Genomic DNA, 1,138,900 nt, shown 5'->3' on the forward strand with positions numbered 1-1,138,900 from the left:
AGATGCGATGTTCCATAGTCCTTCTCTCTGCAAGTAGCCTCCTCTGGGGGAGTTATTTTGGTTTTCCGTTGGGTTTACCTCCTCAGGTTTAATTTCCTCCTGGGGAGAAAGGTTGCTGGAAGCCCTGGCCAGGGGTGGGGATTCCCACATAGATTTCCTGGATAGACCAATCTGTCCCTCGTTAGACTCATACACCCTTGGAGAAGAGGGATATCTTTTTTTTTTAAGGGGCTCTTGTTTGCCAGGGGCTTCACTGATTAATTATGTGGCACCCCAACCATCCTCTCTTTCCTTTCCCTGAGGGGAAAATGATGGAGAACATCCCACAGTCCCTGTCCTCAGGGTTTGGTCCCACAAATTTATACTTCCTGTAGATGGCCAACCGGTGGGAAGATGTTTATTGAGCACCTGCTAGGTTCCTAGGTCTGTACCAGAGGCTGCGGAGTGCAGAGTCTGTGACAGAATCTACCTTCCCTTAAGGAGCTTGCCTATAAAGAGAAGTAGAGCAGAACCCAGGGCTAGCCAGTGTGGCACAGTTTCAAAGTGCAGAATGGCAGCATCAGGGAAAAGTATTCTGGGAAGGCCTCACAAAGAGCTAGAACTTGAGAAAGAGCTTGAAATATGGAAAACCATATTTATTTACTTTTAAAAGAGACAAAACATAAATGTATAGCTTGATACATTTTTCTATATGTATGCATCCACAAAACTGTCACCCAGATGAAGATGTAGAAAATGTCAGCACCCTTCAGGCTCCTGGACGTTCCCTCCCAGTCAATCCTCATCTCCAATAGTAACCACTATTCTGATGTTTGTCATAATAGATTAGTTATATCTGTTTTGCACATCATTCAAGAGGAATCATACAGTATAGACTCTTTTATGACTGTCTTCCTTCCTTCCGCATTATGTTTCTGAAATTCATCCATCTCGTGGCAGACAGGAGTAGCTCATTACCTGTCACTGCTTTGTAATGTTCCATGGTTTGAACACCCCACACTGTATCCATTCTATTGTTGATGACACTGGGGCTTCCAGTTTTTGGCTATGATGAATGAAGCTTCTCAGAATATTTTTGTACATGACTCTTGAACATACGTGCTTATTTCAGTTTGGTAGATACCTAAGAAGTGGAATTTCTGGGTTTGGGTTTTCCTTATATTTGGCTTTGGTAGATACTGACAATTGCCTGCAGTTGTGGTTCAGGTTTCACTGCCACCGGATGTGTACAAGAGCACCAGTTGGTCCATACTCTTGCCCACACATGATATTGTCAGTCCTTTTCATTCTAGAGCAGCTGGGGGATGTAGAGCTAGATACATAATACATAATCCGTATTTTCTCGATAGCTAATTAAGTTGAACACTTTTCATATACTTATTGGCCATCTGGATAGCCTCTTTTGTGAAAGACTTGTCTAAATCTTTGGCCCATTTTAAAGGATTTTGTTGGCTGGCCGCGGTGGCTCACGCCTGTAATCCCAGCACTTTGGGAGGCCGAGGCAGGTGGATCACCTGGGGTCAGGAGTTCAAGACCAGCCTGGCCAACATGGTGAAACCCTGTCTCTACTAAAAATACACAAAATTAGCTGGGCGTGGTGGGCACCTGTAATCCCAGCTACTTGGGAGGCTGAGGCAGGATAATCGCTTGAACCTGGGAGGTAGAGGTTGCAGTGAGCCAAGATCACGCCACTGCACTCCAGCCTGGGTGACAGAGCGAGACTCTGTCTCGAAAAAAAAAAAAAAGAATTTTGTTGTTTGGTTATTAATCTGTGAGATTTCTTGATATAGATAAAATTTGCTTTGACACACACACACACACACACACACACACATATATAGTAATGATCTTCTAGTCTGTGGCATGTCTTTTCACTTGCAAAATGTTTTTTTTTTAATTTAACTTGTCCAGAGTTAATTGAAGCTTTTCTTAATTCTCAAAAAGCTGGTAAAGAAAAAGATGATACAAAAAGAAAATCTGTATCTCACAGTGAATCTGATGTCAGCAAATCACAGAAGAAAAGAGATGCTGCTGACAAACCAAGAGGCTTTGCCACAGGTCTTGATCCTGAAAGAGTAATTGGTGCCACAGATGGCAGTGGAAAATCGATGTTTCTCATGAAGTGGAAAGATTCAGGTGAGGCCGACTTCATGCTGGCAAAAGAAGCAAGTATGCAGTTTTCTTAGTTGTAACTGCTTTTTTTTTGGAGACGGTCTTGCTCTGTCATCCAGGCTGGAGTGCAGTGGTATGATCTTGGCTCATTGCAACCTCCACCTCCAGGGTTCAAGCAATTCTCCTGCCTCAGCCTCCCGAGTAGCTGGGATTACAGGTGCTCACCACCACGCCCGGCTAATTTTTGTGTTTACTTTGAGTAGAGATGGGGTTTCACCATGTTGGGTTGGCTGATCTCAAACTCCTGGCCTCAAGCGATCAGCCCACCTCGGCCTCTCAGAGTGTTGGGATTACAGGTGTGAGCCACTATGCCTGGCCAGTAATTGCTTTTTATGAAGAGAGACTAACTTGGCATTTTTGTCCAGAAGATGAAACTCAATAATCGTTCACATTAAATATATATATATATATATATGTATGTATAACATTTGGGTCTTGCTTTTTGATTTACTAATGTGACAAAATAACTACATTCTAGTGAAAATCAAGTTTGATATGTTTGTTTTGAAAGTAGTGTTGGAAGAGTTGTTGGGGTTTCTTTTTCATCAATAACACTGGCTACTTTGAACAAATAAAAGATTTCTGTAGTTGCTTCCTTTATTAGAACAGAACCTTTGATACCATGGCATATTATTTCTTCTGCATTAGAGAACAGCTTTTCTATATGTTGGGGGAAATTTTCAGTCATTACTCCATCAGAACTTGTGTGTTTTTTTTTTTTTTTTTTGAGACGGAGTTTCGCTTTTGTTGCCCAGGCTGAAGTGCAATGACATGATCTCGGCTCATTACAACTTCTGCCTCCCGGGTTCAAGCAATTCTCCTGCCTCAGCCTCCCAAGTAGCTGGGATTACAGGCATGCGCCACCACACCCAGCTAATTTTTGTATTTTTAGTAGAGATGAGGTTTCTCCATGTTGGTCAGGCTGGTCTTGAACTCCTGACCTCAGGTGATCTGCCTGCCTTGGCCTCCCAAAGTGCTGGGATTACAGGCGTGAGCCACTGCACCTGGCCAAACTTGTTTTCTTATAAGCCTAAGGACCATTCTAGATTTTTATTTATTTATTTATTTTTGTGTGTGTGTATACATAAAATGCACATGTAAATGGTTTTTTATTTTTTTATTTTTTATTTTTTTTTGAATGTAAGTAGACAGTTTATTTGGGTGAAGTTTAAGGATTATAACCTGGGAGCAAAGACTCAAGTTGCCTGGAATCTACACTTTGATTAGCAGCATTTGCAAGAGGAGTTGTACAGACAAAAACAAAGGGACAGAGAGTGGGCTGATAGAGTTGTCAGAAATTTTTATTTATTTAAAGAAGTAATATTAGTTATTAATTAGACATATATCATTATGGTTTAGGGTAAGAGATATAGTGCCCAATGTGGTATTATTAGTTTAATATATATCTACTTGTGGCACATAGTGAAGTTTCAAGAGATGAATACATAATCTAAAGGGGGAGAATGACATAACTGCACTTTCATTTCAATGTCTGAGTTTCATAACCAAAAGGACTTGCATTTTTAGATAAAAATTTTCTATTTCCCCAATCTCAAGACCTGGATACAAAATGTAGAGCTGCAGATTTAGGGCTCAAATGGCTGGAGTAGCAGCAGGTGTTACCTGCACATTTGTGAACATTTTACCAAGAGAAAAAAGGGGAAAGTGGAGATTCTCATGTCTGCATGTGTACTCAATGAACACGTTACACTGATTAGGTTTGTGGGCCCCATGGTCTCTGAATCAGTTTCAGGTCTGAAGGTAACAAGAGTCATTGAGATAAAACGATTGATTTTTGCCCAGTGAAGTTGGTAGAAATTTGGTCTAGTCTCTCTAGAAGTGACTGTAGAGGACTATAGATACCAAATAGGCAGAAACACAATTCTGCCTGCATATTTAGGGGACAGCATGCACTTTATTGCACAAGTGTGAGTTGACTGGAAGTCTGAAAGGGAAAGTCCCCTCTAGAGTAAATTCTGGTTGGCACCTTATGTGTTTATATCATGTCTGGTAATTAGACAGTGTTTGGAAAAAATAATTAAAAGAATTTTCTCCAGCCCCAGAAAAACTCCACAATAATAGAACAGAAAGAAAACTGTTTCATGTGACATGCATCATAGTCAATCTGCTTAAGAGACTGCAGAGACAGAAAGATGGTCACCAAAATTGGTCCACAAGTAGAAGAATTTCCAGCACCATGTCATACAAAAAATTCACCGAAACAAAAGCCACAGGCAAACCCATGTTTTTGAGATGCCATTATTCTAAGCAAGCTACGAGATAATCACTTCAAGTTAAAGTGAAAATTTTCCTGAAGCCATACATTTCAAGTGAAATAAATTATTCTACTTAATAGGACAATTTAAACTGGCTAATTTTAAAGCATCTATATCTATAAATGAAGTGGTTTGTTTGCAAAATTCCTAAAAGGAAAAATTTTATCACTGACATCACTGGAGGTTTCCCCATCCAGATGAGGAAACAAGACAAATCCCAGTGTGTTTTAATTAGCTAAACAAAATTGAGTTAAATGAACATTTGACAATTTCTCCAGAGGGTCATTCCTTCAAAAACTTTTGAAATCTCTGTTGCTATATTGACTAAAAGGTCATGATTCACGGAATATATAAGACTTGGCTCATAGAAACCTAATGAGATGGTTAGAGGTGTTGGCAATCTAGGACCTGTTGCCATAAATGTGTGAACAGCCTCTTGTAATCTAAACTATTGACCTGCATGTTTCTTCTGTACCCCAATGTACAGATTCAATCAGGCTGCTGGGAAAAATATTAGAGATTGTTACAGAGATAGACAGAAATCTTCCTGGAAGGCGGAGAAGTTTGCATAATTTTGGTAATAGATCTGGTAAAGGCAGCCTGGTCCCTTTACCTTTAGTTAAATCCATTAAAGTAGTAACAAAAGAATGTGGGGAAGTTATCTAGCTAGCTTGTTTACTCATGTGGTCTTAAGATTAACCTTTGATGTACAGTGGGTGCTTAAGTGCTTTCTACTTGGGAAGTCCACAGTGTCAATTACCCTCTAGTGGTGTTGACTCAAGTCTTTGTCAATTAATCTTTACCAATAAATGCGAGTCTCACTAGCTGGTCAGGGCCGAGTCGCGACTGTTTACAGGAACTCTGCTGGAGTCTGTAAGCAGCTCGGAGACACTCAGCTGGACTGGCAAAGCAGAACGTCTGAGAGTGAGTGTAATTCATTCATCTGTCACCCGGTCAGGGGTCTGCAAGGGACAGGCCCCCTGCAGCTGGTGTCCCCGTGTGAGGGGTGCTACCACACCCCCACTCATTCCTTACGTGTAGACTCAGTATTTTCTTTACTGGTTCAGCAGAAGCCAGGAAAAACAACTCTGCAGCAAGCAGAATGTTATTCGACTATATATTGTTTATTTTATTGTGAACAGTGGTCAATAAATATAAATAGTTTTATATTCCTTCAGAAAGAAAGAAAGAAAGAGCTTGCAGGGTGTGCATAGGTTGTCTGCAAACGCTGTGCCATTGTGTACAGGGGCTTGAGCACCTGTGATGTTGGTATCTTCAAGGGAGGGTTCTGGAGCCAATCCCCCACGGATACTGCGGACTGACTGTATTTGGATTTTGACAGAAAGCTGAGAAACCCAGAATGTCAGAGACAACCTCCCAGCTGTAGGAAGCCGAGTTAACATCAGGAGAAGCCAGTGGTTAAATTCACAGTCTTTTTACACACAAGAGCAAAACAGATTTTACAACAATGGTGGAAAAAACTCAGTGATCGCTCACTGAAGTGCATTAAAGGTGCAGTGATAGTTATAACATGGCAACCGCATATATTGACAGGCGAGATCTCATCCAAGAGTATAGGGTTTGGTGGGGGGAGCCAGAGCCTCTCTGAGGATGCATCCTCCTTTGAAAGCACTGACCTCGCCCCTGCGTCCACGAACGTGGGAAAAGTGTGGGAGACGGCAGAGTCTCAGCAACCCCTCAATCCAGTTTGTCTCCTTAGCATCCATATCCCCTATCCTCCATCAGCTCCTTTTCCAGCTTCCCGATCCCGCAGTTGTTTTTGTACAGCTGAGAGGGAAGTGTCTGTGCTTAGAACAATGCTTCCCATTGCCAGGAGAGGGCAGCAGATCACGCTCCCATTCCCCGCGCTGCCTTGGCGCTGTCCAGGATTCCGGTCAATTTTCAAGGGTTGTTGAGTGCTCATGGGAGCCCGGCTCTGTGCCAGGCACTGGGAGTGCAAAGCCAACTGAGATACGGGGCCCTACTTTGCAGGAGGCTGTGGCCTAAGAGGGCGAGGCAGCCATGGAAACATACAGGACCAAACAGTGGGGCGAGGCGCTGGGGCAGAAGGCTCTTCAGCGGACTGTGGGGTCCCCAGGAGTGGGGGCAGAGGAGGGGTATCAGAAAACACTCAGCAGAGGCCAGGCGCGGTGGCTCACGCCTGTAATCCCAGCACTTTGGGAGGCTGAGGCCGGCGGATCACTTGAGGTAAGGAGTTTGAGATCAGTTTGGCCAACATGGTGAAACCCCGTCGCTACTAAAAATACAAAGATTAGCTGGATGTGGTGGCTGGTGCCTACAGGCTGCTCGGGAGGCTGAGGCACGAGAATCACTTGAATCCTGGAGGCGGAGGTTGCAGTGAGCTGAGATCGCGCCACTGCACTCCAGCCTGAGTGACAGAGCTAGACTCTGTCTCAAAACAATCAAACAAACAAACAATACCCCACACAGCCAGCAGGAAGAGGTGCTTGAGCCGAGTCTTGGAAGCGGGTAGGTTTTCCCGGTTCCTAGGCCAGGCGGGGCACCCCAGGCAGGGGAGTCCGGGCTGAGTGTGACGCTACAGGGTGCGCTCAGGTTTGAACACAGGGCACTGGGGGCAGGAGGAGGATCTCAGAAAGGGAGAGGATCATGGAGGGCTGTCCTCCATGGCCATGCTAAGACCTGAGACCTCCTGGGCTCAGGCCATCCTCCTGCCTCAGCCTATGGCATAGCTGGGACTACAGGCGTGTGTCACCATGCCCAACAAATTTCTCAATTATTTGGAAAGATGGGGTCTCCCTATGTTGCCAAGGCTGGTCTCAAACTACTGGGCTCAAGTGACCCTCCTGCCTCAGCCTCCCAAAGTGCTGAGATTGCAGATGTGAACCACCACACTGGTCCAGTTCAATGATTTTTAGTATATTTGGTATATTTACAGAATTGTGCAACCATCACCAAAATCTACTTTTGGAACATTCTATCATCCCAGAAAGAAGCTTGTGTCCATCAGAGTTACTTTTCATTCTCATCCCCAGCCCTAGGCAACAAGTTATCTATGCTCTGTCTGTATATTAGGCTGTTCTGGATATTTCATATAAACTGAATCAGGCAATGTGAGTTCTTTTGCGTCTGGCTTCTTTCATGAAGCATTGCATTATTGAGGTTGATCAATGTAGCAGCACACATCAGAACTTCCTTTTGATTGCTGAACAGTATTCCGTTGTATATTCCATGTTTTAATCCCTTTGCCAGTTGATGGGCATTTGGGTTGTCTCGACCTTTTGGTTCTTGTGAATGGTGCTGTCATGAACATTCACGTACAAGCCTTTGTGTGGACATACATTTTCATCTTCCCTGGGTACTTACTTAGAAGCGAAGTTGTTGGGTTTAAGGCAATTCTATTTTTAACATTTTGAGAAACTGTCATACTATCTTCCGAAAAAGTGACTGCACCATTTTATTTATTTATTTATTTATTTATTTATTTATTTATTTATTTATTTTGAGATGGAGTTTCACTCTTGTTGCCCAGGCTGCAGTGCAATGGTGCAATCTCAGCTCAGTGCAACCTCCGCCTCCCGGATTCAAGTGATTCTCCTGCCTCAGCCTCCCAAGTGGCTGGGATTACAGGCATGTGCCACCGCATCCGGCTAATTTTGTATCTTTTTATGGTGAAAAGATATACATATATTTAGGATTAACCAGCTGGACTCAGTTTAGATGATCCCAATTTTGTTGGCAACATCCAAAGCATCATAATCAGGGGCCGGTTGAACATAGGCCTTCTTCTCTCCATCAGGCCGAATCAGGGTGTCGAATTTGGCCACGTCAATGTCATAGAGCTTCTTCACAGCCTGTTTGATCTGGTGCTTGTTGACTTCAACGTCCTTAATGAACACAAGCATGTTGTTGTCTTCTATCTTCTTCGTGGCCGACTCAGTGGTCAGCAGAAACTTAATGACAGCATAGTGGTCAAGCTCATTTCTCCTGGGGGTGATCTTCCGAGGATATTTGGGTTGCCTCTGGAGTCGCAGTGTCTTGGGCCACTGGAAGGTTGGTGACATGTAGATCTTCTGTTTTTTGTGGCTGTGACACCTTTCAACACTGCCTTCTCGGCCTTCAAAGCCTTGGCTTTGGCTTTGGCTTTAGGAGGGGCAGGAGCTTCCTTCTTCGCTTTCGGTGCCATCTTGTGAAAAAGTAATTTTGTATTTTTAGTAGAGACAGGGTTTCACCATGTTGGTCAGGCTGGTCTTAAACTCCTGACCCAGGCTGGTCTCAAACTCTTGATCCATCCACCTCGGTCTCCCAAAGTGCTGGGGTTACAGGTGTGAGCCATCACGCCCAGCCTGCACCATTTTATATTTTCACTGGCAGTGTATGAGGATTTTGATTTCTCCACATCCTCTCCAGCATTTGCTGTTATCTGCTGATTGGTTATAGTCATTCTGGTGGGTGTGAAGTGACATCTCACTGTGGATCAGTTTACATTTTCCTAGTAACTAATGATGCTGAGCACTTTTTAATGTGCTTATTGGACATTAATGTATGTTCTTAGGCCAGGCACAGTGGCTCACACCAGCACTTTGGGAGGCCAAGGAGAGCAGATCATGAAGCTAGGAGTTTGAGACCAGCCTGACCAACATGGTGAAATATTGGGAACAGGCCCCGAAATCTGGCCATAAACTGGCCCCAAAACTGGCCATAAACAAAATCTCTGCAGCACTCTGACATGTTTGTGATGGCCATGATGCCCACGCTGGAAGGTTGTGGGTTTACTGGAATGAGGGCAAGGAACAGCTGGCCCCCACAGGGTGGAAAACTGCTTAAAGGCGTTCTTAAACCACAAACAGTAGCATGAGTGATCTGTGCCTTAAGGACATGATCCTGCTGCAGATAACTAGCCAGACCCATGCCTTTATTTTGGCCCATCCCGTTATTTCCCATAAGGAATACTTTTAGTTAATCTATAATATATAGAAACAATGCTTATCACTGGCTTGCTGTCAGTAAATATGTGGGTAAGTCTCTGTTTGTGGCTCTCAGCTCTGAAGGCTGTGAGACCCCTGATTTCCCACTCCACACCCTATATTTCTGTGTATGTGTCTTTAATTGCTCTAGCACCGTTGGGTTGGGGTCTGCACAACAGAGCTGGTCTCAGCAAGTGGTGCCCATACATGGGGCTCGAACCCAGGTCAAGGTGTTGCTGGAGCAACAGTTGGAGAACGTGGAGCTAAGCTGGAGGACACCCGAGTGCTCTTGAGCAATCCCTGTGCTGAGTAAGAAGGGGAGCTCGGAAGCATCAGGGTAATGATGGGACAAGTGTGGGCTCTGGTTCGTTCCACCTTGGAACCTTTTCACACTAATGATAAGGAGGAAGGAGAGTATAATGAAGTAGCAGAAGAGGTTACACAGCAGGTTTGTTTGCCAGCTAAAGCTAAAGCAGCAATGGAAGAAGAGGTTCATCCCCACCCTTCTGCACCTCCTCCTTATTTTGAACAAAAAGAGTGGCCTGACCTTCTAGATCTTTCTTTTCCAGAGGACACTGGCAAAAAGTAGTTGCTCCAGTGACTGTTCGAGCAGCACCTCAAGCGACTGCTCTCAGTTCTATTCAGGCAGGAATCCAGCAAGCTAGAAGAGAGGGTGATTTAGAGGCTTGGCAGTTCCCTGTTAGAATACACCCCCCAGGAACAACAGGGAAATATTATAGCTACATTTGAGCCTTTTCCTTTTCATTTTGGGAAAAGCCATGAGGGGCCTGTCCCGGGCCCCATTCCAAACTGGGGCATTTCTGGCTCAGGCCATTCCCTCACCCTTGTACAACGTCTGTCCCCCACCATAGCCAGTAGTGCCACAGTAGATTTATGCTGCACAAAAGCTGTGAGCCTTCTGCCTGGAGAACCCCTGCAAAAAGCTCCAGCAGGAGTCTGTGGACCCTTGACAGCGGGCACGACAGGATTACTTCTAGGAAGGTCTAGTTTAAGTTTAAAAGGAGTACAAATACATACAGGAGTCATTGATTCAAATTACAAATGGGAAATTCAAATTGTTCTATCGACTTCTGTTCCCTGGAAAGCAGAGCCAGGAGAGCACATAGCACAGCTCCTGATAATGCTGTATGTGGGAATGGGGAAAAGTGAAATTAAACCAACAGGAGGATTTGGAAGCACAAATAAACAAGGCAAAGCAGCTTATTGGGTGAATCAAATTACTGATAAACGTCCTACCTGTAAAATAACTATTCAGGGAAATAAATGTAAAGGTTTGGTAGATACAGGAGTGGACATTTCAATCATTTCTTTTTTTTTTTTCTTTTTTTTTGAGACGGAGTCTCGCTCTTTCACCCACGCCAGACTGCAGTGGCGCGCTCTCGGCTCACTGCAAGCTCCGCCTCCCGGGTTCATGCCATTCTCCTGCCTCAGCCTCTCCCAGTAGCTGGGACTACAGGCGCCCGCCACCACGCCCGGCTAATTTTTTGTGTTTTTAGTAGAGACGGGGTTTCACTGTGGTCTTGATCTCCTGACCTCGTGATCCGCCCACCTCGGCCTCCCAAAGTGCTGGGATTACAAGCGTGAGCCACCGCGCCTGGCCTGACATTTCAATCATTTCTCTACAGCACTGGCCGTCCATGTGGCCAATTCAACCCGCTTAATTTGACATAGTTGGAGTTGGTAAAGCCCCAGAAGTATATCAAAGTAGTTACATTTTACATTGTGAAGGGCCTGATGGACAACCTGGGACTATTCAACCAATTATAACTCTGTACCTATAAATTTATGGGGGAGAGATTTATTACAACAATAGGGAACACAAGTTCTAATTCCTGAGCAATTATATAGCCCTCAAAGTCAACATATGATGCATGAAATGGGGTATGTCCCTGGTATGGGACTAGGAAAAAATTTGCAAGGTTTGAAGGAACCGCTTCAAGTGGAAAGACAAAGTTCCCACCAAGGTTTAGGATATCATTTTTGATGGCGGTCATTGTTAAGCCTCCAGAACCTATACCTGCTTTTAATATGCCTATTAATGTGACTTCTGATTCTTCATACATGGTTCATTCCACACAGTTAATTGAAAATGCTCAGTTACGATTTCATACAGATGAACAACTGATGACAAATACAAGGAAGGGGGAGAAACAGGGATTACGGGACACGCTCCATACAATTGAATCTAGCATTATTAACTTTACATTTTTTGAGGCTACCTAAAGGCCAGATGTTATCAGCAGCTGAACAGCACCTACAGAAACCAGCTGCAAAGACAGAAGCAGAATATCTAGTTTGGTGGAGAGATCTGATAACAAAAAGTTGGGAAATAGGTAAAATAATAACTTGGGGTAGAGGTTATGCGTGTGTGTGTGTCTCCAGGCCAGAATCAACAGCCGATTTGGATACCATCAAGACACCTGAAACCTTATCATGAACCAGATGCCGAGGAAGAGATTCCAGGAGGATCCCGAGGACCCCTGGGTTGCAGCCATGTCGAGACTGATGCTGAGGAGGACCCAAACTGTCACAAGCAACACCCATTGAACACAGCCACTCACCTGGGGACAGATCAAGAAGCTGTCACAGATGGTGGAAGAAAACCTGAGGAAAGCAGGATAGCCAGTCACAATGAGTAATTTAATGGTAGCTATGGTAGCGGTGATCACCATTGCCATGAGTATTCCTTCAACAAGGGCTGACACAGAGAACAATTATACTTATTGGGCATATTTATCAATCTTGGCTGGCAATAATGCCTGGATGTAATCACTCTATGACACAGTTACACATGCTTTCTGATCTCAGTATTTACCATAACAAATCTGCTCCTATAATTGAGGCATACCGCCCTCAAAAACCTGTTTTCAAACAGGACTGGACCTGGCCAGAAAAAATGAACGTACTTGTTTAGGAAGATTGCATTGCATAACAGGCAGAGGTGCTGCGCAGTGATTCCTATGGAATCATTATTGATTGGTCCCCTAAGGGGACATTTAGCTTGAATTGCACCTCTCAGTCGGCATGGCATGGCCACACTGTGTTCAACTGGTCTGAATAAAATGATCAGATGATAGAAACGATAAGAAATATGGCAAGAGTTCCTATTATCTGGAAACATGGCAGTATAGTGGCACCTCAACCTCAGATGATATGGCCTGCTGTAGGAGCTAAACATAAGGATTTGTGGAAACTATTAATAGCTCTTAATAAGATCAAAATTTGAGAAAGAATAAAAAAGCATCTAGAAGGACACTCTACAAATTTGTCTTTGGATATTGCAAAATTAAAAGGACAAATATTTAAAGCATCCCAGGCACACCTGACCTTAATGCCAGGACCTGGAGTGCTTGAAGGAGCTGCAGACAGATTAGCAGCTAGTAACCCATTAAAATGGATAAAATCTCTTGGAAGCTCTGTGATTTCAATGACAATTGTGCTTTTAATCTGTATTGTTTGTCTTTGTATAGTCTGCAGATGAGGATCCCGATTCCTGTGAGAAGTAGGTCACCATGACAAAGCTGCCTTTACTTTTATCGTTTTGCAAAACAAAGAAGGGGGACATGTTGGGAACAGGCCCCCAAATCTGGCCATAAACTGGCCCTAAAACTGGCCATAAACAAAATCTCTGCAGCACTCTGACATGTTTATGATGGCCATGACGCCTTGCTGGAAGGTTGTGGGTTTACCAGAATGAGGGCAAGGGACACCTGGCCCCCCAGGGTGGAAAACTGTTTAAAGGCGTTCTTAAACCACAAACAACAGCGTGAGCAATCTGTGCCTTAAGGACATGCTCCTGCTGCAGATAACTAGCCAGACCCATCCCTTTATTTATTTTTTTAATTTATTTTTTATTTTTTATTTTTATTTTTTTTGAGATGGAGTCTTGCTCTGTCACCCAGGCTGGAGTGCAGTGGCACAGTCTTAGCTCACTGCAAGCTCCGCCTCCCGGGTTCACGCCATTCTCCTGCCTCAGCCTCCCAAGTAGCTGGGACTACAGGCGCCCACCACCGCACCCAGCTAATATTTTGTATTTTTAGTAGAAACAGGGTTTCACCGTGTTAGCCAGGATGGCCTTGATCTCCTGACCTCGTGATCCGCCCGCCTCGGCCTCCCAAAGTGCTGGGATTACAGGTGTGAGCCACCGCACCCGGCCTGAATTCTCTCTTTTAGCTCGCTTGGGAATGTTGGTTTCTCCAGGATTCTCAGCTCTTTGCTTGAGTGCTTCTCTCCTGAAGTGGGAGAATGGCTTCAGGTGTCACCTGCAAGCTGATGACTCCACACTCCCTATCTTCTGCCCTCCTTGAGCTCTGGTGTATCCTCATGCTCCCAAGACTTTGCCACTTGGATATGTCAAGAAATCTCAAACCCATCCTGTCTTAGAATGCCCCATTGTCCCCCTCCAGTCAAGTGGGCTCCTCCATCTCTGTTTTCAGTATTGGATGCTTCTGCCATTTGCCTGTTCCAGCCTGAAACCTGGGTGGGGTCCCATGCATTTCCCTCTCCTTGGCCCCTCCTCTTACTTTTTCTAATCAGGAGCCAAGTTCTACGTATGTTCTTTCTTCACCTGCACTGCTATTGCCTTGCTCCTGCCCCTAGCCTCATTCTCAAATTCACCTTCCAGGTTACCAGCAGAGTAATTTCTCTGAATTCCAGATCCTCTGATACTTAGCACTTCACTGGTTCCCTGTTCCTACAGCACAGGAACCAAGGCCTTTTCTCATCAGTTCCAGTTTGTACACTAGGAACTTCCATTAAAGACTGAAGTCACTAAATGTACTTTCTGATACCAATTTTAAGAGCTGCATGCTGCTTTCATCGTTTGTAGACATTAGAAATTATGTTACTAGTTCTACCCTACTGTCTTTTGCATGTTGTGTTGTCCCATGCCTCGGTGCTTCTCATTTACTCTGTTGTCTTTTTTTTTTTTTTTTTGAGACGGAGTCTTGCTCTGTCGCGCAGGCTGGAGTGCAGTGGTGCAATCTCGGCTCACTGCAATCTCTGTCTCCTGGGTTCACACCATTCTCCTGCCTCAGCCTCCCGAGTAGCTGGACTACAGGTGCCTGCCACCATGCCCAGCTCATTTTTTGTATTTTTAGTAGAGATGGGGTTTCACCGTGTTAGCCAGGACGGTCTCAATCTCCTGACCTCCTGATCCACCTGCCTCAGCCTCCCAAAGTGCTGGGATTACAGGTGTGAGCCACCGCACCCGGCCACTCTGTCTTTTTAACATATTAAACTTATTTAAATAGAGACAGGGGTCTCACTATGCTGCCCAGGCTGGTCTCAAACTCCTGGGCCCAAGTGAGCCTTTTGCCTTGGCCTCTCAAAGTCCTGGGATTACAGGTGTGAGCCACCATGCCCAGCCATGCTGTCTTGTTTTGGGAGTTTCTTCCTCCTTTCACATCATCCCCTCTATTCCTTTACATTCTGAAAATCCGTACTCACCAGGCCCTGTTCTTTGAACCTCGTCCTAACTCCTGCAGAGTTAATTATGCCCTCCTCTGTATTATTTCAGACTGTTGTATGCACCTATAACATTGCATGCATTGTTCTGTAAGTATTCGTCATTTTTACTCACTCTGAGTTCAGTATTTATACTAGATTTATCTTAAATGCTCTTATAAATGTCAGCATATAAAAATATTTGTTAAAAAATATTTGTTGTACTCACTAGAATTAGGATTTATCTATAAGCCTCCTTGCTTTTACTAGACCACTTTCTAATTTGTCAGTTTAAATGCATTTTTAAGAGAACATTCTTAAAAATAACATTTTAAAATTGACAAAGTAACATGTTTATTTCAGAATATATTAAATATTTCAGAATATATTAAAAAGCCCTTAGAAGAAAAGAAAAATTATATCTAAATCTACCATCTGGATATGTTACCATTTTGATGTATGCCCTTTCAGTTTTATCTGTGCATTCATATGTGGGTGTCTATGTACACATACATATCTGTATAGATGTGTGTATATATGTGGTATACACATGCATAACTATATAATCTGGATATACCCAACTCCATTATCCATATCATTGGCTATGTCTAAAACAATGTTATCTATGCTTTTTGTAACCTGTCTTAAATTTTTTATATTTAATTAATATGGATACATACTAGTTATACATATTTATGGGGCACCTGTGCTATTTTGATGCAAGCATAAAATATGTAATAATCAAATTAGAGTAATTGGGATATCCATCACCTGACACATTCATCAGTTCTTTGGGTTAGGAACATTCTAATTTCACTCTGTCAGTTATTTTGAAATACACAATATTGTTAACTGCAGCCACCCTATTGTGCTACCAAACACTAGATCGCAGTCATTCTATCTAATTGTATTTTCGTACCCATTATCCATCTTCCTAACCTGTCTTTTGTAGCTTAGGCCAACTCCAGCCTGACACCGGATGCTGTAAGTTTTCACTGGAACTCAGCCAGGCTGCTCATTTGCATATAGTTTGCATATCATCCAGGCCTGCCTCTCTGTGGCAAGGCAGAGTTGAGCAATTGCTACAGAGACCCCATGTATGGCTCACAAAGCCTCATTTATTTCCTCTTGGATCCTGTACCGAGAAAGTTTGCTGAGCCCTGAGTCAATCATCCCGCATTGACTGGGAGCTCCCTATACAGGGCTAGGGAGAGGGGGAAGTGCAAGCCACTCTGGTTGTCTTGGAGCTGCTTTCTGTCTATGGGGAGAGGGAACCCTCATAACTGTTCTTGGGCGTGGTATGTGCTGCCATGAGAGACGTGGTACACACAGAGGCCTGCATTACCAGCTACTGGAGCACAGAGGAGAAGGGATTAGTTCTGCCTGAAGGGATTTCAGGAAGGCTTCTCAGAAGAGGCCAGGTTTGAATTGCACCTTGAAGAATGCGGCAGACATAACAGACCATTACATAACGAGCCAGGAGATTGAATCAGTAATAAAAGGTCTCCCATCACAGAAAATCCCAGGACCTGATGGCTTCACTGCTGAATTCTACCAACCATTTCAGGAAGAACTAATAACAATCCTGCTCCAACTTTTCCCAAAATCTGGGAGAAAATTATGAGGCCAAAACCAGAGGAGGACACCACAAGAACATTACAGGCAAGATCCGTGATGAACATAGATGCAAAAATCCTCAATCTAGTACTAGCAAATTGAATTCAATAGCACATTAAAAAATCATTCACCATGATCAAGTGGGAGTTATCTCAGGGATACAAGGGTGGTTGAGTGTACACAAATCTATAAATAGGACACACTACATTCATAGAATGGAGGACTAAAACCATAGGATCGTCTCTGTGGATGCAAAGAAAGCATTTGACAAAATTCAACATTTTATCATAATAAAAACTCTCAACAAATTTGGTATAGAAAGACTGTACCACAACGCAGTAAGGCTATTTACGGCAAGTCCAAAGCTAACATCATACACAATGGGATAAAATTGTAAGCTTTTCCTCCAAGATAGCTGCACCCCCAGGTGCATTGCAGCACTATTCACAATAGCTGAGAAATGGAATCAACCTAAGTCTACATCAGCAGATGAATGGATAAAGGAAATGGGGCATATATATAACAATGGAATATGATTTAGCCTTTAAAAAGAAGGAAATCCTGGCCGAATGTGGTGGCTCATGCCTGTAATCCCAGCACTTTGGGAGGCTGAGGCCGGCTGATCACCTGAGGTCGGGAGTTCAAGACCAGCCTGACCAACATGGAGAAATCCTGTCTCTACTAAAAATACAAAATTTGCCAGGCATGGTGGCACATGCCTGTAATCCCAGCTACTCGGGGTTGAGGCAGGAGAATCGCTTGAACCTGGGGAGGCAGAGGTTGTGGTGAGCTGAGATCATGCCATTGCACTTCAGCCTGAACAACAAGAGCGAAACTCCGTCTCAAAAAAAAAAAAAAAAAGGACGTTTGTGACATGAATGAATATGAAGGACATTCATAACATTAAGCAAATAAGCCAGAAAACACACAGAAAAGCAAAACCACACAGTGTCACTTACATGTGGAAGCTGAAAAAGTTGAACTCATAGGAACAGAGAGAAGAATGGTGGTTATCAAGGGCTGGGGGTGCTGGTTGGGGAGATGCTTGTCAGAGTTAGGCAGGAGGAAGAAGTTCCAGAGATCTGCTGTGTAACATGGTGATTAGAGTTAACAACACCATGGTGCAGACAGGAAAATTGTGAAGAGAGTAGGTTTGAAGTGTTCTCACCACAAAAAATGGTATGTGTGTGAGGCTGTGCATGTTACCTAACTCAGTGAGCTCATATCATATTTGAAAAACACTACATTGTGCACCATAAATATATCCAATTTTTCTTTTTCCTTTTCTTTTCTTTTTTTTTTTTTTGAGACAGTGTCTCACTCTGTCTCCTAGGCTGGAGGGCAGTGGTGCAATCTCAGCTCACAAACAAAAACCAAGTGGAGGGAACAGCAGGAGCATGGAGAACCTTTTCACTGCAGGGCCAGCTGGTGGGGCCACCTTCTGGGTAGATGAGAAGGTGCTGACTCCATGGAGTGAAATCAAGGGACAGAGAAAAGCCCTCCGTATGCCCTGGAAATGCTCCCATGGCTGGAGCATCCTCCCATTTCATGGATGCTTGCTGTTGCGTGTTCCTGCAGAGCCTGCGATGATTGATGCCTGGGGACTGGGATGCAGTCATTGTTTTATAAAGCACACGGAAGCACTGAAGAGCCAGGTTGCGTGAACTTTGGGAAAATGGTTTATCCGGTGATTCTTGGATCGCTTTGGAGACTCAGGGCCCTTTGAGAAGCTGGTGAAAGGTACATTTGCACAGGATTTTGCCCACAATCCTAGAGTCTCAGGCCCTGTGAAACTCATCCCTAATCCCCAGGTGCAGAACTCCTCTTTGTGCTGCTGCAGTTTATGCCTTAGTAAGAAAGAATGACTAAGAACAAGGTTTAGCTGGGGTGATGGGGAGTGCAGATTTCTGTGGGAAATAGGGATGTGAGAAGGGGCTCTGAGGAAAGAAGAGGCGCAGAGAAAGAGAGCAGTGTGACCCAGGAGACCTCTGTGTGACCTTGACACACTGGCTTAAGGCCTAGGCTGGTCAGAATACATGTGTCCTGAGTGGCCCTGCCCCCTTTGTCAAAGGCCACTCGGTGTGTCCATAGAACATGCCCTGTGTGTTGGATGGACAAGCAAGCTACGTTTCTCAGCAGTAACCACAAAAGACGATGGGGAGACAAATCATGGGGCAGTCATGCATCCTGGCACGACTTGGCCATTTCCTAGAGGGTGACCCCGAGACCCAGGGCACTTGCTAAGAACTCTCACTGCCTTAACTCAGTGATGAGCTGTCTTTGCTCTGCACCTCACAAAGTGAGGTGCTCTTACACCTCTGTCCTCACAGCAGCCCCGAAAGGAGCATGCACAGGAGGCAGTGTGGCCAGGCTGCCTGTGTAGACCACTGGCGTTCAAGTGGTATTTACCGGGGTGAGGCCTTGAGCCGATCCCTCACCTTTCCCGAGCCTCCTCCTTCTCATCTGTAAAATGGTAACAGCGCCGGCCTCACAAGGGTGGGACGAGGCTGAGTCAGGAGGATGGCCATGAAAGCACAATGAGGAGCTGCATCCGTTTTCTCTTGATGTGTCACAAGTTACCAAAATATGTGCTCTTCATGACTGTAGGACCAAATTCCCTGTTTTCCAGCTGGATGTCAGCCAGGGGCAACTCTCACCTCAAGGAGGCCACCTATGTTCCTTACCCTGAGGCACCCTCCAGCTTCGGAGCCAGCAATGCTTCCTCATTGGATCCCTCTTGCCCTTGAGTCTCTCTGCCTTCCCTTCCTCTGACATCTAGGCTCAGATGTAGAACGGCTCATGTGGTTAGGTCAAGCCCACAGGGGTCATCCCCCTATATAAATGTCAACTGCAAAATCCCTTCCCATCAACACTGAGATGACTGCGTGACTGAGTAACTGACAGAAGATGTGTGTACACCAGGGCCTTGGAATTTTGGGAGCCATCTCAGAATTCTGCCTCTGTTAGGCCGATGTTATAGGATTTTTATTTGCATTTTAAAATCATATTCCATTTTTTAATATATGCCCCAATTTCTTTATCTATTTGTCTGTTGATGGATGCTTAGATTGACCCGTTTCTTTCAGGTCACCCAACACTTGCAGTGTTGGATTCCCTTAAGGTTTTCTTGGAGTAGTGAGGTTCTTTGAAAATAAGTGCAGCGTCTTGGGTGAGGGGAACGGTCCAGTCCTGGTTGTGTTGAGTGACGGGAGAGCCGCACCCTGGTCCTGCCTGGAAGGCTCGAGAGGGCCATGTGAAATCATAAGGGCTTGGACCAACCTCAAAGGCATGAGGAAAGAGTACTTCCCTTGAGGCTGTGGAAAGGGCTGGGACGACCTGTCCTGACTCTGTCCTTGTGCACACGGTGCATTTGCCAGCTGGCCGAGACTCTGGCTCTCAGTGGCTGTGGAGGTGTCAACTTGGAGTCCCAGTTGGGGAATATCACAGGCGTGCTGTTCCTCGGGTGAGTGCTGTGGACTGGAGGCATCCTGTCCTTGCTGTCTCTCTCTTCTTTGGTGGTGATGCCTTCCCCAGACCAGGTCACCACCTCCAGACAGTACAGGGGTCTTTGACATGGTGACCTTTGCTGCACACACTGCAGGCTTCTCTGAAACAGGCAAATGCCTGGATTCTGGGCACAGAGTGGGACGTTTTCCATGAGGTAACTTGGATACATCCTGTGTGCTTTCTGGGGTGACAAGCCTTTGTGGCTCCCCCTGAACTCTAGGGAAAAGGCAGAAGGTTCAAGGCCCTCCTTCAGCCCGTGGGAGGTGCCAGGTCTTCTGTGTTGTGGAGTAGGCAGAGGACAATTGAACATTTTGCAAAAGGATGATGCCTTCCTTATATTTAATTGGCTGGCCTCTGTCTTGTTCCCTCTGGGGCTGGGAGTGGAGTCCTGGGCTCCACTTTTCTGTTCTTCTTACAGCCTGGTGCATGCACTGCATTGCTTCATGCCTCAGTTTCCTCCTCCACACGTAGGGTCCCGGTTTCCATCCTCCCGGGCCTGATGGCTTTGGTCTCCCTACAGATAAGTGGCAAATACTACTCAGATTATTACTCCATGCTGAACCACAGCTTAGCTCTGAGGGCTTTCAACATACTGAGTAAGTTCATATGTTTTCCTAGCCGTGTGTATGTGTGTGTGCACATGTGTGTGCACATGCATGCATGTGTGTGTGCCCACGTGTGAACTCAGGACTCCTTTGGTCTCTCCCTGGGCTGGAGTTGGGGCCTAGGTTCCTATGGGAAGGTGGGGGTTCCATCCTCTGAGACAAGATTCAAAGTAATTAATGAGAACTTTGCCTGAAATTGAGTGAATCAGAAAGGGCATAGCCATGGCCCCACCCCACCCCTATCGTTCCCACTGCCTCACCTGGGGCCGACTCCCCTTTCTCTTGGCATGATCCCCATTTCAGAAAGGTGCTTATGGCAGGACAGCACTGATGGGCACTGTGCGCTGCCTGTGGGCAGGTATGTGGGGCAGGAAGGGCACCTGGCACATGCTCAGCACATGGCAAATGCTGGGTGGACCTGGTTCTCCTTCTTTTTCTTTCATCCAAGTCATGGTGAGTGGTTTGCTGTGAGCATGATTTAAGCCTGGGCATTACCTGCCATTTAAACATACCCCTGACTGCCCTGTATCCACACCCTTCTGATAGCCAAGTTATATGGCGGTGATCAGCTGGTGATTTTGCTGCAAAACGTCGTCAAACCCGAGGAGCCTGCCAAGGCAGTGACAGCCCTGCAAGTCTTCAGGGATTCGTCCTGTAGAGGGAGTGGGAATGGGGCACGGTCCTGGGGTTCTAGGACTTGATCGTTCCTGGGAAATCTCCTTTCTCTGGAGACAATCTGGTATAGTAGAAGCACGATTTTAAATGCAATCATCTCAGTGGGTTCGGATCTTGGCTGTGCTTCTCACTAGCTATGTGGCCTAGGGCAAATGACTTGTATTCTGTGCCTCTATTTCCTCATTTGAAAAACAGAGGTAAAAATAATTGTTACCTTTAGGGATTTTTAGTGAGGGTGGAGTGAATAAATGTGAGGTGTTGAGAACAGGGCCTACTCTGCAGCTGGTTTTACAGTGGTTTATCTGTGATTACTGCCTGGAAGAGCAGGCTTCACCTCCAATCAGGTGTGGATGTTAAGCTTTCGCTGTGTGCTAAGCACTGTGACAGGCATGGAGAATACACATAGAGAAGATAGCCCCTGCCCTCAGCGAGCTCACTGTAGGGTAGGGAGGGTGAGGCTGTCCACACAGCGACAGTGCGGGACAACGTGCACTGGGCTGCTTAGACGGGAGCGGCGATGCCGACAGGAAGGCAAGCAGGGGGAGGTCAGGGGAGCTGGGGTGGGCTTTACAGAGGGGACGGGCCAAAAGCAGAGAGAAGACTGTGACCATGGGTCAGGACAAGGAGGCCACAGGGGAGAGGAGCAACAGCCGAGTTTGGAAAGGTTGAGATGGACAGTGGAGAGGACAGCTTGGCTGGAGAGGCGGATTTGTGGGGCAGTCATGGAGACCAGCGAGGGGTGGGGCTCAAATGCCCTCCTGTGGAAAGTACCGGCCAGGCTGGTGGGTTTCAGTGTGGTTGGAGGCGCAGGGATGGCTGAGATGCCTGTGGAGACTCCACCTGGCCTTTGATGGCCAGGACTGTACCTGGCGTTCCTCCTGCCGGGCTGTCATCTGATGTCTCCCCCAGGCAGCAGAGGCGGGGACGAGGCTGACCTCCAGCTGCAGGCCTGTGTTTTCTCTAGTGCCCCAGAGGGAGACCTTGAAGAAGGAGGTGATGAGTTCAGTGATTCTGCTGATACAGAAAGATCAGAGACCTGTGAGCGTAGAGGCCGCATGTTTGTGCTGGGAGGGTAACTGCTTTCTTGAGGCCCTGATGTCGTGTAAATGGAGAGAGGAGGGAGATGGGGAATGAGTAGGAAGGCACCCTGACCAAGCCAATTCAGGCTCAGACCCCTGCCCTTCAGTTCCATTTGGGTTCTTTAAAACCAGAGAAGAGTTTGAGAAGTGGAGAGGTGGTGCCTAAATGCCCCCTTCTGAGCCTGTTCTGTGGGCAACACTGTTGTGTTCTCAGGGGTGACAGGGAGCTCCAAATGACACTGAGTCAGGCCCCAAGAACCCACAGGTTGCTTGGGAGGAGAAGGCCTTGGGCTTCATGGCTGGAGTGGGACCTGAGAAGCTGTGTTTTTAACAAGCTCTGCAGTCAGGGGTGCAAGCAGCAGAGACTCCCAGCTCTGGATGGTGTAGGACAGTGCATTGGGATGGCTGCAGCAGGGCATGCTGGTTTGGAGTATTAAATGGAGAACAATGCCTCAGCCTGAAAAACAAGGGCCCGATTTCCAGAAGGGTCACAGGAGGCTCTTGAGGGCTGGGCCCTCAGGACTCGCCAGGTTGGTTCCTGGCTTTCCCTACAAAGGCCAAAACACGAGACCTTTCCTTTACTTGGATTCCCCTCCACCAACACTCCTGCCAATTTCAGTATCTGTGGGCACATGAAGCGTGGGAAGTACGTGCTTGGAGTTCTCCAGGAGGATGACGGGGCTGGAGTGGGTTGGAACTTCAGAGCAGAGGACAGAAGTGGGCAGGTCCAGTCACTGGTGGTCTGTCACAGCCACAGCGCCCACTGAAGAGTCACAGTGGACTTGGAGTCAGGAGGCCCGAGGTCCTTGACGACCTCCCTGACCCACTGTGGTCCACTGTGTGCTCACCTGGAACAAGAGGCCATCCTGCAGCCCCTTCCTGTCACGCATGTGATGGTCTGTGACCCACAGGTGCACATGGCCCTGCTGAGCTTCATCGAGACGCCGGGGCAGCACAGCCACTTGACTCTGCCCCAGGGGAACATCATCATCCACCACCTTGTTAAGCTCAGCCAGCCAGAGCCCTCAGTGAGCAGGACCTGCTGCAAGTGAGGGGACCGAGGGTGGAGTGAGCCAGGGACAGGGGTCAGAGAAGGGCAGGGGTGGGAGCAGAGACACAGAATAGGGGCCTGGCTGGCCTGACAGGGAGGTGCTTTGGCATCCACGCCCCGATCAGTGGGCCGGGGGAGGCCTCTACCTGGGAGATTCAGTTGGCATTGGTTCCAGGTCTTGATCCTTTCTTTTCTTTCTCCACAATGAAGAAGATGCCCAGCAGACGTGTGCCAAGATTCTACAAATGGTACATACAGTTAGGGCCAAAGAGGCCTCTCCGTTTCCTCCTCCCCTGGCTCCCAAGATCACTGTTCTGCCCCCTTGGACTGCCTTCTTCCTCCCTCCCTCCATCTAGCCCCTTGTAGTGTCTCTTCCTCCCCTTCTGATCTCCATCTGTTTCTGCTCAAAGGCCTGAGGCTCCTCTGAGACGTGACTCAGTGGAGCAAAAGACGGGCATTGAAGGTGACCCTGGAGACCTGAGTTTGAGTCCCTCGGTCAGTTTCTAGTTGTGGACCCTTGAGTCCTTCAGTCAGTTTCTAGCTGTGGACCATGAGTCCCTCGGTCAGTTTCTAGCTGTGGACCCTTGAGTCCCTCGGCCAGTTTCTAGCTGTGGACCCTTGAGTCCCTCAGTCAGTTTCTAGCTGTGGACCCTTGAGTCCCTCAGTCAGTTTCTAGCTGTGGACCATGAATCCCTCGGTCAGTTTCTAGCTGTGGACCCTTGAGTCCCTCAGTCAGTTTCTAGCTGTGGACCATGAGTCCCTCGGTCAGTTTCTAGCTGTGGACCCTTGAGTCCCTCGGCCAGTTTCTAGCTGTGGACCCTTGAGTCCCTCGGCCAGTTTCTAGCTGTGGACCATGAGTCCCTCGGCCAGTTTCTAGCTGTGGACCATGAGTCCCTCGGCCAGTTTCTAGCTGTGGACCATGAGTCCCTCGGCCAGTTTCTAGCTGTGGACCATGAGTCCCTCGGCCAGTTTCTAGCTGTGGACCATGAGTCCCTCGGCGAGTTTCTAGCTGTGGACCATGAGTCCCTCGGCCAGTTTCTAGCTGTGGACCATGAGTCCCTCGGCCAGTTTCTAGCTGTGGACCATGAGTCCCTCGGTCAGTTTCTAGCTGTGGACTCTTGAGTCCCTCGGTCAGTTTCTAGCTGTGGACCATGAGTCCCTCGGTCAGTTTCTAGCTGTGGACCATGAGTCCCTCGGTCAGTTTCTAGCTGTGGACCATGAGTCCCTCGGTCAGTTTCTAGCTGTGGGCCATGAGTACACTGCTCTCTGGGCTGCACTTGCCCCTTCTGTAGGAGGACTGTGAATTCCTCTCCTCCTGGAGGTACAGCTGCTCTCTCTCCAAGCAAGCCCTGTCTCCTGACCTTTAACATTTCCTCTCCTCTGGAATGTTCCCCAGCAAAGCCGATGACAAGTCGCACAATTTCAAATTTTAAGAAGCCCCTCTGTTTAAGCACGTCCTTCCTAGTGTGATTTTCTTTTCTTTCTTTATTTTATTATACTTTAAGTTCTGGGGTACATGTGCAGAATGTGCAGGTTTGTTACATAGGTATACACGTGCCGTGGTGGTTTGCTGCACCCATCAACTCGTCATCTACATTAGATATTTCTCCTAATGCTATCCCTCCCCTAGCCCCCCACTCCCCGACAGGCCCTGGTGTGTGATGTTCCCCTCCCTGTGTCCATGTGTTCTCATTGCTCAACTCCCACTTATGAGTGAGAACATGCAGTGTTTGGTTTTCTGTTCTTGTATTAGTTTGCAGAGAATGATAGTTTCCAGCTTCATCCATGTCCCTGCAAAGGACATGAACTCATCCTTTTTTATGGCTGCATAGTATTCCATGGTGTATATGTGCCATATTTTCTTTATCCAGCCTATAGTGATTTTCATAAGGACCTTGGTTACCTTTTAGCAATAAGAGGTAAGAGAGGAGAGAGTGAGAGAGGGAGAGTCAGAGATGGAGTCAGAGACACTATGAGCACATGGGAAGAGTGGGCTGTGTGTGCAAGCCTCTACTGCCCCTCCAGGAAAGGGATCCAAGGTTGTGGGATTGGAGAACTCATGACGGGGACTGATTTGGGCTTGGAGTTGAGGTCCTTGCGTGTCGCCTGCCAGGTGTCCCTGCCGGTACTCATAAACCTTCTATGCCAACCAAGCAACATCTCGGCCTTCGTGGTCCTCAGCAAGGCAGCCAGGAAGGTGGCTCTGCAGGCCCACTCCCTGGGGCTGCACCCTTACCTCAGCAGCTTCCATGGCAGGCGTGAGTACAAGGCTGGGTGGTCTATGGGGAGGGGCAGCCAGGAAGGCTCCAGCTGCTGCAGGCATGGAGGGCAGTGGGGGCAGGCTGAGGCCCTGCAAGGGTGTGAGATGGGGAGAGGGAACAGCTCTGCAGTGGGGATGAGACCACAGATTGAGCCAGGACCGGGATGGGAAGGGGAAGGTCAAAGGTCGGGGAGCAGCCTGAGGCAATTAGCCCCTGGCAGTGGAGAAAAGGAACCTCTTCTGGAAGGGAACCACCTTAGAACCAGTTCCTTGTCACCTTTGGTCCTCTTTTCACAGCACCGGCATCCAGGTGGAAAAGCATTCTTGTTAATTACAAACTCACGGCTGCGCTGACAGTCCTGCTCCTTTGTCCTCTTTTGGCCCCGGCTCTGAGCCTGGCTCTATACTCGTCCCATCCCTGACCTCTAAACCCAGTGGGGCTAGAGAAGGGGTGAGGGTGTCTGTTCAGCACTTCCTCGGTGGTGTGGTCACTGTTGTTAAAGCTGAAGATGCAGTGGTTGTCTTTTTTTTTTTTTTTTTTTATAGCCACTTTATTTGTAGTAGCCCAAACTGGAATAAACCAAATGTCTATCAAGAGGTGAACAGGTGAAATGTTCTGTTATATCTGTGCAACATAGTGAACAATATAAGGAAATGAGCAACATACTGAGAAATATAAATCAATTAATTATACACAGCAACATTGATGAATTTCAAAATGATGATCTGTAGAAAAATAAGACAAAAAAGAGTACATGTTTCATAATTAGATTTCTATAAAATTCTGGAAATGACAATCAATAAAGTTCTAAATTTTATTTTAACTTTACAACTAAATTCTGTAGTGCATAATGAAAGACTGAATGCTGTTTTCATAACTTTATGAACATAACAAGAATGTACTCCCCTATCACTTCTATTCTGAAGGTCCCAGGCATTAGAATAAAGCAAGAAAAAGGAATAAAAGCATAATAATTTGGAATGGAAAAAATAAATATTTCTCTACCTGCAGGTAACTTGAGTGTTTACATAGATAATACTAATGAATATACAAAATCTATTGATTTAGCATTTGTAATATAGAAGTTAATGATTAAAAATTTATTTATATATCTATAAGCACGAGGTGATTGGAACATGCAGTGGTGGTCTTTAGGCTGAGTGGAGATGTCACAAGGCCTCGGCATGGACACTGATGCTTATTTCCTCTTTGCCTTTGCTCCTGCTCTGAAGAACTGATGGGCGGTGCCGGTGGGGGCTGGAGGTGGGCTCCTGGGAGCTCACTCTTACTGTGTCCTCTTCTGTTGCCCTCTCTTTAACTCACCCTCCAAGGTCATCTCCCCACAAAGACTCCTGATCCACCTTGTGGATAGTGGTGCTGAGATGGACATGGTGTCATCCATCCAATCAGCTCGCAGTAGCCCAGGGCCATTCCATTCCAGGCCTGATGCCAGATATGGAGTGAGGAGGGAGGGCCGAGGGTCACGGGGTCCTGGGAAGATGCACCGCAGGCCGACGGGCTTGGAGTGGGGGCCCTGGGCACATAGAGGTAGGACTGGAAAGGGGGAGGGAGAGGACATGGGGAGGGCCTACCTATCTCCTCTGTGTGGCCTTGTTGTGAGCTTCTCTCTGTTGACCTGGGACAAGTCTCCTTGCCTTTCTGGACCTCCTTTTCTCAGCAAGTATGTTCTGAGTTTCTTAATTTTCCCAGTGCTGTGACAGCCATAAAGAACACGTGGAGAGACAGGATATACACCTGCCTTTGAGGGGTTCACAGTGGTAGTGAGGGAGACAAACCTGGGAGTAACCTCACCACTCATAGTTAAAGGTGACAGAGGTACTAACAAGTGCAATGGGATCTTAGCAGAGCAATAGATAACTTGGCCTCCAGGAGTCACGGAGGGCGTCACAGAGGAGGTAGCATCTGAGGGCATTTTGGGGACCTTGTTCAGCAGGTGGAAAAGAATGGGAGGGCTCAGCTTCGGCTCTACCATTCTATGGGTTTGTTCTAATTTTCTTCTTTGCCTTCATTCTTCTCTGCCTCCCATTTGCTTCTCTGGCTGTTCAGTTGTTCTCCCTGAAGCCCTGCAGAGAAAAGGCATTTGAAAAAAACACCCAAAGCTGTTATATGCTCCGCATCCCATTGCTTCCCTGCACCCCGTCATCAACTCGAATGTGGGCCAGCTGTGCATGTGGGAGGTTCCCAAGATGTTGCAGATCCTGGATGGTGAGGGCTTGTTTGAAAGGGAGGAGAAGTGGGGCTGGGCTGTGCGGCTGACTGTGGAAGGGATGGAGTTCTGAGCTGAGGGATGGACCTTCCTCTGGGTGAGGAGGGGAGAAGCCTCCCTGTCCCTCTGGAACATCATCTGGGTGGATCTGCTCATGTGGGCCACACTCCTTGCTGGGCAGACATGCAGTCCAGAGTCCTGTGGCTCCCGTCTCTTCTTGCGGGTGGAGGACCCTGGAAGAGTGTGGGCTTTGAACCAGACGCACCCGTGTCTGGCCCCTGCCTATCCCTTGGCCTCTGGCATCCCTCTCTATAATATGAAGTCCCCTGTCCTCGGTGGCATTCCTGGGTCTCTGGTCACACCTCTGTCTCATCCCAAATCTTAGGAAGTTCCTGCCGCTCTCAGAGCTGGGTGGTAGAACAGAGCTCCTTCTCTCCTGCTCCTGGAGTGTGCTCTGCCTGCCCCCGTCAGAGGTGATGCAGAAGGAGGTGTCCAGACCCACAGAGGGAGAGGCCGGTGTGGTAATGAGCTCTTTGAAGGCTGTCAACTGTTGTTGTTTTTGAGAGGGTGAGAGGCTGTAGGCTTGGAAGTTTTATGTAAGGCCCTCTTGTCGTCTCTAAGAAAAATAAAAATGAAGGCCTCATCAGAGGAAGGGGCTGCTAGGTGAGGCAGCCTCTCCTCCACCCAGGAGATTATCATTCTTCCGTGGGGCACTCCTTGGTGAACACTGTCCCCCTGGAATTTTCTGGCCCAAAGGTGGACACTGACTCCCTCTCTTTATTTATTTCATTGTTATTATTATTTCTGAGATGGAGTCTTGCTCTGTTGCCCAGGCTAGAGTGCAGTGGCGCGATCTTGGCTCACTGCAACTTTTCGCCTCCTGGGTTCAAGTGATTCTCCTGCCTCAGCCTCCTGAGTAGCTGGGATTACAGGCATGCGCCGCCATGCCCAGCTAATTTTTTGTGTTTTTAGTAGAGATGGGGTTTCACCATGTTGGCCAGGATGGTCTTGATCTCCTGACCTCGTGATCCTCCCACCTTGGCCTCCCAAAGTGCTGGGATTACAGGTGTGATTACAGGTGCTGGGATTACAAGGGAGCACCATGCCTGGCTGACTCGCTCCCTTTATAGCTGTCATATAGCTGAATCCAGGCTGGAAGGTGCAGGCATGACTTTCCTCAAGGCCCATGGGTGTGCCACTGCAGGGAACCCAGGGGTAGGAGACTGAGTCCCTTTCCTGCAGGGCCACCAGGGTTTCCTGGAGGGAGGGCAGGGTGTTCCTGTCTTCATCTGCATTCTTCTGTTTTCCTCCTAGGAACTCCTTCCTGCGGTCTGAGTATTCCTTTATCTTGACTGGTTGTTCTCATTTGATTGATGCCATAGCTGCTTGGATTTCTTTGAGGATATTAAGAATTTTTTGAAACAGAATGTTCTACTATTTATGAAAGAGTTTGGTTTCTTTGGGGACTGTTGGTTTCGTGTGGTTCTGGTGGTGGTGGGCAGGCGTTTGACAGGGCTTCCTCGTATTTGGGGCAGGCTGGGAATCCTGGCTGCCCAGCAAGGTTGGCTTTAGTCTGGAGTTGGGTTTCTTTTGAGGATGTCGTTCTACGGAGTGTGGCCTTTCCTTTTCTTTCACGCTTCTTGCCACTTTTCAGGCCCACAACTATCTTGTAGGAGACCTTCCAGGCATATCGCCTACTTTCTTGATAAGGTTTTGGTTTAAAGGCAAATACTCACTTTTTCTGGGGAGGTTCACATTATTCATGAAAGGGCAAGAGGGAGAAATGCCCTGTCCTGACGTTTGTGATTGCCCTCCAGACGGCCAGGCCAGCCCTCTTTCTTCCCTGGTGCCAGCGACCTCCTAGTCATTGCTACTGACCCAAACAGCACGCACCAGGAGCAGAGCCCCAGAATGAGCACAGCCCAGGGTGTGGGGAATGCAGGGCTGGGGGAATCTGTGTCAGGGAAGTCCCAGCCCAGTAGGATGAGCTATATCCCAGGCAGACATTTGTGCTCTTGTGCAAAAAACAGAGGACTCCATTCAAGTTCAGAGCGGGAAGGCAGCACTTGGAAATGTAAGGGACAAGTTGCGGGGCAGAATTTAGCAGAGAAGCCTTCCTGGGGGAGAGAGAGAGCCCAGCAGAAGGGAGGAGGGAGGAGCAATATTGGAGCAATACTCTGAGTCCCTCTTTCCTCCTCAGTCACTGTTCAGGAAGTCCCCCCGGTCTCTCTGCAGGCTCGTGGGAGCTCCCAGAACAGACACACTGATCCAGGCCTGCTTGGAGGTCAGTGGGATAAGGCCCTTGAAAGTTGGTGTATTGGGTTGCTAGGGTTCTCATAATAACACGCCATAGCTGGCTGGCTTTAAACATCAGGTGTTTATTGTCTCAGTTGTGAAGGCTAGAAGTTCAAAGTCAAGGTGTTGTCAGGGTGAGTCCTACTGGAGCCTCTGAGGCAGATCAGCTCCATGGCTCTCTCCTGGCTTCTGCTGGTTCCTGGCACCCTCTGTTCTGGGCCTTGTAGACACATCAGTCAAAGCTCTGCCTCCATTTTCACGGGCACATTCTCGTGTGTGTGTGTGTGTCTGTGTGTGTGATGTGTGTGATGTGTGTGTGTGTTCTCTTCTTAATAAGGACAGCAGTTATTGGACTAGGTAGGGCCCACTCTAATCCGCTGGGAGCTCCCCTTACCTTGATCTCGTCTACAAAGACCCTCTTTCCAAACAAGGTCATCTTCTGGGTTTTAGATCGACTGAATTTTGTCAGCCCGGCAGAGCTGAGAACAGAGCAGTCAAGGGCGGGAGAAGAGATCAACCCGAGGATGAAGCTCGAACACAGAGCTTTGAGAGAGGTGTGATCAGGGTTAGGGTCTAAGCAATGCTGGTCTGCTCCCTTGGAGGAGAATTTTCCCTTCTTCCTTCTGCTCTTCAGCCAGGGCTGCGGCCACCTCCTGTCTCAGCTTCTCTCTGCTCCCTCCAAGGAATTAAAGGTTAGAAGCATGGGCTCTGCACTTCCGTACCCTGTAGATCCAGAGTCTAGTTCTCCTGTTAACTGTGTGGCCTTGGGGACTTATGCCACTTCTCCCTACTCCAATTTCTCTGGGAAAATGGGAGAAGAGTAGTACCTGCTTTATGCGGCTGTTCTGCAACTGAGACAATGTTTGCAAAGTACTTGGCTCAGAGGAGTGAAGTTCAGGTTCAGGCAGTTTGCCTGTGTTTAAATTGGCTTGGCTGTGTTTTTAGAGATTTGGCTCACTTTATGCTAAGGTCAATGTGATATTCTGGCCTTTTCTTGATTACCCTGTTCCCCACTTACCACATGAAGCTTCAGTTTTCTTTGCAGTTCTTTTGTTGTCAGAATTGAGATCACTCAGGGGTACAGAGAGTATTTTGTTCAGAAGTTGCTGAGGTAATCATTTTCTGTATGGATACGGCATGAAATTGATATAATTTAGATTTTAAAATTTGTGTTAAATTTTAGAATTTCTGTTCTCCTTTCTTAATAGAAGATATCGGTGATGTAAAGATTTACATAATTAAAAAGTTACAACTACAGTTGTACTCAGAGTAGTCTTGCTCCTATCTGGATCCTCTTAACCTGTTCCTCAGTCACCCCTAGGGAGAACCACGTTCATTGGCTTCTGATTTGTCCTTGCCATTTTTATTGTGGAAAGAAGCAAATATGTGTTTCTGGTACATTCTGATTTCCCTTTTTTTTCTCACACAGTAGGTAGTGCAGTCTCTCCAAGTGCTCTGAATCTTGCTTTTATCACTTATGCACACACCAGGTGGCAAATATATTCCTTACTTTTTATTGTTGCGTACATTGTGTGGATGGACTATAGTTTATTTGATCAGTCCCCTTTGGATGGGCATTGGGCTGACGCTAATCAATCATCATGTTACTGCTATCTGCTAGTTCTCTTCTTAACTTTTTTTGGATATAATTGTGGATTCACAGGTAGTTGCAAAAGTAGTAGAGAGAAAACCAGGGCATTGGCATTGGTTGACTATTGTTAAGACTACAGACTTTGTTAGACTATGGACCTTATGCAGCTTTCAGTGTCTATATGCACTGTGTGTGTGTGTGTGTGTGTGTGTGTGTGTGTGTGTGTGTGTTCTTCGCAAGGTGATCTCATGTGTCGTATCTTGTAACCATCTCCATCCCTGCCATTGCCATAGAACTGTTTGATCACTGAGTGGAACTCACCTCCCTTGTGATTCTCCTTTTGAGTCACATCCCCACACATTGCCCCTGTGTCTCTGGCAGCCACAAATCCGTTCTCTGTTCTCCATCTCTAATTTTGTCATATGGAGGATGTTATGTACATGGAACTGTGTAGTGTGTAACCTTCTGTAAGACTGGCCTTTTTCACCAAGCTTCCTGCTCTTATGATCCTCCACGCTGTTGCCTGTATCAGTAGTTTATTTCTTTTTACTCCTGGGTGGTATTCTCTTGTATGGATATCCTAGAGTTTGTTGACTCCTTCACCATTGAAAGATATTTGGGTGGTTTCCACTGTGAGGCTATCCTGAATAAAGCTCTTAGGAACATGCATGTACAGGTTTTTGTGAACCTGAATTTTCATTCTTTGGGGTAAATGCCAAAGAGTACAATTACTGAGTCACATGGGAAGTACATGTTTGGTTTTTTTTTTTTTTTTTGAGGTGGAGTCTTGCTCTGTCACCCAGGCTGGAGTGCAGTGGCCTGATCTCAGCTTACTGCAAGCTCCGCCTCCCGTGTTCACGCTATTCTCCTGCCTCAGCCTCTGGAGTAGCTGGGACTACAGGCACCCACCGCCACGCCCGGCTAATTTTTTGTATTTTTAGTAGAGATGGGGTTTCACCGTGGTCTCAATCTCCTGACCTCGTAATCTGCCCGCCTTGGCCTGCCAAAGTGCTGGGATTACAAGTGTGAGCCACCGCGCCCGGCCCATATTTGGTTTTTTAAGAAACTGCCAAATTCTTCTCTAAAGTGGCTGTACCAGTTTTCAGTCACACCAGCGATGTATGAGATGTTCAGCTTTCTTGCACTCCTGCTGGCACTTGGCTTTTTTTTTTTTTTTTATCTTATCCAATCTAACTGGCATAGTGATAGCTCATTGTGATTTTATTTTGCATTTCTCTAATGGCCAGTGGTGCCGACCATATTTACATGTGCACATTTTCTGTTCAGCTACTGTGTTTGGTGAAATGTCTGTCCATGTCTTTTGTCTGATTTCTCATGGGATTTTTTTTTAAATGTGTTGAGTTTTGAGAGTTCTTCGTAGATTCCAGATACAAGTCCTTTGTCAGACATGTGGTTGTGGTTATTTTCCATTGGTCTGTAGTGTGTCTTTTCATCCTCTTAATATGATCCTTCACAGAGCAAAAAGCCTACATTTTCATGAAGTCCACTTTGTCAGTTTTTATTTCTATGAATTGATATTTCGGTATCATCTCTAAGAACTAGGTATTAACTATTTCCATGTTTTTCCTTATTCACTAGAGTCTTCTTTCTACATTAGGGGAAAAGGAGGTGCCTCTGCTACTCTTCCTACCCAAAGCACTGGACCCCGAGAAGCTGCATGCTGTGCTGGCCTGGCTGCCCCCAAGCGGGGGGCCTGGTACCCCCTCCCACCACCTCCAGCTACACTTTCCTTTCTTTTCTTTCTTTTTTTTTTTTGAGACGGAGTCTCGCTCTGTCGTCCAGGCTGGAGTGCAGTGGCGCAATCTCGGCTCACTGCAAGCTCCGCCTCCCGGGTTCACGCCATTCTCCTGCCTCAGCCTCTCCGAGTAGCTGGGACTACAGGCACCCGCCACTACGCCCGGCTAATTTTTTTGTATTTTTAGTAAAGACGGGGTTTCACCGTGGTCTCGATCTCCTGACCTTGTGATCGCCCGCCTCGGCCTCCCGAAGTGCTGGGATTACAAGCGTGAGCCACCGCGCCCGGCCTACACTTTCCTTTCTTAAAAAACCTAAAAGGCTAGTCCTTCTTCACTCTAAAGTTCTTTCAGGAATGCTTCTGAAACAGTGTGTCTCAAACTTCTGTGAATTCCACCCAGAGTCACAAAGACGTTTCACAAGGAGACCTCCTAGATATATACATCTTTGGCAATTTAGCAAGTGTTTCACAGCACAGCACTTATCTCTGTGGCTTTGATGTACACTGATAGTTTTTATTATGCTATGCTACGCTGTACTATTCTTTTAAGAGCCAGTCATAGCTGACCAAATGGATATCACCACCTTCTAATGGATCTAGATCTGCAGCTAAAATCCTCCAAAAATTCCAGCAAGGACAAAAAAGTCTCAGGCCTAGATTTGCCACCAGTGCCCTCTTCTGGGCAGCTTTATTACAAGTAGTGTCATGAAACACTTGTCAATATATGTATGTTGCACTGAGTCTCACCAGAAAATATACTCATGTCTGTTGGTTATAGCTAAAAAGTTTAAGAAACTATGTTTAGAAGTTTTCCTTGTCAGGAAAGGCCAAACTAAAAAGGGCGTTGTGTGTGTGTGTGTGTGTATGTGTGTGTGTGTATGTGTGTATATGTGTGTGTATGTGTATGTGTGTGTGTATGTGTGTGTGTATGTGTATGTGTGTGTATGTGTGTGTGTATGTGTGTGTATGTGTGTGTGTATGTGTGTGTATGTGTGTGTGTATGTGTGTGTATGTGTGTGTGTATGTGTGTGTATGTGTGTGTGTGTATGTGTGTGTGTGTATGTGTGTGTGTGTATGTGTGTGTGTATGTGTGTGTGTGTGTGTGTGTGTTGCGAGCTCCCATTCCTCTAAGACGATGACAGAGGCTGTGCAGATGTTTTCTATGTGATCTCCTCTTCTCCCGCAAATTATTCCCAGAGGAGGGATCTCAGGGACCTGCCTCTGCCTCCCCAGATATGTTCCCACATTTGGGTCAGCCTGGGCAAAGGGCAGAAGAGCTCACATTTCTGTGTGGAGAGCAGGCTGGGCTCACTGCAGGCCTCCCTGTCATCATTCATCTTCACTTCACAGGTCTCGTCCTGAGACGTCTCCTCCTGACCCACCATGGCTACCTGGCTCTCCCGGGAGTGGCACCTACAATGTTCAAGATAGAGAAAAACATCAAGACCTGCCAGCCAGCCCTTCTCCCCTTCCCTCATCAAATAAAGCATCACACACGCACATATACGTACACACAAGCACATACGCACACACAGGTGCACACGCACGTGAACATGCGTGCAATTGCTGTGTGCTCATACTCTTGTGATAGCCATTGAAGCCATGGAGCCATTGAAGTGTTAAGATTAGGGTGAGGATTCCATGTGAGAGGGCATTTGGTATAGATCCAAGGAGATCTGACGCCTGACCCTAACTCACTTACCTTCCGGTCCAAGTCACTTAGCCCAACACATGCCTCAGTTTCCCTTTCTATGAAATTGGAGCGACATATGCTGTGCCTGACTCAGAGGCTTGTTGTGAGTCACAAATAAAGCAATAGATGAGACGGTGCTCTGAGGGTTGAAAGAGCCAACTTTGTTGGAGGGTCCTGAGTCCATAAAGGGCAGAGTGGGCCGGTGAAGAGGCTGCTGCCTGCCAACCCACACCTGTGACAGCTGGGCCTTTGGCATTTGCTTGGCCATAGCTGAGGTGTCCCTGGCATCCTACTTTGATGGTGCCCTTGATTCTGACACTGGATCCCTGTAGTAAAGACACAGACAGGAAGCCTCACCTAGAGGGGTTTGCTCTCCTGAGCAGAGGGCACTGAGCCTGAGTCCCTGCTGAGCCTGAATCCCTTCTGAGCTCCAGACCCTCCCACACCAGGGCGTGGATTTCCCTGCTGGGACAGGGTCTTCTGCCTACCGGGTTGTGTCTTCTTTAGCTCTGGACCACGAACTCTTCCTTTTCCTGTCTGAGCTCAGCTCAGTGCCTCCCTCCATCTTTATCCTCAGACCCCAGAGGGCGTCAGCATTGGGAAAAGATCCCAGTTCATCCTTTCAGAGCTGAGCACTAGTCAGTGCCCTGGCTCTGAGCATCTCAGGCAGGGTAGGGGCAGTTCTCTCTCAGGGAGGCCTACAGATGCCACCGGCCCCACAGTGGAAGGAAAGATGACAGGTGGGAGCTCCAGGAGGATTGGGAGGGGAGAGAGGTGGAGTGGGCTTTGGCGAGGCACGTGGGGAGGGGCTGGAGAAGCAGACCAGCAGCAGGCAGGAAACAGCACTTCTGGGGGCCACCGGGCACAGGACATGCTGGTCCATCCTCAGCACAAGCAATATTGGCACTAGATCTGCCGTTAGCCTTTAGCTATGACACAGAGGACAAAGCCCGGGAGCTGGGACGTGGGCTATGCTCCTTTTCTTCACCAAACTGAAGTTGGCACCCTGTGTGTTGTTTGTACCCACTGCAGTGGGCAGAGGGAACCGACGCTTCATGAGCACTGACTGTGTGCTGGGCACTGTGCCGGGTGCTTTGCATGTATTTTGCTATGTGGAGAGACGTATCTGTGGGGACAAGGAAATCCCCTGGGGTCTCCTCCCCCAGCTCCTCTAAACATCCCTCTCCCCTTATGTCACAGAGAACAAAGCTTCACATGAAAATGCCCTTAGAGGGCTGAGATTTAACTCACCCTGAGATGCTAAAGACGGACATGGAGCCCTCTTTAAGCAGAGACTTCATGAGGCCAGAGGGGAGAAAGGGGTGTGGGGGCTCAGCACATCCTCAAATTTGGCTAATTAAACCTGGAATTGATTGAGACATGTCTCAGTCGCTCTTCTTAACAAGGTCAACCGAGTCACAAACACCAAAGTCCACCTTTTGTGCCCACTTTTAAATAACAAAGGAAATTACAAAATTTTTGCACTGAATGAAAATGAAAACAAAATTTGTGAGCTCCAGCAAAAGCAGCACTTGGTAGGAACTTTACAGCTCTAAGTGCTTAAATTAATGAAGAAGAAAAGTCTAAAATTAATCCTCTAAATTCCCACCTTAGGAAGCCAGTAAAAGAGAAGCAAATGGAAACAAAACTAGGCAGAAGAAAGGAAGTAGTTAAGGTAGCAGTAGAAATCAAGGAAATAGAAAATGCACAAAAAATAGAGAAAAATGACACCAAAAAGTGGTTCTTTGAAAATATCATAACGAGGGATAAAGCTCTAGCCACACTGATTTTAAAAAAATATACAAATTACTGGCTCGGCGTGGTGGTTCACGCCTGTAGTCCTAGCACTTTGGGAGGCCGAGGCAGGTGGATCACCTGAGGTCGGGAGTTTGAGACCAGCCCGACCAACAGAGAGAAACCCCGTCTCTACTAAAAGTACAAAATTAACCTGGTATGGAGGCGCATGCCTGTAATCCCAGCTACTCGGGAGACTCAGGCAGGAGAATCGCTTGAACCTGGGAGGCAGAGGTTGCAGTGAGCGGAGATTGTGCCATTGCACTCCAGCCTGGGCAGCAAGAGCAAAAACTCCGTCTCTGTCTCTCTCTCTCTCTCTACATATATATATATACAAATTACCAATACCAAGAATGAAAGAGAGGACATCACAACACAGCCTATAAACATTAAAGGGTTAATTGGAAAGTGTTAGGAACTGCTTCATGCCAACAAGTTTGATAATGCAGATGAAATGGATACATTTCTTGAAAGACACTGTGCTAGTTTCCATTTGCAGCTGTAATAAATTTCCACAAACACAGTGACCCAAAACTACACAGATTTAATATCTTTCAGTTTCAGAAGCCAAGAGTCTAAACTGGGCTTCCTCTGGCTGAAATCGAGGTATTGACAGCACTGTGCTCCTTCTGCAGGCTCCAGGGGAGAATCCGTTTCCATCCTTTCCCAGCATCCTCCGGCTGCCAGCATTCCTTGGTTTCTGGCTCGGAGCAGCAATCACATCACTCCGACCTCTGCTTCTCTGGTCACGTCCCGTCTCTGGCTTGTTTCTTTTTTTTTTTTTTTTTTTTTTTAATTTTTTGCTTCCATAGGTTTTGGGGGAACAGGTGGTATTTGGTTACATGAGTAAGGTCTTTAGTGGTGATTTGTGAGATTTTGATGCATCCATCACCCAAGCAGTATACACTGAATCCAATTTATAGTCTTTTATCCATCATCCACTCCCACCCTTTCCCCCGAGCCTCTAAAGTCCATTTTATCCTTCTTATGCCTCTGCATCCTCATAACTTAGCTCCCACTTATGAGTGAGAACATACAATGTTTGGCTTTCCATTCCTGAGTTACTTCACTTAGAATAATAGTATCCAATCCCACTCAGTTGCTGTGGATGCCATTAATTCATTCCTTTTTATGGCTGAGTAGTATTCCATCATACATATACCACAGTTTTTTTTATCCACTCATTGATTGATGGGCATTTGGGCTGGCTCCACATTTTTGCAATTGTGAATTGCGCTGCTATAAACATGCGTGTGCAAGTATCTTTTTCATATAATGACTTATTTTCCTCTGGGTATATATCCATTAGTGGGATTGCTGGATCAAATGACAATTCTACTTTTAGTTCCTTAAGGAATTTCCGCACTGCTTTCCATCATGGTGGTACTAGTTTACATTCCCACCAGCAGTTAGAAATTTTCCGTTTTCACTGCATCCATGCCAACATCTATTACTTTTGGATTTTTTGATAATGGCCATTCTTATAGGAGTAAGGTGGTATCACACTGTGGTTTTGATTTGCATTTCCCTGATTGTTAGTGATGTTACTCATGTTCTCATGTTTGTTGGCCATTTGTGTATCTTCTTTTGAGAATTGTCTATTCATGTCCTCAGCTCACTTTTTGATGGGATTATTTGCTTTTTTCTTGCTAATTTGTTTGAGTTCCTTGTAGATTCTGGATATTAGTCTTTTGTTGGATGTATAGATTGTGAAGATTTTCTCCCACTCTGGGTTATCTTTTTACTCTGCCGATTGTTCCTTTTGCCATGCAAAAGTTTTTTAGTTTAAGTAAGCCTCACCTATTTCTCTTTGTTTTTGTTGTATTTGCTTTTGGGTTCTTGGTAATGAAATCTTTGCCTAAGCCAATATCTAGAAGGGTTTTTCCAGTGTTATATTCTAAAATTTTTATTTTTACAGGTCTTAGATTTAAGTCCTTGATCCATCTTGAGTGGAGTTTTGTGTAAGGTGAGAGATGAGGATCCAGTTTTATTCTCCTACATGTGGCTTGCCAGTTATCCCAGCACCATTTGTTGAATAGGGCCCTGCCTCCCTCTTACAAAGACTTGTGACTACTTTGGATCCACCCATATAATCCAGGATGAACTTCCCATCTCTAGACCCTTACTTTGGTAACATTTTTAAAGTCCCTTTTGTCATGTACAGTAACACATTTATAGGTTCAGGGGACAAAGATATGGGCATCCTTGGGAGGTCATTCTGCCTACCAGAGATGCAAATACCAAAATGCATAGACAAAGAAATAGAATACCTGAATAGTCCTGTACCTATTAAAAAACCTGAAAGTGTAGTTTAAAAATCTTCCCACAAAGAGACCTCTGGACAGACATGGCTTCATTCTGTCAAACACTTAAGAAAGAAATGAACCTTAACTCTTCACATTGAACACAAAAATTAACCTGGAATGGATCATAGACCTAAATTTGAAAGCAAAAACTATAAAACCTCCAGCAAAACAAACAAACAAACAAACAAACAAACAAACAAAAAAGAGAGCATGCTTATAACCCTGAATAGGCAAAGAATCTTTGATAGGACACAAAAAGCATGAACCATAGCATAAAAATCAGTATATTTTCCATCAAAATAAAAATCTTTGCTCTTCAACAGATATTAAGACAATGAAAAGGAAAACTACAGGCTGGAAGAAAATATTTGCCATACATACATTTGACAAAACTGCTTTCCAGAATGTATTAAGAAGTCTTATGATATAGTTTAAATATTTGGCCCCACCCAAATTTCATGTTGCATTGTAATCCCCAGTGTTGGAGGTGGGGCCTGATAGGAGGTGTTTGGGTCTTGGGGGCGGTTTCCTCGTGGCTTGGTGCTGTCCTCAGGATGGTGATGAGTTCCTGTGAGATCTGGTTGTTGAAATGTGTGTAGCACCTCCCCCCTCACTCTCTCTTGCTCCTGCTTTTGCCATTTGATGTGCCAACTCCCGCTTTGCCTTCCACCATGAGTAAAAGTTCTGTGAGGCCTTTTCAGAAGGTAAGCAGATGCTGGCACCATGCTTCCTGTACAGGTTGCAGAACCTTGCCAATTAAACCCCTTTTGTTTATAAATTGCCCAATCTCAAGTATTTCTTTATAGCAATGCAAGAATGTCCTAACACATCTTATAACTCAAAAATAAGAAGGCAGATAATTCAATAGAAACAGTGGGCAAAGGAGATACACAAATAAACAATAAAACACATGTGAAGATACTCAATAGCGTTAGTCACCAGGAAAACACTTATTAAAACCATATTGATATGCAACTACTTGCCCACTCAAATGGATTAAATAAAAAAGGGTTGAAAATACCAAATGTTAGCAAGGATGTGAAATACCTGAACCTGTCATATGTTGCCGGCAAGAATTTAAAATAGTACCATTGCCTGGGCCCAGTGGCTCACTCCTGAAATTCCAGCACTTTGGTAGCCAGGTGGATAACCTGAGGTCAGGAGTTCGAGACGAGCCTGGCCAACATGACAAAATCCCATGTCTACTAAAAATACAAAAATTAGCTGGGCTTGGTGGCAGGTTCCTGTAATCCCTGCTACTTGGAAGGCTGTGGCAGGAGAATCGCTTGAATCCGGGAAATGGAGGTTGCAGTGAGCCAAGATTGCACCACTGCATTCCAGCTTGGGTGACAGAGCAAGACCCTGTCTCAAAAAAAAAAAAAAAAAAAAAAAGTACCATCACTTTGGAAAACAGTTTGGCAGTGTCTTATTCAGTTAAATACATATTTTTATGTAATCCAGCAATTTCAGTTCTATAATTTTAGTCTTGATAAAACATATGAAACATGTTCACACAAAGACTTGTCCATTAATAATCACAGCCAAGGCTGGGCGCGGTGGCTCACACCTGTAATCCCAGCAGTTTGGGAGTCCAAGGCAGGTGGATCACTTGAGGTCAGGAGTTCGAGACCAGCCTGGCCAACTTGGCAAAACCCCATCTCTACTCAAAATAGAAAAATTACCCAGGTGTGGTGGCACATGCCTGTAATCCCAGCTATTCAGGAGGCTGAGGCAAGAGAGTCACTTGAACCCGGGATGTGGAGGTTGCAGTGAGCCGAGATCACACCATTACAGTACATCCTGGGCGACAGAGCAAGACTTTGGCTCAAAAAAAAAAATCACAGCCACTTTATTAAAAATAACCAGAACTTGGAAACAACCAAAATGTTCATCAATAGGTGAATACATAAGTGATGGTATATCTATTGTGGATATGACTCAAAAATAAAAGGAACAAACAAGAGATACCCATAACAGAATGATTAAACCTCAAAAGCACTGTGCTGAGCAAAAAAGAAAGACATGAAATAGTACATGCTGCATGATTTCCATTTATGTGAAATTCCATAAGAGGCACAAATAACATATATTGACGGAAAGCAGATCAGTGGTTAACTGGAGCTGAGGAGGGGAGGATTGCCTGCAATGGGGCATGAGGTTACTTTTTGCAATAATGGAAATTTTGATTGTAGTGGTGACTACGGAGATGTATATATTTGTCAAAATTCATTGAACTGTGCAATCAAGATGAGTGCATATTACTGGATATAAATCGTAAGTCAATAAAGTTGATTTTAAAAAAATAACAGCAAGAAGTTAAAAAATGAAAGTTCTTGGTCCTCATTCTTAGTGATTCCAATACAGCAGGACTGATACGGGGCCCAGAAATTTGCATTTTCATCAAGCCCCGTGGATAATTATGCTGCAGGCTGTTTCACTTATAGGATTTGTCTCTATCATCACACAATCCTGGGCAACAAACCAAATAGGCAAGCAAAGAAAATTCAGAAGAAAAGAGCTTGAGGTTTTGTGTGTCCTTGTTCCACCCCCCAACCTCCATTCTTTAGAAGGAATGCTGGTCACTACCAAGGCATCCTCCAGGGTGCGGTTTCCCCTAGCCTTGGGGTCAGCTGTGGATAAGCTTCCTTCATTCATTCTTCACAAAACGAATTTTGCTAAGAAGGTACATGGGATAGAAGCAAAATAAAAACACATTAGAACTGCACAGAAGCCATTGTATTTTCATAGCACAAATAACTTCCTATAAAGTCATGCAAGTCTGGCACTAGAAGGGATTAGGTGGCCCAGCTCATTGGGCACATGGTACCCACAAATATGTCTACCCCGGAAGAGCAGGAGGTCAACAGGAGCCTGATGGGCTGCCTGTGTAAAGAATGCAACAGCGTAACAACAAATATGCTAACACCCACATCCCAGCCTTCTTCCCACCCTGCTCCTAAAAAAGGGAAGAGAGGGTAATTTCCCTGCCAAATTAGATTAAACCATACTGCTCTGTTTCTGTTTGTTAGTCTTTTCCTGCTATCTGCTGTATCTTCCCCATCTGTGGCCCACTGTTGTCTCTACCTGTTGAAATCCTTCTAATTCTTCGTGGTCCAGCTTGAATAACACCTCCATCAGACCTTATCAGATCATCATAGTCAAATGAAGCCTCTCCCTCCCTTAAACTCTGTGGCACTTGGCTTGAAGAGCTCTTACAGAGATCTTGACTTGTATTTTACTTATTCATGTGCATGACGTATCTACTCTACTATACTGGAGTCAATTTGATTACAGAAACAACAATTTCTTATCTATGCCTGGTGGAGATCCTAGTACATTACTTTGCATATATGCATCTGGCAGGTACTTTACATAAAATTATTATAGAAATGAATGATTTGGTTGATGCTGATTAGTATCTCTGAGGTTTTGCTCATGCTGCCTTTCCTTTCTGGAAAACTCTTCTCACTTTAAGAGTCACTTCCCCCTGTAGTTCATAAATGTTTGTCAAATAGAATGATCTCTTTAGAAGTTTCTGGAAGAATTAGCCCTTGCTACAGAGGGCCTGGTTTATTTAGTTTGTGTTCCTAGTAGAAACAGCCAAAACTGTCCTGAGGTCTCATTCCCAGAGAAAACTCAGCATGAACAGCCTTCCCACACCAAGTTTCATCATGGCTGAAGGAAGGAGCAGGACTGGATGCTCTTTAAGGTCCCTCGGAGCCCCACGATCCTTGTGTTCCAGGGAATTCCCTGACAGAATAGATTGCTGCGAGCAAGAGGCGAGTGTGGGCTCTCCTCAGCAGGTCTCTAGATGGATTCCAGCCCCTGGAAGGCCTGGATCTGGGAGAAGAATTTGCGCCCCTTCAGGGACCCACGCCTTCCTCTCCTCCAGCTCATTTCTCTCTTTCTTTGCCCCCACCTTCCCCTTTTCTTCTTCCTCTGTGCCAGCTTCTCCCCTTCTCTCCCCTTTTTTTTCTGCTTCTCTTCCCTACCGGTCCCACCGCACCTTCCCTATACCACCGCTTCCCCTTCGCCTACTTTCCCGTCTTGCGGGTCAGATTCACTGTCCTCCTGTCGCCTGCATTATCCTGCTTCCCTCCCACGCCCAGACACAGGCTCCCTCTCGCTGGCTTCCTCCCTCTCCTCTCTGCCCAGGGGGAACCAGAGCCTCCTCTGGACGCCAAGAGACAGGAAAGGGTGCTCTGGGTCGCGGCCTTTCCCCGTGGTGAGTGTGTGACGATCGGGATGGCGGTGACGCGGCGCTGACGGCGGGAGGGAGGCTGGGCCCGTGGGAGAGGACAGCTGGGCTGCTGGGTTGCGGCGCCCCCGCGCTCCCAGCCACCAGCCCACGGGCAGGCAGGGCGCAGGTAGCGGTGGGTGGCATCGAGAGCCTGCTGGTGAACCCGGTGCACGCCGTGCTCTACCTCAAGGGCTCTGAGCCATCCATCGTGCAGAACCAGCAGAGCCTCGTCCGCAAACCTGGAGCTCCAGGGCATCGACGAGCAGGAGCGGCGGCTGGATGAGCTGAGCTCTGAGAACCGCAGCCTGTGGGAGCACCAGCAGCTGCTGCAAGCCCACCCTTGTGCCCGCCATCGTCGTTGCGGGTACTGGCCTTCTGGGATTCTTCTCTCCATTGCCACTGGGGGCCAGGAACCTCTCCAGGACCAGGGACAGCGCTCAGCCGCCGCGCCGCATCCCGCGCCCGGGCAGATGCCGCTTAAGCACCACGGACAGCGCCTGGCGCAGCCCCAGCCTCCTGGCTGCCGGGCTCACAGAACCCAATCGTCCCACCAGCTCCCGGGACACTTGGGGCCGCTACATACAAGGAGAAGGAGGGTCCACCGAGTTGCTGCGCTGCATCCGGAGCTCTTCTTCAGTACAAATCCCCCGCGCCCTCGGCAAGGGCGTCCTGGGCAGGAGACCTGAGTGAGCCGGGAGGAGCAGATGGGCACTGCTGTGTTGGGAGCAAGGGAAGAAAGTGGGTGTGAGAGAGAGATGGGGAAATAGAGTGCGCTGGAGTCTAAAGGACAGGGGTGATGTGGCGTGAAGGGGTGAGAAGATGCTTGGGGACAAAAGCGTGACAGGAGATTAGGGGATGACGAAGGAACGATATCCGTGCTTGAGAAAGTTTTGGAGAATGTTGGAGCGAAAAAGGCGTAACCAGACCATCGGTAGCGGCAAAGGAGGAAATAAATGGGTTTTAAGCTACTGGGGACGTTGAGAACTGGCAGATTTAAAGGGGACTAGACTGGCAGGACGTTTGAGTGAAGATTAAACTGAAGAAAAGGGAACAATGGAAAGATTTACTTAAGTTAGGAAAAATTTGGAAGGGAGTTTCGGTAGTAAAAGTATTTGAATGGAGAGTGAGATATGAAAATATGGAGACTGGGAAAAAGGCATGTGAAGATATTTAACAGGGCTGGGGCCCAGGAAGAGTAGGACCCAGGTACAGGGTAATTCAGGAGGCAGAGGACATAGCTGAAAAGCAGGAATGATTTGGGAAAGCAGGGGAGCTGGAGGCAGAGGAAGAGAAAGTGTAGCTCTTTACCTGCTGCAGTAGGCATCACAGCCAGGAGTGGCTCATTAGGGGAAGCTTTCTCTGTTCTGACTGGAGGGGGCACCTTTCTTCTGAATTCCCGCAGAGCTGAAGACATGCAAGGAAACATCCCATCAGACTATTGGAGGACTCAGGTATAGCTTGAGGACTTGGTCTCGTTATAGCTTTTTCCTCCAACTCAAGAAGGATTTCCATGCAAGGTTATCGGCCATCATGGAAAGGGAATGATGATACGGGGGACAGTTGGCAGATGGAGTTGGTATTTGGATGTCCTGACTGTTTAAATCTTCCTGTTAAGGCCAGCAACTGCAAACCTGATTTCCTCTTGGTTATTTGCTGATCACTGAACTCTTATCTTAGGTCCTGAGAAAAATGTTAACTTCCCAGGACCTAGGGCCTCAAGCTCTTTCTTCATTCATGAGGTCTGTGAACTAGGCATATGAGAAGAAGACATGAAAGGGGCTGGCATGCTCTCTCCTCTGTACTGGAACGCTGTGGCTATGTCAGCTTTATTTCTCTGGTTAGATGGGTCATGGGAAACAAAAGGGAAGAACAGCTGGATGTTTAATGGCAATCATTAAAAAGTCAGGAAACAACAGATGCTGGAGAGGATGTGGAGAAATAGGAACACTTTTACACTGTTGGTGGGAGTGTAAATTAGTTCAACCATTGTAGAAAACAGTGTGGCGATTCCTCAAGGATCTACAACCAGCAATACCATTTGACCCAGAAATCCCATTACTGAGTATATATACCCAAAGGATTATAAATCATTCTACTTTAAAGACACATGCACACGTATGTTTATTGCAGCACTATTCACAATAGCAAAGACTTGGAACCAACCCAAATGCCCATGCATGATAGACTGGATAAAGACAATGTGGCACATGTACACTTTAGAATACTATGCAGCCATAAAAAAGGATGAGTTAATGTCTTTTGCAGGGATATGGATGAAGCTGGAAGCCATCATTCTCAGCAAACTAACACAGGAACAAAAAACGAAACACCGCATGTTCTCACTCATAAGTGGGAGTTGAACAATGAGAACACACGGACACAGGGATGGGAACATCACACACCAGGCCAGTCTGGCGGTGGGGGAGCTAAAGGAGGGATACCATTATGAGAAATACCTAATGTAGATGACAGGTTAATGGGTGCAGCAAACCACCATGGCACGTGTACACCTTTGTAACAAACCTGCACGTTCTGCACATGTATTCCAGAACTTAAAGTATAATAAAAACAATAATAATAAAATATTAGCCAGGCATGGTGGAGCATGCCTGTAGTCCCAGCTACTTGGGAGGTTGAGATGGGAGAATAACTCAAACCCCGGAGGCAGAGGTTGTAGTGAGTGAGATCACACCACGGCACTCCAGCCTGGGGTCAGAGTGAGATCTGTTAAAAAAAAAAAGAAAGAAAAAGAACATTCTTCAAAGATACTAAGTGGTCTTTTCCTTAAATAGAGAGAAAGAAATTTTCCTTCTTTGGGGTAAAGGCCAAAGAGTACAATTGCTGAGTCACACGGCAAGTGTATGTTTGGTTTTATAAGAAACTGCCAAAATATTTTCCACAGTGGCTGTGGGAAGGGAAGGGAAGGGAAGGGAAGGGAAGGGAAGGGAAGGGAAGGGAAGGGAAGGGAAGGGAAGGGAAGGAAAGGAAAGGGAAGGGAAGGAAGGGAAGGTCTAGTCACACCAATGATGCTTGAGCTGTCCAGTTTCTTAGCATTCTTGCTAGCATTTGGTGTTTTTTTTTTATGTTATCCATTCTAACAGGCATAGCAATAGCTCCTGTGGCTTGAATTTCCATTCCCCTAAGGGCTAATGGTGCTGATTATATTTACATGTGTGCATGTGCTGTTCACATCCTTTCTTTGGTGAAATGTCTATTCATGTCTTTTGCCCATTTTCTCATGGGATTTTTTTTTTTTTTTTTTTTTTGAGACGGAGTCTCACTCTGTCACCCAGGCTGGAGTCCAGTGGTGTGATCTTGGCTCACTGCAACCTCTGCCTCCCAGGTTCAAGTGATTCTCCTGCCTCAGCTTCCTGAGTAGCTGGGAATACAGGCGTGTGCCACCACGTCTGGCTAATTTTTTGTATTTTTAGTAGAGACGGGGTTTCACCATGTTAGCCAGGATGGTCTCGATCTCCTGACCTCATGATCCTCCCGCCTTGGCCTCCAAAAGTGCTGGGATTACAGGCGTGAGCCACTGCGCCCAGCCAAGATTTTTTTTTTTTTAAATGTGTTGAGTTTTGAGAGTTCTTTATGGATTCTAGATAAAAGTCTTTTGTCTGCTATATGGCTTGCGGATGTTTTCATTCAGTCTGTAGGATGTCTTTTCATCCTCTTACTAGTATCCTTCACAGATCAAGAGTCCCACATTTTGATGAAGTCCATGTTATAAGTTTTTCCACATATGATTGTTATTTTGGTGTCATGTCTAAAAACTAGATGTTGAATATTTCTCCTATGTTTTCTTCTAAAAGTTTTATAGTCTTGCATGTTACATTTAAATCTGTGACCCTTTGGAACTAATTTTGAAATTAGGTAGGAATTTCAGGTTGAGGTTCAAATTTTGCACATGAAAATTCCATTATTCCCATAGCATTTGTTGAAAAAATGCCCTTTCTCTATTGAGTTGCTTTTGCACCTTTGTCAGAAATCTCTTGGCCATATTTGTGTAGATTCGTTTCTGTACTCTGTGTTCTGTTCCATTGGTCTCTGTGTCCATTCCTTCAATAAACCACACGATTGTGATTACTTTTGCATTAAAGTAGGACTTAAAATACTGTAGCACAGTATTTTCATCTAAATGAAACTAAATTCATCTTTTTACCTTTAAATGTAAATTTAAAAATCAGTTTGTCTATATAGACAAAATATCCTATGCTGGGATTTTGATGGATTTGTATTTAAGTTATAGATGAATTTGGGGAGAATTGAAATTTTTACAATGCTGAATCTTCCCATCCATGAATATATCTCTTCATTTATTTAGACCTTCTTTGATGTTGTTTATAGCACTTTTTAAGTTTTCAGAGTAGAGAATCTTGTATACCTAAGAATTTCATTTTTCAGAAGTATTATAAATGTAATTTTTGCAACATTTAAAATTTCCAGTTATTTATTGCTAGCATGTAAGTACTGAATTTAGTATTGCATGTGTTGACCTTGTATTATTTCTGGGTTTTCGTTTTCCCCAAGAGAGTCAGTTTTCTACACAAGGAAGTCACTCTGGTTCTCCCACCATGTTTGTCTATGCAGTGTCCACCCTTCCAGGAGTAGGAAATTCCCTGATCTAGAGCTCAACCCCAGCCTTTGGGCCTTAACAGTGTGTGTCAGTGTAGTGAGGGGGGTCGTTCAAGCATCCCCCAACAACGTAGAGATGTGGCAGAAACCCATTCACCTGTTATATTGGTTATATATTGGTTATATTGGTATCTGGCTCCACAAAGAAACGTTTCATTGCTTTGACATAAAAATAAATTGATGAATGAAGTTAAACCCAGAAGTGGCTTCACAAGGAGGTTGTGTAAGCATCTGCCCATGGGACGCCCTTCCATGCACCGTCTTTCTCACTAGATGTTGGGGAGGACAGGGAGCTGGGGCTGGGGAGGGCAGTGGGAAGAGGGAGCTTTGCTTAGGGACAGGGAAATGTGCCCCATTCCTGACAGTTGTAGGACTCTTCTTTCCCTCCTATCTTCCCCCTCAACCTCCTCAAATCGTAGCTGCTGGAGAACCTGGACTCTGGCTGCTGAGGGCCTCCCTGTGAGTGAGGTGCGGGCTTCTCCGCCCGCCTTTGCACAGGAGCCTGTGTCAGGTGGCACCTGGACAGCAAGAGAGGAGGGACATCAGCAGAGGGGGGACAGGGCGGCAGACAGCCCCACACCCCGCCAGGTAGGCTGACGTGGCTGGGACAACACCCCCAGATGAAATAAGTACTCTTCTCGCCTTCCCAAATAGATCCTTGAGATGCCAGTGGTTCCACCACACTGATCACTGTGGGTGGGTGAGCTGAACACGTCCTTCCATGAACTGGGAAGAGACACAGAGGGAGTCAAAATATGCCCTTTTCTTGCCTCCATTCTCCTCCCAGTCCTCTGTGCTGACATTTGCCCCAGAGGCAGGTCTTCTTTAAAATATGGAATTGGCCCAGACTCCATCGGCAAGTATTTGCCTCCCCTGGGGTCTAAAGAGGCCTTCTGGGAGTCAGCAGGCCCTTTATGTGGCCTCTTTGCTGAATCGTTTCTAATCCTTGACAATGATATTTCAATTATTCTAGGCCTCTAGGGACGGAGATGCCATCATCCTCCTTTGCCACCTTTCCCATGATGGTTTGATGAAGTTAAAAACCCCGATGACCAGGGTTCCACTCTATCCTTCTCCTAAACATGTGTTCTACTTCTTTGCCTTTAGGAGTGGTGGGCGTGTATTGTAAGGCCTATTGTAAAGGATGGTGTAAAGTAACCATCCAAAGGTTTGTTACTTTACACAACCCTTTGGATGACTTCTGTACATAGCACTCTTGCTATAAGAGAAATTCTTTTGTAGAAATAGGCTCTGTGGAGAACTGTCTCCTTGGCTCCTTCATGTAGCTCACATCTTTTATTATTGAAATAAATGAATAAAAGGCTGCACTTGTGGACAGACACAAATATGCTTGGACGTGGCTATCTCTGATCTTGTGGGGCTCAAAATAACTTCCAGAGTCCTCGTTTTCAGAGTGTTCTTACCCAGAAAGCTACCAACTTGGGCGTGGAAAGACCTGCTTCTCCTGGACTCCTGGATGTGCCAGCCATTGAGACAGGGAAGACCCGCTGAGGTCTTCAGGATTTGTCTGTCACCCTGGGGACTGTCTGGCCTGCCGGCAGGTGACAGTGGCCTGTCCAAAAGTGTGAGCTACCTGAGGATCAACCAGATGCAAGGGCAGGACTGTCTTCTGAGAGATGTCTCCCCCTCGGTCCTTCTGTTGCTTCAGACATTCCAGGTGGAAGGAGGCCCTTCGACCTGCGAAGCCAGCCAGAGAGCCAGGATCAGGGCAGGAAAACAGGACGCTGGCCTGTGACAGTTCACACGCTGGTGGGGTGCCAGGAGCAGTAACTATGGCCTGAGACACTCCTCCTTTCCCCTCCCCTTGTCTGAGACGTATTCTGGTGTCCAGGGCTCATCCCTGCACACCTGGCCTTTGGAATGTTGTCTCCTTGCTTTGGAAATGCCACCACTGTGTGGGGCTGGCTTGAGGCAGGCCACAATGATTTCCCAATCATCCCTGACCAGTGTTCTCTTGGGAGTAACCGCTGACCACATCCAGAGAGCACGGGGTGCATTTACCTAGTGAGGCAGAGCGGAGGAAACCCCTCTTCGGAGATTGCTGGATGTCCCTCTTATCCTCCTCTAGGAGCGTCAGTTGCCGATTTTCGTCATCCTGGTAGGAGAGCCTGGAACAGAGAGCTCATGGGGCTTGTTCCCGGAGGCTGAGAAGTGGCCACCCACAGGGACAGCTGCACCCCCGGAAAGCACTTTGCTCTGATCCTTAGTGAAGGGACGCCCACTTTGTGCTTACATGCAGGTTTGGGGAATTGCCACCCCAAGAAGTTCTGGCCTGCCCCTGGCGTCTTCCAGGCCTGCTCAGTGGGAGCTGCCATCTCCTCACCCGCAGCCTGCAGTTCTGACTTGGGACAGTGAAGGCACTCTGGGGTCAAACGTGTTGAGAAAGCGAAAAGAATCCTAGGCCCATGAAGCTCTTTTGGGGAATGGCCTTGGCTCCCGTGTTTGCACGAGCTGATGCTGTTTACCCCAGTGACCCTCAACTTTAGCCCAAATTTATCCCCACCCCCCGATTTCTCCCTGCCCTGCCACCCCGCTCATCAGCAAGAGCACATAAGCAGCTGCCTACCACCACTCTACAGTTACACAGTAGGTGAACAGCAGGGCTGTGAGGGACCTCAGGGGACATCTAGCCTATTGCTTCCAGGCCTTTGATGGAAACTCAATGAGTAGATTTGACAGCTTCTCATCACGCAGAGACACACCTGATGGAATGAAACCGCATGCCCTTTGCTTACCCTTAGTGCATGCATTGCTCCCTGGTGAGTCCTAGTCCACTTTATTCTGTTCTATTTTTAGTAAAATTTTGATTCACAATCTCTGCTGGGTCAGGCTGCAGTTCAAGAAGCACAGTTGCATTCCAACCTCATTCCCAGATGAGACCACTGACTCGCTGGTCCCTGGTGCCACCCCACACCTCTGAGGGTGACTCCATGCCTGCTCATGGCACAGCACAGAGACTTGGATAATTTATAGATGTGCAGGAAGGCTTGTTGAGTGCAGACCGCAGTATTTATGCCTTCAAGACTTGCTCTTACTCTCAGCTAGGTAAGGCCTCCCTATTATATTTTCTTCTTATGCAAATCACTGCTGCTCTTGCAGATCTAGCTAGTATTTGACCCTGTGCATGGTACCTACTAAGGTCACCGTGCTCTCAACCTTCTCTGAACACCTGTACCCCTCGGGGTTCCAGCACTCTGGGGCAATTAATGGGAAACTATCCGTGTTATCTTCCTCTCCTGAGACCCTCTTAGTTTACTAGTTTGTGGAATCTCCTTAAGGCATGATTTAGCAGGGTGCCTCGCTGCACCAAGCACTCTAGAAAACCGACATAGGTTAAACTACATGCTTTTCCTTATTTCTAGGGCAGTCAGTCAGGTATTAATTTGTATTCTCTAAAAATCAATTTAGAGACTGTTATCTCATAAGGAGCTTCAGGTATTTCCCATTTTTATATTGACCGTGTTTCACTGAGTCAGAAAAGTAGAAGGCCTGTCACCCCTACCGCCCCATTTTGCTGATGGGGACATGAAGGCACAGGGCAGTTGAGTGATTTGTCAAGAGCCGCTGGCTGGGACTCTTTCCATGCTTTTCCTTAGTCACTTGATTCCTCTTTCTATGCTGGGGAAAAGGAGGCGCTTCTGCTACTCTTCCCATCCAGTTCCTGCACAGAAAGCACTGGACCCAGGAAGCCTCGTGCTGTGCTGGCCTGGCCGCAGCTCTTCCCACACTCCCCACGGTGGGGGGCCTTGTGCCCCCTCCCACCACCTCCAGCCACACCTTTCTGGTCTTCAAAAGCCTGCAAGGCTAGTCCTTCCTCACTCTGACATCTTTTCAGGAAAGCTTCTAAACACTGTGTCTCAAACTGCTGTGAATGCCGCCCACAGTCATAAGACGTTTCACAAGGTGACCCCCAGACACACATCTATTGGCAATGAAACAAGTGTTTCCCAACACAGTGCTTACCTTTGTGACATTTGATGCATTCTAATAGTTTCTATTGTGCTGTGCTGTGCTACGCTATTCTTTTAAGTGTTAGTCATAACCGACTAAATGGATGTCACAACCTTCTAAAAGGATCTAGATCTGCAGCTAAAATCCTCCAAAAATTCCAGCAAGGACAAAAATCTCAGGCCTAGCTTTACCACCAGTGCCCTCTTCTGGGCAGCTTTATTATAAGTAGTGTCTTGAAACACTTGTGTAATTGTCAATATATGTATATGTACACTGAATCTCACCAGAAAATATTTTTATGACTGTTGGTTACAGCCTAAAATGTTTAAGAAACAATGTTTAGGAATTTTTCTGGTCAGGAAAGGCCAAACTAAAAAGAGCATAGTGTGTGCGTGTGTGTGTGTGTGTGTGTGTGTGTGTGTGATGGGGGCTCCCACTCCCCTAAGGAGATAACAGAGGCTGTGCAGATGTTTTCTCTGTGATCTCCTCTCCTCCCGAAAATTATGCCCAGAGGCGGGATCTCAGGGACCTGCCCCTGCCTCCTCACATCTGTTCCCACACCAGGGCTTGGCTGAGAGAGGGCAGCAGAGCTCACATCTCTGTGGAGAGCAGGCTGGGCTCACTGCAGGACTCCTATGTTGTGGGTTCATCTTCACTTCATAGGTTTTGTCCTGGGACCGCCCCTCCTGACACGCCATGGCTGTCACACCTGCACACCTGCACACATGGCTGTCTGGCTTTCCCGGAAGTGACACCTACCATATCCAAGACGGAGAAAAACATCAGGAACTGCCGACACTTTTCCTCTTTCCTCAGTAAGTAATGCATTAAACATGCACATATGTGACATGCACACACACACGTACATATCTGCACACATGCACACACACATGCACATCTACACACACGCAAATAGGTACACATCTGCACACACACACACATGTGCACACACATACACACGTGCATATCTGTACACACACATACACATCTGCACACACGTGCACATCTGCACACACATGCACATATGCACATCTGCACACACATACACACGTGCACATCTGCAACCCACATGCACATCTGCACACTTGCACACACGTGCACATCTACACACACACGTGCACATCTACACACATGCACACACAGTACCCATCTGCACACACATGCACACCTGCACACACACACGTACATATCTGCACACACGCACACACATGGACATCTACACACATACATATGTGCACACATGCAGACACACGTACACATCTGCACACATGCATACACACGTGCACATCTGCACACACATGTGAAAATGCATGCAGTTACTGTGGACTTGTACTCATGGGATGGCTGATGAAGCCATGGATCCACGGAAGTGTTAAGATTAGGGTGAGGGCTCCACGTGGCAGGACGTCTGGTGTGGATCCAAGGAGATCTGAGTCCTGACCTCAATTCACTTATCCCCTGGTCCAAGTCACTTAGCGCACCCCTTGCCTCAGTTTCCCTTTATATGAAATTGAAGTGACATTTGTACTGCCTGACTCAGAGGCCTATTGTGAGTCACAAATGAGGCAACAGATGAGACAGTGCTTTGAGACTGGGAAGAGCCAGCTTTGACAGTGGGTCCTGGGCTGTGCCATAAAGGGCAGGGTGGGCCTGTGAGGAGGCTGCCCTCCCACCCCCAGGTGCAATAGCAGGGTCTTTGGGCATTTGGCACAGCTGAGATGTCCCTGGCATCCTATTTTGATGGTGCCCTTGATTCTGACACCAGCTCCCTAGAGTAAAGGCACAGGCAGGAAGCTACCTAGAGGGGTTTGCAACCCTCCCACACCAGGACGTGCCTTTCCCTGCTGGGACAGGGTCTTCTGCTCACAGGGTTGTGTCTTCTTTAGCTCTGGGCCACAAGATCTTCCTTTTCCCATCTGTGCGCAGCTCAGTGTCTCCCTCTGTCTTACTTCTGACCCACTTTATCCTCAGATCCCCTGAGGGCATCAGGGAAAGATCCTGGTCCATCGTCTCAGAGCTGAGAGCTGGATCAGTGCCCCGGCTTTGAGCCTGTCAGGCAGCGTAGGGGCAGTTCTCTCTCTCAGGGAGGCCTACAGGTTGCCACTGGCCCCACAGTGGAAGGAAAGATGACAGGTGGGAGCTCCAGGAGGACTGGGAGGGGAGGGAGGTGGAGTGGGCTTTGGTGAGGCACGGAGGGAGGAGCTGGAGATGCAGAGCAGCAGCAGGCAGGCAACAGCACTTCTGGGGGCCACCGGGAACGGACTTGCTGGTCCATCCTCAGCACAAGCAATGCCAGGGCCTCAGCTGCTTTGGCCTTGAGCTGTGACACAGAGGACAAGGCCCGGGAGCTGGAACGCGGGCTGTGCTTCTCTTCACCAAGCTGAAGCTTGGCACCCTGTGTGTTTGTACCCACTGCAGTGGGCAGAGGGAACCGACGCTTCATGAGCACTGACTGTGTGCTGGGCACTGTGCTGGGTACTTTGCATGTATTTTGCTATGTGGAGAGATGTATCTGTGGGGACAAGGAAATCCCCTGGGGTCTCCTCCCCCAGCTCCTCTAAACATCCCTCTCCCCTTATGTCACAGAGAACAAAGCTTCACATGAAAATGCCCTTAGAGGGCGGGAACTTAATTCACCCTGAGATGCTAAAGACAGACATGGAGCCCTCCTTAAGCAAAAGCTTCATGAGGCCAGAGGGGAGAAGGGGTGTGGGGACCGAGCCAGGACCTCTGTGGAATGAGAGTCTCCTGACCTACTTTCAGGCAAGGCAAGTCAGCGAATTCCTTTCTGACCACGCTCAGGGGAGAAAGGAGAAACGGGTCAGAGAGTGACCTTCTTGCTCCTGCCATTTTCTCCATTTCCTTCTGTAGACAATACTCAGGAGGCCAAGGGGCCACATGTTGGGGCAATGTGTTCTGGGCCCTGACACTGTCCTCCTACCTCTCTGACCATTTCCTCTCTCTTCCTTTGTGGACTTCTCTCCCAGGTGTCCATCTCTGTCCATCATGGGGACTCCGCCAGGGAGGGTGGCAGGAGGAAGCCAGGGATGTGGGGTGATCTGAGGGCAGCCTGAGAGGATTGAATGAGAGGGAGGGGGCAGGATTGAAGGCCAGCTGCATTGATTACACTGATTCATATGAAATTGCTGATATTTGATCACTTTTACCTCTAAAAATCGTAATTTCATCTGGTTCAAACTAAAACTTCAAAGTTTGCTTCAATAAGGCTCATGTCCCACTGGACTTGTAGCCAGACAGTTGGGAGCGCAGGGCGCTTACAGAAAGGTGACTGGAAACCCCGCGGCAAGGCTCCTCTGTGCACTTAGCAGCGTCGCAGTTACAGAAGAGAGGTGCAGGGGACTCATGGGGAATCCTATATAGCCACGAAGTCACGCTTTTCCAGCTGAAAAGTGTATAGCTGACTGAAAACCCCTGTCACTATTGCAGGAGGACAGAGAAGTACAGCAAATCTCTGCATCTCCAAGACTGGGGAGCCATCTCTGGGGTGATCTTGCAGAGCAGGCCCTGTAGTTCCATTGTTGTGTGGATCTGCACAGCAGGCTGTAATGCAGAGCCACTGCTGGAGCTTTAGAAATAGAGTTGTTAAATGGGTAGTTCTTCAAAGATATGCCCAGAAAGTTCTCTGCAAAACAAAAGCCTTGCTATAAGGAAGACTCCACTGCAGGGCAGCGGATGAGCAGCTTACCACCTGTGGATCTTAGTCAAGTCAATCTCTCTGAGCCTGTTTCCTCATCTATAAACGGGGATGATAATGCCTACTTCTTAAGACTGTGCATTAGCTTGCTTGGGCTGTCATACTGAATACCACAGACTGGGTAGCTTAAATAACAGAAATGCATTTTCTCCCAGTTCTGGAGGCTGGAAGTCTGAGAATCAGATGCTGTCAGGGTTGTTTTCTGGGGAGGGCTCTCTTCCTGGCTTGCAGATGGCTGCCTTCTTGCTGTGTCCCCATGTGGCCTCTTCTCTGTGTACATGCAGAGAAAGACATCTGTTCCTTTTCCTATAAGGACACTAGTCCTATCAGATTAAGGTCTCATGCTTACCACCTCATTTAACCTTTATACCTCCCTATAGCCCCTATCTTCAAGTAGTCATATTAAGGGTCAGGGTTTCCATATGTTAATTTTAGGGGGACACAAATCGATTCATTATAGACTGTTTTGAGGCTCACAGGACATAGATTATGCTCTGAAAATGGTAGCTCTTTGGATGTGCATCATCCAGGAGGCCTAACAGGTTGCAGGGAATGAGGCTGACGAAGAAAAATCTGACCAAAGACCAGGATATCCCCATGTCCTTGGAGAACTGAACATGAGCACCAGACCCCACTCGACAGTGACAATATTTCACTGCACCTCGATTTATGCTGGAATCCGCTGTTTAATAACTACCTGTGGCTTTCTTTCCTTAGTGCCAACTTCTCTCTCACTTCCTGGATTCAGTCACCCCCCAACTGTGCCTTGTCTCCTTCCCTGCTAGTCAATGAGCTCAGGCCTCTGTCGTTGACGGCTTGGCTGCGAACAGTAGCTTCCTGCCTCAACTTTTGCCTTTATCCAGTCAAATCCACTCACACCACAGACAGGCTGATCATGTACAATGTAGACTAGATCCTGTCACTTCCTTATTTGAAATGTTTCAGTGACTTCTATGATTTTAAGATAAACCCAAGCTTGTTAACAGGCTCACAGGGCCGACACCACCCACTCTAACCCCCATGTCCCTTGGCCTGGGTGCCTGCCACTCACCCACAAGTTTCACCCTCAGACTCAGATGCTTCTGGGTCTCTGCCTCTTTCTCTGCCCACTCCTGTTTGCTCCCACACCCTTGCCCCAGACTCACTTTTCAGATCCCAGATTCCAAGTCACACCACCCTCTGGGGCCTTTTCTTGGAGTTGGGTCAGGCTTCATGTGTCCACGGGGCACCTGTTCCTCCTGTCCTGACAGTTACCTCACCACACTGATTCTCTGTCCCCTTTAGGCTCTGAGCTCCAGGAGGCAGTTGGCTGTGCCTACAGTCTTGTTTATCGTGGTCCCTGGCACAGCGTCTGGTCCAGAACAGATGCTCAAGTACTGGTTGAATAAATTTTCCTTTATGAATCATTTTTAATATTTCTGCTCCTATGTTCGTAGAAGGCTTATTTGCAATAGCCCAAAGGTAGAGACCACTCAAGCACTCACTGATGAATGAATATATAAACAATGTATTATATATATATATACATATATATATAGTATAATACAATGGAATATTATCTACCCTTAAAAAGGGATAGAATTCTGACACATGCTATGACATGGATGAACCTTGAGGACATCATGTGAAGTGAAATAAGCCAGACACAAAAGAACAAATATTGTATGAATTCACTCCTTCTCCTTCTCCTTCTCCTTCTCCTTCTCCTTCTCCTTCGTCTTCTCCTTTTTTGAGACAGTCTTGCTCTGTCACCCAGGCTGGAGTGCAGTGGCTTGATCTCAGCTCACTGCAACCTCTGCCTCCTGGGTTCAAGCAATGCTCCTGCCTCAGCCTCCCAAGTGGTGACAGTTGCCCAACAATGTGAATGTGCTTAATGCCACTGAGTTGTGTGCCGAAAATGGGTAAGATGGTAAATTTTGCGTTATGTATATTTTACCACAATAAAAATATCTATACTGAAACACTGTTTATGCAATTCCAAGTGACAAAAATAAAAGCCCCAGGTAATACTGTAGAGAGACAGAAATGGATCAGGGTCCCCTGCTGGGGGCTGTGCTCAAGATTCCAGAGCCCATGGTGGGCAGGTCGCATAAAGGTCCCCACTGTGGCTGCTCTTAATGTCGCTGCATTGTCTCAGGTGACTCTTCCGCCTGCTCCAGACCCAGCTGCTCATTGTTGTGTTCACGTCAACTGAGATACTGAAAAAGAACACCCAGGGCTTCATGAAACTGTTCTTAGAGTCTACTCACCAGGCTGCCTGCTAAGCAGGAGTGCCTTGAAATAGGCTTGGCTGCAGCTCCAGGAAGGAAACGTCCTTCAAGGCCCAGCAGCAGACTGTTTCCAAAGATGACCAGACCCGCAGCTCCCATCCGGCAGGAGTTTTGCAAGATCTCTCTCCTCCTATCAAGGGGTGGCAGCGTCCCTTCCCCTTCCCCTTCCCCTTCCCCTTCTCCTGAGTCTGAGACTGCAGAAGTGAGGTTGTGTGGCTTCCGAGGTAGTGCCACGAGAGAGATCCTGTCTCTGGGGACACCAGTTGCCATACAACGGAGAAACTGAAGATAAGAGATTGAGTTAGGAAGTGTCCACTCTCACCACTCCTATTTAACGTAGTACCGAAATCCCAGCCAGAGCAATCAGGCAAGGAAGTGGCGGTGGGGGGACGTGTACGGACCAGGCAGGCATCGTGTGAGTGATCCTTGGCTTAGCCCAGCTGCTGGCCGCTGGGACTTCACGCAAGAACACCCAGGCTGACACTATGTGGGAGAGAGTAGGCCAGCCAGATGCAGCCCCACCTGCTGGCCCATGAATCATTAGGAATAATCCATCATCGCAGAAGTGCCTTGATAGGATTTGCTGCAGCTCCAGGAAGGAAACGTCCTTAAAGGCCCCAGCGGCAGACTGTTTCCAAAGACGCCCATACCCGCAGCTCCCGCCTGCAGGATTTTTGCAAGGAGACCTTATCTCTCCTCCCATCAAGGGGTATGGGAATAGAGAACCAAAGCCATGTTTTCTACCAAATGGAACACACAGAGCGTAGAATTGTATTGTAGAGCACTCTGGCACGCCCCCTGCAGCTTGTATTCCCTGTGATGCTATTAAACAAGAAACAAACAACAACAACAACAAAAGGATATCAGCCTGCAGCTCCTCATCCCATGCTTCACCTGTTTCCCCTCTCTGTGCACGTGTCTGCTGTGTGTCGGTAGGCACGCACAGTTGGCCATGCTGTTTGTCAAGCATGTAACATCTGTGGCTTTTCCCTTTTGACTTTATATCATTCATTTACACACTTGACAAACATTTATTGAGAGCTTCTCTATGCCCATCACTGGGGATTTAGAATTAAATGGCTACATACTGTTTTTTCACACTTTGGGCTGTGATTTATATCATCATTGCCTTGAAATTGCTTTTTGAGTTAATTACAAACTGAACCAGGTGTGTCTCTCCTTGTCTTTCTAGAACTTTTAGCTCCAAAGACTTTATGGTAGCTTATACTATCATCTGTGGTATCAAACTATAAAGTAACCATTAAAACTATGGGGAAAGGAAAAGAAATATACCAAGAACCCAGTGTAATAGAATTAGTCTAACTACACATGTAGCTCTGCTATTTCAGGCAAGATAAAAACAAAGCACAACAGTGAATTAGTCATTCCCATTGCTTAATTACAGCAGCACATCATCTGCCTGAAGAAGACGGAGGTCAGACCTCACCAGGTGGGAGCAGTTGAGGGTGACTCTGAGGTGAAGAGCTGGAGGCAGCATGGAGGCTGGTGTCGACTCTGCCAAAGGGCTTGGCTGTGAAGAGGACAGAGAGGGTATGTTGTGGTGGGGATGGGTGGTCAGATAGGAGACACTCTTTGGCTGCAGATGGGAAGACTCTGTAGAGAGGTAGAAATTGAGAATTTAGAGGGAGGGGGCTGACAAATGGTGCAGGGTCTCTGAGGAGGCCTGGGGCTGAGACCTGGAACGCTCCCGGGATGGGCCTTCAAAGAGATGAGGTGCTGTATTTCTGCCTTGTGACAAGGGGGAAGAAAAAGGAGGTTTGTGGGTTTGGAAGGGTAGAAAACAGGCGCTTCCTGGCTGGCAGTTTCTGTTTTTTCAGTTTAAAGTATGAGAGGAGATAAGAGTGTGGGAGGGGGGTGTTGGAGGTTTGAAAGAAATGGAAAAAGTGCTGATACCCTTGTGGGACCTGCTGATGGTCTATTCCAGGTCAGACTGCTGCACATCTGAATCTAGGGGCAGACGGAAGGAAAAAAACAGGTCCCAACACGAGCATCCCCAGGGCCTTTGCCCAGTCTTCAGAGCAGGCCCCTGATCCCATAAACACCTGCCTTCTAAACTCCTGGAGATTAGGCCTTCAGGCTCTCCTGCACCTGCTTTTCTGAGAGTGGTGATTCGTGGAGACTTAGAGACAGGCAAGAGGCTCAGCTCATGGGGCCGCTCTGGAGATTCTGCAGGGTGGAGCAGTTGGTGGGAGGGGAGAGGTTGTCCTTTGAGTAGGAGACCTGAGGAGGAGAGGGAACAAGAGCCAGCCCATTCTGGAGGCTGCCCCCCTGATTCCGCCTGTGATCTGCTTGAATGTGATCTGATCCCTGGGAGTAAATTTAAAATATGCCGAATCTTAGGTAGCTTTTAAAGAGACTCTTCAGCACTAGCTGAGATCATTATTTAATGAAAACCAAAAGCGCTATTGAAGAAAACACAACCAGCAAATAACATGTTGGCAAGGATGTGGAGAAATTTGAACCCTTGTGCATTGCTGGGAGGAATGTAAAATTGTGCAGCTGCTGTAGAAAATGGTGTGGCGCGGCCGGGCACAGTGGCTCATGCCTGTAATCCCAGCACTTTGGGAGGCCAAGGTGGGTGGATCACCTGAGGTCAGGAGTTCAAGACCAGCCTGGCCAACATGGTGAAACCCTGTCTCTACTAAAAATACAAAAAGTAGCTGGGGGTGGTGGCGGCGCGCGACTGTAATCCCAGCTACGCAGGAGGCTGAGGCAGGAGAATTGCTTGAACCTGGGAGGCAGAGGTTGCAGTGAGTGAGATCTCATCACTGCACTCCAGCCTGGCAACAGAGCGGGACTCTGCCTTAAAAAAAAAAAAATGGTGTGGTGATTCCTCAAAAGATGAAACACAGATTTACTATATTATCCAGCAATTCCCTCTTTGGTTATTTACCCAAAATAAGCAAAAGCAAGGACTTCAACAGATATTTGTACACTTATGTCCATAGAAGGTTTTATTTACAATAGCCAAAAGGTAGAAACAACCCAAATGTTCAGCGATTGATGGATGGATAAATAGAATGTGGTATATACTTATTGTGGAATGTTATTCAGCTTTTTTTTTTCAGTTTTTTTTATTATTGTACTTTGTTTTAGGGTACATGTGCACAATGTGCAGGTTTGTTACATATGTATACATGTGCCATGTTGGTGTGCTGCACCCATTAACTCGTCATTTAGCATTAGGTGTATCTCCTAATGCTATCCTTCCCCCCTCCCCCCCACCCCACAACAGTCCCCGGTGTGTGATGTTCCCCTTCCTGTGTCCACGTGTTCTCATTGTTCAATTCCCACCTATGAGTGAGAACATGCAGTGTTTGGTTTTTTGTCCTTGCAATAGTTTACTGAGAATGATGATTTCCAGTTTCATCCATGTCCCTACAAAGGACATGAACTCATCATTTTTTATGGCTGCATAGTATTCCATGGTGTATATGTGCCACAGTTTCTTAATCCAGTCTATCGTTGTTGGACATTTGGGTTGGTTCCAAGTCTTTGCTATTGTGAATAGTGCTGCAGTAAACATACATGTGCATGTGTCTTTATAGCAGCATGATTTATTGTCCTTTGGGTATATACCCAGTAATGGGATGGCTGGGTCAAATGGTATTTCTAGTTCTAGATCCCTGAGGAATCGCCACACTGACTTCCACAATGGTTGAACTAGTTTACAGTCCCACCAACAGTGTAAAAGTGTTCCTATTTCTCCACATCCTCTCCAGCACCTGTTGTTTCCTGACTTTTTAATGATGGCCATTCTAACTGGTGTGAGATGGTATCTCATTGTGGTTTTGATTTGCATTTCTCTGATGGCCAATGATGATGAGCATTTTTGCATGTCTTTTTTGGCTGCATAAACGTCTTCTTTTGAGAAGTGTCTGTTCATGTCCTTCTCCCACTTTTCAATGGGGTTGTTTGTTTTTTTCTTGTAAATTTGTTTGAGTTCATTGTAGATTCCGGATATTAGCCCTTTGTCAGATGAGTAGGTTGTGAAAATTTTCTCCCATTCTGTAGGTTGCCTGTTCACTCTGATGGTAGTTTCTTTTGCTGTGCAGAAGCTCTTTAGTTTAATTAGATCCCATTCGTCAATTTTGGCTTTTGTTGCCATTGCTTTTGGTGTTTGAGACATGAAGTCCTTGCCCATGCCTATGTCCTGAATGGTAATGCCTAGGTTTTCTTCTAGGGTTTTTATGGTTTTAGGTCTAACATGTAAGTCTTTAATCCATCTTGAATTAATTTTTGTATAAGGTGTAAGGAAGGGATCCAGTTTCAGCTTTCTACATATGGCTAGCCAGTTTTCCCAGCACCATTTATTAAATAGGGAATCCTTTCCCCATTGCTTGTTTTTGTCAGATTTGTCAAAATTGGCTTAGGTCTGGCAAGGGGGTTAGAATGAGAGTCAGTGGAAGCAACCCACTGGGGTTCACCGTACTGAGAATTGTGCCTTGCTCCCAGACCTGACCCATCTATCTTGAGATAAGCTGCAGCCTAGCTCAGGTCTACACTAGGTTATTAACCACTTTTTGGGGCTCCCTGCCAAGTCCTGGTGTTTGCAAGCACAAGGGAGTTTGACTAGACATGGCAAAAGCTCTTCACATTTAGAGATGGGCAAAGCTGGGGATTAGAATGAGGGGGATGTTTCAGAGAAGGTATGGTCAGTCACCTCATCCTGTGTTAGGCATATCACCTCAAAAGTAGTTGGAGTGACCATGCTGTGCCCAAGGCTTGGGCTCCATCCAGGGGCTAAAGTTGAGATGTAGAGCAGGAGCATCCAGTCTGTGCTGTTCAAGTGAGCATGATGTTCACAGATCACCTGAATGAAGAGGAATTTTCCCCTAGTGTCGTCATATACACCTCAAGATGAACCAGTGATTTTCTGTGTCCTGGTGTCCCCATTGCAATTCTCTCCTTTTGCGTGCAGACAGCGACTGTGACTTGCTTCTAACTAATAGGGTATGGTAAAGGACGTCACTCTTGTGATCATGGTATGTTATGTGGAAGTCCATTTGAGTAGGGCAGAGCAAAAGGTTGCCTTGCTGGCTGTTAGGAAGTAAGTTGCCATGTTATGAGAAGGCCAGTGCAGGGAGATACATGGCAAGGAATTGCAGGCACCCTTTTAGAGCTGAGAGTGGCCCCCAGCTGACAGCCTGTGGGTAGATGGAGACCTTGGTCATAGACGGCAAAGGAATTGATTCTGCCAACAACTTTTTTTTTTTTTTTTGAGACAGAGTCTTACTCTTGGCACCCAGGCTGGAGTGCAATGGAATGGTCAACTCACTGCAACAGCCACCTCCCAGGTTCAAGCCATTCTCCTGCCTTAGCCCCCCGAGTAGATGGGATTACAGGTGCCTGCCACCAAGCCCAGCTAATTTTTTGTATTTTTAGTAGAGACAGGGTTTCACCATGTTGGCCAGGCTGGTCTTGAACTCCTGACTTCAGGTGATCCACCTGCCTTGGCCTTCCGAAATGCTGGAATTACAGGCATGAGCCACCATGCCTGGCCTCTGCCAAAAATTTTAATAAATTTTGAAGTGGATTCTTCCCCAGTCAAGCCTCAAGATGAGAGTATAACCCAGAATATATCTTAATTACAGCTTTGTGAGGCCACAGGCTAAAGACCCATGATTGGTCTGCCGTATCAACTGTGAGATGATATATATATGTTGGTTTAAGTTGCTAAGTTTGTGGACATTTGTTACACAGCATTAGGAAACTAACACAGTGACTCTGGGGCCCCTGCAATGGTACATACAGGAGGCAAGGGAAGCTGAGTGATCTCAGCATTAGGCATCTGTGGAGACATCCTTTCTTTCCTCCCAGAAAACAATCCTCCTTCACTTCTTGCAGCAGCAAACCCAGCTTACTGCAAGAGCAAGTCTTAGTAGAGTGTCCAAGACTGAGACCACTCTGCTGCTGCAGCAGCTCCTGCGCTTTCTTTCTGGATAAGAAAGCTCTTGCACTGGCCAGTCCTGAATAGATCCATCCCGTTGTACATTTAGGCTCAGCAAGGTGAAACTTGAGGTCCCAGTACAGTTGTATACACAATTACAAGTAAGCAACCTGCTGGACTTACACAACCTCAGCAGGCACAAGACTCAGCAGTTAGAGCTGCTTGATGCCACCTTCCACAGTCATCCTAAGCTGGGGATCTTTGTGCACTGAGTAACCTACACCACTGTGTGCAGGGCCCTTGGAGTCTCCCTTTTGAAATGCAGTTGAGTTTGTGGGAAGGCCAGCAGGCACCATGTGGTTGAGGGTCTATCCAATGCATGCATGGAGTTATGTAAAAGGGGGATTGCCTCTCAGAGATGTGAGACATTTTAGGGGTGAATCAGAACCAAGTGTTGCTGTATACCTAGTGCCTATAAACAGTTTTTGATACATAGTAGGGACTTGACAAACACTTTTTGGGCACACAGAGTATAACCACAACCTCTCAGATAATCTTGATGTTTCTAGGGCTTGTAAGTAGTGGAAATACTGTTCTCAAGCATGTTCATTGAGAGTCAAACCTCAAAACTCAACGTCTGGTTTATGTCACAAGTAACCCTTTTATGTCCACTCTCCTGGGCTTATCCTGGTTGCAGACAATGGCCCCCAGTGGCTGGGTCTGTGCCATCTTGTTTCAAAGGATAGATGGAGGCTGCCTCAGAGGCTTCAGTTTAACCATAAAGGAAGGAAAGTTTGGACAGAAATAGCAGTCAGTCAGCAGCTGGGTTTGAACAGTTGATTGTCTAAATGAAGATTGTTCCAGGCAGTGACAATGGCAAGGGTCCTGACCCTTACTGAGATGGTCTATTGGTCAGGGATCAATAGGCACAGAAACCACAGTAATTTGAATGATGAGACTTTAATACAAAGACTCATTAACTAGTTAAAAGTGGCTGACTATTTAACATGGTAAAAAGAAGACTTAGAGTTGTCCAGAAGTAGCAATTTCAGAAAGCAGCTTTTACCTCTAGGGCTGAGGGAGAGAACAAAGAGTCTTAGCCACACTAAGAATGCGTGGCTGCCACAGAAACCTGTAGCCTTGGATGATTAAAAAAACTTGGCAGAATTCCTGGGTCAGAGCTAATCTGTAGGAGCAGAGCAACTTGCCAGAGGGTGCAGGCAGGAGCCAGTCCATGAGTGAGTGCTACCAAGCCTCCTGAAAACCAAAGAACCAACTGCTGCACCAAAAACTAGGACACCAGAAGGAATTCCTTTCTTTCTGCTATTGCCTATCAGTGTCCTAGTATTAACTATTGACAAGTTCTAACATCAAGCCATCCGGTAAAGGAGAAATGTTCATAGGGTCCAGCTCCAGTATAACAAAGCAGAAAAAGAAGGGATGGATTTGGAGTTGGGAGGCAATACATTGATAACTGGCACAGTCTATCTGTTTGGCCACCCAACTTCTCTATATATCCTTCTATACACACATGCCCTAATAAGCTGAAACTGTCCTTTGTACAAGTGAAGTTCTCATACTCTTTCCAAAGACATTATATCCATTGCTGGCTACATTCGGTACTTCCAGGTTTAGTCACAGGCAGGAAAGGCAAATTCATATCCAGAATATGTGTCTGCTGTTGTGAGGACAAATCTCTGCTCTCTCAATAGTGGAAGAGAGCCAAGGTAATCAGCTTGCCATGAGGAGGCTGGCTGGTATCCCTGACGGATGGATCCATATGGGGCTCGGTGTTGATATATTCTGTTAGTAGATTATGACCCATCAGGTGAAGTTCCCAGTTCAGTGGCGATGTCCATATTGTTGAGCCCAGGAATAACCTCCATCCCTGCCATGGCCATTTTGTTTGTGGGTCCACTGAGAGGTCAATGGGGTGGTTGAGGAAAGAAGCTGACTGATATTCACAGAGTGTATAATTTTGTCCACTGGATATTGAGAGCTTCCTTTGCAGTGAGTGCCCTTTGGTGAGCATTCACGTGGGACAAAAATATCTTCAGGCTGCCAATTTGGAGAAGTCCTCCCACATATATTTTCCTCAGACTTCTTTCTCACCAGTATTTCAGTTTTATTCCTTCCAAGTTCAAGACCATTCGAACTGTTAACAACTGCTCATGAATCATGTAGACTTTTTATTTCTGGCCATTTCTCAGTCCAGCAAACTTGGCAACCAACCATACTGGGCAAAATTCTGCCCAGTGAAAGAATTTTCCTTCACTATTCCCTCTCACTCCCATAAAGTAGCATTCCTTAGTGGAGTCTTATGCTGCATCTGTCTACTTTTGTGTGGTCAATATATCATGCAGAACATCTATAAATCAGTCTCAAGCTCTTTCTTCCTCAGGCAGTTGATCTTACAGAACTCCCTGTGATGTCCCAGGCCTGAATTGGGAGAGAGAAGTTAATGTAGGAGGTGTTAGTATCAAAGGAATCTGAGTCACTGGTCCATATAACTTGTTTCTTGACTTTCCTTGAGCCCAGATTTTGTATAGCATTTCTACTTGATGATGGATTGCTGCAGTGCACACCCAACCTTATGACTAACATAACACAAAATTTCTGATAAAAAGCTCAGCCTGTGTGGTCCTAACATGCTGTGACGAGATCTCTATCAAGAGCCAGTAGCAAGTCAGAAGGTATTTCTCAAAAAGGAGAATATTCATCTGAGAAGAGGGCATATATGTATTTAAAAATTTGAGAGGTCTGCACTGTGATTCTCCTGTTAGTGCTTGCTGGAGACTCCAAAAGCCTTATTATTTTCCACAGATACTTAGAAAATATTGGATCAGCTTGATAATAAGGTAAGTGAAAGAGCAATTTGCATTGTAGCCTGGACTTGCTACGGAACTTTCCCTTGCGCTGATCCTTACTCAAAATTGTCAGCCTTTTTGGTGACTTGGGTCAAAGCTAGGACAAGGTGTTGCTTCCAAAATACAAAGACTATCAAGCCTCGCATCTGTGTGTGTGTGTGTCTGTGTATGTTTGTGTGTGTGTGTCTGTGTATGTGTGTGTGTGTCTGTGTATGTGTGTTTCTCTGTGTGTGTGTGTGTGCGTGTGTGTGTGTGGTAAGTGGTGCTAGGTGCAGCAACTTGCCTTTCACCTTGGATGGGGATATCTCAACACGCTCCAGACCTTTGGATTCCCAGAAACTTCACGGAGCTGCTGGGCTTCCAATTTGTGTGATACAGATCCTCCACCTTCTGGGTCATTTATGTCTTGCTAAGACATCCAAATGATTTACTACTTCCTGCTTATCAGACTCAATCAGCATAATGGTATTGTGTGTGATGTTTAGTGGATTGTCAAATGACTGGGATTTCTCTGGGCTGTATTGTGGTAGAGGAGGAGAGTTGATGCAGTCCTGAGACAAGTCTGTCAAAATGTATTCTTGGCTCTGCCTAGTAAAAGCAATCTACTTCTAGTTATCTTTTGCAAATTAATGTGGAGAAAAAAAGCACTAGCTCGGTCCATTCCTGCATACCAAGTGCCAGAGGCTGTGTTCATGTGCTCCAGTAAATCTGCCACAACTAGGATAGCAGCTGCAATCAAAATTTCCATCTGATTAAGTTTACAGTAATCCATAGTTGTTCTTCAAAATTCGTTCAATTTTTGCATGACCCCAACAGGCATGCTAAATACAGATGTGTTAGATATCACCACTCTTGTATCTCTCAGGTCTTTGATGGTGGAACTGATCTCTGCATTTCCTCTAGGGATGTGATGTTCCTTCCATCTTGGTAAAGAGGGGAAGTTCTAGGAGCTTCCACTTTGCTCTTTGTATCACAATTGCCCTTACCTTATGGGTCAGAGAGCTAATGTGGGGATTCTTCCAGTTTCTAAGCACATTTATTCTAATTATACATTCAGGAACTGAGGGAAGAGCCACAGGGTGGGTTTGTGGACCAACCAGGGTCACTGTGAGTGGAACTTGGGCTGAGACTCCATTATTACAGGGGGACCATAAGCTCCTACTTTGACTGGTGGGACACAATGATGTCATGAGTCTTTAGGAATTAGCAGCAACTCAGAGCCAATGTCTAGTGATCCCTAAGGAGTCTGAGTCGTTCCCTTTCTCCAGTGCTTGGTCACTCCAGTAAGGGACTGCAAATCTCTTGAGGGAAGTCTTGGAGGAATATTAACTGCATATACAATAGCAAAGCTTCAGAGTCCCACCCCTTCAACCATGGGACTCTGGGCCTGTAAATTGGCTTAGGACTGGAAACTGGGTGAGAGACCATGACTTTTCATTGCAGTGACTCAATCCAAATCTTATAAAAAATTTTATTATTATTATTATTTGTTTTAGATTTAGGGGGTACATGTGCAGATTTTTTACATAAGTGTATGTCGTGATGTTGAGGTTTGGGCTCCTAATAATGCCATTGCTCAAGTAGTGAACATAGTACCTGATGGTAGTTTTTCAACCCTTGCTTCTCTTTCAGAATCCCCAGTGTTTCTTGTTTCCATCTTTGTGTCCATGCGTACCCAGCGTTTAGCTCCTACTTATAAGTGAGAACATGTGGTATTTTGTTTTCTGTTCTTGCATTAATTCACTTAGGATAATGGCCTTCAGCTGTATCCATGTTTCTGCAAAGAATATAATTTCATTTTTTAAATGACTGCATAGTATTCCATGGTGTATATGTACCACATTTTCTTTATCCAATCCATTGTTGCTGGGCACCTGGGTCGATTCCATGTCTTTCCTATTGTGAGTAGTACAATAAATATAAAAGTGAATGTGTCTTTTTTGTAGAATGATTTATTTCCCTTTGGGTATATGCCCAGTAATGGGATGCCGGATGGAATTATAATTCTATTTTTAGTTCTCTGAGCAATATCCAAACTGTTTTCCACAGGGGCTGCACTAATTTATATTCCCACCAACAATGCGTTGCCTTCTCTCCACAACCTTGCCAACATGTTATTTTTTTGATTTTTTAATAATAGCCATTCTAACTGGTGTGAGATGGTATCTCATTGTGATTTTGATTTGCACCTCTCTGTAGTTCTTGTGGAAATCTTAGATGTAATCTTAGAAATCTTAGATTCCTAGGTATTTTAATTTTTTGATACGTGTAAATGGGATTTTGTTCTTGATTTGGCTTTCATTTTAAGTGTTATTGGTGTATAGAAATGCTACTGATTTTTGTGTATTGATTTGATGTCCTGAGGCTTTGCTGAAGTCGTTTATTTGATGTAGAAATCTCCCAGTAGAATCTTTAGGGTTTTCTAGGTATAGTATCGTATCGTCATTGAAGACAGATAATTTGACTTTCTCATATCCTATTCAGATGCTTTTTATTTCTATCTCTTGCCTGATTGCTCTGGCTAGGACTTCTAGTGCTATGTTGAATAGAAGTGGTGAGAATGGGCATCCTTGTCTTGTTCCAGTTCTTAAAGGGGAATGTTTCCAGCTTTTGCCCATTCAGTAGGATGTTGGCTGTGGGTTTGCCATAGATGTCTTGTATTATTTTGAGGCATGTTCTTTTAATGCCTAGTTTGTTGAGAGGTTTTTTGTTTGTTTGTTTGTTTTTGAGATGGAGTCTTGCTCTGTTGCTTATGCTGGAGTACAGTGGCGCAATCTCAGCTCACCGCAACATCTGCCTCCTGGGTTCAAGCGATTCTCCTGCCTCAACCTCCCAAGTAACTGGGTTTACAGGCGCCTGCCACCACACCCGGCTATTGTTGAGGATTTTTATTATGAAGGGATATTGGATTGTATTGAATGCTTTTTTGTGTCTATTGATATGATTATATGGTTTTTGCTTTTAATTCTGATTATGTAGTGAACTACATTTATTTATTTGTATATTTTGAACCATCCTTGGATCCCAGGAATAAAGCCCACTTGATCATGATGAATTAACTTTTTGAGGTGCTGCTGGATTCAATTTGCTAAGTATCTTGTTGATGATTTTTGTGTCTGTGTTCATCAGGGATATTGGGCCGTAGTTTTCTTTTTGTTGTGTCTTTGCCAGATTTGGGTATCAGAATGATGTTGATTTCATAGAATGAATTAGGGAGGAATTCCTCCTTGATTTTGTGAAACTGTTTCAGTAACATAGGTACCAGTTTGTTTTTGCATGTCTGGTAGAATTTGGCTGTGACTCCATCTGGACCAGTGATTTTTTTTTGGTTAGGTTTTTTATTACCAATTAAATTTTTTTGTTTTTTTTTGAGAGAGAGATGGAGTCTTGCTCTGTCACCCAGGCTAGAGTGCAGTGGCACAATCTCAGTTCAGTGCAACCTCTGCCTCCCGGGTTCAAGCAATTCTTCTGCCTCAGCCTCCGGAGTAGCTGGGATTACAGGCACCTGCCACCACGCCCAGCTAATTTTTGTATTTTTAGTAGAGACAGGGTTTCACCATGTTGGGCAGGCTGGTCTCGAACTCCTGACCTCATGATCCACCTGCCTCGGCCTCCCAAAGTGCTGGGATTACAGGCGTGAGCCACTGCACCTGGACAATTTTATTACTTCTTATTTGTCTCTTAGGATTTCTGTTTCTTTCTGGTTCAATCTTAGGAGGTCATGTATTTCCAGGAATTTATCTATTTCCTCTAGATTTTCTAGTTGGCATACATAGGAATGTTCATAGTAGTCTCTGAGGATCTTTTGTATTTCTGTGGGATTAATTTTAATGTCACCTTTGTCATTTCTGATTGGGTTATTTGGATCTTCTCTTTTTCTTCTCTGTTAATCTAGCTATGGGTCTTTCTTGTTTATCCTTTCAAAAAACAAACTTTTTATTTTATTGATCCTTTGTATGGTTTTTTGGGTCTCAATTTTATTTATGTTCTAACTTTAGTTATTTCTTTTCCTCTGCTAGCTTTGGAATTAGTTCGTTCTAGTCTTTCTAATTCCTTTAGGTGCAAGGTTCGGTTGTTAATTTGAGATCTTTCTATCTTCTTGATGTAGGTATTTAGTGCTCTAAACTTTCTTCTTAACTCTGCTTTTGACACATCTCAGAAGTTTTGGTATGTTGTGTCTCTATTTTCATTGGTTTCAAATAATTCTTTGATTTCTGCCTTAATTTTGTTATTTATCCAAAAATCATCCAGGAGCAAGTTAATTTCCATGTATTTGTGTAGTTTCGAGAGTTTCTCTTGGTATTCATTTCTATTTTATTTCATCGTGGTCTGGGAAGATGATTGGCATGATTGAAATTTTTTAAAATTGAGACTTGCTTTATGGCAGAGCATGTAGTTGATCTTAGAGTATGTTCCATGTGCAGATTAGAAGAATAATGTATATAATGTATAATGTATATTATATATGCGTGTTTGTGTGTGTGTGTATATATATATATATATATTTATACACACGTATTAGTCCACTCTCACACTGCTATAAGAACTGCCTGAGACTGAGTAATATATATAAAACAAAGGTTTAATTGACTCACAGTTTTGTATGGCTGGGGAGGCCTCGGGAAACTTACAATCACGGCAGAAGGGGAAGCAGGCACCTCTTACATGGTGGCAGGTGAGAGAGAATGTGTGATGTCAAACATTTATAAAACCGTCAGATCTTGTGAGAACTCACTCACTATCAAGAGAACAGCATGGGGGAAACCGCCCTTATGATTCATTCACCTCCCACTAGGTCTGTCCCTTAAAATGTGGGGATTGGCTGGGCGCGGTGGCTCACGCCTGTAATCCCAGCAGTTTGAGAGGTCGAGGCGGGCAGATCACCTGAGATCAGGAGTTTGAGACCAGCCTGCCCAACATGGCGAAACCCTGTCCCTACTAAAAATACAAAAAATGAGCTGGGCGTGGTGGTGGGTGCCTGTAATCCCAGCTACTCAGGAGGCTGAAGCAGGAGAATCGCTTGAACCTGGGAGGCAGAGGTTGCAGTGAGCCGAGATCACGCAACTGCACTCCAGCCTGGGCAACAAGAGCGAAACTCTGTCTCAAAAAAAAAAAAAAAAGAAAAAAAAAAGTGGAGATTACAATTCGAGATGAGGTTTGGGTGGGAACACAGAACCAAACTCTCTCTCTCTCTCTGTCTCTCTCTCTCTCTCACACACACACACACACACACACACGAAAAGTGTATATTTAACTATCTTAATGTATGAGCTATTTTCTCCTGGGTCATACCGCGTGTCTGAAACATGCTGAGATTTGACTTGTGTTGTGGGTCCATGGGCAACAAGGGTTAATTACAGTGAATCTTGAGGAGAAATGACAACCCTTTCAAAGCATCTTCCCCAGATAATGTTATCATAGGGTTTTCCAGTAAAGGAAGGCTAGTCGTGGTAGAAGTGATCTACTTCCACTGTCAAAGGTGATCAGAGTGTCTTGAAAATGTAAGATTTTCAATTTCATTAGAATCCCACCAGATTTCCCAATTCCAACTTTCAGGGTCTCATTATTTCTCAATCAGTTTCCTAATGTTCACATGAAAAACTTGTTAAGGCTGTGAATTCAAGTGCTATTGTAATCTAGCCACTTTCACAGTTAAATTTGGTGTTTGATTTTCAGCAATAGTGGCCCTGTGGTTATGAGATATGAAAATGTATTAAAACTGCCATGGAAATGTTCGGACTCTCAGACTGTGGTCTTGAGCTTGTCCTTTTCTATAAGCGCAGTAATGCATTCAGGAAAATCAGTTCCACACTACAACAACTGCTGGCATCACTACTGCGGTTATAATCAAATTCAGTAGCCACTAGGGCTCCCAAGGCATTCGCTTTAGTTAGCACATCATCATAATCAACCACAGGTAATAATGTGACTTACTTATTGAAATGTCACTGTATGTCATGGATAACTAGCATCTGATTTCCCACTGGCAATGAACTCAGCACTTCTGTCAAACCCAAATCCATGACTAATCCAATTCTCAAATTCCGTCTTTGAAATCTGTCTTCTCAGACCACTCCCAATGCCAGTGCTATAGCAGGGTTCAATCAGAAAACAGAAAACACACTAGTAATTTAAATGAGAAAAAATGTAGTATTAATAGTTGCAACCTGTGATAGGTGATTAATTATCAAAGGAGAAGTCACAAATGCAAAAAGCAGCTATCTATCTCTAGGGCTGAGGGAGGGCAAGTTAAGAAGAAACTGAGAACTTAGAAAAGCTCTCCCTACCATCCACTTCAACACTGATTTGTACCTTTTTGGGAAGGAATGGCTGCCATTGGCACGCACAGTCTGCCAGTGGTAAAGAAATTTTCCAGAGAGCACTGGCCAGAGCGTTGGCTTCTAGGAGTGGCCTCTGGGTGGAAGAGAAACTAGTTAGAGGGCATTGGCAGGCTGGAGCTGGTCTGCAAGGACTACTGAGATGAGCACGACCAGATCTCTCACATACCACTGCACGGGCTGCCATGCTTAAAAATAGCACAGAAATTTGGGGAAAAGTCCCTTTAGCTTGCAATGGGCTTGCAGCGTCCCTTCAGGACTCTCTATTGATAAAGCCGCTATTGACATTGAGTCATCTGGCACAGGAGAAATGTTTACAGGACACACCTCTAGTATCTCAAAGCAGAGTAGAGAAGGGTGGATTTAGAGGTGCGAGGCAATAAACTGATACCTGGCCCAAGAGTGAATAAATCTGGTTGTTTAATGGTTGGAAAGAAGGTTACTGCAGCTGGAGGTGAGTGAATAGGGCAGGGACAATGTAGGAAATGAGGTCTGAGAGGCAGAGAGGTAGATGGAGTCAGATCATGGAGGGTTTTATGGATTACGGCAAAGACTTTGGATTTTAATCCAAGTGTGATGGGAAAGCGTTGAACAGTTTAGAGCAGAGGTGTGGTGTGGTCTAATTTGTTTAAAAAGATCAGTCTGATTATTATGTGGAAACTTGACTTTAGGGGACAAGAGTGAAGAAAAGGGAGGCTCCCTTTTACCAAATGCCAGGTAACTTATCCTGCATCTTTTGCAGGCTGCACTTTCTCTCCTGAGTTCTGACCAGGATGATCAAATGTCTTAGTTGGCCTACAACAACTTAGGGTTCATGTGCTCTTTATTCTCTAACGTTATAGTCTGAGATCATATTTTTATGGTCACCCTAGTTCTAACATATCTCAAATCCTCTCCTTTCTTGAAAATAAGCCTGAAATTTCAAGATCATTAGGTAGGATTTCTAGGAGTGACTGCTGTATCATTGCTATCTTTGGAGAATGACTGAAGTATGGGTAATTCCTCAGGACCTCCCCACCAACCGCCCCACCTAGTGATAGGAGCCACTAGTACAAGACTGATTCCTGTTAAAATGCAAACGCCAGTGAGGGAGAAAATGCATAGTTTGTATCAACACCTAAGAATCCTTTCTTCTCTGCTATTTCTTCATACTGGCAAGCCCTAGCCCATTGGTGTAATTCCTGCCATTGAGTGTTGGCATTCCTCTAACTTAAGATGGCATAAATAGGACTAGGGGACAGTCCCACTGACAACAGCCCTATTTTGAAGACCAGGATACCCACAAAGGATTTTGCAGAAGAAGCCTTTCAAATTTCCTAATAAGATGTCCAAAATGCAGCCATGTGCAGAAGATCAAGCCATCTGTTACTTCTCCTGGACCTTGGAACAGAAGTCAGGACTCCTGCTTTAGCTGACTTCATTGCTTTTCCAGCCAAATCAAAATTTACTGGTAGGTGAAACAGGAGGTTTGCCCTAGGATGCCTCTAGCTGTTTTACCTAACCCATTACTCTCCCCACCTTTTGTCATATTTTCCCTCCCTCTCCATTAATTTACTGTAAAGCTGACAGCCTTTGGACCCATTTTCCATCAAACCCTGTTCTCTGGTCTTTTATTTATACCCTCAGACCTTTGTTACTCACTATAAGGGAATGGAATGATAAAAAACTATACATTTCCTCTCCCAGTGACTGCATTTTAGAAGGAATCAAAGTCTGATACCAGTGGTCCCTTGATGTAAGAAAAAACTATGTGGGGAGCTTATCTAACATGCATATTGATGAGCTCCAATACCTAAGAATCTGGTTTAAAAGTTCTGGGGCGGGACCTAGGAATCCATGTTTTATTCAAGCATCTCACGTGATTTTTTTTTTTTTTCCGAGACGGAGTCTCGCTCTGTCGCCCAGGCTGGTATGCAGTGGTGTAATCTTGGCTCACTGCAACCTCTGCCTCTTGGGTTCAAGAGATTCTCCTGCCTCAGCTTCCCGAGTAGCTGGGACTACAGGCGCCCACCACCACACCTAGCTAATTTTTCTATTTTTAGTAGAGATGGGGGTTTCACCATATTGGCCAGGCTAGTCTTGAACTTTTGGCCTTCTGATTTGCCTGCCTGGGCCTCCCAAAGTGCTGGGATTACAGGTGTGAGCCACTGCGCCCGGCCTCATGTGATTTTGATAGTTGTTTCAGGAGCCACACTTTGAGAGTAATGCCTCAAGTTAAAGGGCAGAGTCACTGATGCTAGAGTTGCATGCATAAGCTGTGAGAAGTGAAGGCTTTATTGAGTCCCAGGAGTCATGCCATACAGATAGTTGCACACAAATGTATAAACTGTCTTCTGATCCTAAAATTGTGTCACATGGTATGTCGATGGGGACATCACTGAAACACCTGGGCTAAGTGGTCACCATATCTTATGGGGTTATGTGAAATTTTGTTGTTATTAAACAACAAGAGTGCCAAGTCCTGCCCTGCCTCTCCTCCCTGTAAGATTCCCTAGAAAATTATAAACATGAAATTCCAGTCAATTAAAACTATAACTCCTATTTCATTATTAGCTGGAATAATGTTAAATAATGTGCAGCGTAGAGCTCTGTGAATGCTGGATTGCAGTCCAGCAGTTTGGTTCATGGTCAGTTCAGGGTCTTCTATTTCACTACTTCCCACAGTCTGAATTCTCAAGCTGATATTTCCAAATATGCTTCTGAAGAGCAAGAGATTGCCAGACTGCTGAGCCATTTAGTCGGTAAGCCATATGATAATAGTGGGAGAGAGCGATAAAATAAGAGCTAGAGATAGACAGAGAGAATGCTTGGCTCTGCTTACTATTACTATATAGAGGATAAAATGGACAGAAGTAGATCTGGTGCAGGAAAAGGTGGCTGAAGGCCAGGATAGACCTAAACAGCTGACACCAAATTATAAAGCGGAAGTGTGGCCCTACATATACGTTGGATGACTTTTACTCTGGTGAAATGCTTCCATGGTTTTTAAATTCCTGGCATCGGTTATACCTCCACTCTTTTTACTCTCATTCAAGAAAGCATACCAAAATGAAAAAGAGTAATTTCTTTATGAGTCTTGAATCTGTTATAGTTGATTAAGAATGTCATTTGCAAACTTTGAAGCTTTAATGATTACCGGTAACAACATTTTACAACTGATTGTGATCTATCAATAGATTACGACCTAGTGTGCCAGGTCCTGGTAAATACACCTGCAACCTGTTCCTGGAGCCGAGGCAAGCAGCAATTTCAGATGAGAGCAGCAATCCTCTGCTGCTCTCTCCAGTTCTTGAACTCCTCTTTTTTTTCCCCCCATACAACTCGAGACTCCAGGGTTCAGGCTCTGGGTGATGGGGCAGGGTGGAAAGAGGTTCTAACGGGGAAGCAGAAAAGTTGGCTTATATCAACTTGCAGAAGTTGGCTCTGTAATTCTCAGAATTAACTTAATCATCAATGGGGAGAGGTTAGGAAAGTTCCTACAACTGTATTCAGCTAATATACATGTATTTCGGGGACAGATGATATTTTTTTAATTTTTAAATTGTGGTGAAATACACATAACAAAATAGCCATTAAGTGGCATCAAATACATTCATAATGTTGTGCAACCATCACCACTATCATCCCCAGAACTCTCTTCATCTTGTAATATTGAAATGCATATTTTCACTACATGAAGTACCTCATATAAGTGGAATCATGCAGTACTCGTCTTTTTGTGACTGGCTTATTTATTATTATTATTATTGTACTTTAGGTTTTAGGGTACATGTGCACAATGTGCAGGTTTGTTACATATGTATCCATGTGCCATGTTGGTGTGCTGCACCCATTAACTCATCATTGAGCATTAGGTATATCTCCTAATGCTGTCCCTCTCCCCTCCCCCCACCCCACAACAGTCCCCGGAGTGTGATGTTCCCCTTCCTGTGTCCATGAGTTCTCTTTGTTCAATTCCCACCTATGAGTGAGAACATGCGGTGTTTGGTTTTTGTCCTTGCGATAGTTTGCTGAGAGTGATGGTTTCCAGTTTCATCCATGTCCCTACAAAGGACATGAACTCATCATTTTTTATGGCTGCATAGTATTCCGTGGTATATATGTGCCACATTTTCTTAATCCAGTTTATCGTTGTTGGACATTTGGGTTGGTTCCAAATCTTTGCTATTGTGAATAGTGTCGCAATAAACATACGTATGCATGTGTCTTTATAGCAGCATGATTTATAGTCCTTTGGGTATATACGCAGTAATGGGATGGCTGGGTCAAATGGTATTTCTAGTTCTAGATCCCTGAGGAATCGCCACACTGACTTCCACAATGGTTGAACTAGTTTACAGTCCCACCAACAGTGTAAAAGTGTTCCTATTTCTCCACATCCTCTCCAGCACCTGTTGTTTCCTGACTTTTTAATGATGGCCATTCTAACTGGTGTGAGATGGTATCTCATTGTGGTTTTGATTTGCATTTCTCTGATGGCCGTGACTGGCTTATTTTTACTTAGCATAATGTCCTCAAGTTTCAGCCATGTTGTAGTATATGGCAGAATTTAATTCTTATGGCAGTTTTATTGTTTTGGGCCTTACATTTAGGTATTTGATCCATTTTGAATTAATTTTTGTATATGGTAGTAGATAGGGGTCTGATTTCACTCTTTTCATGTTGATATACATTTTCCCAAGAACCATTTGTTGAAGAGACTGTTCTTTCTCCCATTGAATGGTCTTGGCACCCTTGTCAAAGATAGCTGACTATCTACAGGGTTTATTTCTGGGCACTCGAGTCTATTCCATTGGTCTGTATGTCTGTCTGCATGCCATTATCATGCTATTTTGACTACTGTAGCTTTGTAGTAAGTCTTGAAATCAAAGTGTGAGTCATCCAGCTTTGTTCTTTTTCAAGATTGTTTTGGCTATTTGATGTCTGTTGAGATTCCTTATAAATTTTAGGATGGGTTTTTCTACTTCAGCAAAAGGTATCATTAGGATTTTTGGTAGTTATTGCATTGAATCTTCAGATCACTTTCAGTGGCACTCCTTAATAATATGAATTCTTCTAATCCACGTACATGGGGTATGTTGCCATTTATGTCTTTCTTATTTCTTTCAGCAATGTTTTGTAGTTTTCATTGTATAAGTCTTTTATCTCTTTGGTTAACTTAATTCCTAAGTACTTTAATCTTTTTGATGCTACTGTAAATGGAATTATTTTCAAAATTCTCTTTTCAGATTTTTCATTATCAGTGTACAGAAATGCAACTGATTTTTGTGCTTTGGCTTTATATGCTGTTATTTCGCTGAATTCGTTTATTAGTTTTAACTTTTTTGGTGTCTGGAATCCTCAGTATGTTCTACATAGAAGATAATATCATCTATGAACAGAGCTAATTTTACTTCGTACTTTCTAATTCAGATGACTTTTTCCTTTTTCTTGTCTAATTGCTAGGGCTAGAACTTTCAGTACTATGCTGAATAAAGTGGTGAAAGTGGGCATCCTTGCTTTGTTCCTGATCTTTGAGGGAAAGCTTTTTGTCTTTCAACATTGAGTTTGGTGCTCACTGTGGGCTTTACATATATGGCTTTTATTATGTTGAGGTAGTTTCCTACTATTGCTAGTTTGTTGAATGTCTTTATCATGAAAGGATATTAAATTTTGTCAAATACTTTTTCTGCACCAATTAAGATGATCATGTGTTTTCCCCTGTATTTTATTAATGTGGTCTATTACACTGATCAATTTTCATATGTTGAACCATCTTTGCATTCCAGGACTAAATCCCACTTGGTTATGGTGTATAATCCTTTTAATATGCTGCTGAATTTGGCTTGCTAGTATTTTGTTGAGGATTTTTGCATCAATGTTTATAAAAGACAATGGTCTGTTGTAGGGACCAGCCCCACAGGGTCAGTGGGCTTCTCCCTGTGTGTGGCGACAAGAGAGTGTAGAAATAAAGACACAAGACAAAGAGACAAAAGAAAAGACAGCTGGGCCTGGGGGACCACTACCACCGATGCGCGGAGACCAGTAGTGGCCCCGAATGTCTGGCTGCACTGTTATTTATTGGATACAAAGCAAAAGGGGCAGGGTAAAGAGAGTGAGTCATCTCCAATGATAGGTAAGGTCACGTGGGTCACATGTCCACTGAACAGGGGGCCCTTCCCTGCCTGGCAGCCGAGGCAGAGAGAGAGGAGACAAAGAGAAAGACAGCTTACGCCATTATTTCTGCATATCAGAGACTATTAGTACTTTCACTAATTTAATACTGCTATCTAGAAGGCAGTGCCAGGTGTACAGGATGGAACATGAAGGCGGACTAGGAGCGTGACCACTGAGGCACAGCATCACAGGGAGACGGTTAGGCCTCCGGATAACTGCGGGCAAGCCTGACTGATGTCAGGCCCTCCACAAGAGGTGGAGGAGCAGAGTCTTCTCTAAACTCCCCCGGGGAAAAGGAGACTCCCTTTCCTGGTCTGCTAAGTAGCGGGTGTTGTTCCTTGACACTTTTCACTACCACTAGACCACGGTCCGCCTGGCAACAGGCGTCTTCCCAGATGCTGGTGTCACTGCTAGACCAAGGAGCCCTTCTGGTGGCCCTGTCTGGGCATAACAGAAGGCTCGCACTCTTGTCTTCTGGTCACTCCTCACTGAGTCCCCTCAGCTCCTATCTCTGTATGGCCTGGTTTTTCCTAGGTTATGATTATAGAGCGAGGATTATTATAATATTGGAATAAAGAGTAATTACTACCGACTAATGGTTATTGATATTGATATATAATCATATCTAAGATCTATATCTGGTGTAACTATTCTTGTTTTATATTTTATTATGCTGAAACAGCTCGTGTCCTCGGTCTCTTGCCTCGGTGCCTGGGTGGCTTGCTGCCCACAGTCTGTATTTTTCTTTTCTGGTAGTATCTTTGTCTGGCTTCGGTATTAGGGTAATGCTGGCCTCAAAGAATGAGATACGAAGTGTGCTCTCCTCTTCATTTTTTTTTGAAAGAGTTTGACAGGTATTGATGTTCTTTAAATGTTTAGTAGAGTTTGCCAGTGATGCCATCAGGTTCATGGTCTTTCTTTATGGGGAGATTTTTGATTATTGATTTAATCTCCTTACTAGTTATAGCACAATATGGATTTTCCAGTTCTTTGTAATTTAGTCTGGGTAAGTCTTGTTTTTCTAGGAATTTGTTTATTTCATCTAGGTTATCCAATTTTTTGGTGTACAATTGTTCGCAGTACTCTTATAGTCCTTTTGATTTGTGTATAATTGGTAGTAATGCCTCCACTTTCATATCTGATTTTAGTAATCTAAGTCTCCTCTCCTTTTTTCCTTGTCTGTCTAGCTAAAACTTTGTCAATTTTGTTGATATTCTCAAAGAACCAATTTTGGTTTCATTGGTCCTTCTCTATTGTTTTCCATTCTCTATTTCATTTATTACTGTTTTAATTTTTATAATTTTCCCTCCTTCTTTTTGGTTAATTTGTTCTTATTATAATTTCTTAAGTTGTAAGGAGAGGTTGTTAATTTAAGTTTTTTTTAAATGTAAGAACTTATAGCCATAAAATTTCTCCTTAGCACTGCTTTCTCTGCATTCCATAGGTTTTGGTATGTTGTGTTTTTGTTTTCATTTGTCTCTAAGTATTTTCCAGTTTCCCTTGCGATATCTACTTTTTTGATTCAATAGTTAAGAGTGTGCTGTTAAATTTCCATAAATTTGTGAATTTTCCAACTTTCCTTCTATTTTGGATTTCTAATTTCATCCTGCTGTTGTTGGAGAAGATACTTTGTATGATAACTTTTAAAATCTATTGAGATTTCATCTGTGGCTTAACATATGGTCTACCCTGGAAAATGCTCCATGTGCTCTTAAGAAGAATCTGTATGCTGGTGTAATTGAATAACGTTTTCTGTATGTCTGTTAGATATAGTTGGTTTATTGTGTTAAGTCCTCTATATCCTTATTTATCCTCTCTGGTTATTCTATCTATTATTGACACTGGAGTATTGAAATCTCCAACTGTTATTGTAGAATTGTCTATTTCTCCCTTTGATTCTGCCTGAAGTTTTTGTTCCACATATACTGATGGTCTGTTATTAGGTGTGAAACTGTTTATAATTGTTATAACTTCTTGCTGTATTGAACCTTTTATTAACATATAATGTCTCTTGTAAGCTTTTTAAAATGTAAAGTCTATTTTTTCTGATATTAGTATAGCCCTTCCTGCTCTCTTTTGGTTACTATTCGCATAGAATATCTTCCCTATCACTCTTAGTCTGTTTTTGTGTCTTTGGATCTTAAGGGAGTCTCTTGCAGACAGCATATAGTTGGCTCATATTTTTCAATACATTCTGCCAATCTCTGTCTTTTGATTTGACAGTTTAATCCATTTAAATTTAAAGTAATTACTAATGAGGGACTTAGTTCTGTTATTTTGCCATTTGTTTTCTAATACCTTCTTTTGTCCCTCATTTCCTATATTACTGTCTTCTTTTGTGTTGAGTTGATTTTTTTGGGAGTAAAGCACTTAAATTCCTTTCCAATTTTCTTTTGTGTATATTCTATAGCAACTTTCTTTGTGGTTACCATGGGGATTGTATTTAAACTCTCAAAATTATAACACTCTAATTTGAATTTATACCAGTTTAGTTTCAATAACATATAAAAACTCTGCTTCTTTACTACTTTATCCTCAGCCATTTGAGTTGTTGCTGTCCCAAAATTACATCTTTATACACTATGTGCTCCAAAACACAAACTAATAATTTTGGAAAATGCATTAGTCTTTGAAATTATGTAGAAAATAAAATGTTGAGTTACAATAATACTACCTTTTAGATTAGTATTTTTTAAGTACTAGTCTCTTAAATCAAGTAAAAAATAAAAAGTGGAGTAGAAAAGAAAAAACAGAGTTATAGTTGCCCATGTATTTACCTTCATTGAGATCTTTTATTCTTCATACAGCTTCATATTACTGTCCAGTGTCCTTTCATTTCACCCTGCAGGAGTGAATTTCTTGCAGAGTAGGTTTAGTGGTAATGAACTCCTTCAGCTTTTGCGTATCTGGGAATGCTTTAATTTCTTCTTCATTTTTGAAGGACAATTTTGCCACATATAGAATTCTTGTCTGACAGTTGTTTTTCTCTCTCTTTTAGCACTTTGAATATACTGGCCTGCTGCCTTCTTGCCTCAAAAGTTTCAGGTGAGAAATTTTCTGTTAATCTTACTTAGAATACTCTTGTGTGTGATAAGTCACTTCTCTGTTGCTGCTTTTAAGAGTCTCTCTTTATATTTCAAAAACTTAACTATAAGATGTCTTAGTATGGGTCTTTTTCATCTTACTTAGAGTTTGTTAAGCTTGGATATTTATGTTCATGTCTTCAGTCAAATTTGGAAAAATTCCAGTTACTATTTATTCATATATTATCTCTTCTCCTTTCTTTCTCTCTTATTCTTCTTGGACTTCAACTGTGTGTACATTAATCTGCTTGATGGTGTCCCACAGGTCTTTTTAGGCTCTGTTAACTTTTCTCAATATTTTATTTCTGTGTTCCTCAGACTCAATAATTTTCATCGTCCTATATTTAAGTTTACTGATTCTTTCTTCTTCCTGCTCAAATCTGACTTTAAATCACCCTAGCAAATTTTTTATTTCAAGTATTGTATTTTCAGCTTTAGAATTTTTTTTGTTTAAAAACAAATTTAGAAATTTTTTAAGTGTTCTGTCTCTTTATTGATATCACCATTCATTCATACATCTTTTTCTTGACTTTCTCTGTAACTTTCTTTAGTTTTTTTCTTTTATATTTTATTTTATTATTATTATACTTCAAGTTTTAAGGTACATGTGCACAACGTGCAGGTTTGTTACATATGTATACATGTGCCATGTTGGTGTGCTGCACCCATTAACTCGTCATTTAGCATTAGGTATATCTCCTAATGCTGTCCCTCCCCCTCCCCCCACCCACAACAGTCCCCGGTGTGTGATGTTCCCCTTCCTGTGTCCATGTGTTCTCATTGTTCAATTCCCACCTATGAGTGAGAACATGCGGTGTTTGGTTTTTTGTCCTTGCAATAGTTTGCTGAGAATGATGGTTTCCAGTTTCATCCATGTCCCTACAAAGGACATGAACTCATTTTTTATGGCTGCACAGTATTCCATGGTGTATACGTGCCACATTTTCTTAATCCAGTCTATCATTGTTGGACATTTGGGTTGGTTCCAAGTCTTTGCTATTGTGAATAGTGCCACAATAGACATACGTGTGCATGTGTCTTTATAGCAGCATGATTTATAATCCTTTGGGTATATAACCAGTAATGGGATGGCTGGGTCAAATGGCATTTCTAGTTCTAGATCCCTGAGGAATCGCCACACTGTCTTCCACAATGGTTGAACTAGTTTACAGTCCCACCAACAGTGTAAAAGTGTTCCTATTTCTCCACATCCTCTCCAGCACCTGTTGTTTCCTGACTTTTTAATGATGGCCATTCTAACTGGTGTGAGGTGGTATCTCATTGTGGTTTTGATTTGCATTTCTCTGATGGCCAGTGATGATGAGCATTTTTGCATGTGTTTTTTGGCTGCATAAATGTCTTCTTTTGAGAAGTGTCTGTTCATATCCTTTGCCCACTTTTTGATGGGGTTGTTTTTTTCTTGTAAATTTGTTTGAGTTCATTGTAGATTCCGGATATTAGCCATTTGTCAGATGAGTAGGTTGCGAAAATTTTCTCCCATTCTGTAGGTTGCCTGTTCACTCTGATGGTAGTTTCTTTTGCTGTGTAGAAGCTCTTTAGTTTAATTAGATCCCATTTGTCAATTTTGGCTTTTGTTGCCATTGCTTTTGGTGTTTGAGACATGAAGTCCTTGCCCATGCCTATGTCCTGAATGGTAATGCCTAGGTTTTCTTCTACGGTTTTTATGGTTTTAGGTCTAACATGTAAGTCTTTAATCCATCTTGAATTAATTTTTGTATAAGGTGTAAGGAAGGGATCCAGTTTCAGCTTTCTACATATGGCTAGCCAGTTTTCCCAGCACCATTTATTAAATAGGGAATCCTCTCCCCATTGCTTGTTTTTGTCAGGTTTGTCAAAGATCAGATAGTTGTAGATATGCGGCGTTATTTCTGAGGGCTCTGTTCTGTTCCATTGATCTATATCTCTGTTTTGGTATCAGTACCATGCTGTTTTGGTTACTGTAGCCTTGTAGTATAGTTTGAAGTCAGGTAGTGTGATGCCTCCAGCTTTGTTCTTTTGGCTTAGGATTGACTTGGTGATGCGGGCTCTTTTTTGGTTCCATATGAACTTTAAAGTAGTTTTTTCCAATTCTGTAAAGAAAGTCATTGGTAGCTTGATGGGGATGGCATTGAATCTATAAATTACCTCGGGCAGTATGGCCATTTTCACGATATTGATTCTTCCAACCCATGAGCATGGAATGTTCTTCCATTTGTTTGTATCCTCTTTTACTTCATTGAGCAGTGGTTTGTAGCTCTCCTTGAAGAGGTCCTTCACATCCCTTGTAAGTTGGATTCCTAGGTATTTTATTCTCTTTGAAGCAATTGTGAATGGGAGTTCACTCATGATTTGGCTCTCTGTTTGTCTGTTGTTGGTGTATAAGAATGCCTGTGATTTTTGTACATTGATTTTGTATCCTGAGACTTTGCTGAATTTGCTTATCAGCTTAAGGAGATTTTGGGCGAGACGATGGGGTTTTCTAGATATACAATCATGTCATCTGCAAACAGGGACAATTTGACTTCCTCTTTTCCTAATTGAATACCCTTTATTTCCTTCTCCTGCCTAATTGCCCTTGCCAGAACTTCCAACACTATGTTGAATAGGAGTGGTGAGAGAGGGCATCCCTGTTTTGTGCGAGTTTTCAAAGGGAATGCTTCCAGTTTTTGCCCATTCAGTATGATATTGGCTGTGGGTTTGTCATAGATAGCTCTTATTATTTTGAGATACGTCCCATCAATACCTAATTTATTGAGAGTTTTTAGCATGAAGGTTGTTGAATTTTGTCAAAGGCCTTTTCTGCATCTATTGAGATAATCATGTGGTTTTTGTCTTCGGTTCTGTTTATATGCTGGATTACATTTATTGATTTGTGTATGTTGAACCAGACTTGCATCCCAGGGATGAAGCCCACTTGATCATGGTGGATAAGCAGCTTTTTGATGTGCTGCTGGATTCGGTTTGCCAGTATTTTATTGAGGATTTTCACATCGATGTTCATCAAGGATATTGGTCTGAAATTCTCTTTTTTGGTTGTGTCTCTGCCAGGCTTTGGTATCAGGATGATGCTGGCCTCATAAAATGAGTTAGGGAGGATTCCCTCTTTTTCTATTGATTGGAATAGTTTCAGAAGGAATGGTACTAGTTCCTCCTCGTACCTCTTGTAGAATATGGCTGTGAATCCATCTGGTCCTGGACTCTCTTTGGTTGGTAAGCTATTGATTATTGCCACAATTTCAGAGCCTTTTATTGGTCTATTCAGAGATTCAACTTCTTCCAAGTTTAGTCTTGGGAGGGTGTATGTGTCCAGGAATTTATCCATTTCTTCTAGATTTTCTAGTTTATTTGCATAGAGGTGTTTGTAATATTCTCTGATCGTAGTTTGTATTTCTGTGGGATCAGTGGTGATATCCCCTTTATTGTTTTTTATTGCATCTATTTGATTCTTCTCTCTTTTCTTCTTTATTAGTCTTGCTAGCGGTCTATCAATTTTGTTGATCTTTTCAAAAAACCAGCTCCTGGATTCATTAATTTTTTGAAGGGTTTCTTGTGTCTCTATTTCCTTCAGTTCTGCTCTGATTTTAGTTATTTCTTGCCTTCTGCTAGCTTTTGAGTGTGTTTGCTCTTGCTTTTCTAGTTCTTTCAATTGTGATGTTAGGGTGTCAATTTTGGATCTTTCCTGCTTTCTCTTGTGGGCATTTACTGCTATAAATTTCCCTCTACACACTGTTTGAATGTGTCCCATAGATTCTGGTATGTTGTGTCTTTGTTCTCATTGGTTTCAAAGAACATCTTTATTTCTGCCTTCATTTCGTTATGTACCCAGTAGTCACTCAGGAGCAGGTTGTTCAGTTTCCATGTAGTTGAGCGGTTTTGAGTGAGTTTCTTAATCCTGAGTTCTAGTTTGATTGCAATGTGGTCTGAGAGACAGTTTGTTATAATCTCTGTTCTTTTACATTTGCTGAGGAGTGCTTTACTTCCAACTGTGTGGTCAATTTTGGAGTAGGTGTGGTGTGGTGGTGAAAAGAATGTATATTCTGTTGATTTGGGGTGGAGAGTTCTGTAGATGTCTATTAGGTCTGCTTGGTGCAGAGCTGAGTTCAATTCCTGGGTATCCTTGTTAACTTTCCGTCTCATTGATCTGTCTAATGTTGACAGTGAGGTGTTAAAGTCTCCCATTATTATTGTGTGGGAGTCTAAGTTTCTTTGTAGGTCACTCAGGACTTGCTTTATGAATCTGGGTGCTCTTGTAATCAATTCAACAAGAAGAGCTAACTATATAGTTAGCTCTTCTTGTTGAATTGATCCCTTTACCATTATGTAATGGCCTTCTTTGTCTCTTTTGATCTTTGTTGGTTTAAAGTCTGTTTTATCAGAGACTAGGATTGCAACCCCTGCCTTTTTTTGTTTTCCATTTGCTTGGTAGATCTTCCTCCATCCTTTTATTTTGAGTCTATGTGTGTCTCTGCACGTGAGATGGGTTTCCTGAATACAGAACACTGATGGGTCTTGACTCTTTATCCAATTTGCCAGTCTGTGTCTTTTAATTGGAACATTAGGCCATTAACATTTAAAGTTAATATTGTTATGTGTGAATTTGATCCTGTCATTATGATGTTAGCTGGTTAGTTTGCTCGTTAGTTGATGCAGTTTCTTCCTAGCCTCGATGGTCTTTACAATTTGGCATGTTTTTGCAGTGGTTGGTACCAGTTGTTCCTTTCCATGTTTAGTGCTTCCTTCAAGAGCTCTTTTAGGGCAGGCTGGTGGTCACAAAATCTCTCAGCATTCGCTTGTCTGTAAAGTATTTTATTTCTCCTTCACTTATGAAGCTTAGTTTGGCTGGATATGAAATTCTGGGTTGAAAATTCTTTTCTTTAAGAATGTTGAATATTGGTTCCCACTCTCTTCTGGCTTGTAGAGTTTCTGCTGAGAGATCAGCTGTTAGTCTGATGGGCTTCCCTTTGTGGGTAACCCGACCTTTCTCTCTGGCTGCTCTTAACATTTTTTCCTTCATTTCAACTTTGGTGAATCTGACAATTATGTGTCTTGGAGCTGCTCTTCTCGAGGAGTATCTTTGTGGTTTTCTCTGTATTTCCTGAATCTGAATGTTGGCCTGCCTTGCTAGATTGGGGAAGTTCTCCTGGATAATATCCTGCAGAGTGTTTTCCAACTTGGTTCCATTCTCCCCATCACTTTCAGGTACACCAATCAGACGTAGATTTGGTCTTTTCACATAGTCCCATATTTCTTCGAGGCTTTGTTCGTTTCTTTTTATTCTTTTTTCTCTAGACTTCTCTTCTTCCTTCATTTCATTCATTTCATCTTCCATCGCTGATACCCTTTCTTCCAATTGATCACATTGGCTACTGAGGCTTCTGCATTCGTCACATAGTTCTCTTGCCTTGGTTTTCAGCTCCCTCAGGTCCTTTAAGGACTTCTCTGCATTGGTTATTCTAGTTATCCATTCGTCTAATTTTTTTTTGAAGCTTTTAACTTCTTTGCCATTGGTTCGAATTTCCTCCTGTAGCTCAGAGTAGTTTGATCGTCTGAAGCCTTCTTGTCTCAACTCGTCAAAGTCATTCTCTATCCAGCCTTGTTCCATTGCTGGTGAGGAACTGCATTCCTTTGGAGGAGGAGAGGAGCTCCGCTTTTTAGAGTTTCTAGTTTTTCTGCTCTGCTTTTTCCCCATCTTTGTGGTTTTATCTACCTTTGGTCTTTGATAATGGTGACGTACAGATGGGTTTTTGGTGTGGATGTCCTTTCTGTTTGTTAGTTTTCCTTCTAACAGACAGGACCCTCAGCTACAGGTCTGTTGGAGTTTGCTAGAGGTCCACTGCAGACCCTGTTTGCCTGGGTGTCAGCAGCGGTGGCTGCAGAACAGCGGATATTGGTGAACTGCAAATGCTACTGCCTGATCGTTGCTCTGGAAGTTTTCTCTCAGAGGAGTACCCGGCTGTGTGAGGTGTCAGTCCTCCCCTGCTGGGGGGTGCCTCCCAGTTAGGCTACTCGGGGGTCAGGAACCCAATTGAGGAGGCAGTCTGCCCATTCTCAGATCTCAAGCTGCGTGCTGGGAGAACCACTACTCTCCTCAAAGCTGTCAGACAGGGACATTTAAGTCTGCAGAGGTTACTGCTGTCTTTTAGTTTGTCTGTGCCCTGCCCCCAGAGAGGGAGCCTACAGAGGCAGGCAGGCCTCCTTGAGCTGTGGTGGGCTCCACCCAGTTCGAGCTTCCCAGCCACTTTGTTTACCTAATCAAACAACTAACTCAGCAATGGCAGGCACCCTCCCCCAGGCTGGTTGCTGACTTGCAGCTTGATCTCGGACTGCTGTGCTAGCAGTGAGTGAGACTCCGTGGGTGTAGGACCCTCCAAGCCAGGTGCAGGATATAATCTCCTGGTGTGCCGCTTTTTAAGCCTGTTGGAAAAGCGCAGTATTAGGGTGGGAGTGACCCGATTTTTCCAGGTGCCGTCTGTCACCCCTTTCTTTGATTAGGAAAGGGAATTCCCTGACCCCTTGCGCTTCCCGGGTGAAGCAATGCCTTGCCCTGCCTTGACTTGCGCAGGGTGCGCTGCACCCACTGTCCTGCACCTACTATCTGGCACTCCCCAGTGAGATGAACCCGGTACCTCAGTTGGAAATGCAGAAATCACCCATCTTCTGCGTTGCTCACGCTGGCAGCTGTAGACCGGAGCAGTTTCTATTCTGCCATCTTGGCTCCTCCCCTAGGGTTTTCTTTTTTTTTTTTTTAAACATCTTTAAGAGAGTTATTTTAAACTCTTTGTTGAGTAGATCTGCCATCAGGTCTTTTCTAGGAGCAGTTCCTGTTAATTTATTTATTTTTCCTTTGAATGGGCCACACTTTCCTGTTTCTTTCTTTGCCTTGTGACTTTTTGTTGAAAACTGGACATTTGAATCTAAGAATGTGATAACTCTGAAAATCAGAGTTTCCTCCTTCCTTCGGGTTTGGTGGTGGTGTTTTTGTCTTTTTTAGGCCATTCTGTGCCAAGCATCAGCATGAGGTGTAAACTTCAGGTCTTCTCAGGTGTTTTCTGAGCCTGTTTTTTTCCCAGGGTATGTGCAGTCACTTTCTAATTTTCCTTGTATATGTAGTTGCTTTTGAGTGTCTTAGTCTTTAATGTCTGGCTCCCAAAGAAGGAAAAAGAGAAAAGTGAAGGGGGAAGAGGGGTGTTAGTTCTTCAAATTATCTGGAATCTCTTCAGCTAGTAGTGGAGGAGTTTGCAGCAGTGGGGAGAGGTGCAACAAAAGTAGCTGCCCACCTCTGTGTTTGCACCTCTGTGATTAGAAGCAGCAATAAGTATCCTGAACAAAGATCCCTGAAATTTGAAGAACAGGATACTTTTAGCCCACTCTGGCCTCTACACACTGTGTGCAAGCTGCTATTGGACAAGTGCTCAGCTGCCTGTATTATGAGATAAATAGTACTTTCTCATAATAATAATAATAGGTTCTGCTGGTACTATTTCCACCCAAGGAAGTCACCCTGGTTCTCTCTTCATGCCTGTCTATGCGGTGTTCACCCTTCCAGGAGTAGAAAGTGGGCTAGGGGAGGAGAATCGGTTAGCTGCTACTGTACTAAGAGCTGAAATTGACCAAAATCAACCTTGATTTACTGTCTGAGCCTCCCCCTGAACATTGCAAACCTTCATTAGACTCCAGAGTTTCAAAATATTAGTTAAACAAAACAGATTCTGCCAGTGTATTTGCTGTCTATCGGGGAGGATTCTTGGTGCTCCTTACTCTGCCATCTTCCCAGAATCCTCTGGGACAAATTATTTTTACTTAAGGGGTTATTCTGAAAGCTTTACCGAAATCAGATTAAGTTATAATAACCAAAAAAGGAAAAGCAATCTTACGTTTGTATAGTCCTCATAGTACTTTATATATTATCATATCTCCCCCTCCTTTCTTCTCTCCGATATTCCATCCCTCTTCCCTTCTGTCCTTCTTTCAAAACCAATTTAGGAGACAGCTTTTCCTGTCTAATCCATGTGAATTCGCCATTTAATTCCTCTGATTTTGCCTCCTTTTTGACTTTTGGCCATTTTTCTGTCAACTCTTTCATGAGAAGGAAGAAACGGGGGATGGGTTAACTGCTGAATGGACTTAGTATTATCATCGGATTCATATTTCCTGTGTTCTCTCCAGTCTTCTTCCTTTTGGGGATCCCAGACAGTTGAGATAACTGAGTGAAGTTTGTTTTTGCGACCTCTAGGAAACGGGAGAAAGGAAGAAGTACGGAAGAGGGAAGATACAATGAAGCCAATGTAGACATTGTTAAGAAATTTATTTGCAATTCTTATTTTTTGTGTTTTTTGTTTGTTTTTTAAATAACATCATTCCTTAGATAAAAATGCAATCTTACAGGAATATACAATAGTGTCTCACACAGAGATGACCCTGAAGCTCTCCTTGAAGGGTTGCCCCTTCTAGATTCCCTGGCCTTTCTCGAGGATGAGAAGGGGCATCAGGCGAGGCCTCTGACAATGGGATTATTTGAGGATTACAAACTGTACAATGATATTTACAGCAGTAAGACTGTGAAGTCGTGGAGCCTGGAGGGGAGGGTGTGGGGGTGTGTAGGGGTGTGGGGAACGGTGACAACGGAGGCACTGCCCATCTTTCTGTGCCTCTCGGATAACAGGCATGATACAGATTGGTTTGGGGGATGAAGGTGGGTTTGGGCGGGAGGACATGAGGGGAGGGGAGATTAGAGGAGCTTTCTCTGGAGCGTTTCACAGGAGGAAAGTTTTGCATGTAGCTCTGGTGGATTAAAATAAAACAGCAATATTATGAGAGTAATAGACCTTTTAGTGCTTCACCAACGGGGAATCTGTCGCCCTATTTCTTAATGAACGTGCATGTTTTGCCATGGGTTATTCTCATCCACTACCACCACAGACTTGTCCAGACATGCTCATCTCTGTTCCCGTGGCCTCATTGCAAGGCCTCATTCCCATGAGGCTCTGGGAGAACAGCATGCATTCTGGGCAGGACAGAACATGGCAATGGGGTGGTATATAACCTGGCTGGGATTCAAGAGATGGATTTCAGGTGTGGGGATGGGCTGCAGCTGGATGCACAGGTGGCCTGAGGCAGGAAAAGAGAAGGTGCGCACAGCTTTGGGAGGCTGGAGACACCTCCTGAAGGAGATCTTCTTGCACAGGACTGTGTGTTTACAAATCATCTTCCCTTGATGTAAAGTTCTTTCCTTTTCCCCTTTTAAACATTGGTGTAGTTTCTCCACATTGGGAAGTCTTGGGGTTGGGGGCTATGCACAGGACCCAGTGACCCACCCTCTTTGCTTCTCTTGTGACTCTGCAGGAGAGCCTTCTCATTTCTCCTGGCCGGTTTCCTCAGGGGGGTCCCTGAAACCTGCAGCCTCAGGTTCCTTGGCAAGGGAGCCACTGCTTGGCCTGGTGCCTGCTCACCTTTTTTTCCTTATTCCCTTGTTAATAAACTTGAGATCTTTAAGACTTCCATAATGGGAATTCTCCAGACCCAAACAGTGAATAAGAATCATTCTGTCCATTTCTGTATTTCCTCACATAGAAATGACCCTCTCTTAAAACCTACAAGCTCTTCCACCCAGAGCTTTTTTTTTGATAATGACCTTGGTTTGAGGTGCATGAGTGAATTTTAGAAATGAATGTACAATGTATGTCTGATTCACGCCAGGGGAAGTGGCACAGTGCCCTTTCTGGGATCCCTACAAAGTCAAATTCCTTAGTTCCTGAGAATTGGGGTGCATGGGATGCCCTGAAAAGGTGAGGGTGTCCCTGTGTAGCAGCCAGTAACTGATCTGAAGGGAGAGGACTTGGCTCTGGTGACGCAACATTTCAAACCTCTGTGTAATTACCTAGTCTTCGTCCTTTCTTCCTCATTCTTAGTAGAGACGTGGGAGAATTTTCATGAAAAATGCTAACTCTGACTCCTCTCAGGGCTCAACAGATTTGTTCCACTTCATCCACTCAGTTGCAAGATCTAGAGTGCTTTCAGAGGTGACTGGAAGGGTTCTCTAATACCCTACAAAGACCACGGATCTTTGCCACTTCAGGTGCTGTGGCTCAAACCTCTTAAAGTCATCCCAGGAAAAAGTGTTGATTGTAGTATTCTCTCAATGTACATAAAAGTTAGAATTTATGTCATAATAACAGTAGGTTCTGACGGTACTACTTCCACCTGAGGGAGTCACTCTGCTGCACCCTCCTTGTCTGTGTATACAGTGCTCACCCTTGCAGGAGCAGGGAAGTCCCTTATCTAGAGCTCAACCCCAGCCTTTGTGCCTTAAGGGCGTGTGTCCTGGGGACAGGTGGTTCAAGCACCCCCCACAGTAATGTGGAGATGTGGCAGAAACCAATTCACCTGTTATATTGGTATCTGGCTCCACAAAGAAACGTTTCATTGCTTTGACATAAAAATAAATTGATGAATGAAGTTAAACCCAGAAGTGGCTTCACAAGGAGGTTGTGTAGGCATCTGCCCATGGGACACCCTTCCACACACCGTCTTTCTCACTAGATGTTGGGGAGGACAGGGAGCTGGGGCTGGGGAGGGCAGTGGGAAGAGGGAGCTTTGCTTAGGGACAGGGAAATGTGCCCCATTTCTGACAGTTGTAGGACTCTTCTTTCCCTCCTATCTTCCCCCTCAACCTCCTCGAATCGTAGCTGCTGGAGAACCTGGACTCTGGTGGCTGAGGGCCTCCCTGTGAGTGAGGTGAGGGCTTCCCCACCTGCCTTTGCACAGGAGCCTGTGTCAGGTGGCACCTGGACAGCATGAGAGGAGGGACATCAGCAGAGCGGGGACAGGGCGGCAGACACCCCCACACCCCACTAGGTAGGCTGACGTGGCTGGGACAACACCCCCAGATGGAACGAGTACTCTTCTCGCCTTCCCAAATAGATCCTTGAGATGCCAGTGGTTCCACCACACTGGTCACTGTGGGTGGGTGAGCTGAACACGTCCTTCCATGAACTGGGAAGAGACACAGAGGGAGTCAAAATATGCCCTTTTCTTGCCTCCATTCTCCTCCCAGTCCTTTCTGTGCTGACATTTGCCCCAGAGGCAGGTCTTCTTTAAAATATGGAATTGGCCCAGACTCCATCAGCAAGTATTTGCCTCCCCTGGGGTTTAAAGAGGCCTTCTGGGAGTCAGCAGGCCCTTTATGTGGCCTCTTTGCTGAATCGTTTCTAATCCTTGACAATGATATTTCAATTATTCTAGGCCTCTAGGGACAGAGATGCCATCATCCTCCTTTGCCACCTTTCCCACGATGAGGCTAAAAACCCTAATGACCAGGGTTCCACTCTATCCCTGACCTACACTCTTGTTTTCTTTCTTTGCCTTTAGGAGTGGTGGCTGTGTATCTACAGGACTCCATAAAGTAGCCACCATCCTTTGGGTGACTTCCAAAGTCCTCATTTTCTAGGTGTCCCTATTTGTCAGGAGATGAACTTGGGCATGGAAAGGCCTGCTTTTCCTGAGGTTGACCCCCTGTCTTCAGCTGCATGGTCAGGAGACATGCTGGGTAGAGAAAAGCTGGGAGAAAGTAACAGGTAGCTTCACTCCAGACAAGCACCTGGAATTTGGAGCTGGGAAATAGAATGAGAGACACTGCCTTGCTCCTTTGAGTGGATTTCCCAGTCAGAGTGAGGCCTATTGGATTAAGAAGAAGGAAAGGGGTTATAACTAATACTTTCTGAATCAAAGCTGGGAAAAATTCTCCAAGGTCTGGAAATGAAAGAGGCAGGGCTGGTTGGAGGACAAAGAAAGAATTAAGTTGACTAAACTGCAGACCTTAAACTGTGTTTCCTCAAGTCCCTTGGGCCCTTAGCCCCTGACTGTTTTCTCCTGACACTTGGGGGCTGTCAGGAGGGGTATGGAAGATGTGACAATTATGTTGTACAAGGTCGTGGGGAAAATTCCATTTTAGGTGGAGAGTAGACATCATGTGGAAGATTGTGGTTGTGGTCCATTGATGTCACTACTTGTGCCAGTCTGTTCTGATGACAGGCATCGTACGCCAGTCTTATTCCAGTGGATCAGGAGGTCAGGCCAGGATAGTCCTCCTGCCCTAGACAGGGAACGCCTGTGTGTACCTCCTGGTAGAAATCTTGGGAACTTTTCAAAGGATGATACCTAAACTCAATTTCTAGAGGACCTTGATGGCACTGAAAAGGAATCAAGAAAGTTTGGATGACTTGGGTGTGGATATCCATAGAGAAACTCTGTTTCTAGACTGTGTTAACTGGGGAGTATTGAGTACGTTTCTCCACTTCGTCACGAATCAGACCAGCAAGCTGTCATAGAGGAATGGACCGTCCCTTATTGTAATTTCTAGCTGACTTATATATGTGCCAAGAGGGGCTGAGGGAACACTAGGACTGGAAGAGATTCAGTGGGTCAATTCTGGGTGAACGGTTGGGTCCTATTTTCCCCAAAGCAGTCCCTTTTCAGCCACCACTGTTGACATACATTTGAAGGACACAGCACCAAAAGAGTGATGTTCTAGGGAGATATAAGTGAGCATCAGAGATGCCCCCACAAAAATCTGTTCCTACCCCCACTGTGAGCTCCAGATGCCTCTTCTCTTGTCCTGGCCCCATCCTTGGCAGCCCAAACATTAGGACAAGCCTGAAGGAAAGGCTGCTCCAGAGTGAGGAAGGGATGGAGAAAGGAGCACGCAGAGTTGACTTTCAGATGGATCAGGGTTTCACCAGTTCCTTCCTCGAGCCCCTGCTGTCCTTGTTGGGTAGAGCAGAATCCTGAAGTGAGGATGCCCCTCCCTCCAAGCAGCCTGACTTTAATTTTATCCTCCTAAGGAAGCCAATGAGAAAAGTCTGTGTGGTGGAAGTGAAGGGAAAGCCAGCCACCTCTTCCATGGGGGATGCGGATGCCAGCCCAGTGACTGAGGGCTGGTCAGAACGCCTCTACGCCTCATAGTGAAGGGCTGTTCTTGGGGAAGTACCAAATCAGATGACCAGAGCAGAGTGGACAGAGTGAAGAAGACTGGAATAAAGTAGGTCCTGGTCTCTCACAGCAAGAGGCAGTACGAACATACCCAGCAAACGATTTTGGAAAAATTGAGGGAAATGGAAGCAAACACAAGATATGCAAAACAGTAATGTCCAAACCTGTTTGTGGAGAGCAGAATAATGACTACACTGGTGATACCTTTGCTCATTGTGCAAACTAAAGAAAACTTGTTCCCTTTCCCCCAACCACATATAGAAAAGCACTTAAGAGTTCAAAGGTAAAGCTTGTCACACTCCAAATACAAAATGATTTACTTTACATGCAGCAAAATATACAAGAAGTGAATCCAAAAACCAACTTAATTCAATTCATTATATTCGCTTGGCACAATTGCAATTCAGTTTTAAAAAAATATTTGAAAAATACTGAAACTGACCTGAATTCAAGTATAACGGTTTCTTCAACAGAAACATTATCAATGCAATAAAACATTACACGGAATATATTGAAGCAAAATGCCTTCTTGTGTATTTCCCTTAAATTTCTGTGTCTTTTTTTTAAAATACAGTTTTAATGCCAACACAACTCACAATTGTATTTTTAAATGAATATTATTGCATTGTTTTTGCATATCTTGTGGGACAGAAAATGCAAAGAGTTACTGATTCCCATTTCAGAAGCAGAGACAGTGGTTTGTTTTTGCTTTCAAATGGCCCCAGATTCAGATCTTCCCACAGCTAAACCAGAAAGGGGGGACTGCGTAGTCACTGGTGTGCACGGGCACGTGGTGTGGGTGCATATACACAGGCAGGACATATGCACACAGACAACCCACCACACACACACGCGCGTGGCACACACTCGGAGACTCTCGCGCGTGCTCCTCTCTCCCAAACCCACCTGTACACCCAGCATAAAAAGGAACCCAACTCTATCACCCACATGTGCAAGACCACATCAAGTGCATTGCCAGTTACCTTTCCATTAGATAACCGAACCAAACCAGAACAAAAATAGGGTACTACCTAAGGAAATGATAACAAATTATTGGGCATACACAATGGTTGGTAAAACTCTCCTGCAGCGGCTTCTATTGAACCTCCGTGGAAAAAGGAAACCACAACCGTTTAAATAATACAAGAAAACCAAACCCGATGTACATTGGCAAAAGTGAAAACAGAAAGGTGAGGGCGCTACAGGACTTTGTAAACACTCTTCTTCCTCCCCTCCCCCTGGGAAAACAAAATAAAACATAAAAAAAACCAAAACCAAAAAGAAACTGCAACATGCTGTCAAGAAAAGTGTCAAACCACAAAACAAAAGAGCGCTCAGCGGAAGCTCAGCACCACCTGGTCGGGCGGAGCCGGCGGCCCCTTCCCGGCGGCGCAGCTCCTCCCTCGCGCTGCCTGCGGGCCGGCGGCTGGCCGGGAGCTCGGCGTGGCCTGTGCCGGTCGGGGGATCCCATCGCAGGTGGGCAGGGAGCGGTCGGAGTGAGCGGCACCGCTGCCGGCCCGACGCCCATCCCCAAAGCTCCGCGCCCCAGGCGGCCTCCTCCTCCCTCTCCGGGCCAGGCTGGGGTCCTCCTGGAAGTCCTGCCCCGCTCCCTTCTCCAAATCCGCAGGGCCCTGGCTCTAGGGAGACAGCGAGGCTCGTACAGAATATGTGCAAATGGTTTCTACAAGCAGAGTCGAAAGACACCCGTTTGCTGTAGGGTCCTTTTGGTGAGGGCGCGCGGGAAGCCCGGGTGCTCTCCCCGCAGAGGCGCGGCCGGGCCCGGGGCCTGCGGGCTGGGAGAGGACAGGCGCCTTTCTCGCGCCCCGGGACCCTCGCCGCCTCCTCTCCCCGCCTCTGCAGACGCAGCCGGGCGCCTTCCTCCCGGAGGGCGGTGCGCGCACCCAGGCTCCGCGTCTTGTCCCAACAGAAATGAAAGAAGACGCTGTTCCGGTTAACTCCAGGTCACGAGAACAGTGAGGCACTTCTGAAACGAACCCATTAGGAACATTGAAACAAATAAAAAAAGCCCGCATCTGGCAGCGCCCACTACAGGCTGCTGACGTAGACCCTGCTGTCCTGGAGGTCCTCCTCACTCAGCCGCCCCCGCGCGCGCGCACAGCCCGCGTCCTCTTCGCCCCCGGCTCGGTCCTGCCCCGCGTCCCTGCAGTTCACAAACGGTAAGAGGGCGCCATTGGGGCTCTGTGGGGCGCCCCCGCTGAGGATGTTGTCGGCCGCGCTCTCCATCTCCTCTATGGTCATGTCGCAGGCGTCGGCCAGCTCCTGGGTGGTGACCTCGATGAACTTGGGATCTTGAGCAAACTGCCCCAGTCCTTCTGAAATCAAGACCTGAAGGGGCGGGGTGGGAGCCACGAAGAACCAAAGGAACATTATTCCTGGAGCCCAGCTCTTCCCTTGAGGGCTAGAGCGAGGGGTATCTGGTGGGTCACTTGGGGAAGTGTGCGTGTGTGCACGTGTACGTGTGTGTGTTGGGAGGGGCGCCCATGGGGAACAAGTAGAGATGGAGCATCTGCCAAAACAACTAGGGATGTGCAGGCCAGAGAAGTTTTGGCTGGGGTGGTCAAACACTGTCATCAAATATAGAAAGACTTGCTTATGGCCCAGCACGGTGGCTCACACCCGTCACCCAGCAGTTTGGGAAGCCCAGGCAGAAGGACTGCTTGAGTCCAGGAGTTCGAGACCAGGCCCAGGCAACACAGGGAGACTTGGTCTCTACAAAAAATTTAAAAACAATTAGCTGGGCGTGGTGATGCACAGCTGTGATCTTAGCAAGGCCAGAGGCTGAGGTGGGAGGATCATTTGACCCCTGCAGCCCCAGGCTGCAGTGAGCTGTGATTGTACCACTACATTCCAGCCTGGGTGACAGAGCGAGACCCTGGCTCAAAAAACAACCAAAACCAAACCAAAACAAAAACCAGAGTAGGCTTGGCTCTCAGAGGGGCCGGGGGGCTGCCCTGCTGCTTTATCAGCAGATCCCAGCCTGCCTCTCTCCTTTCTGACACCCACCGAACCTTTACACTATTCTTTCAGAGAAACCATTCTCCCCAGTGAAACTGCTGAGACAGGCCCACTGCCCATTGCCTCCTGCTGCTGCCTTTCCAGGGGTGAGGTATCTGTGCATACACGGCACATGCCCCTGCCTTGCTTCTGCTGGGAAGGGCCAGCAGGTGACCATTAAGCTTCCCTGTCTTCCCTACCGGCTGCTTAGTGCCTGGCTATGGGAAAATCGGCTCCTGAACCAGCGAGTAGGGGAAGCTGAGCGCAGCCTGGCACTCGCTCCTTCCAGGCATCTGTTTGTTTTGCTCCTTGCCCACGCCACTCATTCTCTCCTTGCCCTGCTTAGTTTTTCTTTGGCACTCCTGACCTTCCTGATGTGTTATATGTGTGTGTGTTTATCTGTCTCTCCTCACCGTGATGTGAGCTCATGAGAGCAGAAGCTCTGTTTCTCAGGTGCGTCCCTGTACCTAGAACAGGGCCTGCACATGGTAGGCGCTCAGGGGAGGTCTTTGAAATGAATGCAGGATGATCGAGGCCACAGGAATACCAGACTTTGAGAGGTAAACCTTGGGAGCCACCTGGTTTAACTCCCCACCTCCTGCACGACAGCCTGATGCCCAGATGAGCACAGTCTCTGCTTGGCTATGTCTGATGATGGGGGGCTCACTACCTTTCAGGCAAGCCCCTCTCATTTTGGAAGAGCTCAGTTGGGAAGGTCTTCCTCATGTGAGCTGAGATCTGTCTGCCGGTGGGCTGAGCCAGTTGCTCTAGGCCTGCCACCCTTGCACCCTCCAAAGTCACCTCCTCTCCAGGTTTTCTTCCCTAATTCCCTGAACCGGTTCTCCTAGGAAATGGTTTCTAGGAACCTTGCCATCCTGGTCATCCTCTTTTGGGTTTGTTCCAGTGTGTCAAAGGTCCCTAATAATGTGGTGCCAGGATTGCACTAGATGCTCTGACCAGGCAGAGCACAGTGGGACTGAAAACTCTTCTTGTTCTAGACTAGTGGCTCTCAACCTGGCTACACATTAAAATCATCAAAGAGCTTTAACAATCATTAGTTAATTTGTCCCGGGTTTCCAAAGCTCCCCAGGTGATTCTCATGGGCAGTCGGGCCTGAGCACCTTGGATCTTGCCTGTCTGTGAATAAAGGCAGCCAGGCTCACATTTGCATGCTGAGCAGCTGCAGCATAAGGGATAAGTTGCTCAGTGGTTTCTGCCGCCCTCTGCAGTGGGCGTAGCCTCGAGAGAGCCAATAGCATCTTGTGCAGTCATGGCTTTCCGCACACCAGCCCTCCTGCAGCCCTGAGAGGGAGGGTCTTTCCGGCTCAGATATTGACGGCAATGAATTTGGCAAGAGCCGGGTGCTCCCTTCTCAGCCCCACATGCAAAGTCCCCTTGTTGCCCGTGGCCTCTCCCCCCTGCCCATCTGCGAGTCACCTACCGCTTCCACCAGGCTGCTGGCACTGCCGTGGAACTGCCTTCCCGGGGCCCCAGCCTGGCTGGGCACCATGAGGGAGACGGGCCGGGCTCTCCGGGCGGCGCTGCTGCCCCCGCCACCGGGGGTGGTCTCAGCCCAGGAGCCGCAGTGGATGGATGGGAAGCTGCTGTTGAGTTTCTCACTGGACTCGACCCCCTCCAGCCGCAGGGTGGGGACGGGCTGTGGGGGCCAGCCTCGGCTGCCAGGTGTGGCTGGTGGGGTGGCAAAAGGCCTGGGGAATGAGGCAGGGGAATGGCTTCTCTGGAGGAGGGGGCTCAGGCCTGCCACTGCCAATGCCTGCAGACACACAAGGAGTGCGGGTTAATAGGAGTGGCCGACTCCAAGCAAGGCAGGCCCCTGCTTCTGAGCAACCACTGCTTGCAGCTGCTGTGTCCAGCCAGCTCCACCTGCCTGGTATTCTCATGCCATTGTTTTCCCCTCTCGGTCCTATCTCAACCTGGCATGACTTTCAACTATCTCAAAATACATCTTAAGATCATCTGGGTCTGAAGTGATCTCTTTCTCCTATAACTTCTGAAAGCTGGGACTGGGTGGGGTCATGGTAACCTGCTTTTAGCCCTGGCCTGGTCACCTGTCAGCTGTGCATTCTCTCGCTCTTGGTTTTGTCCTCAATAGAATGGAGAGCAGGGTGAGGCCTGCATGTCTGTAAAGCCAGAAAACGAATGCTGTCTATCCATCCGCCCTGCGAGGCTGGTGTGAGGTTCAAGTGCAATGAGGTCTGTGAAGAAGCGCTGTGCACCTCACAAAGAGTTGGGAAAACCAGTATTTGTGGTTTTAGTTCTTACAGTTAATGGGGCCATTCATAATGCCCTGCCAGTCTCTAGCTCAGGTTGTCTTTGAGCCATTGTTAAATCCGGTGCTGTATTGTGATTAAAAGATTCAGGGCTGGGAGCAGTGGCTCATGCCTGTAATCCCAGGACTTTGGGAGGCCAAGGCGGGTGGATCACCTGAGGTCGGGAGTTCAAGACCAGCCTGACCAACATGGAGTAACCCTGTCTCTACTACAAATACAAAATTAGCCAGGCATGGTGGCGCATGCCTGTAATCCCAGCTACTCGGGAGGCTGAGGCAGGAGAATCACTTGAACCCGGGAGCGGGAGGTTGTGGTGAGCTGAGATCGTGCCATTGCACTCCAGCCTGGGCAACAAGAGCAAAACTCTGTCTCAAAAAAAAAAAAAAAAAAAAAGTCACACGGTACGCCCTCTGTCCCTGAATATTCTTGAGCATCCTTAGGGTAGGGACCAGGCCTGCCTGGCTGTTGCCAGGACGACCTGCCAGGGCAGAGGCTCTGCAGGGTGAGCTGCTCTGATGGGATGTGCTCCTGGGAGAGAGCGACACTGTGGTGGGGAAAGCCCACCTCTAGGGTCACAGAGTACAGGAGGAGAAAGAGGTGAAGAGGAGAGTTTCGTGCCTACCAGTATGACAAGAACAGATAGGTGAAATCAACTTCTAGAAATCTTTTAAGATAGCACACACAGTGTCCCCACATCCTTCCACCTCCTGCCCCGGCCCACGGTTGTCCTCAGCCTGGGGCTCCTGGGTCCCTGGGAATCTGAGAAAAGTGTAAGGCCATATTCATTATTTCAGAAAGCCCAGTGGAAGTCAACGCCACACAGGCTAAGAAAACCTGTTTATTTCTTGGAGCTTAAGTACTATCAACTCAGCCAGGCCACACTGGCCATCTCATGCTGATTATGAATTTTGATTGGCAGTTGAATGCCTTTGGGTACAAAGCATAGGTCCATTTAAAACATAGGTCCATGCTATAAAAGAGGGTAACTTTAATAAGGTCAGAATGTTGGGAAACCCAGGTTTAGACCTCAGTTTGCCTGGAGTTAATAGACTGGCCTTAGATAACACTGAAGTTCAAAGATATTAAGGTATGTTTGGTCCTGGCATCTTGGATTTCACTATCTCAGCTGGAGTCAGCCATGCCAAGAGACATTTCATTTATGGAATCTCCCTGGACCTGCTTCCCATGGATGTCATTCCCTACTCTTGACCATGTTGCTGGTGGGTTCTTTAATCACTTCTGTATGTCACTGGATGGATTTTTGTGCAGCAAAATTTCCAGGTATGTTCAAACTCTAGGTACAAGTACATCTTCCTGAGTGCCCTGCAGCATCGGCTAGTGTCAGAGGCATCAGTGGCATCTGTGGCAGCCTAAGAAGAAAGCTCAGGTGGAACCCGCAGCTGTGGGTCCTCAGGATCACACAAAGAGCTCCTGTGCACCAGCACTTCCTAGGCCCCGCCTGTGATGCTTTAAACCTTGCTGTGGCTCTCACCTGCACAGGAGGAGTGTGAAGCCCTACAGGGATGGCTCTTAGGGCAGGGGCAGGACATGCCAGCCATCTGAGATAGGCAAGACCCACTGAGCTCTTCAGGATTCGTCCGTCACCCTGGGGACTGTCTGGCCTGCTAGCAGGTGACGGTGGCCTGTCCAAAAGTGTGAGCTACCTGATGATGAACCAGATGCAAGGGCAGGACTGTCTTCTGAGAGATGTCTCCCCCTCGGTCCTTCTGTCGCTTCAGACATTCCAGGTGGAAGGAGGCCCTTCGACCTGCGAAGCCAGCCAGAGAGCCAGGATCAGGGCAGGAAAACAGGGCACTGGCCTGTGACAGTTTACACCCTGGTGGGGTGCCAGGAGCAGTAACTATGGCCCGAGACACTCCTCCTTTCCCCTCCCCTCATCTGAGACGTATTCTGGTGTCCAGGGTTCATCCCTGCACACCTGGCCTTTGGAATGTTGTCTCCTTGCTTTGGAAATGCCCCCACTGTGTGGGGCTGGTTTGAGGCAGGCCACAACGATTTCCCAATCATCCCTGACCAATGTTCTCTTGGGAGTAACCGCGGACCACATCCAGAGAGCACGGGGTGCATTTACCTAGTGAGGCAGAGCGGAGGAAACCCCTCTTCGGAGATTGCTGGATGTCCCTCTTGTCCTCCTCTGGGAGCGTCAGTTGCCGATTTTCGTCATCCTGGTAGGAAAGCCTGGAACAGAGAGCTCATGGGGCTTGTTCCTGGAGGCTGAGAAGTGGCCACCCACAGGGACAGCTGCACCCCCGGAAAGCACTTTGCTCTGATCCTTAGTGAAGGGATGCCCACTTTGTGCTTACATGCAGGTTTGGGGAATTGCCACCCCAAGAAGTTCTGGCCTGCCCCTGGCGTCTTCCAGGCCTGCTCAGTGGGAGCTGCCAGCTCCTCACCCGCAGCCTGTCTCATGAGCCTGCAGTTCTGACTTGGGACAGTGAAGGCACTCTGGGGTCAAAGGTGTTGAAGCGGAAAGAATCCAAGGCCCATGAAGTGCTTTTGGGGAATGGCCTTGGCTCCCGTGTTTGCATGAGCTGATGCTGTTTACCCCAGTGACCCTCAACTTTAGCCCAAACTTATCCCCACCCTCCGATTTCTCCCTGCCCTGTCACCCCGCTCATCAGCAAGAGCACATAAGCAGCTGCCTACCACCACTCTACAGTCACTCAGTAGGTGAACAGCAGGGCTGTGAGGGACCTCAGGGGACATCAAGCCTATTGCTTCCAGGCCTTTGATGGAAACTCAATGAGTAGATTTGACAGCTTCTCATCACGCAGAGACACACCTGATGGAATGAAACCTCATGCCCTTTGCTTACCCTTAGTGCATGCATTGCTCCCTGGTGAGTCCTAGTCCACCACTTTGGTCTGTTCTATTTTTATTAAAATTTTGATTCACAATCTCTGCTGGGTCAGGCTGCAGTTCAAGAAGCACAGTTGCATTCCAACCTCATTCCCAGATGAGACCACTGACTCACTGGTCCCTGGTGCCACCCCACACCTCTGAAGGTGACTCCATGCCTGCTCATGGCACAGCACAGAGACTTGGATAATTTATAGATGTGCAGGAAGGCTGGTTGAGTGCAGACCGCAGTATTTATGCCTTCAAGACTTGCTCTTATTCTCAGCTAGGTAAGGCCTCCCTATTATATTTTCTTCTTATGCAAATCGCCGCCACTCTTGCAGACCCAGTTTCCATTTCACCTTGTGCATGGTACCAGTTCAGGTCACCCTGCCCTCAACCATCTCTGAACGCCTGTACCCCTGGGGATTGTAGCACTCTGGGGGTAGTGAAAAACTCTCCGTGTTATCTTCCTCTCCTGAGACCCTCTTAGTTTCCTAGTTTGTGGAATTTCCTTGAGGATGGTTCTTAACAACCTAGCAGAGTGCCTGGTGCACCAAGCAGTCTAGAATAACCGAAATAGGTTAAACTACATGCTCTTCCTGATTTCTAGGGCAGGCGGTCAGGCATTCGTGTTTGTATTCTCTAAGAATCAATTTAGAGACTGTTATCTCATAAGGAGCTTCAGGTATTTCCCTTTTTTATATTGACCGTGTTTCACTGAGTCAGAAAAGTAGAAGGCCTGTCACCCCCACCGCCCCATTTTGCTGATGGGGACACGAAGGCACAGGGCAGGTGAGTGATTTGTCAAGAGCCGCTGGCTGGGACTCTTTCCATGCTTTTCCTTAGTCACTTGATTCTTCTTTCCGTGCTGGGGAAAAGGAGGCGCTTCTGCTACTCTTCCCATCCAGTTCCTGACCAGAAAGCACTGGACCCCAGGAAGCCTCGTGCTGTTCTGGCCTGGCCACCGCTCTCCCCACACTCCCCACGGTGGGGGGCCTTGTGCCCCCTCCCACCACCTCCAGCCACGTTTCCGGTCTTCAAAAGCCTGCAAGCCTAGTCCTTCCTCACTCTGAAGTCTTTTCAGGAACTGAATGGACTGACATGGTAGGAGGGGTCGGTGAGTGCTTCGTTCCTGCCCTGGGCCCCCGTGGGGCTCCTCCCTGTCTGCATCAGCAGCTCCTGGGTTTCCTGGCGGGGCTGAGAGAGGACACCCCCTGCATCGTGCCTGGCCACGCTTAACTCTGCTGCTCTTCCAGAATGGGACAGTGACTCCCAGCAGGCGGCACAGCCCCCCAGCATGCCCGGTTCTTCACATGCCTGCCCTCCAGCTCAGAAAATAATAGAAAAGTGAGAGCTTCTCTCTAAACCCTTGGAAAAGCGTCCATCCAAGGAGCAGGCACACCTGCCGCTGGCCTGCCTGTCCCTCCAGAGGGCCCATTTTCAAGTGGCTGCACGCAAGCCCACAGGGCCCAGGCATTACCCCCTGGGGAAAACCCTATGCCTCAGTTTCCCTTTCTACAAAATTGAAATGACGTATACCCTCTCTGTCTCAGAGGCCTGTTGTAAGTCACAGATACAGTAACAGATGAGACAGGGCTTTGAGGGTGAAAAGAGCCAGAAAAGCTTTGGAAACACTGTGTCTCAAACTTCTCTGGATGTCGCCCACAGTCACAAAGACGTTTCACAAGGAGACCCCCCGATACATCTGTTGGCAATTAAGCAAGTGTTTCACAGCACAGTGCTTACCTTTGTGACATTTGATGCATTCTGATAGTTTCTACTGTGCTGTGCTGAGCCTGCTTTTAAGGACTAGTCATCAGTGACCAAATGAATGTTACAACCTTCTAAAGGATCTATATCTGCAGCTAAAATACTCTAAGAATTGCAGCAAGGACAAGAAATCTCAGGCCTGGCTTTGCCACCAGTGCCCTCTTCTGGGCAGCTTTATTATAAGCAGTGTCTTGAAACACTTGTTTAATTGTCAATATATGTATGTGTATACTGAGTCTCACCAGAAAATATATTTATGACTGTGTCTTACAGCCTAAAATGTTTACAAAACAATGTTCAGAAATTTTCCTGGCGAGGAAAGGCCAAGCTAAAAAGGGCATCATGTGTGTGTGTGTGTGTGTGTGTATGTGTGTGTGTGTGTGTGTGTGTGTGTGTGTGTGTGTGAGATGAGGGCTCCCATTTCACTGAGGAGATGACAGAGGTGGTGCGGATGTTTTCTCTGTGATCTCCTCTCCTCCTGCAATCAGCCCCAGAGGATGGATCTCAGGGACCTTCCCCTGCCTCCCCACATTTGTTCCCACACTTAGGTCAGCCTCAGCAGAGGGCAGAAGAGCTCACATCTCTGTGGAGAGCAGGCTGGGCTCACTGCAGGCCTCCGTGTCATGGTTCATCTTCACTTCATAGGTCTCATCCTGAGACGTCTCCTCCTGACCCGCCATGGCTGCCTGGCTTTCCTGGGAATGGCACCTACAATATCCAAGATGAAGAAAAACATCAGGAACTGCCAGCCCTCCTCCGCTTCCTTCAGCAAGTAAAACGTCACACACGCACACACATGCATGCGTACACACGGGCACAAACATAAGCACACACACGTGAACAGGCATACAGTTGCTGGTGCTTTGTTCTCCTGTGATTGCTGATGGATCCATAGAAGTGTTAAGATTAGGGTGAGGGTCCCATTTGGGAGAAGGATGTCTGCTGTGGATCCAGGGAGATCTGAGTCCTGACCCCAATCCACTTACCCTCTGGTCCAAGTCACTTGGTCCACCTCATGCCTCAGTTTCCCTATGAAATTGGAATGACATATGCCCTGCCTAACTTAGAGGCTGCCCCCCACTCACCTCCAGCTATGACACCTGGGTCTTTGGCATACCTGAGAAGTCCTTGGCATCTTATTTTGATGGTGCCCTTGATTCTGACACTGGCACCCTGGGGTAAAGGCACAGAGAGGAAGCCTCACCTAGAGGGGTTTGCTCTCCTGAGCAGAAGGCAGTGAGCCTGAGTCCCTGCTGAGCCTGAATCCCTCCTGAGCTCCAGATCCTCCCATACCGGGACGTGCCTTTCCCTGCTGGGACAGGGTCTTTTGCTCACAGGGTCATGTCTTTTTAGCTCTGGACCAAGGCCTCTTCCTTTTCCTGTCTGAGCTCAGCTCAGTGCCTCCCTTTGTCTTGCTTTCTATAGACCTCGCATGCTGGGCCCACTTTATCCTCCCTGAGGGCATCAGGGAAAGCTCCTGGTCCATCCTCTCAGAGCTGAGTGCTAGATAGTGCCCTGGCTCTGAGCATCTCAGGCCGGGTAGAAGCAATTCTCTCTCTCTCTCGAGGAGGAGGACTGCAGATGCCACCCGCCCTGCAGCGCAAGGAAAGATGAGAGGTGGAGCTCCAGGAGGACTGGGAGGGGAGGGAGGTGGAGTGGGCTTTGGTGAGGCACGTGGGGAGGAGCTGGAGACGCAGAGCAGCAGCAGGCAGGCAACAGCACTTTTGGGGGCCACCGGGCACAGGACGTGCTGGCCCATCCTCAGCACAAGCAGTGCTAGGGCCTGAGCTGCCCTTAGCCTCGAGCTGCGACACGGAGGACAAGGGAGCTGGGACATGGGCTATGCTCCTCTTCTTCACCAAGCTGAAGCTTGGCACCCTGTGTGTTGTTTGTACCATCTGCAGTGGGCAGAGGGAACCGACATTTCATGAGCACTGACTGTGTGCTGGGCACTGTGCCGGGTGCTTTGCATGTATTTTGCTATGTGGAGAGATGTATCTGTGGGGACAAGGAAATCCCCTGGGGTCTCGTCCCCCAGCTCCTCTAAACATCCCTCTCCCCTTATGTCACAGAGAACAAAGCTTCACATGAAAATGCCCTTAGAGGGTGGGAATTAATTCACCCTGAGCTGCTAAAGACAGACATGGAGCCCTCCTTAAGCAGAAGCTTCATGAGGCCAGAGGGGAGAAGGGGGTGTGGGGACCCAGTACTTGAGTCCTCAAACGCCGTGGAAGGGGAGTGAGGTTGCAGAGACGGATGAGGCCCCCACAACAGGTGCAGGCCCCCAAGACTAGATGCCTAGATTCGATCCTCTCCTATGCAAAGCCAGCCCTTCAGGCCAGCACATAAAATCTAGTGCCCAGCATACTGCCCTGTGCACACAGAAGGCAGCAGTGCAGGCCTCATGAATTGAAGGATGCCCCCAGTGCTGCTTCTGGGTGGCTAAACCAGCCAATCTTGCAGAAAGGAAAGCAGACAGGGAGATGGTCCTTTTAAGTGGCCTGTCGTCTGACACAATTAAATGCCTGGGTCCCATGGGCTTGCATGCAGCCACTTGAAAATGGGCCCTCTGGAGGGATGGGCAGGCCAGCAGCAGGTGTGCCTGCTCCTCGGATGGACACTTTTCCAGGGGTTTAGAGAGAAGCTCTCACTTCTCTATTATTTTCTGAGCTGGAGGGCAGGCACGTCAAGAACCGGGCATGCTGGGGGGCTGTGCCGCCTGCTGGGAGCCACTGTCCCACTCTGGAAGAGCAGCAGAGTTAAGCGTGGCCAGGCACGATGCAGGGGGTGTCCTCTCTCAGCCCCGCCAGGGAACCCTGGAGCTGCTGATGCAGACAGGGAGGAGCCCCACGGGGACCCAGGGCGGGAGGGAGGTCCCACCATCCGGCATGTCACAGCAGTGCATCCTAGAGCACAGGGATCAGAGGACAAGGAGAACAGAGTGGGTCAGGGGTAAGAGGTGCAGTCAAGACCTCCAGGAATGACCCTGTGCTGGGCAGAATGCGCCAGTGCCACAGAGGGCGCCTGCCACAGTGGGGTGCCCCCTCCGGGAGGCTGGCAAAGGGGCCCCAGGGAAGCAGTGGAAACACCATTCCCATCTCAGCTGGGAGAAAGGCCAGGTTTGGGCAGAGACTCGGGAACGGGCAGACGGGATGGTTTCTGTTGTGCAGCCAGAACACAAACATCTGAGGATCCCATTCTGCCACTCAGGAAGCATGGGAGAGGGGAGGGCCCTGTGGGAGAACCAGCGCCGCAAGCCACTGCCGACTTGCCCGGAGCCTGCCACGTCTGATCAAGGGCAGGACTTGGGAGACGGCATAGTGCCTCCTGCTCTTGCTGGAGTCTGGGGCAGCAACCTCCTGGAAGCTTGAGGGACAAGTGGCTGGCGGAGGCCTCCGTCCCCTCCACTGTCTCCTGAGGGTTGCAGCACGTGGGCCGTGTGTGCTGCCTGGGGTGGCCAGCCTCCCGCTTACCTGCTGGAGCTGAGCTTCCACGCCACCTCCTGCACCCGGATGGCAGGGGACAAGGGGGGCCCATGGCCCTCCACAGTGCTGACTGTGCTGGGGTAGCCGGCAGGGCGAGGGAGGCGACCCAGGGCAGTGTTGTTGGCGTTGTTGATGTTGGCGTTGGAGCCGGTGGACGAATAGCTGCTGGGGGTGAAGGTGGAGTCCACCAGCTTCTCGTGGGACGGCGACTCAGTGTCGCCCTGGCTGCTGCCCGCCTTGTTGATGTGCAGCGGGCGCTGAGTGGTGAAGGTCTGGGGGAAGGCGCTCCGGCCGTCGCTTTGGTAGTAGCTGACGTGGTTGCCGAACAGGCCACCGGCCCGCTGTAGGCAAGAAGGAGGGGGGGGTGGAGGAGAAGTCCCTCGGCACCCACCCCTCCCAGAGAGCAGCCTCCACAGCCAGGTCAGGGAAGTGCAGGGCCTGGGAAGGCGAGCTGCCTTCTTTCGGGGAGGCACAGCCCTGCTGGGAGCCAGGAGCACCTGAGGACCTTCTTCATGCCTGGCTGCTCCAGAGAGGGAGGGACCCGGAGTCTCAAGGCTCCGGGCTCCCCTCCGTGGCAGCTGGGAGAACCCACCCACCAGTGGGGATGGGATTGGGCAAGGGGCTGCCGCTGGTACGAGCTGCCCTGGAGGTTTCCAGTGAAGCCCCTGAAGGCTGGGAGTGAGTTTCCAGGGCACGTCTAGGATGGTGGTCCCTAAGAGCAGCCAGCACACTGTGAGGGCGGGGGCTGGGAGAGCGACCAGAAGATTCTAACCAGATTTAAAAAACGGAAACCCAGTGTGCTCACAGAGCTAAAAGCTGTGTTGGCCAAACGGTTTTGAAAATGAAGAATTTCCTGCATGATGGTCTTTTTCCCCTCGGGGGCTCAGAGAGATTTAAAACCAGGAGCCAGTGTTTTTCCCCAGTATTCTTTTCCTTGTCCTGGGGAAGTGGGCAAGTAGCTGTTTGCAAGGTTGTTCGAACCCTTGACATCAGAGCATCCCTGGGCCTTGGTGAGTGAGGCTTTGGTTTCTGGGGTCTTGTCGGGTCGTGTCACCACCATGCCACATCCCTGAGGCCACTCAGTGACGAATGTCTCCCGGTGATGAGAATAAGGATGAGGAAGAGACGGAGCAGGGGCAGGATGGGCTCAGCTTGCCCCCTGTGTTCCACAGCCTGGGAACTGGGCCCGGGGCCGGGAGACAGAGGTGTGAGCAGGGCCCTGCACAATTATGGCTGCACCTTCTCCCTTGCTATAGAAGGATTTGTAACCAAACACCAGCGGGGTGAGGCAGGCAACACAAGTGAGTGATAAACGCCCCTTATTCCGGTACAGCAGCTTCAGTCTCCAGGAAAGGAGAGGGAAAGGGGAGGACTGGAGGGGTCTTTGAGACCTGGAGAACACACGCTATGCTCCATCTCAAAGGGCCACCGCCACCAGGCTCCAGCCCTCTGCTGCCCTGCGGGAATGCAAACTCAATATTGCCAGGTCTCCTGACTTTTCCAAGGAATGCCAGAAGTCTTGATTTTGACCTGAATGTGCCAGATTTTCAAATATTAACAAACAAAACAAGCCTGCAGATTAGATGTGCCCCAGGGGTGACGACTCTGCAACTTCTAATGTAGCAGTTTCTCCTAGGAAACATTTCCCTTAGGAAGGCGGCTCCTTCCCATTTCTCTGAGAGCCCGTGACACTGCGAGCTACCGTTTCCAGGGAGCCCTTCCTTGGGCTGGAGTCAGGCTTGGAAAAGGCAAAGGGGCAAGGAGACAGCTAATCAGGAAGAGCCTGGAAGTGGCCCTTTCCTCTGGTGCAGCGCTTTCCCCTGGACGTTCCCCGCAAAACCCTGGCCCACCCTCTTGCTCCAAACTGAACTTTATAGAGGTTGAGAGTGCGCCATGGCACCACCCACCCTGAAGATGTCATCTTCAGAAGCAGCGGACACAGCCTCCTTCATGGCCTTGTCCAGCTCCTCCTCAGCGGTGAGATCTCCAGAGATGGCCCGTCGGATCTCAGGCCCGATGTCATGCAGCGTGCGCAAGCCAGCCTGGAATCCAAGGGGAGGATGGTGAGGACCGCGCTCCCTGTCCTCCAAGCTCCCCAGCCAGCCACAGCCTCAGGCCAAGGCCTGTCCCTCCAGGGCCCTGGCATCCTCCACCCAGCCAGTCGACCCTCTGGAAGGTTTGTCTGTGTGTGAACTGGGGGCTGGGCTGCCATCTGATGGAAGAATCCACTCGCCTGTCCAGGAGGGAGGAAGGATCATTAGGAGGGGGCACCAGGGGTCAGGGGCTGTCACGGGAGCCTCAGTGACGTGTTTGAGAGATCTGGGGGCTATGACAGCAGGCAGGACCATGGAGGGCAGTCGGTGGGTGGCAGGTAGGGAAGGGCACATCACCCCCTTCTCACAGCCATCTTTGGAAAGGTCTGGAGCTCTCTGAAAAGTTCCCTCTGCAGGGACCTGGCCTCCAGCCTGCTGGGGAGGGACCGAGACCCTGACTGGAGGTCAGAGGCAATGACCAGGACCTCCCTGGAGTGTGGGCCCGCCCCCAGGCCCTCACCTGCAGAGACAATGCGTTCCTCTGGGAGGGCTTGCCCACAAGGCCCTGCTCTTTGCGCTTCTTGAACTTCCGGAAGTACTCCTGGATCAGGAAGGTGGCGTAGAACTTGCCAACGGTGACCTCATCATCTGAGACGTATGGAGAGGGGAGGGGGGGCAAGAGGGGAGCAAGGGAATTCAGTTGAACTTCATTCATTTTTTTTTTCAGCATCCAAAACTTTTTAAAACTTTTTAGGTTTAATTTTTTTGTAGAGGTAGTACGTTCACATGGCTTAAAAAGAGAAAAAGAAAAAACCATAAAAAGGCTTATGGTAAAAAGTCTCTCCCACCACAGCCCTTATCTGCCTAGTCACCACCTCCTGTAGATAATCTAGTTTCTTGAGTATTTTCTCAGAGATTCTTAGTGCAAATTAGTTATGTAAATCATCAAACATATTCTTGTCTCCTGTTTTTTTTATGCAAAATGTAGCCTATCATCAAAATTATTTCCCACTTTTTTTTTTTAACTTAACTGATATTTGCTAACTCTTATTTGAGTCCAGAGCTTCAAATGTCCCTCATCAATTGGCCACTCTTCCAAGTGCAAGTGCAAAACAGTTCAGCTTAGCTCAGAGGGAGGGGCTGGTGGAAGGAGGGCTTTCTTCCCATGGAAGTTTGGGTTTTTCTTTCAAACCAGATTGAGTTTTTGTGCCAGGTGGCTTGGCTGCATCCCTGCTGAGCTGGATACCCAAGATTATATGTGACATCATCAGTGCCTGTCCTGGGAGTGAACCTGATGGTGGAGAAGCCATAAGTTCCTAGAGGAAACATTTCATGCCTGGTGAGGAGCCCCTTGGATCTACCTCCTGGTTCTTTGTGAAGAGAGGCGACGGGCCCAAGAGACAGCTGGCGATTAGATCTGGGGCTGGTGAGGGTTCTCTTCCTCCTACCTGTCCCTCCAAAATAGCCAAATCCATAGCAGTGATGACCCCTCCCTTCTCTGGCAAGCATCCCCTTTCCACGTGGGAGGGAAAAACCCAGGGTCCCCTGTCCAGCATAGTCAGGAAGGAAGAACTGCATGGTGGGACAAGCCTGGAGTCCTAGGTTCCCCGGGGCCTGGGTTTGAATCCTGAATCTGCTCTGGACTCTCCAGGTAACCTTGGGTCAGCAACTTAGCTTCTAAGAACTTTAGTTCCCTGAGCAAACTTCACAGAAATGTTGTCAGGATTCATTAAAATGATGTATGTAAAACATCACATGGCACTGGCGAGATTGTCACTTAGCCCAAGTCCGGCTTTCCCTCTGGCAAGTGGTTCTCAACACAAGTGGTGTCGCCTCTTAAGGAGGGCACAGTAAATGCGTGGGGTGGTTTTCAGTTGTCGGGGTACTGTGGGGGTGCCACCAGCATTAAGTAGCTCCAGAGCTGTCCCTTAAAGTGCAGGCATGTTCTGCAATCACGGCTTTGCACTCTGCATGGCTTTCAAGCTCATGACACACATCCATGATTCTGCTTAGGAGTTTCTGAGCTCGGAACATAATTTCATTTTGCAAATGAACACAGGACATTGTTTTGCATGGTTTTAACATACCTAACAATTTCCAGGAATACAACTGCTGTGTAAATTGATGAAAACTATACTTTGGATTATTTAAACTTGGCCGAGAGAGGTTTGCATTTTGGAAAACTGTATTCCTGATGGCGATGCTCTTTGTGGTGTGTGGGTCACTCACCGTAAGTGTCACATCGTGGTTATTCTGCATATATGTAAGTATGTGTGTGGGGCTATTTATACACACACTTATTTAATATACTTATTTACCCCTTATTTCAAAATGGCAGATCAGAGTGCTGACAGTACTCAATATTGTCTTGCTTCCTGTGAACCCAGCCGTATGTGTTGTAAGTGGGTGCATGAGAAGATCTCATCAGCTAAACGTACCTTCTGGTATAGTTATGCCTGAGTATTTACATATTGGAAACATCTGCTTTTAACAGATTTTATGTTAGAATGAAGGCATTATATTAATATTTTGGAAATTATATGTATAGGAAAGTTATATTATCTATCATTTTCATTCAGGATCATAGTAAAGGCAATATAAACTCTTTGCTAAGGGATCTGGGGCTTGATAGGGTCAAGAAACACTGCTCTTGGAGAACAAAAAGAATGTCAACCAAGAGGGGAGGAATCTCAGGGGATTCCCGTTTCAGGGTTCTTAGAGCAATCCTACAGCAATCAGGTTTATGGGAAACCTATACTTTGTGGAGTTTCTTTAGAAGTTCTGCCAAACCCCTAAGCATCAGGGACTTGCCTGTTACCCTATGTAAAAAGCAGGGTTGCACCAGATTTCCAACCTGACATTCTGTTTCTGAGTTTGTGCAGGGCGTTGCACCTGCATCCCTTCTAACCAATAGGGCTTTCAAGTCCCGCAGGAAGGGTCTGAAGGCAGACCTCCAGCAAGCCTAGGGGACTCAAGAAGCAAGTCTCAGGGAATGCTTCTGCATTCTAAGGGTGCCACAGCTGGAGGAGAGGCAGGCAGAGGAGGGCACGGCCAGGCAGTGGCCAAGGTGCGGGAGTCCAGGAAGCACTCACCACCTGCAGGGGGCACCACCTGGTCCAGCAGCTTCATGCTGGTCCGCTTCCAGATCTTCTTGATGATCGCCCGCAGCTCCTCATTGGCTTGTTCTAGGTTCCCTGCAGGGCGGAAAGGATCCTCAGCCCCTTGGTGGGCCTCTGATGGGCTGGGTCCCTCTGCGTAAGGTAGGAAGCCACAGATGGTGGCATCTGCCCCACGCAACCCTGACTCATCAGTTTCTTGCTTGCTTGCTTCACTTCTCCCCAGTCTTCCCATTTTCCACCTCCTTCCTCTTCCCCTTCCTCTCTCCACCTTCCTTCCTTCCCCCTTCCCTCTCGTGCCCCCTCCAATGCCATTCCTCTCCCCTTCCCCCTGCCTGTGGCTCAGGCCAGCCAGGGGGCCCCTCCACTGGCACTCAGTGCTCTTCCTTGTGGACTGAGCCCAGCCCCTGGGCAGGAACAATGGCGGCCACGCACTCACCAGCTGGAACACGTATGGCCCTGCCACAGGCAGTGGGGGGCTGGTCCCCATGGGTGGCATTTCTCATGGACCTCCTTGGGCAGCCACAGGGAACATGGATGATTGGAGGGTACATCTGTCAATGAGGGCTCTGTCCCGAGTTCCCCCGCTTAGATCCTGCCCTATGCAGCCTCTGGGGTCCTAGCCTTACAGTGGTGAAAAAGGAAAGCTGAGCCTTACAGCTGTAAGGGCAGATGTGGGGGGCAGGATTCTAAGATGCTCCTCACCAGGGTACACATGCTGCCAAAGCCCTGGGCCCCTGACCGTCATAGATTTTACTCCTGAGATTAGGTTATATGGCACACGGCACCTATGACCTAAGACAGGGAGGTTAGGCAGGCCTGACCTAGTCACATGAGCCCTTTCAAGGCAGAGTTCTCTCCAGCTGGCCTGGAAGAACGCAAACAGCCATGTGGGCTGAACTGAGAGAGGCAGCCTCTAGGAGCTGAGGGGGTCCCCAGCTGTCAGCCAGCAGGAAAGCGAGGACCTCAGGCCTACAATTGCAACAGATGAATTCCACCAACAAACAACGTGATCTCCTCCAAAGCCTCCGGAAAAGACCATGGCCTGATCCATCTCCTGGATTTACCTTATGAGAGCCCAGCTTCACCACTGCTGGACTTCCGACCTGCAAAACCATGAGCTACTAACGGGGTGTCTTTTTTTTTTTTTTTTTTTAGACGGAAGTTTGCTCTTGTTGCCCAGGCTGGAGTGCAGTGGCGCGATCTCGGCTCACTGCAACCTCTGCCTCCTGGGTTCAAGTGATTCTCCTGCCTCAGCCTCCTGAGTAGCTGGGATTACAGGCATGTGCCACCATGCCCAGCTAATTTTATATTTTTAGTAGAGATGGGCTTTCGCCATTTTGGTCAGGCTGGTCTCAAACTCCCGACCTCAGGTGATCGGCCTGCCTCAGCCTCCCAAAGTGCTGGGATTACCTGTGTGAGCCACCATGCCCAGCCAGCGGGGTGTCTTTTTAAGCTGAAAAGCTTGTAGTAATTTGCTTTGCAGCAGTAGGAAACCAACACGGGATGTTTACTGCTCTCGCATAGGACCGGCAGTCCAGTATTGTGGTTGAGGGCTCTTGTGTCAGACTGCCTGGGTTCAAATCCACCTCTGGGGCCACAGGGCAGAGTATGCAGAGGTGGCAGTAGAGGGATTGACGGAATCTCGAGCTCCCTGAATGCCAGATCCAAATAGGACCTGAAGGCAGGGGATGACTCCCGAGCCCTCCAGCTGTGCAGGCGATCAATCCCCTTCACGGGAGAGGTAGCTGGAGGTTTCTGACACACGCAGTGCAAGATCCTGACACACACGGAATCCAAATATACTTAGCTTCGGTACTGGGCCGAATAGTGTCCTCCCAAAATTCATGTCTGCCTAGAACCTCAGAATGTGGCCTTAGTTGGAAATAGGATTTTCACCCATGTAATTAGTTAAGATGAAGTCATCCTGGATGAGGGTGGGCCCTACCTGGATGAGGGTGGGCCCTACATCCAATGTGGCTGGTGTCCTTACAAGAGGAGAAGACACAAGACCGTGGAGGCTACGTGAAGATGGAGGCACAGATGGCGTGATGCCGCTGTGAGCCAGTGCACACCAGGCATCGTCCACAGCCCTCAGAAGCTGGGAGAAAGGGTGGAACAGATTCTCCCCAGAGCCTCCAGAAAGAACCAACCCTGCTGACACCTTAGTTTTAGGCCTCTGGCCTCCTAAACTGACAGAACTTTCTCTTGTTTCAAGCTGCCCAGTTTGTGATCATTTGTTACAGCAGACCTAAGAAATTAACATAGCTTCCAAAAGGACCTTTCATTTTTTTATCAGCCTTAATGTATTATCATGATGGTCTGTGTAATTGTGGAAGTTCGCCAATTGTTTCATGTCATCTAAGTATTTTTCATCTCTTCCTTCTATGTTCCAAGAGAGAAGCTTGTTTGGCTGGTGCTGGACTTGGGCTGAGCTCTTCCTTCTGTGTTCCAAGAGAGAAGCTTGTTTGGCTTGGTACTGGACTTGGGCTGAGAGCTCTGCTTCTCTGAGGTAGGTGTGAATTTCTCCCCAATTCCTTCCACGCTGAGAAGTCTGAAGGGTGAGGACTGATGCAAGCCTTATCTTCACAAATGTAGATGTCTTCTCACATTTCTTTCTAGTTGCTTCCAAGACTTGACTTTGTCTTCCTTTCTTAGGATTTTAACAAGTTTGCGGAGGGCCCGTGTCTGATGAAGGCTCACCCTTGGGTGGGGGCATTTCGATTTTAACAGGTTTGCGGAGGGCCCGTGTCTGATGAAGGCTCACCCTTGGGTGGGGGCGTTTCGATTTTAACAGGTTTGCGGAGGGCCCGTGTCTGATGAAGGCTCACCCTTGGGTGGGGGCGTTTCGATTTTAACAGGTTTGCGGAGGGCCCGTGTCTGATGAAGGCTCACCACTTGGGTGGGGGTGTTACAGGCCCTTTGGTAGCTGTTCTGAAATGTCTTTGTGTTTAAAAGATAGTCTGTAATTCTTCACAGGATTGTAGTTCCCACATGGCTGGCTTCTCCTCTTTTCTCTGGAACTCCTGTTTCCTCAGAATTGGGTCCCTGCATTTGATTGGTCAGTCTTTCGCATTGTTACTAGCTATTGGTCTTCCTTAGTTGGCATGTGGTTTGCTTTGACAGTGAACCTTCGACCCTGCTGAATTCTTGCTTCCATACCTCCCTGCCTTTTGTTCCTCTATGGAACAAAATCTCACATCCTTAATTTACATCAATCTTTAAGTATTACAGCATATTCCTCCTGGCAGTCATTTACATCGCCTCTCCTTCCCTCTGAACATAGAGGAATAACACTCCTTGCAGAAAATTTGGAAAAAGTGAAAAAACTAAAGGAGTAAGGTAGATGTCACTGCTGATGTTTCTACTCATGATAATCAGTGTTAGCATACGAACACATTTCCTTCCCAGTTTTCTTCCTTGTTATACACACATGTGTGAATTAAATGTGTGTTTTGGCTGGGCGCAGTGGCTCACGCCTGTCATCCCAGCACTTTGGGAGGCCCAGTCGGGCAGATCACAAGGTCAGGAGATTGAGACCATTCTGGCCAACATGGTGAAACCCCGTCTCTACTAAAAATACAAAAATTAGCCAGGCGTGGTGGCACGTGCCTGTAATCCCAGCTACTTGAGAGGCTGAGGCAGGAGAATAGCTTGAACCAGAGGAGTCAGAGGTTGCAGTAGGCTGAGATTGTGCCACTGCACCCCAGCCTGGCGACAGAGCAAGATTCCATTTCCAAAAAAAAAAAAAAGTGTGTTTTGGTTTTCTGGCAGTCAGAAATAGGCCTATTTACACCCATTTCAGATTGAGTGATTGCATTGGCTACTGATGGTATATTTTTTAAGCCTTTGCTTTTTTTTTTTAATTTAGTAGCAGAACTTGTCCTATTTTTATTTTATTTTATTTTTTCAGATGGAGTCTCACTCTGTTGCCCAGGCTGGGGTGCAGTAGTGTGATCTCAGCTCACTGCAACCTCTGCCTCCCAGGTTCCAGCGTTTCTCCTGCCTCAGCCTCCTGAGTAGCTGGGATTACAGGCGCCTGCCACCACGCCTGGCTAATTTTTGTATTTTTAGTAGAGACGGGGTTTCACCATGTTGGCCAGGATGGTCTCAATCTCCTGACCTCGTGATCTGCCCGACTGGGCCTCCCAAAGTGGTGGAATTACAGGTGTGAGCCACCACACCTGGCCCCTATTTTTATTTTTTTAAAATCAGCTAATTATTTTGACTTGTATCTTGGTGGACTGGTTTCACTTCACGTGAAATGTTTCTGTTATTGTTTTTGAAGGATCTAACTGAGGGAAGGCCCATGTCTGGGTGATTCACGGAATTAAATTCCCAGATGTCGTCACCTTTCTCTAGTCTACCAGTGGAGCAACTGAAGTAGAGGGAGTAAATGGCTCATACTCATGTCATTACTGAGAGAGCAGGGACTCGGATTCGAGCCTCCCACCTGCCCGGGGCTCCTTCTGTTGCCCCGAGGAACACACTGACGGACAGCCTGAGCTTTACGCTGGAAGTGTAGGAAGGGGAAGGAAGCATACTGCTTGTCTCATCTGTGTTTTCTGTAATTACTACAGAATGATTCAAACCAGTGGGTTTGAATCATCTCGGTAGTTGGTTCAAAATGCAGATTCCTGGGCCCCACGCTCAGGGATTTGGTGTCAGCAGATCTGTGTGGGTGCCTGGGACTCAGTAGCTTAAACAGGTACCCAAAGCTGATACTGCAGCAGGTGGTCATTTGACCACGCCCTAAGAAACACTAGACCCTCCAAGGCTGGACACTCTTGGAGAGAAATGGTATCTTGTTAGGTGTGTTTAATACAGCCTTTCCCATAGTGGTTCACAAACTCTTATCCATCATAAAGCAAGCAGACTACCTCACTCAGGCTGCTGCTAGCCCTTAGGGAGCCTTGTGAAAACTAGAAGGGCTCCTCCAGGTGGACGCAGCCCTGAGGGGGCCTGGTCTGACTAGGTGGCACAGGTGAGGTCTGAATCCTCACCTGTCTGCTGGCTAAGAGCCTTGAGCCAGGCTCAGCCCGCACAATGTGTGTGATGACCTCCACCACGGCCACCACTTGTCACTATGTCTCCTTTCCCACACGTCTTCCCAGCACAGTCCTATTAATTTAATGAGTTGAGCATTTGAGACACCCGCCTGTAGCCAGTGTAAGTCCTTTTAGACAGGGGTTGGTCCTGCTTCAGATAACACCCGTTTCCTTCTGTTTTGTGAGCTATACCCTCTGACTTCAAGATACCCCGCAGAATGAGTCCCAGAGTTTCATGGAAAGCTAGAGTTCCAAATGAATAAGCTAGAGCAGGCTTGTCCAACCTGCAGCCCATGGGCCACATGCGGCCCAGGACAGCTTTGAATGTGGCTCAGCACATATTCGTAAACTTTCTTAAAACATTGAGTATTTTGCGATTTTTTTTTTAGTTCATCAGCTATCGTTAGTGTATTTTACGTGTGGCCCAAGACAATTCTTCTTCCAATGTGGCCCAGAGAAGCCAAAAGATTGGAAACCCCTGAGGTAGAGGCAGGGAGACCATTGAGGAAGCAAAGAAGTCATGAGCAGGCTGGGGCCCCGCGATGTCCTGGAGCGCAGGTTACCCCCGTATCCCCGCTCGGATGCTGTCTGGGGCAGGAAGTTCCCTTGAGCACTTTGCAGGCTGCCGAGCTCCTCTCTGATTGTCTGCTAGACCTTCTGAGTGTCTCTCCCAGTGCCCACGGGTGACCTTACCTTCTGTTTTGATCCTCAGGGCCGTCCTGACCAGGGCAAACAGGGTGGCATTGAACATGACTGTACCGTCGCTGTTCAGAGGCATGTTCATGGAGACCAGGCGCTGCAGGGGAAGAGAAGCGAAGCTGGTGATGATGGCAGACGGTGCTTAGGGGACCACAGAACACCGTGGCAGAGTGATATGGTTTGGATCTGTGTCCCCGCCCAAATCTCAAGTTGAATTGTAATCCCCAGAATTGGAGGTGGGGCCTGATGGAAGGTGATTGCATCATGGGGTGGATTTCTCATAAATGGTTGGGTACCATCCCCTTGGTGAGTGAGTTCTCATGAGATCTGCTTGTTTAAGTGTGTGGTCCCTCCCCCTTCTCTCTTACTCCCTGTCTCTCCATGTGATGCACCTGCCTCCCCTTTGCCTTCCACCATGATTGGAAGCTTCTGGAGGCCTCCCCAGAAGCAGAATGCTAGTGCCATGCTTCCTGTACAGCCTGCTGAACTGTGGGCCAATTAAACCTGTTTTCTTATAAATTACCCAGTCTCGGGTATTTCTTCATAGCAGTGCAAGGATGGCCTAATACTCAGAAGATGCTGGGGGAGACACACAGCTTGTGTGGGTGTTACTGGAGTGGGCAGGGAGTGAATGCTCCCTGAAGCATTCCAGGGAGAATCTTGCCTTTGCCACAACTACTTTTGATCCTCACGGAGTGGGAGAGGTATGAAATTTGTCCTCATTAGGCCCTCACTTCCACAAAAGGATGTGAGGGCCACCCAACTTTGCGCCCTGCTCGAAAGTCTGCTGAGGCGTGCGGGTGTACTCTTCACTGGCAGCAAAGACCGGCTGAACGCCAGCACGTGCTGGGAGCCCACCTGCCAGGCAGCAGTCTTCGTAGCCCAGAGAAGAGAAAGGATCACAGGAGCTCTGCCTGCAGGAGATGCTGCGTGTCCTCTCTGTGTATTGACAAATATGCTTCTGCATCAAGCTGGAGCAGAAGCTTGCTGACACTGGATAGGGCTGTCTTGCCCTCTTCTTTCCTAGCACACCCCCAGAACAGGCTTCCCTGGTACTGAGTTCTGGTGTGAGGCCTTCAGCACGCACTGGGTCATGATGAGCAAGCGCAGTGTGAAGCTCACCACGGCGTCCATGCCAAGGGCATGCTCAAGGGGGGCTATTCATCAGCTCACACGGTGACCTCCTGCTAATCTCAGTGTCTGGAAGGAAGGGTTACACTTTTCCTGAGTGACCAGATCTTGGTGAGCCTCATGGATGGTGTGAACTGTATCGTGGCCACTGGAACGTTTCGCACCCAGGCTTCAGCCTGCCCAGGCCCATCCAGAGGCCACAACGGATACACTTTAGCCCCCTCCAGGCTGCACCCCTCCCCACCCTCGCCTTGCATGGTGTTTGTACCTTGCATTTATTTTATACTCCTTTTTTTCTGATATTTTCTATGCCCTTGAAAATCTCTTAAAATCTGTTTTTTTTTTTTAGGGGGGGCAAAGTGGAGGCACAAATACAAATGAGAAGAAACTCAGTGAACAGAGCACAAGTAGAAGGTTCTAGGTTCCCTCAATCTGCATTTTCCATGAGTGGATTCTCATAGAGCTGAATCCTCCTGCCATCTGAGTTTCCTCCTCTCTCAAGCCCTCTGGTCTCCCTTCTCCCAGCTCTCTGTCAGCTCATTATTGCCCCAACAAGGAACGCAGAATCGCCACGGTGGAGAGGAGGGGAGAAATGGAAACGACACTTTTTTGGGGGGTCATGGTCTCACTAAGGAACCCGATTAAAGTGAGAAATCCTCTCCCTGGTAAACTTTGTATTTTAGTGATTTTATGTACAATTTTAGGACTCACAGACCCCTGAAGGCAATGCCTGGGCTTTCTAATGGCCCTCCAACTCCAGGAAAAGAATGCCAAAACCCTCTAGCGTAGGCTGGGAAGTCTCCCTCCCCAGGATGCCTGGATGGTGCAGTGGGATGGGCTGAACAAGGCCTTTATCCAGGACTGGGCCCCTGGCTCAGTAGGACAGGAGGCATTCACTCTGTTATTCCCTCATAGAGTCTGAGAATTTAGAGCTGGAAGGACCCTTAAAATGTAATCTTTAGGCACATAAACTAGTATGTTCATTCCCTTAAAGGATCACAAGAAATGGGCACTTCACCTCCCCTATTTTCTCTCTTCCTCCCACGAACCCAGTTATCTCTTACTTTGCAAGCCACGCGGTGAGGGCACAGCTTCCCAAAACCTAGTGGGGGCTGAATCCGCCGGAGGAGGGTCACCACATCCAGGTGCTTGATACGACCCCTAGAAGAGAAAGGAGAGGAGGGACATGGCATCAGAGAGCCATGGTCTCTGCCAGCAGCCCAGGACGCATGCACCTGAGGGGTAGGGCCCACTCGTATGGGCAACACTGCACAGTGTGGTGGCCATATTAGTCACACTCAGTGCAGAGCTGCAGACTTGCATGACACAGCCCCGAACCAATATACATATACACGTGTTTAGATTTTAATGAATAATTTTCTGCCCATGCTATGTTCAAGGTGGAAGGGATTTTAGCAGTGCAACAAAATTCTCAATATGTACTTGCTGATTGAATGAACTAACCTTCTGATCAAAAGGTATTTACTGAGGGTCAGCCGAATGTGACTGATCTTTAGACCAGAAGCGGGAATGGAGTCAAGATTTTCCCCGGCCCTACCTATCCTAACTTGAACACTTACTAGTTATTCCTGATACTAGAATTTCCTATCCTTCCATTCAACTGAATATAGTAGATATACTATTTTCTTTCTTTTTTAGATGGAGTCTTGCTCTGTCGCCCAGGCTGGAGTGCAGTGGTGTGATCTCAGCTCACTGCAACCTCCGCCTCCCGGGTTCAGGCAATTCTCATGCGTTGGCCTCCCGCATAGCTGGGATTATAGGCATGTGCCACCATGTCCGGCTAATTTTTGTATTTTCAGTAGAGATGGGGTTTACTATGTTGGCCAGGCTGGTCTTGAACTCCTGGCCTCGAGTGATTCAACTACCTTTGCCTTCTAAAATGCTGGGATTACAGGTGTGAGCCACCGCACCCAATCTAGTAGATATATTCTTGACTTAATTGAAGGTACCGGGCCTCCTCCTGCTGGCCCTTGACCTTTCACCCTAGGGTTTGATGCAGTCCAGTGTTTCTAACTGACCCACCCAGTGTTGGCCAACCTTGAGCCCCTCCTGCAGGTATGGTCAGCTATACCCTCTCTCAGCTTGGGGAATCAGGATCTCCCTCTGGGAACTTACTTGGCTTCAGGGTCATACTCTGCCCAGATTCTTTTAAACTCATCCAGGTGGTGGGGACCAAGGATGGACCAGTCCCTTGTCAGGTAGTCAAAGTTGTCCATGATGACAGCTACAAAGAGGTTGATGATCTGTGGGGAACAGTACAATGAGGTGCTGTGAGAAGACCTTCCTACACACCTGCCTCTGGAACTCCCTTGCCAGCTGGGGCCTACTGATGGCAGAAGCCAACATTTCTAAAGACCAGTAATCCATCCTACCAGCCTTAGAACCTGGGGTCTTTTGGACATAAACTTGACACAGCTTCCCTGAAAGTTTTGTGTGATGAACCCACACGTGGGCTGGACAGCTTCCCTCCTACCGAGCTGCTGGGCAGGGCTGTGCAGGACAGAGGGGGACTTTAGCCCCTTTTCCTCACTCCTCAGCAAGATGCCAAAAAAGTATAGTTCTTTCTAGGCCCCACATGTCCCTGTTGTCCTCTAGGACAATGCCACCATGACAAGAGCCAAAAACAGACAAGCAAGATGCTGGTGGAGCTCACTCTGGCCCAGGGCTTTCTGCCTTTCTCTCCATGTGGCTGGATACTCCTGCCAACTTAGTCTTCCCAAGCCAGCTCCTCTGATACGGTTGCCCTGACCATGAGCTGCAGAGATGGAGAGTTCAGGCTGCCCTGGAACTGGGCACTCATGGCTGCTGGCTGTTGAGTTCCCCCTTGGCTTACCAGGAAGGCACAGAGCATATAGAAGCTGATGAAGTAGAAGACAGCAAAGCTGCTGCCACAGGGCGTTTCACCCTCCGTGCTGTTGCTGGGCTCAGACTCCGGGGCACACTTCTTGCCTGGCATGCAGGCCAGCATGATGTCCTGCCAGGCCTCCCCAGTGGCACACCTGGAGGGGAGGGAGAGCCACATTCATGCAGCCCATCCTACAGATGCCAAGGAGGGCCCTCTGCATCCCTCCCCACCTGTCCCTTTCCTCCTTCCCCAGAGGGAGTTACTAAAATGAACTTGATGCATCATTCCCCGAATGCTCTGATATGTTTGCTAAATATGAAACACATAGCATTATTTTGAAGATTTTAAAATTTTAAATGAACAGTAACAAATTGCACCTTTTCCGAAAACTTGCTGTTTTTGCAATCCATGTGATGTTTTTGAGACTTAGCCCTTTGGATGTATTTCAGTTGCAGTTCATTCACCTTAACTGCTGTATAGGAGTATGCTCTATGAACTTACCGTAAAAAAATCCACTGTCCTGTTAAGGAACATGTAGGTTTTTCGTCTTTTTCTTTTACTAGTGCAAATAACACTGCAGTAAACATGCAGATTTATATCTTGGGTATCCACTTAGAAGTGAAATTGCCAGTTAAAGTACATGTGTCTTCATTTCTACTAGATATTCCATGACCTCCAAGGGTTTGTCCAACTTAGACTCGTATTACCAGTGTAGGAGAAATGACACTACTGTACAAACTCATCAGTTCATTAGTGAATTGTTTTAAATGTTGCTCATATAATTTGTGTGAGATAATAAGTCATTGCTGTTTTAATTTGGTTATAAAATGATTAGTGGGTTGAAAATTTAAATTTTATCTTCCATTAAATTGCATGTTCATGTTTTTGCTTGTTTGATTCAGGTTGTCTTCCTGTTCGTTTGTAGGGTGCTTGAGATACTCTATTCTCTAGCCGGGCGCCATGGCTCACACATGTAATCCCAGCACTTTGGGAGGCCGAGGTGGGCGGATCATGAGGTCAGGAGATGGAGACCATCCTGGCTAACATGGTGAAACCTCGTCTCTACTAAAAATACAAAAATTAGCCGGGCGTGGTGGCGGGTGCCTGTAGTCCCAGCTACTCGGGAGGCTGAGGCAGGAGAATGGCATGAACCCAAGAGGCGGAGTTTGCAGTGAGCCGAGATCATGCCACTGCACTCCAGCCTGGGCGACAGACAGAGACTCTGTCTCAAAAAAACAAAACAAAACAAAACAAAACATACTGTATTCTCTATTCCTTTTTAAAATTTTCAGTAGTTTTTTGGGAACAGGTGGTTTTTGCTTACACGGACAAGTCTTTCAGTGGTGATTTCTGAGATTTCGCTGCACCCATCACCCAAGCAGTAGTCTTTTATCCCTGACCATCCTCCCACCCTTCCCCGAGTCCCCAAAGTCCATTACATCATTTTGCAAATGGTGCTGCTATAAATGTGTGTGTGTGCAGGTGTCTCTTTCACATAATGACTTCTTTTCCTCTGGATAGATACCCAGGAGTGGGATTGCTGGATGGAATGGTAGGTCTACTTTTACTTTTTTAAGGAATCTCCGTACTGTTTTCCACAGTGGCTGTACCAGTTTACATTCCCACCAGCAGGGTAAAAGTGTTCCCTTTTCACCACATCCACGCCAGCATCTATTATTTTTTATTTTTTAAATTACAGCCATTCTTGCAGGAGTAAGGTGGTGTCTCATGGCGGTTTCAAGTCTATTCTTGACACTTTGTTAGTTATATGCATCAGAAATATCTTCTTCCAATTTGTGGATTGTCTCTGGTATTATTTACAGTGTGTTTTGGTGAATCTAAGTTTTTTATTTCAATGAGGTCAAATTTATAGTTTTTTCCTCTATGTTTTGTGTTTTTTGCGTCATGTTTAAAAAATCCTTCTCTATTTTAGGTCATAAAGACATTCTTTTCTATGTTCTTCTAAAGGTTCTAAAGTTTTGTTTTTCCACAATAACTTATTAACCTGAAATTTATTTTCATGTTTGATATGAGGTAGAAATATGCTTTTATTTTTTTCTGTATAGATAAGTCATTTTGTTAATACTATTTATTGAATAGTACATCTTCACCTACTTAATTGAAACATTTCTTCTGCCATAAGTTGTATTTCCGTAGGTGTGTCGGTCTTGTTCTAGCCTTTTCATTCCATTCCTCAGGTTTATTTGTTTATCTTGGTACAGAAGTACCGTGTTGTTTTCGTAGTAAGTTGCCTTATAGTAAGTCCTGCCCTCTCACAGTGCAGGAGTCCTTCAACCTGTTGTTCTTCAACATTTGTCTTGGTTATTCAGTTTCTTTTTCTATTCCACAGACGCCGTAGAATCAGTTTCGGGCTCTATGAGTAATCCTGTTGGGAGTCTTATTAGAATTGCACTGAGATATCGATTAATTTGGGGAATCCTGACATCTTTATGATATTAAGTCTCCTGGCCAGAAATGTGGTGTATCTCTCCTTTTATTTTGTTGTACATTTAAAATTGTATAGTTTCAACATTATATTTTAAAAGCTATATCCATTTGCTGCTGATATAGAGGGAATGCAATTGTTTCATATTACAGAAGATTTGCTGAACTCTCCTATTAGTTTTAGCAATTTTCTGTAATTTTTCTTGTATATATACACAGGCAATCAATTTTTTTGGCATTTAATTTTGTTTCTTCCTCTCCAATTCTTATCCTTCGATTCTTTGATTTATTTTTCCTGTCTTGGTTTTTTTTTTTTTTTTTTTTTTTTTTGAGATGGGGTCTTGCTCTGTCCCCCAGACTGGAGTGCAGTGGCGCAATCTTGGCTCACTACAACCTCCATCTCCTGGGTTCAAGCGATTCTCCCGCCTCAGCCTCCCGACTAGCTGGGACTACAGGTGCCTGCTACTACGCCCGACTAATTTTTTGTATTTTTAGTAGAGACGGGGTTTCACCGTGTTAGCCAGGATGGTCTCGATCTCCTGACCTCGTGATCCGCCTGCCTTGGCCTCCCAAAGTGCTGGGATTACAGGCGTGAGCCACTGCGCCCGGCCTTTGCTGTCTTATTTTATTGGGTAAGAGTTACAAAATGATAATATTGAAAAAGTGATAGCATAAGATCTTGTCTATTACATTTACTAATTAGTTATTACCAGTACAGGAAAGCAATTATTTTTCTTTGTTAATCTTTTAATCTTCCACTTTATTAATTCTATTGTCATAAAGGGTTTTTAGTTAATTTGCATGGATTTTCTACTTGAATTAGCCTGTTGTCTGCAAACAATGACAGTTATGTGTACATATTTTCATATTTATAACTGCTTGCTTTTTCCTCTTGTTCTTATTGGCATTAGCTTTATATTAGCCTTATGGAGTGAGTGAAGAGGTTTTCTACATCTTTCTGTTCCTGGAAAGTTAATATAACATTGGAATGATCCACTCCTTGATAGTCTGGTAGACCTCACAAATAAAAATATTGAATCTTGGGCCTTTTCAAAGGCTAAATTTTTGACTACCTTTTCAATTTGTTGTAGTTTTTTTTTTTTTTAATTCTTAAGACAATTTTATAATTCTTATTTTCTACATAAAAGCATCTGCTTCATTTAGGTTTTCAAATATATTGGCATATTTTTTCATGATGTTCTCTGTCTTCTTTTTTAAAGTCTGATATTATTTGTCTGCTACTCTTAGAAAAATCTTGTGGGGTGTGTGTGTGTGTGTGTGTGTGTGTGTTTAGAGATGGGATGTCACTTCGTCACCCAGGCCGGAGTGCAATGAAGCCATCTTAGCTCACTGTAACCTCAAACTCCCGGGCCCAAGTGATCCTCCCGCCACAGCTTCTCAAGTAGCCGGGACTACAGGCACATGGCACCACACCTGGCTAATATTTTTATTTTTAGAGATGGGGTTTTGCTGTGTTGCTCAGGCTGGTCTCATACTCCTGGTCTTAACTGATCCTCCCACCTCAGCCTCCCAAGTTGCTGGGATTACAGGTGTGAGCTGCCGTGCCTGGTGAAAATCTTATTCTCGACAGACTCAGAAGCTCTCAGTGAGCATAGCCTCCATGTCTTGGAAATCTGTTCCTGGCATTTTTCTTTGGTCTCCTTCATTCTGTTGGCCAAAAGTTTAGCACATTGTTTAACCTCTTCCATGTATGTATGTATGTATGTATTTATTTATTTATTTATTTTATCTATCTATCTATCTATCTATCTATCTATCTATCTATCTATCTATCTGAGACAGAGTCTTGCTCTGTCGCCCAGGCTACAGTGCAGTGGAACAATCTCGGCTCACTGCAACCTCCACCTCCCAGGTTCAAGCGATTCTCCTGCCTCAGCCTCCCAAGTAGCTGGGATTACAGGTGCCCACCACCGTGCCTGGCTAATTTTTGTATTTTTAGTAGAGACGGGGTTTCATCATCTTGGCCAGGCTGGTCTCGAACTCCTGACCTCATGATCCACCTGCCTCGGCCTTCCAAAATGCTGGGATTATAGGTGTGAGCCACCGCACCTGGCCTTATTTATTTATTTATTTATTTATTATTATTATTTTTTTAGTGTTCCGTTTCTTCAGAGCAATACGTCAGCATTTGTGTTGCAGGACATGTGGAGTAAGAAGATGCGGAGTCTTGGGTGCTTTGGTCCTGGGTTCCTGACGTCCTTTGTTTAGGGGCTTACTCACTGGTGGACATCATGTTTCTGGAGAATGAAAAGCTATTGGACTGTGCCATCTCATGTGGACCCCAGGTGAATAGGCACAGTAGTATCAGTCAGTCTAGAAATGTCTTTCTCTCTCCCCCATCTTTGTTTACAAAAACCAAATTAAGAAGTCAGATTGGCACCCACAACGCAACCCTGAACAATCTGTGCTTTCCTTCTCCAGTTCTCCTTGGTCTATAACTGAATGCTCTGTATGCAGTAGCAGGTGGACACAACCACAGGTCAGGACACACTGCTTCATAGGGAAACCTCGCTTGTCATTTGTAGCATTGATTCGACCCACATAAGTCTTCCATTCTTCACCCAGAGTGGCACTGGCTACTTCTGAGGCCATATGCTTCTCATAAAAGGTATGGTTTGCATTCACCGTCCATTTCAATGAGTTTCTGGCAGCCACTGGCTGGGAAGGAGACCTTCTGCTTCATCTTGAAGTAGCTGATCACCTCTGAGGTGCCACAAAACAGAGGCATGAAATTCTCTTATCATTCTTATCACTCTTATCATTCTCTTATCACTTCCACATCTGTAATTATGTTGCTTTTTGCATTTCTGATGTTGTTGTGTTTTTTTAAAAAAAATTAGATTTGATGGTTTGTCTGTTTATTGGTCTTTTCAAAGGATCAGCTTTAGGGTTTATTGATAAAATCCATATTTTATTTATGCTATTATTTTTAAAGATGCATTCCTTCATATTCTGGGATTATTTTACTATTCTTTTCCCCATCTATTAGCTTATTTAATATACATCTTTTAAAATAAATAAGTAAATAAATTTTAGGCTCTGAAATTTTTCTTTGGTGTTGATTGATGCATCTCATACATTTAAGATATGGTGCTCTGGCTCTCATTTCTAAGTACAGTCCTGTGTCACTTAACAATGGGGAGATGCATGGTTAGGCAATTCTGTTGTGCAAACAGCATAGAGTGGACTCACACAAACCTAGATGCCATAGCTGTTACACACCTCAGTTCTATGGTACAGCCTACTGCTCCTAGGCCACAAGCCTATACAGCATGTGACTGTGCTGAATATTGCAGGAAACTGGAACACAGTGGTAAGTATTTGTGAATCTAAACATATCTAAACACTGAAAAGGAACAGTAAAAAAGGAACAGTAAAAAAGATTGAAATATGGTGCACCTGTAGAGGGCACATACCATGAGTGGAGCTTGCAGGACTGAAAGCTGTTCTGGGTGGGGCAGTGAGTGAGTGGTGAGTGAATGTGAAGGCCTAGGACATGTGTACCGTACACCACTGGAGACCAGAAACACTATACACTTAGGCTACACAAATTTATAAAAAATACTTTTCTTTCTTCAGTAATAAATTAACTTCAGCTTAATGTAACATTTTTACTTTATAAATTTTTAAATTTTTTTTAACTTCTGGACTCTTTTAATAACACAGCTTAAAACGCATTGTACAGCTGTACAGAACATTTTTCTTTATATCCTTATTTTATGTTTTTCTCTATTAAACTTTTTTTTTTTTTTTTTAGTTTTTTGTTAAAAGCTAAGACACAAACCCACACATTAGCCTAGGCCTACACAGGGTCAGGATCATCAGCATCACTGTCTTCCACCTCCACATCTTGTCCCATTGGAAGGTCTTCAGGGGCAGTAACATGCATGGAGCTGTCATCTCCTATGATAACAATACCTTCTTCTGGAATACCTCCTGCAGGACCTGCCTAAGGCTGTTTTACGGTTAACTTAAAAAAAATAAGTAGACGGTGGCTCACGCTTGTAATCCCAGCACTTTGGGAGGCCGAGGCAGGCGGATCACGAGGTCAGGAGATCGAGACCACGGTGAAACCCCGTCTCTACAAAAAATACAAAAAAATTGGCCAGGCGTGGTGGCGGGCGCCTGTAGTCCCAGCTACTCGGAGAGGCTGAGGCAGAAGAATGGCATGAACCCGGGAGGTGGAGCTTGCAGTGAGCCGAGATTGCGCCACTGCACTCCAGCCTGGGCGACACAGCGAGACTCCGTCTCAAAAAAAAAAAAAAGTAGAAACAGTACACTGCAAAATAATGATAAAAGTATAGTGCAGTAAATACATAAACCAGTGACAGTCATTTATTCTCATTATCAAATATTCTGTACTGTACCATAATTGTATGTGCCATACTTTTATATGACTGGCAGCACCACGAACACCTGAGTAAGGCAGTGCGCTGCGTTATGATGCTACAGCGTCACTGGGTGATAGGAATTTTTCAGCTCCATTGTAATTTTAGGCAGTCTGTCATTGGCTGAAATGTCATCATGTGGTGCATGACTGTAGATTGTAGTTTCAGCTTTGAGTTACTAAGAAGAGTGCCAAATTTTTAAGTAGATTTTGGAGGGGTTTTTGTTTTTATGGCTAATTTCTAATTTTGCTATATCAAAGAGCGAGCAGTTTTAGAATTTGTTAAATTCTTTGTGACTTAAATCTTGGCCAATTTTTGTGAATGTTTCTGAGGTGTTTAAAAAGAATGTGTTTTTTTGGCCATTTATTGAGTATAAATCTGTAAGTTCAAGTCTGTTAATTGTATTATTTAGATATTCTTTACCCTTTCTTCTATTTTGGTCTATTTGATCTGTCATGCTCTACCTGTATTAAATCTTCTACTGTGTGTGTGTGTGTGTGTGTGTGTGTGTGTGTGTGTGTGTGTGTGTTCTCCTTATACTTCTATTGGTATGTAATTGATACATTTCCAAACTATATTGTTAGGCTCATGTAGTTTTATGGCTGTTATATATTTTTGATGGAGTATACCTTTTATCAATATAAAATCCCTCTTTGTCTTGTTTAATGCCTTTCACCTGGAATTCTATTTCTTCTGCTACTGCTACTATTACGTCTACATTGTGAGCCTTACGTGGTATTCGTTTTTCCATCCTTTTATTTTCATTTTCTTTAGGCCATTTTGTTTTACTGTATCTATTATAAACAGGCTAGATCTAGATTTCTTGACGCCAACATCAGAGTATCTGTTTTAATAGTGAACTTTAGCTCAATAAGTTTAGCAATTATTATGTTTGTTCTTATTCCTGCCATCTCATTTTATTATTCTAATTTCCATGTTTTATTTATTTATTTTTCTACTTTGGCTTTACCCTCCTTTTGATGAATTGCTAAGTTTTATTCATCCATTTTTTTTCCTCTAGTGGTTTAGAATGTATACATTCCATTTCTATTTTTTTAGTGATTGACCTTGAAATCTTTAACATATATATGTATACACACTTTTCCCTTAGTTATGTACAGAATTAAACAGTATCTATTCTTATCCCCAAATAAGAGAAGAATCTTAGCATGGTTTCATGTTTCTCATTCTACCACCTCACTTCCTACCTTGTTGAGATAACATAAAATATTACTTCCAAATTGTCATTAAGGTTTTGTACCTTTTCCCCTTAACAAGTATCTAGACTTTATATAAACTTTATAATGTCCTTGTTCATAACTCATAACTATAAACTTCATTATTTTTTGCTCATATCATTACTCTGCTCATTCTATTTCTTTGATTCATTTTTCATTCTGTGGAAGTACAGCCTGAGTAATTGCTCCAAGGAAGACTTAAGTTGGGGAGTAAACTTTATGGGTTCTTAAACACTTGGAAATGTCTCTATTTTGCTTGACTACTTGAATGCTGATTAGACTGTATATAGACGGCCAGGTTCAAAAATACCTTTTTCCTCATAATTTTGAACACATTATTCCATTGTCTTCTATTACATATATACTTTTGTTAATGAGAAGTCTAATGCTAATGATGATTTTGAAAGTAATTCCCTTTTTCCTCTTTGGCAACACTATTTATTAACAAGGCCGTTCTTTCTCCACTGTGTGTTCTTGGCACCTTTGTCGAAAATCAGTTGGCTGTAAATGAGTGGGTTTATTTCTCAGGTTTCTTTCCTGAGCCATTGCTCTATGTGTCTGTTTTTATGCCAGTACCATGCTGTTTTGGTTACTACAGCTTTGTAACAGATTTTTGTGTCATGCATTGTGGTGCCTCCAGCTTTGTTCTTCTTGCTCAAGATTGCTTTGGCTATTCAGGGTCTCTTGTGGTTCCATATGAATTTTAGGATTGTTTTTTCCATTTCCATAAAAAACGACATTGGCGTTTTGATAGGAATTGCATTGAATTTGTAGATTGCTTTGGGTAGTATGGTCATTTTAACAATATTAATTATTCCAATCCACGAATGCAAGATATCTTTCCATTTATTTGTGTCACCAACTATTTCTTTTATCAATGTTTTATGAGTTCTCAGTTTAGATCATTAAATTTATTCCTAAGTATTTTATTTTAGTTTTTTGATGCTATTGTAAAAGGGACTGATTTCTTAATTTCTCTTTCAGATAGTTCATTGTTACTGTAAATAAATGCTACTCATTTCTGTGTGTTGATTTTGTGTCCTGCAACTTTACTGAATTAGTTTATCAGTTGTAATAGATTTTGGTGGTCTTTAGGATGTTCTATGTACAAGATCATGTCATCAGCAAACAGAGAAAATTTCGCTTCTTCCTTTCCTGTTTGGATAACTTTTTAAAATTTGCTTGATTGCTCTGGCTAGGACTTCCAGTAGTACTATGTTGAATAGAAGTGGTGAGATTGGGCATCTTTGTCTTGTTCCTCATCTTAAAGGAAAAGCTTTCAACTTTTCACCACTAAGTATGATGTTAGCTGTGGCCTTGTCATATGTGGCCTTTATTGTGTTGCAGTACAATCCTTCTATGCCTAATTTGTTGAGAGTTTTTATCATGAAAGGATGTTGAATTTTGTCAAATGCTTTTTCTGCATCTATTGAGATGATCATGTGGGTCTTTTTTCCTTCATTCTGTTAATATGGTGTCTTACATTTATTGATGTGCATATGTTGAACCATCCCTGGAATGAAACCCACTTGATCATGATGTATCCTCTCTCTCATGTACTGTTGGATTCAGTTTGCTAGCATTGTGTTGAGGATTAAATAAGGATGATGCCCAGTGCATGTGGACATAAGCGCCCAGCACAGCAAATGGCACAGGTGCTGGTATAGTGATAGATATCTGTACTTATTGGACGAGAAAACTGAGGTTCAGAGAAGTTAGATGTCTTGCTTAAGGTCGCAAAGCGTGTCAGCAGGTTGGCTTTGGGCCTGTTCAGATTCCAAGCCAGGCTGCTTTCAGCATGTGTCTTTTTCTCCCCTAATGGTTTTGGCTGGTTTCCGGCAGGTGTGCCAGTGCATAGTGGGTTGCTCTGTGGAAAGTTGTCATAAATGACAATGGAACCACTGGCCTCCTTGTCAGGCAGACAGCAAGCACACATCCTCTCCCTTCCTACTCCCCGGGAAACAGTTCCCTTTCATTCCACCACCAGGCCACAGTGTGGCACCACGCAGGTGTGTGTGTATCTGTGCACCTATGTTCTCAGGGACCCACCTGAAGAGGAGCAGCACAGCCTGGGGGAAGGTCTGAAAGTTGTTGTTCCGGTTGATCTCTGTGGTATCATTCAGGGCAATTTTCCCGAACACCTAGGAGAGGGAAGGAAGAGATGTTCAGTGACTTGTGGTCAGAGAAGGTCCTGATTTCCCACCATTGTTCAATGGTCTCTTCAGGGATCTCAGGTGTCCCTGGAACTGGCCACCACAAGCTGAATAGTCTTCCCATGCAACCTGGCAGGCACCTGCTGCCCCACCCAGCTCCTGAGCCCAAATCCCCACACTGGACAAGCATGAGAATCAAAGTGGCCACAGCCTCAGGAAGGTCCCTGCAGCCCAGTGGGAGCTGGGGCTGAGAGCGGCGGATGCTGGGACCGGGATCCTGCTTCTGACAGGACACAGGATGCACTGCGCTATTTTCTTTGCTATGTCAGCTCTGCATGCCCAAGCATTCTTTCAAATTTAGTTCTTGCATTTTGGAGTGATGTGGAGTGAGTGATCTGAGGCTAGGGCGAGCTTAATGCATTCCCGAAATCCCTTTTTTTTTGTGGTCTTTTAAAGCCGTGCTTATCTTAGAAACTGCCACGTTTATCAGGTATCAAGGTAGCTCTTTTAGTCTCACAAGGTTTTGGCAACTGAATCTTGGGTCTTTCTGCGATGAGCAATTAGGGGACTTCCTGAAGGAGTGGCCGAGTAAGCGCTTTGGGCTAGTGTGGGTGCCCTGCCAAGTTTGGCCTTGGGACCCCAAGCTGGAGCCCTGAGACGGGAATGGAGAGCCCTAGGTTTGCGGTGAAAGGTGCAGTGGGCACCTGGGAGGGGAGGCCCCAGAAAACTGCTTCACGTTTGATGCGGTGAACCTTGTGTTGATTTGGCCCTTCGTTGCTTCCTTCTTCCCTCCCTCCCTCTCAGCCATTAGCTTCAAATGAATCTGGTTGGGGTAATTCTCAGGCCCATCAAACCTGGACACAAACAGGGGTGCTGGACGCAAACAGACACACCTTGCTGCTGTTTCTTGAGAAGGGGCTGTGTCTGTCCCCTTGTATAATTCGAGAGTGTCTTTCCTCTACCAAGAGCAGAACCCAGGCCTCAGGGAGGGAGGCTCTCTGGGCTGTGTATTCTGTACCTGGACATTCTCCTGTTACCTACAGGAGATCCATTTGGGGAAAGTTCCAATTCCTGTGGCTTTTTGGGCCTCAGAAAATGGAAGAGGAGGGAGAGGAGAGGGACGGTCAGGAATGAAAGGGAGAAGGGAGGGAGGAAGGCGTTAGGGAATGTGGTGCTGGGAACTGGGGAGAGACAGAGCAGGAGGCCAGGAGTCCCGTGGTGGAAGCCTCCCTACCTGCATCCCGATCACCGCGTAGATGAAGAACAGCATCACGATCAGGAGGGCCACATAGGGCAGGGCCTGGAAGGAAGTGCAGGAGACTCCCATGAGGCCGGAGCGCAGAGGCCAGCTGGGCCCCTTCCCAGGGAGCGCCGCATCCCTGTCTCTGCAGCCATCAGCTATTGCCCGGTTTGGGCTGGGGGACACTTCCAAGAGTCCCACCGGACTACGGGGAACCTGCGAGAAGGTCTGAGAAACCGGAACTGACTTCCCATTTCAGCTTGGTTTTCAAAGCAGGCCGCAGAGTAACGATATAGTGCGACACTACCTGGGCAAAACAATCAAGAATGAGCAAAACCTCCTCCGACTACACATGTGCGGTCTGCTTGTACGAGGCAGGAGAAATCATGGAGGACAGCACCCAGCTGACTGTGGTTACCTGCGGAGGAGTGGGGTGGTGGCAAGTTACACCCTTTCTTTACACAGCTTAATTCCATCCCACTAGTTGTAGTGAGCGGGTATTACTATTGCAATGAAAACATTTAATAAGGAAACATTTAAAAGAAAGATCATGGGTTCAAATCCTGTTTCTGCCACTTTCTGTCTATGAAGGTTGGGGCAGTTAACTTCTCTGAGCTTCAGTCTCCTCATCAGAAAGATGGAAAAAATAATAATGACCTCTCAGAGGTTTCGTGGTTTAAATGATTTAAGGCTTATAAAGTGCTTAGTGCAATGCCCTGCACGGAGTTGGGTTCCATACGTTCTATTCGCTCAACGCATTATCTGCCTGGCAACTCGGACAACTAATTTTCCAGAGCCCCCGCGACTTCTGGGGAGAGGCCATGGTCCCCGGGATGGGAGGCCCGGCCTGTGTTCCCGGGCGCCGCTTCAGCCGTGGCCACCGGTCACTAGAGGGTGCCGCCAGAGCAGGTGCCGGCTGCCTGGCCCGAACGCCTGCGCCACCGTCAGGCCCTCGCAGTCACCCAGTCTGTGCCTCTTCCAAGCCCTAGGAGATGTCGAGGGGCAGGGAGAGTATGGCTACTCACAGCCGTGGGTTCCGCGTGCACCCAAGTACAGAGTCAGCGGCAGTCCAGCTTCCGCTGGTGTCTGCTATTCCGAGTCCCCAGAGCCTGGGCCGAGCCGGGCTCGGAGTGCAGGAACCCCAGCTCATCACTAGGCGGGGGTCAGCCCTGGCAGCTCGGAGGAGGCCTGGCCATTGGGAGCTCCCTTGAGAGCTTTGGATGGTCAGTCCCTGGCAGGAGGCTGCTGGGGGCAGAGCAGGGATGGGCATCTTTCCTCACCTGGACCAGGCCCAGGTATGCCCTGTCCCCAGGCAGGGACTGGCTAGGGTGGGGCACACAAAACCCATCTTCCCTGACAGATTCTGGTCTCGGGAAGGCTGAGAGCGGCCCCTCCGTGGGGGGAGAGAAGCCTGCGTTCCGCCAGCCCAGGGAAGCACGAAACCGCCTTCACGGGTTCTGCACTCATCTGGGGGAAGTCAAGTGACCCAAGCGCTTTGCTTCTCCTTAACTTCAAACCTACAAAAGCTCCTCCGAGCTGGCAAGGGCTGATTGTCATTCTGTTTTAACGGGAAAACAATGGCTGAGCAGAGGAACTGCTCACATGGCCAGGCAGTCCTGGGCCCATTCGAAGGGCCTCTCTAGCCGAGCGGAGGACACCAGGGTCCTGCGACTCTGGCCGAGGACATAACAGGTGCTGTCAGCAGATGCTGCTGAAATGCCTACAGGGAGGAGGGCGATGGCCAGATTCTGAAAATGCTGAATTCGAAGGGCCACAGCGGTCACCAGGTTGTCCAGGCCCGTGTTTTTCAGGTTTGTTCCTTACCACAAAACCCCTTTGTCCAGTAAATTCTTGTGGAGAAAGACATAAACGATGGTTAAAAGTAAGGCAGACCCTTTCCGCCTCCCCTTAGCTCCCACCCCTCCTTTAGCACCCGGCCTTCCGGGGCTCTGAGCCTGCCTTGGAAACCATACGCTTCGTCTAGGCCTCTCAGTGTGGAAACAGGGAGCCAGGCAGAGCGGCCGAGTTCTGCCACACAGAGGAAGGAGCAAGGCCCCAGAACGGAGGGCTCCTCCCTGTGTCGGCTGCATTCTGGGCCAGGCAGCAGCCCTGGGATCCCCGGGCCGCAGGACATGAGGGGCGGCTACCTGGAAGGACTTGATGAAGGTCCACAGCAGCGTCCGGATGCCCTCCCCACGGCTCAGCAGCTTCACCAGGCGCATGACCCGGAACAGGCGGAAGAAGGTGATGGAGATGCGGGAGTTTTCCTCTGCGTTCTGGAACCCGTCGGCAACAGGAGGTGCAGTTAGCACAGCAAGAGGGGGGTGAGAACAGGAGGGCCCCTCCGAGAAATACAGACCTCAGTGGCAGTGGCGGAAGGCAGGCCAGGGTTTGCTGCACTAGAGTTCCCCTCCGATGGAAGGGCAGCCGCCCACTTTAATGAGTGGACAGCCCAGCCCCATGGTCTCTGCAGAGCTAGACTGTGCCCAGCCCACTGGGCTGTGGTCCTGTGTTTTTATTCTCCCCACTTCCCCTTCATTCCTAGTTCTTAATGCCCTGGATGGAGGACAGATGACCCCATCAGGAACTACCATATACTTTGGAATCTTCCAGGCCCAGAGCCAGCTGCCCTGGGAACCCCAGCCTCTGCACTGCTCCTCGAGGAAGCAGCCCTAGCCTCTCTCCTGTTTGTCTGGGCAGAGAGTCCTGCGTCCTAAGTGGAGCCTAGCGCTCTCCGAGGACGTGGGTTGGTGGCTGGCCTCTCTCCCAGCTGTAGGTGTGCGTGGATTTGGGGGTCCTGGTGGGCTGCTCCCTGAAGGGACCTCATGCCCCAGCTGTTTGGGACTCCAGCACTTCCCTTGTATCACCTCCTTCTACTTTCCACAGTCCCTGCCCCAACGGGAGGGATTAGGGGTGCTACTCAGTGCTGGAGAGGGTCTGGTTTACAGCCCTTGCTCTGACGCTGCTGCCCTCCTACTCCCCTCTGCCCTGGGGCCTCTAGGAGGCTCCAACCCTCCAGGCTGCACAAGACCCTGGAAGGGAGAGGGGCAGCGTAAGGGAGGGGAGTCCTCCCTTGCAAGTGATGCCTCTGCACATGGTCTACCTCAGGGGCCCTGGGGAAGGGGAGAGGGAAGGTGAAGGGGAGGAAGGGTGGAGTGCAGGCCAAGGTGACTGGAGGTGCTTGGGCTGCTGCTGTTGGACCTGGGGGAGGCTGGGGGCTTAGGCACATGCCTGGCCAGGGCTCAGGGGGCAGGACGGGCTGCCCTGCCGTCCTCTGCCTCCAAACCTGAGAACATGAGCTGACTCCCCACTTGGCCCTCCTTCTGCCCACACCGGCCTGGTGAGCAGGAACCCAGGAGGGAGCCACTGCCAAATCCGGAGCTAGTGCAGCTCACCCAGACCTGTGGGCACCGGGAGAGAACAGACCCTCGGGGCTTCCTGTTACTGGTCCCGTCCACACCTCCCGCGAGGTGGGAGGGCTCAGGTTGTTCCTGGGGCCACCCGGGCCCTCCCCACTCCTTGCTTTCCCTTGCCTTTTATCTTTAATTATTTCTAGATCAGACTCTCACTGGCAATATCCAGCGCTGAAGCCCTTCTAACTGCACTGCCTCCTCTGACCCACCCTGATGAGGTGTCAGAGGCTGCTCCCCTCACTATACAGGACAAGAGATTATGAGGGTAGCAGGGAGACCCGAAAGGCAGCCACCACTCTGCCCAGAAGCAAGCCAGAGACCTCTCCTGCTTGCCAGACCTTCTAGGCAGGAGAAGAGCAAAAATATTTCTTATATTTCAAAATCAGAGCTGCCTCAGTTCCTCCTAAGGCTCCTGTTCCCCTCAAGGCAGGGGACAGACTAGTGGGTCTCAGGACCTGCTGCACGGGTACCTGAGGGGCTGGGTTGAGAGCTGAAGGCAGCAGCCCTGTCCTGCCCTGAGCTCTGCCCTGCCTGTGTGTTCTGAAGCCCTTGATGCCCTTAATCTTTGTATTTCTATCACCTGTATATCTACTTGAAATTCTATTTTCACTCCTTAAAAGGAGGTTGTATTCCCCCAGAGGAGTATGCAGAGGCGGCTTAGGATTTTATAACTCAGCTGTCAGTTCCACCGTGTTTGAGAAAGGAGAAAAAAAAGAACAAGCTTAAGTGGAGAACTTCAGCTGTAAGTGTCAAGAGTTTGAGAAGTTGGTGCCACAGGGGCACCTGGATCTGCTCAGTTAAAAAAACAAAACAAACAAACAAACAAAACCCAAAAAACACCAAACACCAAGCTTGCAGTGTGAATTCCATTCCCCTGTTCCGTGCCCTTCCCTGTGGCTGCAGTTTCCTAATGCTGCTCGAGAAGGAGAATAAACACATTGCCATTTGGACTCACCAATTTGCTCTAATAAACCAAATGACAATGCAAAAAGGCAGATCCAGACGGCTGATCCCAGAAGCAGAGTCCCCAGGAAGCGGGGTAGAGCACCTGGGCTCAGCCTTTCCTGTGGCAGCCTTGTGGCCAGGCGGGGCCAGGCTGCACTGGGGAACACGTCAACCCACCCAAGCTTGCCTTGCCCTGCAGACTTGGTGGCTTGGTCAATCAACCCCACTGGTCCTACTAAAAACTCATTCTTGGCCCGGTTTGAAATGCGTAATGGCAGCCTTTTGTAGGCGGCTGGGCCAAGGAGGCTTCAAGGTCACACTGAATGGCATCTCTTTTATCACTTCAACCAACGCGAATCAGAGACTCCTACAACAGGAGTGGTCCAATCAACAGAGCTTGTTTTTCTGCTTCCAGCTTGCTGCAGAACAGTGGCTGTAGCCTAATTTTAACGGACTTCAGGAATTTAGAAAAATGCAAGGGGTAGCAAGGGTGGAGTGACTGGAAATTCAATCACGCTCTCAGTAACAAATCCCAGCTGAAACCTTTTATGGTGGCCTTTCACTTGAAGCACAGGGAAGCTAGGAGCCACAGACACTGATTAATAGGAATCATCGTCTGCCCTTCCATCTCCTAGCTAGAGCACCTCTTTCTTCCCTCCTTACCCTGGAGCCCTACCATGGCTCTCATAGGTACCCTCTACAAATTTCTCACATCAGATTAAGGTCAGAGGCTTTGGCCGGTGGAGGCCTCAGGGTGTTTAACAGGAAATGGCCCTCGGGTCCCATTCTCTCCCAGTGGCTTGTTAGATAGTCAAGATCACAGTGAATTACCACCCCAAGGAAAGCTCAGGGGTAAAACACCACCACTGCACAAACAGCATCTTCACAGCTCACACGAGAAGGGAACAGGCAGGCAAGGCACACGGCAGACACGGTGGCCACATGCAATGAGAGCCAGGCGGGGCTCCCAGGGACTCTGGAGTTCGGGGTGGGGAGAGTGGGGGTGTTAGAGGGGGACACGGAAGCCGGGAGCATGGTCGGGAGGGTTGGTCTTACCATAGAGGGAGAGCATTGGGTATGTTCAGCTGGCTTTAAAGAAAGGCAGATAGAGATAAGCTGTAATGAGTCTCCCATGAAGATGCCCGGTATTCTAGGTCTTGGCTAACACAGGAGCAACACAGTGGCAGAAGAGGGCAAAAGGAAAACAAGTGAAAGAAACGTGAAAGCATGGGCCTGGCAGGTCCTGGGGCATCCCCGTGAGTGTGGGGTCTGTGTTGCTGGGTCTTATGTCAATCAAGGACCCACAGACATTCTCCTACCTATGCCCTTTAAATAACTCACATCCATAATATTATTAGATAAGCAGATGAGGTCTTTGGGATTTTGTGGATGGAGGTTTGTAATTTTTTTGTTTGGGTTTGTTTTGTTTTAGAGACAGGGTCTCAGCTCTGCTGCCCAGGCTGGAGTGCAGGGGCACAATCACAGCTCACTGGCTGGAGTGCAGGGGCACAATCACAGCTCACTGCAGCCGTGAACTCCTGGGCTCAAATGATCCTCCCACATCAGCCTCCCTAGTAGTTAGGACAACAGGCATGTGCCACCATGCCCAGCTAATTTAAATTTTTTTTTTTTTTGTAGAGATAGGGTCTCACTATACTGCCCAGGCTGGTCTCAAACTCGTGGTCTGGCCTCAAGAGATCCTCCTGCCTTGGCCTCCCAAAGTACTGGGATTACGGGTGTAAGCCACTGTGCCAAGCCTGTTTTGATTTTTTTTATTAGCCATTGTTAACCTTTGAGCGCTTGGGCTTTATGTGCTGTAGCTCACCCCAGGCAGGGCCAGCGGATGGACAGAGGCCTTGCTGAGCCCAGAGCCCATCCTTGCCCACATATATTTAAACAAAGCAGCCCAAGGGCAGGGGCCTCTCAGGTTTAGGGGAGACTGACTTCAAGTCAACACTGAGGGGGGCCTCCAGAGGTGGCCTCAACCCACTCCATCATGGGGCTTGTTCTCAAAGCTCAGGCTCACGCAGGAGGTGGACTTGCTTAGCTGTTGGGCTACAGGTGCGGCGAGCCCCGGCCGTTGGCATGAAATAGCGTTAAATTGTTTTCTAAACCTGAAAGCCCTGCACACAATTTAGGATACTAACACCCCGGGAAGCTGTTCTCACGGGTCTGACTGCCGAACTCATCTGGGGGTAGAAGCTGAGGAAACTGGCCTCTGGTGAGCATCCCAGGGCCAGCACTCCCCCTGAGTTCCTGGAGCCTGGATCTGGGAAGGTGCCCTTATTTTTCGGGCTCCAGCACAGAGGGCTCAGCCCCGACCGATCTTGACCATCTGAGCTGCTAACTCTTTCTAGAAAGTCAGGACTTGGCTTTTACCCTCCACTTTCAGATGGTTGCTCTTGTATTTCTGTTTTTAAGGTACAAACAAGGAAAATGTGTAATGGAATTTTTGAAGGATGGAAATGTGCACAACTAGACATTTGCTTGCAGCCTGAAAATATTTCTTGGGTAACAGATTTCTCAGCAAATTCTTTTTTTTTTTCACAGCTAGTTGGTAAGATGCCCTTTTAGGGGATGGTGGAGATACAGGGTGAGGTGAGGGAAGAGAAAGAAAGGGGCGCTTCTCTAGGCTTTTACGGAACACTCTAAATCTGGATCTCTAGATCTCAGCTTCTGCTTCATGAAGATTCCACCTGCCAGGTCAGTCCTTGTGACTGCAGGGTGTGGGGTCCCTACCCTGGATTTGGCTAGCAGGCTGAGATTGAACACAGAGACAAACACAGGCAGACACACACACACACACACACACACACACACACACACACACACACTCTCTCTCTCTCTCTCATACAGGCATGCACAGAAGAATTGTCTTGGCAAAGCACCTAAACCCCTTTTGCTCTGGTGTGATAGTTGCCCAGGATGGTCAGGCCTAGCTATCCACTGGCACCTTTCTGCCCCACTCCTGGCTCAGTGCTTGGGCTCCCTTGCTCATGGACAAGGATTTCTGTGTTTCTCAGGCTTCAGTGGGGCAGGGAGGGAGGTCCAGGGGGAGGTAACCTACACCCTGTTAACTCCTGAGTGTTGGGCAGAGTTCCCAGGAAGCTTGAGCCATTGCTGGCCTCTTGGATCCGTCCTGCAAACCATCACAGCTGCCCATCACTTCTAACAACCCTGGGCAAATGCTTGAAGGTCTTCTGGGTCAATCCCAGCCTGAACAGGACCAAAATGGAGATAATTCTGACAACGCACCCAGGTACTTGGCTTACCTGGCCTAACTGAACCAACCTCTAGACATCAAAAAAACAAAAACAAAACAAAACAAAAAAACAAAAAAAACCTGTTTCATGTTACTTCTTAAACATTCAGAATCCTTCATTTGGGATTTTTAAACATTTGTCTTAACTGTCTCTTCTCTTGTTGCATTTTATAGCTCCCATTTAAGACCTCGTCTATTTAAGTCTTATTTCACTTCAAGACTTGACTTTGGATCTGTTCAGATAATCTTGATAGTATTTTGTATTTTAATGACACGTATTGATTTAACATTTCCTATGGCGTGTCTCTATAACAGCAGACAAGAGAAAGTCAGGAGCAGCTATGAGGACAGTAGAAGGAGGAAGAATGAGGACGCTCTGAGCTCTCTATGTGGCATTCTCCTGCCCTGGTAATGACAACTCTCCAAAGAGACCAACTTTGGACGAATCCAGAGACTCAAAGATTAACTTTTTCTTGAGCCTTAAGCCATACTGTTCACAGGGCATTTTTGACTAGCTAAGACAGTGTTGCCTCTAACACTGCTCAAACCTGTTTTCACATGAGGAGCTATATTTACAAGGTCCATGGTCTCAAAAAGGAATAACCATTCACCATGAAATCAGGGAGCAATCCCTGAGTGATTTCTACATGGTAACAATAGGAAGCAGCCTAAGACACAGCCCCTGCCCCCAAGGCCCCCGAGGTCTACTGATGCCCTGGATGTTTCCTACGTGATCCCATGTCATCGTTGGAGTCTTTGGTACCCTTTCCCCTTGGCAAGTGAATCCCTTGCTGAGATGGAAGGAGAGATTGGACTTGCTGGCGTTGGACATCTGTGGTATCCATGGATCAGCACTTTTAGTTTCTGTGGTTTGCTATTCTCTTTAAATACCAAGTATGGCCCCTTGAGAAACTACAAAGCATCAGTTCTACCTTTGAATGTAAATTCAGAATTTGTTGGTAGCCATCAATACTTGGGCCATTAATCTCTGACCTCTTCCCAGATTTGCTGCCGGTGCCCGTGAGTTAGTTTGTAGTTTCTCCATCTGTGGTCTTTCTTGGGGAAGAAAGGGGCCGTAGGATTCCCTGAAGACATACACCCCCAAGCGTGGAGACTGCATTCCCCTTTTATGGCTGCCAACAGAGCTGCTTACATAACCTGAACATTCTGGCTGATTTTTAATATGGCACTGTCTCCACTAATGGTAGGCGTGGAGAAATTTCTGAGCAGCCAATTCTTTCATCCTTATTTTCTAATGATCTGGTAATTTTCAACGGTTTCATGATATTGGGGCAATTAACTTAATTTGTTCACGTAATTGATATAAATGAAGTGAGGTTATTATTCCGTTTCTGAGGCAGAGGTCAGGCATTTTCAGAGAGAGAGCTCTGGTCAGTGGTTCCAGATAACAGGCTCGGGGCAAATAGAAAGGAAAGCCGGTTTCCTTCGTTCAATATGCTTATGCAGATTGCCTTGTTTTGGCAGAACTGTCAGTGAGGAGGGGAGTGGTGCAGGGCAGCTAATGAGAGGGAAGTCTCTGGAAAGCTGTCTTTCTGAATTAAGTTCCGGGTCAAATGAGAAGTAACACCTCAGTGGATGAAGTCGTTGTTTCTGGAAGGCACTCACTATGCACTTATTTTCATTGGAGTGCCAGGTCGAGGCCACATTTAAGATGCTGAGGGGTGATACTCAGGGAATGCCAGAGGCCAGCAGAGACAGGATCCTCCCAGGTGGAGGATTTTCCCACCAGGATGGTGTGGGAGGCTGCGGGATGTGTTTCCTGGTTGCCACATTACATGGTCTCTCTGGAGACTTGCAAGGTAGTTGAAAAATAGCTCTTCACCATATGAAAAAACGTTTTTTTAAATTATTATTTTTTTAAAGCACAGCCAGGGTAAGGATTATAGTAATTCAGGGGCTGAGCAGTAGATCTCTGGGCTGGAATACCCAACCCAGTCGTCCTCCACAATACTCTCCTGCAGTCAGGTGGCCAGAGAGCATTGTGAAGGGGGCATAAGCCATGGCTGCATTCTCCTTGGCAGGCTGATTTCGAAAGGTGCAGATTACCTCTGATCTCCTCCAGGGAAGGCTGGCCTTGGCCCTACAGAAAAGGACTGTCCAATTCCAATGGCTGCCATTGAGACAACGCTATGACCTCAGTGTCACTGAGATCCCACGCACCTCTGAAACAGATGTCAAAAGTAATGTCATGGGACTTCAAACTATACTACAAGGCTACAGTAACCAAAACAGCATGGTACTGGTAGCAAAACAGAGATATAAATCAATGGAACAGAACAGAGCCCTCAGAAATAATGCCGCATATCTACTACTATCTGATCTTTGACAAACCTGACAAAAACAAGCAATGGGGAGAGGATTCCCTATTTAATAAATGGTGCTGGGAAAACTGGCTAGCCATATGTAGAAAGCTGAAACTGGATCCCTTCCTTACACCTTATACAAAAATTAATTCAAGATGGATTAAAGACTTACATGTTAGACCTAAAACCATAAAAACCCTAGAAGAAAACCTAGGCATTACCATTCAGGACATAGGCATGGGCAAGGACTTCATGTCTCAAACACCAAAAGCAATGGCAACAAAAGCCAAAATTGACGAATGGGATCTAATTAAACTAAAGAGCTTCTGCACAGCAAAAGAAACTACCATCACAGTGAACAGGCAACCTACAGAATGGGAGAAAATTTTCACAACCTACTCATCTGACAAAGGGCTAATATCCAGAATCTGCAATGAACTCAAACAAATTTACAAGAAAAAAACAAACAACCCCATCAAAAAGTGGGTGAAGAACATGAACAGACACTTCTCAAAAGAAGACATTTATGCAGCCAAAAAACACATGCAAAAATGCTCATCATCACTGGCCATCAGAGAAATGCAAATCAAAACCACAATGAGATACCATCTCACACCAGTTAGAATGGCCATCATTAAAAAGTCAGGAAACAACAGGTGCTGGAGAGGATGTGGAGAAATAGGAACACTTTTACACTGTTGGTGGGACTGTAAACTAGTTCAACCATTGTGGAAGTCAGTGTGGCGATTCCTCAGGGATCTAGAACTAGAAATACCATTTGACCCAGCTATCCCATTACTGGGTATATACCCAAAGGACGATAAATCATGCTGCTATAAAGACACATGCACACGTATGTTTACTGCGGCACTATTCACAATAGCAAAGACTTGGAACCAACCCAAATGTCCAACAACGATAGACTGGATTAAGAAACTGTGGCACATATACACCATGGAATACTATGCAGCCATAAAAAATGATGAGTCCATGTTCTTTGTAGGGACATGGATGAAACTGGAAATCATCATTCTCAGCAAACTATCACAAGGACAAAAAAACCAAACACTGCATGTTCTCACTCATAGGTGGGAATTGAACAATGAGAACTCATGGACACAGGAAGGGGAACATCATGCTCCGGGGACTGTTGTGGGGTGGGGGGAGGGGGGAGGGACAGCATTAGGAGATACACCTAATGCCAAATGACGAGTTAATGGGTGCAGCACACCAACATGGCGCATGGATGCATATGTAACAAACCTGCACATTGTGCACATGTACCCTAAAACTTAAAGTACAATTAAAAAAAAAAGTAATGTCATGGGAGTGTGAGTCTCTAAATTGTGGTCCGCTACAGAGAACCCTTGCTGTATTTTTTAAATGTCTTGTCCAGAACTTAGGGAGGTGGATCTGATATAAATTTCATTCCAAGCCACCTGAAGGTCTCCATCCAGCGGGTACCCCCTCCCCATGCTCCGCTTCGCCACTTGTACTACCTCCAATCTCAATTTGATCTGGAAGACACAACAGCTGGTTCTGTTGGAGGGTGTCATGTTGTGGAGGAAGACCAAGGGGTGGGGCTTTCAGGGAGAGACCTTGGAGGTGATCTAGGTCGGGAGGAGGTGGTCAGGCTGGTGCATAGAGAGAGCTGGGAATCGCAGGGTTCAGGGGCTGCTGGAGACATCTGACGCCAACTTCATGGCCAGGAGCCAGCAGGTGTAGGTTAAGGGTGTGTGTGGGGATCCTCACGATCCTTTTATCTCCCCTTCCCACCAGGAAAAATGCATATCTCAGGAGGGGTCGGGAGGTGCTGAATCTTGGAGCCACTGGGGATGGCGGCAGGGCAAGACATTTGAAGGAGGCCAAAGTCAAGCATGTTTTAAGCTGCAAGCCTTCTAAAGTTGAATGAACAGGTACTTGCTAAGAGAGGCGAAGGTTAAACAAACGTTAGCTGGGATAGACAGGAGCTGAGGGTAGAGGCCAGTGGTTTTCAGACAGAAGAGCAAATGAATGAGGTATGCGTACTTGGAAGCGATTCTAAGCAGAATTCCCATTTTGGTTTGGTGTGAATGGAGAGACGGAAGTGATGGAGGAGGAGCACTGAGCAGAGGAAGACAAACAAAGGGCAGGGAATGCACCAGGATAAAGCTAAAGATGGACGGACCATGGAAGGGACTCTGCCCCGGGCCACCTCCCTCAGGTCGGAAACCCACGGGCTTTTGTGTTTCTCCAAAGTGGAATTCCAGCTAGAAGGAGAGGGCCTTTCTTGCCTTTCTTGTGTGTTTGGAGTTACAGACACTGAGTTGAAACGCCCCTTCAGAACTCCCCTCAAGGGGTCTTTGGCCCCAAGGGGACTGGCAGCCGGGCTCCTAGCGTGAGCTAGGAGCTCTTCCTGCTTTGTGTGCGAAGCTGTGGATGGCTGAGAGCTATGCCCTGTGCTACTGGCTGCAGTGACCAGTTTGCTGGCTGGAAGTGGCTGAAGCCTCAGGGTCTCACTGTTACCATCTGCAACCTGCTGCCTCCCAAGGTGTTATTACCTGCCAGAAACACACTAAACAAGACTGATTACAGAATTGCCTGGGAGTTTCATCTTCCCCCGGGAAGGACAGCCCAGCATCTAGTCATTCAAACAAACCAACCAACCTCCACCAACGAAAAGCCCATGAAGAATAAACAAATGAAATCAGCCTGCCAGTAGTGCTAACTACATCAAAGAATTCCTTATGCCAGAGGGAGAGGTCACAAGACAGAGAAGAAAGGCAGAGAAACAGAGTGGGTGAGGCAGGGCGGGGCAGAGACTCAAAAAGGAAACAAACAGATGACTCCCTGGGTAGAAGCACCAAATATGAGAGTAAATGGGCATCAGCAGAAGTGGCCATGCTTCTCGAGGCCCCCTACGTATCTTTGAGCCTGCCTGTGTCTCCTCACTACCAGCTCATGGCATCTCGTAGGTGTCTTTGCTTTACAAGCTTTCTGGAAAAAACCCCAACAGCAGGTTGCTGAGCCTGTAGGAACTAAAGTGTCAGACACTGGCCAGGTACAATCAGCTGTCTGGCCACAACAACGGGTGTGCTAGGCAACTTCCTCCCACCCTTACGTGGAGAGGAATAGAGGGCCGTATGTGGGTTGATGAGAATAGGAAAGGAAAGGGCACTTGAGGGAAACAAAAAGTGACACGGTTTGGGGCAGAAGGCAGAGGGCAAGGGGAGCCTGGACGGGTCAGAGCCGCATCAGGACCTCGGCAATCTCACACAGCTGAATTAGGAATCCAAATTGGATGCCTATAAAAAAACAGGTTCCCATGACCTTTCAGGTCAAACCTGCAGGGTACTTCTCAAGGCAAAAGCTTTTGAGAAGACTCGCTGCACCAGGCCACTTCTCAGGCCTGTCTCTCTGTCCCCATCCCCTCAACCCCACACCACACTAGTTCACACAGCAAGCCTCACCCTCGACCTTGAGATCCGGGGCCTTCGGCCTCCTCCCAGGGGACTGCTGATGGTCAGATGCTTCATCCCACTTCTAGGAATGAGGGTGGCTCTGCTAACTCTCTCAAGGGCCAGCCGTACTCTTAAGCAGAGTAGAAAACAGCCTTTGTGGGGGGATGGTGAGGGACCTCACAAAAGTATCCTCCCCACTCAGGGGTCACGTTGCTAAAGGCTCACCTGAGATACAATAAACATTCCACCTGCAGGTTGGGCATGGCCTTCTCTTCAAGGCACAATGATTTATTAGAAGGGCAGCTCACTGAGTCGTTACCGCCCAGCATGAATTACTGTGCTGGGATCACTTCATTTTGAAACAAGGCACCTTGGTACCATTAGGTTTGTTGGGGGTGGGGGGTGTTGCTGAAAGTGCGAAGAAGCTGGAAGGGACTCCGAGGGCAACAGGAGGCTCCAGCAATGAAAAGTGGGGCTGCAGGGAGGTGTCAAGGATAAGCTCTGCCCCACCCAGCTGTCCTGAGACCACAGTGAACTTGATTTAATCTATGTGTCCTAGAACCAGCTCAGGCCACACCCACCAATGTCATCTAGACAATGGTCGGCAACAGCACCCACGTGGGCCCCCTACTGACTGGGAGTTCCGGTCAGCTTGCTGTGAAAAACCTGTGAAATTGAGCAAGCTGTTTCCTGCCCCTGGCCTTTTGTGTCCTCGCCTAGAAAATGTGTATATCCTCAAGCAATATCACACAGCAGGTGCTCAAGGTACCTTTGAGGAATAAAGAAATAAGGGTTTGGGCTAGGTGGTCTCTAAGGTGTGTACACCCTAATGTCCTTGGACAAATCTGCTTTCTGACCACATCTCTCTATCCTCCTTCCTCATCACAACTATGGGCGGCGGGGGACACTCAGCCTTGCCTTTCTTGTGCCCATTCTGGCCCCTTCTCTGCCATGGCAGGGGGCAGGAGGCATGGTTACAGCCACAAAGGCAGCCGGAGAGAGCCAGGCCTACTGTCCAACGCAAGCACTGTGGGTTGCAGGCCGAGAGAGAGGGCTGGAGTCGTGCAGACTGAGCTGACTCACCCCTGAGGGGGTGGACGTGTAGCAAGTAGCTCTCTCTATGACTCAGGACTGACTGCTTTTCCTCCATCCTTCCAGGACCAAGAGCCAGAGAGGAGCCCGGCTTGCTTATGATTGTTGTGGGGAGTAGTGAGCGGCAGTTACTGGAAGTTGTGTCTGTGGGCCTATGGTGGAAAGATACTAAGGTAGAAAGGCTTTCAGGGCCTGAAGGTGGGGAAGACTTGGGACCACCGACATGCTGATCCCTGGACACTCCCTGCCCTGCCTTGTCGCTGCTTGCTCCCTCTGGCCCCCCTCCTCCCAGTCTCTTTCTTCAGCTGCAGATGCCAACTGGGCAAAGGGAGTGGTGCTGCTCTGTGCCTCCTGGCCTTTGCCTTCTGGTCCCTGTAACCAGAGACATGGATCCCGGTGTGTAGCCTGCATTCTGTCTGAGCATCCCAGGGGGATCCCAGGCTTTGTGGATCCAGCATCCGCAGCATCAACTGACACAGAGAAGTCAAGTCAGGCAGCTCCGCCCCAAGTCCCGTTGCCAGAAGGCACTGAATGAGGAGTGCAGGAGCCACTGGGTCCTGCCCTTCAGTGATGCCCAGGCCAGCCTGCCCCAGGGATTTAGCCAGCGGGCACTGTGGAAATGCAAGAGCCAATTCTTGGTCAGAAATGAGTTTGAATCCAAGATTTGCCTCCCATTCACCATGTGGTCTTGGGCAGATGTTCATCCTGTCTGAGCCTTGATTTCCTCACGTGGAGAGTCAGCACACGGGTTTCATCCGATCACGCGTATGGTGTCCTCAGCATGACGCCTGATCCGTGCTCATCAGGTCATCCTCATGTCGGTTCTCTTCTCCTCATGTTCACAGCCAGTGTCACCTTCGCTTAGCTTTATTTCCCTGCTCTGGACACTTCTGTGCGTCGTGCAAAGCCTTCAGCAATTCCTTCTGCGAGCTGCGCCCAGAAGCTCCAGGGCCAGTGTTCTTTCCCCTCACTGTGCCTGTGCTGCTCCCTGAAGGTCTTTCTCCTGCTCCTTTTCTCTGGAGAATCTCCAGGTGAGCTCCACCAAAGCCAAGGGAGCCTCTCCCCCCTTGCTGCCCTTCAGCGCTGTGGCTTCGGGGATTATCCCTATGCAGATGACTCCCTGGAGGAATCATCCCCATGAAGCCATGGGTGCCTGACGACAGGAAACACCACCTCAGAACCCAGCAAGGCAATGGGGCAACGAAGCATCCACCTCCAGCTGTCAGAAAATGTCCAAGTCAGAATCACTGCAGGCTAGAGTTGCAAGAGACCATCCTAAACCTCTCACTCCTCACTTCTGCATTCAAGGGAATTACGGCACAGAGAATGGAGCTGGTTGCTCGAAGTCACCAGAGCTGGAAGCATAACCAAGGCTTCTTCATTCACAACGTGGGAATGTTTCTCTATGTCCATAATGCAGGAATTCCGCCTGCCCAGCACTTTCTATTGCTCAGTATACTTTAAAATACAGAATGAAAAAGAAGGGTGTCAGGAAAGGCTGTTGGCCCAGTCAAATTAATTCCAGTTTGGGATGTTTCGGGAGCAGTTTTTCAGCTTTTGATGCTATAGTAACTTTCAAGAAGAAGCGCAGAAAATATGATTTCAGACCCAAGCACTGAGGAAGAGCAAGAGGCTTCCCTAGAGCAGCAGGACATTGTACTCTTATCTCCTGGGCTCACAGAGGAAGAAAAGCTCGGATTTAGACCCAGGTGATGCATTGGGAGGAGAAGGGCAGGGGCCCATGGCTCAGATACTGAGGCAGAATTCAGCATGACTGCACGAGGGGGCCTGAAGACGGTCCTCTTGTGACACCTGGCAGTTGTTCAGCGGCATCTTCCAGATGAAGAGAAGTTTGCAGGTCCTGATCTCCTCATGCCAGAGGCCCTGGCCCAGGCCTCTCCGCTCCTCTGCCTCTTGTCGCTTCTTCTTCTCCAGTGCCGGGCCTTTGGGTACCATCTTGTTGTGAATGACTCCATCCCCAGGCCTCTGACCAGTGTGTCCACCTGTCCACCTGACATCTCCCCTCCAAGGGCTAATAGTAACGTCCAAACTGTGCTCTGGCTTTTCCTAACTCACACAGGCCCCGCCTCCAGCCCGCCTCCTTGTCTACCTGCTCCATCCTTCTCTGATTTAGGTCAAACCTTCCAGTCCTCTTGGGCAGTTCTCCTCCTGCCCCCATGCAGTCTGTCAGGAAACACTGTTAATTTTGCTTGCAAAACAGAGTGATGGGCTGACCATTTTCCACCGCTTCCACTGCCACAACTTTGCTCCATGCTATGCATCTTCCACCTAGATGACTGCATTTGCCTTCTAAATGATCTTCCAGATTCCACCCTTGACTCCTACAGCCAGCCAGAGTGGTCTCTTTAAAAACCAGAGTCAGGTCACATGACACCTCTGCTCAAAGCCACTAGTATGTCCCCTTCTTGCACAGAGTAAAAGCCCAAAAGCGGACCCTGTTAGTTACCCCTCTGCTACCCTCGCCTCTCCTTTCCCGGCTCAGTCTGCACCAGCCAGGTTGGCTCCTCCTGCCCTGCTACCTCTTCTCCCAGATCTCCACATGGGAGAATCCTCAATTCCTTCATGTCTTTGCTTTGTTCAGCTGTCACCTCCTTAAGGAAGCCCATCTTATTTAAACCAACGCCTGCCATCACTGCCCCCCAGCACCTTGGAGCCCCCTTATCAGGCACTACTTTTTTTCCCAAAGCGTCTATCATCTTCTAACACACCGTATGAGTTCCTTATTTTCTGTCCTTGTTGCATTGTGAATCGTCTGATTATTCCCATCTACAATGCAAATCTGTGAAGCCAGGGGCTTTAGGTTTGCCAACTGATGGATCCCAGGTGCCTCAAACGGTGACTGACATATAGGAAGTGAGACTCTAAATGCTGTGGAATGAATGAATGATGGTTCCTGAGAGGGAGGGGCCCCATAGCCTGGGAAAGAGAAAAGGTGAGACAAGTTTAAATGTGGGGAATATTTGGAGGAAAGTTAGGGTGGATAAGGCATCTGGGGAGGGGTTTAGGAGTTAAAGATGGCAGGTTACAGGTGAAACGCCCTCGTGGATTACACTGAGGCTAACACTGTAGACTCTTTCCAAATAGACCATATCCCTGGGAATATATGTCTTGTGATGTGAGTATGACTCAAAATACCTGGGAAGGCCCGGGGCAGGGCCCAGGGATGCAGGATTTTCTGAAGGATCCCATAGGGTTGGGAAGAAAATGCTGGGGCTGCCCATAAGCTGCTAATGCCCTAGAGGCAGAACCATCTAGTGGGAGGGAGCGACCTCTGAGGATCGGTGGTGTTGCTCAGTTGAGCTGCCGTCCCTCACACTGGCTGGGATGTGAGCGCAGAGTCAAGCCGTGTGCTTTCAGAGCAGGTGCCTCGAGGCCTCAGAGTTGTGGGCCGTGGGAAGCGTGTGTGTGCTGGCTTTGATCCGGTTGTACCTGTTGGCCATCTGTATGGGTCTAAGCGTACCTGGGAAACAGGGCTCTCGACTGTGGGTTGTTAAGTTATAATTAGACTAACCAAAAGGTCTTGGTTGGAGACGAGGCCCTCCGAGTGACACCAGCAGTAACTTTGGAAGGAATGTCGTTTGCCTGGGTGCCACAGTTCCTCCCATTCCACAGTGCTTTACCAGTTTATATAGAGTTTTTAAATAGATGCTCTTATTTGAGCTTCAAAACACACCGCTGTAAATACCACATTCCTCTGACAGATGAAAAAACAGAGTCTCTGGGCATGTTGGTAACGCTTTGACAGGAAGCAGCAGCAAGACTCAACAATCTGCCAGTTTTCTGACTTCAAGTCCAGCTTTCTCCTCTCCCAAACCGCCTTTCTGCCTTGGGGGATGTTATGTTTGTTCTTTTGGTTCGGAAGCCATCAGTTGTGTGGGAGAGGGAGAAAGTGGCTCTGAAATAGGTGTTGGGTCTCAGGACACTTCCTCTTGCTGTCAGTCACATGCACGGTTGCCACCCTGTCCCCCGACAACCCTTCAGTGGGACTTCAAAGCCACAAATGCCTCAGCCTGGAGCATCTCAGCGTGGGAGGACACAGGGGCAGTGGAACTCTCAGGGTGGCTGATTATTGCTTATTTAGAAAGTGGAAAAAACCCTGTGGTTATTTAAGATATCAATTACAGAACGTAAGTTCTGAGTAAGTCGTGGCTAGTGGCAGTACACCAGGAGGGACAGGTGAGGTTTCTGTTTACCAAAAGGCATTGTGGAGTACAGAAACCAGGAATTCTGGCCTAGCAGGAAGTGAGCTGGCCCCAGGAGGGCTAGGCTGACTCTGAGGCACTGGAAAGGTACTTAATCTCTCCATCATCACCTTTAGCATCAGCAAATTGGGGATGAGAATTCTTACCTGTCAAATTTAAAGGGTAGTTTAGAGTTAAGTCAGATAAATGCAAAGTGGCTTGTAAATAGAAAACCACTATTCCAATGTCAGGAGCTGCTAGATGGGTTCAGGCCCCCTCCCTATCCCCAACAGAGCCCCCTTTTCTGTATAAATTTTATATTCTAGAAAATGCTTTTTTGTTGCTTTTTCTTTTTCTTTAAAGACATGAATAGTTTGGGACAAGATGGCAGACTGAGTGATAGGGGCCTTGCTGACTGCAGGAAGAACCCACAGGACCCCCGGAGCTGCAGCGGCCTCTGTACAGGGGCAGCTTGCTGTCAGCTTTCTGCGTTTCCCTGCTGTGGAGCTCTCGGCCCCTCTGCATAGATGTTCACGTGGCTCTGCACTGCTGTCTCGAAAGGAGACCTGAGGGCAGAGCCCACTGCTGCCCTGTCTTTCCTGTTTCTCTCCCTGCAGCGTCTCCCACGGCTGAACACTGCATGGCACAAGCTCTGGGTACGGAAGCTCTGGCCTTTATGTGCATGAGTGGGAACAGCAACTTGGGGCTCATCCAGCTGCAAAACTGGGGTCCATTCAGAAAGGGGAGAGGAGTCTCAGATCATGAGTAGGAAGACTGATGTAGAAAAATGATCTGAGGATTTACTGGGAGAAGTTAAGAGAGAGTGCACATACACACATACACTCACACACATACACACATGCGTGCACACACGCACACATGCTGACACACACAGACGTGCACTCACATATACACACACACACATACACACACACGGGACAAAGACAGTTCTCAGAGACACAGGGAGACAGAGGGGCCATGGTCTCTGGAGCTACAGGGTGAGCAGGGTTGGGGCACCAGGCTACAGCGGGGGACATATGACAAGTGTAACAACCGCTCTCCATAGTCCATCTGCTGAAAGAGGAGCAGACAGGGGCTTCTAATCTGGAAGAATCTGGCAGGCAGGATAACATGGCAGTGTAACTGACTGGGAGCAAAAGATGGAGTGGAGAGAGGAGTAAGGGTGCACGGAGGAGCTGGGGGTGGTGGGCTGGGTAGTTCCAAACATCTCAGATCAAAACTCTAAAGCGTCTGCTCTGTGCTGTTATTCAATGGTTCAGTGCATCAAAAGTCTGTGCAAACATTACCAAGTCTCTTCATTAAGGAAAAATAATGACAAAAAAATTAAACAACACATGTTAAAGACCGCAAGAAGGCTTGCCTATAGATAAAGAGAGATTTAAACATGCCAGGTAACAGCAAAGACATGTGCAGAAACTGGTAGGAACTGTATAGGAGGAGGCACCTCTTGGGAGAAGGAGGTGGCAGGAGGCCTTGCAGAGGCTGGGGTTCTGTCTGAGGCTAGGGAGCCAGAGGCAGGGGTGTGAGAGGTCAGGGGTCGAGGACACGGGTGGCAGGTGCATGTGGGAGTGAGGCGCTCACATGGGGCCGGCTTCCACAGCAACCAGGAGGAAAGGCCCACCCAGAGCGGCTCTCAGTAGGTCACCCGCCACCTCTAGAGAAGAGTCCAGACATGACTGAGTCTCCCCTTCGCATTCCTCTTCCAAATGAGCCTGCAGGGACCTGGATGCCTGCATGGGCTGCTGATGTTAAATGAAAACAGAGCCCATTCAACCCAAGATCGTGGGTGGTCCTTGGGTGAGGGTGGGCTATGGCTGACGATGTAGGCTGAGTCTTAGCCTTAACTCAGGGTGTTCCACTTTGAGAGAGCTCCCTTCTAAGATGCTATGGGGATGGAAAGGAGAGAGTAGGCAAGGCAGTGGCTGGAGGAGAAGGTGGAGGTCAGAAGAGGTTTGGGTCCCTGCCCCAGCAGCTGCCAGAGTGGCAAACATCCCCTCATGTTCTCACTCCACAGCTCCCAGAGCTGCTTCCTCCGATACAGTGTGAGTCATGCCAGGCTGATTGTACGGGAGAGAGAAAAGATGCAGCAATCAGAACTTAACAGAAAAGGGGAAGGCCTAACGCGTTCCAAAGTTTAAAAAAAAAAAAAGATTTCAAAATAAAGCAAGAAGAAAAAAAACCTTCAAACCAATTCAAACAAACAAATTAAAAAAATAAAAAAGAAATAAAAATAAGAAGGTGGGGAGAGAAAATCAAATGAAGGAAAAAAACCGGGGAAAGACAAATGAGTGTTAGAGCAGGCACGGACAGTTAGGTACAGACGCCATGTACTTACGTTTACCTCGGTGATTGCTATATCAACAATGCTACCCACAACAATCAAGGCGTCAAATGTATTCCATGCATCACAGAAATAGTGCTGCATGGGGCAGAGAAGCCGAGAAGAGAGAGAGAGAAGAAGAAAAAAAAAAAAACCAACAACAAAAGAGAAAAACAAAACAAAAGGGAAGAGGAAAAATGAAAAAAAAAAAAAAAAAAAAAGGCATGGAAAAAGGGAGAGAAGAGAAAAAAAATGAGAAAAGAAAGAGGTTACGTGGGCATATTAAACACTCTCTTACCACTCTACAGTTCTGGCGGCTCAAACCTGGATAACCTGGTTTTCGCAGGGTGCAGAGGCCTGACAAAAGCTGGGTTAGTTCAAAGGTGGCGTGGGGCGGTGGCCGCCCCGGGGAGCCGGGCGGTGTGTCCCCTGCACCGCCACTCCCTCTGCTCAGCTCCACACCCCAGCCCGGCACCGCCGGGCAGAGCTGAGGTGAATGGAAAAAAAGGAGGAGAAGCTCCCACTTTTTTTCCCCACAGGACGACGGCAGGTTCAATAAAAGGCATGACTGGAGGCGGGTAAAAACAGGAAATTAAAAAAAAAATGAAAGAAGGTAAACAGAGAGTGAGAGAGAGAGAAATAGAGGAGGCAGAGAAGGAGGAATGAGGAGGTTTCCTGGGGAGGGCAGAGTAATACTCACATTAGTCTCACTGAGAATGACGTCAATTATGCTGCCAATTACGATGAGGAAGTCAAAAACATTCCAGGGATCACTAAAGTAACCCTACATAAGGGAGGGCAGGCAGGATGGGGATTAAAAAGGAATATTAGACAGACAAGAACAGAGCAACACCACCATCAGAATCATCGTCCAGGCACCTCCGTGTTGCCTCTGGAGTTCCCGACGCCCTCAGCATGGCCAGGAGCCCAGGAGCGCCAGCAAGGAAGGAGCAGCAGGGAGGCGACACTCTAACCCTACTGCCCGCATTCCCTCGGTCACATGGCCCCCATCCTACAGATCCACCCACCCTACCCCTTCTCCACAGAGGCCCTGTCCACGTCCCACCAGGGGCAGGAGTGGGTGTGGGGATGGGGCGGTGCAAGTCGCCAGGCGGCAGGATGTGGCTACTATGCTCTCTTTTCAGTCCATGCTGAGCATCTCCTGCACTCCCAGGTCTCTTCCAGCAGAAGGGCCTGTCTGGAGGGAGGGAACACAGGTGTGTGACCCCTCAGAGGGCAGTGGGCTCGGTCCTATGGGTGAAGCTGGGAATGAAAAAGGCTTTGAAAACCACAGCCATCAGTGTGGGCCGCAGGGTGGCAGGTTATCTGGGCTCAGAGGTGACTCATATAAAGCTCGAAAATAAAAGAAGGACCAAATTGTTAAAACAAGATCCATAATAAGTGCAACTCTTGCAGATCAAATCAGGGTAACCCTAGTTCCTGCACTGGGTGCCCCAGTGTTTCCAGGGCCAGTCCCAACCCTGGCAAAGACTTTCCTAAGGGAAAGGAGACAGAGGCAAGGCTGGGCTGCTAGTCCGGGAGTGGGTTATATGGCTCTCGACAGGGCTTTCTAAGCATCTCCCCAGGTTCTTTCATGGTCATTTGGAGGTAGGGTCCTGCTGAATGCAGATGCCACTCAGAGGGCACGCAATGATCAAAGCCTTTCCTGAGGATGGGTTTGCTAGGGATAGGCTGGTGGGTTGGGGGAGGCTGGCTGCCTGGAAGGGGATGAGGACAGTGGTGCCCTAAAGGAGAGCTTCCGGCACAGAAGGGGAAGACCAGTGTCCTGACTTTACCACTTGATTCTGTAGCTATGGATTTTGTTTATTTTTCAGCACATTTGGAGAAGAGAAGGGATGAATGTTCTTAAAAGACTTTTTTCATGTACTTGGACAATGGGTCAACCAAGGAATGGGCTGTCCCAGAGGCCCTATAGGACCCCAGGTGTCCCGGATGAGTGGACTCTTTAGCAGATGGATTTCTTAGGAGTGGGAGGTGTAGGAGCCTGCACAGCAATGTTCTGTGACCGAATGGGGGCATACACCCCCAGCTACAGGCACTCATATTCCCCATGGGTGGAGGGGGAAGGACCGAGTACTACAGAGTTTGCCTTCTTTAAGAAAAAACATTCACGCCTTTAGTTTAGAAATGGTCTGCAAAGGGGACAAGACAGGGCTGGCCACATTTTTTTCAGTGGGACCAGCATTTTCCTGCTCTCTGGGCTTCCAGGAGGTGGAATTCTAGAGGTCAGAGTGGGGTATGAAAGCATGCAGCGTCCTCCGAGAGGTTCCCAGATCTCTCCCCAGCTCACTTGAAGGCTGCCAACTTTTCCTCTTTATTTTTTACTCACAAAGCCAAGAATCTGTGTTCGTCCCTTTCCTCCCAGCTCTATCCAGCTCCCTTAACTTCCCACTTCCCAGCCATGCCCTCTTTCCAGAGGGACCGAAAGACACGCTGTCCCGGGGCTGTTATTCTTAGCGTGGGAGGTCAGGTCACAGGGAAAGGGGCCTTTCGGTTCCCAGGCATTTCTGCCAAAAGAAAACAGAAACGCCACCACGGAGACTGGACAGCCAGGACGGGGGGAAGCAGAGATTAGCTGACCAGGGCGTGGGTGAGGTGAGGTTCAGCTTCAAATCAGGGCCTTCTTGTTGGCTTCCCAGGGTATTTTTCTGAGTATAGTGGAGCCTATGAGGGAGAGAGACTTCTTTCTCCCATTTAAGTCACATGCTATGAGCAGGACATGACCAATTTGCTCTCAGGTTCTCAGGTATCATTCACAGGGCAAAAGGAGAATAGTGATTTTGGGGAGAGGGAAACAGGGAGTGAAGACCCCAGATGAACTACAGCTATGCATAAGTCTTAAAATTAGATTTTGGAAAACACTGGGGGACCCTCTCGATATGAATACTGTCTTTGGGGTAGAGCTATTTCAGAAGGGAAGGGCAGGAAAGTCAAGGAAGAGAAGGGAGAGAAACAAGAACAAGAGCAGAATCCAGGAATTCTCTGCATCAGCCTAGAAAACGTGCAAGAAAACATTACTTGGGTGTTGGAGCAGGAGGAGAGAGAGGAAGGTGTGAGTGTCAGTGCTCAAGAAAGGAGGGCGAGTTGGAATCTTCATCCACCAGAGACCTGAAACAAAATGGGTAAGTTGGCCTTGGTCTGCAACACCTCTGAGACGGAGAAAGGAAAAGGAAGAAATGGACAGAACAGAGCAAAGGTTTGGTGTTGAAAACCAGAGAAACACACACAGTTAATCAGCGGGCGCAACAGGGTGAAGGGCTGAGACCTAAAGGAACCCTGTTAGCCGCCTGGCTGTGCACCCCTGGTCACCCTTTCTCCCGGATTTCTTCGTATATGTGCAGACAGAAGGCACAGCCCCCTCTTTCTTGACCACGGGAGCCCCCTCCGCCCATGGCTCCACGCTGGCTCTCACTGGATTGGCATTGGCTGGGCTCTGTTGGAGTTAAGGCCTTGTGCCTCACACTTGCCCTCAGCAGGCTGTGCTACTGCAGGCTTTAGAGTGACATCTGTGTTCGGTGGCACACTACCTGGGGGGCTGCAGAAACCAGCTAGGTTCCTTGTCACCGAGAGCTCCTGTGCACCCTGCCCTGGGGGATTTCCGCAGAGCTGGAATGCAGTGGGTGAGGGTACGTCTCGGGGGCAAACACAGTCCCTTTAAGAGGCAGCTCTTCACCCTGACCCATCCTCCCACCGTCCTGCCTTTGATGCCCAGAGCCCCTCAGTCCTCCAGCTGGACCGTGAAGACAATTTCAGGGCCAGCTTTCAGGCCTCCATCCCCATTGCCCCTTTGTCCCCTCCTCCCACTATTTCAACAGCCCCTTCCTCCCACCTGGACCACACCCTGCCCAGAAACAAGGCCCAGGTCCTCTCTGCTGGTCCCCAAGTCCCCAGGTGGTTGGGTCCTAGGAGGAATACTTTTCCCAACACTCTCTGGAGTGGAAGGGCTTGATGCTATCTCATCTCTCTTCTATTTTTGCCCACTCCCTCGGTTGCTGGAAACCATTAGTAATAGGGGTTTTTTAAGGATGTAATGGAGAAGGGAGGGTGGGAAAAAAAATCATCCATGTCTTACGAAATCAGTCTGACCTGGAGCCTGGTTATACCTGCTGCCCCTTACTTCTCTGGTGACTGTGTCCCAAATGGTTGAGAAGTAAGGGGTTGGAGAAAGGGTTTTCCTGGCTCTCCTTCAAGTTGCAAACCAAACCTCTTACTGTCCAGCTCCTCAGAGCCACGCAGGGCGGGCTGCCCGGAAGGGAAAGCGTTTTTGCAGCCGGAAGCCTTGCCCTCACCATCCCCCAATCCCACAGGCTGAGTGGATTTCCCCCTTCCAGCTCCCCACTCTGGAGATGTGTTCATAAGATGGGCCTCTCCTCTGGCCACCCCAGGGCAGGTCCCGTGTGCACCCCAGGCTCCCGGTACCTAGGCCTGAGTGCCGCAGCACCTCCACTCACTGATAGGGGTGGGCTGAGAAATGGACACCAAATTGATATTGACATCAGAAAATCATTGCTGGGAAGGAACAACTGCTGCAAAAGCATCATAGGATGCATTTCACATGCACAAGAATTGTGGATTTTCTTCCATTTTGGTTATCTATGCCCTGATTTGGCTCCATTGTTGGAGATATACCAAGTTGAAAGAGGCAGCATAGTGGTGAAAAGCATGATCTCTGGAGGCAGATCTGGGTTCAGACACTACCTCTGCCACTGACTAGCTGGGTAGCCTTGAACAAATAACTTAACTTCCCTATACCACTGTTTCCACACCTAGAACATGAGATAAAGCACAGAGTTGAGGTGAGGGTGAAAGGAGACCATGCATCCAAAGCAGTCAGAACTTGCCATCTCTTCTGCTACCACCCACAAGGCACGTGTGTCCTGACCTGTTATTGCTTTCTTCTGCTCCGAGATACTGTGTCTTAACTGTGGGGCCATGGTCCAGTGATACCTCCTGGCTGTAAAATGCCTACCTCCCGGGTCCTCTGCTTTTTGGGGACAAGACATGCCCATCTCCCAGTGGGAAAAGGGATGGGATGACTACCTATGTAAGAAATCGTGGGCCTCTTGCCAACTAGAGGCGCACTTCCCAAGCCCTCTGTTTGCAATCGCTTAAAACAGAAAGTAACCAGAGTCCAGAGTCCAGAGGCTTCCACCTCATTACAGCTTCAAGTGCAATTTCAAGAATCTCGTCATCACTGTTGTCTTTATTCTCGTCGGCTGGAGATTGAGCTTTCTGAGGGGAGGTAATCATAATCTGATTATTATCCATACGGGCACCAGTCCTACGTCTTGCATAGGGTTATTGTGAGGACTAATACCTAGGAAAGTATTTTGAAAAAATCCAAGAGATGCCTATTCTTTATACCGACTCTATCTGGCCTCCTCGGGAATAGGTGTTCTGGATGTGTGAATGTTCCAGACAGAGGATGATGACCAAAATCTCTGAATTTCAACCTCTTAAAAAAATGTTCACTTTAAAGATAGGGTCTCTCTCTGCTGCCCCAGCTGGAGTGCAGTGGTGTGATCATAGCTCACTGTGGTCTCAAGCTCCTCAGCCTCCCAAGTACTACGCCCCTCTGATTGTTTAATTTTTTTTTTGTAGAGATGAGGTCTTGCTATGTTGCCCAGGCTGGTCTGGAACTCCTGGCCTCAAGTGATCCTCCTGTCTCCGCCCTCCAAAGTGTTAGGATTACAGGTGTGAGCCACTATGCCCGGCCAGCCACTGTCATTATTTACCAGCGTTGCTCTACCTAGTGACGTAGGAGTCACAGGTTCTATTTTGGGTGTGGGACTGAACAGCAGGAGACAAAGCCTAGGTGTGTGAAAGGAGGATGGAGGAAGCTGGAGGTTCTGGAATCTTGAGTTCTCCTTTAGTCTGTCTCTCAGGCCATTTCTGTCCATCCTCCGGGTCTCTAGTATTCAAACTCTCCCGAATGAAATCTGGCTGATGCCGTTTGGGATTGGTGACAGGGTGCAGGTTGTCACGGCTGCATTTTGTAAGACTCGAGTTCATGTGGATACTTAACTGCTAGGTTCTTAGGAACCACTCTTCCCACCGAGGAAGGCACAGGCCACTCTTCTTTTATCGAGAGGGGCGGCGGCAGGGGGCCCATTTTCTGTCTGTTACAGGAGAGCTGCGAGGGGACTGCCGTGGAAGGGGTGACGGGTGCACGACTTTGCCCTTGAATTCCGGGTCCTTAGCTCCTTCTCTGCCCAGAGCAGAGGCCGCCCTGCCACAGAGGCAGCACCAGCTCTCAATCAGGCTGGCGGCAAGAAGGTGTCCACGAGGAAGTCCACACACCTTTCACTCCTTGCCTGGGGTGGTGCTGTCAGTCTTAGGCATTTGGAGGGCAGAGGTGTTGTCACTGCCGTGACTCATTTCTCTTCTCTGTTCCTTCCTGCCTGCCATCCTTATCTGCCCCAAGAAACACAGGGTAGGCAGCCAGCTCCTGAGTGCCCCGGCCCTGTGGGGAAGCTGACTCTGAACACCTGGTTTCCCGTCCTGGACACATGGGGCACACACTCCTGAGAGGGCACACTTTTAACTGGATACTTTCTGGACACCTGGTTTCCCCTCCTGGGACACACGGAGCGTGCTGGCTGGAGGGGCTGCAGGACTTCTGGGCTGGATTAGAAGTGGGGCTGCTGAGATTGAGATGGAGAGTGGAAAGGACAAAGGGTCCTCTGAAGGGCCCTTGCAGACAGGGTTAGGAACATCAGTCAGCAAGCAGCTGGAGGCTGCCAAGGTGGTGCGGCGCTGAGGGAGGGAGGGGCAACAGATGGCTTCACCGGACCTAGGGAAGGGGGTCCCTGCAAGAGAGCAGAGGTCCTGCTTGAGTGAGCAAGCACTGGAGAGAGGGCAGGTGCGCCAGGCAGGGGGCTGGGCAGAGGTGGCTGTGGGGGAGGGAGCCGTGCCCAGTTCCTGGAAACACTGATCTTTTCTGGGTCCCAGAAATGATGAGAGCCGAATGAACCCGGGAGAGGAGCTGGGTCCCACTGGCAGCTGGTGGTGGCGGTGAAGTCTCAGTGCGTGTCTATGTGTCTGTGCAGAGTTGATCCCATTGAATATCACGAAAACGATGGTAACCGACACCAAGCAGAGATAATATAAATTGTATTACACCAGGATGCGATTTAGACATAACAGTAATCATGGAAATTAGTGGCGCCTAATGGAGAAGGCATAACTGGAGCACACAGCTGCCAGCAGCCTGGGAGGAGGTGGGGATTTCTGCCCTCCTCTGTCAGCTTCCATCCTGTGATGTGTTAATTCAGAAGCACCCCACGACACACGCCGCACAGCTAGCTTGAGGAATGCTTGGACAGAGGGCAGGAGTGGGCAGGGGGCTGGGTGCTTGCCTCGTGAGAGGACCCCAGGCGGGTGGAGGCGAGGGGGGCTGCTCTCCTAGTTGCAGGAGGAACACACACTCCTGAGAACGCACACTTTTAACTGGACACTTTCTGCTGCCATTTTTCTTTGGAATTAAGGCTTTTCCTCCCCAGGACATTTTTGAAGGCCTTCGTCCATTTATTTACTCATTCATTTATTTATCTCATCAACACATAATAAGCACTTACTAGAGGCCTGTAACTATGCGAGGCTTGGGCATACAAACATGAATCAGCCCTCCTGAAGCCTGCCAGCCTCCCCGCTGGGAGCAGATGAAAATTTGGGGTTATGGGTTAAGCTACATTTGGGGGCCACAGGAGGCTCTTTTTCTGCCCCCGTTTGTACCTGGGTAGACTGGGGGATCCCAACAGCTGCTTCACACTACTCATGCTGGAATAAATGCGCTGTTTTCTGCAAAGGTGCCTCCAGGACTAGGGTGCTGCATCAATGCCTCCTTGGAGAGGGGCAAGGCTGGGCAGACACATGGCCATGCACACAGGCACCTTTAAGCTCAAATGAACAGCACCATGCACTCTGAAGAAGGGAAGGCAGGAAACAAGCAGCATCAGGTGTGGCTGGAACAAGGAGAAGCAATCTCTCCTTTGCTATGGGAGGGCTTGAATCTGTGGCAGCCTTCAAAACCGCCTGCCTGCCTAGAACCCCTTCCAGTCCAATCCACAGGGCCAAGGCCATGGAGAGAGCTTTCCCAACCCCGATCAGAGAGGTCCCTTCCTGCTCAGCACTCCCAGAAAGCTCCCACGGCCCATCCTATCACCCTGCCCTGTGCCCTCTCTAACCTAGTGGGCGAGTGCTCCTCTGCCAGGGGATCTGGCCGGCAACCTGCACCCACACTCTTGAACAAGATGTGAATAACATGATAGACTGCCTTCACTTCCCACAGTGAGCCTCAGGTTGTGCAGGCAGGTTACCTAACCTCTCTGTGCCTCCACTTCCCTACCTGCAACATGGGAATAACCAGAGTACTTGCCCTTGTAGGGTTTTTATTTTATTTTTAGAGACAGGGTTTAACTCTGTCATCCAGGCTGGAGTGTAGTGTTGCAATAATATTTCATTGCAGCCTCCATCTCCTGGGCACAAGAGATCCTCTCGCCTCAGCTTCCCAAGGAGCTGGGACTGCAGTCACTATACCTGACTAATTAAAAAATAGAATTTTTTTTTGTAGAGATGGGGTCTTGCCCAGGGTGGTCTTGAACTCCTGAGCTCAAATGGCCCTCCGGCCTCGGCCTCCTAAAGTGCTGGGATTACAGGTGTGAGCCACTGTGCCTGGCCCCTTGTAGGGCTTTGTGAGAATGATACGAGTTCACATCTGCCGTGTCTGGCACCAAGAAAGTGCTCACTGATTGCTGCAGTTGCTACTATTACTGTTGTTGTTGGAGTTCTTGCTGAGAGGCTACCTTCCTGTCCTGCCCACAGCCTGTGTCACAGAAGGTCCTTCCTGCCCCTAAGGCAGGCTGACCCAGCGCAGGGCCGGAAGCACTGGCAGCGCCTTGGGCTTCGGTGGGTCGGGTTATTGCCGACGTACCCTGTAAGTCTGGGAATCCCTCGTCTTCCTACCAGACCAGCGTGTTCCAGTTTCCTTCCCCGTGGCAGGGCCAGAGACGGAAACCACAGCGTACTTTCCCACCAGGCTTTTTTACACAGTGTGGATAATTTTCTACATTAAATAATTAAATGTAATAGCTAATACTACCCTTCCCACACGAAGGCTTTATGCAAGTCATACAATTATTTTTTATCCTTCATAGTGACTTTTAAGCTCTCCAGCACAAGGCCGGAAAGAAACCTGTCACAGTGTTGCAACAATATGCAAACCCCTGAGTGCAGAGCCACTGGGGGGGAAGGTCCTCCTGGCAAAGCTGGGGCCTGCCTGTCTATGGAGCACTGCGTGGCACCAGGTGCCCCACGGGCACTCTGCAAATAAATAATAATCAGGGGAACACAGGAGCTTGGCCCACACAGCTTTGGCCTCTGAATTCTGTGCTGATGGGAAGGCTGGGGCGAGAGTTGCTGCACTTCATCCCCAGCTGCTGCCCTTCTTTCCCGGTCCCCTTTCTACTCCTTTAAATGCATTTCTCTGCCTAGGGATTTCTGTGGACGGTGGCAGACACTGCAGTTTCTCAATAGATTGGATAAACAGGTTTCATCTAAAAGTCACTAAGAGGCTGAGTCAGCTAGCCTGAGGCTGTGTGGGTTCTGAGAGAGGGGGTGACACTGGCCACCACGGGGCGCTGTGGAGCTCTGTAGGGACATGGCGTATACAGTGGGTGGGGAGACTACTCCAAAAAGAAGAGCATTGGGTCCAGAAAGATTGAAGACCTAGCCCAAGACAATGTCTAGGTTTCCGTACGATTTTTGAAATAGAATTCTTGCTTGCTCTTCAAGTTTTTCAATGTGAATATTCCAGGTTAGTGAGGAGATGCAGTCATACAATCCAAGATACGGTCATATTTCTAGTGGCAGTGCTATCCTTGCTGAGCCTCAGCCACTGGCCAGCCAAGACTCCCCCACTATCAGTGTCACTGAACATTGCCCATGAAGCGTGCTCCTTGGATAAATATTCCCCAAACACTCCACAGGGCCCAAGGATGCTCCTTCACTGGGCAGAACCCTCTCACACGTTGTGGGACTTTCAGCATCCTCAGTCCCACCCACCAAACACTGAATGTCAGTTTTACCTCCCTGAATCATGGTGACGCCCTACGGATTTCCAGAACTGTGTTCTGTAGAACACTAGGTCTGCGGAGGTGTTAATCGGCATTACAAAAAACCAATGAAACAAAACAAATCCCCAAACAAGGACCCCGTCCTCCACTAAGCCTGGGAGGGTTGAATTTCAGAACTTCGACCTGGGGTAGTCTCAGGGCCCAGCACCTCTCACTGGCCCTGAGCTCTGCCCTGAACTGTCTGAGCACACTTCAGCCAGAATTGCCCTGACCTGGGCGGCCATGCCGCTAAGTCCTGCTGAGCACGGCACGGGTGGCGGCTCCAGAACCACTGTCTTTGCCTTCCATCTCTCTGCTCTCTTTTCCAGCAGACCACCCCAGAGAGTGACAAGCTCCCGTGGTGGGTGGAGAACCGAAGGGGGTGTCCTCGCTGGATGCTGGAGCTTGTGAGCCAGAGGCTGGAGTCACTTTTGCGAGGAGGGGCACCCCAGAGGAAGCTGCCTGTCTTGTCTTCTGTTGCCCTTCATTCAGCTGACACTGACAGAGATGACAGGCACACGGTGTCACCGTGCTAGCATTTGGAAGGAGGTCAGTGTGGATGCGACCAAGAGACAGTCCTGCTCAAAGACTATCCAGTCCTGCTGGAAGGATGAGACGTTTCCATCAAGAGCTCTGATTAAGTACCAGAAAAGAGAGAAAAGGTGCTCTGGGAGCTCAGAGATGGTGGAGACCGTTTCTAGCCATGCTGATCTCGGGAGGCAGCTTGAAGGATGTGGCACTGGAGGTGTTTATTATTTATTACATGGAAAAGGTGAGAGCATGGTGGCTCTGAAAAGGAGACAAGGGCTGCATGCAGAACAGGGCTGGCCAGAGCAGCTACCTCTGCGGACAATGGAGAACCACGGAGAGGCTCGTGGGGGCACTCAGGACCAAGCAGAATCATGAGGAACAGAGAGGCTTCTGCAGGGACCCAGAGAGGCTACGGCAGAGGAGGGACGGGAGGGAGAATGCCAGGCAGGAACCAACAGTCTCGATGTTTGAACATGACCCAGTCACAGCCACTTTCCTTTCATCCCAAATCCTAAACCCTTGTCCCACTAGACTGCCACTTTTTTTTCTTCAGTCAACATCTTAGATTGTTCTTGAATACCTTCCCAAAGAGCAGGGCTGAACACAGAGCAGTGAATGACCAAGCCGTGGGCTCCTGCAAAAGATTTCAAGGCATTTCTCTGTACATCGAAAGACTACATAGAGATGAAAACATCTTCCTCAAAAGTGACTCCAAGAGCAGGGCATTTCTTGCTGTGGTCAGGGTTATCCCCACGAGGCTGAGAACAGCCACTGGCCCTGCAGATCTGCCCTGAGGCCCCACAGAAGGCCCACCAGGAGATGGAAAACTGAGCCGGCCAGACTTCTGAGCCTCAGGCTGCCCTGACCATTGTAGGGGCAGAACGCAGGTGAGGTGGTGGGTGGTGGGCAGGGCGAAGAGAGAGGAAAGATTGTGAAGGAAAGAAGAGAGCTGTATGAGAATGCTTGGCCCTAGCTTCAGCACTGGGCTGGGGGCGGGGTACACTCCCCCACTATCCTGTGTTTTTTATAGCAAAGAACCTCTTAGCCAAAGAGAAGTGCAGAAGGTCTGTCTTGGAAACTCCTTTTATGGAATCAAGAGGCCTGTAAATTCAATTCTGCACAGCTGGGAAAAGGAGAGGGCCCTGGTTCTATCGCAAACATGTCCAGCAAGGTCTGGGAAGGCCTGGCTTTTGAGCTCCTCCAGGGCAAGGATTTCTAGTATGGGAGAAGGAGGGGCAGAGTCAGGGACCTCTGTGATGCTCAGTACGGGAGGACGTGGGTGAGGGCAAAGGTGCACACTGAAGCCCCCAGATCAGATTATGTGGTTCCCCCAATGAACGACCCATCCCTGTGGTTTCCAAGGACAGTCAGAGGAAGTCCTCACCCCTCACTGTGGTCCTGAAGGGCCTGTGCGCACCGGCCTCTGTCCAGCCCTTTTCACGCCACCCTCTGGACAGCAGGGCAGCATACTGGCCTCCCTCTGCCTGTCCGCAGTTTCTAGAAGGCCCGGGGGACCGTTTCTTTCTTCTCTGCAGCTGGCTTAACTCATCCCTACTCTTATCCTGGGAAATGATATTTTCTTCTCCACCCCTCATTTCAGCCTTCCTGGCTCTCGGCCTCCGGACCCCTTTCCTTCTCCTTCCTCTCTTCTCTCCCAGTTTCCTTGTGACTCTGCACGTTCTCCAACTCTTCTTCCAGGACTTGAAGGCTTCTGGACAGGATTCTTGGAGTTTCTATCTTCAGAGGGAATAGATGGCGCTGACTCCTAAAATACATCTCCAGCCCAGATCGCCTGTCTGAATTCCAGATTTTCACAGCCTACGTGACATTTTCTAACCTAATATATCCCCACATTCTCACTTTAAACTGGTTTCTTCCTGTTCTTCTCTATTTCAGCAAATGACACCACTCTTCCATCCACTCAGGGAAAGCCAGGAACCTTGGAGCTGTCTCTGATTCCTGTTCCTCACCCTCACATCCAATTCGCCATCCAGTGATGTCATGACTCTGCCCCCCTCGCTCCATTTCTTCCACTGCCACCTGCCTTCCCAGCATCAGACTCCTTGCTGCTCCTCATCTCACCACACCAGTCATTTGTCAATGAGCAGCCAGCACACTGGTTAAAAAAACGGAAATCAGATTATATAATCCCCCCACTGAATGGCCCATCCCTGTGGTTTCCAAGGACAGTCAGAGGAAGTGCACACCCCTCACTGTGGTCCTGAAGGGCCTGTGCACTCCGGCACGGTCCTTTTCACGTGCCGTTCTCAGTTTCCAGAATGAGTTGAGCTTGCCCCTGCCTTGGGGTCTTTGCTCTCCCTTCTGCCTGAAATGCTCTTCTTCTGGCTCCTTTTCAACCTCCAGGGCTCAGCAAAAATGGTGCCTTCCTGACCTCCTTATTTTAAACAGGTGCCTCTTCACCCACACTCTTCCGTTTCCCCACCCCAGCCCTTACCCCATCTGAAACCTTTGTTTATTGTGTATTAGTGTCTCCCGCACTACTCTGTGAGCCCTATAAAGATGGTACCATGCTTCAACATCATCACTGAGGCGCTCAAGAACTACTTATAGAAAGAAAAGATGGAAAAGGAAGTACAGATAAGTGGAAGTTACAGAGGGGTGCATTTTAATTCAGTATAAAGAAGGATTTCCAACAGAGCTACCTCTAGAAACAAGGAGACTCATATGGCAGAAAGTAGGACTGTGTAGAGATTTCTGCACTGATGGAAGCTCAATGGTCTCAATCTTTTCTGACACTAATATTCCGACTTTCTTTTCCTGGCTCACAATTCTCATTCATCCATTCATGCATGCATGCATCAAACTTTCACTGAATGCCTCTCCTGGCACAGAGATGAACATGAAACAGCTCCTGCCATTGATGAATTTGGCAATTTTTGTGTCCCCGATGTGTAAGTCTTCCCGTTGCAAATGTGTGTGCATGTGTGTGTGGAAACACATGCATATGAGTGTGTAGTAGGCTTCTGTTTCACTTTCCTGAGCCCACCTGCCAGCTGACTGCCCCCTCTCCTGAAAATGCTTGTCAACTCAGATTTGGAAACAAAATTCAAAGGTCCAAAGCAATCTAGGGAATGTAGGGGCCACAGACAGAATGGCTGAATGAGAGGGAAGGGCGGCAAGGGGCCTCAGAGAAGGTGGCAGGACACAGGAGTGGAGTGAACACTTTCCTTTCCAGAGGGTGGTGACTCGAGAATGGCTTTCTTTCTGTCTCGGATCTTAGAAGGAAGACAGCTAACATTTACTGAGGACACACTAAGTGCGTAGCAACAACCTGGCTTATTCACATTTCTTGTTTTCATGGGGTTGTCATGGCAAGAGTGGCTTTTGAGTCACCTAAACCTGCAATAGAATCCCAGGATTTTTTCGATGATTAAATGCATTCCTATTTGTTAAGGTGCTTAGAGCAGTGTAGGGTGCATACTAAAGCAGGATGGTGTTTGTTACAAACTAACAATAACAACAAAAAGCCAGCTCTGGACTCGTTACTTAGCCTTTCTCTGACCTCCAGTTTCTTTAGATGTAAAACGGGAGGCCATAATATTTGTCTTACGGATTGAATGAGATAAGGCAAGTAAAATATTTAGCTTCATGTCTGGTTCTTCATTGACAATACGTGCTGTTTGCTTCCCTCCAGTGCTTCTAAATGTTACTGGATCTCAGGTGTAGGCATTGATTATCGACTGCTTCTTTTTAAGTTGAAATATGAATGCCAGCTGACAGGAGGTTTCCTAGTGACAAATGAGAGGGTGAACTGGGGATGCTACAAGTCTGAAGAGTGGGCCAAAGTCGCCCCAGGCAAGTGTGGCCTTCCCTACCTGCTTGCACTCATGACTGAGTCCCTGGTACCAAGCATACTGCCCAGCACATGAGCTGCTCAACAAAATATTTTGGGGGTTGTTGGTGAACTTTAGCCTGCAGCAAAACACTAGCCAAGTCACTCAAACAAAGAGTTCTTGAAAGAAGAATATGAAGAATGGCAAGCCCTAGGCACCGAGAAAGAGAGGGAATGGTGAAAAACTGAGCTGAAGGCTTGGAAAGCTGACTAATGGGTTGCATGAGCCACAGGAAAGGGGAGTGATAGTTTAGATGCTGGTAGCATGGTTGATGCTTGCACAACCCAACTTCAAGGATGCACTAAGATGAGCCTTAAAGTTATTTTATGGTGTGAGACAGAAATCAGACTGAAGGGATAGACTAAATGGGCTCAAGATGAAAGATGACAGAATACCAATACTGCAAAAGGGCCGACTTAAAATGGTCACAGACAAGAGGGCACACCCAGGCTGGAGGTGAAGTTCCTTTGGTGCTGAGTTAGAGGGCTGGGTGCAAACTCCCCAGGCGTAGGGATCCGGCTGAGTTTCATCTGAATGGCACTTTCCCTGAAGACTTCATTCCTCTGTAGACATGACCTCACTCAGTCTCACCGCAGTACGCTAAGGCAGTCTTCCTACTTTACAGAGAAACAGACATGGAAGGAACGAGTGCCTGTAGGAAGCTCTTCCTGTCCCGTCTGCTCAGCCCTGGCTGGTTCAAGGTGATGCTGAGGTGGGATCTAGGCTTCCTGGGCCTCAATCTACCAGAGTTTCCTCTCTGGGTGGGATCTGGGGGCAGTGGATGATGCAGCGAAGACATAAAGCAAAATCTGCTTTGTGAAAATTAAAACTTCACAAAAATTACTGCATCATACAGAAGTGCATGGCTAACTTAAAACAGTTGGAAGAGGATGGTTCCTGGTGAGCGGTGCAGGTGGAGACAGAGGTCCAGTTGGAGAGAAAGTACATTTCAGCCAGCAACGTCATTGCTGCCGAAAACATGACTGAAAAACAAACCAAGTTCCTAGAAGATTCTCCGCTTTCAAAGAGAGGAAGGGCTCCAGTGTGCATCCTTTCCTCCTAGCCATCTCACTTTCCCCTTCCTTCTCCTGGTCCTTGACTGAGCTTTTAAGAGCAAGTTCTGAAATGTCTCTCAACAGTCCGTGGAAGAGTCTGCGGACATTGGAGTCTCTCCTCCCTCCGGGGCAGGCTCAGCTCAGGCCTGATGGATTTAGCCTGCAGGGTTCCCCTGGCCCCTCAGGTGGCCATGTTGGTGCCTTTAGAGGAATTCTGGCCCTGGCATTCTTCCCACTGCCTCAGCCCTGGCTGCCCCAGGGCTCTGGTGGGGCAGTTCGGGGCCTCGTGGCCTTTGCCACACCTCTCCTTAGGCTGATGAGCCGCTGCTCTGACACAGGTTCATGCACTCTCTTCTCCTGTGGCTGTTTCTGCCGCCACTGGCAACCTTCAGGAGCCTGTTCTTTGGTGGGCCGTCCGCTCGCCTCCTCCCGGGGACAGAGAACCTGTCTGATTACCATCCAGACTGACACCCTGGCCTGGGTAGGAAAAGAGGCCTGGCCCACAGTTCGTAAAGGTGGTTTCTCTTCCCTTGTTCAGACAAGCAGATCTGACCTTTGACTTGGGAGCTGAGTTGTCTGCTGAGCGTGCCCTCCCAACTTCTCCATCTGCCAGGGGAATGTCAGAATCTGGTCCCTTTCCTGGGAGCGGCTTACTCCTGGAGCCAAAGACTCCAACACCTAAAACAGCAGGTCCACACCTGAGCAATCCAGACCCTCAGCCTCCGGATGCCCCTGGAGAACCCCCAGCTGGAGGAGGGACCACAGCATCTTCAGGTCATGTGACGAAAGCTATTTGCCCAAAGAGGCCAGATGCTGAATCTAAAGGACAGAGTTTCTAGACACGGACAGAGCTCACAGAGTAGATGAGAAACTGGGCTGTTGCTTCTCTGTGGAAGCAAGTATTCTTCCCCATGCACCCACCTCCTCATTCCAAGTTTTCCTCTGCCCATCCATATGCGAACCTACAGCCCCAACCCAGCCCTCGTCTGTGCCTTTCGACACAAGCCCAGTGAAAACATGGCAGCTGGCGACGACTCTTCCACTTGAGCCACATTCTCAGGGTATCCCCAAAGATTTCTCCCCTCCGCAGGGCCTGTGCCCACCCATGTCAGGGCCAAGAATCACTCACAAGAGCAGAAACCAGTTCTAAGAACAGCGGAGCCTGCAGAGAAAAGACTGCTCTGGAAGTCACAGGATCCCTGGCCCCACATGGGCACACTAGATACGAGGATGGCTGCCCCTGAGTGTGCAAAGTCCAAGGCCAGCAACAGCCTCTGTCAGCTCAGAGCCTTCATAATGCAGAGCAGGCTGGTTTTGGCACAGCAACTCCAGGGTGCCCTGCCACTAGGAGGACCATTCCAGAGCCTCCTGGCCGTCCCTATAGCTTAGCTGGCACATGTGTCAGTGATACTGGGGCAAGGCTGGGCCCAGAGCTGTGCTATGAAGAGCGGCCCCAAGAGAGAGCCAGCATTTGACCTCCAGGGTCCTGAGCAGCTCTGGTTCTGGCAGCATCTCATTCACCAGGCTACCGACTAGTCCTGACTCGTCCCTCACTCTCGATAAGGGAAGTGCCCAGGGACTCGTTGATGGATTCCTCAGGACAACAGGTGGGGGACCAGAGAAACCTCTCCTTTTTCTGCCTCTCTCCTCTGAGAAGCAGCCGAGGCCAAGGCTTCACTGCCTTCACTTCCTCTTTCCTGAGAGATAACGGGCTTCAAAGCAGACAAGACTGTGGCAACTGAACTGCTGCCCCATTCTTAGCTGATACTCTGAAAATGCCAGCCACATCCTCTGTGTGTGGGGGCAGGCAGGAGCCACAGCCCCGGAAGACTTAGACGGCTGTGGTAAGGCCTGCCGGGCCCAGCAGAGACCAGCGAGCAGGGCAAGGGCACCGGCAGGAAGGCTGGAGAGGAACCGTGGTGAGGAGGCCGCCTCCACTTCGGAAGGGGCATGGAGGCCATGAGGCAGCAAGTCTGGTCAGCAGCCGGACAAGGCTCTGCACCCCAGAGGGGGTCAGCTAAGAACCTGGAGGGGCTCAGGGCTCTCAGATTTCTGTCACTAGGGCGATAAAATGCTAACGGGGAAATCTAGACAGAAGTCCAATCGACTGTGGAAAAGAGTGTCTGGGTGTCCCATGGCTCACCGGGAACATACCCTATGGGGGCTCGCAGCAGCAAGACTAACTCCAGACCTCACCTGCACTTGCTGCCTTCTTAGGACCAGCTCACGACTGGGTGGGAAAGAGTCTGCGGGGAAAGGGCCTGGGTGCTCGCAGCTGCCACCGGCTGGGGAAAGCCAGGGATGGCTGGGGTAACTGACAGTGGGAGAAACTCACTCGGGCCAGGGCGAGAGACTGTCTAACCCAGTCAAGAGGGGCTCCACTATGTATGTGTCAACTTCTGGCTGAAAATCACCAGAAGAAGGGTAGGGGGGATGAGAGAAACCATCTGGATTCGTGAAGCTGGAGCAGCTGGGCTGAGGAGGCCCCAGACAGAAAGAGAAGAGCGGAGACTGGGAACGTGTGGGAAAGAGGCCAGGCCTCCTGAGGTTTCAGCTGCTTATTCAAGAAAGCAGGGGGTCAGAGGGGCCAACGAGTGCTTTCACTCTGGGTCCATTCTCCCCTCTGGACCATTCTCAGGCTGGGGGAAAGCCAAAAAGGGAGACCGAGACTTTGATTCCAGAGAGCTGCCAGGGTCAAGGCCCCTCCAGCGTCCTCCTCCTGGGGAGGTGAGCACTGGCTACTTCCTGAGTGGGCTGGCTTCAGCTGAGGGGCAGGGGTGAGTCTCAGCTGCTTCACCCCTCTGCGGCCCAGGTGGGAGCCTGTGGCGGGGGCAGGAGTTAGGAGCCTTCCATGGGGTGAACCCCTGCCTTCCTGGCATACCACCTTCCACGGAGGAGGAGCAGCTTGGAGCCCAGCCTCTCACTCATCACCTCCTGCAGCTCCTCCTCCTGCAGTGCCCTTGCTGAGACATCCTCGACAGCAAACTTCAGGCAACTAACTGCCATCATCACTCCCACTACCAAACCAGCAGCTGACAGTGGAGTAGCTGAGACAGACGCTGCTTCCCGCGCCAGGCTCCTGTGCATTCCCTCCCTGGTGACATCGGAGCTGCCCTAAGGGGCTGAAGCCTGAGGACCACCCAGCCTCATCCTGTTAGCCATAAAGGATTTATGGTGCGGCTCCCTCTCCTGCCATTCTCACCTCCAGCAAAGTGCAATTGGGAGTTTTAACTGGAACGGTATTGAGCCTATGGAACAGTGTGAGGAGAAATGATATCTTAATAATACTGAGCTTTCCTATTCAGGAACATGGTCGATGTCTTCAGTTACCAGCTTTTCTTGAATTCCTTCCAATTTCATCATTTTCTCTGTGGAGATCTTAGCCATTTCTGTTAGACTTTTTCCCCAGGCATTGCATATTTTTCAGTTTATCAAATCTATAAGAGTATCTTTAAAATTTATTTTCCTGTCTTTGCTGACAAGCTTCAGTTCATGATAGGACAATCCAGTTATTTAATTACCTTCAGAATATTCAAGCCAGCACTTTTCATGCTGCCCAGCCTGGTCCTGCACCCTCGTGTGGGCTGCAGGGGCCATCCAGTTATCTCCAGGTCATAGCCTCTCACTTCTAGGGAATGAGATCCTTCTGGATCACTGTTCACTGTTCAAATCAATGCTGCCGTGATCCACCTCACTCTCTTCAAACCATCCCCGCAGGTTCCTGAGGCTTTGTCACGGACCGACTCAATCTAAACCGGTTTATGTTGATCCCTAGTTTCTTTGTGTGATTTTTTTTTTTTTTTTTGTGAACAGAGTATGAATTTAAGGAGTGGGATGGTTAGATTTAAGGCAGGGACTTACTTGAGTAAATTTATTTTCCATGGAGTGGTGAGGAGAACACACAGAAATGAAGAAATTCGGAACATCCATGACCATGAAAGCAATGAAAGAATGAAGCAAGAATACAAGTTGACCAGCTGATGGACCAACCAACCAGCCAGTTGCAGAGACAAAACATGAGCAGTGACAACTTCAGACTGTCTTCGACATCCTTGGTTCCTAGCCTTCCTTTCTCAGCAACTGCTGATGCTCATCTGGGTCATACACAAACAACCATGCCAATGAAATAAAAAGTACAGCACAGAGTCCTACTCAATGGTGGGAAATGAAAGTTGTCATGGATTCGGGCCATGGTTAGAAGCCACTGGTTCTTGGGCCAGATCCAGCTGCATATTCTTCCAGAGCTTCAAGTTTTTCCAGTTTGGTTTTCTGCCTGAAAATTTTGGAGCTGCTTTTCCTGGAGTCTATTTGTGAATGAAGAACATAGCTCAGTAAGAATCCAGGGACCCAGCTGTGCTCCATGATGCTCCTAACTGGGTGGTGACCTTTATCCACCCTCTTGCCAGAGCCCCTTTAGGGAAATTCACAGGGAAAGACCCATTTTCCTTTCTCTTTACACCATGGAGGCACCCTGGAGTGTGAAATGCAAATGGCCCCAGGATGGCTCTCCTCCTTCTTGGGTAAACGTCTCTGTTATCTTGCCCATCTTCTCACAATAGAAAACCAGGGACAGAGGAAATTAGGAGGTACTTTATGGTTTAGATCACCCGCAATGGTTACTTCCAGGTATCAATTTCATGCACTTCCCAGGGAAGGTTGTCCGTATGTCTCCCGTGCTCAGGAGGCATGATTCAGAAAGTCCACTGCAGGCTCTCCAGACTGCCTCAGACATCGTCAGAAACACATCTGAGTCAATTGTGGAATGACTCAAGGTTTGAAATATTTAAACCATATGTCTCATGACACTGGATGAAAACGATGCCAGTTTCCCCACTGAGAGGATGTCATCTGAGACTGAGGCTGGGCTCGGCAGTGACTGCACTCCTGGCCTCAGCTGGTCATGCTGCTGTGGGTGAACTGTCAGAGCTCCTGGGCTGCAGGGCTTGGACTAGGACCATGCGTGGGCAGAGACACCGTGCGCCCTAGGGAAGGTGTCAGGGCAACCCAGGGATCCTCTGTAGGTCAGGACAAGATCTGTCCTCCTAAATGGGACTTGTACAGGAAGGTGAAAAAGAGTGTACTTGCTTCTCTGGAGAAGGCAGGAAACCACCGTTCTGTCACCAAAGGATGTCCCTTAGGAGACTTACTCTATGAAAATCAGCTGGGATCCCCAGGCATTCTTGGAGTGAGAGAAGAATCTGCATTGTAGGAATATTGTCTTATCTTTTAAGTCTCTCCCAGGTTGTTTCCCTCTTTCTAACAAATACCCACAGAGCACTTGACATGGGAAAGTGCTAGTTAACCTCAGTGTGGTGGAAAATACAGTGAAGTCAGAGGTGCCAGATTCCAGTCTCCGTTCTGCCAGTTCTTAGCAGTGGATCAATTAATCCTGGGCACTTAATTATTTGAGCCTCACTTCCCCCCCTCTCCACAGAGGGATGCTAATATCTACTTTATAGGGACATTTTGAGAATGACGTGCGATGATATACGTGTAGCACATGATATGGAATCCAAAGTGTGAGTGAATATTCATTCAAAGAAGGCTGTGGATATCTCCCCATAAACATGGATTCAAAGGCCAAGCTGGACCCTCCCCCACTCCCAATTAATCTTGAGACCAGTAAAAACTTGAGTGAAAGTAGAAGATATGGCCAGGGACTCTTGCTCTTGGCCTCCTGTTGATCTGTGTTGCATCTGGGAAAACTACCAAAGGAGGGAGGAGAAGGCTCAGTAAGCTGGAGGGATTGTCTCAAGTCTGTAACTGCATGATGCTCCTAAAACTCGTTCCTTCTCATCCTTCTCCAAAAGGTGTTATGGTAGCCTGGGGGCTGCTCAGTTGCTTTCATAGCCTCCCTCAGAAGCAGCTGTCCTGGTGGTGAACCCCGGCCAGTGGATACCGGTGATTCTGACCCATCTACAGAGGCCCAGGGTGGAAGGTGTGGCTCACACCAGTGTCTGCTACTCCACCACTGAGGATAGTGGGGGCGACTGGCTAGGAAGGGCACAGATGATCCAAAGGACAGGAATTCTGACCCTGCCTCATTCAGCAGCAGGCCTAATCTTCTTGCCCTTACACAAGGAACAAAGCAGTGAAATTTGCAGGTAATTGTTCTTCCTGCCCCAGTGTGTAAGGAGCAATGCCATAGGCTCTGAGGCAGGGAACAGGAGTGCCCATAGGCTGGAGCCCTGAGCCCTGAGCCCTGAGCAAATCCAGCCCTGGCTGAATGTTTTATATGAGGTTGGTCTGTGTGGCTGATGAAATGAGAGGAGGCTGGAACAGAGGCCTGAGTGGATCTGGGGGGCTGGGCCCAGAGAGGTTTGGTCTGCCAGTCTATGAGCATAGTTTCTTCTATTAACAGGTTATGCACTAGAGGATGGGACATAGGAGAAAAGACTATCACGTGCCTCTCCTAGGAGAGGCTCAGAGGTTCAGCTCAGCGAGGAATCTGCAGCTTATGCATGCCAGCCAGGGTCCACACCGAGAGCTGAGCGTGTTTCCTGGAGTTGGCCTGGTTTAGCTCTGGGCAGGTGTAGGAGTTGGGGCACTGATCATTGGAGCAGGGATGGTCCTTCACCAATGCCTTTTTCCCTCTTTCCCTCATTCTGCCTTCAATACCTGCACCCCAACTCCCTGTTGCCTGTCCACCCCTGATGCCTGGGAATCAGAGGTCTTTCTCAGAGGCCTACCTTGGGTTTGAAGGCAATGAGCTTCAGGATCATCTCCACGGTGAAGAGGCCAGTGAAGAGCATGTTGAGGATGTTCATGGCAATTTTGAACAGGCAGCTCTGGCCGTAGTGCTGCATCAGGAGAGGGGAGGAGCTATGAACACGGGGAAGGGAGGTCTCTCCTCCTCCCCACCTTTTGCCCAGCCTTCTCGGAGGCCCTCGCCTCAGCAAGACCTTCCTCGAACCAAACCCCCAGAGGGCCACCCACCTCTCCGTGGGCAGTCAGGAGGACTCAGGAGAATCTCCAAACTCTTCCCTGCTCTGCCATTTCTGAACACATCTGTGTTCATTTCCCTGGTTGGCCGTGACAGCTTTATGGAGACTCTGGCACTCAAGAGAGCTTGGGAACAAGCTCTGTCCCTGAAGACAGGTGGATACAGAACCCACCTCCACACGCCACACCTTACCGACAACGAATGCGTCCAGCTTATCCCTCCCTTCTCCATCTTCCCCCGTCTCTCCATTGATCAACCAACAACGAACGCATCCAGCTCATCCCTCCCTTCTCCATCTCCTCCCCTCTCTCCATTGATCAACCCAGGGTGCCATGGATTCTTCCGTAAGGCCCAGAGAGGAGCGCATCCTTGACAGAGAACACTAATCTTTCTCCAACTGCCTCCCTTGGTGACCAGGAAGGCGATGCACTGAGCTGCCTGCCGCTCCGTTACACTTTCCATCCCCGTGGCACGCTCCCTTCTGCAGCACCGTGGCTGTGCTCCTCCTTGGACTGACCTGCATGGCCAGGCAGATGGTGTTGAGCAGGATGAGGACGAACATCAGGTACTCGAAGTAGGTGGAGTTGACCACGTACCACACTTTGTACTGGTGCTGGTTCTTGGGGATGTACCTCCGCAGGGGCCGGGCCTTGAGGGCGTATTCCACGCACTGTCGCTGGGAGGGTGGTGGAGGATGGGGAGAGTGGGGTTAGTTACCTGGAGGGTGTGGGGGGAGCTGGCAGAGAAGTGTGGGATGTGAATGAAACCACACACTGTGGGGTGGGGTTCTCCAGAAGTCTGAGAAATCATTGGCTGCTCTGGCTCACTTACAGGTGGGAAGTGTTATTTGGAAAATGTCTTGATTTTTCCATGGCCCCCTTAATCAAGGAGAGAGCCCCTTCTTGTCAAATCCCCGTAACAAGGTCCTAGGCAGGGACCATGCATCTCCTTTGCTCACCCTGGTGATGCCTGGCAGGTGCCTCGGCAGGGAGTCGGCGTCGCTAAGAATGTGCTTCCTGACTGACTGACAGCTGTGCTTCTCATTGATTACTGCCCATGCCACAGACCATCCTTGGGTACTTCTCTCCTCAGTTTTTCTTTCCTGTCCTAAATCCTAGAGTGCAGTGGTGTGATCTTGGCTCACTGCAACCTCCGTCTCCTGGGCTCAAGCGATTCTCCTGCCTCAGCCTCCCAAGTAGCTGGGATTACAGGCACGCGCCACGACACCCAGCTAATTTTTTGTATTTTTAGTAGAGATGGGGTTTCACCACGTTGGCCAGGCTGGTCTCAAACTCCTGGCCTCAAGTGATCCGCCCACCTCGGCCTCCCAAAGTGCTGGTATTACAGGCATGAGCCACTGTGCCTGGCCAACTAAATCAATCTTTCTTATTTGCCAGTGTCCATAAGATGGAAAAACACAGTTCACTGAGAGGGAAGGAGATTCCAGGCTAACTAGATTCTCGGGACTCTGGCAGAGAGCCAGTCCATTTCTCTGCACTTTGCCCCGGCTTCCAGATCAGGAACTGGGGAATCTCCCCAGCCTCTTCTCAAACCCTCAGCCACGATGTCCAACGCCTGAGTCTTAACGCTTTTACCTCCTCCTATTCTTTCCATCGCTACCATCATTAACCTGACACTAGATCGGGGTCTAATCCTCTCTCATTTCCACTTTCTAACTGGCCTCCTCTCTTTCCTGCCTTCTTTCAATCCAGGGTCCACACAGCAGCCAGCAGAGTGAGTCTATGCTGGAGATGTAGACTTGAAAACCCACGGGGGATTGGCTGGCCTGGTGAGGGTCACAAGGGGCACACCATGCTGTGCTCCTTCCCGTGGGCACTCCTTATTCACAGGCAGGAATGTATTTCCCCACAGACTCCTCCCAGTGGGAGCCGAGCTAGGGAACAGACCTGAGGCACTACATCTACCTCCCACCCTGGCAGCTTCCTGACTCAGCCACGGCACTGCCAGCTCTTCATGGCTAACAGAACCTGTCACGATACTTGGCATCACCATCTCACTCCCACTTAAGCCTCTTTCCTGCCCCCACCTCCCACATAAGCCTCTGGGTTTTACTTAAGAAACCACGTAAGAGTGGTTTCCTGAAGCCGTTCTGTTCTCCACCCCAAAAGCCCTTACTCCCTCACAGTTCTAGTTTCTCTCCTCCGTATCATGGTGCCGACCCACTTGGGTCCTTCTAACTTGTTAACTTCTAGATAGGGCATGAGATTGGACAAAATCTATCATAGAGTATCCTTAAGTAGAAGCTTCATAGATATTTGTTGGCTGAGTACATTTGCCAGATCTGGGGTTTGCAGGCATTTGCATTTCTTTGGCAAGTAAGAAAGACTGACAGCCCACTCTGGTTGAGGAGCAGAGAGATGATCTCAGTATCTGCACGGCCTCTCCCTGTTGCAGCCCCTCTGCGGGGTGGGCCGCAGGCTGTCATTCCCTCCACAGGCCCCGCTTCCCTCCGCTCCTTCCTAGGAAGCTACCTGGTTCTTGTCCAGCTCACAGTTCTTGTACTCCTGCTCCCCCTGCTCCTGGAAGGTGACGATGACGAAGCCCACGAAGATGTTCATCATGAAGAAGGCGATGATGATGATGTAGATGATGAAGAAGATGGAGATCTCCACACGGTAGTTGTAGATGGGGCCCTTGTCTTCCGTGTGGGAGTCGATGGAGCGGTACAGCAGCCTGCAGGAGGAGACAGGTCCCACAGAGGGAACTGGAGAAGCAGGGTCCCCTCTGTGGAAGGATGGCACCACTGCTCCAGGAATCCCAGGGATCAGGGTGCAGGAGACAGCTCTGAGCTGGAGTCCCAGCTCGGCCACTTACTGGCTGTGTAACCTCGGGCAAAGCGCTTAACCTCTCTGAGACTCAGATTCTTCATCTGTGCATTGGAGACAATAATTCCTGACTTTCCTACCTTGCAGGGTAGTTAGAATAATGTATAGGAAGGTGTTTTGAAACTGTGAAGAGCTGTTTAAATGTAACATGAGTCATGGACATTGATTTAAAACACTGGAAATATTGGTAAATATTGAGACAGCTTTGCAAACTGGCATGGGCTCAGAGAATGTTAGAAGGAATGTAAAATAAATCTCTCCAAGAGCAAATATCCACTCAGCTAAAAACACTCACACGACCCATGCTACTCCCATCATCACCAACGGTCTGGTTTCAGACTTCAGCAGTTTACATACATATGCCATTCATCTGAGCCTGGGCTGTGTGCCCCACGAAGCTTGTTATTCTTCATGGACAGGGATTATGTCTTCCCCTTCCTCAGTAGCCCTGCACGGCACTTGGTTATTCTCCAGCTATCGCCTATATCTTACCACATAATAATGTGACTCTTACCTAAGATCCATGCATTGCTGTTGACTTAGAAACATTTAGAATTTTCTGACTTTCAGATTCTAATTTCACTGGAATACATATTGGGGGAAAAGCAGGTATCTATACAAAGATATAAGGACCTGATGGGAAGCTGCCTGGTAGAGGTGATGCAGTGTGCAAGGCCCGCGGGCTGCTCTAGGCACAAACGCATTGCCTCTGCAGAGGAAGTGGGGCCTGGGCTCCCATCCCTTTGTTACTTTCCACCATAAATACAGGCAAGGCTTTTTCTAAGGAGACCTGGGTCCAGTCAATAAAACAAAGACATCTCAGCCATCTTTACCCAGTGAAGGGCATGCTGGGAGTGGCAATCTTGAATCCTATGGTGACCACAGGGCCCACACCTGGAGAAGCTCTCCCCACACCCAACTCCCAGATGCCATAAGGGTAACGACAGAGATCTCTGACATTGTGGCTCATGCTGGGTTGGAAAGAGGGCTAAAAAAAAGTCATTTTTTTAGCCCTTCTAGACACCTTCTAGAGAAAGAAGAGTCTGTGTTTCAGCAGTGACAGTGGACTATAAGTTCTAGAAATACACCTCACTGTCTGGGGAGGACCCAGGTAAATATGACCTCCAGAAGGAGTGCGGGACATTAACAAACTTGGGGAGGGGCTGGAAAGTCAGAACCGGCCTTTGAATGTCAGGGTTCATGGGGCCTTGGTTTGCATACTCACTCTGGCCACCCTTCGAAGGTGGAGACAGTGAAGAGAGCCATCATGGCTGCCAGAACATTGTCAAAGTCGAACTTGCTGTTCTCCCAGCTGCGGGGTTGGATGATGGGGTGGTCAACCTCCCCGTCTTTGTACGTGATGTAGTTGCCCCTGAGAGAGGAGGAGAAGGAGTTTACTCTGGGATCGCCCATCTTCCTTCACGCCTGGCCTGCCAGTGACCCTGAACGCTGGGTGGGATGGGACTGCCTGGCTTGAACTTCACCATTCTAGCCATGGGAGGAGCTTGAGTGGGCAGAAACTTCAGGAACAAAAAATGCTACACATTGTGTCAGTGAGGCCAGATTACACACAGGCAAAATCCAGGTGTCACTGCAGTCTTAGGAAATGAGCTGTCCCTCCTTTCTGGTCAAGCCTTCAGCCTCCTGGGGCTGACCGGCCGTGGCCCTGGCTGCCCTCCCACCTCCACTCACTTGCACTCCGCCTCTGTCTGCTTGGAACTGTCTGAACAGGTGTACAGCTTTCCCTGGAAGGCAGAGAACAGAGTATTAGAGATGTTCGGTAATCAATGAGTCAATCCAAAAGCAATTAGTGAGCATCTCCATAGCCCAGCACTGTGCTAGGGACAGTGGGATAAAAAGTGCAGAATCCGGATGGGCAGGGCCTGACTCACATGCACAGAACAGTGGCGAATACAGACGCCACTGCTGCAAGTAGCACTGCAATGCAAAAACGGGAGCTCGGGTCCATGGGAGCTGTACTCTCCAGGAAGGTCTCGCCAGGGAGGGAGAAGTGGAGCTGGGCTCAGAGGGATGAATTAGATGGGAGTTTACACAGTGGGGGGTGGCGGAGGAGAATGCTCTAGGTGGGAGAATAGCAGAACTAAAAGGGTGAGGGCAAAAAAGACCAGAATCCAAGGAGGACACGAGGGGTGCTGCAGGAAGCAGCAGGAGCTGACTTTGACAGGTGCAGGGCTCTGAAAGCCGGGTGGTGCAGCAGGGGCGTGATGCTGTTGATAATAGGGCACTGCTGCAGGCTTTAAGCAAGTGACTGACACAGAGCTTCCACAGGATGAAAGTCCCTCTCTCTCTCTTTCTAGAAGGAAGGGCAGTGACCTCAAGGGCAGGTAAAATAAAGAGGGTGAGGGACCTCTGGCCTGGTGGCCCGATGCCTCCTTCCAGCGCCTCCCTCCCCTGGTCTGAAGGTTGAGTCGGGCTGCAGGTGGAGGTTACATCCAGGCCAAGTCTGGCCCGGGACACTGTCTCATTTGTGCTATATCTGCCAGCTCCCTTCCCCGGGAATGCTGATGGGAAGGGAGGAAGGAGAACCACAATGGAACCCAGACTTTACCTTGAAGAGCTGGACCCCAATGCAGGCAAACATGAACTGCAGCAGGGTGGTGACAATCACGATGTTCCCGATGGTCCGGATGGCGACAAACACACACTGAACCACATGCTGCAGTGGGAAGGGACGGGGAGAGGGACGTGGCTTCAGGAGATGGCAGGAGCCTTTCCAGGAGGTAGCAGGGGCAGCCCGTTTGCCACAACGGGGAGTAATTGGGCTGAGAGGGGCAAAGCCACGCTCCCAGAGTCACATGGGAAGTGATGGACCGTAATGGGATGCAAAGGCCCCCACTGGACTCTCCGTGACTACAAGGACAAAAGTCCTGCCAACCTCCCATCTTACAGTGGAAGGAATATAGGGATGGAGGCACCACAGGGGCACAGGGTTTGCATGGGATCTCCCTTTGGCACATTCTGCTTAGAGAAGACACTTTGGATGGCTGCCTCTGTTACTATGCTGTTCATTACGGAACCGGGACATGCAGTGGGACCAGTGCCTGGGACCCCACATGGCAGCCACTTGGTCTGACCATCGTCTCCTCCTTCCAACCCACCCCTCACCTCTGTGGAGCTCCCACTCCCCAGCCGGCTGCCTGGAGCCTCCCTACCCATGCCCTCAACTCACCTTTAGCCCCTTGGCTCTGTTGATGGCCCTCAGGGGCCTGAGTACTCGCAGGACTCGCAAGATCTTCACGACATTGATTGCACTGGACCTGGGAGAGGGAAACAGGCAGGGTAGTAAGCTCCTCCTGTTTCTGGGGGGAGCAAAAATAACGTGGTAAGGGAGTGTCCTGACAGGTGAATCCCAGGCAAACCTGACAAAACGTAAAGCCCATCTCAGGGATGTTTGCATTCTGGGACCACTTTCTACTCCTGTCTCCCACCCCTTGAGAGCCTGGAGCTTGCCTGTAACCCTGGGGCTTTCCTGTGGGTGAATAAATAATATGCAAGGTGGCTCATGGCAGGTCATTAGCAATGTACTGTGCTACTCACAGGGGCATTCACAGTGTCAGAGAAAGAAATTCAGAGCAAGGCCATGGGAATTCAGACCCCAGTGCAGGCACTTGCTAGCCAAGGCACTGAGGACAAATTTCCTAAATTTTCTGAGCTCTAGTTTCTTTATGTGTAAAATGGGTCTGTAATCAGCTCAGAAGGTCTTTGCAAGGGTTAAATAAGAATTCTATGTAAATCACCTAGCCGTGTGCTTGATAAACTGCCTGAATGGTACCTGCTCATGATGCCTGCTGAAGACATTACTACACTTAAAGGAATGCCGTACCAATGGTGGGATCTCGGGCCTTGTGGCTGGAGGTGATGGGCATGGGGAGGAGATTTCTTAGTGTTTATCTCCAAACACATATCCTAGACAGTTGCTCCTGGCACCTATACATAAAACCCGCCAAGAGCACACTCAGGACTCCAAGGAAGGATGGGCTTTACTGCTGGGGCTCACGAAACAACACCCCGAAACGACTGCCTTAGAAGCAGTCTCAGAAGCAAAAGTTTTTCTCTGACCTCTTCTTGCCCTCCTGTCTCAGTCCCCTTCTCCTCCGAGGCTAGCCATAGACACTAGAATCCCTCTTCCCCAAGATGGCTCAAGAAACCAGAACCCAGAACCCCGTTTCCCCAAAGCCAGCCACACAACCTAAAAATATTACTCAAATTTTCCCTCTGCTTTTCTGAATAAAAACTGGCCATAAAAATGATCAGATCTACCATGTGGGAGTGTAGATCCTAAGACTCCTCTTGCAGACAGGATCCTGTCCCCGACCCAGAAGGAAGGAAAGCTTCACAGAGAGGCCAAGAAGAACCTAGAGACAGGCCTTGCTGGGTCCCCCACTCAGTCCGTTCGCGTTAGATCCTACCCTTCTTCTCCAATCACATTTCTACACGGCTGTCCATACTTTCTTGAACCTAAGCATAAAAATGGTCAATTTCCCCTGTATCTTTGGGTCTGCATTCTGAAGGCTCTGTGTACACACGTTAAACAAATGTGAATGTTTTTTCTCCAATTAACCTTTCTTTTGTCAGCTGATTTTTCAGTGACCCTTCAGAAGGCCAGTCCCTTCGGCTCCTACGCTGCACTCCAGGTTCCATACACCTGGGATGCCGAGGCCAAGTCAGAGCTTCTTGGAGTCTCAGGCTACGGCTTTTCCCCAGTGTGATGGAGACAGCAGGAGACAGGCCCCTGAGCAAGATGCCTGGATGGTTTTTGGAGTTGTCCATCCTACCCAGGTGGGGCTTACTAACCATACCACCTTGGCGAGCAGCTGTGGAGCACATCCTAACCCTCACAGGCTGACTACCTGAGACAGCCTCTCAAGCTTCTGGAGAGCTTCATACTTGCCTCGGGACCTAAACAATGAATGACAGGCCAGCAAGCACTGATTTCATGCTTTGTGTGGTCAGGATGATGTGCTCAAGAAGGGGCTGGTGGAAAGATCCAGTTTATCTGGTGCATGGCTCTTTTATTCCAAGAGATGCAAAGGCCTTTCCTATCTATCACTGTGTCTCTCCTACAGTGTCTCTGGGAGGGAGTCAGTTTGCACTGAAAAACAATGGAAGGGATTTAAAGGTCAGATGGGAAAAACACAGGCTAAAGAGGAAGAATTCCTCGTTGAAGGTTAAATAGTGATTGAGTGGCCATGCTGGGATTCAAATCTAGACTTGTAGGCTCCCAGGCAGAAAATATGGGGTAATATAACTGATGATCACAGAAAAGGGTCTCTCCCAAGGCCCTGGTCCCTGCATGATCTCAGCCGACCACGAAAACACTCTTGGGAGGAGAGACCCAGGAACCCTGGGATTTAGGCCTTTCTCTACCATAGGTGTGACCTTGAGCAGGTGTCATGATGTCCTGAACTCCAAATTTCCCATCTATACAATGATGATAATAACACTTGCCCTGTCTCCCCCATCGTTTTGTGTGTGTGAGGACCATAGAAGAACGTGTATGTGCAAGTGTTTTGAACGTTAAAGTGTAGGATTCACACTATCAGCTGTTAGAACTTGGTAGAAACTAGTAATCAGATCCTCCACACCTGAACAAGGACTGCAACCTTGGCTGTACAGGGGAGTCACCTGGAAAGCTCTTAGAACTCACACCCAGACTGTACCCCAGACCAGTGAAATGGAAAACTCACACACACACACACACACACACACACACATGCACACACACAAGACACAAATATACAGTCACACACATACACATGCACACATACATACGCACATACATACACATATACATCCACATACACACCCATATAGACACATATGCAGACACACACACAAACACATACATACACACACATACACACATCCACATATACACACACCCGACACATCCACAAACACACATCCACATATACACACACCCCACACGTGCACACATACACCCCACACTTACACAGACATATATATACACATTCACACATACACTCAAACATGAGGTGCTTTGGCTGGAGAGAGAGGGGAGAGAAAGGGAGAAGGAGGGTCCAGGTCAGGGGAGGTCATGGCAGTGGCAGACTGTGGGTTGCTGAAGGTCAGCTTAGGGCACTGGGGCCGTGGTGGAGGAGGCAGGAAGGTCCTGGAGACAACCATTTCTTAATAGCTGAGCCTGGCCCTGCCTGTCATGGCAAAACCCAGATACTTAAACATATTCTCGCCTGATCAACATGCCCCGAGTATCAGACCACTGAGGACACGGATCTAAGAACTCAAAGCCGCCATGCACAGCTTTGGAGGCCCCACCCCGCTCCCATCACACTGGGGTGGCCCTGCAGGCAGGCCCTCCAGGGTCCGGTTGTCCTCTCTGGCACCCCTTGCTAGCTGCGTGGCCCACCGTGGGCTGAGGGGCTCCCACTCACTGGATGCCAAAGGAGATGAGGGACACGCTGACCACCAGCAGGTCCAGGATGTTGAAGTAGTTACGGCAGAAAGAGCCCTTGTGCAGGAAAGCCCCATAAGCAGTCATCTGCAGGGAGGGACAGAGAAACACCAGTGTGAACGGCCCTAGCCCTAGCCCAGAGACCCCTCACACCACCCCTTCCTCCCACGGCATCCCTTGGTCAACTCCCAAGCACCATCCATGGGGAACAGGAAGGACGAAGATGGCGACATGGTGCCAAGAAAAGAGTTCTGCTACCATGCACACAACCACCCAAGACTCTCCCAGCCCAGGACTGCTGGGTGGCTCCTTGCACCTGCCAGGCCAAGCCAGGCTCTTTAATCCTACATTCAAAGCCCTTTCAAGTGGGCCCCACCATCCCACTCTAATTTCCCACTGTTCCACATCCCAAGTCCGTGGCTTCGGGCCTGCAGGGTCCTTTCCTGATGCTGTTGGGTTGGGAGCACACATCCCGACTGCCTCTCCAAATGCTTGAGTCCTTAGGCCAGCTGAGAGAACCAGACATCTGCAGGGAGTGGGTGGGTTGGGGGGCGGGGCAGGCCCAGCAGGGTGACCAGCCATCCTGGTTTGCCCAGATTTGCTTTATCATCAGAAATCTTGCATCCCAGGAAACTCCTCAGTCTTAGGCAAACTAGGCCAGCTGGTCACCCTGGTGCCTGGTGAGAAGTTCCAGCAGTGACTCTGGCAATTAGCATACCTCCCCTTCCTGGCCTCGAAGGGTGCTTATTATCGATGCCAAATATTCTAAACTCACTTCTACTGTCTTGCTTCTAGACTGCATCTGGACTTCTTTAAGGGTGAAAGCTGTGTGATCAGAGGGGCTATGAGGCTCAGTGGCTAAGAACACAGGCTCTGAGGTCAGGCGGCCTGGGCTGGAATCCCAGACCTGTGGCATTTTATTTGTGTTGCCTGGAGCAAGAAACTCAACTTCCCTTAGTGCCTCTGTTCCCTCATTGGAAAAATGAGGATAAGGTCTACCCTACAGGGTTGTAAGCATCAAGTGGGTACTTCTATGTAAAATACTTAGGATGCCACCCTGCACACGGTGAGCCCCATAAAAGGGTGAGCTGTCACTACAGCCTGGATTTGAATTCCGGATGCTTCCTGGATGAGAAAAGTTCTGTTTTCTCATCATAAGGTGAGGAAACTATCTCCTGGCTTTGTGAAAGCCGTTTGGAAACTTTTTAAAAGAGAACACACAAGATGATGATGACTGTGACAGGACTTGGCCATTACTACCACCCTCTGAGCCTGGTTGAAGCTGCGCACTGCAGGTGCTCAACAAATCGCCTTTACAGCCTCTCTCATTTTGCCGACTTGCATAAGGGCCACTGGTTATCCAGGATAACGGCTGTGACAGGCAGTGGACAGGAAGCATCGGCCAAAGGCAAAAACGTGGAGCTGACGGTGGAGAGGCGGAGCAAGGCTCCCTGGTCGCCTGGGGTCCAGTTAATCTCTTTGGAATCAGAGCATGCCCAGGGCAGAGTGTCCGCAGAGCCATTCAAAAGCAAACACAGGGGGAAATGGGCAAAAATAGCTCTTGCAACCTAATTCTTTCCATTTATCTCTTGCAGCAGGAGGTCCCACAGGACTCGGGCACCTGTGTTGGGCAATGGTTTTTAGAAGTGGGTAGATTATATAAAAGATGCAAGGGAGTATAGTTCCAGAAGGCCCACCATCTGGAAGGCTTGCCTCCCTGCCTCTCGGGGAAGAGCTGGGACCCCCAGTGACTGGACTCAGGAGGCTCCCGTAATTCATATTAATTGTGCCTGCAGAAAGCCCAGCACTTCCCCAGCCACCTTGCTTTTAGTGTTAGGAAGGCACTGGGTCTGATCCCTTCTTGCTCCTGGCTTGGATCTTCTGAGGCTGCTGCCAAGCTCTAACAGAACCCTCTGCGTTCCTCAGACGGGTGGACTAATGGGGCTCACAGTGCCAACTCTGTCCTCTGGTTGTGGGCTCCTGTTTTGTTTGGGGACCCTCAAATGAGACCAACACTTGAGCAAGTGCAAGTGTGTGCATATGGGGGCGGTGGGAACATGCACCCAGGCAGGGCCAGAGGAAGAGTGGCTGTACAAGAAAGGGCAAATGGACACGGGGAAAACGGAGCATTGACTTGAAAGTCATCTGTGGTGTTCAGGGCATCAGGAAAAGCCAGACTCAGGTACCCAGTGCTAATTGTTCCTCTTTGACCCTTTTTTCTGATTGCCAGCCACCTCGGTCCTGCTTTCCTAATTCTACACCATTACTTGGGAAGGGGCCCTTGCTGGGGTGTTTCTATCCTAAGGAAGGAAAGGAATGGGATGTGGCTCGCTAGCTCTGCCTGGAAGGGTAGGAAAACTCTCTGTTCAACCATGGGCCATCCCTGCCTCTCCAGGCAGCTCTTTTAGTTATGAAACCTGTCTTTTTGTGTGTGATTTCTACTCATTGGTCTTGATTCTGCCTTCTTCCTCTTCTATGTGACAGTCCGTTGTATTACTCAGGTCAACTGTTGTCAGCCTACAAGCCTTTCCTTTTTAAGGCCAAACATCTCCAGGCCCTTCCACTGTTCCTTGTGCTAAATGTCCCCCTTGGACAGCCACGGTCATCTGTGCCACAACATGACACTGGGCCTTAGGCCAGGAAGAGGGACCCAGTGGGAAGGAGGTACAGGGGAGTGTTCCGGCCTTGGGGTTTCTATTCAGAAGCATGCTGAGCATAGAAGAGAGTAGAAGAGGGAGGGGATGGAAGGACCTTGCCATGACAATGCTTGCAAAGAGACCTTTCACTTCAGCTTGTATGGCAATCTCGAAGGAGAAATAGCACCATTGAAATCCACAAGGGCAGCTCTGTAGAAGGGCACTGAGAATTGGGCCTCAGAGCTTCTCTTGTCCTGGGAAAGAACTCTGGTGTCTGTGTGCCTCCCTGCATCTGAAGTCCAGGAATCAACGCAGCTCGCCATGGAAAACAGGTTTTGCCGCGGTGCATCTTAATGCAGCCACGCAACTTTCGGTTCCCTCTCCCGACCTCCAGGAACAAAGGCCTGGTCAGATCTACTCTCCACGAGCAGAAAAGAAAAATCTGAGCCACATACTCGGTTAGCGGGAACCAGGAATGGAAGCTGGGGGCACCCGAGTGTCCTGCGGACAAGAACACGGGGGAAGGCACACAAAAACCACTCCATTCAATTTGTATCTGGATGTGACTGAACTGTCATGTCCATCAACAGGCTGGGCCATGATGAGGGAGTCTCAGCAGGGAAGGAGAGGCCTGCAGCTGGCAGTGGCATCGGTTAGGTGTGGACTTCAGCTTGCATTGGCCACAGCGATGGGATGACAAGGGAGCCTGGACTCCTTGGGTGGGGGAGTCCCAGGCTAGTCTCCCAGGAAGAAGCTAAAGCTGAAGCATAGGCTTCAGAGCCTTAGTCCTTCTGTTTGGGCAAAGGGTAGAATCTACCCCCTTGCTCAGTGAGGAACACACGTTCCCTGAGATCATGGAACTCACACCCTGACTCTCAGATGAACTGGCTTGCCATGCATTGGTTTAGAGACTCAGAAATATACCGGAAAAATGGAGGAATACTCTCTCTCTCATCCCAGTGTTGCCCTGAGGTGGGCTCTGCCTGTTCTGAGGGTAGCAATGTTGCAGCAGTTCCCTTAGCAGAGCTGAGCTGGGCCAGCAGCAGGCAAGGGCTGAGAGCTGGGGGCTGGGTGCTCAGGTTCCTTGCAGCACCTGCTCTCACCCCGATGTACTCAGCTCTCCAGCACAATTCTCCCTCCTCCGGGCTCAGGGCAAGGGGCACTGTGACAAAGCTTTGCAGCAGGTGACTGAGGGGTCAGCAGTCGTCTATAGTTGCCTGCTGAAAGCCCTCAGCTGGGAGACCAGCTCCACATCTCACAGTAGGCCTGTGATCACTGTGACATGGCCCCAACCCCAGCTTGGACCCAATGTCTGCCGCAAGTACTGAGGAAGGTGCTAAGGATGGGCATCCAAAGAGAGCAGCCGAAGTGATTCTTTCACGCCCCAGGAGGTTTCCCACTTTCAGAGTGTGTGAAACAGGAGAAGGGAAGGAGAGTCCTTCCTGAGAGGCTCAGGCATCAATTAACGGGAGCTGGTGCGTGTGGGCATGTATGTCTGGCGCTGCTGACGGCTGCAGCCCGAACCAATGAAATGGCAGCCTTAATGTTGGCACAGCCAACACATGTCCCTTCCAGGCCACGGACTGCTTAGGGGTGGCTGGAGGGAGGAGCTGCGGTGGGGTAGGCTGCTCCTGGCTTCTGAGTCTGGGCAAAGTGCATCACACAAAGTGAGGGGCACTCATTTTTCCAATTTCAGGCTTGGGAGTAAAAAAAAGAGAGAGTGAAGGAAACGGAAGACAGAAAAGAGCCAGCCAGACACAGCAGAGATAGACAAAGAAAGCGACAGAGGATGCATTGCCCAGGTTGCATTACCTTAAGGATAATTTCTAATGTAAAGATACTAGTGAAGACATAGTCTGCATTGCCTAGGATCTGAAAAATAAGCATAATTGGATTAGTGGCTCTGAGAGTGAACCCCACACCAACAGGAAGGAGCACGTGTGTTAGCGACAGACAGCGGCAGAGACCTGGTGCTGGCACAAGGGAGACAGGAGGAGCAGAGGGGGATGGCGGCTTTACCTTCAGAGCAATTTCAATGGTGAAAATGGTGGTAAAAACAATATCAAAATAAAACAGAATCTGCAAAACAAAAAGGAACAGGGTGGGGATGGGATGGGGAAGGGAGAAAAGCAGGACGGGAAGAGAGGTCAGTGGATGTTCAACAGAAAAGGCCACACTTCAAAATGAGGCGCATGGCGCTTGAGCCTTTGCACAGGGACACAGGGACAGGAAATGGGGGGCAAGCGGCACACACACAGCGATCCTGAGGCGGGGCTAGCCTCAGGCAGCACAGCGGCTTCCCTTGAAGCCCCCAGATAAGTGAGGTGAGCTTCCAGGGCAGGCCTCAGCTGGTACTGGATCTGAGCAGCATCTGGTTGGATGCTTTTCCCATTAATCCAATTTACTTACAAACCCAAATTGGACCACTGAGATGCTTGTCAAAAGGACAGAATGGGGTTTGTCTTTTTGCAGGGAGATTCAAAATGCTTCGCTCACATTGGTGGGACTGAGCTTTCTGTGTTGGTGGAAATCCATTCCTGGGTTATGTCCTCTGGGGCAAGGGAGGTGCATCCTTCCAGTGAGGTCTGCACAGGCTGAGGACCGGCCCCAGCATTGCATGCTTACTATACTTCAGGTGATGGATCAGGGATGGAGCCAACACCTGCTAACCTCAGTAAGACAGCCCTGGACCAAGCAGGTCCCAGGAGCGCAGAGTGGTTTGGCATGGGTATGGCTTTAGATCAGCGGGCTGTCCTCATGCCCACTTGGTTGGGACTTGACAAAGTTTTGAGGTTTTGAGACACAGCAATTCTTAAACTGGCCTTTAAGACTGTTCACCAGAGCCTTGGGTGGGTCCTCACATTTGGTTCTACTCTACCGAAGGTACCAAGACTCTCTTTTAGGTAAGGTCAGCCATATCACCGGCACCTATTTGCCAATGCTCCCCTTCTGGTCAGAGTATGCTGGGAGCAAGGGAGGGCATGTAGTCAGTGGCCACATTTAACTAAGTTTGCAGGGAACTAGAGCTTCCTGGGGAACATCCACAGGCAATGAAAGTCCTGACCTTTGCCAATTACCAAACCAGCCTGAGCATTTGGGTACATGCTCTCTTATTTGCTTGTGGTCCTAGGGTGGTTTTCTATCAAAGCCCTACTCTCTTAATGAAATGTTAGTTGTGGATCTGATTATGACACCTAGAATTGGGCTCTTGATTGAACAACGATGTCAGCAACAGAAGCTGTGGGCCCGGCACAGCCCCAGGGGAAAGGAGTGCAGAAGACACAGGCGATGCATACATGGTTCCTGAAGGAGGTGTGCTGGACCGGGTCCTCAGCAGCCAGGGAAATGCTGCTGAGCAGAATGAAGAAGAGGATCAGGTTGGTGAAGATCGTGTCATTGACAATGCGGTGGCACTGGAGGCGAAACCTGTATGGGAGGGGGGACAGGAGGAGAGACAAGTCAAGGCAGACAAGGGGAAGCAGCAGTCAGCTCTTGGGAGCCCCTCTCCTCTGCTCTCCCCAGCAGCTGGCAACAGGTGCTTGTTGGCTTGAAGTGACCTCTTCATTCTTAAGTCTTACTGCTGCTTGGTAATGATATGGTGCACATATCATCTTTGATATTTTAGAAGGTTACATCTGAGACCTTTGAGAATCTCTGAATTCCCAAACCCTGCTCTGACATTCATAACTGGCTTTTGTCTGGGGACTTATTTTCCCTATCATTGAAAAGAAATCACTTTATGAGATCTACTCTATGCTTATGCATAGGGAACAATAGGACTACTCGGAGCTGGGTACGCTGAGAGGCCGGCCAAGCCAGCTCCCTGTAGGTGATCTGCTCCTGTGTAATAGCTTGAAATGTGCAATTCACTTCCGTGCCCCAGCACAATTATCCAACTGAGCTTCTAGGCATTCAGTGATAACACCAAAAATGCTAGGTTCCTAAATGCCAAAGTGTCTTGTACACCATCTCATTTTGACAACAATGTAGGAAGGAAGGGATGGGTGTCATCATCTTCATTTCACAGGTAAGAACACTGAAACCCAAGTAGGAGAGGCTTGCCCAGAAACACAGCCTTAGTGTGGGGGAGTCAGGGCTTCAACCCAGGCCTTCAGACTTGTGCTCCTGGCATTATGGTTGACTAAATGCTCAGAGAAGCCCTCCTGCTGCAGAAGCACCAAACCCTTGAAGGGCCAAACTCTCTGAGACAATTCTGGTTTATAAGACTTAGGAGATGGCTGTAAGAATCATCTGCTTCAAACCAACAACCCCTCCCACCAACCTCCATTGAGCTGAGGCTATGTATGGAGAGAGAGCCAGCCAGGAAGGCAGAATTGCTTGAGGATGGAAGCCAATAACAGCAGTGCTGTCAAGAAATTGCAGGTTAAGCCAGTCTTGTGGTGGGGCAGGAATGCCTGGGAATTTTAGGCCAAGCCAACACCTCCAAGGGGCATCTGGAAGAAAGTCTCTCCAGACCTACTTTAGGTCTTCAGGACTCTCACAAATGAAGAGGAAGTGTTGGGGTCACAATCAAAGATCATCAGATGCACAAAAGGACAAGCCACTAAGATGGGAAATCTGAAGAAACCCTGGATAAGTGATTTAGATTCCAAAGACTGGGGGTATTGGAAATATTAGATATAGACTATAAAACAACTATATTTGAAATATTGAATGAAATAAAGGACTAAATCACAAAGATGAGGAATCAACAGAAACTACTAGATTTAGAGAGATGGATCTGGAAAATCAAGCAACAAATGGAACTGACTGAAACAAAAACATACAATGGTCAAGATAAAAAATTGGTTTAAATAGTAATATAGATTAAGTTGAAAATAGAATTAAGAAACTGGAAGATACAGTTGAAGAAATCTCCCAGAATACAGAAAGACAAGGAGATGAAAGATATGTAAGACCCTCTAAGAAACAGGGGGGACAGAATGAAAATGTCTAACAGATGTCCAACTGGAGTGGCAGAAGGAAGAAATATAGAATTAAAAAGATGCAATATTTAAACATTATGGCTGTACATTTTCAATAACTGAATAAAAATCTAAATCCATACGCTTAGGAAGCAGAATGTATTCTAAGTAAGATAAATGGAAAGAAACACACACCTTGACACATGGTAGTAAATCTGTACAACCACAAAGGCAACAGAATATGTTAAAAGCAGCTACAAATAAAGGTTAGGTTACTCACAAAGAAATCATAGTTGGAATGACAGCTGACTTTACAGTGGAATAGCACCTTTCTTGTGCTGCAGGACAAAAACTATCTGTCTAAAATGGTGTACACAGCAAAACTATCTTTCAAGAGCAAGAAGTGAAAACAGTTACAGGTAAGTAGAGGCCAAGTGAATTCGCCATTATGGAACTAAAGCAGCCTCTGAAGAATGTACTTTAGGAAGGAAGAAAATGTTAGCTAAAGGATGGACTGAAATGAGTAAAAAAAAGGTGAACAAATAAAATGGTAAGGTGTACATATATCCAAACACACACTATCTATATAATAGTAAGACTCACTAACTTGTTGGGTTAAAAATAAAAGTTGGACTAAAACACTAATGACAATTCCACGTAAGTAAGGAGCAGATGAGTGAGTTAAAATAGTCTAAGGTCAATCTATTATACAGGAGGAGGTTCTTGATATTGTTTAACATCACATTTTGTTAAGTTAAATAGAATTAGTAAATTATCAAGAGTAATCACCCAAAGAATAGAAATAGAGTTTAAACATTTCAAAAAGTGGAGAGAAAAATAAACACAAGTCTTCTGATTCAAAATCCAGGACTCTTCCCTAAATGAGTGTCTGTTTATACAATTTGCAAGGAGCTGGGAGAGTCTCAGTCTCCATCCAGAGGTTCAGGTAAAATACAGGAAACTGCCAGGCTGGTACTAGAGAGAGCAGGACCCCACCTTCCCCACCACCGCTGCACACCTGTTGTTAGAGCTGAAGATGAAAAATGCGCTGGCTTCTGGCATGGGCACTGCCTTTTCCTTAAGGTGAAGCTCAGAGAGTGGTCGTGGGCGAGGGCCGACAGGCATCTCTGGCTCCTCCTCATCCTCTTCTCCTGTAAGAAGAACAGCAGCATTCTAAATAACTCCAGCACTCCCACTTATTTTACCACTTTCAGAGACCTTCCTACTGGCAGACATGATTATGGCTCTGAAAATGTAGGGTACCAACCAAGACAGACATTCTGCTGTCTCCCTGTGGGTGCTGCTGCAGCTCATCTCTGTTGGAGAAGACGTAACTGGCAGTGCACAATAAGGGGGATTGTAAGTAGGGCGACCAACTTGTCCTGGTTTTAAAACTAAAATTCCCACATCCCAGGAAACCCCCTAGTTCTGGGCAAACTGGGGTGGTTGGTCATCCTAGTTGTAAGGTACAAGAAAAGGTGACCAGGTAGGACAGGGCACTGCCAGGTGTTACTCATCTATCTAGGCTGCAGGTTGGGGAAAGGGTATGGCTTAGTTGGCTTGTGGAATCCCTTGCAAATAACCCCACCCTTGGAAGTTCCAGGAATTAAAAACCAACACTTTCCCAATTTCTGCAACTAAAAAAAAAACAAAAAAACGTGCTGTCGCGATAACAGGGCAATACTACTGACCACAACAGGCCCTTCATGCAAAGGTTTAGACACTGACACCAATTAAAGAAGCACCTTCGTTCTCCTGGCCAGTGGCCACATTTAATGTGGACCAAAGTCAGACAGCTTGTTCCTGCGCTTGCCAGCACAATGCTCATGGCAGGAAGCACTGCTCATCCCGTGCTGGTCAAATGTGTTGAAGATGCTCAGAAGGGGAAAGTAACAACATGGGAGTGAAGAGCAGACTCTCCAGCCAATCGCCTGGATCAGAATCCTGGCTCTGTTTCTTTCTAGCTGTGGGCATTTTATTGAGTCTCTCTGTGCCTCAGTTTCTCCATCTAAGGTGGAATAATAATAACAGTACCTCTATACCTCGGAACGGTGCCTGGCACATGGCAGCCGCTCTGTAAGTAAGTGTTCGCTGCTTTTATTACAACCTCTACCCATGGGACAGACTCGAAGCCTGTAAATCAATGCTCAACATCTTTCTCAGTCAGGTCCTTACCACCTGTTATTCCCTAACAAACTGTTCACTCACATGAAACTATTTTCTGAACACTTCATTACAGTGGGCTGAACAGTCTCCCCCGCAAACTCACGCCTACCTAGAACTTCGCAATGTGACCTTATTTGGAAATACGGCCTTTGCAGATGTAATTGGTTATGATGAAGTTATTCCAGGCTAGGATGGGCCCTAAATCTAATAAATGTTATCCTCATAAAGACAGGCACAGAGACACAAAAACACACTTAGGGAAGAAGGCCATGTGAAGACAAAGGCAGAGACTGGAGGGATGCATCTACAAGCCAAGGACTGTCGGCAACCACAAGAAGCTAGGAGAGGCAAGTGAAGATTGTTCCCAAGAGCCTCTCAGAAGGTGCTTGGCCCTGCGGACCCCTTGATTTTGGACTTCCAGCCTCTAGAACTGTAAAAGGACGCATTTCTGCTGTTTAAGCTGCCCAGTGTGTGGTCACTGGTTATGGCAGCCCTAGAGAGCTAACAAGCTCACTGTGTGCTCCGTCCTTCCCCATGCTCTGTCTCTCTCTGTTTGAGCTGCTCTTCATCTCCCTCTCTGCAGAGCACACAAGTACCCGCAATCCAGACAGCATCCTCCATCCAGCTTTCCTGAGTACTCACGCTCCAGGGAATGACATTTCTGTGAATCCCAGCAGAGCCTCTGCCTCCAGTACCTTGATGACTGATTTTAAATGTCTGTCCCTTCTCTCTATGTGCTGAAAACCCTGGAAAGAAAAGCTATGCCTGGCACTAGAAGCCCTTATTTCTTGATGATGATTGAACTTCCACACCCTTCAGAAGGAAGGGGACTCTGTATAAGACGAAGGTGAAGGGGATACTAGTCTGGCTGGAGAAAGATAGTTATGGGACGCTTGTTTCATGGACACAGCCATGCCTCTGCGTGTCCTCCCCTTCTGGTTCAAACAAAGCCAGATACTGCAAAGAAAAAAGAATGCCTGGCACAGAAAGCAATTCTTTATCAAGCAAAAAGCATTCAAGCACTTAGGGACCTAAGGCTTTTTTGGAGGGCCAGTACCATATAGGCATCAATCAGATTCTTTCCCTAGGGTAATTAGAGCTGACCAGCAAGACAATTAATATTTTTTCAGCAGAAGAGAGGCCCAAGATGAAAAACCGTCTACAGGCCAAGAGTCGGAGCTCTTGTGACACCCAACCCTTGGTATGTGAAAGAAAAGTCTTCTACTTAAAGTCAAATAAGTGAAACCAGAATTGGCCTAAATCATGGTATTTCAAGTGAAATTTAATTGAGAAGGATCTTAAATTCCTGCCTAGGTATTTGTATTCTTTTCAGTTTTGCTCAAAATGACCCAACACTTTCTTCTTCATGATAATTTGATAACAGGTAATTTTATGCTTATTTTAATCATTTGTGTTTACAGAAACCCATATTTACTCTAGCTTTGTGCCATTGGAAGTTCCTGATGGAAAACAGTGCAGGCTCTTCCATCTGCACCAGCTCCCTCCCTGCTTATGAAGCTCCATGCTGAGTTCCATTCCTGGGGAGAAGCAAGTTAGCTGGTCCATTCAGACACGCAGCAGCTTAACCTCAGGCACAGTGCTTAAGAGGAAACGATTTCTGAAGGACAAACTCAGACTTGTAAAGGAACACAACTTTGACAGCATGTGATGCTTAGCAGGTATTACGGATAAGGAGGGAGGCTGACAGATCAGGAAAAGTCAGGCGAGGCTCATTTTGGGGTTGGCAACTGAACCACCTAGCCTCCTACTCCCAAATGCCAGTAGAATACATCAGGGATCTTTCTTTTCTCATTTTTGTTCTTGGAGGTTTGGAAAAAGCATCGGAAGTGAGGCATGCTGCACGCTGGAGTTGCTGCTGCATTTTGGAAGGCAGGTCAGAGGATTCCAAACTAAAACCAGGGTAGCACTCAAAGCCCCACCCTTGGCCCTTGGCAACCCTTGCCCCTATCCATTTGATGCTCATCCTCACTTCTGTGATTTCGCTCTTGGCCACATAAAGTAAAGACATTTGTAAGATCTAGTGCCTACAGAGTATTGAGCGCAAGGCTGAGAAGACAAAGCCATGGTTCTTGTCCTCAAGGAGCTTAGTTTCTAGCAGGGCACAAGAGTCTGCTACCAGCTGAAGGGAGTGCCTGGTTGGTAAGGGCCAGACACCCAGAGCAGTGCCTTGGGGCACAAGGAGCACAGGTGGTGGATATAGTTTCTGCATTGGGGATTTTCTCTTCGCTGGCTCAATTAGAAAACCTCAGAGTCACCCTACGTTCCTCTTTCTCTCTCTCCAACATCTAAGCCATGAGTGAATCCAGCTGGTCCTACCTGCAAAATGTACCCCAAGCCTGACCACTTCTCTGCACCTCCAGCACCATCCCCTGCCCAAGCTGCCATCCCCTCTGCCTGGATACTGCACAAGTATCCTCCCTGTCCCCATTCTGCTCTCAACCACCACTGCTCTTTATCCACACAGCACTCAGAGGGAATCTCTGAAAGGGTGAGTTGGACATCAGGTCAGGGCCTCCTCCACTCAGTCGTTCTGGTGGCCCTCCAGGGCGCTGGATCAGACCCAGCCTTCCACGTGGTCCTGTACCTCTGCCCTGCCCTCCTGCCCTGCCCCAGCCTCCCGCCTCAGGGCACGATCCCTTGGTTCTCTCTGCTGCAGGCACACTGGCCCTCTTTGGAGTCCCCATAGCCAAGTGCATCCCCGTAAGAGATTCTGCACTCAGGCTCTCCACCTAGAGAGCTCTTCGCTCGATTCCATGTCTAGTTCTTTTGAATCCCTTAGGCTCCAGTCAAATGCTGTGTCCTCAGAGAAGCCTTTGCTGACCACACAGTCAAAGCAGCCTGACCCCTGAGGATCCCCTAACACAATTCTTGATTTTACCATCTTCACATCATGTGATGTCACGTTTTTGGTTGGTTTGCCTGCTGCCTGTCTCCCCACTGATATGTCAGCTCCAGGAGGGTGGGGGTCTTCCCTGTTTGCCCACCACAGGGACCCCCACGTCCCTTGTACCTAGCACAGTGCCTGGCACACAGTAAATGCTTCATGAGTAGTTCATGAATATCTACACGGTTCCTCCCAACTCTCAGCATCTCTGATGATTGTGTGATCCTGAAAAAACTCCTTCAGCCTCTCCAACTCCCTGATTCAAAGCTCAGTCAAGACACCTTTCTGCATGAAGCCCCCAGACTCCACCACCTCATGGCTCTCCTTGTCCTCGAACCCTTTGCAGCAGTGAAAGCCTCCCCCAGCACAGGCGGTGCTGACTACTCAGTGTCCGGTGGCACTCCTTTTTTTAAATGTGTACCTCTTAAAGTCCTTAGTGGCTCTCGTGAACATCTACATGCTCACTCAAATAAATTAATAAATTAAACAAAAGTAGAATGAGCTTCCACTCACCTGGGCACAATACTTTTCTTTTCAGTGAGTTGGGGTTTTTCTCTATAATTAGGGTATACTGATCTGGGAGGCTGAAAGCAGCTGGCGAGCTTTTCAGATGAAACAGAGAGGGAAGGATTCTAGGGCCATGGCTGGCCTCGATGGCCCCTTGTTGAATTAGAAACAGGCCCCTCCTCTGACTATTCGTGGTCATGCGAGGGCAATTGAAGCTGCAGCCAGCAGAGTGCACTCTGGAGTCCAGCTCCCATTTGGCCACTCTGATACATCGCTTTGGGTGCAATCTGGACAGCCCAAGAGGGAAGGAGAGGGCAGGGGGTGAGCCTAGGAGATAGAGCAAGAGAGGGACGGGGAGGGAGCAGGAGAGCACGGCAGTGTGCTCTATGGCACCGGACCTTTCTCCCTAGTGGTCTGGCTGAAGGCAGAGCAGGAGGGACGCTCACCAGTGCTGCCTGCTAAGGGGCACCTGCATGAACCAGGTATGGCAGGGGCCACTGGCCTGGAAGGGGTAGCAGTTGGGAGCACAGTGGTAGATCAGGCTCTTCACCATTCATGGTTCGGGAGAAAGAGAAGCAGGAAGGAACCAGAGATTGACCAGAACAGAGACAACAGGCCACGTGATCTTCGGAGGAGTCTCTGGGAACTTCTGCTGCACCTGGCACTAAAGGATCCAGTAGCTGACTGTGGAGGCAGGAAAGGGAGGAAATGGGAAGGCAGGAAGAGCTGGGAAGCACAGGCTGACTTAGCCTTTGGGGGCAGGTCCATGCGTGGGGCCACCAGCTGTAAGAGCATGCTGCCCTTTGGACCTCCTGGATGAGGACCTGGAGACCAGGGATAGTGCACAAATGGGCATGCTTGGGGCTGGCTTCAAAGGCCGGAGTGGTGGCTGGTGTATGTGGCAGGGCAGTCAGGGCAGCCTCAGGGTATGGACCAGAGGTCTCAACACAAAAGTAAAGAGACACATGTAACCAACAGAAATGACAGGGAGCGGGCCGTATGCTCAAAAATCTCAAGAATCCTGAGGCCTCAGCAGACAGTGGGAAGAGCTTTACAGCTGGAAAGCGTAAGCATCCCCCCATCCTCAGAGCCACTAGGTAGCTATGCGAGAGGCATTTCTAGGACGGCCGACTTGGTGACAAAATCATTAGCCCTTTTTTTTTTTTTTTTTTTTTTTAACATTCTTCCCTTTGATTTCATTAGAGCAACAAACAAGACAAAAGCCAAGAGTACAGATTTAGAATGACAGAATTTGAGATTTTTGTTGAAGATGCAAGAGGTATATCTGCCGTACAGGCCTGGCTGCAGCTGGGTGCCTGTGTGAAAAGACCCTCATGCCCGATCTGCCCTGTTGTGTGTGCAGGGAGGCCCATCCTGGAGGCTGGCCCCATGGGAGCGTTCTTCTGAGGGCCCTAAGGAATTTCTTTTATTACTGTCTTTCATTTTAAACCTTAAAGATTTACGCAAGAGTACAGTCTCACATACTAAACCTCATATATATAGCCAGCTTCAACAACTTTGGACGTTTTGCTGACCTTGTTCCGTTTATCTTCTCTGTCCCCATTTTTTTTGTTGTTGGAATATTTTAAAAGCAAAGCAACTCGTAAACATTTTAGACTCTGGCCATAAACACTGCAACAGTTTAAAAACAGAACTACAAAATATTATACTAACAAGATTAACAAAACTACTTAAAAGTCATTTAGTTCCCAGTCCATATTCAATTTCCCCCAGTTACCTCTAAAATGTCATTTTAAAGTGTATTTTGTTGCTTCAGGATCAAGACAAGATCCTCCCATTGCATTTGTTCAATAATTCTAGTACGTCATTGAAATTCCCTAACAGTTTCACCCTAGAAGGGTTTTTAAGAACTTTGAAGGCTTAATGCCCTGCATATGAAAACACCCTTTCTGTTCTTTCTATCCAAGCTCCAGGAAACTACATCCTATTCCCTTGCAGGGGGAGGCGAGTGAGGATGGTGTGACCACAGGGAGTCTGGTTCCCAAGGATGCCTGTGAGTGTTCTAAGCAGAGAACCAGGGGAAAGCAAAAAGGGAAACCGAGCTTTGCTCATAAATGTAGGAGGTTCTCAGCCACCTAACTTGGTGGACAACCCAAATATAGCCTAACCTACAGGAACAAGGAAATGTCAGTAAAATCAACAGTCCCTTGATAGCATGTTATTGACTTCAAGCTTGAAACTGGCGATAATATCTGCAATTCTAGGTCAGAGGAAGGCAAGCCCAGGCCTTGTACAGGGTGTGGGATTTCAGGGGGCTGGGAAGTGAGGCCTGGAGGGAGGACCTCTGACCTCTGACATTAAAGCCCTTGAGAAGCAGACTGCCTGCCAATGTAGGTGTCAGGCAGAAGCACAAGAAGATGCAGTCGGCAAGCGCGCCTTTTATAACGAGACCTGAAATCATTTTCTAAAGCAACAAGTGGGACATCTGTGGTGGCAGCTGTCCCTGCACTCCACACTGCCTCCTGAGTAGGGGCAAGGCAGATTTGGGATTTACTATTAATATTAAGTGAGCATAATGTTGCAACATATGCCACAATAATACATTATATAAATTAATAATGATTTTACAACATGTAATGTAACAAAAATTTAAATGTACACAGAATCCAGCTTGGAAAGGACACAAAAGCACAGCTCAAATGTGATCTCATTATGAGCAAACCAGAAACAAAGCTGTCTCCCAGATGCTGACTGATGATGCTTAAATATAGAGATAGGAGACACTCAGCAGTGCAAGGTACTTACAGAGGGACACCGGAACCATGGTCCCTAATATATGGCCACTCCCACGTGGCTTTAGAATTTAGATCGCTGCCCCCAACCTCCCAATCCCAGGTTAGGCAGTGGGACTGGTACCTGTAGTTTCTGGGTTGGGGTAGGGACTCTTATCCTCATTTTCATTGGGCTGGAGGTCATCCATGTTGATCTAGACAGTCACGGGGGAGAAGGAGGAAGAATACAGTTAGATATGTCCCCAAGTTAAGAGGCTTGCAGTAGCCTTGAAGTTGCATTTTAGTCAGTGACTTAGCTCAAAAATAGGTACTTGTCCCTTTGCATATCTCTCTCAAGACATCAGCAGATGGCTGGGATCCAGCCAATCTGCCTTCTCTTCCCCCTCCTAGCTCTCCTGTTAGTCCCCACTGGCTTTCTTTCCACTGAGTGTCTTTCTTTCTCTCCTCTTCTCCACAGGGTTCTGGCCTGGGAAGGCTGTGGCCCTCCCTCCCCAGCACAGGCCTCACAGCTCCAGGAAGGAGACAGCTCCTCACCTTGGTGGTGGGTGGAGACTCTCCGTCAGCCGTGATGGATTTCAGCTCAATCTTCTCCTCCTTGGATTCCTCCACTGCCGGCTTCTCCATCAACTCTTGTTTCTTCTCTGGGCTGGCAGTCCTGGCCAGTCAGCAGCAGAAAAAAATAAATGGCTGTTTACTGGAGTGATAGGGAACAGGGTAGGAGGGAACCGCCCTGTGGCCTGTTGGGGCCAGAGGGGGCAGATCCCCTGGGTCTGAGTCCATCTTCCTTTCTCCAGGACACTTCTCGTGTGCAGCTCACTCACAAGTGCTACGGGGCTGAGCCACACCTGCTCTGCCTGACACGCAGTTGGCCTCTTGCAGCTCCAGAGATGCCTGGGTCGCCAAAGCAGAAAAGGATGGTGGATCTCATCTAGGATGGGCTCCTGGAGGAGCTCTGCTCAGTGCCCGGCAGCTGTGTGGCCTGGAACTGTCCCATCTGGACAATGATAGGATATAACATAGGGCCCCGTCTTGCCTTCCTAACACTGGAGATGAATTATAAAGTAGTGAGGAGGACTCCCTCTGTAAGCTGGAGCTGCGTTTCCCAACTGAGTGGTTGCCTTTCTCTCTCCCCACCCTACACTCCTGCCACCTATCACAGCTTCTCAAAAGATAATCCCAGCAGGTGGAGAATATGACACCATTGCAGAGATTATAATAATTCATGATGGTCCCTACCAGAGTGATGCTTAGGAATTAGGAGAGAGGCCCAACTTAGGAAGCCCCAAACCCAGAGTCCTCCGCAGAGGGACAGCCAACAGAGGCTGGCAGTCAAGCCTCTCTCTGCCACCAGTGGGATGACATTCTGGAATGGGAGCCCTGGAGCCCCGGGCCTGGGCAAGCTTAGAGGGTTACCTGGCCAGCTTCTTTCTCTCCTTCTCCTCTTCCTCCTCCTTTTGGGCAGATGTGAGGCTCTCAGCATCAGCCAGGTTGTCCACAGCAATGGCCAAGAACACATTCAGTAGGATATCTGTTTGTGTCCATTCTTAAAGAAAATGACCCTTGGCTTGGGGTTTTGGTGGGCACAGGGGGCACGGGGGATGCAGGATGTGCAGGGTAGAGCACCTCAGCAGAGAGAGCTTGAGGATGAATCACTTTGAGGGAGTCAGACCCCAACAGTGTTCCTCCCCTCCCCTTCCTCCCCATCACCCTCCTAGCTACCTGGAGCTATCTAGAGGGACGAGAACAGGCTAGCCTGCACACTGGAGCGGGCGGGAGTGAGGCAGCAAGCCCTGCCTTGCACTTTAATTGCGGGGTTTCATAATTGCTTTCCCTGCTGAGATGACTGGCTGTAATCGACATTATAAACAGCATTGTCTCTAGCAGGATGCAGAACCCTCTTAAGAGCGGCTTTATTATAACTGGGCACTGAGGGGGTGGCTTGGTATCTCTGCCAACTCTTAATGTGAGCCTGCACACACGAAGACCCTTGGAGGGTCCAGCTGGAGCCAGCCAAGGCTTGGGAGTTCCCAGTGGAGACAGTTCTTTGCCCTTTCTCCCCAGCCCACTCCACCAACAGAAACGCTGTGGGTCAGAGAACTGCAGAATCGAAGACAGCATAGCTGGAAGGGGGCTTTAAGTCTGTGAAGTCTGACCCCCAGCCCCAGGCACCCAGACATTCATATCATTTCACACAGAGGGAAGCCGCAACCCAGGCTAGGGAAGAGGGGCTTGTCCAGGGAGGCTTCTGAATGTGGCAGGGGCCTTGCATGCAACATCCCATTAAAACTCCCAACGACCCTTTACGTAGTAGGTTCTATGATTCCATTGCCACATTTTACAGACATTGAGGTAGAGGACCTTCAATCTGCAAGAGGTCATCCAGCTGGGAAAAGAGGAAACCTCGTCTGCAGGCTTCCGTGACTGTGTTTTCTGCACTGCCTTAGCTGGGACCTGGCCCACAGCTGTTCCTATGTTACCCCTGGCTCTGGACGTGACTCTCTCGGGGCTATGAGCTGCGGAGGAGACGCAGCACCGGTGGCTTGTGACCCTGGAAACTTGCCCGAGCCAGGATCAGGAAGGAGCTTTTGGGGCTGTTTGAAGTCTGTGCAGCTCTGCCTGTGACTAAAGTCCTGGAGAGCAGCATCAGAGAGAGGGGTGCTGACCAAAAAGCGGGAGGAGAGCTGAAGGTCACTTGAAGGACAACGGCTCATCCTCCCTCACGGAGCGTCCCGCCTCTGAGCAGACGCATTGGCCCCAGGGCAGGCGGCCCGCTCCAGCGCGTCCCTGTCTCAGGCCGTGTGAGCGGCTGCACACGCCGCAACGCCAGGGGGCGTCGCTCGCCTAGATTACGACGAGAGCGCGCCTGGAGCGCGGCGCCGCTGCGGCCCCGAAGGGGTTCAGGAGGGTGAACCTCACCAATGCCAAAGCTGCAGGTTTCCACCCAGACCCACCTCCACCGCCACGGGGTTCTAGGCTGGGTGGTGTGAGCCCGAGCAGGACCGCCCGGACCTGCGGGGCGTGCCCGTTTGGCATTGTGCGGCAGGCTGGGGGCTGGGGGGCAGCAGCAAAGGATACAGTTTCCACAGATGAAGAGGATGATGAAGTAAATACAGACTAACATCCCTGGAAAAGAGGGGCCGCCATAAGCCATGATCCCATCATACATCACCGAATTCCAGTCCTCCCCGGTCAGGATCTGAATGACACATTCCCACCAATAAGGGACACAGCGTTAGACCAGCAGCAAACCCAAAACCACCCTGCCCTGCCCCACTACGTCAACAAAACTGTCCAAAATCTCCCTTTCACTTCCTTCCCTCCTCCTGGCCCCCAATTCTCCTCCCCAGGGGCTCTGAGCTATTGAACTGTCCGTAGACAAAATGCCTGGCCATTGGCATATTATTTGAAGGGTGACTAAAAGGGCTTTTTGGCCCAAAGATCTCTGACTTTCCCCACACATGCTTGAGCTGACCATCAGCCACTCCTGGGGGTGAGGCATCAGGGCCCTTTTGCAGTCGTGTGTTTGCTGAGACAGCCAGAGGCTACACCAGCTTTCCCCAAACATTCGTCATTGGGGCATCATCTTCAAGATTTTGATCACATCTACATGTGATGATTCATTTTTACCTCTCAATCAATCTGCTTTTAAACTTAAATAGATGCCACTTTGAGTTTGCCCTAAGCCAAAATATCTATGAAATCACAAAGTTGATGGGCTAGTAATATTTTTTTGGAGGGACAAGCATGGTGGGTAGGAAAGCCAGGGTTTCGTCACCCTTCCCTCCCCCAGTAAGAGCAGTCTGCGTTTCTTTAGGTTTTGGGCTTTCATGGAGAATTTGAGTAAAGGATTCCATGGATAAGAACGATTTTTTTTTTTTTTTTTTTTGAGACAGAGTCTTGCTCCGTCAACTAGGCTAGAGTGTGCAGTGGTGCGATCTTGGCTCACTGCAACCTCCGCCTCCTGGGTTCAAGATATTCTCCTGAGAAGGCATTTTTAAACCACTTATATTGTTTCCCCTAATGGTCCACCCACTAGTGGAATTCCATGGCAGATGGGGACAGGGAAACTACAGAAAAAACTCAAGACTCTCCCGGGCATGGGCTCTCCAGGGCTGACCTAGGCTGGCTGTGGCTGCCCGGTGAAAGGGTGCAGCTTCCCACACTCCCCCCACCACCCCGCCACTCAACCACCCCGAGTCCGAATTCCAGCAGAGAAGAGTCCGTACCTGAAACACAGTGAGGAGGGACTGGGGGAAGTTATCGAATGTGCTCCTCCGGGTCTGCATCTCATCAAAGTTGAACTTTCCTCCAAAGAGCTGCATCCCCAGGAGGGAGAAGATGATGATGAAGAGGAAGAGGAGAAGGAGCAGGGAGGCGATGGAGCGCACAGAGTTCAGCAAGGATGCCACCAGGTTGCTCAAGGAGTTCCAGTACCTGAGAGCCAACAGGAGGGAGGTCAGCACTCTGCCCCTTGCTGTCCTCCCCATTGTGCCTCATTCTCACAACTGCCCACTGCAGGTTCTCAGAGGAGCTGCCACTCTATGCTCTTTTTCCCTGTCCGTGGGGGAGGGGTGTTGGTGGTGGTGTGAGTTGCCACCCTGGAGGGAGTTAATTCAAGGTCTCAGGATGACTAATCTGTTGGGGAAGAGAGGGCGGCAGTGGTCAGAAGCCTGCGACCTAGCTCTGCCGGCTACCTGCTGCATGTGCCTCTGGACAAGACATTTCACTTCCCTGCCTTCTGTATCCCCATCTGAAAAAAATAGAGATTGCTGTAGCCCTTGCTTCATTAGGCTATGGCAGGATTGCGTGACATGATCCACCTTTCCCCAAAGAGCCTCCTGCAGAGTGCTTGGCACATAGTTGATAAAGGTTGGTAATCACTGTTGTCACTGTTGGTCTCTAAACAGAAAGAAAGCTTTTCTTCCCCCGCCATGAATGCCAGTCTGAGCTCAGCCCAGGCAGCAGCTTTCTAGCAGAGGCAGGAATTAGGTCACCCATGGGTAAGAGAGAGTTCATGGCTTGGTGGTTTCCCAAGTTTACCCCGTCCTAAGAATTGTTTCTTTAAGGGCCCTTTCCTCTTGAGACTGTGATTCATTAGCTGTAGTTTGGGGCCCAGACATCTTTGTCTCATGTTTTTTTTTTTTTTTGAGACGGAGTCTCGCTTTGTCACCCAGGCTGGAGTGCAGTGGTGCAATCTCGGCTCACTGCAAGCTCCGCCTCCCGGGTTCACGCCATTCCCGTGCCTCAGCCTCTCCGAGTAGCTGGGACTACAGGCGCCCGCCACCACGCCCGGCTAATTTTTTTGTATTTTTAGTAGAGATGGGGTTTCACCGTGGTCTCGATCTCCTGACCTCGTGATCCGCCCGCCTCGGCCTCCCAAAGTGCTGGGATTACAAGTGTGAGCCACCGCGCCCGGCCTCAGACATCTTTGTTTCTAACAAGCATCCTACAGGATTCTGATCAGCAGGTGAGTCTGGGAAATCCTAGATTATAGCAAACCTGTCACACCCACTGGGGCAGCTCAAAGCACGAGTCCTCTGAGTGGGCAGGAGCTCGGTCCTGAGTGGACATGGGCTTTCAGTGGGATTCTTGGGGAGGAGGTCCCCACTCCTTACAGTCCTGGGGCCTCTCTCCACTATAAATACAGCAATCCTGGGAGAATCCCTTTCTCATGACAAAGTGGGAGGGAGAACCTACTAATGACTGCTGGATGCAGGGTGGGCGCCTGTGTGAGGGTCAGCTCAGGACCAGGAAGTGCACCGTGGCAAAAGGACACGGCCCCAGGGAGCAAGAGCAAGAACACAACAATCCCATTTCCCTCTGGCCCCCTCTGGCCCACCTGCCTCCTAGGTCACTCCCTTGAGAGATTCCCAGCTCATCACCAATCCAGACAGTGGATTGCTTTTGCTGCTTCAGTGAGTGACATGCAAGCCACTCCCACTGCAGTCACAGCCTGGGCTCATCTCTGCAGAGAATGGTTCCATACCAAGGGACAGAAGCAGAGGGGTCATAGTTTGGATGGCAACATGATCTCTTTACCAATCTGCACCTTTGGCCTCCACAAATCCAGCTTTTCCTCACTTCTATTTTGCCTGCCAGCCATACCCCCTCTGTTGTAGAATATTAATATACATTTATTTGTATCTGTTCTATACAGTCTTGTCTCACCAAAATAGGCTCTAAATTTTAGACGGCACAAGATCGCAGGGTTTTGTCCCCCTCCAGCTTCCCGATCTCTGTCCTTAAATAAATTCTGTACAACCCAGTATGTGTGATGGACTGCCTGGCGCCCCTGCAGGCTAGAGGCTGTAGTGATCTGCTTAAAGAAAAAAGTAAAAGAACCTCTCTGGGGGTAGCACACCCTCCCTTCTTACAGCTAAAGCAGTTTTCCCAAGTCTGCCCAGTGATCAACATCAGTAGAGGTGGCTGGGCACGGTGGTGGATCATGCCTATAACCCCCTTTGGGAGGACTGTCACTTTAGGAGGTCAAGGCAGGAAGACTGCTTGAGGCCAGGAGTTCGGGACCAGCTTGGGCAGCACTGTGAGACCTCATCTTTAAAAAATTAAAAAGTTAGCTGGGTGTGGTGGCGCATGCCTGTAGTCCCACCTACTGGGGAGACTAAGATGGAAAGATCACTTCAGCCCAGGAGTTCAAGGCTGCAGTGAGCTAAGATTGCACCATTGCCCTTCATCCTGGGTGACGGAGTGAGACACTGTCCTAAAATATTAATTAATTAATAACAGAACAACAACAACAATAATTCCAGTGGGGGTGTGTTAGCATTTCCTAAATCCTGATTCCCAGGTCCCTCCCTTGCACCATGAAACCCTAATCTCTGACTCTGGGGCTGGGGTAATCCTCACGCGGCCAGTCCAACACTTGCCAATACGCTGGGAGTTGGGAACCAGCAACTTTAAGCATATTTATAACAAGAATTTCCAGTTGTATCTGAGGGAAGAGTGTCTACATGTGCACTGAAGTCACAAATCCTCTAGAGATCCTCTGTGCACTCAACTGTTATGGAAGATTCTGGAAAAGCCTTAATGGCCATGGAAGGTTGGAGCCTTCGTTTTCATGAAGTAAAGACGCATGTGGGAAATAACTCCAACTGGAATTATACCTGAGACTCAGGTATGTCTGACAGCTATGGGGATCAACAGGAGCCTGACAAGCAGGTCATGGCTGCAGAGGGAGAGGGCCAGGTGCTGTCAGCAAGAAAGTCTTGGGGAGGCCCCAGATGAGGGGCAGAGAGGGATGGTGAGGTGGGGGGGCACTCCTGACCCGGGAGCCCCTCAGAATGCTTTTGGGGCTCCAGGGAGGAGGAGACTGTGGGCGAGGAACAGATCCAGTCTCTAAGAGGGGAAAACGCTCCTGGGAAGGCGGAGATGGAGCGTGGAAACTGGCAGGGATCTCCTAGAGCGAAGGTCAAAGGCAAGGACGCGGGTGGGGACACAGAGCTGTGTCTGGAGGAGCACCCTCTGCCCACTCTCCCTGCCGCCCCTGCCTCCTTCAACCCCTGGGGTGTCTGGGAAAGTCTGAGCTGCACAACACCGGGTTCGTGCTCTGACAGAGCTCCTGCTTCCCACCCTTCACCTTCCCCATCTCAAGGAACTGAGAACTATAGCTTTTGGCTCAAGGCAAAGTCCTCGGAGTCATCTTCCTGGCTCTCTCACACTCCGCATCAGCAAATCCTTCTGCGCCATCTTCAAAACGAGTCCTGACTTTGGCCACTTCCCACGGCCTCCTCATCCTCACTGCCTGGACCCCCGCTCCGGGCAGCTGATCTCCAAGCTGCAGCAGCAGCGGGTGTTGCTATGAGGTGAGGCCCACGAAGCCTCAGTCTTGCTTCAATCACCTCCCCTTCCCCTCTGGGTCAAAGCCAGAGTCCTCCCAAAGGCCTGGCAGAGGCTGCAGATTCTGGCCCCAGAGCCTCAGCGACCAGCCAGCTGTAGTCCCCTCCCTCAGGCCCTCTCACTTTCTCCAACTCCCACACGCGCTCCTGCCTAGCCAAGGCTGTGCTGCCGTCCGTCCGCAGGTTCTTCGGCAGACGTCGGTGGGGCTCACCCCTTCAGCTCCTTCAGGCCTGACATCTCCCCTGGCCACTGCTATATCCCTCATCACTCTCAAAGAATAATTACATCTTTGCTTATTGTCTATTTGCCCTCACCAAAATGTGAGGCCATGGGAGAAGGAACTCATCTATTACATTTATATCCTTAGAGCTTAGAACAGTGCCTGGCCCAAAGCAGGTGATGAGCAAACATTTTGTTCAGAGAATGAATGAACCTTACTATTCGTATGACACATTGGTACTTCCTGGAGGGAAAGGCAAGGGGCCACAGAGTTGCATGGTTGCTTCTGTGCATGTGTGTTTGTGTGTGTGTGCACTTAAGTTGAACACACTTTGCCAAACAGTGAGAAGTGGCTGCCTGCCCCTGCTCCCATAGCCTTCCTATTCCCATAGCTTCCCTACATCCATGGGGAGGGATTTTCTGAGATTCCTTACTGTTCCATTGCCAGACCATGCATCAAACTAATATGTATCAATTTATCCTACAGGAAACAGGATTTCTGTGGCTTGAGCAAATCTTGGGAGTGGGATTTCCAGATCACTGTGAACATGTGTCACCTTTGGGGAAGAACTCACATTCTCAAATTCACTGGTCCCAGTTTTGACAGCACAGGTCAGCCTCTGTTTAAAAGATGAATTGGCACCAGCCCTACTGTCTACATGAAAAACACCTGGCGGGAAAGACATTGTCCTGGGGACCAGTAACGTAGTTAAAACATGGCTCAGACAGACAGAGATATGGTTCTTTGTGCCGTTTGTCTTCAGCCTACTGTTGCTTCCCATTCAACAGGGAGAAAGATGGGGTTGGGCCCGAGGCAGGCCTGCCACCTGTCCTTTCCTTTCCTTTGCAGCAGGATAAAGAGGGCAGGCTGCTGCCCGGGGCCTGGCATCACGAGGGGTGATGAGCTGAGCAGAAGGCTTCCATTCCTCATGTGGAAGTTATCGGGGGTGTTTTATGTGCTCATCTAGAAGATGAGACAAAGGAATTGCTGAAATGATGATGTGGCAGAGAATGCTGATAGGGTTCAGAGGAGATGGGCTGAATTCTGGAGTCTAGCAGGCTTCGGCTGGTAGCAGGTTGAGGGTGGGGGCTCACTATCACTGATATGGATGGGATTTGGAGGTGTCCAGGTGGCAGCCTTTGAGGTGGGTAGGGTGATGTGAAACATCATTTAAATAAACAGCTGGCGGTCCTGCAGGTCCTCACACTCCCTCCTCTTAATGTGGTCTGATGGCTTGCACAGCTATGGCCTGAAAATTGGGTGATGGCCTCCTATCCTAGAATCACCCTTTTTTTAGGAAGATTCACTGGTGGTAAACTAGAGGGGTTAACGGCACATTCACAATCAACTGAAGCTTTTTTCCTCATTGGTCAAAAGTATGAAATACACACGCTCACACACCAAAAAGGCAAGAGCTTTGGAGAGAAGCGAGCAGCAGCAGAGCAAAGAACTTCATGTCTTTTGGTCACAGACCTCATGGAGAAGCGGAAAAATGAAGCACTCTCTCATCAGAGCAGTACACACACATGCCCACAAGCTCACATTCAGTACTGTGGGTTCTACAGCACCCGGGTGCCGATGTCCAGCTCTAGATCACCCCCCAGACACTCTGCCTGCATCGCCATCCTTGGCATCAACTTTCCTTTCCCATTCTCCGCCTGCTGGAATCATTCTCTCCAAACTGTGTGTCCTTGCTCACCCCATCCCCCATCCCCCATCTGACCCACTCGGCTCACTGTTTTATCCTTAAAGTGCGGCACATCTGAGGGCTTTTCATCACATCAAGTTCTCTGCCACCTAAATTCTCTCCTTCCCTCTACCTCCCTACTCCCAGCCTCCCTTTAAGCCCTCTCACTTGCTGACCACCATGTCACTTCTGTTGCCTTTTCCTTCTGCCTCTCCTGATTTAAGTTACCACCATCTGTTCAGAAATCCTTTTATCTCCATTTGTTTCCCCTTCCCTAGGTCTGTCTCTGGGTTTGGGGCTCTGTGGAATTCTTCCTCCTCTCCTATAATATAAAGTGACCCGAGCCTTCCTTGAACTGGAACTTTCATCTCATGAACCTTTTGCTTCAAAGAGCTCAGGCCCAGGTCCTTTACCTTTATTCTAGGTATAGAGCAGAGCATTGAGCTTGCCATAAATAAGAGATCTTCAAAATAACAGTACCCACCACTTTCGGATGCTCTGCAAATGTTCCACCCTATTCTCTCTGTGTTCCAGAGAAGGTCATAACTGAGTTTGATACCTGCCCAAAATGTTCTCATCCTGAAGGCTAAAAAAAATTCTTAGTTTCAGTGGCAAGTGATCTATTGTTAAAAGAGCATTTATAAAGCAATCTCCTGTGGTGAATCTGTGTGGCTGGGGCTTCATGGGAGGCAATGGAGTGAAGAGGAGTGAGAGTTGGCTGAGGCCACCTGGGGAAGCAGGTAGAATCCATCCAGCAAGTGAGCACAGGAGTGGGTGTCCTCAGAGCAGAGCTTCTGTCAAGTTGAGCCCCGGCCCCTTAAGAAACAATAGAGCTGGGAGGGATTAGAATGCCCAGAGGCAGAACTGTATATACTGGGCTGGGAGTCAAGCAGAATTCTAGAGTATTTTGCTCTGGGACAGCCTGGGCCCCAACGCCTCATCTACCGGCTCAGTTTCTACCGGTACCTGCCCCTGCTCCCATCCATTCTAGCAGGCTGGGAAGATCATTTTGTGGTTTCACTTTTGAGGCAAGGGCTGACTTGGTTAACAAGTTCAAAGGTCTTATATTCTCTGTTTGCAGCAGACGTCTCGGTCACATTAAGAACTGAACCTGCATGGGGAGTGTAACCTGGTCAAGCGGGCAAGGTGGTCTGGTCTGGACCTGGGGATGGCCTTAGCAGCGTGCTTCTCTGAGCTTCTGGGCCACGGGGCTACTCAGTGTCACCTAGTTGGCCCTTCCAACCACAGTTGTGTCAGGGCTAGGGAGTCATCCTCACCTGCATCTTCTTAATCTTTCTACTAGTAGGTGACACCAGTCCATTCCCATTCCAGAGGAGAACCACCCATTGTGTTGACAGCCACACTGCAGGCTCCGGAGTCTGAGCTACCTTTGCCATAGACCCCTGCCAGGGAACTGGGCATCTGCCAAACAGACCTCCTTAATAATGGCCCTCAATGAGCTCAGAGACTCCAGGGGGCCTGAGAAGAGAGGGGGCTAGAAGGTGATGGGAGAGCTGGGAGGGTGTGGGGCTGCATCTGCTGCTCAAGGCCAGACACTGGTAGGGACATGGAGACATTTCGAGCCTGGGAGATGTGCTAACGGCTCTTACCTGGAGCTCTATGGGGCCCATATGTGGCCAAGATTTATGAGCCAATCTGTCTGTGCTGAATCAGCCCCAGCTCCCATTTCAAGGCCTGGGAAGGGAGCTGCAGGGGAGGAGTAGCAGGAGAAATAAAGAGGGATTGAAGGTGCGAGAGGGAAAACAGCAAGTGCTAGAGGGGCCTCACTGCACTTGAAAACCAAGTGTGTCAAAAATGAGATGCAATTAGTAAACTGGTATCACATCCGGATTGAATCTGTCTGAAGCCCTTCTCCCACCCCACAGAACATGTCAGACTGGGCTGACAAACTGGATATTGCATCTGGGCAGCACCGAGAGCCACAGGTAGAAGAACCCAATCCATCATGAGGCTGGGAGGCCCACCGTACTGGGGCATTTACTCAAAGATGACAAAGATTATGGCCATGCGTGTGCCCCACTGTTTTCAGTGGGCAGGCATCTTGTCTTCCTCACTCTTTTCTATAATTTTTTTACAGTCTAGTACAGTCTTCCTGGCCTTTTTTTTTGTCTTGAAACAATAGGATGAATGATATTCATACATGTAGCATACTCCCTAAGGTGTTCTCAGATTTTGACAAAACACAAAAAATATAAGTATGTAAATAATTCATTTTCCTCATAATGATACATCAAAGACATCTGCTCCCTTAAGACATCATGGATGAGTTGTAAGTCCACCCGGATCTCACCCATTCATAGAACATTTTGTAATGCAAGTGACAGAGTGATGCTATTATGTTACAAGGACAATATTAATTTGTTTTATTTTTTAAAGAAACTATTCACAAACTTTGGAATTTCAGCTCTCAGTAATAAATTATTTGCTATACACTATCCAGCTGCTCTGGATGTACCAGTGTGTCATGACCTCAGGGTTAAGAACCATTGATTTAGATCCCTGTTCCCGACCCTTGGACCATGGGCCCTGGGTAAGGGAAGAGCAGCCTGGAATTCTAGAATTCTAGAAAGGGATCCATGAATCCATGTGTACATCAAGCATTATACTACTCTGAATAAACAGCCTTGTCGTGCATTGACATTACCACTTTTCAAACATACACAGATGTACAGGAATTTAAATTTAAAAGCTTTGCTGAATTCATAGTAGCTCTTACCTTGATGTGTTTTCTCAGTCAAAAACTATCAAAAGTACCATCTTGACAGAATTAGAAACTACAGTCTGGAGAAGACAGTGGAGATGTAAGAATCAAGTTTTTTGGCTGGGCAAGGTGGTCAGCCAAGCGAGAGGATCTCTTAAGGCCAGGAGTTCCAGACCAGCCTGGGTAATATAGTGAGACCCCATCTCTACAAAAAATAAAAATATTAGCCAGACATGACACTTATAGTCTCAGTTACTTGGGAGGCTGAGACGAGGCTGGAGTATCATTTGAGCCCAGGAGTTTGAGGCTACAGTGAGCTATGATTATGCTACCACACTCCAGCCTAGGTGACAGAGTGAGATCCTGTCTTGAAAAAAGAAGAAGGAGGAGGAGGAGAAGGAGGAGGAGAGGAGGAGGAGGAAGAGGAGGAGGAAGAAGAGGAGGAAGAAGAGGAGGAGGAGGAAGAGGAGGAGGAAGGGAAGGAGGAGGAGAGGAGGAGGAGGAAGGAGAGGAGGAGGAGGAAGAAGAGGAGGAGGAGGAAGAAGAGGAGGAGGAGGAGGAGGAAGAGGAGGAGGAGGAGGAGGAGGAAGAGGAGGAGGAAGGGAAGGAGGAGGAGAGGAGGAGGAGGAGGAAGAGGAGGAGGAGGAAGAAGAGCGGGAGGAGGAGGAGGAAGAAGAGGGGGAGGAGGAGGAGGAAGGGGGGAGGAAGAGGGGGAGGAGGAGGAAGGGGGGAGGAAGAGGGGGAGGAGGAGGAGAAGGAGGAAGAGGGGGAGGAGGAGGAGAAGGAGGAAGAGAAGGAGGAGGAGGAGGAGGAGGAGGAGGAATAATAATCAAGTTTTCCGATTGCATATGAAGGGCAGTATTTTAGGAGAAGAAAGCAGACCAAGAGCAGCAGTAGGAAATTAGGCCAGTAGTTCTTCAAGTGAGGTCGGTCATTGGACCACTAGCATGGAACTCTTCAGGAGTTGCTGGCCAAAATCTCTAGAGATGAGCTCCTTAATGAGCTCCTTCATGGGTTCAGCTAAGTTTAAGAATTGCAATTACTAGTTCAGACTACATTGTAAAAAAAAAAAGAGAGAGAGAGAGAGAAGAAATTTTTTCTACATATGAGTAGCAGCAAGACACTGCAAAGTATTTTCCAAGATATTTTAAAAGAAGAAGAAGGCATGCATTTGTCTGATGGCAGGACCATGCACAGATGACCCATTTCAAGGTTCAGCTGAAGGCACCACAATGTCCACTCCCAACCCATATTTTAGGCATTTTTCTTGGTCACTGTCACCCAGTCCCAAGGCTGGCACTGGAGACAGACTTATGGGATCCATGAATCCCATATGGGATTCCCCAACCTAATTAGTCTCTTTATTGCTTTCCGAAAGTCCCCAGAGGCTTTGGAGACTTGAAAATAGGAAGATGATGGCCTTTGCCAAAGTCACTTTCAATTAGACAATGATTTTTTCTGCTTATAGACTTCATAGAGGTCTGAAAATACTACTACTCCTTCTTGTGGAGGGACTACAGGAAGCTCTCTGATTAAGATAGATTTTTAAAAATGGTTTCTTGGCAATATCTTCAGATTAGAAATAAATTGGTGATTAAAAATAGAATGAATGTTAAATCTTTTCAAGATGTCATAACAATATATAGCAGCAAGATTTCTTTTCTCTAGGAATATATATATATATATATATATATATATGCCCCCTGTTATTTAAGAGGCATTGAAAACTCTAAGTTAAAAATAGCTTAACAGACCCCAGGAGGAGCAAGTAGAATTGGCAATTATCTAACAAGAACCAGGGCATAAAGATCTTTTAAGTCCTGTCTCAGGGACCTAGGCAAGAAGACAGGCCAGCTCTCAGCTCTGCAGTGCACGGCAGTGGTTAGGAGCATAGCACCTCAAGTCAGACCACAGACCTGCCTTGCCTTTTAATCCCAGTGTTACCTGTGAGCAGTTTTGTGACCTTGGGCAACTGACAACTCTCGAAGCCTCAGTTTCTCATCTGCAAAGTGGGAATAATAATAGTAGTAGCCCATCCTCATCCTCATCTTCATGTAGGTAGTTGGGAGAATTACTCAAGCTAACATTCGTAGGCCTCTGGCTCACCCTATCTGGCACAGAGTAAGCACTGGTGCATGGTAATCATTGCTGTTGTAAGGATTTCTACCACTTTTACTGTAAACCAAGGACTTTCTGTAATGCCAACGTATTCAGGACACTCAGGAAGAGCTCTCTTTCGATGGGGTCAGAGGGAAAGAAGGCTGTTGCTTAGGAGCATTAAACTTCTGGATTTTAATCGTGCATGCCCGTTAAGTCCCTCATCTGAGACGCAACCTTCTCCAGGAGCTACCTCCTGCTCCCAATTTCCCACAGCAGGTAATTCCCACACCTACCACACTTTGCCAGCTCATTATATTCTGTCATAGATTTTCCTTTCATCTCTTCATGTGCACAAACTCCATCTCCCCAACCAGACTATACATTTCTCCTGGGTTTAGTTCATGCCATACGCCTTATTTTTCGATTTTTTCCATCTCTCTGAGCTCAATACACAGTATATACATGGTGGGTAAATAAGTAAGAACAAGAGTATGTGAATATGTAGGTCACTATTAGCGCCCTTCTCCTTCTTCCTTCTAATAATAGCCATCATAATATTAGATGAATAATAAAAGCTTCTGCATATTGAGTCCTTTCTGTGCACTAAATGAAACACTTTAAATGCCTACCTCCCTGGACCATCCACAACACCATGTGACCATGCTCTGGGTGGCTGCCAGGAGAATTGTGACGAGAAGAGCAATACCTAGGGACACTCAGAAATACGCTCTGAGCAAGGTGCCGTCAGCTCCAGATCCTGAAGACACCAACCTCCATCCCTTTTTACCCATCACAATCCAACTGATGGTTTTAGTGCCCCTGTTATCAAAGGTTTCCCAAAGCAGAGATTTTGGGAGCTCCCAAAGCAGATTTTTAAGGACAGGGGACTTGTGCCTTAGAGGGGCACAGGTTGAAAGTTCCTTCCAGGTGTTTGCCTTATGTCTTCTAAGGTTGACCATAACGCACATTAAGAAATATATATTATACTGCAAATGTGTATTCTACTGCAAGTCAGGTCTGTATCTCAGCTTTTTATGAAACAATACTTACGTTCATGTGAGACCCTCTGATGTTTTCCTATTCTATTTCATTCTTTCTTTAAAAATGATGCTTGTGAGAATGTGAAGAAACTGGAACCCTTATACATTGCTGGTGGAAATGTAAGATGCTTTACTCTCTTTGGAAAACAGCTTGACAGTTCCTCAAGATCTTAAACATATTGTTACCAAATAATCTAGAAATTCCACTCCGAGGTATGTATCCAAGAAAAACAAAAGCCTACATCTATAGGAAGACTTGAACATGAATGTTCATAGCAGCATTATTCATAGCAGCCAAAAGATAGTAACAACCAAATGTCCATCACTGATACATGAATACACAAAATGTAGTACATCCCTACAATGGAATATTATTCACCATAAAAGGAAACAAAGTACTGATCTATGCTACAACATGGATGGCCCTTGAAAACATTATGCTAAGTCAAAGAGGCCATCACAAAAACACATATTATAAGATTTCACTCATATGAATGGTCCAAAATAGGCAACTCTATAGAGACATAAAGTGAATTTGGTTGCTGGGAGGGAAGATGGGGGAAATGTGGAGTGGGTATGGAGTTTCTTTCTGGGGTGATGAAAATGTTCTACAACTAGAACATGGTGATGGTTGCATAACCGTGAATATAAAAAACAATTAAATTACACATTGTAAGGGGTAAATATATGGGATATGAATTCTATTTCAGTAGAGCTGTTTTAAAATGATGGTTGTGATCCAATAAATTGATTCCACCACTCCCAGTGGTCACAATCAGGTGAAAATTGTTGTCCTAGAGCATGGTGCCCCTCAGCCCTGTCCTTGTCATGAGAGTCACTGCTGCCTAGACAGTGAAGGAGATGGCCTGCTTTGGGTAGGAGCTGGACTGACATATGGAGGGGTGGCCATGTGGACAGAGGGTGAACGCCATCTGCAGTGCAGTGTCCACAGCCCTTTGCAGTGGCTGGATCTTGATTGCATTTTCAGCAGAACTTGTCCTGCTAGAAGACTGCATTTCTCAGCCTCCCTAACAGCTCAGGTGCTCAAGAACAGAACCCTTTGCTGAGATTTCTGGAAGATTTCTTCCAATTTGTTTCACTGTGTTAAAATACACATAACATAAAATTTACCATCTTAACCTTTTTTTTTTTTTTTACTGTAGAATTCAGTGGTGCTAAATAAATTCACATTGTTGTGAAACCACCACCATCCTCCATCTCCAGAACCCATTAAACACTAACTCCCCTCTGCCCCCTCCCTCCAGCCCTCGGCGCCCACCATTCTGCTTTCTGTCTCTGTGAATCTGACTACTCTAAGAGCCGTGTATAAATGGAATCATCCAGTATTTGTCTTTCTGTGACTGGCTTATTTCACTTAGCATAATGTCCTTAAGTTTCATCTACTTTGTAGCATGTGTCAGGATTTCCTTCCTTTTTAAGACTGAATAATATTGCACTGTATGCGTAGACCACATTTTAAAAATACATTCATCTGTCTAAGGCACTTGGGTGTGCAAATATCTCTTTGAGATCCTACTTTCAATTATTTTGGGCATATACCCAGAAGTGGAATTGATGGATGAGAGGGTAATTCTATCGTTAATGCTTTTAGGAACTGCCATACCATTCCCCACAGTGGCTGCACCATTTTACACTCCCACCCACAGTGCACAAGGGTTCCGATTTTTCCATGTCATTGCCAACCCTTATGATTTTCAGTTTTTTTGACAGCAGCAGTCCTAATGGGTGTGTCTGGGAGTGACTTCTGGGAGTGGAGAGGCTGACTTGGCTAGGGTGGTTGGTCCTTTTGCTCCTTTCTCTTCCTCCCACCTCCAATTTGAATGTGATGGCCCAATCTCCAGAAGCCATCTTATGACCCTGGAGAGGAATCCACACCAAGGCTGGTGAAGCACAGGAGAAGAGACAGTCCCTGACCCTTTTCTTGAAGGCACCTCAGCTAGCTGCCTCTGGACTTTCTTCCCATGGCTGAATAAGTCCCTAGCTTGCTGACACTACTGAGATGAGTGTCTGGTATTAGCAGCCAGAGGAATTTCCAAATGATGTGCCATCTAAATGAACACAAACTACTCCCATTGCATGTGAACTTCAGAGACACCCTTTGAGGAAGAACAGCCCCCCTCCCACCCAGGCCTTGCCACCTCCCTTGCCCTCTGGAAGAACTTCTCCGAGTCCCCTCTCCAAAATGAGAGGAGTCGCCTGGTACCTCGTGATCTTGAATATCCTCAGCAGCCGGACACATCTGAGCACGGAGATGCCCAGTGGGGACATGATCTTGGTCTCCACCAGGATGGTCTCCAGGATGCCGCCACACACGACGAAGCAGTCAAAGCGGTTGAAGAGGGACACGAAGTAGGCCTGCAGGCCCAGGCTGTACATCTTCAGGAGCATCTCCGCTGTGAACAGGGCCAGCAGGGCCTTGTTCGCCGTGTCTGGCAGGCCCAGGAGAGGGATGAGATCCGAGCAGGGCCAGATGAGGCAGAGAGGGAGGCAGGGAAAGGAAATATAGTCATTATCTCCATTGGAAAAAGGACCCCCCATGACACCTCTCCCATCCACCTCAGCCAGAACGGAAGTTAGGGCCAAGCCAATGGGAAAGGGCTCTCTCATCATAATCATAACAGACATTTACTGAGCATCTCCCACGCACCATAGGCTCAGCACACACAATCTCTGCTCCTCATAGTAGGCCTGTGGGGATGGCATCACCATCATCATGCCCATTTTCAGAGATGAGAAAGGAGGTTCAAAGAGGTGAGTAATCCGTGCAGGCCACACAGCCAACAGTTGGAGCTGCACTGTCTGAGTCTGACTTCTCCACCACTAGACCCCTGCCTCCCAGGACTCTGGAAAGCAGCTGTGGAGGATGGGGCCAGGTCTTCTTGCCTGCTCAGCAATGATGCTGAGGCCTGGCTAGTGGGGCCCTCGTCTAGGGGCCCAAGGAAGGATAATGAGAATGAATGACCCATTGAAGACGGTTCCTTGTGCTCAGGCCCTATTCTTTTCTCTGCCTTTTTGCTCGTTCCATCCTCACATGTTCTGGTTAAGGCCACCTCAGGGCTGCAGGAAGGCCCCCAGGTATTTAAAATCCATGCTGGGAAGTTGGCAGCCAGGGGTCTGAGATAGACAAACAAGCTGCAGCCCCTTTCCTCGTCACCCGGGCCCAACAGCGACTTTGGGGCAGACTGATGGTATGGGCCCAGTCAGGGGAGCCGTGTCTGTTTTTAACAAGGTAGTGCATTTTATTGTGGGGCTTTGGAACTGCCAGGCCCTTGGTGTCTCCAGCACAGCACCTGCCAAGAGCCCCGACCATTGGCTGCTTTCCCATCCACCTTCTGCCTGTGGTTATGCCCTCCCCTGGGCCTTGGGGCTGAGTTCCCAGGAGGAAACCAGGGCAGAGCTGGGGCCGCCGCTCACCTTGGACTTCTGTGAGCCAGTGGGGCTGGTTGTAGTGCTCAGAGGCAATGGTGAGCGTGTTGAGGAACACCAGGAAAATCACCAGCCAGTAGAAGACATTAGACTTGACTGCGGCACGGCACTTTCTTCTGCAGAACCGATTCCACCGGCGCCAGTAGCGGCTGGAAAGGGGACAGGGAGAGAAGGGTGGGGTTGGCTGTGAATTCAGGTTTCCTCCAACCCAAGATGAAGCGCCATGGCTCTTCTCGCCCCTCGCTGACCTGGCCTTGCTAGAGCAGCCCAACCTGGTGGCAAGGAGCCCAGCTTCTCACCCAGCTAACCAGGCCCTGCCGCCTTGGGGATGCCCCTGAACTCCTCCCAGCTTCAGTTCTCCCATCTGTGAAACGGGAAGAGGGCCAACCTCATGGGGTTATTGTGGGGATGGATCAAATACCTTATAATGCATCTGGCTGCTTTGAAGTTGAAGATGCTCAATAAATGGAAGTTTTTTTTAATTTTTGTAAAATGGCATTCTTAGAAATAGTGTTGTAAGCAATAAGGGCATTATTAGTAACAGTGGAGGAGGAGCCCAGTACCGCATCAGGCACTTCTCATGCCTTCTCTCCAGTTCTTTCAGTAACTCTGCAAAGCACGCATTATCCCGATTTTTGTGGAGGAGGAAACTAAGGGCCGGGGAGGCTGAGTACCTCCACCAATATCACAGCAGGCAGAGCCAGTTGTGGTTTTTTGCCCAGCCTCTTGGCCCTGGCTCTGTGTGCTGCACCGTATGGTAGAAGGGGTTCATCTGGAGCACAAGCTCTTTTTCTGGGTTATAGAATCTTTCCAGAATCTGATGAATGTTTAGATCTGCCTTTCAGAAAAATGGGCACACGCCCCCACACACACCTTTACATGCGAGCCCATGCAGTACACAGACCCCTCAAAGCTCATCCATGCTCTACGGACTCTTCCCCCTATCTTGGTTTAGGGGCCTTTGTCAGTGATTCTCAAACCTGGCTACACACAGAATTACCTACGGAACCCTCCCCAAAACCCCACTGGTCTGCAAGCCCCAATACCAAACCAATTCAGTCTGAGTCTCTAAGGGTTGGGTATTTTTAAATACCCCCCAAAATACCATGGTATTTTTAGGGTTCCCCTTGTGGTTCTAATGTGTAACGATGGTTGAGAACCATTGGCTAAGATGATCCTAAAGAAACACATTTTAAGATTCTATGGTGGAGGCGTTTTCATTTTCCTGATACAGAGAAAATATACAGCTCTATTTGGTTGAATTCAGTAGACGACACGGTTAATAAATGGCTGCACCGTGCAAGGAGAGAGGAACCACAGCTGGAGACGTGCTGAGGAGGAGACTGCAGGGGCCATGCTGAGGGCTTGCGGGGGGGAAAGGACATGATCAGGTTGCATCGGAACACTCCACAAAAACAGCCCCTGTCACCTTCTAGACCAGGGAGAGTACGAGGAATTCTCTTCCTGTTCTCCAGGTTAGAGATAATGAAGGCAATAGATTTATTAATGGAAAAGATGACACAGAGCTGGCAGCAATTTTGGAGGCAGAATCAATAGTCCCTTGAGATGAGTGGATGTGCAGAATAAGAAAGACAGGTATGGAAGGGACGGCCAACATTTTTAGCTGGGGCGATTTGGGAGGGCGGCACAGAGGAGGGCCAGAGGACGGGGAGTAGAGCTCCAGGCAGAGGGGTCAGCTATGAGAAGAATGGGGTGCTTAGCTCTGCACATGGCTTTGGGGCACCTGTAGGACTTGAACGCAGACCCACGAGGCATTGAAGATACAGCTCCTGCCTGGGTAATGAAGGCAGGAGGAGAAACAAAGTAGAATCCTGGTGATAAAGTCCATGAATATCTGTATTTTTCCATAAAATGATCTCCTGTCTATGAATCTCTCTAGTCTAGACAGACATTCCTCTAAATAAGCATGCAGAATCTGCCTCTAGGCAGAGATTTCAAACCTCACACTGCAGCCCATTAGTGGGTCATGAAATCTACCGAGTAGGTCATGCCTGGCACTGAATAAAGGAATAGAGTGGAACATGTCACAGTGCGTATCATAAGGAAACTGCTTTTTAAAGTAAGCAGTAAGGAAAAATATTTTTACATAAAACTTTGTTTCCGTTGTGTGTGTGTGTGTGTGTGTGTGTGTGTGTGTGTGTGTGGCATACTAAGTCTGGATGTGAAAACTGGCCCTCCACTTCAGCGCAAGGAAGCTGAAATGAGGTCCTCCATTCTAAATCAGAGTCCATGCATGAGTCCGTTTCTCCAATCTTCCTGCCAGAGATGACCATCCAGCCTCAGCGTCACCTCCTGGGTCAAGTTATGTTGGTGGTGGAGCAGCAAGCCCCATCTGTGTGAACCCACCGGTCTGTGAATGGCCTATTCCTTCCTAGCCCCCGGGCACGTAGCAGCACCACATGTGGGTGTGCCCCAGGGGGCAGGGACAGCTCTGTGCTGTGTGCACTGCCCTCAGCCTCGGTCCTCTACTTCCAGAGCAGAAGCCCCTCCAAACATCAGCAAACTCCAAGATGCCAACCTGGGCTGCTACGGATCCCTGCACCTACCCCCAAAATTGCCTCTTGGAGTAGCCTGACTTCATCCACCTTTCTACTCTGTCATTTTTCTATCCATGATCTGCAGAAAATCCTGTTACCAAGACTTTGCTAAATCTAGGATGAGGTTAGGAGAGTGAAGAGTCATCTAAGAAGGGTACTCTTTCTTCAGGACTGCAGGGAGAAATTAGTTTCTGGCCTGAGGAGCAGGGAGGGGTAAAAGGATTAATCCGGGCAGTGTTCTGCTCTGGCTTGAAGGCCATCTCCAGTGAGGGCCACACCTTACATGGGACACTTGCCTACCACTTGGGGGAAAATCCGCTACACAGGGAAGCAGGCCACCAGGTGGAAAATATGGTTTCCAATCTGTATACTGAAGAGATATCTGCACTCCTATGTTCACTGCAGCACTATTTACAATAGCCAAGATACAGAATCAACGTAAGCATCCATCAGCTAATGAATGAAGAAAACGTGGTACATGTACACGATGGAATATTGTTCAGCTACAAAAAAGAATGAAATTCTGTCATTTGCAACAACACGGATGGAACTGGAGGCTGTTATATTAAGTGAAATAAGCCAGGCACAGAAAGACAAATTGTACATATTCTCACTCATATGTGGTAGCTAAAAATTAAAGCGATTGAACTCATGGATACAGAGAGCAGAATGATGGTTACCAGAAGCTGGAACAGGTAGTGGAGATGGTAAATAGGTGAAAAAACATAGTTAAATATAAAAAATAAGATGCAATATTTGATTATACAACATAGGAGAGAAGGATGGTGACTACAGTCATGATAATTTATTGTGTATTTTAAAATAACTAAAAGAGTGGAATTGGAATGTTCGTAATACAAAGAAATGGTAAGTGCTTGACGTGAGGAATACCCCGATAACCCTGGTTTGATTTTTACACATCGTACGCCTGGATCAAAACATCACATGCACCTCATAAATATATACATCTATTAGTGCCCATAAACATTAACAGTTTAAAGTTATGATTTCTAAATGCACTTTGGAATTCTTGCACCCCCAGACATACTGCCCTGGATCTGAGGGAGGATGGTGGAGGGTGGACAGAGGGACAAAGGAATGAGACAATGAGTCCCAGATGGTCCTCTTGAGAGGTGACCTCTGAAGTTAGCCAGATCTTGATACTGAACAGTCTTATCTTGCAGGGCATGCCTCTGCTTTTTTCCTGTGATTGTGATTATTAATATTGTACAGAAATTTGGCAAGTAGTTTTTTCCCCTAAAACATGAATTTTCAGGACAAACTCATATCTGATCTTGAAGAGCTGACAGTGAAGTTTGCAAAGAACATGTTTTAAATAGATACAGTCTCAAGTTTCAGAAATCACTGATAATTGTTATTCAGAGTCCAAGGCAATCAAGGTTGCTTTCTTTGTGGTATGTAGACCTGTCTTAGAGTGGGTTTAATATGAGAGCTTGATTATGCCCCTCTTTCCCCATGCTTGGGAGTAGTGGGTATGGGTGCTGTATGGTCAGGCCGGTCCCATGGGTCTGCAGCTGCTCTGCACAGACCCCTGAGGAGTGTCCGGAGCGGACAGGACCGTGTCCCTTTAAACTGGGGTGCTCCTGAGCAGACCCATTTGGGAGAGTCACGTGGATTTGGGCTGGGGTGGGGGTGGGGTAATTACTATCCAGAGAAAGTATTTAAAGATAATTATACACCTCCCACTCTTCAAAATATAGCGCTGCTTGACAACTGGTTTCCTGGCAACACTTCCTACTGTATAATAAATGTAATAGTTTATTAGGATGTGTAAATTTATTTGTGTTTACATATGCATGGAGGATACAGAAATTAAATGATAAAATAGGGAGGAGAAATTTGCCCGCTATTCATGTTCCCTTCACACTAACTGGAAGTCATTTTCTCTAGAAATAGAACCTTCCATACGTAGACACAGGAGAGAGGGATGGATACGAATGGATCTCATCTACGTCTCTAAACTTCAGGATCACTGCATTCCCACGGGAAACTTCTGCTCTCGCGGCCCCAGCTCTGCCTGCCCTTCTCCCTACACTGGGCCTTCCTCTTGACTGTCCAGCTGCACTGCAAGTCCTCCCAGCTACCGGAAACTCCACCTTTGCTCTATCCTCTCTGTCCTGCCCCTCCTGTGGGGCTCACGCTGAGTCCCAGCTTCTCCACGATGCATGCTTCTAGTCTTCTCAGCCTTGGCATTGGTCAGTGCTTACTGTCTGCATTACTCATTCTAGTTACACATCCAAGAAAGTTGCTGAACACTGACCATGGGCTAGGTACCAGATACTCAGTAACTAGCACAATGCTTACAGGCCTCCTCTGCGTAAAACCTACATGGAGACACAGACCACTAAGTGAGCAGTCACAGCAGGGCCTAAGTCCTGGGCAGGTCCACAAGGGGGCACACAAAAGGACACCTTAGGCAAGAAGGGTCCCCAGAGGAAATGAGTTCCCATTTCCTTGTATTGTCAGTTACCTTTTATTTGTGTGGTTCCTGCCTCTCCGCGGAGCTCACAAGACCCACGAAGGAATGGGGCTGTGTCTTACACTTGGTTACAGATCCACGGGACTCAGCACAGTGCATCCTGCACAAGAACCCCGGGCTGACGGCATGGTTGAGCAGCAGAGATGAACTCTATACAAATGTACTACCTCCCTCTGTAAGACAAGGCCAAACATTCCTGTAGCTCTTGTGAACCAGGGCTGAGGGTGGAGGTGAGCAGTGGGCAGTGCTCCTAAAATAGTTTGCTTGACATGCAATGGTGGACAGGCATCTGGAATCGTAGACAACATCAAAATGATGGGCCTTGCAAGCTCTTTCTAGTGGCTAGAGTAAGTTTCCATTTTTTTTTTTTTTTTTTTTACCAGAACCAACAACAAACACAGAAAATCATTAAGTTTAATTCTCTTGTAAATAAGTAACTTTACAAAAGACTATTAGAGATTGGGGCAAATTTGGATTTGTGCCTTGTTGCTGATGGTATGGCAGAAGTGAAGAGAGCATTGGAAGCACATTTCACTGAAGACTGGGTGAGCTAGTCCCCCCAATTTTAGAACCCCGTGAGGTTCACTTCAGAACTCCGTAAGGTTGAGATCCAGAAATTCCAACTTGTCTAATTAATCCCTTCAGGTTACAGAAGACTTCCTGAATCATTTGTTTCATAACTGTTTACATTCTATTCTGAACAGTGAGCTCCAAATGTCACAAATCTCTTATTTTAACTAATTCCTGTGAGTGAAAACCTGGATTACCAAGGGAATACTCTACTATGGCTGTAATATACTATGGCTGTAATTCACTAACTGGCCAAATTTTCCCTAAAGGCTCCATTCTCATACTTCCTTGAAAGAAACCGTGACTTTGGATCATTCTGTTTTGCAAAGGGAAAGGCCAGTTTGAGACTCAAATTCCATTATCTGTAATTGTTAAACTGTTTCACCTAACTTGAGAAAATGATTAGGAATACTTTGAAAATGTTGGTGGCATTTTCAATCTATTTGTAGCCTTTGATATTCCCTAAGCAGACACCATCAGTGAACTGCTGAATCTAGATTAGACGGCTGCTGTGTGATACCTGCTCATGTGTGAAACCTCCAGGGCCATGTGGCCTTGTGTGGCAGCCGCTGGCAACATGCAGCTACTGTGCATGGGAAACATGGTCAGTCCAGACTGAGATGTGCAGTAAGGGCAAAACACACACTGCATTTCAAAGACTTAGCACAAAAGCATGAATGCGAAATATCTCATTAATAATTTTTATGTGAATTACATATTGAAATAATAATGTTTTAGAGATGCTGGTTTACATCAAATAACTTTCCTGTTTCTTTTTATTTTTTAACCTGCCTACTAGAACATTTTTAAAAGTACATATGTGGCTTGCACTGTATTTCTGTTCAATAGCAGGGCTCTACAGTTATGCACTCTGTGGACACACTAGCTATACAGGAACAGGGTTTACTATTCCTGGGCAGAACCTCATCACCAGGATGGCACAGTTATTGGCAGCAGAGCCCCTGGGTATGAGCTCTGACTCAGCCATACTAGAGCCCTGTGACCTGGGCCTCTCAAAGCCTCAGGATCCTCATCTGGAAATGAGTTTCAATGATAGTGCCAACCTACTAGCTGCAGGCCTTTAGAAGAACAAAATCTGCTGTCTGCATTGCTGCAGCGTATTGAGGGGTGGCTGCAGAAAGAGAAGGCCTTCCCAGAGGCAGATGATCAGGGCTGAATGGCCAGCACGCAGCAAAGCCTCCGGGCTGAGGGAGACTCCAGAGGTTTACAGGCCCCACTGCTCTTTCTCTCTTGTTCAAAAGCACAGCTTGCACCATAGATCACTGGATGAAAATAATGTCCCCAGAGTGTTCCAGGCAATCTCTAACTCGAGACACAAGTACGTAATTTTCCCTCCCATCCTCCAGATCATATTCACTCATTCATTCATTTATTAATTTATCATTTACTCACTTGCATGAACTGAGAATGATATTTTGGAAATATTTTCAAGTGTATTTTTAATCCCTTTACTCTTACTGTGTGGGGGCTTTGGAACTGTTAAAGCACAACATGCTTTTTCAACTTTGACCGTCAAATTAGGTATTTTGTTTGAAGCTGTGTCAAGTCTATTGTCTCACTGGGGCAAGATCATTCATTTATTAATTACTCACTCACTCAGCAAATATTTATGAGGTTCTTGTCATGTACCAGCCACTTCTCCAGATGCTGGAGATAAAGCAGTAACAGCCAAGCATTACTGAGAGAGAAAAAAATTTTTTTTATATTTCTAGAGCTCTTTCTCTGTAATAAGAGCTAGAGTGGATGGGCCTGGCCCTAGATTGTTTATGTAGACGAGGTCTTGGTTTGAGAGAAACAAGAATTGGGAAAAAAGCCTGTATTTTCCAGTCCTGGTGAAACGGGAGAGAAAGAAGGTGTCAGAAGTGGAGCAAAAGTCAGACACCAGGGTCCTCACTTAATTTTTCGCCCTTGGGCACCACACCCCAAGAGGTTGGTGGGGGGTTGCTTTAGAAACACCCAGATGGCCACGGGGAGGCCCGGGGACATTGGGGCTGGTGGAGTGCCTTGGCGGACCCTGGGAGAAGGTCAGCCCTTGGCTTGAAGCTCATCCTGGCTGTTACAGAGGGCGTGATGGGACAGCGGTAGGCCAATGGGCCTGTCATAGTGCTGCTGCCTCCCCCAGCTCCTTCAGGGAGTGTGAGGGACCTGGAAGTGTCCATGTCCTCAGCTGAGGTGTAGAGGTGCTAAAGTCAGTGGGGCCAACAGAACTCAAGGGTCAGAGAGCAGAGGTGGAGATTTCAAGGCCGGAGGCAAGTAGAGGGCATGGACTCCAGCAGTGGATGCCCTGACCAGATGGACCTCAGCAGGTACCAGTTAAGACAGCAGTTCAGCCTAGCTCCATGCAGCAGAGATAAGCAGGCATCCGGAGGGGTCGCGTGGCTTCTAGACCAGCCCTCATGATTCCCTGCTTCCTGGGATCTCAAAGTCCCTCTCTGCCATGTGTCCAGCTCCATCCAAGAGAGGAGCTGGGAGAGAGGCAATCTGAGAGACAAATCACTTTACCTTAAGGGACTGTTTAAAATACAGCACTGGGCTACATTTACTCAGCTGGATAAAAATTTCTTTATGCTCCTGCCATGTAGGAGATAGGGCCAGGGCATCAAGATTAGCTCAATTATGAAAAACAACCAATATTTTTTGGCACATACAAGCTTTGTGGGAGTAAATTCACATTCTCCCTGCACACATCTGTCCACTCATTCATTCGCCACACATGTATGGACGTTCACCACTGGACAGGCACTGAGCTGGGTGCTCTGGAAATAACCCCTGTGAGGCATGCAGGCAGAGCCTCTGGAGGCAGGGGACTGCGAGCCAGTAATCTGAGTGTGATGTGCTGAGTGCCGTGACAGAGGCATCAGCAAAGCACCAGGGAAGGGGGAGCTGAGTAACTCTCCCTGGAGTTTGAAGAAGGTATTTTCCAGTCCCAGTGAAATGGGAGAGAGAGCAGTAACATGGAAGCAGTCACATCTGAGGGTCTGAACAGAAGTCTGAGTTGTCCAGAAGAAGGCACGGGGGCGTGGTGATTTCAGTGGAGGAACGACTCCATGCACGGGCCTCGACGTGCACCAGGACAGGGAACATTTGGATAACTGCAAGAAGTTCCTTGTGGGGGGAACAAAGGACAGGGAACATTTAGATAACTGCAAGAAGTTCCTTGTGGGGGGAACAAAGGACAGAGGACATTTGGATAACTGCAAGAAGTTCCTTGTGGGGGGAACAAAGGACAGAGGACATTTGGATAACTGCAAGAAGTTCCTTGTGGGGGGAACAAAGGACAGAGGACATTTGGATAACTGCAAGAAGTTCCTTGTGGGGGGAACAAAGGACAGAGGACATTTGGATAACTGCAAGAAGTTCCTTGTGGGGGGAACAAAGGACAGAGGACATTTGGATAACTGCAAGAAGTTCCTTGTTGGGGGAACAAAGGTTATTTTCATGGAAGTGCAGGAAGTGAGGCTGGGAGGCAGATGGGGGCTGAGGACCCTGGATCCTTTTGTAGGTTCTGTCATTGTCAAGAGCAGTGACACAGACGGGTGTCATAATCCTATGTGCTTTCCATCATCATCAAAGTTCGTATCTCACCATGTTCTATAAACATGAAGTAGGTCATGACAGTCACAAGGGTTCACTTTATGTTTCTTTTAACTGGACTTCATCTTAGAAGGGAGGAAAACACATTTGGTCTGACAACTTCCTAGGGACAAATGCTACCAAAAAGATGGACAGTCCAAGATCATTCGACAAATATCAACCACTGGATTATTTGTCTGATCTGAGCCACAAGCTTTTTCTTGATGGCCATACAGAAAGTAGTGACCCCCTTAGAAGAACAGCCCTTATCCTACTGGCAACTCGTAGGTATTACCTTGGGCCACCCAACAGGGTGGCTGAGGACACAGCTGGTGGCAGAAGGAAGGAAGAGCAGTGTGCGTCTCACTCACCTGAACTTTGACTTGGAGATCCGGTGGCTGAAAAAGAAAAAGGAAATGTTACCAAAGGACGGACACACATGTGCATTTAAAAGATGTTCAACAGTCCCAGGGAAATGTGATGTTCCCCAGGTAATTTCGTGTGGGTGCTGGAAGGAGGCATGGCGTGAACTGGAACATCTTGGGAGAGAAAGAACCCTATTTATGTATTTGAATGTGGAGACTGAGGTCTGGCCTGGCTAGCATCTTCTAAGTATAGACAATCCTTGCTGCAGAGGGAGAGCACCAGGTCCTCAGGGTCTGCCTAGAAAGTTCTATGAGGTCAGGTTAGGAAGAGCTGTATCTTGAGAAAAGCTGCAGAGGAAGAAAAGGCCTCTCCTGATGACAAGAGGACCCCAACAGCAGAAAAATCACAGGCAAGAACAGGTCGGCACAGACCTCACATCTGTCCGCCAGAGCCCAGCTAGAGTGGGGTTATGAAGGGAAGACCAGCAAAAGGAGCCAGCCAGAAATGGAGGGGCCACAACAGCCCCCACCCAAGAGCTGCAGAGGGGGCCTAAGGCGCCAGCCCCAGATTCCGAGGAGAAACCCAGGATGCTGACAGTCACGTGCAGCCCTGAAGACCTGGGGACCTCTGGGCAGAAGCTCAGGGTGGGTGTGAGGCTGGCTGCCTGGAAGGGTCATCGAACAGGGAGGAGGTGCCACGGAAAGGTGGAACCTTCAAGGAAGTCCTGAGGCTCCCTAGTTCATGTAGGGAAGAGTCCATGGGAGGCAGGAGGCTGGGAGAAGAGGGCAGGAGGGAGAAACTGTAAAAGAGAAGTGTGGAGGAGAGAAGGCTGAGCCAAAGAGAGAGAGATAGGGAGAGTGACAGAATGTAAGCAGTTGAGACCATTAGAAGGCACCTGTCAGCTTGGCTTTGGTGCTAGGAGAAGGGCATGAACGCTGGGGATAGTGCAGGTGGTGACAATGTTCAGATGGACAAGCAGAAGGACAGAACGCAAGTCAGAGATGAAGAAAGGGATGGAGACAGTGGTGGAGCAACCAGGAGAGGCATGGGCAGGGAAACAGGAGAAGGGAGTCTGGGAGGCTACCCCACAGGCCTGTGACGTCCCAGCGCGGCACACAGCGAGCTGTGTCGCAGAGCAAGAAAACGCCAGCCCCTCTCGTTATTTCTTATTTAAAAAAATTAAGCCAGAAGATGTGACAGGTGGCAAAGCCATCGTGCATGAGATAATTATATCTCTGGGGCACTTCGAATCAGAGCCAAGTGCCTTTACTGCTCCGAACCATTAGCTAATAACCTCATCCCCCCTCCAAAGACTGCCTGTGAGGGCCGGAGGGCTTAATCACAGGTTAACAGCCTGTGGGAGGGGGACCGGGAGCCCAGGGCAGCATTGTTATTTACAGCCACAGTTTAACCAGCACACAAATGTTTCCCAGCTGCTAATTGGGTGCTGGGGAACCTAGGTGCCCTCCTCTCCAGCGGGGCCGTGCTGAGCCCCAGACCTTCAGTGTCTTCCCAGGCTGCTTTTGGGTGGTTGTCTCTCCTTGCTGTTAACCATAAGCCCAAGTGGGTCATCATGGCCTTCAGCCTTGTCACTCTGACTCCAAGCCTAGCCTGGCCCCAGGCCTTCTTTCAGAAACACCTCAGTAGTCCTGCCCGGGGAGCCCCTTGATGACAACCACCGGCCCTTTGCCATGAGGCGTTCTCTTGCTCGCAGTGCAAGCGGGTCGCAAGTGCAAGTGGGCTCTGAAAAGCTCTCCTCTGGGGAAACCTAACCCTGAGTATTCGTCTCCAAGGGAAATGACCCTGGGAAGAGGACTAGCGCTGGGGACTACAGGTCCTTCTGTGGCATCCGGGCACATTCTGAGCAAGAAATGGAAAGAGCCTTCTTGTCTGCTGTGTTACAGGTCCGGATGGATAAGCCTGGGCCCCACACTTGAAGACTGATTTTGTTGCTATTGTTGCTATCCTCCGGGATTGTGAGCAGAATTTTAGGTTCACAGGGACCAAAACCTCATCCGCTTTTAAAGGCTGGCACTTTTAACTAGCAACCGCCAAATGGCTAAGTTCCATGTCAGGCAGGCTCCTCTCCTTGCGAAGGGGAGGACACTCCTCAGCGGCGTTTGTCTGGAGACCAAGGAAAACTCCATGCCCGTGAGGAGCTGAGGTGAGAACTCTGTGACGTCTGAACGCCTTGGTTCTTCCTGCTCCCTTTGCACACCTTGGAGTTAATGACAGGACCTCTTTGCCTCCTGGGAGGTGGCCCAGGGTTCTGGGCTGGAAAGGTGCTCCTTTCCAGTGAGAGGACGCAAGCCAGGAGCCCGGGTGCCTTGGTGCCATCAGGAGTCCGGGTGCCTTGGTGCCATCAGGAGCCCGGTGCCTTGGTGCCATGGTGCTGGTCCACACCCTGGGCCGGTTCACTGTGGCCAGTGCCTCCCTGCCACTGATCTTCACAATCTCCAAAGAACCCTGAGAACAGCTGGGGGCTCTGGCTTCTCTATGCACAGCACACTCGGAAGGCTTCCTGGCTTTCTCCACCGCTGTTGTTCCAATGAGGCACGATTCCTACCTCAGGTTGAGCGGATTCTTGAAGAAGAGCGAGGAGGGAGAGAAGGCTGGTAAGGAACACGAGACCATCAGAACAGATCCACGGGGTGGGAACTGAAGTTCATGCAACCCCGGACACTTTCTCCACCCAGGACTCCAAGACAAACCTTCTGGGAGACCATGATTTTCCTTCGTGCTTTTCAGGTCCAGAATTAGAGACAAACCCCAAACTCCTTTTTTTTCCCTAGTTACTCAGTTTGCATTTGTCATTATTTGAGACATATTTGAACTTCTTGAGAGCCATTTATATTTTCAGCCTTCCCCCTCTTCTTAGAGGAAAGAGTGCCATATGTTTACTACCTGCTGTGTAAAATAGTATTTCCCTGAATTGTCCCAAATTCGCCTTTAACGTAAGTCAGATGGCACTGCAGTCATCATCCACATTGACAATGCGTCTGACTCAGCATCCTTAACTCCAGGACGTCCTCTCCCCCACAGTTGTTATAATTGGGAAGGTCACATCCTGCCCTCGCCATGGCACAGGATTGCTTCCACTCCTGGGTACTGAGCCCAGAGGCTCCATGACTGGCCAGAGCCTGCCTTTCTACGATCCCTCCTGCTCTTTCAGAGGACCCAACGTTTGTCCTCACTGGATCCTCCCCATCACTCACACCCTTTAACACCAGGCTTGACTACAGTCACGGCAATGTTGCCCTCAAGACCACAGAGACTCCACACCGCCTGGGCCTTCTGCTGTGCCTGCATGGCTAAGCCCCACCGTGGGTCACCCCACAGTCTCTTTTTAGTGCCCTCAGGCTGCAGAGTCTGCCAAAAATATGGCTGACTGCGCATTTATGATATCAGTCTCCACCGCGGCATCCGTGCTGCCCAGCAACCTTTGAGCAACCTCTCGATGACTCACTGGTTTCAGTCTCTGTACTGTCCTTCAAGTTCCTGTGACCCCTGACCCTTGCTTTGGGAGATGAGATGGCTGAGCTCATTCAGAGTGACTCCTACTACTGACCCCTTCATCAGAGCCTGTTTCTGATTCTGTATTCTTTACAGAACTGGAAGGGACCCTTAGATACCACGTGGACCTACAGTTTGCAGTTTCTCCAGGTGTAGAATGCTTTTGTCATATGAAATCTTGCACCGCTGCAGGTGGTTTCCGCTCCCCACCCCAGCCTCTGCTGAGACGTCAGTCCGACCCTTCTTCTTCCCAGAGGATGAGGCTGAGGCCCACAGCAGAGTGCTTTGGCCAAGATCCCAGGGCTAGCTGGAGGTTGATGGGCACTAGACTCTGGGACTCCTCTTCTTTCATTTTCCAATTAGTTCCAGGTGCACAGAAACTCCTCCTTCCTGAGCAAGTTCAGTGCCTCAAACTGTCTTTGCTGTTGCCCTTCTCCTCTTCAGAAGCAATGCCTTCCTATAATCACTTGCTTCCCCTCCAGCTTGTTTTGCCTCTTCCTGCTCCGTGACTTCTTCCTTGCCTTGAAGCTTGCCCTTGCCTTTATTACAACGAAGGCCAGCGCTTCCCACACTCATGCTACTCGTCTTCACATGCTCCCGTCCTCCTCCCTGTCCGTGGCCTCACTGCCTGAGTGAGCACCCTGCCCTGGCCCATTTCCACCCCCTCCCTCACTGAGACCGACTCCCAAGACCAGTGCCCTGCAACTCTGACGGGTAGCACCCCAGAACACACACACGACACAGCCCTTCTCTCCCTCTGCAGCCTGAGCTGCTGCCACGTTACTTGGCACCTGCGTCAGACTCTTGCGGCTTCTCATTCCTCCATGCTCTTTTCCTGACATCGCAGTGATCCTTCAGGAGCTCAGAACTAACCAAATCAACCTCCCACTCAGCTCTGTTCTGAATGCCCTTCAGTGACTTCTCACCCTCTTCTGATGCAGACCCAAATGGTTAAGGGTCCGCCAGGCCCTCGATAACTCATGTTCATCCTTCTGTTCTCAGCTGGAATTTTAATTCTGCAAAGAAGCCTTTCCTAACCTGCCAGTCCAAATGAGAAAGCTTTGTTATTAGCCAGACATTATACTTACTTTTCCTTCATAACACTTACCCCAATTTATAGTTGCCTATTTGCATAGTGTCTCTCCCACACTAGACTGTGAGCTCCAGTCTGATGGTGTCAGTTTCCTCCCCTGTGGTGTGTCACCACCACCTAGCCTCAGCACCAAGCTGGGCAGACTGTTGAGCGAATGCACAGATAAACAGCTCTGTCCTGACATTCCTCCTCCCGCAGCTTCCAGGCTGGCGCTGCTGCCTGTTCTCTTAACATTCCTTTGTCTACTTTGCTTGCTTGGTCTATTCTTCTGTGTGTCTGTTTCCCAAGATTCAGCCCTTGGTCTTCTATTTTCCACTTCGCTCTGACAACCCCGTCCTATCACCTCATTGGTGGTTTTCATCCCGACAACCTCAAACACGTGTGTCCACCCCTGTTCAGAGCTGAGCTTCGGGCCTCCGTATCTCGTGGTCTCCATGACCCCCGCAGGTCACTCCAACTGGGTTCCTGCTTCAGATTTCACTTCCGCCTCATTATCCTCTTCCCTAACTGTGATGGCTCCTTCCTCTTCATTACCTCCACCCGCCTGCCCCTGCTGCCATGAAATAACATGCTGTAGTTCTTTCCTCCCTTCCCCCAACAGGAACCATCTTCATCCAGGCCTTCTTACTACATAGCAGTCCTCATCGTGACCTAATCTTATTACAGAAGACTTTTAACCCTTAGCTTTAAAGATCCTGGTCACTCACGGTCCCCTCAGACCATCACATTCAATCTCAGTTCCCATGCTGTTTCTCCCACCAGGAATGCTGGCAGTCTTGACCCATCATTGTCTGGGGCGGGGTGGGAGGTAGGGAGATGGGGAAAGACCACATTTTATTAGGAGCATATTATAATTCTGGCACTGTGACTCAGCATTTTGTATGCACAGAGTACGAATGTGGCTAAACATGGGGATAACAGGGACCATTTCTGCAGAGCTCTCCAGGCTGCAGAGCATGTGCTCTGAGCAAATGACAGATCCACTGGAGACTGCCAGCCTCTATCCCTGGGGGAATATCATGTTTCCTTCCTAACAGAGCCTCATGCTCTCCTGAAATGTACTCTCAAGTGACCTCCTGGTGCCAGCTCCCTAGTCCCTCCTGGTATGTGACTTAGGCCTGCCCAACAGCCAGAGTTGCAAGGCCTTTGATCATCTCTCTAAGCCTCGTCTTGGTGGCAAGACAACAGAAAGGCCTAGAACTGACGGACTTTGAAGCCTTCCTATAGGCCTTTTCCTAGAGTTGCTGTTTGGGATCTACTTCCAGAAACTCAAGTGCTTGTTTTGTATGATTCCAAAAGAAGAGGTTTGCACTGCTGCTTAAAAATGTAATTAGCATCGTATTTTAACAACATTTTGACAATAATTGCTTCCCAACAATGCTGAGAAATCTGCAGTGCAGACTCCCTGGTGCCACTGTCAGAGTGAGTGATACTGAAGCCCCACGCTCCCGGGAAATAGCGGCTGTGAGTGCTGCTCTGTCGTCAGCCTCATTCTCCCTCCCTAACATGGGCTCCCAGGCCACGCCCAAGGCCGGCATTGCTGTGTTTAGACTCTTCCACAGCTCAGCGTTGTGAAAGGGCTGCGCTTGCCCAGGCTCTCCGTCATTCCACAGAGGAGGAGGGAAGGGAGATGCCGCCCCGCCCCCCAGATGGAGCAATTCCGAAATGCATTGTATCTGGGACTGGTCTGACTCAGAGCCTCTGTTTGCAGTTCTTCCAGTGGCCAGGGTGAGTTTACAGTTGTGACACCCCACCGCAACAGAACAGCAGGCTCCACTGCACTTCTGCTTCCCTTACTGGCAGGATGACAGAGCTTCAGGTAAGGACCCACATGCCAGTCATCTCCCAGTGCATCTTCTCACCTGGCTGCTTCTCTCTCAGGTCACATTTATCAGAATGGAAAGGGTGGCCAGCAGGACTCGGGACCCTAACCTCGCTGTCTCTTTGAAGAGGGGTGAAAGGGACTGGAGTGAAAGAAACAGACTTTGGGGCCACCCCCCTACACATATACCCTCTATATTTCTCAGATGTGATGAAAAGAGGCTCAAAACCCAAGAGTCAGCTCCCCCACAGGAGTGCAGAATTGAAGACTAGCCTTGATTTTAAGACTCACCCCCGCCAGGGCCACCCTTACCCCAGGGCCTTCTGCTCCCCATCTTGGTTCCCACCTGAGGTTTGTTTCTTGCCACCGGCTCTAATCTCTGCCCTTCCTAGTGATGAGCCAGCCCACTGTGATTTCCAGATGCAGCTTTTCCACCCATGCTCCAGAAAAAGCCCCAGCCCCTGGGCTCGCCGTGCCTACTCACGCCAGCCTGGCCCCGCAGTTTTCTCCCTCGATGTCACCTCCAGCCACGTTTTCGGTGTTGACGGACTCGGTCTCACTGGTGGGCATGCTCACTGCAAGAGTCAAAGGGAAGCAGAGCAAGGCACTGAGGGTGGGGAGACAAGGGAACAGAAGAGCAGTCGTTTGCAACGCGCCCACCGCAAGACCCAGTGCGGGTTGGCAGAAAGAGAGCCTGAGCGCACTGGCTGGCTGATCTGCACAGATCCCCTTGACGGACACATCTGCTGGTTGTCCAGGGCAGGTTTTGCTGCCAAGAACCCTGTAAACTAATGGAAGTATGGGAGGACATCTGGTAATAAGAGCATTTTACCTTATAGGACACATCCTGAAAAAACTGACCATTGAATCTCTCCTCTCCACTCCGTGGACTGGAAGAAGCTGTAGAGGCTTTTCCATTTGCAACTACCACTTGCCATAGACAGAGGAGCTTTCATGAAAATATATCATTTTCCTTACTTCATCCCACCCACCATCTCTAAGGGGCTCCATCTCCAAGAACAGGCACCAGCCTATTTGTAGAAAGGGTGTGCTTGCTGCCTTGATGAGCTGCTGGGTGGACAGAGGCCTCCCATTTCCGGCAGTTGGTTACATCCAGGAGCACAACTGAGACAGACGGCTTGAGGGGAACGGCCATCCCCAGAGCCATGTACTAAGACTCAAACTAGCCCTGCAGACGTCAGGGGTGAGGAGCGGAAGTGTGCAATCCACACAATTATGTTTAATTGTGCTCAGAAGACAGCCTGTAGGGATACTATTTCCCCTTTCAGCCACCCTGACATTTCCACGTCAACAGGTTGACTTGGATATAAGCCGTTTAATTCAACTTGTCCAGCCTCCTCCCAAGGCAGCTGTGGGTTGAATTTCCAGAACGATGGGAGTTTTCTAGCTTAGAACCCAGTTTGGTGGCTTGAAAGAAGCCATTTCTTTTACTATTATTATTTTTTCTTCTAAATAAAAGTTTAACTCAAAGAATTTTTCTTCACCTTCCATCACTCTCTTACTATGACACAACGCGTTCCTTAGTTTTGTAACCCTTATTCTTTAGAGTGGCCATCATATCCTTCGTCCTGGTTCTGCTGTTCCTCCAGAATAGAACCCCTCGTCTGCTGACAAAGTCATCAGCCCTCAGCAGACACAGAATCTGCTGTTAGTGAGGGAGTGGCCTCTGGTGACAAGTCCCCGTGAGGCTGCCAGAGGCCAAGAAACACTTTTACTGGTTGTATGGATATGGATAATGTTGATAGATGTGGATTCTTCCTGGTTTCCTTTCCTTTGGATGAGGACAAGCCAGGTTGGTGAGAAGAGAATCATTTCGAGAACATGGAAGATACAAACAGAAAGTCCATGACTTACTGTATGTTTGACTGTTGTGTATGAGAGACCTCTATGACGTTTTTAATAAAATTGAATTAAAAAAAATCCAGATGTTATTTTATAGAACTCTAGGGCTGGGTGAGGCTTTAGAAACTATCTGGCTCTAACTCATCCTCCTCACTCTGCAGGAAAGTGAGGCCAGAGAAGGGATGTGATGCCCATGGTCACATGGTGTGTTCCAGTAGGGCTGGGACCAGGGCACAAGTGTCACACCTCCTGCACCATGTTCATCTTGAGTGCCCCAGTCTCAACTGCCTCTGTACTCTACACGCTAGGCAAAGACAAGCTTCTTAAAGCCTACGAGGCTCTGGGAGCACCACAGGAGGGCAGCGAGTAGCCAAACAGGGGCACTGAGTTCTACAGCATTACACTCACTTTATAGTCTGAAGTCTGGAGGAGCTGGTGAGACCAGCCCTTAGGGATGGTTTTAGGCCTGGGAGCCGGGAAAACAGACCTTCAGAGCTTGCCAGGGGCCCTGCTCAAACCACACTAAGAAAGCCATAAAATGGAAGCACTCTCTGTCTTCCAACCCATCTATCTCCAGCCATCTCGGCCTAAAGGTTTTTTTATTTTTTATTTTTATTTTTATTTTTTAGCCCTTCACCCTCCGGACATCCTTGTTTGAAGGGCTAGGCCGCGTAGAAAAAGTTCTGTGACTTTGTGACACTTCGTTCCCAGAGCCTTATGTGTGAGTACAGTGCTGTGGAGGTGGTGGTGCTAGGCCTGGAAAGACAAACGAACTTGGAGGGGCAGGACTGGGCACTGGAAATAACGACAGCACCTTCTAAATCAAGGCACTGCCTGTACTGGTTCCCAACGGTGCATTCACAGTGTCCTTACTCTAGGCCAGCACTGCCCAAAGGACGAGCTCCTGGAGGAGTAGCTCTGCCAGTTCGTCACGCCCACTGACTTTATACATATGAAGCAATGATAAGGCAGTGGGTTTGAGGGCGACAGGTTGCCATCCCTTCACAAACACACACACATATACAACATATATACATACACATATATGCACACACACAGAACTACTGCGGCATAAGCCATCAAGAGAAACACCCTCCTATTCAGTCTGGTATGCTCCCACATACATTTACACACACAGAGCACAGGGGAACATTACCATGGGTTTCTGTGGAGTGACTAAACCAAGCAAACTTCCCTTTCTTCTGATCAAGCATGCCCGCCGGAGTGCCTCCTTTCACAGACAAGATGGTCAATGTCAAGAACCAGGAACAAGACATCAATAGAGCACATGCAGTCAGCCACGGGCAAAAGAAAGAAACAAGGAACTCAGCTTTCACATAGAACATCCATTTTTATCACAGAAAATAAACAACAAAAAAAAATTCAGAGCAATAAATCAAAACATATAGGAAAACATAACACAATAGAACCAAACCCCCAACTCACATGAATTAACATCACAAAACAAATGATGGACCCTGGAGAGAAGGAATTACTCCAGGAGAGAGAGGCTATCTGGCATATCTAATGAGTGACTTTGAGAAGGCTTCCAAGGAGGGGGCTGCCACTCATCCCTGCTGCTTCCATAGGGAGCTGTCGCCCTTTGCAGGCTCAAGTGGGGTCACTGCTAAAGTCTAACTGTAGCCCTGATATCCCCTTCCTCCCTACCCAATAGCCAGGTGACTTGTCTCCTCCCTCACATGGGACCACACTGCAAAACTTTCACCTGTAGTGGATTCAAGGGCTTCCTTGCTATTTGCACCTGGATGCAGTCACCTGCAGGTGGAAAAACAACCCATTGGTCGACCTACCTGCTCCTTTGTTCAGTTAAATAATTGAATTCTATTCAGCAAAGACCCATCAAAGGCCTAGGGCTCACATCCAAAACATATATGTATCTGCTTTTAATCAGTTTAAATGGGCCAATAAGTTGTTAAACTGCCTGTCAATGGGTGGTCATTTGAGGAAGTTTGTAAATAAGGAAGAAGAATTCTGTGAGCTCTGCTGGGTCTGGGCTACAGCTGAAGAGGAGAGTGCTCCAAAAGAGTGTGAAGACACTAGCCACTGCATGGGAGGGTGTGAAGACACCTGCCACTGCACGGGAGAGCATGAAGACACCTGCTACTGCATGGAAGAGTGTGAAGACCCCAGCTACTGCATGAAAGAGTGTGAAGACATCAGCCACTGCACGGAAGAGTGTGAAGACACTAGCCACTGCATGGGAGGGTGTGAAGACACCAGCCACTGCACGGGAGAGCATGAAGACACCTGCCACTGCATGGAAGAGTGTGAAGACCCCAGCTACTGCACGAAAGAGTGTGAAGACACCAGCCACTGCACGGAAGAGTGTGAAGACACTAGCCACTGCATGGGAGGGTGTGAAGACACCTGCCACTGCATGGAAGAGTGTGAAGACCCCAGCTACTGCACGGAAGAGTGTGAAGACATCAGCTACTGCAGGGAATAGTGTGAAGACACCAGCTACTGCAGAGAATAGTGTGAAGACACCAGCAACTGCACAGGAGTGTGTGAAGACACCAGCCACTGCATGGAAGAGTGTGAAGACACCAGCCACTGCATGGGAGAGTGGGAAGACACCAGCCACTGCACTGGAGAGCATGAAGACACTAATCACTGCATGGGGAACGGGAAGTTATGTATGGATTTGGAGTTCTGGATGTCAAGTGCTTTAGCTAATTGTTCAGATAGAGTTTTCCCATTTCATTTGAAAGAACTGGCATGAGCTGTGCTTCTGCGAGGTCACTATGCAGGGTGCTGGGAATGAGAGGCAAGTAAGGCACGATCACAACTTAGATTGGTGTGAAAGGAATTGTGTTTTTTGCATTGTTGGAACTTGCTATTTGGTATTGAAATACATTCTTAAATAAATTTGGTTATGTTATACATCATTTTAATGGGCATTTCTCACTTTATTTTTTTATTAATGATGTATTACTTGCTGTTTATTTTATGTTTATTTTAGACTATGGAAAGGATGCTAATCAAACAGCAAATTCGAGCGATTTGGGTCATAAAGCAGTGGAGACAACTTGCAACGTCAACAGCTCATTTGGCCCAGGAACTGCTAACGAACATACAGCGCAGTGGTGGTTCACAAAGTTTTGCAAAGAAGATGAGGAGCATAATGAAGAAGATGAGGAGCATAATGGCAGGCCATGGGAAGTTGACGATGACCAATTGAGAGCCATCATCAAAGCTGATCCTCTTACAACTACAAGAGAAGTTGCTGAATAACTCAATGTCAACCATTCTATGGTTGTTTGGCATTTGAAGCTTATTGGAAAGGTGAAAAAGCTTGATAAGTGGGTGCCTCATGAGCTGAGCAAAAAAAAAAAAAAAAAATCATTGTTTTGAAGTGTCATCTTCTCTTATTGTACTCAACAACAATGAACTATTTCTCAATCAAATTGTGATGTGCGAGGAAAAGTGGATTTTATATAACAACCAGCAATGACCAGCTCAGTGGCTGGATGGAGAAGAAGCTCCAAAGCACTTCCCAAAGCCAAACTTACGCCAAAAAAAGTCATGATCACTGTTTAGTGGTCTGCTGTTAGTGTGATTCACTACAGCTTTCTGAATCCCAGTGAAACCATTACATCTAAGAAGTATGCTCAGCAAATCAATGAGATGCACCAAAAACTGCAACGCCTGTAGCTGGCATTGGCCAACAGAAAGGGCCCAATTCTTTTCCACAACAATGCAGGACCGCATGCCGCACAACCAACGCTTCAAAAGTTGAATGAATTGGGCTACAAAGTTTTGCCTCATCTGCCATATTCACCTGACCTCTTGCCAACCAACTACCACTTCTTCAAGCATCTCGACTTTTTGCAGGGAAAATGCTTTCACAACCAGCAGGATGCAGAAAATGCTTTCCAAGAGTTTGCTGAATCTGGAAGCACGGATTTTTACATAATAGGAATAAAAATCTTATTTCTTGTTGGCAAAAATGTGTTGATGGTAATGGTTCCTATTTTGATTAATAAAGATGTGTTTGAGCCTAGTTATAATGATTTAAAATTCACAGTCTGAAACCACAATTTCTTTTGCACCAACCTAATATTAATGAGTGGCAGCAAATGCAGGTGGGAAGTCGGTCACCACACGCAGAAGGAAACGTGCCCTGCTGCACTTGTGGGCGGCACCATCACTTCCAGGAAAGGCATGAGGGGAGGGGCAACCCAAGTCTTAGGTTTTTCTCTATTTCACCCTCTTATCCTAGAACACAGATTATAGTCAATGGACTTCCTCGGATGTTGCCCGGTAAGGAGAATTTTGGAGATTGGCTAGTGATAGAAAAGGACCACGCCTATTTTTAACCTGAAGATCTGTGTCTCACACACTCATCTTTAAGGTACAAAGTGTGGAATGAACAGAAACTTCATAACTGGCAGGGTTTTTTTTTTTTTTTTCACTTCTCAGAAATCCTACATGCAGAAAGCACTGAGAGTTAGGTGCTGAAATGAGCCACTTGGTTCAAGTTTCCCTTCTAGGGAAAGGTATGTCTCAAACAGTCACTAACATGGGACTCTCATAATGAATGGTCTTTTTTCTGGAGATGTAGGGGGTGGACATAGGCTGCCAGTCACCAAGTTTCTATCTGTATGGTGGCTGTCTGAGGGGATGAGAGCCCTGCTTAGTGGTGGAGAGCCCAGAACATTGACACCTTCCGTGCAGAAGCATTATTCAGCTTTTGGCTCTGACATCCTAAGTGTCCTATCTTGTCCAATTTCAGAAGTAACTGTATGATCACTTTATAAACCTGAATTTGACCAGGGCTGATCTTTCGTGGGGGCCAAGTTGGCAGTCACCTGCATGGAAAATGATCTGAAGAGCAACTAAATCATCTCCCTGGATGGTTCACGGAAGTCTCAGATCTTTCTTTTGGGGCATGGCATATATCTAAAGGTTCCTTTCTGAAATAAAAATGTCTCACCTGGAAGAAGCAATATATGAACACATTAGTGCCTATTAATTTGCGATAGTTTATCCCATAAGCACCTGCAGGAATAAAATGGTGAAACGGTGTTTGTGTTCCTTTTATCAAGGGATTACATAGTGGTATCAAAGCTGATTCCTCAAGGAAAACTTCTAGGAAGCTGAATGTCCAAATTGTTGAAAGTTTAGAATCATGAATGCTGGATACTTATTAAACGGATGAGATGGAAAGCCTGACCCCTCCCTTGGCCATTCAAATGATGAGTTGGTTGGAAACTAAGGGACACCTTTTCTCTAAAGGCAACCTACTCCAATGTCCTTAGAAGTGAAGCTTGATTGTCTGCTCATCTGCAGGCAATGTCATAATAGCACATGCTTTATAAGGCACAATATGCTTTATTGAATGGATCTGGGAAGGAGAATGCTGGGGAAGAAAGCTAGACAGGAAGCTTGTTTTCCAATTTTCTAACTTCCCTCTTACCAGGTGCTATGGACCAAATATGTTTCTCTGGGCTATCCAGTCCCTTGCTTCTGCTGAGAAGACTCCACAAGAAAATGAGGTTTCTTTGAAAGTGTAAGAAACATCTGCCAGCAGGAGTGGCTGGCCTCTCAAGAGATTTCCTAAGAAAATGACCAGTCTGTATTCTGGAACTTGGCTGGTAGCTCAAGATGGCTAACATCATTGTATTTTTAGTAATATCATCACTGGCTCCAGCAAGTTGTGTGGCCAACTTGCCAACAACTGATTACATCCTTTAATTAATGTCTTCTCCCCCCAACCCCACAAACATATACTCTTGGTGGCCACTCTTGCTTGAACAGCACTTAGTAGGACTATTTCTATGTCTCAAGAGAGGTGCACAGTTATTGTCTTACAGCAACCAGTGTCTCCCCTGACCTGCTTTGGGAACAGTTGTGTGAGTACTGGGGAGATTATAAAAAGTCATTTTCTCCCTGGAATAATCTCTTGAAACTGGAAGCACACCAGCTGTGCTAGGTGGGGAGCGCTAGAGCTAAGCTGTTGTGTAGATTGCTCTTCCTTGGTGTTTGGGTTTGCAAACCCTCTGAGGGTTTACTTGCTGAAATTTGGGAATCCTCCATTAAACACCAGGTGGTGCTTTGAAAATATGGCTGCACCGATCAGCGGGCCAGCCTTTTTACAGCTGTGGTCAACAGAAAACGGGCAGGCTCAGAGCACACAAGCCTCACTTTTCCCCATAGGAAGTGAGCTCTCTATAAGACGAACGGCTCTCTTGACAGTTCCCTATATTGCTGAAAGCAAGTCTCCAAGTAGTGAATCTGCTGCAGGCTGTGCCAGTGTGTGAACACTCATGTTCTCCCTAAAAAGAAATTGGATCTCATTTAGCCACCATGAGGCCAGCATGATGTATCCAAAGATGACCAAAGTCATCCACATGAATAAAAAATGACTCCAGAAGGGGTTTTGGCAAAAGATTGAGAGTCAGAACCACTTTAGTTTTAATAAAAAAGAAAAAAGGCACTAAGGTGACAGGAATAAATCCACGATGGAAACAGTGAGCAAAATCTTCTTTGGTGCCCGTTGCTGTACTCTCGTTTCCTTCCTCCCTGCCACATCCTGACTCCCTTACTTCCCGTCCCGAGACTGGCCAGGAGGCTGGGGAGAACCATCCTCATAGAGAATATCTGGCCTGTTCCTGAGGCCCCTGTCTCAGAACTTTTTATGCGTCATGACTGAGTGAGTGGCACCAGAGCAAAGCTCCACATGAGAGAATGAGGGATGGATGTGGGGCGAGATAAAACAATCTGCCTAGTTCTGAAACCTTTGGTCACCCAAAATAGCTTCGACTTTGTCCCAGGGATGGAGCTTTGTAATGTCCTGATGTGCCTGTCAGCAGGAGTGGCTGGCCTCTCATGAGATTTGCTAAGAAAAATGCCCAGTCTGTATGCCGGAACTTAGCTGGTAGCTCGTTATCCAAGGCCAGAGAGCTCACCAGCTGCTGTCAATCTTACGCCTCCTCCGGGAGGAAGAGGGTTGACACCTCAGGCCCAGACACCCCAGGCAGTGGCTGGGGTTATCGGGAGCACTGCTTGCCCCACCCAAACTTCTCCAGTGTGGTGGGATGTCATACAAGGCCAATGGCCGAGTCCAGGTCACCAGTCTGCTGGGATCCAGCGTCCAGGCTTCCCGGCACTCCAGGATGGAACTAAAGAATTGACTTTGCCATGTACTTGGCCAGGTGCCCATCTTATTACATTCTTTGCATATGAGTGGCATAATTTGTATTTATTTTCTCAAAGTACTAATCAGACTTGCGGTTAACAAGCAAAAGGATTCCTCATTTCCTACCTCATTGACTCCAATCTGGTATCTAAAACGCCCTGTAATTTGGCTTCATCTTATCTGCTGTGAGTTGAGTTACATCCCCTCGGAAATTCAGATGCTGAAGTCCCAGTCCCCCATACCTCTGAGCGTGGCCATATTTGGAGACAGAGTCTTGAAAGAGGTCATCAGATTAAGACGAGGTCATGAGGGTGGGCTGAATCCAGTGTGACTGGATCCTTATAAGCACAACAACTGTGGCCACTGATAGGTACAGAGGGAAGACGATGTGAAGAATCAGGGGCAAGACAGCCACCTGCAAGCCAAAGAGAGGCCTGGGGACTGACCCCTTTTCCCTCACGACCCTCAGGAGGAACCAAGCCCGCCATCACCTTGATCTCAGACTTCCAGCCTCTAGACTGACAAAATCAGTTCCTGCTGTTCCAGTCCCTGGGTCTGTGATACGCTATTAGGCAGCCCTGGCTGACTAAGACACTGTCGGTTCCCTCTCATGTCCCGAGACATCCTGCAGAAACTCCAACCACATCGGGCTGCCCTCCTCACCATCCTTCAACGTGCTGGCTCCGTACCAACCTCTGGTCTTTCCCATGCACGGGGCCCTACGTCATGCCCCGTCCCTGGAGTGCCTGTCCACCTCCCTGCACGTATGCCAGGGGTCAGCGAACTGCAGCCTGCCCTGTCTTTGTCAGCACAGTCCTCCTGGGACTGCCATGCCCTGTGTGTGCTGTCTATCACCGCTCTCACACCACAGCAGTGGAGTGGAGGAGTTTCGGTAGAGGCTCTGTGTGGCCTGCAAAGCCTTCCATATTGACTCTCTGGCCCTTTCTAGAAAAAGTTAGCTGAGCCCTGATCTACCCAAATTTCATCCCTTCTCAGAGGCCCAGTTTGCATCTGTGGCAGCTCCCAGGACCACCCTCCTGCCCACCGAGTCTCCTCTTCTGAGCTCCTGTGACACCGGAGCCTGTGAGAATTTTAAGTAAATTCTGGATCGGTGTTTCGGTTTCACCCTCTCCCTAGAATAACACTTCATATCATCACGGAGTTTTAAGGGGACTCCTAGGTGCTGGAGAGTTGAGAGTCTGTCCTCAAACCGACTCTCCTCCCCTCTCCCCGGGCCTGGTGCTCCAGGAAGCTGACCATGCTTCCTGCTTGGGCTGGCCCATGGGCAGCACTAGCAGGACGTCCGTGGGTGGACCCGAGGAGAGAGAGGTGGGGCGTTCACTCTCCAACTCCAGCACACAGGGTTGGTGTAGACTGGCTGCTTCTTGCTGCCCAAGGCCACATGTCTGCCCCATGGCCCTCTCCACATAGCTGCTCTCTGACTGCCCCTCACTGTTCCTCCAGACTTTACCGGTAACAGGGCCACACAGCTGCTACCCTGGGGTACTGTACTTGCTGGCTTCCTTAAACCCTGTCTGCATCTTTATGAAACCCTCCTTAAGTCACCTAGTTTAAGAGTACTTTCTGTTTCCATGGGGACCCTGACCGACATACCCCTATGGCGCAGGCAAGGTAGATATTATTATCCCCACTGACAAAAGAAAGTGTAGTCCCCAAAGGCTGAGGTTAGGTGCCCAAGGGGAGAGCTAGTAAATGGCAGAGAAAGACAGGTCTTGAGTCCAGGCCTTTTTCAGCCCCATCAGGCGACACTGCTGAAGTGCACATTTGCAGGCTGGACTGCTGCTGAGAGCTGGTGGTGCAGGGGTCTGTAGCAGGGTTGCTCCAGCCCCACGGCAGAATAGAACTGAGCCACTGGGCCGTGTTACTTCCCGGGAATGGAGGAACTGTGGCATGGCACGTTTCATCTGACTTAATTTTCTCTTTCAGAAAACAATAACTTGGAAAGTTATTCCTTATGACTTTTCTGCGGTTGGATAGATCAAGCACGTGGCCACATGTATTGTCAAGTGGATAGGTGAAGGAACTCTTCATATGTGTTTGCCCAGTTTGGAGTCTTAGGAGTCTCTAATACTGTGAGTCCAGGAAAAACGACAAAGACAGTCCTCACCTTGGCCTTGCCCTAAGTAGCTCCAAAGCTTTGGCAGGTCACAGTACAACTTTGGTCTCTTACATGGATAAATTGAACTGGAGGGTAAACTGAGAATCTCTTCTAAGGAAAAGAACGGAAAGGAATGGCAAAAGAGAAAAGAAGGTTGTAGAATAAGAGGAAAGAGTGGATGAGAGAAAAAGAGAAGAGAAAAAGAGAAGAGAAAAAGAAACATGGTCCCCAGACCACAGCAGCCTGCCTGGGTGGAAAGGTCACAGAGAAAGGTGCCATCAGCTTCCAGAACCTTCCCAACAACTTCCTGACAGCCCAGGCCCAGCTTGGCTTCCTCTGCATAAGCAATTAAAACCCGGTTGATTTTAAGCCATCAGAAAGTAAATATACAACAGGATTAAATATTAAGAAGCTAAACAAAGTGGCCTTATTAAAACGGCACAATAGAAGTGCGCTCTGCCATCATCATAATTACGATCACTGCTATAAACTGGGAGGAGGCATAAATGCCTGCCCTTGATCTGCAGCCATAATCCAAAGAAGAAAGCCAGGGTTATTGTGATCTCAGCAGGCCATAAACATCCTGTGCTCCCAAGCAGAAAATCTCTCTCCACCATTACGGCACCATGGAGTCTGTCAGGCTGCCTTGGTTATTGCTGCCGGGTTGGCGGGGAGGTGGACGGGGCAGAGAGGGGGCAGGGGCAGGAAGTTTAGCTGCACCCAACAAACTATTGAGCTTTGGCACACACCCTCTCCCACCCCACCTTCACTAGAGATGGCAGGGCAGCCTGGGACATGCTCAGATCCTCGGGGACTATGGGGAAAACAGGCTATCTGACTACACAGGAGGGCGAGACACTCCAAGGGGAAAACACAGCTTGCCTGCAACCATTAGGGATGGGACACGGATCTTCTAGACATGGAGTGTGGTGGTCTTTCTCTAGAGCACTCCTTTGGAAACCCAGTTCTCACTACTAAAAGGACATTAGTAGTGTCCTTTTAAGTGCTAAATGCCACATGCCAGATGGTCACCCATGTGGTATGATTGGAAAGGGATAGAGAATGATTTGCACCCTCAATCCTCCTCCAACCCGGTTCCATGACACCTAATGGCCATTCCTTGATTTTAAGGCCTTGTCCCCCAGAGTGTGCAATAGCAACATCAGCCATTTCTATCTTTGTATCAACAATAATAGTTCAGTTTCTCAATCACTCACTATATGCCAGCTACTCTTCCATGCATTTTACATACATTAACTGATGTAACCCTATGAGGAAGGCATTAGATGTCCCCATTTTTTGGATGAGAAAATTGAGGCTTAGAGAATTAAGTCATTTACTCCAAGCAAATGCCAATAAGATTCAGGATTTGAACCCAGGTAGATGCCAAGTCCATCCTCTTAGCTATAATGTCTACTGATGAATTTATAAAGCCTTTTCCTATCTATCATGAGAGAGCAAGGGCAAGAGAGCCCTGAGGATGTGCTGGCATCACTAAGTGGAGAAGGAGGGCAGTGAGTGCAGGTGGTGGTCCTGGGGAGAACCCACTTGTTTTATGACCCTGCCCAGGGCCTCCCTGCCAGCTCCTCTGGGCAGAAGGAGGCAGTCAGCAGGCAGCGTGGTTAGGAGCATGGGCTCGGGGGCAGGGGCCTGAGTTTGGATCCTGGCTCCACCACTCGGAGCTATGTGACCTCACTCTTCTGTGGCTCAGTTTCCCCAGGGTGAAATGGAGATCTTAATCATAACATCATCGCAGTCAGAAGGGCTCTGTAGGATTGTAGGCCAACCCTTCATTTGATTTTTTATTTTTTCTGAAAAAGAGTCTCACTCTGTTGCCCAGGCTGGAGTGCAGTAACATGATCTTAGCTCACTGCAGCCTCCGGCTCCCAGTCTCAAGTGATCCTCCCACCACGACCTTGAGAGTAGCTGGGACCACAGGCATGCACCACCATGCATGGCTAAGTTTTAAATTTTTTGTAGAGACAAGGTCTCACTGCGTTGCCCAGGTTGGTCTCGAACTCCTGGCGTCAAGCAATATTCCCACCTTAGCCTTCCAAAATGTTGGGATTATAGGCATGAGCTACTGTGCCCCACCTAGCCCTTCATCGTATAGGTGAGAATGTTAAGGTCCAGAGAGGGTCATCAGCTTGTCCAGAGTTGCAGAGGCAGACGGTGGTAGAGTTTTGAACCTCTTTCCACCATCAGTGCTGCCTCCCTTTCTCACTCGCCATTGATGCACATCACGGAGAGGCCAGGAGCCCACCCTTGGTCAGAAAAGCGTCAGGGATGGACACAGGCCTCAGGCTCCCTCTCCTGTACAGAAGTCAGAGTTTCACTATGGATGAGTTTTGACGTTTGCACCCTGTTCTTTGCCGTTCACAAAGCTACGTAGAGCTCACCATTTGCTCTCATTTTCTCTCTTCTCTTGGGCCCCATCTTTCCTGCTTCACTGCTTTCTGCCACTGAAGACCAGGTCAGATTTCCCGCAAGGAGGCTCTACAGGGGCTCAGCACTACCTTGAAGGCCGTAAACAGCCGCAGAGGGAGAGCCGCCTGGAGTATGGAGCAAGACTTCCTCAGACACGTCTCATTTGTGTCTTCCCTTCCAGCAGGCAAGAAAATTGCTGCCTTAAATTTCTAGGCGGCCGCCATTGATGACATTTATGTGAAGTGAGTCATTTTAACTCCAACCCCATGGTGTCTCTTCAGCCCCATAATGTCATGAATGAGTTTATGAGCAGCTGTCAGAATATCGATCAACTTGCCCCGCTATGTGGCGTGTCCTTTGCTTTAATCCTTCTCCCAACTCTGCCTGCTGGATGCTTGCAGTTTGTTTTCCTCCTTCTTGCCCTGGTGCAGACAGAGTCTTTGGTCCATCTGGCTACTTTATGTGTTGTTTTAGTTTTAGGTTGTTTTTTTTTTTTTTTAGACAGCGTCTTGCTCTGTCACCCAGGCTGGAGTGCATTGGTGTGATCACAGCTTGCAGCAGCCTAAATTTCCCAGGTTCAAGTGACCCTCCTACCTCAGCCTCCCAAGTAGCTAGGATTACAGGCCCACACAACCACACCCGGCTATTTTTTTTTTTTTTTTGTAGAGATGGGGTTTCACTACATTGCCCAGACTGGTCTCAAAGTCCTGGGATCAAGTGATCATCCAACCTCACCCTCCCAAAGTGCTGGGATTGCAGGCGTGAGCCACCATGCCCGGCCTCTGGCTGCTTTTTCTTTTTCTTTTTTTGAGATGGGGTCTTGCTCTGTTGCCCAGGCTGTACTGCAGTGGCGCGATCTCAGCTCACTGCAGGCTCCACCCCCTGGGTTCACATCATTCTCCTGCCTCAGCCTCCTGAGTAGCTGGGACTACAGGCATCCAGCACCACGCCCGGCTAATTTTTTGTATTTTTAGTAGAGACGGGGTTTCGCCATGTTAGCCAGGATGGTCTCAATCTCCTGACCTCATGATCTGCCTGCCTCGGCCTCCTAAAGTGCTGGGATTATAGGCATGAGCCACCACACCCTGCTCTGGCTGCTTTAATTGCCCACATCTTTCGTGAGAGGTCCTGTGGCTTCATGCATTTCTAGGCTCATTGCTACAGGCAAAGACCCACGGAGGCAGGGCTTCCCTCTCCCCTGCATCGGGCAGGCCCCCTTAGGATAGAGGTTTAGTGCTCAGGATCATGTTTAAAGGGGCCAATAATAGAGTTCTTTGATGGGGAAGGGCCAGTAAGTCATGTTGTGTCACTTACAGAGAACAGTAGAAGAAAAAATGGAAAGGTTTAATTTAGATAAGGAGAACCTAAGAGACCTCGCCACCACCTTCCAATATCTGAAGTCATTTTCCACGGGAGGAAGACACCACCTTCCCAGAGTAGTTCTGGAGGGCACTGCACTAAAGAAGGAGAACTGGAGGGGAAGATCGTGCCCTAAGAGATGAAACATTTCCCAAATGGCCTGGCTACCTGGAGAGATGAGGACTTGCTCATTAGTAGAAGTTTCCAGGCAAAGCCTGGATAAGCATTTGCTGAAGGGGTCAGGGAGGTGAAGGTTGAGAGGAGATCTCTAAGATTTCTTCTCCTTGGAAAAAAAATTGAGATCTACAAGAAAGGAGTGGGTTGATTGGATGAAACAGCAAGTTGTTGGTTGTAAGGGGACTCTCGGCACAGAGAGAGAGGTGCTTGAAGCCCACACATAATTCTCTCGTCTTCTGGAGGAGTCTTTCTCAGCAGGGACTTCACCATGTCACATCACTATCACTCAGCACAGGGGACCCTTGGCCTGGCTCCCAGGGCCCTTGGTAATCTACTTTCACTCTACCCATCTAACCACACCTTCCCTTTCCAGCATTCGCCCTATGATCCATGCACTCAGTCCTACTCTCTGCCTCCAGAATACGCCACACACGGTTCCTCTTGCTTTGACACCACTGACGGAGGGCTTAGTGCATCCAGGGTGCTTGCTGGGAGCTGTGCACCTGTGTCTGGGTCTTTGCCCTGCTGCCCCACTCTTGGAATTCCATCCCCACCACTCCCCCAACATGCACAAAAGCATTCCTACCTACCCTCCAACTCCGACCACCTCCATGAAGCCTCCTTGACCTATGTGGCATCCCAGAATGGTCCTTTTCCCCGAGGCATTTACTATTTGTGCCATGTAGCTTGGTGCTCGGACACACATGGTTCTTTGCTCGTTTGTTAGGAGAGTCCAGCAGTGTGTGCTGTTGAAGCGCTCACATGACATCACCTCATTTAATGCTCACAACAACCTGGGGAGACCACTGGGGAAGGTGTCTCCAGCCACAGGTGAAGATGAGAAAACTGAGGCTGCCGAGAGCAGAACTGGGACAGGGGCGCAGGCCTTCTCCAGCCTCTGTTCCCTGCTGCTTCCCCATCCCTGGTGACTTTGACATGCGCTCCTGGGACAAGGAAGAGCGAGGCTGCCCTAGCCCCACCTGGCAGACTCCACCAGCCCTTGTATTCTGACTCCCCTGTCCTTTCCTCACCACCGAAGCTCCCAGAGAGCACATACCTCTGCTGCGCCAAGCCACCTTCCCTGGGAGGGCAGATGGGAATGCCCCAGGGCGGGAGCATGGCTGGGGACTTCCACTGGAGGCATCAGAAGCACCCTGGAAAGACTGGCTGGCACTGGGGCACACACCCCAAATTCAGCTTTCTCTTGTTTCTCCTTCACTCTCAGAGAGGGGTATGAATGAACATCTTGGGGCCAAGGGACGGGGTGTGCACTGCTTCACTCATTCAATGTTTGATCCATTATTCTGGAGCCATTTATCCAGCCACCCACCCATTAACTCCTTCCCCCCTCCTGGGTTATTTTGGGTAAGGGCCAAGATGTGGGGACTGGTGAGCAGTGGTTTTCATGCCCACAGCAGCTGGGGCAGCTCTAAGCCAAGCACATTGAAGGAGAAACTGACCGCAAACCAAAAGTGCAGACAACAGATGGGGATGAACGCTGGCCTCTGTCACTCTTATTATTCCACTGAACAGCCTCTCCCTCCAGATCCTTCCTCTCAAGGCTGAGTCTGAATCAAAGGCCTTCTTCACCCTTCATCCCTCCTCCCTCTTTGCCCGAATCTTAGAACTATTCTGTAATTTCTCAGGAGAGCTGGGCTTGCTGGGGACGCTGATTGTTCTTCCTTCAGAAGAGAGAAATGGTTTTTGAAATCCAGAGAACAGGGACCACTGTCTTCGACAAGCTAAAGGCCTGCAGGCATGACAGGAAGTGGGAATGCTAATGATCCTGAAATTGACTTGAAATGTGAGGCCTGACCTTGGGTTCACCTGGGCCCGACTGCCTGGGGTACACTGCTACCTCCCGGTGACCTCTCTCCTTCTGAGTCTTAAATTCTAGGATTCATGCTGCAGGCTCAGTGGCCCAGGAAACCTGGAAGGAAGGACAGGACACAGAGGTTCTGATTTGGGGATGGAGTCCTGGTCCTGGTGGATGGAACACAGGAAGGCTCTTGTGGTAGGGAGTGGGAGTGTCGGGCTGTGTGGGCTGTGTGAAGACAGGCATCGGTGGGCCCGTCCAGCCAGAGCATGGGCCATGGGCAGATTCAAACTGCTCTATCGCTTTTGCTGCTTACATTACAAGAGTAACAACTACCTGGATGGTGAAGTTGGGATGTGCCTGATTTGGGGAAAGCAGAAAGGAGACAGTGGTCTGTTATTATCTCAATAATACTGTGGGGGAGCGGGCCTCCTTGCAGATGGGAGTGACCAAGCACAGATGTCGGAGAGGAAGGAAGGGCTGTGTCGAGGGGTGGGAGGGAGAGAGGCAGACAGAGAGAGGCAGAGAGATCCCTGATGCCTGCCTGAGCCAGAGGCAAGAGGCAAGAGCCCCTCTCTGCTCAGTGCTGGCTCCTTGGTTGAGAAGGCACATGGTGTAGCAGCTCAGCGCTTCCCTCATAGAGTCACTGGGAAGACGAAGGGAGAAGAGGTGGGAAATGATCTCAAAAGCACAACCCCTCATGGAAATGTAGGAGGCAGGAGGAAGTGCAGGGACAGAAAAGCAATTAGTGTGAGTAATTAACCATGCCAGGATAATTCACCACACCATCGGGAGGATGCCACTGCACCCAGGACACTGTCTTTCTACTGTCACTCAATAGCTGCAGGTGTCAGCTGGAAGAACCTTCCAGCAACTGGGGCTTGCACAAAGATGGAAAGGTTTTTTGTGACTGGTAAGTTCCTACACGGAGAGTGTGTAAGAAGCAGGGTGGAGAGGCTCCGTACTGAAGGTGTTGTAGAGGAGTTTCACGCATAGGTGGGGATGACGGGAGAGAAGGAGAGAACCTCAAGACACCTCCCAGCACTGAGGTTCTACTGTTCAGTGCTCTCAAGGTAGACAGACATTGTCAGGGTAGTGGCTCTGGGAAAAGGGCAGGAGAGTGTGGGCCCTAAGGAAAGAGTCAGCTGCCGGATGCATGCTGGCAGAGAAGCTGTCCAAAGTCCTTATGCTGTGGACACTTCCTCTCTTGTGACCTCTGCTGCCTGGCCAAGATGGGAGAAGCGTCTGTTTGCAAAATGAGGGCATCCTCTCCTCAGCTCGGCCACAGACTTGTTCTGGAATGTGAGACTCCAAGAGAAAGACAGGGCTGGAGGGGGCTTCAAGGGGATGGGAATGCAGAAAGATTAATAGACAAGTAGAGATCCTTTGGGTATTACTTTTACATATGAGGAAATTGAGGCCCAGAGAGGAAAGGGTTGTTCAGGGTTACAGGGCCACTTAGTATCAGAGCTGGGACTAGGAACCAGCTCCATACTCCCTTTCTAGGGCTTCTTTCCACTCCACTTCTCCTATCACCAGGCTCATGATTCTGGGGGGCTACCATGTGCTTGCCTCTCTGACAAAAGAGAAAGAGGGAAGGCTTTTGAGTCAGATGGGGCATGCCTGGGTGCGAGCCTGGGTAAACCTCCTGTTAGCCAGCTGGTCTCGGGCCAATGATCTGAAGCTTGCTTTTCTCTTCTGAAAATGGAGATCATACCAGTCTCAGAGAGTGAAGTGAGGGCAAAGATAATAAGGGCAAAAGGAGATGTTAGATAAGCAGTAGCTGTCATTCCTAATATTCAGTATTAGAGCTCTGTGTGTGTAGGATGCCTGGACACTGGGCATGTATACAAAAGCACATGAATACAAAATCAAGTGCAGGCCAAGAGAAGAATGTCCTCGGGACCCCTTGCTTTGCATCTAAAGGTTGCCTGGAGGCGGTACTCTTACTGGAAGGGATACGGCATTCTCAAGGCCACCCCCTAAAGATGTCACAGTTAGCCATGTTCCCGCTGGGGCCATCAGCTTCTCAGATATGTTCCTCATTGCTGTCATTCTCGTCACGCAGTATCCAAGAAGTTCCTATTGTGTGTTAACAGTCACTTACCCATGGCATGGTCCCTATCCTGGAAATGATCTTTATGATTAATCACGAAAAAAAATTGAAGCACAGCTGGAAAAAAGAGAGCTGCATTCAACTCCCTTTTGTGCCCCCTTGAATTTGTTTTAACCCTAAAGTAAGCCAAGGCCGTGCCAGAGATTGTGTTCTGTTCTCTGAACCCACTCTCTGCCATTCAGAAAAGGTCACTTATGACCACAATTTGGGCTCCATGGTGGTCCTTCTGGCCTCGCTCTGGCTGTTCATTGGGGTCAAGAAGAAATCTTTAGGATGGCCACTGCTACAGATCTCTGTAGTTTAACTGGAAAGAGTTTTTACTTCTATGAACCAGTAACACCAGTACCAGGGCAACATGGGGCCTCAGCTTCTGTTGGGTTTTAAATAGATTTTGGTCTAAACATATTTTTCAATATGCAACAATTGGGTTAGTCTAATGACAAATGTCATCCCCTTCCATTGCCAGAGCAACATGCCATTTCCATTAGGAGTAATGTTTCCTGGCCAGATTAAGGCATGGAAAATAATTTTTGGTCATCAACAATTCCCTTCAGTTTCACTGATCTGATTAAACTTAGCAACGGAAAAAGGAATTTACAAATTAGATGCTGTTCTCTATTTATTACCAAAATGGTTGCTTTCCACTACATCCAGGAGATACAGTTGAGATCTCATTACGTCTCAGCTTGTGATAACATTTACTTCATAAATCTCCATTGCAGCCAGTGAATGAAATGACCATTATGCTGAAGACCACATAATGGATGAAATCAAACCTCTGCCCCCTTTGAAGGGAGTTGACCTTTCAAGCCTTAAATGTATTCAGCTTTCTAGTTGTAAAGAAGCAACTCAGAATTTATTCTTGGTATTCTCTTAACCATTTCCTGACTGCTATTCTTAGCTGGCTAGCTGGCCTTCTTGAGCCAGGATAAAATGAGAAATATTTCTGACACTTCCTTGGACAAGTTTGAAGAAGAAAGAGGAGGAGAAATGAGTACATGAAGAAAAACATCATGGGATAATCATGTCCTCCTTGAGAAGTGAAAAAGAAATGTTGACAGGCAAGGAATGGAAGATTAAAAACTAATTCGTGTGCCTGGTTAATTACATATCCTCTGCTGGATCAGATTTGGCCCAACCTGGTTTTATTTTTTTATTTTTATTTTTTTTTTGAGACGGAGTCTCGCTCTGTCGCCCAGGCTGGAGTGCAGTGGCGCGATCTCGGCTCACTGCAAGCTCCACCTCCCGGGTTCACACCATTCTCCTGCCTCAGCCTCCGGAGTAGCTGGGACTACAGGCGCCCGCCACCTCGCCCGGCTAATTTTTTGTATTTTTTTAGTAGAGACGGGGTTTCACCGTGGTCTCGATCTCCTGACCTCGTGATCCACCCGCCTCGGCCTCCCAAAGTGCTGGGATTACAGGCGTGAGCCACTGCGCCCGGCCAGTTTTAGACCTGACAAAGTGACAAAGCAGGCCTGAGTGATCCATTCCCAGAGGCAGAATTCCAAGGACTTCCAAGCCAAGACCCTACTCTTATCCCCCAATTTCCAAACGCTTTTCCAATCAATATTCATTGATTGCCTATGCACCAGGATCTGTATGGGATTCTGGTAATACCAAAGTCCCCACACTCAAGATGTACTACCCAGCAGACAGTATCAGATAGATGAATGCCACAGGTAAGATGCAATGAATACAGCAGATAGGGAGACACTACAGATCACATACAGTAAGTACTATGATGCAGCTGTGGAATGGGGTTTCTGGGAGCATGAAGGAGCAGGTAAGACCCTGCTGGGGAGAAGAGGTGGTGAGGATAGGAAAGGCAGAAAAGGAAGGGATGGTTGATGGGGCTTTGAAGGTGGGGTGGTGAACCCAAGGGCTAACCTAATGAGGTCCACCAAACCTAATTTGCCTCACTGGCTTCTAGTTGATTTTAAAACATATGCAGCTAAAAGTCATGTAGCTAAGGAATATGTAACTAAACTTCTACAAGCCTCCTTACAGATAACATCTCTGATGTATAAGTCACCATGGTAATGGTTGCTTAAGTCATTTTTCAAGAGCTCGGGGTCAGCTCTTGTCCAGTTCAAGCTAGCTCAGACCACTAATCCTCCAACTGGGCCTGCCTGAGTGTCCGTTGGGCAACCTTTTGGCATCAGAGGGCCCAAACATCCATCCTCAGATCACGCTAACGATGCCATTTTGTGAACTTGAATCCCAGGAAGAGCTGTGAAGCTTGACTACACTTCAGCAGATCACCGACGGCCTCACTTTTCCTTACCCCCAATCACCTTTCCCCATGCCTTGGACCTTGCTCCTCTATCCCATAAATATCCCTAAAACCCCATCTTTGGGGAAGTGGATCTGAGACCTACTCTTCCATCTCCTTGCTTGGCTGCCTTGGGAACAAACGCTTCCTCCGCTGCAAAACTTGTGTCTCAGTGATTGGCACACGGCATGATGGGTAGGGCAAGCCTGGCCTGGTAACAGTGGCAGTTCGGAAGGCAGATGGTGGGGCTGGGCTTTCCGTGCAGAGAGATCAGGGTGTGCACAAGTGTGCAGAGGATCGTTGGAAGAATGGGCTGGCTTTCAGGGTGTAGGCAATCCTGCAGGAGGAAAAGTGCAATTCCAGGTGTCTGAGGACTTAAGAAGCTAGAATCAACTGAATTCCTCTGGGGTCTGATGGGCTGAAATGATCAGGTTTGGCCCAGGCTCCTGGAGCCAAAGCTAACGTGTGTCAGCTTAGAACTACAGAAACAAACTCCAGAGCTGGAAGGGGCTTTTACTGACCTAACCCCCTTCATTTTACAAACAAGGGAACTGGGAGAGGCCGACTGCAGATTGGCTATCAAGTGGAGCGGTGAAGTCAGGCTGCCTGATTTTCTCTGGCTCCTGTTAGTTCCTGTATAGCACACGACAATTGTTCAGACTAAAAACTCTGGCATCCTGTTGGGAGAGGAACATGAGGGTCATTCATCCCAGATTGCTGTACTCTCAACTCATCTAATCAAGGGGTAGGACTTAATAGATTAATAGAATTAGTTTACTAAGGGATTATGGAAATTATAATTAATGGACATGATTTTATACCATCTAAGAGGTACAAGAAGAAACTCTGCAGTTTTTATTGAAGCTTGGGATCCTCTTGATGAAAACCTAGGATGCCCGGCCTGATGGTTAGCAACTGACCCCTTAGCTTCCTAGTCAATGCAGAAGTGGTCCAAGGGGCTGGCACCCACCACTGACATTACTTTTCATGTCAAGCAGATGCTCTCCCCTGTGGGGACAGCAGGGATCTTTTTCTCTGCCTCTGCCAGGCATAGCAAGCATCATGCCAAGCTTTTTACTCAAGGCTGGACCCAGCTGACCTTAGCGAATATTAGTAAATACATTGAGACTCTAATTCTGAATATTCCTGACAAGAAAGGAGTCCTTAATTTCTTCTTGCTCCTGTGTTTGGTGTGTGTGCATGTGTTAGTAGATGTGCATTTGGTTATTTTCAGATAATCATTATCATATCTCATGAGTCATGGACATGAGATACAATGGTTGGACAGGCTGATTTGAAGCTTGGAATTGAGAAGGTAAACAAAGGCTTTTTCCTTTAAAGCCAGCCTGTCAAGCAAATAATTAAGGCTTTTCAAATTCATCAGTAAGTTGCTGAGAGTAGATCTAGTCTATTACTTCAAGAAAAAGACACAAACAAGACCCAACGCAGTTGTAATCATTCTTTAACAGCGCTGGCCTGCGGTTTGTCTTCACTTGACCTCTAATCTTCATACACTGTGATCCTGCACACAAGGCACTCACTGAAGTCCTTAGCGTAAGACTTGGGCCATTTTAGTGAAAACCAGCCTCAGGCTTAGCAAATAAGGTTTTAGAACATGATTTAGGGAACAGCAAGGGCTCCTCTGCCCAGACACTTTTAAAATGTCTTAATATCCTTACTTTTTTGTAGAATAAAACAAAACACTGAATAACTTTATCAAAATTCAAATATATATATTTAGAAAGGATAAACCTTTAAATTTCTCTTTTATCAAAATTCAAATATATCTATTTAGAAAGGATAAACCTTTAAATTTCTCTTATCAAAGCTCTTCTGTCCAGTGGCTCGGCCCTGCAGATCTTTGCTGGGGTTACTTTTCTTCAGTCGGAGGAACTAATCCATATTAATTCTAAATTGCAATGGATGTGTATTTTTATGACTGAGTAAATGGCTACACTTTTCTTTTCTTTATTCATTCTCTTATTAGGCTCTCTGCAGCTGCCATGTAGAAGTGAACATGCTACTCCATCACTCCAGTCTACCTTCACCGGAGACCATTCATTCATGGGATGTGTTTAGAGACTCTTGTGCAAACACATTTCTTGCCCATCATTTCCTTTGAGGAGGGGTGACTCTGGATGGCACCACATGTGTGGGCCCTGCTGGTGAATCAAAGAGTTTATGGCCTTATCAGTAAAGTGCAAGTTCAGGCTCAAAGCCAGGTGTTTGGAAATGAATACAACTTCCTGTTCTGTTGTGGAAGGCCCTTGCCCTGTTCCCATGATGCTACCTTTGAGCATGTCCTGTGATTTTTCCAGAGACAGTGTTGAAACCTGCTCATATCTCTAAAAGAAATGGAATCTGGGAGCACTGTCAGCTGGGAGGTGGTCACTCCAGTGTGATGTGACAAGGCCCTGGAACAGCAGCACAGACACTTGTCTTTGGGCCAACAGCCCCCACATGGGGTAGGGTGTGGTTCGGGGATGCATGATTAAGCCCAGGGAATGAGAACAGACTCAGGGACCTGGAGCTCCCTTAATCCCCCAGGGTCTTAGAATTCCGTAATTTTTGGATTGCGATGGAGCTGACCACATGGCTGAATAAGGAATCCAGCACCTGGCAGCAGGACATAGAAAGAAAACAAGACGTAAATGAGCCAGCTCTTCTCTCCCCAGCTGCCCCTCTTCTCCTGACCCTTACCCCAGCCTAACGCTGCCAATTGCCTTCTATTTTGAAGAAGTCCATCTATCTCCCCAACAGACCACCCTTTTTATTAGGCAACTCCTTAAGCAGATTCTCTGTTGTTTCTGGCAAGTCTTCAGGTCTGTCCCTCTAGCAGTGTGGCTTCAACACAAAGTGGTCACAGTGATTAATAGTTCAGTACTTACAGCAGGTATTATAGTTATTGAAGAGGACAAAGTCTCTCCTATTATATGAGGGTAGAAATCTCTTCTGGAAACACTGCAGCTGTCACCAGAGGCATGAGTATTTCCATTTGGTGAAGTAATCCTGAAGGATGGAGCCATCAAAGCCCATGTTTGGGGTTGTTACTCGACTTTTTCCCCAGGAGGCATTTAATCATGCAGGCAGGGATTTAATGAGGCTGAGGTGCTTGGAATTCTCCATGTGGCACCTTTTAGGGTAAGGGGGCTGCTTGTGGGTGTGTTTGTGGTCATGGGTATTAAACAGGCCTTGGAATGCCAAGGGGCAGAGGGTCATGGCAGGGATCCCACCACAGAGCAGGCAGGACAAACCGACTCCCAGGAAGAGCCCCTCAGAGGGGCATGGCACTGCCCAACCTCCTCCATCAGTCCCGAGGCTGAAAAGCACAAGATGTTTATCCTGGAGCCTCCAGGACAGGTGTTCAGGGCCTGCCAGCCCTTAGGACCCTATCCCAGTGGATGCAGGCTCTTTCCAACCCTTCCCCATCTGTCTACTCCCACTCAGGCCTTACCAGCCTCTGACTGCCCCCCCGGTCTGCCTCCAGCTTCTCTCTCCTTTCAGCCCATCGTCCACACTCAGCTGCACAGTGACCTTTCGATGGTAAACTGGTACCTTGTCATCCCTCTGCTTAAATCTTTTTGGTGGCTCCTCCTTAACCACAGGACAGAGTCCCACTCCAAGGCCCTTTGGGACCAGGTCCCAGTCTTTCTGTCCTGATCTTTCTTTTTGGCTTCTCCCCTGTGCACCCTGAACTCAAATCACCATGAAACATGTGCAATTCCATTTCCTTTCCTTCTTTTAAAAATTATTTTGCTTCTACAACTTTGCAAATGTAGCCCCCTCAGCTTAGAAGGTCCGTTTGCGATCTTTTGGCCGTGTGACCTGCTGCCAAACTGCAGCAGGGACACTGTCCTGTGCCCACCCAGCCCCAGTCCTTCTGCCCCCGAGCACTTAGCTAGCTGCTGTTCGCCAGTCCCCTGGAAGTCAGGCGGAAGTAGGAGCTGTGTTCCAGCCGATGGTGTGTCGGGAGCAATGCCCGCACTCCCAGGCCTGACTGCTGAAGCCTCCAGCAGGCCCTCCGTGCTCCCTCTTCTGCTGGCCCGATGCAGAGCAGACAGGGGAGACCGCGAGGCCCTGGGGGTGGCAAAGCCACAAAAGGGGCGCAGCCTTGAGCCCTGAAGACCGGTGTGGCTCAACTCTCCTCCCTCCAATCCCCAGCCCACACTCCACCACGGAGTGAAAAGTAATCTTTACTGTACTAAGCAACTGAGATTTCATTTGGGGGCTGCTTATTACAATGGTCCACCAACCCTGACTGAGATGGCACCTTCATGAATCATTCTTGGGGCAGGCAGTCCCTCCCACCCTCTTCCAAACCCTGCTCTCTCTCTTCTGTGTTTCTCCAGCCTCTGGTTCATGACTGCAATTCATCACTGTCACCTGTCTGTTGGTGCATCTGTCTCCTGAACTAGGCTGTAAGTCCCCGTAGGACAGAGACGGTGTCTATTTATCTTAGTATTTTGGGTGCCCTGTTGGGACTTAAATGGGTGTTAATGTGCCCATGTCTCTTTCAAGCACTCAGAATGGTCTGGCACGCATGTGGCTCTAGGAGGTTCCCTCAGACACTAGCTACTGTGTTGAGGCCAATGATTCTACTTTCTGTGACCTTTCCACTAGCTTCAGGGTTCCAGGTTCTATAAATCATCCTCCCGGGCCATGCACCCGATGATGGAAATACAATACGTGGCTAATCTCCCTCCATTACTGGATGATAATTTTCCACATCAGCAAGCAGTGAGAAAGGCTGGAGCTGTCACTCTCCCCTCCACTGATAGCCTCTGACAGTTAAGATGTCTTGTTGCGGCGTGAGCTTCTTACCCCAGTGTTTACGGAGAAGGAAGCGTGGAGTGGGTGGGGGAGCCAAGGGTAACTGTAGTGTAGGCAGCTCTGTTTCGGGGCTGAGCACTGGTTATTGGAGGAAATGGATGGATCAAAGGGAAATTTAGGATGATTCATCTCCCCTTCCATCCCTCTGCCGAGCTACTTTAACTTCCAGGTGTATAGATCGATTTGCAAAGCACCAAATTAAAATCAAATCAGCTCTTTACTGGGTGCCTACTCTGGGCAAGGCCAAGTGGACACAGGCAGGTCCATTCTTAAAGCTACCCGTGGCTTTAGGTAGGTGACAGGACTTCTCCAAAGACACCATGTGTCAGTGATTCTCCCGCGGCCCCGTAGTGCTGAGGTTCCTGGGATCAGAGACTTGGAAGTGATGACGCTGTGGCACCGCACAGCCCAGAATCATCAGAGACGGTTCTGTGACATTCCTCACACTGTACTTGCCAAGGCAGGAGAGTGGTAAGCTAGAACTCCCATTCCCAGAGCATTCTGGCTGATCAACACCCTCCTCTAAGCCAGTCCAAAGGAACCCTGAACTGAAGGAAAACGGATAGGTCACGGAATTGATACATCTCCTTCCAAACAAAACTGCCTCTTAAACCATTCCAAAGGGAAGGCGCTTGACCTCAGTTCGCTTTTTCTTTCCGTGAGCAAGATAATGCCATAACTTCTTTCTACACTTCAAATATAGTTCTCAGAATCATAAAGTTCAACTTAAAAAAATCAAACCCATGCCCTACTACCAGCACCACCGCCCCGCCCTCCCGCCCCATCTCCGCTCTTTTTCTCCTTTCCCCTTCCACCTGCTTTGCATATTAGGCTGAAGCGATAAATGCCACAACGAAGGAAAATTCACAGGCTACTGTGGCTGGGGGACTGGAGGGCCCGCTTCTGGTTCCCCCTGGTTGGAAGAGAAGGGCATTCGTGAGGGGGCTTGTGGTAGAGACCAGTATGGCATGGAGGGAGCAGAACTGGGAGCAACGCCCACATAACTGTGCAACTTACAAGCTGAACAATGCGAATATGTTAACTTTTCCGAGCCTCACTTTTCCCATCTGCAAAATGGGGCAAACAGTACCCATGTGAGATGATCTTGGGCAAGATGAAAGGAGACCATCCAGGACTTCTTCACCTTCCATGCAAGAAAAAGACGTCCTCTCTCATGCCTCTGCCCCTGTCCCTCCTCTGCCCCCCAGCCCAGAAGAGCCCCAGAGGGCCGAAATGTGTCCATGATCCAAACTCCGAATCTGAAAGTTGACTCCATACCAGTGAAACAACGACCCCTCCTACGGGGAGTATGTGGGCATGAGGCAGCTTTGTCCCTGTTCTGTCGACTCCTGGCTTTCTCTTCTCCTGGGACTATATAATTCTAACTCCTTCCAAACGTTCCTCTCGGCCCACTTTCTTAATGCCAAATCATTTCTGCCCATTCGGTCAACCACAACACACTGGGGGCTACCACGAGCATGGCTAAGACTGGAAAAATGGTATTTGGCCAACTAGGTATGAATGTAGGGCTATCAGACCTTAATTCTCTGATCTGAAGAGAATTCAGTTCAATTCATTTTGTGTTTTTGGGGGAAGTCTGTGAAATAGAAATCATTGCCCTGCATACTGAGTGGGAGAGTGAATAAGAAGTTACCAATGCATGCTCCTGCCTCCCGAGAGCTTTCTATATAACAAGAGGGCTGGGCCACCCCCCCCCCCCCCCCACTGGTGGGTAGGTGAGGGTTGAGTGCTGATAGTGCCTGTCCTGAGATGGGGGCTCTGGAGGAGCCGGGGAGGAAACGGGTGCTATAGGCAGAGGGATGGAAGATGGGTAAAGATGCAGAAACAGGACAGCAGCAGGCATTTCTGGAAAACAAGATGCAGTCTGGCTTTGTGGTGCGGCAGTAGGGAGTGACAAGGTTCAAGTTATTGGCTGGGACAGGTCGGAGATGCCTGAAATACTGAGAGATATTCAGGCTTTATTCTGTAGCCATGGAGAGACATTCAAAGCTTTTGAACAAGGGAATGACACATTCGGCTGCAGAAATACGAACTTGGCTGCATTACACAGGTTGCATGGGAATGGGGCTGGAAGGCAGGGCAGCAAGGTGGCTACGAGTCCAGGCGGAGAGAGGTGAGGGGAGAGGAGGGAAGGAGTGAGAGGTCCAAGCGAAGAAGCGAAGAGGACAGCCCATACGACTTGACCAACTGAACGCAGGCACTGATAACTGTGGAAAGCACAGGAGAGGAAGGAGGAAGGAGGCTTTGTAGCCTGGGGAACTGGAAAGATGATGAAGCCTCTGGAGAGAGAAGTGGGCTGGGACCCTGGCGGGCAGGCAGAGGATGCTGTCCTCCAGGCCCTGGAGAGGAAGAGGGCCTTCATGCTCCACACCCTGCCAAGGACCCCCAGTGTGCCTGGCAGTTCAAGAGCTAACAGCCTGTTTGCTCTGCCCCTGCAGGGTGGCTGGCTGGCCAGTGATCCCAGGAACACAGCTGCTCTCTATCCACATCCACTTTAAACTGCAGGAGAGGTCCCGGTGACTTCCTGGTAACTCCTGTCCCTCCAAAACCACAGTGTGGCCTCCACAGCACTTGACCCAGCCCCTGCTGCTCATCGGCCCCTCCACACAGCCTCCGTTCCTACCATAGCTGTTACACAGTGAAAGGCAGACCAACACAAAGGCAGGTATCTAAAAAGGGTGTGGGAATCCTTCTTCTGGTGCCTTTCTCAGCTGGTACTGACAATATTCTCCACCGTAAACCTAGCCATCTGGATTCTGGAGTTTGTTGGCTTATCAAGGTTATCGTTTTGGCCTGGATACTCCCCTAAAGTCAAGTAGGCATCTCCCCAAGGGGAGTAGAGCCTTTATTAGCTGATGGCTTGGCAGAGCTGCCAGGCACCTTTATGCTGATCTAATGCCAGGCCCAGGAAGCTATGAATGTCTCCTGTCAAAATGCCATGTGGCTGTCACCTTCCCACTCCTCTGAAGCATATGGCCATTGGTCAATGAGAAGATTGTCATGGCTTCCCAACAGCTTAAGTTAGCAAGCCTTGCCCAAAGCTGGTGGTTTTGCTTTGGGAAGTGTCCGACAGCTCACTGAAACAGGTTGACATGCCTACTTCGCACTGTATACACAACACAGCCCTTCCATAGCTCTTCCACTGCTCCCTTGGCCAGGAAAACGGCATCTGTACACTTACGGGGCCAGATAGCCCAGCAGCCAGGCTGTGCTCCAAAAGTAATGTGCTACCAATGAACAGACCCCTTCTGGATCCTTACTACAACATGGCCCCCACGCCCCGCATTGGGTGAGACGCCTCTCACAACATCAAGTCCACAGGACCTTGCCCATGGGTATTCATGACTACCAGAACCAGAAATATCCATCAGTGGTTTCACTGCAGAGCCCCAGTACACAGCCCCACTAGCCACCACGGTCTTCAGGCAATAGCACAGTCTCGTTGCTTAAGAACTCCCAGTGCTTTCCCACAGCACTTCAATTTCCCTGTCATCGCCACTGTCGACACGTATGGGGGACTCTGTGCTTATCTGCCTGTTTCCAAATGGTGCCTTCCAAGAGTTGAGAGTGACTGAGGGCTGTTGGAAAGCAACTGTCTTCATGAAAGGAAATGACTTTGAAAGGATGTCATCGGCGATGCCACAAGGAAGTCAATTCTGAGCAGACAGAACAATGAGCCAACTCAGTCCAGCGGCAGTGTGAGCTCACCTGTTCCAACAGCTTAGAGCATGGCAGAAGGTGCTTTGCCAAAACTTGCATATGGCATGCACTCGCGCTTGCATGTGTTCGTGTGACTCATATGTGCCATGACGTTCCCATGCTCTGGCCTATGTCAGGTCATGGGGACAAAAGGGTGAATTAAAGGCAGCCCCGTGAAGGACCTCTCAGTGTAGCCCAGTGAGCAAGTGTAAAGAGGTGGATGTAATTCCACAAGATAAGTCGGGACGTGCCCTAAGAGCTAGGGGGACAGAGGGACAGTTAGGGAATGCTGCTGCCTGGGTGTCCAAGAAGGCTTCTGTAAGGAGCACTGTGGTCTGCTGGGCAGGGTCCTGCTTGGGGAATCTGGAGCCCTGGTTTGAGTGCTAACTTCAGTAACATTTAGGCAGGTGGCTGTTTCCCATCTGGGGCTCCAGTTTCCTCACCTGATCTCTCCGGCAACTTTCCAGCACTAAAGTTTCCAGGGCTCTGATTAGGACCAGCTAAGAGTTAACGTGAAGGCCCAGGAGCTACTTCCAGGCTCTGCCTTAAGGATCTGCTCTCACTTCATGGCCTGGCAGCATGATCACTTAATACTGCAAGGTATGAACAGAATCAAGGACAAAAACAAATATTAGCATGTCTTCTCATGTAATCTGAGCCAGATGCTTCATGTGTGTTTGTATGACTCGTATGTGCCATGACATGGGCTTGTGTTGTAGGTATCGAGAGGTCCAGGATAAACTGATCGTACTGATTTTTTTTTAAAGATCAAATAACTATATACATGCCCGTGACACATATAAAATAATGTAAATCAGTGATATTCAGGTTACTGCTCTCAAGCCACATGGGGCCCTTTCGTGGGCAACCTGCAGCTCTTACAAGCCTTCCAATTTCCTGTCTCGGTAATATGCGATCCTAGACGCTGTGGGGCAGGCAGCAGGCACGTGGCTCTGCTAGCTGGTGATGACCGCAAAAGTGGCTCCCGAGTCACATAACTCAATACCATGGGGTAAATATTTAATCCTGCCTATCTGCATGGAAATTCAATATTTTGGTTCCCCCGTCTGTCTGTCTTTCTACATGCTCATCCACATCAATGTCTGTCTTGGACTGCAAGCTTTAGAGAGCCAGGGCTGCATTTAAGTTGTCTTAATGACATGAGAGAGAGATTCCTGTAAGGATGGATATTTAATAAATGTGTTTTTTCATCTTGAGGAGGAAAAAGAAGAAAATCTGTCTCTTTTTCTTTATAGCTTCTCCCTCTAGTGTCTGACCTTCTATTAGATTTAACGTCGGAGCTGGAAGATGAGCCCTGTCTCTTGGAGCAGTGCATCTCTGCTGATGACAAGAACCCCACGCTAATGATGGTTCTGCAATGGGTCCCTTCACAGCGGCTTCTCACTGCTGCTCAGAGAGAGGGGGAGAAGCAGTCACTAGAGTGGGGAGACCTCAACATTATCCTAGTCTTTACCCAGAGAGAAAAGGGGCTTGGCTCTTGGCTGCCCCACTTAGGAAGCCGCATCCAGGGCAACAGTACATAAACATGCCCCTTTCTTGCCTCTTTTTTGCCTTTTTGGCTCTGAAATGGCTCTTGAGTATTATGTCCTCTTTTTCCAAGACTGTCTGTAACCCGTTGCAGAGGCAGTGGCTAGTATTGGCATTGCTGTAGAAGGGAATATCATGATGGGCTAAGCTTCAGACACTGACTGTCTTGAGGCCATGGGCATGCTACAGTCTGTGTGAGTCTCCTCCTCTCCTCTTTCTGGTTTCCCGATGGCCAGACTCTTCAGATGGCTGGAAGCTGGGCCATGCCAAAGAAGCAAGAAGCCTGCAGAGCAACGCTCCATGCCATTGCAGGAGGCATGCAGACTCGAGAGATGCACAGGGTAAGGCTGATTTGCCAGGAAGCTTTCTCCCCAGCATTTCATCCAACAGCCTGTGTTAAGGCACCAGCAAGTGAGCCCCACATTGCTAAGCCCAGTGGTCAGTTTCCAGTCACAGCAGCAACACTCACACCCCTTCCTTTCCATTCCCTCCTCTCTCTCTGGCCATGCCTTTAGGAGTCCTGTTTGCTGGTTCTTTCCCTTTATCCCAATCTCCAAACATCAGTAGGGCTAGGACTCAGTTCTTGGACCACATCTCACTTCTGTCTACACTCACACCCCAGTGATCTTATCCAGAGATCCAGGGGTTAAGTATCTTCTATATGTTGTTGACTTCCCAAATGACAGTTCAGCCACAGATCTCTCTCCTGGAGAGGTTCATTCCTTATTATATACTCCACATCTCCACTTGGAGGTTTAATAGGCACTTCAAACTTAAAGGTCTCAGATGGCTTTCCTGATCCTCCTGCCCTGACACCCGTTCCTCTCACAGACTTCCCCATATCCATAAATGACAATTCCCCTCTTGGCATCGTTTAGGACAACTGCCTTGGAAAATGCCCTCCCTCTCTCTCTCACATCCCATACCTGATGCGTCTGCAAATGACATCATCCTGCAGTCTGACCTTATCACTTCCATGGGTGTCAAGACCAGGCCCAGCATCTCCTGAGGCAGCAGGCACCTGACGGGACCCCTGCCTCTCCCTGGGCCACCTTCACTCCATTCTGCACATGGCAGGCAGACGGACCCTGATAAATGTCTGTCAGATCGTGTTGCTTCTCTGCTCAATTAAATAACAATTAAATACCCAGAGGCTCTTTGGTTCACTCCCAGTAAGAGCCAACTTCTCACAACAGTTTATATACCCTACTCCTTGGGTCCCACAGCCTCACCTTACGCCATTCACCCCCTTACTCCCTCCTCTCCAGCTGCACAAGCCTCCTCAGCTCCGGATTCATCAGCGTGGCCCCTTCTCATCCGCCCCTTCTCGCTAGCCCCTAGAAGGCTGTTTTCCCAACTATCTGCATGGTGCCTTTCCTTCCAGTCTCCAAGTCTTTATTCCAATGCTGCCTTCTTCGTGAGACATTCCTTGGCTGTCCCCTTAAAATCACAACCTCTCAACACTCTTCCCCCTTCACTGCTTCACCCCTCTCTGGCATGCTATTTAATTTACCATCCGTCTCTCTACTAGAATCTAAGTTCCATGAGGGCAGGGATTTCTGACTCCCTTGTTCACTGCTCTATCACCAGTGTCTACAACAATGTCTGGCAGAGAGCAGACCTTTCATTTGCGAATAGGTGGACTAATGAATGAATGAACTGGAACATATTTTTGTATATAACTTACTGACCACTTCACTTACACTAATATTTAGAGAAATGCCTCCCAACTGCATGCTTTATTCCTGTTGTCCTTCCAGCCCATCTTTTCTACTTCCTTGGTGGCTTTTGCAGCTTTCCCTAAGAAAACAGAATCCCTGGGCTCCCCTCAGGTATTCTGGGTGTCACCAAGCAGCTCCCGCACTGCACTCAGCCCCACCTCCCCAGCCTCACACCACGAGCATCCAGAGGCTGCCCAGGGGAGAAGCAGAGTCACCACAGCTGCTGATGAAGAGTGATCAGCCTTTTCTCTTAAAAGATGACTTGGCTTTTGAGCTGAAGAGAGTTGGCAAACATACCATACTATAGTCTTTTAGAAATTTCAAAGGCTAAGATATTACGGTAATTGAAACACATATGCTTCAAACGTAGCAGGATTTCTCCCCTTGTCTTCATTTCAAAGGGCAATCTATGCAATTCTCAAGACAGGAAGATGGTGTCGGAGCCACTGTCTTGCCTTTTTTGCAAGTGAATTAGGCCTCTGATTCCTTAATCATTTCATCGCATCAATTCTACTTTTAATTGGACTTCCCCAACAGACACAGTCCTTCGGATTCTCCTCCTGGCTCCACTCCTGTCTCTCACGTTCCACTTCATTGCACGTGTCTATCTTACTCTCTACACCTTGCTTTTTAAAATATTCATTCCCCTGCCTCATCCCCTGGAACTGTCCCACTAATTAGCATTTCCACTAATGAAGGAGCCAGGCTCCCATTCCAGTCCCCTTAGGACAAGAAACAGACCCCCGGGGCTCCTCCAGCCGTAAGGACGCAGGGCAAGGCGAGAGACACCAGTCTCCAGATTCTAAGGCCATCCTTATCTAGGCTTAGGAAAATCTTAGCGAGACTGTCTATTGGGTTAGGCAGCTCATTATGCTCTTCTCAAAGTTTGTCAAGAAATTTGGGTAGATGGGTCTTGTCAATGTGATCTGCTCCAGCAGCAAATAATACTCCATGCTGGGAACTCTCCTAAGAATTTATTCATTTAATGGGTTAGATGGAGAAGCAGCACACTCTCCCTTGGAAGCTCCTGTTTTAGGCAGAGAACAGAATAGCTATGTTCTGTTATCTCAGTGGACAGCCACTGGCTGCTAAGCATGTAGTGGCTATTGCAGGTTTTCAATAACACATGCTACAGAAATGCTCATCACCATTAGTCACAAGGTAGGGCCAGTGCTCTGACATAGGGTGGAGCCAGGAGCCAGCATACACATTCCTGCATTTTAGAGGTAGGCTTCTCCGTGGCTCACAGGCCAACTTATTTATTTACTATACCACTCAGTGCCACAAACTAATCAACTACTACTCAGTTCCACCAACAGTGTAATAGAAGCTGTCAGGCATTTTTCCAGGAAGACCCTCAATGGCATCATGGCTCATTGTTATAATCCATCAAAGGCCCTGTATTCCAACTTGCAAAACCACTTAGTGGAGCACAGAGGCCTCCTTAGGTTACTAAACTATGTTGTAACCAGTCCCTTGTTGTTTGTGTGCTTTAACTTCGTATTTGCTCCTTGAGCAGCGTTATCAGAAAGGGAGCAGTTGATAGATTTATTTATCTATCTTTGAAATGAGGGAGCAGAGATTCTGCTCCTGTGAACATCTTTGGCTGTCTTCGTCCCTTCTTCCTGCACCTGTTTCTGCTCCTGGCAGCTCTTCTCATCATCCTCTCTGCTCAGGGTGAACTTCCAGCTCCCTGTCTTTACCAGTATGACTCCACGCAGCAAATGCCCTGGATGGCTCTTTAACCTGTTTGCTTCCTGGAATACTCTAGATGCTCAGTGTTTAGGAAACTGTTTTTAAGTAAGGCTGCTTGAGAGGACAGAAATGCACCTATTCAAACATGTAGAGTGAAAGAGAAAGATCGCACACAGAAAAAGAAAGAGTATGGTTAGAGTCACAGAGCTCAAGGCCAAATGAGATACAGAGAGTGGTTAGAGTTAACCCAAAGGTTCTCAGATTTACTATGCATCTTGATCACCTGGGGGAGTTGTCAAAACACAGATTCCTGGGCCCCATCCCCACAGTTTCTGGGTCAGTAGATCTGGAGTGGGGCCCAAGAGTTTGCATTTCTAACAAGTTTTCAGGTAATGCTGATGCTGCTGGTCAGCGGCCACGCTTTGAGAACCACTGAGCGAATCTGCTAAGAGCTTGAATTTTCATGATCCTTCATTTTTTACATATTTGTGAGTCAATGTCTTCCATCACTTTCATTTCTATCCCAGCCACAGCCTATCAAACAACGGGCCATGTGAACCCCCGAGGAAGGGATCTCACTCAATTTCCATCACCTAATTGCATTCTGCCGAATTCCTCTGGGCTTCCCCTAACACTCCCACTTAGCACTTCCCCAGGTCTTTGAATCTAACCCCCTTAAGGAAAACCTTTGACTACCTTTCCTATGAGAAAGCTCAGTGGTGCATGGAAATCTTCTGCAAAGGGGGAGGAATCCTGTGCAGGTATAAAGTTTTCCAGGCAGCTGCTTGGCAGACATTGCTCCTTTCAAACAAGCCTGTGCTTTCAAACGGGAAGCCTGTGCCCCTGCCCAAAGAGGCGGAACCTGGAGGAGAAGGATCTCTGATTTTAAAAAAGCCTCTGCCTTAGCAAAATCTCAACGGTCTTTCAAGGTGAAATATTCTAAAAGGAGCATGAGGTTTTCTAGGTCGACAGCTATGATTTCCCACATGTAACCAATGTCTGTGTGTAGCAAGTGACTGGCGTCAGTGAGGTAAGTGCTGCTCCAGGAAGGCACACCGTGGGCTGCCAAGCAAGGGTGGCAGTCAAAGTTCTGTGCTGACCCGATGCTGTCTCCTCTCCCCCAGAACCCAGCCCAAACACAGAAGAAGACGGCTGCTCACTGTTTCGGGGCTTCTCCTCATCCATGCCCTCGTCCTCGTTCTCGGGATCGATGTCTTCGGCCTGCGTGATCCAGTCCAGGTAGCCTTTGAGATCCTCTTCTAGCTGCTGCTTCTCCCGCAGCTTCTGGAAATCTCCCCGGGCCTTGGCCTTCTCCCTCTCTTTGGAAAACTCTCTGGTGAGAGTGAGAGAAGCGGCAGGGCAGGAGAGCACAGAGAAGGAGGGAGCACCGAGAAGGGTCGAGGATGGAAGGAGAGATGGAGATAAGGAGAAACAAGAGTCTTAATTGCTTTGCAGGGAGAAACCTGCCCACACGCCCCTACTTTCCACCGACAGCTCCGCTAGTCAGCCTACGCTTTGTCTACTCTCACCTCGATGGGAAGCGTCAGTAAGGGGACATTCCTGACACTGGCCAGGAGAGGCTTAAGGGGATGGATGAAGTCCATCTCCCTCTTTTCCTGGATCATGATCACACGCTTTGCTTTTTAATAACTGTTCTCCAAAGACCTGGGAACCCGTTCCAAGCAGTAACTAAAAACCTCCATCACCATTCCAGAACATGCATTTCCATCCCACCCAGTATTGACTGGTAGTTTAAAATTCTCCCAAGGGTCTCCAGGTGACACAAGGTGTTAGGACCGGCAGTGTACCAAAGCCCACTCACTCGCCCCAGGTCCTGAGAGCCAATCATTCATGTCTCTTCCCAACTCTGGCTTCAGGATGTCTCACTGGTAGCTTGAGATCAGCCACAGTGGGAATATTTACACCATGGTAACTGGCAAATGCTGAAAACCAGGGCTTTCCCCATAGAGAGCCAATTGTTAAGTATTTACCAGTATACTACTGATTTGGGACCCAGGAGATTTAATGTCCTGAATTTCTGTTCTTATAACGAGCTCAACCTGCCACTCAGCATTCCTGGAAGGATTTCTAACCTAGAGAAGGTTCTCTCCCACATGGAGACAAATGAAGATTCCAAACACAAGAAAATGTCCTGGGGGCTGCCCTTTTGGTTTAAAGAAATCCAATCAGAATAGAAAAATACATAAAATCAAGATGATATAAAAGTTAAATGATGCATTTAGTTTAAAGTAATAATGAGTTGAAATTGAAACTGGAGTGGGATTTGCTGGAAGAATGGCCTACTGAAAAATTTCTGACACAGTAACTATTTCTTTTCTATGATTCTGTCCTGATTTTCCCTCTGACTTTGAATTCACTTTCTGAGCAAGGAGGAGGCTGGCAGGAGAAGGCAATCATCAACAAAGCGAATTCTCAACCCTCGAAGCAAGTCTGTGCCTTTTCTTGCAAAATAGATATAGGGGAGTATTTTTGGTTTTGATATGCAGTCTTTGGGGAATGAGGCCCTTGGTGGTGTGTGTGTGTATTTGTGTGTGTGTGTGTGTGTGTCTGTGTGTGTGGTGTGTACATGCACAGGACATCTTGGTTAATTCTTGGAGTCATGATGTCTTCCTCTCTCACCACTGAAGGCCCAGTTCAGGGCAAGAGGCTGCTGGAAGCGCCTTGGAGAATTTTTTGCTCAAGCCACACTCTAGGAAAGGCACCCTGGAAGGAGGGACAGCACCACAAACCACAAGAGGGCAAAGGGCTCTGCTCCTGAGTCTACTGTCATGTGGGGCAGCTCCATCACTACCTGTACTGCCTGGTGCTTGCGTTTGGCCTGTGCCACTCGGGAGAGCACTGATTTCAGCATGCACTGTCTTTATGGTGAGATGGAGTTGGGGCTGGGGTGGGGCCTAGGGAACTTTTTAATTGGGAGAATGTGGGGGCTCTCAAGCTAACCAGTTCTCTTCAACTGCTGCCTTAATGATGCTCTGGTTTGGATTGAATTTTGTTCTTAAATTTGATTGAATCCAATTCTAATTGGATTGAACTTGCTGTTTCTTGGGCTTCCTGCCAACCAGCGGGTACCTTCATTTCTTTCCCAAGGAGTTTTATGCTGGGGAAAAGGGTCAGACTGACAGCTCACAACGGAGAGGGGAGCTTTGCTCCTTCCCTTTTGGGGATGATCATAGAGAGATGCCATCCCCTCTCCTCCTAACCTCTTATCCCCTGTACCTGGTTAAGCCTTCGGGGCTTAGTCTTGCTCCTGGAGACAGTAACCTCATACAGCATTTTTCTCCCTATGCAAATCAACTCCAAAAACTGTGTTTCAAGGCCTCCTCTCTTGACTGTCTTTCTGTCTACCTCCATTTGCACCCCTCTGAGGTGGGTTTGGAGTTGCAAGGGGCTGAACTTCACAGTCCGTTCTAAGGGCTCACTTCAGCTCTTTTGAGTGACTTTGCAGAGGGTTCAAGTTCTGGTTACAAAACACCTACCCATCCTTCTTTTGGAGTTGGGGGAATAGGACTGGGACTCAGCTGGAGTAGGGACAATTGGCCCAGTCCTGTTTTACAGCATCAGCCCCATGGAGTGAAGCTCACCATCTATACCCCAAGGCCTCTGGGATCGAAAATAAACATCACAGGGGGAGAAATAGAACACGAGGTATGCTGATGATTCTGCCCGGCTTGAAGATAATTTTCCTCATAGAGGAAGGATGTGTTTTGGGAGTGTGAGAGGGACGGGGAAGGGCTTTACTCAGATCTGGAGCATGGCTGGATCCCATGCACTGTGAGGCACAGCCGGGCTTGAGGCTGGATGGAAGGTGAGCCAAGGTTTCCCTCGGCAGTCCCCATGTGGTAAAGGATCTGCTGGTGGCAGTGCCTGGCTCTCTTTATCTCCTTGCCTGGATGCCAGCCATGTTCCTGCTCTGGGGACTGAACTAATGAAGACATGGAGCCCCAGCCTGACAGGCTGCACTGGGTGCAGGGGCTGGGGCCGGCAAGACAATCAGTCACAGCTGTGGGATTTGTCACGCGACAGGACTGCATCTCTCGCCAGCAATGGCCAACATGAGAAATGAGGGGTGGTGTGGAGAGCCGGGGCAGGGCTCGGCGATGTAAAGCACGCACAGGGTGCTGCCACCACGCCCAGCTCATTTAAAAAAAAAAATTTTTTTTTTTTGAGAGAAAGGGTCTCACTATGTTGCCCAGGCTGATCTCAAACGCCTAGCTTCACATGATTCTCTTGCTTCAGTCTCCCAGCGCTGGGATGATAGGCATGAGCCACCATGCGCAGCCCTGAATTTCCACACTTTAAATGGAAGCTTTATGGAGTCATCTTCTCTACCTTCACGAGCAGAACACACCAAGCACCGTTCAATCTTTCCTTAGTGACCGAAGGACATAATTTGTGAGGATGAGTTACTGTGCTGGGCTATAAAATCATATTATCCTTAATTGTTGGAATGTAGGGTTTCACACCCACTTCTCCCAGTCCCAGAAGGCTCCAAGACTGCAGTGCTATGCAGTTAGTTGCTTTGCTCTCTTTCAAGGGCTATGAAGATCTGCAGGGCTGCCAGCCCCTCTGCTGAACAGCCCAGCCCTGCTGCAGGCCTCTGGGCGGCTGCCTTCACAGCTTCCTGCTGGGATTGTGTGCCTGCTGGCTGTTTCCCGCAGTCTGTGCTGATTGCTTCTGTGTCTGCCTGCTCGCTCCTCTCACCCTTCCTACTGCAGCTTCTGCTCTTCCCCTCTCCACTTCTCGCCTGTCATTTAAAAGCACGGGATGAACCCGTCCTATGGGTTTGGGGAGAGTACACCACAGAGGTCAGGGATAGAAGCGATGGATTCACATCGCCTGGGCTCAGCTCTGCATCCTGCATTTTTCACCTGCTGGAATTGAGGTCATTTTGCCTGCCAAGCCTCACTTTCCTTCTCTGTAGAATGGACACAGGAAGAGCACCAGCTCACTGAGTTGCCTTGAGCATTAACTGAGCGAATCTAGCGAACGCGCCGAGCACAGAGCCTGACACAGAGAATGCTAGTGACTGTTAATGCTATCACTGTGACAGTCAATTTCATGGAGCAGGGAGACCTTTTTGAATGCTTCTGAAAGCGTAGCTTAATCAGAAGTCTGATGAATAAGTGGGTGTTTGACTGCATGGTCAACTACATCTGCACCCAGTAAGTGTGCAACTATTCTACGGTCCTGGCTAATCAAGACACTGACTGGAAACCGTTGCCTCTGAGTGGTCAGCCAAGAGAAGCCTGATTCCAGCTTTGACACTGCATGGGGCGGAGGCAACCAATTCAGAGTGGCCAGCTCTTGACACATGAGGAGAGCTGCTTAAACCAGAAAGGGGAGGTGCTCACCCATACACACATCTTTGCTCTTTAGGGCAGACCCTTGGCCAAGGAAGCCTTGGCAGATGTTCTATCAGTGATTCAGGAGCTGCAAGGAGCAGATGGCAGCTCTCAGAACAGGTCAGGAAACAGAGGCTGGGGAAGGTCTCCAGGAAAGACCAGCGTGTCGACTCAAAGACTCCTAAGTCCAGAGGTCAAATAGCCTTAATGTTCTTGTTGTGAGTCAACCAACATTTTTGAATATTATCAAGCTCCAGGTTTGGGGTGAGGAGTCTGAATACACCCTAGCGCATTTAGGCTGAGTCAGCCAAGATATGGCCTTCAAAGTGGCTTCTTCCCCAACATCAGCAGCTTCTGTCACTTGACTTCACTGCTTTGATTCCTGGGCAGACGCTCTGCTCGGGGAGGACCCTCAGGGCCCAGCCCTCATTCTCCACTTCAGGCTCTTGGCGGGGGGTTACTTGCTCAGATTTGGTTCCCATCTCCAGGGGAAGAAAGTGGAGTTACATTCTTTTAAAAGTCTTGAGCTGTGGCTTGTGTTGCAGTTCAAGCTCATTCATCATAGATCTCATGGGAGGCGGTGCCTTGAGTGCTGGCTCTGGTTCTGCTACTTACCAGGGAAGTGACGTTGTACAAATCACTTAACATCTCTGGCCTCACATTCCTCATCTTTAAGAGGAAAGGCTGGAGCATGTCTAACATTTGATAATTCTATACTTCCAGTTATAACAGGCACCAAGTAAATAATAATTATTGTAATGACAGCACCATTATTGGGCACTTATTATATACCACTGTGTTAAGTATTCTGAAAATGATCTTATTCCATCATCACAGCCACCTATGCATTGGAATTATCATCTTCACTTTTCAGATGGGGAAACTAAGATTTAAAAAGGTGAAACCACCCAACATTATGCACCCAACAAGGGCAGAGTTGGGATGCCTCAATTTCTGCTTTGATTCAGGGTGATGAGGTTGATTTTTTCAATCCTTTCCTTGGAGATTCACATATAAACACATGGGCATTTTCTTGTGTTTGAACATAAAACTGAAAACCTCTCTACCTTCCAGGCAATGAATCAGGGACTTACGTTGTTCTGCTCATCACTGTTATCCCTGATGGAAGGCACTAGTCTCTTGTGTGGCCTCACCTTGGCAAAAGGCATTTTGTCATGAAGGTCTCTATTGGGCCATTCTCCATGGGAGGTGGAAGGGCTGGGAGGAGATTCTTTCCTCTACGCAGCTCTGAAGGCCAAGCCCACTGCTCTGCACTGCATTAGGGCAGCGGTATGAGCTGGGAGTAGCTGTTTCCAGTTTATGTACTGGAGGAAAGTGGAGAGCAATCTTTCTCTTTATGCCTAAATTTCTCCCAGCATTAACCTCTCTAGACAGTTAGGAAAGACTCTGCAAAGCAGCTGACCAGTCTCAAGCAGAGTAGAAGTAGATTACCCCCTCCCCCAAGTGGCAAAGGCAGCAGAGTGGGTTACCCATGAGCAGGTCACCGGGAGCATTTAGGTGTTAGGCCTTGGCATGGCTGGTGTGGACTTCTGAAGAAAGTGGGTTGAGGAAATATCCCATGCGTTTCCATGGTGAAAAGGTGGCCATCCTCAGGTGCTTCCTTCCAACCACATGCTACTTCTACCGTGGGGTCTTGCTATGTTGCCCAGGCTGCAGTGCAGTGGCATGATCATAGCTCACTGCATCCTTGAACTCCTGGGCTCAAGTGATCCTTCTGCCTCAGCCTTCTAAGTTGCTGGGTCTACAGGTGTGCACCACCAGGCCCAGTTACTTCTACCACTTCTAACTTCATCTGAGCAAGGGCTGAAATTAGTAGATGTGATACTTGCCGCCAACTAGATAAAGTTAGAGGAAAGTGAATCCCATCTCCTCTATTCTTAAATAATCTATGGCTTTAAACAGTTAAGGGTCCTTTCCATTCAGAAAAGGAAACTCAGAGATAGACTGCTCCATCTATGAAGTAAAATGAGAATGAGATTTTGAGTCTGTCTTTGTTTATGTTTTAAACCAGTCTCTTCTTACCCAGGCCTGTTCACCAGAGGCCACGAAGGCACAAGGAGAAGTGCCCTGCCTGCCTGGACAGCTACTTGAGGCTGGGAGGGGCCGGCTGGACCCAGTTTTTGTGGTGAAGCCAGCTCTCCTCCATTGTCCATCACCAAGACCAGTGGCACATCGGACCCTTTACCCAGCCAGGACAAGGACATCCACTTCAAGGCTCCCGTGGTGACCCCTTATCCCAGGTTCATCAGAGCCAGAAAAAGAATACAGCCAGGAATAGCAGAAAGAATAAACAAAAATAAATGGAAAAATCAAGACCTTTTTCCTTGGTCCTGCTTACCCGCTAAGCACACCGAGAACCAAGTTAAGTACAAAAAATGACCCTATGATGATTAGTGTAACAAAATAGATCCAGGGCCAGTCCCTTCCTACGGCATCATTGACCTGGAAGAACGGAATGATAGTTAGTGAGGCACACTCAGCAACCGAGCACGGCCAGTGCTGGTCCCCGGCTCCCCAGACACTGACCCACGCAGCGCCGGGACCCGGGGACCCTCTAGGTACAAATCAGAGGCCAGACAGCCTGCCTGGCCAATGGGTCAGAATTTGTGGTTGAACAGAGGCTTTGTTGTGGCTTTCCTGGGCCTGTCAGCGTCCCGTCCCTGAGGATCCCGGGCATGTATGGAGTGGAACCTGAGACCTTGCTCGGCTGCGTTGTGGAGAGGACATAGAAACGGTCAGCTTACCCGCTCAACACACCGAGAACCAGATTTAGAACGAAAAAGGATCCAAAGATGACCAGACTGACAAAATACACCCAGGGTAACTCATAGCCCATAGCGTCCTGCATCTGGAAAGATGAAGGAAAGTTAGGAAAGAAGAAGCAGAATTGGGTTACGGCAAAGAGGCAGGCAGCAGGTGTGAGCAGATTGGGAGGAGACAGACGGGGCTGAACGTGGGCTTTGTTCATGTGCACCAGGACACCCGTGTTACCCGGGGCATCGCCCATGTTCAAAGGACCTCCTGTGACCGAAGGGGACCTCGGCCCGCTCTGCCTCAAGAGGAATCACTCTGTCTCTCTGTGGTTTTATTTTTTGAAAAAGAAACATTTCTCCAATGTTTTCTATTCACTTGTCTGAGAAAATGGGTCACCTCAAAAAATAATTTCTTCAGCATGGGATGGTTTAACTCACTTGGGTTTGCCTGGACATTAAGCCTTTTGTTGCACCTGGAGGCCCCTGACCTTGGTGTATGAAGTGCGTCAGCTCCTACTGACAGGCCTGGAGAACTGAAACCACAAAGGAGGTGTGAGGAAAGATAACCTTCCTCAAGGGCTTGCCACCTGGATCGTGGGCCAAGCCCAGAAGTTAGAGGCTAAACCCCAGTGCTTCACACATACTGCGGGCCACCGGCTGGGAGAGGCAATCATTTTGGTTTATGTATTCAGAGAAGGGTCCTGTGACTGCAACCACAGCTTAGAGGGAAATGGTCCTTAATGTGGAAACTGACTGTAACTACTGAATGGTAGGGAATGCCCTGAAAGGTCACAAACCCCTACGGCAGCCAGACGCAGTGGTGTGCCAGAGCTGGCTCCTGGGGGCCGTGGGGAGCTCACCACGCACATCTCTTCCCAGCTCCGTGTTCAGTGACCACACTGGTAGCTTGAAACTGACCATGGTGGAAGTATTTACACCATAGAGATAGGCAAGCAATAAATCAGCCCCCTGTATCCGCTGCCCCTAAGAAGAGATGCTTAAACATTTATTAGCTCACCACTGGCTGGAGGGTGGACGTGAAGATAAATTGCTGAGCTGTGCTTCCATCAGAGAAAATTTATTCTGATTTAGTTTCTCAAATCTATCTCTTCTGATGCCTTCTGACTAAACAAGGTTAAGTTCTGGCTTCCTAAAAATGAACCCAACTTTGTCCTTGTGAAACTAGCTCATAGAAACCCAAACTTCCAAGGCACACAAGCGTCCCGAATGATTCGCATCAACGGCTCTCAAAGTGTGGCCCTGAGACCTTGCTCGGCTGCGTTGTGGAGAGGACATAGAAACGGAGGGACGAACAGCTGCAGCGTCATCTGAGAACCTGTTCAGAAATGCACATACCTAGACCTCACCCTGACACTGTGGGGGAGGCCCAGCAACCCACGTTTTGACAGGCCCTGCAGGTGATTCTGATGCATGCTTGAGCACCACTGATCACACTGTTCTCTCCATAGCTCCCAACTTCAAATGTAACAACACAAGTGTGTGGCTCTCCATGTACCTCCACAAGGTTGCATAGCAGTGTTCCTCAAAGTGTGGTCCAAGGACCACCAGCATCAGAAACATCTGGGAGAGTTATTAACAAAGCAGATTCCTGCCCCACGCCCCCAAGATCTCAGAGTGGCCCACAGTCTGCATATTAACCATCCTAGGTGATTCTAGGCTATGCTCAAGTTTGATAACCACCCCACGATTTCCACCCAGGGGCCTCAAAGGAGTTCAGGCAGGTGGGATATTAATGCCCTCAGCCCTTGGGCTTCAGGCCTTCACAGCTTCAGCAGCCACATGCATTTGCCTAAGTACGCTGGATAAACATGTTCTCCGCATGCCGGGAATAAAAGACTGAGAAGTACCGAGACACCAGCTAGGCTGACTGGTATGAAGTGTTACATCCCAATATGTTCTTTACAGATCCATTGAGATGTATCTGATATTACTAAATTTTGGTTAGGAAAATTCACCCAACATAATCATTGTGCATAGTGCAAATATCGTGTCTGGGGCGAGAAGATTCCCAGTGTGTGCCCACTTGGCCGTGCCATCGTGAAATTCAATTGAACGTGGGCTTACTGAGCATGCCCATTTTCTCACTTCTGGTTTGCTTTCCCAGAGCACTTCTCACTTGGTAACTGTATCATTACCTATTTATTACGTTTATTATTTGCTGTTTGTCTTCCATGCTAGAATGTGAGCTCCCCGAGGACAGGTGGTTTGGGCCTGCTTTGTTCACGGGTGTACCCCAGGTGAATACAATGGTGCCTTGCACAAGGTAGGTCCTCAGCTAATGTTCTTTGAGTGAATGAGTGACCTTGATATGTGCTAGGCCCTGTGCTGTAAACACGAAATCCTTGCTGGAGGGGAGACAGGAAATGACCATGCAGCTACAGTGCAGGCTGGCAGCTGCAATGCAGGAGGACGCGCGCAGGGTCCCAGAAGGCTTCCACCAGTGGAAGAGTGTCTGCGTGAGGCTGAGGGGAGCAAGGGCCGGGCTCAGCAGGCCTGCGTCAACCTTGCACTGCACAGCCACTGAAGGCAATGGAGATAAAGAGCAGGAAGGAAGCCCCAGAATCCGTGCGGTCCTATGACAGCCATGGAGGTTTGCAGAAGTCGGCAATTGTTAAAAGTAGAGCCTATGGCTGTGAAGCCTTCCTGGCTGCAAAGATTCTCCCAGTGGCTGAACTACTAAAATATCCAGCAAAACAGCAGCTGTTAGGAGAGGCAGGGTGAAAGGTCCTTGTGTGTCAGACCCTGTCCCCATCCCAGGGAGCCTGGGAGCTTTCCTTTAGCCAGAAGGTAACTGTCTGAACCGACAGTGCAAAGAAACCATGCCAGACTTCATCACCAGGAGAAGAAAAACAAACCCGAGCCAATACACAATGGGGTGGAATTGGTGACACGAGATTAGGGAGAGAAAGGCATGAGAGCCACATGAGCTGCCTGACCACAGGCCACACTAACAGCCGTGCTGGCCACGATGGGCTGTGGTCTGCAGGTCCCATTTGACCACGGGAACTGTGAGGTCATTCTTTGATTATTCTTAGCAGTGGTCACATCAGAGTCCATGTTTGTTCAACAAGTATTTACTGAGCGCCTACTTGTGTAAGCGTTCTGCTGTGTATTGGACTCTCTGCTACAGGGAAGGCAATGGGGTTGAGACAGCCCTGGAATGGGAGTCCCAGGCACCTGCCGAGGAAGAGGGAAACCTGGATCCAAGGTCATGGGAAGCCTGTGGGTGTCCTTGTAGCTTTTCCTCTCTCAGAGTAAATGCTGCTAAGGAGGGTCAGAAGCAGTCCCTTTCTTTTCCTCTAAATGAGTATTGCTTTACTTTTTTTTTTTTTTTTGAGGCGGAGTCTCACTCTTTTGCCCAGGCTGGAGTGCATTGGTGATCTCGGCTCAAAGCAAGCTCCGCCTCCCGGGTTCACATCATTCTCCTGCCTCAGCCTCCCAAGTAGCTGGGACTACAGGCGCCTGCCACTACAACCGGCTATTTTTTTTTTTTTTTTTTTTTTTTTTAGTAGAGACGGGGTTTCACCGTGTTAGCCAGGATGGTCTCGATCTCCTGACTTCGTGATCCGCCCACCTTGGCCTCCCAAAGTGCTGGGATTACAGGCAGGAGCCACCACGCCTGGCCTGCTTTACTTTTTTGAAAGGGTAGGGCAGTCAGGAAAAGCTTTTGAGAACTACGGACTCTCACCAGAAGTAATGCACACTGAACACACACAGCGTCCTGCAGACAGCCTCGAGGGCACGCCGGCACCCTGAAGCCCGTGCAGGACCCTGTGGTACTGACCTACTCCAAACGACTGGTCTGTTCTGTTCAACCCCAAAGGAGCCTGCCCCGTGTGCGTCAGGGGATGGAGAGTGGCAGAGGAGGTCTGTTCTTGGCAAACTCCCCTTGCTCCTCTCTGGGTCACAGACCCCGCCTTCTTCAGGACACGTGGGAGCAGCCAGTTGCAGGAGGCCACGGCGTGCTCACCACGGTTCCCCTCCCAAAGCTGCCTCTGGAGCCTGGGCAGATGGCGCCCAGGCAACTTCCTCAAAATGAAATCTTCCCTCACTAGTTCCTCACACCCCTTAAATTTTGTGAACATTTAACCTCACAGAAAATGCAGCCTTGGAGGCCACACAAACCCATGTGCCTTGGAGATTTCCTAAAGCCCAAGCTTAGTGTGGGAATCTTTTTCTCTGCACCACACACAAGGTGAGAGGCTTCCAGCATATGAAGGACTTCAAAGGGGGAGCTACAGACCTCAAGGTCATGGCCCCACAGACAGCCAGGGCCATAAGAGGAAACCCATGGGTCCCCCTCGCCGTCCCACACTTCTACTTTGGTCCCTCCTGGGCTGTGGGCTGGTTTTTTAGAGGTTCGAGATGGGGAACAGCAGGTGAGGTCAGGAGGCAGGAGGACAGATGATAGATGGAGATGGACAAGGCCAGGGTGGTCCTCAGAACCCCACTGCCTGGGTGAGCAACGCTCGGCTGCCACAGAAGGCGATTCTCTGGCCTGCCTGGCTGTGGTCTGAAAGGAAAGTTCTCCTTTCGTTTCCCTCTTACTTTCTCCTCTTTATTCTGGGCCACCTACTTTGGGGGGCCAGCTGAGTAGACAGCACACAGAGCTGGGTGGCTCTGAAGTAGGGTGATGCCTGGAGTCATGAGATTGATGTCCTAAAGCAGCTGAAATGGAGCTATTAAGAAGACAACGAATAAAGTCAGATTTTTAAAAGAAAAATGACCCAGATTGCTGACACCCTTATTTAGAGGTGAAATAAAGGATAGATTTTCTAGAGCCATTAAGCCATGTTCCTCAGGTCTCCTGACCTTCCTAAGGGAAGTCAGTTCATTGTCTGTAGCCTTGAGGGCCTCCAGGCCCAAGTACTGGCGGGACAGCCCCTGCCTTGACTGAAACAGCCTCACTACAAAGGGAGGGAGCACTGAGTGAAAACCACCAAAGACCCTTCGGAAACCAGCATCTAATTCCTTGAAGGGAACCCCAGATTTAAACCCTCAAGTCCACTTTTTATCTTTCCCCAAAAAGATAAACAGGGGAGTAAGCTTCCCTAGCCCATCTCCTCAAGGCCACTCTCCAGCCCAGCAGACTTCCACGGGTTCTCAAGCTGTGTGTACCTTTCCCGTAAGGTTCTTGGCACAGGCACCGTGGATCCAGAAAGACTGAATCGTTTCAGCAAATGTCGAGAGAGAGGCTGACACCTGCCATCGAAAGGCAGGAGGTGTAAATCTGTGAAAGCCACGGTGCTTTACACTGAGTGTCACTGGGGGACAGGATCTGCTGCTGCTGCCAGTGAACACCAGTCAGCTCAGGGCAATAGCTCCATCAGCCTGCGGCTTTCATAACCTATGTCACCTTGCTTGCTGCGACACGGGCAGCTACCTCACGGAGCACCAAGTGAGCAGGAAGTTGTGGAACAGGCTCCACCTGGCTCCTCCTCACCCCTGCACCTGCTTATTGAGTGCTGAAAGCCCAGGAGGGCCTCAGAGCCCAGATAAAAGCTTAGTTTACATGGGGGAAGAAAACAGCAAGCTAGCTGCTAGCACCAAGGCAAGCCAACAAAATCAGCTCCTCCATGTATTTAAAACTCCCTGGAATCAGATGGACTCATGAGCTGGCATCGTGTGGAAGGTTGGGAGCTGTCATAGAGAGTAGCGGGCCCCAGTTTCAAGACCTGTGCAGGGGACAACTGGCTAACAGCCACAGTGATGTTGAGAGAACCTAAAATCCAGGTCTCTGCAGCCTCCCAGACTGAGACAAAGCTCGCTTTCCCCAGGCAGAAGAGCCTTCTCTCCTGGTCCAGCAAAGCCCCACTTGGTCCTGGAGTGCTCTGTGGCCCTCAGGGCTGTCCTGCTCCCACAGAGGGCACTGCCCCACACGGCTCAGCTGCGTTCTTCCGCACGTCCTGCACCTCTTTAGTTAGACCTGAACTGCCTGGGCAGGCCTCATTCTTCTCTGTGCTCCCACATCCCTCGACCCAGGAAACAGCAAATGCTCAATACATGTTTGCTAAATTAAATTACAGAATCATAAGGACTCATCTAATACCAGCAAAATAAATAAAATGAAACCCAATAAATAAATAAAGAATGGCTTTGAGAGATGCTGACTCTCTTCCTTGACATGCTTCTGAACAGCCAGTTTACTGTTTAGATCAGCGATTCTCCATTTTAGGCAACAGGTGCACTCTGGGGGTAGCACGGAGGCAGGTGAAAAGTCAGGGACCACAGAGGTCCTAACACGGTCTCTACTCCGATACCTGAGAAAGGACCCTGGACACTGTTTCTGGGTTGAGGGTTTCTCAGCTCCTCACTTAGAATGACTCTTAGGTCATCAGCAGAATTCAGCTCTACCTTTTATGAAGGCTTCAGCAACTCTATATTTGGTAGTGAAAGGAGGTGGCTTTGTGAAGATGGAGTAGACAAAAATAGGGTAAAACTCCCAATTCAACCTACTTGGATGTGAAAGGTCTTTGTCATAAACAAGGGATATTTTCAGCAGCACAAAGACCAGAGATTAATAGCTATTGTGTGTGTGTGTGCGTGTGTGTGAATTTAGTAGAAATACCTTCTCTGCACATCCAGACATGTAGTGGGATGGCAAGATGAAGGGTGGAGCTGACAAGTGACTTATGAAAAGTTAACTCATTAGATTTTTGTTCCAAGGGTCTCCTGTTGGCTGAACCAAAACAAATCCCAGGTACTAGAGAACACACTATTTGTGACTCTAAAAAAATATTTTATGTGATTTCTCATTAAGTATTTTTTATAATCTTATTTTTAAGTTTAATTTTTAACTTGTAAAAAAAATCAGTCGAAGAACTGATCACGGAGAAATTAATGCCAGGGGCAATGGGTAGTGTCAGGAAGAGGGTGGCCCCAATAGGATGGGAAGGGGCATGAACCCAGGATAATGCGGGCCAGAGGCTCTTTACTGTGGTTCACAGCGTGCAACGTTTTTGGGGATCTTAGAAGGGCATGGGGTGGACAGAAGTCAACAGAATGCTCCTGATGAATTATCCAGGCACTGAGATTCCTAAAGAGCTAGAAACGCATCCTCTAGTGTGATGCCTAGTCTAGCTGCTGCCCCCCTCCCACAATTCTCACTTGCAACCTTCTGTGTGTGTCCCCAACCCCAGATCAGCGGCCATGTCATTCTGTTTCCCATGAGCAGGGGCCTCATCTCAAGTGCTGAACACAAAGTCAGCACTGAAAAGATGTTTAATTGATGGATGTTTCTGTTACCTGATTGTGACTGCCCACAATGTGTAAGAGGTCATGCTCAGAGTTTCAAACCAACCGGAATTCTCAGAGCATGCCTATGAATCCTATAGACAAGGTCCCGCAAAGGAGGTTGACCCAGCAGCCTCTTACATCTTTGAGATGGCACATGCGTAGACCATGGGAGACAAGCAGCCTTGAATGATGTGCAAAAGGCTAGGGATGTTTAGATTCTTGAAAAAAAAAAAAACAAAACAAAACATGTGAAACTAAGAATGGAAAACAATGGTAATGTTATACATTAGGTTCTTCCTTCCTTGGTGCTTCAGTGCCTCTGAAGAAGGCCAGTGCTTTTTATCTGATTACATTCCCCACACCTACCCATCTGTTTTTAAGAGTCTTGGACATTCTGAGAGTAAAGGATGAGCCTTTGGCTTAAGAAGTAATTTCCTAAGGAAACTGCACCCCAAACCCAAGTTTTGTTTAGTTTCCAAATCCCCGGTGTCCACCCTTCCTTACTCTGTCACCTGCACACTCCTCAAATAGGATATTAGGTAGAACAAATGTTTTCAGCAAATTGCTCGGCTTGTTGGGGCCTCAACGCAATGCATGGCCAATGGCTTTCATAGCTGAAGCAATGTTCAAGTATTACTTGACCAAGTCTGATTTTATTTTTAGTCCACTCTTTAAAATCCTAACAATGGAATGCAGTAACAGATGTTAGAGGAAAAGAGAAAGATACTGTATCATCCACAACCGGAAGCAAGTGCTGCCATCTGCTAGGTGCCTTCCCTGATCCCTTCTACCTCAGGCCATATCCAGTGGCTGACCAATCGCTTCTTTGATGCTTGAGTGACTTACTCTTTTCCAGCAGTTTGGTGATTTAGAATGAATGGAGCTCTGGGGTTTCCATGCATTACTATACTTGAAAATCTTGGCTGCTCCTTCTCAAGTCCTTTAGACTTGCCCTTTGTGCTTGAAGGACAATTCATTCTTCTGACTGAAAGGCCTTATTTCCCCCTCCTCCCCATGGAAACTATCTCCCCAGAAGCGTTCAAAGCCAGCAGCATCATACCAGCACCAAGAGGTTCAATAGGTTAGATTTCCAGCGTTTTCAGACTCCAGCCTGGAAATCAGAATCACCTGGAGAGCTTTTTCAAAATGCAGATACTGGGGCCCTGATTTTAGAGCTTCTAATTCAATGGCTCTGAGGGAGGTTTGGGTATTTTTATATTTACAAAGCTCTATGTTTGATGCTAGAACATTTTGAGATTTGAGAGTCTGTGCTTTAGAGATACTGGCCTAGAGGCTAAGCAGGAGGGACACTGGAGAGAAAGGAAGAGGGAGAGGGAGGAAGAAGGAAGAAACAGCCATAGAAAGGTCAAAGCAATTAGAGAAATTGAAAGCAGGAGCACTGGGCTAGGCAGGGCTTCTATCATGAATACCCAAGTTTCAGTTTTAGGTGTGTGTATGTGCACGTGTGTGTATACACACATGCAGGTGTGCACACACATACAAATGCACACACACACAACATGGCCATTTTGGGAAGGTGCTGGGAAAATCAGAGAGAGGCATGTCCCATGAGTCTGGGATTGTTTCTTCACCTCTGATACTCTTTCCATTCCCAGCCTGAGCTCTATCACATGCTCCCCAGGGGAGAAGGCACAACACAGCTGCTGAAAATTGGTGGTTGCAGTTGTTGCTGCTTCTGCTTCCCCGCTCCGGCTGTCATTATGACAGTATTTCTTTGGGTCACATCTGGCTGGTGGGGCATCAATGACTTGTGGTGGGGGAGAAGAAGGGAGTGGTGAAGGAAGAACACAAAAATACATCATCAAAGGCAATCATATCTATTCCTACCCTCCACCCACCCTCCACTGCCACCTGCCCTGAGTTTGATGCCATGGAAGGCATGGGTCTGAAGCTTATGGGATGAGGCCCCAAAGCACAGTCCCACACAATCATTTATCCTATGTGGCCTGTAGGCAGAAACTGCCTATTGGCAGAAGGATGTTTCTGTCCTTGGCTGGTCAGAGGGACCCACCCGAGGAAGAAGGACCAGTTAGGACCACTTGGGAATTTGGTCTGCTTTGCTAAACAAAATAAACTTGCCTAAGCAGAATAAATTCAACTCCTTCTCTCTGTCTCACAAATTATTCAAAACCAAGTTCTTATTGAGCATGAATCTCAGAAATGTTTTCCAATGCTTCATTTTAGTTTGAGGCAGAGGGGATCTGACCTTTGCCTTCTTTTTGAAAGTATCACAACACAGCAGCTTCGCCGCGGCATGGGTCCAGCCATACTGCCATTATTCAGTTTAGAATTTAGTTGGCTTCCTAGATTGAGATAATTGGACTGGACTGGATCTTATTTATGACTGAATCCTCCAGCCTAGGAGCACCCCTGGCATGCAAGGACACTCAGGAAATGTTTGCTGGGTACAAGGTCCTCGGGCAAGTTTCAAGTCGTCACTTACAGAGAGAGGGATACATGTCATAGCAACACTGGGTTTTGGCATATTGACTATCACATAAAAACTGAGAAAGGGGGATTCTGATTCAATAGGACGTGGTGCTTTTAAAGAAATCATATGACAGAATACTGTGCACCACATCTCCATACAGTTACAAAACTCTTCCTTCCGATTCAGGAAGAAGTCAACGCCTCTCTTGGCATGAGTTCCTTTTGATCTGGCAGCTCTGCTCAACGGGAAGCATTCGCTCCCCTCTCACTCTTCCCTGCTTGAGTTTGTAGACATGTTCCCTGAGCAGGCTCTTAGATTGTTTTCATGATGGCCAAATAAATTTGCCTATTTGCAAAACTCTGAAGGAGATGGTATTTTTAAGACTGGCAGCATGCTTTATTCGCCCAAATTCTGGAGGACGACACTGGCTTCTGGCAAGTCATTTTTCATGCTGAAGTTGGAGACACTATGAAGAATATATTTTCTGGAGTTTTTCCTAATAACGGACTTTGCCAGAATCGAGACAGCTCAAATATGGAGTGTGGATTTGCCTGTGGGGTAGGCTGCACAAAAATCTGGCACTTCAGAGGCTCGAAGTGCAGCAAAGTAGTGTTGGCTACTGGATACTAAAAGGGGCAGCTTTAACGTAAATGAAGATTTACTATTGATTGGGTGGCTCTCGAGAAGTGGTATTTCTCTACCTAATGCATGTGGGGCTTAATAGATGATGGGTGGATGAGTGCAACAAGCCACCATGTCTCATGTATACCTATGTAGCCAACCTGCACGTTCTGCACATGTATCCCAGAACTTAAAATAAAAATTTTTTAAAAAAAGTATATTTCTAAATAGGCATCACATGACCAGCGGCATGTTTTGGGAATAGTAAAAATGCTGCCAGTGCATTTGTCCGATAGACTATTCTAATAAGGTAAGAGTAAAATAAAAAGTAAAAATTGAATAGCATGTCACAATGCTACACAATTCAATAAAAATGGTTTCTTTATATAACTTCTTTTTAAAAGATCAGGACTTTTTCTCTTCAGCCCTAAGAATACATAATTCTGCCTTCTAGCTCCCTTTTGAGGAAAGAGGCAAGAAAAGAATGAGGGCAGAAGGAACGCCGCATGGGAGGAGGGGTTGAACGGAACCCTTGTGCCACCTTGGCCAGCTCATCCATGCCTGCACACCAGGGTTTTGCACTGTGGGATGCACTGGAAAAATGACCCTTCCCTAAGGCTGGCAGGTGGGGGAAGGGACTCATTAGGGTGAAAAGCTCATGCCTTGTTTCTCAGGCAAGACCTGGAAGAAATAAAAGACGCTCTTCATCAACCATTCCATCAAGATTCATATGTGACCCCAAGACCATGGGGAGGAGGAGAAAGGGAGGTGTCAGGGAAGGGCTCACGGCCGCTGTGCCCCCACCCTCTGACTGCCCACTCATGCTACGTACCCAGTACAGCACGTCCGTCCAGCCCTCCATGGTGATGCACTGGAACACCGTGAGCATGGCGAAGGCAAAGTTGTCAAAGTTGGTGATGCCGTGCTTGGGCCCATCCCAGCCGGGCTTGCACACCGTGCCGTTCTGGCACTGCCGCCCGTGGCCTGTTTCCAGCGCACAAGGGGAAGGGTCATCTTCTGCTGGAACATCTCAAATGGCCAGAAGAAGACAGGAGACGGGAGCAGCAGGGAGGGAGAGATGTGGGCAGAGAAAGAAGTCAGAGAGAAAAGTGACAGGATGAGGTTGATGGGATGGGCAAAGCAACCATGGCAACAACAGTGCAAGACACGTTTAAATCAGGTCCCCTAGATGTGAATTAAGCAACATTAGAAAGTAGGCATTCCATTTAGGCTGCCGTTAATTTAGACGGTCAGTCCTTTCCACTCACTGTTGTAAAAGCTGTATTTTAATCTCAGTAATTGATTTCTATTGCTCATTCTGTTGTGACATGTCAGCATCATAATCAAATGGCCAATCAAAAAATAATGATGATGCCACCACTGCAAGTGGAAACTGACCCAGAAAGCGAATAGAAGTCCATATTTTCTTTTCTTGATGGTAGAGTTCTATAGACACTTGTATTGGAATACCAGAATTTAGGGTAAGGACAACACCAATGCAAAGACTCCTTCACATAGTTAGCCAACCGATCCCATCCAATAATGCCAACTATATGGGTCCACTATGTATTAGAGGATACATTGCCAGGGATGCAAGTCACTTCACAGTGAAGCCTTATATAGGTGAAAGACGGAAAACAGACTCTGCCTGCCGGGGAGAGGGATCACCTGCAGCCGTTTTCATTACAGCCTGTGAGTACACACTACTGACTGTATTTCATGCCTGTCATGTGGGACTTCGCAGCTCTGCCCTTTGCTCTGCAGCATGAATACCTTTCAGAAGAGAAGAATCATTTTCTGACCTCTAATCAAGACAGAGCGGCAGTGAATAACAGGGAGTGTGCTTCCTCAGTACGGACGGGGCTTTGTCAGGAAACAGTAGAACACAGTGTCTGTGGCTAAAGGCAGCAGTTGGACTAATTCCACGTGCTGGGAATAGCTCCCAGCAAATTAATGAATGAAGATGTGACTTATATTTTGAGTGTGGAGATTGTTGGTAAATTTAAACAAGACCTGACTGATCTAAGAATTTCCATTATGGGAAAATACTGAGAAAGTCTTGGCTCTGGCTATGGAAGGTAATGGTGTGGAATTCACAAAAGTTTGTGAAATCAAGGACATTGTCCTGTCCTTAGACAAAGTAATGACAATAACAGACAGAAGAGACCCCAGTTCCAACAAATAAATGATTGCCTATAACAATGAAAATACGCTTCCAGAGAGAGAGAGAGAGAGAGAGAGAGAGAGACAGAATTCGCTTATAGTTCTTCATTTAGAGACAACAGATCACCCAGGATTATTTTCTGGTTTCATATATATCAAAACAATCATAAGCGTGATTACTTTGCCTACATTAGGCTCTGCGTTGAAGATGACTGGCCGGTGGGCTGATTCTCAGTTGGTGGCTTTAAATCTGAAACTGTTCACTCCCAAGAGGAAGACTGGAAGAGAAATATTAATCCTTAAGAGATAATTCTTAGGAGAATAGAGTCTACTTGAAAATATATGCTGATTGTGTCTTCCCAGCAGCAGGGCAGCTCCTCCTCCTCCTCCTCTTCCTCCTCTTCATTGTCATCATCACCTTCGTGGTCATCTTTGTGGCCTCCTCCTCCTCCTCGTTCTCTGTCAATTTCATTTCCTCTTCCTCCTCTGTCATTTCCTACTCTTCCTTTTCCTCCTCCTCCTTCTCTTCCTCCTCCTCCTCCTCCTCCTCTCCTCTTTCTCTCCCACTGACCCCATCAACTTTATTGACTTATAATTTACATGCCTCAGAATTTATCAGTGTAAATGTACATCTTAGTTATTTTTAGTAAATTTATATAGTCACGCAGCCATAACCACAATCCATTTTAAAGCACGGCCATCACTCCCTGAAACCCCCCTCGCCTGTTTGCAGTCAATCCTTGCTCCCATCCCCAGGCCCTGGCAACCTGATCTGCTTTCTGTCTCCATTGCTTTGCCTCCTCTAGAAATTTCATATAAATGGAATCACACGCTATGAGACTTTTTATGTCCATCTTCTTTCACTTAGCATAATGTTTTGAGTTTCATCCGTGCTGCTGCATATATCAGTAGGCTCTGTTCCTCTTTATTGCTGAGCAGTGTATTTCATTGTATGTTTATCCCTTCACCAGCTGATGGACGTTTGGATTGTTTCCAGGTTTGGGCTATTATGAATAATGCTGCTTCCTGGCTTATTCTTGGGCCAGTGCTTAAAGTTGTGTGTGAGTCCTGTGTTTGTTGATCAAGGTGCAAAGGTCTGCACTGCTGGTCCCTGAACTGTTAAAGAGACAGTATCCACACCATTTCCTTATTTCAGGGTCCAGCTCCCAGGAGGGCTCCATTAATGCAGCTGAAATAACTAGTCCTCTAACTACAACTTTTTATGACTTTTAAAAATGTGAAATCTTACAGATTTGGATGTGATGCTACAAAAAAGGGGGAGGCTGAAATGTAAATCCTAAGCCTAAATAATACATGAAAAAGTGGATAAGCATTGAAAAATTCAAGAGCTGAGAGACCAGAAAACCAAGAGCCAATTAGATCATTAATTCGGTTGGGTTCTCACCCATTCTAGTCATAGCTTTCTAGAGTGTTCAGTCACTGTGATAAAAGTGCTGGAATGATAGGAGAGACGGGACAAAGAGAGAGGGTGAAAAAGTGAAGGGGAAGCTTGCATCTTTTTCTCATGTTTTGCTTTTTCGCAGAATAAAGATGCAGTTAATCTTTACATTGGGAGCATTCATCCGACAGCATTCCCTGCACTCTCAGTTCCTGAAACGTCACAAAGAGGGAATATCTGTGAAAAAGAAAATGGCATCAAGGGGAAGTGATCTCACTAACGAGAGAGAAAGGGATGAGACTCAGAAACATTATCTAAAGGCTTAGTGCCACTCTGCTATTTAAAATCCGATTTGAACAATAATGAAAAAGACTTGAGAACAATTAAGAAGCAGTGATGATCTGGTAAAAATAGGTATCTATAAAAAGCACTAAAGTGAACACTTGAAAAAATGTGAACACACACAAATCAGCAGGTCCTAGCAACACACACTCTAGGGTGAGGAGAAATTTGCTTAAATGTAAAAATGTGTTGGTTTTCTTTTGCAGAGTCATGAAGTCCTGGGGAGGAAAGTGGGAACATGAGGCAGGAGAAAGAAACAAAGCAATACAGGGTCAACATTTTAAGACAGAAATGAAGAGAGGTAGAGTCATTCTGGAAAGTCCAAATTAAGTTTTCGGTAAAATAATGGAGGTGAAGATCAGGAGAGATTTTAGAAACGCAGCGAATACCAACAAAAACATGCAATCCTGGGAGAGCTCCAGTTAGTGATTCCAAGGAGAAATCACTAAAGACAAAAATCAATTACTTTTTTAAAACTCAACTTTAAGGAGTGAATAGAACGAAGATGATTTCATTTCTAGGTTTTAGCCAACCAGTTCCGTGCCAGTCTCAGGGGTAATTACTGTGATTGGGAAGCTATTCAGAGTGACCTGGCTCAGCGCACCATCAAACAGATGGGACAACCAGAAACAAAAGGTATCGGCATATGGTGATGTGTCTGTTGAGGAGCTGAGAAGGCGCCTTGCAGATGTCTCCGGGATTAGGGAAGCGCTGCCTCTTCTGAGACCATCTTCACCGGGGCTGTTCCCCGGAAGGGCAGTCTAGAGGCAGAACATGGTTCACCTGGACAATTCCATAACTTTCTTTGTGGATTTTATTGGAAACATGGCTCAAAATCAAACGTATTTTGAAATCTAGAGATACATAAAATTCACAGTCTGTGAAATAATACTGGACTATAAAAAGAATTTGATGTAAATCTCATCAAAAATTACAACAAAGGCTCACAAAGCACTTTTGTATAATCTAAATTTGCAGAAAATAGGGTAATTCAATCCGAAGTCTGAAATAAAAAAAAAGAAAGAAAGAAAGAAAAAATTTAAACCACCCATTCCAAATTTTATATAAAACTCTCCAAAGCACTCAGGGGTTGGTTTCAAAGCCTGCAAGTATTTGGTCTTCTACTCCACGGCTGCACAGATATGTCTGGGTTCTCGCATGTTTTCCCTCCTTGTCTGTACTGCCGACTATGTGGGTGGACAAGGGCTTGATGGCAGCAGCATCGTGTTGTGCTAAGAGTGACAGAGTGGGTCCTTGCTTGTGATCAGACGGCAGGGTTGGGAACGAAGGGACAGCAAGCTCCTGATTACAGAGTATTTGAGAGGACAGGCTTCTGCAGCTGTGTCCTGGGCCCCTCTTCCCAGCAGGGACTCTGGCTCAGGTGAATGAGTGAGGCCACCTTCTCATGGAGCCTGGCAGGGCCCTTCTCTCTGGAGCACTGCTGTTGTTTTCCTGGCCCCCTTGGCTCATGGCCGTTTCCGTGATGGGAGCCTACTTCTCTTCTGAACTTGCAGGCAAAGATAAACCCATCACATAAACAACCTGATGAGTCTCTTGGTAGGAGGCAACTTGTCAGGCACTTTTCCTGCTCCTGTTTACTATCAAGGTGGACAATGTGATCCTAAATTGGCCATTCCAATTGGGGAGGCCAAGTCTTATCTTTGCCCTAAGAGAAGAGGAGGCCATGACAGGTTCGGTACTTGGAGCGTTGGGGCGACCTCTTCACCGGGCCCTGTGGCTATGGCCTTCAGGATGGCTCCCTCCCTGTGCCGTGCTTGCTTTGTCTACCATGCTCACCATCTTCTGACTGTCCAGGGTCTCCGAGGCCTGGTAACAAAGCCTTGGGTTTCCAACCAGTATTCAGGGCCGCTTATTCTCACAGGCCCTTGCAGGAGTCCACCACCGGCAGAAAACACACTTGGGCTGCTTTCTCGTTAGGATGATGGAAATCGCCTGCAGTTTTGCAGCCCCTCTCCTTACTCTGTGGGGCTGAGACCTCTGATTGCACAGCAGGGCCGCCATCTTTGGCTCCACGTCTGAATTCCACCATTTCACTCTCCCCCATTTTGTTACTGAGGGCCTCACCATCATTCACTGCTGAACTGAGGGGGAATCTTCGAGACTCCACATGTCTGAGACTTCCTGAGGAGTTTGGGTCAAATGGGTCATTGATAATTTCAATACAACTGCATCAACTTTAGACATACCACGGTCAGTTTTTAAGGAGTCTTAAAATGAGCTCTCACAGGGCCGCACAATTCATATACATTTATTGGTTCTGAGCTAGCTACAAATCAACCTGAATGAAAGGAAGGATTTTAATTAAAGGGGAAAATATTATTCATATATGGTTTGGCATTTCTTTAAGCAAGGCTGAAAAATCTCAGAATTTTAGCTATAGGCAAGACCTGCTTTTTCCAATTTAACAAGGATTCTATTTTTGAAAACAGGATAGTTTATTTGACACAATTATGGCCCAAGTAATTTGGAAATTCTCTCTAGAGTGAAAAAAACAGTCTCCTGTTAAACAGACTTCCATCCAAAGGGTGAAAACATTTGTGTGATTCTATGTCTATAGGAGTATACGTTTTGTGTGTGTGGTTTTTTGTTTTGTTTTGTTTTTAGGACTGTGGCTATGTGGAAATAAACTAGAAACGCCCTCAAATATGCAGTTAATCCATCCAGTCACAGTAGATCAAACATAGAAAGTATTCTACTTGGGTTTCTGCTACGAATTTCACTCCCTGTTGTTTGGAAGCTATCCCTCCTCACCCCAGTGAAGCGAGAGGTCCCATTTAACTGAATGCTGGGACCGAGTGGGAATGAGGTGCAGTGTCGATGGAGAACATTAGGTATCCCCCACTGTTTCCAGCAAATGATGCTCCCCTTTTTCCACCAAGATGCCAGAAACTAAGATGATGGATCTTGCTGTGTGAAAAAAAAATCATATACATTTAACATGGCTAGCCCCTTTGGGGCGGGGGATATTTTTTCAACAAGTTCTTTGTGTTAAGCTGCTTTATATGTGTGTTTAAAAGCCTTGTCAATTTCTGTTTAAATGTTTCTTTAAAAGGCCAAGCTGCGACGTTAGTAGCTTTAGCAGCAGCTTGCAGCATATACTGCAAGCCAAAACTCCAGTGCCACGCAGGGAAGTGCCTAATGAGCCAGCATTGCTGTTAAATATATTGATTTATGGAAGGAACATGAAGCTGGAAGGCTCAAAAAGGAAGGGACTGGGAGTCATGGGGTAGAACTAAACCTTCTCCTTGAAGGGTGGAAGTTTGGCTGCTGGCAAGCGCATGATTCCCACCTGCCCTCCTCCCCCACCTGGAATAGGGGCTCTGGGGCATCTGCCTGTGAATGGAGAAGCAGAAACAATAATTACAGAGGATCTGGAATCAGCACCGTGAAGGTAGAAAGATCTTAGAGTGGTGCTAGGAGAGCCTGTTGCTCAGGGCTGAGCGGCCCCCGTGAAAGGGCTTCCGATGGCCAGCCACACTGAAGTGTGGAAGGAGCAGACTGACGTCCCCAGGTCAGCTCTGATTCTTAAAATACTCAGGGTTGGCCTGAAAAGTGGTAGATTGACAAAAGACAGGTTCTAAGTTATTCAAATGTTTCTCAAATTGTGTAGCTTATTGAAAAGTGGTGAACGAAGTTTGCATTAGGCCGGTTTAACAGAGATTAAAACAAAAATTGGAACTGAGAAAAAAAGGATATGGGTCCCTGCCTCTCACTTAACCATGCCCAGTGTGTGTCCGAGTGAATGGGGCCTTCCCTGGGCTCTGCTGGTCATGTTGGTGTAGCCAGCAGCGGGAAAGGTGCTGGGAGCCATAGGAGGCAGGGCCTTGGGAGCGCAGCCGCCTGCCCCTCTTACCTGCTATGCCCTCCTGGTTGTAGCAGGTCTTGTGCATCTTCCCCATGAAGAGCTCCAGGCCGATGATGGCGTAGATGATGATGACAAACAGCACAAGCAGGGCGATGTGCAGCAGGGGGACCATGGCCTTGATGATGGAATTCAGAACCACCTGGAGACCTGCGGGGACAGAGCCACTCACTGAACCAAGCATCCCCGTGGGTACCGTGCTGACGCCATCTCATGCAATCTTCCGGCAACTCTGCAAGGAAGGAACTGCCAGCCCTGTTGTTTAGATGAGAAGACTGAGGCTCAGAGCCACACGCCAAGGACTGATGGTGCAGGGGTCTAAATCCAGGTTGGCCTCACTCCAAATCTGTCTTGGAGACTCATCCAAAGCAAAGGACTGGCAGCTGCTGTACTTCCAAGGGGAAGAACATGTTGTTTCCATCCGCAACTATCAAATTGTGTAACACCCCATCTTACAGACAACTGAGCATCTTTTTCTGCTAGAGCAGCATCTCAGGACAGTGAGAGCTCATGTGGACTCAAGACGGCCCCGCAGGGACTCATTTATCCCCCAGGTTTTCCCCATGGTGGGATTGGAAAAAGTTCCAGAGCTGGATGGTGGTGACAGTTGTACAACAGTGTGAAGATACTTAGTGCCACTGAGCTGTACACTTGAAAATCATTAAAATGATCAATTTTGTTATGTTCTTATTACCACAAGAAAAGAAACCCTAAAAAGCACCCAGATCCTTCCGGTAAAAAAGTGTAAAGGCAAAGCCCGCCGGGGACATGGGTGTTGTCGGTGAGGTCTGGGGCTTGCACCGTGGTCTATGGGGAGAAGGCCCCCCTTACTAAGCTCGGTTATACCAGAAATAACACACTGGGGATGCCATTCACTTAAAGGGACACTGCAAATCATTCACAAATGGTAGGACGGTGGTTCCTAGCAAGTCATTCCCAGATGACACCCAGCCCCGAGACAGTCACGTGTGAGATTCCTGCCCAGGTGAGTGCAGTGAGTCTCACGTGCCGGGTGAGAATGTGGAGGCAGCTCCTCCTTCCCTCCAGCAGAGCCAGAGGTGCAGAAAGTCACCCTGAGTGCCACCTCTGACACAAGGACAGGACACCCCCCTCCAAGTCACACTACACAGGTCACTTTTTGTGTCTTTACCTTCTGTGTGGGGCATCTCACCCTCACATTTATCCACCGCGCTTGCCCCTGCGTAAACGAAGGCTGGTCACCCCCTTCCCAAACCCCAAGGCTGTTGTTGGTGCTTTTCATTCCGGTGGTGTGATTCTCACAAGGCTGATTAGAATGATTCTCCCCAGCTATTAAGCCAAGCTGGGAAGATACAAAAAAAAAAAAAAAAGAAGCAAAAAGCTGGAATGATTTTACCTGTGAATTAATGAGAATGCTTGCAGCCTCCCATTAGAACAAGATGTTTTCAGATTGAAATGATTCCATTAATTAGCAAGTTGTACACACATTAGTGTTAGGGTATGCGGAGCCGCGAAGACAGTTGGAAACTGAACTGCAAAGCGGCTTTCGGGGCATCTGCTGGGGGTGGGGGTGGGGGACGTGTTCCAAGTGCTACTCAAGGTGGGGGGAACCCCAAATCTGGGCTACCCAGGCATGAGGGGGCGTCTCGACGGGCCTCAGTGCCACAGCCTCCAATGGCAAGAGAACGGTGGGTGTGGGACATAAAGGGACGCCCATTGGGAGGCTCCCCTCCAGACCACAGCTAGAGGGCTGCTCAGCAGGCTGCCTCAGGCCTGCTGGAACTTTGCATGCCTTCCTCTGCTCTTAGGATGAAGACAAGATCCTTCCTGTGCCCCACAGGGCCCTGCCGGGTCTGGCTCCACCCACCTCTCCGCCCACTGCCTCTGCCCAACCCACTCCAGTAAAACAGCTCTTCTTTTAGAGAGTCAAATATGCTACTGTTCTCCCACCACAGGGCCACCACACATGCTGTTCCCTCAACCTGGAATGCTTTTCCCCACTTCCCTTCTACTTAGCCTTCACACTCAGCCCAAGCATCTGTTTCCCCAGGGATCGTCATTTCCCCAGGGATCATCACGCAACTCCCAGACCACAGACGTTTCCTTTATGTCTTCTTGGAACTATTTTCTTTCCTCTGGAGAGTGCACCTCAGTTTGAAATGTTATGTTCCTTAACGGGATTTTAAAACATTTATATCTGTCTCTCACATTAGGCTGAGTTTTGTGAGGAGGGACTGTGCCTGTTCTTTTCCGTTTTGTCACTAAGGCCTGGCTTGGTGCTGAGCATATGTGGGCACTCAGTAAATATTTACTGAAGGAGTGACAAAACTTATCATCTAAATAAACGCTACTGCCGTCCTGGAGCGCTGGTGAGTATCGCTGCACAGACACCTGCTTTCCAGATAGGTGTCTAAGGGACAGGAGAGTTTCAGGGCCTGCAGGGGACAGAGGCCACTGAACAGGCTGGAGAAAGGCCAAGTGGAGTGAAAGCAGCTTGTGGGTGTCATTTCAGCTGTCAGGGATGCCATAAGAATTCCTGCCAAATGCCCTGTTCCTCACATCCCCGTCCAGGTTGGGGGTCACGCCACTCACCTGAACACCCAGGCCAGAAAACTTATCTCCTAGGCTCCTCCTTCCACTCAGTAACCCAGTCCTGCTGGTTTGGTTTCAAAGTATCTTTAGACATGAATACATTTTTCTTACTGTATAAATAATACATGCTAATTATAGAGAAAACAGAAAATACTTATTATAGAGAAATTGCAGAACATAGGGAAGCAAGAAGAAAAAAGCAATGACTCATTGTCCTGCCCCCAGGAGAAGAGCCACTGTTAGCCTTTCCATCCATGACTCGTTTTCCTCCTCTCTGTCCCCTTGATGCTCCTCATTTGGCCAACTGGTCTCCCTGCTTCCAGTGTTGCCCAGTCTTCGAGCTACACTTACAATGCTCTTCCTAAAGTACACACTGGAACATGTCACTCTGTAGCTGAAAGTCACCCAGTGACTCCCTGTCACCTGCGGGTAAACTCACCTGCCTCCTTCCCCAGTTTGATCTCATATGACTCCCAGTTTCTACTCTAGGCTTGAGCAATACACCCTGCAGTTCTCTGGCTTCGTGCCTCCGATCCCAGCGCACGTGGTTCCCCTGCCTGGAATGCCATGCCCTGCCTCCTGGAGTCTCATCACATCTTCTCATCTTTGTGTCTCAGGAACGTGGGGAGGGACTCCACGCACATAGAGCCAAGTCACATTCGTGAGCACAGGGTGCCTTCAGAAGACAGAAACCACAAGAATGAGGGAATTGGAAACAACATCATTCAATAATCATTAGAAGAAATTGAAGGTGTTTTGTCAGGAATGGTGAAAAGGCACAGGCAGGAGGGTAACGTCAGTGATTTTCAGAGGATCTCAACTGCTATTTGAGGAAGAGGGGTTAGATGAGTTCTGTCTGACCACAGGATGGAACTACAACCAACTGGGAAGTGCCCAGGGAAGACTTAGGTTCAACAAAGATAAACACTTATCTGTCCAAGAAACAGGCTTATCTGAAGGTGGAGTAGGGTGCTTTAAGAGATAGTGGATTCCCCATCCTCAGAAGTATCCAAGCAGTGACTTGAGGAAGTGCCTGGCTGGGGATTCTGTCACTGGATGAAGGACTGCCCTGGAACACCAAAGGCCCTCCAACTTGATGAGCACATCCTGAAGACCTGCCATGGGCGAGAGCAGCCCTCAGCACTCTATTGGATCATTCCATCTCCTCCCGGCAACAACCCTAGGAAGTAGGCACTATTTGTGACCATATGTTTCAGATGAGAAGAGTGGGTCCAGAGCAGTGGAGTGATCTGCCCAGGGTCACACAGCTGGGAAGTGGTGGCACAGGCCTCAGTGCCAGGTGGTCCTGCTCCTAGCCCGTGGCTTCACTACTGTGCAAATGCCCCCCACACGCTCCAGGACCTGAGTCTATAAAGCAGTGACACGTGCTTGCAGCATCTGCTGGGAAGGCGGGGGAGTCTAGTGGAGTCCCTGCTTCCAGGACAACCCAGATGTTTCCAAGGCTGGTCCAGGAAAGGCTCTCGCTTCCATCTGCTTTCCTCGCGGCCTGCCTGGGGTGGCAGAGCCAGGCTGGCTTGTGAAGGCGTGCGGCCAGACTTCCTCCTCTCCACCCTGCCATGTAGAGTTTGGCTCTCAGGGCCTGGATGTTTAACAGCTTCTTGGGATTGGCTCACAGCTGCCCCAGAAACAGCTCCTCCAACTCAAGTTCTAATTTGGAAAATACACGACATTTCTCCACCCAAGTGTTCTCAGATAGGCCATGCTCACAGCTGATAAGCGAGTGTCGGGCCTTCTTCAGGGCTGGCTGCTCATGTTGGTGAAAGAAAACGGGCCCTAGATAAGCCTGGTGAAGCAACTGCTGACAAACGTTCTGTGAACACAAGATCGTTATTGGCCCGCGCATGAGATGAGCCTGTTTTTCTAGCCCTAAATCAGCGTAAATCTGACAAACACGTGTACTTATGGGACCAATAGGACTGAGTATGTGACAGAAGAGCTCTACTGGAAAATTTGGAACATACAGTTCCATGCAAAGATCAAACAGTCCATAACCTAGAAATTCAGTCTCGCTAGCTTGGAGTTCATGTCAAGTGACTGCCTCTTCGTGGGTGGAAAGACTCTCAAGGTACCAGGAAGACCTTCCAGGGAGATGGGGCCTTGGGCTGGGATCGGGAAAAGGGGAGGATGGAGTTTAGCTGGCAGACATGGCTTTTCCTTTCTTCCTCTTACAGTGCTGCCCACATTCCCTCTGGGGTGCAACTTGACAATTCTGGTTAGGAAAGCCTTAGAGGACCTCCATATATAAATCATACTGTTTCTCCTTAAAAGGTCAAGAGAAGCCATCCATTGCAGAAAGCAATGTCTGGCACCTTTCTCTATGGTGGTTTTGAGGTTAGCCTGGAGATGCCCAGATTGGCCAAAGTTGGTGCTTCCGTTACCTGGTCCAGACTGTCCACCACGACTGACGAGGTAGCTGACAACAGATCACACCCTCTTTTGCTTCATAAAACAGCATCTCACCAAGCCCTACTTTTGGGATGAATTGTTCTGCTCAGGACCCCAGGGATACTATCACAAAAGAGTATGAAAATGCCTTTATGAGCAAGAGGAAAAGGAGAACTTACTGGGGCTGGAAGGTAACGTGCCTGATTCAAGGCTCCTTTTAAGGACTCTGTTCTTTTCATGTAATCTTCAACCCATACTTCCCTCTTTTGAATTCATATTTTGAGTCATTTCACATGAGATGGAAGGGCATAGGAAGAAACTGTTGAAGACCCTAGAATTGGAGGTCATTGCCAATGTTAGATTCCATTGTTTGGATTCCACATTGATGCTCTGCTTTTCTGTTGGTGTTTAGGCATGAACATTTCATGTTCCCAATTATTCAGACTCGAAGATTGCAGCCAAGCCTTAGGAAAGTATGAAAATTAGCAAGGAGGCTTGATGACAGAATTCATCAGAAGACAATGCTGAGAATCACTGAACTAGGAAGAGACAAGTTTGGGTTTAGCGGGTTGGTGGGTACAAGTTTCTCATAGATGGACTCAAAGTTTGCCATGACAGGAAGAGGACTTTGGGATCACCTAACCCAGTGCCTTCATTTCACTCAAAGACTATTTACTGAGCTAAGCTCTACGGGCCATGAGCCGTGCTTGCTGTGCTAGAGACGGGAATATGGTGGTGACTACAAGGCCTGCAGGCCTTGCCCACACAGAGCTTGTAGGCAGCCAAACATTAGTCAAATAATCATGCAACTGATGTATAATAACCTCTGTGAAGAGCCTTAAAGAAGCAGAACAGGGTACCACGAGGGTCCTCCTTTGGCATGGAGGCTGCAGAAAGGCTTTCCAGGAAGTGGTGCTTAAGCTGAAGGCTGAATGGGGAGAGGACCTGGTCAGGTGTGTGCAGGTAGAGGGTCCTGGCGCCAGCGCTGTGAGGTCCAGACTGGGACGTAGCCTGGATAGCTATAGGACACCCAGGGCTCTCCATCTGTCAGCCCCATGCTCCTCCTGGCTTTGTTCTGTCTCTTAAAAGAAATCCCTGGAAAGAGGTTGGAGGAACCAGTTTGTTGCTTCTGTGTGAAGTCAGAGAAGCACCTATCACTTTTACTTTCAGGAAAACCAATTCAGGAAGCACACGAGGAAGGCCCGCCTGATAACGTCCTCGCTCGTAAAGTGGAGGAAATAATCCCCATCTGGTGCCACAGAAGGGCAGGGGAAGGACGACATTAGGCCAGGGGTCCTCCACTCTGCTGGCTTCATTGGGGCAATCTTAACCACAACTTCTCAGCAGACCCAATCCAACGGAAGAGGGGGCTGCAGCCCCATGTGAGATTCTGCCAATACAGAAAGCCTGGATGAAAAGAAATGGCGAGTCGACCTCAAGCCGGGAAAACCCCTTCTACATGTGATATCCCCGATCCCGATGCAGTCAGGGCTTCCCAGGAGTGGGGCTGACTCTGGATTCTGCTGTGCTTCAAGCCAGCATTAAGGCAACAGCCCACTTTCAGGACTGGGGCAGGAGTCAGGACATGGACTTTTAAAAAGCTGCTCCATAACTTGAACTGGCTGTCCTTGCAGAATGGAAGAGAAAGTCATACTGCTTAATCCAGATGTCTGATTAGCTGAATGATGGCTGACTGAGAGGCTGGCCCTACCAAAGCAAGTTATGCCTTCTGTATTTCCCAACAAACTTTAGCCAAATCCAAACAAAAAGAGTCACTGGATGGTGGGCAAATTCTAAGCTTCGCTACAAGTCCTTCCTCTTAGAATTGGATGCCATCTGAAATAAATAGATTTCTCTTAAGACAGGTGTTCAAGGCCAGGCACAGTGGCTTTAGGCCTGTAATCCCAGCACTTCAGGAGGCAGAGGTGGGCAGATCACTTGAGCCCAGGAGTTCAAGTTTACAGTGAACTATGATCATACTACTGCACTCCAGCCTGGGTGACAGAAAAAGGCCCTGTCTCTAAAAAAGAAAAAGAAAATTTAAGATATTTTTTTTAAAAACTTAAAAAAAAAAAACAGGTATTCAAGTGAAGGGCCCTGTCCTTACTGTGCCCACCGAGCTCCATAACTGCCCTTGAACCTCACTAACCTTGGACTTGAGACACAGATTCTAAGAAAGTGTAGATCAAACACCAGCTTCTCCCAGAGGGGAATCTAGAATGAAGTTTTCCATCCTCAGCTACGTCCTCTATCTGAGAAAATACTATCAGAGAGTCTCTCCCTTCCATAATGAGAGAGGCAGGTGTACCCAGGCTGTAGAAAGCTTTCCCCAGATGGTCAAGATTCCCTTTCTTGAAGCTACCACAGACAGCTATGCCATCCCTCACTTGTGCATCTTCCAAGCACCTACGGAGAACCTATGAAGCACTTGCTGATTGCCATGCGAGGTGGGAGGAGGAGGAGAGTGCAGTGGTTGAAGAAGAGGGACCCTTGGAGCCAAATGACTCCAATGAATCCCAATCCCACCATGTCTCAGCCATGTGTCCTTGTACCAACTATTGACCTCATCTTAAAGAGAGGATGATCATTTACCTATCCCATAAAGTTGCTGTGAGGATTAAACAAGTTAATTTAAGCAAAGTGCCCAGAACAACGTCAGGCCCATAGTAAAAGCCATATCAGTGACAGCCATTGTTATTTGAAGTGTGGTCTTACAAGCGTGACACAGGTCTCAGTGGGACCCTTTAGGGTAAATGAGCACATAGGTCCCCTAGGATCTTGTCAAAATGTGGATTCTAATTCTCCATCGTGGATGGGGAATGAGTTTGCATTTCTAATCAGGTCTCAAGTGACACCGCAGCTGCTGCTCCACCAAGCAGCAGCCAGACCCTAGGGCATGCTGGCCATCCTGGGAGGCTGCAGCAACCTCATCCAGTCTTGTTGGGGTTCTGAGATGCTCTTAAGCAGTGACTGGATTTTTACCTGCATGGGGGTTATCCTCAATATATCACTCTTTCAAATAATTTGTATAATCAGTAAAGTACATGAAGCCAACGCTGGATGCAGAAAATATCATACACTAACTGTTGTGAGGGTCCTGCGGGGTTATTAAGTTTTTAATTTTTATTTGTAAACTCATGATCACTGCAGAGGGCAAGACCAGGAACCACATACCTGTACTGCACTACTGGGGAGCACAAGTGCTGTGTGAGTGCCTCTCCTTCCAGGAGCAGTAACAGCCATTCAAGAGCCATGCAGAGAGTCACAACCCAGAGCAGCAGCTTTATAGGTTTAAGCAGCTCCACCTGAATTCCCCTCTCGCTGGTGGCTTCTGTCACTGCCACTCTCATGGAGCTTGCATCCTCAAGGTTACTGATGGCTCCAACGGGGCCCATCCATGCCTTGGCTTGGCCATCATTCTCCTTGACCTATTTGACGTTATTGATGACTCGCTTCTTTTCAAAATGGTCTCTCCTTGTCTCCATCACAGGGCACAATTTTGGTTCTCCTGCAACTCTGTATTTAATTCTTCACTTCTGTTATTCCCTCCCTCCCTTCTGGGCCTGTTTGAGTCTGGGGAATATCACAGGGGCAAAAATGATGCAGTCCCTGCCCATGAGCTTTCAGCTAGATGCGGAGGCAGCCATGGAAACAGCTCATTGCAAAGCCAGTGATAATATTCCTAAGAATTATGCCCAAAGGACTGTGGAAGCATAGAGGAGAGGGAGAGACTATCTTCACCTAGGAAAATAGGAAAACAGTTCCCAGTAGCGTGGACCTGTGAGCTGCATCCATGGGTGGAGCTTCTCTCTGCCCTTTTATTCTGTTAGTCTTCTGCCCATTGTGTGGCTCTCTCTAAACTCTCTCTCAGAAAATTCAGGCACTTCACTCCTTCCTAAGAGTCCAACAGTCACCACTAAGTAGATGCATCCACACCTGTACTTACATTTATTTCCTTTGTCCTCTCTTCTGAGTTTAAGACATGCTTCATAAATCTACCAGATATTTCTACGAGGTTGTCCCACCACCTCCTCACACTCAAATTAAGATAATTTGAGATGACTGGTACTTTTTATGAAGGTATGATGGGGTAAAGAGAACCACAAGGGTGGCCTGGAAGTGGCAACAACAGTGATCTATTAACACCACTAGGCTGAAGAAGTAAGTGGAAAGAGTGGTTACGGAAAGTGGGAAGGACAGCATTTTGTAGAAAGGCCCACTTGGAGAGGCTGTGACAATGCCAGCCCAGACCTGCAGGGAAGGATCTGGGGACAGAAGAATCTGGCCTCACCCTGCTCCCACCTGCTGAGCTCTTGCTCGGCTCCCCATTGACTGAACCCAACTACAAGCTGCAGACGAGGCAGCCTGTTGATGGAGGCCATCTGATCAACTCCCCAGCCAGACAGCAGAGTGGGGAAGGGTGGAGAGCAGATGTGGTAGTGCAATTGGAGGATGGCTGGCAGACAAGACAGAGTGGCTTTCTATGTGCCACCATCACCATTCCCTTAAGCCAGGAGGAGGTATTCCATCTGGAGGGCTTCTAAGTTTTGTGAGCCAACAAGTTCCCTCCCAGGGATAGTGATCAGACAAATATCCTCTTACTATAACTCACTAGCCAACTCTGGGTCCTCATCTTCCAAAGTCATACCTGACTGCTTCTAAAAATGAGTGCTCCTTTCAGCATTTGTGGTGGTGGCAATCACCACTGTCATCATCAGGTTGTGACTACTAGCCCACGCTTACTTCTGATCTCCATGAATCATGTTGCACCGGCTAGAAGCTGGAGACGTGATGAATCTCACAGATCATGTTTTCTGCCTTCATTTGGCTGATGAAGTAACAGACACTTTTAATGGTCTCACAGGCTTAATGGCTTTCAAAAGAAAATAGGTCTAGAACTAGGAAGGCAGATAGTTCTCCCTTGGGGAAAGGAGTAAGTTTATCACGCTGAGCTTCAAAAGTGACTAATGCATTTTCTTACTGGGAAAAAAGCTTCCTATAAAGGGGGAAAGAACTATTGCCTGGATAGCTCTCCTACAGCCTCAAGTTTTATGATTTTTGCATGTTCTCATTAGAGTGCCCTTATTCATTAGAGATTTTCATTTATTTTTAATTTAGCCTTTCCATATTAATAAATTCTGCATCCCACACATGGTATGAGGAACACTAAAGGAGGGTTCTTGTCCTAGGAAAGGGATGGTGGATAACTGGTTCCCCAATAAATTAAAACTTTAGGAGTAATTAAAATATCAGCCTTCAAGTCGAATTAATTTTTTATATTACCAATGTGGATTGAAAAGAGAAGTTCAGAGAAAAAGACATAAAAGAAACCCTGTGTTAGAAGAAAACTGCATATGGTGAAAGGCAGGCAAGATGATCTAAAGCAAACAACAACAATAATAGTATTAACTACCATTTCCCGAGGACTTAGCACCTGCTGGGTACCACATAAGTGCTTTACGTACATTGTTTCATTTAATTCCCCAACCGTCTTAATACAGAAACAAGAAATGAGGCTTAGGTAAGACAGATAAATTGTCCCAGATTACACACTTGGTAAATGGCAGAGTTGGAATTAGAAGCCAAGCCAACTTGAAGCTACCACTTCCATTCCTTAGCCATTATCCAGGCAAAATGACAACTACACTGCACACATGTGCCACTTCTTGGCCCTGCACCATGGCAGATGTTGCTCCTTCCCTCTGGTCCAGATGAGGCCTCACAATCCTTCTCAACAGTGCATCTCTCATGACAACTCTAATCCACTGGAAGTGATTGCATCACGATGGCTGTCCCTCTGCGCTGCCTCCCTATTGGTGGCAAACTGTAGTTTTCTGCTCCAGGCAGAATAAGGAGCAGATCTCTTTCGGCATCTGCCAACGATGTAGCTACCTGGGCCTGTACTTTTGCTTCTTCTTACATCTTTTTTTTTTTTGGAAAAAACTGAAATATACACACAAAAGATGCAAGAAAGGGGGATGTTACAATGTATGATTTATCACAAAACAAACAACCATGCAACTATTACTCAGACCAAGACATAAAACCCCATCAGCTCTACAGCAGCCCCACTCGCCCTTCCTACACCAAGATAACCACTATATTATGCTTCCATAACAAGTTAATATATAATTCACATTAATTTAAAAATAACGATTCTGTCAGATGTAGGAAAAAAAATTTCATAAATGTGAGCATCCATTTATTCCCTAATATTCTGTACACTTTTCTGCATTCCCAATTCTTTTCAGCGTCTGTGTTTGATTATCAGTATTTTTCCCTGCCCTCTCTCTAGTTCAATAACTGTTTTCAGCTGTGCCAAGTCTTCTTTTAAATCCATTTACTGCATTTTTCATTTCAGTGATTGTATTTTTCATTTCTAAAATTTACATTTGGTTCTTTTCCATATCTGGTTCTTTGGAAAATTACCAGTCCTGTCTTTGATATCTCTGAATGTGGTAAATACAGTTATTTTCAGGTCTATATCTGATAATTCCAGCATCTTGATTCCCTGTGAGTCTATTTCTATGGTCTATAGTTTTTCCCCATTTTCACTCAGGTTACTTTGTCTCCTTGTGTATCTAGTTATTTGGTATCATGAATGAAACCTTATTTTCTTTTTTTTTTTTTTTTTGAGACAGAGTCTCGCTCTGTTGCCCAGGCTGGAGTGCAGTGGTGCAATCTCAGCTCACTGCAAGCTCTGCCTCCCGGATTCACGCCATTCTCCTGCCTCAGCCTCCCAAGTAGCTGGGACTAGAGGTGCCCGCCACCGCGCCCGGCTAATTTTTTGTATTTTTAGTAGAGATGCGGTTTCACCGTGTTAGCCAGGATGGTCTCGATCTCCTGACCTTGTGATCCGCCCGCCTCAGCCTCCCAAAGTGCTGGGACTACAAGCGTGAGCCACCGCGCCTAGCCAAAACCTTATTTTCACACAATTGGTTTTCAAAATAATTTGAAAACGGTGATGATGTTATCTTTCTCCACAGAGGATTCACATTTGTTTCTATCAGGCATCTTTTCCAAGTTCCAGAAAGATGATTTACAATATTTTGTCCAGCATTTCTACTTGTCCTCAGCAGGACAGTTGATCTGAATCATCTCAACTGCCATTTCTGAAAGCAAAAGTGGCCTGCATTTCCTTCTTTTTCTTTTTTTGAGATGGAGTTTCGCTGTTGTTGCCCAGGCTGGAGTGCAATGGCGTGATCTCAGCTCACTGCAACCTGCACCTCCCAGGTTCAAGTGATTCTCCTGCCTCAGCCTCCCGAGTAACTGGGATTACCAGCGTGTGCCACCATGTCCGGCTAAGTTTTTGTATTTTTAGTAGAGACGGGGTTTCGTCATGTTGGCCAGGCTGGTCTCAAACTCCTGGCCTCAAGTGATCTGCCTGCCTCGGCCTCCCAAAGTGCTGGGATTACAGGCGTGAGCCACTGCGCCTGGCCTGGCCTGTACTTCTTATGGGAGAAACTACCTACGGAATCCAACTGTAGCTTTTCCTGCCACACTCACTCCCAGAACCAGACAACTGGGTTTTGAATACAAGGATATATTCTAGAGCATTGGAAAATCTTTGCCAAATTCTCTTAGTGCCAAACCCTTGACAGAGCCTCTTGGAGTGAAGTTTCTGAGGACTGGCTGTTTGCTGAGCAACGTACTTGATAATAAGGCCCAACAGGAGGAAAAGGTGGCTTGGTTACACTCACTGCAAATCCTCACTCCTTCCTTTAGAAATGTAAAAAAGGTATACTTTTGGGGAAAACTTCAAAATATCTCTATGGTTTTGGTGGTAAATGAGATGTATTCATTATACAGTTATCTAGTTGAGTGAGTTACTAAACTAGTCTTAATTATGCCTTTCTAATGATTTTTTTTTTTTTTTTCATTACACCCAGGCAATAGCTTTCTCTTCCCTGGATGTTCTTGAGATGGAGTGTAACAAAGAACCAAATTTGTTCATTGCTGCCAACTTATGGTAACTCTACGCCATAAGCTAATCTTTCTATGTAACTCGAACAAAACGCTCTTAGGGTCACGTACTTACTTATTTTCTAATTCTGGCTCAAATCACTATTGCATCAATAGGGACTTTGGCACTAACCAAATTTTCTATAGTGGGAAAAATTTCTAAAAATCATGCTTAGATTTTCTTTTTAAATATATTTTTGGAGGGATTTAGTGGGGGAAAATGCCAGGCTATTTCCTCTTCTGCTATTAATAACTGTGTGACCTTGACAAGTCATGTCACCTTTTGGGTCTAGGTTTCAGTATCCTTAAAAGGTGTACATTGGATGAGAAAGCACAATCTGGCTCTAAAATGTTCTAAGTTGTCATTTTCCAAATAAAGCAAGATTCTAGTACCTTTCCTTCTTCCAATGACTACTGTGCCTTATACACAATAAGTCCTCAGTAAATGTGTGACATATAAGGTAATATATAACATATTATATTATCTAATATACTATAATTAAGAACAGTTTCCTGAGGGCAGCACAAAGAGCTACAGTTCAAGCACACCACTGCAGGCCCACGGAATTGAGAAGGCAGAAATCAGGTCGGAACGTGGGAAGCTGAAGTGGCTGTGGTGGGACACCCAGAAGAGACAGCGAGGTAGATACGGGGCCCTAGAAGTTTGTGTAGGGGTTGCCTGTGTGTCCATGGCTTAGGGCTGGGTTGTACAGGTACAAGGTGAAACCAATAAGGCATATCAGATAGCAGCTGCTTTAGGGTTGAGAGCAGAAAAGAGGTGGTATAGGGTAATCAGTGCTGGGGAAAAAGCAGTGTCAGAAGGTTGGACTTACGGGCGTGAAATTGTGGAGAGACCTAGTTAACATCTCATTACCACCCTGGACAGATGACTCTGACACTGCGAGGGCACCTCCTGGGAGTAAGGCCCTTCGTCTACAGTGAGACCCACTCTATATCCACCCTGGCAAAGCCAAAATCAACGCCCTGACAACATCAGGAGGGGAAAATTAAATTTGGAGGTCGAGGGGTTTGCACTTTCAATGTGTCAGCACCAACAGGCATAAAACCAAGCCTACACACTTTCATGGTAAACTGTCTGCTGACGAACCAATACTTTTAGGAATATGAAAAGATCCAGAGTCACAACAACATATTATTCATGATTCTAATATTCAGTAAAAAGAAATCACTAGACATATAAAGAAATATAAAATTTGATAGTCAAGGAAAAAAGCAGTCAATAGGAAACAAAAAATGAGATTGTTCAGATGCTGGACTTGGCAGAGAACGATTTGCAAACAGCTATATATATGTGGGTGTGTAGAGAGATATATATATAGAGAGAGAGTGCTACATATGTATCCATATATAGATACATATATTTAAAGGATGGAAGAAAAACTGATTAAAGGAAATAAATGAGTATATGATCTTAAAGGGAGAAACACAGAGAATTCCACAACTAAATGGGAACTATAAAAAGGAACAAAATGGAAATTCCGTAATTGAAAAGTAACTGAAATGAAAAATTACGAATAGGCTTAATGAAGATGGAGACATTAGAGGAAACGTGAGTCAACTGAAAGAATAATCAACAGAAATGAACTGATCTGTGGAACACAGAGAATAAAAGACTGAAGAAAACTGAACAAAGCCCCGGGGACCAATGAGATACTATAACATGGCCAAACACCATGTACAATAGGAGTCCCAGCAAGAGAAGAGTGAGAATGGAGTAGAAAAAAAAATTTGAAGAAGTGATGGCCCCAAAAGTCCCGAACTTGAAAACTTCTCATTTATGAGTGTATCTGAGAAGCTCAGAAAACTCCAAGCAGAACAAATACAATGAAAATAATAATGATGCACATCATAGTCAAACTGCTGAAAACTGAGAGAGAAAATTTTAAAAGCAGTCAGCAAAGAAAGAAACATTATGTGCAGGGAAATAATAATAATAATATCAGGCCAGGCGGTGGCTCACGCCTGTAATCCCAGCACTTTGGGAGGCCGAGGCAGGTGGATCACAAGGTCAGGAGTTCAAGACCAGCCTGGCCAAGATGGTGAAACCCCATCTCTACTAAAAATACAAAAATTAGCCAGGTGTGGTGGCAGGCACCTGTAATCTCAGCTACCCGGGAGGCTGAGGCAGAGAAGTGCTTGAACCTGGGAGGCGGAGGTTGCAGTGAGCTGAGATCGTGCCACTGCACTCCAGTCTGGGCGAGAGAGTGAGACTCCATCTCAGGAAAAAAAAAAAAAAAAAATCAATGACTTCTCATCAGAGATAGTGGAAACCAGGAGAAAATGGAACATCTTTAAAGGTCTGAAAGAAAAAAAAAAAAAACAAACCTGTCAATCAAGAACTCTATACCAGCAAAAATATTCTTCAAAAGAGGATGGCAAAAGACATGTTCAGATAAACAAAAGCTTAGCTAATTCGCCAGCAGCAGACCTATATTACAGAAATGCTATTGGGTTGCTTCAAGATAAGGGGAAATGATACCAGAAGGGAATTTGGATCTACAGAATGTGCAGCGGAAGCACAAGAAAGAATAAATAAGTAGGTAAATATAAAATACTGTTCTATTTTTTCCCATGATTTACTTAAAAGACAATTGACTAAAGTAAAAATAATAGCACTGTTGAGTGGAACTTATAAAGTATGTGTAAATAGAAGACAGCAGTCGCACACGACGGGGCTGGGAAAGTGAAATTCTATGATTTTAAGGTTATTCACTTAAAATATGTGAATTTTATTGAATATAAATTATGCTTCAATAGTTATTTTTTAAATGATGTATAAAGGTGCAGTGGCTCATACCTGTAATCCCAGCATTTTGGGAGGCCGAGGAGAGCAGGTAACCTGAGGTCAGGAATTCGAGACCAGCCTGGCCAACGTGGTGAAACCCTGTCTTTCCAAAAAATACAAAAATTAGCCAGGCGTGGTGGCACATGCCTATAATCCCAGCTACTTGGGAGATGAGGCACGAGAATCATTTGAACCCAGGAGGGGGCGGTTGCAGTGAGCCGAGATCTTGACAATGCAGCCTGGGAGACAGAGCGAGACTCGGTCTCAAAAAAAAAAAAAAAAAAAAATTCAAGTATAGAAGGTCCCCTTCTCTGATCAGTCCAACTTGGAGCCTGAGGTAGACAGATAGGGAGCTGGACCCAAGGAGTACTAGTAGCTAGTATTTGCTGAATGCTTCCTGTGTGTTTAACACAATTCTATTGCTTTAAAAGCATTTACTTATTTAATCCTCACAAAAACTCCATGAAGCAGGCAGGTGTAATTTTAGCCCCCATTTTATAGATCAGGAAATCGAGGCACACAGCTAATAAATGGTGGCTCTAGGAATTTGAACGTAGGTCGTGGGATTCCACCATCTGAGTCTTTAACCACTAAGTGTCATGAATCAGCACGAGAGAATCAACCAATAATAACAGACACATGGGGCTCACGTTCTGCGTATTGATCACTTCACAGGACACTGGCCTTACTGGATCTTCATTTCATTCCCCCCCCTCATTTTTCTTTCCAACATTTAGAAAGCCTGGGTCACTTCTAAGTCTAAGTGGCCTTTATTATTGCCATTATTTTTAATCAGTCATCACCTTCTCTGGGATTTCCTGTTTGGGGGTTTCCAGACACCAAAGGAAATCCATTATGGAACTTCCTGAGTTTAAGAAGCCCGCTTGTTTCCTGTGATGATTATACCATCTGCCACGGTCCTGGGCTCATGATGAGTGCTTAATAAATACCTGGTCTTATTTTAGGACCTATTCTCCCACCTCTGGACTGTGTGATTGCTTACCGTCAGGCCTCTGAGCCCAAGCCAAGCCATCGCATCCCCTGTGACTTGCACGTATACGCCCAGACGGCCTGAAGGAACTGAAGAATCACAAAAGAAGTGAATATGCCCTGCCCCGCCTTAACTGATGACATTCCGCCACAAAAGAAGGGTAAATGGCCGGTCCTTGCCTTAAGTGATGACATTACCTTGTGAAAGTCCTTTTCCTGGCTCTTCCTGGCTCAAAAGCTCCCCCACTGAGCACCTTGCGACCCCCACTCCTGCCTGCCAGAGAACAAACCCCCTTTGACTGTAATTATCCTTTACCTGCCCAAGTCTTATAAAATGGCCCCACCCCTATCTCCCTTTGCTGACTCTCTTTTCGGACTCAGCCCGCCTGCACCCAGGTGATTAAAAGCTTTATTGCTCACACAAAGCCTGTTTGGTGGTCTCTTCACACGGACACGCATGAAACTTACTATATTGGGAGCTGAAAGAGTGGCATTTGCCCAGGGTCATACTCTGCCATGACACCTCAGGTCTAGAATTAGTGGTTACAAAAGAAATTCTTAGGTCACTGCTATTCTCTATCAACAAAGCACAGGATGATAATACTCAGAGGAATTTTAGAGGTATTCAAGGTTTTTTTTTTATTTCTGGAAAACGCAATTTAATTAATATAGTTTACATCTACCTGCTTTCACTAAATCTCAAGAGATTCAGGAAAGCTCTTGTTGACCACAGAAGGTAAGTCTAACAATTTCTGGGGAAAATACACGATCAAGGCATTATTTCTGGGAAAATTAAGTGAATAAATATATTATTTTTTAAAAAGTATTTCTGTTTTGCACAAGTGTTTATTAGTAGGACTATATGGTCTAGTAAAAACAGCTTGAAGAAGGCATTATACTTTTTCCGGGTGTCTCCTCCATGCAGGTGATGGTACTCACAGTCCCAAGGCTTTTTCTGAGTTCGGCACTTTTCCATTATCCTCCAACGGTAGTACATTTAAGAATACTCAGAATTATCCCAGCTTAGAACTTGAAGCAACACTGAAAACTCACCTGACGACATGCTGTTCCAACCACCCATGCCTTCAGAGGGAAGATGTCTACACCGTGTGCCAGATTATTCTCCTCTTTTCTGCCCTGACAAACAGCTTGACACCTCCTGTGACATAAGTGCATTTCCTATTTCAGTCCTTTGCCAGTATCAACACAATGCGGCATCGATGAAGAAACAGACTGGTGGCTCGTGTCGCGTGGCGCGACGCCTGGCAGATTAGTAGTTTCTGAATAAATGCTCTTGATCAATGGCATGTCTGAGTGAAGATATCTTTCTGTCTTCATCATCAATATAATCATCAATATCATCAATCAATATCATCGTCATCAATATCATCATCAGTACCATTTGCTGCTGCCACAGACCACAGTGTTTTGTGAGCTTTTTGTGAGAGGCACAGAACCATTTCCGCTGGCTAATGTTTGTATATATATCGATCTATATATCAATATATAGATCGATATATAGATCTATATATACACACACCAACATGTTTTTCCCCTCCCAATGTGATTCTGTATATCCTTGAGGTCACACACCACACAGTCTACTGGGGTACCTACAACAGAAATGGCAACAACCTTGGTGGCTCTGAAATGTTCCCAAGCCAAATATTAAAAAAGAAACAACAAAAAAAAACTAACATGCAAGGGGGTGCTCAAGAAGTCAGCTGACTGAAAATTACGCATGATTCAGAGGGCAATTGCCATGGTGAAAGGTGAGTAGGGTCGGCATTTAAAGGCTAAAACTCTAGGGTGAATACAGTTGTACCCTCCCATTTTACAGATGAGGAAGCTGAGGGTCAGAGGTTAAATGACAAGGTCACACAGCTGGTCAGACTTAGGTCCCTGGTCTCCTCACCGGCAGGCCGGAGTGCCTTCCACCCCATCACAATTCCTGAGGTGACAACAATACTATTTGCCATCAGGCCCTGCCACCCAAGGGGCTCACAACTCTTGAAACATAAATAAGGCAACAGGCAAACTATGAACCACTCCCAATCTTTAGAGCCAGGCAGGGCGCCTTACAGCCCAGAAGCAATGTGATTCCACTCGGCTCAGGAAGCTGTGTTCTCTTCCAAACAACAGAAACCAAGTCCCGGAGGGAGTTATCCCGACCAGAAAACAGTCTGAACTAGATAGCCTGGATCTGCCTATCTCTAAATTAGGGATAACGTCCCTGTGTTCCTAGACCACTGGGCCGATTCATCAGCTAATCAAGCTCTTTGAGTCTGAAGGCCTTGAACGGATGCTGAATATTGCTTGTAGTTGGAGGTAACCCTAACATTTATCACTGCCTCCTACATTTTGTTCTCAAATCAAAAAGAGACCAGTTCGTGACTGGAGGAATGTGTGTGTGCCTTAGCACACATGTGACGTTCCTGTGTGACTGCAGGCGTTCTTTGCCATGAGGACTTTTTACCTGCTGTATCTAGAACACTAAATAATAGAGATGTTCCCAGTTCAGCCACATACTGTTGTTGATATTCAGTAACCTCTCAGTGAAACTCCACTACAGCAGAGGCGGGAAGCTGTGTGCTTACTGTGTCAATCAGCTCACTTTGCCACATGGGAGGCCTCTTGCCTCCCTATCTGGTGCGGTGGCTCCTCCCAACCCACAGCGTCCCTCTCTAAGAGGTCTCGGATGCTGGGAGCTCGCAGGGCTGCACAGATGCAATCTCCTCCTTATCCATGGCACCCCATCACTCACTCTTTGTAGAGTGAGAAACTGAGGCAAAGCACCTGGCAGGGCAACAGAGAAGTCGCAGCAGGGTCGGGACTCTGAGTGGGCCTTGAGCTGCTGGCCCAGGCGTCTTTCAGGGGCACCTGGGACGAGGCCGGGAAGAGAGTTGCTTAACTGGGGAGGCAGCGGTCAAGGGGAAAGACTGTCCACACTGGGAAATCAGGAGACACCGGGGGAGAGGGTGGGCCTGGCAGACGCTAAGGGGCGGGGCCGGGTGTGGGACCCACCCCGTTCTAAATTCCGTTTCTGACAGGCAAGGCTCCTGCAGTGTGAAGGGTCCCTCGCCCACCCCCTGCTGTCTCTGGCTGCCCTCCAGGGTGCTCTGCTCCGTTTGCAGAGCACAACCCCAGGCTGCCTGGGTGGGAAGGCGGGGAGCCGGTCCCGGGGCCTTCCTCCCTCCTGGGGAGGCTGGGAGACCTGGGGGTGCCAAAGATCAGCAGCCCTGAGGGTTCCCTCACCATCGCCATCAGAGTCCCCTTACAGACTGTGCAGGAAGCAAGGGTCCTGCTCACCTGCCACCAGGTCACTCTGTGACCTTGAGGAAGCCATGTGGCCCTCTGGCTGCAGCGCTCCTCTCTGTAGAATGGAGCCTACATTCTAGTTGTACATACTTGGTTGTGCTAGCCTAGTCCCCTCCCACCCAGACATTCGGATTCAGGAACAGTGCCATGAGATGCATACAGGGGACAAGGTTTGCGTGCTTCCTGTGGCAGTGAAAGAAGTGGGAGGGAAAGGGCTTAGAAGATGTCATAGGGACCATCGCCGATGGGCGGGCAGGGGGACCAGGCAGCCTCCAGCGCTGTTTGAAGGAGAATGAGGGACGGCCTCGGAGGTGGCCCCCTGCACATGCCCCTGTCCTCATAAGTAGCTTTGTAAGTGTCCCCTCGTGTTGTTTAAGGGTACGTGGCCTGTAAGACCCCATAAGACAAAGGGGATAAAAAGCAAGAGGAAGCAAAATAGAAAGTGAGGGGAGAATGAGGGCCAAGGCCAAGGACATGAGAGGGGGTGAGAACAAGGGGTGGAGAGGCTGAAGGTCTGCAAGCAGGGAGGGTCCAGCCTGGTGCGGTGGGGATGAGCACGTGGGAGAGGGAAGGGGATGCAGAGACCAGCCGGTCCAGACCCTTCAAGCCCCAGATGCAGGACAAAGTCCAAAGGGAGGGCAGACCTGCCCAAGGTCTCCGGGCTTGTTTGGGTGAATGCAGGGCTGGAGGCTGGGTCCTCTGCTGCACCAGCAGCATCCTGTGGGCACTTCAGTGCTAAATCACATCAACCAGAATTAAAGGGAAGTCTGGGAAGATGAGGACACAGGCAGTGGATGGGGAATGAAGCACTGTGGTTTCACCCTCTTCCCTGAGTCTGGGATCTTCTCTGGGACTCCAAGATGTGTCAGTTTCAGGGGCTGAGTTACATGATTTTGAATATCTGCTCTAGAAAGATGTTCTCTTATCAGTCCAGACTGGGAGGTGTCCTCAACTGCAAGCGAGGTTCAGGAGCTGTTTGCAGGGACCCTACCTGCTGCCTAGCCTCCTCTCTTGCACAATGCGGCACCACCCAGGCCAGAAAACACTTTCTTGGGAGCCACGATGGGATGTGGCTCAATTTACCAACAGCAAATTTCAGACAGGACAGCATGAGTGCCTTTAAACCATCAAAGTGTGAAAACACTCAGAAAAGTTGCTTTTAGTAGCTCTAATATGCCCCTAGTGGGTCTGATTAACTGGCACCACTTGCTAATCAGTGTGGCCAGTTTCACGGTGACTAATCCCCAGGAGGGGAGAACCCATCCTGGGAGGAAAACTACATCTCAGGATGAATGTGGTTCACCTGGGGACTTGGCACTCAGGTGAGTTTTCAACTTCTGCAGCAGGAATTTTTAAGTCAATATTCATCGTATCAGTAACAATTTTTTAAAAAAAGAGTGTTTGGTGTCAAGCAGCATAAGATTTTCTGGCAGGATGCTCAGGACAGAGCAGGATGGCCCAGACCTGGCTTCTGGGATGGAGGTCATGCAGGGTGGGAGACAGCAGTGGCAGCTTCGGTATGGCTCTGACCCCAGCTCTGCCACCAGCCCGGGTGGGTTCGTGAACCTCCCTGGAATTCAAGATTCATGGTCAGTTCTGACCTTCTTTTGTAGATTTCCAAGACACTTAGCTGTCTTTGCAGTGCGGTTTTTTGAACGTTTCGTATGGAGGGTGAACCGCAGTGGCTGTTTAGCAAACTGCCTATTGGCATGCCATCCAAGACCCAGCTCAGTCTGCTCACTGCGGACTTTTGTCTCCTGATTCTCACTACCCATACTTCCTTTTCGGTAATAGGTTTGGGCACCCCACACCTACGTGCTGGCCGAGACTGGCCCACATTGGTGATCTAAACAAACGAGGTTTTCACCCTCAGACGTCCTTCCATCCCCATCCCTGCCTGTTCCACATAAACCTCAGGGCTTATCTCCGGTATGACCTCCTTCATAAAACTTTACAGACTGCCACAGTCCCTGGTAAACTCTCCCCTTGAATCCATTTCATCATCTACACTAAGCAAGTCAAATAATCATACACATGCCTCTCTGGTGATTTTTGGTCTCAAATTGCTACTTAACTCTTGAATATTCCTTATCTTTTAAAGTATATTTGTTGTCTCTTGAGAATGACCTTGTCCTCTATTTCTAGTCTACATATGTAATATAATGTAACAGCTACCACTTAACTGAGCACTTACTATAAGCAGGACACCATTAAAGTGCTTTGAATGCATTAACTCATTTAGTCTTTCCAACAGCATGTGTTAATACGTTCGATTACAATTCCCATTTTACATAGGAGGAAACTAAGGCACAGAGAGGCCTAGCAACTTCCCTAAGGCCAGAGTCAGTAAGTGGCAGAAGCCAGCAGTCTGATTCAAGAGCTCATGTTCAAAACCAGCATGTCTTAAGGCTTTCCTTGCCTTCTTTATGGTATCCACCCCACAGATATTTGTCTATTAACTGGTGCTGATTTGTTTTCAGGAAACAGTCCGCACCTGAGCAAGGAAAAATGGAAGCTTCTGACCTCTGTCCACACATGGTCCTCAGTGCTCCTTCTCACCTCTCAGGATGAAAGCAAACTTCCGTTTAATAGCGAGCTGTTTTCTATTCTGTGTGCTTCTAAATATAACATTTTACTGACAAAAGGGACATCCTGAAAGATCTAAGCTTGTAAAGACTCACATACTAGGAAAAATGTATCCCATGAAAAGTCCTTAAAGCATTCCATTAGGGCTAAATCGAAATCACATTAACCAGGATTAAAGGGAAGTCTGAGAAGATGAGGACACAGGCAGTGGAAAAAGCAAAGGATGAAGAGTGAAGCAGTGTGGGCTTGAGCCTCTGCTCTGACTAGGGGATATTCTCTGAACTCCAAAATACGTCAGTTTCAGGGGCTGAGTTACATGATTTTGACTATCTGCTCTAAAAAGATGTTCTCTTATCAAATCTGGACTGGATGGTCCTTATGAAAACTGGACAGGTGTTCTGTTTTGACTGATGGGAGGGCACTATCTACCTCTGTCCCCGTACCTAGCTTTGTGCTTGGCTCACAGAGAGTGCTGAATAAACATTCATGATGAGTGAAGGGTGTCTTCCAAGGCTAGTGCGGGTCTTACCCAGAGGCGATTTTTCAGTTTCCTTCATCATCAGATCAAGTCTAGGTTGCTCTGAGTTTTCGTCAAAGACCCTACACATCTTTCTCATCTCCATCTGACTTCTCCGTTTATCAAGTCCCTCCTGAAAGTTCTTCTCCAGAAGGCATATGAGATGAAACGGAAAGCAGGAAACAACCCCTTGCTTACTGCTTCACAAGCAAATGTACTCCTTGCATATACATTGCAAATATTTAACCACAACTCTCCCTATTGTTCACCTCGCTGATTCCTCCATACGTTGATTCCTCCATATGGCTTAGTCTTCGGTGTAATACGCATGCTGCACAGCACGGCTGCCATGGGAGAGTGGATGCTCACAGCAGAGAGAACTGATTCTGATACTGTAGAAGAGTCTCTATGAAGCCAAATGGCCCAATCTTTCAACTACACAGAACTCCATTGGAAGAGCCAATTTGATTTTCACCTCTGCAGTGTAATCAAGCCATTAGCCTTGCAGCCTCACAGTGTGCATCTCCAGGGCCATGGCCACTCTCCTTCCTTTGTGTGATTTCCTGGAATGCCTCTCCTCACTCATCCTTCAAGTTGCATCCCAAATGCTACCTTCTCCAAGAAGGCTCTCCTGATTCTCTATCCACACTCCCCAAAGTATGGCGTCTCCAATGCATGGCTTGTCACAGAATTCATCACATCGCACATCTTACCTAAACTTTCCTTTTTGACATCTCCAATTTTTATTCTATATAATCATTTTTATGAATATTTTTTCTTCTACTACACTTCAAGCTCTCTAGAACACACTTAGCATCTGACTCACTTCTGTATCCGCTATAATGGCTAGCAAAATCTTACATAAAATAAGTACTCAGTCGATTTTGTTGAACAAATTGATAAATGACTCATGGACTTGTACTCTCGCAATCATCTATTTCCATAACCTGTGATCATAGGATTTCAATGACATTTAGTACATATATGTGCATTTAAAAAATGCAACTTTTAGGCCAGGCGCGGTGGCTCGCCTGTAATCCCAGCACTTTGGGAGGCCGAGGCTGGCGGATCACGAGGTCAGGAGATCAAGACCATCCTGGTTAACGTGGTGAAACCCCGTCTCTACTAAAAATACAAAAAATTAGCTGGGCATGGTGGCGGGCGCCTGTAGTCCCAGCTACTCAGGAGGCTGAGGCAGGAGAATGGCGTGAACCCAGGAGGTGGAGCTTACAGTGAGCCGAGATCATGCCACTGCACTCCAGCCTGGGTGACAGAGCAAGACTCCATCTCAAAAAAAAAAAAAAAAAAAAAAAAAATGCAACTTTTGGGGCGTCTAACACTATTGGTTTAGAATTGCAGATGTCAAAAATGGCCCAATGAACCTATTTGTTATAAGAAAAACCCTACATATCTACATATCACCTATGTACATTTCTTCATATCACCCAATTGTCATGAAGATCAAATGAGACAGAAGAAGTAAAGACCCTTCGGAAAGGCCAGCAAAGGCACATGTCCAGGAAGCTGGCAGCATTCACACCATTTTAGTGGGTGGGGTGGCTCTCAGGGCCTGCGATGTGAAGCCATGCCAGCCGCCATGGGCGTCCGTGTCACCATGTTTGTTCATTCTACAGATATTTATCACCCACTGAGGACAGAGCCGTGAACAGAACTAACCAAAAATTGCTGGCCTCACGTAGGTTACATTCTCATGAGGTAAGAGGTAATAAGCAAATGAACACGTACACATATAGAATGGCAGATGGTGAGAGGTGATGTGGGGAAATGGAGCAGGAAAGGGTGGATGAACGGTGAGTGAGGGGATGGCATCAGCGGGGGCCAAGGAGGTGTGCAGGCCTGTATGGAGAGCTGAGCCGAGAGGGGTGCCGAGGAGGTGCGCAGGCCTGTGCAGAGAGCTGAGCTGACAGGGGAGCCGAGGAGGTGCGCAGGCCTGTATGGATAGATGAGCCGAGGGCGTTCAGACAGAAGGAGCAAGTGCCAGCCACCACCCCACAGTGGGGTGAGCTTGGAATGTTGGAGGAATAGCAAGGGGGTCACTGTGGAGGGCTGGTGAGGAGGGAGAGGAGGGGAGGGTGAAGGAGGCGAGCTCAGGGAGGAAGGCGGCGTGAGATCGCAGGGCCTATGGGACTTTGGCACTCACTCTGGGCAAGTCAGGGAAGCCTTGGAGGGTCCTGAGCAGGGCAGGAGCATGATCCGACTTGGCTGTTCAGAGGGCCGTTTGAATCCTGTGTTAGGTCCGGGCCATGACAGGGATTGAGGCAGAGACTCCTGGGGGAGGCTGTTGCCATCATCCAGGCCAGAGGCAAGGGCGGCCAGCGCTGAGGTGAGTGTGCAGGTGGTAAGAGACAAATTCTTGATATGTTTGGAGGGTAAAGCTCATAGGATTTTCTGATGGATTGTAATCAAAGAGTGAGAAAAAGAAGTAAGTCCAATAAGGCCTGAGAAGCTAGAAGGATGAGGCTAGCATTTATCGAGCTGAGAAAGACTTTGGGAAGACTGAGAGTTCTGCATGGGTCTTGCTAAGTGCAAGATACTTATTAGCTATTCAGACAGGAGAGGAACAGAGTTGGCAGGGAGGGATACAAGTCTAGGTTTGGAAAAATGGTCTGGGCTGGTGACACACAGCTGGTGGTTACTGGAAGATACACAGATTATATTTAACACCAAGAGGCTGGACATGACAACTAGGGAGTGAGTGCAGACAGAGGAGAGGTCTCAGGATCTACCCCTGGAGCTTCCCAATGTTAAGAGGGTGAGAAGATGAGACAGAAGTCAGCAAAGGATTCCAAGAAGAAACAAGTGAATGAACGGCAGAGCTAAGAAAGAGCAGTGTTCCAAGGGCCAAGGGCAACGGTGGCTCAAAGACAAGGAGCCATCAGCTGTCTCCAAAGCTGCCAACAGATCATGTAACATGGCCCTGGAGGACAGAGCACTGGGTGCGGTAACGGTGATCACTGATGGTCTGGACAGATGTTTTGGTGCAGCAGTGGGGAAGAAAGCCCCATCAGAGTGGATTCAAGAGAGAATGGGAGGACAAGAATCACAGACAACAGGTAGAGGCAACTCCTGAGGAGTTTTGCTGAAATACAGAAAGAGATAACCTACGGCTATGAGAAGTAGAAGACGGAGGCATTTGTCTAGGTGTGTAGTCAGGGGAGATATTGTTAACATCTTTGTAGATGACACCAACCACACTGGTACAGTGCACTCATCCACCATGGTCTGCATGGTTCCCTGTTTCAAAAGCTGCACAGACACTATTCCAGCAAGCAAGGGCAGAAGGCTGGATAAGCTGAGGAAGAGTCACCATTTTACTGGTGACCCAAAGGAAACCAGACACAGTTGTTGCTCCTATGCATAAGCATGGAGCTACCTACACGGCACCCACAACAGTAAAACCATCTCAGCGTCATCATCTCTAATGGCGAAAATATTTTCCTGGACTGCACAGCAGGTAACAGGAGGGCCTTGCATTTGAGGCCTTCATCCTCTTGAGAGAATTCCTAGGAGCGTTACTGCTTCCTGATCACTACAAGACACGTCTACCTTACTTAAGTGCAGATGGAGACAGGGCTCCGTCCTCGGGAAGTTTCCTCTGTAGTGGAAACCAAGTGACCTGATCTAATCTAATTCTTCCTTTTAATGCACTGTAGCATGAGTGGCTCTCAACCACATTCATCTCTAATTAAGAATCTCTGTACTAGAGCAATTACTGTAGCTACAGCTGTTGATAACAATCATCTCCTCAGTCTCTTTGTGGTAGGCTGCTATGTGTTCCCCATCGTTCACCCATGCTTCTCTGCAGGTACAGCACGCTTCTTGGCCCCATTATCTTTGAGGCTGGCCATGTGACTTGCTTTGGCCAGCGGAATGTGAACAGCTAAGACAGAAGCCACATTTAAGCATAAGCCTTAAGTTGCTGGTGCAGTTTGGCTCTAAGCCCCATTTTGTGAGCATCTGCCCTCAGCCATGACAACCACAAGGCCTACCACCGAAGGTGAGGGCTCCTTCCGCCTGGGCTCCAGAATTGGATGGCATGCAGAACGTGGTCAAGCCCAGGGTCCAGCTGAGTGCAGAAGAGCTGCAGCTGACCACCATCCTCAGGTGCTATAAGCCAGCTGTAAATGTTGCTGGTTGTAAGCCATGGAGAGTTTGGGATTGTTTATTTCCACAGCAAAAGCTGACTATTATACTCTTTCATTAGACTGTCAAATTTCTCTAGTGAAAGGACCATGAGTGTTCTTTATGATATGCCTTAATACCCCTAATAAAAACTGCAGGCCCCTAATAAGTACATAGATAACAGGTCAGGGGTCATTGTGTCCATTTTGCTTGGTTGGCTGGCATCTGGAATTAACACCTAGTTGCTATCACTGACACACTGGCAGTACCGTTACAAGCTCCTTAAAGTCATGTTCAAAGTCACCTTCCTACTTCCTGATTTTGGCTATTGAGTTATGGCTGATTGACAAGGAAAACCCAAATAATTTAGGCTTCAAAAAGAAGTGGGTCCTGGCCATGATATACGCAGTTTCTATTCCTAAGTACCCCCAGACAGTTAAGGCCGAGCAGAGAAAGTCTGCTTTAATTGTGCTTGTGTGCTCAGTTCTGTGTGCCTTTTGAGCCTAAGACAGGCCACAAGCTTTGCCCAGGGAGTCCCACTGCAAAGAAAACAAACTCTTGCTTTTGGTTATTCAGTAAGTTCCCTTCTCTTATGTTGTGTGGGAATCAGAGGCAATAGAAGGCACAGTTCTGGGTTTCAAAGGGCTTATAGTGTAGTTTAAGAGACAGGATACATATGTAAAAATCCAAGACAATCTGCCAGGCGCAGTGGCTCACGCCTGTAATCTCAGCACTTTGGGAGGCCAAGGCAGGCGGATCACGAAGTCAGGAGATCGAAACCATCCTAGCTAACATGGCGAAACACCATCTCTACTAAAAATACAAAAAAAAAAAAACAAACCCACAAAAAAACAAAAATTAGCCGGGCGTGGTGGCAAGCACCTGTAGTCCCAGATACTCGGGAGGCTGAGGCAGGAGAATTGCTTGAACCTGGGAGGCGGAGGTTGCAGTGAGCTGAGATTGTGCCACTGCACTCCAGCCTGGGGACGGAGTGTGACTCCGTCTCAAAAAAAAAAAAAAAAGGAAAAAAGAAAAGAAAAGAAAAAAAATCCAAGACAATCGAGATATATACCACTTAATTCCTTAAAAGAGGCAGTGCTGTATGGCAGGGAAGAGAGCTGGTCTAGAAATCAGAAGACCTGATTCTAGTCTTGGCTCTATTGCTAGTTAATTAAAGTCACAGGAAGATCTTTTCACTGTTCCATGCGTGGACAAAAAGTAAACGGGTTCATATAAAGTCCCTCACATGTCCACAGTTTCATGACTCCAAATGATACCACTCAGCAGCACAGCGGTAACCAAGTGCTCAGTGCATGGCATGGGTAGGAGAGGCTGTGCATTCGGAGGTCCTCTGTCTTCCTGTCCCTCACCCCATCTCCAAACTCATCCGATCCTAGCCTAGTCTGAGGGGTCTCCTATGTCTTGAGTCACGGGCCAAATCTACCAGAGCTGAACTGAAAGCAAAATTTAAGCAAATGAGTCCAGAATTGTTCTCAGATACCACAAACTGAAGAGGGAAGAGCAGGAGGAGTTCTAAAGTGGACTGAGCTCCCAGGAGCACCTGGGGCTGGGGTTTGCTTGTGCCTTCCCAGGGGGCCTGAAGCCACCGTGTTCAGTACCTGGGGTGCATCCATAATGGGCCAGGCTTCTGGAGAAGAGGCAGAAGAGGCATTGTCCATGTGACTGACATCCGGATAGGCAATACCTCTCCAAACCCTTCCCCTGATTCTGATGAGAGCGGAATACCCTCCTCTCTTTGGGAAAAATCAGTTCTCACAATGACAGGCGTGGTGTCCCCAGTAGGGCTCCTGAGGCCCGGGCTGCTCCATTTGACAGGAAGGGAGGAGAGGGCTGGGAGAAAGGTCAAAACGGAACTTTTAGAACATCCACTGATGCTTTCCTGATTGTTCTTTGGAAAAATACAGAAAGTAGAGAGAATCTCATTAGCTAAAGTGCTCTGGAGCCTCGGGGATTAGCCCACTTGGCTTTTCTGCTGCAAAACGTATTTAAATCCCCATCCCAGGGCCTCCAGGGTGGCTCAGATGGCCATGGGATTACTTCTTTTATGTAGTATTCATGTGGCGGAGTGACTGCTGTGAACTTTCTCCAGGAGTTTCCAGGAGGTGGGACCACAGTGCGTTTTAAGGTACTTACATCAGAGTTGGGTTCTTCAGATCAAAGGAACTCATTTTAAAACAAAAACAAAAACCCTTCCACTTACATGGAATCAGGTCCCTTTGCAGAGTGTTCTTGGCAATTCAACAAAGGACAGCAGAAAGTGGTGAGGAGATAACACTGTACACAAGAACAGGCTTCACTTACTTGGGACTCCGGACACCAGCCGCAGGGGGCGCAGCACGCGGAAGGCCCTCAGTGCCTTCACATCAAATCCGGCCCCTTTCCCTCCGAGAGCGTTTGCCCCGTCTGCTTTGGTTGCTTGTTCTAAAATTGCACTAAAAAGCCTAGAAGAGAGGAAAGAGAGAAGGACTGTCAGGACTGGGGTGTTTTTTGCCCAGCTGGGGCTCTGACCTCTGGATACAGCCCGGAAAGGCAGGTTGCGCAGGCGTCTCCAGCCCAGGGGCGGGCATTGTGGGTGTGCATGGAGTCTGGGGGTGGTTGTAAGCTGACATCCCCTCAGTGTGGGTGGTGGCCATGCCCAGGGTGCCACCATGGCCCAGGGAGGCCTGAGCGAGCTGAGGGGCGGGCCCTCTGCCATCATAAAGGCAGGAGCTGGACAAGCGCTGGACAAACGTGGGAAGCAGGTGAAGTCTGTCGTCAGTCCATATCTCCTTGAGGAGCCCTCCGGCTTCTCCACGGTATCCTAGCGCCCCTCCCAGGGGTGCCAGCAACCATGTGCTCTGTTTCCCCACCTCCTTCCTTCTAGAGACCCCCTCTCTTTGACTTGTTCCTGGCCCATGGAAATCTCCTTTGTGCTGGCCTTGGTGGCTGCTCAGGAGGTGCATGCTGCACAAATGAATGAATGGTTGAGTGGTTAAACAAGAAGGTCTCCAGTGGGGTAAAACCACACATGCATGTAACTGAGACGCAGGGCTTTCAGCCTTGCCACTTTAGGTCTGAGCTGGCATACTCACTCCTCCAACAAACAAGAACACCTACGGTGTGCCGGGCACTGTTCTAGACACTGGGGCTATAGCAAAATGGACAAAGCCCTTCCCCTCATGGAACTTACATTCTAGCAGGGAGACAGACTGAGCAATCAGTAAACAGACACTGCAGCTTAGAGTGATGAGTGCTGAGGAGGAGGAGCCGGGAAGGGCTCTGCAGAGACAGGGTGAGGGCCGCCTTCCTTCCCACTTGAGAGGTCTGCACAAAGAACTCCCTGCAGGTGACACTTGAGCAGAGGCCTATGGGAAGTGAGGGCGGGACCCACTTCACTACCTGGAGACTGCTCCAGGCAGAGGAAGCAGGTGAGCCAGGGGCCCAAGGGAGGGGCAGGGTGTGCGTTAGAGGAACAACAGCGACCAGTGTGGCTGGAGCAGGGCAGGGAAAGGGGGAACTGTGGGAGAGGAAGTCGGAGAGGAAACAGGGAACCCCACCAGGTACTGGTATCCTCTCTGAGACAGAAGCCATTGGGGGACTTTGAGCAGGAGAGTGACATGATCTAACTACAGGTCTAAAAGAATCATTCTGCTGTTGTGGGAGACGCCCCTGTCGGGGGCGAGGCCAGAGACCAGCTGCTGCAGTCACCCAGGTGCGAGACACTGGTGGCTCAGAACAAGTGGTGGTGTTGGAGGTAGTGAGAAAAAGTTAGATACCAGATTTACCTTAAGATAAAGCTGGTGGGACTGGCTGATGGACTAGATGTGAGGTGTGAGAAAGAGAGGGGAATCAGAGGAGATTCCAACAGTTTGGGCGTGAGCAACAGGAATGATGAGATATGGTGGAATGGACATCAAGGGTTCTGCTGAGAACTTCTTGAAGTTTGAGTTGTTGCTTGGACATCGAATGCATGTCTTGAGTTGGTTCTACTGTGTCTGGAGGTCAGTGGGGAGATCCAAGCTACAGACAAAAGCGCAGCAGTTGTATAGTTCATATTTAAAGTCAAATCATATGTGACTACCTAGGAGACCAATGCAGAAGGTGAGGATGTGAAAGGACCCAACCCTGCAGTGCTCCCACATTGAGGGGTCAAGAGAGGAGAAATCAACAAGAGAGACTGATGAGAGATGGCTTGCAGAGCAGGGATATGGAGAGAACGGCGTCCGACGAAGAGAGTGGTCAGTGAACAGGCGGTGGTGTCACATGCTGCAGAGACATGGCTGGACACCGACCGTTGGGTTTAGCAACACCAAGACCATTCAGACCTTGAAGGCATCTGTGTTGGTGCAGCGATGTGGACAAACGCCTAGCAGACAAAGGTTCAAGAGAGCATGGGAGGAGTGGGAGGCCGTGAGGATAGACAGCCCTAGCCAACAGAAATATGATGCAAGCCACAAGTGTGGGCTGCATGTGTAATTTACCTTTGCTAGGAGCCACATTAAAAAGTAAAAACAGGTGAAATTAACAGTGATCACAGATTTTATTTCACCCAACAGAGCCAAAATATTATCATCTCAACATGTAATAAATATAAAAAATCATTCATGAGACATTTGTCCTTCCTTGTTTTGTACTAAATCTTTGAAATATGCTGTATGTTTTCTACTTATAATTATTATTATTGCAATTCAGATTAGCCACATTTCAAGTGCTGAATGGCCACATGTGGCTACCGTATAGACGAGTCTTTTGAGAAATTTTGCTCTAAATGAGCAGAGAAAAAAAGGGGGTTACTAGAAGTAGGAGTGGAGTCAAGAGGGTTTTGTTTCTGAATGGGAGATACGACAGCAGTTTTCTATGTGATGGGAATCATCTAACAGAGGCAGAAAATGTGATGACATAGAAGCGAGAGGGAACCGTTGCTGGAAGGACGGAGCTCCCTCACTGGCCAGAAGGGGATGGGTGCACACGAAGGGTGTCCACCTGCGCAGGGGCAGTGCCGTGTGTCGTGGTTCAGTGAGAAGGCGCACTGTCGGCATAGATGCGTGGTTGTGGGAATATATGAAAGTTTCCTGCTGATTGCATCTTTCTCAGGGAACAGGGGAAACGGGGCCATCAGCCAAAAATGTGAAAGGGGAAGGAGATGGGAAGTGTGAAGAGAGAGGCAAGGGTGCTGAAAGAATTATCTCAGAAAGCAGAAGGGTGAATGGAGTGCGGACAAAGCAGGAGGGCCCTCAGGTGTCACCGAGGGCCTACCCGAGGTCAGAGGTCATGAGTGTAAAGTGAGACTCTGCTCAACTTTGCAGATTTCTTGACCCTTTCCAGGTACCAATCAGATCTCTGGTTGGCCTTGATTAGGGTTGGTGTTTTTCCAGGTGTGCAAGATAGACAGAAGACTAAGAATGCTGAGCATAAATGCAAGTGAGTGAGGGCAGCAGTGGCACAGGGCATCTGAGCTGGCTGGAAGGAGCGTGGACGTGGTGGCAGGGATGAAGAGTGCAATGGGACGAAGGGATCGTGGGAGTCAGCGTGAGAGAGGGAGCAGACCGGAAAGACGGTGGTGCTGGTTAGAGAGTAGGATGTTAGATTAGGGATTATGGGGGAGGTGTTATCAGTGGTGACAGGGATATTGGCTTATAACCATGGGAGTGGGCCTACTGAGATAGGCTCTCCAGAAGCCAGATATCCAGGAACCAAGAAGCTACTGCAGGAAGGTGGAGAAGTGAGTGTTGGAGTGAGGTAGAGTGAGCCAAGAGCCCGTGTCCTCAAGGCACAAGAAGGGGTGACTCAAAGGTCTGCAGAAGGCTGCAGTAAAGAGAAGGCATAGAGGATCTATGACACAAACGTCAAAACTGGAGGGCTCCAGGGAGGCGGGTGGGTGCAGTGGAGCAGAAATCAGGAGCTGGCAGGGCCCCCTTAGACGTGGCAACCTGGTGCAGTGGAAGGAGCCTTCTGGGAGAGGAAGTGGCCGCCTGCTGAGAGAGAGCAGAGAAAGCTGTGCCCTCAGGGGAGAATCAGGAAGTCACCAGAAAGGAAGCTGAGAACTGGGCCACCTGTTTTGTAAAGTTTTGTTGGAATTCAGTTACACCCAGTCATGGAGATACCACTCTTGTCCTGCTGCTGGGCAGGGCGGAGTAGCTGGAACAGAGACTGCATGGCCCACAAAGATGAAAACCAGCATCTGGCCCTTACAGAAAAGTTGGCTGACCCTAAACAGGCGAGGGACTATGGGGATGGGAGGGCACAGTGGGAAGGTTTCCGCAGTGGGGTGGTGAGAAAGGAGGGATTAGATCAGAGGATGCACAGAGCCACATGGGAACAGGAGTCCGGGTGATGAGAGATGACTCAATAATTTTGGGCTTTTCGTGGCAACCGAGAAAAATAGGGGAAAGGGCGTGCAGGGTGATTTCTGTCCTTTATACCCAGAGGATGCTACAGATTCATTGCCATAGAGTGCACTACATGCTGGGTCGTGTTTCTTCAACAGAGGGGTCTGGGATCAAGGAGGGAGCCCAGGTATTAGGAGTGGGTCTCCATATCAGATCTGAACTATGAACCAGGGCAGCTTTCATTCAGGAGCAATAGGCTTGAGCTCTTAAGTGACTTATGCCCCAGGTAACTGGATCTAGAAATGGGAAGCTGCAGCTGGGGGATTAGCCAGACGCATTAGCAGAAGTTCAGGGCCAGCCAGGGCTGAGCCATGAGGGGATTGGTCTAGAAACGCTCCATGGAGGCCCCCAGGCACTGACTGGCTGAGTGACTGGCGTTCTGGCTCCTCTAGTCCAGACGAGCTTCCCTTCTATCTGGTCTGTGTCTTGGACCTCTGAACGAGACCCTCAACAGTGGGTTCTGCAGCCGAATGAAGTTTGAGAACCCTGTCCAGGCTGTATCTGCAGTGTCTCTCAGCCTGGCAACTTGATGGCTCCCTATGTGAGCTGGTGAGGCCTTGAATCCCAGGCAGAAGAGGCCAGGATGGGGGAGTGGGCTGCTTTCTCCGCAAGGGAAATGTTCTTTCCACTGAAGCCTAGACCACTGAAACCTGAGGAAGTGATGACCAGTTTGCAAATTTGTCAAACAACGTTCCAAATGCAAAGCAGATTTTGTTGCCAGTATTTCCTGCAAGAAAGCAATATGCTTATCGGAGTAAAAGCTGTTCACAAAGTGCTATTCAGTGAAGGGAGTGGAGGTTAGACAACTTGCCTGTAACTCCCGCCTCAAGTTGAGACTCTTTATTATCTGCTTTTAATTCTGAAAGGGTAGAAAATTCAAACATAGGTGTAGGAGTGGCTGGTGTATTTCTCCTCAATCAGACGTTCTAAAGGCAAAACCACTGCTTGGTGCCCACTGGTCCCTAAGGGTTGGGCTCTGACGTGGATGCCTGGCCGAAGGATTGCTCTGGGAGGTGTGTTTGGCAGATCTGTAGCCAGGCAGTGGACCTTTTGGAAGAAAAGGACTATGAGGCTGTAGAATGATCGTGAGGCCCAGAGAATGGGAAAGGCAGGGCCTCCACCCTGCTAGGGAGGTAGGGATGCAACAAAGCCTCACTAGCTGGCATGGAACCTCCTGAGGATCCCCTGAGGATTCCATGGTCCCTGGGTAGGGGCAGGTGGATCTGAGGTCGCCACAGTCTCTCCGTGTTTATTCAGCAATCCCATCACCAAGAGGCTTCTGCTTTAGGAAGGAAAGAAATGCCATGTGTCATGTGCCATCAGAATAGCAATGCAGAGATGAGGCTCTCAGCCTGGCACTCAGGCAGTAGGCAAGCAGGTCCACCTTTCTCTAGGGCGAGTTAGGCTCCCCTAGCTTTGTAGGAGGCCAGAAGAAACCTCCCTCTACAGCTACAGAGGAGGGGCCAAGGATAGCAGATACTTTCCAAGAGACACAGGGAAGCAAAGGGCTACCCATTTAATATTGCAAAGGAAGCAGAAAAAGGAGGTGAGCTGAAGAGAGGTGGTAAGCTGCACCCTCCAGCGATGGAGGATTGTTACAAGGATGGGCTGATTTAGACAGGATGAAGAGCCCTTAGGAGAAGAGAGACTAGATGCCAAATATGTCCCAGTGCAAGACCAGCCACAAGCTGGGCAACTGCTGGCGTCATAACCTCTGTGGCTTAGAAACAGGAGCACACAACTGGATGCCTCCCTCTCTTCATCAGCCTAGGCCCTAGGGAGGTGTGACTGGAATCTGGGCTGACCCCACAAAAAAGCCTGGCCCCCTGTGGTTGTGGGCAGGAGTCTAAGGGATGAAGCCAGGTCCAGACAGGCTGCAGGCGAGGCACCAGGCGTGGGCCAGAGATGCACCACTGCACTGCCTCCCTGTCAAACCAGGCAGGGCCCCTCCCTCCCAGGACTCCTGTTTGGTGCCTACTCACCCTGTATTTCTTGTCTCTGCTCCCCCGACTCATGATTTAATTAAGACCACATATGGGGCAAAGCACATATAATCAACTCCAACTCACTTCAAAATTCCAAAATTTTGCCTAAACAAAATTTGTCCCTGCAAGTCACCCTCATCCCTCCACTGGTCCCAGAAGCATCTGCTCTCATCATTCCCAAGGCTCTTTTCTATGCATGTGCAAAAGGCTCCCAGCAGATTGAGGCCTTGAGAAAGATGCCAAATTCTAAAAAGGATTCAGGGTCATTTGGAACAACCCACCTTAAGGACTAAGTCCACCTTAAGGACTTTTGCTATGGTTTACTGAGTTATTCAAGGCGTGCGTTTAGCCACTCTTTGTTTATTCTGGCATGAGCAGAAGCAGCAAAATCTCTCCTATAGCTGCATGCACACCCCGAGTGCTACGAGCCAGAGCTAGACCTGGCTAATGATGCTAATAACCTTAGTGCACCTCGTCTCACTCAAATATTCCTGAGGTTCATGTGGCCAAAGTGCGTCATTCATTGGCCAGGCAAAATAAGGCAACGACAACAATGACAACAACAACCCTAGCGTGGTTCCAAGCAACCTATGAGCCATCCAGATGGCCAGAGACGAGGAAATAACTTGCAAATGATCTCCATGTCCTCCTGCGTTATTTCCCGCAGTAAAGACCAGGCACTCTCACAAGATGGTGAACGGCGGGTGCTCTGGAGACGTCCACAATGGCTGTGTCTCCTCCTGGATGGCACAAAAGGATCCTCCAAAAATAGGCCTCTGGGATAAAGAGCTCCTAACATTCTGACCTTGACTCTGCAGACTGCCAGGACTTCAAGAGAGGCAGAGTCCAAGGCGGCGGCCACTTGAGCACTCACTGGGCTCAGAGTAACAAGGGATTAGCCCAAAGGAACCGGCTTCTTGAGGTAAAATCTGCTGCAGTCGGCTCCCTCCTATTACAAGACAGATGTGTTGATGGAACTTCATCACCTGCTTTTTTTTTTTTTTTTTTTTTTTTTGAGATGGAGTCTCGCTCTGTCCCCCAGACTGGAGTGCAGTGGCATGATCTTGGCTCACTGCAAGCTCTGCCTCCTAGGTTCACACCACTCTCCTGCCTCAGCCTCCCGAGTAGCTGGGTCTACAGGTGCCCACCACCTCGCCCGGCTAAGTTTTTGTATTTTTAGTAGAGAAGGGGTTTCACCGTGTCAGCCAGGATGGTCTCGATCTCCTGACCTCGTGATCCACCTGCCTTGGCCTCCCAAAGTGCTGGGATTACAGGCATGAGCCACCGCGCCCGACCTCACCCGCATTTTAATAACTTACACTTCACCAGTGTATGTAGGCCTATTAGGTACAAATAATTTATGGAGATTCTTTTCGTGCGGTTACTAACTTATTTATAAGGAGATCTCATCTACGTTTTATTTAAGATTCTTTGCATTGCTGTTTTGAAAGCCTAGACTGACTCTACCTTATCTTATGCTACAGTGGAGCAGAGTGTCTGGGGGAAGCTGCATTTGATTGGGGTTTGGTTACCTGTCATCTTTGCCTTTCATAGTTCCCTGTTTCCTTCTCACCCACCTGCCTTGAGCAGTCTGGTTTCCTGGGGCCACAGAACCAGGCCCCCTGTAGAGTGAGAATGGGGATGAGGCCTCTGTACCAGTCCAGAGCACAGGCACAGCCTGTGTGCGCCCCACCCTCACCCCACACCCGCAGACTGCATGCTCACGGACGAGCTGCCCCAAACGTGCTCAGTGATACAGCGGGGAAACTGTCAGAGGAACTGCGGGGCCAGATGTGGTCTGAGATGACACGGAAGTCCTCAAGCAGGGGGATATCCTATAGCGGCACAGAGCAGCCTGGGTTCCATCAGGAGCACTCAGGTCCAACCGCCTGTGTGGGAGTGGTGGAGAGGGGTGCTCTTGGGTCATAGCCCCTGTCCCTCTGGGGAAGTCTGAATTCAAAGTGATTTTCACGGATCCTTTCTTCTTGCCTGAAGCCCAGCACAGTTAGGACCAAATTGAAAAGAGAGAATACAGAAGGAAGAAGAGGGATGTACTGGTGAGACAGCGAGGTGGGGAGGTGTCCCCAGAGAAACTCCAGCCAGCCTGCACACTGGGAGGAGTGGACACTGGGGTGGAACCACAGAAGTTCACGCCACCGACTGCAGCAGGGAGAAGCCTGACCCCTCCTTTTCCTGGGTAGAACCTTGGATTCAACCTGCGAGGTGGGAAGCCCATGGGCAGGAAGCACATTCTCTCACTTGCTGAGTCTCTCTTTCCCTTTCTGTTCCTTTTAGCAAACTAAATCTCATTTTTCTCACTCTCTAGATCATCTGCGAGCCTAAATCTTTGTGGCCGTATGACAACGACCCTGTCTTCAGCTAACTTAAGGAAAAGTTCTGCAACACTGGTAAGATAAAGGGAAAGAGACAGGCAGTGATACTTACCCCACAACCACAATTATAAAATCTAGTAGGTTCCAGCCGTTGCGGAGGTAGGCATTGGGGTGAAAGAGGAGTCCATAGGCGATGACTTTTAAAAACGCTTCCACCGTAAAAATTATGAGAAAGAGATATTCCACTCGTTCCTAGGAAACAAAAATAGAAAACAGAGAAAAATAAGTCATTAGTTTGGGGATTTGGAAAGTTTGGAACCAGCAGATGTCACAAGTAGGTGGAAGACAATGCTGCCCCCTCTGTGGGGGAACCAAGTGGGGACACCCAGGCCACATTAGCAACTCCACAACCTGCTCTACCATGAGAGCACCAAGCTACTGGGGATTACAGGATTTATTTTTTGGCATCAAAGTTCCCCCATTAACATGTAAATATTAGACTAGTGGAAAAATTTCATATTTTTTGAAATATTTTATTCAGTTAATCAGTTGACATTTTATTGTGCCCTCCCAGAAGAGAATTCATAATGTCTCCATCTAAAGGGAAACAATGTCAGGGCCAAAAGAGAAGGGGATAAAGCACAGCTCCTGGAAAACCGTGCTCCAATTCTGCAGGAACAAGCCCTGAAGACAGCAGACTTGGTCTTGGGAGGGTACTAGCTGAGTTCCTCCAAATGACAGAGCAAAAATGCAGCCACAAAGAAATGGAGACAGTGAAGATCCCTTAAGAGCAGCCCAGACAGAGGCAACCTGCTCACATACACCGATCCAGAAACGTGAAACCTCTTTCTTGAGAAAATAAAACCTTCTGTCCAAAGACATCAAACATTTCAGCAGAGAAAATCAGCATTTTGAGGATGGAGGCAGGCACTGGGTGGGGGTGGAGAATGGAAAGAGCCCCTCTCTTTCCTCGAGGGGCAGAAGACAGTCTTCTTCCTCCCCTGCCACCTTGAAGAAGGGCTTTGCATTTAAGGATGCAGCTCCCATCCCTGGGAGCCCAGAGCAAACAGGACAAACTTGTTGGCTCAATTAGAGCGAGCCGACTCTGTGCTGATTCACGTACTTCCCTCGCCACTAATTGCTTTCTCCCACACCCCCATCCCAAGTGCAGAGCCTTAATGGCCCCCACCAGGCAAAGGCTGCCTGGATGCCTTCATGCTCCACTGCTCGCCTCTGCAGAAGCCTCAGCCATCCCTCACTGGAACCACGAAACACCTGTCCACATTGCATTCGGGCACAGGCCCTCCAGAGTCGGGCGGGCCTGTCCACAGCCCCAAGTGGGCACTTGGCTCAGAACCCCTAGACCCATTTTCCCCTCCTCTGCGAGTCAGAGGGAGCTCTGGTTTGTGCATGTGGGAGCAGTGGTGAGGGGGTGCTCCAGGCTCACCCACATTCTGGAGGAGGGGTGTTGCCCACAAAGGCCCACCTCCTCCTGCCTGGCCAGCTGGGAGGGTCCTCCAAGGCAGGGCCATCGGGAGTGGGGCCAGATGGAAAGCTCTGCAGGGAGCCATCAGGCCGTATCAGTACCCTGGGCTCCCATTCACTCCATCACAATCCCCTGCGCATGTAGGGAGTGCTAGCCTCACTGTGAAGCAGTTTGAGGATGCAAAATTAAAAATTGTAGAATGCTGGGCCCTACCCAGACCTACTGAAACAGATCTTCTGGCTATGAAGCTTGGAAATGCGCATTGTAGACAATTTCTAGGTGTTTCTGAGGTACCCGGAAGAACCACCAGCTCATATGCTGATGAAGGCCCAGATCACGCAGCGGCAGTGGGAAAGGAGTGCAGGGGTCAGACTTAATCAGCATCTCAGAGGCAGATTCGTCCTTCTCTTCCTGCCCATTTTTGTGCCATAAAATTGGTTTAGGGAGGCAGCTGCCTTGGGGTTGTGAACCAGGAACAAATCACAGTACGTGGGAAGCTCCAATCTTTTAAAGTCAGGTGATGTTGGGTTAAAATGTACATGAGGGCAATGTTGAAGGAGAAAATATGAGACAACACAGCACAGGGGAACCTGAGGATGTTTGTGGGAATGGGAACAGTGGAGCTGTCACACAGCCACTCAGCCCGTCTCCTCATCCCCAACCCATGATGGTTCAGAGCTTTCATGTCTGCCACTAGATGACAGGGTCACCTCTTTCTATATTCCCAGAAAGTTGAAGCTGAGATGGGAAAGCAAGAAAACGAAAGGGAAATACACAAGTTGGGTATCCATTAGGTGTCAGGTGCTTTCATAGGTGCTAGTTGCTTTCACACTTTCATTCACCTGCCCACCCATCCATCCATCCACCCACCCACCAATTCATCCATCCATCCATCCATGTGCCCATTCACGCATCTATTCATCCATCTTTCCATGCACTCACCCATCCATTCATCAATTGACCCACCCTCCCACCCACTCACTACTCATCCATTCATCCATCCATTCACCCATCCATTCACTCACCTGTCCATCCACCCATCAATCCATCTATTCACCCATTCACCCATCCATTCATCTATCTTTCCACCCATCACCCATCCATTCATCTATCCACCTACCCACCCACTCACCACCTATCCAGCCAGCCACTCACCCGTTCATCCATCCATCCATTCACCCACCTATGCACTATCCACTCATCCATTCAGCCACCCATTCACCTACCTGCCCATCCATCCATCCGTCCATCCATCCACCCACTGATGCACCCATCCATCTGTCAGTCTGCACACCCACCCATCCACTCACACATTCTTCTATCCATCCAACCACCCACTCATCCATCCACCCACCCACCTATCCATCCACCCATCCATCCATCCATCCACCCACCCACACACACACATACATACATATATACACTCAACCACCATCCAACCACCCATCTATACATTCACCCACTCACCCATCCATCCATCCACCCACCTATCCATTTATTCAACTATCCATCTATCCAACCACCTACCCATCCATCCATCCATCCACCCACCTACATATATCCATCCATGCATCCACCTACCTATACATTTATCCATCCATCTATCCATCTACCCATTCATCCATTCAGCCACTCATTCATCTATCTGATCATCCATCTACTCATCCACTCACCCACCATCCACCCACTTACCCACCCATCCATCCACCCATCTGTCCCCTTAGTCATTCATGATCAGTGTGGCACAACGAGTTGCACTGTCAAAAAGTGACCCTGTATCTCCCTCTGTGTTGTCTAGATAATGAGCCCTCCAGAAGAGGTAGCACTCAAGCACAGAGCCCCTCTTCCCCCTGGCAGAGAGAGCAGCAATATCCTGAAGGCTCGGAGGGCCCTATATGCTGGGAAACTGGCATTCCCAGACAACTCCTATGAACAACTGGCACCTCTAGTCCAGACCGCCTGGTACCAAGCAGTCTGCTTATTCCCTCATTGACAGGCTTTTTCTTGCTTAATTGCCCTATAAAAAGAGAGGGCCATGGGTTGTGGGGTGTGGTGAGGGCCCTCCACTTGGGTACAGGCTTACTGCAGGGCCAGCAGCATCCTGGACCTGGCATATCGCTTTTTGAGATGGAAGGGTTGGGGGATGTGACTTCTCTTGTTGACCTTTGGCCTTGGCAAATTTTCCCAAAAAAGCCTATTCTTTGATCCATGCCATGTAACATTTGTCCTGCATCCTGGCATAGAACATGTGGAGACCCAGAGGGACCTGTCCCACCTGACAGTGATCATTCAATCCAACTTTAACTCGAGCATTCATAAACATGTTTACGTAAGTGTTGGGTGCTTGGAGACTTGAGAAAAAAAGTCTCAGAAACAGACCTCAAGGATGTACTGGTACAATGCAGGGCAAATGGACAGATGATTCCAATACAATTAGGACATGGCATTCTGCAGGCAAGCACAGCTGGCTATGGATGGACTTCCCAAAGTAAGAATCTTCAAGCTGAATCTCGAAGGATGAAAAGTTGTCCAGGTGAAGAAGGTTAGGGGCTGGAGGTAGGGAGTAGGGAATGTGGAGGGGGTCAGGCATTGCAGGTGGAGAGTGAACTAGGAAGATGGGACGTATGGACAGCTCTGCTATGCAAACATTTGATTTGGCTGGAGTGAGGGTGATGAAGTAGCAGGGCTGGAGGGCCGGCAGGAGCAAGATGACCAGGAAATTTGTGGCTATGCCTGGATGGTTGGATTCCATTCTGAGGAGAATGGGAATGACCTGGTGAGATATGCCCTGCAATCTGGCACTGGCTGGAGAATGAGTGATGGGGTTAAGGGTAGGGGAGTGACCCATGCAGAGATCATGGAGGCTGGAGCCAAGGTAGAGACAGTGGGATTGGTGAGACGTAGGTGGATCTGAGAGGAGAAAGCATGTGCTTTGTTTTCTGGTTGTACGTAGGGGTTGAGGGAAGAGGCAGTGCAGAGATGTGCAATGCCCCCTCCCTGAGGTTTCTAAATTGGGTGACTGTGTGGATGGTGATGCCTCTCACTGCAGCAGGGGACTTCAAGAAGAGGAAGAGGGGTTTTGGAGGAAGGTAGAGACATCAGTTATGAACTTGCTGAATTGGAGATATTGGGGATCAGACCTACAGAGGTGGGGCCCAGAGCAGAGTTCATCTTGCAGGAGATGGCTGAAAGAGGAGAGTGTGCAGATTAAAGAGAAAAGGGCAGAGGCTGGGCTCCAAATCAGTACGGAACAGCCACTACAAACCCCCATCAGGATGTGCATCCCATCAGAAACCTCATCCCCAAGAAAGCCCCTTCACATTATGCGAATTTATCTCAAGCAGAAGTTACAGGACCTCTCTTAAAATCATAAAGTCTGGGAGAGAAAGAAACTTAAAGGTTATCTAATTAACCTCCTCACCTGAAAAATTAGGATACTGACAAGATACTGAAGCCAGGGAGAAATGCACAGAGAACAGGAAACCAGACTTTCTGACTTTCAAGCCAAAGGTCCGTTCATCCCATCTCGCCCGCCGGGGTACTGGAGAAACGCAGTTCACTGGTCCCACTTATCCCCAGAGACATGTCCGGTTTCACAATCCTCATGCCTGATTGTTTAAGGGCCTGAGATAGAACTAGAAGGGCCCAGGAAGCCAGTAAGAAGGGGTCTGAACAGGAATCCAGAGAAGGACAGCTGCCTATTGTTGAAAAATCTGGGATACGGTCACTGTGTAGCATGTGTGTGCAGTGTGTGTGTGCGTGTGCTGACTAAATGTTGCAACAAGCAGTGTTATTCACTCTGACCTTAGAGGCATGACTGCCCTTCTAGAATTACTTTAAAAAAAAAAAACAACAAAAAACATAAACAAGCAAAACAGCTTGGTTAATTCCTTCAAAACATATGTTGTGCTGTCATAGAAATATCTAAGGGCGAGTATGAATGGAGTGAAGAAAAGAAAAAATTGGTCAAAGACTGTTCTCGTGGATGCCCCAAGTGCCTCTGGTTCCATGAATATACAATTCTGCGGCCCTCCTCATGCCTGAATTCTGAAGCCAGAGGCCTGTGAGCCCTCCTGAATCCTGGGTGGTCACAGAGCTCATTGAGAAAGCACCAAATTTTCAGCATGCAAACCGGCCCTTTTGGTGATCTTGGGAACTGGGAAACTTCGGAAGCCAAGTGGAATAGATGAAGACTCCCATTCCTACTGTTCAGTGTTAAGGTTGGATAGTGTAGAGGAGGCGTGAACAACTGCAGAAGAGAGAATGAACCCCAGACCAATAGCATGGAAGCACCCACTTTCAAAGCTGCAAATGGGCTGTACCCACCAAGGCCTTGGGAGTCCACCCCTCACACCAGTGTGCCCTGGATGTGGGACACGGAATCAAAGCAGATCATTCTGGCTCTTTAATGACTGCCCTACTGGGTTTTGAACTTGCCTGGGGACTGTGACCTCTTTCTTTTGACCAATTTCTCCCTTTTAGAACAGGAAAGTTTACCCAATGCCTATATTCCCATTGTATCTTGTAAGTAACTAACTTGCTTTTGATTTTACAGACCCATACATAGGTGGAAGGGATTTGCCTTCCATCTTGCTCCTGCCAGGCCCTCCAGCCCTGCTACTTCAGATGAGTCTTTGGACTTTTGAGTTAATGCTGAATGACTTAAGACTTTGGGGGAACCATTGAGAAGGGATGATTGTATTTTGCAACATGAGGACATGAGATTTGGGAGAAGGAAAGAGCAGAATATCGTTTGAGCATAACCTCACCTAGATCTCATGTTCAATTGTAATCCTTAGGGTTGGAGGTGTTTGGGTGATGGGGATGGATCCCTCGTGAATGGCTTAGCCCATTCCCTTGGTGATAAGTGAGCTCTCTGCATTCCTGTCAGATCTGATCATTTAAAAATGTGTGGCACCTCCCTGCTCCGTTCTCTCTCTTGCTCTGTTCTCACCATGTGATGTGCCTGCTCCCCCTGTGCCTTCTGACATGATTGGAAGCTTCCTGAGGCCTCCGCAGAAGCAGATGGCACTATGCTTCCTGTACAGCCCACAGAACCATGAGCCAATTAAACCTCTTTTCTTGTACATTACCCAGTCTCAGGCAGTTCTTCATAGCAGTGCAACAATGGCCTAATACAGGCTGGAAGGGATTCCCCGGTGCTCCTGGAGGACCCTGCTCCTCCGACAGTGGGTGGATCCCTGCCAGCCTTGAGGCAGGCTGATGACTTTGCCCATAGATAGCTCCTGTCTTCTTCCTTTCTATCACTTTCTCTTCAATTCCACTTTTCCTTTGCTTCCTATTTCCATCTTCTTCTCCCTTTCTTCCTTCTCTCCCTGTTCATTTCTTAGATCTCCTACTGGCAACTGGGGGTCCATGGCCACACTCATGTCTGAAATACTTAGAAGTGGTCAGTGGAGAGAGAGCCCCAGTTCCAGGGATCATGATGGCTTCTAAACACTTGTGGAGCTAATTAGACACTGATGTATACAGGCTATCCCAGTTTTCCATTTATCTTCTCATGTATATATTAGCACTCTTTTCAACTACATTATAAGCTTCTTGAGGACAAAGACTCAAGAATGAGAATAATGATGATGAGTCTTTACTGATGAGCAGTCTTTGAATGATGGTAATAATTTCGATTCTGGCATCAATTGGCTGCATGTCCTTGGACACGTCACTCTACTTCTCTGGGTCTATTTTCTCATGTGCAAAGGGACTTAAGAAAATTACAGTGCTGCAAAGAGCTCTAGGCCTCCACAGAGGGCTTCGGGACAGGTACAGACAAGGGGAAGGCTAAGTAAGGAGGCTTCGACTCCCTATCCCCTCTTGAACCAGAGCAATGCCATAATCCCACATGCTGAGTGTCCAAGGGTCCTAACACAGTTGAACAGGGTCCAGGGAGCCAATATGACAGAGTGTGGACAGAGAATACACACAAAAAGCAGTAGCAGCTACCTATTACTGACCAGTCCGGAAGACTTTTACTGCCTTTATGTGCTGCGTTCTCCATGAGATTTGAGAAGAGGGATCAGTGTTTTTTTCATTTTTCTTGGAACTTTGAATACCACTTCCAAGGCGGTAGCTAACTTCCAAAATCCCTCCAAGATGCTATGGCGAGGGAGACCGCCAGGCCCTGGTTTGTGTGCATTTCTGCTGAAGGCACAGCGAGATTTTAGGACATGGGACAGAATAAAGTGCTCCTCTTCTTTACTTCCTCTCCTCGTTGTTCTGAGGATCACCATGAATACAAACAGACTTTATAATAAAACACCCTCCATTAATGAGATTATTAATATTTGTGCTTTAGAGGAACACAGACGCCTTGTGAGCAGAAGCCATGCCAGGGTAGATCACTTGGGACCAGGACAGTCTGGAGAGACTGAAGTGTCTATTCCCATGTGCACAGTAGATCTGGGGGATGCCCACCCACCTGTGCTGAACACTGTATGGCTACATCCACTAGGTGACAGACCCAGGGTGTGAGAACTCATACCAAGACAGGCTGTGTGTGCCCACCTAGATTTATGTAAATGTACTTATGGAAGCCAGCAAGAATTCTCCACCAAACAGAATTGATGAGAAGCCCAGTTACGCAATTCCATCTCAGTACAAGGTGCAAAAGACACACAATAATAATACCTTAAGCAGCACGTTGTATCTCAGGTTGTTTCAGAATTTGAATACTAATCAGCCTGACTCTACATGCAGTTCCTGCCTATTCTCTGTCTGAGAGACGAAGGAAGCACAACCCCTTCGATCTCACTACCTCATTCTTCTCCCACGTATTCATCCAGCACACCACAAATACTTCCTGAGAGCTGCAGCGCTTTGCACCACTTGCCGCATTGCCGTCTTAGGACATCAATGATTTGGAGAATGTAACAGGCTGGGAGAAAAACCAGGACACCCATCCCAAACTCCTTGGGATACGGAGGTGAGGGAGTTGATTCAAGGACACACGTCTCGCCTGTGTGAGGGGCATGAGGGTTTCTCCATGGCTGGTCTGGCATTCCTTCTGCTGAAGCACGGCCGTCTCCATCCATGGACTGTCTGAAACCCCTGGGTTACTGTGCCCAACAGGAGCTGCTGGGCAGGTAAAAGCCTGCTTGCCAGGTATGGCTGGAGGGGTGGGGAGCAGGCCTCCCACACTGAAGGCCTCCTCCTCCTGGGATCTCCACCTATGCCTGAGATTCAGCCATGAAGAAGCCTTCCTTCCACTGACAGAAATGGATAAACAAAATGTGGTGCCTACACATTCCCACACATGCTACAGCATGGACGAGCTGTGAAAACACTGTGCTAAGCAAAAGAAGCCAGACACAATAGGACAAATACCGTATGATCCCACTTACATGAAAGATCTGGAGTAGGCAAATTCACAGAGACACACGGTAGGGTACAGGTTACGAGGGGCTGGGGGAGGGAGGAATGGGAATTACTGCTTAACAGGTACAGAGTTCCTGTTTGAGGAGATGAAAAACTTCGGAAATGGTGGTGATGGTTGCACAACATTGTGGGTGTGATTAATGCCACTGAATTTCACACTTAAAAATGGTTAGAATGGTAAATTGTGTTATATATATTTTACCACAACAAAAAAAAGAAGCATTCTTTTGGATCTTAAATGTTTGACAGCACAGCCTTTTGTAGTGGGGCAGCGGACAGATGCACAGGGCGCGCCTAGATTGGGAAGAAGGGCTGGGCAGGGAGGTGGGGCAATGCTGTGATTTCACAGTCCTGCGGGCAGGTCCTGCTGAGGGCCTTCTAGAAGGCTAGAAGGTGCCTGCTGCTCCAAATGGTCTGGGCTTACACTCAGGACATTCTTGTAAAGCAGAAGGACAGGGAAAACCAGTAATAGCCTACCAGCAAAGCAGCCTTGAAGAGAACAATGCATCTATTTATTGAGGGCAAGCAGCAACTGAGGCTGGGTGAATTAAAAAGCATGCTAGTTTCATTGGTTTTACAGTAGCGCAGTTAAAAAACAAACAAACAAACAAACAAAAACCCTTCTTAAACTTATCTGTTTCTCTGTACTTGCCCACGATGTCAAGTTGAAATGGCTTATTTGCCTATCAGTTTCTTGCGTGTATGCCTTCCTCCCTGCCCCAGCACATGGGTGTGGGCCTGCCTTCCTCTCTGCCCCAGCACGTGGGTGTGGGCCTGCCTTCCTCTCTGCCCCAGCACGTGGGTGTGGGTGCTCAGATCCAGGGTGCCGAAAGCTGCCTCATTGTCTGACGCTAGCCCTGTGCACGCCTCTTGGGCTCTTCACTTCCCTGCCCCGGCCCAGATATGTGCCTGTGCTGACCTCTCACAGGCAGGCCTGGGGATGAGAAGCCAATGCGGGAGATTTGCACACCCCAGTGGCCTCCTCATGGCCCATGTTTTTCCAACTGCAACCTACAGGGCAGGCATGGGCATTTGATTTCTTTGTTTGGTGTCCAGTGTTTGAACAGTACGGAGGGCATGATCGACCTTTGCCACACTGCCGCCTGTGTCACCCTCTTGGAGTTGAGAGAAGGCCCAAATGTCACCCAGGCCAGCCACCTGCCCAGGGCAGGAGCCCCTTCTCCACTGACCTCCTCTGTCCCAGGGCTGTCATGTCCTCATAAAGCTACTTGTTCTGTCATTGGGCGGCTGTGTGTCAGAGCGTGGCCACAGCCCCAAACTCTCCAAGGAGCTCACTGTGCTCATGGTGATTACCTTTTCTTTGGGGGCAATGGAGTGGAGAGGGTGACAGATATTACCAATCAGGGCTGAATTACTCTCGGGGACAATGGGCATTTATTTGCTTAGTGACCTGTGGGCTAGCATGTAATTTCCCAAATGGGGAAAAAGTACAGCAGTGGCCTGAAAACTCTCTACTAACTGCCCACCTTATTTCAGGAGTTAGACCAACACCTGGCCCAGGGAAAAAGACCCTGTCTTTCTGCCTCACCCCATGGCCTCTCCCCACTCAGGCCCCCATCATGGGTTGTTTGGATATTAAAAGAGCTTCCTAACCAGGCTCATTGACACCTAGGCAGTTTGACTGCTCAAAAGCCTTCAATGGCTCCCTTCTGCCCTTAAATGGGATCTAGCCTCCTTAGCACGGTTCAAGGTCTATCACAGTCTGACCCTCCCGGTCACCTAGCCACATTCTGTGTTCCAGCCACACCAAAGGCTCACCACACCCAAACCAGGCAGGCTGTTTCTGGCAGCTTTCTTCTTCATGCCCTTCCCATCCCTGCCCCTTTCTCCACTTCCAAGAACTCCTACTCCTCGAAGATGCAGCTCAGTGGCCACCCTGCTCTGGACTTCTCAACCCCCATCTGCCTGCCATGCCCACCTCCACCATCACCTCCTTCCACCATCACCTCCTTCTGCCATCACCTCCTTCCACCATCACCACCACCACCATCACCACTATCATTACCACCACCACCATCATTATCATCACCATCCCCACCATCACCACTACCACCACCACCTCCACCACCACCATGACTGCCACCATCATCACCACTATCATTACCACCACCACCATCACCATCATCACCATCCCCACCATCACCACTACCACCACCACCTCCACCACCATCACCACCACCACCATGACTGCCACCATCATCACCACTATCATTACGACCACCACCATCATTATCATCACCATCCCCACCATCACCACTACCACCACCAACTCCACCACCATCACCACCATCTCCACTACCACCATCCCCTCTACTTGTACTGTCACCATCATTGCCATCACCACCACCATTACCACCACCATCACTACCATCACCACCACCCTCGCCACCACTACTGTTGCAGGAAGTCAGGGACCCCAAAGGGGTCTATTGGGGGCTCCACTGTAGCAAATTTTGGAATTATGTTTTTCTGTTTAATCGGCTTTTTAGTGTGCCGGACCAGTCAAAGAATCCTGCGCCAACATCGAGAGAATGAACAAGCCTTCATCGCCATGGCACATTTATATAAAAAGAAAGGGAGAGATGTTGCGGGAAGTCAGGGACCCCAAACGGAGGGACCGGCTGAAGCCATGGCAGAAGAACGTGGATTGTGAAGATTTCATGGACATTTATCAGTTCCCCAAATTAATACTTTTATAATTTCTTATGCCTGTCTTTACTGCAATCTCTAAACACAAATTGTGAAGATTTCATGGACACTTATCACTTCCCCAATCAATACCCTTGTGATTTCCTACGCCTGTCTTCACTTTAATCTCTTAATCCTGTCAGCTGAGGAAGATGTATGTCACCTCAGGACCATGTGATAATTGCGTTAACTGCACAAATTGTAGAGTATGTGTGTTTGAACAAATATGAAATCTGGGCACCTTGAAAAAGGAACAGGATAACAGCAATTGTTCAGGGAATAAGAGAGATAACCTTAAACTCTGACCACCGGTGAGCCAGGCGGAACAGAGCCATATTTCTCTTCTTTCAAAAGCAAATGGGAGAAATATCGCTGAATTCTTTTTCTCAGCAAGGAACATCCCTAGGAAAGAGAATACGCGCATGGGGGTATAGGTCTATAGACGGCCCCCCTGGGTGCAGCCGTTTTTTATGGTCTGTAGACTGTAGGGGTGAAATAGAACCCAGTCTCTCATAGCACTCCCAGGCTTATCAGGAAGAGGAAATTTCCACCTAATAAATTTTGGTCAGACAGGTTACTCTCAAAACCCTGTCTCCTGATAAGATGTTATCAATGACAATGGTGCCCGAAACTTCATTAGCAATTTTAATTTCGCCCAGTCCTGTGGTCCTGTAATCTTGCCCTGCCTCCATTTGCCTTGTGATATTCTATTACTTTGTGAAGTACTTGATGTCTGTGACCCACACCTATTCGCACACTCCCTCCCCTTTTGAAAATCCCTAATAAAAACTTGCTGGTTTTTGCGGCTTGTGGGGCATCATGGAACCTACTGACATGTGATGTCTCCCCCGGACGCCCAGTTTTAAAATTTCTCTCTTTTGTACTCTGTACCTTTATTTCTCAAGCTGGCCGATGCTTAGGGAAAATAGAAAAGAACCTACGTGACTATGGGGCAGGTTCCCCGATACACTACCATCATACTGCTACTATTACCACCACCACCATCACCATCGCCATCATTATCACCACCATCCCAACCATCACCACCACAACCACTCCACTGCCACCACCACTACCATCTCCACTATCACCATTACCACCATCCCTACTGCTACCTCTACTATCACCATCATCACCACTATCACCACCATTACCACCACCATCACTACCACCACCATCTCCACTATCACCATTACCACCAGCCCCATTACCACCATCCCAACTACCTCTACCATCACCATCATCGCCACCACCATCACCACCTCTCCCATCACCACCATTACCACCATTTCCTTCTCCCCTATCTCCACCATAGCTGCCATTAACAACAGTCTGAGCCTGGACATTTCTGTTCTAATCCTAACAGTAACTCTGCATGATGGATAAAAACTATCTCCAATATACAGATGAGCAAACAGATCAGAGGGCTTAGGTAATCTTCCACAAAGCCTTACTGCTAGTAGGTGGTAGAGCCAGAATGTTGAGTTTAATGTTTTTTTCCCATTGTTTGTGATTAGAGAGAAAGCTGGACTCCATCAGCTCACCTCCCAACCACCTCGGAACCCCCTTTACCTGGCACAGCTGTCAGAATGGGAAGTGTGTTGGGGCTTTGTTGGGGCTACACTGAATGCCTGATTTTTGAGTCATGTGCTAGCTGCTGCACAGGCCCTCCCCCTCCCCCGACCACACACTTTCTTCCCACTGCCTGTCAGATTTGGTCACCACCTCATGAGGAGCACCGCTGGCTATGAACCCACCACTGGGACTAACCCAGCTAAAGCTGACTTTATCCCTTTTCTCTTCTCCATCCATTGGCTTCAGAAGTGGCCTTAGACCCAACCCTGCCAACGTGGCATGAAGGGAAATTTTCTCATTGATTCAAAGAGAGAGAGAGGCATATCAGCACAAAAGCACTATGATCTCTCATTGAATGGGAAACATCCATGTCTATATGTGAAGTCTGGAACTGTGGCAGCCATCTGGGGACCATGAGGACTGCTAATTGTTGGCAAGAGCAACATGCTGAGGGTGGGCAAAGAGAAAAGGTGGGAAAAACTGAGGTCCTGGGGGAAGCAGTTGAACCAACTTCAGTGCCACCTTAATTTGGGGCTTCCTGTATGTGAGATAAAATTTCCTTATTGTGAAAGTCATTCCGAGTTGAATTTTCTAGTACTTGCTTCTGAAAGCAGCTCTATTGATGGGCTCATTTGCTGTCTCTGCAAGGGTGCTCAGTGCTTCCACCCCTTATCAGCCATTTGGGCATATTAAAGCTCAGCTTAGTCCTGCCTGGGTGGAAAAGGCAGTAGCGTGCAGACGCTGGAAGACAAATGCTGCTCTGACTCCCTGTTAGCTCCCAGCCTGTGCGAGAGATGCTTAGTTCAAACTATGGTCTCAGACTGGATCTACAGAGATCAGCCCAAACCCGCAGGCGAGGTAGCCCATGTAATTCTGTGCTTAGCCTCTTGTTACAGCAGAGAGCTGTGGAGCAGAGGATGAGGCTGCGGGAGGGAGGCAGTAACGTTACAGCTCGTAGAGAGGCCAGGGTGAGGAGGCCGAGAAGAGGCCCCTTCAACAGCCTCAGATCTACAGCTGGAGGACACAGGGATGCAGACCCAATATTTCCCTCCCTAGTGGTGGCTTCTTCCTACCTTCAAGGGATGAAGGAATTTCTGAGCAGTCAATTTCTGACAAGGAACTTTCTGGAGTCTCACTTTGAACATGCCACTTCCCTAACTCAAGAACTTATAAGGATTCCCAATTAGTAGTTCATCAGGCCCCAGCTTCTCTGCTTAAATCCTTCCCTCCCCACCTACATATCTTGTCTTCTCCCAACTCTCACTGCTCCGGTGGAGAAGTTGCCTCCCTGACCACCCATCTCCTTCACTGCCCCTGCAGCCCCTTGCCTGGGAAGCTCTCACAGCCAGGCCAGCTGGACTCTTCCTCCCCTGGGAGGGTGCTTTGGCTTGTCCAGCCTCTCGGTCTCCTTTTCCTGTGGTTCTGCAGCCTCCTGGCCAGTCTGTCCACTGCTCGTTTGGGATATTGGTACATGGCACGATGGCCTGCTTTCCAGGCTGTCCCATTCAGCAAGCCTGCAAGACATCGCTCCTGCTTCATGAGCAGGAGCGCTCTGAGGGCAGATTTTCCTCTGCTATCCACAGTGCATTGTATAGTGCCGGGCACTGAGGCTCACAGAGTCCTCCAGAGTAGAAGTTGAAGGGCACTGAGTGCCATCAAGGTCCATGTCCCAGCCACGGCCTCCCTCCGGCGCCTGCAGCATGTCATGGTTGACAACATGCTTTCACCTCTCAGGCTGCCTGTCTCCCAGCACTCGGGGTGCAAATCCAGGGGTGCTGCAGAAGCCACCCTTCTTCCTGGGCAACCCTTCCCCCTGCCCGACTATGCAAATTCAAATGAGCAGCACCCACCAGGACACCTTAGTATCCTCAACATGGACGGCCTGTGCTGAGGTCCCACCCTGAGGGCACTGGAATGAAGGACTGCTGTTACAAAGGGCAGGAGATGCTTCTGCTGCCCTTTGGGGTGCACAGTCCAGGCAAGTGGGCAGGAAGGATACACACCATGGACAAATTACAACACAGATTATGTATGCAACCTGCCACATGAGCCCTGCCGGTAATCAGCAGTTTAAGGATTTGGAGAAAAGGCGATTGCTGGGGCTGGTGGTCAGGATGTGTGGTGGCAGCGAGGCCTGAAGGTGGCAGGGGAGGAGCTGCACATTGGGGTCCTCGTCAAGGTCGGTGACCTCCACATGAGAAACACAAGATCCTCAGGGGAAACAAGCAGCAGCCGCTGTTTGCTGGAGTGTCTGCACGGTGGGGCAAAGCCTCTGCATGGGCAGATGAGGTCTAAACTCCAGCCAGCCTCCAGGATCGCAGGAAGAGTCTACACTCCCTACCCAGGATTTTGTATCTGGGACTTAAAGTCCACGTTGACTTGGGATGATGACGGTTCATGATCAAAGGGTGATATGTGCCAAGCTATGTTTTAGGAAATAAATATGAAAAGCAATCTTTAGATGAACTAGACTGAAGTGGGGAGACCTCTGCCATGGTCCAGGAATGAGGTAATGACAGCCTGAATCAAAGAGAGGGAGAAGAGGAAGAGAAAAGACAGAGTTATGGCCTGACGGAGACTATCAAACGTGGCCTTCAGACTTCATTCAGAACGGCTGGAAGAATGAAAGGCTCACAGAAAAGAGTCCAAAATGTGGGCTGGCCAGTGACCCCAGGGGACTTGGACATGCCATGCAAACTTGCCAGACCGCAATTTCTTTATCCACGAAAGCAAATTTGGCTGGGTAATCCCCACTCCCCTTCGTGCATGCAGCTAGAAGGCATCCCAGTGTAGTGGGACATCCACGGCACTGCAAGGAGACAAATCAAGTTTACAATTTTAGCTCTTCCACAACCACTGCAGCTTGGACACATGATTTAACCTTCCTGTGTCTCCATTTCTTTGGTTATAAAATGGAGAGAATATCTTTTTGCAGAGACTCTTTTAGGACTAAAGGGAAAATGTGAACTGAACACATTAAATAGGAAATACTTAAGAAATGTCCCTTCCCCCAATCCCTAGTGGTTCCAGAATTCCAGGGTGTCTGAGAAGCTCACTTCAGACATGACATGATGAAGAGAGGTGACAGCCTTCCTGTGGAGATGTATGTGGGGATTACACATGGGGGGTCAGGCCTGACAGGTGGGCTTGACAAACAACCTATACAGATAGTTATGTGAAATCCACAATCAAAGAAGAGTGTGAAGCAAGGGGAACAGAGGGAGCACGTGCAGGAAGGGAGCACAGGTGAGAGTGCCCAGTGCAGCATCCCCCGGGACCATCGGAGCCCTTGCCATATGCATGTATGCATAGTGTTTTTCCTCATTTTTTCATTAAATCAACTCACTTTTTTCTTACATAAAAATTTGGAAAGGGAACTTTTTTTTCTTAAATCAGAGCACTACTATTACTGCTTGCTATGATAAGGGTAACAGTAAAAACAACTACTAAAAATGTCCACGAACTACCCCAAATTATCTCCCCAGCCATGCAAAGGGCCTATTCCACACCTGGGGAAATACTGGGCTCAAGGGCTGTCCCTTGAAAAGATCAGGCTTTGTCCATGTGGCTCTGGAAGGGAGAAGGAAGTCAGCAGGACTAAGCAGTGGGAATGAGAGGGAGGCCGATCTTGTCTCAAGAAAGAATTTCTAGACTTGGAGTTCCCCAAGAAGGAAGGGCTGTCTGTGGGCAATGGAGGGACTGAGCCTCAGAGAGAGTTAGAGCACATCTCCTCCAAGGTCCCTTTGATGACCAACAGCACTTGATGCCACCAGGTGTCCTCACATTCATGAATGAGAAGAGAGCAAAGAAATACATGGATAAATGGGTGGGTGAATGGATGAAAGAATGAATGAGTGGGTGAATGGGTGGGTGGATGGATGAATGGATGCAGAGAAGGGCTATTTATCAAAGCAGGCATGGATCCAGGGCACTGCAGGGCTTCTGTTGTCTTAGCCAAACTTCCCTCCTCTCTCCTGCACCTGGGCTTACCCAGGCTAAGACTGCTCCAGGTCTGTGGCCCCACAAGAGGGACTGCCCTGAGTAGGACCACCCGTGGCCCCAAGCACACCAGCTACACAAGGCTGGATGCCTCCGTGGCCTCTGTATGCCTTTCATCTCTGTTGCTCAGCTCTGCTTCCTGTGCTGAGACAGGCACAGGGCAGCATCTATCCAGGCTCCTTAAAACCAACAGGCAAGGAAACAAAATGCCCACCAGCGGCAGCCCAGACACCCTTACCATATGGTGCAGAGTCATCAGCACACACGTCCAATGCGTGGAACAGGAGCCTCATTCCGGCAGCCAGGCTCCTCTGTCATGGGTTGCTGTGGAAGGGGACTGTCGCTGTCTAAGTGGCACAGGGTTAGTCTCTAAAGGGAGACTTCCCCTCATCACAGCCTCAGTGTCTGGTTTGTTTGCCCTCTTCAGTCTCCAATTCCTTCCGGGTGGTTCACCTGGAAGGCTGCAGAAGACTAACAGGCTTTGTGGTGCACAGCAAGCATTCTAGCTGGAAGGGGTATGGAAGCTCATCTGGTCCAAGGCTTTAGTTGTCCAGATGAAGACAGTAAGGCACAAAGAGGGGGAAGGACCTGCTTAAGGCCACAGAACCAAATACTATCAGTAACATGGTAATGATGCTTATTTACACCCTCCATTTTTTAAAAAGAAGATTGCACGTATGCCTTTTCTGATCCACCATCCAGAACAGATGATTACTCCATTATCTGGACTTGCACCTGTATCTCCCAGCCCTGGCCTTGCTCCAACTCCCTTAGCCCCAGCCACTAATTCCCAAAGTAGCAAGAGAGTGGGGTGGGTGGGAGGAGAGGGTCAGACTCCCAGAGAAAAAGAAGCTGAACCCCAGAACATCAAGTCCCTTTCCCCAGGTCAGCCAGAGGTAGGTCTTTGGAGCTGACCATCAGGATGGCCATCTTCCCTCTCCAGGCACTGAAGGCCCACCTGACATCATGGTGGGCACCAGGTCACCAGCAATGCGAAGAAAGTCACCCTCCATCCATTTCCTTTCTTGCAAGTAAGTGACTTTTATCCCCAATAACTGCTCCTGGCCTTTGCTGACCACATGCCCCCTAAAAGGGCTAACTCGCCTCTCCTCCAAATCAGGCTCTGCTCTGAAACTGTCTGACACCCATACTGAAGGCAGATCTAATTTAAAAAGTGTTTGCTGCAAGCTTTAAACTGTCATAATTTTGGCTTTTTTTGTGGGTGTCTCCTTTCCCTTGTAAAAATGGGTCTGTTCTCCTTGCTGATCAGTACAATTATAATGATATAAAACAGAGTACAATAAAAGCTGGGGACCTGCCCTTAAAAGGGAAGTTGTGGGAAAAGTGATTCACGGCCTTATCCTCTGGTGACCTTGGCAGGGTTGGGCTGAGCCTTGAGTCGGTTCTCCCAGATGAATACGAATTTTGTGGTAGGTGAGGGAATGGGAATCTTGGGGTCTGGAACACCAGGGCTCACAGTGCCCAGGAGGTCCCTGCATAGAAGACTCTTGACTGCAGAGCAATGCAATGGCAGCTGTACCTCCACCTGCTTGTGGGACTCCTCCATTGCCATAACATCAGGCAAATGAAGTAACTGGGCCTGAATCCCTCTCATACAGGCCAAACCCTCGACCCCTAGTTCTTGCTGCATGCCAGGTCCCGTGTTTAATGCTTTATGTAGATGATCTCACAACAACCCTGGGAGGTGGGTATAATCATTATTCTCATTTTACAGGGTTGGAACCAAGGTCTGCCTGGTACAAGGCTGGCGTCTTAACTATCATGTTCTACAGACCTCTCAGCATAGAGCACATCTGGATCACTGGATTCCATATTGCCTCTTATGTTTTTTCTCCCTCTGGAAACACAACAAGGGCAGTGAGCAAGCTGTGGCAGTAAGAGCATCATCCTGGAAGCCAGGAATCTTGGGTTCTAATTTTCGTGTCATCATTATCAAGCTGAGTGACCTTGGGTCGGTGACACAGCCTCTATGAGTCTGATTTTTCTCATCCGTATAATGAAGACGTTGGAGTATATGAGTGGATCCCAAACTTCAGTTCTCCTACAACTACCTAGAGATATTTTGGTGTACTTGTTAAAAGTGCAGCCTCCTGGGCCCCCACTCCAGATCTGCTAGGTCAGAAGATCCTGGGGAGGGCCTGGGGATCTTGATTTCTAACAAGTTCTCCACTTCTGAAAAGCACCAGGGCCTGGGAGCTACTGACCTAAGTGACCCCATGGTTCCTTTCAGCTACAGGATTCGCTGCTTCTCAAACATATCACCCCGCCCATGGCCACCCGTCAATGAAGGGAGCTTCCTCTGCCTGCAGGACAGGAAGTGCAGAGCGGGTGAGGAGACGCAGAAGATTTGCCTGAAGCTGCCCACAGAGAAGCCATGTGTGGCTGGGGTACTGGGACATGGAGTCAGCAGTGGGTGTGTTTCCTGGGTGGGAGGCTCAGGAACAGAGGAGAAACAGAGTGAGGCCGGGGTGCTCAACGCCATCAGCCTGTGGGGATTGGGCTCCACTGGCCCAGCTTCATGTTGAGGACTGCAGGGAACACAAAGGAAGGGCCTCCTATACGCCTGGGGGAAGGAGACCTCCACATCCAGATCCTACGATGCCAGGAAGGAGTATACAGTAAGCGGCACCTGAAGAACAGAGACCAGGGTGCTTGACTTTACGGGGGAAGGGGGAAAGGGGAAAGGAAGTTTTTACGGAGCACATACTCTGTGCCAGCATTGGGTCTCATACATGCTTGGACATCCCCACCACTTCCCAGACTGAGTCGGGGTGGGCAGGTGGGGAGAGCAAACTCAAAGCAAGTGTGAGGGTGGATAGGTCTACAGTTTTCTGTAAACAGTCCTGGGAACTAGTTAAAAGAATATACTGGACCATGAATCAAGGTATCTGGGTCACTTTGCCATGAACTAATTGCAGATCCTCAGGCAACACATTGAGTGCCTCTGGATTCCAGTTAGAAATAAGAACACCTGTCCTGCCAACTCAGGGAATGAAATACAGCACAGCAGATCTATGGAAAGTTAAGATTGCTGCTTGTTATGGTCTGAATGTTTGTGATTCCCTCCCCCAAATTCCTATGTTGAAATCCTAACCCCTAAGGTATTAGGAGGTGGGTCCTTTGGGAGGTGATTAGGTCATGAGGGCAGAAGGCCTCATGTATGAAATTAGGACTCTTATACAACAGACCCAAGAGACCTAGCTCGCCCCTTCCACCATGTGAGGACACAGCAAAAATACAGCCATCCACGAATGAGCCCTCACCAGACACCAAATCTGCCAGCACCTTGATCTTGGACTTCCCAACCTCCAGAACCATAAGAAATACATTTCTGTGGTTTATAAGTCCCCACGAAATACCCCAGTTTACAGTATTTTGTTACAGCAGCCTGAACCGACTAAGGCGCTGCTCAAATCTCAGATCTTTGTATGCACAGCCTCCTCTCCTGCTCCTCACCACAATTGGCCTGAACTCATGAGCTTGTGGAAACTACTCTTCCTCATCACCTAAGATGGGTGGAGCTGGGCACGGCTGGTGTCTTGGCCCATAGAATATTACGAAGTACTTGGGAGTGAGCAGAGGGACTGGTATCCATCAAATAGCTCCAAGCACCCCTTGCAAATTTCTGAACTTAACTTACAAAGCCATCTCCTGGACAAAAAGAAGTGTGGTACCATCCACCATGTGTGTACTGCCTGCAGGCTATGAAGAGCTTTCGTGTGAGTGGATTTGCTTAACCTGAACCCTGGGAGGGAGGAAAGGGTATTATCATCCCCATGGGAAAAACAAGGAAAGCAAGGCTCACCCCGCTGGACTATGATGGAGAGTGGGCTTATACCTAAGTTTTCTGACTCCAACCCCAGTGCTTTTCCCCCAAATCAACTTGGTGTGTGCCTGCTGAATAGATGTTAGGTCCCAGAATTCTCTCTGCTAGCCGAGGAGAGCGCAGACTCCTTCCCAGTCAGTTAGTTACAGAATCCAGGCTGGCACTGGGTTGAACAGCATCCTCCCTTCCCCAAATACATGTCTTTTCCAGACCTCAGGATGTGACCTTATTTGGAAATAGGGTCACTGCCAATTTAATTAGTTAAGATGAGGTCATCCTGGAGTTTGTGGGCCCCTAATCCAATATGTTGATGTCCTTATAAGAAGGGAAAACAGACACACACAAAGAGGGAAGCCATGTGACCACCGAGGCAAAGCTGAGTGATTAATGCATCTACAAACCAAGGAATGCCAAGGCTGTTGGCAACACCAAAAGTGAAAAGAAAGGCATGGAACAGATTCTCCCTAGAGAATGGCCCCGCCAACTCCTTGATTTCAGACTTCTGGCCTCCAGGATACAAAAGTATACATTTTTGTTGTCTTAAGCCACTCTGTTCATGGTACTTTGTGACAGCATCCTTAAGTAACTAACATGAGACCATCACCTAAGATGCTCCCAGCTTCTCCTCTTTGCACAGAATCAGCGTGACAAGGCTTGGACACAGGCTAAACATCGGCATCAGCCTCCTGGCTTCCCACTGCAAAGTCATTGCCCAGGGCAAGCAGAGAGCACCTCTGACTTTAATGAGCTCTCTTTCTTCTCTCATGCCTTTAAGGAATGTCCAACCAACCAGGAGGACATCTCATTGGGTTGCAAGTTCAGTGGGGCCATGAGTGTCACAGCACAGATAAGCAGGTAGCAGGGAGATACAGGCCTGGCACCACAGTCTGGGGCTCCTACTGTGTGGGCTCCTTTCAGAGTGAGCAAAGCTCCCCGCCTTTGAGATGCCACACACACGGGGCACTCAGGGACTGGGAAGACAAGATCTGTGCGTCTCAGGAGGTGGCAGTCTAGGCAGGCAGGATTAATAGCCCCCCAAATAGAACTAAATACCAGGTGAGTGGCACGCAAAGCCAACACCACAGCTGGCTGGATCCACGAGTGAGGGCTTCCTGGAAAAGGCAGTGTAGGAACTTCCCATCAAAGAGAGGGCAGAAGAGAAAGCTGAAAGGCAGGGGAGGACCCAAGGCCGGCAGGAGACAAGCCCATTCAAGCACAGCGCCCATTAGTCCTGGTTAAAGCAGGGGTTTGCAGGGGAGGGACGGCACAGAGGGTGAGGACGTGCTGGGGGTCCCTTCAGGGAAGGCTTCAAATGTCAGTGGAAAAGATTGGGGCTTGCTTCTGTAAGCAGTTTTGAACAAACAGTACATAAGTCGATCTTATGAAAGTAGTTTTCAGGTATAATTAAAACAGGTTTTCCACTTGCAAGCAAGTAATAAGAGCCTTTCCTTTGAAAGTTTCTCAGTTTGAAAGCTCTAAAGTGACAGGCCGAGTGTTTGATCTGATAAGGAGTCACTAATATAGTATAAACATTCCAAAATCAATGGTATTTTACTTTTTAAAATATGTCTCATGGCCAGGCATGGTAACTCACGCCTGTAATCCCAGCACTTTGGGAGGCCGAGACGGGCGGATCACTTGAGGTAAGGAGTTCGAGACAAGCCTGGCCATCATGGTAAAACTCCGTCTCTACTAAAAATACAAAATTAGGTAGGCATGGTGTACATGTCTGTAATTCCAGCTACTTGGGAGGCTGAGGCAGGAGAATCACTTCAACCCGGGAGGCGGAGGTTGCAGTGAGCTGAGATCACACCATTACACTGCAGCCTCGGTGACAAGCGTGAAACTCCATCTCAAAAAATAAACAAATAAAAATAAAGTAAAATAAAATATGCCTCACAAAATGCTAGCCATTCTAGGCCCAGCTGAGATCCCACCTCTGCTGGGAAGGCCTCCTTGATTGTGTGGGTCAGTGGCGAGCCATTTCTTCCTTCTGGGAATTCTTGATCTTCACAGGCTATCCAGCGACACCCAGGCTCTAGTCAAGATTTTATTGAGCAGTACAAAAGCAAAAGAAATGTTAGGAATGGACACAAGGTTGCCAACTTTTTATTCTGCCAATAATATATTCAAAATAACAATGATCATTTGTTATCCTTTTCATTTCATGAAAGGCAGGAGAAGCAATACCAGAATAAAGAACAGCTGACAACCCCACTACCATCCCCATCCCCGTCCCTGGCACATACACAATGAACTCTTCCTGTTTTTCTCCTCTAACTGCAGGCTGATAAACCTTCATTGCAGATTGGCACAGGTCGGCAGACTGGCACGGGGAAGCACAGGTCCTTCCCACTCTCTAGCTCATTACATCCTTTCTATGTCCTTCCTACTAAGGCATTCTTTGGTCTGGCACCCAATCCAACCAACCCATCTGTGGAAGATGGCAAAAATGGCCACGATATTTTGCAGCTCTTCTTTTCCAGAATCAGAGTCTATTTCCTCATCTCTTCAATCTGAGCTGACTTTGTCACTTGCTTTGACCAAAAGACTATGGTGGAAGTAATACTGTGCAACAGCTAAGCACAGGCCACGTGAAGCCTTGTAGCTTCTCCTCTTAACACTCGGAACTTGTCCTCCATCACACAAACAAGCCAAGAAAGCCTGCTAAAGAATGAGAGGCCATGTGGAAAGAGGACATCCCAGCCATCCCAGCCAAGGCTACTATGAACCACCTGGCTCCAGCAATCCACCAGCTGACGGCAGACACTTAAACACCAAACCAAGATCAGTGGAGCCCTGCTAGGTCCAGAAGAACTGCTCAACTGAGCCAATCCAGATTACCAACCTGCAGAAATGTGAGTTAATTAATGGTTGTTGTTTAAAGCCACTAAGTATCAGGGTAGTTTGTTATGCAGCACGAGCTAACTGATATATCACCTTTCTGACTGCAATTTTCATGGGCATCCTAAACCCTTCTATTGCCTTCCAAATACAGCTTGGGCTTTCCTATCTCTAAGAATTTACCTATATTACTCCCCCCAGACCTGAACTATCTACTGCCTGTATCCTTAGATTTTACCTATTCTTATAGACCCAACCACTCACTGTCTATGCCACTCCCTTGGCCCTTAATCATGTACTAGTCACCTTGTGGCATCTCTCACACACTGTTGTCAATCATTTCTGATAACATTAACTTCAGATGGGTTTATTACCTTCTCAATTAGATTGCCAGTCCTTCCTGGCAAAGGCGTGTATCATATTTAGACCCCCCAGTTTTTAACCCAGTATTTTGCACAGGGTGGGCATATGTATTGCTCACTGATTGATAAGATTTGGAAATTCAGTGGGTATATGAAAGTAACTGTGCTGGGTTAGTTCTCACCAATGTTCCCTGCCCCCAGCTCTGAGCTATATTCTACTCTCTCATTCTTTTCCATGAGGACTGGGCTAATTTCTCAGTCCCACCACAAATGCCTTCGAGAATATGAGGAACATAGTCATCTGTTCCCCCTAAAGAATACCACAAAATCCAGAGAGGCACACCCAAACCAAAGCAAGGGAGACCCCTCCTGCCAAATTATTACTTGACTTCCCAAGTCTCTTGGGGCTTTCTAAAAACCCTCTGGAAACTTTTTCTTCTCATTCCTGTGACCTTTCATTTGTCCCAGGCATTGGGATTGGATAATCCAGGCTTCCCGTGCTTTTCCCCCTTCAGTAAAGTCTTTAAAGTGAACTACAAAGCTTTGAGGGGAAAATAGATAAAAAGCTTAGCACTGCAAATGAGGAGAGCATTAAGCCCAGGCTGGAAATGAGGTAAATGCATTTAAAGCCACACCTCTAAAGACTGGCTGCTAAAGGTTAAATTGTAAAGGTAAGGACCGGGTTCCCTGCTCTCATGGTTTAATCTTTTGGTTCAGTTTTCTCAAATGGCCAATAAGAAGTCAGCAACATGTGACTTGCTGTTGTCCCAATTATTTCTTATAATCTCGATAATTTTATCTTCTAATAGCTGAATAACAAGTTCTATGTTATAAATTTATGAAAACTCTGAGACACCCACCCAAAAAACAGGAAAAGGAAAAGGGGCAGCATTCCACTTCCTTGAAGCTACTGTTGCTGACATTTTCACTTATATGATTAATCTATTTCCCTTGTGTGTATTTTTCCAAAATTGCGATTATACTATTCCTATCATTTTATATTCTCTATTTTTGTTTAACAACAGCTTTTAAACATTTAATACATTGTCGAATTTTGTCTACAATATCATTTCCAATAACCTGATAGCATTCTAGTAGCAGGAATAGCTGTACTATAATTTATTTACCCAATTCTCTGCTTTTGGTGTGTTAGGTTTCTATGCCACCTAGCAATGATTCCGGGCCTATCCCTCTCTGGAGAGTATGAGAGCCAAGGCCTGCATTAGCCCCAGGGCGGCCTCATGCCATGCTTCAGTCCCTGACAGGACCTCTGGACTCTCCTTGCCTCCCACAGTGCAGACAATCGTCCAGGTGAGTCCAGTGGGCCCCACGTCCTCCTCCAGGTGCAGAGGAGCTACTGTTGGCCAATAGAGGACCACAGCTCTGTGACACTGCAGACAAGGACCTAGCCTTGTCACGGTGTTAGGACCCTCCCCGCTTCCTGGCCCTTATCAGCGCCCACGCCCATGGCTTCTGCCAGCTCGGTCTCTGGGAGGGAGGCTTTCCCCAACTTCCTCCTCACCCTCCCACAGGACGCAGTACCTGGAACAGACTTTGCCACTTCACAATGGAATTGGGAGAGGGAGGCAGGCAGAGGGGTCCTGGAGCTGCTGAAGCTCTTGGAGAAGTGAGTTTCTGCACTGTCAATGCTCTGGGCCCCACTCTCAGCATAGCCCAAGCACTCACCCCCCACCTACATGTGAAAGAAAGCCCCGTTCCAGGCCTGGGCTTTCTGCAAAGAGTCCCAATGCTCTCCATCTCCCTGTCCCTGAGACAACATTCAGTTGACATATTTTTAGCCAAGACACCAAACATCCAAGAAAGAAGTGAATCTGTCTCACACTGGGTGAAAATAACCATGTCCTCACACACGCTCCTCCACATCTCTCACCTTCTCCCCATTTTCCCTCCCTCCTCCTTGACTTTTCCTCTCCCCTCTGCCTCTTCCCACTTGCTTCTTTTTTCTGCCTCTTCTCTGGACCTCTCAGATCACCCCTCTCTACCTGAGGATGGACAGCTGAGTGCATTCTGAGTGCCTTCACTGAGTCACACAGGAATTTGGCTAATTGAGGTCTTTCCTGCAAATTGCTGAAAATGTGTGCGGACCCACTGAAAACGGAAAAACACAGAGCTGTGAGCCTCAGCTTGTGGCGCTGAAGACGCCATTAATGAGGCACCAGACCTTGTAGTACAGAGATTGGGGGAAATTTCCTGACCCCTATGGAACCACATAATGAGCGTGGGTTACTGAAGAAACACTGACATCTCAGGCAGCCTCTCCCAAGAGGAGGGGAGGGGGAGGGGGAGCGGGAGGGAACACGAGCTTGTCCATTCACCCACCTGCCATGAGCCCACAGTACAGCAATAGCATAACAAGCACCCTGCACCTGCCACTGACCTTACCAGATGATCTGAGGTTGAGGAGGGGAGAATTTCAGCTCCCCAGCCAATACTCTCTCAGTGCTAGATGGGGAAAATATCTCTTTAAACATCATCTTTATTTTTCTCATTGCCTTGCCTGCTGCTTCTGACCTGTGGATATAAATCCTAAGGCAGAGAGTGCAATAAATTCTGGGGTCACTGGGGTCACATACAGACCTTGGAGTCAGTTTCTGAGAAGAGTCCCAGTTATGCCATTTACTTGCTGGGTGTAACTACTATACTGCTACCACTACTGTTAACTGCTACCTCCACCACCTCTACCACTCACTCAATCAACTCATTTTATTACATGTGTTCTATATTCCAACCGGTGTCCCAAGCAGCTTGCATGAATCACTTCATTTAATCCTCGAAATATCATTATGATGTAAGTATATTACCCCATCCTACCGATGAAGATACTGAGACACTGAGAGATTAACTCGCCCAAACCACACATATTGTGAGAGCTACGGCAAGTGCTTGAACTCGGGCAGTCTGAGCCCAGAGTCTCCTTTACTTCGCCTTTACTTAGCTTTAATTTCCTCACCTATAAAATGACGATGATGAAAATAAAGCAAGAGTCATGTGACTGTGGTCACATACATGCAAGTGCTCTGTCAACTGTAAAACGCACTATGAGAATACTAGCTGACATCCGTCCCAAAGTGCAGCTTCACTCTGGAGCAGAGAGGGCCCTCTCACAAAGTTATCACAGGGTCACACGATTCTAGGGTTGGAAGGGAGCTCGGATGTTATCTTGCACGATCCCCCACTAGATGGAGGGAGTGGGAAATTGTGCCAGATGACATCGGAGCTCCCTTCCAAGCTAATCCTCGATGGAGGATGAGATTTGAATTATGGAATTGAAAGAGAACTTCAGGTATCTTGGTCCAATGTCAGAGAGGGGAAACGATCCCACTCAGATGACAGGAAGCTAGGAGCAGAGCTGGCCTGAAACCCACACCCTGACCTGGCCAGCGTTTGTTCCGTGCCGGCAGCGAGTGCTGCCTCTCCCTCACTTGCCCCACTGGCCGCTGCAGTTAACCCATTGCCAGGGCTTTGCTTGCTGAACCACGACATGACTGCAGAACCCTCCTCAACACAGCACTCCAGCAGCTGCTGCCAGTCAGTGCTGACACATAAGGTGGTGCCCTTTACCTTCCCTGCAGGGTACGTGGACTGGCCATACGAGTTAGCACGCAAACAAGGGCACTTTAGAGAGCTAAAGAGGGCAACTATTAATAATTTTGTGGGGGACACAGGTGATTACGCTGGGGTAATCTCAGGTGGCCTGGAAAACATGGCCATCCTATGGTACTTCAATAGCCTCCCAAGGCATCCAAGATACACCCAAGTCCTTGCAGGGCAGAAATGCTCTGAAACTGACTTGAAGGAAGGCTTGTTGGGATCATCTTCCTACAGATGGCTGGGGAGGCACCAAGGGGAAAGAAGGGAAATTCTACTGGTAAAAAAGGACGAAGGCTCAGCTTGGTTCATAGACTTGTCTGCAGAAATGATTCTGCCCTCCGTGGGTTATTTTCCCTGCATTCCACTGGCCCGTAACAGCTCATTACCTTCCTAGCCAAAAGCCGTGTATGTCTGCTAATGCTCCCACTCCTTCCTCCTCCTCTCTTTTTCCTATACTGAATAATTGTTTCTATGGTAGTTTAATTAGCCAACTATGAATGTATTCAGGCATCTCATGGAGGAAGAATCACTTTGTTTACTTTCTGGAAATTGAATGGGCTGCATTTCGTTTCTATTTTGGGAGATTTATGGGTATTTTCTGTTTCTAGATCGTAAAATTGAAAAATTAAAGTCTAACCAAGTATTAGTAGATTTCCCTGAGTGGAGGAACAGAGAAAGGTATTTCGTTCACTACCAGGTTGCCCATGCCCTAGCATGGCCATGACAAGAGACAGAGAATTGCGACGCTCATTTTTTTTTTGAGACAGAGTCTTGCTTTGTCACCATGCTGGAGTACAGTGGCATGATCTTGGCTCACTGCAACCTCTGCCTCCCAGGTTCAAGCGATTCTCCTGCCTCAGACTCCCAAGTAGCTGGGACTACAGGCGTGCACCACCACACACAGCTAATTTTTTGTATTTTGGTAGAGATGGGGTTTTACCATGTTGGACAGGATGGTCTGGATCTCCTAACCTCATGATCTGCCCACCTCAGCCTCCCAAAATGCTGGGATTACAGGTGTGAGCCACCGCACCCGGCCAGAATTGTGATACTCTTACAGACCCAAGAGAAGAGAGGAAAGGAAGTCAGCAGGCTCACCTGACGGAACACTTATGTTGTAGTGAGATACAATTCAACTGTTGGACTACTCTAGTTGGGCTAAGTTTACCTCTTCCTTCTCAAATCTGGGAAGTTCCTCTCAGATAACTCTCTTTCCCATGGTGAATCCCATTTGTCCCTCAAAAAAGAATTGAGGCAGATTTAATTAATAGTATGAAACTTCAAGCATGCAAAGTTCTAACCAGGCATTGCCTCATTGGCGCTAGTTTGCTTCAGACATTGACTGAGTCTTGCTTTTCCTTTGCCCTTACATGTTCTACGAAACAAGTTTTCAGAAGTTATATGAGAGGCTAATTGGGCAGATTATCCTAGCAAAATAGTTGCAAACCCAGTTAACACAAGAAAATTACAATCATCACATGTTTTATATATTTCTAAGTTCCCTATAATTTTTTTTTTGCTAAGCTTTAAATATTCTGCACGTTTGGGTTGGAAGTGTGAGAAAAACAATCTGAAAATTTTATGTAACAGCAAATGCAACTGTCTTCTTGACACTGATGGAGACTTCAACTTTGTTAGTCACTAATAGTTTACCTTTTTAGCTATTATGGCCACTTTAAAATTTAATTCACAGGATCTGACTAAAACGAGGGTGCATTTCCTACCATTAGAAGAGATAAAGGCACTAAGGCTTCAGAGCACCCACAAGGACATTCGGGGCTCCAGAACTGCACACAGAGCTTCAAATACAAAACCCCATTCCATCCTCACAGTGACCGTGAGAAACAGGTGTATTCCTCCAGATATGGAAGCCAGGTGAGAGGGATTGAGCGATGCAAGGCGCAGAGCCAGGGCTGGAATCCTGCTGTGATCCCTACCCAGGTCCTGGCTCTGCCCAGCACCCCAGGCTGCTGCTGGATGCTCACCATGTTTTATTTGCCCATTCCAAACGTCTCTGAGTTCCTACAGATGTTCCAGAGACCTTGCTTAGAGAGACACTGTGGGCAAATGCAAAATCCCTTTTGTTCTTCACTTGGAGGATGCAATGAAAGGGACTGGGTTAATTTAATAACAGTGTCACTCTCCTTCCACCTTGGCCCAACACACATACCTGCTTCAAGACTGAGATGACTAGTTACAGTATGCAGGGAGAAAAGCCAGTGGGAGGACACAGCTCCGAGACAAGAAGCCTTTCCTTTATCAGGACGGCAGCTCTGTCTAATGAAGGCGGCCCCAGTCAACTACACCATCCCTCCCACGGCCTCAGCATCACAGCAGGGGTGAAAGCCTGGTGGCATCCCCCTGGTCCAATCTCTCATATGAATTAACAGTGGCAGCTGCCTGGAACGCAACTTCCGAGCATAGAGGGAAAGAGGAGGGAGGTTCAGTTAGTGGGAGTGGCTCCATGTCCCTGTTGGCTCTGTAGCTCTTTATTACCTGGTATTCTCTCCCTGTTGAATGCTCCCTCCCCCTACACACACATACACACACACACGCACACACACACACACACACACACACCCCATTTTGCCTGAGTCTGATTACCCTCTCTGGCTGTGTTGTCCCGACACGCAGAGGGCTGGGGCCATGGCCAAAGTGATCCCATTACGAAAAGCTTGGCAGGGCCCAGAGCAAGGCTGAAAAGTGCAATGTGGGCCAAACTGGAGACTGGTGGCGGGGATGCAGAGATGGTGTGGAAGTGACCCTAGCACAGGGCAGGCTGGACCCCGGCACCCATGATGACACAGGTATGAAGCCCCCACCCAGCCTCAGCACTGGCTGCCCTCTCTCCCATGCAGTTGAGGTTGGATCGCGAGTCAAAATCTCTTAGGAGGAGAGGCACATACACCCTTGAGAATTCTCTTCTCTTCTTTATTGCTGCAACCACTGTTCCTCGAGGGCCTACTGCGTGTGAAGGGTTTGTGCCCCTGTCTAGAGGGACTATTCTTTGAACCCCCAAATCAGGACACACAGATGGATAAGTCTCAATTTATTTGGAACATTCTGGACTGCAGGGCCCCTGCTTATACCCTAATGATTCTAACTTGATGCGACACATGATTCACGGTAGATCTGGGATGACAGAAAGCAAGGGAACTGGCGTGGTGGTGCTAAAGTTCGGATATCTGTCCCTCAAATCTCAGGCTGAAATGTAATCCCCAACGTTGGAGGACTGGAGGTGGGTCTGGTGGGGGTGTTTGGGCCGTGGGGGCGGATCCCTCATGTCTTGGTGCTGTCCTTGGGATAGTGAGTTCTCATGGCAGCTGGTTGTTTAAAAGTGTGTGACACCTCCTCCCTCCCTCTCTCTTGCTCCCAGTCTTGCCATGTGACATTTCCTGCTCCCCCTTCATCTTCTGCCATGATTGGAAGCTTCCTGAGGCCTCACCAGAAGCTGATGCTGGTGCTGAGCTTCCTTTACAACCTGCAGAACTGTGAGCCAACTAAACCTCTTTTCTTATAAATTACCCAGCCTCAGGTATTTCTCTATAGCAACGCAACAATGGCCTAATATAGGCAGAGAGGCCTAGGGTTGGGGGAAGGTGTTATGCCCTGGAGGGCCTCCATTTTCTAATCTGTAAAATGAACACCCCATCCTTTTGCTCCCTCCTAGCATTTATTTTATGATGTAAAATCACATATAGTGCTGCATGTACACGTTTGCTTGTGTGTTTCCACAGGGGTCCATAGCTTCCAACAGACCATAAGGGGGCTCTGTGACCCCAGGAGGTAAAGAACCCCTCAGCTCCCAATCCCCTCTATAGGCAGTGGAGCTGGGGGTCAGCATGCTCCCACTGGGGGTCAGCATGGGCTGCATCTGAGGCTAAAGCTGGCTAGTGTCAGGTTGTAGGCCCCCACCTCCCTAGAGGCTCCACTGGCCAGCTGTTCAGGGGTGTCAGCTCCCTGCAGGCAAAGGTGAGTCCCACAGATCAGGGTTGCCTAGGTGCTCTTTGAAACTCATTTTACTTGCTGAAGGAGGGATCCTGGGCTCTTGCTGGGATGATGCTGTCCTTGGGGTGCATAACTGGAAATAACACAAGAACCTCTTCTCCTGCCCTCCTCCTCCTCTCTCTCCTCACTCAAATACTGAGCTCCTCCACACAGCTCTGGCCTAACTGAGCAACAGTCTGCTGTGGGCAGGGCTTGTTTTACAGGCTATTCCCCTGCCCTTGTCAGGCCCCCATCTCTGCCAGGTTCTCTCCCTCTACTAAAACCTGCTCTCAGGACAGATCCGATGTTAGTCATTCACACCTTACTGCACAACCCAATGGCAGCAGTCGCTCTCCTTGGAGCGTCTGAACTTGCACCTGTTGTGTTTATAGCCATCTGAAATGTGGGAGACCCCATCCAAAGGCAAAAGAGGTGGGAGGTGGGGAGCACTGTGGGGCAGCAGAGGCTCCAAAATCAAAGGCCACCCCCAGCCCAGGAGAAGCCAGCCTGGGAGATGCCAGCCATAATGCTAGGGTTCTGTCTATGCAGCTGAGTGAGCTGAGGCAGAAGGTTAGACAGGGACCCAGAAGCAGAGAGGAAGCGGCTCCCTCATCCTGTGGGAAAGAATTACTTAAGTCAGGTCAACTTCCTCTGCTTGATGTAAGCCCAGTAACAGCAGCAACTGAGCCTGGTTTTGGTCTCCACCGAAGCCCCTGCTGAGCCCAGCACCTGCACCTGGGAGGTCCTGCACAGGTATTTGCTGAATATGCAGCTAGAAGAATGTCTGCTCTGGGACGCCCCCCTTGCCATTCCTGTGTCAACCTTTATTGCTACAGGCGGGAGGGGTAGCCACCTGCAGAAGGGAATTGGAGCACAGTGAAAAGTCTCCTGCCCAAAATCTCTCTCTGGTTTCCAAAACTGTCAGCATCCACATCACTCACTTCTCAAGGGCCTTTTCAAGGAGATGAGATTTTTAACTGAATGAGAACGTTCTGCTACCTGGGAGGGATGATACATTAGCACAGATTAGTGTTTCTGATTAACAGCATCATTACCTCTCCCTTGTCATCTGCCTGGACCACCTTGCAGCCAGTCATATGCCACCAGACAGACTGCAGCACACACACAGCGCCCCTCGATCCGACAGGCCAGGCAGAGGTCCTTGGCTCGTACCTCCTGGGAATTTTAAACAAACTGCCTGGGCCCTATACCCAGAGACAAGGTAAACAGGGGCCAGGGAAGGGCCCCAGGCATTAGCATTTTTAAAAGCACCCACAAGCACCGTCAGCCAGAGCTGAGATCCACTGAACCTGTTGTGGGTGTGTGGCACTACCGTGCAGGCCCATGAGATGAAGGTGAAGGACTGCAAGTGGGTCACAACTGCTGGAGGCTGATCATTACAGGACATCACCGGGCGGGAGCCACAGATACAACCCGCATCACAGAGTATGGGCTAGCTACAAGGAGTCTCCCCACTCATGAAAAGGGCCACTTTTAGGAAAAGGCCTTCTATGTCAGCATGACATGAGCTAGGTCTGATTTCACCATTGGACCAAAGTGACATCCTTGCCAGAGGGCTGGATGCTCCACATTTTATAGAAGTGACCACAACAGCACACTTGATCCATTGCAAGCATGTTTAAGAGAGGTGTGTATGGAACAAGACTTTTCAAAACAGGGAGAGGCAGTCACTAACATCTAAAGGACTGTCTGTGATGAAAAACCAAGTAGCATGAGGAATGTGAACACTCCGGATGTGGAGCTAGAAGAGCTGGGTTCGAATCCAGCCTCTGCTTCTTGCTGGTTGTGTGAACGCTGGCCAGTCCCTTAGCCTCTCTGATTCTTAGAGTCCTCATTTGTAAAGGGTCCTTTTCAGAGGGTTGAGATGAAAATGAAGTGAAACAGTGTCTGACATAATGACTTCCGTGGTCAGTGCCAAGTAACTCCTCTTCTCCCGCTCCTGATGGAGATGTTCCCTGGCATGGTGGGTGGAGTCCCAATTGCCACCCACAGGGCTCCTGCCTTGTACATCTTATGCAGGTTCAGAGCGTGGTGGTTGAGCCCAGTCTCTGGAGACAGACTGGTTTTGGAGCCGGGTGCTGCCACTTACTAGTGGTTTGACCTGGGACAAATTCCTTAAGCACTGTGCCTTAGTTTCCCCTCTATAAAATGGAGATGGTAGCAGCTACCCCATGGGGTTAAAACTTATAAATATTACAATCATCCCCCACTCCTTCCTTCTCTTCCTCCCTCCTTCCTTCCTTCCCCCCTTCCTTTTCTTCCCCCACTCCTTCCATTCTTTCATTCCTTTTTCCTTTCTGATGGAGCATCTCCAATGTGCCTATTTCCAGGCCCACGAAATAGAGTGGGGAACAAGAGAAGAAAGAGAAAGCGAGCCATAAAGGAAGTATGCTGTCATGGGGCGCGCACGCAGGTGGGAAGGACGGTAAACGAGCGAACAAATAAGACCTTTCTAAAATAGCGATGAGCTGTCAAAGGAAAACCACCAGGGCTGAGAGAGGCCTCTCTGAGAAGGAGGCACTGGAGCTGGGAACCGCAGGACAAGAAGGGGCCAGCTTGAGGATACACGTGAAGAGGTCCCACCCCCACACCCTCGCCTCAGCAAAGCCTGAAACCTGGGCTCCTCTGAGAGGACAGAAAGGGAAGGGGAGAGGAAGGAGCAGGAAGGGAAGCCTGCAGTCAGCACTGAGAGTCACCCAGCGCATCGCAGAAGGGTGGCCGGGAAATGCGGGGAAGGGGTGCCGAATAAGAGCTGGCCAGGGAAGGGGCAGGTTGACCGCACTTGGAGGAGAGAAAGGTAGGCAAAGAGAGAAGCAAAGACGGAGAGGGGCTGGGGGAAGAGGCCACCATGGCGGGGACTCCTGCATTAGCTGCTCAATGAGAGCCAAGCTCAGCTCTGGCCACATCAAGCAGGAAGGCCCTGCACACATAAGGCTGTAACTGCCACTGACGGCCACCACTGTCCAGCCCTTGCCTCCCCAGCGCCACTGCTTGATCAAATCGGAGGAGAGGGGCAGCCACAGAGTGTGTCACTGTTTTTATTTCTTCTTCTTTGGATGGTGGTGTTATTCCTGCTGCCGGTACTGTTTTTTATTTTCATTTTCTGTGGCCTTGGAGAAAATACATAAAGTATTTCCACTTGGAAGAAAAGCTGAATACTTCCTTTTCGTGATCACAGCTCAGGTCACCAGCTTGCTGCCATGGGGCACTACAGGGGGACTGGGCAGCCTTCACGAGAGGCTTGGAAGTCAGTGTACCGGCCAGGCTCAAGTTTGGAAATGCAGGTAGAAAAGCGTGGATGTGGCTCATAGGACAACAGGCGAATGGTTGAGCCTACTCACAGTGGATGAAACAAGGTGAGAGATAAAAAAGACTAGCAAAAATTCCTAGAGAGGAACATTTAAAAATACAAAGGAGGATAAAAAGGCAAATAGGAAGAGAAAACATACAAGAGCAAGACAGAAAAGTGGAACCTCTGTGTGAGCCCCTCGCCACCTTGACAGAACCTGGGTTCAGGTCCCACACTCGCATGCCCGAGACATATCTGCCCAGCAGAAGAGGGTGTGCGTGCCTGTGGAACAGGACCCCACGGCACACACACACACTGTGTCGGGTGCCTTGGGGAAGACAGCCTGCTGGGCATGACTCATACCTGACTCCAGGAGGAGGCAAGCACTGTTTCGGGTCCCCTGGGAATAGGACTGGCCTTTGGGCCAGTTCTTGGGAGAAAGAAAGCCCGTGATACCAGCACCGCTGTCCAACTGAAGCCAGGGTCCGCCTGGCAGACACCTGACTGCCCTCTGGCTAGAAGTGACATCTCCAGCTCAGGGCTGCCCACATTCAGTAAGGGGTACAAAAAACTTGAGAAACACTAGGTTAAGCAAAGTCCAAAGGTTTCTTTGCTATAGGACTTCTCAGAGCCTTTAATGAGCTGCTATGCCCTGTGACACTCAATCAGCAGTGGAGGCTGCAGTCTGCTGACACCTGGAACACAGAACCCTTTCATTTTCTTAAAATCTCAGAATAGCTGTTGACATCTCAAGGGACGCTGCCCTTCCTTTGAGACTGGTAGGTGGGAAGCCTGACCCAGGCATAAGGACACCAGCTGAACTTAGTTCCTATCCAGGCCTCCCAGGTCCTTCCCTTCCCTTCTGTTCCCACTAAGCACGGGCAATCAAAATCCGGCCATCCACGGGAAGCTGGTGTCTGCCCCATGGCTTATGTACAACTTCACCTTTGATCATCTCAGTAAAATTCCCATTCCCAAATTCCGAGCCACAAAAGGAATGGGAAGGTTGTGTTGCGTAAGTGCTCGTCCTTTTAAAAGAAATATTGAAAATGATGGACTCCAGTGGAGTGAGGAGAACACAGAGACAGGCAGCTATGTCCTGAGTGACTGCCATGTGTAGACAGTAAATCAAGTGACACTTGGAACACGGGTGACTAGTGTCATCCCCATCTTACAGATAAGGAAACTAAAACTCAGAGAGATTACGCCACTTATCCCAGGTCCCACGGCCAGCAAATGATGGAGACGGGATAGGACTTGGGCCAGTCTTACTCTGAATCCCACTCTCCCTGCACTGCCTAATGTTGCATCCCTGCTATGCAAGGCACTGGTTTGAATTTTGGGGGCAGCCTTGGGTGGGGGGTGATTTAAAAACTCATCAGATGGTCTCAGCTTTTAAAGAGCTTATGGTCTAGCAGGAGAGGAAAACTCCTGTTCCCTAACAAGGAAGTGCCTGGGGAAGAGGAAGGGAAGCTCACCTCCAGCTCAGGAACGGGAGGCATTTGAGCTGGGCCTTAAAGGACAGAAGAGTTCCAATGGCCTAAATGGCAGTGGAGGGCCTTCTCCGTGGAAGGACCATGGTGAGCAAAGATGCAGGCGGGAAAGGTCAGGTTGGCTTTGGGGACCCGTGTGTCTCACATGAGGTTATGGAGGGACGGCGGCACTTGCGTGAGATGGTAGGACGGCGGCCAGATCCAGCCAGAGCAGCTGTGAAACCTCAAACACAGCAGTTTTGCGGCAGGACGGCAGGAGGTTTCGGGATAGGGGGCTTTGGAACAGCATGTCGCTGCATTTTATCAGAGCTCTGTTGACGCACATCTGGTCCAATAAACTAACATTTCCATCTCAGCTGACTTCATTTGGCAGGAGCAATAAATTCACGTGGCAATTCAAACTGAGAAGGGGAAGAGTGTCGGGGGACGGGGCCTATGGGGATAGGATAGAGGGTAGAGTCATTCACACTTTATCAAATTGCTTTCATTTGTTCATGCAGTCATTCAAAAAGCATTGGGTAGGCTGGGTGTGGTGGCTCACGCCTGTAATCCCAGCACTTTGGGAGGCCGAGGCCGGTGAATCACCTGAGGTCAGGAGTTCAAGACCAGCCTGGTCAACATGGTGAAACCAGGTCTTTAGTAAAAATACAAAAATTAGCTGGGCGTGGTGGTGCACACCTGTAGTCCCAGGTACTTGGGAGGCTGAGGCAGGAGAATCACTTGAACCCGGGAGGTGGAGGTTGCAGTGAGCCAAGATCGCGCCACTGCACTCCAGCCTGGGTGACAGAGTGAGACTCCTTCTCAAAAAAACAAAAAAGCACTGGGTGGGCCCAAGAACCAGCTTATTTTATGAGAGTATCTTTCTAGCAGCCAATTCACTTATGTCATAAATTTTACTTATATTTTGAATTGTTAGGCTTGGACAGAGTTGCACGCTTTTCAGAGTCTTTTCTCAGTGTGCCCTCATGTTATTTATTCCACAATTCTGTCCCGTAGAATAGGTTCTCTGCTACGTACTCAACGCAAGAGAAACCGACATTCGGACACGTTTATTCCTCCAGCATAGCCCTTTCCTCCTGATTTCAATAGTTTGAAAACTCAGCAAAATCCATTGTATAGGCATCTCTTAAATATCTATTTATTTACATATTGATGAATATATTTATTCTCTGGTTCAAAAAAGTGAGATGGTTTATTGAGCACTTACTATGAAGCAGAGGTGACTGAATTAAATTGAATGAATGACAGAGATAGGGCAGGCTTACTCACTTGCAGCTCAGTGAGCTTTCTCCCAAACCCTAAAGCAAAGCAGACAGTGTAAGCCTCTGGCCGCGGGTGCGCCTGTCTCACTGCTGGCCTCCCGGGGCTTATGCGTCTCTTATCTCCTGGAGACCATGGTTTAAGCAGCCAGGTCTGCTGGGCACCGCCCCTTATCCCCACGATCTCAAAAGATCCAGGGAGGGCCTGAAGACCACTTCATGGAGTACAAAGCCACAAACGTCACTGCCTGACCCGTTTCTCTAAGAAGCCAGGTCTGAGGTTATCGAGGCACATAGAGGAGGCCTCTCTGGTGTGTGTGCTGTGAAAGAATGGCCTTGCCAGCAGGGACTGTCGGGGGGACCTGTGCGGTGTCCTGGGCGTCCTGCAGCAGGGCTGGGGCTGTGGCGAGGGAAGGGAGGGACCCCTGCCTGGGGAGCTGCTCTTCCTGAGGGACCTCCACAGCCACAGGGGTAATGAGCTAAGAGCAGTGGAGGGGCAGGTGGGCATGGGGGGGCCTTGGACACGGGGAGCCAGGGCCTAGCTCGAGCAAGAAGACAGCTCTGGGGCCCAGAAAGGCTCTTCCTGGCTCCACAGGACAGCTCAGAGGGACAGCCAGGAGGGAGACGCTATCTAAGTCGAACGCCTTCCCCTTTCATGGCCCCTGTGCCTCCGACTTCTCACCCCAAATGAAAGGAAGCAGACATCTGCAGTTCCTTCGGGGCGGAGCTTCAGAAGGACGGCGCAGCTTTCTGCCTCCAGCCCAGCAATCCTGAGGATGGGGGAGGAGCCTCACGGTGGACAGACAGCAGCGCTGGGCTAATCCCTGCACACACCTGAGGACCTGCAATCTCTTCTTCTCATTGGATTCCTCTCAGCAAGCCCTGGAAACCTCTGGGCTCCCTGGTGTAAAAGGTGAAAGGGTGGCCAGGCTACCTCGTGGCTGCTTTCTGAACAAGGGGCTCTTGGTTGCCTCCGGTGACTCCAGCAAGGCCAGGACCCAGAGACTAGGGCGGGGAGGCAAGGGCTCGGTTCCTCCTGGTTCTTAGCTGCTCTGAACACACAGCCAGCAGCGCCATTTGAGCCCACAGAAGGAGCAGGGCTTCTGTAGTTGTTATTAGTGGTTTTCATTCAGTGAAAAAGAGAACCGTAACATTCCAGTGTACCCCCCACCTCCAGCCCCTCACCCCCGATTCTAACAGGTCTTTCACCTGCCTTGTCCCTAAAGGTCCCAGGACTCTGGCTCTGCCCGTGACTGAGCACTTCCAGTCACCCTTCTTTTCCTGTCTATATAAGGCCTGCCTTCACTGCAGCTCTCCACTGCAGGGCTGCTGTGGGCTCAGGCTGCTGCTCTGTCCTCCTTCCCCGCTCGAGTGGTGAGGCTCCTGACACCGCACAAGGCTCAGGAGGTGGGGAGGAGGTAGGCTTTGCTGGGGACAGTTGGAAATACCCAACACATAAACGGGTGGAGCAGCTGGGGACATGATGGTGAGATCTGTGCTGATCTAGGCCCTTCCTAATAGGCAGAACTGGCCTCTCTGGAGAGTGACGGAGCCTGGTAGTCTTACAGGGGCTGGGCCTCTCATGCTGCAAGGGGAGTAGGGACAGAAAGATGAGAGAAAAATCCATGTCACAGTGGGAGGCAGCCAGGAGAAGGGAACGACAGGAAAGCCATCCTCACAGCCAGGGTCAGCTCCTGAAACACACACACGCACATGCACACGCACACACACACATATACACACACAGGGGAGCCATCCTCACAACTAGAGTCAGCTCCTGGAACACACACGCGCATGCACACACACACACACACACACACACACACAGGGAGCCATCCTCAGCTCCTGGAACACACACATGCACACACACACACACACACACATACACACACAGGGGAGCCATCCTCACAGCTTGAGTCAGCTCCTGGAACACACACACGCATGCACACACGCATGGACACACACATGCACACACGCATGCACACACTAATGCACACACGCATGCACAGGGTCCAGATGCTTTTTACTCCAAGCATATTTTTTCCTCATTTACTTTAAATATTCGGTTTTGGCATCCTTTGCACAAAGTAATCCATGGAAATCATGGTCCTTTGAGACGAAAACTGTATCATGCACCAATTCCTTGCTGGGGTCCACTCATGACAAACTTCCACAACCAGAGCCACAGTGATTCCAGAGAGAAGGGAGGTGGTGGGACACAAAGGGCTTTGTGCCCTTTCCTGCTGGGAGGCCAGGGTTGTGTTTCTAAAAATGGGTGGTGGGGCTGCTAAAACGGTGCCCGGCAATGAGCTCGGTGAAGTCGATTCTGCAGTCATCATAGGTATCACGACTGGCCGAGCCTCGGTGCTGCGGGGAAGGACCCTGTCCCTCTGGCAGATTGGAGTGGGAACAGGATGCATGAGCCCACCATCCAAGGCTGACAGCGAAAAACAACCCACAGTCTGAGAGGACGAAGCTGCCAGCTTGCCGAGGCCCGTGGCTGGCAGGTGAGGATGATTCATTCCCACCCCGATAGAAAATTCTCCTCTGTTTGCATTCCTGTCTCTCCGAGCTGTCCTGCTCATCCATCTCTCCCTTCCGCTAGTTCTCCCTCACGCTCTCCCTTCCTCTCCTGCCCCATTTTCCTCCTAGCCTTACTTCCCTCTCCTCCCTGACCTGAGAGGGACTGTGTACATCACACCTGCATTGCCTCCACCTCCCTTGCTGGGCAGCAGGCCCTGCATTGGCTCCTCTTTCTTGCATTTGGCACAAGTGCCATGGGAGGCACCAAGGGAGCACAGGTACTTGCCTTGCTAAGGTGAACACTGCAGCTTCAGGGAGGACTATAAAGGGTTCGGGGGGACTGCGAGGAAGTGGCAGACAGAAGGAGGACCCGCAATCAAGGCACCTAACTTCAAGGGGAACAACAGACAAACATCATTTCTAATTTGGTTTTTGCTTCAAGCACAATTGCCAACGAAAATTAAGAAATTATGGTGAGAAACCTAAAATAGGAGTCTCGTTGAAGATTCTACCTGTAGTGACCATCCACTGCTGGTTAATATATCCATCAGCAGAAACTCATCAAGGAGGGCAGACCTACGGTGATACCTCCATTCTTAACATCCTGGTCTGACAGTGCTCTTGACTTTATCAGAGCTAAGTAGCCTGAACCTGAAGATACTTCCCAGAGGATGGGTCCCTGGGGATGATCTAGTTCTACACCTGTCACTTTAGTGGTGAGGAGTCTGAGGCTAATACTCTAGGAGAAGGAGACGATCAGCTGATTAGTGGCAAAACTAGGTCGGAACCCAAACATCCCAATTCAAAGCCCATTGCTTTTACCAGGGTGCCACACCAGGGTGCTTCATCCATAGAGTGTTTTAACAGTCAGCAGTTATCATGAGGACAAAAGGACAAGTCCAATGTAAGTGTGTATGATCACATCTGCTAACAAGAGTATAAAAGGAACAGAGCCACGAGCTGAAGACACTAACAGGACAAGAAGACAAGGATCAGCATAAGTAGGATAAACTAATGTGATAATGAGTGGCACTAGTCAACACACCTGGGATTAGTATTATTGCAGCACGGGGCAAAAGAGATGTTGAGGAAGGGGATGTCACGGAGGATGGCAATAGGCTTCTTACTTGATGTTACAACTGGTGCCCTGGAAACGTTTACAAATATCAATGCCACATTTCAGAAGTAGGAGTCCTTTTCCATGAAAACGAAATGTACTTTTTCGGCTATAAGTTTTATATACTAAATTGAAATGAATAAGACTTCACTAGTGAGCAAAAAGAAATGAAATGTGGACAAGACTCTTCACATAAAGTGGCTTGGAGACTTCTGCTTCCAGAAAGATGGAGTCGACACATCTTTCCCTACTAAGTGCAACCGAAATCCCTGTACGTTATATATGAAAGAAACATAAAAAGACTCTAGAGAGGAGAGAAGACAGTAGACCAGAAGGGAACCCCAGGACCTGAGGAATGACATAGCAGAGTTCTCTGGATTCCTGGGGAACCCAGAAACATCAAAAGGTACAGACCAAAAAAAATTTTTTTAAAGCCCCAATTAGAGCCTCCTCTCGTTAGTCAAAAGCCCAGGAAAGGGGAAGACTAGCAAGACCCAAACTTTGTAAAACTGTGGTAAAATATACATAATATAAAATTTACTATGTTAGCCATTTTTAAGTGTACCATTCAGTGGCGTTAAGCACATTTACATTGTTGTGCAATTATCACCACCCATCTGCTGAGCTTTTTCATCCTCCCAAACTGAAACTCTGTACTTAATAAATCCCCATTATCCCTTCCCTCCAATCCCTGGAAACTACAATTCTACTCTTTGTCTCTATTAATTTGCCAGGTCTGGGTACCTCATATAAGTGGAATCATAATATTTGTCCTTTTGTGTCTGGCTTATTTTACTTAGCATAATGTTTTCAAGGTTCATCCATGTTGTAGCATGTGTTGGAAATTCCTGGCTCCCCACCTGTCTTGATGCCACCCCAGCAAAAGAGTTGGGGTGCCTTGTTACAGCCTGATGAGGATGGACGTCGAGGTTCCCCACTCGGCCTTTGCTGGGGGAAGAGTGGGTGAAGCCGCAGTTCTTCTTGTGGTGTCTGGCTGGAGAATATTGTCTAAAATTTTCTGTCTTAATATAAAAATAAGCAAAGGATTTGAATAGACATTTCTCTAAAGAAGATCTACAAATGGCCAATATGCACATGAAAAGATGCTCAGCATCACTAGTCATTAGGGAAATGCAAATCAAAACCACAATGAGATACCACTGCACACTTATTAGGATGGCTATTATCAAAAGAACATTCCTTTCCACTGGGTCATAACGAAGCTCCCCAGTACCCACATGGTGTCAGTGGAGACGCTGTGAGAAAACTGAACTTCCACCCCAACTAGGCAGTAATGAGGTGTGCCTCCCTTTCCCTGCCGGAGTGGTGTCAGAGGAGGCCTAAGGGAGGGCCAGGACATTCACCATGTGGTAATGAGACCTCTCCCTCGCTGCGGTGTCAGTGAGGCAGTAACGAGGCTCCCCTCTGCCTCCAGCCAGGGTGGTATCAGCAGAGGTCCAGCAGGGAGCCTGAGCCACACCAGCAGTAATGAGGAGGCCCTGCCTCACTGAGTGTTGATGGGGGCCAAGTGGGAACCTGACTTCCACCCTTACTGGAATAACAAGATGGTGGCATCCCTCCTCCTTGCTGGGTCAGTGGCAAAGGAAAGCAGCTGTAAGGGAAGGCTTCAAATAACATCCAGAGCTGCATAATACCCAGAACATCCAGGTTCCAATTGGAAATCATTCCTCATACCAAGAACAGGAAAGTGCCAACTTGAATGAGAAAAGGCACTTGGATGACACTAGCACTGAGATAACCCAGATGTTAGAATTATCTGACGAAAATGTTTAGGTGGCTACTGTAAAATGCTGCAACAAGCAATTACAAGCACGCTTGAAACCGTGGAAACATAGAAAGTCTCAGCAAAGAAACAGAGCCTCAGTAAAAAAACGGAAGACATAAAGAAGGCTAAATGAACATTTTAAAAGTGAAAAGAACAATAAATGAAATTTAAAAACTCAATGAACGGGCTCAATATCAGAATATAGACAATGAAGGAATCAATGAACTTGAAGGTAGAATAATAGAAATTACCTAATATAAGCAATGGAGAGAAAATAATCTTTAAAAAGTGAGCAGAGTTGGGTGGCCTGTGGGATTATAACAAATGCTCTAACATCTATGTCATCAGAGTTCCAGAAGAAGAGAAAGAGGAGGATGGGGCTGAAAAGGTACTCAAAGAAATAATGGCTGAAAATTTCTTAGCAAAAGACATAAACCTACAGATTCAAGAAGCTGAGTGAAGCCCAAATAGGATAAGCCCAAAGAAATCCACACCAAGACACATCACAGTCAAACCCTTGAAAACCAAAGCCAAAGGAAATATCTTGAGAGTAGTGCAAGGGAAATGTCACCTTGCCCAGGGGCGGAAAATAATTCAAGTGACAGCATATTTCTCATCAGAAACCATGAGTATCAGAAAGAGGTAGCATACCATTTTGCAAGTGCCTAATGAAGGAAAGTGTCAACCAAATTATATATCCAGAGATTATTTTCTCTTCACAAATGAAGGGGAAATAAAGGTATTTTCACAGATGAAGGAAAACTAATAGACTTTGTCACCAACAGACCTCCACTAAAAGAATGGCAAAAGGAAGTTCTCTAAGCAGAAAGGAAATGATTTTTTTAAGGAATCTTGGGTTATCAGGAAGTAAGGAGGAACAGAAAGAGCAAGAATATGGGCAAATGAATAGAGTCTTCTATCTCCTCTAGAGTTTTCTAAATTTTGACAGTTGAAGCAAAAATCGTAACACATGCGTTTCTCATGTGTGTGGAGGAAATACCTAAGGCAATTCTATCATAAATGGGTGAGGAAAAAAGCGAGACAGACACACTTCATTTGGGCTGGAAAAAAGTAATACTAGTAGACTGATAAATTATGTATATATAATGTAATAGAGCAACCACAAAACAGCTATACAAAGAGATACACTCAAAAACACTAGAGGTAGATAAAAATGGAGTTCTAAAAAATGTTCAACGAATCCACAGAAAACGCAAGAAAAGCCATTTATATAACATTCTTGAAATGACAAAATTATAGAGATAGGGAACAAATTAGTAGTTGCCAGGGGTTAGGGATGATGAGGAGAAAGGGTGGGTGTGTCTAAATGTGCACACGGGGAAGATCTCCATAGTGAAGGAACAGTTCTGCATCTGCGGCAGTGGTCACATGAACCTACATATGATAAAACAACACAGAACTATACATACACATTGTTCCAAAGTCAGTTTCCTGGTTTTGATACTGTGCCATCGTTATGTACATATGGTGTGACTACTGGGGGAAACTGGGTGAAGGACACTGCCTCTGTGTTACCTTTGAAACTTCCTATGAACATATAATTATTTAAAATCTTTAAAAAATTTAAAGTGACTTGGATCAGCAGAATGTATCTATATCCTGTCCCTACTCTTTCCAGATAACCCACAGGGAGTAGCTGAGTTATCCTCCAAGGAGTCTAAACTAGCAGGCCTGTCAGGTGGGGAAACAGAGGTAGGAAGCTCCCTTAACAGAATAAGTTCCTTGTGCAGTTTAGCAGTGTTTATGGAAAGATCTACTATGTCCTAAGCACTGCGCCAGGCAATTTGAGAAGAAGTTAGGAACGTGTACCTGGATCCTTCCTGATAATCCCAAAGCTACTCTTCTTCTTGGATACCCTCGGTCCTTCACGCTTAGCTCTTCACAAAGAAAAGCCACAAAAAAAAATTCAGCCACAAACTTTGGCTGTGTAATCTTTCTATAGGAACCTCCACTGCTTGGTTTCTTCCCACGTGAACAAGCGACCCCCAGAAGCTGACGAGACAAACTATTTGTCTTCATGTGCTTGGCCACTTGATCTTCTGGAACCCAGGGTCCCCCACACATCTGGCTGGGAGCTGGCTGCTTTCTGCCTGGGCATGTGAGGAGAGTCCACGTTAGGAGAGGCGTGCACAGCAAGCCAGCTTATGAGAGGAACTCGAGTCCTGCCTTCCAACAAATCGTCTGATCATGCAGGATTGTACACGGTTGAATGTCACTCATTTAATCTTGCCTAGAAAATACTGATTATAAGTACACAGGGCACCACTTCCCATGCAAAATGCCTGCTAAATGAACCCCTGTGGCTTGGGTGCGGGACTCCTAAAAAGAGGGTGGCCTTTACCCTAAGAAAGGAACACATGGAATGTGAGGGTAGACAAGAGGACAAGAGGAAATGTGCTTCACCCAGAAAGACAGGCTAAGGCTGCTCCCAGGAGCACTCTTGGTTACTGTGAAAAGGCCAGGGGCTCTTTCCCGAGGAGCATGGGGCTCCGGCAGTGCAGAAGAGCTAAGGACACGGCTCGAGTTTCCCGGGGCACTTCAATTACTATCCTTGCTACAGGCACGGGAGTGGACTAGCGGTGATTCTCAACCTTTTCCACAGTGTGGCACACAGAGAAAAGGACAGTGCTTTTATGGCATCCACAGGGAAATGGATGAAGTGCCCACAACCAGAGGTGACCAGCCTAGGGGATCCTGAGTCCAGGCCCTGCCTGGCTGGACAGAGCCCACAGTGTGCCCTGGTACACAGCAAGAGGATTTCTGTAGACACTTTCAAGGGTAAGAATCATTAAGTCTTTCCTCCAGGTGGAAACAGGCATCTCTGAGAAAGTCCCTGGGGCCCCAGGGCAGAGCTGTGGTCCACAGACACCAGCAGTTTGTCAACACCACATCTTCATCATCTTGTGGTGGGAAAGGCACTGAGTGCTCCACGCAGCCCCTGAGTGATGCAGCAGACATCTACCTGGGGCTCACTGGGAGATGGTGGGGGCTGGACTGAAGAGACGGAGGAGGGGCCCTGCAGGTTGCACGAGTTATCTTCTCATCTGTTATTTACTGTACTTGTCCTAATCATATAGTGTCAATGCATCTATAAATTATCTTGTCTCGCAGCAGCTGCCAGGAGTGGTAAAAGCTGTCACTTAATCAAAAAAAGTTTAATTAAAGAATTTTAAAAAAAGAAAGGAAAGGAAAAGCAGCCTTGGGATGGCAGCTCCGGGCCTTGCAGAGCTGGTGAGAGGTGAGGCCAGTGCAGGAGTCACATGCCTGCAGCTTCCTCCTTGACTTCTAAGCCCTCCTCCCTGGGTCCTCACAGCTCCGTGCTCACTCTTGCCTCCAACGCCATCCCTATGCAGCCCACCTTGATACAAGAGGGGAAGTCACTCGTCCAACGACACAAGCAGCTAGTCAGCTGTGTGGCCAAGACCAGAAGGTCTGTCATAGGAGATGTGTCTTTGGCCTGGAGTAGTATCTGCTTCACCTTGATTTTGGGGCAGGGCAGTGAGACACTAGTTGGAAAAGAATTAAGGGTGTTAAAAGCAGGTTGACCTCCAGGAAATGTTGGGAAGACTGTGGTTGACCCTCATCACTCCAGGCCGACGTCCTAGCCCCGTGTCTGCGTGCTGCTGCCTACACACACAAGTCCCTCTGCCCTCCCCCACAGTGCTATTCTAATACCCCTAACTCGAAGATCCTCATGATGTCTGTCTCTTTCAGCTCTCATCCCTCCCCAGAAACAAAAGCAAAACAAATCAAATAACCTTGCTCATAGCAGAGGGTCAAATGGGTAGGAAAAAAATTAATGGACCTATTATTCCTAAGGTATTATAATTGATATGGCTTAAATCATAACCTAAGGAATAAATCCTTGAAGGGAGCAATGTTCTAGTGGTGGTGGCAGTGGCATGGCAGACCTTCCTGTTGACCCTGAGACCAGACCACCAGGGCTCCCACTGGCACTGGGGGCCCACAAGTCTGGTTTGGAGAATGAACGCTGAATGGTGATGCAAGGTTATTGCTAGTAGATTGCTGCTTATCTCCAGATTACAACAACATCAGTGTGCACTTGAAGATTTACAGGTCAGTTTCACACGTGAAGTCGTCAGAGCCAGTATTAAAATTCTCATTCACAGACAGGACTACTGAGACTCAGAGAGGTTAAAGGCTTTGCTTAGGGTCACACAGCAGCAACTGGCAGAGTGAGGCCTGGGATAGCAAATCCTTTGCTGTCCACATTCACACCGCCTGCAGTGCAACCTCCTGCCTGCCTCTTCCAGCTGGTGGGCTTCTGTTCTCTGGAGCTCCTGGTCAGGTCTGGCCCAGGCCCCTGGAAGCACATGGAGGTGCCCCTTCCAATTGCACTATCCAGCAGAGTCTCCTAGCCAGCCACGTTGCACATGGCGCTCAACTCAGAGTCTCCTAGCCAGCCATGTTGCACATGGCACTCAACTCATTTCCTTATCTTCCTCAAAGTTCCAGGAACAAGAGGAGAAGCATAACATTAAAGGCCTGGACCACTGCCAGCCAGTAAGATAAACGGTCAAGAAGGTCAGGTGCTGCTTGGATAATTGTCTAGCTTCGGTGGAGTCACAGAACCAGACTAGAAATCAAAGTTTTCTCAAGCAGAATGTTCCAGCATTTGCAATCAACACTGCCATCTTATTGAGATACTGTAATTCAGCTTATATGCATCTTCTCTGCCAAGAGGCACGAACCTACAGTATTCATGTACAAAGGAAATTCACCATGTTAAACGAAAGTTTTAAAGAATGAGGTCCTCATCCCATTGTCAGAGGCTCATGCCATATCTAGAGCCTTCTTTAAGTAACAGAAAAATAGCTGACACTTTATTCCCTTCCTTCTCATGGTGGATGTGTTCTGAAGTGAACAAAGGGAGAGGACACAGTGTAAAGAACTCCATATGCATGTCCAGATTGCATTATTTTACAACACTCAGTGCTTACTAGCTGCCAGGCACGTAATCAGTTAATACTTGCTTTGAAGATCATAACTCACTTATTCCTCATAATGAGCCTATGAACTAAGTATTATGTCCATTTTAAAGAAGGGAAAACTGAGGAAGAGGGAGGTTAAGTAATTTGCCAAGGACACAAAGCTCTAAGTGGAGGAGCTGGGAATCACACCAGGCAGTCTGGCTCTCGGGTTTGTTCTTGACCATCATGGATGCCCCACCCAGATCTGTGGTTGCTCTCCCCTGTCTGCTAGCTCTATAATGTTATACTCTGTGACTCAGTTTCCCCATCTGTTCAAAGGGGAGACCTGTCCTACCTACTGACCTCATAGGTTGGTTGATGATGATCAGATGAGGTTGTGGAAGTGTGTCCTTTATCACAAGGGTGTGGAATGAATGTGAGTATAATAATAATTTTTTTCTTTAAAGGTGCAGCTTACGTCCTCCCTTGAAACTTAACTGTGGGCACCCCGGCTGCTGCCCAACAGACTCGTCCTGCAGCCTCCTCTCTGAGTAGCCTGGCACTGGGCCTGGGCAGGGGGCAGGCGACACAGGTTCCCACCCCTGCCATGGAGGCCCAGCACACCAACAAGGACTAGAGACTCAAAAACATACATGCAGTCGTACCAGAATAATTCTGGCCTCTTCCAGACCTTGAGGTGTCACTAAGAGCCATCCAGTTATTCTGAGAAGGCTGTGGGCAGGAGCTGGGAGAGACTGAAGGGAGGACCAAGCCTTGGGGGGCTTCTAGGCCGAGATGAGGTGGGGGTCTGAGGGCAGCGGGGAGCCGGGGACTTGGGAGAAAAGGCTCAGAGGATGAGGATGGAGGTGCCTGGCATGGGGAGGGCAGGGCAGGAGGGAGATGCAACTGAAACATCAAGTATATTTGGGGGTGGAAGGAAGCAGTAACAATAGCTGTAGCTGCTGTGCCTCCTTCCATGGTTACCAGTCAGCAGATTAGCATTAGAGGTGTACATCTCTGCCCAGGTGTCAGGCACTGTCAGGGCCGGGCACTCAGTGGTAAGCAGTCCAGATGGGGCCCCTGAGATTAGGTAGCTTAAGAGCAGGTGGATAAATAAGAGGGAAGAATGCTTCAAGGGAGGCAGAGAGTGCTGTGGGGGCGCAGAATGGGAGACCCTAAGCCAACCTGAGGTGTTCAGAGAAGATGCCGTGCTAAGCACGTTATTTGCATTATCTCGGTCTGTATTCGTAGCAGCCCTGTGTGGGTTTTCATGCTATAGATAAGGTCAGCAAAGCCAAGCTGGCTCATACAGCATGGGGATGAAATTCTTCGGTAAAAGGAGCAGGTTCTGAAACCCAGGTCCCTCTGATTCTGAACGCATGCTTTGACCCTAATGAGAACTTGGTAGGTAGATGGAGTCAGTTATGGGTACATAAGCCCCTGCCCCGTAGGCACCACCTGGAGTCCATTTCACAATGAGCCACTACTCATTGCTGAGTTCCTCACCCTGCTTTAGCCTTGGCATTCAGAGAGAGGCAACAGGGCATGAAGGAATGACCTGGTTTCTAGAGCTCCACGGGCTGGAGTTGAGTCCTGGTCCACCAGTGATCCATGTTATTTAACTTCCCTGAGCCTCAGTTCTTAGCTGTGTAAAACGGATTTAATATTATCCACCCCATGGTGGTGTAGTGAGGAATAAATGAGATAATGCAAAGTACCAGGCCCTTCACACTGTTGGTGATACAGTTTTAGGAACACACCCCCTTTGCTTTCACCTCCAGGAAGCGAGATCTTTAAAAACTGGGCACAGCTGTTGTAAGACTCACTGTCTAAATCTCCTAAAAACCTTGCAAGGGGGAATCAAACCCCTGGTGCACACAGGCAGACACACTGGCATTAATATATCCGAAAAGCAAGAGACAGGAAGTCAGAGTTCAGACGCTGAGTTATTAATGACCTGAGGTCATTGTGACTAGTTCTTTAATAAGATGGAGTAAACCCATGGGGATGATACAGTCAGGAGGCAGGGAAGAAAAGGGGTCCCTGGCAAGGGTTCCACCCCCAAGCCTGGACCCATGGCCCTAAATGAAAACTTCACATCCCTGTTTTCCTGCCCAAATGTTGCCTTTTGGCCCACCACGCTCCCATAAAAACCCCAAGCTCCGTTGGCAGAAGGGCAGAGCAGCGTGGCAGAGAAGGAGAGAAAAGGTGTCTGAACATTGAGAGGAGAAGAGGCAGCTGGACATCAGAGACTACGGTCAGAGAGGAGGTCAGCTGGGGAGGGTTAGACAGGAGTTTGGCTGAGAATGGCTGAACTCCAGAGGAAGATCTTCCCACTCCATCCCCTTTCCAGCTCCCCATCCCGCTGACAGCTACTTCCACCACTCAATAAAATCTCTGCATTCACCATCCTTCACATCTGTGTGACCTGATTCTTCCTAGATCCCGGATGAGAACCCAGGCACCAAGAGGGCAGGGTGTAAAAGGCTGTCGCCCTGATCCTCCACTGACCTGGTTTAACATTTAGTCATCCACAGATGGAAAATACTAAAGGAGCACTGTTTGTAACACACACCCTCTGGGGCTCTAGAGGTCACGGGCAACCACTAGACATTGTTGTGGGCAGGTATGGGGTTCATTCCTGCCAGAGCCCAAGAGCACTTGCCCTGCCTCCTGCACCCACTCACCTGCATGCTCCCCTTCCCACAAAGGGTTAGAGTGCAGCAGCCGAGCAAAGGAGCCACCCGTCTCAAGTCCCGGGGTAGCGGTGTGTTAAGGGAGCTCTTCCATCTCAGGGAGAGGGTCAAACTGTACCCAAAGCCCCATGTTCCTGGGGTCTGTGACAATGACAGTTGCTAGGGCACTGAGGGGGCACCTCACAGTTGTTACCAATAACAACAATACTAGGAAAGCTCTTCTGGCTTTCCTAGTAAGAATGTTTCATGATTTCTTCCTGTCCTGAGGTCCCCAGGTAAGAAGGTGTCACAGCTTCCTTGTTCCTCTGCAAGTTTCTAGCCTGCTGCCTCCTTTGGGCTGTCTCACCAGGAACTGTCTTGGGCAGCTTTAGACCTCACACATCCTCTCCCCTGGACCCACGCTCCCCTCTCTTTCTACAGCTTTGGGTGTAGGTCACCCTCTTCTGACCTGGAATGCTGGAGAAGCATTTCAAAGTGCTTCTCTAGACATAGTCTCAGTCAATGATGACAACTCTGTGGAAGGTGGGCAGGATGTAAGGTACGGAGGCCCCCAGCTGTCTAGCTTTCAGATAAGGAATGGTGGCTCCCAGAAGTCATCTGGTGAGTGGCCAGTCTCCCGATGCACAGACCAGAGCTCTGCCCGACTCAGCACCACCCAGCCGTGCTGCCCTTCGCTTCCACAGAGTATCCAGATGCAGGGCATATAGTTTGGAAAAGCTTATTCAATGTGAGAACTTTATATTTAGAGATGAAAAAACACATCCTGCTTTTAAAATGCAAGCTTCACAAGGTAAAGCTCAATACCATTTTCTTGGCCTGGGAGCTCAAAGAAGGTGTGAGGGATTCTCCAGGGGAGGGGCAGGTATGTGGACGAGGCCTTCAGAGCTGGGCTATTGGATTTTGCCCAAGAACAGTGGAACCCAGAAAACGCAAATAATGGCATCAAAGAGTGCATTGATATTTAAAGCACAAAAATGATAAGTCCTCCTTCTTACGTTTTGGAAAAAGTCAAATGGCTCTCTTCCAATTGCTCCTCCAGCTTGGCCTGAGTTTATTTCAAGCCTGGGCCTGCCCTCAGGCCAATGATGGAGATTCAGGAGCGAAAGGCCCAGGGGCCAGGCAGGGGCCTCCTGGACCAGCCCTTTGGGGTACCACACTTCAAAGTCCTTCCTGCCTGCCAAGGGCACTTGTTGTGACTCATCTGGGGGACAAAGCACGCTGTCTGCCACAGCTAGCTGCCTGAGAGCTAACTATGCTTTCTCCTGACTGCCCCTCCCTACTCTGAAATCAGAAGCTCTGACAGAGCAGTGAGTAAGATTTATCAGAAGGCTCATGGCTTGGGAAGCCAGCAGGATGCCCTCTGCAGACATTCTAATCCCACTCACAGGTGACGGGGTGTTTCTGTCCTCACCAGCTTTGCTGCTCCACTGTCTCTATCATTCGCCAGCATTGAGTGTACTGGGCTTCTGTTTTGTGCCACACACTTGGTTCACGTAAATTCCCCTGCAGCCACAAGCCTGATTACCATTCCCAGAGCCGTGGACTCTGGACTGGTCCAGGGCCGCACCATCAATCAAGAGCAATGAGCGTCTGAATGCAGGTGCCGCCTCCGCGGCACGTGTGTTGCTGCTGCTTACCTGACTTGCTCCTAGAGCGCTAAAGCTCCTGGGGGCTCTGAATAATTGCCCTGGAGTGACTTTGTGTCTGGGATGGGCCTGTCACTCAACTGAGCTCCCACTCATGCCTGTGAAGTCTGGAGTGATTCTAATGATCTAGCCCCCATTCTACCACTCAAGGACTTCGACTCAAAATCCAAGACACAAGAAAAAGCCAAACAAAACAGAACACAAAACCCAATACCTGTTTACTCTTCTTCTTGATGGATAACACTCCACATCCCCAGAGTTTAAGTGTGGAAGCAAGTGTGGTTTAGCACAGGGGTTCTCCACTTGGATCCACTGATGATCTTTAGAGTGTGGCTTGTGAAGACCTTGCAATTCTAAGCACAATGTTGCACGTGTGTGCGTGGATGTATCTTTCTGGGGCAAGTCCAAAGCTTTCATCAGATATGAAAAGAGGTTGGTGAACCCCAAATAGTTTAGAACTACTAACAGGCTAAGCAGTTTGAGAGACAGATGTGTGGCCCAGAAGTATCCAGACCAAGAAAGAGCTGAGACAGTGCAGCAGCCTGCCCTGGGCCTCCAGCCTGGACTCCAAGTGACCAGATTCCTGGGTTTGGGATCCTTCAACAGTTTGGTTTTATGAAGTGTTCACGTACTTCTGAATGGTGTGGCTCGGCCAGGCTTGGCCCCATGCCTTTAGAAAACCGCTAATGAAACATTAAATAGTTGGAGAGGCCTAGCTTCATGCCAGAGCTCTTGGCCAAGAGGCGCCTGCTGTGTGGCCATAGGCCAGGGGCTGCTGGGTCCCCAGAAAATGTAATAGGTGGTGACAGGGCAAGTCCTGGTGACAACAACTCACCCTGTTCACAAGGGCTCTAAGTTTTGGGATCCTCAGCTGGTGTTTTGGAGGACCACAGGCCTGGGCAGCAAGCCACTGCTTAGCTGAATCAAACCTCAGCACATTCCCCAGGCCAGAGGCCACAGACCCGGTTAAGCCTGACCTAAGCCACTTGGGCAGCCGGATCGCCTTTCTGCCCCCAACCACAGAAAGAGAAAAATCATCCCTCTTCTTCTTGGGCAGGCCTCTTCGTCCCCTTGACTTGGACACCGAAAGGGAGCAGAAACAGCTTTGCTAGTCTTGCATGCAGAGACAATCAGGCTGCAAAAATATTTCCATGTTGCCCAGTGTGCTTTCTCTCTTCACCTCTTTCTGTTGCTCCCCAACTCAGAAGGCTTGAACAGATGTGTGTCACTGAAAGATACACAACTTGGCACAGATAGAACCCTAGGAAATAACCCAGCACCCTAAAAGACCGTCAGAGTGTCGGACCCAGGGGCCGAGGCTGTACAAAAGACACCACGCGCATACACTTCCTGGTCAGCTGAACTGTTTCAGCAGGCGGGGACAGCCCCTGCTGAGGTTCAATACCAGGAGTGGAGACCATGGGGACGGGCACCAGGCTCCAGTGAGGTAGACTGGAATCTACTCACTGTGAGATCTTGACAAATTAATCCCTCTGAACACTGGGGACCCTAGTACCGGATCCTGGCTTGCAAAGATTAAATAAGATGACATGTGTTTGTGCCTAGCACCTTCTAAATTCTCAACCAAAGGCAGATATGAGCAACTGCTCATGTGGCTCAGATCTGTGCTAATGTCAATGAAAAAGAGAAAGTCGGGGGTTCGGCTACCTTTTCTCAGATCATAGGGTTCAGGGATGCACACAGAGGTGCTGCGTTGAAAGGAATACATGGGGAGCCTCAGACTGGAAAAAGGAAACAGCTCTAGCCTGGAAAATCTGGTTTCTGCTGGATGGTTCCAGCAGCCACTTGGCTCTTCCAGAGGCTCAGAGAGACCCAACTTGCTTTCCCTGTAACTACAGCCTCTGGCCACTGGGGGCGCACTGAGTCCCTCTGTCTTCAGGGTCATGGGGAAAAAAAGCCCCTTTCCCTTTATTCAGTTAAAATAAGGCTGGTCACTTTGAGAGGCCAAGGCGGATGGATCACATGAGGCCAGGAGTTCGAGACCAGCCTGGTCAACATGGCAAAACCCCATCTTTATTAAAAATACAAAAATTAGCTGAGCATGGTGGTGCACACCTGTGTTTCCAGCTACTCGGAAGGCTGAGGCAGGGGATTGTCTTCAACCCAGAAGGCGGAGGTTGCAATGAGCTGAGATCATGTCACTGTGCTTCAGCCTGGGCAACAAAGCAAAACTCTGTCTCAAATATTAAAAAAAAAAAAAAAGCTAGAGAAAAGAAAATACGGCTGGAGTGCGGGCACAGTGCTTCCTGCCTGTAGTCCTAGCTACTCTGGAGGTTGAGGCAGGGAATCATTTGAGCCTGGGAGGTCGAGGCTGCAATAAGCTATGATTGTGCTACTACACTCCAGCCTGGGCAACAGAGTGAGATCCTGTCTCTATTAAAATAAGTAAATAAATAAATAAGGCTGGGAATTTTCAAATGAAAATTTCACTAGGAAACTAAGGAAAACAAATACAAACAGAAACTTAGGCAAGTTGACAGTGAAGAATTTGGATCCTAACTGAGCTTAAGTCTAGCCTTACACTGGCTTTGCAGATACAGCTTATAGTACATCTGGCCAAGTTAGAGATGGGAAACCAAACCATTCCGATTTCTCACCCGAGACTCACTGGGTTGGTGCTATTTCTTGTGTTTTCTCCAAACGTGGGCTCTAGCTCCTGATCCTGATAGCCCTGGATAAGGAAGACTCTTCCTGACAGAGGTGTCCACTCCCCATCCCTCTACACCTGGAGCCCTTCCTACTTGATGCCATTCTTGTCACCAATGCACTTCTGAAGACCCCTTTGGATGGGCCCAGAGAGGAGGCCTTCCAGAACCCCAGCCAGCGTTTTACAGTCTGAAAACACTTTACATTCACATACTCAGTAAATGAGATGACATCATTTCCACTAAGGAGAGAAGGTGGCCATTCTCTCCAGGCAGCAGGGGATTTTATAATGAAGTAAAATATTTAATATTTAAAGGTATATTGCAGGGGAAGGTGGCTCAAGTTTATTCTACATCTTCCCTTGAAAATCAAGCACAAAGAAATGGAGAAATTTTTATTTTATTAGTCACTCTTATCTTTTCAAGCTCTTGGATTATAAAGCCTGTGTTTATCATGGCTGTGTCGAAGTTTCTCCTGTGGGCCAGGGACCGGTTCCTGCGTCCACACCAGAGAGAAGCCACATCAGAAGTAGGAGGAGGGCCATGTGGGAGTGCAGATGACAGGCCTCCACCTGGCCCGTGCTGCTCCACCCTGGCACCTTGGAAAATTGTGGAGCTTCTTCCCCAGTGTCCCTCCTTTTCCTTTTTTTTTTTGTTTAGAGACAGGGTCTTGCCCTGTTGCCCAGGCTGCAGTGCAGTGGCACAATCACAGCTCACTGCAGCCTCGACCTCCTGGGCTCAAGAGATCCTCCTGCTTTAGCCTATAGCTGGGACTACAGGCACATGACACAGGTAATTTTTATATTAATTTTTGTAGACATGTAGAGATGGGATCTGGCTATGTTGCCCAGGCTGGTCTTGAACTCTTAGCCTCCCGTGATCCTCCCACCTCAGCCTCTCAAAGTGCTGGAATGACAGGTGTGAGCCTCCACGCCCAATCACCAGTGTCCCTTTTCAGCCTAATTCAGAGATGTAAACCCTTTCCTGAATTTTAATTCCCTAAAATAAGAAATTTTGATCTTATAACCTTCTTAGTAAGAAAACCAGTACCTGACAAGGATTTAAACCAGAGAGAAGAGAGAACCTGCATCTACAGAGCCTTTGTGTTAGGCATTTGATAAGCATCATTTAATCTCTGCAACAACCCTGCACAGTAAGTATTTTTATCCTGTTTTGCAGACTAGAAACAGAGGCTGGGAGAAGTTCTGTAGCTTGCCCCCAGCTATACAGCTAGCAAGGAGTGGGGGTAAGCTTTGGGCTGTCAGGCCACACTTGCCCAAAGTTACACAGCTAGTGGATGGCAGAGCCAGAAAATGAGGACTCCACAGTCAGAAGCGTGTACTCTAGCCTTACTACTGGATGCGACAGTCTTCACTGGAGGGGGAGATGGTGGAGGGCCAGCCAGCAGGGTTTGAGTCCATGGTCCAGGCCTAGACCTAGCAGTCATTCACATGCCACCCACTCCTTCTCTGCTTGGCTGGTGAGCAGTTAGAGGCCTCCTCAGCCCAGCCTGCATTTTCTGCTTGGTTTGCAGTTTGCCAGGCAGCTTCTATGGTAAGACAGTGGTCTGGAGGCCTTGCCTCTCCTAGTGAACCCAGGTTTCTGTGGGAGATGAAGCTGCAGCCTTAGCTTCCAGCTATGAGGCAGGACAATACACTTTCAAGGGCTGTTGACTCAGGAGCAGCTCCCAGGGTGAGGTCTGGCTGAGGGGCATGTGTTTGTATAGGGGCTTGAAGTGCACTACAGTACTTTGCTGTGCTAATACTAGAGGGTTAACGGTAGTCAACAGTCTACACAAGGTAAGGACACAGGGTTCTTACGGACACAAGGATTGGTCTAGGAATTTCAGCAAAATAGCAAAGGCCAGATGGACATAAAGGAAAGCTCCCTAGCTGCCATACTTCTGCGGAACGCATCCATGAACACATCCATGTGGGATGGGGCCAGCCCTGAGAACATTCTGCCAACATGCTCTCCTCCCCCAGGTAAAGGCCATGGGGAAAGTTCTCAGGTACAATCCTCTGCCTCCCATTTGGGCATCAGCAACATTTCTCCAGCCCAAGTTCAGGTCCTGCTGCATGCAGAATAATGCAAAGGACCTCTGTAAACCCAGGCATCTTGGAGACACAAAATCACCCCATGACAAATCCCCTCTAAAGAATAAGGAAAATAGCTCAGGGAGGAATGAAAAGTGTGCTTTAAGCTTGGGCCCAGACACAACAGCTTCTCAGAAACCCACCCCTGGCTGATGGATGCATGCGAGGGGCTGGCAAATCAGATGCTTTTTCTTCCCAGCAGCTGACAAGGTCTGCTTAGGTGCCCAGACAGGTGAAAGCTAGCAGGGCCTCTGTAGCTTCCTGGAAGGAAGAGGCTATGGTGCTAAATTTCCCTAATGAGTTCATAACTTTAAAAAAAAAAATAGAAAAATGAAGTTACTGTGGATGCACAAAAGCTAATTATCAGATGGAAGTGGTTATGACGGTAGCTGTGGAAAGACTAAATAGATGGCTCAGTAGAAATAATTCTCACATTTACATTTCTCTCTCATGTTTAACATCATGGAGCAATTCATTATAGGTCAATGCCTGGAAAAATGTTGACTTTAAAATTGTAAGAATTCTTCAGCTTATATGATAAAAATACCATCTGGTTTTCTTCACCTCAGAACTGGGTTTGGAATCTAGATAAGCAGATCGGGCTTAGACACTCTACTAAGTTCCAAAAGGCGGGATTAGGAAGATGGCGAAATGCAGAGTTGAAAACAAGGCTGTCCAGCGGAACTCCTGACGAACACGGGAACACTCTGTGCCCGTGCTGTGCAGCACGGCGGCCACCAGCCACGTGGCAGCTGAGCACCTGATACACAGCCAGTGCCACCGAGGAACTGAACTTTACATTTTATTTATTTTAATTAATTTAAATTTAAATAGCCACACTTGGCTAGTGGCTAGTGGATTCGATAGCCCAGGTCTAGAGGGCAAACAGCTAAGTCTTCTTATACCGATGCTCAGAGTGGGTGTTCTTTCAGAATTCACTGTAAAAAGGGACTTCCTTAAAACTCCATTAACCTGAAAAGAAATACTTTTAATTAAACCCCAGCTCACCCTCCATCTTCACACCTTGTCTTTGCCCCACTTCAAACGCTCAGAAGGAGCAGCCTACACCTTGCTGTTTCTTCCTCTCTGCCTCCTGCCCACTCTCGTGGCTCCTGCCTGTGACTTCAAGAAAACTGCTCACCCAGCATCCTCGGCTTGACCCTGCTTCCTTCCGGGCTTCCCTGACAGTCCTCTTCCTGGTTCCCTCCCACCCTGCTGACTGCTGCTTCTGAACAGCCTTTCATGGTTGCCCTTTCTTTGGGGTTAGACGTTGCCCAAAAATCAACCCTGGGTTCCCAAGTCCTCTCGCTCCACACTCGCTCCCTGAGTCATCTCATCTACAATCACATCTTCGATCAGTGCACCGAGGAGTCAGTATTTCTGACATGAATCTGTCCCTCGAGCCCCAGACCCATAGATACAAACTCCTAATGGACGTGTCCATGTGGATGCACCACAAACACCCAAACATGCCCCAGATGGCCTTTGGTGACGTCAGACTTAGCTGCTCTCCTGCTCCCTGTCTCAGTGGAGGGAAACCCCATCTTCTTGGTCTTCCAAAGCAGGCTTGTCTGATCTTCGCATTTCTGTGTTCCTCGCCTTCCACGTCAGTCACTGCGTCCTATCATCTCAGCTGCCAAATGCTCTCCTAGAGTTGCCTCCTCCCCTTTGTCCTCTCTGACCCCGCCTTAGTTCAGAGCCTCCACACCCCCACTGCTATGTGGAGAGTCTCTGAGGTGACCTCTCCACTTCTAGTGGTTTCCTACTCTGGCCTTCTCCACACCTTCACCAGATGTGTCTACTAAGCTCCAGCATGCCACAGGCCGTTTCAGACCTCGCACTCACGCACAAAGAGATCACAAATGCACAGAATGAATGATGCCTCCAGAAGGTGAATGGGTCCCGTCAGGGCCTTGTCCAGTCCCCAGCTTTAGCTCCTGCTCTTTTACCCACTGTGCCTTCATTCCACACTCTTGGCACACATTCCCTCTCCTGCAGCCCTATTCCCCGAGAAATCCTGATCATCTTCAAAGCCCAGCTCTCCGGTCACCTCCTCTGATTCTCGAACCCCTCCAAACTCATCCCTTCTTCTGCTTTGTTCCCAAAGCACTTCGTCCATAAAGCTATTACGTACCAAAACTGAAATCAAAACTTATCACACTGAATTATGGCGAATTTTATTTGTGACTTTCTTCCCCAGCAGTTTTTTAAGGCAAGGATTATATCTTACTGTTGGTTCTAGTATCCGGAACAATGCCTAATCCATAGTAAATGCTCAGTGACTGTCCCCTAATGTTAAGCACTAGCCAAAAAAGAGTCTCTCAGGTTCTGTCCCCCATTACTCATCACAGGCAGGGTGACTGCATGTCCTGGCTAGCCCAGGACAGTTCTCATTTACACTGGTTGTTGTTCTGGTGTTCCCAAAGTTCATACCTGGGTTCCCAAGTCCTGTTTGGTCAGGGCCCTCTTTGGCATCTCTGAATGCAAAATTACATGGTCACCCTAGTCATAAGGTCTGGGCTTGGGGGACCTTTTACAGATAAATCTTAAAGAAGATGTACCTACAAATAGTTTGGAAATCAAGCTGTCTAGAAGTAAGGGAATGGGTCAAATAACCCCTCAACTTCTATTCAGGAATAAGGTGCGAGGACTCTATGATTTCTAGAAATATTCTTGAGAAACGCTATAATAAAAATTTAGCTACTTTAATTTCCTCGGTCTGGGACTAGAAGGCATTCCAGGCAGCCTCCTGTGCACTCTGATGAATGAGAAGTGAGAGAGGAGGGAAATACGGGAGTTCATTGTAACCAGCTGGAACTTGCCCAGGGGACAGAGGGACTGAACGGAGGGAATCGGTGCCGGAGGGTTGGAAGAACGAGGGTGGGTGGGCGGCACCAGAGCAGAAGAACACACACCAGTATCAGTGGGGACTCCGAAAGGCTGGTGACAGGAGGCTTCTTCTAAAATTCTGCCAAGGAGGAGAAAAATGGAGGCCCCAAGTGTGGACAATCAGGAGGCAATGGAGTCTCTGCAAAAGCAGTCATCAATGAAATGAGGCCAGTCCAGGAAGCCTTGGCCATTCTAAATGCCTATCAGGTTAGACACAGGGCTTGTAAGATGACATCTGGTACTGATCACATTAAAAGGATGCTCTCCTTCACTCACAGAGGACAGGATCACAATCTTCCCTTTTACTTAAAATTTAGCCAGCTTGCCTCTCCTACTTCAAAACCAATGACAACAAAAATAGGAGATATCCCTTGATCCCAAAACTGTCCTCTTTCACCCCTCTCCTTCCCAACACAGTGTCCTGGAGTTCAGACGCTTGTCTCCTTCACTTGCCTCCCACTGCTTGGCACACTGTGTCCTGATGTCTGCCTCAGCACTCCTCTGGCATGCTTGCCAAGTGCACCAGTGATCAACACATCTCCGAATCCAAAGGCCACGCTTCTGTCCTTATCTCATTTGACCTCTCCTATCAGCAAGAACAGGGGACTCTGTTCACCACCTCTATTCCCAACACCATCTTCCTTAGCTTCCATGACTCCACACTTTCCTGGTTTTCTCCCTACCTCTCTAGCCACTCATCTCATCGCTGCCACTAGCTCTGTCTACCCTGGTCACTGATTAAATGTGATGTCTTATTCTCCTCCTACCCTAGTCATTCTTCCTAGACAATGAATGACCCTCGCTCCTATAGTTTCAGTTATCATACACTGATGACCCCAATCTACATTTCTCTCCCACATCTCTCCTCAAATTTCCAGAACTGAATTTCTAAGTGACTCCTAGACAACTGCACTCAGATATGTCATAGATACTGCCAACTCCACAAACCCAACACGGACCATGAACTGATCAACTGCACTTAGACATGTCATAGACACTGCCAACTCCACAAGCCCAACACAGACCATGAACTGGTCAACTGCACTTGGATATGTCACAGACACTGCCAACTCCACAAACCCAACACAGACCATGAACTGATCAGCTCTCCCTACCTCTCTCAGATTCTTCATACTTCCCTCACCTCCATCATCAAATCCAGTCATCATGTTCCATGATTCTGCTTATTTTTCCCCAGCTTTATTAAGGTATGATTGACAAAAAAAAAAAAACTGTATATTATTGAGATGTAAGATTGACATTGGTATACACTATGAAGTGCTTACCACAACCAAGGTGATCAACATGTCCATCACCTCATAGTCACCACAGTCTTACAGGTGCCCACCACACATAGCAAATTGTGTGTGTATGTGGTGGGAACACACAAGACCTACTTCCTGAGCAAATTTCAAGGGTACATTTTTATTAATTATGGTTACCATGCTGCACATTTGTTTTCTAGAACTTACTCATTTTACAACAGAAACTCTGTACACTTTGACCCAAATCCCTCTATTTCCCCCAGCCCCCCAGCCCCTGGCAACTACCTTTCTACTCTCTGCTTCTATGAGTTTCATTTCTTTAGATTCCACTTATAAGTGAGACATGATTCTGCTTCTGAAACCCCTCCCTTCTATCCATTGCAGCAGCCTCTTCCCTACTCAAGGCTTGGTCTCCCACTCTCATTTCTTCTCTCTGGGACCACTGATCTGGGCAAGTTCTCTTAGTACAGATCTGGTAAGGGGGCCCCCTGGTTTTATGCCTCAGTGGGGTTTCACTGCTCCTAGGATAGAATCCAGACTCCTGAAAATGGCTTCCAAAGCCCCTCCTGCCCTGGCCCCTCTGCTGTCACTCCTCACAGGCTTTGTGGCAACTTCTTTCTGTTCCTTGCAGCTGCTGAGCTCTCTCTGGCCCTGGAGCCCTTTCACAGGATCTTCCAGTTGCAGGGAACAGCTTTCCACCTTCCTCTTTGCCTCAGGTGTCAGCCCTTGGCTCCACCTACTCTGGGAAGCCTTCATGAAACCCCACAGACTAGGAGCTCACCCTGGATGGAGCCTAGTACTTTCCATGCTATAGCTCTTAGTTCACTTAATAGTCATTGCTCCTTCCTTCCTTCCCTCCCTCCCTCCTTCCTTTCTTTCTTTTGAGATGGAGTCTTGCTCCATCGCCCAGGCTGGAATGCAGTGGTGCAATCTTGGCTCACTGCAACCCCTGCCTCCCAGTTTCAAGCGATTCTCCTGCGTCAGCCACCTGGATGGCTGGGATTACAGGCACCCGCCACCAGGCCTGACTAATTTTTGTATTTTCAGTAGAGCCGAGATTTCAGCACATTGGCCAGGCTGGTCTCGAACTCCTGACCTCAAACGATCCACCCACCTTGGCCTTCTAAAGTGCTGAGATTACAGGCATGAGCCACTGTGCCCGGCCAGTCATTGCTTCTTTAATCATCTGAGTCACCTCCTAACTGAAAGCACTCTGAAGAAAGTGCCCTCCCCTGCCTTGCACACCACTGCATCTCTAGGCCTGGAATAATGTTGGCATGTTATTGAATGAATAATGAATGGACAGAATACTAAACCTGGAAAAACTAAAGTCAGTATAAAAAGTCTTGTTGTTAAAAGACCTGTGAGAACCATCTTCACACCATGTCTAGCAGCAGCAAGCCCAGAATGTGGTCCGTCACAGGTATGGCAGTAATTTACTCTTCCTGCCTTTAGAAAGGCTGGGTTAGGTGGAGGAGTGGGTTGGCGAGAAGGCTGCCCCAGGAGTCAGGAAACCTGGTTTAGCTCATTTATCCATCCAGTAAACATGGACTGAGCATCTACTATGCTGGTGCTACACTCCATGCTGGGATGCAGAGAAACAGGGCACGCCCCTGCCCTCGGGTGCTTAGTGTCTAATGGGGTGGAGATAGACAGAGACATAAAATCAGAAAGCACCATAAAATTCTAAAAGCCCTTTAATGAGGAGACATACAGGTCACAGAGGCAGATGGTGAACCTGTGTGGGGAGGAGGCATAGGAAGAGCTCACACAGGACAAAGAACTGAGCTGAGTTCTGGAAGATGAACAGGTGCTTGCCAGGCAGACAAGGAAGTGACAGGCATTCCAGGCAGAAGAATCAGTGTGTCCAGGAGTAAAAACACAGAACGAGAAGTAACAGGGCATCCGTGTTTGGGCCACTGCAGTTGGTTGTGTGTGGCAGGGCTAAAGAAAGTGGGGGGGGGGGTGGGGGAAGGAGTTTTTTCCAAGAGATGAGGCTCACTCAAGAGGCAGAAAGAGTCAGATCCTGGCCGGTGCTTCTCAACTCTGCTGCTCATCAGAATCAACTGGAGGAGCTTTAAAAAAATCATGTAAATACCTGAGCCACAGCCAGCGATATCAATGTTTAATGACTTGTTGGGGGGCAGGGGATGATTTGTAGCATTTGCCAATTTCTATGGTATCAATACTCATGCCATGGTCAATTTCAAGCTACCAATGGGATGTCACTGACTGCAGAGTTGGGAAGAGATGCGTAGTGGCGTACCATTATATAACATTTCCACCCAGCAGATATAATCGATAGAAATGACCTCGAAAGGCAGTAAAGTCATCAGGCAAACCTGACTTTTGAGTATTTATTACCTTTGTTTTTAACATAATGTACTTACTTACAAGTTTATATAATTTTTAATAATGGTCATTTAACAACCCACTCATAAGATTCCTGGAAGCGATGGCCTCTCCTGAGTCACTGGAGCTGGTTCCAGCTGTAGGACACCACTGGCCCCACCCAGGCCCACTCTATGGAGTCACTACCGGTGAGACCCAGGCATGGGTAATTTTAAAAAGATCCCAGGTGATTCTAATGTACACCCAGGGATGAGAACCACCTGTTTGTAGCCCATGCTAAGGAGTTTGTTATCCTAGGGGCCATTGGGGCCATTGCAGGATTTCAAGACTTTTAAACAGAAGCAATTTTATCAGGTTTGCGTTTTAGACAGGTAACGCAGCCACACAGCGACAGGTGAATTAAGACTGGAGGGAGGCAGGGGGACCCGTCATGAGACTGTTGCAAATTTCCAGGCAAAAGCTGCCAGGGGCTTACCTAAGGCTACAGAGGGTGGGAGGTCATGGAGAGACAGCAGCGGGTCCTAGCTGCCCCTGGGTGTAGGGGTGCTAAGTGGATAAGGTGAAGGGGATATAGGAACAATTGTAGTTGCTGGTGGAGACTGCAAAAGTTGAGGAAGTTGTTTTCTGATCACCTCATTTTTTTTTTTTCCTATCTGAACTAGGTGGTGGGGTTCTGTTGCCGGGAGGGGGAGGCAGGCATCAGAAAAGCCTCTGCCCCGGCCATGCAGTACCTGGCTGTGTGCATCTGAGGGGGCCGGTCTTCCTGTCTATAAAGCCAGGGAGCTCAAGCAGATCCCTCTGAAGTCTCTTCCAGCACGGAGACCGGTTCCATCACACTGGCATTTGCTCATGTTTTCACTTTCTTAACTTCCTCTATGACTCAAATTACAACTTGCTATGGGTATAAAGCCTCATTTGCTCTGGGAATCCAGACTACGTCTTTGTAAGTCTTCAGCCCGGGGGAGGCGATTCCCATCCTTGGGGAGCGAGCACTATGCTTACTTCTCTCTCATCTCCCTCCTTTCACAGGCAGTTGGCTCCCCTCCCTGAGGCTGACCACTCCCAGCCCCTTTCCAGATGGCGTCTAATAAAGCCGAATGGGACAGAGACGTACCTTCTGGATAACTACTCATGCAGTAAATTCTAGCAGAACAAAAAGGAAAAACATTTGCTAAGCCAAGGAGTGGGCTTTGCTCAAATTACAAAGGAATTTCTCCAAAGGCCTCTGCAATGCCTTGCTATGGAGTTCATCTGTCCCTGCAGTGCCTCTACTGGCACTATACTATGCCACGGTGAGGACCAAGACTGCAGGAGGCTGGAGACCCAGGTTGCAGGTTGCCCATGTGGCTTACTCTCCCTTCACCTCCCTTCCCTTTCACTGTTGCTGCTCAGAGAATGAAAAGTGCAGGGTTGTCTACCAGGAAAAGAAAAATAGGGCATGTACACAAAAGGAGAAAGGGAGGCTGGGGTTGAAAAAGAGTCATGAACTGGAGAGACTGACCATGGGCTTTTGTTAGAAAGAAAAAAAGGAGCCAAAAACAGGGGGCCAGGAGACCTCTAATTGTGCTCATTCTTGCTAGAGTCCTTCACGGATTCCAGGCTCAGTTCCGAATCCACAATCAAAGGAGATAAACTTGGAGTAAGATACAACAACCTAAGAAGGTGAGTAGGGTCAGAAAGAACAACTTGCACAGAAAGGGTGAAAGATGCACAATATGTAACCTGGAGGAAAGGCAGTAGAAACAAGATGTAACGAACATCTTCGAGAATATGAACTCTTACAGAAAGGCGGTACAGTAACCCGCGATTCCCCGCCGCCAAGAAGCACGCAGATGAGTCACCTGTGAGGAAACTTGTGTTGAGTGTAACAGTGTTTCTGGTGGCGCTGCTGCTAACCTGGGCGGCGTGTGATCCACAGAAGGAAGGCAGCTTGTCTGGAGGGTTTTAAAAATCAGAGTGGTCCTTATCAGTTTGCTGAGGTTCAGATGAGGTGCTCCATGTAGGGGTGGCAAATGCATGCACAGCCTCTCAAGTACCTTGCACCCGAAGGATCTGTGATTTCCCTGCTCATTAGCACCTTTGGCAGAAAGCGAAGCCGGGATGAAATGCTAATCAATTAGATTTCCTGCTCATTATCAGCTCTTCTGAAATGATTAAAGGAGGAAGTGAGAACCGACAGACAAATTCAGGACTGGGCCCTGGCCTCTTCTTCTGCCCTCTGGCCCATTCTGCAGGGGGTTGTTTTGCACCGGCTTCTCACTGGGGCAAAGGGTACTTCACTGTATTTTTGGTTCCTTCTATTTTGACGTGGTTTGAGTGTTTAGCTTTCCCCAGCAAGGCATGGGAAAAGTCTCTGCTCCCCGCCTTGGCTCTGAGACAAAATCTTTCTCAGGATGCTTATTATTGCTATTCACATTATCACTGCAGACGAGGCAGTGAAAATTCCCTACTTACTCTGCTGTCTCATTGGATCCCCTCCTCTGTCTGGGAACTCAGGCTTTCCATTTATAACTCCACTGGTTTATTGTAGAGTTGAAGCTGACCCCTCGCTCAGCCGGACATGAAGACATCATTACTTAGAAACCAAGGACAAAGGGCACATTCCTGCCACCCAACGAACTACAGCTATATTGCTGGTCTCTTACCACCCAGGAGTGGTTACGATTATTCCAATGACAGTAAGACCAGGCAAAGGGGGAAGACCACCCGCTTTAGTCTCCACTGCTCTCGTTCACCTTTGCTCCCACTCACCCTTCTTTTCCTGAGCCTTCCAATTGCTGCAGGTGCTGCTTGCATACGATCATAGTAATAGCTACACTCGTTTAGTGCTTACAAGCCAGGCACACCTACACAGCACAGCACCCCATTTTATGGAAGAGAAGGCTGATAAACCACTTGCCTGGGTCACACAGTTCATTAATGATAGTGCTGGGACTTGAATCCAGGATTGCAAACTAGTTCCAGCTGATTTAGAGTGCATTAGGGAACACTGCTCCTCTTACCTACAAGTGGCCTTGGTCCAGCCTGCTGAGCCCAGAGCTAAGCAGCTTCCCAGCTCTGACGCCAGTGACTAATACACCAAGGCTTTCCCCATCCTGTGGGACTCTCGAGAACAGGTGAAAGGCGGTTGTGTCAATAAGCCCATCTCAAGATCTCAGATGAGCTCTATTCTAAGTCAGTCAGTTCCACATTGATGCACGTTCCTTTCAAATACTCATGGGTTATTTTCTTATTTAATGAGGAGGTAAAGGGTGCCCAGGGTAAAATACATTCTGGGATCTGCCAGTTCAGGAACCTTTCCTTATAGGATACGTGACTGGTTTCAAATCTCAGCACACACAAAGTTGGCTCCTACACCTCTCCTTTCTGTCTCCCACAGCCTCGATGTTCACATAAGCTCAGAGCTCCCCCTATAATATGATTTAGACACAAGCCGCACAGGATTGAAATGTGAATTGCCAATTTAGAGAAGTCTGTAAGCTTCTTGTGCTGTGGCTGCCTTTGGTGTTTCTCATGATGGCTGTAGGTCCCTTCTTGGAATAATGTTCTTAAATGGAAATAAAGGATTGCAAATAAAGCCAGTTATGTTGAAATACAGATATCAAAAATATTTAAAGACAATTTTGTAATACACAAATATGCATGCTTCTTTGATAATGTGTTAAATAACAAAATCTAGTGGATTACCAGAATTTTGAAGTAGTATTGAAAGCAAACAATATTTTTGAGATATTTGCAACCATCTTAATGTGATAAGAAAATACCCATGGTTTCTAATGGTGGACAAAGTAACAGAAACTGCTAATGCTATTGTGGTCTGTTGTCTATATTTGCGAAGGAATACTGTGATACATTTCGGCTAGAAGCCTGTGATAATAAAGATCCAGTTATTCTCCCATCCAAGTTCATAAACCCTCTGGAATTCCATCTATAGACTTCATGAACCCCAGTTTAAGAAGGGAATGTTTGGGAAGACAAATGACACAGAGAGGGATGGGTCTGCCCCAGGCTGGAGGCAGCACTTGCTTTGAAGGAGGGCCCTCTGATTCTTGGGCTGTCCCTGGAATCCATCTGCAGAATCCTCCCCGATGTTCTGATTCTCAGAGTTGTTTCTATCTTCTCCCAGGATACCTCCAAGGACTCTGGGAGATTTTCTTAAGCATCCCCGTAGTCAAAGTCATTATTATTAATTTGTTAGTAAAATTCCAAATGAGACACGCTGCCGATTGCTCTGAGATCATTCTATCTGAGTGAAAGCTAGAGACAGTGAGATGATGAGAAGGTAGCCAGTGTGGGGAAACTGGGTTAGTTCTCTACGACAAGGAAACCACCAAGGCTGCCCAATGGTGGAAACGGTCTTCAGGGTTAGCCCCAGGATTGCTACAGTGTCCTGGGGTGGGGGGCCTTACATCGAGGATAACCTGGAGGCAAGGGGCCAGGCTTCCCAGGGCTGTTGCAGATGAGGTGGGAACACCAGAGCCACCTCATTTGGGGAACTTTCCTGGGAGGCTACTTGGTCAATACTTCTAAAGCAGCTAATTTATAGGACATTTCTGATCGAGTGTCTATCATCTGTCTCTACAACCCGAATGCTGAGTTTGTCTGAGCTGACAACACACGTTAGGTTTGGAAGTTCTAAAATCATAATCGGCAAGAGGATGATGGATCCTTGGGGAGCGTCTCACTTGGTGGCCCTTAGCCTTTGGTTGAGGGACCTCTGAGAATCACAGGCAATGGACTTTTAGCTCCTGACAAATGCCTGACACACATTCACATTTTATATATAATTTCAGGAACTTCAAGGACTCTTGGAAGCCTGATCTAACCTCCCTTCCTCCACTCAGAGATGACAAAACTGAGGACAGAGGAGTGAGGGACTTCCCACAACCACAGGCAGCCAGCTTGAGTGTCTCTGCTGCACAGTTCACAGCACGTCCTGGAAGGCAGATGGCCATGGACGTGGACCTTGCAAAGGGTCACATCCCCGGAAATTGCTCCTCTCCTTTCACTCGCCTCAGTCCCCCTCCGCATCCCACGTGCTGCTGGGAAAAAGCACATGGGCCAGCTGGGAAGGAGGGTGCACCTTCCGTAGGTGATCCTTGGTGACGTGCCTCTGCCTCAGGACACCATCCATCTTACGTGCCGTAATGAGGACATTGCCCCCCACCCACTCCCGAGCAGGGCTCCCAAAGAGGCCAGTCATGTTATTTAAGGCTTTATCTCTACACAAATAATAAATGCGGAGATCACAGGCATAGGGAAGTTAATTAGTATTATTATGTCTTTAATTCTAACATTGCTCACTGGCAGAGCCCTTTCATGCCAGCCTTAAGCCAAGAACAAACCTTTGTGATACTCACTTGGACAAACCCCTTGTGTATGTAAAGAGGGATGGGGAAACACTGGGAATCTAACCAACCTAGTAAGAGCCCAGTTTATCACAAGAGGTCAGTACAGGGCTCCCAGAGGCGTGAAAAACATCAGCTGCAGATAGAGAGCAACTGAATGCTCCTTGCTACCGCCTAAACACACAGATGGAATGCCTGCATGCCCTCTTGCTATCGTTCCAATCTTTTAGAAGCTATATTTAAATCCTAATACCATTGTCCAGATACTGCTTTTTAGTCACCCCCATTGTAAGATTGTGCCTGTAAAGAAACAGGCAGCATCATGTGTTAAAGCTTGCAAAGCCAAGTCCAAAAAGTGCCATGCAAGCACCATGCAAGTTAGGGTTAGGCTACACAGATGCTACAGGAAGCAATTCACACCAGGACGGCATCTGTCTTCCAGAGAACACAATCTACCATCAATAACTTGGATACAGAAAAGGATATGAGGGACACCCAGCCATTTGGGCAGAGTGTCGAACATGTGCTTAAACCAACTTGACCGTCACGTGGGTGGGGATGGGAACCAGGGGATCTGCACTGAAGGAGAGCTGGTATTATTATGTCTTTAATTATATTATTATGTCCCGCATCATGGCGGGCTCTCTGCAATGGGTGAAGGGAGCTCAGTGTCACTTCCAGATGACTGTGCCATGTGACCATGGGCCAGTTACTTACGTCTCAGGGTTTGCGTCCCTTCCTCGTCAGTAAAATGAGAGATGGACTGGACAATCTCTACCACCCAGACAGCCTCACACTCCTAGGAGGCAGACCAAGAAAACGCCGTTCTATCGGGAGCGTCAAGATCCTCCTACTTCCTGTACACTTTTAACAATGTGTCTTTTTCCTTGTCCCCAGCCCCAGGGTGAGTAAAATTCTCAAGGTTAAAAGCTTTTTCCACTTACACTAAAATGTGGAAGAGAAAACCGATAAAGGGATATGAACGGTTACTTAAGATTTCTCTAAAAGGCTGAAGGAGCTAAATAAAGGGTTCATGATTATCAGCCCGGGACAGCCTATCATCACCGTTACATGGACAAATTGTATTGCATGTCAGAGCACGCACAAGATGCACAATAATTTATCAGTCAGGACCCAGAAAATTGTACAGTACAAGTGCCTCTGCAGCTTGTGCCTCCCTGCCCTGCCACCCTCCCTCGGTTCTGTCACAGGGACATTGCCAACAGCGGCCCTTGATTTAGGCCTTGGTTTAAAAAAGCACTTATCAAAACCAAAAAGGAATTGAAATATTTCTGTGACATTTATGAGTAAACAACAAAAAGAGAAAACAGTATTTTTCTCACTGTTCTCCTTCCCTCCTGTGGTTTCTCACTATTCTCTAGGTAGTTTCCTAAATGCGACCACAAAAAAGAAACCTAAATTTGTGTAGTAAACATGAGATTGACCAGGAAGACACATGAAACTGACTATGGTTGCCTATTAGCAAAGAAAGGAAAGAAAAGAAAAGAAAAAAAGAAGGAAAGAAAGAGAGAGAGGAAGGAAGGAAGGAGGAAGGAACCAAAAAAAAAACAAAAAAAACAAGGACAACCAAGCAATGGCCGAGAGCAATGAAGATTTAGTAGCCTGTGAAGTGGTGAGGGAGCACTCTTCCCCCATGGGGAGTATTTTATCCCTGACCTTATTTAGAATGGCCAGGCCATGATGACAATACAAAGTAGACCACCTTTCTGTGAGTTTTATGATTGTTTTTAAATTTCCTATAGAAAACTGCTCCCCTCTTGCCCACACAGGGTAGACGGCTCCCATGGGCCTGTGCTTGGTACGCCCCGTAGACACTGGTTGGCATCTATGTGCTTACGTTTGATGATTTGAGGAATCACGGGTAATGAAGACAGGCGCTTTTGTGGCGGCACAGTCCAACCCTGTGATGTTCTAATGTAAAAACAATTTTAAAAGACTGCAGATTGGAGAGGCCATAGAGCAGTGCTGGAATCTGGCATTCGAACCCATCCACATGCAGGGGCCTGTGCTTCCCTTAGGATGCCTGGAACTCTCCTGGAAGCTGTTCCTCTTTTTCTAGCTTGTGTTTCTGGGGCTGTTTCTACCTCTAGAACCTACTCACAAGACCTAGCGCTTCACCCATTCCCAAGTATTTACTAACTCAGTTGTGGTTGTTAATTGTATTATTTCTAGACTTTATCATCATTATTACTGGAATAAACTAAAGTCCAAAGAAGGGTATGGGAGTCCAGTGAGCTCCTGGCAGAAGAGAAGTCACGACTGGGCTCTGCGGGGGATCATACTCTTCACGCCCACCCCAACCCTCTTCTAGGCTCAAGACCACCAGATTACTGCCAGATCGCTTAGCAAGGCCAGTTCACTCAGCTCTCATTCCCCAAAGCTCACGGGAGCACTCAGGCCTACCTTCTTTCACATTTTCCCACTTAGGAGAGACGGCGAATTCTCCCACAGGACACGGGGAGGCCTCACGTGTTCTTCAGAAGGCATGGAGAAGCAGAAGGAGCTCCAGGAGCCAGGCGGACTCACTTGGCATCCTTTCCCCTCCTCATTAGCTGTGTGAACTCGGGCCAGCCACAAAACGCTTGTGAACCTCACTTTACTCAGCTGTGAAATGGGGTAATACGCCCCACCTTTTAAGTGAGCAGTGCAGACTGGAGGAGATAAAGAACATATAACGTGTGCTCAATGCTCAGTACCTGTGGCTGTGGTGAAGGAGGTATGGGGTGTTTCTTCAGTATTTCCTGGCTATCTCCCCACAATCAAAATGTCAGCATGAACCATGCTGACAGCAAATAAAACCCTAAATCCTTCGACATCAGGGGCCTAGCACACCTGTGACAGCCGCTGCAAGGCTAGGCTGGTTGGTGAGTTCCTTGAGGGCTGTGAGTAGGTCACAGGTGCAGCGCTGTTGCAGCTGGGTGCATGTGGTATTCGCCATGTTTGTCCTTGCACTGCATGAAAGCCCCTGAATCCTGGGCTTCGGCATGACAACATCACCTCTTAGGGCTCTGCTGAGAGTCCTCCCGGCTTGTGCTCACAAACAGAACGGGGGCTGGGAGAGGAGGGCATTGAGGCCGCACACAGCCCTGCTCAGTGAAACCCACAGCTCATGCTGGCGTTTAAATGCTAACTATGGGCTCCCAGGACAGCCCATTTAATTTCTCCTTTTGTTGGCCGTGTCCCAGCCCTTCCTTCTCCTCCAGGCCCCTCCTCAAATATCGCACCAGCTGGGGAGCTGCCCCTCCCCTAATTATTACCCTGGGGCTGCCAAGATGCTGGCTCCACCCCCGCAGAGGGTGGCGGCAGAGCACGGAACGTGACAACAGCAGCAGCAGGTGCCCCCAGCAGAAAAGGCCTGATCATGGTCCCTGTGATTCCTGCCATCCGTGGCCAGCTAGCGGGCGTAGCGAGCATGCTTTGTGTGGCGCAGGGTTTCTGCATTTTTAGGGCACCACCATCTTTCACCCCATCTCTGTGAAGCAGGGAGGAGGTGGGGGGTTTTCTGTGCAGCAATGTATGCCTAAGACACACTCTTCTAGTCAAGAATGTAGGATTGCTTGGCCTAGGGCAGCAGAATCCCAGTTAAGGTTTCATGTTGGGGTTCCTGGGGGTGGTCTTGACCTCCACATAGCTCCCCAAGGGAAAGAGCTCCAGTGAGCAGAAATATACTGCAGCTCACAGCCCCCTAGCCTATTACAGAAAGGCAGGACAATCCTTTGGAAGCAAGCAAAGTTTGCCTCCAGCAGCTCTCAGAACCTTCCTTGCACATTTATTTGTCCACCTGTCCACCTAAGCTGTGCATCCATCCAACCACCCACTCGTTTTTGCTGAGAACCTAATGAGTGAGGGCTCTGTGCCACATGCTGTGGATACAAAGGTGGGTAAGACACCATCTCGGTGCTATTTGACCTCCTCCTCAAGCACAGGTACTCAGGGGGCATCATCCAGTTGTATTGTATGAGGACTCTGCAATAAGGAGAAGAATGGGCGCTTGTCCTCACGCACAGAGGCTCAGAGTTCAGTGGCTTGCCCAAAGCCACACAGGAGGTCACAAAGCCATGACTCCAACCTGGACTTCTGATCTAGTGTCCTCCATGGCAGTGTGTTCTCTAATGGCAAAAATAGACCACTTCCCCAAGCAATGGCTTCTTCCCCATTCCCCAAGCAACGGCTGAGACTGAAGGGGCGACTGTGGCCTTGAGCGTGGCTGCTCCTTCTACTGAGCCATCATGTCATTTCACTCCATGTTTCTCAAACGCCTGCTAGTGCCAGGCCCTGTGCTGAGCACTAGCCAAACTGCCTGGGGCCCTGCTTGTCCTCTTCCCCCGTTTTGATTTGCTTGCTTGGTTGTTTGATTCTTCTTGGACTGTTTCTAGGTTGGTTGAGTCTTCGATACTCCTCCCATGTGAGAAGGTCCTGACTGGTTTCATCCCAGGGAAGGAAGACAGCTCCCAGTCAAGTGGTGTGGCCAACGTCTTCCACTTTGCCAGGCAGAGAGCCTGAGTCACCAGTGAGCTCTAGGCAGAACCGGTGGGCTAAAGACTCTCCATGGATTATATCACACTGTCAGAACTGTCAAGTTAGGCACTGTCCCTAACTCAGTATGTTAAGATATATATACTAAGACAAGGACTTGATTTAACAACAGCAGCAATAATAAGCATCCTTAGGGTATGATGTATAAAGAAAAGAGACAGCAGCCTGGAAAACCCACAGGTGGAACTTCAATACTAACTATAAATGGGAAGTTGAAATACCTCGGAAAAGAAACATCTGATCATCAAGGAAGAGCTTTGTAAATCATAGAATGGTATCAGTGAGTGTAACGTTGGGGACCGCCAGGCTAATTCCTTCACTTGGTGCTCAGAAAGCTAAGACTTAAGAGTACTTCCAGTGCCACAGGAGCCGAAGGTGGGCCAGACCCAGGACATGAATCTCCTGAGCCCCATGCCAGGCCTGTTCTGCTGAGCCACGACACCGGGCATCATTCACTGGGCACCATTCTCATCAGAACCCCAAGCAAGCCCTGCCTGTACCTTGCAGATCTCAGCCCAACCTGCCCCAATGAGGCAGCACAGGGAAGACACCGGCCCTTCTTCTGCAGAGTCTCAAACATCCTGTCTCCTTGGCAGCTGCTCAGCACAGGCACATCTGCTGCCCAGAGAGAAGGGCAGTGTGTGAGAAGTGCGCCCTGCACTGGGTTCATGTTGCAACCCTGAATTTCCCTAGCCTGCTGACCTTGAAAGAATCACTAATCCTGTCTCATCTTGTTCCCCATCTGAAAACTGGGGCAATAATCTTATCTCTGAAAGCTTTTGTAAAGATGAAGATGTAGATTGTCACTGGAGGCACCTTATTATTGTTATTGCCCAGTTCCCAGACAACATCGCCAAGCTCTGAGGCTCTTCTGCCACAGACCCCGATGTGAAGCCACCCCACTCTCCAATGAACCCAACTTCTAGTGCATGCATGCCTTTCAGAGTGAGGAAACACGCTTCCGCCTCGTTTGCTTTCCCGTCTGTGCTGTTGGATGCAGCAGGGATAATGTTGACTGGAGATGGTTTGTCACCTAATGCTAATGTGTCATCCCTGAAGCAGTGGTTATCACCTACTATTAGTATTCTTTGTCTGCTGAGTGAATGGCTAAGGGGCCCTGCGCTGGAGTGGACAGAAGAGGGGAAGACAAACTGTGGATTTAGGAGCTGCTATGTGGGTGTAAGCCAGCAGGGAGCCCTGACCGCTCTTTCAAGGCCTTAGAGTAGGAAAACCACCCTGGCTGAGTTCCCACCCTGAGGCCTGGCCCACAGAAGGCCAATGTGGCGTGGGCTGTGATATGCTATTGAGACAGGCAGAGGGTTGGTGGCCTTGAACGCCACAGTGGGAATATTGAGTTACGAACAATAACACTCAGTCCCCAGTCATGGGAAAATAAGCAGGGCTTAGGAAGGCCCCAATGGGAGCCACAAATAACACCAAAGCAGAAAACGGCAAAAACAATTGCCACCACAATAAAAACCACGTAGAACCAAAACTTATGGCCAAATTTCCCACATACTGCAATCAACAGTCCATTACTAAAAAATTCCAGCATACCAGGGAAGAATGACAGGAGCAGAGGAAAGCAGAGAGATGAATCAGAAAAGGAAGAGAAGAAATAATGGGCGCTGGTAAGTTAACGTGTGCGTGGGAAGACTACTAGTCTACTGTCTACTAGTCCAGGGCGGGAGAGCGTGCTGGGTTCTAGCACCAGCAGCCCAGCCCCGGCTAGCGGTGTTGTGAGGTGGGCCAGGTTCCTTGACCACTGTGGCAACCAAGTTTCCTCATCTGTAAAATAAGGAGTGGACTCAGTGATCTCTAAGGCCCCCACCAGCTCTAGAATTCTAAGAAAAAGGAATTCGGAATATCCCTTGAAGGCTGGCATAACAAAGTTCATCATGCACAAGAGAGGAAAAACGGGACTGAGCTTACTGATACTGGAGAAGAGCATGAGGTTTGACTTGCAGATCACCTTCAAGCTAAGAAGGGTGGCAAATATCTTTTTTTAATCGCCACTAATGCAAAGGCAAAAGGAAAACGGGCTTGAAGAGGGCTTGTTAAGGCAGCTGGAGCAAACTCATAAATATGAATATAATTCTGTTGTTTCCCTTCTAAAATACTTTCAATGGTTCCCATATCTATCACTTAAAATCCAATCCCTCCCCCCGGCTCACAAGCCCTATAGCTGCGGCCCCTGGATCCACGCCAAACTCCTGCCCTATTGCTCTGCCCAGTTCAGAGCACTCCATGCTGGCCTCTGCATGCTGCCTGGGACGCCCTCTCTCTAGCTTGTCCCAGGGCAGGCTCCTTGGGGCAGTCGAGCCTCAGTGTCACCTCAGGAGACCTCTGCCGACCACTCACTTTGCAGCCTCCCCCAAAACTCCCCACTGAGTCACCCCATTTTATATTCATGTTCCTGACATTTTCCTTTCTTTACTTATTGTCTGTCTCCCCCATGAGAATGTAGGTGCCAGGAGAGGAGAAATCCCGTTTGTGTTATTCAGTGCTCAGGGTCTAGAACAGAGCCTGCCACATGGAGAAGCTCAGTGAGCATTTGCTGAATGAATGGGGGGTGACAAGTAAGTAATATAAGTATAAAACATATGGATGTTTTCCCCAAGGAAGGCTGAAAGGCACTCAAATGAAGGGTTGGGGAAAATCATGGATCCTCCTTCACTAAAGGTCCTTTTAAAGAACAGAGAGATGCTTTCCTGTCAGTAATGATCTGGTTCCTTGTCACTTCTCCCGCCACAGACCAGACCAGGAATGTGCCAAGCGCCCCAGGCCGGCTGCCCACTTTGTGACATATAGAAGCCAACACCGCGTGTTCCTTTGGATGGTGAGTCAAGGAGCTTCTCGGCACCGGACTTGCTGGCCTCTCCTGGGGCTGCCCCCGCGTCCATCTGCTGCCATTGCTAACAAGCCCCTGGCCTCTTAGGCCTGCCTAGGGAGCTGCCATCGCACTACTGGCATGTCCCTGGGCCCCTGCGGCTGACAGGACTTCTCACCAGCCAGCCAGGCCAGATGGACAGGCCTCGAGGAACATGCCAGGGGGCATGCTAACGGATGGATTGGCCTTGGAAAGGGAGGCGATAGGGACTGATCCTCAAATGACATTTTAATCTGATGAGAACGCTAAAGTGATCCATTGCTTTATTTTTGCAGGTTGCCAAAAAAAAAGGGAATGTGGATTTATTTATTATTATTATTTCAGTAATGTGGGGGATGAAAGGCAGGCAGGCAGGAGTAGGTGGGTTGTGGGAAAATGGAATATTTTCCAGTACTGCATGTGTCCATCTCTCCTGGATTAACTGGAGATCAAAGAAGCTCCTGCTGGAGATCTGCCCGTGTTATAAGGTGCAACGAGTCAACCTGATGTTGCTATAGGAACCAGATTCCTCCCCAGCGTCATGGCAACAGACTCCAGTGTGTTAGGCGCACAGTCTGCTCACACTGACATAGTGAGCTCAGGAAGAGAGCAGCAAGGGGTGGGGAGACGTGGGGGAGGCTGTACACAGTTCTCTTCCTAAACCAATTAGCTGAAAGCTCAAATAAATGAGGCTCATTTTGAATGGAGATGATCACGGGAGTTGTGTATCTTTGTTGGAATAACTGCAGGACACCGAGGACATCATCAAACTTTGGGGTCCCATCTGTGGTTTTCTACGTCATATACTATCTGTTCTTATAACAAGGGGTTTCACCAAGGAAGGCTCCTTCTAGGGCCAAGTAAAACAACAAATGATAACCAACCAACAAAACAAAACCCCAAAGAGCTAATTATGGGCCATTCTGAAGTCCATGAGCAATATTCTATTTCCTTCATGAATTTCTAAGTGACGATGAACTTCCCCATCATCTAGGAACATCTAAGAGGGGAAGGAAGAAAACTGCAGCACCCGCTCCCCTTGGAGGGTTTTAATACTCAACATCAATTTCTTTGGCCTGGTGACAGAGCCCATCATCCACGTAGAAATGTGGATCTGGAAAGAACGGCCTCCAGTCTGTGATTTAATTCCACAAGTTTCAACACTATTGTCCAAGAGTCTGAGATAAAAAAAAAAAAAAAAAAAAAGCATATGTCATTTAGTATGTGTTTCCTGTGTGCCGTATTTTTTTTCTAGGTTCTCTATACCATTAGGCTTAAGAATATCTCCTTATTTCTTGCTCTTGACCTAAGGTGATGGTTCTCAAAGTGTGATTCCCGGAGCACCAGTGGTAGCAGCAGCAATATCACTTGAGAGCGTGTCAGAAATGCAAATTCTCAGGTCCTCACCTGAGACCTGCGGAATCAGAAACTATGGAGGTGGGGTCCAGCATTGTTTTAACAAGCTCCTCAGGTGCTTGTGTTGTAAACGTTGAAAACCAATGGCCTAAGGAGTCTATGCCCCTTCAACACCTTCCTTCTGCCCACCTGGGCCTCCAGTCAGTCAATGACAGGACTGCAGGAATCCTACGGCTGGTCTTTTGATGCCTTCTATTCCAACTTCTGCCCAATGAAGCCTCTCATTTTCACTCCTCAAGGATGCTTTTTGTCCTGGTGAACTCACCATTTTGCAAGATGAACACTTGACTACACCTTACATGGTTCTAAAACCTGCCTCTCCCTTTCACTCCTACCCAAAATCTAGTTCTGCTTCCTGAAGCTACTCAGAATTAGTCTGATTTTTCAGCCTCATGTAGCCCTTTATGTATGTGAAATCAGCTATTCCATTGCCCCTAAATATCCTTGTTTCCAGGTAAAACATCCCTAGATCCTTCTGCAGTTCCTTATGTAACAGTTTCCAGATGGTTCCCCTAGTCTCCCTCACTGAATGTGACCAACATGAGAGGAGGACACACCTTGCTCCTCTTTAAACTTGGAGAGCGGATGTGCCTGACTCTACAGAGAATAGGGACTGCCACCTCCCCACCTGGACACCGCAGACCGCCACCAAGGCAACCCAGGTCAGCTTCGGTTACAATCACAACACCAAGCCTGGGGCAGTGAAATCCCCCTTGTCCTTTTCATAAATGTGATGGTTAAGTTAGTCCTCTTTCATTCCTATTTTTTGAGGTTGAGCCTATAACTTGCATTTCTAATACTACATTTATCTCATTAGTTTTGGTCCAGAATTTTTATTAAGATACTATTGAATTTATTTTTATACTGTACAAAACTGTGATATTATGCATATTTTCCTTTTAAACTTTATTCAAATTCATATGCTGTCCATATGTTTTATATCCTGCTATTAATGTGAAATGAGCATTTCAACTTGTTGGCTTCAAAACCGTAAGTTTTATTAGCCCATCATATGAATTATAACACATTTAAACATTCCCCTTTGACGTTAGGTTCTCTCTTCTTTTTTTGCTGTTATACATGAGCTGAAATGAACATCATTATACATAAATATAAAACTTTGTCTAATTATTTTTCAGCCCAAATTCCTAGATGGAAAATTAGTGGTAACAGGGTATGAACATTTCAAAGACCTTGATATGCATTGCTAAATTGTTTCCAGAAAGGTTGTAACTTTTTTCTATTTCTATCATAGTATATGAGAGCCCATTTTACCACACCTATTGCTAATGTATTGGTTTTTTTTTAATCTGTGTTACTTTAATAAGTGAAAAATGGCATCTTCTTTTAATTTATGTTTCTATTTTACTAGTGAGGCTGATTTTAAAAATCAAAATGTATTTACCAGTTTGTAGTTTATATTTTGTGAATAAATCTGTTCACGTCCTTTGCCAAATTTTCTAATGGGGATGTGTTTCTTTAATTGATTTCTAAGATCTCCTTATACAGCAGCAATATTGACCCTGTGTCTATCACTTTAATAAACATTTTCCCAGTGTGTGTTTGCCTTCCAAAACTTTCTGTGATTTTTCTATGCGTAAAAGTTTTCTATTTTCATGAGTTGAATCTCAGTCTTTTCTTTTGTGCCTTCTTCCATTACTTTCATGTTTAGAAAGTCTTCCCTAATTCTGAGGAGTTAAATAGTCATTTTCCCCCAAGTCTTACAGTTTATTATCTTTCATTTAACTATTTGAATCCACCTGTAATTTGCTTTGTCTAAATGTATAAGATAGGTATGTAGGCTGGGCGTGGTGGCTCATGCCTGTAATCCCAGCACTTTGAGAGGCCAAGGCAGGAGGATCACCTGAGGTCAGGAGTTCAAGATCAGCCTGGCCAACATGGTGAAACCCTGACTCTACTAAAAATACAAAAAAATTAGCTGGGTGCAGTGGCATGTGCCTGTAATCCCAGCTACTTGGAAGGCTGAGGTAGGAGAATCGCTTGAACCCGGGAGGTGGGGGTTGCAGTGAGCCAAGATTGCACCACTGCACTCCAGCCTGGGCGAAAGAGTGAAACTTTGTCTCAAAAAAAAAAAAAAAAAGGTATGTAAAGTTATTTTCTTTCCAAATACGTACCAATCCAGTCCCTGCCCTCACCCACCTTCCTTAGAACTTCTTTGCTTCCTTTACCATATAGTAGGTTTTCATGAGCCATAGATGCACTGCATATTAGTTTAATTTTTTAGAGAAACACCTTAAAGTTATTTTTTACCATACATGAATTGAGGGTAATCTTAAACTGGTTTTGTAAGGGAAAACAGATTTTGTTTTCTAGTACACAGTATATGCTACTTTGGAGACACATAGGAGGATGCAAATTTTCTTCTGCCTTTGACTGATGCATTATTTTATGGCTCTGGCATTCTACTTTTAAAATGGTGCTGTTGCATACAAGGTTATTTTGGACACACTTACTTTCAAAAATTTTATTTTATGCCCCAACAAATATCATTACTAGAGGCTGTTTCCTGGTTGGTTGTTTCACACAGCTCTGTCCGTGGATTCCTTTACCTGCACCATTCTGTTCAGCTGTAGGAATTCCGTTTCTTATCCTTTCCTCACTGTGCTCATGACATATCTTTCTTGGTAAATTTGGCCTGGTTATTTTTCCAGATAAATTCTAGAATTATTTTTCTAAGCACTCTCCTTCTTTCCGCTCCCCACCAAAACAACAAACAATGCCCAAACCAAAATACAAACAAAGAAAATACACCCTGGGCTGTTGATTAGGATTTTTTTTTAAACTCATGAATTAATTTGGAAAGATTTGGCATCTTCAGATATTCAATCTTTCCTATAGAAATATGACATGTTTTCATTTATTCAAACCGTCCTTCTATATCTTTTAGTTAAATTTAATTTTGTCATACAGTCCCATATGTTTAGAATATTTTCCCTAAGCACATTTTAAAAGTTTTATAATTATTGTAAATAGGAATTATTTTCCATTTTATTTTCTAGATGGTCGTTTTTGGTACATAAAAGCTACTGATTATTAAACTATTTATGTCATATCCAGTCACATTCTTGAGCCCAACTATTTTCAGTTAGATTTTCTAGGACTATAATCACACCATTTGCAAATATTGATAATTTTCTCTCTTCCTTTCCATGTCCTGCTTTGTTGTAACCCCTCAACCTTTCACAAGGCTGACTGGCAATGGTTCTAGTGCACATTCATTTCTTGTTCTTGATTTTAAAGGAAATGCTTCCAGGACGTCATCACTAAATGTTTGCTGTTAGTTTGAGATACATATTCTTTATCATATTAGTTATCATTCTATTCCTAGTATTTTAAGAGTTGTATTTAAAATGGATATTGAGTTTTATTGCATGCTGCATTTTTTAGTTGACTTACCAATGTGATATATTATAGTAGTAAATTTCCCAGCACTGAATAGTCCTTGAATTCATTGGCTGTGTCTTACCTAACTGTGAACCCAATGGATTCAATTTTATTTCATTTTTCTGTTTTCATCTGTGTACACATATAAGATTATTCTAAAACTTTTTTGGTGACATCTTTGTCAAGATAATGCTAATTTTATTAAATAAATGTTTAACTTTAATGTTCTTCTGTATTTTGAAAAAAATTATCTAAAGTTGAAATTTATATTTTTCTAGAAAGTTACAATTAAGATTTTCAAATTTCTTAGCATACCACTATGAATAGCATTGATTCTCTTATGCTATTATGTTTCCTTATTAATTTTTGCTCTTTTTTATTTCTAAATTTCCAGAGGTAAATTAATTAAATTTTGTATTTTATAGCACCAGCTGCTTTATATGGTAAATCTATTCTGATACTGTTTCCTGATTAAACTTTTAGCCTTTTTGCAACACTTTGTTTTAGTGTCTCCTGTACAGAATACGGATACATTTTCTGTTTTAAGCAAAATCTGTAAGTCTTATACTTTTAATAATAAGAGTGTTTAACCCACTTACATATTTTAGCATAGTTAAACGTTGAACCCTACTTCTGTCATTTTGTTTTATGCTTCTGGATATCTGTGTGTTTACTTTCTCATTTTTTGTTTCATAGAGCAGGAGTCCCCAGTCCCCCCAATGGTGGACCGGTACCGGTCCATGACCTGTTAGGAACCGGCTGTGCAGCAGGAGGTGAGCTGCGGGTGAGCAAGCATTACTCCCTGAGCTCTGCCTCCTCTCAGCATTAGATTCTTGTAAGAGCTCAAATACTACTGTGAACTGCGCATGTGAGAGATCTAGGTTGCATGCTCCTTAGAGAATCTAATGCCTGATGATCTGAGGTGGAACAGCTTCATCCCAAACCCTGCCCCCATCCCTTCAGTCAGTGGAAAAATTATCTTCCATGACACTGGTGTGATATGGTTTGGCTCTGTGTACTCACTCAAATCTCATCTCAAATTGGAATCCCCACATGTCAGGGGAGGGGCCTAGTGGGAGGTGACTGAATCATGGGGCGGACTTTCCCTTACTGTTCTCATGACAGTAAGTGAGTTCTCACGACAGTAAGTGAGTTCTCACAAGATCTAGTTGTTTGAAAGTGAGTAGCACTTTCCCCTTTGTGCATGCGCATGCTCTCTCTCCCCTGCTTTGCTGTTGTAAAACATGCCTGCTTCCCCTTTGCCTTCTGCCATGATTGTAAATTTCCTGAGGCTTCCAGGCCATGCTTCCTGTACAGCCTGTGGAACTGTGAGTCAATTAAACCTCTTTTCTTCATAAATTACTAAGTCTCAGGCAGTTCTTTATAACAGTGTGAGAACAGACTAATACATGGTCCCTGGTGCCAAAAAGGTTGGGGACTGCTGTCACAGAGTATACTTTTGTTTTATCTTGAGTTTTTGAAAGTTGAAACCCGGATTTTTAACCTTTATACGTATTAAAAGCATTTGCAACTTAAACTTCTCTAATTTACAAAGTTCAAAACAAAACGTTAACTCATGGTTCCCTTCATTAAGACAAGCAAGTTTTAAAATACATGTAACGCCTGCTTCCCTCCGCACCCAATATTTCCTTGTCATTACCAATTTAGTTTTGTATTATACAGGCAATTTCTTATATTGTTATTTCTCAAAATATTATTATTAAAAGTAAATTCTAATTTTTATTTTGTAACTATAGTTAACATAGTTATTATTAATAATACTAATAAAGTTGATAAGAGTTGTAATTTACTGGGCACTTTACCTACATTTTCTATCGAATCCTCACAGAAATCACACCTGTTCAGTGAACTACAGAAACGTTAAATAACTCTCGCACAGTCCCACAATTAGTAAGTGGCAGGGGTGGGGCTCATTTGCAGCTCCCAGAGCTTGTGCTCTTGCTCAGGACGCCTCAGCTCTATTTAATTGGTTTCAATTCACCATTGGTCCATTTTATACTATGTTGGGGTCCTTGATTTTCATTCATCTCAGTCACTTGGAACATTAAAAATTAATTGACTCATTGTCTCTGGAGGAGGACATGCGTGCTTTATTTTCTGAGACCTTGCATATTTTCATATGTCTTCATATTTTTCTGCCTGAATCACATCTTATTCAACAATCCAGCTCTTTGGGTCTGTCAGTGGATAGACATGTGGAGTGCAGGCCAGAAAAATGCCTCTCAATTCACCCATTCCCACTGGTAGGAATTCCACTTGCTCTTTAGCGCCCCTTGATTTACAGTGTGATTGGAAGTTTTAAACTTGTTGGCACATTTATGGTACTTTATTTATATGTCCTTAGGAAGTATATCAAGCATATTTGGTCTCCTGTCATGTTAAATTAAAAACTGGCATGGATTTTAAACATACTGTTTTCTATGCATTATTTCTATGGCATTAGTCATCTCTCCCAACTTTGTGTCTTCAACAAATTCGTTAAGTTTCTATTTTGCAATTTCATGAAGGCCAGTGGTAGACATGCTGACTGGGCCTGAGCCCCATGACAGTGAACTGAAGTCCTCCCTCCAAACTGACATCAATCTGTTAATCTGCATTTTTGGGCCAGTGTTGGCCTAGCAATTATTAACATATTTCTCCATATTTTTCAAAAGAAATCATGACAGATGCTCCTCAATGCCTTAATAAAGTCAACACTATCTTTGGTATTCTTTTGATCTAAACCTAGTAGACCTACAATAAAAGAAAGTTCAATTAATTTGCCATGTTCCTAAAATTACCAATTTCTTTTAAAAGTACACACACTATCATTTAAAGAATATACCCTAAGAGTCTTCCAGGAATTAACATCGAGCTTACTCTCCTACAGCCTCCTAGCTGTAGAAAATCAAAATGTTTCGCTTCTCTGGCCCCTACGCACGCTCCATAATTTTTTTTTTTTTTTTTCGAGACGGAGTCGCGCTCTGTCATCCAGGCTGGAGTGCAGTGGTGCAATCTCGGCTCACTGCAAGCTCCACCTCCCGGGTTCACACCATTGTCCTGCCTCAGCCTGTCCGAGTAGCTGGGACTATAGGCGCCCGCCACCACACCTGGCTAATTTTTTTTTTTGCATTTTTAGTAGAGACGGGGTTTCACCGTGGTCTCGATCTTCTGACCTCGTAATCCGCCCGCCTTGGCCTCCCAAAGTGCTGGGATCACAAGCGTGAGCCACCGCGCCCGGCCCGCACGCTCCATAATTTCACAGAGATCACTGTCAGAAGCTTTAAGAAAATATCAGGAGGTTCTTCCACTACTTGGGATAAAGCTGGACAAGAAAGACTGGAATGCTTTGTAAATGCATTGGGTCAATTCCTTTGTGGCGGTGTCTGCTGTGCTGCTTCTAGCCTGCAGGTCACTCACAGGCAGGGGCTGTTGCTTCCTCATTCTGCTTCTTGTCTTAAATTCACCGCAGAGGCCCATGTGGTATTCTCAGCATTCTCTGCAAGCCCCTGCTTGTTCTACTCTTCTTGAACTACCTTCTTTTCAGAGACTCTCCTGGAATCACAAGATTGTTCTCTTCCCTGTGCTTCCTGAGGTCTCCGTGGCTGACCTCCATGGGCTGAGTTCTGTATGGCAGTCTCTGCTTTCAGGAGGAGGAGCCCCAAAATGACTGGTCCCTCTCCTCCATGATTTCCTCACCCCGACTAACTCTTCCTCTTTCTCAGAAGTGAGTCCAGCGTGGCCATCCCTAGAGCTGCTCCCACTTCTTCTGGAGAGCTGGGCCTCTCAGCAGCCCATGGCAAGAGTGTATTTAAATGTTCTGCTTTTAGCCGAGTGAAATTTCTAGCAGAAGATGGGACTATTGCCTCTGCACCTATTTTCTGAACGGTATTAAGAAGTCACATTTCCACCACCTAGCTGAAGTTCCTCTCTCTTTGTATCCTCACTGTCTCTGCACTGGGCCTCCACACCAGGTTTATGGGTTTCCACAACAGTGTGGACCTCATAGATGTCTGGTCCACTCCCAGCCTCTCCCACTGGCACTGGACCTTTCAAACAAGGTGTGCACTTTTACTGCCACTGCCAGGTCTTAAATTGAAAACTAACTCTCAGAGATGCCTGTAAAAATTGCATTTTCCCTATTGCATTCACATTTTAAATTTATTTCCTTTGTCCTTATATGCATTCACCTAGAGACTTTCAAAGTCATGCCAATAATGGAGGAAAAAAAAAAGAACTAGAAGGAGGGTGTGGGCCTTCACTCTGGCCTCACCTCTCATTTAGGTCTGAAGACTCACATCAGATGCAGTGGACCTTGGGGCTGGTCTGGGGCTGGGATGCTGACTGATGGGTTAGGCTGTCCTTGGAGAAGACCACGGATCAGTCCACCCTCTCTGCTAACCTGGCACTCAAAGCTCTAAGGGCTGATCGTCACCAGGCACCAGGGGATGATGGCACTGGCCTCCTGGCCTCCAGGCCTGCCAGTAAGTTTGAACCACACCTGCTACTGTTGCTCAGGGCGTCTGCCTACTATTCGAACATCCCCAGCCTTCTCCCTTCCAAACTCTGCTTCTCTGACAGGTCCAAGAAGAAGCAGAGACCTTCTTTACTGTCCCCCTACCCCAAACCTTAATACACACCATTATCCAGTCCAAGACACTCAAGAAAATTAAGACTCCAGAGGCTGTAAGAGATCTTCCAGGTTATGTTGCTCAACCTCCCACACACATATTGTGGCTATTCTTATACAGAGATCACCTTCAGGGGAAAGAAAGAAAAAAGCTCTAGAAAGCAGGAAGGGTGGGGAGAGGCAGAGGCTGGGGTGGCGTGGGCACTGTGGAAGCACTCCCCCACCGGGAACCCCAGCAAACTGGGGAAGGATTCAACAAAGAACAGAAGAGAAAGAGACATCTGCAAACAGCGCCAGACAGCCACCTCTCCTCCGACAGCTGAAAGTGGTTTTGTGAGTAGGGGTTGGTAACTTATTTGGAGTGGATTACCTAATTGGTTGAGCCAGGTCAAAATGATATGGAGTTTCTAAAGCAGGAATATAGAAATGATACGGAGAGGGGAAGAATGATCATTTTAGTGGTTTCCAAGATCCTCCTCAGTGTATTATGAGGTAAGACAAGGTGGGTTTCCAGGGAGAAGCAGGCCCCTGGTCAGGAAGCCGTCCAAGGTAGCTTGTCTCCTTATGGGGAACCTCCAAGGGCAGACAATGCTATGGTCAGCCAGGGAAAGGGCACAACTGGGGCAAGAGGATGCAGGACTGGCTCTGGGGTGAGGGAAGTGTTCCTCTGGAGGGCCATACTGTGACCATGTGGGAGTGCAAGAGCTCACTCCTGATGGAAGGAGGCAGTCCAGTCCAGCTGCCTGACACCTACTCACCCCAGGCCGTCGTCGCATATGACTAACAGCCTGTTATGGTCGCTGGGAGGATTGTGATGGGGGAGCTTCTTTTATGTAGAGATTTCCTTAGGGTGAGAAACCATCTCTTATCATCCAGTTCACACCTGGGTCGGAGGAAGGCTCTCCTGTGTCTGCCTGGCACAGCTGCCCTGATGCCCGCTGGGCCTAGAATCTGGGCTGGGCCATGTGTGCACCTGGGGCTGAGCCGTCCCTCCCTGCTCTCTTTCCATTCTCCCTCATTACAGTCTGCAGCCACAGGAGAGAGAGGGCTGTAGGCCTGATCTCAGCCCTCGCAGAAAAAAATATTCTTAACTGTAAAACTCAGCTTTCTCCATAAACACACTGAGTGCCTACTGTGCCTTCCACACAAAAGGAACGATCAGAGCTGGGCTCTGCTTTCAGGAGGATTATGGTCCAGCTGGAGAGGACACACATGCACCCCAGCGGGAGAACAAGTGCGGTCTTGAACTGTGTGGTCTTGCAATAAGCTCAGTGTAAATGTTGAGGATTAGCTAGACTAGCTTGGGTGGGTCTATGGAAGAGGAAGGACTTCCACGGGCCATAAAAACATGTAGGATTCAGAAGGAGTAAAGGAGAAGGGAAGTATCCCGAGCCGCAGGCCCACGTGAGTGAAGGCCAAGACGTGCCAATCCAATCTCTGGCACCGTACACAGGCTTGGGATGCATTCCCAAGCCTTTATCACAGCATGCAGGCACACACATGTTGCATACCTGGGCCCCATGCTACAACACTGGATATGTCCCAGTGGCCTTCAAGCCCCCTCAGAGCAGGGGCTACACCGTATGCCTCTGTATGTCCCCAGCGCATAGCACAGTGTCTGTGGCCAGGTGGACACACCATGTGCCTGTGCACACACAGAGCCACTACTTTTAAGCACCAGCTGTGTGCTAGGTACTAAACAAGACACCTAATACATATGATGTCTAATGCCAGTGAATGGCCTGCGGGGTGGAGATTATTACTCTAATTAACAAATTAGGAAATCCAGACTCAAGACAATCAGCTGATCAAAGATCACAGTTGGTCTCAGGCAGAGCTCGATGTCACACTCCATCTGTCTCCAAAATCTCTCCTTTCCTGTGCTATGTTATAGCAAAAGTCTACTGCTCTGAGCAACTCAACGGTGGCATCTGCTTATCAGGGCTACCCTTTGCCTTTGACCTTGGTTCTCACCATCTAAGCCAGCTCACCTGGAACTTATATGGATTCATTAGAATTTAGTTCAGCTGCATAAATAAAACAAAAGATAATAGTGGCTTTATTTTTCTCTCACATAAAAGATGTCTGAAGGGAGACAGTCCTGGGATGGGATGGCAGCCCCATGATCATCATGTCCCAGGCTTTTAGCTTTCTGCTTTGCCATCCTCAATGCTTGGCTTCCATCTTATGGTCTAAAGCGGCTGCCAGAACTCCAGCCATTACAACTGCATCCTGGGAAGGAGGGAGGGAGGAAGAAGGCAGGGAAGGAGAAATGAAGGGAGGAAGGGAGAAAGGAAAAAAGGATCCTTTCTTTTTTAAAGGTGGCTTCCTTAAATTACAGCATACAGTAATTTAGTTTATCTCTATCATTGTCGCGAGATCACCTGGCCATGCAGGACACTGGAAAATCTATTATAGTCTAGGGAGCAATGTGCCCCAAATCAGGTTTAGTTACCAAGGAGGAAGGCTGGGATAGGCAGCTAGCCATTTTTCTTATACTAACATTTCATTATTATTTTTTTAAGTGTCAGGGTGTGGCTGGTCCGAAAAGTTTAGAAGCAAAATTAATAACTGATATTGGAGCTTTTTTTTTTTTTAAAGTACCACCGCAATCTGGAATTCAGCAGGAAACAAGCAAATAAGTGTGTGAAATAATGACCCAGCCCCCCAACCTTCCTAGTGTCCCCATGAACAATACTCATTGATTCCCAGATACACATTTAAAACATACACAAAACTGTTCTGAGGCCAAAGAACAGAATCTGCAGTTTGGTATGCTGCCACCAAGGGACCAGAGAGCTTGCGAATGGTCGTGTGTGGTGAACGGCAGGCCCACACACAAGCTGAGCTAGCTGGAGACGAGTGGATTCGTATATTTTTCCTCATCCTTCCCAACTTCCCCAAGATAAGTTATGCAAAGAAAAAAAAACATTGAATTTAAAATACTCCACTACGAAATATTACACTGAATCTACGACTTTATACTCTTCGAGCATTGCAATTCTTCAAACAGCCAGTAGAGACAGAAAGATAGACCTGGATGGACCTTAGAGACTGTCCAGTCCGGATGTCTCCTTTTCCAGAGAAAGAAACTGCAACAGGGAGAGGTAAAACAACCTGCTCAAGCTCAAGGGGGATACATCTCTTGACTCCCAGGCTCATTCCATTCTAGCCCCTGTGGGGCGGCGGTGGTGTCTGAGGGACCCCTTGGCATTGGAAAACTCCACAGAACCGTGACCGAAGACTTCAGTGACTGCCAGTGAGGTCCAGACTAAAACATGGAATGAGCATTTTTCCCAGCACCCTCGTGATTAGGGAGAGATGCAGGGGTTCTTCAGAGCTGTAGGGCAGCTTTGATGCCCCAGTGTTCATTCTAAGTGACCCAGCGGGGATGCTGGACGGAGCCACCAGGGCAAGTGTGGCCTGGGCTCCAGAGCAGCTCATGGGCAGTGGAAGATCTAGCGGGATGCTGCAGGAAACAACCAGAGGAACCTGGGGAAGGCATTTCCTCTTTCTTCACATCACCAGCCTCTTGGTTCTCAATGAGTTAGTTCTGCATTTCTCCTGGGGAATGTATGTGTGTGTGTGTGTGTGTGTGTGTGTGTGTGTGTTTTAAGAATACAGACACCTGGACTTTCCTCCCAGAAATTCTAAACCAGGAGGTCTGGATAGGGCCCATGAAATTGTATTTTTACCACGTGTCCCTGGAGATGCTGAGGCAGCCATCTCGCTACTATCTGAGGACAAGTGATCGGGAAGCTATGGACCAGATGACTCACAGAAAGCCCTACCACCGTCCCAGTGCTGCTCTCGTCTGGGAAGACTGCTTGGTGGAAGAACTTGTGATCCATCCTGCCTTGCTATAATTAACAGACCCTGTGATAAGGAGTTCTTCCTGCAGCCTCAGGCTCCCCTACCTCCCACTTTAAGTGTCTTTTCTTCCCCGGTAATCGGAAGCCAGTCTCCATGTCCTAACCCTCCACAAACTGGAAGCCTATTACTAGGTCACCTGTCAGCCTCTCTGTCCCAGTTAAATCATCCCCATTCCTCTCACCATTCATCCATGCTCCTATTTTCCAACCCATCAATCATTTCCCCGCTTTTCTCTAAATGCTCTCCAAGTTCTCTCCAGTCCCCGAGTTGTCTTTGTTCCTAATTCTTCCCTTGAACAGTTTGTGTCTTGTGAGATTTAAAAAAAAAAAAAAAAAATCCTGCTCCAAAAGGATTCGAAGGCTATTTTGACAAGATTAATTTAAGAAACCTCCCTGCAGCATCACAGCAATCCGGGAAAGAGGGCAGGTTGCATAAGAAAGTCTAAGGAAGGTAGTACAATAAATACTCCATTGTCTCCTTGGCAACACACCCCAAAAGTTTTCTGGATGCTCACATAGGCAGGAAGGTGAGTCTATGGGCTGAAGGTCCACCCGCTGGCTCACCGGTAAGCCAGGAAGGACGGCTTAGCTCTCCCTCCATTCACGTGGCAGAGATCAGGGCAAGCTGAGACTACCCGAAGGACCGAGCAAGTGGGAGAAAACAGAATGGAATGTGGGAATCAGAGGGCAAAGGGAAGGAGTGTAGGAGATGGGTGGGTCATCGCCGACCCCTGCTGACAATGGCATCTGTTTAAACCATAAGCAGAAATTCACTTTTGAGAAGATTTTTAAGGAAGGCAAAAAGCTTTCTCACGGGGATGATATGAAAACTCAGCCAGAAGAGGTGGAAGGAGAAAGAAAGGAAGCAAGACCAAGAGTAGAACAAAGAGAGACAAAGTTCAGTGGCTGCTGCAGACCTATTTTCTACAAAGAGCAGAAGGAAAGGGAGGAGACAGCAAAGGGAAGAGAGGGCAGTGAAAGAGGCACAGAAATGGAGTGAGAATCTGCCTCCCCAGTCTCAGGGGCGCAGAAGAACACTCACTGCACCTCCAGTGAGGACAGTGACTGTAGGCTTTGCTGGAAACTCGGGAAAGTGGGCACCAGTTTCTAAATATTTCCCAAGAGGTGATCTCACAGAACAGCCATGCGGGCGTGCGTACTGTTCCCTCACCCACAAACTGCCCACCGCTTGCGGTTAACCTGGATTGTGCAGTTTCCAGAAAGCCTAGTGCACTTAGAAGCTCATCATTTAGCACTTCTCCTTTCTTTCAAGTCCGTTCTTCTATGGTAATTTTTGTCTTCCCGACAGAATTGGCATTTATTAGTCATAAATTCCTAACACTACAGCCACTGACTTCAGAGAGCACAGTTAATTCCTGTTACTGCCACTTACTAGGTGTGGACCAGAGGAAGTCTGTAAATCTTAGCCTCAATCTCTTGGTCCAATAAATGGAAAGGGTTGTAATGAGATTTTAAAGAGATGATGTAATTACATGCCAAGAAACATTTGCTGAATATGAATGCCTCTATCTCTTTCTGCACTGGATATGCTGAAGATGACAAAGAAAGAGACACACACACACAGAGGAGGATACCATTTCTTTTAGGCCAGCCTGGTGGCAGATGGGCTGGGGTGGACACACCCTCCTGGAGAATGGCACCTCCTTCTTCCATCCTATGCTGAGGTCAGGCATTTCCTTTGGAAAACCCCTCTGAGGCCTCCATAGCTGATGAGATAAGGAATCATCAGTAACCTTTCCTCAAATGGTGAACACGTTGGGTAAGAACACTTTAGATGCGACTATGATAAATTACCAGTGGGGAAGGGCTGTATGTTTTGTCGTGATTTTTTTTTTTTTTTTTTTTTTTTTTTTGAGACAGAGTTTCACTCTTGTTGCCCAGCTGGAGAGCAATGGCATGATCTCAGCTCACTGTAACCTCCACCTCCTGGGTTCAAGTGATTCTCCTGCCTCAGGCTCCCGAGTAGCTGGGATTACAGGTACCCACCACCACGCCCGGCTCAGTTTTGTATTTTTAGTAGAGACAGGGTTTCCGCATGTTGGCCAGGCTGGTCTCGAACTGCTGACCTGAGATGATCCACCTGCCTCAGCCTCCCAAAGTGCTGGGATTACAGGCGTGAACCACTGCGCCTGGCCAATTCCTTTTTTTTTTTTTTTAAAGGAAAATAACCCAAACAAATAAAAAACAAGCAGACTAAAGCCCTTCTCCACCCTTTGGTTCAATCCTAAAACCCTGGCCCAATAGCTAATTTTGTTGGTTAGCCTCTTTGTTCACTAATTAGCAATTATGAACAGCTAGAGAGAGGATTACTCACCTTGAGAAGAGGGAATTGTGGGCTCAAGAGGGATGTCACTTAGGGAGAAAATAAGAACCTCTCCAGATACAAGATGAACCAAACAAAACATGCCCCAAATTAGATACATCTTTAAGAAGGCCAAGAAAAGAAAACACAGCTCTGTTTGCCTCCATGTGGCCAACATGCCACCCCCTGGTTTCTGGGTAGCTCCACTCTCTAGTACCTACTTTCATCAGGAAACAGAGATGCCAGCTGCCTCGGAGCAAGGTGATTCTCTTGTAATTTTAGACCTACTTGAAACCAGGGCGTGTAGCTGGGGAACAGCAGGTTGTTCTGGATGGAACAGAAAATCCAATCTTGGAAAGAAGGAAAGCCTCACTTCTAATCTTGTCCAGTTTTGGTTCTCATCAATGAGTGACACATAAAAAGCCCAGAGATGACTGATATATTGCACGCATAGCTTAAAAACACCCAGGCAAAGCGGCCTTGAGTTTCAAGACCCCATGGAGGATGGAAGGATGGGCAGAGGCTGCATTTTTGAGAAGTGGACGGAAAGAATGCTGCAGCACTCTACAACGGCCAAGGCACGGACTCTGAGTGTGAAACCGGTCATTACTGCATACTAGCTGTGTGACCCCGGGCAAGCAACAAAATCTCTGTGTGCCCCAGCGGCCTCACCTGTGGAACGGGAATGCAGATGGAGGGGAGCTGAGCAATGCATATAGAGCACTTAGCATATTTGGGGAGAGGCACATGAGCTGACCAAGTCCAGCCCCTGCCTGGACGCAGGGAAGAATTTTTATTCCCATTTACGGAGGAGGGCAAGCCCACAGGTCAGGGTCAGACAGTTAGCGCTGGTGGAGGGGCTGGCCACACAGAGGTCATCTGCCTCTTCAGGTCATGTTTCTTCTGCCTCACCAGAGAGCTCACACAAATGGTGTGCCCCTAATGCACCGCTGGTGTGACAGGCTCTGCCCCCACAGCCTTGGGGCCAAGGGCAGCTCCCGGGCCAGCCGCCTGCCTGCCCCCTTTCCCGGGCATACAGTTCAGATGGGAGCATCTTCTATGTGGGTTCCAATGTGAGAACACAGAGGAGCTCAGCTCCACACCATGCTGCCGCTCAGTATAGACTCTGGACAGTCCTGCACTTTTCCAACTTACCTCAACAGACAGTCGGGGCAGTGGCTGTTTTGGCCCCATCACTTTTGAGATGAGAAGGTCAGGGAGTTACTTGTGTCATGAAGATGCACAATAAACGAAGAGTGTCTAAAACCATTCAAGGCCACAGCTTACGAGCATTTTAACTTTCACTCTTCTCCCTAAGCCCCCAGTCTAGGCCACAGAGGCCACTTCTTGATTGTGAAGCAAAGGAAAGCCTAAGCTACTGCACCAGGTAACGATCTGTGGGGCAGCTTAGGTTCAATTCGATTTGATTCCATTTAACTAAATGAATTCAATTCAGCCCCATTTATTGAGTGTCCAACTAAATGCAATGTCTCACCCTGGTTCCTGGGGGTTGCGGGCCTGGAGGAGTGGGTTGGGGCAAGATGCAAGTAGCTGTGTCCTGCCCTCCGGGAGCTCCCAGGAAGGAGCTGAACAGACATGGAGGCTTGTAGAACTCTCGGCTCAGCACTGCTGACTTATTGGGCTGGATCATTCTCTGGGGTGGGGCTGCCCCACCTACTGTAGGCTCTTCAGCGCATCCCCGGCCTCTACCCGCTAGATGCCAGTAGCGCCCCTTTCCGTTGTGAAAACCAAATCTGTCTCCATACACTGCCAAACGTCCCCGGGTGGTAAAAATCGCCCCCATTGCAAGCCATAGCTGTAATAGGAAGTTAAATATAATTTTCCATAAAAGAGGTATAAACCAAGTGTCAGGTGGGCCAAGAGACAGGTGACCAGGGCAGACTTAGCAGACAAAGTGACATTTGGGCTGAGCCTCACAGAGTCAGTAGGGTTTTGACAAGTCTCATTTCTATCTCATGAGGAAAAAATACAGTAGCAGGAAATATGAGGACCCAGTGTCAAGGGACTTGGCATAACCTGCAGGCTACAGTGAGCGTCTGAAAATACTGAACCACGGTGGCACCCACCGACCGAAATGAGTCCAGGGAGCAGCCTTCCACTGCGGAAATGTGGGGAGGTAGGAGGTCCTGGATAGGGGATGGGCACTCAGGGACACGGGATAGCTGAAATTTCTCAATATTTAACAACTGATATGGCCATGCAGCCACATGTCAGTGAACGTCAGCTAGCTTCTCCCCCTCTGGAGGAGGGCAGATCCCAAAGTTTAATCCACTCTTGGTCTTAAGTGAAGGCTTAATCAGCTCTGACCTGACAATGTTGGAAAACCCTTTTCTATGCAATAGTTCACACTGACGGTGTGTGCAGTAGAAGGTAAGCATGATAAATACCCGGGGGAGGGGGCACAGAGTTGGTTTTGCTGCAGTAGGTTTAATATCCAACTTTACACAATGTTACAGCTCCTTCTTCAGCCCTTCATCCCACCCCACGCCCAGACCCATCCTCACACCTGCACCTCCCGGATTTGGCTTCATTTCACTCAGGTCGTTCAGCCTGCCCAAGTGCACACCTGGTAATGTAAACTTCCTCACCAAAACGGAATCTAAAGCTGCGGGGAAACGATCAGCTCTGAAATGGTTACTCCGTCTGAGCCTGGAAGGTGGAGAGCAGCCCAGGGAAATGAGAATGGAACCAGAAGTCAAGGCCAGTCTTGCTGTGTCTGGAGAAGGCAAAAGCAGGTGTCAGGCCCAACTGACACGCAGGATTCTCTTGCCATGCTCAGAAAAGCCAAATTACAAGCCAGTCTGTGGTCAGGAGTGTCTGGGCTCTCCCTGGAGGCCAGGAGAAAGGATGGACTCCGTTCCTGGGCTCTCCCAACCAGAAGCATGCGCTTCTCACAGGCATAGCTAGGAGAGCATGCATGTGGAAAGGCACTTTCCCTCTCTTGGGTCTCAAAGACAGAATTCAATTCAGCTGCTGGCGAGGCTCTCCGTCCCCTTCTCGACAGTCTCCCATTCCTCCCGGCGTTTCCCTACAGGCTGCAGTCATAGCTGCAACCCTGGCTAGCTGTGTTCTCACTCCTCTAAAGAAAGATCTGGCTTATCACCACTCCAAGCAGGTGGCTGCAGAGCGACCTAGAGGCGCCAGAGGAAACACAAGCTGTGTGTGTGGCCTTCTGCTCTGCGTTTCCTGCTCTGTAGGGCTTCTGTGACAGGCTTAGGCAAGAGAGCCAGGTGAGGGTGCGAGGACAGAGGGGCTCAGGCAGCCTAACTGTGCGGGGCCCACATGAAAGGCGGGGCTTCCACTGGGTTAAGGGGTTCTGGAAAAACAGACTCCATCCAGTCCTTCCCGACAGCCCCCACTCCATCCCCATCAGCATTTCAGAGCAACCTCCCAGCTCTACCACTTTCACCCAGCTCCCGGGACCCCGCAGTGGTCGCCGGGCAGGCGTGTCTCCAGATTCTCCTTCCTCTAACCTGTGTGAACACAGTGGCCAGATTAATCACACCCAAACATGACTAGCATCTCATCCTGCCACACACAGAAGGCCCACTGCTGACGGCAGGACACTGCAGCACCACAGCCCTGCATTCGGGACCAGAAGGTGTGCTCCCAGCCGCCCTGACCTCCTTTCCCCTGCCTCTCCCGACACAGCTGTGCCTCAGCCAAGCCATCTCATCAGAATCCCACAAACAGGCTTTGGCCATCTCAGCCCTGGGCCTCCACTGTATCTCCCACCCCCAGACAGCCTCCCCTTTAAATCTCCTCTAGATTGAGGCATGGCTCATGCTCCACTTCCTCCAAGAAGCCCTCCAAACCAGAGTATTCTCCCTGAGCCCCACCACACTGGGGGGCACTTCGCAAATCCAAGGGCAGAGGCTCCTGACCCGTCTCCTCCATGGGGCCCTTTGGACCTTGACTTGATGGAAGCAGACCCTCCAAGTCTCCCTCTCCACTTCCTGCTGCAGGCAGCCCCAGGGCTCCGAGAGGCAAACTAAGTGCTCTTCTTCCCAGCCCAGGTGCTCAGTGCGGCAGCACCGCCTGTCAGGACAGTCTTCCAAGGCAGCAGCGTAGAAGTGCTCCTGGCATGGGACAGGTAGGGAGGATAAGAGCACAGCCAGGGGGACAAGGCTGTCCCCATGGGCTTCAGAATTTCCCAGCACCAAGGGGCTCACTCTGCTGTCTATGTCAGGCCTTGGAGACGTGCAGGGTGGGTGAGAACTTCTGCATAGGCCAGCATCTCTCCCTGTGGAAATTCCACCCACTTGCCAGACTCAGCCTGAGGCCACTTTCTCCAGGACAACAGCCCCCAGCATCCCAGCCAGAGTGACGTGGCCTTCCTCTAAACTCCCTCCCACCTGACCTGCTTCCATGCCAATTCCACAGGTGACCTCCCCACCAGCACCCAGAACACTGCCTTGCACGTGGAGTGCTCAACCAAGATTACTTTAAGGACAAGATTCCTTAAAATAACAATTCCCCCTTTTCTTTCACAATAACAATCCATCAGTCCCTCGTGTGTATGCTTCATAAGTTGAAAATGCGTTTGTCTTGCAGAGTCTGATTTGGCCCTCGCCACTGCTCTGAGAAAGTCAGTGTGACATCATTATCCAGTCTTACAGATTGGTGACACTGGAGGTCAAAGGGGCCTTTTCAGATCCTGTATCATAACCAAGAGGTAGGTCAGGGTTAGTCCTGAACTCATTTTTCTTTGCCAGACACTCAACGGTCCACAGAGTCTATTTCCCCCAACAAATAATGCAGTGCTAATTCAGCATCCTTAGGGGTAACCAGCATCTCCCCACCAAGATAAAGAAAGGAGGCCATTACTGGAAAAGGCGGGATGACAGCAGCGACACAGAATTCACCTGCCACGTCTTGTGAAGGTCTTCAAACCCGACCACGTTTCCCCAAATCTTCCTGCAACCCACACACATCAAATGCAGGCAGCTTATTTTGTATGATTGATGAAGACTTTTTTTTAGCATAAGAATTTAATTACAGGGTAACTGTATTTTCAGAGGGCCTGTCAATTGAAGTCTCACCATACAGACCTTCTGACAACCTTAGGCAGCCTAGGAGACCTCGTCAAATGAGCAGGAGAGTGGGAGAAGAAAGTAATGTTTTCAAGTCGGTGCCTCTGCCAAGGCCCACAGTGCAGGTCTGGGACATTAGGTGAGCATCTCACCTGATGATGCTCTAGACTGTCTGTCTTCTCACCAAGCTGCTACAGAGCAAACTGGAAGCAGAGAAAGGGAATTTTTGTGGCTTTGGGGGCAGGGTGATTGTGTTGCATTTGGGGTGAAAGCCGGACGTGTCAACCAACACATTTCTGAGTCAGGCCACAGAGAACAGGGCAGGTTACTAAGGTCTTCTGCACTGAGCAGACAGAAAACCTGCCAAGACTGGAATCCTGGCTTTGTCCTCAGGCCTTTCCAGGGCCTGGGGATGTCTCTTCCTTGCTGCCGTCTCCTTGTTGGGTAATTTCCAGACCCACAGTGTGCGGAAGAGGCAGTGGGCACGTATTTAGGGGTAGGGGTGGGGAAAGGGGCAGCCCAAGGAAGCATCTGCAGAACCCACATGGGAGGAAACACGCTCTCATGACCCTAAGCCAGGACACAGGCGTGCAATGCTGTTTTCCCTTCTGCAGCATGGCAGACACCAACCAAATAAGAAGATCACTGCAGACACACCCCAGGGAAGGACAAGTGGGAAAGACCTTAGAAATAACCCATCCCTCCACCGCCGGCCGCGCCCTGGACCCTATGGTCCCTCAACTCCTGCATCAGCCACCCTTGAGGAGAGGAAGGACAGAGGAGTGGGGCAGGCCCTATGCCACCCATTGCTGACAGGGCGACTGAGGAAACCAGACCACCTCCAGGGCCAGGAAGTGGCCTTGGGAACCGCTGTCTTGTTTACTCCAGGCCACTTCAGCTGAGGCCTGGTGAAGGGAGATGGTTTTGCTTCAGCCAATGGCCATCGGAGGCTGGGGTGGGGGCTGCTCTCTGAGCACTGGGCAAGGCAGAATTAGAACAGCAGATCAACCCAGGCGATTTCGGCCCCCTTCGCCCCAGGGGACATTTGGCAGTATCTGGAGACATTTTTGGTCGTCACAGCTGGGGGTAGGGCGTGACTGCTACTGGCACCCAGTGGGTAGAGGCCAGGGATACTGCTAAACATCCTACCATGCACAGGCCAGCCCCAGACAAGAAAGAATTTTCCATCCCCAAATGTCAATAGGGCCAAGGCCAAGAAACTTCCATTAGAGTATCTGAAACAGTTCACTCAGCAATTGCCTTCAGAAGGGCCCCGAGGGAACAGACCAGAGGGCCTGGCTAGGGCCAGTGGCTGGAGCTGCTCCAAGGCAGCCTTCAGCTTGAGTTTATGAACAACAACTTTCTATCAATTAGATGGACGTCCAAGGGCTCCTCCATCATCCTTGCTTGATTCGACAGGTCCTGCCAAGAAGGCTACAAAGGACTCCTGAGTCAGGTGGAAGAATAAACAGGGTGACCTCCAGGGTCCTTCCACCCTGAAGACTGTGGTGTCCTGCGACATGGCGGGGGGCGGTGCCTGCGAAAGGGAGCAGAGCTCAGCAACTGCTCAGGGGAAAGGGCTTGGAAAAAAGAGGACTCCATTCAAGCCAATGAGAGCTGAGTGCTGAGCCTGAAGACAGCCTCTGATGCCCATATGAGGGGGTGAGCAGCCATTCATCATCCGGGCATTCGGGCTCTTCAATTCGTGGGCATCAATGGCTCCGCAGCCAGCACACTTCCTCTTCTGTTTGCCATCATTGTGGAAACATTCAGGCCCCATTGCCCCCTTGATCTTTCTCTTTCTGCTACTTGAAAGGCTTAGAGATGAAAGAGACAGATTCTGGAGCCAGACTGCCTGGCTGAAATCCCAGCAACATCACTATTTGTGTGTGTTTGGGCAAGTTATATGACTGTTTAGTACCTCAACTTCCTTATCTGTAAAATGGGAGAGTCACAGTCTCCTACCTAACAAGGCTGCTAGGAAGTAAGGGCTTCAGCAGCACCTGACCCATGACCACCCCTCACTCCGTGTTGATAATCACTCATCTCATGACAACCCACCCCGGGGAAGGTCCAGTCAGGGACTCCTCTCTGCTTTGGATCTTCACCTAATGGAGGTGAGGTGGGGTCTCCGGTCTCACACTAGTGTGGTGAGAGAAGGCACGAACAGCAAGAAGGAATTCCTTATAGGCCCCCCAAAAGGAGGTTACTAGAAGATCACCTTCTCACTAGACAGTGAACAAACATGACTCCTAAGAGGGGTGTCATAGCCAAAAACCCAAAAGGAATTCTGAAACCTTCTGTGAATGCTGGAGCCTTTGTCCTGGCTCCATTTCTTTCTCTGATTCTCTCTGCAACCACATCTACACACACTGATCCATGGAAAATGACTCTTCTTTCCTCCCCAAGACTAAGTAAATCACAAATTTCAAAACTCCTAGTCAGATTGCAATATTTCCTGAGCACCTAGTACATGGAGAGCCCCTTTCAGAGGGTGCGGTGTGCCAGACACTGTGCAAGGTGCGTTCCTCCCATACAACAATCCTATCCCCATTCTGCAGATGAAGAAACAGAGGCTCAGAGAACTCACGTAGCTCCAGACTCACAAGAGCTCCTGGTTTAAAGCCAGATCTGTGGGACAACTGCAGAGCTCTTCCCACCCTCTGCAGTACCTTCCTCCTGAATCCAGACACCACCTTTCACACCCATGACAATGCCAAGCAGGGGCTAAAATTCCAGAGGGGAGGAGGGCAGGGGGCAGGCATGGGAGCTCTTCTCTGCTTTGCATGCTGCGCCCCTACTCAAAATGCCCCCAGGCTGGCAGAGGCAAGCATCTGCTTGTAACATGTTTATTTCACCTGAGCCCTTCCATTTTTCTTCTTAACTTTAAAAGAACGATGATTCCAACTGAGACAGTACTAGAGAATCTCCCTGTGAGTCTGTTGAAATTCCATACCCAGTTAGAACCCCACCCAAACTGCTCTATGTCCCAACGCTGCCAGGGGCCACTTCCCAAACCAAGGTTCCACTCACACAGGACCATGGGACTTCATGCTGGTCACATCTCAGTCCTAACGGTGTTTGTATTGTATTCTACGCTTGTGATGTTTTCCAGTCCATGGGAATATGCTATTAGAGCAGACCCCTCCCGTGACCTTGGTGTAGTGCTGAATGCCATCAGTACAGCAAGTCACCATCCTCTCTTGGGCCTCAGTTTCCCCGTCTTACAGATGAAGGGGCTGGATAAGATAACCCACAGTCTTTTCTGGCACCAACGTCCTTCAATTCAGTGTGTTTTGGGTGACAGCCATTTTCTTCACCATTCTGGGCTAACTGAACTCCAAAGTATAACACCAGTTAGCCAGTCGACACCTATCTCTAAGAGGAATTCCATGAAGGAGGCCTTGAGGAATTGAGTTCACTTTGAAGGAGGCTTTTTCCTGCCGGGCTCTGAATGCTGACATGACGGGTCACATCCCGCAGCCCCACCCTGTGTCTGGGAAGTCCAGCCATGAGCAAGCTTGAAGCAACTTTCCCCATGCCACCCAGTTCCCCAGGAAGGAACCTTTCCCCTGAGACATTCCCAGCTCCTTCTCCAGGACGCCCCACACTCTGGGTCCCTCTGGGAGAAATCTTAAAGTGTGGCAGCAGACGGAAGCATGAGTTTATATTCAGCATGCCAAACATTCTCTGGATGGCTTCTAAACATAACCAGACCTTAATATAGTGTCTCTTCTTGTGCCGACGACTTGAAATCCTTGCCCACCCGGCGTATGAGCCCATTCCCTCGGGGAGACTATTTGTAGCCCTAAACCAGGTGCTGCGGCGCAGCGAGAAGACACCATACACGCCAACGGGAAAGGGGGTTCTTACATATGCCAATCACCTCCACGTTTGGATTGACTAAGTTGCTAAGAAGCCGCGTGACTCAGTCGTGGGCTGGGAGCTCTTGGGAAGTCCCCCGCACATAGGATCCAAAGGGTCTAGATCCTCAGGGCCAGCACTCAGGACTGCCTGCTCTGGCCCTGCAGTGGGGGAGGGGCTGCAGACCTGCCCCACTTCCGGTGAGCAGAAGGCCTCAGGAGTGAGGTCCAGCTGGCGCCTCGCTGAACTGCCCAGCTCCTCTGGCTGGGGCCATCCCACTGGCAGCTAGCCCCACGCTCCCACTCTTGCAGCAAGCAGGAGGGGCTCCCCTCGAGTTGAGAGTGGGCCTGCTGCACAGTCACCTCACTGCAGTTTCTAGGACAAGCTTCCTCAGGGAGACCTCACAGATTTCCCAGCTGGCACTGGCTCTCTCAGCAGGTACCAAAGACTATTTCCAACAGTCTGGTGAGAATGGCCCCAGGGCATAATCCTCCCACTCCTGGCCCCTCTTCTGGAATCTGGTGTGATACTCCAACAGCCTACCAGGCGCACAGCCCCTTGGAGAGGGTGGGGAGGGAGAAAGGGCCTGAGTCTGGGACCTGCTCCCAAGGTGGGGATGTGTCCTCCTGTAGAAGCCGGCCAGGGACATCACTGAGCAGGTCTGGCTTAGTGTCCAAGCTCAGGCATGAGTCAGGCAAAGAGGGCACAGGGCCTGGCCACATGGATGGGGCTCAGAAGATGGAATCCCATAAGGCAGACCCTCCTATGAATCCCAAAGGCAGGAGCTATGAGACTGGCCCCCACGGGCCCTGGGTTCCTGTCCTCTAGGATTCTCTGGTCCTGGAGCGGTGTTCCTACTGACTGGGCCAGTGGAAGCCCTGGGATACCATCCTATAAGCATCAGGCCCAGAGTCCGCTAATTTCTGTGATCCTCAGCCCGCTGCACTCAGGACCTCTCTTGAAGCTTTTTACTGGTACAAATGTGGAGCCTAATTTCCTTTCCCCATCTCCCTCCAGAAAGGATAAGCTTAAACAGTTGTCAGCAGCATGAAATGAAACTGTGATGCTGTGGATGTGCCTAGCACACAGCACTGGATGCTGGCTGAACTGCAAATGTAAACTGTATGATCGGGAAGAAAGGCAACCATGGGTGCTGGTACATCTCACTTAGTTCATTCCTCACTGATAGATGTGGGGAAAGTGCAGTGTTCGTGGGGAGCTGAGAAAGGGTGCATTTGTTCATTCATTCATTCATTCAGATGCTAGCTGCATACACATGGCAGGCTCGCATACACCTGGAGATAGTACGAGGAGCAAGGCTTGGTCTCTGCCCTCCAGGAACATAGGGGAGCAAAGAATTATAACAAGAGTTCAGACAGGCTAAAACTGGGGTGTGATCCTACACAAAGAGAAGCACCCTACTCATTGAAAGGGGGTCAGATGATCTCTTAGTCCTGTAAGGTCTGTGGCACCAGCCAGTGGAAAGGGTTATACAAAGGACTAGCATTCTGAGAAGAGGGAGGCACCAGCAAAAATGCAGAGGTGAGATGGTTCAAATCATGGCACCCCCAACAAGCCTTGGAAGTGAGTGAGGCACCAAATGATTGCCAGATACACACTGCTTTGTGTGTATTTGTGTATATGCTGCTATATTCTTATCATGAGCAGGATGCAAAATCAAGGTTTAATGTCCAAGTCACGTTTGACTCCTGATTTCTAAATGTTCCATTTAAGGCCTTCCAATTCCCCCTGCTAAGCCCTGGCAAAGCCTGCACTTCATCACGGTGGACGATGCAGTCATTCTCCAGGCTTGGAAGGTCAGTGACTATGCCCCCAGGACACACACTGGGGCCAGCTAAGAGAAACGGGTGAGTATGTGACTGAGCCACAGCCATCCTAACACAGCGGCAACTCTCTTCCTGGGGCCCAAAATTTAAAAAACAGCAAGCCCATTGTCCCAAAGCCCTGGACAGCAAAATCATTTCCTCTAGGATCTGCGGAATGTGAGCTTGACCCAAGCCTGGGGAAGGGGGTGGAACACAGTCTTGCCCAAACACAGACATAGACACACACACACACACACACACACACAGAAAGAGAGACATACATAGGCGCACACACACATTACAGAGACACACAGACACACAGAAATGTACACACACACTACATAGAGACACAGACACATACGAGAGATGCACAGACAGACACACACAGAGATGACACACACAGAGACACACACGCACACCTCCGCCTTCCTCGGCTCCACCCACAGACAACCAAGCCATGGCTATCACCTTGCAGTGGATCCAGATCTTGGGAAGGCTCCTTGGTGCATCTGGGGAGCTTCAGCAGTTCTAGATGGAACACAGAGGCTGTGCATCTTCAGCACTATCCCAGCCTCCTCCCATCACTGCCATATGGCCCACGTTCCTTCACAGACCAAGCCTGGGCGTCAGAGGTGATTAGTGGGGGTTTCATGTAGCCAGGCAGGGTCCTGAGGAGGCGAGTGGGTTTCTACTTCCCTTCTTCCAAGTCCTGGATCTTGGAATTTGGCCCAGGGAAGAACGGAAAAGTTCATGAAGGTTCAAAAGCATAAACATCTCACCATACTACATTTTAGGACCTCAGGGACAGATGATTACGGCTGCATATGACCCACCCTGTTCAGTCACCTCCATGTCATCATTTTGAAGTGAACTATTTCTAGTGTCCAGCCTAGATCAACCTGCAGAGACAGTAGCAGGCAATTTGCATAAGGAGACAAAAGTCACCTTGTAATTAAGAGCACAGCCTTCAAAATTAAACAGATGGTTCCAGTCCAGCCGTGCCACTTTCTAGCTACAATTTTAGAGAAGTTGCTTAACCACTCAGTGCCTCAGTTTCAACATCTGTGAAATGGAGATATTAACAAAATCTAACTTCTGGGTTATTTGTAAAAGTTACTGAGTTAGCATGTGTAATAAAGCATTTAATATTTAACTAAGCACTTACATCATTAAAACACTTTGGAACCAGTTGGTGAGCGGCCACTGCCCTATGCTCCCCGAGAACCTCCCACCCCGTGGCCCTTCCTCCAGGGCTCCCGGACCTCTTCGCAATCCAGCTACCAATCCACTTAACGCCTGGCAGACAGGGGGAGCTGCCTGTGCGAGCCTTGATGTCTATGCCATAGCATCCTTCCCTGTTCAAATGTCACCCCTGCCCCAGAGACTCTCTAACACTCCCTTTCACCTCTGCACACTCGGCAAGCTCCTGAGGTATGCCCTCTTCCTACTCCCAAAGGGACTGAACCTTCTAACCCTGCTCAGCTTCCTCCTGGTTATGATTGAGCATGCAGTTCCTCTCTAGATCATTCAAACCCACAGCCATGGGGCTCACGGCCAGAGAGCTTGACCTAGTATGGTTACCAGTTTCATTTCAAGGCCAAAAATGTTTGGGAAAAGCTGGAATCAATGTCCACACTTCTGCGAAGCTAGGAAAACCCCAAAGCTAGTCTCCTAGGGCAGCAGTAAATGCTCAAGAAAGTAAGTATTTCTTAAAGAAACAGTTAAATCCGTCCAATTCTGCCACCACTATGCACCATCCGCCCTGTCCTGGTTTGTTATCACTGTTTTGATGGAGTAACCTGGCAAGTAGAAAGTATGACATTCAAATAAAAGAAACATGAGCTTGAATCTCCATGGTGCTACATGGGGCATTTGGCAAGTCCCTGCAGTCTCAGCCTCCACACACACAGGGACGCACAAAGGTGCACATCCTCATCTGGACGTGAGGTGTGCTGTGGGAATAAAGCAAGGTGAGGGCCCATCCCAGGGCAGCCCACAGACTCAGCACTCAAGACACTACTGAGGGAGGAGGTTTTGGGCCATGCACCTTCACATTCACTGGAATGATAAGCACTCAAGAAAGCACTTGAATATAAATGTTTTAAAAAGAGTTGCTTGGTCTGTGGATTTGTAATGCAAATGCCCCTAATAAAAGAAGAGAGGGGACAGACTCACAGGAGGGCACTAGGCATGTTCCTACCTCTCCAGGGTGCAAGAGAACCCAGAGCTACCTTCACAAAGATACTGTGAAAATGCAGAGTGTGAAACGCTCACACACCTGGAGGAAGTGTTCAGAAAGAATGCCCTTTCTGTGCTACATCGTTCCATTTAACAGGCTGGCAATTTTCAACTTATCCACAACTTCTTTTACCTGAGACCATCACAGGTACATTTTCTAACAGTAGTAGCAATCGGCCTTAAAAGCATGACATGTGAGATCTCAAGAAGGCATTATTGGGAAAATATGAGATCCTGGATTTCAAGAAATTCTCAACCGCCGAGAAGTCTTTGGTAACCTAATTCCATTTTCAAGACAGGGTTGCTCCTTAAATTTACTGCCTGGGGGAACCAAAGTTTTCAAACAATCACTGTCAGATCAACTCAAGTGTGTGGGGAAGGCGGCACCGTTTTCTCTATTTCCAGGACAGGAACCAAACTGGTCATTATGTTAGGCAGGAGATGAAACATTGCTATAGTCAAAAAGTAATATACTTTTACAGTCAAAGTAAACCGACCCTTATTTGGTGTGTGCATGTGTCTCTGAGCCTTGAGCCTTGGCCTCTCCAGTCTGCCATTCTTTTTCTTTTTTTTTTTTTGAGATGGAGTCTCGCTCTTTCGCCCAGGCTAGACTGCAGTGGCACAATCTCGGCTCACTGCAAGCTCCGCCTCCCGGGTTCACACCATTCTCCTGCCTCAGCCTCCCGAGTAGCAGGGACTACAGGCGCCCGCCACCACGCCCAGCTAATTTTTTGTATTTTTAGTAGAGACGAGGTTTCACCGTGTTAGCCAGGATGGTCTCGATCTCCTGACCTCGTGATCCACCCGCCTCGGCCTCCCAAAGTGCTGGGATTACAGGCGTGAGCCACTGCGCCCGGCCATGCCATTCTTTTTCATATGAATTGCTCTTTCTGCAGCTAGCGGCCACATCATTTCCTTACTGCCCTGTAAATAGTAGCTCAAGATCCATCTTTTCCAGGAAGCATTATCTAATTAACACTATACATTCTGCAACCCATTAATTTATTTTCCCAGCCCCCACTCTTACTAAAGGCTCTGCTGTCATTACAGATCAGAGACTGCCCACCCAGCCACAGCCCTGGTATTAGGGCTACAGATAAAATATAGGACACCCAGCTAGATTTGAATTTCAGATAAACAACAAATAATTTTTTTTTTTAGTATAAGTATGCTCCATGTAATAGTTGGGACATACTTACAAAAAATTATTTGTTGTCTATCTGAAATTCGAATCCAGCTGGGCATCTTGTGTTTGGTTTTGTTCTGTTGTTTCTGTGTTTTGCTTTTTGTTAAATCTGGCAATTCGATCTGTTATCCTTCCTCCTTGCTTACACTTCAGAGAGAGAGAAGAAAAAAGAAAAAGGTTGTGAACAGCCAAATAGAGAGGCCACAAAACCCATGCACTAAATCTCAAACACTGTCTCCAAAGGAGAGACTCTTAAACCTTCACTTGGTCATTTTGCACCCAAATTTTAACAAGCTTTGTGGCAGATTACCAGTACCCAACTAGAAAGAAGGTTGGGAGTTGCTAAAGGGAAGAAGGATGTTGGCACAGAAAGAGTCCCAGCCTAGAATCAGAACACCCAGTCCTGAATCCCAGTGTCTTCCTTCTAGCCATGTATCTTTGGCAGGTTGCTGAGCTCTTGAAAACTTCAGTCTGTTGCTTGCTTGTTTGTTTTTTCTCTTTTAATCAACAAATTGGAGATGATCCTATCTGCCTTGCAGAGCTGATATAAGGCTTAAATAAAATAATGCACATGAAAAGTGCTAAATAAATGTAAGATGCTTGTTATCACCGAGATTCACTGATGGAATAAAAAATAAGCATCCTCAGTTTCATTGCTGGGAAGGAGGAAAACTATAGAAATCAAACACAAGGGCTCCCAAAGACAACACTCAGAGTGATTTAACGTAAGGGCAAAGAACTGGTATACCTCAATAAAACAGAAGCGACACACCATCCTACTGCAGCACTAATGTTCAAAATGATGGCTTGGAGGCATCGGGAAAAGATGAAAGTAAATTCAATGCATTTTGTTTAAGAAGGCAGAGAAGTGTTTCATCCAGGCGAATCTATCTAGGTCAGGGGCTTCAATATGACACAGCTCCATCAAGAATCCTGAGAGTTGCTTTTTATAAATGCACTGGGCACCTCAATGTGCCAGGCACTGTGCTAGGCATAGTCACATTCATGAGCTTAGAAAGAAACTCTTTGTTCAAAGCAACTGGCTGTTATCCTGCTAATAAATATTTGTGGATTGAATGAGGAAGAGGATGAATGAATGCCTCTGGTGAATTTACAAAGTGCTGGATACACAAAAAGGACTCGGGATATACATGTGGCTGGATTAACTCCCTTTATATTGTAAGTGACAAGACAGGGCAGGGAAAAGACAAGGTACCAGTTATGTGCACAAAGTAGAAACAAACAGAACGACGCCCTGACTGATGACGCCCAGCGTGAGTTCAGGGCGGGTAACTTCAACTCAGCAACGACAATCATACTGCAATCTGCCGGGTGACACCGCTCAAGTGAGCCAAGTGAAGGCATGCTAAGGAGGGTTTTCAAGTGGTTAATACTTCACGAGTCGTCCTATTTCTCTACTCTTCGGAAACAATCTGTTTGGTTTTATTTCCTAACAAATGACTGGGCCCTGTAATGCCTCACTGTCATGGTTTTAACCCGTGAGGTCGGGTCGAAGCCTACCCAAGCAGCATGGGGTTAACACCCCCCAACTCCGAGGCTATCAGTGGGCCTTAAATGCAGCCATGAGCTGAATGGGGCTATGTGGGTTGTGCTGATGGGCTGAAATCCACTAAGGCTAAGCTGCAGTAAACAGATCATCACAGCCAGGGCCGGAGAGCCTGACCCGTTGAAATCACTTCCTTGCCAGTCAAACTCCTTATCAACCAGTCAGTTACCCCTGAATGAGGGTCCGTCACACGTGCTTGTACTAGTTCCAGATTTATTTGAGGGCAGGCAAAAGTCAGAGGAGATGACAGACCTGGTCTTGCCCTCAGGAAATTCACTTTCTAAACAGAGGACAAACCCACACAGGCAAGAAGACAATGACAGACATCTGCTAAGGCATGTGGATAACGTCACAGTCCAGCAAGGCTCTGCGGGAGGCTGCCTCTCGGGTGTGCACAGGGGCCTGTGGCTACCTGTGTGACACGCAGGGCCCGTGCAAGCATCGCCTCCCAGAGCAGGGATTCCACAGCGACTCTAAACTTCATACTGAGAAGAGCAGCGCCTCACTTGGGCTGCCTTGGAATGCTCAGGAAATTGGATCTCATGGGGTTCTTAGACATCAGATAATTTAATCCCTTGCTGGACCAGATGAAAAAGGGAAAGGGCCAAAGGAAAACAATGACCAAGTGCCAAGCTCTCACCATGCACTGTAATCCTCACGCTATCCCAGGAGTCAGAGACACAATCTTTCTGCAGATCGCCTGCCAGTCACATAGCCAGGATGGAGGGAGGAACCAGGATCTGTGTAACCAGGGCCCCAGCGCTTCTCTCACTGCCCCAAGCCACCGCAGGTGAAAACAGGAAGAGGCCTGTGCAGGTGACAAGGGTAACAAGCGGCACATCCAGGCCCGGACCAGGGCTTTCGACCAAGTCTTACATGCAAAAACGTTCATATCCACTCCTCCTAGGGAGTGTTGAAGGTGCCTACTGCTGTACCGCTGTATTTCATTAACAGGTCAAGTCTTTTTTTTTTTTTTTTTTTTTTGAGACAGAGTCTCACTCTGTTGCCCAGGCTGGAGTGCAGTGGCACAATCTTGGCTCACTGCAAGCTCCGTCTCCTGGCTTCATGCCATTCTCCTGCCTCAGCCTCCTGATTAGCTGGGACTACAGGCGCCCGCCACCACGCCCGGCTAATTTTTTGTATTTTTAGAGAGACATGGTTTCACCGTGTTAACCAGGATGGTCTCGATCTCCTGACCTCGTGATCTGCCCGCCTCGGCCTCCCAAAGTGCTGGGATTACAGGCGTGAGCCACCACACCCGGCCAGTTTCTTTTTTCAAGGAAACTTCAGCTATGGATCAAATCAATCCCCTCTCAATACATTTCCAGGGACCCTCCAAATCCCTCTGTTGATCAGAATTTTATCTTAACTACAGGTAGAAATAAGAACGCCCCAGCTTGTGTTCAGCCATGTTTTGTTAGAGGTTCTACAGGTGGCACTTGGGTTGTATTTTAAAAGAGTAAGTGTTGGCTCAGAAAGCATTGTCCCAATGCTATGTCCCATTCACTTGTTTTCTTCCTTTCAGATTAATAAAGATAATGCTCAGCCTGTCGGCATGGGTGTGAGGAATCAGAAACTTTCATATTCTGCTACTGAGAATCTAGATTTGGACAGGCTTTCTTAAGTGCCTTTTGGCAAAATAAAGCAAAAAACATAACTTTTCACCTATAAATCCTTCTATTAGAATACATCTGCAAAAAGAGGTATATATATATATAGAATACAGTTATTTATTTTACATATGTATTATTATGTACATTATAAAGGTGTATATAGAATAAAGTTATTCTTCACTGTGCTGCTGAAACTGTGAAAACAGCTTCGTGCCCACCAAACAGCGGATGAATTATGGACGCCAGGACACCTTCACAGGATTCCACATTATACTGCAGATTCATATTTAATGCCACAAAAGGACAGTCATGACATATAGTTTTTAAAAACCAAATTACATAGTAATATGTGTAGTAGGATTCTTTTTTTAAAAAAAGAATATATTTCCGTATTTGCATGGTAAAGACTGGAAAGATATACACATAAAAGAGAGTAGTGTCCCTTTGGTCTGAGATTTTGAATGAACTTCTTTGCTCTTTAAAAATCTGTCCTTAATTTTTTGCTAATGACTATGTACGACAGTCACGTGCTGCATAACACTGCAGTCAACAACAGGCCACATACACAATGGTGGTCCCATAAGGTTATAATGAGGCTGAAAAATTCCTATCACCTCATAACATCTTGATGACCTGCATAGGTCTAGGTTACTATGTGTGCATGTCTTACTTCTTAACAAAAAATTTACAAAGCAAAAAATAAAATAATTTTTAATAGAATGCATCACTAGAAAAAAGGATATAAAGAGAATATTTTTGTACAGCTGTATGTTTGTGTTTTAAGCTAGGTTATTATAAAAGAGTCATCAAGTTAAAAATTAAAGTTTATAAAGCAAAAAAGTTATAGCAAGCTAAGGTTAATGTATTATTCAGGAAGAAAAATATTTTTTATAAATTTAGTGTAGCCTAAGTCCACCGTTAATAAAGTCTCCAGCAGTGTGCAGGCATGTCCACTCACTCATGACTCACACAGAGCAACTTCCAGTCCTGCAAGCTCCATTCATGGTAAATGTCCTACACAGGCAAACCACTTTCTTAATCTTTTATACTGTACTTTGTACCTTTTCTATGTTTAGATATGTTTAGCATTGTATTACAATTGCTTACAGTACTGAAGTACAGTAGCATGTTGTATGGAATCCAAGGAACGATGGGCTACGCCATATAGCCTAGGTGTGCAGCAGGCTCAACCATCCAGGTTTGTGTAAATTCACTCTATGATGTTCACATATGATGAAATCACCTAACAACGCATTTCTTAGAATGTATCCCCATTGTTAAGCAATTCGTGACTATACTTGTGTAATTATAATTTTGAAATTATTCTCTAAATTAAAAGAGAAGCTATTATTGATATGGGGGGAAGCATTTTTTTCCATAAAACAATCTTTAACTCATAATAAGATAATCAGAGTGGACCATAAAACCTGTTAAACCTGTTTAGCATGATCGGTATGCTAGCTCAACTTGGGGGTGTGTTGGGGGAAAGGGACAAGAAGGAGGGGAGTTCCCTTCATTTCCATGGGCCTAGGATAAGCCCTCAACAGCCCTATTCCACCCCCAAGGGCACCTCCTCCAAGGCTCCTGCTATCCTCATGCTTCCTGGGCCCTGTGTCCTGGATGCACAGGCATAGCGGATCGCTCTCTGCTCCAAAGTTACCCACTTCACATCAACCTTGCCAACCCTAACCCTAGCTCTCAGGCATCACCCAGTCTCTGGGGAGCAAAAGAATGGCATCTGCCAAAAGAACAGCTGAGATGAGCCATCGGTGGTCAGTGTCACTGACTAGAGGGAGGGGGACCATGGTTCCAGCTGTACCAGCTTCATGGGGGCGGGGGTACATTTCTGGCATGCAGCCACTTTTGGCTCCAGTGCATCCTGAGCCACACAGCCAGGACCTGTGGATGGCATGTGTCCACTGGCCTTGGCATCTATCTCAGACAGACCCTTGTGCATAAGGCGCGCACCCTGGGGTCTCTTCTTGCTATGGACTGCATGGGGATGCTGTTATGCCTACACACATGTCCATTTTATTCATTTACAGATTCTCTAACTTACTGATTCAGAAGAGGTTTGCTGCTAATTAGCCCCTTGCCAGACATCAAGGAGGGTTCAATAGTTAAAAAACGAGTTGCCCTGGCATGCTCCTGCCAAGTCCTGCCTGGCTGTAGGGAAGGCATGCTGGGGGTAGTGCGGGGGAGTGTAGGGTCCTGGGATAGGACCAGGCTGTGCAGAGAGGGGATTCCAAGCTGGAAGTGTGGACTTAATCCTGGGAGAGTCATTCCAGGTGCTGAAGCAGAGAAAGGGGACAATTAAGGAGATTTGCCCGGGGGCTGCCTGTGGGATACTACAGGGGGCTGAGACCAGAGGCAAAGACCAAACCTGAAGTCAGAGGAGGAGGTGTGGTCACCGCAGCCTTCAGAGAAGGTGGCCAAGGGCAAAGTGCCTGGTTCAGGAGGGCCAGCTTCTGTCCTCCCCAGTGATGGGTCCCGGAGGGTGTTACTCAGCTCCTCTGGGCAGCCCAGTTTTCCTGGGTGAAGCGCACATGATAACTCTGCCCTCGCATCTCAAAGGGGCTGGGTGCATTTAAAGTGCTTTGTTAAACTGTAGAGTGCTATACAAATGTTAGCTATTATTATTAAAGGGCTGAGACAGTATTTTGTCAGCAGCTTAGTTCAGCTTGGTTGAACACAGCACTCCAAACATTTCACCAAATACTAAACAGGACTTTGTTATTTAGGGAAGAGATTCAGGAGCTTTCATGGAACACTGGAACATCTAAACACCAGCTAAAAACACAGCTATCCCAGCCTCCATGATAAGCATCTTCACTCTGGCGAGGCTGGAGGGCTGGTGAGCACTGTGACCCTCAGGCTCATGCCCAGAGAAGGCCTACAGTCTTGGGGTGCTTGGCTCCAAAAGGGGTCTAAGTCTGGAGGAAAGGAAAAGGAGGTGTTCATATCGCCAGAAACAATGGTCCTGGCTAGTCTGTGTTTACCCAGGTTTACCCTGAATGCTCAGTTCTACAGGGGAAGGGCCTCTCAGGGACTCTTGACCATGTAGAAGACCTCAGAAACTTGGAATCCCAAAACCTTGGTCTTGGAAGGGCATTGTAGCCAGGCTGCCTCTCTACCTGCTTATCTTCCTCCCACAAGCCTGTGGGATTCTCGAGGGTGGAAACCCGTCCCCTAGTACCTAGCAAAGGACCCAGGACGTAGCCAGTTTCCCATATGCGTTGGTTGTTTGGATGGATGGATGGATGGTGAATGGATGAATGAATTCCATAGCATTTCTAATCAAGAAAACACCAACCTGTTGCTTCCCACCTTTCCAGAGGAAGCCACCTTTTCTTGCGGTGTCTTACTCTTAAAAGAGTAGAATCTCCTCCTGTGTCCCAACCCTGCCCGACACGGCACTCCACTCACTCCTTTCTCCCACCACTGTTGCCCATCAGGAGGCTGTTCTGTTAATTCTGAAGGCTGAAGCCACCCAGAAACCTCCTCCCAGATGCCTTAGAGGGCCCCTAAAGAGGAGGAAGTAGCCAGGGCATTGGCCTCATTTCCCAGCTAGCAGCACCAGCTCTTCCCTGGGTGTGAGCTGAGAACTTTCAGGGACAGGCAAAGAGCCTTCCGGAAGGGCAATAGGTTCCTATTTAAACGTTTGTTTTCATTTGCGTGTTTCACTAAGCACAAAAGCTCCCCTTTAAGCCCTCATCTCCTGGTGAACAGACTATTCCTGCCTGTCTGAGTCATATATCTCTGGGCAGCCAGACCTTCTGACTCACTGGTGGTTGAAATCTCAGATTCACAATATCAAAGAGCTGCTAAAAATAGGAATCATGTACCTGGGCCCCAAAATAGGACAGAGTCAAACACAGCTCTTTAAAAACCTACTGCCCAGTGTGTAACATAAAAATCAAAGAGGGGCTATACTTGTCTTCTTTCATATTATCTTAAATGTAATAAAGCCATCTCTAATTCCTTTGGAAATCGGCAAGGTAGGTGGACCGATACAATAGAAAGATAGGGTTGGAATAATTGTGCCTAGCGCACTCTGGTTGTTTTTATTAGAAAATTCTATATCCTTAAATTAGCATAGGGTATTTTCACAGCAGTGGTAGGGAAATGAAGCTTCTCCATCCATGCTTTGCCAGTTTCTCTCTTGGGAATCAATGTGGCTTAAAATAGGAAGGAAATTGTCACTGAGGAACAAAGAGGATGCTTAGGGTTTTTTTTTTTTTTTTTTGGAGTTGTTTTATATTTTCTTTCAAGTCTTTGAGGTCTCCCTATATTAAAATTTTATAGCTTTTTCCATTACTTGCAAACTATTTGTACTTGAACAGCCTTAGGATCAGCCTTGATTTTTTTCAGCCTTACTTTTTTTGGGGAAAAACATCTATACCACTGCCAAGTATTCTTGACAATTCTGGGCAAAAGTCACAACAACTTTCTTCATCCTGCGTCTCTCCTATAGAAGTCACCATGGCTTCTGGGTCTCCACTGACGTCACAACAGCCTGCAGGGAGGTTGGGCAGACGTCCTCACTCTGGGTCTACAGATGGGACTCAGATGTGCAGGGAGGAAGCACTCAGAGGGAGGGCCGGTCCCTCACCCAGTGTTTCTGATGCTTGCCCTGTCCTGCACTTGGAAAGGCTGGGAGTAGACACATGTGAAAGAAGAGAACAGAGCAGACCTGCCTTCCAGGGACAGGAGGAAGCCACGCTGTACATGTCCTGCTCTGTCTGATGGCTGCCACCCGTGGAAAGGTGCTGCCATTCTGTCTTCCATACCTGCACATCTTTCTACATTATGTTTAAGGTGTTTTTTTTTTTTTAACTAGTATGCTCTACAGAGCAGATGACCTAAAGAAAATCACCCTGGAGATTGTCTCAAGAGGAAGGAAATGGCTCTTGACATCGTAAATCACAGATGTTTGTTTTCGTGGTGTTTTAAATTCCAATGACTTCCGGAAGGTGGGAGCCTGCAGGCATGGGGGCACAGACCACTGAGTTATGGATCATAAATCACTAGGGCCACTTGTGGAACCCAGCCCAAAATCTCCAGCAGCCAAGATGAGGCGGCCGGGTGAGTGAGGGGGAAGACAGGGGATCACAGTCACACTTTGGCCAGCTGGGACAAGGTAAAATGGCATTATATGTGGCTGAGATACTAGGACCTCCAAGCCCAGAGCATCTTCAGAATAGGGTTGAGGCTCATTGGAGGCCACTGCTAGCTTGGAAGCAGGCATGGGAGTCCCTGGAATGGGTGCCTCAGCCTGGGCCATCGGATAGGTCTATGGGGGAAAAGCTTAAAGAGAACGTGCGAGAGGCTCTGATAATGAAGCTTAGACATTTAAGAAAGGCGTTATGGTCTTATCTTTCTTGAACATACAATGGAAACCCCAAACCATGACATTTCTGTCTAACTTAGGAGGGAAATACATTGTTGAGAGTTGACGGTGGCAGGCCTTTGGTTGCTGTCATCTCATTTAATCTTTGCATCATACAATGGGACAGTTTATTCTCTTAATTTTATAGCTGAAAAAACTGAGTTTCAATGAAGTTAAATAATTTGCTGGAAGTCACATAGCTAAGAAGTACAGTCAACATTGAAAAAAAATATTATTTTGTAGAAATGGGGCCTCACTATATAGTCCAGGCTGGTCTCAAAGTCCTGGCCTCAAGGGATCCTACTGTCTTGGCATCCTGAGTCACTGGGACTATGGGCGGGAGCCACCGTGCCCAGCTGGAGTCAGTATCTGAACCAGGATTTGCCAGACATCCAAGCCCACTTCGCCTCACTACAGCACAATTCCTCTCTAGGACATGTGCCCAGTCTGCTAGATGGAAGTTGAGCATCCTAATGAACCAGAGCTTCCGTCCTTTTGAGCCTAGAATGAGTTCTTTTGACTCAACCCATGGCAACCTTTTCCCTGGCTTTCTCTCTCCTCGGTTCCAGTAGAGTGACTGGCAAGTGCTGGTAAATGTCTGCTGAACTGCAGTAATGCTGTGGCACCTTCACTTCAGGGGGCCTCTCTAGAATAAGACATCATAAGAGTGGCCAAATGGCTTCCACCCACTTTCTGCCTTGTGTAGATCTTTTTCACTAGGTGGGGGTAACCTGAAGGAGAAGGATTTATAAGCATGGAGGGCCCACCTCTTATAGGCAAATTCATCTTCTGAGGCAGGAAGCAGCATTAGGAATGATCTAGCCCATCTCCTTGCCCCAGGGTGAGACAATAAGGGATCTCCTGCTCTGCCCAGCATCGTACTGTTTGCAGAAGGAGTAAGAAGGGATAAAGAGGAAGTTAGAAGACTGACCTAGTCACCAATGACGGGAAGCAAGTAACTTGATTTCCCTGAGCCTCAGTTTCCTTTCCTAAGGGAAGTAATTCCTGTTTTATCTTTCTTAGGCAGTTCTTGTGAGACCCTAATGAGGGCCGTGTGCCACAGAGCTTTGAACATCAAAAAGAGCTACACAAATGGCAGGCATTGCTTCTCCAGGCTCTCTGGGGATACAGTGAATGGTGTCTTTGTGTAATTCATTTTGTGTTGATTCACTCTTGCTGTCAGAAAGGCTTCTGAATGCCAACCTACATCTCTCCCTGCAGCTGTCCCCTGTAGTTACAGCTTGTGAGGTGACGGAGAACAAGGGGTCAGAATCACTCTAACAAGGCTGTATCCACTGCTGCTGGAAGGCTTGGTGCATCACCATTGGAAGGAGGCTGGATGGCGCAGTCATGCTTCCTATGCACAGGCATACAGTTTGCCTTCCCCTTAGGCCACTGTGGGATGAGAATTCCAGGAGAAAACGAAAGAAGGATGCTTGCTATTTAATAACAAGCTTGAGGAAATCACAACAGAGAGGAGGAAGCAAACAGGCTGACTAGTCAGGATGGCAACGTGGTGGCCAGCGCCCCCAGTTCACCCACCATGGGCATGATCCAGGAGGCCAGGCAGGGCTGGAATTAAGAGCACAGGTTTTGGAGTCTCCCAATCTCACTTGGAATTCCAGCCGCACCTCTTAATACACACTGGCCTTGGGCAAATCATTCTGTCTCTCCAATACTTAGTGTTCCTTATCTACTAGAGGATTAAATGAGATTCTGGAGTGCCCAGCACACAGCCCATCATGACCTGTAGGTGTGTCACGCTCCATGTTGTCACCATGACATCAGCAACCCCTCCTCTTCCCCCACGGAGTCTTCCCCACTTTCTGAAGAACTGGGACTGGAATGTGTCCAAGGGGCTGCTCATCACTGCCAGAGGGAGAACTGTTCAGACACCGTCATCACACAGTCACAGAAAGACTCAGAACTTCATTGCTACTTTTTGTTGTTTTCTGGCTTTAGGATATTTCCTTATGATAAAAAATGGATATTACTAAAAAAAAATATTAAAAAGTAGGGAGAAATGCTACCGAGTATACTCTTAACATTTTGGCTTACTTTCTTCCAGATTTATAATGCATATTTTGGATGTAACTGAGATTCTACTGCATGTACATTTTATTCTGGTATTTCACAGGACATTATGAGATAAGCATGTTGTCATGCTATTAAAAACTCCTCAGAGACATTATCTAATGGGCACATCCTATTCCATGGTAGAGCTATACCAGGCCCCCATTGTTAAATATTTAAATCGTCTCCAATATTTTACTGTTGGAAGTCACACTGTAATAAGATACTTGTGCATAAGTCTTTGCATTTTTGTTTATTTGAACAGAAATGGGGCTAAAAGTTATGGATATTTTTAAGATTCTTAATACAAATTGCCAAGTTGCATTCCAGAAAAGTCTGGCCAAGTCTTTCCTGTGACTAGGGTTCAGGAGTTCCTGCTACACCCTCACATCCTCTCCTTCAATGGCTTGTCCTTATTCATCAACAAGCAAAACAGGGCACTTGCCTTTTTCTTTTTATCTTTTTATTTTGAAATAATTTCAAACTTAGAGAAAAGTTGCAAGAACAGAGAAAGACACTCACATAGACGCTTCCCCTAGATGGTCCAATTGCTAACATTTTTGTCATATTTGATTTATTATTCCTCAATAGATAGGTATGTAGGCAGAAATATACATATGTAACATACATACGCATACATAAACACACATATATTTTTTCGGAATCATCTGAGACTAAGTTCCAAACAGGATGCCCTTTATGCCTAAATACTTCAGCATGTATTTTATAGAAACAAAGACATTTTCATATACTATGATGAGCAAAATAAGAAATTTAACACGGACACAGTACTGTAACTAATCTGTAGGCCTTAAATTTCACCCCATGCCCTTTATACCAAAAAAAATGAAAAAAAAAAAAAAGTTCAGGATTCAACCTAGGTCATGCACTACACTTAGTTGTCATATTTCTTTAGTTCCTTTAATCTAAAACAGTTCTCTCCATCTCTCGGTCTTCCATGACCATGACATTTTTAAAAAGAACAAGCCAGGATATTTGTAGCATGTCCCTCAATTTGGGTTTGTCTAATATTTCCTCCTGATTAGCTCAGAGTCACGCATTTTGGGCAGGAACACCACGGAAGTGACGTTGGGTCCGTCTTGGGATATCACATTGGGCGGTGTGTCCACATTTGTTAGTTGGCATGATGTCCTAAGGAAAAGTTTTCCTCATTCTGCCCCATTTATTCACTAACTTCCGTATGTCGGTATAGACTCATGGATTCTTATTTAAGCTGTTGATGTCTCCTCTCTTTTGATGCTCTAATTATCTGGGATTTAGGCAGTAGGAATCTCTTGGATGGGACTTCTGTGTCCTTTGACACGACCTCATCCTTCTGAGAGCATGACTTTCTGGCACCAGATATAGCAAGAAGTTCTCTTGTGCTAACTTTGCCTTTGATTCCTTTCAGTAAAGCACAATATTAGAAACCAAAATCTAGATGCTAGATTCACATATTGCTATAGGGGGGTCATTATTTCTAAGTCCTTTCAGCAGCTCTCGAGTTAGGATATGTACGTATGTGTTTATGTATATAATCCACATTATATGTACATCCATATGTGTACATATGATGTATATGCACAAATATAATCATATTAACATGGCATTTCTTTTTAAATTAGAATTTTTTGAATTATTGCTGATGTTGAACACTTCCGAATGTTATTAGCATATCATATGGCTCCTTTGTACATCTATCTGTCTTTGCATTTCTTTAGATACATATTTAAATATGGATATCAAGGAAAAATACTACATTCGTGGTAAGTACTTTCCCAAATTTATTGTTTGCTCTTCTATTCCTGATGTAGAGACTTCTAGTTTTTTAAAGTTGGAACTATCCCTAATTTTTGTAATTTCTTTCACTGTTTTGAGCTATTAAAGTCCTCCCCCAGTCAGAGATTTGATACTCGCTTCTATTTTCTTCTTCTTTTTCCATTAATCTGTTTAATCAACTTGGAATATATTGTGGCAAACTGTATGAGATGAGGATCCAAATTGCTTTGATATTTTTTCCAAGCAGCTAACCAATTGTCCTAGCACCATTTATTATATAATCCTTCCCTTCATCACTGATTTATCATTGTTGTTTTTAGAAATTGCTTTTTGTATCTCCATCTGGCCAAGTGGGCTTTATAAAGGTTGCAGGGTAAAAGTGTTTTTCTCTCCTAGTCCCACATAATTTAAAACATTGGAAAAATAGCATCCTGGCTAAGCACTTGGCCTCTGGACTGAAGCCAGGCTGCCTGGATTCAAATCAAGTCACCAGCTTTCCCACCTGTAAAATGGGGCTACTCAGTGCACCTACCTTGTAGGCTATCAGGAGTATTAAAGGAGTCAAAACACTTAAATGCTTAAAATAGTGCTTAGCACAGGGAGGAACTCAATAAATCTTAGTTATTATTCTTTTTCAAATTATCTTGTTGTTTTCAATGTTAACTTGTTTATTTCTCAGATGGGAAACTGAGGCTTAGCAATATGAGGTGATCCTCGAAGCTCACGCACCCCAGCCCTCCCACAGTGATACATTTCCTACAAGAAGCAGGTCCTCCCCGGCATCTCGTGCTCAGGTCAAGCCCCATGGCATTGACCGACGTAGGCAAATTCCTCTATGAGATAAGGAGTGGGAGGGAAGGTGAGAGGGAGGGAGGATGCAATTCAAACAGGATGTGTGGTACCATCCACCCTTCTCTCAGCATATGTGCACCCCATGTGAGTGGGGAGACCCCGACGGCTGTTCAGCTTGTCCTTCTTAGTTCCTGTGGCCCTTCTTCACTACACTGAGTGGGTTTCCAGTGTTTAAAGATATGTATTTTCAAACAACATGGCCCCTAAATGTAAACCAACTAACGCTATTCCATCTGGGGCTCAACTGCCCCAGCAACAGACCTCTAATCCTCCTGGAGCAAAATCCAGCTGTCGTGGCCTTCACAAGAAGTGGCTGCCATTCCGCAGCGTGGCCCTTTCCTAGGGGAGTTTATTCACTACAAGGACTACGAGAGTGAAGTCACAGCCGCCCAACTGCCGCTCGTTTTTTGTCTTAGGTCATTCCCCTTTTCCTATTTTATTCTCCTCTAATGTGAACTTCATAAAGTGCACACTGGACTCTTCACCACGTCCCCATAATCACATAACCACACAACATCTATAGCAGCAAAAACGGTTTCCTTTTGCCAAAATGATGGGGACAGGCACGGGCCCTCACTGCATTGGCCGGTGGTGCACTGACACTGCAGGTGAAGGGACTCTTCCTCATGAGCAAGTTTCCACACTTGGGCTTGAGTACGGCAAACAGCTAGATACTGTCAAGACAGAGCACCTAATTCTGGCTAGTGTATTACAGAGTTCTATGTGTTTGAAAAATTATAATAATGGTAGAAACTGTTGATGCTGTTATTCCACTAATCAAAACCATTCCAAAGTTACATACAGGAAAAGAACATGATGCTGGTAGAGAAAATGGGTAGAAACTGAAATGCAGGCATTAGACCAGCAGCATCAATCTGTGGTGTTTGTAGACTCAGTAGGTGGCCAACGGGACCAGGAAGCCATTGTACACCAACATTGCTAGTCAGGGTGCTATCTTTAGTTATCTATCACAAAACCAGGAGGCATCCACAGCAAGTTTTGTTAATGCCCATACTGTCATCGATCCTGAAAAAATCAATCCGAGAGGTAAAAATAGAACAAGGGTGACAACAAGCAGTACTTAATTTCACCTGATTCATACGCAGACCAATTCCACTTGGTCCCAGATGAGACACCTCATTGCTCCTTAGTCATTCTGTGGAGGCTGCCTTGAGTGGCCTTGTCTACCCACACTGTCAAAGTGAATGTTGCAGTTGATCAATGGCACAATAAAGAAGATGCATTAGCAACAACTAAAAATGACTTGCTAATTGGAGCTGACACAGTAAAAGCCCGCATCTAGACATCCTTGTCTAACTGCACCAAGATGGCAAATAAATGGCCCAAGAACAGACCAAGTGGCATTCATTGATTCAGTTCCTAGCTTCCATAAAACTCATCTATCGAGCCCATGCCCACCTATGTTTTCCGTACTGAAGCTGCTCCAGTTGGTCTGAAGAGTGAGAATTCACTAATGTTCACTTTTGGGGTTCCTAATGCCTTTCCTAGGGAGAATGAACAAGAGCAGACAATCAGGGCTGCATTTGGAGCTAAACTTGACTAATCCATCCATCGCTTCAGCTCATTCTAACACCCATTCTAGGGTCAGAACTAAGTCACACCTTTGGACAAATTAAAAGAAGGGGCAAAAATGCTAGAATCCTAGTGACTTCACTGCTATCACAGCATCCTAGGAACTTATGTCAAACCTGGGCACAAAGCCTCACCGGGCAAAAGCTCTCTAAAAAAGGGAGCTGAGTATCCCCAGGGAGGTTCTGCTGCCCAGGTACTAAGAAGAAAGAACTGGGGCATCCAGGAAATTTCTGTGAACCTTCAAAGCTCAAGGATCATTTGGGGGGCAAGAGATATAACAGCCAGCATCCTCTCTACTCTCAGTGTATGGGGAGAAAAGGAGCCAGCAGCCTTGCCGCTTTGACAGATCTAATGAAACTACTCTTTTGGCTGAAGTTCTATCAAAATTTTCCTCTGCAAAGAACTGCCCCCCTATCTAGGGCACCTGGAAGATATGTTCTCTTACAGAGTAATTACATGATCTCATCTTTTGAACTGGATATTCAGGAGAACAGGCCATAGGTGAAGGATGAAGTAAAGTGAGGAATCATCTGAGGGTTTTCCACTGAGGTCCAGTTTTCAGCTACAACCTCACCTTCCAGTGCTTTCACCTCACCAGGTCTAGTCATGCTGATTTTTCCTCTGACACCATCTTCCTTCATGAGTACCTATAATGAGGTAACTGAATTTTCATTTTGCTTTTGGCAAGGCAACCTTCCAAGTTCACCATCTTCCTTCTAATTATACTGTTGCATCAACCCCCAATTCCATCCATTTCCTAGTCATTTGTCAACCAGCCACAAGGTAAGCTTAGCCAATCAGGTTCACATATTCCGAGTTCCTGCTCACACCACACAAACACCTCCCAGAACCACCTTTAGGTCAGAATGTTAGAAATGGGTGGAGTGTGGAGGTCATCTGGTTAAAGACTGTCATTCTACAGTGGACCACAGTGAATGCCAAGGCACAGAACGAAATCAGAATCAGAATCAGAAAGCCCAGAACTCCTGATGCTACCAATGAACCCCATTTTCTTTGAGTAGAAAGGGGAGGATAGGCAACCTAATCAACCACTTGCTCAGTCAAGTGAGTGTTTGCTGTTTAACTGTAGATGCCTGGCAGTGTGTTTCATTTCGTAAGATCTGCAAAGGAAGTATACGTACAGCAGTTATCTGCAAATAACTTACGAAGCTAGTGGAAAATTGAGAGGAACAGGAATTCAGCATCCAGGACCTCAATCTCGAGGAGCAGGTCTGGGCTTCCTTTTTTTTTTGTTAATTAAACAACATCGAAGTTCATTTCTTCTCTCTTATGTAAAATTCCGGAGGTGAACAGTCTACTCCACCCAATCTGTGGACACCAGATGCTTCCAGCTCACTAGCTGATCATCTCCTAATCAAGGTCCAAGATGGCAACTAAAACTGCAGCCATCACATCCACATTCCCAGCAGAGGAAGAAGGAAGCAAGAATGAATACTAGAGGGTAACTAATATATCTGCCATGGCACTATACAGAGAATGTTCACCAAATCAGCCTCCTGGAGTTTGGCCCTGCCTATTTTTAAAAAGCTTCACAAGCAGTTGTTGATGCATACCCTGGTTAAGGACAATTGAACCAGATTGTCTCTCAGGTACCTTCCAGCAGGAGCCATTTTGAGTGACATGAAATGAGGAGAGATCAATGAAGTATCATGCTAAGCTTTGTTTCAGGCAGCAAATCCAGTGGGCTGATCAATGCAGCCAGGCCTTGAGAACAGGGTGACATACAGGCCGGGCCTTCAAGGCCAAAAACGATGCTGAGAATTGCAGGCAGGTATTTACTAGGAGACACAGCATGGGGAGAGCTAGGAGGCAGGGGTCAAGCCTGATTACATTCCTGGAAAATAGCTTCTGTAGTCCAAGGGCAGTGGCAGCCTCTCTAATGAGATGAAGAGCCTGCTTTTACCAGGGAAAGGGGCCTGGGACTTTTGAGAATCTCCATTCCAGGGCCCAGCTGAAGGTTCTGTACTTCTCAAAGTGTGGTCTCCAAATATCTACATCCAAATTGCTAGAAGAGCTGGTTAAAATGCATATTCCTAGGGCCCTAATTTAGACTTATTTAATCAAAGTTCTAGGATTTGCATTAATTTTTCAAAATGTGCAGTTTTAACAAGATTCCCAGCTGATGGTTAGTGAACATGAGATCAGCGCGTTCCCGTTGAAGGAAGGCCAGCTCATACTGTCCACCTTTATCCTCCTATCTGCCCCCTTTATGCACCATTTCTCTGCACTCTCTCTCCTCGTCATCCTCCTTTTTCTCTCTCCCTGCCTCCTTTAGTCCACCCCTCAAAAGCCCTTCTGAAAAAATTGACGATGAAGAACAAAAACGCTCCCCCTGAAATGTGGGTGAGTCCTGCCTCCCCCTGCTGCCACCAGAGTTTCTGCAGGCCCTTGTGTGCCCTTCCTCACAGCAGTCCTCAGGGGGCTGGCCAGGCTGTTTGCCCAGAGTGGGATGAAGGGCCCCTTGGGAAAAGCCAGTTGCGCTCACATACACAGTAGCGGCTGGTGGCAATGTCTGAAGGGGGTCCTATTTCAGACCCCCTCTTCCTCCCTGGCCTAGAGAAAACTTCCTGCGGTCCACAGAGCTTGTGGCCTGACTGTCCCTTCATGAAAGGTACAGAACACCACCACCTTGTCTACATGGCCAGGGCTGGGCTGATGCATAAGTAGAGTTGGCAGCTATTACATGACTTGAAGGAAAGCAGGAAAAACCTGTTTGCCCTCAAAGGGAAAGGAAAGAAACTGATATTTATTGACGGTCCTGCTGAATGCCAGGCTCTGTGCTGTGCACTTTGTGTGTGTAATTTCACTTATCCCTGTATTACAAATCGCACAGTGGGAGCTCAGAGAGTTTGCATAATTTGTCCAAGTTCACACAACGAGTAAGTGAGGGTTGGGATTTGATATGTAACTCTACAGCCGATATTCCTTCCAATAAACCATATACCATGTACCCAAAAAGAACAAATTTCAACTATTAGACATTTACTTATTAGGATTGGTTCCAGGAGTCCTCTGTTAAAACACATGTTGCCTCTGTTAAAACAAGGTGCTAATCTATTTCCTGACTAGGTATTCTCACTGTATCAGAGTTTCTTGGATAATTTTCCAATGTGAGAGCAGCTCAGAGGAAATGGGTCTCGAGACCAGATAGTATGGACGGTGGGCAGAGGTTGCCCAGCAGGGGCTGTAGTGAGGGTGGGTGCCTCCGGACAGCAGGTGACACACAGAGCATAGGAGATGGGAGCCAGGGTAGGGCGGCACACTCATCCGCTTTACAGGACTGTGGAGGGCTCTCGACTGGCACAGACCTTGGGAAAGAGAGCCCAGGTCCAGGCAGAGCTTTGAAACCAGAGCTGAGTCTAAACCTGTGTGATTGAACCTCTTCTGTCAGTCATTTAACCTCTCTGAGCCTCAGCGTTCTCATCTGTGGAAATGAGACAGTAATTCACTCCTCGCCAGGCTACAGTAATGATTAAATAGCTTACAAAAACCTATCCAGCACAGTCCCTGGCGCATAGTAGGTACTCCATGGCATCTTCCTGACAGGGTTCATCACATGGAGAGCAAGACAGACAGCAAACCCCCTGAGAGGCCCAGCTCTGTGCCCCAGACCCAGCATGCCCTTCCCTAGCCACCCTTCCAAGCAAGCCCGCCAAGGAGGTGATTGATGGAGGCCTGTTTATTTCCTTGGCATATTTTTAATGACCTCTGGAGTCTACCAGCAAGCCCGCCCTATTTCCTACTTCAGACAGAATCACAGAGCAGAGCAGCAGCTGAAACATCAGGGTCCTGGCAGCATGCCTGCTCCAGCAGGTGCGACTCAGGGAGCCTTTTCTCCTGGGGAGGCGGGCCCCGGGCAGCTCCGAGTGCAAGCTGGGGACCCAGGGCTGCTGTGTGTTCCTCAGGCACGTGTGCAATGGTCTTGGGCAAAAACAGGACAACTCCAGCGTGTCATCTGGGCACAAACTTAGGTGCTACCAGGTGGAGATTCAGGCAGCAAGGGTGCGACTTGTCCCTTCTTGGTCCAGAGAAATGAGATCACAAAAAATCCAAAATCTCCTCAAGCAAAATGAATCGAGAAATGAACACTTTTCAGGCCCCTCTAAGTGTCTGTGGCCCTGTGAGGTGGTTTCACGTTTTGTGCCAGGCCCATGGAAGCCCTGAGGTGTCAGCCCCATCCCCCAGGCTTGTGAGGGAAACTGAGGCTAGAGTGAGTCATCTTTACGCATCAGAACTGGGACTTGCACTCCTATTTTTAGACTTGAAGGGAAGGATTGACAATTCTCTGGACATTTAGGTTATATTTAGAGCCAACTGGCTTGTTCTCAGATGGAAATGTCCAGACTGACTACATAAGCCAGACTCACCAGATAAACGGACCCGGCTCCTGCGATGGAGAACTGGAACGGAAGGTCTCGGATTCCATCTTCTCCATGCCCTTCACTCACCACCACTACCCCACTGTATGCCCCCATCCGCCTAGGCTCTGCTGGGAACCAGGGGGAGGTTCTGATCCCAGACAGAGACAGAGGTCCCTGACCCAACCCCCTCCCCGCAGAGACCTACCAAAGCTCCTCCCTGCACGGACTCCCACAATGCCCTACGCAGCCTCCATTAGACCCACCCCGAAGTTAATGCACCATTTCCCCAAATCTCCCGGTCATGTGCTGGGTTACAACCTAGGAACAGGAAGCATGAGCTCGCAGAAGACAAACTGTGGGATGAGCTGTTGCTGGGCAGGGGTGGAAGCTGCCTCGGGTCTGGTTTCTCGAGGGTTACAGGGGACAGGTCCAGGGCAGCAAGCTCAGTGTGTGGGCACTGCAGGGGAGGACGGGGTGGTGAGGGGTAGGTGTGGCGGGGCCAGCTGAAGATCCCGCCTCCTATGTGGGTCTACTCTAATCCTGTTCAGATGGCGACACCCACCATCCTCTCAGATTCTGCCACTATTTTCCTATTCCACAAACAGAAGGCCCAACTTCCTCCCTCGGTCCTTGCCAAGGTGCAGCTGCAGGCAGTGAGCCCCAGCATATCTAGCCCAGAGAAGCCTCTCCAGGGGGAGCAGAGCCCCTCGATGTTGTGGCCAGTGAAGGCTGCTGAAATACTTTTTTAAAAATTATTATTTTCTGGATTGTAAGCTTAAAGAACATCTTCAAAACTTCAAATTTCCTTAGGGTTGCGAATTACCAGATTGAGACAGAGGAAGCAAGGTCGGCTGAAAAAGAGCCGCAGCCGTGTCTGGCTGTCTCCTGTGTGTGCAAAGAACAGAGGAGGAACAGGGAAGGAAGGAGGAAGGCGGGGAGGGAGAAGATGGGGAAGAGCACAGGGCTTGAGGATTGTCACAGAGAACAGGCAGGTAAACGGAGAGGACAAGAAAGAAGAACTTCAGAGACCAGGGCTGGACCACAGCTAGGGGGAGTGGTGAGGACCTTCAGAACAGGCAGCATCGGGGGCAGCGTGGTGCAGCAGGCAGGCGGAGGGCCACTTCATCACCCCACCGCTCACGTGTGTGGAGCGCTTGCTATGGACCAGGCGCTGCTCTAAGTACTTGCCATGTATTCACCCACTTAACTTCTAGGGTAACCTCGTGAGACAGATGCTCGTGCAACAGGCTATGGGATAGACCTGAAATTCACGCCCAGGCAAGCTGGCAGGTGGCAATGCCACAGCATAACTGCCGTGCAACGCGGCATGGTAAGAAGGTGCTCAACAAAGCATCTGGGGTGAGCAGAAGGAAGGGAGAGAGGGAGGCAAGGGGGAGGAACACCTGACTTTGGTCCCGTTTCTAGCCTGGACAGTCCACTAAGGTTTCAGAGCCTCATTTTTCATCTGTAAAATGGAGAAGATGATTTCTCTCTTGCCTTCTCATAGGGCTGTTCTGAGCCTGCAGATCGTGCAGATGGAAGTGATTCATGACTGTACAGCTCCACACATGCCCGGGCATCATGACCACCAGTGGCCATTGGGAATCTCCCATGGTGGCAGGAATATATATGCATCATCTCCAGAGTCAATATGCTGGGCAGGCCCTCGGGCCCTCCCAGCCCTTAGTCCGCCTGCTGGCTTCTGAAGTTAGGAAAAGCTTTACTACATCCATTGAAAATCGATGTCTGCATCTGGCGGTGACTCCGGTGCCCCTGTGATTCGGCCCGATTCACCTTGTAGCAGATGTGCCTCTCCCGGGCTCTCAAGCACCGCTCTTTGTTCACCACCCACACAGGCACATGCGCACGGAAAATAACTTGTAAAGATAAACAATGTGCACACACAAGTGTGAGGCAACTTAACTGACCCAAAGTGAAAATCAAATCGATTTCTTAATAATGCCCTATAAATAAATTAGTTTTGGCTATTGAACGCAATAATGAGCCTCAGCAGCTGCGTCTAGTTCTGATAGATCAGGCTGATCTGGGACACCTCCCAAGAACTCAGCCCTTCACTCCCAGGTGGAAGATTCTCTAATGTATACCACCAGGTCATCTTGGGATTTAATGCAAACTTAATCCAAACTTTTCCTTCGAGGAAGGAAGCAGTTGCCATCACAACATAATCAGACTTCATTCATTCCTGCCCCAAGGCCTTTGCGCCAGCTGTTCCCTCTGCCTAGCAACTTCTCCTCCAGATCCTCACATGGCTAGGACTTCATCGTCTTTCAAGTCTCGGCTCAAATGTCACCTTCTCAGAGCCCTCATCTCCCAGCCCATATGACTTTACCTTCTTCATGGCACCTAGTGCTATATGAAATTACCTTGTTTACTTACTTGTTTACCTGCTTAGTTGTCTGTTCTCCCCACACACAGGCTCACACATGCCACTAAATGCAAGCTGTATCTTAGCCACTGCTTTATCCACAGAGCCTAGAGCCATTCATCCTGACACACTGTAGGTGCTCAATATTTATCAAACCACCAGAATTAATAAAAGAATTAATGTAAACACAAGGCTAAGCAGTATTGCATTCAATCATCCCATCAGCCCTACGAGATGGGTACAAGTGCCCATTTTACAGATAAGGAACTGAGCCAGGCTAATGCACCTTGCTCATAATGGGACTCCAAAAGCTATGTTGCCCTAACAGGTGGACAGAAAACAGAACAAATCCATCCCACCCGGGGGACAAAGGAGGAGCCAAGGTGAGTACAGGCACCTGCTCTTTCCACCCCCCCAACACCACCTTGGAAGCCAGAAAAAGCCCCTCCCCTCAACAGGCAGGAGGATTTGAAGCAGTTCCAGCTACAGATGACACTGGCTGCCTGAACTGAGCCCAAGCAGACGGCCTCTGTCGGCTGAAGGAAGAGGTTGTGCCTCACACACCTTTAATTTTCCGTAATGCAGCAACTGTAAATACGGGATTATAGGCTGCAGCCTCAGCCATCCATAGCCTTACACAGCTGCTGCTGCAGCATCTGCGTGGTGATGGAAGCCCCTCCTCTGGGCCCCTCAGGGTTGTAGATGCTCTCGCTGGTCTGGCAGGTCACCCAGGACCTGTGACTGTCCCCGAGCCATAGGTGCAGGGAATGAGGGTTTCCAAGCACCCAAGAACCTCATCCTTTTTGTCTCCTGCTCCTACCCCTAGCTGCCTTGGCCTGAATGCCTGGCTGAGGCTGCACACCTCCAAGCTGCTGATTTAATACAGTGCTTTTCTTGAGGGAAGCCGTGTTTGGGGATGAGTCACAGAGAAAGGGAGGAGAGAAGAGGTGGCCTTGGAGGGGGTCCAGAGTAACACAGAAAGAAAGAACCATGCACCCCCAGAGAGAAAAGTAACCCCAGGGAAAGCAGCCCTCCCCTTCTCCTTCCTCTGTACCACAAGCTGGCTCCCAGCCCCTTACGGTATCCATTAATGCCACAGGCAAGGTAAATGGAGGAACGGGGGCAGAGGGTGATTAATCACGTGTACATTCTGCTAATTACAATAATTGCTATTTAATGACTTGTGTATATTTCTCAGACTGAGAGCACATACGCTGCCACCTGATGGACTAGGACGTGTTGGTATTTGGGTTCTGCTTACTTTTTATTTTTGCTAAAATATGCATACATATTCAACAAATACACGGGAAATAAGCAAAAGCAAGGCCAAGAGGCAGTTATAGAGGGTGGAACCACAGGCTGCTCTGTCACCCTGGAATAAAGTCAAAGGAGGGAGTTAGGATGAGGGAAGCTGGATCCCACAGGACCTGAAGTCCAAGATTTTCATGCAGGCACTGACCAACCACTGGAAACCCAATCTACTTCTCAATTTGGAGTCAGGGGCCCAGGTCAGTAACACTGTGGCTTATCCTCAGGCAGGGGACACACCCAGTGGCCTGAATCCCTGGGGTGGGAGAAGAGGCCAGGGAGGTGGCTCTCTAAGAAGGGAAGGGAAATACTTGGCTGCAGAGTTCAGAGATCATCCTGCAGCAAAACCCCCAGGGACAGGAGCTTTAAAGGGTGGGAGCTGGTGTCAGGACCAGAATAGCTCATGGGGCTTCCTCAGCTCTGGGAAGGATGTGCATGTTCCCTGAAATGTGAACATGACTCACGCCTAAGGAATGAAGTGAAATGTCTGGGGGCCCCTCCTGCTAGAAGGGGATACCTGGCAGGCTCTCTCAGGGTCCAGCCCCTTCCCATCTAGTGCTCTGCTGCCTCCCTCCTTGAGGAATGCTCAACCTCTCCCGGCCCAGCACATCCCCGTGAGCGCCAACATTTGCAGACACCCCAGATCAAATTTAATCCACAGCAAGAGCAAGCCAAAGAGTAAAAGAAATGTCTAAAGAAGATGAGGTCTGCCCGGAGGGCGTGTGGACACCTCCAGAAATGAGCAGAGCCACCCCCTTATCTCAGGCTCACCCGGCAAGGCCCCTGAGTGGAGACCCTAGAATCCAACCCACCTGCTGGCTGCTGGGGGTCCGGAGCCAGGGTGTCGGGGCCTGGGGCTGTGGCGTGGGAGCGAGGTATCTTCCTCCTGATGCATGGTGGCTGCTCATCGTGTACACTGGTCATCATGTACACTGCCCATGTATGCCACCCCTCACGTATGCTGCCTGCCAAGCACACTGCCCCCATGTATGTCACCCACCATGCACAGCACCCCCATGCATGCCGCCCTCGTGCAAGCCGCCCTCATGCACGCTGCCCCCACAGGCCACCCACTATGCACGCTGCCCTCATGTACACTACACATCATGTAAGCTGCCCATCATGTACAATGCCAGGACAGGGCAGGGGAGCCCAGGAGGGTGCAGTGATATGTGGGGACCTCTGCCTGCCCAGGACAGCTGACAGGTAGGAGATGGGGTAGGGAAAGGAGCCTATGAACTTCACAGCCCCAGGAGACAGCTGGTGTGAGAGACTCACAAGCCCTACTCTGGAGAGTAAAGATTGGTCCTCGGAAACACCACTATCGTCAGAACAGGACCTCAACTCTGAGCTTCTCAGTCCTTTTCCTGAGGACTTAGAGGAGTAGGGCTCCCTCACTGCCTTCCTTCCTTCCTTCCTTCCCTGCTCTCCTCCCTCTCCTTCTCTCTCTCCATTCTCTTCTATCCATCCCTCCCCATCCATCTCCCGCCCTCCTTCCCTGTCTCTCTGCCCTCTCCTCTAGCCCCGCATTCCCTGTCCCCCTCCTTCTGTCTCCCTGCCCTATTTCCCATCCTTCATCCCCATGCCATCTCCCTCCTTCCCTCTCTCCCTCCATTCTCTTTCTGTGGTACCTAGTCTGTGCCCAACACTATTCTAGGTGCCGTGTGGCGCCTGCTGTCCGGCGATCTGTAAACTCCTCCAAGCTGGGAATCAGCACCCAGCCTGACTCCTCTGATTTCTGGGACCCTTAGCAGAGCCTTCTCTAGACTCTGTGCCCCTTGAGGGCAGGAGCCATATGCTTACAGAAGCGTAGCACAGGGCACAGCATATACCAGGCCCAGAGACAGCTCTTGAGCAATGTGGGCTGGGTGCCAGGTCCAACGGATGGAGGCCTCCTTCCACCACTGGGATTGATTTTACTGGGGATGTGGTGCTAGCTTGTGGCTCAACAGGGTGGCCTTGCACAATGGGGAGAATTCTCCACTGTTGCCTTGCTTAAAATCCTTGTTTCAGGGGCTGCAGAGTAAGATGTTCCCTCTGACTTGCCACCTGTCAGGCCTGTAATTACACTCCACAGCTCCAACAAAATCTTCCTCATCCTGTGAGTTCCCGCCCCAGAAGGAGAGCGCCCAGGCCAAGGGGCGCAAAGATCATTCTTTAAATGCCTCGTGAATTTTTCTCAGCCAGGAAGGTCAACTAGGTCAACTGAGTGAGAACAACTCTGTCTATTCCAAACCCTGGGCCGGTCAGACCAAGCCACCTGCAGCGCCACTCCTATCCACCACCCTTCAAACGTCCCGGACCCTCAGCTCGCCCCCTGCTCTCCCCGTCTGCCTCTGAGCACCCGCAGAAGGCGCACTTCCTCAGGCCTGGCTCCCGGAGCTTCTCTGCTAATTAAAATGTGATGCCAGTTATTTATTCCTTAGGATGAGATGAAGTCACTGCATCCTCACCTCTCCCAGGGCTGCTTTCAGTTTGACTGTGAAATGAAGGGGATGGTGCCGTTTCCTCTTCTCTCCTGAAATCTCCTCTCCACCCAGATTGTGTTCCCACCTCCAGTCACCACCAGAGCCTCTGGCCTGCACAGGGCCACAGTGCTTGGAGGGATTTCTTCTGTTCATCTGGATTCAGACACAGCAAATATTTGAGTTCCTTTTGTGTTTTTAAACGTTTAATTATTTTTTAAAATTGTGGGAAAATACATATACAATTTGCCATCTTAACCATGTTTCAGTATGTGGTTCAGGAGTGTCATATACTCTCAAATTGCTCTGCAACCGCTCCAGAACGCTTTTCATCTCGCAAAACTGAAACTCTGTACTCCTTCAATAGCTCCCCATTCCCCACTCCCTTCAGCCCCTGAAAACCATCATCCTGCTTCCCATCTCTATAAATTCCATTACTCTAGGCACTTCATACAAACAGAATCGTGCAGAATTTGTCTTTTGTGACTGGCTAATTTCTCTTAGCGTAATGTCCTCGAGGTTCGTCCGTGTTGTAGCGTGGATCAGCATTTCACTCCTTTTGAAAGCTTGCAATCACATTTCACATTCTGCTTATCCATTAATCTGTCAAAGGACACTTGGGCTGCTCTCACCTTTTGGCTTCTGTGAGCGATGCTACTGTGAACATGGGTGTGCAAATACCTCTTTGAAGTCCTGCTTTCAATTCTTTAGGATGCATATCCGAAAGTGGAATTGTTAGATGGTATGAGAATTATACTTGTAAGTTTTTAAGGAAATACCATACCATTTTTCTAAATGAGACAATTTTATATTCCCACTAGCAATGCCCAACGGTTCCAATCTGTCCACATCCATGCCACCACTTGTTTTCTGCTTTGTTTTGTTTTGTTTAATAAGAAAATCCTAGTAGGTCTGCAGTAATGATTTCCTCTTATGTTTCAGGCACTATGCTGGGTGGTTGGCATGAGTATTCTCATTCAGTCCAAGTCACACCAGCAGTCAGCTGGTAGTGTCCGCATTCTCCCCGAGGTCCCTGGCCATCTTTTTGTGCCTGTGCACAGGTCTCCACTGCAAATCAGCTCTTCATAGCACACATCCCCATAGTCACGCAGGCTGCCAGCACAAGCCCCAACTTCAGCAGATATTTGGGAGTTTTCTGTTGGTGAACTAATGAGTTCATGGTGTTTGGGCATCAACAAGAAAGGTGGGATTTCTCTTTTTGGCCACTGGGGTCTCCACTGAAACTCAGTGACCATGTACATGCTACTTCACCTATTCATGAGCCCAAGCCTGGCACGGTGTACAGGATGACCAAGGGCTTTCCTCGTCAGCTAAAGCAAAGCCTCAAGTAATGACTGCCCCTAACTGAGCACTATGTGTCAGCTTCAGCTGTGCATGAAGCAGGTACCTGAAGGCGTGTCTGGCCTCTGTCTGCATACAGTAGGTACCTGACAAATGTTTTCTCCAATGACAAAAAGCCTACACTCTTGAACGTTTACCACATGCCCTGCACATTACATACACTGACTGATTTAATCCTCATAACAACCCAATAAGGTAGGTATGATTCTCCCCATTTTACAGATATGGAAACCAAGGTCTCACAGAAACATAGGCACTTTCTCAAGACCATACAGATGAGAGATGGCAAAGGTGGAATTAAATTTTTAACTGTTCTGCCCTTCTGTGTCTCCATCTGTGTTCAGCTTTGGGGGCCTGCCCCACATTGGTAGAAACTGAACAGGCCCAGAGCCCATTCTCTTAGTGGATCCAGCAGCTTCCTGGGTGGAGCATGGGGCCCTCAAACACCTGCTCTCTGTCCATGAAGGGGCTGCCCTCTGGCAATAACTTATGGTTATTCTTACCCTTAGAGATGGGGCCAAGAGGCCAGGAGCACCTTTGTACACAAGGAAGTGGAATGCAGATCTTTCTGTTGTTGTTCTCTTGCCCGATGAGAACACGTTCCCAAGCTTCGGTGACATTAAGAGACTTTGACCAAAAAGCCATTATTCTTAGGGCGCTCTTACTGCTAAAAGTGATCTAGGAAAAATCTCAGAAAATTTCTGTCCTGGGGAAGCCAGCAAAGCTCTTAATTGTATTTTAAAACTAATCATTCATTCCTTCATTTGTTCAGGAAATTGTACGCACGCGCCTAAAATAATGCCTAGAACTTAATGTGTGTACAATTCATGGATTTTTTTCTTCCCTTTCACACCCCTTCCCCCAAGCCCTTCAAGGGAGGATGGATGGATGGTTTGAGGACACCCGCAGCTTGCGGGACTCTGTGGGAGGCACGGGGCGTACAACACCTGCCTTCATTTCTTTCCTGAATGAGAACCGTGATGGTTAAAGGCCTGCTAGAGCCCATTCTTCTCCCTAATAAGTCAGCACACTGACAACACAGCTTCCTAATCAAGAAAGGTGGTGACTAGAAGGGGAAAAAACACAAACTGTGGCATGTTCACCCAGGCATTCATCAGTCTAGCTGACAGAGGCTGGTTCCGTGTTGTCATAAATTCAATCTCAAGCAAACACTCATCTCTCTCTCGTTCCCAGATTATTGGCACAAAAGGAAAGCAGACGGTCGCAGATGATATCCATCAGTGAATGTCAGGGAGCTGTGCTTCCCCAAACCCTCTGGATAAATAAGAAGAGGCCACGTCTGTGGTGCTCATCTGGCCTCGAAGATCTGAAGTTCAAATAACGCACTTTGTGGAAAATTATATGAGCTATAGAATAGGTTGGGGGAAAGTGTGACCTGGGAGACAGGAGGATGCATCCTTTTCTCTCATGTCCCTCAAAAGAGAGGTTCCTTGCAGGCTAATAGAAAGGTAACTAGGCCAGGGATCAAGAAATAGCAGTTCTCACCCTGCACAAGTCCCCACCTCTGTGTTTTCTTTCATAAAGGCAAGTCAGCGGGGGCTGAGGAGATAAATGTTCTCACATTTTCTACATTGAAGAAACTTCTCAGTTGCACAACCACTTTGTAAAATTGGCAATAATTGAGCTAAACACAGGCACATACCCTACAACCCAGCAATTCTACTCCTAGGCATTACAGGTAATTAAAGTACATGCCTATGCTCTCCATTAAAAAAAGACAGGAAATATCCATCAATAACAGAATGGGTAGAAACACCATGGCACACTTGTACAATGGAACAATATACACTGATGAATATGAACAATGGAACACTATACACCGATGAACATGAACAACTTTAAACCAATGACTATGAACAAACAACTGCAGGCATGGATGAATCTCATGAACATGATTCTGAGTGAAGAAATCGAAACAAAAATACAGATTTCATGAGTTTATATGAAGTACAACAAGAGAGAAAATGGATCTATGCCGTTTAGGAGTCAGGGCAGTGGTTCCTGGGGAAGGAGGCAGTGACTAGTTGGGGCACGAGAGGTGTGAGTAATGTTCTGTGTCTTGACCCGGGTGCTGGTGACACAGCCGTGTGCACAAGGTGAGAATTCATGCTGTGCACTCACAACGTTTGCATTTTGCCATCTGTGGGCTGCACCTCAATGACATTTATATTTAAAGCTTTTACTTTAAAATATCAGATCACGGAATTTTGAAGGCTCCAAAAAAACCTCAGTGAGATAGAAATGTTATCCTGCGTAGCCTCCACTGGAACAAGGCCCTGGGCATCTGAATATATGAGCAGCACAGGAGGCCCTGGAACAAGAGGAAGCAGGGACCCAGCCTAGAAGGCTGCGAGCTCCTCAGAAGAGCAGGTGTCCGGAGAGAAGGTGACATGGCTAGATTCCCTGATGGTGACAGGGTATAATATAAAAACCTTGGTCAAAGGGAATAAGAAGTGGGGGGGAGGAGAAGACAGAGGAAAGGGCTAGGCCACCTGGAAAGGCCACGTGCCCTGTGCCCATATAGACACTGCCAGCAGCAGGCAGGCTGTTGATATTTTCCTGAGCCTCCCTGGCCATGGGAGAAACATGTGGCAGGTGATGGAGTTGCTTTGCTGGTAATTATTTCCTGCTCAGACAGGGAGGCGATAGTTCATCTCAGGGGAGACTCCTTAATTGAAAAAGTGTCAATAGATAAAAAGCGATAAAAGCCTTTTCAGCTGAAACCGTGTCTGCCTCAGTCTCAACCAACTGCTAATGCTGCTTCACTAAGAAAGACCCTCCCGGGCCCTCTTAGCTCCAACCTGACCGACTCCTTCCCTAAGGCAGAGAGGGAATCAGCATGTGTCCACATTAGAGGGAAAGGGCTCCACTGCTTTTAAGTCAGGAAAAGCCAGTCCCCAATCTCTGAATCAATGTTTTAAATGAACCAAGGAAACCAAATATTGTTCCAAACCGTCATTTAGTTTATCCTCACTGATTACACGAATGCTCTTTTTTTCTGGGGGATTTTCTAGGCCCTTAATCTTAGGGTACTTCTTTCCAAAGACCTGCAAGCCAGTTTCCTGCTGATTCGTATCCTACCAGAGGGCTCCAGGAGAAATTAAACTCAAAGCCCCCACTTTGTGAGCAGTTTTGAGGCAACTTTTTGGGTGGGGAGGAAGTTAAGTCTGAATGATCACCTGCAAGGAGGCTAGGGGATGACCTTGACCGTCTCAGCCCGCAGAATGTAGTGGACACCTGCCACATGCCGGGCACCACATCCCCCTGCTAGCCTGCCCTGTCTATCACAGCGTACATCTCTTTAACCAGTCCCCGCACACTCTCCATCAATCCTTGGGAGCAAAGTGGAGAAGCCCAAGCTGGATGGTGGTGGCTAGGTGGACTCAGGGCGGCCTTACCACACCCACATGGCTCTGATTGATGTAAACTGAAAAGGTCGTCTCTGTACTCCCAGGCCAATTCTGTACAGCATTTCCATCAAGCTCTGCTATATAGAATTCTAACTCAGATGAAGACATAGACACACCCAAAGCTAGGGAAGGACAGTGGGTGAGGGAGTCAGGACTCAGTATCTGGATATCAAAGGCCCTGATTTTAACATAATGAATAAGATTTCTAGTAAATTTCTGAGTTTAAGTTAAATAAATTTACCTAATTTCAGGACTGGGGAGCCCTTGCTCAACAGTCATTCATGTAAAAAAAAAAAAAAAATCCCTGAGGCTTCAGATGATCACAAGCTTTTTTAAGGAAAGGATGGTATGACGGTTGAAATGCAACCTTGGGGGATAATGTTGGACATATGCAAGTCAAAACAGAACAGATGATAAAGTTCCCATACCCCTCTCTGAGCAGACCACTGTTAGTATTGGGTTTAGTTCTGGCATTATCCTGAAAAACTACTACACACCCAGAGAAGATGCCCAGGGTGGTTAGGGGTCTGGAAACTGTGCCATATGAGGAAGAAACTGAAGAGGAGGAGGTCCTGGCGGGACACAAAGAGCATTTTCAAAGACATAAAATGCTGTTGCAATGGAACTGGCCCTTGTGTTGATCTGAGGGCAGAAGGATGGTCAATGGAGAGATTATAGAGCTTTGTTGCAGGTGTTGCCTTGCTTCATATAAAGAGGGAGGAACCTGCAACAATTAGAGTCTCAACAACACAACAGCTCAGGTGCACACACCCGCACGCCTGCCCCACTGCCATGCTGCAGGACACTGAAGTCTTTCTCCTTTGTGGGAGAGAGGTACGTAGGTAGCCTCCAGCAACTCTTCTCATAGTTACAGTCAGTAGTGAAGGCGACCACTTATCAGCATTTCTCAGGGCTCCTTGACAAAAAAGTCACCCCTCTAACAAACTTGGAGGGGGCGTGAGGGATTGGTCAGCTCCAGGGCATGGCTTTCTGGTGTTTTACATAAATGCCCCTGAAATATCCTGACACTGTGTGGGCCTGTTCCCAGGAAGCCAGAACTTCACCCTCTTGTATTACACGGGGGTAATAAATGAGGACTATTCTAGGGGTTCTCCTAGTTTACATAATCCCAAAGAGCCTTTATAGTCTGAACATCCTGCTATTTTATTTGGAGGATAAAATATACATAACACAAAATTTACTATGTTAACCATTTTTAAGTTTACAGTTCAGTGGCATTAAGTATATTCACGTTATTATACAATCATCATCACCATCCTGCTCCAAAACTTTCATGCTACTTTTAAATGCCGTGATGAAGTTACAAAATTCTTCTCAAAAGCTGTTTCTAGTTTTATCAGGCAAGTATGAGATGCCACGGTTTTCTCTGCAGGCCCACCATGAATGTGGCCATTCGTTTTTAAGGGCACACTTGTATTTCTGGCTAAAGAAGCCTCTGATGTCTGACATATCAGGGGAAGAGGTTCTTGCCTGCCCTTGGTTCCACGGGATGCCCAGCTAGGCTTCTCACGCTGTCTCCCATTTGCTGTGCAAGAGAGGATGGCTTAAGCAGCCTCTTCTCAGGTTGAGACTGTGGAAATGGGTCAGCTTGGTTCCTGTTTCACTGTTTTCTGAAGGTAAAGGGAGAAAGTGAAAATCAAGGGTCCCTGCATCCTCTGGTTGATCTGCTTGGCTTGGTGTTAATGTAAACAGTTAATTGCAGGCTTGTAGGCCTTAGAGAATACAGGGTTGCTTTAATTAATCCCAGCACACGTCTTGCAATGTTTACATTCCAAATTACCTTCATGTCAGAAGTATGCACTGGCCGCTGCTTCCAGCATCTGGAAGTCATTTGCTCAAAGAGCCAGAGTTTGCTATTTGGGAAAGTTAAATATGCTTCAAGACGGAGATGAGGTAACACTGGCTTCCCCCAAAACTACTGACGTCAGGAAAGCCCCAAGCTGGCTCCAGAGGAAGGGTGATGCCCTGTGGATTCTGGGCAGAGAGGAAAGCCTCGCTGTGTGTGGCCATAAGTGTGAAAAGAAGAAGAGATGTTACACGGATGACCAGGATTAGATTTTAGAAGGCACTTTATGCTGTTGCAGACATCAGCCCTGGGTTCAGCTGAACGTGGGGGTTGTATTCCTTTTTCTACCCCTCAACTCCCTCCCACCCAAGTGCACCTTCCGGGATTCACAGAAAACTCCATCTGCATTAGGAAGGGGGTCTCACGGCAACCACTGGTTCTTCTGATGTGCTTCAGAGCATAAGCTCTCCAAAACACACCCGCTCCTTGGCATCTCTTATGCCCAGAGAACTGGAGCCCACAAAATGGAAGAACCCTGTGAGTCGAAAGCCCTTGCAGCTTTCCTCTAGTCCATCCCCCTGCCTTTAGGAGCAGCTAAATAGAAACAACTCCAGACTTCAGTTACCTACCTTGTTGTTTCCCTCTTCAGATCTAAAAATGGAGGGCTGGGGCTTGAGAAATACTTTGCATTTGCTCCCTTGGAAGTCGAATTTCCAAATGAGTCAACAATGCCAAGCTGTTTATAGCATCTCTAAACAAACCAGAATTTCATGTAAGTCCTACTATCTGTCAGTGTCATTTTGCCTCCTCCACATTCAAAACCAAGTTAGATATGTTGGTGATACACATCAACAAGTCTTTACTCCCATATATATATATACTTTTTTAACTGGGAGGCAGAGGACAGGACAGAATGTTGCCCCATTTTTCCTGTTGAGGGAACTGAAGGGAACAGAATGTAGACCCTGGAGTCAAATCTGAGTTGGGGTCCCTGACTTGGGTTCAGTTATGCAGCCTCTCTAAGCACCTCAGTTTCCTTGTGTGTAATAATACTACTTATCTGATGGGGTTGTTAAAGGGTTAAATGAGCTAATCATCGCAGAGGGCTTTGTATGACAAGTGTTCCACATCGTAGCCAATCAGTGAACTGAGCAGCTCTGCGGACCAGACAGCAAGATTTAAACATAGATCTCATAGACTTCCAGGCCACCAGGTCTCTGACTACATGTAGTACTAGGGTGTCCCCAGACTGTTCCCTGCTGGAAACCCTAGAGGGTGAGAGATACCATACAGACCTTTAAGAAACCTCAGAAACTCATGCAGTTCCCTGGCTGCCTATGATCCAACTGTCTCCTCCACAGCATTTGCTACTTGGTATTTCACTGCTCCACTTCCTCATTCCTTCCCTCCTGGACTGTAAGTCACCAGAAGGCAGGGGCCGTAACTGTGCAGATTGCTGCATGCATGCAGTACAGTACTCACAATGCCACCTGCAAGGTGATGCTTAATACTTTCTTCTTATTTACTTTTATTTATCTTTTTACAGTTTTATAGTTTAAATATAGCTATAGTTTACAGTTTTACCCAGCTTTATTGAGGTATAACTGACAAATAAAAAAATTGTATATATTTAAGGTGTACAATGTGATGATTTGATATATGTATACACTGTGAAATTATTGCCACAATAGAGCTGAATAACACAGTTCCCTGTGTGTGTGTGTGTCTGTGGTGACAGGCCTTAAGATCTACTTTCTTAGCAAATTTCAAATATACAGCATGGTATTTTTAATTACAGTCACCATGCTGTACATTAGATCACCAAGTTTATACCCCTCCCCAATCTCCGATTACCCCTTCCCCCAAGCCCCTTTAGCCCTGGCAACACATGTTCTACTCTCTGCTTCTATGAGTTGGGCTCTTTTAGATTCCACATACAAGTGAGATCACACAGTGTTTGTCCCTCTGTGTCTGGTTTATTTCATTTAGCATGGTGTCCTCTGGGTTCATCCACACTGTTGCAAAGGGCAGGATTTCCTTCTTTTTTAAGACTGAATAATATTTCATTATATTTACAAAATCACATTTTCTTTATCTATTCATCTGCCGACTAACACTCAGGTTGTTTCAGTATCTTGGCTATTGTGAATAACGCTGCAATGAACATGGGAGTGCAAATATCTCTTAGAAATACAGATTTCATTTCCTTTAGATATATACCCAGAAGTGGAATTTCTGGATCATACAGTAGTTCTATTTTTATTTTTTTGAGGAGCCCCCATGTTGTTTTCCATAATGGCTGTACCAATTTTCATTCCCACTGACAGTGTACCAGGATTCCCTTGTTTTCATATGCTCATCAATACTTGTCATTGCTTGTCTTTTTGATAGCCATTCTGACAGGTGTGGGGTTTTGATTTGCATTTCCCTGGTGACCAGTAAGGTTGAGCACCTTCAATATGCCTGTTGGGCATTTGCATGTCTTCTTTAGAAAATTGTCTTTTCAGGTCCTTTGCCCATTTTTCCATCAGGTTATTTGCCTAAATAGCCAAAGCACTCTTGAGAAAGAAGAACAAAGCTGGAGGCATCACACTTCCTGATTTCAGACTGTACTACAAAGCTACAGTAATCAAAATGGTATGGTACTGGCACAAAAACAAGACACATAGACCAATGACAGAATAGAGACCATAGAAATAAACTGACGCATATATGGTTAACTAATCTTTGACAAGGGTGCTAAGAATACACAATGGGGAAAGGATAGTCTCATCAATAAATGGTGCTGAGAAAACTGGCTGTTGAACCCTTATCTCACACCGTAAACAAAAATCAACTCAAAATAGATTAAAGATTTAAATGTAAGAAAATATTTGCAAGCCATATATCTGATAAGGGGTTAATATCCAAAATATATAATAAATTCATACATCTCAATAACAAAAAAATTTTTAAAAAGATTATCAGGATGATATCATTGTGTTACATGTTATCCACATTAAAAATCAAGATGCCTTGCTTCTTTCTCTAACCCACTTGGACAATCATAAACCTGAATTTCAAGCCTCATATCCTAGCATGTGGGTGTTTGAGTGATTCCTATAATTACACAGTTTTGGTTCTTTACTATGTAAGTCAGCATTTCTCCAAGTGTAGTCCAAGGATGAACTGCATCAAAACCACATGGGTGGAGGTGGGAAGAGGGTGTGCTGGTTAAAATGCAGATTCTTGTCTTCCACCCAGACCTCCTAAATCATAATCTCTGGAGACAGAGCCAGAGGTCTTCCTTTTAAATAAGCCCACGAAGAGTAGCCTCTGTGGCTTCCAGAGTTTGTCTCTACCTTACTTTTCAGAGTCTGCAATGGTGGGCAGCCGCATTGCCTTTTGGAATTGAAGGTATGGCCAGTTTGTTATGTAAGTGGGCTTAAGCAATAGGAATTTGCACCTCCTGCCCTGTAAGACAGACCATGCAAATTCAAATGCACCTGAGAGCAGGAAAAGCTTCTCAGTGCTCCAAGTTCAGCAGTGCAGAAAGAACACTCCATCTAGAGCCTCAAAAGATGAAGCAAGTTTCCCAAGACCCTGGCCCTCCAAGATGGATGATTCTGAAATTTTTACAAAGTGCCCTGGGTGGGTCTACGGCACAGTAACATCTAAGAACCACAGTTCAAGGCCATGAATCTCGGCCCCAGCACCCTTTGCAGAGAAGTACAGCCATGCAGCCGAAAGACCATGAGTACTGGGAAGCAGGGAGCTGGGTGCTGGTCCTGGCTCTGCTGCTTCCAAGGAGCTGTGTGATCCTGCACAGGTCTCGGCATCTTGGAGCCTTAATTTGCCTCAACCGTTAAATAAAGGAGGTTAAACTAAATCGGCAGCTTTCCGATTTCCTTTTTAGCAATGAAATGCTTTTGCCAGAGAAACTTTTCTCAGACCCTGGGTATAGAAAGCAGATGAAAGTGAAGCAGGAAGCTCTGCTGGATCCCAGAGGACCAAACAACACAACTCTGAGTCCTCTGGGCCAATGACCTAACGTCCAAGTCAGATTTGCAGCTTTGCACGTCCCAAGGGTACAACCCAGGAGCTGACAGGAGGGAAGTCAACAGCAGGCCCAAGAAGAGGTGTGAAGAACTGGCTGGCAGGGATGCCTCATGGCTTCAGCTGAGACCATGGCAGGTGGCTAAAAGTGGGCTCTGGTTTTGATGAGGGGGGTCCTGATTTCCTCTAAGGCTAGTCATGGGGCTGGGGAAGTGCCGACAGCATAATTCCTGACAGCCAATGGACGCTGCTAGTTTGCTATGACAGCCACTGGCAGTGCAAACAGGCCTTGAAAACACTTCCTCATTTGTATGTGAGATGGAAGGGAAGGGGCTCAGCTTCTACGGAACTGTGGATTAGCTCTGCCTCCCAAGGACATTTGCATATCAAAGGTCCTGAGAAATCCTGCGGCACATCAACTTGTTTAGCAGGACTTTAAGCCAGTGTGTCTCAAACTTTTTTTTGACCAACATACCCTTTTTACAAGAAAATTTTATCCAACATTCTTTGAAAGTCAATTTGGGATATACCAAAGTATTAGTTTCCAAAGTGCTTGAAGAGTGTGCAGAGTTTGGGGAAAGATTGACATTCTGAGGATTTGGGTGAGATGGGACAGGCAGAGGAGGAATTCTTTTTAGGACCTTTTCCCTTTAATTTTATATTCTACAAGATAAAAGACCACAAGGGCTTAACTTTATGACTGTCTGAGTGCTAGGATTCAAACTAGCTATGAGGCATTTCCAGGGTCCCTCATTTCTCTGCTGTCTCTGAGAGATCTCAGGAGAAGACAGAAGACCCAAGAGGGCCACCAGCTGCCTGCTGGCCTGTGATCAGGGCCTGAGGGTGGAGGGTGTCAGACGGCAGAGCGCACAGGCTGAAGGTGGGCTGATCTGCTCATTCACTGCTTCCCACCATGGACCAGAGCCTGAGAAACAACCATCTGCACAGCCAAACCACAGCTTCCGGAAGTATCCAACGTCCCCTTCACATCCTAGCAGGCTGTCACTCAACAGGATGAGCAGCACAGCAGGGATCTCCTCAGAGGAGAGGCATCTGAGGTTAGGAACTCAAGGACTGCAGTGAGGCTGCCTGAGCTCAAATCCTGGCTCCAGTACCCTCAGCTGCATAACTTCTGGCAAGTTCCTTACCTCTTGGTGCCTTCGTTTCTTTAACTGTAAAATGGGGAAGGTCGATATGAGGATTAAATGAGCTAATATGAGTAATATATTTAAATAGGGCCTGGCACATGGTCAGCCCTAAAAAAGTGTCTCTATTACGAACCTTATATCACAATTTGGCCTCATTAGTAATCTGGGTTTTGTTTTTAAGAGACAAGGTCTTGCTATGTCACACAGGCTGGCATGCAGTGGTGCAATCACAGCTCACTGCAGCCTCCACCTCCTAGGTTCAAGTGATCCTCTGGCCTCAGCCTTCTGAGTAGCTGGGATTATAGGCACGCACCACCACGGCCAGCTAATTTTTAAATTTTTTAAGAAATGGGGTCTCACTATGTTGTCTAGGCTGGTCTCTAATTCCTGGTCTCAAGTGATCCTCCCACCTCAGCCTCCCGAAGAGCTGGGACTACAGGCATGACCCTCTGCACCTGCCTTGAGCAACCTGTTTTTTGAGGGGTGGGGAAGAAATGACCTAGCCTGAGTTGTGTCTGGACCTCTACAAATATGTCCAGCTGAAGAAAGACATGAGGATGGGGAAAACACCCCAGGTAGGACAAATCAACAGAAGGACAGATATGCTGTCATCCAGGGGAAGGAGCATCAGGCTGGGAGCCAGGGAACCTGGGCTGCACCTGAGGCTGCACCGTAAACTTTGCTTTGTCCTAAGCACATGTCTCGACATCTCTGGGTCTCAGCTTCCTCCCAAGTAAGGTGATGAGACTGAAATAAGAGCTCTCAGAATCTGCCCCAGCTTTTAAATTCTATGTTCCTAGACCCAGGTACTGGGCACAGGGAGGGCTGGGGGGTGAGAGCAAAACCAAACTGAGTAAAGAAATAGCCCTGCAGTGTGCGCATCTGTGTGCGGGACAGGAGATCATGGAAGATGGATGTTCAGATGCCTCCCGGAGCCCCTGCCAAGGAGTCTCTGCCCAGCAGTCCTGCGAGCAGATCAGGATGGCATGGATGCTGAGGCAGTTATCATCCTGCAAACACCCGCACACAGCTGCCAGCCAGCCACCAAGAGCCATGTTCAACTAGGGAAGAATTTAATATCACGTTAGAAATGAAAGCTCTGTACAAACATAAAGCCCCTGGGCCATGGTGGCTTTTCTCACCCAAACCCTCTGCTCACCCTGCCTGCCCTGCCCAAGACCCCTTCTTTGCGCCCAGGTGTTGATGCCCCAGCAAACCTCACCTTAGCTCTTGCATTTGGATGCAAGGGGCATTTTTTAAATTTAGAAATAACTGGCTGTCCTAGCAGGAAGGGATCTACCTGTGTGGTGCAGAGGGCTGGTCCTCAAGGAGGCCTGGATGTGCCCAGAGCCTCCTGGGAATGTGCTTTGTGGCCCGTGGAGCGACCCGCTCTCTGTGCCTTTACAGAGAGGAGGAGGCAGGGGCTGCCTGCCCTGGGGTCAGGTCATGGCACTTACTCTTCCAGCTTCATCCAGCTAATCCAGCCCTGCTTGGGAGGTGGAACAGCAAAAGCACAGGGGGACAAACGTGTCAGGATGGAGGTGATTTCACGCTCTCAGAACAACCTGGTAGTACGGGAGCTCCCTCGGTGCCGGGTTAGGATATCAGTGCCGTCTGTGTTGCTGCTGTTGCTGCTCTAAGAGGGACCCTTGGCTTGCTTGGTGAAGCCTGACCCTGAAGGAAGGAAAAGATCTGCAGGCCCAAAGCATGTCCTAGGCTGGACCGCCCTCCAGCTTTCTTCTGGGGCCATGTACCTCCTCTCCACCTCGCCTTCACACACACGCGCGGCTGGCAGCCCGCCAGAGTCCACCCTGGGACTTTTCACTTTCCACCGGAGTTCACAGCCCCTGAGGGACATCCCTTAGAGATCTGACAGAAGACGCAGCAAACGCTCCCTGCCCCATCCTGCGCACCCAGGGCGAGGGAGCCCAAGTATCTCCTGGGGCACATGTTGCAGCTTTCTTGAAAAGCCCACATCTCACCAGGAGAGAGGCAGGGGGCATCTGCAAGAAGTGCCTCCACAATCTCTCTCCACCACTCCATGCCAGACGCCGAGCCAGCGCTCACCATGTGCAGATATGAACTGGGGTGAAAAGTCAAACAAGACCTGTCTCTACCCCAAAGCAACTCATCTCCCTGAACCTGTGAGAAACACGCAGGTTTTCTGGGCCAGGCCCGTCCACAGGGGGCCTCCTTGGACATCAGACTGAGGTGCCTCCCCTGGAGTTCCGCCTGGCGCCCGCTCCGCACAGCCTTGCAGAGCAGCCTTGCCCGTTAGACAGAAGCATGGACATTCAGCTATGGGCTGAATGTGTCCCCGCCAAAGCTCATGTGCGAAAGCCCTCACCCCTAGCACCTCGGAATGTGTGATGGTATTTAGAGACAGCATACTATTTTGTTTGGTTTTTTTTGTACAGACAGGGTCTCCCTATGTTACCCAGGCTGGTCTCGAACTCCTGGTCTCAAGTGATCCTCCTATCTCAGCCTCCAAAAGTGCTGGCGTTACGTGTGTGAGCCACTGCACTGGCCTAGAGGTAGGGTTTTGAAAGAGGTTGTTAAGTTAAAATGAGGGCATGAGGGCGGGTCCTATCCAACATGAATGGTGTCTTTGTAGAAAGGGGAAGTGTGAACACAGATGCACAGAGGGATACCATGTGAGGACCCAGGAGAAGCCAGGGAGAGAGGCCTCAGGAGAAGGCAACCCTGCACCACCTTGATCTCAGATCTCCAGCCTCCAGCCTCCCGCCTGAGAAGAAACCTGTTTCTGTTGTACGCGCCACGCAGTCTGCGGTGCTCTGCCACAGCAGCTCAGCAAATGAACCCCGGTTTCTTCACTCATTTTCCCACCTGGAAGGCACTTTCGTGACTGGAAGCCACATTCATGAGTCCATATCAGCGGCTCCAGCATGCAACCACATCCCTCTGGACTGGGAACATGGTCCCCACCAGGGAAGCTCTCACTGCCAGTTTCCCGCCTCCATCCTGGGAGAAGGAGGAGCTCTGCGCCCTGCTCTTGGGCTCCCCACTTGTTGCTGTGATGCAGGCTCTGCATTTACCAAGCCCCCCTCCCGGGGCTGCAGAGCCCCTCACCATGGCCAAGGCAGCAAGCCCAGCCAAAGCATGAGTGAGGTCTGGGAGCGGCCAACCCCAGGATGGAGCCGAGAGGCTCCCTGGTTCCAAATTAGAACATAGAGGGCAGAGAGACAAAATAGAGCAAAATACCATTCTTCTCATGAGGGAATATTTACTGAATAGTTTATATATACTGAATGAATGTTATGTAAGAGTCAACATGTTCAAAGCACTAAAAATAGTTCTGGATACATTTTGGCGAATAAGCTATTGATGTATTTAAACTCCTCTAAGGACAGGGCAGATACAGGAGCAAAGGTAAGTGGCCACTCCCTGTTGGCACACCACCCATCCCAAGCCCTGGCTCACTGGTGAAGCATCCGAGAGGCCGGGAGGACGCTCCCCTTCCGGCAAAGTGGAAATGTCCCCAGGCGTCCCAGGAGCCAGAGCCACAAGGGGAGGAACTTCCAAGAATTGGTGCCTTTGGAAGAAGATGGGGAGTATGGACGAGGCAAGGGACTGACGCTACGGCCGCCTCCTGCCTCCTTTGGAAGAGTGACCTTGGCATTCTCAGCACTTGGGCAGCCTGGCACTAGCAAGCAGAGGCGGCGGGGGTGGCAGGGGGCACAGCAATCATGGCATGACCTTATGTTCTTGACGTCAGCCTCTGCTCCTGCCAAGACACAGGCCAGGCATCTTCCATCTGGAAGTCCCAGCAGTGGGAGAGAATGGCGAATGGGTTAATAGCTACAAATGAAGCCTCGGGCTAGGAATTCACTGTGCGAGGCTCACTGAGTGGCAGAGGCAGCCAGATTTCAGTTCATAAACACTAGTCAGTCACGAAAATCAGCCAGCCTCAAAGGCAGTATCTTTTTCAAAAACCCAAACACTTCTTTCTTGTAAGTGAACCAAAGTTTACACATTTTTTCCTAATAAATCAGTTGGATCATACTCCTTTTTTGTAAGATTACTGAACCAGAAACAATCTAAAATGTCTTCAAAATAGCCTCGCAACCACACTGATAGTTCATTCAATTGCTAAGCCTGCCCACGAGTCTCCTCTCAGCCTTAATTCCAGCTGGTTAACAACTAAGGAACATTAAACCAGACCTGGGATCTGAGGCTCCCCACCACTGCAGGGCCAGGCTGGGGAACTTAGGAATCTCCTTTCAGTGTCTGGGGCTTGGAAAATGAACAGGCAGATGGAAGGCTCCTTCAGGCTCAGTCTGGCAGGACCTCATCACTCCAGTTTTTTCCAAAGGAGATCAGGCTGGGTCACAGGTTGCCCAGAACACTCACAGGGGCTATGCGAGAAGGGTACCGTGGTCAAGTGAGTTTGCAGGCCACACAGGGCTCTTTACTGCAGGATTTCTCTGAGCCTTTAAACTGCCAGTGAGCATCTTTGTGACTCTCTGGTGGGGTGGTGGGGGGCGGATTAGGCTGCTGCATTTCTTATGCTTATTTAACTAACAGAAGCTTGCTCATTTTCACCTCTGGAGCAAATCATGGATCAGGTACCTTCTGTGGGAAATTCTGCCCTGCCTCTGTGCTAAATTGCTGGCCCAAAGTTAAGATCTTGCCTGATCAGAGAATTTAAGGTCTAATCATTCTTGTAAATGTAATTCTATAAGACCAGAAGGTTTTTAAGACCCACAGATATGGAGTTGACTTCTGGGACAGAGGGTTCTACAGATGCCCCCTAAGCGATGGCACAGAGGAAGGAGCCCACCTGCTCTCCTGTCGCCCACACCCCACCCAACCACCATCAGCTCAGCCCTGGAGCCAAGCGCCTCCTGCAGAGAGCGCTCTTGGGCCGTGCTAAGTGTGCCTGCGGCTTCCTGGGCAGACGCCACCCTGAGGACCGGCTCATGACAGGACACGGAGTGTATGCCTGCACACTACCACCAGCTGTCAGGGGGCCACAGACCCAGATGACCCCAGTTATAAGTGGCTGTGCAGCTCCAGGACGACAGGGACCCTCACCTTCCATCTAGATAGGGCAGCTGCTCATCATCCCCATCTCAGCCGTCACTCCTGTCCCAGGACCCTCCTTGGACATCTCTTTGGATTTGCTCGCAGTTTCCTGCTCCAGGTCCCTCCCTACTCTCCCAAGAGGCTCCCCTAGCCACCTCCATGGCTCACTGGGTTGCCATCCCTGAATCATCTAGCCCTGGAGAGTCCCAGTGACACAATTCAGCACTTAATGACACATCCTCTCGTCCTGCACCTGTTCTTCAAAGGGAGCTAACTGTACTTCCCAGACCAGATGGCCAATTCCCTGAAAGAAAGGAATCCAGTCCTTTTAATTTGTTATCATTATTTCTTTTAGAGAAGGTCTCACTCTGTCACCCAGGCTGGAGTGCAGTGGTGCGACCGCAGCTCATTGCAGCCTCAACCTCCCAGGCTCAGGCCCTTCTCCCACCTCAGCCTCCCAAGTAGCTAGAACAACAGGTGCATGCCATCACGCCCAGCTGATTTTTTTGTATTTTTACTAGAGATGGGATTTCACCATGTTGCTCAGGTTGGTCTCAAACTCCTAGATTCAAGTGACCCACCTGCAATCAGCCTTCCAAAGTGCTAGGATTACAGGCATGAGCCGCCGCACCCGGCCTGGTCCTTTTTATATGTGATGCCACCAAGAACAAAGCTGAGCAAACAGGAGGCATTCAATAGGTGCATGTTAATTAATTCATTCTGGATGACAATCAGGACCTCACTGTTTTCCCAATTATGGCTTTGTACTCTTAACAAACAGGTCTTGAGGATTACCTGTGTGATCTTACTCCAACTCTCTCCAGAGAAGCTTCTGGTTCAGATACAAGTTTAAAACCAATTCACCCCCACTAGCCTCACAGCCAGAATTTTTTACTCGATATCTTTAAATCTTAGAAATTGCTCTTACAGTGTGTAGCTTCTGAGTTACAAAATGATAGTGCTGCTGATGATGATGGCAGTTAATACACTGAGTATCTACAGTGTGCCAAACATGCATATTACCTCATTTAATCCTCAAAACACTCTTAGGAAGCAGATACCATTATGGTTCTCATTTCACAAATGATGAAACTGAGGCTTAGAGAGGCTGAGTGCCTTGTCCGGGTCCCATGGCGAGTAAGCGGCCTATCTAGTGAACCCTAGGGCCATCAGATGACCAAAAGGAAAATGTAAAATCTTCACTCCTAGGAATTGAGGATCGAGTTTTCCCCTTCCGGTGGTTTCTGAATCAAAAGCATCATCTGGGAAGCTTCACTATTCCTAAGAACAACAGGAATAACAGATTCTTCATTCCTACCCTCAGAGGTTCTGTTCCGGCCAATGTGGATGAGGCCTAGGAATCTGTATTTTCTCAAAGACCATGGGGGGATTCTGATCATCATTTCAGGACTGAGAAGCACTGGTCCCACAGGTACCCCTCTGTCCACAGCATCTGAACTAGCCATGCCAAGCATCCGATGAGAGCTCTCTGGCAAACCCTCCCTGAGCATCTACCAAGCAGGGAATGGTACACAGCTGGGCAGCACGCCAGCCCTCCCTCCCACCTGCCTCCCACAGACACCGGAAAATGTTTTTAGTTTAGCCCGGTGGGCCTCAACCTTGGCTGCACATGAGAACCACTTGGAAAACTTAAAAAACAAAAAAGGAAAAACCACACCCCCTGATGTTCAGGGAGGGCCAGTGAAGCAAAGGAGGAGGTGGGGCCCGGGCACCCCATATCATTATATTTAAAGTTTCCCTGGTCATTCTAATGCATAGCGCATAAACTTGTCTTTTTTAGGATGAAAGACACCGGGCATTCAACCTCGGCGTTCAGAAGTCCCTTTCTCACATAAGCAAAGTGAGCAGGGACTCTCCTTAACAGCTCAGGCTAATTTTAAAACTAATAACACTAAAATGTTTTAATGCCTTCACTAGCTCCGTTCAGCCTCATTAGGAAGAGTAAATAAAACAGACCACATTCCCACACACATACTCAAACCTACAAAGTCCCCGGAGGTGGGAGCCACATCAGTGTTACTCTTGAAGTCAGTTTCCAGCACAGTGTCCTGCAAGACTGGAGTGGCCAGGCACAGAAGGGTGGGCTGGGAGGACTCCAGAGAGCCCCTCGATGGGTCCACTGTGGTCCAAAGATGGGAACCGGCTTGGCCGGGGCCACACAAAGCACTAGCAGCAATATGGAACAAGAAGCCAATTCTGAGGCCGCAGAGGGCGACGGGTCTACAGAAGTTAGTCCGAAAGCCTTCCAGGCTCTACTTGTCACCTTCTGAATGCCAGGGCAGACATGAACCAAATCTGTCCTGAAAGCCTCCATGTTAAGACCCTGTCACCTGGCCAGGTGCGGTGGCTCATGCCTATAATCCCAGCACTTTGGGAGGCCGAGGCGGGCAGATCACGAGGTCAGGAGATGGAGACCATCTTGGCCAACATGGTAAAACCCTGTCTCTACTGAAAATACAAAATTTAGCTGAGTGTGGTGGTGCGTGCCTGTAATCCCAGCTACTTGGGAGGCTGAGGCACAAGAATCGCTTGAATCCAGGAGGCAGAGGTTGCAGTGAGCTGAGATTGTGCCACTTGGCACTCCAGCCTGGCAACAGAGCGAGACTCTGTCTAAAAAAAAAGACCCTGTCACCTGAGAGATGCTTGCGTTGTACACTTGAGCTGTAACTATAGGATGAGCAATTTTGTTCCTTGTGAAAGAAGCCCGAGACGATTGCTGAGTATTGTCATGGGGAGGGCAGGGTGCTCTTCCCAGGAAGGACGGTCCCTCTTCCTCAGATGAGGAAACTGAGGCTTTGAGAAGTTGAGTTGCTGCACCAAGGTCACAACAGCACATGTGAGTATTTGAACCCCACTGTCTGACTCCACAGCCCTTGCCTGGACCCTCTGTGATGTCGTCTCCTTTAGATGTTGCCCAGCAAGGACAGAAGCCTATTTTGGGAAGAACTGCTGAGGTCCCCTGAAACAGAAAAGGCAACCTCCTTCTGGCCGTTTTCTTTTCTTCCTTCTTCTCTATTTATTTATTTGCGTGTGTGCACGTGTGTGTGTGTGTGGTTTTAGGTTTTTTTTGTTTCCTTGGTAAAGGTTAGAGAGCTGCAACACATCTATATATATCCAACTGTTCAGACAGATAGACGTATACGCACATTACAGACTTCAGTATATGCACAGAGTATGGAGAAACACACACATATGTAATATAGATGCATATTTATCCGTAGGTACTTAGACTAAGCAGAAAAGAGGACCCTAGATTCTCACAAAGACGCAATGGAATGCTTTCGATGTCACAATATCACTTGTAAAATTCACAAGCCATGCCGTGGGGCTCAGCAGAGGTGGGGAAAATACACACCTGGGTGTCTGCTTTCTACAGAAACGACCCCCTAGCATCTCTCTTCCCTTTGCCTTTCCTCCTTGGAAGCAAGGGCGACTGCCCATGTTCTCCAACAACCCATTGTCTCTTGACAAATTAAAATAACAACCATAACAACAGCACTAGTGAATCAAGCCAGTGTACTTGTCCACTAATGACAACCCTCTGATACTGCCAATGGTTTTCTGTTTTTCAGTCTTCTCCTGTTGCAGGCAGGATTTCTCTCTCAAAGCCCAGACAATGCTATGGATAAAACAATCAGCCTTCAAATGCCTCTGGTGAATGCTACTGTCACTAACGCAGCTCCTGCAGTGGTGGCTCCCACGTGTTCTGTGCTTCTGTCCCTAGAGAGTTGATGACACCAGGAACGTGGATGGTAGGCTGACAGGACGGCACTCGAGAAGCCTGCTCATACAACCGGAGTTGCTTCTATTACTGAGCGGTTTCTTTTGCTGTCCTGGACCTGACATCTTTCTTCTTATCATGGATATTTTTCTCCCACAAACAAAGAGAGGGTTATACCCCCAAGGCAGGAGGACCAAGACCACAAGATGATGAAGACAGAGTTGGCTTTCTAAGCTCTTCTGTGTCCTCAGTCATCTCTGGGGATGTATATGATCTGTGATGAAGTGATTCTCATCAAGGTGTTGGCCAGGTAAAGTTTTCTCTTCCCCTGGAAGCTGTGGAATCATGGAAGCAAAGTAAAGCTAGAATGGTGAAATCTCAGGCCGTGGAACATTTACAAAGAAGAGACAGTTCCACCCCATGCAGATGGCTATCCATTTCCTTACTGTTGGACCACAGACCAACGGGGGAATTTGGTAGTACTCTGGGTCCCTTAGAGCCCCTGGCTTCCCTTTCCCTTATCCTCACTCCACGGCTCTATGGGAGAGAATTTAGATAGTCTGTAGTGTTAGGTGGAAAAGTCTAAGGCAGGAGGCTGGGGACAGAGAGCCTAGTGGAGGTGGTGGTGGTTCCGTGTGAGGATATTCTGAAAGCAGCACCAATTATTTCTTTGGGTTGGCCTTAGAAGCAAGAGGAAAGCTAGGCCTGCACTCCTTCGGACCCCAGTAATTTTCCTCCAGCCTGTCACCGCTCCCAGGGCAGTGCTGCAAATGATCTTGGACTCCCCCAGAGCCCAGAGGATGGCAGTGTCAGGAAGAATGAGATGTCTTTGTTCTCTATGACCTGTCTTTTGGATCCGCAAGGCCAGACTGTTACAGAGATGCTCCAGCCACTGTTTGCAGCCTGGAGTTTTAGGTTCCCCTGCCACTAGGGTGAAAATTCCCTGTGCTTCTGCATTTGCAGCCCACAGACTGCTCCTCATAAGCATTGGAGCAGAGTGGCTATCACGTCCCCACTCCATTAGCATGGATAAACATTTGTGCTCACTCATCATCTGTCAGCGTCTCTCTGCTCCCCACTCCGTTTTCATTTCTCCATCTTTAAGGCACAGGGCACGAGTCATCCATTCTTACGACACCTGCTGAGCAACCTCATTTTTCTGACCATTCTGGCATGTGACATCCCTTCCATTCTCCCTGCTTCTTACTAAGGCTGCTCTCCTATGAGAGACGTGGGCAAAACCCAGTCACAGGGATAAGGAAGCAACATGGTCACAAAAACAAAACAATGAAAAACTCCCATGCACTCTGAGAGATGCAGCTATGGCAGAGGACACATGTTGAGAGGTTGGGAGTGTGGGCCGAGAAGCAGAACACTGGCCCACTTCCACATTTGCCACTTACTAGCCACATGACCTTGGTCAAGGTATGCCACTTCTTATCTGCAAAATGGAAGTAATGCCAAGACACAGGGAGGTTACGCTGATTCAATCATATGACGGTTGTAACGGGTCTAGCACTGTGACCGACCCATTGCAATGAATAAATGGTAGGTATTGTTATTACTTAAAAACCATTATCACTCTTAATACCACTTAGTATTTATTTGGCCCCGTCAGCTGTGCCAGAATCATTGCTATCAATACACATTCACTGAATGGCTGTTTTTTAGAATTCTGCTAGGTACTGGGACTAAAGGAAGTACAAGAAAATTCCCTGCCTTAGAAAGAGAAATTGGGGTATCCAGGCACAGGTGCCACGTGCCACAGGGGTCATGTGCACAGTAAGGAAGGACGCTTCACTGAGAGGCATGTGGTTGCAGGAGACTTCATGAAGAAAGCTTGGTGTGAATGAAACCTTGAAAGACAAAAGAGGGAGGCGCATGTTAGATGGGGTTGCCAGAGGTGAGAAGCGGCATGATATGAATAAGAAACAGGGAATTCATCTGCTTGACCATATGGGAGGACTCCTGAAGGATAATGAGGAGTGGATTCAGGGAAGCTGCTAAGGGCTTAAGGATGTTCACTGCCCAGGCTTCACAAAGCCAAGCTCTTTAAAAGGGGACTGAAGGGCACGGGGCGGTTTAGGAAGAAGACTCTCAGAGGCACACATGAAGGGCTGGTGAGTGGGTGGCTGCAGGCAGGGAGCTGGCAGAAAGACTCCTGCCCTCAAGCTAGCCCCGGAAGACGTGGTGAAAGAGGGAAGACGAAGGAGGGCTAGGGTGGGACACAGGCCAAATACACCCCTTCCCCGGGAGAGGCACAACACAGAACTGTGTGCACAGTATTGCTTCACTGACCACGGAGATTACACAACTAGAGCAGCTGTGACTCGCTGAGCACCATGTGCACACAGACGGAGACCACCCTGCACCATCTACTGCGGACTCTCTTGCTTGATCTGTGGTGAAAGTTGCCTTGACTACTTGTCTGGGTCAGTGTGACCAACAATGCGCCTGCAGTCCCAGCGGCTGCCAGAGATGCTCAATATTGAGGTGACATGTTACATATTAACAAAGCCATTTAACCCGCAGCTCTACTTGAGTTCCTCTGGTTCGGATGGCTTGGATGGCATGCATGAGGCCACGTTCCCTTGCTTGGTTTCCTGGCATGCTTCAGGCTCTTTGATGTATCCTGACAGCGTGCACAAAAGGAATCTTTCCCCCACACCAGGCCTACCACGATGGTTCCTGGCCAGCCTCCTCCGCCCCTCACTCTCCACTGCCCCAGCTGACCCTTCCGAGTCTCCTCAGGGCCTTTCTGACTGCCTGCTCAGCTTCTGCCCAGGGTATTCAAGGCCTTCATGCTTTGACTCCAACCTACGTTTCCAGCTCCACCTTCCTCAGCAGCTGCCTCTTCAGGGCTCCCCAAGCACAACCATACCCATGCCTCATGCTATGGGCCACGCTCTTCCTTCTGCCAGGACCCACCACCACTGCCATTTCTTCTCGCTGACTCCTGCTCCTCTTTAAGATGAAGCTCAAATACATCCTCACTGAAACTCTCCCATTTAACGCCAGGCAAAAAGCACTTCCTCTGTCCTAAATGATGAATATAAACTCTTCATTAATATATTAGCAATCGATATTTCATTTTAAATTATGTGCCCATCTCCCATGTGGATGGTAAACACCCCTCATGTCTAGTCAGGGTTGTGTCTTGTCTTCCTTTGAATAACTACTGCCTGACAGTGGCTGGTGCATATTATTAGAAAGTTAATAAATGATTCAATTTGTACATTGTACAAAAGAAGACTTGCTATTAATTACAAGAGTTCTCCATCACCTTAAGAAAAATGATAAATTATAGTGTAAGCACTGGCAGACACTGGAAGCTGCTGTTATCTATTAGTCACTCATCAAACACTTATTGTCTACTATATTCAGGCACTGTCTTAGGCTGTGGTAGGGATACAAATACAAATGATAAGTGTATAATATGGTTTGGAAAATGAAGTACATACATAATGAAAAATAATAAGCCAAAGCAAGATACTCTAAAGGTCAAACTGTGAAAGGCTCTAGACCAGGGGTGTACAATCTTTTGGCTTCCCTGGGCCACATTGGAAGGAGAAGAATTGTCTTGGGCCATACATAAAATACCCTAACACTAGTGATAGCTGGTGAGCTAAAAATAAATGCAGGAAAAATCTCATAATGTTTTAAGAAAGTTTAAGCATTTGTGTTGGGCCACATTCAAAGCCATCCTGGGCCACGTGTGACCAGTGGCCCATGGGATGGACAAGCCTGCTCTAGGTGTTAGAGGCATTCATGGAGTCAAAGGGCTGAAAAATATTAATTATAGCAACACCAATTAAGCACAGTAGACACTGAGTTTATTCCACTCCCTGCATCATGTCCCAGTCAGATGAGAATCGGCCACATGCATAAAAGCTCATTGTGAACAGGGAAAAAGGCATTTGACATCTATCAGGAAAAACTTGCTTGTGTCTATTCTAGCACACTTATGCCACAGGTTGAGCCCATTTCTTTTGCTTTTGGTCTTCAGAGATTTAAAAGTGTTACCGTCTCCTTGCCAGAGGTTACCTTCTCGCCTTCTGCTCCTTTCCCTCTCCTGCCCTCAAGCCTGAAGTGCACCCACTAAGGCCTCAGATTTTACAAGATCCCCCATGAACAACCAAATAATACACAGAAGTGTCTGTGCCTGGGCATATATCAAGGAAGGTATAAATGAGCTGCAGAGGGAAATGGAATTTCCTGGGTTGCCAAGGGGCTTTTAAAACTCATAAATACACCAGAAAGAAAAAAGAAAGGAAGCAATTATGGAAAGCTCTCTGGCATGCCCCTTTAACCAGGCATGCAGGCTCCCACCAGCACTCCAGTGTGTGCCTGGTGCTGCAGGGCATGGGAGAAAGGCAGGAAGAGACACTACAGCCACATCCCCACTTGGACCTTCACCCATAGGCTGCCCATTCAGGGAAGAGATTGGCTGAGAACTAAAAGCTCCCCAGGCCACCTAAAGCAGGCAGCTTTCCTTAGATACACTCAGTCTCTGCCCTGCCCACCCTCTCCACCAACCTCTGCACATCCCTTCAATCCCTCTAGCCTGCCTGCCAGTGCCGGTACAGTATTTAGCAAACGTTTGTTGATTGGATACATGAAGCTGTAGAGAGGTTTGATAACTTGACCAAGTACATACAGGTGGTAAGTCCTGGAGGTTTCAAACGTGGGCTGTCTGATTCCTGAAACAGTGCTCCTGACCTCTGTGCTGCACAATGTGAAAGGCCTGAAAAACGGTACTCAACTGTATCCTTCTCCAAATACCTTAGAAGATCAACAAACATGCTCTGTTTATACAAAACGGGACACGATAAACGTGCATGGAATTGAATCATCACCTTGGAGGTCAGAAACTGTGTCTAACTAAACACATGCATGCTTCCTTCTCCAACATTCCACAAGGGGATGGGCCTGTCCAATAGGACTCATCACCTGCTTCACTCACTATTGTACACTGATTTGGCACAAGCGTGCCTTGTCTACTGAACTCTCAACCTCTTAAGGACCAAGGTCATGTTCTGTTTCTTTGCCTCCCCAGGAGCCAGCACAAGGCCTGGCACTTAGTAGTGCTTAATGGATGTCTGTCAATTGCCTCCATGCTGTTTCCAATCCTAGCGATGCCCTCCTGCTGGTCTCACTGACAGTTCAGCCCAGAGCAGCCTGAGACCTGGGCGGGTCATTAAGCCCAGCAGAACAGTGGGAAACTTAAATGACCCTTTCCTACCTTCTCAGTTGGAAAAATGCTTCCAAACAAAATCTCAGAATGAAATGTGGCATGCCTCCCTAATTAGGATCTCTCTCTTCTTCTAGCTGACGGAGGATTTCTGGAAAAGGTCTTCTTCCTGCATGTGAATCACTCTTCCCACGTAGTAAACAGAGGTGACGTTAATGGCAAAAGGACCGATTCCAGGGGGCTGGTTACAGTCACCTTTCTTGCTTCGTGGGAGGGACAAACAGCAAATCAAAAGCAGCCTGGATGCTCTATGCAGAACAGGCATTCCAAACGCTGCCATTTGCCAGTCGCCTCTAGTTCTGCTCCGTCACAGCCAAATCCTGCGCCCTCCACTGCAGGGCACTTCTGTGACGAGCTTCAATAAAACTATATTTATGCTAAACACAAGACCAAACAAAAGCTCCAGACTCTAACATCTTATTTACAAACATCTCAATTTGAAGTAATTAAAACAGTTGCAAAACTACTAGTTACCTTCCTTTCCTCCACACCTCTCCTGGTGTCCTGCTCACCAAGGAGCAGTCCAGAAAGAGAGTGTGTAGTTCTAAGAAACCACCAGTAGGTGGTGCAGGCAAATTCTGCTGCGGAGTAGGCCCTTGAGAAGCCAGGGGCCCTTGGGCAAATACCCGTCTGGGTTCCATTTTGATTGTTCTGGCTGGTGGTTTGGGATTTTAAGGCCCCCGCATTAAAAGACTATTCCATTTCCAAATAACTTTTCTGGCTTAAAAGAAAGGACCTTTTATTGTTTTGTTGTAATAAGGGTCACCATTTAAGTACCTCCCAGGTGCCAGACACACTAGTAGGTGCTTTACCTACTTTCAATCCAGGCAACAACCCTATGACGTACTCACCATCACCTCATATTACAAAGGAGCTAGGACTCAGCAAGTTCTAGTGCCCTGCCCACAGAGCTGGAATTGGTAGAACTCGGGATTTGAATCCAGTCTACATAGCTCCAACATCTGTGCTATAAACCCCCTGATATCACTTGGAAGCCGCTGATTCAGACAATACCTTTGAGGAAGCCAGGGAAGTGCTATTTTAGAGCAGTCCAGACAGCATCCCTAGGTCCCCAAGATCCTGACACGACTGCCGAGGATACTGCGAATTCCGTTCCTGGAACACATCTCAGATCCCTGGGAGACCTACCTCCCCTCCAGAGGTTACCATTCCATGCTGGTAGGAGTCCTTGACTCCTTTTCTCATCTCTAAGACACTGAGTGGAGAAGCCGTGGAGGCAGCAGGAGGGATTCTGGGTGGAGCAGCTCCGAGTGTATGTCCCTAATAAAGCCAGGCACAAGCTCCTCAGCTCACTGTCCATGGACAGTACAATTAATCACGTTCCCACTGTCACCTTCCCACCCGGCCTCGTGGTCATCTTCCGAGTCTGCCTGGTTAGGAAAGGAAGTCCTTTGACACAGATCATTTCTTTCTCCCCAAGAGGGCATTTTTTCTGCCCCCAACCAGCATTAATCCCTCATTCTTATACATATCCTCCAACATATCTGCTCCAAGGTTTCTGTTGTGGGACTGCCACCCTGCAGGGCTGCCCAGAAGGAGTCAACACCTTTGTCTCTGAAAACACGCCCCTGCCCGGCTGAGCCCAGGGAGGCCCAGAAGACAGTGCCCCAGCACTGCCACTTTCCTGATGCCCTTTATCATACCCTGCCCCCAATCCCCAATTGCCTTGACATCTGCCAAGCAAGGCGGGCGCTGGCCAGGAGGCTCTCTCTGATGCTGGCTCTCCACCTGTCCATGCTTACCCCCTATGGACTCCAGCTCTGCCGGGCCAATTAAAACATTAAATCTTCAGAGCGAGGGCAGTTGGCCATAAGTGCCCAGGAACTTCTCCTGAATCGCTTCATTTTTCCAAAGGGGAGGTAAAGGCAAAGAAATACTAATCTGGGAGTGAGAAAAGCAGAATTCCATCCAAGCTTTATTACTAACAAGTTGTGCGATTTTGGACAAGTTCTTTAACTTCTCTCCTTCAGCATCTTCATGTTTAGAGCAGAAGAATTAGACCAGGTTATCCTTCAAGTGCAAATATTCAGTGACTCTATGTGACCTGACACAAATTTCCTCTTATCAGAAGGGTAACTTGAGCTAAGCGAAAGTGAACATGTAAATGGCAAAATAGGAAAGCTGTTCTGACCACTTAGGATCCTAAAAAGTCACTTAAGAACTAGGTGTCCCCAGTGTGTACCCATCAGCACCTTGGATCATTGCCCATATGGCATTGATACACTGATCACGTAACGCCTTGTTTCATCCCTGTTCTCCAGTGGCATACAAGCCTCGGTGAGGGCACCATACCTTTATCTCACCCACCGCTGTATCCCCAGTCCCCAGTACCACCAGCACAGTGTAGGCACTCAATAAATATTTGTTGCATGAATGAATTTCCACCGTACAAATCTGATTTCCTGACTATACCAGAAACCAGGCAGCAAGCACACATTTAAAAGACCCTGCAGCTCTTCTCTATCCCTTCCCCGTAGATTTCCACAGGAAAATGGGGTTCTAACAGTGAGTTTTGTCCAGCAGGGTTGCCTCTGGAGGTGGCTAGTTTCCCTCCTCCATCCACCCCCTCCCCAGGCAGTGGAGCAAATTCAGGATGACTATTGGGCATAGTGCCTCCAAGGCCACATCCACTCAAAGACACACAATTTGCTGCTGGGCCGTGGGCTCTTTTTTCCCACCTGCTCCTTTTTGGCACATGCCTCTACTCTCATACCCTCCCTCTGTACTGTCTGCACCCCCGGACACTGCAGGAGAGAAGACCCAGCATTTTTCAGGAAGCTTGGCTCCTGCTGGCTCTGCTAACCACTTGAGGGCACATCTTCCCCATATGGGATGCATTTGGTGCATAATTAATCAAAGGCATCTGATTTCAATGAAGCCCTAGTTCTTCCAGCTTGGTCCACAGTGCACGAGAGAACCCTCTTAACCTGACCGGCAGCCTGACAGCTTGGCATTTCTGTATCTTTAAAGGCAGGCTGAGTTGGAGAAAAGACTTTTAATTAAAATTTACCTTCCTATACATGTGTTGCCCCACCGTTTACATTGTAATTTTCAGATCACACATGCATATTAGTGCTACCTTTTGGGTGCTGGCAGTGGCAGCTCTACTGATGAAGGCTACACTACAGGACCCATTGGCTGGGGCTGCCAGAGCCACTGGGTAGCTGGCATCCCGCAGCAGGGTGATTAATCTGTATGTTCTTCCTCATAGCTGTTGTAGATACAAGCATGGGGCGGTGGGTGGTCCCGAGGGAAAACAGACAGAAGGGAGGCACAGACCCACCAAGGACACACAATACAAAATGCAAAGGCACCTTCTCAGCCCCGCAGCCAAACTGAGTAGAAAGAGCTACTCCTCAAGACCTTGGAAAAACAGACCCCATCAAGGAACACAACCCAGTAATGGACAAGCTGACTCGGAGGGAAAATGGAGTTGCAAACACCTTTGATGGGGAGAGGCGGAAAAGCACTTTTGGGGTGCAATCAACCTATTTCAGGGCAACTGACTGTGCTTTCTAGGTTGCCAGGGCCAGCTGGTTGATTGGTTCCTGAACTGTCCGGGAAGGCAGAATCTGCGCAAGAGCCTCAAACTCCACAGCAAAGTAAACAGGCCATCATCATGTACTTAGCAAGAAATCCTTACTCCTCAGAGAGAAACTAGCTGGAGAGGGAGGCCGGGTAGGGTAAACAACAGGTTCTCACACTTACTGCACATTCATGCTCAAGGAGGAGGGGCTGGGGTGTGGGCAGGAAGCTTCAGCTGTGCTTCTCCAAAGGACGAGGAAGAGGAAAACAACTGTATGTCCTTGGGCAGGGCTCGGTTCCCTTTGATGATTCAGTCGTCAGTGGAATTCTTGAGGGTCTTCAAGTCTAACTCAGTGCCTAGCACACAATCTGACCAGTGAATAATTAATTGGATGATGCAAAAATGCAAAACAAAAAAAAAGTAATGATCAGAAATTGTTTTCAGCCAGAGCTATACGTTAAAATCACCGGGAGAATGTGAAAAACTTCAGCTGCCCAGGCCACATCTGCAGGAATTCTGATTCCCGTGTTCATAATCGTGATTTCCAAAGTGTGGTCCCAGGCCAGCAGCAGCGAGTCACCTGGGAGCTTGTTAGAAATGCACATTCTCAAGCTCCATCCTGGAGCCACTGAAACTCCGAAGCTGGAGCCCAGGAATCCGTGTTTTCACAAATCCTCCAGGTGATTCTGATGCCCCCTCAAGTTTGAAAATGAAGGGCCTGGAGTAGACTATAGGATCCTGGCATTGTTTTTGTTAAATGATCCCAGATGATTCTTATGTGTGGCCAGGGATGAGAATTACTAACTTAAAGAATCACAGGAGCACTCCCGACGGGACATGGCCTGCTTTACCCAGAATCACAGAATTGGAGAGAGCTTCTCATCAGCCAAGCCCACATCAAGACCACGCAGGCTGAAACTGCTCCTCGGGCCCTGACCTCCACTGACCCAACCTTCCTAAATAGGCACCGAACAACTGAGCAGCCACGTTCGTGCTCCTTCCCTCATTTCTCTGGAACTGCACCATGTGCAGCACTGCCTCAAGGGACACGGATCGTGTATCCAGCGACGCTCCATGAGGCACGGGTCGCAATGACAATCAAGATGAGCAGGAATGACTCAATACTTGCCCGATCCCTCCCCTTGGGAAGGTCATTCCCAGAAACCCTTCCTCTAGAACATTCCTTGGGAAAAATGGAGAGAAGGGGTTAAAAGTACCAGGAGACCATGAAGGAGGAAAAGTCATAATTTGAGAAACCCAGAAGGGGTCCTAATGGCAAAGAGCCCTCTGTCAACTGGGGGCAGGCCCCTGTGGGACCTCCCACCTCTGGGCCCGGAGGCCGGGGTAACTGGGACAGTCAGCCAGACAAGGCACACAGCTTCCAAATTTCTTGCATGACCCCTCCACACACCCCTCACTTTAGATTTTGCCTCCAGAAAACAAGAATAAAAATCTGCTTAAAATTCCTCTGGCGTTCCAATGTGCTTGGGGCACATGAGTAAGGGAGGGCCACTACCAATTTCAGTCCTGAGGCACATTCTTTTGGGACAGTGAAGAAATCCTTTCTCCTGTTATGAGCATTGCTCAGTAAGAAAAAACATAACAAAGTCGTAAGCATGAGTCCCCAACTCACATTTCCCACTCTCCAGAGGAGGGCTGCTCATGACAGCATGAGCCCGGGTCCTGTCATTGTTTCTTGTTTGTCTCCTTCCACTGGCCAGAGGGCTCTCAGGGGAGGGACTGTGCCTCCTCAACTCTGCAGCCCCAGCCCTGTGTCCGGCACACCATCCACACTTGATCAACAGGAGTCCCCGAATGAACCTCACAGGCCTGTTCTTCAGCCACCCAGAGAAGCCCCGAAGCCAGAACTACTGCAAAGCAGCTGGGTGCTGGGCCTTCAGGCCCCGTTACCTATGACATCTTCCCACAGGGTCCTCACTGTGCAGATCCTGTAGACACTGGCCCTTCCTATCTGGCTTCCTGCCTAAGGCATATTTTCATCCGCCTGTTCCACTATCAAGTATTATGTCCTAGGAATACTAGCCACTAAGACATCTTCTCAAATTCCTTATTAAAGAATCGGCCAGAGCCTAGGGTAATCAAGGTTCTTGTTTCCTACTCCCTTTTAATGCGGACAACTAAACCTGTTTCTGAGGCCTCAGCAAGCTTTGACATTAACTCTAAATGGAAGGTCAAGCGGGCCAGTCTTGTTTCAAAGCTCTTTGCAAAGAAAAAGGACAACTGAAAACAGAACCGGCCAGGTATAAATGACGAGTATTTAGCTCTTGGTAACTATGTTCATTCTAATAACTCCAGCAGTCATCCATAATCCACAGGAGGCAACATCCCTTTAAACAGCTGAGTGAAGAAAACAGGCAACGGGACTAGAAGACCTTCATTTTTAGTTAGGGTTCAGCCCCTGGGAAACATCCCTGGTCCTCAAACTCCCCGACTGTAACATGAGGGCTGGCCTAAAGGAACCGGCCTGAAAAGCTGTGCAGTTCGAAAAATCCCTATCTTCAGTGGAAAACGGCTGAACTTTACCATCCATGTGGTATTCCTTGCACATATAACTTAAATTCCTAATAAAACACTCCCTTCCACTCCCTCCCCCAAAAAGTCCCTGGTAGGTGCGCACCAGCCTCTCTCGAATGAGCACATTAGCAACAGGTTGAGAAAAAGAGGAGAAATACTGTCAGATGAGAACATGGGGTTTGGAGAACAGGGAACGGTGGAAGGGAGCCTAGGAACATAGGAAATACGTCTCGTCTATCACTCCGCTTTGAGTAATTCCAGCTCTGCTCCACAGCAGAGTTCTTTAATTGAAGGTCAGCCCATTTGGGATGAGGAGGTGTTGAAGGAGAGTTTCAGAACAGAGCCCTAAGTTCCAAAAGCTCCTGAGTGGTGGCCGGCACAGGCTGTGGGCAAGGAAGGAAGGCTGCCACTTCCTCCACTACCTGGGCTCTCCCTGCAGCCCTACCTCACCTTCACAAGTGGTTCCAGCCAGTGGTATGTTGTTAAATGTTTTAACAACTGGCTTTTAGGAGAGGGGGAAGGAAAGCTCTGGTTGTAGCATATGCCAGTTTTTGTGGTGTAAATATTCCCACTACTGCCCATTTCAAGCTATCAGTGTGATAACACCGAATGCCCAGTGTAAAGGGTTGAGTTCAGTCAGCAGTCATGAGCCCTTCCCACCGGCTTGACCCAAGGAAGAGGAAATTCCTGCTAGGTAACACGCAGGGATGGAATGGAGAGAAACAGAGTGTTTCCACAGAGGGGGCAAGGTGTGAGTGACAGGTTGCCATCAGCACTTCGTGGCCCATCCCTCCTCCCAGAGAGCGGGAGACATGCCAGGCAGCACCGGAAGCCAACCCAGGATCTGCAGAACGGCCCTACCCCAGGCCCCGCTCACTGAAGGGCAGCTCCCACCAGGGGGCAGGCTGGAGAAATGAAAGGAGACACATGGCCCTGGCCTGTTCTGTGGCTACCAGGAAGGTAACAAGGAGGAGGCTTCAGGCTCTAAAGCAAATGAAGTTTGGGGATCACTGGCAGAAGTTAATTATCCTTGCTTCCCCTTGGAGCAGCAGGCATCCCTGCAGACTCACACTGGAACAAGGCTGAACTGAGAGCCGCCTGCCTGCAGCTTAGGGGCAGAACTGTCTCGTCCAACTGCCACTCAGTCAGGAAACTGAACAAAGCAGGACCCCATAGAGTGCACAGGCCCGAATTATGGTAAATTACAAAGCAATGATAATCATTTACATGTGTGCGTGTCTGCCAGTGCATGCCTCACTTTCACAGACCTTTTTTCTTTTTAATTCTGATCCTGGGAGGCAGACAGAACAGTCAGTTCTCTCCCTAAAGAGTTGTGAGCATAGAAGCAGGCAGCGTGCCCGCCTGGAGGGCTGTTCTGCGCTGCGCCCGGGTCCTGTTCTGCACCCTCCTCCCCCAGCCCCTCACTGTCTCTTCCTTTCAGTGGCTCTTCTCATTCATTCCATCTTGGCAGCAGCCGCTTGTGTAACTAAAACCGCAAGAAACTTTGTTTGGCTTCGAATTCAGAAGAAATTCCAGTAACTCACTTCCCACTACCAAAAAAAAAAAAAAAAAAAATCCAGAGGTCTGCTCTAGAGAATTCAGCTTTTTCCGTGAGTAAAATGTTCCCCCAAAAAATGCTCCCTCTCCCCAGCTTACCCCCCTCCCCCGCTGAAGCCCCAACATCTGAAGGACATCGGCCCCTCACTCAAGCAGCCCGGCAGAGCCTCAGCACTTCCTGAGGGCCAGGGCCCAGTCAGGGGGATGGAGGGTTCCTGTTTCACGGCTGGAGCCAAGCAAGTTAAGAGTTGTTGAAAGACGTGCTTGGCTGGTCTCTCTCCTCACCCGGGTATACTGCTGATTTTCGTTTTCAGTGGACAAGGAAGCCAGCAACGAGATCTCTGAGCATCCAGCTCCTGGATCTTGGAAAAAGACACAGCCAAGGCCCTCCTTACTCCTCCCCCCCGGCCATATCTAATATCTACTGACATCCTTGCAAGCAGCTTTGTGCCTGCATGAATGAAGAACAAGTAGCTGCTGCTAACTCAGGAAGAACGACTTTACTCTGCATGTCCTAGGCCCTTTCTATTGAAAGTGGGGCCCAGGATTCGGACCAGATGGCAGCATTCTCTGGGAGCTTGTCCCAAATGCATCATCTTGGATCCCCATCCTGGATCTCCTGAATCAGCACTGCATTTTCACAAGATTCTCTGGCACTGTCTTTAGACCAAGTGCCAATAAACATTTCAGTGTAATAGACACGTACTGGGTACCTGCTGTGTACCAGGCACTGTGCTGGGTGCTGAGCTGATAAAATTCTGAAAGTGGAATCCCTAATCCAGTGAGTATACAGGACAGACTGGCTCATGGCAATAATGCCCTGTCCCTGAAGGCTGAGTGTGGATATAGAATAAGGGGTCCATGGTCTTCCCTCGTGGAGGTGAAGGCTCTAATTTGTCCAGCCCAACCTTGTGACTTCAGATGCTTCCATACCCTGCATTTTCAGTAGAATTCTGTGGCTGATATTGGTTTGCTACCCAAACTCTCCCCTGAAAAGAGTAAGATACTTTGTCAGCCTCCCTTGCAGCCAGCTGTAACTAGTTAACTGGATTGTGTCACTAAGAGTAAGGAGAAGTAGCCTTGCACCTTGCTACTCAAAATGCAGTTTCCAGCCACACTGACATACTCTGGCAGCTTGATCAAAATGTGGAATTTCAGGCTCTACTCAAGATCTACTATATCCAAATCTGTATTTTAACAAGATCCCCAGGGGATCCTTGTGTAGATTAAATTCAAGAAGTACTATGCTAGGGAGTTCTGGGAAAGCCTCTGTTTTATGTAAAAAAGGGCCAGAGTGTTATTGGCTCCACTCCTTCCTGGTTCCACCTGCCTTGAATGGAGGTGTGATGCCTGGAGCCCCATTGATGACCATCTTGCAACCATAAGGAAATCAGCTTGAATATGAAAAGCCAACAGGCTTAGTATAAGGAAGTGGGAAGAGAGAAAGAGCCTTGGTTCTCAGTGGCATCTTGAGCTGCTGAACCAATTCAGAGTCCTTAAGTATCCTGTTACGTGAAGTCAAGAACATTCCTAACGTACATGTACTCTCTGTTCTTTAAATGAGCACAGGTCTTGAGGTGGCTGATCAAGCCTGAAGAAAGCTACAGATTCTGCTGAGACCTGCCACAGCCAGACTGCAGGTCTCCTTCTTTTCTCTGGCAGGAGGTAGGTGCGCTGTACCTGACCACTCATTCAACACGCACAGCTGGCTCTCATCCCGTGAGCTGTGAGGGAAGAAGTGGTTTTGGTGACCGCCTCCTAAGGTCATTGTCTCAGACAAAGCTTTCCAGGCCTACAGGGGAGCCTGAGTTTTCTTCCTGGTGTTGATTTGGAACTCAGTTTCCATAAAGCTGCTGTTCCTGTCTCGCTCCTGTGAGAGGCTCCCGAAGGCTTCCCTACTGAGAGGGAAATCCAGGCATTCAGCCCTGCCTGCCAAGAGTGCGCTAGGGCTGTCTAGTGCCTCTGGGCTCACAGGACTCTCCTTACTTTGGGGATAGGAAAAAAGAAGAGGGAGGAAGTAGGAGAAATGGGATGTATCCTAATCCATCCTCTAAAGTGTCAAGTCCTGCCAAGTCCCCCAAATTAGGAGAAATTGGATGTATCCTAATCCAGCCTCTAAAGTGTCAAGTCCTGCCAAGTCCCCCAAATTAGGAGAAATTGGATGTATCCTAATCCAGCCTCTAAAGTGTCAAGTCCTGCCAAGTCCCCCAAATTAGGAGAAATTGGATGTATCCTAATCCAGCCTCTAAAGTGTCAAGTCCTGCCAAGTCCCCCAAATTTCAGGAATGTCACCCCCTGTGTTTCCTCCCTCCAGAATCTCCAACCGGTAGTCTGGCTTTGGGAATGGAAGCTCTGGATTGGTTTTGAAATAATAATCATTATAAAATTAGGTAAATCCACCTAGGTTCTTCTAAAGGAAAGAAGAGAAGGAATGAGGGAGGGAAGAAGGCAGGCAAATTACGTATGGCAAAAAAAGAGAAGATTCATAAACACATAGTATAGGAACTATCCAAAATGAAAGACAGAGAAAAAAAAAGAATTAAATAAAATGAAAGTGCCAGTGATCTGTTTGACAATGTCAAGCAGCCTAACACATGTGTAATTAGAGTTCTCACAGGAATGGGGGGACAAGCAAAAAAAAAATTTATAAATAATAGCCAGAAATTCACCAATTTTAATTTTAAAAATATAAACCCACAGGTTCCAGAAGCTCAAGGAATGCCAAGCACTAGAAACATGAAAAAAAGAATTATACCAAGGCACATCATAATCAAATTCCTCAAAGCAGTGATCAAGAGAAAATGTTAGAAGTAGCCAGAGCATAAAGACACATTCAGGTACAGTGGAACAGACAAGAGGGACAGCAGGCTTCTTATTAGAAACAACACAAGCAAGAAGACGGTGGAATCAGAGCTTTACAGTCATGACAGAAAAAACTATCACCTGAGAATTCTATACTAAGTAAAAATATCATTCGGAAATAAAAGTGAAAAATGAAGACTTCTCTTCAGACATAGAAAAGCTAAAAGATTTTAATCCTAGCAGACCTGCACGGCAAGACATGTTAAAGGAAGTCCTTCGGGCAGAAGGAAAATAATATGAGATAGAAGTGTGGATCTACATAAAGGAATGGAGGGTACCAGAAATGGTACTGACATGGTTAAGTATATATGATCTTCATTGAAAAGTTCATTGATTGCCTAAACAAAAACAGTAACAATGTATTGTGAGGTTTAGAACAAATGCAAAATTAGCACGTATGGCAGCAACGGCATAAAGGCCAGGAAGGGAGTGATCTAAGTGTGCTATTGTGAAGTTCCTGTACTATATATGTGAAGTGGTTTAGTAACAACTGAAGACAGACTGCGATGATTAAGAATGTATACTATGAGCCCTACAGCAACTGTTAAAATAACAAAACAATGGATTTTAGCTAATAAGTCAACAGAAGAGATGAAACTGAAACCTTAAAAATACTCAGTTAATCCAAAAGGAGGCAGAAAAAGAGGGAAAAGGGAACAAAGGCTACATGGGACTAACAGAAAACAACAAGAGGTTAACAGAAACCAACAAGAGGTTAAACTTAAGCATAGCCAGGTATCAACAGCAAATTTGTTGAATATGCCAATTAAGTCAGGCTGAACAAAAGAGCAAGACCCAACTATCTGCTGATTATGAGAAATCCACTTTAAATATGAAGACACAAATAGGTTAAGAGTAAAGGAACAGAAAAAGATAAGCAGCTGTCCCTCAGTAACTGCAGGGGATTGATTCTAGGACACACCTCCTCCTGCCCCACAGATACCCAAATCCTCAGATGCTCACATCCCTTATATAAAATGGTATGATATCTGCATATAACCTATGCACATCCCTCCATATGCTTTAAATCATCTCTAGATTACTTATAGAAACCAATATAAATGCTATGTAAATAGTTGTGATACTGTATTTTTTATTTGCATTATTTTTGTTATATTTTTTATTTTTATTTTCCAATATTTTCAATCTGCACGTGCAGAACCCAAGAATACAAAAGGCCAACTATACGATACTAACACAGTCAAAAGGACACTGGAGTGTCTATATTAATATCAGGCAAAATAAATTTCAGCGCAAAGGCTATCACTAGGGATTAAAAAGGGCTTTTCAAAACAACAAAGGGGTCAAGTCTTCAAGGGCGCGTAACAATCCTAAATGTTCATGCACCTATTAACAGAGCTTCAAAATAAATACATGAAGCAAACGCTTTTCTTTGTAGAAACAGGCAAACTGATTTTAAAATTCATATGGAAAGCAGAAGGTCTAGAATAACCAAACAACTATGAAAAATAACAAAGCTGAAGGGGTAACTAGCACTATCTGATTTTAAGACTTATTATTACAAAGCTATAGTAATCAAAGCAGCGTGGTATTGGTGTAAAAATAGACAAATGGATCAATGGGACCGAACAGATGGTCTAGAAATAGACCAACACATATATGGAAAATGACTTGCAACAAAGATGAGAGAGAAAAGATGACACAGACTGAGATAAAATATTTGCAAAGCACATATATGATTTAAAAAAAACTTATAGCCAGCCAGGATATATAAAGAAACCTCATAATGCAATAATATGAAAATGACCCAAGTATAATGTGTGCAAAAGATATGAACAGATGCTTCACCAAAAAAGATATATGAATGGCCAATAACCACAGGAAAGAGGTTCAATATTGTTAGTCTTCAGGGAAATGCAAATTTAAAACACAATGAGATACCACTGCATACACATTATAATGACTAAAATTAAAATTAAAAATACTGACCACACCAGGTGTTGGTGAGGATGTAGAAGAACCAAAACTCTCATACACTGCTGATTGCAACACGAAATGGTACAACCACTTTGGAAAAGAGTTTGGCAACTTCCTAAAACGCTAAACATACACTACCACATGATGTAACCATTCCGCTCCCAGGTATTTACCTGGGAGAAAAGGAAAGCATACATCTGCACAAAGCCTTATACACAAATGTTCATAGCTGCTTTATTTAAATAGCTCAAAACTGGAAACAATTCAACAGGTGAATGGATACATAAACTGTGCTATATCCATACAATGAAACACAACTAAGCAATAAAAAGGAATAAGCTATCGGTACATCCAGAGACATGCGTAAACCTCAAAATAATTATGCTGAATGAAAGAAGGCACTCAAGAGAGTCCATGCTGTATGATTTCATTGATATAAAACAATAGAAAATATAAACTAATCTATGAACGACAGAAAAGAGATAGCCAGGTGGGGAGGAGGGCTGAGCTACTGGGATTACAAAGGGGCAAAAGGAAACTTTTGGGAGTAATAGATATGCTCACGCTCTTGATTGCACTGATGGTCAATGTTGAAACTTTCCAAAGTATACAGTTGATACATGTGCAGCTTGTTATATGCCAATTATACCTCAGATAAGCTGTTTTTAAAAATTCATAGAACAATAGAGTGAATGGGTGAATCTTATGTATGAAAATTATACCTAGTTCATTAAAACATCTTTAAAAATAAATGGCAGATATGAAAGCTGGGAGAAAACATCTGGATATTTGGTGACTCCACCCATTGGTTTATTCCTATGGGATTTAAAATCAGATGGCTTCTGTCCCCAGGGCAGATCATGAGGACTGAGGTTGGCCCTCACTACAGGCTTGAGGCCTGTCAGCACCCAGCATGGGTGGCCTGGCCAGCCTGTCTCTGCTAAGAGTGGTGTGCTGTGCAACCCATCTCGGCACGATGAGTGAGACTGGAGGCAGTTTCTCCGTCTAATGCCACATGCTCAGGGCCCTCTGCTCGGCTTGCTCTGTGCAGGTGTAACAGGATCAAGTCCAGTAATGAAATGTTAACATGCAATAAAGCAGCATCAGAGAAAACAAGTCAATTTTTGGTGAGTGGTTATGGTGGGAGGGAGATGGGGAGGACAGGAGCCATCTCTTGTGAGGTAGAGGAGGCAGGAGAGAGAAGCTTTCCTCAGCTCCTTGGAACGTTGCCTGGCTGAGACTCAGAGGTGAAGGACTCAAGCTGCACTGAACTGGGACCTTCAAGAGGAATGGTGTTGGGGTCCTCCTCTTGGAGATCTTTGCAGCAGCCCTTCACGGTGGGGTGGACCCTACTGTTGCTGCCTGAAGCCTCCTTAGATTTCTGAGCCGGGCTGAGGGTTCTGAAGGGGTTTTTTTGTTAGAGAGCAACAACTGGGAAACAGCTATGGAGAAGCAAGAAGAGACGTCCTCTTCCCTATCAGCCCTCAGTGTGTGTGCATGTGCATGTGTGTGTATGTGTGTGTCTGTCTGTCTGTCTACTAGAAGGAGAGAGAGATGAATTAAACCAGACATTTCCAGGACATGAGTTGCTAGAAACAACTATCAGAAGTAATTGTTAATGACAGCGTTTCCAAGTAATGGTTCACTGGGCCCCTAACCCTGTGTTTCCACACCTTTAAAACAGGGATAATAATAATAACAATAATAATAGCTACCTCAAGGGGTATTAAGAGAAGCACCTAACATATGAGAGTGTTCTATTAACTGCGAAGTGCTATGCAAATGTCAGCTATTAACATTAGTTGAGGACACAGTTCGGACAGGAAAGCTCAATGCCATAATCTTTTTTGTGACTTTGCAACCCCTGTGACGTGCAGAGTTTAGGCCGTGGCAGAGGCGCTGGGATTTTCATGCTCCAGGTAGTTTTATGGAGCAGCTAGAGTTTATGTCTGAGACCTTCTCTGGTCTCTCTGGTCCCTGCCCCAGTGATTCAGGCCCCAGCTTCCAGCCTGCCCCGATTCTCACCCTACCCCGCTACCCTACCCTCCATCATCCCAATGCACCCCAGCTGAACTTGCCCTTCCTATGTTTCAAGCATTTCCATAGTGCTCCAAATACTTCCTTAATCAAAAACTATCCTGTTGGGAACCCTATTCTTTTATCAACCTAGTCTCTGATCTCAATTACTCTGCTAAACACACTCATGCTAATTAAGGTGTAGAAGCTGTTAACGTCTGCACCTATTCATCTGCCCTGGTAATAGAGGCCATAAACATTTCTCACTATACTCCACGGAGCTCTAAAGGTTCTGGCAAGATGCATAAGGGACCTCGTTGGAGAATCAGGAGAAGCTGAACAGGTCAGCTCTGAATCATCCATTCTTTCCCATGCACTTGAACCAAAGCATCTCTGCTCTTTCCTGTTCTGTGTTGGGTCATGTGGGAAGAAAGAGTTCTTTGGTAATAAGATGTTTGGTAATCCCTGACTTACTTCAAAGGTAATGCTAAAGGTAGAAATTCTAGGGAGGAAATGGCAGATCCCTCAAATTCCAGCACATGGACAGCTGTCTGCTCCAATCCTGAAACCAGCTCGGCCCATTTTGGACAGACTGCAACAGAGATTCGGGTTCATATCCCAGACCTGGTGCCAACCAACAGTAGTTCTTAAGCATATCCTTGCCTATGTGTTAGGTCTCAGTTTTCTACTCTGAATAATGAAGTACAGTTGGCCCTCTGTACCCACGGATTCAACCAGCTTTGGGTAAAAAATATTATGAAAAAATCATTAAAAATAATACAAATTAAAATAGACCATATGTAAAGTACATAAAATGGTGTAGTATGTGCGTATAATCTACATACATAAAAGGACATGGGCATCCTTGGGTTTTGTATCTGAGAGGGGTCCAGGAATCAGTCTCCCCACAGACACCAAGGGATGACTGTAACTGGGCTTGATGACTTTCTGTCTGGCTCAAAACCCATGTTTTTTGAGTGCCTGTTGCAGACAACCTTCACCAAAGACCAGAGGGGGCTTGCTGCCGAACATCCACCCCTGGAAGCACTGAGCCCTCCCCACTCTACAGTGCTGACGCTCTTCTCCCACCGATGCTTCCGTGCCTTAACGATGCTTTCCTGCTCATCCTGGCTAGACCACAAGAGAAAAGGTCAAATCCAATCTGAGACCGGCCGTCTTCTCACAGAGAGAGGGGAAGGATCCAGTGGTGCTGTGGGCTGAGTGGTCAGGCTGCCTCTCTTCCACGACACAGGCTCTACAAGCAGGTGCAGATGGAGGTGGCGGGTCAAGGGTGGGGCTGCGTGGGGGTTGCGAGCTGGGGGACAGTGGATGGAGGCTGCGTGTGGGATGGAACAGGGGGCCGGGAGAGAGCTGGGTCACATGGACTGAGCGATGTGGTACAGCTGGCAGGCTCACCAGACAATCTGTGCGGGCACAAGCCTTCCGGGAAGACACAGCCAGCAGGACTGTCCCCTGTCGGGTGATGGTGAGGAATCGGGGTCCACAGACAGGCAGAGACACACAGTCATGCCTCTCCCTCACCCTTGCCACACAGAGCCTGACATGCATTGGGCAAAGAAAAGAAAGATCACGTTTGCCGGGCTAACATTGCTGATGATGACTGCTAGCTAGCAGGACAATGATTACACACCAAAAACACTGCCACAACTAATTTTCAAGCAGATCAAAATAAATCAGAAAACAAAACCATTCTGACAGCAGAGAAATGTGGAAACCTGTTGAGGTAATTACAGACCTTGCCCCCTTGTTTCACCCGCGTCTCTCCTGCCACTGGTGCAGGCGGCATGGAATCCCAGCTGTCACCCTGTCAAGAGGCTTATGTGCCTGAAGGCTTGTGCAGGGCGGGCCAGGCTGGGAGTGCTGCCACCATGCCTGGCTGCCACGGACCAACATCCCCTGGCAGGGACATTTGTCCATCCCTGACACTTGAAGACACTGTCTCATCCCAGCCGGGGCCCCACACCAGCCAGCCTGGCACTCCACCGTCTCATGTTCCTTCAAACAAACCCCATCAGTCCCTGCTCTAGACTGCACCCTCAGACCATACCGTGGAAAGAGCCCAGCTTCGGAATCAGACAGCCCTAGGTATGAATCCCACCTTCACTAATTACGGCCTCCTAGTTAGATGGCCTTGGGCAAAATACGTGAGTTCCAGGGGCCTCAGTTTCTTCATGTGAAAACAGGACACAGGAATGCCTAGCTTATGCAGGGACCGTGTGAATCAGGAATCGTGCATGTCAGGCACCCATTCCCTGGTTTGCTTTCTGAGGGGCTAGCTGCTATGCTCACCATCACTGTTGTTCCCTCTCACAAGTCTCACCAGAGCAGTCACCAGCGGCTGAACACTTTCACTGCAACCCAGTGGCTGCTTGGGAGCCTTCCTGGTTGATGAAGTGTCTCAGGACGTCTCTCCATGGGGCAAAAGGAAACGTTCCCTTTTCCAGATCATGCTTCCCCCTATTACCTGAAGGAAGCCCTCCTAGCTCAGAAACATCAGCAGGTACTCGGAGCTGAACGAAGGAAGCAGGCAGTGAGTGAAATGAACAAACGCAGTGACAACGACCCAGGAATGCTCATATCCTCTGAGAGGACGCCTGGGCCCCACAGCACTTTCTGAGGGAACTGCTGGGCGTCCAGCTTAGAAATGGGGCCCACAGGACGATGACTTGCTGCCATAAAGGAGGAGGCCATGAAGATAAGAGCACAAGGCTCTAGATCATCATCAAGCAACCAAGTGGGACCTTATGCCACTCCCTTCGACCCAGGGCCGTCTTTTAACACTAAGGCCAGGATAGCTCCTGCTGAGTGCTGGACAGGACGCAGGTGAACAAGCCCTGCCTGCTGGAGGCTGCCAAGCACAGCCCATACCCCTTGCATGGACAGTCAGTCAACAGCCACCCGTCAGGTGCTCATCAGGTCAGGGACACAGCCTGCACACTCGTGCTGTCCAGGCATTTGCACTGAGAGAAGCAGACAGCCTCCTTGACCCCCTCCCATTCTCTGCCCCCTAACCAAGCCCGGGGTCGGGGAGAGGGGGGTGACCCTCTCCCTTCCCTGCAGGAACTCTCCCTATGTTGCCCTTTCAGATTTACAAGTGTCTTCTGTTAGCCCACAGGAAATCGTGCAAAGTTCCTTGAACACCCCTCTGTCTATCTGAGCTTTGTTTGCCAAGTTAACCCAAGAAGTCTACATTCTTCTTCTGGTTTCACTCTGATTTGATTCCCAGAAAAAGCCACATCCCTCTACCCATCTCCAAAACCTGCAGCATGTCTCCATGGTTCTGGCCGCCCTGCTGGTCCTAACCCAGCATCCTGGAGCAGCTCCCAGCCCACAGAAAGAGCCAGCTCTGGGAGTCCAGTTTCTTCTCCGCCCGCCCTGTTCTTCCCCTAATGATCCGTGCCTGGGCCCTGGGCTCTCCACTTTGAGCTATTGATACAGTTGGCCCTTTGCATTCTTGGTGATTCAACTAACCACAGATAGAAAATATTTGAAAACAAATTTTTAATAAAAATAATATGACAATAAAAAGCATACCAGTAAATGAAAACAGTACATCATAAGAACTATTTATATAGCACTTACACCAGATTAGGTAGTATAAGTAACCTGGAGATGATTTAAGGTACACAAGAGGAAGTGCATAGCTTATATGAAGACACCATGCATTTTATGCAAGGGACTTGAGTACCTAAGGATTTTGGTATCCAAGGGGTTGGGGAGTCCTGGAACCAATCACCTGTGGATACCAAGGGACAACTGTATTTAGATTGGAAAAGATACAAAAAGTCACCTGGGCAAATAAACTTTAAAAACTAGAGTCAAGAAGCAAAGATATCATTGGGACCTTCTAACGCGGACAAAATTAAACTGTAATATGTAATACGAGCAGTCTCTTTCTAAAGGCCACCGTCAGAGTCTTGTTTGCCTAATAAACTGATTTCTTCTAGCTGTGGAGATATTTTATTCTGATCCTGGGCCTATGAACATGGGTCCAATAGAACGGATAAATGTAATGTAGCACTAGTCATAGAAAGTGTCCCTGTTTCAGGGAAGGATCAAGTCCCAGGCAGTGGCCACAGCCCTTTTGCTGTCCTCTCACAGCACAATGCAGAGGAAGCTCCACATTATAATACCGATGGGGTGAGAGGAACAACAAAGCAAATCAACTGCCTTGGAGTGACTGCTCTACACAGCCACCTGTCAAACTCCCGTGATGCTGGCCCTAGGAATCACTTCTAGGAAGTTCAGGCTTTCTTGTGTTCTTAAGAAATATAGCAAATATACAGGCAAATCCACAGGTTTTCAGTTTTGGAATGTCTGCTGTCTGGCTTCCAGCTCAAGGCGTCAGTAGAGAAGGCAATAGGCTGCTTGGGAGGAGATGACTGATGATATGAGGCAGACACCAGCTGGGGAAGCAGGAGGAGGCAGGAGGCAGAGGATGGTGATCCACAGGCATGGACAAGCCTTCAGGGCAGAACTGGAGCTGGAATCGAAGAATGGATCGGCTTTGGAGGGAAAGGTGAGGAAGGAGAGCATTTCAGGCAGGGTAAGGCAGAGGTGAGAACAAGTAGGAGAATGGGGTCCATGAACAGATTTTCCTGGTGAAGCAGAGGGTTTGTGGCCAGGAATGGGCACAGCCAGACAGCAGATTGTAGACAGGACTGATTTGGCCTGCATCTCCAGACACGCAACTCACTGAGGGTTTGTGAGCAAGGCAATAGCTCGATGGAAGAGATGCTTGGGGGACACTGGGGGGACATTGTCCCATTGGTGGCCTTGCGGATGCTCCATCTCTCCAGAGTCCTAGGAGGATGCTCTGCCCAGAAGAGTATGCTTCTTGAAATAAGTAAGAACAAACATTTACATGGCACATGGCATGCATTAAGCACTGTTTTCTGCACTTGACACACTTAAAATTTTTTTTTTAGACACAGTCTCACTCTCTCACCCAGGCTGGAGTATAGTGGTGTGATCATAGCTCACTGCAGCCTCAAACTCCTGGGCCCAGGCAATCCTCCTGCCTTAGCCTCCCAAGTAGCTGGCACTACAGGCATGCACCACCATGCTCTGCTAATTTTACTTTGTAGAGATGGGGTTCACTATGTTTCCCAGGCTGGTGTCAAACTCCTGGGCTCAAGCAATCCTCCTGCCTCGGCCTCCCTAAACGCTGGCATTACAGGAGTGAGCCACCATGCCTGACCTTGACACAAATTAAATTGTTTAATCTTCATACTAATTCCCTACCATAGACACTATTTTCATCCCCATTTTATAGATTAGGGTTTCAAGGAACTAAAATGTTAAATAACTTATACCCAGGCTAGTAAGTGGCAACACCAGGATTTGAACTCAGGCAGTCTGAGCTGGAATGGAAAGAGCGGACAGGCTTTGGAGGTACTCAGAATACCTAACTCCTTAAGCTACACTGCCTCATGGGGGAGATTCTCTCTGAGTACTTTTCCCAAGGCTCAGGGCAGCCTCCACTTTTCAAAAGGGAAAATACCTGCTCTGGGGCTGCACCTTGGACTTAAACCTACAGAAATGTTTTCCATTTAGAATAAAACCGGGAAGTAGAAACACAGGAGTTGAAGAACATCTGCATTTCACCCAAACTGGCCCTGGAAGCCATGAACTGGATCCCACACCCCACCCCTTACAGGCCCTTCCAACCCGGCCTGAGTAGTGGCAGGTGGCTACCCAATACAGGCTGGAGGTGACAAAGCCTATCGGCCCCAGGACCCTGTGGAACTCAGGAGAGGAAGAGACAACTGGATGAGAAAGAACAGTGTCTGCCGTTACCCCAAACAGATCCACGTTGTCCTAGAGAGCAAGCAACAGGCCACCAGCCCTCGGCAAACTGAGCGTCTAGACACCCTTCATCTCCCCTTTCACGCTTACTTCACCCACACCCCCCACCACCACCCAGCCCCTCCAGCCTGGCCAGGGAGGGGAATGGCTGTCTGTGCCAGCACTTGCTAATGATTTCATGTGCTCTCCCCTCAGGTGGAGTAAGACTTCACCCAAAAGAAGAATTGGAATAGTGGCAATACAGACATTGTGGCATCAGGATGGAGGTGACATTTGAGGACCACGAGCCCTACTTAAGACATCGCATGGCCAAGCTTAAATCAGAAAGGAAGTCCAATGACTTTCCACTCCTGCTTCCTCCACCCTGGCCTCCTGGGTTCCTGTCTGGCTGGGTGGCATGGCCGTGGGCTCTCTATACCGTAGAGGGTTCCATAACCACATCTGGAGTGCTGTGGCCCCCACTCAAGGAGACTACTCGTTTTCTCTCGCTGGAGAACTCAGGCCACTTAGCAAGATGATTGCCTTGACCAATTCAAAAGCCTCAAAACATGGATATGAAGGTCACTGAGTATGGCATTCTGGAAAGTGTAAGGCCCTCCGGGTGTGGAGGGGTTGAAGTGATTCAAGACAATTACTCATAAAAGAACCAGGCCCTGCCCTCAAAAAGCTGACATTTCACAGAGAAGGAGAGTATATGGGACACACTTCAGAATTTCATTACAGCTGGCTCAAGGTAGTTTGCAAGGTAAACACACTAGTCTTGACGACGGAATACTTCAAGAGTCAGTAATAGCTTTCGAAGCTCGCCTTCTCAGGGCGAGACTTCTAGAGTTGGCTAAACAAGACAAATATTACAAATGAGCTCCGGTTCCCTGCTAGCTCCCCTAGACCTCTTCCACCCTCTGTTACCTGACCCCGTGCCCTGAAAGCTTGGTGCCTGGGGACTGCTTGAGGTGCCCGGCTCTCTGGCCCTCTGGCTTCAGGTTGGTTTGGCCAATAAGCAGCGTCAATAAGAAACTGGAGATGGGAGGACAGAGAAGGCAGGGTGTTTTCTTTCCATGTCCCCCTACCTTGGTGCCTTGGTCCTGGCAGTGACAACATCCTTCCATGACTATGGTTTCTCCCTCATGGTCCTCCTCCCAGCTCCAGCTCCCATCAGGCCCCCCAAACAGTATTTTCTCCCCTTCCTCCTCGGGCCCTAGGGTGATGACAGCTTCCCTCTACGTTTAGCCTTGGGTGCCTCAATATCCCTTGTTGGTCTCCTTACCCTTTCGTAAATATGCCCCTCAAAAAACTCTGTTCCTTTGAACCATCTGTGTAGAATTCTGTTTCCTATTATGATGCCAACTGAACACTGGGTACCCATTCTTTGTCCGTGTCAAGGACAGTTTATACAGAAAACACAAAGCTTCCGTGGTTAGAAGCTGGTTCCTGGCTTCCATGAGTGGCTGTACCCAAACCTGTCCTAAATGGACAATCACCATTCTCATTTTTCAAATTCTCCACAAAGACTGTACATCTGTGTTGTCTAGAGGGCTGTGTGTGATTCTGAATCCAGAACCCAGGGGCTCAGAATTCCTCCACCCTAAACCTTCCTTCATCAGGAACTTCACTGTCACTCCCATCAGTAGAGAAGAGACAGTCTCAAAGTTCATTGAGCCCATCTCCTGAAGCACATACACAGAGAGCAGAATTTCGGCAGGTTTAACCTAGGTGATTTCTTTCAGCCAGTCCGTAAATCAAGAACTAATTCCCACGACTCCCTCCTGGCTCTAGAATGAGCATTCCCTCCCGGACTCCTTGGAATGTCTTTTGCATATTGAAGTCATTTTCCTCATTGCTCACCCTTCCCTGAGTAGACGCGGAGGCATTCTGTAACTGTCAGTGTTTTGACAAAGCATGAGTATTTAATCATGTGCCCGCTACTCCCTGTACCCCACACGGCACACAGGCTTGCTTGTACCTGCTGCCAGGGCAGGACAGTGGGCAGACAGCCGGCACGTGCCCAAGACGTCTGACCCTGGGCAGGGGGTGGGGACAAAGCCAAGGAGGTGGGACTCTCCCTTTCACAAGATGCTCAGAGTCTGCCCAAGGCCGAGTCTGTCTTCTCTTCTACTTCAGAGAGGGAATGCTCAGCCTGGAATCAACAGCACCAAGATTAACTGGGACGGAAAGGACCACGTCGTTCTATCCTTTGCCTCTTCCGGAACTAAATCATCTTTGGCAGATGGTGTTTCCAGCCACAGTCTCCCGGGGAACCTCTCCCAGTGCCTAGCAACCTTCAGCATTGGGGAGTCCTTCCCGTGCTTTGGTCTAAATGCCCACGATGCTCCCAGGCTCAGGGGTCCACACTCCTCTCTCCATTAGGGGCCCTCAGAGGAACCCTCCCCCGAGGACACCACAGGTCCAGTTGTTCCCTCGCTGGGAGCCCTTGGCCATTCCACCATGGGGCGAATGTGACCTCCCACTCCAGCCAACACTCCCCACACCCCCAGCCTGCCCAGGAGCATTGGCTTTTCAAAACTTCCCTTTCTTAAAAAAGAAACAATTTTCCAAAGCCCAGGGAGTTAATCCATGAAATCTTCTGGAACAAAAGCAGCTGGCCCAGGCCTTGGATAAGTCGATCAACAAACATGCCAGAGCTCCGTGTGGTTCAAAATGTTCTTTGTTCTAGCCGCCGAGCCTGGATCTCGCTGGATCCTGCCGGTGAGTTGGCTTCTCAAAGTCACACCCCTCTGGCTGTCGGCCCCACCCCTGCCATACCCTTGAAAGCTAAACCCTCCTCAGAGGGACCACATCATCACTTTCCCCTCAGTCTCTCCCTCTTTCAGAAACCACCTGACTGAAAATGTTTGGAGCCAGTCAAGGTTTGCTGACAATGGAAAGAAACCGGTCCCTGGCACAAGGCACAGGCTGCTCCGTGTAAGTGGAGGCCCCATATGGTTGTTATTCTGGGAGAGAATCAAAGAACCTAAAAACCTGCTTCTTAGATGACAACAGGGGGAAAAAACACACACAAAAAAACCTGTTTTTTAAATACCCGTTCTTCATTTTCTGTGCAATCGATCCTGAACAGTGTCAGATGTTTGGCGGGTGCTCCGAAGACCAAAAGAACAGTGGAAAAAAGGGACTGGCGAGGCCGGCCGGCCAGAAGATTTCCCAAGTATCACCAGGGGGAACACCCCTCCCAGATGTGCCACACGGAAGCAATTCCAGCAGGCTCCTTCCTTGCTGCCCTCCGCATACACATTCCAACCCCCCTGCTCAGAGAGGGCGGGAGGCTGAGTGCGGCTGCCTGGCAAGGCTGAGGATCCAGCTCTGCGATGAACGAACTCTGGAAGTTCATTTGCGCTTCTTATTATTCAGTTCCTTCAGCTGAACTCTCTCCGGCTGGAGCTGAGCTTCGGGTTCTTTCTCCCTCTCAGCCTCAGTTTCTCATCTGTAAAATGGGCATTGCTGGGGGCCGTTATGAGAGAGAGGATTCCATGTATCTTCATGGGGGCAGATGGTGAATCCAGCAGGTGCTCAGCTGTTTCCTCCCTGCCCAGTCCTGCCCACACCCTTTTCCCAAGCTTCCAAGGATGCTCTGACAAGCACTGTACAAGAAGGCTTAGTTCCCTAGCTCCTAGTTGAGTGATCTAGGGCACAGCACTTAACCTCTCCTGACCTCAGTTTAGTCATTTTTAAATGGGGATAATAATTATATATGATGAACCCAAAGCTCAGCTCCAGCCTGAGAGAGTTCAGGTGAAGGAACTGAATAAGAAGAAGGGTAAGTGAATTTCCCAGGTTCTCCTTGCCAGGCAGCTGCACTCCCTTGACTGCATGAACATTTCTTAAGCGCCCACCGTGGGCCAGGCACGTGCAGGGCTTTGGAAATAGAGCGCTGGGCAACACCCGCAGAACCCCTGCTCTCAAGGAGACACTACACAAACCAGCCAAAGTCCATGTGAAGTAATGTGTGATTACAAATCTGGCTACATTTTATGGAGGTTTTAAAAAGAAAAGGAACGAAGGTCCTGGCTCAAAATAAACATTTAATAAATAATAGATACTTCTGTTATCATTATGAGTAACCAGTCAGTGTAGCTTCATTATCCCTTGGTTTACAGAAGAGCAAAGAAAACCTCAGGAGAGGCAAGTACATTTCCCCAGGCAGCACAGCCTGAAGAGAAACATGGAATTCACCCCAGGCCTGCCCAGCTCCAGAGCCCTTACTCCGCCCTCTGTGCCCATGGCCTCCGTGTTTAATAGGTAGACTCCCTTGCAGCTTTCCTAAGAATTTCACATGATCTCACTTGATCCTTATAACATTCCTTAAAGTGGGAGGACTTATTGTTATCCTATTTCTGCTTCTAGGGAAACGAAGCCTAAGGTCGCTCACTTACCAAACCAGAGCCAGGTCTATGTTCACTACAAGACCAAATCAGTTCCTGCTTCTCTTGGAACCCAATGCACCTTCCCAGCTCCCGGGTCCATAAAGGGAGCAGGGGTGCAAGCACATCATGCCAGCCCTGGCAGCGACAACCTTGAAAGTCCCAGGTTCCATCTAACAGGTGTGCCTAGAGCATGAGAGGGTCACTGCAGAAGGAGCATGAGAACAGGTGTTGGAGGTTGGAGCATGCCCAAGGCCCTGCAACCCCTAGGTCAATATGCTCAGCTTAATTATTTCCAGGACCTGGCCAGTGGCTGGTGCATCCCACTAGGAGCTCCATGCAAAATAACAAGGCCATATGCCCCCAATGCTGCCTGCCCGGCACATTCTCAAATGCCAGCAGGCTCGAAGGCATTGCTCTGGAGGTGGAGGAAGGGAAAAAGTGAGGCTGCTTTGGGGAAAAACAGGGGCTTTGGGGCAGGGAGAATATGTTTTTGCCCAATGACGTGCACATGGCGATCCACATGCCTGCTTATCCTGCCTTGGTAGCCTGAGCTTCTGAGCTCTTTGATAGCAGAATAGGAGAATTGCTACTCTGTGTCCACGGAGCCCAAGGATGAGGCATTTATCTCATCAGATTGTTAAGATACAGTGTGGGTGTTTGGATGTCATTACTGCATGGATAGCAGCGTGCAGTGGAGGGGGGGCAGAGATGCTGAGATAAACAACACAGGATCCTTTAAAAATATATTGGGAACCAGGAGGCTACAGAGAACTGCAGGAGGTCTGAGCCAGAAGGGGCTCCAGAGATTGCTAGGCCACCCAGCTCTCCCTTTCTGTGGGAGACTGAGGCCCAAAGGGAGCAGGAGCACTCAGGCTGACAGAGAGGAAGGGGAGGAGCACACTGGAGCCCCGTGTCTTCCTCCTCGCTGCCAGGCACATTCCATTGCACCACGGGTTTATGCTCTGGCATCCCCAGCAGAGAAAAGATGATGGCAGAGAAACCACTGCACAGCGTCACCCTACATTTGCAGGGAGGATGGTCCCCTGGGGGGTGCTATTCAGCAACCACAGAACAAAGAGGTTGGATTATCTGTAATGAAGGGACGGGGTGTGGGAGGAGAATGAGATAGGGTACAGGAGTCCTCGATCCTTGCCAATGTTCCAGTCCCCCACTCTGCAGTAAGGTGGAAGGAGAGGAAGACACAATGCCGGAAAGAAGGCATCTGCCCCTTTAGCCTTGGGAGGAAGCATCAAGCACCTCTGGTTTTAGAGACCCAGGCCTAAGTTTTGTCCCTGAAACAGGAGTGAAACAAATGCCCCTGTGTGCTGTTTCCAGCTCTGTAATTCGCAACTACAGTTGAGGAGCAGAGGGTCGGGAGTGCTTCACCTAGACAGCCAGACATTTGCGGTAACTAACTGTTCCCTCCCAAAGCCTGTGCAGAAGGTCAGCATCACTCTATCCACCCCCAGCAAGCCAAGGGCCTCCCCCAGGCCAGCAAAGATGCTGATCTTCAAACTCACTGTCCTGGAATCCCTGGTATTGTTGCTTAATTCACCAGGTCACTTGAGGGTAGGAATGACCTCAGCTCATCAGGCAGGCGTCCTAGAGCTGATATTTAAGGAGAAATCCAGAGGCTTAGGAAGTAGTCAAGGAAAAGGCAGCTCAGACAATGGGAAGGACAGAAGGGTTTGCAGAGAGTGAAAGGAGCCAACGCGGGATAGGGCAAGCCAGGGCAAACAGCTCTGGGATGGGGTGGAGGTGGACTCTGGCAAATGGAGAAGAACCTGGGATGGAGCTACCTCTCCACCCCACCAAGGGCATGGGGAATAGCAAAGCCAAAGGGGGGCCGTGAATTTTAAGATATCTCTTGAGGAAGTACTGGCTGCCAAGGGAGTCCATGTTTCATCAGCCAATGGGGAGATTTGACTGGATTGCCAAAAGGGCTGGCTGACCTCCGGGCTGCCAATCATTCCCCAAACCCTGAACTGGCAGTAAAAAGCCCACGTGGAAGAGGGTTAGGAAGAAACAGGAGGAAACACGAGCACACAGCCATCTCTGAGCCAGAGCATTTAGGAAAATGCTTGCAACTCGGCATGATTGCAAGGGTTAAGTGATTTGCCCTAGGTCATGAAGCTTCTAACTTGGACAAGTCCCATCATCTCCCTGGACCTCAGTTCCCCCATCTGTAAGAGAAGAGAGTTGGACGGGATGCTCTCTGCAGTTCTTGTCAGTTCAGACATTCTGCAGGTCTAATCAAGGGCTTCTGATCTGCCAATTTCATCTCCCTGGATTACTGTGGTTATCTGAAGACAGGCCCCAAGGGAACAACAGAGCCAGAGGGCTGATCTGAGAAAGGCAGAGCCTGCTCCTCTTTCAGAGCCCCCTGGAGCCCTTGCAGAGGCATCCCCGGGCTTAGGAGGCATCACTATACAGGAGTGTCCCTTCCAGCTCCAGCGGGGCCCTCATCCTACCCCTACTCCCTGGGAGTCATTCCTGTGAGGTAAGCTTTGAACCCTGTCTCTTGCCACCCGTGAGTGCAAGAGAGGCTCTGCAGCACCACCAGGGTGGATACCCCAGGCTACTCTGCTGCTCTTTGGGATTAAGCTCAGGGTTAGAGGCTGGCTCTGAGATTTCCTTTCCTTTATGCATTTGATCTCCGAGGTAGGACTTGGCTGAACAAGTGCTACTGCTGCTGTTTCCCTCTTTCCTTTGCACATCCTGGGTCTTTCTGCCTGCTCCAGCCTAGACCTCTACAGTCAGTCTCTACTTGGGCATCTCAAACTTGGCGTGTCCAAACCCCAATTCTTGAGCCTCCCCAACCCCAACCAGCTCCTGCCCATCTCAGATCACGGTGACTCTCCAGCCTTCCATTCACGCAAGCCAAGAGATATAGAGTCCATCTTCCCTCTTCCTTCTTTCATACCTCATGTCCGGTCTGTTAGCAGATTATTTCTGGTGTACTTCTAGAATGTATCAAGGATCTAGCAACTTCTCTCCAGCTCCACCTTTATCACTCTGGTCCAAGCTGCTAACATCTGCTTCTTGGATTACTGATCCAGCCTTCTGACTGACCGTCACACTTCTACCAACCCTGAGAAGCTCCCGGCAATGATTCTCTTTCAAAACAGTCAGATCAGTCACTCCTTTGCTCAAAAGCCTCCACTAGCTTCACACTTCACCCCAAGTTAGCACCACAGTCATCACAATGACTTACAAGACCCTAAGTACCCTCTTTTCCTCACTGACCTCACCTCTGAACACTTGCTGTGTTCCAGCCATACCTGCCTCCTCCCTGCTCCCACCTGAGGGCCTCTGCACCTGGCCCTCCTGCTCCCTTGAATGCCCTCTCCCCAGATCCACAGCACTTACCTCGCCATCTCCCACCGGTCTGCTCAAACGTTATCTTCACAATAACACCTTCCCTGACCCCTCTATTGAAAGCTGTAACCCCACCCTGAAGCACCCTATCTCCATCCCTGCATTCATCCCTCCACTGTGTCTAATATTATGTATCTTACTTATATTTTGTCCTTTATGTTCTCCTTTCATTTTCTTCTTCCCACGAAAGTGCAACCTCCTTGCAGGTAGGGATTGTTGTCTGTTTTATTCACTGATGTAACTAGTGATGCACCTACAACAATGCCCAGCCCTTGACCATTATTTGTTGACTGAATAGTAGCTTCTGCCCACTGTGGGCATTCAGAGAACATTTAAAAAGCAGAGGCAAGGAGCACTTTTCGCATCTACTCTGTGTTTCTGAGCTTCTGCCTGTGGTCACCAACTTTCTGATTCTTAGCATTCATCCCATATTTCAGATAGCCTCCACCCCACCCCAGTCCTGCGAGGCATCACTCTGGCTCCTGGATGCCTCCTGGCCTCCTGTACCACCGGCCTCAGCATCAGACAGATGCTGGTCTGTTCTGCCCACAGCTCTTGGTGCAGGTCAGATTCCTGATCCTGGCTCCCTGCATCTCATTGTCAACCTATGGCTGCACACACCACTGCAGACGCTGGAGACACCGTCTTGGCCACAGGGAAGACTGTACTACTGCGACTACAAGACTCAGCCTGCCTTCTGATTGGTCAATGTTGCTTTTCCCTTGGTGGGAGATGAGCAAAAAAACAGATTGGGGACTCAAAACACACCAGGTGTTTAATAGGTGGCTAAGTGAATAGGCTTTCCAAATTACATGCCAACACAGCAGCCTGCCACAGCTTTCAGCCCACTGCTTGCATTATGGTTTCTGGACTCAAGAAAAAGGTCAAGGGAGTGCCAGCTGACTGTCACATGGTCTGCAAGTCCGCTGATGGGAAGACAAAGTCATGGACTCTGGCCTGCATCTTAGCATCTCCTGGGTTGAACTGACAAGCTGTTTCCAACATTCAGGCCCAGCAACTGTGAGTCCTGAAGCACTCCACTGTGCCCCTTGGCAAGCCTCTGCCTGCCCTCTTTAGCCTGACTCTGCTCTAGGTCAGAAAGGCAGGTTCATGTCCTGGCCCTGGCACTGCCTTCCTGAGGGACTGGACTGGCTCCCTCCCCCACGAGGATAACTGCAGGGTGATGGGGAGGTGAGTGCTTTGCCTCCTAGGAGGAAAGGCTACTATGTGATGTGATGTCCACTCACTGTCATTCCCATATTAGTATTGCACACATCCCAGCACAGCAGCTTCAGATACATCCAGACACTTTCAGGGCTCCCCCCAGCCAGATGGGATGGCATGGAACTGCTTGGTGGCAACAGCAGAAGCACTTGTTGTGTGTGTGTGTGTGCTGCACAAGGACCCTTCTAGAGCTTGGCCCATATATGTATAGAAAACTACCTCTGATGCTACATCTCCTAGTAAATAGTGCTGTTTGTAATAATTTTTTATTCAGTGATTACCACATGCAAGGTGTTATACTAAACACTTGTCATGACTTATTAATCCATTGTTTCTCAAAGTGTGTCCCAAGGAACCCTAGCAGGATCTCTGAGACCTTTCTTGTGTATCTGTGAGGAGAAAACTATTTTTATAATAACTCTAACATTTTCACTGTAATGCTTTCACAAATATACAGCAGAATTTCCCAGAGCCTACATGACGTGATACAATAACACACTGAATGACAGAGCAGATATGAGAACCCAGCTGTTTTCTAGTAAGTCAGACACTAATCTACACAAATGTAAAGCAATGTCACTCTTCCCACTGTTTTTTTGTTTTACAAAAAAATTATTTCTCAGAAACAATATTGCTTATGTTAACACGCAATCAGTTTTTTTTTTGTTTTCGTTTTTGTTTTTTTTTTGAGATGGAGTCTCGCTCTGTCGCCCAGGCTGGAGTGCAGTGGTGTGTTCTCGGCTCACTGCAAGCTCCGTCTCCCTGGTTCACACCATTCTCCTGCCTCAGCCTCCCGAGCAGCTGGGACTACAGGCACTCGCCACCATACCTGGCTAATTTTTTTTTTGTATTTTTAGTAGAGAGACAGGGTTTTACCATGTTAGCCAGGATGGTCTCCATCTCCCAACCTTGTGATCCGCCAGCCTCGGCCTCTCAAAGTGCTGAGATTACAGGTGTGAGCCACCGCACCCGGCCGCAATCGGTTTTTTAATGAATTACATTGATTTTTAATACAATAAACGTGAGTAGCTATAATTTACACAAATAAAAACTCTCTGGGGTTCTCAGTAGTTATTGAGAATATAAAGGAGTCCTGAGACCAAAAAGGCTCAGAACTGCTGCATTAACTCATTTAATTCTCAGAATAGCCCTGCAAGGTATATATAATTAACCCCATTTTAGGAGCAAGAATGTTGAGGCAGAGACAAACAATGGCTAATCTAAGATCACACAGCCAACAAGTGTTGAGAACAGGACTTCAGCCAAGGAGGGCATGTGATCTCGACCATGATGCTACCCCGACTCCAGGATGGGCCGAGGGCCCCAGCAGCAGAAGTGAGAGCCTTGTCCCCATGGGGTTGAGCAATCTGTGCTCCTCTCCTCTTCTCTTTTCTCTTCGCTCTCTCTCTTCTTTCTTTTCTGTCTTTTTTTTTTTTTTTTTTAAATAGAGACAGGGTCTCTGTCACCAAGGCTGTAGCACAGTGACATGATCATGGCTCACTACAACCTCAAACTCCTGGGCTCAAGCAATCCTCCCACCTCAACCCCCCAGGTAGCTGGGACTACAGGCATGTGGCATTATTGCCAGCTAATTACTTTTATTTATTTTTATTTTTGTAGAGACAAGGTCCCACCATCTTGCCCAGGCTGATCTAATTCCTAGGCTCAAGCAGTCCTCCTGCTGCGGCCTCCTAAAGTGCTGGGATTACCAGTGAGAGCCACGGTACTCAGCCTGTACTTCTCTTTTCTTCCCCAGATTGTGTCAGCCAAGTCAGGCCAAAATGTGGCCCCCACAGCCGGGAATTAGTGACCATGTGGAGGTGCAGGATGTCAGTTTTCCTTCTGATGGTTTGGGACTGCTGGACCCAGGCTGCCAGGCAAGCTGGTTTCTCCTGTACACCAGTGTGCAATCTGGTGGATGCTGGTGGGGAGAGGGGGATTCTCTGAGCATGACCATGAGAACATCCAAGAAAGCAGGACTTAGCTCACAAAGCTATTACTAGTGCTTTCTGTCACCCAGGCTGGAGTGCAGAAGTACAGTCCTAGCTCACTGCAGCCTCCACCTCCCGGGCTCAAGCAATTCTCCCACCTCAACCTCCCAAGTAGCTAGGACCACAGGCATGTGCCACCATGCCTGTCTAATTATTTTACTTTTTTAGTAGAGACCAGGTCTTGCTAATTGCCCAGGCTGTAATGCACTCATTCTTAATGATAAAATGAAAAAAAAAAAGTATAGCTCCTGCTCTACATTAAGAAAGCTACACACTTAGATCTGATACAATGCTTAGTCTAATAATGACAGGCTGTCTCCGGGCCACAAAAATAAGTCGTCCCCAACCACTTCCTCCTGTCAGAAGACACTGGAAAATTCTGCCCTGCTCTTAGCCCCCCCTTGCAACACCTCAAAGCGGCTCCGCTTCTTAAAGAGGCAACTTACTTCTGGTCTCCTGAGGTTTGTGCTTTTTTTTTTTTATAACGACATTAATTTTCCTCATTAGCATTTTGAATTCACTCAGGGATGTTTTAACTACTTAGTTACGATCCAAATAAACAGTGGCTTCCAGCCCCTCTCAGAGGTTGTTTTAAGCTAACCAGTCTCAAACTTCAGCATACATCACAAAAACCTGGTGGGCTTGTTAAAACACAAACTGCTGGGTCCCGTGTAGGGCAGGGTGGGGCGTGGGGGGTTTCCTTTTTGTAGAATCGGCACTTCTAATAGATTCCCAGGTGATTTTCATGCAGCTGGTTCAGGGCCATATTCTGAGAACCACTGCTTTAAGCTACCTTTCCTTAAACGGAAAAGAAAAACAATTAAGTGAAGGAAATACTGAGTTCCGTGATTTCCCCAGGGCCAGGTAAAAGACTTCCACTTATGAAAAGGCCTTGGTTAGGAATCATGCTGAACTCACTAGTGTAATTCCATCTCCCTCACCAATTTTTGGAATCTGAAAACACATATAAGTTAATTTATATTGAATTCATAACATTACTTTATTAATCCATCTCTCAAATGGATTACTTTTTAAGGGAGATTTGTGCCTTCTTCTCTCCTGAAAACTTAAATATTCATTTTAATGAGACAAAAATAACCAGAATTTGATCAGAAATATTCAGTAACCTTAAGGAGCTGATGCTCACATATCTACAATAATAAATAAGATAGAAAATATTCAGGCATCTTAAAATACGAGGTATCTGAAATCGAGAGGGAAGAGATTAAAGTGATGATGAAAGGGACAGTCTGGAAGGGCAGCATTGATACAGCAGAAGGGGCCCTGGATTAAATCTGGATGGGAAACCCAGTCCCAGTTACCCCACTGAGGAGCCTTATGGGCTCGGAAAATTGGTTTTTATGGACCTCAGGTTCTACATACGCAAGATGAAGATAACATCGTCCTCCAAAGATGATGATATAATTAAATTTAGTTGTTTTATCCCACATCATTTTTTAAGAACTTGAGATTTTTTAAATTTCACATTTTTAAAAAAACTTGAGGAAAAAATGAGTTTTCAAAAATTAGTGAGTAAAATACATATTTTAAAACAATATATACCAACCAAAAACACACAGTAAAATTATTCTGACTAATCACAAATGCTGGCCTAAGTTTCCTGGCAATTAAACTGAAGAAGGGAATTATTACATAACTCTCATTATCTCATAAATTGAGAGGCGGAAACAAGCGAATTCCTCAAAGCAATGAATGAGATCATGTGTGTGAAAGCTTCTGGCAAATAACCAGAAATAAGATGTCATTATTAAGGTTTCAGGAAGAGGTGGGATATGAGCTTTACTGTGGTGGGATAGGGCAGACCCCAAACACACCAGGTGATGAGATTTAGTATAAAGAAACTCTGCCTCCATCTTCTCTTTCCTTTGGCTTGGTTCTCAAATCTCTGCCTACTGCAGAGTGGGAGTGCACGTGCTGCAGGCAGATTGAGGGTGCTCTTTGATCAAGTTGAGAGTGTAGCATTCACTTGTATGAAAATGCCGCTTCTGTAGGTAAAAAAATATCGGTGATTTCCTAAGGTTCAGCCTAACAGTAAGACCAAGTGAAGTGGAGGCAACAGGTATAAAGAATATACCATTTCAAGGCTGTCTTTGCAGTTCTAATAGTTAGAAAAGAACATTCTGAAGACTAGAGAGTTAAACCTAGTTTGAAACCTCACTGCTTGAGAACCTGGGAGAATCTGGAGAAGAGATCAGTGAAAATGCTTAAAGACTTGTAGAGGAAGGGAACATGCTACAGCGGGGGTCACCAACCCCCAGGTACTGGTCCATGGCCTGTTAGTAACCAGGCTAAACAGCAGGAGATGAGCAGTGGGCAAGCCAGCATTACAGCCTGAGCTCCAGCTCCTGTCAGATCAGCAGCAGCATTAGATTCTCATAGGAGCAAACCCTATTGTGGACTGTGCATGCTGGGGATCTAGGTTGCATGCTCCTGATGAGAATCTAATGCCTGATGATCTGAAGTGGAACAATTTCATCCCTAAACCATCCCCTCTCGGTCCTCCGTGGAAAAACTGTCTTCCACGAAACCGATTCCTGGTGCCAAAAAGGTTGGAGACCGCTGTGCTAGAGAAGACTGAACTGTCCCACCACAGCCAGGTCCCTTCCTCCAGGGTACTCAGCTGGACTACATTTCCCAACCTCCTTTGGAGACAGGTGTGGCCCATGGCTGACTTCTGGCCAGTGAAATGTCGGTGAAAGTGATAGTCACAACTTCCGGGCCTGGACGATCTTGGCCGCCATTACAAACAACTGTGTTCTTTCCTCTGTGACTGGCTGAGTGCTGGATGTTAACACCCAGGGAGGCCTGGAAAGCCACCAACGAAGACAGCAAAGCCCTGGTCCCCTACAGTATGGAGCAGAGCCACCCCAGTCCTGATTGGGTTTACCTTCTGTTGTGTTGAGTCACCATGATTTTTGAGTGCAACTGTAACATAGCTGGTGTAACAGAAGAATGGATAAAGGAATTGTTGTTCTCATGCCCCCTCTAAAAAAGAGATAACTAATCCATTTACTATTTTAAAAGGTAGTGTGCTGGTTTCCAAACCTGGAAACACACCCATCAGAATCACCTGTGGAGTGTTTTAATCAAACAGATTCCTATACTACACCCTGGATCTCCTGAATTTTTCCAGGATTTTTTAAAAGTTCTTTAGGAGGTTATGACTGATCATGAGGCTGGAATCTGAGGATGGCTAGAAAGGATGTGGCTGCAACGCTGACCTGCCAATGTCCTCATTTCTCTACCCCTGGAAACGCACCATCTGCTTTAGGTCCTGGCTCTTAATCTTGCACCGTCTTCTCATCATCTCTGACTGGTTAACTGGTGTGTTTTATCAACTCAAGAACCCTGTATGCTCATCAGGGGCCAGGACTATAGCTTTTATATTTATTTTCCTAATAGCATGAAGCTAGGCAGGTAATAAAAGCTCAATCAACACATTAATTCATTTGATTTAAGCAGTTGTTTTCTTCTATACCATCAGAATAAGGCGAAAAAGGGCTTTTCTAACAATCTAGACACAGGCTAGACTTAGCAAAACAGTTCCAATTGTGTGTTTAAGTCATTTTTAAGACACCAATGTGCGCAAGGTGACTGAATACCCTGTGCATTGATGGAGAAGTAACCAGTTCTCAAAATTTAATATGTGCAAGGCTGAACTACGAAGCTTGTTAAAAATGTAGATTCCTGGGATCAGCCTCCAGGTAGTCTGATCTAGTAGTTCCAGTGTAGGGCACAGGAATTAGCATTTATGACATTCCTCCTCCTACCCCCTACATGAGTTGTATGCAAGTGGCAAGAAACAGTGGGTGTGATCGTAAATTAGTGAGGTCAGGATCAGGTCTATTTGTTTAATGTGATATCCGTAGGGCCGAGCATATTGCCTAACTCACAATAAAGCTTATTGTCTGTCCAATGAGGAGGAATCTCATCTGACTTATCCTAGATACTGCCCTTCCTTCCAGAAAGGAAACGAACTAGGTGACCCTTCTGGTCTTCTGAAGGCCACCAGCTTACTGTTACACACTTAGTAAACTGGGAAGTGCCCCTTCTGGCTGCCTCAGCCCCATCTGCTCAGAGTTCTAATTGAAGAGGCTAACCTCCTTTGATTGGCACTTCCTTCTTGCTCTGCCAGGGACCATCTGTACCCACCACCTCCTGACAGCTCAGACATCCCTTCCTTCTTGCAGGCACGGATGGGCAAGGACATTAGTAAACGGCCCTGGATCTAGGAGAGAGGGTCCGCCTGTCACACCCTGAATGACCCTAGGTCTGTTAGCAAACTCCACACGGGTACTGAGAACTCCCACACCTGGAGAATGGTGCTTTCCTAGTAACTAGGTTTTTGTTTTTTTGTTTTTTTTGTGCAGCAGAATGCTGAGCATCCCGTAACCATGATTTCACTGGCTCTCACAGTACCTCAGTAAAACCAGGAAGGAGCACGGGTCTGTATCCACATTTTGCAGATGGCAAGCAGAGAGGAAATCTGACTTGCCCAAGGTCACACAGCAGGTCAGCCATGAAGCCAGGGAGGGTATCCAAGCTCTATGCATCCACAGCCACAGCATCCGCAGGGCAACAGCCCCTTCACAGGGGCGGGGAGTCACAGCTGCTTCCATTTAAGGCTGTTGCTCCTCAGTTTTACACGGGGGCATGTGCTCTTCAGAAAGGAAATACTAAGCTAAGCTTTGCCTCTCTTCACTTAAAAGATCTTTGGGATGAATCTCTTTCAGAGACTCAACTGCCATCCAAGTGAAGAGAGGACAGGGGGATACGGAAAGATCTTTTTCTTGGCAGTGGTAATGAACCTGTAGTTCTCAAAGTGTAGACAGGATGTATCAGAATCATCCAGGCACTTTCTCAACATACATCACCCCCCATTCACAGATTCTGATAAGTCAACCAACCCCACTTCAGTCCTGACTCCATAGCCAATCTCACAATAGAGTAGTTTGAGTGGCTCTTCCCTTTTACCTTATCCCATGGGCAGGTGTTAACAGCAAAGGGGACAGGGGTGAGCAGTAGGAAGGGGAAGCCTGGACCCTGGACAATCCACAGCAGAGGGTGCAGAGCCGACGTGCCACTGTGCCAGTTTGCCGCAGCACAATACAAAAGGTCCACAGGACACAAGAGTAACGGGGGAATCCGGGCCCACACCTTCATTCTCATACTAAGAGGAAAACAGAAAATCCAGGGTTACGGAGTTCACAGCCAACACTCAAAACAACAGACTGGAGCATGTGTCTAAGGAAGACATGAAATGGAAGGGCCACTACAGACAACTGGGGGTTGAGAAGATAAGTAAGACTCAGCCTACGTCCTCCAGAAGCGTACTGACAGACAGAGTCTGGGGTCGTTTGAGGCTCTGCTCTGTACTGATACTCTCCACCCCACTCCTGAGAGCAACTGGAGGGAGGGTGCCTGCCTAGGGGCTCTTGTGTGGTGAGCACAGTGCTGGGCACACACAGTAAAGCTCCAGAAAAGTGAGCTGTTTTCGCATTGTGAGTTTTTCTGGACTGTGTCAAGTTTTACTTTAAATAAGGCATATCCAAACTAAGAAGTGCCCAGGTGAGGTCGGTCACCCAGTGATGGCTTCCAGGCTCACCAGCACACCCTCAGTCCTATCCATGGCCGAGCCCTTCCCATCCAGCCCTCCCCTGGATCCCGGCACTGTTGCTTCTCCCAGTCAGTACGCATCCCTCACTTTCCTGTTGGTTTCAAAGTTTTCTCTCTCCAGTGATCCCACAAATCAGGCACGTGAGACAGAAGGTTTTCCCATCATGTATTAAAGGTTATAAAGTGCTCCCAATGAGATAGAAGAAATCTTCCATTGCAACACGAGAGGCATGCTTTGGACATCAGAATGAATAGTGGTAAGCGCTACTTAAACAATGTAGGTTACCAGTGGATGGACGGAGAGGCAGAAACTGATGTTTACTGAGTACCTATGTGTGAAATGTGCTTGATTTTATTTGATCCTCGACACCCTCCTGCCAGTAATGTATCACTATTTCAGGGATGAAGAAAGAGGAAGAGAATGGCATTTCCGCAGCAGATGTTCTTAGAAAACAGAAGCCACAGACTTAGGTTCCAACGACTTGCAAATAGTACCCTGGTGTGGAAAAGGATGCACCTATGTTTGGCCTGCACTGTACCCAGAGCTGCTTGGAGAGCCTTCCACATGGATCAGTCAGTGATCAAGGAGGAGTTCTAAGCCTTTGGGTGGCAGCCAACAAATCATCATCCTCTCTGCCCCTTATAAGCTCAGAACCAATTAAGAAGTAAGATATAGGACACATAGATTGAAATCAAACCAAAAGTTTGATTAGTAACAAATTATAAAATGGAGGAAGTGGCTTAGATGGGTTCAAAGGACTTCCTAATATTTCAACCACTATTAAATGTACTTACCCTGCCAGAAGGTGAGACCACCACAGGCTTTCCCCACAGGGCCAGATCAGTCCCAGTAACTTGGTGAACCCTTCTTTGGGGATACGTGGATTCAAAAGAGAGTCCCAGAAGGGGCTACACCAAACTCACCAATCAGATACGTCACTTCTCCCCTGGGGACAAGGGCATAAAGAGACGGGGAAAAGTGGGATGTGTTCCTCCCATACCTTCCCTTCTAGGAACATGAGCTAGAAACTCCCTCCTCCCTCTGCCCATGTAACACAAGGGGCAGGAAGTAAATGATATTCCTTTTGGGGGAGAGAGTCATCAACACTTTCAAGCTAACTCGAATGTATGGGAAAGACTGAAAAAAAAAAAAAAAGTTAAATCCATGGAGCAAGCAAAGGGCCGTCCTCTCAAGAGGTCTTGGAAGGACCCGAGAAAGTCTTGGGACGTAAAAACTGGGGAAGAGTAACAGCTTAGAAAAAAGAAAGAAGGGGCTTGACATAACAGGTCTGTAACAGAAAACATACAGCTGTCTCTGCACAAACACCTTGATCTGATCTGGAATTTGCTCTACATAGAACCTGAATAATCTCCTGGAACCCACCAGGCCTCTGCCACCTACAAAGGCAACCTTGACATTTAAAGTGCATAACTCTTGTCCCTGCTTCTTGACAGACAGTGGAGAACAAGCGATGACTCACACAGAAGCCCCCAAGCCTGCTTCAGGGCTTCTTCAGCCTCAGCTGCGCAGCTTCTGCTTTCCATGACCTTCCACCTTCCACTCAGCACGTTGGCCTCCCAGAGGGTCCTCTTTCTACACTATCCTACAACTCAAACATTTGTGTATCGTATCAGAGCTGCCGATGTGAAGAGGCCTTTGACTATGGCCAGATTGCAGAGGCCACTCTGTCTAAACCAGCCCTTTTTTGGACTTTCTTTTTCAGGTGGAATATTTACACACTTTCAGCAAGCCCCAGAAGAGCCCCCTGCAAATAATACATTCATGCAAGCGGCCGTCTCTGGTGGAAAAAAAAAATCGTTATTAATTGGGGTTACAGCACTCATTTTAACTGCAGCAGGAGCTGAGCCAACTTGATTTAGTGGTGTTCAGTCTTTTTCCGAACTCCAGTGGATACTTCACAAATAACAATAAAAATTTTAATGGTAGGACAGACACGGAGTGGGCTACACAGCTTTACTCATTAAACAAACTCCATCCACCATGCTCAAGGATTCAAGCTGTTTTATGCGGCCAGCCACTTTGCCTAAGCCTGCTGCAGATGAGAGAATAAATTTTCATGGTGTCAAGTTCCAGTAAGAAACAGGTTTCATTAGCCCTCTTAACAGATGCAGAAACCAAAGGCCAGAGTGAGAAGGTGATTTAGGATCAATCAGAGGAGGTGCCAGGAGTCCATTCTCAGCCCCACCTCTTGCCCCAGCCTCATTCAGTTCTGATTTCCGAAACATTTTCGCTTCATGGAAACTAGGAAGACTCCATTCTCTGAAGAACTGCAGGGCAGCTGTTTCTGATTATTTGTCCAAGAGAGACACATAACCAAAAGGGTATTTTGGTTATAAAGCAATTTATTTCTCTAACCACTAGAAGATATGTATGTTCATTCCCATGGGCCCGGGGCTGGGTTTGGTTGCCCTGCAATAACAATGTCTAGCAGGACTCCACTGAATCCAGGAGGCCGGTAATGCAAACTCCAAGACTGTGGCAGTGCCACTTAGATAAGCACCTGCGGCCTCCCTGACCTACCTCAACCTCCCTGGCTTGGAAACCTCTGCTGGAAATTTCACAGGAGCTACTTCTCCCCTTGCAGGGGAGAATTTTCATTACAAAGGAGGATTTCAACACGCTTCAGCCGTGTCCTTTAGGATCACTGTACTAGAAAGCTGGGTATAGCTCTGACCAGCCATTGACCGCCTGCCCTCGTGATGGTCACGATCCCAGGAGACGTGTCAGTAGACCACACTGTCCAGCAGCAACTCAGCTTCCCTTTGCCCTTCACTCCCACGACCTTATGCTGACTGTCAACCTGATCTATTTTCTCCCCTGCTCTTCCGAAGCCCTCAGCAACGATTCTCCACTCCCCAGATATTGATGACAGAAATTAAATGATCAAGAAGTATTCATATGAGCACACACACATCCCTGTCAAACTCAGGCTCTTCCAAAGTGACACGACTGTTCTGCAGACGGGCTGAGCCAATGCAGAACACACTGTCCCTCCTTCTGCCTCGTGCTGGAAGTTGCTCTAAGCGCAGGATGTGGTAGAAGTCACCACGGTGGATGGGATGGTCTGTGTTCCAGCAAACCCACAAGGACAGAAAAGCCAGCCTGGACTGGTTAGGGAGAGGACAGCTTCAAGGCTGAAGACAGAAAGTAGAGCTATTATTCTGGGTGGCTTGTCGTCATCTCCACTGAGAGCAGAACAAACCCCTAAAGCATGTGGAATTTCCGTTACAGACAAAAAGGAATTATTGGACAGTGAGGGTCATTAGACGATGGAGTGAGTGCCCAAGGCTGCAGCACTGGCCTCACCACAATGATCAAGTCATGAGGGCCGGCTGGGGTTGGGAGGTCACTGGATTAGAGATGGATGACCAGGGCGCCATTGGCTCAGTGGGTATTTAACGCATGGCCTTGGAGGAGGTGCCAGTCTCTCTCCACTTCAGCTACAGGGTAGGCCACACCCAGTTTGTCCCCCTGAGTAGTTGCTATGAAGATCAAATGAGATCATGGATGTAAAAGGGTTCAGTGAACCATAAATTGCTACCCAGATATCAGCTGTCATCAACCACAGGCACAATCCTGACTAAAGGTCTCGGGATGGAGAGAGGGTCTTGGCCCGTGCCGTTCAGGATTCGGTATTGTGTGTGCAACCTGGGAGTTTCTGCCATGTTAATAAGCTCCAGGTGCTGGGAGGTGAACGGCCCAGGGTTGGAAATGTCTCTTCCTGGAGTGCTCAGTGCTGATGCTGGCCAGGTGGAGCACGGAAGACACGTGAACTCTGCAGATACTGACTGGGTGGGCTCTCTGAGGCACCGTCCATGCCTCAGGGAGATGGACTGACACGTCCTTGTCCCTCGAGGAATCTAAAGAGAAGGCAAGGCAGGCTGGGCACGGTGGCTCACACCTGTAATCCCAGCACTTTGGGAGGCTGAGGCAGGCGGATCACGAGGTCAGGAGATCGAGACCATCCTGGCCAACATCGTGAAACCCCGTCTCTACTACAAGTACAAAAAAATTAGCTGAGTGCGTTGGTGGGCACCTGTAGTCCCAGCTACTCGGGAAGCTGAGGCAGGAGAATGGCGTGAACCTGGGAGGCAGAGTTTGCAATGAGCCGAGATCGCGTCACTGCACTCCAGCCTGGGCAACAGAGTGACACTCCATCTCAAAAAAAAAAAAAAAGAGAAGGCAAGGCAGATGTCACTGATGCGGAGCCACCGGCCGAGTGAGCCCTAGACTAGATTTGAGGCCTGGCCTCACCTTGGACAGGTCACGTGAGTCCCCTGAATCCTAGGTGCAACAAACAGGGAACAGTCATCACCTCTGTGTGCCCACTTCACACAGCTAATGTGAGGGTTGGGGGTGACGAACTGCAGAGGAGTTACCAGCAGGAATAACAGCAAACATTTACCTGGCATGTTCTCTGTGCCACACACTGTTTAAACCTTTTACAAGCAGAGGGCAACAAACTTTTTCTGTAAAGGGTCAGGTAGTAAATATTTTAGGATTTTATTTTAGGATTTGTAGGACAGACAGTCTCCGTCACAATTACTCATCTCTGCTGCTGCAGCAGAGAAACAGTCACAGACAAGACATAAATGAATAAGTGCGGCTATGTTCTGATACCATTTTATTTACAAAAGCAGATGGCAGGCCGGATGTGGCCTGTTTGCCAGTTCACCAACTCCTGCTTTGCATACTTCCCCTCACCATGACCCAGGGAAGTATACGTCACTCCATACTCATTTTACAGGTGAGAAAACTGAGGCCCAGTCACATGAATTAACTTGCTCAATGTCAGAGAGCTGTTAGGTGGCAGGCTTGGGATTTGAACACAGGCAGTCTGGCCCCAGAGTCCTCACCTCTCTACTGACAGCCTCTTCAGAACGCTAGAAATGACACGTGACAACCACCACATCAAACTGAGCTGCCAGTCAAGCATGGCCATAGAAATGGCCAACATTTCCTGAGGGCCTATTTTACGCCAGGCACGGTGCCAGCTGCTTCCCAGATGCAACCTTCATAGCAGCTCTGTGAGAACAGGACTATCGTGATGCTCGCTGTACAGAGGGAGAAACAGAGGCTGAGGGCTACCATAACTTGCTCAAGGTCCCAGAGTCAGCAAGCATTAGAGCCATAACAGAACCCAAGTCCATCACCGCCAAGGTCGGCACTTGCTCCTCCACACTGTGAGGCCTTCTTGCCAGGAGGCAACATCCGCTCCCGTCTTTTGGTTACTTCTTTCCAGAGTAAAGGTAGACACTGTTCTCTTCTAGAGTTTATACCACTAAGGCTTCGAACACAGGAGCATGATGCACTGCCTTGGGGATGATCACCCCCAGGAAGACAGGAAGGCTCACTTCTGTGCCCCAGTTGCAGCCGTCGCCTCTCCAGCACCGACTCCTGTCTGTCCTGCACACCACTCAACACAGAGCATCTGCCAGTTTCTACAGCACTGCAGGCAGAACACTCACTCGCAGGCTGCTAACTAAAAATACTGGAAAATGGAGCCCAGCGATGCAGCCTCGGTTCCTTCACGATGGAAAGAGATGTTCCCTTGGGTCCTTGACCCAGTGCAGAGAAATGTTCCCTGGAAGGACAGCACGGAGATTCCCAGCATTCCACCTCTGGTTCCTGGACTCATCGCCTCCTCCCCTTAACTGGTCAGGAGCTGAGCATGAAAGAGACACTGCTCACTGGTTATATTTATAGAGCAGAGTCCAGCAGCCAGGAAGTGGACATTATGGGAATGTACAGTGTAAACACAGCATAGGAGAGGAGATTCTCAATTACTTTGCAATGGACATTTGAGCCAAACCTTCCTAGGTTAGCTAAGTTGTGGTGTTACTGTTTCTCCAGTGAACACACACACACATATATACATAGAACTTTTAAGTTAAAAAAAGTTTGAGTGGAAAAAGATGCCCACGATTCAGCTCAATTTTAGAAATAACTAATTATATTTGAGAATGGGAGAGAAGAGTTCTTTCTGGCTTACAAAGGTTCCCAGCCACCTGTCCACCCTCTGCAGTGGCCACAGCACCTTCTCTCCTTTCCATGTATTGTTTCTTGCTTTGTTCCTAAAATTCAAGTTGTCTTCCCCTCCCTTGGAGAATAAAGAGAAAGGAGCAGGTAAGAACAAGACTAAGTGGAGGTGACAGAGAACAAAAAGAGGAAGCACAAAGAGGCTCAGCGAGAATCCAGAATTTTAGAAGGAAAAAGAACAAGTGATTAAAGACCTACAAGGTTTCAGCAAAAGTTTCCTTTTGTCCCTTTGCAAAATCTTGCCATAGTCCATAGGGAACTGAGGAAGGACCAGGAAGTCTAGATTTCGCCTTGGCTGCCCACCAGGAAGGTCAGGAAGCCTGCAACTCAGCCATGGGGACAAAGTGCCCGCCAGGCGGATGAAGTCTGAAGTCACATTGCCATGTTAAACTGGGACACTCCATCACAAAATGGTATGGTCGATTTCTCCCAGCCTAGAAATCGTGAGGAATTTCCCTACTAAGGTTATATCTCATTTTGTCACATGCAAATTTAGCTCATTAAACCCCACCCGGAAAAGGAGTTCAAGGACAAGAGAGCATCAGACTTATAGGAAAAACAGATCCTGCGGCATTGACAGGGCAGAGAGGGTGCAGGAGATCAAAGAGTGACCTCATAGGAAAATGCAAGGGTGCTCCCAACTTCCATGCAATGCACTGTGACCATATACAGAGAGCAAGGTTATAACAGGCCATCCCTGCTGCCCAAAGAAAATGTCCTGCCTATTTTTAAGACAAGAATAAAGGATAATCAGGGCGAAAACTGGAAAACAATTCCAGAATGAATTGAAGGAAGCTACAGATTTTCAGGAGTCAAAGGGAAGAAGGAAGGAAGCTGATTTAGCCTTTCTTACTTTATAGTCTTAGCTTAAGTTTTTCAAAATTTTAATTCTACCTATCAGGGAGTTATTGCAGGCATGTGTAGGCATGTGTGTGCACGGGGGAAGAATGGCCTGGGAGGGGATGGAGAAGTGGGGACACAGGGATGCAGCTCTATGCATGAAGTGTCAGCCAAGGGAACTGGCCTCCTTGAAGACAGGAGATTACAGTTCTTCTTGGATGGGTCATGACATCACCCCTCACCCCTAACCTTGGCCAGTATGCCAATCGGTTTCTCCATGCCCAGGGGTGAACCAGGAGAAAAGCTTCCTTGCTGAGACCCATAAAAGAACAGGTTAGGACAGAGTGTAGCAGTTAAGAGCACACACACGCCATGCTGGCTGGGTTCTCACCACAGTCCCTACGCTCACGACTCACAGGACCTGACGACCTACCCTCGGTGTGCCTCAGTTTTCTCATCTATACAAAGGGGACAATAATGGTATGAACTGCACAGAGTTGTCATGGGTTCAGCAGTTACAGGAGTGCCTATGACGTGGGAAGTACTGTATAAGTGTTAGCTGCTATTACTCAGAAACACGTTTCAGGGAGGGAAGCATGGCTCAGTGGGATAAGGAAAGCCTGAGATTTAGGATCCTGTTCACTCCGGGAGCCACCATCTAAAAGGCCTTACCAAAGCCTCCTATTTGGCAGATTACTTTCCCGCTCAGAATTCAGCCTCGGCCCCCGATCTACAGAATTGGGTCTATTCCCATCTGCTGGGCAGCAAACTCTCCAGCATCTGCACTCCCTGCCCAGCTCCACCCAGCCGGCCTCACTGCAGTTGTCCTGCCACAGCACTGACTGTGGACGCTCTTCACCTTAACCGTCCCCACGCCCTGCCCTGTGCTGTTTGCTGCTGGCACCACATCTTCTCTTGCTCTGTTTGCTTGGCCTTCCTCCTGCCACCCTAACGGCAGGTGCTTTGTGGTGACTCTGAAGGGGGGCCTGGTTCTCTGTCCATCCCACCATGGGTGTACCATGCACAAAGTTAGGGTACTGAGGTTACACTCTAATTAAGCAACAACATGCAGGTAGTGCTCACTGTGTGCAGGGCCTTCTAGAGCTCCATGGTCCCTTCCTGGAAACTCTTGGGGCCAAATGCATTTCAGAATTCAGAATGTGTCAGGTAAAGTCATTTGTGTATCTACTGTATGTAACAGCACAGCCTGGTGAAGGGCCCCAGAAGCCAACGTATTTCTGCAGTGAATCATATGAATATTCACTCTAAGCAGGTTAAATAAGACTGCAACTACCCTTGTGTCAGTTTAGGCCAACTTTGCCCCAGACAAATTCGGGATAGGCCAAGTTTTCCTGTCAAAGGGATAATAAATGAACTTTCACTTTTCAGAGATTCAGGGATTTCATAATTACAGAGAAATGGCTATGGATCTGTACTAGGTGTTCTGGGGTCATAAAGATAAATATTTTTACACAAACAAAATAGTATAACTGCTGCCTTTGGGAGGCACAAGGAAAGGAGCCCAAGTGTGGGCACATTCTAGACCACCCGCTCTGAGCCTCAGTTGCCCGGTCTGTGAAATGGGATGACACACTCCCGGCAAGGAGAGGTTTATTATAAAGCACCTGAAACACTCTGCTCAGAGATCTCATGTGTGTTTATTTCTTCCCTTTACTGTCCAGTCAATGAAAATTTAAACCCGGGTAGCTAAGCAAGCAAGCATGTGCTGAAGGGTTCTCAATGGAGAACTGAGCTGAGAAGCTTCCTGGAGGGAGGACTCAGAAAATCCTTATGCTTCCATTTTGCTATCTTCAGCTAGGAGGAACAGAATGCCATTAATTGAACCACCTTCTTAAAGTATGCAAATCCCAAGGAATAATACAATTCCCTTTGCTCTCACAATCAGCGCAGCCCCTCCACGTGGCCGTGCTGTTTCTGCCTCGCCTGCTCCTCTTTTGCACTTTCCTAGACACTTTCTTTTTGAAAGACATCAAGCACACAAGTACATTCAGGCAATCAGTTCAGCAGCAGAATTGCATTTACAGCCCCAGAGAGAAACCCTGTGGGAACGTCAGGGTGAGCAGACAAGAAGGCCTTGGCTTTGATGGGTCTGGGTTTACAGTTTACTGTTTGTTTTTTGTTGATAAAAGTAAAGTCTTCCCCCGCCCAATATCCATTGTGAAGCATTCCCTTTTATATAAATAAACCTAATCCCCCTGTTTATTAACATTAAACTTCACATTTATAGCCCAAGTGCTTTATCGGCATTAACCAATAATCCTCAGTGAATTCTCGCAGGGGGAGTCCACGTGAGGCACTGAACTGCTCAACAAGAGCCTTGGCACAGCCCAAAGCAGGTGATGGCTCTGCTCTAGGAAGGAGGAGGTGCTTATAGGACCGACCTGTGGCTTCACCCCTCATGCCCTACACGGCACACTTCTGCATTCCCTTCTCTCTAAACACAGAGGGAAGTGTGTGCAGCCTGAAAGGCAGTGGGCACAACATGGTTAACAGGGGAATCCTGAACTACTGCTGGGACCTGGGGGGCAGTTTCCGGAGATGACTGTATTTAGTGTTTTGCATAGGTAATGATGGAAGGACGAGGTCTGTGTTCACCTGGAACCTTCCCTTAGGACCTTCCCTGCCTAGTGATAAATACAGGCTCAGGTCCTGAGTGCTTCTGTTCAAAAGCGGAGCTGCAGCCATGAGTCAACACTGCATTCCTGGGCTAGTGGTAATGAGCAAAGCAGGCGGCTGACGTTCCACAACGCATGCTAGGGGAGCTGAAGGCCCCTTCACAATGAAATTAATGAAGGCTATAGCTGAAAGACTCTCGGAGCAAGTGGCTAACTACAGACTGAGGAGGGCAAAGGCCCTGAAACAGATAAATGAATCTGAGCCAAGAGCAGCAGGGGATGGCCCCACCGAGCAGGCAGGATGCTTAGAGGAGCTCTCCAGAGATGCTTCTCTCTGGTAACAGTTCACCCAGGTCCTCAGTGGAGAGAAACTGGAATTCCACATCATAACTCAGTTCTATATCCATAGTTGCACATAGTTGGCCTGAAGTTTAATTGAAAATAGCACCATTTCCCTTATGTGCACTTAGTCATTCTCCAGTTGTCTTTATTATCTTAATAAAACCTCAAGTTAAAAGGCTCCTACCAGTACTGTTATAAAGGAATATTTGCATTGACTGAACCTCATCTGACAATTGCAGCGAGGAATTCAGTGTCCAGCACTGGCAAAACCAGATGAACAGTGCCCTTGTGAGTACTGCTCTAACAAAGCAATTTCTAACTGGACTATGCATTGCATTTGAGCACCTGGCCTGTTCCAGGAACAGACTCATGAGGTGGCTATTATTATCCCATGATATAGGTAAAGAAACTAAGGCTCAACAGAGTTAAGTTGCCCCACAGCCAGGGATGAGTCAAACCCAGATCTGACCCCAAAATGCCATTTCCACTATGTCATTTCATACCTTCTCATCATCCCTCTATGTGGTCTTCTTGGATGGTGATCATACTGATGGCAGCAGTCACACGTGCCATCATGCATGTTTGATCAGTGGCTACCAGCAGACCATGAGCTGAGGGTTTAGGACTATGAGCCACCAGGCCCCTGACTAACCTCAGGCACAGACCAGCTTTGGTTTCAAGTTATGGTTCTCTCTCAGGTGGCATCTCCACTTTCCTATGATTCAATTCATCAGCAATTACAGACCAAATGATTCTATGGGCCTCTCTGCACTAGACTTCATCCCTGCCCCCAGGTACTCACACACAATCTGTTTAGAGAGGTAAGATCATTACATATCAAATCGTCAGAGCTCAATTACCACGGTGTAAGGATGAGTGTCACACTATGAGGAAACAGAGGGCATATACTTATTAGTAATAACCCATATAAGTAAGCTCCTTACTCATTCTTATGCACCCACATAGCACTTAACAGCTTACAAAGACAGATCTCATTCTATCCAAAAGTTCAAACAAAACACCAAACCACACAGCAGATCAAAGACCCAAATGACACAGCCAGCTCTACCACTTATAAACCCTATGACCGTGGGTAAGTCACTTCACCTCTCAGAGCCTCAGTTCTTTTCTCTTAAATTAAGAATAACCACACTTGCCCCTGCTAACCACACAGGGTTCTTTTGAGGATCAAATGAAATCACGTGTATGAAAGCACTTTGAAACTACAAGCCACGCAGCTGTACCGTGGTAGATTATTGGACAAGCCAAATATTACTGCTCTCATTTACAAACGAGGAAACTGAGGCCGGAAGCAAAACCGGAACCAGGGCTCAGGTCTTTAGGTTCTTTGGCCAGAGGTCGGTCCTCTCCATGACGATGCTTCACTAACTAGGAGCAGGTAGGAAGTAAAGAATCCGGTTGGGCCTCAATGATGTAGGAAGACTCCCTGAAGTAGAGGTCACACACTCGAGGCCAACAGGCCACTGACAGAGTTGATTAACAATAAATTTTTTTGAGTCAACATTTAAGAAACAGTAGGTTTTGGCCGGGCGCGGTGGCTCACGCTTGTAATCCCAGCACTTTGGGAGGCCGAGGCGGGCGGATCACGAGGTCAGGAGATCGAGACCACGGTGAAAACCCGTCTCTACTAAAAATACAAAAAAAAATTAGCCGGGCGTGGTGGCGGGCGCCTGTAGTCCCAGCTAGTCGGAGAGGCTGAGGCAGGAGAATGGCGTGAACCCGGGAGGCGGAGCTTGCAGTGAGCCGAGATTGAGCCACTGCACTCCAGCCTGGGCGACAGAGCGAGACTCCGTCTCAAAAAAAAAAAAAAAAAAAAAAAAAAAAAAAGAAACAGTAGGTTTCACGTAAAATCCAAATTTTCTGCCTTGAAAAGTCAGAAGAGCTCATAACAGCGGGCACAGACTTCCTCAGTGGTGACCGTCTGCTGTGGCCGCCACCTTTAGGAAACACCTGTCATTTCAGTTCATCACAGTTCCCCTGGTCCCCCATTGTTCCTCCAGCACGAAGACCAAGTGTCAGTAGCTAGTTTTCATTATCCCTCCATTGCTGTCTCTGTGTAGCAATGGAAGTGAATATGTTTCTCTGGGAAAGTGAAGACTCCTCCTGCACCTGTGTACCTTTCTTGCTTATTTCGGCAGGCATTTAAGTTTGCATTGTCTGACCTGAAGGACAAAGAGACTCCCAGGAGACAGGGTGGCAGGAATGTAGCAAGAGCAAAGTATGGCTGGGAAAACCAAGCATGGAGGTGGGAGGCCAGGTCAGAGGATGCGGCCTGACTGGGAGGAGGGGCTATGCAGAGGGGACAGGGACAGTGGAGGACTGCGAAGACTTTAGGGCTAAGAAACGAGGCTGCAAGATGGAGCGGGGAGCTTGAATGATGATGGCGATGGCAGGGACAAGGGCACCATGCATGGTAGTGCCAGCCTAGGGAGCAGAAGAAATGGCAATTCTGATGGGCAAGAACCAGGAGAAACGCCTTGTGAACTCATTCATTCAAAAATTTACTGCGGACCCACTGTGTGCCAGACACACTGAGTTCTCTGGGAATACAGCAGGGGATCAAACATAACAAAAAATCTCCACTTTGTGGCAGATGCAGCCACATCGGGAGGGATCTTTCCACAAAACTCCCCCATGAATGATTAAGGATAGGTGCTTCTGAGCCACGGAGGACAATAGGCAGAGCTGACTGTGACAGGCAGAGGGGATAGTCAAGGCGTGAGGTTAAAAATGCCCCGCCTGCTAGTGCTCAGCTAGTGAAGGCACAATGCAGCTGGAACTCCCTGCCCCATCTATCTTCGGAAGACACAGAGGAACTTGAGCATGAGAATACAAGTAGCTGGTCCTGCCACTCCCTCATCTGCTTGGCCAGGCTGCACACGTTTTGCAATTGATCCCATCCCACACGCGTGTTCTCCTCTGCTTGCCACACTCTGGGGCAAGGGGGGAGGCATAAAAAACATGGCATGATAAAAAGACCTGGAATTGGGATGACTTGAACTCAAGCTCTTTCACATGACCTTGGGCAAATTACAGGACCCTCAGCTTCTGCTTTCTCGTCTTTAAAAATGGGGGCAATAAGATTTGCCTCAGAGAATTTTTATAAGGCTGCCACGACATCATCTACGTGAGAACACACAGCCAGGTCAGCGCGGGGACATAGCAGGGCTGCAGTCAGTGCTGGCCTTCTCCACGTGCGGGAGGATGGAGGCTTCTTGAACCACTCGCAAGTCAGAAGTAAAGCTGCCAGGAGCCTCACAAGGAAATGCCTGCCCTCTTCCCACCCCCCTCACCTCATACTGGTTATGTAAACCATGGCTCTCTCTGGCATTATTTGAGAAACATGTGAAATCCCCTCTGTGGTAACTCCATTTGGGCTAATACTTCCATCCCCAGTAAATTCCTGTTAACATGCAAGCATAATCCCTGACGAGATCCCACCCTGGCAGAAGCACCCACTGCGACGGTGTGGAGAGGGGACTCTCACCCTGGACATTCAGGCCCTGAGGGAGTTGGGTGAGCACTGCTGAGGGGAGCTCTGGGCTGTCAGAGGTCAGGGGGTGGGGGAGAGGGCAAGGAAAATGGCCAAAAGAGAGGTGGAAGAGGAGGCCATGAGGAGGCCACGCGTGCCCACCTAACCATTTGCTAATGACCAAGCATGGGTGGAGAAGGCACCTTGTCCCTTCAGTCAATACCCATTAGCATCTGCCATGCAGCAAGGTCACCAATATCAGGCACCCTGGGAGATGTTGTGTCCAATGCTGACGCTGGCCTCCCAGATCTTACAAAACATCTCACCCCTCCAGGAGTCCTTCCAGCCAGCTTGTGGCTCAGGCCGCCGTGACCATTACCCTCAGTGCAGGCCCTGCCCCATGTCTGGAGCCCCATCAGTGGCTTTCGTTGGATTCCACCTGCCTCAGTAAAGGTGCAGATGTGTCTTCACACATCACAGACCCCAACAGAAGATTGCTAAAATGCAATCCAAATCCCTTTTTAACCTCTCTACTTTTTAGGACCGTTCAATATCACTGATTTCAAGGGCCATGGTATGGCTTTGTTTTTCTAAATAGGGGGAAATGTCTGCAGCCAGCATTCACCTTTAGCTCCAGCAGGAAGGGCAGCAAGGGAGGGGAAACTGCACGTCAGCTGAGCGGGAAACAATCGCGGTTTCTCTGCTTCTCTGAAGACTACAGATCAAGCCAAGCAAAGAGCGACCATCCTGAGCTATTTGTGTTTCATGTAATAATGCCCTAATGATCCAATTAGCATTGATTCTTCAGCAGCAACAATATTTTCTGACTGATCCAGCAATTTAGCGATCACTGTTGATTGATACAATTTCTATGAGTAATAAAGCAGTTTGAAAGAAATTTGTTTAAGTCTTCACAAATCACTTTTTTAAAATATTTCAATTTTAACCTTATTTCCGTTTTCCATTTTTTCCCAACCAGTGGACCCTTTATGCCACCTCCCTTAGGCGTCCTGCTCCCCTGGCCATCACGTGGGCCGGCCCTCCCTGCCCCTTGTCTGGGCATCCTCAGCCTTCGCCGCCCCCCGCAGATGCTCGCTGGCTGCAGCCCGGGGAACAGATGGGCGCAATGGCTGAGCCTTAGGGAATGGTAGCCGGGCACACAGCCTCTGTGGAAACGGCCCAGGAGAGAGCCACTGGAGCAGGCTTCTTGAAAACCTGCCCTGGTAACACCGCTAAAATTGGAAACCAGGCAGGGGGTGGGGGACAGCATGGGAGGCGAGTGGGAGGGAAGAGGGACAGTCACAAACAGGGAAGGGAGCTAGAACAGACTGTCGGGATAGAATCTCCTACCCGTGAAGCGCTGGGCTTCCCAGGAAAGGAGCTGAGACCAAGCAGCTGGGTGGAGAGAGCAGCCCTGGGAATGAACGGCCCTTTTGACGTCAGGGACTGGGCAAAGGGCCGCGAGGTCTGTGCAGCTGACCCCTCCTCCAGCAGTGCCCCAGCTGTGTCTCCCACCAAAGGCCTTCTGAGATGAAGCCTGTGTGTGTGGAAGGAAAGCCTCACCGCCTGGGAGAGCTGGTGTCGGCCCAGCCCTCGCCGTCATTCAGGCGACTGACACGGCACACGATGACCAGTGAGCCCTGATGGAGGGGACCAAACCGGGGTGCTCTGGAGGCAACTTCTCCCAAACAGTTCTCTGGCTGTTTGGTACCCACTCTAATGCTGACCTCCTGATTATCTTCACGGCTCCTCCCTTTTGCCCTGCCCACGGACGCTTTCCCAGACAGGCTATTGTAGTAAAACTAGGAGTAAAAATAGCTGCTAAAATATCACGAGCTACCATGTGACAGGCATGACGCTAGCTAAATGGTTCATATGTGTTATGTCATGTAATCCTCTTAACAACCTTCTGAAACAAGTGTTATTCCCACTTTACAGGTAAGGAAACTAAGGCTTAGGGTGGTTTAGACACTCAACCAAAGAGATTTAATAAGCCAAGGAGCTAAGCCAGTCAAAATGAAAAACCCTGGCCTCCAAAACCAGGGTTAGGCATTCCAGAACCTCTCTGGATCATGAGTCCCCAAATTTCAGCCTTAACCAGGCAGATTTTCTCCTGACTTCACTTCCTCCTCTCGGCTTCCTGCAAGTCCAGCCCTCATCCTCTGCTTCTGAGAGAAAATACCTAGATGGGGAACACCTTTCCAGGACACTCTCCTTGGACAAAGGACCACGTCATCCAGGTTCCCTTTGCTCCCAGAGAATGGCTAGTCCTCTTCTCAGAGGGCACTTGGTAGGTCGGTTCCAAAGCCTATTTCTTTGAGGCCTGTCAGAGCTACCCGCCCATTCTCATTCACAGGAAAGTCAGACTGACAGACTCCTCCCATTTCTTTGCAAGATTCAACATGACTTTGGTGGAGTTCCTACAGTAGTTCCCCAATTCCCAAACCCTTTACTATTCACCACTATCTCATGGAACGTGAAAAACTTCTGAGTCTGCAGCTCAGAAATCACACTGAAGGCAAGGGTGAGGAGACAGTTTTCGGCCACACTTCAGTTCTTTCTATATTAAGTGAAAGCTTGTCTTTGTCTATATATGGTCCAGCACCATTATTTCCGTGGGAAGGTCATGCCTAAGTCACCTAGTTACCTCGTGACTCCATCGCAGGAAATACATCCCAGTTTATAAACATATCATGCCTACTAACTATATTGGTTACTCAGGGGAACAAAAAATGCTTCTTCTGCTTAATAGTTTCCCAGTCTCCTGTGTAGAAGCCTTGCTCCCAAACCTGATTCTGTCTGTTTTGACGATGAAGGCTAGAACAAAGAGTCTCTGCAACCCGTGGGATTGTTTGGCTTTTAAACAAACCTCCTTAAAGAACATACGGATAGGAACAGCAATCAAAACTGCATTTATTAATGTTAGGTCTTCAATATTAAAACCTATCATTGTCGCCTCGATACCACTGGAAATGTTTTGGGTACGTAAATAAAGGTGGAGCTGGGGAGGGCAGAGGGAGCAGCACAGGTCTTCATTCGGACTGATGGCACATTTGCTAATTAATGTTCTATCGAAGGATGCTCTTTCCTGAAGTTTTGCTTAGCAGTAAAAACAGTGCTGTTGGCTAATGCTGGTTTTTTGAAGCTTGGATATAAAAATGAAGAACAAGGCTAGTGAGATTAAAGCCACCATCTGCCCAGTTCTTCCCAGGAAACGTCTTTTTAAGGCAACATCATAGGGAGCCGGAAGGTCCATCTTTCCTTCCAATTGGTTATGTCTCAAAAGAGGCCAACCATTGACCACTAGGAATTGAGTGCCTAGGGTCTTCCCAGAGACTCAATACAACACTCTGAAGCACCTCCAAATCTGAAAGCTGCCTGTCAAGACATCACGTGGCCAGGCTACCGCATCTTAGCTCATTACTTCCTTTCTGTCAAACAATGGGAACAGAAATCAGCATTTATATTCCATTGGGTCATTTTGGTTTATTTTCTCTCAGCTCCATCAAACACTAGGTCCTGTCACAGGCCTCAGTGGAGATGTACAGAGTGCATCTCTGCTGATGTCATCCAAATGAGATGGACAAAGTGAACCCACACTATCATCCCCCAGGCAATGGAGGCTGCCGTGTGCAGAGGCAGAAAGAGAAAACAGGTTGCTTTTTGCTTGAACGTATATTTTTAAAAATTGACCCAGAAAATCACACTTTCACACATTGGAATTAAGATTTCCCCCAAGGCCACCACGTGACAAGGTCTGGTCTTCCCCAGCCCATCCACTACTGGACTTGGCATATGCCCCACACGACAAGCAAGCAGATACACCAAAACACTGACACATTAACACAGCAAGACTCAGATGTGATTATCCACCAAAACTCAAACCAGAAGAACAAGAGTATCACAAGGCATTGTAGTAATCTCGTGGTGGTGGAAGTTTAGGACCAGAAATCCCTGGAGGCTAACTGCAGGACTGGAGGGAGGGGAGGAGATTTGGAGTGTCTGGAGTAAACAGAAGCCCCTCACTGCAGGGAGGAAGATACTACAGCCTAGTGTGGACCCGGCACCACTCCCCTCCATTTCTCAGGGGAATCGGTTCACTTCAACTATCGCCTCTGCTCAGGTTGCTGGGCACACTCAAGAATCAAAGGATGCAGTTGCCATGGTGATTCTGCTTTTGTGATAGATTCAACCTTGTGTCTGATCCCTTGTACACTGCTAGGGTGTGGCTGGGAGAATTGCATACAACGGTAACTGAGAAAAGTTAGGACTAAAGTAGCCTAGAAGTGCCAAGTTAAACCCAGGAACAAAGGAAAGGCCCTTGGCAAAGATATGGAAAAGGGGGACATAACCTTTCCATTTTCCATTAGAGTCCTAGGAAAATTAGTTTTTAAACAAAAAATTGATTACTATCTGCTACTATAGTCAATCAGTCACTAAAAATTCTTACTGGTGTTATTCTATTGCTGAAAGCGCTCCCTATCCGAATGCAGTTAACTCCAATCTGACAGTGACAAGAGTACACAGGCATGACAGTGTCTACTATAGCGATGCTGCTCAATGTGCGGGCCAGCAATCAGTCACGCTGACATTACCTGGGAGCTTGCTGGACCTGAGACTCTCAGGCCCCAGCCTGAACCTGCTGAATCAGGATGTGCATTTTACCAGGATCCCCAGATGGCTCTTGGGCACATTCAAACCTGAAAAGTACTGTCCTGAGAGAAACTGCAAGGTCTCCGGCTCTGAAAACACTTGGGGCTGGGATGGAACGGAACTTATGTAATTGATAGCATGACTTTGATAGAGCCAAGTGGACTCTGAAGCCAAACTGCCTGGTCCAGCTCCAGAAGCAATGTCCATGAGCAAAATTACTAACCTTTCAATGATTCAGTATTCTCATTTATAAAACAGCCACAATGGTAATGCCTGCCTGTGATGTCCTGTGAACGTCAAATGAATTCATTTATGTAAAGCACTTAGACTAGGCAAGGTATGCAGTAAGCACTGTACACAGTGGGCAGGCAGATGGGAGAATGGATGCAAACTGGAAGTGAAGAATGGAACCTGGGAGTCATTCCACAGCTCCAGTGCACCAGACTGCTCCTACCCACCTGCCAGAGACAGCTTCTTTGTTAGTCATTCAGACCTTTGTCCCGGCCTTCACATCAGACACGGCCCTGCTTTGCAACTGATTCCCAAGGGGGCCGTATATACAACCTGAAGCGTGATACACTGCACCCCATCCCATCCCTGGGTAAACTGTCATCACCCAGAGATGGTCTAGGTAGAGGAGGACTGCAAGGCAGCACGTGGAAGAGATGGACCCCCAGTGATGGCAAGATCTCCTCATCTACCAGAAATAAAAAAAAAAAAAGAAAATGCTGCAAAACAAGCCAACAATTTAAAAATATCTAACCCATGATTTTCTGGGTGAAAAAAAAATTAGCCTTGAGTTGCTTTAGCCCTTGGCATCCTTGTCCTGCCACATCAGGGTTGGTGCAGTGCCCAGCGGCTGAGCTGGGTGCAGAGGGGAGAAAATCTGTGTTGGACCCTGGCTGAATGGCTTTCCTGACTTGGTAGCTCCAGATGTTAGCTTGTCATTGCAGAGCAACTGAGTTAATTAGGCATTTCTGTGGAATCAGAATTCTGAACAGTAGAGAAGAAATGGAAAGTGAGGAAGAATGGCCCCCCTGTACCACGGGCAGTGTTTGCGCTCCATGTATTCCCCTGGGAGCAGGCCGAAGGGGCTGGGAGAACACTGGCCCTCAGAGAGCCACGTATACAGATGCTGGAAATGGAAGAGCGGATGTGCAGAAGAGCAAGGAATAATGCTGCCTGAATCCTTCCCTTGAAGAGAGTTTGCTTGGCACCATCCCACAAAGGCTATGTGTTCATAGCAGGCGGATATCCAGAAGCCACCTTCATGAGAACCTCACCCATGGAAAGGGTGTCAGAGCTTCCGTGACAACTATCAGTCATGACTTCTTCCCAGAATCGCTTGTCACTTCTATTGTTTTGCCTGAACCAAAGCTCCTGGGAGGGATCTTCCCCTCCCTGTCCTCCACCTCTTGCCAATCTACACTGCCTGTTACTTTTAATTGAAATAGTTAAGCTATGTAGGTCAGCTAATTTAAAATTCTCAAGGGCAGATCACTGCATTACAAGCAGGATGGGACATACGAGGCTGTTCTCTAAACTGGATTTCATGTATTAAAGTAAACACACACAGAGAAAATTTTTGTGAAAAACACCAACATAAAAATGGAGGGAGGCACTAAAGACTCATTTCCACAATCTGGCCCCTGGCCCTACACGAGGCTCAAAGCTGGGGGTTGGGCCACCTCAGGCAAACACTCCAGGCTGTTGAGGAGCCTGCATACAGGAGCCCATCTCTGGCAGTATCTTTGGCACACCTGACGAACAGATGCTCAGGTGGCTAGACCCTACATTACTTTTCAAGGCACATGCAGGTGACCATGGTGCCCTCACATTTTTGACCACAGAGCGCACGGCAATCAACTCACCACAGCTTGAGTGTTCCCTTCCTCCCAAGAGCAGGCAGTCGGTCAGCCATTGTGTGCATATTTTGCATGCTGAGAACACACATTTGTTCAGAACACAAAAGACATAATTTAACACATGCCAGAAAGGAACCAATAGAAACAGAGAACCAGCCTTAGCATGAGTTTTCAGCACTCCCATCTTTTCCAAAAGTAAAGGAGACATCGGACGCTTCCAGCTAACTGACTCGTTTGAAAAGGCTGCATTGTCCAGCAGAACACTCCTTGCTGGGAGACACCTTTCTGGGCTGTGAAAGTGATTCTTATTCCATTTACGCTCAAAAATTTAGAGGAAATGCTAATAACCAGCCAAAGGCAGAAGTGTTGGAATGATGCCAGATTGTATTAAATCAAGTGGGAAGGGTGGACCTGGGAGGAAGGGTCATGCCCATCCAAATGACCTTAACTGACATCACTTTCAACCCCCTTGAAGCTGAACCCAGATCCAACTTGATTTGTAGGTGGAGGAAAGTCAAGCAACAGAATCTTTGCTGAAGGGATCCTTTCGGGGTCTGAGAGTGGTTTGAAGAGGAGGATGCCTACCCTATACCCCAACCCCATAGGAGAGGGAAGCACTGACCAGAGAGTATTGGTTGGAGGGAGCAGTTAAGACTCCAGAGGTCTTATCAGGTCAAAGTATTTATCTTCAGCCTCCTTGCATCTGAAGAAGTCAACCATCTATGTATCAGAAACAAGGCATGGGCAAAGGTTTTTCATGGCCCCGGGAGCTACTGGGATAGGCAATGGTCTCTTCATATTCCAAAAACCTCTGAATCTAAAATCAAAATTTAAAATTCCCTAGGCTGAACTTACATGATTTTAGAATGCTGAACAATCTGAGATGAGTTCTGATAATATGCAGAACCAAGAAAAGGAGTAATGTCTCCTAGACGCCATCAAAGAAACTACAGTATAAACTTGTTAAAGGCAGAATTTTACTCACCAACATAAACCCAGTGCCTATCACAAGGCCCAACACACGGTGTATATGCAAGACATACTGACTTAATGAATGAGTGAAAGGATAACACTGATTCATAACTTTAATTCAATAGAATTTGAAATTACCTCCAGATGAGTCACATGGACATGGTGACACAACAGAACTTAAAGATCACTGAGACTCAAAGTGGGAGAGTCACGAACTGGTCCTGATATGATGAGATAGGAAGCTAGCACCAAAATGTGAATCAACACACTACTTCCTTCATCAGGAGAGTCTCCATATAAATACAAGCTGATAGGAATGAGCACACCTAGTGCCCAGGTCTTGGTTTTCACATACTACCACTCTCTAATAAAACAAATCAGTACTCCTTGGAGTAACAGTTGATTCTAGGGCTGGGTGGCGGGGCGGGTGGTGGGGGAATAAAAGATGTGCCTGGAGTATCTCGTGGTCCCAAAGCTTTGAGAAAGGTTGGGGGTATGTCAAGAGGCACAGAAGCCAACCAGAAAGCGCTCCCAATGGCCAAAGCTAAAACAATTCGAGCAGGAAAATAAATTAACAGTAGTAGTGGATTATTGCCCATAGAATAAAATAAACAAACATGATACTGGTATAAATTAATGACTAAATAAATAAATAACTGGGGAAGAAGGGACAGTTTTTCCTTAATGGGAGAATTCTAATTAATAAATATGGAGGCAAAAAGGACAATAGAAAAATCATAATTAGCCAAACATAACTGTTGTAAACAAGATGTACCAGGGAATGCTAAAACTATGGGCAAAAGCTTGACAAGAAGCATGATATCTGCATAGTCTCAAAATATCTCCCCCAGGATACTTATTAGAAATGGGGAAATAGCAGCTTTATAGTGAAGAAACTCAAAAGACACCACCTTTACCAAGTGATGAAGGCTAACAGCACCAGTAGAAACACATCAACATCCTTTACCCTTTGATAGGACACATTGTGAAGGGCACATCACTTCTGTCATATTCAGAAGTATGCATTTAGTAGGCAAGAAATGCATACCCTCCATCTAATCATGAGTAAACATCAGACAAACCCAGATTAAGAGACATTCTACATGATAACTGACCTGGATTCTTCAAAAGTGTCAAAGCCATTAAAAACAAACAAACAAACAAAAAAAACAGGAAAGACTGAGAACTACCACCAGTTGGATGAGACAAAGTAGACACAATGACTAAACGTCATGTGGGATCTTGGATTGGATCTGCACCAGAAAAAAAGGACGGAAGTGGAGAAACTGGTAAGATCAAAATGAAGTCTGAAGTTTGTTAAAAGTATTAGACCAGTGTTTTCTCAGTTTTAATCACTATATTATGGCCATGCAAGATATTAACATTAGAGGAAGTTCCCAAAGGGTTTATGGGAACTCTGCACTATTCTTCAACCGTAAGCCTAAAATTATTTCAAAATAAAATGTAAAAAAGAAAAAAAAAGGCAAACTAAGCAGTGTGTTTATAGACACAGCTGATTTACATTCTGTCACAAGCTCCTGATCTTGCCAAAAACTGGTAAGTGATAACCTATCTACTGGTCAAAGGATCATATCCTAGATAGTGCTAGTGCACAGTCTAGCACTGTACAAGACTGTTGGCAGTTTACAAGAGTCAAAACACCCTGTTGTTCATGCCTAATGAACAATTAAGTCCTGTGTTCAAGCTGTGTATCCAATCGGTGTGTACTGGGCACTGCTTGCAAAATAGGAAGATCAGGAGAGGATGGTTCTGATCTCTGCTCTGATTTTAAAAACAAAATCAGAAACAAAAACAAAACCTATTTGTGATCTTGGATAGATCATTTGTTGTCTCTGCCTTCAGTTTTCTCATTTTCTTATAATTAAGTAATGCGTGCCTCCCACTCTCAAAAAGGTTAGCAGGAAGATGAAACAAGATAAACTGTGTGGAAGCATTTTGAAAATCATAAAAACATTATGCAGCTGTAACGTGTTATGATTCACATATTTAAAGGCTCTCATTCTCATTGTTTTCAGAACGGAATGGCTTAAGTGAGAGCTGGTTACCACATGCATCCGTTTAACGTTAGAAATGATTTAATATTTACTGAGCACCTACTATGTTAAAGGCACTGGCTTAGATACTATGGTGAATATAAAAACGGATTGCACATGGACTCTCTGGCCTCATGAGTCTCCAGCCTTAGGAAGAGGGATGACATATACATCAATAAATTATAACATAAAATAAGAAGTGAAAATTGCCAGTCACCAGCTGCCTGGCAGGTGCCCACATGGATATGGGAAGAAAGAGGCTTAAGCCGGTTTTTATTTTCCCTTTCTGACCTTTGTGTGTATCTGTATATGTTATTTCCAAAAACTCCCTCTCAATAGTCAACGTGGCAAATAAGAAATTAAGAGATCGACGAAGTCAGAAGCATGCGTTTGGATAATGTCCCAAACACCTGTTAGCTATGGGTCTTTGGCCCAAGTCCTTCTTTGGTTTCTTCCTCTGCAAAATTGGAATAATAATACGACCCACCTCACCAGATCATTCTGAAGATTAAAGGAGTTAGTACAAACCAAGCACTCAAAACAGGACCTTGTGCAAAATACGCACTGGAGAAGGGTTACTTGCTATTACTCTTTTCTTGTCTTGGAGAAATGTACTTATGGCTTTGTGACTGACAGTGGAATAAAGTCCCGCACAACCCAAGATGGAAGATTCTAGCCTCTTTTCTCCAGAAGGCCCCAGTTCTCCCACCGTTAGTGATCAGGCGCGGGAAGAGCCCGGTCAGCAGGGCGGGACGGCGGCCAGCCACTGAGGCTGCCGAGGGTCATGATGGCTGCTGTGTAACCTCAGCCAGCGTTGCCTTCTGTTCTCCTCTTAGCCTTTTAGACACTCAGGTTCTACCCTCAGCTTTTAAGTTCTCAGTCTCTTCCTGAGGGGTCGCACTGAGAGTTCCTCGCTGGCAGAGTGACGATGCTTCCAGGCTCCGGCCCCGCCTTCCCTTCTGGGACCGCCATTGCTCCTCACAAGGCACCGTGCGCGCCACCAAGGCGAGAGGCCCCTCTTGCCCTCAAGCAGGCCCCGGCGTCTCAGCCGCAGCCCGGCGCTGTCCCCACGTACACCCATGGCGCCCTTCGCGACCTCTGACCACGAGCTAGACGCGCCAGGCCCGCCCCCGGGCTGCGGAGCTCGGCAGCCCCTCACTGCCTGCCGGGGCTCCAGGCCGCAGCCCTGGGAGGGGACATTCTGAACACAGTCAGCGAGGGACGCCCCGCCAGGAGAACTACGCCTCCCCAGGCCTCTTCTTCCCCTTCGGCCTCTAACCTGAGGGAATCACTGCCGGAGCTTAACGCAGTTCTTAGAGCTACTGCGGAGCCAGGCAGGCGTGCACACTGGGCAGCCACCTTGTCACCTCCCATACCGTAGCCATGCTCACCTGGGATAGCCTCCGTCAGATCACGCCACACCCGCTCAAACTCTGCAATGGCTCTGGCCTCCTTCCGGGCAAAAGCTGCCGTGCTCACCGTGGCCTGCAAAGCCCTGCTCCGCCCGCCTCTCGACCCCTCACCTGCAACCAGCGCCCACCCTGCTCATGCCGCTCCCTCGCCCTTCCCTGAGCCTGCCAGGCCGCTCGTCTGTCAGTGTCTATAACTGCAATTCCCTCTGCCTGGCATGCGTTCCTCCCGAATGTCAGTCCACCCTGCTGGCCCCCTCATTCCCATAGACGGTGCTCAGGCATCCCCTGCGGAGGCCTTCCCTCCTCGTCTTATTTACAAGTAAATCTCCACTCACACCCCATTCCCCCGCTTTACCTTTCTCCACAGCCCCTATTGCCATACAACAAAGTGTGTTTAACTTACTTACTTTATTCATTGTCTCTCTCTACTAGAATGTAAGCTCCCCGTGGGCAGGGATTCAGGCCTGTTTTATTTATTGCTAACTCCCTGCCACCTAGAACAGATACGCAATAAATATTTGATGAATGAAGGACGGACTTTTAAAACCTATACACACATATACAAACGCATATGTATATATTCCTAGGTGTGCATATCAAGGCTGCCACTGAGGGAGCACCAACAATTAATACATCCCAGGCCCTGGAGGAGGCCTGTATCAAGCCTGCACTCTGAGTGTCTAATTAATTCTTTCAATGAGGCCGTGAGGAAAATGGACTACCCACATAATGAAACTGAAACTAAAGCTTGGAGTTTAAGGAACTTGCCCAAGTGAGCCAGCAAGGAAAAGACAAAGCTCAACATGCTCTTCAGAACTCCAAATCCTGTGCTCTTTCCACCAATCAATGGTTCTCACACCCCTAAGAGCTTGCCCCGCTAATAGTAATGGGCCCATACATCTGCTGTCTCCACTACCAAACTGAGCTCTCTTGAGGCCACAGGAGCGTCTCCTCCTCTCTGTTTTTCCAGGAGATATGCACACACACACACATAATATTCTAGCTCTTGGAAAATATTCAATCTCAATCACTCACTGTTAGAGATGTTAATTTTCTTTCTACCTGACTTGACAGACCATCAAGCACAGACTCCTCTTTCCCTGGCACCTGGGGCATATCTGATTCAAGGCAGAAGACAGAAAAAGCCACAGACAGGAAAAGTGGGGCACTGTTCATGCCAGGTGGTCACAGTCACCCTTGGCCCTGGGACCATGCTGGCACACTGCCATAGATAAAATGATGGAATGAGTGTACCTGGAGAAGAGGAGCTGAAAATTCACTCAGAAAGGCTCAAAATCTGTACTGGGTTTTCCTCCTCTCCATCTTCCCTTTTCTACAAACTCTATAATCTACCCCTACCTCTTTAGCACACCTTGTCAACCAGATTCTTAGGAGAACAAAAACTCAGACTTAACTCCCATGCTGTTTTGTCATTGCCACTACGTAAGGCAGAGTTGCCAACTCAGGCTGGGAGAGAAGCAGAAGGACAGAGAGATTCAGATCAGGACATTTGGAGCCAGACAGATCTGAGTTCAAGACCTGGGCAACTAAGTTAATTCCTAAGCCTGGGTTTGTGTAAGATAAAGAAGAACCTACTTTATGGAGTAATCATATTAATTAAAAGAGTATACATATGTCAAGTGCTTAACAGGGCCTAATACACAGTAAGCATTCAATAAATGTTGGTTGAAAAGCCCACTTTGAATATCACATGATAGGGAGTTCCCTGTGTCAGGTGTGGGAAAACATCTCGGGGTCAAACAGGGGCGGGGTTGCACAAGCCAACTGAACTCTGACGCAAGAATGCAACCCTAAGTGTCATTTGTGCTCTATTCACACGTGTCCCAGAAGCCCAGAAACTCTTCTTCCTGCTGCCCCTTTATCCAGATGGCAGCCCACCACCTAAGGACATCTTGCAGACGCTCCAGCACAAGGCACCTGGGAAGAGACTGCATCAAGAATCACCAGGTCAGGGCAGTTGTTTGCCACTTGAGTTCAGGGAATTTAAACTCAGGTGTTTAAAAATAATTACCATACATCCATCAAGTCAAAGTTGTAAGTTGTAAGATGTGCCCATTATTTTATGTATCAATGAGAAAGAAAAAATGGTGCCAACTAAAGTGTAACCTATTAGTTTAGATTGCACTTTAGTTTTAGAGAAATGAAAGTGTAGGGGAAAAAATGTCTTAGGATCAGTAGAATCAGTAAAATATAGTAGGTCAAACCAAAACCTAATTGACACCTGGGGTGTATTGTCAAGTAGGAGTGATAACTGATGGGAGAATGACCTTTGGCTTCTGCCTAGTTCTTAGCAAGTCATTCCAATGACCTTGAACAGATAAAGAGGCTTTGTGAGTTCTTCAGGAGAGAAACAGAAAAACGGAACTGACATATAATGATTCGCCACAGGCTGAGCACATCCAGGTACTTTATGTGATATCATTTAATCCTTCTAACGGGACAATAGCGTTGTCTTCATTTGGCAGACTCAGAAAGGTTAGGTAACTTGCCAAAAGTCAGTCAAAGGTGGTATAGAGATTCAAATTCAAGTCCCTCTGATCACAGAGTCACTATGACTCCAAATCAGCAGAATGAAGTGTCTGTCTGGGAAACTCCTGTGAATGGATAAATTCCCGAATCAGCACTCAAAGCTTGAAATGCTCATGTTCTTGGGGAAAATTGACACTGAAGTGCAACAACCATTTTTCCAGAGAGTTGGTCCTGGTTAGATGAAGGCGAGGAGCTGGAAGGAGATCCTGGACTAAAGTCAGGAGGGGATGATTTCAGAGAGGAGGGGAATAGCTAAAAAGGGGAGGGCAGGGAACAGAGAAAGCATGCAGCACTCCCCCCATCACCCAGCAGTTGTGGAGGGAGCTCTTGGTGAGGACTGCCTCCCCCCACACAGGCCATGACATCAGCAGTAACGGCAGCAATATCTGCAAGTGGGCTAAGGACAGGTATATTTGAAAGCCTTAGGCCAGTTTAGCATCTTCCACCTGGACCGGGATTCAGATGCAGCCCTTTCAGATTTATTGCCTGCGCAGTGCATTCATTAGAAAAGAATCTGCACTGCGATGGGCCATTTTTCAAGAGCCCTTCTCCTGCTGAAAGAATACTTGAAACGCGTGCTGAAAACCAACAGGGTGAGAGCTTGAGAACTGGAGGAAGATGGGAGTCCAACTCTGTGTATTTTGTAGCTGTTTAAGACCCAAGTGCAGTGAAGGGCAACTTCCTGGCTTGCTAGCTTCCACTGTGAGTCTCCGTGGAGGAAGCAATGACACTATGTAATTATTAAGAGCAGCAAGCCAGGTCTTAAGCATACTGTGCACTATGGTGACACAAAATAGTAATTTAGAAACATGAGATATGGAGAGGAAAACTAGGTATCTAGAAGGGGCTTGAAATCTTTGTATGCAAAATGTGTGATCGACAGGTGGTATTTAAATATATTGGCTTTAGAATGCTGACCATCTTCCAGAGAGAAAATCACGGTATTAGAGTGAATATCTAAATCTGGTCTCTGCCAGATTCACACTGGTTGTGTGACCTTGGCCAAGTTATTTAACCTCTGAGTCTTGGTTTCCTTTTATGTACAATGGGGATGATTAATATTAGTCTCACCTACCTTGACAGCTAGTCTTTTTATGTCAAATGAGATCAAATCAGTAAAAGGATGCTGTAAACTATAAGAGAACACAAATAATAGCTAATTTAATTAATGTCCTGACAGGTTTTACTACCCCTGTATGAAGAAAACTGTGTGTGTGTGTGTGTGTGTGTGTGTGTGTGTGTGTGTGTGTGTCTGTGTGTGTGCACGCGTCCCTACATCTCCAAGCAGCATACCTTGGGAGTTTAGCTTTTCTAAGAAGTCACAGGAAATAATTTAGTAAGTAATCTCGGTCTCATCACCTTCCTCTCCTCGCATTGGGGAAGCAAATGGTACTCTTCTCCCTAGAGCTTTCCTTTCAAAGTGTGTAACTGATGGGGAAGTCAGATGTATACAGACTTGTAGAAGTTTCTCAAGATGATTCAGACAGCTCAGTGATTACATTTGTATGGCGTCCTCACTCTCTAGGGCCTCATCCATGTGGTTTCCATCCAGCTTGGTTTGGATCCCATTCTCATGATGGTTCATAATTCAGTGAAGGCCCGCAATGCAATGACCACAATATTCAGAAGAGGAATGATGGTTGCCTACCACTCTACAGCATCCTCTCTAAAGCACAGACCTTTCCCCTTAACAGGGTCTTAAGCCTTAATGTCTGAGTATGAGTTGACTTTGGAGGGAGAAGAGACAGTGACAGAAACCCAAATACCAGAAGCCCAAGTAAAACTCTCCAGAACACTTTCACTCCCCAGTCCGCCCACTAGGATCTTCTTCTTGCTCAGGTTCCAGGGGGCAATTTCATTTACATAAAACCAGGTTCTTGCATGACTTGGCTCCAGAAAGGTGAGAAATTTCTGATAATTTTATCTATATATTTTTGATAACTATTTCTATGTATTCTTGATAACTGATTTCTTTGCTTATTGGTGCTTGTTAATTATTTATGCTACTGTTATTTGTGTAGCCTAAAAGATAACATTTGAATTATTGCTCTCTTTAGTTGCCTAGTTTCTGCCTTTTTAAGAAGATACTAGAATATAACCTAGCAGGCAAGGCAGGGATCTAGTCTTTATAATTCTCTTTGTGCAATGCTACATAAGTGCTGAATAAGTGCTTTTTAATGATGCAGCAGCTGAAAGGGTTCCACACATTATCTTATTCACATTGAAGATATCCTGGCAAAGTGAGCAATGTCTCACAGATGGAAAAACAAAAAGCAGAGAGGTGAAGTGACTTGCATGAGATCAGAAAGCAAATCAGAAATGGAGCCTTGACAAGTCTTCACACCCTTAAGTTTGGAGTGCTAATGTTTATTCATCCATTCTAAAAAGCTACAACCTTAAATATCTGAGTTCTGTGGTCCTGCAAAATTTGGGTGTGACAAAAAGCACTTTATAAATTGTGCTAGAAGAAAAACAGCCCTAACAGTTGGCTAAGGTACATAACTGCCTCTTTCAACCAAACATCAGAAAACCATTTTGCAAGCAAATACTACATTATCATCCCCTCCAGACAATGATGGCAATGGCATAGTAGTACTTACATGAGGCCTCCCACCTCTGGGACCCACGGTGCTTCATAATGTAATTATCTCCAACACTGACCTGTTTACTTATATGAAGAATGCCAAGTTGCCTTTTCTTCATCAGGAGATTGATGGCAAAGCAAGCTACTCCCCAAAATCCCAAAGTGAGCCAAAACAACAGCCTGACCTCCAAAGTCATCTTATAACACACAACTCTGGACCCATCACCCCATTCTTCCCTTACTGCTAACATGGAATGCAGCTGACCACCCTGGCTACCACCACAAGGGGTGGAGCAGAACAGGGGTTGGGAAGTTGGGAGTCTGGGAAGGTCATGCATTCTCTTTCAACCTTAAATCTAGAAGAATGCTGGATAACCAGGATTAGAGTCTCAGCCAGGGGGATTAGCAGTTCAAAAGAGAGCTCTAGGACAAAGATACAGATGTGACTCATTTGCATATCGGAGACGGTAGAGAGGAGACCAGAAATCATACTTTCTCATGTAGGCCTCTTGTGGCAAGTCAGGTTTATCAGAATAAAAACTTCATTTCCCGGCTCCCAGTTGTTATCATTGAGAAGTGGAATTACAAAGCAGAAACAAACCAGGGCACCTAGGGTCTACTGCAGGAGCCAATCAGCAGGCAGGAGGTTCAGGGTGGGAACCAAGCCTCACCATCTCTACCTGTCAGAGTGCCTACAGGTCTTTAAGACCCATCTCAAATGATACATCCAAATTGACATTTTCCTGATTTCTCCAGAGGTATTACTCTCCCGTCTTTAAACTCCCACGGGATTTTGTGTGTGCACCTTTTATGAGATGCATCATAATCTGATTGGGGTTGTGGATATCTATAAATAAACTAGAATATATTTGTGTATTGTCATTTACTCAATAATTATTGAGCTCTTGCTAGGCACTTCAAACTCTTAAATAATAATAATATATATGTTTATTGAGGGATGGAACCATGATTTATTCATTTTCTAAGATTTATACATTTTCATTCTGATGTACATAGGATACAATTGAATTCAAATCCAATAGCACTGGCAAAACAACTCAGTAAGAGGCAGGATAATGGAGGACTTAGAGTCAGAGAGATCCAGTTCAAACTCTAGATTAATACCTCTGTAGCTTTATGGTCTTGGGCAAGCAACTTAGCTTATCAGCAGGTAGGTCTGTAGGGTCATCCACCACAGGAAGGATGATGAGTGTTACATCATAAGGAACCCACTATTGACACATTAATTAGCAGCTACAGGGCCCTTATTCAAAATGGCCAGGTTAGGGTCCTCTTCTTAGGATCAGAAGGCACTACTGACCACCAGCATTCTTTCCAACCAGGCAGTTCCATCCAGGAACAGGTATCCTTGTTGGTAACTGGTATGTGCTATATTTTCTACACCTCAATGGAGCTGGGAGTCCCCAAGAAATAAACCTCAGCAGTTGGTTACATTTGGCTGCTTCATCTCCCTTTACCCAAAAAATCCCAGCTGAAAACAGGAGCTCAAACCCTTATGTTTGGACCCGTTCACTACACAGCTTCTTTTTGGAGGTGTGACTCCCCATTAAGACATCCCGATGCAGACAACATTGTCCAGTATACTATGAGTCTTGCTATGAGCCAAGTGGGATATCCCTGTCCTTGAACAATCAAGGATTTAAAAATTAAGTGCCTGCTGAGCTGTTTATCAGCATTTATGTGCATGTCCATTCAAGTATGTAAAGATTGTGACATTTCAGATCCCAGTGTTTAGGGTCCATTAAAAAGCAAATGTCTCCTTTAAATGGAGAGGTAGTGCATTTCTCCTTCGTCCTTATTCCAATGGGCACCTCCCTCTGCTCAACTCCTTTGCAGGTTCATTTCCAATAGGTTTATGTAACACAACAGCTGAACCCTGTATCAAAGGGGCTCTGGGTGCGGCTGCTGAAGCAGCATTTCACTTACAGCTTTCCAGTGAATGAGAAAGTACTCCTCATTTGAGAGCCGCCTGCCGCTCAGGACAACTCATTGTCCCTTATGTTCAGATTGCTTGCTTAATTCAGGGTTTGGGATCAGACATGAGCTGGCCATTTGGTTGCATGAGATGCACACTAAAGGGCATGACAAGGTACCATAAATGATCCGTCCAAAAATCTATTGGTGCCCATAGTCACATCCATGTCAAAGACTTGGGCCCTGGAATATTAATATTTACACTGTGCTTTTCCTCTTACAAAATATTTTCTAATTCCCTATCATTGAATCCTCACAACTCCATGAAAGCATTATCCTTGTTCTTATTATCACCATTCATTCCCACTGCAAACTGAAGCAGCCAAGGTCTGCGCATTAGAGGTTAAGCATCGTGTTCAAGATCACAAAGCCAGTGAATGGCTGAGCTGGGACTCCAACTCCAAGTCTTCTGACTCAAATCCAGTGACTTACTCAACACAAACTTTCTGAATACAAATGGTTGTCCTATGTACAGCAGTGTATTAAGAAGGGCCACCAGCCCACTGATTTATTCACAATTCAGTTTATACTTGCACATGGTAAGACATCACAAGTTTTTTCAAATAACAGGGTTTTTTTTAAAGTTTTTATTTCAAATGTTTATGGTAGAAAATTTAGAAGAATCATAAATAGAGAATGAAATAAAATAATTTGTAATTTGTTCCCTGAGTTGGGTTATCATTAACACTCTAATGTATACCTATTAGACCTTCCAGGGTATAGTATATCCTGTCTACACTTACATGAGATGTAAATAGAGTTTATATATCTTATAAAATTTGGGATCATATTGTAGATAACTTTCTATATTTGTTCATTTAGCAGTGCAGTTGAACATCTTTATGTGCCATTAACTGTCCTTCTAGGTTATCGTTTGAATGGCTACATGGTGTTCCATCATATGGATGCATCCTAACTTAGTTACCCAGCCCTCTGATTGAAAAATAGAGGAGAGAAATTATCCCAGGTTTAGCTCCATTACAAATAAGACTACAACGAACACATTTGTAAGTAATCCTTGTGTATTTCTGACTATTTCTGTAGGATAAAATCCTATGGACTTGTTGAACCAAAAGAAATGAGCATTTTGAAGCCTTTGAACATTTTGTCAAATGACCCTCCAAGGTGAGTGGAACTTCTGCACTGCCATCAGCTGTATCTAAAAATGTCCAACTTCCCAACACTCTTGACAAGACTTTCACTGCTGATGTTTATTCTGAACAAACTGCCTGGCATCCTTTGGGGCCTCCTTGCCCAACTGCCCAGCAGGCCCTGGCAACTCTGCCTCCCAAGCACTTGCATTCATCCCACTGGCCAAATTCTGCCCATTCATCTCACCTCCACTGCTGGTACCTGGTCCCAGCCTCTATTCTCCTACACAACTGGCCTCCCAACCAGTTTCTCATTCCCTCCCAACTCCCTTTTCTAATTCACAGGCAGAATGATGATATCCTAAAAATAAAAAAGACACATCACCTTCCCTACCAGTCATGATCTGGCACTCCCTCTCCCCACACCGCCAACCCTTTGACCAGCTCACCTGCCCCTGCCTGGTCATTCACTGTGCGCCAACCTTGTTCTTCTGTTTCTGACACATGCCAAGGTTGTCCTGCCTCTGGGCCTTTGTACTTGCTATGCCATCCCCCAGAAGGCTCTTCCTCTCTCTTTGCAAGCCTAGCTCCTTCTTGTTTTCCAGGTCCCAGAGGGGACCTCCCTGAACACCAGCTTAAAGTAACCCCCACCCATACTCATGTTACCACAAAACTCTGCTTGTTTCTCTTTGATTTCTTTTTCATAGCACCTATCATAATATGAAGCTCTCTTGTTTATTTGCTTACATCTTACATTTTCTGTCTCTCCTCTCTTCTTGCCCTCATATGCACAGAGAATGTAAACTCTTGCTCAGCGCTAAGCGCAGCATCATCAGTGACTGTCAAAGTGCCTCGCATATAGTTCATCCTCGATAAATACGTGTTGAATAGATGAATGCACAGGAAAAAGGAAATAATTTTAGTATTGCGCTAACCAAGCATAATATTCAAGCTAAATCTAATGTAAAACTTACCACCAGCTGCCTTCCGGAAACAAGTAAAAAAAAAAAAGACAAGAGACACCACAAACGAGACACCACAAACAATGGTGAGTCAAGACTGGTCAGTAACTACAGATCCCAAAGCTCTTGCTGAAGATGCCTCTCCTACATCAGACTGATCTAGGAGAACCCAACCTAGTATCAGCACCCCTTCACACCTAGTGTCAGCACCTCTTCACACCAAATATCAGCACCCCTCTGTCCCATTGGAGGGCAGAGGTAATGCTTGTACCAGTTTGCTATGCCTGAGCCTTACCAGGGAGCCAGCACTGTAGGTGGTGTATCACATGCATTAGCATGCACAGGCCTCACAACTCTGCAGTATCATCATTTCCACTCTTACAGATAAGGAAACCGAGGTTCAGAGAGCTATGGATTAAGCTCAGCTCAAAGGAGTTGAGCAGAGGGAGCTTTGAATTGTGTCAGTATTCCAGCACATATCTATCTGACTCTACATACATGCTTTCTGTACAATTGCCCAGGGACCCCACAGCACTGCCAGCTGGAGAACAGGGGAGCCTAGATGCCGGTCCCTGACCACTTCCACCGTCTTGTGCTGATTCTGGATGCAGGATGCAAAGAACCATTTCCCTCGGCATCTGAGGAGGAGGGAATCCTTTCTGTCATGGAGAGCAGCTTGGGTTCTCATGATAACTTCAATGTCAGAGAGCTGAACCAACATCAGAGAGCACTCTTCAAGGACAGCCTCCCTCCTGGGCCCTCCTCTGCCTAGGTCACCAGGCCTCCAGACCCCAGGCCTCCAGATCCCAGGCCAAAAGGCTGCTTGTATTTCCTTCCTCTCCCAGGGCCTCTCCTGATACCTGGCCTCTGAAATTCTTTCCACATATAAGGGTGCCCTCAGTGTTTGTGAAAGCAAGTGCTTCCAGGGTTTCAGGTGCTCCACAGAGAAATGTTCAGTTATTCAAAAAGATTAGCTTCTCTCTCTAATTCACATCCTCACCAAGGGATAAAGCCTCACAGGTTACAGGCTGGAGCTTCTTCCTCTGAGGGTCTAATAGGAAAAGCTGGACAAGGATATATTTGTTCTTTTCTACTTACAGCCCAAAAGAGTGGCACAGTCCCCAAAAATACTTCATTCTGTATTTTTTTTAAATAAATGAACAAAAAATAAAAGACTTGGTTTCTAGATGGACAGGTAAAATAAGAGAAGAGCATTTCCAGGGTTGAGTTGGCAGCCCTATCTGTTGGTCTCTCCACTTCACTGAGGTCCTCTGAATGGTAAATCAATGAAGGCAGAAATGGGGAGAAGAGCTTTTTCTGACCTCACACCAAAAAATAACAGGAGAGTCAAGAAGGAAACAGGCAGAAGCCTAAAGGGATAGGAACAATGTGAAAAGTAGAGTAGATCTGTGAGCTCCTTCCCCAAATCCCTGCATGGACAGTTAGTCCAGAAATGCACCAGGGCAGAGCTCCACAAAGGGCGAGAAGCGTCCAGCAGCCATGGCGCTTATGACCATCATAAAAGGGACAGCAGTTCTGGAGATGGGACTCTACCTGGCTGATTTTTAGATCATACAGTCAGATACATATTTGCTGATCTAACTCAGCATTGGTTCATACTCAACCCTTCCCGTCCACATGTCAAGCACACAAATACACATCCCAGATTTACAAACTGACAGTTTCTCATTCCTGTGCTGAATGCCTTGGCTTAACTTGAAAGGTATTTCAGAGGCTCAACTACTGAGACAGATTCAACATGTACAGTGACACTCAGGCTGCTAGATACCAACTAGTCAACCCTTGGCCAGCAGCTGCCAGATGATTAAAAACCACACTGAAGTGATCAGATTCCCACGTGCAACCTGCAACTGATTTGAGGACCTCTCTGTTTTGTATTTTCTGTTGTTTTAACAAAAAAAAAGGATCTTCTTAAATCTATTTCACGTATTACAGTAGCCCGGACATCAAATGTTTCCCAGAGTGAAATTAAATATAGCATTTTATTTGGAACAAGCCAGCCTAACTCAATTTCCCTCCCCAGCATTGCCACAGAGAGACCTTCCATTTGGCAGCTAAAAGATGTGCTGAGCTCCAGGCTGGACGTAGGACTTCTTTCTACGCGCTTGGTAATCCATCTGCTTCCTCTGCCCCAGTACAAGCACTACAGTAATAAAAAGGGGAGTTTTGCCGCTCTGCCCCTATGCACTGCCTTTAGGGAAAAATATCCCTAAAAATATCCCTTTCCAGCACAGCCTATCCAAGCTCCTGCAGAATATGGTGCTGTACCACCAGAAATTAACTTCCTGAAGAAAAGTCAATGAGTTTGCCATAAAGCAGGTTTCCCTCTTTGGAGGGAGCTGGTCATATCTGGGATATTGTTGCATGTTGTTGATGATTAACCTGCAGGAGCCTCGTTGTCAATAAACATTTACTGGACATCCACTGAGGGCTCTGCATCATCTCAGAGAGTGAGAGGCTATGGAGAGGCAAAGGATGCTAGAGCAGCGAGGTGGGAGGAACCCAGAGACCCCAAAACCCAATGTGCTCACTTTGTAAATGTAGTAACGGAGACCAAGAAAGAACCTGGTGTTGCCAAGGTCACGGCACCATGTGGCAGCCCTGGCGACTTCCTGAATCTCAGATCAGGGCTTCTCCGAAGCTCTCTCCTAAGTTAGACAGGGGGTCGAAGTGGAGACTGAATATCTATCTCAAGTACGTAAAAGTGTCCGTGGAAGTCTCCAGTGACTCTGCAGTTATAGCTCCTATTTCCCGAGGGCCTGAGCGGAACCTGGCACCTAAGTTATCTTTAACTTCCCAAACAAGTCTGAAATAAGGACACTTAGGCTCAGAATGAGGCCCAAGGTCACGCCGATCGTGAACATGACAGGTGCAGTTTGAACCCAGTAGTGTCTGATTCCAAAGCTGAATATACAGATATGTTAGGATGCCCGCCTACCATTCACCTCACTTACTCCACCCTTGAGACGGAACCATCTCTGTAAAGAAACAAGGATTAAACCAAATCAAGTACAAATGAAAACCCAAATTGCAAGCCATCATGGAAAGTAAGATTCAGTGAGTGTATGTATTTGCATGATTAAGCACATGCAGAGAAAGAATACATCTAGATATCAAGTGGTAATTTTTAAATTTTCTCCTTTATAAATTTGTTTTTCTCAAATATTAAAATAGATGATTCTCATTAATCTGAAATTAATTTTTTAGGTTGTGGTAAAATATACACATGTAACATAAATTTTACAATCTTAACCATTTTTAAGTGTACACTTTAGTAGCATTAAAAACATTTACATTGTTGTTTAACCATCACCTCCATCCATCTCCAGAACACTTTGCTATTCTTGAAAATCTGAAATCCTGTACCCATTAAACAACAGCTCCACATTCTCCCCCCTCCACCAGCCCCCGGCAACCACCATTCTACTTCTGTGTCTATAAATTTGTCTATTCTGGGTACTTCATATAAGTGGAAACATACCATGTTTCTCCTTTTGTGTCTGGCTTATTTTATTCAGCATAATGTTCTCAAGGTTCATCCATGTTGTAACATGTATCAGGATTTCCTTCCTTTTTAAGGCCGAATGATATTCCATTGTATGTATATACCACATCCTGTTTATCCATTTATCCATGGATGAATACTTGGATTGCATCTGCTTTTTGGCCATTACGAATAATGTTGATATGAACATGGGCAAACAAATATTTCCGAAAGCCCCTAGACTTTTAAAATCCTGGAGTATACTTTTAGAATGTGCCACCGTGAATTAAAATCAGGATATGCTTTCTATTGGTCTCAGCCTGGAAAATAGCAAATTCTATGCTGGAGTCTACACATTTTGCCTTCTGTCTTTAAACCCCTGTAAACCAGTGGTTTTCAACCCCGGCTGCATATTAGAATCACCTGGGGGTGCTTTTAAAAAAATACTGATGTCCCAGCCCTATGAAGGCCACTGAATCAGAACTCCTCTGAGTTGAGGCAGAGGAATTGAGTATTTTTAAAAGGCTGCCCAGATTATTCCACTGTACAGACAAGAGTAAGAATTAGTGTCCTGAAGCCTCTTCTTCTGGGGGCCTTTCTCTTTATTTAAGAAATCTCTGCCTTATGAGTAATTCCTCTTCTTTCCTCCCATCAAAACCCAGAAGGGTTTGATAACCAGTCAATTGCCCTGGTTGTTTGACTGATTGCATCTCAACTGAAACATTCGCTGCACGGCCTTACCTCCTCCAGTTGAAGCCTTTTATCTCTAATTGTGGACTGCGTGCTTGCTTCTTTCTTGGAAGGAATGTTGATATGAGTAAGCAGTTAGGGAAGTATTTCTAGGCCTACTTAGTCCTTCAGGTAATTGTAATCTAGTCCTTTCACGGCAATAAGGACAATAAGAGGGGCCACAAGATGTGGTCCCAGTCCATATCCAGTGCCCGACTGAGGCACTGAGCCAGCTCAAGAGGCCCTTCCCCATCCTCACATTTCATCCCTAAGCCCTGGCCTCCCCTCCCTCTTGCCCAAGCCTCCCAGCTAGTTAACTGGTGTGCCCCAGGGACCTTTGGTGGTTTTGCCCAGTTGTCTTTGCTAATTTTCTTCTGCGACAGGGTCCCCTTCTCTAACACCCTAGGACACACCTCTGCTGAGTGTGCTTTCTCTCTGGTTCTTGTGTTCTTGACAACAGAGCATGTCAACTGATGGGCAGCACGGCGATTTCGAGAACAAGATGAGTTCCAAACATCTTTGTCAGAAATTTCACAACCACGGCCGACGTGACACTGGCGGCAGCAGGGCGTGTTCTAGGACACAGATTAGCCATCAGCTGCTCCCCAGGCAGGCAGGCAGGCCTGGGGCTCCAGGGCCCTTCAACTCACCTTGGGGCTCTTCTGCCTCTTTGCAAAGAGCCCTCCAAACAGGGTATTGGAAGCTGAAGCCATGGCAGCAGCTCCAAGGACTGGCCCATTTGGGAGAGAACATGGTCCTTCCCTCTGCCAGGCCTACCCTGGAGCCTGTCCCTGAAGGGCTGGGACATCCTGAGTCCTCCACAGGGGACTGGCTGCAGGGCCCCTTTAAGTCCATGTGCAAAGCTGATGTAAAAGTGTCAATGGCGTGGGGGACAGGGACTGTGGTAGGAGCTCCGAGGAAAGACAGAGCGTGAGCTGGAGGAATCAGGCCCCGAGGAAGGAGAGGAACCAAGCCTAGGAGGAGGGAGAATGCATCCCGCCCAGAGGAACAGGCCCCACTCAGAACCCTGCTGCCCTCGCAGGCATGCTGGGCCCTGCAAGCTGGCAAGCCATCCGGGTAACAGAGCCCTCAGCACCACCACCTGATCCACTGACCAGGATCCATCCTAGTAAGCGGGTAAGCTCGCAGAAAGGGAATGATGAGGAAGTGCGAAGGACAAGGAAAATGAAGACTGAAGCCCCACTGAATGCAACAGAGCACCCACAAATAGCAGATTAAATCCAAGCAAAGGGACTCAGATTGATATGTCTCTGATGTCTCAGTGACCAGGGAATCCCAGATATGCTGGCAAACATGGCTTCGTTTCCCCATCTCTGCAGCACACGTTTGCTGAGTCCTCCGACATACCCGCTGCAATGCAGGTCCTCACTGCCTCCGGCTCCTCCCGACTTCACACCCATGAGGTGCTCCAGTCCAAACCCAGAGAGAGCCCCTCTGCCTCACTGGGGGAAAAGGGGATGTGAGGAGAAGACACTGAACACTCCTCTTCTCTCTTCTTGAGTACCTCTTTTGGCAGGGATGAGACATGGCTGCACACTTTCTAGGTAAAGAAGCAGAAGCATAGACCAGACGGGATGGGGTCAAAGGACCTCACATGTCCATCAACCATGTGCGCTAACTAGACGTGTCTGCCTGTGAATGAGTGCCGGGCCTACAGGGAAGACAGGAAGGAGGGCTGGCAGTGATGAGAACTGTGTAGTGATGCTGTCACTGCATTACAGCGTCATGGGGACTCCCAGGAGTCAACTCCTACGGCCATGCTGTGGCCAAGACCCACTCCGAGCACATTTCTATAAGCGAAGGAGTGTGGCGCGGGCAAACCGACAGAGGGATGGAAGACAGACAGACTCAGGTTCAAACCGCAGGTCAGGGACATTTTTAGCTCCATGACTTCAGGTTTCAGCTTTAAAACGAGACATAAAAAACTGTATCATGGATTAAAAAGAATCCTGGTATTATTATCATGGTGATATTTGTTCAGTATTATTAGCTTATTGCCAGCAGTTAGGCTTTCTTAAGCATATTTCACAATGATTCACATACTTGACCTCATTTACCTGGAAAACAATAAGATTTTTGAGGTGTCTGCTGAATATGAATGAAGTTGCCCTCATAGATTGTGAATTGTATGGAGCAGTTTCCCAGATACACTGTTAAGTGGAAAAAACAAAACCTAATGCAGGACAGAATGTATCAGTGTTCCCATCAGAGGCTTACAAATCAACATAGGTGTTTATGCTTACTGATGGACAGACCTCCTTGCAGGGGAGGCACTGGGAGGCTGGGACAAGGGAGAAGAGAGACTTATCACTATATACCCTTTTGCATATTTTTGACTTTATACCATGTGTATGTGCTACCTTTTAAAAAAAAACACATACAAAAGTTAAAAGGAGGCCGGGCGCGGTGGCTCACGCTTGTAATCCCAGCACTTTGGGAGGCCGAGGCGGGCGGATCACGAGGTCAGGAGATCGAGACCACGGTGAAACCCCGTCTCTACCAAAAATACAAAAAATTAGCCGGGCGTGGTGGCGGGCGCCTGTAGTCCCAGCTACTCGGAGAGGCTGAGGCAGGAGAATGGCGTGAACCCGGGAGGCGGAGCTTGCAGTGAGCCGAGATCGCGCCACTGCACTCCAGCCTGGGTGACAGAGCAAGACTCCGTCTCAAAAAAAAAAAAAAAAAAAAAAAAAAAAAAAAAAAAAAGTTAAAAGGACTGTTACTCTGAAAAAAGAGAAAGTAAAGCTGTTACATGTTGCTGAAAGCTTTGGATGAACTAGCACAGTAAATAAGTGGCAATGTGCTTCCTTAGCCCAACTGAGAGGTGTTCGCCAGGGACCCGGCATCCTAAGGAAGAGGCTAGGGTCACACAGAGGTGGCTGCAGTTTTTACTCCATTGCTCATTAAAGAGCCTGGTAGAGAAGTGCTGGCCTCAAGATGGGCCACAGAAGCTGAGTGACACCCCTCTGGAGGTCACGCTTGATAGACTTGATGGAGGTCAACAATGATGGTGGCCAGGCACGGTGGCTCACGTCTATAATCCCAGCACTTTGGGAGGCTGAGGCAGGTGGATCACTTGAGGTCAGGAGTTCCAGACCAGCCTAGCCAACATGGTGAAACCCCGTCTCTACTAAAACTGCAAAAAATTAGCTGAATGTGGTGGCATGTGCCTGTAATCTCAGCTACTCGGGAGGCTGAGGCAAGAAAATCTCTTGAACACAGGAGGTGGAGGTTGCAGTGAGCTGAGATTGCACCATTGCACTCCAGCCTGGGTGACATAGTGAGATTCCCTCAACAAACAAACAAACAAACAAACGTTGGTAATTCTGTACTCACATAGCTCCTCTTATCCAAGGAGTGCAAGGTCCTCAGGCACACTCCTGGGGTCCCGGGCCCACCTCCCCGGAACAGGGAACAGTCACTGAGGGCAAACAGGACCATCCCCTTCAGGCTCACCTTACCGTGTGCCGTGTGGTGGCTCAGGGCATGCCTAGGCTTCATGTCGCTTCCAGAGACCTTGGCAGTTGCTCAGCCTCTCCATGTTTCAGTTTCCTTCTTTGTAATTCAAGAATAATAATAGTCCTAGTTCACGAGATCAGTGTGAAGACTGAATAATGACCACACGTAGTAAGAATTAAGATGATTTTATTATAAGCCCTGGACACATATGTTTCTGGCTGGAGTCCTGCAGTGGCACTCTGAGGTAGGTGCTATTACTATCCTTATGTACAAGTGAGAAGGGGAGTCACAGAGGGGTCGAGCAAGTCACTCACATCATAGGAATGATAAGCAGGAGCCCAGAGCACGTCACACGAACCCTCCTCAGCAGCGCCAGCTCAAGGACCATCCAGTTTCAGATATGCGCTGCTTTAGAGAGGGACAAACTGAGGCACAAGCAGGCTGCAGCAGACCCTGCCTGCTCTTCCTCACACGTTATTGTAATGCTGTGAAGGCGCCCTTGAGGGACAGATGTCAGAGAAGCAAGACAAGAAGCTATGGTGGAGTTACTGACTCTCAGCCTAAGGGCTGAAGGTGCAGGTCTTCCCCGCCCAATGTGAGCGCCAGTTCCAGCCACAAATCTCCTCTCTCAAAACTCGAGATTCAGCCCTGCTGATCAACTGCAGAGAAGGTGCCATAAAAACCTGCTCAAATCTCGAGGTGCCCCAAACATGAGAAAACGTGCTACAGCTGCTACTTAAAAATGTAGACGGATGGACTGTGGGAGGAGGGGCAGTGCGAGAGCCAGCAGCCCATCCGCGAAGAGAGAAGCTGGGACTGTGTAAGCAGAGCCATAAATCCCTTGTCAACGCTGCCTCCGTGCCTTCCCTCTGTGGACGGGGCCCGGGGCCTGGGAGGCCTGCAGAGGGGAAGGGAGCCTAGCGTTTAGCCTCTGATGGCCAGAAAGACAGCTCCACACAGTGTCTGTCAGAGTACCAGGAAAGCAGACACACTGAGAGTTTCACTCATTAACATCGGTGTTGCCATGACAATAAGCTGTTGCCAGGTAGCAGCGAACTAGGAGAAGAGTGAGAATTAGCAAAGCCTAAAAATAAAGCTGTTATGTTTCTTCCCCCGTCTAGATGTCCATGTGTAACAGGCAATAATCTCGCCGCCTCCTCCTCAGCCTAGCCTTGGAAGCCCACATGGGACAGACAGTGCCCTGCACAGAAGGGGAAGGTCACCTCGCCAAGGGAGGCAGAGAGAATAGTACCCGAAGATAGTGGTGGCCAAAATCTGAAGGCCAGCAACAAGCAGCACCAGAGAAAGCTCAAAGTAACACCTGGGAGGGATTTTTCCTTCCCTTAGGAAGTAGCTGACCTGAAGGGTTAACCTCAGCTCCAGATTGGAGCAGGGCCCTTCCAGGCTGTCAGATGCCCATCCAGCTCCTTGGTTCTGAAAGAATGGGAAACGGCAGGCGCTGACTCCAGACTGACCACTTTTCTCCTGGAAAATACTTAGCCGGGCCCTAGCCCCAGAGGCAGCTGTGGGAGTCAGGAGCCTAGACTGGGCACATGGGCAGTTCCTGGTTGCTTTTATAACTATGCTACCACCAGAGGAGCCACCATGATAACAATTCCAAACAGGAGGATATTTTAACACTCAAAATCACTGAGCAATTTGTTAATATCTCCAAGGGACATGCAATAGAATTATTTTCAGGATCTTCCAGTTTGGCTCTGATGTCAGAGGAGAAAATGCATGGTGTCCAGTTCTGTGCTTCCTCTGTCCATCCCTCCCACCAGACTGTAAGCTCCATGAAGGCAGAAATCATGTCTAACTGGTCATCCTCATGACCGCAGCATCTGCTGTCACCCCAGACACTTAGTCAGTGTGCAATAAATACACAGAGGAAAGAGGAAGAGAGGAAGGGGCAACTGACTCAAGCATAATGGAGTCAACATTCTAGATAAAACAGTAAAGATATTAACAGTAAAAATATCTGGCCTAAATAAAATACATCTCTTTCTAAAATTATAAGCTCTGCATTCTAAGGACTGAATCCTATTCCTTATCTAACTCTCTATTCTCAAAAAATAAGTTAGCAAGTATGCAGGTGTCATGCTTTAAGCAGATCAGATCAGTTAAAATCCAGAATTTCGGTGGCAATGATTTCCTTTATAAGCAATCATAAGATTTCCTCAAACACAGAACCTGCGTGATCTCTCTAAAGTAAAATTTGTTTAATTCAGATAATATGTAATAATCTAGATCTAAAGATTGAATGAAGCTAGTGGCAACCACTGGATTCCTGGTTTCTTTCCTCACAACCACACTTACCTTTGAGTTCTCTCTCTCCACCACAGGCTGAGTGCTCAGGAAATGCAAACAGTGGCTAATTTTGCTATCAGTGCAAGAAGCACACATTTAGGAAACAAAATTCGCCCCATAAAAACATATAACCTGGAACAAAATATTAATAATTTCTTGGTTCTTTGACTGTTCTGGATTACCCAGCCATTGACCCAAACAGCAGCTCCTGCCTCTAGTCCTCCAAGCTTGTGTGAATAACTTAAAGGTAGCAGAAAGAGGCCAGGTGCGGCGGCTCATGCCTATAATCCCAGCACTTTGCAAGGCTGAGGCGGGTGGATCACCTGAAGTCAGGAGTTCAAGACCAGCCTGGCCAACATGGTGAAACCCCATCTCTACTAAAAATACAAAAAAATTAGCCGGGAGTGGTGGTGGGCACCTGGAGTCCCAGCTATGCAGCAGAATCACTTGAACCCGGGAGGCGGAGGTTGCAGTGAGCCAAGACCGTGCCACTGCACTCCAGCCTGGGAGACAAGAGCAAGACTCTGTCTCAAAAAAAAAAAAAAAAAAAAGCAGCAGAAAGAGTGACAGGTGAAAGAAAGGAGGAGCCAAATGACTGGGAATTTGAGGGCAAGCCCTGCTCATGTCCCCTCAAACCCCAACCTCCAAGCAAGACCAAACCTGTATGAATGACTTTACACTCTTGGAAGAAGGAGAGTCTGCTGGTGGGTCCTACTGAATTAATCATAAAGATGCATAAGGCTTCTAGAGTTAAAGAGGCCTCAACAGAGGTCATAGATTTATAAAACTACAGCAGCAACAGCTATCCAGTTTGCCTTTGGCATTGCCTCTAGAGAAGTTAAAGTCCACGGACATACTCCTTCTCTACCAACATGAGACACCCCAGACCTCTCCTGGTGAAGCCATGTGCCCACAAAACCTGACGTTCTCACCACCAGGCATAGCCTGGACCAATCCAATAAGCTGGTGGAACATGGTTACTGCGAGGTGTAAGAAAGTGGGTAGCATCCTGTAAACTACAAAATCCCAAATTAAATCTGACCTTGACCTGACAGCCTGAGAGGACTCCTAATTCAGGGAGCTCTGCCTGATTGACTGCTCTCATTGCTGACACTGAAGGGACCTTCATGCAAACACCCACCTTGATTCCTGGGTTTTCAGTAGGGCCTTCCTTGACCACAGAACAAAGAAAAGTCAGTCCTGACACTCAATGGAGAATAGAACTCTTTTGAATGCTTTATGTTCCTTTCTGCTAAAATGCACCCCAAGAGAGAGTTCCTCCATCACTATAACCATCTTGATACACATAATCCAACCTTGCCCACCTGTATACTTTCTTCCTTCTCTATGGCACAAAATACCAGTTATAGCTGCAGATTCAACTGGAAAGGAGTTACCAGAGAGGAGATGACACTGCACCTAGCTTCAATCTGCCCCCAAACACAGCCTCCAGCAATGTGCTGGAGTCCTGGCAGATGATCAAGAAAGGTATGTTGCATGACTGGATGAAAAAATTAACTTGATGCTTTTTTCTCTAATACACTTTGATCAATGAAATGTTTCTAAACTTTGAAACTTGGACCCTGTCCTCTGAGATTCTGCCAGTCTAACATTGATAATGTTTGCCTCAACTTCCAGATCATGCAGCACAAAATGTCAGTGTCAGCACAAGCACCACGTGAACTGGGTTAAAAATCCACTTATAAACTTGAGTCATCAAACCCCCCACCAATTTCCCAGACTTCAGGATGGAAGTACGAACATCAATCCCAGGCTTCCTCCTAGGAAAGAGAAACAAGGCTAGCTATTTAAATGCCTCCAAAGAAAGAGGGCGTAAGTCTTAAAGCTATTGTGATAAGCACTATCATCACATCCCACTGATGGCATGCACTGTTACATATGTCACTGTTTCAGCCTACCCCTTCCTCAACTCCCAACTATGGAAAGAGTTCATATTTTCTATCACAGCCCTGGGAAATAAAGCTCTGTGACCCTAATGAAACTGTTGAAACATAGGCATACCCCAATTCTCACTTGCCTCCCAGATGTTCTATTGCAAAAGCATTCAGATAAAAACATATCACATCAAGCTGAAGATCAGATTCCCCCCTCTGTCCTTCCTTCCTTCCTGCCACAGATACATTTGTTTTCTTACTTTGCATCTGCCATTTTTAGAAACGGGTTGAAAGTAAAATTCGAGCCTCTCCTGGAGAAAAGGATAAGCATCTCTTTCTCTGTTTCAATCTCTCTCTCTCTCTCTTCCCTCCCTCTCTGGCATGTGTTACTGAATTTTATATAGCTTGACTTGCTGCATCTCTGATATGAGCCACTTATATACACAACATAACCAGACACACATTTTTAAGAGTATGCAGCACTTAAAATAACTGTATCTTAAACCTTCTGATTTTAGTTGAGAATTTGATTTAGGGACTGGATGGATCTTGGCTCTTGAGGAAACAAAGCAATTACTATTTTAAAGGAATATGAACATAATCTTTAAGGAGTCCATTAACTGAAAAGTAGAGAAATCTGACTTGCTTCTTGCCCCATCAGATTCCCTTGGAAGTACAAATATCCCTCTATGAATATTTTCCAGAGATGAGTTTTCTGAAGCTCAAGATAGTTATTTTAAACTTCAGCTCCTTAAATTGTACTTCTAAAATATAATTAGGATTCTTTATTCTTGGGTAAACAACTGGTAATAGGGCGCTGTGTGACGGTGGTACCAGCCAGTGAACCACCTTATCAAAGAGCACCCCAGCTACAGGGCAGCCACGGGTGTGCCTCCCTCCCTCCCTCGCTCCCTTTCACACAGATGGAGCGCCATTTGTCTTCAGAGAGCCACCAAACTTCAAGCACACTATGACTCCTCGCCGTGAATTTCTTACTATTACAACCATCAAACATACCCCTTCCCACTCCTTTGTTCATAAGGATTGTTGGTGTTTGTTTTACTTGGTTTTCTTTCAGACCATACTGATTTTTAGAGGGGAGGCTTTACACAATTTTTTAGGATGATTATTGTTTTTATGAAAACAAATTCTTATAATCATATACCTCATCCCAAACCAAGACTTCACTGTGGTACTGTGTGACTCGTTGCTTCTTACGGGTAGAAGTGGCAGGCATGGGAACCAGGGGGGTGATAGCTACAAGATTTCATACCAGGTACTGCACCAACACCGCCGTCCGCATGGACGCTGCTGGCCGGGAGAGCTGGCGCGGGGCTCTGCGGCGCTCAGCTTTGCCATGCACAAACCCTCTATTTACTGGATGGGGGTGAGGCCCAGGGGTCTGGGGCAGGGATCACAGTGCTGGAGCACTTTGATTAGAATAATTAGAGTGGTCACAGGTTTAGTCAGGTGTGGTGGTGTGCGCCTGTGTTCTCATTTATTCTGGAGGCTGACACAGGATGATTACTTGGGCCCAGGTCACAGGTTTCTCTCTATTATTTCAATGTAGGGTACTTAAACCCTAAGTTAGACTCTTAGGTTAAGCCAGGTGGAACACCCTCCAAGAACACAAGACAGTTGTTATTGGGTAAAACATATTTCCTGGATTGGGATGAAAGTGGATGGATAGCCTACACCTCTGGCTTCATTAGCTTACCTACCCCTGGGGGCCCAATTTGGGCTGATCTTCAGCTACTGTGCATTGTAAAACATACTGGTCATTAAATAGTAAAACACTGTATGGGTTGGTAAATATCAGTGCCCTGAGTCCCTCAAATGCCGCCCACCACCCAGACTTCCTTCCTTAAGTCCCTGGAGCTTCCCTCCAATGCACTGTATAGCGGATTTATGCCTAGGGCACAGAGGGCTCCAGAGCCTGCCAGCTCCCTCAGCCAGGGGCATCCACTCTGAAGGGCACTGCAGTGCCAGGTGTTAATAACATGGGCAGCCCTCATCAAGACCTTGCCTTAAGGCCATCTCAGCTAAGATAACTGTCCTAGCCAAAGCCACAGCAGCCTCTCAGATGTGCACGTCATCTCCCCTTTCTGAGCAGTGCGTTGTCTAGCTGTTCTTCTCTTTTAGCACATTGTAACTTTTCTACCTTGAATCATGTTGTGCTGCGTTTTTTTTAATGTCTTCTCATTCCTCTTAGACATAAAGAAGTTCAGGCTGGGCATCATGCTACGTTTTCTACTTCCTTGCTTATCACTTTATACTTAGCACAGCACCTGTGCATGACAGGTACTTAAGGAACATTCATTGAGAGAAACTGCTAAAGTCTGAAATTCCAGGAGCCATGGCCTATGTGGTTGCTACCCATCCTCTCCAGCCCTGCTGTCCTCAAAGTTCCACTGATTTGGCTGCGTACCTCCTTGTGCTATTTGTTATGTTTCTTATATGAATGCTCCATTCTTATTGTTTGTTCTGTCTCCCTAAAAAAACTATCCACGCCTTGAAGATGGGGACCATTTGTAAAAAGGCACACATCAATAAGCCCTTCCTGAAAGTCAGATGTTCTGTGGGAAATGCTAGCCAATTTCTCATGGTTTTGTTTTGTTTTGTTTTGTTGAGACAGGGTCTGGCTCTGTCACCCAAGCTGGAGTACAGTGGCACAATCTCAACTCTCAGCTCACTGCGGCCTCAACTTCCTGGGCCCAAGTAATCATCCTGTGTCAGCCTCCAGAAGAAATGAGACTACAGGTGCACACCACCACACCTGACTAATTTTTTTTACTTTTTTGTAGAGACGAGGTGTTGCTACGTTGCCCAGGCTGGTCTCCAACTCCTGAGCTCAAGTTAGCCTCCCACCTCGGCCTCCCAAAATGCTGGGATTACAGGCTTGAGCCACCACACCTGGCCTATTTCTCATCTTTTAAATAAGAAAAATTATAATGCATTACATGTCAACTCAAAGCCAATTTCCTAAAATGTAACCAAAACACTTCATCATGTATTTCCCAAAATGTAACAAAATACAGCATAATGTCTATTATATAGTATAACTATCACATAAACTATCACAATGGATATAACGTGCTTAAAATAACACTTCCTGACCTCTCTGCTTAATGTGCAGAAGCCCATCAGCTGACTTCACACAGCCCCATGGAGGGGCCAAACAAATGACCTTTCTAGGAAGGCTGTCAGCCAGAAAAAGGGAAGGGAAGAGTCCAGGTGTGTCATGGGTTGGGAAAGCAGCCTACTATCCCCCAAATCCTGGCTCTGCAAATCCTCCAACACATGTGGCCAAGATGCCTTGCCTTGGGAAGGGAAAGATGCTCCTCGAATGTGGTCCTGGGGCCCAGACACATCCCCAAGGCACATCCCGTTTATTGACACTCGACGGGCTCTACACAATACCCACAAGTGATTCCCACATTCTATCAACTGTACTTGAAATGTAATTCAAGACTTTTCACTAAAATGTTATATTGCGTTTGGAGGCTGTAAATATAATTTCCTATATAAACAGCAGCTTAAAATAATTTTATTAAAATACGTGCATAAAATATGAAGCATGGGTATTAAAAATCCAAAATGTATTCTCCCAGGAACATATTAATGTGAGAGATGGTCTGCAGGATAAATCTGTACTCCTAAATCTTCACCACCCTTCATACAACAATGGGTCCATTACATGCACACAATATGCACCTATGGACTACTTAGTAGATGTGACAGCTGACAGAATAAATTAGACTAGATTGGAGAGCAAGAGAAATCTAAACCTGGCCACGCTGGCTATTCAAGAGAGAAAAGGAACAAAGAACAAATACTCACTGGACACTCACTATGAAGCAGGCATGTGGTAGGTAGGGAGGTGGGTACACACGTCATTTCATTGAATACTCATGACAACTCAAAGAGGGTGGTGTTACTAGCCCCATTTTGCAGATAAAAATGCTGAGTCTCAGACTGGATAAATGACTTGGCCAAAAGCTACACAACTACTCAGCGGTGAAATCTAGAATCAAATGCAGGCTCCACTCCAAAGCCCAAGCTCTTTCCACATCTCACAGTGCCTCCTCTCGGATCAGAAGCAGCCTCCACTTCCCATGCTCTGCCATTCTCCCAACCCTCAGAGTCTCATTTGCTTTTTTAAAATACTACTCTGCACTTCTGAAAATACAAATCTACATTTCATAAGTCATCAACTGGCCTTCTTCCCTCTGGATCTCATTCCAAGGGCTGGGTTGTAAGTCTCCTGGAGCTCCTTAGAAGGGCCGGATCTCAAGCAGGCTCCCAGGATGCTGCAGACACGGTTTACACGGAGCCATCCCAGGTCTGTCCAGCTCGCCCTCCCCCTCCCTAAATACTCCTCAAATCAGGGTAATTCCCACTGCAGTCATGTACACAGTGACAGACTGGATGTGTCCCCCCAAATTCCTATGCTGAAATCCTAGCCCCCCATGTGATGATATTGGGGTAGGGGCTTTCATAAGCAATTAGGTCATGGGGCAGAGCACTCATGAATGAGATTAACACTCTTAGAGACTCCGGGGAGCTCCCTCGCCCCTTCCACTATATGAGGACACCATGAGGAGACAAACGTCCACGAGCCAGGAAGAATGCCCTCACCAGACACCAAATCTGCTGTCACCTTGATCCTGGGGCTTCCCAGCCTCCAGACCTGTGAGAAACACATTTCTGTCTTTGTAGTCCCCCCACTGTGGTATTTTGTTATAGGAGCCTGAGCAAACTAAGATGACCCCAAACCTTCTGCCTACTTCCTACTTTGAAAACTCAGCCGGAGAGGATGCTACTGCCACTGTTTATTCATTCTACAGCTACTAAGATGCCAGCACTTGCAATGCACAGGACCCCAACTCATGCAGTTTACCATCTACTGGGGGTGACAGATAATAAATATACAAATAAATACAGAATTACACATTGTTTTCAGCGCTATAGGAGCCAAGAGCACCACAGGGCAAGATGAAAGGTTAAGGTGATTTAGAATAGGAGACTAAAGCAGACTTTTCACATTAAGTGACACATAATGAGACCCGAAGAGAAAGCCAAATTAACAGCGAGTGACTTTGGGCAGTCCCCCTCCTCCCTGTACCCAGGCTACACGCCCTGCCCCCACCGGCCAAGCCCCACAGCCAGGTGTATACACCTGGCCTCTCAGGACTGGCTGGGGTCACGCTGCACCTCCACACACTGGCTTTCCCAGTGTAACGTGCAGAAGTCTGTTGCCTGGTTTCACCCTGCCCTTCAGAAGTGCCCAAATACATGGCTTCCTTCTAGAAAGGCTGGCAGCCAGGAAAGGGAAGGAGGAAGGGCAGGGCCTGGGAGTGCTGTGGGTGGGAGAGCTCACTGGCTTCGCCGACCCTCTCCCGGGGAAGGGAGGAGGTTCTTTGGGAAGGAACGTGAGTATGAGGGAATGAGTATATACGAGGTTTTACATGTCCCTTGTCTGCTTCTGATTCATTCCTAACTCATCACATTGTTGTTTTGCAAGCATTGTTTAATGTACAAAAGACTGCAGAGCCCCCTGGCCCCACATGAAGGGGCAGAAATCACGTGCAGCAAAGACCTGTGCCAGGGACCTGGGCCCTGAGATTTGGCCAGAAGTAGGCCTATAGGTCACTTCACTCAGTTCCATCCCCTTGGGTTCTGTCTAGCAAGCTCTCTGGTGTGAAAATATATCCCAAATGCATGTATCCCAGGACCAAGTATGAAGGCAGAGGAGATGCCAGAGGGCCCCAAGGAGATACAATGTGCTTCTTGGCTGAGTGAAACCATGATGGGCTGGTGGGTGACCCTGAAGGAGCAGTGTCCCCCAGTGCGCACTTTCCCTACATTCAGAAAACCGCCCTAAGAATGCAGATCCCTGGAGGTACAGGTAGCGGCTTGGCCATAGGACTGCAGCCACCTCCAGAATCCTGACTCCTAATCCGTCCTGTGTCTACCAGAGGCCCAGAGCAGTCTGCTCTGCAGGAGGTGGCAAGAAGCCGGTGGGGGACTTCTGAGTCCGGGTAAAAGCCAAGGATCCTAAATACCCTTCGGTGGGTGAGACAGCCCCTAACGACGAACAGTCCCTGCAAAAATGCCAACAGCACCACAAGTAAGGGGGACTGTAAGAAGGAGAAGTCCAATGTCCATAACTGTTCCTATGGACACGAGGACAGGACAGCATGGAGACAGATCACAGGCAGACATCCCATCCTACACCACCTTCTCAGTCCTGACTGGTCGCTCCCGCGGCCTGATACTTTGAATAGTTTGCAGGCACTTCCCGTCATGGAAAAGACTATGTATGTTTCACTACAGACAGGGTATGCATGGCTACACCCCCAGCATGGAAATCAAGACCTTTCTAAATTCCCCAGAGAACTTTAATAGGATCCCCATGTGGATTTCATTCACATAGAAAAAAAGAAAACTTTCGGTGTACAGACGGCCAGCTCCTAGGTTTCTAGGATCGTACTTGGGTTTCCAGAAGCAAAGCATCTCTTCATAGAGAAAAGAGGTCCTCTCCTTGGATGCAGACTTGGGGACCTCTGTCAGACAGACAACTTCATCTCCGGGGCTTGAAGCATTTTCAAGGCCCAGGGTCCTTTATCTTCAAGGCTCATTCCACCCTCCGCTCATGGGGAAGACGTCAACAGAGCTCAGAATTTGCTCATCAAACATTTGTAAATTAAATAGGGGTCCAAGGATGCTTCAGGTGAGACACTCCTTCCCATGTGAAGCAAGTCCCCGTCCTCTTCTCCACTGTGGCTGTTAGTGGTGGCAGAGCTGCCTTCGAGGAGGAAGGGGCAGAAGAGGTACCACCCAGATGGTGTGGTTCTGAAGGACCAAGAAGAGGATTGACGGTCCCCATCCCCCAGAACAACTTCCATACCTGTTAATAAGTGATTGAAATGTCTTTAAATGATTCAAGAGAAGACTTAAAATAAGAAATATCTAATATTCATGCTGAGCTATCTATGACTACTATTTAGTTCTTCAGTTCTTATTCAGGTTTCAACTGAGATAAAGACTTAAACGTGTACAATAGCATTGATTAGCTGGAGGGAAACGGGGACCAGGCTTCATGAAATTAGGAAAAAGACACAAACGGAGAGTCTGTGCACCCAAAGCACGCGGGCCTCAGCTGAACGAGCAGTGAGGTCCTGGGCAGGCCACACGGCAGCCTGGGCTCAGTGTCCCCGTGTGGAAAGACAAAGACTGAACTGGCTGTTCTTTAAGGCTTTCCAAGTCTAAAATCCTCTAAGTCAATCCAATTTATCAAAAGCAATGCCTGTGCGTTGTGAAGGCCCAGCTCAGGCAAGGGGAAACAAAGGCCCACAATCATTATCATTTCTCTAATCATTATAACAAAAGACATTCTTGCATGTGATGAAGAACTAGAAAAATACAAATGGTCAGTATCTTCTGAGTCCTTGCCAGGAAGACAAATGATAAAGTTGGAACCACTGCCTACCCAGAAGCACTCCCTCCTTCTCCCTTGCTGGGAGTGCCCAGATTTTGTTTGGATGTCGCCTCTCCCCAAGCAATGGAGGCACATCATGATTCACCCAAGCCAATCCCATCCTCCCTGCTAAAGAGATATCTGGCCAGCCCCTGGCCAATGAGGCATGGCAGAGTCTGCTGGAGGGTTCTTGGAGAGGGTTCCTCACTCAAGGAAGACATGCTCTCCTATTCCCCCTGGAATTCCCTCTCCCAGAACGTGATATGTGACACAATAACTTGTTGTTAGGGTCTTGAGGACACTTGCAGCCAAAAGCAACCTGACACATAAGCAGTAAAAAAAGTGACATTTATAGCAAGGATAAATACATGCTAGAAGTATAGAAAGAAAAGCTAATTCCTTTGACATTTCCCAGATTGGAAGAAAAGACCTAAGGGAAGACATTTCCAGTCTTCTGTTCAGTCTGGAAGAACACAGAGAAAGATGTAGAATCTCTGGGACTCTGTATGGACAGGTGACTCCTAAGAGGAGGAGCCAGGCTGGGCCGTGGAGAAAAAAGTGTTAGTGGGTTTCTAACACAATGGTATTGAATTATACTGCATTTTAGGAGCTTTGTAACCTAACAGATAAGAACACCAAACTATTATTGAGGAAATTAAAGTGATCTTTCAGACTCAATTATTGAAACTTCAACTGCAGCTAAGTTGCAGGGAAGGTCCCCCACCTTCTCTGTGCCCTTCTTTATTTTTTGGAGTGTCCTATCCTGGGGCTGTGTGATTCTCTGCGCACTGAGTAGACGGACAAAGCTGTAAGACTCCTAATTCTGGGAAAGGGGAGGAGGAATCAACATGGCAGCCAACCTCAGAAAGATAAACCACTACTCTTAAGGAACTCTGAAGTCTAGAAAAATACGTTTCTTAGGAAGCTTAGCTCTTTCCAAAAAATGAGATATTGCAAAAGAGAATACTAATCTAACGGTTTTTCAAACAGATGCCTAGGCTACCTTCATTGGATAAAAGTACATTCAAGCCCCAGAGTGAATGGCCCTCTTTTAAACCAACCTAAACCTCAGAACCTTTGGAAAGCTGTCCCCTTCCCCATTAGCACTTGCTGTCCCCATCCTCCTGGTAGGGTCTGCCAGATCTCCAGGGCTACCTCCAGTTCATCTGGAGGGTTCCCAGTTCATATGCCACCCCTCAGAAAGCCTTCCCCAATCCTTTGATCTAAGTAACTCCCACAACTACCATCGCAACATTCTATTTGATTTGTCAGCCCTCGTCATTCCCGAAATAATCTCATTTGTTTATTGTGTATCTATCCCGGTTCCTGCAACAGAATATAAGCTTCACGGGAGTAGAAGCCTTGCCCCGTCACCGCTGTATCCTCAGACTCCAGGACAAGGTTTCTCAGCCTCACACTACTGACATTTTGTGCCTGACGATTCTTTGTTGTGGGGCTGTCCTGTACCTGGCAGGATGTTTAGCGGCATCCCTGGCCTCTACCTGCTAGAAGCCAGTAGCAACCTACCACCCACCCGACGACCAAAAATGTTCCTAGACATTGACAGCTGCCCCTGGAAGGCAAAATCATCCCTAGGTTAGAACCACTGCTCTAGAATAGTGCCTGACACCTGGTAAACACTCAAGAATCTGCTGAAGGATTTACCCCTTACAGACTGAGTACTGAATGAAAGCATTCACAGGAGAGTTTTTACACATTACTAACCTTCCTCATGGATATATTGATACAGTGAAACTCTTGAGTGTTGTCTGGATTAAAACATAATAATAACAGAATCGAGGGTCCATCCATTCATTCATCCTTATAATAAATTTTTGTTGAGCGTTCACCATGTGCAGGCATTGCTCGGTGCTAAGGATACAGCAGAGAACAGAGAACATTCTGGTGGGATGCAGACAAAAAATAAGTAAATAAATGAGATCATTTCAGATAGTAATTGTGCTATGAAAAAAATAAGACAGAACCATGGGCTCCTGAGTGATTCCTGGGAGCGAGGAGCTGGGAGGATGGCAGCACTTTTTTTTATTAGTAGTATTATTTTTGAGCCAGGGTCTCACTCTGTTGCTCAGACTGAGTGCAGTGATATGGTCCTGCCTCACTGCAGCCTTGACCTCCCGGCGGAAGTAAATGGTGCCACTTTAGATAGGCATCCACAGAGGCCTCTCTGTGGTGGTAACCCATGCTCTGGGACCTGACAGAGGAAAAGGGAGGGGGGCAACGCCTGTGGGAAGAGCAGTCCAAGAAGATGGAATGCAGTTTGCCCCTGAACAATGTGGGGACTGGGGGCGCTGACTCCCTTACAGTCGAAAATCCAAGGTAACTTCTTACTCCCCAGAAACTTAACTACTCATAGCCTACTATTGACCAGAAGGTTCACCAACAGGATAGTCGATGAACACACATTTTATATGTTATATGTATTTTATGTTGTATTCTTACGGTAGAGTAAGCTAGAGAAAAGAATATGTTATTAAGAAAATCCTAAGGCAGAAAAAATATATTTACTATTCATTAAGTAGAAGTGGACCATCATAAAGGTTTTCACCCTCATCATCTTCCCGTTGAGTAGACTGAGGGGGAGGAAGGGGAGGGGTTGGTCTTGCCATCTCAGGGGTGGCAGAGGCGGAAGGAAATCCATGTGTAAGTGACCTACACAGTTCAAACCCGTACTGTTCAAGAGTCAGCTGTAGCAAATGCAATGTCCCTGAGGCCAGAACAAGTGTGGCCCTCTCCCAGTACCAAAAGAAATTGGGTAGTGAGGAAGTGTAATTCGTGGCTGGGAGGTGAGTTGAGGGGATGGTGTGGGGAAGGCAGCAAGACAGAGATCGGGGGATTCACGCTTAAAAGTCTATCAAGATGTCATGGACATGATCATGATCAAATGACTTGGAGCCACTCGATGCATCTCAAAAAGGACCAACTTGCAACAAATCTCAGGCAACAGGACTTTATGGAGCCAATACTTAACTTATAAAGGTTAAAATATTTACTGCAGGAAAAGTTCTTAAAAGATCTGTCGATAATAAACCATAATATATGATTAAGAAAAATTAGCATATAGTAAAATGCATCCTCACCTTGAAAACTTAAAAAAAATCACCTAAGATTATTATGCCTCTCTCTGATGTGGTGGGGATGAGGGCCGGCCACGGCAGCCGCCAGATGACCACACGTAGTGGGCAGTTTCCTTGCCCATTCCCTTACTAGCCAGAACCCCGTCTCTCCCTCCCCACCTCCCACCTCTGCCTGCCTTACCCTGGTGGAAACTGCAAGCCACAGAGAAGAAAATAAAAAGAATTCATATCAAAGACATTGTATAAATTTGCCTTTTCCTCCAAGCCTAGTTCAATTTCTGTTTTTCAAAATCGAAGTCCTCACAATTTGGTAATGTGGAGAAGAAGCTCATCCACATCGTGCAGCAGAGATTACACCCCCATGTAGGTGCGGTGCCTACAATCTGCGGAGCTGTAATTAATTGTTAAACGGTGAGTCATCCTCATGCCGGAGGAACACATTTAAATAGCCGCCAACAGCAGCCTCCTCAGAAGCCGCCTCTCTGGGGGGAGGCAGAGGCGGGGAGAGGGGCAGGCAGAGCTCCAGGTAATCAGCCCCTGCTTGCCACAGAAGATGCTGCCAGATCTGGGTATTGTCTTAACGGATGAAGGCACAAACACAAGCACCTTGCTTTCTGAGGACGCCCTTTGCTGTCGGCTGCACTGTGCTACAGCCTTGGATGCGAACTCGGCCTCGACTCCCAGCCAGGGCGGGTGTTCTCATTTCAAGGCCCGCTCAACCCCTGGGCCAGACAAGCTGCATAATGAGAGAAGGTGATTTCCATACGGGGACCTTCTGGTAGTAAAAATTCATTTTGGAGAAAATATATTTGAATTAAACTTACAAAACCCAGAACATGTAAATCAAGAAAGCGTTCCAAATGAAACCGCAGCTCGGTTTGGAAATCGTCTCTTAACACTGCAGTTCTAGACCCGGGTTCATTTCCGCACTGAACCTATCAGCAGGTGCTTATTTTCAGAAACTCTGGTTCTATTAAGGGGTCCTCAAAACTGTCAGATTTTGAAATTAGTAAAATTAATTTCAGTTTGGTGCTACTGGTTCAAAAATTAATCTTCCCCCAATTTGGTTCTATTCAATCACTGACTTAAATGTGAGAAAATCTCACTTCTCTGGATGTTTTAGGAGGAGGGGAAAGGAAGGAAGTCTTGACTGATTAAAAAATTTCAAACTTCTGATTTTTGAAGAAAGGCGGTGTTAGTACTTGCGCTGAACATATTATAGGCTAATATTTAAATGAACACTAATAAGTAAAATTCAGTTAGTCACTGAAAGATTACTAGCCATAATAGGGCTTTATTACATACTAATGAGTGACATTATATCACTGAGTCTTAATTTTTTAAATCAATGGGAAACACGGTTTGTGTCGGATTTCCTGGGGTACAGTCTGAACGTACACTGCCTGGCATTAAACTGAGCATTCTCAACAGTCAATGGAGGATCCAGTGGACACGAGATGCAGGGGGACGGGGGGCAGCAAGGAGGTCTCCCCAGAGAGGAACACACGAATTTCCAAGCGTGGAATCTCAGTTTACACACTGTAACAGGGGAAAGCAGCAGAGAGAGGGATGGGATTTAAACTTCCCAAGAGCGTGGTGGTATGTTCTGGGCCGAGGTGGAGGCCAGTGTGCTGCATGCTCCTGGTTCTGCCAGCTTCCACTCCTGATCTCAGAAGCACAGCACAGCGCCTGGAAGGAGGCAGGTGTTCAGGGCCAGCCTGTAGCTCGTGGAAAGCCAGGCTCTGGAGGTAGCACTGGGCATTGGATTGCTGACCTAGAAAGGGTCAGCATTCACTGTGCTGGGCAGCTCCAGCCCACCTTTTCTGAACAAAAGGCAGGTGGCTAACAGGTTCTGTCTTCCTCAAAACCTGAGAAGCCCTAGAACTTCCGCTTTCCCCAGCCCACCTGGCTCCTAACGACTCTGGACCCGTTGGTCTGGGGCAGTTCTGAAAAGCCCCGGAGTGGTTTTTCAGGAGGTCGTGTGGCTGCACACACCCATGACCATAAGGCTAAACCCTGCTGTTCTGGGTGCTGCTTCCCCGGCACTGCCTGCAGACACCCAGTGACCTCTTGCTCCTCGTGGCCCTCACGGCAGAGTAAAGATGCATAAAGCCACTGTCTTTTACGCTTCAGTGTAAATGTGTTCATGTGCTGGCTGGAACCGCTGAAGGCCTTCAGGGAGTCTGCAACTGCAATTCTACATTATCCATTTGCAAAATACTATTTTCCATTATGATTTATGGCAACCATATAGTGTGTCAGCTGTGTTATGCATTAAACAGGCCAGCCTGGAAAACTAAATGCCATTTGCAGTTTTCTAAGTTTGAAACACCAACTTAATAATAAATAAAAGAGCAATTCAAAAGTCGGGACTCATCTATAAATTACTTCTGTGTGAAAAACTCAAAATACCTTATCAATCAGGCCTCATTTGGGCTTTCACAACACCTAAGCTGGGAAATTCTGACTTGACTTTATCACAATTTATCACCTGAGCGTAGCAGAGAATCCTGGATTCATTACTTCCCACTAAGAGGTGGTTAACTGTTAGACTAAGCTGGCAAATCACAAGTATCCAGGCCAGACAGACAAGAGGAGCTTCCTAAACCAACAGAAGGACCCCAGCTCCTTACCCCAGGTACACTGCACTAAACCAGCCTGTCCCATCCACTTTAAGTACAAAAGGAAGTCTCAAGACAGTTCTCATCAGTTACATCATAATCTCTAAAGCAGAAGTTATTGGAAGACAGGCCGAAGGATCCCAATAAGCTCCACATCCCTGAAGGAAGCCCTACTCCACTAAGATCTACTGAGCAGGGATGGTACACTTGGTGCACAGGCTGGGGGGCCATCTGATCTGAAGACTCCTCTGCCAGAGATGCTCCAGGAGCTTGGACCATGTGGCCTCAGGGGTCTCTTTCTCCCATAGGCTGGGGTCTCCAGGGATGCTGACATAAAATGAAGGCGTGGACTAAGTGCTCACTGTGGTCCCTTTCCAGATCTGACATATGAGTTCTGAGTTCGGGGCTGAGGGGAAGCCCCTTCCCGGTTTAGATATTCCCTATCCTGAGCACTGTCGAATTCCAGGTGCAGAGCTAGAGCTAGAGTACTATAATCTTGCGACTCCCTGAAAAATCAGTTCTAACATTATTTCCCTATTCTGTTTAGGATGCTTATCCATCTGTCCTCCTCGCCTTCATCCCTACCCCTGCTTCCTACAGAAGTGGTTTCCTAACCCCTATTGGGTTTGTCCAACATCAGAAGACATTTTGATGATGGCATTTTTTCTTGTGACAGCAATGTTTTCCAAAGGAACTTGTCACTGAAATAAGGGAAACATCATATCATAGATCTTTAGAGCTGTAAACCTACTTAAGTGCATCCGATTCAATCCTGCCACTTTACTACAGGAGAAACTGAGGCCCAGAGATTTGCCCAGTGGCAGTAGCAGTGGCACAGCCATGAGCCCCAGTGAGTTCCTCCCTGCGGTCCTGTGTTCTGTGGGAAAACTCCATTTCCTGCTGAAGAATCCCTACTTCCACAGGGAGGGGCTTGGTGAGGTCCTCCAGCTGTGATCAGGACAGGCCTTAACCTCCCTGAGGCTTTGGGACACTAACACCCACTCCTCATGACTTACCGCCTGGACCAACTGACAATGTGTGCAAGCACTTAGCAAGGTGCCAGGCATGGCATGGGTGACTGTCACCATCATCAGTGCTGCTATCGGTGATTTAAATACACACACACACACACACACACCTCTTCTTTCATTCAGAGAAGTGTATTTGATTCATTTTCAAGACAACATTAGAATACATTCCCTATTTTAGTAGCTTGAAACTTTCTACCAGATCCCATCATAGCCAAAAAGACATCCTAGTCAGTGTTTGCTCTTGGGAATAAAGTGTCCCCAATGTCCTCAGAAAACCTTAGATCAGAAAACATTCCTATTTTCAACAGTGATGAAATTTTCAGATATTCCAGTATAGGATGCAGGGTAAGTCCTGGGGAACACTGTGCTCCTCTGAGGCCAACCCAGTGACTCCTCCCCTCGGGTACTCCATGGCAGGGTCAGGACTTTGGGGAGAAACATTCCTGCATGGGAAGATGGATCGAGCTGCGGGAACATAAGTGATAACAAGGAAAGAAGCTCAGATAAGGCCCAAAACTTCTCCAGTCACTGAAATACCAGGCTCACATGGAGAGGGGATGCAAACAAGACCATCACAGAGCAGGAAGCAGGAAGGAAGGAAGACAGGCAAGGAGACCCAAGAGCAAACTCATCAATGAAAAACATTTGGCAGAAAATATCCAAGAGAAACAACAGTACATGAACAGAAAGGGGGAAACAAAGCTCACCAGCAGCACAGGGTCAACATGACTAAGCTATGCAATATGGCTGCTCAGGGGAGGGGGAAGAGGGGACAATCAGGAAGAGAAGGGGGAGCAGGAGGGGGAAGGGGAAGAGCAGGAAGGAGGAGGACCAGGAGGAGGAGGGGGAGGAAGAGCACAGAGGAGGAGGACCAGGAGGAGGAGGAGGGGGTGTAGGAAGAGGAGGGATAGGAGCAGGAGGAGGAGATGAAGGAGGAGGCAGTGGAGGAGAAGGAGGAGGCAGTGGAGGAGGAGCAAAAGGAGTAGGAGGAGGAGGAACACAGAGCAGGAGCAGGAGGAGAAGAAGAGGAGAGGAGCAGGAGGAGAAGCACTAGGAAGAGAAGGAGGAGGGAGAGTGGGAGGAGGAGGAGGAGGAGGAGGAGGAGGAGGAGGATGGGGCAGGTAATCTTAGGCTGCATCAGTGAGAATCTGCTGACTCTAAGAGGAAGCCTGTTACTGCCTTTGGTCCAGATGGAGCTGAGGTATCCTGGATCAGGAATAAACACTGAGGTTCACAGGGGAGTGGCCAGGACTGAGGGAGAGGGTGCAGAGACAAGGATGGCTAACCTCAAGGAAGATAAGTAAAAAGCACAGGAGCACTGTCTCCAATACCAAGACAGATGTCCTAGGGAAGAGAGGACACGTACCTCCTCTGAGGACAAAAGGAAGAGCAGCAGGTAGAAAATAAAGACTGGCAGCTCTAAGAAAAACCTTCCTTCCAATCATAATCTTCCCCACATAGATGGCCAGCCCTGGAGGTGTCAGGGCAGAGGCCAGACAGACCTGTCAAGGCTGCTGTAGGAGAAGGGCCTCCTCGGCTGGGTGGGCTGCAGAGGCCCAGTCTAGCACTGTGATGCCAGGAAAGCAGGGAAGAGAAGGGTTCCAACCCAGGGCCCTTGCTCAATTCAGATGGCTTGCTCGCCGCTTGCCTGAGTTCTCTTCCTACCTCTACAGAAGGAAAGGTGGCGAGCTCTCAACACCAGCCTCTGTAGGGAAAGAGTGCATGGAACCTTTACAAGTTTCTTTTCTTTTTTTTTTTTTTTTTTTTTGAGACAGGGTCTAGCTCGATTGCCCAGGCTGGAGTTCAGTGGTGCAATCTCAGCTCACTGCAACCTCTGCCTCCTGGGCTCAAGCCTTCCTCTCACCTCAGCCTCCCAAGTAGCTGGGATTACAGGCATGCGCCACCAGGTCTGGCTAATTTTTGTACTTTCTGTAGAGACAGGGTTTCGCCATGTTGCCCAGGCTAATCTCAAACTCCTGGGTTCGAGTGATCCACCCGCCTCAGCCTCCCAAAGTGCTGGGATTTCAGGCATGGGCCTCTGCACTCGGCCTTGAGATGACGAGTTTCAACCAGATGTTCCTGGCAGGGCCAGTAAGCCCCAGCACACCTGGCAGGAAACTATGATGTTCTCCCCTCACTCCAGGTGTGGAATCACAGCAACCAACAGCTTCTCCTGGATGTGCCCTGCAAATGGAAACCTACATGGAATGACATCTTGAATCCGAGGGGGGGAAATCTGCTCAAACAGACAGCTATTTAAAAGGTTCTCTTCCCATTTATACCTGATGAACTCTCTTCTGACTGAATGCAGAGGACAAAGGCCCATCTCCTTGGAAAAATACACAGCATGAAACTCTGGCTCCACGCACCCTCTCCAGCCGCCCCTCACCGCTCCCCATCACACACTGCACTTATCACAGCACCACCCAACACACCAAGTCTTCCAGGGCTCTGTGGAGGAGTGGGAGAGTGGGGGGAGTGCCAGGTACCATGTTACACACTTTCATACGTTATCTTATTTAATTCTCACAACAACTTTGCAATTGTGGTGGCAGCATTCACATTTTACATGAGGGAAAATTAAGTTTAATGAAATTAAACATAAAAGGAAAAAGTACTTAAAAACTGACACAATTAGCTGCTGCCTTCTGAGACAGTGACATCCTTCAAAGCATGGGAAATGGACGTCTTTACTGCCCGTCTCCCTGTGGAAGGAGACAGGGTCCACCCCACATGAGCCAGCCTGGCCTGCTGTGAGTCCGCAGGAAACGGAATCCATGCACAGAAGGAGGCTTGGAGCTGAGCTCAGGGGTGGGGACTGGAGAGGGCTGAACTGCTCTGTATAACAAAAACAGGGGGCGGTGGGTGTTACAGTTGTTTGGGAGCAGCAAAGGGGGAGAGGTGGAAAGGGCAAGAAATATACAAAGACACAGCAGCCAACCTGGCAAAAAGGCCTGAGGACATTTCTCAGCACAGAAGTTTCAGATATCAACATTCACATTACTGTGATGTCAGCTCCATCTTCCCAAAAACTTGAGTGCAGGCTGAACCAAAAACCTTGAGAGGGAGGGAGGGAGGGAGGGTGTGTGTGTGTGCATGTGTGTGTGTGAGTGCATGTGTGCCTGAGTGTGTGTGCCTGTATTGAGTGCATGTGTTTGTGTGTGCGTATATGTGTATGTGTGAACCCATATATGTGTACATGTGTGTGCCTGTGAGTGCATGTGTACGTGTGTGCCTGTGTGTATGAGACCATGTGTGCATGTGTGCCTGTGTGTACGTGTGTGCCTGTGTATGAGTACATGTGAGTGCATGTATGTGCCTTGTGTACGTGCGACCATGTGTGCATGTATGTGCCTGTGTGTACATGTGCCTATGTGAGTGCATGTGTGCCTGTGTGTACGTGTGTGCATGTGTGTGCCTGTGTGTATGAGACCATGTGTGCATATGCCTGTGTGTACGTGTGCCTGTGCGTATGTGAGTACAGGTGTGTGAGTGCATGCATGTGCCTGTGTGTACGTGTGCCTGTATGAGACCATGTGTGCATGTGCCTGTGTATGTGTGTGCCTGTATGTGAGTATATGTGTGCATGTGTGCATGTGTGCCTGTGTTTACGTGTGTGTGCCTGTTTGTGAGTGCATGTGAGTGCATGTGTGTGTGAGCACGTGTGTGAGTGCATGTGACTGAGTTAATGTGTGCATGTGTGTATGTGAGTGTATGTGTGAGTGTGTGCATGTGTATGAGTGTATGTGTGAGTGTATGTGTGAGTGTATGTGTGAGTGCATGTGTGTATGTGTGTGTGCATGTGTGTGTGTGAGTGTATGTGTGAGTGTATGTGTGAGTGCCTGTGTGTGTATGTGTGAGTGTGTGTATGTGTGAGTGTGTGTGTGTATACATTAAAGAAAAAGCATCAGGCCCATGTCTGGGTTAATCCACAGCAAAAGGAAAGTCACAGCCAGAGAAAGTGACTCCTGGTGAGCCTGGAGCCTGTGTGACTGCAGAGGGCCAGTCCCCAGGTGATGCCAGCATGCTGGAGAAGGCCTGGGAAGACGCGCTGAGGCGGACACCTGGGACACCTAAGGAGCAGGCCCAGAGCCAGCTGCTGGGGAGTGTGGGCCGGCGCTGCAGTCTGCCTCTATCTGAAGACACATCCAGGCTTTTCCTCTTCCTTGCTTGGGTTGCTGCTTTTCTCATGCCCCTGCTCTCCTGGACCCCACATCCAGCACCCCACACCCCACATCTCCCTGGCAAAATCCCCTCTGACAGAGCCTCTCCTGACTGCCCCAGGGTGAATGGGCTGCTCCATAGAGTGGGGACATGGCTGATGTGCACCACACCTGCTCTTCCTCCTGGGCACGGCACTGGACCACACTTCCCAGTATCCCTGGACAAGGCAGGGCCACAGGCTGAGTCCCAGCCAATTGGACTTGCAGGAAATGACTGGCACCCTTTCTAGGCCTAGACCCTAAAACATGGGTGCGACTTGGGCCCTTATCTGTCAGCTAGACTCAGGGGTTTAAAAGGGGGGTTCCAAGGCCCGAGAGGATGGCACAGCCTGCAGGCAGAAGGATTCTGAGACCCTGAATAACCCTTATTGCCACCCCACCAATCCAAGCTGGGCTGTGATGTGAGCAAGAAACTAACCTTTACTCTGTGAAGCCACCAGCTGCTGGGGGTGACTTGCTACAGCAGACAGGCTACTCATAGCATTGTGCTCCTCTCACTACAGCCTCCTCGCCCACCAGGCTGTATTTCCATTTTCCACAAACACGCCTGTTTTCCCACTGGATTGACCTCCTTGAGGAAAGGAACTGCATTATACTTATTTCTACATCCTTTGCACCTAGAACGCACAGCTTATGTCTTCATTAAGTGTGTAATGAATAAATAAGTGAATGGCTGGCAGAGCCTAGTGGAACCCAACACGTCTACGATACCCTGAAAAAATTAAAACAAACAAACAACAAAAAACAGAAAACCAGACCCAATGCTAGATAAGCGCCTGATGGAGGGAATGGGGCACTGGGGGGCAGGGATGAGCAAAGCCTTCCCTGCTGCGCAGTTGCTGCTGCACAGCCACACCTTGAATGACAAAAACCTTACCTAGGAGAACGCTGGCTGGCAAGGAATTTTTCACTGTGCTCCATCCTACAGTATTTTGAAATCTTTTGTTTAAATCGATTGGCAATGTTTAAACACACCATTTCACACAGAAGTACAACATTGCTAATTAGGCAATAAGGAGTGAGACGGTGTCATTTCACGGTAACGCATCATGCACAAAAAGCCTTCCCTCCTTCCAATAAATTTTAAAGGATTTCACATCATCTCATTTTTACTGCAGAAAGAGGATTCCATTCCATTAACAAAGAGCAGGTTCTGGTCGGCTGTGCTATTCCTTTAACGTTGAACCACAAGGCATGACCCAAGATGCTTCACTCAGGTGTAAGAAGTGCTGGTGCCCAGCCTTGAAGGTGTCAGCTCTCACCTGCATCACAGGCAGCCTCTTTTGGGACCTCCTTTGTTCTCTTGCATCAGTGATCTCAAGGGATCTGTGTCTTCTTTTGCTGTAGATAATTGCCTCAAGTACTTTTGTGAGTTTTTTTTTCTTCTTTAAATATCACTAGTTATAGGAGCCCTTAATAAGCGTGTTATTTTAATGAAGCTGGCCACAACTTCATGCTGTTTTACTTTAGTTTCTCTTATGGCAGGTAAATCCCAAAGGTGGAAGATGGCCAAATGTTCCTTCGTTTCCCTGCCCCTACAGGTTCCCACTCCACGCGCTGATAGTTTTCCAGCCAGTTAGCAGCCCTCTGCCTGGAAGCTGCCCTTTGGAAGCTGGACCTGGCCCCCTCGCCTCGGGCAGCAGCCAGCGCCCAGCTTCAGTCCCCACACAGGCAGCCACGATGGCCCATATGGCAAGTCTCCCTGTTTCCAGGGACTGGGCCCTTCTGACACGTCCTGGGGAAGCCTGCTCCCACAGCGTGCAAGGTTTTCTCCAGCCTCCTCTCCTTGTATGCATCCCACTCTTATTCCGAATCATTTCTTCCCCATTCCTCTGGTAGCCATTTGGTGCTGAATATTTGCACACACAGCCAGCAAGGGACCTCTGTCCTCGCCACATCCATCTAGCACAAGGCTCTCTTACTGGGCAAGGGGAGAAATCCTGTATCAGGTTATGCCAGATCCACACAATGGTGCTAACCCAGGCATCATCCCAGGAGAACCAGTGTTCTCCACTTCTTCTCCCAACACTTAGAAAAGCTGAGCTGTTTGATGCTTCAAGTTGGGAATTTGTATTCTTCCTTCTTCTTCTTTTTTTTTTTTTTTTTTTTTTGAGATGGAGTCTCGCTCTGTCGCCCAGGCTGGAGTGCAGTGGCGTGATCTCGACTCACTGCAAGCTCCACCTCCCGGGTTCATGCCATTCTCCTGCCTCAGCCTCCCGAGTAGCTGGGACTACAGGCGCCCGCCACCACGCCCGGCTAATTTTTTGTATTTTTAGTAGAGACGGGGTTTCACCATATTAGCCAGGATGGTATCAATCTCCTGACCTCGTGATCCGCCCACCTCGGCCTCCCAAAGTGCTGGGATTACAGGCGTGAGCCACCGTGCCTGGCCATATTCTTCCTTCTTTAAAGGATTTGGGGCAATTGATTTAGTATCATCTGGGATCATCGGAAATTTTCCACATTTCTCAGAGAACACTTCTTATATTTTGCAAGGATACCACCAAATAGGAGATTAGAGGACCTGAGACCCAAGTATAATACAGGCCTAAAAACTGAGTATCAATTTGCTGAAACAGTGTCTTTCTCTTTTTATTTTTTTTCTCTCTCTGGGGACGGGGAGAGACAGCAGAGATTTTATCCATTAGGTGCAATAGGTTCAACTCTTATACCTTATAAGCTTTTCACTGTCCTGGAAAAAATGTGAAAATCAAAAACAAAACTAGATTGGGTCCAAAATATAAAACTACAAAATCAAATATTTCACACAACATCCACAAAAATTAACATTGTGTCAACCAGTCAAATGCATCTCAATCCATAGAGTTATCTATCAGAATAACAGAGTTTATGTTGCAAGACTAAAATGAATAATTTATTCTTAATAAAACTCAACATTATAAAAAATCCAACCATTCTTCCCAATTGTGTTACAGCAAATATATTCTATTTGATGGGGGAGGTACATGCATTTTCAGATGTTTGATATGTGGAAAGGCAGAGTTACCAACCATCTGAGGGTCTGGGCCTTTGAAGGTCTTAAGAGACCACGGGGAAGATACCACTTACCAGTCCATGTGGCCCCTAGGATACATGCTGATAAGAAGTTCCTTTTTGGTGTTTTTAATTCCTAGTGAAAAGCCTCCTAGGCAGGCTGCTTATGCTGTTGGGTGTCTGCTTCTCACAGAAGCAGAGCCAGGGCTTCAGGGAAAGGCAGCTCCCAACCTGTGGCCAATACCACAGCAGGGGCCAAGGTGCCTCCCCTGGCATCCTCCTCGCCCTCAGCTCAGTCCCCGTCCTGGGGGCAGCAGACGCTTCTCTGAGATCAGGATGACCTGTCAGGGGTCGGAGGCCCCCACCTTCTGCTGCAGGCATGAGGGATGTGGCACCAGGAGGGGTCACCGAGCAAAGTCGGCTTTTGCTTCTTAGTAATCTCTCTCTGGAGGACAGGCAGGGACCCCACAAACCAATTGCTGCCTCCGTGGGGACCACCCTGCTTCCTTGGCTACTCCGGTTCTCACCACAGTGCCCACACCTTCAGCCCTCTGGCTCATCGGTCACTGACTCAGAAAGGTGGGTCTCTTCACCCTTGCCTAGAAGAATCAGCTTTTCCCTCTGAGAGGGAGACTTACCCAGAGCTCCCAGGAATGAACAAACTAAGCCACTGCGCGGATGCTCAGCCTTGGGAAGAGGCTGAGGCCTCCAGAGGGAAGTTTCTAGGTGCCCACTCTGTCGCTTGCTGCCTCAGCCTCTCTCCTGCCCACCGCCCCACCTCAGTTCCTCATGCAAGTCATTTCCTGGCCATTGCTGATTTGTATCTTTGGCCCAAGATAGAGAGGCTGCTATGGGGGCTGGCTTTGCAGAGAGGTTCCCACCAGGGTAGAGTGGCGGATTAGAACTCCGAGCCTCGACTGGGTCCTAGCTCCACCACACAGAGGCTGTGCAGTGCCACCCCAGGCAAACATTTAACCTCTCTGACCTCAGTTTCCCCAACCATAAGACAGAAAATATTCACTCACAGAATGATGGTAAAAATTAAATTAGATACTGCCTGGAAAAGGTCCTGAAAACGTGAAAAGGTACACAAACGTAAGATAACATTTTACCATGAGTCTATGTGTTTGATTCTGCTGGTGACAAGCAGAGCACCGAGGGATGGGGGCAGCAGGACAGGCAAGCGGTCGGGTGTGCTCACAGCAAGTTTGGGGGGAAAGGGGACCTCACAGGAAAAAACAGATGGTGCAGCACCAGGAAGGCAAGCAAGAAGTGTCACATATGTTTAAGATAATACACTCTGGGTCAGGCAGACCTGAATGCAGAGCCCCTGCTCTTTTAGTCATGTGACCTACTCTGAGCCTCAGTTTCCTCTTCTGGCAAGTGGGGCTAATGAGAGCTTCCCTATCGGACTGTCAAAAGGATTAAAGGAGGTCGTGTTGATAACTGACTTAGCATAGCACCTGGCATAGAGTAATCACTTAAGAAATCCCATTATTATTAAACTGATGTCCATTATGCTATGGAAACGTGTAAGTACTGAATTCCAGGGCACAAGGTATGAACAAGTCAGGGATCAGTAAATCCACAAGCAATGTCTCCAGCACATCTCAGCTTCTGTCTCTCAGACCCTGACTCCCAGGGTTTTTAGTCTCTTTTTCTCCCTTCATTTCTTTAAAATAAAAAAAAGTGAATGCAAGTTCTCTTGGGTAGAGGCACATTTCTCACTGAAAGGAACCCTTACCCCCTCAGTGGCCACCTGCCCATGGCCCACAGCTGCTTCAGGACATCCATCCCCATGAGGATGCCAAGGTGGCCACCTTGCCCCGCCCACAAGGGGCCTAGTCACTTGGGCCTAGACCCCAAGAGAGCCTGCCTTCCCGGCCACCCATAACATGAGCCGAACGGACCCACCACACAGCTGGGGACTGTGATTGAATGCCAAGAGGGAACCAGGGAAGGCTCTGTGCTGGCCACATGTGAGGAAGGGAGACCTTTATCGCAACCATCCCACTCTAATCGGTCCTGGGCTGGGCAGTTTTCCCATAAAGATGAGAGGACTGAAAGCAGCTCACCAAAAACCACAGCCCGTAGTGGAGGCAGCTGCTGACGCGAGTCTGGCTGTAGCCACCTCAGAGTAGGGAACTGAGTGAGGCGCCTGAAAGAGGAGCCAGACAGTGGCCAGGAAATCATCTGTGCCCTGGCTGAGAAAACCAATCAATCAGGCTACAAGTGTGCATGGGGCACTCGGCACGGGACAGCCACAAAGAAGCCTGAGAGACTGCAGGAAGTCTAGACTGCTCCCCAGGTGTGGCTGGAGCCCACCAGGCAAAGACACGTGGTGCAGGAGGAAGGGTGAGTGACACTCCCAGGCCACTTCTGCCCAGGGCCACACAGACAGGGCAGGAGGCAGTGCTGGGACTGCCCTGACAAAGTGCCACAGACAGGGCAGCTTACACAACAGAAATGAACTTCCTGAAGGCTGGAAGTCCAAGATCAAGGTGCCAGCAGGGTGGATGTCTCATGAGGCCTCCCGCCATGGCTTGCAGTTGCCCCTCTTCTCCCCATGTCTTCACATGCTTTTCCTTCTATGTGTGTCTGCATCCAAGTTTCTTCTTTCTATAAATCCAGCCATATTGGAGTAGGCCCACCCTAATGGTCTCATGCTAACTTAATCACCTCTTTAAAGTCTCTGTCTCCAAATGCAGTCACACTCTAGAAGTACAGGAGACAGGGCTTCAACACATGAGTTTTGGGGTGACCCAACTCAGCCCATAGGATTTCAGCCAAGAGACAGGTGGGCTTGCGGGGTTAGGGCAAGGCCCTGAGGGCATGGTGGGATATGGAGAGTAGACAGGGGTGGGGAGCAGTGCGGGAAGTGCTCCAGGCTGCAGGAAGGACTGTCCCCTTCTCTCCTACAGAACAACTCCTTCCCATTGTCTATCTCGCCTGCCTGCCACACATTAAAATAGAGAAGAATGTGGGCCAAAGGTGAGGTGGAAGTGACAAAAGCCAGGGAAATAGGAACCCAAGAGAGACAACTTGGAGACGGCAGTGGGGACATTTGAACTTCCGCTGCTTGGCCATGGCATGGTGAATGAGCTGCAGCTGCATTGAGTTGTAAAGCCCAGGAGCAATGAGCCACGCAGAGTGAGATTCCATGGCTTCCAGTAGGGCCTGTCCCCCAAAAAGTATTAGTTCCACATGCCTTTCCTTAGGACTTTAACCCCAGTTAAGTACTAAATGACTAAATACCCAGAGGTGGGGTCACATTTTAATTCACCATGAGCCCTTTAGATGTCAGTGCTAATGGGCATGTTTGGGGATAGTGGAAATGGGAATATAAAGAGACTGCGCCTCTGGGCAGGGTTGGAAAGCAGGTTCTCTGCCTGCCTCTCTGCAGTGCCTTGTTTGCCCGTCTTCCTCACTAGAACCTAAGTGCCGTGAGCGCAGGACTTAGCCTTTCTTCTCACTCTGCTTCCAGAGCCCATGACATGCCTAGAACATGGTGGACAAGCAATAGTTGTTGAACAGATAAATCAACAGGTTAATGAACAAACTATGTAGAAAGATACTTAAGCACTCGACAAGTTCATATTCTAGATGTAGCCTCATCAGAGAGGCAATCACATTCTTGAGTTGCTGTGGTCTATGATCAGCCCTGCCAGGAACGATGAAGAAACATGTACCCTAACGTCTTCACCAAAGACTCCAAACTAACCCAAACTTATCTCAAATCATCAGGCGACCAGATCATCCACAGCAACCAGAAGCAGCTGTGAACCTCTGTCCCTGTAGTGGTAAACACAAGGGCATGGTCGGGAAGTCAGAGCTCCTCCTACAGTCCATGGAGCATCCTAGAAGATTTATAAGAATAAAGAAAGCAAGTTAAAGCCGAGGCCTTGAGCCTTCAGAAGACACGTTAAATAACAAGTCCCTTCGGCTGCTAAACACAGAGCCAGCATTCTCTTCCCGCCAGCTTTCAGCACACACACCTGAAAATCCTTCAGAACAACCGCAGCCCCAGCTCTGGTGCCTGCTTGCCTTGCCAAGAAATCAGAAGCTGCAGGCAGTGGGGGATGGGATGGAGAAAAGAGAGAGGAGATTCCTACAGAAAAAGACTGGGCCAATTAGGAACAATTGCAAAAGCTTTCAGACCAGGCAGAGGCTGGCCCTCCTGCACACACCAGATCACGCTCTGTCTCCCTCTTCCACGTGGATGGATATAATTCATAACAGACTTTACATTGACAAGAACCCGGCTGGAACATTTTCCATGCTGACTTTTCAGGCTGGTGACAACTAAGTATCTTAAGAACCTCCAGAGACAGGGCTGATGAGATACCGCTATTTCCTCAGCCACTGCCCTACCTGCTGGAGAGCCCCATGACTAACCACCTGTTCCTATTTCCTGAACCACCTGGAGGGAAGGCAAGAGAGGAGGGCAGAGCAGGGCTGGCCCTGGGGACTTTCGCCTCCCAAGCCCTCATTCTCCAGCCCCACTCTCTGTGCCCACTAGCACATACCATGCCAGGATGCATCTTCATTTGTGTGGGACCATGACATTCTGATGAAAGCCAGGGGGGTCTGTCCCCAGAAAAAGACGCAGACAACTTTTGTTAGTATATATTGTTAGCACGTCTCCAAACTGAACTATGCATCAGAATCACTGGGGCAACATTCCTGATTCCCGTGCAGCCCCTTCCCACACTTGTGGAAACAGAATCTCTAGAGGCGGCAGCCCAAACTTTGTGTTTAAGAGACCATTCCCGGTGTTACCAGATCAGCGGGACACCGACCTATGAGCAGGTGTTAGGGAACCTCTGCAAAGGGACTCATGCACCTCAGGTAAAGGGGCTCTGTTCTCCTCCAAGGTCAGGAAGGGAAGTAAACTTTTTTTTTTTTTTTTTTTGAGCCAGGAATTACGTTAAGTGGCTTCCCTAAATTAACTCATTTAATTTGATTTTCATAGAAATCATCTCAGGGGGCTGGGCATGGTGGCTCACACCTGCAATCTCAGCAGTTTGGGAGGCCGAGATGGGAGGATTGTTTAAGGCCAGGAGTCGGAGACAAGCCTGGTCAACATAGCGCGACCCCATTTCTATTAAAAATACTACAAATAATAATTTTTTAAAAACAAAATAAAAGATCATGTGGGGGAAGTAATATCCCCATTTAAGAGGTGGAGAACAGAGGCTCAGAAAGGTTAAGGATTATCTGGCATCCGGTGGACTAAGGACTGAAACCAAGACCACCTGCTTCCAAAGTCCTCTCTTCCCACGACAGCACCATCGAAACTCTGCCTGCAAGATGTCTGGACGCGCGCCCCTTCCCCGAGCCGCCGCAGGGTGGGGAGCGACTGCATCAGGATGGCCGTCAGCACAGTGTCATCGTGGACCACTTCCTCCTTCCCCTAACCTGGACTCACGGATGTGCAGGGGCACATCCCAGTCGCCTTGCAGTACACAGTCCCTAGCACACTTCCAGTCCACAGTGGGCACTGGACAAATGTTCTGTGGAAGAATTAGACAAAGGAAAGGAGAGAGTGTAGGGGTAAGCTCACCACCTTCTCCCTATAAAAACTTCAGAAGAGAAGTCATTTCCCTAAAATAACTTTACATTTTGTAACATCAATACTATAAGATACCAGTGACCCCCACAGGGCTCACCAATATGCAAAGAGACTGTGAAATGGCTACAAATGTGAGTGGATTTCAATTTAAGGTGGTTTAGGAAGCGGAAAAAATCCCCATAAGGAGAGATTTGGGAAAGGCATTGGGAGAGGGGCCTCATAGAAGCAGAAGCAAAAGAAACCACTGGCATACCCACCCCAGGGTACATGAATCCATCACCGTAACAATGCCATGTTCTCACTCACACAACGCGGAGCTTGTGTTTGGCTTTCACCAGTATTACCTGATTTGCTCACACAATTTTATGGTGGCTGTTCTTGCTTGAATATTACTAAAGAAGATTACATGGGTTCAAGGTCAGTACTGTCATTTTTTTTTTTTTTTTGCAGACAGAAACTCACATACAATCTCCCCAGTTCCCTCCCAATGTTAAAATCCCTTCTCCAACACCTCCCACAGCCACCCAACCTCTCCTTGAATGCTTTCAGGGATGGAGAACTCCTGGCCTCTCAACATGTTCCATTTCTGAAGAGCTCCCTACTGAACCCATACCCTCCACCCACTGGTCGGAGTTCTACATTAATGAGTAATGCACAATCAGTTTACCCCCACTCCGCAGGACCCCCTTAACACACATCTTGCCTGCATCCTCCAGCTGTTCCTCTGGGGCCAGGGACAGAATGTCCTTGCAGTCCATTACTTACCCTCGCTAAGCTCCAGTGTTCTCATCTATAAAATGGTAATAACAATAACATCTACCCCATGGGGTTATTGTGAGGATTCAGTAATGAGCTGTAAACAAACGATATCGTGGATGTGGGTCCCTTGGCCTACAATAACTAAAATATTATTGCTCTTCTTTTTCTTGCCCTGGCCTACACACTACTCACTATTCTGTGGGTGCAGCATGGGATTGTGTCATATCTGTAGCAGTTCTGATGGCAACAAGAATAAAATAAAACACCTGGATTTGTTTTCATGGGCATGACCCTCAAATCTGCACTCCCCTATTACGCCTTTCAGCAACTGAGTTTTGGAACCTACATATCAGACTCAAATGTTTTCCTGTTTGTTTCAGCTCGCCGTGTCAGTCTGCTGTGATCATGTTGATCTGAACTCTGTCCCCACACTGAAGGCCTGGGTGCTGCCCCTTCCAGCTGTCTCTCCACTTGTATCTTAGAGATTCTCTAAATAACTTCAAGCATGAGCCCAAAGACTCAGGAACGGCCTCTGTGAGAGGCCTGCAATTCAGCTGAACATTTTCTGGATGAGGAAACAGGGGTGCAAAGATGTTAGTTGGCTACAGGAAATAACAGAGGTAGTAATGATCATTGTTACCGCCGTCACGGACCGGGCTCTCCTGTCCACGGGCACTATGCCACATGCTTCACACAGGGGTCTTCCCCAGACTATAACCCCCCTGAGGAAAACATTTGAGTCTGATATGTAGGTTCCAAAACTCAGTTGCCCAAACACGTAATAGGGGAGTGCAGATTTGAGGGTTATGTCCATGAAACAAATCCAGGTGTTTCATTTTATTCTTGTTGTCATCAGAACTGCTACAAATAAAACACAATCCCAAGCTGCAACCGTCCCCAGAGGGCAGGATGCGTGGCTGCAGTATTCAGCACCCAGTACTCTGCACCCAGCTCTGTGCCAGACACACACTAGGGACTCAACAAACACTTGCTGAACAAACATTTGACATTTCCAACAACTCTCATTTTGAAAATGATAAAAACTATACTTTAAGAGATTCAACAACTCACTCGAGGTCCCCAGCTGATTCTGGGACATGCCGTGATTAGAATCCAATTTGCCTGGCTCCAAAACCAGCCCCTCACTTTACGGCCCCCCTATCAGCAGAAATGTTCTAGAACGCAGCGCACTGGACAGTCTCTCAGCATTACATCTGGGAACTGAGCCACTAGAGTCACATGCCCCAAACTTATATCTAAACAAGAGAAGTGGGGAAAACCTACGAAGACCTAAAATATCTTTGAGCAGAGAAGATCCTTTAGCCTCTCCTCCCAAAATGACTCACTTTCTGGTTCCATTCTCCCACTGACTCATCCTGCTGGGACATTTCGCTTCCTCCAAAGCAGGAGGGCTCCATGCCAGGCTTGCCAGCACTCAGGCCCTGCTGGGCTTCCTAGCAGAAGCCAGTTCCAGGGAGGAACAAGAACCAGAGCCTCTGTATCCTAATGCTTTCCCCACCACCCCTTTGGCCTTTGCCAGACACCAGGGAAGAAAGAAAGGGTTCTTTCTCTTCATCTACACTTAAGAGTGTGTGGTGTTTCTGTGTGTAGGTATGTGTTTATACTCGCATGCGTGTTTACTCAGAATGAAGGCTTCATCCATCCATCCATCTACCGTGTGCTCAACCTTACAACAGACACTGTTGGGGTTACAGGGAACGAGAGGACGTGCTCTCCATTCTAGCAAGTATGAGCAAAGACCTGAGTGAGGCTGCTCAGGAGGCAGTCGCAGGGCCTGCCTGGCCAAAGGATGAGTGGAGAAAGAAGGGAAGGGCCTTGAGGACCAAGCTCAGAAAATTTTGATTTTCACCTGTCAGATGAAGAGACATGATCAAAATTTCATTTGAAGCAGAGGAGCATGGTAGAAGCTGATTCTTGGGAGATCAGTCCAGCAACGGTGTGTACAGTGGTTTGGAGGCAGGAAGGCAAGAGCTCTTCCTGAGAGCAGGCTAGCATCCAATGAGCGTGGAGCAAGCATGTTTCCACTGAACAGCCAAATACTCATTTGTGCTCATTATCATGAAACTTTGTTCTTTTTCAAGCTACTCTTTGCCAATCTCCATTTTCCAACTTCACTCATGTCTGTTTCTTCCTCTGGACATCCTTCTTTCTAAATCTCTTCCAACTTGGGGACTCAGGTCTGGAGCCAATATTCTAGCAGCATTCCACTAATTGCAATAATATTTTCTAACGCAACAGGGGTCTGGGTCAATGTTCAGTATGCAGAGCCCAGAGTTTCTGTGGTGCTTATTAATCAGGCATCGAGTGGGGCAAGGGGCTAGATGACTTCAAAAGTCCTTCCAACCTTAGAGTCGATGGGTCTAAGGTGCTGACTCCACTAACAGGTTTGTATGTTTTCCTTTCATTAGACAACTCACTTGTTCAGGAACATGGCTAAGACCAACCTATCATCAGCAGGTCCAGGGAACGCTTCCTAAGTGTGTGGCAATGCATACCTCCTCCCCGACTGACTTCTGTGCTGAACTCCTGGCTCTACCTGGCAGGATGCCTGCCACAGCCATGAGTGCCTGGAGACACAGAACACTGCGAGTTTTATAAAAGACTGGATCCAAGTCATCAAACATTCATTTTAATGCCTGTTTATCCATAAGTATTAGGTTGTTCTAAGTACAGAAAAGACCCCCATCATGTCTATCTTCCTTTTTTAAATTATTTATTTATTTATTTTGAGACAGAGTCTTGCTCTGTCAACCAGGCTGCAGTGCAGTGGTGCCATCACGGCTCACTGCAACCTTCACCTTCTGGGTTCAAGCGATTCTCCTTTCTTAGCCTCCTGGGTAACTGGGACTGCTAGCGCCTGTCACCTCAACTAGCTAATTTTTGTATTTTTAGTATAGACAGGGTTTTGTCATGTTGGCCAGGCTGGTCTTGAACTCCTGACCTCAGGTGATCTGCCCGCCTCGGCCTCCCAAAGTGCTGAGATTACAGGCAAGAGCCACTGCGCCCAACCTATCTTCTCCTTTTCTTCTCAGGGTCTGTGAATTTGTATGGGGGGGAAAGGCACAATCACGGGTCCTGTTAATAATCGGGTACTCAAGTGGTCCCAAAGGCTCCCCAGTGGGAACCCAGTCATGAAGGAAGTCGGACAGTCTGTTCTGGGGCCAGGAAAGGCAGGCATTTTCCAGGAGCAGAGAGTGCTCACAGCCTTCTGTGACACCCCCACAAGGGGCCCAGACTCCAGGTCTTAGCAACCAGCTCTCCAGACACAGGAGCATCGATACCACAAGACAACTGCTCAGACTCCTGCTCAGATCCTGTGGCAAGCCTTCTGCAGATCCCTGGATTGTCTGAAAAACATAATCCTACATGCAGCACCAACTCTGAGTTAGGTTCATCCCACGCAAAAAGCAAAGTCCATGCTTCCTACAGTTAGTGCATGGCCCCTTGAAGAAACTCACCAAGTGCTGCTCCCTTCCCTTCTCGACAGCCAGCCGCTGGCTCCTCCAAAATCCTCCTGGCGTGACAACTCCATTTCCTCTCCTGTTAAACTGATGGATATTGGTGGCTACCAAGGACTGATGCCCATTTGAAATAATCTGCTACTTCCCCAGCAAGCAACTTTCCTTTTCATGAGAGGCAAATAGTCCATTCCTAAGTCCTGACATCCCTTCCTTGGAGAATCTGCTTCCTTCACTGTGTCCTTCCTTTTTCTCTGCAGATCTGCAGTTTGAGAAGAAACTTGCAATTTGGAGACGCCTGCCCTTCTCCTAGCTCCTCACCTCCCTTGGTGTGTTCTCATCTTCCTGCTAGGCTTGTGGGAATCTCAGAGGGTTACATAGAAACACTGGAAATCAGCCACGGGCAGTGGCTCATGCCTGTAATTCCAGCGCACTCTGGGAGGCAGAGGCAGATGGATCACCCAAGGTCAGGAGTTCAAGACCTGCCTGGCCAACATGGCAAAATCCCATCTCTACTAAAAATGCAAAAATCAGGCGGGTGTGGTGGCGGGAGCCTATAATCCCAGCTACTCGGGAGGCAGAGGCAGGAGAATCACTTGAACCCGGGAGGTGGAGGTTGTAGTGAGCCAAGATCTTGCCACTGTACTCCAGCCTGGGCAACAGAGCGAGATGAAAGAAAGAGAAAAAGAGAAGGAAAAGAAAAGGAAAAAAGAAAAGAAAAGAAAGGAAAGGAAGGAAGGGAGAGAGAGAGAAAGATGGAGGGAAGGAAGGGATGAAGAAAGAGAGAGGAAGGAAGGAAGGAAGGGGAAGGGAGAGGAGAGGAAGGAAGAGAGAGAGGGAAAGATAAGAAAAGAGAAAGAAAGAAAGAAAAGAAAGAAAGAAAGAAAGAGAGAGAGAGAGAGGGAGGGAGAGAAACACTGGAAATCAGGACAGGGAATAATGAGAAGGGATGCTGGCAAGCTGTCTTTGAGGCAAGATCTGCTTGAACTGGATTCTGTGTATTTTTTATTTATTTAAGAAGCTGCTGTTTAAGTTGAGGGGGAGTGTCTCTCTGGCTGCTTTCACTGCATATCCAAACACAGAGGAGAAGATGAACAACGGGAGCAGCTACCTGACAGGGATAGAGGCGGCTTGTATCGTCCCCTCTCCTGGTTGCTAAGCACCCAGAAATTCACGAGCAGCCTTTGATAGGACAGAGTTACAGGCAAGTAGAGATGCTCATCCACAGAAAGGCTCTCTGGGTGTTGGGAAGGCAGCCTGGGTAAAAAGTGCTCTCCAAGCTGGCTGGGAAAATCTGGATGGAAAGGAAAAGGTGCCCCACTGCTCTGCACCTTATACCATCAGGCACCTCTTGATTAACCCGACCTGGCCATGGGTGGAGTGGTCACCCTCCATAGATGGATGGCCGATCCCACCACAAATGCTGACTGAGTTCTGGAATCATGAGAAGTTCCACCTGAATGTGCCTAGCTAGCCAATGCCAATTCTTCAGTGATGGTAAAGATGGTCCAAAAGACTTGCCACCAACCATGAAAGAAGATGGGTCAAGTGATAGCATTGTCCTCGTGTATCCCACTTTCAGTATAAAATGGAATTCCAGTTCTCTGGGGTGATGGACATGTAGCCATTCTGTTTAGAGACTCGGGGAGGAAGGTTTCTGCTCCGGGATTTTATGTCCTGAAGTGCTCAAGGAGAATGCTATGCCTAGGAATTTTAAAGGATGGGATTGAGTGGGAAGCATTTCCTGTAACGTCACATGCACAGAGGACCCCTAGGAACACGTGAAGCACTTGCTGCCCCCCAGCTCCAAATCCCCCAATACACCAGGACCTAGCTCACAAGGAAGGAAGCTTGACCAGGGCTGAAGGCTTTCTGATTTCAAGCCTAAACCCAGTTCTACCCTTACCTGACTTCTCCATCTTCTCCCCAAGCGGCCAGCAGGACCCTTTAAAAATGTGAGTCAGACTATACCTCTGTTTACAGTCTTCCAGGGCTGCCCATCTCATCCAGGGGAAAACCAAGGCCCTGAAAATGGTTTCTAAGACTCTGCCTGGTCTGCCCCTGCAACCGCCTCTCTGGGCCCATCGCCTACCATCTTCCCCGCACGGGCTCCACACCAGCATCCCTACCTCACACACTCCAGGCTTCTGCCTGGCCTGCTCCTCTCCAGCAATTTCTCACCTTCTCAAGAGTTTGCTTAAATGTCCCCTCCTGAGCCTGCTTACCCTATTCAATATTGCAAACCGAAATTCCTAGCATCCTCTAGCATCCCACCCCTCTAGCATCCTCATGTCCCTGTCCTGCTTTGCTTTCCTCCATAGCCCATATTTTTATCTGTTTTGTTCACTGCTGAACCATCAGGATGTTAGAACAATACCCAGCACATAGCAGGAACCTCAATAAATATTTGTTTAATCAATTAATTAAAGACCTATCCTCCTTTGCAAGGGACCAACTCATTACTTTGAAAGTCGGTAAGTGATGAGAAAGCACCTGTCCTGCTTTTTCTGCCACATGGTATTTCAGGGTAACCAAACTGTTGATGAGAGCGCGTTCTTCTTTATAGAAGAATTCCAGCTACTCTATGCAAAAGGAATGACAGAATCAGAAAATGAGCATTTCAAGCCCTAATGAAATAATGGATCTGGGCAACAATCGTCGATGGATGTGAAAATCATCAGGGGAAAGGCTGATGGGGCCTCAGTAATAGATGAAGGATGAGGCTGTCAATCCCAGAGGCCACCCACCCATCTCAGCATCAGAACAGGAAGGGGCATAACCACAGCTGGCACATCCTTGACCCTCCCTTCAAAACAAATGGAACCTGAATCTAACTCCGAGGTCACAGAAAACATGGAGAATGAAGGAGTAAATTAAAGGACAAAATAAGGAAGCAGCCAACCAAATCAAAATGAGGGACATTCTGCAGGACAACTGACCTAGTTTCTTCAACAAACAAATGACATGCAAAATGGGAGGGGGAACAATCATAGATAAAAAGAGATTTACAACATGTACAAGCAAATGTCATGTGTAGACTTTATTAGAATCCTGATTCAAACCAACCGGCAAAGATATTTCGACATAATAAGGGAAATTTACATATGAACTGAATATTAGATGATATAAGGATGTCTTGAATTTTACTGTTATTGCTTTCTGGAGTGATAGAGGCATTTGGTGATTTTTTTTTTTTAAATCTTGTCTGTTAGAGATGCATGCCAAAGTACAGCTGACCTTGAACAACACAGGTTTGAACAGCATGGGTCGCTTACATGTGGATTTTCTTCCGCCTCTGCCACCCCTGAGATGGCAAGACCTAGCCGCCCTCCTCCTCCTCCTCTTCCTACTTCTCTTCCTCAGTCTGCTCAACGTGAAGACAAGGAGGATGAAGACCTTTACGATGGTTCACTTCCACTTAATGAATAGTAAATATATTTTATCTTCCTTAGGATTTTCTTAAGGACATTTTCTTTTCTCTACACTACTTTATTGTAAGAATATACTAAATAACATATACAACATACAAAATATGTGTTCATCAACTATGTTATCAGTCAGGCTTCAGGTAAACAGTAGATTGTTAGTAGTTAGGCTTTGCAGGAGTCAAAATTTATGTGCAGATTTTTGACCATCCAAGGGGTCAGCATCTCTAGTCCCCATGTTGTTCAAGGGTAAACTGTACTTACAGGTGAAATTATATAATTGCTGGAATTTGCTTCCAAACATCCCAGAAAAGAAAAAAAAAATCTCAAGGGAAATAGATAAAACCAAATCAGCAACTGTTGATAACTGTTGAAGCTAGAGCACGGGAACTCATTATCTATGTCTCTTTGATTACATTTGAAATTTTGCATTATAAAACCATTTTAAAATATAAAAACTACCTGTCTTATAGATGAACTTAATGAGATTAAAAAAATTCACAGTACCTAGAATAGTTCTGAGCATCCCATCAATTCTGGCCAGAGGTCAAGTACTAGAAGCTGAAGAGCTGGTCATTTTATGACTATAGGGACTTGCTTCCCCTTCTAGAGAAAGCACCTCTGCCAGCAACAAAGCCCAGGCACTGGTGACGTCTAGAGTTTTCTCTCTTGCCTGAGAGTCCCCCAAGGCTGGCCACCATTTATCTGGGATACCACTTCCCTTTTCCATGTAAGGCCACACGTGTCCCTCTCGTCTGTCTCCTTCCCCTTGGGCAGCTCCTCGGCCTCTTAGACGTGCTTTAACCACAAGTAAACATATTATGTAATAAATCTGTGAACTTGTGTGGAAAGTATTAAAACTCACCCTTTGATGTCTGCTGCTGATTCTAAGGGGGAAGGGGGGCTAATTTTTCTTGAATTCCAGGCCCTTAAAAGGTAGGTGATATTGTCCCTGATTCCCACATGAGGAAACGAAAGTGCAGAGAGATTGGGGAAGTTGCCAAATCACAGGGATCCCCATCATCATAGCAGGACACATCTGGTGCCTACTTTGAGTCGGGCATGGTTCTAGTAGTAGGTACTGTAGTTAGCCCCGTTTTACTGATCAGGGAACTGAGGCACAGAAAAGTTAAGTAGCAAGCCTAGTGGTGGTGGCGGTGGGGCAGTGGTGGTGGGGCAGTGGTGGTGGGGCAGTGGTGGTGGGGCACGTGGGGGCAGGGCTTGAGCTGGATCCTGATACTGAGGAGAACGGGCTCAGGCAGAGAGAAAGGGAGTCCCGCTCCCTGCAGAAGATGGGGATACAGGGTGAAAACACACACTGCACATACAGCATGCATCTCACTGCACCTGGTATCAACAAACGGGGTGATTATACATCTCATGGATCATAAGTAAGGTGACCACATGTCCCAGCTGGCATGGGCCAGTCTTTGTTCCCACATAATCTGCTGCCTTTCCTTCTCAAATGTATCCCAATTTGGATGATAAATTGTATGATCACCTTCCATCATAAGTTCTTGTGGGGTAAGAAAAGCACATGATAGCCAATTAATACCCACTGAATAAAAGGTTAATGAATTTCTTTCCTATGGTGACAAACCTTCCTGGAAATGGAGAATGGACTAAGTAATTGTCTCTGCAGTTTCCTTGGTAACTCTCTAATTCTGTGACCCAAAACCCTTTCCTAACTTCTCCCCTCAGACTTAAATAGCCCACTCTGCCCCCAGTCCCGTCATCCCACTGCACATCTCTAGGGGCAGTGAAGTGGACCCGGGTTAGGGCCAAACACAGAAACTCCTGCACTATTCCTTTGTCACTCTTAAGTAAGAGACACCCCTGGGCACACTCATCCCACTGTTTCCCTTGCTCACAGTAAGCCCTGCTCTCTCCTGGACAGATGCCTGTCTCCTGTCTGCAAATGTCCCTGCCATTCAGAACTCAGTCCTTCCTGATGAATCCCCCTCCCAGCTCCTCACCAACTCTGCTGTCCGCTGCCACTTCTGGTCCCATGAGGCCCCAGCCAAGGCTGGCCAGTCTCCCTTGGCCCCACCCGATATCCGTTCTCCACAGACAAAGTCCATCAGGGTAAGTCTCTTCCAGTTTTCTCCAATCTTGGCATTTGCAGTATCTAATTAGCTTCAGTCCCTTATTTGTGCCTCATCTCCTTTCTGTGACATTAAGATAATCCCGTTTCCCTAATCCTATCACTATTCTGGCTTATTGCCGGGAAAGATTAGCCATCTTTATGAAGTCAGAGATAAAGACAAGAGAAAGACTGGAGTCTTATCTTGACGTTGGAAGCCATCTTCCCAACTTCTCAGTAGGTCCTTTCTTCCTAATGCAGGATATTTGGACATATTATTTTAATACTTGCATTTTGAGCTCTTCAGAAGAAAAGCAGACATAAAATTGTGAGATTTTATTATCATAATTAGTAATATTAATTTTTAGAGCTAAGATAATTTGGGTTTGATTCATTGCAACCATATGGCACTTATTGGACAAGCGCATTACTACTTAATTAGAGGACCAAGAGCTCCTGGTGACGTGACAAGAGTCTGGAAAGGCTGCCTTTTAAACTGACATTACAGCAGGACACAGCCTCTGGCTCAGACTAGCAGGAACAGCCAGCCGCAGAGAGGAGCAGGCCTTTGGCTCTCCCAGGGCCCCTGTTGCTGAGGTGATAATGAGCTTTACTTCCCTGCGCTCAGCCTCCCAGTTGCTTCAGGTCCTGTGCACTGCCACACACAATGATTAGACTCTGGTCGTTAGGGTGGCACTAGCTGCTGCGGCAAACACACCCCAACACTGAGGCGGCTTCTGGGCACAATAGGAGTTTATTTATTGTCCACAGTCCAAAGCAGGAACAACCCTGCATTCACGTTGTCCCACAGCTCGGTTCGGAGACTGGTCTCTGCCCTCCCATAGGGCCCTGTGGTCATGTGCGTACTGATCTTCCCTCCTCAGGGACACGGCATGTGCTGCTGCCTCTGTGCATAGTGGCCGTCCTCCCAGACCTATCTGAGGGGCTCTTTATCACAGGGTCACAGCCCAGGTGGAATTCCCTTGGGGAGGCCTTCCTCTCCTCTGCTATCTGAGGTAGTCGCATGCCCTTCTCCACCTGTTACCCTAGTTTCTTGAAAGCACTTGCCCGTATTTGAAAGTCTGACTGACTTAGCTATTTGCTTCATTTTTCCCTCTCTTCCTGCCATAGCACCAGCCTTGTCTATGCTATTCTTCACTGCATTTCCAGCACTCACAACCCCTGATGGGCACTCAGAAAATATTTGTGGGGAAAAGGAAGAGAGGGAGAAAATGAAGAAGGGAGGGAGGGAGGAAAGAAGAGAAAGAAAGCTCAAAGAGTTTAAGTGATGTTCCTAAGGTTCCCTTCCCAGGAAATGGCGGAACCCTGTGGAGTCCCCACCTCCCCATCTGTGAGCTTTTCCACCATGGACTCATCTTGACGGACTCCCTGCAGAATGCTCATCCCTCCTCACACGTGGAGAGAACAGCCCCGCAGAGAGCTTGTGGGGATGGCGTGTGATCCGCCCCACTCCCTTCTCCAGCCTCCTATCTGTGAGCTGGCTGGGGTGGGGGACTCAGGGGAACAAGGGTCCAAGGCTCAATCTCTACAGGGCCAATCTGCTCAGTTCCAAGGCAAGGCCTTTTCCATCAGACACTCCTCTCACTCTGGCCAAACAGCTACAGACTGTATCGCCCTGACAGGTCAGGCTGCCCCTGCCCTTCCCTGTCCTTCAGAAAAGATATCAATTAACTTTCCAGACCCAAGTCCACCTCACCTATTCAGGGATCCCCCAGGGAAAAGATGTTCTCAGCAATCCAGCCCGGCACATGAAAAGCCATCCATTGGTAAAGGAACCACAGGCTCCGAGGCCATCTCTCCCTGCCACAGGGCACTGTGCAGATGGGAGTGCCCAAGTGCAGGGACAGACCAGCCCTTCTCCCTGCCTCCAAGGGCAACACGTACCCTCCCAAGCAGCAGGGGTGGGTCCCATTCTCATGCCCACCAACCCCCACCTCAGCGCCCCTGCAGGCCTGGAGTGCCCTCCCTAGAATCCAGGGGCCTGGGAAGCAGACCTCTAATGTGTATTGTGGTACATACTGAGGTAACGTGTCCTTATCTTTCTTGCTTCCCAGTGAACATGGGAGAGGAAAGAGCAAAAGCACAGGCAGAAGGAAACAGCTCATGTCCCTGCTCCATGGCCTGCCAGCCCAGGCTTCTAGACACACTCTGCACTCCCCAGGGAGCAGGAGCCAGGAGACTTCCACCTCAACTCCCTCACTCTTCAGTTGGAACATAATGTCTTCACAAGGGTGACTCACTATAGCAGTGAAAACTGACTAATTATTTTGATCTTCTTGAAGTCAATTGCCTCATTAGTGAATATTCTCCATCCTGGGCCAAGACCCAGTCCTGCAGTCAAACTTGGCTCAGTCAACCAAGCATGAAGTGGTGGGACAGCCTGGTCTCTTTTCTTTAGGTCATGCTTAAGGTCCTCTCTCTCTTGCTCTAAAATGGACATTTCTCTCTAAAAACCAGTGTCTGATCTCAGTCACGGCAGGTAAAGCAGAGTGGAGGGCTTATCCCCCTTTTTTCATAACCCTGATCATGCCAAGCCATGACACCACGGAAAATAAGATGGCAAAAGTTCCACTATCAAAAAATGCAAAGTGTCCTTTAATGACTCAGGCCTGGCCAAGCTGAAATCAAGCCTGAGATTCACAGATTTAACTGCCAGCCATGGTTGGACCTGAGGCTTTCATCTCCTAAGCATCTACTACGAGCCAAACATGAAGTTAAGTGCTGGGGATAAAGGAGTGGAAAAAACCAGGCAGAGAGCCTGCCACAACTTAAACAGGGGAGCCAGTCTTGCTCTTCTGTGTCACTCTCCCTCAACCCCTCAAGCTCACCCCACCCCCCCCTTCTGCTGTCCACAGTCCCCAGATGGAGCACCAAAAGTAGGTAATGTGCTCCTCAATCAACCTGTTCTAACAGAATAGGCCTTCACAGATAGGAGAATTCTGGAGGCAATGCTGTAACACATATGAGTTCCATCAATGGCAGAAACTTCAGGCCCGGAGTCAAGGAGGCAGGAGACACACTCAGAAAAGGCCTCACAATGCCCTCAAATAGTAGGAGCAGAGTCCACACATAGGCCTGATTCCACCAGAACCAACAAACGGAGGCTGGCAAATGCCAGCCGTGACCTGACTTGAAGGTCACATGCTGCGACCACATGCTCCACTTCCTATTTCTGCCAAATCCAATTCAGTGACCACAACATGATAGAAGAGAGAGACCTGTTATGGAAAGGTACACCACGTCTACGAGCTTGGTTTGCAGCGCAGAAAAGCCACACAGCCAATGAACGGGCATAAGCAGGTGCTTAGACTTGGGCCTTCTTGAGGACAAGCATGTTTTCTCAATCATGCTTGTGAATATCCTCAGGCCAAGCTCAGATGCCTAGCAAATATCTGAAGTGATGTACTCACACGTTTCAGATTGGGAACAGATCAGAGAAAAATTTGAGAGCCATATAAGACAATATCATTTAGTCAACTCTGAGTAAAATGACATTCATCAAAGTAAAAAGCCGTGCAATCCTGGGCAGAAAGCCTTGGTTTATAGTTCACTCAAGCAACAGCACACAAAAATTATATTGCTGCCTCTCCAACTCCTAAAACCTGATGTTTCACGAACTGAGTGTGGGATCGATTTACAGAGGTGGTGCACTCAGCTACTTTCAAGCACTAAAGGACCTGAGCTCTTAACGAGGCAAAACACAGAAAAATGTGTCATGCTGAAGGTGAGCGGCTGGACTCTGGATCCCCTCGCCAGCAAGGACAGGTGTTGCTGTTCAGTGTGTCATCACAATCTCTGACTCATGCCAGGGCACAGCAGGAACTCTGTGCTCTCCAGGAAGCCTTAGAAAGGGTAGGGCATCCTGAGGCTCAGGAAGCCTCGTTTTCCTATTGGTTCAGAAACAGGAGAGGATGAAGCCAACATGCCCATCACACCACCACCAGAATCTCCTGAGGTTCTCATAAGACCATCATAGACCATCATAGAATAGCTTCTCACCCTTCCCAATTTGGGTACCCCTATTGCAATGAATCCCTAGCATTGGGTTCTTGCTAGGCCCACCTCCAGCTCTCTGAGGACTGAAAAAATATCAAAGCCAGGTTAATAGCCATTTAAGATCACATAAAATGACCAAATACCTGTTGTGATACAGGAGGTCTGAAGGGAGAGCTGGAGAAATTCAAAGGCTGTTACCCACCCGTGGTGCATTTGTTTGTGTTGTTTTGTGCCTCCATTACCTTAATCTATTCACAAGCCATAAAATATCACTAAATGGCATTTTTTAAAGCCTGGGCTTCAAGGGCTGTGTATAGTGCTCTGCAAAAAACAGCCTTGTGGGAACTCCTGGCTACAGTAGGACCAAGTAAAGGCATTAATGGGAAGATCAGAATACTAGAGCCATAAGAGACATTAATGATCATCTAGTTCAACCCCTCACCTTCCAGAGGACAAAAACTGAATTCTGTTTCCCCATCAATCCCCTATCTTTCTGCCTCTTTTGATTCATCCTTCATACAGATGCCCAGCAATGTTTCTAAGAACAGTTGTGATTATTTTACTCTTCTGATTAAAGCTCTCCATCACAGCCTTCAGGATCTAGTTCAAATTCCTTAATATAACCCAGAAGGCTTTTGATGATCTGACCTCTGCCTTTCTTTAAGCTGTGCATATTTCCATGCCCCTGTAACACACACATGCACAAATGTACACAAACACCCCCCCCCCAAACACACACACAAACTGACCTACCTGCAGTTCTTGAAATATCCATTGTGGGAGTTTTGCTTCCAATATCTCAGAGTAGTGTATATTGGACCTATCATCTGAACATAACTATTACTTAGCAAAAAATTAAAAATACCTATTTGCATGCACTAGAGAGCAACTCAAAGCAGGCAGAACCCGGGAGAAGGGAGCATTGGATGAGTTTCTGGGTTTCACGGTTTTTTGCTTGAGAGCAGAACCCAATCTGTAGTATATAGAGTGATTAGAAACTAGACAGAAATCTGCAGGATCAGAAGGGCAGCTGGAAAATGGAAGGAACAAATGGTTGGGGGGCAGCTGGAAAATGGAAGCAGAAATCCCCAAAAGGAGAAAGCCTCAGAAGGGATGCTCCAAATTCTGCATATAAACTCCACCCAAATCTGTGGCTGACTCCTGAGCCATACATGCATGGGGCAGATTCCAAGCAACCCATCTAAAATTAACGGAACTGATCAGAGATTTCAGCTTCTGCCCACCATGGAGGAGACAGTTTGGTGTTCGAGTTCGGTCAAATTAAACGCCTGCTAAAATAAAAAGTTAACACTCTCCAGAGAAACATAATTGAATCCATAGTCTCTACACTAGACCATCAACAATGTCTAGAATATAATCCAAAATTACTAGACATAAAGATATGGCCCATACTTAAAAGACTAGGCAATCAACGGAGACTGACCCTGAGATGAGTTAGATGTGAGAATTAGCAGACAACGATTTGTCACACACAATGCTCTGTCATCCATGCCTTTTCCCTCACTAGATAACTCTCACTCATCTAATCTTAGGAATCAACTCCTCCCAGAAGCCTTCCCAGGGCACTTCATTCCTCCTGATCACTCAGGAACTTGTTACATAATTGTCTAGTTACTTACCTGCTTCCTTCTGCTTTCTTGAGGGTAGGGAGTGGTTCATTTCTATCTATAACATCAATGAACAGCACAGGTTTGATGATAAACGTGGGTTGAATGAATGAAACAAAGAATGAAGAAACTGAGACTGATAAAAGCTTGAGTATTGTTGACTCATGGGTCGCCCTTTTCTACCTTGCTCACATTGTCTTGAAAATGCTTGGGTTCTTTTTCTGTTACTATGTCTGGTGTAGGTTATTTCTGTGTCAAGGAGGGTGCAGGCACTGAAGAGATGTGCTCACATCCTGCACACTCCCACACTCAGAAGCCTGCTGCCTAGTCTTCTCCCTGATCCCCACTTTTCCCAAGGTGAATCTTATTCCTTCTTAGCATCAGTTCCAACATGCCTACTAATCCTTTGCTTAGACTAGTTAACATAATTTCAGCTAACTTTTATTGAGTGCCTGTATGGTGTGAGGCAGGCACAGTGCCAAGCATTTAACAAATACTAACCCATTTAGTCCTCCTAACAACCCTATGAGGGATACATTATATTGCTGCCATTTTACATACAACAAAACAGAGACTGTGAGAAGGTTATTTATAAAATTAGTAACTGACAAATTCCTTTGCCCACCAAACTAGACAAAGAGCAAGACTTCAAGAGAAGCCCATTGTTCCTCATTGTTGACACTCCTTAGGTATCTCACTTCTAATTTAGAGGCACTTTGAATGGGGACAGTGTGTCTATCCACCATGAAAGTCCTAATAAACGCCCAAGGCTATATGAAGAATTGATCAGCCAATGTAAAGTTAACCTGAGCACATGCTGCTTGCCCATTCTCTTTATGTTTCTCTTCCCTTCCAAAGGGGTGTGAGTGATAATCCCAAAGAACGACTACTGAGGGTGGAGGCCTCTCTCTGTTCCTGACTGGAGCTGGTGAGGAGGGGGCTAAGCTGGAGGAATACGGGTAAACATGGCACAGAAGCCCATCATCCCAGCAGCACAGAATGTTTGCTGGGTCTAATGGGACTGGAAAGCTGAGGGCTGATGTAACACATTTCCCCAGAGATAATCAATCTTTGAGAAATCGCTGGAGCACTAATGGGATTAATGGATAAAAGACAAGTCTTTGAAGTTTCACCCTGTCCTGTTTCATCAAAAGCTATTTCTTCACTAACTACGTGCCCTCTGCACATATGCCATTTCCATTATTTCTTTTTGCCTCTGAGTATTTATTAAAGTTTGGCTTTCTGGTTTTCCTTTATCTTCTGGAATTCTTTCTGACTCTGAGAGTCAATGTTAAAACTCAGTTAAACATAATTGTCAAGATAAGACATGGGAGATGTGCAAGTCCTAAGTCTAACTAAGTCTAGCTCACCTACCACACAGTGTGCTAGAAAGCTTTGCAAGTATTTGAACTTCAGGCTAATACACACACACACACACACACACACATCTGGACTCTGTCCAGAAGTTGCTTGAAAGGTAATGTTCACTCACCATGCATTTTCCACTTAAACACAAAGAGATCATCTTAAGCCAGGTTAAGTTCATCCAGGTTTCACTGTCTAAAGCTGGGCGATGTTCATCCCACCATCTACCACTCTTTTAGTTGGTAAGATTGAGGTATCCAAGGTTAGGAAGTGACTTTCCCAGCACTCAAAGCAAGGCAGTTAGAAAACTTTGATTCAGACCCAAAGTCTTTCTTGAGTCTTCATTGCTTAGATCATGAGCCACCCTCCAGATTTAATACTTGAGAAGGCTTCAGTTACTTAAACCTAGAGCAGCTAGAAAAAGAGAACCAACTACCACAGTGGGTCTGTTGCTTTTGGTAGTTCAGGGACAATCTGGAAAATCTCTCCTTAGCAAATCACCTCAAGAATGAAGTGTCTTGTTAAAATAGTTTCTTATCACTGGATTTGTTTCCTTTTTCACAATTTTGTTTAAAAATGCAGGTTTACACTTGATTTATTTGCACTGGCAGGAAGCAAGAGCAGCCCGTTTGAATCACTCACCAGAAACCTAAGACTCTAGAGAGTCAACCCATGTTTTTGTAAGTCTTCCCAATTCCATAAATTATGGAACTCTATTAAAATGCTATCATGTGCACAATTAGTACTGCTAGTGTTCTTATTAGAACTAAAATGGTTTTCCTCAAATCGTTACACTGCTTATTAAAATGATAAAGGCACTGTCTTAAAATGCAACCAATAGTTTACAAGCCAGAAAATGCTCATCAAAGGACTGGAAAACACACCCCTCTGCTTCTTGCCCCTCCCCACTTTAATTGCCACCACTGAGCAAGCTCTGACACTGTGTGTGCACCATACCTGTATTATCTCACATATTCCTCCACTGCCTTGTGAGACTGGCATTAACTCCATGTTTCTGAAAAGAAAGGTGGTACTTAACAAGGTGACTTGCCCAAGGCCACACAACTATTAAGTGGTAGGGCTAAGACTGAAACCCAAGTTTGTCTGATTCCCCAGTCTCTGCTTCTAAACACTACTCAACACTCCCTCATTCTCTTCTGTGACCTTCCTGAGATATGAAGACAAGTTTTTAAGTTACATTCAGGCAAATCAGAGGTGCGGGTGATAAGCCAAAACAGCTTACCAGGCTGCAACATGGGGAGCACAGAGAGACAGGTAAAGGCGATGAGCAACTCTTCGGCTTAGTCTACAATTAGTTCTAGAACTTTGAATTTGAAATGGACCTTAGAGATCATCCAGTTCAACTCTCATTTTACAGATATGGATTGAGCAACCCAGAGAGGCAAAGGGATTTGCCCTGGCAACAAACCTGGTCTCTGGGTTCCCAGGTCTCCATGTTTTCTATGCCCTCCACAATGCCTCATTCAGTGAACCATCAGCTTTCATGTATACCCAGCACAGCCAGGCACTGTGAGAGAGGAAGGAAAGCAGACTCAGTGTCTGGCCCCAAAGAACACAGTCAGGATTATCGTCCACGAAGCAGTCATAAAATGGTGCAAGGGGATATTTTTAAAAGCCCCAACATGGATGACAAACAATAAGGTCACATACATTCTGGGAATGGAGACTCCATGGAAGGAGCAGGGTCTTGCGGCAAGGAGGGTTTAGATAGAGGGAGGGAGGGAGGAAGCCCACTCCAGGCCCTAGGGATAGAAGAAGCCACGGCAAGGTGGCGGGCAGCTTGGTTTTCCAATTACATAGCCAAACCTGAAGAAAGAAAAACACATCACTTTTGATATCTGCTCCACACGGGAACGGGAACTTTCTACTCCAGCTGGGTTACAGGCCCCAGAGCCCGAGAAGCCAGCCTTGGATGCAGGTGGCTCCAGTTATGTTTTAGATCAGCCACAAATAGCCCTTGCTTTGTACAGGGCCGTGACCCCAGCGAGCCATCATCATCACTGGAATGCCTCAGAGGCCAAGGGAAACACGTGGAGCTGCCAGAGCTGTTGCAAAATCGATCCAAAATCCAGCCAGCGGGGGAGGAAGGCCTGACTCAGCCATGGTCAACTCGCCTGCCAAAGTCTTCTGGCACCTGGACCATGCTGGAAGACGCTTCTGGGTCCCATTCTTTCTGTGAACCTTCACCACTGAAAGCCATTTTCCTTACCCTCACTAGAAAACAGAAAAGTGTACCCAGGATGTACCCACCAGGGGGTGATAAGAAAAGTCACATGTCTTGTTCCTAGGCTATCAACAGCAGGGCGGAAGAAGCATCACAGATGACAAAAAAAAAAAAAAAGGAGCGCTGGGTGTGGAGTCCAAAGATTACGCCCTGCCTTGGCCATTTACTTACTGTATGAACCTGGCCTGGTGCCCAAGCCATTCCAGTATCCGCTTCCTTATCTTTGAAGTGAGAATACTAATACTGCCTACGTCACAAGGCTGTTGTGAGGCTCAAATGATGGATGAGAAAATTCACTGTCAAATTTTAAAGCACTATACACATTTCAGTGGTCACTTTTTTTTTTTTTTGAGACGGAATTTCACTCTTGTTGCCCAGGCTAGAGTGCAATGGCGTGATCTCGGCTCACGGTAGCCCCTGCCTCCCGGGTTCAAGTGATTCTCCTGCCTCAGCCTTCCCAGTAGCTGGAATTACAAGCATGCGCCACCACGCCTGGCTAATTTTGTATTTTTAGTAGAGATGGGGTTTCTCCACGTTGGTCAGGCTGGTCTCGAACTCCCGTCAGTGGCCATATTTTCCATCAGGGAAGGCATATCCATGGGTTTTCCATGTGCATGGGCAAAGGAGGGGCAGAGATTATTCTAGTTTTAATGAAGATATTCAAGAAGGCAATGGCTTTGTGCTGGTTCTCAATGGAGTGGTCCACAAACGCATACCAACAAGGAAATTTCATCTCAGCAAAGTTCTCTGTTTAGGGCATGGATGTCAATCTGGAAATGGCAAAGCCACTACTGATGGTAACATCACCATGGGCCAGGTAGTGTGCCAGGGGTTTTGTATTCATCATCTCCAACTCTCCGTGTCAGGAAGGCAATGTCTCCCCCAGGCCTCCTGTTCACCCCTCTGCCTTTCCTCTCTCTGCCCCGTCTCTAGGTCTCCCTGTAGAAGGAGTAGCTAATAACTACTCACTCTCAGAGACATTCAGTGGGCGGGCCCACTGTGCCTCAAAGACACAGCCTCCTCCTTCTTTATTTTTTGTTTTGTGGCTCATAAGAAAAAAATGGACCATTGCTCTCTGAACTTTGCTTGCTATTTCCCCCAACTTTCTCTTGTACTCTCAGCCTCCATGTGGAAGGCAAACGGGGCAGACTTGTTTCCCTAGACACAGAATCAGCATCCTCATCCAGGCAGGACTGATGGCTGGTGAGTTGCTCCTCAGAGCAGTTTAGGTTCAGCGGGAGGGGATAAGGAGGCCTCAAATGGGAGGGGGTGGTGGTCAGGTGCTTGTGGAGCTTGTTAAGAAAGGGACAACCTCTTTGCCACTTGGATATTGTGCTTTGGGAGTAAGGTGTGTCCTGAGAGGCCCTAGAAGGGAAGACAGGTAGACAGGAGCAGTTAGGCCCAAAACTAAACCCTGAACCCCTAACACTCATAGCAAACCTGCATTCTTATCCCCATTTCTACAGATGAGAAAACTAAGACTTACTCATAAATAAACTGTCATTGTTGACCTTACAATCTGGCTGGAAACAGATAATTAGAACATATCGTGAGAAACAGAACAATTAAGTGCCAAGCTCTGGTGGCAGTTTTAAGTGCCATAGGTCAGGATGTATTTTTGAGTGCTTCTGCTTCCAAACATCACTCTTTCAAAACAAAACACAAAGATCCCCAACCACCATTTCTGCCCCCTGAGTCACCAGCAAGGTGTATAAATGGGCTTGCAAAGTTTGATATACGGTCTCCAGCCTGGCTTTCTTTAGTCTGGGCTCAAAAGCCAGAACCTCTGGGGGCCAGAGAGCGCTCTTTGTTTGCCAAACAGCATTCTCGCACATCCCGTTCTACAGCACCGTCTTGGCTGTGCCCCAGAAAAGTGTAAGTGACTTTTACAGAGCAAGAAAGTAGGCCACAGTCCCCATCAATTTTCACGGATTGAGGCTCCCATTCCCTCTAGATTCATTGGCCTTGCTGAGGCATTTATCTCCGCTGCCATGGGCTCTGTGATAGGGTCTGGATTGCAGTGAGAGGTGACAGGCGGGGCCCCTGGCACAGCCACACCAGCACCTCCACCAGCCCTCAGCAAAATGACAAAGTGGGCCGACCAAGCTGGCGTTTAGAGCCTCATACCACTCTCTGTGCCCCTGCTCTGCCCCTGTCTGGAGCCCTCTGTCCTCAGTGCAGCTGCCAACAAACCCCAGGAATAACGTAGCATGCAGTGCCCCCGTCTCTCCCCTCCCAGAGACCCCTTTCCCATTACACCACATCCACACTGCCTTTGGCAAGGTCTTGTCAACCACATAAGCTGTTATTGATCATTATTCTCTCCTTCCATTCTTGTGTTTATCACAGATAGATGGCTATCAACTCAAGCATCTATTCAGCACAGAATAACCAGAGCTAGCCAGGTGCGGTGGCTCACGCCTGTTATCCCAACACTTTGGGAGGCCGAGGAGGGTGGATCACGAGGTCAGGAGTTCGAGACCAGTCTGGCTAACATGGTGAAACCCTGTCTGCCCTGAAAACATAAAAATTAGTCAGGTGTGGTGGCACACGCCTGCAGTCCCAGCTACTCGGGAGGCTGAGGCAGGAGAATCGCTTGAACCTGGGAGGTGGAGGTTGCAGTGAGCCAAGATCAAGTCACTGCACTCCAGCCTGGGTGACAGACCAAGACTCCGTCTCAAAAATAATAATAATAAAATCAAAAATAACCAGAGCTACCATACCAAATCGATACTCTTTCACTGGAAAGCAAAGAAACTTGCCATTTTAGTTACTCTTTGCAGCCTTATCTTAAATAAATGGGCATCTTCCATTAGGTGTTTTGAAATATTAAGAAGTGCTCTCTGGCCACCATTATGCCTGTTATGAGGTCGCAGCATGTCGGAACTCCAGGTTGGAAATTACTGTGATAATGGGTATTTTTCCTCTTAGGGACACTTGTATTTTCCTTAATTTCCAAATATTCTTCAAGACGCAAAGTACTGGATCTCAAATCATTAGATTTCAGATAGCAAAAGTGGAAACATCAGGCTGCAGCAGGCCCTCTGTGGTGGACCATTTTTGCCAAAGCTATGAGCCGTCCAAGGATGCAGGGTGGCAGATATTTGGTCCTCTTTGAGGATCAGAGACAGGAGAGAGAAAGTGAGTACATGTCACAGTTACTATGTTCATTCATCCACTGAGTGTCTGCTATGTGTCAGGCCATGTGCTAAGCAAATAAACGGTCAACTGTGCCATCTAGGAATCTGTGGATACGGCACGCTTCTCCCATCTCAGAAGAAAAAGCAAAACGTACCACTTCTGACAACTCACCACTGGAGAGCATGAGAGAAGCATTAAGTAAGACCTCCCTGACATCACACTAGGGCCACAGCCACGCCCAGCAGAAATCCAGAGAGAGGCGTATGGGGCAGGTGGTAACTAGCTCCTTAAATAGGATCCCAGCAGGATGGTCCAGAAAAGGAGCAATGAAAACAAGGGGAAATAAGGAGAAAAGAAATTGCCTCAATGCCCAGCACATAACAGATACTCAAAACAAAATCCATGGAATAAATGAATGGACAACACAGGACTCTTGTTTTACTTACACGAAATAAGTCTAGGCCGGGAGGGGCAGCTCACGCCTATAATCCCAGCACTTTGGGAGGCCGAGGTGGGTGGATCACCTGAGGTCAGGAGTTCGCCACCAGCCTGGTCAACATGGTGAAACCCCATCTCTACTAAATACAAAAGATTAGCCAGGCGTAATGGCACATGCCTATAACCCCGGCTACTTGGGAGGTTGAGGCAGGAGAATTGCTTGAACCCGGGAGGTGAAGGTTGCAGTGAGCCGAGATTATGCCGTTGCACTCCAGACTGGGCAATGAGAGCAAAACTCCCATCTCAAAAAAAAAAAAAGAAATCTAAAGGAGATAAACACCAATAATAAGCCATTAATTTTTCTAGTTTTAATCTTTATCTCTTATACATACATTTAATTTATTTATTTGTTTATTGGCAGGGTCCTACTCTGTCCGCAAGGCTGGTACAATCACAGCTCACTGCAGCCTCAACCTCCCAGACTCAAGCAATCCTCCCACCTCAGCCTCCTGAGTAGCTGGGACCACAGGCACACATTACCACACCCGGCTAATTTTTCTATTTTCTGTAGAGATGGGGTCTCACCATGTTGTCCAGGCTGGTCTCAAACTCCTGGGCTCAAGTAATCCTCCCAACCTCGGCCTCCCAAACTGCTGGGATTACGGGCATGAGCCACCATGCCTGGCCTAGACACATAATTTAAGTCAATTTGTTCTAAAAGATTCATTGAAGGAAAAAAATCTACAGTTCTCTTCTTACCCCCCTCCCCAACCTGTCCCTCAACAACAAGAAGCTCTTTCAGTTCCTTAGCTGTTTCTTTTGGTATTTCATTCCACATTTTTAATAATATGCTTATGTAGCCCCTTAGTGATTTTTAAGGTTTTTTTCCTCATTATAAGAAGGTAAGGGTGTAGCCCTCTTTCACCTCTTCCCTATCCTCTGCAATAGTTTTGTCATGATTTGGTTTAGATCAATGTCCTGCGTCCACTTTATCACAACTACAAAGGGTCTCCTCTCACATACTCCATCTGCCTCTCTCCTGTGTTGGCCCCCATTTCCAGGATCCTACGTTTCCCTTGGTTTACTCCCTCCTCATGGTGAAGAACTCCAATAGCTTCTTGAGAGAAGGTGCATCGGGGCTAAGTTTTATTTTTTTCTTTTTGTTTTATATTTTTACCTATCTAAAAATGTTTCTCTTCTACCTTCTTGCTTGAGTGATAGTTTGATCAGATATAAAATTGTCAACTGGAAATCATTTTTCTTCAAAATTTTGAGGGCAATTCTCCATCACCTTCTAGCTTCCCACACTGCTGCAGGTAAATCAGGCTGATTCCTGACCTTTTGTAATACATTTCTTCTTTCTAGAAACTTTTTTTTTTTTTTTTTTTTTTGAGACAGAGTCTTGCTCCATCGCCCAGGCTCAAGCAATCCTCCCACCTCAACCTCCTGAATAGCTGGGGACTACAGGCCCGTGCCACCATGTCTGGCTAATTTTTTGTATCTTTGGTAAAGACATGGTTTCGCCATGTTGCCCAGGCTGGTCTCGAACTCCTGAGCTCAAGTGATCCACCCGCTTCTGCCTCTGGTACTGGGATTACAGGCGTGAGCCACTGCGCCCAGCCTAGAAACCTGTAAGATCCAATTGTCCCTACTTTTCTGAGATTTCACAAAGATGTACCCTTGGGATAGGCCTGTTTCCTCTATTTGTAAGGGCACTTAATGAGCCCTTTCAATCTGGATACTAATATCCTTCTGTTCTAGGAAATGTACTAGAACTGTCTCATTGGTGATTTCCTCCCCTCTGTTTTTGTAGTTGTCTCTTTCTGGAACTCCTAGTATTCAGATATTGGACTTCCTGGACTGTCTAATTGTCATATATTTTTACTCCTAATTCCCATCTCTGATTTTTTGCCCTACTTTCTTGGATATTCTTCAATTTTGTTTGCTAACCATTCATAGCACTCAGTTACCACATTTCTTAATTATCATGTTTTAATTTTTCCCTTTACATAGCAATCAGCTTCTGTATCAAGGATATAGTATCTTATCTCTCTAAAGACAGAAAATAATGTTATTTTTTAAGTTTTCTTTGTGTATATTCTGATTTAAATAGGCATCCTTTGCTTGTTTGCTTTGGTTTCCATTTTCAAGGCCTTCCTAAGATATTTTGGGATCCTTAAGTGATGGACCTTATTTAAGAGAGAACCACCAAAAACTGATGGGGCATTCTGAGCACAGGTGTGGCTTATGATGCACTAGGCTTTGCTCTAAGGTCCCACGGCTGGAACGCCCTGTCGGATAGATCTTAGGGTCTCCTTAGGGCTATCCTCTTTAGGCTGATCCACTCTGCCAGGGAAAGACATGCAGATCTTCTGCCTAGAGAGTACAGGCTTATGGGACAGCACTCTGAGAGCAAGTGGGAGATACTCCAGGAGTCTCAGCCCTGTATTCACCCCGGGCGTGCTGCCCTCCATTGTGCCAGTGGTGGCCCCACGCAGACCTCTTGCTTTATCCCCATTAGAGAACATTCCGCTTTATCCTCCAGTCCTCAGCTGAAAAGGGGAGAGTATTAGTTGCTAAGAACAGGAGTAGGGGTCTGAGGTCTAATTAATTTTTTTCAATGGACAGATAAAATTATATATATTTACTGTGTACATGTTTTGAAGAATATTTACATTGTGGAATTACTCAATCTAGCTAATTAACATATGCATTACCTCACAGTTATTATTTTTGTGGTGAGAACACTGTACCATCTACTCTTAGCATTTTCTAAGAATACAAACGTTGAACCAATTCTCCAGTTTTTAGCCCCACTTTAACCGTCACTTCCAAAAATACCTGATACCACAATTTCCAAGCCTTTTGGAGGTTGTGAGCTGCAAATTTAATTGTGTCTCAATTTTCCCCACTGCCGCTTAGGATTCAGCTATCTCACACAGTACATGCAAAGTCTGTTACTGCTTGTCCATCTACTTTCCAGCTTTCCCAGCCGCCACTGGGCTGCATGAAGACAGAACATCTCCAGTGAGTTCAACATTCAGCTCCAACCGTACGCCTCTACCATGGCCAAGAAAGGCATTGCTGCTGGGGGAGAAATGGACATTAACACTGCTTCGAAAGGGTGCTGAAGACCACCCCCGTCCCCGATGGCTTACTTGCAGAATCCATGTGTCCTTGCATCTGACCTTCAGGAGTCTAGGTAGAGAAACCTGGCTGAGGAACTGTTTGTTCACACCCACACCAGCTTGAGATCGGTCAGACTAAAGGAATGGGTAAGGCCTGTGCAAAATCAGCAGAAAAGCAAAGCCCTGTAAGCAACTGGTTGCAGCTGTATGGTTGTTAAGGACCGTGCCAAAGAATCAAAGCCAAATATGTCATCAAAGAGTATTTCAAATACAAAAAAAATGAACAAATAAACACCGTTTGGCGATGTCTTCCTTGGATTCATTTTGTCTTTGTGGTTTATGCATTTTTTTTTAACAATTCCTTTGCCATCATGTTGGTGTGGTTTTGGAAGACAGCATTCAATCTATCATATTAATATGCAATTTTTTTTTTCTTTTATTATACTTTAGGGTTTTAGGGTACATGTGCACAATGTGCAGGTTTGTTACATATGTATCCATGTGCCATGTTGATTTCCTGCACCTATTAACTCGTCATTTAGCATTAGGTGTATCTCCTAATGCTGTCCCTCCCCCCTCCTCCCACCCCACAACAGTCCCCGGAGTGTGATGTTCCCCTTCCTGTGTCCATAAGTTCTCATTGTTCAATTCCCACCTATGAGTGAGAACATGCGGTGTTTGGTTTTTTGTCCTTGCGATAGTTTACTGAGAATGATGGTTTCCAGTTTCATCCATGTCCCTACAAAGGACACGAACTCATCATTTTTTATGGCTGCATAGTATTCCATGGTGTATATGTGCCACATTTTCTTAATCCAGTCTATCGTTGTTGGACATTTGGGTTGGTTCCAACTCTTTGCTATTGTGAATAGTGCCACAATAAACATACGTGTGCATGTGTCTTTATAGCAGCATGATTTATAGTCCTTTGGGTATATACCCAGTAATGGGATGGCTGGGTCAAATGGTATTTCTAGTTCTAGATCCCTGAGGAATCGCCACACTGACTTCCACAATGGTTGAACTAGTTTACAGTCCCACCAACAGTGTAAAAGTGTTCCTATTTCTCCACATCCTCTCCAGCACCTGTTGTTTCCTGATTTTTTAATGATGGCCATTCTAACTGGTGTGAGATGGTATCTCACTGTGGCTTTGATTTGCATTTCTCTGATGGCCAGTGATGAGGAGCATTTCTTCATGTGTTTTTTGGCTGCATAAATGTCTTCTTTTGAGAAGTGTCTGTTCATGTCCTCTGCCCACTTTTTGATGGGGTTGTTTGTTTTTTTCTTGTAAATTTGTTTGAGTTCATTGTAGATTCTGGATATTAGCCCTTTGTCAGATGAGTAGGTTGCGAAAATTTTCTCCCATTGTGTAGGTTGCCTGTTCACTCTGATGATAGTTTCTTTTGCTGTGCAGAAGCTCTTTAGTTTAATGAGATCCCATTTGTCGATAACCAAAACAGCATGGTACTGGTACCACAACAGAGACATAGATCAATGGAACAGAACAGAGCCCTCAGAAATGATGCTGCATAGCTACAACTATCTGATCTTTGACAAACCTGACAAAAACAAGAAATGGGGAAAGGATTCCCTATTTAATAAATGGTGCTGGGAAAACTGGCTAGCCATATGTAGAAAGCTGCAACTGGATCCCTTCCTTACACCTTATACAAAAATTAATTCAAGATGGATTAAAGACTTATATGTTAGACCTAAAACCATTAAAATCCTACAAGAAAACCTAGGCAATACCATTCAGGACATAGGCGTGGGCAAGGACTTCATGTCTAAAACACCAAAAGCAATGGCAACAAAAGCCAAAATTAATATGCAATTTTTATGCTACTAGTTTTTTTTCTGATTTCCATGTCACTTTATTCGATTTTTATTTAAAAGGTACATGACATATTTTTATAGTTTAATGAATAATAAAGCATACTTTCACGTAACTGCCATCAATCAAGAAACACAACATTACCTTGACTTTGCTATCATCATTTCCTGACCTTTCTTTATGGTTTTACCACTTATGTATGTGTACCTTAAAAGATAGCTTCATTTGGCCCATTTTTAGCTTCATAGGAATGGAGTCCTGCTGAACACACCCCTTTGCCGTGCTTCTTTCACTCAACTTTAGGTTTGTCAGATTCATCCTTGTTCTTGTGTCTAAGCTGTAGATTTTTTTTATTTGCATCTTTACTCTTTAAGGAAAAATGCTTTATAACAATAATAAAAATTAGAGTCATTGGGGAACCATGGAGGGGACAGGAAAAGAAAGATACATAATTTGTTCAACGTAAAGATAAAAAATCCTCAGATTCAAAAATATTTCTCTCAAGCATGGAGCATAATTCAACTCTGGAAAACATGAGAAAAGCACCCCTAAACTGGCTTTCCAGGGACATCTGGCTCATCCTCCCACCTCCGGTGGCTCTAAACTAGTCTAAGTGCCCATTTTCGCTAGGAAAGGAGACACCCTCATTTGAACTGGTGATGTCTACTAAGAGGTGGTCAGTTTCTCCTTTCAGCAATCCAATATGCTCTCACAGCACTTTTAAGTGAGGCACAGCCCCAAGCGACTTGAGGCTCTAAAACTGGTAACTCCTTATATAAGGAAAACTGATTGAGGTCAGAAATTCCTTAACAAACAACTGAGTTATTCTAGTCAGTTCCACAAAGGCCAAAGAATGGTGAGAAAATGACAATAAAAACTCATTATGTACAGAATTCTGAAAAAGTCCTTAAGATCCTTTGGGGCAATTCTATTTTTTTTTTTCTTTTCATATAGGGAAACTGAAGCCCAAGCGAAGTAAAATTGTATGTCTAAGTGACAAAGCTCTCCGGGTTGCAGTCTCTTCATCTGTGGAGGACAGGTGTCTAGTTCGTCATCTCCGGGACCCTGAAGAGCACGAACAAAACTCCTGTTGTCCACAGGTCCATCAATCCCACACCAAGGGAACCACCGTCACAGAAAATGTGTCTTCACGCTCCACGTTCTCCATGCAAAACAACGCCCATGACATGCCAGGGGTGTGACTCTGTGTATGTGTGTGTGTGTGCCTGTGTGATTGCAAGAGAATTATGTCTGCGTTAGGAGAGTCTTCCCACAATGCCAGGATTCACCAAGTGAAAAAATCTTTCATCTCCCGATAACTCAACAAACAGAGATAGACGGCACCTATACTCCCGGAAGGCAGGATGGACCCCTTTCAGAGCACACAGCCAGCTCAGGAGACCAGCCTGAGGGAATACCCCACTTTAGGGAGCTTTGTCAACACCAGTATGATCATCGGGAAGCTCCCACCTACCCACTGTCCTGCAGGGAGCTTCTGTATCATTGGCAAGACAAGGCTGATAAACGAAACTGTGAGAAAACAGTAGAAAGCCGCATGCTAAACTCTCTGATCAGACATTCTGTGCCTTTGGAGCTGAGAGAAGGAAGGAGGCAGCGTAGGCAGCAGTCATCAGAGAGGGGGGCGTTCTAGGCTTCAGTTTCTCCCCATTTATAAGTCTGCCTGGTAAACCTTCAGTGACTTCTTCCCTGGAGCCCAGGATTCCCCACTAGGCAAATCCCAAGGCCTTGGAGTTGTAGCTGCAAACACAGGACTCCAGGCTGAGACCCCTGAGCCCTAACCCCAGCCTCTTCCCTGACCCACTGCTGGCCCCAGGTGAGGAGTCTCCCTCATTGCCCCTGTTTGTTAAGTGGGAGCCAGGCTACTGGACACAGCTGGCCATGACCATGATGAGTGGGGCAGGGAGCAGGAAGATTCCGTGTGTGCAGGAAGGAAGCAGCTCTGTGCATCGGAGGTGGTGTCCTTTTGATAACCTGGCAGATTTTGTTTTCTGACCGCCCACTCTTTGATTGCCTTTCCAAGTGTACCATCCCCTGTCCCTCCCCGGCCAGGCTCTGCAGCACAGGCTGGAGTGGGATGTAGGATTTCTTCGTTGTTTGTTTTTAAGTAGGGCCTGTCACTGGGGGAAGATGACTAAGCCTCCTTTTGTCAGGAAGAACCCAAGATTTTTAAACAGAGAAGCTGGAGGAAAAAGAAATCCTCTGGGTGGACCTTTGTTGAATTTCATACAGGAAATCGCTCGAGTGAGAGAAGAGGCCGGGAATGTCGTGGGGGAGAAGGGGAAGTCTGATTTTTTTCTTGAATTTTAAAGAACCTCTACCCAGCATTTTGGGAGAAAGGGAACAGAGTGCAGACAAAGGGAAATAAATGTCCAAGGACGGGTGAACGCTGCACTTGCTGAGGTGGTGCTTGGTGAGACCCTGTGATTATTCAGCTTCTCTGAGATAGTTAATATTTCAGAGATTTTGCCAAGTACATTCCAATTATCTTACTAATGATCTATGCCTGTGTGCTCCAAATAGACAAGGCAGGCACCATTTTCTCCATCTCCCAGGAAGGAAAAGTAAAGATGAAATGAGGAGAGCCTTTTCCCCAAGGGAGCTGCCCCACCCCACGCAGAGGACAAAGGAAAACTACAGGGTGGAGGCCTCATGGTCCCTGTCAACACGGCCCTGCCCTTCCTACCAGCAAGGGATCCACTCGCCTCTCCCACGACTTAGCCAGAACTAGCTCCAGTCACAAAAGGACAAATACTCTGAGATTCCACTTACGTGAGGTTCCCAGAGTGGTCAAATTCAAAGACAGAAAGTAGAATGGTGGGTGCCAGGGGCTGGGGGAAGGGGGAATGGGAACTGATTAATAGGTAGAACGTTTCAGTTTTGCAGGAAGAAAATCGTCCTGGAGACGGATGGTTGTGATGGTTGCACAACAGTATGAATGTACTCAATGCCACTTTAAAATGGTTACAATGTGAATGTTACATTATGTATGTTTTACCACAGTAAAAAAAAAAAAAAAAAAAAGCAGCCTCTATTCTAAATTGGAGAAAGAGTTCTATAAGTGGGAAGCTTCTTGAGTGTTGTCTTTCATTAACCTCAAGGATAAGGGCCAATTCCTCAGGCAAGTCCCAATAGGCTTTGCAGGAACAACAGACACAGAGAGAGGATTGAGAGGAAAATCAACTGCTCCATTCACTCAAGGGTCATGAAAATTGATTATTAAAGTTAGATCAGAATGAGTCTGTCTCCCAGCCCTTCACTCTGCTGATCTCTGCCATAGTGACCGCCACTGAAAGGCAGCTGGATGCCCAAAACTGTTTGTTTTCCTTTGCTTTGTAACTAACTCCTTGGGCCTTCACCTCCCAATTTTAATTTTTCTGCCACCATTCCCAATCTCTAGGAGAATCCAGTTCCAATATTATCCAATATAAAGGGCTGTAGGACACTCGGCACCAGTAGGACCAATCTTTCCTACCGGGCACACCGGTCCTGTGGGTGAGATGGGCACCAGAAAGATAAGGAGGAGAAACAAGGCACTTCCACCTTCTGGTTCCATGTCCCAACTTTTTTTTTTTTTTTTTTTTTTTTTTGAGACGGAGTCTCACTCTGCCGCCCAGGCTGGAGTGCAGTGGCGCGATCTCGGCTCACTGTAAGCTCCGCCTCCTGGGTTCACGCCATTCTCCTGCCTCAGCCTCTCCAAGTAGCTGGGACTACAGGCGCCCGCCACCACGCCCAGCTAATTTTTTGTATTTTTTTTTAGTAGAGACGGAGTTTCACCATGTTCTCGATCCCCTGACCTCGTGATTCGCCCGCCTCGGCCTCCCAAAGTGCTGGGATTACATGTCCCAACTTTTTTGTGTTACTTGAACTTAGCCACCTTATCCAAGTGCTATCTGTTGTTTTATTTTTATTCCTTAATTTTTAAATGTCTTTGCCTTCCAAAATCAAAGTTCCCAATAAGTAGGGTATAACTTATGAATTGAACCATGGTTGGCAGAGACCAAAACAACAGGGATTCCCCGTGAGAGACACTGACTCCCTCTCTCCCATGGAAGCCTTCCCCCAGCCGTCACCGCCTTCTGAATGGTTGCTCCACCACCTGGAAAGGGTCTTTAGTCTGCATGATATGAAATGGCTCCTCACCATGATGGCATCATGCCTACAGAGGCAGAAAGGGAAAGGGCAGGTATGCCTTTCCCTTCAAGGGCACACACCGGAAGTCACACGCATCGCCTCTGCTGACATCCTACTATCTAGAATTTAGTCACAAAACCTCACTTAGCCACAAGGGAGGATGAGAACCATAGTTCTTCATTCTAGGCAGTCATGTGCCCACCTGAAAATTCTATCACTATGAAAGAGGTAGAGAACAGACACTGGGTAAGTTAGTCATTTTTGTCACAAGTGGCGTCTGTGCCCTCTTTTGTATGAACAACCCCTACATTAATGTGCATGCCATAATGTGGTCCATTGCAACACCGCTATCTAGGGAAGGGAACCGTTGATGTTTTCCTGAAACTAAATGACCATTACCATAAATAGCAATGAGTTCCAAGTTTCTCACACTAGTCAAGGCACTTTAAACACCAGGGTTTAAAATCTGCCCAGATAGGCTGACTGTAAGTCATCCACTGGCTGCCACACCCTTGCTTGGTTCAGATCTCCCAGAGGCATACTGTGTCCCTGGGGCAGCACTAGCTCAGCTATGCCTGGCAAGCATTAAGCTATTGAAATGGCCTCTGCCCAGCCCTTGGCTCATCCAGTCGTGCATCAGAATGGATTCCTGAGGGTCCACTGACCTATGTATTTGGGATGGAGGAAGACAAGCTTCGTGTGTGTCTCCGAGAGTGGCCTGCTGTCTTCTGTACTTTTTTGTAGCACTCTCATCATGATGGAGGCCAAGACAAGGTAAAAATCTCCCTTCTTCATCAATACAAAGCCATTTCTGAAAACCTGGCTCTCTGCCCAGCTTCACGACTCATTCCATGATAAGCGCTTATTCTCTGAGACGTCCCCAGCCTCCCAGCCAGATGCCTTAGCCTGGCTACTGAAATGTATGGGATAGGGACAGAGTCCAAAGCCAGTGAGTCTTCTATGCAGAGTTGCTCCTGAAAAGGGAAAGACTATTTCTGGTTCTGCTACTCCAAACCAATGCAAATGTCTATAAAAACCTATAAAAATGGCTCCTCAGCCAGCCACCCCTCCTACCATCTCAAATCCCCCCCCCCCTTTTTTTTTTTTTTTCAGCTACCACTGGTCAGCCAGTGGTATATACAAATAATCCTGGCTATGGTAAGGGTGGCTTCAATTTTATTCAGACCTGAGCAAAAAAAAAAAAAAAAAAAAATCTTACTGTGCCTCAGTTTCCTCATTCTGTAAAGTCAGGGAATTGGATGAGATAATCTGATCTGCAAGTTTTCTTTTAGCTCCAATGATCCATAAACATTGATTTCTACGGAGTTGAGTTGAGTTGTGGCCACAGAAATCCTGTACCACTTGTAGAGACTGTTATGAACAAAGTTCATGAGTTCAGTAGAACTCAGGGAAGCCGTGACTGTCATGCTTCTCCGTAATTGTCAAAGACAGACCAACGGTGAACTCAGCCAGAGGAACCAGCCAACACAAAGGAAAGCATGCAGGACCCAAAGACACAGGCTGCTACAGGCCTTGGCACCTGCCCAGAAGTGGCGCTGACCACCATTTTTACATGTCACCTTCCCAAGAGGCATTTCCCAAGTGCACTGTACCTTACACAGCACTCTACTGATGGAAAAGATTGTTATCAGAGTGAGAAAATAAGAGCGGTATAGACAGTTTCCCCATCTCTACTTCTCAAAGGAGAGAAACAGAAGGAAACTGAAAACCTAAACTTGTGGGTTAAATTTTGATTCTGTGTCATTGTCTTCAAAACACCCATGTAAATAAGTATGCATTGCATGCCAACCCACACACATTTTTCGCCAAATGCCCCTTTCATCAGAACTCACAGAAGGAATGAAATTAGTCTTACCTATTTTAAAGCCACCTAACTTTCTAGAGGAGAGGCAGTGCACTGCTGTTATCAAAGCTGCTTTGTAGCCTGGGAGCCCTGTTTGGGAATTAAGAGGGCGGAATATCCTGATGTGAACACGGCTCTTGTTCTTCTTTGGTGAGCATTCCACATTCTGGGTGCATGAAGCTTATCCTGGAATGCCCCTACTCTGTCTTCCCTCTGCCTTGTTCCCCAGGGAATGGTGGGAGACTGGGGAATGGAGGTGACATTCACTCCTCTCGAGTTCTGTGATGTCACTTGATAGACACCTGCCTTCTACCTCTTTCTTCCATGCAGTGGCTCCTCTAGAGACCAACAACAAGACCCATCCTATTCTCCGTGTTATTTTTACAGTGCAGCCAGACACGGGCTTATCTCAACCTGCAAGCTCCAGGCCAGCCAAAACTGGAACTGTGTCTCTGCTCCTGACCAACGTGAAAAGTTCCTAAGCTGATACAAAGGGTTGCCAGCCAGCCCCTCTGGGAGCTGCTACTCTTGCTGCCCAGATTCCATGAGCACAGCATGGCTCTCTGTTACCCAGTCTCCATGCTGGGTCCTTGACCCCCTATTAGTGCCTCTGGGCCTGGTCACCCCATCTATCACTAGGTATCATAACCTGGATCCTCATCCTTGCTTCCTGCTTCCTGCCCAGTCTTGACTCATAATTCCAGTTTGGTCCTTTAAACTCTGCCTGCTATCCAGATTGCTGGGCTACTAGAGGTGCTGATGTTCTACTTCAGCCTGGGCCCCAGGTCAGGCCTCCAGATCCACCAGCAGCCCTTTCCTGGGGTGTGCTCCAGCCTGGGTCCCACACATGCCCAGTGAGAGCTGATCTTCCTTACTTGGGGTTGGCTCTCTTAAGTTTGGGTCCCGCCTTCTGCCTTCAACCAAAAGAAACTTCTCTTGCTCTGCATTTCAGGTCATTGTCTCTTACTCAAGGGAAGTCCCAATCTGAGAAGTTCTCTGATAGGGCAGACGGTTAATAAATGTTCAGGAAAAATAAGATACTGTTGAAAACCAGAAAAAGTCAGTAGCCCACTCTCTGCTGCTATGAGCATTCCTAAAGTGGGAATGTTCACAGCAGTAGAGCATTCCTACAGCCAGGATTTTCCTAAACTCCAGCTTTCCAAAACACCATCCAGTAGAGATAAGTCTTGCAATCAAAATATTAAATGGGTCTTGGGCTTTTTAAGAGAGTCCAGAAAGGACCATGACATTTCCTGTGATATTTCACCAGGTCTCTCTTTCTTTCTCTTGGCTTTGAGCCTCAGGAGGATGCATACTCAGCTTGATTCTTCACACTGGCCTGGCATGAGTCTGAACATGTGCACTCATTTGAGCATTTCCACAGGGTCACAAGAACAAAATGCAAAACCCCAAGATAGGCCATAGCTGCCCTTTCTTCCTCAATGTCCTTTGTGAGTTCTCAGACCAAGCAAACTCATCAGTCTATTAGTTAATTCCACATTAGCCCCAAACGTCATCTTGCAAGGTTTCCTCTGCTACTTAGGTGACCCCCAAGACCACATCTTCCCAGATGCAAGACATCACTTGCCAAGTCTTTACAGATGACCCAAGGAAAAGTCATATTCTCTGGAGAATCTCCACTGGAAAAGTCAAAAAAATAAACTGTTAGGGATGGTCCAGACAGGCTGCAAAGCAATGAGTCCCAGGGCCACCCTCCAGGCTGCCCACTGGACTGCGTCTAGTAATGAGTAGAGCCAAGGAAGTAAGCACAGGTCCCAAGGTAACTCCTCCAGACCGCAGGGAGGGAGGGAACTTTGGAGGTCGAGGCGGGAGGACAGCTTGAGCCCAGGAGTTTGAGACCAGCTTAGGACAGCAACACCCTGTTTCTACAAAAAATTACAAAAATTCGCCGAGTGTAGTGTCACATGCCTTGTAGTCCCAGCTACTCAGGAGGCTGAGGTGGGAAGATCGTTTGAGCCTGGGAGGCAGAGGTTGCAGTGAGCCGAGATCACACCACTGCCCTCCAGCCTGGGCGACAGAGTGAGACTCTGTCTCAAGAAAACCAAAAAGATGACAAATTCAAAGTTCCTGGCACATAATACATGCTCTAGAATATGCTGGTAATCATTACTAGTATGATCAAAGTAAATGGCAGCTAGAGGGAAGATGTGACCCAGAACCCCTGGAGCCTGGTCTGGCCATGGAAAGAGTTTGATTAAACATACAAATGTGAACAGCAGGGATTTCTATCTCCAATCTTTGAGCCATGGCTGGAAGACAAGTTCAGATGCCTTCTTGCCCATAAGTGGGATCAATATCTCCATGGCAGGTCTTTTCAGTGCAATATTTCAATATGAAAGACAGAGACAAAGTTTCCAAAAAGAACCATCGGGCAACAGGGAGTTTAGTACACAAGAGATTTATCAGAGATTTCTGTGGTTGTGTGGATGATTGGTTTGCTGCAGAGTGATATATTTAGGCTTTTTCTCACATCTTTCTCTACTCTAAAGTCCCTTCAGAGATTTCTTTATGACTTTATAATGCTAATCCTTTCGAAAATTTTTGAAAAATTTGACAGGTTTTATATAAGTATTCATGTATGTGTATATATGCATGTAAACATACAATTTTTAGAAGCCTAGAAGTTGCATAAATATTCTGTATTCCCATTCCTAGCATCCTCCTGTTACCAGATGTACTGATGGCATATTGCTTTCCAATGGGATTCTGCACAACTGACAATGGTAATCCTAGGATTATGAACCAAGAACATGAAAACTCAAGTGTGAAGAGGTGGGTTTTTCAAAATGTGTGAAAACCTACTGCCTATTTGGCCCCCCAAAATCCCCCCAAAACATTTGAGAGAGTAGAAAGAAGTCTTCTTTCACTCTGTAATTCGCATTTTCTCTCCTTCCAATCTGACCATCGTATTTTCATTAATTTCACTTTACATTTTATCCTCAGATATATACTTCTTCACATCTTTATCTTCCCTCTTCCTCCAGTTAGTTCTGACACTCATTCAGTCTTTACTCCCTCCACTCTCTCATCTTTCTGCTTTCTCCATCAATAATGCAGTTAATGGAAATTATCTAACATTTGTCACCAAGAGGCAACAGGTCCCTGGAAGTATTTAATAGCAGATAATTCTGGCGCAGCCCCAATACCAATAAAGCTAGATGTCTGCTTTGCCCAAATTTGGCATTTCACTCCCCAAAGTTGCCTAAGGAAGTTGTCAATCACTTTCCCATTTATTAACATCATACAGAAGCACACTGGAAGGAAGCCTGGCCTGGCTAAAACAGCAGAGTTTATTTCCACCATCAACCTCTATAGCACTCTGTTTCTAACTTTTGTCTCCCTCTAGTCAGCCCCACTTCTTGAAATTTAATCTAAATTGCTCAATTCCTTTGAAGCTCCTGAAACATTAAACAAGCAACTCACAACATTTTGGGGGTTGCCACCCTCTCTCAGCGATTCGTTGGCTGTAATTTCCCTAGAAATCCCTTAAGCCCTGAATTTATAGACCTAGAGATAGGGACAGGAGAAAGGATAGAGCTAGTATGGGGATATGACTTAGAGTGACACTGATTTGCTTTGATAACGGGGGGGGGAGGTTGGAGGTTGGAGGGCTCTCAGGAAGGATACATCTGTCCTCTCTCCTTTGCCTGTGTCTGGAAGGGCTCAGGCTGTCCTTCCCTCTCTTCTCCGCTTCCCCCAACTCGCAGCCCTGCTTGGGTCCAGTTAACCCTTAGACATTCACCTTGGAAGATTAAGGGCCTGAAAAATCACAGTCAAGTCATAACAAACCCATTCTGCAGAAAAGAGGGGAAAGGGTGAAGAAGGCTACGCGAGTTTGGTTGTGTGACACTCTGCCCACCAGCAGGTAAACAGAATGGGGTATTGAGAGCAGAAGGCTGAAGGGGAAAACCAATAATTGAGGCTGTCAATAGCAGAAACACAGAACATGCCTTTCCAATGGCTCTGCTTTCGTCTAAATCCTGCCCTTCCCTAGGCCTGTGCCCACGACCTCTCCACACCTTCCCCAAAGACCTCAGGCTCGGGGCTGCCCCTCCTCTGACGCCAGTGGAGGGAATTTTGTACCATTCATTATCATTTTTTATCCAAGTAAGCTGACTCCTCAACCAAAATGTATTTGTGAGTCCCTTGCCACATACTGCTACTCAATCAACATTTATTTTACTATGATGAGCATACAAAGATGATTCTGATTCCTATGCTGATGACAGCCTCACTCAAGTGCCACTTCACAAGTGAAGCCTTTCCTGACTCCCACTGTAGAATTTCGGAGCCAGAAAGGCCGGGAGAGATTCTTGAGCCCTCTATTCCTTCTCTCAACTACCATTACCTGCTTCTCAAACTGGTTCTTGTCTCCCCAGTCTGACCATAAATTCCTCGAGGGTGAGAACATTTCCTTGCCCCAATCCAAACGTGACAGAGAAGAGGGGTGATAATAACCCCTCTCCTTCTTTTGTTACCATCCCAGTGTTGAATTAGAAGGCACTCAATAATAAAAATAACAATACCTTCCATTTGAATGCTACACAATTTACAAAGAGCTTTTAAAAACATTCTCTCTAATGCGATAATGCTCCTCACAAAAAGCCTGGGTGTTAAGTAGGTAGAATCAGCTCTAAGTGACAGATGGAAACTGAGGCTCAGGAGGGTTAAGTGACTTGCCCAAGGGCAGAGAGCCAGGTTCACATTTCTGGTGTTGGATCAGCATTTTCCTCTACACTTTCTGCAGGGCCTCTCCAGAGACTTTAAAACATCCCTAGCATGAAATGACTATCAGGCAAATTGAGGCGAGAAAGACAAATTCCAGGAAAGCTCACTCCTGCCACGGAATCCCACACTTGGCCATACTTGACATTTACAGTAATCAAGATTTAATCTAGTGTTTTCCCCACAAGCCCACGGACTACTTAAGCCTACAGGTACCATACCCTCTCTCACAGAATGCCCCTTGCCCAGTGCCTGGTACACAGTAGGCACTCAATAACTGGTAATAAAATGAGCAAATGATGACAAAATAAATGAGCAAGCAAACACATGTATAAACCTACAATGAGAGGCGTGTTGAAGCTATAAACGTAACCAAGAATAGATTTCAAATCTAAAGGAATCCACAAGTGTAAGAAAAGCTGATTTCAATTTATAGAATTACAAATGTTTGAGATAAAACAGCTCTAACACAAGCAAAGACCCAGCAGAATAAACAAAGAGTTTTATTACTTAGCTCCAAAAGGCCAAAACCAGCAATTCTACATTGGAGAAAATGAAAAGAAAAAAAAAGTTATTCAGGCAGAAAGCTCTTCCAATTCCAAAAGGATAAATTAACTATAACCATTTTTTTTACAAAAATAAAAATAAACAAGCTTTACTAGAAATGGCTAGCTACAGGGGGAAATACGACTTCAGCAAGTCAGAATTTAAAGTCTTGCTAATAGGTAATGACAGCAGGCAGCTCTTAGCAGCTCAGCATCTCCCCAACAGTTAAAACAGCCTTAAACACATACACTTTTTGTGCATGCTAATTGAGTTTTCAGTTTAACAATCTCTCTAATATAGCGCTGCCCCCCTGTCCACCTCTAATACAGCAGAGGGTTGCAAGTTTGCCCAGCTCTTTCCCTGGTATGTTCTCCTTCCTCCTAGAAGCCTCTCCTGATCCCTCATGACAGGTGTGGCTTGACTTCAAACAGACACAATCTACTCCCCATGAAAATCTGTAGGTCCTCCTCACTCTTTTATCCCTTTCATTCAGCAAGTCCCAAGTTTTATGATTTAGGGATCACTTTAGCAGGATGAAAAACTCCACAATCTACCCTAAAACATTTTTTTCAATCATAATTTAAGACACATGTCATCTTCATGAGACAGCCCCCGCTTCCATGAAATACAGTGATCATTAGTTTGGGTTTTGTTTTTTCAGTAGCATGCGTAAAATATTAATTTAAAACAAACATAGTCACACCCCAAACCCAAACATGTTAGAGGTGAGTTATAAATGAATAAATAATTATGTAAATAGATACTGAATACCTGTCTCCCTTAGATAGAAGGATGCCCTATGAAGGCAGGAACTGTGTGTGTTTTAAGCACTGTTGTGTCTCATACATGATAGGTGCTCGATAGATAATTGTTGAATGAATGAAAGCAGACCACCCTAAGAATGATCTTAGACTGAACTTTGGAAGTTCCGTGTTTATATGTCAAAATGATACCTTTCACATGGAATGGTGTCTCTTCTTTTCCTACCTAGAATCCCAGCACTCCCACCACTGGTCCAGACAATTCCTCTGCACCCTTCAAGATGGCACTCAAGCCCAGCTTCTTCCAAGGAATCCCTTTCTACCGCTCCGATTCATGCTAACCACTGCCTTATTGGCTTTCTAATAATCACATTACAGTCAGAATCCTGCAGATAGTGCCTAATTTTTCCATGTGTCTTAGTTCTGTTTTCTCAATGTTTACACAGGAGTGATTAGTCCTCCTGCATGCCCACATGGTGCTGACCACAAGCAACAGAGCAGGGATCAGTTCATCTTTGTTTGACTAGATCAACTAACTAGCCTACTGCTGCCAATACCAGCGATTAAAAATTCACAGTCAAATGCCTTCAGGCAGCTAAAAAGTAAAGACACAACGTACGTCATATAGATAGCATGTAAATACCACTGGGTGTTGGGGTGGGGTGGAGAGAGGAAATAGCAAATCGAAAGGGTGGGCATTGGGGTAAGGCGGGGAGAAAAATCATAGGAAGGCTCTGCATCACTAGAGGAGGTACCACAACCCACCCAAATCCGGGAAACCCCACATGAATGCTCTTCTCAACAAAGTCCTTTAAAGTTTACCCCTAATTATAGTCTTGTATCTCCTGATGACAGGGATACATTCTGAGAAATGAGTCGTTAGGTGATTTTGTTGTTGGGTGAACACCATAGAGTGCACTTACACAAACCTGGATGGCACAGCCTACAACACACAGACTGTATGCTACAGCCTAGTGCTCCCAGGCCTCTGACCGTGCCTGAGACTGTACTGAACACTGTAGCAACTGTCGCACAATGGTAAGTATTTGTGTATCTAAACATGTCTAAACGTAGATAAGGAACAGTAAAAATAATCTATAAAAGATAAAAAATGGTGCACCTGTATAGGGCACTTACCATGAGTGGAGCTTGCAGGACTGCAAGTTGCTCTGTGTGAGTGAGTGAGTGGTGAGTGAATGTGAGGGCATAGGACATTACAGGACACTACTGTGGACTTTACAAACACTGTGCACTTAGGCTACACTACATTTATTTTAAAGATTTTCTAGGCCAGGCACAGTGGCTCACGCCTGGAATCCCAGCACTTTGGGAGGCCAAGGCAGGTGGATCACCTGAGTTCGAGACCAGCCGGGCCAACATGGTGAAACCCCGTCTCTACTAAAAATACAAAACTTAGCCGGGCGTGGTGGCAGTCACCTGTAATCTCAGCTACTCGGGAGGCTGAGGCAGGAGAATCGCTTGAACCCGGGAGGCGGAGGCAGCAGTGAGCCGATATAGCACCACTGCACTCCAGCCTGGGTGATAGAGAGAGACTCCGTCTCAAAAAAAAAAAAAAATTAAATATTTTCTTTATTCAATTAAAAATTAACCTTAGCTTACTGTAACTTTTTTACTTTATGAACCTTTTAATTTTTTTAACTTTTTGACTCTTTTGTTGTAACACTTAGCTTAAAACACAAACACACTGTATAGCTGTACAAAAATACTTTCTTTTATCCATATTCTATAAGCTTTTTTCTATTTGTAACTTTTTTTAACTTTTAAGGTTTTTGTTAAAAACTAACACACAAATGTACACATTAGCCCAGGCCAGGATCATCAATATCACTGTCTTCCACATCTTGTCCCACTGGAAGGCCTTCAGGGAAAATAATACATACGGAGTGGCATCTCCTATGATGACAATGCCTTCTTATGGCTACCTCCTGAAGGACTTGCCTGAGGCTGTTTTACAGTTAACATTTGTTTTAATAAGTAGGAGTATACTCTAAAATAACAGTTAAAAGTACAGTATAGTAAATACATAAATCAGTAACAGTCATTTATTATCAAGTATTGTGTACTGTACAGAACTGTCTGTGCTAGACTTTGGTAAGACTGTCAGCCCAGTAAGTTTGTTTACAACAGCACCACACCACCACACACACGTAAGTAACGTGTGCCACTGCACCATTACGATGGCAAAAGATAGGGAGGTTTCGGCTCTGTGATAGTTTTATGGGACTACCATCGTACATGTGCTCTGTCGTTATCAGACCCTTGTTATGCCATGCCTAACTGTACGATCCACCCCACGTGGTCCTTGGGAGATGGCGGGAGGTGACGTGTGTAAGGCACAGAGCTGCACACTGCAGCACTCATAAGCATTAGGCTCCCTCGCCACCGTCATGTGCCAGGTGGTGGCTGTCCCCAGCCAGACCAGGGACCTCCCCCCACTCAGTGCTGCCTCCCCAATACGGAGTCTTGTCCCAAGGAAGCAGTGCTCCCCAGATGAAGGAATGCTGGAAAGGAGAGGGTACTCTTCCCATATCATCCCTTCAAAGAGCCGCCTGGCTTCCGCTTTATGCTATCCTCATGCAGGCTGGGTTATTATGGCCACACAGGGCTGGTCACCACCCCAGCTGCCATAAAGGAAAGGGTTAAGCTTGAAAATGCAGTCTGCCTCACCCCACTTCCAGATAGATGGGGGCCAAACGCTGTCAGATATACAGCAATCTGGGTGTCCAGAGCTCTGTCTCCACGCTCCTTTCCCCTGAGGCCAAAGTCTACCCAGGGCCAGAGGCGCTAAGGACTGGCCTGCTGCATGGGCCGACCCTCTGGAACCTCGCAGCCCCCCTCGGCGAGGAGCCTGAGTGCTCGTTACGGAGCTTGCATCCCTTACGGGGTGACCAGAAAGGGTTCTCTTGCAGATCTGGATGTAGAGAAGTTGCTAGGGAAATGAAGGCTGGATGGCCAAGCCCACAGTGTACAGAAAAGAGACGGAAAAACACTTCACAGGAGGCTTGTGTCCCGGAAGCTTCTGGCAGGTCCCTTTGACACGTTTCCATGACCGACTTCCCTTCAAGAAATGGCAGCTTGCACCGTCCAGGGCTTTCTTCCCCAGTGAGCTCTGGCCAGGCCCTCTGGCAACCACATCTACCGCTCTGGGGATGCTAAAGTCAAGGCTGTAACCCTCACCCATCTCTGCTACCTTCCTAACCCTCCTCCAGATCCTTCCTGCTCCTCTGGGGCCTTGGGAAGCATACAGACCTGCCAACGTCACACTCAGAACAAACTCCGCATGCTGGCCCACGTAATTCAGCCCGTCTGCCCCTCCAGCCCCACTCACGTCCTCCATCTCCCTCCTGAGCAGCAGCCGCAGTGGGCCCTGCTCACCTCGGGGTCCTGACCCTGCTGTCCCCTGCCCACAAGCTCCTCCCCAGGTCTGCCCACAGCCAGCCCATCTTGTCACCACCTCTCAGCCCCAGTGCCACCTCCTCAGAGAGACCCTCCCTGCCTACTGGCTCCAGGTTGGCCCTTACCCTGGAAGTCTCCACCTCATTATCTCCTTTACTTTCTCCATAGTATTAATATTCACAACGCTCTGAAAGCATCGCGTGTATGAAGTTGCCAGTTGTTTACTGACTGGCATCATAAGAACGTAAGTTCCGTGAGGGCAGAGACCCTGTGCACCCTTGTTTCTGCACATCTTGCATTTCCAGCACCTAGCCTGGTACACAGTAGGCATTTAATAAATATGACAGAAGGAATGCATGAAGGAACGTGCTCATACCAAGTCAAATGGTCTACTTGTCAGGCAAAAGACCACGCATGTACAGAACATAAAAGAATCCTCTACATATACTCCTCTCCTAGATTATGAAAAATGAACAAACAGAGGTCAAGAGAGGCAAAGACACTTGCCCAAGGTCACTCAGCTGGTGAGGAGCAGAGAGAGGTCTGGGATGGAGGCCTCCTGGCCTCTCATCTGGTGCTCTCTCAGCCATGCCACACCTTGCCAGAATCCCTAGTCCATGAACGGCTTCTCTTCTTCACATATTCATTCAGTTATTTATTCAGCAAATACTCATCGAGTGCCTTCTATGTTTCGGGAACTGTGTTAAGAACAGAGGCGAAACCAAAAGTGACTGGGAGGCCCTTGTCTGCAATCCCAAAGGCATCACCCTGCAGTCGTGAACAATGGATCCTCTTGCTGGAGGGTCTCCGACCATTCTGAAAATTGTCCTCCCACCGTGACTGTTCCCAGAGTGAGCTGGGGCCTGTCCCTGTCCCAGGACAGAGGTTCTCTGGTTAGGGGACAGGTTCTCTGCCAAAATATGATGACAACACACAGCCACATGGGCAGTGAGAGAGGGGTCTGCAGGGAGGGCCACCCTCAAAGCTCCCAGCCTGGTACATGGCACCAGGAGCTGCTTGGGTCACCGCTGGTCCACCGAGAGCTGCTCATCCTGTCTGGACTGAACTGTGGCAGAGGTAAGTCCCTGCTGAGACCGCTGCCGAGCCTGATTCACACACCCTGAGAGCCACGGAGGAGGCCAGCCCTTCCCTGGATGGTCTCGGTGCTTAGGGAGCCAGAAGCCAGGGCATGTCACATGAGGCCTGCTGTGTCCTGGGAGCGGCCTCACCCCCCACACCTCCAGTTCACACTCTGTATCCTCCCATTTTTAGGGCGCATGTCTGAGGCCAGCGGGCAGAGGAGGCAGAGAATGAGGAGGCATTGGTGCTAAGATGCAGGACTAAGATATAACTGGAGGACCTCAGGGGCGCAAGAGATCTCCTCTGCCATACATGCCACTGTCCCTCAGGCAGCTATACTGTAAACGGGTACAGAAGTCCCCCCTGTCTGGAGCTAACAGGCAAGAGCAGCGGCCCAGTCAGGACCAGCATCCACACTGAAGCACACCTTCCTTTAAGAAACACTCTAACAGCCTGGCCTGGCCCTCACAGACGCGCGCAAGGCTCCAGCTGTACTCCAGGTACTGCACTGGATCTGTGTAGATCTGATCCCTTCTTGCACAGGGCTCGCTGCTGGTGACAGCTGCAGATGGACTTTATTTGGAAATAAAGTCTTTGCAAATGGAATCATGTGAAAATGAGGTGATACTGGATTAAGGTGAAGGAGCCCTCATCCAATGACTGCTGTCCTTATCAGAGGAGGGAAATCTGGGCACAGACAGACAAACGCCCAGGGGAGCGTGCCATGTGAAGATGGAGGCAGAGATCTGGAGTGAGGCACCTAGAAGCCAAGGGATGCCAGGCACTGCCGGCAACACTGGAGCCAGGGCAGGAGCACGGAACACGCTCCTCAGAGAGCCCAGAGGAACCAATGCTACTGACACCTGGATTTTGAAACTCTGGCCTCCGGAACTGTGAGACAATAAATTTCTATTGTGTTAAGCCACCAAATGCATGATATTTTCACAGCAGTGCTAGAAAACAAATACGGTGAGAGACGCAGATGAGTAAGCAGGAGGCTAAACGTGCTTTGATAGGGGTCATCTAGAATGCTACGGAAACAGAGGGCAGCACCAAAGCCAGTCATGGAGGAGCAGAGAAAACTTCCTACAAGAAGGGACTCCAAGTCTGGGCCTTGGGGATTGTCTAAGTCCATTTGTGTTGCTACAAAGGAATACCTGAGGCAGGGTTACTTAATAAGAAAAGAGGCGTATTTGGCTCACGGTTCTGCAGGCTGCACAAGAGGCATGGCTCCAGCATCTGCTTCTGATGAGGGGCTCAGGCTGCTTCCACTCATGGTAGAAGGGGAAGGGGAGCCCGGAGTATGGCTGAAAGACCACGATGGGCTTCACCTCTCTCTGGGATAACCTCTGGAACATTCCTCTGATGCGCAGGAAGCGTGGAAGTGACCCCAGCCTGCTGCTGGTCACTCTCTTACCTGCTCTCTCTGGTCAGTCTGGCAGAAGTGGGACTCGGAGCCACATCCTGGCCTTCGACACCTTCTCCCACAAGCCCCGTCCCTATCAACCGTGCCCAACTGCCAGGGTTCAAGCACCTCCACACTGTGAGCTGCGTACACAGCCCAGCCCTCAAGCATAGCATCCGCCACCTGCCTTCCCCCACACAATCAGGATCCATCTGCAAGCATAGGCCACACCAAGGCTTGTGCTCCCCAGGCCTGCGAGGCTGGCCTGGCCACAGGGACCACAGCACTTCCAGTCAGACATGACGAAGCCTCGGTCCAGACATGAGGTCTCCTCCTGGATATCCCGGCCTTCCTTATTCTTGATGCCTGACCTTGTTCCTCAGGACTCAAAGATGCCGGGGAGACAGGCTGCCCCAGGCCATGTTTCTGACTGTGTGCCCGAGAGCCCAGATGGTAAAGCCCTGGGGTTTTCCCATTATTTCTGCTACGCATTTGAGGAAGGGGTTTGCAAGTTGCAGGACAGCACCAAACCAGCTACTCAGCAGCTACACTCGGCTGTGCCGGAGTTCAGCTAGACCCAGTGAGAAAACAAGGAGTGGCCTGCATGAGCTCCCGGCAGGGGCGCCTGTGTGAGGCAATGTGTCGGCTCCAGGACTGCACACAAAGACAGGGTCCGCTGGCCTGGCGCTCCCGGACCCCAGCAGCCCTGCCAGGCTCTTGGCAGCAGGCAGGTTACGGCCACACCACTCACCACCCATCTTGGAAAGGTCAAGAACTAAATTTGGAACTTGGCTTCTAGTTCTTTTGCATCTCTAAGTTATCTTGAGAGGAGGCTGAGGAAAAAGGTTCACAGAGGAATGTGCCAGAAAAAAACAGTAAGTCTTTTAGAGACAAATATATCTGTCTAGTTTTAATCATAATAGTAATAATGATCATAATGCCTCTACGTTTATATGGCACTTTGCATTTTTCCAGAGCATTTTAAAAAATAAAGATGGGGTCTCGCCCCATCACCCTGGTGTAATCACAGCTCACTGCTGCCTTGAACTCCTGGGATGGAGCAATCCTCCCACCTCAGCCTCCCAAGCAGCTAAAACTACAGGTGCAAGCCACCATGCCCAGCTAATGTGTGTGTATGTGTAGATATATATATGTATACATATATATACACACACACATATATATACACATATATACACATATATATACACACATATATATACACACATATATATACACACATATATATACACACACATACATATATACACACATATATACACATATACATATATACACACATATATACACATATACATATATACACATATATACACACATATATACATATATACACACATATACACATATATACACATATATACACATATACACACATATATACACATATATACACATATACACATATATACACATATATATACACACATATATATACACACATATATATACACATACATACATACATATATACACACATATATACACATATATACACATATACATATATACACATATATACACACATATATACATATATACACACATATACACATATATACACACATATATATACACACACATACATATATACACACATATATACACATATACATATATACACATATATACACATATACATATATACACATATATATACACATATACATATATACACATATATACACACATATACACATATATACACATATATACACATATACACACATATATATACACATATATACACATATACACATATATACACATATATATACACATATATATACACATACATACATACATATATACACACATATATACACATATATACACATATACATATATACACATATATACACACATATATACATATATACACACATATACACATATATACACACATATACACACATACACACATATACACACATATATACACATATATATACATATATATACACACACATATATATACACATATACACTTTTTTTTTTTTGGTAGAGCTGGGCAGAGCATTTCTATCTATACTCTCATTTGCCCTTGCCATAACTCAGTGAGGTAGGAATTATCTTTATTTCACAGCCGAGAAACCTAAAACTCAGAGAAGTGAAGTGACAAGGCCATGCCACTAGGCAGAGGTAGAACTGGAACCAGAGCCCAGGGCTATGACATGCAGCTCAGCACTCTCTTACTACCCATCCCACATCCTGGTGTTCCGGCCGTAGCTCTTTGATGTTTCCACGTCTCCAGCGGGGCCTAGCGTGCACAGACAGAACCTGTGGAGCCTCTCAGCATGAGGGGGTACTGCTGTCACCCGGGCGGGGCGCCATGGGGTCCCCCACATGTTACGTTCTGAACCCTGCCAACCACCAGCACTGACTGGGGTCCCATGAAGGCCCCAAATTCAAATGCGGGCCCAGGCAGCTCCCAGGATCTGCTTCCAAGGACTCAGTCCACGAGAAGGGTCCCTCAAGTTTTAAGCTTGTCTCAGAAAGTCAGGCTGATTCTGGGTTCCCTCAACCCAACCAGAGATTCTCATCTATTTAGGAGGAGGCCTGGGGGCCTGTTTGGTTGAGGATCTCAGGTAATATGAGTCACTGATCCATGGGAAAATATGGCCTCAAAGCCAAGCCTACCTCTCAGGTAGTAGCAGATGAAAAAGCCTCCCCTTTGCCTACCCCTTATGCTTTCCAAATGGCATGCCCCCAAGACCCCCCACAAGACACCACCCAGCCTGGGGACGTTCACTCCCTCCTTCACTGTTGCTCCTCCCTTGGTCCTCTTAGTAAAGACAGAAGCGCACACACTGCATAAACTCTAGTTGAAGGCCTGATAATTAAGGCACCGTATTCAAAGCAAAATACCCCTCCCATTTACACCTTAGGTGGGGGCCACACAGCATAGCACTTAAAAGCACAGACTTGGGAGCCACACACCCAGGCTGGAATCCCAGCTCCACTGCTTCATAGCTATCCAACCTTGGGCAAAAGTTAGTTCATTGCCCTGTGCCCCTTCCTCATCTTTAAAATGGGGTGATTACAAGAAAGGTCTCATGGGGTAGTCGAGGGGACTAAATGAGTTAACACACAGACCATAGTCAGAGCAATGCCAGCAGCATAAGGGCTGATGTTATTGCTGCTATTATTATTAGTCAGAAGGCGCCAATCCAACAACTTCAATCATACAGAAACTAGAGAGAACAAAGAGAATAAAGGGGAAAAATGGCTTCTAAGAAGCCAAAATCAATGTTATAAAACCCATAAATTAAAGCTAATACACTTTATTCATAAGTAAGCCCCGTAGGTCCTCAATCAGAATCGATTTACTCTAACTTTGCACGTAACTGTAATGGACTTGATCAACTGGTTCCCAAGCCTGCAGGAGAGCGGGGAGCAAATTAATCGGGCCGGTGCTGGAGGAGGCTGACACCCCAACAGGGTGGTGAGTGAAAGGCACACCCCAAATCTTCCCCGGGTCAGGACGTTCTGGGGCCCTGTGCGGGTTGCTTAGCTCTCTCAACAGCATCCCAGCATTACAACAGGTGCAATCATTGAAATTCCTAAGAATTGTATAGTCCCAGAAAAAGGATGAAATATGTTCAGATTTTTCTTTTAGGGATCCAGGGATTTGTATTTTATATTCTGGAAAGACTTCCTTCAAATATACTTAAATTACAAGAAGTTTGGTACATGAAAGGGGTTCTATTACATAAACAGTGAATTTATTTGGAACATTCCCCCCCCCAAAAAAAACGAATAAAGATGGATAAAACTGGAGCAAGAGGTGTCACCATATTTAGACTTCAAATCATCATCTCTCTTTTCCCATCTGCTGGCAAACACAGAGCAGACAATGCTTTCTCCTCTCTCTGAAATATTTAGTGAGTAAACACTGAGTCAAACGATTGCCCCAGGCTCTCTGCAGGTTTATGACCATGAGATGAAGCACAAACCCATCCAGAAGCTGCCATCTATCTTGAAATGCCATGTTCCTGATGAAGACAGTCCTGTTGTCTTTGCTCCTTTCCTACACCAGCCTTGCAACATGTCTCATCCTGTTTCCAGCTCTGTCCTTTCTCCTAATGCATCGTTCTTGGGGCAACAGTTTTCTCCTCTGTGGTTTTAACAGAGCAACATTTCCCAAAGGTGTGAGCCCGGGAACACCATTCTTCAAGATGTCTGTGATGGTATGAGTGGGAAAGGTGATGTGCTGTCTGGCTGGTCCAGGGACTCACGGAGCACCTTACCACACAAGGAGGCAGCTGTAGCAGAATGGCTAAGAACACAGACTGGGAGATGCCTCGCCCACTTCTGCATGGCCATGACTTTGCTTCAGGGCTACATCTCACAGGGTGAATTATTTACATTCTCTGAGCTTCTGTGTGCTCATCTACTGAATGGGATAATAACATCTCATTGTGCTATAATCATGTTTAAATGCATTTATACGCAAGGCACTTAGGACAGCATCTGCACATAGTGTGAACTCATAAGTAGTGTCTGTTGCTATTGTGTTAAAGGCTTGGAGAAGTCTTATAATAATGTATTTACCTGGTCAGGCACGGTGGCTCACGCCTGTAATCCCAGCACTTTGGGAGGCCGAGGCGGGCAGATCACGAGGTCAGGAGATCAAGACCAACCTGGCTAACACGGTGAAACCCCCTCCCAACTAAAGGTACAAAAAAATTAGCCAGGCGTGGTGCCAAGCACCTGTAGTCCCAGCTACTCGGGAGGCTGAGACAGGAGAATGGCATGAACCCGGGAGGCGGAGCTTGCAGTGAGCCAAGATCGTGCCACTGCACTCCAGCCTGGGCGACAGAGAGTGACTCCGTCTCAAAAACAAAATAAAAATATAATGTATTTACCTTTGGCTAACTTGGTACTTACTGAATTTATTTTGCAACAGAACCAAATTTTGTTTTTTTAAAAAAAAATCTGTTAATACTGCTACAGAGTGTTAAATATTTAAAACATTTTCACATACACCTCATTGGATACTCACAGCGACCCTACACATCCCAGGGAACAGAGCAAAGAACCCAAGCTGTGGTTTCATACAGTCCTAAGTTCCAACTACGCCCTGCCACTGCCTTACCAAGTCACTTTACTTCTCTGAGATTTTACTTTCTTATCTGAAATAAAGGGATAACACCTCACAGGATCCATTCATTCACCCAGGGTTCACTCAGCAGATATTTATGGAGAGCCTTACGTGTGCCAGTTATTGCCAAAGCGCTGGGGATACAGCCGTGAACAAGAGGGATACATTCTCTACCCTCAAGTAAACAAATAAATAGAAAGCATACTTTACAGTTGTGGAGATTAGAAACATTGCATGCAAAGCTCTCGCACCTGGTGGTCACTCAATAAAGGCGATTACAATGACTAAGCAAGCGTTACTACTCCACGTGCCAAAAGAGATACCAACAGAGAGGTTAAGTGACTGACCTAAGGCCACACAGTTCAGATCTCTCTTCCTAGGTCAATGCCTGCAACTCTGGCTCTAGTATAGCTTTTAAGACACACCCACACCCAGGTCCCACTCAGACCCACTCAGCCAAAAAATCTGGGGGGAGACCTGACTCAGTAGAAGCACTTTCCCAATGTACTGTGTCAAGCTCATTCTCTCATCCAAAAAACAGGCTCTCCACCCTGCCTTCCACACCCCACTGCACAGCACAGGACAGGGTGTTTGTACATGATACAGTAGCTATGTGGTTTGTTCCTTGCAATTATCTATTAGTGTATTTTATAACCCTAGCATTTCTGCAAACCCTAACACCTGCTGCATTAGGACAACACATAAGAGATAGCAATAATAAAGCTCATTTCATTATCATCATTATTGCTGATGCATGAAAGCCCTATAAAAATACTTCTCACTCTTAGGCAAACCTGATAATAAAAGAAAACACAGTTCACTGCAGGGAGAGGAGGGGGACCCAAACTGGCATTTTCATTCACTCCTCAAAGCACGGGGCGGTGATAGGGCTCAGACGCATCTCAGAACTTGCGGGGGTGGTCCAAGTGCAGGGCCCTGTGTCGGGTGATTCAACCCAGCACTGCATGGGAATGGGGGAACCTCAGGCTGACAGGCACCTCCTGAGCGGACTGGCAAGAGACACACAAAGCCCAGGGTGGGGGAGTGGGGTCCCCCACCCGTGTTCTCCCTCTGGGGCTCTTCTTTAGCCATTAATGGATCCCAGCTTCTCTCCCTGTGTAGTCAGAAGGCAAGGGTGAGCACATAGACACTTATCTTGCTGGGTCAGAGCTGCCAAAAAGCATAGCGTATCGGTCTCTTCTCTCCCACCCTTCTGAGGCCAAAGCTAGCACAAGGTGCCAATGACCCTGACTTCCCCCCAGGGACCAGGCGGAGGGGAGGGGCCTTCAGCCTGGCTTAGAGTTCCAAAGAGCAACACACATTCGCCTGTGCGGGGCATGTCCTGTGAAGTCTACTTATGTTAACTCACTTAATCCTCTCAGCCAGGTTATGAGGCAACTCTGGTTGCCCCCATTTTACACCAATAAATGGGCAAATCTGACATCTCAACCTTCCTCCTAGTCTAGCTCAAGCTCCTCTGACAGATGGCTTCTCCTCTCACACCCTCTGAAGGAAGAAAGCCAAGCCAAAAGATGATCCCTTTGCTGGCCTCATCCCCTCTTCTCTCCACCTCCACTTCGAGCCTGGCTCTTGCTCCAGAAAGTACATGCACTGTTCTTTACACAAGGTCAAATGCCAAATATATTCTCTTAACATTCAACTCAAGCCAAGTCTTCACGGACTTCAGGGTATGCAGAGAACAGGGAGCTTTCCACACACAATGAGTCGCCTCCGCTTGCAGAGCTTGTTCAACAGACATCAGACAATCTACCTAACAGGTAACAGCTCTTGGTAGCCAGGGGTTACAGCTGCTATATTATAAATGATGTGCTGCATAGAGGTGGCATTGCCAACAACAGTGCTGAATCTAAAGAAAGAATTGTCATGTCATGGCCCAGTTCTGCTTTCATTATGCTTCACTAGCATGAGGAAAAGATGACAAAGATGATGGATTTTGGTGCAAAAGTATATGTTAGATGGAGCATACAACAGACTTTTAGTTAAATAATGAGAGAGAGATCTTTTAAAAAAAAAAAAAACTCTATTCTGGAATACTTTTCATCTCTTGGAAACAGAAGAAAGCAAAGTGTTAGAAAAATAAGTGGGAGAAAGGAAAGGGCCTGCGAGCGAATGGGTGGAAGCCGATGGGTTTGCGAGGGAATCTGAGAGCAGGAACAAGCACAGATGTGAATTTGCAAGTGTGTGTGAAAAGAGGAATCTTTTCTAATTCTGTGACAGTGTGAGTGTGCTTTGCTAAGTAGATTATTCTTGAACCCAATGGAGTGGGAAAGCTCTCAGCAGTTGACGTGTGTCGTCTTTCTGCTTGGATCCTAAAGGGAACTTGTGGGTAGACAGAGCTGATTGCGGAGGGAGCTGAAGGTGGATCCAATCACACCATAAGGAACATTCTAGGTCACTGTTCTCAAAGAGCAGCCCAGGACCACTTGCATCAGAACCCCAGGGGAGCTTGTTAAAAATTCAAACTCCTAGGGCCCACTCCAGAATCAGAATCTCTGGGAGCAGGGCCTGGGAACATGCCTTTTAATCATCTCTATGATCTTACGCCACAGGGGTTGAGAGCCACTGCTGCAGGTGCATCAGCATCTCTTCTTTGCTGTTTCTCAGAGTAGGGCTCTGAAATCGCAATTCTTTATTTTTTTTTTAAAGCTATGAAACTAATGGAGGATTTCTCAAGCTTCATTTTCGGGGTACATAAGTGATTTGGGGAATCCCACTCTGGCACAACAATGGGAATGTTTCAAGCATTGAACCTCAGCAAACCGTTGTCATGCACCTACTACTTCAGGGCCTCCATAGGGGTACAGACACAGGTCAATATCCTCTTCTCTTACTTTTGGCCCTAAGCTCAGCTCTTCTCACAGTCAGGCCAATCCTCTTGTCATTGAGTTGCCATGAGCCACGCTTTTGAACTACCAACCAGCCCCTCTTGGATATCTTGAACTCTCTGTTCCCTTAGCTTCTAAGACTCCACTCTCAGTAGGTTCCCCTCCTACCTCTCAGGCTAAGCCTTCCTGACATGTGGTGTACGACCTTCGTTTGCTCCTCTTCCTCCACCCTCTGCAAACATCACTGTTCTCCAGGGTCTAGCTGTGGTCACTGCTACCCTCCCACTCCATCCTGATGCACGTGCTCTGGGCCATACCTACGGCTTCTCCTTGTGTCTCTCCCCCCATTGCCCCCAAGTCTCCATCCTCAACATAAACAGTCTCCTGGGCTGCAGGCCCCTGTCGACGGCCGGTAGGACATTTCCAACCTCATGCTCCACGGGCTCCTCCACTTGACAATCCCCAATCGTACGCATCATTCCCTGCCCCTCAAATATGACCTTCCTCCTGAAGTCTTTTTCCTGGCTCCTCATATCACCATCCTGGGAGCCAGCTCTCTCCTCCACCCATGATATCCAACTGGTTACTCGTCCAGGCAAGCTTGCCTCCTAAATCAACTGCCCCCTCTCTATCCTTATTGTCACCACCATCTGGACTCTGGCAAGCTTTCTTTTTCTCTTCACAAACAGTTAGGCCTCCGTCTGAGCCATCTTCCTCACGCTGCAAGAGCACTCCTCTGCCGTTAAAGCCTTCAAGCCTCCTCCTCACCTGCAGTTAAGTCCAACAGTTTACACGGGACATCAAGCCCCCATCACCTGGCTCTTCTCATTCCCTCAAAACCAGCACCCCTTCCCCTGGTCCTAAAGAATGTGACCACATGTATACTCATGCCTTTGCACATGAGTATACTTCAGCCTGAAGTATCTCTTCTGGCATCCTCTTCTTGAGAGACGCAATGCAAATATGTCAACCTATGTGAAACTTGCCATTAATCCTTTCTCTAGAGCAAAATGACTCAGTTCTTCCACCCTGACACCCTGGCCCTTTATAAGACCTTTCACTATTTGAAACATCTGTTTACAGTTTTATCTTCCCTATTAATCATGGTGCCTATCTGTTGGTATAGATGTTTGGCAAATGACTGCACACACACACACACACACACACACACACACACACACGAGCTAGACCAGTGGAAGGAGAGACCAGAGGGAGGACAGCAGGAAGGAGGTGACTGTAAGAGTCCAGGAAAAAGGCAACAGGGCCTGGGTTAGGTTGACAAGGATGATGATGATGACAATAATAACAATAGTATACAGCACTATTAACAAGACCCAACACTTATCCCTTACTAAGGCGCTCTCCTAAGGGCTTTACATATTTTGGCTCATTTAATCTTCACAACAACCCTATGAGGTAGGTACTGTCATTATTGTTATTTCCATTTTATAAATGAAGAAACTAAGGCACAAGAAGTCTAAACAAATGACTTTGAGAATAGAAAGAAAGCTAAATGTGATGCATTGCAAATTACAATCTCCAAGACTGGATTCCTGCTCAGATGGGCATGGCAAGGGGAAGAAGATGTCAGAGATGGTTCTGTGTGACTGCAAGGCCAGCAAGGTCATCAACCCGGCCAAGCGAAAAGAAAAGGAGCAGCATTCACCTGGGCTATGTTTTGTTTTCTTCAGTGGGACAGGGTCGTGTGGCGGGAGAGAGAATGAGTTCTATTTGGGGCTTGTCTGAGGTATGGGCAAGACATCCTGGCACATATAATTGTCACTGCCCGCCCTACTCTTCCCTAGAACCCTCTGAGGTCACTTCCATTTCACAAGCTGGGGAACTGAGGTTTGGAAAGACTAAATAACCTCAGACTAAGATTCAGACAATCTTTTATTTTTTTGAGATGGAGTCTCACTCTGTCGCCCAGGCTGGAGTGCAGTGGCGCGATCTTGGCTCACTGCAAGCTCTGCCTCCCAGGTTCATGCCACTCTCCCGCCTCAGCCTCCCAAGTAGCTGGGACTACAGGTGCCCGCCACCATGCCTGGCTAATTTTGTTTTTGTATTTTTAGTAGAGACGGGGTTTCACCGTGTTAGCCAGGCTGGTCTCAATCTCCTGACCTCGTGATCCACCTGCCTCAACCTCCCAAAGTGCTGGGATTACAGGCGTGAGCCACCGCACCCAGCCCAGACTTAATCTTAAAGTGGAGAAGGCAAGATTTGAAGTCAGGTGTGTCCAACTCAAATTTTGCTCTGCCCAAGAGGCCAGTTGTTCCCAAAGCTGACTAATAATTGGCATCCCTATGAGGAATTTTTTTTTAATGCACATCCCCAGACCATGCCCCAGAACTACTAAATGTGAATCAGATCCGCAGGGGTGCTGGGGTCTGCACGGTTGGAGTTCTCTTGGGTTGTAATGATGTGCAGGCCTCAGGGGTCGCTGCGCCGGTCCACAGGCCTCTCCAAGGCAGGAAATATGGGGCCAGGCCTTTGGAAAGGCTTAGCACTGGAGATGTCAGTCTTAGCAACAATTTACCTGGAAAGGAAACTTAAATCTGTGGACACGGATGAGCTCCCCAAAGAGAGAGTGCAGAAGACGAAAAACAGAGGGCTCAGGACAGAAGCCTAGTAAACATTTGTGTAGACACAGGAGGAGAGGCTGGAAGAAGCAAGGGGAGAATGTACTTTGAAAGCGGGGCATCTGCAGAGATGCTGCAGCTTCAAGATGCTGTAGAGAGCAAGGAGCGGGAGGCCGGGTCACAGCACTCGCGATGGGTTTCTCCGTGGGGCAGAATCATGCTCTGATTTATTAGCTGATGTTAGGTGGTGTTTACTCATCTGTTTTAAGGGTTTTCTGATGCCACCCCCCACCTTCAGCTGGCAGCATTCACTGCCCCAGGGAAAGTGCGACACTGTGGAATGCAGAGAATGGGGAGTCATCTGCAGCTTTATTGAGGTATCATCACCATACCATAAAATTCACCCACTGTAAGTACACAATTCCATGATGTTTGGTAAAGTTACACAGTTGTGCAAGCAGCCCCACCATCTCCTTTAGAATACTTCCATCACTCTGTGGTGTGATAAAAACCCGCCATCCCTCCCACAACACCTGTACACAGCAACCCCACTCCAGCTCCAGAATAAGTCCAGGGTGACCTCTTGTCCTCTCCTACAAGCCCCTCTGCCTCCAGGAGGTCCAGAGTTGAGGGGTCTCAGCCAGCCAAGTGGCTCCCTTAATCCTCCTGGGAACCGAGGGGTGAAGGGGCTACACGTGGCCATCTCAGGACCTAAGAAAAACCAAACTCCTCTACACACCTTCACCACTGCTTGGGCCTTGAGCAGCCCAAAGCGTCATCATCTTAAGAACAAGATACGGATTCTATTTGGAACGAAGCCTCCTCTTTAAAAGTTGCAGATTAAATGTTAAACTGTGGGAGGGTTGGGAGGACCATGGCAGGGGAAGGAGGTGGCTACACAGGGAAGAAGTGGAACCAAGGGAAGGAGTTCCTGCTTCAGGCAGACACTTTGGCTTGTATTTATTTTGACACAGTGAAGATTTCTTGCCCCTTAAGAGATGAGGTCACGCTTCGGATGGCCTCACAGATGGCGGCCGATGCTCTGCCTTCCAACTCCGGCCATGCCATCACTCAGTGGTATGCCCGGCACTGAAATTTTTGGAGGCTGTCCCCAACAAAGGGCCCCAAGCCGAGCCACAAGACACCACAGCCCGCAGGCGGTGAACACCTTACCTGCTATGCATCGGCGGCTACCTGAAAACACTGGGATGACAGCTGAGAAGTTAAAATGTGCATCAGTTTTTTGCTGAAAGGGCCCAAGGAAATGTCGAAGGTTACAAAACACAAGAACCACCCTGTGATGGCATCAGCCCAGCAGCTGTGGAAAGGAGAATCCTATAAGCTGCCTGCTTCTTTTAAAAACCATCTCATTGGACGGTTCCATCTCAGTAATTAAAGGAAGGTGCTGACGGCAGGGGAAAGACAGTGGCTCTGACGACCAAACACGCCATGTGGAAATCACGTGGAGAGTGACGGTGTCTCTGCGATGGAGGGGGAGAAAGAGACGGGATTTTCCCTGCGCGCCTTTCACAGAGGCATCCTGGAGCGCCCCAGTTTTGCCAACTGCATTCCAGAGCTCTTTTCCTCACATGCCCAGACGGAGCAAAAGTCTTTGTAATGACTTCAAGCTCAGCCAAAAGTAAACACACTCTCCACTTTTTCCATGGACCAATTCTAACCCCAAATTGCCAGAGTTGGCCCCTCAACAATCCAAATGGAAAGCGGCCTTTCCCAATAAAATAAAGCCCTTCTAACTCAATAATACACGTTGGCTGCAAAAGCAAATGTTCCTAAAAGCTTTCTAGAAATTATTTATTGTGCAGCAACGCTCCAGATCACCTAAGCAAACCCCACCAATGGAACAAAGACACTCAAATACAACACACAATCCAAGAATAGATGTTCACTGCAGCAAACACCTGCACTCACAACTTTTGCAGCACATTTTGTAGCACTCACGGGATTTGCTACTAAATACAGACACACACACACACACACACACACACAGAGCTCACCACCACCTAACTGGAATATTCTTTTGGAAAACAGGCCGGGATGAGACAGGTGCTGATTTGAATAAAGAGTAAAACAGCACTTGGGATGTGACCTCTGCAGGGCTTCTGCACACGCCAAACACACGTTTCACTTCTCTCCCACATTCCATGCATCTATGTGGTCTGAACGCAGTTCTCCATCGAGTGAAAAAGCAGAGACTTGAGATGGTGGACTTACCAGGTTGGAATTGGTGGCGTTGGAATCATCTTCTGGAAAGGGAATATAGATCGCTAAGGCCACACAATTGGCAAAAATAGTCAGTAAAATAATTATTTCAAATGGTCTGAGAAAGGGAGTTAAGGAAGTTAATGCCACAGAAAGTACAAGTGAAACAAACATAATCTACATATTTTTTAAAATGAATCAAAGATTCATAAGAATTTTGTTTAAACAATGCATTCCAAGCCCCTTGTATTCTGAAAAGAAACATATGCCTTTTTAAGTGCTTCTAGTGGGTCCCCGCCAAAATTTTCCCTAATATGTCAAAAGCAGTGGAGGCCAGTCGCGTGCCAGAGTAAACACAGATTTCTAAAAACTTTTTTCCCCTCCTTTTACTTATTTAGATTGCACTGGTCTTCATTCTCCCCCATGTGTGCCCGGGGTTGCCTCTAAAGAGCATGGCCTGCACCAAGCACCCCGTTTCTTCACGGCTTATGCCGAACTGCCTATGGGCCCATGCCCATCTGGAACGGGGGACATGGGTGGAACAAGGGACATGGGTGGAACAGGATTCTAAGAGAGAGAGACTTTCCCTGGGTTTCATTGAAATTTGGAGATTTTATTTTTAATCTTTTAAACTAAAGTTAAGAATGGTTTCCATTTCTTCTCTCATTCTCTGACAGGTTCCAGGGATCCTGAAGACCCCCAAGAGTATGGCAGGGGGTCTGTCCTGAGTGCATGGAAGGAAAGCTGTCTCCTCTTTAAGGCTGAGTCTCACAGACAGCACAGAAACCCCTTTGGTCTGCAGAGGTCCCGCTTCAGCAGGCAAAGCTTTGATTCCAAGGCCTCCTGATTTTTCCTTGGTGTGACAGCCCGAGGTTCCCTCACCAGTAGCAGTGCAGGCAGAGGTCCCCATGCCCTGACTTCTTCATCACATTTTCAGGGCAGGACACGCTCTCAAGAAAAAAAATGAGCTAACGTGCTAATACCCCTTCCAAAGGGACCACCCCACACCCTCCATGGAAGGCCAGCAAGAGGAAGCTTCCCAGGAAGGGCCCGTCTATGCCCTTCCAGCTCCACTCCCACCTACCCCACTCCCATTGCCAAGTTTGCAGCCCAGTTCATGGAGTCTCACAGGAGGAGGAGGAGGAGGAGGAGGAGAAGGAAGACAGAGAGGGGTGGAGATCCGGGGTGAGGGGACCACCATAATTCTCTCAGAGAAATCCATATTCACAAAGTTAGTGAATACTGAGGCAGAAAGAGACCTTAGAGATTAGCTAGTCTAACCCTCTGAGGCCCAGAGAGCCTGAGAAACTTTCCCAAGGCCCCACAGCAGGTTAATGACCAGCTGAGACTAGAGCCCAGATTTCCTGATCACCAAGTCCAGTGTTCACTCCCCTGCCACAGACGGCCTTCTGACATGTTCACGGGCAGCCCTGGGCCAGTGTCACAGAATTCTGAACTGGGAGGAACCCGAGTGATTATCTTAGCACTGGTGTCCCTAGCCCTGTGGGCGCTTCTGAGGATCCATTTTCCTGTAGAACATTTTCTATGTCCACTGTGATATCAAAAAAGATGCCACACAGTGGACCTGTCAATCTCCCAACTTTGCAGGTGTGAAAAGTAAAGCAGCCAGTCCAAGACCCCAAGCTGGCATATAGCAGAGCCTGAACCGGAACCCAGACGGACGGACTAAGCTTTCACATTCTGCTGCCCTTGTGTTGGATGAGGCACAAGTGGTGATGATGGGAGACAGACGCTGATGCTGGTGCTGGTGACAGTAAGGACAGAAGCTGACCTCTGCCAAGAGCTTGTTCAGTGCCAGGCACTGAGAAATGCCCTGTGTGGAACGTACGCTTGTGATCCCCACTTTCTAAATGAGAAAACTGAGGCACAGAAGGGTCAGATGTTAACTTGTGCCAGGTCACAGAGCAAGCAGTAGGATGGGATCCAAGCTCAGGCAGTCTCAGTGTTAAGGACTATTCTATGCTGATCCACTCTAAAGTTACCTTGAAGCCTCTGTAGGCAGTTTTTAGCCCTCCTACCGCGCCACCTCTTGCCTCCCAAACCTTTTCTCGCCTGCTTAGGAAAGTGACACTGAGCCCACAGGCTGGCCAGTTTCATTCCATCAGCTGGTGCCTGTGCTCTCCCCATTGGGACAAGGACGCAACAACCCAGTCAAGCCAGACCCGTGCACACACACCCAGAAAATGTCACCTGCCTCCGCCACAGTGGGGGACAGCTGAGCTTGGGGTTTCTGGCACTATCAGTTCCCCTCCCCTCATTCAGACTATCCACCTATCCATCCTTCACTTTATGCTAAAGGCACTCAGCTAATGCCAGAGAAGATCATGTGTATAAACCAATCAGGCAGAGAAGAAAAGCCACTGGCTGCAAAGCAGAGAACCCAGGTAAGCCCTGGGAAGTGCTCTGTGTCGCCTTTTGAGGCCCAGATTACTTTTTAAACTGCTTTCCCTTCCTAATGACAGTGTCAGATTCCACTTTTTCAAGAACTGGCTGGCTAGTACTCCAGGCTATCTCCTTCCCTGTCCAGCCACTCTTCCCAAGCAATCTTGGAATGCCAACCACCTGGCACTGCTAAGGCTGGGCCCCCTTCCTCTCCTCCAGGTGGGAAGGCACACTCCCTCGGAGGGGTGGCCACAGCACCCGGGGAGTAGGTGTTAGGCCTAGATCCAGGTCCGGCATGTCCCAGTGCACCTGGACTGCAGCCCCTGAATATCCTCCCAAGTACCTAACCGGTCCTACCTGGTATCTACTAGTACCCGCCTAGTCCTACCTAGTACTATGGATGCATGGGGTGTGGGACGTGCATGGACTTTGGGGTCAGGGGAACCTGGATTTGAAGCCCAGCTCTGTCAGTCACCAGCTGTGTGATTTAGGGCAAGTCCTTTGGCTTCTCTGGGCCTTGCTGCCCTTCTCTCAGGGGTGCCTGACCTGCAGGGCCCTCAGCTCTCCCACTCCCTGACTCCACCGTGAGCAGCTATGCAAGCAGTCCTATGGGGCTGAGTAAAGCCGAGCCTCCCACCCAGTCCCCCGGGCACTAAACCCATGCTTGGCCACTCAGGCAGGCCAGACAGGCAGCTGCAGCCACTTGTTTTGAAATGCATTTTCTTAAAATACTTTTAAGTTGAGGGGCTCAAACATTTATTTTTATTTATTTATTTGAGACAGAGTTTCACTCTGTTGCTCAGGCTGGAGTGCAGTGGCGTGATCTCAGCTCACTGCAACCTCTTCGTCCCGAGTTCAAGCAATTCTCTTGCCTCAGCCTCCCGAGTAGCTGGAATTACTGGCATGTGCCCCGAGGCCTGGCTAATTTTTGTATTATTAGCAGAGATGAGGTTTCACCATGTTGGCCAGGCTGGTCTCGAACTCCTGACCTCAGGTGATCCACCTGCCTTGGCTTCCCAAAGTGCTGGGATTACAGGCATGAGCCACCGCACCTGGCCTCAAACATTTATAGAACTAACATTTCAGTCTCAACAGAAACTTTATCTCTAGGCTATCTTCTTTCAACCAGTACCCGAGACTTTTAAATCTTTCCATAGAAACTCAATGATGAAGCCTAATGCTCCTATCCTGGCCCTTGAGAGACATGGCAGGCCTGCCTGGATGAATCCTTATTACGAAAATTCCCACAGTCAGTACCAGGGTTCTAGCCCCATCTGTTCCTGACCACATGACCCTGGAGAACCTCTCCCGTGGGGCTCAATTTCATCACTCGTGGAAGTGTGGGTGGAACTTCAGCACTTAAAGGTCCTTTCCGGGCCAGGCACGGTGGCTCACACCTGTAATCCCAGCACTTTGGGAGGCCAAGGCAGGCGGATCACGAGGTCAGGAGATCGAGACCATACTGGCTAACACGGTGAAATCCCGTCTCTACTAAAAATACAAAAAAAAAAAAAATAGCCGAGCGTGGTGGTGGGCACCTGTGGTCCCAGCTACTCGGGAGGCTGAGGCAGGAGAATGGCGTGAATCTGGGAAGTGGAGCTTGCAGTGAGCCGAGATTGCGCCACTGCACTCCAGCCTGGGCGACAGAGCAAGACTCCATCTCAAAAACAAAACAAAAAAAAAACGTCCTTTCCAATTTCTACAGCCCCAGGATTCTGATGAAGGGGCTTGTAACTCCACAGCGAGAGCCCAACCCTTCAAAGCCACTGTCTCTGAAGGACCCATTCACTTGTTTCTATATGGACAAACAGAACACTTCCAGACAGTGTTCTCAACTTTGTCTGCACATTAGAATTACCCAGAGAGTTTTCTGTTGTTTTTTGTTTGTTTGTTTTTATGCCTAGGTGGAACTGAGTGGTCTGTAGTTTGTTAGAACTTTCCAGGAGACTCTACTGTGCAGTCAAGTCTGAGAACCACTGCTTCGGGGCCCTTGAGCCAAGAGCCAGGGGCCCTGACCGCTATACTCTTGCATCTCCTGAGCCCCTTCACCCTAGAGAGAGGGAAGGCCATGAAACCAGCCAGCGCCATGGCACAGGAGGGAAAGAAGGGAATGAGGCAGCATGTAACTGACGACTATCACCCCAACCCATAAATGGGCCCCTGGGCAGGCTCAGCTACAGGAGATGATATTTCATAACTCTTAGACTCATTTTCTCAAATGTTGATTATATGAAAAACAAAAAACAAAAACCCAACCCAGGCAGTTTATTATACAAGCAGATTGCTGGACCCCGTCCCCAGAGATTGATTCATCCAGTCTAGGGTGGGGCCCAGAACTCTGCATTTCACGGTACCCCAGTGATGCAGATGCAGTAGGCCCAAGGCCCTGTTTGCAGCCCAGCACCGCTGACACAGCCTGTGGCCCAGGGAGCCTCGGAGGGCTGGCCCCAGGGTGCAGGTCCCAGGAGCATGCCCAGCCCAGCGAACAAAGGATATTTCCATTCGACAATGCTGATGCAGGCCCTCCGGATGGGGTTCTTCAGGGTCAGGCAGAGCAGGGCTCGGGGCGGGCGTGTGGCCGTGGTGCTGCCCTGCTTCTTGGGTTTCCCATATTGCTGCCGCTTCCGCTGCGTGGAGCTGACTGTGGAGATGGTCGCATTGCCAGCGCTGCCCATCAGCTTAGCCTGCCGGGCTGCGTCGATGGCCGCCTGCCAGGAGAGGGCGGCCCCCGGGGTGGGGATGTGTTCAGGGGCCAGCCCCGCTGCCGCATTGGCATTCATGTTGGCATGGGCGGGGCGTGGGCTCCCATAGTTGGAACCTGTAGCAAAAGAGAAAAGAACACAACAGTTACTAGAGAGAAAACAGGAGCACTTCCGACACGCTCTGGACCCCAGATTCACAATTGTTTCAAAACCTTATTTCAAGCTATTGCAGGCAGTTAGGAGGTGGCACGTGGAAACATGAGTGTGAGATGCTGAGGGAAGAGGGCCAGGATCGTTCCGGTCCTGGTTCAGCTGGGTGGCCTTGGGCGTGTCACTCTGCTCTAGTCTCCTTGCGTCACCTTAGGTGGGCAAGAGATGAGATCCGCGCACTACAGCACGTATGGACCTCAGCAGAAAAAAATACAACACAACACATTACCTACAAGTTAAAATATGTATTTTAAGAATCCATGCAAATGAAAGGATATTCCTGAAATCGAATAGAATGACTGTTTAAGGAAGGTGAGGAGGAAAATGAGCGTAAGATATGCGGGCAAGGAGGAAGCATAAATGAATGAGTGGGTGAATATGAGAGGTCATCGCATGAATCAATGATGAAAAAGGTACAATGAACGGGAGTATGATTCACTCAACTCTCTGCACCTGAGTTCCTATAAACAAAAATAAATATAGTAAAATGAGAACGCTGGACTAGAGTAAGGTCACATCCAGCTACCTCAAAGCCATCTGGGCTTTAAGTGTTGGTTGACCAGGAGGGGCTAGGGGAGCTGTGATGGTTTTAAATCATGTCAACAAATCCCTTTATATCTGACATCCCTTTCATTGAGAAAGATCTAGGCCCTCCTCTTGAAATGAGGTCAGCCTTTGGTGACTGTTTTACCAATAAGGTACAGCAAAAGTGACACCGTGTGACTTCCAAGGATAGGTTAAAAAAAAAAAGGCCACATTGCATCCCCCTGTCTCCGGATGGTCATCCTGGAGGAAGCCAGGACCCCACACAAGGCAGCCATTCAGCCCTGAGCTGCCATGCTGTGAGGAAGCCCAGACTAGCCTCAACAGAGAGGCCATGTGGCAAGAAAGAGTCCTGGCCAGCACCCAGCTGCTCCAGTCACCATCTGACTGCCACCCCAGGAGAGACCCCAAGTCAGGACTGCCCCAAATCTGTAACTTTTTGAATTACTGACCCACACAAGAACTTCCTGAATTCCTGACCCACAGAGACTGAGTAATAACAGGGTGTCTGCTGTTGTGAGCCACTTTGTTTTGGGGTGATTCATTGGACAGCATTTGCTATCTGCGAAAAGGAGCTGGGAGTGGCAGGGGTTGATGGGGTAGGGGAGAGGGACAATGTCAGGGAGGAAACCTGATTGGAACCAGTGCAACCCAGGGCTCCAACCTGCACAGGGACAGCTGCCCTGCTCTGGTGTCTAGGCAACGAAGCCTCTGAGACTGTCCCTAAGACAGCACATATGCTTGGCAAACACTCTTTGGCCTGTTAGGCTGGATGCCTCGCTCTAGAGTCTGTAAGGTTTGCCAAGCGATCAGCTCAGCCTGGCCCAAACCTGAATCTCCCAGAACACATGCGTGACCTTGAGATGTGGTACCACTAGTCAATTGGCCAGGTGCCGCAGGATCAAGAAAAGCCGCAGAGAAGAGGGTGCTACTGTGGGTGGTGAGGTTGGCATCTGAGGACATTTCAGCTGCCCGGGAGACTGTGGCCAGAGCAGCCAGACCAGTTGCACATACATGACCTCCAAGGCTGCCCACAGTGACCTTTTCTGGTCCATGTGCACACGGTCTTCCAGGGAAGCTGCTGGGTCCCAAGGTTGCTGGCTCAACCTTATTGACCCCCTCCCTCTCCTCACCTGTGACTAAGACACAGATGAACACTTGGCACCTCTCCCAGCCGCCTCCCCAACTCTTATCTTGGGCTGATCCTTCTATGTTTGACCTCCAAGGTAACTTTGCTCCCCATGTGACCTGATTTCTAGAACCTATCACCCCCACCTCCACCCCTGTCCCCACAGGAACCTGTGAAGAGCACAGGACCTGGCTTAGCCATGTGAACATTTTCACCTAGAGAGAGTCTGCCCCAGAGGCAGAGCCCCAGCAACCTCACCAGATTCCTCATCCAGCCACACCTGAAGTTAGCCCTTACCTGAGCCACACGCAGGTGAGACAGGTATGGCCTCTTGGGGCTGACCTCCATTAGGGCTGTACTGCAAGGCTGGCTGAGCCTCCCCTTCTCCAAGTAATTTTCCCCCACACACTGTGATGTTTAAGTGACTTAGCTGAAGCTACTGTGAATTGGGTCTCTGTCCCTTGCAACCAAAAAACGACCTAATATGCTTGGTCAGTGCCCAAAGCTTGGACCTGGTGGGGCTGTCATTTCTGCTGGACTCCAGTCTATATCCTTTCCATCACACCAGTGACAGACAATAAGTTTCAACTTTTATGCCAACTGATTGACATCAGTGTCCACAATGCTATATACTTACAGGAATCTGAGGATGATGGATTAGTGTTGCCCACCATGGACACAAAGGGCAGGGAATGGCATCACTCATGCCACATAGCTACCACCCCTGCATGATCCCAAGACCCCTCAGGTCCTCTTGGAGACCAGCTGGTCAGCTGCCTCCTGTCCCGCAACAGTTGCCACCTGCTCTGCCACCATCTGGCCCCTGTAGCTTTACAGCCCCGCCTTCACTCCTCGAGGCCTGGAAAATTGCCTGTCTGCCACACCCAATTCATAGCCACATTCTCAATGTGACACCGACTCTCACCTCACCATATATTCCCTTCACTTTCCTCCTGTTCTCTGCCCCAGGGATAAACTGCATTAACCAGAACATCAGGCTCACGGAGGACGTGACACTCCCTATAATGAGACGTCTTGTCTGTCCCGTAACTCGTCCCCGTCCTCCCTGCACTCGCCATGTAGATCCCAAGCCTAAAGTGAGGAAGACCCCAATAAGGCCGGGACCTTAACCTTTCTCACAAGATCCAGCAGGAGAAGATGTAAAGAGTGCATTTGAATTCATAAAGGCACCCAAAGCATCAGAATTGCTTGAACACCCAGCACGCATGCGTGTCTCCATTTAACACATAAGAAGACAAAGGAGTGTCTGACTCACTAAAGGTCACAGAATGGGGCGACGGAGGGTTGCTGCAGCAGGCACAGGGCTCACGGCAAGCTGCTAGACTCTCCTCCTGCCTCCTCAGCCCTCTCTCACACACTCCACATGCACGCATACATGTGCTCGTGTACATGGTGACAAACAAGGTGCACACCTCCTCCTGGGCTTCTCCAGGCCTCGAGATACAAGGGGCTGGATTTCTGACCCCAAGAACATTCTTTCTGTTTACTATGATCTCCACGTGACAGCATCCACTACACCACCTGCCCCCGCAGTAACCTCGGGGCGCCTCTTAGGCAAAAGTGGAAAGCGCCCTGTTTCCATCTGCTGCACTGGAGCCACTGCGCTCCTCCTGCCTCTCTGGCTTGCCAGGGAAGGCTGGAACTCTAATTTTGCTCCATTCAATCTGTGGTATATAATTTTTTCTTCCTAGACTCTCTGTTTGGCACTGACAAAATTTAATAGACTATTTTAGTTCCTAGACTAACTTCTCCTTTTCCCTCAGATACATAAAAGCTGCCCTGTCCTCAACTGTTGGCATTCCCAGCCCCCAATTCACTCATGGTAAGCCCTCCACAGCTCACGCCTCCCCCTGAGATGGCTGTTCCCAGACCTTAATCTTTGTACTCACCCCCATGCATTGCCCTTAATCCCCCATCTCATACGGGCTGCCAGTTCCAAAAACCAAGAGTCCCAGGAGTTTGGGGACAACACTTGGAAAGAGCGCAGGAAGCCCCAGCCTGAGAACACATCCACCACCCAGAAAAGCTGTGTGAGGGGCGCGTCCCTGCACCCAGAGCACGAGGTAGAAGCTTCCAAGACGGCAGCTGGCTGTGCAGAGCCCCGGGGCAGCTCTGAAAACCACATCCTGGTGGGCTGCCTTCTGAGCCCTCCCAGAACTCCATGGGGGGACCTTATTTATATTGTAAACCGTTCCCAGAGCGCAAGGACCTCTCTGGAGCACACCATCTGGAGAAAGCACATACGAACCAGCCCGTGGGGAAAAATGGAATGTCAACCTCTCCCCAGCCAGAGGCCAAGAAAACAACCTACACTATTTTGGTCCTGGCAACTCTGAGCATTGCTGTGGTCCCATGACAGGACTAGGGCCCTGCACCGGAACGCGGAGCCGCACAAAGGTGAGACAGGTATGGCCTCTCGGGACTGGCCACCTCTGGGCCTGGGCCTCCCCTTCTCCAAGTAATTTTCCCCACCCATTGTGGTAGATCCCCACCCTGACCTGAGACATATAGACCAGTCTATAGCAACAGTGTCTAATACAATGTTTACATAATGGAAGCGTTCTCCAGTCCTAGGCTCCTGAACACTCTATGAGTATCTCTGGGTCACCCACAACGGGGTGGCACAACTGCCCAAGACTCCCAGGAGTGGAAAATCCCCACCTCTGGCTCGGTGTTTTGAATCCAGAGTGCTGCCATGAAGGTGGGGCAGGCAGCATCGTGTCCCTGATGGCTTTTGTTAGCGCGAAATCACCACCCAATGCAAAGAGATCAATTTTCAAATTATAAAGCTGATTCAAGGCTCAGGCTCCTGGCTGCCAGCTGAAAGGATGCCACCATTTAAGTCTGCTCTGGCTCTGTCTGACTGGGCCGTTTCCACGGATGCTCCCACCTCTGAACAAGGCCCTGAGCAGCTGCCTGGCAGATCAGGCCACACACCAACAGGTAGGTGCCCCCCAGCAGTGACCTCATCCCCAGACGTAAGAAAATGCCTCCCACCTGTCGAATGGCCCAGCTCCCCTGAAGACAGCATCTGCGTCCTCCTCCTGCACCCAGGTGCTGCTGCTGGGGACCAGGATGAGGGCAGGACCCCAGCACAGTCTGGCCAGCCTCGTGTCATTCTGCTCTGCAAGGGTCCAAGTGAGGAGTCCAAGTTAGGAGTCAGTGGCATGTGCTTCCTGGGTGTCCCCTGTGAGCGAGGGGCTTGGTGCTGGGGACTTGGAAGGTGTTCAGTGATGAAACAATTGAGTTTTTTTTCTTTAATCCATCTCTATTTCTGCACCTGATTCAGGGCCGTATCCCAGAAAATGCTCAACACTGTTTGCTAAGGACTGTAACCGTAATGTTGCCATGATACAGATGAAGGTGGACTACAGTGACGCTGTAGGAAGAACACTGCTGGCGTCAGTCCACCCAGCTCTAAAGAATGGGCTTATTCTCAAGCCACACGCCCTTCTACTGATTTCCTGGATGTAACCATGGGGGAGAAGTTCTGAGGAAAGGGGCTGTGAGGAAGATCTCCATCCTAGTCCAGGCCACTACCTATTTCTTGCCCACAAGTGCTGCAGTAGCCCCCCTGCCATTTCCCCCAGTCCACTCTTGGCCATTGCCAAGCCAATCTCCATGCAGCAGCCAAAGTCACCTTTTAGAGACAGAACTCATAAATTGGGCCCTGTCATTCCCCTAGTTAGATCCCTTCAGAATCCAAACTCCTTGTCACAGCTTACAACACCTGCACAGACTGGCCCTGGCCCACTTCTCTGAGTTCACGTCACTCCCCTCCGGGCCGGGTCCAATGCACTCCTGACGCAGTGGCCCATTTCATGCCTCAGACACGCTCAGCTCTTGCCTGCCGCCGCACCTCTGCATGCACTTAGAATGTCCTTCATGTTCTTCCCTCTGCCCTTTGCTAGGCAATCCCTTCTCACGTTTCAGGTTTGGGCTCAGGTGATCCCTTCTTCAAGGCCCCACTCCAAATAAGCAGAACTCAAACACTAGCTGCCAGTGTTCTCCCCACTTCCCTGCTTCCAAGCCACCCTTGAATAAACATGCCCAACGCCCCTGGCATTGGAAAGGGACCCCGCAATCAGCCATGTGTAGGAAAAGGTCTGGGGCTACCAGCCTGCTTCAGCGGCAGTCACCCTGCTTGGCCTTGGTGCCCTCTGTGAGCACAAAGGCAGGTCACTCCTCCACCTTCGTAGACACAGACACCCACACTGATTTAGAGAGGGCGAGCAGCCGCAGCTCACACCTAGAAAGGGAAGAACTGCAATGAATTGCTCCCTAAAGTCCTGACCACTGAGCGATCTCTGCAGGACAAAGGAAATGCCTTCTCTCAGGCCAAGATGTCACCCAGAAGCCCACCAGGCTCTTGCTGTAGTGACAAGGGACCTGCATTTCCTTTAAGAGCATAGCAGACAGCCTGGAACAGAAACTGGACTTTCTGTGCCCACTAAAGACCCAATGACTAGAAAGCTGGGCCATTAATCTTCCCTATCTATTGCAGTACAGAGATAGCTGCACGACGTGAACAGAGAGGACACCGTCTCTTGGCCTCAGACGATAACCCGAGGCCCTGTCATCTCAACCCCAATGGCACTCCTCTCTGGAAGGATGGCGTGTGCTGGGCACCATGTGGTGGGTGGGAGGCTGGTAAACTTGCAGTCTCAGCAGCTCTCCCACCCTCCTCCTACTGTGCCGCGCTGGACTGCAGGGGCCAGAGGGCTAAACACAACGGCTCCCAACCTCCCCTGGAGCGAGAATTCCTGACACAACTTTCGCCAATCAAGAACTGAATCAAAACTACGTCAGGTGGGGAGGCGTCTATTTTGCAGGTATCTGGCTGGCAGGGCCACGCCAGTGGCTTCCTGATTCCTGCATCATGCATAAGGTGGTGTGATCCCAGAGCCAGCCCTTGGCACAGTGGCTTCCAGGTCCCCCAGCCTCATAATTGTACCCGAACCGCAGTTCCCTCGGGGCGCTTGTTCTGCAGCGTTGTTTGGGAATCACTCCCACAGACTCAGCCTAAAGCCTGCTCTTGCAGCACCTCCAATTATTGTATAAGCCACTCAATTCCTATACTATCTTTCCTCTAAAAACGGCTACAGAAGTTTCTGTTATAGGCCTGAACCCTGACTGAGATATATAGACCAGTCCATAGCAACACTGTCCAATACAACATTTACAGTAACGGAAATGCTCTATAATCCCAGGCTGGATTACAGAGCCCCAGCGACCAGGCATATGCAGCTCCTGAGCACTTGAAACGTAGCTAGCACATCTGACCAAATGCATTTTGCATTTTACTTAATTTTCAATTATGGTACATTTAGATAGTCACCTGTGGCTAGAGGCTCCCACACTGGGCAACACAGGTTGTGCCGTATTAAGAGGAAGTCCTTGTGGGAAGAAGTGTGAGAAGTGGGGAAGATGACGAGCAGAACACTGAATTCAAAATTGTGGGAAAACTTTTTAAAAACGCGATTGAGAATGAATTCAGATGTTGATGGGTGGGTGGATTTTCTGATCAGGAATTAACCACCCTATGCAAAAAGACATATTTTCAAAGCATAAGAGATTCTAAGACCCAACAAAAATGTAGAAACCAAAAGTCCTTTTTCAGTGTCTAATACTCTCATCACATAAATGAGAGATGACTTTCTTCTCATTGGCCAAATGGGGAAGCTGGCATTCCCCTCCAGCCTAAGCAAGAGAAATCCTCAGGACGCCCAGCTGAGGTGGAAACCCTCCCCAGGGTGGGTGCCCAGTGGCTTCAGGACGCCCAGCTGAGGTGGAAACCCTCCCCAGGGTGGGTGCCCAGTGGCTTTAGGACGCCCAGCTGAGGTGGAAACCCTCCCCAGGGTGGGTGCCCAGTGGCTTCACGACGCCCAGCTGAGGTGGAAACCCTCCCCAGGGTGGGTGCCCAGTGGCTTCAGGACGCCCAGCTGAGGTGGAAACCCTCCCCAGGGTGGGTGCCCAGTGGCTTCAGGATGCCCAGCTGAAGTAGAAACCCTCCCCAGGGTGGGTGCCCAGTGGCTTCAGGACACCCAGCTGAGGTGGAAACCCTCTCCAGGGTGAGTGCCCAGTGGTTTCCCGATGCGCCCGCCGCCATGCTACCATCTGACTGTGCTTCCTCCTACCTGAGCTATTTTCACACCATCTCCAGCAGCATTCTGTCACTCTGCTGGTCCTCCTTTCGCCCACCCTGCTACAGACACAGTTCATGAGAGGCGGGATGCCTAGAACAGGCCCCATGACCACAGCAGTCAAACGTGCTCCAAAACAAGGAGACTGTGAGGGCGCCGGGATATCCGCGGCTCTCTCCCCAACCCCTGACCAGTACTCCCTCAAATACAGCTGGATCTTTTCTGTCCTACAACCCACCTGCCTCTGATGACTGCATGAAGGCACGAGAAGGCAAAGAGCCTGGAGCACTTCAGAGGCCCAAGCCAATGAGAAAAGCAGAAAAGCTACAGCATTCACACCTGCTAGTGATCCAGCAAACCACACCTGCTCTCTATTCTTTATGGGGCAGCTGAAAGTAGGTAAAGAAAGGAAAAGGAAGCCTCATAAGGTACACCTGTAAGCAAACCACCTGCGATGACCACAAGGCCAACACTGCTTTGGTGAGAGGACCCTGATATAACACCCTTGGCACTTGAGGGCTCTCATATTGACATCAGAGACCATAGGGAAGAAAACAAACTGACAGACACAGAGCTAAGCCATGGCCTTCAACTAAAGATGACAAATTGCCATAATTTTTGCCATAATAACCAAATGCTTCCTCGACTTATTTCCAAGCATGGAGAGGAAGAAAGTCACGACCTCTTGCTACTTGAACTAAGGCACCTATCACCACCTGGTGATAGCAAATCTAAATTACAGGCCCTAGTTAAGGATTAATTCACATTTATTGAAAATCAGCATTTCAACTTTTTTAGTGTGGCAGCAGAGATTACTGAATGGGCAAAAACTGGAAGCATTCCCTTTGAAAACTGGCAGAAGACAAGGATGCCCTCTCTCACCACTCCTATTCAGTATAGTATTGGAAGTTCTGGCCAGGGCAATCAGGCAAGAGAAAGAAATAAAGGGTATTCAAATACAAACAGGAAGTCAAATTGTCTCTGTGTGCAGATGACATGATTATATATTTAGAAAACCCCATTGTCTCAGCCCAAAATCTCCTTAAGCTGATAAGCAACTACAGCAAAGTCTCAGGATACAAAATCAATGTGCAAAAATCACAAGCATTCCTATACACCAATAACAGACAGAGAGCCAAATCATGAGTGAACTCCCATCCACAATTTCAACAAAGAGAATAAAATACCTAGGAATACAACTTACAAGAGATGTGAAGGACCTCTTCAAGGAGAACTACAAACCACTGCTCAAGGAAATAAGAGAGGACACAAACAAATGGGAAAACATTCCATGCTCATGGATAGGAAGAATCAATATCAAAATGGCCATACTGCCCAAAGTAATTTATAGATATAATGTTATCCTTAACAAGCTACCATTGACTTTCCTCACAGAATTGGAAAAAACTACTTTAAAGTTCATATGGAACCAAAAAAGAGCACGCATAGCCAAGACAATCCTAAGCAGAAAGAACAAAGCTGGAGGCATCATGCTACCTGACTTCAAACTATACTACAAGGCTACAGTAACCAAAACAGCATGGTACTGGTACCAAAACAGATGTATAGACCAACGGAACAGAACAGAGGCCTCAGAAATAAGGCCACACATCTACAACCATCTGATCTTTGACAAATCTGACAAAAACAAGCAATGGGGAAAGGATTCCCTATTTAATAAATGGTGTTGGGAACATCGGCTAGTCATACGCGGAAAGCTGAAACTGGATCCCTTCCTTACACCTTATACAAAAATTAATTCAAGATGGATTAAAGACTTAAACTTAAGACCTAAAACCATAAAAACCCTAGAAGAAAACCTAGGCAATACCATTCAGGACATTGGCATGGGCAAAGACTTCATGACTAAAACACCAAAAGCAATGTCAACAAAAGCCAAAATAGACAAATGGGGTCTGATTAAACTAAAGAGCCTCTGCACATCAAAAGAAATTATCATCTGAGTGAACAGGCAACCTACAGAATGGAAGAAAATTTTTGCAATCTATCCATCTGACAAAGGGCTAATATCCAGAATCTACAAAGAACTTAAACAGATTTACAATAAAAAAAATCCCATCAAAAAGTGGGCAAAGCATATGAACAGACACTTCTCAAAAGAAGACATTTATGCAGCCAACTATTAAAAAAAGCTCATCATCGAGTTCATGTCCTTTGTAGGGACATGGATGAAACTGGAAAACATCATTCTCAGTAAACTATCGCAAGGACAAAAAACCAAACACCGCATGTTCTCACTCATAGGTGGGAATTGAACAATGAGAACTCATGGACACAGGAAGGGGAACATCACACTCCGGGGACTGTTGTGGGGTTGGGGGAGTGGGGAGGGACAGAATTAGGAGATACACCTAATGCTAAATGACGAGTTAATGGGTGCAGGAAATCAACATGGCACATGGATACACATGTAACAACCCTGCACATTGTGCACATGTACCCTAAAACCTAAAGTATAATCAAAAAAAAAAAAAGCTCATCATCACTGGTCATTAGAGAAATGCAAATCAAAACCACAATGAGATACCATCTCATGCCAGTTAGAATGGCCATCATTAAAAACTCAGGAAACAACAGGTGCTGGAGAGGATGTGGAGAAATAGGAACGCTTTTACACTGTTGTTGAGAGTGTAAATTAGTTCAACCATTGTGGAAGGCAGTGTGGCGATTCCTCAAGGAACTAGAACTAGAAATACCATTTGACCCAGCAATCCCATTACTGGGTATATAGCCAAAGGATTATAAATCATTCTACTATAAACACACATGCACACGTATGTTTGCTATGGCACCGTTCACAATAGCAAAGACTTGGAACCAACCCAAATGCCCATCAATGATAGACTGGATAAAGAAAATGTGGCACATATACACCATGGAATACTATGCGGCCATAAAAAAGGATGAGTTCATGTCCTTTGCAGGGACATGGATGATGCTGGAAAACATCATTCTCAGCAAACTAACGCGAGAACAGAAAACCAAACACTGCGTGTTCTCACTCATAAGTGGCAGTTGAACAATGAGAACACATGGACACAGGGTGAGGAACATCATACACCGGGGCCGTTCCGGGAGTAAGGGGATAGGGGAGGGATAGCATTAGGAGAAATACAAATGTAGATGACGGGTTGATGGGTGCAGCAAACCTCCATGGCATGTCTACACCTATGTAACAAACACATTCTGCACATGTACCCCAGAATTTAAGTGTAATTTAAAAAAATAAAAATAATCTGCCTCCCTGAGGACAGAGAGCCATCTACAAAAAGGAGAAATCCTTCAGGTTGCTGATGTCTGGGGCGCAGGGAGGGGCTGCAGACAGTGGGGAAGAATGCCCCAGAGCCAGGCACCACACTGAGGGGACCCAGACACTGGCTCAGCCTCTCCCTTCCTTCAGCTGCTGAACACCTGAGATGAGTTAAATTCTAATACTTGGGTCCTTCTCTTATTTTCCCAGCAACTCATAAGCTCCTTGAGAGCAGAAAACAGCACTGTGGCCTCAAGTCCTAGTACAGTGTTGCCAGGAGGCACTCAAAACACACCGGCCGCATGGAAGTTCTTTTACAGAACTTTAATTCGGCCTTCAAAGGTTTCTGTGCAGAAGTATACGGGGAAGATGCTCTTCCGTTATTTTAAATTAGCATGTTTGCCATATGTTCAATGTATCTATTATCACTGGTTAAATGAATATGTATTTCTTGTTCCCAACAGGAGGGAAGTCCCAGGAAGCATGAGCCTTTGTTTTGCACCACTGTATTCTCAGAGCCCAGGGCAGCCTGGAGTGTGGGATGTGCACAATACCAATATGTTGAATGAAAGGATGACTCAAAATGTAACTGTCCCAAGGCTTTTTTCCCCATAATAGTAATTACTTGGACTTCGGTCCCATGATGCAGGGGTTCCGTTGCTCTGGCCCAGTTTATTGGTAGGAGGGCAGAGGCAGAGGGTGAGTATAGCTTTCCCAGGTACCAGAACTAGAACACAGGAGGCAGCGACCTTGTGAGGGCAGTTTTTAGTATTCTTGGTAGCCCCAGTCTCCTTCTGCCACAATCCGAGAGAATGGCTCCCTCAGCTAATCCTCACTCACCCTGCGCATTCACTGTCACCCACTGAACTGGGCAGGCACCCTTGGGAACCGGCAGGACCTGCTTGCACTACACCTCGTGCCTCTGAACACCCAGCCTCGTGGGTCACGGGACTCAGTGGGATGGCACAGTGGTCCCTGCATCAGAGGCTGCCCCTGCTCCTGAGGTTCGGAGCTCACGGACCCACAGGCCTGACACTCAGGGAGGCAGAGCGTGCATTTCTGTTCTGCACTGTGAGGACGATGGAGCTGTAGCTCCCACAGCCCCGCCTGGGGCGGGAGGTTGAGCCCCTGACCCCTCCTAGAGCCTCCTGCACTTCGCCCGGGGGAAAGCATGGTCTGCTCCACCCTGTCAGGACAGCAGTTCAGCACTCCGGTGGGAGTTGTTAAGAAATTCCAACATTCACCACCCTTCTCAGGAGCTACTCTGAGAGAACGAATCCAAGACTGGCAAAGCTCTGCGCCTGGGTGCTCGTCACGGTGTGAATGATGCCAGTACCAAGTTAGAGATAACCCAGAAGCCGGTCACTAGAGACTGGTCAGAGAAATCAATGCACATCCACTGACAGCATTTTAGGAAGCCATGAAAATTACATTTTGAAAAATATGAAATAATATAGAAATTGTTTCCACAGTCTAATAGTAAGCAAAAACAGGGTCCACAAAAGTATATACAATGGGACCACAATTTTTTTTCTTTTTTTGAGATGGGTCTCACTCTTGTCGCCCAGGCTAGACTGCAGTGGCACAATCACGGCTCACTGCAGCCATGACTCCCCCAGACTCAGGTGATCCTCCCACCTCAGATTTTTGTTTTTAGTAGAGACGCCCTGTTGCCCAGGCTGGTCTCCAACTCCTGGGCTCAAGCAATCCATCCACCTTGGCCTCCCAAAGTGCCAGGATTACAGGTATGAGCCACTGCACCTGGCCTTTTTTTTTCTTTTTTCGAGACGATCTCGTTCTGTCACTCAGGCTGGAATGCAGTGCTGTGATCACAGCTCACTGCAGCCTCAACCTCCCTGGGCTCAAGCGATCCTCCCACCTTAGCCTCCCAAGTAGCTGGGACTATAGGCATGAGCCACCATGCCGAGCTAATTTTTTATTTTTTTTTTTATTTTATTTTTTTGTAGAAACAGGGCTACATTGCCCAGGCCAGTCTTGAACTCCTAGGCTCAAGTGATCCTCCTGCCTTAGCCTCCCATCCAATTTTTTCTTTTTTTTTTTTTTTTTTTGAGATGGATTCTCGCTCTGTCTCCCAGGCTGGAGTGCAGTGGCGCAATCTTGGCTCACTGCATCTTCTGCCTCCCGGGTTCAAGCAATTCTCCTTCCTCAGCCTCCCAAGTAGCTGGGATTACAGGCACGTGCCACCACACCCAGCTAATTTTTGTATTTTTACTAGAGATGGGATTTTGCCATGTTGGCCAGGCTGGTCTCGAAGTCCTGACCTCACGTGATCCACCCACCTCAGCCTCCAAAAGTGCTGGGATTACAGCTGTGAGCCACTGCACCTGGCCCCCAACCAATTTTATGTTTGTTTTCATAGAAGAAAGACTAGAAGGAAACGCTAGTGTTATTTTTAAGTGTCAGGTAATATACACGTGCTGAGAGGCAGTACAGCCTAGCACTCAGGGGCATGGACCTGGAAACCAGGTAGAACGGATCCAAATTCAAGCTCTGTCAGTTGCTAGCTGTGAGACTTGAAAAGGTATCTAGCCTCTCTGTGCCTCAGCTTCCTCACTTGTAAAAAGCAGATAATAACACTGCCTATCTCATAGCACTGTGTGACAATCAAGTGAGTTAATGAACATAAAACTCTCAGGACAGAGCTGCAGGCAGCTGCTTGTGTTTCCCTGTGGTGCTGGGGGTGACAGGGAAGCGGCCTCAGGCAGGTTGGGAGGCAGGCAGCCTGTCTGCCCCCTTCCAGAGTGGGACTGTCAGTGGCCGGGCAAGAATCTGGCACTGGCGTGGCCACAGTAAGAGAAAATATAATACATAATAAATAGTACTAGGTATTTTTGTGATTAATTTTCCAAAATTCTGTGCAATAAGTAATTATTTGGTAATCAGAAAGCAAACCAAGTTACAGTTTGGTTTTGTGGCTTAAGTATACTTCCGATATGACTGTGGCCACCCCAGTGCCAGACTCCTGCCTCTGGAAGGGGGCAGACAGGCCGCCCGCCTCCCAACCTGCCTAAGGCCACTTCCTCCTCATCCCCAGCACTGCAGGGAAACAGAGGCAGCTCCCTGCAGCCACAGAGAAAGAAGCAAGAAGTCCCATAAGAACTCAGCACACCTCTCAGCAGCCCTCTCAACTCCAGCCTAAGCTCTGGACAGAGGGCCACTTGCACTCCTGGGTTTCCAGCTGTGGCTCTCCGCAGAAGGATCTAGGTTCAGGATAGAGTAAGACGGTTGGTTTGAAAATTAGCTGAGAAACATGGGCAAGATCCTTTCCTTTTTCTCTTCATCTTTTCCTTTTTCTTTTCATCTTGTTTAAAATCCATTCCGTTTCCCATCTGCTCGCCTCCATGAAGCATGAGCAAGGCTATGTGCCCGGAGTGAGCGGCAGCGACACTAAGCCCCGGTCCAGAGTGCACCATGCACATAACCTCAGAACCAGGTGCCAGGGAGGGAGGGCTTCCCCAGCCACACAGCCGCGCGGCTTCAGCACACAGGCCCTAGCTCTGCGGCCGCCCCTCACACCGTGAGCAGTGCTACCAGTGCCAAGTGACACATGCCCTCCATGCCTCAATTTCCCCATCTGTAAAACTGAGATGATACCACATCCCTCACAGAACAATGGTGAAGACTACAAGGGATTATGTCATGAAAGTACTACGTGAATATGAAAAATTATTTAGTAAAAATCATTCCACAGATACAGCCTCGGGGCACCCAAGAAGAACCTCATTTCAATGAAGTAAAATAAAACATGAAAGCTGGGTTTTTAAAACTCTTTTTCCCAGAAATACATTTTCCAAGTTAAGCAACCAACTCTTCAAAATAATTGCTATATCCCATACACAGATATTACTGGATCTCTCCAGATAATTCAGAACACAGAATTCCAGAGATCCTTGAAAATGGTGCTGTATTTCCCAAGGATCCTCTATAGTAAAAGGCTCCGAAATTCTTCCATTGTCAGGGGATCGCACTGTACGGGGAAGGTGGGTCACCCTGCTATGTACACACTAAAAACATTACACACACAAATGTACCCACACACAGCCTATTTGTGCCACTGCTGGAAGTCCCTAATTCTCACTAAGGCACAACAAAAGAAACAGCATCAGCTTATTTCTACACACTCACAGGCCGTTTAATAACAATGCTTTGTATAAAATACAATGCTTCTTTCATTTAGAAAAGTCAAAGCCATTTATCTGATTAATCCCTACAAAACCCCACCAGACAGCAGGCAGACAAGAAGGTAGAAGGCAACGAAAAAATATGCAAGTCTCCCCTGAGGCTGTCATTCCTTGGTAAATATCAAACTTCATATAGATATGAAGTTATCTTGACTCCTCCCCAAGTTTGGTGGGAAAAGAACTAGGCTAGAAGTCAGTAAATCTGAATTCCAGCCCCAGGCCCATCACTCATTTGCTCTGCGCACTCAGGCAAATCACGTTCCTCCTCCAGCTCTCAATCTCTTCCATAGAATGAGGAGGCTCCACCAGATACCGAACGAGGTCCTTCTAGTTCAGACAGCTCAGCTTCCAGAACTCATTGGTCCAGACATCTCACTGCTCCCCTCAGCCTCTCCAGCCGGCCTCATCCCCCACTCCCAGTTGTTTGGTGCCTGGATCTCCTCCCCTACTGATCTCAAAGAAGGGGCTGGACCAGGTGCAGCCCAGCAGCCACCCCGCTCTGCCCACTGGCTGGGCTCTCCCGGCTGCAGAGGTGGCCTAAGAGCATGCTCAGCTATCCTGAGCAGCTGCCTCCAATCTGCCTGTGCTTACACGGCAAGTTCAACCCAAGGGGCCCCTGGCTAGGAACAGCCACACAGACAGCCCTGGCGGCTCACCATAGTTTACATGGAAATCCTCAAAGCCAGAGATGGCTCTTCAAACCCCTTAGGATGGCTATTAACAAAAAAGTCAGAAAATAACAAGTATTGGCAATCATGTGGAGAAATTGGAAACTTCATGTGTTGCTGGTTGGGAATGTAAAATGGTGCAACCGCTACGGAAAACAGGATGAAATTTCCTCAAAAAAATTAAACATGGCCAGGTGCGGTGGCTCACACCTGTAATCCCAGCACTTTGGGAGGTCGAGGCAGGTGGATCACGAGGTCAGGAGATCAAGACCATCCTGGCTAACACAGTGAAACCCCATCTCTACTAAAAATACAAAAAATTAGCTGGGCGTGGTGGTGGGCACCTGTAGTCCCAGCTACTCGGGAGGCTGAGGCAGGAGAATGGCGTGAACCCGGGAGGCGGAGCTTGCAGTGAGCCGAGATCACGCCACTGCACTCCAGCCTGCGTGACAGAGTGAGACTCCATCTCAAAAAAATAAATAAATAAAAATTAAAAAATTAAACATAAAATTACCATATGAACCAGCAATTCCATTTCTGGGTATATACCCAAAAGAATTGAAGGCAAGGACTTGAACAGATACTTGTACACCCATGTCCATAGCAGCATTATCCAAAGAGACAAAAGACAGAAACAAACCAAGTGTCCATCAACAAATGGATGGGCAAACATAGTGTGGTCTATCCATACAATGGAGTATTATTCAGCCTTAAAAAGAATAAAATTCTGCTACAGGCTACAACATGGATGAGCCTTGAAGACATGGTGCTAAGTGTGGTAAGCCATACACACAAGAACATGTACTGAATAATTCGACTTATATGAGGTACCTAGAATAGTTGTAAAGACAGAAGGTAGAATAGAGTTTGCTAGGGCTGCGGAGGAAGAGAAAATAGGAGTTAATGGTTATAGAGTTTCGGTTTGGAATGACAAAAAGTTCTAGAGACAGACAGTGGTTGATGGTTATACAACATGGTGAACGTACTTAATGCCACTAAATTGTACACTTAAAATGGTTAAAATGATAATTTTTATGTTACATATATTTTACCATAACAAAAAGTTATCTCAATTTAATGTTTTTTAAAAAGCCAGAGAGACTCAGAATACTTGGAAGAACATCCCAAGAGGAAAGAGAAAGAGGTCTGTCCCCAGGAAAAGAACCAGAGGGGAAGGCATTTGGAAGCTGTCCGTCAGGAAGGAGATGGGAGGATAGACTTTAGGCCAGTCCAGAGGAGAGATATGTGGCAGGACAAGTCTCTACCCTATACAAGTGCTTCTGGCGAGCCCTCAGCACACGACACAGGCCCAGAGAAGGATGCAAAGAATTCTGGTCATAAATTGTTTTCAAATATCAAATAAATCACATGTGCACATGCACAAACATGCCTTCACAATTGAGTAAAACCAGACTCACCTCCAAATACATCAACAGTTTTCTCAAGCGCCGTTAAAAATCAGGCATCAGACCTTTGGCTGCGAGAGCTGGTTTGATGGGAAGTTAGACCAACCCCTCATCTCTGCATAGTTTCAGTCCTGTCCAAAAGCTCCACTCTGGACACCTGTGAGTATCCCCAGGGCAGGCCATGACATGCTCATCTCTGTGGCTCTGTGCCTAGCCCAGAGCTGAAGGAATGCTGATTTCAACTCAGTGCCTGATCATTTTAAGTAAAGAGACAAAAGACATTATTCCCAATGATGGTGAATGATGAAACCAAGGCAGAGAGAAGCACACAGCCTCCATCCAGTGGGACCCAGGCTAAGACTGACCTCTCCACTCCTAAACCTTCCAATTTCTCTGGCGTCATAAATCCACGCTCCATCCTCACAGGACGCATGCACTCTTCTCCTCTGTGGACGTCTGTTTGCCATCTTCCTGTATCCTGCACTCCCCCTTCTCTTCTTTCTGCTCAGGTTTTTCTGACACTCTCTGGAGCCAGTGGTATGCGACCCTGCCTAGCCCCTCTCCTCCAGCATCCTTGAAGGACAGGCAAACACTGGATGGCCTGACTCAGGCCGAGGACACTTATGGAGCTGCTCGGAGTCTCCCGCAGCCTCAACTGCATTGAAAGTCTGGGCCAAAAGGGAGAAGAAGGGGAGGTCAGGAGAAGTCCATCCTTAAGAACCCGAAAGCAGAAGGCAGAAGTCAATGGCACTACCATTTTTCATCTCAGAATGGAGTCAGGATTCACAGAGCAGAACCTAGAGCTGTAAAAATGCTGTAACACTCGATCATCTCTGTGACTCTGTCCCACTATCTCTGTTCCTCTCCTCTGACTATGTCCCCACAGGAATTAGGAGGGTCATAACCTTTAAGACAAATTGAACCTGCTTCTGATCTACGAAGACAGGAAAGAAAAAGTGGACAGGTGGAGTGCAGGATCTAGAAATACTGAGTTTTAGGGAGACAGGATTGCAAGCGCGTTGAGTGAATTACAGCAGCCACCTCCACGAAGAGATAGTGTGATCTGGTGGTTAACAGCAAAAGCAGGAGCCCTGAGTTCCCGTCTGTATTGCCATTTACTAGCCCTGTGAGCCCCGGAAACTTATTTACGTTTCTGAGACTTAGATATCTCTGAGCTGTGACAAGAGTCTTAAAACATTTGTAAGCACTTAGCATGGTGCAGCCATCTACTAAGTTCTCAGGGGGAAGTAGTCATTAATTGGTCTCGTTTTGTTATTGTTAAAGGAGGTTGAGCCCCTGGGGCCTGCAGCAATGAAGGAGAGGCACAGGAGGGACTGAACACCTGGAAGGCCCGTGTAGGTACCCCAGCATGGCCCCATCCAGAGTGGCTGCATTTCACAACCCCCAACATTTCCCCTGAAGCACAGACAGTCCCAGCTACTCCCACTTCCTGGTCGGCTCTCCCTCTTGAGTCACTTTTTTGAGTGGGGCTGAATGCATGAGTCTCTTCCTCCCCTTCCCACTAAGCAGCTGTGTGACTCTGGACAAGTTTATCTCCCTCTCTGTGCTTCAGTCACCTCATCTGTAAAATGAGGGTGTTCACCAAATCATCTCTAAGGTCCTATGCGCTTTTCTGCCATTCAGTGATTCTGGAATTCACGAGTGGGTGGTGGAGAAATTTATCATTCAGGACATGCTGGCCAAAGAAATAGGCTTCCCAAAAGACTGGGGGCCCCCACTCGCCCACCTCTACCCCTGAATTTCCTCCCTTAATGTTGATAAAGACTTGAGTCCGAAAAGTACTCCTGAATAGGGCAGCCACTTACTGGGGGTGCTCCCCTGAGTCTCAACAAACGTGGCTAATGGGCTAGGACCACTGCAACTCCTTGAGCATGGGGTGTGCACTGCCCATAGGGCTCAGCTTCTGAAATGTCTGCTGGTTTCTTAAGCTGCTGTCCCTAACCCTTGGGGATGCACTTCAGATTGTGGAGCGGGTTGCCACTGGGATTACAACTGCCTGCTCATTCTCTTCCCTTGAATACCAGGCTCTTTGGCAGCCTTCCTGCCTTTGCCTTTCCCACCTGTGAAATGGGGCTAATAACAGCTACACACATACAAGGAGGCACCAAACAGCATGTATGTGGAATCTTTGGGGTGACCCAGCAGCATCTTTCTCAAGGTGAGGGCTGCCCAGTTTTCACACATGCGGAGGTTACTGGGGAAAATGGGATGTCTGCTTTGGTCTGCTCTATGCACTCAGTATGCTGCTGAAGAAAAATGTCCTTTCAGCACGAAATGCAGATGGCCTCAACATAGCTTTGTTACTAGGTGGTCCCCTGGCAGCCTGCAACAGCAGGCACTGGGCGCTGAGTGTCATGAAAGAGGGGCGGTTTCCTGCATAAAACTGTGGTCTTAGGGCTCACACTCAGGGTGGCAAATACCTGCTCCAACTTCCCAGTTGAGCCAAAGAGTTACGAAGCTGCCCCCACGGGCCCCAGATCATACAGTTGTGTAAAGGGCTCTGCGATGGGGGAAAGGAGCAGCCACTACCTGCCCAGGGTAAGGGGTTCAGGAGGCAAGTCCCCCACATGACCCCACAGTCACCCTTGAGAGTACATGCACGCAGGTACACGAGTACATGTACGAACACATGTTGCCAGCGTGGAACACGGAGACACAAAGCATAGCCACTTGCATCTGTGCAGCTCATGGCCTTGGTCACTGCCTTTCTTATATCCACGTAACTTCTCCTCCTGCTCAAACACAACCCTGAGAGCAGAGCCCTGTCTCATTCCACTATGTGGCCTCATAGTGCCTAGCATAGGACAAGTGGTCAAGAAGCATCGGGGTGCAGGCCTACCAGGGGCTCCACTGGTACAGGGGAGTGGGAGGCACAGCTGTGTAAGATACTCCCATGCCACAAGAAGCCACTAGCCTCCCTGGGAAGGAGAGGCCCCACTGCACAGTCACCCACACAGACACATACCCACGCACACTCTCTGGTAACTTTGCCCTGCTAGGAGCCTTGCTCTTTCTGAGTCTGCAACTAAATTTGGGCCTGAAATGAAAGTAGCCAACACAAGATTGGCCCACAGTTAGCTCCAGGCAGCTTGGCATTCCAAAGCGGTTGACTGGCCTCTGCCAGAGTGTGGGGTTTTCAGCCGTCACCTCCTCTAGGCTGTGGCTCAGTGCCTCCTCCTTCACTCACAGCTCCACACTCCACTCCCAAGGGCAATGGTTTTAGGTGAAGGGAAGAGGCCAGAAGATATGATGTGGCATAGTAGAAAGAGATGCATTTTGAAATTCAACATTTAATTAGACATGAGACCCATTTCCATTTGAGTCTCAGCTCTCCACTTGTTGACCATGTGATCTTTGCTAAGTTAACTTAACCTCTTTGATCCCCAGCTTTCTTATCGGTAAAACAGGGATAATATAATATAATAAGGATGAAATAGGGTGCATTAATACTAATGCATGCTTACTAAAGGTTAACTATTTCACGTCAACATTATCCCTTGAGTTGGAAGTGAAGAATGACACAAGGACCCAAGAGTCACCCTCTCCTTCCCCAGCCACTGAAGGACACCAACTGTCCTTGGCAACTTCTCCCAGCCTGCTTCAGAGGAGAGTCGGGCCACCTGTCCCAAAGAGAACAAACAACACCTTTTCTTGCCCCTCAATGCCACGTTCAGGGTGCAAGTCTCCTTCCCTTCCTTGAATATGGATGCCCATGCCAGTCACCACACATATTGAGTTACAGGATATCCAAGCCACACAGAGACACATCTTCCATCTGCCTGGCAGTTTACAAATATTTGAGCTTATCAGGTTTGAACTGGAAAAGGCGGCTAATTGAAGTTTCATAGCAAATCACTGTACAAGTTATGTATGAACCAATTAGGCTTACAGGCTGTGAAGTATTTCCATTTGTTTGTTCCAAGGCTACTTTATGTAGGGGCTGGAGGAAGGAGGCGGGCAATAAAGCAGTGCCTTCGCGCCCTTCATTCCTGCTATTCTTGTCCATCTTTGAATTAGCTGGTGCCCAGGAGCCATTTCCCCAAAGCTTCACATAACTTTCCTCTTCTACCCTTCAGGGCAGCCTCAGTCTCTCCATAGCCAATGGGAAAAAGCAATGTGAGGACATCACAAGAGAAATGAGAGCAGGTGAGGATATGGCAGAGCCAGAGGGACCTAAAGAGCACCTGGCCCACCCACCTCCTTTAAAAGGTGAGGTCACAGGAGCTCAGAGAAAGCAAGCCTCTTGTCCCCTAGGTTCCCACCCAGGCAAAGCCAAACCAAAGTCAAGCCCAAGCCTTCAGATCCCTGGATGCTGTTCCTACTAAGCCAGGGTAAAGTCTAAGTCCGGAAGGCAGAGAATAAGAACCCTCCCTACAAAAGCTGCGCTTACCCCTGCCTTCCACATAGCAGACGCTCAGTGTGGGCTGAATAATGACCATCACCCCCAGACATGTCCTTGTCCTCATCCCTGGTACTTGTGAATAAGTTACCTTTTGTGGCGAAAGAAACTTTGCCAATGTGATTAAGTTAAGGATGTTGAGATGGGGGGATTATTCATGTGGGTCTCAGGTCATCACAGGGGTCCTCAGAAGAGGAAGGCAGGAGAGGAGCAAAAGATGCTACATTGTTCTCTTTGCAGGTAGAGGAGAGGCCATGAGCCAAGGAATGTGGGCATTCTCTAGAGCTGGAAAAGGTAAGGAAACAGTCTTCCAAGTGCCTCCAGAAGGATTGCAGCCCTGCAGACCCATTTTAGACATCTGACCTTCAAAAACATAAGATAATAAAACTGTGTTGTTTTAAGCCACTAAGTTTGCGGTAATGTATTAACACTGAAGCAAGAAGAAATGAATATACCCAGCCTCTCATCCGTGTAAATCATCACAACGTGGAAACAGCAGGGTGGGCAGAGCTAAGCAGTCCGGGGGCTGCTAGTATACGGCCAATGGGGACGAGTAACCCGCATACTTTCGGTACTTGCAGAGGGAGGAGCCCTTGCTGCCCTATGCCTCTGCTGGTGCAGGATTGATCTGGCCCCCTCTGCAGAAGCAGGCCAGTCCCAATATCTGAGGATATGGGCAGAGCAGAAAGAGAAGTCCTCGAGTATTGACGTTAAAATGGGCAAAAGACTTGAATAGCTATTTCTCCAAGATGATATACACATGGCCAACATCACTGATCATCAGAGAAACACAAATCCAAACCACCATGAGCTATCACTTCACACTCATTAGGACGGCTGCTATCAAAAAATAGAAATTAACAAGAGCCAGCGAGGATGTGGAGGAATAAGAACGTTATGCACTGTTGGCGGGAAAGTAATGTGGAGCAGCCACTGTGGAAAACTGTATGGCGATTCCTCAGAAAATTAAAAATAGAACTACTACATGATCCAGCAATCTTACTTCTGGATATGTATCCAAAAGAACTCAAAGCAGGATTTCCAAGAGATATTTGCATGCCCAGGTTCATAGCAGCACTATTCACAATAACAAGTCCAAATGTCCATTGACAGAAGAATGGACAAACAAAATATAGTCTATCCTTGGCTGGGCACGTTGGCTCATGCCTGTAATCCCAGCACTTTGGGAGGCCAAGGCAAGCAGATCACTTGAGGTCAGGAGTTCAAGACCAGCCTGGCCCACATGGTGAAACCCTGTCTCTACTAAGAATACAAAAATTAGCCAGGCGGGGTAGCGCACACCTGTAATCCCAGCTACTCAGGAGGCTGAGGCAGGAGAATCATTTGAACTTGGGAGACCGAGGTTGCAGTGAGCTGAGATAGTGCCACTGCACTATAGCCTGGGTGACAGAGCAAGACTCCATCTCAAAAAAAAAAAAAAAAATGTAGTCTCTCCATAAAATGGAATATTATTCAGCCTTTAAAAGCAATGAAATTCTGATACACACTGTTAAGACAGATGAACTTTCAGTCCATTATGTTACGTGAAATAAGCCAGTCACAGAGACAAATACTCAATGATTCCACTTTAACATGAGGTATCTAAAGTAGTCAAATGCATAAAAACAGAGAGTAGAATGGTGGTTGCCAGGGGCTGGAGGCAGGGAGAAATGGGGAGTTGTTTAATGGGTGTATGGTTACAATTTTTCATTTCTTTTTTTTTTTTTTTTTTTTTTGAGACAGAGTCTCACACTGTCACCCAGGCTGGAGTACAATGGCATTATCACAGCTCACTGCAACCTCCACCTCCCGGGTTCACGCCATTCTCCTGCCTCAGCCTCCCAAGTAGCTGGGACTACAGGCGCCCGCCACCACGCCTGGCTAAGTTTTTGTATTTTGAGTAGGGGTTTCACTATGTTGGCCAGGCTGGTCTCGATCTCATGACCTTGTGATCCACCCACCTCGGCCTCCCAAAGTGCTGGGATTACAGGTGTGAGCCACCACACCCAGCCAGTTACAATTTTTCAAGATGAAAAAGTTCTGGAGATGTGTTCCACAACAATATACTTAACACTACTGAACTGTAACACTTAAAATGATTCAGAATGAAAATTGAGTTACATACTTTTTACCACAGATTTTAAAAATTAAAAAATGTCAAGTCTCTGGGTACATAACACACCCTGGATGAGCCCAGCAGAGCCCCAAGATTCTTATGGCTCTCCTGTCACCCCGCTCCGTTGCCATGTTCATCATGACCTGTTTTATTCCTGTGTTTGTCTCCCCCAAGAGATCTTGAGCTCATTGAGGACAGGGGTCAAGTCTTACTACTCCAAGTACCTCGCATGGCGCCCAGCATGGTGCTTTACACATAGGAGGTGCTCAGCAGACCCTTGTTGTATTTAATTTTTCAAAAGTGTGTTCCTAGCTTCATGCAAATTAATCCTTTTCTTCCAAAGGGATGCTTAGTCTACCACTCGCCCCCACATCCATGGCTTACCTCAGGGTCGGGGGCACAGACAGGGGTGGTTTAGGGCTTATGGAAGAAGCCCAGGCTATAAGTGACACAGTGCAGCTATTGTCTATACACTCACATAATGTCACTCCTTTACCCACTGCCCCAGCCTTCCACATGTGCACATGAATCCCTCAAGAACACAGAATCAGCAGTAAAAGCAGAATGAATCACTGGGAGCGAGGGACCACTTCAAGATGGCTGGACTAAGAAGTGCAAAGTCTCAGAGCCCCACAGCGTCTCCCAGAAGTAAGAATATAGGTCTGCACGCACAGCCCTCCCTCCACATTTAACACCGTGATTCATTTAAGAGTATCAACAGCAAGCAAGTGCCCAGCCCGCCTAATGCAGTGGAGTCCCCTGATATTCCCTCCATGCTGCGGTGACGTAGAATAACCACTCCAACTAAATCCTATGAACTGAAAAATTACTTTCCCCGTGTGTTAACGGTCATCTCATAACATAAGCTGAGCCCGCACAAGGACAGTGGAAAGGTCCTTCTCCTCACGTCTGCAAGCTTGAAGGCTGCTCTGAGGCCCTTCAGATACATGGAAGAAGGTTGTTTAGTTAGCACGTAACCAAGGAGAACGCATCTGAGGCAAAGCATCTTTCTAAAATACCTGTTTAAAAATAAGAGTTAATACTCGCAGAGTACTCCCTGTGGGCCAGACCCTGTTCTCACGATTTTACATACATTGATTTATTTAATCCTCTCAGCACCTCAATAAGGTAGGCATTATTATGATGCCCACTTCACAGACGAGAACACTGAGGCGCAGAGGGACTAACCAGCTTGTGCAAAGCCTCCAGCAAACCAAGCAGCCTGACAGCAAAGTGTGTGCTTTAACCACCGTGTTCATGGCCTTTAGAGTTAGGCCCTGGCCTGAGGGTGTTGACTTCTAGCCTCCTCTCCTTCCTCCCCAGCCTCTAACCCAGCAGAGGGTACCATTTCAGCCCTCACTAGGAGAGGCACACACATTTAAAGAGCTATTTCTAGGAAACAGCATTTGCAAAAAGCTGCATGTCTCAAGGCAAGAACGAAAGAACCAGCATACGGAGAAATAAACCTAACAAAAGTATAATTGTCTTTTGAATTCCCATAGGATGTTGTACTTATGTATTCTGAAGCGTGTTAGAAACATGAATTACTTCTCATTCAAACCTCTTGAATATTCATCCTGTTCCCATCCCCACTTAATAGATAAGCAGACCATCAAAAGAATGGAGAAGTGGCCTGCCCAAGTGAGTAACCTGTAGAACGAGTGGGTGACAAAATAGGTAATGGAACTCAGGCATCACGGTCCCTGAAACCTTACAAGACAACACCCCTTCCATTTACAAAATCATCCGGAACCATTACCCAGAGACAAACACATTCAGTATGAGCGTCTCTCAAACAAGGTCAAAGTCAAAAGCAGAAGACCCAGCATCTTTATTTTTTTCAAAGAATCATGGCATAAGAAGAGATTTTGAGCTTGCTCATCCATCTCCTGCCACCCGGCAGGTCACTGCAAAGCCTTCTGAGATGGGCTCTTCCACTCCCATTTTTTTCTAGGAAAGCACATTACTTAACCTCTCCATAATGGCATCCCAAATTCTGGAATTTATGATTTTTTTCTTTGTCTCTTACCTAAAATTCTCACACTAAAATGTGACACTTTCTTCTTTTTCAGAGTAACAAAAAAACATGTACTCTAGCATCACCACCTTTGCAATTTTTCTACATATATGTAAAGATTATCCATTCACTTCAGGCTTATCAGCTTCAGGACACACAGCATGGATTCTTTTGGCTTCCCAAAGCCCACATCTCCCAGTGGCTTTCACTGTAACTCCCTAAGTTCTCTAATTATCTCTAAAAACAGAGTTCAGATCCATACTCTGTACTCATAGGAAGGACTTCAAAGCACAGGACAGAGTGAAAGGACTCTCCCTCATTGTGCCAGGATTTGGAATGGGGTGGGCTGTCCCCAAGGAACACATCTGGCAATGGCAAGCAGGTACCAAGAATCAGATGGTCCAGTCCCAGATACGTGAGCAAGCGGGGATCAGCTGCTGGGAAACTGGAGCGATGAGGAGTCAAGATCAGACAGGCCAGTAAGAAAAGAGAAATGAAGTACCAATGGCCAAGAGGGCTTGAGAGAACAGAGAGGCAAAGGGCAGAGATAAAAACCCAGCCTGGGAGATAGAAGGTCAAAGGGCTTGGGGCACAGAAAATGCCCTGACTAAGAAGAGCTCTGGAAGGCAGCCCTGGGAATCACGAGGTCCAGAATCTAAGAATGGGTGCAGCGGCAACTGTTCATGCTCAGAAATATCTGTGTTCCCTTTTTCTTCCTGGGGTCACAGCTAGCCTACATTTTCCAGCTGCCGTGGCAGTTAGATATGACCATATGACTAAGTTCTGGCCAGTGAAATGTGCACAGAAGTGATGGTGTGCTAGTCCAGGCTGGGCCAGTGAGAAGCTCCCATGCACCATCCCTCTATTTCCTCACCTGCAATTGCTTCTTTTTCTCCATACATTAGCTGAATGGAGAAGATGTCAAAGACCTCAAAGAGAGAAGCCCTGCAGAACGAAATGGACCATGGTCGCTGAGCCACCATGTGGAAGGCCACCTGACCAGGAGTAACTGCACTGGACTATCACGTAACTGAAAATTAAGCTTGTATTGCATCAAGCCAGTGAGATTTCAGGCTGCTTGTAACAGCTGCTAGCCTTCCCTAACTAATACAGGATCAGAGAAACAAACATGCAACTCAGTGGTAAAAATGGAGTTTAACAAGCCTAGAATAGATTAGAAATCGGATGACTTGGAACATCTATGGAGAAAAAACCTAATCAATGTCAAGTACACTTTCACTTTTTGAATGGAATTTTATGGCCAGTACACCAAAGGGATGCCACAGATGCAGAATCATAGAGTAATGCTAAAAGGGAAGTAATGGTCACTCAGTTCAAGGCAAATTATAAATGATTTGTCAAATCATCCATTCACCCACTTTTTCAACAAATCCCAAGTGCCTACTACTATGTGCTAAGAGCTGTGGCTCCAGTGGTAAACAGAGCATGGGCACCGCCCTGCAAGGGCCCTCAACCAAGTGGGAGAGGCAGACAAACAGTCTACCATGTAGTGATGAGTTATCCAATGGGTACACTTAGAGTGTTGCAGCGGTGCTGAAAAGGGATGCCCAACTCAGTCTGCGTCTGTGGGAGGAGTCCCAAAGGAGGGGATGCTTGATCTGAATCCTAAAGAAGCAGTAGAAGTCAGTTGACTAGAAGGTGTGAAAGGCATCCCAGGTACAAGGAACAGCATATCCAAAGTATGAAATTACATGCTGCAATTGGGAACCAGCAGTACACAGTACATCTAAAGTGTAGGGTCAGTAGAAGAAACAGTAAAAGCTGAGAACAGTAAGATGATGCAGGACCATCTATCATTTACAGTGGACAGGGCTCCAGCAAAGGCCCCAGTGCAGTACACCTGACATAATCTGAGGGATGCTTTTGTTTCCTGGTGACACAGCAGAGGATGAGGGCTAGAAGGAGTCAGGCCAGGAGTACAGAACCTAGTCAAAAGGTTCTTACAGTTGTATAGGCAAGACAGATCAGAGTCCGAGGGGTGTATTAAGATGTATTAAGGAGGTAGAATCTCTTAGAACAGCTAAGGGTATTTTTAATTACCCTACTCAGTTGAATTAGCTGCAGAGTGAGAAGAAAGCAAAAGCACTGAGAATGGCTTCCAGGTACCTGGCTTGGCCAACTTGGTGGCACTATCACTGAAATAGTGATCACAGAAAGAGAAGAAGGTTTCGGAGGACGTGGAGATAGGGGAATTACTTTGAAAAATTAAAACATTCTGCAGCGATCCAATTAAAAAATTAAAAATGTAAACTTGAGACAGATAATCTGGGCTGAAAAGGTAAATTTGAAAGTCATAATCCTACCAACGGTGGTTCAATAATGGAAAAGGTTGACATTGCCTTAAAAAATGAGAAGTAGAAGAGTCTGAAAATAGAACTCACATCACCAGTGTGGCTAATACACTCAGGAGGGTCTGCAGTTGGCTGATCCAGAGATGCACTGATGACTGACACATTCATAGGTGCACTGATTCTATGCACAGATGCCTAGGGATTGACTCACTGATACATTTACCCTGGGAGGTCTCTACTGATGTGACCCAAGGCTCTGTCTTTGGCTCTAGCCTTTTGAACACTAAATTAAAAAGTTGGATGAAGACAAATTTGTCAAATGTGCTGCTGACACAAATCTGTGAGGAATAGCTAGTAAATTGGAAGTTTGAGTCAGAATAAAAATGACCTCAACAAGCTGAAACTATGGTCCACACTAACGAGATGAAATATAATAAGCACAAATGTAAAGGCCTATACTTAGATGACAAAATTCACTGCATAAACATAGGGTAGGTGGAACCCTGGCTTGCCTTATCAGCAATTTATATGACAAGGACCCTAGGGATTTTAGTAGGCTACGACTCAATATGAGTCAACAGGAGAGCACAGCTGCCAAAAAGGCAAATGCAATCTTTACTTCTTCCTTAATCTGCATTCAGAGCTCTGAATCAGGGACGTAGCAGGCTGAGCACTCCATCCAAGTCAGCACACAGCTGAAGCCCTGTGTCCCTTCTGGGGAACAGACTCCAAGAGGAACACTGGCAAGTAGAAGCTGACCAGCAGAGGCGGGGCAAGAGGGTGAGGAACGAAGCCACGAGAGAACTTGAGTAAAGAAAGTGGGGACAAGAAGTCTGGAAAATATGCTTGGAAGAAACATAATAGTCTGCTTCAAAAATCTGGAAGGCTATAAGAAAATGAAGTAAATATATTTTGCTTGCTCCAGATGGGGGACTCAAGCTTGATGAGCAGAAGTTATAGGATGGTAGATTTCAACTTAATATAAAAACGAACATTCAAAAGATAATGGCTATTTAACATTCGAATGGCTGCGTGTTGAAGTTAGTGAGGCCCCCTTCCCTGGAACTATCCAAGTAGAAGCTAGATGACCACTTGTTACGAATGCTAAAGACAGGCCTGCCCTGGGTGGGGACTTGGACTAGATCAGTCATCCCCAAGCTGGATTTCAAGGACAAGTAACAACACCTTTTTAAATTTTACTATGTGAAAAGTTTTTCGAAAATCAACCATCACCATCATCACACAAAAGAAGAGACATTTTAATACCAAAGAGGAGGACAGATATACTATCAGCATTTTAAAATCCTTTATATAGAATAATTTAATTTTATGAAAACAACACACCTAATTTTTCTAACTCTGTGAAAGCCAGAGGAAACATTAGTCATGATTCCACTTGTTTTATTCAGTGTTTTATTCCCAGTGCCTCATATCTAGTAGGAACTCAATAAATATTTGCTCAATGAATGGTCCAATGAATGCATGCATTTAATATATAAAGCACTGGCTTCCACAGAGTCAAATGGCTTCTCCCCCTCATCATTCATCAATATTTATTGACAGCTTTTGTGGTTCTTGGCACTGAAATACGGTAGAGCAAGGGCCATTAACTTCCCACAAAACATCCTCCAAGCAGTGACAGTAGCAATGCCTTACATTTGTATTGTTTTAAAGTTTACACAGCATTTTCTTCTGTATCATAAATTCTCTTTACAATGTGGAGATAAATATCACCAATCTACAGCTGGGGAAACTGAGGATCAAAGACTCTCCCAAGAGCATAACCTGAGACAGTTGGGTGAGTCACAGCATAAACCCAGCTTCTCCAATGGCAAGGTGCATGCTGTTTCCACCCACCTTGACTGTGTCCCTAAGAAAGGGAGAGCCTGATCCTCTGGCACGCCCCTGGGAGAGTCGAAATGCTCTTGGTCACCAAAACGCAGGACACAGTCCTCAACAACACAGGCTGCCCTGGCAATGCTGGGATCTACGGCCAGGACCTCTTTGAGGAAAAAGCAGAAGTTGGAGGAGTCCATGGCTTCCATCAGCAGCAAGCAAGAGCCTTTGTTTGCCTTTGAGACACCATCTGTCCACCAGGCCTGCTAACACTGACAGTTTAAATCAGGAATCCCTCTGGTATGGAATGATTTGAGCTCAGGTCAAGAAAAACCCTCCAAAGAATGATGACAGTGTGTGAGAAGCCAGTAATCGGAACCTAAATGCATTCAGAGCTCCCTGTTCACTCTATGTTCAAGCCAGGTCATGTGGGACTACCTGATCAACTGCCTTAGCCTGAAATTAACTGGCAATTCAAGAAACCAAACAGCACAGTCCATGATTAAACAAACCAAAGGGGCAAAAAACAAACACCACCAAAAAACTATTTTCACAGACGTAACAAGTTAATTATGCAGTGTGTGTATGTATACATATGTGTGTGCATATCTATATATAAATATACAATATAAAGTAGACTTGAGCAGAGATAGGCGTTTTGTTGAAAATATAGGAAACTGAATGAAAATTCCTTGAATGCAAGACATCCCACTCTCAGCACCTCTTCTCCAGTGTGTGACTAGAACAGGGTCCAGTGTAGCTTAGCAACCCCAGGCTCCAGTTTTCTCCCTGATAATTCCTCCTTTAAGAAAACCCAGGCTCTGAGGTCCACAGTCTAGAATGCAGTGGAGCATCTCAATGTGGCAGGGTCAAGGTGCCAGGAGCATCCTGAACAGATGGCAAAGGCAGGTGTGTACAGGAGGCAGGAGAGAGGGCCCCTGCTCCAAATGCTATGATCGCTCCTGCATTTCCTAGCAACACCATGCTGGGGGTGTTGTCTGACTGCCACATAGAAACTGGGGAGCGACAGCCGGCCCAGGCTTGTTGAAAGCAAAGCAAGGATCCAGGAGACTCTGCCAGGCTGTGTGACATCTGGAAAGACACCACTAGGACATCAGGGCCTGAATGGGACAAGTCACACAGACCAAAGCATGTGTGAGAGGGGAAAAGCGGGGCATTAATTCACAGGAAGTGCAGGGCCAGGGTCTGACCATTCTAGAGTCGTCTCCTCAGAGAAGGAAACAGTAAGGGGCAGACATTGTGGAGAAGAGCAGGGGGTCTGAGCTAGACAGGCCCGAGTGAGAACCACAGTTTCATCACTTTTCTAACATGTGGCACGAGCAAGGTGCTTATTAGAGCTTAACCTCAGCTTGGTTTGGTTCATCCACATTCACTGAACACAGACTACTGCTGTGCATTACCCTCAGTGATGGCAGCACTGAAGTGAATATCCCCCCTGTCCCCCTTGTTTTCTTACCTCTCAAAATGGCAGCATTACCTTTTTCATACGGTTGCTGTGAGATTAAATGGAATAACATCATAAAAGACCTTGGCACACAGTAAGAACTCTGCATATATTAGTTGTTATTCTAGTGATAATGATGGTGCCCAAAGGTCAATGTCTGGGTATTTCTCTCTTCTTTCTTTTGAATTATGAAATATTTCAAATAATAGTTCATTATTCCCCTGAAAAATACCAAGACCTTAGAATACATTAAATTCTGATCTTTGCACCCACCCCATCTCTCACTAACCTTCCACCTTATTATTGTCCAGTGTCTAAAATCACCTAAATTTTCAATCATCCTAAATCTTAATGTTCTTTAAAAAAATACATTTGCAATGTCAGGTTCATGAAAAAATTAATGCTTCTTTATTAAGCATGTCCCTTGGTAGTTCTCTCAGCACAGATCACTTTAGAGGTAAATACTCTCAGCCTTTGTTTATAGGAAAAATGTCTTTTTTTTTTTTTTTTTTGAGACTGAGTCTTGCTCTGTCGCCCAGGCTGGAGTGCAGTGGCGTGATCTCGCCTCACTGCAAGCTCTGCCTCCTGGGTTCACACCATTCTCCTGCCTCAGCCACCCGAGTAGCTGGGACTACAGGTACCTGCCAATACGCTCAGCTAATTTTTTGTATTTTTTAGTAGAGATGGGGTTTCACTGTGTTAGCCAGGATGGTCTCGATCTCCTGACCTCATGATCCGCCCACCTCGGCCTCCCAGAGTGCTGGGATTACAGGCGTGAGCCACCGCGCCCGGCCGAGAAATGGCTTTTCATCCTAACTCTTGAATGATAATTTAGCTTTGTATAGAAATCTAGTTTGATATTCACTGAGCACTTTGAAGATCTTATTTCATTGTCTTCTGGGCTCTGTTGTGGTTGATGAAGTCTGGTGTTTGTACAGAAATAATCTGTCTTTTCTCCCTGCTTGCTTTTAAGATTTTCTTTGACATTTAAGCAGTTTTCTACACTGAGTGTCTAGATCAAGATGTATTTTTAATTACCCTACTCAATACTCAGTGTGCTGGTATAATCTAAAAATCAGTATCTTTCTTAAATTTCAAAACATTCTTGGCATTATCTTTTAAAGTAATGCCTTTTCATCATTCTCTCCACTGTTTCCTAGAACTCCATTTAGACGTTAAGTTAACCTTTTTCGTTCTTTCCACCAATTCTTTCAATGGCTCCTTCACATATGCAATATTTTAATATCTGGGCTGTATTCTATGCAATTTCCTCAGATCTAACTTCCAATCCACTGATATTACCTTCTACCATATCTAACCTGATGTTTAACCCATCCATTAAGTTATTTATTTAAATGTGTTTTTCATTTCAAAAAATACAGTTGGGCCCCTTTTAAAAATCTTCTCCTTTTTCATACAGCACTATTATTTTATTATGCCTTCTATTTCTTCCTTTATCTCTGTTTTTTGTTTTTTTTGAGATGGAGTCTCACTCTGTTGCCCATGCTGGAGTGCAGTGGCGCGATCTTGGCTCACTGCAAGCTCCGCCTCCTGGGTTCACGCCATTCTCCTGCCTCAGCCTCCCAAGTAGCTGGGATTACAGGCACCTGCCAACACACCCAGCTAATTTTTTGTATTTTTAGTAGAGATGGGGTTTCACCATGTTAGCCAGGATGGCCTCAATCTCCTGACCTTGTGATCCACCCGCCTCGGCCTCTCAAAGTGCTGGGATTACAGGCGTGAGCCACCGCGCTCAGCCATCTCTTTGTTTTAAACAAGGTTATTTTATTTGTTTTTTTTGTTTTTTTTTGTTTTTGTTTTCTGTTTGAGACAGGGTCTCACTCTGTCATCCAGTCTGGAGTGCAGTGGCACAATCTCAGCTCACTGTAACCTCCGCCTCCTGGGTTCAAAACATTCTCCTGCCTCAGCCTCCCAAGGAGCTGGGACTATAGGTGTGTGCCACCATGCCCAGATGATTTTTGTATTTTTAGTAGAGACAAGGTTTCGCCGTGTTGGCCAGGCTGGTCTTGAACTCCTGGCCTCAAGTGATCTGCCTGCCTCAGCCTCCCAAAGTGTTGAGATTACAGGTGTGAGCCACCACACCCAGCCTAAACAAGGTTATTTTATATTCTCCTCAAATTGTCCTGTGACTTCAGTTTTCAAGGTAGTAATTCTGTTTGTTATATCTGCTGACTCTTCCTCAACTCTGTTGTGAGGTGTATATTATTTTTTATTGTAAGCTCATCTTCAGCCTGCACTGCTTATTTTATAAAAGTCTGAAGGGTCCTCAGCTGTGGAAGAAGGCTTCAGAGTTTTTGTGACCATTTTTGAAGGGTCCTATGGGTATCAGTTATCCTAGATCTAGTTTTGTGGGGTTCTTGTTAATGAGGCAAAAAAAATATATAAAATTTACCATTGTTATGGACTAAATGTTTGTGTCTCCCCAAAATGTATGTGTTGAAGCACTGAACCCCCAATGTGATGGTATGAGGAGGTACGGCCTTCGGGAGGTAATTAGGTCATAAAGATGGTTCCTCATGAGTGGGATTTGCGCCCTTATAGAAAGAGCCATGAGAGTGCTCTTCAGTTCTCAACTCTCTGCCAGTGAGGAGACAATAAGAAGGCAGTCATCCAGGAAGCAGGTCCTCATCAGACATCAAATCTGCTAGCACCATGATCTTGGATTTCCCAGTCTCCAGAATTGTGAGAAACGAGTATTTGCTGTTTATGCCACCCAGTCTATGGTAAATTGTTATAGCAGCCAAACTGACTAAGACAACCATCTTAACCATTTTTAAGTGTACAGTTAAACTAGTGTTAACTATATGTGCATTGTGATCAGATCTCTAGAACTTTTTCATCTTGTGTAACTGAAACTCTATATCCATTGAACAACCCCCTCTGCACCCCTCATCCAGCCCTTGGCAACTACCATTCTACTTTCTAAGAGTTTGACTACTTTAGATGCCTCGTACAAATGGGATCATGCAGTATTCATCCTTTTGTGATCGGCTTATTTCACTTAGCACAGCATCCTCAAGGTTCATCCCTATTGTAGCGTATGACAGGATTTCTTTCTTTTTTTCAGGCTGAATAATACTCCGCTGTATGTATCTTAATCAGCTCAGGCTGTCATAGCAAAATGCCATAGACTAGCTGGCTTAAGAAACAAAAATTTATTTCCTCACAGTTCTAGAGGCTGGAACTCCAAGGTCAAGGTGTCAGCAGATGGATTTCTAGTGAGGGCTCTCCTTTTGGCTTGCAGATGACCACCTTCTCGCTGTGTCCTCACGTGGCAGGGAGAAAGTGAGAGCAAGCTCTCCGGTGTTTCTTCTTCTATGGGCACTAATCCCACCAGGAAGGCCCACCTCCCGGCCTCATCTGAACCTAGTCACCTCCCAAAGGCCCTATCCCCAAATACCATCACATTGGAGGCTAGGGCTTCCACACATGAATTTGTGGGGACACTATTCAGTCCACAGCAGTAGGTACACACCACATTTTCTTTATCCATTCATCTGTCAATGTCTTAGTTCAGTCCACAGCAGTAGGTACACACCACATTTTCTTTATCCATTCATCTGTCAATGTCTTAGTTCAGTCCACAGCAGTAGGTACACACCACATTTTCTTTATCCATTCATCTATCAATGTCTTAGATTTCATTTTTATGTTAATTGTTATCCTAAATTTCCTACAGTAAACAAGTAGTATGAATTCAGGTGCCACACATGTGGTTGATACAGCCCGAGAGTTTCGCTTTCTCAAAGGTGACACAGCAAGCCCCAGGACACACAGGACACTTCCTTGCTGTTGACTCCAAAGCAGTAAACAGAGTTTCTCATCTCCCTTCTCTGAACAGGAAGCTCTTTAAGGTTCTGGGCTTTATGCAAAGGTTCATTCCAGCTCCCCCAATTCTTATAGGCCTGAGGCCATAACTCTTGCCTCCTCAGCCCAAACCCTATACCCTATATCCAGCTCCAAACTTCTACGGGCTGCCATAGCATTAGCTATTTTGAACCTATTCTCTCCTTTGTTCACACTCATATCTACAACACAGGGTTGTTGTGAGAATTAAGTTATACAAGTCACATAAAGTTCCTGACATAAGGCCTGGCATACACTAGATACTCAATAAAGTAAGGCTATTTTTACTTGCAAATCCCAACTCAACCCAGTCTAGCCAATACTACTTCACCTTCCTCTTTAAAAAGTAATACAAATTTAAAACTGTGATATAAAACATTATGCACCTTGGACTACCCATACATTAAGATCTCCCCTTTCTCTTGAAAAAGACAGAAGAAAACATTTAGAAAAGAGAGATGTGCGATCAATTGCAAAGTCTGAACCCTAACGTCATTTTTATATGTGAGATACCCCATTATGAAACACTTACCTAGAAGGTTAGCTAATGTTCAAATTTAAATAAAATGCCTGAAACTCTCACCAACCTACCAAACACACATACTCATATATGCAGCTATTAGCTGTACCTACGTTAAATTTCCCAGTTGATCATAAACGGTACACATCTTAAATCAAACTTAAGTGGGCAATGTGTTGTAATGAATGTTGCTCGACCTCATTGCTAAACATGAAGCCACAGCTAGTGAGCCCAGCATGGCATCCGCTCCAGGGCATGTGCCAGCCAGTGCTTCAGCCCTCTCCTGGATTCCAGGGGTGGCTGGTTCACGTTCCATGTCTCAATTTCCCACTCAGTAGAAAGTACCATATAGCAGAACCCAGTGTCCTTCACACACAGCAACTGCATCTTCAAAGAGCCAGAGGTCTCCCAGGCCTTCCAAACAGGGCGACCCATCTAATAAGTCCCATTCTATAAAGCAAGGGCTCATTTTAACTGTGTCATCTCATAGAAAACAGCAATGGTTTCAATACAAGTGTAGTTGACTACAGAATAAATGGGAATCGAACTTGGGAAAAAAGCCAGGGGCAAATAATTTTGTGACTGAAACATACAGGGTACTAGAGATACCATCTCTGTTGCCTTTTCACATCCCTTGGAAAACTGTTTTTGCTCATGAATGAAAAAATTATGTTGCTTAACAAAGGAAGAAAGGAGGGGGGAAAGTGAAGGGAGGAAGGGAGGGGGGAGGTAGGTAGGTAGGGAGGGAGGCAAGGGAAGGAAGGGGAGAAGAAGAAACATGGCTCACTCCCAAAAGCAGCAGACCCATGTGAGCCACGTGGCCACTGAGCTGGATGTGTACGAGCCCCTTTATTTATCATATCCTCTTGGAATGCTTTCAAAGCAAGAACATTAAGCATGTGTAATATCCAGAAGTGAAAACAGACCCATTTGACATTGCTCTGCAAATTTCTGCCCTAAATTAGACAGTGAATCAGAAGGTTACATCTGCGGGTAGGTTGCAGAGAGAAAACAAAAAACCCTAGCACATGTGAGCACGTTGGAGGAAGATGGGAATTGAAGGCAAGCCTGTGTAAGGATCTTTTTTTCTCAAGTCAGGAAAGGCAGATCCAGGCGAGTCTTGTTTTACTGCAGTGCAGACAGCGACAATTCCAAACTGATAATGAAAGACCCTAAAATAGGCCTTATGTATCAGGCTGCCCCGTGTCCCTGGGAAAGAGCCATGTGTCAACTGGATGTCAACCCCAGCATTTTCTTACTGACCCACCTCCCTGACTTTTATCTCTGAGCATGCAGATAAGCACATATGACAGTCTCTAGAGATTATTTCTAAATATACCAACCCCTGTTTATACCAAAATGGGTTCCCTGACTGTCAGTTCTCCATGGGTGCAGGCAGACTCCCAAGAACAAGTCCTGGCACATCCGCTCCCAGGAGAAACCTGGGGCAAAGCACAAGCCAGGACTCTGGGAACCTGGCTCCACTGTTCTACATCTGAGGTCGGGACAAGGACAAGTCCATGGCACTGACGCCACTTCTGTGAACATTCCTACCGCAGGTCAGGGCAGTATCCACAGGTTTGTTCTGCCAACCTATGGACTGCTATTTAAGCAATCAAGAAAGATCTCAAAAGCCCAGCAACAAAGCCTCCAAATTAGACAGGAAATAATATAAACATTGCAAAGCATTTTAGAAGCCAGAGCTCAGAAAACAAGCTGCCTAAATTCAAATTCCAGCTCTCCCATTCATTAGCTGTGTGACCTTGAGTAAATTAATTAGGCCCTGGGAACATCAGTTTTCTTCTCTGTAAAATGGGTTTCCATAAATGTAAAATTTTCTGTAAAGTGTAAAATGTAAGAGGTCCCCACCTCATCAATGGGAGGGGAAGATCAAACAAGATCGTGTATGGGACACACTTAGATTAGTGCCCACCAGGAGCTGATGAGCAGGGCCCCTGCCTGCACCCAGTGAGCGGCTGCCACCCCAGGAGTAAGGGCTCCATAAACAATGGCTATTTGTCTTCAGAATGGCCTCCCTATCATCCCTTGCAATCATCAAAGTCTCTGGCTGTAGAAACAAATCCAAATGGAGGCCTGGGCTAAGGAGAGTGGGGGTGAAAAGATGTTGGCTGTCATGACTCTAAACTGTTTATAACTGAAGGAATGCATTAAGACACTCACACTCAGGGAACTGATTTATGTTAAGTAAATGGCCCTACATCCCTCGGACATCTCCACTGGAGCTCCCTCCACAGCCCAGTCATTTAAACACATGGCTTGATCTGGGTCCCCATGTGGGTGTTGGCAGGTTGAAAGGCACTTCCAAAGCCAGCAGGCTCTAGAATGCCAAATATGGCCAAGCTCAGACCCCGCGAGGTGGACCACAGGGAGGCCCCCAACAGGTGCCAGAAGATGGGGAGGGGTGACTCAGATGGCATTAGCTGACAGCTTCAGGGTATGGATGGCTATGGGCCATTTTCATTTCCAAACAAAATTTTCCATCCCATAAACCCTAAAGTATTTTATCGAAGCAGGGGGGTCTAATTCATCCATTTGCTGCAGAAAGGGCAACATCTTCAGCAGGGAAGAGACAGCTATTTTGAGTCACGGCACTAACAGTCTCCTCCCCCTGAGAGGGCCTATCAATAACAGTACTCCCTGGATGGAAATTTCCATCTCCCAGAGGAGACCCCAGAGGAGTCGCAACAAGTTCATGGTACAAACGAAGAAGAGCAGGGCCAAGCCTGCACCTGCTCAGAGTTGCCATTCAACTTTCGGCAAGTCAGATCATTTCCGAGCCTCAGTTTCCCCACCTGTAGGCTGGAAACAAATCTGTCATGGGGTCAAGTAAACAATGCAATGAGACAACACGCGTGAGATGTTTTGAAAAATCCTTAGAATGAAGGTGCAGTAAAACTATAAAGAATTATTTACTGACTGCTTCAGGAAAGCTAGACCAGAAATTAGAAGCTCTCAAATTAATTTACCTTTAAAAATATGTCTGATTTACCAACCTAGCTGAATAAAAAGGGAAGAATATAATTTTTAATGGGTGGATGTTTTTTCCTACATTATCCTAACACATACTTCAACAGATTTTTTTTTTCATTGAATTGGGTATTTGTTTGATGGCGATGATTGAATCAACTTGCTATATAAAATACAACCTAAGCACCTCTCTGACTCTATGAGGAATGGCCAGAATTGCAGTGGTGCCGCTTGCCTTCACTCCTGCCTAGGCCTGTGGCAGACATCACTAATCCATCACTGAACACTTTCCCCTAGGAGCTTAGGCAATGGTTCAGGATCCTTTCAACACAACACTCCAGGTGGCCATAACCAGTCCTGGATCCACAAAGGATCTGAAACCTATTTGTCATCTTAGATTTCTCCTTTGCCGGATTTAACTGGAAGTCATAGGCTCGGCAAAATCATCCACAGAACGATTTCCATCTTACTAATTCCTCCTGAACTTATTTGCTGATGCCTGAAATTCTTGGAAAGGAGACAAAGTCTTTCATTTCACAATTAGAGAAAAGGCTGAACATGCAAATACTTCAGAGGGAAGACAAAATGACTTAAATTTATACAAAAATGTAAATAGTTGATTCCAGCCTCTCTCTGAGCAGGTTCCAGGTGGCTCTGCTCCTGTGGGACTTTCAGCTGCATCCTAAAGACCATTCTCCTCCCACCTGTGCTGTCTCCTGGCAAAGTTGGCCTGGAGGGCCAGCCCAGCTCCTCCAAGACACAGCCAGCACTGCGTTGCCAGGATGAGCAAGGACAGTGCAGCAAGGGCCCTTTCTCTGTGGTCATGTTTCAGCAGAGGGAAGGAGAGATACAAGGGAAAAGCCCTAGATCCCTGAGGATGAAGTGAGAACGTTCCACAGCAATGGAAGGGCACAGAAGGGTAAGATGACAACCAAAGACAAACTTCAATGACATAGAGATAGCCACTCAACCTCACGAAATATCATGTTTCATCCTGTATTTAACCCCCTTATACCAAAAGCTGCTGATCTGTTGGACTACGTTTTTTTAAACATTTGGTCCTTGATGGGACCAGGGCATCTGCCTGTGCACTGGAGCTCCATGGAAAACAGAGCAAGACTTTCAGAGCTGAAAGATTCACTCACTTCTCAAATAAGTGTGGTTTAACAATGGCCCGTGTTGCCACCACTGAGAATGTGTGATGCACTTCCAGCCAGTGGCCCCACTGTCAGCTCTAGCACAGCAGATGCCCATCTGTTTTATTCATCAACGTGTCTATCACTGTGTCCGTCTAGTATCTAGTAGACACTTAATACATGGCTATCAAAATTGGTTATGCTTATTTATGCCCTCTGCCAATGGCTATTATAGTGCCAAGCTCACAGTAAGCACACATTTAACATGGATTGATTGATTGTTGATTGACAGTCTCCCGTCTTTGGTTCCCTAAATGAAGGCAGTAGAATGAGTTAGCCTAATATACCTGACATATACCCAATACACCTAACCTAATTTACCTAACAGATACCTAATGTACCAAAAATATATTTTAATGTAGATCTAATGTATACCTCATATACCAAATTATATACCAAAACACTGAAAAGGAGAAACCATGGACTAACATCTTGAAAGTTTAAAACACTCTGTAAATAAGTAAGTTTCATCGAACAGACTAGAAATCATTAGGTGCCATGAATAGGAGGCAATAAAGGAGGTAAGCTATTAAATATTATCTTGTCAGGCTGGGTGCAGTGGCTCACACCTGTAATCCTAGCATTTTGGGAGGCCGAGGCAGGCGGATTGCCTGAGATCAGGAGTTTGAGACCAGCTAGGGCAACACGGTGAAACCCCGTCTCTACTAAAATACAAAAAAATTAGCCAGGCATGGTGGCATGTGCCTGTAGTCCCAGCTACTCAGGAGGCTGAGGCAGGAGAACTGCTTGAACCCAGAAGGCGGAGGTTGTAGTGAGCTGAGATAGCATCACTGCACTCCAGCCTGGGCGACAGAGCGAGACTCCGTCTCCAAATATATATATATATATATATATATATATATATATATATATATATATATATTTGTATATATATATATATATTTGTATATATATATAATCTTGTTGCATAAATTTGAAGAGTTTCCCCTTACAAATATAGTTTTATTAAATGTCTGATTCAAGAGAGAATTATTTAACAAGCCAAGCAGAGGTATATTTATTATAGCCCCTTTCCAGTAAATACACAAATACTTTCAAAGCATGTCCACATCCATTATCTCATTTGTCTTCACAACATCCTTGTGATGGTAGTAGAAGTATTATTAGTGGACTATAAAACACAGGTTCAAATTTCCAGTTCTGGCAATATGGCAGGCCATGCTTAGAGCACCAAGGAATAGAGAATTCATGCACATATTGTGAATTCATTCGCAATGGAAATTATAAAGGGAAAAAGATACTCTATGAAAAAACTAAAATATTTGAAAAAGTAGAACTTCTAGGAATAAAATGTCATTGAAATTGCAAATGTATTTAAAGGCTAAGCAGCAGATACAAATGAGGGGGAAACTGGTGAACTGGAAAGCAAAGCAGAAGAAATAATCCAGAATGTAGCAGAGGATAGACAACAAAATATAGAATATGAAAGAACATTTAAAAGAAAGAGTAAAATGAGGAAGATCAATACATGTTTTAATAATAGAGTTCCAGAGGAATAAAATAGAGTGACGAGGGGAGAGATAATATTTGAAAAGATCATGAGGCTAGGAGCAGTAGTAACGCATGCCTATAATCCCAGCACTTTAAGAAGCCAAGGTGGTATCATCACTGGAGCTTAGGAGTTCAAGATCAGCCTCGGCAACATAGCAAGACCTCATCTCATCTCTACTAAAAATGAAACAATTAGTTGGGCATGGTGCTGCACATCTGTAGTCCCAGCTACTCAGGAGGCTGAGGTGGGAGGATTGCTAAAGCCTAGGAAGTCAAGGCTGCAGTGAGCCAAGATTGTGCCACTGTACTCAAGCCTGGGCAACAGAGTGAGATCCTATCAAAAGGAAAGGGAAGCAAAGGGAAGAAGGAAGGAAGGAAGGAAGGAAGGAAGGAAGGAAGGAAGGAAGGAAGGAAGGAAGGAAGGAAGGAGAGAGAGAAGGAAGGAAGGAAGGAAGGAAGGAAGGAAGGAAGGAAGGAAGGAAGGAGAGAGAAGGAAGGAAGGAAGGAAGGAAGGAAGGAAGGAAGGAAGGAAGGAAGGAAGGAAGGAAGGAGAAGGAAGGAAGGAGAGGGAGGGAGGGAAAGAAAGAAAGAAAGAAAGAAAGAAAGAAAGAAAGAAAGAAAGAAAGAAAGAAAGAAAGGGAAAGGAAAGGAAAGAAAAGACTCTTTAAGCATTTGAGTCTATACTATAATGTCCCAGTGCAGTCAATAGTACATAAAGGACCAGAAACAAAGTTTTCTCCTGCCATATTTCTATCAACCCCTTTGAAATACTCAAGTAACAGTCATTATAAGTAGGGTTACAAGAATAAATAGATTCATAAGGTAGGAAGGTCAGATGCAGAATCCTAGACATGGGAAAATTAAATGGTTCGAACAAAATGCCAACGTGACAGATAACAATACATCTAAAACATAAATTCCTGCTCCCAGATATGGCTGTATCTTATGACCACATGCTGTCTTTCAGGGGTTACAAGGTCAGTCACACTGCTCTCTCCTCCTCTCTGCTTCTTCTTTTCTCTCTGATGCACATGAATGCACATCCACACACGTACGTGCGCACCCCCCACACGCAAGTCAAATCACGTATAAGGGTTTGGCCCCCAAGTGTTAGAGGAACCTTTCCATAAGGTTCCATCTTTGGTTTAAATTTTCTGTTCATTTCCTTCTGGGCCTGAAAGATGTAGGTTGATGACCCTGATTGCCATTTTATCCTCTCCCTTTCAGACAGACCCAGGAAAAATCATTAGGAGGGGTGCTAGCTGTGCCAGTCTGAGGGCCAAGGATGCATGGGACTGCAGGCTGTGATGTCTACAGGTCTCTGAAGAAGAGCTGAGTCCACTTCTCAGGATACCAGCCCATTCCATGGATTCCCCCAACTCCAGGGCATTCTTCTTCTGGTCATTTTCTTCCTCAAAATTTTCTTTTCTCCTTCATTTTATTAAAGCCAAGTCAGCTGGGCGCGGTGGCTCAAGCCTGTAATCCCAGCACCTTGGGAGGCCAAGGCGGGTGGATCACGAGGTCAAGAGATCGAGACCATCCTGGCTAACATGGTGAAACCCCGTCTCTACTAAAAATACAAAAAAATAGCCAGGCGTGGTGGCGGGCGCCTATAGTCCCAGCTACTCGGGAGGCCGAGGCAGGAGAATGGCGTGAACCTAGGAGGCGGAGCTTGCAGTGAGCTGAGATCGGGCCACTGCACTCCAGTCTGGGCGACAGTGCAAGACTCTGTCTCAAAAACAAAAGAAAAAAAAAAGCCAAGTCAAACTCCAATGAAATGCAGAGGACCAGTTGTCTGAGTATGGCAGCAGCTGGAACTGCGGAACCCTGTCCATCTGGACTCTGCGTTCATTCCCCAACTGATACCCTCAGAGGAAAACATTGCATTCTGCCTAAGTTTCACTGGAGTGGAAAAAAGGAAAAATCCCAAAGCCTTTTGTTGCCCAGACCCAGCAAGAGATCAAGCTGGGGTCAGCGCTGCCCTTGAGGTTCATCAGAATAAGGCCAAACTCTGCAAGTAGGTTTCCAGACGAGGCCAGACGGGGTGAGATGGTGGCCACAGGGCCTGCCATGCCAACTCCCACGAGGGCTGTCATAACACACTGTTTCCAGGCAAGGCACACAGAAGACTAGTGCTACTTCCCTAGCCAAAAATGGAAGAACAAAGGCAAGGACTTGGGGCCGCTGGACCGTCTACGCATTTCACCATGAGGAGCTAGTACTCCAAACATCACGCAAATTGGCATCTATGAGAAGTCAACAACTGTGCCTCTTTTGGGAACAATGCCAACATATAAGAATGGATGCAGGGGCTCTGGCCACTGCACAGAATTTGAGTGAGGTGCAGAAGCCCAGCCTCCTCAACTCAGAGACACTAAGTCTTTGCAGCTACCACCTCTCTGCCCGCCTCTGCCTGCTACTCACAACCCCCCCAACCAGACCCCTCCCAACCACAGTCCTCTGCATATGTGACAGGGACTGGGGCAGGGTCTGGGGGGTACCTCCTGGTCATTTGCACCTTCCTACACCAAGGGTAAGCTCAGAGCCACTCAGCAGAGCATATTTCCATGGCATTCAAGGAGTGTTATTGTCCTTGGCACCAAATACATCCTTTCAAGAAACATTCAGGATATCATTTTTCTTGATTACAGGGAAATCAAGGCATTGCAAAGCTCAATGGGATCCAACCAGAGGCTTTCCAGTGGTTTGTAACATTTTTCTTGTGGGATTATAACAGGGGAGAGGATGAAGAAAAAAATAATAAAATGTTCTGTTCTCAGGAATTTGATATTGTGATATAATTATAAGGATATAAAATCGCAGGGCCTAACACTCCACAAAGGCTAACTGGTTCTCCGGAGAGCCAATATCATAGGCTGCGAAGCTGGGCTTGGTTTGGATGCAGGGGCATGGAGAGACACGGGTGGGAACAGCATGAAGGTAAGTATTCTCCAGGTGAGTGCGCTGAGGTTGGCACTTGTAGTCTCGATTGCCCCATCACTCCTCCTTTCTACCGTTGTGCCCTGACTGGGGTTAACAGTGCAGGTTCCTTGTCCTTGATGCCCAAGACAGCCTGTGGGAACCCTGGTGTCTGACGTCCACCTCCACCAGTCCTCACATCCCCTGCTTCCTTCCATCCACGTCACAAAAGTGACCTCAGGGCTCCACACCATGAGCTCTCTCTCCGCTTTGGTGTCAGCACCCAGAAGACCCTCTGGAGGACAAACTGTGAAACCAGTAAAGTTTGTCTTCATGTGCCTGCCCTTACACACAGGCACAGGCACACACACACACACACACACACACACACACACACACGTGCATCCTAGTCCACAGTCCTAAGCCCACATCCTTAAACTGCCACCATCTCTACCACCCAGGCTTTTGCCATCTTCTTCCTGTTATGCTCCCCAAAGAAAGCCCACTTGGCCCTTTGTGCATCCACTCAGAGCTCAAGGGGCCCATTGGCTATTCTGGTGACTAATCCACCTGGAATGGAGGCAGGCTGGGGGATTCAGACTCCCTGACTCCCACTAAAATGATGCATCCTGGTTCCTGCATCCCATTGGCCACCCTGATTCTCCCACACCAGCTCGAGCTTGGCACGCCTCCTTACAGAGCTAGAACCCTTTGCCCCCAGACCTAGTCAGCAGCTGTCTCACTTTGCCAAACTCATTTCTGGGGAAGCTTTCTCTAGGAATGCCAATCACTCCTGGCCCCTAATTCATGCTTCCAGACGACGGCCGGTGCTTCTGGGACCTGGGCACCCTTGTGGATTTCTTTGGGTGTCTCATAGTGTTTCCCACTAACTGTTCCCTCTTCCGGTCTCCTCAAGCTCTCAGGCCCCACTCCAGCTGCCTCATCCCTCCCAGGATTCAGCACCCCTGCCTGAGGCCCCTCCTGTCCTCCTTTCCAGCTCCCCCCATGCCCCTCTACATTTCCTCATCCCTTGCTTGACCGCATGTCTGCCTCTAAAGACAGACTGCTACCTCCTTTGCTGGGGTTGAGCCTTCCACTCCCATCCCCAACGCCACTGCCTACTGCCTTCTTCCCAATCTGCTCCCCTCTCTTGCATTTCCGACCTCTCATGTGCCAACAAATCCCTCCCCTCTCCTTTTATTCACAGCCAAAATTCTTGAAAGAGTGGTCCCCACGTGCTGCCCCTGCTTCACAACCACCATGCCGCAGCACTGCACAGTTCGGCTGGACAACAGTCACTCTGAACCCACTCTCCAGCCCAGTCATTCAATCCAGCGGGCTTCTCAGTTCCCATCTTCCCTTTCACGACTCCATTCAGCAATGACGGCCTCCTAGAAATGCTCTCCTGCCTCGATCCCCGAGACCCTGCAATAGCAAGGCTCTCCCCTACCTCCTTGACTATTCTGTCATTGTCTCCTCCATTTTACCCTCCTCCTGTCTGTCTTCAGCTCTCCATTGTTCCTTCACTCTGCTCTCTCTCTCCCTAATGGCTCCGTCTCCACAGCTTCAAATAGCACCTTCTTAGACAGAACTCTAATTCTGCATGCATGCTAGGTATCTTCTACTTGCCTCCAAATACAACCTCTACCCTTCCCATCCAGATCACAGCACAGGGCTCCCTTGTCTCTGGCTTTCTGCTGGGAAAATCACTCCTGCCCTCTCTTGCCTGGACAGTGGCAACAGCCTCAGAACTGCCCCTCTACCTGCAGCCTCAACTCCCCTACCTTATCCTCTAGCCTGCTTCCTGGAAGAGCAGCTCTGAGTACACCCTGTCTCCACTCATACACTTTAAACGGCCCTCCATTGCCTACCAAATGCCATGCAAACTCTTCAGCCCGATACAGGGTGCTCCAGGCATTAACCCCTTCCTGCCATTCCAACTTTCTCTCCCACTTCTCCCCCCTGCAAAACCTTGCTCCAGCCAAACTCAACTCACTACTCCTTTGAAATCCAATGCACATCCCTGTGAATACATTACAGGCCATCCCATCCTTTCTGTTGGGACTGTGCACCTCTCTTCTCCACCCCATTTCCGTCCACCCTTCAAGGGTCAGCTCAGTCACAATCTCCATATAACACTTCCTTCATTTATTCCATCTTTCCATATCACCCTTTTTCTTTAAATCTGTGAGCCTTTATCTTTATATCCTTGTAACATCAAGCATGTTCTGCCTTTTATTACAGTTGTGGGTGTCTGCGTGTCTGGGCATAAATCTTACCTCCTAGTAGAATAGATACTTCCCTTAAAGGAAGGGATAGTTGAGGGCTGTAACCTTGAAGATACCCTTGAATCCAGAGATCCTATAAGCAAACTCCCTTGCAGATAGCAGATGCTCAATAACTTTTTGTTAATGACTAACCATTCCTATTCTGGAAAAAAAAAAAAAAAAAAAAAAAACACTAGAATTGTTTTCATCACAACTGGCATGAGACATTTCATTTTCAGAGATATTTCACAGTCAATTTATCCTGGAAAAGGCTTCTTATCTCCTGGGTTTTCAGACAGCTGGGCATAGGTCAAAATTTTTGCCTTTTAAATAATTTAAAAAACAGAGGCACAAGATCCTATTCACGACAGACCAAATATGAGCTCTGAGTCACTGAAATCCACTTGGATGTGGAGCTCGAATCCCCAGGATGTCTCAGGCAGCCAGATATGGCAACAGAAGCTTCCACCTTGGAGAAATGCTGTGCAACATTCCAGCTCTGCACAGTGGCCCAGAGGCACCTGTGAGCAGGGCCAGTGAGGGGGTGTGAGGGCAGAGCCCAAAGGAGAGGAATTTACTAATAGTCGGTTGGATTAAATTAAGTACATTGGCCTTCAAAGTGCAAAGTCTTCTGAGCTTCACACGCCTCCGTGAGCCTGTGCGCTTTTTGGTCCATACCCAGGTCTCTGATTAATGGGTTCAGCCGAGGCATCAATGTGTGTGTTTGTTTCTTCCTCAGATTAGCAGAGTTCAACATGCTAAGACAGAAATGCAGCCGATGATACTATCACTCTTAGGTAAAATGATTACCAAGAAAATACCCATCCCAAGATTGGAAAGAGGCTTCCAGAGTCATTTCACTGGGGCATCAATCCACAGCTAAGAGCCTACCGTGTGCTGCTGTTTCCCCTGGCTGTCTACCCCTGCTCGCTTCCTTCTCTCCTTCCTCCTTTCCCGATTTTCTCCCCGGACTGTTTACCTTTCTTCTCACGTTTTTGCCTCTCTTGCTTAGACTTCAGATGTGTGAGGAGCAGGTGAGAGCCCTGGGAAGCTGCTTTTCCCCCACTTAATCAGTCATGCCTGGGGCAGGGCAGGCAGCACCTGGCCAGCACAGAGCACAGAGCTGCTTCCCCCGCACAGTCCAGGGAGGACTCGGCCCAGCAACACATGAGGGGAACCACCCTCTCCCACAGTCCTCAGGCTTATCAGGCCCACATCTCTAGCCACAGACATGGGTGCTCCTGGACTAGACACACAGGCAGAGGGAGAGACAGAGACAGACTAAATAGCCTTGTCTTGCCAAACACCAATTTCCGGTTGAGTTACAAAGCCAGGTCAGCAATGAGGTGAAAGCTGAACTGGATATACAGACACTGGTTTTTTTGTTTTGTTTTTTTGAACAGAGGCAGTATCAGTCACTCCTCATCAAAAGGCAGCTGTCAGATTGTGAAATACCAATTAAAGTCAAATTTCTGGTATAGGAACTGGGAGCCCAGCGTAAATACCAAACCCTCACTACCGATACAGTAGGATTTCCTAATGCTGTAGTCTCATCCACGTGGGCTTCAAACTTGGGGCACTGTCCAAGGAAGTGGACTCTTAAAGCTAAAAAGTCATATTGCAGGGCCAGCAATTCCACTCCTAGGTAAACCCAAAATAACTAAAAATGGATTCAAATAGATACTTGAATACTGGTGTTCATTGCAGCACCATTCACAATAGCCAAAAGGTGAAAACCCAAGTGTCCATCAACAGAAGAATGGATAAGCAAAATGTGGCATGTGCTTTCAATGAAATACTATTCAGCCATAAAAAAGAGTGAAGTCCTGACACATGGCACAACGTGGATGAACCTTGAAGACATTATGCTAAGATACTTTTGAAAAATGCTAAAACCACTTTTTTGTATAATTGAGAGAAAATGCTTAATCCCACCTCCAAATGACAGCCAGCTCCCTAACTAATTTCACATGCTTCCTTTTAATGTCATCATTTATCATGTAGATTGTCATGACCTATCCAGGTCTGAAATTTGTGAGATATGTTGCCAACAGTCAGACTACACAGCAAACTCCAACTGCAGAATTATTATTGCTGTTGGCCGGGCACAGTGGCTCACGCCTGTAATCCCAGCACTTTGGGAGGCCAAGCGGGTGGATCAAGAGGTCAGGAGATCGAGACCATCCTGGCCAACATGGTGAAATCCCATCTCTACTAAAAATACAAAAATTAGCCAGGCGTGGTGGTTCGTGCCTGTAGTCCCAGCTACTCAGGAGACTGAGGCAGGAGAATCGCTTGAACCAGGGAGTCGGAGGTTGCAGTGAGCCAAGATCATGCCACTGCACTCCAGCCTGGTGACAGAGCAAGACTACGCCTCAAAAAAAAAAAAAAAAAAAAAAAAGAAGGAATTATTATTGCTGTCAATAACACATGAAAATCCATAGAGACAAAAGTAAATTCATGGTTGCCAAGGGCTAGAGAGAGAGGGGAATGAAAAATGACTACCAATGGGTAAAGGGTATTTTTAGGGGGGGTGATGAAAATATTGGGGAAGTAGGTAGACCACTGAATCGTACACATCCAAAGGGTAAATTTTACAGTATGTGAATTATACCTCAACAAAGCTGCTCTTTCAAAATAAATAAATAAATAATGCTTGAAGTCTGGAGAGCTCAGCTTACAGGGACGGTCCCCGGGACTCACGGGAATCTCGTTCGAGAATGGAGAGTGTCTATTTTCCAGGAGGGAGTGACTGAGAAAATATTCCAAGAATGGGTGGTGAAGCAAGGCCATGCCACAAACCGGTGCCCCGAGAGACAAGGCGTACTGACCTAGGTGGTCTGTGAAGGCCTATGAGGAGATCTGAAGAAGCAAGGAGGGCCCTGGCAGAAACCCTGGGAACAAGGGGAAAGCCGGAGGATGGGACCAGGAAGGGAGGTGGGGTACCAGGACCATGTACAGCCATCAATTAAGAACAAGGATTCCAGCTCTGAGCTTCCACAAGGCAAATCTAAGCCAGGTTCCAGAAGGCGAGGACAAGGTCATTTTCCCAGGATAGAGGGATAGTGGGTTCCTCTTTCTACTCTTCTCCATGGGGAGAAGTAACAGAAAGAACAAATGTTTTGAAACTCCAACAGACCTGAATTTAATTCCCAGCCCCAACACTGTCTGGGTGGCTGTGGCCACATTGCTTAAGACTTTGGTCCTCAGTTTCCTTATCCAAAAAATATAATTAAAACCCACGTAGTAGGATTACTGTAAGGATAAAACATATTAAGCACATGAAGCACCAAGAACATTGCCTAACACATGCTAGGCATTCAATAAATGGTGGCTATTACTCTTGCTCTATTTTAAAATTATAAAAAGGTAGATATTATACCTCAATATAGCTTTTTTCTTTAGATAAAAATTAAAACATATATGGCTCCACAGATCACAGGACCAGAGCTGGGGGTAGAGCAAGGTGCAAACAAATGCGAAAGTTTCCCAGCACACTTTTTGATGATGGGATTATTTGTGCTTTGGGAAACCAAAACTAATCCTGTCACTCAAGACTGTCATGTTAAAGCCCTTTCCTATTTTGACCAGTGTCTTAGGGAGCTGCACAGAACTGTCCCCTCTATCTCCAAACCTGCAACACTTTGGCTATGAAAAATAAATAAGTTTATTTTCCAAACCCAAAGTTTACTTTTGAAGCAAAGTTTTATTTTCCAGCCCGTCCTCCTGTACTGGGAAGTTGTGTTCAGGTTTGGGGAATTCACGTTCAAAAGTGAGGAGACATTGGTTGCCCAGGTGGTGTTCTTCCTGCCCTCAACGGCCCTATTTTCGGGCCATCGAAGGACTTCCAGCCAGCGTGGCTTTGGACTTGAGGCCGAAGGCAGGCAGCCATGTGTGGTGGCAGTGAGGGGACAGCAGCATGGCAGGTGGACGGCTGCCAGGCGTCGGGTACCCTGCATCCCCATGTCCTCACCCTCAGCTTGGAAACAGCAGCAGTGCACGTGGCTCCACTGTCCTGGGAGCCTACTGGCCACAGGCTCCTAGACTCTCTGGAGGGCAAAATACCAGGCCCATCTCCATCAATGGTTCACTTCCTCCTTGATTATTCTGGTATCAGCCAGATCACCTCAGACTCTGGTTTCTCTTTGTTTTACATTTTCACCTTTAAAATACTGAATAATGTCAGCCCTCCCACAACACCTCCAAAGTTGTCTGAAATGCTGTGAATGTTACTTCATGGCGTTGCTTTTCCAAACTCTGGTGCTCTGCTCTCTGATGGGGAGAATAAGAGTAGCTGATGTTTGAACAGTGATATACACTCATTCTCCCATTTGGATCCTCACAGCTGCTCTGCGAAGTGAATTGGCTAAGGATTATTATCTCCACTTTACACACACAAAAAAAAAAAAGGATTTGATTCCTTCAGAACTCTCAGAGAAAGTGATCAAGTCAAAGAATGTGACCCAAGACCCAAGTCATTTCTCTAGCCTACAGCCTTATTTATTCTTTAGCTATTTACTTTGTTACTTTTGTTAATGTCTTTGAAAGGTTTTAGCCCAACATAGATTATTTTGGAAGAAAGAAAGGAATATAAATGACCGAACATGACACAATGGTTATAAAGTAAATAGAGCTTAATTGAGTAATCAAGTCAACATTTCTGCCCACAGGCAATATAGAGAAGAACATTCGTTTACTGTCTAGATTTTGGCTTGGTTCTCTAAAAGACAGGAGACAAGATTATTTTATTTTCCTTTTAGCTAGGTTCAAGCAAGCAACACCAAGTGTAGCCGAGTGTATTAAAAGAAACCCCTGTTGGCAAATTGGCAGCTTGAATATTTCATGAAATTATCACAACACTATGTTCTGAAATGATGGCTTCCTCCAGGGAACTCAAAAGCCACATCTCTAAGCACGAGCCTGGCTCATGCCTCCGTCTTCAAGCTAGACCAAGTCAGCCTCAGAGGCCTTCCAGTTTCTCAGAGATGAAAGAATATGAAACAAGTCAACCAATGAACACTTCAAGGAAGATGGGAATGTCAGAGGCAGGTCCTAGTGATTCTCTTTCCATGGGCTGGGAATGTCTCCTGGGAGTAGGCCGGGGGTCCTAGGAGACCAACCCTGACATGGGAGCAGAAAGACACCCTTGGTCGCCCAGCTCAGGTGGAGTCTGTGGCACCTGTCTCACAGTCTCTACCCTGGGGCTGATCTGTGTGTCTGTACCCCAGCTACTGGTAATGCCAGCTGGTCCATGAAGAATCCTAGCAGCTCACCAGGGAAGTCCCACAGCACAGCATGGCTTCCTATCCCCATCCCACTCTCGCAAAGGGGCTGAAACAAGCCTAGATTGGGGCCGAGAGGAAGTGAGCAAATAAAAAAGGCTTAAAGGCAGATCTGTTTGCAGACAAAATCGTGATCTGAATTTTGCAGGAGTTTCTTGTGGACATGTATGAACTTCTACTCTGTAGTCTAAGAAAGTATTTTTAAACCTTTCCAATGATAGATTTCCCCCACCCCACCCTTTCAACTCCATTCCTAAATCTAACATTGCAGAAATTATTTTAAGGCAGTACAAAGGTGGAGGCAGGGGGAGGAAGAATAGAGAGGTTGAGAGATCTACCAAGCAAAATTTAGCCAGAAGCACTAACAATGCTCTCTCAGGGGGCCAGCACCAAGTGTGGTAAAGGCAGGAGGATAAAGAGACTGAAGACCTTGTATTTAGTTACATCCCTGCCTCAGTGAACCTTTAGGGGCCTCTGTTTTCTCAACTGGAAATGAGGATTGTCTCTAGGGTTCCTTTACCCATAAAATGTCCTGATCCTAGAAAGTAAATTCCCAAAGAGACATTACATTTGTTCTATGTTTGACAAACCCTCTAATGAACCAGAGTCTAGCCCCCCGCCCCCTATACACACAGGGTATAGCACAAGAAGCCCATTTTAAAGTGAAGGTGTTTTGGAGAGAACTGTTTTGTGGGGTTTTGGGGAGCGGAGGGGCTGAGAGGTTTGGGTTTCTTGCCACTTAACCCCCACTTTCCTCACCCTCTGCTTCAGCCAGATGAACCCTTCCTCTAGTTCCCTTGGCTTCCGGGGAAGGAAGGGTCTATTTTCAACCTCTGTCTGACTCCCGAGCTCCAGCCCCACAGTCCCTGCAATCCCTACTTAAATTCAGTTCAGCTCCACAAAGAGTAACTGACTACCCTGACGACCTTGTTCCCCAAACCCTCCCAGACACCCTAGTGGGTCGGGGCTCCTCTGGCTTCCCCTCATCTTCTGCACCTCAGCTCTCGGAGGCTCCAGCCATCTCGCAGCTCTGCTTTTCTGTAGGGTCATCCTGGGCTCCCCGTCTCCCAGCTGGGGTCCTGCCCACACGGTACACACAGCTAGCACTGAAGCAAGGTTCTCCAGGGACCCGCGCGGGTCCTGCCTGAATTCAGCAGGGGAAAGGGGGCAGTAGAGAACGCATCCACTTCCCTTCCTGCCATGATAAACAGCTGCCTCCGGGGGTGCCTCAACTATGGAAGCCAAGAGGGTCTGCCCACCTGCTCCAGGCCCGTGTCTACACGGGCTCAGGAAAGCCTGGTCTTGGGCAAATCAGCACCCATCTAGGAATGAAAACACAGAGAAGAGCTCTTCTGGAGCACCCAGGTTTCGGTTCAAATGATGGCATTCATTATTTCAGCCTTCCATTTTGCTTTTTCTGCTGTAGGTTCAGTTTAAGTCTACACACCCGGCTTTGAAATGGCACCGAAAAACATTCCATTCCATTTTCCCTGAGGGATCCTGTCACTTTTACTTGTTTTACGTGGTATCTAACGTTGAGGTACATGTAAACAGGTGTTTACTAAATTATTTTAATAATGACAGCCATGGCTCAGAGTGTTATTTCATTATCAGAATGTTTAGCACTTCTGTCGCTAAATAGTTAGCACCTGATATGTTGCAAAACAATTCCCCATGCCTTTTTTTTAACCAATCTTCTGTCCTCCTCCACAGTGCCCAACATTAACCTAGGCAACTGTGAGGATGGAATCTAGAAACAGACAAAATCGGTGTGATTATTTTGTTAATTAGGCTTGTTGTTATGTCTCCAGGTGCTTTGCAGTCTATCAGCTTTCTGTAGTCCATATTGGAAAATAAAATTGTCTGCTGAATTTGAATGCTCAGCACTGATTTCAGGGTCCCGGCAAGGAAGAGGTGAGATGACACTGGCTGACCTGTACCTCCTACAGAACAAACAGCTGCTGTATCAGGCGGGAGGAATTACTGTAAAAGGAAGAAAGTGCTGCCAGCCACTCACCCCTTCTTAACACAGTGCCAAGGGCTCCTCAGACCTCATGGAACTTGCCACGCAACTAAGAAAACCGAATGAAGAAAGGAATAGAAAAGAAAACGCCAGGTGCTGGAGAACATCACTGGAAATTAGAACAAATCTCAGTTACTTCCTAACCTGGGTCTCCTGGGCTTTTCTGCCATTACCCAGCAGGAGACCAAGGCAGACTCATAAACGCAAATCAACTGTGAAGTGCACCCAGTTGTTTTTGTGTTCTTTTCCCTATTAAAGTTAGGAAAATGTCCTCCTGCCTTTGGCTGGCAAGCCCTGTGACTGCACAGGTTTAGGTTCCCAGATCCCATGCTTCAGGTCACCCCATGCTCCACTGGGCTTGGGCACCACCGGGCCCTCTGGTTACTAAACCATCAGTGAAAAATCAGGGAGAAAATTAACATCCGGCCATACCAAGTTCAGCGATTCACCCAAAAGCCTCCCTCCAGGCTCAGCGGGATGCTGTCTGTGCTGGAAGGAAACAGACGTCTGTGGGAAGAGCCTGCGATGGACTGGGTGGGCTGCAAAGGAGTTTTCATCACAGCAGGGTGGAGAGGTCACTGTGGGACCTGGGTCCCTCAGTGATGCCGCGAGGGCCTCCAGTGTGTGCGGTGGCACGGAGACACACTGGTCTTTTGGGTTACCTGTGCCAGGGCAGGTGTGGGCCTGATGGAAGCAGCACAGCCCCAACAGGTCACAAGCTCTAAACTCCCCCTATGCCTTTCATCACCAGCCGGACCCTGAAGCCCCTTTCCTGACTCCTAAGCCCTGTGGCGCCACCTACTGGAAGAGGCAGAAGCCACATCTACTGCAGGTCTGGCCAGGTCGCATTCATTCATTCACGCAGACATTTATTTGTTCAGCCTTGCATCAAGGCCCTGGACTGAGCAGCCGCCTGTACTAGGAAGCAGGGATCCAAAGACAAGCAGGGCCTCGAAATCTCCACTCAGTATGCTCCTTGGATCTCTTTGGTAGGTCTTACAGAAGAACCCAACTCAAGCAGTTTTAGTTGAAGAAAAAATTGAAGAGTCCTTGGTCATCGCCAAGACTGAGAAATGGTCCCAGGGGGCTAATGGCTCATCATTTCATTTACAAAGCACTGTGCCTGCAGCACGTACCTGTAAGAACAAGTCTCCCTTTGCTATGAAGAAGAAATGTTTAAACAGTCTTAGGAGACTGCGTTATCAATACTCCTCTCTCAACACCCCAGGTCCCTGAAGGGCATTAACCTCTCGTGTGATCTATTTAAAATAGCTTTTCCTTATTCCATGTGTGTATATATATACACACACACAGAGTTAAATACTGTTAGGGTGTATTCTATAGAAATAATGAAAAATTGACTCTTTTTAATATATTCTGTCATATCTAAAACACTAAAAAGTACCTGACCAATAGCAGGAATAATATGCTGAACTCCAAAGCCCCTTTCCTCCAGTTTTCTCCATGCAGGATCAAGAAAAAGCAAAGCTAATGCCACAGCTTTCTTTAACCTGCTCAAGCTGATGTGCGAGCAACGTTGTTCTCTGACCATTTGTAAAGAAAGTTAACTGTGATCATTATTATTATTACCTTATTACAGCGATTCTTATTCTGCTGAATCGCTAAGTAGTTAAAAGAAAAGCACAGTGTGTCTCGCACTCCCAGAACACATGTTTCTCCCCTCTGCCTTGTCTCCAGCAGATAAGGGACATTCTGGTGTTTTATTTGTTCAATGGTTGACTACTAAGACACTCATTTGCTAGCTGGAGCCTGCAATGGAAAATCAGCCCAGAAAAGTGGGAGGCTGGCACAGGCCCAGAGCAGACAGGGCACCAGAGGCGAGGCAAGGCTTGAGTGTGCCACCCCAGCCTGAAACCCAGGGTCAGAAGCTGGTCCTTCAATGAACTTCCAGGCTCTTCCCAGGCGCTGACCTCCAGTCTCCAGTTCGACCCTCAAAACACACACACACACACACACACACACACACTCACACACTCACACATGCACACACTCCACAGAAAACGTGAGGGAACAAGGACTGGTGCATTCCATGTCTCGGAGCATGTCGGGAAGAGAGGAATGCACAGCCCCCGCCACTGACAACTTTTTTGGTTCTCGACTCTTTGTTTCGTCACCATTACTGATCTTCTGAGGCAGTCCTACACTCCTGTCTCCTGAAACTCTAACCCCTATTATGGCTCACCCGCCCCCTTTAGTGATTAGCCACAGCAACCTCTTCCTTGTCAATATTCATCCTCTTCTAGGTCTGCCCTTCCCGCCTCCACCACCCTCCTCCCCTCTCCTACCCCACAAACCTGGGCAATGCCAACCAACTAAAGAAGAGAAGATGGAGAGTAGAGGGGGGACAGGGATCTTGGTGCTCTTCCACCTGGGAACCGCATCTAGAAATGGAGGCAAAACTGCTCCCATGAATTATATAATCACTGCAGCTTCAAGGGAGAGAACTGGAATTCAGGTTGCCATAGTGTTTGCTGGCATGTTGCTGGAAAGGTAGAGCTCTCAGCCACTGGCTCCCTTGCTCCCTTCCCCTCTACCTTTCTCAGGAATCTCTCTGGGGTTGGCACTCCTACTTTTAATGTCTGCTCCCAGCACACAGCGGGGAGATGCTGAGAGGCAAAGGGGCAAAAGAAAACAACCACAGTAAGGAAATGGGTTCAGAAGGGGTTTATCCTGCGCTAAGAGGAGACCTTGTAAACTAGTTAAGATTATCATCCTGTGAATAATGTGAATAATCATTATTATTACCACAGTACATTGCCATTGACAGTGATACTTCGGGCAGTACTACAGAGCTCTCCTCTTCAATGCTGCTTAGACTGAGGAAGTGGGTAAAGCACGCAGTCTCAGAACCTGGAGGGGAGTCATCTTGCATCCCCACTCTTCATAAATACCACTTTCTTTTGTGTCTCCCTCCCTCCTAAACCATTCACTACCCCATCAGCCACAGAAGGGACAGGGGATCAGGTGAGGGATGGGGTCACCAGTAGAGAAATCCAAACATGGATACTGCCCTTGTGACCCCAAAGCTCTGGCTCACCCTAGAAGCCACGACCCTTGACAAGATTCTTTCTTCCAAAGGAGGCCACAATCCCCATGCTGCCACCCATGCTGGAAAGCAGAGAAGACTGACCCCAAAATCCGTTTCAGGATAGATGGAGACCAGGCAGGCTGGCTGGCAGCTTCTGGCTCTAAAGAGTGAAGGCCGTGTCCCCAGTAGGTGGAGCTGGGAGCAAACAGAGGGGGAAAGCTGGACAAAAAGACCTGGAGACAAGTCCTTCCACCAAGCTGGTCTTCAGAGGATCACTGGGAAGAACCCAGGGAAGGAACAGAGACCAGCAGTGACAGACAGGCTTTCAGGGGAAGAGAAGAGGAAGAGTGCAAACAGGGAGGCTCTGGGAACTGGGAGAGAAAAGGGGGAGACTACACCCAAAGAGACAGAGAGAGCAGTGGCGAGAAGAAAGAGATGTCATGCCTGGAGGTTGCCAGAAAGCCCCGCGGGACCACCCTGTCTGCACACCCCCCCAAAAAAACCTTAAACGCTGAGCAACGTCAAAGAAAATAACTTGTTAATATGGGGGGAGAGCGGTGAGGGAGAAAGTTTCCAGGAAGTAGGGAGTTACCTGACTGCCTTTCACCATCACAGGGGGAGCTGGTGACACTTGCGGCCAGGGATGGAGATGCTCAGAAAACACTGGACAATAGTATGGAGCCGCGTGAGCCAGGCACACCCTTTCATGATCTCCTTCAAACACGAAACAGCAAAGCCCACACACCGCCCGGCTCCTCGCCGCTTCCATCCTCAGGTGCTAGCCCACATGTGGGTGCGAATGAGAACACACGCGGCGTGGGCGCGCTCGGGGTCAACGGCAGTGGAGAGGTGGGTGGGTGTAGGTGAGCGGCGGAGGAGGGAGGGAGAGAGGAAGAAGGGGACCTACGGAGGGGGAACCAGAGGGGCGCGCTGGGGCTCACATCTGCACCGCCGCCCCCACCTGCCACCTGGAGCGCGCCGCCCAGGGCAGGGGCGCCTGGACGAGAGTGGACGCCTGGCAGCGCTAGGGCGCCCCAGGGACGGCCGTGGGCGCCGGGCTCGGCCGGCGCAGGGTGCGCGCGCGCGCTCCCAGCCGCGCCCCGAGCCGGGCGAGGGACCCCGGGCCTCTGGGCTCCGCGGCGCCGGCGCCCTCTGCCCCCCGCGCGGCTGGCCAGGCAGCCGGGCTCTCCAGGCGAACGCGAGAAAGCGAGGCGGCGGCAGCCACTTGGGGAACTTTTCCCCCCTCGCCTGGAATTTCATAGGAAACACATGCTCTGGAGAAGCTGGGGCCCGGAGGGGGAGGGGCGGGAATTTTCCGCTCCGTCTCGCGTGGCGGTTCGGGCCCCGGTCCCGCCGGGCTCCCGGGCGCTCCGACGAGGCGGAGGCGCCCCTCGCGGACGCGGCCCCGGGCCACTCCGCAGGGACCGGCCCCGGGGCCGCGGGGAGCGCAGGAACCCGGTGGGAAAGGCAGGGAGCCCCGGCGAGGCGGCGGGGTCCAGCCTTACCTTGGTGGTTTTCCTCTGGAATGTACATCCTCGTATTCTCATTGACCATGCACCAAAAATGGTTTTAAAAGGAGGAGCAGCCACGAAGAGGAAGCAATGTGAAAACACCCCCCAGCGGGTCTGGATTAATCCCTCCTCCGAGGCCGGCGGCTTTCGTGCAAGATTCGAGGAAGCCGTGGTCTGCAGCGTTTCTTCTTCACTGCCGACGATTACCTGATTCCCATTATGGCATCAAACCCCAAAAACTGCTCCTTTCCACTACTGCCTCCTCGAGTGAAATTGTAATGCATCCTCAGTACATCCGGGCCCCTTCCAAGAATTGAGCACCGCACCTCTGGCGGCTACACCATTTGAAAAAATAAATCGGGAGAGGCAGGGCGAGAAGAGGCGGAAAGGAGGGGCGGGGGGCGCGCGGGGCCCGCCTGGGCCGGCAGGGGTCGAGGCGCCTCTGCCCACTCCCAGCGAGTCCTCCTGAGGCCCCTGCCCGGCTCTCTGCTGTCAAAGGGAGCCGGCAACTCCTGGGCGCGGAGGCAGGAAGAGCCGCCGCCGCCGCTCCGGGCCCGCCGCGCCGCGCCGAGCGCTGCTCTGGCAGGAGCTGTTTCTGCAGAGGCAGCGAGAGGGAGACACCGGGCGCGCGAGAGCGCCGCGCTCACTCCCCCCGGCCCAGCCCCGCCGCGCCCGCGCCCGCCCCTGCCCGCGCCGCCCGCCTGCCCGGCGCGCCGGAGGCAGACGCGCTGAACGCTTCCAGATGTGGCGGCGGCGGCGCGCAGGGAGCCGGGCGCACGGCGCGGGGCGCACGGCGGCGGACTGGAGCCCGAAGTTGGGTCCCCTCTCGGCGCCCGCGGCAGCGCCTCCCGAGCGAGCCCTCGGCCCGCATGACGTCAAAGGGAGCGGGCCCCGGCTGCCGGCGGGCGAGGGGCGGCGTGAGGAGCCCCCGGGGAGGCTGGGGCGCGCGGAGGACCCGGGCGCTCGCCGCGGTGTCCGCGGTGGCCGCGGCGCGGACACACCCCCTCGCGCCCCGCCGGCGGCGTCGCGCCCCCCGCGCCGGCCTGCAGCCCCCCGCCCGCGTTCTCCCCTCCGCTGCGGCGGCGCGTCCCTGCTGGGCCGGCCACGCCGGGAAGGCCTCTGTGAGCGGAATTCCAAGGAGGAGGAATACAATTTGCCCAACTACCAGAGTCTCGTTTCGGATCGGGCCACTGAACAAAACGGCAAAATGAGCCGTGATTCCGTGATTCTGTTTGATCAATTATAATCAGAGCGGTTGTAGAAGTGACAGATAGAGGAGGGGAGGGGAAGCGGGAGGGGCAGCGAGGCGGAGCCTGGTAGGCGAGGCAGCGGTGCCCAGATGTCCGAACAGATTCCTAGACCCAGGTTTGCTAATTCCTTAGAGGCAGCCGAGCACGTGTTCTACTAGGATATCCTTACCTGCGTCTCTTAATTATGTCTGCAACTCCGGCAGGAATCTATCCAGCACCTCTCCTTCCCGGAGAAGCAAACACTCTCTCCATCACTCCCTGCAACCACAGCAAGTTCCACGGCACCCCCTGCAGGACCGGGCTCCCCTCCAGTGGGGCTTCGTGATCTCTTTCAGGGGGGCCTACAACTCCCTCTTGGGGAAAACCTCTACCTGCCTCCACATAAGACCTCCTCGCCTCCACATCCACCCTCATTCCCTGGGTGACCCTAACCATTCCCGTGGCTTTCAGCAGCTGTCTATATCAAATGTCTATCTCCAGCCCAGACCTCTCTCCTGAATTCCAGACTACAGCCGACTCCGTCTAATAGACATCTCAAGCCTAATACATCCAAACACTGGATTCCTGATCTCTTCAAAGCCTGCTCCTCCTCACACAGCCTTCCCCATCGCAGTCGATGACAATCCCACACTTCTAGTTGCTCAGATCAAAATCCTGGAGTCACTCTTGACTCCTTCCTCTCATCATTCCACGTCTAGTCCATCAGGAGATCCTGCTGGCCCTATCTTCAGGTGAATCCAGAACCTGACCACTTCTCAATTCCTGCACTGCCACTACCTGGGGCTGAGCCATCATCCTTCACCCAGGTTTCTCCTGTGGCTGACCCCCCTGGCCTACCTTCCCTCTCCCCTCTGGTATTTTCTCAATACAACAGTCGGAGTAACCCATTTAAAACATCATATCCCAGCACTCCTCTGCTCAAAACCCTCCATAGTTACCCATTTCACTTAGTAAAAGCCATGGTCCTTGTGGTGACCTACAGGAATGGCCGAGTACAAATTCTCTTACATCATCTCCTACTGCTGTCCCCCTCACTCGGGATACACTAGCCTGCTGGCTGGGCCCCAGACACTCCAGGAATGACCCCCCCAACACACACGCACATCGTAAACCCTTTGCTCTAGCTATTCCCACGGCCTGAAACACAAACTCCCTCGGCTTCTTCAAGGCTTTCCGCAAATCTCACCTGTTCAGTGAGGCTCACCAGGACCTCATCCTGATTCCGTACTGACGGACCCCCACAGCGCTCCCTATCTCCCCTTACTCTTACTGAATCCCTGTGTAACATACTATATAGTTTACTTATTCATTAACTTTATTGCTTATTGTCTGTATCCCCCCCACTAAAATGTAACCCCCATGAAGGCAGGTGTCTCATCTATTTTGTTCACCAGTGCCTAGAGCAGTATCTGGCAGATAGTAAGTACATAATATGTGTTGAATGAATGAGTGAGTGCCTGAGATACTTTCAGAAGTGTTGCAATTCCCCCTATGAAAATGCATCTGTCTGTCCCTTGACATCTGAAACCTTGCCACTCTTGTTTCCTTCCTTTGCCCAGTGGTTCTGGCCCCAGTGTAAAATGCGAGTGCCCCTTGGAGAGGTATTAAGCTGTATCAGTCATCTTCATTCTAATGTGAAGAGCGATCTGAATTTTGTTGGTTACAAGAGAAATCTGGCCTCTTTGCCATTCTGGTGTGTTCACACTCAATTTTCAAATTAATAGAGAAAATTAGAAATGACACAAATTCAAATATTTCGCACTTACTTTAGGATGCATTATAGGCCTGTGTTTCAGAGGCTGCTGTAGCTGATAATTTGTTTAAATGAATAGTAAAATAGTAAAATTAGTTTGCATCCCCTTTACACACAAGTGCAGGAATAATAATAGTAGCTAACACTACTGAGTGCTCTGTACCAGGCATTTTACAGTCTTTATCTTATTTAATCCTCACTGCAACCCAATAAACCATGTGTTATCGTCATTATTATCCCCATTTTATATATATGGAAACTGAGACTTTGAGACTTGAATTACAATGTCCAGGGTCACCCAGCTGAGTAAATATGGAGGCTGGACTTAGCCCAGGCATATCTGACACCAAACTCAGGCTCTACTGTTATCTTACTCCTTCTGAGGGGTGAAGTGTGGGTGAGCTGGTGGGGGCAGGGCTGCAGGGAGATGAACAGTGTGAAATGATTGCAAAATATGCTGCAGATAATTCACAAAGAGCCAAGTCACTGGGAACAGAGTGTATGTGTGTTAGGGGGTCATGTGCAGGATTTATAGCCCAGCTTTTCTAAAGGTAGGCACTGTATAAATCTAGCAAGTAAATATTACCTTCATGCTTCTTTAGTTTCATTTTTCACTTCTCTTTTCAGCTGTGAAATGTGTTCTTTCCTTTCCAGAAAAAGGTATTTCCTAAATATTTGGTCTTGCAGTATACGCCCATATCCCAGCTTTTAACTTTGGAACACAGCCCTGGGTGTGCTCTTTCGAGGTAACAAATTCTCAGTGTGACAAAAGGAGACCATTGTGAATTCTGATTTGGGGATTTGGGAGGTGGTGGGAGCAGAGGAGGGAGTCTGTCTTTCTCTGTCATTGAATGATTTGATTCTCCAGCTAAAGAATCTCCCGTAGGTCTTCGTACGTGCCCTCTTTCTGCATAGTATTTTGCTTATATTTGCGTGAGCCTTTTCTCTTCTCTTCCTTACTACATTTTAGGTGTCTTCAAGAAGAGAACTGTGTTTATTCTTTGTGCATAACATAATGCCTTGTACATATGGACACTCAATTTGTGTTGAGTGCATGATTCACTCTGGAAAAGATTTTTAAATGTGACCACAGATATTTTCTTTGGAAGCAATTAAGAGTGCACTGAATTTTTTAATTACAGTATATTTGTAAGAGTGAAAACCTGGAAATGAACTAAATATTCAACAAAAATGTTGGTTAAATAATAACACTGAGAGATTGTTCTAAGTGCCTCACATATATAAAGTCATTTGCTCCTCCAAACAACCCTGTGAAGGAATTGCTTTTATCCCCATTTTACCGGTGAGGAAACCAAAGCACAGAAAGGTTTACTCACTTGCCCATGTTTCACAGCCAGTTAATGTTGAAAGACCTGGGATTTGAACCCTAGCGGTCTTCAGAGCCTACGCTCTTCACCGCCACGTAGATGAACTAGATTGCATTCATACAGTGAAATTCTACATAGACATGAACAATATTAAGGAAGAATATTAGTAACGTGGAAAAAGATGATTTACACTGAAAGAAAAACAAGTCACAAAAATATTACAGGCAATATGATTTCATTTTCCTTTTAAAGTCAGGTTTATATTTGAACTAGGGAAAAGACTGAATAGGGTTCACACCAAACTGTTGACAGTATCCTCAATCTGGGGCATGTGGGGAAAAAAATGTTGACAGTATCTTTCTTTGGGAGGTGGGATTACATGTAAATGTTTCTTCTTCTTCTTCTTCCCTATCTGGCCCAAGGCTTGAAAAGCCAGGTTGCCAAGCAGGCTCTTCCTCTTCCCTTAGCATACACACACCTCTTGACACAGAGCCCTCCCCCCACTGCCTAACCAGGGACAACACCACTAATAAATCTCTTCAGAATAAGTCTCCCATCAAGTCTGCAAGGTGTCCCCTCTATTTCTCTCCCTCTGCCCACCACAACAGCCTCTCAGCACTAAATGCTGCCACCCACCTGCAAAAATTACCTGTCCAGTGTTTCCAGCCCAAATGCGTTGCATTGTCCTCATTGTAATCCAAGCTGCCTGGTTGAAGTGTCAGCCACTCTGTGTTGATGGTAGAGAGCTAGGAGCACCAAGATGATAGGTAAATTCTTTTTTTTTTTTTTTTTTTTTTTTGAGACGGAGTCTCGCTCTGTCGCCCAGGCTGGAGTGCAGTGGCGCGATCTCGGCTCACTGCAAGCTCCGCCTCCCGGGTTCACGCCATTCTCCTGTCTCAGCCTCTCCGAGTAGCTGGGACCACAGGCGCCTGCCACCACGCCCGGCTAATTTTTTGTATTTTCAGTAGAGACGGGGTTTCACCGTGGTCTCGATCTCCTGACCTCGTGATCTGCCCGCCTCGGCCTCCCAAAGTGCTGGGATTACAAGCGTGAGCCACCGCGCCCGGCCGATGATAGGTAAATTCTTAACAGTGACCTTTCGGGAAGATGTTTCATCCTTAATTTCTAATCCACATAATTGCCTGTATATAAGGGTGGGCATTTCAAACAAGGTAAAATTGATTAGCAAGCCAGAGTAGCAAGAGTGGAGTCAGAAAGCCCAGCTTAAATGTGCCTTCTGACAGCTTACCTTCTTTATCTCCACATGGGGCCACACACAACCATTCCTTCTCAAAAGCCAGAGATGGGAACATCAGTGTGGTGGTTTTGCATTTGGTCAACTTAACTAAGCTGGAACCCGTTTCCCAGAATTGCCTTCCTTGTGTGGTTCTGCATTAAGGTCGTCCACAACAGGTATCTGTGGAGCCTCTGGAAGGTGGACATGAAGCAGCAGCATGCACTCATTGTCACCAGATTGCTGGCTTACCCTGATGGTGAAGCCCACAGCTCCTCCAGCTCCTGCTACATCTCCTCCTTCAGCTACTCTGAGGACTGGGCAAAGTACGTGTCCAGCTCTGTAGTCAAGAGTCCAGCTTTATGTGTCATAGTCGAGATCGGAAGCGGTGAAAGGCAAACAAGGGTTGTATTTGTCCTTGTGGGCTCCACTTTGGCCTCACTCTCTCCCACATCACGTCCTGTTTTCCTCTGGCCTTTTGGCACTACAGCAACTTCATACCTATCCTCAGATGCAGAGGCAGCAGCCTTCTATAGATTCTTCACCAGCTTCCACAACTGGATAAGGTCTAATCTCTGCAATCAATCCCTTCCTCCATGTCACTCACGGTGGTACCGCTTCCCTGACCAAAGCTGGCTGATGCATCAGTGTAGTGCTTCCACCTGTGACCAGGTTACTTGTTTAGATATTTTTATGGGTAGATAGTGCCTGGCACATAGTTGCCCTCAATATATATGTTTGTTGAATTCATACTAATTATCATCATTTAATATGCCTGGTGAATATCAGGTGCTATGATAGGCACTTTAAATACAGCGAAGAGCCTGGACTTTGGAGACAGGCCAGACACAGAGCCAGGTTCCACCTGCTATGAGCTATGGGCATTGTGGACACCTGACTTTACCTCTTAACACCCAGTTTTACAATATGAAGCTAATAGTGGTACCTACCTCCATAGGGTGGTTGTGAGAATGAAAGGAAATAGTCCAGGTAAAGTGTGTGGGGTGCACAGTGTGTTCATTTAATGTTAGCTGTTATCATCCTTCACCCCTGTGAGAGAGATTTGTTGAATCTATGTGTCCTGAATTCACCACAGCCCTGCCAAAGAGACTTACCACCATTGTACAGGTGCAAAACAGTAGCTAAGAGGTTAACTTTCTTGCCGAAGATTGCTTTGTCAGCAAATTATAGAATCGGGATTTGAACCCAAGTCTACACAAACCCAGAGGCCATGCACTGGCCACTACTGTGTGCAACATTTCAGGCACTAGAACTAAAATGGAGGAGAGAGGAAGGCTTTGGGGAAAATCCCCCAACCCACAGTTCAGAGAGCAAAGCTGAAGAGGGCACAGAATGGCCTTTCTCCTTCTTTTGGAAGACCCATAATAACGCTGAGGCCTTCACAACTTATGTTAGTATTTAAAAACCTCTGCTGGCAGAGTTCTCCCTTCCATCCCATCTCCATCTTTCCTCCTGTTTATCTAGAAGCCATAGGACAGACCAGATCCCACCTAACCCACTGGGCTGTCTTTATACACTACACTTAGGGAAAACTCTCCTGGCAGCTCAGCCCCAGCGTCCATCCCAAGGGGAAGCCAGAGTACTTGGAGTGTGAGGAGAATTCAAGCCTCATTCTACAGCAGCCCAAGTTGTTAGGATAACAAGGTGTGGTAACATGACTAACATGACTAGCCTTGTGATTTTCAGCAATGCTTAGCCCCCAAAGACAGAACACAGCAAGGTTATTTATGGCCTGATCCTGGGGACTGGTTCTCCAGGTGGGAGAATTCATATCCCATGTGTGAATTCAAATGACGGCCCTCTCTACTTCAGCAAGCCAGAGGTGCATGCTAATTATGTAACCATCTTGGACTTCTGTTTGCTCATCTGCAAAATGGGAATGTGCGGCCTCATCTCCTGAGGCTCTTTGGAAAGAGAAGTTGATACCAAGGGAAGCGCTCAGTCACCAAAGCTATACCTTCATTACTTCTTAAGGCCCTGAGAAAGTTTGTTTCATCTGGGTGACCTGCTGACACCCAGAAGGAACCACATAGTCAAGGCTCAGACCTGTCCACTGTTGTGTCTACTTTTTTAGGTGCTCAAAGGCCTTCACAAAGGGCGAGCCGTTCCCACATGTATTCAGTTTTTGCCATAGCAAATTACCACTAGCTGGGTGTTTTAAAACAACAGCAATTTATTCTCTCACAGTTTTGAGGCCAGAAGTTCAAAATCCAGCAGCGTGTGCTGCCTGCAGTGGCTCTCAGGGAGAACCCCTTCTTTGTCTCTTTCCAACTTGTGCTGGCTGGCAGCATTCCTTGACTTGTGGCCACATCACACTGTCTCCGTGGTCACCTCGCCTCCTCATCTTCTGGCGGTCAGATCTCCTTCTGCTTCGCTTTTACAAGGACACCTGTCATTGGATTTAGGGCTCCCCAGATAATCCCGGACGACGTCTTCATCTCAAAATTCTTAAGTTAATTACATCTACAAAGACCCTTTTTCCTGATAAGTTAACGCTGACACTCTCTGGGGATTAGGACATGGACATACATTCTGAGGGGCTGCTATTCAACCCACTACACTACCCTAACCTACAGAACGTTTCTTCACCCATTTTCACTTGAATCTCAAGCCCAACGTTTGCTAATTCCTGAAACTTCAGCAACCTCTTTCTCTCACTGAGGATCAGTTTCTTCACTTGTAAAACAGACGTTATTGCCATATGTTAGAGCTTAAGTGAGTGGTGACAAAGGTGCTGCACTATGGAAGATGCTCCTTCCCACAGACCTTAGTCTTACACTTAAACAACCCTTTCAGTCAACCACCCTCAGCTATTAAAATTAGAGAAATTGAATGCTTGGAGAGGCTCAGTAACCTGGCCGAGCCAACTCAGCTGGGTGGAAGTGGACCTGGCTTTAAACCCCAAAGACCATTCTGATCCTCAACCTCCCTAACCTCTTTACCTTCTTAACTGTTCCAGACCAGTTCAAACGTATTCAATGGAGCTAGATAGAAAATGTCTTCTCAAAGGAAGCTGAAAAATGTCTTTTCAGTAGGTCTTTCAGAACCTTCCTCTTCTAATTAGCTTTATAAATGTTCTCTCTTCTCTTTTTATCCTTCTCTGAATGCATTCTAAGTTCTCTGTCATTTTCAAAACACGGTCCTAAGAGTAAACACCTTTATTTGGCCATCAGAAATCAGCCATCAACCCTCATTCTATTCACAGTCCTCCTATTAATATAACTCTTGGCAAACTCACCTTTCCTTCCATACTTCAGCTGGCATTCATTCTGTAATGTCTTCTCTCTCTGACCCCTGGTTCTTCTCCCTCTCACCCCTGGTTCTTCTCCCTCTCACCCAAGGATGAATAATAAATGACGGCTCAATTCGTATTTGCATTCTGGATTATTCTTTCCTGAATGGTCACTTTGCATGTATCTCTCTTAGAATTCCACACATTAATTTCCAGCTTGCTTTCCTACAGTATCAGAAGTCATGTGAGACTAGGGTTATGTAACCATGAGCATTTCTGGTTCCTAGTCTGACACAGGTCAGGTAACCCTTTACTTGATATGATATTTGGGACCAGGCCACCTCGATAGACAAAAAGGGATATTTGTTCCCTAAAACCTCTTTTTTAAAGATGATGCGCTCTTCTAATTGTAAATTCCAAGGACCTTTTATAGGGATACCCTTGGGTCAACCTGCAGCAGTCCCATCCCTGAAATCTAAAAGAATATAGACAACGCCGATAGGAATAATTCCAAACATTTACATTCCTGGAACGGTAAACCTGAATGCCATATAACTAATTAACATTTGGCTAGTTCACTCTAAGTTGTTGATTAGGCCATTTTCCAAGTACCTGGGGGCGGGGAAGTTACAGCTAATCATCACCACCCTGCTAGAGAGGTCGTTGCTCCATAATACATCTAGAAATAGGCAAAGTCAACAGGGCAACCAAAGGGATATCTTCTCAGTAGTGACTATCATTAACTTGCCGAATGACTTCCACTCAGTGGCCAAGTGGAGCCTGGTAGAAACAAGAGCTGGGCAGTTGTCAAGTATGGCAGGACACTTCCAGTCATGTCTTCATATGACCCAGCTGAAGTACCTCTGCCAGCTAGATAGGTCTTCCTTCAGTCAAAGTCATACTTGAAGGTAAGTTTCAATCTCCCAAGGTTTATCATTTTTGCCTCTTTACATAGCAGATTCAAATGTTCTGCCTTTGTCATGTTCAGTCCTGCTTACATAACGATTTTTTGTGATGAATGTAACCCCATTATTTTATTATTAATCACTAACTCTCGGTAATCATTTTTTTAACCAATGACCAATTGACCAATGCCACCCATATCAACTTCTACTATAGTTTAGTTAGCAAGAATATTCTGTTTTCTTCTCCTCTGGGGCACATGGCAGAGTGAGCTTCTCAGCCATTCTGCATTTGGACACAACTATTGGACTAGTCCTGACTAATGAAATGTAAGTAGAAGTGACTGTGTCACCTCCAGGTTGAGGTGATGGAAGACCTGTTGCAATTCTTCTGTCTCTCCCCTCTCCTGCCACATTATCCAGATGGTACAGCTGCAAGTTAGAGAAGCATCCATCAACCCTGGGTCCCTGAGTGACTTGGTGAACCAGAATCTCTCACTAGCCCCCTCTGGGTATAGTATGATCAAGAAATAGATTTGTATTATATTAAGCTCCAGGAATGTGGAAAACATTACCATAGTATAATGTTAACTATCTTGACTAACAGGCTGGAATAAATCAACAACTCCATGTGTGTGAACCATGTGTGGTTAGGGATTTGCCAAGTTCTGATTCATTGAATTGACTTCTATTCCAATCAGCATAATATCAGTCAATGATACTAATTCATAGGAGGGCAGGCTATAACCATAATGATCTTGCGATGAAGTAATATTGAAATCATTTATAATTTATGTAGCATATAATAGTTCTATTTGTTCTAGATAAACGGGTGACAGTGTCTATTGCAACTGACTATACAGATGAAATACCCCAAAACACGTCTTCCTCTTAAAGTACAGGCATATTTCTCAAAGTACAAGCATATTTATGCCTGTATTTATATTGAATAGCTTATGCAAACTATTCTTATGTGGATGAATCAAGAACATGTTAACAATTTCCCAAGTGGCCTTGGAAAGTGATTGGAGTAGCGTAGGACATCTTGAAACTCGTGTACAAGTAATGATTTAATGGAATTCATTTCCAGATCCTCAACTTTCATATGTGCTCAGTCTTCATGTTCACCAGAGGACAACCTGGGGCAGAGCCTGGAGCCCACCTGCAGCTTCTCCTGTCTCTCAAAGGGGCATCTTTATCCTACACTTCAGCAGAGAGGCACACCTGTCATTCACCCTGCATCCTTCCGGGTCCATATCCCTGTGGTGTGAATGCCCCCAGGACGCCAAACAAGGAGATCTAGGAAATACTGGTGCCCAGACAAGGAGACATTTGAAATACAAGTGTCTAGAAAGCCTCTTGAATCGGACAACATATCCCTTCAATCATGATCTTTTTAAAATATATTATTTCTGGTACATTTTATATTAAGAATTACCTCGAAAATCTCATAATGTAATTATGTTGTTTTGCTCAGTTGTACATTAAGAGTATCTGTGATGATAATTCAATCCAAAAGAAATGTATAACACAAAGCCTTATGTTTATAAAATTTTTTAATTTTAAATTTTAATTTAAATACCTCTTTTTGTTGCAGGGTAATATGATAGTGTGATCAGTAAAAGACTTTCAAGCATAAAAATATATTGTATTAGGGTAAAATTTTAAGAAGGAAATGGAATGTAAATATGTATCCAAGGAGAAAAAGAAATGATGAAAAATCTTTGACTGTTAAAAACAGGGCTTTTGTATATCTTTGAATACATAATAGAAGGTATCAAATAGCTGCAGTGTTTATATTTTATTGGAAACTTTAAAAGAGTAATGCAACAATTTTATGTTAAACTGTCAAGATTTATAAAGCACCAGAAATTACATCATTTACAACCATTTAAAATGATCATGAAACTTTTGGGATGTCAACTTGAAAACGCATGATGAGGCACAGACTTTTTCACAATTCTTTTGGGGGGATCTGCAAGCAAAGCACTGTGGAGGCCCTGGGTCAGCACAGGCTGCAGCGCTGTAAGGTCCTGGCTCGGCAGCCCCGGCCACTGAACATTGGTTCAGGCTGCTGCTCTTCACAAGGAAGGCCAGGTCTACAGACCTTGGCAGATAAGTAAATGTTCATAAAACAAATGAACATCTCTGCTTTCTCATTCTCACTCTGTCTTCTATCCCCAACATGATCTTGAACAATATGCCTCCCTTCTTGGGGTTTGTAGTCTTCTTGAGATTCTTGGAGAAAGCAAGCAAGGTGTCCTGTGGTCACATTATCCCAGCAGATATCAAGAATACCCTTAGAGGGCTGGGCACGGTGGCTCATGCCTGTAATCCCAGCACTTTGGGAGGCCGAGGCGGGCAGATCACGAGGTCAGGAGATCAAGACCATCCTGGCGAACACGGTGAAACCCCATCTCTACTAAAAATACAAAAAATTAGCCGGGCGCGGTGGCAGGCGCCTGTAGTCCCATCCACTCGGGAAGCTGAGGCAGGAGAATGGCATGAACCCAGGAGGCGGAGCTTGCAGTGAGCCGAGATAGCGCCACTGCACTCTGGCCTGGGCAAAACAGCAAGACTCCATCTCAAAAAAAAAAAAAAAAGAATACCCTTAGCATCACTGTGACCCACACACCCCTTTTTCAACCCAGATTGTTTGGATTTTATTCCACAACAGAGTCACTCAATTTTAAGTATGTTTTTAAACCAGAAAGGCCAAACAGAGCAGACACTAGGACTTCACTGCTTATTTTTACCCTTTCAATGTTTGAGATGGCATTTTTCTCAGCCTTGGAAGAAATATTTTCAGTTCTGGCCTTCAATCAGGATTTATTGGACAGATCTGATTCTGCTGTATTTTCATTTACAGACTAGAAGACAAAAGCATCAGGTATTAGAAAGAACTCTGAGTTTAAAGCTTGTATCTATTACCACTTGGCTGTGTAACTTTAGCCAGGTCTCTTAAGTTCTTTGAGTATCAGTTCCCTCAACCATAAACCAAGGAACTTTCAAGGAATGGATTCTGAGTACAGAATGAAATATTAGCATGAAAAAACTTGGCAAGGAAAAGTATAGACATAGCAGGGTACTTATTATCACAAAGATGGAATTTTCTGTCATCTTTGACAATCCGTTGAAGCACCCAATAATCTTTCTTGGTCCAACCTGAATATCATTAACCACAATTCCAACCATTTTCTTTTTGCCTTTTACTCCTCTTTGGAAAAAGAGACTAGTTGGTCACCATCTCTTACATAAGAATTAATTATCTATTTGAAAAGAGGATGCTTAAAACCAGTTCTTCAGAAGTGAAAGTCAAGGTATTCGACATCTCCACATCACCCAACCTACCACTTAGACTTCGATAACAAAATTCTGTCACATTTCTTATAAAAGTCTAATTAAATCTCAACAATTTTATCCATGTAACCATTTTCTGCTTGAAAATTTCCCTTAAAACTCTGAAAGTAATTCCTATAGGGGAGATAGTTAGACCAGCTACATTATTTGCTGTCACTTCTATGCATTTAGTGAAGGCCTCCCAAGATGGATGTTCTGCGGAGAGCAGTTCAATGTTAAAAGAGTTTGGGAAGCACAGAGCTAAGAACATTTCCTGTCACACAAAGACCTCATTTAAGCCATCTTTGATAGTTTCTACAATACCCAAATCATGAATGTTAAAAACAGAAACAAACGAACAAAAAAAAATAGATGGAGGTTTGCTGTCCATCCTCAAAGTCTTAACTCTGTCCCTGCTGAAGTCATGGGTGCGCCACAACTGGGTAGAAAAGTAGCTGGATGGGAAAGCAAGTTGAATGAAGAGGCGATGACTTGAAAGAAAAATCTAGTGCTGTCAGGCTTTCCATGGCATCCAAGTAGATGCATGGGTCTCTGCCATCCTCTGTCTCCTCTTTGCATAAATCCTACCCCCATCCCCATCTCCAGAAGCACTCTCTCTACATATATAGGCAGCCAACACTGACATGATGCTCCACAGGAACCCGAGAACTGTAATCTCAGCCCAGGCACAGGGATGCTCATCCCTATGGCCCAATGGTCCAAAATCATCCCTTATTTCTTCTCCCCTCCCACACCCACACTGCAGACCTCCATCCTTTGCATCTGTGTGCAAACTCCTACTCATCCTTTAAGACTCAGCTCAAGAGTCCCGGGTCGAGTTCTTCCTCTGTGTTCCCATAGAGCCTACCACTATCTCTATCAAAGCACTAGTTATATTGCTGTAGTTATTTGTTTACCTCCTATATTCCCAACTAGACTCTCAACATCTCAAGGGCAAGAACCATGTTGTACTTACCTTTGAATTTCCTTTACCAAGAATAGTACTTGGCTCACAGTAAGTGCTTAATAAACATCTGATGAATAAATGAACGATTGCTCTATCTATCCTGTTGGTGGTAGAGAATTAATCCAAAAAATATATTGCTAATGGTGCAATTTCAGGCATATTGCAGGCTGGTAGAAGAGAAATTTTCAGACCAAGAGACCTGCCCTACTTCTATCAATCATCTCATAAGTGTATCTACATGAAAGGCTGCTCTTGAGCTGGTAGCTAATGTTCCTGGAAAAACTCCCTGGCAGGTTACCCAGGGAGATTAGTTTAAAGGGAGGTTGTTACATTTGTCCTCTCATCATTGTTTAGTGAGTTACTTAGCCAGAAAGATCCTCTACCAAGGGATTGGAACTCTGCATGAAAGTTTTAGCTCTTATTTGTCTATTAAGAGGCCCATGTTATTTGCAAAGGGCTGTCTGTTGGCCTCATAGACCATTATTCACAGCATCTGTCTTTTGCAATTTCCTACCTATGGACATCGTGTTTACTTACATAACATTTGCAATCCTTGCATTTGCCAGTGTCCTATCTGTAACACCTGGATTTATCCATTTCCATTTCCCAGCATCTGTCTTTTACAGGCTTTTTTTGACAAAATTTATGTTAAGGGATTTCACCTGTCAACATACCTGGGCACAGGACAGTCAGGGAGTTGCTGTAATATTGGAGTGAATTGCTAGGAAGTGACTTGCATGGGGAAAAAAACGTCAGGTCAAGCAATAAAAAGGAGAAATACCATGTAAGCCAGATTTATTTCTACAATAACTGGAAATTAAAAGGAGAAACAGTTGTCACGTGTCAAAGCTGCCCGGCAAAACTAGCACCCGATTAAGCATGGGTTCAGCTATCTCCAGAAATAGTTCCTGAATCATGTCTCAACAATTCTCTTCTTTTATGTTTCTTTGACTTATCAAAAACTCTCCTAAAATCCATTCCTTATTTTGAAAACTGGACTCTGTATCTTAAGTGGCCAAACATAGCACAATAATAAAGATAAGAAAGAAGCATCTGAGAAGCAACACTAAGAATCCAGTGTCTGTGAGTAATAATGAAGGCTTACTGAGCTGGGAAGTTTCGGGGTCACCCAAAGCTTGGGGGTCCAGCCTGTTACATAGCTGGATTAAGTAGTCACCCACATAGCATCCTATTAGTGATTATAAAAGTCACCCTATCCCCAGATATCTGCAGTCTCTGTCAGAGTGCCACCGTGACTCGAATTCTATGAAAGGAAACGTAATCTTTAGGTTAAACAGGGATTCATTAAGTATCCTATTTTAGAGTGCAATATCCATATGAGAAAGAACCCTTCAAATCCTAAGTCACTAACAGCTTAATAGGAATTATTTAATCATGTCTCTTTTCTCCAGTATGTCAGAGACCTGGGCTATGTTGAGTGCACAGTCTTCACCAGTAGGGTTTTGTCTGGGTGCTTTTGGGAGGGAGTGAAGGAAAATGCAGGGAAAAGGAAGCTTTAATGAGAGAAAAGAATATTGAAAATAGAGTCGGTGGTCCCGAAGAGAAGCCTCACTTGCTTTACAACGTTGCCTAGAACAATGCACTCGAAATCCACCAAGAAGGACTCTGTTTTCCAGTGGGCTATACCAGGGGGCCTCAAACTTCAATGTGCATAAGAATTACCTGGGGTTATTTTTAAAATACAGATTCTGATTCAGTAGATCTGGGTAGAGCCGAGATTCTGGATTTCTTACAAGCTTCCAGGTGAGGCTGATGCTGCTCTACCCCAGATCATGCTCTGAGAAGTGGGGGTTATATAGAAGGCCCAAGTATCTTCAGAAGTTCGTGCTGTTCCTCCAGTGGGACACAATTACAACCCTGAGCTGATGGAAACCCTTCCATGATGGGTACAATGGTGGAAACCAGTTCTGCAGTGCACCCCTGCCTGACCTGCACAAAGCGGGGAACGCGTCCCTTCCAAGGAGATTTGCATCTGAGTTGGGACCATTCTGCCCCTTCTCTCCCCTTCAGAGGCCCAAGGACATTTTTGGTGTACCCAATGCCTTTTAACAATTTCAAGACCAAGTGGGGTCCGAAGATACTTTAACTCCCAGCTAATTCTGAAATAATAATACAAGAATTGCTGTCAGCGGACAGTGAGCCCAATGCAGTGTTTGATGATACCAGTAATAAAGGCAAGAGAAATCCTACAATCTCACATTTACATGTGAAGAAGATTAAAATTCCTCCCATGCCTACCAAACAAGGAAGTCTTTATTTCTGTCTCAAACAACTTGAGGAGGTAAGAGAATACAAGTAAATAGCAGATTACTCTGTCTCATGATGTGATCCAGTCGTTGGCTGAAGCTCTATTTACTCCTATGTATAGATGAGGCAGGATGCTCGGAGAGCTTTGGCTGGTGGAAATTCGCCTAGAATGAATCCTGCCTGAAAACTGCCCCCTGAAGCAAGGTAACTCATGCCGCCTGGAGCAAGAATAAGCTCCTAAGGACACACATATCAAAGTAAGCAGACAAGAAGGTTTTGAAAACAAGGGGAAATTAGTGAACTTGGTCTCTTGCCACTGGTGTGGAGCCTTTGTTTTGCTGTTGGCAAACCTCCCTCCCAGGGTGCGCCAAATCCTCCTGTGCTAACCCCTCCAGTCTTGAGACTAAGCAGCTACCCTGTAGCCCATTTCCTCATCCGGTCACTAAAGGGTTACCTGATAATGACTTAAGGTATAACCCTTCCTAGGGCATTTGCTTTTTAAAGATAGGAAAGGGGAGGCTGGGCGCCGTGGCTCACGCTTGTAATCCCAGCACTTTGGGAAGCCAAAGAGGGCAGATCACAAGGTCAGGAGTTCGAGACCAACCTGACCAACATGGTGAAACCCTGTCTCTACTAAAAAGACAAAAATTAGCCGGGTGTGGTGGCGCATGCCTGTAATCCCAGCTACTGGGGAGGCTGAGGCAGGAGAATATCTTGAACCCGAGAGGCAGAGGTTGCAGTGAGCCGAGATCGCACCTGCAGCCTGTGTGACAAAGCAAGACTCTGTCTCAAAAAAAAAAAAAAAAAAAGATAGGAAAGGGGAGGGAGGATGAAAATCCATTGTCCCATACAACTGCCCTCTGCTGGGTGTTCATTTCTGAGCTCTCCAGAGCTACAGGCTGGGGCAGCACCCACAAAGCCTGATTCCCCTTTTCTGTGCAATAGATGACCAGAGTGCCTACCCTGAAGTGACTTCTGGAAGGTCCAGCTGTGAGTGGCCCAGCCCACTCCACTGCTCATTCCTTCCCACGGCCCACTCAGACACTAAGGGATAGATGGCTTTCCGGACTAGGTCTACATGGCATCATTTCAGATTTCAGCTACACGCTTTTCAATGCAACAAAGCGTTATTATTTCCACTAAGTATTGAATTGCACAGGATACCAATGCAGCACTTGTCTAAAAGCTATGACATTTGAGAAGTCATAGCTTTTAGAGGTAGAAGAGTCCTTGGGAACCATCCCTAACTCACCCTCCAACCCCATTTACCAATAAAGAAAATAAACCCCAAAGAAGGTGTTACAAGAGATAACTTATTCACAAGACCGCAAAATTAGCACCAGAACCCTCCTCTCCCCTGAAGCAGAAGAGCCACGCGTCTACCCTCAAGGAAAAAGACTTAAATCACAACCTCGGAGATTTAGATCCGGCATAAAGAAGAACTCGCTGGTAATGAAGATGATTAAATACTAGAACAGACAGCCACAGGGAATTGTGAAATCGTCCTCTCCAGAGATCTTTGAAAATAGGACAGTTAACCATCTGTCTGAGATGCTTTAAGTACCGTCCTGCCTTGGAAGTAGGAAAATAAGAAGATGATCCCCTCACCTGTCGCATTTGTGGTTCTATAGGCACACCTGGCTGCAGGTGCACATATTATGGGGAGCCCAGCTTGAATCTGGGCTGTGTCCCCTACTGGCACTCAGATGAGTCCGCGCACTTAGCGTGGGAGGCCCACAGGGCTCTGTTGCGGTGGGGTGGGAAGGGGTCTGCACAGAAGAGGTTCGCACAGGGGATTCTGGGGAGAAAAGAAGGGAGGAGGAAGAATTGGAAATGTCTATTTTCCTGGACCCCATCACCTCCCGGCCACTTGTAGCACCATCCTACCCACTCCCTGCCTTGCGAGCCTCATGACTGCCCCTCTTGCAGACAGAACCCAGGGACTCCAAGAAACAGAGCCCTTCTTTGTTTCCAAATGACATCGCATAACATCCAGTAAGAGGAAAGAATGGTTTTTCTCGTTTCCTTAAAACATCCAGAATGGCTCCGGCCAGGTGAAAATGACAGGAAAACGGCCTCCTTCAGGACTTCTGGGGCAGCAGGAGAGAACGTGCCTTGGCGCAGACGCCAGCGCCCCGCGGAGGGCCCGGGCGCACCCGCCCAGCGCAGGGGAGGCCACGCCCCCGGGCCTTGTAGTCTCCGTGCACCAGCAGGGGGCGCCGGCACCTGAGGTGGACGACGGGGCTGTAGCGGTTCCGGCTCTGGACCCGCTTCCGCTTTACTGTTTTCACGTGTGCTGTTTCCAGTGCCCAGACCTCCTTCTTCTCTTCACCCCCTCACCTAGCCAGCTCCTAAGTCTGCTCCCCCTTTCTCACAAAATAGGATTCGGTGTCCCATAGCATCCTGTACTTTCCTAATTATATTTACACACAGAATGAAAATCACCTGTTTGCCTGTCTCTCCCCATTCCCATCTGTAGATTCCTTGCACAGGGACTATCTGTTATTCACAACTATATCTGCAGAGCCTGGCACAAAGTAGGCACTCCGAAAGGTATTTTTTGAATAAGTGAGTAAATACATGAATGGGAAGCTATGAGCTTTAATCACACTAGATGAGCCAGTTAGCCCTCCAATTATTTCAAAGTCATCGAATATTGAACCAGCATACATTGGCCTTCTCTTTGAGCTGTGTGCTTGGGAAGTTTACTTTAGAGTAACAAAACAGAAAGTACTATGAGGGACTCATAATATTAAATAACCCACCACAGCACCCTCAACCTTAGTACCTCAGCCTCTGCCTGAGACCTCCAAGGGATGGAAATGCAGCCCCAGCTGGGCTTGTTCATTCCATCTCTGGACAACTCTGACCATGTGCAAGTTCTTTATAGGGATGAGTTGAATCTCGTTCCTCTGACATCTTCCCTGTAGTTCTCATTCAGTTATCTGGCATCTCACCGAGAAACTGTACTCCCTTCCACACACCGGGGAGGCTTAGAAAAAGGAACATGGCCTTGGATCTAAAAGGACTTGAATGTGGCAAAGTCTTAACTTTGCCATACTAAGCATGTGAGTTTGGGCAAGCCACTAAACCTCTCTCTTCAAGCCTCAGTTTCATCATCTGTATAATAGGAATAAAAATATCCACCTGATGGGGTTGTTGTGAGGATTAAAATGAGTTAGTATGTTCTAACGGCCTAAGGTATAGCAGATGTTAAAAATGTGGTCGTTATTATTATTAATAAATGTTGCAATAGAGTTACTATATTCTCTTCCTCCCCTTTCCACGATTCTTTTCTTCTCTAGGCCAGAACATGAGCCACTCTCCCATCCTCTTCCATGCTCCTCTGCCTTTCGCTATCAGTGCTTCTCTCGGAACATGCTGCCAGAGTCATGGCCAGGGCCAGGCAAACTCTCACCACCTCTATTTGGAATGCTAGACATCTATTCATGGCGCCTACATTTACTTTAGCTTTATTGGCAGCTGCATCTGCTGAGGTTCCTGGGCATTTTGACTATGTTATTCTCATTTCTCTAGTGGGATGTTTGCTGAAGATTTGACTTGGGGAATCATTTTAAATGAGAGCGAGCTGGGATGTTGTTGTTGTTGTTGTTGTTGTTGTTGTTGTCATCTGTTTTAGCACGAGGTTGCCAGAAAAACTTTGTCCTTAGGATTATACTGTGAATCATGTCCAAAGCCCTGAACACAATGCCCCCAAGGCCCAAGGACTCTGAGACTCCAGGAGACATATAGCCCAGAAGAGTGGAGGTGAAGCTCCGTTTTTCAGGAAAGAAGGGACAGTTGGCCTTATGTGTTTTGAAGATGTAAACATAGCCTGGGTTTGGAGAGAAAATGGGATCCATGTCCTGGGTTCCAGGGTGTGGGATGCCAGAGCTGCCCCCTCAGCATCCCAGGATAGACTTGCAGGCCAGGCGGTGGCCGAGCACACGGGCGGACTTGAGCCTGCCGCGGGCGGGCATCGTGGGAGCATCTGTGTCAGGGCCAGTAAAAGGACCCAGCTGGACACAGAGACCGGCTTCACTTGTTCTGGGACATCCTGTCCACACCTTCCTCAGGGTTCCTTGTATGTCAAGGAATGGAAAGTCAAGCACCTCCTCTCTGGAAGTGGAATGACCAGCGGAACTCCCCCAGGATGGGTTAGCTACATCACTGCACCTAACCAGGCACTGCCTGTCAGTGTCATAGGCTCACCTGGCATTTTACTCCACCACTCCCTACCTTCAGTTAAAAACCCTTCTGATCAAACTGGCAAACATTAATTTTTCACAAAGAAGTCCCCTTGAAAGCAAGCACTGGAGGGATGTTTTATAGGGAGAGAGGTTCTCTTTCCTGACTTGTGTTATTATTTCCAGGACCAGCGCTTCAACGTTGTTAAATCAGGACCTTGTTCTATAAATATTTCTGATTTGAAAAGCCACATTCATGTTCTCTACTTCAAAATCTAAGCCCGAGATGGCAGCAGCATCTCAGGGATACGGAATAGGAAGAAAACACGGCACAGTTGTTAGCTCTGGCTCCTGATGTTCTGAGCTGCCTGTCCATAATTCAGAGAACAAGACAAGGTTACTCATAAACACCACTGAACTGTGTCTCCTTTCATGGGTTCTGCATAAAAATATTGCAGCCCCAATGAACATCAAACAAGTGTAATGGATTGGTTTAATTCACATCCGAACACTCACAAACACAGTGGCCCTAATAACATCCCTGTTTCCAGCGGATTTCCAAGCTTGTCAATTATTCTGAAACATCAACTGTCTTAACGTTGACAAACGAGATGCTGACTTGATTTTTTAACAGTCCTTTTCAAGAGCAACAGAGTCCATTCTCTATATGTGCCATCCACAGGCACGGGCTTGAGCCTCCTGGCTGGGTGTGCTAAATGCCCCAAGGGTACACCCAAAATATGGCAGGTGACAGAGAAGCTGATGTTCACTTTAGGGACTGTCCATGGCACTAAGGCTGATGTGAGTTATAGTGATATAAGCACTCATATGAAACCTAAAACTGGGAAAGAGCTCAGGCAGAGATGGATGCGTGTTTGGGACCACAGGAATTCCTCCAAGCTGCTCCCTTAGAGCACGCCCTCCCTCTCCAGTCACCGAGACTGCAGCAAGCCATGCTCCCACTCACACGTGAGCCACCCCTCCTCCCTCTACCTTGCAGCATGGGGATAGGAGCTGTGGTTACACTGCTCTTACCCCTTCCAAACACACACACACACACACACACTCACACACACTCACACAGAAAGAGCAACACATTTGTCTCCAGGGTGGGGAAATAATAAACAAAGGTGACTATCGCATGCTCATGAAAAGACACAGCCCACAGCTGCCCTCTCTCTCCTGAGATCCTGCCGCTGTTGCTCAGAAGGCCAGTATTCTCGGGGCAACTCAGGAGGATTGAGCAGGACTCGGAGAAAGCCACTGGGCCATCTATATTCAAAATGGTACCAAAGCATTCCTTACTGTATAGTAAAATCCAAACATGAATTTGATTTGGGATACAGCCTGGGCATCAGAATTTTAAAATCTCCCCAATAACTTTATTTTACATTCAGAACCTTTACTCTAAAGTAAGGGGTAGTAGGATAAGTAGAGAGAGAGAGACCCAAGGAGACTGACTTTCGAGCTTCATGTCCATAGAAAATAAGGATGGGAATAAAAAAGAAACTCATTATCCAATCCTCTTTTGTTCAAACAAAAGACATGGAACAAGGAAGGCGGCAGAGGAGACAGGCACGCATTGTCTTCTGGAAGGCTGAGCCCGAAGAACACAGCACAGCCCCCCACTCACCATGCTGCCACTTGTGTGCCAATGAATCTGGCCTCCCATTTAGTCCAAACTCACTTGGACACCAGAGGGTTTGGAGAAGAGGAGAGTGAACAAGCTCTTGAGTGCCACGAGTTTTGGTTTCTCCATACTGAGACCACAATGCTGAGAAAGACAAAATCCGGGTTGGACCCCCAAGAGAGTGATTGGATCCTCCAATTCGGATGAGGAGGAGAGGGCTTGCCTGGTAGGCCAGAACCAAGGATGCCCACGAGCACTTAGGCAGCAAGTCTCTGGGTCTCTTTACTACAAATGAACAAAATCTATTGTTAGCAACTCACATTAGGAAACCACTGAGAGATCTAGGCTGTGGTCCATCCTTAATTATGGGTAAGCTGAACCTGCAGAGACCTGTCTTGCCTTCTAGCAGCACACACCTGTGAGTTCTTGCCTAACATAGAACGAAAGAGAAGGCAAAGATGTCAGGACAAAGCTTGCCTCTGTCTTATGAACTAAACTCATGAGTAATGTTCCCAACTTGTTGCTGGGTCTCCAGCTTCCACCTGCCTCACCTCTGGTGCCTTTTGAGCCTTTCTGCCTCAGCTAAGTTCCCTGAGCCCAAGAGGCCTGCTCCTTCAGGCCTGTGGAATGTGGCCCCATGCCTGCCTAACTTTACGGCCCAATAGGATGCTGGCACCCAGTCCTGACCCCTTGCAGGCATCTCTGCCCTGCTGTGGCCTGTGCCTGGGCTCCAGAAAGATTAGCACAAATAACCCCATCAGCAAGGCAGACACAACTTCACACACACCTAAGGAACTAGAACACAGGCCCCTGTGTGGACAAAATGCAGCCCCAAGGGCACATCTGAGAGCCGTGGAGCGGCCCACAGCAACATGTGAACCAAGGGGGAGAAAGATGCTATTTCCTCAGCACAGCCCAAATAAAGACAAACCAGGGATTTGGCTCTAAAAAAATCATTTTTGGCAAAGTAACCTATGAAGGTCTTGGTTTATAAGAGTAAGGAAATTAAAACAAAAAAAAAATCTATGTTGGGCAAGATTTTATCTTGACAATGTTCCTTTAACTGATGTAAAATGTGAAGAAATTGACTGTAATTGATTCCAAGGAAGGATGCCAGAGATTCCTCAGCATTGGATCCAAGCTTAAAAAAGGAATTATTGGGCCTGATTAATATGGTGATTTTTTTTTAATCTCTCCTCTGCAGTTCAGATGTTCATGTTTACAGACAAGAAATTCACCCCATTAACAAATGGAACACCTCGACATTGCGAAATGACACTGTGGCATATTGCTCTGGTAATCTGCGCTATGACATTGTTGCCAAGACCCAGAGGGCCCACCTGTCAGTGTGGTTCCCCTGTCAGGCTTGGGGTTGTGACAAGAAGCTGACAGCAAAGGCGCCGAGAAGAGATACCCTCTCCACTGCCATGTGGGCTCTGTGCAACACCCAGGTATCATGGTGGGGCCAAATCGCCCAGCCCAAGTCCCTTCCTTCTTCATGCCGCAACCCTCGGCCCTCACAAACACCCGGGCACGAGAACAGTGACAGGCAGGGAACCTAACAGAGCAGGTCCCACCAGCATAGCAGCAGCTATGCTGGAAACTCATTATCCAATCCACTCATTTCTCTGCTGTTGGTCTCCTGACCCAGGAAACCAGAAACAAGTTTTCTGTCAATAAAAGAACCACAGTGTTAGCCCCTTACTAATGACCAAGTTGTGGGGTGGAAAGGGAGAGAGAAACAGTAAAACAGAAAACTGTGTTACAGTCAGTTAAGCCTCACCTCGGGAGTGGTGAGAGACAAAGAAAGGCCACAAAATTCTTTAACCAAAGTACAACATAAAACCCATAAAAAGGAGTGAAATATTGATTTATGCTACAATGTGGATGAACCTTGAAAACATTATGCTAAGTGAAAGAAGCCAGACGCTAAAGTTCACCTATTGCATGATTCCCTTTATGTGAAAATACAGAATAGGTAAATCCACAGAGACAGAAAGCAGAGCGGTGGCTGCCAGGGCCTTGGGTGAGGCGGGAATGGCGAGTGACTTCTTAATGGGTACAGGGTTTCCTTCGGGATTAATGAAGAAGTTAGTGGTGATGGTGTATATTGTGAATGTGTTAAATACCTCTGGATTTTACATTGTACACAGGTTAATTGTATGTTAAATGAATCACATCTCAATTTTTAAAAATTTGTAAATGCAGCATAAACATATTGGTCCCAGGAATGAGAACTGGCTTTCTGATAGAATGCAGGTTCCCAGGACTGTGTCAGGAGTCTCTCCTTCCCTGCCCCCTGCCCTTTTGGAAAAAGCCCCTTAAGGTTTCTGAGCAAGTCATTTCCACTCATGGGGCCTCAGTTCTCACTCAGGTACTTGTAACATAAGACGTGCTTCCAGTCCGCATGGTCTGTGATCCTATTACTCCTCCTACCTCTGGGAGAACAGTTTTAACAGACATGAGAGAACACACATCCATGACCACGGTCATCCTCAGCACCAAACACAGAAGGCAGAAGGATCGACAGACCACAGAGTATCTAACGGAAACTCAGAGAAAGACTGATGATTCCAAATTTTAAATAAAAACTAATATTTATTATTCACTACTTGCCACACGCTGTTCTCAGTATTTGTATATGCACTGGTTTATTTCATCCTCATCACAGCCATTTTACAGACGAGAAAACAGAGCTACAAGAAGGTAAGTAATTTATGCAAGGTTCTGTGCATCATACAGGAATATTCCCTGCATCATACAGGAAGTAATCGGTGGAGGAGAGATTTGATCCCAGAAAGTCTGGGTCCAGAATCTACATGCTTAACCTCTCTGCATCACAGCCTCTCCATAGACAGGATCCATTTTATCTTGTATTTTATTTTAGTTCTAAGGTTGGTGCTGATAGGACCATGCTTGTCCTGGATAAAAGGAGGAATTCAATAGTAAATGGGATAAGAAAAGAACATTGGACTGATAGAAGATCTGTATTCTAGATCCATCTTGGTCACTGGTATTGTGACTTTGAGCAGATTATAAAACTCTCTGACCCTCAGCATCCTCCTCTATAAAATGAGAAGTTGGACTAGATCAATAGTTTTCCAATGATTTCATCAACGTAACTGTCTTCAGATTAAACCTCACTTAGAAACCCAATCTACAAGCATGGAGCTGTTCTGGCTCAAGGTCGGGGAGGGAGGATGCAGACCTGCTCTCCATGCCCCAAGCGGCTCCTCAGACATGGTCTTGGAACCCTTGTAACTCTGTGGAATACAATTTGAAAACCTCTAAAGTTTCTTTTGAAAATAAAACCTAAAAACCTTAAATTCAAATACTGCATCCTTACGCATTCTTTAACACTGTGGGAAAACATAATATTCTGGTCACTTTGCTTAAAAACATTTGTTTGGATTGATGGCTTTGTGCAGAGGAGGTGAAGGTTTCAGGTATGAAGTGCGAGGGGATCATTCCAAGGACGTGTAAGGATGTCCAAAACCTAAACCTTTCTGGGGGCACAGCCTCCCCTTAACTAACTGCTAGATGCTACCAGCCCAGCGGGCCCCTCTTGGGAGACAAGCTGTTCAATTCTCAATCTGTGTGTTTTCTCTAAATAGCGCTACAATTATTAAGCTGGGTTATTTATTAGAGTTTTACATTGATCAAAGTAGTACTACTTAATTCTTCATAAAACTTAATACTGATATTTCCTCTGGTCCCCATCATTAAGCTTGGTCAATGAATAATTGGACAAAAAGTGTCAGGGAGAGAGTGAGTCCCTCATGCTCACTCTGGAAAGATCAACTGACAGAGGCCTCCAGGGAAGGGACCTTCTGCTTTAAATGCCCACGCTCAAGTCAATTCCATTCTCTCCTCTCACTTCATAGGCATTTATAAATTTAAGTTTGCTGCAGTGCTTGGAAGAGGTTATACAATTGTTATGATGCAGTGTTCAAGGCAGACGGCTCCCCATAACTCAGAGGCCAAGACAAACAGGAATATATTAATAGCAGCCGTAACATAAAGATAATTTATTTTCAGTATCTAGGAGCTGAGGGGATCAGCAGATAAGACTGTTAAGCATTTAAGCATTAAAGCAAAGGAGCTTAACAAATGGGGGGAAGACAGAAGGAGAGAGATGGAGAGAAGAAAGATTGATCTCCTTTGGAAACAATGTAGCATCTGAACCAATTAACCAAGAAACAATTATGTAGTTATGGGCAACACCAGGCGAAAAGAAAAAGACATTCTCCTAAACCCCCTTGCTCTGCCATTTGGGTGGTATATGTCACCCAAGGGGCAAAGCACTTGCTTAGCACTGGAAGAGATTTTATACCAGGAAACATTTTCCTTTCCTTTACACCCCAGCATCATCTGGCTTACTAGCCTGATGACAATAAACAAAAAAAAAAAACCGTTTTAATTTAGTGAAATATCACCGTATCTTTCTTTGGGAAATGGCAAGAAAGAATCAGAAAGCTATTTCTCCACTAACTTTTTTTTAACCCACAAACCTGAAGGAAAAGCATTGTTTTGTAGTTTTAGTTCTTCTTTTAAAACATAACAGGGTACACATTTTGATTCTGTACTCCAAGAATGTATACTCCTCAAAATTTCCCCAATAGTACTTCATAAGAGAAGAATCTGACCACCAGCTAGACTGAAAATCAACACTGCAAAGTCTTGTACACAGTAAACTCTCACATGAAATCTTTACGATCCACCTTTTAAGAAGAATATTCACATGGTTTAAGTCTTAGAAGTTTGTGTCAAAACCCGAATGTTCGGAAAAGCATACACCATTTGTACACAGTGTAAAAAAGCCAGTATTTATTGAATAAAAAAAGACATTGCCTTAAAGAGAGGAGTGAAGGCTTCCAGCATCTGCAACTTCCCGCGCATCCAATTACTCATTTTCAGTGTCTCTTAAATGTGTTCCCTTCATTCATTCCTACCCATTGCCACTGCAATAATTCAGAACTCTCCTCACCTCTCACCTTTGCTGGTGTCATTGACTGGCAGAAATTTGTATCTAACTGATCCATCTGACTTGAGGCTCACTCCTCAACCCCAATCAATTTTTCCCTCCAAATCCAACCTCATCATTCTAATACACAGATGGGACCATGCACCTTCCCTGCCTAAGAATTTTCAAGGCTCCCTATTACTGACAGGAAAATCCAAAAGCTTTAGCAGAGCCAATAAGTACTTGCCCATCTTGCCCCACTCAGCTTTTCAGCTTTATCTTCTATTCATCCATCCTTCTCTTTTGTATCCTTTTCTCCCACCCAAATAAACAGACCTCCAACTCTCACCTTCTTCAAATTGTTGATCATTTATACTCACACCTCTTCCAGCCAGCAACTGTTTCTATCCATCCACCACTGAATAGGCCAGTAAGAATGTCAGTTCCCCCATGAAACTTTCCAACACTGCCAGGCAGTTGGCTTTCTTCTGGTCTTTCAAAGGCTTTTGCACATATGTCTACTAGTAAGGTAATAATTTGTTCCGTTATTGTTTCCAGTAAATGCCTTCCCTCCTTGGTTACCCTAGCAAGGTGCTACACAGGGGAATTATTTGTCTTTGTCTGCTCTGTGCCTAGCAAATGCTAGTAAATAACTGATAAATGCATGAATAAAACAAGTCAGGAGTTTAAAACCTGAGAAGAGGACAAAAATATGTGAACTTAAATACTGAACAATAGAGATTGGTAATGGTTCTGCTCGGCCAATGAAAGAAATTGGGGGAGAATCAACAAGGTCATAAAAATCCCAAGGCTGGTATTTTAGGTGAAAGCTTCTCCGAGAGGAGTTACTGGAGTCTTCAAAGGATGAAGAGGATTTGAGTCAGAAGACAGAAGATGGAACAGCATTTTGGGAGGCTGAGATGTGAGAGAATAAAGGAAAACAGGAAGGCCCAAACTGTGTTGGGAGGCTAAAAGTAAAATGGGCCCAGAACCATTTTTGGAGGCTTAGAGTAAACTAAGTCCTCAAAAAGAAAGTGTCTGGCCCTCCACTCTGCAGAGAGTGCAGAGCTGGAACGGGAAAAGTTGACCACCACATTCACCTCTAGAGTCTCTAACACACAGCACAACACCCAGGGTACTCACCTAATGGATGTCAACCATGGCAGGGGGCAGACAGCACTGCCCCAGCTGTGCTGAGACATCACCGCCTGGAATCAGCTCTTCCAGATGTTGTGTGGTACGCAGAACCATGGAACATGTCTCTGCACAGCTGGAGGTCATCTTTCCAGTCTGAATCTAAGTCAGAAGTGACCCTTCCCACTAGAAGGGGCTCCCTTTGCCTTCACTACAACCATAGAATTGCACAGAGACAGAGAACGCAGGGTAAGGGAACTGAGAGCAGCACTTTGTAGAGGCCGTGGGGAAGGCTAAGCCTGCCTTCCCCAGAAATAAGTGCCCAGAGCCTCCATTGTTCCATTGTGACAAGTGCATAAATGAAGTTTAGTACCTAATCAGAAGAACTGTGAAGAAAAATGGGCACCCCAGAGCAATCCAAACAAGAACAGTGCGGGATAGTCAGAGACGACCCAGACTGGACTAGCACAGAGACCACAGCCATGGCCACACCAGCTGAAGGTCTGCACCAGCTCCTTGGAGGAGGGATGGGTGATTGGTGCCACAGCCTGCTTTGGTCTTTGTGGTTTGTTGCATATAAGTTCGCGGCCTACAGTGCATTGAGATCTCCTGACAGGTCAGAGTGCAGATGCTCTCAACAGGCCCTTTGGTTCATCTTAATCAAATCCCAAGACACAGGCCACATGTCAGAACCTGCTACTTGTCTGCCAGTGTCCACTCTCCCACATGGCTGCCCAGAACAAAGATTGCATTTCCTACTTTTCAGGGGACTAAGTTCTGGTTGTTGGGCTGGGAGGGAAAAGAGATGGGTGTAACCTGCCTTTGACTCCCCTTCTTCCATCCTGCTGCCTGGACTGTGAACACAATGGGAAGCCATCATGGGCCATGCAGGGAGGGCAACACTCTAGGCGGGCAGGAGCAACAACACAGAAGGGGCCTGGGAGTCTGACACGGAGACACCCTGGATTGCTTGAGAGAGAAATAAATGTCTACCCCCATTAATTCATTGTTATTTTGGGTTTCTGTTATAGCAGCTAGCTCTGTGTTCCCCATCTAAGGATGTCATCTATAAATACCTGGCCCAGGTGGAGCTGGCCTGACCGTCAGAGCCAAGATTCCTGGGCCATACGTGGAAGTCAGGAAAGAAGCCCTTTATGCTATTTTCTCATAATGAGCCTCAGGTTTTCCTGTATATCATTCTGCCACAGGGCTTGCAGTGCAGTAAATGAAAAGATCTAGGTAAATATCTCTGGATTGATTAAAAGCCTGTTCACTTTGAGCCAAGAGAAGGAAACCCAAGCTCAACATCTGTCGATTCCCAAAAGAGGGAGCCTCATAAAATTTCTGCACTGGGTACTAAGTGCAGGGCTTAGCTATTGCCTAATTCAACTTCTTCCCTTAATCTGGGAAGATTAAACCAGGTGGAAACCCAGGTTTCCTGACTCCCGGTGCAGTGCTCTTTCCAAGATATCTTACTGCCACTTTGAAGGCTTTCATAATCTGAGTGAAGTCTATTAAGCAGCAAAACATAGTATCAGGCCCTGGTGTTCTGAAGAAGGTGTTGGGTAGCTCTGCATTCTTACATGTTACATCTGTCCTTTTTTTTTTTTAATTGGCAACCATTAAGCTGTGAGCCACATTTACTTAGAAAGGCACATTTTTGTCAAACTGGACTTACTAAGATGACTGGAAGCAGACATCCAAGAAGCACAGTAAGTACCTCTCCCAAATGACTTGTCCTGGAACAGTTACTAACAGCGCACCACTGCCTACTTTTGTGAAACCTGCATTCCTGGCATTTATGACAGGCTGAGGAAGTAAAGAGGAGAGCCCAGAGCTTCCACATTAGCCAACAGGAGGAAGCTCTCACTCAGCAGGTGGAAGCTTCTCCTGGGGAAATCCTGGAGGCTCGTTGTTCCTGTCAACTACTATAATGTGCCCATAAATTTCCTTTGACAGAAGACACAGTGTCTAAGGAGTAGAAAGTGATAAAAACCAAAAATGTAAAAGCATTCCTGCCAGAACTCAGCCCTTCTCCATGCATGGCATTAAATATACAAGAAAGGAAGCCACTCTCCACACCCTACACTCCATCCCTGCCCACTGGGGCTTTCCAGGGTAGTAGACCAGAAGCCACAGAATAGAGAACGGGTTCTAAAGTTCACTCCAACATATGAACCTACAGAACGACAGAACACGCGATGCACCGCCACCAAAACAGGTGGTCTACTTGTCAGCTTGACTGTTTTCTTTTGTTTTTAATGGCAGACCCAGAACAAGTTAATAATTTGGGGGGCTCAGTGCAGAATGAAAATACAGGGCTCCCTGTTCAAAACTTATTAAGAATTTCAAGGCTATGACAGCAGATCATAAAACCAGGCTCAGAGCCCTTCTCAGTGGGAGACTGTACAAGTTGCATGTCCTCAAACCTAACCCTGGGTAGACTCTACCCTCCACAGCATTCTCTTTTTATACCAGGTAGACTGAATGGTTTATTTAAGTACAATAAGTCTTCACTTAATGCCACCTATAGGTTCTCAGGAATTGTCACTTTAAGTGAAATGATGATATAAGGGTATTACAAAATTGGTATAACAAAACCCATTTTACAATAGGCTAATGGATATGAACAAGAGTTAAGGCTGGGTGACACAGCTCATGCCTGTAATCTCAACACTTTGGGAGGCTGAGGTGGGAGGATCATTTGAGCCTAGGAGTTTGCAACCAGACTGGGCAACATAGAGAGACCCCTTCTCTACAAAAAATACAAAAATTAGCTGGGTGTAGTCACATGCACCTGTAGTCCCAGCTACTCAGGAGGCTGAGGCAGGAGGACCACTTGGACCCAGAGGTCCAAGTTATGATTGTACCACTGCACTCCCCCGAGGGTGAGACTCTGTACTCAAAAAAAAAAAAAAAAAAGTTCCTTAGGGCATCTTTCTGGTCATAAAAACATTACCAAACAAAAAAAAAACCCAAATTTCTAAATAAAGACCAAAACACTTCTAATACTAAACATTGAAACAAATGTGAGCTATACATACATTTAAGAAAGATTACAGAAATGAGATAATTATTTACCAAGTATTCCAGTTCCCCTGAACTCAGGTGACCAGAGCCTATCCTGGCAGCTCAGGGTGCAAGGCACGACCCAATCCTGGACAGGAGGCCATTGCATCACATAGAGCACTCACACACACACCCACGCTCACTCATGCTGGGACCATGTAGACACACCAGTTCACCTAAGTGCACAGCTTTGGGATGTGGGAGGAAACAGGAAAGGCTAAGATAACCCACACAGATGTGGGGAAAACTTGCAAACTCCACCAGACAGTGGCCCTGGCTGGGAATCAATTTTTTCTTGTCATCAATGTCATAATGAAATGATGTTGAACAAAATAAATTTATTCAAAGACCTGCTGTACTTGCGATAGTCTGAACGTGTCCCCCAAAATGTGTGTGTTGGAAACTTAATGCCCAATGCAATAATGTTGGCAGGTGGAGCCTTTTAGAGGTGTTTAGCTGTGAAGGCTTCACTCTCACGAGTGGATTAATGCCACCATCAAAAGGACTTGCATGTCTCTCTCTTGCCTTCTGCCATGTGAGAAGCAGTAAGAAAGCCTTCACCAGATGCTGGAGCCTAGATCTTGGACTTCCCAGCCTCCAGAACTGTGAGAGAAAAGATGTCTTTTTTTTCTTTTTTTTTTAAGATGGAGTTTCTCTCTTGTTGCCCAGGCTGGAGTGCAATGGTGTGAGCTCAGCTCACTGCAACCTCCACCTCCCAGATTCAAGCAATTCTCCTGTCTCAGCCTCCTGAGTAGCTGGAATTACAGGTGCCCACCACTACACCCTGCTAATTTTTAGTATTTTTAGTAGAGACGGGGTTTCACCATGTTGGCCAGGCTGGTCTCAAACCCCTGACCTCAGGTGATCCGCCCACCTCGGCCCCGCAAAGTGCTGGGATTACAGGTGTGAGCCATAGCGCCCGGCCAAAATAAATGTCTTTATAAATTGCCTAGTCTCAGGTTTCTGGTATAGCAGCACCAAATTGACTAAGATATTGTTCTACCTCTGTGTATAAATTACCTGCAGCAAATCCTGACTCCTCTGCCTATAGCGTAGGTGACCCTGAGCAAGTTATTTAAGCTCTCCGAGCCTCAGCTTTCTCAACTGTAAGATAGAAATGACAACATAAAAAATGATCTATGCAAAGCTATTTGCAGTTGGTTATTATCAACTATTATTATTACTTAGCAAAAAGGCAGTTGATTAAGAAATGTACTGAGTGATAATTAGTGATTAGGAAGCATTTGTGAACCCAGTATCCAGAAATAATTTTACCACTAGGGAAAAATAGTTGACGTGTAGATATTTTCCTACTTACCTTGGAAACTATTCTATGAAAGACTTTTCATGTATAGCCCCAAGAAGTCAGTTCCTGGCCCCTGAGTAGAAGTTACTGGTAGGCAAATATGGGTTCCATACAGGGAAGAACTTTCTAATTCACCATCTGTTGAGAGGAGCTAATGAGTTCTTCATGGCCAAGGGCATTCAAGGAGGCTGAACCACCACCTTGTCGAGATGCAGAGCAAATTTATGTATTAGGCAGATGGCATTCAAATTCTCCTCCACTCCTGAGAGTCTATGGATTTGGTGCAATTTCAGTGCTTCTCTTCTGTAGCTATGATGTCTAATTTTATTCCTCCCATGGCCCTCCACCAAATCAGCCCTTCTGTTTTCCCTTCTTTCCTGCTCAACCATTTTGTTGTAGCCAAGTGTACTTATAGTCTCAGGAAGCTTTACAGCATCTAGAGTTCTCTTTTCCTACTGTCTCCTCTGCTGCCGTAAGTAGTCCACTTTCTCCCATTCCACGGCGTCCTCTATTTTTATTCCGTTATTCTTGTTACATGCATGTAGCCTTACTTCAGGAAATTTGTGCTGATTACGTGACATGAGAGGGGAGGAACCAGAGCTAAGGGTGCAAGGCACAGGTTTGGAGACAAACAGCCCTAGGCATCCAAACCAGCTCTCTCAGCTACCAGGGGTGACACTGGACAACTTATTCAATCTCCCTGACCCTCAGTATTGTATCTGAAAAATTTAGAAAATATTAGCACCCACTTTATAGAGTTTTTCTGAAGTTTCGATGATCTAATAGAAGCAAAGCGCTTCACGTGGTATCTGGCACATAAGTAGTCCTTAGTGAAAGTTAGCAGTTGTTATTATTGCTGTCCACCAAAAAGCATTTGTTAATGGCATCATATTCTTGCCTCATTCAGTTTCCAAGAGAAGTGTATGTGTGCACTTATGTGTGCATGTGAGAGAGGGAAAGAGAGACACAGGAGATACACACACACTCTCAGAGAGAGAAAGAGAGAGAAAAAGTTCTCTGAAAGAAATGTATACCTTTTAACATTTGTCTTTAATACTATTTTAAAGCTCACCCTCCATATTCATGGTGCAATGCTGCATAGTAAGAAACAGAAAAAGAAATTTAACAAATGGTTCCTTCCTGCAGAAAGTTTAAAAACATGAGAAACAAATAGAAACATAAACCATCTACCACTGATATCTTAAGGATTCAATTACATGGTAAATATTAGATACATGTAGGTACCTATTTCATATTTAAAAATACTTAACATATTATGGACGCTAAAAACTAAACCAATCTGTGAGCAAATCAAATGATTGCTATAGTTAACAGTATCCCCTCACAAAAATACCGTGTTACATTAGAAGCCATCCAGATTTTTTCTTTCTTTCTCTTTTTCTTTTTCTTTCTTTCTTTCTTTCTTTCTTTCTTTCTTTCTTTCTTTTCCTTTCTTTCTTTCTTTTCCTTCCTTCCTTTCTTTTCCTTCCTTCCTTCCTTCCTTCCTCCCTTCCTCCCTCCCTCTCTTTCTTTTCTTTCTTTGTTATGTTTATTTTAGATACAGGGTCTTGCTTTGTGGGCCAGGCTAGAGTGCAATGGCGTGATCATTGCTCACTGCAGCCTTGCACTCCTGGGCTCAAGTGATCTGCCTCAGCCTCCTGAGTGGCTGGAATTACAGGCACGTGCCACTACACCCAGCCACTTTTTAAAAATTTTTTTGTAGTGATGGGATCTCACTATGTTGCCCAGGCTGGTCTTGAACTTCTGGGCTCAAATAATCCTCCCACCTCAACCTCCCAAAGTGTCGGGATTACAGGTGTGAGCCACTGTATCCAGCCCCAGATTCCATTTCTAATCCTCAATCAGCTCCATCTCTGCTTTTCCCTTTGCCCTGCCAACCTATCAAACCATAGACTCACCGAGGTCAGAGCCAAAGATGTAACTCAGAGAGTCACCCAGTTTGGTTTCTCCTTTTTCCCCTTTAACAGCAGCCATGAGAATCCCATCTGTGAAGGGAGAGTGACACATTTTGCTCCCTCATTAGATAATATTTAGGGAAGGGTTAAATTTTTTTTTAATTAAAACCTTGGGACCACTTCTTTAGCTGGTTCAGTTTATTTGCATGTTTGTAGGAGAGCTAGGTTAGGAAAGAAAATCTGATGTTATCGTAAGGGAAAAGTTCTATCTTCTGTTTCATCACTATCATTCTGCTCACATGTAAATTTTGAGCACAGTACTGTATTTTTATAATCAGATTTACTATATATTAAATCAAGGTCCCTGTCCCTGCCAGGTACTGGCCAACTGAACTGAGTTTTCTTCCCAGATTAGTGAAGTCATGCTTATTAAGACAGAGGGCCTGAATGAGCTCCGTCCCATCATTGGCTGCTGCCCTGTGCAACGCCCAGCATGGCTCCATCTCAGTTGATGGAGGAAGCGCACTGGTCCACAGCCATAAACTTCAGCTTTCCTTGCTCTGTTGCTTTCATCCTGACCGCCTCTCAACATTCTAGCTTCCCCTCTCCAGCCGTAGTGTACTGAAGCCAGCTTGTACTAGTTCATGAGAGAATATTGTTAAATTTTCAGAAATTTTGCCAGCCGATTGTTCAACATGGCCAGTATAAAAACTAAATTATGTAAACTTACAACTAAATAAATCATATTAGAAACAAAGAGAATACTCAAAAACTCTTTCCTTCCTAATTATTTTACTACATTTTACCATTCCCTTTGCTCTCAAGGTTGCTTATCATACACGTTAGCCTATGCTATCCGCGTGGTGGAAACAGCACACGATGGTAAACCACTGCTCAACTCTCCCTAGCTCCCCATGCAGCAGTGTTTACGTGGAGATTCTCAAATCAAGTCATCTTGAGAGTATTTACAACAGGGAGGTCAGTAAATGTGACACATCCGGGCTTGATTTATTGTTCTGTTAATTGTTTAGACCACGGGTCTGCAAACTCTGGCCTGTGGCCTGTTTTCCTGTGTCCCTTGAGCTAAGAATGGTTTTTATGTTTTCAAAGGTTGTAAAGAAATATTCAGAACCTCCCATTGCTAGACACAATATTATTGTGTTTTGTCCGTGTAGAAGGCAAGCAATGGTTTTTCTAATTTGTGGTGCCACTGCCTTCAAGCCAAAATGGGAGCCTCCCGCTGGGGTCTTCTTGCCTCTTCTGCCTCCTTCCTAATGACGATGAGTCTGGCATGAGGATGCACCGACAGCTGACTCTGCTGGAGCACAAGGCAAATGGAATCCAGTCCTCTCACTATCACAGTCATACCAGCTCCACAGAACCAATAATAGTAAAAGTATGTTTTTATCAGTAGAGGCATTAGATCAGAAAAAAAAAAAAAACAACGAAAACAAGATACATTGGCTGAAACCATGCTTACATTACCATGTTTAGTGGGTATCTGGCAATTATCCAGGTAATTGGATCCTAAGTAGCCAGACCACCTCTTCTCCCCTCACCCCCTGTGAAAAACTCTATCTGGAAGCTTAATGATCCACATTACCAAAATTAACTGGGTAGTTGTAAAAGCTAACTGAGTTCTTTTATTTTTTAAGGGTGATCGATTATCTCTGTATCATTCTGAAACCCACAAATGCTTGAGAGTTCTTGAAGGGGCTGTCCCCATTTACAGCCAAGCTGAAAAGTACTAACGGAATTCTTTAGATGATTACTAACAAAGCCACAATTAAATTTCAAAGCTGAAAACCAGCAGAAGCAGAACATTTTAGTTGCTCTTATTCTCTTTTTCCCCGTGTGCCAGGGTTTCTGCTGCTGCCACCATCCCAGTCTCATGTAGGCCTTCGGTGTCATCTCTTCCTCCGAACAATTACCCTGTGTCCAGCCTTTCCACTTTTCTAGATTGTAGCCAGAATTATCTTTCTGAAACTTTGATGTCACTTCCCCTTTTAAAGACTTTTCATTGTACTTCATTGCCTAGAGAATAAACTCCAAATTCCCAAAGTCCAAACACGGTCCCAGAAGACTCCTAACCACCCAGCGCCAGCCTGTCTTTCCAGAGTTGGCTATATCATTAAGGAACAGGAAGCTTCTAAACCAGTGCTTCCCAAACTTGGAGGTACATTATAATTACCTGGGAGCTTTAAAGAAACTCAATGCCCAGGCCACATCCTACATCAATTAAATCAGAATGTCTGTGGGTAAAGCCAGTGTCTGGCACCTTAGGTAATACCAAAACTATATTAGGATTTTCGTCACCCAGATTGCCTGGTAGATCAGGTACTGTTCTCAGAAATGTTTTAAACAGGTGGGCATGGTGGCTCACTCCTGTAATCTCAGCACTTTGGGAGGCTGAGAGGAGCGGATCACCTGAGATCAGGAGTTTGAGACCAGCCTGGCCAACATGGTGAAACCCTGTCTCTACTAAAAATACAAAAAATTAGCCAGGCGTGGTGGCGGGTGCCTGTAATCCCAACTACTCAAGAGGCTGAGGCAGGAGAATTGCTTGAACCCGGGAGGAGGAGGTTGCAGTGAGCCAAAATCATGCCATTGCACTCCAGCCTGGGCAACAAGAGCAAAACTTCATCTCAAAAAAAAAAAAAAAAAAAAATGTTTTAAACAAACCCATTGTGATAATCAATACATTGATACATTACACAATAGTTAGTTTTAATGTATCTCCTCCATTAAACTTTAAGCTCCTGGAAGGCAGGGTCTCTATTTATTTTGTTGTACTGATGATATTTAGACAGTACTCGGGACCTGATAAGTACTTGGCACCTAATAAGACACTCAACATGTTTGTCAAATCAAAGAATAAACAAATGAACAAATATATGAATGATTTCAACCAGGAGACACCGAACTAAGAAATGAAGTCATTCATGTCTTTTTGAATAAAGGTAATTATTTTAAAGATGGAGCACCCCATTTCCCACTGGATTGATCATTATAAACCTTGATAAATCCTCATGGTAGAAAGAGCATTGCCTGGAAATCAGAGACCTGAAGTCTAGTCCTGTTCTGTCATTACCAAATAACAAAGTCAGTGATTTGTATTTATTAAGTACTTGATATGTCCCAGGTACTTTATTTGTATTTTCCTGTTTAATCCTCAAAAATGATCTTACCAAATAGATATGATTAGCAACCTCATTTTATTGAGAAGGAAGCTGAGGTTTACCTAGGACAGGTGAACCGCCCAAGTCCCATACTAGCTGAGCCAGATCTGAACCCAGGAAGTGCAGAGGCTGCCAACCAGGCTGTCCAGTGGTTCTCCATCCTGCCTGCTGTTTGAATCACTTTGAGACTGACCAGGGCCCAATTTCAGAATCCTATTAACTCCTCTGGATGAGCCCTGGCCACTGGGGCTTCTTTCTAAATGCCTTCCAGCAATTTTAAAGTGTAGCCAGGGTTGAGAACTTTTGCTCTAGGCTCTCTCTACTCTAAGCCACTGTATCCTCCCCAAAGCCACTTCCCTGTGCTTCAGCCTCTTCTATAGCCACCTATCTTGGCAATAATTCTAGCTTGAATGCCTACAAATTATCCCTGCCCTTGCTCCACTTCCCACCTTAGGCCCTGGCAAACAGGGGACTGCTAGACTCTCCACATCTGACTCCAGACAGCTTTCCCCTGAAGTTTTCAGCCTCCACTACAGAAAACTTGGGGCTGGGATAAGCGAACACAGTCTTATTTTGTTAGATGCTGTACAGCAAGTATAAGCTATAGCTTCTTAAGAAGAATAAGGAAGATAAATGTAGCCCAATGGGTACCCCTTGTCAGCCCTAATTGAGGATGGTCTTTGGGCACCAGGTAAAGGGAGAGAGAGTAGAGCAGAGGCCCCTGACTGGTAAACTAGCCCTTTCATAGACCGACATGGTCTTCTCAGCCCTGCCTCAGAGGGATGGGTTTGGAAAAGCAGAAGATCCAGTCTGTTCTCTTGGGAAAGGAAGCTCCAAGAAGGAGAACAGGAGAAAGCTGAGCAGGTAAAAACTACTGGTGGCTCAAGGATATACCATTTGCATAGGTGAATCCCTGGGCCAAGACCTGCCAGTCCATGAGCAGGACGGGATTGCTCCCATTCCCAGTGCTCTTGGGAGGCTCTTGGTCTGACTAGCTCCAACGCCAGTGGGGACCAAGGTGGCTTCAGGATGACACCTATGGCACTACCCAGACAAGTCTCTGGCTCCTCTGTAAGGCCTCAAGCTCAAACCAACCAGAAAAGTCTTATGTCCAAGAATAACTGAGACCAGCCTCTAACTCTTCGGACCATTCCACCCTGGTCTAGGCACAAAGACAGGATGTACAGTGTCTTCAGGTCGATACACTTGGCAATTCATTTAAAGAAACTGGAGTCTCTCTTGGGCTTCTGCCATGCTCCCATAGCATCCCAAACTTTTCACACTCAACACACTTTATTTTGATTGTCTGTTTATGTGTCCATTTTCCCGGTGAGACTCGAAGCTCTAGGAGGGCAGGGAACATGCCTGTCTTGTTCACTGCAACATTCCCAGCTCCCAGCCCGGTGCCTGTCTCATGGTAAGAGCTTGATAAATATTCATTGAATGGACAAGTGATTAAATGTAAAGGTTATCTCACAAGCGAATAAGCAATACTTGCTACCTACTCCATGGGAAAGTGCTGAGCCATGAGTTGCTATGCTTATTATAAGAACTCTCCCATTATAGACTAAACACTGGCTTATTTGGGTTAAAAAAAAAAAAAAAGATGCCTATTTTTCTGACAGTTTGTTGTTTTCTTCTAAAGTCCATATAATTTTTAATAAGAGCGAACAAAACCAAACAGTGGTTTCAGTGTTTGGGGTTGTTTATAAATACACTAATACTGAAGGCCCACAGAGCCAGCCCTGTTAACAGCACGGGCCTGGCTGGCTGCAGTCCTGGTCACTGCTCCTAGGAGTCTCCATAGCAGCAGGGGAAGGTCAAAGCACTGGGAGAAGGCTGTTTATTACCAACAGGAAATGTGGAAAACACTCTGCCCTTTAATCTTCAAATTACCTCAAGGAAAACAGAAAACAATGTTATCATCAGACATTATCCACGAAGAAACCAGAGCCTTCTGTGGATGCTCAAACCCTGCTTTTAAAGCCTCATATTTTATGATTACATCAAAACACTTAGAGTGTTTCTAAGAGTTCTTTCAGCAATACTCACAACAAGCACAAAAATAAACGTTATAATATTATCTCCTTATTAGAGATAAGAAAAACTGGTCTGGATTCTACGTAATTTCTTCCATACCCACAGAAATGGGTGAGAACCTACAGATGCTGCCTTCCAGCTCACAAGGCTGGTACCACTGCCCTCTGTCTTACCTCCAAAGATAGTCACAACAGGTCCTGAAAACACCCAAGATTCCTAGATTGGTATCAGAGCGGAGATCTGTATCTGTGTTTTTTGCATCATGCTCCTGGTCCCAAGATCCCCAAGGACATCACAGAAATAAATCAGGGGCCTGGAAATGGTGATATGTTAAAAATTAAAAATCATAACCACTAGTAAACCAAAAAATGAGGAGCAGTAATTCTTTGCTTTACATTAGTACATTTTGTTATAAGTGCCTTTATAAATGATAAAGTACTAATTTTTATTCTGGAACTAAGTATGACTCTTTTGTGCAGGATATAAATCTTGCTATTCTCAGGAGCAATGGCCAATGACTAAGCATTCATGGAGACCTATCTTCATACTAGGCAGGCGCTTCATATTCCAAACACGTCACAGGCATTATATTATCTAGTTATCACAGTAACCCTAGCAGGTTGCCGTTATTGTTGTCTCTATTTTATAGATGAAGAAACTGAGGCCCAGAGCATTAGAGTCTCACCAAGTTTACACAGCTAGAGGGAGATTGAGACATGGGTTTCTTTGACTGCAGAGCTCATGCTTGCAATCATTTTGCTGTATTGTCTCCAAAAGAGAAAGACATTATGCCACTATGGCTAGATTTAATTTTCTGTAGTTTAGGGAGATTGAAGGAATCCCAAATTCCAGAAAAAACAGTCAGCTAAAGTCACTCAGAAATAATTCTGGTCATTTAAGTGTCCTCTAAGCACAAGGCCAAAAATAACAGTGATTTAAATGACACTGGAGTAGAAACACAGGTCACATCCAATTACAATGGATCTCAAGGGGGCATCCAAGCTCTTATGGTGTCCTGGAACTTTGTATATTAAATATTGCTTTCCCCAACTACTAGAGGTCTCACTGATCCTCCTTCCTTTTCTCCAAATTCTGGTGCTTGCCTGTACATCACAGTTGAACCCTTGATTATACGCTGTCTTTTACTGTTCACTATTTTTTCATGTATGCTAGTCTTTGTCTCCTCAACTAGATTTTAAATTCCTTGAGAATAGAAACTGGGTTTCCAATCTATTGTGTATTTACAATGTGCACAAACTGGGTGCCTAATAAACATGTAGAAAGTCCTCAATATAACTTATGTATTGATTTGTTTAAATAATATAGGCCAAAAACCTTCTTCTGTAAAGGACTGAATAGCAAATATTTTAGGTTTTGCAGATCACATGGTCTCTGTTGCAACTACTCAACTCTGCTGTTGCAGGGTGCAAACAGCCATAGACAATCCAATGAACATGGCTGTGTTCTAATAAAACTTTATTTACATAACAGGCAGAGGGCCAGATTTAGCCTGTGAGCTGTAATTTGTCAACCCAATATAGAATATTTATGATAGGCTTGAGGGACCAAGCAAGGAAATATTCTCAAATCTCAGCATTATAGAAGTAGATACTATACCTCCCCTTCATCCCTCTACCCACTAGTCCCCACTATTAGAGTTCTCGCTCCTGACCAAGCCAAGTATTTTTCCAAAGCCTCTCATCTTGGACTTAAGGTTAGTTTAGCACAATATTTTGCAGTTCAATTACCTCTGGGGCTTCATACATCAGTTTAAAAAGAGAAAAATCAATGACGAGGTGAAAAGCTAACATAGTAGGTTGTAAGAACAGTAAGTAATTACAAAATTCTTCAAATGCATTCCACCCGGGAGTCTCTGACACTCTTTCCCAACCGCTTCTTACAGACTGCCATGCAAATCATCATAGGTGATTTGAAATACTCATTTCACCTGGATTAGCAATCTACAGAGAGAGCCCATCCACCCTGGCAGGAAGCCACCTACAGGATGGCAAGGGGAAACATTCCTTCCTCCCCACAACAGCTTTCCTTCGAGCATGAGGGAACACAACAAATGGAAGAAGAAAGGCTTTTCGGCCCTTAGTTTTGATTTAACATTAAAAAGTCTTTAATGGGCTGCTTCCCTGACCTAATTTCAGTGTGAGATGTTTCCTTAAACAAGTTGTTCAGTATTGTTTCTGGGCTTTTCTACATGTTTGTAAAGATTTGAAATGCATTTCATATGAACAGAGGTAGCTTAATAGAGAACAACAGAATCTGTAGCTGCATAGCACTCTTCTAATTCAATCTCTTTATTACACAGAGAAGTGAAGTGACTTGCTCAGAACTGTGGGTTCTTTGCTCAAAGCAGATAATCATTCAGGTCATCCCTCTATGACCTTAGTGCTATGATAATGAATCAGCTAGCACACACCTAGTTAATGTGAAAGACAATCCGGTAACAACCTCAACACTCCTCCATGTCCCAGGACAAGGCTCCTTTAGGTGAAATCAGCCACATCCAATATCATCTTCCTCAATAATGTGACACAGAGCTGCCTGTGTTTTCAGAGGCATGGCCAGCAACTTCCATTGTCCTTTCCATGGTACACTGAGAATAAAACAGAGATTTGTCTTCTACAGTTTCTTCTTCCTCCTTTTTTTTTTTTTTTTTTGAGATGGAGTTTCGCTCTTATCTCCCAGGCTGGAGTGCAGTGGTGCGATCTTGGCTCCCTGCAACCTCCACCTACCAGGTTCAAGTGATTCTCCTGCCTCAGCCTCCTGAGTAGCTGGGATTACAGACGCCTGCTGCCACGCCCAGCTAATTTTTTGTATTTTTAGTAGAGACAGGGTTTTGCCATGTTGGCCATGCTGGTCTCGAACTCCTGACGTCAGGTGATCCGCTTGTCTCGGCCTCCCAAAGTGCTGAGATTACAGGCGTGAGCCACCGCACCCGACCTCTACTTCCTCTTTCTTAACATCTTTTTCTCCCTGTTGGTAATCAAATGACTGATTACTTTGACTGAGACTCATGGACATTGGGTAGCACTATCAGCTCTTTGCATTTTAAGCCGATGATCTCTTCATGTAGAATTAAAGGTACTTCCTCATATCTTAGGGTGATGCCCAGAAATACAAAGGAGCAAATCAAAAGGTGTAGCTATTGCAGAGATCCTCTAGACCCACTAAGCCTTCACCTGACTCCTGACAGTGACAGTAAAATTATTAGATTTCATGGAACTGGCAGAGAGAAGCAAAGAGAGTGGTCAATTCAAGAGTGGTCTCATTGAACCGGTGGAGCCAAGATGGCTGAATAGGAACAGCTCCGGTCTCCAGCTCCCAGCCCCAGCGACACAGAAGACGGGTGATTTCTGCATTTCTGCTTGAGGTACCGGTTTCATCTCACTAGGGAGTGCCTAACAGTGGGTGCAGGACAGTCGGTGAAGCGCACTGTGCGCGAGCCGAAGCAGGGCGAGGCATTGCCTCACTCGGGAAGCGCAAGGGGTCAGGGAGTTCCCTTTCCTAGTCAAAGAAAGGGGAAACAGACGGCACCTGGAATATCGGGTCAGTCCCGTCCTAATACTGCGCTTTTCCAACGGGCCTGGAAAACGGCACACTAGGAGATTGTTTCCCGCACCTGGCTCGGAGGGTCCTATGCCCACAGAGTCTTGCTGATTGCTAGCACAGCAGTCTGAGATCACGCTGCAAGGCGGCAACGAGGCTGGGGGAGGGGCGCCCGCCATTGCCCAGGCTTGCTTAGGTAAACAAAGCAGCCAGGAAGCTCGAACTGGGTGGAGCCCACCACAGCTCAAGGAGGCCTGCCTGCCTCTGTAGGCGCCACCTCTGGGGGCAGGGCACAGACAACCAAAAACTCAGCGAGAACCTCCACAGCCTTAAATGTCCCTGTCTGACTGACAGCTTTGAAGAGAGTAGTGGTTCTCCCAGCACGCAGCTGGAGATCTGAGAACGGACAGACTGCCTCCTAAAGTGGGTCCCTCACCCCTGAGCAGCCTAACTGGGAGGCACCCCCCCAGTAGGGACAGACTGACACCTCATTCAACCGGGTACTCCTCTGAGACAAAACTTTCAGAGGAACTATCAGACAGCTGAATTTGTGGTCTCACGAAAATCCGCTGTTCTGCAGCCACCGGTGCTGACACCCAGCCAAACAGGGTCTGGAGTGGACCTCTAGTAAACTCCAACAGACCTGCAGCTGAGGGTCTTGTCTGGTAGAAGGAAAATTAACAAACAGAAAGGACATCCACACCAAAAACCCATCTGTACATCACCATCATCGAAGACAAAAAGTAGACAAAACCACAAAGATGGGGAAAAAACAGACCAAAAAAACTGGAAACTCTAAAAAACAGAGCACCTCTCCTCCTCCAAAGGAACGCAGTTCCTCACCAGCAACGGAACAAAGCTGGATGGAGGATGACTTTGATGAGTTGAGAGAAGAAGGCTTCAGACGATCAAACTACTCTGAGCTACGAGAGGAAATTCAAAACAATAGCAAAGAAGTTAAAAACTTTGAAAAAAAATTAGAAGAATGGATAACTAGAATAACCAATGGAGAGAAGGGCTTAAAGGAGATGATGGAGCTGAAAGCCAAGTTTCGAGAACTACGCGAAGAATGCAGAAGCCTCGGTAGCAGATGCGATCAACTGGAAGAAAGGGTATTGCTGACAGAAGATTAAATGAATGAAATGAAGAGAGAAGGGAAGTTTAGAGAAAAAAGAATAAAAAGAAATGAACAACGCCTCCAAGAAATTTGGGACTATGTGAAAAGACCAAACCTACGTCTGATTGGTGTACCTGAAAATGATGGGGAGAATGGAACCAAGTTGGAAAACACTCTGCAAGATATTATCCAGGAGAACTTCCCCAATCTAGCAAGGCAGGCCAGCATTCAGATTCAGGAAATACAGAGAACGCCACAAAGATACTCCTCGAGAAGGGCAACTCCAAGACACATAATTGTCAGATTCACCAAAGTGGAAATGAAGGAAAAAATGTTAAGGGCAGCCAGAGAGAAAGGTCGGGTTACCCACAAAGGGAAGCCCATCAGACTAACAGCTGATCTCTCAGCAGAAACTCTACAAGCCAGAAGAGAGTGGGGGCCGATATTCAACATTCTTAAAGAAAAGAATTTTCAACCCAGAATTTCCTATCCCGCCAAACTAAGCTTCATAAGTGAAGGAGAAATAAAATACTTTACAGACAAGCAAATGCTGAATGATTTTGTCACCACCAGGCCTGCCCTAAAAGAGCTCCTGAAGGAAGCACTAAACATGGAAAGGAACAACCGGTACCAGCCCCTGCAAAAACATGCCAAATTGTAAAGACCATCGAGGCTAGGAAGAAACTATAGCAACTAACGAGCAAAATAACCAACTAACATCATAATGACAGGATCAGATTCACACATAACAATATTCACGTTAAATGTAAATGGGCTAAATGCTCCAATCAAAAGACACAGACTGGCAAACTGGATAAGGAGTCAGGACCCATCAGTGTGCTGTATTCAGGAAACCCATCTCACGTGCAGAGACACACATAGACTCAAAATAAAGGGATGGAGGAAGATCTATCAAGCAACTGGAAATCAAAAAAAGGCAGGGGTTGCAATCCTAGTCTCTGATAAAATAGACTTTAAACCAACAAAGATCAAAAGAGACAAAGAAGGCCATTATATAATGGTAAAGGGATCAATTCAACAAGAAGAACTAACTATCCTAAATATATATGCACCCAACACAGGAGCACCCAGATTCATAAAGCAAGTCCTCAGTGACCTACAAAGGGACTTAAACTCCCACACAATAATAATGGGAGATTTTAACACCCCACTGTCAGCATTAGACAGATCAACGAGACAGAAAGTTAACAAGGATATCCAGGAATTGAACTCAGCTCTACGTAAAGTGGACCTAATAGACATCTACAGAACTCTCCACCCCAAATCAACAGAATATACATTTTTTTCAGCACCACACCACACCTATTCCAAAATTGACCACATAGTTGGAAGTAAAGCTCTTCTCAGCAAATGTAAAAGAACAGAGATTATAACAAACTGTCTCTCAGACCATGGTGCAATCAAACTAGAACTCAGGATTAAGAAACTCAGTCAAAACCGCTCAACTACATGGAAACTGAACAACCTGCTCCTGAATGACTATTGGGCACATAATGAAATGAAGGCAGAAATAAAGATGTTCTTTGAAACCAACGAGAACAAAGACACAACATACCAGAATCTCTGGGACACGTTCAAAGCAGTGTGTAGAGGGAAATTTATAGCACTAAATGCCCACAAGAGAAAGCAGGAAAGATCCAAAATTGACACCCTAACATCACAATTAAAAGAACTAGAAAAGCAAGAGCAAACACATTCAAAAGCTAGCAGAAGGCTAGAAATAACTAAAATCAGAGCAGAACCGAAGGAAATAGAGACACAAAAAACCCTTCAAAAAATTAATGAATCCAGGAGCTGGTTTTTTGAAAAGATCAACAAAATTGATGGACCGCTAGCAAGACTAATAAAGAAGAAAAGAGAGAAGAATCAAATAGATGTAATAAAAAACGAAAAAGGGGATATCACCACCGATCCCACAGAAATACAATCTACCATCAGAGAATACTACAAACACCTCTATGCAAATAAACTAGAAAATCTAGAAGAAATGGATAAATTCCTCGACAAATACACCCTCCCAAGACTAAACCAGGAAGAAGTTGAATCTCTGAATAGACCAATAACAGGTTCTGAAATTGTGGCAATAATCAATAGCTTACCAACCAAAAAGAGTCCAGGACCTGATGGATTCACAGCTGAATTCTACCAGAGGTACAAGGAGGAACTGGTACCATTCCTTCTGAAACTATTCCAATCCATAGAAAAAGAGGGAATCCTCCCTAACACATTTTACGAAGCCAGCATCGTCCTGATACCAAAACCTGGCAGAGACATAACCAAAAAAGAGAATTTCAGACCAATATCCTTGATGAACATTGATGCAAAAATCCTCAATAAAATACTGGCAAACCAAATCCAGCAGCACATCAAAAAGCTTATCCACCATGATCAAGTGGGCTTCATCCCTGGGATGCAAGGCTGGTTCAACATACGCAAATCAATAAATGTAATCCAGCATATAAACAAAACCAAAGACAAAAACCACATGATTATCTCAATAGATGCAGAAAAGGCCTTTGACAAAATTCAACAACCCTTCATGCTAAAAACTCTCAATAAATTAGGTATTGATGGGACGTATCTCAAAATAATAAGAGCTATCTACGACAAACCCACAGCCAATATCATACTGAATGGGCAAAAACTGGAAGCATTCCCTCTGAAAACTGGCACAAGACAGGGATGCCCTCTCTCACCGCTCCTATTCAACATAGTGCTGGAAGTTCTGGCCAGAGCAATCAGGCAGGAGAAGGAAATAAAGGGTATTCAATTAGGAAAAGAGGAAGTCAAATTGTCCCTGTTTGCAGATGACATGATTGTATATCTAGAAAACCCCATTGTCTCAGCCCAAAATCTCCTTAAGCTGATTAGCAACTTCAGCAAAGTCTCAGGATACAAAATTAATGTACAAAAATCACAAGCATTCTTGTACACCAATAACAGACAAACAGAGAGCCAAATCATGAGTGAACTCCCATTCACAATTGCTTCAAAGAGAATAAAATACCTAGGAATCCAACTTACAAGGGATGTGAAGGACCTCTTCAAGGAGAACTACAAACCACTGCTCAATGAAATAAAAGAGGATACAAACAAATGGAAGAACATTCCATGCTCATGGGTTGGAAGAATCAATATCGTGAAAATGGCCATACTGCCCAAGGTAATTTATAGATTCAATGCCATCCCCATCAAGCTACCAATGACTTTCTTCACAGAATTGGAAAAAACTACTTTAAAGTTCATATGGAACCAAAAAAGAGCCCGCATCGCCAAGTCAATCCTAAGCCAAAAGAACAAAGCTGGAGGCATCACGCTACCTGACTTTAAACTCTACTACAAGGCTACAGGAACCAAAACAGCATGGTACTGGTACCACAACAGAGACATAGATCAATGGAACAGAACAGAGCCCTCAGAAATGATGCCGCATAGCTACAACTATCTGATCTTTGACAAACCTGACAAAAACAAGAAATGGGGAAAGGATTCCCTATTTAATAAATGGTGCTGGGAAAACTGGCTAGCCATATGTAGAAAGCTGCAACTGGATCCCTTCCTTACACCTTATACAAAAATTAATTCAAGATGGATTAAAGACTTATATGTTAGACCTAAAACCATTAAAATCCTACAAGAAAACCTAGGCAATACCATTCAGGACATAGGCGTGGGCAAGGACTTCATGTCTAAAACACCAAAAGCAATGGCAACAAAAGCCAAAATCGACAAATGGGATCTCATTAAACTAAAGAGCTTCTGCACAGCAAAAGAAACTATCATCAGAGTGAACAGGCAACCTACACAATGGGAGAAAATGTTTGCAACCTACTCATCTGACAAAGGGCTAATATCCAGAATCTACAATGAACTCAAACAAATTTACAAGAAAAAAACAAACAACCCCATCAAAAAGTGGGCAGAGGACATGAACAGACAGTTCTCAAAAGAAGACATTTATGCAGCCAAAAAACACATGAAGAAATGCTCCTCATCACTGGCCATCAGAGAAATGCAAATCAAAACCACAGTGAGATACCATCTCACACCAGTTAGAATGGCCATCATTAAAAAATCAGGAAACAACAGGTGCTGGAGAGGATGTGGAGAAATAGGAACACTTTTACACTGTTGGTGGGACTGTAAACTAGTTCAACCATTGTGGAAGTCAGTGTGGCGATTCCTCAGGGATCTAGAACTAGAAATACCATTTGACCCAGCCATCCCATTACTGGGTATATACCCAAAGGACTATAAATCATGCTGCTATAAAGACACATGCACACGTATGTTTATTGTGGCACTATTCACAATAGCAAAGAGTTGGAACCAACCCAAATGTCCAACAACGATAGACTGGATTAAGAAAATGTGGCACATATACACCATGGAATACTATGCAGCCATAAAAAATGATGAGTTCGTGTCCTTTGTAGGGACATGGATGAAACTGGAAAACATCATTCTCAGTAAACTATCGCAAGGACAAAAAACCAAACACCGCATGTTCTCACTCATAGGTGGGAATTGAACAATGAGAACTCATGGACACAGGAAGGGGAACATCACGCTCTGGGGACTGTTGTGGGGTGGGGGGAGGGGGGAGGGACAGCATTAGGAGATACACCTAATGCTAAATGACGAGTTAATGGGTGCAGGAAATCAACATGGCACATGGATACATATGTAACAAACCTGCACATTGTGCACATGTACCCTAAAACCCTAAAGTATAATAAAAAAAAAATAAATTAAAAAAAAAAAGTAAAAAAAAAAAAAATTAAAAAAAAAAAAAAGAGTGGTCTCTCCACTCCAAAAAGCTCTAATTACCCCAGTCTCCCTCCAGGTCAAGTTAAGAGAGGTCTAGTCCAGGGAGCTATAAGGCCCAGACTGGAGAATTTCTGACCTTTCCAAAGGTACAGGTTACCTCTTACCCCAGCAAAAGCTCCCCCTGGTAGATGTCTGCCTTCCCCACATTCCCCAATCTTCACCCCGTATTTGCCCCTTCTCATTCTGCTCTGGCTCCCAAACAATTGTTTCAAATCTTAACCTTTTGTATAACCCTGCAGAACAAAGAGCTATGTCTCCTATATTTTATCTTCCTCTGTGAAGTTTCTGATAAATATGTTTTAACTTGCATCCTTTATCGTATAAAAATATTGGGAATGTGCTGCCCTGGGAATTAACATATTCTTTGTCATTTATGCAGAATTTTTTTTATTTGAACACTAATTGGGTAATTGGATTAAAAGTATCCCTTCTGGGCTTCTATTAGAAAGAATAATACTGGTCATGAAACTAACAATAATGATGATGAAGATAGCGATACTCTTACTACTACTAATTATAATAGTTTTTTTTTTTTTCCATTTGCAGTACATTGTACAGATTGCAAAGCTTTTTCTGGTACATTTTCTCACTTGATCTCATTTACCCAGTGAAACTGGTAGAGCAAATATTATGTTCCCCAAGGTATAGGTGAGGTCATTTGTTGAAGGTCACGTAGACAGAAAGAGGTGAAACTAGTTTCCCTTTCCAGGAGGGGGTGCCCTTTCTACTGTGCTCTGCTGCTTAAAAAATAAATGAACCATGCATTGAAAACAACTGATAACACACTGCTTCAAACTGTTCTCCTCCACAGAGACAGAGGGTCAATTCTTCACTTCTATCATCCTTTGGAATAAAATTCCTAGCAAAAAAAGGGCAACTCATACAGATGGCAAAAGCATAGCATCAGAGGCTGTTTAGGTCATCTCAGAATCACAAATTCTTAGGGGCATCCTGAAAGCTCCTCTCTTCCTCTCCATTCTAACATATTCTACTACAGGACAAATGCCAGACTTAGAGGGTATTTACACGACAAAGGAAAGAGTACTAATAAAGCAGACTGTATTTGTGTTTTAAAATTGTGATGATATAGTCAATCTATATTTGTATACAAACATTAATTCATGCCTACAAAACCAGTTTTCAGTTATATTCTAATTTTCGAAGAATCTAAACATACTGTCTTCTTACAATTACCTTAATTGATTAGGTGCTGAATTTTGTCTTACTCAGTCATTGCCATGGTATAAAAATCCCAGACCCAAATATTATTTTTTTATCATACTACAAACTTCTTTTAAATTGCAGTATCCAACTTTATAAAACCAAGTGTGAGCATATATTTAATCTCATAATGACAATTATAATATAATCATGAAACCCGAAGTCACCAATATTTGTCTAAGGTATCATGATGAGGCTTATGGAAACACAGTGGAAGTACGCCAGCACTCTGGATGCCAACAGAAATGGAAGTTACATGGATTAAAAAAGAATTTGCCTATTTGAAATGGTCTTTTACCAATATGGAGCCTGCAACTTAGTATATTTGGATAAGTGATGATGACCTGGTTTTACAAACATAGGTTATTCAAATAGAAAGAAGGCAGAAGGCTGGCGTCATCCTAGAAGGTCAGAGCTTTAGGCCTTTGCGGGGAGGAAAAAAGAATAAAAAAAAAACAAAACAAAGCTCTGTGGGCCAGGGAGATGAACAATATGGCAATGCTGAAGTCATTGCAAAATCATTTATCTTTTTTCTGTGAGTATGATTTCTAATCTTCAAGAGTTTTTTGTTTGAAAGTTAAAAAACCAAAAATCTTTCCATGTTTTTCTATCTCCCTTAGAATGTAAAATCTGAGAGATCAGGATTTGCTGTTGCATGTTCTTTTATCCCAACTTGGATTTCATTATTTTATAAATCATGAGCTCTTTAAAAAATGCTGACATTTAATTAGTAAATTCAGCTAACTCAAGGTTTAGTTCAAAAGAATAAGCATTCATTGAATCTCTATTATGCACAAGGCATTGGACCAAGTGCTAGGGAGACTACATGGGTGATAAGCACATCACCATCTCCATCCTGAGCGACATAATGAGACCCCATCACTACAAAATATAAAAAACATGGGCCAGGCATGGTGGCACCAGCCTGTGGTCCCAGCTACCTGGGAGGCTGGGGTAGGAGGATTGCTTGAACCCAGGAGGTCAAGGCTGCAGTGAGCTGTGATCGTGCCACTGCACTCCAGCCTGAGTGACAGAGAAAGACCCTGTCTCAAAAAATAATAAATAAATAAATAAATAAATAAATAAAACTTCATGAAACACACTATTTCCTCCTTTTTGCTTATCTGTCAGGAAACTCAAAGCTCAATTTCTTGTTCAACTGCAATAATGTTTTCAGACTAGATTTTCTATAACAATTCTCTTTTATTACAATGACTCTTTGTTTTTTTTTAGAATTGGAAAAAAATGTATATGTAACATAGTAAATAAATAAGTCTAAGTCAGGATAAAATGAGTTAAGTGCCACAAGAAAAATCGCAACAGAATGCAATGAGGATTCATAGGCTGAAGGGATTGTATGGGAGAAGACAAGAGGTGAGTTTTCCAGGAAAAGGTCATTCCAAGCTAAGAAGACAGATGGGCAAAGGTACAGAGATGGGAATGTGTAAGACACTTGGGAGAAAAGAGTTCAGATACAAGGAGGTTAGAACAGAAGATGGGTTGTTTCATTAACTCTAAACACACAAAAAATCAACTCTTCTCTACTAAGGGTCAAATTGGCATGTTGTTCACATATGTGAAATTTTCCCCATAAGCAAAGTAAGGGTATCTTCATCTTACTTATCAGTGAGATCAAAGACTGGAGATGGCATAACCATGTAATTTCAGCGCAGACACAAGAAGCAACAATAAATCGTGAAGAATTAATGAATTTCATCAAGTGAGCACTCAATAAATGCTTTGCGATTGTAGTCATACAGATCACTAAGACCTGTATACACTTTTTATTTTATGAACATTTAAGCTTTTACAACGGCCCCCATATTGCCTGTCTTCTCTAATGAGCTCAAAGCAATTCGTTCTTTGGAGGCCGTATCTATTTTTTACACTTTAAAGATGGAAAGACTGAAAAATTATGAGGACAATGATCTGTGTAAGGATCATGGAACTTAACAGACAAAAGAAAAGCAATGCCTCATTATATGTACGAGGGAAACGCAAAGTAGAATCTGTGGGTTCATGCTGAAAACTCAAAATTAGAACAGCTAATCAAGTGAGAGAGTGTGACTAGTTCAAGAGTTAATCACAAAATTCTCCATTGCCCATATTGCAAATTAAACTTGTTTTTAGAAGCACATATGTGATTAAGAGCAAAGAGGTCAGTAACACTGGAAAAAGGTAGTGAACTAACATGGAAAGTGGTCTAGTCAGCCTTGTGTGGTTGCTCAGTTGCTGTAGCCCTATGTTTTTCAAACTGCAGGTCACAGTCCATTAGTTGGTCATAAGTCAATTTACAAAGTCATAAATAGCATTTTAAAAAATGTCTGTATACTTAGTATTGAAACATTTATTCTAGTTAATATCAGGTATAAATATATAAACATATGTTCTCAGTCAGACTGCAAATGACCCCAGCCTCAGTCAAAAAAAAGTTGTTTGAAAGCCATTGCCGTATTCTTCCCCACTGGGAAGTTAGGCTTGGGAGTCAATAGGACTGAGACTCCAAAATGCAGCTTAACCAAGAATTTCAGTACAACTGAAATTGTGACTGCGAAGAATATATTGCAACATATCATTATGAGAGGGTATGTGTGCCGTATCTATGATATTTCTATATCAAATAGGTAAGAATTTATGAATGTAATAATGTCTGCACAGTTGTTCTAATATTTAATGCTAGATAAATGGTTTAGATCAACTGTTCTCAACTTTTTAGTCTCAAGACCTCTTTACACTCTTAAAAATTATTATTTTTTAAATTACTTTTTATTTATTTCATTTTTGAGATGGAGTCTCGCTGTATCACCCAGGCTGGAGTGCAGTGGCAGGACCTCAGCTCACTGCAACCTCTGCCTCCTGGTTTCAAGTGATTCTCCTGCCTCAGCCTCCCGAGTATCTGGGATTACAGGCGCCTGCCACCACTCCCGGCTAATTTTTGTATTTTTAGTAGAGACGGGGTTTCACCGTGTTGGCCAGGCTGGTCTTGAACTCCTGACCTTGTGATCTGCCCGCCTCAGCCTCCCAAAGTGCTGGGATTACAGGCATGAGCCACCGCACCTGGCCCACTGTTAAAAATTATTAACGACTCCCTTGGAGAACTTTTGTTTATGTGAGTTATATCTGCCTATATTTACCATATTGGAAATTAAAAATAACGTTAAAGAGCCCGGGCTATGTGTGTTTTGTTTGGAGTATCTGAAGAAACTCTGGCCTCATACGTAGATAATGTAGTTGGAAAAGAGATGGATATTTTAATAGAGTTTTTCAGATAATTGTGGATATTCTTCTTGGATAATATACCAAAACTTGACAAGCTGGAGTTTCTGAAAGCTTAGCTGCAATGTACTATCTGAAATCCTATTAACTTTTTATACCGTTACAATAAAAATCCATTAGTCCACCTTGTCCTTGAATGGATCTTTTGCCTGTGCATGATTATGTAGCATGAGACATTGGTCTTTTGGAAAATATTGGACCACTGAGTTAAGCAGATCTTTGAGATATTGACACTTTCCATTATACAAGATTTGTTAAAATTGCACTCATTAATATCATCACTGGTTTCATCAGAAAAAGAAACATTAAGTACTGACATGTCAAGCTCATGGCAGTAGATACACATTTTCTAAACTTTTAATTCTGGCTTTAAGGCTTAAAAATTGTCATTGACAGCAGTAATTGTCCCTTGTTTTCCTGAAAGTGACAGGCACACTTTATTTATTTTCAGAAAAATGTCTGTCAAGTACCTGTTTGAATAATCAGTTTGCCCATCTTTCTTTCAAGTAAAAATGTTTTATGAAAATAAAAATAAAAACATGAATTCGGCCTACAACTCAAGCACAGAAGTATTTTCCTAGAGACAAATATGACACACTTCATTTTGCAGCAGACGTGCTTTATGCCTATTTCCTATTTTTTCATGCAGAATATTAAAAAGAATTGTACCCAAGGATTAAGCTTCAATGAAATTAATAATTTTTACTGCTTATCAAAAACACCATCAGGTGACACTGGCTCTCTAGCTTCTTCTTTTTTTTTTTTTTAACTGAGAATGCAAGTTAGTGACACGTACTTTGACTAGCAATACACTTTGGTGCCCCTGACTTGATTGGGTTAAGCCAACAGAGCTTTTAACCACCATTGTCTGCAAAACGTCACCACAGTGAACAAGTCAAATAAGTAAGTCTCAGCATTGTCATAAAAGGCTTTTGTTTTTGACCTTGCAGATCCCCTGAAAGGGTCTCAGAAACTCCCAAGGGGTTCCAGGACCACACCACACTTTGAGAACCACTGGGTGTTAGCGCATTCAGAAATCAATTCAGTTCTCTTTCTCTTCAGAGTTCTTGATGCTGAGGCTTATTTATTGTGATAGATTTGATAACTGAGGCGACAAAGAAAAGATATGCCAAGGCGTCGAACACATCCAAGAAGGAAGTCCTACCGCGCACACAGCTCACAAGCTCGAGCGCGAAGAAAAACAGCTCTTGGAGAAAGAAACGGGATGCAGAGGGCAGGCCTGGGCTTGTCGTTGCCAGTGGCAACGATCCTCAGCGGGCGGGGCACGGCCATCGATTAGTGAGGCCTTGCGTCTGTCGGCGGGCAGGAAGGTGGGGGTGGTGACTGGAGCCGGAAGGCCTCCCGGGCCTTGTGGTCGCTGTGGGTTCTCGGTTGCGAGGCAGCTCGCTCGTTCTGCGATCTATTGAGAGTGGCTTCCAAGAGCCCCGTGCCTATGTCTGGGAGGGAGGGAAGATGGCAGCCGTGGCGGCAGGCGGCCTGGTGGGGAAGGGGCGCGACATCAGCCTAGCGGCCCTGCAGCGCCACGACCCCTATATCAACCGCATCGTGGACGTGGCCAGCCAGGTGGCTCTGTACACCTTCGGCCATCGGGCCAACGAGTGGGTGCGTGCGGACGCGGCGGAGCAGTGCAGACCAGGGTTGGGGTGGAGGCGGGGGGCGTCAGACTCAGGACTTGAGGACCCGGTGAAGGGGAGGAGACGTTGACGCCCTGGAAGTGGGTGGATCTGGGGACTGAGGCCGAAGTTGTGGAGATGGAGTCTCGGGGGTTTGGGGGAAGGGAGGCGGATCTGTGGAGCTACCTGGAGTTGGGGAAAAGACTTAAATCTCTAACGTACCCGACGCTGGGAGACCAGACCGATCGGGTACCGCACCATAAGAGCCGAAGGAAAGGAAGGACCTGATGCCTTATGGCCGGAAGACCGATGTGCTCGAGAAAGTAAAGCAGAGTTCTGTTACAGTGAATCTGTGGCTATGGGGGAGGGAGGGACAGCAGACGAATAAAAGTGCAGAGTTCTGATTTTGGAATGTCAGTCTTAGATGGGGCAAAGAGAAATCAAAACTTGATAGAAGGGGAGAAATCTGCAAGTTGTAAACTTAAGGGGAAACACCAGGAAAAGAGACAACCTCGTCAAATAAAAGACAAAATGGGGCAGGGTCTAACACTTAAAAGGAGGCTGATGCTCTTGGGAAGATTATTACACGACAGCACACCAAGTTTGATATTGGTGGTCATTTGGGAGCCAGATTATTTTAGTGCTTTTCTCAAAGCAGAGTCCCAATAAATGGTAATGGAATGAAATGTCATTGTCCTCACAGTTAGAATGGGGTAGAAGCCTAGAACACTGGAATCCTGTTGCAGGAATTGCTGCTTGTAATTTTGTAACCCACCCACTCGAATGTAGAGAGATGTAATTTTGTTTCTTTACTCATAATGAGTTTTGTCCAAATAATATCATCCATTATATATTGCCCATTATGTATCACATATATCATATCCATCATTTTAAAATAAGTTACAAAACAGTATGGAGAACTTAGCCTTGATGAATGGATTTCAGGTAAACTTTTTGTATTCTTCAAGTCGGTTGTATAACATCAAAACTTAATCTAGGAAAACATCCATGTTGAACAACTCTGTATTTTTTTTAACACCCACATTCATAAGCCTACTTATCTCCAGTATAGTTCAGCAGCATGTAGTAAAAACTCACCTGAAAATCATTAACATAAAAATAAAAAGACAAGCAAGAATGGGGTAGACAAACAGTTTTGTCCAAAGTTCTTAACGGAGGAAATTTGCCGGAATGGGGCAAAGAATTTAGGTCTGCTCTGCGAGTAGCCAAACACAAAAGGAGAACAGGAAGAGCTCTTTAATATTCTTTCTTCTGTAATAGTATACCTCTAGATCAGAAGAAAGAGGTTATTTCTCCCTAGTTTCCAGGGGAATTTGTCATCTACATTTTTACATAAAGAATATTGAGCAACATAGACAGTTTCCTCCATGGTAATTAAAAATATATATGAAGATATTCTACATATGGCTATTTTGCTGCTCTGTAGAAAAATGCCAAAGGTATAATGTTATAATCCTGTAAAAGTAATTCCATAGTAGAGAGATGAGGACCAGGGATGTATAGTTCTGTAAGTTGACTTGACACTGGGATTCAAGTCTGGGGAATCCCGAGAAACTGTCAATATAAAGAGAGTAGAGCATTTTTGAATAATAGTTGTTTCCTATAGGCTTTTGACCGTTATCTATGTGATAGATACCTTTTAAAATAGTTACAGATGTTTATTAGATACCAAAAAGCAGATGTGTCACAATGCATCAATTACAGGAGTTATGTTTTCCTGCTTGCTGGACATGTTGCCTTCAGACAGGGCATAATTCACTCAGGAAAAAGTCATTCTTTCAAAGTTCTAATGAGAACATTCTTGAGAATACAGGAGAACGTATTTACAAGAAGGCAGGGGGGATGTTAAGGAGGAGAATTCTTATTGCCCTGAAAATAGATGAAGAATGACTTCAGCCTTTCAAAGGAGGAGAACTTAGAAAGGAAAGGTGTCTAGAAAATGAACTGCTTTAAAGAAGGATTAAGAAAGATTATGTCATGACTGAAATAGGAATTTTAGAGTTAGACCTACTCCCTATTGCCAGGAAAGACTGCCCCTCCTCGAAAATATAGTTGAAGACCATAACCCTGGTATTTTCCAGCTGTCAGTCCTTAGACCAGTGGCTCACAGCTGGAGTTGATTTTGCCCCCAGGTGACATTTGGCAGTGTCTGGAGACGTTTTTGGTTGTCACACTGAAGGGAAGAGTGTTATGACATCTACAGAGTAGAAGCCAGGGAATGCTGAGCCTGAAAACTGCCCTAAAGTGACTAACATTGTGTTCCTAGCTAGTGGTTTTCTAAGTTTTTGGTGTATCCAAATAAGTCAGAGTTTTTTAAAAGTGAAAAATGCCAAACTAAACCTCTGGATAATGAGACCCAGGCATTTCATATTGTTGAAAGCCTCATAGGTGACTCAGATGCTACATGCGTGATTAAGAGAGATTTGGGAGGATAAGTTGAGACCTACTTTTTGATTGATTGAGAATAATCAAGTTAAAATAGAGATTGTGTTGAGCTATTTTGTGTCAGACAGTGTGCAGAGTCCCCAAAATTTGCAAAACAGCACTATTTTATATTCCATTTTGGGTTTTTTAGTATTTTGAATGCTGAATTGCTTATTTCTTTAGCACTTGTTAGATTTTATAATAGAGTATAATATTAAATCCTCAAATTGTGCTTTTAAAATTTAAGCTAAAATACCCCAGGACTGGTAACTAATACTTTCACATAAAAGTCCTTAAAGGATCTAAGGAACATCTAATCTTGTTTTAGCTGTTCTCCACATCCCTAACCCTGGACTTTGCTCAGAAAGAAAAAAAAATCTGGTTGCCCTTGGATAACTGTGGAGGGGCCAGGAAAATGCATGAATTTGGGCAGCTGTAATAGAACAGAAATGTGTATTTTCAAAGTCTCTTTTATCCAGGTATCACAGAGCGCCTGACATTTTTTCATCAAAAGATCTGAGTAGTGTAAACTGGTTATCTCTTTTTGTTTTTGAGGCGAAGTCTTGCTCTTTTTCCCCGAGCTGGAGTGCAATGGCGCGACCATGGCTCATTGCAACCTCTGCCTCCCGGGTTCAAGCTATTCTCCTGCCTCAGCCTCCCGAGTATCCAGGATTACAGGCGCCTGCCACCACTCCCGGCTAATTTTTGTATTTTTAGTGGAGACGGGGTTTCGCCATGTTGGCCAGGCTGGTCTTGAACTCCTGACCTCAGGTGATCCGCCCGCCTCGGCCTCCCACAGTGCTGGGATTACAGGCATAAGCCACCGTGCCCAGCCTGGTTATCTCTTTTCAATGGAGAAACTGAGACATATAATAATAAACTAATTAGCCCAGCATGATCTGGCAAGAACCCCACTACAGGTCCCAGGTTGTGATTACTGAAACACAACTCCTTCCTATGAACAAACTCATATTCTTTGTGTGTAATGCTAAATAAAAATCTTAGTTTTAAGAATTGCTTGTTATAAGTTAGAGATTAATTTTAGGAGAAGCATGCCTTTTACATTTCTGACCTTGGAATTTTAAAAACTAAAATGTGGCATTAAAGGTTTTTTTTTTTAAATTAAGAAAAGAGAATTTCTGTTACATCAAGGAAGAAAAGAAACAAGTCAGAAGCTATTTAGTTTTATGTGTGCTGATATATATAGATATCCTGATTCAGATCTCTAAGATCAAACAGTCCAAGGTCAAATACTGGAAGACCAGGAGAGTGTTTTGACCTTGTGGGGAGTGATCCTGACTACATAGAGGTTCTGCAAAGTCCTAGTTCTATCACCTGTATCTTGGCTCAGTTTCCTAACAATGTAATGGGTAATACCAAACACTTAGTTTTTGCAAATTTATTTATTTATTTATTTATTTTTTGAGATGGAGTCTTGCTCTGTCGCCCAGGCTGGAGTGCAGTGGCGCGATCTCGGCTCACTGCAAGCTCTGCCTCCCGGGTTCACGCCATTCTCTTGCCTCAGCTTCCCGAGTAGCTGGGACTACAGGCGCCCACCACCACGCCCGGCTACTTTTTTGTATTTTTAGTAGAGACGGGGTTTCACCGTGTTAGCCAGGATGGTCTTGATCTCCCGACCTCGTGATCCGCCCACCTCGGCCTCCCAAAGTGCTGGGATTACAAGCGTGAGCCACTGCACCCGGCCGCAAATTTATTTTTAAATGCTTTGTGGACTTGTGAATACTTGCTGACTGAATCAGTTAAACTCTAGGGACAGCCAAAAATTTGTATACTGTTCAGGTAGCATTTACTGTACTGTAGGGGCCATTTTCCTGATTAATACTTTGGTGGTTTGGGTTTAAGTAATTCTTAGTGCTTCCAGTACACTCAGGATATACATTTGCCAGCAGATAGGAATTAGCCATGTTTGTTTTCAAAGAAAGATAAGTAATGTTTCTGTATATATATTTTTTCATTTTGACTTGGATATTTTTCAAAGTACAGAGGGCAAATGAGCCACATTTCAGAAATAAGGATATGTTTCACTGTATGTTTTAGTGATTTATACAAACTTCATAGTGAATCTAGTTTAAGGATGAACTCCCTGACTTTCTTACCTATGCTTATATGTTAGGGAAAAAACTGGCTGAAGTTGTTTTAATTGTCATTTATTTATTTATTTATAAGAGACAGGGTCTCCCTCTGTTGCCCAGGCTGGAATGCAGAGGTACGATCATAGCTCACTGTAGCCTCAAACTCCTGGGCTGAAGCAATCCTCCCTCAGCCTCCTGAGTACCTGAGACTACAGGCATGTGCCACCACACCTGGCTAATTAAAAACATTTTTGTTTTGTAGAGACAAAGTCTCACTATGTTGTCCAGGCTGGTCTCAAACTGAATGCCTGGCCACAAGCGATCCTCCTGCCTCAGCCTCCCAGAGTGCTGGGATTACAGACATGAGCCACTGTGCCTGGTCTAAATTCTTTATTTATAATTTCATATTCCATAATAATAAACATCTTGAGATTAAAAATTTTGTTACTAAGTAATGATTTTTTATAGCCATTTACTCTTGATAATAGCGTGATATGATCTGTGCCATAATAGATTTTGTTTTCAGGACTTGTAATATAATTTCATGGGCAGAGAGTATGTTGTTGAACTAAGGCAGTGAGTGGCTCTCAAACTAGCATACATCAGAATCACCTGGACAGCTTAATAAACCCCAGATTGCTGAGCACCATCCCCAGAGTTTTTGATTCAGTAGGTTTGGGCAGGAGCCCAAGAACTTGCGATTCTGGTAAGTTCCCAGGTGATGCTGATGCCGCTGATCTGGGGATAAAACTTTGAGACCCACTGAACTAAAGTGAATGAGAAATTTGCTGAAATTGCTTGAGCATGTGGAAGGATCATGCCTTGTGTGCCTTTTAAAAATTGCTGTTTTGACATTACACTTTTTTTTAAAGAGGTGTATTTTTCACCAGAATTACAGAGTACTTAAATTTTGAATGATTATGGTCATGAATATTAATAATAAAATATCAGGGGTTTAAATAGAATGCTGAAATTAAACAATGTAAATTGCAAAAGTACATTTTAAATTCTGAATTACAATAGGTCTGGTTAGTGGTTAGTCAAACACCTGGATACGTATATGTATGTTTTTCAGTATGCTTTATATGGATGAATATTATAATGGCCTGGCTTCCTGCCTTTGGAGAAATGGAAAAGAAATGTCAAATGACCTAATTGAACCATCGTTTTAACTTTACCACCTCTCCCAGATTTTCTCAGGCAAATTTCTTGAGTCCTAACTTGGTAATACTTGTGTAACTTTACATCAGTGATCTTGGGTCAGACCTTGACTGTAAATATACTACACTAAGTAGGTAATTGATTCATCCGAGAACTCTGTGGCAACATTGCCCTCTCTGTCTACCAGTCAAAGTAAAGTTATTGACAGATCATCTGCTCTCCTAAGTCACTGGATATGGCAAAAAAAAAAATTAACCCGGAAAACAAAATGAAGGATAGTGAAATGCAGACACCAGTGATGTCTGCAGCTTTCTCTATACCCAGTGTGGTGGAAGGAGAAAAAGGCAGCACTCGTCTTTCTAATTAAATCCACATAGCACACTTATTTTCTCATTGTTTCAGCTAGAGGTATGCTGCTATCCCTGTATTTGGTAAAGAGAGATAATGATGGTTTGTTTTATGAATGACAAAAGAAAGACTGCTTCCTGCTGCCTAATCTGCACAGGCACAATGATGGCATAGAACTTGCTTTCTCCTTTTCCTGAGAATAACTCCTCATGTTGGGTATATTTGGCCCATTGCAGTTTCACCTACTTGAAGTTATATATAATTCCTATTCTGTGAGAATTTGTTTTATACCTTTGTGAATGAAGAGAACATACATGTCTTGTGTGTTTTGTTTTTATTGTTTAGGAGAAAACTGATGTGGAAGGAACCTTATTTGTTTATACAAGGTAAGAGTGTTTCACTTTTATAAAGAAACTAATAATCTTCAAAATAATATTTTAGCCCAATTGTATCACTCTTCTTCAAGTGCATGCAGTTTTATTTCAAAAAGAAGTAGAAGAATTAAATCTCAGTTTTGAAATTATTAGTTGACATGAAGAAGGGAATACCGAATAATGTCACCTGGTATATTGTGATGAATACTAATTTCAGAATATAATTTAAACTTCAATATAGATGAACTTAAATCATTGACTGGGCACTGTTTAAAATAGATTAAATATTCTTTGATTCAAATGAATGGCACAAAGTTCTTGAATATAATGCATTGGCAAGGAGCTAGAACACTATCAGAAATACTAGATTGTTCAGTTAATATTTGGAAAAGGGTTTCATTGATGAGTTTCTTTTTTTTTTTTTTTTTTGAGATGGAGTCTTGCTCTGTCACCAAGGCTGGAGTGCAGTGGCACGATCACAGCTCTTGGCTTGCTGCAACCTCTGCCTCCTGGGTTCAAGTGATTCTCCTGCCTCAGCCTCCTGAGTAGCTGGGATTACAGGCATGCGCCACCACACTCAGCTAATTTTTTTTTGTATTTTTAGTAGAGACGGAGGTTTCACCATGTTGGTCAGGCTGGTCTCAAACTCCTGACCTCGTGATCCACCCGCCTTGGCCTCCTAAAATGCTGGGATTACAGGCGTGAGCCACTGCACCTGGCCATTGATCACGTTTCTCCCACCCCTGACTCTTTAAAAAAGCATGATCCAAACTTGAAGATGTCTTTCAGTCCTCCATTGTCTAGTCAATAGAATATGTTTCAGGATAGATTTAATAAACTCATGTTTTTAGTCATTTCTTGTTATCAGATATTATTAATATCAAATTACAAGTGCATATAGAGATATACATTATGTATATTGGCTCAATAAATAAACTTTTCATTCACATAAACATTCACATAATATGTCATAGCCAAAGGTCATCACCTTCAATGATGGTGTACAAAGATGAAATTAAAAGGCCTAATATAAACCTTTCTAGGGGTATCTGTTTCACTGGGGAGACAGAAAATACACACACACAAGTATATTTTCTTTCTACATATATTCATGTTTATGGTAAGCCACAATACAGGATAGAGTATCCTAAGTGCCTGTGGATAGATTCTGAGCAATGAATGGGCTACTGTGATCATGGAAGGCTTTATAGCAAGTTCGTCCAACCCGCGGCCTGTGGGACACATGGCCCAGGACGGCTTTGAATGTAGCCTGACAGAAATTCGTAAACTTTTTTAAAACATTAGAAGATTTTTTTTTTTAGCTCATCAGCTATTGTTAGTGTATTTTATGTGTGGCCTAAGACAATTCTTCCCCTTCCCAGGTGTCCCAAGGAAGCCAAAAGATTGGATACCCCTGCTTTATAGAGTGATATGTCTTGAATTGGGCCTCAGGAATATGGTAGAACTTAGCTTGCACAGAGGAGAGGGAAGGCAGTCTCAATAGGAAGAATGGCAAAAGCAGGGGCGGAGAACCTGGTGTGTTAAAGGGACAGTGAGGGAGATGTGGTGCAGAGGGCTTATATTGGTTTGTAGTAGTTAGCAAGTGTAAAGAGATTTGCTGGCTTGGAATGGCAGACTCTGGATTTTGAGATTTGTTTTCTTAGCAGTAGGAAGTTATTGAAGGCTTATGAACAGGAGAGTAATAGAGAAAATGTGTGGGGAAAGTCAGTGTATTAACTTCATGGGGATGCACTAGTTCTGGAAGAAATTGGAGTCAGGACAGTGAGAAGATCATTGCAGTGGAGTAGATATGAAATGATGAGAGTTGGGATTAGAATAATAGAAATTGAAATGGAAAGGGTATTGCAAGGGTGAAATTTAAAAAATGACAATATTTTGAACATGGAAGATTGACAATGACAGAAGCATTGGTGGAAATAGAAAGACCAGAAGTCAAGAATGTGGTTTGAGGATCAGCCCTCATTTTACTTTGAAGTAATGATTTGGAACTGGTAGCAGGACATTCGGGTGGAGGTGTCCAGCCCTTCAGAGTAAGGGCAGGGCTGGAGATGATTTGGAGTTGTCTGAAGTAATTTGGTAGTTGAAACCACGAAATAAAAGCTGTTCCCTGAAGGAGTGAGTATAAAGAGGAACTGATGAGGGTTTATGGTTAGGTTTGAGGGCCAGCAAGGATACAGATGAGTCAGCTGGAAAGATAAAAGCAGGACTGGAACAGCACAGAGAGGCCCATTCGGGGCAAAGTGTGGGCATGATGGAGGTCTGTGTGTGCTGGGCAGGAGGGAGCTCAGCTGCAGGGGAGGAAGGCCTGTTCCAGTGGAGGCAACAGTGGGAGGTGGAAGGAAGGAATGGGAGGCAAGGCCAGCACACTCAGTGACAAGGAGTTCAGGTTCTTCACAGTCTCAGAAAAGCAGTGGAGTACCCAAGAAGCGTTGGCATGTTAGTCTACATTATGCTCCCAAACATCCAGAGCACCAGAGCACGCCCTCAGGCAGGTTTATTCGGTAGAGTATGAGCACTCTTGAGGATTCTGAAGTTTACAGCAAAAGCCATAGGGTTGAACTGTACTATGTGCCATGCACACGGGGTGCATTCTCACTCATTTCTCACAACACGCATTATTATTCTTTGGAGAAGTGACAGAAAAGATGTGTTAGTATGTATTAATGATTGATTTTGGGAATTTTTAGTAGGGTTTTTTTTAAACTATGGAAGAGGAACAAATCATACAAATATTTTCTTTTGTACATCCAAACCAAATATAGATTTTTATTTTCAAGGATTTCTTACTATACTCTAAGTCTCTAATGGAACTCTCAATTAAACAAAACAGTAAATTGAGAAAAAAATCCTTTGCTGCTTTTTAGTCTTTTCTCCAAATCTAACTCCTCAAGAATGGGATGCCTCCCTTATCCCCTGAAAAACAAAAACCTCCCAGATCCTAGTATGTTGAGGCCTTTCTTCAGTAGAGAATTACAAAAAGCATGTAATACTCATGGTGGTTGGGGTGTGGGAGGCTTGTTACAGGTAATGGAGCTGGCAGTGATATATTTTGACTTCTCTTACAGAAGTTGCTTTAGAGCAGTTGGCACATTTATCCCCTGGGCTATTTTCTAAATTATGAGATGGTATAGTAGCCGTACTATTAAAGAGGTGAGATCCTGTTGTGATAATGAAATACGTGAAGAATCAAATTCTCATTCTTGTATGAAAACACTTAATCCCATTTAAAAAATCATTTATTTCCTCCCATGCCTTCCTTTCTGTAATAGAGAGTTCATAGAGACACCCACTGGTGATTTCTGAACTTGACACTTCCAGAAGACCCCCTAACAGAGCTCTTTGGGAGCACATTTTCATTCTTCCCCTGAATTTAAGTTGAAGTGATTATCATGGTTATTTCTGGTATTGATTGTATGCTTACCACCATTTTACTCCTTTGTAAAATAAGCTAGGCAAGGATTGCCTCCCATCAATTTTAAAATTGGAGGTTTCAGAAGAAAATCCTGGCAGTGGTTATGTAGCTGTGTTCCTTGATCAGTATCAAATAGAGGTAAAATAAAACTAAGACATAAACAACTTGTCTTCCTGTTGCTCATAACATTTCTGTGGGTTTGTTAATAACAGCCCTAGCACCCTCATTTAAAGTAAATAAATGAATTCTGCTTGCTTCAGCTTCAGTGTGTAAGTATGTGGTGTTTCATTTGTCACCGGAAGTTGCACAGTTGAATTACTATATGGCTGTCACCCAAGGGTAGACGAATGCACATGTAGTTGTTAGAGTTTATACTCAGTATAATTTGGATTCCTTCTGCCTGGTAGAGTAGGCATTCAAGGTTTATTGAGTGAAATGAAAATAAAACATCACTAAATGTCACATTTTTATAGAGAAAAACTTTTATAGTGGTTTATCTGTGAAGCTGTTTGCTTTGCATTGAAGAAAACAAAATATCTGCCCTTTGCACTGTTATGTAAACTTCTAGTTGAGGCTGTGTCCTCACAGGTTCATTGTTCAGAGTTGCTTCATATCACTAAGAGATTTTGCAGGCTTCAATTTCAGACTAACACTTAAAATTTTCTATGAAAATTTTCTTCATAAATTATGATGTACACTCTAATATTAACTACCAAGATTGTTTAAAAAATATCTTTAATTAATTTAACTTTTAAAAAATATTCTTTAAAAGTCAGTAATGTTTTAAGAAGTAGTTACTCTGCCTTAAAGGAATTTACAACGTAGGTGAAGAAATAAACAACAACTGTATACACACACACACACACACACACACACCACAAATGAAGTATGACTCAATTTTACCAAATGAATCATCATGGCAGTGCTGCTGCATTACATGGGAATTAGTCCATAATGGTGCCAGTGGTGAAGAAGTACGTGTACAGGCTGCTTATACAAAGCTGCATTTACAAACAGAGGTTGAGAGACACATCAGAATGTACTTATACTGAAAATATAGCATACTAAGCAATTTGTCCATTGATTTCCCCCGACCTCTTGTGATTTTTAGGTCTGCTTCTCCAAAGCACGGATTCACCATTATGAATAGGCTGAGCATGGAAAATAGGACAGAACCTATTACTAAAGACTTGGATTTCCAACTCCAGGACCCTTTCCTTCTCTACAGAAATGCCAGATGTGAGTCTTTCTTACTACATTGGGTAGTTTTACTTCTGAAGTTTGGCCAAGTGTTTAAAATTGTACAGTGTTTGCCATTGTGTTTGCATTTGGTGTCAGTGGCTATGGGGGGTGATCAGCATTTTAACAAATGCTAATGTTTAGGAAATGCATGCCCTACCGATGGAATAGATTCTTCCTCGGAAGAGTTTAAGTGAATATAAATATGATGATATAAACCTTAAACCTGTCTTTTGAAGCTTTATGGATTTGTAGTGTGAACCCATTGCTGATCTTAAGCCCGAGCAGGGCTGGGTGAGGCAAGTTCTTGATGAGGAGACTGCAGAGAGACACACGTAGGTGGCACCCTGAACGAAGAATTAATGAGTCTGCTATGGCACTTTTTCTTTATGTATCACTTTTAGCCGAGTGTGCTGACAAAGTGTTTGAGGGCCTGTATTGTAGGAGTGCCATCTTCTGAATACAAGTAAATAAAAAATCAAAGTCCAAAAACTTTCTTTCAGTCATTAAGAATTTAATAACCCTTTGAATGTGGAAGTCGTAGTAAGTAACTAAATAGTCCTTGTCAGATTTGAAATGAAGTAGCCATCACCTTTCTAATACTACATTTTACTCTCGTATCGTTTCTGACCACTTGTGTTGCACTGCTGGTCAGCCCAGAGGAAGACTGCTGAAAATATGCCAGTTTCAGGGACATCTCTACACACAGAAAACAAGAACATAATACTCAATATATAAATATGTATGTGTGCACACACATGCACCTTATGCTTTGTGGACAGCTTTCATAAAGACCTTGCAGTAAAGAAATGTTTTCTGTATATTTTTCATCCTACTCTTTGAACTCAAGATACAAGAATTTGCCTACCATATACTATTCAGTGTAATTTTAATAATGAGTATAATGTAAATAATATTTGACATTTTAACCCCAGTGCATCATTGAGATGCATTAAAATGATGCTGTATATAATTGTCTTAATAGGTGGTCATCCTATTATTTAGAGAATAAATTTTTATGAGAGGAAAAAAATAAAGCTATTGAAACTATAATATGACTTACTAATGGCAGGTCCTGTGAAACGAAAAGTTTTGCAATACAGAAAAATATTGTGTTTTCTCCTCATGTTTCTTTGCTGAAAGGTACACTTTATCAATTGTAGTTTATTGCTAAAGACTTGGATTTCCAACTCCAGGACCCTTTCCTTCTCTACAGAAATGCCAGTTTGAATTGTTTATAGTTTGAATTGTTTTGTGTGCTTATAGTTATGTCAGGCTTTTTTTTGAGATTATTAGATTTTATGTCAAATTAATATATAATTTAAGTCCTAATAAAATAACTACAAAGTTACCTATAATCATCATTTTTGGTTGCTTTTATTTTGGATAAATACATGGTCTGATCAGTTATAGGTAATATTTTATTGTAAATTCTTATTATATATCACATATTAACTACTATACCAAAAATATAAAAACACAAACTCTCTTTAATGCATCAATTTAAAAAATAACCTTCTTAAGTCCCGTGGGGTTTATCTCATAGAAAATACTATTTAGATCTAATAAACATACACCTTGGTTCTAAGCATATGCTGTCCACTATGATAGTCACTAACTACTGTGGCCGTTTAGTCCCTGAAATGTGGCTAGTGTGAACGGAGCTGTACTGTGAGTGTCAAATAGGCACCAATTTTCAGACAGTACAAAAAAAAAGTAAAAAAACCTCAATTATTATTTTATATTAACATGTTGAAATAACAATATTTTGGATAAATTGGGCAAAATAAAATATTAATTTCACCTGCTTCTCTGTATTTTTTTATTTAAAATAACAGACATGGCTTACGTTCGTGGTTCACCTCATATTTCTATTGAATGGCACTGTTCTATTTTAATTTGTTTTTCATATTTTCTTTTATGTTTCCATATTTTATAATGATTTTCATTTGTTTTACCATATTTAATAATCACAATTTTGTAGAGTAGACATTTTCACTGCCATTTTGCAGATGAGAAAACTGAGACTCCAGTGAGGAGGCAGACTGTGTAAAAACCCACAGATTCTGATTTCACTTCCATTGCTTTTTCCACACCACCTGTGCTGCTCTACTATTAAACATGGATGCAAATTAAAGGCAGCCTTTGGGATGCATATTAAAATGTTTCTAATGAATTTCCGTAGAAAAGAAATAGAACCAGTTGAACAGCAAAGAGTGAAAGGGAATGGATCTATTTACTTTTCTGGATTCATTTTGCCTTTTTTTTTTTCTTTTTTGTCCTTTGTATCTGATACTGATTGCCTTTGCAGCCAGAGTCATTCGGTTTTATGTTGTTTGCAAAAGCCTTTTCAATCCCGGGCATCAAAGGTACACAGAACGCCGGGCACGGTGGCTCACGCTTGTAATCCCAGCACTTTGGGAGGCCGAGGCGGGCGGATCACGAGGTCAGGAGATCGAGACCACGGTGAAACCCCGTCTCTACTAAAAATACAAAAAATTAGCCGGGCGTGGTGGCAGGCGCCTGTAGTCCCAGCTACTCGGAGAGGCTGAGGCAGGAGAATGGCGTGAACCCGGGAGGCGGAGCTTGCAGTGAGCCGAGATCGCGCCACTGTACTCCAGCCTGGGCGACAGAGCAAGACTCCATATCAAAAAAAAAAAAAAAAAAGGTACACAGAAGGGTTTACCACAGGTGCTGTCAGAGTCTCAGATACCTCTTAAACGTTTTAATAGAATTAAAATATGTTATATAACAATTATGTATGGTTTACATGTTCTTTGGTGGCATATAGGTTGGTTGGCCTTTCTTTGGGCAAGGAACTCAGCTTTGCTCAGGGTTGTTTTTGTAAGACTGTTTCCTCAAGATATTCTGTATAGTCAAGAATCTGTCTGGTCTTGGCATTTCACATTGGCTTATGTATGTCATAGGCCATATTTGGGCATTTCAAGTAGACAAAGGTAGGATTAATAGAGGTTTGTGGTGAGATTTTTTAGATTCATTGGGAGAGAAAAAAAATCGCTTTCTTGAATTGGATGAATGTAGAAGAGCAAAATAAAGAAATGAAAATCCCAAATTCTCTTCATTTAATCAGCCAAAAAAAGATGCTTGATAAATAAAGTAACTTCATTCAAACACAAAATAGATTACTTTATTACAGAAAAGGGTTTACACGTTGTTTAAAGGGTTTAAACATTGTTAAAATGGAGTTTGACCTGTATGAACTTTAAAAATAAATAAGATAGCTGTTAAAGTTAGGGCAAACATTTCATTCGTTCATTTATTCAACAAACATTTACTGACTGCCAAACACTATGTTCAGACTTTATATGGGTTATCCCATAACTTTTTCTTGGAAATACTGTTATTCCTGTTTTATAAATGAGGATACTAAGGTTAAAGGGATTAAGTGATACACTGTGGTCCATGACTATTTTGAGATGGAAACACCATTTGAACCAAGAAACCTTAACTTCGAGACCCAAGGCCCAAGCAGTGAAGTCCTAGCAGTAAATAATGCATTTGAGCAAAGTTTATCATTTACAAACACTTAGTTATTTTAGAGTACACTCCAAGGTTTAAAAAGCAAGTTTTTTTAGCCTTGAGATTCAAGCATATATCAGTTATTAGAGAGATTAATTTTTACCAGATTAAAAACTGATTTAACAAAAAGCTGAATTAGACCACTTCTTTTGTAATATTCCCCTATAGTAATCATTTACTGTGTTTTTCATTTCGCAACTAAAGATATTAGCGTATGGAAATATATTTTCCCAAATATAATACTTAAGTTATAGACAGCAGTGACATGGGGATTCCTTTCTTTTCTTGCTTTTTCAATTGAGACAGAGTCTTGCTCTATTTGTCCAGGCTGGAGTGCAGTGGCACAATCTCGGCTTATGGCAGCCTCCACCTCCCAAGTTCAAGCAATTCTCCTGCCTCGGCCTCTGAGTAGCTGGGATTATAGGCGTGTGGCACCATGCCTGGCTAATGTTTGTATTCTTAGTAGAGACAGGGTTTCACCTGTCTCTACTTGGCCAGGATGGTCTCAAACTCCTGACTTCAAGTGATCGCCCACCTTGGCCTCCCAAAGGGCTGGGATTATAGGCGTGAACCACCACGCCTGGCCCCTTTCCTTTCCCTTTTCTTTCCTCTTTCCTTTTTCTCTTTGCTCTGCACCTGCTCCTGCTCCTGCACCTGCTCTGCGCTGCTCTGCTCTGCTCTGCTCTGCTTTCTGGAGACAAGTTCTTGCTCTGTCGCCCAGGCTGGAGTGCGATGGCATGGTCATAGCCTCATTGCAACCGTGAACTCCTGGGCTAAACCACCATACCCAGATAATTTAAAACACCCTTTTTAGAGAGAGGATCTTGCTATGTTGCCCAGGCTGGTTTCAAATTCCTGGCCTCAAGTGATCTTCCCACCTCAGCCTCCTGAGTAGTTGGCATTACAGGCGGGAGCCACCATGCCCAGCTGACAGGGAGATTTCAGAGCTAGGCCAACAAGTTGAATATATTATTATTCACAGTTATAGGATTGCAATGAAATTCTTTTTAGATGCTGGATTTTATTGCAGATGTAAACCTGAAGTTTAGATCAAATCAGAGAAGACAAACTTAAGATATTTAGGACTAAAACTATTTTAGAAAACTCCTCCTAAGTCTTAAAGTGAATTTACCATTTTGGGTAGTTTTGTATGAAAAAAGAAATGACAGTTTAAATCCTTCATTAACATTTATAGGATCTGGGAAAAGCTGCCATAAATAATGGAAATAGTACCCTGAGTGAAAAGGAAAATTACAGATAGCCCCCATCTTCTAAAAAGGCCATCTTCAAAAAAGTTGCCTTTTAAAGTGATTGGTTGGTAGACTTTTGGGTAAACCATGGCAGAGTGAGCACACTCCTAGTTTTCCTGAAATTCTCTTGAAATGACAGTAAAAAAATAAGAAAGACATAAACCAAAGGGTGGAGGATCCATTTTACAAAAGAGATGGAATAAACAAGAAATAGGAAGCGTGCTGTAATAGCTTTATTGTTCACAAACATGAGCGTTGCCTCCTCACAGAGGGTTATTTGTCTTGGCTCCGTTGCCTCTACCACGCATTGACTCACCCTGCAGAATGATAATGTGTTCTCACCTTGTTGTACTCAAGTATGGCTATACACTTGCTTAGGCTAGTGAAATGTGGGTGAAAGTGATATGTATCACTTCTGAGCAAATAATTAAGAACTAGCTCAAGATTTACTGCCTTTTTTCCTTCTGCCATGATGACCAGCAATATTCCAGGCAGAGGCTGCTTTGTCAGCCTAGGTTCTGAAATGAAGATAACATGGCTCAGAGGTAACAGTGACCCATGATGGACATGTAGCTTGTAGAAATAAACCTTTGTCATTTAAGCTAAGCCATTGAGATTTTGGTGTCATTTGTTACTGTAGCATAACTTGGCCTATTGTGACTGATATACAAACCATCCAGGAAGAAGGGAATCTCCCAGAGCAAAGGTGAAGAGTCACGTAATGACCCCTGTGCAACTGAAGGGGATTTAAATTAAAGTCAAAGGGTGAATTGCTTCAGGAATGATATCCAAGAAGAAATTGACAACTGATAGTTTGAATCTATTGGGACATTTACAGTTACTTTTTAAGAGTTTGGTGATGATATAAGGAGCATTGAAAACCAAGGGGGAGGGAGACAAAAGAAACACTTTTTAATTCCTGGGAAAACAAAATAGTGAACAAAAAAGGAAATGTAATCATAGTACACCATGTAGCTCTGCAAATCATAATACATAGTTAAAGACACTGAATATGAAAGCGTTATGTTGGAAGGATGGGGTTGTATGTGTGTGTATTTGTGTGTGAATTTATGTGTATTGCAAGAAAACTGAATCCTCTTGAGTCAATTTTTAAAAATCAAGAAATGGTACATACATGATATATGGGAAAGGGATTTAAATACCGTAAGAAAAATTGGATGAGAAATAAATGGAGAGCAGAAAGAACTGTCATAGATGTAATTTAAATTGCTTTTAGGGAGCAGTAATCAAGAATGGAGTGACTGGAGAAGGATTCTATTTGCTATAAACTTCATAGTATTATTTAACTTTTAAAATTATGTACCTGTATTATTTTCATGAAAATAAAAACTAAAAATATAATTGGATATCAAAATACATTCTCTCATAAAAAACATAATTTTCGTTGTGGTTAGCTTTCCAGGTCAACTCACAAAAGCCTTTTTAGCCCAGTGTGCACCTATTTAAGAGTAGCATGCTAGTATTATAATGATGTACATATGAAATATAGCACTAGCATATGTAGGATTACTTCTGTAGGAAAATCCATTCAAGAATAAAACTGTATAGAGGCCAAGAATATAGTTTCCTTAGCAGCAGGGCAGAGTACTTCTAATGCCCATTTGTGTTAACAAATCGTTTGTAAAGCTAGGAGTTCCTGTAAGTTCTTTTTTTTTAAGCATGTGTGGTAATAGTAAACCTTTTGAAGTCTTCACAGCCATGTTTCTTAATTCTGGAGTGGTTCTGTAGCTTCTCTCCTTCTTTCTATCCCCACTTCTATTCCAGTTCAGGCTTTCATTATGTGTTACTTGGGATGTTTCATAACCCCTCCATAGCAAAAAGGGATTGAACTTCTGGCATCATCCAAAATAGAGTAAGTTGACTACAATATATCTCTTCCACTGTTTACAACTAAAAGTTCTGGGCAGATTACAAAAGCAACTAACTGGGGCCTCTGAAAGTAAATGACAACAGACACGCTGAGGAGAGCAATCAGAACTTGAAGAAAAACTGCTATGGTGGTGAGTTCCTGGCTTTATTCTTTCCTCTTTTATCAACTGGCTTTGCGCCAAGTCACAGAACTCTAGGAAAACAAATAACAAAACCTGAGAGAAACTCCTCTTTCTAAAAACTTCCCCCTTTTCTTTACCTACCTCCCTTTTTCTCTTCTACCCCTACCATGAAGCCAGTTGCAGGGAAAGCTGAACTGCCACTGTGGTGGTCATGGTGGTGGCACAGGCACCTAACGTCCCAAGAAAGAGCCTGTCTCTGCCCCTGTGGTCTGAAGAGTGTGAGGAAAATCCCATTATGTATTTTTATTTTTATTTTCTTTGGCTGCACAGACTGCCTGACAGTGTGAGAGTCTAAAACCCTGATATAAACCCTGACTTTGTAGCCAGAAGACTGGGGAAAAAGGCCCCTGACAGCTGGCGAGTGGGAGCAGTTCTAGAGGAGGGAGCTGGAAAAGGAGGTCTCCTATTTCTGTCTAGGACTAGGAACTGATTCAAATCCTGGGTCTACCTGTGAGCTACATACATGTAACAGAACCCAGGAAATAACAACAGCTTTGAGAATTAACTTATAATATAAACCATTATTCCAAATTTCAGACTAGTATATATATAGGGCAGACATAAACACCTTTGAAAATGGAACTGACCGCTGGGCGCAGTGGCTTATGCCTGTAATCCCAGCACTTTGGGAGGCTGAGGCGGGCAGATCACGAGATCAGGAGATCGAGACCATCCTGGCTAACACAGTGAAACCCCATCTCTACTAAAAATACAAAAAAAATTAGCCGAGTGTGGTGGTGGGCACCTGTAGTCCCAGCTACTTGGGAGGCTGAGGCAGGAGAATGGTGTGAACCCAGGAGGTGGAGCTTGCAGTGAGCCAAGATCGCACCACTGCACTCCAGTCTGGGCGACAGAGGGAGACTCGTCTCAAAAAAAAAAAAAAAAGAAAATGGAACTGACGTGGGACGCATATCCACAGACAGCAAGACAGAGCTTCTTATCTAAACCAAACTGAATTGATTGCTTTCTCAAATATACAAAGTGAACATTCTCTGGAGGGTTTCAAGAGGACTCTGAGTCTCACAAAATAATAAAAATGTCCAGGGTGCAATCCAAAATTACTAGCCAGAAAAATATGCCAAACTGTCAAGGAAAAAATCAGTAGCCACCCTGAGATGATCTGGATGTTAGAATTATAAGATAGTGACATTAAGATAGTTATTACCATGCTCTGTGAGGTAAAACTGGATACTTTTGAAAAGAATGGAAAGATAGAAATTCTTGGCATAAAAATAGGTATAAAAAATTACCAAATGGAAAATTTGGAACTGAATAGTGTACTATTTCTTGGATGGTCTTAATAGCAAAATGCAGATGACAGTGGAAAGAAGAGTTAGTGAACTCATAGACAGGTCAATAGAAATTTTCAAGCCTGAAGAATATAGAGCCAAAATGTTTTTAAAAAATGAACAGGCCTTCAGAAATCTGTGGGGCAATATCAGAAGGTCTAATTTGTGCCATTGAAATCTAGTAAAGAGGAGAGACTCATAAATATTTGAAAAAATAATGTCTGAAACCTTTCCCAATCTAGTGAAGGAAACAAATGTGTAGATTCAAGGAACTCAGTGAATCCCCAAACAGAATAAACCCAAAGAAAACCATGCCCATGACATGACATTTAGTCACAATCAAACTGCTGAAAAACAAAGGTTTTTTTTTTTTTTTTTTTAAATCTTGAAAGCAAGCCAGAGAAAACCATTGTGTTACATCCAGGATAATAATGTGCTGAATGACTGGCCGGGCGTGGTGGCTCACGCTTGTAATCCCAGCACTTTGGGAGGCCGAGGCGGGCGGAACACGAGGTCAGGAGATCGAGACCATGGTGAAACCCCGTCTCTACTAAAAATACAAAAAATTAGCCAGGCGTGGTGGCGGGCGCCTGTAGTCCCAGCTACTCGGAGAAGCTGAGGCAGGAGAATGGCGTGAACCCGGGAGGCGGAGCTTGCAGTGAGCCAAGATTGCACCACTGCACTCCAGCCTGGGTGACAGAGTGAGACTCCGTCTCAAAAAAAATAAATAAATAAAAAATATAAAAATATAAAAAAAGTAATAATAATGTGTTGAATGACTACAGATTTCTTATCAGAAATTATGTAAGCCAGAAGACAGTGGAGCAACATTTTCAAGTTTGGAAATAAAAGAGCTATTAACCTAGAATTCTATTTCCAGCAAAAATATCATTGAGGAATGAAGGTGAAATAAAGACATACTCAGATAAACGAAACATAAAAAACTTTCCTTTTTTTTTTTGCCAGAAGACCTGCTGTAGAATAAATGCTAAAAGAAATTCTTCAGGCTGGAAGGAATAATATCAAAGGGAAAGCTGGAATTGCAGGATGAAGTAAGAACAACAGAAATAGTAAATATATGGGTAATTACAAGAGATTTATTTTTTCTCCTCTCAAATTATTTAAAATACATATGACTGTTGAAAGCAAAAGTTATAACATTGTCAGGAGGAGGTTCAGTATATATGGACGTGATACATGTGACAACTATAACATAAAAAGACAGGGTAAATGGACCTGTACACTTATAGAGCCTTTACATTCCATTTGAAGTGGTAAAAGAAAAACTCTAAGTAGACTGGGTAAAGTTAGATATGTATATTGTATTTCTTAGAGCAACCACTAAAAGGAAATATAGAGATATCACCAAGAGATAAAATAGAATACTAAAAAATTCAAATAACCCAAAAGAAGACAAGAAAGAGGGTAGGTAATAGAAGATCAAAAAATATGACAAACATTAAACAAAAAATAAAATGGTAGACCTACCCAAGTTCAGCCATATCGGTAGTTACGTTACACGCAAATGGGCTAACATAGTGATTAAAAGACAGAGATTGCCAGATTGGATTTAAAAAGCATGGCCTAACTATATGCTTTCTACACAAAACCCGTTTTAAATGTAACGATATAGATAGGTTAAAGGTAAAAGGATGAAGAAAGATATGCCATGCAAATATTAATGAAAAGAAAACTGGGGTGTCTAGATTAATATCAGACAAAGTAGATGTCAGAACAATGAAAGTTACCAGCGGTAGAAAACGACATTACATAATGATATAGGGCTAAAGTCATCCAAAAGGCATAATAATTATTAATGTGTATGCATCTAAATACAGAGCTTCAAAGTGTATGAAGCAAAAAGTGATAGAACTGAAAGGAGAAGTTTTTGTTTTTTTTTTTAATTCTGCAATTACACTTGGAGAATTTAGTGCTCCACTTTTCTACAATCAATAGAGCAAGAGGACAGAAAACAGCAAGTATATGGAAGACTTGAACAACACTATCAACTAAACAGCTGTCATTTATATCACATTCTGTCGAACGACATCAGAAAGCACGTTCTTCTCAAGTGCACATGAAACATTCCCCAAGATAAACCTTATCGTAGGTCATAAAGCAAACCTTAAAAATTTTTAAAGAATTGAAATCATACGAAGTATATTCTTGGGACCACAATAGAATTAAATTAGACATCAACAACAGAAAGGTATCTGGAATATCCCCAAATATTTGGAAATTAAACAGCACACTTCTGAAAAACTCATGTCAAAGAAGAAAGAAAATTAGAGAACATTTGAACTGAATAACAATGAAAATTATAATATTTCAGGTGCAACCAAAGTTGGACTTAGAGGGAAATTTATAGCATCAAATACTTGTATTGGAAAAGAAGAAATTTCTTAAGTCAGTAATTCAAACGTTCACTTAAAGAAAATAGGAGAAGAGTATATTAAATCCAAAGCAAACAGAAGGAAAGAAATAAGAGAAATCAATGAGATAAAAAACAGAAAAACTATTTAGAGAAAATTAGTGAAACCAAAACCTGATTATCTTTGAAAAGAATCAGTAAAACTGATAAACACCTGGCCAGACTGATGAAAAAAGAAAGAAGACACTAATTAGCAATATCAGAAATGAAAGAAAGGCTATCTACAGACATTAAAAGGATAATAAGGGAGTACTATAATTCAGCAACTTAGATGAAATGGACCAATTTATTGAGAAATTCAAATCATCAGAATTAACTCAAGAAAAATAGGTAACCTGAATAGTCCCATAATAAGGAATTGAATTTGTAATTAAAAATCTAACAAAACTCCAAGTTCAGATAGTTTAACTGGTGAATTCTACCAAATATTCAAGAGAGAAATAATGCCAATTCTACACAATCTCTTTCAGAAAGTAGAAGAGGTAATATTTTCCAACTCATTTTATGAGGGCAGCATTATCCTGATACCAAAACAAGGCAAAGACATTTCAAGAAAAGAAAATTATCGATCAATGGCTCTTGTGAATATAGATATAAAAATCCTCAGCAAAATGCAAACAAAATAATGTTTATAGTAGCATTATTCACCGTAGCCAAATGGTGGGAATAACCCAAACATCCATCAATGAATGAATGGGTAAACAAAATATTATATACACATACAATGGAATATTATTCAACCTCAAAAGAGAATAAAATTATATACTGCAACATGAATGAACGTTGAAGACATTATGCTAAGTTAAACCAGACACAAAAGAACAAATATTGTATGATTCCACTTCTGTGAGATACCTAGAGTAGTCAAATTCATACAGACAGAAAGTAAAATAGTGGTTTTCAAGGGCTTCAGGGAATGGAGAGTGGGGAGTTATCTTTTAATGGGTACAGAGTTTTAGTTTGGGATGATGACAAAGTTCTGGAGATGGATAGTGGTGATGGTTGCACAATATTGTGGATGTGCTTAATGCCACTGAACTACATATTTTAAACTGTAAATGTAATGTTTTTAATACTTTAACACAATAAAAAAGGAAAAAATACTAGCAAATTGAATCCAGCAATTCATAAAAAGGTTATGTCATTAGCCTTATAATTCACGTCTGCCTTATCCCCTCCATCCAAAACCACAGCTGGATTTATCTTTCTAAAGCACAAGCCTAATTCAGTTGCTTTCCTTCTCAAAATCTTAAATGCCTACCAAGTAAAAGTTTTCACCTAACATTTAAAACTTGCTGTAGTCAGGTCAGTTTCCCTTTCAGGTCAAGTCTGCTACTACTATTGCATGGTTGCCTAATGCTCCAAGTAAACAACTACATACACACTTTCCCAGAACACTCTTACCTGCATGCTTTTAAATATTTTTTTTTTCTCCTTGAATTCTCTCCCTCATTCTGACCAATCTCTACCAGATAAATTCTACTCATATTTCAAAACCCAGCTGGAACTTTACCTCCCTGGATGTTTTTGTGATTCCCCTGTGTAGCTGTGATGTCTCACTGCAGCATATGTCTTTTATGTTGTATTTATGTTTGCTTTGCTTATTTGTTATTGAGCCCTTGTCTGTTGAAACTGATTCTGTGTTGGGTTTTGGAAGTAACGAATAAGATATATCCCTTCCCCCTTACAGTTTACCATCCTAGCACAAAAGACAGACATGTAAACATATATGTTCAAAATAACATGCTAAATCTGACCTAGAAATAAAGGCAATTACTAGCTGTGCTTATATTTTACCATATGTATAATATTTTATCCTAGCTTCTCTGTTAGATTGCAAGCACCTTCAGGGCAAAGGTGTCTTTCCAGTCCCCCATAGCACTGAATTCCTTGCATTGAATATGCACAATTAAATATTTGCAATGAGTACTGACTTGTTTTTATTGGATTTCTTTATTCAAAGCTACTGATTAAACTTAACCTAAAAGTTCACAACTATTTCTTTACTTTTTCTTTTGGAGCATTAGGCATTAAGGAACCTCTGTGTTTCCTGTGTAGAAACTCAAAGCAGTAAGTAATTTTAGCAGCTTACCTAGGAACTACTCTGCTTCTCAAGGTTACTTTAATATAGATAGTAGTAACATTTACTTAAAAGTTCCTAGAGGTAATTGTGAGTTGTGAGAATGCCATACATCCTCATCATGGGAAATTTAATAGTTCAAGGAAGAGATATGTAATGTGGGAAAATGTTAGTTTTATCTATGTGAATGAGATGTATAATGCATATATATAATATAAATTTTCTTTATAGAACTTTATTTAAATTCTAAAAAGCACTTTTATGGATGTCTCCTTCAACTCGTTTTATGCTTATTGAGATATTGTGATTTGATATTTAAGAAGTTTATTCACTATTTTAAACTTGATATCTTAATTATGATACATGAAAACAGGTCACATCTCTGTTTCCTCCTGGCCCTGTTAAACCATGGCCATGTGGTTTAAACAGAAAAGCTTATGCTATAGATGTTTTATCTGCAAATGAAATGAGAATTTTTTTCATTTTTATAGAAGCAATGAAATAACTCTTTATTAAAAATAGTTAGTGTTACCAAACACTAGATTTAAAATGACACTTTTAAGCATTTACTATAAAACAAAGAATGATAAATTTTACCTCATCAAAAGTAAAAATTTCATCAAATTAAAAACTTCTGTTGTTAAGATACCGTTAGGAAAATCAAAAGAAAAACCACAGACTGGGAAAACATATTGAAAACATGTACATATATCTGACACAGCACTATATTGAGAATATGTAAATAATACTTAGAAATTAACAATAGAAAGACGAGCCAACTTAAAAATTAGCAAAAGATTTGAAAAGACTCTTTAAAAAAGAAGATATACAAATACCAATAGTCATATGAAATGATTCTTAACATTATTCATCAGGTACTTTGAAGTTAATGCATGTAGCAGTAGTTTCTTGCTTTTTGTTCTGTGTAGTATTCCACTGCATCATTATATTGCAGTCTATTCTATCGATAGATATTTGAGTTATTTCCAAATTTGAGCTATTCTGAATAAAGTTGCCATGAACTTTCCCGTCCATGTTTTTCAGGTGGATATGTATGCTTATCTGTCTTGGGTTTATACCTAGGAGTGAAACTGATGGGGACATAGTGTAGGGATTTGTTTAGCTTTAGAGATACTGCTGAACAGTTATGTGCCTATTTATACTCTCTCCAATAATGTCTGAGACTTCCCATTTGCTCCACATCCTTGTCAAAACTTGATATTGTTTGTTTTTTTTAAAATTTTCTGGGAATTCTGAAGTGATGTCTCATTGTGATTTTAATTTGCATTTTACCATAACGACAGATTGTATTGAGCGTTTCTTCATATGCTTATTGGACATTGGAAACCTATGCAGATTAAAGCCCAAATAAGAATATCACATACTCCTTAGAATGGCTAAAATTAAAAAGACAAGTGTTGAGGGGGTGGAGCCAAGATGGCCGAATAGGAACAGCTCCGGTCTCCAGCTCCCAGCCCCAGCGACACAGAAGACGGGTGATTTCTGCATTTCTGCCTGAGGTACCGGTTTCATCTTACTAGGGAGTGCCTAACAGTGGGTTCAGGACAGTCGGTGAAGCGCACTGTGCGCGAGCCGAAGCAGGGCGAGGCATTGCCTCACTCGGGAAGCGCAAGGGGTCAGGGAGTTCCCTTTCCTAGTCAAAGAAAGGGGAAACAGACGGCACCTGGAATATCGGGTCAGTCCCGTCCTAATACTGCGCTTTTCCAACGGGCCTGGAAAACGGCACACTGGGAGATTGTGTCCCGCACCTGGCTCAGAGGGTCCTATGCCCACAGAGTCTTGCTGATTGCTAGCACAGCAGTCTGAGATCACGCTGCAAGGCGGCAACGAGGCTGGGGGAGGGGCGCCCACCATTGCCCAGGCTTGCTTAGGTAAACAAAGCAGCCAGGAAGCTCGAACTGGGTGGAGCCCACCACAGCTCAAGGAGGCCTGCCTGCCTCTGTAGGCTCCACCTCTGGGGGCAGGGCACAGACAACCAAAAACTCAGCGAGAACCTCCACAGCCTTAAATGTCCCTGTCTGACTGACAGCTTTGAAGAGAGTAGTGGTTCTCCCAGCACGCAGCTGGAGATCTGAGAACGGACAGACTGCCTCCTAAAGTGGGTCCCTCACCCCTGAGCAGCCTAACTGGGAGGCACCCCCCCAGTAGGGACAGACTGACACCTCATTCAACCGGGTACTCCTCTGAGACAAAACTTTCAGAGGAACTTTCAGACAGCTGAATTTGTGGTCTCACGAAAATCCGCTGTTCTGCAGCCACCGGTGCTGACACCCAGCCAAACAGGGTCTGGAGTGGACCTCTAGTAAACTCCAACAGACCTGCAGCTGAGGGTCTTGTCTGGTAGAAGGAAAATTAACAAACAGAAAGGACATCCACACCAAAAACCCATCTGTACATCATCATCATCGAAGACAAAAAGTAGACAAAACCACAAAGATGGGGAAAAAACAGACCAAAAAAACTGGAAACTCTAAAAAACAGAGCACCTCTCCTCCTCCAAAGGAACGCAGTTCCTCACCAGCAACGGAACAAAGCTGGATGGAGGATGACTTTGATGACTTGAGAGAAGAAGGCTTCAGACGATCAAACTACTCTGAGCTACGAGAGGAAATTCAAAACAATAGCAAAGAAGTTAAAAACTTTGAAAAAAAATTAGAAGAATGGATAACTAGAATAACCAATGGAGAGAAGGGCTTAAAGGAGATGATGGAGCTGAAAGCCAAGTTTCGAGAACTACGCGAAGAATGCAGAAGCCTCAGTAGCAGATGCGATCAACTGGAAGAAAGGGTATCGCTGATAGAAGATGAAATGAATGAAATGAAGAGAGAAGGGAAGTTTAGAGAAAAAAGAATAAAAAGAAATGAACAAAGCCTCCAAGAAATTTGGGACTATGTGAAAAGACCAAACCTACGTCTGATTGGTGTACCTGAAAATGATGGGGAGAATGGAACCAAGTTGGAAAACACTCTGCAAGATATTATCCAGGAGAACTTCCCCAATCTAGCAAGGCAGGCCAGCATTCAGATTCAGGAAATACAGAGAACGCCACAAAGATACTCCTCGAGAAGGGCAACTCCAAGACACATAATTGTCAGATTCACCAAAGTTGAAATGAAGGAAAAAATGTTAAGGGCAGCCAGAGAGAAAGGTCGGGTTACCCACAAAGGGAAGCCCATCAGACTAACAGCTGATCTCTCAGCAGAAACTCTACAAGCCAGAAGAGAGTGGGGGCCGATATTCAACATTCTTAAAGAAAAGAATTTTCAACCCAGAATTTCCTATCCCGCCAAACTAAGCTTCATAAGTGAAGGAGAAATAAAATACTTTACAGACAAGCAAACGCTGAGTGATTTTGTCACCACCAGGCCTGCCCTAAAAGAGCTCCTGAAGGAAGCACTAAACATGGAAAGGAACAACCGGTACCAGCCCCTGCAAAAACATGCCAAATTGTAAAGACCATCGAGGCTAGGAAGAAACTATAGCAACTAACGAGCAAAATAACCAACTAACATCATAATGACAGGATCAGATTCACACATAATGATATTCACGTTAAATGTAAATGGGCTAAATGCTCCAATCAAAAGACACAGACTGGCAAACTGGATAAGGAGTCAGGACCCATCAGTGTGCTGTATTCAGGAAACCCATCTCACGTGCAGAGACACACATAGACTCAAAATAAAGGGATGGAGGAAGATCTATCAAGCAACTGGAAAACAAAAAAAGGCAGGGGTTGCAATCCTAGTCTCTGATAAAATAGACTTTAAACCAACAAAGATCAAAAGAGACAAAGAAGGCCATTACATAATGGTAAAGGGATCAATTTAACAAGAAGAGCTAACTATCCTAAATATATATGCACCCAACACAGGAGCACCCAGATTCATAAAGCAAGTCCTCAGTGACCTACAAAGGGACTTAAACTCCCACACAATAATAATGGGAGATTTTAACACCCCACTGTCAGCATTAGACAGATCAACGAGACAGAAAGTTAACAAGGATATCCAGGAATTGAACTCAGCTCTACATAAAGTGGACCTAATAGACATCTACAGAACTCTCCACCCCAAATCAACAGAATATACATTTTTTTCAGCACCACACCACACCTATTCCAAAATTGACCACATAGTTGGAAGTAAAGCTCTTCTCAGCAAATGTAAAAGAACAGAGATTATAACAAACTGTCTCTCAGACCACAGTGCAATCAAACTAGAACTCAGGATTAAGAAACTCAGTCAAAACCGCTCAACTACATGGAAACTGAACAACCTGCTCCTGAATGACTATTGGGTACATAATGAAATGAAGGCAGAAATAAAGATGTTCTTTGAAACCAACGAGAACAAAGACACAACATACCAGAATCTCTGGGACACGTTCAAAGCAGTGTGTAGAGGGAAATTTATAGCACTAAATGCCCACAAGAGAAAGCAGGAAAGATCCAAAATTGACACCCTAACATCACAATTAAAAGAACTAGAAAAGCAAGAGCAAACACATTCAAAAGCTAGCAGAAGGCTAGAAATAACTAAAATCAGAGCAGAACTGAAGGAAATAGAGACACAAAAAACCCTTCAAAAAATTAATGAATCCAGGAGCTGGTTTTTGAAAAGATCAACAAAATTGATGGACCACTAGCAAGACTAATAAAGAAGAAAAGAGAGAAGAATCAAATAGATGCAATAAAAAACGAAAAAGGGGATATCACCACCGATCCCACAGAAATACAATCTACCATCAGAGAATACTACAAACACCTCTATGCAAATAAACTAGAAAATCTAGAAGAAATGGATAAATTCCTCGACAAATACACCCTCCCAAGACTAAACCAGGAAGAAGTTGAATCTCTGAATAGACCAATAACAGGTTCTGAAATTGTGGCAATAATCAATAGCTTACCAACCAAAAAGAGTCCAGGACCTGATGGATTCACAGCTGAATTCTACCAGAGGTACAAGGAGGAACTGGTACCATTCCTTCTGAAACTATTCCAATCCATAGAAAAAGAGGGAATCCTCCCTAACACATTTTACGAAGCCAGCATCGTCCTGATACCAAAACCTGGCAGAGACATAACCAAAAAAGAGAATTTCAGACCAATATCCTTGATGAACATTGATGCAAAAATCCTCAATAAAATACTGGCAAACCGAATCCAGCAGCACATCAAAAAGCTTATCCACCATGATCAAGTGGGCTTCATCCCTGGGATGCAAGGCTGGTTCAACATACGCAAATCAATAAATGTAATCCAGCATATAAACAGAACCAAAGACAAAAACCACATGATTATCTCAATAGATGCAGAAAAGGCCTTTGACAAAATTCAACAACCCTTCATGCTAAAAACTCTCAATAAATTAGGTATTAATGGGACGTATCTCAAAATAATAAGAGCTATCTACAACAAACCCACAGCCAATGTCATACTGAATGGGCAAAAACTGGAAGCATTCCCTCTGAAAACTGGCACAAGACAGGGATGCCCTCTCTCACAGCTCCTATTCAACATAGTGCTGGAAGTTCTGGCCAGAGCAATCAGGCAGGAGAAGGAAATAAAGGGTATTCAATTAGGAAAAGAGGAAGTCAAATTGTCCCTCTTTGCAGATGACATGATTGTATATCTAGAAAACCCCATTGTCTCAGCCCAAAATCTCCTTAAGCTGATTAGCAACTTCAGCAAAGTCTCAGGATACAAAATTAATGTACAAAAATCACAAGCATTCTTGTACACCAATAACAGACAAACAGAGAGCCAAATCATGAGTGAACTCCCATTCACAATTGCTTCAAAGAGAATAAAATACCTAGGAATCCAACTTACAAGGGATGTGAAGGACCTCTTCAATGAGAACTACAAACCACTGCTCAATGAAATAAAAGAGGATACAAACAAATGGAAGAACATTCCATGCTCATGGGTTGGAAGAATCAATATCGTGAAAATGGCCATACTGCCCAAGGTAATTTATAGATTCAATGCCATCCCCATCAAGCTACCAATGACTTTCTTCACAGAATTGGAAAAAACTACTTTAAAGTTCATATGGAACCAAAAAAGAGCCCGCATCGCCAAGTCAATCCTAAGCCAAAAGAACAAAGCTGGAGGCATCACGCTACCTGACTTTAAACTCTACTACAAGGCTACAGGAACCAAAACAGCATGGTACTGGTACCACAACAGAGACATAGATCAATGGAACAGAACAGAGCCCTCAGAAATGATGCCGCATAGCTACAACTATCTGATCTTTGACAAACCTGACAAAAACAAGAAATGGGGAAAGGATTCCCTATTTAATAAATGGTGCTGGGAAAACTGGCTAGCCATATGTAGAAAGCTGCAACTGGATCCCTTCCTTACACCTTATACAAAAATTAATTCAAGATGGATTAAAGACTTATATGTTAGACCTAAAACCATTAGAATCCTACAAGAAAACCTAGGCAATACCATTCAGGACATAGGCGTGGGCAAGGACTTCATGTCTAAAACACCAAAAGCAATGGCAACAAAAGCCAAAATCGACAAATGGGATCTCATTAAACTAAAGAGCTTCTGCACAGCAAAAGAAACTATCATCAGAGTGAACAGGCAACCTACACAATGGGAGAAAATTTTTGCAACCTACTCATCTGACAAAGGGCTAATATCCAGAATCTACAATGAACTCAAACAAATTTACAAGAAAAAAACAAACAACCCCATCAAAAAGTGGGCAGAGGACATGAATAGACACTTCTCAAAAGAAGACATTTATGCAGCCAAAAAACACATGAAGAAATGCTCCTCATCACTGGCCATCAGAGAAATGCAAATCAAAACCACAGTGAGATACCATCTCACACCAGTTAGAATGGCCATCATTAAAAAATCAGGAAACAACAGGTGCTGGAGAGGATGTGGAGAAATAGGAACACTTTTACATTGTTGGTGGGACTGTAAACTAGTTCAACCATTGTGGAAGTCAGTGTGGCGATTCCTCAGGGATCTAGAACTAGAAATACCATTTGACCCAGCCATCCCATTACTGGGTATATACCCAAAGGACTATAAATCATGCTGCTATAAAGACACATGCACACGTATGTTTATTGCGGCACTATTCACAATAGCAAAGAGTTGGAACCAACCCAAATGTCCAACAACGATAGACTGGATTAAGAAAATGTGGCACATATACACCATGGAATACTATGCAGCCATAAAAAATGATGAGTTCGTGTCCTTTGTAGGGACATGGATGAAACTGGAAACCATCATTCTCAGTAAACTATCGCAAGGACAAAAAACCAAACACCGCATGTTCTCACTCATAGGTGGGAATTGAACAATGAGAACTCATGGACACAGGAAGGGGAACATCACGCTCCGGGGACTGTTGTGGGGTGGGGGGAGGGGGGAGGGACAGCATTAGGAGATACACCTAATGCTAAATGACGAGTTAATGGGTGCAGGAAATCAACATGGCACATGGATACATATGTAACAAACCTGCACATTGTGCACATGTGCCCTAAAACCCTAAAGTATAATTTAAAAAAAAAATAAATAAATAAATAAATAAAAATAAAAAAAAATAAATAAATAAAAAGACAAGTGTTAATGAGGATGTGGAGCAATGGAAACTTTGATACATTGCTTGTGAGAGAGTAATATGCTACAACTACTTTGGAGAACTATTTGGCAATTTCTTGTAAACTTAAATATATAACTAGCATATGATCCAACAAGTTCCATTCATAGTTATTTACTTAAGAGAAATGGGCCGGGCACAGTGGCTCACGCCTGTAATCCCAGCACTTTGGGAGGCCGAAGCAGGTGGATCACCTGAGGTCAGGAGTTGGAGACCAGCCTGGCCAACATGGCGAAACCCCATCTCCACTAAAAATTAAAAAAATTAGCCAGGCTTGATGGTGGGTGCCTGTAATCCCAGCAACTTGGGACCCTGAGGCAGGAAAATTTCTTGAACGCAGGAGGCGGAGGTTGCAGCAGTGAGCCAAGATCACACCATTGCACTCCAGCCTGGGTGACAGAGCGAGACTCTGAAAGCACGTGTCCACACAAAGACTTTTACACAAATGCTCAAAGCAGTTTTATTCATAATAGCAAAAAAATCTGGTAATAACCTGGATACCCGTTAATAGTTACATAGATGAACAAATTTTGGTATATAATAATAGAACACTACTCAGCAATAAAAAGAAATGAACTACTGATATATTCAACAACATGAATTAATTTCAGAAACATGTTCAGCAAAGCAAGCCATCTATGAAAGAGGATATACTGTACAACCCCATCTATGAAAGAGGATATACTGTACGACCCCATCTATGAAAGAGGATATACTGTACGACCCCATCTATGAAAGAGGATATACTGTACGACCCCATCTATGAAAGAGGATATACTGTACGACCCCATCTATGAAAGAGGATATACTGTACGACCCCATCTATGAAAGAGGATATACTGTACGACCCCATCTATGAAAGGATATACTGTATGACCCCATCTATGAAAGAGGATATACTGTATGACCCCATCTATGAAAGAGGATATACTGTATGACCCCATTTATATGAAGTTTAAGAACAGGCAAAACTAATCTAGGGTGATAGAAGTAGAAAATTGGTTGTCTCTGCTGGGGCTGGTGGTGGAAGTGGGGTGTGGTTGTTGACTGGAAAAGAGTGATAAAAATATTTTATATCTTCTTTTCAGTGTTGGTTACATAAGAGTGTTTTATTGCCAACTCACTGAGCAGAACACTTTAAGATCTGTGCATTTTCTTGTACATAAATGATTCTTCAGTGTAAGAAAGTAGAAATAATTGAACCTTATAAAAGAAGTATTTAAATAAATGAATATTTAAGGATAATTTTCCCTTCTTTATTTTCCTGACATTTATTAACCAGTGTTTCTGCTAACCCTGATCTCTGCTGTGTTGGTTAGAATATTACACTAACTCTTATTACTTTGCGTCTTGGCTTTTTCAACCTGGAAATAAAGCAGTCCTTGTTCTAAAACACATCTTCAGTACTTTAAACCAACATGATACCAAAAGCTTGATGTCAGCTGAAAGCCCCAAGTAATGTGAGGTAATAGAAATAGTTGAGTCTGCGTTTCTAGTTTCCAGATCAGTGAGAAGGCTATGCCCCCTTTCTCTGGGGTGCGACATCTGCTTTCTCCGCATGGTCAGAGAAGCAGGGTTTCTTTTTGCCAAAAATATGGAAACCTGTGCAACTTAATATTTTTCCTGAGTGGAAGGAATTAACCTTCCACCTCTCTCTTGAGAGTCAATTTTTTAAAATGTCAATTTCCTAGCAAAGAGGAGCCTTAGCATCTATTCTGCAGTGCTTTCTCTAGAATGAAATGTATAAAAACAATACAGTTTAAAAATATAATAGTAGATATTTTCTTGGTGGCTATTATAGAACATCTTATGAAGTATAAACTTGATTTTCTTCCAAAGCTCCAAAGTTGAAGTGTACCTGTATATACCCATAGTAAATAATAGCAGTAAGAAAGTCAAATTTAGAGAACAATGATGAGTCATAATTTGGAAACAATATTGCTCACTATACTTAGAATGCATTTTGTGAAACGTTTTCTCTGCCACTGTGTTACCATTAATTAATTGGTTGCTAATTATCTAGGCTATTGAGAAGGCAGTGGCATGGATAATAAATTACAGGCCCCTTATGGGCAGAGACCATATCTTACATTTTACTTATATTCTGTGGTGCCAAATAAACACAGAAAATAAACAGATTTAGATAAGAAATAGACATGTACAGTGTACCTAACAAAATTCACAAATCACTTATAGTCTAGAATTGTTATATATGTGTGTGTGTGTATATATATATATATATATATATATATCTGATGATTTTGTGTAGCATCTGGAACATCAGAATGCGTAAGACAAAGCTTTGAAGATACGCTGCTTGGAGTGATGAAGCAGGAGTCACAAAGTTGTCGAGCTTTCCAAAATGTTTTCCTGTTTCCCACTTCGTGGTAGAGACTGAGAATACACCTCTCCAACGAAGGCAAACCAGTAGCCACAGCTGAACTGTGTGATTCACCCTCTCTATGGCTGAGCATGCTAACAGATCTGTGCTTTTTAAGCTTTCTCCTAGGCTTGAGGCTACATGGAGGAATAAAAGCTCTTCCAACTTAACAAATTCTAAGACTTGGAGACTTTGTTACGTCTCTTCTTAACCTTGCAATCAGTTTAGGCAATGATTACAAAAGCAATTTGGAAAGTTAAAAGTGAACTCTGTGTAAATTTATTACCAAGTAAATGAAAGACACATTATCTGCCCATAGATAATTGAGGGTTGTTTTCCATTCTGGGATATTTATTGGCATATTGATAGTCACAAATAGTAGTTCTTAATCTTCTGTGAGTCACAAATCCCTATGAGAATCTGAAGACTTTTCTTCTTCCTTTTTTTCCTTCATTTCTTCCTTCTTTACTTCCTACTTTCCTTCCTCCCCCTCCCTCCCTCCCTCTCCCCCTTTCCTCAAATATATTTGCTTGACTACTGTGTGCCAGACATTGTTTTAGAGGATCTATGCTTTGCACTTTTTCACCTCCCAAAATTTGCATATATACATGATATTTTGCATATAGTTTTAGGGATTTTATTGAACCCCTAAAGCTCTCTAGGGTCAAGAAACTAATATTTAAAGTAACTATATGGCTAAAAATACTTGACATTCTTACTAGGCAAAAACTTAGTATTTGCAGGAATAACAGAATACGTTTCTCTTCGGGATCTGCCCAGCAAGACAAGACCTTAAAGTAGAGTCATTCAAATCATGAGCAGTATGGAATGGGAGCTGAGGAATTTGACATTCCATATTTAGTCAGAATAGGTAAACTATACAGTCCTGAGGCTCTTTTACTGTATGTGAGAGGAGTGGTTAGTTGCGTTAGAAACTTTCAAGGACTCCTTTTAAGCCTACACTTAATGAGAAAGAAAGAAGAGCCACCAAAATTTAAAAATTATAATGTGGTCACTGAATCTTACTTTGTATCTCTAAGTCTCCTTTGCCATTCTGACTGAAAAATTGATCTATTTATTATGCACCATTGCTTAGAGAGCTAATGTGTTAATATATGATAAAGGGTTATACATCTACTGTGACTTGAGTGATGAAACTTGTCACTCTGACCTTTAATCCAGAATTACTTTTTTGTTCTCCGTCAGTACACCACTTAGGCTGAAAGGAAGGGATCTAAACTCTAAAGAAGACTATCCATCTAAAGAACTGGTGTTCTGCCAGTTAAAGAAGGCTCTGAAAAATCTCAAGTAAAGCAGAATTTCATTCTTGAGCCTTGTGGTATCTCTGGATTTTGTATTTCTGTTTTTCTGTGTGTTGAGTTGTGACACCAGATATTCCTTGAAACACACACATAAGCAGATACACAGTGTGGGTAAACAACCCTTCTCTTCACCCTGACCACCCAATTAACACAGTTTCTACTGTTCCATCATAACTGCCAGGGGACTCATGGAGGGAACCTTCATGTGAATATATACATTTCTTATGTAACTTAACAATCTGACATGCTGAAGTGAGGAAAAACCCATGTGGCAAAGTCATCTATGGTGATTTACAGCTGCTGCAAAGCAAAGTCACTTGTTTTATCCTGAACCGTAAAGACTATCAAGGTTCTCGGCTTGACCAAGAAAACATAGTAATGCTATTCAGATTCATACACTGCATCTGTGGCTTGGACATGCGGTGCATTTTATATTCTGTGTTTAAGAGAGCCCAGTTTAGCATGGTGGAAGTCTAAATCTTGGCAGAGAAAAGCTAGGTTCCAAAACATTTTCTTAAATGCTTAATAAGGAAAGCATCTTTTAGTTTCCCTACCCTTTATCTATAGTAAGTGGTCATTATGGCTATATCATGTTTATTCTTTTAGATTCTATGTTTTATATTACTAATTGTCCAAAAATCATTTAGTAAATAGTTTCAAATAATCAAGTTCTGGAATCAAAGTAAATTTACCGCTTAACCCACAGAAGGAAAAATTATGGGTTTTGAAGAAGGAAAACAATTTTGGCCAAGAACTTGTATTAGAATTACCTTATATATAGCCTGAGAGCTCTTATTTCATATAGAACCAAAACACAATTTAACTGTTTAAACATAAAGGGTTTTTGGAAAGAGTCTTTTGGAAAGTAGTATCTCCTATGTCTGTATTCACAGATTAAGGTAAAAATGAAAAAATAAAGAAACTCTGACTTTTCTTTAATCAGGAAGTAGCACTAGGCTCCTTTGGCTAGACTACTGCTATGTCAAATTGTAGAAATATTTCTGTGATCATGTGTTTTATAGTTAGGCTATTTTCAGCAGAGCTATTCCTATCATTGTTAAACACTCGATTAAATCATCTGGTTCAAATATGAAGAAGTCTGTTCTTCATTGGAACAAATTTTTGACCTGTAGAAATATTCTGTTTTAAAAATTAGCTTAAGCATAAATAGGTATGTTTAAACATAACTTTCTCAAAAACTGTGATTATAGGAGACTGGACATATTTCTATACATTGAGATTCACTTATGGTAGTAGACTGTCAATGTGTTGCTGGAATAATTGACATGCATATAAATCTTACATTTTTCAGATCATTTAGGTACTTATATATGTAAGCTTGGGATTACCATTATCAAACACGACTGGAATATGAATATCTTAGATTTTCTGGTAGACCAGAGTACTGTTAGTTATTATTTGTCCTTTGTTTTTCCATAATGAAGAGAAATGCATATGATTTTGCAGAATTGTTGCATCCTTTGAGCTCTTAGTTGCCAGTGCCTAACAAGTAGTCAATCAGGAAGAATGATATATGGTAGAGTTGTAATAATAAATACACATTAAACGAGTACATTAGTGTCTACATAGTGCTGGATCAATCGAAATATACAGTCTTCGGGAGCTCATATCCTAATGACAGACTCCCATCAACATTACTTAAGCATAGGAAGGTAAAGTGTTTGAAGCAAAATAAACTCTCAGTGAAGGTTGAAGGAGAACAAAAGTGGTGATGTGAGGAGACTGTCCATGCTGAAATCTCTGGTAGAAGGTGTAATCAATTGATAGAGAATTCTAGCATATCTAGTCCACATGTTGAATTATTCCAGGAAGTGATAATTATTGATATCAGCAATTACAAGGGTTATTGATGGTAGAAGAGCTTGAAGTCTTAGATTTCATTTCAACTCAGCAAGTATTTGTTGAATGTCTGCACATGCTGGTTGCTGTGCTGGGTGTATTAACAAAGTCCTCCCCTCCAGGAGCTTATAGTCTAGTGGAGGGAACAGATTTATAAATGCTTAATTTATTACCTTTTTTAGTACAAGGATATACAAAACTACAGGAGCAAAGAAAAAGTTGGGACTGTTTATTCCTAGAGGAGTGAGAAAGCCTGGGTCTTCAAGGATGAGTAGAGAGAAGGAAAAGATGTATCAGGGACTCCCTGCATGATATTTGTGGCCAAGGAGATTTTGAAATTTATCAGCAAGATTATGAACAAATGAAAATATAAATTTAAGTGGCCAACAAAGCAGAATAAGTTGTTTCTATTTATATTTGTTATAAACTATAGACTTTTCTGCTTCCTAATTTTTAAAAGTTTATTTACTCTGTTATATCTCTTAGATTAAAGGAACAAATAAAACTAGGAAATTAGTGTATGATGAAAAAGATCCCATATGGCCTCCGGTACACCTGAGGGTAGCAGATGACCACAGGGTTCCCAGTTTGGGAAGATAATGATCTCTGGGAAGATTAGGAAGATTGAATGATATAAAATGAATCCATTATAAGTTAAAACTTTCTAAAAGATTAAATCCATCTTTTACTGGGAAAGTAATAAATTCTCATTTATAGTTGGAGAGTACATATTAATTTAATCCAAATTAGTATAATGCTTTAATTAAGAGAGTTTTGTTTGTTTTTAATGGCGTCAACTTTCTAATAACGTTAATTTATTTAGAAAGGGGAAGGTTGTTTCTACTGTGTCCCCCAAAATGTTCATGAGTATTAGTCACACATAAAGTAGAAACTGCTTCTCATCTGCTTTGAACCTTCCATTATTCCCAGGTCATGGGATCGCTGATTTGTGAGGTGCAGTAAAACCATGTCATATGAAAAGAAGCAGACCAGGGGCCAAAGATAACAGTGCTATGTAGACTCTCAGTGGCCAGTGAAGATTTTGTTTCACAAGATTGTGTCCGTGTTTGGTCAGTAAAGCTAAGGCGGAAGGTGAATGGAAGAACATTACTTTAAAGGCATTAGAGAACATACCGGAGGACAGCGTTTGGAGTGCAAACATTCCAAATGGGGAAGAAGTACAGAATCCGCACAGAGCCGGCCAGACACAGCCTGGGTTTCCCATCTATGGATGCCAGCACACAGGCAGCGTCATTGCTGCTCGAGTGTTTACTGCTGTGAAAACACTGCCACTACCAGAAAGCTTAATTCCCTTCTTCTTTCTTCTCTGTCTTTTTCTCCCTCTCCCTCCCTCCCTTCCTCACTGATCTCCCCCCTCCCTTCATTCCATCCTTCTTTTTTTCCTTTTGAGAGTCCATGTGAACTTTGGTTTAAAAAGACTAATTCCAGTCTTTTATAACCAAGCCTAGAACTCAATCCAATATGTAAAAACAAATTTGAATGCTTCATCTATTTCATTGGAAAGGCTGGGGGGAAGGGCATGTTTTAGGGGAAACAGATTAAACCAAGAAAAATGACTTTGGCTAGCTTATTTAGCCTTGTTAGACCACAGATTCCTCATTGGTGAAATAGGTTCTTGAACTGCATGCTTCTTACCTGACTTCTGGCTCTAAAATTTCATGGTTCTATTTTTCTGTTTTTTTTTTTTTTTTAAATATCTTGGGATCTTTCAAACGCCTAGTAGCTGTGTGTGCATGTGTACTACCATATGCTAGTAACTAGTCATCATCAATATGGTCAAATTTATTAAAGCTTGATCTAGATAAACGGTACAGTAAATCAAGAAACATTATATTTGAATGAAGTCTCAGAAACAAATGTTTACACAAATATATGATTAGATATTCTCCTTCCTTACATTGAAAATACTATTCTACTCTTGTGAGAAAGACTTCATGAAAGGAGTGGAGTTTGAAGGAATTTTAAATTTTGGTATATCCTTAGATGCCCAGAAGAGGTTTGTGTAATTTAACACTACCACGTTTCCATGGCTTTCCAAGTAAAAAGAGGGAACTTAAATGCCTTCCTTGCTGAATGCTAAGAAAAACATATTTCCCTATCCTTTTAAGAGGAATTAGTGAAATTATATTAGAAAAAACATTACCAGATCAGATATCCTGCCTATTTAAATTTTACCCATGTAATTATGTGTGTATCGTCCACTTCCTAATTGAATGGATATATATCTTCTTTTAAAAATTTACACAGACATTATCACGTGTCCTCATTAGACGATTACAAGCTATCATTCATGATTTAGAGTTGTATGGTATTTGGGTAAAATATAAAACAAATTATAAATATCTTAAAAGAACAGATCGAACAGAAATATTTATTAGGAACATAAACAAGATGAGGCAAATCCCCAAAGAACATGCAAAATGAACTAATGCACCATGCTAATAAGAATCAAAGGGTTACAAATGAAAATGTGCATTTGAGTGACGCTGACACTGCCTTTAATGGCCCCTTAACTAGCCTCTTCAAATTTGACCAGCTTTTGATTTTTCCACTGAAGAAATTTAAAAAGAAAATACCACTATTGAATATAATCAGCTTGCTCTCTGCCTTGTCTTTGTGGACCTACAAAATCCAGACATGAAGTCTATATGGAAATTTTGATCTCCCTGATCTTTCTGACAGAATTAAAAGGAAAGTAAAAGATTGGTGTTTTATTATGTAAAGGCAGTATTGCATTGCCTGTTGCCTCAAACATCACTTTTTTTCAATGGAGAATTTCCAAAGAACGGCATAAACCAAGATAGTGCAGTTACAGGAAAAATTTTACAACGGTGTGTGGTAAATCCTGATTAAATATGGAGAGATGAGTTCTTAGAGTGAGGAAGTCACATTCTAGGTATCATTAGGATATTTAGAGTAAATTTCAACATGTTTTTCCTACTCTTTATTTCGCTTTAGGGTTTCTTACCTCCAGGAGAGATGTAGAAATAGTTGAGTTGAGCTTCATGCACCAAAGTACCCTTAAACTTGACCTCCATGTCGGCAGACAGGTGGCTGGGAAGCGGCTGGTATGCAGGCATACCAGGCTGAACAAAGGCTCGAAGCATTGTGAATTTCCAGATGTATATTAATTGGTTGATTTTTAAAGCTAAATAATTATCCTGCTCACGATCTCTTGTAATTTTTTAAAACCCAGAAGCCATTCCTTCAGTAACATTTCAGTGCCACAAAAGTTTACACGGCCATGTCATATCGCTGCAAGTTTAAGTTACAGTAAAATTACTTTTAAGTCTTAGAATTCTAAAAAACAAAACAAAACACCTTCTTGCTTGATTCTTTTCAACCTTGTATTTTCGTCTTCCCTGCTCTGCTCCCTGCCTATGTAGGGATGGGCCTCTCACCCAGTGGCTTTACGGGAAAACTTGGATTGAAATGTGAACTTCATGGTTTCTGTCAGCCTGTCAGCTCATCACCTCCCTAAGGCATGATGATCTCTGGTTTTTATATATCTCCACAGACTGCTTCGATAGACCCTCTTGTGTGGAAGAGTGATAGGTTTGTCCAGGGGTTGGTAGACCTTAGGGCTAAGAGGCAGGAAACTTGGAATGCGTACTTCAATGGAATTCACAGCCTCTTTCCCAGGGGAATGCAGCTCAAGTTGCAAAACTATTTTAGGGAGAAGAAAGTTAGTCCCAGTTCTGCATTTTATCTTGGTGCCACTTTTTGGTAGCCAGAACTCTTGGTTAATTTTTTCCCCCCTTGGCTATTTAAATTTTCTGTCCAGACTAAACTGGGATCAAAAGAGTTATCTCAAAATAATCTCATTTTAATTTTCGAAGCCATGTTGCTTTGGAGATAAATGGTTGGGTCCTAAAGAAGTCTTCACAATGTCTTAAATAATTACTGCAAACTCAGTCTTTCCTTCATTTTGCTTTGACGTTTGAAAGATGTTCCATAGCATTTTCCCTCCCTAAATCTGCATTTCAGTTATCTCGTGGTGATGACAATGTCAAACTGCTTTTCTATTTGTATCAACAGTTTTCTTGGTATCCCATCCTTACGAAAGCCTAATTCCTTATGTCAGATGCTACAAACGTATAACATCAAACAAAAGATACCAGAATATTCTTACTAATAGAGCCTATTCATGAGACAACAGTGGCCGTTTTCCTCTGCCATTGGGCCTCGTGTTTCTGAGTTATGCTCTGTTTTCCTCCCTTACTGCCACCTTTCTCCTTTGATAGTTTTGGAAAAGTCAGTCTTCAAGGAAAGAAAACTTACACTATAACCAAAAAAATAGGCCAGGCTCCTAGTTTTGTAACTAAGGTTAAAGTCACCAAGACACACAAACATATTCAGATTTATTAAGTGGTTGAACGTCAGTGATCCAATCTGCTTTGACTTCAAGAACGTGAGGGTAGGCAGGTTAGTGTAGGAATCTGTGCAGGGAATTAGAGTAGGGAATTACTGTTGATGGACTGGAAGCAGCCTTGAATATGAAGTTTCAAGATACACATTCAGTGATCTTGAGATGAAAGAATTTTGTTTTGATGTAAAAGCCCTCATAGCACATGGGCTTCAGAACTCAGATGTTCTTAAAAAAAAAAAAAAAAAGTCAGTATACCAAGAAGGAAAATGTGTACGTATTTCCATCTAAGAGAGTAAGATGGTTCTGTTCAAGGAAAAGCTGGAATTTTTTCCCCTACTTCCCCCCCACTTCACATGCAGGTATGTAAGATAAAAGATTTCTGGTACACTGATAATTGCAAAACCAAAGTTTAAAGCCCTATTGCCACCTTTTGGCAAGTTAGTAATTCAGATTCATAGGTTCCTCTTTAAGATACCTGCTTAAAATAGCACTGTAAAGACATTTCTTGTACCTTTTGATATCTGAATCATTACTGACAAGAAGCAGAAATTCCATGCCCAGACATTGGTCAGGTAAGAGGGGAAAAAAGATGTAGTTAGAATATCACAGCTGTTTTAACAGCAAAATACTATTAGTATAATTATGTGTTTGGAAAGTTTGAATTTAAAATCTTTTTCCCCTTTTAAAAACATGTTTTGTTGGTTTTCATTGCCCTATCATAATATTGTTGCTATTTTCAGTGAAGATTTTTTAAATGTATATGTAGTTAATGCATTATTTAGATGATTAATGCCATCAGATCCTCAACTAGATATTTATAAATGTCTTTTGGAGCTGTTTCAGCCTTTGCTATAAAAATGATACAGATAGGCACATATTAAAGTATACAACTTATTTGAACATTATTGAATGAATCAATAGCAGGTATATTATGTCACAGTTTCTTTCATTACTAAATGATGAAATCACAGTCATATCTAATCTTTCAGCAGTTGTAAATTTTCTGTACCATTTTGAAGCCAGAGATTTATTATTAAATTTTATTTTTTCCAGTGGCCTATCCGTAACTTATAGCTTACAAAGCCAATTTCTCAGTTAACATGTTTCTGAGAGAAGGAGAAGGGGAGGGAGGCTTCTAGGCATAATTTGAGTATCAGGTTTCTGAATATTTAAAAATAAAGATGAAATGTGTTTATGAAATGTGCAAATGGAGTGTAGAAACAATGATATCTCGAAGCCAGGAAGTTTAGAAATTGTGGTTTCATTTTCAATCTGTATTCATTTGCTTAAGAAGATTTTACCAAATGCCTATTGTGTTCAGGTGCTATATTTTTAAGCAGAACACAGTTTATTCGATACGTGTGGGTGCGTGTCTTTGCACAAAACCACCACAGATTTCTCTGTGGACTTAAATTTTGATGCTTTTTTTTTTTTTTTTTTGAGACAGATTTTCGCTCTTTTCATCCAAGCTGGAGTCCAATGGCGCGATCTTGGCTCACAGCAACCTCCACCTCCCAGGTTCAAGCGATTCTCCTGCCCTCTGCATCCCGAGTAGCTGAGATTATGGGTGCCCGCCACCATGCCTGGCTAATTTTTTTGTATTTTTAGTAGAGATGGGGTTTCACCATGTTGGCCAGGCTGGTCTTGAATGCCTGACCTCAGGTGATCCCAAAGTACTGGGATTACAAGTGTGAGCCACTGTGCCTGGCTCGATGCTGTATTTTTAAGCTTTAACCCCAATGATTGCTTTTATTTATTCAATAATTATTGAATAAATCAGTTTAACACATAGATTATTATGCATTTAAGATGGAAAGGAGATTTTTTTTCTATTTTGTAGTTTTGAAGACACTCATAATTTGTTTGATGTGTTTTTTGCAGTGTCCATCTATGGAATTTGGTTTTATGATAAGGAAGAATGCCAAAGAATTGCAGAGCTTATGAAAAAGTAAGTACTAAAAGGCTAAGTATTTTTCAGGACCTGGTGCTTTTGTTTGTATTTCTAAGTGTATGTAACTATACTACAGTCTTCACAGAATATATCTCCCACAGCAGTCCTTTTCACAGTGGTTAGGCAGACATTTAGTATTAATTAATAAATGAAAACTAGACGTAAGAACAACTTGCCGCGTTTTCACTACATAATATTTATCATCTGGAATGACTCATTTTTTCCTGTGTGTGAAATATATATGAATTGTTCCAGATGGCCATTTTCTTTAATATTTTCATTTGTAAATTAGCAATTTTTTGCTTTGAAAAGTTATCAATATGCCTGTTGGTAAAAAGAACATTCAGAGCCATCCTAAAAGTCTGCTCCAGATTCTGTAAAATCTTTCATTTCCTTCCTCCCCCAAACGCTTTCCTTTAACTGTGTATACATGTTTGTGGGAGCTCAGAATTTCCTCCCATGTCTCAGACACTGAGTTAAGGTAGTCTTTATTTTCTGTCTCCTTAGAAATTGCTGAGTTACTATTAGCTTAGTGATCAGTCGACTCTCTCTCTCTTCCTTGTTACTGGTCTCTTTCTTTTAATCTTATGATACCTTGTGATTTGTCCCATTCTGCATTTTGGGCAACTTTAAAATTGCTGTCTGACTTTCCCACTCTTGGCTTCCCTGATTGCACTGAAGGAGGAGGGCTTGCTCTCTGCTCTGCAATTGGTTGACTGATCAATTTTGGAGCCCAGGGCTGCTCACTGTGAGGCAGTTATTTCCCTGCCATTTATGGGGATGGGTAAGAGCCTCAGAGTGAGATGAGTTTCCTGCACGTGCTGTGTCACAGCCTGGGACTGGACTCAGCCAAGCACATAGGATGGCTGCTGCCACATGGGTATGACACTGTAGCTCTGTGTGCAAAAGAATTGGTCCCCACTTTTAAATCCTGGGGCAATGAAATGACTAGAAAGTGACTCACGGAAGTGAAAAACAGGGAGCACCTTTTAAGAAATGAGATGGATCCCTGAGAGTCTAGCTAGAGATAGCTAATTTCAGGGGGGTTCCTGAGAGTCCAGCTAGAGATAGCTAATTTCAGGTTGGGTTCCTGAGAGTCCAGCTAGAGATAGCTAATTTCAGGTTGGGTTCCTGAGAGTCCAGCTAGAGATAGCTAATTTCAGGTTGGGTTCCTGAGAGTCCAGCTAGAGATAGCTAATTTCAGGTTGGGTTCCTGAGAGTCCAGCTAGAGATAGCTAATTTCAGGTTGGGTTCCTGAGAGTCCAGCTAGAGATAGCTAATTTCAGGTGGGGTTCCTGAGAGTCCAGCTAGAGATAGCTAATTTCAGGTTGGGTTCCTGAGAGTCCAGCTAGAGATAGCTAATTTCAGGTTGGGTTCCTGAGAGTCCAGCTAGAGATAGCTAATTTCAGGTTGGGTTCCTGAGAGTCCAGCTAGAGATAGCTAATTTCAGGTGGGGTTCCTGAGAGTCCAGCTAGAGATAGCTAATTTCAGGTGGGATTCCTGAGAGTCCAGCTAGAGATAGCTAATTTCAGGTGGGGTTCCTGAGAGTCCAGCTAGAGATAGCTAATTTCAGGTGGGGTTCCTGAGAGTCCAGCTAGAGATAGCTAATTTCAGGTGGGGTTCCTGAGAGTCCAGCTAGAGATAGCTAATTTCAGGTTGGGTTCCTGAGAGTCCAGCTAGAGATAGCTAATTTCAGGTGGGGTTCCTGAGAGTCCAGCTAGAGATAGCTAATTTCAGGTTGGGTTCCTGAGAGTCCAGCTAGAGATAGCTAATTTCAGGTGGGGTTCCTGAGAGTCCAGCTAGAGATAGCTAATTTCAGGTGGGGTTCCTGAGAGTCCAGCTAGAGATAGCTAATTTCAGGTGGGGTTCCTGAGAGTCCAGCTAGAGATAGCTAATTTCAGGTGGGGTTCCTGAGAGTCCAGCTAGAGATAGCTAATTTCAGGTGGGGTTCCTGAGAGTCCAGCTAGAGATAGCTAATTTCAGGTGGGGTTCCTGAGAGTCTAGCTAGAGATAGCTAATTTCAGGTGGGGTTCCTGAGAGTCCAGCTAGAGATAGCTAATTTCAGGTTGGGTTCCTGAGAGTCCAGCTAGAGATAGCTAATTTCAGGTTGGGTTCCTCAGAGTCCAGCTAGAGATAGCTAATTTCAGGTTGGGTTCCTGAGAGTCTAGCTAGAGATAGCTAATTTTTAGGTAACTAGCTCAAGGTGCAGGTGGTGATTAAGTGTATTCAAACTGGTATTTACCACCATAACAACCAGTTCCTAGAACATTCGTTTTACTGTAAATTGTGCAGTGGATAATAATGGTAGGATTTCATACAGATTAAAAAATACCCTGTAGCTCAGCTAAGAGGCCATGTTAAAATTGTCAGCATTCTGCAGTAATTACCTAACAGCTCGGGCAGGAAATTGATTATTTACTAGCAATAAGCAGCCAATTTGTGTGGATTCAGACCCCCTCCCCAGTTAGAATTAAGTCTCTCAGTAAGTACTCAGATCTTTGTTACCATAAACTTCATGGCAATAATAAGAATGTGAGCTGAAAGTCACAGCACATAAGGGGAAAGTATATTTTCCTCGACATCACCTAGCAGCATATAGGAGCAATCTGGTCTCTCTTCTGTATTGTTTTCCAGGCAACAGAAGAACTCCTCGTTGCTCTAAGTGGTTTTTTAAATGGCCCCTCTTCTCCGAATTAGAATGGAATCTTTACCATGTTTTGAAACTGCCAGAGAACTACAGGATTTGAGTTGCCAGAATCAACCTTGCTTTGACTTCAAGGCAGTCTGTAAAGTTCCTCAGTATTTCAGAACTCTAAATTGGGTTTCCTTAGCAACTAATGAGAGCATCCTTTAGAATGCACTGTGTGAGGAGTTGGCAGACTCTTCTCAAAGGGACCAGAGAGTGAGTATTTTAAGCTTTGCAGTCCATAGGATTTCTGTTCCGACTATAGAATTCTGCCCTTGTAATGCGAAAGCAGCCATAAACAACATGTAAACAAAGGAGCATGGCTGTGTTTGTGAGCTTGGCTGTGTTTGTGACTTTCTTTACAAACACAGGTGGTGGGCTGGACTTGGCCTGCAGATTTGCTGACCCCTACCCTAGATTCATCTGTGTAGTCATTGAATTGAGGACCTCAACTCTCATTTTTCTCCTTTAAATTCCTAAGCAAGCTTATTTCTAATATGGTTGTAACAGGATGAAAACAACTAGGTGAGAATTGGGATGGTTTTAAACATTGTTTGTGTTGAATTGGTTTTTCTTATGTGGATTTTCCCCTCTGTTCTTCTAGCCTAACTCAGTATGAACAGTTGAAAGCCCATCAGGGAACTGGAGCAGGAATTTCCCCAATGATCCTCAATTCAGGAGAGGGCAAAGAAGTAGACATTTTACGAATGCTCATCAAGGCCAAAGATGAATACACAAAGGTGAGTATTTGCCCTTCCTTGTGATACATACACACTTCAATTCCGCAGTGGGAATATTCTTGTTTAGCAAGACTCGGTGCTGTGGGTGCTGTTCCTTCCACCAAACAAAATTATATCACAAACAAAAAATCTTTATTTGTAATACAGATTTTTTATAAGCTAAAGAAAACTGTTTGCCTTTAAGTGGATTAAAAAATAGCCTGAGAAATCAGTAGCCTTCATATATACAATAGCCTTCATATATATAATAGCCTTCATATATACAACTTGTAGTAAGTCTTATAGACTTACTGCAAGACCCCAATTTACAGTAGCAACAAATGAATATAAAATTGCTTGCAATAAAATTCACGAGAAATGGGCAAAACCTATATAAAGAAAATGTTTAAAAACTCCTGAAAGGCATAAAAATAGACTTGAACAAATGGAAATATACGCCCTGTTGTTGGATAAGATGGTTCAACATAAAGCTCTTAGAAAAAAATCTCTACATTTAAGGTGATTGCTAAATAAATACCACTGGTTTCTTTTCCCCTCCCCTCCCCACTTCTCCCTTACTCTCTGATCTAGACAAGTTGAGTGTAAGGCTCATGGGAAGAAATATGCAAGAAAGAATAGCTGGGAAAATCCTGGCAAAGAAGAGTGATATTAGTAGGGGTTGGAGATGGGGAAGATGAGTGAGGGGATGGAGTGAGCTCTCCCTGATTTTAGAACATTGAAGTCTAAACATTTCAAACTGTATGGTGCTGATGCTATTGATACCTAACAGCCCAATTGACCAATGGGACAGATTTAAGATTCTAAGTCTAGGATTAAATCCAATTGTATATGAAATCTAGGATATGATAAAGATGATGATCTCAAGTCAGCTATTTAAGTGAATTCCTAAATAAATGGTGTTGGGGCAACTGGTAGCCATTTGGAAAAATACAGAATTCAGTCTATACCTTACAACATACACCAGGATAAATTCCAAATGTATTAGAAATTTAAATGTAAAAATATAATGATTCCAGTACCAGAAGAAAATTTGTATGGATTTCTTTATAATCTAGGAAAAGAGAAATCTTTCAATTATGCCATAAAACCCAAAAGCAATTAATTAAACTACATAAAAATAAAAAACATTTTACAAGGTTTAAATACAACAAGCAAATAGAAAGATATAAAAACAACTGAGAAAAAAATTGTTTACACCAGAATTACAGGAAGGTTATTTTATGAAGAGCTCCTAAAAATTAAGAAGTACAAGATTAACACTAGAAAAATGGGCAAAAAATAAAATTTTTTAAAAATTATAGAATTTGGAAACTAGCTGAAATAAATGTAATTGAATATCATATTGTGACATAATTACTTAGAAAAAAATTAGAGTGACTTCAAAACCCGCTGCTTGAACTGAACACTCTTAGTGGGTTATATTTTAAGGACAAAAAGAACTGCAAGAAATTATAAACTTCATTCGTTGGTTTTGTTGTTTGTAGTAATGTTGGCATTTTAATTTTTCTACTGTTGTGGATATAAATAAATATGAAATTAGATAAACATGGTTGGAACCAAAACCTTAGTGTAAGGGGAAAAAAATCAAATCTAATAAGTTAAAACTATATAAGATTAAGTGGAAATATCAGAATTAGTTCATGTTTTGTTTCTTAGATATAGAAAGAAAAAATAGAGTTTCTCACTCTTGCCCTGAAAGGACATAAAAATGAAAGTGACTAACTCAGTAGCAGTAAGCATCTATATCACCCAGAGTGTTATTTCTAAATATTACTTCCTTCCAAAAGATGTCAGGGCTCTTCAAAGAAATTTCTGATTCCAGGTCTGGAATAGTAAAACCAATAGGGTCATGTGAAAGGGCACAGAAATCAGCTTCAAGGACACTCACCAGAGCATCAAATTCTAACATCAACAGGAATGACTACAGTGGATTAAAACACATTGAATGTATAAAAATCTATGAGTTCATGGTAATGAGAAAGAGAACAAGCAAACCAAACGTATAAAACCAAGCAAAATAATTATTAGTTATCCATTTGAAGGTGCTAAGGTACCAACTCCTTCCTCTGAAAATTGATAATTAATGGGAATGAATTAAGCTTTTATCCTGCCTGCCCTAAAGGGACTATATCTCAGAGTAATCAAACAGCCCTGGTCAATGAGGGAGAGCTCTTCGCTACCAGAGAATTCCAGCTAGTACATGTGGATGGAATAATAGAACTTAAAGACACTCTGCTTAAAATAAGTGACTCGGGCAGTGATCATCAGTAATATTAATGTTATGGGAAAGGTTAATAGAAACTTGACAGTGGAAGGATCAGGCTGCCTCCACCTGAACCCCACTGATTATCATCATTAAAAGTTAGATAACCAGATTCTCTGGCTTCCTAATGTGATAAGATATCAAATGTACAGCACCATCTTGAAATATTCTTGTCCGAAGAGTTGATCCTGAATCTCATTAAGCCTTGAGCTCTAACTTTTTAGTTTACAGAAAGTGAAAGTGGGTGGGGAGTGAGGGGAGACCAGGTAGAAAAACAAATTAAATGATGCTATGAGAAAGCAATCAGAAAAATCCTGAATGAAGTGGCACATATAGGCAGTTAGACAAGTTTTCTTTAACATGCCTTTGCCTTGACTGTGAGTTTCTTGAGTACAAAGAACATCCGTTATTCATTTTTATATCCCTTATTGTCTTCAAAGTACTTAGCACATGGTGAGTGTTAAATAATGGCTGTTGAATGAAGGAAGGAATAAGAATGTGAATGAGCCACAGTTTAATTATCCTTCTATTGTATGGCCTGGACAGAGATGCCTTAATCTCAGCTTCAGACAGTAACAACTATTTCTGTATTCATTTTGTGTTTTTTTAATTCTTCAAAAGTCATTAAAAAATATATTATGATGACTTGGCAACTAGTTGAATAATTAGTTATACTTTATTAATTATACTACATTATGCACACTAAAGATTAATCTTCAAAAGGTGACGTTTCTGCCCTCTAGGAACTTAATGTTCTGTGAAGACAGTGTAACAATGGTAAATAAATAATAAATACAAATATTGAACAAAATTATTTTCCTTTCTTTCCCTCCCTCCTCTCAACACACACATACCTTATATTGTTTCTGTTTTTTATCTTCTTTTTTTTTTTTTTTTTTTTTGAGAAGGAGTCTCGCTCTTTCACCCAGGCTGGAGTGCAGTGGCGCGACCTCGGCTCACTGCAGGCTCTGCCCCCCGGGGTTCACGCCATTCTCCTGCCTCAGCCTCCCGCGTAGCTGGGACTACAGGCGCCTGCCACCTCGCCCGGCTAATTTTTTTTTGTATTTTTAGTAGAGACGGGGTTTCACCTTGTTAGCCAGGATGGTCTCGATCTCCTGACCTCGTGATCCGCCCGCCTCGGCCTCCCAAAGTGCTGGGATTACAGGCGTGAGCCACCGCGCCCGGCCCTGTTTTTTATCTTCTATATGTTATAATGTTTTGACATCTTAAAATCCTTTCTGGCTGGGGAGACTTCCCCTCCTGTGACCAGCCAGTTTTCAGAGACAGCAAAGGGCTTGGCCAGGAGCACGCCTTTAATGTGCATACTAACCAATCCTGAGCCATACATAATCTCCTCGTCTCTGGCCTGTACAATATTCCTCTGCCTTAATCATCCCAGGGCCAGGTACCCAGCAACTGGGGACCACTCATACAGTTTAGAGCCTGCTGGAGTTACTCAGACTGGCCAGTCTTGACCTGTTTACCATGCCCTGCCCTGCCTTTCTTGAGGAAATTCAGTAAACGCTCTAGCCTACGCCTTCCCCTTGCTGCTGACACCCTGGGGCTTCCACATGTGGCCCTGTGCAGCGTGGCATGCCTCTTGTCTCCAGGACCTGTGAGTGTAATAAACTTTGTTTTCCTCAGGCTCTCCTGTGTCTCCTCTCTGGCCTCACTTGAGTGACCATCACATAAAAGAACAGCACACACATTCTCTGTCTGTCTCAGAAACACTCATATACAGTTCTGGAGATTTAATTTAGGCCATCACTTTATACTGTGCCTATGTCTTGGAATATTTTTCCCCTTATTTTATTTACCCTTCAGAATTTACATATCCTTTAAGGCTTAGTAAAAATGACACTTTTTACATGGAGTTTTCCCAGATCTCTTCAAATTAATTATTCTTCCATGTGAACTCAGTCTCTTACTATTTAAAACTTATTTTGTTCTTCCTCATTTATTACATTAAGTCAACTTCTCCCAGTACACTGTAAACTGGTTGAAGTTAAAACAATGTTCTGTTCATCTTTATGCCCTCACAGATTTGTTATAATGTTGACATGAAGTGCAGACACTTAATCGTGTATAGAAGGTGCTTTTCTGTAAAAATCAAACACATGTTGCTATATGTGTAATGTCAGTTGCTCCAACTGTGAGATAGATAATAGAGGAAATTATTATTCTTCCATTAACAGCCAGATGCTGTGATACAGTGTGCCAGGACACCTGCACGATCATGCTACTGTCCTAGTCTACATTTTTCTTGGTTTGTCATTGCCCAGTACAGGAACCCTTGGAGTCTTCAAACCTTCCCTAAGATGGCCTCAGATTATTCTTCTAACCCTACTACCCTCTACAAATATTTGAAACTCCTGCCAAACAGAATACTCATTTTGCTTCCTGAGAGTGCTTTCATGCTTTTTCTGATACTCTTCCCACCCCTTCTTCACCCATCAAAATATGATCAAGCTTTCAGGGCCTGTTTCAGATGTTCTTTTTCCATCACCTTATTTTTGGCTTGCCTAACTAGGTGTGCATGCACCCTGCTAGCTGCCAATGCCTTATGTTTGGAAGGAGCATTCCATCGCCTTCTTACATTCGTGTCGTCTCTGCACTGACACACAGATATTTCAGAAAATGTGGAGACCTTCAGTAAAGTGGTTCTGAGATAGAAGAAAGGGGGTGAAATGGAAAGGTAGTGAGAGAGAAGGAAAACAGAATTTTTTCTTCAGAGTTCTTGTTGGGAAGTGAGTCTCCGTTACTTAAAGTGTTCAAGAAGAGATTGAATGGTTACATATTGGTGATGTGATAAAAGAATTTGGCTTGTGTTGGATAAGTATTAAACTAAAAGACTTCTGAAATGCTTTTCAATGTTAGACTTACTTTTTTTGCAGTTTTATTTTTTAAATTATTTTTAATGAAAAATTAAAATCGTATATATTTATGGTATACAATATGATATTTTGATATACCTGTGTATTATAGGGTGCCTAAATCAAGCTAATTAACACATGTATTACCTCACATATTTATCATTTTTGTGTGGCAAAAATAGTTAAACTCTACTCTTTTATCAACTTTCAGTATACAGTATGTTACTACTAACTATAGTCATCATGATGCACGATAAATCTCCTGAGCCTATTCCTCCTGGCTAATTGAAAGTTTGTATCCTTTGACCAACATCTCCAAAATCCTCCTACCCCCAGCCTCCGGCAGCTACTAGCCTGCTGTGCTTCACCGGGTTCAGCCTCTCTGGATGTCATGTAGGAGTGAAATCATGCAGTATTTGCCTTTCTGTGCCTGGTTTATTTCACCTAGTATAATGTCCTCCAGGTTCATCCATGTTGTTGCAGATGACCGAATTTCCTTCTTTTTTAAGGCCGAATAGTGTTCCATTGTGTGTATACACCACATTTTCTCCATCCATTCATTCACTGATGGACACTTAGGTTGATTCCATATATTGGCTATTGTAATGTTGTGGTGAACACAGGAATGCAGCTATTTCTTCAACATACTGAAATGGGATCTTTGATCATGTGGTAGTTCTATTTCTAATTTTTTGAGGAGCCAACATAATTTTTTTTTTCTTTTTGAGACGGAGTCTTGCTCTGTCGCCCAGGCTAGAGTGCAGTGGAGCGATCTTGGCTCACAGCAAACTCCGCCTCTCGGGTTCACGCCATTCTCCTACCTCAGCCTCCCGAGCAGCTGGGACTACAGGCACCCGCCACCACGCCCGGCTAATTTTTTGTATTTTTAGTAGAGACGGGGTTTCACCGTGTTAGCCAGGATGGTCTCGATCTGCTGACCTCGTGATCCGCCCGCCTCAGCCTCACAAAGTGCTGGGATTACAGGCGTGAGCCACTGTGCCTGGCCCAACATGCTATTTTCCATAATAGCTATGCTAACTAATATTCCCACCAACAGTATACAGGGATTTCCTTTTCTGTACATCCTTGCCACCACTTATGTTTTGCCTTTTTGATGGTACACGTTCTGCCAGGTTTGAGGTGATATTTCACTGTGGTTTTAATTTGCATTTCCCTGATGATAGTGATGTCAAGCATTTTTCACATACCTGTTGTCCACATGTATGTCTTCTTTTGAAAAATGTCCACTCAGGCCCTTTGTCTATTTTTTGATCAGAACATTTGTTTTCTTTTCTTACTGTTGAGTTGTTTGAGTTCCTTATCTATTTTGGACATTAATCTCTTATCATATGTATGGTGTGCAGGTATTTTCCTCCGCTCCGTAGCTCATCTCTTCACTCTGTTGTTTCCTTTGCTGTGCAAAAGCCTTTTGGTTGGATGTAATCCCGTTTGTCTCTTGCTTTTGTTGCCTATCCTTAGGGTCACATCAAAAAAATCATTGCCCAGACCGATGTTAGGGAGCTTTTCTCCTGTTTTCTTCCAGTAGGTTTATAGTTTCAGGCCTTATGTTTAAGTCTCTCTAGAATTCTTAAATTTGTGAACATCCCAAGAAGTGGAAGTAGGAAAAATGTCGAGCTGTCAGTATATATGATATTGGTAAAGTGAAGTCTGTCTAGTTTACAGGAGGTTAATAAAATAATTTGAAAACTTATTTTGGCCAAAATTTTGTGCATTCTCTTTTGAGAAATAACTTTCTGTGAATCTGCTTTAAAGTAGAAAAGATGTTAATTTGCATTTCATCTTTTTTTATCTCTGCCCTATTCAATTTCTAGTTGAGATGCAAGTGAACAATAAAATAACCAAATTTTATTAAGAACAAGAGCCAGGACCAGAAATGATCTACAGGCTGCATAGTTAGGCTTGGAGTATTCAGAAGTGGACTGTTTGTGTTTTGTGGTTTAAGACAAGAATTAATGGTTATTTTCTGGATATAGCTGTGAGTTATTTATGAAATTATAGAAATTTTTTTTGTTGAATGATAAAATTCAAAAGAATATAAAAAGAAAAATCACCAATAATCCTATAACCCAAAGATAGAAACTTTTTACACTTTTACTGTATTTTGTTTCAGACATCTCTCTTGGCATAAATACATACGTTTATGTATGTATGTGTTTGTGTGTGATTAAAATTGGCTTATATGACATACTTTTTGAGGTTTTATTGTATTTTAACCTTATCATCCAATAGAGGAAGTTTCTGAAGTTTTAAGGAAATGCCTCAGGTTCTCTGTGAAGAATCCATTATATACTTTTTCAAAGACTGTTTTTTCCCCCAGGATTTTAAAGATATTTAGGTCGGGAAAAGCATAGAAAATTAAACAACTGGAAAATGAGCTACAAACTACTGAGGTGGATGATTAGTTCTGAGCACTCTGATAAGAGGCAGCAATTGTTACATAAAAGCAAGGCTTTGTAGGTAGACAGTTGTAGTGACACAGAAAACAGCTTCTGGAGATAACATTTTAACTAGGAAAAGCTATCAGAGTTATGCATATCAACAGACAAAGCATCCTCTTAGCCCATATGGATATGGACATAGGGAAGCTGGGAAAAATCTGCTTTTCTTTGCCGGAAATTCAGTGTTTCTGAACACAGAAAAAGAAGAAATACAGAAAGAGTCATTCAAAGAAAGTAAGCATTCACGTTCTTTTAAATAGCAAGGCTTTTCATGCCAAAATTGTGTCAGGGATTATATGTTAGCCTGTATTCTTGTCTTGTCTTGGTTATCCACGACTTGGGAAAGCCAGGCCAGTTGGTCCATGCTGCCATGCCATCATTCACCTAAGAAGAATTGGAAATAACACTTTATGACTTATAAGGTGATTTCGCATCCCACATAATACTTGTGCCAAATATACAAATTATTGATAGAATGCCTGGAGGAAAAGAATCTTTTGTATGGTTAACCTCACATACAGTGCATACAGTGGTAATAGATGCCACACCCCTAGATGGTTGGATTAGAAAACACACATTGATAACTGTAAACACATTGGATTAGAAAACACACATTGATAACTGTAAACACATTGGATTAGAAAACACACATTGATAACTGTAAACACATTGGATTAGAAAGTACACATTGATAACTGTAAACACATTGGATTAGAAAACACACATTGATAACTGTAAACACATTGGATTAGAAAACACACATTGATAACTGTAAACACATTGAATTAGAAAGTACACATTGATAACTGTAAACACATTGGATTAGAAAACACACATTGATAACTGTAAACACATTGGATTAGAAAACACACATTGATAACTGTAAACACATTGAATTAGAAAACACACATTGATAACTGTAAACACATTGGATTAGAAAACACACATTGATAACTGTAAACACATTGGATTAGAAAGTACACATTGATAACTGTAAACACATTGAATTAGAAAACACACATTGATAACTGTAAACACATTGGATTAGAAAACACACATTGATAACTGTAAACACATTGGATTAGAAAACACACATTGATAACTGTAAACACATTGGATTAGAAAACACACATTGATAACTGTAAACACATTGAATTAGAAAACACACATTGATAACTGTAAACACATTGGATTAGAAAGTACACATTGATAACTGTAAACACATTGGATTAGAAAGTACACATTGATAACTGTAAACACATTGGATTAGAAAACACACATTGATAACTGTAAACACATTGGATTAGAAAACACACATTGATAACTGTAAACACATTGGATTAGAAAGTACACATTGATAACTGTAAACACATTGGATTAGAAAACACACATTGATAACTGTAAACACATTGGATTAGAAAACACACATTGATAACTGTAAACACATTGGATTAGAAAGTACACATTGATAACTGTAAACACATTGGATTAGAAAGTACACATTGATAACTGTAAACACATTGGATTAGAAAACACACATTGGTAACTGTAAACACATTGAATTAGAAAACACACATTGATAACTGTAAACACATTGGATTAGAAAGTACACATTGATAACTGTAAACACATTGGATTAGAAAACACACATTGATAACTGTAAACACATTGAATTAGAAAACACACATTGATAACTGTAAACACATTGGATTAGAAAGTACACATTGATAACTGTAAACACATTGGATTAGAATGTACACATTGATAACTGTAAACACATTGGATTAGAAAGTACACATTGATAACTGTAAACACATTGGATTAGAAAACACACATTGATAACTGTAAACACATTGAATTAGAAAACACACATTGATAACTGTAAACACATTGGATTAGAAAGTACACATTGATAACTGTAAACACATTGGATTAGAAAACACACATTGATAACTGTAAACACATTGGATTAGAAAACACACATTGATAACTGTAAACACATTGGATTAGAAAGTACACATTGATAACTGTAAACACATTGGATTAGAAAACACACATTGATAACTGTAAACACATTGAATTAGAAAACACACATTGATAACTGTAAACACATTGGATTAGAAAGTACACATTGATAACTGTAAACACATTGGATTAGAAAACACACATTGATAACTGTAAACACATTGGATTAGAAAACACACATTGATAACTGTAAACACATTGGATTAGAAAGTACACATTGATAACTGTAAACACATTGGATTAGAAAACACACATTGATAACTGTAAACACATTGGATTAGAAAGTACACATTGATAACTGTAAACACATTGGATTAGAAAGTACACATTGATAACTGTAAACACATTGGATTAGAAAGTACACATTGATAACTGTAAACACATTGGATTAGAAAACACACATTGATAACTGTAAACACATTGAATTAGAAAACACACATTGATAACTGTAAACACATTGGATTAGAAAACACACATTGATAACTGTAAACACATTGGATTAGAAAACACACATTGATAACTGTAAACACATTGGATTAGAAAGTACACATTGATAACTGTAAACACATTGAATTAGAAAACACACATTGATAACTGTAAACACATTGGATTAGAAAACACACATTGATAACTGTAAACACATTGGATTAGAAAACACACATTGATAACTGTAAACACATTGAATTAGAAAACACACATTGATAACTGTAAACACATTGGATTAGAAAGTACACATTGATAACTGTAAACACATTGGATTAGAAAACACACATTGATAACTGTAAACACATTGGATTAGAAAACACACATTGATAACTGTAAACACATTGGATTAGAAAACACACATTGATAACTGTAAACACATTGAATTAGAAAACACACATTGATAACTCTAAACACATTGGATTAGAAAGTACACATTGATAACTGTAAACACATTGGATTAGAAAACACACATTGATAACTGTAAACACATTGGATTAGAAAGTACACATTGATAACTGTAAACACATTGGATTAGAAAACACACATTGATAACTGTAAACACATTGAATTAGAAAACACACATTGATAACTGTAAACACATTGGATTAGAAAACACACATTGATAACTGTAAACACATTGGATTAGAAAACACACATTGATAACTGTAAACACATTGGATTAGAAAACACACATTGATAACTGTAAACACATTGGATTAGAAAGTACACATTGATAACTGTAAACACATTGGATTAGAAAGTACACATTGATAACTGTAAACACATTGGGAATGCTGGTTCCTGAGGGACAAGATCGTGTTTAGATTTCATTTCATGTCAGGTGTGGAATCTTTTGGGGCCTGAGGCCTTGGCTGTACAGTGGAAACTAATGATGCTTCAGAGAGTCTGTAGTACAGAAAGCAGCATTTTATATTGTTTTATTTAGTGTTTTAGCAAACTAGACACCAGTATCATTGCCATGCTCTTTTTGTTATGAATCCTACTGTGTTAGCAATTGCATGGTTGGTTAGATTAATGTATGATAATGAGTCAGTGTTGGAAATGATGAGATTTGTCTCTTGTCTCTTTCTCTACAAAATTCTAATTTGTAGTAAGTGGCTCAGAATGCTCAGATTTGAATTACTCTGTTTATGCAAGAAGTCATTTATTAAATAAAGAAGATGTTAGTAATTTTTAAATCAGTGGTTTGAGTCAGCTTTTTGGTTTGTAGACCAAAAAAGGTTTAGTTGCGTTGATGAAACGTACTCAACTACTCTCCAATTTTAAGTCAACTGCTTAAATTGTCCAGACATGTTATTTAAGGAATGGTTTCTATATTTGTTTATCACTGAAAGGCATTAGACTATATATATTTAAATGTATAGTCAATATATTAAGCACAGAGCCTTTCAATTATACAGGTGTCTTAAGAACCCCTGGTCCTGGAGGCTGGTATTGTTAGTAATATTTAGAGCACTGAATTGTCCAACTAAGAAAAGTTAAATTTGAACTTGATTTATACTCAAACATAGCTCTTAGAGAAATTTAAGGGGTTTTCCTTTGTGCATGAAAATCTATGAAAAACACAGTCATCTACCAATTAGATAAGAAGTAAAAAGGTAGTCTTTTAAAAAGACTAAAGCTTTTCTAAGCCAAAAATGAGGTGATTTTTTTTTCTATTTCAGTGTAAAACCTGTTCTGAGCCAAAAAAGATAACCAGTTCCTCTGCCATCTATGACAATCCAAATCTCATCAAACCAATTCCAGTGAAACCCAGTGAAAGCCAGCAACAGCGTACACCTCAGCCCAGCCAGGTACGGAGTCCTCTGCGTGTCATATTCAGTGTGTCTCTAGAATTCTTAGAGAACTTTGACCCAGAATATAGTCAGGGGAGGGCCTGGTGGTGTTGAAGAATGCTTTCAGATAAACCCAAGAAAGCGGGATTTCAAAATACAGATTTTTTCATTATTAATAACTTACTCTTTCTAGAAGAGGGTTAAAGTTTTTACTTTTGGCATATACCACATTTTGTGCTAATCTCTTGTGAACTTGAACTCCTTAAAAGATAATGTATTTTTTAAAAAACAACAAGCCAGCGCAGTGGCTCAAGCCTGTAATCCCAGCACTTTGGGAGGCCGAGGTGAGAGGATCACTTGAGGCCAGAAGTTTGAGAGCAGCCTGGGCAACATAGTGAGACTCCATCTCTACAAGAAAATTAGCCAGGCATGATGGCGTGCACCTATAGTGCTAGCTGCTCTGGAGGCTGAGGTGGGAGGATCCCTTGAGCTTAGGAGTTTGAGGCTACAGTGAGCTATGGGATGTGCCACTGCACTCCAGCCTGGGCAAGAAAGCAAGACCATGTCTCAGAAAACAAAAACAAAAAAGCACCCTGGAAAACTAGTAACATTGTCAGAGATGACAGAAATATTACCCATTGGGTCCATATTCTTCTGGGGTGGGTGGTTTCCCAAGGCCACCTGGGAGAACAACAACCAAGGAAACAAAATTGATTTGAACACTTCTGAGCACCTCCTCTGTGCCAGATGCAGTGCTAGCACTATAGACTGGGGTAGCTGCTGCAGAGAGCTCAGAGTCCAAAGGAGTGGTATGAAATTCCTCTTTAGACGTGATGACTTGTCACTGTATTTGCAATCTAAATGAGAAATATTACAGCAGCTTTTGTATTAGTATATATATATATACTTCAGAATAGTACAGCAATGACAAAAATTGTCAATCTGTAGGTCCCATTAATGATTGTAAATATAATATTGCTGTGTCATTTTATCACGACTATGACTAATTAAAAAGATTTTCTTAAAGGAATTAGTTTAAATCAATTTTGAAAATGAACATGGAGCCAAAAGACATAAAGACTAGTAATGAAAATCTTACATTGAATTTTTAAAGAAAAGAAGTCCTTTCTAATTTTTTAGCTTTCTTTTTATTGCTTGTTTTATGGAAAGTTTTTATTATATTTTAATAGCGAGACCTGAATATGTTGACTTTAAAATGAAGCTTGTGTTTTTTTTTCCTTTCCTTTTTTTTTTTTTTTTTTTTTTTTTGAAACAGGTTTCATTCCTGTTACCCAGGCTGGAGTGCAGTGGCACCATCTCAGCCTCACTGCAACCTCTGTCTCCTGGGCTCAAGCGATCCTCCCACCTCAGCCTCCCAAGTAGCTGGGACTACAGGCGTGTGCTGCCACATCTGGCAATTTCTGTATTTTTTGTAGAGAAGGGGTTTTGCCATGTTGCCCAGGCTGATCTTGAACTCCTTAGCTCAAGCAGTCTGCCTGCCTTGGCCTCCCAAAGTGCAGGAATTACAGGCATGAGCCACTGTGCCTGGCCTCGTGTTTTCTCAGTGCAACAATGCAGAAAGCAACAGAAGTAAAGAGCAGGAAGGAAGCAGCTTTGTAACTGGCTGGGCCAAGGTAGATTTTATGTATGCAAGGACTTTTTAAATCCTACCAGTACATATTTGAAAGGATCAAGTTAGATTAAAAGTCTTCCATTTCTTTCCAGCCCCAGATTTCCATACTTCTGTGAAAAAATACTAGAAATTCTGAAATGCTTATATTCCTTTGTATTCTCATATTACTCTGCAGGCTTAGATGGGCTTCCTATTGAACAGATCGTTTATTTTTTTAATGCATATAATTTCCTACCAAGGTGGTTCCCAACCTGTGAAACCCCAGGCCGTTGAAGATCTTATACCTGTTTTATCAGTCAACAGATACTAAAATATAATAACTGTTTTGGGGGTGCAAGGGGAGCATGCTGTGAAAATTTTTGACATTAAAAAGGGGGTCTCATTTTTCAAGTTTATTATAAGTTTTTCATTCTCTCTAATCAATCCTTTGTAAATAGAATAAGTCATCAGATAAGTTATGTTTCATAGCACTTCCTCATATAACCAAATTGTTTGTAGACTCATGTCAGATATCTTTATTTTTTCCAGACCTTAGACCCTGAACCCCAACACTTATCCTTGACAGCTCTGTTTGGGAAGCAGGACAAAGCTACATGTCAGGAAACTGTGGAGCCTGGGCAGACTCTCCACCAGCAGCAGCAGCAGCAAGAGAAGCTTCCAACTAGGCAGGGGGTTGTGCGCTCCCTGTCCTATGAAGAACCCAAAAGACACTCACCCGCCATTGAGAAGCAGCTCTGTCCAGCCATTCAGAAACTCATGGTCAGGGGCGCAGACCTCCACCCATTGTCAGAGCTGCCTGAAAACCGGCCTTGTGAAAATGGCAGTACCCATTCTACGGGAGAATTTTTTACAGGACCTGTCCAGCCAGGGTCTCCTCACAACATTGGGACTTCTCGTGGTGTACAAAATGCTTCCAGAACTCAGAACCTGTTTGAGAAACTTCAGAGTACCCCAGGGGCAGCAAACAAGTGTGACCCTAGTACACCAGCACCTGCCAGCTCAGCTGCCCTGAACCGCAGCAGAGCTCCCACTTCTGTCACCCCTGTGGCTCCAGGAAAGGGTCTGGCTCAGCCACCACAGGCCTATTTCAATGGCTCCCTTCCACCTCAGACAGTAGGACATCAGGCTCACGGAAGAGAACAGTCCACACTCCCAAGACAAACACTCCCCATCTCTGGTAATCAGACTGGCAGTTCTGGAGTGATCTCCCCTCAAGAGCTGCTGAAGAAGCTTCAGATTGTGCAGCAGGAGCAGCAGCTGCATGCCTCTAACCGGCCAGCCTTGGCCGCTAAGTTTCCTGTGCTCCCTCAGAGCTCTGGAACAGGGAAACCCTTAGAATCCTGGATCAACAAGACATCCAGCACAGAACAGCAGACTCCTCTTTTCCAGGTAAATATGTACCAGGGGCAAAATAAAACAGCCTGGGCAGCATAGCAAGACCCTGTCCCTACAAAAAAAATAAAAAAAAAACGTAGCCAGGCTGGGTGTCACACGCTTATAGCCCCAGCTACTGAGGAGGCTGAGGTGGGAGGATCCCTTGAGTTCAAGAGGTGGAGGTTACAGTGAGCCATGATCATGCCACATCATTCCAGCCTGGGTGACAGAGCGAGACCCTGTCTGTTAAGAAAAAAAAAAAGACAATGAAAAAGGTATTACTATAATGCAGTGAAATGTAGAGTCCACTTCTGTGCTCTGGGGACCAATGTGTCACATACATTTCTGTTTGGAGCACGATGCCAGAAGCCACCTCCGTGCATCTTGATTGCCTGAACTTTCTACTTGGAAGGAGAATCTTCACTTTGGTTAACAATCTGAGAACTTCCCCCCACCTTTTTGAGAGCATTTACTTGTAGAGTTAAATCTTCATAATATTAGGAGGTGTGAAGACCAACACAGACATGGGAGAAAACCGTAATTTCTGACTGTAGGAACTTAGTATGGTCTGCCTTGAAATCGATCTGGAATGCCAAGCATCTGACCTCCTCTTGTTTTTCAGTCCACAGTAAATTATTGCTTATTCACTTATTTAGTAAATATTTTTGAGCACTTACTACATGTCAGGCATTGTCTAAATGTGGGTACATAGTGATGAAGAAAACAGACTCCTTACCCACAGCCCATGCTGTAGGTTCTTGAAATAAGCAAAAAACAGCCTATTTCCTCCTTAAAGGTGCAGCCAGTTTTTATCTTTCTCTGTATTGTCAGTATAGCCTACTGTAGATCAGGAGAGGTAGGCATGCCACCCACCTCCACCCCCCACACAAACTGCCAGAGAGGGAAAATATGACAGTTTTTAGAAAGATTCTGTCCTTTAGGGAAGATGCTTCTCCATGTCCATCACTGACTTGGGACAGTGACGAAACCACAAGCTATTGATCATCTCTGTGGGTAACATCTGGAGATCTGACACTGAATTGTTTTCCCTTTGGATTGGGACACATTCATTGAAAGTACATTGGGTTTAAAAATTGGAAAGTTCTCCCTGTGTATCACATATATCATCACTGGCCCTTTGTCATGTTTTGTTTTGTACCTTTTTTTTGTTTTTTGAGACAGAGTTTCACTCTTGTCGCCCAGGCTGGAGTACAATGGTGCAATCTCGGCTCACTGCAACCTCCACCTCCCGGGTTCAAGTGATTCTGCTGCCTCAGCCTACCGAGTAGCAGGGATTACAGGCACCTGCCACCACACCCGGCTAATTTTGTATTTTTTTAGTAGAGACAGGGTGTCACCATGTTGGCCAGGCTGGTCTCGAACTCCTGACCTCAGGTGATCCACCCACCTCGGGCTCCCAAAGTGCTGGGATTATAGTCGTGAGCCACTGCACCTGACCTGTTATGTAACTTATAACAGTTTCTCAAAAATCTTTCACTTTTGGCTGGGCATGGTGACTCGTGCCTGTAATCCCAGCACTTTGGGAGGTTAAGATGGGAGAATCACTTGAACCCAGGAGTTTCAGACCAGCCTGGGCAACATAGTGAGACCCTGTCTTTACAAGAATTTTTTGTTTTTAATTAGCCGGGTATGCTGGCACACCACTGTGGTCCCAGCTACTTGGGAGGCTGAAGTGGGAAGATTGCTTGAGCCCAAGAGGTTGAGGCTGCAGTCAGCCATGTTCGCACCACTGCACTCCAGCCTGGGCAGTAGAGTGAGACCTTGTCTCAAAACAAAAAATTCAGTTTTTTGAAAACAAAGATCTTAGGCATGTACCAAAAGCCTTTGTGAGCCCCTGAGTCAAAGTGTTCTCATTTATTATTTATTAACATCCTAAATCTGAGTACCGACTGCTATAGAAACAATATTTATAACTCCCACTCCCCCTCATTTCAGTGTTATTGCCCCTCTTTTAAAAATGTCTGCTTTTTTCCTCTTTGATTATTTAGAATTAGAAGCATGGGGTGAATATAGTCTGACTTAAATTTCTGATGTACAACTCCTTTGACTTTTCAGTACTCACAAATATCAAGAGCCGAGTGAGAAAGGCAAGCATTTCTGCAGCCCACGCTGTGCTCAGAATGCTTGGCTCCTCCTCCGGGAGCATCACTGCTCAGCACCGCTCCTCGAAATGTCATGTAGGGACAAGTTAAACAGCCTGCCTTCCTCTAGGCCAACTTTTGCTCAAAGAGACGCTAAGGGATTGATTATAAAATTACAGCAACTTCTAGCTTGCTGGCCTCCGTGCCTCCCTCTTAGGAGTTCTTTTGGGGAGTTCGGAGGCTGATAAATAACATTCTTTTTCTTCCCTGAGTTAGAAGCAAATGATAGCTGTAGGAGTCAGTCAGATAAGGATCAAAATGTCACTTGCATAACTGAAAGGGCTGTTAGAAAACTTGGTTTCAGGTCTGTTTGCCAAGGGAGTTAGACTCAACAGACAGGCTCTGGCAGGGCTGAGCAACAGGCAGCCCGGGTCAGCCCAAGCATATTAGCTGCGGAAGCTGAAGATGAGGGCTTTCTGCAGGCAGGCAGAAAGGGAAGGACCCAGAAGGGTGGACCCACACATCACTCTCCCTCCCAATGGGAAGTGAGTGAGGCCGCAGGAGGGGCGGAGAGTTGCCTCCTGTGCTCCGGGGTCAGGAGGGGAAATGGATAGGCCCCTAACAAGGGTGGCAGCTCACATAGGTTGTGAGACCTTTAGGTCAGGGTCATGGACAGCCAGGTCTAAAGAAAAGGTCAGTAATCCTAAATGCACTTGCCAAATACTGGTAGCCTGAAAAATAAGCTATCACCCAGAGGCCAAGCTTCATATGCAGTGGGAACAGCAGTCACCACAGCAGTCGATGCCAGAGCTGCCCAGTGATGCTGAAGGAAGGTGCATGGAGTAGTGGAGCAAGAATCAGTTTCCCATGAACTTTTCTCAGCTAGGGAAGCCGTGGACAGGGAACGCTTAGACCACCCGTATCTGCCGCTGCAAGCTGTCATGCCATGAGCTGCTCCTGAACTGCGCTCTCTGTGTGTATTTGCTGTGAGCAGGTCATCTCACCTCAGCGCATCCCTGCTACAGCAGCTCCTTCTCTGCTCATGTCCCCCATGGTGTTCGCACAACCCACCTCTGTCCCGTCAAAGGATAGGGAGAGCGGCTTCTTGCCTGTGGGAGGCCAGGAGCCACCTGCTGCTGCCACCAGCCTCCTCCTGCCCATACAGAGCCCGGAGCCCTCCGTGATCACCAGCAGCCCACTCACCAAGCCCCAGCTCCAGGAGGCACTGCTGTACCTCATTCAGGTAAGCAGCACGTTGTTTCCCTTTGCACCTGACCACGCCCGTTGGCCTCCTGGCTGCAACTATGAGATAAAGACTCAGCCGAGGCCTGCTTAGCTTCCGTGAGAATAACAGGTGTGTGTAACGACTCATCCTGACCCCAGCGGCTTCTGTGCTCAGTTAGCTAGGTGTTATTTATAATACCAAGTGTGGCTTTGGGTGTCTCAGCTCTTCAAGGATTTTGTAATTTGAAGGACTGTCTAAGGCCTCCAAGCCGTCACCTGTCAGAAGAGAAGGAAGCATATGCTGGGGATTAAGCAGTCCCTGAGAGGACCCTGGGTGCTGGGGGCCCAGACAGAAAACTCACCATTGGGAAGTAGAGGTGGGAGCAGTGCTGGGCAAGGGGCCGTCTGTTGAGTGGGGAACAGGCCACTGAGTGAGTGGAAAACAGGGAGGGAAGCAAATAATGGCCATGGCTGCTACAGGTATGTTTTACAAGTCATTTTGAAACCTGCTAATTAGGACGGGATGGAGTGACAGGACTCCTTGTGAGCTGCTAGCCTCACTTGCCTATGAAATAATGAGTGCTGTAATAGCTAACACTCCACAGAGCGGGTGCCGGGCCCTATTTTAAGTGCTACACACAAGCATATTAACTCATTCACTCCTTACACAACAACCCTGTTATTTTTCCCATTCTACAGACAAGGAAACTGAGGCTGAGCAACTGGCCTGAGGCACAGAGCTCGTACATAAGCAGGGCTGGGATGCCCCAGCCTGGCCCCCGAATGTCCCTTCCCACGTACTCTCCCATGGGCCATGTTCACCACATGAATGTTAGCAGGGACCAGCCTCGGGAGACCATTCAGCACAGATGCCCTAGCAAAGCACACCCAAAAAAATCAATGGCAGTCCTTGAAAAGTGGAACATTTGTAGCCAGACAGACTTCAGACACCCCAGTTAACATATTTAGGTAGATAATCTTTAAGAGTATCTTTTTGGTAGATAATCTTTAAGAAAACTTTTGTGGTACTTTGCTTAAGCATCAGATGGCCTTTAGAGAGCAGGCCAGCCCTTCTGCAGTTGTCTTATCCTACTTAAAAAGACAGTGGTCTCAATTAGTGCAACATTTTAAAAAAGTTTTCATGTTGGCCGGGCACAGTGGCTGCTCACGCCTGTAATCCCAGCACTTTGGGAAGCCAAGGTGGGAGCATTGCTTGAGGCCAGGAGTTCAAGACCAGCCTGAGCAACATAGCGAGACTCCAAAAGAAGGAAACATGTTTGAGGGAGAATGAAAGGAATGGGGCTAGAAGTCAGCAGAAGCATAATAACAATCAGAGATAAATACGGTCAACAGCAAATGATTGAGCCCTACTAATTCATAAGTAAATATCAGGATAAAAATATTTGCCACCTTTTAAAGCTATTCATAGTAAGCTCATGAGGAATTAGACATCTGCGAACCTCTTTACTTTGAGCCAGTTTCTTCAGTTGGAATCTGAAAGATCCATATGTTTTCTGGCCGATTCCCTTCACATTGTCTTGAGACTCTGTTACTCCAGAGTAGTTGCTGAACATGGCGCGTTAGAAATTACATTCCCCTTCCCTCCACTCTCTGCATGCATTTTACTTCTTCCCGTGTACCACACCTCATGTTCCCAGTCACTCAAGCAGTCTGTTTTTAGTCTCTGCCTCTTGTTAGGACACAATCTCATGCAGAGGAACTTTGTGACTACTTTGCAGGAAAAAGAGGGATAACATCACTGTCTTCATTGCATGAGAATGATGCTAAATCTGTGTGGGGTGCCAAGAGGGAATGAAGGGGGAATGTGAAGTGTGGGTGAATTACTAACACTGTAAAGAATTTGGGTGGGAGGGAGAAGTCTCTAGAATTAAAACATGAGGAAAACCACTGATTAGACTGTGATTCTCACTCCTTAGCCAGGCAAAAGAGCCCAGAGATTACCAGTCTTACTCCTGCCCACTTGCCAAGGCTAGAAACTTTCCATAACTTATGGGAAGACTGATATTAGCTTTGATGAAGTACTGATGAAGCATATTGCAAGTAAAATCCTAAGTAATGCCCAAAACAAAGTAGACACATTGTAGGTGACTTGGAGGGCCTTTAAGAACCACAGTGGCTCATGCCTATAATCCCAACACTTGGGGAGGCCAAAGTGGGAGGCTCACTTGAGCCCAGGAGTTCAAGACCACCCTGAGCAACATAGTGAGACCCTGTCTTAATAAAAAACTTAAAAAGAAAAGCCAGGCATGGTAGCACGCACCTGTAGCCCTAGCTACTCTGGAGGCTGAGGTGGGAGGATCACTTGAACCCATGAGGTTGAGGCTGCAGTGAGCTATGATGGCGCTACTGCACTTTAGCTTGGGTGACAGAGTGAGACCCAGTCTCAAAAACCCAAAAAACAAGAAACAAAAAAACACACCACAGCAATCTCTTAACCAAACTTTGAGACCACTGACTTGGATCATGTCCTCCTAACTCCTCTGTCTGCTGGGGCTTCATGTCTTTTCATGCAGCAGACCCAGGCTGTTCTTGAGTAAACCTTGCTCCGTGCTGCCATGTGTCTGGGCTGCCCATCTGTGCTGCATGTAATGAGCTCTTGCTGCTGTGCATACTGACCGTGGAAAACCATCAGCTCTGTCCGGCCTTGCCTTCAACCCCACTTAACATTCACACATGCAATTAAAAACCACCAGCTGTTAGACAGGGAGAAATGAGCGTCTCAGTATCCAAAGGCCAGTTCAGCTCTAAGACAGAGGAAGCCTTTTGTGTCTGCCAACCAAGTAACATTCTCTTGGGTCTTTCGATTTGTTTTCCAGAACGATGACAACTTCTTAAATATAATCTATGAAGCCTATCTCTTCAGCATGACTCAAACAGCCATGAAAAAGACTATGTGACAGCAAGGCCTTTTAAAACTGATTTTCAGGGTCCTTCTAGAACTCCGGCACAAGGTTCCTTCATGTTGAGTGTTGTTTCCTTCAATGTTTCTGCCTTTTTTTAAAAAAAAAAGTGTGTGTAATACGAAGTAAAATGTTTCAGACTTTTTTTTTATACTCAAGTGTTTTTTTATTATTATTATGCTTTAAGTTCTGGGATACATGTACAGAACGTGAAGGTTTGTTACATAGGTATACACGTGCCATGGTGGTTTGCTGCACCCATCAACCCATCATCTACATTAGGTATTTCTCCTAATGCTCTTCCTCCCCTAGTCCCCCACCCTGCGACAGACCCCAGTGTGTGATGTTCCCCCCCTATGTCCATGTGTTCTCATTGTTCAATTCCCACTTGTGAGTGAGAACATGTGGTGTTTCGTTTTCTGTTCCTGTGTTAGTTTGCTGAGAATGATGGTTTCCAGCTTCATCCATGCCCCTGCAAAGGACATGAACTCATTCTTTTTTATGGCTGCATAGTATTCCATGGGTGTATATGTGCCATATTTTCTTTATCCAGTCTATCATTAATGGACATTTGGGTTGGTTCCAAGTCTTTGCTATTGTGAATAGTGCTGCAGTAAACATACGTGTGCATGTGTCTTGATAGTGAAATGATAATCCTTTGATTATAGTAGAGTTACAATCCTTCGGGTATATACCCAGTAATAAGTAGAGTTATAATCCTTTGGGTATATACCTAGTAATGGGTAATAATTAGAGTTATAATCCTTTGGGTATATACCCAGTAATGGGATTGCTGGGTCAAATGGTATTTCTGGTTCTAGATCCTTGAGGAACCACCACACTGTCTTCCACAATGGTTGAACTAATTTACACTCCCAACAACAATGTAAAAGCGTTCCTATTTCTCCACATCCTCTCCAGCATCTGTTGTTTCCTGACTTTTTAGTGATCACCATTCTAACTGGTGTGAGATGGTATCTCACTGTGGTTTTGATTTGCATTTCTCTAATGACCAGTGATGATGAGCCTTCTTTCATGTTTGTTGGCCACATAAATGTCTTCTTTTGAGAAGTGTCTGTTCATATACTTTGCCTACTTTTTGATGGGATTGTTTTTTTCTTGTAAATTTGTGTAAGTTCTTTGTAGATTCTGGATATTAGCCCTTTGTCAGATGGGTAGATTGCAAAAAATTTCTCCCATTCTGTAGATTGCCTGTTCATTCTGATATAGTTTCTTTTGCTGTGCAGAAACTCTTTAGTTTAATCAGATCCCATTTGTCAATTTTGGCTTTTGTTGCCATTGCTCTTTGCCCATGCCTATGTCCTGAGTGGTATTACCTAGGTTTTCTTCTAGGGTTTTTATGGTTTTAGGTCTTACGTTTAAGTCTCATCTTGAGTTAATTTTTGTATAAGGTGTAAGGAAGGAGTCCAGTTTCAGTTTTCTGCATATGGCTAGCCAGTTTTCCCAACACCATTTATTAAATAGGGAATCCTTTCCCCATTGCTTGTTTTTGTCAGGTTTGTCAAAAGTCAGATGGTTGTAGATGTGTGGCATTATTTCTGAGGCCTCTATTCTGTTCCATTGGTCTATATATCTGTTTTGGTACCAGTACCATGCTTTTTTGGTTACTGTAGCCTTGTAATATAGTTTGAAGTCAGGTAGCATGATGCCTGCAGCTTTGTTCTTTTTGCTTAGGATTGTCTTGGCTATACGGGCTCTTTTTTGGTTCCATATGAAATTTAAAGTAGTTTTCTCTAATTCTGTGAAGAAAGTCAATGGTAGCTTGATGGGGATAGCATTGAATCTATAAATTACTTTGGGCAGTATGGCCATTTTGATGATACTGATTCTTCCTAGCCATGAGCATGGAATGTCTTTCCATTTCTTTGTGTCCTCTCTTATTTCCTTGAGTAGTGGTTTGTAGTTCTCCTTGAAGAGGTCCTTCACATCCCTTGTAAGTTGTATTCCTAGGTATTTTATTCTCTTTGTAGCAATTGTGAATGGGAGTTCACTCATGATTTGGCTCTCTGTCTATTATATTGATGTATAGAAATGCTTGTGATTTTTGCACATTGATTTTGTATCCTGAGACTTTGCTGAAATTGCTTATCAGTTGTAAGATTTTGGGCTGAGACGATGGGGTTTTCTAAATATATAATCATGTCATCTGCAAACAGAGACAATTTGACTTCCTCTGTTCCTATTTGAATATTATTTCTTTCTCTTGCCTGATTGCCCTGGCCAGAACTTTCAATACTGTGTTGAATAGGAGTATTGAGAGAGGGCATCCTTGCTTGTGCCAGTTTTCAAAGGGAATGCTTCCAGCTTTTGCCCATTCAGTATGATATTGGCTGTGGGTTTGTCATAAATAGCTCTTATTATTTTGAGATACATTCCATCAATACCTAGTTTATTGAGAGTTTTTAGCATGAAGGGTTGTTGAATTTTATCTAAGGCCTTTTCTACATCTATTGAGATAATCATGTGGTTTTTGTCATTGGTTCTGTTTATGTAATGGATTACGTTTATTGGTTTGTGTATGTTGAACCAGCCTTGCATCCAAGGGATGAAGCTGACATGATCGTGGTGGATAAGCTTTTTGATGTGCTGCTGGATTCGGTTTGCCAGTATTTTATTAAGGATTTTCGCTTTGATGTTCATCAGGGATATTGATCTGAAATTTTCTTTTTTTGTTGTGTCTCTGCCAGGTTTTGGTATCAAGATGATGCTGGCCTCATAAAATGAGTTAGGGAGGATTCCCTCTTTTTCTATTGTTTGGAATAGTTTCAGAAGGAATGGTACTGGCTCCTCTTTGTACCTCTGGTACAATTCAGCTGTGAATCCATCTGGTCCTGGGTTGGTAGGCTATTAATTACTGCCTCAATTTCAGAACTTGTTATTGGCCTATTCAGGGCTTCGACTTCTTCCTGGTTTAGTCTTGGGAGGGTGTATGTGTCCAGGAATTTATCCATTTCTTCTAGATTTTCTTGTTTATTTGCGTAGAAGGTGTTTATAGTATTCTCTGATGGTAGTTTGTATTTCTGTGGGATCTGTGGTGATATCCCCTTTGTCACTTTTTATTGTGTCTATTTGATTCTTCTCTCTTTTCTTCTTTATTATTCTGGCTAGCAGTCTATCTATTTTGTTGATCTTTTCAAAAAACCAGCTCCTGGATTCATTGATTTTTTGAAGGGTTTTTCGTGTTTCTGTCTCCTTCAGTTTTGCTCTGATCTTAGTTATTTCTTGCCTTCTGCTAGCTTTTGAATTTGTTTGCTCTTGCTTCTCTAGTTCTTTTAATTGTGATGTTAGGGTGTCAATTTTAGATCATTCCCACTTTCTTCTGTAGGCATTTTAGTGCTATAAATTTCCCTCTAAACACTCCTTTAGCTGTGTCCCAGAGATTCTGGTGTGTTATGTCTTTGTTTTCACTGGTTTCAAAGAACTTACTTATTTCTGCCTTAATTTCGTTATTTACCCAGTAGTCATTTCAGGAGCAGGTTGTTCAGTTTCCATGTAGTTGTGTGGTTTTGAGTGAGTTTCTTAATCTTGAGTTCTAATTTGATTGCACAGTGGTCTGAGAGACTGTTTGTTATGATTTCCATTCTTTTGCATTTGCTAAGGAGTGCTTTACTTCCAATTATGTGGTCAATTTTAGAATAAGTGTGATGTGGTACTGAGAAGAATGTATATTCTGTTGATCTGGGGAGAAGAGTTCTGTAGATGTCTGTTAGGTTCGTTTGGTCCAGAGCTGAGTTCAAGTCCTGAATATCCTTGTTAATTTTCTGTCTCATTGATCTAATATTGACAGAGGGGCATTAAAGTCTCCCACTATTATTATGTAGGAGTCTAAGTCTCTTTGTAGGTTTCTAGGAACTTGCTTTATCAATCTGGGTGCTCCTGTGTTGGGTGCATATATATTTAGGATGGTTAGCTCTTCTTGTTGCATTGATCCCTTTACCATTATGTAATGCCCTTCTTTGTCTTTTTTGATCTTTGTTGGTTTAAAGTCTGTTTTATCAGAGACTGGGATTGCAACCTCTGCTTTTTTTTTTTTTTCTCCATTTGCTTGGTAAATATTCCTCCATCCCTTTATTTTGAGCCTGTGTGTGTCTTTGCATGTGAGATGGGTCTCCCGAATACAGCACACCGATGGGTCTTGACTCTTTATCCAATTTGCCAGTCTGTGTCTTTTAATTGGGGCATTTAGCCCATTTACATTTAAGGTTAATATTGTTATGTGTAAACTTGATCCTGTCATTATGATGCTAGCTGGTTATTTTGCCCGTTAGTTGATGCAGTTTCTTCATAATGTCGATGGTCTTTACAATTTGGTATGTTTTTGCAGTGGCTGGTACCAGTTTTTCCTTTCCATATTTAGCATGGAGTGGACCTCCAGCAAACTCCAGCAGACCTGCAGCAGAGGGGCCTGACTGTTAGAAGGAAAACTAACAAACAGAAAGGAATACCGTCAACATTAACAAAAAGGATGTCCACACAAAAACCCCATCCGAAGGTCATCAACGTCAAAGATAAATCCACGAAGATGAGGAAAAAACAGTGCAAAAAGCTAAAAGTTCCAAAAACCAGATGCCTCTTCTCCTCCAAAGGATCACAACTCCTCGCCAGCAAGGGAACAAAACTGGATGGAGAATGAATTGACAGAAGTAGGCTTCAGAAGGTGGGTAATAACAAAATCCTCCGAGCTAAAGAAGCATGTTCTAACCCAATGCAAGGAAGCTAAGAACCTTGAAAAAACATTAGAGGAATTGCTAACTAGAATAACCAGTTTAGAGAAGAACATATATGACCTGATGGAGCTGAAAAACACAGCACGAGAACTTCGTGATGCATACATAAGTATCAGTAGCGGAATTGATCAAGCAGAAAAAAGGATATCAGAGATTGAAGATCAACTTAATGAAATAAAGCATGAAGACAAGATTAGAGAAAAAAATGAAAAGGATGAACAAAGCCTCCAAGAAATATGGGACTATGTGAAAAGACCAAACCTACATTTGATTGGTGTACCTGAAAGTGACGGGGAGAATGGAACCAAGTTGGAAACACTCTTCAGGATATTATCCAGGAGAACTTCCCCAACCTAGCAAGGCAGGCCAACATTCAAATTCAGGAAATACAGAGAACACCACAAAGATACTCCTCGAGAAGAGCAACCCCAAGACACATAATTTTCAGATTCACCAAGGTTGAAATGAAGGAAAAAATGTTAAGGGCAGCCAGAAAGGTCAAGTTACCCACAAAGGGAAGCCCATCAGACTAACAGTGGGCTTAAACCCTACAAGCAGAAGAGAGTGGGGGCCAATATTCAACATTCTTAAAGGATAGAATTTTCAGGGGCCAGGCACGGTGGCTCACGCCTGTAAGCCCCAGCACTTTGGGAGGCCGAGACGGGTGGATCATGAGGTCAGGAGATCGAGACCATCCTGGCTAACATGGTGACACCGTGTGTCTACTAAAAATACAAAAAATTAGCCGGGCGTAGTGGAGGGTGCCTGTAGTCCCAGCTACTCGGGCGACAGAGCGAGACTCCGTCTCAAAAAAAAAAAAAAAGAATAGAATTTTCAACCCAGAATTTCGTATCCAGCCAAATAAGCTTCATAAGCGAAGGAGAAATAAAATCCTTTACACACAAGCAAATGCTGAGAGATTTTGTCTCCACCAGGCCTGCGTTTCAAGTGTTTTTGTTTTGCTTTTAGTAATCATGTCCTTCAGTACACCTGGTACTAAGAATTGAGTGGGTAGGAAAATTCTTTGCTTAGGTCACTCAGTAGATGCCAAGCTTAGTATGTTTCCTTAAATGTATGGAGCCATTTCAGAAGAATCAGTGTCTGCGTGGGAAGGGCTGTTCTCCAGCTTAGTTATTTAATAGGTCTGGTGGTTCTTTGAGCAGTGTGTAAGTTCCATTGGAGAGCTCCATGCGCACAGTGCACGTCGGCCACCAGGTGGCAGTGTCGTCCCACAGGTTAACCTACAAACGCTTTAATGAGCCTTTGGAAGTAATGATGGTTTTCTTTTACCAGACAAAGTAAACCTTTCATTTGTAAAAACCCAGTTGGCATGTTTTACCCAATCCTTTGAAGGAAGCTATTTCCAAAGGTATTTATAGCTAGTTTCTAGAGGATAGATGTTCTAGGAGTTGACAAATGGCCCAGATTTCCAGCAACACTTCATCCATCCCAGCCCATGGTATTTCTTTTGGACCCGAGCAGCAGGATGTGCCCGCCTAGCTTCCGAATGGGTAGTATATCACCCTTAGCAGAACATGCTGAGGGGGAGGGCACAGGAGATTGTCACTGTGATGTTCAGGGCGTCATGATCTGCAAGCTGTGTAGCAGATTGAGTTTTATGTTCACAGAGATAAGGAGCTCAATCTTGGAAGGAGTCAGAAGAGCCCCTGCCAAGTTGTTAAGAGCATGTATGGGAATTCGTCCCTGCTGAGTATTCGTAATAAAGCTTTGCGTTTCAATAGCCCTTCTTATTGTTGGATAATAAAAAGATCTTCGATTACTGCACAGCAGACAGGTGTTTTATTCTCATTTTATAGTTCATAAAATGGAAGCATGAGGAAAACAGGTTTCCCTACGGTTTCTGAGATCTAGGCTTGGACTTTAAGCTCTAGACCTTTGTTCAGCCACACCATCAAGTGAAAGCATTGTTAGAACACCACCTCCCCTCCTCTCCCGCAGGAGGGCGCTTTTTCTTGTGAAGAGAAAGGGTGGGTGGAAAAGGCATTGACTGTTACTGAATCCTTGCTATGTGCCAGACCTTGGCGAGGAGTCTACTGTGTTACCCTCCAACATTTAGGAAGGGGTGAGTTCTTTTGTTTCGTTGGTATCTCCTACAACATCTAACATAGTGATAAACCATGCAAAGTTTTCACAAAACACTTGAAATTAATAATTGCATATATGGTATCTCAATATTCTTATAAGGAGAACAGGGCAAGGACAGAGACACACTTGGATCTGTTATTCCAAAGTCAGTGATAATAGTACTTGCTTCAGCGATACGTGTACAAAAATGGGACAAAATCAATGATCTGATTAACTGCTGGCAACCTTAAAAATAGATCTTCGATCCTAATTACATGTTTAGAGTTGCTTCACTAGCTAAGGAAAGATGAACTCCATACTTAATGTTCCTAACGTATTTGCAGTAGCAAATGGCTAATTTCATGAAATATTTATTCTTTTGCTTCAGAAAGAAGTATCAGTTGCAGTACCTAATGTGAAAAGGTGCCCATGTCCTGATGCGATGGAGGAACAAACCCAAGCCCAGCACGGTCAGACCTGCCTGCAGGCTTCAGTCGGGCCTTTCTAGGTCAACACCACCGTCATCTGTTTGGAAAAATAAATTCTCCATCCTTTACTGGAATAAATCATTTTAAAAGGGACAGGCCCAATTCATTTAGACCAAAGACGAAGTCACCCTTTAAAGGGCAGTTGGTGATGGAGTGCTTATTTCTTCTATACAGCAAAGCAGATGAGAGTGTCTTTGTACAAAAGGACTTTCTCTAGTGAGTCCAAGAAATAGATCAAAAGGGTTATCTAAGGCACCCAAAGTTAGATTTCATAAATAAATGGGCTTTTCTTCTTCCCACTCAGCCCAAATTCTGAGAACATCATGGACACCACTTCTTGGGTGCCACTGGCTCCCAGGCAGCAGTTTTCACCTAATTGAATCTCAGGTCGAGTCCTGAGATTTCTGTTCGTAGAGGCAGCCTTATCCAGTGCAGTGGGCTTCAACCTGGTAGAAGTTCCAGAAGCCAGAGCTGTCCGGTGTGGGGACAGAGCACCCAGCTGTGGAGTCACACAGACCCGCCTTCAATTCCTGAACAAGCGCATCTCTGGGTCGTTGTTTTCTCACTTAGAAAGTGAAAGGCCCTCACAAGGTCCATATGAGGATTAAATGGGAGCAACATATGTCAGACAGCCCCTCTGTGCCATGGCTGCGGTGCGGGGGCCGTGCTCCAGTTGTTGGGAGAGGCCCGCAGCTGCTGGGCCAGCCTTTGTTTGCCATCTACCAGGACCTGAGTGTTCAGTCTGGCATTGGCACTCAGGGATCAGTGGTCACCTTGCTTTACCGTGTTCTCCCCCTCCTTGCCTTATCAATGGAATGAAAACAGTAACACTTCTCCCTTCCTTATGAAGGAAGTGCCACAGCTCTTTAAGAGGTCCACATACCCAGCAGTATCATTACTTGTACTGTGTCGGTATTGTTCTTGCCCCTGCCTTTATGGGTAAAGCACCACCTTAATTGCAAGGCGGGAGAAGGCAGTGCTATTTGATAGGATTTGTACTTCCTGGATCTTCTTCTGAAAAGAAACAGTCTGCCTGGTCTCCCCCTTCAGAAGGCCAGGCATGGTGATAATTGCAGAGTGAGAGAAACCTGTGTTAGCATCTTCTAGAACTGTCTGGTGTGCATACCCAGCCCTACTGATACACATAGCCCCCTTGTACTGGCTTCTTCCAGCCCTTTTAAGAGGTAAGCCCTGGGCCAACAAACAAAAACAAAACCTATATATATATATATATCTCATGCTGAAGGATTGCCCTGGAAATCACAGATCTGTTGCATTTGGTAAGTTTGTTCTTCCCTCCTTTTCAGACCCAGAAAGGACAGAAAGACCTGCTTTCTTCCTCTTGAATGAGAAGGGTGAAAATCTGAGAGGAAAGTGCGTTTCCACCTCAAGAAATCTCAACTATTGAGTAACAGCCCTCTTTGGTTCTCTCAGGTATAAAGAGAAACCAACAGTCCACCCTTGTTAAGGCCTACTTCCCTGGAGTATGTGGTGCCAGGGATGGGAGGGGCACGTTAGAAAGGAGCGCTCTGAGCACTAGGCTTGGTTGGTTTCCGTTTGTCAATGTAGATGCAAGTGGGGGCGGGGCGGGGCGGAGTGTTGGGTGCAGTTTTAGGAACCATGTCTCTGGATTAATGTGGACAGACTGGTCGCTCGCTCCTATTAGCAATGAAGAAGCCTTCTGTTTTCCAACAGGGCCTGCTCTATTCAGACATGTGCCGCCGCCTCCCTTCTCCAAGAAATCAGCCTGCCTTGCAGGCTTTGGAACATGGAGTCATCTTTGAGGTTAAATGCGTCGTTTGCAGCGCGCAGGCTGAGGCAGTGCTTCGTGGTGTCAAGGTGCGTGGCCGCGCAAGTTGGGGAGCCTGCCCAGCATTTTGCTGAACACTTGGTTTTCAGATCTCAGATGCTCTGCACCCCACTCCCTCTTACAATTAGAGGAGTGAGGGAGGTGGTTACAAATACTTGGTATATTTAACTCAACCTTGGGTATCTAGATAGATGTTCACTAAATTGAGTCATGAGTAATGCCTGCCAACAGCTTAGAGCCTTGAGAAAAGTACACAAATAAAAACTGCGTGTGCAGACTGTTGGGGAGGAGGAGAGCAGAGCACTGGGTGACTGGCACTCCCGCGGCTGGGCAGTACAGACAGGCGTGTGGCCCCGCGCCAGCTAGCAACCCAAGCTGTGCAGCCCAGGCTTCTGAAGGAGGCAGAAGAAAGAAATCCAAGCCTCGGACAAGTTAACTAAGGGCACGGCAGGAAGGAGGTAAAAAATGTACTAAGTAGGCAAGAGAAAGGGTGGGAGACCAGACAGTCATAAGCCAAAGTCTAAGAATTTCCCTAAAAGTCTGAGGGACGAGATGAAAGGCACCACATATCTAGGGAGAAGCCAAGGTAAAGCGTCCTGCTGAGGTCGGCGGACACTGAAACAGACACGCGAGGGACGGGTGGGAGTTCTCAGCATTAGAGATGCTGGGGGACAAGCAGGGCCCCGTCTCCAAGATGACATTCTCGTGGCCCAGGACAGGAGCTGCAGCCCACCCAGCCGTGCACACACACAGTTCTGTGAATGCCCCAGCTCCTCCCTCCACCTGTCGGGCACACCTGGTACCTACACAACTGAAGGGGCTCCAAAGACCAAGGCAGCAGTCCCAAGATCTAGGCTGTCAGGAACCCCTCATCCTGTGTGATGTAGTGTAGAGAATACAGCACTCAGAGAGCTCTGGGTTCTAGTCCCACCACCTCCTGTCTCCTCCACCCAGATAAGTATCAAGGGGAAAGGATTTTCTGTGGTGTTCATCGTAGGAACGTTGCAATGGTTGCTTTGGGCCAGAGCCGCGCATGCCCCACACTGGCGTTTTCTACGTTGGGTGGCAGCCCCGTGGGATGTGCCAGGCAAAACTGGCCCTTCCCCCGTCAGCCTCACGGGTCAGGTGTGTCCCAGCTTTTCTTATCGCCACTTACGGCTCCGTCATACGTCGGTCCAAAATTATTTTTGGTGTTGTTATGTTTTCTGCCCATAGCACTTCTCCAGGGTCACTTGTTCCTTAGGTTTTACTCCCTCCTGCGTAGATAGAGGTTTCCCAGCATGCACAGAGGCTGGGAAACTGTGGCTTGATAGGAAATCTTGAGATAACGGGTCCTGAAAGGACAAGAAGCTCTGCCCGGCGGTGCAGCGCCCAGCCTGTGTGAATGGCTGCCAGCCATCAGATGCCATGCTGGAGACACACAGATGAGTAAGACCCAGCCCAGGCCCCAAGGATCTCACAGACCAGTGGGAAAGAGACTTACTGTAGATGACATTGTGAGGGCCATCACTTAACGTGCAAATGGGAGGCCAGGGAAGGCTTCCAGGAAGCCTGGTTCTCAAAGGGTGGGTAAGAGTTGACAGAATAAGGGGGCAGCAGGAGTTTAAGGCAAAAGAGATGGCATGAGCCAGGACAGGAAGGCAAGAAGCAGCAATAGTGTCTGTGTACATGTGTGCATGTGTGTGTGGGGTTGCGTGTATGTGATTGGGTGGAAGTGGGTAGAATACAAGCCATTCAGTGTTCTGGAACTTAAAGAGACTGGCGGGAGATGTGGCTGGCAAAGCACCATCCAGCCCTTCCAGAGAGCAGAGGTTCCATGAGGGATTCTGCCCTCTGCTCCCCACTGCCCAGGCCTGGCCGCCAGCAGGGGGCCCTGCCCTGTCTGACTGTGACCAGGCGCATAGAGGCAGGGTCCTGCGGAGGGGAGGCGGGGCCCAGGGACCTGGGCTCTAGCTCCTGTATGTCCACTCACAGAGCAGGATGTGGCCGTCTCCCCCTCGGGAGTCTGTTCCTCTCTTTATGAGATAAGGAAGTTGATAATGCCAATAATAAAAAATAATGCCTCACACGTGAGGGGCTCCATGCAGATTAGACTCAGCACGCCTGTGAGCTGGGTGGTGATGTGGGTGCCTGTGGGTGAGGACTTAGGAAATGTTAGTCCAGTGGGGGCCACCCTGGCTTTGGGGTCTCAGGGAACCTCCTCTAACTCAGTGGGGTCACTCACTTCCCCATCACACCCCACTCTAACACGGGCAAATGAGGAATAATTTCTTGTTTATGACTTCAGCTGAAGGCTGCAGAACATTTTGGAGGGATTTTGCAGAGAACACATGCCCAAAAAGTTCTAAAAGTCAAAGATTCTGGAGGTTCAAGTCCTCTTTCTTCTTAAGTGTTACCCAGTTGCCCATCATTGGGGTGACCGCGTAATTCATCATCCAAATTAGGATACTTCTGGGTGTGAACTGTCACTCATCACACAGACAATAGGCAGAAACATAGACTGTCCTGGGCAAATGCAAATGATCCCCATGCGTATCACCAGGTAGGCCCTGCCAGACTTCCAGCCGAAGGGATCCCTTAGGTAAGCCTAAGAGTCAGACGGTGGGCGACAGCTCCCTCAAAGTCAGGAGGTGAGTGGGCCGGCTCCATCATTGCTTCGCCCTGGATACTAAAGCCAGGCCGTGCAAACACAGGGCAGCTTCCCCTGTCAGATAGAGTCTCTACCAGATGTAGTTTCTTCCCATCTCAGCATCCAGCCCCCTTTCTCCTTTCAGGTCCTTCCTTCTGGTTAAGATGTTATGTTAAGGGGAAATCACTGTCAGAGGTGGCCCCTGGTCCTGAGTGTAAGGTGGCCACCACTTTCTCTGCCTCCACATCACCTGGAGAGGCCGCTCCATCCCCAGGTCGGGGTGCTGTGCAGCGTGTGGAATGGCCCTGCAGCCCCGGTTTGGCTCCGCCGTGGACGGGAGCCTCCTCCTCTGTGTTGCTCGCCTCTGCTGAGCCTGCTTAGAGAGCTCTGTGCTGGACCTCCGCAAACAGGTCACGCCACGGGTGGCTCCAATCGGCGAGGCTGTCTGCATGTGAGGGGCGGCCACGTGGCCCCTGCCTGCCTCTCTCAAGTGCCCTTTTATGCTCAGCTGGGGCAACTCTGTGACCTTGGCCACAACAGGCACTTTATAAAATGGGAGCCTGAGAAAGGATCTTGTGAGGCCATAATTCAAGCCTTTCCTTTGGCTGCTGAAGACAGGCCCAGAAAGGAGCCACGGCCTGCCCCTGGAGAAGCAACTTGCTAATGGGGGCCGGGACCAAAACCTCAGTGACCCGCCGCAGCTGCCTCCTTCACTCAAGGTGCCCCTTCCTCCAACACAGCACAGCTCTCTCCTCTCCCTCGGGGACTCAGGGATTAGTCAACCTTTAGAAGTGTTTATTTATAAAGCTGCGCTTCTCCTTCCAGCATCTGAATGCATTCTACAGGCATTAATTAAGGAGGCTGCACAGCAAGCCTGGGAGGCAAAGGAAAGGAGAGTTTGGGGAGTTCATTAAAGGACCAGTCACCCCTGCTGGGAGCCTCTCCTGTTTATTCTTTAATTTCTCAGTCTCTCTAGAACACAAGTACACACACCTGCACACATACACACGTACACATGCACATGCACGCATGCCATACACACGCACACACACTTCACATATACATACACATCACACAAACACATTCACACACACATATGCACACGCATAAACATGCAATACACGCACATACACCTCACATATGCATATACATCACACACACAAACACGCACACATTCACACACGTACACATACGCACACATAAACACATGCGATAGATATGCACATTCACATATGCCCACATGTTCACACACACACGTGCACACACATACATGCACATATACATTAACACACACCTCTGCATATCCACATTATAGACACACATGTACACACATTTGCACACACACACCCCAGCCCATTTCCGGCAGTCTCTTGTTATCCTGCAGAACAAACCTCTGCCAATTCCATCCCAAGCATCGCTGAGTCTCGTCCCCTGTGGTTTGGCCCCCACAGCACCCAGTGGATGCTCCCTCTGCAGCCAGGGAGAGGCAGGCAGAACCTCTTCACCTCACATGACCCTCAGCCCACACCCCTTCTCTCCACTTCTGCTCACTAAAAATTTCACTCCTGAATGTTGTGCACGCTCCAGCTCACACCATCTCCCCTGCTGTGGAGAGAGACACTCGGTGCACGTTGAGTCTGGCTTCACTGCCAGCTCCCTGCCAGGGCTGGGAAGCTCCAGCCCTGGGTAACCACCGCCAGGAACTCTGTCCTGCGTTCTTTTGTCACGATCTTGGAGTTTGTTCTTGACGTTGAGCAGACCAGGGCAGCCTGCCCTTGGCCACGGGCCTAGGAAGCCGTGGTGCCAGGCTGCCCGCAGAGACCCCGCCACTCCCCACGTGCATCTGGTCCCAGCCTCTGAAGCCCTAAACTTCTTGCCTCTGCTATTCTGCTGCTGTTGCTTTTTCTTTTCTCTCCCGCCCCCACCCTCGGGCACACAAGCAATCAAGGTAATCTTGCTCCTTAGTGTACATAAACCTTCGTCATTGGTTTGGACAAGGACCCTTTAAAAGTTCATTTCCTCCCTTTTATGTCTGTACCCCACTCCCATTCCCTACAACCCCTCAGCCATTGTATTCTGTTCAATGTGTTATTTTTTGTTTGTGTTTTTACAAAATGTATATTGTTTTGTGTGTGTGGCTTTATGTTAATTCTATAGAGGTGTAAGATGCACACAGAAAAGTATGCAGGGTCCTCAGTGCACAACTCAGCGAAGTTTATAAACAGCCGTCTGTGTGTGTCTGCATACGTGTATTAACCCACATCCAGACGACAATCTAGAACATTTCCGACACTCCAGAAGGTCTCGTATATAGCCTGCTTAGTCAAACTAACCTTCCAGGATGTCACTATGCTGATTCCTGTCATCACAGGTTTCTTTCTGGAATTTCACATAAATGGAGTGACACAAAGCAGCGTCTTCACCGTCTTTTATCTGGATTCTTTCACTCCTCATGATGTCCATTTTTAATCAATGTGTAGTATTCACTTGCATGAAACTCTGTGGACCTTTTTTTTTTTAGGACAGGATCTCACTGTCACCCAGGCTACAATGCAGTGGCTCTATCATAGCTCACTGCAGCCTCGACCTCCTGGGCTCAAGCGATTCACCTGCCTCAGCCTCCTGAGTAGCTGGGACCACAGGTGCCTGCTGCCACGCCCAGCTTATCTATTTTTAATTTCTGTGGTTCTGTGTTATGAATCCCGTTCTGGCATTCCCTCCACTAACTGCCATGTTTACGTGTCATCATCATCGCCACGTGCACGTGTCATCCGCCAGTGCTCCACGCAATGCTCCACCACGGCATCCGCCACTCTGCCACCAGCTCCGCGGGGTTGGGTGCACAGGCCCCAGTCATGGCCCTGCCCTGATGAGATGCTGGTCCTCTTCCTGCTCATTCACTCCCCTGTACTGCACTGCTGGGGTCAGACAAGGCTCCATCTGAGAAACCCATGACTTCAAAAGGAAGAAGCCTTTGTCCTCAAATTTGGTAACAGGCAAATGGTCTGTGTGGAAGCCCTGTCTGCAGCCTCTGCTAACTCCAGGATGTACTGCCCTCACTGCTCCTCTGACATGCCCCCGGCTCAAGGCTCAGCATTCCTGTATCTATGCAGGAAGGCCAGGGGGACTGGCTCCTAAACGTCGGCCAGGACCTTGGGGGCACCCAGGGAGACTGGGGCCCTGCACCTCAGGGCTTTGGATCCAGGTCTGGGACAGGCCCTGGAAATCAGCAGCAATCCTGTGGCCATAAGGGGAGCTGGCTGGAGGACAATCTGAAATGCCGAGGGCAGCAGGAGGAAACACGGAAGGAACCTGCGTCCTGGGTGACGTCCCCGACCTGCTGCACTCGCCAGCCCTGGAGCCACCTGCCTCTGGCTTCGTGTGAGCTGTCACACTGTTACTATTATTTCGGTCCCCAAGTAGGGGTTTCCTGCCCCTTGCAGCCAGAAGCACTAAGTGGTGCCCACCCCACCCCTGCCGGGCACTCTTCTGATGGCTCTGAGCTCCCTGAGGCGGGGGCGAGGCAGGGTCTATGCTCCACTCTGGGGGCCCAGTGGAGCAGCAGGTGTTCGGACACATGGGGTTTACTCCAGGCAGAAACCACCCTCCTACGGGCATGAGACCCAGGCAGAGCGAGCTCTCTGGCCTCTTGGTATTTTCTTTTGTGTCTGTCTTCTCAGCAGCCTATGAGCTCCTCCAGGGCAAAAAATCACCATCACGCTGAGGGGTTCTGGACCCTGGGGCCAGGCACAGGGCCAGGCACACAGTGGATAGGTAGCAAAGTCTTGCTGGGCGCTGTGGGAGAGAAGGGAGGGGAGGCATTGAGGAGCAAGAGAAAAGGAGAAGCCAAAGGCCAGACGGGCAGAGAAGCAAAGCTTCGTGGAGCGCAGTCTCTTCATCGTGACCCAGGGAGGCCCACCAAGAGCAGAACTGAGGCTGTGAAACAGAGGGATGGAGGCCTGAGGGACCCAGGCCAGTGGGCACGGACAAGTGAGCCTGAGCAGACGGAACTGTCCCCATGCTCATCTGGTTCCCTCCTCCTCCTCCTGCTCCTCACCCCCTTCCTCCTCCACCTCCTCCTCCTCCCCCTCTCCCTCCCCTCTTCCTCCTCCTCTGCTTCCCCCTTTTCCTCCTCCTCCTCCTCCCTCTCCTCCTCCTCCTCTTTCTCCTCCCCCTCTTCCTCCTCCTCTTCCTCCTCCCCTCTTTCTCCCCCTTCCTCCTTGTCTTCCTCCTCCCCCTTCCTCCCCCTCTTCCTCCCCTTCTTCCTCTTCATCCTCCCCCTCTCCCTCCCCCTCCTCCCTATTCCTCCTCCTCCTCCGTCTCTTCCTCCTTCTTCCCCTCTTCCTCCTCCCCCCTTCTTCCCCCCTTCCTCCTTCCCCTTCCTCCTCCTCCTCCTTCCCCTTTTCCTCCTCCTTCTCCTTCCTCCTCCTCCCCCTTCCTCCTCCTCCTCCTTCCCCTTTTCCTCCTCCTTCTCCTATGCTCTTTTTCCTCCTCGACCTTTTCCTCCTCCTCCTCCTCCTTCCCCCGCTTACTCCTCCTTCCCCACACTCTGAAATGAGCACATGGCTCAGACTGAGAGGACAAACTCCAGCTGAATTTAGTTGTAGCTGTGCTTCCCCAAAATGCTTTGAGGATTCATGAGAACCAGTAGATGCCTCTCTGCTTCCTCACTACACACCTAATTTTGTAGCCCCAGAACAGGTGTGACTCAGGCAGAGGAGGGGCTACACAGGTGTCAGTGCCCCCAGCCCTAGGGAGACCGCTACAGACAGACTTCCCGGTGGGACCTGGCCCCCGCCCATGCATGGTGGCCACGGGCATGAGGAGGATGATAATGACAAGGGAAGCCACGATGACCACAGGGTTTATAGAGATCTCGCCATTTGCTGGGCAATGTGGAGGAATGTTACACCATGTCGCCTCCCCGTCACCTGCAGGGCAGGTATCATTGCCCTGCATTCTATTGAGGGGGAAATTGAGCTGGAAGTGCCCAAGATCACATCGTTAATAAATGGCAGGGCCTAAACAGGCCCTTAGCCACTACAACACTCCTTGTTGCCACCGTGTTGGAAGCTTAATCAGGATTAATTCTTCTTTGAAACTCAAATGCTACCCCCGTTGTGTTAACCTCTTCAGAAGTGTCTGCCAGTGTGTTCCGTAATGATCCAAGAGCCCTTCTCACATTCATCCTTGACTATCACGGTCTTCACGTTGATTGTGTCCCTGGTGTATCTCTGAGCTCAAGGATCCCATCCCCTGGCCTCTGTATCGCCCCTGCGGTGCCTGACACGGAGAGAGGCCCATCCCACGAAGCCTCGCACAGGCAGTGCAGTGAGTGCAGGCACCTGGGCTCGGTGGTGCTGGCTCTTTCGTGAACGGGGCATGACACTGAGGAGGGCCCCTCTCTCCTGGTCTCAGTTATGTTTCTGGACAGTTGAGGGCTGAGCTCCGGTAATTCCAGAAGCCCCTTTGAGCATGAGCATTTCTCTGCCCCTTCCTCTGGGACTGTTTCCAGAGGGGGAACTGGGTCCGGAGTCCTCCTCTGTCCTCTGAGGCGTGCCCAAGGCTTTCAGCACGGGAACATCAGCCCAGCTAAGGGGAGCCACCCCTGAGGGCGGCGGGCCAAGGGAACAAGAGTTCACCAGTGAAGGCCAGCCACAGTCACCAAACGGTCACACCCTTAATTCCATTTCTCTAACAGGAAACACTTGCACCATTTCTGTACGTTTCCCTTATCAGGAGGAAGTAGATGGACTCTTCCTAAGGCCAGTGGGATTCATTTTAATCCCATCGTCGCAGTGTCTAAGGCAACGTTTTCTCCACGGATTGCTTTAAGGAGAACCGGGACAGCAGCCCTGGCTCCTGGCTGGTCTTCATTTGTTGGCCCTGGATAATGCCGACGCTGGTGTGACCCTCAATAGACCCTTGACCAGCCCTCTCTGGCCTTTCTGGAATGCTGTCCTCGGGGAGCTCAGAAGAGCAAATTCCCAGCAAGCTGCCAGCCTGGACCAGGCATCCTTCCTGGAAGCTGGCCTGGTTCTCCGAGGAAGCATTCGGCTTCCTGCCAGCCTAGCCCCGCCCCCCACTCTCACTGCTGAGTTGCCTCCTCCAGGCTGCTATGGCCTCCGGGCTTGGCCCGGTGTTCTGAGCTGCGCATGGTTACATCTCAGCACGTTTCCAACACTCGGATTAGCTGGCATGGGCCCCAGTATTTCTAATGGCAGGGCTTAGGGACTGATTTCCACTGCAGTGGTGGCTGCCCACCTCCTCAGGGCTCTGACCGGGCACGGCGGCAGAGGTGCACGTCTAAGTGAAGTAGGTAGCTGAAAGGGAGGCAGTGAGGACTTCTGATTTCAAAGCGACTCTCCCAGGATTCCATCCCACGCCCTCCTGACTGCTGGGCAGCCAGGGCTCTGGCCGGCATAGCTTCTGGGCCCCTCTGCTTCCCCTTGTCCTCCTCAGCCTCAGCTGACTGTGTAGTCACAGCCTCTTGCCTGCCCCAAAGGGGATGGAAAAGCTGCAGATGGCGATGACCTGGAAACCAGACTTTCTAGCAACATGACCCTACTGGACGGAGTCACTGCAAACGGCAGTGAGGTGGCTTCCAAAGAGGGGCAACATGGTCAACACCTGTCCGCATGCCCCAGCGAGCGCCCTGGAAACTCTGCCTTCTGGCCTGACGTGATGGGAATAACCAAGACCATCTCGCTGGGGGCCAGCTGACCTCAGCCCAGCTGCATCCTCCATCTCCCCGTCTCCTTTGACAAGGCTTTTATACCATGTGTCACCAGGGTCCATCTTGGCAGACAGCTAACCTGTGTCTTAATGTGTATGGGATATGCATTCATCTGCATGCGCTGCACACGTGCTTGGTTGGTACTGTGTGGTGCATTATGTGTGTGCATGCGTGTGTGTGTATGTTCCTGTGTGTGCTCACTGCCCGCCGCCCGCAGTCACTAAGCTCACTATGTAACCTAAGCTTGCCTTGCTTCTTCCTCATGAGCTCAAACGTCTCACATTTGCGTAGAACATCATGAGCTCACGTGCACTGTCTCTGATGATCCTCTGACCCAACTCTCTTGTATGTAGATGACAAAATTAAGAGGGAAAAGGCCAAGTTTGCACAGGAGATCAGTTTCAGGGTGCACACTAAAACCCAGGTCTGCTGACTCACATGTGGGTGAGGCTTGTTCCCCTGCACGCAACCAGAAAGGCTGTGAAAGGCTCCCAGAGCAAATGGGCCCCTGGGCCCCACAGCTGAGTCCCTGCCCAATCTCTGCCCCTTTTTGCACACCTTTGTTTTCTGCTCTGAAGAAGAGGGGGTGCACCCTTTGCTAGTTCCCCTGAAAGTGTCTTGGGAGTAAAGATTTGCCCATCTGTCCTTACACAGGGAGAAAACTCACATGTACCTGATAATGGAGAGTGTTTTTGAGTGCCAGGCCCTGTGCTGAGAGCTTTACCTGCCTCATTTTGTTCAGTACTCACAGGAGTGAGGCAGACCTAGTTGCCCACATCGTACCCTTCTGTTCTTCCTTGATAACAACACCCAGCCCCAGGCAACAGATCATGATTTGTTAGACAAGTTACGGTAATCCTGTTCCCATCTTTCCAGCCTCCCTTGCCGCTCAGGGTGACCGCGTCGCCCACTTTTGGCCAATTAATCAGAGGCATGGCCCTTCTCCTGTCCCCTACTGTGAACTTGGACATGATGTTGAATGGCAGCAGCCAACTTGTGACTGTGAGTTGAACCACATGAGGATGAAAGCCAGCAGGCAGAGGAGGGAAGGCAGAAAGAAGGAGGGCCTGGGTCTCTGCAGATGTCACGGAGCAGCTGAGCCAAGACGGGCTGCTACTGGAACTGCCCACTCCAAACTTCTTGTTTTCACAAATCCCTATTTGTCATCTGGGTTTTCTGTTACTTGCAGGTGAGTACATTTCTGCCTGACACAGGTAGTATCATCCCCATTTTACAGATAAGAAAAACGAGATGCCGTGGATAAAAGGGTTAGGAAGGGACAGTGCTGGGGTTCAAGCCCAGACCCCCAGATGCCAGAGCCTGAGCTTGCTCGTTGTCTGTAAAGAGTTGGTTAGGCACATTACTAATATCAATGAGACTGCAAGGCAGATGCTCACCCCATTTAACAGGCTAATTACAGACACGTTTTGTCTTTATATTACATAAAGCACAGTGGCCCTGGCTCTCAGGACTGCCGGCACCCTCTCTCTGGCCAAGGTCATGTGGACAGCCCCTCATGAGAAGATCCGGACCAACCAGAGCTGAGCACATGCAAACTCTTTTCAGACATAGGGCCGTCTGCAGCAGGGCAGGGAAGTCAGAGCTACCTGTGGAGAACTCCAGCACCCCAGGCCCCTCCCACATGCAAATGGGGAAACTGAGGCCCAGAGCGGGGAGTGCTTTGCCCAAAGTCACATTTTGAATACAGAGCTGAGACCTGATGCCAGGTCCCCTTCCCCAAGTAGGTGCCCTCTCCATCCTCCCGGTGGTTTCCAGGCCTCCTTCCCCAGGTGGGTGCTCCCTCCGTCCTCCCCTGCACTGCACCTCAGCACACCAGGTCAACATAGACCTGGGATTCAGACCAGAGTCCTCATATGCCTCGCCCTTGTCCCCATGGTGAAGTTGCTGTCAGGATGCTGGTGAGCCACTGGCATGGACAATGTCACACTGCCACTCTGCCTCCATCTCCCACTTCCCTATGCATGGGGTCCTGGGGCCCACCCATCACGGATCAGAACCTCGAACACAGCCTCTGGGCTCACAGCTCGCCCTCACTTGTTGGTTAAATGAGGAAATTGCTGGTGCCTCTCAGCATTGCCTCTGGTCTTTCCTCTCAAAACCTGTTCTTTGATGCTTGAATTTCCTCTTGAGGCCTCTCTGCACTCCTCCCGGGCTGTGAAGCTGTAGAAACTCACCAGATCCTTTCACCACGAAGTCCTCCCCCAGCTCCTAAATCTCCACCCGGCCCTCTGACTTTCTTCTGCTTCAGTCTTTACCTCCCCGTACTCTCTCTCTCTCTCTCTCTCTCACACACACACACACACACACACACCACACACACACACACACACCCTCTAACAAGTTACCTTCAGGGTATTTATAGACATGGCAGGTCCCCAGGGATCCGCTCTTTGGCAGACTGCCTCTTCGCACAGCCTCACAGCGGCTGCCTGCCTGGCCAGCCTCTAATTAGCCCGCTGCCCTCTGCTCCCTGGCTTTGATGTGCTTCAGACTTTCCAGGCAGAAGGTACAAGTTGGAGGCCTGATGTCCCGCAGGCAGGAGACTGCACTAGCAAATCTAGGTTGATGCTAGGCTGATGAGCTTGTTTACCACCTGAATTCAAGCTGCGTTTCTTAGTGATGGGTGGGGAGACGTGCGTGTGCATGTGTGTGTCCGTGCGTGCGTGTGTAGTTGCAGGAGGCACATGTTCAAGCAAGACCATTTTGTTTAATGACCTTAATTCTCACTTCCTCCTCCCTTGTTGAGTAAAAATTGGATGGGCCGGCCGGGCGCGGTGGCTCACGCCTGTAATCCCAGCACTTTGGGAGGCGGAGGTGGGCGGATCACGAGGTCAGGAGATTGAGACCATCCTGGCTAACACGGTGAAACCCCATCTCTACTAAAAATACAAAAAATTAGCCAGGTGTGGTGGCGGCGCCTGTAGTCCCAGCTACTCAGGAGACTGAGGCAGGAGAATGGCATGAACCCGGGAGGTGGAGCTTGCAGTGAGCCAAGATGGCACCACTGCAGTCCAGCCTGGGTGACAGAGCGAGACTCTGTCTCAAAAAAAAGAAAAAAAAGAATTGCCTGGGCCATGATTAAAGGCATTAGGAGTGTGAAACGCACTCTCCCTTTCAAAGCTCTGCAATCCAGCCAGACTGGCATTTTGGAGCGACGGATGTTGGAAGAATGGGAAGCAGTCTCTGGGAGATGAAGTCAGGAGGGTTCTGGACTCCTGGTTTTGCCCAGGGCAGCTCTACAGCACCCCCCACACACCTCTTTTTTCTCTCTTCTTTTAAAACATTGTGCTAAAATACACATAACTCAAAATTTACCATTGTAAGCATGTTTCCGTGTAGAGTTCAGTGATGCTAAATACATTCATGCGCTTGTGAAACCACCACTACCCTCCATCTCCAGAACCCTTTTCACCTTGCAGAACCAAAGCTCTGCACCTGTTAAACACTAACTCCCCACTGCTCCCTCCTCCAGCCCTGGGCACCCACCATTCTGCTTTCTGTCTCTGTGAATCTGAGAACCACGTATAAGTGGAATCATATAGTATTTGTCTTTCTGTGACTGGCTTATTTCACTCATCATAATGTCCTCAAGGTTTATCCATGTTTTAGCGTGTGTCAGGATTTCCTTCCTTTTAATAGTTCATCATGTGCTATACCACGTTTTGTTTGTTTGATGACACTTGCATTTATCCACGATCCATGTCCATCTGTGGTGACACCCGGGTTGCTCCCACCTTCTGCTGTCGTGAATCACACTGCAATGAATAGTGGCGTACGAATACCACAGAAGGCCTTCGTGATGTCCTGTGTCACTTGAAGATGAAATGAGCCGCCCGAGACACATTCGTAAAATGAACGGGAATGAAAGCCTTTGCCTGGCTACACGGGGGTTTCCAAACTGACCCCAGGGCCCTGGGGCTCCTGTTCAAAGGCCCAAGAGAGCGGAGGCAGAGACAAGCAGGACTTGGCCCACGCGCCCTCACCTCTACCCAGAATCACCCCCCTTTCAATCCCTCCTTCATTCCAATCATAGTTTTACTTCCTTGTGCTGAGGGACTGGGCATACAGCAGGGACAAACAGCCCGCAGGCCCTGCCCCTTATGGAAGCCGCGTGCTAGAGGAGGAGGCCTGTGTATGGCACGTCCCATGGTAGCCACTGAGGAGAAGAAAGATGCTGCGAAGAAGGACAGGGAACGTCAGGGGTCGGGCCAAGATGGTGGATCTTGTAGCCAGGAAAGGCCTCACTCATTAAAAAGGTGATTTTCAAAAAAAAAAAAAAGGGTTTTTTAATGGAGAAGTAATTCATATGCCGTAAAATTCTCCATGTTAAAGGTTGTAGCTCAGTGCTTGACAGGCTATTCACAGAGTTGTGCGTCACTGCCCACCACTCTCTCATTCAAGGACACTTTCATCATAAAAGGTGGCGTTGAAGACCTTGAGCTGGACGTCTCCTGCTGGCCCCTCCGAGTGCTCCCCCTGCCCTGGGGGGCTGTCCTGGGGGGGAGCGGGGGCAGGTGGATAAGTTCCTAAGGTTCACCAGGTGGGGACACCAGCAGGACAGCGCGGGAGACAGGGTGAGTGGGTCTCCACTGCCCCAGCCCTCCCATGGGACGGCTGTGGCTGGCCGCATCCCTTGACCGGAGGCCACAGTCCTCCCCATACAGCCTGTTCTCTCCAGGGTACAGTGGCTTTCCCATCCCCGTCCCCGTCCCCCTCCCCGAGGCTTAGGGGCTGGCTCCCGCGGTTTCCAGCCCTGGCCACTGCAGTGTCCCTGCAGGATTCCGTCCACACCTCTGTCAGCAGCCTCTCTGTTAAACTCGTCTCAAGCTGCCCGATCCAAGGGTACCAGCTCTTCCTGCAGGAAACCCGACGCCAGACACCGATGGAAACGAGGGAGCCGGCCACGCGTGGGGAGCAGGCAGACACAGCCGCAGCGCGGACTGCAGACTCAGAGGTCAGCCGCACCGATGGGGGGCGCGCCTGAGACACCCAACGAGCAGCAGGAGGCCCCGCCCAGAGAGGCACGGCCCGGGGGAAGCCAGGTCCAGCCAGGTAGGGCTTCGTGGCTGTGGTCAAAACTGTGGCTTTTCCTCTAAGGGAGATGGGCAGCCCTGGGGGCTTTGGAGCAGAGGAGCCACAGGGTCTGGCTTTTATTTGAAAAGAGCCTTCGGTTGCTGCATTAAGAACAGATGATGAGAGGCAGGGTGGGGAGTCCCGGTACCAGAGAGGGGCCCGCAGGAAACAGGTGGGAAAGCTGGTTTCCAAAGGACTCCTCGGATAGGTGTGGGTGGAGGGGACGCAGGATGCAGCCCAGCTGTTATCCTCTTCTCCCCCCAGTCAGGGGAGGAAGCCGTCGCTGGAGCCTGAAGGGGAAGTGGGCAGAGGCAGCTGCCTAGAGGCCAGTGGTGGCCTTGGGCTGAGGAGGCCTAGTTTTTGTGGGGTTTTTTTGCTTTTTTTTTTTTTTTTTTTTTGAGGCGGAGTCTCGCTCTGTAGCCCAGGCTGGAGTGCAGTGGCGCCATCTTGGCTCACTACAAGCTCCGCCTCCCGGGTTCACGCCATTCTCCTGCCTCAGCCTCTCCGAGTAGCTGGGACTACAGGCGCCCGCCACCACGCCCGGCTAATTTTTTGTATTTTTAGTAGAGCCGGGGTTTCACTGTGTTAGCCAGGATGGTCTCGATCTCCTGACCTCGTGATCCCCACGCCTCAGCCTCCCAAAGTGCTGGGATTACAGGCGTGAGCCACCGCGCCCGGCCTGTAGTATTTTTTCTAAATGTGTTCCACTTGTAATCCTCAAAACATGTACAAAATTTATGTGAAATTAAGGCATTCATAGGAATCATTCAGATGCCTTTAAAAAATACATTGTATTCAGCCACAAAACTGTGCCACCAGATTACTCTGATACTACAACACTGACTTATTGATGAATCTGTGTAGGAGTTTTGTCATCAGAACACTTGCTTCTGCAAGCATTTCTGTGCGTTGGTGGCAATTTTGCTTACCATTTTGCTGGAACCACCAGATTTTGTGAAGACACAGTGCACCAGTTACACTAAGAAAATAATCCAATACGGGGAGTGCATAAAATCTATGCAGTCCTTCAGCCCCACAGGACCCATGTGGTACTACGACTGGTTTGGGCTCACAACACAAGAATTTTGATCAATTCTAATTTGTGTAACTCTCATCAGAACACAAAGCAATGTATGGTGTAATTATATCCTTTCAATATCTACTATTTTCCTAACAGGAGAGAACTTCTGTCCTGGCCAGGCCTTGGTGAGACCCAAATCCTCCACTAACAATGTTACCTATGTGGCTTTTTGCAGATTTTCTGCAGATGAGCTCCTGACTGTTGCTTTGCCCTCCCCACAACACATGGCCATGGTGGGTGTGGCAGGGTGCGCGCACATCACGGCCCAGCCTCTCTTGCTGCATCTGCTGATGAGATGTCCTGTGGGACGAGTGTTTCTGGAAGTCCTGCCTACACTCAGCTGGAGGTAACTTCTCTGTACAAAGAAGTCACTGTGAGCCACGTCAGCGTATCCCACTAAGCCCAGATTAAATGTTTCCCCAGCTCACTTTCCTCTTAACTGGATCCCCCAAGTGCCCTCGACCACCCAAACATCATCCAACTAAGGGTCCATCAGACAGAAGAGAAGTTGGGATGGAAAGTGACAGACAGTCTCAGTCGGTTATGGTTAAACTATCTCACTTTTGCATATTTTACAAAAACATTAGGCCACAGGAACACATTGCTAGGGCCTCTCCGGGAAAGGGGGGAGTCTGTGGATTCAGGGATCCCGAAGCTTCATCAGTTGCACAGCAAATGTGTCCCCAGCCCCGCCCACGAGCAGCTGAGATGTGGAGGCGTGGGTCCACTGACTTCACCTGTGACCTATGACCTGTCCCAAAGGCACCAGGCCTGGAAACACCAGCCAGAGCCCAGCTCTGCCCCTGGGATTCGCCGAGCCTCAAGAGTCTCTGCCAAGCAGGGATGAGGTCACGCCCCCACCTCAGGGTCAACAAGAGATTTGTGGGTCAATCAGAGTACTGTGCAAACTCAGCTGCTGTCCTCTGGCCAGAGTCACAGCAAGCCCTTCCTGGGTCCAGAAGGTGGTTCCACAGGAACGGAGCTGTCTCTTTAAAGCAGACAGGTGCACTGCAGCCCTGAGGGAACCAGCTGCAGTCGTGGTAATCCTGGGAGGCAGCTCCCCACCCCCTGCTACACACCCCCCCCCGCCCCCGCCGCTGTCAGGAGAGGATTAGAGGAGAGGCCAGCGGATTAAAGGGGTTCATGTTGCCACAGCCTCTCCCCCAGTCCCTCTCTCCGAGGCCTGCTTGCTAGGTGGGGCGACTCTTCTGTGACCTGCAGCTGTGGGGCAGAGAGAAGCCCTCCCCACCCAGGACTGAGAGGCTGGAGACCCCGGGCTCGCCAGGGTCCAGAAGACAAAGGCTTGGGGCGTCCCTGGAGTCTGGGAGGCAGGCAGACAGAGCTCATGGTCTGCGGCTGCTCTGCCCTCCTTGCCCTCCCCAACCCCAGGCCCACCATGCCAGCAACCCCCAACTTCCACGCAAACCCCAGCTCCACCAGCTGCTGGATTCCCCGCCAGCCAATGCCGGTAGCCTGGGCCTTTGTGCAGAAGACCTCGGCCCTCCTGTGGCTGCTGCTCCTAGGTACCTCCCTGTCCCCTACATGGGGGCAGGCCAAGATTCCTCTGGAAACGTAAGCATCACGTTCAACCCCACCCCAAAAACCCTGTCACCCCTTCCTGCTTTCTTCCCAGGCTGGGCCTCCATCCTCTGCCCACTCCTCCCGCCCCTGCCCTCCCTCTGGGCCTTTCCCCAGTGGCTGCGACTGACCACTCTCTTACTGTAAAGCCCTTTTCTTCTCTGGCCTCAGCTCTCTCCTCCCTAAAGCTCTGTGAGTTCTGGAGTCCCACCTGCCCCTCCCCAGGAGCCGGATGGCTTTAGGAAGAACTAATCATCAGGGCTGCTGTCTTCTTGGCCTGACAAGCAGCTTCTGGGACACCTGAAGGGCGGGTGCTCCTTCAGGATAATCGCTGAGATGAGGCAGCCTGGAGGAGCCGGGTTATCTCACCATTGCAGCTCCCCAGAGGATTTGGCAAGAAATGCGTATTTTGACATTCCAAAAAGGGGAAGCAGTTCTGAACCCACAGAACGTCTCATGCACACAGGAGGTGGCTTGTCCAGGAACTGGGGAAAAAAAAATGGATTTTAGCGGCCGCAGTTTTCCCTTTCTACACCTTTCTGCCTCCTTCCAACCTTGATTCTATAGCCGGCCATTAAGACCAGCTCCAGGAAAGAACCCGATATCAGTCATGCGCACCTTGGTGTACATTTAAATTACTGTGCAACCTCTCTGGGGTGTCTGGGTTTTAGGCCCTAGCTCTGGTGGTCCTAGGAAGGAAATTTCTAATACGTGTGGGGAGCAGAGCCTTCTAGACTGTAGATGCTACAGACCCCATCCTGTTTCATCCAGCCGCTTGAGCCCAGCACCATAGCCAGGCCACCAACAGAGCCACCTGCCAACTGCATGTCTTAGCAGGAGTGGGGACAGGGAGCCCAAATGACACACTGTGCCTGCGTTTAGCCTTTTGCTGAGCAGTGGAGTAGGCAGCATCATTTCCCATCGAGCTGCATAGCTCTCCTTGTTCCCTGCCTGGCACGGAGCTGGGTGCTTCACAAATGACACCGTTAGTTTGCAAAGCCATTTACTGGGGGCTTATTTTATCCCTATTTTGCAGATGAGGAAACAGAGGCCCCGAGAGGTCAGGTGACTTCCCCAAGTTCACAAGGCCAGGAAGTGAAGGTGCTGGGATTTGAACTCCAGTCAGCCTGGACTGCGCTTTCACCAACACACTCACCGCCAGCCTGTAACACTATCTGTTGCTGTAGGAGATGTTGAGAACAATTTTCATCCCCAGAACACACACCAGCTGATAGGAGAGGGTCAACTCCAGGAGTGGGCTGAGGACCAAGTCAGAGTGGCCGGAATCCAGGCCTTCAGGGAGGGGGGCCCCAGCGGCCATCTATGCAGAAGCCCTGGGTGCTGCCGGAGACGACAGCCTGCACACAGCCTCATCTGCCTGCCCGGGACTTGGCCCCACCTGTCCTCACTCCCGCCGACCCCCTCTTCTCAGTCTTTCCCTCCTGCCTGCTGGGCTTCCACCTCCTCCCAAGTCTGTTTCCACAGGGTTCCCAGAGTCTTCCTCATGCCCAATCCAGGACACATTCCTGACCTTGTCTTCCCAGACCCTGTTGCTTGGGACACACAAGCTCCCCTCTCCTTTTATCCCAGTGCCTTGACTTCCATGGCACTGCGCTCCGCTGGGCCTGCTTGGGCACGGCTTATCTCTGCTGTCTTCAAGTGCTCCTCCTCGTCTGCCTGCCCCCAGCAGAGGTTGAGGGGTGCTCCCCAGCATCTGTCGACGCTCAGAGATCTGCTGCACACTCTCCTTGAGAGAGCCCTCCTGCCCTCAGAATTTCAATCGCTACCTTTGTACTAATGACTCCCAGCCCTGCTCTACCTGTTAGACACACACCCAATGCTATGGGCAGCTTTTCCTAAACATCGTGTGAGGTTTTACATTCAGATTTGTGTCTTTCCAGATAAAACACAATTGGTGCCTTCTAGAGTTGTGCAGTGCACAACCTGCCCAGTGGCACTTGGTGGCTCTACAGTGGGAGCCTCACATTCAACAGAGCTCCAGTACACACATCACCTTTCACCCTTCTCAACTTGTTCCCCCTGACCTTCCCGATAGTCTTAGTTTTATTCAATAACAACACCGTCAGGTCAACAACCCACACTGCAAACCTGGAAGTCATGTTTTATTCCTCCAAGCTCTTCTGTACTCCCTACCTAGAATCCTCTTCCAGATCCCTTTGCAGGCTAATCTCTACCCAACTTCTAACCCAGAGCTCAGATCCCCCTCCCCCAGGAAGCCTTCCCTTATACCACTACCCCTCCCCAACCCTCATGGGCACCTTCAAACATGTACTATGCTACCTGCATGAGAAAGCTGTCCCTGCAAAGGTGGGGACTGTGGGGTGACTCCAGGCTGCCACATGGTAGGACATTGATAAACATTGGTTGGTTGATTGATGACTGCTGATCTTGAAAGGATCGCACAGGCAAACCACTTCCGCTCCATCTGGAGAGGCTCAGACCCAGCCCTGTGTGCCTGCCCCCAGGACCCCACCAGCCTGGCCCAGATGGTGGGATTGTGGTGCATTTCTGGGGCATGGGCGAGAGGTCGCGGCTCCCCACTAGGCTGCCTACACAGAGGGCGAGGTGTGGCCTCCTCATGCCCTCCCGGCCTGCCCTGCCCTCAGCCTCGGCAGTGGCATCTCAGAGCCTTTTCCTCCTGTGCCCTTGCCTCGTGTGTTCTCTGAGGTTTCAACAGAGGATTCAGCAGCCCCCAGTGGCCTTGAGTGGAGTGAACTGGAGGGAATGATTCATTGAGAGGCCACAGCTGTGGCCAGGCAGGTCTTCCTTTGTCCTCAGGGTCCTCCGGCCCTGGCCTGAGCCTGTCCACTGCCTCTCCCCTCCTTCTCTCCTCTCTGTCTGCCACTCTCCAACCAGAGGCCCCGGAGGCTTGGGGTCAGGCCCAGTGCTGGGCTCTTCAGCCCGGCCCCATGACCGTCAGCAGGAGAGCCTGCCAAGGACATTCAGCACACAGCAGTGCAGCCGCTGGGTCCTGAGGGTTCTCCACGTCTCCTGCCCAGGCCATGGCTGTAGCTTTAAGGATGAGGAGGAGGGACAGGTGCTCTTTTGTGTGTTTCTGGGCATATGTCACGTGTGTGTACGCATATGCATATGTGTGGGGGTATGTGTGTGTGTGTGTGTGTGTGTGTATGCATTTCTTATGCATTATGTGTCTATGTGTTTGAGTATGCATGCATCAGCAGGTGTCTGTGTGTAGACACTTGCTTTCTATGTGTGTGAATCCATATATCTACACATGTGTTTCTGTATTTGTGCATGTACGTGTGTGTATACACATGTCCTTTCGTTGCCTGGCAGAGTGAAGCTATGGGCTGACACCTTCGGCGGGGACCTGTATAACACTGTGACCAAATACTCGGGCTCCCTCTTGCTGCAGAAGGTCAGTCACCCCCTTCCAGAGAGCCCACTGGGTGGCAGAGGGCAGTCAGCCATCGAAGCCCCCAAATGCCAGTGCTGTGAGGGGCCTTGGGCATCCCATCAAATCGGCTTATTTCAGATGGGGACACTGAGGCCCAGGGAGGTGAATGATTTGCTCAACTCCCAAAGCAAGGCAGTGGGGGTGGTTTGGGGGCGTGGTCAAGAGCATTGTGCCAGGTCCTCAGGGAGCAGAGGCCAAAGTGGAATTAGACCTGCAGGAGATGTACTGGGTGGATGTGGGGTGAAGAATAAAGGAGAGATGGAGGGAGTGGATGGAGTGGGATGCAGGTCTAACACCTGTGATGCTGGCGGAGGCTCGGAGGGCATGTGCAGGGCCCTAGGAGCTGCTCGGGCCGTAGAAGGTGGAAGGGCTGTGGCCTCTGTGCAGGGAGAGCTCTCATACCTCTAGCTGTCAGCCCCCCAGCCATGTCCAGCATCCGCCCCCTTAACATGCATTGCTTTCTGTGCAGATTAATGGCCGGCTGGTCTTCTTATCAGGTTATAAACAACTTCACTGTTCTCTAATATTTGTAACTCCCCAGAGCAGTTCCAATGGCAGCTCACCCTTCTCTATTATTACCACTCACTAAGCTCATAGTCATGATTTCATTCCCACCACCAATTCACGAGGCACCTTTTCCATATCACAAAGATCCTGAATCCCAGGCTTTTATGCCTGCATGTGACCACATGTCCCTGCTCAACTGCCCTGCCCACAGCCCCCAGGCCCGTCCCTGGTGGAAGTAAGAGGAGCCAGGGTGGGCTGCTCCCTGGGCCCCCACAGGCCACTGTAGCAATGACAGCTAAGACCCCGCCTGCCCCTCACAGCACGCTCCTATGCTGCACAGCACCACAACCCGGGGAGAGGAACGTAGATGTGGCCATTTGCGTTAAAAGCATTCTATAAAATCTATGCATTCTAGAGCATTCACTAAAGCTATGTAAATGTCACATCTTACAGATGAGGAAACAGATTGAGTGGCTTGTCTGTGGTCACACGGCCAATAAATTGCAGAGCTGGGTGAATAGACATTCGCAATACACACAGTCAGTGAGAGCTGGTCTCCCTTGGGCCCAGAGAGAAAACCCAAACCCCGTTCCAGGCTTTCCTGGGCTCACTGGCAGTTGTCAGGCAGCCGTCCTCAGTGCCTGGAGCTGCTGAGCTCTGTCGGGACAGGGGGAATTGAGGTTCACATCCATGTGCACAGGGGCACTTTCATAGCAAGATGCCTTTTCTGGGGCATTGAGGAAAGGTGAACTGATGCCAGGGGTGGTTTCACAAGCCCTGGGAAGCAGCAAGGCTCTGCACAAAAGACATGGGTGGGTATGCCTGAGAGACCTGGCCCCATCAGGGGTCACCTGCTCACCTGGCTGTTGACCTTGGTGGAGTTCACTGACTTCTCTGAGCCTCGGTCTACTCCCCTGTTACGGCTATAACTGCAATGTGTCTAGAGCATCTGGAACAGAGAGGGCATTTGAAGAGAGGCAGCTATACTATCACTGGGGAAGTTGTCCAAGGAGGAGAGGGCTGGGCCTCACCCTAGTTGAGTAAACCAGGCTCTGTGTGCCGGAATGCACCCGTTGAGAGGTTGGAGGCCATGCATACACAGGTGCAACTATCCTGGTACAAAACCACGTGCACCCATCTCTCCCACTTTCCTCGAACAGAAGTACAAGGATGTGGAGTCCAGTCTGAAGATCGAGGAGGTGGATGGCTTGGAGCTGGTGAGGAAGTTCTCAGAGGACATGGAGAACATGCTGCGGAGGAAAGTCGAGGCCGTCCAGGTACTCCAGGGCTATGATCTGCAGGGCATTTCTCCCCAGCCCTGTGACACAGGTGGCAGAGTGACCCTCCCGATGTCACGGCCCTGCATCCTCCCACCCTTGTAACCCTCTCCTATCTTACAAGATTCCGCCTTGTACCTCCGTTAGCCAAAAGAACCCTTACTCCAAGAATCCCTGTAAAAGAGGAAATGACAGGAAGCAAGAGGAGAGGGGAGGGTCTGGGATCAGAGCTCTGCTCCGAGGCGGCCATGCCCAGCACTGCCGGGTCAGCCTGCAGCATTGTGAGGAACTCTACAGAGCACTGCACGGGGTGAGCACCTAGGAATTCCTTTGGGAATGGATGGACAGACGAGCAGAAGGAGGGTGGGAGTCGAGCTAGCTGGAGCCAGCAAAGCCAAGCTCCCCGCTCCCCTCTCCTCCTTCTCATCTCTCCTCATTCCTCCCTTACCCTCATTCTGCCATCAGGACCCACCTTCATGGCTTCTAAGTGCTCTGAGGGCCACCCGGGCAGCAGAGGTGCTTACAGGGATGGGCCTTGTGCCCAGGTGACTCTGTTACTGGACCTCCACCAAGCCTGGTGGGGCCCAGGAGAAACAGAAGCTGTCCCCTTCTCTGGGATGAAGTGTCTGCACTGAGGCCTGTGGGGACCTGGATGGTATAAACGAGTAGATACAGTGTGGTTGGAGAGAAACAGTCCTCCACTCCATCCAGCTAAGAATCGGACCATCCAAGACCAGTGCTTTGCCTGAAAGGACTCGTAAGACCAGCCAGGAGAATAAGGAGAGAGGAGATGGGGGGGGTTGGCTGGGTTCGGAGGCTGAGGCCAGGGCCAAGCAGCAGGGGAAGGGGCAGATAGGGCAGGCGAGCTGCAGCCTCTCCAGTGCACTGTCTTTCCCCCAACCCCCATCACAACCCCCACTCCGGGAGGAGGCCGGGGTCGGGGTTGCTGGGGCCTTCTTTCCCACTTGTTATAATGCGCAGCATTTCTGCAGGTGTAGGGGCAAGGGATCTTAGCATCAGGAACCAATGAGAAGATGCCTGGGGACTCAAGAGCCTATCCCGGGTCCCTGAATTACACACCACAGCAGGAAGGCACTAGCCTCACACTCAGCCTGGCACCCGCAGTGACACCTGCCTCTTTCAATCAGTGAGCATCGTGTAAACAGCCTCCTTGGATCAAACAGACAGTGGGATATGAGACTCGCCTGACTTCAGGTGTCGGTCCTTGTGTCACTAGGGCAGTAAGCAGTCCTGGGACACCCCCAGAGGCTGGGGCTCCAGGCTCCCTGTGCCCTTCCACAGCCTCAGAGAGCAAAGAAGTGCTGCTCTGCAGACTTTCTCTGAACACCGGTCCCTGCCCCTCCTGAGGGTGGTATATGGGGGCCTCAGACCTTCTATGAGGGTACGCATGGGAAGTTTCCTGCAAAGCCTCCTGAAATGAACTTTCCCCTGTGGGATTTCCTTATCCTAGGGTCTGTAGGCTGAGAGTGGAGAGGCAGGAATTATCCTACCCAATTTACAGTTGTGTAAGCAGAGGACCAGAGAGGCTTAGTGGCTTGGCTCTGACAAAGCCAGAATAGGATCTTGGGTCCTCTGACTCCCAAAGCACTTCCCCCACTCTGACTTCCCCTGACACTCTGCGATGCTGGCCTGCTCTTTAGAAAAAAAGAACAAAAAATTGTGCCAGGCACGGTGGCTCACGCCTGTAATCCCAGCACTTTGGGAGGCCAAGGCCGGCAGATCACGAGGTCAAGAGATCAAGACCATCCTGGCCAACATGGTGAAACCCCGTCTCTGCTAAAAATATAAAAATTAGCTGGGCATGGTGGTGGGTGCCTGTAGTCCCAGCTACTCGGGAGGCTGAGGCAGGAGAATCGCTTGAACCTGGGAGGCGGGGGTTGCAGTGAGCCAAGATTGCACCACCGCACTCCAGCCTGGGTGACAGAGTGAGACTCCATCTCAAAAAAAAAAAAAAAAAAAAAAAAATTGTATTGTGGTAAAATACAGGTAAAATAAAGTTAACCATTTTAAAGTGTATAATTTAGTGGCACTAAGTACATCCACAATGTTGTACAACCATCTCCATCATCTAGTTCCAGAACTTTTTCATCGCCCCAAACAGAATCCGGGTACTAAGTAAGCAATCACTCCCCTATCCCCCTCCTCTTAGCTCTGCAACCACTATTCTGCTTTCTGTCTATGGATTTGCCTGTTGTGGGTATTTCACATAAATGGAATCATACAATACGTGACCATTTGTACCTGACTTATTTCACTTAGCATAATGTCTACAGGGTTCATCTGTGTTGTTCCATGCATCAGCACTTCATTTCTTTTTAGGGCTGCATAATATTCCATTGTGTGCATGGCCCACATTTTGTTTATTGGTTCATCAAATGACAGATATTTGAGTTGTTTCCACCTTTTGGCTTTGAATACACACACACGCACGCACGCACGCATATTTTCGTAGACTTTGTTTTTTAGAGCCATTTTAGGTTCACAGGAAAATGTAGAAGAAAGTACAGTTTCCATACATCCCCTGTTGCCACAGCCTTCCCCACTATCAACATCCTGCATCCATGGTAGATTGGGTATAATCAATGAATTTCCATTATCCCAAAGTCCATAGCGTACATTAGGGTTCACTCTCGTACATTCTGTGGGTATGGAAACATGTGCAATGACATGCATCCACTATTACAGTACCAAACAAAAGAATTTCACTTCCCTGAAAATCTCCAACTACTGGCAACCACTTATCTTCTCTATCTCCCCAGTCTTGCCTTTTCCAGAATGCCATGTTGTTGGGATCACAGGTGCATGGCCTCTTCTGATGGGCTGCTTTCACTTAGCCATACGTATGTGCTTTCTGGCTGTTGTGCATGGCGTGGCTGTGAATATTCGTGCCTAAGTTCTTGTTTGCGTCCCTGTTTTCAGTCCTTCTGGGCATACACCCAGGAGTGGGATTGCTGGGTCACCCAGCAACTGTTTTACTTGCTGAAACCCCCCTGGGCTCCTTTTACCCATTCTCCCTACCTCTGTGTTCCCATCCCTCAGAATCTGGTGGAGGCTGCCGAGGAGGCCGACCTGAACCACGAATTCAATGAATCCCTGGTGGTGAGTCCCACTCCTGGCACTGGTGCCAGAGGGCCAGGATCGCGTGAGCACCAGATATGGGGGTGGCAGGGTAGGGTGTCGATCCACTGATTCCATAGACATTTACTGCTCACCCCTCACAGGCACAGCAATGTGCTAGCCTCTGGATCGGAACTTGTTCTTGAGCTCAAGAAGCTCACAGTGCAAATAACTCCGGTATAAAGCACATCACCAGTCACTACAGATGGGTGGATGGAGCCTCCAGGGAATGCAGGCTGGAGAAGGGGAGGGCTGCCCCAAAACTCCTGCAGACAGGGCGGCCTGGGGCTGCGCTCAGGGATCATGGGGGATTTAGGCAGGCAGGGCCTGGAAAAGGGGCCTTTGGTCACAGCAGAAAGAAAACACAGAAATAAGAAAACACGCCCGGGCGCGGTGGCTCACGCCTGTAATCCCAGCACTTTGGGAGGCTGAGGCGGGTGGATCACGAGGTCAGGAGATTGAGACCATCCTGGCTAACACGGTGAAACACCGTCTCTACTAAAAAAATACAAAAAATTTAGCCGGGCCTGGTGGTGGGCGCCTGTAGTCTCAGCTACTCGGGAGGCTGAGGCAGGAGAATGGCGTGAACCCGGGAGGCAGAGCTTGCAGTGAGCCAAGATTGTACCACTGCACTCCAGCCTGGGTGACAGAGCGAGACTCTGTCTCAAATAAATAAATAAATAAATATAAATAAACAAACACCAGGTTGGTTGAGGAAACAGTGGGACCTGGGCCCTGTGTGTCCAGAGGCTGGTGAGGAAGACAGTGGCCTTGGACAGTTAGGTGAGGGGGTAGGGGGAGCCTTGGGTATCAGCGTAGGAGCCTGAGCCTTTCTCAGCAGGAAAAGGCAGGTGCGGAGGGCTTGAGCAGGGCAGGGACGCGGCTGGGAGTGTGCGTGGAAGGCCAGCGTGGGCCGCAGTGTCATGAGGAGGAGCCGGGTGTGGGGTGCAGGAACCTGGCGTGGGAGTTGGTGTGGGGATGTCCGTGAGGCAGTCCTGGGGGATGTTCAGGTGTGAACCCGGTCGTGTGGAGGAAATGGGGCCGGGGATCCGCTGGAGGCAATCCTAGCACACCCTCCAACACCGCGTTGGAGAGGCCGAGGGCAGCTGCGGGACTCGGAACCTGGGGGACTCGGAACCTGGGCCCTGTCTGAGGCCAAGGCTGCAGGCCCCAAGATTGCGCAGGCACCATTCTGGGGCTCTGGGACCTTCCTGGCCTGCAAGAAGTGGAGGGGGCTGATGGGGCTCTTTGTCTCTACCTGTCCTTGACTCCGCGGCTGCCCGTCTCCACTCCGCCTCGGCCGTGTCAACACACGCTGCACCAAGTTGGGGACTGAGGCAGCGGTCAGGACGACTGTCATCAAACGTCGGCCTCATGCCTCTCCGCGCTGGCCTCCTGGATATTTTTGTCCCAAATCACCCTGATCGTTGCCCAGCGCGCCGCCACTGGTGCTTGTGTAGACACTGATGGCCGCCCGGCCCCGGCCCTCGCGTCCTCTCACCTGCGCCGTTTCTCTTCCTCTCTCTCCGCCTGTCCCTGTGCTCGGGCCATCTCCGTGGGCCTCACCCGTCCACCCCAGTTCGACTATTACAACTCGGTCCTGATCAACGAGAGGGACGAGAAGGGCAACTTCGTGGAGCTGGGTGCCGAGTTCCTCCTGGAGTCCAATGGGCACTTCAGCAACCTGCCCGTGAACACCTCCATCAGCAGCGTGCAGCTGCCCACCAATGTGTACAACAAAGGTAGCTGGCACGCTCAGCTCAGGCACACTCACCAGACACGCCCACCAGACACACCCACCAGGCACGCCCACCAGACACACCCACCAGGCACACCCAACATGCACGCCCACCAGACACACCCACCAGACACGCCCACCAGGCACGCCCACCAGGCACACCCACCAGACATACCCACCAGACACGCCCACCGGACACACCCACCAGGCACACCCAACATGCACACCCACCAGACACGCCCACCAGACACGCCCACCAGGCATGCCCAACATGCACGCCCACCAGACACGCCCACCAGACACGCCCACCAGGCACGCCCACCAGGCTGCCCACCAGGCATCATCACCGCTTTCCTGAGAAGTTCTACAGGATCATAATCTCTAATCTCACCCTTCAGACCCAGATATTTTAAATGGAGTCTACATGTCTGAAGCCTTGAATGCTGTCTTTGTGGAGAACTTCCAGAGAGACCCAACATTGACCTGGCAATATTTTGGCAGTGCAACTGGATTCTTCAGGATCTATCCAGGTAAGGACATGGAGTTGCATCTCCCTGACCTTCTGGGATTCTTCTCTGGAAATAAGACAATAGGGGCATCGAAGAAGGACCCAGGCACTCAGGTGCCCAGTGAATGGGGCTGGTCCTCCTATCCCAAAGCATCTCCAAGCCTACACTTTAGCCCTTCTCACCGCATGATATGCACATATTAAAGGGCTGTGGAATGGATGAATGGATGAATGAATGAATGAATGAATGAAACCATCAAACACCATGAAACCAGTCAATAAATGCCCACATGAAGCTCCTGTCCCATGAAAAGTACTTTGGGAGATATAAAGAAGGATAAAACAATTCTTTACCTTAAGGACTTTATGTCCCAGTTGGAAAAATGAGGTGCACTCGTCAAGAGTGTTCAACAGCAATCTGGAAAGTGGCACATACCACACTCTGTGGCTAGTGGCCAACTTAATAGAGTCCATCAATAAAAACAGAAAACACAGAGCACAAAGTTTCCAAGAGTTCTATCTCTTTTTGATTCCCATTTAAAATAAGTCAGCTCTCCATTTCACCCCAACCCATTTTTATAGTTTAGCACACAGTCCAGGAAGTCTGAAAGTTATCCCACTTTTCTGAAACAGGAAACCAGAAAGGCCCGAGAGGACTCCACTGTGCCCACAGGCTGGAAAGTCAGTCTCTCTCTTGGAGTGCAAAGGGACCTCAGAGCTCCTGCAGTTCCCATAGTTGGCATTGTGTTTCTCTGCCAGAATTCACAGCTAGCTATTGTGGCTCTTTCAGTTCTCTGGAGCTTCAATGAATAGGTTTATCCTTCTTCCATGCTGCAGCTCACATGCCCCTCCTGTCTTCTCCAGGGTGGAATTCCTGTAAATATTCCTGCCACATCAGGGCTTCCAGAGACACCAACTTATATGTAAACAACACAGTCCAGATGTGAATGCATCAGTCAGTAGAGAGAGGCCATTCTATTTTGAATTGCACTATTTTTATTGTTGTCGAGTTTTAGGAGTTATCTATATATTCTGAATATTCATCCCTTATCAGATATGTGATTTGCAAATAATTTCTCCCATTCTGTGGGCTGCCTTTTTACTCTGTTCGTATTGTCTTTTGATGAACAAACTTTTAAATTTTTTCTGAAATCCAATTTGATTATTTTATCTTTTGTTGCCTATGCCTTTGGTGTCATATCCAAGAAATGACTGCCAACTCTAATGTCATAAAGTGTTTCCCCTATGTTTTCTAACAGGAGTTGTATAGTTTTAGGTCTTACATTTCTGTTTTTAGTTATTTTGGTATATGGTATTTGGTAAGAGTTCAACCTCACTTTTTTGCATGTGGATATACAGTTGCTCCAGCAGCATTTGTTGAAAAGACTGCCTTTCTTCCATTGAATGATCTCGGTACTCTTGTCAAAAATCATTTAATCATACATGTGAGGGTTTGTTTCTGGGATTTTTATTCTATTTCATTGGTTTATATACCCTTCTTTATGCCAGTACCATGCTGTTTTGATTACTGTAGCTTTTCAGTAACTTAAAAATCAAGAAGTGTGCCTCCATCAGTTTTTCTTTCCCCCTAGATTGTTTGGGCTGTTTGGGGTTTCTTGAGTTCCATATAAACTTTAGAATGAGTTTCTCTTGCTCTTTGAGATTTTAATAGGGATTGCATTGAATCAGTAGACCACCTTGGGCAGTACTGACATCTTAACAATATTAAGTATTTCAGTCCATGAATATGGAATGTGTTTCCATTATTTAATTTCTTTCAGCAGTGTTTCATAGTTTTCACTGTACACATCTTTCACCTCATTGGTTAATTCCTAAGTATTTTATTCTTTTTGATGTTATCATAAATAGGATTTTTAAAAATAATTTCTCAGATTGTTCACTGTTAATGTATAGAAATGCAACTGATTTTTGTGTGTTGAGTTTGTCCCCTGATACTTTGCTGAATTTATTTATTAGAATTAACAGTTTTTTGTGGAATCTTTAGAGCATTCTACATATGAGATCATCTCAGATTGTTCACTGTTAATGTATAGAAATGCAACTGATTTTTGTGTGTTGAGTTTGTCCCCTGATACTTTGCTGAATTTATTTATTAGAATTAACAGTTTTTTGTGGAATCTTTAGAGCATTCTACATATGAGATCATCTGTGAACAGACATAATTTTACTTCTTTCTTTCCAGTTTGAATGCGATTTGTTTCTTTTATATGCCTAATTGCTCTAGCTAAAATCTCCAATACTATGTTGAGTAGAAGCGGCAAAAGTGGACATCCTGGTCTTGTTTTTGATGATAGAAAAAAAGTTTCTAGTCTTTCACCATTGAGTATGATATTTGGGATGTGATTTTCCATATATGATTTTTATATCAGTTTCATTCTATTGCTAGTTTTTTTTAATGTTTTTGTCATCAAAGGATGTTGAATTTTGTGAAATGCTTTTTATGCATCCATTGAGATGGCCATGGAATTTTTTATGTTCATTATGTTAATGTGTATATTACCTTGATCAATTTTCATATGTCGAACCATCCTTGCATTCCAAGAATAAGTCCTATTTGGTTATGGTGTGTAATCCTTTTAATATGCTCCTGAGTTTTGCTTGCTAGTTTTATGTTTTTATCCATTCTGCCAATCTCTGTGTTTTGATTGGAAAGTTTAATCCATTTATATTTAAAGTAATTACTGTTGAGGGACTTATTTCTGTTATTTTGCTATTTGTTTTCTATAAGCCTTAAGCTTTTTTGTCCCTCATTTTCTGCATTACTGTCTTCTTTTATGTTTAGTTGATTTTTTATAGGGAAACATTTAATTTTCTTTCTCATTTCCTTTTATATGTATTCTATAGTTATTTTATTTCTGGTTACCAGAGGGATTACATTTCACATCTTAAAATTATAACATTCTAATTTGGATTTATAACAGCTTAACTTCAATAACATACAAAAACTCGGCTCCTTTACAGCTCTGTATCTACCCCTTTTGGTTGTTGATGTCACAAAATTCCTTCTTTATACATTGTGTGCCCAAAACCACAAACTAATAATTCTTGTTCTTTTAATTTTTAATTTTTGTGGGTATATAGTATGTGTATAATTTATGGGGTATATGAGATATTTTGATATAGGCATACAATGTGTAATAATCATATCAGGGCAAATGGGATATCCATTGCTTCAAGCATTTATCCTTTGTGTTACAGGCAATCCAATTATACTTTTAGTTATTTTAAAATGTAAAATTAAATTATTACTAACTATAGTTACCCTATTTTGCTATCAAATACTAGATCTTATCCATTCTTTCTATTTTTTGTACCCATTAACCATCCCACTTCTCCCCAACCCCATCACTACCCTTCCCAGCCTTTGGTAGCTATTATTCTAATTTTATCTCTATGGGTTCAGTTGTTTTAATTTTTAGCCCCCACAAATAAGTGAGACGTGAAGTTTCTTTATGTACCTGACTTATTTCACTTAACATAGTGGCCTCTGGTTCCATTCATATTGTCGAATGACAGAATCTCATTCTCTTTATGGCTGAATAGCACTCCATTGTATACATGTACCACATTTTCTTTATCCATTCATCTAATGTTGATGGACATTTAGATTGTTTACAAATCTTGGCTATTGTAAATAGTTCTGCAGTAAACATGGGAGTGCAGATATCTCTTCAATATACTGATTTTCTTTCTTTTAGGTAGATACCTAGCAGTGGGATGGCTGGATCATATGGTAGCTCTATTTCTAGTTTTTTGAGGAACCTCAAAACTGTTCTCCATAGTGGTTGTACTAATTTACATTCTTATCAACAGCATATGAGTGTATGAGTTTCTCCAAGTCCTTGCCAGCATTTGTAATTGCCTGTTTTTTGGATATAAGCCATTTTAATTGGGGTGAGATGATATCTCATTGTAGTTTTGATTTGTAGTTCTCTGATAATCAATTATGTTGAGCATCTTTATATATACCTGTTTGCCATTTGTCTTTCTTCTTTTGAGACATGTACATTCAGATTTTTTCCCATTTAAAAATCAGATTATTTTATTTTGTTTCCCCATAGAGTTGTTTGAGCTTCTTATGTATTTTGGTTATTAATCCCTTCTCAGATGGACAGGAGTTTGCAAATATTTTCTCCCATTCTGTGCTTTGTCTGTTTACTTTGTTGATTGTTTCTTTTGCTGTGCAGGAGCTTTTTAACTTGATGCGATCCCATTTATCAGTGTTTGCTTTGGTTGCATCTGCTTGTGGGGTATTACTCAGGAAATCCTTGCCCAGTTCAATGTCCTGGAGAGTTTCCCCAATGTTTTCTTTTAGTAGTTTCATAGTTTGAGGTCTTAGATTTAAGTATGTAATCCATTTTGATTTGATTTTGGTGTATGGTGAGCGATAGGAGTCTAGTTTCATTCTTCTGCATATGAATATTTAATTTTCCCAGCACCATTTATTGAAGAGACTATCCTCTCCCCAATGTGTGTACTTGGCACCTTTGTAGAAAGTGAGTTCACTGTAGATGTATGGATTCATTTCTGCATTCTCTATTCTGTTCCATTGATCTATGTGTCTGTTTTTATGCCAGTGCCATGCTGTTTTGGTTACTATAGCTCTGTAGCATAATTTGAAGTCAGGTAATGTTATTCCTCCAGTTTTGCTCTTTTTGCTCAGGATACTTTTGGCTCTTCTGGGTCTTTTTTGTTTCCATATACATTTTTGAATTGTTTCTTCTATATCTGTGAAGAATGTCGTTGGTATTTTGATAGGGATTGCGTTGAATGTGTAGATTGCTTTGGGTAGTATGGACATTTTAACTGTATTAATTCTTCCAATCCATGAACATGGAATATCTTTCCATTTTTTGTGTCATCTTCAATTTCTTGCATCAATATTTTATAATTTTCCTTATAGAGACCTTTCACTTTTTTGGTGAAATTAATTTCCAGGTCTTTTATTTTATTTGTGGCTATTGTAAATGGGATTACTTTCTTGATTTCTTTTTCAGATTGTTTGCTGTTGGCATATAGAAATGCTACTGATTTTTGTATATTGACTTTGTCTCCTGCAACTTTACTGAGTTTGTTTATCAGTTCTAATAGTTTTTTGGTGGAGTCTTTAGGTTTTTCCAAATATAAGATCATATTATCTGCAAACAAGGATAATTTGACTTATTCCTTTCTAATTTGGAGTCCCTTAATTTTTTTCTTTAGTCTGATTGCTCTGGGTAGGACTTTTAGTACTATGTTGAATAATGAATAATGGTGGTGAAAGTGGACATCCTTGTCTTGTTCCAAATCTTAGAGGAAAGGCTTTCAGTCTTTCCCCATCTAATATGATACTAGCTGTGGGTCTGTTGCATATGGTTTTTATTATGTTGAGGTATGTTCCTTGTATACCCAGTTTTTTTAGGGTTTTTACCATGAAGAGATGTTGAATTTTATCAAATGCTTATTCTGAATAAATTGAAATGATCACACGGTTTTTTTCCTTCTTTCTGTTGGTAAGATGTATTATATTGACTGATTTGCATTTGTTGAACCATCTTTGCATGGAATAAATCCCTCTTAGTCATGATGAATGATCTTTTTAATGTATTGCTATATTCAGTTTGCTAGTGTTTTTATTGAGGATTTTTGCATCAATGTTCTTCAGGGATATTGGCCTGTAGGTTTTTTGTTTGGTTGGTTTTTGTTTTGATATGTCTTTGTTGGGTTTCAGTATCAGGATAATGCTGGCCTTGTGTACTGAGTTTGGAAGTATTTCCCCCTCCTCTATTTTTCATAATAGTTTGAGTAGGATTGGTATCAGTTTCAGTTCTTTTTTTAAATTTTTGGTAAAATTATCAGCAATTCTGAAGCCATCAGGTCCCAGCCTTTTCTTTGCTGAGAGACTTTTTATAATGACTTCAATAGCATTACTTGTTATTGATCTGTTCAGGTTTTGGATTTCTTCATGGTTCAATCTTAGTAGGTTGTATGTGTCTAGGAATTTATTCATTTCTTCTAGGTTTTCCAATTTATTGGCATATACTTGCTCATAGTAACCTCTAATGATCCTTTGAATTTCTGTGGTATCAGTTGTAATGTCTCTTTTTTCATCTATGATTTTATATATTTGAGTCTTCTCTCTTTTTTTCTTAGTGGGGCTAAAGGTTTGTCAATTTTGTTTATCTTTTTTAAAAACCAACTTTTCATTTCACTGATCTTTGTTTTTTTATCAATTCAATTTCACTTATTTCTGTTTGATCTTTATTATTTCTTTTCTTCTACTAACTTTTGGCTTGCTTTGCGTTTGTTTTTCTAGTTCTTCAAGATGTATTGTTAGATTATTTAAAGATTTTCTACTTTCTTGATGTAGACACTTAAAGCTTCCATCTTAGTACTGCTTTTAAACTTCCATCTTAGTACTGCTTTTGCTGTATCCCATAGGTTTTAGTATGTTGTGTTTCATTATCATTGTTTCAAGAAACTTTTCAATTTCCTTCTTAATCTCTTCATTGACTGAATGATCATTCTAGAGCATATTGTTTAATTTCCATGTTTCTGTATAGTTTTCAAAATTCCTCTTCTTGTTGAATTCTAGTTTTATTCCATTGTGATCACAGAAAATACTTTATGTTATTTCAATTTTTGAAATGTTTTAAGACTTATTTTCTGGCCTAAATATACTTTATCCTTGAGAATGATCCACGTGCTGAAAATAATTTGTATTCTGTAGCCATTGAGGGAAATGTTCTGTAAATATCAATTAAGTCTATTTGGCCCAGAGTGCAGATTAAGTATGATGTTTCTTTGTTGATTTTCTCTCTGGATGATTTGTCTAATGCTGAAAGTGGGGTGTTGAAGTCTCCAGCTGTTATGTATTGGGGTCTATCTCTCTGTTTAGTTCTAATAATATTAGCTTTATATATCTGGGTGCTCCAGTGTGGGGTGCATATATATTTACAATTGTTATATCCTCTTGCTGGATTAACCTGTTTATCATTATCTAATGACATTCTTTGTCTCTCTTTATAGTTTTTGTCTTGAAATCTATTTTGTCTGATGTAAGTATAACTGCTCCTGCTCTTTTTTTGGTTTCATGTTGCATTGAATATCTTTTTCCATTCCTTTATTTTCAGTCTGTATGTGTCTTTACAGTAGAAGGGTGTTTCTTGTAGGCAACAGATCATTAGTCTTGGTGTATTTTTGTTTGTTTGTTTGTTTGTTTTTAGGTTTTTAAAAATGTTTTTGCCAATGACAAACAAATCTAAAAACAAACTAACAAACAAGCAAAAAGAAAACTAATAAAAACTTTACATTTTAACTTTGTCCCTCTGCTTTTTAACTGTTTGTGACCTGTCTATGTCTTGAAAAGTTGTAGTTACTATTTTTGATCGGCTTATCTTTTTGTTTTTCTACTTAAGATATTAATGGTTTATATACCACCATTATAGTGTTAAAATAGTCTGTGTTTTTCTATGTAGTTACTATTACCATTGAGTTTTGTACCTTCAGATGATTTCTTATTGCTCGTTAATGTCCTTTTCTTTCAGATTGAAGAACTTCCTTTAGCATTTATTGTAGGACAGGTCTGGTGTTGATGAAATCCCTTAGCTTCTGTTTATCTGGGAAGTCTTTATTTCTCCTTCTTGTTTGAAGGATTTTTTTGGGGGGTATAATACTCTAGGGTAAAAGTTGTTTCTTCCTTCAGAACTTTAAATATGTCATTTTACTCTCTCCCGGACTGTAAGGTTTCCACTGAAAAGTCAGCTGTCAAACATATTGGAGCTCCATTTTATGTTGTTTCTTTTCTCCTGATGTTTTTAGTATCCTTTCTTTATCCCTGACCTTTGGGAGTTTGATTATTAAATGCCTTGAAATAGTCAACTTTGGGTTAAATCTGCTTGGTAACCTTCTTGTGCTTGAATATTGATATATTTTTCTGGGTTTGGGAAGCTCTCCATTAGTATTCTTTTGAATAAACTTTCTACCCCGGTCTGTCTCTCTCTCTGTCTATCTCCTCTTTAAGGCCAATAACTCTTAGATTTGCTCTTTTGAGGCTACCTTCTAAACCTTGTAGGCATGCTACAATTTTAAAAAATCTTTTTTTCTATTTGTCTCCTCTAACTGTATGTTTTCAAATAGCCTGTCTTCAAGCTCACTAATTCTTTCTTCTGCTTGGTCAATTCTGCTATTAAGAAATTCTGATGCATTCTTCAGTTTGCCAGTCACATTTCTCTCTTTTTTTTTTAATTTATTTTTTTTAGACAGAGTCTCACTGTGTTGCCCAGGCTGGAGTGCAGTGGTGTGGTCTCAGCTCACTGCAACCTCTGCCACCTGGGTTCAAGCAATTCTCCTGCCTTAGCCTCCCAAGTAGCTGGGACTTCAGGTGCATGCCACCACACCTGGCTAATTTTTGTATTTCTTTAGTAAAGACAGGGTTTCATCATGTTGGCCAAGGTGGTCTTGAACTCCTTAGCTCAAGTGATCCGCCCACCTCAGCCTCTCAAAGTGCTGGGATCACAGGTGTGAGCCACAGACCCCGCCTCAGTCGCATTTTTCAACTTCAAAATTTCTGCTTCATTCTTTTCAATTATTTCAATTTCTTTTTTTTTTTTTTTTTTGAGACAGAGTCTCGCTCCGTCACCCAGGCTGGAGTGCAGCGGCGCGATCTTGGCTCACTGCAAGCTCCGCCTCCCGCATTCACGCCATTCTCCTGCCTCAGCCTCTCCGAGTAGCTGGGACTACAGGCACCCGCCACCACGCCCGGCTAATTTTTTGTATTTTTAGTAGAGATGGGGTTTCACTGTGGTCTCGATCTCCTGACCTCGTGATCCGCCCGCCTCGGCCTCCCAAAGTGCTGGGATTACAAGCGTGAGCCACCGCACCCGGCCTCAATTTCTTTATTAAATTTATCTGATAGGATTCTGAATTCCTCTCCATGTTATCTTTAATTTCTTTGAGTTTTCCCAAAACAGCTATTTTTAATTCTCTGTCTGAAAGGTCACCTCTCTCTCTCTCTCACTCTCTGTCTGTCTTTCTCTCTCTGTCTCTCTCTCTCAGATTGCTCTCTGGTGGCTTATTTAATTTGTTTGGGGAGATCATGTTTTCTTGGATGGTCTTGATGCTTGTGGATGTTCTTCAGTGTCTGGGCATTGGAGAGTTAGGTATTTATTATAATCTTCATAGTCTGGGCTGTGAAGAATGAATGTTTGTATCCATCCATCTTGGGGAGGCTTTCTAGGTATTCAAAGGGACTTGGGTGTTGCGATCTAAGTGTTTGGTCACTACAGCCATCTCTGCATTAGGGAATACCTCAAGCCCAGTAACACTGTGGTTCTTGTAGACTTGTAGAGGTACCATTTTTGTGTTCTTGGATAAGATCTGAAAGAATTATCTCCATTATCAGGCAGAGATTTGTTATCTTCCCTTACTTTCTCCCAAACAAACAAAGTCTCTCTCTGTCTCTGTCTCTGTTGAGCTGCGTGGAGCTGGAGGAGGGGTGATGCAAGCATCCCTGTATCCACCATCACTGGGAATATGCTGGATCAGACCTGAAACCAGTGCAGCACAGGGTCTCTCCCAAAACCCACTGTAACTGCTACCTGGCTATCGCCTATGCTCACTCAAGGCCCTAAGGCTCTATGATCAGCAGGTGGTGAAGCCAGCCAGGCTTGTGTCCTTCCCTTCAGGAGTGCAAGCTCCCCCAGATCCTGGCCAGGCCCATAGATGCAGTCCAGGAGCCAGAACCTGCAGTCATAAACCTTAGAAATCTACCTGGTGCTCTATTCTACTGCAGCTGAGCTGGTACTCTAACCACCAAAGTCTCTTCCACTCTTCCCTACCCTTTCCCCAGGCAGAAGAGTCACTCCTCATGTCCACCGCCACCGCAGGCCCACAGGAGGTACTGCCAGGCTACTGCCAATATTCACTTAAAGGCCCAAGGGCTCTTCAGTCAGTTTGTGGGACTCATCCTTCAACGCAGTGGACTCCCCTCTAGCCCAGGGTAGGTCCAGAAGTGCTGCCCAAGACCCAGGGCCTGGAATCAGGGACTCTAACAGCCCACTTTTTGCTCTGCCCCCACTGTGGCCAAGCTGATGCCTAAGCTGCAAGACAAAGTCCCCTTTATGCTTCCCTCTGCTTTTCTCTCTGAGTCTCTCCTCATAGCCACCACAGCTGTGAATGTGCTGGGTCACACCTGAAGCCAGCATGTCTCAGAGTCTAACTCAAGGCCCACAGTGTGTACTACCTGATTACCACTGCTGATTATTCAGGGCCCAAGGGCTCTTTGGTTAGCCAGTGATTAATCTTGCCAAGGACTGAGCTCTTCCCTTCAATGCAGCAGGTTCCCTTGTAGACCAGAGTGTGTCTAGAAATGTCATCCAGCAGCTAGGGCCTGGAAAGGGGGTCTCAGGACTCTGCCCAATGCTCTACCCTACTGTGGCTGAGCTGGTATCCAAGTTGCAAGACAAAGTGCTCTTTACCCTCTCATCTTCTCAAGTGGAAGGAAGGGGTCTCTTTTGGAGCTACAAGCTCTGCTGCCTGGGGTTAAGGGTGGAGTAACACAAAGCACTCCTTTGGCTGCCCCAGCTGGTATTTCACTAGGTTGTGTGTCCCCCCAAGTCCACTGGCTCCAAGCCCAGCAGAGCACTAGAACTTGCCTACGAGTTGCATTCCTTGTGGCCTAGATTGCCTTTCAAGTTTATTTAGGACCCCAGGGCACTTTTAGCCCATGATGGTGAGGCTTGCCAAAACTCAGGTTCTGGCTGCTGGGATGGGCGATTCCTGTCTGGCTAGGCTCCCTCTGTGGGCACCATCTGAGTTCTGCCTGGAGTTGGCAGCACTGAGTTCCAAGGCAAAGTCCCACAAATCACTGCATCTTCCCTCTCCCAAGAACTTAGATTCTCTCTCTGTGCCGTGTGGCCACTGAAGGGGGTTTGGCATGGGTAGCATCAACAATTCAAGACTGTTTTGTATAACCTCTTCAATGCCTCTTTCAGTGATACGAAGTTAAAATCAGGTACTGTTTTTGCTTATTTGATTTTTGCCTCTTATGAAGATGCTTTGTTTGTGCAGATTGTTGTTAAATTTGGTGTTCCTTTGGGGAAGACGACTGGTGGAGGCTTCTATTCAGCCATCTTGCTCTCTCTCCCTGTCTTAATAATTCTTTTGAATGCATTAGTCTCTTAAATTATGTAGAAAACAAAATTTTATGTTACAATAATACTAGCTTTCAGACTAGTACTGGCTTTGTAAAATGTATTAGTCTCTTAAATCATGCAGAAAACAAGCAGTAAAGTTAAAATCAGTGTTACAATAATACTAGCTATTATAATTGCTCATGTATTTTCCTTTATGAGACCTTTATTTTTTAAATATGGCTTCAAGTTACTGTCTAGTGTCCTTTCATTTCACCCTGCAGGACTCCCTTGAGCATTTCTTACAGGGCAGGTCTACTAGCAATAAACTCCTTCAGCATTTTAAAATCTAGGAATGTCTTAATTTCTCTCTCACTTTTGAAAGATAGTTTTGCCAGATAGAGGATTCTTGGTTGATGAGCTTGTTTAAATTCTCTTTTAGCACTTTGAATATATCAGCCCATCAACTCTGGCCTGCAAAATTTCTGATGAGAAATCTACTGATTATTTTATTGATAGTCCGCTGTATATGAAAAGTCCCTTCTCAGTTGCAACTTTTAAGCTTCCCTCTTTATCTTTGCCTTTTGAACTTTTGATTATAATGTGTCTCCTCAGTGTGGATCTCTTTGAGTTGATTTTACTTAGAGTTCATACTTGGATATTTATATTCATGTCCTTCATCAAATTTGAGGAGTTTTCAGCCATTATTTCTTCAAATGTTCTCTCATCATTTCTTCAAAATTTCTGTCACTCTTCTCCTTCTGAGACTCTCACAATGCATATGTTTGTCAGCTTGATGTTTTCCTATAGTTTTCTTAGACTCCGTTCACTTTTCTTTAAGCTTTTTCCTTTCTGTCCCTTAAACTCAATGATTTCCATTGTCCTATCTTCAATTTCACTGATTCTCTCTTCCACCTTCTCAAATATGCCTTTGAAGCCCTCTGGTGGATTTTAAAGTTTCAGTTACTATATTTTCAGCTCCAGAATAATTTTAAATTTACTTTTAGATTTCTCATCTCTTTACTGATATTTTCATTTCATTCATATATTGTTTCTTGACTTTTTCTACATCTTTCTTTAGTTCTTTGTATGTCTTGAAGACAGTTGTTGTAAAGTCTTTGCTTGGTAGATCTACCATCAGATATTTTTCAGAGATAGTTTCTGTTGGTTTATTTTTTCCCTCTGAATGGGTCACACTTTCCTTTTTGTATGCCTTGTAATTTTTTGTTAAAAAGTGGACATTTCAATTTACATTTGAATTGGACATTTGTATGGTAGCTCTGGAAATCATACTCTCCTCCTTCTCTAGAGTTTCCGGTTTTTGTTATTTTTTAAAAATTGTTGTAGGCTGCCTCCGTGCTGAGGCTCAGCCTGAGGTGTAAACTTAAGGTCTTCTCAGGTCTTTTCTAAGCCTTATTCTGGGTATGCATGGTCACTTTCTAATTTCCTCCGTATATGCAGTTGTTTTTGAATGTTTTAGTTTTTAATGTCTGGCTCACAAAAGCAGAAAAAGAAGAAAATGAAGGGGAAAATGATCACTGGCCCTTTACATATCCTGAAAATAACTTCAGTCAGAGGAAGAGGGGTTTGCAACAATGGGAGGAAGTATAACAATGCCCAGACACTTCTTTATTTGCACTTTTGTGATCAGAAGCAGCAATCAGCAATCAGAGCATAGAACCTCAATATTTGAAGGACACCCTGGCTCCTACAAGCTGTGTAAACTGCTCCAAGAACACATGCACACCGGCCCGGCACGGGGCTGGGGCATGGGTAGCTGCTACTGTGCTAAAAGCTAAAATAAACATAAATTAACTGCAATTTACCATCCAAGACCTCCCCTGGAAGATGCAAATTTTTAATAGACTGCAGAGTTCCAAAATAATTATAGCAGACAGATTATACCAGTGCAGTTGTTGTCCAGGTGGGGATATAGATTCCTGGTGCTTCCTACTCCACCATCTTCCCAGAATCTACTCTCTGCTTTGTTTTTGTTGTTTGTTGTTGTTGAAGTTTATAAAACTGGTTTAGTATATAGGCTTTTAGAGCTTGCTTTTCCATTGAGCATTGTGCTCAATGGGTTGTCACATATTCTTTGGGGTAAATATATCACAGTTTATCCATCCCCTTGATGCCATCAGGGCTTTTTCCAGTTTTTGTTTTTCTTCTTTGTTTTTTACTTTTGTGAACAGTGTTATTATGAACATTCTTACACATGTCTCCTGAGACTTATTACAAAAGTTTCTCTTGGGTATATACCTAGGAATGGAATTGTTAGGCCCTAAGATATGTGGGCATTCAACTTTGAAAAGAAAATTCCAAATTGGTTTTCCAAAATACTCACACCAATTATATTCCCACAAGCAATGAATAAGAGATCCCATTGATGCACAATTTATCTAACTCTGAATGTTGTTAAACTTAAAAGTTTTTTGTTGGCCAGGTGCAGTGACTCACACTTGTAATCCCAGCACTTTGGGAAGCCAAGTCAGGAGGATTGCTTCAGCCCAGGAATTCAAGACCAGCCTGGGCAACATAGTGAGATCTCATCTCCACCAAAAAATTTTTTAAAAATGAAAATTAGCCAGTCATGGTGGTGTGCACCTGTGGTGCTATTCAGGAGACTGAGGTGGGAGGATCACTTGAGCCCAGGAGTCTGAGGCTGCAGGGAGCTGTGATCATGTCACTGCACTCCAGCCTGAATGACAGACCAAGACCTTGTCTCAAAAAAAAATTTTTTGTTAATAATTTTTTAGTATAAAATAGTATTTCATAGTGGTCTAGCATTGCATTTCCCTGGACACTCATGAAGTTGAGCATTTCTTTATATGTTATTAGCTGTATGTATATCCTCTTTTGTGAAATGCATATTGTCTTCAGCCTTCTTAACCATTGAATTTTCTAATGTTAACCAATCCTTGCATTCCTATGAGAAACCTAACTTGATTACAGTAAATTATCCTTTTATGCATTACTAGATTTGGTTTATTAATATTTTGTTTAGGATTCTTGCTTCTATATTTATAAGTGAAATGGTCCCATAATTTTTCATTCCTTTACTATCCTTGTTAGGTTTTCAAAATTATACTAGCTTCATAGAATATATTTGGAAGTAGTCCCTCTTTTTCTGGTTTTTGGAAGTATTTGAATAAGATTAGAATGATCTTTTCCTCAAATGCTTGATAGATTTCATCTATAAAGCATATAGGCCTGAAGTTTTCTTATGGGAAGATAAAATTACTGCTTTGATTTATTGATCACTTGTAATGCTAATGTTGCTTTCTATTTCTTAAAATTTGAAGTACTTTTATTTAGAATCCATCCAGTTTATCTGACTTTTCAAATTTATTTGTATGAATCTATTATTCTCTTATTATCATCTTTTAAATCTCTGCTGTATCTGTAATTGTGTCCCCTTTTAATTTACAGTATTATGCATTTTTTCTTTTCAATTCCCCATAGATTTCTCTATTTTGTTAGTCTTGTCAGGAATCATCTTTTGTCTCTGTTGACTGCTCTTAACTATTTCTCTATTTTCTGTTTCATCTATTTTAGCTCTTATGGTCTCCTTTCCCTTTCTTTGCGTTTATTTTGTTCCTCCTCCTGACTTCTTAAATGAGACACTTAGCTTTAAGTTTTAGCCTCCCTGTATTTCTAAAATAAATGTTAAGTCTACACTATGCTACTAGAAGCTCTGTTTTTGCTGCATCTCACAGGTTTTGATTGGTAGTGAGGTTTTTTAAATTTTATTTTTATTTATGGCAAAATATATATAATATGAAAATTTACTATCTTAACCATTTTAAGTGAACTTATTAAAAGTATCACTGATAATAAGTGCATTCTCATTATTGTACAACAATCACCACCATCCATCTCCAAAATTCTTTTTATCTTGCAAAACTTTATACTTATTAAGTATAGTTATTAAACAATAACTCTCCATTCTCCTCTCCCCCCAGCCTCTGGCACCCTCATTCTATGCCAATCTCTATGAAATTAACTATTCTATGTACAACACATAAGTAGAAACATACAGTATTTGTCATTTTGTGATGGGCTTACTTCACTTAGCAGAATGCCCTTAAGGTCCATCCATGTTGTAGCATATGTCAGAATTTCCCTCCGTTTTGAGGCTGAATAATGTTTCATTTTGTGTGTATACATATATATCTACACACACATACATATACACACACACACACACACACACAGTTGTGGGAATGTAAAATGATGCAGCCTCTATCACAAGGGTTCCAACTTTTCTAAATCCTTGCCAGCTTGTTATTTTCTGGAGTTTTCTTTTTGTTTAGTTGTTTTTTTAGTTTTCCTGGTAGTAGCCATCCTAATGGGTGTGAGGTAGTATCTCATGGCAACTTTGATTTGCATGCCCTTAATGATTAATGACTTTGAACATCTTTTCATGTGCTTATTAGCCATTTGCTCATCTTTGAGAAATATCTGTTCTAGTTCTTGGCTCATTTTGAAATCAGGTGTTGTTGTTGTTGTTGTTGTTGAGTCATAGGAGTTCTTTATATATTCTGAATGTTAACCTCTTGTCGGGTTGATGATTTACAAATATTTGCTCCTATTCTATGGGTTGCCTTTTCACTCTGTTGACTGTAGCCTTTGATACATACAGGTTTTTAATTTTGATGTCCAATCTATCTATTTTTTTCTTTTGTTGCCTGTAGTTTTGGTATAGAGGTAATGTTTTAATTATCATTTGCTTCTAAATATTTTGAAATTTCTCTGTGATTTCTTCAATATTTCAGTTATTTAAAAGTGTGGTTTTAAATGTACAAATATGGGAATGTAGATAAATATTTATATTTACCTTTTAATTCTAAATGTTTAACTCAGTTGCTTTGTGGTCCAAGAATTTGGTGCATATACTATGTGAAATTAATTTAAATTTATTTTAGTGGCCGAGTATGACATCAAGTTTTGTAAATATTCCATATGTGCTTGAGAAGAATATGTGTGCTCTCATTGTTGGATGAAAACTTCTATACATGCCATTAGATCAAGCTTGTTAACTGTATTGCTTAAATTTTCCGTATCTTTGCTGATTTTATATTTGCTTGATCCTTATTAACTCTTACAACACTTTTTATTTTAATTTATCTTTTGTCTGATAGTCATAGAGTGACACCAGCATGCTCATGGTTAGTATTTACCTGATACATACTTTTTCCTCTATCCCTTTATTTTCAAACTTTCTGTCATTTTAGCCATATCTGTTGAAAATAGTTTATAGCTTTTAAATTTTATCCAAACTGGCAATCTCTTTTACTAGTTAACAAGTTAAGCATATTTACATTTATTGTGAACATTGGTATATTAGAATGTGCTGTCATCTTATTTTTACTGATACATAATATTTTACATATTTATGAGAATATGTAATATTTTGTTATATGCATAGAATGTGTAATGATCAAGTCAGAGTATTTGGGGGTGTCCATCACCTGGAGTGTTTATCATTTCTATGTGTTGGGAACATTTCAAGTCCTCTCTTCTAACTATTGTGAAATATACAATACAGTGCTAACTGTAGTCACCCTACTCTGCTATCAAATATTAGAGCTCATTCCTTCTATCTAATTGTATGTTCGTGCCCACGAACCTTCCTCTTTATTCCTCCCCCACGCACCCACACACATTTCCCAGGCTCTGGTATCTGTCATTCTACTCTCTACCCCCATAAGATCAACTTTTTTAGCTCCCACATATGAACGAGAACACGTAGTGCTTGTCTTGAACTCGTGGCCTCAAGTGATCCTCCTGCCTCAGCCTTCCAAAGTGCTTGGGTTACAAGCAAGAGCCACCACTCCCGGCCCAGTGTTTGTTTTTCTGCGCCTGGCTTGTTTCACTTAACAACCTCCAGTTCATCCATGTTGCTGCAGATGGCATTTCATTTTTTTGGCGGCCAAATATTCCATCGTGTGTATATACTACATCTCCTTTATTCATCTTTTGATGGACACTTAGATTGATTTTGTATCTTTGCTATTGTGAATAGTGCTGTGATAAAGATGCCAGTGCAGGTATACCTTTGATAAACAGATTTATTTCCCTTTGGATAAATTCTAGGTAGTGGCATCATATGGTAGTTCTATTTTTAGTTTTTTGAGAAATCACCATATTGTTTTCCATAGTGGCTATACTAATTTACATTCCCACCAGTGGCATATGAGTTTCTTTTTCTCTGCATCCTTGCTAGCATCTGTTTTGTGTGTGTGTATGTGTGTGTGTGTGTTTACTAATAGCTATTCTAACTGGGATGAGATGATATATCTTTGTCGTATTGATTTGCACTTCCCTTGTGATTCATGATATTGAGCATTTTTTCATATATCTATTGGCCGTTTGTATGTCTTCTTTTGAGAAATGTCTATTCATGTCTTTTGCCCACATTTCAATGGGATTATTTGTTTTATTTTTACTGTTGAGTTGTTTGAGTTTCTTAGATAGTCTGGATATTAGTCCCTTGTCAGATGAATAGTTTGAGAATAATTCTCTCATTCAACAGGTTGTCTCTTCATTGTAGATTGTTTCCTTTGCTGTGCAGAAGCTTTTTAGCTTAATAGAGTCCCATTTGTTTATTTTGTTTTTGTTGGCTGTTCTTTTGAGGTCTTATCCATAAAATTTCTGTAGAGACCAATGTTCTTAAGTATTTCCCCTACGTTTTCTTCTAGTAGCTTTATAGTTTGGGGACTTACATTTAAGTCTTTAATCCATTTTGAGTTGATTTTTGTAAATCATGAGAGATAGGGATCCAGTTTTATTCTTCTGCATATGGAAATCCAATTTTCCCAGCACCATTTATGGAACAGATTGTTCTTTTCTTGTATGTTCTTGGTGCCTTTGTTGAAAATTAGCTGGCTTGAGGCCAGGCATGGTGGCTCACACTTGTAATCTCATCACTTTAGGAGATCAAGGTGGGAGGATCATGCGAGGCCATGAGTTTGAGGCAAGCCTGGGCAACATAGTGAGACCCCTATCTCTACAAAAAATTTAAAAATGTAACCAGGTGTGGTGGGACATGGCTATAGTCCTAGCTATTTAGAAGGCTGAGGTGGGAGGATTGCGTGAGCCCAGGACTTCAAGACTGCAGTGAGTCTTGCACACCATTGCACTCCAGCCTGGGTGGCAGAGCAAGGCCCTACCTCTAAAAACTAATTAATTAAGTAATTAATTTTTAAAAAGAACATTAGCTGGCTGTAAATATATGGATTTATTTCTGGGTTCTCTATTTTGTTTCATTGGTCTTTGTGTCTGTTTTTATGCCAATATCATGCTGTTTGGGTTACTATAGCCTTGAAACATACTTTGAAGTCAGGCAGTGTGATGCCTCCAGCTTTGTTTTTGTTTTTGTTTATGTTTTTGTTTTTACTCAGGATTGCTTTAGCTATTCTGACTTTTTTTTCAGTTACATATGAATTTTATGATTTTTTTCTACTCTTGTGAAAAATGGTCTTGGTATTTTGATAATCATTGCATTAAATCTGCAGATTGCTTTGGGCAGTATGGTCATTTTAATGATATTAATTATCCCAGTCCATAAACATAAAATGTTTTCATTTGTGTCCTCTTCAATTTTTTTCATCAGTTTTGTAGCTTTCCTTGTGCAGGTCTTTCACCTTCTTGGTTAAATTTATTCCTAGGTAGTTTTTTGGTAATTACTGTAAATGAGATTGCCTTCTAGATTTCTTTCTCAGCTAGTTCATTATTTGTATATAGAAACACTACTGATTTTTGTATATTGATTTTATATCCTGTAACTGTACTGAATGCATTTATCATGTCTAAGAGTTTTTTGGTGGAGTCTTTAGGTTTTCCTAGATATAAGATTATGTCATCTGCAGAAAAGAATACTTTGACTTCCTCTTTTCCAATTTGGATGCTTTTTATTTCTTTCTCTTGCCTGATTGCTCTGGCAAGGACTTACAATACTATGTTGAATAGGAGTGGTGAAAGTGGGCATCTTTTTTTTGTTCCAGTTCTTAGAGGAAAGGCTTTCAGCTTTTACCCATTCAGTATGATATTACCTGTGGGTTTGTCATATATGGCCTTTATTATGTTGAGGTATTTTCCTTCTATGCCTAGTTTGCTGCGAGTTTCTAATCATGAAGCAATGCTGAATTTTATTAAGTGCTTTTTCTTCATCTATGAAGATGATTATATGGTTATTGTCTTTCGTTCTTTTGATGTCATATGTTAGTTTTGTTGATTTGCATATGTTGAACCATCCTTGCATCCCTAGTATAAATCCCACTTAATCATGGCATATTATGTTTTTGATGTGCTGTTGGATTTGGCTTGCTAGTATTTTGTTGAGGATTTTTTGCATCTATAGTCATCAGAGATACTGGCCTGTAGTTTTCTTTTGTTGTTGTTGTGTCTTTAGCTGGTTTTGATATTAGAGTAATGCTGGCATCACAGAATGGGTTAGGGAGAATTCTACCCTCTTCAATATTTTGGAATAACTTGAAGATAATTGGTGTTAGTTCTTTGAAAGTTTGTTACAATTTGGCAGTGAGTCTGTCTGGTCCTAGATTTTCCTTTGTTGGGAGGCTTTTTATTACTGGTTCAATTTTATTATGTGTTATTTGTCTGTTCAGGTTCTCTATTTATTTCAGTTCAATCTTGGTAGCTTGCATGTGTCCAGGAATTTATCCATTTCCTCTAGGTTTTCCAGTTTGTCTTAGTGTATAGTTGCTTATAATGGTCTCTATTTCTGTGGTATTCATTGTAATGTATCCTTTTTTCGTTCCTGATTTTGTTCATTTGGGTCCTCTCTCTTTGTTCCTGGTTAGTCTAGATAGCAGTTTACTGATTTTATCTTTTTTAAAAATCAACTTTTCATTTTCTTGGTCCTTTGTAATTTTTTAGTCTCTAGTTTGTTTCTGTTCTGGTATTTATTATTTTTTCCATTCACTAATTTTAGGTTTGGTTTGTTCTTGCTTTTATATTTCCTTAAGGTGTATTATTAGATTGTTAGAAATCTTTCTACTATTTGATGTAAGCACTTATTGCTACAAACTCTCTTTATACTGCTTTTACTATATCCCACAAGTTTTGGTATATTGTTTTTCAATTTTCATTTGTTTCAAGTAAGTTTTAAATTTCCTCCTTAATTTCTTCCTTGACCCATTGGTCATTCAGGTGCATGTTGCTTAATTTTCATGTATTTGAATGGTTTCTAAAATTTCTCTTGTTATTGATTTCTAGTTTTATTCTATTGTAGTCTGAGAAGATACTAAAAATGATTTCAATTATTATTATTATATATTTTTTTGAGATGGAGTTTTGCTCTGTCACCTAGGCTGGAGTGCAGTGGTGTGATCTCTGCTCACTGCATCCTCTGCCTCCTGGGTTTAAGCAATTCTCTGCTTCAGTCTCCCGAGTAGCTGGGATTACAGCCGCCCACCACCATGCCTGGCTAATTTTTTTTGTATTTTTAGTAGAGATGGGGTTTCCTCATCTTGGCCAGGCTGATCTTGAACTCCTGACCCCGTGATCCACCTGCTTCAGCCTCCCAAAGTGCCGGGATTAATTTACTGAGACTTGTTTTGTGTCTTAATATATGATCTGTCCTGGAGAATGTTTCATGCGCTGGCGAGAATAATGTGCATTCTGTGGCTGTCAGATAAAATGTTCACTAAATGCCTAGGTCCATTTAGTCAAATGTGCAGTTTAAATCCAATCTTTTTGTTAATTTTCTGTCTAAATTATCTACATAATGCTGAGAGTGGGGTGTTTACGTTCCAACTGTTATTGTATTGGAGTCTATCTCTCCCTTTAGATCTAATAATATTTGCCACATATATCTGGGTGTTCCAGTGTTGGGTGCACATAGGTTTAGAATTGCTGTATACTCTTGCTAACTTGATCCCTTTGTCATTATATAATGACTTCCTTTATCTCTTTTTTCTATATCTGTTTTTGACTTAAAATTTGTTTTATCTGATATAAGTATAGCTGCTCCTGTTTGCTTTTGGTTTCTGTTTGCATGGAATATCTTTTTTCTTCCGTTTCATTCTGTATATGTCTTTACAGGTAAGATGAGTTTCTTGTAGGCAGCATATAGTTGGTTCATTTTTTTTAAACCATTCAGCCAGTCTATACCTTTTAAATGGAAAGTTTAATCTGTTTACATTCAAGGTTATTATCAATATGTGAGAGCTATTCTTGTCATTGTATTAATTGATTTCTGGCTATTTTGGATATTCTTTGTTCCTACTACCATTGTGGTTTGGTAGTTTTGTGTAATGGTAACATTTGAGTCCTTTCTCTTCCTTATTTGTGTTTGCTCTGCCAGTGAATTTTATACTTTCGTGTGTTTTCATGATGGTAGACATTGTCCTTTCTTTTTCAGGACAATTCAAGAATTTCTTGGAGAGCAGGTCTAGTGGTGATGAATTCTCTCAGCTTTTGCTTATCTGGGAAATACTTTATTTCTCCTTTGTTTATAAGGGATAACTTTGCTGGATATAGTATCCTTGACTAGTAGTTTTTTTTCCTTTTCCAAGAAATTTGAATATATCATCTCATTCTCTCCTGATCTGTAAGGTTTCTGCTGAGAAATCCACTGCTAGTCTCATGGAAGTTCCCTTGTAAGCAACTAGACAATTTTCCCTTGTTGTTTTTAGAATTCTGTCTTTGTCCTTAACTTTTTACAGTTTGACTACAATGTACTGTGAAGAAGACCTTTTTGAATTATATCTGTTTGGGGATCTATGAGCTTCCTGTATCCTGATGTCATAATTGCTTGTTAGACTTGGAAAGTTTCCAGCTAGTATTTTGTGAAATAGGCTTTCCATCCTTTTTGTTTCTTTTGCCTTATGGGACACGAAAAATGTGAACATTTGGCCACTTAATGATGTCCTATATGTCACATAGGCTTTGTTTATTCTTTTTTTAAAGAAAATTTTTGTCTATTTCAAAAGACCTGTCTTCAAGTTCTGAAATTCTTTCTTCTGCTCGATCTAGTCTATTGTTAATGTTTATAAATGTATTTTGTATTTCATTTAATGAATTCTTCAGTTTCAGAATTTCTGTTTGGTTCTTTGTAATGATATCTATCTTCTTAGCAAATTTCTTATTCATATCCTGAGTTTTTTTATTTCTTTGCATTGCTTTTCTGTATTCTCTTGTATCTCACTGAGCTTCTTTAATATTATTTTAAATTCATTGTCTGGTATTATATAAATTTTTTTTATTGGAATCTGTTGCTGAAGAATTATTGTGTTCTTTGGAGGTGTCATATTTCCTTGCTTTTTCATATTTCTTGTGTCCTTACATTGATATCTGTGCATCTGGTGTAATAGTTGCATCTTCCCATTTTTAAAATTTGCTTTTATATGGGAGGACTTTTTCCTGAAGCTATATCTATGGTGTTGGTTGGGTAGGACATTTTGACTTTGATCTTAGACGCATGCAGTAGTGTAGTCTCCATATGATTTCTTCAGCTATAAACAGCATCTGTGGTGTCTGTGATTTTCTCAGTGGCTTAGGGTGGCATTGTTAGTGGAGGCTGTGGTGAAGTTTTTCTGGGGACAAGGATGCCAGGTGATCCTGTCCTTGGGCCCCAGTTGTGGCAGTGGGCCGAGCATGCATGTCCTTGGGTCCCAGGGAGGTGTATACTGGCACTGGTGTTAGTGGGTCCAGAAAGGCCAATTCTTGGGCCTCCAAGTGGCTTGCTCAGGGGACAGTAGCAGTAGTGGTGGGCCAGGCTGGTGGGCAGGATTTCAGTCCCCAGAGAAGTGGGTGTGGCAAAGGTGATGCAATCATTAGCAGTGGTGGGGCAACCCTCGCCTCCTAAGTGGTCTGTGCTGCTCTTGGCAGTGGCTGCAATGAGCTGGGCAGTTCAGTCCCCAGGCCTGCGGGTGGCATGTAAGGGTGGGTGCGACCTATGGTGGTAGCAGGAGATTGAGTGGCCCTGAACTCAGGACCCTGGGAGAAGTTCTCAGGTGCCAATGGTGTTGGAGTGGGCTGGGCAGTTCTCAGGCCCCAGACAGGATACTGGCACTGGGTGGGGGGAACACAGAGCCAGGTCAGGTGGACCTGTCCCCATGCCCTCTGCTGGTGCATGCAGACACTAGCTGTGGTAGGCAAGGGTGGGGTGATCCCTTGGCCCCTGGTGGAATGCTTGGGTTGGGGCAGCATTGGCTGTGCTGCAGCCCTGCTACTGGGGAGGGTGAGGTTGCTTTCAGTGGCAGCAGCCAGATGCAGGCGGCTGACGAATGCTTGCTTCACTCGTATTTCAGCCCTGTTGGCAGCAGCCCACAGTGCAATGGCTGTACATGGAGGATTTTGTCTTCAGGGTGCATGAAAATTTGTGGTGATTTCACTGCCAAGGGCAGTGGGGTTATTGCCAATAGCTCATGCTTCAGCCCTGGTGGCAGCATCCAGCAATGGTGGCGGCTGTGGGAAGGAAATGTCAGTGGGTCTCCAGGGATATGAAGATCCAGAAGCTGTTGAGCCCCTAGGCAGGATGCAGTCTGGTGGAGTCTGGACTCTCGATATCATGCTGTGCTGCAGCTGCTGAGGGATCTGGGGGTGTATGAGATCCCGTGTGAGCTCCCTCTCTGGAGCAATGCCCTCATCCAGGCTCCAGGCAGCTCCCTATGTTAGTCTTAAGGCCTACAAGAGTCTAGAGGCTCTTCTGCGGCTAGGATTGCAGGAATCCATGGTGGGAATGTGGACTTCTGGGCGTCTCTCACTTATCCTTTCATTGCATTGAGGAGCCTGGAGAGGCTCCCAGCCAATCCTGGCCAAGCAGGGTGACTTGCTTCCGTCTCCTTCCTTGCTTTAGGTGTTACCTGTCACTTGTCTGTTGAATTCCTATGTTCTCTCTTGGATGATCTATTCCAAGTGTGATTATCTATCTACCTGCTATTTTTGTCCTTCTTTGTGGAGGAGGAAAGTACCAGATGCCTCTAGTCAGCCATCTTGAAGTCTATTATCTTATTTTCAAAATTTTTACTTGTCCTGGTGTTTTTATATTTGCTTTTTCTCCTTTTTTCCTTTTCAAATACTTAACATTTTAAAAATAAATTTCCCCAATATAACTTTTTTCTCTTTAGCAGTTTAGAACTTGTCCCCTTGTTTTTATTCTTTCAGTAATTACCCCTGAAATCTTATCAAGCATATTTAATACAATAACATTTTAAAATTAAGCTGGCAACCTGGTTTGCACCTATAGTTCCAGCTACTGGGCGGGGGGTGCTGAGGCAGGAGGTTCCCTTGCCCAGGAGTTCAGGACCATCCTGGGCAATATAGCAGGATCCCATCTCTAAAAATAAAAAAATTAAAATTAAAATTAAATGATATTTTTGCTCTCTTCTCAGTCAGCAAAGGCCTTTAGAACTTTTGTGCTTCCATCTCTTTATTCTAGACTTCCATTCTATTGTCAATATTTCAAATTTTTCATCCCCACAAATCAGACACACAAGTATTATTATTTTATATAAACATCACTTACTTGGAATTAATGACATATTTACCATTTTATTTGTTCACCATTCCCTCATGCATGTCAGGATGTTTTTCCCATATCATTCCCCTTCTTCTTAAAGTAAATCCTCCAGAAGTTCCTTTACAGTGGGGCCTTCAGTATAAACTGCTTCAGATTGTGTTTATCTACAAATGTTTCCTTTTATCCTCATTCTTGAATGATAGTTTTGCTGACAACGCAATTCTAAATCAATAATTCTATTCTCTCAACATCTTAAAACTGTTTATCCACTGTCTTCTGGCTTTCGTTGATGTTGGGAAAATCTACCAGTTTAACTGCTCTTCCTTTGTAGGTGTCGTGGGCTTTCTGGCTGCCTTCATGGTATTTGTTTATTTATTTATTTGCCTTTGAAGTTCTGCAGTTCCACTACTATGTGTCTATATGTGGATATCTTTTTATTCATCCTGTTTGGGATACACTGTGCTTCCTGGATCTGTGGAATTGCATTTTTAATCAGTTCTAGAATATTTGCCAATATCATCTCTTTAACCATCACCTTTCCTCCATGCTCTCCCTTTTCTCTTTCTGTGACTCTAATCAGATGTGTATTAAACATTTTCATTCCAGCCTCAGTAGAACTCTGGATACATCCACAAATGTATGCATTTTCTTTTTACCCATGAATAAAGCACTGTCCATTTAATTTATTTTTTTCAACTTACACATTTTTTCATCTCTGAAAGCTTCATATTTGCAAGGCTGTTTCTTCATTCCTGGTCATTTCTTGTATGTTCTTTGTATTGTGTGTTCTTCTCATACCTGCCTAGTTTGTGTTTGGTATTTGGACATTCCAACATCTGTAATTCTTGAGAAGCTATATCCAGCTCTTGAGGTAGCTCTTGAGTCTGCTGCCTCTCACTAATAGGGGTCTGCTCAGTATGTATTTGGCGATCTTTGCTTGTGAGGCCATGCTGCTTGTCCTCTTTGGATTCCAGTGGGTCTGAGTTGGGAATCCAGAAGAAAATTTGCTTCTTTTTCCACTTAGACTTGAGGGTACCCTCATTCAGGACTTCCAAAGTCCTCTTCGAAGGTTTTGGTTAAGAGCCAGTAATCTCAGACTCAGCTTCTCCTCCTCATTGCTGTTCTAAGGATCAAATTCCTCATGACCATGTTGCTATAAGAATGCAGCCTCAGGAAAGCCCCACTTCCCATGACTGCCTGCAAGACTAGGTCAGACCAGTGGTACTCAAGCTCCCATCACACCACACTCCCATGGCTCTGCTTCCCACCTTCAAGGCTTTGGGTGCTAGCTGACCCCACACATACGCCTCACCCTGGGGCTCTGTTCTCATTTGTTTGGTTTTGAGAGCATGGTCTCTGAAAACCTCTCCTACCTTTGAGAGGCCAGCAATGCCTCAAAGGGTGTATGTCATCTGAAGTCTAACCACTGTGGAGTGGGAAGGGCCCTTGGAGCTTCTAGACATTCATAATACTGCTACAATCGTTTTTTCTATCCCAATCACAACATATTGCAATTCCACTTGTTATTTTTACTCTTCTTATTTTAAACCCGCTATTCCCAATCATAGTCTTTTCAAATCGAGATTCTATTGTGGATCTTGTCAGTGTTTTCTGTGCATCTATACAAACTTTTTTATTAGGTGAATAGGATAAAAATCTACACCAGCATTCTGCTACTGGGTCAACCCAAGATCTTTCATATCCATTCATTTGTCCTTTCATTCAGGTAACAGACATTTATTAAGCATATACTCTACTGGGTTCTAGGAATCCCTGACCTCAAAGAGCCTACAGTCATAGAGCCAAATCATTTCTCCCATCCCAGCCAATAGGCAGGATCCTGAGTGCTAATGAGCTTAACACCTAGAGGCAAGTGGGTTAGAAGTCAGAGCACTTGCCTCTTTCAACATTTTGTCCACATTTTGCTGGATGGTAATGGATGTTAAAAGTCACACTTCTCCAAAGCTTCTGCCTCCACTATTTGATATGAGGTTTTGCCTTACAAATGAGTCCCAGGCACCACCTATGTGGACCTGCCTGTGAAATTACCCCCAGCTCTGCATCTGGGCAGTTTGGCTGGTAGATGTCTCCTTGCCAGCTTGTCTCAGTCTACAGGGCATGTCCCAGTGGTCCCCACCCTATTCCCTAGCTCCAAAGCTGTTCTGCCCTGGGGATCATGGCCATCCTGGGGGTCCACACCCAGCCAGGGGATCTGGGGTGGCCTCACCAAGCTAGTAAAAGAACGGGTCTTTATTCTCCCAGGTATAAAATGGACACCTGATGAGAATGGAGTCATTACTTTTGACTGCCGAAACCGCGGCTGGTAAGAGCTCATAGGGGAAAGGTCTGCGTCCCGGGTATTTATCTCATAGCTTTTGGGTTTTGCCTTGTCCTCCTCCACTCCCACCCCCTCTCCCACCACCACTCAAGGGCCTTGGGTGTGTAGAACCCTAACCCGACACAAGAGCAGGAAAAGGGCCAGCGTTCCTCCCTTCCCTCTACAACTGCCTTGCTCCAGGACTGATCATATTTGTCTTTCCCAACCTAAACCTCCTTCCAGGACACTGAGCTGTCTCCACATCAACCTTTTGTTAAGCTCTCCTCTCCTTCAACACCCCTTTTTTGGCAAGTTTGTAACAGAATCTGAAACCCAGCTCTCTCCCTTTCTGCTGCCAGCCCCTCAGGGACCCTGGTTGGTCTAAATCAAAAGGAACAAGGGTTACATCCACCTGGCCTGTTAGATGGGCACATCCCCAATCACTGCCACCCCAGATGGCTTCCGCACTGTGTCGAGTGGTTATGAAACATGTAAAACCTGGCATAGATGGGTTGCCCTGAACTTTGGGTGGGCTCGAGCCAGCATCTGAAGAGAAATAACTGCAGACCCCTTGGTCAGGTATTGGTTCTGGCTTTGGTTTTCCCATCTTTCCCTTTCTTCCTTCAGGTACATTCAAGCTGCTACTTCTCCCAAGGACATAGTGATTTTGGTGGACGTGAGCGGCAGTATGAAGGGGCTGAGGATGACTATTGCCAAGCACACCATCACCACCATCTTGGACACCCTGGGGGAGAATGACTTTGTTAATATCATTGCGGTAAATGTGCCTTCCTGTTCTAGAATAGCTCTCACTTGCTCTAGAAATCATACACAGATACCAAGGTGACCCACAACCCCTGACCACCCAGTGACCTGCGTGAGTGTCTTTGCTGGGCCTGGACTTTGCAACCTGATGCTGTTTATTCTCCTCCCACCTCCCCTCAACTCACTGCAACTGCAGTACAATGACTACGTCCATTACATCGAGCCTTGTTTTAAAGGGATCCTTGTCCAGGCGGATCGAGACAATCGAGAGGTGAGTGTCCACTGTGGCCTGAGACTTCCAAGCCCCTGCTCTTGTCTGGATGGTGGGCAGTTGTTTCTGTGGCCCCTTTTGCTTATTCCCATAGTACCTGGAATGAGAGCAGAGCACGTTACCCATGCAAACAATCCAGGGAACCACCTTGTAAACACACTGTTGCTTATCAGAGCAAACAGTGAGCAGATAGAGACCTCATACCAAAGGGAACCTTCCTTATTCAGGACTGGTTTTTCACCCTGGGGATTCTATAGGACTCAATTTCCCCTTTTGCCTCCCACCTGGGCCTTTCCATTATGTCAGTTTTCATGAGAAGCTTCCCTGAAAGGAGGATAAATTTAAACTTCATTGAGTGTCGTCCTTTTCTCTGGTAAAAGACCAAGGAGGAGAGGACATGGCAATAATTTTTTAAAGAGAGCTTTTGCACATCATAGATTCCTCCCTCTGTGACGGAGGAGTTGGGGTTTGAGTTCCTCTTGAAGCCAGGCCTCTGCCCTGGACACCTCCACACTTTCTGCTGTGAAGTGCGCACCCCTGGGCGGCGGGCTGCAGGCTGTTTTCTGGGAGCCGAGGTTACCCTGCCTCCATCCCAGGACTGTCCTCCCCCTGTACTCAGCTTCACACTTGGCATTTCCCACCAATAGTGGCCATGGGTGTGTACCAAGTCATTCACCCTCTCTCAGTTTATCTTGGGGACATTTGAGAAACACCTATTATAGAGGACCAGTCCATGAACTTAGCTGCATCATGGAGACACAGGCCCTGCAATCATGTCCTTCGGGATGTCCGTAAACAGCCTCCTAAATTAACACCAAACATGAAGCTCCACTGGCCCACTCAACCCCGATGCTTCTCTAATATCTCACCCATGACAGCATTTCAAACTGCTGGTGGAGGAGTTGATGGTCAAAGGTGTGGGAGTCGTGGACCAAGCCCTGAGAGAAGCCTTCCAGATCCTGAAGCAGGTGCCCACTGTGATGAGGCCTGGGAGGGGAGGACTGGGAGGAAGGCGGCAGGTGGAGGGGGGCAGGCTTGGCCTGTGGTCATGGGCACTCCTCTTCCCTACACAGTTCCAAGAGGCCAAGCAAGGAAGCCTCTGCAACCAGGCCATCATGCTCATCAGCGATGGTGCCGTGGAGGACTACGAGCCGGTGTTTGAGAAGTATAACTGGCCAGACTGTAAGGTGACCCTCCCACGGGTGTCCAGGGAGAAAAAAGCTTCTCCTGCTGCCATGGATGGGATCACCAGCAGGGCCCCTAAAAGGATGGCCCCCATTCAAATCTGCTTTCCTATTAGAGCCATTCTTACTTTCAGATACGTTTTAATTGGGTGTTCCAAAATTATGGCAACCCGAGACACAGAGGCCTGATGTAGGAGGTTTGGGGTGAGGGACCAGAATATGGTTTGGGGACATCAGAACTGCCAGGCTGTAAATCTCAGCCTTGCACCTACCCGCAGTCCCCATGGCCCTGGGCAAGTTGCGTTGCTGCCTGGGCCTCAGCGGGTGAAATTGGAGAACCCGAAGACTGAGAAGCACTGGGCCCAACATCCAAGACTCACACAAACAATGTTAACATGACTTACGGCCAGGAATTTTGCTGCTGAGTGCATCTGTGTCTTGTGGGTTAGGTCCGAGTTTTCACTTACCTCATTGGGAGAGAAGTGTCTTTTGCTGACCGCATGAAGTGGATCGCATGCAACAACAAAGGTGAGTGCCGGGCCGGCGGGTGCCTTCCCACCTGCACCTGAGCGCGGGGGACTGGGTTACCCAGCCCTGGAGGTGCTGAGCACAGGCTTCCCCATGGGCCCCTAAGAGGAGCAGCGCTACGTCAAGAACAACAGCTTCAGTCCCTCCTTCGTATTTGGAAAAAGCAAGGTGAGACGATGTCAGCTCTGTCTCCATCCTGCCCCCATTCTTTCTTTCGGCAAATTAAGCCATGGACTCTGGTTCTGCTCCCAGACAAAAAGCAGAGGGTCACTGTTTTCCCTGGAATAGTGTTTTGTGTGTGAATGGTCCTCATCTATCTCTGACCAGACCCCATTGATTCAACAAAAATTCACTGAGCATCCACTATGCACCTGGCACCATTTCCAGGCACCGGGGGACCAAGAGGGATCAGGATGGACTCAGGGTCAGTCTGCCTCTTGGTATTGTCCAGCAGGGAGACATACGAGTAAACCACCACCCATGATACAGCCTGAAATGTGCTTTGATGGTGGAGAGACACAGACTGTTCAGGGTGCCGGGGGCCGTGGGGGAGGCACTCTCCAAGTCAGTGGGGCAACTGGAAGGGTGTTCCAGACAGAGGGAACAGCGTGCTGAAAGGGTCTGAGAGCTGCTGGGAGCAGAGAGGTGGTGCTGCATCTCACTGGCGAGGGGGATGGACACGGTGGGAGGTGGGGGCCAGGAGAGCGGAGAGGCCATTCACAGCCTTCTGTGCCATCTGCGCTTTGGAGTGTCACCATGGCTCCAGGGAATAGGCTGTAACACCCACCCCACAACCTGAGCAAGGACAAGGACCAGAGGAAGGAGGAGCGGAGAGGCAGAAATCTCTGCCTCTGATTGGGTTCCCTGAAGAGGCCTAAGAGTGACCGAAGAAAGCTTACAGGGCACTGTTATGAGGTGCTCCTGTGAGGAAGTGGGGAGGGCGGGGCTGGGAGAGGGAGAGGCTGACCCCCAACACCATTGCATCAGGCCCTGCTGCTCCTTTGCGGAGCTCTGGGTGGGACAGCCCCTCAGAGATCTTCCAGGGTGAGGAAGGGTGAGCCTTGGCCTCCCACTGGCCTGCGGCTGCCCCTGGGTAAAGGACACAACTGTGGGGAAGTAGCTCCCTGCTCCCTGGGCCAGTTTCCACAGAGGAGTCGGCTATGAGCCATCTGCAGCTGGGGAGCGTGCAGGCCCTGGCGAGGGGTTCCCAGGGAAGCCCTGCCTTCCACACCCACGTGGCCCTTCCCCACCGCAGGCTACTACACGCAGATCTCAACGCTGGCGGACACCCAGGAGAACGTGATGGAATACCTGCACGTGCTCAGCCGCCCCATGGTCATCAACCACGACCACGACATCATCTGGACAGAGGCCTACATGGACAGCAAGGTGAGGCTGGCAGTAGCTCCCAGCTCGAGAAGCCCACCTCAGAGTTAGGGACCCCAGGGAGCAAGAAGTGACTTCCTGGGTCAGGAAAGAGGTGGGCCTAGCACCTCCTTAGGGAACGTTAAGAAGGGGTGAATGAAGCCGCTTTTCCATGCTTTTCCTTCTCTTTTCCTGACAGCCCTCGGCCCACTAATGGGACCACTGCCCATATGCTGCCTTAGACCCCCAGCAGACCTGCCTGGGGTGCTCTCCACGGACAGGGTCCCTGCTCCGAAGTTGTTCCTCCCTCCTCCCCCACAGTCCTCGCCTCCCTCATCATCCCTCCCTCCCACCCACCCGGGGGAGAAAGGGGTCAGACCAAGAATCCACCATCCCACAGCTGGAACACATGTTCTCCCTTCCTGGGTCCCTGCATTTTCAAAGGACTGCAGGCAGCAATGACTTGCACAAAAGAATGAACATCAAAGGGAGAGCTTCAGATGGGACCTTTTTGGGGAAGGGAGACCTTTCTGCCATTTCTCAAATCCCCATCACATAGGCAGCCACCTGCTTCAGTGATGATGTATCAGGCTGGGCTCCAGAGAGACCCGAAAAGAGTGGCTTAAATAAGATAGAAGTGAATGTCCCCCTTGGGTAAACAAAGCCCAGAGCTGACAACGAGCTCTGTGGTCTGGTCATCAGGGACCCAGGCTCCTCCCTGCCGCCCCCTTTGCCGTCCCAGGGATGTGGCCCTCATGCTCGTGCTCAGGAGACTGGTGGAACATGAGTCAACTGAAACCACACTTAAGCATCAGGCTGTGGAAGGGGAAGGGGGATACTTCATCCCTGTGAAGGAAACTTGCAGGGACTCTTGCCAGAACCCAGAATTCACCTCTCACTGGGCAGAACTCAGTCCCTGTGCTGACAAAGGAGGCTGGGAATGCAACTATGCAGTGGTCAGCTTTCTTCTGAGTTGCTCTGTGTCCAAAAGCAGTGGCATGCTTACCTCCACCTGTTAATAGTAGACACAAGCTATCTGGCCAAATTTGGGATGAAAAGCTCATTAATCTACTTTAAAAGGGCTCCCACAACAAGGCCATGCTCAGCAGATGTCATCTGACCATCACCGACTGCTGCTGAGAAGGGAGGAGCTGGCTGCCTTTGGGCAGGGCTCTCCCTCCCTTGTCCAAGTGTTCATAGGGCCCTGTGTGTCCAGGTTTGATGAGAGGGAGGTGGGTTGGGAGAAGGAGGACAGGAGGAGGGGATCTTCTTTGAGCTGTCTTCCCATGAGCCCTGGCGCCTGCACTTCCTCTCCATCACCCGTGCATTCATCTGCCTGCCAGTAGCCAGCCTGGCAGGAGGGGCCAGGGCTCCGGTGCTCTGTGTGGGCCTCCCTCACCCGGGAGTGTTGTGGTCACGCCACGGGAGCTGGAAAGCGAAGGCTTTCGGAGCCGTGAAATCTGATGAGAGAAGCCGGGCATAGGCCATACCTGCTGAAGGTGGCCTGAAGTGTTGGGTGTGAGTTTGGCAGAAGGTGGGCAGAAGCAACCCCAGCTTCCCTGTGTGCTGTAACTGATGTCAGATGGTGCTAGGATGTCCTTAGCATTCTATGCACAGCCTGACCTTCTGGTGCTGTCTTACCTCCATGCACACAGACGAGGCCACAGTTCACAGTTTGATCTTCACTTTTACACCTGTCCCTCAGTGAGAACCGCCCCCTGCAACCAGTCCCTGCATCTCCTCTGTCTTCCTCCTTCCCTCTGCTGTCCCTGATTTAGGAGTCCCTGAAGTTAAAGGTCACCTGCAGAGCTCCCGGAGCCACTTCGGAACCCTCTGAGTAGAGGATGTCACTCCCCTGAGCCCAGGGCAGGTGTCCGCCCTTGCAAGGGTGTCCAGAAACATGAGTGCAGGGACAGCTGTGACTGGACCCCACCCAGACTTAGACATGTCCTAGGGAGAGCAGGCCACAGAGGCCTCCAAGAGCCTGGGAGCTGCTTCCTGGGAGCCAGGGACGAGCTGGCTTGATGATTCCTAACTCAGGAAGGAGACTGGAAAGCCCTCATGTAGCCCATAGAGATGTGTCCAAGCTCAGAAAACAGTTAGATGTCATCGTGGTTCGCTCTCAGAAAGCCTTACCTCTAACTCTAAAATGAAAACTCAGATGAGGCGAGAGAAAGAGACGTGGTGGCCAAAATGTGCTTCCTTCCCCAAGAAAGTCAACTGTGGGCTTCCATGACTCAGCAGTCTCCTTTAGTTGATCTCATCCAACGTCAGACTTATGATACCTCTCTTCCCACATGCTTGTCAGAAGCCTACTTTTGTTATAAGGTGGGGCACACATGCAGAGCCCCTTTCAAGCAGCTGGAGGAGCTGGCACAGTGAGCCCAGCCAGTCAGGGCAGACAGCCATCTAGAGGTGGCAAGGGTTCTGGCTCTGGTGTTGTGAGTGGAGACCGTGTGGGTCTGACCTGTGTGCCAGGAATGGCCCCGAAGCCCACTACAGCTGCACCACGGCCTGCCTTTGCGCTGCGGTTCCTCGGGGTGTGCTTGTGTTTCTGGGTAGCTCTGGGTCAATGGCCTCCCTCTCACCTGTAGCAACCTTAAGTCCATATCAGAGGTTTCTGGAAAGCTCGTGCTGTGCAAAGCCTCTCTGTTTCTAGGCAGGCACAGATGGGCCTGTTTCCTGGGTTTGGGCTTAACACTAGGCCTGGGCCTCGCTGAGACGAGAGAGCTTAGTGAATGTGCTTGGGGCTGGGTCGTGGGGCTCAGGACCCTGCTTAGTGACATCAGCCTGGTCCTCCCCTCCAGTCTACCTCTGGCCCACAGCATTCCTGCCAACTCTCCTTTTGCAGAGAAGGGAACCCTCATTTGGGATTTCCTCCTTCCTGTGGGAAGGTGACGCTGGATAATTGACATAGTGACTGTGGGTTCTCCGCACTGGGTGCTCTGAGTGCAGCAAACCAGTGGCCCTAGGCCGCACCTTCTGACCCCTGTTCTCCCCTCCGTGACAGCTCCTCAGCTCACAGGCTCAGAGCCCGACACTGCTCACCACTGTGGCCATGCCAGTCTTCAGCAAGAAGAATGAAACGGTGAGTGGCTGCTCCTGGAGAGGTTGTACCAGGGATTAGAACCTGGGGCCGCAGTGGCATCTTTAGACCAGTGATTCTTGACTTGGCTGTGCCTCTGAGCCACCTTGGGAGGGTTTGAATGCAGATTTCCAAGCCTGTCCCAGAGTAGCTACCCCAGACTCTCCTGGTTGGAGGTGGGCTGGTGGGCTGTGCCTTTCCACAGCTTCCCCAGTGACGCTGCTGGCTGGCTGGGAGTAGTTTCGCTGCTCTTTAGTTGGGACCCCTGCCTTGGGGATATAAGGCTGGAGGGTTTCCCGTCAGCCTTTCTGGCAAAGCCATGCTTAATCTGCCAGGTTGTGCAGACTCTAACTTGTCTGTAAAGGCCTCTGGTGAGGGGATTTCTTGAGCCTTCCATCCTCCATCAGGTCAGGAAATGTTTCATTACAGGCTCCGTATGCTTCAGAGCCCCCGTGAGTTATGGTCCCTAAGATCCCGATAACTTCAGCCTCTGCCGTGAAGATTAATATTTCATTTAACTTTGGATTCCATTTAAATATTACAACTTAAATATTAATACTGGGTATTAATCTTCCTAGCAGCTGATTTTGCTCCTGGGACCTCGTCTGATAAGAGTCTAGATTTTTATTCCCAGCCTAGAATCTAATTGCAGAGGAAGAACCACTTAAAGCCTAAGTGGCTTCCTCTTCCAGGCTCTGGACAGGCCTAGGGTCCAGTCTAACCTTGTACACAGGGAAGCTGTGTCTCCCCCACCCCTTGTGTCTTTCCTTCCAGCGATCCCATGGCATTCTTCTGGGTGTGGTAGGCTCAGATGTGGCCCTGAGAGAGCTGATGAAGCTGGCGCCCCGGTACAAGGTGAGCCTGGGTCTGTTCCCTGTGGGGATCACAGTTTCTTCAGGAGCAAACTCCCTCCCCCATGATGGGAGCCTGTCTCCAGGCAAGCCAAGCCCAGAGCTGGGATGGGGCCCTTCCATCACCGCCCAAGAAGTGCAGGTGCTGAGCATGGGAGCAGCAACTGGTACCCCTGGGTCCCTTTCCCACCATGAACTATGACTTGCTCTGTGGCCTTCAGTAAGTCCTTTCCCTGTCCAGTGTCTCAGTATCTCAGTCTGCTCCTCCGTGCCACACAGTCCTGCTGTGAGGGTGAGTGAGATTACATCATCAAAGCACCCAGAACATGTGATGGTAAAGAAGTCAGGTAATAATGTGTATGATGATGGTTGCTATAAACAGCCCGGTTTGGAAAGGACTCCTCAATCCATGGATGGAAGCATGGCACTGGCTCAGTTATGTTCCTATTGAAAAGACTCACTCCTGTGAGCTGCCATCTTTGACCGTCCTGTGGCCCCCAAACCCCTGCCCAACTCCAGATGCCCAGCACAAACAGCAGGCCTAATGCGACTCCACCCTGGACTCTGGCAGCTTGGAGTACACGGATACGCCTTTCTGAACACCAACAACGGCTACATCCTCTCCCATCCCGACCTCCGGCCCCTGGTAGGTACAGATCTTCTTTGCCTTGGGATCCTCACTGTATGGGATTTGGGGGTAATTCACAAAAACGATTAAAACAACAAACACACGTTGGGCTCCATTTAGGAACCCAGTGGGTAATATGAGAAAAACGTATTCGAGTCATGGTCCCTGTTTTCAAGTTGTTTAGATTCTATCAGAAGAGACAAGGCAAAAACATGTGAAATGACTGATGAGTGGGCCAGAGAGCACGTAATGAAGTGTGCAGTTTTGAGGCTAAAGAGCCCTCAGGGCCATTATTCACATCTGCTTGGAGTCTCTCAGAACTCTGGGGGCCTACGAAGTTGGGTGAACAAGGAGTTAACCATGGAAATGGCAGGGGAGCCCTCTCCTGAGCAGCACAGCTTAGGATGCATTCCTGAGTGCTCCTGGCTCTCCCAGCCCTCTCTACCCTGACGCAGAGGCTGGGTATTTTCACATGAGTTCAACTGAGCATCTGATGGCTGAGGAAGAAAGTTGCATTGTCTCATCTCAAAGCTCTGCCTCCAGGAGCTAGTCATGCACTTGGGCACTATGCAGCAATAATGACCACAGCTCTCAGTGTGATTGTTGGGACAGAGGGACCTAAAGTCCTAGGAGAATCGTAGCCCTTTGCCCTCTACCAGTCTTGTGGTGAATAACAGATGGCAACAGAGGACAGACAGCAGACCACCTTCTGGAGAACTTAGGGCCTCATCTGCCCAGGTGTCATTTGGAGAGGTCAGTCTAAGCCACACTCCATTCATTCCACTTGGTTCAAATAGATACTGAATATCTGCAAGGCAGTGATTAACTATTTAAGGCAAACTCTAGGAGTTCTGAATAGAGAGAGATCAGGGCACACTGGAAGCCACTCTGTTCATGCTGTCTTCCAAATCAGGCTCTGCCGGGCATTCATCTGAACCCATAACATGTCACTCCCTTGTACCAAGGGGTTCTGCAGGGGACAGCCCCAGTGCCAGCAAAATGACTCACTAGTGAAATAATATGCTGATTCTGGATCTGACTTGTGGAATTGAGGGGTATGATCATAAACTGCCTGTCCCATCTGTGTGCTCTACATGAATATAAGGCTTCAACCAGTTGATTCACAGTGTGGACCTCGTGCCTGACCTCATGACGCAGCGAAGAATGCTATAAACAGAGGCTTGTACTCTAATTAGGAAAACTAGACTTACACAAAGGAAACAATTAGGGAATCATACCACCCAGGACACTATTACACAACAAAAGATATAGTAAAGCCAATGTAATGAGTTATCTGAGGAAAGCACTATCAGGAAAACAATAGTTACGTTTGAAAAAGAAAAAATAACGAGGATATGCCCAGTAATAAATTAAAAGAGCCATGCCATTGGACTGAAATCCTTCTGTGTCAATGCCCCATGTAGGAGTACTTCATGGAGTAGAATTGCGGTTTTAAAATGAGGAGCTACCGATGATCTTCAGGCTTTGTCAGGATTTAGGAAATGGCAATGGAATGTTGGGCCCCACCCAAAGGAAACAAATCCCAAGTAAAAGACGGCAGGACGGGGCTGTTTGATGAGTATGGTCATTAATAAGACCAAGAAGCATGATCCAGGCATGGGAAAGGAGGGAAAGAGGGGAAAGGGGACCCTACAGATCCCCTGAACAGGCAAGAAATCAGCACGACACTTCCCCGAAAAAAGTGAACAAACAAAAAACTGGTGGAAGCAAGATACACAGTGATAGGGGACCAGAGCTGTCCAGGCATCTGCTGGGGGCCTCATTTGGCTCAAAGCAGCCATGCTAATTAATCCTTAATTTACCTCAATGACAAACTATCCTCTTTCCTTTTCTGATTGGGGTTAATAAACTAAACCCGGGAAGTGCTGCAGATCTAATCATAGATAACTTGATGACATCTGTCTTGGCTTCAGAGAGAGAGAAGTCAGGGCCAGAAAATAATAACACTCAGCATGTTGATTAATGGCTGTATGTCAAGTTGAAGGGAGGTCTTTATTAAGCACTGATCTGTCCTTGTCTCCATCCCATTCAAATATTTTATCCCTAAGATGAAAATGCAGAAGGCAGATGCCATAAAGTCTGGAAGGTATGGCTCACACATTAAACGAGAAAATTAGTATTCAGAAAGCAGCCTTCTAAAACAATGGGCTGCAACTAGCAAGATGAACTGTATTAGGGATGCCTGGAGAGCTCTGCGAAATACCCAATGCCCAAGCATACGATCGTGAAGAGGGACCTGACAGTGTGTCCCATGAGGAAGACCAAGGGGACTGAACTGTCTGAAATCTCCGCCCGAACTGCCAGGTCAGTGTGGCTGGCCAGGAAGACAGCAGAACCGCAGGCAGCAGTCAGGGCCCCCTGATGCCTTAGTCCACAGATCACAGCCCACACCACACTGGTCAGACCCCGTTTGGAAGGTTGGCTTTTGTCCTGGGAACTCCATTTTGAGAGTGACATTGAAGACAAAGTACAGCATATTCAGAGGGAGCCGAGGCACCTGCACACCGGGCAAACTCGGAGCAGTGAAGTCTTAGGCGTGACAAGTATCTTTGGGAATCCCAGGGGCTGTCAGGTGGAACACGTTCTATGCAGCTCCAGGGGAAAGAAGGAAGATCAGTGGTGGAAGTAACAGGGAGATGGATTTCAGCTTTGTGTGAGGAGGAACTTTCTAACCATCAGGGCTGTCCAAAGCTCCAACAAGCTGACCCACGAGACAGGGAGCTCCCTGCCATGGGGAAGATTCACTCAGAGGCCATGAGACCATCTGTCATAGATGTCAGTAAGGGGAGCTCTGTATCAGGTGGAAGTTTGCCCAGATAACCTTAAGTAATTACTGAATTGATTGATGTCTAAGGAATCCCTTGCTTTTATGAATATACCTGAAAGGCTTTGTAGAAGAGATAAACTTGAGCAGGACGTATACTGACCACATGTTTTTCTTCCTAACCTGCCCACTCCAGTACAGAGAGGGGAAGAAACTAAAACCCAAACCTAACTACAACAGTGTGGATCTCTCCGAAGTGGAGTGGGAAGACCAGGCTGAATCCGTGAGTGGGGAAAACAGGGGCAAAGGAAGCTAGTTTAGCTCTACATCCAACTAAATGGGTCAGCTTTGTGGCTGTGAGCTTTGAGGTCACTCTGTTCCTGTCAGGCAGAACAGGTTCGTCCCAGAGCCTTTCCAAGCTCAAACCACAAGCAATGCCTTAAAACGAGCAATTCTTTTAACAACTATAAAAATATAACAATATCTTCTTCAATCACAAGGACTACTGAGGCCGGATGAGATCATGTGTATAAGCTGCAGAGTTTGAGTTTTAGTGATGTTTTAGCCTGGCTTTTGATTGCAATATCTCGTCCTAGAGGAAATTATGTCCCAGCAACTTGGCACTCTGTACCCCAATGCATCAGTCCACATGGGAGTGGGATCTTGGTGAATGCCTGGAATTATTAGGTAGATGGAGCTTAGAGGAAGGTCCATCTTCCCTCCTGGTATCTCTCTCAGAGGAAAAAGGGAAGAACCAAAAGTGTTTCTGGGGATCACCTCTAATCTGGTCTGAAGAATGCCATACTTTCACCCTCCCCTGTGAGCCAAGGAACTAATGCCATTGTCTTTCCTCCTGAAGCTGAGAACAGCCATGATCAATAGGGAAACAGGTACTCTCTCGATGGATGTGAAGGTTCCGATGGATAAAGGGGTAAGGAGCTAGAAACAGCCAGGGCGTGGCCTAGGAAGGTGTCTTCATTAATTGTGTTTAGAGTAGTGACGAGGGACCTGGACTTAGCCTGATTATAGCTGAAGAGTTGAGTGCTTGCTGCACCTAGAGGGTCCGTTAGGGAGTATACCCAGGGTGCGTTGGTCCTGGAGAAACACCTAGCCAGGGAGTGACAGGATTGCTCATGCAACACTTGGCTTTTGGGAGACCGCTAAGCTGGGCAGAAGGCTGGCCAAGGCATTTACAGCTCTTCTTTCCTCCTTATGCTGCCTGCTACTGGCCCTTTTGTTGTTTATAATGAAAAGGGGAAAAGTGACAGCTAATTTTGTAAATGGTAAGCAGCTCTTGTGAAATGTTATACGGGAAGGGATTGAAATAGTCACTATTCCCTACAGCTGATTTTCATCGACTGTCATTTCCAGATAGTTAGGAATCAATACCCTCACTAATCCCATTACTATCTTTACAGCCTTGTGCATCATTTATAAAAGATCATTTCATCTTCTCACTTAAAAGGTTCCAAAGTGTCTACTGATTCTGCATTGTCCCTTGACATATTTACAAATGTCACCTCCTCCCTCACAGCCACCCCCACCTCCTCCTCCCCTGCCCATCTGCCTCAGCTGAAAGAGCACAGGCATCTGCCTGCAGCAATTAGACCCAAGTTCTTCCACAACACAGACCTCCATGAAAGCCAAACAAGAAAGCACAGGGAGAGACAAGGAAGCATCCCTTTTAGGCCAGACTGATTTTCACTGGAACCAGTGTCTGATTTTGGTGGCATCTGCCTGGCTTTTTGTAAGCTCTGGGCTGAGAAAGGCCTCCTTCAGGAAGACTGGGCACTATAGTGAGGTCAGACCACCAGTGGCAGCTGTTCCTTCTCCTGATCCAAAAGAATAGAGGCTTCTTCCACAGGCACCCACCTTTATCCCAATCAGATTCCTGCTCACGTGCACAGATGAGCTCTCACATAGCCCGGCACGGCCACAGCACTGAACTGACAATGAAGAATTTAGTAGGCTTATGGCACACGACAGCTTAAAGGTAGATCTGAATGTGGCTATACTGTATCTAATACAGACTGACACACGCAGTGGGTGTGGTTCTCTTCTACCCTTTCCCCCAGTGCCCAGGAATCTGGTGCTGCTTTTATGCTTCTCAAAGCCACTGAGGCAGAGTCCTAACCAGATGCAGCAGGCTGAACTTCTGAAACCTCTGCTCATCCTTTCAAAGTTTGTTCATTGCTACTAATAAACCATCTGGGTTATATATTTGCAATTTCACAAAGGCTTCCTGATATATGGGTGCTTCAACATAAAGAACGTTCAATGAGGATGACGACCATCATGACCATGAAATGGACGTTCCATAGCACTTAGGGGTTCATGTCTTGCTACTATTAGTACAGCTAATAATAATGATGGCAACTAACTTTTATAAGAAACTGGGCTGGGCGCTTTCAAGTATTCACTCATTGAACGCTCACAACCTGAGGGTGGGCCTATCCTATCCCCATTTGACAGATGAGGATATTCAGAGAGACTAAAAACTTGTCCAGAGTAACCCAGATGATCAACTGCGAAGCCCACGGGTAACTGCTCTGAGATCTCCCATTCGTAACCACTGCTGTAGAAGGCTTTTTCTGTAGGACTGGCCCTGAATTCTCAACTCTCCAGCCTTAAAGGTTTCCCAGAATTCGCTTTAGCATAGCATTTCTATTCCACCTTGAACACTCATCGCCTTCTCCTCTCCCTCTACCCCGTTCTATCACCACTCAGCCCTCCTTCATCCTCCATCTCTTCACCCTGACCCCGGGAGCCTGGCAGCCTCCACCCTGTGCAGGGCATTTTGCTGGTGTGGGGCCACCGAGGCAGTGTCTGGCTCTCACTGCTCTGATGTCTTAGGCTGCCACTCATCCCCAAAGTGGCTGCATCTTCTCTCTTCTCCACAAAGCTCTTACAGAGCCATCCAACTGCCCCATGGTCGGCCTGCCTGCTGATCTGTCCCAGCCCTGCCTCTCAGCTCAGTGGTGTGTCTCAACTTACGAGCTTGTTTCTCAGTGGAAACCATCTCCAGGTCTAGGTCTAGGCTGAGGAAAGCTTTCTAAAAGCCTTGTGTGAATATCTGTTACTGTTCGAGCCATCCTCCCGGCACAGGACCGCCTGCTGTGTTGTTTTCTCCAGGGGATTTTACAGGTATCCTTATTTTCCATGGATCAACAGCATGATTTAGGGCAGGACTCACAAACCCAGAAACCTGTGGGGCCAAACTTGTATTCGTTAATAAATACAAATAAGAGAAGCAGACAGGCCTCTGTGCAGGGGGTTCTGGGAACTGTGGCAAACTGAAGAGAACACACACCACCTTCAGGAGACGGCTAAGATCTATGTTTAAAACATGTGCAACTAATTCCAAAAATGTTAAAAACACAACCTGGGCCAATATCTAGGATGTTAAACTCGTAAGAAGCCCAGCTTTGGCTGGCGGGCCTCCCATTTGCCACTTTGATGGCAGGGGTTTTGTCCCAAATTGCAGACCAGTAACAGGTGCCACAATTTCTAACCCATCAGCAGCATGCTGGCCAGACATCCTCGGACACAAGTTTAAAAGAAGCAAGCAGAAGAGCAAAGTGTCCTGGAGTCTAACCTAGGACGCGTTCTGTCATTCTCGTTTTTGATCATTTCAAACAATAATTAGCAATGGGGGAGAGAAGGGGCAGAGTGTTCCTTCCTAGCCTCTGGGTTCTTCCAAATTAACTGCACTGACTGGAGTCCGTGCGTGAATATGCACACACACCAGCAGCACACATGTACATACACACACCAGTGGCACACGTGTATTGTACACACATGCCAGTTGCACACACGTGTACACACACACCAGCAGCACATGCGTACACACCTACCAGCAGCACACACGTGTACACACACCAGTAACACGTGTACACATGCACACACCAGCAGCATACATGTGTACACACATACACCAGCAACACAAATGTACACACACACCAGCACACACGTGTACACATGCACACATCAGTGGCACACGTACACACACACATCAGCAACACACATGTACATATGCACACACTAGCAGCACACATGTACACACCAGCAACATACAGGTGTACACACACACCAGTGGCACACGTGTACACACACCAGCAGCACATGTGTACACACACATACCAGCAGCACACACGTGTACACACACCGGCAACACACGTGTACACATGCACCCACCAGCAGCACACATGTGTACACACACCAGCAACACACATGTGTACATATGCACACAACAGCAGCACACACATACACACACACCAGCAACATGTGCATACACACATACCAGCAACACACATGTATATACACACACCAGCGGCTGGCATGCAGAACAGCTTCGCCTCGTGTTCCTCCAGTGCCCTTGAATCCCTGCACCCTGGATTTCAGGAACACAGGGCTAGAGTACTCTGTGACGTGCTCTTACACTCTCTTTCTCTCTCTCCCCCTCACATTTTTGTCCAGCAGAAGGAGTCAGTCTATTAAAGGAGAAGATTGCTCTGATACCTCTTTACTCCCAGCCTCATCTTCCAGACCTCTCGCTCTCTCTTTCTGTTAATAGAATTCACAGACCCCCTCCCAACCCCCTACACCCCTTCTCTCTTCTTTTTACTTCAGCCTTAAAAGGTGACCTCAAAGTTCATTTGAGTAAGTTGTAGCTTGACTAGACTCACCCTTCAGCAGATAACAATTATAAACTCTGAACAAAATACAAAAAACAAAAATGGAAAGGCACTTGGAAGTGACCAAAAGCAGGCAGCAACAACTCTTGAATCCAGAGAACTGCATTGGGTGCGATACGCGTTTCGATGGCTCTTTTTCCCAAAGGGCACCCCCCAGTCTGTCTGGAGCGCAACAGCTAGAATTCAAGCAGAAGGCTGCAGTTGTCACCGTGAAGTGTCAGAGAACAGAATTTGCATTTCCAGAGTGTCTGGAAATGAGGAGGGCTAGCCCAGAAGCAGCGAGCCGCAGGGAGGCTAGACCCCAAATCTGTTTACAAACTCCCCTCAAATTCCTGGCTGACTCCTGAGCCCTGCAAACAGGGGAGCCTCGAAGCGCCCCAGTGGAATGCAACACTGGAAAGCCGAAAGCAGGATTCCAGAGCAGGATCTCAACACGGGATCTCAGCTCTTGCACATGTAGTAGGGACAGTTTGGAGTGTGAGTCACACAGGTGGAGGGGCTTGGTAAACACCTCAGGATTTCCTTTGAAAGCACAGAAGAACTATACCTTAGGAGTAAAGACTGTCCCAAGGCCAAGAGATTCACCCTAGGCCTAAAGACAAAGCTGAGACAGGCCCACCCAAACAAAATGTGAATTGAAGCCTCTACATGCTCAGTTCTTATCAGCCCATCATTTAACTACTGCTTCATATAAAAACACTCTTCAAAGGAAGGCAAGAGTATCTACAGCCTACCCCTCAAATATCCAGTATATAATAAAAATTGTTATGACCCAGCTGTTAGAATGACTTTAGTGCAGACATTGTAACTGTGTAAAGGAAAAGATGTTCATAATGAGGGAATAGATGGAGAATCTCAGCGGAGAAATGGTTAGGACTTGGTCAAAGAACAGAGCCCCTATGAGTGATATGAACGTAGGATTTTATTGTAGGGATTAGACCTTACGAAATTGTGGGAGCTGGTGATGAAATCTATGGAAAGCTGGTGTCTGCATCCAGTGGTGAGCTCGAAGTCATTGTAGGTCAGCAGGACCAGCAGTTGGGAAGGAAAGCTGGATGAGATGTGGAAGAAAGCAAGAACGAACTGGAACTCAAGAGGAAAAACAGGAATCCGTGAAAACAAACTGAAACCCACATCTGTCACTCACCAACTCTATCCATAAGGATGGCAGATGACCTGCAGACGGAGCCAGTGCCCTCCACAAGGGGCTGCATCCTCACCAGGTTAGATCTCAGGGAAACTGAAGGAGGAGAGCCAGCAGCAGCAGGTGGCTTTGAATCTGGCTGTGGCCCATGCCAAGAAAGCACGGCAGTAGGTTACAGCAAAGAGTGGCAGAGCCTAGTATTCTGTGCGGACTTCAATGTGCAAAACGGCTACTGCTGCACTTCCGTCTGCAAATCTCACACACGTTTCTCTTTGGCTAACCCTGACTTGAAACTACACTGGGCATTGAGTCTGGAAGTGTAGTTCCAGCTTAGCTAATTTGACACAGTACAAAATCATTATAAAAACCAAACAGGAATTTTTTTCTTGCTTTAGACTTGCTTTTTGATTGTGTATATTTAAGGTGCACAACGTGATAGGCAGTCGTCCCTCAGCATCCATGGGGATTGGACCAGGACACCCCAAAGACACCAAAATCCATGGATGCCCCAGGCCCTTCTATTAAATGGTGTAGATTTATGTGTAATCTACACAGTCTTCCCTAATACATTAAATCATCTCCAGATTACTTATAAAACCTAATACAGTGTAAATGCTATGTAGATAGCTACACTGTATTGTTTAAGGGATAATGACAAGAAAAAGTCTGTACATATTCTGTACAGATGCAACTATCCTTTTTTCTGGAATACTTTTTGATCCACAATTGATCGAATCCAGGGATGTGGAACCTGTGGATATGGAGGGCCAACTGTGCTTAACCTTGATATACAAAGTGAAGAGGTGACTACAGTCAAGCAAAGTAGCATACCCATCATCTCACATAGTTACCTTTGCTTTAGCGTATGTGTGGCAAGTTCACCTAAACTCTATGCTCTTGGCCAGTTTCCAGTATACAATACAATACAACACAATGAACTCTAGTCCTTATGTTGTACGTTAGAGCTCTAGCCTTAGTCATCCTAGATAACCGCAACTTGATACCCTTTGACCAACATTTTCTCATTCCCTGCCTCCCACTGTGCCTTCCCCTGCCGCTAGTAATCACCATTTTTCTCTGTTTCTATGTATTCCATTTTTATTTTAGATTCCACATATAAGTGAGATCACGCAGCATTTTTTTCTGTGTCTGGCTGATTTCACTTAGCATAATGTCCTCTAGGTTCATCCATGTTGTAGCAAATGGCAGAATCTCCTTCTTTGTTAACGCTGAATAATATTCCTTTGTGTTTATATGCACCACAATTTATTTATGCATCCATCAACAGATACTTCAGTTGTTTCAATATCTTGGCTATCAATGGTGCAATGAACATGGAAGTGCAGATATCTTTATGAGGTGGTGATGTCCTTTCCCTTGGGTATATGCCTGGAAGTCGGACTCCTGGGTCACATGGCAGTTCTACTTTTCATTTCTTTTAGGGGCCTCCATATTGTTTTCCACAGTGGTTGCACCAACCTACATTCCCACCAACAGTATACAAAGGTTCCCGTTTCTTCACACCCTTGTCTACACTTATTTCTTGTCTTTTTGGTAAAAGCCATCCTAAGAGGTATGAGGTGGCATCTCATTGTGGTTTGGGTTTGCATTTCTCTGATGATCAGTGATGTTAAGCAGCTTTTCATATACCTGTTGGCCATTTTATGTCTCCTTTTGAGAAAGGTCTATTCAGGTCCATATTTAAATCAGATTATTTGGATGTGTGGGGTGTTATTTTTATTTTATTTATTTTTTGCTGTTGAGTTGTGTGGGTTCCTTATATATCTTGGATATTATAAAATATTTGCAAACCATATATTTTATAAGATTTTTATGTCCCTTATAAAATGTGCAAATATTTTCTCCCAATCCATAGGTTGCCATTTCATTTTATTGATTGTTTGCTATGCAGAAGGTTTCTAGCCACTTTCTATTTTAGCTTTTGTTTCTTATGCTTCCAAATGAGAACTTTAAAACCAAAAAGTACCATATCTGAAATGAAAGCTTTACTGGATGGGCTTACCAGCAGGTTGTAGAATAAAGGGACAGTGAAGTTAAAGATGGATCAGTAGAAATTATCCAATTTAAAAAACAGGGGGATAATGGGGAAAAAGAGAAAGAAACAGAACTTCAGCCACCTGTGAGATGGTGTCAAGTGGTCTAATTACATGTTCTTGGAGCCCTAGAAGGAAAGGAGAAAAACTCAAGCAGAAAAAAGCATATTTGAAAAACTGATTGTCAAAAATGTCCTGAATTTGATATAAACCAGCAATCTACAGATCCAAGAATCTCAGCAAACCCCAAGCAGGATAAAAAGACAAAGAGAACCACACCTGGGTACTTCATAGTTCAGCTACTAAAATTCAAAGGTAAGAGAAAATCTTCAAAAAAGCTAAAGGAAAAAAGATGCATTACATAAAGGGAAACAATAAGACTGCTGTATATAAGAACCAACAAAGTAACATCGTTAAAGTACCAAGAGAAGAAAAAACTGTCAGCTCAAATTTCTGTAGAAAGAGAAAATACAGTTCAAAAATAAGGATCATGTCTTCAATAAGGACATTTTCAGGCCGGGGCAGTAGCTCACACCTTTGGGTGTGAGCGCTTCCAGCGCTTTGGGAGGCCAAGGTAGGAGGATCACTTGAGCCCAGGAGTTCGTGACCAGCCTGGACAACATAGGGAGACCCCATCTCTACAAAAAAATACAAAAAAAAAAAAAATTAGCCAGGTGTGGTGGCATGCACTTGTAGTCCCAGCTACTCAGGAGACTGAGGCAGGAGAATCACCTGAGTCCAGGAGGTTGAGGCTGCAGTGAGCTGTGATCATGCCACTGCACTCCAGCTTGGGCAACAGAGTGAGAGTATGTCTCCAAAAAAAAAAAAAAAAGACATTTTCAGATAAAAGGAAACAGAGATTTCATTACTATCAAGACCAGCAGCAAAAATGCTTCAGAAAATTCTTTAGGCTGAAATAAAGTGACATCAACTGGAGGTCTACAGGAGAGAATCAACCATACTGGAAATGATAAATAACATGGGTTCATAAAAGACTATATTTTATTTATTCTCTTAATTTCTAAAAAAGACAACTGACTATTTAAAGCAAAAGTTTTGATGTTGCATTGTGGGGTTTGTAATATATGTAAGTGTAAATTATATGGCAACAATAGCACGTAGCAGAGTTATCTCAAAAATTTAAAGTTAATTTGACATTGAAAAAATTAATCAGTCAGTGCAATTTATTACATTAACAGAATAAAAAAGAAAAGATAGAGGGTAATCTCAATAGATGCTAAAAGAGCATTTGACAAAATTTAACTAAGAACAGAAAGAAACTTCTTTCTTCTGATGAAAGGCATCTATGAAAAACCTGCAGCTAACTTTTGATGGTAAAATATTGAACACTCTTACCCTAAAATTGAGAACAAGGCAAGGAGGACTTCTCACCACTTCTATTCAGCCTTGCACTGTAGGTCCAAGCCACTGCAGTAAGGCAAGAAAACAAAATAAAATGCACAAAGACAAGGAATGAAGAAGTAAACTGCCTTTGTTCATGGACAAAATTATTGTTTCTGTAGAACATCCCAAGAATCTACAAAACAAACACTAGAACTAATAGGTAAGTTTAGCAAGTTCACAGAACACAATTTTATAAAAATTAATTTTGTTTGCATATATAGCAGCAAACAGAAAATGGAATATTTTTGGTCCAGGAACGCCACTGTCCTTCGGGCCAGTGCCCCACAACCGCCTCCCCGCCCCCGGCTCCCCACACCCCAGCTCCACTCGCCGCCTGCCGCCGGGGCTGCCTCGGGTGGAGCCCCCGGCTGCCCCTGGTGCTGCTGCTGCTGGTCCTCGTGCATGGTGCATCCGCAGTGGATGCGGTGAAAAAGGGCAACGGGACAGCCTGCATAATGGCCAGCATCTCCGCCGCCTTCTCGATGAACTATGACTCTAAGAGTGGCTCTAAGAACGTGACCTTTGACCTGCCATCCAATGCAGAAGTGCTTGGCAGTGGCTCTTGTGGTAAAGAGAACACTTCCGACCCCAGGCTCGTGATTGGTTTTGGAGGAAGACAGACACGACCTTCCATTTCACAAGAAATGCAACACGTGACAGCGTCCAGCTCATGAGTTTTGTTTGCAACTTGTCGGACACACACCTTTTCCTCAGTGCAAGCTCCAAGGAAATCAAGACTGTGGAATCTCTACCAGCTATCAAGGCACCCAGGTCCGCATGAACAGCGAGACCGTCAGGCTCCGCGGTACCCCATCCAGGCCTAGATTTCCAACAGCAGCTTCAGCAAAGGAGAGACGCGCCGTGAGCAAGACGCGCCTTCCCCGCCACGGCGCCAAGAGCCCCTTCTCCCCTCCGTGGACAGGTACAGCGTGAGCGGCACCCACGGGACCTGCCTGCCGGCCAGCGCGGGACTGCGGCTGAACCTCACCCAGAGAGGAGGGACCACAGGACGGTGCCAAGACTGTTCAACATCAACCTGGGCAAGACCTCAGCCAGCGGGAGCGCGGCGCCCAGCTGGAGACCCGGGAGCGGCGCAGCGAGGGCAGCACGGTCCTGGGCTTCCAGTTTGGGATGAATGCAGGTTCTAGCCGGATTTTCCTACGAGGAATGCAGTCGAATACGACTCTTCCTGACGCCGGAGACCCCACTTTTAAAGCTGCCAACGACTCCCTGCGAGCATTGCAGGTAGCGATCGGCAATTCCTACAGCCGGAGCGGAGCGTGTCCGCGGCACGAAGCCGTTTTCAATCAACATATTCCCAGGGTGGGGCCAGGCTTTCAAGGTGGAAGGCAACCAGTTCGGATCTGCGGAGGAGCGACTGCTGGGCGAGAATAATACGCTGATCCCCATCGCCGTCGGCGGCGCCCTCTTGGGACTGGTCCTCCTCGTTCTCATCGCCCACCTTGTCGGCAGGAAGAGGAGTCACCCGCACGGCAGCAGGCACAGAGCTGCAGGGGTCCCTGTTCATCTCCCTGGGCTCGGGGTCCTGAGGCGGAGGCACACTTTCTGGCAAACGTTTCTCAAATGCGCTTCATCAAATGTGATGTTCATCCTGCAGCATTTGCCATACACAGCACAGTAACTATGGAAATGACGGTGTTAATTTTGCTAGCTGGGTTAAATATTTTGCTAACTGGTTAAACATTCGTATTTACCAAAATAGAACTCTAAGGGAGGGTGGGAGTGCCTCTCAAAATTGGCACTGGCTCCATTGTCATTCGACTTTAGAATGTCGAGGGTTGGTTTCCTCATTCTTTGCTGCACTCAAAGGGAACATCTCCGGCCTTCACGCTTAGGAGCCTGAAGGTCGGCTCACTGTTTTACAGTGGCGCGATCTCGGCTCACTGCAAGCTCCGCCTCCCGGGTTCACGCCATTCTCCTGCCTCAGCCTCTCCGAGTAGCTGGGACTACAGGCGCCCGCCACCACGGCCGGCTAATTTTTTGTATTTTTAGTAGAGACGGGGTTTCACCGTGGTCTCGATCTCCTGACCTCGCGATCCGCCCGCCTTGGCCTCCCAAAGTGCTGGGATTACAAGCGTGAGCCACCGCGCCCGGCCAGGTCGGCTCACTGTTAGGCTGCCGTGCTCATGAAATTACAAACAGTAGACAGGGAAAATCCTAAGACAGAAGAACTCCAAAGATAAACGGGCCTGGCCGCCTTTTAAAGATGAGCTGAAGCACTGCAAACATTTATCTTTGGACAGGATGGGCCCGGCCACACACGGCTGGCGGCCTCGTTCCAGCGAAGGCACCTGGTGGTATGTCCTCCCACATTTCCGAAACTCTGCCGCTCAAGGGCTGGCACTTTTTAAAATATGAAAATGAGTGTTTTTTTTTTTTTTGTAAAGTGATTTTCAGTCTTCTGTTGACATTCAGGGTGATCCTGTTTCTGCGCTGTGTACAATATTAGATAGATACTCTCTACTCATGTGTCTGCTGTGGCTTGGGAGGGTTGTACACAGGACCAGCTCACAGAATGCATTGCCTGTAACAATGCTAATGAAAAGTCTCTTTCTTCAAAAAAGCAAGAAAAAAAAAGAAAATGAAATATTTTAAAGCTCCAATGACAATAGCATCAAATAACATAAAATACTTAGGAATAAATTTAACAAACGTATATATGACCTCTTCACTGAAAACTACAAAACATCGCTGAAAGAATATCAAAGAAAAAAGTAAATATAGAAAGATATAATTCTGTTTATGGGTTAAGATCAGTATTGTTAACACATTCATTCTTCCCAAATTGATCTATAGATTAAACGCAATCCGATCAAAATTTGAACAGACTTCTAGAAACAGACAAGCTGGTTCTAAAATTTATGTGAAAATGCAGAGGACCTAGAATAGGCAAAATTATCTTGAAATAGAAGAACAAATTTGGACAATTCACAGTATCTGATTTCAAAACTTACTGTAAAGCTACAATAACCAAGCTGGGTGGTACTGACCAAAGAATAGACAAATGGGTCAATGACCTGAATAGAGAACCCAGAAATAGCCCACACATATATTATCAATTGATTTTTCAATCAAGACGCCTTGGAGTGGCATTGGAGCAAGGCAGTCTTTTCAACAGATGGTCCTAGAACAACTGAATAAATGTATGGAGGAGGGGAAACATTGAGCCATAGCTCACACCACGTACAAAAACTAATCTGATGAATCATAACCCTCAATGTAAAAGCTAAAACTGTAAAGCTTTTACAAGAAAAAATAGGGGAAATCTCAACCTGAGGATATGCAAAGATTTCCTAGACAAAAACACAGAAAGCACTAAACATGAAGTAAAGTTTGATAAACTAGACTTCATTGAAAATAAAAGTTCTGCTCCTCAAAAGGCACCAGTAAGAAAATGAAAAAGCAGACAGACTTGTATCCAAAATACATAAAGAACTCCTACAAAGCAATAACAAAACGACTAAAGCCCAATAAAAAATGCTCAGAATACTGAGCAGACACTTCATAAAGGAAGCTGTGCAAACATGCTCAACATTATTAGTCATCAGTGAAATGCAAATCAAAACTACAAGATGTAGCCGGGCACGGCGGCTCATGCCTCTAATCCCAACACTTTGGGAAGCCGAGGTGGGCAGATCACTTGAGGCCAGGAGTTCAAGACCAGCCTGGCCAACATAACGAAACCCCATCTCTACTAAAAATACAAAAATTAGTTAGGCATGGTGGTGTGTGCCTGTAGTGCCAGCTACTCAAGGGCTAAGGCATGAGAATTGCTTGAACCGGGGAGGCTGAGGCTGCAGTGAGAGCCTGGCGACAGAGTGAGACTGTCAAAAAAAAAAAAGAAAAAAACTGTAAGATTCCAGTTCACCTTCTCTATAGTGGCTAAAATTTAAAAGACTAATAACACCAAATATTGGCAGCGATGTGGAGAAATTGGAACTCTCAGACGTTGCTAATAGGAGTATAAAATGGCAAAACACCCTTGGGAAATTGGCAGTTTTCTTATAAAGGTAAACATACATTTACCATGTGATCCAGATTCCACTCCTAGGTTTTTACCAAGAGAAACGCAAACATATGTCCCAGGATATTTATGGTAGCTTTATTCATTGTAGCCCCAAAGGAGGAACAACCGAAATATACCAAAATATCCATCAATCAGTGAGTGTAGAAGCATACTGGGCTGTGTCCACACACTGGGATACTACTCAGCAGCAGAAAGGAACAAACTACTGGACACACAGCAATATAGACAGACGCTGAAAACATTATTTTGAACAAAAGAAGCCAGACACAATTTTTGTGTGTGTCATACTATAAGAATAGGAAAAACCAATCTATGGTGACAGAATCCAGAGCAGAGTTTGCCTGTGAAGGAGTGGGATGGGATGGACCAGAAGGGGTAGGCAGAGAGACTGGAGAGGCTGTTCTGTGTCTTGACAGGGTGGTAATCACATGGCTGGATACATGTATCGAAGCTAATTAGGTAATACATGTAAGATCTGTGCATTCCACCCTTTTCTTCAATTAAAAAAAAAGATAGGCCAAGCACGGTGGCTCACGCCTGTAACCCCAGCACTTTGGGAGGCCGAGGCAGGCAGATCACCTGAGGTCAGGAGTTTGAGACCAGCCTGGCCAACATGGTGAAACCCCATCTCTACTAATAATACAAAAATTAGCTGGGTGTGGTGGCGCATGCCTGTAATCCCAGCTACTCTGGAGGCTGAGGCAGGAGAATTGCTTGAACCCAGGAGGCGGAGGTTGCAGTGAGTCAAGATCACGCCATTGCACTCCAGCCTCGGTGACAAGAGGGAGACTCCGTCTCAAAAAAAAAAAAAAAGGTAAAAATAAAAAGATGATCTCCAGTTCTGACACTCAAGCCAGCTGCTCCTTGGAGCACAGGGCACCTGACTCCCCCAAGACATCTTCCAGGACATCCCACGACCGCTGCAATAGAGAGAAGCTACAGAGAGGGTCTGACTAGGCAGAGGAGCCGGAGGGCATGGCCAGGGGATGGGTCCAGTTTTGTGAATGGTGCATTCTGATTTGGCATAAAGCCAATTTCCTAGAGAAAGCAAGGCTTTTGTTGCCGTCCTCTTTCTCTGTGTCCCTTCTGACACCTCACTCCAATTTCCAAAATCAAAGAAGGAAAGTCAGAAAGAAGTAAAGGGAATAAGAACAAGTCCTGGGCCAACTACAAAATGTGGCTTTCCCAATGACATGAAATTGTGTGATGGACAGGACAATCCACAGAACCTCAGCACCCCGAATGCACCGTCACGGCAGCCTTGTGCAAGAGAGGCCATGGACAATCCTGATTTACAGATGAGAACACTAAGTGAAGTAACTTGCTCAAGAGCACACAAGTCGAAAGTGGCTGAGCTGGGCTTCAATCCTGGTTCATCTAAGCCCAGCCATGCCCTTAGCCACTTTTGTACTACATGATGCCCTAGTTTATACAAAGTAAACCAAGGCTAAAAGATGGCAGCTCTAAAAGGAAAAGGAAGTTGTGAAAGGGTCCCATGGGCCAGGCATGAATGACAGTGGAGGGAGAATGGTGCACCCCTTCTCCCTGGGCGTCTTTGAGGGCAAGGAGGTTTAAGTGGATTGTGTATGTATACATGGGCTCCAGAAGTTCTTAGCACACACTGACAGCCCCAACCTCAACCCTCTGGGAACCATAGAGTCACAGATTACATCAGCACTGCCCAATATAGCCACTAGCCACATTTGCTAACTAAGTTTAAATTTATGTCAACTAAAATCTGAAAATTCAGTTCCTTGGCCACACATTTCAAGTGCTCAATGCTGCTTAGGGACTATTGTGATGGGCAGTGCAGGTCCAGACCTTGATCCTGAAATCCAGGCCATGCCCCAAAGGGCTGCATTTTGCTGCACCTTGAGAGGATCTGCCTATGGGTGTCACTAGGATGAGGTGCGTAGGGGGTGGTCAGGGAGGAGACAAGAAGGTGGGGGGACTGTACAGTGATGATGAAGACCCCAAGAGCCCTGGGAGGAGGTGGGGGCTGGGGGCCACTCTTCTCTGCGTGAACACTCTTTCCTTATCTACTCTTTCAGAAGCGAGTTCTTTTCCTGACCAATGACTACTTCTTCACGGACATCAGCGACACCCCTTTCAGGTGAGGGACACGGGCTTTATTTGCAGGGGGTGAGGGTTGAACATGAATACCAGCAACTCATATTTAGTTGGCAATTTTGTGGTAATAGCAAAAGACCCAGGTCAGCATTCAGGAAACTTGAGGTCTAGACCTGCTTTGCCAGTGTAGCCTAGAATGCAGGTTCCAGAGCCAAACTGCCTGGACGTGAACCCCGGCTCTACCATTTAGAGGCTGTGTAAGCTTGGTCAAGTGTATGGTCTGTGCTATGCTCCTGTGAGCCCCAGGCAAGCCCCTTCAGATGCTGTTGTTATTTCACTGTTCATCAGTGTCCATCAGCCAAGCTGCCTTAACAGGCCATTTCCCCGAAGGCAGTTAGCCCTGTCTCTGAGAAGAGGCTCTGAGGTCCAGCACTCCCTGCTTTACTGATGCGTCACCTCTGCCTCCTACAACTCTGTTAACAGGCTTTGAGTTTCACTTAACTTCTCTGTGCCTTAGATTTCGATGTGTAAAATGGGGGTAACAATAACAGCTGCTTCTTGGTGATGTTGTGAAGATTAAGTGATATCATCCAGTTAAGATCCTAAAGCAGTGAGAGGATCAAATTGGAAGATCTCAGTTTCCATGCAACTGTAGAAATATTTGGCTCTACGTATTAGGCAGATTAGGAAACAAGCGGCCATTACCTCTGAATTACCTGATTTCTCCATAAAGCCCTGGTTCCCGGCCCTGACTGCTCACTGGAATACGTGAGGAATTATGTGAAGTTGCTACTGCCCAGGCTTCATCCAAAACCATTTTTTTTTTGAGACAGGATCTGACTCTGTCTCCCAGGCTGAAGTGCCGTGGCACAAACAGCTTACTACAGCCTCCACCTCCCGGGCTCAAGCAATCCTCCCACCTCAGCCTCCCGAGCACCTGGGACAGTAGAGGAGTGTGCCACCACACCCCACTAATTTTTTGATTAAAAAAAAATTTTTATAGTTGGGGTCTTGCTGTGTTGCCCAGGCTGGCCAGACCAATTTAATCAGAATTTCTGGGAGTAGAGCCCATACACTTGCATCTTTTAAAGTTCCCCAAGAAAGTCAGATATTCAGCCAAGGCTCAAAACCGATGTTCAGCCAAGGAGAGGAAGGCACAGCAGGACTCACCAGGTGGGAAAAGGAGCTCCTATTTGTGGGACCCCCTGTGAAACAGAGAGACTGTTCTACATTTCAGGGGATGCCTGTGAGGTTCAGGATGTCCCTTGATGAAAATGGGAGCTGAGAGGGCTCTTGGTCTACAGAATGGCCAGGGTCCTGCTTAGGAAGGAAGGCTGTTGGGAAATTGGAAGCACTGCCTCCGTTCTGGAGGGGATGGCTGTGAGGCCAGAGGCAAAGAAGGGGGCCTGAGGAGCATACCACTCATCGTGGGTACAAAAAGCCCATATACCTACTGTTGGTGAGGGCAAGGACGAGGCCCGGGAGACAGGCCGCCATCTGCTGCTGCTGAATGAGTGCGTTCTCTTCTCTCCCCACAGTTTGGGGGTGGTGCTGTCCCGGGGCCACGGAGAATACATCCTTCTGGGGAACACGTCTGTGGAAGAAGGTGGGTCGGTACCAGGGGCTGAGGGACAGTTAAGCAGAAAATAATGGGCTCTCATGGGACACTGGGCAGGGCCAACCCCAACCAGAGCCAGTGTGACAGCCTCCCTGCTCCCAGGATCCAGAGCAACCTCTCAGAACAATGCTGCCAGGTGGAGAGGGGCGTGTGTGTCCCTGGCTCCCGGGGCATGCAGGATCTGTGGGTCAGTTGTCAAACCAGCAGAGCCTGAGGCCTGTCAACCGCACTGCTAGGTTCCGGGAGGCCTTGCTGGACTGGGAGGTCCATCAAGGCGGTATGTTTTTTAAACAAAGCTCAAAGCTGAAATTTCCCTGCCAGGTGACTGCAAAGGTGATGAGAAAGGAGGCCGGAAAGAGGAGGGAAGCCTGTATTCATTTGCTGAGGCTCCCAGCACAAAGTGCCGTAAACATGGTATCCTAAAACAGCAGACATGTATTCCTTCACGGTTCGGGAGGCTGGAAGTCCCAAGTCAGGTGTTGGAAAGGCCGTGCTCCCCACAAAGCCTCCAGGGGAATCCTCGCTCACCTCTTCCAGGTCTAGGAGCCTCAGGTGCTCCTCATCTTGCAGCTGCAACACATCAGTCTCTGCTCCCTGATCCCGTGGCCTTCTCCCCTCAGCTGCCTCTCACTGCCTCCATCATCTCTTCTTATAAGGACACCACTCATATGGGATCAGGGCCAATCTTAGTGATCTCATCTTAATTTGATTACTTCTGCCAAGACCCTATTTCCAAAGAAGGTCACATTCACAGGTCAGGACTTCAACATATCTTTTGGGGGACACAATTCAGCCCATACCCAGAGCTTATGGGATGCGAACCAAAGTGAGATGGCAGAGAACAGCGGTGGAGTCCAGGAGAGAAGAGCCCCACTCACCGCGTCCCTCCTGCCCGTGACTTACTGTGGCCCAATCACCTTAGGAGACCAAAACCTATCTCGGGTCACAGATATCCCAGGAACCCCTGGAAGAGGTGGCCACTTTCTGTTTAACACCCACATACTACCCTCTGCTATCTGCTGAGTACATCTCATCACCCCACCTTCCTGCAACCATCCTGGTCATTGTCACCTCTCTCGTGGACAACCACAGTAGCCTCCAACTGGTCTCCCTGACTCCTTTCTTCTCTGAGCTTCAGCCAGAGGGATCTTCCTAGAAATGCCAAGTCTGCCCACATCACTGCTGATGGGCCTGCTCCTCCTGGCTGCTTTGCTCTGCCCTGGAGTGCCCTCCTATCCCAGCACACTTTGACCCACTCTCAGGCCCCAGCTTAGCTGTCACCTGTCTGGGAGCTGCCCCTGGTAGATCCCCTCTCCTGCACCTCGACTGAGTCAGGCACTAGCTGTGTGCTCACCTGGAAGCTGTGTCTGCCCTTCCACAGCACAGATCCTAGTGCTGGGGCACTCTCCTCTGTTCCCCATCATCCCCTAGTCCTCCACCGTGCCTTCTTCCTTCTTCCTACACATTTCTTCCTCTGCCCAGATATTCCCAGGGTGCACTCCTCCAGGAGACAGAGGGTGCTGTCTTATACCCACTCCTGGGAGTGAGACATTCCAGTGGTCAGGGGCTTGGAATCCCAGAGTCTCCTGGGCTTCTGTGGGCAAGGGAGCTCCCCTTCCAGCTGCTTGCCCTGTGTCTACATCAGAGCAGCAGCCCTGGTGAGGCTCCACAGATGCCCCACTGGCCTTTCTGTCATCCCCTCCCTGGACTTACCCTCAGTGGAGCACCTGTTCATTTCTTAGCTCTGAGTAGGTGCCATGGAGCATCAGCTCTTCGTTCTTTCAGTCAACAGCACATACTGAGCATGAGGTCAGGCTGGCTCTGTGCTAGGTGAGAGGCCACAAAACATACAGGGCCCATCCTGGGGATGAAGCCAATGAAGCCAAAATCACTGGTTTCAAAGTATCACCTGCCTTTGAGGGAGACGCTAGGAGGAACAAGATGCAGCTTCCTCAGGGAGCTGCTGTCTGGCAGAAGCACAAGGTTATTACATGCCCGTAATAACCCAAATCCAACCTGGATGGGGAGGAGGGGCATGAGGTCTGCAAGAGGAGAAAATGCTCCCACTGGCTGGGCAGCTCATTGAAGGCATGGCATTTGCCCCGAACCTTGAAGAAGGGGTAGGATTTGGACATGAAACAATGAGAAGAAAGCATTTCAGGAGGTGGGACCTGTGCAGACTTAGCCATGTTCTGTTGGTTAATCTCCTACTCTGAGCTAAGACCAAGAAAGAACAGACCCCAGTCCCTTCCTTTAGAAACTCACTGGGTGGGTGTTTCTACAATTGGGACACACACCCTCATGGCAGTGGGGGAGCATCACCCTGAATGTGGACTCTGGTTTCAGGCCTGCACGACTTGCTTCACCCAGACCTGGCCCTGGCCAGTGACTGGTAAGTGAGGAGTAAAAAAATGGGAGGGAGACAGGTGGAATATTTTGAGATAACACTGCCTTTCCTGGGTTTCAGGATCTACTGCATCACGGATATTGACCCGGACCACCGGAAGCTCAGCCAGCTAGAGGCCGTGATCCGCTTCCTCACCAGGAAGGACCCAGACCTGGAGTGTGAGTGCTGGCCACCCACTGAGGCGAGCTTTTCCTCTGGGGCCCTGAAGCTCAGGACTTTGCCAGGAGAGGTGGGAAGGCAGGGGGAGGCTGCTGCACAGCCCTATCCCAGTAGCACATGGATGGCTTAGATCGAACAGGGAGATTCCCAAAGAAAAAGGCATAGCCAGCCTTGCCACAGGGCTGAGCTGGTATTTAAGTACCCTTGGAACTGTGGTGACATGTATGGATCCCCAGGTCAGGGACTGGGATCTTTTTCAGCCTCTATCCACCAAGTTCTGTTAAGGGTCAGAAGAAAGCACCATTTAGAGTCTGTCAGCTTTTTCCCTACCACTGTCTAGAAGTGGACCACTGGGCAAATGGCTGCCACTCTTCACCAGAAGTCCTCATCTCCACAAGGGGAGCATTTGGCCAGATGACTCAAAGCCTGTGGGCTGTATTTTCTAAACCAGTTCCTCAGGCTAACCTTGCTCACCTCTTCCAGGTCTAGGAGCCCCAGGTGCTCCTTGTCCTGCAGCTGTGACACTTCATTCCCTGCTCCATGGTCACATGGCCTTCTCACCTGCACTAATGCAAGTGGTGAGCTCATTAGGCCACATCCTCAGCTTGCTCCTCCTCCTTCCTCTTTGGAAGAAAGAGCAGGTCATCCTGTCACATAATTGTCACCCCCATAAGAAGACTGCCTCCCATGCCAACCCAACAGGGCACTTATTTATTCATTTCATCAACAAATCTGTACTGAGTTTGCACCCTGTGTCAGGCCCTGGGGTAGGCATTGGAGCTACAGAGATAACCCAGACAAGGCCGTTGCTCTCATGGAGCTTACATTCTCGTGGAGAAGCCAGGTGATAAGCAAATAAGCCTACATATATAGATATACGTTGTTATAAATTGTGATAAGCGCCATGAACAGGATGCTGTAGGGGAGAGAAATAGGCCTGCTTTAAAGGAGATCCTGCTAAGCCACTTGGGTGGCTCTTTTGTGATACCTCCTCACCAAGGTGAGGAGGATCTCCTTTGGGAGGTGACAAAAATATTTTGGAACTAAATAGAGGTGGTGGTTGTACAACATTGTGAATGTACTAAATGCTACTGACTGAATTGCATACTTTAAACTGGTCAGTTTCATTTTATGTGACTGTACCTCAACAAAGATAAATAAATTTTTTAAATGAGAGAGGAAAAAGAAAGAGCCTCCATGCAAAGACTGGGAAAAAGGACATCCAGATCAAGGGAAACAGCATGTATAGGGGCTCTGAGGCAAGGAGGAGCTTGGCAAGGTCAAATTCACAGAACTGGCCAGGGGCAGTGGCTCACACCTGTAATGCCAGCACTTTGGGAGGCCAAGGTGAGCAGATCACTTGAGGTCAGGAGTTCTAGATCAGCCTGGCCAACATAGTGAAACCTTGCCTCTACAAAAAATATAAAAATTAGCCAGGCATGGTGGTATGCACCTGTGGTCCCAGCTACTTGGGATGCTGAGGCAGGACAATTGCTTAAACCTGGGAGGTGGAGGTTGAAGTGAGCCAAGATCATGTCACTGTACTCCAGCCTGGGCAACAGAATGAGACTCCATCTCAACAACAACAACAAAATTCACATAACTGACCAAAGGCCAAGGTGTCTGGATGATTAAGAAGCAGATGAGGAAGAGTTGAGATGGGGGAGACTGGGAAGATCCAACCTGAGGTCACCGAGGGTCTCCTAAGTTCGTCGGATGTTACAATTGGAAAGAGCCTCAGATATCAAGCTGTTGTACTGACATATTTTTTGGAGTTGAGAAAATGAAGACAGACAGAGGTGAGGCAGCTCCCTCAAGCTCACAGAGATAGTTTTACATGTCCCATAGACACGTTCAGGAAGCACATCTTCTCCCTGAACTTAGGGTGGGAGATTTGTGTTCATGAGCATGGAGGAAGCATGTGGCCTGGTCCCCTGATGTTTTGCACCCAGGTGACGAGGAGCTGGTCCGGGAGGTGCTGTTTGACGCAGTGGTGACAGCCCCCATGGAAGCCTACTGGACAGCGCTGGCCCTCAACATCTCTGAGTAGGTCCAGGTTCCCAGGTTCCCAGGCCCCAACCAGCACCCAGAATCCCCTTGGCTAAGTTGGGACCCCTCTTACCATCTGGCTGGTGGCTCAGGAGAGAACCCATGTCCTGTGGCCTAAGATCAAGTGGAGGTCCCCCTGGGCACTGGACTAAATCCCCACCCCAGGGTAGTCCCATTCCAACAGCTCCTTTCTCTGGGTTGGACTCCAGCCATGAGACTTCATTGGCCAAAATGCCCCTGGCCAAAGAGCAGTTCAAATAGGTTTCCAGCAGGTAAGGTCATGGTGCCAATGAACTTGACCTCGGTTTTCCCAGCCCCTTAGAAATCCTCGCTCCCTTTGCTGGTCTTCTCCTGGTACTGTTGTGTTTAGTGGCCTGGTAGAAAGAAGATGAGTGGCATGTGAGTGTGAGTGTAGGGCATGTGTGTGCCCATGAGTGCTGGGGGGCAGAGTAAGGTATTAATGAGGTTAAGGTCACAGTGGGTCATGCCTTGCTCCTGAATAGGAAGATTCAACATTGTGAAGATGTCAAACCTCCCCTAGACAGTCAATAAATTTTAGCACGTAATTAGATACTAGAAAATTAAAAATTAGTTTTTTAGTGCTATCCTAATAAAAAACACTTAATAAAAAACACCTACAGAATTTTACAGGGGCAGTCTCCTATTGAAAAAAGCAAGATGTGGAATGCTACCATTCTACCTAGTATAGTACGCTACCTTTTCTGTAAAAAGGGGGTGCCATAGTATTTGTGTGGATTATACAGATAACATCTATGATCTATATACTATCTATGCAAGGCTACTCAGGAAACGTTCCTCACTAGCTGTTTCTGGTTGGAAAACGGGTAACTGAAACAGGGATGGAAGGGACACTTTTCACCCTGTCTAACATGTTGGTGTAATTTTGAACCATATGAATATATGACCTATACAAAATTAGAATAAAGAAAGAAAGAGAATCTAGTGGGCCAGGCACTGTTCTGAGTGCTTAGTGTATATAACCCATTTGATCCTCACAGCAGTCCTCACCCACACAGGAGCTCTCATTACTGCCATTTGACAGATGAGGAAACCAAAGCATAGTGAGATCAAGCAACATGCCTGAGGTCATACGCCTCGAAAGTGGCAGAGCTGGAATCAACAGCAGGCAGCCTCACTCCCGCGCCCAGACTCTTAAACCCTGCACTGTTGTGCCTTCTACAGAGGGCTGGAGCAAATAGGTTTGGAGAGGGGCACCATCTTCATCTTTCCAACCTCAGAGATGACTCAGAGATGATTTTCAATGTGGAGAAATATTGAGAAGGAAATATTCTTAACCAGAGCATGCTTCAGAAAAGACTTCCTAGGAAGTTAATATAAAATAGCATACAGTTAAGGAGAAAAAAATACATAACCATTTCCAAAGATATAGAAAAGCCATTAAATAAATATTAATATTCATTCATTTTAAAAAATGTTGTAGAGATGGGGTCTCTCTATGTTGCTCAGGCTGGTCTTGAACTCCTGGCCTCAAACAACCCTCCCACCTCAGCCTCCCAAAGTGTTGGGATTACAGGCATGAGCCACCATGCCCAGCCATACCATTCTTTTTCATTAAAGCCACTCAGTAAAATTAAAATTGACCTAAGCATGAAAGTAACATCTTAATGGGGCTAGAGGCTCTCTCACTAAAGACAGGAACAAGACAAGCATGCCTACTTCCCCATTGCTATTTAACAAGGCCAGAAGGAATTAGACAAGAGAAAGCAAGCAGAGGCAATTAGAATTGGAAAGAAAGAAGTAAAATTGTCTCTGTTTAAAGATGACATACTTATATATCTGGAAACCCCAGAAGAATTAATAAGAAAATTACTATACCCAATGAGAGAATTTAGTAAAGTAGCAGGTTATAATATCAACATTCAAAAATTAATAGCCTTTATCTACACACAAAAAAAGATAGAAGATATGAGAAGGCTTATTTTAAAAGGCAAGCAATAATACATGATAAAGTTATAAGACTACAAGAACATATGACATCAACTATAAGAACTGTTCAAAAACCTATATAAGGAAAATTATGAAACACTCCTGAAAACACAAAAGTAGAGGCTGGAACACATGGAAAGACGGTGTTTTTGGATAGGAGACTTCAACATCATAAAGATATTAATCCTCCCTAAGTTAATGTTAACCCCAATGAAAACACCATCAGTCTTTTTCTGCATCTAGATAAACTGATTATCAAGTTCATTTAGAAGAACTAACAAGAATAACCAGGAGATCTCTAAAAACAAAACACACACACACACACAGAGCAAAAAAAGCAAAGAAGGGAGGTTGGGCCTACCAAGATATTAAAACACATGACAAAGCCTCTGAGATTTATAAAGTATGGTATTGGCACAAGAAAAGGCAGGCAGACCACAGGAACAGAAAAGGAAATCCAGAAACTCATCTAAATGCATGTGAAGATTTAGTCTGTGACAGAGGCATCCTGTCAAATCAATGAAGGAAAGATGGATTTTTAAATAACCGGTTTGAGAGCCATATGGAGAATGATAAAATTGTGTTCTTTTCTCACACCATACACCTGGACAAAGTCCAAATGACTCAGATTCAAATGTAAAAAATGAAACCATATAAATACTAAAGGAAAACATGAGCCAATTGCTCTAAAATCTAGGAGTGGGGAAACCTTTCCCAACAATGACTCAAAATTCAGAAGCAATAAAGGAATGACGGATAAATTTAACAACATTAAAAATGTTTCTGTGGTCGGGTGTAGTGGCTCGTGCCTGTAGTCCCAGCCACTCAGGAGGCTCAGGTGGGAGGATCACTTGAGCCTGGAAGTTCAAGACCAGCCTGGGAAAAACGACAAGACCCCATCTCTAAAATAAAAATAATAATAACTTAGCCAAATGTGGTGGTGCACACCTGTAGTCCCAGCCACTCAGGAGGCTGAGGTGGGAGGATCACTTGAGCCCAGGAGGTGGAGGCTGCAATGAGGCATGGTCATGTCACCACACTCCTGCCTGGGCAACAGAGCAAGACCTCATATATTTTTTTTTATTTTTTTTTTTGAGACGGAGTCTCACTCTGTCGCCCAGGCTGGAGTGCAGTGGCACGATCTCAGCTCACTGCAAGCTCCGCCTCCCAGGTTCACACCATTCTCCTGCCTCAGCCTCCCGAGTAGCTGGGACTACAGGCGCCCGCCACCATGCCCGGCTAATTTTTTGTATTTTTAGTAGAGACGGGGTTTCACCGTGTTAGCCAGGATGGTCTCCATCTCCTGACCTCATGATCCCCACGCCTCAGCCTCCCAAAGTGCTAGGATTACAGGTGTGAGCCACCATGCCTGGGCAACCTCATCTTTTTTTAAAAAAAAGAAAAAAAAATGTTTCTATGGCAGAAATAAAAACATGAGCAAGGTAAAAATAGAAATTACAAACTGGAAAGGCGTTTGCAACTTATAAAACAGATAAAGGGTTACTCTATATATTATGTATTCACGATAAAGGACTTCGAAAATTGAGACTTAAGAGGCCAACTATCTTAGAGGGAGAGTAGTCAAGAAATATGAACAGTTCAGAGGAAAAATGCAAATAGTCCTTAGAAGAATAATTCAAATAGTCCTAAAATATAAAGAAAAAAATGCTCAACCTAACCTGTAATCTTCAATGCAAATGACAACTATGCCCGGATTGGACTTCTCGCCCCTCAGACTGAAAGCCACCTGAGCTCGTCAGCACGCGCTGTTGGCAGAACTGTGGGGAGTCAGGCACTCGTAGATTGTGGGTGAGATACGAAATGTTTCAAACCCCATCGAGGGGAATTTGATGACATCTAGCACAATTTCATGTACTTTTACACTTTGACCCAGCAACCTCACTTCTAGGAACCTTATCCCAAAGATACACTGGCAAAAATATGAAAAAAAGTACCTATGAGCTGCTCATTATAGCACCTTTAATAACAGTAGAAGATTGGAAACAGCCAAACGTTCATCAGTGGGAGCCTAGTTACATAAATCGTGGTGGATCCACATAATGGAATTCTATGCAGCTGTGAAAAATTAGAATATCTCTATATACTGCCACTATGAAATAATCTTCAGTAATGAAAAAAGTATGAATAATATCTCCACTGCTTATCTAGAAAGAGAAAATACAAATATATTTTCATAATTACTTTCACAAATGTACATATAAATGTACATGCATATATGTCTGTACACATACACACACGTAGTTTTTAGTGGAACAAGGAACCCAAAGTCAGGTTACCTACAGGAAGAGTGAAGGAACAAGGAGATGGATACAGAGACAGACTCCCCTGAATAGGCCTTATTCTCCATATTGACTTTGGAACCATGTAAATGCTTTATCTAATTATAAAACAAAATTAAATTTTAAAAAGTAACCTGTAGTAATTGAAAGCAAATGAAACAGCTAAACCTAGCCATATATCAAGTTCATTAAATAATCGAACATACGGGAATTCTTTCAAGGGGCTTTAGAATTGTAAACACTAAATAAATAAAATGTTAAGTAGTCCTCAGTAATCACATTGCTAGAAATAGTATTGGCATTGTTATTCTGAATAGAGAGAGCAAATCGTATTATATTAATGTCGTTAAGAACCAAGATCTTCAGCAAAAAAGAAAAGAGATATGCAAATTTCAAAAATCGAAGAAGTTAAGGTTAGATGGAATGCTAAATTTGAATTAGAAATATCAATTTGAACTCATGATGTATTTCTCTTAAAGAAATTAAAAGGATATCCTAGCTGTCTCCCCTGAAAGGGCCCACCGCAGTGAGTGCCCCAACCCCAGACTTTGGATTTTCAATGTTAGTCTTCATTAAAATGAGCCCGTGCTCCTAGAAGAAATGTCTGATTCCAGGACAGGGCAGGAAATATGCACAATGAACCTGGAACATCTTGTCATACGAGGAAGCAAGAAGTTACCAAAGACAAATGATATTGTGCCCAAGGGACCCCAGAGCCAGCTGGAGGAGGCTCTCACTGGCCAAAGGTGGATGAGAGCAGCAAAAGTAATTATAATCACAGCAGGAGCTAGCTGTGGAGGCACGGCTGTAATCCTAGCCTCATGGGAGGCTCAGGCGAGAGGATCATTTGAGCCCAGGAGTTCAAGACCAGCCTGGGCAATGTAGTGAGAACCTGTCTTTAAATAAAAATAAAAATAATAATAATAACTGCAATGGGTTAAAACATATGAAATATGTTAAAATACTTGGGTTCATAATGATACTGGGAAAAAACCTCATTGGCCATCTTTGGAAGATTGTTAGGAAAACAACTCATCATTCTAAAACCTAACAAAGAAACAAAAAGAATAAATTATTTACCCTGCCTCTTCTATAAAAGTTGTACTTCAGGATAACTAAATATTGATGAGGAGAAGTTTTTCCTTTATACAGATATTTCAGGTAAAAATAAAATAAGAAACAAAAGAATGCATGTATTTTTCATGCCCTAATCAATCAGAGTGTGTGCCTCTTGTGAAGAACAGCCTTGTAAAAACACAAACCGGAACCCGGTCAGGCCCTGAGGTCTCACGGCCAGTTGACAGGCAATGCAGGGGACACAAGGGGACACAGAGCAGGCTGAAGAGCACCCCACGGTGGCAGTCCGCCAAGGCCAGAACCGGAGAATCCCCACAGGCAAGCGCCCTTTGTCGCTCTGTTTGTTCCACACATCAATTGCAAGGAAACGAGAAGGGGAGAGGGAGAGTGGAGAGAGAAAGGGAATCAGGTTAAAAGAGGCCAAAGATGACTGCTAATGGTTATGGGGTTTCTTTCTGGGGTGATGAAAATGTTCTAAAATTCACAGTGATGATGGTCACACAACTCTATGAATACATTAAAAACTATTGAATCACACACTTTAGGTGGGTGAATTGGATGGTATTTGAATGATATCTGAATAAAGACAGAGAGAGACAGACAGACAAATAAGAAATACCAGTTGCCATGCATGAGCCTTAGGCAGATTCTGATTCAGCCAAACTTAAAAAAATTCATGAGGCGACTGGATTATCTGATCATATTAATGAATCGTCAGGTTTTTTTAAGGTGTAATAATGGCATCGAAGTTCTTTTTAAAAAGTTATTTATATTTTGATTGTATAAATTAAAATATTTACCCATGAAATATCTGGGATTTGCTTCAAAATAATCTAGTTGAGGGGTTGGAGGAGGCAGTGGCTGAATTGAGACCAGCCCCAGGTTGGTGATTGTTGAAGCCGTATTATGCGTAGTGAAAGCCATTAGCCCATTCTCTCTGCTTTTGAACAGAGAATTGAATCAGGAAGCTTTAGGGATAAACAGGAGCTTAGGCCCTGTCCCCAGAGAGTCTGACTCAGGTCTGCAGCAGGGCTCTGTGTGGCTCAAGTCCTATGACCCCCGTGCACACCCTGTACAAGCCCCCTGGCTACAGGACGGGAGTAGGTGGGGGAGACCTTTCCCTCAGTGATTTTCCAGACCTTACTCCAGTCCCAGGTACCATCCATAGACACTGCAGGGTCTATCCATGAGGGAGACCCCCACAGTCCAGCCTCTGAGCCTGGCAGCGCTTCGGGATTGCCTACTTTGTATGCTCACTATAGCACACACCCTTGGGCATAGAGAGGAACTAGGTAACAGCCTCCTCTCCACTGTGCCAAAGACAAGAATGTCATCTGGGTTAAAAGAGATGACTTCCCACCCTGGTCAAAGTATTGTGGCTTTGAGACTGGAGGGAGATCTGTGACGCCAACTAGCTCATGCGTCTGTCTTCTCTCAAGTCTCGACGGCAAGGTTATGAGATCTGTCGGGACTTCTCCTGGGTGGGTGTAGACAGTGCCTGCTCCCCCTCCCTTCACATTTCAGTAATAAGGGAAGGATGTGGAGGGCTGTAAGACCAGGAGGTGCCAGGTACGTGCTGGGCATGAGAAGTTCCTGTTCCTTAGGTCCCAGGACAGAATCTCCCTTCCAAGTTCCATCTTCTAGATCGAACTCCCCAAAAGCCAAGAGAACAAATTAAGAGCTAGATCCGCCGGGGCAGAGGCAGAGGCCCAGGGCTCCACTTCACTGCCCAGAAGCCGGGCCTGAAACCTGATGTGCACCGTGGATGCCAGCAGGGAGCGTGTCCCGGCCCCTTCCCAGGAACCCAGCCTTTCTGGAAAGTCTCCCCTGAGCCAGGCCAGGCAGGAGCAAGGAGAAGCCCTTAAACCCCTGCAGGTCTCCCTCAAGCTTTTGCCACAGCCACGTGGTGACTGTTCCCGCTCTGTCTCCCTCACAGAGAGTCCGAGCAGCTGGTGGACATGGCCTTCCTGGGCACCCGGGCTGGCGTCCTGAGAAGCAGCTTGTTCGTGGGCTCCGAGAAGGTCTCCGACAGGTGGGTTGGGCCGGCCACCCCGGGAGGGCAATCCCTGAAGGGCGGAGAGGGCCAGAGTCCCATGGTGTGTTCCTGGGCCGTGGGTGGACTGGCACGGGGTCTCCAGCATGCTGGACCCCTGGGAGCCCAGCAGAGCAGAAGTATCGGGATTGACAGATTGGGACAGTGGGAAAAGCAGCCCTTCCACAGAGGCTCACACATCCTGGTGGTGGGCCCCTAGGACAGGATGGAGGCTGGACCAGTCAGGGAGAGGCTTTGAAGTTGAGGGTTTGTAGGAGAATCCACCTAGAGGAATCTCTAAGGGAGAAAGCCGAAACTGCTTTCCTCTCTGGGCTGGTCTCTGTGTGACAGGCTGAATCTTCTGACTGTGTCTCTTTTCCCCACTCCTAAGGGGAGAGGAGGTGCTGCTGGGGCCCTGTGGTAGGTGGAGCGCTAACCCCGCAGAGCCTTCATGAACCACCCACTCCCACCTTCGTGTGGGAGATTTGTGGTCTCTTACTCTACCTGGTAGGAGTCCAGGCCCAACTCCCTGTAGGCCATGGAAGGCTTAGGCCTCCACACCAGGAATGTTCAACTGGGGGTGATTTTGTGACATTCAGCAATGTCTGGAGACACTTTTGGTTGTCACACTGTGGGAGGCAGAGAGCTTCCTACTGGCATCTAGTGGGTGGAGGCCAGGGATGCTGCTAAACATCCTACGATGCGCAGGGCAGCCCCCACAGCAATTGCCTGGCACAAAATGTCACTGGTGCCAAGGCTGAGAAACCCTGCTCTAAGCCAAAGCCGGGTTCTGGGGGAATCAGGGGCTGGCCCACCCGGGTGCCCAAAGGAGGATGGGAGCCCAGAGGAGGGGTTGGGGGCCGAGCAGTGCCACCTGCCGCTTCGCAACCCAGGAGACTCCAACAGGTGCGGACCTGCAGGCACCTGGAGAGCAGCACAGGGCCCCTGAGCCGACCTGACCCCACTCTCCTCGCCTCCCACCCGCCAGCTGCTCCTCTTGCTAAGCACGCCCAGCCACGGAGCGCCATCTTTGAGCTTCTTCCAGGACTCTGTGACAAATCCACACTTGCTAAGCAAAGCTGAGGCTTTCTAGGAAAACAAATTAAGTTGCTCTTCCCTTTCCCTCCCTCCTCCCTCCCCTCCTCCCCCCCACCCATCCCTGCGGAGGTGGAGAAGAAAGAGCACCACTGCCTCCCTGACCCTTCCCTCTCCCCCTCTCAGAGGCTTCTAAGACTGGAAGCGGAGATTTGAGGCAGACAGACCTTCCCAGTTCCTCTGCCTCCTGCAAGCACTCCCGGGGCCTCCCTTCACCCAGACTTGAGGTGAATGGCAGCCCAGGAACTGTGTCACAAGGCAGGTTGCTTCTGGTACATGTGAGCCCAGTCACTCTCAAAACCAAATCTCAGTTATCCACCTTGCAGATTATCCACAGCAATGTGTCTGCTCCCCACCCCCACCCTGCTTCTCCCTGCCTCCCACTCTGCTTCTGGCCGAACACTCCCTTCTGTGGGTTGCTGTGTGTTCAGGGAATGCAAAACCATAATTAGCAAGGTAAAGCTGCTCGAAAAAGGAAACTCATAATGCATGCAAAAACCTAGAGGCAATTCTCTTGAAGGAACCATTTGGGGGGATTGATGCCCTCCTATTAGTGCAGTGATAGAGCTGACTACAGCTTCCTCCCTCAGACGTGCCAATGAGCCAGACAAGAAGAAATTAGGCTCTATCCAAAAGAAAGAAACCCTGCAGGCAAAAGAGTTTACATAAAAATGGAAAGTATTCCCTCATTATACAGACCCTATACCTCTTCTAGCTGCTAGTCAGATGCAACATCATTGTGTTTCTAGAAAAGGCGAGAAGTGCTGGGAAACATTGTCTGGGGCAGTACTAATTTAGGGGCTAAAATCACTCTCTTAGCCCAGCCAAGTTGACCTTGTATGAGAAAAGGAAAGAGGGATGACTGTGTTCACAGATTTGGGGAGAGGTACCACATCTTCCTCCTTACAGAAAGTTCCTGACGCCGGAAGACGAGGCCAGCGTGTTCACCCTGGACCGCTTCCCGCTGTGGTACCGCCAGGCCTCAGAGCATCCTGCTGGCAGCTTCGTCTTCAACCTCCGCTGGGCAGAAGGACCAGGTAACCCACAGCCCTGTGCTCCTGGGGCTGGGCCAGTCTCAGGCCAGTCTCATGTCTCCTGCTGCTGTGCTCTTAGTGGGAAATGGGAACGAGATATGGAATAGAATGTCCAGACCACCAGGGTTCCCCTCCTGCCTTCCCTCCTGCCATGCATTAGTGACTTAAGAAAGCTCATTGGCACCTTCCCACACCACAGGTCCCACACTGAAGGTGGGCCTGATCATTTGATTCCCTAGCCAGCCATCAAAGTTGGAGTTTAAAAACCCAGCATGGGATTCTAGCCCCGATTCCAAATATGAGATCAGAAGAGTCCATCTCTAAGATTCTCCTATTTATCCTGCGTGTCTGTGAAAGCTTCATAAACCACCCAGATGGGTGGTTTCATTAGGGGCTGCAGTACTCACTAAGTCAGTGGGGCTGCCCTGCTCTTCTGAAACAGAAAGAAAGCAACCAGTCCCCAGTTACTCAGGACCACCCAGGACCAGCCTCAGGGAGCTCCCAGCCTGCTCCACAAGCCCCTCTCAGCTCAAGAGAGAGGCTGTGCCGGGCAGGTGGTGGGGAGGGTGGTGTATGAGGCAGCCGCAAAATCCCTGCACGGCCAGGGACCAGGAAGACTCTCAGAGTTGATGGGCACCCGACTGCCAGCCAGCCCCAGCCCCCATTCTGGAAAATAACCAAAATAAGAAAAATTAAGTGACTCTAACAGAGCACCAGAAAAATCGCCAACTGTTTAGGCCTGCAGAGGCGTCAGTGTCTGCATAGCCTGGTGCTCTTGATTTACATTCGAAGAGACTGTGGCCCAGGGAGCTGCAGGGGCTTGTCCAGGGATCCCAGAGTGCATGGCACAGCCACCCCTCCACCACCCCTCCACCAGGTGACTGCTGGGGCAGCTGATCCCATTACAGCACATGGATCCAGGGGCCTGGAGAGTGTGCACAGGCAGGTGGGGTGAACCCCAGGAGGGTTTGCAGGAGGGTGGAGACTTCTGAAAGGAAAGCCAGGGCTGGGGTCACCCAGAACTTCCTCTTTAGAGTGACCTTCTGCCAAAGGCCTTCCACCACCACTTTGCCAAAACCATCCTCAAGTGTCATGATGGAGAAATGTCCTGCAGCTGATGGCTGGGGAGGCCCAGGATCCCGGGGCTCCTCCTGGGACCAGGACAGGGAAGGCAAACAGCAGGGAGGAGCTCCACCCCTGCCCCTCCAGAATTCCGCCTCCCTCACCTGGCGCTATGCCCCTCCTCCCACTTGTGCCGTTCCCTCCACACACGTGCCGATAACTGCTATCTTCACAAAACGATTTTCCACATGTTTTTTATTTAATCTATACAACCCCATGAGGTAAGTGCTGTCATTATCCCTCAACTTCCACAAGGAGAACATGAGGCTCAGAGAGGTTCTGTGACTTGCCCAGGGTCACACAGCAAGGGAGCCACAATGCCGAGCTCTGCCCTAATCCAAGCCCAGGCCCCGTTACCACACTGAATGTAAGGAAAGAGGGAGGGGGAGTTTTTATTGCCAGTGCAAGCCCAGCAGGAAGGCTCTGGACGCAAAGGGGAGACCCCTTCCCACACCGTCCACCCCAAGGCTGAAAGAGGCAGCTCCTCCTCCGTGGCCACACCCTCGATAGCAGCACAGTGGGCCCCCAAGGGAGGGCACCCACAAGCCCTTGGAGAGGTTCTATAGTGAGGCCCCGGGCCCTGATGACAGGTCCCCTCCTGCCCGCATTCAGCAGGACTGAGCCTGCGCTGCTGGGGGAGCTTTATGTGACGATGAGGTGGGAGGGTGGGTGGGTGAGAAGCTGAGCCACGAGGAGAAAAGAGGGAAGCTAGAGCCCAAAAAGGGGGCCTGGTGAGGAGGGGGGCGGGGCCCACTTCCTCTCCACAGCCCGCTCACTTGCTCAGCGCACGCACACACTTAGACACGTGGCCACCTCTGCACACTCCTTTCCACCCCAAAAGAAGGAAAACAACTGCGTTTCAATGGGGAAAAGAGGATGAGCTGCCTCCAGGGTGAGGGGAAGCTCCCCTGTCTCTCTAGGCTGACATAGTTGCCCTTTGCCGTGGCCTGGTGGGCTAAGTCCTGCCCACGTGGAGCTGCATTGTGCAGTCAGTGCCTAGAAACCTGTCCACACACAGCAGAGCCTCAGCAATATGCCCACAGCCCACCTCTCCCTGGGCCCTGCCCCCTCCTGCACCCCGTGCCCTGATCATTCCCATCAGGTGCTGGGCCAGGTAGCCACGGTGAGCCAGGCACTGAAATCCCTGATGTCCCCAGAGACTGCATCATTAGGGTCTCCACATCCTCACATCCGCGTTTCCTACAAGCCTCTGCTGGCTGGGGTACAAATGCGACGGAAGGTCTGTCCCAGAAAATGGGCTGTGGGACCCAGGGAATATTGTTGGGGCTGCCACGTCACTACCTTCGAGATGTCTGTGGACACAAGGTGGGGAATTGTCCCTTCGTCATCATGGGGCAGATTCTAGAATCAAGGACAACCTTACATATTGGAAGTTCCTGGAATCAGACTGCAGTTTTAGGGTTCTTGAGACATTTGACGACAGCAGGTGTGATGGGTAATCTTGGCGACGTGGCAGATGTGAGAAGCTGGTGGTTAAGTCCCAGGATAATTGACACTGTTGTAATAATCACCACACAAGAGTCCCGTGACCTGTTTGCATCATGCAATGTTTGACATCAAGACATTCTAACAAAATATGATAGCACCTCAGAACGTGTTTGCCCCTTTCTCAGAAGTTTAGTCTGTGGCCGGGCGCAGTGGCTCACGCCTGTAATCCCAGCACTTTGGGAGGCCGAGGCGGGCGGATCACAAGGTCAGGAGATCGAGACCATCCTGGCTAGCATGGTGAAACCCCGTCTCTACTAAAAATACAAAAAAATATTAGCCGGGCATGGTGGTGGGTGCCTGTAGTCCCAGCTACTTGGGAGGCTGAGACAGGAGAATGGCATGAACCCGGGAGGCGGAGCTTGCAGTGAGCTGAGATCGCGCCATTGCACTCCAGGCTGGGTGACAGAGTGAGACTCTGTCTCAAAAAAAAAAAAAAAAAAAAAGCAGACAAACAGGCAGAAACCCCGGTGTCGTGGGGACACTGCAGCCCTGCACTGTTCTGGTGGCCAGAGGCCATGTGTGTGTCTGTCCAAGACCCATGTTGGGGTCGCCATCACAGCAGCAACTTCTCCAAACACGACCCCTGTCCCCACCCTCGTTTCAATTCTTCCAAGGATGTCTTCGCCTGCTTTTATTCCCGTCTCCTATTCCAAGAAAGTGGTAGCGCTCCACCTGCCCCAACCACAGCTCTTCCCAGTGACTGGGTTGTCTTTGTTCCCCCAGAAAGTGCGGGTGAGCCCATGGTGGTGACAGCAAGCACAGCTGTGGCGGTGACCGTGGACAAGAAGACAGCCATCGCTGCAGGTAGGAACCGCCCTTGTGGTGCTGAGGCTGGGAAGCTGGGGACAGTGTCAAGAACAAGGCATAGATCACAGCAGAAGGCCCCACACATGTGGCCAGGGCCACAGTCCTGCCGGTGAAATGTGGGATGGGCGGAAGTGCACTCTTCCTAAGCCATTTCATTTGTAAAACCATAAAACTTTAGATGTAAAAGTATTCATGAAGTGAGCAAAATGAAGCCCAGAGAGGCCACACAGAAGAGAGACTGCAGCCCAGCCCCCAGCCGCCCCCCTCTTCCACATAATATATTTACTGTATGCAAGCTTCTCTTGAGAAACACTTCCTGTGGGTTAATAGAGCATTACTGAGGCATTCTATAGCTGAACGGAAGGCTGGCGGGCAGAGTTCTTTTATTCTAGGCCTTTTATCAATCATCGCCATCATCATAAAGCCAATATTTACTGAGTATCTACAGCGTGGTAACTTCTTGAAAGCTTTGCTATTGAAAAGATGACCAGCAGCACTGAAATTGCCTGGGCCTCTGTTAGAAACACATAGTCTCAGGTTCCAGCCCATACCTGTTCAACCGTAGTGCACTTTACTGAGATTCCTACTGATTTGCCGAAACATTAAAGCTTGAGAAAGCTCTTTTGCAGTATTAACTGATTTAACCTTTACAAATATTTTAGAGTGTAGGTATTACTGTCGGTGCCTATTTTATAAATGAGGACCATAGGCTCAGAACGTTTGGCTCAAAGCAACCCAACTAGCGGGGATCAGATGCCGTAATTCAGTCCAGACCTGTCTTTTCCCCAAAGTGTTACTCCACCAAGATGTCCTGCCTCTTTATAGAGCAAACAGTGGATGCTGATTCCTGTGTCATCCCCTTACGTGCTCCGTCTCCTATTGCCTTGGGGTCTCGTGTCCTGCTTAAGAGGGAAGTGGGACTGTGACTTGAACCCCTGAGGCATGAGCTCAGTGTGTATGTTCAGCATGTGCCAGGCACTGTGGACTGCCTGCCACGCAGTCCTTGGGGTGACCCAGTGAAGGTGATGGTTTTGGCTCTATTTTACAGCTGAGGAGACTTAGACCCAGAAAAATTACTTGCCCAAAGCCCCACAGCTAATAATGAGTGAGGCTGGGATTTGAACGCAGACCGCCTCTCGTTGGAACCCAGGTTCGCTGCCCTGTGCTGCAGTTTGCCATGGCTTACGTGATGAGAGCACCTGTGACCCTCACAAGCTTCTCCTGACTTTCAGTTTCTTAGTGCCTGCAGAGTCCTTGGTGTCTCTGCCTAGCTGCCTGAGAACGATCAGGTCCCCGCAGTGAAGCCCTCCTTACGCTTGTTTTAGCTTCAGTATCTGGGACCCAGCTGTGTTTTGAAAAGTTGCACGATCCAACAGGCACTCGAGCTTGGCCATCCTGGCTCCATGAATGCAGCTCTCAGGCACCTGCCTTGTAACCAAGGCCCTGGCCGGGTGAGGACTCTCGCAGCAGGATGGGGACGGAGCAGACAGGATCAGGGCAAAGGGGATGCAAGGGAGCCGGCTGGGCTCTGTCTTTCCGCCTCAGAGAGGGCACCAGGGCCGTCCTGAGTGGGGGTCCTGGGCTGTGTGCCACTCTGGGATAAGCGATGGGGGGAGAACGGCTCCGTCTGACATTGCCGCGGGTAGAAACCCCGTGTCACTGGTCATCTGCGATGCAGCCACCTGCAGCACTTGGAAGGGATTTTTGCCCTCCCAGCTGCTGTGCTTCCCTGGGCCCAGGGCACACTAAACCCAGACCCAATTTCCAGGCCAAACTTTGACGCCGAAATCGTCTCCCTACATGCTGTTCTGTGCTCCCAGCCAAGCCCGCGCCTGTGCTGTTCCCACGTGATGGGGGCTCCCACGTGATAGAGGCCTTCTCAGCTCCTGTACACCTGCAGGTCTAGGAAAGGTGGGACAGGGGGTCAGGCTGCTGGCTGTGCTTTCCTGCACTCTCCAATTATTTGATAGCATTTTTAACTCGGAGCTGAATTAGAGCCCAGAGGGGTTGCCATAGAAACGGTGTCCCAGTGCCTCCAGTTGAACTCACTGCAGACATTCGCTCTTACACTCTGGGGTGCATGAATGCCAGAGGAAAAGAGTGGGGTGCTGGAGACCTGATACTTCAATTATGATTTTTCTTTTGGTCTCCTTCTGTCACTTCCTCTCCCTGGCCTGTGGCTCAGCCTCCCTGATCCTGGGGCCAGCTGGAGCCTGTAGCTGAAGGAGGGGTAGGTGGTTCATTTGCTGTCCCTGGAAACGGCTGGCACTGTGAGCGTGTGAGCGCCAGGCCTGCTGAGTGTGGTGTCTGTGGTGGGGGCTGTATGGTGATGATTGTGCACAGAGCTCAAGGGGAAGGTAGGAGACGGGCACTCAGCCCAGCCACGGGGGCAGCGGCGGGCTGCGCGTCACTGCCGTGTATAACACCACCGGCTCACACAGAGGGTAGCAGACCAGTAGCGATCGTGTTCATCCCTAAGCAGGTGGTTTATAGACAGCTACTGCAAAATCTCCAGAGATCTAACTTTTGGATCAGGATCTGTTTTCAATTCTCCATGTCCCCCAGGCCCTAGGCGAGGAATGAGGTCAAGCTCCAGGATGGGGCTGTAACGGGCAAGTGTTTGTCCAGCAGACGGGCGTTCTTCCAGCACGACTTGCAATGTACACAAGCCCCTGCACAGAGGCCCTTCCTGCTGGCCAGGGCTGCAAGAGTTCTCCCCTCCTGAGAGGTCAGCCTCAGTACACGCCCAGCCTTCAGACCTTTGAGGGCTTCTGTCTGGGAACCATGACATTTGAATTACACACATAAGCATGACAGAGACCTGTGCCAGGCCTGGGAGGGGCCCCGTTCTTGCTTCTCCAGTGGGGCTCGGGAAGACTTGTCTTGGGTCCTGCTATAATTATTAGGGCTATAGGAGAGCAGCAACCCTACACTTATCACCACCTGGGGAAGGCGGACACCCCAGCTCTGCCGTGGAATGGAGCTGAACTCCCGGGGGACCCTGATGGTTCACCTCCCTCTAGGGTTTGCTCCTGGCTCGCTGGGTTGTTATCCAAAGGAAGATCCTAGGGAGGAGAAAATTCCGCCTTGGCCTCTGAAGACTAATGAACCATGTAGCCGAGGAGGGGGTTCTCGGGCCGAGCGTTGAGCCCGCTCTTCAATGGGGCTTGCAGCGTGCTCATGGTCCCAGAGTCTGATACTCTTCCTCATCCCCTCTACTCGGTGCCTCACTCCCCAGCCCTCCAGTCCGGGTTCACTCTGCAGGCCCAGAGTGTGGTTTGCCGGCACCTGAGTAAGCCCTGAACGGGCTCCTCCTGCCAGCCAGCAGCCCCGCCAGTGAGGCTGAAAGAACCCAGTCAGCCGAGGCCCCTCCAACTGCCCTCCCCTCCCACTGTGCAGCGGCATCCTCTGGGCAAACAGTGCCTTCTCGCCACATGAGCCCATCTGTCCTGGCTGCCAGGGCCAATTCCTGTCAAGCCTGGGTGGATGGGCAGCACCCACAGGGCACGGGTCACGGTGGGCTCCCCAGCTCACCTTCGCACCAAACCTCGGTGCCGCCTAGCGAAGCTGCCCTGAGGCTCAGGAACCTGCCTGTCCAGCCAGGGTAAATGCACCATCCTGGCTCTGCCAGGCCACGAGCTCACTGCCCCCAGCCACAGGGCCTCGCTGCAATCCAGGACTCGGCCTCCGCCCTCTCCCAGCAGTGCCCCAGCCCTGGCCCTGGATGGGAGGCACTGTCTGTCATCAGAGCTCTACGCATCAGGGTCATGGCCACCGGCGCTTTGTCCAGCCTCCTGGGGAGGATGGGGGCAGGAAGCAACTCTCCTGGCACCCAGGTCCCCTTCCCACCCAATGAAACCAGGAAGTACGTAGGAAAATACAGTCTTTATTGGTCTTCTGAAACAACAAACCAGAAATATAATTTTGCCTTTAAAAATCTTCTGTCTCAGGCTAAAGATACCACCATTGACAATGCCCTCCCCTCCCTCCAGTCCCTTTAGAAAATCCCCAGATCTGGCACCAGCCCGCACGCCAAAAGAAGGAAGACTGTGGCCGCGGCAGGGCGGCCGGGGGTCCCAGTAAGCAGCCCATGCCAGGCGTCCTCTGTCCACCTGCCAGGACCAACCTCCTCACAGGCACTCCTCCAGGCCCCCAGCCCACCTCACCCACCCACTACTGCATGAGCAGGGAGGGTTGGAGCGGGGCACAGGAGCGAGGGCTGCCACCTCCCTCTGCTCAGACCCTTGGCTTCAGGGTTCTCGCTGGCTTCTTCCTGAGCCCCCATCGAAATTCCATCCAAGAGCCAGGATCGAGCCTGATACCTCCTGAGCCTGTGGGCACGACACCTAGATACCCACCATCTTCACACTCTGAGGAGGGGCGGAGCTAGGGAGGGGGACAGGTAACCTGGAAAACCTGCACTGCCTTGCAGCAGGTGGCTCCGTCCCAGACAGGCTCCCCACCCACTCCCTGGTTTGGCCCCCGCCTGGGTGCAAGGAAGTGCTCTAGGGAGCCACACTGAGCAGACAAAGCCCGGGAACAGAGGCTCCATCCTGGGAGCCTCTGGGCAGCATGTGGCCACCCCCTCCCGCTGCTGGGCTCTGTCTGCGATAAGCTGGCAGGCACTGAGCCTCAGGGGAGCCACCGTGTTCTCTGCCTGCCATCTGCTTTCCCCAGAGGGTGCCACCAATGGCAAAGCACCACCAAGTCCCAGCCCTGAAATCACAGGCCAGGAGTACTGAAGATGGAGGGTGAGAGGCACAGAGTCATGGTGCCAGGCTGCAGGCTGTGGAGGAATCGGTGGGGGCCCCACAGGGCCTGGTGCTGTGAGGTGCGTGGGCAGGACCGAGGCAACACCAGTGGTGTGTGGCTGGGTTCTCAAGAGGCCGCCATGCACACATGGAGCGGCTCCAGGCCCCTGGGTGGTGTCCCGGGAAAGCCCAGCAGGAGAGGTGTGAGAGGGTTACCATGGTGACAGGAGGTCTCCTCCAGTGGCACCACTTTGGCCCACTTTAGAGGATCTCAAAGGATCCTGGTGTTACTGGTTGAGTTCCTTCCTGCTGTTGACTTGAGAAGATTGCAGTGAGCAAGCGAGAGGCTCTGTGATCTCAGGGAGACCCCCAGGGGAACAGCATGTCTCTGCTGTCCAAGTGCCCATAGCCTGGGTCTCCATGTGACCGTGTGCGTGTGTGTGTGCGTGCGTGTACGTGTGTGTGTGTGTGTGTTCTTTCAATCTATGTGACTGCACTGGTGATGCAATGGGTGTGTGAGTGAATTAGCGAATGCAGGAGCATGTGGTCAGTGTGGCCTATAGCAGATCCAGGGGCACGATGGCATCGGCCAGGGGTGTATGGTGTTTCTGAGTGCTGGGTCCCGATGGCAGGGCTGGTGTGTTTGTACATTGGTACCAACAGTTGTAGAGCTGGACCAGCTTTCACACTGCAGGGGTGTTAAGAACGTCTTTCTGGCTTAGGAGAGAGTCTCAGAAATCTACCTTCATCCCTCAGATCCCTCCCTCCCCAACCCCTCAGTGCAGGTGAGGTGGGACCAGCAAGGTAGGAAGAGTCACCAGCTATGGCCACCCCAGGGCAGGAAGGGCGACAGGGGAATGCCCAGTCCGGAAGCCTCCTCTTGCACACACCTCCTTGCTTTGCTGTGGCCAGAGCTTAGGGAGATTCCCCAGATGTTCCAAAGATTTACTGGCCCACAGAGGCGCATCAGCAGGAGCCCCCAGCACAGTGGCTTTCAGGGAGCCTCGAAAGTGCAGGGAGAGAACCCGCTGTGGCTTGTCTGCTGGAGGGCAGGGAGGAGAGTGGACTGGGGGAGGCAATGGCCAGCGCCGGGTCAAGGTGGGGGCTGTGGCTGAGCAATGCCTTGTGCTCTCCCCGCCCTTCCTACCTGGCCGGGTGGGGGCGGGCGCTCAGGCCACAGAAGAGATCTGCTTCTGGTCCTCGTGCTCGCCCTCGGGGTCCCCCATCAGGGGCTGGCGCTTTTTGAGCTCCCGGTGGTACTTGGCCATGAGGGAGGCGTAGATGCAGCCATAGGCAGCGGCCACCACCATCATGATGCAGACGATGCCGCACACGACCCCCGCGATGATCACCGTGCCCATGGCTCGCCTCACGCTCGCCGGCCGGTGCCTCTGCTTCTGTGGGCAGGCTGTGCTGGGCTCCGGCTCTGGCTCAGCCCCGGGCTTGGGCTTAGCAGGCTCTGGACTGGCCTTGGTGCAGGGTGGCCCAGGAATATCCAGCCCAGCTGAGCTATTCTCGTCCTCCAGCTGGGAGCAGTAGTTGAACATCTCCATGGGGACCATCCGCATGTCCTTCCCCCTCAGCTCCTTGGGCAGGGTGCAGGCAAGCTGGTCCAAGCGCCCCCCTGCATGCAGAAGAAAAAAAGAGGGGCTGACCAGGCATCCAGAACTCGCACTCCCTCTCCCCGTCCCCACCTCCCCAAAACGGAAGCCCCAGAAGGTAGTTTTTATCAGCAATGTAGTCAATCCTGGAATCACCATCTATAGAAGAGGAAGCGGAGGAGGGAAAACAGCATTGATTGAGCCAAGTCCACAGTGAGTTACGTATATCGTGCCATTTCATCCTCGCAGAAGCCATGTGAAATGGATATTGTCTTTATTCCCATTTTGTAGAGAAGCATGCAGCCACTTCCATCCGGCCTGTCCTCTCCCGGGCCAAACTGACCCACAGAGTAGGGCAGTGCTGACGTGGGGAGGTTCCCAGGAAAGGGCTGTCATTAGAGAGCTGAGCTTCCCTGCCACACTCTCTGCCCCCGAATCTGCCTGCTCGTCACCTGTCTGTGAGCCCAGGATACCGTTCTCAACACAGCATCTTATCCTTCCAGGGTTCTTACCTCTCACTCAAAGGACAGCAGTCAAAACCCACCACTGCCTGTGCCACTGCCCCTCCGTGCAAGACCTTTTGGTTGCCTAAGAATGGGCAGCTCCCTTCTTGGTGTAGGGAGGAAAAGAGTTGGGCAGGAATGTTCTCCTTTCCCTCCTTAGGAGCAATCCAATGGCCCCATCAGTGCCCTAACCACAGCCCTGTGAGTACAAAGGCATCTGGAGGGGGAATCCTGGAGGCACATGAGGCCAAGGAGAGGAGGCTGGTGTTGATGAGGAGGTGTGGGCACATGGGCGCACGGGCTGGCCAGGATGTCTTCATGATGATGGTGGAGCCTGGCTCGGACATAGGGAGACACAGATGCAGGACAGGGGTAGGGTGAGAGAGAGGGTGGCTGAGGACAATAATCTGTCTAGACGTCCCCTAGGAAGTGAAAGTTGGATTCTGGCCCTCTTTCAGCTTCCAGTGAAATCTAGATGCAGGCACTAGACCTCCTGCTGAAAAGATGCAGGCTGCAGCCACTCCTTCACTGGCAGCTCCCTCTGTAGCCCATCTGCCACAAGTCTCCTCATACAACAGGCATCAATCTTTCCCTGGGATGCCGATGGAAATATTCCAGGATTTTGTTTTTAAGAAATGCAAGGTTGAAAGCAACTCTGCTCTGGAAAAAGTCTGAAAAATGCACATTCTCATGGCATGCCTTTTTGTGCTGGGAATTCAGTTCCCGACGACCATAGGAGAGGAAGGTCTGAAGACACCTGGCCTAGTTCCCCTGTGCGGCCAATGCCTGGGTGGCCTGCAGCAAACCTCCATCCCAGGAACATGTATCAGTGCTGCCTGGGGACGCAAAGCTGGGTGCTGACAGGGAGATTCAGCCTCATTTCCCTGCTCAGAAGACCCAAGGTTGAATCCTGGCTGTGTCATCTTGTGAAAATTATTTAATTTATTTAATTACTTATGAGTTTTAGTTTTCTTAGCTGTAAAATAAGAAGGGCTATCTCAATTAGCTGCTGTAAGGTTTAAAATCATGTACATGAAAAGACATTGGTAAACTGGAAACTATGTAAGTAGTAATCATTATTTCCCCACTCATGAAAATGGGAGAAATTATCATAGTGACTAACTTTTTGTGGCACTTTATAGTTCGTAAAACATTTTTAATTAACTAACAGAGGAGAATTTCATGGAAATAATTGAAATTGTGGCTGGAGATGAAATGAAAGTAGTAAGACTTTAACGAAAAGCATTGGCATTATTTTCATGACTTAAATATTGATTCGTTGGCTCAGCAAACATTCATTGAGCATCTTCTTTGTGCTGGGCACCTCTCAAGCCATGTTCCATGCACTGCCGCATTTAATTCTCACAATGACCCTAAGAAATAGATACTGTTTCCTTCCCACTTTACAGACAAGGCCCTGCCACAGCGAGAGGGTAACCAGCTTCTCAAGATCACACAGCTAGCAGGTGGCAGAGCCCAAATTCAGACACAGACCTGGCCGTCCTCACCACCGTCTTGCGCACCCTCCTCTCCCATGTCATGTGATCATGTCATAGGTCATTACAGCCCTTTCCCATATTAAAGACAAGGGGAAGGGAAGAAAGTAAAACCTAACCCTTTTGACTTCTTCTTAAAGTTTGGATAACAAAACTTGGGAATGAAAGTTGGCACTGTCACCAAAAGGAAGATTTGGTTTCACTGAGGATTCATTCTATTCCCCTCTCATGTAAGGGGAGATGTTTAAGAGACGGCTGTATTCTTCAGAAGAAGAGCTGTTTTTCTCCCTCCTTCTACCACACTGGGGAAGCCCACAGGCAAACCTGGTGGGGTACAAAGCCCAGGTGTCTTTACTTCCCTTATGTAACCTAAGAAAGGGAGATCCAGTTCAGTGAGTCCTCCTAGGAGAAAGCGGGGAACTGGCTGGGGGAGGGGATGCAGAGCAGGGAGGGGAGGGTGGGGGTGGAGGGAGCAGCACCAGCCTCTCTCCCATTGGCAGGAAGGGTGATGGCTCATCTGAGGGGAGGCTTGTGACTTTTCTAGCCGAGCTGGCACAGAGGCAGGGTCGCCCCCTTCTTTCCCCTGGCCTGCTCTCTGAGTCAGCACCCAGCCACCAGGAGGAAAGTGTGGGGCCAGAGGTGATTGTCCCAATCCCTCGAGCCCCAGCAGGGCCGGCTGTGCTCACCTCGGTAGGAGAACCACTCCATCCAGTGTTTGAACTCACGCAGGTTACAGTCACACTCCCAGGGGTTATCCCCCACCTGCAGCAGCTGCAGGTTCGCCAGGGGTTCAAATGTCAGCCGGTCCAGACTCTGCAGACGGTTGGAGCGAAGCGAGAGGGAGCGCAGAGCCAGGAGCCCGTCGAAAAGGCCAGGGGGCAACTGGGCCAGGCCGTTGATGGACAGGTCCAGGTGGCGGAGCAGCGGCGAGTGCCGCAGTAGGTCCCTGTCCAGGGTCCTGATGCTGTTATTGCGCAGCTGCAGCTCAGTCAGATTCGTCAGGTCCCCGAAAATGGAGTGGGGCAGCTGGTCCAGGAAGTTGTTGGACAGGTCCAACCGCTGCAGGCTGGACAGGTTGGCAAAAGCCCAGCTTGGCAGGGCACTCAGCTTATTGTTCAAGAGCAAGAGGGTTCGGGTGGCCGCGGGCACATCTGGGGGCACCGTGGTGAGGCCTAGGCCACTGCAGTCCACCTCCAGGCTGCGGCTGTCACACTTGCAGGAGAAAGGGCAGGTGGGGAGGGCCTCCACAGCATACAGGGCGATCCAGCAGGTGATCCCTTGGTGGGAGGCACAGACGGGGGAAAGAAAGCAATAGGACAGGTCACCACCTCCTGCTTCTCTTCTCTCCTTTCTAGCTCAGAACAGGCTCTTGGCTTTATCTCCTTTGGCACAAGCCACAATCAATGCATAAACATTTATTAACCACATAAAAGGATAATTAACAAATCCAAAGCCATTTCCATATTAATGGACATCACACAGTGTCTGCAGGGCGCCCTGCCTTGCCACACATCTGGCAGAGAAAGCACTTGAGTGGAGAATGACCCTGCAGACTCAGCCAGAGCCCAGAGGACAAGCCATGCTGGTGCACAGTGATAGGAAGCTCACAGGGCCTCCCACAGTCATCTCCTGGGGAGTTTGGGTCCCACTGACACCATGGATGTTGACACATAAAGGAGATAAGGTTGTCAGAGAAGCCTGCTCCCATGCCCTCTCCCAGTGTCACTGCCGGGACAAAGTTTCTCTTTCCCAAGGAAAATGGCCAGGCTGCTGGCTCCCTCCCCTCTGTGGCTCACCCCAACTCTGGAGCTGTGTATGGAAAGGCGAGAGCACAAAACAGCTCTCCTAGCCCTGTCCTTCACAGCTTCCCAAGTGCTGTTCTGTTTCCGTGAACCCCACACCCGTGATGATGCCAGCAACTTGGCATGAGGATTTAGAGCCCAGGCTGTGCACCTAGGGTTCCACTGTGGGAGAGACAGGCTAAGATGCACAAACCCACTTCAACACTGACAAATCATGGGGCCCAGGACACATTCCACATTAACCCCCACCCTAAAGCCATCCAGGCTCTCAGCCTGGGCTTCTGTTCCTAGGGGCTATAGGGCAGCATTCCTGCACAAAGGCCCAATTAACAGAATTCCTTTCCTGGTCCCGTCTTTTGCCCAAGACCCTTCCTCATAGCGAGCGTGGGGTCCCGTCTGTAGGCCTGGGAGAAGTGACCCTCAGGGAACAATCACATCAGAGCAGTGCCTTCCATTGTGCAGCAGCCCTTTCCAATAGTGGCCTCAAAAACCCCTAAGTGTCCTCCTGAGTAGCAGAGAAGCCTGCTCATCGTGAAAGAGAACTGGGAAGAATTCAAAATAGTTCAGCCCCACCAGGTCAGCCCAGCCAAGGTCAGTTCCACCCAGCCTAGAGAAAAGATCCCAGCCAGAGAACTGATGGAGAAGTTCAGATCCAGCTCACAGCCCATCGGCCCACCCTAACCTGGGACCTGGGACCTGGGACCTGGCTGTCCTGGGACCAGCCGATGGGCTGTGAGCTGGGCCTGAACAGCCTTGAGTCTTGTCCAGTAGGGTTCTGGGTGTCTGGTGTCCCAAAGGGTGGAGCTTGAAGGAATAGGATGAGACTCTCCCCTTCCCTGCCTGGAGGATCGATGACAGCTGACAGCTGACACGTGGCTAGATCTGGCCTAGGCCTCCCTGCAGCCTAACAGCGAGCCTCGCTGTTCTTGGTGAGAAGTGAGCACAGCCACAGCCATGGAAGCCACTGGAGACCCTTTTTCTGGCCATCTTGGGTTACCTCATGTCTCCACTCACCCTCTCACCCCTCTGAGCCTGTCTGCTACCAGATCAGCCAGCCCCATACCACCACCCCAAGCCATTTGAAAATCAGCATTCTTCAGACTTGACTTTCCCCAGGAAATAAAATCCAACCCATTCAGCTCCCTCTCAGAAGGATCTGCATCACCAGAAGCCGCTCGCCCCTCCCAGAGAAGGGCCTGACAGCAGGCCAAGAGAGCCGCTGCGGAAGGGCAACTCCCTGCCCCCACACCGACCTCCCTGGAGACCAGGGTGGCATAAAAGCTCCAGTGACAAGAAAACATAATCCCGTATTGCGAGGTGTTGAGTGATGCTAGAATGAGGTTGAAAGGAGATCTGAGTCACTCGGGGGCCAGCCTCTCTCACGTGGTGAATAATTCAGGCTGCCCGTGCTGGGCGTTGGATCACAGGGCTGGCCCCAGCAGGAAGTCAGGCGGGACCTCCCTGCCACCGTGTAGCCTTGGGCAGACCAGCCCTTGCTGACCTTGTCCCTTTGCCACATATAAAGAGAATTCTCAGCACTCCTTTCACCCTGACAGCTGACAAGCATTGCCTTCATTCACGCTTCCTCCCCTTTTTGGTAAATGGACGGCTCAGTCTGCCTATATGCAGGAGGGGTTCGACCCACTCCCCAAAGTCTCTTCCAGCACCTCATCCCACGAGCCCACTAGGTCCTCTACTGAAAGTTGGGAAAGCAGAGGCATAAGGAGCATAAGAGACACCTCCAAGCTGACCCAGCTCCTGGCCGAGGCCAGCCGAGGGGACAGTTCCCCATGGGAGCAAAAGGGCGCCGCAGTCTGTGAAACAGGCTGACAAGCTCAGGTGACACCAGCGAGGCTGTTTAAGACTCAGCAGGCCTGCGTTCCAGCAGAGCTCTTCTCTTATCGGGGGCCCCAGCAAGGTCACAGAGACTTACCTGGGGGAGGTAGAACAACTGTCGTGGCCTCCAACTCCAGGTCTAACCACTCAGCACTTAGCAGTGACTGACTGTCAGGGATGCTGTCCCCATGGGCATGACCCTGGCTTCCCAGAACATAGCCTCAGGTATTCCAGGAAGATCTGGCCTAGGCCTCCCTGCAGCCTAAGTGTCGCTAAGGCCTCATATGGCGCTACCTACAGTCACCTCGGCACCCCCACCCCATCCACACCCTCCTCCGGGGCCAGGGATGTACTCACAGGAGACCTGCCTCCACTGCAGGGCAAGCCTGCCCCTCTGCTCAGGGCTGCTGCCTGGTGCCAGCATGGTGAGGCCCACGGCTCTCCGGGCCCTGTCGTTCTGGGGAGAGAGGAGCCCCTGGTGCGCCGCCTGTCAGTCCTGAGGGAGGGAGGAGCACTGAGCACAGGCAGGCGTGGGAGCCCCGTTCCAGCCCACGGGTTAGGGAGAGGGCCCGGGTGTCTCTTTACACTCCTCATGCCCTCTCCTGTTCCTCTCAGTTATGATTCCCTGGGTGGGGGGAAGAAGAGGAGCCAGGAAGCCTTCAACCCCCTGGGGTGGGGGCAGGGCAGGCTTCGGCTTTCCAGGAGCCCGAGGGTCAGGCACAGTGCTGCAAAGCTGGGGGTGCACCTGCGTGCCCACCCAGCCTCATCTGCCTTCTTGTTGCCTCTCGAGTATGTTGATCACTCAAATGTTTTCATGGCAACCTGGTCTCCCATTGGGGCATTCCTTGAGTTATGGGTGGAAAAACTGAGGTCGTCTCTCCAAAGTGAGCAGAGTGAGGTCACAGGCCACAACTGTCACTTGTCCCCGGAGGCTCCCCTCACCTGGGTCCCAGTTTCTCCAGCCTCACCACAGCTCACCATGGCCCGAGGGAGGCAGGGGCCAGGCCCTTGGCAGCTGCAGCCGCGTAGGGTGTGAGCCGCTGGATGGCCTGCCGCTCCCCCCTGCACCGCCGACGCCCACGCAGAGGTGAATAGGAGCACTCTGTCTTCCGCCAGCCGGGCTATAATAAGACTCATCAGCTCAGGGGTTCATGCTGTGGCAGCTGCTAGGAAGAGACAGGGACACAAGGAGAGGTGAGATCGCAGAGCAGGGGCGCTGAGGCAGCCAGGGTGCAGGAGCAGGCTTCCTTCGCAGCGGACAAGGGGGCTCTTACCCTTTCTAGGGTCTGCCCCCCAGTGTCTCCCAACTGGGACACAGGCTGTGTGCTGGGGTCTCCACTTCCTTCCAGATGGGAGGCCCAGGCTGCCAGCCCATCAGAGAGGGGGACAGGGGACTGGCATGTGTTTACCTGCTGCAGCTGGCGGGGGCGGGGGCGGGGATGGGGAGGGAGGGAGGATGCCTGCACCCCTCTCCTTTGCCCTCCACGGGCTCCCTGCATCAGCCCACCGCTCCAGGCGGCTCCCAGCCTCTGACCTTCCTTGGTTGCCAGATTTGTCGCTGGGTGATTCCTGGTTGCAGCCTCCCTCTCCCTGCCCCCATGGGCCTATGTAATTCTGGGAGCCCAGGAGACAATATCAGAGTGAAAAAGGCAGGCCCAGAGGTGGAGGGAGCTGCTGAGAAGCTTCAGTGCTGAGCCCAGAATCTTGGCCTGTCTGTGCAGGTTTCCCCTCGGGCATTAGGGTTCTGCTGCAAACCCTGTTGCCCCCATCTTCTCCCCTCTGCTCCCCTCGGCCCCTCCCTCCTTGGGTGCTCCTCAGGCGGCCACAGCAGTGCTCAGTTAGAACAGGACAGTCGGCTCTGCCCCTGGCAAGGGCAGCCTGCTGAGGAGCGGAGCGCTGCCCTCTCGGCTGTCTTTCCTCCCCTTCCCCCACACAGCGAGGGTGCCAGTCCGCCGAGGGCCCTGCAGGCGTTGGCAGAGGGGTCACAAGACTGGGCACAGATGTGGGATCGCAGGCAGCCCAGGTGCCCATGCAGCCCTCAGGTGGACCCACGTCCCTGGCATGAGGGGTGGAGGAGCCCCTGAGTGTGGCGCTGTCATGGTTCTCTAACCACTGTCTCAAGGCCAGGCTGCAGTGGGCTTCTGGTGCCAGTTGGCAGGGGTGGGGGCTCTGGGTCCAAATCTCCGGCCAGTTCTTTAAACAAACTGCTTAAACCCTCAGGGCCTCAGCTTCTTTATGTCTAGAAATGGTGACCGCAATACCTGCTTGGTGGAATTTGTATGAGAATCAATCTAGTGAAGGGAATAGAGTTGACACACCCAGTGCACATCACCATGGAAATTCAGGCAGAGGCTCCTGCTCCTAGCTTGGACTTGAGCCCAGGACAGGCGTGAGGGAGCAGCAGTTCCTCCCTCCAAGGGAGAGGGGTGTCAGCAGCAAGTCTATGTGACGGCTTTCTTTCCCGATCCCACCAACCTCACCTGTGAGGTTACTTCTCATTCCTGAGCAGCCCGGGCCTGTGGAGTCTATGTATTTCTGCCCCACACCTACAGCCCTCACAGGCCTGCCTTCAAACAGCAGCGTCCACGCTGTCTGTCCCTCGAGCCCTGACCTTCAGCATAATCTCTCTTACTCAGTGAAGAATATCCATATCAAGAGCTCACAGTCCACGGCCACCCAAGACACAGAGATGTTGATCACTTGCCCAAGGTCACATGGTAAATCCAGGACTGGATTGCAGGTTTCAGAGCCAGGCTGCTCATCACTCCCTGGCGACTGTCACCCAGCAGCGGCCCTTTCAGGGAGATACTTATATGTGCACAGAGCAGGGCACACACACAGCTTCCCAGACCTGTGCTTGGAGCTCTGTACACAGCACGTGATGCAAACACACACCCACAGAGAGCTGTGCAGCTAGGCATGTGCTAACATACATGTGCCTGCATGCTTGCACACATGCACACACGCACCTTGCTGGCAGCACTCCAGCACTTCTCAAATGCCAACACTCAGGCAGCTGAGTGAGAAGCCTCTAAGTTCCCAAATGCCCCCAGCAGACGATGTGTAAGCCACCTCCAGCCTGGAACTAAGGTCTAGGGAGAACCCCTGCAGGGCAGTCCCTAACCCATAAGACACCTCCTCTGCTCGGGGCCCATGTTGAGGCTGGATTCCCCATCCAGGTGTCTGCTCCCACTCCTTCCAGCTTGCTGCAGGCAGATGGGTAGTGGAGAAGCCCTCCCACCCAAGCTCGGGCCAGTCTCCACCTGAGGCTTCTGCCTCCCCTGGATAGGTTCCTCTTTTGCATCCCACTGCACCCTTTCCCGTCCCTCGGTGCCTCCCACACTGTGAGCCCAGGGGTTAACCAGCAAACAGGCTGGTGAAGGTGGCCTCTTGTGCAGGTTGGAGGTCCCATCTCCAGCCTCGAATGGGATGTCACCTGCACAAGTCAGGCCAGTCCCCACAATGCAGACCCACAGGTGCTGTCTTGCAAGGTGGCAGGACACTGTTGATCCTGGTGTTGTTTAGAGAAATGTGATAAAAACAAGGCCCCCAGGTCCATGTGGATATGCCCTGGGCTCTCTTAGCAGCTAATCCTGCCTCCCTGGGTCCCTTGGGCTTGGACACCAGGGCCTTCCCGAGAGCAGGAAGAACAGCGCAGCTCGCAGGGGACACCAGTCATGGGTGTGTGGCACCACAGAAGGACTCCTAGGGAGAGGTGGGGCTGCAGCCAGCACTCCCTAGTTCCTTAGCCTCTGCCTACCAACACACCTCCATCCAAAGGACCCTTCCCACCCCCAGAAGAGTGGAGCCTCCTTAAGGAAAGGGGGTGACCTACATTGGGAGGCTTGGAGAGCAGCTGCCGCAGCAGGCACTGACAGCTGCTGAAATGAATTCACAGTCTGAGAGGGAAGTCCCTACCCAGGGTGCAGCCTGGGGGACAGCGAGATCTCCTATCTCCAAGTCCCACGGCCTCATCCACTCTGGATGCTGGGCCTGCTCCTAACCCAGTCCTAGAGACAGGGAGGCCAAAGATAAGGGGCTAGGCCTCCACGGAGTCCCTCGCCTCCCTTCCAGAGAGAGCCAGGATTGGAGAATGGGGCTGGAGAGCTCAAAGCAGTCAAATGAGGAACTCTGGAGGGCCAGAAACATGGGGCTTTGGGTGTAGCCCGTTGCAACTCAAAGTGTGGCCCACGGACCAGCAGCATTGGTCTAGCTTGGGAGCCTTGTAGGAAGGCAGTCTCAGGGCCCACCCAGAATGACTGAGTCAGAATCTGCATTTTAACAAGATCCCTAGGTGATTTTCATGCATATTTGAGTTTGATACGACTAGGCCGGGCACCTCTCAGCAGGGCAAACGGCCACCGAGGAGACCGTGCTGGCCTGTCCCTGAGCCTCCAGGACCCACTGAGAAGCTAACTGGGACCTGGGGAGAGAAGAAATTACCACAGTCACAAACCTGTGTAGTTTTCTTAATCCTTGTAACAACTTTCTGAGGTTAGTGTTCTTGTTACTATCATTTTGCAGATGGGGGAAACTGAGGCACCAGAAATTAAATAACTCACCTAAAGTTAGGCAAATGGAACCATACGGCTCTGAGTCCGAGCTCTCTGGCTCCTAACTCAGTTGTCTGTCTGCTTACACGTGGGGGTTACTTGTACAGGAAAGCCAGAGGTAGGAAAGGAAGACGCCGCCTTTCCTCTGAACGTCCTCAGCAGTGTCCACGGCACTGCCTGATCCACTCTCGCTGGAGCTGAGAAGGCAGCTGTTTTTGTTCCCATTGCCCTGATGAAGGAACAGGCTTTGTGACTTGCTGGACTGAGATGCAGCAAGCCAGGTTCTCCTCTTCTCAGCCTCCCATCTTGAAGTCCTGGGAGGCCTAGATCTTATGAAGGGTGGGGGGGCTTTCCAGGAACCTTTCTGGCTGGGGGTTGTGTGCTGAGGTGAGGGGAGTAGGCTGGAGCTCTGTTCTGGGGGAGCCAAGGCTGGGGAGGCCGTGGGGGAGCAGGAGGCCCCAGTAGGAGCAGGGGGTTCCACGTGCGGAGCTGAGTGGGCTGTAGCCACCCCAGGAGACTGGGGGTGGGAGCTGCCTCCCTGCTAGCACCACACCCGGCCCCCTCAGAGCATGGAACAGCCTGCACGCACTCACTCACTGCAGAGAGCTAGGTTGGGACAGCAGGAGCCTGGACGGCTCTGTGCACCTGCCCCTTCCATTTCTCCTCAGATGGAGGTTAATTAATCTAGTCTCAGACTCTAGCTAGAAACCTCCAGCACACTCACCACAGACCTGGTGTCCGCACCCTTCCTCTCAGGCTTCTGCGCATGTCTATCCCTCCACATCAAGCATCCAAGACACACAGCCAGATAATGCCCATCGGGCCTCCACCTCTGAATTCCTGACTCCTGGGCCATCAGGCCAGCCCTAGGGTGCGCCCACTCCCCCAGCATCTCCCCTTGGTCAAGGGTCTACACCCCTCAGCATGGAAGAGTCACAGAACTCGGGGGTAAAAGGGGCATTGGCAGCCACTCTGCTGCCCCCTTCACTCTGCAGAGGGCCAGAGAGAGGCAGAGCCAGGACTGGGTCCACGCCCTGGGCCTGCAGGGGCCGTGCCCTTCCGCCAACCCCAGGAAGGCTGAGAGGAAGGCCAGAGAGTGGGCAGCCAGAGCCCCGGGCCAAAGACAGCCTGACATTCCATGTGGCCAGAACGCAGGGGAGGCTGCCACGGCCATCTAGGCTGGGCTCCCCCGCCGCTGCCCGTCTGGGCACCCAGGCCCTCTAGGACACCTGCCCATCACCCCCATCACACACACTGCCCAGGCAACAAGGAACCAGGTTTTTAAAATCTCTATATTTGTATTTGGAACAGCCATATGCCCTCCTGGTTCATTTTAAAACACATGCCCCATCCTCACCCCCAGCCTCCTGCACCCCCGTTTCCTTGTCAAATATTCCCAATCTCAAACAGACCCTCTGGGAAGCAGAACAGAGAAGCTCCTGAGTGGCCCCTCATGGGAGCTGCTCCCTGACATGAAGGAGGCTAAGGTGTCCACTGGGCCCTGGGGCCGGGTTCAGGGTGGTGTTCCCAGGCAGGGCACAGGGGAGGCTTGGCTGGGGGAAAAAGGAGGAAGAGCAGAGGGGCAGACAGCCTCTATGCTGGCTCCTTTCTCCTCTGCCCACCCCCAGAGCTCCCAGACACCCCCAACCATCACATACATGCCATCCCTTCCCCCTTGCTACACTGCCCGCTGAGGCCCAAGCAGCCCAGAGGCGGCCCCTGGGCTCTAGTGCCTGGGAAACGAGAGCAGGGTTTGCTCCTCCTGGGCCCAGACAAGCTTCTGTCAAACCCCAGAGACACCAGATCGGCTGCTTAAGGAGCCTCTCTCCTTCCCCCTCCCCACGGGCCTGGCTTTCCTGGTCTCCCTCTTTTGGCAGTGCTGAGACTTTCTTTCTGCCGGTGGGGAGGTGGGGGTGGGAAGAGCTGGGCTCTTCTTGGCAGCTCGGAAGCTGCTGTCGGGTTTCCCTACCAGCTGGACTTCCCCCGCCTCAGCTCCACGTGCTCGGCTCCCTCCCCGCCCCCACCTGAGGCAGTTATCTAAGCTGCAGGGGTGTCATCTGAGTCACAAAGAGGCCCTGCCCAAGTAGCCCTGACAGCCGGGTGCCAACACCCCCCAGAAATGTGGACAGCTTGGGGGTGGGGCAGAGACAGGGCTGCCAACTGGAACCCAGCCCCAGACCTGCGGGGAGGTGCAGGAATATGAACTTCCAACTCCTGGCCAGGCTACTCCTCTCTCCAGCACTGTCCAGATGGGCCTGGGGGATTGACAGCAACTGTCCCGCTCTACTCAGGGTGTCCATGCCCCCTGCCTGGGTGAAGAAGCCAGGCAAGCCTGGCCCCGCTGTGTACCCCCCACCCAAGCTCACTGCCCAGCCATCACTAAAGCTCCCTGACCCATTTGCAGATGGACGGCTGGGTGCACAGCTGCGGGACACCCCGGCAGGTTCTCGCAGGCCTGGCTCTCCTGTCTTGCCCTTGGGCTAGCAGGGAAGGGCTGCGATACTCCTCTCTCTTGCCCACTCCCAGCCTCACCCTCACCAGGCAGGCTTCATGCACAGCTGAGTGGACCCATGCTCGTCTGGGGGAGGGTTCCTCCACACCCTTGTCCAAGGACAGCCACCTGCAGGCAAGCTATAGGGAGGCCCAGGCCCTGGGTCTGTGCCTATGCCTCTGACATCCAGGCCCTCCACCCTGCCACCCTCCACCCCAAGCCTTCCTTTGACCTGGCCCTGTCCCAGCACCTGGCTGCCATCCCAACCGCTTCCCATGACCCCCGAGTTTCTTGGGGCTGTCTGTGCAGAGCCGGGCAGAATGACAGCACAAGGCTGTTGGCTGCTTCTCCCATGCTGCAGGGACCGGTTTCTATGCCACCCGGGACTGTCATCTGGTGCCAGCGCTGCCCTCCTCCCCACTTCCCAGCAGAATCCACAGCTCTTGTCCCCAGCACTGTGGGCTCAGAGTGCCCAGTGTCGTGCACCTTTGGGATGCTCAGGTGCCTAAGCCCAAGCAGCTTCTTCGGCCCCAGCAATTGCCCGCAGGTAGGAAGCAACTGCAGCTATTCCTGCAGGGCAGAGATGGCCGGTCCCCACTTCCCATGCCCCGACCACCCCCTGTCCCCACCAACCCTCCATTCCTTTCTACCAGCCACTCGGCACTCACCCGTCTTTACTCTGACCGCAAACGCCTTCAATCAGGTGGCTCTCGACCCTCCAGTAAGACCCTCCTGGGATTCCTAGAGAAATCCAGACACCACCGGCAGGCAGAGCGCAGTGGGCACTGGTGCCAGAGTCTCCACTCAGCAGGAGCAGCGGCTGGCACACAGCACACAGCACCAGGAGGTGGACTGCTTGAGGCAGACAGGGGACGGGGCTGCTGGGTCAGTCACAAACTGAGAAGGAAAGAGAGGGATGGAGGGAGAGAGAGAGGAGAAAGGGAAGAAAGGGGCGAGGGAGGAGAGCGCGCGCGTGTGCGCGAGCAGCCAGAGCCCAGCGAGGAGTGACAGCTGGGGTGCATCTGCGATGACAGCGGCAGCAGCACACACAGGCGCACACCAGAGGCGCCACGGCCGCGAGGGCAGCGCTACGCTGGCCACGCTCACATTTCAGTGGAAAAAGGCGCCTGTGGATGAATCGCTGCCGACCCCAGGGAGGAGGAAAGCAGTTTCGCTACCACCTCCATCTTCCATCCTGCGCCTCCAGGCTCTCCCTCACCCCTTGGCTGCACCTGTCTTCTGTGCCTCTCTCCTCTCTTCCCCTCCATCTGGGGAAAGAGGGACAGGCACAGACACAGAGCAAGCGGCTGACTTTTGTTCCGATGGAGGCCCCCCTGGGAAGCTGGTCTTTCTCCTGTTTTAGAGACATGCAGGGCAGAGTCTCCCATCCTGCGTGAGAGAAGGAAAAACCGAGCCCTTCTCTCAGTCATACAAAAGAAGGGTGCACAGGGATGTCCATGTGCCAGATGGCCCTACAGGAAAGGGCCCTGAACCCCCACAAAGCCAGGGATCACACGGTCATGCAGAGGTCACTGAGCCTCAGGGTCTGACCACCCCAGGCCAGGACTACTTAGGGAAGCAGAGTGCCAGAGTTGGCAGGCTGGGAGCTTGGGCACAGGGCAGCCTGCAGCAGCAGCCTGCAAACCGTTCTCAGTGCCAGGGACGAGCTTGGCTTCTCAGGGCCCCTTGCTCTTATCTGTGATGGGTCAGGCATGCGAAGGGAAGAGACTGTCATTCAAGAACTTGGAGGCCTCTTTCTTAACCAATCAGGACAAAGCAAGTCAGAAAAATTGATATCCTACGAGATGGGAAGTGGTTGATCTGAAGGCCAAGTGAGTCAGGGACCAAGCTAGAGGGGAGCCAGGGCCCCACTAGCCTGGAGCACGAACCTTAAATCCCCCTTCCTTTGCGTCCACTGCCTGTAGACAGATGAAGCACCGTGCTAGCGATATATCACCGTGTCCTATGTCCCTCTTCCATTTTGCCTGCTTTGCTGGGGGATTCACAGCCAGGAATGGGGTGGGGGTAGAAGAACCCGCTGGACTCAGGATGCCCCTGAAAGGATGCTCCTGCACGCTCCCTTCTGTCCGTTCTGCCGGGTCCCCGGGCAGCACAAGGCTGGAGCTGCGGTGTCTTTCACCTCTGGGGAATCCCCTGCCTCTGACCTCTCATGCTGGTGCCTCCCACACATCCCACTTTCAAGCAAAAGAGGCTCCCACCTCCCCATAAACACACTTCCTGCTTCTCCATCTCCATGAAAGCATGTCCTTCGCTGGGCCTGAAATGCCCATAGGTGGCTTCCCCTTCCTTAAACGCCCCCTGCGAGGTGATATTTCCCCAGGACACGGCAGGACCGGCCCTGCCCCTCCTCCGATCTCTGGCATTCTCTTTGGGCCACCTCATGCTGTGCAGGGGCTTTCTGTGGTCTGCTTCATCTCTTTTCCTACACAGAGCAGTTCAAGCAGAGGGACCGGCCTCACCTGTTCCGTGTCCTTCAGGCCCCAGTGCCTTCGTGTCAACTGAGTGAGGAATGGAGGACATGAAAGAGCTCAAGACTAGGCATCAGGGGACCCAGACTCCAGACTCTGTTGCTCAGTGACTAGCTAGCGAGTGAGTTCACTCAGCAGCCCTGGGCCTTGCTGGCTGGGATTCCTGCCCTGCAGAATGAGGAGATGGGTTGAGATCTCTGGTCTCCCTTCTGGCACTGGCCTTCTGTGACCTAAGTGTTCGCTGTGCACCTGCCGAGTCCTCAGCTTGTGTTACAAAACATGATCCCTCCCATGCCCCACAGTCGCCATCCCGGGCAACACGCAGTCTCCCGGTTAGGTTCTCAAGACAGAGGAGGAGGAAAGAGAAGCAGATAAAGGGCTAGGAGGGCAAAGCTGGAGCTTCTGACTCCTGGGACCACAGCAGGAGTGTGCAAACTCATATGTTCATGTGCATGCTGTGTGTGCGTGTGTGTATGTGTGTGTGCATGTGCATGGTGCGCATGTGTATATGCATGTGTGTGCAAGTGTGTGTGTATGCCTGTGTGTCCGTGTGTGCATGCATGGGTATGTGTGTGCAAGTGTGTGTGTATGCCTGTGTGTCCGTGTGTGCATGCATGGGTGTGTGTGTGCAAGTGTGTGTGTATGCCTGTGTGTCCGTGTGTGCATGCATGGGTATGTGAGTGCAAGTGTGTGTGCAAGTGTGTGTGCATGCCTGTGTGTCCGTGTGTGCATGCATGGGTATGTGTGTGCAAGTGTGTGTGCATGCGCAGCTGTTTGGTTTTGCCTTCTGTGATGACACAGCAGCACCGAGGTGACAGTCTGCATGCAGAGCAAAGACGTACATCTTGATAAGCCGCCTGCCGGCCTGGCCTTATTGAGGCTCTTTGTTACGTTGTCTGCCAGCGGAGCTGAGCTGCGATCTCACAGGAAAGCTGCTTTGGGGGAAGGCACGAAATCAATGTGGAGAGGCAGGGTAGAGAAGGAAGGCAAGGGACAGCCCGGAGAGGGAGGACAGGAGGGAGGGAAGGGATCCAGGTCAGCTGGGGCAGGAGGCCAGCTGGGGCAGGAAGGGGTCTGAGATTTGTCCTCCTCTTTCAGGTCATGACAGGCCCTCCTGGGGACCAAGGTCAGGGTCTAAAACAGGGGCCCACCATGCACAGGCATGAGGGAAGGTTTCCTGATAACTCCCAGGAAAGCAACAGGAAAAGCTGAGTGCCTTACATTCCCTCGGGCCCTTTGCCTGAATTTCTCTTCACCGAAAGGTGTGAGCTTGTCTGCAAACATAATATCATAAGGTGATGTCTCCTGCACACAGCTGGCCAGCAGGAGATGATGGGAGGAAGGGCAGTCCTCTCCCACAAATAGCCACTCACCTGAACAAGCAGAGCAGGGATCCTGGGGGAGAAGACTCAGTTCCCTGGGTGTCTGGAGTGGAAAAGCACAACTTGGGTTGTGGGACTGGAGTTGACAGAAGGATTCAGTATGATGCAAGCCAGGGGGTGCAAGCGGTTGGGCACGGCAGAACACTGTTGACTCACTGGTAAATATGTTTCCGTGCCTCACTGCCTTTACTCCCAATACTGTGTCTTGTCTTCAACATCTTGCAGTTCTTGCCATAAGGAAGTTCTTCTTCGTGTCTCACTTAAATCCCCATTTCTTAGTGGATTGCCTCCGAAGTCTTCAAGGAACCCAGAGCACAGCTAAACCTCCAGGATCTCAAGTTCAGGGACAGTGAGAGGGCACAGCAAAATGGAGAGGAAGGAGGTCAGCAAGGCCCCTGAAGCTTGGAGGGAAGGGACAGTGAGACCTGGTAGAATTCGGCTTCCCTGTCAAGTGGCTGGCTCAAATTGAATTTGCTTACATAGCTCAAGAAAAAATTTACGATAGGTATGATTCTAGGTGCTGAGGATCAAAACTCAATCCCCTGCCTGCCATTAGCCCCAGACGGACAATAAATGAGAAATCAAATAGATGAACAAATCATGTCACTTAGAAAATTAAAAAAGTAATAAGATAGAGAGTGAAAGGTGAGGGAGGTCCCCCTGGCCTGCTTTACCTCAGGAGGCCAGGGACAGCCACTCTAGGAGATGATGTTGGGCTGAGACCTGATGATGGGAAGGAGCCAGCCATGTAAAGTCCTAGGGGAAGAGCATTCCAGGAGGAGAGAACAGCTGGTACAAATGCCCTGGGGTGAGAATGAGCTTAACATGTTTGAGAGGTGAAGCGTTTCTGGTTGAAATCAGAGAAATCAGCAGAGCCAGTTCCCGTGGCCATCTTACAAGTTTAGATTTTAAGATCAGTGGGGACCAGGCATGATGACTCACTCCTGTAGTCTCAGCACTTTGAGAGGCTGAGGCGGGTAGATCACTTGAGGTCAAGAGTTTGAGACCAGCCTGGCCAACATGGTGAAACCCCATCTCTACTAGAAATACAAAAATTAGCCATGCACGGTGTCACACGCGCCTGTAATCCTAGCTACCAGGGAGGCTGAGGCAGGAGAATCACTTGAACCCGGGAGGTGGAGGTTGCAATGAGCTGAGATTGTGCCACTGCACTCCAGCCTGGGTGACAGAGTGAGACTCCGTCTCAAAAACACAAAATGAGCAATGGGACGACATTAGAGGGTTTTAAGCCGGGGCGTGGTGTGATTTGATCTTCAGAAAGATCCAGTCTATGTGGAGAATGGATCAGAGAGAGGCGGGATGGAAGGCGGGGGCCAGTTCGGGGGTGCTTGCGTTAATCCGAGTGAGAGCAATGTTGGCTTGGCCAAGGGTGGTAACCGTGGAGATGGAGGGAAGCGGACAGATTTATAAAGTTTTGGAACTGAGGTGTGCAGACCTTGGATGGGAGGAGGGAAAGTGATAGCAATCAGATAGAAAATGTGTCCTGAAATGGAGAAGTCTCAAGGAGGCTCAGGTTTGGGGAAGAACGTGCCAAGTTCAAAGTGAAAGGCGAAGCCAGCTGGACTTCTTGGGTCGAGTGGGGACTTGGAGAACTTTCTGGTCTTACGAGAGGATTGTAAAACGCGCTCATTAGTGCTCTGTGACCCAAGGGCAGATGACATGCCAATAGGTGGTTGCAATGCCCTAAATTTCGCAAAGGACACCCGGGACAAGACACACAGCTTGCCTTGGAGGAGCTTGGAATGGAACCAAGTGGGGGAAAATCTGCTCTGTGCCCTGCTCCCCCCATTTCTGCCCAAGGAGCCTCAAAACCTACACCCCCACCCTCTCCAGACTCCCCATGTTAGAATCATAGAATTTCTTCCAGCTCAGAAATCTCATGATTCTATGCGACTTGACACTGAGCCATCACACGGAAAGGCAGAGTCTCATTCTACGAATAATGTGAGACCTCTTTGACCACGGAGGCCTAGGACAGGATGAAGGAAGCTTTCTTCAATCCCGAAGAGCTGGTCATTCTGAGCACTAGCGTGATTCACTCTGATGATCCTCTTTCATTTAGCCTTTTCCTGCAGGTGAAAGAAATCTGTCTAAAATGAATATCTAGGGTGGTCTTATTAGGGAAAAGAAGGAGAAGAGACCAAGGGGTCCCCGCAACCTTAGAGGGGCACATGAGCGGGAGGAGGAGCACGGCCATGCTAGGCCCTGAGCACACCTCACCTGCTGCTGTGCGCTGTGTCCGCAGCTCTCATCTTTGTCATGGGCCAGCAAATGGGTCTACCCGTCCCCTTCCAGCCCACTCCTTTGAGCTACCTGGACCTCAAAGCAACAACAACACCCCCAAAGCACTCAAATGTTCCCCTATCCTAGGACCTGTTCAAGAAGGCCAGCCAGCCAGAGTACCAGCCCAGGACTGCCATGAGACTCCAAGGGAGGGGAGGGGCCTCTCAAAGCCTCGGTTTCTTCATCTGCAAACTCAAATGAGCTCTAGAACAACACTGTCCAAAACAGTGGCCACCAACCATACGTGGCTATTTAAATTTAAGTTAATTAAAATTAAAATTTTTTTTAAATTCAGGTCCTCAGGCATGCTAGCCACACTCCGAGTTCCCAGTAGCCACGTGTGGCTATAGGCTACTGTTTAGGACAGCACAGATGTAGGCCATCTTCATCATCTTAGAAGGTTCAATTGGTGACGCTTTAGGACAGGGGTTCCCTAAACATAGTGCCTGGCCTAGCAGCATTGGCAACCCCTGGGAGCACTTCAGAAACTCTCAGGCCCGCCCTGGACCCCCTGAAGGAGAAACTCTGGGGGTGGGGTTCTAACAAACCTTCCAGGTGATTCTGATGCACGCTGAAGTTTAAAAACCAAGGCTCTAGTCTAGAGTAACAGCCTCACACATTATTCCCACTTGAGCCTCAACAATCTTATGCAACTTCTGCCCTTCTAAGGGAAGTAGAACCGTGACTCATCTTGCAGCTGAGGAGATAAAATGCAAAGATCACAACCCTGGAAAATGCAGGGCTGCACCTCTGGCCTTTGACCCTTCCCTGCTGTCATTTTTCCCATCAAATTTCTCTAAGATCATTCCAGATTGAAAAAACAAAAACAATCCTGTATCTCTGTGCCTTACTGGAACTCCCATCAACGGGGTACTCGAGAAGTGAGAACGACTGTGACGGACACAGCATAATGGTTAACAAGCCACATCTGTTCACATTTCACAGATGAGGAAACCAGAGCCTGAGTAGACGGCGGCTTGCCCGTGCCCGCCGCTCCTTCCCGACCACCAGGAACTCAGTCCAGGTCCAGAGAGGAGGCAGCTTCAGGGATAGACAGGCCCGGGCTGCAGTCCTGCTTCTGTTATTAACGAGCTGGTGACTTGGGCAAGCCATGTGACTCTGAAAAGCCTCCATTTCTTCAGCTTGGAAAGTCAGAATAATAATAGGACTGGCCTGCTGTGGGAATCAATACACTCATGCATGTGAAGTGCTGGACACGTTCTAAGCGCCCAGCGCAGTTTTGATATTATTATACCAGACACTAGGAAGCTGGCCTAGTTTTGAAATTCTTCTTCTTTTCAATATAACCTGCCTCTTCTTTCTATTCATTGGCCCCAAGTTGTCCTGGAGCTCTTCGTCCCAGATTTCTCTTGATATGTGAGCACCCGCTTGGGTTCTCCAAGCCTGTTTGGGAACCAGAAAGGCAGGGGTGGCCCTTGTGAGCAGAGTCATCAAAAGAGAACTATCTGCCAGCTGGTGGTGCCTGTAGTTTCCTGGAACCCACTTGCAGCCCTGGGCAAATCCGAACCTGGCTTTGAGCTGGAAAAGAGCCTCCTTATAAAGCGGGGGAGATCCTCAGCAGCAGAGGGTGTGAAAGAAATGGTTACCCCAGGTCAAGATCCAAGGAGCCCATGAGTTGCTAGGGCAATGGCCCTGAATTCCAGTCTCAGGGCACCTGAGACTCTTGGTCACGTGATTTGGTCAAATGGGTGGGTCTCTCTGGCCTCTATATTCCCATCTATGGGAAAGGGGAGACTGAGCTGTCCCACCCACCGGACTTGAGTTCCCAGAGATCTAGGATGAATCTGTCCTCATTGTTCTCTGGAATGGGAGCCTCATCACTGCTGGGCACTTTCTGGCCCTCTTCTTCCAGTGGGGATGAGAGAGGCTGCTGTATTTCTTCTTCCCCCACCCCTCCCACTCCCCAGGAATCTCAGTTTGCACTCTGCCCTCTGACTCAGTCCTCCCATCCGGTCCTGTCTCTCTCCTCGGTTCCTGCGGAAGCACCTCCTCTCTTTAACTCGACTCTATTTTTTTCTCTCCCTGTCTCCTGCCTGGACTTGCCCTCTCTCTTCCTGCCCTGTAGCCGTGGGCGTCCAAATGAAGCTGGAATTCCTCCAGCGCAAATTCTGGGCGGCAACGCGGCAGGTAGGTGTGATGTCGGGCCAGGTCAGGGCTGGGGACTCACCACGCTCCCCTGGGTGTGAGAAACCTTTGCACTCCCCGTGGATGCTCCACTGCCTTGAGGCTCTCAGGATGCCCTCCCGACCCCTCTGCTTCTCAGCCCCTCAGCTCCCCAGCCTGCAGGCCGGGCCTCAGTGCTGGTCCCCAGCCCCTCCCAGCCCAGTGCTGAGGGGCACGAGCCAGAGTCACCCCTTCTCGCCACCCCAAAGCCACTGGCATGCCTCTCCGCTGCAAAGGGAGAGCCACCTCGATCCACCTTCCAAGGTCCAGGGTCCAGGCCCTGATGGCTGGCAAGAGATGGCAGAGACGACAGCGGCTTCTGGCTGAGAACTCCCAGCTCTGCCTGGCCTGGTCCTGCCCATTCTACTGGCTCCTTTCCCTGTGCTTCCCCAGAGCCCTCAGGTCCCTCTGGGCTTCTGAGCTGCCCCCATCATCTCCCTCAAGTTCCCTCAGCCCCAATCTCCTGCAACACCGAGCCCCTCGGCCCCCATCACCCACTGCTGCAGCCTGACTTTGGGCAAGGGCAGGGAGCCCGAGAGTGAATTGAGAGGGACGGAGGGCGGGGGGCTGCGGTCACCCACCGCCTCACCAGACAGCCAGTGCAGGAGCCCCGCAGAGCCCCCAAAGCCCCCTCCCCACACCAGCAACGAGGCCCGGGGGCTGCAGAGCCTGCACCTCTAGAAGGGCTACCTGGGCCAATCCACCAGCCAGGCACCCACAGGCCACATACCACATGCATACCACACACACAATGCTAACACACACCACACACATGTGCCCTCCACATACAGACACCCCACACATGGACACACACATGCACACACCTCACACACGTGCTCTCCACATATGACACACACATCCCACACCCCACACACGTGCCCTCTGCATGCAGATACACACCCCATGCACACATGCACACACACTGCAAACGTACCACACACACAGCATTCCCACTTACACGCGCCATTTCTACCACACACATGCATGCAGTGTCCACATTCAGTCTCTCCTCTTCCTTCCAGTGCAGCACTGTGGACGGGCCGTGCAGACAGAGCTGCGAGGACAGCGTAAGTTCTGCCCGTGTGAGGAAGGTGGAGGAGGGAGCCATGGCTCTCCGCCCGGTCCTCCTGGCAGGCCAGCTTCCCCCTCCCAAATGCCCTCCTTCCCTGCAGTGAAGCTCCCATGCTGCCTTCCAGAGCTGGGGGACAGGCTGGAGGACCGGGGTGGGCGAGGGCCCTGGCGTAACCTCCCCTCTGGGTTTCCTCCCAGGATCTGGACTGCTTCGTCATCGACAACAACGGGTTCATTCTGATCTCCAAGAGGTCCGAAGAGGTGAGTCACTGGGGATGTAGAATGAAGGGGAGAGGGCGGCAGGAGGACTGGAGACATCAGGAACCCACTCCAGCCAGAGAGAGCCCCGCAGCCCCCAGGGGACCCTGCTCGGGGCCAATTCAGGTGAAAGGTCTGAAGAACTTAGTGTTCTTGACGCCAAAGTCAACAGAGCAAGAAGGCAGAATTTGGAGCACTTTTCAACTCAGAGTCAGAAAATATTACTTCTTCATTTTCTCTGTCACTAGCCTGGCCTCCTCCCGTGCCTGGTAGGAGCCACTCAGTAACCCCATCTCAGGGCCCTGCCTGGCCACACTGGCCCAGCCTCACGCGGGGCCTCCCCACAGGGATCCAAGTACACTCACTCATCAGATCACTCCCCAACCCCCGCCTGCCTTTCTACCATCGTGGGGCCCAGAAGACGCAGCTTCCCCACTTCATGTTCTTGTCCTGTCTGGACCTTATGGAAAATTATACTCTCGCCCACCACGCCCAGCACGCCCAGCTTTCGGTGGGTCAGAGAAGAAATGGGGGATGGACGCGATGCTTTCCCACCTGAATGCCTGGCTTGCACATCCTAATCTTCCCCCCGCCCCTGCTGGATGTGGGTATCTCCCTGAACCCAGCATGTGCTCAGAAAGGAAAAAGAGAAAGTACAATAATATTTTTATACTTGCTGGGCTCCAAAAGGGGCCTCAGAATGGATTATTTCCTTAGCCAGGAATCAAACTGAGAAAGAAGCCCATTCAAACCTGAAGCAAATCCAGATATATTCACCAGATGTATCTCCTTGAAGCGAGGCAGAAGCATCAGAACAGCCTTCTGCCTGAGCCTCAGGGAAAGGGGCATAGTATTTGGTTCTATGTGAGCTTTGCTACTAATTAGAAATGTGATGTGGGCAAGCGACTTCCATTATGTGGAATTAATTAGAAATGTGATGTGGGCAAGCGACTTCCATTATGTGGAATTAATTAGAAATGTGATGTGGGCAAGCGACTTCCATTATGTGGAATTAATTAGAAATGTGATGTGGGCAAGCGACTTCAGCTGTGTCTCGCTGGGGGCTGGACTACGCAGCGTCTAAACCAGCCCCAGCTGAAGGCTCTAAGTGCCGGGGATGGGGAGGCTGATGCAGAGGTCGTGGCCAAGGCCGCCTCCACGCATCGTAGGGCTGTGGTCTGGCCTGACCGGGATGCGGCTTCGGATCCAAAGAAGTCGTCGGAACAGGGTAAGAACCAGAGCAGGGGTGTCGGAAGTAGACTTGGGAAAGAGGGCAAGTGAGGACAAAGGGGCACCAGTGGGTCATGAAATCTAACTCCTTGGGGTAGTGTTTAAATGACCCACTTAACGAGCAGCAGTTCTCAGCCACAAGAGTAGAGAAGCCAAAGATGGTTTCATTCAACTTCCTCTTGGTGGGAGTGAGGGGGGGGCTTTGCAGGACACACAGCTAATTGTGCATCATGGTCACCTGGGCGCCTGCCTCTGGTATCCCCCGTCTCCCTTTCATCCCCCCTTTTGGCCATTTCACTCCTCCCCGGACAGAGCACCGGGCCTTTGTATTTTTCCGTTGTTCTGGGAGAACACCGGTGATGACGAGAGTTGAAAGCAGTGGTTGGTGTGAGTCTCCGGGATTACCTGATGCCCCCTCATTCCTGCTCTGACCCCTCTCGCCCTGGGTGACGGAGACTGACCATGTCCCTAGGCCTCCCGTGGTGTTGGCTTTCAAGGGCCGGAGCATGGGCTAAGGCATCCCAGAGAGAGCTTGGATCCTGGATACTGGGATGGGAGGTGGCAGGACAGAGGGAGAGGATGGCCAAGCCTGAGAGCAAGCTTTAGAGCAGGGGTAGCGAGCGCTTCCTAAAGGGGCAGATGCACATGTTGGTTTTGAGCTTCATGAGACTCAGCCCTGCTGTTGCAGCAAAAAAGCAGCCACGGGCGATCTGTGAGCAAATGCACGTGGCATTGCTCCAGTAAAACCTTTGAATACTGAAATGTGAATTTCATATAAATTTTATGTGTTGTGAGATGTTATCAGTCTTTTGACTTTTTTTCCCCAACCACTTGAAAATGGAAAAGCCAGTCTTAGATCAAGGTCTCACATGAATCAACAGTGAGCCAGGCTTGGCCTACGGGCTGTAGTTGCCAGCCTCTGCTCCAGAGGCAGCCAGACAACCGTGCGGGGAGCCGACCCTGGAGGGAAACCACCCTAGCCTTGAGAGAAGCTGGTGAGCATGTGGCGTCTCGAGATAGGAACCCCTCGAGGGACCCTCTCATAACCCACTGGGCCACTTTGGTCCTATTCTGTCCAGACCACATTTGCTCACATGTCTTCACAGATTGTAAAGCCACTGAGAACAAGTTTGGATTAGATGTGGTAGCAATCAATTACTCAGAGATTTATATTTTATAACGTATTTGTTTACTTAACTCATTCACCCCCATTTTCTCAATGATTCTATTACCTTTTTACCCTGTGTGTCGTTTTATATGCCATCCCAAATCCTCCATGAAATGAAGCAGGGCAGAAATGAACTGACCTTCTAGAGGCTCCTGCCAGGGCCCCCGCTCCCGCCGTGCTTGGCTCACCCTTGCTCCCCCAATGGTGAGGCCCCAGAAGTGAGGGGCCCCCACATCATCTGCTGGGACCTTATTAGTCTCACTTTACACAGGAGGGGAAAATGAGGTCCCGCAGGTTAGGGCATTAACCCCAAAATGCACAGCCACAGAAAAGCTAGAATTCAAACCTAGAAAGCCAACGGAAGAGCAGCAAAGAAGAGGGGGAGGAAGATTCTAGAAAAGACCTCTTGGAAGGGGAACTGAGCTGGGAGAACACTGGCCTTGATGGGACCTGAGCATTTGCAGGGCATGGTTCATGACCGCAGCTAGATTGGCCTTCTCTGGTGGGTGTCGAGGCTGCAAGTCCCAGCCCCCTGGGTGACACTCCTGGCCCTGAGCCCCACCCAGGTCATTCTGTCACCACTTAGGCAGACTTCATTCACTTGCTGCGCTCAGCTGAGTCTCGTGGAATTAGGACCAATGCCTCTCGGACCTGAAAGGCAAGGCCCAGGAATCCCGACCCTGTGTTAAGCTCTGGGCTAGTGTCAAGGCCCTGGGAGTCATGACACTGTGACAGGGCTCAGTGCCTCTTTCCTCACTCTGGACAGCTCTGACCATGCAGCCTGAACTGTGCTGGGTTATGGGAGGGCACCCGGCCGGAGAGCCCACCTGGCACACAGCAGACACTCGATAACTGTGTGGAGAACTGAACTGGCCTGAGAGTGAGGGCTGGAGGTAGCAGGCGCTAGACTGGGAGGTGAGTGGAAGACAGGGCGGCGGAGAGTCTGGGGCTGATGCCACTTGTTCAGCTGTCCGACCCTCTGTCCGTCCATCTGTTTTTGCTGTTTTTAAAAAAACTTATTCATTTAACAACTCTGTAGCAGTTATCCATTGCTGCATAACAAATTATCGCACAAAGAGTGGGAGTGCCTTTACAACCACAAGACTTAAAATCTGGCAGTTTCTGTGGGTGAGGGGTCTGGGTGCAGCTGGCTCAGGGTCTTGCACAAGGCTACAGTATCAAGGTCCCCAGGGCTGCTGTCATTTCCAGGCTTGACTGGAGAAGGATCTGCATCCAGTCACACGTTGGCAGCATTGAGTTCCTCCAGGGCTGTGAGGTGGAGGCCTCCTCTCCCATCACAGGGCAGCTTACAGCTCAAAGTTCCTTCATCAGACCGAGCAAACCAGGTGGAAGTCACAGTCTTTTGAAACCTGATGTCAGAAGTGACACCCCATCACTTTTACCATATTCTGCTTGCTAGAAACAAGTTACTATGTCCAACCTATACTCAAGGAGGGGCTTACACAAGGGCAGGACTGCCAGGAGGCCGGGATCGTTGTGAACCGCTTTAGAGTCTGCCCACCACCAACTCCCACCAACCAACCCAAACCTGCCCCTCTTCCCCAAACACACAAGCACCATCGAGGGCCACAAGGCCTGGCCTCCCCTAACTCATTCACTCCTCGCTGCTCCTCCCTGCTTATCTCTAGGCCTCCAGCGTGGCTGAAGGACGGAAGCCCCAGCATCTGGGAGCTTGTTAGAGATGCAGATTTCCAGGGTCCCACCCCAGACCTAGGGACTCAGGCACTCCGGGGCTGGGGTCCAGCAGTCTGCTCAAAGGGGCCCGCCAGGTGACTGGGTGCATGGTGGGTTGAGAACCCTCCCCAGGCCTCATGGCTGCTGTGGATCTGGATGCACTTTAGCTGGCTGCTGTCACTTTCCTGACTGGGCAAATGTGTCAAAAGCTTCCAGCGACTCCTTGTCCCTGCTAGGGTTCACCCAGGGTCCTGGAGAGAGAAGCCTGTTGAGCTACAGATGCAAAGATTCTTCCCAAAGTCCTTGCACGCCCTCCTCCCCATAGTCAGTGAGTGGGGAAACCACAAGGCCCCATCTGCAGCCAGCCCAAGGGAGTGGCCGCGTGGCTCTTTCTCAGCGCCGGTGGTGTTCCGGGCCTGCTGATTAGACATTTGGCCTCTCTTCCAGGCCAGGGCTCATTCTTAAAATAATAAGAGTTATGGATGACAAGATTGCAACCCTCGATGTGGGGCCTAGAAAGAGAAGCAGACAGCTGGGGACAGACAATGACAGCAGCTTTGTGGAGCTTTGTAATATTTATAGCGGATCTGTCACCCTGCATCTGGGGACTCCGATTCCTGTCATTTGCTTCTGAGCAGCACCCACCCATGGGAGCTTCAAAGTGGATCTCCAAGGGGCAGCAACTGCAGCCTAGAAAATCCGAGGCTCCATCCCAGCACCTTTCCCTGAGGGACCTGGATCTCTCAGAGCACAGCACCCTGCTCCCTCCACACCCCAGCCCAGTGAGCCCGGACGGGCAGGCCCTCAGAGCAGGGCGTCCCTTTCTGTTGTCAGGGGCGTCGGGCATGCCTGTCTGGGCCTTGGCTCCTGTTTCTCTTCTCACTTCCCTGCCCCCTGCGGCCCGCCCAGCCCAGGCTCCTCATCTTCAAGTCACTATCCCAGTCTGGCACGCACTCCCATCCTTTCCGCTCTGGGCAGCCTGCCTTGGCCATCTTCCGGGGCACCACATGCCCTGGCAGCAGTGCTCTCTCTGCCTTCTTGGCATCCTAAATGGCCCTGCTCCACTGGGCCCTCCAGGAATAAAATTAATCCTGTCGTGGTCAGAGGCAGGCTCTTCAGGTGGCTTTCTGGGGAGTGCAGTGCCGCCCCACCCCCACCCTCCTCCTCCACATCCCTCTCAGGCACCCCTGAGTGTCCAAAACACTCCTTAAGAGACTACAGCCTGGAGGACGGAGGGGCAGGTGAGGCTGCACAAGCCAGGAGCAGACAAAAGGAAGGTGATCCCCACATGAGCCAGACACAGGGACTTGAGTGTCCACAGGCCTTAGGAGGATGAGCTCCCATCTTTAGAGAAGAAACGGAGGCTGTCCCAGGTAAGGAGCACATGGGACATTTACTCCATCTGTCACCAGAGTCAAGAGCACCCCTTCTCTCTGGGCACAGCCTCCCACAGCCCTGCAAATTAGTCCAGGCCTGGGAGGGACTGGCCAATCTCTCATCACTTGGTCGCCTGCCTCTGCCCCCATCAGCTTCCCCTGCAGGCTTCTGGGTGGTGCTCACAGGACCCGTCTCCCCCCGGCCTCCCTCCGGACTCGAAGGCCAGGCAGGGGGGGTCCTCGACTCTTTTGACCCAGCCCCAGAGTTCAGGCAGCCCATGGGCCACTGCTTATTTGTGAATTGTCCCCCGTGAAAGGGGGGCTGGGGTGGTCAGGCCCCTGCATTGTGCTATGCTTTGGGTGCCACTCCACGGGCGGTCTGGGGCTCCCAAATCGACAAGGCACCCACGCCGACGTTGGGACCTTGGCTTTGCAGGTCAAGGACTCTATCTGAGTCGGGGATTTGCCCTGACAAAGTGCAAAAGAAACTATCAGCCAGGAATTGTGTTCTGCTGCCAGAAGAGAAGTGGCTTAAACGACTAAAGGTTTATTCTTTCATAAAAGAATGGATGAAGGCAGCCTGGGCCCGGCCTGTCCCCATCCGCACGATCCCAGCATAGCTGGAGGGGCTCCCGCCTTCGAGTCCACTTCCCAGAGCGTAAGGGCAAGGATGGGGAAGAGGCAGGAGGCCTTGGGCCCGCTTCCCGGAAGTCCCTCCCAGCGGCTCTGCTCACATTCCATTGGCCAGTCCCTGCCGCAAGAACTACAGGGAAATGTAGTCTTTTCGCTGAGCACATGGCTGCCATAATTAAAGTCAGGCTGCCTAACTAAAGAAGACGGGGAGAATGGATATTTTCTGCCGGAGTGACGAATCCTAGAAAAAATCAAGCTAGTTATTTATGGAGGGGGATACATTTTTCTAGTGTCCAGGATACACATCCTTGCTCTCAGGGACCTCTCTTCTCAGAATCCAGGGTCTAAACCACAGGGTTGTTGGTGAATAAGCTTAGAATTAGGAAGGAGAATGGGACAGGCTTGTAGGAATTAAGACCAGCCTCGTCAGAAGCCTTGTCTCCACCCCGCTGCACTTTCCCAGGGAGCAGAAGACTCGGGTCATTCATTCCCTCACACATTCCTTCAGCAAATATGCATGGAATAATAACTGTGAACAGGACATGGTGTGGTGCTGTGGGACAGAGGTGGATTTCTGTCCCCTAGAATCCTGCTGTCAGGCGAGGGAGTGACGGAGGGGACACACACACACACACACACACACACACACACACAGTAACTAGAATAGCAAAAAGCAAGCCCCAGCTGAGAGAGTTCACTCTAGCTGGAGGCACCAGGGAGAGCTTTAGGGCTGCGCCACGAAGAGCAGGCAGGATTTCAATGCCTTTCACATTCCCATGTGCTGTTCTGTCCCTGGAATGCCCTTGACCCTCCCTGCTGTCCCCCTGCCATGCCCACTGCCTTCTTCCATGCAGCCTGCCGGGGTTTTGGGTTCCCACTCCTTTCCACCTCTGTAGGAGGTGCAGGTTGTCAGCCAGCCCTGTCTGAGAGTTCGTGTGTTCCCTGTCTGTCCATGCAAAATAGTCTGAAGCTCTTGATTTGTGTCCATTTCATTCATCTTTGCATCACACTCACCTGGTGAGTGCCTTATGAATAAAAGGTGTTATGAAATAGTTTTTGGTGGTCAGGCCATTCCAGGTAAAGAGCTAGCAGAGTGTAGACAGACAAGTCTGAGTACCTTTGTCTGAATCTGTTTTCCTGCTGCTTACTTTTGTAATTGACCCGTCCATTTTTAGATTACAATTTGCCATGCATTTTTAGTGGGTTGCATCCTTACGTTTTAATTTTATAAGTCAGCTATTTCCACTTATACTAGAAATACTGTAGGATGTAAGGACTATGTTTTGTTCTTTAAGTCCAATTTGGAAAGTAATACTTCCTGACTTCATCCCAGATTCCTGGCGTGGGCACATCTGGGGACCTGTGGCCCCATATTGGCTGATTATAAGTCACAGCATTATGAACCACGGGCATGGTACTGGGGTTATTGTCCTGAAACTGCACCATCATCACTTACTTGAGAGAGAACTTCTCTGGTTGTTCATTGGGTGTTCAGGAGTTGTGCGTTCTCACTAGCCTGTGTCTGGAATAAATCTCTATTCCCTTCAGAAGGATTGCTGGAGTCTCCTTGGCTGCCCAGGGCAGGCCCCAGGTGGGCACCCAGACACTGCCTGGCTTTCCTTGAGATTGGCCATGCCCATGTGCCTCAGCTCCTGTACCAGCCTTGCATTTCTTTTTATTGGTAGTTATCACACATGTCATCATTTTGGGCCCTGGCAGCTAGAAAGCTCTCCATGAAGAACTGACATGGCCATCAGCTTGGTTCCCACCTCCCTTCCCTACCAAAATTCCACATTGACTGAGTATGTCCAGGTACCAAGATACTTTGGGGAATTCAGAGATGAGTAAGACATGGTCCTGTTCTCATGCAGTTTTCAACCAACTATCTTATCAGGCAGAGTGAGAGTAGGACTCCACAGGCTGCCAGTGTGAAGCGGAAGGCCTTGTTCTGGCTGGGAAAGTTAGAATCGAAAGACTTCCCAGCGAGGGTGAGGAAAAAAGTTCCTTGGCGTGAGGACAGAGAAAGGGTAATCAGGGCAGGGACAACAGCCAAGCTGGACTGCGGACCTCTCCTCCTAACGATGGCTGCCATTTTTCAAGTATTTACTGGGAGCCACACACTGGACACACGCCATCCCCAATTTTTAAGGACAGCCTACAATAAAGTCGAAATCCAACACGAAAGCCCAAGTTCTGCCACCCTACCATGCTGAGAAATGGCAGACTCAAGAGGCCAAGGCAGGTACACAGGCCATGAGAGGTGGCAGAGTGGAGGGCCTGAGGCCATTCTCAGTCAGCTATGGGGCCACTGCCTGGCACAGGGCACAGATGCCACAAAATGCTGGCTGATGGACAACAAAAGGGGAGCCAGGGGCAGGAGGGAGGGTCCTGTTTTATTTTTTGGAAATGAAGGCAAGAGTGACCCATCCATGTTGCATTTGAGTAAGATGACTCTGGCAGTGCCACAGGGACAAGAGAAGAGGTCAATTAGGAGGGCAGGTGGGCAGTGGAGACAGGGCAAGGGATCCGGTTAGGTCATTGTCGTGGAGGGGACAAATGACCAATCCACAGGGCACAGTGATTGTGGGAGGTGATGGAGGGACATCAAAAGCGACAGCAGCCCTCTCACACTGGGAAGATGAGGACACCAGCGTGCATGAGACAGGCGCTGCTTTTGACCTTGACCTGCAGAAACGTGTTTTATATCTGACCCAACACACACACACACACACACACAGCATATACAACAAATCCAGTTTCATAAAACATTCTTTAACCTTGCTGCAAGTGATTCACACAGAATTGTTCCAAGGAATTCTGTATCATTTAAAAAATCATATTGCAGCCTCTAGGTTGGTCTCATAGTCAGCCAGCGGGTGACTGCTTCCAGTTTAGGAAGCACCAGGCTGGACAGTAAGGAGGGAGCCAGGACCGGAGAGGGGCGTGGGTGGAAGGGTTCAGCTGGATTATGCTGAGAGGCAGTTAGAGGGAAAGCCCAGCTGGCACCAAAAGCCCCAACCTGAGCTGAATAAATAGTTCTGGACTCAGAAGGCTCCATCCTGCTCCATCTCTCTCCCTCCCTCTCTCTCTGCTGTCCCTCTCTCGCAGATGGGAAGATTTCTGGGGGAGGTGGATGGTGCTGTCATGACCCAGCTGCTCAGCATGGGGGTGTTCAGCCAGTAAGTGGGGCACACTCCTCCCCAGTCCAAATAGACATAGCAAACCGAGAGCTGATGCTAAGTGGTCCTGGCGGATCTCGGGATCCTGACCTCCAAAACCCACAGTGGGTGCCCCCAAAGAGCTCCAAAAGCAACCTTTATGGAGCCAAGGCGTCAGCATGATGTGGGGAGGGCGGCGTAAGGGCATGTGGGCATCCCTGGGAGGGACCCCGCAGCTCAGACCCTAGAGGGAAAACCGTCCAACTCCGAGGGCAAAAGCCATTTGCTCTTCATTGTCTTAAAACCATTCCAAGTGCAGAAATGTAATTTTCAGCATGAGCTGTCTTCTGATCTGCTGTCCTAGCTCAGGCGCCCTTGGGAATTGCGGTAAATGGATGCTCTGCTAGGAAAGCCTCCTGAGGCAGGGGCAGGGGGTGGGGGTGGCTTTGGACTCATCACAGCCTGCGTCTGATTTTCAGAGTGACCATGTATGACTATCAGGCCATGTGCAAACCCTCAAGTCACCACCACAGCGCAGCCCAGCCCCTGGTCAGCGTGAGTGTCACCCAGCCCTTCCCTCTGCCAGCCAGCCAGCCAGTCCCCTGCCTTGTCCTGGAATGAGGTCACTGGTCCTTGTTCTCACCCACCTTGGGTGTCTGGCCTCAGGACCCTACCTTGACTGTCTCCACCTTCTGCTCAGAGCCACTGCTCTCAGTCCCGCTCCCAGGCAGGCCTGTGGGTCTGGCTTTGGGGCTTCAAAGGGACTGCTTTGGTAGTTGTGACATAACAGTGCCTCTGGCGGAGACAGAGAGAGCAGCCTGCCCCAGCCTCAGCCCCTGACACTGCCGCCTGATCACCGGGGATCCTCAGCAGTGCAGCACCAGGATGAGGGCTTGACTCATCTCCTGGAGGGGCATGTCCAACCCCACCCGAGATGTCTGACCTGCAATATGCATTTCCCAGCTAGCTCAGCCCTGCAGGGCAGGTGGGAGATAGGGGGATAGGGGGTGCTGGGCTGCGGGCCTGTGCTCTGCTGCCCCCACTCCCAGTGGCAGGGCAGCCCACTCTCTGGTCTCTCTGAGGGTGGTGTTGGGTTGGGGGGGGGCACCCTCACCCTTGGACCTAGGTGTGAGCGGTGTGCACGCTTTCCTTCCCAGCCAATTTCTGCCTTCTTGACGGCGACCAGGTGGCTGCTGCAGGAGCTGGTGCTGTGAGTGGGGGTAGACATGGGGCTGGGGGAGGGCTGCATGCGAGGGTGGCTTAGGAGGGTGTGCTTGAGCAGGGGGCTGCAAGGTATCCAGGACAACCCACTTGCTACCAAACCCCAGGGAAGGAGGGCACAATCCCTGGGCATGGACACCACCTCTTCCCTGCATGCTGCCCCTGGGAGGGACCGCATTGCTCACACCAGAGCCCTCAAGCAGGGAAGAGGGTGTCCTGGAGGAGAGGGGATGGGCCGGGGGCTGTCAGGGATACTCCAGCCCCTTGGGAACCCAAGTCAGGAGGGCTCGGAAGTCTCCGAGATTCAGTCCTGTGTCCGACAGGTTCCTGCTGGAGTGGAGCGTCTGGGGCTCCTGGTACGACAGAGGGGCCGAGGGTGAGTGTACGGAGCTGCAGGGCCATGTGCTGAAGAGTGGTGGCATTTTGGTCCACTAATGTGAGACCATTCCCCGTGGGGTGGGTGACAGTGGGGATAGGTGACCCTGAAGCATTGTTGTTCACATCTCACCCTGCGTGGCCTTCTCTCATCACCTCCCTCACTCCTGGCTCTGTGTGTGACATCATCTTGGGACACCACCACTCCATGTGCCATCATCACCACCCCATGACATCCTGCCTTCATGTGCCACCATGTTCTTCCTGTGCCGTGTCCACCCTGTGCTGGGCTTATGTTGCGGCCAGCCAAAAGTGTCTTCCATCACTGTAAGTAGCCCCGCTGAGGCGATCCCTGCTGGTGGTGGGTTGGGGACGCAGCAGGAGCTACAAAGAACCCATCCTCCATGACCTGTCCCAGGAATGACCGCAAGCAGGGCTGAGCTCTCCCGGTTTGAAGTACCATTCCTGGGGGTTGGGGGACTGGGGAGTCTAGCCCAGTTCTAATCCCACAGGAGGGCAGTCAGGCCCCAGGGAAAATGAGAAACTCCAGCCTCCCCTTGGGTGAGAACATGTAATTCCAAGAGGAAGGGTGGTGTGGCCGGGTGGCCATGAGCCAGTATGAGTGAGCAACCTCCAGCCCACCCCTTGGAGAAGCAAACAGCGGCGCCCCAGCCCAGGCATCACCAGCCCTCAGCAGGACTCCGGGTTCCAGGGGCCCCAGGAAGCTCTCAGGATGATTCCCCTGCAGGACCCTGTGTCTGAGGACAGAGTCCCCTAGGGGGCCCCAGGAAGCTCTCAGGATGATTCCCCTGCCCCTGTGTCTGAGGACAGAGTCCCCCAGAGGCAGCAACAATGAGAGGCCACAACACAAAGCCGGGTGGCTGTGGCCACAAGTGCAGGACGGCAATGAGCCTGGCCTTTCAAAGCACTCACTCCCTGGGCACCTGGGCCCTCCATGACCACAGGAGGCCATCTTGCCTCGCGGGCTCTGCTCAGCTCCTCTGTGTTCATAGAACCTTTGCCATGGGGTTCCAGAACTTCCCACCACCTGGGCTGTCCCCAGCTTATCCCATCTCTTCATCTCCGCTGTGGTCCCCTCTCTGGCTTGCTCTTCGTTCTCTTCTGCTGGCCTTGGCTTGGGGCTTCCTCTGCCCCTGGGCTCAGGGCGGTTCGGGCTGTGTCTCCAGACTCCTTCTGGACTCACATCCACGATCGGGTGGGGCTGCTCTGGGGCATTCACAGTCACTAGGTGTCAGTGACAGGACACTGTCCCCTCTGTCTCTGTCAGCAGCTGCATCTTGCAAAAGTTGAAGATGATCCCCCTCAATCTGCCTGCTCAGAATTTCTCTTCTCTGGGGTACCTATCCCCTGGAGCTCCTCCCCCTGGCCTGGAAGGCCTGGCCTGGAAGGCCTGGCCTGGCCTGCACAGGTGTCAGTGTCCTCAGTGAAGGAGCACTGGACTTGGAGTCCCAGGCCGGGGTGTAGGTGCTGCAGCCCCTTCCACTGCGTGACCCTGGGGACGCCACTCAACCCTGCCGTTGTCAGGCAGGCGTCTGTGCTCAGCCCTGGGGACCTGGCCTCTGTGGGCTTGCTCCTCTCAGTGAGGGTTTTCTGCATGCCAGCTAGTGTCCCCTCTGGGTTTCCAGCTCTGGCTGGAAGTTTCTGGGTTTGGAAATTGAGGAGACCCATGCTCTCCTGTAGGACTCTGCATGAGCCTGGGAAGGTAGCTCACACCCGTGCCCCCTACCTCTAGGTCTATCCCTGGGGGCTACAGCCAGGCCCTGAGAACAGAAGGGCCATGCAGACAGCCTGTGCGGCAAGGCCCTGCCCTGCCATGTGCCCACCTCAGGCGGCTCCAGGAGGGAGCGGACTTGGGTCCTGCAGAGCGGGGCTGAGGCACTCGCCTCCACCTTTGGTTGAGTCCACTGTCCTTGTCCCAGGGAGCTAGGGCAAATCGCACAGCCCCCAAGGAGTCCTGCACCCGGCGGCTGTGCCTTCTGGGCTTCCGCAGCCCCAGGCCTGGAGCCCACCTGCCCGGCTGCCCCCACCCCAGGTGCTCAGGCTCAGTGGGTGGAGCGTGGGCCTGGCTATGCGGGAGACGGGGGCAGGATTGCCCGGGAAATGCATTGGGTCTGTCCACAGTGAAGGGACGGGTGGTGGGCCTAAGTACCCCAAGCCACCGCTTGGTGCCCCTCCTGCCTCTGCTCCCCGCTCAGACCCTCCCCCGGGATCTGAGTGCCGGAAGGAGCCCTGGAGATGGTGCACTGCCCCCAGCCCACAGAGAGGGCCAGGCTCCCAGATAGGAAGCGCTTTCCCTCCACCGAGACACAGGGCCCCTCTGTGTGTCTTCCCTCCCTTCACCCCCACTGGCTCCTCCCACACGTGTCCTGAGAACTGCCTGAGGAGGGACCATCTGCAAATGGACTGGGGTGAACTCTGGCCCTGGGAGTGCTGAGGCGAGGTCACCCCAGGCCATGCCCTCCGAGGCCCCTTCAGTGGCGTGATGTCCTTTCTCTGTCTGCCCGCAGCCCACAAACACAAGAAGCAGGACCAGCTGCAGCCCTGCGACACGGAGTACCCGGTGTTCGTCTACCAGCCGGCCATCCAGGAGGCCAACGGGATCATGGAGTGCGGGCCCTGCCGGAAGTAAGACCCCAGGGCGGCGCCGACCGTCCCGCCACACTCAAAGTCTAGGCAGGGCCGCGGAACCCCCAGGGAGCCGGCTGCACAGCCGGGAGGAGGGAGACGCTTCTAAGTGCAAGCCCGCGCTCCCAGGGTCTTCCCCCACCCTCCTCAGCGGAGGAGACACGCAGGGGGCGGAAGGTCTGAGGCGGGCAGGACGGCTGGGGACCGGGACAGCTGCCTTAGGGGAGTGGGGAGAGGCCGTCCCCAGGCCAGACCCTGTGTCGCGAGCCCTCCCCCCCAAGGCCGCAGCCGTGACCCCACGGCGTCTCTGGGCGAGTGGGCCCTTCAGCGGGCCTCCCCCACCCTGTTCAGGCGGTGCCCAGGGCGGTGCCAGTGCCCGCGGCTGAGCTGCGTGGGGAGAACCTGGAAGGCAGAGGGAGGTGCGAGAAGAGAAGCCCGAAAGTGTGCGATGTCCTCGGGTCGCTGGGAACCCCGCGGGCAGCAGCCCTGTCAGGCTTCCTGCTGTGTGGAAGCCGCTAGTTACAACCCGCCCTGGCCCCGGGGAGGCAGCGAGGCCGGACGGAAAGGTCTCTCCTGCTGACCCCCGCACCCGAGCCCGGGAGGACCCCCACGCTGGGAATGCAGCGGCCTCCTCGAGCGTCGCCTCAGCCAGACGTGCCTCTCGCCAGGCGGTCCCTAGACCCCCAGGCCCGTGGCACACCGTTAACAGTGCGGCACCTGCGGCGCTGGCATCGGGGGCTCCCTTCTCCCCCTCCCTGCGCGTCGTGCTGCGCGGGCTTCACCCTGGGTTATGTGCACGGTTGAGGGTTGAGACGTGCAGGGTTGAGGGCTGAGACGTGCAGAGTTGAGGGCTGAGACGTGCAGGGTTGAGGGCTGAGACGTGCAGGGTCGAGGGTTGAGATTAGCGTTCCGTGTGCACTTGTCTCAAAGGCTCGGTGCGAGGAAAGAGCCAGCGGTCTCCGGAGTGAAGCGAGCGCTTCAGAGTAGACAGACCTGAGTTTAAAACTGGCCCTGCTCTTGCCGGCTCATGACCGTGGGCGAGTGACTTCGCCTCCTCTAGTCTCCGTTTTCTCATCTACAAAATGGGCACACCACCAGCCTCATACAGAGCTGTGAAGGCTGAGAGTATACATGGCTGTGGTGTGCACATGCGGGTGTGTGAGGCCATTCGTCCCAGGAGAGGCGCTCGGTAGGCGGCGCTGTGACTGCTGGGAAGGCCGTGGGCCTCGTGGGCGGGCTCCGCCCCACTCCGCGCCACTCCTCGCAGGGCGACCTCGCCGAGCGCGGGACCACTGCGCCACCTGGTGGCCAAGCTCCAGCGCTGCCGCTTCGCCCAGGCCTGCCCCCACCACCCTCACCCAAAGCAGGTGTTGCCTCGCCCGCCCATTTGCTCGGGACGGTCTTGATTTACGCCTGTCGTCCCTGCATATATTAATAACAACTCTGCACTCTCCAAAGCAGTCCAGTTTGGACTTCCTCACTTCCTCCAGTCTGCTAGGAAAGGAAATGCAGCAGCAAAGGCTTGTGAGGAAAGCCAGTAGGACTGAGCCATCTGCCAGGCCCGTTCCCTTAGCTGCCCCTACCCGCCCTGCCTCATGGTTCCGGGCTTCCCTGCCACCCTAACTCCACACTAAAGTCTCCAGAAGTTCCTTCCCTAGAAGCCCTTCTCGTGGTCGCCACGGAGCCATCCTCGACTCCTTTTCTTTGCTGCAGGGTATTTGTGGTGCAACAGATTCCCAACAGTAACCTCCTCCTCCTGGTGACAGACCCCACCTGTGACTGCAGCATCTTCCCACCAGTGCTGCAGGAGGCGACAGAAGTCAAATATATCCTGCAGTCCTCGGGGATGTGTGCGGTGGGGGCGGGGGCTGTAGGAGGTGTCTGTAGGGCTCAGATTTTGAGCAGCGGGGCCAGCCTCCTTCACCACCCGTCTGTCCTCCACAGGGCTCCGTTATTTGTTCTCTAACCCTTCCCTGGGCCCCGGTGCTGCCTCCTGACCCTAAAGCTGCTTGCAGGGCAACTAATGGCACCAGAGCAGGTTCTTCCAGACCTTGTTCCAGTCTGCAGAATGGGCTCCGGTCCTGAGATATTGACCTTAACAGTGGCTTCTGCACATAATGCCTCTGTCAAATGTGACCGGATGCGCTCCCAGAAGCTCCGCCGGCGACCAGACTCCTGCCACGCCTTCCATCCAGAGGTGAGGGTTGAGGCGGATCGAGGGTGGGCTGGATCTTCATCCCCAAGCCCTCTGTGCCTGGGTCTGTGCCCCTGCAGACAGGAGCATATATGGATGCCAGTGAACACACCTGTGCTTCTCGGGGGAAACATTCGCGTTTATGCCCTGTGACACTGTGATATCATCAAGAAACAGATCTTTAGTCTTTGTCCTGATTCCTGGCAAGCTCCTAAAACCCCTGTTATCTCCTGAATGATTAGGGTAACAGGTGCATCTTTTGTTATAGTGTTTGGTCTTAGTCCCTGGTTCCTTCACAGGTGCCTCTAAGACCCTTGGAATGATAGAGGTATCTTTGTATGCTAATTAGATGACTGGTGGCTGGGGGCCCTAGACAGGATGAGGGCTGGTCACAGGAAACGGCAGGATTAGAGGGTTGGGACTTTTGGCTCCAAGCCCCTGGCTTCTGGGAAAGGAAGGGGGCTGGAGATTGAGTTAATCACCAATGGCCAAAGAAAGATTTAATCAATGATCGTAATGAAGCCTCCATAAAATCCCTGAACCATTGTGTTTGGAGAGTGTCCGAGTTGGTGAAAGGGTGTGGGAGCTCTGCGCACCCCGTGCCTTGGCCTATGTGTCTCTTCCACTCGGCTGCCTGAGCTGCGTCCTTTATAATAAACTGGTAATGGTGAGGGAAGCACCTTCCGGAGTTTAGTGAGCCACGCTAACAACTCACGGAGCCTGAGACAGGGTCATGGGAACCCTAGATTTACAGCCAGTCTGTCAGAAGGACAGGAGACCTGGGGCTTGCGATTGGCATCTGAAGTGACGGCCACCTCGTGGGACCGAGCCCTGTAACTTACGGGATCTAATGCTAACTCTCCATAGTGTCAGACTTGAATTGAGTTTCAGGACAGACATCCAGTTGGTGTCCAGAGAGTGGGGTGGGGAAAACCCTTCACATTTGTTGAAGCGGTGGTGTGAAAACACAGCAGAGCCCCTATGTCATTAAAATACGAAGTCAACCAGGATCCCAAGGTACTTTAACAAAGAGCCACGCTTCCCAGGGCTTGGGCCCTAGGTGAATTAGAATGCATTGTCCCATCTTATCCTCATTCCCGCTACACTTAGTTCCGAATGATCTGAGCGATGTGAGGAGGCCGTCATGTGGATAATAGTCATAGTAGCTGTACGGATCCAGAACCGAGACCCAGGTGTCAGGCCCTGAGCCGGGTGCTTCATACACAGTCCGGTCTGCTGGGACCAATAATCCCCATCAGAGATGCTCCCAGAGTTGAGGACTTTCCTGAAGCCATTCTGAGAGGATGACCCCACAGCCACTCCAAGCCTGGGGGCAAGCAGAGAAGGCTGGTGCCCCCCTCCCAGGCTGAGGGGTTAGCCTTTGCTTTCCCCCAAAAGGTAGGGGCCTAAGAAAGATAGCAGTGCTTCCCCTGCTTTCCAAAACTCCCCTTTCCCCAGGATTTTGGCCCCATTAGTGGTGGAAGCCCCTCCCTTTTCGAGGGTCCTCCTCTGAGTGCTGCCTTCTCACCTCTGCTCTGCGTTCGCAGGAGAATGCCCAGGACTGCGGCGGCGCCTCGGACACCTCAGCCTCGCTGCCCCTACTCCTGCTGCCTGTGTGTGCCTGGGGGCTACTGCCCCAACTCCTGCGGTGACACCACCCAGCCTGACCTGTGTTTTAGCAAGGTGATCCTTCCAGAGCCATCCCAAAAAGTCAGCACTGACATGGGATGCAGCCAACTGCAGTTGGGTCGCCCCAGGCCAATGCTCCTCTCAGTCCTGGGCTGGTGGCTCCTGCCTCCGGAGAATGCTGGATGGAACAAGAAACCAATCAGCTGGCGCCACTTTCAAGATGCTTCATGGTGCCCAGTACCATCCGCCCCAGGTCTCAACATGAGCATACTTCTAACCTAACCTTCCTGTCTCCTCTTCGGGAAGCCAGCATGAGCTCAGCTGGGACCAAGACAAAATAATTTAGTTCTTCCTGTACTCCAGAGTACAGACCCAGCCAAGAAAGGGTCAGTTGTTCTGACCCTTTCTGTCGGAGTGGTCTCTGGTAGAACCCAAGGACTTCTGGGTACTGAGAAAAAGCAGCAGAATGAGGCCAAATGCAGAGATGAGGCCAAGGCAAGAACATGCCCCAACTAAAGCGTAGATTCCCCAAAGTGAGGCTCGTGGTGGAAGGCAGCTCACTTTCCCAGCTGCTGCTCAAAAAGGTTTTGACTGTGTTGGGATGGAGGTTGGGTAAGGGAATGGTCAAGACTGAGAAAGGAATGAAACCCATTCAGGAAATATCGACAGGGCTACATGTGATGTCCCCAAACTGCTGCTATTGAAGAACTTCTCAAAACTTCTTTACAAAGCCCTAAAGGAAAGTTTGCATCTATGAAAAGCCAGTAGGCTGAGACATCCAATTGCTGCATGGAAATTGATGTACATTCAGGGGACGGCAAAAACAGCTGTAAAATAGTGAAAAAGAGCAGTTGTTGTGCTCTTTTCTGGCCACTGATTTACAAAAGAAGAATCTACTTGATGCGTCCCCGGAGTGAAATCCTTAGGGTTGGAACTTGTGGGAACATTCCAACTTGCTAAGCAGGGTCCACTGGGAGGGAAGCTCTATCTGGGAACTCACCCCCAGTGCACACACATCTGCCCCAGGGTCCCAAGGCCCTGCAGCTTCCTCCCCCCACCAAACCCCAAGACCTGGATCCCAGGCGACAACCAGTGAGAGCAACATTAAGGGCAAAACCATGGAGAAATTTGGGAGAGGCCGGCCTCAAATCTTTCCGTTTAACAAACCCCAGTGATGGGCATGGATAGTATGCAGGGCTTTGGGGGCCCTTCCCCCTGCTCCTCCATCACCCTCAGCCTCCACACTTCAAAGTACAAGCTGTTCAAGTTTCCTACCAGCAAATAGCCCTAACTTGCCTCTAGAGTAGGCCAAATGCCAACTCCGTAAAACACACTTACATTATAGGCTACAGAATGTCACTCTTACCATCATGTCTTGCAACAGCCCTGTGAGGGCAGTATTAATGCCCCCTTACAGCAGAAGACACTGCAGCTCGGAGAAGCCAGCTTAAGTGGCAGAATAATGCTAGAACAGCTAAGGTTTACACGTACCAAATAAATGTTTCAGCTCATTCCATCCTCACAACAGCCCCCTGAAAGTGGGTACTATCATTAGTCCCATGTTACAGAAACTGCAGCAGAGTTGAAAATTGCCTCCAAATTATTGGAAGAGTATGTGAAGACTGAATGTGATATATTCACATAACATGCTTGAAACTGCCTGGGATATAGTAAATGCTAAATAAATACATGCTAACTGCGATCATTACATTACCTTGTTTCATGGAAGTGGGGACAAAGAAATTACAATTATTTAGATGCCAGGAACAATAAGGTGTTCAACAGGCCCAGCAGGGTTAAGAAAGCAGCAAGGAGCCCTTTCCAGCCCCTGGGCTGCCATCACTGAGTGTCCCAACCATGTGTCACGAGGCCCCACCTGTGCTGCGCACAGCAGGGTGAGCACTAACTCTCGCCCTGCCACTTCCTGCCAAGGCCGTGGCCGCCCACCTGCCGTTCATTCTTTGGCATTAAGGCACATTCTGACCTCCAACTGCATTTGACCCCAACTACCAACTCACAGACACCAAACAGCAGTCTCTCTAGGACAATAACCCAGTGTTATCTTTTGGAAGGGTTATCTTCCCCACCCAAACAGGAAGAGCACTTTCAGGCAAATTTATCAACTCTTAAAAAGCCAAGCTTAGGAAGCTGGAGCAGCTTCTGGCCTTGTTTTGTCTGCTTCCTCTGGGCCTCGTATCTCTGCATGGCCAAGGGGAATCCCTTTCAAGACCATTGGAAGGAAAAACCATTTCTGATAAACTAACCTTCTCTACCTTGGAGAACAGAATATTCTCGTAAGCTTTGCCTTTGAAGGTCAGAACGATTCCTCTTCTACTTTTAGCAGAACCACTAAAGGACAGCAGGTGGCAGCCTGACTCACTCTAAAGCCCATCACCTGCTCTCAGAGGCATGAACATGGAACCTAAGTTAATAAATAAGAATGCAGAATTTTGAAATCTTATGTTGTACACCTTTGGAGGACCAGGAACTTAAGGATGATGTCAGATCTTCCTTCCTCAATACCAAGGATATGTTAACTACTAAATCCACCTAATAATGTTGTGTATTTTAATAGAAGAGCTTTCAGGGAAAATGCTTCAACCACTTCATTAAGCTCAGTGAAGTTTTGGTTCAGGGGGTGGCAGGGAGGCAAGAAAGTGGGCGTATCATAAGGCCAGAAAAGTAAATGAAGTCCACAAAGGGACGGAATTGGAGCGAGGGTTTGGCAGAAAACCCAGCCAATCACTATGGGAAGTTTGAGGAAATTAATTATCTATAGAAGCCACAGCATCTCAGGGTGGGCTCTAGAGGATGTATCGTTGGCCTCATTTTAACAGAACACCTAGGCTAGACAAGCAAACGGCCACTTGCCCATGCTACATGGCAAATGGCACAACCGAGATCTGAAGCTACACTTTTCATTTCCAGATAGCGTAGCACAGTAGGGATGGTGGGACACTAGGATGGCGGTCACAAGAGGCCACCGCACGTGACACTTCCTTCCTGCCCCATGCCATCATAAGCAGCCTCTACATGAGTGAGACAGGCTGCCCTTGTTTCGCCAAGTCAAACAGCTGAAGGCAGAAAAGACTTGTACATTAGATAGGGTGTTGGTGGGGGGTAGGGGGTGGTGCTGGCTAGCAAATGGTTCATGCCCTCTGAGGGGAGGACAAAATGAAACACTACAATTGAAGCCGAATATTCAAGAAGAGGATGTTGTTTCTGGGATGATTTTAAAGTAACATTGCCCAGAGGGTTCTCTAGGCACCCAGAGCCTAGCACTCTGTAAGGTCAGAATCCAAACTTGTCCTTATCTACTTCCTCTACAACCACCATATGACATCACCTGAGTATCAGGAACCATACAGACACCTTTTTTTTGGGAGATGGAGTCTCGCTCTGTCACCCAGGCTGGAGTGCAGTGGCATCGTCTCAGCTCACTGCAACCTCCACCTCCCAGGTTCAAGCGATTCTCCTGCCTCAGCCTCCCGAGTAGCTGGGATTACAGGTGCCTGCCACCACGCCCAGCTAATTTTTTGTATTTTTAGTAGAGATGGGGTTTCACCATTTTGGCCAAGCTGGTATCAAACTCCTTACCTTGTGATCCGCCCACCTCAGCCTTCCAAAGTGCTGGCATTACAGGCGTCAGCCACCACGCCCGGCTCAGATGCCTTTTAGTAAGAGACTAGGAAAAGACAAGTGGGTTATTAGTAGGCTTCAGCTAATATTGTTTGTCAAAAGCAGGGAATGATCCAGTGCCTATGCCCAGTTAAGGTACGGGACACTCTAAAGTTAAATCTATACTTAAAAAGGAGAATTCAGAATGAACATATTATCCCAATACTGGAAATGCCCTTCCAAAAACTAAATTTACCTAAGCCAAAAGGGTTGGAATTCCTTTTTTTAATTTCAAACACCAACTCGAACCAGATCCTCTTCTTATATAGAAGGGACTAGGTTAATGAACCCCAAAACCTTTAAGTCAATGTATATGAGACTGTTTAATCAGAATAATAAATACAGAAAGGTTTTCTTAAATTTTCTCTTCACTCTTTTCTCCAATACAGTGCTGGCACTAGAGTCATTCTTAAAACTTCCTAAGCTTCAGTCTCCCCATCTATAAAATGAGAGTGAAAATACTCCTGACTGGCTCAAAGCGTTGTGATTATGATCATATGACATCGACAGTTCTCTAACACATCGCTTGGCATCAAGTGTTACATTAGAGACTATTTTTATAAACTTCAATAATAAATAAGAACTGCCCCTTAGAGCCGCTCTCCCCTCCGTTCTAAACCTGATCCAAGTTACGACGAAAGCTTGAGTTAGGAAACAGGAGTTGGGCATAAGCACTTTGATTTCTGCATCCCAAATGGGAAGTTTCCAAAAATTTCTTAAATCACAGTGTCTAAATTAGAGCTTCAGAAAAGTGCCAAAAGCTAAGGGGAGGTAAGCCACCACGCCCAGCTAATTTTTTGTATTTTTAGTAGAGATGGGGTTTCACCATTTTGGCCAAGCTGGTCTCAAACTCCTTACCTTGTGATCCGCCCACCTCAGCCTTCCAAAGTGCTGGCATTACAGGCGTCAGCCACCACGCCCGGCTCAGATGCCTTTCAGTAAGAGACTAGGAAAAGACAAGTGGGTTATTAGTAGGCTTCAGCTAATATTGTTTGTCAAAAGCAGGGAATGATCCAGTGTCTATGCCCAGTTAAGTTACGGGACGGCAATAAGAAAACACACAACAGAAGGTCATACTTCATTTGGTTCTTTTTATTAGAAACTGAGAATACAGCAAGTAGGGAAATCCCACATCAATGGAACCATCACACAGATGCCTTTCTGGAACCCCAACCTTCTATGATCCCCAAAAATGTGCTTTGTGGCTTTAGCATAATTTATAAAGGGGAAGAGGGAAAATACTGAAAAAGGCCACTATTTAATGGTGAAAGAATGAAGCTGTAGAGGTCCCAACCAGCCTAGGGCCAAAAAAGAAAATTAAAAATCTGCACAGAGCAAGCAAGCCTCTGACTGCTGAGAGTAAGGCATTCAGGCGCCAACCTGGTGAGAGTTCTCAGCGAGCACTGTCAGGTCAAGTGCACATGAGGCTGTTGGTAGTGAGTTGCACGGAGACACACACATAGAAATGGGCACACACATGCCCACATACACACCCGAAAGAGGGAGATTTTACTGGATTACACATCAGTGATGTTAATTTCATTTTTCCTAAGGGTTTGTGCTATGTTGAACCAGATCCTTCCAGCTTTGGGGTGTGGGTGACTGCACCCAGAGGCTGCTACTTCTGTTGGTGTTGTGACAGGGCTGCACCTATACACTGTATCCCAAAGTGCATGACCGAAGAGCAAGTCTGGCTTCTGATATGTGCTGTTGCTCCCAAGAAACTAAGTGGGCTTCTGTCCGAATGGCCACTGTCCTGCTGGACTACGCTTTCTCAAAGGGATTAATACTGTTCTTTATTCTGTCAAGCACTGCACCAGTTCATCCACTGAGTCTTTTGCTCGGTCCACCTAGCACCTAGGACAGTGACCTTATCCAGAACCAAAACGCTCAAGTTCTTCTCAACTTCTACACTGGATTCTTTCTTCCTGGATCCCACCTTTTGCTGGAGATTGGAAGGGCAAGGGAGGAAAATAACTGAGAAAACTCTATTGAATAAATAGGAGACCCTTCCCATATTCCCAAACACCTACTAAGGATGCCAGTCCCCATGCTCAGGACCTCCATGTTTAGTTCTAATATCCACAATCCCAGGATATAATGGAGTCATCCCAAGTCTTTGATGACAGTAACCTAAGACTCAAGCGCTATTTTGGTGGCTCACCTATGGGCCAAGATCAGAATTCCATGAACCAGATCCTTTCCCCACCACTTTCTCTGACACCGTATCAGGTAGGCCTGGGACATGAGCCACCGTCTTGTACCTCACTCCCTGGCAATAACATACCATTGCCTTTAAAATGCCACACCACTCTATCCCTGTAAAGTGGGGTTCAGTGAGTGCTGACAACTCCGTACTACAACTGGCTTTAAGAGTTCTGCTGGCTTTCTTATTCAAGGAGAGCCGAGGTGTCTGTCACATCCAGGCTTACCAAGACAGTGTACCAGAGGTAAAGGTCATCTTTCCTAATCCAAAGGAAGGGTCTACCAATCTATGTAGACGAGCTCAGGAGAAACCTGGACACGTCAGAATCTCATTTGTGGCTAGCTCCATGCCAAGAACTGTGTCAGAGAAAGGTCCATTTCTATTCCCTCAAGGAGGAAGGGTAGTTAGGACAGTGATTTTTAATAGAGGGAAATTTAGAGAGTGTTCCAGAGCTCCACAGCAAGGATATGGAAAACTGTCACATCCCTCTAATAAGATTTACCATAAAAGTGAGCGGAATGCCAGGAAGTAATCGGATCAGCCCACGCTCATGTTTCTAGAGCTCCTCCATGGTCTCCAGCACCCCTTTACCAGCTACTAGGAGTGCACCAGTCTCTCAAATGACAATGACACCCTAACTAGAGCCTTTATCTAATGTCCTGTCAGCCATTCATGTGCTGCTTCCACTGAGAAAACACACACCACTCCCCTCTACCTCAAGCCTCCCAAAGGGAGTGGTCATGTGACCACCGGGCTAGGGCTATACTCTCTGCCCCATTAGGGTCCAAGGTATGTCAGCCTTTAGAAGGCACCTTGGTGCACCAAGACACTGTACATTCTGGGGCTATCACCTGATCCTCCTACAGTCAATTTTGTGCAAAATTCAAACAGTGTGTGGTACTTGCATGTTTCATTCTATACAAAAATTCTCCCTCCCTCCCTTAGCCCTATGTTTTAAACATTTATATAAAGTCTTATTTAAACAGTTAGAAATCTTATTTACATTAATTTCTTTGTTCTCCCAAAAGAGCATTTAAAATCACACTCCCACCCCTTATCGGATATAAATGTTCACCTAAATTGGTTTGTATTATTGTCATAGAGAGAGAGAAAGGGAGAAGAAAGAACCACCAGCTAAACTGTTTCGCCATCTTCTACAAATAAATATGATATGGATCAGAAGCCAGTTTGCCAAGGGTCTTGCAGAGCCCGCAATCAGTAGATCCCAAGAATAAGCCAGGGTTTGGGCTATGTCTCCTTTTCTCCCAATTGATGCACTCCATCCTTTGAGGTATGATTTATTTTTGTTTTTCTTTTCTCAGTCATGTACCACGCAGAGCCCCTGGGCCGTCACAAAGCCCACGAGGCTGTCAAAGTTTTGGGGCTCCTCTGGTACTGGCATCAGTAGCCGGCAGGGAGGCCAGCAAGTGCTGCAGGCCCTGGTTTAGGGTCACAGTCCCCGGCTACTGGTAGGTATCACAGTGCATCCTCTTCACTGCAGCCCCCGCCGATCATGAAACGAAACTCCTGGAGGTTTGAGACACCATGGAAGTGAACAAAAGCTCCAGCAACCACAAAGATATGAAACAGCTGATGAGAGTGAAACTGGAGGGGAAAAAAGAAGAGAAGCGGGGTAGAGAAACCCATACATTATTAAGACTGCTAAAGACTCTTAGGATCGTTTAATCCTGGTTTATGTGAGCAGAAGGTAGGGAATGGATGTGACAGAGCTCAAATTCAAGGTGTCCACAGATCCTGGAACATCCATTAGGTGTATCACATTCTGCTGAGCTGAAATCCAGCTGTTCCCAAAGAAACCAAGGTGCTGCCACTAAACTCTACACATAAAAATCTACACACTTTACACTGAAACCAGTGGCAAATGACATACAGACTCTCTTGCTAACAGGCCACAAAGGTCCCAAGGATCCCTTGACACCTAGCCATGGGCTATGATTACACATACAGTCCTTTTTCTACTCACTGCTGATGGACATTTTGTCATGGACAAGAGGACTAGAGCTATGGTCATTTAAATGTTGCTCTCTGTTAGAAAAACTAAAGAGGTTTCCAGGATCGTGTGTGGAATGTCACAACATATGGTCCCCAGAGTTTCCTTCAGTGCCACAATTCTGAAATTTCATGAACTACATAATGTGTCAAAAACTAAGCAAACAGGCCCTTTTACTTCTCAAGTCAGAAGCTGGTCTACAAGCAAGTGACATTATTTCTGATTTTACCTGTTCTGCTGAATGCCATTCCACATCTCAAGAAGGGTAATCAATTGCTCGCTGCACTTCAAAAATTACACTATTCTGTCGTTATAATCTCAAAATGAAAAAGTACAGTGGCAAAGCAGTATTTATCAAGAGAAAAACACTGATTTTAGAAGCAAAAACTAGAAGAAATCAAGTCACATCCCAAGAGATGTTTCCTAGGAAACCAAAGGGGATTAATTTCCCCAAAGAAAGGGGATAAAGGGCAAAAACCCCTCCATACCAATGTTAAAATTATGATGATGCAATCAGAAAGATAAATTAGCTAATTTGAAGCTAAAAAGATTGCTGAAGTTCAAGATCATCTTCATTTTACAGATAGCTAAACTAAACTTTAAAGAGATGAGATGATCAGCTTAGTCTGTAATAATCAGCAACAGGCTGAGGAACAGAATTACAAAGGTCAGATTTCACATTAAGCATATTTCCAATTTTGTCTTGTTGAAAATATTTCAGGCCCTCTTTGGTTATAAGTTTTTCTATCTATATCAGTCCTTATATTTTCTTTTCCCTCTTCTCTTTCCTCCTCTCTTACCAATGACCACAATCCAGTTCAATCCAGTTCCCTCTTCTTCACAATCCCTCTTCTTCCACCAGACATACATACACTCGGTCTCTCATTACAAATCACTAAATTTCAGTATAAAAAAAGACTCTGGTAGAAATCTGGTCCTAAAAGGGCGCTGGTAAAAATCTGCTCTATCATCCTCATTTCATAAATAAGGAAACTGAGACAAAGAATGGCAAAATGACTTTCCATTGTCAAAAGGAGCACAGATTCTGATATTAAAACTAGCCTAATTCAAATTCCTGTTCTACCACTTAATAGCCACATGGCTTGGACAAGTCGCCTCACTTCCCTAAGCCTTAGTCTCCTGATCTGTAAAATGAAGACATTAACAAGATTTATCATACCACATACGGCTAATGTATTTAACAAGGTAATCCATGCAAAGCATGCACTCTGTACTATGCTGAGCACCAAGGAAGTGCTCACTAAATGTTAGTTATTATTGTACTTATTGTCCAGAGAAAGACAGCTAACTAGGGAGTTAGGACCAGAATACAACTCTCCTAACTTTGTGTCTAAAACTTTTTCTATTGCGTCACTCTGCAGTATGCCAATAACCCATGAGCAGATACCTACACACACTCAGTCATCCCCTGACATACTTACCCAGATGTCACATTTGCCAGGAAAAAAGCGTTCGGGGATCCGGGCAGCATACAGGGCAGCTCCTGTGATGTAGAGGCTGGCCATCAGCATCAACCAGCCTATCTGCCCTATGGTGGCAGCCTTGAGGAACCCCTCCGAGATGACATAGTGCAAGGTAGGAATGATTCCACTCAGGCCTAGGCCCAAAAACACTCCTAGGAGTCACAAGAAGAGAGTAAAGTAATGCAGAAGAGAAACAAAGAACCAGAAGTCAATATTACAGCACAGCACCATTAACTCTGTAAACTGAATATTTCAAAGTAGCATACAAAATTAGCCTCCAGTTTTAAAGGAAAAAGAAGGTTCTTCAAACTCTGAGACACTGTCACACAAGACAACACAGCTATATTCTAAAGATTTACAAATGCAAGGAGCCAGCCGGGTGCAGTGGCTCACACCTGTAATCCCAGCACTTTGGGACCAGCCTGGCTAACAGGGTGAAACCCCATTTCTACTAAACATCCAAAAAGTAGCCAGGCGTGGTAGCGCACTCCTGTAATCCCAGCTACTCGGGAGGCTGAGGCAGGAGAATCGCCTGAAGCCGGGGGCAGAGACTGCAGTGAGCCGAGATCACGCCATTGCACTCCAGCTTGGGCAACAGGAATGAAACTCCGTCTCAAAAAAAAAAAAAGCAATGAGCCTCACTAAGAGAGGCTTAGCTTAGTAAGTCAGCAGTCTTCAAGGATTTTGAATTAATGTTGCTAAATATTTTTGGAAAGGACAGCTCCAGGAGTTTATTTAAACTGTCCTAGCCTGTCCTTTTACAGACACAGGTTACAATACAAGCAATTTTACGTATCTCATCTTCTCTTTGAAGCAACAGACGTTCCTGGGGTGGAGAGGCAATGAATGATCGTATCACCTGGCATCACCTACTTTTAATAGGAATCTAAGGCTGGGTGCAGTGGCTCACACCTGTAATCCCAGCACTTTGGGAGGCCGAGGCAGGCAGATCACTTGAGGTCAGGAGCCAAGATGGCACCACTGCACTCCAGCCTGGGCTACAAAGCAAGACGCCATCTCAAAAAAAAAAAGAAAGAAAGAAAGAGAAAAGAAAAAAGAAGAAAAAATTTAATCTAAATCTATGACCTATAACTGGGCACTTAAAACTTGTTAAATGCCTTTAACAAATGACCTAATGGGGGTGGGGGATGGGAGAGGATACTATACTGAGTAAGATGAGAGAGAGAGAGAGATTTCTGAAAGGTCCCAGGCCCCTAAATAGCAATCAAGTACAAAGGTCTAGCAAATCACTCAGCCACAGCCCTACTGCCTTACTGCCTCCAGAAGCATCTAAAGTAATGTTTTTTTAAACTTCTGGATATGACCTAAGTTCTAAGATCAACTAAATGAGTCTCAACCAGCATTTTTTTAAATGAACTAGAATAAAATTTAAAATATCAGACTGTAACATAAGTGGAGGATTAAATATTATTTTGTTAAAATTTTGTAATTTATATATACATGAACTTATGTATAGATACGCGTGTTCAGGACTGTAATAGAAAATGTCATGATGAAAAAAAAAATTTGAAGTCCACTGATCTAAATCCACTTTGAAACCTGTGTATCAGCCAAAGCAACACAGGAACTCCCTACCTCAGCCAGTAACTGCTCCTACATTTTGACACAGAGTTAACAATGACCCTTGCAAAACAAGCTGTCATTTGGTAAGCTTTCTCAACAGATAAAGAACCTATTACTTGCTTTGGACATTACCAAATAAACTGCTGGTATACAGCAATATATGTAAGCACAGATATGGGATGCATACTCACAAATAAAATGGGCATCTAGAAGAGAAGAGGAAAATGGCAATGCTGCTCTCACAAAAGAACCAAGCAGACCTAAAGAAAAACTATTTCCTACCTCTGCTCCTCTAAGGAAAGATTGGCTAGACTTTTGTACAATTCACTTGTTCTTTTCCTCTACATGCTAAGCAAAGGCTGCTAATGGTTTCTGCCTGTCATCCTCTAAGTCAAAGGCTCAGGAACTTGGTTCTTCTGATGTATGTAAATAGCAGAATGCTCAGCTCTACTCAGCAAAGACATTCTTATCTCATGTGCTCAAGCAGGCTTAACACCACTGTACTACTCAAGTACTGTTGAAAGGTGACCCTGACCAATGCTCATTTGCTCATATGAACACAAAAAGGAAGAGGGCAGAGTGTTGTAACAGTGGTCACTGACATGAAGTTACTTCTGTGTCTAACCTTCCAGGTACCTGCAGATGATCCAGGACTTAGATTTTAATACTAAATGGTTTTGGGGGTTTAAGGATGAAAGGAAAAACAATCCTTGTTCATTCTCAGTGGGCACTGAGTTTGACACTGAGTAGGAGACAAGAACATCTCTGCTAACTCCATGCCCTACAAGAAGACTCAGCCAAGGCACTGATGGGCTTGTGGCTTTCTCTATGATCTCCAGCTAAACAGGCATTATCCTAAATATAAAAAGCCCCTTTATCCCTACATCACAAGGGAGATATGGTGCCCACTTTAACAAAACATAATCAGCATGGGGGTGAAGCCTTAAGCAGATTATCCATTATAAAATAAAAATATAAAACAAAACATAAAATGACAACAAAAAAAGAATCACTACAAAAAGTACACTCCACACTGAGTAAGAGAAATCATTGTTTACAAAAGTTACAGACTACTACTTCCTGGATGGTGTTTAGCCATAAACTCAAGTAACAGTCCCAAATTACATCACCTCATACTCACCATGACCCCTCAACCCTAATGCTTTAAGACAATTAATAAACACTACTAACAACAACAACTACTACGACTACTACATTAAAAAAACCCCAACAATAGGAACTATGACTCCTTCATCTTGGCATCACAAATACACAGCATAATGTTTGGCAAATGGTAGAACTTTAATAAATAGTGAATTTAACTAGTGAATAAATGAATGTCGAATGTAGAACCTCCACATGCTCTTACCTGCTCTTACTCCCCGATACTGAGGTGTGGCAAACATGTCCCACTGGGAGACTATAATGGCTGCAATGCCCAGCACACAGATGACAATCAAGTAGATGAAGCAAGGTTGTGGATTACAGTAGAAAGAATAATAAAGCCAAGGAACAAAACTTCCCATAATCAGAAGAGCAATACCAGAGTAATCCAGTCTATGACAGGAAAAAAAAAATCCATTTAATACAGTAATTTAAAAACTACTGGCCACTACAGGTTCCAATTAATCCCTTATGACATAAGCCATCAACAACAGCTAAGAGGCAAACTAGGTTGCTCTTTAATTAAAAAAAAAAAAAAAAGTTTCCATGAGATGATATTAAGAATTCTGCCAACTCTGCTGAATGTTTTTCCCTAATGCACTACCTCTAATCATTGGCCAAAATATGGACTTTACAGATACTTACTTAGAGAAGAGCCGGGAGACCCCCTCTGAGTGGCAGTAGACTGTGTGGAAGAGCCATGAGAAAGAAAGGCAGAGAATGGCTCCTAAGAAAAATAATCCAAAGACCACCTTCTCTTGCAGAGGGGCCACAAAGGAGATATTTGGGCGAAACATATAAAAGATCCCCAGGCACAGGAAGAATACACAACCTAGGAAAAAGAGCACAGAAAATAGATAAAATATCACCCTTTAGAAGAGACAGTATTATAACTGATTCTGTTTTCAATCCAGTGTTACAACAATATCTGAATCAAAAGTTCAATGAGAAAAATCTTCCAAATAACTGAAGCCTATCCAAAATTGTGGTTTACTTCCAACATTTTTGATATCAGAAATACTTCAGCTTCATAAACTGAATATACAGAATATAAAAACTTATCTAAGGGCATAATCTAAAAAGAAATCAGACAGTGCTGCTACTTCTTAGAAGACATAATGAAGCCACTTCTACCTCTAGATGTAGAATAGTTTCATTTATACAGTTTTTGGCACATACCTCATAGTCCAGCTTTCAAAGGTCCATTGTGCTTTTGCTTTTGTTTTTACAATGAATTCCAATACCCCTAAACCCTGCCAAGAAATACAGCTTTCCTCTACCAATAGCTGTCAGGGAGCATCATGCTGCTTCTCTGGTCCTCATCAGCTGGTTCAGGAGATTCAAGAGTTAAGGACAAAATGCCTCCTCAGGCCATCTCCTACCCAATTCTTAAACTGTTCTACACAGAAAGATGCCATGTTCCTATTGCTTAGGGAAGGGCCACCTAACACAAGGCAGGCACAGAAATTTCAAGTTCAACATTTGCTAAGTAATTCTGTTGTATCATTTTAATTAAAAATTACCCTTGAATTAGAAGTCAGCAACAAACTTGATTTGACTCTCTACTCTCCTCTCACTATACTAGCAGGCAGGAACTTAGAGGCACCATGGAAATCAAATGTGTGATAAGAAATGCAAATCAAATGGAGTAAGGCCAGAAACTAGTATATTCACAAGGCTGTACAACCATCACCACTAACTAATTCCAAAATATTTTCATCACCCCAAACCGAAGTACTGTATCTGCTGTCATCCTCCATTCCCCACTCCTCACAGCCCTGAACAACCACTAATCTACTGTCTTTATGGCTTTTCCTGTTCTGGACATTTCATGCATGTAGAATCAAACAACATGTGACCTTCTGTGTCTGGCTTCTTTCACTTAGCAAATGTTTTCAAGGGTCACCCATGCTGTGGCATGTATCAGTGCTTCATCCCTTTTTGCAGCTAAATAATACTCCAGTGTATGAATATACCATATTTTGTTTATCCATTACCAGTCGATAGACATCTGGGGTGCTTCTACTTTTTAGCTATTATGAATAATGTTGCTGTAAACTTCTGTGTTCATGTTTTTATGTGAACATGTTTTCAGTCATCTTGGGTAATATACCAGGAGTGGATTTCTGGTAACTCTGTGTAACTTTTTGAGGAGCTGCATTTGCATTTTCCTAATTTAGGAAAATGATTTGCATTTTCCTAAATGCCTAACGATGACAAACATCTCTTCATGTGCTTATTGGCCATTTTAGATCTTCTCTGGAAGAACATCTATTCAGATGTTTTACCCATTTTTAAAATCGGTTGTCTTTATTGTTGAGTCGTAGGAGTTATTTATTAGATCCTTACCAACTAGCTGATTTGTAAATATTCTCTTCTCTATGGGTTGTCTTTTCACTTTCTTGATAATGCACTTTGATATACCGTTTTTAATTTTGATGAAGTCCAATTTATCTATTTTTTCTTTGGTGGCAATTCTAAGAAACAGTCACCTAATCCAAAGTCACAAGGATTTATATTTGTTTTCCGCTAAGGATTTTATAGTTTTTGCTCTTATGTTTGGGTCTTTGATCCATTTTGGGTTCACTTTTGTATATGTGAGTTCGGGATCATTCTTTTACATATGGCTCAAGCTATCCCAGCACCATTTGTTGGAAAGACTATTCTTTCCTCTACAGTATTCTTTCTTTAATATACAATCATTATGGAGAAAAAATTCCATATTCTACTTCAGGCCAAACTGAAAATCAGCAGTGCATATAAGTAATGAATTTTAAAAGATCAGATTACTTCTATTAAATAATACTTTCTTCTCAGCAGTCACTACAATATGAAACCACATTTTGTATAGCAACTTTTACTTGGCCTGGTTTGAGGACAATATCTGAAAATCTAGTGGAGAGAAATATGACTTAAGTTTTAACAAAATCATAGTGCAAACCAGGATACACTAAGAGTAAACCAGTGAGAAAATTCATCATTAGAAATTCAGAAAACAAAATGGCAAATCCAAATACATTTCTGAAGTTCTGTGCTTACCCTCAAATACATGAAAATAAAAAGGAAGAAAGTGAATCGCCAGCTCATTACATCACTGACATTACATACCTAAGAGATGTGTCCAAATGTTGCCTGTTTCTGTGTGTATTCTGAAAATGCTCTTAAAACAGGCCCGGAAAGAAGGCATAGGAGGCCGGTGTCCATGCAAGAGGAAGTCATTATCCTTGAGCCAGTCTGGTAGTACATCATGAGGGATCACTCGCCACCGACCTTCCCATACCTGGCAGAGGGGTATTATCAAACATCTTTGTGATTTTAGTTGTCAATTTAGCAACACTGACCCCTAACAACTATGTCTTATCACACTGTTTTATAATGGGAAAAATAATTCATTTTTAAAAAGGCAAACATCTCAAAATGTATAATGTCTTATATTCTGAGTTCTTTAAAGACTGATGAAAAAGATATTTTTGCCGGGCGTGGTGGCTCAAGCCTTTAAACCCAGCACTTTGGGAGGCCAAGGTGGGTGGATCACCTGAGGTCAGGAGTTCAAGACCAGCCTGACCAACATGGAGAAACTCCATCTCTACTAAAAAATACAAAAAATTAGCTGGACGTGGTGGCACATGCCTGTAATCCCACCTACTCGGGAGGCTGTGGCAGGAGAATTGCTTGAATCCGGCAGGCGGAGGTTGTAGTGAGCTAAGATGACGCCATTGCACTCCAGCCTGGGCAACAAGAGCAAAACTCTGCCTCAAAAAAAAAAAAAAAAAAAAAAAGAAAGAAAGAAAGAAAAAATATTTTTAAGTGGGGGCCTTAGGAAAAGGAAAGAGTAAACAAATTTATAGGAAATGCCCTAAAAGAGTGGTTTCAAACTTTGTTTCAACCTGGATAATGGTGGGATGAAGGTTCCAAAGTCTCACTCATACTGACCTCCTTCATCCTATATAACAGACTTTACCTCTGATAAATCCCTGTGGTATTAAATATGAACATTTTTATATTTAATATTCCTATTGGTAAAAACAGAATTACACAGAATCATACTTTTGTGCCTTTTGCTAAAATCTCTCCCTCCATCTTACTCTTTCTTCTCTTCCCACTACGCAAATATGATGAAGCAGAAAAGAAAGCGCACAGGAGTCAGAAAATTGTGGATCCCTGGCATTAACTAGCTATATGAGATTTAATTAATTATAAAACCTCCACCTGCAGTTCCTTCATTTGTAAAATAGCGCTTCAGTTACTTCATAGGGAAATCATGAAGATCAAACAAAATGACACAAAGTGTTTCATGAATTAGTTAGTAATCCCTGGCATCTACTCCAAAGACAGTACATGACTATCCCCAGGGGCTATCTCCTGTCGGACAGTTAGTGACTAATCCATCTTCCTTCTCATGCTGCAGAGAAAGAAGCTCAGCCCTAACCGCCCTTTCAGTCCCTCAGCGCCCTTTTCTCCTGTTTCCTCATGGTCCCTCCTGCATCAGATTCTAGAGGAAAAGGGATCAGGAATCCGATATCCCCTCTGTAGGAAGTTTGCCAACCTCTGCACTCTGCTTCTTTTAATGTCTCATAGCCCCGAGAGCTCACACCACAAGGATCACTTAATCTTGACTAACTTGCTTCTGCTAGACAGAAAGATGTAAGGAAAAATGGCAGACACTTGGTTTATCTTCCAGCTAATGTGGCCTCAGCAGTTCTTCCAGTCTATTACCCTATAAAGCAAGAATCAGGGCTGCCAATCAGCAAGATTCACCTTCAGACAATGACCTCCACCCTACTCACTACAGGGGTCTTACCACAATATAGGTAAGCCATGGAAACTTGGCTCTCTCTCTACTCTATGGAAAGACTGCCACTTACTCACCAGCTACTGTGCCCATTCTTTTTGCTCCACAACCTGTTTCTTGTTCTCTGCTCTCTTACTTCCTTACAGATATTTGTAAAAGAACTAATCCTCTATGTAACATCTCCACATCCAAAGGAAATGAGGAGTAACAATTTAAGAACAGATGTGTCCCTCTTAACACTCTATCCAAACTAGCCCCCCCGCCTCTTCCCTGCTCTTCCTGCCCCCAGCCATATATAACCTCTCCTCCCTCACCTTCCAATTCACAACGTGGGGTCTGTGGTTACTGGTGCTAATCTGGCCATTCTATGCTTGGTCCTAACATACAATAAAATAAAATAATGCCAAAAGACTGATCTATATTTTTAACACCTGCTGCTAATAGTACCACCACTTACAAAAGTAGCTGTATGAGATCTTCCACAGGACTTTACGGAGAGAAAGAGAGAAAGGGGATCAGGGATCCAGTATCCCTTCTGTTGGAACTGTTGGAAGTCTGTCAACCTCTGCAGTCTGCTTCTTTTAGTGTCAGAGAGAGATCAAGATACTGAATTTTGTGCATCAAATTTGAGTTTGGGAAAAGACCACTATTGTTGAGATTAACCTTACAGAATGTTGCTATTATCTTACTTTGGGGGAATTTTATTTTCTAAGAGGGAGAGGAAGACAGAAATCAATCCTTCCATCTTCAAGGCAATTCACAATGTGCACACAGCTCTGCTGTATCCAAAGTGCTACTCTGCTACTCCACACAGACAAAAGAGTCATATGTTCCCTTTTTACATTCAAAAAGAATATGTGAGTTTCTTACTGGTTATATATGCATATAATTTCAGAGTGATTTTCCCTGTTATTTCTAAACAAATGTTCTAGTGGTCTAAATACTGAGACAAGGAGCTATATTTTCTTAATTACACTGCAATTAGTGACACATTCAACAGACACTGCACCCTCATTCTCAACCTGGAGTCATATACAGTCAGCCAAATTCCAACACAAATAGGTATCCTCTTTTACCCCCTAGAACAAAAAAATAAGATCACGGCTTAGCCAAAGACATATTTATTTATAAGCTTGACAAAGACACTGCCTACCTTCAAATATCTTAGTAATAATCCACTGGGTATGTGGGTATATTAGATCATAAAATGCACAAAAACATTTCTTAAAAAAACAGCTGGGCGCAGTGGCTCACGCCTGTAATCTCAGCACTATGGGAGGCCAAGGCGGGCAGATCACAAGGTCAGGAGTTCGAGACCAGCCTGACCAACATGGTGAAACCCCATCTCTACTAAAAATACAAAAATTAGCCAGGCATGGTGGCACATGCCTGTAATCCCAGCTACTCGGGAGGCTGAGGCAGGAGAATCACTTGAACCCGGGAGTCGGAGGTTGCAGTGAGCCAAGATCGTGCCACTGCACTCCAGCCTAGCGACAGAGTGAGACTCAAAAATAAACAAATCTCAAAAACAAATAAACTGCCCATAGCATACATCCTATTCCCACATGGACCTGGTTATGCTGGTAAAATAGCAAAAACTGAAGTCTAGGGGAAAAAAGAGTGACCAAGATCAAACGTGAAAACTCTAAAGACTAAATTATCCACAGCACATTTCATATTAAACTGTCTCTGTTTACTTGCTTCCAGTCCAAGAAATAGAATCCCTGTGCCACTAGACATGGCTGGTTTTCAAGTGGGGTCAGTTGCACTGCCATGGCAGGGTTGAGCCACACCAGACAACACTGTGTAACAGGATGACGCTTCATTCTGCTGTCATCAACAAACTGCTAAGGGATATTTACAACACTCCTTTTTCTTCAGAAGATCATAGTTTGTAGCAAACAAATGTCCTGCCCTATTTATTCTCCGATTCATGTTAAATTTAGAGTTTTATTTGCTTTATTCTTTGCTCTCTGTTCAGAAAGGGAGAGGACAAAAAGGCAGCTAAGTCAGCTACGGTACCCCGCCGATCTCTAAATATTAAAATGCCCTAATGGCCCAGATACTAAATTTGCCAACTTTGAGAGATTTCTTCACACCAAATTTGCATTTTAAAAACAAAATAATCTTTTGTATCCCTTTGTGCTAATTCTCCTGAGACAGTGATCACTAGAATGAATCTATTGTTCTGTTGTTTTTTCACTCATTTTCAAACTGGCTAAAATTTTCTATTACAGACCCATAAATGTTTAAACTCCCCTTGAAAACCCACTGGACCCTTAGTCTTCGAAAGGATGTCTATGTTCAGATCACAGTGTTCTCTTTTCATACCCTGGTCCAAAGTAATAGTATTCTAAGTCCACTGATCCCAATTATTTCCAGCATTATTGTGAACGTAAGAAAACCTATATTTAGTCTCCTGGATCTAAGACCATGTGCATAAAAAGTTTTGGTTTCATAAAAGCCATGAAAAGCTAAGTGTCACAAAAATTTCTCTCTAAATAATAAAGAGTTCTCCAGAAATGTTTAATCAATTTACATACACATACATATACACACAGACTGACCAACTTATGTTAATTAGATCCTACCTGCCAGGGCCCTTATTAATCTGATTGATCAAGTACCTACAAGTTGACCAGTGTATCTATTTTCTCTAAGCAGGCAAACTCAATTCTAATTACTATTTTAGGAAAAAAAAAAGAATCCCACAATAGGTCCTAGGGAATCAAGACAATGGACTGGAAGAAAAACCTTAGAGACAGAATGTATACCAGCTGAACTGAAAATACCAGATGTACATGGAAACTGGAAAATTTCTCTCTCAAGAGTAGCCTGATTACTCACAGAATCCCTAGAAAGAACAGTACATTTGCCATTGCAGTCACTCAGCAGAACAGATTTAAGGGACCTGAGGAGGGCATTTTCATATCTCTAGGCGTCAACCACTTCTGATTACGTTTCATTCTGTTTGTCTAAACCACCAATAAGACATTTACTCTGTTAACCTACATTAGGAAATGTTTGTTTCCCAGCTGGATATCCTAGTTTTATCAGAGCTTTATCATGGCTACTACAAGCCAACAAATGCATTCTGTCTTCAACAGGCTTAGAGTCCCAAGACCACTTCTGTCCCCATCTTGCCACAGATCTTCCCCAAAGCAAACCAAAGGCTATAGTAGTACCACTCTCTTTAAAGGTTTCTGTTTCGGAAGGGCCAAATATATAGCATGACAATGATAAGAAATTGCACTCTTACCTTACAAACAAATTCTTCCATTTTTTCCATAGCATGATGGGCTTGTAAGAGAGGGGACATGCCCATAAACCCCTCATCTTCCTGAGGAGCTTCATCACTGTACTCATGTTCCTCAGAGCTCTGCAAGGCAATCACAGAAACAGTCAAGGACAGAGACTGGGAGCCAAATGACACAATCAATACATTTCCCTTGCGGAATTATAATGAAATTCTTAAGGTCAAGACAAGGCCTTAGACAAGAATCAACAATATAGTAAGTCAGTTTATTATAGAATTATTAGTATTAAAAATGAACACTAGCACTCAATTCTTCTCTGACAGATGAATTAACTCTACTATAGCAGCATCTCTGTTTCAGTAGCAAATTCCTGGCTTTACTGGTTTGTTTTTTAAAAATCATGTCATAGACCCCATAATAATATTACATAAAGTTGAGAAATTACTGAAGGGAAAACCTCCAAGACTCACACCTGAGACACATAAAATAAATAACTGTGATACACAATGTGGTAAGTACTCTAGTGGCAGAGAAAGAAACGGGAGAAAAACATTTAATAAATATTTAAAATATATCCAACACAGAGGAAAGGGCTTTATATATAGGTCATCTAACTTAATCCTAACAACCACCTTATTAAGTAAGTATTCTCATTCCCATTTAACATATAAGAGCATTAGGCAAAGAAGTTAAATAAGTTGTCCAAGGTTAAAGCTGAAGTGGAAAAGTCAAACTCCAAAACCCACTGCCTTTCCACATTCTGGAGAAAATGACTGATTTGTCCAGGGAAATGGAAAAAGAAGTGACAATCTGGTATGGTCTAAAGAGATAAATTACTACAATTAAAATTTCTGCCTCCAGACCAAGGTTCACACTGGTTTAGATAAAATGATATTGTGAGAAGAAGGGCAGTAGACCGGAAGTCAGGAGACCAAAGTGGTGAGGCCAGCTCTACCACCAACATCAATGGATCCTCATTGCAGGTCCATTTTCTCCCTATATATCAAGGGAGGAGTTTAAACAATCTCTACAGTCTTCTACATCTCTAAAAAATTCTATAATTCTTTAACTCAATGAATAAGACAGCACAAGAGAACCACAATTCCATATGTAACCAAGAGTCTGTTTAGATAAACAGTACTGCTAACATGACTGCACAAAGAAATGAATGAATCCTCTACCTCTAATCAAAAAACTAATTGGTAAGAACGAACACAGAGGCAATGGGTAATCTACTACAACACTTTAAATTTGATCTTGTTTAAAAGGAAATTCTGAGATTTTAATTTTCCTATTCAGTTTATAAGACACTAACTAGAGGCTATGATGTGGCATGTGAGACATGTTACACACCCAGTCTGATTTTATAAAAACATATAATCTCCAAGAAAACCATCTTGAATAAAATAACCTCTCCATCTTTGTTTACCTAAAACTTACCATCTATCTTTCAATGACTAACCTTCATAGTTCCTATTTAAAATCCTTCTTTAACTATCCTAAACTGAAATTACTGCTACCCCCAAGCCCCAGGACCTTTTTTTTTTTCCTTTGAGACAGGGTTTTTGTTTGAGACCCCAGGGTCTTGCTCTGTCACCCAGGCTCCCGGAGTACAGTGGTGCAATCATGGCTCACTGCAGCCTCAACCTCCTGGCCTCAAGCAATCCTCCACCTAAGCCTCCTGAACAGCTAGGGCTACAGATGTACACCACTGTGCACACGTGTGTGCACGCATGCACTACAGGTATGCACCGTGTCTGTTGTGTGCATGTGCGTGTTTGTGTGTGTGTAGAGACGAGGTCTATGTTGCTCAGGCTGGTCTTGAACTCCTGGCCTCAAGCAATCCTCCTGCCTCAGCTTCCAATGTGTTGGGATTATAGGTATGAGCCACTGCACCCGGCCCTGGGACATTTTAGATTGCTTTCCTCATCCCCATGAATTTTAATAACACAGATCTACTATCTATGTACTGTGGCCCTATGGGGGTTTACAAACCATAGTAGTATTTAATAGTTTTTCACCCCCCTACCCCACCAAGAACCAACTTTCATTAGAGACTGCATAATCTATCTAATCCACAGCAACTGCTTCTTCTGACTTCTGTTTCTTCTGACTTCTTCTTCTGACTTCTTTAGCATTTAAGTCTGTGCCTCTCATTTGACAGTAATATCTGATTACAGCTCTTTTACTGACTAATACTGTTTTATTTAATGTTTAATAGAATTTTACATTTTTAGTGTATCATTTCCTAAACTAGATTTCTAAGTGTCTGTCTTCTTCCCCATGGCTTCTGGAACATACTTACATGATGGCTAAATTGATAAATGCTCTAGAAGACTTTCAACAATAAGTTAATGAGGGCTGTGCCTAAACATGAAATTAAAATGATAAAATTCCATTAAAATTATATAAAACCTGAAAACGGGCAATAGCTTGAAATGATTATAGCAGACTGATTTTAAAATATAAAATTATATGTTATATAAAATAGCTCAGATATTTGCACATATTCAACATGCATTTGATTCTCCACAAAGAAACAGAAACAAAGAGTCTTTATTCTCATACAAATTATTGTCAGCAGTTTCAAAACTACAGATATGCATATAAAACACAATATGGTTAATGTATACTGCCATTAGGTAAAACATGATGAAACTGCACTCTGAATCAATATGATTCAGTAAGTAATCAATGAGATTACTCACAATCAGTAATTTTGATTATCAGGCTAAGTGCAACTGGTTACATACAGGACTACTGAAAGCGGCCAAGACAGGAGGATGGCTTGAACCCAGGAGCTCAAGACCAGCCTGGGCAACATGGTAAAACCCCATCTCTACAAAAAATATAAAAATTAGCCAGGAGTGGTGTTGCATGCCTGTCTGCAGTCCCAGCTACTCACGAGGCTGAGGGGGAGGACTCCTTGAGCCCCAGGAGGTCGAGGTTGCAATGAGCTGTGATCGTGCCATTGCATTCCAGCCTGGGCAACAGAGCTACACCCTGTCTCAAAAAAAAAAAAAAAAATTACTTTAGTAAAGATAAATATCTCCATCCATCCCAATATGTCAGCAAGATTCAGAATCTTTATAAAAGAATTATTTCCAGCCAGGCACAGTGGCACACACCTGTAATCCCAGCACTTTGGGAGGCCAAGGCGGGTGCACCACCTGAGGTCAGGAGGTCAAGACCAGCCTGGCCAACATGGTAAAACCCTGTCTCTACTACAAATACAAGAATCAGCCAGGTGAGGTGGCAAGCGCCTGTAATCCCAGATACTCAGGAGGCTTGAGACAAGAGAATCGCTTGAACCCAGGAGGTGGGGGATGCAGTGAGCCGAGATCGTGCCATTGCACTCCAGCCTGGGCAACAAGAGAAACAAACAAAAACAAAAATATTTCCTTCAGAAGGGCAAAGTATTAATAAATCTGTTGATTTATCAAGTATTATGACCAATTCTTACCCTTGTATAAAGGAATATTCACAAATATGTTCTCAAAGGATAAATTAAAATACTAGACCATAATTAACTATTTATTGTGTTCAAGTATTATGGAGTTGCTAATGAGGTATCCACATGGTGTAGGTGGTAGTAAATGCAGTTCCCTGGGTTAGAGAGAGGATAAAGTAGGAATACAGTGGCAGGGTTAAACACTGGCCAAAACAGGATAAAAAAATACTTTCCCTAGGGTATACCATATGTCACATACTGATGGCTTGGAAAGACTATGCTAGACACTATATTTAAAATAGTCTCTGTCTTCCAATATTAAGTCCAAATAACTATTTTATTATGAGTGAAATTACTATTTCTAACTTCCATCCAACAGCCACCAAACCACAGTACCCAAAGATACCTCTCTGAACAATAAATTGTGTCTGTATTCAATGATCACATACATGCTATGTTCTGCTTCTGTTGTCATACTCCTTACCACACCCTCAACAAAATTATGACAAGAAACACGACATTGTTACAGATTAAACAAAACCAAAGCTGCCAAGAATAAAGGCATAAAACTTAATTCTCCAGGTTTTTCTATGAATAACTACATTTAAACGTGTAGAGGTCAATGCTTTGAAATGAGCACAAAGACATTTTGAAATATCTCCCCCCTCCCGCCATCTGTTTTCAGTAAAGTCCATCTGTGAGAACTTTGCTGACTGTATTTCAAAACATAGTAACATTTGACTTTGATGATCTGTCCAAACTGCAATCTAAAATGAGAATTTTCCAGAGTACACTTTACCTTTGGAAAGACAGAGAACCATAGTGATAAAGATAAAAGGTCTTTAAGATCAGTCTAATATGAAAATAATTCACAAACCTATTGGGTATTTATTGGTTTTGGCCTAACTCAATTCAACAGAGTAATTCAGTTTAACAAATATTTATTAGATGATTAAAAATAAGATGAATAAAACATAGTCTCTGTCTTCTACGGACTTACAATCTAATAAAGTGCTAAATTAGCCATATAAATGACTATCATAGAAAAAAAGGTATGGCTAGTTCAAAGATAGAAATGATGAGGCTCAGGAAAGGCTGCATGAAGAATAAAAATTTTGCAAAGATGAGATAAAGGAAAATAACCAAGAGGGAAAAGCAAAAGTGCCATGTTGAGAAAAAGAGACTAGTTCATCTAAAGCTTCAGGGGCATTTAGGAAAGTAGCAAAACATAAATGATGTATTTAAATGTTAGTGGAAGTACACAAAGTGACACAAAGACTCACAATCATGATACTATCTACCATCCACAATTAGACGAAAAAGGTCAAGAAGTGGTACAATATCCAAGGGTTGGAGACAGTAAACTTTTGATTAAAATTTGTCTGTCTTTATAAATGTCATTGAGAACTGAGACCTTCTGCATTCACACAGCTTAATTACGAGGACTAAGATCTAAGGCCCCTATATCAACATAACTTTATTATTTGTTCTAGGAAATTCTTGCCCAGGAAGGTAAGAATGCAAACCAGTAAATAACTTCATCATTAGCTTTAGGAATTTCTCAAAAATTCACTTAACTGAACAACAGACTGCTCAATTAGATCCTTAGAACAATAAATTGCTCAACTGGGCAAACATGCTCACTTATCAAATAAATATTTGTTTATCAAGACTTGGTCCAAGAGTTCTATCACAAACTCAGCACAGGGCCAAATAAAATCTCCTTAAACTACTTGAACCCAGACCCCAAAACCCTGTAAATATCTATATCCAATACTTTCTTTCTGAAATACTTCTAGGACTCTTTAGGGCAGTGTTCACCCTTACTAGAGTATATAATAAACCTGGCTCAGTTTGATCAACAGGTGATTTTTATGGTCTTTTTGCAAATTGACAGGTTGAAGCCAGCCTTAACTTTAGAAATTGGTAATGTGTAGCAAGGGCATTAGCAAGCTGCTATTACTAACAAATGAAAACAAAGAGGTTTGTGGAAACATAGTTATCTATAAAAAAAAAAATGATAGCTGAAGAATAAGTACTGATGGATGTATACCCAGTATTCTCCAAAACAATAACTACAATATCTAGTCTATATGAATATTCATTTTGGCCTGCCTAGAAATATATATACTCTGACTTCCATCAAAGCTTAATGGAAAACATCTTTAAAATCACTCAGTTTTTAAAAAATTATCAAACAGCAATTCTATCTTCTTTTTTTTTTTTTTAGATGAAGTCTTGCTCTTGTCCCCCAGGCTGGAGTGTGATGGCGCAATCTTGGCTCACTGCAACCTCTGCCTCCCGGGTTCAAGTGATTCTCCTGCCTCAGCCTCCCGAGTAGCTAGGATTACAGGCGCCTGCCACCACGCCCGGCTAATTATTTATATTTTTAGTAGAGACGGGGTTTCACCAGGTTGGCCAGGCTGGTCTCGAACTCCCGACCTCTGGTGATCCACCTGCCTCAGCTTCCTGAAGTGCTGGGATTACAGGCATGAGCCACCATGCCCGGCCTCTAATCTTAATTGAATTTCTCAAGCAGGCTTCTCCATGAAAATAAAATGAAGTGATTGATAAGAGTCTATTTACAAGTTAGTTTTCTTATAATAAACTATTATATAGTGGCATTCTTGATTTTCGTTAAAGTAAACCAGTTTAACAGAATATGAAGGTTGAATGAATAAAAGTTCCTTATCTCCCAATTTATAAAGAAGAATCTGGAGCAGAGGAAAAGTAGGACAACAATAAAGGCTGATCTCTTTATTCAACCTAGTATCTTGAAAGCTCAGACAGGGAGCAGGGAGACAGAGGGGAGCCATAAAAATAAAGATCAGGACAACCTGGTTTGAAATGCCTCTCTTATATTTTTGTCCAAAAGCTTACAGAATGCCTCCTAACTATACACTTTAGCAAATATAGTTAAAAGAGTCCAGGCTTTAGGGTCAGAGGCCTAGAGGCAATGGTCTAATCATTTCAACCAGTACACAACATTACACAAAATTTGAAACTGATATAAATCGCAAAAAGAAATTTGAATGATGGTTTAATACTGGACCAGGAGGCTAAAGACCTAGATTTCAGGCCCCAGCTGTCTTGTCTTACTTACCACCACATCCTCCACCCCACTATACCTTGACTTTTCATTCCAGCTATGCTAGACATTTTTCAGGTTCAGACATCAGTATGTGCCAGTGTGTACTCAATAAACATTAGCTATTATTATTACTATTCCCTACAGGCATCATATTACATCTGCTTCTGAATCTTCACATCTGCTGTTCCCTTTGTCTAAAATGTCCTTTAATCCTTTCTTAGCTAAATCCGTTTGCAGCTGGAGTTACTACCACAGTAATCTGTGCATAAAATCACACAGCACTCACCACAAATGTACTGATTTACCTGTCTCTCCAACTAAACTACATGCTGCTTAAGGGCAAAAACTATGTCTTCTCAAGTCCAAAGTGCCAACGCATGGTAAAGAAGCTAAAAACATTTACAGAAGGATTAAAAGCATCCATGTGTCTACTAAACTAAATGACTTTTGGGATCCCTTCCACTCTTGACAGTCTAGGAACCAAGTTTGAGTACCTGAAAGAAAGTTGGTACTATTTAAGAGAAATTAGGATTAGGAAGTTAGAATAGAAGGAAAAGCTGATGGGGGAGTGGACAGTTAACCTTAGTTTAACATTAGTTCAATCTGAAATGGTTATAAGTCCAATAAAGAAGAAAGCACTTCTCATGTGAAGGCTATAGGAGAAAAAAGGGGGAAAAAAAAGAAGACTGCACTAAGATGATAGATTTAGAAATCACCTTTATGAAAAGGTTGTTGAAGTCAAGGGTGGCTGAGATATGTGGATATCTTCAAGATGTGTTTATCAGATTTACTACAGTTATGGAGTAGTCAAGTACTATTATAAAGGAAGGACAGAGTAACAATTACTATTTATTATACACTACATGCCAGACATTGTACTAAGTGCTTTTTACAAATTAATCAAACCCTCATAACAATTTTCTGAAATGAGTATATTTCTATTCCCATTTTATTAAGTGGAAATCTAGATCAAACATGGTAAATGAAGAAATAGAAGCTAAGAGAAGGTACACAGCTCTAAGTAGTACCTTAATTCCCAACCTAACACCACTATCTTGGCTAATTACTTCAAAAATTATGCAAGTGTATATGCACATTAAATGTTATCTGTAGACTGAATAAATGTCTCATATTCATAAAGTAGGTGTAACTACTTTAAAATACATGTAGGTGCTGAGTGAATTACAAAATACAAATTCATTTAAGATGAACTGAATTCATAGCCAATTTGTATCGTGTATTTTTTTCAAACTAATATTTAAAATGTGAGTATCATGTAGTGAGGTCTGTTAAATATTTTTGATGTTTAAAGGGAGAATGGGATCATCTTCCTAACCCAGTAATTCCACTCACAGGTATGTAGCTAATGGAAGTGCAGACATTTGTTCACTAAAAAACAAGTACTGGAATGTTCACAGCAACACCATTTATAATAGCCCCAAGTCAGACACAACCCAGACTGCCTTCATATAAATAAAATAAAAATTGGTACAGTAATATAAAGAAATACCACAGACCAATAAAAATGAATAATCTACAGCTATACCCAGAAAATACAGATGAATTTCACAAACATGATACTGAGCAAAAGAAGCCAGATACAAGAGTACATATGGAATGATTACAATGAGATAAAGTATAAAAACAAGCAAAATTAATCTATGCCATTAGAAGTCAGGGTAATGGTTACCTTTGGGGGAGTGGGAATAGGCAGTTACTATGAGGAGGTAATAAAGAGACCTCCAGGAGTGCTGGTTACACAGGAGTGTCTAGTTTATAAAAGTTTATCAGACTATCCACTTAACGATATATCTACGTACGTGTGTGTGTGTGTGTGTGTGTAATACTTTAATATGTTTTTGTTGTTTTTCTTTGAAGGGTCCTCCTACGCAGAAGTTTGAAAAATAATGATAGAGTAGAGATCAGGGATACAAATTTAGGTCACTCTGAGTACAAAACCCTGCTTTTTTCCTTTTACCAAACTATTTCCTTCAAAATTATTTACTAGTCCACAGAAATGGCTTCACTAAATAAAACCAGGCATGATAAAAGTGATCAAAGAAGGCATTAAACAGGGCCGCTTAAGCAAAGATACCTAACTGGATTGATTTATGAAAAAAGTAAACTATGACCCTCACTCATTTTTTATCCCATTACAAAAAAGTATTAATATAGTGTCGGGGACCACAGAAATTTTGAGGATAAGAAAATCTTAGATGTTTATCACCCAGTTAAACATCTCCATTTTAATGTAAGGAAAATGAAACTCAAAGAAATCAAGAAAATTGGCCGAAGTCACACATCTGGCTGACAGTACAGCCAGGACTAACACTCAGGTTTAACCATTCATTTATTTACTTAAATATTGCACAAATACAATATTCTTGGAATATACGTTATATGTGTAATTTTTTGTTTTGAGCCAGGGTCTTACTCTGTTGCCAAGGCTGGAGTGCAGTGGCACAATCATGGCTCACTGCACCCTCGAATTCCTGGGCTCAAGTGATTCTCCCATCTCAGCCTCCCAAGTAGCTGGGACTACAGGTACATGCCACCAGGCCCGGATAATTTTTGTATTCTTTGTAGAGATAAGGTTTCGCTATGTTGTCCAGGCTGGTCTCGAACTCCCGGGCTCAAGCAATCTGCCCACCTCAGCCTCTCAAAGTTGTTAGGATTACGGGCATGAGCCACCAGGTCCAGCCATTCCTGGACTATTTTGGATGCAGAGAATAAACATGTTCAAGTGAGTGGAGACAGATAACCACCAATCGATTTTTTATAAGATAAATACAAATCTAATAAAAACAAAAAGAAATAAAGAAAGATTAACTTTGTCCTTTGGATATAACAGAGGAAGTCTTTTCTTTTTGACACAAATATACACCACCAATGATATGCTACATCTAACATTTATTAAGTGCTTTCTCTGTACCAGGCAGTGTTACCACTGCTTTACATGCACTAAGTTATTCTCAGGCCGGGCGCAGTGGCTTACGCTTGTAATCCTAGCACTTTGGGAGGCCGAGGTGGGCGGATCACGAGGTCAGGAGATTGAGACCACGGTGAAACCCCGTCTCTACTAAAAAGACAAAAATTTAGCCGGGCGTGGTGGCGGGCGCTGTAGTCCCAGCTACTCGGAGAGGCTGAGGCAGGAGAATGGCGTGAACCTGGGAGGCGGAGCTTGCAGTGAGCTGAGATTGCGCCACTGCACTCCAGCCTGGGCGACAGAGCGAGACTCCGTCTCAAAAAAAAAAAAAAAAAAAAAAGTTATTCTCATTACAACCCTGTGAGACAAGAGGCATACTACTACATACTGCATTAACAAAAGAGGAAACACCCAGCTCCTCTAGGCCCAGCTTTACCCTGATGTAATTCCTACCGGTCTTACGTATATGTATTATGAAAAGAAAACTGTGATCACTGGCTCTCAATCGTTAAGCGTGCCTCACCATCACATAGGGGAACTTGTGACAAATACAGATTCCTACTGCAGAGATTTCAATTTTAAAGTATTTAGTTTCTAGTACTCTTTCTAAAAATCCATTCTGCTTCATAAGGAACCGAAGAGACTAACCTTTCCATCACCTCAAATAAGGAAGGGATTCCTATGCACAGGTAAACGTAATCTAACTGTACACACAGGTATTTTATTTAATGTTACCTGAGAGCCAATTCCACAACTACAATGGATCACTATCACCTATCAAAGGGTCTCTTTTTCCACAATTCTGATCATCTATGGAAATAATGTACTTTAAAATGTATTAAAGGCAAATAACCATTGAAATTGCCATATCGTACTTTTTACAATAAACCAATGAAAAGAAAATCCTGCCCCTTTGAAGAGAAAAAGTATATCATCCCCATGACAAGAGTCCCAGTGTACAATACACATACATTCACATGAAACCTCAGTTTCCTCATCTGTAAAACAGACTCTAATAATATTTATTCCATAAGGCTACTTTAGGAACGAATAACATATTCAAACGAGCTCAAAAAATTGCTCCATCCATTGTAAAAGATCAATAAAAGTGAACTATCATTATTCTCCTGATAACAATGCATTTATTCTAAGATTAAAGAAGTAGATTAGTTAAGCTTCCCTAAGCATCTAAATAGTATACCTCCCCATGCACTCCTTTTGTACATCTCTTTAAAGAAACTACTTGAAACCACTTAGACACAGAACTTTAAATTTGTTGCTGATAAATTCATTCAACAACTATTTGTTATTTGCCACTCAAAGACCAGGTTAGACTCTGAGGATATCAGAGGAAAACAAAAAGGCAAGATTCTTACCACCATGGAACTGAAGAGTCTACAAGCAAAAACAATTATTAAACAATTATAAATTTTTATAAAATATATAAGTTTTATATATGTTTATAAACATAAATATGTAAGTCACACAAATATATGTCATGATACTCACTGTAACGGAAAATAAAAGGTAATTAAAGATAACAACGGGAAACCTGAAATAGAATGAAGTGGAAGTAGAGAACTTAACCTGAATACTGAAGGATGAGCAGCAGTTAGCCAGAGGTGTGGGTGTAACAACACTCCAGGCAGAGGAAAGCGCCATGTCTGAATGCTCTGAAGCTGGAAAGAGCCCAGCCTGTTTAAGAACTGAAATAAGGCCAATGTGGTTGCAGCTCAATGAACATGGAGAAGAATGTCCTGAAATGAAGTTGGACAGATAGGGCAGCAGTGAGATCACGCAGGATCCCGAAGGTTATAGAAAGGATTTGGGATTTTACCATAAGTGCAATGGGAAACAAATGAATTTCTTAAATGGGAATGGCATAATAAACCTTGTATTTTTAAGAGCTCTCTCTAGGAACTGTGTGAAGAATATATTGGACAGTACAAGAAACAAAACAGAAGTCCTGTCAGGTGTATTCCAGATGGAAGATGGTGGTGGCTTAGATTAAAGTAATGGCAGAACAGATGATGAGAAGACCATTTGAAGTTAAATTGACACAACTTGAGTTTTATAGTAAGTTTGAATTTAGCTTCTATTTCCAAATTCCTCAAAGAGGTTAATACTTAAAATCCTGAGCTAAAGTTAACCTAGGCAGGTCTCTTGATAAAAGCTCAAGAGTTAACTATGATGAAATATCGTTTCACACCCACTAGGATAGTTATATTCAAAATATAGTAACAATAGTTAGTGTGGGTGTGGAGAAAGTGGAACCCCCACACATTGTTGGTGGGAATATAAACTGGTGCAGCTGCTATGAAAAACAGTCTGGTAGTTTCTCAAAATGTTAAACACAGAGTTAACATATAACTCAGAAAAATCCCTCCTCAGTATATACCCAACAGAAATGAAAACACATCCATACAAAAGCTTCCACATGAATGATAATAGCAACATTTGCAACAGTCGAAAAGTGGAAACAACCCAAGTGTCCATCAACTCATTATTGGATAAACTATAGTACAGTAGTTTCCCCCCATCCACAGGAAATATGTTTTAAGACCCCCAGTGGATATTGCTGGACCCTATATATGCTGTGTTTTTTCCTATACATACATACCTATAACATAGTTTAATTTATAAATTAGGTACAGTAAGAGATTAACAACCAATAATAAAATAGAACAATTATAACAATATACTGTAAAAAAAAAGTTATGTGAATATGCTCTCTCGCTCACTCAAAGTATCTTAGTGTATTGCACTCACACTTCTTGTGATCTGTGACCTTATAACCAGATGGCTACTAAGTAACTAAGTAGCTAGCCATCTGCAGCATGGATATGCTGGACAAAGGGATGATTCATTTCCTGGGTAAGGCAGGACAGGGCAAGGAAGGTGTGAGACTTCATCACACCACTCAGATCAGCACAAAGTTTAAAACTTATAAATTATTTCTGGAATTTTCCATTTAATATTTTCAGATCTCAGTTGACCCAGGGGTAACTGAAACCACAGAATGTGAAACCACAAATAAGAAAGAACCTCTGTATATACATACAATGGAATATTATTCAGTCATAAAGAGGAATGAAGTACTGGTACATACTACAATATTGATGAAACTTAAAAACATTATGCTAAGTAAAAGAAGCTAGATACAAAACACCACATGCCTTACACTTCCATTTATTTAAAAGTCCAGAGTAGACAAAGCCATAGAGACAGAAAGCAGACTAGAGGCTGCCTAGGGTTGGGGGCAGAGATGGGAAGTGATGGCAAATGGGTTAAGGTTTCTTTAGGAGATGATGAAAATGTTCTAAAGTTAGAATGAAGTGATGGTTGTACAACCCTGTGACTAATAAAACCATTAAATTGTACACTTTAAATGGGTTAATTTTATGGTATGTAAAATTTATCTCAAAAAAAATTTTTTAAGAGTCAACTGTGAGTAAATGTGATATTTTCCTTTAACAAATAGTAAATAAATTTAATTTTATTTCCCTAATAATCCTCAGAGAATGTGTTAAGATTTCTTTGCAAAGCATGCTGCTAAGAAGTTTTTAATACATTAACTATTTTAAATAAAATACTTATTTAAAATAAATAAATATCAAAAAAAATTAGGGACTGGTTTGGTTTGTTTGTTTGTTTTCCTTAACTATCTCCTACAGGAAGGAGGTTGTTTTTTTTGTTTTGTTTTGTTTTCCCCGAGACAGAGTCTTACTCTGTCACCCAGGCTGGAGTGCAGTGGTGCAATCTCGGTTCACTGCAACCTCCACCTCCCGGGTTCAAGCAATTCTCCTACCTACCTCAGCCTCCCAAGTAGCTGGGATTACAGATGCCTGCCACCACACCCAGCTAATTTTTGTATTTTTAGTAGAGACGGGGTTTCAGCATGATGGACACGCTGGTCTCAAACTCCTGACCTCATGATCTGCCTGCCTCGGCCTCCCAAAGTGCAGGCATTACAGTTGTGAGCCACTGTGCCTGGCCAGGAAGGAGGTTTTTAAACAGTAGTGAGCATCTTAGTTGTGAAACAAAAAAAAATATACCCAGGATCCAAAGATTCTGATTCAGCAGGCCTGGAATAAAATCCTGGCATTTGTACTTTTCTATAAAGGGCAATCTGTGATCAGGTGGGCACTTCTAATAGGTTTATTGATTTAAAGAAACCTGGCGGTAAATAAAGACTTGTACAAAAAGATACCACAGTCTGTAATGCACATAATTACCTTAAATCTTACTTTATAAATTCAGAATTCCACTTAATAAAAAACGAGACACCCCTGCTGCTTTTCCTATTTTGCTTTTATCCTTATTCATGATTGGCATGTGAATGCCAATCTCCACAACTTAAGAGAGCCTAAGGGCTCTCATCATGTTTTAAATGAAGCCTATGCAATTTAGTTAAGATCTGCATCTTCTAAAAGAGGGGAAAAAACAAAGAAAATGATGCGAAGTTAGAAATGTGAATGACTGTACTATGATATATTCATTCTATTTGCTTTCAAAATAAACAGAAAATCCATTACAAAGTTAGAACACATCTGAGAAGCAAAATTACCCTGGCCTAACAGAAAATGAGGTCTGCAACAACTTCTGTCAAAAAACAAGACCAACTGTTGAATCTAACTTCTAGGCTCAATATAAACAACTCAGGGACTGAGTTTGGAATTCAGAAACATTAAGTCAATCTGGTGCCAATTCTCATAAAGGCAGCTTTGTTCAGCAGAAAGAGCAGTCAGAAGACTTAGCACATGCTCTCATTTTGTCATGTTATCTTGGGCAAATTACTAAACTAACCTTTCTAAACCCTATTTTTGTCCACTTTCAATAAGAAATCATATCTGCTCTTTCTATTTCAGAGTATAGTTTTGAGAAGAAAGTGAGATAATGTCTGTGAAAGTGATACAATTAAGGTATTACTAGAATTACTGAGAAGGTTGCAGTCTACAGTTGAGATGTTTCAATTTCAAAACCGAAAATTTTAAGAAATGAGTCCTTTCTCCAAACAAAACAAAAAATCTGCATATGGAATTCCTCAAATCATTTGAAGATATTAATATTTTGCCTTTAATTTCAGTCTCAAAACTGCAGTTCTCTGTAACTCTTATCTATCCCTCTTCTTTTCTAGCTCCCATGTGTACTATATATTAACCGTGAAATTGGCAGCAAGGGACAGTACTGCATATAGTTTCTCTTTTTCAGGAAACAACTTCAACTCCAAAGAGAAACAACATACACACGCAAATTTTCATTAGGAATAAAAACACAATTTCCTCATTGGTAAATTGAGGAAGGCAAACAAGATGATTTTGGAGGGCCTTTTCAGCTCTAACATTCCACAACCTATGGATCCTTTCTTTCCTTGGCTCCTCACAGAAAAATCTATTAAAACAAATGAAAGAAAAAATGGTTCTTTTGTTCATACTGCTAACTTTTGCATTAGCTCAAGATTAAAGGAAAATCAAAGAGGCTTTCAGGGCAATAAATGAGTTCATTCATAAGGATGGGAAAAATCCCATCCACCTAATTATTTATTAGTGAAATTAAAACACAAATATTATCTACAGAAGATACCAGTGAAGACAGTAAACAAAAATATATAGTATTACAACACATAGAAAGATCAATTAATGTAAATCTGACACAAAAGTGATTGGGTGGGCAAGTTCTGGACTCTCAAAATATATTTTGCTTTCCTTGCCTAACGCAGCCATGGCACGTGGTCCCAAGAAGCATCTGAAGTGGGTAGCAGCTCCAAAGCATTGGATGCTGGATAAATTGACCGGTGTGTTTGCTCTCGTCCATCCACCAGTCACCACAAGTTGAGAGAGTGTCTCCCTGTCACATTCCTAAAGAACAGACTTAAGTATGCCCTGACAGGAGATGAAGTAAAATAAGATTACATGCAGCGGTTCATTAAGATCGATGGCAAGGTCCGAACTGATATAACCTACCCTGCTGGATTCATGGATGTCATCAGCATTGACAAGACCGGAGAGAATTTCCGTCTCATCTATGACACCAAGGGTCGCTTTGCTGTACATCCTATTACACCTGAGGAGGCCAAATACAAACTGAGAAAAATCTCTGTGGGCACAAAAGGAATCCTTCATCTGGTGACTCATGATGCCCGGCACCATCCGCTACCCTCATTCCCTCATCAAGGTGAATGATACCATTCAGACTGATTTGGAGACTGGCAAGATTGATTTCATCAAGTTCGACACTGGTAACCTGTGTATGGTGACTGTAGGTGCTAACCTGGGAAGAAGTGGTGTGATAACCAACAGAGAGAGGTACCCTGGATCTTTTGATGTGGTTCACATGAAAGATGCCAATGGCAACAGCTTTGCCACTCAACTTTCCAACATTTTTGTTATTGGCAAGGACAACAAACCACAGACTTCTCTTCCCCGAGGAAAGGATATCCGCCTCACCATTGCTGAAAAGAGAGACAAAAGACTGGCGACCAAACAGAGCAGTGGGTGAAATGGCCCCTGGGTGATATGTTAGATCTTTGTACGTAATTAAAAATAATGTGGCATGATAAACAGAATTTTATTGCCATTATGAATCTCAAATTGGCTAGCCTGAAATTCTTTCAAACTTGAAAATTCCTTAGATTCCGTAAGAACAGTATAAGTTTTAAAAATAAGAAACAGAGGTAAATAAAAATCTTAGAGTGACACAGTTACTGACTCCTCAATATATCTTCTAAGATACCTAATAAGAATCTCGAATCTCACTCACATTTCCAAAACACCACTCTTGATTTCCCTACCTTAAACCCGCTCCTCCCTCTTGCTTTACCATTTCAGTTCAGCTCAGAGAATCAGCCTTGATTCCTCTGTTTTCCTCACTCTATAGCTAATCCATCAGGAAGTCTTGTTGATTTAACCTACAAAACATACCCAGAATCCAACCATTTCCCTCCATTTCTGCTGCTCCCACCACGCTGTTTCAAGTGACATCATCTCTCATCTATATTCTAACACCTGGGTCCCTCTTCCATTCTGTCTTCAAATAATCCATTCCACAACCAGAGTGGAGTGTTTTAAAAACACAAATGTCTCCATGTTTAAACACACCAAAAGCTGCCCACTTGCCAGGCAATTTTATTAAAATAAAATTTAAATTCCCTCAATAAACCTGTATCATCTGTTCTCTGACTGGCCCACTGACCTCATCTCATTTCACTTTTCCCTCTAGTTCCTCATGCTCTAACTACACTGGCCTTCTTTTGGTCCTTTAAAAAAAAAAAAAAAAAAAAAGGCCAGGCACAGTGGCTCACACCTGTAATCTCAGCACTTTGGGGGGCCAAGGTGGGCGGATCACTTGAAGTCAGGAGTTCAAGACCAGCCTCGCCAACATGGTGAAACCCCGTCTCTACTAAAAATACAAAAATTAGCCAGACGTGGTTGCGCAGGCCTGTAGTCCCAGCTACTCAGAAGGCTGAGACAGGAGAATCACTTGAATCTGGGAGGCGGAGGTTGCAGTGAGCCGCGATGGTGCCACTGCACTCCAGCCTGGGCGACAGAGTGAGACTCCATCTCAAAAAAATAATAATAACAATAAAAATAAAATAAAATAAAGGAGAAGATGAAAGAAGAGAAAGATGACACAAGCAGGCGCAGGTGGTGGTGGGAGGCAGGAGGGGAAGGCAAGGAAGATAAGCATATTCCCACCTTTGGACCTTGGCACTAGCTTGTTTCCTCTACCTCGAAACACTCTTCCCCAAGCTGCTGTTCCCAGTAGAGGCTTTCAAAATGTTAACCACAACCCGTAGTAAGAAATGTATTTCATATATTATTCATATTTATATACATAACTATATAAAACTAAAATAACAATTTAAATGTGTATTACTTACTATATACACACTTCAACGTTTTTTTTCTATTTTGACCTTTAATTTTTTAACACTTTATAATACAATTAATTTCAAAACCCACTAATAGGTACAACCCACAGTTTGAGAAACATTGTACTAGTAATAAAACATTAAATACACGCTATATAATTTGGAAGTTCCAAAGCACATAGCAAAATGTCTGTAACAATGACTTTCTGATACTTTTGCTCTATAGGTATAGTTGCCTAAAGGTTGCTCTTTTCTCTAGGAAATGAAAGAATAAAATCTGCTTCAGCTTTCAGAACTCTACTGACTCCCAAGGTATACACTGGAGGTAAACAATTTCTGGAAAAGTAGCTCTAACACACAATTCGAACTTCTCCAGAAATAACAGATAACGTCATAACTAAAGTATGGTTAAATTAGAAAGATTATATGGTACCCATAGAACACATCTTCTCCCTTCAACAAGATAAAGCAGATTAAGTATGCTTTTAAGAGTCAGCAGAGGCCGGGCGCGGTGGTTCACATCTGTAATCCCAGCACTCTGGGAGGTCGAGGCAGGTGGATAAGGAGGTCGAGATGGAGACCATCTTGGCCAACATGGTGAAACCCCGTCTCTACTAAAAATACAAAAAATTAGCCAGGTGTGGTGGCGGATGCCTGTAATCCCAGCTACTCAGGAGGCTGAGGCAGGATAATCGCTTGAACCTGGGAGGTAGAGGTTGCAGTGAGCCGAGATCGCGCCACTGCACTCCAGCCTGGCGACAGAGTGAGACTCTGTCTCCGAAATTAAAAAAGAAGAGTCAGCAGAAAGACATTAACCATAAAATCAAAATCAAATCATATCTAAGCTAATTTAAGAATAAGAAGCCGGGCACGATGACTCACGCCTGTAATCCCAGTACTTTGGGAGGCTGAGGTGGGAGGATACCTGAGGTAAGGAGTTCGAGACCAGCCTGGCCAACAAGGTGAAACCTCGTCTCTACTAAAGCTACAAAAATTAGCCTGGCATGGTGGCATGTACCTGTAGTCCCAGCTACTCGGGAGGCTGAGGCAGGAGAATCGCTTGAACCCGGGAGGCGGAGGTTGCAGTGAGCCAAGATCGCGCCACTGCACTCCAGCCTGGGAGACAGAGCGAGACTCCGTCTCAGTAGTAGTAGTAGTAGTAGTAGTAGTAGTAGTAATAATAATAATAATAATAATAATAATAATAATAATAATAATAAAGATAAGAGACTTCCATTGCTGGAGGGAGGATGGGGTGGTAAGGAAATTTGCACATTTGTATTTTTTTCTTCTGGATAACTTGAAGTCTCTTATCTTTATTATTATTATTATTATATTATTATTATTATTATTATTATTATAAAGATAAGAGACTTCAAGTTATCCAGAAGAAAAAAATACATTATTATTATTATTATTATTATAAAGATAAGAGACTTCAAGTTATCCAGAAGAAAAAAATACAAATGTGCAAATTTCCTTACCACCCCATCCTCCCTCCAGCAATGGACCCACACTTTTTTTTTCCCCATATCCTCCCTCTGCCACATCCTCCACATTTTTTCCTTTGTTTACCATCCTTCCAATTTGACTTACTTTTTTATGATGGGAAGATAGAACAGATGCCTCTAAAATGGGCTCCAAATCTCCTTGGTGGCTGTCATTATCACCTCTCCTTGTACCATCCAGTTGGTGCCCTTTTCTGAGCCTTATATCTGGCTCTGGAGTCCTGCTGCACCCCAGTCGGTTTTCTGTTGGCTCGTTCATGGGATACCCAAGCCTTTCTTACAAATAGATCTGTCTTTCTGTCCCTTCTTCTTGGGAGAATGGACCTTCAGGATAGTGAGTGGATCCTAAGAAGATGAAAGTTTTTAAAAAATGCATTAAAGGAGTGCTGGGGGAAAATAACAGTTATATTATCATATATCCAAACAATAGAATACTCAGCAATCAATAATAATAAAAGAATAATGTATTTAAAAGCTATGTTTGTTGACAGGGAAGATAGCCAAAAATCTCTTTTTAAATGAAAAACACAGGATACAAGACAACATGAATAATATGTTCCCACTTATATGTTACAAAAATGTGTAAGTATATGTAAGTGCATATGTACTAGAATAATTCATGAAAAATATTTAAAACCATACTCTTGCTACAGAAGAACATAGGGAAGAACCTCAGGTCTGAAGTGAGAAGAATACTTACTTTGTTCTGCCTGCATTTTTTTTTTTAACCATGTATCATATTACTTGTTTAATTTAAAAAATAGTATACAATTAGAAATTAGAATTCTAAATACTAATTGTATGTATTAGAAAGAATATATGTGAGTTTATATATTATAACTGGGCTTTACATATCCAATCTCATTTAAACATCACAATGGCCCTACAGGGTATTTTTATTTCTAGTTCACAGGTAAAGGAAAACAAAATTCACCATACTTTATAAAAAATAAGTAAGACAAAGTCTTCACATTTATAAGCACATATTATCCATAATATTTTGTACTCAAAAGGCTTAATGTCTTACATTTCAACTTTTTTGAGCTATTCTGCACTCTAACCAGACTACCCTAGAAGGAAGAAACTCAGGACCGAAGCATACACATTTTACATCCATCTGGGTTCCCAGAAAGTGCTATGCACGCAAATGTTTAACGAATATTTGATAATATTTCAGTGCTCTTGAGTGCTAAGAACGTTTTCAGAAATCATTAATTTCTCTCTAAACTGGACTGCAGCAAGTAAGTCCTAGGAGTTCAAGCTTTTCAAGTCCTTGGCACTCTACCTCTTAACTCATGATATGTAAGCTTATTTTAGACAATTAGTTGAATATCCAATAAGGATTATCACAGTCAATCCAACCAGAAATACCAAAACAGGAAGAGACTAGGGTACATGCTAGCTAATAAATTCCACGTGGTTCAAAGTTCTTAGTGGGGAAAGGAGAAGTAGAGCAAAGTAGGAGAACCTAGATACCATAAAAAGAAGGTAACAGGTGGATTTAGTGTTCATATATATGGATACATAGACTAAGAATTAGTCAAAGACATAGAGTAAGAATTAGTCAACTGTTGGTTTCATAAATCATGTGAATTTGCTGTAGGATTTCTCCAAAGGCTTTCAAAGTATGTAGGGCAAGAAGAAACAAAAATCTAAAGAATACCAAACCTGGGCATGTACCTGGCCAAGCACATTATACTACTGAGATTATAAATTATGTTATTAATGCCCATTTCTGAAAGAGGAAACAGAATAATGGCTTCTATTTAATTATATTATTTAAAGCTCACAAAGCTATTCACACACACCATTTCATTTCGTTTCGGGGGGAGGCAGCAAACATTTACTGAGAATCAACAAAGGTAAATTCTGTAGCAGATAATTTACATGTGGCACTTCACAGCATCTTTAAATATAGCCCTCTGAGGTATTATTATCCTCCATTTTGAGGATTAGAGATTGGATAACTTATTCAAGGTTATTAGGATTCAAAGAGAAGCGGCTGTGTTATACCCAGTTTCTGAACCTCAAGAAGTTCATGTGCTTTCCACTGTGCAACAAAATTAAGACTGGGGTGAGTAAAAGATAAGAAAATGAACCCTAAATGTAGTTGGTTTATATCGCAAGAAAACTGTTACAGAGTCAGGATCTTGATGCTCAAGCTGTTATAAGTAGAATAAAGCTTTGTAAAGTGTTCTTGAAATATCACCACACTAGGTCAGACACAGTGGCTCATGCCTGTAATCCCAGCACTTAGGGAGGCCAAGGTGAGAGGATCATTTGAGCCTGGGACGGGGAGTTTGCAGTGAGCCAAGATCACGCCACTGCACTCCAGCCTGGGCAACAGAGTGAGACATTATCTTTAAAAAAAAAAAGAGGCCAGGAGCAGTGGCTCACGCCTGTAATCCCAGCACTTTGGGAGGCCAAGAAGGGCAGATCACGAGGTCAGAAGATCTAGACCATCCTGGCCAACATGGTGAAACCCTCTACTAAAAATACAAAAAATTCATCTCTACTAAAAATACAAAAAATTAGCTGGGTGTGGTGGCACGTGCCTGTAATCCCAGCTACTCGGGAGGCTGAGGCAGGAGAATTGCTCAAACCCGGGAGGCAGAGGCTGCAGTGAGCCGAGATTATGCCACCGCACTCCAGCCTGGCAACTCCATCAAAAAGAAAGAGAGAGAGAGAGAGAGAGAGAGAGAGAGAGAGAGAGAGAGAAAGAAAGAAAGAAAGAAAGAAAGAAAGAAAGAAAGAAAGAAAGAAAGAAAGAAAGAAAGAAAGAAAAGAAAAATATCATTACACCAAACTTCTCATCAGCAGGAGCTATATATGGAGGAATGTTGCTCATTTATGAGACCATAAACGCATGCTCGGGCAGGCACAGTGGCTCACACCTGTAATCCCAGCACTTTGGGTAGCTGTGGCAGGAGGATCACTTGAGCCCAGCAGTTCGAAACCAGCTTGGGCAACAAAGTGAGACCCACCTCTACAAAAAAAAAAAATTTTTTTAATTAGCCAGGTGTGGTGGCACATGGCTAGGGGCTGTAGTCCTAGCTACTCAAGAGGCTGAAGTGGGAGGATCACTTGAGCCCAGGAGTTGGAGGCTGCACTGAGCTCTGATGGCATTACTACACTCCAGCCTGAGTAACAAAAGACCCTGTATCGTAATAAAAAATAAAAAGAAAAACTGAAATGCTCCATTAGTTAGAATGGTTTTGTAATCCTCATCTCAGAAAAAGAAATCGAATGACAACAAATAAGATTTCCCCAATAATTTGTAAGGATCCTCCTTAAAAGAAGAAAATCAACTCTCCAGTAAAGTCCTGAGATCAATATACATTCCTATCAATAATGTTTTCTAAATTGACAAGTATGATAAAATGAGAATGAAGAAAATAAAGGGCTGCAAAATCTACAAAGAAATCAAATATTGGCCACTCTACAGAAAGCAGGAAGGCCTATAATATTAACTGTTGAAGTAAAAGTATTTATGTCAACCTTCAGGTTCCCATAAATTTAACAAAACAGAATACCCTGACACTAGAACACACTAGAGAACTGAAATTTACTATATGTTTTACTTTATTTGCATTCTACCTACTGAAATAAAATGAATTCCTACTAGCATGCAATGCTTTGAAGAAAAAAAAAAAGCAAACAAGTCTAAGAGTCTAAAGCCAGAAAATGGTATTACCAGCATTATTTAACTCTATCTTGGAAGTCTTAGATAATTAAATGAGGAAAAAAAATGAGTACAAAAATTGGGGAAAAAGAGGTAAACTGTAACTATTTGCAGATTATATGACTCTTTTATCTATAAAACCCAGGAGAATCAACTAAAGAAAAAATTATAAATAAAAAAAATCATCAATGTGATTGGGCATAAAATTTATATATGGATTTCAACAGCCTTCACCCTAAAACCCCACAATATTTGATCATTATGAAATAAGAATATATCACAATAGAAAAAAGATAAAACACTTCAAAACAAATCTTCAAATGTTACTAAGGATCTACAAAAACAAATTCTAGAAATAATGAGTTCAGGAAGAATTCAAGATCAACACTCAAATATCAATCACTTCTCTTTTTTTTCTAGAGACAGCAGGGTCTCACTCTGTTGCCCAGGCTGGAGTGCAATGGTGCAATCATATCTCACTGTAACCTTGGAACTCCTGGGCTCAATGAATCCTCCTGCCCTCCACCTCCCAAGTACCTAGGATTACAGGCGCACACCACCATACCTGGCCTTTTCTTTTTTTTTTTTAATTTCTTGTAGTGATGGAGTCTCGCTATGTTGCTCAGGCTGGTCTTGAACTCCTGAACTCAAGTGATCCTCTCACGTTGGCCTCCCAAAGTGCTGGGATTAAAGGTATAAGCCACTGTGCCCAGCCTTCATTTACTTTTCTATATATTAACAATAAACATGTAGAAACTGAAATTTTAAACAATACCATTTACAACTGCTCCATAGAAAATTAAGTATATGCTTAGCAAAATATGTATAGGCTCTATATGCTAAAAATTCCAAAATGCTGATGAAATAAATCAGAAATCTAAACAAATACTAGAGACTGAGGCAAGAGGATCACTTCAAGACCAGGAGTTTGAGACCAGCCTGGGCAACAAGACCATGTCACTAAAAAAAAATTAAAAGTTAACTGAGTTTAGAGGCACGCACCTGTGTAGTCTAGGTAGTCAAGAGAATGTGGTGAGAGAATTGCATGAGTCCAGGAGTTCGAGGCTGCAGTGAACTATGATGACACCACTGCACTCCAGCCTGGATAACAGCATGAGACCCCACTTCTCAAAAAAAAAAAAAAAAAACAAAAAAACAAAAAAAAACTACACAAATAGCAATATGTTATACTATGTTCTCAGCAATATACTGACTCAGTAAAGATGTCGGTTCTCTCCAAATTGTTCCATAGGTTAATACAATTCCTATCAAGATCCCAGCAAGGATTTTTGTGGATAAAAACTCATTATAAAACTTACATGGAAGGCAAAGCTCCAAAATAGCTAAAACAATCGAAAAAGACCTCACTGAAGGCCAACTACGTAGCTAGTCAAGACTGTGTTGGTATGGGCAAAAGAATACACACATAGAGTAACAGAACAGAATAGAGAACCCAGAAATGACCCACACAAGTATGCCTGTTATTTTATTGTGGTGCTATGACATCTATTGGTCTTCATCCATGGTTCCTGGCTTTAACTCCCATAGCCTTTATTCCAGTCTTTCATTATAATGTTGGAAGTGTTAGGCCTCAGAGGCAGGCCTCTGACTTTCTCCTGCCCTCCTTCCACACTTAACGTTCCCGACTTTTTGAGTGCGGGTCTTAAGACTCTCTCACGTAGGGTCCCATCTATGCCTTTGGGGTAGGAATGTTGATGTCATGAAGCTTCCATAAAAACCCAAGAGGACAGGGTTCAGTGAACTTCAAGACAGCTGAACACGCAGAGGTTCCTGGTGGGTGGAGCATCCAGGGAGGACATGAAAGTTCCACGCCCCTTCCCCCATACGTATCCCTGCACGTCCCTTCATCTGTAACCTTTGCAATATTCTTTATAATAAACTAGTAAGCGTAAATAAGTGTTTCCCTGAGTTCTGTGTGCCAGTCCAGCAAATGTATGAACCCAAAGAGGGGGCCATGGGAACCCCAACTTGAAACTGGTTGGTCAGAAGTTCTGGAGACCCTGACTTATGACTGGTGTGTGTGTTGGGGGAGCAGTCTTAGGTATGGAGCCCTCAACTTGTGGGATCTGACACCAATGACCTGGAGATAGTGTCGAACTGAATTAGAGGACACTGAGGCTGGTGTCTGCTGCTTGGTGTGTGGGGAAAACAACTCCATGCATGTAATCACAAAAGTCTTCTTCTGTGTTGATTATTGCTGTGGTATGACAGTAGAGGAAAAACATAGTTTGAGGAGAGTTTTTCCCTAAACACGTTTACAAATATCCAAAGCAATTCAATAATGGAAGGATAACCTTTTCAATAAATGGTGCTGAAATAATTGAACATCCATAGGCAAAAAACTTAAAAAAAAAACAAAAAACTTCAGCTTCCAAATTTAGGTCACACTTCATACAAAAATTAACTCAAAATGGATCATAGACTTAAATGTAAAACACAGGCTGAGCGCGGTGGCTCATGCCTGTAATCCCAGCACTCTGGGAGGCCGAGGCGGGCGGATCACAAGGTCAGGAGATTGAGACCATCCTGGCTAACACGGTGAAACCCCAACTCTAATAAAAATATAAAAAATTAGCCGGACACGATGGCAGGTGCCTGTAGTCCCAGCTACTCGGGAGGCTGAGGCAGGAGAATAGTGTGAACCCGAAAGGCAGAGCTTGCAGTGAGCCAAGATAGCGCCATTGCACTCCAGCCTGGGCGACAGAGTGAGACTCCGTCTCAAAAAAAAAAAGAAAGATCCTGTTAAAATGTTGAAAAGACAAGTTAGACTAGAAGAAAATATTTGCACATCACATAACCAACACAGACAGGACTACTATCTAAACTATATAAAGAAGTCTCCAAACTAAACAGCGCAAAAACTAACAATCCAACCATAAAATGGAAAATAACATGAACAAACCTTTCACCAAAGAGGATAGATATACTGATGGCAAATCATCACATGGAAAGATGTTCAACATAGGTTGGGCGTGGTGGCTCACACGTGTTAATCCAAGCGCTGTGGGAGGATAGCTTGAAGCCAGGAGTTCGAGACCAGCATGAGCAACATAGCAAGACCCTGTCTCTTTAAAAAAAAAAAACCAAAAACAAAAACTAAAAAAATTAGCCAGGTGGGGGACTGTGGCACACACCTACAGTCCTAGTTCCTCAGGAGGCTGACGTGGGAGGATTATTTGAGCCCAGGAGTTTTGAGGCTGCAGGGAGAAACGCAAATTAAAAACACAATACAATGTTACTACAAACCTAATCAGAATGACTAAAATTTAAGAATGGTAACAACAAGGAGAGTGACTTCTGGCATGAATGACAGTGTAAAGGGTTCCTCTGGCTTGTTCCCAAGAGAAACTTGTAAAAACTGTTTTTGAAAACCATCAAAAACCTCTGGAAATGGTCCAAAAGGCAAACAGCAAATGAAGAAACATCTATTCAAGAACACATCTAGAAAATTCGGTAAGAAAGGCAAGAGTCCGTGGTATTTGAACCTCTTTTTTCCTTCCCACTCTCTCCCAGCTCAGAAAAGACGACTCCACTCCATACTGAGGCAGGCAAGAACACAGGGCTCCCTTTGCCCCCAGCACCCAGACAACGGGATTTCTTCCCCAGAGATACAAGACATCGGTACTTCCCATCCTTCCCCAGCTACCTACTGCTGAAGGCTAAGTCCTTCATGAGCACAGTTTAGAAGTGGAGGCACCCTTCTGCCAAACCCCCACTTGTGGAATGAAGGCTCTACCTAGGGCCGGGCACACTGAAAATAATGAAACCCCAATCCTTCTTGACCCTGCTCTTGAGGTGGTGGTTCCACACCAGGAGGACCCCAGGCTACTGCCTACCTCCCACTGAGCACTCACAGCATGTCACTCAAGAGAGAAACTTGTCATTGTTCCCACTCCCACACCTCTAAAGCCCAAGCTCAGACTGTTTGCCTGGGCTGAGAAGCAGACTAAAAAACAAACAAAAAAAAAACAGCACCTAATCTTTTCCCAAAGACCCTGACTTCATTTGCAACATAGCATGAAGTCAAGGCCTAAAGGTGCTCTAAAGAATAGCGGAGGCTGAAAGGCAATTGGGAAGATAATCAAGATACATGCAATTAGACAATCAAGATACAGGCTAAACTGTAGGTTAGTTTGCGGAAGTGAACCAGGGAATAAGGTATCTGGTACAATCAGACCAAAAATTAAACAATGACCTCAGAAACTATTCCTTCAAATGAGTCAGAATTTGGATTATTCTATAGAACATTTTACCCCAAGGCATTGGCTGAAATCAGGCAACTGATTGATTGGAGCAATCAGCCAGCAATTAGTGGAGTTTAAAAACTGGGTGTATTCCAGGAAAGAAAAGAAGAGAGCCCTACCAAAAGTACTATCAATCCATCCTAACTGAGGGCATATCCATAATTACACCTTCCAGAGGAACAGTAGCAGAGGCTGAACACTAAGGAGGGAAACAAACTGCACTAAATGAATCCAGTCAGTCACTAAACAAATACCGAGCAAATAACAATAACAAGCCCTGGAGGAAAAGGAACCAGTGCCCAGAACTGTTATAATGTATTATCTAACATGTTCAGTTTCCAACAAAAAATTAGGAGGCATGTAAACAGAAAAGTATAGTCCATACACTAAGGGAAGGGAAAACAGGCAATAAAAAATGATGAGAAATAAGATGTCAAATTTAACAGAAAAAGACTTTAATCATTATAAATGTGTTCACGGAACTAAAGGAAACCATGATTAAAGAAGTGAAGCAGTGACTCACGCCTGTAATCCCAGCACTTTGGGAGGCCGAGGCAGGCGGATCACGAGGTCAGGAGATTGAGATCATCCTGGCTAAGATGGTGAAACCCCGTCTCTACTAAAAATACAAAAATTAGCCGGGCGTGGTGGTGGAAGCCTGCAGTCCCAGCTACTCAGGAGGCTGAGGCAGGAGAATGGCGTGAACCTGGGAGGTGGAGCTTGCAGTGAGCCAAGATCACGCCACTGCACTCCAGCCTGGGCAACAGAGAGAGACTCCGTCTCTAAAAATAAATAAATAAATAAATAATAAAAGTGAAGGAAAGCATAATGACAATATCACCTCAGATAGAGATCAATGAAGAGACGTAAACCACAAAAAAAAAAACAAATAAAAATTATGAAGCTGAAAATTACAATAATGGAAATTTAAAAATAAAGGGGGGGCTCAACAGTAAACTGGAAAATCTCAGAGCTATGTGGGATACCACTAGGCACAGTTTGGTACTCTAAAAGGAGAGGAGAAAAAGTAGTAGAGGGGAAAAAAAAAACATTCAAAAAATAATGGCTGAAAACTCCACAAATGTATTGAAAACAATAAACCACACATCCAGGAAACTCAATATATTTTAACTACGAGAAAGGCAAGGACATCCAGACAGATGCCTCACAGTAAAAATGTTGAAAGTCAAAGTCAAGGAGAAAATCTTAAAAGCAGCAAGAACCAAATGACTCATTATTTTAAAATGGAACCCAGTAAGATTAGCAGCTGACCTCTAAGCAGAAACAATGGCAGACAGAAAACAACGAGATAACATAATCAAAGTGTTCAAATAAAAGAAAACAAAAACCTGTCAACCAATCTTATATCTAGCAAAACTACATTTCAAAACTGAAGGCGAAACAGACCTTCTCAGATTTTAAAAAACAATAAAATAGATTTTGTTCCTGGAAGATCCCCCTTAAAAGAAATGCAAAAGCCTGAAAGCAAGTGACCTCAAACAGTAATTCAAATCCACATACCACCCACCACCGCCGAACAAAAAAGAGTACCTGTAATTATATAAATGTTTACCTTTTGTCTTAACTGATTTTGAAAAGCCAATTGTATAAAGTGATATATATTATTGCAACCCCTAAGTTTTGGTATGCTGTGCTTTTGTCTCAATATTTTCTAATTTACCTTGTGATTTTTGACCCAATGGTTAAGTGTGTTAATTTCCACATATTTGTGAATTTTCCAGTTCTCGTTCTCTCCACTTTCATTCCATTGTAATTAGAAAAGGCACTTTGTATAATTTCAATCTTTTTAAATTTATTAAGACTAATTTTATGGCATAGTATATGGTCTATCCTGAAGAATGTTCTATGTGCACTTGAGAAAAATAGCTACTGAGTGGAGTGTGGTATACATGTCTATTAGGCCCAATTGGTTTACAGCAGTGTTAAAGTCTTCTATTTCTTTGTTTTGTTTTGTTTTTTTATTTTGGGGGGGGGGGTGGAGTTAGTGGGGAAGACAAGGTCTTACTCTGTTGCCCAGACTGAAGTGCAAGGACATGATCACAGTTCATTGCAACCTCAAACTCCTGGGTTCAAGCAATCTTCCCACCTCAGCCTTCCAAGTAGCTGGGACAACAGGAGTGCAACAACATGCCCAGCTAATTTTTTTAGTAGAGACAAGGTCTCACTATTTATCCAGGCTGGTCTCAAACTCCTGAGCTCCAGCAATCCTCCCATCTCAGTCTCGTAAAATGTTAGGATTATAGGCGTGAGCCACCACGCCTATAATTCTACTCTACTTCTAACTAGACTAGATCTTCTGTCTAGTTGTTCTATCCATTATTGAAAGTGGCATATTAAAGTCTCCAGATATTATTTTAGATCTGTCTGTTGCTCAATGAGGTCAATATTTGCTTCAGGTTATTTGGAGCTCTGATGTTCGGTATATACATGTTTATAATTGTTATACCTTCTTGGTGTATGGACTCTTCTATTTAATGCTCTTCCTTGTCTCTTATAAGAGGTTTTTTTTTGTTTTTTTGTTTTTTGTTTTTGAGGCAGTCTTGCTCTGTCGCCCAGGGTGGAGTGCAATGGCTCAATCTCGGCTCACTGCAACCTCCGTCTCCCTGGTTCAAGCAATTCCCCTTCCTCAGCCTCCCGAGTAGCTGGGATTACGGGCACACACCACCATGCCCGGCTAATCTTTGTATTTTTAGTAAAGATGAAGATTTACCTCAAGTGATCCACACACCTCAGCCTCCCAAAGTGCTGGGATTACAGGCATGAGCCACCACACCCAGCTTCTTAATAATAAGTGTTTATAAGAGTTTTTAACTAAAAATCTATCTTGTCTGATATTAGCAAACTGTCCCAGCTCTCTTTTAGTTACTATTTGCACGTGATAACTCTTTCAGTCCTTTCACTTTCAACCTATACATGTCCTTAGACCTAAAATAGATCATGTTTTTTAGATCATGTCATTTTTTTTTTTAATCCATCAGGAAGATGAGGAAGGAAACTGGGTAAGTGAAAACAAGCATAGGAAGAAGACTTATTTTTATTTTACATTCTTTAGGAACTTCTGAATTTTGGACTGCAGGTATAAGGGATCTTCAAAAAGTTCATGTAACATATGTTTTATGAAAAAACTAGGCATGAATTTCAAAAAACTTTTGCACCAAAATAAGCTGGTACTAACTTGTTATAACACATCTGAACAAGATGTAGTTTGAGGCACTAAGAAGAAGACATTGATTTGAAAAGCACCCTAACAGAGCAACATGAATTCTGCTAAAATTGAAGCAAGAACAAACATGAAATGTATGGTGAAGTTTGAGTAGAAAAATGGTAAAATCACTGGTGCTTTACGAAAACTTTATAGAAACAATGCCCCTAAGAAATCAGCAGTTTATAAATAGGACAATTCATTGTAAGAAGGGACAAGATGATATTGAAGATGAAGCCTGCAGTAGCAGACTATCAACATAAATTTTTTAGGAAAAAATTCATCCTGTTTGTAACCTAAATGTAGAGATCCAATGATTAACAGCACAAACAACAGCCAATACCATAGACATATAAATTCATTCAGCTTATACAAATCTAACAAAAAAATTTAAGTTGAACAAACTTTCTGCTTGATGGGTACTAAAACCATTGTGCTCAGATCGGCCACAGACAAAAGCAGTGCTTTCAATGCAAACTTTAAACAAGTGGCAACAAGAGCATGTGGAATTTCTTTGAAAAATTTTAACAGGAGATTAAACATGACTTTACCAGTGTGATCCTGAAGACAAAGAAAAAAACAAAGCAATGGGTACCAAGAAATGAAAGTGATCCGGTTACAGCAAAAGCAAATCCATCAAGAGCAAAGGTCATGACAGAAGCTTTTTGGAATGCTCAAGGAATCTCGTTGACTTTCACCACAACAAGGTTCCTGCTCATTCCTCTCAAATGGGCAATTTTGCTAGGGTTTCAATGGGAAATCACTGGGCATCCACCAAACAGTGCTGATTGGCTCCTTCTGAACTTCTTTTTGTTTCCTAATCTTAAAAAAAATTTAAAGGGCACCCATTTTTCTTTAGTTAATAATGCAAAAAAAAAAAAAAAGACTGCACATATTGATATGGTTACAGGACCCTCACTTCTTTAGGAGTGGACTAAATGGCTAGCATTATTGCTTACAAAAGTTTCTTGAACTCGATAGAGCTTATATTGAGAATAAAGTTTATATTTTGTATTTTTATCTTTTAATTCCATCTTTCCACAAACTTTTTGAGGTCCCCTCATATCTACCCAAAAATAAATATAAAAGGATTTTTTAATTGGAAGGTTAGCAAATAATGAAAATAGTTCCGAACATTAAAATAGTGCTTTTATTACCAGAAAGTATAAGGCACCATTTAAGAATTTTCAAGTAGGTCAGGTGCGGTGGCTCACACCTGTAATCCCAGCACTTTGGGAAGCCAAGGCAGGTGGATCACTTGAGGTCAGGAGTTCAAGATCAGCCTGGTCAACATGGTGAAACCCCGTCTCTACAAAAAAATACAAAAATTAGCCGGTCGTGGCAGTACGCGCCTATAGTTCCAACTACTAACCAGCCGGGGTGACAGAGCCAAAGACTCTGTCTCAGAAAAAAAAAAAAAAAAAAGCTGGACGTGGTGCCTCACACCTGCAATCCCAGCACTTTGGGAGGCTGAGGCAGGCAGATCACGAGGTCAGGAGATCGAGACCATCCTGGCTAACATGGTGAAACCCTGTCTCTATTAAAAATATAAAAAAATTAGCCGGGCGTGGTGGCGGGCGCCTGTAGTCCCAGCTACTCAGAGAGGCTGAGGCAGGAGAATGGCGTGAACCCGGGAGGCGGAGCTTGCAGTGAGCCGAGATCGCGCCAGTGCACTCCAGCCTGGGCGACAGAGCGAGACTCCATCTCAAAAAAAAAAAAAAAAAAAAAGAAATCAATAATAAGTGATTAATTTTTCAACAGTTCAAGATAATTCATATTAATAACAGTACCTGGAAATTTGAGTTGCATGGGTTTTTTTAAATTTAATATTTTTAGAGATAGGGTCTCACTCTGGAGTGCAGTGGCACAACCACAGCTCACTGTAACCTTGAATTTCTGTGCCCAAGCAATCCTCCCGCCTCAGCCTCCATCCAAAGAAGCTAAGGCTACAGGTGTGTGCCACCACACCCAGCTAATTTTTAATTTTTTGTAGCGCTGGAGTCTCACTCTGTTGCCCAGGCTGGTTTTGAACTACTGGCCTCAAGTGATCCTCCCATCTCAGACTCCCAAAGTGCTTACAGGCATGAGCTAATGTGCCCAGTATTTTAAAGAATTTAAACTATTGCCTCCAAAGCTACTTGATGTAATTTAAGACTCACAGAATTTCTTTTTTTTTTAGACGGAGTCTTGCTCTGTTGCCCAGGCTGGAGTGCAGTGGCACAATATTGGCTCACTGTTTTTTGTTCTTTTTTTTTTTGGTAGAGATGGGGTTTCACCATGCTGGCCAGGCCAGTCTCAAACCCCTGACCTCAAGAGATCCTCCAGCCTTGGCCTCTCAAAGTGCTGGGACTACAGGCATGAGCAACCACATCCGACCCTCAAGACTCATAAAATTTCTTACACAAGGAAAATTTTTAATGTTTCCCCAAGAGCTATAGTTTGCAAATCCCTCTAGGATTGCTATATTCTCCCTTAATAAGAGAGTAGCATAACTAAACCCAGCAACTCCCAACTCTTCACAGACAAAAAAATAAAATCAAAAAGTAAAAATATTTGATCCTGAAGTAAAGAAGTAAATCCTGAATCCTGAAGTAAAGAAGGCTGCTATCACACTTGCCTTGCTTTTGTATTCAGTCAGCCCTCTGTATCCATGGGTTCTGCATCTGTGGATTCAACCAACCACAGATGGAAATTATCCAGATTTTTAAAATTACATCTATTCTGAACATGTAGACTTTTTCCCCTAAACAATACAGTATAATAACTATTTACAGAGCATTTACATTGTATTTGGTACTACAAGTAATCTACACATGATTTACAATATACAGGAAGATGTGCATAGGTTATATGCAAACACTATGCCATTCTCTATCAGGAACTTGAGCATCCACAGATTTTGGTATCCATCGGAGGTCCTGGAACCAATCCCCCATGGATACCAAGGGATGACTGTATTCTACTCAGAACTTAGAATTACTGTGCATCTCTGAATGCTCTCGCTCTTTCAAAATTAGCCATCTAGTGGTTACCTGCCTTAGGGATGAGGAATAAGGCTCAGGGGTAGATTTCTAAACATAGAAAAAAGTAGCAGCTGGGCACAGTGGCTCACGCCTGTAATCCCAGCACTTTGGGAGGCCGAGGTGGGCAGATAGCTTGAGCCCAGGAGTTCAAGACCAGCCTGGGCAACATGGCAAGACCCCATCTCTACAAAAAATGCAAAAATAAGCCAGGCGTGGTGGTGTGCACCTGCAGTCCCAACTACTCAGGACACTGAGGTGGGAGGATCACTTGAGCTTGAGAGTTCAAAGCTACAAGGAGCTGTGATCGCAACCACTGCACTTCAGCCTGGCGGATAGCAAGATGCTACCTTAAAAAAAGAGAGAGAGAGAAAAAAGTGACAAAAAACAGACCCTGGCTCTCACAATTCTCTGACTCCTCATTGGGAGTTCAACAATCATAAGATTTTCTCTCTTTTTTTTTTTTTTTTTTAACTTTTCAGTCAAGTCCAGCCTAGAGGTAATAAAATTCTTTTTGAAAGAGATATAGTTCAAATTTTCAAGAAGACCCTCAACCTATTCCATTCATCTTTAGCTAACATTATTTTATGTAACATATCTACTTTAACAAAGTCTGGTCCATTTTTTAAAATGATTTACCTAGGAAAAATGAACTCTAGCACTAAAGAAAATCACTTAATTGCATGCATAGTCATTCCATCAAACCTGACATTTGTTATTTTGTAATACTCTCCAGGGCTTTTTCATTCGACACAGGTTACGTGTCCCAAAGGCATTCTCTATGGCAAACTATGAATTCCCCATTGGTTTTCTAGTAGTTATAAGCCTGTAAGTTGAACATAATTAAACCACAGCATTGTTTACCTGCCTTCTGTTTTCCTATTTAATGATTGAAGGCTTTTTTCCTTTCCAGATTATATTCTGTAACTTGCTGCTGCAGCAATCATCTATCTGATTTGCTAACACTATAGGTTCACTTGCTGCAGTGGACAGTATTACACAACACTATTGCCAAAGATATTCCTCCCTCTTCCTAAGCCCCCATACTTAATCCATTAGTAAATAATACATGGATCACGAGGTCAGGAGATCGAGACCACGGTGAAACCCCGTCTCTACTAAAAATACAAAAAATTAGCCGGGCGTGGTGGCGGGCGCCTGTAGTCCCAGCTACTCGGAGAGGCTGAGGCAGGAGAATGGCGTGAACCCGGGAGGCGGAGCTTGCAATGAGCCGAGATTGCGCCACTGCACTCTAGCCTGGGCGACAGAGCGAGACTCCGTCTCAAAAAAAAAAAAAAAAAATACATGGATTTTATCTCCCAAAATATCTCTCAAACTATTTCCCTTAGTCTTTTTCTCTCCCCTGCCACTATCTTAGCTAAACCACCAATATCTCTGACCTACAATACTTTGATAATCCCCTAACAGGCCTCCCTATCTTTTACTCTCATACCTGCAGTTTCCTCTCTTTATTTAGCAGCCAAAGTGCTCTTTCAAACAGAAAAATCATGTCACTCCCCTGCTAAAATCCCTCCAGATTTTATTCCCCATGCAAAAGGAAGCCAAATCTTTACCATAATTCCCACAAGGCCCTTAAGTATTTTGCCCCACCAACCTCTCCAACCTCAACTTATAAAGCTCCCTAATTGACTCACTATTCTTTTGATCTTTTTCCATACCAATCTTAGATCAACATCAGGCCCTAGAAACATGCCTGGGAACTTAACTAGCTAACTATCCCTTACCATTTAAGCTCCCAGGTAAAAGGTCACCTTTTCAGGAAGCCCTTATCTGACCACCCTTCACACTAATCATTCTAACACTTTCACGGTTTAATTTCCTTCATAGTCCTTATCACTCCCTCAAATATTTATTTTCCAATTATCTGTCTTTCTCAACTAAACCACCAGCCTCTTACATGTCAAATCTTGTCTTGTTCACCATACGTATCTAAAACAGGATCTGTCACATAGTACACACACATACATATGTAAAACAGGATCTGTCACATAGTACACACCCACACATATCTAGAACAGGATCTGTCACACAGTACACACCCACACATATCTAGAACAGGATCTGTCACACAGTACACACCCTCAAGATCTGCTTAATGTGTAAACAAATGAAGTTTCTATCAGAAATTCCTTGGTGGTGTGCACTGACTGTAGCCTCTCAAAATTCATACGTTAAGTCCTAACCCCCAGTACTTTACAATGTGACTGCATTTGGAAATAGAGGCTTTAGAGAGGTAATCAAGGTTAAATGAAGTTACAAGGGGGGTGGGGGGGCTAATCCACTATGACTGATGTCCTTGTAAGAAGAGACACCAGGGAGGAATACATGCCCAGAGGAAAGGCCCTGTGAGGACAGAGAGAAGGCAACAATTGCAAGCCAAGGAAAGGGCTGATAGGAGAAACCAAACCTGCTGACATGTTGATCTTGAAACTCTAGCCTCCAGAACTGTGAGAAAATACATTTCTGTCATTTAAGCCACCCAGTCTGCAGTACTTTATGGCAGGCCTAGCAAATCAACACACTTGGCTTTCAACAGAATAGCACATCACTTTAGCATTTTTCTGCGGGAATAACTGAAAAGTTACATCTAAAAGTTTACCATTCAAGGTAGGCATCATCATAATCCTTTATACAGCCACTTAAACTTTTTTTTTTTTTTGAGACGGAGCCTCGCTCTTGTCACCCAGGCTGGAGTACAACGACACGATCTCAGTTCACTGCAACCTCTGCCTCCCGGGTTCAAGCAATTCTCCTGCCTCAGCCTCCTGAGTAGCTAGGATTACAGGCATGTGCCACCACGCCCGGTTAATTTTCTGTATTTTTAGTAGAGACGGGGTTTCACCATGTTGGCCAGGCTGGTCTCGAACTCCTGACCACAGGTGATCCACCCACCTTAGCCTCCCAAAGTGCTGGGATTACAGGTGTGAGCCACTGCACCCGGCTAATTTAACTTTTAAACATATAATAAGGAATTTAAGGAAGCTGCATGTGTGACTGAGGTCATAAAAAGTCAGTGCTCATAACACTCTAAAGAAGGCTCAACAAACTTTTTCTATAAAAGGCCAGATTATAAATATTTTAGGTTTCGTGGGCCACAAAAAGTCTCTCCTACAAAAAACTCAACTCAGCTAGTGCAGCACAAAAGTGGTCAGACAATATGTAAATGAATTAATGTGGCTGTGTTCCAATAAAACTTTATTAACACTGAGATTTCCATTTCATATAATTTTCATTGATCTATCACAAAACATTATTTTGTTTAAACTATTTTTAAATGTAAACACCAATCTTTGCTCATGAGCCATACAAAAACAGGTAGATACCCAGGGGCTAGCTATAGTTTGCTAACCCTGCCCTAAGGCAATAATTTTACTTTCAGAGAGGGAAATCTCAAGGCTTCTCCACATAGCTACAATTCACACAGCATCCCAATGGCTAGACTAGAAGCATATGCACCTACCTGTGTAACTACCACTATAATGACCTTGACCCATTGTTTCTTATTTACTTGTGTCTCCCATTAGACTACACACAGAGACATAAAGGCAGAGAGCAGTACCTTAATCATTTTTTATGTTCAGAGCTAAGTAATGTTCCTGATGCACAGTAAATTTTCAACTATCTTCTGAAATAATTCATGTTTTACCGTTCTTCGACTTAAAATTCCTCTTCCAACTGCACTACTGCCCCTCTAAAATAAAATTTTTTGAAGTTTTTTAAAGTTATTTTCCCAAAAAATTTTATGGCAGCATAAAATTATCACAAAAGAAATTTTGCTGAATATAATGACTCACACAAGAAATGTTATTCTTTGAAAACAAATAATCTCCCCAAATACATTTAACAGATAGACTTTTTGTTGTTATTAATTAATGCTCCTGTTAATTCTCATTTTCGAGAAAAATATTCCTTTGTTCTTCAAAGGAAATATAAATCAATCTAAAAATTCAGTCCCAATCACGATAGAGAAAAATATCCAAAATGGTTTCTTCAACTAACACAAAAAACCTGTCTCTTAAGCATACTCACTCCTTTAATAAACATGTGTGAGGCTGACAAGATAGTTTTGAGTGGAAAAGTTCATCCACCTCCAAAAAGTGAAAGAAGGCCAAAGGGGGACCAGCATAAACCACTAGCAATTCAAGATAAGATGGTCTCTGCTGGCTGGAGAATTCATTTAATTACCTTTATTTTATTATTTTAGGCTCTGGAATTCTGCCAAACTCTCTTTAAAGAAAAAAATAGGAAGAAGGAGAAACTCCTTGGGGAAGGAAAAAAATGAATGGTTTTCTCTAAAATGAGAAATTACAGGGCTTGTGCTTTTCTGGCTCAATACGGAGTTAAATTTACAAACAAACCACAGAAACTACTAAAACTTTTTTTTTTTTGAGACAAGGTCTCACTCTGTCACCCAGACTGAGCACAGTAGTGCAATCACAGCTTATACTGCAGCCTCAATTTCCCAGATTCAAGTGATCCTCCCACCTCAGTTTCCCGAGTAGCTGGGACCACAGGTACTACCACCATGCCTGGTTAACTTTTTTTTTCTTTTTTTTTTTTGTAGAGACAGGGTTTCTTCATGTTGCCCAGGCCGGTCTCAAACTCCTGGGCTCAAGCGATCCATCCATCTCAGCCTCCCAAAGTACTGGGACTACAGCAATCGCTACCACACCCAGCCATAAACTACTAAAACTAAAAAGGTAGGAGTACAAGAGAGTAACACCTTAAAATCAAATCAAGTAGTGGTAATGCTGTGACACTTATTCCCACCCCTGCCTTAGTATGTAGAAAAGAACCAATTATCAAAAAAAGGGAACTTGATACATGGCAACTGTAATAAGTAATTGACAAAATCTTAAATTGGAAGCATGAATATGCAAGGAACAGGAGTGATGCTGTAAAGGGTCAGTCTGGGCCGGGCGTGGTAGCTCCGCCTGTAATCCTAGCACTTTGGGAGGCCAAGATGGGCAGATCACTTGAGGTCAGAAGTTCAAGACCAGCCTGGCCAACATGGTGAAACCCCATCTCTACTAAAAATACAAAAAATTACCCAAGCGTGAGGCTGGGGCAGGAGAATTGCTCGAACCCAGGAGGTAGAGGTCACAGTGAGCAAAGATCACACCACGGCACTCCGGCCTGGGCAACAGAATGAGACTGTCTCCAAAAAAATATATAAACAGTCAGTCTGTGTGACAACTACAGGAAGATTAGCAAACAACTCACTGGTGTACTTTTTTTCCAAAATTTCATTAAGGGTTTTTCTATCTGGTAAACTTGGAAATGATCATAAATAACATGAAGACAACAAACTACCAATTCTAGAGGGAAATGACTTAATTTGAAACACACTCAGCAGAAAACCTAAACCGTGATAATTAACATGTATTTTCCATATGACAATACTGTAAAAAAAAAAACAACAACCCACAAATAACTTCAGTCTTCTCTCAAAACAAAAGAACTTCAACTATAAAAGGTACATTGAGATGTACGTAAACTCTGTATCTGAGGAACAAGTATTTGGGCACTCTGCAAATATAACATATACAGGCTACAATTTCAAACAGCAATAATTACATATTCCTAACATAAATATATGCTGTCAGGTGCCTATTATCTCATTTATTCTTCATAACAACCTGAAGGATTCAACACCTCATTTCTACAACTAAAGAATTCAAGGCTCACACAGTTTGTGCAGGGTTGCTCGGTCTCATGGCTGGTAAGTAGAAGAAAAGTTCAAATTCAGGCCCTTCTGGCTTTTCACTCAGCCATAATGCCTGGTGGACATGAAAACAGGCCCATCGTGTAGACACTAATTCTGACCAAATTTTCTGAATCAAAAATAAACTACATGGAAACTGAACAACCTGCTCCTGAATGACTACCGGGTACATAAGAAATGAAGGCACAAATAAAGATGTTCTTTGAAACCAACGAGAACAAAGACACAACATACCAGAATCTCTGGGACACATTCAAAGCAGTGTGTAGAGGGAAATTTATAGCACTAAATGCCCACAAGAGAAAGCAGGAAAGATCTAAAATTGACACCCTAGCATCACAATTAAAAGAACTAGAGAAGCAAGAGCAAACACATTCAAAAGCTAGCAGAAGGCAAGAAATAACTAAGATCAGAGCAAAACTGAAGGAAACAGAGACACAAAAAACCCTTCAAAAAAATCAACGAATCCAGGAGCTGGTTTTTTGAAAAGATCAACAAAATTGATAGACCGCTAGCAAGACTAATAAAGAAGAAAAGAGAGAAGAATCAAATAGACACAATAAAAAATCATAAAGGGGATATCACCACCAATCCCACAGAAATACAAACTACCATCAGAGAATACTATAAACACCTCTATGCAGATAAACTAGAAAATCTAGAAGAAATGGATAAATTCCTCAACACATACACCCTCCCAAGACTAAATCAGGAAGAAGTTGAATCTCTGAATAAACCAGTAACAGGCTCTGAAATTGAGGCAATAATTAATAGCTTACCAACCGAAAAAAGTCCAGGACCAGATAGATTCACAGCCGAATTCTACCAGAGGTACAAAGAGGAGCTGGTACCATTCCTTCTGAAACTATTCCAGTCAATAGAAAAAGAGGGAATCCTCCCTAACACATTTTACGAGGCCAGCATCGTCCTGATACCAAAACCTGGCAGAGACAAAACAAAAAAAGAGAATTTTAGACCAATATCCTTGATGAACATCGATGCAAAAATCCTCAATAAAATACTGGCAAACCGAATCCAGCAGCACATCAAAAAGCTTATCCACCATGATCAAGTGGGCTTCATCCCTGGGATGCAAGGCTGGTTCAACATACGCAAATCAATAAATGTAATCCAGCATATAAACAGAACCAAAGACAAAAACCACATGATTATCTCAATAGATGCAGAAAAGGCCTTTGACAAAATTCAACAACCCTTCATGCTAAAAACTCTCAATAAATTAGGTATTGATGGGACGTATGTCAAAATAATAAGAGCTATTTATGACAAACCCACAGCCAATATCATACTGAAGGGGCAAAAACTGGAAGCATTCCCTTTGAAAACTGGCACAAGACAGGCATGCCCTCTCTCACCACTCCTATTCAACATAGTGTTGGAAGTTCTGGCAAGGGCAATCAGGCAGGAGAAGGAAATAAAGGGTATTCAATCAGGAAAAGAAGAAGTCAAATTGTCCCTCTTTGCAGATGACATGATTGTATATCTAGAAAACCCCATCGTCTCAGCCCAAAATCTCCTTAGGCTGATAGGCAACTTCAGCAAAGTCTCAGGATACAAAATCAATGTGCAAAAATCACAGGCATTCTTAGACACCAATAACAGACAAACAGAGAGCCAAATCATGAGTGAACTCCCATTCACAATTGCTTCAAAGAGAATACCTAGGAATCCAACTTACAAGGGACGTGAAGGACCTCTTCAAGGAGAACTACAAACCACTGCTCAATGAAATAAAAGAGGATACAAACAAATGGAAGAATATTCCATGCTCATGGATAGGAAGAATCAATATCATGAAAATGGCCATACTGCCCAAGGTCATTTATAGATTCAATGCCATCCCCATCAAGCTACCAATGACTTTCTTCACAGAATTGGAAAAAACTACTTTAAAGTTCATATGGAACCAAAAAAGAGCCTGCATTGCCAAGTCAATCCTAAGCCAAAAGAACAAAGCTGGAGGCATCACGTTACCTGACTTCAAACTATACTACAAGGCTACAGTAACCAAAACAGCATGGTGCTGGTACCAAAACAGAGATACAGACCAGAACAGAGCTCTCAGAAATAATGCCGCATATCTACAACTATCTGATCTTTGACAAACCTGACAAAAACAAGAAATGGGGAAAGGATTCCCTATGTAATAAATGGTGCTGGGAAAACTGGCTAGCCATATGTAGAAAGTTGAAACTGGATCCCTTCCTTACACCTTATACAAAAATTAATTCGAGATGGATTAAAGACTTAATGTTAGACCTAAAACCATAAAAATCCTAGAGGAAAACCTAGGTAATACAATTCAGGACATAGGCATGGGCAAGGACTTCATGTCTAAAACACCAAAAGCAATGGCGACAAAAGACAAAATTGACAAATGGGACCTAATTAAACTAAAGAGCTTCTGCACAGCAAAAGAAACTACTATCAGAGTGAACAGGCAACCTATAGAATGGGAGAAAATTTTTGCAATCTACTCATCTGACAAACAGCTAGTATCGAGAATCTACAATGAACTCAAACAAATTTACAAGAAAAAAACAAACAACCCCATCAAAAAGTGGGCAAAGGATATGAACAGACACTTCTCAAAAGAAGACATTTATGCAGCCAAAAGACACATGAAAAAATGCTCATCATCACTGGCCATCAGAGAAATGCAAATCAAAACCACAATGAGATACCATCTCACACCAGTTAGAATGGCGATCATTAAAAAGTCAGGAAACAACAGGTGCTGGAGAGGATGTGGAGAAACAGAACACTTTTACACTGTTGGTGGGACTGTAAACTAGTTCAACCATTGTGGAAGTCAGTGTGGCGATTCCTCAGGGATCTAGAACTAGAAATACCATTTGACCCAGCCATCCCATTACTGGGTAAATACCCAAAGGACTATAAATCATGCTGCTATAAAGACACATGCACACGTATGTTTATTGCAGCACTCTATTCACAATAGCAAAGACTTGGAACCAACCCAAATGTCCAACAACAATAGACTGGATTAAGAAAATGTGGCACATATACACTATGGAATACTATGCAGCCATAAAAAATAATGTGTTCATGTCCTTTGTAGGGACATGGATGAAGCTGGAAACCATCATTCTCAGCAAACTATCGCAAGGACAAAAAACCAAACACCACATGTTCTCATTCATAGGTGAGAATTGAACAATGAGAACACATGGACACAGGAAGGGGAACATCACACACCGGGGTCTGTTGTGGGGTTGGGGGAGGGGGGAGGGATAGCATTAAGAGATATACCTAATGTTAAATGATGAGTTAATGGGTGCAGCACACCAACATGGCACATGTATACATATGTAACAAACCTGCACGTTGTGCACATGTACCCTAAAACTTAAAATATAATAAATAAATAAATAAATAAGAACACGTGGTTTAACTAGAAATATATTTTCCAAACCTGTAAATGTATGTATTCAAAAGATACCTTTTAAAAATGGAATTTAATGACTTACAAAAAAGAAAGAAGAAACTCTGATCCAATAATTGTACTGATAATTAAGAAAAATAAAGAATGCAGGTCTCAAGAGTTTAACTGCTCTCAGGGTTATATCCAGGAGCATGCTGTCTCAAAGGAAGCCTCAGTTTCTCCACCTATATATAAGGGAGCATCTGTGAATGATAATCTTAATTAACAACATTAAATATATCTTTAGATTGTACCACAGTAAGATAAAGTCAAGCCCGTGTTAGCTACCTGTACCTAAGAACCTCAGTAAACTATTACATAAAGTTCTGAAGTAATCAAGAAGATCCAGATAGCAAACAGTGATTTTTGAACAAAACCAACAGTAGGGAAGCTTACTACCACTTCAAAGAACCAGTGAAAAGTTGTTTGTTTTTTTCTAAGTAAAATTACACAGATAACTGGTGCTACTCTTGTCTGGAAGGTTACAAAATAAACTGCAGCAAACCTCCACTGTAAATCTAACAAGGTTTCCCATTGTGAAACCTTACTGCATATCAAGAATTATCTAAAATGGCCTTGATCCCAATAATTGTACTCTTTACTGTTTCTCCTTGAATTTTATCCTAAAGCAATACAAAAGGGAAAAACTATGCACACAAAAGTATTTATTAAGGCGGGGGAAAATGGAAGCAATTAATGAGTAACAGAAAAATAAAAAAAGTACATAGTAAATTCATTTTCTCACTTTAATATTAGGGAGCATTCAAAAACAGCATGAAGATTGTTTATGGTATCTTAAAACATAAAACAAAATTATTACAACTAGATAAAACTAAGTTTTACAACTATATAAAAGTGTATGCATAAATACAAAAGTTAGGCATACAATTTACGCAAATGAGTTAAAAACTTATGTGCACACAAAAACTTGCATACAAGTGTTTATAGTAGCTTTATGCATAAGTGCCCAAACTGGGAAGCAACCAAGATAGTCTTTAATAGGTCAATGAATAAACAAACTGTGGTACACATCCATACAACAGTGTACTATTCAGCAAAAAGAAATGAGCCCTGAAGCCATGAAAAGCCATGGAGAACCTTAAGTGTATATTGCCAATGGAAAGAAATCAATCTGAAAAGATTACATATTATATGACTCCAATTATATGACATTTTGGAAAAGACAAAACTAAGGAGACAGTAAAAAGATCAGTGGTTGGCAGGGATTTAGGGATGAATAGATGAAACGCTGAATATTTAGGGCAGTGAAACTATTCTGTGATAACTGTAATAGTGGATACCTTTCATATATGTGTCAAAACCCACAGAATGTACAACACACAGAGTGAACCCTAATGCAAAACTATGCAATTTAATTAAAAATGTATTAATATCAGCTCATCAACTGTAACAAATGTACCACACTAATGCAAGATGTTAGTAACAGGAAACTGGTGGTACCAAGCAGCGGGTAGATATATGGGAACTCTGTACTTTTCACTCAATTTTTCTATGATATAAAAATGCTCAAAAAAAGTCTAAGCTTTTTTTAAATAAACTTGGTATCTTTTGTTTTTGTTTTTGTTTTCAGACCTAGTCTCACTCTGTCCTGCAGGCTAGAGTGCAGCAGCTGCACGATCTCGGCTCACTGCAACCTCTGCCCTGCGGGTTCCAGCGATTCTCCTGCCTCAGCCTCCCAAGTAGCTGGGATTACAGGCACACGCCACCACGCCCGGCTAATTTTTGTATTTTTAGTAAAGACAGGGTTTCACCATGTTGGCCAGGCTGGTCTCAAACTCCTGATCTCAGGTGATCTGCCCAGCTCGGCCTCCCAAAGGGCTGGGATTACAGGCATGAGCCACCGAACCCGGCCAAAAGGAATAAAATTTTGATATATGCTATAACATGTACGCTATGTGAAATAAGCCAGACACAAAAAGACAAATGCTATATGACTCCATTTATATGATACCTAGAACAGGCAAACTGATAGCGTCAGGAAGTGTAATAGAACTTACCAGGAGCTGGGAGAAGAGAACAATGGGGAGTTATTTGTATAATGCACACAGTTTCCGACTGGGATCATAAAGTAGTTCTGGAAATAGGTAGTGTGATGATTGTACAACACTGTGAATACAACTAACGCCACTGAACTGTACCCTTTAAGATGGTTAATATAGTAAATTTTATGTTATGTGTATTTTCCCACAATTTAAAAAAAGGAATCTGGCCCAGCACAGTGGCTCCCAGAACTTTGGGAGGCTGAAGTGGGAGAAAGTTCGAGACCAGCCTAGACAACACAATAAGATCTCGCCTCTACAAAATATTTGCCACACAGTGTCACATGCCTGTAGTCCCAGATAATTGGGAGAGTGCGGGAGGAGGATCGCTTGAACCCAGGAGTTTGAGGCTTCAGTAAGCCATGATCGCAACACTGCACTCCAGCCTGGGCAACGGTAAGACCCTGTCTCTAAACAAACAAATAAAATAAGGAATCTGAAATATTAAAATGTATGTTTTATTGTTAGCTTTGTCACAGTATAATACCCTTCACATATATGCAGTATAAACAAGTTTTTAATAATAAACAATTTTCTTGTTGTCACAACAGCCCAGAAACTTTTAATCAACCTGCATTACATGTAAGAGAGCTGATAACTCAGACTTTTACATAATCAGCCTACAGTTTCAACTTGCTTCTCTTCCAAACTTTTAACTAAGGAGAAATAACTTTTTAAAAAGTTATAATTTGCTCTCCCTTCCATTCTGTGCTTGCTTCTCTTAGTAGAGGTGCTAATGAGCCCAACTGATGCTAAAGATTTCATCTAAAAACCAAGATAACAAAATGTTAGCTATAACAATATAGAGGGCTGGTTTCTACTAAAGTAGAATTGATTAAACTGTTTCAAATAATGTATCTCCTAAGATTTTGAGAACACTAAGAGAAAAAAATGCTTACCAATCACAACTTTTCCCCCTAAGCTTTCGTTTAAAAAAAAAAAACTTTAATACCCCTAATAGTGATTATAATTACGTGAGGTCCTAAGGGGTATATCTAATTATCTCTCAAGATGCCTAAGAATTCCCCCAGCTAACCAAATTAGCTTGAAATGTAAATGAGAATCACATCTCATATTCAGGAGTGACAACATAATGTAATATTGTTGTAATACAGTCACTTAAATGATACATTAACACTTTTCCCTTACCTTTTTGTGTGTGTGTTCCCTTCCAGTATGCCTTTGTTCTTGGCTAAGGATCACAAAATAATTAAACAGTACCATTAAATAGGGTGCATTCTTATCCTGCCAGTTCATTCATTCATTAATTTGCTCAAGCAACAAAATTTACTATGTGCCAAGTTTTGTGCTTTTCCCTGATTTCTTACTGCCCAGTATTACAAAATAAGAACTGATTACATAAATGATATTTTTCTCTCCTAAGAAATAAACAAAAGGGATAGAACGTAAAGCAAAATACAGGAAATTAAGAGGGGGCTTTTGGGGAATCAAAACTAGTTCATTAACTGATGCCAACTATTAGGGATAGGATAAGAAAATAATTAGAAGTTATCAAAAAAAAAAAACACTCAAAAAAAAAAAAAAAACTGGCTGAGCTCACTGGCTCACGCCTGTAATCCCAACACTTTGGAAGGTCAAGGCAGGAGAATCACTTGAGTCCCGAAGTTTGAGACCAGCCTGGGCAATAGAGTAAGACCCTGTTTCTAAAAATAAAAAATAAATTTAAAAAATTTTAATAAGTATATTATTTTTTAAAAGCTTTATGATAATATAAGATATATCCCTTCCTATGGCTATCATTCTATCATTCCTTAAAGTCCCAATGAAACAGAAGGCTCCCTAATATTTAATAATTTTTAAACTATATTCTTTAACAATAAGAAGTTATGACAAGTCAAGAAAGTCTAGAAATATTTCCTTTCTCCAAAAACTACGTAACACAAAAAAATACACAAAAGCCAGTATTCCAATATTTATTACAATATAATTCTAGGAATGGAGAAATTAACCTCAGTCCTGATAGCTTCCAGTATATTCCAAGAAGAATGGGGAAGACCAACAGTCTTGATGTGCAATATCATTACCTATGATGATGATCTACTGACAAAACATTCAAAGTTTACAAAGGGAAATTATGGGTAGAGGGGGAAAAAAGATCTAAAGCACGCAGAACCGAAGTATTAACAATGAACTGTTCTGCTGTACTCGGACAAATGACTGTCTTGTTAAAAAAAAAAAAAAAAAAAAGTGTAGAACCAGGAAAAGTATTTGGAACTGGCTTTACTTTGTTCTAAGATTTTTTAACAGTAAAAGAGAGTCACGATGGAAGATGGAAAGACCAGACTATCAGTATCTGTAAATCAGAAGAGTTCATTTTTATTCTATTAACACAGAAAATTTTCACTGGACAAAATTCTATGAATACTGTATTATATCATGCAGAGCTTTCTTTTCTTTATTTTTATTTATTTTTTTTTTAAGATGGAGTCTCGCCCTGTTGCCCAGCCTAGAGTGCAATGGCGCCATCTCGGCTCACTGCAACCTCTGCCTCCCAGGTTCAAGCAATTCTCCTGCCTCAGCCTCCGGAGTAGCTGGGATTACAGGTGCACACCACCACGCCCAGCTAATTTTTTGTATCTTTAGTAGAGACGGGGATTCACCATATTGGCCAGATTGGTCTGGAACTCCTGACCTCAGGTGATCCATCCACCTCGGCCACTCAAAGTGCTGGGATTACAGGCGTGAGCCACTGCGCCCAGCCATGTTAAGATTTTTTTTTAAAGCTCTGCGTGAGGCCAGGCGTGGTGGTTCATGCCTGTAATCCCAGCACTTTGAAAGGACGAGGTGGGCGGATTTGAGGTCAGGAGTTCGAGACCAGCCTGGTCAACATGGTGAAACCCCGTCTCTACTAAAAATACAAAAATTAGCCAGGCGTGGTGGCGGGTGCCTGCAATCCCAGCTGCTTGGGAGGCTGAGGCAGAAGAATTGCTTGAAACCGGGAGGCAGAGGTTGCAGTGAGCTGAGATCGCGCCACTGCACTCCAGCCTGGGGGACAAGAGCGAGACTTCATCTCAAAGAAAAAAAAAAAATCTAACACAAACAGAAAACAGCTGATAGGAAGGAACAAGTAACTAGAAAGTGTTCTGAGCCCATAAATAGATGTGGAAATCCTACACAAATGTGATCAATGCATTTTCAGCAAGTAGGGGAGCTCAGCTGTCCTTCAATATCTCTGGGTAGCTGGGAAGTGACAATGAGGAAAGAAAGAAAATACACATGAGTTTTCAATTCCTAAACCTCCTCAGTTACAAAGCCCCTCCCACCAGTATCTTTTTTTTTTTGTTTTTAAACAGTGTTCCTGTGTGCATGGGCATCTGGAGCCAGGCCTGTAGGGGACCGCTCCCCAAAGATGTTGGGGGTCTTTCCAGGAAAGTGGTGAGTTCGGAAGTTGCCCTGGTGCACAGGAAGAGAATACCCCAAAGGGCTACTGAAAGGGCCTTGAGTAGGTAAGAATGGGACAGAAACATTCTGGTGGGGAGGGGCAGCAGACCAAAGGTTTCGATTCTTGGAATACACTGAGGCTCAGGTACTGCTGCTCTGGGAGAGGCAGGGGCTGTGGGTGCCAGGGTGCTAGGGAGCACATGTGGCTTCAGATTCCTCTGGAGGGTGGGGATGAGGGCGGCCATGGAAGACTTCCGGAGAGACCAGAGCAGTCTTTAATTAATAAAGAGTATTTAATTAATAATTATACATGTAACGAGTGAATGATTATACATGCAATGCTTATTGGAAAAAGATACTCAAACATACTATACACCTACTACATTTCTCTTTAAAAAGTATGTTCTCACAAACTAATTTATGCTTAGGCACAGAATGACTTATTTCAAAATTTTGCTAAGGCTGTCTTCCCCTTGACAATAATAAAGTCTATTCTACAGACAATGGAATAAAAAACTGTGAAAGAACAGAAATACAGTACACACTTGACCTACATGCTCTAAGAGCAAAGACTCAGGAATCACTAATTCTGCCTAAAAGAAATGGTGAAGGTTTTACAGGAGTTAACATTTGAGCTGGACATTAACCAATGAGTTGGAGTTTGCCAACTAAAGAAAAGGTATTCTGTGCAAAGAAAGTAGAATATCAGGACAAAGAGTGTCAGTTCTGTTCAGAAATTAGAGCATAAAGGATAGATTCAAGATATACTCAAGAGAAGCAATATTTGAATGACTGAATGAGGGTCAATGAAATATAGAAAGATGACGACTCAGGGTTTTTCCATAGGCAGCTGGGTACATAGCAACGCTATTTGCCGAGATGAAAAGACCATAAAGAAGGGAAGCAAATTCAAAGCAGAACAATAATGAGTTTCTTTTTGGAAATGGAGTGTGAAATGACAGAAATGTTCAGTTGGCACTAGGAAACACAAATTTAAATTCAGGAAACAGAACAAACTTGAAAATAGAATTATTACTAGCATAAAAAGTGACACTAGCATAGTTACTGGCACAACAGTGGATAAAATCCTTTAAAAAAAAAAAAAGCTATACAAAGGAGTGAGGACAAGCAAGGATTACTGTGAAGAATTCTGAAAAACACAAAGTATTAGATGATGAAATGAGGATTAGAACCCAGATCTCTTGACTCTCAGTCAAATACAGTCACACCAGGTTGCCTTCCTAATGGGAAAGCTATGGAAAATTAAAAATCCCAACTCAGCCAGGGGTGGTGGTTCACACCTGTAATCCCAGCACTTTGGGAGGCTGAGGCGGGCAGATCACCTGAGGTCAGCAGTTCGAGACTAGCCTGGCTGAGATGGTGAAACCCCATCTCTACTAAAAATACAAAAATTAGCTGGCTCTGGTGGCATGCGCCTGTAATCCCAGCTACTCAGGAGGGTGAGGTAGGAGAATCCCTTGAACCCAGGAAGCAGAGGTTGCAGTGAGCCAAGATGGTGCCATTGCACTCCAGCCTGGGTGACAAGAGTGAAACTCTGTGTCAAAAAAAGAAAGAAAAAAAAAATTCCCAACTCTATTTCTTATACTTCACTTCCCTTCAGTTCATACCTCAAAGGGAAGTTATGCTGCTTAGAAGCACTAAAGTTGCTTAAGTGATACCTCAAAAGCAATTTTCTCTGCCTGAAGAAATTGTTAAACTTAATTGACACTTCTGATCTAGAAATCTAACACTAATCCAGGACAGGTATTTTTTTTTAAACCAACAGATTGTAGGTTCCATAAGGACAAGCATTTATGTTTTGTTCACTGCTGAATCCCAAACTGCAACTGATACACGGTAGACATTCAATAAAGATTTCTTGAATGAATAAATTAATGAATAAACATCACATTCTCTAGGGGGAAAAAAAGAAAAGAAATTAAAATCATTTCTACTATATCTTCATAAATTGGACTTCTCACCAAGACGGATTAGTACAATGTATTAATGTAGGCTTTATTATTAATTTGTGTATTTGTATTATATGGAAAACAAATTTTTAGTAAAATATAATGTATTTTGTTCATTTTGTTTAGTTCATTGCTGGATTGCCAGTCTCTAGAACATTGCCTGGCAAAGAATAAACATACAAGTACTTTTAAATGATGTACTTAGTTTTATTACCCTACCATGCTTGAAACTGACTTTATTGTAGTTTCCTTTAGCAAAATGTAAAACTGTAGGCAATATATAGACTATACATAAATTTTTTAAAATCTTCATTTACTGTAATGTAATAGCATCATTTTACATGTATACCAGTTTTTCAGGGAATTGATTTATAGTCCATTTGGTTTAAGTTTGGGACATTTGGCCAGGCGTGGTGGTTCACACCTGTAATCCCAGCACTTTGGGAGGCCAAGACAGGTGGATCACCTGGGGTCAGTAGTTCAAGACCAGCCTGGCCAACATAGTGAAACCCCATCTCTACTAAAAATACAAAAAATTAGCTGGGCGTGGTGGGGGGCACCTGTAGTCCCAGCTACTAGGGAGGCTGAACCAGGAGAATCGCTTGAATCCGGGAGGCAGAGGTTGCCGTGAGCCAAGATCACGCCATTGCACTCCAGCCCGGGCAACAGTGCAAGACTCTGTCTCCAAAAAAAAAAAAAAAGATTCCATTTTGTATGTATACCAGTAACATTTTGCTTATCTGTTCCTCCATTTATGGACAGCTGGACTACTTCCAGGGTTTAGCTGTTGCCAATAATGCTGCTATGAGCATGGGTGTACAAAGACCCCTTCAAGACCCTGCTGCTTTCAGTTCTTTTGAGTATATACCCAGAAGTAGAATTGCTGGATCTTAGGGTAATTCTATTTTAATTCTTTGAGGACTCACGTTACTGTTTTCCACAGCTTTTGGAATGATATAGTTTGTAACCTTTCAGGATTGGCTTTTTTGCAGTTTTTTTAAAGTTACCCCCACTTTTGTTGTTGTTGTTTTGTTTTGTTTTGTTTTTGAGATGGAGTCTTGTTCTGTCACCCAGACTGGAATGCAGTGGCACGATCTTGGCTCACTGCAACCTCCACCTCTCGCTTCAAGCAATTCTTCCGACTCAGTCTCCTGAGTAACTGGGAGTACAGGCACAGGCACCCACCACCATGCCTGGCTAATTTTTTTTTTTTTTCAGCACAGATGGGGTTTCACTATGTTGGCCAGGCTCCAATTCCTGACCTCAGGTGATCCACCTGCCTCAGCATCCCAAAGTGCTGGGATTACAGGCATGAGCCACTGTGCCCAGCCCTTCCACATTTTTAGAAGGAATTATTTTTGGGAAGAGCTCCTTTGGAGAGGATAATGAGACCTTATGGAACACGCGAAGGAGACAAGATCATTAAACCAGGTTAAAAATGTTCAAGTAAACATGATCCACGTTCGATTCATATGCCATAGATAGCTTTGACAGGTTCTACGTCTTTAACAATCTGCTTATATTCTCTGGGCTCTAATGAGATAGGCTATGATCCAAAATGAACTTCAAGGCCACTGCCTACTATGTCCTAAAAAGTCATGCACAAAGAAGACATAATGGGGCATTTTAAAGTAAGGAGTTTCTATATTTGTGTAACAATTTACAGCTTGCAAAGAATTTTCACATCTCTCATCTTGTAATCCTTCCAAAAATTCTAAGGTAGATTGGATTTGACTAAGATAATAAAAGTTTAAGGAGCATTTTGGTATAATGAAAAGCACTCTGCATCTACAGTCAAAGTGAGTGAGTCCAAATACAGGTTCTACTTGGACTGTCACTTAACTTCCCTAAACTAAGGACTCTCATGTCACAGAAGGAAAAGTATCATCTACCTCAATATTTGTAGAGAGGACTACATAGGGTACATAAAACATCTTAAACTTTAGAATGCACTCAAATAATAACTGTATCCAGGCAAGTATAAAAGTAAGATTCAAATCTGGGCCTTACTTGTGGATACAACCATTTTTCTGCTTCCCTTTTCACAGGAAAATTTCTTAGGAGTCTATTGTCACTGTCTCCATTCCCCAACTTCATATTCTCATTCCATCCTTCACCTGACACTTCTCTACAATCTAGTTTCCATTCCCACTAAGACCACACTTGTCAAGGTCACTTAGGAACTCCTTATTACCAAATCTAGCAGACACATATCAGTTACTCCTAAATATTTATCCCTGGCCCTAAACTCTCACTGAATTCCAGAGTACTACTATTACCTACCACCAAGTATGAAATCTCTACATAGATGTCTAATTGGCACCTCAAACTTAACAAAATAGAACTCATGATTGTCCCACCAAACCTGCTCTCCCCTCCAGTCTTATCCATTTCAGTAAACTGCACCACCAATCTTCCAAGTGCTCAAGTCCTAGGATTTGCCTTGATCACAGGCAGTCAGCAAGTCCTGTTGATTCAGTCTTCAAAACACAGCCCAAATCAATCTATTTTTCTCCACTAATTTACTCTCTGGCCCAAGCCACTACCACCTCTCACCTATACTAATACAACAGCCTCCAAAGGTCTCCTAAATTCTACCCTTGTTATCCTTATCCTCAGAATCCAGTCCTCACACAGCAGTGACAGTAAGCTTTTTCAAAAGGCACTCCCCCTGCTAACAGCCCTCCACTGGCTTTCGTTTACACCTAGAAACTCCTTACTCTGGCTTACAAAGCCCTAAATGATTTAGACCCTGACTATCTCTGATCTCATTTTGCACCACTCTACCCTTTGCCCACTACATTCCAGCCGCACTGACCTGTCTGCTTCTTAAATACTCCAAAAGCTCAAGGGGCTTTGTGTAACATGGTTCCCTATGGTAGAATGCTCATCCCTCTAATCTTTGCCATAGCTGACTCTTTTTTATGAAGATCTCAAAGGTTATCTACTCAAAGGATCCTTCCCTGACCATGCAATGTAAAGCAACCCCTCAGTCTCTCCTTATTACGTCACTTTTTAGTCTCTTTCATAGCACTTGTCTCTGATATTTTTATTTGTTTACTACTGAACTTCTCCCACTAGACTGAAAGCTCCTGAGAGTAGAGACGTTATCTGTCTTCTTTACTCTGTGAACCCTGAAAATTCAAGACAAGTCTCAGTTAATTTTGCAGGCTGGGCACACTGGTTCACGCCTGTAATCCCAGCACTGTGGCAGGCCGAGGCAAGCGGATCAGTTGAGGTCAGGAATTCGAGACCAGCCTGGCCAACATGGTGAAACCCCATCTGTACTAAAAATACAAGAATTAGCCAGGTGTGGTGGCATGTGCCTGTAATCCCAGCTACTCAGGAAGCTGAGGGAAGACAATCACTTGAACCTGGGAGGTGCAGGTTGCAGTGAGCCGAGATTGTGCCACTGCACTCCAGCCTGGATGACAGTGAGACTCCATCTCAAAAAAAAAAAAAACAGTTTATTTTGCCAAGGTTGAGGACACTCCCATGACACAGCCTCAGGAAGTCCTGACAACATGTGCCCAAGGTGGTTAGGGCACAGCTTAGTTTTATACATTTTGGGGAGACTTGAGACACTGATCAATATATGTAAGAAGTACATTGGTTTGGTCTGGAAAGGCAGGACAACTTAAAGCAAAGGCAAGAAGACTCAAATCGGGGAGGCGGCTTCCAGGTTATAGTTAGGTGAGAGACCAATGGCTGCATTTCTGATCAGCCTTTCCAAGGGAGGCAATCAGATATGTATCTATCTCAGTGAGCAGAGGGATGATTTTGAATAGAAGAATAGAAAGCACGTTTGCCCTAAGCAGTTCCCAACTTGACTTTTTCCTTTAGTTTAGGGATCGGGGGCCCCAAGATTTAATTTCCTTTCACAACTCCTATACAGCAGGGGTCCCCAACCCCTAGGCTACAAGCCAATTCCGTGGCCTGTTAGGAACCTGGCCTCACAGCAGGAGGGGCTCGAAAGCTTCATCTGTGTTTACAGCTGCTCCCCACTGCTTGCATTACCACCTGAGCTCTGCCTCCTGTAAAATCAGCGGTGGCATTAGATTCTCATAGAAGCCTGAACCCTATTGTGATCTAGGTTGCACACTCCTTACGAGAATCTAATGCCTGATGATCTGCCACTGTCTCCCATCACTCCCATATGGGACAGTCTAGTTGTGGAAAAACAAGCTCAGGGCTCCCACTGATTCTACATTATGGTGAGTTATATAATTATTTCATTATATATTACAACGTAGTAATAACAGAAATAAAGTGCACAATAAATGTAATGTGCTTGGATCATCCCAAAACCATCCCCTCCACCCCCTGCCCACCAGTCCATGGAAAAATTGTCTTCCATGAAACCAGTGGTATTCCCAGCACCTAAAATAGTGCCTGGCAAAAGTAAAGTGTATTCAGTAAATATCTGTCAAATAAGTCAACAGGAAACTACTATTCACACATCAAAAATAAGTCAGGGATAGAAATGTCTTTCCCTGACCTCCCCAGGCTTATGATACTAACTCCTTTATTCTTTTCATTTGTTTCTGATATAGTATATGTCACAACTTATTGCATTTATCTGTTTACAAGCCTGTCTTCCCCTCTTGAACTATGAAACTTCTTAAGATGGGGAAGCCTTCTTTAGAGTCCACTTTGTATCCACAACACCAAGCATGGTCTGGGATGCAAAGTAAGAGCTCAAAAACCTCTGCTAGGGCCAGGCATGGTGGCTCAAGCCTGTAATTCCAACACTTTGGGAGGCCGAGGCAGGCGGATCACTTGAGGTCAGGAGTTCGAGACCAGCCTGGCCAACATGGTAAAACCCCATCTCTGCTTAAAAAAATGCAACAATTAGCTGAGCATGGTGGTACATGCCTGTAATCCCAGCTACTCCACAGGCTGACACAGGAGAATTGCTCGAACCCAGGAGGCGGAGGTTGCAGTGAGCTGAGATTGCACCACTGCACTCCAGCCTGGCCACAGAGCAAGACTATCTCCAAAAAAAAAAAAAGACGAAAACAAAAAAAAACTTCTGCTGAGTGGGGATGACAGGAGCAGCTAACATGCTCTGAGTGCTTACTACATGCAATAAAATATTTCCCATGGATTATTTCTTTAATCCTTACAACAATCCTGGAAGATACGTATGATTATTTTCCCCATTTGGCAGATGACAAAACAGCTAGAGCAGTTATAATTAACTTATCCATGTTCATATAGTTACTAAATGGCAGAGTCAGATTAAATTTATTCTGCCTGACACCTAAGTCAATGCTCTTATCCACAATGTCTGAATGCCATAAACTGTTCTCAAATAAATGCATGATAGCACTTAAATGCCAAAGCCAAGTATTTCAACACAGATAGTACATTATACTCTATAACAATGTTCGAAGATATTAAGAAACTGTCAAGAAATGGGGAAGAACATGGAGCCTTGCTACATTCCAGAAGCAATAAAAAGAATGATTACAATTGGAGTACTTTCTAAATACTCAGAACCTTTTTGAGTAGAAAAGTCTCAATAAAACAAAACTGATAACTGAAAAAGCATAACTGATAACATGGGAAATGTTCCCAACATATGTTACTAATACGGCCCTTAAAAAAAGGTATAGTTGGTAGCTGAGAAGGAGCAACACCTAGATTTTTAACAGGCATTCTCAAGCCCTGGTGTTAATAAAATCTTAACTGCCATAACACAAAGAAGCATTTCGAATCAAACAGCAGTTTATTTCCTTAAAATTATTTTGAAAATGTAAAGGCAGGCAACATGTTTTATCACTACACTACTTTTTTCCCCCAGCATTAAGTAGACCAACCTTTAAATAAAATCACAAGGAACCCGTCCTAGCTTATCACCCTACCCCACTGGCTGACTTTCCTAAGAAAACAGGAAAATCTCACCATTATGTGAAGTAGAGTTGGGGGAAAAAGGCAGTGAAAGCCTGCCACACTGCTGGTCTCTTATTGTACCCATGGAAAAATACCAATGAGAATCTTCCCAAAGTGATAAAAAGATGACATTTTAATTGCTAAGTTGCTATTTTAGCACTGTCTGCTAGAGAGCAGTCCACTTTAGCCATTTCAGTAATGTTTGTCAAAATTCACAGAACCATACATCTAAAACGGGTGAATTTCACTGAGTGTAAACTCTACCTCAACAAATTTGACTTTCTAAAAAGAGACAAAATACTATAAACATCACAAAAATTTTTTGAAGTCCTCAGTTAAAAAAAAAAAAATCTAAATTTTTGTCACCTCACCAAAGAGTACAAAGTCAAGTTCTAAAGCTTTAAAAAACAAGAAGTTGAAAATAGATGCTGGACTTTCTCTGAGGTTTTTAAGTTTTAGGATCTCTGCTTCAAAAATATGATGATGACCATCCCAAGAAGTGTAACAGTCTTTCAAGAACTTGAAATATCTCGAATGCATTCAGACTAAAAGAAGAGTCACTCTATACCATCAGAGTCCAAGTATCATTATGAAAGAGAGGCTATACACAATACAGCAGTATAAAACTCGAAGGAGAATTTTTTTAAGCCTACATTTTATCATTCAACATCAGAAACATCCAAACGCCCCAAACTTAAACCAAATGAGTTACAAATCTGAAAAGCAGGTATACATGTAAAATGATGCTATTACATTACAGTAAATGAAGATTTTTAAAAATTTATTTATAGTCTATATATTGACTATAGTTTTACCTTTTGCTAAAGGAAACTATAATATAAAGTCACAGTTTCAAGCATGGTAGGGTAATAAAATTAAGTACATCATTTAAAAAATACTTATTATATGTTTATTCTGTGCCAGGAAAAGTTCTAGAGACCAGCAATCCAGCAATGAACTCAACAAAATGAACAAAATACATTATATTTTACTAAAAATTTGTTTTCCTTATAATACAAATACACAAATCTAATAATAAAGCCTACACAGTCAAATTGCTTAGTCCCTAGTGCTTTTCAGAGGCTGAATTTTTTTTTTTCCTTGAGATGGAATTTCGTTCCCATTGCCCAGGTTGGAGTACAATGGCATGATCTCAGCTCACCAAAACCTCCACCTCCCAGGTTCAAGCAATTCTCCTGCCTCAGCCTCCCAAGTAGCTGGGATTACAGGCATGTGCCACCACACCTGGCTAATTTTGTATTTTTAGCAGAGACAGGGTTTCCCCATGTTGGTCAGGCTGGTCTCGAACTCCCGACCTCAGGTGATCCACCCGCCTCGCCTCCCAAAGTGCTGGGATTACAGGCGTGAGCCACCGCGCCCAGCGGCTCAGTGAAATTTTAACCAAACATAAACGTTATGTTCTAAGCAATGTAACCTAAGCAGGGACAACCACTAAAGATGAGGGTATTACATTTTAAAGGATAAAAAGGCAATACTTCTCTTAATATGAGCAGCCCAGAAAATAAAGAAGTGACTCAGAAAATTTTAAAGCACTTTAAACAGTTTGAAAATTCCAAAGTGAAAAACTTCAAGAGAAAAGTGACTCTCTTTCTACTCAAATGCTTATCAACTTAGGACATGAAAAACTTCCAAGTCTTACAACCATTTCTATCACAGTAGGCTAGGCAGATGATCAACAAGTTGACTCATCTCAACTTAACACTAATTTTATTTCTTACTTTCCAGTAGCAGAGCTCATGTTTGAGTGTTTATATCCAAAGTCAGAATATTATCACCTTAACTTCTATTGCCTACTTATTAAGGTTTACTTAAGTTTTTCTTGCTGAATTTGGTCAGGGATCAATTAAAGCATTTTCTCCACATATTCTCTACTACAAAAAATATTCTAGCCATCTCCCATTTGGCAAAAAATCAAATAAGTTTTCCAGTAAGGCTACCTAGTTGGATATAGTGTGTGGTAAAATCACACAAGCAAACGATTATAATATGAAAAGGGCTGGATGAAAAATTGCTAAGGTTTTAAAGAAAATTAACCTTCAGGAAATAAAGACTGAAAATAAATACTGAATAAATAAATACTGAAAATGTAATTCAGGTGCAGTACTGTATTTGGCGAAACCAGATGCATCTTCTAGATGTATCACACATAAGTGCTGAAAGCGTGAAGTGTGAAGAAAAAGGTTTTAAAGCAGGAAATTTCCTAAACTTGAAATTTCATATGCTTTCTGCAATGCAGTTCTAATATAGTTGTAAATGCATTATTTTTTATTCACTAGCCTTTTAGTCAGGAATGTTAGGAATACCATATTACAAACAATCGAAGGTTAAATCCAAACATTATCATCTCTTACATAATGACTAACAGCAATACTACTACTAATCTCTCCTGTGCCAAACTGAAACAGTTCCAGTTTCTGGTCATATTAATAACTACAAACATTTTCAAAGGTTTGCCTTTATCACAAATCCAAAAGATGATATAAAAGGCAATAAACCCATCTTCAATTTCATCCAATTTTTAATAGACAAATGCCTGCATGTATCATCAGAATTACACTGCTCTCAGAGACCACCACATTCAGCAATGCTAACTGCACACAGTAAAGTCTTCAAAGCCTAAAGAACAATTTTCCTCATCTTTGTGTGTCCGGAGTTGGTTCCTTCCAGTGGGTTCGTGGTCTCGCTGACTTCAAGAATGAAGCCACAGTCCTTCGCTGTGAGTGTTACAGCTCTTAAAGGTGGCATGGACCCAAAGAGTGAGCAGCAGCAAGACTTATTGTGAAGGGCGAAAGAACAAAGCTTCCACGGAGTGGAAGGAGACCCAACCAGGTTGCCGCTGCTGGCTGGGGTGGCCAGCTTTTATTCCCTTATTTGTCCCCCTCCATGTCCTGTTGATTGGTTCATTTTACAGAGCGCTGATTGGTCCATTTTACAGGGAGCTGACTGGTCCATTTTACAGGGTGCTGACTGGTCCATTTTACAGGGTGCTGACTGGTCCATTTTACAGGGTGCTGACTGGTCCATTTTACAAACCTCTAACTAGCCACAGAGCACTGATTGGTGAATTTTTACAGAGTGCTGAATGGCACATTTTATAATCCTCTTGTAAGACATCAAAGTTCTCCAAGTCCCGACCCAACCCAGAAGTCCAGCTGGCTTCACCTGTCAATCCCCGCTCTAAACAGGACACCCCAACTGCTGCTGGGAATTGGGCGATGCCCACTCTAGCTACTTCCTGCTGGATAGGGGTAAAGAAGGGGCCCTGCAGTGGTAGTGTCCTCCAGAGGGGAATTCTATAGGCCAGCCAAATCGACAATGGTCCGGCTTTTAAAGCCACGGTAACTCGGGGTTGGGAGGGTAGAGGGGAACAAACCACGGGCGGTTTTTTCTTTCAGATGGGAAACACACAGGCATCAACAGGCTCACCCTTGAAATGCATCCTAAGCCACTGGGACCAATTTGGCCCGCAAACCCTGAAAAAGAGGTGGCTCATTTTTTTCTGCACTATGGCCTGGCCCCAATATTCTCTCTCTGATGGTCAAAAATGGCCACCTGAGAGAAATATAAATTACAATACTATCCTGCAGCTTGACCTTTTCTGTAGGAGGGAAGACAAATGGAGTGAAATACCTTATGTCCAAGCTTTCTTTTCATTGAAGGATACTCCACAATTATGCAAAGCTTGCAATGATGGGGAGGAGGACCTCTCAGCTTACCTCCATATCCCAGCCTTCCTACAGCTCCCCTTCCTATTAATGATAAGCCTCCTCTAATCTCCCCCGCCCAGAAGGAAACAAGCAAAGAAATCTCCAAAGGACCACAAAAACTCCCAGGCTATCAGTTATGTCCCCTTCAAGCTGTAGGGGGAGGGGAATTTGGCCCAACCCCTCTCTCTCTCTCTAATTTAAATGTCCCCTTCTCTCTCTCTGATTTAAAGCAGATGACGGTAGACCTGGGGAAGTTTTCAGATTATCCTGATAGGCATATAGATGTCCTACAGGGTCTAGGGCAAACCTTCAACCTCACTTGGAGAGATGTCATGCTATTGTTAGATCAAACCCTGGCCTTTAATGAAAAGACTGCAGCTTTAGTTGCAGCCCAAGAGTTTGGAGATACCTGGCATCTCAGTCAGGTAAATGACAGAATGACAGTCGAAGAAACGGACAAATACCCTACTGGTCAGCAAGCCATTCTCAGTGTGGATCCCCACCAGGTCCTCAAGGTCCGTTACCATCCGAGGAATCCTGGGACAGCCTGTAACCAGGTATTTCTCCTACCTCCTCAGTAGTAATTGGGAGACTTTGCTCTTTTCACATGCCTTTCTTGTTATGCCTGAAAGTCCCATACCCTTATTAGGGAGGGACATATTAGCCAAAGATGGAGCTACTATCTACATGAATATGGGGAACAAGTTACCCATTTGTTGTCCCCTGCTTGAGGAGGGAATCAACCCTGAAGTCTGGGCATTGGAAGGACAATTCAGAAGGGCAAAATATGCCCGCCCACTCCAAATAAGGCTAAAAGACCCCACCACTTTTCCTTATCAAAGGCAATATCCCTTAAGGCCTGAAGCTCATAAAGGATTACAGGATATTGTTAGACATTTAAAAGCTCAAGGCCTAGTAAGAAAATGCAGCAGCTCCTGCAACACCCCAATTCTACGAGTACAAAAATCAGTCAGTGGAGACTAGTGCAAGATCTTAGACTCATCAATGAGGCAGTAATTCCTCTATATCCAGTTGTACCCAACCCCTATACCCTGCTCTCTCAAATACCAGAGGAAGCAGAATCGTTCACGGTTCTGGACCTCAAGGATGCCTTCTTCTGTGTTCCCTTGCACTCTGACTTATTTGTCCCTGCCCATGTCCTGCTGATTGGCCCATTTTACAGAGTGCTGATTGGTCCATTTTACAGTGTGCTGATGGGTCCATTTTACAAACCTCTAGCTAGCCACAGAGCACTGACTGGTGCATTTTTACAGAGTGCTGATTGGTGCATTTTACAATCCTCTCATTTACACCATGTTTTAGAACCAATAACAGAAAACTGTGTGAGAACACAATCTTCTGGGCAGGATGAACAGAAATACTATCAAGGACGCAGCTTAAAAGAGAGAAAAGAGTTGTACTGGGCCAACAAATCAGGTTTGGCTGGGAAATGGTAAATCATCTGACGGTATATACAAAGAAAAATACTTAAGCCAGTAACAGACATTCTTGTAGGCCAAAATGTATTCAAATGAAAACAAGATTCCTCTTTTTAATCATACTACTCAAGCACTTTCTACTTTAAAATATTATATTTAATATAAATATTGAATATTTTACCATCTAAAAATTTTCAACTCTGCTTTTCTATAGCTATATCCTCTCATCTGTTGAATGATCTCTACATGTCTCCACTTATATCCAATATTGTATATTTTACCATAAAATCCAAAGGTACTTCTATGTTTCAAATTCAGAGAAATTAAAATAAGGTACATAATCATACAAATTTAAAACCCATTCAAATTCAGAGATAATCTTTTGTTCTTTTAGATGATTATTTTCTCCAGAAAGTTAGATGAGAACAAATTAAATTCCATTTGACTACTTATTAAGGAATTTCTACATGCTAGACAGACCACCGATCAATTGTAATCTACATACTAGCACCAAACTGGAAAAAATGAAACTTTTTAAAAATTCCCATTTAAGCACTTAAAATAATTAGGAATAAATCCAATAAAAGATGTCCAACACGTCCTACACTGAAAACTACAAAACACTGCTGAGAGAAACTAAAGAACCTTAAAAAATAATAAGATACACCATTTTCAAGGACCAGAAGACTCAATATTTTTTAAATTACAATTCTCTCCCAAATCATCTGTATACTTAATACAACACCAACTGAAATTCCAGCAGGCTTTCTGATAGAAACTGACACTATTAATACCAAAATTTATGGGAATGCAAAGAATCTAGAGTAACCAAAATTTACCATAAAGCTACAGTAATCAAGTGTAGTACTGGCATAAGTATAGATATGCAGGGCCAGGTGCAGTGGCTCACACATGTAATCCAGCACTTTGGGAGGTATAGGCAGGTGGATCACCTGAGGTGAGGAGTTCGAGACCAGCCTGGCCAACATGGTGAAACCCCGTCTCTACTAAAAATACAAAAATTAGCCAGGCGTGGTGGTGCATGCCTGTAATCCCAGCTACTCGGGAGGCTGAGGCAGGAGAATCGCTTGAACCTGGGAGGCAGATGTTGCAGTGACCCAAGACCGTGCCATTGCACTCCAGCCTGGATGACAGAACAAGACTCTGTCTCAAAAAAAAATATATATATATAGGTACACAGATCAATGCAATAATAAAAAGACCCACTCATTTATGGAGGACTGATTTTCAACAAAGGTCAAAGTAATTAAACGAGGAAAGGATAGTCTTTTTACCAAATGGTGCTTGAACAACTGGATATTCATATGGGAGAGAAGAACCTGAACTTTTACCTCACAACCCACACAAAAATTAACTTGAAATAGATCATAGGCTTAAATGTAATGTCTAAAACTGTAAGGCTTCCAAAATAAACACAGGTGAAAATCTTTACAACCTTGGTGTAGCAAAATACTTCTTAAAACACAAAAGGCCGGGCGCGGTGGCTCACGCTTGTAATCCCAGCACTTTGGGAGGCCGAGGCAGGCGGATCACGAGGTCAGGAGATCGAGACCACGGTGAAACCCCGTCTCTACTAAAAATACAAAAAATTAGCCGGGCGTGGTGGCGGGCGCCTGTAGTCCCAGCTACTCGGAGAGGCTGAGGCAGGAGAATGGCGTGAACCCGGGAGGCGGAGCTTGCAGTGAGCCGAGATTGCGCCACTGCACTCCAGCCTGGGTGACAGAGCGAGACTCCGTCTCAAAAAAAAAAAAAAAAAAAAAAAAACACAAAAAGCACTAACCATACGTAAAAAGTGATAAACTGGACTCAACAAAATTAAGAAACATCTGCTCTTCCAAAGACTGTTAAGAAAATGAAAGGCAAGCCACAGAACAAAAGAATACAGTCATCTCTCGGTATCCTTGGGGGACTAGTTTCAAGAACCCCTCTCTACCCTCCTAATCCACCCAAAACTGAACACCAAAATTCGAGGATGCTCAAGTCCCTTATTAAAAAAAAAAAAAAAAAACCATATTTGCATATGCACATCTTCCTTATACTTTAAATCAATCTCTAGATTATTTATAATACCTAATATGATTAAATGCTATATAAATAGCTGTCATACTGTATTTTTTATTTGTATTATTTTTTATTCGCATATTGTTATTTTTTTACCAAACATTTTCTATCTTAGATTCGTTAAATCCGTGGATGTGGAACCCTTAGACAAGGAGGGCTGACTGTATATTCAAAATTCAAACGGCTGACAAAGTACTTGTATCCACAACATATAAAGAACTTGTAACTCAGTAATTTTTAAAAACTTTATTTTTAAAAATGAATTAAGAATTAGACACCTCATCTAATAAAAGGATATACAGATGGCCAATGAACACATGAAAAAGTGTTCAACATCATTTGCTATCAGAAAAATGCAAATAAGGCGAGGCATGGTGGCTGACACCTATAATCCCAGCACTTTGGGAGACTGAGGCGGGAAGATCACTTGAGCCACCTTGCCCAGCCCACTTACATGAAATTCTAAGAGACAAAACGAATGTATGCAAATCAGTGGTTTCCGTGAACCAGAGGGAGGGGTGTGGTGCACTGACTGTGAGGGACACGAGGAAGGTTTTGGAGATAACAGAAATTCCATTACCTTGATTAGGGTAATGGTTATCTGGGTATGTACATTATCAAAAGTCATCTAACTGCACCCTTAAAATGAGTATATTTTGTTGTTTAAATTATACTTCAATAAAGTTGATTTTAAATCCTAATAAAACAACAGTAAGGTTTATTTACATAAGCCTACATTACACAAAATTTTGAGAAACTATTATTTCAGTCATATTATTTGTATTTTAGCCAAGTAATAGTAGCCTCCTAAACAGTCTTCCTTCAATGAATACTCCCTAGTCTTTACTCCCTCAAAGTAAACAGGGACTAATTCATAACCATTCTGGTTTCTCCAACCAAAAGCCCTTCTTGTGACCTACTTCAGAAGCATAATATGACTGCTTATTACCATAAAAATTTATTAATAGAAGTTACCATGTTACCATGTGCCAGATAAGGTGAGCTTTTATAAATATTCTCATTTAGCTTTAAAACTCTGCTGCTACATAGGTAGCATTATCTCTATTTACCAATGAGAAGACTGAGGGTAAAACTTTCTGGATAATCTCCCTAAGGCTGCACAACGTACAAAACAGAGAAGCAAGAAATGGCCTATTATACAACACTGCCTCCCACAAAAGTAAGTAGTTCCCTTCTTCCCACATCATGATGTTATCTCTCTGCAGGAGAAGGTGAATTCTTACTTTACTACTGAAGACAACTTTGAACAAGGCCCAGTGGTTGACCCTTCACCTATCATCTCCAACAATCCTTACGAAGTGGGGTCCCATTTTATAGATGAAGAAACTGAGGTTCATAGAGATCAAGCAATTCATCAAAACACAAACTTAAGTGGAAGACCCTGAATTCAAATCTTTATCTGACTTCAAAGTCCATGCTTTTACCACCATCTTATAGGACTTCAATAAAGGCACAAACAATGCATTATAGCCACTGGTAGTGGTCAAAGCTAAAAACACAATGTCTTTAAAGGAGAAAAGTCTTTCTACAACTCTTTTACAGCCATATTACAATGGTTATCCTCATTTCCCATGATCTATAATAATGACTATTGTTTTTGAAACAAAGATTAGTACCCAGAAGTGTTCTGGATTTGGAATTTTTTCAGATTTTGGAATATTTGTATATACATAATAAAATATCTTGGGGATATAACCCAAGTCTAAACACAAAATGCATTTGTTTCATAGCCTGAAGGTAATTTTATACAATGTTTTGTAATTGTGTGCATGAAACAAAGTTCTGACTGCAACTTGTCACTGGAAGTCAGGTGTGTAATTTTCCACTTGTGGCGTCGAAAAGTTTCAGGTTTGGGAGCATTTCAGATTTCAGATTTTTGGATTAGAGATGCTCAATCTGTACATAAAAATGCTAATACAAGGAACGACAGTTCTAAATATTGTAGTCAGGGAAATCCTGAAAAATCTAGGATTATGTATTTTGTGCCAAAATATATCAAATATGTAAAGACTTCCTTCCATAAATCATCTGTACTTTAATACCACATAACCCACTGTTTAAACTACTTCAAAAATAAAATCTGTTCAGATAAAACATGTGGCCTATACAGTTAACCTTTCAGGCAAAATCAAAACCCTACTTTGAAATGATAAAGCACCTTTCTCCCATTATTAAATAACAACCATTAGGGCTCTATCTCATCTCACATATTACCCTCCAGAGCACAAGTCTGTTTTGTCTTTTTGTTTGTTTGTTTTTTTGCTTCATAATGCTGCAAATTGAAAATTCAAAGAAGCGGTTAGTTATCTTCCTCAATATTACAAGTCTAAGAAATCTAAAAATAAACTTGTATCTACAATCTTTCTCAATATTGCTCAATTCTACTAAATCATAAGGCCTTCTTCTGACCACCAGTATGAGAAAGAAAAGGAATAAAAAGAAAAAAGAAAAATTTAGAATATACATCTGAAGGCCTCAGCAGCAATACTTCTTAGACTAAAACTGTAATAAAAACCCTCTTAAGAGGAAAGAAAAATAGTCTTCATACTTAAACTAAGTGTTTATAGTGTTTTATATCAAACACCTCAGAAAGTTAAGACAACTTTATTGATATACATCCCCTAAAGTCAAAATTAAAAGTCTCAAACGTTAGAATAATATGTGATAATAGCTGGATGACCAAATACATGTAAGTATGCTCAAGTTTTAGAACAAGATATCAATCAATCAACCATGTGCTTCTCTAGTTTCCAAGGTCTGTAGCCAGCAATGCAAAAAACCAGCAATCTGTTTCCTCATTAATGTATATCCTCAAATCGTCTGCAATCCAATTTCTTTTTTAAGTGAAAGCAAGTTTATTAGAGAAGAAAGTCCAATCTAATTTCTATTTAAATAGTAAGAGAAATGACATTTGAGTAAGACCTACAAAATATACTCTGTATCTACTCTTCTAGGTTCTATTTCTGGATCAAGTAATCCACCAATCATATCACTCTGGTCACAGAGATCACAAACTTGAATATATGAAGCAGCCTGGTGAAGGACAAAAAGACTGTAATTGTGCTTAACAAGAAACCATGAGGTGCTTTTAAAAATTATAACTCAAGGCCGGGCGCGGTGGCTCACGCTTGTAATCCCAGCACTTTGGGAGGCCGAGGCGGGCGGATCACAAGGTCAGGAGATCGAGACCACGGTGAAACCCCGTCTCTACTAAAAAATACAAAAAATTAGCCGGGCGTGGTGGCGGGCGCCTGTAGTCCCAGCTACTCGGAGAGGCTGAGGCAGGAGAATGGCGTGAACCCGGGACGCGGAGATTGCAGTGAGCCGAGATTGCGCCACTGCACTCCAGCCTGGGCGAAAGAGCAAGACTCCATCTCAAAAAAAAAAAAAAAAAAATTATAACTCAAAAATTCAAAACACTCTGTTAAGAGTAATATGGTTATTGGGTTTGCATATAATAAAATTAAATTTGATCCCTGCCTCACACCACACACCAAAAAAAAAAAAAAAAAAAAATTTCCAGGTAGAATCAAGACCCAAATATATATATTAAAAAAAAAAAACAAAAAACTGGTGGGGGCACAGTGATTCACATCTGTAATCCCAGCACTTGGGGAGGCTGAGGCAGGAGGATCAGTTAGGCTAGGAGTTTGAGACCAGCCTGGGCAACATAGTGAGATCCTATCCTCACAAAACTAAATTAAATTAAATTAATCATGTGTGGTGGCACATGCCTCTAGTCTTAGCTACTAGAGAGGCTGAGGTGGTAGGATTACTTAAGCCCTGTCGCAAACAAAAAAACAAACAAATCTACTCCATACTCCAAGGTTATTAAGATTCTCCTATTTATTTATTTATTTATTTATTCATGGGACAGAGTCTCGCTCTGTCACCCAGGCTGGAGTGCAGTGGCTCAATCACAGCTCACTGCAGCCTTGACCTCCCAGGTTCAAGCTATCCTCCCACCTCAGTCCCGGCACGCACTACCACACTTGGCTAATTTTTTAATTTTTTTGTAGAGACAGGTCTCACTCTATTGCCCAGGTTGGTCTTGAACCCTTTGGCTCAAGCAAACTTCCTATCTCAGCCTCCCAAAGTACTGAGATTACAGCCATGAGCCACCACACCCAGCCAAATTTCTTTTAAATTGTTTTTTACTTTTGTTTAAATGGGAGGTCAGGAGGTCAGGAGATCGAGACCATCCTGGCTAACACGGTGAAACTCCGTCTCTACTAAAAAAATACAAAAAATTAGCCAGGCGCGGTGGAGGGCACCTGTAGTCCCAGCTACTCGGGAGGCTGAGGCAGGAAAATGGTGTGAACCTGGGAGGTGGAGCTTGCAGTGAGCAGAGATAGCATCACTGCACTCCGGCCTGGGCAAAAGAGCGAGATTCTGTCTCAAAAAAAAAAAAAAAAAATGCGTACTGAAAAAAATTAAAGCAACACAAACACACATACCACTCCAGTGGCAACTATTATATATTTTCAGACCCTTCTATATGCATATATAGATTGCATATATCATATACATATGTGCCTGCAAAAATTCTGCACCATAAGATTATACTGTGCATATTTTCTCTGCAATATACTTTTTAAAAAACTTAACTAGTATATAGCAGGCACTTTCACGTCACAATGTACAGCTCTAGCTTATTCTCTTAATGTCTACAAAAAAATTCTGAAGTCTGGATACATATAATGTATTTTTAACATTTAGATTGTTTTAACTTTCCTCACTAGTCAAGCAATGTCAGAGAGCATCTTTGTACACAAATGTAAGGCTTTATATGATAGTTCCTAAGAGTTTTTAATAAATATTTTAAAGACAATTCACAAGAAGGCTTACTAACCCAGGAAGTTTTGAATAGCAGCGTAGGAGCCACGGGAAAACTTCTCCTTTGCTCTTTAATGGTTCACTTAAAAAACAAATCACAAAAGGGAGATCAACTGAAGAAATGAAGTAACAAATTTATTAATGTGCATGAGGAGAACCACAGAGTGATCACCCCAGATTTCTTAAATAAAACACAAACAAGAAAATAGTGACATATTTTATAATAATCATTTCTATTTAACAAAACAAACCATATAAAAAGTTAAGAGATAAGCCACACAGATTGAGAAAAGACAGTTGCAATTCACTTAACAAACATAATCAGAGTATGTAATGAACTCAAAACTTTCTAAAATCAATTTAGAAAGACCACCCAAATGGCTGTGGAAGGAAAAGAACAGCCAATTCAAGAAACAAACACTGAATAGTAATCTAACATTTGAAAACATACTCAACCCCATAATCAAAAATAAAAATTAAGACAATGTGGTACCATTTCATACTCATCTGATTTGTAAACATGTAAAAACTCTGACAATGCCATGAATCATAACAATCGGAAGATAGCAAATTCTCATACTCCAGTGCTAAAATATGCAAAGTGACAGCAAATTTGACAATATCCAATACAGCTAAAAAAATTCCCATAACCTCCAAGATCTTCAGCCCAATAATTGCACCTCTGGGTAATTCACCATAGAGGGCTTCATTTCAAACTTAGTAACCACATACATACACACAGAAATAAAAATTTCACAAAACATTTTATCCTTATTGTTTGCAATAAAACCTGATACTTTTCTAATTCCTAAATTGATTTCACAATCCATTAGGGAGTCACGACATGCGGGGTTTTTTTTTTGTTTGTTCATTTGTTTTTTAAGATGGAGTTTCGCTCATCACCCAAGCTGGAGTGCAATAGCGCGATCTCGGCTCACTGCAACCTCTGCCTCCCAGGTTCAAGCAATTCTCCTGCCTCAGCCTCCTGGGTAGCTGGGATTACAGGCACCCGCCACCCCGCCCAGCTAATTTTTGTACTTTTAGGAGAGATGGAGTTTCACCATGTTGGTCAGGCTGGTCTCAAACTCCTGACCTCAGGTGATCCACTCACCTCAGCCTCCCGAAGTGCTGATATTACAGGCTCAAGCCACAGTGCCTGGCCACAACATGCAGTTTTTAAAACTTGCCAAAAATCTTAAATGTAAGCACAATGATTCCTAATAAGGAATGTTCAATGTAACATTATTTTTAACACACGAAAACCTGGAAACAATCTAAATGCCTATCAACATGAGAATAAATAAATTTTATCTGGCTATATTCATATAATAGAAAATAATTTTACAGCAGATAAAAGTAATGACTATTAGGGTGGGCCATATGAAACTGTCACTTTGTACGTCAAAAATGGTAACGTATCAGCAGTTTCATATAAATCAAAAAAATTTTCCTGAAAGACAAATTATCAAATAGGCAGAATATATCATTTACATCAAATCTGAAAATATGCAAAGCAATACTATGATTTGTTTGTGAATATATACCCATGTAGTAATTACACAAAAGCATGCATTAAAAATGACCAGGCCAGGAGTGGTGGCTCACACCACACTTTTGGGAGGCCGAGGTGGATGGACTGCTTGAGCACAGGAGACCAGTCCGGGTAACAGGCAAAACCCAATCTCTACAAAAAATACGAATATTAGCTGGGCACAGTGGTGTACACCTGAGTTCCCAGCTACTTGGAAGGCTGAAATGGGAGGACTGCTTGAGCAAAGGAGATGGGCTGCAGTGAGCCGTGATCATGTCCCTGTACTCTAGCCTGGGTGACAGAGTGAGACCTTGTTTTGGAAAAAAAAAAAAAAAAGATCAACATTATACTCAGAATAATAGTTAACTTCTGGGAAGAAAGTAAACTGTAATCCAAGAAGTTGCTTCAACTGTACATGATATTATTTTCCTCAAAAAAAAGAGAAATATGGGAACATGCTAAGATGTGCTACAGCTGTATGGTTAATATATGAATGTTAATTATATTGGTCTCTGTAGTCTCATGTATGTTTGAAATATTTTAAGAAAAAAAAAACCTATATTGGCCAAATAAAACACACATCTGCAGCCTAAATTCAAATCAACCCCTAAAATGTATTTCATTGGCTTGAACTCTTAATGCTTAGCCCTCACCTTTTTCTTTTTTTTAATCTAGGGCCACAAACAACAACAAAACAGCTTTTATATAATGTCCAGTTTAAATAGTTTCTTAAAATCTGTGAAGAGAGGATTTCACCCCTGAAAAATTGGTCTTGTTCCTCCTTTTAGTTTAGTGCTATGTATTTTACCATACTTCCATTTTTACCCTCGCTGCCAAGCAAATTCAAACCCAATTTTTATTCTCAGTCATTGAATTATGCTGTCACTTGGGAAAAGAATATATGCTTTGTCCTTTCCCTGATTTCTTCTTTTTACACATATTTTATTACACTTCCAGATCTTTTATTTTAAGTTACCAGATATCCTTTCTGGAAGAAATAGGATAAAATAAATGTCAAGAAAATAAAGTCAACCTTCTGTTCCATTCTGCTGAAGTTTTCGTAATGTAACCCCTACCACAAAGACATCCTCCTTAACCAAAGGAATGGATATCTGGATACAACTAGGCATAAATGTTCACTAAACTTAATTTCAAAACATACAAGATTAAAGTGAATATGCTCTCAATGAAAAATTATCAGCTGATATACTAACAACAAATATACAAAAGAAAGGCCTAAATGGCCAAAGTGTAATAAGCTAACTAATTTTGCCCCTTTTAAGACCACATGCTTTGTATGTTTTGTTTTCTAGTACATAGATATTGTGGAAATAAGAATATTCTTATATTCAATAAATCCAGAAAGAATGTGTAATATGATCAGTCAGTTAGTTATAAAGAAAATACCATTTTGTTGTAGTCTTCCATTAAAAAACTTAAAGTGTCCTTTTCTACAGTTATTTTTCCCATGCCTGAAGAGAATCTGGCAATTCTCGGAATTTAGCTTCCCTTTGCCTTCTGTCTGGACACTTGTCTAATTAAGCCAATCTATAATATCATTAACCAACATATGTCCCCTTCTAACACATGGTATACTCCAATCCAGAAAACTCAAAACCGTAAGTAATGTTAAACAAATCCCCTTTTTAATAAATTCCTCAACTTCCAATTTCTACATACCAAATGTACTTATAAAATAGACTAATTATTTCCTAAGAGGTCCTAAGGTATCAGTTCGTCCTATTTAACTCATTTTAGGGATGAAAGATGAGACACAACATACGCCAAAGTGACAATTTTATACTGAAGTTTTTCTTTTCTTTTTAAGATGGAGTTTCACTCTTGTTGCCCAGGCTGGAGTGCAATGGTGCGATCTCGGCTCACTGCAACCTCTGCCTCCTGGGTTCAAGTGATTCTCCTGCCTCGGTCTCCCAAGTAGCTGGGATTACAGGCAGTGGCCACCATGCCTGGCTAGTTTTTGTTTTTTTTTTGGCGGCGGGTGGGGGGATTGTTCTTTAGTATTTTCAGTAGAGACGGGGGTTTCGCCATGTTGGCCAGGCTGGTCTCGAACTCCCGACCTCAGGTGATCCGCCCACCTTGGCGTCCCAAAGTGCTGGGATTACAGGCCTGAGCCACCGTGCCCAGCATACACTGCAGTTTTTCAAGTTTGTATTTCACAATTTGAAAATATTATTTTTAACAAAATTAAAGCACTTCACTCAGCAGTTAACCCCAACAGAACATGAACCAATTTAGGTTTTTAAAAGACCATTTACTCACCACCTGCTACATACCAGACCTGCCAGTAGATATCAAGAAAGTTACACGTTCCTTATCCTCAAGAAATATATAGTCTATTAGGCAGGCACCCAGATTCTTTCTGATCAGTGATAACAAAACCATACGCTTTCAAGAGCCAAGCAGAGAACGTAAATAGGTGGAGCAGACCTTTCTGGATGGCAGTCTGATAATATACATCAAAATGAAAAATGTGTTTTCTTCAACTATTACAAAATTACTAAAGGGGAATTAGCTTGCAATAAATATACACAAAATGTATGGACAATTTACAATCCATTTATATAATCTAAATATCCATCAATAAGAGCAGTATTAAGTTATAGCATATCCATTTAATAATACACTAGAGAACTACTAAAAAGAAGAGAGTAGATGCAGATGTAAAGTAAGCCACAAATATTAATTTTAAAAACACACACACAGGGCCTGGCATGGTGGCTCATGCCTATAATCCCAGCACTTTGAGAAGCCAAGGCAAAGAGGATCACTTGAGTCCAGGAGTGCAAGGCCAGCCTGGGCAACATGGCAAAACCTCGTCTCTATTAAAAATGAAAAAAGTAGCCTGGCGTGCATCTATAGTCCCAGCTACGTGGGAGTCGGAGTTGGGAGGACTGTTTGAGTTCGAGAGTGCAGTGAGCCGTGATTGTGCCATGGCACTTCCAGCCTGGGTGAAAGAGCAAGACCCTGTCTCAGAAATTAAATACACACACACACACACACACACACACACACACACACACACACAATCAGCCAAGACAGCACCACCTGCTGAGCTCCCAAATGCTGTTTCTGGTCACATCCAGAAGTACAACGTCACAACTCCACACCACAGCTGGGATGGGTTTGCAAGTGTCAGCAGTACGGGTTCTCTGAGAACTACTCAATGTGGATCCAGTCTACAGCCAACATATCCTGCAGAAACTAGCTGCCCAGTAACAAGCAGCAGTTATAGAATCTAATAAAGTGGAGCCACTGGCTGACATTAAAGGGTTTCTACAGCAGTACTAATGCACTACAAATCCAATATGGAGATTCTCAAATTAAAACCAATAAACCCAGCAAAGAATTGACAGAGCTGGTGATATTTATGGCACAGATCGGTCACTGTTACCCAGAACATCTAAGTAACTTTCCTCAAGAACTAAAAGATCTACTTTCCTACAATTATACTGTACTGTCTTGAATCAAAATCATCTAATAACACTTTGCAAAGCTTTGATCTTGCTGAGAAGTATCACATCCATCCATCAAGTTTGCTAGAGCTCTTCTTTGAACTTCCAAGTTGCCATAATAAGCTTTTGAGACTTTACATACTCATGTTGTGACTGATAGCAAGAATATAACTGTAAAACACAAGAATAAAGTGGATATAGTACTGCAGAATTTCATATACACCGCGTTAAGCGACAGCAATGTAACTGCAGCCAAGATATCTTTGGATGTGATGACTGAACTCTACAAGAAACATCTGGACTGATGCCAAAACTGTCAGCGTCATCACAACTGCATGTTTCGAGATATTGGTTGCCACCTTGACATTCTTCCTAGGATAAGAAGAGAAACAAATAGGACAGACTCAGAATCTGTGGGTAAAGTGACAAGAGACCTACTAGTGCAGTATGTCACTGGGAAGAGTGGCTCCAAACACAAAACACTGAAAAGGTTATGAAAAGTGCCCGAGAAACAAAAGAAGAAAAAACTCAAGGTGTTTAATGTCCCCTAGCCATGACAGAAGAACTTCCTCAAGACCTGTCCCAGTATAAAACACACAAGGGGCCGGGCGCAGTGGCTCACGCTTGTAATCCCAGCACTTTGGGAGGCGGAGGCGGGCGGATCACGAGGTCAGGAGATCGAGACCACGGTGAAACCCCGTCTCTACTAAAAATACAAAAAAATTAGCCGGGCATGGTGGCGGGCACCTGTAGTCCCAGCTACTCGGAGAGGCTGAGGCAGGAGAATGGCGTGAACACGGGAGGCAGAGCTTGCAGTGAGCCGAGATTGCGCCACTGCACTCCAGCCTGAGTGACAGAGCAAGACTCCGTCTCAAAAAAAAAAAAAAAAAAAACAAACAACACACAAAGATAAGAATATGATGCTGTCTACTATAACTGTGATTCAGTTCTTCCAAATCCTCAGATGATGCAGAATAAATTCCAGGGTAAGCTGACAGAGGCCCCAGTAAAATCAAGAGTGCAAGAATATGGCCAAGGACAATGGCTCCTGCCTGTGAAATCCAGCTATCCAAGAGGCTGAGGGAGGAGGATCGTTTGAGGCCAGGAGTTCAAGACCAGCCTGGACAACATGGCAAAACCCTGTTTCTACAAAAAATACAAACATTAGCCAGGCATGGTGGTGCATGCCTGTAATCCCAGCTACTTGGGAAGCTGAAGTGGGAAGATCACTTGAGCCCCTGACGCAGAGGCTGCAGTAAGCTACGATTGCACCACTGCACTCCAGCCTCGGCAACAGAGTAAGACCCTGTAACCAATAAAAAAAAAAAAAAAAAAAAGAAAGAGAAAAGAGAAAGAAAAAGAGAAGGCTGAAAATGATAAAGATGGGTGGGGAAGCACCAGTCTCAGTGAGGAGGAGGGTGCTGCTGGTGAATCTGTTGACGAGTAGAAACTGCAAGAAATCTCCTAGAAGCTGAACAGCACCCATAGAGGAGTGAAAAGCCAAACTAAAGGATGACTTCTAGAAAATCTGCATGGCTCAACCAAGGAAAAAAATTCAGTGCTGCCCCCAGGGAAAGCCCAAGAGGAAATGTATTGAAATAGATATTGATAAAGAACAAGTAATTTTTTCTAACATTGATGACCGTCATAAAACGCCAAAGTCTGACAAGGAGACATGACTAGCAACTGCAATAGCTGGACGGACCAAAAAGAATTTATGGCCGGCCTTCCTTCCTTCCTTTCTTTCTTTCCTTCCCTCTCTGGCCCAGGCTGCAATCTACTTGGCTCCCTGCTGCCTGCGCCGCAGACCGGCGCGCTCCACCGCTGCCTGCTTTTTCTCCTTTGGCTGCAGGCACGCATTCGCCATCTTGGCCACGCTGGTCGCCAGCTCCTGACACCGAGTGCTCTGCCCGCCTCAGCCTCCCGAGGGTGCTGGGATTGCAGCCCCTGCCCGGCCGCTGCCCCGTCTGGGAGGTGGGGAGCGCCTCTGCCCGGCTACCCATCGTCTGGGAAGTGAGGAGCGCCTCTGCCCGGCCACCCATTGTCTGGGAAGTGAGGAGCGCCTCTGCCCGGCCACCCATCGTCTGGGAAGTGAGGAGCGCCTCTGCCCGGCCACCCCGTCTTGGAGGTGAGGAGCGCCTCTGCGTGGCCACCCACCGTCTGGGAAGTGAGGAGCACCTCTGCCCGACCACCCACCGTCTGGGAAGTGAGGAGCGCCTCTGCCCGGCCACCCACCGTCTGGGAGGTGAGGAGCGCCTCTGCCCGGCCACCCCGTCTGGGAAGTGAGGAGCGCCTCTGCCCGGCCACCCCGTCTGGGAAGTGAGGAGCGCCTCTGCCCGGCCACCCATCGTCTGGGAAGTGAGGAGCGCCTCTGCCCGGCTACCCATCGTCTGGGAACTGAGGAGCGCCTCTGCCCGGCCGCCCCGTCCGGGAGGAAGTGAGGAGCGCCTCTGCCCGGCCGCCCCGTCCGGGAAGAAGTGAGGAGCGCCTCTGCCCGGCCGCCCCGTCCGGGAAGAAGTGAGGAGCGCCTCTGCCCGGCCGCCCCGTCCGGGAAGAAGTGAGGAGCGCCTCTGCCCGGCCGCCCCGTCCGGGAAGAAGTGAGGAGCGCCTCTGCCGGGCCGCCCCGTCCGGGAGGAAGTGAGGAGCGCCTCTGCCCGGCCGCCCCGTCCGGGAGGAAGTGAGGAGCGCCTCTGCCCGGCCGCCCCGTCTGGGAAGTGAGGAGCGCCTCTGCCCAGCCGCCCCGTCCGGGAAGAAGTGAGGAGCTCCTCTGCCCGGCCGCCCCGTCCAGGAAGAAGTGAGGAGCGCCTCTGCCCGGCCGCCCCCTCCGGGAAGAAGTGAGGAGCGCCTCTGCCCGGCCGCCCCCTCCAGGAAGAAGTGAGGAGCGCCTCTGCCCGGCCGCCCCGTCCGGGAAGAAGTGAGGAGAGCCTCTGCCCGGCCGCCCCATCCGGGAAGAAGTGAGGAGCGCCTCTGCCTGGCCGCCCCGTCTGGGAGGTGAGGAGCGCCTCTGCCCGGCCACCCATCGTCTGGGAGGTGAGGAGCGCCTCTGCCCGGCCACCCATCGTCTGGGAGGTGAGGAGCGCCTCTGCCCGGCCACCCATCGTCTGGGAGGTGAGGAGCGCCTCTGCCCGGCCACCCATCGTCTGGGAGGTGAGGAGCGCCTCTGCCCGGCCACCCATCGTCTGGGAGGTGAGGAGCGCCTCTGCCCGGCCACCCATCGTCTGGGAGGTGAGGAGCGCCTCTGCCCGGCCACCCCGTCTGGGAAGTGAGGAGCGCCTCTGCCCGACCACCCACCGTCTGGGAAGTGAGGAGCGCCTCTGCCCGACCACCCACCGTCTGGGAAGTGAGGAGCGCCTCTGCCCGGCCGCCCCGTCTGGGAAGTGAGGAGCACCTCTGCCCGGCCACCCATCGTCTGGGAAGTGAGGAGCGCCTCTGCCCGACCACCCCGTCTGGGAAGTGAGGAGCGCCTCTGCCCGGCCACCCCATCTGGGAAGTGAGGAGCGCCTCTGCCCGGCCACCCATCGTCTGGGAAGTGAGGAGCGCCTCTGCCCGGCCACCTATCGTCTGGGAAGTGAGGAGCGCCTCTGCCCGGCCGCCCCATCTGGGAAGTGAGGAGCGCCTCTGCCCGGCCGCCCCGTCTGGGAAGAAGTGAGGAGAGCCTCTGCCCGGCTGCCCCGTCCGGGAAGAAGTGAGGAGCGCCTCTGCCCGGCCGCCCCGTCTGGGAAGTGAGGAGCGCCTCTGCCCGGCCACCCATCGTCTGGGAAGTGAGGATCGCCTCTGCCCGGCCACCTATCGTCTGGGAAGTGAGGAGCGCCTCTGCCCGGCCGCCTCATCTGGGAAGTGAGGAGCGCCTCTGCCCGGCCGCCTCGTCTGGGAAGTGAGGAGCGCCTCTGCCCGGCCGCCTCATCTGGGAAGTGAGGAGCGCCTCTGCCCGGCCGCCTCGTCTGGGAAGAAGTGAGGAGCGCCTCTGCCCGGCCACCCATCGTCTGGGAAGTGAGGAGCGCCTCTGCCCGGCCACCCCGTCCGGGAAGAAGTGAGGAGCACCTCTGCCCGGCCACCCATTGTCTGGGAAGTGAGGAGCGCCTCTGCCCGGCCACCCATCGTCTGGAAAGTGAGGAGCGCCTCTGCCCGGCCACCTATCGTCTGGGAAGAAGTGAGGAGCGTCTCTGCCTGGCCGCCCCGTCTGGGAGGTCTACCACGGAGGCCAGGGGCAATGTGGGGGCTGGACGTGGTGGCTCACGCCTGTGGTCCCGGCACTCTGGGGGGCGAGGCGGGTTGATCACTTCGGGTTAGGAGTTCGAGACCAGTCTGGCCAACTTGGTGAAGCATGAAAAATACAGCAGACAAGCCAACCAACCAACTCAGTGACAACAAAACCGGTCTACCCTGGAGTCATACTCTAATTTTTTCTATTTTCCTCCCTTTCTGATCCTTTATCCCACTTTCTTTTTCTTCCTCTTCCTTCTCCCTCTTCTTTGTCAAATAGAGGATTGAGTTATTATCACTGATCCATATAAAGTCCCTCTCTCATTTATTTTAACTCCCACCCCCCATTTTTATTCCCCGACTTCCCATGTGCAACCTTCCTAATATGTTTGATACGCATCTTTTTGTCTGTATGTATTTTTAGAAAATGTTTATGTGTGCAAAAAAAATTAATAAAAAAAAAAAAAAGAATTTATGCGGAAGAAAACCGAAATGAATCCGTTTTCCAAATCCAGAGATAAAGAGAAAAAAGAAGAACTTTGATGATTAGGTACAGCCAAAATGTCCAGTCAAAAAAAATAAGCAGCCGGGCGCGGTGGCTCACGCTTGTAATCCCAGCACTTTGGGAGGCCGAGGCGGGCGGATCACGAGATCAGGAGATCGAGACCACTGTGAAACCCTGCCTCTACTAAAAATACAAAAAATTAGCCGGGCGTGGTGGCGGGCGCCTGTAGTCCCAGCTACTCAGAGAGGCTGAGGCAGGAGAATGGCGTGAACTCGGGAGGTGGAGCTTGCAGTGAGCCGAGATTGCGCCACTGCACTCCAGCCTGGGTGACAGAGCGAGACTCCGTCTCAAAAAAAAAAAAAAAAAAAATAAGCATTCCTTTGGGGAAAAGCTGCTGCCACTATGAGAGACACTTAAAAAAAAAAAAAAACAACCAGAAAAATTAAAAATGAGAGAGAAAAAGTAACATCCTAGCCAGCTTTCCATTCCCAAAATAAACTGTCATTAATCTAAAAATTAGTAAATCAAGAATGTTTACATTAGAAAGTCCAAAAGCACTATATCCTGAAAACCACCAAAAAAGGTGAATGACTGCTGAATGACTGGTGTCTTCATTTTTTTTTTTTTGAGATGGAGTTTTGCTCGTTGCCCAGGCTGGAGCACGGTGGCGCAATCTCAGCTCACTGCAACCTCCACCTCCCAGTTTCAAGCGATTCTCCTGCCTCAGCCTTCTGAGTAGTTGGGATTACAAGTGCGCACCACCATACCCAGATAATTTTTTTTTTTTTTTGTATTTTTAGTAGAGACGGGGTTTCATCATGTTGGCCAGGCTGGTCTCAAACTCCTGACCTCAGATGATCCACCTGCCTTGGCCTCCCAAAGTGCAAGGATTATGGGCGTGAGCCACTACCCTCAGCCCACTTTTTTTTTCTTTTTTTTTTTTTTTTAAGAGACAGAGTCATGCTGTGTTGCCCAGACTGGTCTCAAACTCCTAGCCTCAAGCAATCCTCCCACCTCAACCTCCCAAGTAGCTGGGACCACAGGCACAAGCCACCAATGGGCTTGATCCCATTTTTGTAAAAAACAACTCTTGGCCAAGTGCAGTGGCTCATGCCTGTAACCCTAACACTTTGGGAGGCTAAGGTGGGAGGATCACTTGAGCCCGGGAGGTCGGGGCTGCAGAGCCATGACAGCACCAGCGCACTCCAGCCTGAGGTACAGAGTGAGATCTTTTAAAAAAAAAAAAAAAAAAAAAAAAAACTGCAACACAAAGAATAAGCCATATGTAAACTATGGACTAATAAATAACAACATATTGATATGGGCTCATCAAATGCAATAAATGTGCGAAATTAATGCAAGATGTTCGCAATAGGAGAAACGAGGGGAGGGAAGGGAATATGGGAACTTTCTGTGCTATCAGCTCAAATTTCTGTACATCTAAAGCTGCTAAAAAAAGTGTAATTTTTTAATTCTGAATATGCAGACAAATTTGCAAATAATTACCTGTATATGCACACAAAGACAGGTGAAAAGACCTGTATCAAACTGTTGCCCATGGTAACCTACAAAGGATGAAACTGGAAACTAGAGCATGAGAAGGAATTTTTTTTACATTATACAGTTGGCCCTCCATATCCATGGGCTCTATGTCTGTGGATTCACCCAAGCTTGGATCCAAAAAGTTTAATATAGCATCTGTATTTGAAACATACAGACTTTTTCTTGTCTTTATTCCCTAAACAATACAGTATAACAACTATTTACATAGCGTTTATATTGTATTAGGTATTATAAGTAATCTAGAAATGATATAAAGTATTTGGGAGGATATGTACAAGTTATATGCAAATACTATGCCATTTATATCAGAGATTTGAGCATCTGTGGATCTTGGTACCACCAAAGGTCCTAGAAGCAATCCCTACAGACACCAAGGGATGACCGTATGTCTCTGGACTGTCTAAACTTTCTACACTGAGCAATAATGTAAGTAGAGGCTCTGTAGCATATTGTTAAGAATTTGGGTTTCTCAGGCCGGGCGCGGTGGCTCACGCTTGTAATCCCAGCACTTTGGGAGGCCGAGGCGGGCGGATCACGAGGTCAGGAGATCAAGACCACGGTGAAACCCCCGTCTCTACTAAAAATACAAAAAATTAGCCGGGCGTGGTGGCGGGCGCCTGTAGTCTCAGCTACTCGGAGAGGCTGAGGCAGGAAAATGGCGTGAACCTGGGAGGCAGAGCTTGCAGTGAGCCGAGATTGCGTCACTGCACTCCAGCCTGGGTGACAGAGCGAGACTCCGTCTCAAAAAAAAAAAAGAATTTGGGTTTCTCAAATCAGACTGCATGAAATCAAACCCTAGCTCCACCATTTGCTAGGTGATAAACTGCCAACAGTTACTTAATTTTTCTCCTTGCCTTAGTTTCCTCACCTGTAAAACAGAAATCATAGTATACACTCACAGAGCTGCCACAGCAATTAAATAATTTAATACACATAAAGTAGTGGAAATTGTCTAGTACATAGTAAGTGCTCAATAAATGTTAACCAGCATCTTCATTACCAAGCATTTATTATTCCTGGATTTTCTTTTTAAATCTTGACTGGTAAGACTAATCAGGAAAACCCTGTTCATAAGCCCCTTTCTAGAAAGCCTCCAATGCAGAAAATACAAAAGCAATCAAAACCCAAATACAAATAATGAAATACTTTTTAAAAAAGCAGATTACAGGGCTGGGCATGGTTGCTCACACCTGTAATCCCAGCACTTTGAGGGGTGAGGGAGGTGGATCACCTGAGGAGTTCGAGACCAGCCTGGCCAACATGGTGAAACCCCGTCTCTACTAAAAATACAAAAAAAAAAAAAATTAGCCGGGCTTGGCAGCGCACGCCTGTAATCCCAGCTACTCGGGAGGCTGAGGCAGGAGAATCGCTTGAACCCGGGAGGCGGAGGTTGCAGTAAGCCAAGATCGTGCCATTGCACTCCAGCCTGGGCAACAAGAGCGAAACGCCGTCTCAAAAAACAAAACGAACAAAAAAAAAAGCAGATTACAAACCAACATTTATCAATTTGAGTTCATTTATATAAAAAATAATCACCAACAGATTCTATAATCACACAAAAAAATCCCCAAGTCGTGTATTTGTAAATAACTTTTACTTTCTCCTTTACAATTTTCTGACTCATTTAAATTTTCAACATTGACTATGTATCATTTATTAATGGAGCTCGGCAAACTTTTTATATTAAGGTCCACATAGTAAATAAATATTAGGTGCTACAGGCCATATGGCTCTCTGGCACAACTACTCAACTCTGCTGCTGTACCCCAAAAGAAACCACAGACCATACCTAAACGACTGCATATGGCTATGTTCTAATAAAAACTTTTTTCTTCCTCTTTTTTTAAGACGGAGTTTCGCTCTTGTTGCCCAGGCTGGAGTGCAACGGCGCAATCTTGGCTCACTGCAACCTCCACCTCCCGGGTTTAAACGACTCTCCTGCCTCAGCCTCCCGGGCAGCTAGGATAACAAGCGTGCGCCACCACACCCGGCTAATTTTTGTAGTTTTAATAGGGATGGGGTTTCACCATGTTGGCCAAGCTGGTCTCAAACTCCTGATCTCAGGTTATCTGCCCACCTCGACCTCCCAAAGTGCTGGGATTACCGGCGTGAGCGACCGCACCAGGCCTAATCAAATCTTTATTTACAAAAAGAGGCAACTGGCAGGACTTGACCTGCAGGCTTTAAAATCTGTCAATCCCTGAAATAAAGAATAAAACAAAATTATTTTCATTTTAGGAAACAAAATGTGACTTATACTAAAAAAAAAAGTGCACCAGCTAAATTGATACTACTGATAGAAAAAAAACCATTTATTTACAAATTCATACAAGGAGCCTAGGGATAGAAAAAAAAAACAAACTCTCTTTTAGGCTCTGGAAATTCTACTCTCATTCCTAGTGCCAAGTGAAAAGAGGAAATTTGCTAAGCAGACCAAAGTCCAGATAGGAGCTTATACTGGTGGGCAGACAGTTACAACCAGAAGTTAAAAGAAATATGCCTTTCATATTTAATTTGCAATTTTTTCAAATTTCATAATTCACCAACAAGCAGCTGCCACATGTGTGGAAATGTTTACTGATGAAATAATTTTAGTTACAGATCATCACAATCAGCACTCTGACAACAAATTTATAAGAACGGATGAAAACATCTAGGAATTACCTAAGAGTCGTTTAAGGAGACGTAAGGGTGGCCTTTGATAAGAGGTCACTTCAAACTTTCAGAACTGACAAGACGTATAATCTCCCCCCAAAAAGTAATGCTATGGGTAGATGGATGCTTTTTCTGAAGGAATTTTTAGCATTTCACTTGGAAAAGTTTTGTGATCAAATAATGCTAAATGTTACGACAGATTTCTTGGCGTTTAAAGGGATTCTCTGGCTGAGGGGAAGGGGTGATAAAAAGTCTGCTTTTGTAACAGAAATGGGGGGCAATAACCAAGTCTCAGAAACCTAGAGTCAAAAACTTAAAAGAACATCCTATTTTTTAAAAAAAGTCAACAACCTGCAATGAAGTCACCATACCCCCATAAAATCCCAATTGTGCATTTAAATCTTTCTACCAAAATTCACTTTTGGACCATCTTATGAAGTTGTCAAAATTTCAGAGGCAAACGTTTAAATCAAGATCAAAAGCCAGTAGGAAAAAAGAGCTAACAGTTTCCAACCCAAACTCTCTCCGAGCCCCCTAAAAACGGATTTATAACCCTGTTATCGGTAATTTTAAAAGAAGCGAACACTGACGGACGGGGGCTTGGGAAAACAGAACTCAAGGTACCAAGCAGGCTGCCTGACGCGCCACCTGAGAAAGGTGAGGGAACTCTCCCCACCCCAGTCACTGTGAAAGTAGCGCTAAGAGAGCCCATCCCAAGCCTCCACCAAAGAAATTCCTAGAAGTGATAAAAACAGACAAGAGACGAAGAGGGGCGGGCAGATCCTCTCCGCGGGCAGGAAGCTGGAGCAACTGCACCCGAAGGTGAGCAGAGGGCAGCAGGCTCCGACCCTCCGCCGCGAGAGGCGAGGCGAGGGGGGCAGTGGGCGCCGGACTCCTCCGACAGCGGTCCAAGGAGGGCGGATCCAGGTCCCCACACGGCCGCCCCTCAGGCCAAGGCGCGCGGGGCGGCAGGTCAGAGTTAGAGATCAAGTTGCGGGCGGGCGGAGAGTGCGCTCTCCCGCCCGCGCCAGGGACATTCGCCCCCTCAGCTCTCACCTCCCCCCGACCCCAGGCTCTCCCTCTGCGCCCAGGAAACGGCGCCCACACTCCAGAGACCCTCACCCGGAGCCCGTCGCCGCCTCGCCGCGTGTCTCGGACTTCTTGGGAGCCGCCGCTGAGGGGAGGGGGGAGGAAGGGGGAACGGAGGAGGGAGGGGGCCAAGCCCGGTGTAGCCGCCGCTGCTGCCGCCGCCGCGATGCCGCTTCTGGAATCGCGCTCGCGCCGCCGCGACAGCTACCGCCGCCGCCGCGTCTCCCCGCCCTCATGACCGCACGTCGCCGTGACGCGCATCGCACGAGGCGGTTCGAGCCAATAAGACCACACGCCGTGCGCAGCCGCGCTGTCCTAAACCGGAAGCTGCTCCTCTGACCGCTCTAGAACCTGGGTGCATCGTGGGAGCTGTGGTTCGGCCAGGAACTTAGCGAAAACTATGCTGGGCGTTGAGGGACCGAGGAGCGTGGGCTCCTTAGGCGTTCACACAACTCCTCGGAGTTTTTTCCTCCCACCGAAAAAGGAAGCAATTTGGAGCTGAGGAGGAGGGGGCTGCCCCTTCTCTATGGATACTGGCTACACACTTTGGTCAAGAGCCAGAATTTGAGGATTTAGGCTGGATCGTGTGTCTCTGCCAAGGGCTGATAGGATGCTGAGCGTCGTCTGTGAAGACTTCGGAAATAAATCCAAAAGCATTAGCCAAGTTTTGCCCAGAGCAATAGTGTTTGCCTTTTATTACCTTATTAAAGATTATGATTTATGCTCTACCACTTCTATTTTTTTAAAAACCCAGTCACTCTTAAAATACATATAATTCAGAGGAATTTTTAAAATGATGTTAATGTAATGGTATATCAGAACCTACTTAAGCACTAAATACCTGCGTCCATTTACCCAGAATGAGTAAGTAATTTTCTACAAGTCAGCTTTACGTTGAGTTCTAACTTCTTAGAAGCCAAGAACAGATTTGGTTACATACTTATTCTATAAGAAAAGTGAATATAAGAGTCTGCATAGAAAAATAGTTCTTTACATTCAGTAGGAGGGGGAATTTATCACATTCTTAAGGCGTAAATGCCTTAACTATCAAAATTCTTGTTATTGACTAAAGGAAATCCATACGATTTAGGGAAAGTCTGTGCCCACGGCTTACTGTCCTTCCCGTTGGACCACAGCAAGAGGTAACAAAGGGTGCAGAGAAAAGCTGACAGGCCTTGAGGGAGCTGGAGTTGGATATGTGACGAAAAAAAACAAAAATACAGAAGTCTTCATTATGGAAATGTAAGTTTTAAAAAGTAAAGCTACTAAAATCACAAAGAACATGATTAAGATGGCAATAATGCAGAACTAAGGCCCACTCATTTAAGCTTGAAAGAGATAAAACTAGCAGAAATTAAAATTAGGAAATAAACGTTAAAGGAACTAATTTCCTCCAAGGAGTAGTTTACATTGAAAATATAATTTTTTTAAGTTTACATGGTTTGTGAAAGACATAATAATAATGACTTCTATGTTCCCAGGTAAAGATACAAAGCTTTTGAGGTTGAAATCAAGGAAGACAATTGTACACCACCTCAGCACATCAGAAACAATACAGGCATTTCTGGATTGCGAATTTGACCCATTATACCAACTCACATAGACCAGAGATAAGAAGTATAAGATTCTTAGGCTTAATAAAGAGTCTACTAAAGGTGACAGAACTACAGCGAAAAAGATAATTTTTTTAAAAAGAGATTCTTCAAAGATCTCCAATCTTTCCTGCATCCCTTTCTCTTAACGACTGGTTTCCAGGCCAAGTGCGGTGGCTCACACCTGTAATCCCAGCACTTTGGGAGGCCGAGACGGGCAGATCACTTGAGGTCAGGAGTTCAAAACCAGCCTGGCCAACCAGGCAAAATCCCGTCTCTACAAAAATATAAAAAATTAGCTGAGCATGGTTGCGCGTGCCTGTAATCCCAGCTACTCTGGAGGCTGAGGCAAGAGAATCACTTGAACCTGACAGGCAGAGGTTGCAGTGAGCTGAGATCATGCCACTGCACTCCAGCCTGTGTGACAGAGCAAGACTCTGTCTCAAAAAAAAAAAAAAAAAAGAGATTCTGCTTTGACAAAACGAAGGGCTTTAAGAAGCTACCTCTGGAACAGTTCACCGTGTGCAGAACCAGATAAGAGACAGCCTTATCATTTCCCTAAAGTTTCACACCTTGTTCTTGGTCACCTTGATCCCATTCACATATCACTACTGCCAGTTCCTGATGCTTATATAGTGATGAAACAACCACATCATTTCCTCAAAATACCCACACCTCCTTAGCTATTGAGGATGTTGCCACTGTCCCTGACCTGAACACCTGAGGAACATTGCCTTGATCCCCACATCCGTAAGGCTAGCTTCACCCTTAACCCTTATCTAAATGTCACCATTAAATATTCCAAAGCAGAATTTTCAGGCCCTCTCCCTGACCATACTTCAGTTACTAAACTTTATATATTGTCTTCTGATTAGCTGTCCAAAAAACAAGAAAAATTCAGTGAAACTCTCTATCCTCAGCATCAGCTGCGTATCTTGAGAATTTCTGTTCTCTCCATTCTTGGGGTATCACACTACTCCACAGGAGGGTAGAGCCCCTTATCTTCTGCAGCACCAAAAAAAGATTCCCTTCCACCCCATCCCACGTGCCAGTCACCAGTGACCCAACAGTACCCTGTGGCTCAACTAGTCTGATGTAGTCATCTCTGCAATTATCAGATATTATTGAAAAGGATGGCGCATCACTAGGTGAGTCACATTCATAATCCAGTTGTGGCTCCAGTGACACTATAGTATGTTGCTGACATGATGGACAGAGTTAAACTCCATTGTGATATCCAAGGCAATAGCCAATGAGATTTGAACGTGTATCTAAGGCATGGTAGTGTGCACCTGTAGTCCCAGCTACTCCAGAGGCCAAGGCTGGAGGATCACTGGGCCCAGGAGTTCCAGGCTGCAGTGAGCTATGATGGCACCACTGCACTCCAGCCTGGGCAACAGAGTGAGACCCTATCTCTAAAAAAAAAATAAGAATATGTATCTAAAGCTACAAGCAAATGAACGTTCAGCTTTCAAATTTTTTTTTTCATAAAAAGAGAATCTCACTATGTTGCCCAGGCTGGTCTCAAACTCCTGGGCTCCAGCAATCCTCCTACCTCCCAAAGTGCTGGGATTATAGATGTGAGCCACTGTACCTAGCCAACTTTCAAATTCTAAAAGAAAAAATACCCTAGACCCCAGTGTGAATTTAAACTTGAGTTTGAAACTGGTTTGTATTGCTTCTCTTATAAAGACAAACTATCATTTTTCTTATCAGAATCATATCTATTTTTAAGAAGGAAAAAAGACAAATTACTTTGCCAGTGAAAACCAGAATTAGAGTGTTCTTTCAGAGACCTGTGTCTGTGAGTTAAAAAAAAAAAAATTACAAAAGGAAATTAACAGCTTCATTATTACAAAATACTTAATTCTAGCCTAAACTCTTCTTTTCAGCTCCAATATTTATCAGCTTTCAAAATATAAATATTAGAACTGAGGGGGAAATCTGGATACAGAAGATACACCATAAAAAAGATAAATCAAAAGAAAGGGCAAGGAATGTCATCAAATCAGTCCCTCTGATTGTCTCATATAGTATCCATAGAACAGTGAAACCCAGCCAGCTATTTAGGATTCAGTGGTGTTAGATGCTTTGCAAATAGTCTAGTAATCTATTTGAGAAAATTAGAGGGAAATACGTAAATATCTGTATTCCATCTTAATTGCAATTAAACAAATCACTGATATCAAATTGTTATATTGTTTAAAATTACATTAATCAGGGCCGGGCACCGTGGCTCACGCCTGTAATCCCAGCACTTTGGGAGGCCGAGGTGGGCGGATCACCAGGTCAGGAGATCGAGACCATCCTGGCTAACACAGTGAAACCCGTCTCTAGTAAAAATACAAAAAAATTAGCCGGGCATGGTGGGGGGGTGCCTGTAGTCCCAGCTACTCAGGAGGCTGAGGCAGGAGAATGGCGTGAACCCAGGAGGCAGAGCTTGCAGTGAGCCGAGATCGCGCCACTGCACTCCAGCCTGGGCGACAGAGCGAGACTCCGTCTCAAAAAAAAAAACAAAACAAAACAAAAAAACAACAACAACAACAAAAACCTTCATTAATCTTGGATTTGAAAATTTATAAACAGTGCATTTTGGAAATTTAGAGAAACATCATGACACACTGAATTCCAGTTTGTGCCAAGTTGTAGTCATGTTTAAAACTGAAGAGAAAGACCAGTATAAACACTCCAATAATTACATAAATTACATTAGCAGCTCCTCAAACGCAGGTTAGATAACATAGTCCTGCAGATTGAACTTAAGATAGAACATCATTACTGGCTGTGCTGCTGACAAAGGCATTGCTTATCTATGGCTTATGCATTAGCTCTTGTTAAGCTTTGATACCTTCATCAATAAAATGAAGATGTCGGTGAATGCATGTTTAGATGGACAGAAAGGATAAATACAACTTTAGGAATGTACTTGCCGGTGGGAAGGGGCGAAGAGTAGGCCTGGGAGCTATGGAGAGATCATCTTATCTGTAATATTTCATTTCTTCTATATCAAAAAGATGAAGCAAGTAACAACACATTTAACATTTATGAATCCTAGGTGGTATGTACATTGATATATATTAGAGGCTTCTCTGAACTTTTTTAGTAGTTGAAAAAAACAACTTTATTGAAGTATATTTTATATAAAATGCACCCTCTTTTTAAGTGTACAGTTCAAATGAGGTTTGACATATGTATGCTCCCATGGAAGCATAACCTCAGTCAAAATATACAACATTTCCAACACCCCCCACAATCCCCCCATGCCTATTTGGAGTCAGTATTTCTTGTCCCAAGCCTGGCTCCAAGCAACCACTGATATTCTTTCTGCCACTATAGAATGCTTTTGCCTCTTCTAGAATTTCCCATTAATGGAATCGTGCGATATGTACTCTTTTGTTCTGTCGACTTTGTCTCAGCATGGGGTTTTTGAGTTTCATTCATGCTATTGCATTCATCATAGTTCTGTCACTTTCTATTGCTAGGTAGTATTCCATTTGTTTATCCATTCACCTATTGATGAATGTTTGGGTAATTTCTTGTTTTTTTTTTTGTTGTTGTTGTTGTTTTGTGAGACAGGGTCTCACTCTGTCACCCAGGATGGAGTTCAGTGATGCAACCGTAGCCCACTGCAGCCTCAATCTCCTGAGCACAAACAATCCTCCTATATCAGCCTCCCAAGTAGCAGGGACTACAGGCATGTGCCACCATGCCTCGCTAATTTTATTATTTTTTGTAAAGACAGGGTCTTGCTAAATTGCCCAGGCTGGCCTCAAACTCTTGGCCTCAAGTGATCCTCCCATGTTGGCCTCCCAAAGTGCTGGGATTACAAATGTGAGCCACTGTGCCCAACATCTAGTCCCTGATTGTTATAAATAAAGGTATTGTGAACATTTATGTACAAATCTTTAAGAGGACATGTGTTTTCATTTACTTTCGATGAGAGGGGTGAATTAGCAAAATCATATAAATTTATGTTTAACTTTATGAGAAACTGCCAAATTGTTTCCCCATTTTACACCCTCACCAGCAATATATGAGATTTCCAGTTGTTCCACATTCTTGCTAACCCTTAGTATTGTCAAATTTTTTATTTTAGCTATTCTAGTGGGTATGTCAGTGTTATCTCATTGTGGTTTTAATTTGCCTTTTTCTGATTGTTAATGATGTTGAGACTTTTCATGTGTTTATTGGCCTTTCTTATATTTTCTTTTGTGATGTGTCTGTTCAAACTTTTTGCCCATTTTTTAAAATGGGGTTGTTTTCCCCGTTATTATTGAGCTGTAAGTGTTTTTTTTTTTTTTTTTTTTGAGACAGAGTCTCACTTTTTCACCCAAGCTGGAGTGCAGTGGCACAATCTCTACTCACTGCAACCTCCGCTTCCTGGGTTCAAGCAATTCTTATACCTCAGCCTCCCAAGTAGCTGGAATCACAGGCGTGTGCCACCACACCCGGCTAATTTTTGTATTTTTAGTAGAGACAGGGTTTCACCATGTTGACCATGCTGGTCTCGAACTTCTGACCTCAAGTGATCTGCCCGCCTCAGCCTCCCAAAGTGCTTGGATTACAGACGTGAGCCACTATGCCTGGCCATCAGTGTTCTTTATATATCTTTAGATACAAGTATTTTGCCAAAGTAAAAGGCAAGCAAAAAATTCTTTTAAGAATGCCAGGATTACATAATATTTCAAAGTTATAAAGGGTTGCTTCCATTTAATCTCTCCTTTGCTGTGAGAATGAAAATAAAAACACAAAGTTTTCATTACCTTAAAAATAGAGAGTAATAAAGATGTGTGTTAGAAGCTACAACTACAGAAAAACAGGAAATACAGGTGAAATCAATAAAGAAAAATGTCATTTCTTAAGTAATTTAGAAGCACCTAGTAATTAAAAATCTGTCATCTTTTTATTAAGAAAAAATTCAAGACAGCATCTGTTCTACTCAGTGACTGCTTATGCGCTCACCCACACACACAGAACTGTAAGCCAAAAAAAGAGCATTTTATTTGTTGTGCTAAAATTTTAAATCCATAATCTAAAGAGGTTTATTAACCTTGCAATATCTCAATGATGTATAGCTAAACTCAGAACTCAGGACCAGGTGTAGTCAGGATAGTTTGATATAAATACTTTCATCAAGTTATACAGGATTAATCCCTGAGCCCTTGAGGTCACCATCTGGTGAAGCGACAATTTGCAGAAATAAGTTGCAAGGACTGGCAGGCATTTACTGTGAAGGAAGAAGAACTGATCTGGAATTGAATTCCAATGATTGTGACTAAATAATCACTGAGGTAGGGGTTGAGATTGTTCTCATAACTTTGTTTCTCAAAATTTTTTTTCCTTTTCTTTTGGTTTAGATTAGAAGCAAAAGCAAAACTGGGTAGGAAAAGCAGGCTGTAGCAAAAATAAAATTCTCAACGAAAAATCCAGACTATCAAAAGTCTTACTCCTTCCCGTCAAACTTTCTCTAATAATTTCATATGCCTTGGATGTCGTCAGCCAAGTCTAGCCACACCTGAGATATTGCGGGCAGGCCCAAGACAAGCGTAAAACAAACAAGGACGGGGGAGAAAGAGGAAAACAGAAAAAGTGTGAAAGAGCTCAAAGAAATGCTGCTAGAGATGCACCATAAGTGCTGTCAGTTGCCCATCTAGGAAAGCAAGCTGAACACTTTTAAAAGAGAATTGGGGCCAGGCACGGTGGCTCACTTTGAGAGGCAGAGGTGGGCAGATCACTCAAGGTTAGGAGTTTGAGACCAGCCTGGCCAACATGTCGAAACCCTGTCTTTAATAAAAATACAAAAATTAGCCGAGCATGGTGGTGCACACCTATAATCCCAGCTACTCCGTGGCTGAGACACAAGAATTGCTTGAAATCAGGAGGTGGAGGCTGAAGTGAGTCGAGTTCCCACCACTGTACTCCAGCCTGGGCAACAGAACCAGACTCTGTCTCAGAAAAAAGAAAAGAAAAGAAAAGATAATTGGCCAGGCATGGTGGCTCACACCTGTCATTCCAGCACTTTGGAAGGCCAAGGCAGGAGGATCACTTGAGCCCAGGAGTTCAAGACCAGCCTGGGCAGCATAGTGAGACTCCGTCTCTACAGAAATTGAAATAAAAAGCCAGGCATGGTGGCTGGCACACACCTGTAGTCCCAGCTACTCGGGAGGCTGAAGTGGGAGGATCACTTGAGCCCAGAAGATCAATACTGCATTGAGCTATGATCATGCCACTGCACTCCAGCCTGGGTGACAGAGGGTGACTCTGTCTCTTAAAAAAAAAAAAAAAAAACAAAAAACGAGCCAGGCACAGTGGCTCATGCATGTAATCCCAGCACTTTGGGAGGCCAAGGTGGACAGATCACAAGATCAGGAGATCAAGACCATCCTGGCCAACATGGTGAAACCTTGTCTTTACTAAACAATACAAAAAATTAGCCGGGCATGGTGGTGCACCTGTAGTCCCAGCTAGTCCGGAGGTTGAGGCAGGAGAATCACTTGAACCTGGGAGACAGAGGTTGCAGTCAGCTGAGATTGCGCCATTGCTCTCTAGCCTGGGCAACAGAGTGAGACTCCATCTCAAAAACAAACAAACAAACAAAAAACCAACATTGATCTTTCTTCTTCCCAAGCAAATGAAGAAAATAGGTGTGAGATTCTCAAAAGTCAACATCTAGAGAGCTTATTAAGAATTTAATTCTGGCTGAGCACGGTGGCTCACACCTGTAATCCCAGCACTTTGGGAGGCTGAGGCGGGAGGATCACTTGAGTCCAGGAGTTCGAGACCAGCCTGAGCAACATAGTGAGATCCTTTTAAAAATAACCAGTGTGAGCACACCTGTAGTCCCAGCTACTTGGAAGGCTGAGGTTGGAGGCTTGCTTGAGCCCAGGAGAGCCCAGGAGGTTGAGGCTGCAGTGAGCCATGATCAAGCCACTACGCTCCAGCCTGAGCAACAGAGCAAGATCCTGTATTAAAAAAAAAAAAAAAAAAAAAAAGAGTCAATTCCCGGATATTATCCCAGAGATTCTGGTAGGCCCCAGAAGTCAGATTTTTTTTCCATTCAGATTCCAAAGATTCTGATTCGTGGGCTCCATACAGGCCTGACTTCCTAGGTGGATGACCTATGCAGTTAGTTGCTCAGGGCCCTGTACTCAAAAGGGCCCTATGCTTGGGTTTTGTTTTTTTTTTTTTTTTTTTTTTTTCGAGATCGCATTTCGCTCTTCTTGCCCAGGCTGTCATGCAATGGCGCGATCTCGCCTCACTGCAAACTCTGCCTATGAGGTTCAAGCGATTCTCCTGCCTCAGCCTCCCAAGTAGCTGGGATTACAAGTATGCACCACTACACCCAGCTAATTTTGTATTTTTAGTAGAGATGGAGTTTCACCATGTTGGCCAGGCTGGTCTCAAACTCCTGACCTCAGGTGATCTGCCTGCCTCGGCCTCCCAAAGTGCTGGCATTACAGGCATGAGCCACCGCGCCTGGTCCCTATTCTTGGTTTGATGCCCTGTTGTTACTGTCTTGAAACTTTTAATAACTTTTGAATAAGAGATCCCTCATTTTCCCTTTGTGCTGGGCCCTGCAATTTATGTAGTCCCCATGGGGACTACAAAACTGCAATGGGAGTTAGACCTTAGACTTTAGACTTTTACTGCGGAAAATATTCAGACAATTACCTACATATCTACTGCATTTTAAGCCTGATACATAGCATCCGAATTAAATCAATTTATACAATTTCTACTTGGCACTTTGGAATCAGGGGATCCTTCAATGAGCTTTTTCCAGAGGGAGAGCCCAGACAGAGAAGTAGCTGTTGTTACAGGAAGCAAATTCCTGGGGGCAGTGGCTTCAGGAACTGGCAGTTATTTGTGCAAGGAAGGGATAAAGAAAAAAAGTAGAGACTCCAAAAATAATACGTGAAAAAACATCATTCTCAGGCATTTGAGGAGAGGCGAAATTGACCCAACAAAGGTGATCAGATAGCCTTGAAACTCAATTATCTAAAAACTTTGGTCATTAAAAGCTAGAAAAAGTCAAACACCTTTGGAATAAATTCTAAGCTGATTTGCGTTGCCTAACCCTTTCAGCTGGGGAGGTCAGTAGGTGGAGATGGAGATAAAGGACACATCTCTTAGACTGCCAGAGTGTTTTGTGGCAGAACTAGGAGAGATGAGCTTTAGGTCAGCTAATAAAAGTTCCCATTTCCCCACTCGCTGTTTATCATGGTAGAGCATCAACAATACACATTCCATGGGGAAAAAACAAACCGTGGCAAAGAGCCAGTTCCATCCAAGGCTAAAAAATAGAATCGGAATATATTTCAGCTAAATCTAAAAAACAAATTGCTCTTGCCACTGTGCTTCAACTGGAATACATTCCTCTCAGCAGTTGAGTCAGACTATCGAACCTTCAGAGCCTGGCTGGCCATAAACTAGAACAGGAATGGAAGGGCGGTGTCAGCTTTTCCTAGAATGACCAGCTGGGTAACATTTATTGTGGCCATCCATTGTCATGCTCTATTTTTTTTTTAATCTTTCATTCCTAAGTAACTTTGGCTGTTGTTACTCACTCTTAAGTGGCTTCAGGAAGGTAGAAGTCATCACAGTTTTCACCATCATTACCATCAATGCCATACCCATGTAATTATTATAATAACAATAGCTGATATATGTATAGAATATTTACTATGTGCTGAGCATTTTCTGAGTTATTTATATACATTAACTCATGTAAGCCTCACCACAACCCCATGACATAAATACTATTGTTATCCCCATTTTACAGATGAGGAAAGTGAGGCTCAGAGGGGTTAAGTGACTTGTTTAAGGTCACACAGCTATTACATAGCAGAGCCAGGATTCAAATACAGGGAGTGTGACTCTAATGCCCAAGCACATAGTCACTAGTCTATGTAACAAAGGCCACTATTCTGGGAGCTGAATGAAGCAAGGCAAACAGTTGCTCTGAACCTTTTTCAGATTATAGACTCCTTTGAGCAACTATACCCTCAGAAAAATAACTGTATACACCAAATATTTACAGATTCACAGAGGACTGCCTCTGCTCCTCTGAGACCATACATTTACATTTACGACTTTATTCCTGGTTAAGAATGCCTACTACAGCCACTAGTTGTTTAAAATTGTAAAACAACTACCAAAGACAAAAAGATTTTTAAGTCTAATGATGAGGCCGGGCAAGGTGGCTCACGCCTGTAATCCCAACACTTTGGGAAGACGAGGTAGGAAGATTGCCTGAGTTCAGTACCAGCCTGGGCAAATGGTAAGGCCCTTGTCTCTATAAAAAAAAATTTTTTTTAACTAGCCAGGCATAGTGGTGCATACCTGTAGTCTCAACTACTCAGGAGGCTGAAGTAGGAGGATTGCTTGAGCCCAGGAGTTCCAGCCTTCAGTCAGCTATGATTGCACCACTGCACTCCAGTCTGGGCAACAGAGAAAGACTGTCTCTAAAATAAAATTTGAAAATTTAAATCTGCCGGGCGCGGTGGCTCACGCTTGTAATCCCAGCACTTTGGGAGGCCGAGGCGGGTGGATCACGAGGTCAGGAGATCGAGACCACGGTGAAACCCCGTCTCTACTAAAAATACAAAAAATTAGCCGGGCGTGGTGGCAGGCGCCTATAGTCCCAGCTACTCGGAGAGGCTGAGGCAGGAGAATGGCGTGAACCCGGGAGGCGGAGCTTGCAGTGAGCCGAGATTGCGCCACTGCACTCCAGCCTGGGTGCCCGGGTGACACAGCGAGACTCTGTCTCAAAAAAAAAAAAAAAAAAAAAAGAAAATTTAAATCTAATAGCTCTGTGAAGTGTGGACTCAGGGCACTAACAACCCTGTAAGCCTTACATAGCACCATGTCGTCAAAATCCAAGAACTGACTTTTTTTTGAGACGGAGTCTTACTCTGTCGCCCAGGCTAGAGTGCAGTGACACAATTCCAGCTCACCACAACCTCCACCTCCCCCGTTCAAGCGATCCTCCTGCCTCAGCCTCCCGAGTAGCTGGGATTACAGGCGTGCACCACCATGCCCAGCTAATTTTGCATTTTTAGTAGAGACAGGGTTTCACCGTGTTAGCCAGGCTAATCTCAAACTCCCGACCTCAGATGATCCGCCCACCTTGGCCTCCCAAAGTGCTGGGATTACAGGCGTCAGCCACTGCACCTGGCCAGAACTATTTTATAAAAAAACAAATTTTAAAGATTTTTATCAACTGCCAAATTATTTCAAAATCGAAGAATAAACCACTATAACTTCCAGCATATAACACAGTGCCTGGCCTACACTGAGTGCTCAATAATTGTTAATAGAAGGAAGGAGGCCGGGCGCGGTGGCTCACGCTTGTAATCCCAGCACTTTGGGAGGCCGAGGCGGGTGGATCACGAGGTCAGGAGATCGAGACCACGGTGAAACCCCGTCTCTACTAAAAATACAAAAAATTAGCCGGGCGTGGTGGCAGGCGCCTATAGTCCCAGCTACTCGGAGAGGCTGAGGCAGGAGAATGGCGTGAACCCGGGAGGCGGAGCTTGCAGTGAGCCGAGATTGCGCCACTGCACTCCAGCCTGGGTGCCCGGGTGACACAGCGAGACTCTGTCTCAAAAAAAAAAAAAAAAAAAAAGAAAATTTAAATCTAATAGCTCTGTGAAGTGTGGACTCAGGGCACTAACAACCCTGTAAGCCTTACATAGCACCATGTCGTCAAAATCCAAGAACTGACTTTTTTTTGAGACGGAGTCTTACTCTGTCGCCCAGGCTAGAGTGCAGTGACACAATTCCAGCTCACCACAACCTCCACCTCCCCCGTTCAAGCGATCCTCCTGCCTCAGCCTCCCGAGTAGCTGGGATTACAGGCGTGCACCACCATGCCCAGCTAATTTTGCATTTTTAGTAGAGACAGGGTTTCACCGTGTTAGCCAGGCTAATCTCAAACTCCCGACCTCAGATGATCCGCCCACCTTGGCCTCCCAAAGTGCTGGGATTACAGGCGTCAGCCACTGCACCTGGCCAGAACTATTTTATAAAAAAACAAATTTTAAAGATTTTTATCAACTGCCAAATTATTTCAAAATCGAAGAATAAACCACTATAACTTCCAGCATATAACACAGTGCCTGGCCTACACTGAGTGCTCAATAATTGTTAATAGAAGGAAGGAGGCCGGGCGCGGTGGCTCACGCTTGTAATCCCAGCACTTTGGGAGGCCGAGGCGGGCGGATCACGAGGTCAGGATATCGAGACCACCCTGGCTAACACAGTGAAACCCTGTCTCTACTAAAAATACAAAAAAAAAATTAGCCGGGCGCCGTAGCAGGCGCCTGTATTCCCAGCTATTCGGGAGGCTGAGGCAGGAGAATGGCGTGAACCCGGGAGGCGGAGCTTGCAGTGAGCCGACATCGCGCCACTGCACTCCAGCCTGGGCGACAGAACCAGACTCCGTCTCAAAAAAAAAAGAAATAGAAGGAAGGAAAGGGGAAAAAAGGAGCCAAGTGTATCTGAATGCTTTTTAGTGGTATGCTCAATGTAATTTCAAAATATCATTCAAGTTTTAAATATATATGTAATAAATTATTTATAACATATATAATAACTCCATTTCTTCACAATCATGTTTTGATTACCCATCCTCAGAATCAAGTAATTCAAGTTTTCTCCAAATAACTTCTTGGCTTCATAGTCCTATTGCTTTTCATTCAGCAATTAAATGCTAAAAAAAATTAAATCTCTAGAAAGCCGATGTTCATTTACATTTAGCTAATTGACAAGTTATGATACAATCCACAACAATTTGGGAAAGGGGAATTCACACACAGGATATATATGAAAGCGACCTTAGAACATACTAGAGCAATGGGAAAACAAATGCAAACCAAGTCATTTGGGTTGTCATCATGCTAACTAGATATAAAACCCAGGCCGGGTGTGGTGGCTCATGCCTGTAATCCCAGCACTTTGGGAGGCTGAGGCAGGGAGATCACAAGGTGAAGAGTTTGAGACCAGCCTGACCAACATGGTGAAACCCGGTCTCTACTAAAAATACAAAAATTAGCCGGGCGTGGTGGTGCATGCCTGTAATCCCGGCTACTCAGGAGGCTGAGGCAGGAGAATTGTTTCAACCCGGGAGGCTGAGGTTGCGGTGAGCCGAGATGGCACCACTGCACTGCAGCCTGGGCAACAGAGCAAGACTCTGTCTCAAAAAAAAAACAAAAAACGAAAAACAAAAAACAAAAAAAGATATATAACCCAATAGAAATAGGTGATTAAATTGTCCTGCTGAGAAATTTGAAGATTGAAAGTCCAGAGCAATGACTTTAGAAGATCTTATTAACGGTAGAAGCAAATAACGGGAGACCACTTAAAACTCTTTGGGCTGATGCTAAAAACAGTTGTTTATACTCTGTAGAGCTACAGATCTATCTGTTTTACTCTACTTTCTCTATTTTAATACTGTTTTTCAAATTGCACTGATGCATGCTTTTTCAAGTCTGGGTTCAGATCAAAGGAGGGCTCTGGCTGGCTCAATGGCCAATTAGCCGACATTTTATAAACAGCATGTGACTTCATTAGAGGACATCAGCAAGTCTCTAAGAGTTCATAATGCTATTCCGCTGAGAAGTGACTTACTCTAGAGAATGCTGTCATATGTCTGTATTGGCATCTCCTCTTGGCCCCAGTTTGGTTAATAACTACAATTATGCTTTGGTCATTTCAACAGCTCTGAGCCTTTGTCAGACCTTATCCCTATTATGTGCCTTCATGCCTCCCTGGACTACTGCAATATGTTCCTAATTGGTCTCCCTGTCGTCAATCTCAACACCCTCCAATCCACTCTGTCTACTGCTGCCAAGACCAACTTTCAAAATGAATTAAGTTCAAAAACTTTCAAAAGCTCTCAAAGTCCAAATTCCTTTAAGCTGAAATCCAAGGCTCTCCACAATCTGGCCCTAACCTACTATTTCAGAAATTCACTCACATTATTACATGTACCATGTACCAAGGTCCTGCCAAACCAACTATTTACCATTCCCAGAATATATCCTTCACTTTCTGCCTCTCTATCATTCCTTGGTAATCCTTTGCTTCCTACTAGCCTATTCCTACTGGGAAGTCCTTCCTCACACAGCAACTAAAATGGGCTCTTTTTTTTTTTTTGAGAGAGGGTCTCGCTCTGTTGCCCAGGCTGGAGTGCAGTGGCACGACTGAAATGGGCTCTCTGTCTGCAACTTTACCCATCCTATTAAATGTTAATTAATAATTTTTATAAAATAAATTTTATGGTATGTGTATTTTGCCATAATAAAAAATGGCTTAATAAAAACATAGTTAGTTAATAAAAATTAATTTAACAAAAGGCAGACCAGATAATCTGAAAATTATCCTGCTACAAACACCTACAACTGCTGAGTAAACTCAATAAGCCTTCTTTTAAATACAAAGCCAGGGCCGAGCACGGTGGCTCACACCTGTAATCCCAGCACTTTGGGAGGCCAAGACGGGCAGATCACGAGGTCAGGAGTTTAAGACTAGCCTGGCCAACATGGTGAAAACCCATCTCTACTAAAAATACAAAAATTAGCCAGGTGTGGTGGCGGGCATCTGTAATCCCAGCTACTCGGGAGGCTCAGGCAGGAGAAACGCTTGAACCCGGGAGCGGGAGGTTGCAGTGAGCCAAGATTGCACCACTGCACTCCAGCCTGGGTGACAGAGTGAGACTCCATCTCAGGGGAAAAAAAAAAAAAAGCCAGGTTGGGTGCAGTAGCTCCTGCCTGTAATCCCAGCACTTTGGGAGCCCAAGGCAGGAGGATCACTTGAAGCCAGCAGTTCGAGACCAACCTAGACAACATAGCAAGACTCCCATCTCTACAAAACAAGCATGGTGGCATGTACCTGTAGACCTAGCTCCTTGGGAGACTGAGGTGGGAGGATCTCTTGAACCCAGTAGTTTGAGGTTGCAGTGAGCTGTGGATATGCCACTACACTCCAGCCTGGTTGGCAGAATGAGATTCTGTCTCTAAAAACTAAAATAAATACAACACTGAACACTCAAGAAAGAAAATTAAATAACCAGGTGCCTGAAACACAAAGGGAACCAAGACAACTACAGTACCTGTGAATTCAAGCCTCATTTGCTCTAGAAGGTAGGGGACAAGGGGAAAAAAAAAAACCTTCCCCGAGGAATTAATAACCATCAGCCTGTGCCTCATGTGAGCTTAGGGTTTAGTTTTAGAACAATATGATACAGGATATACGATAAAGTTAGTATTTCCAAATAATAAAACGTGTAAAAGAAGAAATGCAAGAATAAACAAGAGTGAATGAAATAAGAACAGGTAGAAATGCAAAACAATCAAACTTCCAGAAATTATAAATAAAAACTTAGTGAATAAGTTAAACGGCAGATTCGACACAGCTAAATCGTCTGGATGAATTTACCCAGAAGGCAGCATAAAATGAGAAAGAGAAAATAGAGATTTGGCAGCTGGGCACGGTGGCTCACGCCTGTAATCCCAGCACTTTGAGAGGCCGAGCCGTGTGGATCATTTTAGGTCAGGAGTTTGAGACCAGCCTGGCCAACATGGTGAAACCCCATCTCTACTAAAAATATAAAAATTAGCCAGGCGTGGTGGTACACACCTGTAATCCCAGCTACTCGGGAGGCTGAGGCAGGAGAATTGCTTGAACCCGGTAGGCGGAGGTTGCAGTGAGCCAAGATTGTGCCACTGCACTCCAGCCTGGGTAGCAGAGCAAGACCCTGTATAGGGAAAAAAAAAAAAAAAAAAAACACAGAGATTTGGAAGCAAGGAGGATAATATGTCTACTCTAACACTCATAGGTGATCCAGAAGGAGGAAAGGGAGGGAACGGAGGATCATAAATATTCAAGAGATCATCACTAATAATTTCCCAGAATTAAAAAAAAATTCCGAGAATTGATGAAAGACATGAATCTTTGGCCGAGCGTGTGGCTCACGCCTGTAATCCCAGCCCTTTGGGAGGCCGAGGCAGGCAGATCACGAGGTCTGGATGTCCAGACCATCCTGGCTAACACGGTGAAACCCCGTGTCTTCTAAAAATGCAAAAAAATTAGCCGGGCGTGGTGGCGGGCGCCTGTAGTCCCAGCTACTAGGGAGGCTGAGGCAGGAGAATGGCGTGAATCCAGGAGGCGGAGCTTGCAGTGAGCCGAGATCGCGCCACTGCACTCCAGCCTGGGCGACAGAGCGAGACTCCGTCTCAAAAAAAAAACAAAAAAAGAAAGAAAGAAAGATATGGATCCTCAGACTCAGAAATCATGACAAGTGCCAAACCAGTAATACAAGAAGAAATTTACACCTAGACATATCATGGTGAAATTGCAGGCACCACAGACAAAAATCTTAGAAGCTACCAGAGACAGAAGACGAAAGAACTACAATTAAATCCAACAACAAAGGCCCAAAGATAATGGAATAGTATTTTCAAAGTATTGAGAAAAAAACAAAAACATTATCAGTTGAGAATTCTATATTCATATAAGTTCTCATTAAAGAGTGCAAACAAAATAAAGAGGTTTTCAATAAAATAAAGACATTTTCAATAAAACAAAGACCAGGAGAGTTTAACATTCAGTTCCTCTCAAAAAAAAAAAAAAAAAACAACAACAACAACTAAAGTGTATACTTGCAGAAGAAGAAAACTGAACCCAGAAGGAAAGAACAGTGGTAAGAATTCTCACCTACTTTGGGTGGAAATGTAAATTTGTATACCCACTTTGGAGCAAGGTTTGGATTACTAAGTATAGTTGAATACGTGCATATCCTAAGACCCCAGAATTCCACTGCTAGGTATAGAACCTCCTGTATGAGGGACATAAGGAAATATGTAACAACATCATGATTTATTATAGCAAAAGCCTGGAAATAACCCAAATAAATAAGGTGCTATTGATTTATTTTCTTTGATTTTATTTTTATTTTTATTTTTTGAGACGGAGTCTCGCTGTGTCACCCAGGCTGGTGGAGTATGGTGGTGCAATGTCGGCTCACTGCAACCTCCACCTTCCAGGTTCAAGCGATTCCTGTGCTTCAGCCTCCCAAGTAGCTGGGACTACAGGCCCCGCCACCACACCCAGCTAATTTTTTGTATTTTTAGTAGAGACGGGGTTTCACGTGTTAGCCAGGATGGTCTCAATCTCCTGACCTCGTGATCCGTCTGCCTCGGCCTCCCAAAGTGCTGGGATTACAGGCCTGAGCCACTGTGCTGGCCTATTTATTTATTTTTTGACACGGAGTCTTGCTTTGTCACTCAGGCTGGAGTGTGGTGATGTGATCTCGGCTCACTGCAGCCTCCGCCTCTCCAGGTTCAAACGATTCTCCTGCCTCAGCCTCCCAAATAGCTGGGATTACAGGCATGCACCACCACGCCTGGCTAATTTTGTATTTTTAGTATAGGCGGGTTTTTAGCATGTTGGTCAGGTTGGTCACCAACTCCTGACCTCAGGTGATCCACCTGCCTCTGCTTGGCCACAGTTCATTATTTTTTTAAAAGCAAAGAAATGATGGAGGGATCCAGGCACGGTGGCTCACACCTGTAATCCCAGCACTTTGGGAGACTGAGGCAGGTGGATCACCTGAGGTAAGGAGTTCAAGACCAGCCTGGCCAAATGGCAAAACCCCGATTCTACTAAAAATACAAAAATTAGCCGGGTGTGCTGGTGTGAACCTGTAGTCCCAGCTACTCAGGAGACTGAGGTGGGAGAATTGCTTGAACCTGGGAAGCAGAGGTTGCAGTGAGCCGAGATCACGCCACTGCACTCCAGGCTGGGTGACAGAGTGAGACTCTGTCTCAAAAAAAAAAAGAAATGATGGAGGAGTGCATCATGGAGTGGCATGCAGGTGGCTTCTGAGGTATGGTAATGTTCCACTGGGTACATTTTATTGCTGTTATCTAAACTGTGCTTGTTTTCTTGCCATTCATTCATTAAATATTAAGAGCTTACTCTAGGTCAGGCCTGTGCTAGGTGTTGGAGATACAACAATGACCAAGTTAGACAATGTGCTAGTTCTCATAGAGGACATTGCAGTGAGGAGTTTGGTATGAAAGATTCATGAATTCCAACTACTTTTTTTTTTTTTTTTTTGCAGAAATAGACAAAGTGATCCTAAAACTCACATGGAAAAGCAAGGACCCAGAATAACCAAAACAATCTTGAAAAAGAAGATGAAAGTTAGAGGGCTCACACTTCCTGATTTCAAAACTTACTTTAAAGCTACACTAATGAAGACAGTGTGGTACTGACATAAAAATAAACATGTATTTCAATGCAACAGAATGGAGAGTCCAGGTGTAAGCTGATACATCCATGGTCAATCTCTGAGAAGAGTGGCAAGACCGTTCAGTGGGGAAAGGTCAGTCTTTTAAACAAATGGTGCTTGGACAACAGATATACATACGCAAAATAGTGAATTTAGACCCCCTAAAGTCACACCTTCACACTATATACAAAAATAAACTCAAATAATCAAAGACCTAAATGTAAGAGCAAAAACTATAAAAATTCTTAGAAGAAAATATAGGGGTAAATATTTGTGATATTGGAATAGGCAATCATTTCTTAGGTATAATACCTAAAACGCAAGCAACCAAGGATAATTAGATAAATTAGGTTTCACCAAAACTAAAGGCTGTTATGTATCAAGAAAGCGAAAAAACAACCCAAAATGGGAGAAAATATTTACAAATCATATATTTAATAAGGGTTTTACATCTAGAATACATAAAGAGCTCCTATACCTCAACAATAAGAAGATAAATAACTCGGCTGGGCGTGGTGGCTCACGCCTATAATCCCATTACTTTGGGAGGTTGAGGAGGGCGGATCACAAGATCAGGAGTTCAAAAGCAGCCTGGCCAACATGGTGAAACTCTATCTCTACAAAAATATAAAAATTAGCCAGGCATAGTGGCACGCACCTGTAGTCTCAGCTACTTGGGAGGCTGAGGCAGGAGAATCACTTGAACCCGGGAGGCGGAGGTTGCAGTGAGCTGAGATCACACCACTGCACTCCAGCCTGGATGACAGACTGAGACTCTCTCAAAATAAATAAATAAATAAATAAATACTCAATCTAAAAACGGGCAAAAGATTTGAATAGACTTCTTCAAAGAAGATCTATAAGAGGGCATGAAAAATGTCCAATACCATTAGTCATTAGGGAAATGAAAGTCAAAATCACAATAAGATACCACTTCAGGCCGGGCGCGGTGGCTCACGCTTGTAATCCCAGCACTTTGGGAGGCCGAGGCCGGCGGATCACGAGGTCACGAGATCGAGACCACGGTGAAACCCTGTCTCTACTAAAAATACAAAAAAAAATTAGCCGGGCGTGGTGGCGGGCGCCTGTAGTCCCAGCTACTCGGAGAGGCTGAGGCAGGAGAATGGCGTGAACCCGGGAGGCGGAGCTTGCAGTGAGCCGAGATTGCGCCACTGCACTCCAGCCTGGGCGACAGAGCGAGACTCCGTCTCAAAAAAAAAAAAAAAAAAAAGATACCACTTCACAGCTGGGCACAGTGGCTCACGCCTGTAATCCTAGCACTTTGGGAGGCCGAGGCAGGCAAATCACTTGAGGTCAGGAGTTCAAGACCAGCTTGGCCAACATGGTGAAACCCCGTCTCTACTAAAAATACAAAAATTAGTCAGGTGCCGGGCGCGGTGGCTCACGCTTGTAATCCCAGCACTTTGAGAGGCCGAGGCGGGCGGATCACGAGGTCAGGAGATCGAGACCACGGTGAAACCCCGTCTCTACTAAAAAATACAAAAAATCAGCCGGGCGTGGTGGCGGGCGCCTGTAGTCCCAGCTACTCGGAGAGGCTGAGGCAGGAGAATGGCTTGAACCCGGGAGGCGGAGCTTGCAGTGAGCCGAGATTGTGCCACTGCACTCCAGCCTGGTCGACAGAGCGAGACTCCGTCTCAAAAAAAAAAAAAAAAAAAAAAAATTAGTCAGGCGTTGGGGCAGGCGCCTATAATCCCAGCTACTCGGGAGGCTGAGGCAGGAGAATCACTTGAACCTGGGAGGTAGAGGTTGCTGTGAGCTGAGACTGTGCCAGTGCACTCCAGCCTGGGCGACAGAGTGAGATTCCATCTCAAAAAAAAAAAAAAAAAAAAAAAAAAGGCAAATTATATGGGATGTAAATTTTATCTTAGTAAAAAACAAAATAACAGAAACAACACAAAAGATTAATGATATCTCACGCTGTCAAAGCAGGAAGGGATCTTAAATGATCGTCTAGTCCAACTGCATTATTTTAGAGAGAAAGAAACCAAGGTGCAGAGGAAGGAAGTGACTTATAAAAAGTGACACAGCTCGGGCCTGGCGGGGTGCCTCACACCTGTAATCCCAGCACTTTGGGAGGCCAAGGCGGGCAGATCACTTGAGGTCAAGAGATGGAGACTACCTTGGCCAACATGGTGCAACCCTTTCTCTACTAAAAATACAAAAATCAGCTGGGTGTGGTGGTGCGCACCTGTAGTCCCAGCTACTCCGGAGGCTGAGGCAGGAGAATCGCTTGAACCCAGGAGGCAGAGGTTGCAGTGAGCCAAGATCCCACCACTGCACTCGAGTCTGGTGACACAGTGAGACTCCATCTCAAAAAAAAAACAAAAAAAAGTGACACAACTTGTCAGCTGCAGGGTGAACATTGAGCCCCAGGACCTTTTACTTTTTTCTATATCCTTTAACATGTATGAAAAATTTCAAACGCATACAAAAATAGAGCTAGCTCCCTGTATCTATACTCCAGATTTAATAGTTACTAGTACACAGTTTTAATAATTATTAAATAAGTATCAGTACACAAATTCAATTTTTCTTTTTTTTCCTTTTAGACTGGGTCTTGCTCTGTTGCCCAGGCTGGAGTACAGTGCACAAACTTGGCCCACTACAACCTCTGCCCCCAGGGCTGAAGCAATCCTCCCACCTCAGCCTCCCAAGTAGCTGGGATTACAGGCCCACACCACCACGCTCCGCTAATTTTTGTAGTTTTAGTAGAGACAGGGTTTTGCCATGTTGCCCAGGCTGGTCTCCAACTCCTGGGCTCAAACAGTCCACCTGCCTCAGCATCCCAGAGTACTGGGATTACAGGTGTGAACCACTGCACCCAGCCACAACTTTAATAATTATTAAATAGTTATTAGTACACAACCAATTTTATTTTATCTCCATCCTCACTCACTTTCTCCCCTCCCAGATTATTCTGAAATGTACCTCAGACATCGTAGTATTCATCCACCAATACTGCGATATGTGCATATATTTTCATATATTTTTACATGTATGATCTATTTCTCATACACATACACATGCACACAAAAGAAAAAAAAAGTGATCCCTCCAAAAAATGGAAAGCAATGGTGATCAAAGAAACTAATAAAGCTTTAAATAAATCTAAACATGCATTCGCTGTATAACTGTATATTACATTGATGATGGATATGTAAAGACATAAAATGTCCCTGCAAAATAGCATGTTAGATAGGGTGGTGGTGTGTAAAGTACTAAGTTCCTTGAGCAAGAGTCCATCTCAAAAGAGACAAAGTCAGGGTGTGGCAACAGTGCAATTGCTGGTGGCCTGACCATTTATGGCAGGATCTCAGCAGGTATGCAGAGCCACTATTCTGTCAGCAGGGAGGTGATGACAGCTAGTCAACGTATGACAACTACATTCTAGGAGCTTAGAAAAGTTCCTGCTGTGGCCAGGACTTGTTGATGGCACCTGAGCCACAGCAGCAGGGCTCAGGCTGAAGTTTCTGATCCCTATTGTGGACCTGGGCAAGGGTCTGGTGGTGGTGGGGAGCTTGCTTGGTATATGTCCAGCCTTAAAAGCTAGAAAAAGCAACGGCGGGAGCAATGATGTCTGTGAAGCTGTATTGATAAAGCTGTTTTTTTTTTAAAGGTGTAAAAGTAAACACATCTGAATCTCAGGGAAAAGCTACGTTTCTTCAACGTCAGGATTCAGTCATTCCTGCTTGTTCAGAACCACAGGGTAAAACGAGCATTGCACTTACAAAGGTCTAGTCACAAGCCAGGGCACCGTGGAGACCTTTCACCAGGCGTCAAGGCGCGGCGGCCTCCGTAGACCCATGACTCAGAACACCAGGCCAGACGCCATCTGGGAGCACATCTGCGACTTCGTATGAAAAAAAGGTGTAATTTAGTTGAAGCAATAAAGTTGGTGAGTAAAGCCTTTTCAAATGAGCTGTGAGTGAGTGAGGGGGAGAGGACGCCCGAGGGGCAGTGTGGAGTTGCCCGCAGTGGAAGCGAGGCTGGCACTCTGCTAAGGAGTGCCCAGGGTAGGACGCAGGCCAAGAACCTTTGGCCCCCAAGCAAGGCCTCCAAGGAAAACCAAAGGGCCGAGCTCAAGCTTCCCTTTCCTCCTGGTTTATTCTCTTTCCCTCAGGAGCCTGCCGGCCTCCACCCTCAAATTCTCAGCCTGAGAAAGTAATATGATATTGGCACTCACCTCTCCAAATTCTTCCAGAAAGAGAGTCAGATTAGAGTGTGACAGGAGCACAGTGCGCTTCTGGTCTGAGCTTTTGGAGGCCATATGACTCTAGAATGAGTCCGCCTGGTTTTTGTGAATGAGCCTAACTAAAATGAGTCCTCTTATTTTTTCACCAGAAAAAACAAGATGTGTCAAGGGGCTCTTTGGGCTGTGAAAGGGCTGTATCCCAGCAACAGCTCATGATGTTTCTGAAAACTTATTAGCATCTATTTGAGGGTGATTAAAAACATAATGTGGGGCCGATTGCGGTGGCTCACGCCTGTAATCCCAGCACTTTGGGAGGCCGACACGGGTGGATCATGAGGTCAGGAGTTTGAGACCAGCCTGGCCAATATAGTGAAACCCATCTCTACTAAAAATACAAAAAAATCAGCTAGGCATGGTGGCAGGTGCCTGTAGTCCCAGCTGATCAGGAGGCTGAGGCAGCAGAATCACTTGAGCCCAGGAGGTGGAGGTTGCAGTGAGCCAAGATCACACCATTACACTCCTGCCTGGGTGACAGAGCAAGACTATCTCAAAAAAACAAAAAAAACAAAAAAAACAAAAAAACCATAATGTGTAAAGGATTCAAATCGTACTCAATTATTGTAATAGCCTACTTCTCCCCATTCCCATTTCTCCTCCCTAAACCAGAGCTCCTGTTTGCCAGCCAAATAAGCTACAACTAAAATAAAAGGTCTTTTTAGACAAGGATCAAGTCAGATTAGGAATATTATAACTAGGCTTTCCAAACAATATCACGACTTTCCATTGCTCTATCTGAGTCTGAAACCAATTACACTTCCAGGTCATGGGGCCCCAGGTGCTGATCTCGTGGCACCACTCGTGGGACTCTGGGTGCAGAGGACAGTCTCTGCTGGCTGAGGCTGGAGGGACCATCTCATTGGTAGAAGTGGCATAGCATGACTTGGCCACTGGACATCTTGGCTGTCACCCAGACTTATTTCAAAGGCGAGACTGAAATAAAGAGGGCTGATCAGAGTGGGGGCAAGCAGAGATTGGGCCATCGTTACAGAGTTACAAAAGCAGTGCTGGCTGCTGTAGGGCAGCAGCGTCATCTCCTTGAGATAGGACTCCCTCTGCCCTAGTTCTGTTCACCGTCCAAAGACCAGGGCCGTCCCTGAAGCCCAGCACTTGAGAAATGCTCGCTCTCACATATTATGACTCTGGCTTTGGAAAGAAATTCAGCAAGGGTACTGGTTAAAAGGTCAAAAAGTGGTGAAATGCCATCTGCCCAAACCGAAGCAAGGGGTAGCTTGGATTGGGTAAAGGTTTCCTTTGTGGTTTTAAGTCGTTGGGTTGTTTTTCATTTGTTTTTGTTTTGTTAGAAAGCGCTGTGTCCGTCTGGAGGTTGAAGGGTCGGACGGGTGTCTGCAGTGCGGCTTTTCTCCCTTGGCCAGCGCGGAAACAGAGTGGGTTTACTGGCCATGTCCACTTTGTGTGAAGAAAACCTGAGATTCACTGCTTCCAGCACATAGGAGTTGTCTGTTGTTTTTAGTTTAGTTCTGTTGTTATTAGATGTGTTTAAAACATATGTAAGTGTGTATCAAAGTTGTATTTCACACTTTTGGCAGAAAATTTACAGGAAAAAGACAGAGGAGGGTTTAGTTGAAGATCAGGAGGAGGTAGTAAGACTGGTTAAATGTCTAGTGAAAAGTTTTAGGCATGCCAGGATTGTCAGTCAACTGGGTGGGTAGCTTTTTTATTTTTAAAATTGTGGTAAAATATATATAAAATAATATATACTATTTTAACAATTTTTAAGTAGGCCTGGGCACAGTGGCTAACACCTGTAATCCCAAGCTTTGGGAGGCTGAGATGGGAGGATCATTTGAGGCCAGAAGTTTGAAAACCAGCTTGGTCAACATAGCAACTTCATCTCTAAAAAAAAAAAAAAAAAAGTTTTTTTTAATTAGCTGGGCATGGTGGCACACACCGTAGTCCCAGCTCCCTGGGAGGCCAAGGCAGGAAGATCACTTGAGCCTACAAGTTCAAGGGTATAGTGAGCTCTGATCACACCACTGCCCTCTAGCCTGTGCAACAGAGCAAGAACCTGTCTCTAAAATAAATAACAATTTTAAAATGCTCAAGTGAACACTTCTGTGACATTAAGCGCACTCATACTTTTGTGCCACCATCACCACCATTCATCTCCAGAAATTGTATTTCTTTCCCAACTGAAACTCTGTCCCCATTAAACACTAACTCCCCATCCTGCCCTGCCAGCCACTGGTGGCCACCGTTCTTTTTTTTTTTTTTTTTTTTTTATTAATTTTTTTGCATACAAAAACAATAAACATTTTCTAAAAATACATACAAACAAAAAGATGTGTATCAAACATATTAGGAAGGTTGCACATGGGAAGTTGGGGAATAGAAATGGGGGGTGGGGGTTAAAATAAATGAGAGAGGGACTTTATATGGATCAGTGATAATAACTCAATCCTCTATTTGACAAAGAAGAGGGAGAAGGAAGAGGAAGAAAAAGAAAGTGGGATAAAGGATCAGAAAGGGAGGAAAATAGAAAAAATTAGAGTATGACTCCAGGGTAGACCTGTTTTGTTGTCACTGAGTTGGTTGGTTGGTTTGTCTGTTGTATTCTTCATGTTTCGCCAAGTTGGCCAGACTGGTCTTGAACTCCTAGCCCGAAGTGATCAACCCGCCTCGCCCCCTAGAGTGCCGGGACCACAGGCGTGAGCCACCACGTCCAGCCCCCACATTGCTTCTGGTGGTGGCCACCGTTCTACTGTCTCTGAATTTGACTATTTGTAGTACCTCATATAAGTGGAATCGTAGAGTAGTCATCCTTTTGTGACTAGCTCATTTCACTTAGCACAACGCCTTCAAAGTTTATTCATGTTGGTAGTTAGTTCTTTGTGGTTTGTTTTTCATCGTTTGGACCCTCAGTTTTTGTTTCTTGTTGAGGACTTGCTAGTCTCAGACATTGAGGATAGGATTGCAGGCTGAAAGTTTGGCCAGGAGGTTTCCTGATCCTTCTCCTCGCCCTAAAATATCTTGGCCACACGGGTTACATATATTTTTCTTTTTGAGATGGACTCTCCCTCTGTTGCCCGGGCTGGAGTGCAGTGGTGCAATCATGGCTCACTGCAGCCTCAACCTCCCAGGCTCAAGTGATCTTCCTACCTCACCCTCCCAAGTAGCTGGGACTACAGGCATGCACCACCATATCTGGCTAATTTTTTTTTACTTCTTGGGAGAGATGGGGGTCTCACTTTGTTGCCCAGCCTGGTCATGAGCTCCTGGCCTCAAGCAATCCTCCCTCCTCAACCTCTCAAAGTGCTAGGAGTACAGGCATGAGCCACCACGCCTGGCCCACACTGGACATTTCTTAGTGTTTTTTCCTGCCTGGGCCACTACCTACTTGGTGTGTTAACAGCTCTCAAGACTCTTAACTCGGCCCACATTGCTTGCTCCTCTGGGCAAACCATGAGTATTTCCAAAGCCGACCAGCCTTTCAGGGGACTCTCTGTCTCTGTCTGTCTCTCTCTGCCTCTCTCTGAGTCTGTCTGTCTGTCTCTTGTCTGTCTGTGTCTCTCCATTTCCATCTCTGTGTCTCTGTCTCTGTGTGTGTGTGTCTCCATCTCTGTCTCTGTCTCTCTCTGTCTCTCTCTCTCCTCCCCCTTTTCAGCATCAGTATTTACCCACTGGCCTCAGGCAAAGGCTTCAGAGAAGGGAAAGAAGGCTTTTCTCTCCCCTCCCTTCCTCTCAGGCACAGGAGGCATGCCTTTTGTTTGCTTGTTTCTATAATCATTCTTTGTTTTTTTTTTTTTTTTTTTTTTTTTTTTTGAGACGGAGTCTCGCTCTTTCACCCAGGCTGGAGTGCAGTGGCGCGATCTCGGCTCACTGCAGGCTCCGCCCCCCGGGGTTCACGCCATTCTCCTGCCTCAGCCTCCCTTGTAGCTGGGACTACAGGCGCCTGCCACCTCGCCCGGCTAATTTTTTTTTTTTGTATTTTTAGTAGAGACGGGGTTTCACCGTGTTAGCCAGGATGGTCTCGATCTCCTGACCTCGTGATCCGCCCGCCTCGGCCTCCCAAAGTGCTGGGATTACAGGCGTAAGCCACCGCGCCCGGCAATCATTCTTTGTAAGCAGTACATTCTTTTTTTTTTTTTGAGACGGAGTCTCGCTCTTTCACCCAGGCTGGAGTGCAGTGGCGCAATCTCGGCTCACTGCAAGCTCCGCCTCCCGGGTTCACGCCATTCTCCTGCCTCAGCCTCTCCGAGTAGCTGGGACTACAGGCGTCCGCCACCACGCCCGGCTAATTTTTTGTATTTTTAGTAGAGACAGGGTTTCACCTTGGTCTCGATCTCCTGACCTCGTGATCCGCCCGCCTCGGCCTCCCAAAGTGCTGGGATTACAAGCGTGAGCCACCGCGCCCGGCTAGCAGTACATTCAAATGGCGAAATATATAAGCAGTAAGAATGTGCAATGAAAAACCAGTCTCCCCACCCAGTTCCTTGTTGCCCTTTGCCACACCAGCCACTGTGACCTTGACTGTCTTTCTAGGGACACTTACACATTAACAAGCTCAGGGGGCCTCTTTTTACACAAAAGTATCATTTTATAACCACCCACCTGTATCATGCTTTTTGGAAAAAATACATAAAAATAAGAGTGTAATAAATGAAGTCTCCACCAACCAGAGTTGATAAAAAAAATTTAGTATAGCTGTTTTTTTTCTTTTTTTACATAAAAATAAGTAAAATGCTACAGATGAAGGCTGAAATATTCTGTGGCCTTTGTGGCCAGTCCTGCATCCTTCCTCCCATCCTGAGAGGGGAGCACTATTGGAAATTATTTACACCCTTTCTGTAATTTTTTATATGTCATATACATACATATATACATCTGTGAACAATATATAGCATCATTTTGCACAATAATCTTGTTTAATATCCCTTCCCCCTACTGACAGGCATGCAGGTTCTTTTAGACTTTGCTCCTTAAATAATGCCGCAGGAAATTTCTTGTGCAGATATCTTTGTGCACGTGTGTGAGTGTATCTGTAGGATAATTTTGTAGAGGCGGGCTTACTGGATCAAAAGATATGTGCATTTGATAGATTGTTTCAAAGGGTACCAATTTTTACTTCCACCAATAATGCATTGAACACCTATTTCTCCACATCCTCTTTCTCATAGAAATTTGTCAAAATTTTTAATTTTTATTCATCTAATACATAAAAAATACCTCTTATACTTTGAATTTATGTATTGGAAACCATGTATTGGTAATGTATTAGAAATATAATAGAATTATTTCTTTTATTATAAGTGAGGGTGAGCACCTTTTCTTTTCTTTTTTTTTTTTTTTGAGACGGAGTCTCGCTCTGTTGCCCAGGCTGGAATGCACTGGCGCGATCTCGGCTCACTGCAAGCTCCACCTCCTGGGTTCACGCCATACTCCTGCCTCAGCCTCTCCGAGTAGCTGGGACTACAGGTGCCCGCCACCACGCCCGGCTAATTTTTTTTGTATTTTTAGTAGAGACAGGGTTTCACCGTGGTCTCGATCTCCTGACCTCGTGATCCGCCCGCCTCGGCCTCCCAAAGTGCTGGGATTACAAGCGTGAGCCACCGCGCCCGGCCCTGTTTGTTTGTTTTTTGAGACAGTCTCCCTCTGTCACCCAGGCTGGAGTGCAATGGCATGGTCTCGACTCACTGCAAACTCCGCCTCTTGGGTCAAGTGATTCTCCTGCCGCAGCCTCCCAAGTAGCTGGGATTACAGGCGCCCACCACCATGCCTGGCTAATTTTTGTATTTTTAGCAGAGACAGGGTTTCACCATGTTGGCCAGGCTGGTCTCGAACTGCTGACCTCATGACCCACCTGCCTCGGCCTCCCAAAGTGCTGGGATTACGGGTGTGAGCCACCGCACCCTGCCTTTAAATGTTTTACATGCACATCCTTGTCATCGTTTTCATTTAATTACTTTCCTCTAGTTTGTAAGGGCAGGGCCATAGTGGGCCAGTCCCAAGGCCATGGTGGGCCAGTCCCAGCATTCTTTCCCCTTCTCTCTACCCGAACACAAAGGTCTGCACAGAACACCATCATTCAGGCATTGGGGATTAAAAATTAAGATCGAGGAAAAAGCAAAATAAAACAAGATCATTATTTGTCATTGAGGACTGGTTGGGGTGGGCATTCCCTCATTCTTATTGCCTTCCATGGTCCATCTCAGCAGCTTGACATTCTGCACTTTCTATTA

General features: G+C 46.4%; 6 protein-coding genes, 3 long non-coding RNA genes and 5 pseudogenes across 68 annotated transcripts; 8 read left to right on the top strand and 6 right to left on the bottom strand.

Moving 5' to 3' along the window:
- Positions 1–8,143: 8,143 nt before the first annotated feature.
- LOC129481924 (large ribosomal subunit protein uL23-like) lies at positions 8,144–8,613 on the bottom strand (annotated as a pseudogene).
- Positions 8,614–26,465: 17,852 nt separating this feature from the next.
- LOC129483538 (uncharacterized) lies at positions 26,466–36,579 on the bottom strand. Its single transcript, XR_008658082.2, has 3 exons — positions 36,469–36,579; positions 34,807–34,937; positions 26,466–27,739 (listed from the first exon to the last, which is right to left on the bottom strand). It is a non-coding gene; the product is annotated as an uncharacterized lncRNA (long non-coding RNA).
- A 5,558-nt stretch (positions 36,580–42,137) lies between these two features.
- Positions 42,138–47,676, top strand: LOC129481696 (IQ motif and SEC7 domain-containing protein 3-like; annotated as a pseudogene).
- A 1,179-nt stretch (positions 47,677–48,855) lies between these two features.
- LOC134736858 (voltage-dependent L-type calcium channel subunit alpha-1C-like) lies at positions 48,856–52,304 on the bottom strand. The gene is made up of 3 exons (XM_063640819.1): positions 52,177–52,304; positions 50,215–50,321; positions 48,856–49,890 (listed from the first exon to the last, which is right to left on the bottom strand). The coding sequence occupies exons 1-3, from the start codon at positions 52,194–52,196 to the stop codon at positions 49,724–49,726; spliced, it is 294 nt and encodes a 97-aa protein (XP_063496889.1). The 5' UTR covers positions 52,197–52,304; the 3' UTR covers positions 48,856–49,723.
- Positions 52,305–97,473: 45,169 nt separating this feature from the next.
- LOC129483539 (voltage-dependent L-type calcium channel subunit alpha-1C) lies at positions 97,474–728,155 on the bottom strand. Of its 22 annotated transcripts, XM_055281106.2 has the most exons (50): positions 727,483–728,155; positions 668,381–668,711; positions 663,503–663,608; positions 338,303–338,442; positions 329,806–329,945; positions 300,176–300,334; positions 293,230–293,426; positions 281,653–281,756; positions 275,091–275,263; positions 239,590–239,680; positions 232,683–232,709; positions 223,078–223,238; positions 221,867–222,092; positions 208,246–208,453; positions 207,095–207,215; positions 205,433–205,547; positions 204,554–204,674; positions 204,144–204,213; positions 196,707–196,839; positions 194,060–194,189; positions 192,783–192,842; positions 192,576–192,635; positions 188,108–188,214; positions 184,864–184,951; positions 184,243–184,350; positions 183,366–183,418; positions 182,899–183,045; positions 181,320–181,521; positions 179,345–179,503; positions 178,574–178,684; positions 157,012–157,095; positions 156,327–156,410; positions 140,707–140,739; positions 137,440–137,568; positions 135,287–135,352; positions 133,949–134,040; positions 123,796–123,961; positions 123,078–123,205; positions 122,006–122,102; positions 119,805–119,907; positions 114,040–114,141; positions 111,468–111,595; positions 110,822–110,956; positions 108,903–109,255; positions 106,634–106,738; positions 106,009–106,137; positions 102,890–102,996; positions 102,462–102,565; positions 99,948–100,280; positions 97,474–97,837 (listed from the first exon to the last, which is right to left on the bottom strand). In XM_055281106.2, the coding sequence occupies exons 1-50, from the start codon at positions 727,529–727,531 to the stop codon at positions 97,538–97,540; spliced, it is 6,675 nt and encodes a 2,224-aa protein (XP_055137081.2). In that variant the 5' UTR covers positions 727,532–728,155; the 3' UTR covers positions 97,474–97,537. The 22 variants fall into 22 exon arrangements, with proteins under 22 accessions (XP_055137081.2, XP_055137082.1, XP_055137085.2 ...); XM_055281107.2 differs by lacking the exon at positions 106,634–106,738; XM_055281110.2 differs by lacking the exons at positions 157,012–157,095; positions 192,783–192,842.
- Positions 110,908–120,332, top strand: LOC129483542 (uncharacterized). The gene is made up of 5 exons (XR_010120931.1): positions 110,908–110,977; positions 112,143–112,286; positions 113,049–113,177; positions 114,137–116,575; positions 119,824–120,332. It is a non-coding gene; the product is annotated as an uncharacterized lncRNA (long non-coding RNA).
- Positions 149,207–156,154, top strand: LOC134736687 (uncharacterized). Its single transcript, XR_010120937.1, has 2 exons — positions 149,207–149,441; positions 149,835–156,154. It is a non-coding gene; the product is annotated as an uncharacterized lncRNA (long non-coding RNA).
- Positions 728,156–782,579: 54,424 nt separating the features above from the next.
- On the top strand, positions 782,580–850,929 carry DCP1B (decapping mRNA 1B). Of its 4 annotated transcripts, none has more exons than XM_055281128.2 (9): positions 782,580–782,855; positions 789,259–789,299; positions 793,832–793,959; positions 826,125–826,191; positions 829,485–829,620; positions 841,412–841,540; positions 843,684–844,544; positions 847,626–847,874; positions 850,693–850,929. In XM_055281128.2, the coding sequence occupies exons 1-9, from the start codon at positions 782,706–782,708 to the stop codon at positions 850,771–850,773; spliced, it is 1,842 nt and encodes a 613-aa protein (XP_055137103.1). In that variant the 5' UTR covers positions 782,580–782,705; the 3' UTR covers positions 850,774–850,929. The 4 variants fall into 4 exon arrangements, with proteins under 4 accessions (XP_055137103.1, XP_055137104.1, XP_063495970.1 ...); XM_055281129.2 differs by having other exon boundaries at positions 847,797–847,874; XM_063639900.1 differs by lacking the exons at positions 782,580–782,855; positions 789,259–789,299; positions 793,832–793,959 and adding an exon at positions 803,075–803,192.
- A 15,293-nt stretch (positions 850,930–866,222) lies between these two features.
- On the top strand, positions 866,223–867,094 carry LOC129481956 (uncharacterized; annotated as a pseudogene).
- A 7,213-nt stretch (positions 867,095–874,307) lies between these two features.
- CACNA2D4 (calcium voltage-gated channel auxiliary subunit alpha2delta 4) lies at positions 874,308–1,009,122 on the top strand. 14 transcript variants are annotated; one of them, XM_063639856.1, is made up of 40 exons: positions 874,308–874,345; positions 875,623–875,793; positions 880,344–880,425; positions 882,132–882,248; positions 885,309–885,368; positions 886,966–887,128; positions 887,523–887,654; positions 914,513–914,573; positions 915,195–915,345; positions 915,529–915,603; positions 916,482–916,571; positions 916,677–916,790; positions 917,237–917,315; positions 918,571–918,704; positions 921,691–921,768; positions 922,540–922,620; positions 923,188–923,262; positions 926,226–926,312; positions 926,889–926,960; positions 941,425–941,486; positions 942,982–943,049; positions 943,383–943,475; positions 945,408–945,453; positions 945,529–945,626; positions 947,580–947,673; positions 954,958–955,053; positions 957,058–957,185; positions 960,537–960,617; positions 987,915–987,976; positions 989,035–989,079; positions 989,282–989,344; positions 998,552–998,622; positions 999,081–999,156; positions 999,759–999,811; positions 1,000,146–1,000,198; positions 1,000,504–1,000,524; positions 1,002,726–1,002,843; positions 1,004,557–1,004,669; positions 1,004,958–1,005,040; positions 1,006,585–1,009,122. In XM_063639856.1, the coding sequence occupies exons 2-40, from the start codon at positions 875,672–875,674 to the stop codon at positions 1,006,687–1,006,689; spliced, it is 3,402 nt and encodes a 1,133-aa protein (XP_063495926.1). In that variant the 5' UTR covers positions 874,308–874,345; positions 875,623–875,671; the 3' UTR covers positions 1,006,690–1,009,122. The 14 variants fall into 14 exon arrangements, 10 of the variants coding, with proteins under 10 accessions (XP_063495926.1, XP_063495929.1, XP_063495932.1 ...); XM_063639854.1 differs by lacking the exon at positions 874,308–874,345 and adding an exon at positions 874,390–874,538; XR_010120908.1 differs by lacking the exons at positions 874,308–874,345; positions 1,006,585–1,009,122 and adding an exon at positions 874,388–874,538 and having other exon boundaries at positions 1,000,290–1,000,524; positions 1,004,958–1,005,039.
- Positions 931,888–937,754, top strand: LOC129481964 (lysosome-associated membrane glycoprotein 1-like; annotated as a pseudogene).
- Positions 964,487–980,904, bottom strand: LRTM2 (leucine rich repeats and transmembrane domains 2). 3 transcript variants are annotated; one of them, XM_055281137.2, is made up of 5 exons: positions 980,322–980,904; positions 973,588–973,772; positions 972,967–973,105; positions 969,658–970,248; positions 964,487–966,995 (listed from the first exon to the last, which is right to left on the bottom strand). In XM_055281137.2, exons 3-5 carry the CDS (start codon positions 973,031–973,033, stop codon positions 966,541–966,543), a joined length of 1,113 nt encoding a protein of 370 aa, XP_055137112.2. In that variant the 5' UTR covers positions 973,034–973,105; positions 973,588–973,772; positions 980,322–980,904; the 3' UTR covers positions 964,487–966,540. The 3 variants fall into 3 exon arrangements, with proteins under 3 accessions (XP_055137112.2, XP_055137113.2, XP_055137111.2); XM_055281138.2 differs by having other exon boundaries at positions 973,552–973,772; XM_055281136.2 differs by having other exon boundaries at positions 973,588–973,775.
- A 2,293-nt stretch (positions 1,009,123–1,011,415) lies between the features above and the next one.
- ADIPOR2 (adiponectin receptor 2) lies at positions 1,011,416–1,109,801 on the bottom strand. Of its 21 annotated transcripts, XM_063639939.1 has the most exons (12): positions 1,109,576–1,109,775; positions 1,094,540–1,094,605; positions 1,072,300–1,072,342; positions 1,066,404–1,066,565; positions 1,052,294–1,052,458; positions 1,045,777–1,046,033; positions 1,026,845–1,026,964; positions 1,021,902–1,022,073; positions 1,019,439–1,019,625; positions 1,018,999–1,019,186; positions 1,016,004–1,016,197; positions 1,011,416–1,014,155 (listed from the first exon to the last, which is right to left on the bottom strand). In XM_063639939.1, exons 6-12 carry the CDS (start codon positions 1,045,945–1,045,947, stop codon positions 1,014,027–1,014,029), a joined length of 1,161 nt encoding a protein of 386 aa, XP_063496009.1. In that variant the 5' UTR covers positions 1,045,948–1,046,033; positions 1,052,294–1,052,458; positions 1,066,404–1,066,565; positions 1,072,300–1,072,342; positions 1,094,540–1,094,605; positions 1,109,576–1,109,775; the 3' UTR covers positions 1,011,416–1,014,026. The 21 variants fall into 21 exon arrangements, with proteins under 21 accessions (XP_063496009.1, XP_063495997.1, XP_063496008.1 ...); XM_063639927.1 differs by lacking the exons at positions 1,072,300–1,072,342; positions 1,094,540–1,094,605 and adding an exon at positions 1,016,958–1,017,062 and having other exon boundaries at positions 1,066,408–1,066,565; positions 1,109,576–1,109,778; XM_063639938.1 differs by lacking the exon at positions 1,094,540–1,094,605.
- LOC129481697 (protein SDA1 homolog) lies at positions 1,086,583–1,100,312 on the top strand (annotated as a pseudogene).
- Positions 1,109,802–1,138,900: the final 29,099 nt, after the last annotated feature.

This window comes from Symphalangus syndactylus, chromosome 5 (assembly GCF_028878055.3).
Source record: "Symphalangus syndactylus isolate Jambi chromosome 5, NHGRI_mSymSyn1-v2.1_pri, whole genome shotgun sequence".
In the NCBI taxonomy this organism is placed as follows: Eukaryota; Metazoa; Chordata; class Mammalia; order Primates; family Hylobatidae; genus Symphalangus; species Symphalangus syndactylus.

Bases quoted from the DNA above. Each gene is read 5' to 3' on its own strand.
- LOC134736858 (XM_063640819.1), bottom strand. From the start codon at position 52,196: ATGCATCAAATGTCACAAAG. The intron at 50,322-52,176 runs GTAAGCACTGTG...TCTCTGTTCCAG, and splicing joins ATGCATCAAATGTCACAAAG to GCTCTCCTACCAGGATGACG. The intron at 49,891-50,214 runs GTAAATGCACCC...CTGGCTTCGCAG, and splicing joins CCTCCGCTCTGCCTCACTAG to GTCGAAGGGCCTCCTTCCAC.
- LOC129483539 (XM_055281106.2), bottom strand. From the start codon at position 727,531: ATGGTCAATGAGAATACGAGGATGTACATTCCAGAGGAAAACCACCAA. The intron at 156,411-157,011 runs GTGAGTATTACT...TGCCCCATGCAG, and splicing joins TCATTCTCAGTGAGACTAAT to CACTATTTCTGTGATGCATG. The intron at 137,569-140,706 runs GTAAGACCAACC...GACGGGTTCCAG, and splicing joins CCCAATGCTCTCCCTCTATG to AACGCAGAGGAAAACTCCCG.
- DCP1B (XM_055281128.2), top strand. From the start codon at position 782,706: ATGGCAGCCGTGGCGGCAGGCGGCCTGGTGGGGAAGGGGCGCGACATC. The intron at 829,621-841,411 runs GTGAGTATTTGC...TTTCTATTTCAG, and splicing joins CCAAAGATGAATACACAAAG to TGTAAAACCTGTTCTGAGCC. The intron at 841,541-843,683 runs GTACGGAGTCCT...TATTTTTTCCAG, and splicing joins GTACACCTCAGCCCAGCCAG to ACCTTAGACCCTGAACCCCA.
- CACNA2D4 (XM_063639854.1), top strand. From the start codon at position 874,483: ATGATGAGAGGCAGGGTGGGGAGTCCCGGTACCAGAGAGGGGCCCGCA. The intron at 922,621-923,187 runs GTGAGCCTGGGT...GGACTCTGGCAG, and splicing joins AGCTGGCGCCCCGGTACAAG to CTTGGAGTACACGGATACGC. The intron at 999,812-1,000,145 runs GTGAGTGGGGGT...TGTGTCCGACAG, and splicing joins CTGCTGCAGGAGCTGGTGCT to GTTCCTGCTGGAGTGGAGCG.
- LRTM2 (XM_055281137.2), bottom strand. From the start codon at position 973,033: ATGCTGGCACCAGGCAGCAGCCCTGAGCAGAGGGGCAGGCTTGCCCTG. The intron at 970,249-972,966 runs GTGAGTACATCC...CCTCCCACCAAG, and splicing joins GCAGTGGAGGCAGGTCTCCT to GGATCACCTGCTGGATCGCC. The intron at 966,996-969,657 runs GTGAGCACAGCC...TTCTGCATGCAG, and splicing joins GGAGTGGTTCTCCTACCGAG to GGGGGCGCTTGGACCAGCTT.
- ADIPOR2 (XM_063639924.1), bottom strand. From the start codon at position 1,045,947: ATGAACGAGCCAACAGAAAACCGACTGGGGTGCAGCAGGACTCCAGAG. The intron at 1,019,626-1,021,901 runs GTATGTAATGTC...TCTTTTTCCTAG, and splicing joins CATTTGGACACATCTCTTAG to GTTGTGTATTCTTCCTGTGC. The intron at 1,016,198-1,016,957 runs GTGTGAGCCACT...TGTGACTCCTAG, and splicing joins CCAAAGTGCTGGGATTACAG to GAGTGTTTTTGGGCCTAGGC.